Source organism: Schistocerca nitens, chromosome 5, assembly GCF_023898315.1.
Source record: "Schistocerca nitens isolate TAMUIC-IGC-003100 chromosome 5, iqSchNite1.1, whole genome shotgun sequence".
NCBI classification, from domain to species: Eukaryota; Metazoa; Arthropoda; class Insecta; order Orthoptera; family Acrididae; genus Schistocerca; species Schistocerca nitens.
In genome coordinates, this window is record NC_064618.1 from 219558717 (window position 1) to 220712149 (window position 1153433).

Below are 1153433 nucleotides of genomic sequence, written 5' to 3' on the forward strand. Positions count from 1 at the left end.
ACGCGCGGCCGGTTGAGCCCGCTCCATCGGCAGCTCCCTGGCCGGCTGACATCAAGTGGCCAGTGGTGCCCGCACACCCCCATGGCCAGCGCGCCAGGTAGGCAGCGAGCTACGCCTCAGGGTCCAGCCACAAACGGCCAGCCGCACTCGCCTCAGAGTCCGACTACGTAAACATCCTTCTGCGCCCGCAAGCACTTAACGCTGGACAGGATGGAACCTGTCGATCGCGTGCCGGACAAAGGATACGTTTGGCGCCAGAGTTTGACCGACAGTGGAATCCACCATACCGTATAACAGTGCGTTTGCTCGTCGCAAGAACGCTCGCTGATTCACTCTCACCACCCCGCTATATTAAATAATTCAATTTACAATTTCATATACGTATGCAAACGTGTTCAACTCCCTAATTTCAACTACTTTTCGAGGATCAGACCGCCACCTCCTCCTCCTAGGAACCAGCGCCAAGTTTGAAATCGGCCAGTAAACAAAGCTCACTTGTGCTTCCGTCACCAACCTAAGAAAATTGTTTCAAACTAAGCCACCAGCACTCAAGCTCTTCCTATACGTTTCTGGTAAACGGACTCACTCTGCACTAGGTCCATGGATGAAGGAACGAATTTACTTTATTTAGGAATAGAGTACATGTATCACACCGACATGTCCCACATCATACAGACCTGCAAAACACTCCTACATAACTCATTTATAATGTTCTAGACACGCGCTTGCTAATTGTAAACAGTTAAAAATAACTCATAGCACAGCCTACAGACATGCGAACCGCTCGTAAATAATGCAAAACATTTACCTCCAAATAGCCAAACAACTGCTAATTTTCGTAATTAATTTCAGTGCATAGGCTGATGGAAGGAGGAACGAGTGTACTTTATTTATTTGCGACATATCTTTTTGAAACTTTTACTTCTCATAGGTTTCGATACGTAAGGCTGACATAAGGCAGTTTCTGAACTCCAGTAGTGCACTACACTTGGCAACACAACCACACCCATCAAGATATTCATTCCAGTCCAGACCTGTAACTCCTCTACAGATAAATTTGTCCAGTTATTTGTCTACTCACTCACATTCTGACCAGATTGTCGTTATTGCGCAAAAACAGCTCAGACTGTGCTGTGCTGCTCGGGGAAGTAATGAAGGGCTGCACTCTACTTATTTGGAGCCCTTTTATTTAGTCGTGGAGTATATTTGTCACAAAACACCTGCACTGATCCGACTGTGGTCATCTGACACATGCCACAAACACGTAAACAACTCCTAATTTCACCACACAATAGCAAACAGCTCTTAAATAATGCAGTACACAATATCAGCAGACGAGCTCTGTACTCGTAAACTCTCCAAATAAAGCACCGCACAGTGCACAGATATGCTCGCAAAGTAGTCCAACAGACGCGCCCAAACACCACCAGCTGCCAAACCGACCAAAAGTCTCTGCTCGGCCTCCCCCGAGCGGGGTGGCGCAGTGGTTAGACACTGGACTCGCATTCGGGAGGACGACGGTTCAATCCCGCGTCCGGCCATCCTGATTTAGGATTCCCTAAATCACTCCAGGCAAATGCCGGGATGGTTCCTCTGAAAGGGCACGGCCGACTTCCTTCCCTAATTCGATGAGACCGATGACCACGCTGTCTCCTTCCCCAAACCAACCAACCAACCCAAACATGACCTCAGCATAGTCGCATTCGCACCTATCACCGGAGAAATTGATATCGCCTATGCGCCTTAGATTACGCTACAAGGTAGGCCACGCGCGCGTGCGGTCGGCGGGGAAGGGGGTTCCAGAGTCTCCAGCCAAGTTCAGCTTCCGAGCGCTCGTGACAGCCGACACATGTGAAAGCTGCATTGTTCCTCTCATGTATACCGCCGGTGTCTCAGGTCTGGACCTGCCTTTACGTCTATTGTCAGAATAGCTCATAGCTCGTTGACACACACGATAAACGCGGCCGGGAAAACATTTACTACTCGCATGCAACCGAGATGGTGACGGAAAACCAATCACTCTGATCTGCGCTGCAGGCGCGTGTAATCATTGAGAACACTCTATTTTTTCCGAACAACTTATTTAATCACACAGTATATCTATCACGCTATCACAAAACACCTATCCCTGATGTGCCCTGGGCCATGTGGCACAGCCCACAGACACACACCCAATCATAATTTCAGTACACACTACAGCAAACTGCTACTAAATAATACCTCACGCAGATGTGTAGCTACGCACAGTACTCGTGAACTATCCTAATAACGCATAGCAGAGCCTGCAGATCCGCTCGAAAAATAACTCAGCAAACGTGCGCAGGTACCCCCCTCTGCACCCTGTCCACAGGATCGTGAAGTCACCCATCCGTCTGATTTCAGACCTCGCACAGCCCCTGCTCGGCTTTCGCAAGCGTGAGTTGACGTGGTCAATGCACTCGTCAGCGGTCAAAGCACACATATACGCCCGTCCAGGACCGCAATCCATCACAACCCCTAACCGCTACCACCGAACGCGAGTGAAAGTCAACTTTATATCAACGTAGCATAATTATCGAAGCGCAGCCTCCATACGCTAGATACATCATAGCAGCACATGTCTTTACCTCCTATGACCCTGTAGCACACTGCGCATTGCTCCTCACACGACATTACACGGTCCTTTAACTAAACATAACTACACATCCCTGCTCTCGCTTCGTCGGGTGACCAGCCATCTAAAACCTTCTCAATATTATTGTTACTTTACAGCATTTTTTTTATATAAGACCTAATTTACACCTCCCAACGCACCTAACCTCACACCTGCTCCGCAATCAACATACGCAAACGTCCTCAACCCTATCTTGACATTCGTATATCACCCCACAAACCATGCCCATCAATCAATTTACCATTGTCATCCCCTCTTTTCGAATTACAAACGTAGCCTCTATCTAAACACCAATCAACTCATCCTGCTCGCACTTTCAACAGTAAAATTAAATTTACACACACCCAGAAATACCTAACGCAATTAAAGAGTCAAACTTTTATACAGAGCATCAACCACACACGACAATATCCAAGGCCTAGTCCATATTTACCACCTACACCTTGAATTAAATATTAGTACCATTGCCGTAACATTATGCCAGCGCTCGATTTGTACCAATTTTTTCCGCTCTTCACTGTTGTCACTAGCGGTCGAATATCACTATCTATAGATTACATAAATTTCCACATAAAAAAAAGGATCTCGCCCCGCCGCTTAGAGACTCCTACATCCGAACACATAGCATCATTAAACTATCACTTGCTCTTAACTAATAACTCATTCATCAGGTCTGGGGGCAAGGTCACCCCTCTCTTTATTTCTTCCTTTCAGCAGCAGACAGCTATTTTTTTTTTTTTTTTTTTTTTACAGTGGTAGCTAAATTGCGCCATCAACTTAACATCACCATTCGCGAAACATATCTTCAAATATGTAAACACACTTACTCAATTACACAGCGGTCCCGCTGAGGACATGACCTTCAATATTACAGTTCTTAATCCAATAACCAACGAAACAAGTACTAAATGCTCAAACTAATCCCATAGCGCCTTACAAAGCGAGTGTCCGAGCGCCGCCGGCGGCATGTCAAAGCCACATAGCTGTCCATCTAAACAGCCGTCCACTCAGGACCAGAATGCTGCACAAATGTATTCCTGAATAGCGCAGATCTCTATCTCCCCCTTGATCTCAAACAGGACATGTAAACTGTGTCTCCCCCAGCCAGCGAACCCGACGTCATTCACCTTTCGCTGACAATTTCCACTCACAAATCTTAAACATTCGCATATACACTCCTGGAAATTGAAATAAGAACACCGTGAATTCATTGTCCCAGGAAGGGGAAACTTTATTGACACATTCCTGGGGTCAGATACATCACATGATCACACTGACAGAACCACAGGCACATAGACACAGGCAACAGAGCATGCACAATGTCGGCACTAGTACAGTGTATATCCACCTTTCTCAGCAATGCAGGCTGCTATTCTCCCATGGAGACGATCGTAGAGATGCTGGATGTAGTCCTGTGGAACGGCTTGCCATGCCATTTCCACCTGGCGCCTCAGTTGGACCAGCGTTCGTGCTGGACGTGCAGACCGCGTGAGACGACGCTTCATCCAGTCCCAAACATGCTCAATGGGGGACAGATCCGGAGATCTTGCTGGCCAGGGTAGTTGACTTACACCTTCTAGAGCACGTTGGGTGGCACGGGATACATGCGGACGTGCATTGTCCTGTTGGAACAGCAAGTTCCCTTGCCGGTCTAGGAATGGTAGAACGATGGGTTCGATGACGGTTTGGATGTACCGTGCACTATTCAGTGTCCCCTCGACGATCACCAGTGGTGTACGGCCAGTGTAGGAGATCGCTCCCCACACCACGATGCCGGGTGTTGGCCCTGTGTGCCTCGGTCGTATGCAGTCCTGATTGTGGCGCTCACCTGCACGGCGCCAAACACGCATACGACCATCATTGGCACCAAGGCAGAAGCGACTCTCATCGCTGAAGACGACACGTCTCCATTCGTCCCTCCATTCACGCCTGTCGCGACACCACTGGAGGCGGGCTGCACGATGTTGGGGCGTGAGCGGAAGACGGCCTAACGGTGTGCGGGACCGTAGCCCAGCTTCATGGAGACGGTTGCGAATGGTCCTCGCCGATACCCCAGGAGCAACAGTGTCCCTAATTTGCTGGTAAGTGGCGGTGCGGTCCCCTACGGCACTGCGTAGTATCCTACGGTCTTGGCGTGCATCCGTGCGTCGCTGCGGTCCGGTCCCAGGTCGACGGGCACGTGCACCTTCCGCCGACCACTGGCGACAACATCGATGTACTGTGGAGACCTCACGCTCCACGTGTTGAGCAATTCGGCGGTACGTCCACCCGGCCTCCCGCATGCCCACTATACGCCCTCGCTCAAAGTCCGTCAACTGCACATACGGTTCACGTCCACGCTGTCGCGGCATGCTACCAGTGTTAAAGACTGCGATGGAGCTCCGTATGCCACGGCAAACTGGCTGACACTGACGGCGGCGGTGCACAAATGCTGCGCAGCTAGCGCCATTCGACGGCCAACACCGCGGTTCCTGGTGTGTCCGTTGTGCCGTGCGTGTGATCATTGCTTGTACAGCCCTCTCGCAGTGTCCGGAGCAAGTATGGTGGGTCTGACACACCGGTGTCAATGTGTTCTTTTTTCCATTTCCAGGAGTGTATAAAACCATATTCACTCCTGCCAAAACTCACTTAATAATAAAAAAGCATTCTCCCTTTCTAAGCATAGATGAGTATGCATTTATCTTCACCCATCTGATCTCTGCAATTTAAGTCGGAGAAAGACATATCTATTACCTTCTGCAACCTGTCTATAAACAGAACGATCCAAGTTACTAGAACAGGACCTTGTTTTGACCATTCGCCGGAAATGCGCGCAATGCTGTACGCCTCAAACTAAGTACAAGTACAACAGATCCTCAACACTCTATCATCTTTATCCTCTACCATCAAACAGTGAAAAAGTCACGAAGGCACCAATGCGATCCACCTCCAGCGCGGACAAACGGAGTTCACAATACTCCCCCGAATAACTCAGAGTGCGACCATCCAAGAATTCCTAACAGCTCGCCAAGTCCGACACCTCAAACTACAGATGCCTATATGAACAAGATCATATTAAATATACACACGCTGCAGAGACCCCTTTATAGTTTGATCACCCATGCTCTAAGCGAATGAGAAGCTGCCTCTGGCCTTTGTTCAAACAGTGTTTTCAAATACGCTTTTGCACACTGCCGAGCATTTCGTCTTTCTGCCGCGAGTTCGAAGTCAGTGTCTGATTCTAAACAGACATTAACACGGACTGATGCACAGCCTCTCACAGGAAACTACACCTTGCATGTTGTAAATCATATCCTTACAGTCGATAGCATAACATTAAATGATTTTAAATAAAGGACAGCCACAACACAAGGAAACTAGAAGAGCCTGCTGGCATTGAAGCGACTTCCCTCGAAAGTGATTGACCACCTCTACATTTAAACTCATATGTCGCAGTGGTTCAAATGGCTCTGAGCACTATGGGACTCAACTGCTGAGGTCATTAGTCCCCTAGAACTTAGAACTAGTTAAACCTACCTAACCTAAGGACATCACAAACATCCATGCCCGAGGCAGGATTCGAACCTGCGACCGTAGCGGTCGCGCGGTTCTAGACTGCAGCGCCTTTAACCGCACGGCCACTTCGGCCGGCTATGTCGCAGTGACCGAATAGTTTATAACTCTGCGTTCCATTTCTAGTGATCGGTCATTTTTGCACGCAAGTACGGGATCACCGTTTTCGGTGCTAGCAACCCCGGAAGTTGCGGTCCATCAACCAAAATTTGTCCCCCAACTCAAGCAAGCATTGTCAGTCAATCATTATGTGATACCCAATGCACAGATGTGATGGATAAGACACCACCGATCTACTGTAATATTATCCATCATAGCTGATATCGCGAAAAATTTTACAGTAAGTCCAACACTGGCCAATCATGTGACAGCTTGTTTTCTTAATTTCAGTATCATAGCTAAACCATACTTCCTCTACTTTGCAAGTATCATTGCGAACATTCATAGATGACTGCTCAGCACGTCCATTGACACTTAATTCTCGAACACATAAAGACGATCAAATCATACCAGACAACGCTATACATATTTGTAAGACCTCGCGCATAGTATTCGATCAATCTCTCTGCGTATGGCGGTCACAGAGCTATCTAGTCATCCGACGTTAAAAGATCATCCTCACCTCGGCATTGACCAACCTACCCCGCAACATCGCTACCCAATTTATCCTCAACCGAGCAGACGAATACAGCTATACTCCACCTCTCTTGACTGAATAGAGCTTTTCTAGTCCTAACCCCTGCACCACATTTCACGAAATGTAACCACGTCTTGGAGCTTAGCACACCATATCAATCTATAGTAACAGATCTCAAAGTGCCTTAATTTAATAGCATACAGTTAAGAAGAACAAGAACGCAGCGATATTTATACACAACGTAGTTCGATACATTTTTAAGTAAATCATCCAATCTATCATGTGTACAGTATTGTTCTAGAGTCCATGATCGGTGCATCGAAGGTTCCGGTAGGAGAGAGAGAGAGAGAGAACATAAAAACACACACACACACACACACACACACACACACTCCTAAGACTAGAACGTTCAGCACTTAAAAACGGGCAATAACCTTAGATCGCTTACTTTTCCGTCCTGTCAGACATGCATCATTCTCCCCGGTCACACTACGCTGAGCTATCTCTACCCCAATCGTAAAACTTTTCCTTTCTATGATACGAGCCCAATATAGCCCTGCGGACACGTCTAGTGCACAATGATCACACCAGATCACGAGTCAGAAATAATAGTATTCCTCCATCAGGTCTATATAAAAATGATAGTTATTAGCAGCCGGTACATCCTACAAGCAAACGGATACGCATAACAGCAGCATCCAACATGTGAAAATTACAAGTCACCCCGTCACCAACTCTGTAAACACCCGTCTGTCGGGTAAGTGTGCACACACTGATTTCAGCCCCTCACAAATACCTACAACTAACTTAGTTATGACGCTAAAGTCTCGATTTTACGCCAAGCATGCGACAGGGTGGGGATCGCGTAAATCAAAGTGCGTTTAGAGGAATGTGTCAACTTTCATCACACATGAGATGGAAGTCCTCTTATGACCGACGGGTTCACCGTTAACGATCGCAAGTAGACTGTGCTTTAAACCACATACAGAACACGTAGCCGCATACGACTAGAACGCTGGCTATATCACGTGACTAAAGCATCCAAATAGAATACTGGAAAAAAAATCTACCTTCAACAACTTGTCCTTCAAAATGGCTCTGAGTACTATGGGACTTAACAGCTATGGTCATCAGTCCCCTAGAACTTAGAACTACTTAAACCTAACTAACCTAAGGACATCACACAACCACCAGTCATCACGAGGCAGAGAAAACCCTGACCCCGCTGGGAATCGAACCGGGGAACGCAGGCGCGGGAAGCGAGAACGCTACCAGACGACGACTTGTCCTTCTCTAGAATAAATGAGTCAACGTTTGAATCGTACCTAGTTGCAGCTCTGTCTCAATCGATCATCCCGTACACCCTCTGTTACCATTTAACACAGATGTAAGTAAGTTTAGACGTGAATGATTCTCTGTCCTCCTGAAAAGCATCAAATACAGTATTCAACTCGCGAGTATCACTGCTACCTCAGTAGACATACACTATAATACGAACTAGAAGAAATTGACTGCCTTCAATATTCCGCTCGCTTCGATGTCATCGCTTTCCTGCATTCCTCTTGTTGGCGCATACTTGACTCCATGTACCAATTGCGCCCTGCGAACCAGAAGATATGCAAGTAAGTTCTCATTTTCACCGCATTTCGGTGAATATTAGGTAAGTTTATATCTATGCGCTAATCAGTTTTCGTATTTCTTTCGATTTTACGTTAGATCCATCCATGCGAGCGCGATATATCGTTCAGTGTTCCACACCGACGGCAGTGTCGGAGCGGCACCGTCGACGATGCAGGCTTGGATATGCATACCATATGAATCTTAACTGCGAGTGGAAGACATTATCGAGGCTTTCCGCTCCTATGGGACTGTACATCTGGGCGCAGTTCCAAATGTACCCCATTCTTTACGGTGTACAACAGATCACCATCGATCTCTGTTGCCATGTTCTGTCCTATATATAAATCAGCAGGTGCTGGACGGTCATTATATGCGATGGCCAACCAAAGGCCTGATCCGGGTGGAGTAGAGACCATCTCAGGTGGCGCATATCCCGACTGCCAGCCGCTACTGTCGCACCTCCGACTGCGACGACGGTTTTACTGATAACGTACGCATCCGCGCTCTGTTCTCCCACCGACCAACGTCAGCCGGGCCATGTACAGGGTGTTTCAAAAATGACCGGTATATTTGAAACGGTAATAAAAACTAAACGAGCAGCGATATAAATACACCGTTTGTTGCAATATGCTTGGGACAACAGTACATTTTCAGGCAGACAAACTTTAGAAATTACAGTAGTTACAATTGTCAACAACAGATGGCGCTGCGGTCTGGGAAACTCTATAGTACGATATTTTCCACATATCCACCATGCGTAGCAATAATATGGCGTAGTCTCTGAATGAAATTACCCGAAACCTTTGACAACGTGTCTGGCGGAATGGCTTAACATGCAGATGAGATGTACTGCTTCAGCTGTTCAATTGTTTCTGGATTCTGGCGGTACACCTGGTCTTTCAAGTGTCCCCACAGAAAGAAGTCACAGGGGTTCATGTCTGGCGAATAGGGAGGCCAATCCACGCCGCCTCCTGTATGTTTCGGATAGCCCAAAGCAATCACACGATCATCGAAATATTCATTCAGGAAATTAAAGACGTCGGCCGTGCGATGTGGCCGGGCACCATCTTGCATAAACCACGAGGTGTTCGCAGTGTCGTCTAAGGCAGTTTGTACCGCCACAAATTCACGAAGAATGTCCAGATAGCGTGATGCAGTAATCGTTTCGGATCTGAAAAGTGGGCCAATGATTCCTTTGGAAGACATGGCGGCCCAGACCAGCACTTTTTGAGGATGCAGGGACGATGGGACTGCAACATGGGGCTTTTCGGTTCCCCATATGCGCCAATTCTGTTTATTGACGAAGCCGTCCAGGTAAAAATAAGCTTCGTCAGTAAACCAAATGCTGCCCACATGCATATCGCCGTCATCAATCCTGTGCACTATATCGTTAGCAAATGTCTCTCGTGCAGCAATGGTAGCGGCGCTGAGGGATTGCCGCGTTTGAATTTTGTATGGATAGAGGTGTAAACTCTGGCGCATGAGACGATACGTGGACATTGGCGTCATTTGGACCGCAGCTGCAACACGGCGAACGGAAACCCGAGGCCGCTGTTGGATCACCTGCTGCAATAGCTGCGCGTTGCCCTCTGTGGTTGCCGTACGCGGTCGCCCTACCTTTCCAGCACGTTCATCCGTCACGTTCCCAGTCCGTTGAAATTTTTCAAACAGATCCTTTATTGTATCGCTTTTCGGTCCTTTGGTTACATTAAACCTCCGTTGAAAACTTCGTCCTGTTGCAACAACACTGTGTTCTAGGCGGTGGAATTCCAACACCAGAAAAATCCTCTGTTCTAAGGAATAAACCATGTTGTCCACAGCACACTTGCACGTTGTGAACAGCACACGCTTACGGCAGAAAGACGACGTACAGAATGGCGCACCCACAGACTGCGTTGTCTTCTATATCTTTCACATCACTTGCAGCGCCATCTGTTGTTGAAAATTGTAACTACTGTAATTTCGAAAGTTTGTCCGCCTGCAAATGTACTGTTGTCCCAAGCATATTGCAACAAACGGTGTATTTCTATCGCTGCTCGTTTAGTTTTTATTGCCGTTTCAAATATACCGGTCATTTTTGAAACACCCTGTACCAGTGTCACGTCGAGCTGCGAAGGATAACGCCAGGGTCGATGCATTGCCCTCACAACATCACGTCGCTCCGACGTCACTACCAACTGCGATGGTTGTCTATCCATTACTGGACGTAACATCGGTCATCGTCCCCGCGACGGCCTTCACCCCGGACTGCCACGACTCCCTCCCGAGAAAAAGGGTCGTACACGTAAACAACATTCACTTAAAAAAATGGTTCAAATGGCTCGGAGCACTATGGGACTTAACATCTGTGGTCATCAGTCCCCTAGAACTTAGAACTACTTAAACCTAACTAACCTAAGGACATCACACACCTCCATGCCCGAGGCAGGATTCGAACCTGCGACCGTAGCAGTCCCGCGGTTCCGGACTGAGCGCCTAGAACCGCTAGACCACCGCGGCCGGCAACAACATTCACCTAAACTGGGCAAGAGGAGGCACCGTATAGTCTCAGAACAGGACAACTCACCCCCTTCCGGACGCTTCAGGGGCCGTCCAGTCCGACGGGGCTTCAGAGAACCAGCACGACGACAAGAATGACAAACAACGCGGCGCCGGATCTGACGGCACCGGCACCTACTCCGCTGGCTTCACCAGGTACTCTGTGACTCCACCGTTACGACTGCTGCGGAGACGTCCTACACTCCTGCGGACAAAGTATGATGCATGGACGCCAAACGGCGGTGCTCTTGGCGCCGTGGAATGATGACGTCGAAGATGACCTGAAGCTCACGTTGGTGAATGAGTTAGCTCGGACGGAGACTTTGTTACGCCAGCGCCGACGCCGCCAGCTGATGTACGGCGCGGCTCGCTGCTACTTCGCCTCTTCTTAATCCCCGCTGGTGGTGTTCCCCTCCACGGCAGCATTCAACTCCAAACACACAACGATTAACACAAACAAATTTAGCTCCCGAGCAAAAATTCAACTGCTGCGAGACACGATATGGTCATCGGATGTCGACATTGCACTACTACAGGAAGTGCACTTGGCCACACTTCTGGATGTCGATGGCTACAGTACTTATCTCTCCCCTGTGAGCAACTCGGGCGTAGCGTAGTCATCTGTACCTGCGAGGGCATCCCAGTAGCTGATGTCAATTACCTTCCGTCCACCAGAGGCATGGCGGCATGGCGATCGCCGTCATGAGGACGCGTATTGTCAACATTTATGCCCCGTCAGACTCCGCCGTAGACACGACACAGCACGCTTCTACTCAGAAGTCGCCCTTTTATTTCTTCGGCAGTGTGACCATGATACAGGGTGTTACAAAAAGGTACGGCCAAACTTTCAGGAAACATTCCTCACACACAAATCAAGAAAAGATGTTACGTGGACATGAGTCCGGAAACGCTTAATTTCTATGTTAGAGCTCATTTTAGTTTCGTCAGTATGTACTGTACTTCCTCGATTCGCCGCCGGTTGGCCCAATTGAAGGAAGGTAATGTTGACTTCGGTGCTTGTGCTGACAAGCGACTCATTGCTCTACAGCACTAGCATCAAGCACATCAGTACGTAGCATCAACAGGTTAGTGTTCATCACGAACGTGGTTTTGCAGTCAGTGCAATGTTTACAAATGCGGAGTTGGCAGATGCCCATTTGATGTATGGATTAGCACGGGGCAATAGCCGTGGCGCGGTACGTTTGTATCGAGACAGATTTCCAGAACGAAGGTGTCCCGACAGGAAGACGTTCGAAGCAATTGATCGGCGTCTTAGGGAGCACGGACCATTCCAGACTATGACTCGCGACTGGGGAAGACCTAGAACGACGAGGACATCGGCAATGGACGAGGCAGTTCTTCGTGCAGTTGACGATAACTCTAATGTCAGCGTCAGAGAAGTTGCTGCTGTACAAGGTAACGTTGACCACGTCACTGTATGGAGAGTGCTACGGGAGAACCAGTTGTTTCCGTACCATGTACAGTGTGTGCAGGCACTATCAGCAGCTGATTGGCCTCCACGGGTACACTTCTGCGAATGGTTCATCCAACAATGTGTCAGTCCTCATTTCAGTGCAAATATTCTCTTTACGGATGAGGCTTCATTCCAACGTGATCAAATTGTAAATTTTCACAATCAACATGTGTGGGCTGACGAGAATCCGCACGCTATTGTGCAATCACGTCATCAACACAGATTTTCTGTGAACGTTTGGGCAGGCATTGTTGGTGATGTCTTGATTGGGCCCCATGTTCATCCACTTACGCTCAATGGAGCACGTTATCATGATTTCATACCGGATACTCTACCTGTGCTGCTAGAACCCGTGCCTTTACATGTACGACACAACATGTGGTTCATGCACGATGGAGCTCCTGCACATTTCAGTCGAAGTGTTCGTACGCTTCTCAACAACAGTTTCGGTGACCGATGGATTGGTAGAGACAGACCAATTCCATGGCCTCCACGCTCTCCTGACCTCAACCCTCTTGACTTTCATTGATGGGGGCATTTGAAAGCTCTTGTCTACGCAACCCCGGTACCAAATGTAGAAACTCTCCGTGCTCGTATTGTGGACGGCTGTGATACAATACGCCATTCCCCAGGGCTTTATCAGCGCATCATGGATTCCATGCGACGGAGGGTGGATGCATGTATTCTCGCTAACGGAGGACATTTTGAACATTTCCTGTAACAAAGTGTTTGAAGTCACGCTGGTACGTTCTGTTGCTGTGTGTTTCCATTCCATGATTAATGTGATTTGAAGAGAAGTAATAAAATGAGCTCTAATATAGAAAGTAAGCGTTTCCGGACACATGTCCACATAACATATTTTCTTTCTTTGTGTGTGAGGAATGTTTCCTGAAAGTTTGGCTGTACTTTTTTGTAACACACTGTATGCTTGGGAGTGATTTTAACTGTATCGTGCATCCTAAGTATCAAATGCCTCACTACAGTAACTGCCAAGAACTGCAGCTATTCGTCCATGATTTGTCCGTGATTTGTTGCTCCGTGGGAAGTTCGGCCGGGTGACGCAGCTGGACGAACTTACCAGACAGGTCACTCCGTGAGCCGCCTTGAAATGATTTATGTCTCTTGAGAATTCACGCCTGCATCCTAGGTGGAGAACCTTGGCCCACTAGCCTTTTCTTCCATTATGCCTACATTTGCAGTTTCCCACCATAAGTCGTCTGGTGCAGTCGTTCGTCTTGTAAGTTAAACGCCTCCAATCTCCATGATACAGAATGTCTTCAACGCGATACCGAGACATGGACCACCTGCGAATGTCACTTTCCGAAGTACCACACAACCTTGACTTGGTGGGTAGAATGGGCTAAATCGGCCATATGACGTATTCTGATTCAATATAGCAAGGAAGTACACTATTGGCCATTAAAATTTCTACACCACCAAGATGACGTGCTACAGACGCGAAATTTAACCGCCAGGAAGAATGCAAATGATTAGCTTTTCAGAGCATTCACAAAATTTCAAGATTTTAAACATGGCTGCAGCAGCAACTGTTAAAATTCTTCACAATAAAAGGATGACAGCCAAAAACAGTTGCAGGATTAAATTTTTTATTAAAATTCTTGACCAAGGTTTCGGTACATATAAATATACCTTCATCAGCCATGTTTAAAATCTTGAAATATGTACCTGCCCAGGTTTCAAAGGCTGTTTCGAAATACATGGACATCTCATTTAAAATCCTGAAAACAGGTATGGCTATTGACTTCACTAAACAGTGTGAGAGACGCCATTTGACACCGAATTACGTGAAGGCTTTTATCAATGTGAAACAGTGTAAGAAGTTTCCATCTACTAAAGCTAAACTGGTGAAACAAATTATGAGTGACAGAATCAGTGACCTTTATAAGAAGAAAGATAAACTAAATGAAGAAGCTTACTCTTTGTATCTCTGTATTACTAGAACTTTTAAAGATTATTTTAACTTTCACGTAGACAGTATCTGGCATAGTGTTAATGAGTGGTTACACAATCGTAATGTTGAAATTCAGTGTAGGCATGATTTTAAACTTCATAAACTGGAAAATGTTACCCCAAAATCTAATGTTGTTCATGCAAAAAGAACTGTCAATTGTGAACACCAATTTTTCGACAGAGTTCTAAACAAAACTTCTATAAGCTTTACCCCTCAAGAAAGCGCCATGCTAGCGAGAGGTTTTAAATACAATTTCATGCCTAATATTAACGATCCTAAAGTGGTAGATAATTTTATTGTTGACCTTAAAGTTGGTCTTGACTCCGTAAAAACTGAAAAATCCCAACAAAATAGGATTGCTCATGAATGTAGCGCAATTATAGAAAGAGAGGTCAAGTCGGTAAAAAACAGTGATTTAAAACAGAGAGGGGGTAACTTTATTACTAGTATTAACCGTAAATTAAAAAATAATGAGGCTCTTATCACTAAATCAGACAAAGGAAATTCGCTTGTTGAAGCCTATAAAAGTGAATACATTGCTAAAACCTTGGCTTTTTTCGAAGAAAATGGTATAATTGAAATTGAGCAGGATCCTACCCCTACGTTACAAAAGCAAATTAGGGGTATGTTAAGAAGAAGTAAACATCTTATGAAAGAGTTTCAAAAGAAAACCTTAATTAATATGAACCCTAGAGCACCTATGCTTAGAAGTCAGTTTGAGGTATATTAAAGTCAACACCCAGTTCGTCCCATCGTTAACGGAATAAAGAGCCCACATCATAAATTAGCGAGATTTTTACACAGTAAAATTAAAGAAGCCTTTGTTTTTGGAAACATTCTGTTAAAAATAGTGCTGAGGTAATAAACAAGCTAAAATCGATAGAGATCACTTCTTCCTCTCGTTTGGTTTCGTTTGACGTCGTAAGTTTATACACTAATGTTCCAGTGGATATCACTCTTAAGATTATTGAAGGTAACATTCGACAACATAGAACTCTAAGTGAGCTACAGTTGTCGGAACTTATGTCACTACTGCAGGTTGTACGAGATTACAATTACTTTCAGTTTAATGGTAAAATGTATGAGCAACCATTCGACTTAGCCATGGGTTGCCCGTTAGCTGGCATCTTAGCTGACATCTTTGTGAATGCACTATAAGAAAATTTATTCAAAAACAATCCTACGTTAGGCAATAAGATTTCTTTTTATGCTCGTTATGTTGATGATATACTCATACTATTTCAAGGGTGTGACCAAGATCTACAACAACTGTTTCATGTTTTCAACAGTTTCCACGAGAAAATGAAATTCACAAAAGAGATACAAAATAACGAGAGAGAACTCCATTTTCATGATTTGAAACTTAAGTTATCGGGTAACACTATTAGCTTCGACATTTTTCGTAAAGAAACTTTTTCTGATAATATTATTCCAGCAGATTCCTGTCATCCTCAAACTCACAAGATCGCCTTTTTTCATTCTGCAGTTCATCGCGCTGTGAGCACACCTTTAGCACAGAATTGTTTTGAAAATGAAATATCTTTATTAAAATCAATGGCTACTAACAATGGATACGACCCTAAATTAATTGACCAAATTGCTAGGAAAAAAACAGCTGTAAAATTTTCTACTTTAGGAGATAACAGGGCAAAAAAGTATGAGAGTAATAACTTTATTTCTATTCCATTTTTGGGGAACGTTTCATATAAGATAAGAAGACTTTTACAGAAACAATACGGTTATAGAGTTGCCTTTTCCGTAAATAATAACCTGAAACGTAGAGTAATTCATAATATTGGAGCACGAGAAGAACTCAGCACTAAGTCCGGGGTATACAAAATTACTCGTAACGACTGTCCAAACTATTACATAGGGCAGACAGGTAGACCCATTAAAGTTAGGTATAAAGAACACGTGTTAGGTAAAAATGGAGAAAACGTATATAATTCCACCTTTGCTGAACATCTATGGCTCTTACGGCACACGCCATGTGAACTGGACGACGTAGAGCTGCTTCATGAAGCTAATAAAGGTTACAAACTAGACTTGCTTGAAGAATTAGAGATTTTCAAGCATCTGTCTCTAAAAAAATGGTTTTGTTCTTAATGAACAGGTGCAGCTTCGAAACAAAAATTTTTTAGACAGTTTCAAACCCCTCATTGCCTTAATGTAATATAGTCTGGCTGACTAGTAGTTATTTCTTGCTTGTTGATGCCAGTGAAATGCGCTTTTCCTGTCTTGTTGGAATTCTACGTATTTTGATGTTTGTTAGTTATGAATTTCAATGTGTATGTGTGGTTAAATGACTACTATGTTTTATTCATAATGACAGATGGTTTCGTTTTATTATAACATTTTGGTTGTTTCGCTAGTATGTATTTCACTGCCTACGTTACGCGAGACTCTCGCGCATTACACTAGTGCCCTCTCTCGTTAGATGTTCCAAGCGCAAGCTTTACCCGTTTGACACTAGGACACAGGTAAATTGGTTCTATATTTCTATTTTACATAAATGTCTTTAATTGGCCTGATACGTTTTATTTATTAAGACAGAGTTTGAATTAACACAACCTTTAATATTTTTTGATGCGCTTATGTATGTATTCATGGATTTTAATATGCACGAGTCACGGCGAAACCATCTGTCCTAGTGCTTTCACACTCGTGTCTCAATAGTTCATAGGCGAAGTAATGGTGCTAAACTGTTCGCTTTGACCCTGTGCCCATTACACATGTTGTACAAATGGAGATGATATCTTAATTACTGACGACGCCTTTGGCATAATTGTTTTATTATTCTCCATTGCATGATGTAATTTTAGTAAGTACTAAAGATTTTGTGCCTGTATTACTTTGGTAATTTCACCGTTACTTAAGCTTCTGTTTCTCACTTTCGTTGATACAAAGCTCACAACCGCCTCCGCCTCCTGAAACTCCTGTCCGGCCGGACATGGGGTCTGCATCCTTCTACCATCCTCCACACCTACAAATCCATGATCCGCCCCATCCTTTGTTATGCCAGCATCGCTTGGATTTCCGCCCCTCCCCGGTTCTATAACGCCCTCCAAATCCTCGAACGCCATGCGCTCCGCCTCGCCTTCCGCATCCGCCTTCCGTCCCCCACGCGCATCCTCTATGACCTCATCCCCTTCCCCCACCTTCTCCTTTTCCTTGAACACATCCGCACACTCTATGTTGTCCGTCGCCTTGATCCCCCTCACCCCCTGGTGTCTCCCTTCCTCTCCACTCCCGACCAGTTGCCGCGCCTTTACCGTTGTGTCCCTCCCTCTCTCCATCTCCACACCCTCCATCTCCTTTCCCAACACAACTTCCACCATCTACCGCTCCCGGATGATGAGCTTCGCCCTGACATCTACCCTTCCTACCAACTCTAACCCCCTCTTCCTGCCTCCTCCTCAGGGCTCCCTCTCCTCCCCCTCCCTCCTCCTGAGCGGATTTCCCCTCCCCCTTCATCTCTTGTGCCTTCTTTCAGTGTCTCTGCGCTCCCTCCTGCCCTGTCTTCCCTTTTCCTCTCCCGCCCCATGTGTCTCCTGCCTCTTCGTGAACCCACGGTTACCCCTCCTCCCTTCCTCCCGCCGCTTCCCCAGCTGCCCCATGCTCTCCCCTCCTTTTCCATCCTCTCTGCCCTTTCCCTCGGCAGGTCCCACCTGGTAGTTTTATTCTTCGTCGTGTGTGCTCCGAGTGGGTTTTAAGTGTGTTGTTTCGGAGTGTTTTTAATACTGTGGCCGACTTTTAACCTGTGCCTGTGCATCTAGTGACTTCCATGTGTTTTACGAATCACCAATTGTGTTTTTTAACTTTCTGGTGACTTTTTTTAACTGTCCCCAATGAACGTCTACATATCAGTGTATTTTTACCTCCATTTTCTCCCCTTAGTCTGTTTTATGTTCCCCCTTTTTACCTCCTTATGTATGTATTATTTTATTCTTGTTTTAATTGTCATATCACTCGGCTGAAGAGCGGCGGATTGTGCTGCTGACAGCCCTCCCCTGCCCGTATGGGGCAGGGGAATGAAATCACAATAAAGAAAAAAAAAAAAAAAAACACTTTCGTTGATGCCGATGACACCGCCTTCCTTGCCCTTGTCCCCACCCTGCAACGCTCCCGACACCTTCTCCAATCCCATCTTGACCGGTTCACCGCTTGGTGCAACCAGTGGTTGCTCGAGGTCAATCCTTCCAAAACCCAGGCGATCATTGTAGGCAAAACCACCCCTTCCTTCCGCCTCCTTGATTTCTATCTCACCGTCTATGGCCGTCCCATCGCCCTCACTCCCACCCTTAAGTACCTTGGCGTCACCCTCGACCGTCGCCTCTCCTGGACTCCCCATCTCCAGACAATCCAAGGCACGTTCCCGACTCCGTCTCCTCAAGCTCCTTTCCGGCCGTACGTGGGGTCTGGACCCCTCCCCAATCCTCCACACCTATACATCCCTCATCCGCCCTATCCTTTGCTACGCCCATCCAGCCTGGATCTCCGCCCCCCCCCCCTACCTTTTATAAATCCCTCCAAATCCTTGAACGCCATGCTCTCCGCCTTGCCTATCGTATCCGTCTCCCCTCCCCCACGCGGATCCTGTATGATCTCATCCCCTTCCCCCACCTCCTCCTTTTCCTTGAAAGGATACGGATCCTGTACACCTCCCGTAAACTTGATCCTCCTCACCCGCTCGTATGCCCGATCCTCTCCCACCCCCGCCCGCTGCTGCGCCTGTATTCCCACGTCCCGCCCGGTCTCCATCTCTCCACCCTCCTTACCCTCTCCCAAGGTGGCTTCCGCCAGCCCCCTCTCCCTGATGATGTCCTCGTCCCCTCCATCTACCCCTCCTATCAACTTTGACCCTGCCCCGCCCCCACTTCCGGTGTCCTTTCCTTTCGGCACCCTCCCTCCCTTCTCTTCTCTTCCTTTATTTGTCCTTTTCCCCGTCCCCTCCCTCCACCCTCTTCCCCCGGGATTCCTCTCCCCCTTCCTCCCTCCCCCTATCTCCCCTGCCCGTGGCATCTCTGCTCTCCCCTCTCGCTCTCCCACTCCCCTTCCTCCTCCTCCTCTCTTGGCAGGTCCCCGGACTCCCACACGCATAGTGAACATTCGCACGCCGGAGATCATCGCCTTCTGTGTCTCGTGTGTGTGAAGTCGTTTAGTGTTTTTGGTGTCTGCCGTCCCACTACTACGTTCACTTGTGTCGTCGGATTCATCAGTGTTCTGTGCGCCGTGCCAACGTGTTTTCAGTGTTGTTATCGTCACGTGTGAACGACTCCGTGTTTTTTCGGTCTCTGTGACCTCTCTCTTTTGCCCGTCACTATGTTCATTATCATTCTCCGTTCTTATACTATTGTAAACACTATGGCTGAAGAGTGGCGTAGTGTGCCGCTGCCAGCCTACCTGATTTGTACAGGTATTAAAATAATAATAAAGTAAAAAAAAAAAAACACTTTCGTTGATATGGCTTTTCTAATGAATGTGTCTTTCTGTTCAGGAAGTTTTACTTCTGATGAAGGTATATTTATATGTACCGAAACCTTGGTCCAGAATTTTAATAAAAAATTTTATCCTGCAACTGTTTTTGGCTGTCATCCTTTTATTGTGAAGCATTCACAAAATGTTGGCGCTGGTGGCGATAATTACAACGTGCTGACATGAGGAAAGTTTCCAACCGATTTCTCATATACAAACAGCAGTTGACCGGCATGCCTGGTGAAACGTTCCTGTGATGCCTCGTGTAAGGAAGAGAAATGCGTACCATCACGTTTCCGGCTTTGATAAAAGTCGGATTGTAGCCTATCGCGGTCGCGGTTTATCGTATGGCGACATTGCTGCTCGCGTCGGTCGAGATCCAATGGCTGTTAGCAGAATATGGGATCGGTGGGTTCAGGAGGGTAATACGGAACGCCGTGCTGGATCCCAACGGCCTCGTATCACCAGCAGTCGAGATGACAAGCGTCTTATCCGCATGGCTGTAACGAATCGTGCAGCCACGTCTCGATCCTTGAGTCAACAATGGGGACGTTTGCAAGACAACAACCATCTTCACGAACAGTTCGACGACGTTTGCAGCATCATGGACTGTCAGCTCGGAGACCACGGCTACGGTTACCCTTGACGCTGCATCACAGACAGGAGCGCCTGCGATGGTGTACTCAACGACGAACCTGGGTGCACGAATGGCAAAACGTCATTTTTTCGGATGAATCCAGGTTCATGATGGTCGCATCCGTGTTTGGCGACATCGCGGTGAACGCACATTGGAAGCGTGTATACGTCATCGCCATACTGTCGTATCACCCGACGTGATGGTATGAGGTGCCATTGGTTACACGTCTCGGTCACCTCTTGTTCGCATTGACGGCATTTTGAACAATGGAGTTGCATTTCAGATGTGTTACGACCCGTGGCTCTACCCTTCATTCGATCTCTACGAAACCCTATATTTCAGCAGTACAATGCACTACCGCATGTTGCAGGTCCTGTACGGGCCTTTCTGGATACAGAAACTGTTCGACTGCTGCCCTGGCCAGCAGATTCTCCAGATGTGTCAGCAATTGAAAACGTCTGGTCCATGGTGGCCGAGCAACTGGATTGTCACAATACGCCAGTCACTACTCTTGATGAACTGTGATATCGTGTTGAAGCTGCAAGGGCAGCCGTACCTGTACACGCCATCCAAGCTCTGTTTAACTCAGTGCTCAGGCGTATCAAGGCCGTTATTACGGCCAGAGGTGGTTGTTCTGGGTACTGATTACTCAGGATCCATGCACCCAAATTGCGTGAAAATCTAATCACATGTCAGTTCTAGTATAATGTATTTGTCCAATGAATACCCGTTTATCATCTGCATTTCTTCTTGGTGAAACAATTTTAAAGGCCAGTAGTGTAGCTTCGTACCGCTGGCACACCGATTATTAATATGCCGTTCTCCGCGACCTACACGCTCAGCCACCCACCAGTGAAACCGAGAGGGAATGCAACATGATTAAGGCGTAAATCGTAACACTGTCACGCCGCAGACGGCAGGGGACGGTGGTGAGTATCAGGCGTCTAAATTCGACGGAACAGGAACACACTACCTCGCATAATGTCTCCTTCTATACGAAACGACTACGACATCGACGACATTACCGAGCTTCACACCTGCCGCACTGTGCGCATCGGTAGTCAGACAGAAACCGTTAACGCCTTTGTAGATAACTACCGTACACCGTATCAGGAGGAGCCTAACGACACACGTGCTGAGGAGATTGTGTTACCACATGTCGCACGCAGTCTCGCTGGCGACGAGATGGACGAGCTAACGAAGGTGATTACGTGCAGCAGATCCACGATGCAATTAACCTGTCATCGACGGATTGCTGATAGAATTTTAACGCGCCTTCTTTGCGCTGATGGCGTCGAGGTGGACGACAATGTTTCATGAACTGTTGACTAATACCGCTGTACCGCCAGCCTTTGTCAAGAGAATTATTATACCCATCCACAAACCAACACCGGGAGCGACGGTAGTACATTACCGCCCCCATCTCTGCTTAACGCACATTATAAAATTTTTCCGTAACTACTGGTGATGCGTTGCCGCAACATATTGCCTTTCAGTCTATCGCCAGAATGGATTACACCGGGTGACCTAATTTACCCTTAAAATGCCAACGTATTTTTCACAAAGAACAGTATCAAGGAAGGGAGAGGGAGGGAAGTTTGTGCCCACCACGAAAACATTTTGTAATACAAATTTCTTTAATTTTTATTGACTTTTATCAAAAAAACTAGCTGACCCGGTGAAATCTGTTCCGCCTTAAAGCGAATAAATAATCAGTTTTTGGATGTTAAGTTCAATTTTTTATTAGGAAATACAAATAAAAAATTAAGTATCTTAATTATTATTTATTCTTTATGTTTTTGGTGCATAGGGGGAGGGAGGGCAGTTTGTGCCCACCACGAAAACATTTTGTAATACAAATTTCTTTAATTTTTATTGACTTTTATCAAAAAAACTAGCTGACCCGGTGAACTCTGTTCCGCCTTAAAGCGAATAAATAATCAGTTTTTGGATGTTAAGTTCAATTTTTTATTAGGAAATACAAATAAAAAATTAAGTATCTTAATTATTATTTATTCTTTATGTTTTTGGTGCATAGCTTCCACTCTTCAATTAAGTACCTTGTAATACACGAGTTTTTTGTTTTACTATCAGGCGCAAGAACAAACAACACAGATGGTCTTCCGACCTGCGAACATGCCACATATAATTGACCATGTGAGAAACATGGATATTCCATATTTAAACCACAAACTTTCAAGGATTGGCTTTGTGACTTGTTAATGATCATGGCGAATGCAAGACAGGTCGGAAATGGAAGTCTTTTAAACTCAAACGGCATATCGGTTGGAATCATCGGGATCCTGGGAATGAGAACTTCCTCACCTTTGAATTTTCCTTTGAGTATCGTCGCGTAAATAACATTGTTCATCAATTTGCTTACCACCAATCGCGTACCTTTGCATAGTTTTGGTTGGTTTATGTTTCGAAGCATGATTACTACGGAGCCAACTTTTAGGTGTAAATTGTGCGCTGGTAGCCAGGCACATCCAAGGAGTTTAAAAATTCGGTTGGATATTTGGTGGCTTCATCTTCATTTTTTTTTTTTTGTCGTCAGTCTACTGACTGGTTTGATGCGGCCCGCCACGAATTCCTTTCCTGTCCTAACCTCTTCATCTCAGAGTAGCACTTGCAACCTGCGTCCTCAATTATTTGCTTGACGTATTCCTATCTCTGTCTTCCTCTACAGTTTTTGCCCTCTACAGCCCCCTCTAGTACCATGGAAGTCATTCCCTCATGTCTTAGCAGATGTCTTATCATCCTGTCCCTTCTCCTTATCAGTGTTTTCCACATATTCCTTTCCTCTCCGATTCTGCGTAGAACCTCCTCATTCCTTACCTTATCAGTCCATCTAATTTTCAACATTCGTCTATAGCACCACATCTCAAATGCTTCGATTCTCTTCTGTTCCGGTTTTCCCACAGTCCATGTTTCACTACCATACAATGCTGTACTCCAGACGTACATCCTCAGAAATTTCTTCCTCAAATTAAGACCGGTATTTGATATTAGTAGACTTCTCTCGGCCAGAAATGCCTTTTTTGCCATAGCGAGTCTGCTTTTGATGTCCTCTTTTCTCCGTCCGTCATTGGTTATTTTACTGCCTAGGTGGCAGAATTCCTTAACTTCATTGACTTCGTGACCATCAATCGTGATGTTAAGTTTCTCGCTGTTCTCATTTCTACTACTTCTCATTACCTTCGTCTTTCTCCGATTTACTCTCAAACCATACTGTGTACTCATTAGACAGTTCATTCCGTCCAGCAGATCATTTAATTCTTCTTCACTTTCCCTCAGGATAGCAATGTCATCAGCGAATCGTATCATTGATATCCTTTCACCTTGTATTTTAATTCCACTCCTGAACCTTTCTTTTACTTCCAATATTGCTTCCTCGATGTACAGATTGAAGAGTAGGGGCGAAAGGCTACAGCCTTGTCTTACACCCTTCTTAATACGAGCACTTCGTTCTTGATCGTCCACTCTTATTATTCCCTCTTGGATGTTGTACATATTGTATATGACCCTACTTTTTTCAGAATCTCGAACAGCTTGCACCATTTTATATTGTCGAACGCTTTTTCCAGGTCGACAAATCCTATGAAAGTGTCTTGATTTTTCTTTAGCCTTGCTTCCATTATTAGCCGTAACGTCAGAATTGCCTCTCTCGTCCCTTTACTTTTCCTAAAGCCAAACTGATCGTCACCTAGCGCATTCTCAATTTTCTTTTCCATTCTTCCTTCATTTGTTACAATTTCAATAAATTTGAATGAATGCATTTTACCAATGATCTCATTCTGAATTATGTAGTTTAGGTCATCTACATCTTTATTCTTAGCCGCTAAAATTGCTCGCTCACTCATCCGTTCATTACTTTTGTAGTCAGTAATGATGTTTGGGAATACTTTGTTGATAAGTTCGTCTTGCTGCTCGATTCAAATCATCACGTGATAAAACTCTTCTTGTGCGTCGAAAATTATCTACATGTTGATCTCTGTTGCTCGTTCGACGATTTCGCATTGCCAACCGAACCGAGCCGTTTCACGGGCTGCCTCACTTTGGTCTTGTGATTGAGAAGCAAGAAGTCGAGCCATACTAACGCGGCGCTCTTCACAGGCAATTTGTTGTTCTTCTTCAGTCCTTTCGGTCGCAATGTTTTGTACCCTTCTTGCATTACAGCTTTGTCGAGAAATATTCGATCGTTTTGGTCGCGGCATTGTTAATGATTCAAAGAAAATACAAATTATTTCTTTAAATTTTTAATTAATGATATATACTGATACTTAACCATAGACGTTTAGCTGTTATTTGGGTTTTGTTATTCCATGTCAGACGCGTTTTTGTTATACCACGTTTTATAGTGACGTTTAGCTGACATTTGCGTTTTGTTATTCCATACCAGATGCGGTTTTGTTATACCACGTTTCATAGCGGTGGAACGGGATAAAAATTATCCTATGTCCGTCTCCTCGTTTCAGCCAAATCGGTCCAGCCGATCATGAGTTATAAATAGTGTAACTGATACGACTTTGTTTTATATATATAGATATTTTATAAAGAGCTATTGACGTGTAATGAAGGTTTAGAAACTGTAAATTTCTTTTACAACTCTCTACAAAAACTAATTTAGTATTATTCACTTTTTTCATCATTGAAGTTTTCTTGAGCAGTATCTCTTAACATTGGTACTAAAAGTCATTACAGTGTTATTGAAGAACACTTCATCATAATTCAAAAATATTACGGATATTTTAGGTTATGTAAAGGACTTCATGCTACATAGTTTCCGGACTCACTTGTTCATCACTTTCTTCGGAAACATCCTCATACTCTGAAATTGTTGTGTCTAGGAACCCTGCATACTCAGTTCGCTAGACAAACAATCAAACAACACGTATTAATGATTTTTATTACAATAAGACAATTACAATTACTTAACTTTGATATGTGTTGCAAGCAAAGGGCGACATACAAAATAATGAGTCTTCTTCAGAATATACAAACACAAATCTGTGCTACATAGAGATTCCTAACGAAGTGGCTAATGTTGACGCTGCTATCGAAGTGGGCGCCTCCACCAGTCGGGCGCTGTGCTTGTGTCGTCTTCACCTAGTGAAACACGTATGTATTCATTACCAGCGATGGCGAGGCATGACAGAATCTCTGACCAGAGAGTTATTTATCGTTGCTAGTCTGCGCTTGACCGCGCGAGAGTTCAGTTGCGAGTGGCACTCTGTCGGCAGTAGTAGTCTGGTGCAGTTGCGAGGGGCACTCTGTCGGCAGTAGTAGTCTGGTGCAGTTGCGAGTTGCACTCTGTGGGTAGTAGTCGTAGCGAGTGGACGGTTGTACTGAGCGGGCGTCGGCATGCGTCGGCGGCGTGCTCTCCTTGCACCTCCGGTCACGATTCGGGACGAGGTATATTGTTATCGAAGGTAATGAAGCAGCATTGCGCTAAGCTAATAACATATGTTAATTGTAATTAATTTGTTCAAGAATTGCCCCAATAATAATTTTCTTATAAAGTAACTGTTTTAAAGAAAAAGATTCATTTCAAGTTAAACAATATTTCCCTTGCATTCCTTCCAAGAATCAAAATTAAATATGGGCCAGCATTGCACGGAGCTGTGCCATAAAATAAGAGCAGATATAGATGCAGTTTACTGAGGTAAGAATTTTGCTTTTTGTGTTCAGGTTTTAATTATTTCACAGGGCCGAAGGTCAGCGTCGCTGCCCTTATAAGATTTATCAGGTTTAATCATTTGTGTTGAGATGTTACATTCACTTCATGGTTTATTATTTAATTAACATTATTGTGGGTTTAATGAGCAATCTTCATTCTTTAACTTTCGTGTGGAGTTTACATTTTGGGCAATTATTATTCTTTAATTTTACAAGGAGGTTACGCTTGGCTCATTTTTATTATGCAGTTTTGTGGGAAGACAACATTTCACTTAACATTGACTTTCATATTCTTGCTGGGAGGTTACAATTTCACTATTATTGACTTTTAAAATTTTTGCGGGGAGGTTACACTAGGGGCCGCTGCTGTTGCGTTGTCGTCCTTGAGGGAGGTCGGTAAGCGTGCGACTGGCTGACCTCTTTTGACAGCCTCCTATTCTGTGTCGCTCCCGATTGGCGTGCCGGCGCTGACCATACGCCGTAACAGAAAAAGTAACAGTTTTCTTACTGTATTTACTTCATGTGTATCCCTTACAGCTATTACAGATCACAATAGTTTTATTCCCTTTATTACACTTCACTGCTTTTGACTGCCTTTCTCGATAACATAAATATCATCTTCACCTTCCTCCTTCAGCTTCCTTTGCAGAGAACTTCTGTTTGATATTCCGTACGACATTGTCTCCCATGGCTGAAACCACACACTTATGGAGTCCTCTAATACCCGTAACCCTTTCTTCAGTGTGTTATTTGGTGAGCTGCAACCCCAGTTCTGGAGTCGCTTATTAGACTTTGTCTTATTCCACTCTCACAAGTTGACTAGAATCAATGCATAACCATTTAACTCTGCTATGTCCACAAGAATACAGAAATTAGACAGCGGCTACCCTCTTGTAGCCCTCTTACAAGGGGAGGCCGCCAATTGTGAAATTCAGATTCGATTCATACTGCGCATAATAAAAACTCATGGCCAGAGGTGTAATGTGGCAAAGCACCATGATGCACTTCTCAGCCGTTGTCGAGAAAATAGACAGTTAACATAAACCGTTGCGGTGAAATACTCTGTACCATTAATAATTTTTCACAGCGTCGTGGCGCAGCGGTAAGCGCACGGGTTTCTAATCCGAAGGTCGCCGGATCGAATCTCGCACCATGCAACTTTTTTTTTTTAGTATTTGTTTTTTGTAATTCAAATGTGTATATACACACACACACACACACACATTCCCGGCAATCAGTTGCAACAATTATGCATATAATAAGTTGTTGAAAGCCGTTTGTCGTGGAAAACCTGGCGACTTCGAACATCATTATGTTTTCCGCAAACAAAGTTGTATTTCACAAATGTTGTTAGTTGTCTTCATAATGTTAACCACGTATAGTTAACGGAAGACGTAGAAACGATATTCCGAAACGAATACGTATAGCGTAAGTCAAACGTTCGAATTAGAATAGAGACCCCACGAACACAAATTCGCTGCGGAAGGTATGAAATATAAACTCCGTTACTCGCTCGTTACACTTGAAGGACAGATGTTGAATGGGCCGAAACGAGCCGCCGCATAACAGCGTAGTTGCCTGCTAACTTCGAAAGAAGGTAGATGCGGTCCCTAGCGCAACTTATAACATCGTCGAAAATCAGTGCGGACGTGAGAGCTTTGGTACACCCTATTAAAAAAACGGAAAAATGGAGGCGGTACAATTGGAGAGCGATCTGCCTTCACCAACATGCATAAGCAATTCATTAATATATATATATATATATATATATATATATATATATATATATATATATATATATATACTCCTGGAAATTGAAATAAGAACACCGTGAATTCATTGTCCCACGAAGGGGAAACTTTATTGACACATTCCTGGGGTCAGATACATCACATGATCACACTGACAGAACCACAGGCACATAGACACAGGCAACAGAGCATGCACAATGTCGGCACTAGTACAGTGTATATCCACCTTTCGCAGCAATGCAGGCTGCTATTCTCCCATGGACACGATCGTAGAGATGCTAGATGTAGTCCTGTGGAACGGCTTGCCATGCCATTTCCACCTGGCGCCTCAGTTGGACCAGCGTTCGTGCTGGACGTGCAGACCGCGTGACACGACGCTTCATCCAGTCCCAAACATGCTCAATGGGGGACAGATCTTGCTGGCCAGGGTAGTTGACTTACACCTTCTAGAGCACGTTGGGTGGCACGGGATACATGCGGACGTGCATTGTACTGTTGGAACAGCAAGTTCCCTTGCCGGTCTAGGAATGGTAGAACGATGGGTTCGATGACGGTTTGGATGTACCGTGCACTATTCAGTGTCCCCTCGACGATCACCAGTGGTGTACGGCCAGTGTAGGAGATCGCTCCCCACACCATGATGCCGGGTGTTGGCCCTGTGTGCCTCGGTCGTATGCAGTCCTGATTGTGGCGCTCACCTGCACGGCGCCAAACACGCATACGACCATCATTGGCACCAAGGCAGAAGCGACTCTCATCGCTGAAGACGACACGTCTCCATTCGTCCCTCCATTCACGCCTGTCGCGACACCACTGGAGGCGGGCTGCACGATGTTGGGGCGTGAGCGGAAGACGGCCTAACGGTGTGCGGGACCGTAGCCCAGCTTCATGGAGACGGTTGCGAATGTTCCTCGCCGATACCCCAGGAGCAACAGTGTCCCTAATTTGCTGGGAAGTGGCGGTGCGGTCCCCTACGGCACTGCGTAGGATCCTACGGTCTTGGCGTGCATCCGTGCGTCGCTGCGGTCCGGTCCCAGGTCGACGGGCACGTGCACCTTCCGCCGACCACTGGCGACAACATCGATGTACTGTGGAGACCTCACGCCCCACGTGTTGAGCAATTCGGCGGTACGTCCACCCGGCCTCCCGCATGCCCACTATACGCCCTCGCTCAAAGTCCGTCAACTGCACATACGGTTCACGTCCACGCTGTCGCGGCATGCTACCAGTGTTAAAGACTGCGATGGAGCTCCGTATGCCACGGCAAACTGGCTGAAACTGACGGCGGCGGTGCACAAATGCTGCGCAGCTAGCGCCATTCGACGGCCAACACCGCGGTTCCTGGTGTGTCCGCTGTGCCGTGCGTGTGATCATTGCTTGTACAGCAGTGTCCGGAGCAAGTATGGTGGGTCTGACACACCGGTGTCAATGTGTTCTTTTTTCCATTTCTAGGAGTATATATATATATATATATATATTTGAATTACAAAAAACTAATAATAAAAAAAATTGCAAGGCGCGAGATTCGATCCGGCGACATTCGGATTACGAACCCGAGCGCTTACCGCTGCGCCACGTCGCTGGAGAAAACTATTAATCGTAGAGACTATTTCACCGCAACGGTTTCTTTTAACTGTCGATTTTCTCGACAACGGCTGAGAAGTGCATCTTGGTGCTTTGCCACATTACACCTCTGACCATGAGCTTTTATCATGCGCAGTATGAATCGAATCTGAATTTCACAATTGGCTGCCTCCCCTTGTTAGTTGAAAATTTTCTCACCATTTAATCGATTGTGTCAACACCGATTTTTATCTCATTACAATATAAATCAGTAGCTGTTTTCTTCTTAATGTCAGTAGGTGAACCAATTGCACCTTCATGCTGTTGAGTATACTGCAACAGAAGGTTTCTTTTTAGGGTTTTTCACGGGGGGTATAAGAAACAGGTGTGATTGCATATTTCCAGTACCAGAATCACTGAAAGCAAATTTACTGGAATATAATTCTCCTCTGAAGATGTCTTTCAGTTCTTGAGGGTTATGCTTCCTGTTAGCTTTTAATATCTCCACGAGAGTAAGCTTGTGACTCCTCCACTAATCTTCGGCAAAATCATCTGAAGTGCAATATCTGTTTGTGGTGACATTGAGCCCAGAATTGCGTGTAAGAACAACCCAGGCGTTTCACTAAAGCTGCAGCTGAATTTGATTTCTGTGGACTATCATTTTTCTCCCCTGCATACGGCTTCATGCCGAGAATATATCTGGTTTAGCGGCGGTGAACATTCCTGTAGGTAGACCATACTTTCCAGGTTTTTCCTTCATGAAGCCCTTGAAGGGCGATATGCCACGAAACAATGACAACTTTTCATTAATAGCAGTGTGCATATTGGGAGAATAATATCTTGGCAATAATTCATTCATTTTATCAAATATTTCTCGTATTGCAGCAAACTTGTTATACCCCTTTGCTCATTTCGCTTCTCTCAGCCATCAAATCCTACTATTTTAGAAAGCTGATGGTATCTAGTTCCACTCAAAGTAGCAGTACAAACAAACCTTCCTGACGTGTTGAACCATAAATTGAGAAAAAGTTATCTCTGTCATTACTCATGATAGTAAGTAACCCTGTATATGCCATGAATTAAAAGCTGTCTCTTTTGGGTGATTCTGTCTCAGTGCTTCTTCGCTGGTATGATTTATTATGACGTTAAAATTTTCTGGAGAAAAAATCTTTTCAAATTATTCTGTTTTATTCCATCTTTACCTTCATTTCTTATACTTCCTCGCTCTTTCAGTATGTCTTGCTCTATTCGCTTTGTTTTGTGAGGAGGTTTGGACGTAAAAGCTTTCCCAGTGGTTGTAAAATACTTCGCACTGACCTCATCAGATGCGTCATCATCCGCTGCAGTTGCCCAAAGTTTGCCTTCAGAGTCTGTTTGTACAAAATCACTGCCACATCCTCACGCACCACACATTCCTCTTCAGTTTCATTCACCCCTTCGCCACTGTCACCAAATTAATTTTCAGAATCTGTGTATATTCTTCCAAAAGTCTAATACTCCTCTCTCAGTAAGAGAACAACAGTAAATTTTCAATCACTGGATAAAACGGCACTGAGTAAGAGGGGTCAAGAAACAATCAGAAAGCACAGAGAAATTAATCATTGTTCAGATCATTGTTGCTACTCACACCGGGAAATCCAATGCCCATAGCGTCTGCACTGCCGAAATGTTACAATTTATGGAATAAGACATTCGTTGTCAAGTAATGTCTTCTTCTAAGTAGGTAGACTGTATGACGACCGCCATTAGGCTAATATTAACGGATTCAGTTTAGCTGGAAAAATTATAGATTTATAACATCGGGCAGAAGATATAATAAAAAGCATTAAAAATTTTTATCAGAATTTTAAAATACGAAATACAAATCTAAATTGCAATATTTACAAAAGGTGGGACAAAATAACCCCACCCCAACCCCTGTAGGGGTTCATGTACAATGGCTGTAGGGCAATGTTGCGAATTAATCGCACTGGTTGCGGCTGCAGACTACGCACTGCGGTGTTTGCCATTGTTTTTGAAAACGCATTTTACAAGATGTTGCATAGTTTTATATTGCTCAACATGGGCGAAATGGGTTTTCCAACCCCATTTACTGCTACACTACTGGCCATTAATATTGCTTCACCACGAAGCTGACGTTCTTCAGACGCGAAATTTAACTGACAGGAAGAATATACTGTGATATGCAAATGATTAACTTTTCAGAGCATTCACACAAGGTTGGCGCCGATTTCTCATACACAAACAGCAGTTGAGCAGCGTTGCCTGGTGAAACGTTCTTGTGATGCCTAGTGTAAGGAGGAGAAATGCGTACCATCACGTTTCCGACTTTGATAAAGGTCGGATTGTAGCCTATCGCGATTGCGATTTAACGTATCACGACATTGCTGCTCGCGTTGGTCGAGATCCAATGACTGTTAGCAGAATATGGAATCGGTGGGTTCAGGAGGGTAATACGGAACGCCGTGCTGGATCCCAACGGCCTCATATCACTAGCAGTCGAGATGACAGGCATCTTATCCGCATGGCTGTAACAGATCGTGCAGCCACCTCTCGATCCCTGAGTTAACAGATGTGGATGTTTGCAAGACAACAACAATCTGCACGAACAGTTCGACTATGTTTGCAGCAGCATGGACTATCAGCTCGGAGACGATTGCTGCGGTTAACCTTGATGCTACATCACTGACAGGAGCGCCTGCGATGGTGTACTCGACAACGAACCTGGGTGCACGAATGGCAAAACGTCATTTTTTCGGATGAATCCAAGTTCTGTTTACAGCATCATGATGGTCACATCCGTGTTTGGCGACATCGCGATGAACGCACATTCGAAGCGTGTATTCGTCATCACCATACTGGCGTATCACCCGGCGTGTGGTTTAATTGAGGCCACGAAATTTCCCTTGCGAGCAACTCACAGATCACAGTTGGTGACATTTGTCATTTTCCCTCCAAATCGTGCTGGTGTTAATTGCTTTGAAACTGTGTTTACAGTAGTTTTTTATGTTTCTGTGGTGTACTTCAGCTTGTTATTTATTGTACCAACTTTTTGCTGCAGTAACAAGACATTATACAGCTTGTGAACTCGCATGTTTTTAGCTACAGGAAAAAATTGTGGAGCTTCCGAAGAAAGTGAGGTTATGGGGAAGACAGACGATGTTTCACCACGGCAAGTTTCGGCTGTGGTAGCACTTCTTGCTGAAAAGGGTTATACACGGCAGGAAATTGCTGACAGAACGAGAATACCACAGCAAACTGTCAGCACAATCAAACTTTCAGTGCAGAAAGGTGGTAAATACAAGCTAAACAGAAAAGGAAAATCTGGACGTAAAAGAAAAATCAGTCCTAGAACAATGAGAAGACTTACAAACATGCCAACAATGAACCGTAAACTTTCTTCTACACACATGAGCCATCAGCTGAAAGATTTGGGTGTTGAAGTTTTCCTGCGACAGTGAGAAGGAGGCTGTCTGAATGTGGTTGAAATGCGTGCCGACGGAGGAAAAAACAGAATCACACCTGCCCTGAAAACCGAAAGATTTGAGTGAACTAAACAACTTCAGGAGTGGACAAGTGAGGACGGGGCTAAGGTATGTGCAATGATATGGTAAATTAAGTGGGTCTGACCTCTAAAGTTAGGAGTTTTGTTCAAAAATGGTTCAAATGGCTCTGAGAACTATGGGACTTAACATCTGAGCTCATCAGTCCCCTAGAACTTAGAACTACTTGAACCTAACTAACCTAAGGACATCACACACATCCATGCCTGAGGCAGGATTCGAACCTGTGACCATAGCGGCCACGCGGCTCCAGACTGAAGCCCCTAGAACTGCTCGGCCACTCCAGCCGGCTAGGAGTTTTGTCCTGAAATTGTGATGTTTTATTGATATTGAAGAAATGCGCTTTTTAATTTTGGGACTGTTGGGGTCTCCTATGCTACTATTCCCAACTATTCTACCTTGCAATTTCGTACACATGCTTCAGATACGCTTCACTGAAGAACCTGTATTCACTGTGATGGAAGAAGGCAGCCAGTATGTTCGTCGTAGACCTGGAGAACAGTTCAAAGCTGAGTGTGTTCAGCAAGGTATGAAGCATCCAATTTCCGTTATGGTCTGGAGTGTGATGTCTGGGAAAGGTCCTGGCAGATTACACATTGTTGAAGACACAATGAGGCAAGAACAATATAATGAAATCCTTGAAAGGAACTTTTCCCCCAAATAAATGAGTGGTTGCCTAAAAAAATGCCGCTTTTATGCATGATGGGGCACCTTGCAACAAAGCCAAAAGTGTTTCCAAGTACTTGGAAGAAAAGCAACTGAAAGTGTTACCTGGCCAGGCAATAGCCCTGATATAAACACAATTGAAAATTCATGGGCTAATGTGAAGCAGAGGATAAGGAAATTTACATTAACCACCAAACAAGATCTCATGGAGAAACCAGAGGAAATCTGGTACCATGACAATGATATTAAAATGTCATGTGGAAAGTTAATAAAAACAATGCCAAACAGGATAAAAATGTTGATTAAGAACAAAGGTATGCATACAAAGTATTGAATGTACAAATATAACCTGTATGTGGATGTAAATGTGTAATAAATGTGAAGTTTTGGAAAAAAATGTCTTTAGTCTAATAATTTGAAGAATTCTATAGCGGATTTGGATTTCTGAAACCGTAAACAACACTGTGCATGCTCTGCACTATTATGACTGTTGGAGTAACTCATTCGCGCATGCCGCCTAGTGGAAACGTCGGGAACGGACAGTGTTATGCGGGAATAAAACTTGAAGACATACTTCATTCGGCGCTGTACCAAACATTTCTGTTAGTTACATACCATTTTCGCAATTAAAGGTTACTTCTGTATAACTAATCTACACTGTGGTGATAAAAGTCACAAGATAGCAATATACACATGTGCAGACCGCGGTTGTATCGGGTGTACAACATATAAAAGGACAGTGCATTAGTAGAAGTGTCAACTGAACAGATGATTCGTGTGAAAAGGTTTCCGATGTGATTGTGGCCGCACGACGTGAATTAACAGACTTTGAACGCGGAATTGTAGTTGGAGCTAAATGCAGGGACAATCCCATTTCAGAGAATTCAATATTCAGAGATCTACAGTGTCAAGAGTGTGCCGAGAATACCATGTTTCTGTCATTACCTCTCACGACTGACAACTAGTGGCCGAAGGGATTCACTTAACGATCAAGAGAAGCGTCGTTTGCGTAGAGTTCTCAGAGCTAACAAGCAAGCAACACTACGTGAGATAACCGCACAAATCAGAGTAACGTATCTGTTAGGACAGTGCGGCGAAATTTTGCATTAATGGGCAGACGACCGACGCGAGTGCCTTTGCTAACAGCACATCACTTGCAGTGCATCCCCTGGGCGCGTGGACACGTTGGTTGGACCGTACACGATTGGGAAACCGTGGCCTAGTCAGATGAGTCCCGATTTCACTCGGTAAGAGATAATGGTAGGGCTAGAGTGTGGCGCAGACTCCAAGAAGCCATGGATCCAGGTTGTCAACAAGTCTCTGTGCAAGTTGGTGGTGGCTCCATAATGGTGGGTCCTGTGGTCCAACTGCACCGATCAATGACTGGAAATGGCTATGTTCGGCTACTTGGAGACATCTGCAACAATTCATGGACTTCATGTTCCCAAACAATGACGGAATTTGTATGGATGGCAATGCACCATGTAACTTGGCCGGAACTGTTCGCCATTGGCTTGAAGAACATTCTTGACTATTCGAGCGAATGATGTGTCCACCAGGATCACTCGACATGAAGGCTATCAAATATTTATGGGACATAATCGACAGGTCAGTACACGTACAACTTTCTGCAGCGGCAATACTTTCTCAGTTATGGACCACTACACAGGGTGGTCCATTGATCGTGACGGGCCAAATATCTCACGAAATAAGCATCAAATCAAAAAACTGCAAAGAACGAAACTCGTCTAGCTTGAAGGGGGAAACCAGATGGCGCTATGGTTGGCCCGCTAGATGGCGCTGCCATAGGTCAAACGGATATCATCTTCGTTTTTTTAAATAGGAACCCCTATTTTTTATTACATATTCGTATAGTACGTAAAGAAATATGACTGTTTTGATTGGACCACTTTTTTCGCCGTATGATAGATGGCGCTGTAATAGTCACAATCTTATGGCTCACGATTTTCAGACTAACAGTTGGTAACAGGTAGGTTTTTAAAATAAAATACAGAACGTAGGTACGTTTGAATATTTTATTTCGGTTGCTCCAATGTGATACATGTACCTTTGTGAACATATCATTTCTGAGAACGCATAGTGTTACAGCGTGATTATCTGTAAATAACACATTAATGCAATAAATGCTCAAAATGATGTCCGACAACCTCAATGCATTTGGCAATACATGTAACGACATTCCTCTTAACAGCGAGTAGTTCGCCTTCCGTAATGTTCGCACATGCATTGCCAATGCGCTGACGCATATTGTCAGGCGTTGTCGGTGGATCACGATAGCAAATATCCTTCAACTATCCCCACAGAAAGAAATCCGGGGGCATCAGATCCGGTGAATGGTATGGTGCTTCGACGACCAATCCACCTGTCATGAAATATGCTATTAAATACCGCTTCAACCGCACGCTAGCTGTGTGCCGGACATCAGTCATGTTGGAAGTACATCGCCATTCTGTCATGCAGTGAAACATCTTGTATTAACATCGGTATAACATTACGTAGGAAATTAGCATACATTGCACCATTTAGATTGCCATCGATAAAATGGGGGACAGTTATCCTTCCTCCCGTAATGCCGCGGCATACATTAATCCGCCAAGGTCGCTGATGTTCCAATTGTCGCAGGCATTGTGGATTTTCCGTTGCCGAATAGTGCATATTATGCCGGTTTACGTTACCGCTGTTGGTGAATGACGCTTCGACGCTAAATAGAACGCGTGCAAAAAATCTGTCATCGTCCCGCAATTTCTCAGTGGCAGAAATGTATACGACATTCAGAGTCGTCGGCATGCAATTCCTGGTGAATAGAAATATGATACTGGTGCAATCTATGTTGATGTAGCATTCTCAACACCGACGTTTCTGAGATTTCCGATTCTCGCGCAATTTGTCTGCTACTGATGTGTGGATTAGCTGCGACAGCAGCTAAAACACCTACTTCGTCATCATCATTTGTTGGAGGTCGTTGTTGACGTTTCACATGTAGCTGAACGCTTTCTGTTTCCTTAAATAACAGCCGGCCGAAGTGGCCGTGCGGTTAAAGGCGCTGCAGTCTGGAACCGCAAGACCGCTACGGTCGCAGGTTCGAATCCTGCCTCGGTTAGTTAGGTTTAAGTAGTTCTAAGTTCTAGGGGACTAATGACCTCAGCAGTTGAGTCCCATAGTGCTCAGAGCCATTTGAACCATTTTTTTCCTTAAATAACGCAACTATACGGCGAACGGTCCGGACACTTGGATGATGTCGTCCAATATACCAAGCAGAATACATAGCACACTCCCGTTGGGCATTTTGATCACAATAGCCATGTTGTTGTTGTGGTCTTCAGTCCTGAGACTGGTTTGATGCAGCTCTCCATGCTACTCTATCCTGCGCAAGCTTCTTCATCTCCCAGTACCTACTGCAACCTACATCCTTCTGAATCTGTTTAGTGTATTCATCTCTTGGTCTCCCTCTACGATTTTTACCCTCCACGCTGCCCTCCAATGCTAAATTTGTGATCCCTTGATGCCTCAAAACATGTCCTACCAACCGATCCCTTCTTCTAGTCAAGTTGTGCCACAAACTTCTCTTCTCCCCAATCCTATTCAGTACCTCCTCATTAGTTACGTGATCTACCCACCTTACCTTCAGCATTCTTCTGTAGCACCACATTTCGAAAGCTTCTATTCTCTTCTTGTCCAAACTAGTTATCGTCCATGTCTCACTTCCATACATGGCTACACTCCATACAAATACTTTCAGAAACGACTTTCTGACACTTGAATCTATACTCGATGTTAACAAATTTCTCTTCTTGAGAAACGCTTTCCTTGCCATTGCCAGTCTACATTTTATATCCTCTCTACTTCGACCATCATCGGTTATTTTACTCCCTAAATAGCAAAACTCCTTTACTACTTTAAGTGTCTCATTTCCTAACCTAATTCCCTCAGCATCACCCGACTTAATTTGACTACATTCCATTATCCTCGTTTTGCTTTTGTTGATGTTCATCTTATATCCTCCTTTCAAGACACTGTCCATTCCGTTCAACTGCTCTTCCAAGTCCTTTGCTGTCTCTGACAGAATTACAATGTCATCGGCGAACCTCAAAGTTTTTACTTCTTCTCCATGGATTTTAATACCTACTCCGAATTTTTCTTTTGTTTCCTTTACTGCTTGCTCAATATACAGATTGAATAACATCGGGGAGAGGCTACAACCCTGTCTCACACCTTTCCCAACCACTGCTTCCCTTTCATGCCCCTCGATTCTTATAACTGCCATCTGGTTTCTGTACAAATTGTAAATAGCCTTTCGCTCCCTGTATTTTACCCCTGCCACCTTCAGAATTTGAAAGAGAGTATTCCAGTTAACGTTGTCAAAAGCTTTCTCTAAGTCAACAAATGCTAGAAACGTAGGTTTGCCTTTTCTTAATCTAGCTTCTAAGATAAGTCGTAAGGTCAGTATTGCCTCACGTGTTCCAACATTTCTACGGAATCCAAACTGATCTTCCCCAAGGTCTGCTTCTACCAGTTTTTCCATTCGTCTGTAAAGAATTCGCGTTAGTATTTTGCAGCTGTGACTTATTAAACTGATAGTCCGGTAATTTTCACATCTGTCAACACCTGCTTTCTTTGGGATTGGAACTATTATATTCTTCTTGAAGTCTGAGGGTATTTCGCCTGTCTCATACATCGTGCTCACCAGATGGTAGAGTTTTGTCATGACTGGCTCTCCCGAGGCCATCAGTAGTTCTAATGGAATGTTGTCTACTCCCGGGGCCTTGTTTCGACTCAGGTCTTTCAGTGCTCTGTCAAACTCTTCACGCAGTATCTTATCTCCCATTTCGTCTTCATCTACATCCTCTTCCATTTCCATAATATTGTCCTCAAGTACATCGCCCTTGTATAAACCCTCTATATACTCCTTCCACCTTTCTGCCTTCCCTTCTTTGCTTAGAACTGGGTTGCCATCTGAGCTCTTGATATTCATACAAGTGGTTCTCTTTTCTCCAAAGGTCTCTTTAATTTTCCTGTAGGCAGTATCTATCTTACCCCTAGTGAGACAAGTCTCTACATCCTTACATTTGTCCTCTAGCCATCCCTGCTTAGCCATTTTGCACTTCCTGTCGATCTCATTTTTGAGACGCTTGTATTCCTTTTTGCCTGCTTCATTTACTGCATTTTTATATTTTCTCCTTTCATCAATTAAATTCAAACAATAGCCATACGTCAACAAGATATTGACCTTTTCCGCAAATGGTAAACGGTCCATTTTAACACGGGTAATGTATCACGAAGCAAATACCGTCCGCACTGGCGGAATGTTCCGTGACACCATGTACTTACACGTTTGTGACTACTACAGCGCCATCTGTCAGAAAGCGAAAAAAGTGGTCCAAGTAAAACATTCATATTTCTTTACGTACTACACAAATATGTAATAAAAATGGGAGTTCCTACTTTAAAAAACGCAGTTGATATCCGTTTGTCCTTTGGCAGCGCCGTCTAGCTGGCCAACCGTAGCGCCATCTGGTTTCCCCGTTCAAGCTAGACAAGTTTCGTTCTTTGTAGTTTTTCCGTCTGATGCTTATTTCGTGAGGTATTTGGCCCGGTCACTGTCAATGGACCACCCTGTAGAGGCAGCATGGCTCATTATTTTTGCAGGCGACTTCTATCGACCCGTTGCTGCACTGCGCCGGGCAAAAGGAGGTCCGTCACGATATTATGAGGTCCCCATGACTTTTGCCAGTTTAGTGTATAAACACCCGTTATATGCACATAAGTAAAGTTTCGTTGGTTGCTATTTTTCTGGCATTGGCATTTCATTGGTCACCGGTGCACTTGTCAATGAGAGAACGCCAGTGGCATTCTGAGGGTTCAAGACATTGTTTTTTAAAGCTAACAGTGGATTTTATTCAGGCAACAGTGACTGCTGCCGACACCCTCGAAAACGATCTGTGGAGGGAGAACAAAAGGACATAAAACAGTTGATAGAAAGTGTTATTTTTTTTAACTTCTTTGTCAGAAGGTCACGCAGTGTTAGCAAAGCAGAAAGCAGCGGAGACTGTGTAGGTATGGGAGGAAGGGAGGAACGAAACAGCGCCGCCCAGAGGAAGCCAGGCGCTGGGAACACCGGCCGTACTTTTCTGTGTGGCGTTTAATCGAAAGGCAGCCCCACAACCGCCCCCCGCGGTCCAGCTCAAAGATTGGTTGTGGCCGCAAATACCGCTGCGACGCAGCGCTGTGAAGTGCGGCGGTTCTACGCAGCGTGGCGCTGCGAGCGCCGTATCGGCTGCCGCTGCTGCGCTGTTTGTGCCCGAGAGCGACGGAAATTGCTTGAAGCATTCTCGTGTTTTCGCGCCAGCAGGCACAAAATTACATCCCCAGCGATACGGGAGCTTATTGCTGGCAGTGGCCGCCGCTGTTCATCGGACGGCACTGAGGCAGGAGAGAAATTGCTTCGGAACCTCGCGGGCAGGCGCTACAGGTAGGTAAGAAAAATTCTGCTATCGTATATAGACCCATTCCCTGTTCCAGACACTACACAGTGAACAGCGGTAATTACCAGTGACTCCCTTGGTTCAAATGGCTCTGAGCACTATGCGACTTGACTTCTGAGGTCATCAGTCGCCTAGAACTTAGAACTAATTAAACCTAACTAACCTAAGGACATCAAACACATCCATGCCCGAGGCAGCATTCGAACCTGCGACCGTAGCGGTCACGCAGTTCCAGACTGAAGCGCCTAGAACCGCAAGGCCACACCGGCCGGCGTGACTCCCTCGTTTCAATCACAAATCGATCGCGGGAAAATGTGTGTGGGATGGGCCTGTACTCCTAAAACGACGTATTCGATACAAGTAACTTATTACTCTAGTCTACCATGGATACTGATTCTTTAAATTTATACAGTGTGTCCCATCATCCCCCCCCCCAAAAAAATAAAAGACGTAGGCAACATTTAGCATTTGTTCTGGAAGGCACACTAATCGGTTTTCAAGAAGGAACCCATGTCCATAAACGCACGGCTTGGGCACTCGACAGCGCCGAAGTCTGATAGAGGTGTCCATTGCACATCGCGTCGATGAACCGAATGTGACTAATACATTCCACTGTCTACATTACAAACGGTTTTCGAACTGTGTACCTATTAAGTCAATGCATAGCCTATATCGGTGGTGCTCAGCCTCATGCATATGAGCCAATACGTACGGTTGTCTTTATAGTTTTTCAGTTGCTCCATGGACTCGATCAATAATTTCCTCCTCTGACGATAGAGTTGTACCGTACGCAGTACTCTTCATACTGTCCCAAGAAAACAGTCGAGAGATGTCATATCTGGCGACCGTGGTGACCATCGAACATGTCTACCCCTATTAGTCCATCGAATGGGATAGGCGACTTCTAGCACATGGAGCTCCGTCATGTTGCAGCACGTGTCGAGCCAAACTTTTAGTGGCCCTATATCCAATAGCGTAGACCAAATATCTCGCAGCTCCGTCATCATGCAGCACGTGTCGAGCCAAACTTTTAGTGGCCCTATATCCAATAGCGTAGGCCAAATATCTCGCAGCTCCGTCATCATGCAGCACGTGTCGAGCCAAACTTTTAGTGGCCCTATATCCAATAGCGTAGGCCAAATATCTCGCAGCTCCGTCATCATGCAGCACGTGTCGAGCCAAACTTTTAGTGGCCCTATATCCAATAGCGTAGGCCAAATATCTCGCAGCTCCGTCATCATGCAGCACGTCTCGAGCCAAACTTTTAGTGGCCCTATATCCAATAGCGTAGGCCAAATATCTCGCAGCTCCGTCATCATGCAGCACGTGTCGAGCCAAACTTTTAGTGGCCCTATATCCAATAGCGTAGGCCAAATATCTCGCAGCTCCGTCATCATGCAGCACGTGTCGAGTCAAACTTTTAGTGGCCCTATATCCAATAGCGTAGGCCAAATATCTCTAATACATGTGAGGTATTCCAGTCCTCTGGTAGTATATGTGGTGCAATGATGTGATAACCAATTACACCAGCCCAGTTGTTAATACCGATCTTCAGTTGTTAATTTTGCATCATCTGCGCACGCGTATTTTCGTCCACCCAAACATGCATGTTAAGTAAATTTAATACGCTATCTCTGGTAATTGTGCATTCATCTGTGAGTAGCACCAACTCGGTAATTGTGGCTGGAGTATGCATTGCTGTAAATACCACTGCGCAAACTGTATCCATTCGTATAGTCCTCCTCCTGTAAGGCCTGGATTTTATGCAGATCATATGGATGTAGCCGTTATTCATGTACAATACGTCACACGGCACTTTTAGCTGAGTGCAGTGCCTGTACCACCTGCCGAATGCTGGTGGTCGGGTGCTCTTCGGACATTGTCAGCATGTACTCCAACTGTAGAGTTCGGGCCGAGTGTGGGCGACTCGCATCGTCGTTTCAGCACATACATGAGGACAAACAGCAGACTTGGGACAGAATTCGCAAGTATCAAGCCTCAAGTGCTACTACTTTACTGTACAATGAACGCACCTCATGCTGTAAAAACCTACGTGTATCTTTCCGGCTTCTCTGAGGCGTCGTTCGATGGCCGCGAACGTTGAATGACGTCTCTTTGGAAACCGTTCCTCGAACAGTCTTGCAGCAGTTCTCCCACTGCTATATGCAAGCACTATGTCGGTAATTTCTGTAGCTGTGTGCTGGTGCATGTCTCTCTGCTGTCAACAACCTTACTTTACTGGCAGACCACACAAGGTCAGCAACAGGATACGAACAAAGCTGTGTGAAGAAATGTAACGCATTGAATGGTTGCATAACTTCCCTTTTCAGGCAACATAACTGATCGGAACAAACAGTGACAACCGTTCGATCTCAGACTTCGACGCTCTCCAGCGCTCAAGCCCTGCGTTTTCGAGTATGGATTCCTTCTTGAAAACCGATCAATCTGCGTTCGCACACAACGTACTAAGCGCTGTCAGCATTTTTGGGACAACTCGTACACTTCTGCAGACATACCTCGCAAGCCACCATACCTTTTACTACAGCTAGTCATTCCCTTTCTTGTTCACTCGCAAGTGGCGCGAGGGGAAAACGACTGGACTTACGCCTCCGTGCAGAACCTGACACCAACACGCGACTTTGGATGCCTCGTGGTGGCGTTACGGCACGTGAAGCGGTAACAAAAGTACACTACTGGCCATTAAAATTGCTACACCAAGAAGAAATGCAGATGATAATCGGGTATTCATTGGACAAATATATTATACTAGAACTGACATGTGATTACATTTTCACGCAATTTGGGTGCATAGATAATGAGAAATCAGTACCCAGAACAAACACCCCTGGCCGTTATAATGGCTTTGATACGTCTAGGCATTGAGTCAAACACAGCTTGGATGCGGCGGGGTCAGGGATTTTCTCTGCCTCGTGATGGCTGGGTGTTGTGTGCTGTCCTTAGGTTAGTTAGGTTAGTTAGGTTTAAGTAGTTCTAAGTTCTAGGGGACTGATGACCATAGCTGTTAAGTCCCATAGTGCTCAGAGCCATTTGAACCATTTGAACAGCTTAGATGGCGTGTACAGGTACAGCTGCTCAAATGGTTCAAATGGCTGTGAGCACTATGGGACTCAACATCTGTGGTCATCAGCCCCCTAGAACTTAGAACTACTTAAACCTAACTAGCCTAAGGACATCACACACATCCATGCCCGAGGCAGGATTCGAACCTGCGACCGTAGCGGTCACGCGGTTCCAGACTGAAGCGCCTACAACCGCACGGCCACACTGGCCGGCGGTACAGCTGCCCATGCAGCTTCAACACCATACCAGAGTTCATCAAGAGTAGTGACTGGCGTATTATGATGAGCCAGTTGCTCGGCCACAATTGACCAGAAGTTTTCAATTGGTGAGAGATCTGGAGAATGTGCTGGCCAGGGCAGCAGTCGAACATTTTCTGTATCCAGAAAGGCCCGTACCGGACCTGCAACATGCGGTCGTGTATTATCCTGCTGAAATGTAGGGTTTCAAGGGATCGAATGAAGGGTAGAACCACGGGTCGTAACACATCTGCAATGTAACGTCCACTGTTCAAAGTGCCGTCAATGCAAACAAGAGGTGACCGAGATGTGTAACCAGTGGCACCCATACCATCACGCCGGGTGATACGCCAGTATGGCGATGACGTGTACACGCTTCCAATGTGCGTCCACCGTGATGTCGCCAAACACGGATGCGAACATTATGATGCTGTAAACAGAACCTGGATTCATCCGAAAAAATGACTTTTTGCCATTCGTACACCCAGGTTCGTTGTTGAGTACACCATCGCGGGCGCTCATGTCTGTGATGCAGCGTCAAGGGTAACCGCAGCCATGGTATCCGAGCTGATAGTCCATGATGCTGCAAACGTCGTCGAACTGTTCGTGCAGATGGTTGTTGTCTTGCAAACGTCCCCATCTGTTGGCTCAGGGATCGAGACGTGGCTGCACGATCTGTTACAGCCACGTGGATAAGATGGCTGTCATCTCGACTGCTAGTGATACGAGGCTGTTGAGATCCAGCACGGCGTTCCGTTTTACCCTCCTGAACCCACCGATTCCATATTATGTTAACAGTCATTGGATCTCGACCAACGCGAGCAGCAATGTCGCGATACGATGAACCGCAATCACGATAGGCTACAATCCGACCTTTATCAAAGTCGGAAACGTGATGGTACGCATCACAACAACGTTTCACCAGGCAACGCCGGTCAACTGCTGTTTGTGTATGAGAAATCCGCTGGAAACTTTCCTCATGTCAGCACGTTGTAGGTGTCGCCACCTGCTCCAACCTTGTGTGAATGCTCTGAAAAGCTAATCATTTGCACATGACAGCATCTTCTTCTTGTCGGTTAAATTTCGTATGTGTAGCAAGTCATCTTCGTGGTGTAGCAATTTTAATGGCAAGTAGTGTATGTAAGAGGAGCAGACACGGACGGGAGATTACCCTAGCGAAGTAATGGGCATTGATATAAGCGACTTTGACACAGGGCAGATTATTATTACGCAGAGTCTCTAACGGGTATCTCGAAAACGGCGCAGCTGGTCGAATATTCACGTGCTACTGTCGTGAGCATCTACAGAAAGAAGTAGAAGGACAATGAAACTACCACTAGGTGCTAAATGGTTGTACGTCTACGACACTCCTCAGAACGTGGGTTGGAGAGGCTTGGCTGCTCTGTAAAGAAGGATAGATTGTGATCTGTGGCATCTCTGTCGGACGAGCACAATGCTGGTGCACGCACAAGTGTTTCGGAGCACACCTTTCATCGTACATTGATGAAGCAGACCACCGTTACGGGTTCACATGTTTACCAAACATCATCTCCATTGCAGTGGGCACGGGACTATCGGGATTCGACCATCGAACAATGGAAAGGTGTTGGATCTTCGGGTGAATCGTATTTCTGCTACACTAGGTCGATGGTGGTCTCCGCGAACGCCATCATCTTCGTAAACGGAGGCTCGAAGTGAGGCGCGCCACAGACGCAGGCTGGTGGGAGCAGTGTTATGCCACGGAAAACATTCTTGCGCGCTAGCGTGGGACGTATGGTGGTAATCGAAGACACGCTGGGTGCTATGAAACACTTGCACATCTTAGAACTTGACGTCTTCCCGGACAGCAATGTTATCTTTCAGCAGTATGATTGTCTGAGTCTCGGAGCCAGAACCTTGCTACAGTGGTTTGACGAGCATTATACGTAGTGAAGTCACATTCATATTTCTGGGACCAAATTCGCCTGATGTAAATCCTATGGAACAGATGTCAATCTCTATTGGGTGCCATCACCGCGTACACAACTCAGCGGCGCGTGGGTGGGAACGGGAAAAGGTAATACAAGTCGGTGCTGCAAGAAAATGGCTTAGTGGAGCAAGAAAAATACATAACTTCGTACAGATGCGAAGTCTTAGACCCGTCGTATGTAGAGCAAACAAAAGCGATGTTTCCTGGCTGGCTGCACCTGATGAAATGGGCCGAAGCAGACGCGGATCTCTTAGACCTCGACAGCGCCGACTAGAGGGCGCTGTCGTCTGTATCTCTCGTAGTGCCAACCTAGCTCAGCGGAACTACGTTGTGGCATCGTAGCTATCGATACCACACGTTATTTACGCGAATCACATGACCTGTGCATAGACATCTAATGGCGCATACCTCCACAAACCTACCAATAACTTGTCGGGTCCCAGGTATGCAGAATCAGTGGTTTATATGGCTCCAAGCACTGTGGGACCTAACATCTGAGGTCGTCATTCCCCTAGAGTTAGAACTACTTAAACCGAACTAACCTAAGGACGTCACACACATCCATGCCCGAAGTAGGGTTCGAACCTGCGACCGTAGCAGCAGCTCGGTTCCAGACTGAAGCGCCTAGAACCGTTCCAGAGACGGAAAAGGAAGCTATTAAGCAGGTGGTCTCAGTGGTTTGGCTCATCGATGTTTGTTGATGGCACTAAGATCGTTCAGCAGTTTGTCGAAAATGCAGGCCCTCTAAACTTTCAGCTGCTGAGAATTTTTCCGGGTTGTATGGCCGTGGTCCATGGAACTCTTCTATCCCTGACGTTTCGTCCAAAGTCGCCAAGACTCAGCACAACCAGAAGCACCTCCGAAGATGTCCAACGTAGCTTTGGACGAAACTTCAGGAATAGAAGAGTTCCATGGACCATGGCCATACAATCCGGAAGAATTCTCGGCAGCTGAAACTTCAGGTCATGAAAGCCTTCATTGTACCTCTAAACTTTCTCAATAGTTCACGAACTATTTCTGTAATACTCGCTTGTAGATTGAAGTTAACCTGGCAGCACACCTCTGAATGTTTTCAGTGCCTTCCTTTGTGGTGGTTACACCAAACACTAGAGTAGTGCTCCAGAATCTGGCACACTTCTCCCACCCCCATGCCAACTACCTGAGCAACAGGAGGGGGAAGAGAGCGAAAATGAGAATGCGCCGCATTTGAATGGTACTACAGTCGCAGCTCTATCGACTTGCTTTTATACTTCACTTTTCTCAGCAACACAGAGCACTTTATGATTTTTTGCCTTCTGAAGACACAATATAATTTTTACTGGTCAAACCGTCGGCATGCGGATAGACGCAAATAATTCCACAGATTTTCGCGCTCAGGTTGCCACGTAATCGTGACTTACTTCGTTTCATAATCGAAATAAGACTTTCACATACATACAGTATGTCGGTCGAAATATGGTAGCACTTTTGCAATCTCGTTATGAAGACATGGAAGCTCTACCTCAGGAAAGCAATGTAGCCATCCTGAACAGTTTTAACTTTAAGAGTATTTGTCTTTAAAGTGGCTCATGTACAGGGGCGCTTTCCGCTGAAATGGCAAATGCTCTCGAAAACAGCTCGAGAACAGGTGTAAGAGTGGCCATGTCCTGAAAACGTTTAGATACTATTCTTTGATTTCTTTCAAAGCCACAGTGTATTCTTCAAACCTCAGATCTTCTTTAACGGCAGTGAACTTAGGGAAGTGGTAGTGTTACTCAGAAGGCCCCTTCTAAAACGCGATTTTGTTTTTCATTGCCTCCCCGTCATATCAGAAAGTAGTTGTTTCTCACCTTGCAATGTGTTACTTTGAGCAGTATGCAGTCAAGTCTACTTAAAATGAGAGGACTGAAATCCATTGCGGATGTTCTAATTTTCGTTCCTGCACTTCTTTTTCCATGAATCCGAGAGGACGTAAAAATTATTGATGCTAGCCTGTGTGACGAAAGGTACATTTACTGGTCCTTTATTGTAATCTCTTTATCAGCAAACTATTTCGTAGCGTTATGGGTGCAAGGTTAATTACTGTCGCCTTTTGTGTGCTCATTTCACATGTTGGGTGAACCTTCCACCGGTTAAGCACGTCTGTGTTAAATGATAAATTGAGCCATTGACTCGCCAGTTAGAATTGATTGGTTTGTCATGACTTTGGTTACCGAACTGTATCTTGAATTGTCTCTTGGACCGAGCATTGTAAAGTTTAAGTGATTTCAAATTCTTCGAATAACTGTCTTGGCTAAGTTACATGAACGACCTAATGAGTATAATCTCTTATTGCGAGCTGTTAGGCTTGAATCAGCTGTTGCTGCCAAAACTTACTTATATAGATCATCTCCATATTGTTCATTAAGACATTTTGATTTTGTTATTTATTCAAGTAGTACATCTATACTTATTGGTTATTATACTATGTATTTCTTTGACTACGAGCCTGATGTAAATTTTGGAGCAGGCGTCAAGCGTGTCTGTCTGAATCTTTATAAGTCTATAAACATTGGTTGTTTCACTTAATGATTCTTCCATTTATTAGACAAATTATTTCATTCTGCTTGATTTTAATTGATTAACTATCTTGGCGTAAAGCTTAAAGAAGCCGCTACTATAGATTTCTGAAGATTGAATAAACTTTGTTTGATAACCTTATCGTAATAGGTATGGTTAAATTTTGTTAATCTTTGTTTGGCTGCGTGTCATGTGTCAAGCAAAGTTGTTTAGTCATGGACCTTCGTAATTTGTCAAGATATCGAGATTGTGTAATAACTTCATATTGTGTACCAATCTGTTTCATTTGGGCACCAACACCTTACCACTCCAACCCTGCTCCCTACCATCCCTACCACCTGAATCTTCCCAGCAATAGATCTATGCTAAAATCTCATGTCGCGTTGCAACGTTACGCCTAGATATTTAACTATCATGTCTGTGTCAACCAACACACCACTGATACTGTATCAAGAAGTCTTTTTTTCCGATTCATCTGCGTTAACTTACATTTATCCACATTTAGAGCAAGCTGCCATTATGTCGATTTCATGCTGTGTCCTCATACAGTCATTCAAAGGCGACGCTTTCCCGTACACTAGAGCGTCATCAGCAACCAGTCTCAGATTGATGCTCACACAATTCATCTGATAGTTTATGTACCGGGTGATCGAAAAGTAAGTATAAATTTGAAAACTGAATAAATCACGGAATAATGTAGGTAGAGAGGTACAAATTGACACACATGCTTGGAGCGACATGGGGTTTTATTAGAACCAAAAATACAAATGTTCAAAAAACGTCCGACAGATGGCGCCTCATCTGATCAGAATAGCAATAATTAGCATAACAAAGTAAGACAAAGCAAAGATGATGTTCTTTACAGGAAATGCTCAATATGTCCACCATCATTCCTCAACAATAGCTCTAGTCGATGAATAATGTTGTGAACAGCCCTGTAAAGCATGTCCGGAGTTATGGTGAGGCATTGGCGTCGGATGTTGTCTTTCAGCATCCCTAGAGATGTCGGTCGATCATTATAGACTTGCGACTTCAGGTAACCCCAAAGCCAATAATCGCACGGACTGAGGTCTGGGGACCTGGGAGGCCAAGCATGACGAAAGTGGCGGCTGAGCACACGATCATCACCAAACGACGCGCGCAAGAAATCTTTCACGCGTCTAGCAATACTTTTTTTTTTTTTTTTTTTTTTTGTGCTAATAAAACCCCATGTCATTCCAAGCAAGTGTGTCAATTTTTACCTTTCTATCAACACTATTCCGTGGTTTATTAAGTTTTCAAATTTATACTGACTTTTTGATCACCCGGTGTATAAAGAATAACAGGGGTCCTAAGACACGTCCTTGGGGCATCTGATGAACACTAGCAATCTATGATAACCTTAGTTAATAAGTCATCGAGCCACTCACATACATGAGACCCGAAGCTCGGACGTTTGTTAAGAATACGCAGAACACTTAAAAGCTTCTATCCATGAGCCGTGACTTCCTGCGATGCTCCAGTCAGGATAGTTCCTGTATCGAAGTTACGCGCTTTGCGGCGTCCTGGTAGCCTAGTACCCTCTTATTCAGGACGGCCGTGGGTCGCGAGGTTGAGGAGACTCGGTCGGGGCAGTGACAGAGGGAAGACAGCGCTCGGAGCATCGCGAGTGGTCAGTCGGCGCTTCGTGTACTCCGAGGACGCGCCGTGTTGACATTCCGGCGCCTGGGTCTGGCGGCGAGCGGAACTGTAGTGTGGAAGCAGCCACCGTTCAACATAGGCTCTGTTTAAGAGTCGTGTCTGTCTCGAATCCTGAGGAGCGCGCGGGAGTTTACCCTGGCCTGCATGTTGACAGTGAGCTCCTGACTGGCCTTAAATGGTGAGCCATTTTGTGGTGGAACTATTTGAATGTGATTGCTCCACGTAGCCACTTTAATTTACGCTGGTCGTTCCTTAAACCACTTGGACGTGGGTCCGGGATACTTGGTATTGCAAGTCAATGTAACTGCGCTGTGGCCTGGTTCCGTTGCACTACAAGTGCGACCGAAATTCGTCGATTGCTTATTTTCGTTTGCTATTGTTAATGTTAAGTGGTGGATTCTACGAATCACGGTTTATTCTCTGTGTAAAACTTCAGCCGCCAATTTAAATTGGAATTGAAAACTTCTTGTTGTCAACTATCATAGTAACAATTTTGCGCCGTCAAACGGTGCGTTGGTGTTTAAGGTGGTGAGCAGATTGTCTGGTCATCATCACCTTGAAATAGTTCTTCATAAATTTATCAAATTAAATTTAACGTCATTGTAGACTGTTTAATGAACTATTGCTTTAATAGTAACTGCAGTTGTCAGACTTTAACGTTCAGCATCTCGTCCCGTATGTGGCACTACCCAGTGCTTGGCTGTTGGTTTTAGTATTTTAGTGAACTTTGCATTAATACTGGGTTTGTGTGTTCCAGAAGCCGTCATTGATGTGCGCAGGCCTTTCTGCCTGTTGTTGTCACTTGAGTTCTCGAGCACGAAACTCAGACGTGCGGTCGATGTGAACGCTAAACGTCGAGAATATGCCGATGCCTGTGTAGATCTTTCAGGCTATTATAACATCATATTACCCAATGTTTCCATAATAGTTAATTCACGTATTTATAACATTTTGCTGTTTGAGTATTTTTTTTTCTTTTGAAACCCTACAGCTTTTACAAATTGTTATTTTTCATATTCACAAGGCCCGATAATTGACTAAATCTCACAACTAGTGAGCTCTGATCTGCAGTCATGTTAAGGTTATATTTGTGTTAAGAATTTTTTTTATTAATTTAAGGTTCGTGTCATCAGGCTGTTGTTCTTTTACAATTTTTTTTTTCAATTCTCATTGCTTTTATACAATTGAATAATCGGTGTAAATCACCGCAATTTGCAAATGCTAATTCATTTTGTTATTACCAGTGCTGTTTCTTTTTTTTATGTTGTGAAAATTTTTGTATCCTCAGATGGGGGTCAGCTTTCTACTCCAGCAACCCATGTTCCATTCGTACCAACCCACAAATCAAAAGAAAATTTATTGTAATTGAAGAATATATTCAGGAATTCTGCAGCAAACCATTAAGGATGCTGGTCCGTAATTTTGTGGATCCATCTTTTTACCTTGATTATGTGTAGGCGTCACCTGGGCATTTCTCATGCGGCTTTCGCTAGGGACATTGCGCTGGAAAGCAACCATTACCACAGAGAACTATCTGTAAAACCGAAATAGGATTCCGTCTGGATATGGCGACTCGTGCAGCTGCTTTTCAAAGCCAAGGATGCCTGTTTCCAAATGGGTGTGGTGAGAATCTACACTTTCTCCCATCGATTCCAATCTTAGTTGTGAGCACATCTGTTACTTTTTGGTATGAACTGTAATGATGTTTTATAATCGTAGCGGCACGTCTATGAGCTTCTTTATCGTCTCCAAGAAAGGTTGACTGGATAAGTAGTCTAGTAAGTGAAGTGGTACGAGTGAATAAATATTAGAGTGTAGTCTGTGGTTTCCATTAGTCACATTCTATTTTCCCACAATTAACTCAGTATAAATATACAGTGCGGATGTAATGAAACTTTCATTACCTGAGCCTGTATAGACGGAGAACTATGGATACCTAATTTACAGGAGTCCTCAGACTGTGCGCTGCAGAATTTGCGTTCTTAATAGTGTTCGGCGCCGGTACTGACAGGGTGACGTAAGGGTGAAAACAAGCATCAATGTGCCTTACAGTTACAGGCTAAAAGTATGTCTGAACTAGGCGAGCAGGGTTTTACTCGTAAAACTATTGTATCAAAACAGCAATAGTGCTGCCACCCTTCGCGAGTACGACGCATTGCTCGTCAGATCTCTAGGTTACTCCGTAACACATTTGGAGAAAACTGAGTCATTGGCCGATCGTTCCAAACTGCGTGACCACGAGGCTCACCAGATTTGTGGCAGTGTGACTTCTGGCTGTGGGGTTACATGAAGTACAGAATTTATCAACGGGACACAAACGCACGTTGCGGGTTGAAGATGAGCACAGCGACGCGCGGGGTAGCCGCGCGGTCTTACGCGCCTTGGCACAGTTCGCACGGCTGATTTACTCCTCGTAGTGGCACTCTTAGCACCACACTTACGTGACTGGCGCGAAAGACTTCATCTTTCAGATGTAGAAACATTCCTGCCAAATTTCGTTTATGTCGCACAACTCCTTCTTTGTACTGCGATTTTGTTCCGTCCGTTTATTTAGCGCTTCTAATGCTAGAATGCTGTAATCTTTCGATGTATGGGTCATTACGAATTGGGGTCTACTACCTGTCGATCAGGAATTCCAAACTAACCAAGCCATCGCCTTGCTGAATGTTCCATGTGGCTCTTGAGTGAAGTTATTACTGGGATTCAAGAAAAATCCTGGTGTTTGATAGTTGGACACGATACCTCTAACGTCTTAAATACGTGCACAGGTGCTAATCTGACACAGGAGTCCTTCGTTCGATGTATGGTTTCGCCCTCCCTTGCTCTTGAGCCTACATTCGTCCACAGCATGAACACAGGAACTGCAAGACGCAAGCACACAGCTGTTGGTCATCCTCGCTAAACAATTACGCATATTACGCAGTCAAAAAGTCTCCGTGCCCTGCAGCAAGCGTGTTTTTTTTTGTGACGTCAAGGTACTGGTTAGGGGTTATGTAACTGCGGCAGCATCATATACGTGTTTTCTGTCAGATTGAGTCAATTAAGGCGAGTTATTGACTTAGAACGGTTCACGATTGTCGGGGACACTCACTTTCAGTATTCCACGAAAGAAACTTAATAGCGATATTCTGAAAAGTCAGGACCTGCTCCTATAGTGTAACGCGCAACGCGGTAACTTGCGAGATAGGCCACGTTCGAATCTGCGCAACGGATTACGAATCGCGGCTGATAGTGATTTTCTGACGGCATCCCACGCCAGTTTAGGCAACTGTCAACCTGACACCCAGTTTCCGCCCCAGAGAACACGATTCACAAACAATTAAAATACGATCACTCACAAAACAAAATTTACATAGTTTAAATAACGCATGCAAGTTCCCTCCCTTAGGTAACTGATGATAGAAAGGGCACGCTGTTGTAAAGTTAAATAAAAATGAAACTGCCAAATCTTGAGTACAAGCGGATACTGTAATAGGCTGTATTAATGCTCAATAAAAGTAGTTTTTGAATGGTAAGGATAGTACTATATAATACGAAAGTTCTCGTAGGTCCTCGATATTAAATTCTTGGTCGACAAAAGATTACTATAAGAGCCAGTTCTGACGTACACTGCTGGAAAGAAAGATTAGTACTATACCTGGAAAGACCACGCCCATTTTGATCCGTGATAGCACATGCCTCCTGAGGGGGGGGGGGAGGTGGAGTGGGGGAGAAGGGGTAGATGTACTGATAGTGAAACTTCCTGGCAGATTAAAACTGTGTGCCCGACCGAGACTCGAACTCGGGACCTTTGCCTTTCGCGGGCAAGTGCTCTACCATCTGAGCTACCGAAGCACGACTCACGCCCGGTCCTCACAGCTTTACTTCAGCCAGTATCTCGTCTCCTACCTTCCAAACTTCTAAAGGCAAAGGTCCCGAGTTCGAGTCTCGGTCGCGCACACAGTTTTAATCTGCCAGGAAGTTTCATATCAGTGCACACTCCGCTGCAGAATGAAAATCTCATTCTGGTACTTATAGTATTTTCAGCATCGTCTGCCAATAGGTGGCAGAGCTCCCAGGACGCTATCTGTCTGTGTCTGTCCTTTAAAAGGGACTGTTCACCGCCAGAAGGCTTCGTCGATCATATCTGTGTCCTCTACACTTCCTGCAGACTTGATCCTCCGCCCCATCCCCTGTTTGCTCCTCTCCTCTCCAACCCCCACCCGCTGCCGCATCTTCATCGTTGTCCCACCTACCCTCCACCTCTACACCTTTCATCTCCTTTCCGAAGATGGCTTTGTCAGCTCCCCCTACTGGATGATGCCCTCTCTCCCTCCATTTATCCCTCCTATCAACTCTGATCCTCATCTGATCCTCACCCGTCTCCTTACCACTGCCCCTTTCCCGCGCTCCCTCTTTCCCCCTTCCATCCTGTTTTTCCCCACCCCTCTCTTTGACTCCCTTATCTACCCCGAGTCCTTTTGTTTCTCCCCCTCCCCCTCCCCCGCTCTGCTTTCCCCACTCCCTCTCACGTCTGCCCTGCCCCCCTATTTATGTGTCCTCTCCCTCCATTGTCTCCTCCCCCCTTTTGCTTTTTCCTACTCACTCCTTCTTTCCCCTTATCTGTCCAGGTCCTACCCTTCCGCCGCCCCTCCCCCCCCCCCATTGGGCTTAGGCTATGGTGTGTCATCTTCATGTCTACGCTTTAGTGCAGTGTTTAAGTGAGTGTTAGGTGTAGTCTGTCTTTTTTGGAGTGTTGCGAACAGAAACCATACCGTTGCTAGGTGTCATTTCTTTTTAATCTCTTGCGAACAGAAACCAGACTGCAGCCATGTTTTTTGTCTGTCTACTATTGTACCTGTCTGCTTACTGTGTGTCTTAATTAGCATCACCATCCACTTTGTTTTTATATTTTAACTTCCACAACTTTCTGCCATTTTACAGTTTAAAAAGTCACCGTTATTATGGCCTGTTCTTATTGTTTATTATATTCTTATTACGTTTTTAAATATTCTGTGTCTGAAGAGCAGCCTACTAAGCTGCTGCCAGCCCATCCCCCTTTGGGGGAAATCGAAAATCTATAAAGGAATAAAAACCAGGCGCTGACTGTCGTACAAACGTGTGAAGCAAGTAGGCAACCCTACCACAGAGACGCATTGTTGTGGACCGGTTATTAGCAGTGGTACTATGGGCATGCTCAACTCTAGCCAGCCTTCTACTCGCACCACAGCACTGACGGCTCCACTGATGCCGTTAGAGGATCACTTGGAAGATGGAATGGCGTACCTTGGTCTTCAGTTTTGAAAGCAGATTCTGCTTGCATGCTAGTGATGGTCGTTTGCTCGTATGACGGAGACCTGGTGAACTCTATCTTGTAGAGTTTGTAAGTAGGCTCTTTATGTTTTCTTATTGGCAACGTTACGTAGCACACTGTATGAAAATAACTGGCTGTGCTGTGTCCAGTCTGTGGCTAGTTTGCATTGTTGTCTGCCATTGTAGTGTTGGGTAGCGGCAGCTGGATGTGAACAGCGCGTAGCGTTGCGCAGTTGGAGGTGAGCCGCCAGCAGTGGTGGATGTGGGGAGAGAAATGGCGGAGTTTTGATATTTGTAAGAATGGATGTTATGAACTCCTATATATATTATGACTTTTGATGACTATTAAGGTAAATACATTGTTTGTTCCCTATCAAAATCTTTCATTTGCTAACTATGCCTATCAGTAGTTAGTGCCTTCCATAGTTTGAATCTTTTATTTAGCTGGCAGTAGTGGCGCTCGTTCTATTGCAGTAGTTCGAGTAACCAAGATTTTTGTGAGGTAAGCGATTTGTGAAACGCATAGGTTATTGTTAGTCAGGGCCATTTTTTTTAGGGATTTTTGAAAGTCAGATTGCGTTGCGCTAAAAATATTGTGTGTCAGTATAAGCATAGTCTTGTATAATTGTTCAAAGGGGACGTTTCATATGTCGACCCTTAGCCTAGGATACCTCACTGGAATCTTCTGATTTTTTTCTCGTAGTTTGTGTAGTTAATGTAGCTTTTGTTTATTGCTAGCGCGTAATTATAGAGAGAATTTCCTTTGTAGTTGTAGTTTTTCATTGTTGTACACAGTTGTGGCATGCATGTAGATTTGCACCTAGTATTTCGCAGCTGCAATTAACTAGATATTATTTTCAGTACTATGTTAATGTGTTCTCTTATTGCTGCTCTTCAAATTGTGTTTTTCTGTGTTGTCGTGTGAAATATTGTGACAATAATGGCGTGTGAAAAACGTAATACTAGGCTCCAAAGTAAACTGAGAAATGACAGTGAAGACGAAAGCAGTGTGTTAGCGCCACCGTGTAGTGAATTAACTAATGTTCAAAGTAGTAATTTGGTAATTGTGCATAGGGAAATGGAGCGGGCGGCAAATAATGGCGTAGACAGTGAAACAATTAGTGAACAGGGAAGTATTATCGATCGATCGGTCGGCAACAGCTCGCCTCAGGAATCCGAAATGACAGGACAAAATCTCGCAAATACTGTAGATTCGGGTTTTGGGTCCTCACCGTTTTCTCAAATAAGTCAAGACACATTTTCTGCTTGTCAAAATGTGAATGTTGCCGGTGCAAATTCACTGCCGAAAAGCACTGGGGAACATGTTTCAGACACCAGTGCATTGTTATTACAATTAATGCAACAAATGGGACAAAAGCTTCAAAAGTTAGACACAATGGAACAAGACCAGAGACAAAAACAGCAACAGTTAGACACAATGGAACAAAATCTTCAAATGTTAGACACAATGGAACAACACCAGAGACAAACACAGCAACAGTTAGACACAGTGGAACAAAATCTTAAAAAGTTAGACACAATGGAACAAAATCTTCAAAAGTTAGACACCACGCTTGAACAAACACGTGAAGATTTAACTACTGAGTTACATAACATTGAATCGAAATGTCAAAAAGTCTGTAATGACGTAAAAACACAAATTTGTGAGCATTTTCAACCTATTTTTTTCGCGGCATGAAAATGCATTACAGAATCACGAAGCAGCGATAAAAGAACTGCAAACTATTTTTCATGAAAATCATGAGACCTTGCAAGCTAAAATTGACTCAGTTGCATCTACCGATTAGGTTACGCAACTTGCAAAAACTCAGGAAAACTTAAAGGACACAGTAGATACTCTGAAAATTGGTTCAGAAAGACACATGGAGGAAATTAGTTCATTATCAGAGAAAGTAGTTGAACTTTCGGATCAGCTAAATAATTTATCTACGAAGGTAGATGATAATCTGAATGACACAGAACCGGTAGTCTTTAATGACACAGAAGAGTGCGAACAAATTAGAAAATTCAAACAAAATCAAAATCAAATCAATACACAGTACAAAAGAGAAATCCGGGAAGTACAAGATCAGCTGACACAGGTAATAAAAGAATTACGTATTTCAGAGGACACTCGCGCTGCAATACGGGAAGAGGGACATAGAAATACGGAACAGCCACAAAATAATAACACAGGGCATTTCGGAAATTATGAAAGAAATTGGCAAGATGCAACGAATTTTGAGATGGAACCGCCGACACGATGTAACAATGACCGATATGCTACTCGCCGACACGATGATTTTGACTATAAGCTGTTCATTACTACAGGTAAATTCAAAACATTTAAGAATTCTGCCAACGACATTCATCCACAAGCGTGGCTCCATCAATTCTCTCATTGTTTTCCTCCCAACTGGTCATTGGAGCACAGGTTAGAATTTATGTGTGGCTACTTGGAGAATGAACCAGCTGTAAGAATGCAACCGGTCATTCACGATTGTCACAGTGAAGGAGATTTTTATCATGCCTTCCTCTCAGCATATTGGTCTCAAGCTACACAAGACCGAGTAAAACATAGCATCATGATGATGAAACACTTTGAACAACCTGAATTTTCCAGTCTTGTCAAATATTTTGAAGACATGTTGCATAAAAATCAATATCTTTCAAACCCATACAGCCCTTCAGAACTCATTCGCATTTGGTTAATGAAATTTCCTGAACATTTAAGAAATATTATTTTGGCAGGACGTTGCAAAGACGACATTGAAGCTTTTCAGGGACTCTTTACAACAATTAGAAATTGACACAGACAGTCGCGGGATGCGAAAACAGGAAAACAATCACTACAGGTCACATCCGTCACAATTCCGTGAGGACAGAAACAATAACTGGACACGACAAGTCTATTCTTACAACGCAAATCGTGACCAAAACAGACACCACCCATATGACAACCACTGGCAGTGTAATAATAATTACAGAGAAAGATCGCATTTCCGTAGTAATGAATATGACAGAGATTACCATAGAAACAGACAATATGGGAACACAAACAATTATTATCAAGGGAGACAGAATAACTTCAGATGCAACAGTTCAGCGCGCAGTTACAATTCAGGAAGAAATTCCCCACCACGTTACCGGCAAGACAGAAACTATGGAATCTACCGACATGACGACAGACGATGTGATCCTAACGACAGAGCTGAATTGCATCAGAACTGGCGAGCTTCAAACAGGGCAGGGCCTTCTCGGCAAGGTGAATTTGTAGAAGTTAGGCCTCCTAATCCCAATAACGACACGCGCCAACAAAGAAACAGACAATGACTCGCACCGCAGGCAGACGCGTGCGCCGGCTGGCTCAGGGAAAAATAACGCAGACGCTAACCTTGAGAAAAATTCCAGTATTCTTTACCGACGTATACCGCATGATAATTGCGTTCAAGTTGAAAATCTGAGTACTATGAAGAGTAAAGGATTGCACCACATTTCACATGGAAAACCGTTTATTGAAAGATAATCTGCTTTTTAACTTTGTCTTTGCGATATAACTTTTCACTTTACATTGCTAGTATGCTTTGTCAGACTTAGAATCTGTAAACATGCAACAATGTTTGAAGTTAAATATCCAGTCAAGAACCAAGAGAACTTATTTAAACAGAAATTACGAATGCATCGTTATTGCGAACAGACGACACAGTGTTATTGTGTGTGTACATTCTTGCTTGTTAGTTGCACGATTACGTAACAACTATAAGGCTTACATACTTAGAACATTTACCAGTACTGCTAATGAGATTTTAATGCAACATTTTGGTTTACTTGAAAATACATTCTGGATTTAAAGTACTTTCTGTGAGATACCAGATGACACAGTGGTTAGTTTATGTGACAGCTACACGATTTTATCACGACGCTACTAATGACTGACAATATACAATGTTGCTTTTGCAGTGTTTCTGTTTTATTTCTGCACAGTTTTTCTGTATTATTCTGGAAAGTAAGTATATTGACTTCAGCAGAACTTTGCTTACAGAGGACGATAACTACGACACTTCCACAGAATTATCTTACAGCAAGATGCACATTTAGCGCTACAGGAGACGCATTTGAGAGATTAATTTTGTACATAAGCCATTTATTTTTCAAGATTTTTGAATTACAAAGAAAGTTTTCCATGATACATTTCATTCCATTGCTGTAATCTGTAACACCTGAGGGTATAATTACATTAATCCTCAGGGGGTACACGCCTACTTTGTGTATCATTTGGTTGGCAAGCACAAGGAGCTCTAGCTAATATGGTATTTGCTTATACAACTTTACACATCGGTACCATATTCCTCTAACACATAAATTACACAGCTATCTGATCATTTAACTGAGAGATAAGCTTTTTTTTACTACATCAGTGACACATGTTTACACAATTATACAGTTGGATAACTTCACACTTATGAAACTGTATTTTGTCTGTACTGTGTGAACTGTTCATATTTTTTTGGAACCATTGTGATACTATGAGAGCTTTGAATGATGTATTTGCTATGAGATCATGATTTTTAAAGTACGTTTGAGGTAGATGACACTATTGAAATGAGCAGAGAATTTTCTTTAGGTTCTGAAATTATTGCAGAAAGCTACGACGTTTTTGAGATTTGACTGAGGTGTTATGATATTATTATTACGACAACGATGTGTATTATGCTGCTGAGGTATGTTTATGAATAATAAGCTGATGCTATATGAGTTATTTTATTATGCTACATATCTGTAATGATAAAATATTGAAGAAGTGTCGATGAAATATTGAAGAAGTGTCGACGAATATGTACATGGGTAATAAGGTAAGGAATGATGAGTAGTCGTTAGGGACTCTGACTTGTGAAAAAGGTTGTTGGAAACCAAGAATCGTACTTTAAGAGTTATGAAATGTATGTACATGCGTGAATGTATCACAATGCCGGCAAAAATTTGTTGGACACTGTTATATTCATAGGATTTTGTTTCTACACATTTGCAACGCGAATTCTCGAGCTGTGATATTTTTATATGAGACTGTCACTGTAGTGCAAACTGGTGTCGTAAATATTTCGGTAAGAAAGTTAAGTGACCACCTTCATTTAATGTGTCGTGGGCACCCAGCTGCCCGACAGTCGCCTGGAAAAAAGCCGTTAGTGTGTGCCTTTTCAGAGGCACAGGTAAAAAAAAAAGAGGGAGGCCATTATCCTCGCTATTGACATTCCTTTGTAGAAAGCATCGTAAATACGACACCCTCAAACTTGAAAACATGATTACACTGTAGAGTTCTTAATTTATGATATTTACTGAAAAGAAATAATGAGAAACATTTCATGTCTATTGTCTTACTAGTTGAAAGATTGTTTACTGCATTATGAAATGCCATATGGCTAGTGAATGACGTTTCACGCCTTGCTTTGCCTATTTTGTTTAATATATAGTTCCTAGCTGCACTGCAGGATTGGTTAAAATAAAATTTTATAGATGTACTAATATAAATATTTTATGCCTACAGATCCAGTAAAAAATAACTTTATGATGGATGTACTCCAAAAAAAAAATGAGGGAGCACAAAAAGACATTTCCACTTCACAGGAATTGCATACATAATTTTTGTCAGTGACTTGGTAACTTGTCTGCTAGAGCAAGTTACAGTGATGCATCACTCTAGTGTTAAGATGTGCCATAGGTATTAGACATGGCCATCTTTACTGTAATATTTTTTCTGCTTGAGCTTTTTCATGATTAGATATAAGTTATTGCATTTGCTGCTGCTGTTTGCCAGGCATAGTGTTATTAAATTTCACTTTGTATTACTCTGTTAATCTAGTTTTACTACTGATTTATTTTTCTTGTTTGCTGCGCATTGCCTTATATTAGTTGTAATATTGCATTTGTTTTTGCTAATTTATGCTGCTTGCTTTGCCATTTGTATTTTTTATCATTGCTGTTTGTGTTAATTGTTTTGTGCTGCTGCATTGCCTCGTTCCTTAGTTTAGCATCTGAGCTCAGTAGATTTAAGTTAGCTTAAGATGGGGTAGGCTATATGAGAGAACAAGTTGTGATGAATTGGAAGAAATGCATTGAGAATCTATAAGAAAATGGTTTGGCAAAAAAAAAAAAAAAGTATTTTGAAAGAGGATATGAGCAAAAAAGTAGGGTTTAGGGACAACAGGTTTAGGTAGGATTTTCTTGGAAATAAATAATAGGTAAGATAATTGAAAATAAATAATGAGGTAAGAAATATGTGAACATATAAATACAGATAGCATGCTTGGATAGGATTTTTTTGGTGGAAGCAAATGTTGAAATAGGACAAAAGATCTATGGAATGAAGTTTTAGGTTGGACTGCAGTACCAAATGCTACTCTGAAAACAAACCCTGCCCTTTCCTCTTGCGTTATTCTGCTATGTGTTTGTGTACTCTTGTATATTTGTGTTTTTCCTGTTTTTATGTGTTTAGCTGATATGAGTTATGTTGTGGAATTTTTCTAATAATATGTTATTTTCTTTGTAAAGATGTTTAGACATTATTTATCTGTTCTGTTTTATTGCTCATATGTGAAGTTGATGTTTGAAAAGTTTTTCTGATCTTTGTGTATGTACTTATGACATAATTCTTGTAACACTGATGTGCATGTTTATTTCTATTCTTTTGTAAAACCCCTATTACGACAAATGTTATCTGTATTATTATGTTTTTAATGATGTTTTCTGTATCTTTGTAATTGTATTCTTATGTTATAAAATTGTAATGGACACCAGTTCATCAGATTAAGTAACTTGTAAGTTACATTTCACTGCACACGTTTCTGTTGGTCATAGTATATGGACAATATGTGAGAAGTAGGGACTGACAGTGTTTGCACGTGTGTTAATAATTCAGCAAGGGACTGGATAACAGCATTGCTGGTTTTAAGGACAATCCCAGAAACTTTGTGAGTTCACAAGTGGTGGTTATGGACTTGCTATATTATCCGCAAGACTCTTCAATGGTTATTGTGCACCTGCACAGTCGCTGCTGGCCATCTCTACAAGGACTACAGTGGGTCTGCATCTTTGATGACCCACCAATACCATTATTTCTACAAGGACTACAGTGGGTCTGCATCTCTGATGACCCACCAATACCATTATTTCTACAAGGACTGCAGTGGGTCTGCACCTCTGGTGGCCCACCAATACCGTAATCTCTACCAGGACTACAGTGGGTCTGCTCTGTGATGACCTACCTACCAATATTCTTCAAAACGTCGAATGACTCTGCTGTGGGTTTTGCTCTGTTGTGGCCCATTACCTGTCAGCATGTCAAGAGTCAGCACTGTCTTTCCGTTGGAAGGACAACACTACTTCTTCAAGACTGCATGGAAATCGACTACTTCCGTGTGCATTGTCTTTTACTGCTCAGACTTTGAGAAAAAAACTGCAATTTTACTGTGATGAATGATCGGGACTGTCTTTATGGACTGTGAGAAAATTTTAGCTTTTGACCAACATTGTATTAATAAGTGTGTGCATTTGATATCTTTCTTACTGTAATTATGAAAATTTTTTTCAAATCTGTAATGGCCAGTGCCCAAAACAATTTGTAAATTTTTTTGTGGGGAGCATGGGGGCTATGTAAGTAGGCTGTTTATGTTTTCTTATTGGCAACGTTACGTAGCACTCTGTATGAAAATCACTGGCTGTGCTGTGTGCAGTCTGTGGCTAGTTTGCATTGTTGTCTGCCATTGTAGTGTTGGGCAGCGTCAGCTGGATGTGAACAGCGCGTAGCGTTGCGCAGTTGGAGGTGAGCCGCCAGCAGTGGTGGATGTGGGGAGAGAAATGGCGGAGTTTTGATATTTGTAAGAATGGATGGTATGAACTCCTATATATATTATGACTTTTGATGACTATTAAGGTAAATACATTGTTTGTTCCCTATCAAAATCTTTCATTTGCTAACTATGCCTATCAGTAGTTAGTGCCTTCCGTAGTTTGAATCTTTTATTTAGCTGGCAGTAGTGGCGCTCGCTGTATTGCAGTAGTTCGAGTAACCAGATTTTTGTGAGGTAAGCGACTTGTGAAACGCATAGGTTAATGTTAGTCAGGGCCATTTTTTTGTAGGGATTTTTGAAAGTCAGATTGCGTTGCGCTAAAAATATTGTGTGTCAGTATAAGCACAGTCATGTATAAATTTTTCTAAGGGGACGTTTCAAGTTCATTCGTCCAAGACACATGGGCCGCACCACAGGCCATAATTATCTGTGGTAGGATGAGCTACAACTCTCTTTCACATTTAGTGTTTCTGGACGGGACACTAACTAGCGCCCGACACGTATAGATTGTTGTTAGACGTGTTCTTTTGCCATTCTTCCAACAGGAAGGTGATGTATTGTTCCAACAAGGCAATCTCTGCACAAAAACTGCCTGTGAAACTCGACGTGCTCTGCAGGACATTCAGCAACTTCCCTCACCAGCACGATCTCCAGACTTGCCTTCAATCGAGCACGTCTGGGAAGTGATGGATCGAAAAGTGACTCGTGCAGCCAACAACTCTTACAGAACTACGTGAATATGTCGAACAGATATTCACCATCTGTACGATCGACTGGACGCCAGTCAGTGCCCGCCTTGTCACCCATGGAAGCCACACCATGTTCTAATATGGGTGTTTCAGCATAGGTCGATACCTGGTACGTAAGACCCGCTTGTACTGTTGATCTGTAAGTGTAATCATTTGATGTGCTCCACATGCAGTGTAGCAACAACAAATCCTGAGTGCACTTGGGACCTTTAAAAGGGTGTACTAATATTTTACGGCAGTGTATATTTGTCTTTTTTTGCAGCTGTGGAGAGTAAGTCAGTGGTAAAAGAATCTGATTTGGTTTCGATGGTGAAACTGTCGAGTAGAAACCACTTGAAAGGTGTAGATAGCACGAGGAATATTAGTTTGTTTGGTATGTTTTTCACCGTAAGTGTCTTTGCATGCATGAACACGTGAGTGACGCGTATTCTTTGGCTGCCAAAGGTATTGTTGAGTAGAACTCGGGCTAGCGAAAGAGTCCGATGAGAGGGATAGAAAGAAAGAGTGTGTGTGTGTGTGTGAGAGAGAGAGAGAGAGAGAGAGAGAGTCGTGGCAGACTGAGGAGCTGGAATGGCGGACGTGCTGCACAGAGAATGAATTTCATTTGAGATGCTCCCTAATGTACGTATAATTGAGGATTAGGGATTGACAACGATTTTTAAAAGGACTTTATAAAGCGCTAGCTCACATCGGAAAAGATAATTTGTGTTAAGTAATATTTTCTGCAAGCGCTAACTGAGTTGTTGTTGGGTGTTGTGTGCTGTCCTTAGGTTAGTTAGGTTTAAGTAGTTCTAAGTTCTAGGGGACTGATGACCATAGATGTTAAGTCCCATAGTGCTCAGAGCCCTTTGAACCATTTTGAGTTGTTGTTGTGGTCTAAAGATTTCATTAAATTTAACAATACCTGTGTTTGGTATCCAGGGTGAATTATCAATCATGTACTCAGTATTCTACTTATCTCCCTCCATCCACTGTTAGTTAAAAGTATTTCATTATAAGTGTCAAGAGTAAATTTTCCGAAATTTGAATATTATGCATATAAATAATTTTTATGATGTGACAATGTTAAACAAAAATCATACGTTTCATGTTAGTACGAGTCACTTTTGTGTTTCTGTGTCATTAAAAGGACAAAATTTTCATTAAGGAGGTAAGAATCACAGAGCAGAGCTGAGTTATCCGTTACAAGGTAAGAATCTATGGAAGAGCCTAAACGAATTCTTAGATAGCAAATTAGGAACAGTTTTCGTTTTGAGACGTCTCTTGGCAAGACGGTGTAATATATGTAAAAAAACAAAAAAAAAACATTTATCTGTTATTATATTTCATTTATTTCATTTCTGTATGAACATTTATCGATTATGTGGATCCTGTAAAAAAGGAAATAATTATTTTTCATTTTTGTGTTTGTGTAATTTTATGTATGACCTTTTGCAAATAACGTTGGTGGTCGGCGAGCGTGGAAACCGAAGAAGACACTGATAATCAAAAATATAACAAAGATATATACTAGAATATTTAATTGCTTATAAATGGTAGTGGTTTAGACATTACTCTCTCTGTCTTCTTGTGGCCGTGAATGTTGTAAGAGCCTGTAACGCTCTCTCGAACGCTTAGTTAGCTTTCTTTTTTTCTTTTATCGAGAAAGACGCCATTGGATACTGATGTATAAGAAAGGTGTGTGCTTCGAATTTTTTGTTGATTTTGAATATAGATAATGTTAAAAATGCTTGTAATAATTTGTAGCTAGCTTGGCCAGTATTTCATTCCACGTTTTTAGCCGTTTTAAGCGAATTTAGAATTTCCGTGACGCATTGCAGCGCGACGATCGCGGGAGCCGCTGCCGATGCAAATTCAAACCATAACTGAATGAAAGCAGTTTTCCCGCAACTAAGCGGGCAGGTAATGGTACATTAAAATTATTTCTTTCAGCTTCCCGGACACCTCAGAGGAGAATTGTAGATTTTATTATGTTATTTTCAGATGGACATGGGCAACTGCTAGTACAATATCAGTGGCGTAAATAATTTACGTAAATCAGAGTGTTAAAACTTTTCTTGTGTGATATAGAAGACTGCTGAGTTGAAATCTGCTCTGGCTAGTAATATTAAAATCAATTTTGATTTTAGTTTCATGCTCTCGTGTTAGCCGTGGCAATTAATAGTGTTCAAATATTAAAAAATCCTCTGCAGCTTTTATGATTGACAAACACTGTATACTGTAACTTCTGTGCGTATAATAAGAGTAATTTTCAGTGCATTTCAGAGACAAAAGTAGAGAAAGACATGTCTAATTTCGTAATCAGTTACAGTAATGATACAGTGTTCCATTTCTAACAAGCCAGATCAGAATTATGAGAACATAGTCTGGCTAATTAAAGAGCATACATTCACAGCAGGAAATCTTTTAGTATTGTGCGTATCCCCATATAATAGATCAGAGGGCACAAAGTTAAAATTTAAGTACAGAAACCAGTAGCGAGAACTGCATTTTATCTTTTGTGTTCGCAACAATAATCAACATATAGTTTACTTAAAGTGCTCTGCAACATAAGGTGTATATAAAATCAAAGAGCATGGGAATACCCAACAGTCTGCAAAATTTTCAAATAAATTTGGTAAGAGGGCAAATTTTTGATACGCATCAGCTAGGCATTTTATGTGATTATTTCATGTCAAAGCCATTCTGAGGATTTTGATAACTATTCTTTATATTCAGTCTAATTTAGAAATGGTTTATCGGTTTAAATTAACTGCTGTCACCTTTAGATTAACTGCTGTCACACATATGGGTGTGAATTCCTAAGGGACGAAACTGCTGAGGTCATCGGTCCCCAGATTTACGCATAAATTAAATTATGCTAAGAACAACGCACACATCCATACCTGAGGGAGGAATCGAACCTTCGGCAGGAGGGGCCGCGCAATCCGTGACATGGCGCCTAAACCGCCATTCCGCGCGGTCTGTCACACACATCGAAAGTAATTTGCAAAAATATGTTTCTGTTCAAACGTAGGGTAGCTAAGGCTATTCTAGATCATAATATGTAATCGATATTTGAAAGTCATACAGTTTCCAAATAAACCGTAATAGGTGCACTCAGTTAGAATAGTAGAATCTTAACATACAAGTTTCACATTGACGTCCAGAACAAGCGAGACAGAGCGGTACAAAGAGTCTCTTTGATCTGTCGAGAAGCGGGTGAAAATTGTGCACAATGATGATTAACGGTACGTCATGTAGCTTTCATACAGGGTGTTTCAAAAAAGACCGGTATATTTGAAACGGCAATAAAAACTAAACGAGCAGCGATAGAAATACACCGTTTGTTGCAATATGCTTGGGACAACAGTACATTTTCAGGCGGACAAACTTTCTAAATTACAGTAGTTACAATTTTCAACAACAGATGGCGCTGCAAGTGATGTGAAAGATATAGAAGACAACGCAGTCTGTGGGTGCGCCATTCTGTACGTCGTCTTTCTGCTGTAAGCGTGTGCTGTTCACAACGTTCAAGTGTGCTGTAGACAACATGGTTTATTCCTTAGAACAGAGGATTTTTCTGGTGTTGGAATTCCACCGCCTAGAACACAGTGTTGTTGCAACAAGACGAAGTTTCCAACGGAGGTTTAATGTAACCAAAGGACCGAAAAGCGATACAATAAAGGATCTGTTTGACAAATTTCAACGGACTGGGAACGTGACGGATGAACGTGCTGGAAAGGTAGGGCGACCGCGTACGGCAACCACAGAGGGCAACGCGCAGCTAGTGCAGCAGGTGATCCAACAGCGGCCTCGGGTTTCCGTTCGCCGTGTTGCAGCTGCGGTCCAAATGACGCCAACGTCCACGTATCGTCTCATGCGCCAGGGTTTACACCTCTATCCATACAAAATTCAAACGCGGCAACCCCTCAGCGCCGCTACCATTGCTGCACGAGAGACATTCGCTAACGATATAGTGCACAGGATTGATGACGGCGATATGCATGTGGGCAGCATTTGGATAACTGACGAAGCTTATTTTTACCTGGACGGCTTCGTCAATAAACAGAACTGGCGCATATGGGGAACCGAAAAGCCCCATGTTGCAGTCCCATCGTCCCTGCATCCTCAAAAAGTACTGGTCTGGGCCGCCATGTCTTCCAAAGGAATCATTGGCCCATTTTTCAGATCCGAAACGATTACTGCATCACGCTATCTGGACATTCTTCGTGAATTTGTGGCGGTAAAAACTGCCTTAGACGACACTGCGAACACCTCGTGGTTTATGCAAGATGGTGCCCGGCCACATCGCACGGCCGACGTCTTTAATTTCCTGAATGAATATTTCGATGATCGTGTGATTGCTTTGGACTATCCGAAACATACAGGAGGCGGCGTGGATTGGTCTCCCTATTCGCCAGACATGAACCCCTGTGACTTCTTTCTGTGGGGACACTTGAAAGACCAGGTGTACCGCCAGAATCCAGAAACAATTGAACAGCTGAAGCAGTACATCTCATCTGCATGTGAAGCCATTCCGCCAGACACGTTGTCAAAGGTTTCGGGTAATTTCATTCAGAGACTACGCCATATTATTGCTACGCATGGTGGATATGTGGAAAATATCGTACTATAGAGTTTCCCAGACCGCAGCGCCATCTGTTGTTGACAATTGTAACTACTGTAATTTCGAAAGTTTGTCTGCCTGAAAATGTACTGTTGTCCCAAGCATATTGCAACAAACGGTGTATTTCTATCGCTGCTCGTTTAGTTTTTATTGCCGTTTCAAATATACCGGTCATTTTTGAAACACCCTGTATAAGCCAGTGCGGAAACAATAAATAAGGGTGAGTGTGCGGTGGTAACTGCGACACAAGGGTGAAGAGTTTGCTTTCCTTGATTTGTAACTGTTTGATTTATTTGGCAAAGTGAATTCGGGTTTTTGTGAACACAATTTAGACAGCAGTATATCGTGCAATTCGTTGTCATAGTTTGTATTGGGATTCTGGATGATAAATTGCATCCATCAGTTTAGACTTTATCAGCGGTTCGAAAAGCATATTTACCGCTCATCATGTATGACGCTATATGCATTTCAGGACTGGGTTCGCAAGAGCGGAATTTTCATGGAACGGCAACTGTGCGTTAATGGACTGCACTGCTACGACAGATGCAGAGTCCACACAGGTCGGAATGTATGCGGCTGCGGAACCGCTTGCCAGTCGTATCACTAGAGTTATCTACCGTTGGCTGCCGCAGATTCCAATATTTAAGCGTAGAGTAAGGTAGTTTTCCTAGTAGCTTTGGTCAGTGAAGGTCGTAGCCGCGACACCTGTATATTGGATGTGTTTTATACCTTGTGGTGTTACTCATAACGATCGCTTTCTTGGCGTGCGCGATTAGTGTCTTGCTCGAGTCCCCTAAAATCCAGGAGTAATGAACCGTTCAGAACATGAGTGAGGATATATAAAGTGTTGGGTAACCAACGGAACATTCGGCGCCTTATCGGAATGGAAATCACGTGACGGCAGCTGTAACGCTATGGACCGCGAGAATCAACTGGGAAGACAAGTCGGTGCAGTGGGGCAGGGTTGCTGTTGATGGGCAGTACGAGAACCAGGAATGGCAACGTTCTCGATTCCACCGAGTTATCGCTCTCGAGAATTGAAGTCGCTTCTCGTATGTCTGCCCTCACCTCTCAGTCGTCGCTTCATGGTTCTGTCTCTTTAATTCTCTGATTTTCTATTCATCTTTTCGGTTCTCAGGTGTGTATTGGTCTCCATTGACAAAATGAGATTTCCATTCGTTTCCATTTTTTGTCTGCTGTCTCTTACTACAGTGATTTGGGTGAAGACACTGATTTGTTCACCTTTTGTGCAAAGCAGAATGTTGCATTCAAAGAGGTATTAAAACATGTATTCTAACTGTAATAACAGCAAAAGACAATATTTGATAAAGGGTATGCGGACAGTGCTATGTAATACGCAACTGACCACGAAATGTCACCAAGTATTGTCAGTACAGAAATAGAAAAGAGCAGAATGGATCGCTTAGGAGAGCTCATTGATTTCGATGGTGGACTTGCGATTGCCTGACATCTGTGTAACAAATCGATTAGCGAAATTTAACATTTCTAACTGTTGGTAATGTGATAGTGAAGCGGAAACGCGAATACCCAACTGTAGCTGAACCATGACCAGGTGAACCTTATGTTTTGATGGACAGAGACCATCGAGCATTGTAGGGAGTGGCTGTAAAAATGTCGCATGAAATCCGAGGAAGGCATCACTCGTCAGTTCCAAGATGTTACCATCAGTAAAGATGGTAGAATCACTGTGCATACAGAGTTAAAAAGAGGTAGAATGGTCGAACAGCTCCTCATAAGCCGGCAGTCAGTGTTAATTGAGGTAAGACGTGGTGTACTGAGGGACGCCAATGCACAGAGGATGACTGGAAACGTGTCTTTTTGAGTGATGAATCACGCTATATACTGATGGAAGGATTTGGGTTTGACGAATGTGTGCAGAACGTTTCCTGCCGTTGGGTGTAGTGCCAACACTTTAATATGGAATAGATGCTGTTACAGTATGGTAGTGTTTTGCTTAGTTAGGGTTTGCAATTAAGATAAAGCTAAATGTGGAAGGATATTAGTTCATTATACTGCATTGTCTACCTCGTAGTTTAGAGGAAAATTGGTGAGATTGTTTTTTATCAGAATGAGACGCTCTCATAAAGAGACAAGTGGGTGACAATGGTTTGAAGACATTAACATTCGTGAAGTGGACAGACCCATCCAGAGTCTCGACCTGAACAGAACACATTGGAACGCCTTTGGAATGAGTTACAGTGACAGCTTTGCTCCGAGCCCCAGCGCCCGGCATCACTGCCTTCTCTGGCTTCGGTTCTTCAGTAAGAATGGACTACCGTCCCTCTAGGAGTATTTTCAGACACCTCACTGAAAGCGTTGTCAGCAGAGTTCCACTGAAGGATGTTCGGATGAATTTGGCCAGGTAATGTAAAATTACGCTGTGAAATTTTCAGTTACCTTTGAAAAATAATAAAAAAAGTGCAAGAGTGTAAAATACATTGAAAAAAATTCTGGTTAAAGTGATGAAGCTCTTTTAAGAAGAATGGGCTGGTAAATAGCAACAATCTTTCAAAATGGCTCTGAGCACTATGGGACTTAACATCTATGGTCATCGGTCCCCTAGAACTTAGAACTACTTAAACCTAACTAAGGACATCACACAACACCCAGTCATCACGAGGCAGAGAAAATCCCTGACTCCGCCGGGAATCGAACCCGGGAACCCGGGCGTGGGAAGCGAGAACGCTACCGCACGACCACAAGCTGCGGACACAACAATCATTGACGGCCCTCTGCTACCACGCTCGGCTACCAATTGCAGCCCAAGAAACAGGTTCAGGATAGGAAAGGATCAAACATCAACACATGGGAGACCCATCAGATGGTTCCTAGTTTCCACCAAATTAACATTTATTTAAGAAGAAATTAAATGCCAGATTAATAACAACATGAAAACCAACAGAATTATAGTGACATATAAAGTGACAAACTACTAAAACTTACCAATATAAGCAAAGGAAACAGTATTCAATGAATACAAAGCATCTGAGTTTCTAAACAGTATAATTTACAAGAGTTCACGAGTTGATCCCGCTAAACTCCACAGCCTACAACCCTGGCGGCAGTCGCTCAACCCGGGTATAGCTCCAAGAAACGAGACAACTTTTCCTAGGTATGACAGACGACGCGGCAAAGCCCTCCCGCGGCAATAACTTAAACCTTAAGCGTTGGGCAGGATGCCGCCAAGGTAGCGGTCCAGAAGTAATGGCTGCAAACACCAAAGTACAGTCGCGTATTTCGCAATCAACTGTAAACTTAGATAAAAAAAATAGTTAAGGCCAAACTTAAATGGTTCAAATGGCTCTGAGCACTATGGGACTCAACTGCTGAGATCATTAGTCCCCTAGAACTTAGAACTAGTTAAACCTAACTAACCTAAGGACATCACAAACATCCATGCCCGAGGCAGGATTCGAACCTGCGACCGTAGCGGTCTTGCGGTTCCAGGCTGCAGCGTAAGGCCAAACTTAAAAAAAAAATAAACTTATAATGACACAGAGCTTTTAATCAGCTCAGGGGAAACTCACTAAGATTGATAGAGATAGTCAGAATGGATTTTGTAATACACAATAAATACATACGCCTCTGTTTATGTAAAATGATAAGCGAGTACATGTAACTGACAAGATGCAGGTAAAAACAGAGCAGTTGCAGTTAAACCCCCCTGCCGGCCGCGGTGGTCTAGCGGTTCTAGGCGCTCAGTCCGGAACCGCGCGACTGCTACGGTCGCAGGTTCGAATCCTGCCTCGGGCATGGATGTGTGTGATGTCCTTAGGTTAGTTAGGTTTAAGTAGTTCTAAGTTCTAGGGGACTGATGACCACAGATGTTTAGTCCCATAGTGCTCAGAGCCATTTGAACTTTTTTAAACCCCCTGAGGCATGAATAAGTATTGCTAAAACGCCTTAAGAAACACTTAAGCAAAGCAGAAAATTTCACTCAGTAGTAGCTCTACGTAACTGAATTATGACTAAGACACATCAACGTAGGTGAGAATAAATACCTCTTACTAAATCATAATTATATTTCAGATTCATGCCCAGTACCTGATACAGTACCATGAGATTGCCACCGGGCACAGTGCGACTCAATGGCGTTACCACTTCAATTCATAGCATTGCACCCCAAGAGGGTGCACACAAGCGGTTTACCAATTAACAGAATCACTAGGTTTCAAAGAAGACGCACTAACAACCATTGGCCACTCTCAAGCCAAGGCACACTGCAGAACAAACGAATACATATTATTCATAGAACAAGACACAATAATACTGCGACAATTTTCCTTTAAACAATAAAACCACAGGGCCAGAAAATCCATAGGGAGTACGTTACGGTGCACTCACCCCACCGTGAATTATCCTTTTAACTCCTCTTCAAATAATAGGAGGCCCCCATCACCAGAGCTCCAGAGCACGACGCTCGACTTCTTTAGCGGCTGCCCAACATTCGACAAGTCGGTCGGCGATCCGTGTGGGTACATGCGTTGTCAAAACCAAATCTGCCCAACCGAACCCCGACACCAGACACTGCTGCTCCAGCCCTCCTCCTCCCGTCACGTGCCGTTCACTCAATCCCGCCCCCGAGCTTTGACACCTCAACCAGGAAAACCAAAGATAAGTCTCAAGGGAGGTGACTATCGATACCGGTGCCAAGGTAGTTAGTCCAGCAAACCGAGCCGCCACGGTTAAGAAATTACGGGTAAAAGCTACCAGGAAACATCACGAGGCTTGGTTTAATGTGTACATGGTGAGGCATCAGGGGAAATGGTATCTTTGGCCTTGGGGTAGAAGGAATAACTAAATTTCTGAGGTCACGGAATCGAGTGCTGCGTGTGCATGGATTTCAATACGTACCTGAGTACGTACCTTTTATCAGTCAGAGAGATGGTGTCAACCATCATCTGATATGAATTCCATGTGATCTTCCTGCCTGTAAACGCATTCTGACGAAAATAGCGCATAATATATGATAAGCAATTTGATAATGATGAGTATATTGAAAGAAAGTAAGTCTGTAATTTCTGCACATCTGTGGAAGGCTTGGTGCAATATCATTCAGGCTCACTCCTACATACTATCTGGACAAAAGAATCTCCCTTGTACGCTTATGGGTGGTGTTGTCAGCATGAAGAGTAATACACACTTCGAAAAAGAAGAATATTTGTGTCATATGAACAGTTTTTGAGTTTACTGGACTGACCAAAATGCCTCACGGCAATTGATTCCGAGGTTTCTTCCTAATATAATTCATCAGAATATCTTGCAAATATTTAGAAATGAACAGAACGCTTTGGAATTTTGAAGTGGAATGGAAGACGTAATTTTTCTCACCCCATTGTGCTCTCTGTATTCATTTATCTCCCCACACATATACACATAAGTGGCAGTCAAATGAAAACGAGAAGCCGTCCGAGGTGGCCGAGCAGTTCTAGGTCTTTCAGTCTGGGACAGCACCGCTGCTATGCTCGCAGGTTCGAATCCTGCCTTGGGCATTGATGTGTGTGATGTCCTTAGGTTAGTTAGGTTTAAGTAGTTCTAAGTCTGGGGGACTGGTGACCTCAGATGTTACGTCCCATAGTGCTTAGAACCATTAGAAAACGAGAAAATAGAAAAGTAAGTATACTGTTTGTTAAATCAATCTCCATAACTATTGATACATTTAACTTCGTCATAAACAAATCGACAGCCACGGATATTATATTTTAGGGCACCAAAATTATGGAAATCGCTTGGGGAGAGATCGGAAATGTATGGAGGATGTGTAAGTGCTTCCCAGTGAAACTTCTGCATCTTAGTCGAAAGAGGCACGCCAGCTCTGGGTAAGTCATGATGACCGTTTTCTTTGACGGTAAGGGTCCACTGTTCACGGACATTCTGGAATACTGTGCCACAATTAATGCACAGGAGTACGTGGTCACTACACAGAAACTGAAGTGTACCATGAAGCCCAAAGACTTATTCTATTGAAGGATAATACCCACCCACAATTTGCCAAACCTATTTCAAGTGCAGAAGTTTTTAGGTTGTTTTGTTAACAATATCGACGTGTATTATAATCAAGTAATCCACTCAAATACACAATGACTGCAAAAAAATTGGAATTCTACCTCCAGTAGTATAGCAATAGGACTTCTGGCTCACTTTGCACTTGAATGACCTCGAAAAGTGCAAGCACTAGTATGAGTTGTCGACATGCCTGAGGAAATAACGTCTCAAGATGGGGGTGGTGGGAAATCTAGAATCCCAGGATGGCAATGGCGGAAATTTAAAAAAAAAAAAAGAGAGATGGAACTGGTGAGGACATTTAAAAAAACTTTTAATGTTCATTAAAGTGAAACAGATTATCACAGTGCGGTATTTTACAAGCCATTAAAATAAAACAGCCAGTCAGTATGTAGCCACTGTGTCCATAAAAATATTTGAACGATCTAAAGTTTTTTAACACACACACACACACACACACACACACTAATTATCACTCCACCTCTCTGTATCACCACATTTCACAAAAAAATTTTTATGTCAAGTCTGTACTGATTTGCCAGTAAATTCCTTTATTCTCTGTTTCCTGCTTCAGTGATGAATAATGCTTGTGAAATAGCTTCTTGGAGTTACTCTTATCTAAACCGTGAATTAGGTTATTGTAATGACTCTTACCTAAATATGTTTGTAAATGATTCAGAATGCAACCGCCTCTAACGTGTTGTCATTTCAATACATATGCAATATCAGTACCAGTTTTAGAGTGGTAGGTCATCATAATTGAAGTGCACATCGATTACATCTGGTTACAAAAAATGAAATACGTTTTAGAGGGATTGTGAAAATAGCAAAAAAAAAACAAAAATACTACAGATATAATAATATTACAAAAGTCAGATTTCATTCATTGGAGTCATACAGTTAAACATATTTACTCCTTCGGCCCTTTTTAGAAAACAATGCTGCGAACAGTGGGGTGTTACAATTTGAGTAATTATGTGAAACATCTCCAGCAGCTAAGCAAGTTTTAACATCTGTATCTGTGGTAATAAAGTCAAATTGATACTAAAATGCATTTTGTGGCCAAACAGTATACAGCAGTATAAATAATATTTCCATGATGTAATGATCAACAGATCTGCTGTACTGGAACAAACAGTTCAGTGTAATAAGTATTTTAATACTTACACACTTCAGATCTATAATTTGTGCAGTGAGTAAGGCAGAAAACGTTATTTTCAAATTTATTTCTGAAAAGGCGTTTAGATCAGAGCCAAAAACCAAAAACCTTGCGTGTAAAACCTTAAAAACCTTGCGTGTAAAACCTTCACTGTCTCACCAAAAAAAAAAAAAAAAAAAAAAAAAAAAAAACACACACAGAATAACAACAGTCGCCATTTACAGAGTGTACATTAACTTCTCTTATGTGATACCTAATGAACAGGGACTGACATTTTATATACACATCTTATATATACCAAAATTCGTTAGTTCATGTTACTATTTTCACACTCAATTGTCCCTATGTTATTCATTTTACAGCAATAAATCATATTGGACATCATAATGATTCGCATCAATTGAACTGGCCAACAATCAGATTGCTCTTCATGGGCTCATATACAGTTAATGCAAGGTGTCACTCAGTGACTAACTAATTGTACAGGGGTGGCCCTAGAAAATTCGAGACATGGTTGTTGCACCTCACAAAAGATAACAAACAGGGTGAGCAACTCTTTATTGTAAAGATCCCTGTCAACATATTTGTGAGTAATAAAGTATTATAGGACCTATTCCATCTCAATAAAGGCAGATATTGAGACAATTAACTATTATTGACATGAGAGAATACCTAACACGTTCATGTCTGTGCAAAGACTGGTAGTTTATGTGAATGGGGAAAAAACCACAATCTACAAATGAATTATTCGAAGACAAATCTGCGGTGGACATAGCCGAATCTGACAAAAAAATGTAAAACGTGCAAATAACATAACTAGTCGAATATTCCATGAAGTTTCGGGACTGCAGCCGGAAAACGTTGACTTCAGGTGAGTGTTTTGCATTGGTAGTTGCCAGTTCACATCGCTACCTTTATACAAAAAACTGGCGCGAAGACGCAGGCGCAAAGGCAGCCGGTACACGAGTGACCTGTGTCTAGTTATGTGAACTCTTCGATTATGTGATACTACATGCGCCCTCTCTGTCTCAATGCTCACCGCGGAGTTAAAGTTTAAATGTAGAAATTAATAAAAATCAAATGGCACTCAGTATGTCAATGGTCATAAAATGTTTTCTTTCTGAAGAAATTAAAGAAATCAGGGCGTCACACGCCCTATCCAGTTGAAAGTAGCCATCACGAGTAATAAGATCTTGCGCTAAACGTATTTCCATCGAGTCCTTAATACCTGAATCCCAGAAGAATCTCGTCGAAGCCAAGATTTCTGTGGAAGAGTAATCCATGGAATGTCCTGTGGAGATGCAATGCTCTGCTACGGCTGACTTACTGGGATGCGAAAGGCGAGTGTGGCGGTCATGTTCAAAGGAGATTTCACGCGCTGTGTGCGTTGTATGACCAATGCGGGCTTGCCGCATTGGCAAGGTATTCTGTGTATTCCAGCCTCCCGCAGTCCAAGGTTGTACTTTGCCGAACCGGGAAGAGCACAATCTTCTTAGGTGAGCGAAAAATTACTTTGACAAGAAGTTTTCTTAAGATTCTGACTAATTTTGAAGAAATATTGCCTACGCACGGGAGGAATGCCCGGGACTTTTCCTCTTGATCCTGTGGCTGGTCAAGTTTCTTCTTCCATAAAGTTGTGGTTATATGATGTGGAGAATATCCGTTACCTTGGAGCACTGATCGCAGGTAATCCAGCTCCTTTGCAAGACTGTCTCCATCAGACGCAACGTGCCCCAGGTACTAATGTTCGAAGGACGCCCATAGTCTGTGATGGGTTGTGGCAGCTAGGCACCTCCAAAACCAGATATCTTGGTGTGGGCAAATAGTACACGAAATGCGCCACATTCCGTCTCACCAAGGCATCTAGAAATGGCAAACAGCCGCCCTTGATATTCTCGTGGATGTGTTTCAGATGCTAGAACAAGCTTGTCAGTTCTTCTTCAACGCGGTGCCACACTAAGAAATTGGTATTCTCGTGGATAGAATTCAGATGCTGGAAAAAGCGTGACAGTTCTTCTTCAACGCGGAGCCCCACTACAAAAGTGTAATCCGCATATCTCCAGAAAATTTTTGTTTTAAGTTCTGCCGAGTCAAGTGCCTACTTCTCGAAGTCTTCCATACAAATATTTGCTACAAGAGGGAGAAAGGACTATCCATGACACATCGTCAATTTGTTCAAAATATTCATGGTTTAACAAAAAGTAGGTTGAGGGAAGAGCCTGATGAAATAGCGCTGTTATATAAATTTTGAACTTACTGCTGGCGAGTGAGTGACAATGAATCGATCAGAGGGACCGTAATGAAGAGCGAGACGACATCGAAGCTTACCAATAAGTCCGACTTATTAATAAGGTCAAAGAAACACTTACGGATACCTATGCAAAAGTAAAGTTCCGTGGTGAGGTATCCAGACCATTCAAAATCAGAACAGGATTAAGACAAGGAGATGGGTTGTCACCTACCCTATTCAACTGTGTGTTAGAAAAAGTTATTAGAGAGTGGAGGAAGAAAACGACTGAAGAAGGAATACAAAAAATCAGATTAGGAAGAATAAAGGATGGATTAGAAGTAGATTGCCTCGCTTTTGCTCATGACTTAGCGATTCTGGCAGGAAGTTTGGAAGAAGCAGTCAAACAGATCAATATTCTGAATGAAACAGCAGAAAAAGCAGGACTGAAAATATCCTTTGAAAAGACAGAGTACCTAACCAATGTAAAAGAGGCACCGAACAATATGATTACAAAGTATGGCCAGATAAAGAAGGTTTCTAATTTCAAATATTTAGGGGAAATCATCCAGCCCAATGCTTCAGATAAAGAAGGAAATAAAACAAGAACAAGGAAAATGGAAATGGCATTCCAGCTAACAAAGAATGTGTACAACAAGAAGTCAGTATCAATTAACGCAAAAATAAGGCACTACAACACTGTGATTAAGCCAGAGTGTCTGTATGCATCTGAATGTTTAGCAATGAACACTAACAAGGAAATGGAAGCTATAGCAAAAAAGGAGCGAAAAATCATTAAAGAGTACTTGGGCCGAGGTTTGAGAATGGGACTTGGAAGCTTAGAAGTAATAGAGAAGTGTATGACAAAATTGAGAAAGTGGGAGATACTATGAGGAAGAGAAGAGTAAGCTTTTACGCCCATTTGAAAACAATGAATGATGAAAGGCTGACAAAGAAAATATTCATCTTTTGACAAGAACCCCAGAACCCAAATTACCTGGTTCAAAGAAGTCAAAGCAGACTTGGAGGAGATGGGTATAGGAGAAGATGATATAACCAACAGAGACTTAATGAGAGACAAAATTCAACATTTTGAAGGATTTGAAGTGAAGAAGAGAAGAACTGGAGGAACAGTGTGGACAGAAGACCGAAGGGAGCAGCACAGAGAGAGGATGAAGACATATTGGCAGAAGAGAAAAGAGGAGGAGCGCAATAGGAGAAATGTACATTGAAAAATAGTTGTTTAACGCGGTCCCTAGACGGCCAAAATCGGAATTAAAAAAAAATTGCAAATATGATGTGAGCCCTTCACCACAAAAGGTCTTAGTAAAGACACAAGATGTCTAGCTTAGGCATACGTTGGAGCACTGATACTGCTCGCAATAGACGTTCTTTGCGTCTTTTTGCAAGACCACACAACAGTGATGGAACAGAGCTACGAGGGCTTAAAAAGAAAGGGAAAAAGAATTCAGCAACCCTGTCATTTTTCTTTCTACTCTCCCTTTGGTGTCTGTATCATTCCTCCGGTACGCTGGTTCACTCAACAGCCTATAAATCTATTACACGTGGCACCAGCACAGTGACATTTCCCTTATAGTGTTGTCACGTAATACCTATGACGAGAAGATTTTTTATTCGCTGTAACATAAGGTAAAATGTTACAACTTTGCTATAAGATAGGTCAAATTTTCACAGTTTCATTATATAGTTACCTGTAATTGAATATAAAATTGCAACAATGGCGATGTATAGACCGGTATGTTACATTTTTATACAATTTGTTAAGGCATAACAAAAAGCCCACTGGCATATACAGTTTCTTATTATGTACTAGTTTAGTGCGTGCTGCTTCGCTCTTATAGACTGTGCGGCCTGCTCAGACTTTGTTTTAGTTTTTATTTCATCCAATTTTTGTGTTGTCGACAAATTTAATGGCGGTATTATTGAGATATTACATTATTCTCAATTTCACACCCAACTCCAGCTGTGACTAAAGTTAGGAAAAAAAACTCCATGTCATGTCAAAAGAGAGGATAAGATTCAACTTCCCACTAGAATCATATCTCAGATGCTACTGGGATTTATTCAAGGACAGATATTCGAAAAGGAGAAGGCGGACCAAGACAAAGAAGGTGCAGGCATTAAACCCAAAGAAAACAAGGTATTTGTGAAAGGAAGAAGGCACAGAAGGAAATTATGAAATTAGAGGAAAATATAGTGATGAATACATTGAAGAAGATTATAGTGATAATGATAATGATAATGAAAGTATGATTATTACAATGATGATGACAATGACAATGAAAATGATGATTATAGTGATAAAGACAAAAATAAACATTACAATGATCAAGATAGTGATGAAGGTGACAACAATGAAGATGATAATGGAAGTGACAGTGATGAAGATAGTGATGAGTTATGAAGAAAATTATCGAAGAGACAAGAGGTAGACAAAGTACCAGGTGGTTATAATTAAATTTCCCCTACTTACACGTTATAACACGGAAACTAATTACTGTACTAGTACCAACTTTGGTAGTATTCATGTCCAGAGTATGGGGTGCACGATTTCTATGCGTCATAGCGCCACCGTCCAGGTCCAACTATGGCCACCAGGTGTCGTGATCAGTCATAGTGATTCATAGACTTACAAACTGACCAGTGCAGTGCACTTGTTGACGTATCAACATAAGCTTGGACAAAAGCAGCAGGGCATTATTGGTGAAGCTATTAGGAAAACGGCAGTAATGCTGCTGTTGCACTTCGAGAATATCGCCGGCTGAAAGGATTACGGGACTGTGCTCTTTCTCCAACTGCTGTGTGGAGCATGACGAAGAGGTCCGAATCAATTGGAGCACTGGCCGTTGCTGTGGGAAGAGGCCGACGACCGGTTGCACCACACGTGGTTGATGAAATCGCTGATGCTATGGCAGGCAACGCTGCGTGCAACTTCCGATTGTCAGGCAGTGCGCGTGCTGCCATGACAGTTGAACATCCCGTGATCGACTGTACGGAACGTGCTTCGAACCCTTCTCATATGGTATCCGTACAAGATCTATATCGTACAGCAGCTTGCACCACAGGACGCACAACGACGTGTTGACTTCGCTCTCCAGTTTCCTGCAAGGATTGAAGTTGACGAGTGCTGGCCCTGGACCATTCTAAGAACAGACGAAACTCATTTTTTTCTTACGGGTGAGGTGAACATACAGAATTGCCGAGTGTGGGGATCTTCACCTGCAGTCACTGTGCATGAAGTTCCTCTGTACGGTGAGCGTGCTACTGTATGGTGTGGCTTCACCGTTCATCATTGGCCCATTCTTTTTCGAACAGGTTGGGGCTCAAGGACCAAAGACGTGCAGCGTGACTGGCCAGCGTTACTGCGGATTGCTTCGCCAGCATGTCATGCCCGCCCCTTCAGGAGAGAGACGCATTGAACTCAACTGTCATGCAGGATGGGTCCCCACCGCACATCGCTCGTGAAGATCGCCTGCTTTTCCGAAACACATTTGGCAACGATCGGCTGATAATTCGAAACGTTTGGCCGGCACCTCTACCTCATCTCATTCCCTGTGATTTCTGATTGTGGGGCTACTTGAAGGACAAGGTTTGCCAGGGGAACATTTACACATGTGCTGATCTGAAGCGCGGAACATTAAGAGAGGCAGCCAACATGCTTCGTTCTGCTGTGTAGAATGCAATCCTGCGCTTGCAGACTCTTGGGGGACTGACGGGCGCCGTACTGACAAGGGAACCTCCCCATCGCACCCCCCTCAGATTTAGTTACAAGCTGGCACAGCGATAGGCCTTGAAAAACTGAACACAGATCAATCGAGAAAACAGGAAGAAGTTGTGTGGAACTATGAAAAAAAATAAGCAAAATATACAAACCGAGTAGTCCATGCGCAAGGTAGGCAACATCAAGGAGCGTGTTAACTTACGAGCGCCGTGGTCCCGTGGTTAGCGTGAGCAGCTGCGGAACGACAGGACCTGGGTTCAAGTCTTCTCTCGAGTGAAAAGTTTAAGTTTTTTATTTTCAGATAATTATCAAAGTTCAGGCACTCACACATAATCAACTTCACTCTCCAAAATTCCAGGACATGTTCAGATTTGTTTGGACGTATACAGGATTTGACGGTCTACGCACGGAAACATTTGAAAACGTAAAAAACATATGTTTTGACAGAGCACAGGGAAAACTGTGCGACTGTGAAACGCATTCATTTGACGCAGTTTATATGACAAACTCCTATGTTTTCATCACTTTTTTGGGAGTGATTATCACATCCACAAGAAAACCTAAATCGGGTAAGGTAGAAGAATCTTTTTACCCATTCACCAAGTGTGCAAGTTAGGTGGGTCGACAACATATTCCTGTCTTGTGACGCACATGCCGTCACCAGTGTCGTAAAGAATATATCAGACGTGTTTTCCTGTGGAGGAATCCGTTGACCTATGACCTTGCGATCAAATGTTTTCGGTTCCTATTGGAGAAGCACGTCCTATCGTCTACTAATCGCACGGTTTTGCGGTGCGGTCGCAAAACACAGACACTAAACTTATTACAGTGAACAGAGACGTCAATGAATGAACGGACAGATCGTAACTTTGCGAAAATAAAGAAAGTAAAATTTTCACTCGAGGCAGGACTCGAAGCAAGGACCTTTCGATCCGCAGTTGTTCACTCTAACCACGAGACCACGGCGCTCAACAGCGCACATTGTCCTTTATGTTGCCTATCTTCCACATGGACTACTCAGTTTGTATATTTTGCTTATTTTTTCATAGTTCCACAGAACTTCTTCCTGTTTTCTCGATTGATCTGTGTTCAGTTTTTCAAGGCCTATCCACTTTGTCAATTTATAACTAAATCTGAGGGGGGTGCGATGGGGAGGTTCCCTTGTGAGCTCCTTTTGTAGCAGTAACGGTAGAGGTATGTATTGGTATGATGTACAGTAGCAGCGCATTAAAAGTGTCTGAGCTGAATTTATTCTGCATTGTTTCTCTTCCCCATGTTCTTGACATTAATGCTACCGAGTTTGGGCGCTGAAGACCTTGCTGTCGTGCTCCCACCAACCCCTTCTACTACTACTACTACTACTACTACCGAGTTTGGTACTCGTATGATAATTAGTGTCCGTGTTATAACGTGCTTAATTGAGATAATTTAATTGTAACCAGCAGGTATGTGGTACGACCCAATATGAAAAGTGTGGATGTTGGTGGAAATGTTTTAATAATTAACAGTGTAAGATACCTGTGTGCCGATTTTCGGCACGATTGTGTTCCGGCCGCGAGTGTTAAGGTCGATATTGGCCTCGCCAGAGATACTGGGGCACCGAGTTGGCGGCCAGTGGATCTGTGCAGCAGAACAAAGTTAAAGCTGTTTCTTTGTATGTGTGAAAATATAAAATAATAATAATAAATGTGGCTTGTGACTGGATTGTTGTGCGAAAGTGCAAAAACAAAAAAAAAACAAAAAAATTATAATAAAATTTATATCGAATTCAAACATATCTTAGTCCAAACTGGTAGGATGATGGTTATGGTGGTTTAACTGCTATGCAAATGTGGAGTGTTTGGCAATAACATTCAAAAAGCGGCAATAACATCGAAAATATATCGTGAAGTATGTGAGGGTTCACTTCTTAGTCCAGCGCAAATTAATTTTCTAATGGCAATAAGCACAAGAATAGTTATGAAACCTGAACAAGAACACATGTACAGCAGTATTTATTAGATTCGCAAGTAGAAATTTAAAATATTATTACGACACAGAAAATTAGAAAGTGCCAAAATAATTAATAACATCAATACAAAATGTCCAGCATGTAAAACAAAGTACTACAAGCAGAAATATGCGTACATTTCAGCCCACTGAAGATGCGTTCAAATAATGGAGGCGAAATGCAAAGATACGAAAAATTAGTTTTATTTAGTTGTAATGGGACGGAGCTTAAGTGATAAATCTCAACATACGATTATCATGAACGAGGACATGCTGAAAAGTGATAACTCTGAATCTTTTGTGACAACTCTAAAAGCTTTTTAAATGAAACGAACATTACTAACATTCGACATCTTTATTCTTCATGTCTACGTATTTGCACCCGTCTGTCTCTAGAGTGCTGCGAATCATAGTGTAACGTGGCGGTGTGTAACGTAACTATGTCGGTGCTCGAGAAACAGCGTGCTGTAATCGAGTCTCTAGCCGCAGACGAGTTTGTTCGCCCACATATGTAGCACGACAATACCAGACCATACACGAGCACTGCGATGTCTCTTAACAACGCCTCAGGTTCAGTGTCATCATCATACTAACAAATGTAAATCCACCTGATTAAACCTTTGAAACGCGTCGTGGGGATAAATAAACAGTGACTGTAACAGTATTGTTGTTTCGTTTAATGTCGGAACCTAAAATGTTCGCATTTAAAGTCAAAGATCATTCTCCATACTATCTTGACTTGGCCCCATCTGATTTTGATCTGTTTCCATAACTGAAAGAACACCTTAGAGCATTACACTTTGATAGTGATGAAGCGATGGAAGCAGAAGTGAGGTTGTGGCTCCGTCGACATAGTCAAACATTGGACTGTGATGATATCAACATACTTGTCTTTCGTTGGCAGTAATGTGTTCGTCGCCAGGGTTACTATGTTGAGAGATGAATGTGTAGCCATGAAGAATAAGGATCTAGAATTTTAGGAGTTTTCACATAAAAAATGCGGAGATGTTAGTTTTCAGCACACCCTCGTAATTCGGCTGGGCGTTTGCGGGAATACGACTGTTGCGTACATTCGGAACGGGCGCGTTTCGTGCCGAGTTTTAAATGGCTAGGCGTACAGCTACCTTACCCACAGCGTATCAAGCGCAGTCAAATAACGGGGCAGACAGAGACTTTGTAAGACCGTGCTACGCATTCTAGTGGGTTGCCTTTATTTGTTAGCACGTCTCCGGTGTAGCAGTTTTTCAGTTATCTCGGCGTTCTTTTACTGGGGAGCACAGCCCTCGTTGTGCGACAGAGCGGATACCCTCTTCTGTTTGTTTGCGCTCTGTTGACTTCAGTCTTTTTTTCCTCACGCAGGGAAATGCAAAGTGGCCCTGACGTCTAATGGACATTGCCGTCTTTGTAGATTCAATGCCTTAGTAATTGCAAAGTCGTTTACATGTTATAAATAAAATGTTCAGAGGGCCTGCAATGCTCACAAAATAAGCTCCTTTCTTGCACTCTGGACATGATGCTAGTTATTGTCTAAAAACTTTAATCTGAAAGTCCTATAAGACGGTGAGGAAGATAGACCCGCGAAGGTAAGTGTCGTTTAAAATAGATAGCTAATTTACAGAAAACTGATCAGAATTTGTAGCACATAGACTTTTAAATGGACTACATTCAGCGGTTATAGATGCAATATACGTTGTTGCAACAAACAGCATCTTCTTTTCTGTCATGTGATTATCTATTGAATCGATGCCAAAGTAAATGTCTTCCTTTTTTTCTTCCAATATTTTGTTGTCCGCAACATTACAATAATTTACATCCAAAGCACCTCTTTTCCATAAGTTAATCTTTGTTGTGCCTCGTAACTTTTTACCTCGATCATCAAGTATAAATTATTTAGATAAAATTCCTTTAACAAAACACTTTTTTAAAACTGACTAAAAAGTATATAATAATTTATGCTAGAACCATAAAAATTCATAACCCCATACATATAGTCATGTCTGCTTGTGAACGTTTACTACTTCTTGCAATATTTGTAACATTTCAAAAGGAAACAGTGGGCTGCATGCAATAGATAACTGATGCAGGAATAGTTCACCTACATCACTAAGGATTTTACTTCAGTACAAAATGATGTGAAATATTGTATGATTTTTGTGAACAACAGATAGCCCTAAACAACTTATTATTATCTGTTGCATGTGTCCCACATTATTAATTTTGAATTTTACAAGTATTGTCGTAGCTGTTAAAAATTGACAAGCAGAAATTTTGAAGACTTTCTCTATGCTGTTAGGAGTTTGTAAGGGGCTTTTAGTCTGTCTCAGAAACGTGTTATATTAAAAATACAATCCTGGAAATGGAAAAAATAACACATTGACACCGGTGTGTCAGACCCACCATACTTGCTCCGGACACTGCGAGAGGGCTGTACAAGCAATGATCACACGCACGGCACAGCGGACACACCAGGAACCGCGGTGTTGGCCGTCGAATGGGGCTAGCTGCGCAGCATTAGTGCACCGCCGCCGTCAGTGTCAGCCAGTTTGCCGTGGCATACGGAGCTCCATCGCAGTCTTTAACACTGGTAGCATGCCGCAACAGCGTGGACGTGAACCGTATGTGCAGTTGACGGACTTTGAGCGAGGGCGTATAGTGGGCATGCGGGAGGCCGGGTGGACGTACCGCCGAATTGCTCAACACGTGGGGCGTGAGGTCTCCACAGTACATCGATGTTGTCGCCAGTGGTCGGCGGAAGGTGCACGTGCCTGTCGACCTGGGACCGGACCGCAGCGACGCACGGATGCACGCCAAGACCGTAGGATCCTACGCAGTGCCGTAGTGGACCGCACCGCCACTTCCCAGCAAATTAGGGACACTGTTGTTCCTGGGGTATCGGCGAGGACCATTCGCAACCGTCTCCATGAAGCTGGGCTACGGTCCCGCACACCGTTAGGCCGTCTTCCGCTCACGCCCCAACATCGTGCAGCCCGCCTCCAGTGGTGTCGCGACAGGCGTGAATGGAGGGACGAATAGAGACGTGTCGTCTTCAGCGATGAGAGTCGCTTCTGCCTTGGTGCCAATGATGGTCGTATGCGTGTTTGGCGCCGTGCAGGTGAGCGCCATAATCAGGACTGCATACGACCGAGGCACACAGGGCCAACACCCGGCATCATGGTGTGGGGAGCGATCTCCTACACTGGCCGTACACCACTGGTGATCGTCGAGGGGACACTGAATAGTGCACGGTACATCCAAACCGTCATCGAACCCATCGTTCTACCATTCCTAGACCGGCAAGGGAACTTGCTGTTCCAACAGGACAATGCACGTCCGCATGTATCCCGTGCCACCCAACGTGCTCTAGAAGGTGTAAGTCAACTACCCTGGCCAGCAAGATCTCCGGATCTGTCCCCCATTGAGCATGTTTGGGACTGGATGAAGCGTCGTCTCACGCGGTCTGCACGTCCAGCACGAACGCTGGTCCAACTGAGGCGCCAGGTGGAAATGGCATGGCAAGCCGTTCCACAGGACTACATCCAGCATCTCTACGATCGTCTCCATGGGAGAATAGCAGCCTGCATTGCTGCGAAAGGTGGATATACACTGTACTAGTGCCGACATTGTGCATGCTCTGTTGCCTGTGTCTATGTGCCTGTGGTTCTGTCAGTGTGATCATGTGATTATCTGACCCCAGGAATGTGTCAATAAAGTTTCCCCTTCCTGGGACAATGAATTCACGGTGTTCTTATTTCAATTTCCAGGAGTGTATTTTCATTTGAGCAATCAATTTCTGCTTTTTAGTATTGTGATATGAAATTTTTCAATTGTTTTCAAACATTTTGATGAGATTAAAACAGAGACAAGTAAGTTTCAGGTTTCTTTCAGGTTTCTTTCAGTTTCACTTCACTTGAATCAAACAGTGTTTTGCCTCGTGCTACGTACATCTCGCGAAGAAACCGTGAAAGTAAGAATGAAAGAGAATCAAGTTCACTCGGAGACTTACCATCAGTCGCTCTTCCCGCGAACCATTCGGAACGGGAACATGGAAGGTGGATTATAGCAATGGTACACAAACTACCCTACGCCACACACCATACAAGAAAGCGAGTTAATATTGCACTGCCACTCAGTTCTGAGCTTCGTTGAAAGTTTCAAATTCCTATTTCATCGACAAGTTAGTTTCAAATCAGTTGGAAGATTTGTACCGAACAGACAGATAAACAGAAAAACAAACCTCCCTCCACCGCAAACTAGGCTCGAAAGCGAGGTAAGACTGCATTGTCATCCAGTTCTGAGCTATGTTGAAATTTTCAAATCTGTAACTCGTCAGAAAGTTAGTTTAACACCAATCGTAAATTTAGCACCTTAGAGACAAACAGACAAGAAAATGACCTAATAAAAAGGTGTTAGTACATAACTACACTCCTGGAAATGGAAAAAAGAACACATTGACACCGGTGTGTCAGACCCACCATACTTGCTCCGGACACTGCGAGAGGGCTGTACAAGCAATGATCACACGCACGGCACAGCGGACACACCAGGAACCGCGGTGTTGGCCGTCGAATGGCGCTAGCTGCGCAGCATTTGTGCACCGCCGCCGTCAGTGTCAGCCAGTTTGCCGTGGCATACGGAGCTCCATCGCAGTCTTTAACACTGGTAGCATGCCGCGACAGCGTGGACGTGAACCGTATGTGCAGTTGACGGACTTTGAGCGAGGGCGTATAGTGGGCATGCGGGAGGCCGGGTGGACGTACCGCCGAATTGCTCAACACGTGGGGCGTGAGGTCTACACAGTACATCGATGTTGTCGCCAGTGGTCGGCGGAAGGTGCACGTGCCCGTCGACCTGGGACCGGACCGCAGCGACGCACGGATGCACGCCAAGACCGTAGGATCCTACGCAGTGCCGTAGGGGACCGCACCGCCACTTCCCAGCAAATTAGGGACACTGTTGCTCCTGGGGTATCGGCGAGGACCCATTCGCAACCGTCTCCATGAAGCTGGGCTACGGTCCCGCACACCGTTAGGCCGTCTTCCGCTCACGCCCCAACATCGTGCAGCCCGCCTCCAGTGGTGTCGCGACAGGCGTGAATGGAGGGACGAATAGAGACGTGTCGTCTTCAGCGATGAGAGTCGCTTCTGCCTTGGTGCCAATGATGGTCGTATGCGTGTTTGGCGCCGTGCAGGTGAGCGCCACAATCAGGACTGCATACGACCGAGGCACACAGGGCCAACACCCGGCATCATGGTGTGGGGAGCGATCTCCTACACTGGCCGTACACCACTGGTGATCGTTCAGGGGACACTGAATAGTGCACGGTACATCCAAATCGTCATCGAACCCATCGTTCTACCATTCCTAGACCGGCAAGGGAACTTGCTGTTCCAACAGGACAATGCACGTCCGCATGTATCCCGTGCCACCCAACGTGCTCTAGAAGGTGTAAGTCAACTACCCTGGCCAGCAAGATCTCCGGATCTGTCCCCCATTGAGCATGTTTGGGACTGGATGAAGCGTCGTCTCACGCGGTCTGCACGTCCAGCACGAACGCTGGTCCAACTGAGGCGCCAGGTGGAAATGGCATGGCAAGCCGTTCCACAGGACTACATCCAGCATCTCTACGATCGTCTCCATGGGAGAATAGCAGCCTGCATTGCTGCGAAAGGTGGATATACACTGTACTAGTGCCGACATTGTGCAAGCTCTGTTGCCTGTGTCTATGTGCCTGTGGTTCTGTCAGTGTGATCATGTGATTATCTGACCCCAGGAATGTGTCAATAAAGTTTCCCCTTCGTGGGACAATGAATTCACGGTGTTCTTATTTCAATTTCCAGGAGTGTATATCTTGTTAAGATTTAAAAGTGGTGCACAGATTGTCAGCTTACTTTAAATGTTCAACAACGTAAAATTGTGCACTTCCAAAATGCCGAAGCGTTGCATTTATGAAATAGAATTATTACGTAGGATCAGATGTAACTGTGGCAGGTGCCAGGCGTAGGTTCATTGACAGGAAGTTCACTGGATAATCCAGTAGAACTACAAATGAGATTACTTACAAAATAGTCGTGCGCATGAGAGAATATTGCTCAAGTATGTGGGAACCACATCAAATGGAATTAACAGGGAATACTGAACGTATACGAAGAAGGGAGGCACGAAGGGTCACACATTTGTTTTCCTAGCGGTAGAGCTTCAAGAATACGTTCAAAAACCTGAATTGGCACACCTTTCTAGAGAGATGCAAGTACCACACAAAAGCCTTCTAATAAAGGTTCAAGAACCACTGTACATTTCAGCCCCTTCCCCCTCTCCCAAGTATTACTGTCGTAAAGACCACGAAGCCAAAATCTGATTAATTATAGCTGAGCATTGGCGCTCGTTACTGGCGCGCCGGTCTCTTGGATGTCCATTATCGATTCTTCGATGTTTCTTATCTTTCCTTGCCTTGTTGTTTTCCGCATTCACGGGGCGAGGGGCAGTTGACGTTGGCTCGGGCTACCTGCTGAGACGCTGCGAGGTACGAGGTGGGAAGCAACCACGTATATGTGGAGTTGGTTGCACGCGGTCTGCCCGTTCAAGATGGAGGATATGTGTTGGCTGCCTGGCTGTCTGCTCTCCTGATTTTGCTCGCCGTGCCTTGCGACCGCCTAGCTTGGGTTGCTGCCTGGTGTATCCTACACGAGCCATACCGGACGTCCAGCAGAAGTTGAGCAGCCTTGTGTTTCTTTTAAAGAAAAGGAGCAAATGTATAAGACTTTTTGTAACCAATTTTGGTGGCCTCTTAAGTGTGGACTTCGCGTTTACACTGCTTTTGTGGAGAGCTAATTCTTTTAAATTTAAATAGTTGGGGTTCCCTGTCCTTTATAATCGTTTGGGGGTTTTGAGTTTTCTCTTTGGGGTTCCTTGCTTGTTCTTGGCTAAATGTTTACTTGTATAGCGGGAAGAGACTCCTGGTTAAAACTCGGAGAAGGTGTTTGTTGTTACTGCCGCCTCCGGCATTCGTCTTTTCAATTAAGTGTTGTAATCCCTTCGAGCGACCTGGTGTCGCTCCTCGTTAATTAATGCTGGTTTATGTGTACTTAATTTTGAATTGGCCATTTGAATTAATATTTTGGAACGCAGTATAGCACTATGGCAACCTCATTGTATACCACCTTGTGCCCCGGTCTAGTACCTTAATTTTCAGTGGCACGAGCCCCCAGGGGCTCAGCATTCATTTGCTGGGTACGGGCTTGGCGACCCCGGGGTCCTGAGCTGGGGACTGGTCAGCGCCGCCAGTCTCCTGTCCCCGTAACCCCCGGACATGCTTCAGCGACCACCGTATGGCGCGGCGGTGGAATGTTGTGTGCTGCGGGGAATGGTAATCTTGGCTTGACCGCCTGGATTGCGAGGAAGGCCAACCTCTATAAAAACCCCTCAATCTTCCGGTGTGCTCCGCGCCTATGAGATGCATGGCTGTTGAGGTGGAACAGTCGCAAGCGGGCAACCTCTGGGGCACCTGCCACACCCCAGTTGTATACGGCTTACTCAGGCACGCGGGGCTTTGTCTGAGCGGACCTTTAGTTCCCTAGCTGCTCGTGGGACCGCAATGGACCCTTCGGCCTTTACATTTCCCCCTACCAGTGGCTTGGGTGGGCCACTGGTAGGAAAACACACCCAATCGAAAAAGCGACTTCGTGCTGCGAGTCCTCCAGCGCCTGGTGTTACTAGAGATTTATCAGACTGTCGTAACAGAGCACATGCTGATATCCAGAATGTGTTTTTGATTGTCAAACGGAAGGAAGGTAGCTTTGAGAGAGTTTCACCCTTTTACATCCACAAGGGTCTTGAGGGAATTGCAGGAACACTGAAATCTGTGAAGCGTCTGCGCAATGGGACTCTGTTAGTTGAAACTTCTAGTTCCCGTCAAGTCACTTCTCTTAGGAAAGCAACCTGTCTCGGAGAGTACGCTATCGAGACCGAGCTCCACTCCACTTTGAACTATAGTAAGGGTGTTGTGACATGTAGGGACTTGGTGGATATCCCCAAGGACGAGTTGAAATCTGAGTGGGCTGAAGAAGGTATTGTCGATGTGCAGCATATTATGAAACGAGTCGATGGTGACCTAGTCAAATCCGACTCGTTTATTCTCACGTTCAATTGCCCGAGACTCCCGGAGCATGTTAAAGCGGGTTTCTTACGTTTGCCAGTACGGCCATATTTCCCCAACCCAATGCGCTGTTTTAAATGTCAGCGCTTTGGGCATACTACGTTGGGGTGCAATGGGATAGCCACTTGTGGTAAATGTGGTCAGCCTGCCCATGAAGGAGCCGATTGTTCATCGCCTGTGAAGTGCGTGAATTGCTCTGGGAGTCACCCTGTCTGGAGCCGGGTCTGCCCCATCTACCTAGACGAACGTAAGATCCAGCAGATCAAAACATCTAAGCGCATCCCCTATGGTGAGGCTAAGAAGCTCTTTAAGGCCATGCAACCTCCTGTGTTTACGACCTCTTTCGCTTCCGCTCTGAAAAAACCGGTACAAATGGCCACTGTTGCTACGCAAACGGAGGTTGCTAGTGTTAGCACTAATACCTGCGTTTGCCAGTGCACTTGTGCTGCTGCGGTTGTTTTGAAACCTGCGGCTCTCCCCGCAACGTCGGACAAGGCTGTGGTTGCTGACATCGGGGTACTTCCTGCCTCTTCCCATATGGCGCCTTCTGCCAAGGCGGGTACAGCTCCACCTGCTGCCAAGGCTCTGCCTTCTCAGCCCCCCAAGACAAAGACGCCGAAGGTGAAGGTTTTGCCACCTGCGGAGACTGGTCAGGGTCGGTCCGATGACGAGGCCATCGTACTGTCTGACATCTCCCGTGGGTCGTCATCGGAGCTGATGGACATTGATGTCGACCGGGGGCGATCTTCTCGCCCCAGGAATAAATCTCCGGCCAGTACGGGCTCTCCTCCAAAACACAGAGGCAGGGTGAAAGTTCAACCACCCTGATCACTGGCTCCCATATTACAGTGGAACCTGAATGGGTTCAGGACGCATGTGGCCGAATTACAACTCCTTGTACGAGAGTGCCCTTTGTGCTTATGTCTCCAAGAGACACATTTTCGGGCCACTGATGCTCCTTCTTTACGGGGCTATACCGTATATCGGAAAGATGATCTGACGGGGGAAAGGGCGAAAGGTGGTGTTGCGGTTTTTGTCCGTGACATGCACCCCTCATCTGAGCTCCCTCTCGTTACAGACTTGCAAGCAGTTGCAGTTGACCTTCTTGTGGGTCGGAGGCTCACAGTCTGTTCCCTTTATTTACCACCTCAGGTTGCGATAGACTCTGAGGCTCTCACAGACCTTATTAGCCAACTCCCCCGCCCATTTCTTCTTCTGGGGGACTTCAATGCTCATAATGTCTTATGGGGCTCTTCGACTACTTGCCCCAGGGGTCGCCTTCTGGAAAACCTCATGCTGTCTGAAGAACTGTGCATCCTGAACTCTGGTGCTCCCACTCATTTCTGTACTGCTTCTGGGTCGTCATCAGCTATTGACCTTTCCTTTTGCTCTCCAGCACTCGCCGATTCTGCTCTGTGGGAGGTTGCTGCAGACCTCCATTCTAGTGACCACTTCCCCCTTTGGATTCGCCTCCTGGATGAGGCTGTGGTATTACCAGTGCCGCCCAGGTGGCACCTCTGCAGAGCTGACTGGACACTTTTCAGCCAACTGGCTGTTTTGGAACACCGTGCCGGCGTCCACGAATGGGTAGACCATGTTACAGCCGTGATCTCCCATGCTGCTGAATTATCAATCCCACGGTCATCCGGTCATCCCAAGAGGCGTCCTGTCCCTTGGTGGACCACTGAGTGCCGCTCAGCTATCCGAGCCCGCCGTGCAGCTTTGCGCCGCTTCAAGTGCCGTCCCTCCGCTGACAATCTTGCGGCCTTTCGGGTGGCAAGGGCCAAGGCGCGGCGAGTGATTAAAGAGAGCAAACGACGGTCATGGCAATCGTTCCTGAACTCCATCTCCCGTTCCACTAGTTCTACAAAAGTATGGGAAGCCATCAGGAGGATTTCCGGGAAACGCAGCCAACTACCTGTCACGGCATTGCTGCATCAGGGAAGTCTTCTCACGGCGCCGAGAGACATTGCCCAGACACTGGCCATGCATTTTGCGGCATCTACCGCCACTATTAACTGTGATCCAGATTTCTGCCGCTACCGCACTGCCATCGAGAGGGCTCACTTGGACTTCCGGTCTCCGAATTCTGAGCCCTACAACTGCCCCTTCACAATGTGGGAACTGGATTCGGCGCTGTCTGAGGCTCATGATACAGCGCCTGGCCATGATCAAATCCGGTACAGCATGCTGCAGCACTTGTTACTGCCTTCCAAGGAAATTCTCCTGAATTTTTTTAATATGATTTGGTTATCTGGCACGTACCCTGACTCGTGGAGAGAGGCGATTTTGATCCCCCTCCTGAAACCGGGGAAGGACCGAACGCATCCCAGTAGTTATCGGAGTATTGCCTTGACGAGCTGTGTCGGGAAGACGTTAGAACGCATGGTCAACCGTCGCCTGGTTTGGCTGCTCGAAACCAGGCAGCTCCTTAGCCCCTCGCAGTGTGGCTTTCGGAGATATCGTTCAACTATAGACAACTTGACCCTGCTTGAGGCGGCCATACAGCAGGCCTTCCTACGTAACCAGCATTGTCTCGGTGTCTTCTTTGACTTCATAAGGCGTATGACACTACTTGGCGCCGCCATATCCTCAATCAACTCCACGAGTGGGGTTTTCGTGGCCGTCTCCCGATCTTCATTCGGTCCTTTCTTTCCCACCGCCTCTTTCGATATAGGGTTGGTAATGTGCTATCTGATTTGTATGTGCAGGAGAATGGTGTTCCTCAGGGAAGCGTTTTAAGTGTCACCCTCTTTGCCGTCGCCATTAACAGTATCACGTCCACTATCCGGAGTCCTGCCCAATGCTCCTTGTTTGTGGACGATTTTGCTGTTTTCTGTTCTTCCTCCAGTCTTGTCACTGCTAGTCGGCAGTTGCAGCTTACGATACAGCGATTGGAGGCATGGACTGCGAAGACGGGTTTTACCTTTTCTGCAGACAAATGTGTGTGTGTTCATTTTAATCGTTCTCGACGTCTTTTTACCTCCCCTGAACTGCGTCTGAGGGACACCATTCTTCCTTTTAGCGACACTGTGCGGTTCCTGGGCCTCATTTTTGATTCCAAGTTGTCGTGGTTGCCTCACCTTAAAGACCTCAAGGTGCGGGCCCTGAAGGCACTGAATATTTTGAAGTGCCTGAGCCATCGGTCCTGGGGAGCAGATCGGGCGCGTCTGCTGCAGTTTTATAGGGCTTTCGTCCGATCGCGTCTTGACTATGGTTGCACCGTGTATGGGTCAGCAAGGCCTTCGTATCTGAAGATTCTTGACGCAGTACACCATGAGGGTATCAGGCTGGCCACTGGTGCCTTCCGTACCAGTCCCATCCCCAGCCTGTGTGCTGAGGCAGGGGAACCGCCGCTCGCCATCCGGCGGAAACTCCTCATGGTGCGACGGGTGTGTCAATTCCTTGCCAGTCCTACCTCCCCTGCGTACCCTACCGTTGCCCGACCGCCTCTGGAACGTCTCTTTTCCTGTCGTCCCAGGGCAACGAGACCATTTGGGATTCGTGCCAAACATTTGCTTGAGTCCATTGGTGTGGAGCGTGTGCCCCCCCAACGACTAGGTTTTACTCGCCTGCCTCCCTGGTTGCTCCAGAGGCCCAGCGTCCTTTTAGACTTGTCGGAGTACCGGCGGAGCTGCACTCCTGCGTTTGTTTTTACCTCCTTATTTTATGATATTTTAAACCAGCATCCCGACCATGTACCAGTCTTTACGGATGGCTCTAAACAGGGGGACTCTGTTGGTTGTGCTGTTGTTTTCCCTGATCGAGTCGTCAAGTTACGGCTTCCTGCAGCGTTTACCATCTTTGATGCCGAATTGTTTGCGATCTTGCGGGCATTGGAGCAGATGCGATGTGTTCCCAGTCGTAAGTTCCTCATCTGTTCTGACTCCCTGAGTGCCCTTCAGACCATGCAACACTTGTACCCAGCGGATACGGTCGTCCAGAACATCCATGATGCCCTACTCCACCTGCAACGGCAGGGGAAGGAGGTTTCCTTCTGCTGGGTGCCGGGGCACGTGGGTATTAGGGGAAACGAACTGGCAGATGTGGCTGCCAAAGATGCGTGTTCCCTCCCTCACGTTGTTGCATGTGCCGTCCCCCTCCATGCTGTTACCTCCCTCCTGCGTTTTCGCGTTCTGCGTCAGTGGGAAGAGGAGTGGCTGGCAGTCGGTGAGAATAAGCTGCGTCTGGTCAAGGCCACCACGCGGCCATGGCGTACGTCCTACCAGTCATGCAGGCGGGATGAGGTTCTCCTCACTCGCCTCCGCATCGGGCACAGTCCCTTGACGCATGGTTTTTTACTCCGGCGGGAGGACCCCCCAATCTGCAGTGCTTGTGGCGTCCAGATTACTGTCCGCCACATTTTACTTGACTGTCTTTTATTCTCTGACCAGAGGGCGGTGGTTTCCTTGCCACCGGATTTGCCCTCTATTTTACAAGATGACGCAACGACTGTAGTTAAGGTCTTACGGTTTTGTGTCCTGTCCAATTTGTTGCCTCGGATTTTAGGGAGAGGGTTTTCATTTGCTGCTGGGTGACTGGCTCACCCAGGTTTTAGGTGAGAGGTCAGCCAGTCACGAATACCTCCTTGTTTCCCTTCGGTTTCTGTTCTCTTTTCCTTGTTTCCCTTCCTTTTTAGTGTGTTCCTTCTCCCCTTGTTTTGCCTCTGTATGTGAGGATTTGAAACTGCGTCAGGTCTGTGTCTTTTAGCTGTTCCCCTTGTTCGTTGTTCGTCTTAGTCCCTGCACTGCATGTGTTCCTGTTTTTATGCGTTTGGGCGCTGATGACCCCGCTGTTTAGCGCCCGTAAACCTCAAACACACACACACACTTCAGTGGCACGAGTTAGCTCCACTACCGGTTTTACTGATGTGCTCCCTTCAAAATCTTGTCTTGTATAAGTTTGCCCCATGTGTGTCTGGGAACACAGAGATGAGCTATAGTGTGACTTCAGTGCTAGTCAGTTAATGGAATCTACATTTTGGTTTGGCTTCCACTGAAGAGTTCGTGTGGAGCGTAGTGTGTTTGATTTGTTATTCATTTAATTACTGTGAGTTTGGTTATTTAATGGGGAGCAAGACATTTAAAGACTGTTGGTATTAACTCCCCTAGTCGCTGGGTGTTGCTAATTCGTTCCAAATGGACTACTACTTATTCAATGGCAAGGCTGTTGATTAGTTGGTTACTGTGAGTACAAATTCACACTATTTATTTGTTGCCGAAATTGTTAAAGTGTCTGTGTCGTGATTCAATCACTAGCTACGTGTTTGAGCTAAATTGATATAAACCTTACATTGCCTCCTTAAAATTTGTTGCCAGCAGAAACCCTTAAGAGAACTAAGTTTTGTCAATGCTTATGTTAACCTTTACTGGGAGCAATATTTCAGGGAGTTAAATTTTGTCTCAAAATGTGTATTTCTGTGATGTAAGCAAAGTTGCCTGGCCCTTCATGTTGTGTCCGGTTTGTAACACGTATCAATAGCTTCCACAGAAACATTTCACTAGTCAATATTTGCGCTCAGTACGCGAAGAAAACAGGAGGGAACGCTAACATATGGGACAATGTTTACCCTCTGCAAAGTACTTCGTAGTGGTTTGCCGATTAAACTAAACACATAAACGGAGTGTAGGCACCAGCACTGATTTCCTTTCTATTGACTGAATCATACGTTCAGATGGATGTACGCAACAGTAATTTCGACAACTGAGGAAGGCTGAACTCTTGAGAACCGTTGTGGCGTAAATTTGTGAAAGTAGAGAGCTTGTAAGTTCCGGCGAGTTTCTAATGCGTCTGATCAGTGCATATAATCTGTGCAGTAATTAAATATTTCTAACGAAGTAACCTTACATCTTTGTTACAGATATGAATTTAAATATGAAATTCTTGCTGAGGACGGCAAAGGATTCCTCTGATCTGAAAGAAGACCGTACCTCTGAAGAAAAATATGAAACAACGTGCAGCAAGCGACCTAAGAAAAAGTTTATTCTTAAACATATAACAAGTACTACAGACAAACAATATTAGAATGGCTTCCCATTAAGATGACAGGTCTTTATTAGACAGCAAAACGTATGAGAATTTATTTTTTTATTTTGGATTTTTTTTCATTATTTCATTTTAATTTCTTTCTTCAATATTTAATGGCACTTACAAATCCGGGATCTAGTTATGAAACCACACGGTATTACTTCTAACAAACGTTAGAATAAATAGTTGCTTTCCATGGTGTTAACAATGGCGTAGTATTGTTGTTGTTGTGGTCTTCAGTCCTGAGACTGGTTTGATGCAGCTCTCCACGCTACTCTATCCTGTGCCAGCTTCTTCATCTCCCAGTACCTACTCCAACCTACATCCTTCTGAATCTGCTTAGTGTATTCATCTCTTGGTCTCCCTCTACGATTTTTACCCTCCACGCTGCCCTCCAATACTAAATTGGTGATCCCTTGATGCCTCAGAATATGTCCTACCAACCGATCCCTTCTTCTGGTCAAGTTGTGCCACAAACTCCTCTTCTCCCCAATCCTATTCAGTACCTCCTCATTAGTTATGTGATCTACCCATCTAATCTTCAGCATTCTTCTGGAGCACCACATCTCGAAAGCTTCTATTCTCTTCTTGTCCAAACTATTTACCGTCCATGTTTCACTTCCATACATGGCTACACTCCATACAAATACTTTCAGAAATGACTTCCTGACACTTAAATCTATACTCTATGTTAACAAATTTCTCTTCTTAGTAATAGCACCGCAAATGTGCGTCGCTTTAACGTTTCACAGAGTTTGTAAGATTTTTATGTGTAAGATTACTGGTACTCATGTGTAACTTTCCAGCCACATAAGTGTGTTTAAGAGTAATTTTTCAAAAGAAAGTTATTACTTTTACATCTCAGTGAACCCTTTAGACTTCAATTTTACGCTACTGGTGGCTATATGTAAGCATTACTTATATCGCATATGGCGCTTCTGTGCTGGAAGTACCTACGCGCGTAATTACGTACACTACATGTAATCCAGATGAATACAGCGCATCTCACCTATCTCATGTGATAACTCTGTCGCTGTTTAAATTTGTAAGTAAACTGAGTATTTAGATTCCCAATGAAAAACACTTACTGACTTGCATAACATCAGAATGTGAAAGTAATGTGAATGGATAATATGTGTTCCTTAGGTGCGCAGCATGATGTTCAAGTCTGGCCTTAATAATCACTTGGCCACCTGTGCGACAACGGATACATATCAATGCCTTCCAGCTGCCTGCGTGAAATAAATCCCTCTGCTTTGGCATCATCTAAATAATCTTTCCATGTGCAATGCAAGATACAGCGTGACCTTAACATACAGTTAAAAGTCGGATGTCGTGAACTGCTTTTGTTTTCAACCGTTTGAACAGCAAGTGGAATGTAGAGGGTTAATGTCGAATAATTTGAAAAAATAATAGCGCTACAAATTTCTGTTTTAATTAATTAAATTAAAAAGGTTGGAACAAGACCACATTACTGATAATTGGTACGGTGATAGAAACACCAAACACAAAGTGCTTCAAATTAATATCTTAGTCAAAAGTTAAAACATTCATAGTATTAACTCTTTAAACAAAATTTACATTTAGCAGTTAAAGATAAAAACGATAGTGATATATTCATTTCCTGAGTGGATCAGTTTACGGAATAATGAAACAGTTGTACCCTAATAGTCAAACAATACAAGTTACGAAAATTTACAAACTTAAAATTAACATACAGGGTGATTCAAATAGAATACCACAACTTTAAAAATGTGTATTTAATGAAAGAAACATAATATAACCTTCTGTTATACATCATTACAAAGAGTATTTAAAAAGGTTTTTTTTCACTCAAAAACAAGTTCAGAGATGTTCAATATGGCCCCCTCCAGACACACGAGCAATATCAACCCGATACTCCAACTCGTTCCACACTCTCTGTAGCATATCAGGCGTAACAGTTTGGATAGCTGCTGTTATTTCTCGTTTCAAATCATCAATGGTGGCTGGGAGAGGTGGCCGAAACACCATATCCTTAACATACCCCCGTAAGAAAAAATCGCAGGGGGGTAAGATCAGGGCTTCTTGGAGGCCAGTGATGAAGTGCTCTGTCACGGGCTGCCTGGCGGCCGATCCATCGCCTCGGGTAGTTGACGTTCAGGTAGTTACGGAGAGATAAGTGCCAATGTGGTGGCGCTCCATCCTGCTAAAATATGAATTGTTGTGCTTCTTGTTCGAGCTGAGGGAACAGCCAATTCTCTAACATCTCCAGATACTGTAGTCCAGTTACAGTAGCACCTTCGAAGAAAAAGGGACCAAAAACTTTATTGGCTGAAATGGCACAGAAACGTTCACCTTAGGCGAGTCACGTTCATACTGAGTTGTTTCCCGCGGATTCTCAGTGCCCCATATACAGACATTGTGACGGTTGACTTTCCCGTTAGTGTGGAAAGTTGCTTCATCACTAAACACAATCTTTGAAACGAAAGATTCATCTGTTTCCATTTGAGCAAGGAAAAGTCACAGAAATCGATTCTTTTAATCTTATGAGCTGCAGACAGTGCTTGAACCAATTTCAGACGATACGGTTTCATAACCAACCTTTTTCGTAGGACTCTCCATACAGTTGATTGTTGAATTTGCAGCTCTCTGCTAGCTCTGCGAGTCGATTTTCCTGGGCTGTGAACAAATGCTTGCTGGATGCGTGCTACATTTTCATCACTCGTTCTCGGCCGTCCAGAACTTTTCCCTTTGCACAAACACCCATCCTCTGTAAACTGTTTATAGCAACGTTTAATACACCACCTATCAGGAGGTTTAACAACATACTTCGTTCGAAATGCACGCTGAACAACTGTCGTCGATTCACTTCTGCCGTACTCAATAACACAAAAAGCTTTCTGTTGAGCGGTCGCCATCTTAGCATGAACTGACGCTGACGCCTAGTCAACAGCGCCTCGAGCGAACAAATGTACAACTAATTGAAACTTTATAGCTCCCTTAATTCGCCGACAGATAGTGCTTAGCTCTGCCTTTTGTCGTTGCAGAGTTTTAAATTCCTAAAGTTGTGGTATTCTTTTTGAATCACCCTGTATTTCCTAAACGTGACACCACACTATCTGCAGGCTAGCGCGCGCCGCTAGATACTACCTTATTTCCTTATTTAATAAATTCCAGGCTACAGCAACAGAATTCCCAAACCAGGCCTCCGCATCAGTACACAAGTCTGCTTCCAAACGTGGTCGAAGTCTCTCTCTCTCTCTCTCTCTCTCTCTCTCTCTCTCTTAACACCCACGCAGAGTGACTGCGCCACAACAACATAAACTTTTGAATCCAGAGACTCTCCTCTATAACAACGTTTCAAGTTGATTCAAAAATAAAAGACCTGACAGTTTCTGTTATGACACGTATAATTTTTGCCAGCAGTAATCTTCTAAATTATCAGTCATACCTTTAAGTATCTGGGCACTCGACCATTACAGTACTCGGATAACTTAAGAGTGTATGAAACCACCGTATTAGGCTACAGTGTGAAGCGTGAGTTGCAGTCGGAGTGGGCTTGGCAATAATTTTTTTAAATACTGTTTCTCAGTGGCGCAGGTTCTGATGAGAACAGGTGGAGCAGAAAGAATGTCTCTCTCCGCAGCTGAATGAAAACATGTGGCCGGAAACGTTGTACGCCCAGCGGCAAACAAATAAATGATTAGCAAAAGTACACACACGTCGAGATAAACGCATCGGCGCCGTCCAGGATAAATAGTCCTGCTCGTCTGATATGTCGCTTGGAAAACAAACGAAGCCAACACTCGGGTCCAGGCTGACTCCAGTTTCAAGCAAACGCAACACCGATTTCTGAGACTGCAAAGCCAGCGACACCACCTAGTGAGCAGTTGAGATCACACCCACTTGTGGTGGTCTGTATGCCTTAAAGTAATATTTGCTTTTATTGGTAGTCCATTCAGGACAAAAACTAGCTTTATAGAGCTACCCCAAATTACCACGGGTGGTGTACTAAGCTCTCTCAAGGCTACTTTTTCAATATCTGGTGGCTATTAGAGGCAATAGTTATAGCTTACTTTTTTTAACTGCGTCTTAGTTATATGAAAAAATCAACCGATAATATTACTTTATATCTCAAATGCTACTGACATGTATTTTGAATAGTATCATATGGTTATTACACCATTCCTTGAATATCAACGCGTTAGAAGATACCTAAACTTTAAAAGTCTACCTCAACTTGAAAATGTTCATGAAAAATTCTGTACATGGCTTGCCATGAAATTTACCCCCAAAATTATCGAACATTGTCCCCAGGAAATGTAATCTGACTCAAATAATAGTATTTAGGATGTGGTAGAATTTTCGCAAGTGCAGCAAGAGGCTGTTGGGAAATGATTCTGAAAGAGCTACGTCCGAACACTGACTATAACCAGTGCGAAATAAAATGCCCTCGTTTATTGCTTATAGACTCGAGCGTGGAAAATGTGCTTACCGTCTGTAAGCTTGAATGCACGTAAAATCTGGGATATCTATGAGCTGGCCCTTGGAGAGACAGAATTCCGGCGAAGCTGTTTCTGCAACTGCATGCCTTTTAGAACAAAGTCCCGTAGAATTACCTGTAAAGCTGCGAAAATTCTAAGGAAGGCAAAGGCAAAAGCGCTGCATAGTTATTTGCTGTTGCTCATAAAAGTAACACAGCGTAGGAAAACGGGACCCATTTCCTTGGAGCAATTCTGATATAAATATGAAGAGGTTATGGTCACGCCGTCGGTAGCACAGACAAAGAAAGATTTGTAAAATAATGAGTTCACAAACGCCTAAAGTGCTGAATAAGTATTAAAATGATTTATATTATAGTACAGAATGAGTTACCCCTCATGGTCGAATACAGTACATTCGATCCATCGTATTCAACATCGTAAATTTATATCGTCACAGAAGAGGTATTCAAAATAGTGTTATAAAATTAGTTACCGTGATTTTACAAGAGACAGAGAGACAGTAAGACACTTACCTCAACGGACGAATGAACTAAACCATGGCACCGGTTTCTAAGTGCACGAGTGAAATCTAAAGAACAACAACTGAATACTAAGTTTCCTCAGCAAATCCTAGGAAAAATGCATGATAATTTAGTTCCATTTAGCATAGCTTGAATCAAAAGTACAATTTCAACAACATAAATGAAACCTGACTGCATTAGGGAAGCAGAAATCTCGCCAAATCTTTGAAACAACATGACGAATGCACCCATCTCGAAATACGCAACAGCAGCATCTACTTTAAACCCATTCGACACAGAAGCTTCATCCACCTTCCGGTGCAGAGAGTGAAATATTAGTTCTACTTTGTTCCATAAACTAAATTTTTGCGGCTAGTTTCCTGATTAGCTGTCACAGCAACACAGGTGAAAACTTTGTGAGTGGACAGGAGATGCCATGCGCTGTCGCCCAGGACACAACTCGCTGGTAGACAAATTCTCAGTGTCCGAGTTTCTTTGAAGAAACAAATGACAGACGTTTAGTTCGTGGGTGCACGTAGTATGAAACAAGCAATTTATCACCTGAATTAAGGAAACAAGACAGTGTCAGGTTCGTACTACGGTTACTGTTGACATATACCGAACGATCGTAGGGAAAGAAATTCCAGTGATTGTCAGTGAGTACCTTCTGCTTAGAATTAAGAGTAATGCACAGATAAGGAAAGAGCGACAGAACTGAAAATAACATGTGGAACAGATGATACTAAAGCCAAGAGGTAAATGGTCATTATAAAGTAGAACAGAAATAAATAACACAGATCAATACAGAAAAACCTTAACGAATTTTTTTTCAGACTCCAGTCACACGAATGGTATAACTGCCTATTTTTACTTATCACAAAGCCAGCATCATATTATTTGAGTAGGTTATATAGTTTCTTGCGAAAGTACGACTGAACGGACCACGACAGGTGGCCATGACGTGTACACAACTGTATTTATTATTCTCCTGGTCTTCTTCCCAACATCGTATGTAAGACTAGTAACAGTCCACTTGGAAGTGTAAGCTCAACAATTTTAATAACTTGTTATAAGGAGCTACGTATATGGATTTTATGAAGTCGAAAAGCTTAGCAATATCCAACAGTTTGGGTTATATTGCGATGAGTTTGGGTATCTGATCAAATACGTACCTCTAAAAAGCAGCCTCTAATTCCTCCTCTACAATTATTTTCTCGTACTGAGACTATCCTGAGTAAGATTGCGAAAGGGCGCTATTCACCAAAGTAAGATAACTTCAACGCACGTGAGCAGTCTTACGGCAGCCGACCATTGCGAGAAGTAGTGTCGTGTAACAATTGCATGGGAGTCAAAAAAGTGGTTCAGATGGCCCTGAGTATTATGGGACTCAACATCTGAGGTCATCAGTCCCCTAGAACTTAGAACTACTTAAACCTAACTAACCTAAGGACATCACACACATCCACGCCCGAGGCAGAATTCGAACCTGCGACCGTAGCAGTCACGCGGTTCCGGACTGAAGTGCCTAGAACCGCACGGCCACCGCGGCCGGCACACGAGAGTCAAGCTAACTGGTATTACCGAGCTGTTTTTGGGAAATGAAGGTCAAGAAGGGCGAATGTACTTTCTCCTTCATCTTCTCGAACGATGCATAACTCACATTCAGTTATCTGAAAAAGAGATCAAAATTTTTTCACCTTATTGAACCATAGATAATAAGAAGAAGTTTTAAAATTTTATTTTTGTGTGGATCCAAGACTAAGATATGTGCTTGAAAATAACCAAAGGTCGAAACTGTCCAGTCGCTCAGACAATAAAAAAAAATGATACAGCCAACCTGGATAGTTTTCATTCTCAACGAACAAGAAGACTGTAAACCTGATACGCAGCCAGTAAAAAATACAGAACTGACAAATTCACTAAGTTAATCCAGTTACTTCCAACGAACTTGTGTCCTCCTAGACTTGCCACACTATGGACGTATGCAGGTAATTGTTCTGGGACAAATATTTCCACACTCGAAAGTGCTACGTGAAACCTTTTTTATTATGTTTTATGCAACAGAGGAAAGTCCACTGGACCTGACGGGATACCAATTCGATTCTACACAGAGTACGCGAAAGAACTTGCCCCCCTTCTAACAGCCGTGTACCGCAAGTCTCCAGAGGAATGGAAGGTTTCAAATGATTGGAAAAGAGCACAGGTAGCTCCAGTTTTCAAGAAGGGTTGTCGAGCAGATGCACAAAACTATAGACCTATATCGCTGACACCGATCTGTTGTAGAATTTTAGAACATGTTTTTTGCTCGCGTATTATGTCATTTCTGGCAACCCAGAATCTACTCTGTAGGAATCAACATGGATTCCGGAAACAGCGATCGTAGACCCAACTCGCTTTATTTGTTCATGAGACCCAGAAAATATTAGACACAGGTTCCCAGGCGGATGCCATTTTCCTTGGCCGGAAGGCGTTCGATACAGTTCTGCGCTGTCGCCTGATAAACAAAGTAAGAGCCTACGGATTATCAGACCAGCTGTGTGGCTGGATTGAAGAGTTTTTAGCAAACAGAACACAGCATGTTGTTCTCAATGGAGAGGAGTCTACAGACGTTAAGGTAACATCTGGCGTCCCACAGGGGAGTGTTATGGGACCATTGCCTTTCACAATATATATATATAAATGACTTAGTAGATAGTGTCGGAGGTTCCATGCGGATTTTCGCGGATGATGCTGTAACATACACAGAAGTTGCAGCATTAGAAAACTGCAGCGAAATGCAGGAAGATCAGCAGCGGATAGGCACTTGCTGCTGGGAGTGGCAACTGACCCTTAACATAGACAAATGTAATGTATTGCGAATACATAGAAACAAGGATCATTTATTGTATGTTTATATGACAGCGGAACAAACACTGGTAGCAGTTACTTCTGTAAAATATCTGGGAGTAAGCGTACGGAACGATTTGAAGTCGAATGATCATATAAAATTAATTGTTGGTAAGGCGGGTGCCAGGTAGAGATTCATTGGGAGAGTCCTTAGAAAATTTAGTCCATCAACAAAGGAGGTAGCTTACAAAACACTCGTTCGACCTACACTTGAGTATTGCTCATCAGTGTGCGATCCGTACCAGGTCGGGTTGACAGAGGAGATAGAGAAGATCCAAAGAAGAGCGGCGCGTTTCGTCACAGGGTTATTTGGTAAGCGTGATAGCGTTACGGAGATGTTTAGCAAACTCATGTGGCAGACTTTGCAAGAGAGGCGCTCTGCATCACGGTGTAGCTTGTTGTCCAGGTTTCGAGAGGGTGCGTTTCTGGATGAGGTATCGAATATATTGCTTCCCCCTACTTATACCTCCAGAGGAGATCACAAATGTAAAATAAGAGAGATTCGAGCGCGCAGGGAGGCTTTCCGGCAGTCGCTCTTCCCGCGAACCATACGCTACTGGAACAGTAAAGGGAGGTAATGATAGTGGCACGTAAAGTGCCCTCCACGACACACCGTTGGGGGGCTTGTGGAGTATAAATGTAGATGTTGATGTAGATTAATATGCTATGTAACTGTGTGACCTCACCTCTATTATTTTTAAAATTCAACTCTTTCTTTACTGCTACCTTAGAGATGAAGTCCGCTGTGGCTCATTTACGTATGAAGCGTGAACGTTACTGACAAAACTGTGTACTGCATAGGTACTCCAACCTCTGTTCCTGCTTTTCTGAGCAGTGTGTTGCCAATGGCGCAACTCGAAGGCTCCTCAGGACACCAGCTCTATATTGGGACTAGTTCGGTTCGATACTGTCCATTCACCATAGTGGTTACCTTGCAATGCTGTGAGCTTTGCAATGTTTTGGCTTCTGAGAGTCAAGAACAGAGTGGAGGTTTCGGATGAACCACAGACCCTGTAGTGTGACTGGACTGTAATGAGAAAAATTAGTGGCGGTTGATCTTTTGGTGCGTCTGTATTGGAATGGTGCAGGCGTCATCGCGAATAGCATGGATCCGAGTGAGAATTACAGCCTGATTTAAAAAATCACAGTATCTAATCAAAAGATCTAAAGTACCCTGCGTAATGCGGAATTAACCACTTGCCGTTACGAGAGGTGGACCCATCAATAAAAAGGGGCGGGGAGTTTTGTGTTGTCAGCAGAGAAGCAGTAACAGCAGAATGGTTCAAATGGCTCTGAGCACTATGGGACTTAACATCTGAGGTCATCAGTCCCCTAGAACATAGAACTACTTAAAACTAACTAACCTAAGGACATCAAACACATCCATGGCCGAGGCAGGATTCGAACCTGCGACCGTAACAGCAGCGCGGTTCCGAACTGAGGCGCCTAGAACCGCTCGGCCACAGCGGCCGGCAACAGCAGAATGGATCGGCCAGGAGAGCCCAGTGTCTTCGAAGGTTGACTAGTCACTGGATGTTACCTGAGTGACAAATCAGAGATATTCCAACACTTCCAAAGCATGGCTGATGAGTGGATTATGAAGTGGGAACGCGAAAGAACAACAACAACAAAACCAAGACCAGGCAGATCTAATGTACTGACGGTCAGGGACAGTCGAGCAGTGCAGAGAGTGGTTGTGAAAAAGAAATGCGTGAAATCAGCGGAAGGAATCACTCGTCAGTTTCAAAACGCTACCAGGAAGGAGTCCACATAGCAGAATGACTATACCTAGCGAGTTGAAAAGTACTGGATACAACGGCTGAGCAGATCCTCGTTACACATTTTGTAGGCAATGCTAAGCGATGCTTGAGGTGCTGTAAAGAATGACTCCACTGAACAGCGAATGACTGTAAAGGAGTGTGATTTCAAGTGGCAGTCGAATGGAAGGTTTTGGATTTGACAATGCCTGGAGACCGTTGCGTGCCATCATGTGTAGTACCAACATTGAAGTCCTGAGGAGGTGATGTTACATGTGACTTTTGGTGATTATGGTGTGGTCTGAGCAAAAAAGGGAAAGCAAAAAGGTGGAACGTGTGTGTAGAGGGTCTATACAAGGGCGATGTACTTGAGGGCAATATTATGGAAATGGAAGGGGACTTAGATGAAGATGAAATGGGAGATATGATAGTGCGTGAAGAATTTGACGGAGCACTGAAAGATGTAAGTCGAAACAAGGCCTCTGGAGTATACAACGTTCCATTAGAAATACTGTTATCCTTGGGAGAGCCAGTCATGAAAAACCTCTACCATCTGGTGAGCAAGATGTATGAGACAGCCGAAATACCCTCAGACTTCAAGAAGAATATAATTCCAACCTCAGACAAAGCAGGTGCAGACAGGTGTGAAAATTACAGAACTATCAGTTTAATAAGTCATGGTTGCAAAATACTAACACGAATTCCTTACAGACGAATGGAAAAACAGCCGACCTCGGGGAAAATCATTTTGGATTCCGTAGAAATTTTGGAACATGCGAGGCAATACTGACCCTACGACTTATCTTAGAATAAGGAAAGGCAAAGTTGTGTTTCTAGCATTTGTAGACTTAGCCGCACGGGATTAGCCGAGTGGTCTAGGGCGCTGCAGTCATGGACTGTGTGGCTGGTCCCGGCGGAGGTTCAAGTCCTCCCTCGGGCATGGGTGTGTGTATTTTGTCCTTGGGATAATTTAGGTTAAGTAGTGTGTAAGCTTAGGGACTGATGACCTTAGCAGTTAAGATTTCGCACACATTTGAACATTTGTAGACTTACAGAAAGCTTTTGACAATGTTGACTGTAATGCTGTCTTTTAAATTCTGAAGAAAGCAAGAGTAAAACCCAGGGAGCGAAAGGCTATTTACAATTTGTACAGAAACCAGATGCCAGTTATAAGAGTCGAGGGGCACAAAAGGGAAGCAGTGATTGAGAAGAGAGTAACACAGGGTTGTAGCCTATCCCCGATGTTATTGAATCTGCATACTGAGCAACCACTAAAGGAAACAAAAGAAAAATTCGGAGTAGGAACTAAAATCCATGGAGAAGAAATGAAAACTTTAAGGTTTGTCGATGACATTGTAATTCTGTCAAAGACAGCAAAGGACTTCGAAGAACAGATGAGCGGAATGGACAGTGTCTTAAAAGGATATAAGATGAACATCAAAAAAAGCAAAACGAGCCAAATGCAATGCATTCGGATTAAATCAGGTGATGCTGAGGGAATTAGATTAGGAAATGAGAAACTTGAGTTTTGCCATTTGGGGAGCAAAATAACTGATGATGGTCGAAGCAAAGAGGATATAAAATGTAGACTGCCAATGGCAAGGAAAGCGTTTCTGAAGAAGAGAAATTGATTAACATCGAGTATAGATTTTAGTGTCAGGAAGTCCTTTCTGAAAGTATTTGTATGGAGTATAGCCATGCATAGAAGTGAACCATCGGCGATAAATAGTTTAGGCAAGAAGAGAGCCGAAGCTTCCGAAATGTGGCGCTACAGATTAATGCTGAAGATTAGATGGGTATATCATGTAACTAATGATGAGGTACTGAATAGAATTAGGGAAAAGAGTAATTTGTGCCACAACTGACTAGAAGAAGGAATCGCTTAACAGGACACGTTCTGATGCATCAAGGGATAACCAATTTAGTAAAGGAGGGCAGTTTAGAGGGTAAAAATCGTAGAGGGAGACCAGGAGATGAACACACTAAGCAGATTCAGAAGGACGTAGGTTGCAGTAGGTACTCGGAGATGAAGAGGCTTGCACAGGACAGGGTAGTATGGAGAGCTGCAGCAAGCCAGTTTCTGAACTGAATGCCACTACAACAACATGGTGTGGGCCCCTTGTTGAACTGAAGAGGACGCTAAATGTGGAGGTATTCATTGTACAGCATTGTGTTCTGCTCATACTACATGCACAGTTCGGAGTCGATGACTGCGTCAGCATGACAATGCAACCTGTTATACGGCAGCATCTAAGAGGCCTGTCTAAAAAGCGTCCGACCTTTGATTTTCCATCACAAAATAGAGACGAAACCGCGGCGCCACTGTACACAGTAGAGGAAGAGACCTTTATGTGCATGCGTGAATTTTGTCCCCGCCTTCCAGAGTGTCAGTCGCAGCCTGTCGGTCGCTGAGTGAGGTGCTGCACAACGTGTTCGTCGGATTACCGATCCTCTCAAGATGACTCAACGTGTTGAGCGAGGATACTGCATCAAATTTTGTCAAAAGCTAGGTGATTCTCAAAGCGAAACAATTCGTAGGATTCAGCAGGCGTTTCGAGAAGATGCGAAGGGTGTAACACAAATTAAGAAGTGGTTCAACCGACTCAAAAATGGCCGCACATCAGCGGAGAGTGACCAGCGTTCTGACAGGTCCCAAACTGCTCGGAGTGCAGCTGTTGTAGAGAGGGTGCAAAATTTGGGGATGCTAGACCGTCGTTTGACGTGCAGGAGATTGTCCAAGACGTTGGAGTGAGTAAAGATTCTGCACAAGGAAATTCGTGAACCCGCTGTTGCTTCTGGAACAAAAACACCTCCGTTTCGACTTTCCACAGGACAGCTTGGACACCACCAACACTGATCCTGGGTTTCTGAACACCGTGATAACTGGACGTGAGTCGTGGGTGTATGGGTACGATCCAGAAACAAAACGACAATCGTCGCAATGGAAGCATCCCGAGTCTCCAAGGCCGAAGAAAATGCGGCAGGCGCGAAGCAGAATCAGGGTGATGCTGACTGTCTTCTTTGATGTCCGTGGAATTGTGCATCACGAATACGCGCCAGAAGGACTAACAGTGACAAAGGATTACTATTAATAGGTTCTCTGGCGACTCCATGACGCATTTCGGCACAAAAGACCAAACATGTCGACGGCAAAAAACTGGTAACTGCATCGCGACAACTCCACCGCACATTCATCCCACTTGATCCAAAATTTCTTGACCAAACATGGAATTGCAGCCTTTCGCCAACCTCCCTACTCTCCACACGTGGCTCCTTGCGACTTCTGGTTGTTTCCAAAATTGAAGACGCCACTGAAAGAATCCCGTTTTGAGAGTAGAGAAGACGGAGCTGAACACCATTCCAAATGAAGACATCGAGAGGTGTTTCAAGCAGTGGAAGGATCGGTGGGCTAATGTGTGCAAGCACAAGGGGCCTACTTTGAAGGGGATTAGGGTCCCAACCTCGTCAGGTATTCGAAATATTTTTTCTGGGCAAAGGTCGGATACGTTTTAGACAGGTCTCGTACGAGGCAATGAATTGTGGACAGTAAAATTCCTGATGTGGGCTGGCCTGCCCATAATCCCGATCTGAACCCAATGGAACACCTTTGGGATGATTTTGGACGTCGGGTTGACTCCAGAGCCCAGTGTCCAAGATGACAACCATCCCGCATTTCGGCTCTTGAGGAAGAATGAGCTGCCACTCCTCCACAGACATTAAGACACCTCGTTGAAAGTGCCTCCGGCAGGGCTGAAGCCGTCATAAAGGCGAAGGCTGGACACTATCCCTATCAATGTCCACTAACGGGTGTTCAGATACTATTGATCAGACGATGTAAGCTAGCCATGTCTTGTTTAAGCAGGAACGGAGTCGTTGCCATTTTGAAAGCGTGAACTGCAGAGAAAAGCTAAATCATTTTCTTCATCTTTAAAATCTTTGCATACATATCGCTTTTGCATGTTTTCTAATGACTTACTATGGTCGCCACCTCAAATGCTCGAAACGGGCAGAAAATTGCGTTGGTCGTACTACCATATAGTTGCCTGGCTACATCTCCAGCATAATCAGATTTTTTACTTAAGACGTTATTTGCATATTTCTTGGACATGTTGTTGTTGTTGTTGTTGTTGTGGTCTTCAGTCCTGAGACTGGTTTGATGCAGCTATGCTACTCTATCCTGTGCAAGCTTCTTCATCTCCCAGTACCTACTGCAGCCTACATCCTTCTGAATCTGCTTAGTGTATTCATCTCTTGGTCTCCCTCTACGATTTTTACCCTCCACGCTGCCCTCCAGTGCTAAATTTGTGATCCCTTGATGCCTCAAAACATGTCCTACCAACCGATCCCTTCTTCTAGTCAAGTTGTGCCACAAACTTCTCTTCTCCCCAATCCTATTCAATACCTCCTCATTAGTTACGTGATCTACCCACCTTATCTTCAGCATTCTTCTGTACCACCATATTTCAAAAGCATCTATTCTCTTCTTGTCCAAACTGGTTATCGTCCATGTTTCACTTCCATACATGGCTACACTCCATACAAATACTTTCAGAAACGACTTCCTGACACTTAAATCTATACTCGATGTTAACAAATTTCTCTTCTTCAGAAACGATTTCCTTGCCATTGCCAGTCTACATTTTATATCCTCTCTACTTCGACCATCATCAGTTATTTTGCTCCCTAAATAGCAAAACTCCTTTACTACTTTAAGTGTCTCATTTTCTAATCTAATCCCCTCAGCATCACCCGATTTAATTTGACTACATTCCATTATCCTCGTTTTGCTTTTGTTGATGTTCATCTTATCCTTTCAAGACACTGTCCATTCCGTTCAACTGCTCTTCCAAGTCCTTTGCTGTCTCTGACAGAATTACAATGTCATCGGCGAACCTCAAAGTTTTTACTTCTTCTCCATGAATTTTAATACCTACTCCGAATTTTTCTTTTGTTTCCTTTACTGCTTGCTCAATATACAGATTGAATAACATCGGGGAAAGGCTACAACCCTGTCTCACTCCTTTCCCAACCACTGCTTCCCTTTCATGCCCCTCGACTCTTATAACTGCCATCTGGTTTCTGTACAAATTGTAAATACCCTTTCGCTCCCTGTATTTTACCCCTGCCACCTTCAGAATTTGAAAGAGTGTATTCCAGTGTGCTAAGAGCCATTTGAACCATTTGTACTTTGTACTACCGCGGTGTGTGTTTTAACATGCCAATATACAGGCACATAACTTGTACTTTTAGTTATTGGTTACTGTTTTAAGTTTTAGTGAACGTATCGGCGTTTGATGTCCTCTTGCACCGCATGGTTTACTTAGAAGGTGTGAGCGCATTGAAGTTGCAGATTTCCGTAGCCCTTCTCACGACCATCATTCCCATTTTCCAAGTTAAAATTATTTGTTACACGTTTCGGGTCGTGAATGTATGAGCAAGGAACGGACTGTCAAAATTACTTTTGCTATGATATGATATGTTTTGATTCTGACACTCACTTCGATTTTGCACTTTCTTTTTAACATTTGGTGTTTTAAAAAATTGTATAACTAGTTGCTGGTACATTATTTACACCAGGAAATTCGATGTTTGGCGGAGCCTGATACATACCATTTGGAATAAATGCACGAACAAAACAACTAGTAGCTGTTTGTTTGCGACTACTCGGTTTTTCTAAAATCGAGGCAGTTCTATGTACAGTATATATCAGTATATATAGTTGTGAATGACGCACTTGCTGCATGTAATTTACCGCTGGGAACGTTGTTTGATCAGTAGCCCTGTTGTAACCACGAACGTTCAACATTAATAAAGTGGCGTATTAAATTTCAGTTTTAATATCTAGATAGCCGACCAGCATAGCCCGCACTGTTGCTGTTGGCAACACCATAGTTGGCAGCCCTGTCCATCCAGTACCATCTAACTCGGCTGCAGCCCTTTGCCCGGCTGTCCGCTGGCTTTGACTGTTGGTACAGCGGTATTTACTTTCCGCTTGCAGTCTGCGAATTGCGATGTGATGCTTCTTTAGATGTGAAATTTCAAATGTTGGCTTGCCCTAGTTTCTTCTGTCAAATCTGCTCTCACACAAGTGAATCAACACTGACGTGTTGCGTTTGTTAACTCATGTCTTCCACGAACATTCCACACGTAAGTTAATGTGTAACTTTGTGGCAATGTTGGTCAACCTACATTGAGTAATTAGAAAGATCTGCACCGAATGCACTTAAATATTGGGTCTTTACCTTTCGACATACATGTCGTACCTAGCTGAATCGTGCTGCCCAAGGTTTCATTAGGTTTTTCTTTTGTTTGATTTTATTAAGGTCCCCATCGAAAAATGAACATATTTTAATGAAACTTACATAGTACGTGTCAAAATATTTTATTATTTCTTCGCATAATCGCCGTCAAACTCAATGCACTCTTGAAGGTTGGGCACTAGCTTTTATATACTCTCATCGCATACTGTCTGCTACATCTCCCTGAAGCGACTTGTCACAGTCCCCATGACGTCCTCGTTCTTCTTAAGGCGCTTTTCGCCAAATTACTTCTTAAATTTAGTGATAAGATGGTAATCCAAGGGTAGGTATAATTTTTCCAAACCTCATTTTACATGCAGCTTTACTGTATGATGAAATGATGATGGCGTCCTCTTGGGTAAAATATTCCGGAGGTAAAATAGTCTCCCATTCGGATCTCCGGGCGGGGACTACTCAGGAGGACGTCGTTATCAGGAGAAAGAAAACTGGCATTCTACGGATCGGAGTGTGGAATGTCAAATCCCTTAATCGGACAGGTAGGTTAGAAAATTTAAAAAGGGAAATGGATAGGTTAAAGTTAGATATAGTGGGAATTAGTGAAGTTCGGTGGCAGGAGGAACAAGACTTTTAGTCAGGTGATTACAGGGTTATAAATACAAAATCAAATAGGGGTAATGCAGGAGTAGGTTTAATAATGAATAAAAAAAAGTTGTGCGGGTTAGCTACTACAAACAGCATAGTGAACGCATTATTGTGGCCAAGATAGACACAAAGCCCATGCCTACTACAGTAGTACAAGTTTATATGCCAACTAGGTCTGCAGATGATGAAGAAAATTGATGAAATGTATGACGAGATAAAAGAAATTATTCAGGTAGTGAAGGGAGACGAAAATTTAATAGTCATGGGTAACTGGAATTCGTCAGTAGGAAAAGGGAGAGAAGGAAACATCGTAGGTGAATATGGATTGGGGGGGAGAAATGAAAGAGGAAGCCGCCTTATAGAATTTTGCACAGAGCATAACGTAATCATAGCTAACACTTGGTTCAAGAATCATAAAAGAAGGTTGTTTACCTGGAAGAATCCTGGAGATACTAAAAGGTATCAGATTTAGAAACCAGGTTTTAAATTGTAAGACATTTCCAGGGGCAGACGTGGTTTCTGACCACAATCTATTGGTTATGAACTGCAGATTGAAACTGAAGAAACTGCAAAAAGGTGGGAATTTAAGGAGATGGGACCTGGATAAACTGAAAGAACCAGAGGTTGTACAGAGTTTCAGGGAGAGCATAAGGGAACAATTGACAGGAATGGTGGAAAGAAATACAATAGAAGAAGAATGGGTAGCTCTGAGGGATGAAGTAGTGAAGGCAGCAGAGGATCATGTAGGTAAAAAGACGAGGGCTAATAGAAATCCTTGGGTAACAGAAGAAATATTGAATTTAATTGATGAAAGGAGAAAATATAAAAATGCAGTAAATGAAGCAGGCAAAAAGGAATACAAACGTCTCAAAAATGAGATCGACAGGAAGTGCAAAATGGCTAAGCAGGGATGGCTAGAGGACAAATGTAAGGATGTAGAGGCTTGTCCCACTAGGGGTAAGATAGATACTGCCTACAGGAAAATTAAAGAGACCTTTGGAGACAAGAGAACCACTTGTATGAATATCAAGAGCTCAGATGGCAACCCAGTTCTAAGCAAAGAAGAGAAGGCAGAAAGGTGGAAGGAGTATATAGAGGGTTTATACAAGGGCGATGTACTTGAGGATAATATTATGGAAATGGAAGAAGATGTAGATGAAGATGAAATGGGAAATAAGATACTGCGTGAAGAGTTTGACAGGGCACTGAAAGACCTGAGTCGAAACAAGGCCCCGGGAGTAGACAACATTCCATTAGAACTACTGATGGCCTTGGGAGAGCCATTCATGACAAAACTCTACCATCTGGTGAGCAAGATGTATGCGACAGGCGAAATACCCACAGACTTCAAGAAGAATATAATAATTCCAATCCCAAAGGAAGCAGGTATTGACAGATGTGAAAATTACCGAACTATCAGTTTAATAAGTTGTTGTTGTTGTTGTTGGTTTCGGGGAAGGAGACCAGACAGCGTGGTCATCGGTCTCATCGAATTAGGGAAGGATTGGGAAGGAAGTCGGCCGTGCCCTTTCAGAGGAACCATCCCGGCATTTGCCTGGAGTGATTTAGGGAAATCACGGAGTTTAATAAGTCACAGCTGCAAAATACTAACGCGAATTCTTTACAGACGAATGGAAAAACTGGTAGAAGCGGACCTCGGGGAAGATCAGTTTGGATTCCGTAGAAATGTTGGAACACGTGAGGCAATACTAACCTTACGACTTATCTTACAAGAAAGATTAAGAAAAGGCAAACCTACGTTTCTAGCATTTGTAGACTTAGAGAAAGCTTTTGACAACGTTAACTGGAATACTCTCTTTCAAATTCTGAAGGTGGCAGGGTAAAATACAAGGAGCGAAAGGGTATTTACAATTTGTACAGAAACCAGATGGCAGTTATAAGAGTCGAGGGGCATGAAAGGGAAGCAGTGGTTGGGAAAGGAGTGAGACAGGGTTGTAGCCTCTCCCCGATGTCATTCAATCTGTATATTGAGCAAGCAGTAAAGGAAACAAAAGAAAAATTCGGAGTAGGTATTAAAATTCATGGAGAAGAAGTAAAAACTTTGAGGTTCGCCGATGACATTGTAATTCTGTCAGAGACAGCAAAGGACTTGGAAGAGCAGTTGAACGGAATGGAAAGTGTCTTGAAAGGAGGAAATAAGATGAACATCAACAAAAGCAAAACGAGGATAATGGAATGTAGTCAAATTAAATCGGGTGATGCTGAGGGGATTAGATTAGGAAATGAGACACTTAAAGTAGTAAAGGAGTTTTGCTATTTAGGGAGTAAAATAACTGATGATGGTCGAAGTAGAGAGGATATAAAATGTAGATTGGCAATGGCAAGGAAATCTTTTCTGAAGAAGAGAAATTTGTTAACATCGAGTATAGATTTAAGTGTCAGGAAGTCGTTTCTGAAAGTATTTGTATGGAGTGTAGCCATGTATGGAAGTGAAACATGGACGATAACCAGTTTGGACAAGAAGAGAATAGAAGCTTTCGAAATGTGGTGCTGAAGAAGAATGCTGAAGATAAGGTGGGTAGATCACGTAACTAATGAGGAGGTATTGAATAGCATTGGGGAGAAGAGAAGTTTGTGGCACAACTTGACTAGAAGAAGGGATCGGTTGGTAGGACATGTTTTGAGGCATCAAGGGATCACAAATTTAACATTGGAGGGCAGCGTGGAGGGTAAAAATCATAGAGGGAGACCAAGAGATCAATACACTAAGGAGATTCAGAAGGATGTAAGTTGCAGTAGGTACTGGGAGATGAAGAAGCTTGCACAGGATAGAGTAGCATGGAGAGCGGCATCAAACCAGTCTCAGGACTGAGGACCACAACAACAACAATATTTATATAAATAAAAATGAAAATGTTCGTTTGTTCAAAATCGTAATTAGGCTGTTTAGGTTCTTATATTGGTAACGCCACGTAGCGCTCTGAAAATCACTGGCTGTGCTGTGTGCAGTCTGTGGCTGGTTTGCATTGTTGTCTGCCATTGTAGTGTTGGGCAGATGGATGTGAACAGCGCATAGCGTTGAGCAGTTGGAAGTGAGCCGCCAGCAGTGGTGGATGTGGGGAGAGAAATGGCGGAGTTTTGAAATTTGTGAGACTGGATGTCATGAACTGCTATATATATTATGACTTTTTGACACAAGTAAGGTAAATTCATGGTTTGTTCTCTATCAAAATCTTTCATTTTGTAACTATGCCTATTAGTAGTTAGTGCCTTCAGTAGTTTGAATCTTTTATTTAGCTGGCAGTAGTGGCACTCGCTGTATTGCAGTAGTTCGAGTAACGAAGATTTTTGGTGAGCTAAATGATTTTTGAAAGGTATAGGTTAATGTTAATCAGGGCCATTCTTTTGTAGGGATTTTTGAAAGTCAGATTGCGTTGCGCTAAAAATATTGTGTGTCAGTTTAAGCACAGTAATGTATAATTTTTCTAAGGGGACGTTTCATATGTCGACCCTTAGCCGAGGATACCTCACTGGAATCTTTTGATTTTTTCTTGTAGTTTGTGTAATTAGTGTAGATTTTGTTTATTGATAGCGCGTAATTGTAGAGTGAATCTCCTTTGTAGTTGCAGTCTTTCATTGTTGTACAGTAAAACAGGTGTGGCACGCATGTAAATTTGCACCAAGTATTTCGCACCTGCGCTTGCAATTAACTAGATATTATTTTCAGTGCTATGTTAATGTGTTATCTTATTTTTGCTCTTCAGATTGTGTTTTTCTGTGTTGTCGTGTGAAATATTGTGACAATAATGGCGTGTGAAAAACGTAATACTAGGCTCCAAAGTAAACCGAGAAATGACAGTGAAGAGGAAAGCAGTGTGTTAGCACCACCATGTAATGAATTAACTAATGTTCTAAGTAGTAATTTGGTAATTGAGCATAGGGAAATGGAGCGGGCTGCAAATAATGGTGTAGGCAGTGAAACAATTAGTGAACAGGGAAGCATTATCGATCGATCGGTCGGCAACAGCTCGCCTCAGGATTCCGAAACGACAGGACACAATCTTGCAAATACTGTAGATTCAGGTTTTGCGTCCTCACCATTTTTTCAAATAAATCAAGACACATTTTCTGCTTTTCAAAATGAGAATATTGCCGGTTCAAATGCACTGCCGAATAGCACTGAGGAATATGTTTCAGACACCAGTGCATTGTTATTACAGTTAATGCTACAAATGGGACAACGGCTACAAAAGTTGGACACAACGCTTGAACAAAATCAGAAACAAATGGGACAAAATCTTCAAAAGTTAGACACAATGGAACATAAATCTTATTAGCTAAACAAATAAAGACAGGAAAAATACAAATATACAAGAGTACACAAACACATAGCAGAATAACACAGGGGGAAATGACAGGGTTTGTTTTCAGTGTAACATTTGGTACTGCAGTATTTTGCAAACATAACCTTTTTTGTCTTGGAGATCTCCCTTCGTTCACCATTAATCCAAAAAAGTCCTATCTATACCTGCCTTCTGTACTTTTTTCGTATAAGTTCTCAATGAATTTCTTCCAGTTCATCGCAACTCATTCTCTTATATATTCTACCCCCTCTTAAGCTAACTTAAATCTACTGAGCTCAGATGCTAAACTAAGGGACGAGGCAATGCAGCAGCACAAAACAATTAATACAAACAGCAATGACACAAAATTCAAATTGGCAAATCAAGCAGCAATATTACAACTAATATAAGGCAATGAGCAGCAAACAAGAAAAATAAATCAGTAGTAAAACTGGCTTAACAGAGTAATGCAAAGTGAAATTTAGTAGCACTATGCCTGGCAAACAGCAGCAGCAAATGCTATAACTTATATCTAAACATGACAAAGCTCAAGCAGAAAGAATATTACCGTAAAAATGGCGATGTTTAATACCTATGTCACATGTTAACACTAGGGTGATGCATCATGAGAACTTACGCTAGCAGATAAGTTACCAAATCGTAAAAAAAAATTATTTATGCATTTCCTGTGAAGGGAAATGTCTATTTATGTGCCCTCGTTTTCTTGGAAGTAGATCATAAATTTATTATTGACTGGATCTGTAGGCATAAAATAACTATATTAGTACATCTATAAAATTTTATTTTAACCAATGCTGCAGTGCAGCTAGAAACTAGATATTAAACAAAATGAGTAAATAAATACATACAGCAACCCATATGGCATTTATCTCAACTAGCAAGACAATAGTGAAATGTTTCTCATCCTTTCATTAGGCATTTTAGTAAATATCATAAATTAAGAGCTCCACAGTATAATCATATGTTTTCAAGTTTGAGCACGTCGTATTTGCGATGCTTTCTACAAAGGAATGTCAATAGCGAGGATAATGACCTCTTTTTTTTTTTTAGCCACCTGTACCTCTGAAAGGCACACACTAATGCTTTTTTCCAGGTGACTGTCGTGCAGCTGGTTGCCCACGACGCATTATGTGCAGGTGGTCACTTAACTTTCTTACCGAAATATTTATGACACCAGTTTGCATTACAGTGACATTCTCATATAAAATTTGGCAGGTCGAGAATTTGCGTTACGAATGTGTAGAAACAAAATCCTATGAATATAACAGTGTTCAAAAAGTTTTCGTCGGCATTGTGATACATTCGTGCATTTACACACATTTCATAACTCTTAAAGAACGATTCTTGGTTTCCAACATCCTTTTCCACAAATCAGAATCCCTAACCACTACTCATTATTCATATATGTATTCATCAACATTTCTTCAATATTTCATCATAATAAATACGTAGCATAATCAAATCCCTCATATACGGTAGCATCATCTTATTGATCATAAACATACCGCAACAGCATAATACACATCGTCGTCGTGAAAATAACATCACAACTCAGTCAAATCTCAAAAACGTCGTATCTTTCTGCAATAGTGTCAAAACTTAAAAAAAATTCTCTGCTCATTTCAATAGTGTCATCTACCTCAAACGTACTTTAAAATCATGCTCCCTTACCAAATACATCATTCAAAGCTCTCATAGTATCACAATGGTTCCGAAAAAATATGAACAGTTCACAAAGTACAGACAAAATTCAATTTCATAAGTGTGAAGTTACCCAACTGTGTAATTGCGTAAACATGTGTCACTGATGTAGTAAAAAATGTTTATCTCTCAGTTAAATGATCAGATAGCTGTGTAAATTGTGTGTTATAGAAATATGGTACCGATGTGTAAAGTTGTATAAGCAAATACCATATTAGCTAAATATGTAAGTAAGTTGTTTAGGTTCTTATATTGGTAACGCCACATAGTCCTCTGAAAATCACTGGCTGTGCCATGTGCAGTCTGTGGCTGGTTTGCATTGTTGTCTGCCATTGTAGTGTTGGGCAGATGGATGTGAACAGCGCGTAGCGTTGAGCAGTTGGAGGTGAGCCGCCAGCAGTGGTGGATGTGGGGAGAGAGATGGCGGAGTTTTGAAATTTGTAAGACTGGATGTCATGAACTGCTATATATATTATGACTTTTTAACACAAGTAAGGTAAATTCATTGTTTGTTCTCTATCAAAATCTTTCATTTGCTAACTATGCCTGTTAGTAGTTAGTGCCTTCAGTAGTTTGAATCTTTTATTTAGCTGGCAGTAGTGGTGCTCGCTGTATTGCAGTAGTTCGAGTAACGAAGATTTTTGTGAGGTAAGTGATTTGTGAAAGGTATAGGTTAATGTTAGTCAGGGCCATTCTTTTGTAGGGATTTTTGAAAGTCAGATTGCGTTGCGCTAAAAATATTGTGTGTCAGTTTAAGCACAGTAATGTATAATTTTTCTAAGGGGACGTTTCATATGTCGACCCTTAGCCGAGGATACCTCACTGGAATCTTCTGATTTTTTCTTGTAGTTTGTGTAATTAGTGTAGATTTTGTTTATTGCTAGCGCGTAATTGTAGAGAGAATCTCCGCTGTAGTTGCAGTCTTTCACTGTTGTACAGTAAAACAGGTGTGGCACGCATGTAAATTTGCACCAAGTATTTCGCACCTGCGCTTGCAATTAACTAGATATTATTTTCAGTGCTATGTTAATGTGTTATCTTATTTTTGCTCTTCAGATTGTGTTTTTCTGTGTTGTCGTGTGAAATATTGTGACAATAATGGCGTGTGAAAAACGTAATACTAGGCTCCAAAGTAAACCGAGAAATGACAGTGAAGAGGAAAGCAGTGTGTTAGCACCACCATGTAATGAATTAACTAATGTTCTAAGTAGTAATTTGGTAATTGAGCATAGGGAAATGGAGCGAGCTGCAAATAATGGTGTAGACAGTGAAACAATTAGTGAACAGGGAAGCATTATCGATCGATCGGTCGGCAACAGCTAGCCTCAGGATTCCGAAATGACAGGACACAGTCTTGCAAATACTGCAGATTCTGGTTTTGCGTCCTCACCGTTTTCTCAAATAAATCAAGACTCATTTTCTGCTTTTCAAAATGAGAATATTGCCGGTTCAAATTCACTGCCGAATAGCACTGAGGAACATGTTTCAGACACCAGTGCACTGTTATTACAGTTAATGCAACAAATGGGACAAAGGCTACAAAAGTTAGACACAACGCTTGAACAAAATCAGAAACAAATGGGACAAAATCTTCAAAAGTTAGACACAATGGAACAAAATCTTCAAAAGTTAGACGCAATGGAACAACACCAGAGACAAACACAGCAACAGTTCGACACAACGGAACAAAATCTTCGGAAGTTAGACAACACACTTGAACTAACACGTGAAGATTTAACTACTGAGTTACATAACATTGAATCGAAATGTCAAAAAGTCTGTAATGACGTAAAAACACACATTTGTGAACATTTCCAACCTATTTTTTCGCGTCATGAAACTGCATTACAGAATCACGAAGCAGCCATAAAAGAACTGCAAACTATTGTTCATGAAAATCACGACACCTTGCAAGCTAAAATTGACTCAGTTGCATCTACCGATTCGGTTACGCAACTTGCAAAAACTCAGGAAAACGTAAAGGACACAGTAGATACGATTTCAACACAAATGGACACTCTGAAACTTGGTTTAGAAAAACACACAGAGGAAATAATTTCACTATCGGATAAAGTAGCCGAACTTTCCGATCAGTTTACTAACTTATCTACAAAGGTAGATGACGATCTGAATGACACAAGACCTGTAGCCTTCACGGACACTGAAGAGTATGAACAAATTAGAAAATTCAAACAAAATCAAAATCAAATCAATACACAGTACAAAAGAGAAATCCGGGAAGTACAAGATCAGTTGGCACAATTAATACAAGAATTACATATTTCAGAGGACACTCGTGCTCCAGTACGGGAAGAGGGACATAGAAATACGGAACAACCACAAAATAATAACACAAGACACTTCGGAAATTATGAAAGAAATTGGCAAGGCGCACTGGATTTTGAGATGGAACCGCCAAAACGAAGTAACAATGAGCGATATGCGACTCGTCGACACGATGATTTTGACTATAAGCTGTTCATTACTACACGTAAATTCAAAACATTTAAGAATTCTGACAACGACATTCATCCACAAGCATGGCTTCATCAATTCTCTCATTATTTTCCTCCCAACTGGTCATTGGAGCAAAGGTTAGAATTTATGTGTGGCTACTTAGAGAATGAACCAGCTGTAAGAATGCGATCGGTCATTCACGATTGCCACAGTGAAGCAGAATATTACCATGCCTTCCTCTCAGCATATTGGTCTCAAGCTACACAAGACCGAGTAAAACATAGCATCATAATGATGAAACATTTCAACAATCCTAATTTTCCCGTCTTTTGAAATATTTTGAAGATATTTTGCACAAGAATCAGTACCTGTCAAACCCATACAGCCCCTCAGAACTCATCCGCATTTGCTTAATCAAATTACCTGAACATTTGCGACATATTATTTTAGCAGGACGTTGCAAAGACGACACTGAAGTTTTTCAGGGACTCTTACAAGAATTCGAAATTGACACTGACAATCGCGGGACGCGAAAACAGGAACACAACAATTACAGATCACATCCGCCACAATTCTGCGAGGAAAGAAATAATAACTGGACACGACAAGGCTATTCTTACAACGTAAATCGTGAACAAAACAGACACCACCCATATGACAACCACTGGCAGAGTAATAGTTACAGAGAAAGATCGCATTTCCGTAGTAATGAATATGACAGAGATAACCATAAAAACAGACAGTATGGGAACGAAAATAATTATTATCAAGGGAGACAGAATAACTTCAGACGCAACGGTCCACCACGCAGTTACGATTCCGGGAGAAATTCTCCACCACATGACCGACAAACGAGAAAATATGTAAACTACCGACGAAACGACAGACCTGAATTCCATCAGAACTGGCGAGCTTCAAATAGGGCAGGGCCTTCTCGACAAGGTGAATTTGCAAAAGTTAGGTCTCCTAATCCTAATAACGACGTGCGCCAACAAAGAGACAGACAATGACTCGCACCGCAGGCAGTCGCGTGCGGCGGCTGGCTCAGAGAAAAATAACATAGACACTAACCTTGAGAAAAATTCCAGTATTCTTTACCGACGTATACCACATGATAATTGCGTTAAAGTTGAAACTCTGCGTACTAGGAAGAGTAAAGGGTTACACCACATTTCACATGTAAAACCATTTATTGAGAGATAATCTGCTTTTTAACTTCGTCTTTGCTATAAAATTTTTCACTTCACGTTACTAGTACTCTTTTTCAATCTTAGAAACATGAACACAATAATTAGTCGCAACCCCACTAGTTTTTTATTATTCTTGCATACCCACATTTCAACTATAAATAGCCATCTTCAGTGCTACAATACGAGGACATTGCAGAAACAGAACGGATTTACATGAAACACCACGTTATCTAATAGCAATAATCCATTTTAGTCAACATACCATTTAGGTGAGTTACCATTCAACAAACCCGCTGAAGTTCGACGCTCGAAGTCTGATATTGTCTCGTCCTTACATTCGTAGCGTACTAATCGACATTACGCTATTCAGCTGGCTGAATGAGCACGTCCCGAAAGGTAATAAGATTAATAAAACTAGCAGCAGTACATGCCACCATATCACTTTAATGGTGTATGGGCAGAAAGACACTGAGGATTTTATTTACAAGTACAACAGCCTCAGTCTTCATCATGTAGTATAACTAACGCCCTCTATATTACAAAAAATGAGCTTCCCAATATAGTAGATCGAAACACCTCTTTTAATAAATCATCAAATATAAATCATCAAATATATCTGCATATAATCCGTAAAATACATCGAGAAAAGCCGATTTACTATGTGTTTGTTCATACGCTGAAGAGCCTTCCTAATATCCTGTAGGGTTGCCGCGAGCACGCAAAAGTGCCGCAAAACAACCTGGCATGGACTCGACTAATGTCTGAAGCAGCACTAGAGAGAAATGACACCATGAATCCTGCAGGACTGTCCATAAATCGGAAAGAGTACGAGGGGGTGGAACAGCTAGTTGCAAGGCCCAGATACGCTCAACATTGTTCATATCTGGGGAGTTGGGAGCCCAGTGGAAGTGTTTAAACTCAGAAGAATGTTCCTGGAGCCCCTGTATAGTAATTATGGATATGTGGGTTGTCGCATTGTCCTGCTGGAATTGACCAAGTCCGTCGGAATGCACAATGGATATGAATGGGTGCAGGTGACCAGAAAGGATGCTTACGTATGTGTCACCTCTCAGAGTCGTATCTAGACGTATCAGGGGTCTCATATCACTTCAACTGCACACGCCCGCCATCTTGAACAGTCCCCTACTGACACGCAGACTCCATGGATTCATGAGATTGTCTCCATACCCGTACACGTACGTTTATTCGATACAATTTGAAACGAGACTCGTACGACCAGGCAACACGTTTCCAGTCATCAATTCCGGTGTTGACGAGCGCAGGCGAGGCGTAAATCTTTGTGTCGTATAGTCATCAAGGGTAAATGAGTGGGCCTCCAGCTCCGAAAGCCCATATCAACGATGTTTCGTTGAACGGTCCATACGCTGACACTTCTTGATGGCTCAGAACTGAAATCTGCAGCAATTTTCAGAAGGGTTGTACTTCTGTCACGTTGAACGGTTCTCTTCAGTCGCTGTTGGTCCCGTTCTTGACTGACTCTGAGCACTATGGGACCTAACTTCTGAGGTCATCAGTCCCCTAGAACTTAGAACTGCTTAAACCTAACTAACCTAAGGAAATCACACATATCCATTCCCAAGGCAGGATTCGAACCTGCGACCGTAGCGGTCGCGCGGTTCCACACTGAAGCGCCTAGAACCGCTCGGCCATCCCGGCCGGCCGCACTGTAGAACTCCTTAATTCATTCAAATGGGAAATTTTGTCTCATCCGCCCAACACCCCCGATCTTGCACCAAGCGACTTCCACTTGTTTCCCAAGATGAAGAACTGGTTTGCTACGCAGCGCTTTGATGACGACGCGGAAGTCCAGGCGGGCGTGACTCACTGGCTGAAGTCCCAGGCGGCAGAATTTTACGACGAAGGTCTTTCAAAGCTTGTCCACCACTATGATAAGTGCCTCAATTTTGGTGACTATGTCGAAAATTAGTATGTCAGTCGCTCTTTCAGATGTATATAATAAAATGTATTTCTTGTACTTAGTTCTTTTTTAATGCCAAAAAATTCCCATCTTTCTGAATAGCTCTGGTATATAAGCTGGTTTTTGAAGCTCTTCGATGGTTTCCTGCCTCAAGGGAGAGCACCTTACGACCCAAGAGGAAACTAGTATAGAAATTTTGGCCTGCCTTCAATATGACAACACTGTGCACGATAGTATGTGTGAACATAGCTTACTATTATCAGTGGATCGGATTGTCTTCAATTTGGTTGGTACCTCCTAATGTTATATCGGTTTTATTAGCAAACAAGTAAAACACTATTCAACCATTAGCCTTAGGGGCTAGATATAAGGCAATTTGTTATGTCGTTTTTTGGAGCTACACCACACGCTATGTAAAAAAGTTGCATCAGTAGAAGACCTTTGTATGTCTAATGAAGTGTACCTGGTTAGATTAGTCTTGACAGGTTGATCTTCAGTATTTTACTACGATGTTAATAGATCTGTTTCTTTTATATTGCTTAGTGGATCACTTGACCACAGAGACACGAGTAACAACACCAGATTTTAGCTTTTGATGAATTTCAGATTTGTATGAAACTACTTTTTGTCAAGGCGATCTATATAATTTCTTTTTTTAGATTTTTGTTTCTAATGTAATGTAACAATTCTGTCTAGGATCGTTATATGTCTGTAAACCAACCACCTCAGTTTCCATCTATACACCAGTAAAGTCACATGGTGACATGTATTACTGCGAGATTGTTGGATGGTAACTCACTTAAATGGAATGTTGACTACAATGGATCATTGCTGTTGGATAACGTAGAGTTTTACATATTGATTTATGTAAATTAATTCTGATTCTATTATTTCCTTGTATTCTACGATTGAAGATGGCTGTTCATAGCTGAAATCTGGATATACAAGAATAACAGAAAACTAGCGGGTTTGCGACTTATTGCTGTCTTCCTTTTCCTGTGCCAGCCTCTGTCCTCAATTATTTGCCGGATGTATTTCAGTCTCTGTCTTTCTCTAAGTTTTTACCTTCTGCAGCTCCAGCCAGATCCATGGATATTATTCCCTGATATCTTAACAGATGTCATATCATCGTATCCCATCTCCTTGTCAGCGTTCTGCACATATCAGTTTCCTCTCCCATTCTGCGCAGAACCTCCTTATTCCTTACCTTATCAGTCCACCTAATTTTCAACATTCGTCTGTAGCACCACATCTCAATTCGATTCTCTTCTTTCCTGTGCCGACTGCGGTGGCCGAGCTGTTCTAGGTGCTTCAGTCTGGAACAGCGCGACTGCTACGGACGCAGGTTCGAATCCTGTCTTGGGCATGGATGTGTGTAATGTACGTAGGTTAGTTAGGTTTAAGTAGTTCCAAGTTCTAGGGGACTGATGACCTCAGATGTTAGGTCCCACAGTTCTCAGAGTCATTTGAACCATTTTTTCTTCTTTTCTGTTTCTCCGACACTTCATGTTTCACCAACATACAATGCCGTGCTCCAAGCGCACATTCTCAGAAATTTCTTCCCCAGATTAAGGCATGTTTGATACCAGCAGACTTCCCTTGTCAGGAATGCCATTTTTGCCAGCGCTACTCTGCTTTCATTGGTTATTTTACTGCCTAGGAAGCAGAATTGCTTAACTTCATCTAATTCGTGATGACCAATCCTGATGTAAAGTTTCTCGCTGTTCTCATTTCATCTAGTTCTCATTACTTTCGTCTTACTTCAGTTTACTCTCAATCCATATTCTGTACTCATTACACTGATCTTTTCACAAAGCAGATCACGTGTACTGAAGATAGCAGCGTCATCAGCGAATCTTGTCATTCATATCCTTTCACCCTGAATTTTAATTTCACACTTGGACCTTTGTTTTATTTCCGTAATTGCTTCTTCGATGTATAGACTGAATAGTAGGGGCGAAAGACTACACCCCTGCCTTACACCCTTTTTGATCGTAGCATTTCGATCTTCTACTCCTACTCTTAAACTCCCTCTTGGCTCTCGTACAGACTGTATATTACCCTTCTTTCCCTATAGCTTGCCCATATTTTTCAGAGAATTTCGAACACATTGCATCATTTGACACTGTCGAATGGTTTTTCCACGTCGACAGATCCTATGAACGTGTCTTGATTTTTCTCTAGTCTTGCTTCCATCGTCAACCGCAACCTCATAACTGCCTCTCTGATGCCTTTACCTTTCCTAAAGCCTAACTGATCGTCATCTGACACATCCTCAATTTTCTTTTCAGTTCTTCTGTATTTTATTCTGGTCAGTAACTTGGGTGGTTGAGCTGTTAATGTGACTGTGCGATAATTGTCGCACTTGGAATTGTGTGGACGATTTTTTTTCCGAATTCAGACGGTATATCGCCAGACGGTATATCCCCGACTGTTTTTCTGTCCTTTATTAGTTGATCCACGGCCGCTGTGCACAATGGTAAGTTGTGGAACGAAAGTTAGTTTCCAAAGTCCGGCATGAAATGTGTATGACTGATACAGTGTGAGTCCAACCGCATTCTGAAACAGTTCCATGTAGACACTCAGGTAAAACCGGTACTCCTCGCCCAGATGCAATCAGCGACACGCCGGACTAGCACTTGCAGTTCATCCAACTCGTGCCCGCCGCTTTTTCTTCCGCCTCGGACAATACAGGGACTGCCACACCAACACCCTTCCCCCACCCCACTCCACCATGAATCAGTGCTGACACTCTGCACCGCCACCAGGAAATTTAAGACCCCTTGGTTTCGTACCGTGTACATGGTTGCAGAGAAAATACAAAGAAATCTAAACGGTAACGCGAAATAGCAGTATCTGTGTTATTAAGAACTACGACGAAATGTTCCTTCGGACATGCATGCAAGTCCGGAGAAACAGCCACTGCAGTGACTACAGCCGTCAAGAAATGCGGGAAACATACTCGCAGTTGCGAATAAGAACCACCCTGCATCGTACTTCTTAATAAAACAGACACCGCTGTTCCTTATTTATTGGCCAATATCAGGCTGTCGACTTTAAATATACAGGGTGTAAATTTTAAGTTGACAAACCAGAATAACTCGAAAAATAAGCTTCACACAAAAAAATGTGTACAATCCAAAGTTGATTATTTTCGAGGAGGACATCTGGTGCTAAAATTAGCCCGCCACCCCAACAACCTGCGGGTGGGGCGGGAGGCAACTCTAAAATTTCAAATGGGAACCCCCATTGTTTATTGCAGAATCAGATTCTTCATAAAAAACTACGTACATTTTGTCTTAAACATTTGTTTTGATTCTTGGTAGTTGTCTCTGTAATTCAAGAAAATCCATGTTCTCATTTATGCGTGGAAAATGGTTACGGATAAATAAAAAAATACATATTTACTTCGTAAATTTTGATTCGCTAAAACTAAAACTCTCCCTCTCTCCCCATAGCGTGAGGTTTGAGAGAGAGGAACTATAGTTTTACAAATGTTGACCCAAATATTATTTTTTTCCGTAGATACGGCCTTAGCGTCAGTGTCTGACAGAACTTTGGAAAATGTGCGATCAGACAAGACCGAAGGGATAGATAGCATTCCTTTGTAATTACTCCGATTAGAGGACGTGGCAACCAAACTATAATAGAAATTTGTTTGTGAAATCTGTGAGACTGGAGACATAACATCGAACTCTCAGAAGAATATCATCATTCTAGTCATGAAGTTAACGCATATAAATGCAGTAATTTTAGCAGGATCAGTTTAAAACTTCACGTACCCAAGTACTGACACGAATGGTACACAGATCAATGAAAAAGAATTTTTTTTTCATTACGATCATTTATGGTTAAGGAAACGAAAAAGGCACTGCAAAAGCAGGTGCGACGATGCACTTGATAATGGAAGCAAGATTTACGAGAAATCAAGGGACTTTCACAGCATCTGACGACATAAAATAAATTTTGCACAACGTTAAATAGTGGAAGATGCTTGAAATTCTTAGCAAAATAGATGTAATCTTAAGGGTAAGACGTATAATATGCAGTGTGTCCAGGAAGCGTGATGAAAAAACGAGAATGGATGAGCAATAGAAGCGTTTTCGGATTAATAAGGATGTAAGACATGGATACACTACTGTTCGATGTATACATCGAGGAAGTAGTGACAGAAATAAGAGGGAGGACAAGGAGTGTGATTAAAATTCAGAGCGAAGGCTTATTAATCACGATTCATTGATATTATTCTTAGCGTTATTGAAAGTGAAGGAAACTTAAAGAACCTGTAGACTGTAATGAACAATTTGAGGAGCATAGAATATGGAGCTGGAGTAGAATATTGGAAGACGAGTTTAACGGTCCTATAATTTCCAGAATAGTTTTAAATGTCGTAATCTTCGTTTCTTATCTAATATATTTTCTCCATAAAGCTGCATTTAATTGTTTGGTTGTACGTCTACGCTGGTGTCAACTGGTTCTTCATTTTGCTTTTACTGGACCCGTCTTTGTCAACCGTGACTCCTAAATAGTTGTAAGCCTCCATAGATCTTTAAGCCCCAAAATCGTACGTTGGGTCTTGACTAACTGCTACAGTAAACAAATACACCTCTTCTCTAAATTGATGGTTAAATTGCACTTCTAAAACTATCTGTGCAATTTTCAAACGTTGTAATTCATGTCAACTTTGTCCTCTCCAAAACTGACTTGTATATCAGGAAAATGCAAAGCGTAGAGCTTGTCTTTATTTATAGGCGCAGCCGCACTACGATAGAAATGTTTCCACGACTATAAGGCAGAATACTAGTATACAGAGTGGTTACAATCGAACTTTCGCTACTTGAGAGCCCCATGAGAAACGAGTGATTGTAGGACAATGAAGCTTTGTGGAAACGTTTGTATGGACGCGCGGAAGAGAAATAATGAGAGAACCATTGAAAGTAACACAGTTTAATTTCAACGTGAGACGTTTTTAGTTGTCAATTGAGTACCATGTTTACGTTCCAGCTTGTAAACGTTGCTCAGTGAAACTCATTTGCATCCACGACAGTCTGCAACCGTGCTAGAGATACCACTTCACAATTGATTGCTTGCAGCACTTTTCGGCCGGTGGACGGTGGAAAGTTAGGCTGTCGCGACACAACTCGTGCACTTCTTGGAGCTCGCACATTGCGTTCAGCATTCACATTGATGACAACAGTAACTCCTTCAACAATTTGTGGTGCAATTTTCTTCTCCAGGAGAAATTCCCAAATTGCCAGTTAATTCGAACTTTCAAATCATGTTCTTTAGCCCTGGTGCAGAATAAAGGCCTCTAAGTATTTCTATAAAGCGTCGATACTCGTGAAAAAAAGTAGCATTATTGCTGTTATTTTGATGAAACAGCTTTACGAGTAAAGTCTTGCTCACATTGTCCAGGCCAGTGTTGACTGTCTGCAAATGTAATGCACACTGTTGCTATTGTTTCAATCCTATGTCTCTGTACCAGCACTACTGCCTAAAGACAAGTCATGACACCAACATTACTTACAACTCATATCCTGCAGCGCGCAGTCTGAACATAATTCCTAACAAGTTGTGTACCCATACGGTAAACATTTTCGTTTGCGCTGGTTCAATTAGAGAAGGCAAATCACAATTACCCAGTATTTTACGAGGGCAGTTCAATAAGTAATGCAACACATTTTTTTTCTCGGCCAATTTTGGTTGAAAAAACCGGAAATTTCTTGTGGAATATTTTCAAACATTCCCGCTTCGTCTCGTATAGTTTCATTGACTTCCGACAGGTGGCAGCGCTGTACGGAGCTGTTAAAATGGCGTCTGTAACGGATGTGCGTTGCAAACAACGGGCAGTGATCGAGTGTCTTTTGGCGGAAAACCAGGGCATCTCAGATATTCATAGGCGCTTGCAGAATGTCTACGGTGATCTGGCAGTGGACAAAAGCACGGTGAGTCGTTGGGCAAAGCGTGTGTCATCATCGCCGCAAGGTCAAGCAAGACTGTCTGATCTCCCGCGTGCGGGCCGGCCGTGCACAGCTGTGACTCCTGCAATGGCGGAGCGTGCGAACACACTCGTTCGAGATGATCGACGGATCACCATCAAACAACTCAGTGCTCAACTTGACATCTCTGTTGGTAGTGCTGTCACAATTGTTCGCCAGTTGGGATATTCAAAGGTTTGTTCCCGCTGGGTCCCTCGTTGTCTAACCAAACACCACAAAGAGCAAAGGAGAACCATTTGTGCGGAATTGCTTGCTCGTCATGTGGCTGAGGGTGACAATTTCTCGTCAAAGATTGTTACAGGCGATGAAACATGGGTTCATCACTTCGAACCTGAAACAAAACGGCAATCAATGGAGTGGCGCCACACCCACTCCCCTACCAAGAAAAAGTTTAAAGCCATACCCTCAGCCGGTAAAGTCATAGTTACAGTCTTCTGGGACGCTGAAGGGGTTATTCTGTTCGATGTCCTTCCCCATGGTCAAACGATCAACTCTGAAGTGTATTGTGCTACTCTTCAGAAATTGAAGAAACGACTTCAGCGTGTTCGTAGGCACAAAAATCTGAACGAACTTCTCCTTCTTCATGACAACGCAAGACCTCACACAAGTCTTCGCACCCGAGAGGAGCTCACAAAACTTCAGTGGACTGTTCTTCCTCATGCACCCAACAGCCCCGATCTCGCACCGTCGGATTTCCATATGTTTGGCCCAATGAAGGACGCAATCCGTGGGAGGCACTACGCGGATGATGAAGAAGTTATTGATGCAGTACGACGTTGGCTCCGACATCGACCAGTGGAATGGTACCGTGCAGGCATACAGGCCCTCATTTCAAGGTGGCGTAAGGCCGTAGCATTGAATGGAGATTACATTGAAAAATAGTGTTGTGTAGCTAAAAGATTGGGGAATAACCTGGTGTATTTCAATGCTGAATAAAACAACCCCTGTTTCAGAAAACAAATGTGTTGCATTACTTATTGAACTGCCCTCGTAAATAATGTGATAATGTCGCAGCTCTATGGCCACTGGAATCTCTCTAAATTTTTCTGTGTATTGCAATTTTCATGTATGCTAGTGCACTCGAACCTTCAGACGCCTGTATGTACACTGAGGTAACAACGTCATGGATTAATGGTAAACACATAAACAGATGGCGGTAGTATCGCGTACACTAGGCATAAAAAGGACAATGCGTTAGCGGAGCTGTCATTTGTACACGGGTGATTCATGTGAAAATGTTTCGGACATGATAATGGTTGCATGACGGAAACTAATAGACTTCGAATGTGGAATGGTACACTCCTGGAAATGGAAAAAAGAACACATTGACACCGGTGTGTCAGACCCACCATACTTGCTCCGGACACTGCGAGAGGGCTGTACAAGCAATGATCACACGCACGGCACAGCGGACACACCAGGAACCGCGGTGTTGGCCGTCGAATGGCGCTAGCTGCGCAGCATTTGTGCACCGCCGCCGTCAGTGTCAGCCAGTTTGCAGTGGCATACGGAGCTCCATCGCAGTCTTTAACACTGGTAGCATGCCGCGACAGCGTGCACGTGAACCGTATGTGCAGTTGACGGACTTTGAGCGAGGGCGTATAGTGGGCATGCGGGAGGCCGGATGGACGTACCGCCGAATTGCTCAACACGTGGGGCGTGAGGTCTCCACAGTACATCGATGTTGTCGCCAGTGGTCGGCGGAAGGTGCACGTGCCCGTCGACCTGGGACCGGACCGCAGCGACGCACGGATGCACGCCAAGACCGTAGGATCCTACGCAGTGCCGTAGGGGACCGCACCGCCACTTCCCAGCAAATTAGGGACACTGTTGCTCCTGGGGTATCGGCGAGGACCATTCGCAACCGTCTCCATGAAGCTGGGCTACGGTCCCGCACACCGTTAGGCCGTCTTCCGCTCACGCCCCAACATCGTGCAGCCCGTCTCCAGTGGTGTCGCGACAGGCGTGAATGGAGGGACGAATGGAGACGTGTCGTCTTCAGCGATGAGAGTCGCTTCTGCCTTGGTGCCAATGATGGTCGTATGCGTGTATGGCGCCGTGCAGGTGAGCGCCACAATCAGGACTGCATACGACCGAGGCACACAGGGCCAACACCCGGCATCATGGTGTGGGGAGCGATCTCCTACACTGGCCGTACACCACTGGTGATCGTCGAGGGGACACTGAATAGTGCACGGTACATCCAAACCGTCATCGAACCCATCGTTCTACCATTCCTAGACCGGCAAGGGAACTTGCTGTTCCAACAGGACAATGCACGTCCGCATGTATCCCGTGCCACCCAACGTGCTCTAGAAGGTATAAGTCAACTACCCTGGCCAGCAAGATCTCCGGATCTGTCCCCCATTGAGCATGTTTGGGACTGGATGAAGCGTCGTCTCACGCGGTCTGCACGTCCAGCACGAACGCTGGTCCAACTGAGGCGCCAGGTGGAAATGGCATGGCAAGCCGTTCCACAGGACTACATCCAGCATCTCTACGATCGTCTCCATGGGAGAATAGCAGCCTGCATTGCTGCGAAAGGTGGATATACACTGTACCAGTGCCGACATTGTGCATGCTCTGTTGCCTGTGTCTATGTGCCTGTGGTTCTGTCAGTGTGATCATGTGATGTATCTGACCCCAGGAATGTGTCAATAAAGTTTCCCCTTCCTGGGACAATGAATTCACGGTGTTCTTATTTCAATTTCCAGGAGTGTATTTGGAGCTAGACGCATGTGACATTCCATTTCGGAAATCATTAGGGAATTCAGTATTCCGCGATCCACAGGGTCAAGAGTGTGTCGAGAATATCAAATGTCAGGCATTACCTCTCACCTTGAAGGATATATAGGAGCAGCAGGGTGTACCATCTTCCCCAGAGCGCCGCGTCGTAGCAGAATTCGTTATCAGAATTCATATGGCGGGGCAGAACACGCTGGCAGCGGCACTTCGGATGAGGTAAATGTAACAGGTTGAGGTTGGACTTTAGTCGAATCAAAGTTATATTCTTCAGATACTTGTTTAACAAAGTCGAATCAAAGTTGTATTCTTCATTTACTTGTTTAACAAATGTACCATTTCTTATCAAGATAGTCCACTGTATTGTAATAAAAATATTTCTATATTTTCTTGTATTAACTGGTAAAAAAAAAAAAAAAAAAAAACAGCACTGTGGCCTACGGCCTTCACTTAACGTCAGAGAGCGAGATGCAACACTGCCTGAAACAACCGCAGAAATCTATGTGGGACGTACGATGAACGTACCCGTTAGGAGAGTGTGGCAAAATTTGGCGTTAATGGGCTACGACAGCAGACGACCGACGCGAGTGCCTTTGCTAACAGTACGACGTCACCTGTAGTTCCTATCCTAGGCTCGTGATCGCGTCGTTGGACCCCAGACGACTGGAAAATCGTCGGCTGGTGAGATGAGTTCGGATTTCAGTTGAAAAAATCTGATGGCAGTGTTCCAGTGTGGCACAGACTCCACGAAGCCATGGACCCAAGTTGCCAACAAGGCACTGTGCAAGCCGGTGGTGGCGCCATAATGATGTGTCTTTACATGGCATGTGCTGGGTCCTCTGGTCGAACTGAACCAGTCACTGACTGAAGGTGGTTACGTGCGGTTACATGGAGACCATTTGCAGCCATTCATGGACTTCATATTTCCAAAAACAGATGAAATTTGTAAGGATGACAATGTGCCTTGTCATCGGGACCCAATCGCTCACAATTTTTTTGAAGAACGTTCTGAGCAATACGATCGAATGAAATGGTTACACAGATCGCCCGACATAATCGAGAGGTCAGTTCGTGCACAAAATCCTGCACAGGCCACACTTTAGCAATTATCGACGGATGTAGAGGCAGTATAGCTCAATATTTCTACAGTGGAGCTCCACGCTACGTTGAGGTGCTGCGTCATGCCGGGCAAAAGGAGATCCCGCACGATGTTAGGAGGTATCCCCATTACTTTTGTCGCCTCACTGTACGCTGGAGTCAATGCGGTTCTTTATCGACCTATCTTTGTTAATAATGGCCTCCAAATATTTATAAGACTCCATCGACATTAGTACCCCAAACCCAACGTCAGTTCTTCAGCAACTCTTCCAGTAGCCAGATGCACCATTTTCTCTAAATTAATGGTTAAACTGAACTTATGACATTCGCTGTGCAACTTTCTGACCATGTAGCTAATGCCATCTCTGCACTCTGCAAAAGCCTCTATTGCATTTATTTTCTTTTTAATTTTTTTTTTTTAGGAAATCGACATCAGAATTTCGAACTAGTTTTTATTTATTCATAATAAAGCTAAAATAGAGATTAATTGTAAATCGTTCAGTCACAGAGAAGAACAATTCTGTGCTATCGTTAGGCATCATTTAATATATCTTAAAAATTTAAAATAAAAAATTCACTCTTTCTGCTGCTTCCGCGTGTATGTTGAAAAATGAAGAATCCGCAGAACATTTGCTTAAGCCACAATCTTTTGTGTACTCGCGACCGGTTTCGGAACACTTAAAGTTCCATCATCTGGTGAAAGAAATAAAATTACTTAATCATCTGAAGTCATCCTCACCCCAATATTGTCATGGAACTAAAGGTTCCGTATCAAAAGGCCAAAAAGGCCAGAAATTTCATAACAACCGTCGGGAACAGAAACAGGAACACTATGTAAATATACTTGTACAGTTGCGGCTGCCACGTAAGAAGAATTCTTTGTTCTTCCGCGTGTGTTTACTTACTCTAGACCTTCAGCAAATATTATCGATTTTTTACTGTTTATGCCAACATAATGACGCTAAACACTGGCTATCTCAATGCAGCCAGACAGTGTGCGTTGGCAGATGGCAACATCATGCATGCACGAGTGGTTTCTTTAACATTATCGTTAAATTTTCCGTTTTGAGACAACTGGTTATTCAGTACAATAGAGGGTTAAACAAAGTAGTTACAGAAACTTCCTGCCAGATTAAAACTGCGTGCCGGACCAAGACTCGAACTCGTGACCTTTGCCTTTCACGGGGAAGTGTTCTACACACTGAACTACCAATGCACGACTCACGCCCCGTCTTCACAGCTTTAATTCCGCCAGTACCTCGTCTCCTACATTCAAAACTTCACAGAAGCTCTCCTGCGAACCTAGCAGAACTAGCACTCCTGGAGGAAAGGATATTGCGGAAACATGGTTTAGCCACGGCCTGGGGGATGTTTCTAGAATGAAATTTTCACTCTACAGCGGCGTGTGCGCTGATATGAAACTTCCTGGCAGATTATAAAACTGTGTGCTGGACCGAGACTCGAACTCGGGACCTTTGCCTTTCGCGGGCGAGTGCTCTACTAACTGAGCTAGCCAAGCACGACTCACGTCCCCTCCTCACAGCGTTAATTCCGCCAGTACCTCGTCTCCTACCTGTTCTGCGAGGTTCGCAGGAGAGCTTCTGTGAAGTTTGGAAGGTAGGAGACGAGGTACTGGCGGAATTAAAGCTGTGAGGACGGGGGGTGTGTCGTGCTTGGGTAGCTCAGTTGGTAGAGCACTTGCCGAAGAAAGGCAAAGGTCCCGAGTTCGAGTCTCGGTCCGGCACATAATTTTAATCTGTGTGGCGAAATTGCGTCATCATTTACGTCACTATTGTCAGAATCGGTGACGTGTCCATGAACATTTATCAAATTAAAATTCTCCGATTCCATTGTGAAGATATTATTTTTCTCTGGAGTTTACTGTTAGTCTAAATCTTTAAATTCTCTCGAAGTTGAATTAATAAAAATATCTCGCGATTGTTATTTGTTGCGCATCGGAAATTTACAAGATGGCGCACTACGTCTTCTAATTCTGCGATTGTTGAACATAAAGAAGTAATTATCACAGTGTAATTGTGTGTTGCCACAAACACTACCAGGATTTTAATATGGAAAGGAAAAGGTTCTGGTTTAAGTGAAGCTAAGCCAAGGTGCAGCCGCTGCATGCGTTTGCGCTTTCCTACCTCAATTCCGGCTGAGCTTTCTGCCACAATATTAATTCATTAGTCGCCATCGGTGTTCTTCTCTTTGTTGACCATGTGTATCTTCCTGAGTCGGCATCGGTTCACTTCATGAAGATGGTGGAAACCAAGGAATACAATGCTACCTCACTTTAAATAATCCTTGTAAAACTTAGATACTTCTCACTACTTTTTATTCACAACACAATAAGGTTTGCTGTGCTCGTCGCACAAACCATAATTACTAACTATATATCTGCCTTTCCGCACACACCAAAAATTACATCCATCCTCTACAAGGTAACAATCGAAAGTGTCTCTTAGCTCCTTCTTGGAGTATGAAACAAAAGAGAATCCAATGTGAACATTACAAAGATTATAATCTACATGCGTCTCAATTTAATCTTTGGCGCAGCCTTTAAGGTATTGTATGTCTCTGCGTCGGAATGTGTCATTACATCTGCCAGGAAGTTTCATATCAGCGCACACTCCGCTGTAGAGTGAAAATTTCATTCAATGTAGTTACTATCACACATTCTTGTGCAATTCTTTTGTCACTAGAATCTCTCCGCATCTTTCTTTGTATTGCACTTTCACTAATGTTAGTGTACTCGAACTGTAACACCCCACCCGTCACTTAGCTGGTTTTGGCGTGTGTTCACGCCAACTAATTGACTAACAGATCAACAGTGTGTGCAAAACTGCCGCAATATCGGATAACGCAAAAAAGTAACATGGCCCTGTGGCTCCTGATTGAACTGCGGTGGCAGTGTTGACATTAATTGGTTCAGAATTGATCCCTTTTAATTAAAAAGGGGTGCACATTGATGTTATATTCAGCTGTTGAACACAGATGCAAATGTTGAACATAAAATTAATTAAGAAAGTGACTTGGGATTTCAACTACTTGATTGAAAACAGATGCAGTCGATTAGCACAGATTTATTTTAACTCACGACCTTCAATCATCAAATTACATGTCTCTCCTAACAGGCAGTGGTGATAAATTGCGTTTGCATGGAGTAAAGCGCGATAAATCAAAAGTAATTCCTATCGACTGACCCAGGCGTAATGCGAAGTGCGAGAAGAATTCTACAATACACGGCCCATAAAACCCTCGTGGAAACTTTGCCGACGTGATCCAGCAAATTAATCACTGGCCGGAGCGGGCGCAATATCACCGAATTCAGCGTGGCGGAGCGGTGTCGTTGTGTGGACGTCGGCCGACCTCGTGGTGCTGCAAGGCTGCGCTTGTCTTCTCACTCCTATCTATCTTGCTCAGTACATAGCTGAACCAAAACTTCCTATCTCCAAGCTCAATCGCTCCGTTTGCTAAGTCCTAAACTGCAGAGATGCTCACCCTTTCTCAGGCAAGCTGAGTAAAGAACGCCATCTCTGCACTCTGCGCAAGCTGGGAACGGAAGACCTCTACGGAGACTTCTCCCAGTCCACTCTTCGCCTCGGTTTCCGCTCCAGCAAAATCACTTATGCCAATTGCAGCGCAAGTCGCGTTAATTATCCGTCGCTTCCCAGTGCCGACTAATGCCTGCTCTGGGAAGTAAACAAATTCCCACAAAATTTCCCTTCCTCTCAACTTCTGCTATTTGGCTCCTCCCAGGCCACCCATCAAGGTTATCGTCTGCACAACACAAAGTTTTCCGGAATTCTAACTCCTAGGAGAGTACTTCAAATTCCTTGGTCCTACGTTCCCATCGGAGGCCGGTGTATTTCATTCTGTCGCTCTTCACCTGATTTGCTTCAGACTCTGCGGACCGTGAATTCAGTGTGAAGTTGCTATAGTCACGAACACGCATATTTTGACCTCTGTTGACCGCTCCACCGTAGCTTTGCGCGACTTTCTCGCATGTTTCACAGAAAACGGGACGACGGATATTTATCAACAGGTGTACAAGTTCTCCGTCTGTTTCTCGGTACACCAGCATGGAGTCGGGGTCAACCTCACACTCACTGTCACTTATCTTAAGGCGGCTGGAGGCCTAGCACCGTTACCGCTTTCTCAGAGCTTGAGCCACCCTAAGCTGCCTATTGCCACTTCCCTTAGCCGCTTCCCCGGCGGCCATGGTCAATTCTGAGTACTTCCCTGGGGTAATCTGTCCTCCAGTAAATCGACGCATTTCCGCAAAGTTTTCATGTCGTGTGAATTACTTTAAAACCATCACCCGACATTAATTATTCCAATACTTCCATACTATACCCTCTACAAGATGCATTGTGTTTTGTCAGTCATTTTTGTTCATCCCTACTGTTCGCTTAACGTGAGTTAGGTGATCTTTAATGATTTCATTTACGGGGCATTGTTCTTGCCATCAAAACAGAACGTTTGGAGGGCTGTATATAAACTCGCTGTGTAACGAGATGTAGTGGGAGGTCATTCGTCAGAGACACCCCTAGCAGCCAGTCGGCCGAGATGTGTATCAGGGGAGGGGCGGGACGCAGGGTCCGCTAATTGAGACGTGGGCGGCTAGGGGCGCGTCACAGAGCGGAGAGGGTGTTTCCCCGTCCGCGGAGACACTGCCGCGCAGTGTTCGGCCGGCGCTGAAAGACAGCGATTGTTGCAACCGGGTGCCGGAGCCGGCGCCGGATCTGCGCATGCGCCGTGCGGCCGCGGCGGCGTGCCGAGTGGCGCGCGCGAGCAGCAGTAGTGGTGCGTCGGCGGAGCGTCCAGCAGCATCCAGGAGCGCCAGTGGAGTGCCGACATGGACGGGCCGCCGCTCTTCCGCAGGAGCGCCGACCACGGTGAGTGGGCCACCGGCCGAGCGTTGGTGGGAGGCGTGCCGGCCTGCGGCCAAACGCCGATACTTTACTACACTCCGAACACGCCGGTGTCGATCGCCCAGAGTGTCAGAGGCGGCAAAACGTTTAATCGCTATAAGTGGATTGCAAAAGATATTTCCATAGAGTTTTCAGCGTTTACGTGTGACATTCAATTATCTGCTCTGATAAACTTCGGGCTACCAATGGAGTATCAGTTTTCGATGATGCTGACCCATAGTCATACATTGTTTTTTTCTTTCTTTCTTAAGGAATAAACCGCCACTTGACTGTATATTTTAAAAGAAATCCGTTGGAATTCGATTACTCGATAAATAGTACAATTACGAACAACTTCAGTTGGGAAGACCACATAGATAATATTGTGGGGAAGTCGAGCCAAAGGTTGCGTTTCATTGGCAGGACACTTAGAAGATGCAACAACTCCACTAAAGAGACAGCTTACACTACACTCGTTCGTCCTCTGTTAGAATATTACTGCGCGGTTTGGGATCCGTACCAGGTGGGATTGACGGAGGACATCGAAAGGGTGCAAGAAAGGACAGCTCGTTTCGTATTATCACGTAATAGGGGAGAGAGTGTGGTAGATATGATACGCGAGTTGGGATGGAAGTCATTAAAGCAAAGACGTTTTTCGTCGCGGCGAGATCTATTTACGAAATTTCAGTCACCAACTTTCTCTTCCGAATGCGAAAATATTTTGTTGAGCCCGACCTACATAGGTAGGAATGATCATCAAAATAAAATAAGAGAGCTCAGAGCTCGAACAGAAAGGTTTAGGTGTTCGTTTTTCCCGCGCGCTGTTCGGGATGAACCCTCTGCTAAGCACTTAAATGTGAATTGCAGAGTAATCATGTAGGTGTAGATGTAGATGTACAACATAGTTTTCGGATTTCAGGGCATTATCGAGTTCAGTGCTCTTTGACCATTAACGTATTTTGCTTTGTACTGCACGTGCTGACATATTGTTTCACGCCATTATCGAGTACAACGCCCGTAGACCATTAAGATGATGTTGCTGTGTACTGTGTAGGACGACATAGAAACAGTTTAACACGTTCGCTTAACATGATCTAAATGGTACGAAATTACCGTCCTGTAGGACTGCAGCACATTATCTTACAGCCCAAAGTAGATAAATGCAAAAGTGTGTAGGAATAATTTTTGCGGAAACACGTGTAGTGCGTCAAGTCATCTAAGTCTATTTTTGAGCGTTTAATATGTGTTTTAATGCGTGATAGGCGCAGATAAACACAAGACAAGGCATCAATTTCGTACAATTTGTATCGTGTTAAGCAAATGTGTTGGACTGTGTCTGCCATGCTGCAAAGTACACAGCAAAATGATGTTGACGGTCTACGAATATTTTACTCGATGATGGCGTGAAATAATACGTCACCCTGCACAGTATACAGCAAAATACGTTCATGGTGTAAGATCATTGTAGTCGACATTCACGTGAAAGCTGAAATCTAGTTAGTGTACAGAAACAAACGTTATTGAAAAAATTTCAAAGCTTGAGCACTGTGCAGCTTTGACGTGATCGGTGATGGCCATTGTTTACACATACCGACAACAGATGCTTTTATTAAGTAGTCTGTGGCTACAGCACGTACAGCCGGTGGGTGTTACAATGCGTCATCTACGTAGTCTCTTACTACAGCCGTCGTGTATGTTGCTACAAGAAACTGTGTGCCTGACCGAGATTGGAAATCGGAACCTTTACCTTTCGCGGCAAAATGCGCAGCCGCCTGAGCAACCCAAGCGCCACTCACCACCTTTCCCCCCTGGGGACCGGGTGTTTGTGTTGTCCTCATCATTTCATCATCAACATCATCATCATCATTCGTGACAGTGGCTATATTCGACTGTGTAAAAAGACTGGACTGTGTAAAAGTTGGAACTTTGTACGCACGCTGATGACCGCGCAGTTGAGCGCCCCACAAACCAAACATCATCATCATCACAGCTGTACTTCCGTCAGTACCTCTTCTCATACCTTCCAAAATTCACAAAAGATCTCTTGCAAAACTGGCGAAACTAGGACTCCTGGGAGAAAGGATATTGTGGAGACATGACTTAGCCACACCTTGGAGAATATTTTCCAGAACTAAAACAATTTATTCTGTATAATTCCATATTCTTTCGCGATGTTTATATGTACATTTGATATATGTTATGTTAATTGCCGCCCCGACTCTAAAATATATGTAGCTTTCATTAGAATTTTCTCCTAGGAGACCGCTGGATATCCCAAAGAAGCCCGGTTTTTTTATTCTCTGTGCAAGTCAGAAACGATATTAGTACGAACGTGTTTAGTATTTACTAATAAGGTAGTGACTTATCGCTGCAAATATTCTCGTTCGTCGAAGTCTGCACGAAAACAGGTATTTTAGTCATTGTGTGTAAATAGAATACAGCAGCACAAATTTCTCTGTCGTTGAATTATACGATGGTGATATTTTGGTGCTGAGTGAAGAATCACCGAATATTACAACTCTTGAAATATCTTTCATTGCAGTCTAATGTCGTAGTTTTGGCACTGGCTACTGGTTTCGTTCAATTACTGAACCTCTTTGAATCATAGTGATTGCAGTTATTTGCAAGTGCGATGTACAGCGTCCACGAGTCAGTGACATCTTTGTCGCGCAGATTATGTTTATTTTGTGTATGTTGTAATGATAGCGCAATGCTGGTGTATATGATATCCCGGGAGGAGATGGGAGGATTCTGGATGACAGAATTGGTCGTGCGAAGATGATGTTCTGACTATCTCCACGAAGAAATACTTGTAAGTGTTTAATATCATAATAAAATGGTTTTACTTACTTTTATCATGTTAGTTATTGCAGGCAAGCACTCAAAAGTAGAGCCTCCGACTTTTTATGAAGCCTCGCGGGTTAGCTGCGTGGTCAAGGCGTCTTGCCACGGTTCGCTCGGCTCTCCCCCGTCGGAGGTTCGAGTCCTCCCTCGGGCCTTGGTGTGTGTGTGTGTGTGTGTGTGTGTGTGTGTGTGTGTGTGTGTGTGTCTATGTGTGTGTGCGTGTGTGTGTGTGTGTTGTCCTTACAGTAAGTTAGATTAAGTAGTGTGCAAGCCTAGGGACCGATGACCTCAGCAGTTTGGTCCCGTAGGAACTTACCACCACCACTTTTTATGAAAAATAGAAAAGCATTTTAAATAAATAGGCCTTTATTTACATTCTGCATTTTTATTATTCGCGTCTACATATTTATTCCTCAAAATAGTCACCCTGTCCACGAACACATTTCTCCCGAGTGACGAGTTTGTTGATAACGTCACTGTAGTATGTTTAACTTTGTTGATGGAGCCATAACCTCACCTATGCTTCCAGCGCTTCATCGCTGCCGAATTGATGTCGTCGAAGATGCTCTTTAAGTTTTGGAAACACATAAAAATCAGACGAGACCTAGGGGGGATTGTGTGGAGGATGATCGATGGCAGTGAACTAGAGGCGTCGGATTGTTGCAGATGTCACAGAGCTCGTGTGTAGTCTGGCATTGTTGTGCTGAAGGACAGAGTACTCCATGTGTGGATGCAATGTTCGAATTCGATACTCGAATACAGCACACTGTTTCTCACGTACCAATATAGTTACCTTGCACATCGCCGTGTGACATGCGACAATTGGGAGCCCTCTAGCGGCAGTGGGCTGGAATATGTAAAGAATAAATATGTACAATGTTAATGACGTTTGTTTCATTTAAAATACTTTAAGAGTTTCTACATAAAAATTTTGGGGTATTGCTTTTCAACACGCCCTTGAATAATCTGTTTGTGGGGTTATAAATTTATAAACTACTAAATTTTCAGTGGTTCATATTGCCGGTAGTTAGCATTGAATTTTGCTACAGTTAACAATGCTCTGCTCCATGCTCCATGACTCCCTGGTGGGATATACAAATGGAGCTGCTAAGAGCGTATGTCTGTTGTACAGTAGAGTACTATTGTACCAATAGTATTACAGAGAGATTTGTTGTAATATAAAGAGATATGTTGTATTATACAGACATCTATCGAATTACGATTCAAGGATAACTATCAATGTGACATCAATCATACGCCGGCCGCGGTGGCCGAGCGGTTCTAGGCGCTTCAGTTCGGAACCGCGCGACCGCTACGGTCGCAGCTTCGAATCCTGCCTCGGGTATGGATGTGTGTGATGTCCTTAGGTTAGTTAGGTTTAAGTAGTTCTAAGTTCTAGGGGACTGATGGCCTCAGATGTTAAGTCCCAGCCGGCCGGGGTGGCCAAGCGGTTCTAGGCGCTACAGTTTGGACCCGCGCGACCGCTCCGGTCGCAGGTTCGAATCCTGCCTTGGGCATGGGTGTGTGTGATGTCCTTAGGTTAGTTAGGTTTAAGTAGTTCTAAGTTCTAGGGGACTGATGACCTCAGAAGTTAAGTCCCGTAGTGCTCAGAGCCATTTGAACCATTTTGTTAAGTCCCATAGGGCTCAGAGCCATTTGAACCATTTGAACATCAATCATATCTTTCATAAAATTAAAACTGCGCGTTGAGAACATTCACCATCAACCTAAAGATACGATAAATATTGCACTGCTTGTCTTAGCGTATTTCTACGTTTCTTTATGAGGGCAGCCGAGCTCAAAACACGACCTAGGAGTCCATTTCGTACTACCTCACTTCTGTCTCCGTCCAGTCCTACTAACGAAAATCTGACATTGTTATGTCTGCAGATCTTTGTTTCCAAATGATAATACTAGTACGACCCAGAGGACCACTAGTGCTGGTGTCACTGAGACGTTACCTCGCAGGAGTGAGAGTATGTGGAGAAGGCGCATCAATTGGGAGCTACGTTACATTTCGTGAAATTAATTATGTTTTTGGACAGGAATACGTTTATTTTAATAGCGTGCTAGAAGATAATTTACTAAAAGTGGTGTCCTTCTGCATGTACAATCTTTTTCGTCTTTTCGGTTAACAGATTGTTTCCGCGATAAAGAAATGTAGATTCTTTTGGGGTGATCCGCTCATGAAGCTAGTTTTCGATATCCTTAAGAGATAAGAGGTGTTTTTTCAGAAAGGTCATGTGGCATGGATCAAAACAAACAGCCATCGGAAAGAGAGAAGCCTGGTGAACATGCGTTGGGGGAGGGGGGGGGGAGGGTTAAAATATCCCATGGAAATCCCGTCGACATTTCCTTCACTAGATTTGCTACATGTGGCTCGTCATTGTCATAAAGAAGATGATTTTGTCATGTATCTGAGCGTTTATTTATTTAGAGGTCAAATTCCGTAGGACCAAATTCAAGAGCAAATCTCCAAGGTCATGGAACGTGCCAGTACATGAAATTACAACTTAAAAGTAATAACAGATAAAAATAAAATGTTTATGAACCCAGAAAAAGTGAAGCCATAAGTTTAAGCAAACGCAATCAATAATATAACAATAATCAGCTTAATTTTTTAAGGAACTCCTCGACAGAATAGAAGGAGTGACCCTTGAGGAAACTCTTCACTTTCGATTTGAGAGCGAGTGGATTACTGCTAATATATTTGAATTCTAGTGCTACCTTATTGAAAATGGATACAGCTGTATACTGTACACCTTTCTGCACAAGAGTCCGACCCAAATGCGTGTTTGATTTCTGCCTAGTTTTAACTGGGTGAAGCCTTCTTATTCTTGGGAATAAGCCAATATTGTTAGCAAGAAATCACAGTAAGGAATAAATATATATATATATATATATATATATATATATATATATATATATATTGAGAGGCCAATGTCAAAATACCCAGACTCGTGAACAGAGGTCGACAAGAAGTTTATGAATTTAAACACCACTTATCGCCCGAACCGCCCGTTTCTGACCCAAAAATATCCTTTTATAATGGGAAGAATTATCCCAAAATATAATACGATACGACATAAGCGAATGAAAATAAGCAAAGTAGACTAATTTTCGTGTCGAACGATCACTCACTTCAGATACCGTTAGAATAGTAAAAATGGCAGCATTAAGTCTTTGAACAAGATCCTGAACGTGGGCTTTCCACGACAGTTTACTATCTATCCGAACACCCAGAAATTTGAACTGTTCAGTTTCACTAATCATATGCCCATTCTGTGAAGTTAAAACGTCAGGTTTTGCTGAATTGTGGGAGTTTAACTGCTCGATTCAGATTGAGTAACTGTGTTTCGTAGCTTTTAGTATTCGTCTACTGATCCAGTTGGAGCAACTAATTATACACCAAATCGACCTGGACAAATTGTCACACGCCTCAGAACCGCTGTGTATGAATCCTTAAACAAATCTCTGCACTTTTTGTTTCCAACACTCCATACGCTTCCATTAGCAAACGATCACTTTCGGCAGCAGATATCTTCAAAAGCAGAGCAGCAAAACTCCCCGCAGATGCTGTTTTGCAGGTACATAGTCCGACATTTTGAAGGCACTAAATTGGTATGGTCTTTTCACTTTACTCGAAAGTCTCACACAGATCTTAAAGCCTAACGTCTCAGCTATTTTGTCGAAAACTGACATTTTGACACCATGGCTGTGTACAAAATACTGGTTGATTCTTGCAGAGAAAATAAGAGTAACCAGCCGCTTTTTATAGTGTTATTTAATTACACAAATAGCACCGTTACCGGTTTCGATCATCAGACGAATTGTTCACATTAAGATACATTTTCCTTGTAGCTTACATTACTTTCCAACTTTCATACCGCCATATAATAAAAATTCTTTAGGGTGGTGAGGCCCTAAAACCAAAACATGATGTGAGAAACTGTCTTTTGTAATCGTGCCTGTTAACGATTGACAAATGACATAGACAAATTATTAAAGACAAAATGTTCTCGAAACTTCCGCGCCGTTACTTTGCAATACTGACTGCTCGTGGTCATACAGTAGCGAACACTACATGAAGCGCTTTCTTCATGTTTATGTACACACATATGTGAAGCATCACTCATACACACCTTTTTGCCACATAGAAGGATGTTCACAAAGATGGCGATACAACAATAACAATGTCAAAGAATTCTTCTCACAGATATTTCGATATATACATTGATATAACAATAGAAATTTGCAAACTACAAACGTTTCATTGTTTACAGAGTATATTAAATGAGACATAATTATAATTAACGTGAATAACCGTCTGTCGATGAGCCTATCGGTTCTAAACCGGCAACGAAGCTATTTGTGTAAATAAATATCGTTATAAAAATTGGCTGGTTGCTGTTACCTTCTCCGCAAGAATCAGCCATCTCGTGTAAGTGATCACTGTACTGCACTAGTACAAACTACTGGTCGCCTTCGCCAACAGCGGGAATTCAAACTGCCAATGGTTACTCACTAAAGTATTCTAGCAAACAGTCCAAGGAATTGTATCTCGCCAAGCGCCCCTTCCAACGTAACAGCGTCAATAACAACAAATGCAGTTTATCTCGGAAAGTGCTGGAAATGGATATGCTGGAACGGAATATTGCAGAATATTTTCCTGTAGTGACCGAACAAAAAGTTATCCATTATTCCGATTGTACCTTGGGTGCAAACTTCGCGGAAGAAGCGATGAGAGATTATTCATCTCGAAACTTCGTGAACATCCCGAGAGCTTATTTGGTCAGCATCGCGATAAGCTTTTGTTTCATTACACATTACAATCCTTCGTCAGACGACAATAATCTTTCTCGAAACGTTGCCTCCATACTACGAACAAACGCGCTTCAGAGCACGAGAAAGTTTTATAGCTGTTTTAAAATTTCATTCCTGGAAATTGTGACTCTCAGTGCTTTGCCATCGATTACAATTTTTCCTTTCCAGAAACAGGTTTAACAAAGGACGTTATTTTTCAGACAGATGCTATATTCTAGCGTGACAATTTTGTTTCTTTTGTTACCGTTTGCTGTGAATGTTTGAATTACATGAAGGGAAGTTCTCCTACCTGTGTATATATACATATACCGTTATGAAGTCATACTTTTGAGCAGTTTTAATCAAAATTCCGGACTGGTCATGTAAACCGTCGACCAGTCAGGCGCCGTGCTGGTTTCATCCGTAACAACCATAGCTTCATCCTGCATGTATACATCGCGACCTTTTTATAACTGCAAATAGCACTTTTGTGTGGTTGGCTCGTTGACTGAATGTGGTATTCTGTAGATAGAATGTGACCCGTAGCTGGAATAAAGGCATAAATGCTTTCCTGGATCATCATAGATTTTGGAGCGGCTATATCGCAACTTGCGTGAATATGACTTTTTCTATATCTTTTGTCACGATATTTAATTTTCAAACAGAAAATGATTACGTGACCTCAGAATGATGTTTCGCTTGTTCTCATGGACATGTCATGTACTATTATTGTTGATTACAAAAATGGTTCAAATGGCTATGAGCACTATGGGACTTAACATCTTAGGTCATCAGTCCCCTAGAACTTAGAACTACTTAAACCTAACTATCCTAAGGACATCACACACAACCATGCCCGAGGCTGGATTCGAACCTGCGACCGTAGCAGTCCCACGGTTCCGGACTGCAGCGCCTAGAACAGCACGACCACCGCGGCCGGCTGTTGATTACAACTACGCACATTTGTGGCTTAACGGAGTTTGCTGATCGAGCATGTAATGAATCGCTAGCTATTATTATTTTATTTATAAAAATAAATTACCCTAATTGACGTATATATAATATTACCTTCCTGGTTAACTTTGCTGGCCGGAGTGGCCGAGCGGTTCTAGGCGCTATAGTCTGGAACCGCGCGACCGCTACGGTCGCAGGTTCAAATCCTGCCTCGGGCATGGATGTGTGTGATGTTCTTAGGCTCGTTAGGTTTAAGTAGTTCTAAGTTCTAGGGGACTGATGACCTTAGAAGTTAAGTCCCATAGTGCTCAGAGCCATTTGAACCATTTCAACCTGGTTAACTTTATATCTACGTTGATGGTCCATGAGGTGGTTTAATTTGTGTTTTGGAGTGACCATATAAACCATATTTTTATTTCAGTACGGCACTTACACTACTGGCCATTAAAGTTGCTACACCATGAAGTAATGCAGATGATAAACGGGTATTCATTGGACAAATAAATTCTACTAGAACTGACATGTGATTACATTTTCACGCAATTTCGGTGCATAGATCCTGAGAAATCAGTACCCAGAACAACCACCTGTGGCCGTAATAACGGCCTTGATACGCCTGGGCATTGAGTCAAACAGAGCTTGGATGGCGTGTACGGATACAGCTGCCCAAGCAGCTTCAACACGATACCACAGTTCATCAAGAGCATTGACTGGCGTATTGTGACAGTCAGTTGCTCGGCCACCATTGACCAGACTTTTCAATTGGTGAGAGATCTGGAGAATGTGCTGGCCAGGGCAGCAGTCGAACATTTTCTGTATCCAGAAAGGCCCGTACAGCACCTGCAACATGAGGTCGTGCATTATCCTGCTGAAATGTAGGATTTCGCATGGATCGAATGGAGGTTAGAGCCACGGTTCGTAACATATCTGAAATGTAGCGTCCACTGTTCAAAGTGCCGTCAATGCGAACAAGAGGTGACCGAGACGTGTAACCAATGGCACCCCATACCATCACGTCGGGTGATACGCCAGTAAGGCGATGACGAATACACGTTTCCAATGTGCGTTCACCGCGATGTCGCCAAACACGGATGCGACGATCATGATGCTGTAAACAGAACCTGGATTCATCCGGAAAAATGACCTTTTGCCATTCGTGCACCCAGGTTCGTCGTTGAGTACACCATCGCAGGCGCTCCTGTCTGTGATGCAGCGTCAAGGGTAACCGCAGCCATGGTCTCCGAGCTGAGAGTCCGTGCTGCTGCAAACGTCGTCGAACTGTTCGTGCAGATGGTTATTGTCTTGCAAAAGTCCCCATCTGTTGACTCAGGGATCGAGACGTGGCTGCACGATCCATTACAGCCATGCGGATCAGATGCCTGTCATCTCGACTGCTAGTGATACGAGGCCGTTGGGATCCAGAACGGCGTTCCGTATTACCCTCCTGAACCCACCGATTCCATATTCTGCTAACAGTCATTGGATGTCGACCAACGCGAGCAGCAATGTCGCGATACGATAAACCGCAATCGCGATAGGCTACAATCCGACCTTTATCAAGGTCGGCAACGTGATGGTACACATTTCTCCTCCTTACACGAGGCATCACAACAACGTTTCACCAGGCAACGCCGGTCAACTACTGTTTGTGTATGAGAAATCGGTTGCAAACTTTCCTCATGTCAGCACGTTGTAAGTGTCGCCACCTGCGCCAACCTTGTGTGAATGCTCTTAAGAGGTAATCGTTCGCATATCACAGCATCTTCTTCCTGTCGGTTAAATTTCGCGTCTGTAGCACGTCATCTTCGTGCTGTATCAATGTTTAATGGGAGTAGTGTAACAATATAAATGTAGTTGAAAATTGTATATCTCAGAAAGTTCTTTACCAAACACTTTGAAATTTTGATATAATGTTCCATTGATATAGGCGCGTGCCTTGATTTACCTGTCTTTTAAATATATGTAATACATGTATTTATAAAAAATTAATAAGAGGAAAACGTTATAAAATGTGCAATATTGTAACGTTGTTAGAAAACACATAAGTCGTATGATTAGGATATTACGACAGAACGTGAATTTTCAATAACAATAAACGAGGCTCAAGACAGGGAGAGGGAGAAAGGGAGAAAGGGGGATGGTGGGATGGTGGGATGAAGTGGACAGAAAACTGGAAGGAGGAGATGGACAGAGAGAGTGGCAGGACGAGAGGGAGAGGAGGGGGAATGGGAGGATAGACAGAGGAAGAGGGTGAGGAGGTAATGGGCTGAGAGAGGTGGAGAGATAAGGAGCAGGAAGACATGGATAGAGAGAGAGGGGGACCGAGGAGGTGAAAGAGAAAGAAAGGGGAAGGGGAGATGGACAAAGACAGGGAGAGAAGAGATTAGGATGTATATTCAATTTCCATACATATTAAAAACGTATGCTTTTTCTTTTCTTTATTTTCCATTTAAGCAGACTGAGCCACACCAAGGCGTGGACGGATACAAGTATTTTTGTATAAATGTTTTGTCTGCGTCTGTAAAGTAATGGTTTTATTCTCTAGCTGGCGAGCATTATACCGCGATTAGAGGGATACATATGTCTTGTGCAAGTTTTCGTGTGGGATCTCATAAGGTTCAACTCCACAATTGAGCTATCAGCGCATCTTCTTTCAACCACAGAACTTTTTTGTGTACGGTTGGAAATCGACTTGTGAGAAAAACTGGGAAGTTGCATGAGCGATGCATAGCGGTTCCGGATTTCCAAGAATACGGCATGAACGGTAGTGAGACCTGCCGTCAAACTACTCTCACTGGCCTCTGGGTGGCGGCAGAGAGACGCTCACAGCCAGCATCGCGTGGCGTCTTGGTGTGTGACGGAGAGGTGCTAGCAATTATGGAAGTACGAGAGGGAAGAGAAACGGAAGCAGGATCAGATGGAGAAGTCACTCAGGGACGGTAACAATTTTTTTATATTTGTTGTAAACTGTAGAAAATTTCTCGCTTTGGCCACATAAACTCCTGTAAGTGTATTGCAATACGCAAACAATTATTGTCTTTCCACGAAAATTGTGAGGAACATTATTTCAGATTTACTGCTCAACATCTCCGTTATTTACCACCGAATGGGTGCAAGCCCGGGAAAAGAAAGTAGTCAAAAGAAAATTAATAAGACGCTAGATTCTGAAACTGTGCCTTTATCGTCATGTGGCATTACATGAGGATGCAATCAAACTGAAGATGAACTTACAGAGTTCGATACATGTGTTGTTGTTGTGATCTTCAGTCCAGAGACAGGTTTGATGTAGCTCTCAATGCTACTCTATCCTGTGCAAGCTTCTTCAGCTCCCAGTACCTACTGCAACCTACATCCTTCCGAATCTGTTTAATATATCCATCTCTTGGTCTCCCTCTACGATTTTTACACTCCGTCCGCAGCTCGTGGTCGTGCGGTATCGTTCTCGCTTCCCGCGCCCGGGTTCGATTCCCAGCGAGGTCAGGGATTTTCTCTGCCTCGTGATGACTGGGTGTTGTGTGCTGTCCATAGGTTAGTTAGGTTTAAGTAGTTCTAGGGGACTGATGACCATAGATGTTAAGTCCCATAGTGCTCAGAGCAATTTGAACCATTTTTTTACACTCCACGCTGCCCTCCAATACTAAATTGGTGATCCCATGATGCCTCAGAACATGTCCTACCAACCGATCACTTCTTCTAGTCAAGTTGTACAACACAAATTCCTCTTCTCCCAATTCTAGTTAATACCTGCTCATTAGTCATGTGATCTACCCATCTAATCTTCAGCATTCTTCTGTAGCACCTCATTTCAAAAGCTTCTATTCTCTTCTTGTCCAAACTATTTACCGTCCATGTTTCACTTCCATACATGGCTACACTCCATACAAATACTTTCAGAAACGACTTCCTGACACTTAAATCTATATTCGATGTTAACAAATTTCTCTTCTTCAGAAACGCTTTCCTTTCCATTGCCAGTCTACATTTTATATCCTCTCTACTTCGACCCTCATCATTTATTTTTCTCCCCAAATAACAAAACTCCTTTACTGCTTTAAGTGTCTCACTTCCTAATCTAATTCCCTCACCATCGCCCGACTTAATTCCATTATCTTCGTTTTGCTTTTGTTGATGTTAATCTTATATCCTCCTTTCAAGACACTGTTCATTCCGTTCAACTGCTCTCCCAGGTCCTTTGCTGTCTCTGACAGAATTACAATGTCATCTGCGAACCTCAAAGTTTTAATTTCTTCTCCATGGATTTTAATTCCTACTCCAAATTTTTCTTTGGTCCAACTCTGGCCCTTTTTCTGGCAGTTATTGGCTTGGCATTGATTAAAAGAGTTGCAGGATGTTCCCCTGAGGTATATGGTGCCAAATTCTGTCCAACTGGCGCATTACATCATCGAAATCCCGAGCTGGTAGGAGAGCCCTGCTCATAATGCTTCAGACTGGAGAGAAGACCGATGACCCTGCTGGCCAAAGTACCGTTTGGCAAGCGCGAAGATAAGCACCACAAGCTCTTGGCGTGTGAGGGCGGGCATTATATTGCTGAAATGTAAGCCTAGGATGGCTTGCCATTAAGGGCAACAAAACGGGGCGCAGAATATCGTCAGCATGCAGCCGATTACAACCAAACGGGGACATGCTGTAAGAAATGGCACCCAAGACTATCACCTATAGGCCGTCCGCTGTGGCCGAGCGGTTCTAGGCGCTTCAGTCTGGAACCGCGCTGCTGCTACGGTCGCAGTTTCGAATCATGCCTCGGGCATGGATTTGTGTGATATCCTTACGTTAGTTAGGTTCAAGTAGTTCTACGTTCTAGGGGACTGATGACCTCAGATGTTAAGTCCCATAGTGCTCAGAGCCATATGAACCATTCGAACCATCACTCATAGTTGTCAGGCCGCATGGCGGGTGACAGCCTGGTTGGTATCTCACCACTGTCCCTAGCTTCTCCAGACACGTCTTCGGGCTGGAATCTCATTGACAGGAGTAGTCTTTAGCCATGAGTCCCACTTCGCACTCAGCCCAATGACCAGCTCAGGAGTTTGACGATCTGACGTCCCAGTTCGACAGAATTCGGCAGGATGTTCCTCGGGAGGACATCCAACAACTCTATACATCAATTTCAAGCCGAATAACTGCTTGCAAAAGAATCACAGGTTGACCAACGCGTTATTGACTTGTTCAGTTTGTAAAGCTATTTCTCTTAAATATTGTCCCGGCATGCTTCAGGCCATTGTCTTCCTTGGGTCACCTGCTCGGGAATAGAACCCCGAAATAACCGCCACTTAGTCCACGGTGAGCATCGTTTGTGAGAATTCTTCAAAAAGCCGTCTCTGTCAGAAGCTTGCTGTGTTGTAGCTGTTTGTTCAAATGGTTGAAATGGCTCTAGGACATCACACACATCGATGCCCGTGGTAGGATTCGAATCTGTGACCGTTGCGGTCGCTCGGTTCCAGACTGCAGCGCCTAGAACCACTCGACCACAACGGTCGGCAGCTGTTTGTTGCCTGCCTCCCAGCATGGTTTGGAATTTAGTAGTCATACGGCGCACGGTGATCGATTGGTTCTTTGATAAACGAACGGTCAACACGTTCTCAACTCTCTGCCGTAAAGCAGTTGGTTTGCCTATTTTAGAGTTCGTTCCTCTTCAGAAAACTGTGGGCGCCCTGTTTTAATTTAAGATTTAACGACTGTGACTTATGTTTTGATTTTGATACCTAGCGGGCTGTGCTGTGCTGCAAGTGGGGTCTTACCGTGCAACTGAGTTGGATTAAGAAGGCAGGTCCGTGTTTAAATTTGCCACAGCCACCTTGCAGAACTGTCAATAATAGATTTGTTTAATGCTCCGAAGATTTTAACACCCGCTATGTTTCTGGCTGAATTGTTCCAGTAGCTGTTAAAAAAAATAATTAAAGTGCCTCAAATTTGTCTGTACTATCTGGTTAGTGTAATCCGTTCATATAGCGAAGGTTAAGGTGCTTGGTAGCTTGTGAAGGTTATTTTCTGAAGGCTATTTTTATATTTGTTAAGGTGGTTTTAATATTTTCCATGTTTAGCTTTAACAATTTTTGAATTTTGCTCTGCATGCATTTGTATTTGCCTTAAATGTGACGTCATTGGGACGGGACAGACGTTTATGATTTTGTCCTTGCTGCTTGTGGGGATTATGTTCTGAGGCCTATTTTTATATCTGTTAAGATGGTTTCAATACTTTCTATGTTTAATGCTTTAATAATTTGTAAATTTTTTTCGCGTCCCGATTTGTATTTGCCTTGAGTTTCGTATGCTTGAGGTGGGTTAAAAATTTATTGTTGTGTCCTTGCATTGTCTAAGATAGCTTTTCTATGTGGTGTTGTAGTTACATCAGTGCTTTGCTTGTCTCGTTGGGACCTCTCGATCTCTTGTGCTGCCTGTGGGTTTGTGCCACGATCCGACGTCGATCTGACCAATTGCAATTTATTCGCGTTTGATATACTTCCTACTAATGCTAGGAAAATCTTGAAACATGGTTAAAAATTTAAATGGGACTCGAATACAGTTGTGTTCCTTAAGGTTTGTTGACTCTAAAGGAAAGAGGCATTTATGCTTTCCATTCTTTAAAAGTTTGTATTGTTCTAAAGAAAATAAACATTTATGCTTTGAGTTTTATAAAACCCATTATTGATCTAAAAGAAGAGACATTTATTTTTGGCCCTTTTAACACTTTAGTAAATAGTTTTGATATTAAATAAATTGGATATAATGATTGCTAAGTAAAAACCGATGTTCATAAGTTTCCCAGTCCTTCCTCTGGGACCTGATTGTTGGTGTCCTTTATCTTCATATACGTCCTTGTTGACCGTATCACTGAATATAGCGTGTTTCTTTTCAAAATTTAGTGCCGGGTCCATATTCTGACAAACACTCTATAACGCTTAGCAAAGTATCATTTACCATCTCAACTGTTTTTTTCTCTAATGAGATTTATAACAACTCTAGTACTGTCTGAAAAACGTACCAGTTTCTGCTTGCTGAAATGTTAAGTGGAAAGCAATTCACGTATATAAGGAGTATGAGCTGTGTGGGACTTCTGCCACCACTTCCTATCCGTACTTTGTTGCTTTCATTTTCAGTTTTTCTCCTTCACTTCACAGCAACCCTGATAGCATAGCCTCTTGTGAAGGAGATTGCATATGTTTACACCTTTTTTCTTCGTGGCGCAGTCCATTTTCTCTCCCATTCCACATAGTGTGTGAGAATATTTATGTGACTGGCAATATTTCATCGTTTTGACGCACGTTCCCCAACGGCCAAAAAGTATCATAGATCCATTGACGTAACTTTTCAACTGCTTCTGGTAGGACTAGAGACACACTACGGTGACAGGAAGTCGACGCTGCGGTGTGCTGCAAGTTGCAGGTATTGGCAACAAATGCCTCTTCGTTCTCCCACTAGCCGCCTGCTGTAAGGGAGGGCTGGAAGCTTCTGGCTCACTCCTCTTTCGGGGTTAATAATAACTAATAGATGTGCCTGGCTTGCACTACTCTGAGACTGTCAATTAAGGGTTTTGTAAATTTACATCTACTTGGTATATTCGTTAGTTCAGAACGGTTGCTCACTAGAAGAAAGCGAAGTGTACAAAGCGAAGTATTTGCGAATCATGATTATAGGTATTTTTGTGTCAATGTATGTGACTGAAGGAAATTCATGTATTTTCCTTTTTCCAGGAAATGACCGTCAGGCCAGACGCTGCAGTTTAAAGATTAGGTTCCATTTTCCTTGTATCCGAAAGTTGCATCACATTTATTCGTTCGGTCGTCAGCCGTCCCGTGTCCTCCAACTTCCTACAACTTCATTTTAACCATGTTAATTGCACGAATCTCTTCTTTCTGAGTTCAATGAATCGTCTTTCTGAGTTATATGAATCCCTGTACGTGTGCCTAAATTTAATAATTTCAGAGTATAGAAGATGAAATCAGTAGTGGAAGACAGAGACTGGAATTCATCCAGCAAATAACTGGGGTGTAGGTTGAAAGTGCTACTCTGAGATGAGGGGGTTGGCACAGGAGAGGAATTCGTGGTGGGCCTCATCAAACCAGTCAGAAGACTGATGACTCATTATCATAGATAAAGTTGAGACTTCATATGTCTCTGAAACATATAATTTATGTAATTTGAGCACAGGCGAAATTATTCCCGTTTCGTTCAGTGTTAAGGTGCTCTTTCTATCCTTGAGAGCCACTCCAATATTGACACGAATTAAGAAAGGCAGCATCAAGAAGGGCTGAGGCGTGAAATGGAGTTTATATATGGAGGCAGACGTGCTAGGGTAACCAGTGCAGGTGTGTTCACTGCAGTGCCTTGGTGATGCAATGGTTAGCGCTTCTGCGTAGTGACAAGGAGACTTAGCAGAATGAAATTTTCACTCTGCAGCGGAGTGTACGCTGATATGAAACTTCCTGGCAGATTAAAACTGTGAGCCGGACCGAGACTCGAACTCGGGACCTCTGCCTTTCGCGAGCAAGTGCTCTACCAACTGAGCTACCCAAGCACGACCCACGCCCCGTCCTCACAGCTTTATTTCTGCCAACACCTCGCCTCCTTCCTTCCAAACTTTACAGAAGCTCTTCTGCGAACCTTGCAGAACTTCTCATCCTGGAAACATCCCCCAGGCTGTGACAAAGCCATGTCTCCGCAATATCCTTTCTTTCAGAAGTGCTAGTTCCAGCTCACTTCGGCATTCTATGGAGACATCTCATCTTCTAAGCCCAATGGATCGCACGATATGCTGCAGCCGCATGGGCAGCCTGTTTGGGATCCTCAAATACTGAATGTGTCGAATAGAACAACAAGTTCATGCTGAATGTGGCGCCATTCAGTAGCAGGACTGCACATTTGAACAAGGCCTGTGTGGGCCAGTTTAAACACACAGCATATCGTGCTCTACATTGTACTGTACACTCATGATGAATTAAAAAATACCTAGTAGCATAGAGACCAAGAATTTCTGGCCACGTGTGCATATGACCTTTAACGCATAGATTCTCTGGACGAAGACACGGATCTACCACTAAACAGAATACAATATAATAAAATCGTCTCAGGGACCCTGCAATTTGATCCTGTTTAGCAGAATCATCCTATATACTTGGAGTATTTTAAAATTTTATTCAGTCTTTGACACTATACTTGAGTAATAGCGATATATTCATTTAAAAGTGTATATGAGTCATGCGAAAGTGTACGCTGCTATCACATATTGAGTACGCCACTGGAGCTATGACTCCGAGCGTCGTGGGGCAGCGTTGAAGACAATGGGTTCTCATTCTGCAGGAATGGGAGACGCAGTCACGTACAGCTTTCCAGAATTATTTTCTCCATAGTTTCCCTAAACCGTTGAAGGCAAATACTGGGATGCTTTTTTATTCCAGTCTCTGATCACAAATGAATTCTTTAGGTGATGACCGGTTTCAGTCTGTAATGACCATCTTCAGATCTAAAATATATAAATACACTCCTGGAAATGGAAAAAAGAACACATTGACACCGGTGTGTCAGACCCACCATACTTGCTCCGGACACTGCGAGAGGGCTGTACAAGCAATGATCACACGCACGGCGCAGCGGACACACCAGGAACCGCGGTGTTGGCCGTCGAATGGCGCTAGCTGCGCAGCATTTGTGCACCGCCGCCGTCAGTGTCAGCCAGTTTGCCGTGGCATACGGAGCTCCATCGCAGTCTTTAACACTGGTAGCATGCCGCGACAGCGTGGACGTGAACCGTATGTGCAGTTGACGGGTTTTGAGCGAGGGCGTATAGTGGGCATGCGGGAGGCCGGGTGGACGTACCGCCGAATTGCTCAACACGTGGGGCGTGAGGTCTCCACAGTACATCGATGTTGTCGCCAGTGGTCGGCGGAAGGTGCACGTGCCCGTCGACCTGGGACCGGACCGCAGCGACGCACGGATGCACGCCAAGACCGTAGGATCCTACGCAGTGCCGTAGGGGACCGCACCGCCACTTCCCAGCAAATTAGGGACACTGTTGCTCCTGGGGTATCGGCGAGGACCATTCGCAACCGTCTCCATGAAGCTGGGCTACGGTCCCGCACACCGTTAGGCCGTCTTCCGCTCACGCCCCAACATCGTGCAGCCCGCCTCCAGTGGTGTCGCGACAGGCGTGAATGGAGGGACGAATGGAGACGTGTCGTCTTCAGCGATGAGAGTCGCTTCTGCCTTGGTGCCAATGATGGTCGTATGCGTGTTTGGCGCCGTGCAGGTGAGCGCCACAATCAGGACTGCATACGACCGAGGCACACAGGGCCAACACCCGGCATCATGGTGTGGGGAGCGATCTCCTACACTGGCCGTACACCACTGGTGATCGTCGAGGGGACACTGAATAGTGCACGGTACATCCAAACCGTCATCGAACCCATCGTTCTACCATTCCTAGACCGGCAAGGGAACTTGCTGTTCCAACAGGACAATGCACGTCCGCATGTATCCCGTGCCACCCAATGTGCTCTAGAAGGTGTAAGTCAACTACCCTGGCCAGCAAGATCTCCGGATCTGTCCCCCATTGAGCATGTTTGGGACTGGATGAAGCGTCGTCTCATGCGGTCTGCACGTCCAGCACGAACGCTGGTCCAACTGAGGCGCCAGGTGGAAATGGCATGGCAAGCCGTTCCACAGGACTACATCCAGCATCTCTACGATCGTCTCCATGGGAGAATAGCAGCTTGCATTGCTGCGAAAGGTGGATATACACTGTACTAGTGCCGACATTGTGCATGCTCTGTTGCCTGAAATAAAAATGTTTACAAAACCTTTAGCTTTTAACCATCAACTCAATCCAAGCTAATGAACGAAATGTTTACATACATAGACGGAAGATTTTTGCATGTCAGTGATGGTTCAAATGGTTCAAATGGCTCTGAGCACTATGGGACTTAACATCTGTGGTCATCAGTCCCCTAGAACTTAGAACTACTTAAACCTAACTAACCTAAGGACATCACACACATCCATGCCCGAGGCAGGATTCGAACCTGCGACCGGAGCGGTCACGCGGTTCCAGACTGAAGCGGCTAGACCGCACGGCCACACCGGCCAGCCGTGCCAATGACATTTATATTTTTGCACATTTGTATACGGTTGGTGACGAGGATACCGACTCGCACCTTCCTGGTACTCCATATTGCTCTCTAGGTTCTATAGAACGTTCACTTTATTCAGATCACAGTGGATGAATTGCTCCCTATACTCTTGCCGTATGTCTCGAGCAGGAGTCTGATGCTTGTTTCGATCTCCAAACCTTGATAAATGGGTTGCAGCTCATTAAGTCACACATCAGCTCTTTCATTGATAGGCACTGAATAATATTAACTGTCCGCCCCCGGTAGTTGAGTGGTCAGCGCGACAGAATGTCAATCCTAAGGGCCGGGTTTCGATTCCCGGCTGGGTCGGAGATTTTCTCCGCTCAGGGACTGGTTGTTGTGTTGTCCTCATCATCGTTTCATCCCCATCGACGCGCAAGTCGCCAAAGTGGCGTAAAATCGAAAGACTTGCACCCGGTGAACCGTCTACCCGACGAGAGGCCCTGGTCACTCGACATTATTATTCTGTTAATGTCAGATTCATATTGAGTTTTGTGTCGGATGTTTGTGAGACACTGTGAAGACCCTGACAAACAGACGTAATAAATCAGCAGTATAACCAAAATACCTTGAAGTGATTAAGCGGACCTACATTTCTCAGCAGCCCGCAGCTCGTGGTCGTGCGGTAGCGTTCTCGCTTCCCACGCCCGGGTTCCCGGGTTCGATTCCCGGCGGGGTCAGGGATTTTCTCTGCCTCGTGATGGCTGGGTGTTGTGTGCTGTCCTTAGGTTAGTTAGGTTTAAGTAGTTCTAAGTTCTAGGGGACTTATGACCACAGCAGTTGAGTCCCATAGTGCTCAGAGCCATTTGAACCATTTCTCAGCAGTTTCCCTTTCTCGATCATTTCTTTGTGGAACTCCAAAAGTCCGCAGTTCGTGGTCGTGCGGTAGCGTTCTCGCTTCCCACGCCCGGGTCCCCGGGTTCGATTCCCGGCGGGGTCAGGGATTTTCTCTGCCTCGTGATGACTGGGTGTTGTGTGCTGTCCTTAGGTTAGTTAGGTTTAAGTAGTTCTAAGTTCTAGGGGACTGATGACCATAGATGTTAAGTCCCATAGTGCTCAGAGCCATTTGAACCATTTTTTTGAACTCCAAAAGGTACTAATAATAATAACGATAAACTCCAGAAGTATTGATAAGTAAAAGGAATGTTGTCTCCTGGCGTCCTATTATTTCCACTGCTCACGACATTAACTTCGTTTTGAGCCTGTCAGTCCAGTCGTTATCCGTTGCGCTACAGTTCATGATTAACTATTTCAACAGGCCAATCATGGTGTACGAGTATATTGTGTTCAAGTCCGGTCTATTGGCGTATAAGGTAGCAAAGACCACGGACGTGAGCCAACCCTGACAACAGAAGCACGGAATATTAACACTTTGCAGTCCGGGGACACCATAGTGGTGTCGTGTGCGAAATAGTGGTCAACGGCTGGCGACACCACAGCGGTGTCGTGTGCATAGTATCGCTCAGTGACCGGCGACACTACAGTGGTGTCGTAAGCATAGCATCGCGCAGTGGCCGGCGACAGCACTTTTACATTCTATTAGTGTTTTGTTTAGGTAATAATAAGTTACACATGTCAACAAGTTTTTTGGTTATGTAAGTACTTGTGCACTTTCATCGCGGCAGACGAAAGAGACGATACGATTATTTACGATGAATGCGCGGTCGTCTTGTCTGACGTTCTTGACGGCTTGGCCGATTTGGAAGAAGACATTGGATATAAGAAAAATGAAAGTGAAGCAAAATCGTCGGAAGATAGTGAAATACGCCCAAGAAGAATTCGGCGAACGGTTCGGTTGCAAACTGATTCGGATAATCAGACAAAGACTGTGATTTACTGAGGACCAATAATAAATTTGAAGGACCTCCCGGTCCACAAATATTTTCCAAAGATACACGGAGCGTCGTAGAATTATAAATTGGCAGCGATCTATTTGAATATATTAGCAATGAAACCAACAATTATAACAGTCAAAATTGCAACAGAAGGAAACTGGATAAAAAAAATGCCAAATTTGTCGACCTTACGGGACCCGAACGTAGAAAACAGTTTGGGCTTGCTATTCTTATGGGAACTGTAAAAAAAGCCAGGATCGAGAATTATTGACAAAAGAATCCGTTGATAGACACACCGATATTTCGCAAAACGCTGTCCGCAACCGATTCAGACAAATATTATCATTTTTACATTTTTCCGACAACAACACTGGACTCGCATTCGGGAGGACGATGGTTCAATCCCGCGTCCGGCCATCCTGATTTAGGTTTTCCGTGATTTTCCTAAATCGCTCCAGGCAAATGCCGGGATGGTTCCTTTCAAAGGGCACGGCCGACTTCCTTCCCTGTCCTTCCCTAATCCGATGAAACCGATGACCTCGCTGTCTGGTCTCCTTCCCCAACACAACCAATCAACCAATCCATAAGAAGGTGTCAATAGTTCCCACCAAGTGCAGTTCGTAATTGATTATTTTTGCGAAAAGCTTAAAGAAACGTTTAATCAAATCAAAACATCTCAATTGATGGAGGAATGATACCGTGGCGTGGAAAGTCAAATTTTATAGTTTACAATCCGCCGAAAATTACGAAATGTGGCATACTCATTCGGATGCTGTGTGATTCGAGTACGTGATACATTTCCTCATTCAAGATCTATTCCGGCGCTGGAAAACCTTTAGCAAAAACAGTGGTGGGAACTATTGACACCTTCTTATGGATTGGTTGATTGGTTGTGTTGGGGAAGGAGACCAGACAGCGAGGTCATCGGTCTCATCGGATTAGGGAAGGACAGGGAAGGAAGTCGGCCGTGCCCTTTGAAAGGAACCATCCCGGCATTTGCCTGGAGCGATTTAGGGAAATCACGGAAAACCTAAATCAGGATGGCCGGACGCGGGATTGAACCGTCGTCCTCCCGAATGCGAGTCCAGTGTCTAACCACTGCGCCACCTCGCTCGGTGCCCTTCTTATGGAAAGTGGCATCACCTCTACATGGATAATTATTATAACAGTGTAGAATTTACAGAGAAGTTTCTTCAAAAGAAAATTCGAGTTTGTGGAACGATAATGCAAACGAGACGATTTCTGGAAAAATTAAAGAGCGCAAAGTCAATGTGTTTGAAGCTTGTCATCAACGGAAAGGTGGAAAGCGGCCGGCGACAAGACAAGTAATCCGAATTAGCGCTGCCGGCGCCAAGCGAATAAATTTGTATGAGTCGTGAGAACGGCAAAGTGTTAAGCAATCACCCCGAGATTAATTTGACCTCCAGCGATTGAGCTCACGTACGAAGGGAGTCTTTTGCCCGGTAGCGTCCATACTCGTCAACATCCAGTGTAATGCGGAACACGATTCGTCGCTGAACAAATACAGCGGCGATGTTTTCCGGAAACGACAGTCCTCCAGACGCAGCCATTTGTTATTTGGTGTTAACGACCAGCCTACGCGTGGGACGGTAATTCCATAGTCTGGCTTCTGCTACACTCTGGGCAGTGGTGTCGTATGACACAGAATGGTAAGGGGAGTCCATTAACTTTTTATCGGATGGCGAGCGCAGACGCGAAGGAGTTACGATGTGCTCGCTGTGATACTCCCCTTGTGGTCAGACGGGAACCTTGAGCACAAGTGTGTGTGCCATCACGTTCCCAGGCAGTCCAACATTCGAATGCCCCACAAATCCTGTTGCTGGTGAACTTTTCTCGTGCTGACATTAGATAAACAGTTCTCAGCAGCCGGCCGGAGTGGCCGTGCGGTTCTAGGCGCTACAGTCTGGAGCCGAGCGACCGCTACGGTCGCAGGTTCGAATCCTGCCTCGGGCATGGGTGTGTGTGATGTCCTTAGGTTAGTTAGGTTTAAGTAGTTCTAAGTTCTAGGGGACTGATGACCTCAGAAGTTAAGTCCCATAGTGCTCAGAACCAGTTCTCAGCAGTTTGTCACAACAACAGTTCTGTAATTTTTGAACAGTTTTATTAGCTATATTGGACTATTTCTTATAAGGTGGCAAAGGACTTCCAAGATCACTTAAATGGAACCGATACTGTCCTGAAAAGAAGGTAAAGGACGAATAGTAGCAAAAGTAAAGCGAAGGCAGTGGGATGTATTCGAATCATATCAGGCGATTCTGATAAGGGAACCTCCCCATCGCACCCCCCTCAGATGTAGCTATAAGTTGGGACAGTTGATAGGCCTTGAAAAACTGAACACAGATCAATCGAGAAAACAGGAAGAAGTTGTGTGGAAGTATGAAAAAAGTAAGCAAAATATACGAACTGAGTAGTTCATGCACAACATATGCAACATCGGGGAGAAGGTGATCTCACGGGTGCCGTGGTCCCGTGGTTGGCGTGAGCAGCTGCGAAATGAGAGGTCTTTGGTTCAAGTCTCCCCTCGAGTGAAAATTTTAATTTTTTATTTTCAGACAATTATTATCTGTTTGTCCGATGCGAGGCAACTGCGCTGTAGTATGGGGACGCTACACCTAAACAAACTTCGAAACACACGTCAGTCGACTACAACGCACGGAAGAGAGAGTATTCCTCCTAACGAGGCTCCCTGGCTGGCAGTTGACTGTTCGCTACTTTGGGCGAGAGTGCATTAAATACGTGAGATGTACTCCGTGGGCAATATGAATCCAGCAAATATAGCGGACGGACGGACAGATAATAATTGTCTGAAAATAAAAAATTAAAATTTTCATCTGAGGGAAGACTTGAACCACGGACCTCTTGCTCCGCAGCCGCTCACGCTATCCACGGGACCACGACGCTCTTGTGCTTGTGTTGTCCTTGATGTTGCATATGCTGCGCATGGACTACTCAGTTTGTATATTTTGCTTATTTTTTTTCATAGTTCCACATAACTTCTTCCTGTTTTCTCGATTGATCTGTGTTCAGTTTTTCAAGGCCTATCTACTTTGCCAACTTATAACTACATCTGAGGGGGGTGCGATGGGTAGGTTCCCTTGTGAGGGAATAGGAATAGGGAATGGGACACTTAATGTAGTTTACTACTGGGCAGCAAAATAGCAAGCAATGCCGAAGTGGGGCGAATATAATATACGGACAAGCAATAACGAGAAAAGCGTATATGAAAAAGTATGTCTTTGCCTTTCTTAGACGTATTTCGAAACGTATGTTAGCGAAAGTACGCAGCGAGTGACTCTAATGAACCTTGTTGTATGTAGTGCAGTATTTGTGTTGTTGTAGATGAGTATGCAAGTCAACGGGAGAGATAATCCCTACAGCATTACAAGCTGACATAATTAAAAATTATGCAGACTTTTGTGTAGCTATTTGTTTCCGTCAACGTCGTCACTGAAGCGCTCTCTTTAAGAGGTTGCTGGTTCGAAACCTGGTGGAGGAAGAAATTTACACCACCAATAGTTGGTCGGAATGAGGCGAGACGAGTTGACGTAAATTCCCTGATCACGAGTCAAATTCCAAACCTTTCCTCTGTGTCTCACAGAGTGGGGGAATGTGACGTTGTTGATGGTGATTCTTCCCTTTGAGGTTAAGCTCGGTGTCACAGCCAGTCCTAACTTATGTGCTGGCACCCTTCTCTGTCCCAGAACTGGAACATGGCACCTAACTACACACACACGGTAGGCGGAAGATGGATGGTATCGGTCTGTGGATTGTGTCAGACGAAACACTAGCGCAAGTGGCAGCGTCTGCCTCGTTACTGCAGTGTGGACTGTGTAGGAACAAGATAGTTAACGGAATAACAACACTACGTTTCGGGTTTCAATACTTTTCTATTTGTAGCTATTTTTATGGTGCACGAACTTAATTTACAAGTGTTGTATCCTATTTGCAAGTAAGTAATTTTACGTTCTTATTTTATCTCTAGATACATCTCATATTACTCTCTGTACTGCAGGCTGTGACAATGTCTAACCCAAGTAATACTAATGAGGTTAGCCTGGGCAATACCAGCGCGTTTCCCTTAACATGTACTGTTAATGGGGTTGGGAGAGTTCTGGGGACATGAGGAGGGTGTTTTGCGCCCACCACGAATACCACAAATAAATTTTTAAAAAGATACAAATTTCGTTAACTGTATTTGACTTTTATTCACAATATATTTTTAAAGATATATTAATCTGCAGGAAGTTCCCAGAACTTGAAAATATGGATATGACACTTGTGGTAAATCACACTCACTACTACTTAGTTGCTTAGTTACTTCCATGTTCCATACAGCAACATCACGCAGGCAGTTCGTAGAGGCACGCACTGCGTGTTGTCGAGCCCTGTCCTCTTGAAAAATGCCACCATGTACTATCGCATGACAGATAACTCATGAGGATATAGTATGCTCCTGAGGTATCTTTGTGTTGTCATTGCTCACTCAAGCACTACTAGGCGTCATATGAAACATACCCAATGGCCAGGAATAACACAACAGTGTCTCTCCAAAACATTGAAAGAATGGGACCTCTTCCCAAGTCGGCACCGTATTCCTCGGCGATGGTCGCTTCTAGGATAGTACGGAATCTTCATTCATCCCTGACCTGAATGCGACAGCATTCATCAGCCGTTCATGCGTCCCGGTCACGGCATCGCTCCAGATGTTTATGTTGTGCTGTTCACGGAAGCCTACGCATGGGAGGGTAAGTCCCGAGCTGATATTAGTCTCTGGACAATCCGGGATCTTGCAGGGAATCCATTAGTTGTTTTCGGAGGGCCGCACGTTCCCATTCAGTTGAACATTGAGCATTACAAATCTGGATATAGAACGATTCGACCAGTTGGCCAAATGAAGACCTATCTTGTGGCGCCTTTCAGACTCACACGAGCAGGTAGCATCTCCTTGTAGTTCGCACTGTTTACTCACCTGATAACGTTCAAGCCCTACCAGGCCCGATAACAACATCAATGTACTGTGGTGGCAGTTCTGTCACAGTGATTTACAACTCTAATCATTTACATGCCCGCGGATGGTGCGTACTTGTGGCAAGTTAGTGTGACGTCTGATCATTTCTTTTGGGTGCTTCACATTGTTGCCATACATTCTAAATTGGTGTGAGACCGAGTTTTATAATTCTGTTAGCTAACGTACACTGAAGCGCCCAAGAAACTGGTATATGTATGCATATTCAAATACAGAGATATGTAAACAGATAGCGAACGGCGCTGCCGTCAACAACACCTGTATAACACAACAAGTGTGTGGTGCAGTTGTTAGATCGATTACTGCTGCTACAACGAAGGTTATCAAGATTTAAGCGAGTTTTAACGTGGTGTTATAGTCAGCGCACGAGTGATGGCACACAGCATCAGCGAGATAGCGATGAAGTGACGATTTTTCCGTACGACCATTTCACAAATGTACCGTGAATATCAAGAAACCCGTGAAACATCAAATCTATGACGTCACCGCGGTCGGAAAAAGATCCTGCAAGAACGTGTCCAACGACGACTGAACAGAATCGTTCAACCCCACAGAAGTACAAACCTTCCGAAAATTGCTGCAGATTTCGATGCTGGGCCATCAACAAATGTCAGCATGCGAAACATTTAACGAAAGATCATCGATATTGGCTTTCGGAGCCGAAGGCTCACTCGTGTACTCCCGATGACTGCACGACACAAAGTTTTGCACCTCGTCAGGGCCCGTCAACAACGACATTGGACTCTTGATGACTGGAAACGTGTTTTCTGATCGTACGAGCCTTGTTTCAAATTGTATCGAACGGATGGAGACAGCCTGGTGAATCCATGGACCCTGCATTTCAGTTGATGGAGGCTCTGTATTGGTGTGGGGCGTGTGTAGTTGGGGTGATATGGGACTCTTGATATGTCTAGATACGACTCTGGCAGGTGACACGTACGTAAGCATCCTGTCTAATCACCTTCCTTCATTCACGTCCATTGTACATTCCGACGAACTTGGGCAATTCCAGCAGGATAATGCGACTCCCTGCACGTCCAGAATTTCTACAGAGTGGCTCCAGGGACACTCTTCTGAGTTTAAACACTTGCGCTAGCCACTAAACTCCCCAGACACGAACATTATTGAGCATATCTGGCATGCCTTGCAACGTTCCGTTTAGAAGAGATCTCCACTTTCTTGCACTCTTACGGATTTATGGACAGTCCTGCAGTATTCATGGTGTGAGTTCCATCCAGCACTACTTCAGCCATTAGTCGAGTCCATTCCATGTCATGTTCCGGCACTTCTGCGTGCTGGCGGTGGCCCTACACGATATCAGGCAGGTGTACCAATTTATTTGGCTCTTCAGTGTGTAAGAGGCTGTCGCATGTGATCATTGAGGTGACAAATGGGATGAATTAATTTCACTGTAGCCTCGGTCTGAGAATTGTACTAGTTCCCCGGTGCTCCTCAACCCGCAAACCGTCATCTGGAACCCGTGAGACATATTCGGAGCGGAAGTAGTGATGGCGGCAAATGAAGGCCACCGAGTTGTTCAGTGACGGCTGTCGACAGTGTTGATGGAACGGCTGCTGCACACCAGGTCCGCACCCGCCGCGTTCCTCCAAGTGGCGACATCTGGAGACGGGGAACAGGTTCCCCGCGCTACCGGGTCACTGCGTTCACTTCTCAAGGACGCGACCAGCGACACCGCAGCACGCCGTTTAGCGAGTACAAATTACAGCCCTTGTAACTCTTGTTTAGAGCCGCGCTGCGTCATTACGGGCCCGGGAGAAATTCGCTTTGTAATGGACGTTGGCAGGCAGTTTACCACCGGTTCTGAAGACAAAACTCTGGGAGTGAACGCGGAACCGGTGAGGGCATTATGGCTTAGCTTTTGATTACGTGAATGATGAAAATAAATAATGTAGAATAGTTGACACAAATTTTTCCTATTTTCCCTGTTTTCTGTACGAGTGTATCAGTGTAAAAAAATGGTTCAAATGGCTCTGAGCACTATGGAACTTATCATCTATGGTCATCAGTCCCCTATAACTTAGAAATACTTAAACCTAACTAACCTAAGGGCATCACACAACACCCAGTCATCACGAGGCAGAGAAAATCCCGGAACCCGCCGGGAATCGAACCGGGAACCCGGGCGCGGGAAGCGAGAACGCTGCCGCACGACCACGAGCTGCGGACGTGTATCAGTGTATCTGTATGAGTGTATCAGTTTCCATTGTCCATCACAATGCAGTAAGCATTCTGATGTTGAAACAGTCAAGCACGATGTACAACAAATATTTATTTCGCTCCAATTTCTTTTTCAAAAGTACATTAATAAAATTTCACTTCACAAAATCCGAATCTGATTTATTGTATAATTGTGGGAATAACACATTGTACCATTCCGCTTAGTGATAGTACACATGAAATATTTGAAATGTCAATATGGTTCGAGGCAAATAGATTACCAAGCACCAGTTGTAGGTCCCTCGTTTTAGTCACCCGTGACTGACGGCTTTGTTGCCTTTTGCAAGGACATGAGCGTGTCTGCAAGGCTTGCTTGTACGAAGAAAGTATACTGTTGTCATATTCATTGACTCGGTAACTACCAAATAAACCCGTTTCTTCGTTAGATCTCCTGCATTCATAATTGCTATGGACTATGGCTGGCACCCCTGCACCCAGGTGACACGCACGAGTTTTTGTGCTCTCTTAGAGATAAGTTATTTATGTTATGTTAACAGTGAGTTTAGTTCAGATTACTCCGTAAATAAGTGTATTAGTGTGTTTTTTAAGCTTACTACAAAAAGTTTCCTTTCCTTTGTGTGTTATTCCACAAGACACAAGAAGATTATAAAGTCAGGTTGCTGTCGTGTTCTTGTTTAATTTGCCCCACTCCTAGAATCTCGCTTAATTGTTCTTTTTTCTTTCTAGCATTTTAAGTATTCCTTCATTATTTAGTTCACGTTTCCGAAACGTAGCGTAAATTTTAAGTCGTTTGTTCAGAAACTTTACACTAGAAGTATGTTTGTATACAGCTTGCTACATTGAAGTTATATTTTATTGTGAATAAATTAATTGATAGATACAGCAATTACGTGAGTCCTGAGTTCTATTTTTAAGCGGAAATAACCAAAGAATTACGTTATGTCATACACCTGAAGTGCTAACTTGTTGGCCTAATTTTTGCGGCTCATAACGAAGATTAGTGTAGTGTGAAATGTGTTTCGTAAACGAATTCTATTTTTAAACGTTTAATCTGTGTTGTTATACGCGATAAATGTAGCTGTTGCTGTACAGTAGCCGGACAGGGAGTTGAATGCGTAGATCATGGATTGTAATTTCACTGGGGTGACTGGAATTGGGAACTGAATGGGTAACTCAGTGACTCTCACCCGTGGAACTGTAAGCTCTGAAAGAAAAATAAAATAAAAAATAAAAAAAAGGAGAGAGAAATGCTGAACAGGAGACTAAGATTTGTGCCCTTCAGACTGATTTAGATTACGTGAAATTTGAAATTTGCAGAAGACAGGTTGAGTGGTAAGCGGAACTGGGTAAAGGTAACAAGCAATGAAGCAATGGGCGGGTGGGAAACGGTTTCCTAGGGGTCAACATAAACGAAAACTGATTTTGGGGGTCGACGAGGTCTAAAAATCGACCCCTATTAAATTAACACAAGTTCTTATTTAAAACATTCAAGATAGGTAGGTACTGTATTGTTTATGTTGTGGTACGTGTACTAAGAATAATTAATATTTTTGTAGGAAATAGTATTGTTGTAGTATTGTAAAGTCTCAAGTTCATACAAGATGAAAAACTCGGCAAGTCTGTGTGGACAAGTTTGTGCAAGATAATGAGTTCGAGCGTACGTCTTTCAGGCGCGTCTTGACTTGCTCTCTATTTGACGCTTACGTGATTTAACACGAACGAATTCATGATCGATATGAAAAAACTAAAGATAGGCCCCCTTATTCATAATAGTCTACTAACTTAAAGCATTGCTAATTCTCACTCAGTCTTCTTCTATTGACCTAAGTCAGAATGAAAAATAACACTCTGTAGCAGCTGCTTTAAGTTAGCGGACCATTATGAATAAGGGGGTTGATCTTAAAAGTAGGTAATTTGGCCATGGGGGTCTGAGGTAACAGTTCATTTTAGAAAAGGGGTCACTAGTCCAAAATAGTTTGGGGATCCCTGGACTTTACATTTACCGATACAATATACAATAACTTTGACTTGCCACCTGAAGCAATAGGGTAAGACCCTCATCCAGATGTAGGGTGCAGCTGGCTTCCAACAAGGAAACGAAGTGTAGGTCAGTACCAAAAGAGGGTAGTAGCCATGGCAGTATTCTAGGTGAGGTGCTTCAGGACAAATGAGGAACAGGGTACCATGTCACAAGTATTGTGAATCCAAGTGCTGGCCTTACCCAGGTGGCAGTGGACATAGGGAATGTGTGTAAAGATATTTTGCAAAGAGGATCATACTAGGTAGAGCAGGGACCTAGCTAAAGAGAGAAATTACAGCGTTAGGGTGACCTGGATGAAACAGCAGAGGCATTTACATGCACGAGTGAGAGTTTTGTGGAGAGCCTATAGCCCCGTGACCTGTCCTGGGTTAACACTGCTGTGAACCTTGTGAACACTGAGTTGAGCAGGCTGCTGCTCACTGAAGTGAAATCTGATGTGAGCGCAGTGCCTGATTTTACAACTAGGAGATAGAGGTGTACTAGACAAGGCCAACACCCTCAATAAGAGAGAGCAAGGGTGGCTGTGCGTGTTACAGTAATAGTATGGAACCAACCATCACACAAAGCAACATCCAGTGGTTGCTGGTGTCAGAGTGGTACCTATTTAGGGTTCCGTGCTTCAATCTGTAAAAGTGGAACCCATATACGATCGCTTTGTTGTCCGTCCGTCTGCCTGCCTTCCAGGCAGGGATTCGAATCCAGGTCTCCTGCCCACTAGACAGATATGTTAACCACCGCACCACCCTGGCACTGCAGGTAACACACCTGCGCATATTACTCTAGTACTACTCCCTCCCTCCTTTGGCCTGTAACCATTATCATAGATAAAGTTGAGACTTCATATGTCTCTGAAACATATAATTTATGTAATTTGAGCACAGGCGAAATTATTCCCGTTTCGTTCAGTGTTAAGGTGCTCTTTCTATCTTTGAGAGCCACTCCAATATTGACACGCATTAAGAAGGGCAGCATCAAGAAGGGCAGCATCAAGAAGGGCTGAGGCGTGAAATGGAGTTTATATAGGGAGGCAGACGTGCTAGGGTAATCAGTGCAGGTGTGTTAAGTGCAGTGGCATGGTGATGCAATGGTTAGCGCTTCTGCGTAGTGACAAGGAGACTTCGCAGAATGAGATTTTCACTCTGCAGCGGAGTGTGCGCTGATATGAAACTTCCTGGCAGATTAAAACTGTGTGCCGGACCGAGACTCGAACTCGGGACCTCTGCCTTTCGCGAGAAAGTGCTCTACCAACTGAGCTACCCAAGTGCGACTCACTCCCCGTCCTCATAGCTTTATTTCTGCCAGTACCTCGCCTCCTACCTTCCAAACTTTACAGAAGCTCTTCTGCGAACCTTGTAGAACTTCTCATCCTGGAAACATCCCCCAGGCTGTGACAAAGCCATGTCTCCGCAATATCCTTTCTTTCAGAAGTGCTAGTTCCATCTCACTTCGGCATTCTATGGAGACATCTCATCTTCTAAGCCCAATGGATCGCACGATATGCTGCAGCCGCATGGGCAGCCTGTTTGGGATCCTCAAATACTGAATGCGTCGAATAGAACAAGTTCATGCTGAATGTGGCGCCATTCAGTAGCAGGACTGCACATTTGAACAAGGCCCGTGTGGGCCAGTTTAAACACACAGCATATCGTGCTCTACATTGTACTGTACACTCATGATGAATTAAAAAGTACTAGTAGCATAGAGACCAAGAATTTCTGTCCACGTGTGCATATGACCTTTAACGCATAGATTCTCTGGACGAAGACACGGATCTACCACCAAACAGAATACAATATAATAAAATCGTCTCAGGGACCCTGCAATTTGATCCTGTTTAGCAGAATCATCCTATATACTTGGAGTATCTTAAAATTTTATTCAGTCTTTGACACTATACTTGAGTAATAGCGATATATTCATTTAAAAGTGTATATGAGTCATGCGAAAGTGTACGCTGCAATCACATATTGAGTACGCCACTGGAGCTATGACTCCGAGCGTCGTGGGGCAGCGTTGAAGACAATGGGTTCTCATTCTGCAGGAATGGGAGACGCAGTCACGTACAGCCTTCCACAATTATTTTCTCCATAGTTTCCCTAAACCGTTGAAGGCAAATACTGTAAAATGCTTTTTTATTCCAGTCTCTGATCACAAATGAATTCTTTAGATGATGACCGGTTTCAGTCTGTAATGACCATCTTCAGGTCTAAAATATATAAATATAAACATCTAGTCAGCAGTGTGTCTTTTAATATAAAACAGCAATACGTATCACAATATACTGTCATACACCAGGGAAATGTACAGATAAAATATGGTATAACGTACCTTTTTTACACCATGTCCTAAACTGATAAGGCCATAAATATAAACAGCATAGCATCGTCACATAGATTTAAAATATGGTGTAGAATAGGCCACTTCGTCCACATAGTGATTATTGCCAATCTGTCACACTGGCCGCTCTTTTAAAATTAGATTCAGGGAGCATTTGCAAGCACATAACAAAACTGCATTAGGAAATGCATTAGCAAAAACCGGCCACACTATACACAGGGCAGAGAAGGGTCGCGTTCTCGGCTTGTTGGAAAAGTTAGAAGTTTACAAAGCCAAATGTCATGAGCCCCCTAGGGAACTCAATGGACAAAGAGATTTTGTACCCAACGCCTATCTTGCTTTGTTTGATAATATACTACGATAACCAATTTTTTTTTCCTTTATTCAAACGATAACCAAATAATGCCTCGTGTATTTATACCTAGCCTTACTTGACGAGTTATGTTGAGAACAGAAGGTATTTCCCTTCCTCCCGCACAGTACTTGTAACTGATTATCTCCTACATACTCATGGAATGTATAGCCAAACTATATAATTTTATTTATTGAATGCTTGTATGTTGTTTAAAAGTTTTCTGTGGGAGACATGTGACGATGTATGTAAAGCCCTCGATTGGTTAAGTTCTTACGATCGGTGCGCGCCTACATAAGATTCTAGCGGCCGACCAACAGAGGGCGCTGTTCATTGATCTGTCTCTTTTTCAGCTGTCATATAGACATTTTATCTTTCTTAAGTAATTATGCTATATTAATTGTTGACCTTAAATTCACCATAAAAAAGGGTCGGACCTATTCTCTTCATATCTTTCCTCTTAATAATTTTACATGGATAACTGCATTCATCTTTTAATGTATCACAATTGGTTTCTATGATAGTCATCAATTTTAATAAGTCTGCTACATGCATTTTATCTAATGTGCTTTTATCAGATTATGTTTTTGCGGAAATGATGACTACATATAAGCAAGCCCACAGTAGCGACATCTAGGGACGGTGTAGGCAAACAGGTTTCTGGATGCTACTGTACCTCAGTAGCTAGTTGGCAATAATCACTATGTGAACGATGTGGCCTATTCTACACCATATTTTAAATCTATGTGACGATGCTATGCTGTTTATATTTATATGTTTTGACGATGCCATTATGGCCGTATCACTTTAGGGCATGGTGTAAAAAAGGTACGTTATACCATATTTTATCTGTACATTTCCCTGGTGTATGGCAGTATATTGTGATACGTATTGCTGTTTTATGTTAAAAAGACACACTGCTCACTAGATGTATATATTTATATATTTTAGATCTGAGGATGGTCATTACAAACTGAAACCAGTCATCATCTAAAGAATTCATTTGTGATCAGAGACTGGAATAAAAAAGCATTTTACAGTATTGGATCACTGTTTGTACACGCGATTTTGTCGCAGTTGGTGAAAATACTGGGATATTTCCACTGAAAACGGTATGGTCAGTTTATTCAATTTCTTTCAAATCGAGCTTGTTCTTCGGCTTTCATGATGTAATCGTCATTTTACAATATGCCTCTCCTTAACAGATTTCATCTACTACCAAATTAGTTTTCTTCTCTAGGCGGTTGCATGGTTCAAAGGAATCGCAGTGACTTAACATGCCTCTACAGATAACGTGTGGTACCACTTGTTGTTTTCTGTCCTATGACTTGTTTGATGCAGGTCTCGAAGCTTGTCTACACTGCGCTAGTCTCTCCATCTCTGTGTGGCTTCTGCAACCTATATTCACTTGAACCAGTTCACTGTATTAAGACCTTGGACTCCCTCTACAATTTTTACCCCACACACTTCCCTACATCACCTGTTAAATATTTCTTAATGTCCCTGGAATGTGGCGTGTCCGCTATAACAAGCATCACGGTTTTACAACAGATGTACAATTTGTTGACGACAGATGAAGAAGTTCAGGGTGTCCGCTTTTCTGTCTCTCTTCTGTAGCTGATTATCGTGTGTGTGTGTGTGTGTGTGTTTTACAGATATGCCACGTATGCTAATTTGACGTATGAGAATTTTTAAAAAATAAAACATAAAACCTCGGATAACGTAAACGTGTCAGGTATGTTCGCTGCTACTGTAATGTAAAACTTTGAATGTTATTCCAGTCAGATTTTCGGAATAAATAATACTGCATACCCAAATTTAATTAAGCATTTCCTAATAATCAGACGATGCCTTTGAGAGATATGTGTGCGGATCTGACTGAATGAGAAATTCTTTTTATAAATAGAGCGTAAATTTCAAGTGGCACAATCGTATGTGGAGTCCGTTCGTTTCCACTTTAGTATAAAGCTTTGAACGATACTGCTGTCAGTTTTTCCGAACCAATATTGGATACTTGAATTGATTTATGAATTTCCTGAAAAGCAGACTATGTGTGTGAGAGAATTACCGACCGAAAGAAACTTCCTAGAGAACAATACTACTTGCAGTCAGTGACCGTAACCAAGCAGTTTTGTTAAAGTCACATGTTTCCGGTTGATGTTGACATCTTCATATCCAAAGAGAGGAAAGAAAATTCAATGTAAATACAATGTTACATTTTCTTCCGCTTATACCGAGATATGTCATCGTACATGGAACTTGACAAATGCAATGTTTCTCAGCATACGGATGCACCATTTTAGGGACTACACGAAGAGGCCACATAGTTATTCATTCTGGCGAAAATTTGCATAATTACCTCGGTATGTCTTTTAAAACCTTAGTCTACCTGTTCTCGAGGTTTATTTTTAAAAGATATATATGTTCTGCTTTTACATCCTCACCTTTTTTATTTGCGTAACGGAAGCTGGAACATAATCTGCTGCTTGTGGCAGACGCCGGAAATTAATCCCCTAACCCTTTCCCACAGCTACCGCTTCTCCTCTCCCCTCCCCTCCCCTCCCCTTTCGATTATAATTATTTCACTTAAAAATACAGAGATGAAATTTCGGTGGCAGCGGTTGCGCTGGTTAATATATACAGCAACTACCATGACATGCTCTGGCTGTAACTTTTGATCGAGAATTTCGTGTGTTTGAAAAAAAAAATCACACATTTAGTTGGCCTAACGGAATCGTTTGTTTTTAGCCTCAACCAAAGATGGGGAACGTTACAAGCATCTCTGGAGGAAGACATTTCATCATCTGTTAGGGGCGAAGCAGAAGCTTTTTTGTTGGAGCTAACATTCCAAAATTCCGAAAATCTGACAGCAAGAGCGTTCAAAACTTTATACTTCAGAGACATTCCCAAAATGAAGCTTGACTTCAACCTTGAATCAAAAATGACTGTGAGCGACAGTGAGGTTTAGGTGTCTTCCAAGGAGATTGTTGCTAATTTAATACCCAACAAAAAGGACTCACAATTGTGTTGTAGTCAACACGTTAGGCTGTGCAGAATCGGACAGGAAAGGACTATGTGGACAATACCGACAAGAAGGGACAGGATGATAGGACATCTGCTAAGACATCAGGGAATAACTTCCATGGTGCCAGAGAAAGCTGCAGAGAGTAAAAACTGTAGAGGAAGATACATACTGGAACACATCCAGCAAATAATTGAAGACATACGTTGCAAGTCCTATCTAAGATGAGAAGATTGGCACATGAGAAGAATTCGTGGTGGGCCGCATCAAACCACTCGGAAGACTGATGACTCAGAAAAAATGCTGTGATGACCTTCAAGCTTCGCATTTGGAACAGCTGCTTTGATTTACCCCCAAAAACTTGGGACAAGTTTAATGCTTTAGTGAAGAACTCAGCGTGACGCAAAGACGGTATGAAAACTGCCTGGAGTACCGATATGATGAGAGACTACAGTTGATCGTTTCACCGAGACATTCAATAGGAAATTCACTGGAGAAGAAGCTATATTATATGCTCCATGGCGGAGAAAGAAACATAATCCAATGAGCACCTACACTATTTGATCTAAAGCATGGTTCAAATGGCTCTGAGTACTACGGGACATAACACCTGAGGTCATCAGTCCCCTAGAACTTAGAACTACGTAAACCTCCTCCACAGCAACGTGAAACGGACCACTAGAGGTCACGACAGGTGGACCCGCCAGTATAAAAGGAGGAGGGGACTACTGTGTTGCCGGCCTGGGTGGCCGAGCGGTTCTAGGCGCTACAGCCTGGAACAGCACGACCGCTACGGTCGCAGGTTCGAATCCTGCCTCGGGCATGGATGTGTGTGATGTCCTTAGGTTAGTTAGGTTTAAGTAGTTCTAAGTTCTAGGGGACTGATGACATCAGAAGTTAAGTCCCTTAGTGCTCAGAGCCATTTGAACCATTTTTTGACTACTGTGTTGTCAGAAGAGAAATGCACACATCAGAAAAAGTCTTGCGTCAGCCCGGTTCCTAAAATCACAGACACAGTCCCTTTGACTGTTCAGAAATGTCACTAGACCCACCCAAATATGTAAACAACCAGTCTGGTACACGACTCGTGTTGTCTGTAGTTCAACCATGCCTTGACGGTCAGTACCGCGGTTCGATCGCGTCCGCATTGTTACTTTGTGCCTGGAAGGGCTCTCAACAAGGGAAGAGTCCAGGCGTCTCGGAGTGAACAAAAGCGATGTTGTTCGGACATGGAGGAGACAGAGAGGGACAGGAACTGCCTATGACATGCCTCGCTCAGGCCACCCAAGGGCAGAGGATGACCGCTACCTACGGATTATGGCTTGGTGGAACCCTCACAGCAGTGCCACCATGTTGAATAATTCTTTTCGTGCAGCCACAGAACGTCGTGTTACAACTGTGCGCAATAGGTTGCATGATGCGCAACTTTACTCCAGAAGTCCATGGCGAGGTCCATCTTTGCAATCACGACACCATACAGCGCGGTACAGATGGGCCCAACAACATGCCGAATGGACCGCTCGGAATTGGCATCTTGTTCTCTTCACCGATGAGTGTCGCATATGCCTCCAGCCAGACAATCGCCGGAGACGTGTTTGGAGGCAACGCGGTCAGGCTGAACGCCTTAGACACACTGTCTAGCGAGCACAGCAAAGATGAGATTCCCTGCTGTTTTGGGGTGGCATTATGTAGGGCCGATGTACGCCACTGGTGGTCATGAAAGGCGCTGTAACCGCTGCACGATACGTGAATGCCATCCACCGACCGATAGTGCAACCATATCGGCAGCATATTGGCGAAGCATTCGTCTTCATGGACGACAATTCGCGCCGAAATCGTGCACATCTTGTGAATGACTTCCTTCAGGACAACGACATCGCTCGACTAGAGGCTTCAAATGGCTCTGAGCACTATGGGACTCAACTGCTAAGGTCATTAGTCCCCTAGAACCTAGAACTAGTTAAACCTAACTAACCTAAGGACATCACAAACATCCATGCCCGAGGCAGGATTCGAACCTGCGACCGTAGCGGTCTTGCGGTTCCAGACTGCAGCGCCTGTAACCGCACGGCCACTTCGGCCGGCTCGACTAGAGGGGCCAGCATGTTTTCCTGACATGAAGCCTAACGAACTTGCTTGTGATAGATTGAAAAGGATGTAGACCGAATCGCCGTTGAGGAATGGATCAATCTGGACCAACAGTGCCTTGATGAACTTGTGGGTAGAATACCACGAGGAATACAGGCATGCATCAATGCAATAGGACGTGCTACTGGGTATTAGAGGAACCGTTGTGTAGAGTAATCTGGACCACCACCTCTGACACTCTCACTGTATGGTGGTACAAGATGCAATGTATGGGTTTCATGAACAATAAAAACGGCGGAAGCGATGTTTATGTTGATCTCTATTCCAGTTTTCTGTACAGGTGTTCGAACTCTCGGAACGGAGGTAATGCAAAATGTTTTTGATGAGTGTAGTAACAGTAGAGTGAGGCGGTTGGGAGAGGTTAACGACTTCGAACGTGGATTAGTCACTGGGTATTATGTGAGTAACAAATTTAATAGGAATACGTCAGCCCTTCTAAGCCACTCGGCTGTTGGTAATGCTATTATGAAGTGGAATCGAGAAGAGAAACGGTACATAAACGAAGACCAAGTAGACCTTGTGTACCGACGGACGGAGACCGCCACGCATTGTGGAAGTTGGTTGAAAAAAATCGTATCGGATCAGCGGAGGGAGTCAATAGCGAGTTCCAAAGACCTACCAGCAGTCTCGCTAGTACAGCGACTGTGTTTAGGGAGTTAAAAAGAGTGGAGCGCAATGATCGAGCAGCCCCTCAAAAGAAACACATTTCTGTATCTACTGCTAAGTGACGCTTGAGGCGTATGGGAAGGTGGGTGACTGGAAACGTGTGATTTGGAATGCTGGAGTGATAAATCGAAATCTGCATCTATACTCCGCAAACCACGTTATACCATTCGGTGGAATGGTTTGTGCTTGGGGAATGCTTTGAGAACGTTACATGCTATCATGTGTTATACCAACAACGAAGTATGGAGAAGGTGTTGTTACGGTACGAGGGCGTTTTTTGTGGAGAGAATCGCTTTACTGCTTTAAGAAAAAATTTATATACGGACGAATATGAACAAATTTTATTGCACTGTGTTCTGCCTACTGTACAGGAAGAGTTTGGAGACGATGGTTGCTTGTTTCAACATGAAAATGTTTCCTGTCATTAAGCAACATGTGTGAGGCAAAGATTTGTGGATATTAACGTTCCTGAAATGGACTGACCGGTCCAAAGTCCCGACATTAACTCAATGTAACTCCTTTCGGACGAGTTTGGACGTCGACTTCGCTCAAGATCCCAGAGTCCAACATCACTACCTTCTCTGGTTTCGGCTGCTGAAGAAGAATGGGCTGACATTCCTTCACAGACATTCAGACAGCTCACAGTAGGTGACCCCAGCAGAGTTCAAGCCGCCATAAAGGCGAAGGATAGACACACTCCAAATTAATGCCCATATATCTTGGATCAGTGTACTTCCAACATAAGAAAGATGTGTGTTATGGTTATACGTGAGCAAAAACTTTGTTAATGTTGAAAAATCAATTTTTGTTCATTCACTTACTGATGTTTCACTAATTTTCTTGTGTATTGCAAAGTAGTATGGTGACAACTGTGCTGACTTAAGCTCTCGTCAACACACCAGGTGGAAAGGAGGTTGCGAGGAGATCGATAGTAGGCGCAAGCAATGCGCCTATCAGGAGAGAAGCCAAAGACAAACTCTCAAGAAACACACCGCCACCGCCCTCTCGGCCGCTAGTACGAGGTGCATTCAAGTTCTAAGGCCTCCGATTTTTTTTTTTTTTTTCCAATTAACTACTCACCCGAAATCGATGAAACTGGCGTTACTTCTCGACGTAATCGCCCTGCAGACGTACACATTTTTCACAACGCTGACACCATGATTCCATGGCAGCGGTGAAGGCTTGTTTAGGAGTCTGTTTTGACCACTGGAAAATCGCTGAGGCAATAGCAGCATGGCTGCTGAATGTGCGGCCACGGAGAGTGTCTTTCATTGTTGGAAAAAGCCAAAAGTCACTAGGAGCCAGGTCAGGTGAGTAGGGAGCATGAGGAATCACTTCAAAGTTGTTATCACGAAGAAACTGTTGCATAACGTTAGCTCGATGTGCAGGTGCGTTGTCTTGGTGAAACAGCACATGCACAGCCCTTCCCGGACGTTTTTGTTGCAGTGCAGGAAGGAATTTGTTCTTCAAAACATTTTCGTAGGATGCACCTGTTACCGTAGTGCCCTTTGGAACGCAATGGGTAAGGATTACGCCCTCGCTGTCCCAGAACATGGACACCACCATTTTTTCAGCACTGGCGGTCCCCGAAATTTTTTGGTGGCGGTGAATCTGTGTGCTTCCATTGAGCTGACTGGCGCTTTGTTTCTGGATTGAAAAATGGCATCCACGTCTCATCCATTGTCACAACCGACGAAAAGAAAGTCCCATTCATGCTGTCGTTGCGCATCAACATTGCTTGGCAACATGCCACAGGGGCAACCATGTGGTCGTCCGTCAGCATTCGTGGCACCCACCTGGATGACACTTTTCGCATTTTCAGGTCGTCATGCAGGATTGTGTGCACAGAACCCACAGAAATGCCAACTCTGGAGGCGATCTGTTCAACAGTCATTCGGCGATCCCCCAAAACAATTCTCACCACTTTCTCGATCATGTCGTCAGACCGGCTTGTGCGAGCCCGAGGTTGTTTCGGTTTGTTGTCACACGGTGTTCTGCCTTCATTAAACTGTCGCACCCACGAACGCACTTTCGACACATCCATAACTCCATCACCACATGTCTCCTTCAACTGTCGATGAATTTCAATTGGTGTCACACCACGCGAATTCAGAAAACGAATGATTGCACGCTGTCCAAGTAAGGGAAACGTCGCCATTTTAAGTATTTAAAACAGTTCTCATTCTCGCCGCTGGCGGTAAAATTCCATCTGCCGTACGGTGCTGCCATCTCTGGGACGTATTGACAATGAACGCGGCCTCATTTTAAAACAATGCGCATGTTTCTCTTTCCAGTCCGGAGAATAAAAATTGGAGGCCATAGAACTTGAATGCACGGGCCCAGTCAGTTCCAGTCAGTCATCCAGTGAGTCAACGAGTCAAGTCATCAGTCACAGTCCAGTGAGACTCACAGTCACAGTTAGCTCAGCCTCTAGCTCAGAGTCAGTATCTAGCGACCGGAGTAGTGTAAATAGCGGGACATTTACTTCATCAGCAGTGAGGCTAGCGTGGATTGTTATAGAGAACTTGTACCATAACTCCTGTACTATCTTAAGTAACTTCTGTTTTTGTATGAATAAAGAACCCTGTTAGTACATGCTTACAGTTTGTGTTGTAGAAGAAGATACCAGCCACCAAAAAACATCCCCTCCTTGCTTTCCATGGTACAAGCCTACAGTCACAACAAGACGATACAAAAACAATTGTGTTACATGAATTTCGAGCAAACTGCCCGATGTCTGTAACTTGCGGTATCTCGACGCTTAGTGTTCAGGCCCTCTTAAAGTGTATGAGCTTCCCTGTTTAAGATCCCGCCGGCAGCTGTTACTGTGTATGTGTTGCATGGCCACGTGCACATCTACTACAAATCAGTGAACTACGCCGCGCGCCCTCCAAGGAGAGAGTTCACCTAATCGAAATCAGATCGATCGTCTACACAAGGTAGGATCATAGAACGACGCTGGCTACGCAGAGCACCAAGTGTTTCTGTGACGGATTTCCAAGCAGTTTTTAACTGGAAACCGCCGTACCGACTGATGTGGGCCTCAGTCGGTCGTATTTCAAAATTTTGTCATTCAGACCAGAATGTTTGTTTGATTGTATTTCATCGAATGACCAGTAAAATTACAGTGTTCAGCGATAGCGGACTTGCTGGCTTGGAGGAGGCGAACGTGTCGCTCTATTCCACGATCTGCTCCTGAACAGTACGCGTCATTTGCCCCACATAATATCTGGCGTGCTTCACTCGGAAATCCATAAGTATCTGCCTTGCGTAGTTCTATCTCGTCTTTGAGAGATCCCAGAAGCGACGAAATTTTTGGTTGAGGATGAGGGATTACTTAAGCCTGATCTTTTCTTAGTACGCAGTCTATATTCGCGGAAACATCCCCAATATATTGGAGGTAAGCTGTACTTTTGAAGGCTTCGTCCTCGTTCTTGTTTCAACGTTTATACGTTTGTAGTTCATGTTCTCTGTGCCTGCCGAGACGAATATGCTATGTTCGGGAAAAAAGTTCGGAGACGTCTCAATTCCACTTGCAGGTTAGCGGGATCTGAGATAATATGGGCTTAGTGAATCTAGGTCATCAGAATGACCATTGTATGTGCCGGATGGTGGCAACTAATAGCCTCTAAACAAAGGTCCCCATGAGTGAGCTTTCGCAATAGGGAATGTCGAAGTTTGTCATCGCTCTTACGTCGTTCTTACGCGTCACTAAGACGTCTAACTGAAAAGTTGCAGCAAAAGCTTTGGTAAGATATAGTTTCAGCTACCAAAAATTACAGGGTTATGTTATTACCAAACAGAAAGTAATAAACAAATTTTTCGTTGACCGGTATTATTTTTGTAAAGAGATTACACTAAATGTCACCATTCAGCCTTGAATGGTTGCGCTTAGTCGCTTTCGTACTCTATTGGAACTCGACGACCCAGTGGCTTAAGAGGGGCCAGTATCGATGTAGAGAGCTCACCGGTGTGATCGATGCTACTGATGAAAATCGAATTCTGTCAAGGATCGAGAATTAATGTATTCCCACCTGCCCAATTGCCAGAACTGTGCTAGAACACAGGTGGGATGACAAGTAATAATTGTAACAGCTGCTTATTTTATCATGATCGTTCCGCCATTGAAATCTACTAAGAAAATGCCACAAGTTTTATCTTGTGTTGATAATAGCGAAAGCAAACGATTATATCTATTGTCCTTTAGTAGTTATAGTGCAACAATTTCATCTCTAAAAAAGAAGGCCAGTCGCTGAAACTCAAACCTTCAGATGTCAGACGCTCGGATCAGTACCAAATGTTGTACGTGGGTAGAGTATCAACCAAAGCACCGAAGCACCGATTTAGTTCTTGCTATCCACTGTCGTCCAGTAGAACATACGCTACGGTATTTAAAAGTAACACCAGAAGTACGGATCACAGGAAAAGAGTACGAGTGAGGGATGGTTTTGTAGATTTCGCGTGGGTGAGTTGATTACCGTGAGACCGCCGTACCAAAGGCCCCATGTTCAAACCTAGTTGATTACAATCTATTCTCCCTGTTTATGAGGGGAACTGTTATACTGAAGAACATTTTTCTGTCCAGTAAAAGGACTTTCCGGAGTTCGCAGCAATATTCTTATGCCTGTCTGCTTTCGCTTCGTTTGCTGAAAGTAGCAAACCTGTATAAAGTAGATTTGTATAGATAGGTGTGGTGTTCTGTCGCATATGCGGGGCACCACTCATGATGAAGCAGCTAGTGCGTTTGAAGTTTCACGGGATTAGCATAAACAATCTTAACAGTAGAATAAATAAACAATTGCATCACACGTGTAGAAGTAATAATAGTCCCATACGACACTTTCACGCATAATACTGTGAAAGAAAGTAGTCGTGGTGGTATGAACCCAGGACCCTTGGTACGATGATTTAACACTGTGCCAACTTCCTCACGGGAGCTATGCGTACAACATATGCACAGCTATGCTTTTCCTATGTTCAGAAGTTCTGGTGTTACTTTCAATTAAGATTTACGTCCGTTCTAATGGACGACAGCACATAGTAACGACAGCACATAGTACGAATTAAATCGGAGTTTTGTTGGCACACTATCGACATACAACGTTTGGTACCGGTCTGAGTGTCCACATGTAAAGGTTTGGGTGTGAGATGATCTGTGGCGTAGTGTTCTTCTTATGACAGTTGGGGATTCTGCCATGTGTGTATCCATTTGTGGAACGTGTGATAGACCATTGTAGGAAACCTGGTCTTCAGTAGTTTAATCAAGTGGTCCACCAACTCCTTATGTGAACCGCTGTTATGTTGTAGTTGAACATGTTTTTTGTTAGCATTCCTCTGATGCTTTAAGTACATTAAGTACATCGTGTTTCATTTTGTCTCCTGTATCCTATTTCATATATTTTCGAGCGCAATTGTAGTCCACCGCGTTAAAGATGTCGTCAAACCGTTAGCCTCTTGCTTAATACGATACCGTTAATCTTGCTACAAGGATGCTGTGTTTTTAGAGACTATCATAATTATCTCAAACAGTATTCAGGTATATCAGTTCTGAAAGTTCCAAAAATAAAAAAGGATCTGGGATTAAAAGAAATATAATTACCTGACATCTGTTCACCTAATCAGCTACTTACGTAATCCCTCCACGAGTCTTTGCAAGCAACCGGATTCTGAGACACTTAAAGAACTGCCTTGGGCGAACGGAAAATAAATTAACTGTTGATCTCAGGCTACCGCAAGTTGCCGTGGTTTGCATAAAAACAAGTTGTGTAGAAAAAAAGTTCAGACCTAGTTAGCGCGTGTGGTACCTTCTGTATACACTGGGTTGGTATTTGCTTGCGTTTAAAATTTTTTGAATCATAATTTTCGAAAATGTTAGTGGTCATAAAATACTATTAAAATATAATAAAAGCTGTTCAGACCGCATAAAAAATTTATTTTCAAAAAGGTATCCAGTTTCGATCATTTTCTGATCATCCTCAGGCCGTTACACAATCCTTGCTGACTGCTGGAGCTGGTGACATGGAGCATTAACTGCTCTAGGCAGGTGTGTGTAAATCAAATAGAATCTGGGCAGTGAGTACACTTAACAGCAGAACTTGCACCACCTGAAAGAGACGGCAGGATCGGTCGTCGGAATATTGTGCGTGAAATGGAAACAAGAGCTCGGCTGAAAACCCGGAAACGCACTATTAAAACACGCCTACAAAAACCTCAGCGATCGCTCACTGACTGACACACACTGTCTTCTGCCGTTCCTTCAACTTCCTCGTGTGTTTAGGGACCAGCCGCAGTTGGTGGCTTAGTCACGCTGACATCACCCCATGCGACATTGAGATTTCCGTGCACACTGGGAAACCTGTGGCAAGATGCTCCCGCATTTTACACCCAGTTGTTAATGTGTTATCGAAGTAATAATGGACATAGCTAGTCAGTTGCCGGAATTTATTTATTTTTTGACTTGGTCCAGATTTAGCGACCGCTAAAGGTATCTTCAGAAGAAGAACAAAGTGTTTTACGTAAAGTAATCCAAGCAACTCCTGGTTCATCCGGAGAAGATACTTTTAGTGGTGTTACTCCTGGGTGACGTCTAAAAACAAATAATCCAGCAACTGATTAGCTGTGTACTTTATTATTTTGAAACTTGATAATGTTGTGGCGAAAGCAAACTAAAGACTGCGATTTATTGGCAGAACACATAGCAAATGTAACAGGTCTACTGAAGAGATGCTTACACTAGGCTTGTCCACCCTCTTACTGCTCTGCGGTGTGGGATCCGCATCGGATAGGATTGGCGGGGAAAACGTTCAAAGAAGGACAACTCGTCTTTCATCATCGCGAAATAGGGGAGAGAGTGCCACTGATGTGATACACGAAATGGGGTGGCAATCATTAAAACAAAGACGTTCTTCGCTGCGGCAGGCCCTTCTCACAAAATTTTAATCACCAACTTCCTACTCAGAGTGTGGAAATATTTTTTGGCGCTCACGTACATAGGGAGAAATGATGATCATAATAAAATAAATCAGAGCTCGCACATAAAGAATTAACTGTTCGTTTTGTTCGAGACTGAAACAGAAGACAAGTAGCTTAAATGATAATTAAATCAAGACCCTAACTGTCGACAGGCGTTGATATACGTCGACGGGGACAGTTGAAAATGTGTTCCTCGACCGGGACTCGAACCGGGAACTCCCGCTTACATGGCAGACGTCCTATCCATATCTTTTTTTCCCAATGTTGTTCGTTGCATCTGTTCGATGCGATTGTCCCAGGACACCCGTTCAAGGTCAGTGTTGAGCTGTTGTTTCAGTTTTTTTTATTACAGAGGGCAGCTAAACCTCTGACCGAACACGCTGAGCTACCGTGCCGGCGGTCCATCTGAGCCACCGAGGGCACAGAGGGGAGTGCGACTGCAGGGATTTATCCCTTGCACGATCCCCGTGAGACCCACGTTCCCAGCTTACTGTCCACATACTGCATTCGTAGTGCCCCTGCACATTACACTCATTACTCGCGGCAGCCAATCTTACCAAGTCCCGTAAGAGTTCGGGCAATGCGTGTGCATCTGCACAGAAGAAGAAGGTCAATGGCGGGTTAGCCTTAATTATATGAAGATGGTATCTTCTTCGGGCATGTGCGAAAGAACAGATACCATCTTCATATAAGTAACTTAAAGGTGGTTCTGCCAGGCACTTCTTTATCAATTTCAGTGTAATCATGTAGATGAGAACTTACTCAGAGTTGCTGCTACAGCCATGTTCGAGATTGTCAATATGTTAGGTTGTACACTGAGCCAAAGAAACTCTCCCTAATATGGTGTAGGGCACCCGCGACCACGCAGAAGTGCCGCAACAAGACGTGTCATGGACTTGACTAATGTCTGAAGCAGTGCTGGAGGGAACTGACCCCATGAATCTTATAGAGCTGTCCACAAATCCGTAACAGGTGTTGCAAGGCATCCCAAATATGCTCAATAATGTTCATGTCTGGGGAAGTATTTAAACTTAGAAGAGTGTTCCTGGAGCCCCTCTGTAGCAATTCTGGACGTGTGGGTTGTCGTATCTTCCTGCTGGAATTGCCCAAGTCAGTCGGAATGCACGCTGGATATGATTGGATGCAGGTGGTCACAGAGGATGCTTACGTACGTGTCACCTGTGAGACTCAAATCTAGACGTATCAGGGGTCCCATATCACTCCAACTGCCCATGCCCCATACCATTACAGCGCCTCCACAAGCTTGAACTGTCCTGCTAACATGCAGGGTACATGGATTCATTAGTTTGTCTCCATACCCGTACACGTCCATCCGCTCGCTATACTTTGAAACGAGACTCGTCCGACCACGCACATGTTTCCAATCATCAAAGTCCAATGTCGATCTTTTCCGCAATTGGTAAACTGTCCATTTTAACACGGATAATGTATCACGAAGCAAATACCGTCCGCACTCTCGGAATGTTACGTCATACCACGTACTTATACATTTGTGACTATTACAGCGAGATCTATCACGAAGCGAAAAAAGTTGTCCAACTAAAACATTCATATTTCTTTACATATTATGCGAGGTGCCGGGGCTAGTAGTGTATTTATCACTAAATTCTACTAGAATCCACATGTGTAAATCATGCTCTAAGCCCCCCCTATTCTAACTCCGACTTTTGCTGTTGCACAAGGATAAAACAAATACGCGAACTGACTCTAATCAACCCTGCTAGTGGAGTAGAAGAGAGTTTGGCACCTGCAATAATTTAATTTGATAAATAAGTTAAATAAACAAAGGTTTCATTAGCATAGTGAGGAATGATAGGGTTGCTCTATTGATTCACAGAAAGAAAGTTCTGTCCAAAATAACAATATGATTTATTAAGATTAAACGCAGAATAGTAAAAGAGACACAGGAAATATAAAACATCAAATTGGCTAAAATTGGAGATTCATACAAACACAGTAAAGGTGAAGTTGTCCCTAACTTAGATCGTGAGGTTTAAGACGAAGTGGTATGTGGAGCCAATTCCTTTCCACTCAAATCTCAAGAGAGACACACAGCTAACCCAATAGTAATTGCTGCTACTCGAAACTGAACAAAGTTAGAAAAGGATGAACAGGCGCGCTCTGCTGAGCTCTGATTATCACCTAGGAAAATCCCTATCTGCCGGTGCTGCGGACGTACATTACCAACAGTCTTCTTATCTCCCAGAACACGATCTGGCGTACCGCAGGCGAGGGCTGGTTGGTCCGACGTCCTCGACCGAAAGGCGACTACTAACTACTCAGAGCACCCGCACAGGCCGAACACCGAACATTCCCGCCCCCACGACAGTGGCCGTGGTTACGTTCCAATCAGCAACTCGAAAACCGGCGGAAATTCCACTCCATTGCCGGAGCACTACCATTCCACCAATGGAGATTCTTGGCGCCAATTTCTGTGCTGATTTTGCAGAAAGTGCGGGAATTTTCCCGCCCCAACTGCGTGGGTACACAAGTCATTCCCACGCCTCGCTGGTAGCCCGCCAGAAAGTGTTTTCGCAAAGTTTCTCTGAAGTAACGGAACCTCTAGCCCAGCCGCTACTTCACACCCCAGCGGGCGTGTCTCTTGACAATGTCGGCGTCTGAAAAGCATTCACTCGACTGCCTCACACACGTCGGCTTAACTCTCTCCAGTTCCACCGAGCCCGCCTGTCACCGGCCCACCCGGGTGACGAGAGACGCTGCGTGGGAAGTACGCGTGTTAAGGAAAAGCAACCCTCCACCGCATGCAACTAGAGAGGAGAATCGTAAGATAGAAATATGAGAGGGGGCTCATGCCACCTCTCATTGCCCCTACGCCATTTTAGATTGTAATTGGTGAGCGGTTGGCTCACTTAGGAGCAAGGTAGTGAGTCAATCGCCCAAGAACAATCTTACAAAGTGACTCCACATACCGCACTCTATAAAAAAGATCATTGCAACTGAAAAATGCAACTCATAGAGGGAGGATTATTTATGATGTAGCCAACTTCACCTTCTTAATATGGAACACTAACACTCACATCACACATCCATACCCAGGGAGCCCCTTCCAAACACCGATTCACGCAGACATTCACTCTCTAAATATGGCCCGGGCATCTGAGCCAAATATGGAGCAGTTTATTCTTTACAATCAGAGTTGGAGTGCTCCGCAATTAAATGCCCAAGATGTTACAACAATTTTAATCATTAAACTAACCTGACCTCACTCACACATGATAATATTTAAGTTAACAATCTCTTTGTGAGTTTTCAGAATCTAGTTACAACCTCCGATTCATTCTGTCTCCCTGCAGCAAGAATAACCTTTACAAAATGTTCCCAGAACTGATGGTCCATTCACAATGACAGTGGTGGTATCTGCTTCAGTTTATGGGGACTTCAGGCACACTGTTAGCATACACACAACAATAAACACAAAATACAAAAAAAACATGATGTGGAGAACAATACAGTAATCTGTAATAAGAATTACAGTGTAAAACACAAACGCATACAAGGTATAACATACATTACAGAAACAACATAAGAGAAAGAAATTTAAGAAAAACAAAAAAAACAAGGTTCATGGGGCATCAAATTGTGCGTGCACATTGCACAAAGTTCACGACTGTGCTGAGAATGAGGCACTAAATCACATTGTTAGAAATATCCGTGGCACTTCACTGATTCCACTGTACTGACATCACATAAGGCTAAACGTCGGTTGTAGTTGCTACGTTGTGGCAACAGCAATAGGGAGTTCTGGAGTGTCTGCAGTACGCTGTTGAGATTGTAGTCAGACCCACGCATATGATCACGGCCGTATGGTAGGAAGACACAGTGATAGGCTCTCCTCACGTCGATTAATTGTCTCTGAGGTCTACTCGTTGGGATACATCACTAGTCTAGGTCTCTTCTCTCGCTGGACAGAACTTTATGTTTCCCAATATTGCAGTTCGACGAGGGATGATGGCACGTGGAGTGACTCCACAAGTGTGTGAGGTCATCCATACAGGATCGAACTAGGAGCGACTATTGTTAAAAACTGCTCTCTAATAGAGAGGAGAAGTAAGACATGAGACCATACATTTGTTAGTGTGGCACGATACTGCTTTGTGTATGCAGATCGGCCAATGCTAGTGAGTTGTAAAAACCCAAACAGGTGAGTATAGAGCGTCCCTTTCTGTCCTGAGGCACATGAGGCGCAGGTTCTGACACGATATGTGATCTTCTTCGTGTACTCACGACAACGTGGTCTGCCGCAGGGAATCCCTCCAAGCGGCTGCCGCGTCCGGAGAGCTAGCAGGCTGTCGCGTGTCAGGGTCAACGTCCAGCCCCACTTTCGCTTGTGGCGGGGCGAGGGTCCCGTGTAATCCCTCAGGTAAGCAGCCGGGTGACTGTCAGCGTGTAGGACGGGACGCTCGCCCTCTAGCAGGTAGCCGAAGACCTCTTGTTTTTGCGCTGGCTGGCCTCTGCATTGCCACGTTCCTCGTCATCTGTACAATTCTTACAAAAGTCTTATGCCTAACTTTTTCCCATGACCTTCTATGTTATAATAAATTTACATAATGAAACATTGATGGTCTGTCATTTCAGACACTCTTATTTTACTTTTATAGTTATTAATCTATGGCAATCATTATAACATCTAATCTAGACATGGAAATAATTTATTTTGATATATGTGTAGAGACCGATCTCAGTATGTACATGGTGTGTGATAACTGATGCTTTGTAATGGATGAACAACTAAATGTGCGGGCCCGCACTAATATTACTATTAATTATATAGATCGACAGTAGACATGCTTCAAGAATTAACTACCATATCCCAACGATCTACATTCTACGTCTTTTAATTAAATTATGTTGTTATGCAGGTCTAAGTTTTACTGTGCTATAAAGAACATGCAACTACGCTACTTTCGCTCGCCCGTCGTCCCTCCATCTCGGGTCTGTGGTTTGGTGACCTGAAAAATAGCAACTCAACAGGCGCGCGCCACACTTGTGGTAGAAAACCCCCACAATATTAATCTAGTTATTGTTAAATCCTACAGTTTAACTTATCCTAGTATCGTACTTTCCCTTTTATTTATTTATTTATTTATTTTATTTTATCTATTTATTTATTTATTTATTTATTTATTTTTTTTATTTACCTTATACAATACCCTTACATAGTTCCTGTTACGCTGAGATGTCTTGCTGCTCGCCGCTATTGACGACAGTGATGTGCGCGCCGTACGACATGACCTCCGAGTTTTCATTACGCCTCACTGAAACTCCAGAGACTGGGTTAGCCATGGCTATACACGACAATAAATTTATAGTTGCAACTTCCTTCTCTATGTGAAGCGGTTTTCGCGATCGAAGTACACCTTTCCAGAAGCAATGTAATATGACCAAGCCAGGACTGGTTCCTGTTGAGGATTCAGACACCCAACACACGCCAGCTACACAGTATGTCACGAATATCCAAGTACAATTCCTTGGTGATTCATCTGTGACAAAAACGAGCAGCACGCTAAATCCCCAACCAGCACATTAGCATGGTAGGCTTTTATGCCCTCATTTCTCTCGTCTAGGGCACCATTAGAGTCAAATGCTCACAGGTTCACCCCGACTTGCAAGACAACGATACCGGCGCAGCTCTGCAAAAACTATACTGCCCATATTCACCCTCGAAATCGCGCAATATACCACAATCGTGCAGTGCACTGACGCGTGCCTGCAAGCATTGGTATGAACGTCTCACGAACTGGTTGTGGCCGCTATGGAGCGTATCACGACCTCTCAGAACGCTTCTAAGAGCACGTTCTTGTATGCGCCCGTTTGTGCGACGTCTCGTCACTCATCCTTATCCCTTAACATGGACACCAGATAGGAAAGGACAAAAACATTGCTCATGAAAAGGTAGTGTCTCCTACTCCATCGACATTGGAGATCGCGAACATAAACAAAAAGAGGATAGCAGCAGTAAATTCTTATGCAAGACAACGCAGCGTGTTAATACTTTAGCAATCTTAATCTATTAATGTACCGATTATTGTTCCCCGAACAAAGGTTCATATATTTGCCTATTCTACTATGTACATTTCTTACACTACTACTATTCTACGAACTCCTTTATGTGAGAGAAGTGGTGGAGTCCTATGGACTAGCGTCAATCCCTTCTTAGACTCCCCCTCCTCTGACGTGCATTAGGATTTGGAGGTCTAATTTCAATCTCCTGGTTCTCCTGTTGTCCTTGATTTCGCTCCCTCCAATTACGGTCGCTTTGCCGTTCGTCATTCCTCCTGTCCCAGATTGCTTGTCTGGATTGACCCTGTTCCCTGACGTTCTGGTTTCCGTGTCTCTGGTTTCCATAACCTTGAATAGCGTAACCTTGATCTCGGTAACCCTGGTTTCCTAACTGACCAGTGCGATTATGCGATCTGTTGTCGTCTTCCCTTGCTGGCCCGTGGTATTTGTTATTTTGCGCCTTCTTCCTGTCCTTTGCGTCTTGTTTATCGAAGACTACTTCGAGTTCGCGCAGTAGACTCTTGAATGCATCTATGTCAGATCCACACTTCCCGACAAGTGTCTGTTGATACCTAACTGGCAATTTCGAAAAGCAAAATTTAATAATTTCTCCGTTGCTGTATGGACTATCTAAAAACTGATTCTTCTTGAGTAAGTCATCAAAAAATTTGGTTGCGCTCTTATGCCCGGACACTTCCAGTTCAGGACAAAATATTATTTCCTCTTTAATCCTGTCTTGCGTTTCCTTTGACCAGTAGGTCCGCAGGAATGCACCAACAAATTCCTGATAAGTCCGACACGTCGCTGCCACGCCCCGCATCTTTTCCGCGGCTTGGCCTTCGATGTGTCCACACATGAATTCTAATTTGGCCTGGGTTGGCCATGACGACGGTAATGAATTAGTAAATTGCATCACCCAGCTCTTCGGATGCATCGACCCTCCATTATCTTTGAACTTCTGGAATTTGAGTATCGACAGGAAGTGATTGTGATCAAAATTCTGTCCGATCCTCGCACTGGTGTTGTCAGACGTTTCCGATACTTGCACGTCTGCGGAGTGTCCTGATCTATCTTGCTGATAACTGTGATGTGCTACGTCTGTATCACAGTGGAAGTGGCATTCAGCATTCACTCTTCTAAGTGGGCTGCAATTATTGGAGCTATTACTCGCTGTTTCTGCGTGTGCATTGTTTGTTCCGCACGCTGTCACTGGGCTAGAGCACGGCGGGCTTTTCCTCGGAGACACAATCCTGTGTGCTCCATCATTGGTATCCGAACGCGCAGTGCTCGTGTGCCCATTTCGCTCTAGTTTTGCTATCCGACTCTCTACTTCTTTCATTCGTTTCGTGATGTTCGTAACCGCAATATTACCTTGAGTCTTTAAGGCCGCTAGGGATTTCGAGTGGACTTGTGTCGCACGTCGCAAGCGCCCTGCGAGTTTAAGAGTTACTCTTGCGATTTTCATTGCCCCTGTTGCTGCAGTTTTGGCTAGGCCTGCTACTTTTTGTGCTACCATTGACATTTGTTTTGCTTCTCCACATTCTTTCTTTATTGTTAATAATTCCCCACGAATTGCCCCTATATGCGAGATTATTGCCTCAGTGTCCCTCTTACGTTGTTCGTCAGCTTCTTCCTTCTCCTTCTTACGTTGTTTCTCCTCTTCTTCCTTCTCCCTCTTACGCTGTTCGTCAGCTTCTTCCTGCTTCTTACGCTGTTCGTCAGCTTCTTCTTTCATTGATCGTAGGAAGCTCAGTATTGGGTTTACGTCATCTTCTTGATCCTCTTCAAACATGGGCGATGTAACTCTGGACACCTGGGCGCTAGAGCTCTGACGTGACCGAGCTGGCCTCTGTCTGCACTCGTTCGTTTGACTATAAACTTCTGCTACCGTCTCGACCTGTGTGCCTGTCTCTGTTTCATCCTCTACTTCACTATCATAATCACGGCCGCAACGCTGCTCTGAGATCGCGTCCAAATCACCTTCCTCATCAATGCCCCTGGCGTCCTGTCCTGCTAAAAATGTGCCCATCTCATCTCCGAACCTATTCCCGTCAGTAAACTGCCCCTTATCCATTATGCTATCCTCTTTTGTTTTAGCTTCGCCCGATAATAGTCGTGCCTTACTTCTCGTTATCATTCATAAAAACAAATTCATCTAAAATGCACAATAAAATTAATCTACTCCATATATTTTTTACACATAAACATAAAATTTCAACAACGCTGTTCCAACGCTGTAATCACAAACACAATTTGATGTGGTACAGAAACCGCACACAAATCCGACAAAGTGCGATGCGGTACAGACACCACATCAGCGAAACACAAAAAAAACAATGAACAAAAAATATATACACTGAAAACAAAAACTGTAGTCATGCGCCGCTACTTAAAACTAAACGCGGAACTACCAAAAAAAACTTGGGTATTAATCATTAAAAAAAATAGAGAGAAAAAAAATTGAATGTTCCTACTAAGAATCCTGTTTGTTTATCAGAGATTCACAGGAAAGATCCGAGGCCAAGGGTCGCCATATTATGCGAGGTGCCGGGGCTAGTAGTGTATTTATCACTAAATTCTACTAGAATCCACATGTGTAAATCATGCTCTAAGCCCCCCCTATTCTAACTCCGACTTTTGCTGTTGCACAAGGATAAAACAAATACGCGAACTGACTCTAATCAACCCTGCTAGTGGAGTAGAAGAGAGTTTGGCACCTGCAATAATTTAATTTGATAAATAAGTTAAATAAACAAAGGTTTCATTAGCATAGTGAGGAATGATAGGGTTGCTCTATTGATTCACAGAAAGAAAGTTCTGTCCAAAATAACAATATGATTTATTAAGATTAAACGCAGAATAGTAAAAGAGACACAGGAAATATAAAACATCAAATTGGCTAAAATTGGAGATTCATACAAACACAGTAAAGGTGAAGTTGTCCCTAACTTAGATCGTGAGGTTTAAGACGAAGTGGTATGTGGAGCCAATTCCTTTCCACTCAAATCTCAAGAGAGACACACAGCTAACCCAATAGTAATTGCTGCTACTCGAAACTGAACAAAGTTAGAAAAGGATGAACAGGCGCGCTCTGCTGAGCTCTGATTATCACCTAGGAAAATCCCTATCTGCCGGTGCTGCGGACGTACATTACCAACAGTCTTCTTATCTCCCAGAACACGATCTGGCGTACCGCAGGCGAGGGCTGGTTGGTCCGACGTCCTCGACCGAAAGGCGACTACTGACTACTCAGAGCACCCGCACAGGCCGAACACCGAACATTCCCGCCCCCACGACAGTGGCCGTGGTTACGTTCCAATCAGCAACTCGAAAACCGGCGGAAATTCCACTCCATTGCCGGAGCACTACCATTCCACCAATGGAGATTCTTGGCGCCAATTTCTGTGCTGATTTTGCAGAAAGTGCGGGAATTTTCCCGCCCCAACTGCGTGGGTACACAAGTCATTCCCACGCCTCGCTGGTAGCCCGCCAGAAAGTGTTTTCGCAAAGTTTCTCTGAAGTAACGGAACCTCTAGCCCAGCCGCTACTTCACACCCCAGCGGGCGTGTCTCTTGACAATGTCGGCGTCTGAAAAGCATTCACTCGACTGCCTCACACACGTCGGCTTAACTCTCTCCAGTTCCACCGAGCCCGCCTGTCACCGGCCCACCCGGGTGACGAGAGACGCTGCGTGGGAAGTACGCGTGTTAAGGAAAAGCAACCCTCCACCGCATGCAACTAGAGAGGAGAATCGTAAGATAGAAATATGAGAGGGGGCTCATGCCACCTCTCAACTACACGAATATGTAATAAAAATGGGAGTTCCTATTTTAAAAAAATGCAGTTGATATCCGTTTGACCTATGGTAGCGCCATCCAGCGGGCCAACCATACCACCATCTGGTTTCGCCCTTCAAGCTAGACCAGTTTCGTTCTTTGTAGTTTTTTCGTTTGACGCTAATTTAGTGAGATATTTGGCCCGGTCACTATCAATGGACCACCCTTTATAGGTGTTGCCGACCGGAGCGCCGTATGCTGCATGTTTACATATCTCTGTATTTGAATACGCATGCCTATACTTGTTTCTTTACCGCTTCTTTCTGTATCTTTGTCGTCACTAAATTTTGCAGAGCAATGTATGCGGAAGCTAAAAAAGGTGTGGGAGGGCAGTGAAACATGGTTGTTGTAAGTACGCCATGCTCGTTGTTGTAATGGACCGCACTGCAGTAGACTTGTCTGGAGACAGGTGGTCATTCCTGGCCAGTGCCCCGCTCCGGGAACAGCGGTCGCCACTTACCAGACCGCGGCTCCTTGTTAGCGATCTGCAACTTGTCGACAAGCGACCGGCGGAAGAGATAGCGGCGCCCCGGAGCCACTGCGCGTGGCGCCTTCTGGCGCGTTGCGACATACGTCAGCGGGCCGCTACTCCCCACTGCGCTGGCTCGTCTTTACGCTAGTCCGGGCGGGTATGCAAAGCAGCAGCCACGACGGAGCAGAGCATAAACTAGTCTCGTTCGGAGTCGCTGACGGCCGGTAGCGCCCCGTCTACAGCTAGCGTTGTCGGCCGAGTGCTGATTGCTACCGTGAAGAGGAGAGTTTGGAAGAGACCAGACCACAATTACCATTAGGCGCTCTTGTCAGCGCCACGGGCCCAACAGTCTGGCACTGACGTACCGTTTGTTTCAACACGCGCCTCGTGTCACTGAACTGGGACGTGCACGCCCCTTATTCAAATGAGCACCTCGACAACAGCCGACTGGTCACTACCTGAAACATTGCTGTTACAGCTGCATTTACTGCCACACTCGGCGACGAACTGTTACGTCTCTTGTGATCAGTACTGCGTGTTCCCTTTTATGTTGCTACTATTTTTCAGTGTTAAATTGCGACATTAATCGGTATGAGCGTGGCATAAGACACTTATCTGTCCAAGACAGGACGAAAGACCTCACCCGTCGTAAATTTTAATCTGCGTACTGCAGATCGAGTTCACCTGTTATACAGCAATCTTCAGGGCAGTTATATCCAAGACAAGATGACTCATCTTAAATAAACCAGTACAAAAAAAAAATGGCTCTGAGCACTATAGGACTTAACTTAGGAGGTCATCAGTCCCCTAGAACTTAGAACTACTTAAAGCAAACTAAGCTAAGGACATCACACACATCCATGCCCGAGGCAGGATTCGAACCTGCGACCGTAGCGGCCACGCGGTTCCAGACTGTAGCGCCTAGAACCACTCGGCCACTCCCACCGGCAACTGGTCACTACCTGAAACAGTGCTGTTACAGCTGCATTTACTGCCACACTCGGCGACGAACTGTTATATCTCTTGTGATCGTTATTGCACGTTCCCTTTTATGTTGCTACTATTTTTGTGTTAAATTGCAAGATGATTCGGTATGAATGTGGCATAAGACACTTGTCTGTCCAAGAAAGGACGAAAGGCCTCATCCGTCATAAATTTTAATCAGCGTGCTGCAGATCGAGTTCACCTATTATACAGCTATCTTCAGGTCTTCAGGGCAATTATATCCAAGTCAAGATGACTCATCTTAAATAAAGCAGCACATATTACGACACTGACATTACGGATAACAATCAATTCACCACTTGTAATTGGCGAATTACAGTTACGTTTATGTTCGTACACAACAGTTTTACATTTGACTTGCCGATTTGTTGTGATCATAACAGTGGTAAGTGTATATGCAATGCGATACAACTTGCAACACTCATGAACAGTATATCGTAATATTTTAAAGCATAAGATCCGGTGATGACAGCACAGATTTCTCGAAACCCGTCATCCAGTGACATGCATTTTTAGGCATCTTGCGTGGTGAGATTTCATCAGTTACTACTCAATAATCACTTGAGCAAGAGTAAGCCACTTCTTTCGTGGATGTCAGCTCGTGGTCGTGCGGTAGCGTTCTCGCTTCCCGCGCCCGGGTTCCCGGGTTCGATTCCCGGCGGGGTCAGGGATTTTCTCTGCCTCGTGATGACTGGGTGTTGTGTGACGTCCTTAGGTTGGTTAGGTTTAAGTAGTTCTAGGGGACTGATGACCTCAGATGTTAAGTCCCATAGTGCTCAGAGCCATTTCTTTCGTGGATGAATTACGTTTCTTTAAACCTTGAACATAGCTGCTAAGGTTCAGTGACCGTGTCAGAATTATATTGGAACAAATAAGCCCTCTGTCACAAATATTAAGTCAAAATTGACCAGGTTTCGACGCTACTATGAGCGTCCTCTTCAGAATTAGACTAACTGTTCTAAAACACATTAAGTATATAACACATTAATAAAATTAAAGTTTGTACTGACTGGAAAAAGATGCAGTACTTACAGGCCTCATACTAAAAAAGATCTGAGCCGGAAAGGCGACGTCATGAATAGTTGTAAGTAAGATGGCGAACCGCTAAGGGCTGTTCGTACTTTAGTGAACAAGGGTTGCAACAAGACTCTAGAACAGTTAGTCTAATTCTGAAGACGACGCTCATAGTAGCGTCGAAACCTGGTCAATTTTGACTTAATATTTGTGGCCGAGGGCTTATTTGTTCTAATATACGTTTCTTTAAGTTCCTTCCAATCAATCTTAACCAGACATTCCATTATTTTACAGTCTGTTTTTGTGGTTATTCCACTTAGGTTGCTGCAGGTGGTTGCTCCGAGGTGTTTTACGGTAGTTGCTGTTTCGACTGATCGTCGTCAATTGTGTGATCGCACAGTATCAGATTTCTTTGCTTGATTACGCGCATTATGTACTCTGCAGGTTTTCCTGTATCTCGCTACAATCTCACAACCTTCTGCCGTTTCTGTCTTCCTTTAGATAACCACTATCATCTAAGAACAACGTTATAGAGTATCCGATGTTCTCTATTACTCCATTTACATGGATTGTAGACAGCAACGGTCCTATCACACTTCCCCTAGATACTCATGGAATTACTTTTACGTCTGTAGATTTCATTCCGTTAACAGCGACGTGTTGAATTATATGCGCAATGAAGTTCTGGATCTATTTATATATCTGGTACTCGGTAAGCAGTATACATACGACCATCCAGAAGTCAACCAGAAGTCAAGAAACACAGCATCAACCTGAGCGCACATGTCTACAGCACACTGGATGTGGTAGGCCAATGGGTCCCAACCGGGTAATTAATTACCCCCTGAGAGGTAAAATGAAATTTTCTGAGGGGTAAAAACTAAACGATTCATTTCTGTTTGATAAAAGAGTACATCGTCCATTGTGGGTTGTATTGTGTTTTATTAAACTCTTGCTATTAGCTAATTTCTGCAGTGAGCCATTATCAAGAACATTTGCTATGTCATGTATAACGTATCGTGCTCATCACACAATGAGCACGAAATTAATACATGGCGTAGCAAATGTGCTTAATAATGAAATTGAAACAAATGAGCCCTCGGTCACAACTATTTTTAGTCTTATTGACTGGGTTTCAATACTTCTAAGAGTGCCTTCGTCAGAATTAAATAATTAAAAGCTGTGGCTGTATAGGTACGAGCAGCCCATAGTGGCTCGCTTTCACGCATTCCTTTTTATATACTTTGTGACTAAAGCCCTTCTGGCCTGGTAATTGTTTTATATGTGACATGTAAGTACTGCCTCTGTCTTTTATTGTTAGTCAGTACTTAAACTTTTTATATAAAAAATGTCTTTTCCCATAAATTTGTAACTATGTCATAGGCCCTTTCAATTGTTTTAATTTTGATCAAGGCACTCTTAGAATTGTTGAAACCTGGTCAATAAGACTAAAAATAATTGTGACCGAGGGCTCATTTGTTTCAGTTTTAATTTAAAAACGATCACTGAACCAAGCAGCCATGTTTAAAACTTTGCTTGATAATGGTTCACTGCCGAAATTAGCTAACAACAAGAGTTTAATAAAACAAGCACATTTGCTTTGTCATGTATAATTTATCGTTCTCAGCACACAATGAGCAGGATATGTAATACACGGCATAGCAAATGTGCTTGATAATGGCTCACGGTTGAAATTCGCGTATAGCACGATTTTAATAAAGCACAATACAGCCTATAACGGTCAATGTATTTTATTAGAAACATGGAGGCTGTGTATTCCCACGGAAGCTAAAAGATTCTGTTTCAGTCAATAAACTAAAGTATTTTCAAAAGGTCATTACTATTATCGCAATTATAAGTATCTAATATTGATTATATAAATTATCAATGGTCTCTTTTCGTTAATCCGATGGAGGTCACAGGTTCCTCACATAGACCACCCACTACACACACACGTTGTCCTTCGTCCCGTATATCGCTGATTATAAAAATGAGACATATACGTAACAAATATCTCAAGAAAATATCTTCTCCAATTTGTAGATAGTAACTGCAGTAGTCCAGAAATTGCTTCATCACTCGCCTCGAGACACATATATGAATTTATTGACATACAATACTGCAGTAACTAGATAAGGGCTGCTGTACTACTGTACGTATTATTATTATTATTATCATTACTGTTTGTGGTTGTTCAAAAAATGGTTCAAATGGTTCTGAGCACTATGGGACTCAACTGCTGAGGTCATTAGTCCCCTAGAACTCAGAACTAGTTAAACCTAACTAACCTAAGGACATCACAAACATCCATGCCCGAGGCAGGATTCGAACCTGCGACCGTAGCGGTCTTGCGGTTCCAGACTGCAGCGCCCTTAACCGCACGGCCACTTCGGCCGGCTGTTTGTGGTTGTGATCAGACACAAAGCATTAACAGCCAGTTCAGAAGTGCTGCAATCAACTGATTTCGCGGGACTGCTACGGTCGCAGGTTCGAATCCTGCCTCGGGCATGGTTGTGTGTGATGTCCTTAGGTTAGTTAGGTTTAAGTAGTTCTAAGTTCTAGGGGACTGATGACCTAAGATGTTAAGTCCCATAGTGCTCAGAGCCATTTGAACCATTTGAACCTTCGTCTTCATTCTAACACACATATAAACACACACACACACACACACACACACACACACACAAACAAATAAACAAACAAACAAAACACCATTTATCTTTCATCAGTTTAAAACTAGAAATTGCACAGTTTAATTAGGTGCTAAAGTTGGTGAGAGGAGGGGTGAGGCAACTGACAGCACGAAGGGGAGAGAGTGGGGGTACTAGCTAATGTCTAACTGCACTCAGGGGTAATTGGGAACCACTCTAGTAGACGAAAAGAATGAGCTGAATTTCGCAAGATCTCTTCTATTTGCGTAATCAGACCTGATGACGAACCCTAACACTCGAGCAGTACTCAATAATAGGTCGCTCTAGTGTTCTTACGCCGTCTCATTTATAGATGAGGGACACGTAGCTTCCGAAAGTTCTCCCCCCCCCCCCCCCCCCAATGAAACGAAGTCTACCATTCGCCTTCCCTGCCTACTTGCAGTGAGTTCCTGATTAATTAGGAGACTGGAGTTCGATGCTGGCTACACCACGAATAAAAAGAAAAAGTTGGAGAGTTAGAAAAATGAGTTCGGTGCAACCTTCACTGACGTAACATCAAACAAAGAAACACAGCATCTATCAATAGAGACCTGACCCAGAAATGAATAATATCTATACGAGCTGTGAGAAACTGCATGAAGCCAAGTGTCAAGGGTGAAGCGCGTTCGCGATGTTGTCATCTCGAGGCAGCCGGCAGTCCGGATGCAGCTAACAGAATAAGGAATGAGGAAACGAAGCTAGTGACGGCTGCGCTCCCCGGTTTTTATGGTCCCGGAATAGCTGAACTTCCGTGAATTTCCCTACCTAACAAATAGAACCGATGCCAACACAGAGGGTGGAGCACACCCCGAGCACTACCTGCAATGGCGTAGGAAACAGACGACGTCTTTTGCGGTGACAAGGGTTTTACTTTCCAGTCAGTTCCAACTGTCGAAAAACGGTCTTTACTCTATCGTTGTACCCCCACCAGAAGAGAAGGACACGTGTAGCTATTAGGAATTCGGTTAATCGCTTGTACTTAAAGAATTGTCACTGTGATCAAAACAATTGACGCGTCTGTCTGCCAAGTCTAGTATTTATGACTGTTAAATGACCTCACACTTTTCCCCACCAGGCAGAGAGCTAGTCACTCACCTGCAGATGTACAGCCCGTTGACAGCGAAGGTCGCCGGATACTTATGCTACGGGGCATGTTGTTCATAGTTTTGAGTGGAATGAATAGAAAGCGGACAGGGGAAGTTACAGCCAGTCAGAGGTCTTTTTACACTTTAATTTTGAAAATATATTATAGCGAAAGAGAACACAATTTGAGGTAGCCCTGTTACAAAAGTTAACACAGCATCATCGTGAATATTGACTGCGAGCTTTCATCCTACTGTAGGCTAGGAAATATACAAGTTAACATGTGTGAAAGTAAAGGAAGCAATAAAATTGAGAACTACGGAGGCTTATAGATAGTCATTTTTCACCGCTCTATTTGCAATTGGAACATGAAAAGAAGTATGTTACAAGGTACGCTCCGCCATGCACCTTACGGTGGCTTTCGAGTATGTAAGTAGATGTAAATCTAGGTGTGAATCTAGTTGTAAATGTACGAATACGATGCATTCCACGGTCGAGAAAGAAAAGGAAGCTAATTTAAATCCGAACGCTGTGTTAATTTTACTGTTCCTGAAGACGGCAGCCCTAACAACGGCAAAGTGACCTGTGGCTTCATCACTGTACAACTACCTTCGTACTTGAACGAAGATCTAGTGGGATATCACCCAAGAGTGTGCGAAGTATGTCTCCCAGAAACACTTCTACACTGGCGAGAGGCCGGCCAGAGTGGCCGTGCGGTTCTAGGTGCTACAGTCTGGAACCGCGCGACCGCTACGGTCGCAGGTTCGAATCCTGCCTCGGGCATGGATGTGTGTTATGTCCTTAGGTTAGTTAGGTTTAAATAGTTCTAAGTTCTCGGGGACTGATGACCTCAGATCTTAAGTCCCATAGTGCTCAGAGCCATTTGAACCATTTTCAACTGACGAGAGAGAGGAATTGATTATGAGGATTCTTCGTTGACCCTAGTAAATGCAAGCGGCAGGAGATGAGATGCAAAACCAGAAACTGTGGCAGATTGGTGTAAATTACTACGTTACTGCTATCGGAGTCACGATTGTAGAGACGCACATGATTCTCTACGTAACGGCACTTTAGCATCCACCGGAGTTGGTGCGATATCCCGATCGTATTTATGACGCCCAATAGAACGACCTCTTCCATACCAACCAGCATGGATTTCGAAAACGTGGATCACGTCAAACCCCACTTGCACGTTTTTCACACGACAAATGGAAAACCATGAATCAAGGCAATCAGATAGATGTTGTATTTCTCGGTTTCCGAAAAGCATTTGACTCAGTACCACACCTATGCCTATTTCCTTTTACCATCGTCAGGGATTAGGCGAAATTTGTGACTGGACTGTGGATTTCTTCGTAGGGAGGATACAGCATGTTATCTTGGATAGAGATTCATCGGCAGGTGTAGTGTAACTTCGGGTGTACCACAGCGAAGTGTGTTGGGGCCATTCCTGTTCACATTGTATATCAATGACCTTGCGGACAACATTAAATAGTAACTTCAGCATTATTGAAGATGATGTAGTTATCTACAATGAAGTACTTTCTAAAAGAAGCTGCATAAATATTCAGTCAGACGTTGAAAAGATTTCAAAGTGGTGCAAAGATTGGTACCTAGCAATAAATTTTCAGAAATATAAAACTGTGTGTGCTTCAGATATCGAAGAAACATAGTATCCTCTGAATATTATGTTAGTCATTCACAGCTTAGTAGGGATACGGAACAATCACATAGTTGTGCGTAAAGAATGCTGCAGACATCGGTTTATTGGTAGGATACTATGGAAATACGAGGGGCGTTCAGAAAGTAAGCTCCGATCGGTCGCGAAATGGAAATGACTATGAAAATCCGATAAAGCTTTGCACAGATGTGTTGGGTAGTGTCTCTAGTATAACCCCAGTTAGCATCACGTCGCTCTTCTCATTTCTGAGCTCGCAGTGAGTGCGTAAAGATGTCTAGAAAATAGTGTCTGCCGCCAAGTACGAGGGCCTGGTGAGAAATTTCGCCTGAAGCTATGCAGCTAACATTACATAACTGTCGTGCTGTTTCTTCTTCAAGACAATTCTCAGCCGCATTCTGCAGGGGCAATGAAGATGCTCCCGCATCGTTTTCAAATGGAAATGTGAGATTACCCACAATACAGTCCGCAATTGTCTCCCCCTGAGTTTCATCTCTGGTCACATGAACCGCTGTCTTTGAAGACAACATTTTGACACAGACAACGAGGTGTAGGCCAGCGTGGAGAATTGGCGGAAAGCACTGGCGGCTGCCTTCTATGATGAGGCTATTGAAAAGTTGGTACAACGCTATGACAAAAGTCTAAGTCAGAACGGCGACTACGTAGAGAAGTAGCTGAAAGGTGTAGCTAATTGTTACAAGTAAAACATTTCTGATGTTCACTGTGGTTTCAATTTGGCAATCAATCGGAGCTTACTTTCTGAACAGGCCTCGTACAATGAATCTACAAAGGAGATTGCTTTCAAATCATTCGTGCAACCCATCCTAGAATATTGCTCACGAGTAAGGGACCCGCACAAAAGAGGACTAGCAACGAATGTTGGACAAACTCAGAGAAGAGCAACACTGATGGTCACAGGTTTTTGAACCCACGAAGTCCATCATTGTCGTGGACGTGGGACAGCGGCTGATGATATAAGTAAAGAAAGCGCGGCCCCATAGCCTTATCATCAAAGAAATTTATTTCAAACGACTAGTCTGATACGGCTGTGGTGCTGAGTCTACTTTGTCACAGACATAGTGAAAGAACTGAACTCGCACACTCTTGAAGATAGACGGAAACTATCGCAATAAAATCTACTAAGAGCCGGCCGGCTTTAAATAACGACTGTAGGAATATGCTACAACTCCCTACTAATAGCTCACATACGGAGCACAATATTAGATTAGTTACAGCATCCACAGAGGGGTTTAAACAATCATTTTTTTTTGTGCGCTCCATACGTGAATGAGATGGGGAAAACCCCTACTGATACTGTGGGACGTACCCACTGCTATGCACTCACAGCAGTTCGCAGAGCGTAAATGAAGATGTAGATAGCAAGTGGAAGCTACACGAGACTGCTTCCCAAGTTTCACAAGTTACGACTTTGGACCGAATAGAGCAGTGGGCCAGAAAGTGTAGAGTAAATTTTTTTATTTACGTCTATGATCACAAAATCGTTTGGACCTTAGACCAACCGCTTCGCTCAACGATGAGAGTCTTCAGACCTGTTTCAAAACACATCCTAATATAATTAAGTCATATTGGCATCGTGTACATTTTTTTAACGATGCCACCATGATTTCATTATATTAGGACATGTTTTAAAACAGATCCGAAGATGGTCATTGATGACCGAAACCGGTAATCTACAGACAAACAATTTTGTGATCGTAGACGGAAATAATAGAAATTTATGCTTCCCAAGTGATGGAACAACTACGTACAACTGGGCTGAGACCTGGTCTCAAACGGTTCAAATGGTTCTGAGCACTATGGGACTTAACTTCGGTGGTCATCAGTCCCCTAGAACTTAGAACTACTGAAACCTAACTAACCTAAGGACATCACACACATCCACGCCCGAGGCAGGATTCGAACCTGCGACCGTAGCAGTCGCGCGGTTCCCGACTGAAGACCTGGTCTCCGGAGCTTTTGGTGCCAGGAGCACCTCCCAACATTGAACTTCCACGATACGTGAAAAGGTGGCAGAAGCCAACATAATTGCAGGAGGGAGGACTGGAGCCTCGGCTCGGAGTTTGAAGATTAGGTTGCCGGGCCTGTTTGGGAGCCAGCTCTACGAAGTGCGAGGCGAATTGGTGACCCTGCGCGACCGCCTGTACTCTAGATATATTTGAACTTACTGTTAGAATTATTTGACAACCCCCCCCCCCACCCCTCCGCCATCTAGAGGTAATTTAATATTAATCAAACGATGAACAGGAAAAATACACTCCTGGAAATGGAAAAAAGAACACATTGACACCGGTGTGTCAGACCCACCATACTTGCTCCGGACACTGCGAGAGATCTGTACAAGCAATGATCACACGCACGGCACAGCGGACACACCAGGAACCGCGGTGTTGGCCGTCGAATGGCGCTAGCTGCGCAGCATTTGTGCACCGCCGCCGTCAGTGTCAGCCAGTTTGCCGTGGCATACGGAGCTCCATCGCAGTCTTTAACACTGGTAGCATGCCGCGACAGCGTGGACGTGAACCGTATGTGCAGTTGACGGACTTTGAGCGAGGGCGTATAGTGGGCATGCGGGAGGCCGGGTGGACGTACCGCCGAATTGCTCAACACGAGGGGCGTGAGGTCTCCACAGTACATCGATGTTGTCGCCAGTGGTCGGCGGAAGGTGCACGTGCCCGTCGACCTGGGACCGGACCGCAGCGACGCACGGATGCACGCCAAGACCGTAGGATCCTACGCAGTGCCGTAGGGGACCGCACCGCCACTTCCCAGCAAATTAGGGACACTGTTGCTCCTGGGGTATCGGCGAGGACCATTCGCAACCGTCTCCATGAAGCTGGGCTACGGTCCCGCACACCGTTAGGCCGTCTTCCGCTCACGCCCCAACATCGTGCAGCCCGCCTCCAGTGGTGTCGCGACAGGCGTGAATGGAGGGACGAATGGAGACGTGTCGTCTTCAGCGATGAGAGTCGCTTCTGCCTTGGTGCCAATGATGGTCGTATGCGTGTTTGGCGCCGTGCAGGTGAGCGCCACAATCAGGACTGCATACGACCGAGGCACACAGGGCCAACACCCGGCATCATGGTGTGGGGAGCGATCTCCTACACTGGCCGTACACCACTGGTGATCGTCGAGGGGACACTGAATAGTGCACGGTACATCCAAACCGTCATCGAACCCATCGTTCTACCATTCCTAGACCGGCAAGGGAACTTGCTGTTCCAACAGGACAATGCACGTCCACATGTATCCCGTGCCACCCAACGTGCTCTAGAAGGTGTAAGTCAACTACCCTGGCCAGCAAGATCTCCGGATCTGTCCCCCATTGAGCATGTTTGGGACTGGATGAAGCGTCGTCTCACGCGGTCTGCACGTCCAGCACGAACGCTGGTCCAACTGAGGCGCCAGGTGGAAATGGCATGGCAAGCCGTTCCACAGGACTACATCCAGCATCTCTACGATCGTCTCCATGGGAGAATAGCAGCCTGCATTGCTGCGAAAGGTGGATATACACTGTACTAGTGCCGACATTGTGCATGCTCTGTTGTCTGTGTCTATGTGCCTGTGGTTCTGTCAGTGTGATCATGTGATGTATCTGACCCCAGGAATGTGTCAATAAAGTTTCCCCTTCCTGGGACAATGAATTCACGGTGTTCTTATTTCAGTTTCCAGGAGTGTAGAAACCTCCACCTGAAGGCCGGCTTTGAAGACATGACATCGGTTTTATTTGATTGGGTGAAAAACGTAAGTTTAATGGTCAAAACCAATGATTAAATTAAGGAACTTTTAAACTCAATAAACCAATCAATTGATAGGTCCATGTAAGGCATCAATGTATCAATCAACCTTTTCTCTTATCAGAAATGTGAATCAGTAATCAGATTATTATCTGAATTAATTTTATATCACACTCGCTCTTCGTTTCTCGCGCTGGAAAGGTCAGTATCTGCGGCCACGCCACGTGCTGTCTATTCCCCGAAAAGTCTACGGGCTAGAAGCCGTCTGAGACTTAATGTAATCATTTTGAGGAAATTATCCACTTTTCTCGGAATGACAACCCAGAAATTCTGTTCCGTAGTTCCTCTGTAATTTAAGGGTTTTGTTTATTCTGGGCTGCTTTTGCTTGAAATTTTTGTTAAGAGATTAATTTAGATTTAAAACTTAATGAAGCTCGGAATAAAATTAACAACTTTAAAAGGATTTGAGCTGTGGGTTCACAATTAGGATGGAATCCATAATGTATAATGAAATGGATGGCTTATTTACTATCAACTGTCTCTTAGAATCATTGTGTGGACGCACACGTGGCGAGTATTGGCAGCATCATTGTCCTGCTCGTAAACATCTTCATCTGATGATCCCTGAAAAACTGACGTTAGTGACGGTCATATTCCGCGAGCATCTCGTGAACCTCATCTCACTGCACTTGATTTCTTCTTTTGTACAAGACACCTCTCGAGACTGAAGAGGATCTGGAAAAAATCCACGCACATTGTGCCATTGTTCGAACGCTACGGGAATGGGCGAATGGGCACGACAGCAGTTTGTGCAGCAACGGTATCACAAATATGCGAATGGATAAATGTAGTTATGTGCCTTGATGACTGATAAGACGCTATATGTCCTAACTTTGTGAAGTGCTAGCTGAATAATTAGCAATTACGACAATAACGCCGCCAATTTTCAAAAGCAGTTTATGTCCCCAGAACCAAGGGAAAGCTGACGTTAATGCTGAAAACTGTATGATGTCTTCTGTTTCGCAGGCGCTGCTGTTCTGTTGAGTCACGTATCGCCTGCTACAATCTCAGCACGCTCTCTCAAACAATGTGGTGAAGCTTTGAATTTGAAAGAAGGAAGCTTATGATTTCAGTTGTTGTCGACGAGGAGGTCATAAAAAAAATGGTACACAAGCGCGAGTTGTACAAGGATAGCGTAAGATATCGGCCGTAAATTCCAAAGGAACAGTCTCACTATTTGTCCCATGGCCGGCTGCGGTGGCCGTGTGGTTCTAGGCACTTCAGTCCGGAACCGCGTGACCGCTAAGGTCGCAGGTTCGAATCCTGCCTCGGCCATGGATGTGTGTGATGTCCTTAGGTTAGTTAGGTTTAAGTAGTTCTAGGAGACTGATAGTCATGGGCGACTGGAATGCAGTTGTAGGGGAAGGATTAGAAGAAAAGGTTACAGGAGAATATGTGCTTGGGACACGGAATGAAAGAGGAGAAAGACTGAGTTCTGTAACAAGTTTCAGCTAGTAATACCGAATACCCTGTTCAAGAATCATAAGACGAGGAGGTATACTTTAAAAAGGCCAGGAGATACGGGAAGATTTCAATTAGATTACATCATGGTCAGACAGAGATTCCGAAATCAGATACTGGATTGTAAGGTGTACCCATGAGCAGATATAGACTCAGATCACAATATAGTAGTGATGAAGAGTAGGCTGAAGTTCAAGGCATTAGTCAGGAAGAATCAATACGCAAAGAAGTGGGATACAGAAGTACTAAGGAATGACGAGATACGTTTGAAGTTCTCTAACGCTATAGATACAGCAATGAGGAATAGCGCAGTAGGCAGTACAGTTGAAGAGGAATGGACATCTCTAAAAAGGGCCATCACAGAAGTTGGAAAGGAATACATAGGTACAAAGAAGGTAGCTGCGAAGAAACCTTGGGTAACAGAAGAAATACTTCAGTTGATTGATGAAAGGAGGAAGTACAAACATGTTCCGCGAAAATCAGGAATACAGAAATACAAGTCGCTGAGGAATGAAATAAATAGGAAGTGCAAGGAAGCTAAGACGAAATGGCTGCAGAAAAAATGTGAAGACATCGAAAAAGATATGATTGTCGGAAGCACAGACTCAGCATACAGGAAAGTCAAAACAACCTTTGGTGACATTAAAAGCAACGGTGGTAACATTAAGAGTGCAACGGGAATTCCACTGTTAAATGCAGAGGAGAGAGCAGATAGGTGGAAAGGAATACATTGAAAGCCTCTATGAGGGTGAAGATTTGTCTGATGTGATAGAAGAAGAAACAGGAGTCGATTTAGAAGAGATAGGGGATCCAGTATTATAATCGGAATTTAAAAGAGCTTTGGAGGACTTACGGTCAAATAAGGCAGAAGGGATAGATAACATTCCATCAGAATTTCTAAAATCATTGGGGGAATTGGCAACAAAACGATTATTCACGGTGGTGTGTAGAATATATGAGTCTGGCGACATACCATCTGACTTTCGGAAAAGCATCATCCACACAATTCTGAAGACGGCAAGAGCTGACAAGTGCGAGAATTATCGCACAATCATCTTAACAGCTCATGCACCGAAGCTGCTTACAAGAATAATATACAGAAGAATGGAAAAGAAAATTGAGAATGCTCTAGGTGACGATCAGTTTGGCTTTAGGAAAAGTAAAGGGACAGGAGAGGCAATTCTGACGTTACGGTTAATAATGGAGGCAAGGCTAAAGAAAAATCAAGACACTTTCATAGGATTTGTCGACCTGGAAAAAGCGTTCGACAATATAAAATGGTGCAAGCTGTTCGAGATTCTGAAAAAAGTAGGGGTAAGCTATAGGGAGAGAGGGGTCATATACAATATGTACAACAACCAAGAGGGAATAATGAGAGTGGACGATCAAGAACGAAGTGCTCGTATTAAGAAGGGTGTAAGACAATGCTGTAGCCTTTCGCCCCTACTCTTCAGTCTGTACATCGAGGAAGCAATGATGGAAATAAAAGAAAGGTTCAGGAGTGGAATTAAAACACAAGATGAAAGGATATCAATGATATGATTCGCTGATGACATTGCTATCCTGAGTGAAAGTGAAGAAGAATTAAATGATCGGCTGAACGGAATGAACAGTCTAATGAGTACACAGTATGGTTTGAGAGTAAAGCGGAGAAAGACGAAGGTAATGAGGAGTAGTAGAAATGAGAACAGCGAGAAACTTAACATCAGGATTGATGGTCACGAAGTCAATGAAGTTAAGGAATTCTGCTACCTAGGCTGTAAAATAACCAATGACGGACGGAGCAAGGAGGACATCAAAAGCAGACTCGCTATGGCAAAAAAGGCATTTCTGGCCAAGAGAAGTCTACTAATATCAAATACTGGCCTTAATTTGAGGAAGAAATTTCTGAGGATGTAGGTCTGGAGTACAGCATTGTATGGTAGTGAAACATGGACTGTGGGAAAACCGGAACAGAAGAGAATCGAAGCATTTGAGATGTGGTGCTATAGACGACTGTAGAAATTAGGTGGACTGATAAGGAATGAGGAGGTTCTACGCAGAATCGGAGAGGAAAGGAATATGTGGAAAACACTGATAACGAGAAGGGACAGGATGATAGGACATCTGCTAAGACATGAGGGAATGACTTCCATGGTACTAGAGAGAGCTGTAGAGGGCAAAAACTGCAGAGGAAGACAGAGATTGGAATACGTCAAGCAAATAATTGAGGAAGTAGGTTGCAAGTGCTACTCTGAGATGAAGAGGTTAGCACAGGAAAGGAATTCGTGGCGGGCCGCATCACCGCATCAAACCAGTCAGTAGACTGATGACCAAAAAAAAAAAAAGGGGGGGGGGACTGATGACCTCAGATGTTGAGTCCCATATAGTTCTCAGAGCCATTTGAACCATTTGCCAATGCAGTTCAGGGAAACCACGGAAAATCTTAATCTCTGCCATCAAGGGGGTCGGGAGAGGGGTTGAACCCTGAACGCAGGTTCATTGTCTTAGCCACTGACATTTCTGGGTGAACGAACTAAATTTGAAACTATACGCTAAGTGAACTTTCTAATCTAGCCGTAGAGTTCCCCTCGATGATTCAGTTGCTGAAACATTCCTCACAGAAAGTAGACGACCATATTCACTTAGTAAAAACCTTAGTGTCGTATACTGCAGCAATAGGTGCAAAAGTTACATGCGTAGTCGTAATATAAATTGTAGAGGCCATAAAATTCATGCTTTTGCTTTATATTAATTTTGTTGTTAGAGTGCTTGATCCATAGTGCTTGATCCACAGTTAAAACACTTGCTCACAGAATTCTGTGATTCCGAGAATGTCTGACATTTAGCACGTGTAACTTGTAAATAATCCTTCTGTTGGTTTGAGCGTAAACTTTTCGGAAGAAATGAAGGACAGGTTGCAAGGACACCTGCTCCGGCACGAAATTGGACTTCGGCTACGGGTATCGATGCTGCAAACCTTGTATTCTGAAGGTCGAACAGTAATTGCTGTCTTGATTTCTTAATCACGTTCCTTGCTATTTGTAATCTCTGTAAACACTGGTTTCGCTTCACTTTCTGACCAAATGTGTGATTTCGAATGAGAACTCCCTCATTTATTTTTTGATCCAGGTTAAATACCGCCTCATTTATCGTGAAAGACCTTGAGCGTGTGTCATGGTCAATTTTTTAAAATATTTCTGTATAAGCCTATGGATTGGTGAAGACCTAACAGACGAAGTTACCTGAAATCAACTCCTCCCTATCTAAACGCTTTTGGGATGATGCAGAATGTTATCGAGAGGGAAAAGTACTCGAATGCGGCCTTTGTGTGTTTGGGCACTTACTGACTGCTGACAAACACTTGTGAATCATTATAGGATCATAAAACTTGTGGTCGCATGATGAATCTATGCCACGACGAACCGCTATGTTTACTAATTCAGTTGTCATTGGACAATGGAAATAGCGTAGCGATGCGTATACGTAGATGTAACTCGATGCCAGAGGCAAGAACTGTAGTTAGTTGTTGTTTTAGCTAATTATATTAACGCTTGCTTTCATAAGTAGCGTGTAGTACAGTCTAGATTTCACCTCGCGAGCATTTCTCAATTCCGGCTTTTCAGATAGATCTGCAGTTAATAAAGAGGTTTGGTTAAGTAGAATCATATCACCAATCATAGTCGCACTACATCATCTTCGGATAAGAGACCGTTGAAAACTGATACATCATGGATGGGATGGGATGTGTGTGAAATCTTATGGGACTTAACTGCTAAGGTCATCAGTCCCTAAGCTTACACACTAGTTAACCTAAATTATCCTAAGGACAAATACACACACCCATGCCCGAGGGAGGAGTCGAACCTCCGCCGGGACCAGCCGCACAGTCCATGACTGCAGCGCCTGAGACCGCTCGGCTATACATCATGGACCTCCTCCTCACGTTAACTAGTTCGAAGTATGAATACGAAAAAACAATGCATCGTTCGAGTACATAAGTCTGAATAGAAATAATGGTCAGCAGTTCTTCAACAGATACGACGCCGAGATCTGACGTTACAAACAAAATATTTTCCTGTATCTTAGTGCGACTCGTCATAGTCACAGCAATCATATTCGTCGTCGTCACAGTCATCAAGACAGTTTCGTGGATCAATTACATTTTCTGTTCTGGTATGTCAGTTTGTTTCTCTCTATGCTACCATACACTGAGAATGAGAAAAGTTTGTCTGTTTTGTTATGTATTTTCTATCTATTCACACTGCAGGTTTGATGCCTCTTTTAGTAATGTATTTTTTGTCTAATGAAATGAACGTCTATCTTTTCTCTAATTTATCACTTATGTGCCCTCATTTGGAGCAGCTTTTACTGTGAGTAGGAACATCACTTCGTTGTTAGATCTGGAATACATCATATTGATATCGCTCCGATGTCTTACTTTCATAAAACACCGGTTCTAATATGACACTGTCATTAAAGATTTTCTATTGGTTGTGGTCTTTCCCAGTCAATGACACGAACTTGATGTTGCCGAAATTTTACGTTTGCGTTGTTTTGAAATTTTTTCTAGAAGGTTCATCTGATTGACCTCTGAAACTTCACCATTGCCCAGTCGTCAGGTCTATAGTACGTTTCATCCTTCCACATGGTGGGTCCTAATTGATCCTGACGAGCAAGCTGACCTTTCATATGCTTGGTATGTTGAAAGGGTTGACATACAAGATGAATGTTGAAGGCTAGAGGCAATTGTGCCCGTAACTATACGAGCACATTTGCACATTCCTCCTCCTAATGGAATGGAACGTAATGTTCAATGGATGAGAGGAAGTACTCCTGATGAAACGGCTGTTATTCGGATTTCTAATCTCGTGAACTATGAAGCAAAACAATTCGACATCTACCTGTAATGGAAAACCGTCCATCGATGTCTCAGATCTCTAGTGCCTGTGGAAGCCCACTTGACGCACACAGTATCTTGTGCCCACGCGGCTTCGACTGCACAGCGTCATTTCTGACACGGGATTTGGGTGGAAACCTCGACCACTTGAGGCTGCCAATCAGTCTAAGTGAAGGACTACCAGCTGGAAAATAGCGTCGTGCCTTGATATGGATTTTCCCTGCATTGAAAGAAGTTGGATTCAGCCGACTTTCATATCAGAACTGATACCTGACTAAAAAACTAAGGCCTCTTTCCGTTGCACTGTTTTACAATGGTTTTAACTTTTACCCTATGCACACCCGGGGTTAATGTACGCAAGTACGCTGTATTCGTTGATTATACCTGCGAGGCTGTTCACAGATGATGATGCTGTAGAGGGAGAAGTCGCAACGCTAGAAATTGTAGCGAAATGTGGGAAGCTCTGCTGAAGAACAAAAAAAGGATAAACCGCGGTGGGGGAGGGGGGGAGGAGTGGGTGTTGGAAGTAGTAAGGTGTCGACGATATTGTTAACCAAGATAATAGCACAAAGTTTTTAATTAATTAAATGACAAACATAAAACTATTTTGCAAATATATTTACACATTTCATCACGAAAGCATTTACCGAATTCAACAGAAGAACAGTAGAACCTTCGGTTAGCTGTACTTATTAACAAACATTACCTCAGAATATAGTTGAGATTATTAAGCAACAAAAAACAATAAACGAATAATACTTCTGGTTCACTGGTGTTGGTGTAACCAGTCGACTGGACAGGAAAACAAATAATGGATTACTATAACATACGGAAGGCAACATAATTAAAAACAGCATTTATACGTTTAAAACATCAGTTGAAAGACAAATCAAATCTGGGTACTAAAAAAAACGACATATACCCAAATATACGCTGACTAAAACTTTAAAATTTTTAAAATCATAGCAGAATATAAACAAGGTAGTAGCTATGGTTGTTGTTGTTGTGGTCTTCAGTCCAGAGATTGGTTTGATGCAGCTCTCCATGCTACTCTATCCTGTGCAAATTTCTTCATCTCCCAGTACCTACTGCAACCTACATCCTTATGAATCTGTTTAGTGCATTCATCTCTTGGTCTCCCTCTACGATTTTTACCCTCCACGCTGCCCTCCAATACTAAATTGATAATCCATTGATGCCTCAGAATATGTCCTACCAAACGATCCCTTCTTCTAGTCAAGTTGTGCCACAAATTTCTCTTCTCCCCAATTCTATTCAATACCTCCTAATTAGTTATGTGAGCTATGGTTAAAAGTTGTAAACTATATTCTGCTTTGGCAACATACAATGATCATGTTACAAAAGGATTCCATAGCTGAGCGACTCAAAAGGAATATCAGTACGTGACATCATTCAGGATAAAATGGCACAGGTGAACACAAACACGAAACGACAACCATGGCAGTACGTGTTCACCTGCCTTGCCCAGATGTTAACCTAACTACCCCGTCTTGAGCGGAGCGTTCGGGCTCGCCTGACATTCGTGTGCAGGAGGAAGTGCGAACAATGTCTCCTCTCCAGGGTTAGATGTGCTACTCTGTCATAACACTCCCTGTTGTGGCCTAGCGGGAGAGTACTGCGGTATAAAAAAAGCCCACAGTCATATCAATGGGAAACTCTAACATAAAGTCGTCTTGTGGTAGTGAAGTTCTTCTTATGTCCGTGCTTACCATGGCAGTAACAGTTAAGTTTAGTGCAGTCTCCGGCGAGATCCGAAAAAAACAACTTTTAACATGAAGTTCTCACTAAAATTATTTTCCTCTGCAACCGTCCTGGAATAAAGACTTCATAGCTGTCGGTGTTCTGTGCAATTGTTAGTGCACTCGGGCTAAGCCCGGCCAGGACTGCAGGAAGCGCAGCAGAAACAAAAGCATCAAGTAGAAGACTCCCGCTCGGCCACAACAGGGAGCGATATGACAGAGCAGCACACCTAATCCCTGAGTAGAGACATTGTCTGCACTTCCTTCTGCACACGAGTGTCAGGCGAGCACAACAGCTCCGCCCAAGTCGACGTAGGTCGGTTAACCCCAGGGATAGGCACGTGAACACATAGTTTATCCAAGTTATTATTTCCCTTCCCGATGAAATTCCTGTATTTAGTCTTCTTTTCATTAACAGTAAGGCATGTAGGTAGTGTGGCATCTTTCAACTCGCTTATTGTTCTCTCCAGTGAAATTCTTCTTCTACTAATAACTGCAACATCATTAGCATATGCACAAATCTGCGTTGACTTCGTATCTATGAAACCAGATATTTGACGCTTTTGAGACACAGATTAAAAAGCATTGTAGAAAGGGCATCCCCTTCTTTGACTCCTTTACTAATGCTAAGCCATTTACCGGGTTCTCCATCCACTAACACTGCAGCCTTGGAACCAGCCAATGTTGCTTGGTAAAATGAAACATAGTTAGATCGTAGCAAATCAGTTAGCATTTCTGCCCTATTAAGGCTATAAAAGGCCTGCTTGAATTCTACATAGCTACGAAGCCCAATATTGTACTGATATGGCTTTTCACGAATTTGCCTCGGCTCAAATATGTGATTCGTTGTTAACCTATTAGGCGGAGACCCACTCTGTTATTACCCCACAATCAGTTCTGCATATGGAGCTAGCCCGTTGTAAATAATGCTAGAAAGAATTTTCTAGGTTACGTTCAGCAGGATAATTCCTTGGTGATTCGAATAAGAAGTCATGTTCCCTTTCTTATCGATCGACAGGGTTAGCCCTAAGGTCCATTCTTCTGGGGTTCTTTCCTGAGATCACATCAACTTGATAAGCTTGTGGATTCGCTTATGGAGACCAGTTCCCCCATTTTTCAACAGTTTGGATGTGGTATTATTTCATAGATTAACCCCAAACTAGAGACTCTCAGTTCTCTTGTTTCCTTTGGTTGCTTCTATAACGTCGTTGTTGAACTTTATTGTGTTTATTGTAGCACGCTAGTCGTACTTCACTGTGGACCTTTTCTATTAAGTTGGTCCAGTGTTCCTTGAAGATTTTCTGTAGTTTAATCAAATAATGCAATATTGTTTGCAGATAGAAGGCGCCCTAGATAACGTTCATTAGTGCATCACTCTGTATTCATTTCAACGCATAGATTTAAAAAAGTACATTTCAAGACAGCAGCAAATGATATTCATGTATTGCATACAATTCATTTTAGTTTTTAATTTTTTCGTTCTCCATGTACTCAATGCATTATTGAGCAGTGTTGATCTCAAACAACGTCAAAATTGCAAACTTTTTTCTGCGACATGTTTCAAGTTTCGTCCTTCGATATTTGCAACATTTCACGTCTCCCGTCTCGCATTGGCTCAAATGGCTCTGAGCACTATGGGACTCAACTTCTGAGGTCATTAATCCCCTAGAACTTAGAACTAGTTAAACCTAACTAACCTAAGGACATCACACACATCGATGCCCGAGGCAGGATTCGAACCTGCGACCGTAGCGGTCTCGCGGTTCCAGACTGCAGCGCCTAGAACCGCACGGCCACTTCGGCCGGCCCGTCTCGCATTGTTCAGTTCTCTGTGATGCAAAGTTTCTTAATGGATTGCGTTTATGGCAGATATCGTGCTATTTTACGCGAGCATCAGAGACCGGTGAAGCAGTTTCTTTCGATTTTTTCGCGCTGTTTTATTTTGTGAAACGAAAACTGCTCATAAACGGAAAGACGAAGTCTTGAAGGTGAGTTATACAAATATGTTAGCGAATTATTAGGTGCGATATTGAAAATGGATGTGTTTTCTGGGATGAGAAGCCTGGTAGACCGTCACTGGATGGACAACCTGTCCGAAATAAGACGAAAACGGCAGCCTCTGTGCCAGTGAATGAGGTACGATACGACAGTTTTGGTCACTGACCAGAGTGTGGGACAAAGAGAGGATGAAGGCCTTTCCGTCAAGAGCATTCGACTGTAAAATTTAGAAAATATGGAATGGTACTGTGATTTGTATCAAAAAGGAATTGTTCTGAAACATTTCAACACAGGAAGAACGTTCAAGTGTTTCATATGATCCCACCCAAGCACCTTTTACGAGAAAGGTGCTCGTAGACAACACACTGCGCTTTGAACTTTAAAAAAATGCATGTGAAATTGCTCACGTGATAATAAACAGCTAATTTAAGTAGCTTAATATTTTTCTCTGCATTACAGGGCTGCTGTTCCTGCACCCTCCGTGATGCAGCTATTATTTCCCGTTTGACACCGTGTTGTCTTCTGCCGAATGGCACGCCATCCGGGATTCAGAATTGGTATTAAATTTTACTGGTGCGGGAAATATCATGAAGTATTCATAACAGTGTAGTAAGTCTTTAGTCAAACTCGATCTCTCTTTAAACGAAATAAGTTTTGATATTAATCAAACACAAAATGGTGAAGCTTCGTACAGTCTGGATTCCTCGCAAACAAGTTTTATCGACGTAACTAAACCACAGTACAAAACGTTATTCGTTCTCATCTCTTATGCGAGGTATATTTGTTAGGCACTATACAGCGTAGGCAGAAACAGTCTGAAAAGCTTGTAAGCGTGTTTGGGTAGGTTGTGCTCAGAAATAATTGTTAGTAAAAACATTCGATATGTTGCACCGTTTTCGAGTTAATTAGCATTGAAGATAGTCAGTTAGGCCATTCCGCGCGCAAATTCAAGCAGCCCGAAAGAAACGGTGTCGCCAAAAACGTCCTTCGTTTGGTTTCCTAACGACGAACAACAAAATGGTACACAAACTGGAGATGGAACAAGCTATTGACTGACCAGTCTCATGCGCTATATCTACTTATGAGAAAAACTAACTAATTGTACCTGGCTGGATGTTAGAATTTGCGCGTTTTATGCAACCCACGGAGTATATCTGGCTTTCAGAAACCACGCCGATATTTTCACATTCTCTCGCGCGCTACGCGCGAACTATTAGTCCAACAGAAAAAATGAATACGACCTTTGTACAGGAAATTTAATGTAGTAAAATTTTGTTTTTGCATACGTTTTCGCTAGAGGCCGTAGTTTTCGAGTTATTCAAGAGAAATGTACAAAAGTGACCTTCAAACGCATCCCTCCTCCTACACTCAGCCAGGGTTTCTAGTATGTTCTTCCATCCCATCATCGTACAAAAATTTGTGACTGCACAAATTATATCCCACATTCGAACTGTTTTAGTCTTCATTGGCTGTCCTTATTATGCCGTCGGCTTAGTTGAGCACTTACAAATTGTAAAAGTGTTTAAATTTTACCTAAAGATTTTGTGGATTTTAAAAGCATAAAATAAAAAATTATATCCTTGTATTCCTTGGGCTTTTTGACTACGAAACCATTGTGCTTGAACGGGTTAAGTTTCTATCGAGTTATCAACATAATTCGTTTTAGCATAACGTTTACAAACTCGTTTTACTTTCATTACCCTCACGTTTAAATCAATAACGTTTAACGTTCAACGAAATAGCCGACTGTGCTTGTGGCATTAATGGTCCAATCAATACAGACCAAAAAAAGTCGAGCGTTGGGAATAGCTCGTGTTGCAGGAAATTTTTGTATTGTGGTACCTGATGAGGGACGAGGGTAGGAGTGGAGGTACGTCTGAAGGTAACTTTCGTACTTTTTTCTTGAATAACTTGAAAACGTATCCCAGTATAAAATTTAACTACATTAAATTTCATCCAAAAATTTTCTGGTCAGTTTGGCTGTAGCACAAACAGCTTGCCCGTAGCGAGCAAGTGAAGACCAGATATAGCACTGCGGGTTGTATAAAACGACATAGGTAGGGGCAGCTGAATCACTTTGTGTATCTATTGTCATTTCTAGTGTTCTACAAACTAATTTCTCTTCTTTCGAACTCGTCGTTCAATTTTAAGCATTTTTCATATTGTTGCACCGCTTCTCCAAGTCCTCTGTATGTAAGTTTGTCACCTGAGAATTGGACTAGTTGTTAACGGCTGTCGTCATTTCCTCGTCATATTTCAGCATTGCTGTAGGATATACTTGGCACCCATAACACTGTAGAAAAACAATTATCTCGTCGACAGCGTTCCAAAAACATGCATTGTTTGCCGCGCGGTTTGAGGCATCATGTCACGAATTGCGCGGCCCCTCCCACCGGAGGTTCGAGTCCTCGGACATGGGTGTGTGTGTTGTTCTTAGCGTAAGTTAGTTTAAGTTCGTTTAAGTAGTGTGTAAGTCTAGGGACCGATGACCTCAGCCGTTTGGTCCCTCAGGAATTCACACACACATTTGGTTGTCATTGTTTTCTCCTTGTGGTGGTTGATAAGCGTTTCCGGTACTCGCCTTACAGACAAGTTACGATATCTGAGTTTCCGGCGTTAATCGTCTAGACGCCACTGTCCTTCACTCCTTCTGGGAGGTTCATAAAGCAGGCCCAATCCTGGTGCATCTGATAACCTGTAGCAGCATTTGGAAACAAAAACGGATTCACACTTCGCAACTAGCTAGAGAAACGGTTATTCAAGCCATATTTGTTTGCCTTCGCTTACAGTCAGACTATTACTGAATTAATCCAATGATCTCTTTGGCTTCACGAGAAGTCAACAGATGACTTCGTATTGGTGCAAATTTGTTCTGAACATTCAAATATATTTAAACAAAATTTTTTGAATACGCCTTTCATTCTCGACTGTACAACTCGAAAGTTTCTATTGCGCTCTACCTTCTGTAAAGTGCGCCCTAGGGTTAGTGTTGTTTTGATGATTGTTAGCAGGCGCTTCTGTCATTATTCGCGTTGCGTTACTCAAATCCTGCAGAGTGTTGTCGGAGCCGTGTTGGCTGCAGGTCTGGGAGGAACACTTTTTCGAGCAGCAGCGGTGTCTATTTGGACAGCGGCGCGCGCTGCTTTCGGGTGATTGGCAAGGCAATCCCATGACCGCCGTAAACACAGGCCGAGGGATAAACAGTGCCGCGTGCCCGCAGCTGTCAGCCCGCCATGTAAATAAAGCGCAAAGTGCTTCCCGGACTGTCGGCCAAACCCAAGGACCGCAGCAGGTACTCCACCCAACAGATTGTCTGGAGCATATTAACCGGCATCGACAATAAATCCTCCTAGAAAGGAACAACTAACATTAGCACTTGTAAGTGCACACGCCCTTCTCCTTCCCCCATCCCACCCCTCCGCCACCTTATCCCCCATTCTCTTCCTGTTTCAGCAACTACAGCGTAAAAAATCTCCTCAATCCTTGCTCACTGCTATACCATAAACGAGCCGTAGCAAGACAATTACTTGTCCGTCAAAAATAACTTACATCAACACCTACATATACACTCAGCAAGCCACTGTGTCCTATCCCATTCGCGCACTAAACTTGGGACGAATGTCTGCCCCCACACCTCTGTATGTCACTTAATCGCTCGTTCTTATTCTCACGGCCCTTCTACGAGACAAGCGATGTTAGGAGCAGTTTTGTCACGCAGTCAGTCTCGAATACATGTTCTATAAATTAACCCAGCACCATTTCTGGAGAACTGTGTCTTGATTCCAAACATTTCCGTTTACACTACTCCGAGCATTTCACTTCTGCATGGAGTATACTACTCTACGTTTCCGAATTCTTTCAGTGTCTATTGACACGCGTACTTGATAAAGACTTGTTCGCACTAATGTCTCAGACGTAATTTCCTTTACAGATAGACCGAGCGAGGTGGCGCAGTGGTTAGACACTGGACTCGCATTCGGGAGGACGACGGTTCAATCCCGCGTCCGGCCATCCTGATTTAGGTTATCCATCATTTCCCTAAATCGCTCCAGGCAAATGCCGGGATGGTTCCTTTGAAAGGACACGGCCGACTTCCTTCCCCAACCTTCCCTAATCCGATAAGACCGATGACCTCGCTGTCTGGTCTCCTTCCCCAAACAACCCAACCCAACCTTTACAGATATACCGAAATTCCCTAGAATGCTTACAACGAATCGTTTCATTTCATATTCCTTATTAGTATACTTATAAGCTGTAAATTACCCCAGACGTATGCCACTAATACTGTAAATGGATATTATCGAGTTCGCTCTTTGTTAATGCGTTACCATGCGTTTTCCATCAAATGTTCAAATGCGTGTGAATTCCTAAGGGACCAAACTGCTTAGGTCATCGGTCCCTAGACTTACACACTACTTAAACTAACTTGTACTAAGAACAACAAACACACCCACGCCCGAGGAAGGACTCAGACCTCCGGCGGGTGGGGCCTCGCAGTCCGTGACATGACGCCCCAAACCACGCGGCCACCCCGCGCGGCTTGTTTTCCATCATTTAACCCTGTGAGTACCAATGGTTTCTGCCTGAAACCATAATTTTATTTTTTCTTGAAGCGTTTATTAACAGATATGTCACAGTTGGAGTACATACGTTTTGCGATTAGTATCGAACCATTTGGATGATTCTAAACCGTGATCTACTCTGAGGCTACTGTGAAAGTCTCTCATCTTAATAACGAACGTGAAACTAGCAATATAAAGTAATCGTAGATGACTGTCACAATCTACATGTTCCTACTTACCAAGTCAGAATCAGTTTGTTTGCGACAGTCATCTACGATTATTTTCTCAACCGTTTATTTTCATCTTGATTTTTGTTGAGGTCGGCACTTTCAGTGTAGCCTCAGTAGGACAAGCTTGAGAATGAACCAATAGGTCTCGTTCGAAACTAGTCGCCAAACATGTGTACCACAGCTGCGACAGTCTTGTTAACGAGCGCTTCAGAAATATTTTTAAAAATGTTCCTGACCCTGTATGAACAAAATGCTGAAACTGGAAAAAAAAACACCGATGCTACTGGAAGACAGAGACATCTAGTGGTACACTCCGGTAGTCTATGAATGTAGTGCACTACAGCAGTTACTTCAAGCGTTCAAAACAACAGTTGGCACGGTAACTGTGCTACGGAATTGTAGAAGATTGTGACATGTGGTACTTTTATAGTGACCATATTATGGAGATCATTGACATTGAAAGTAAGTGTATCTGAAGTTATTGTAATATAAATTTGAGTTTGTACTACTGCTGTGATGAATGATTTGGAAATGAAACCATTGGACCAGTATGTACTTTTGAAATGAATTTATTGAATTTTGGGTCCATTTTTGTGCGTTATTGAAGATAACAGTTTGTTTTAGGCATTATAAGTAATGGAAGTTTTGAGATGTCGAGGTTCGTCTAGGAGAAAGCCGAAAGTGCTTTCAAATATATCTCACGAAATACGTAAAGGGTGGTTGAAAACCGTATGTCCTAGTGGTTCCAAAATGAAGCCACGACTTTAAAGCAATTGATTGTTTACTTTTTGCCAGTTTCTTATTTTACTCGTTGTTCATTATGTTAATAAACGCAAGGCTTGTACAAAATTTGAATATTTGTATATTGTTGGGACTCAAAGCGTTAAAGAGAGCTTGAAATGCAGCCGCCGACTTTTGGCTGGCTTGTTTCTTGTAAGATTAATTACGTCATTATAAAGATCAATTTCGCCCGGTGATTCGACCTGCCATCAAGGATATATCAGGATTAACAGAAACAATTACGATCAAAGTAATAAAAGTTCCTCCACAAAGAGACGTTAAGTATTCGCATTTCGTTTTAGTTGGTCATTTCACGTTTCCTCTGGGCAGAGGGATTTACAACAGCGTTTCATCTGACGTTCACTAAGATGGCTCGGCACCTCGACTAACCGTTACCAGTCTGGGCGCGGTTTATCTTCCACCGTGGTGCCTGGTCGGTTACTTCCGAATTTCCCTGGGGTGAGGGACTCCCGAGGGCGATATCCTCTCATGTTCTGGGGTGACAATAGGTCACCTCACTGACCGTTTCTTGTATAGGCATGCTTTTTCCGCGGAGATACCGGGAGGAGTGATAAGCAAGTTCATCAATCTGGAAGTTGGCTCTGTGAGGTCGACACTTAGCCAATAACTGCTGATTCGCTCCAGTTGTTGACCTGAATCGAGAGTGGACAATATGTAGTTTCGATCAGGCATCGCTGATTTGTTTAGCACCGGATATTTTTTCCGCGTACGGGCTTTATCTGTGTGATTCTTTGTGCATATGCTTCCATGTAATTTGTCATTACAGTGCCAACTGGATACCACTGACTCCTTTGCATACCTGCCTAGCACCCCACTCTTACAGCGTGGTGAATGTTTTCTGCAGTATTGGTGAATGTAGATTTGAGAGCGATCTCTGGAGGCAATGTTTCCGTTCCGTTTTCTTCGTACCTTGTGGGGCCACTCACGTCTTAAGTGTGATCCACATAATTTAACACTTTCCCATGCATGTTGAAGATATTAGAGTGTAATTTTCCTTACTTTGTTTTCTGCAGGGTGTCAGTTATTGGATTACATGAGAAAAACGTAAATTACTTACAAACTACTGTGTGCACACACTTTATTCAAAATGTAAAATTCACTGCAGATATTCGGATTTAGGTTATGACATGTTCGATATGCCTGTCATCGTCGGCGATGATGTGGCGCGAACGAATAGCGAAATTGTGCATGAACCGCTGAAGCGTGGGAACATTGACGCTGTCGACTACCTCGTGAATGACTGTTTCAGCTCAGCAATGATTTTGAGGTTATTGCTGTACACCTTGTCTTTAACATAGCTCCACAAAACGGAGTCGCATATGTTCCGGAGAATATGGCGCCAAACGAGGGCCATGCCAGTGACCTATGGGTACCCCGGAGCCAGAATGCGGTCCCCAGAGTTCTTCTCCGGGACATCAGATAGTTTTCTGCTTCGATGGGATCGAGCTACATCTTGCGTGAAGCTCGTTTAGTCGAAATCAGGGTCACCTTGGGTAATGAGGATGAAACCATCTTCCTAAATCTTCAGGTATCGTTCGGTAGTCACCGTGCCATCATGGAATACCGCACCGATTATTTCATGCCTGGACAATGCACAACCGCAAAGTCAGCCGCTGAGGGTGAAGAGACTTCTCGATCGCGAATTGCGGGTTCTCAGTCCCTCAAATGCGCCGATTCTGCTTATTGACGAACCCATACAAATAAACGTGGGCTTCGTCGCTAAACCAAACCAAACTAATTCCCATTACGCCCCGAGGCCTGCCATGCAGTTTGAATGTCCTGACACAAACCGTTCAGAAGTTATGACGATTTTATTTCAAATAATTCAATAACAGTCACCCTGTTTATCTGTGTATTAAGTTTGTAGTTAGACAGTCCTTGCCACTATCATCATTATTCAGTAATTTTGCAAATCCGTCACCCATTATTCATTTACGAGGACCTTTTTAGTTGTAATGCGTTGCGCAGATCTTACATAACGTATTCGAATAAATGGGGAACGTTCTGAGTGCCAGGCAGCTCTGGCCGGCATCGGACATTAAAGCCGATAAGTTACGTCGACGCTCACACGCGGCTACTTGCAAGCTGCCAGTCATCCTGCGAAGTACAAATTTTGTCCATTGCCTCTGCATTTCCTTACCATCGCCCAACAATGACTCTGTAGAGAACAGCATCACCAGTGAACAATCTTTCATATCTGCTGATAGTGCCTGACAAATCTTTTACGTGGTCAGAAGAGGTCATATTAAACATATCTTTTCTTCCCTCATCGCCATGTCAATAAATGAGTACAGTGCTGGACAACGAGCAACAATGCCTTACATTGCAGTGAATACATCAGTCTGGTTCGTAAAAACAGTATGAATTCCCCTTATGTCCCTACAGTTGATACCACACTGCCTAGAAATGGAGGACATTTTATTCCATTCAGAGTTTTCCCTTATTTTTCCTAAACATGACCACTACTATTAGCCCAAGAGCTGAAATGCTTATTGATTGCTCCTACTCATCCTAAAACTAAACTATCATTTCCTAATATTCAGTTTCCTCTTTCTTGCTTCTATAAAGCACTATTGTCTCGACTTTTGGCTTGACGTCCATAAGGGTTCTACTGGTACTTCGTCAGTACCTGGAGATTTCTTGCTCCCGAACTGGTACAAAATATTCTGAAGTTGAAGATAAAGAAACCATCTATACCAGATTTTTGAACTGTCTGCTCTTAATCAGTAGGTAAATTTCTTCTACCCAACTACACTACTGATCATTAAAATTGCTACACCAAGAAGAAATGCAGATGATAAACGGGTATTCATTGGACATCACATTGACATGTGATTACATTTTCACGCAATTTGGGTGCGTAGGTCCTTAGAAATCAGTACCCAGAACAACCACCTCTGGCCATAATAACGGCCTTGATACGCCTGGGAATTGAGTCAAACAGAGCTTGGATGGCGTGTACAGGTACAGCTGCCCATGCAACTTCAACATGATACCACAGTTCATCAAGAGTAGTGACTGCCGTATTGTGGTGAGCCAGTTGCTCGGCCACCATTGACCAGGCGTTTTCAGTTGGTGAGAGATCTGGAGAATGTGCTGGCCAGGGGAGGAGTCGAAAATTTTCTATATCCAGAAAGGCCCGTACAGGACCTGCAACATGCGGTCGTGCATTATCCTGCTGAAATGTAGTGTTTCGCAGGAATCGAGTAAAGGGTAGAGCCACGGGTCGTTACACATCTGAAACATAACGGCCACTGTTCAAAGTGCCGTCAATGCGAACAATAGGTGACCGAGACGTGTAACCTGTGGCACCCCATACCATCACGTCGGGTGATACGCCAGTATAGCGATGACGAATACACGCTTCCAATGTGCGTTCACGGCGATGTCGCCAAACACGGATGCGACCATCATTATGCTGTTAACAGAACCTGGATTCATCCGAAAAAATGACATTTGCCATTTGTGCACCCAGGTTCCTCGTTGAGTACACCATCGCAGGCGCTCCTGTCTGTGATGCAGCGTCAAGGGTAACCGCAGCCATGGTCTCCGAGCTGATAGTCCATGCTGCTGCAAACGTCGTCGAACTGTTCGTGCAGATGGCTATTGTCTTGTAAACGTCCCCATCTGTTGACTCAGGGATCGAGACGTGGCTGCACGATCCGTTACAGCCATGCGGATAAGATGCCTGTCATGTAGACTGCTCGTTGGGATCGAGCACGGCGTTCCGTATTACCCTCCTGAACCCACCGATTCCATATTCTGCTAACAGTCATTGGATCTCGACCAACGCGACCAGCAGTGTCGCGATACGATAAAACGCAATCGCGATAGACTACAGTCCGACCTTTATCAAAGTCGGAAACGTGATGGTACGCATTTCTCCTCCTTACACGAGGCATCACAACAACGTTTCACCAGGCAACGCCGGTCAACTGCTGTTTGTGTATCAGAAATCGGTTGGAAACTTTCGTCATTCAGCACGTTGTATGTGTCGCCACCGGCGCCAAACTTGTGTGAATGGTCAGAAAAGCTAATAATTTAGCATATCACAGCATCTCCTTCCTGTCGTTTAAATTTCGCGTCTGCAGGACGTCATCTTCGTGGTGTAGCAATTTTAATGGCCAGTAATGTAATATTTTCAGTTTGTTTACAAAACAACCTTATCCACCTCGGAATACTGTCACTGTTGAAACATTTTTTGCAGTCATCTTTAAAATGGCTGACAGCTCCTCCCTCATTTTTTTTCTTGACTACTTCAGTGTTGTCAAATCGGTGTCCTTTCACGTCTCTTATCTTGCATGGAGCCAGGTCAGGCGAGTAAGGTGCCTGACACAGTGGAACCACGCCATTTTTAGCCAAGACCTGTCTAACAAAGATGGCTGCGTGTGCAGGAGCGCTGTCGTGATGGGGGAACCAGTGTCACATATTGGGTCTTTTTTACGGACACTGTTCCGCAATCTTCTTAAAACTTCCAAATAAAAGATTTGATTGACGGTCTGACCTGGGGGAACAAACTGTGAATGAACTACGCCATTGGCATCAAAAAAGCACATTAGCTTTGTTTTGGTGTTTGATTTGACTTGACAACATTTTTTTTTTTGGACGGTGTGACGACGACATCTGCAAGTGGCTTGACTGTTGCTTTGTTTCTGTGCTTTAACCATAGTACCATGACTCATCACAAGTAATGATCTTTGACAGAAAATATGAATCAGTTTCAAGCTGTTGTTTCAAAGCACGACATATTCCATCTCGACGTTCTTTTGGTTGTCATTCAGAACACCAGGAACAAACTTTCCAGCAACCCTTTTCTTTTCCAAATCGTACGTTAAAATTCACCGAACCGAGCTCCAAAGTAGCTCACAAATCTCTGACAGTTGATCAGTGGCCTGTCGACAGTCTGCGAGCACAAGCTCTCTAGTTATTTCAATATTTTCGTCTATTCGAGCAGTTGATGGACGTCCAAAACTAGGTTTGTCATCAATCGATATGTTACCATTTTTAAATCGAGCAAACCACTCATATGCTTGAATTTTTCCCATAGCGTCATCTTGGTATACTATTTTCAATGTTAAAAAAGATTTGGCAGCATTTTTACTGAGTAGAAAACAAAATTCTACAGATGAAAGTTGTTCGCTTCAACTTTATATAATAAAAAGCGAAACAAGAACAAAACAGCGCTAGCCAAAACAATCACTTCTGTTGAACAGAACAAAGTAGGTCGGCAAAACAATCACTTCAAATCAACAGAACAAACTAGGTCGACAACATTGAACTGGAAATGAGTTGCTCCTTACACGCGGCAGAAACGCGTACTACACAAGCTCCGCCCGCAGCAATGTCATTCTGGTTCTTTTTTTTTTTTTTTTTCCTGTCGTACTGATGAGTGGGTTTATACTGTCAAGTTCTTTCTAAGTCTGATTTGATTTTGCTGTCACTGAAATAACGCCACCTACCCTGTCAGCCTGTGTAGTTTTATTTCGTTTCTTCCACCCTTTCCGAATTTTCTCCTCCTCTTTTGCTGCTTTATTATCTAGTCGGACGGTATATACAGGGTGATCAAAAAGTCAGTATAAATCTGGAAACTTAATAAACCACGGAATAATCTAGATAGAGAAGTAAAAATTGACACACATGCTTGGAATGAACGGCGTTCTATTAGAACCAAAAAACAAAAAAAAGCTCACCAAATGTCCGACAGATGGCACGTGAAAGATCTCTTGCGCGCGTCGTTTGGTGATGACCGTGTGCTCAGCCGCCACTTTCGCCATGCTTGGCCTCCCAGGTCCCCAGACCTCAGTCCGTGCGATTATTGGCTTAGGGGTTACCTTAAATCGCAAGTGCATCGTGATCGACCGACATCTCTAGGGATGAAAGGCAACATCCGACGCCAATGCCCCACCATGACTCCGGACATGCTTTACAGTGCTGTTCACAATTCCTCGACTACAGCTATTGTTGAGGAATGATGGTGGACATATTGAGCAAATCCTGTAAAGAACATCATCTTTGCTTTGTCTTACTTTGTTATGCTAATTATTGCTATTCTGATCAGATGAAGCGCCATCTGTCGGACATTTTTTGAACTTTTGTATTTTTTTGGTTCTAATAAAACCCCATGTCATTCCAAGCAGGTGTGTCAATTTGTACCTCTCTGTCTACATTATTCCGTGATTTATTCAGTTTTCTAATTTATACTAACTTTTTGATCACCCGGTATATCTACTATAAATTATAATTTTATTGCTTCTTACGATTACCTAATTAGTTACTTGACTGATTTTATAGTTTCTGTAGATATTCCTTTCATCCTGTTGTTATATATCGACAGACTGAAGACCAAAATACATTAAAAAAAAATAGGACATGACGAATCGATAAATCTCCGTGGACAGCATGCAGTTTGCTCGTAAACTCACATACGTTCGTTAGCGTTGTTTCTGACGCGCTCACGTGCGCTCTACCGACGGCCCGGACTCTCAGTTGTTCCTCTCGCTGCTGCTGTTGCCGGAGCATCGCTCCCAGTGGCGGCACGCAGTATCGACTGCAGATCTCTGTCTGCGTCTGGGCCCTGCCCGCTGACTCACCGACGCGGCGTGACACAGTGGCGGCACGGGGCTGCGTAATGCACCGACCACACAGCTCACCAGGGGCTCTTACACAGCTTATGGTAACCGCGAGAGATTCGTTCTGCATCTCTGCGCTTTTGTCGCTGTGATTGATTTTTGGTATGCTTCCGCGGGTTCAGCCGACTTCCTGTTCATACGAGTTCCTGTTTCCATTTTGCGCACAGTATGTCGACGGCGGACCAGCTCGTCTTCCTCAGGTGCTCCAGGCACACACAACAGCAGAACTCGCACCGTGTGAACAAGACGAGTGGGTCGGTCGTCGACATACTGTGCGCAAAATGGAAACAGGAACTCGTATGAACAGCCGGACGCGCACCATAAAAGACTGATTTTACTTATGAGGCGTTTTGTTACAGTTTACAGGCCTTTCTAGTTCAGCAGAGGCAGTCTTGTTTCAATAAAGTATATTATACCTTATACGTGAAGGGTGAGCACGCATGAGAAAAATCATGGGTCCATAAAAGCTAATGTAGCTTTTACTGTTTGACAGTTAAGTAAACCAAATTTTGCATTTGTTGGCTTTATGGTATTGGCTATAATCTGGATTTTTCAGTTTTTTTCAAATACTTTGACCAGGACGTTGCTGTATACTTTTAGAACACATTATATCACATCGGGAACATTTTCGTAATGATTGCTTCACTCATGAATTTCACAATGTGGTAGGTTATACAGAGTAATTACATTACCAAATCTGTGTACCAGTTTCTAAATGTCAGTCTAGGAACTCTCGCAATAGATTTATAAATTTATATGTGTGATATCGACAAAAGCGAAACGAGGATAGTGGCATGGAGTCGAATTAAATCGGGTGATGCTCAGGGAATAAGATTAGGAAATGAGACGTTTAAAGTAGTAAATGAGTTTTGCTATTTGGGGAGCAAAATAGTTGATGAAGGTCGAAATAGAGACGATATAAAATGTAGACTGGCAATGACAAGGAAAGCGTTCCTGAAGAAGAGAAATTTGTTAACATTGAATATAGATTTAAGTGTCAGGAAGTCGTTTCTGAAAGTATTTGTATGGAGTGTAGCCATGTATGGAAGTGAAACGTGGACGATAAATAGTTTAGAAAAGAAGAGAATAAAAGCTTTCGAAATGTGGTGCTACAGAAGAATGCTGAAGATTAGATAGGTAGATCACATAACATCCCTTGGTAGGACATATTCTGAAGCATCAAGGGATCACCAATTTAGTATTGAAGGGCAACGTGGAGGGTAAAAATCGGAGAGGGAGACCAAGAGATGAATACACTAAGTGGATTCAGAAGCATATAGGTTGCAGTAGATACTGGGAGATGGAGAAGCTTGCACAGGATAAAGTAGCATGGAGAGCTACATCAAACCAGTCTCTGGACTGAAGACCACAACAACAACAACAACAACAACACATGCATGATATGCATAATTTTTATTTCACAAAAATTTAAATAAATTTGACAGTAATACAATTTGAAAAAAAAGTGCGACAGGAATTTCTGTTATAATGTGCACAAAGTCAGTAGTAAATTTCACCTTTTTATCTCAACGGTTCAGTAGAATGTGTGCTTTATGCAATGAAAACTGAAATTTGGGGGAAAGGCAGAAAAAAGATCTTCTCAGCGTTTATATCAGAAACAAATACCTTAATGTTGGCCACGACATTACGTATGGTTTTCTTCTTCTTCATGTAGCTCTTTTCTTCTAGACTGATTCTTCTGTTATGCCCTGCTAGGAATATCCTTCACTGACTTTTGCGAACTATCAATACATCCATCGTTGAAGCAAACTAAATCAAGTCCTACTCTCATAAAGGTTCTGAATCTTCCAGAGTTACCACAATTGAACATCAGAAAGCATCATACGAGACAATTTTTGCAGTAGTATATGAGCAAAATGTTGTGTTCGTGCGTCTCCCTAAATGAGGTTATTACAGCTTGCATTCGGGTTGTGTGTTGCAGCATGTGCACATTCTTTAATAAATCGTAATTAATGGAATCGTAAACGAGCACACAGTCGTACATACTGTACAGATCTTTTCTCTGACGGCAGGAAACAATAAAATACCGCGAACAAGGGCAGAGTCGTGTAGAAAAGGGGGCATGGCATTGCGCATTGGTTGAAAGAAGATGGCTTTTGCTTAATTTGTAGCTCGAATCACAGTCTGAAAATAGCAGGGAGATTTTGACATGCTACAGAACTGATAGCAATAACTTTTTCTAAATTTTTCTTACATCCCCATCTTAATAAATATTATTATTATAAAGTGTCACGTAGGCCTACACATGATAATGACCTTGTGGGCGAAATTGACCAGGAAGATACGAACACAAAACTCCATTCAAATAAGACAGCCTCATCGAAATCAGAACACAATTAAAGCATTATTTTAGGGTTGCAGACCAAAGTATCAGGACAAAAATACTTTTTCTTACCTTACAAGCATAGATATTTGTTTTGTTATTCTCGCTTAAAGTTGTACAAGAAAATTCTATGTCAGAAAACTATATTTTTTCAGTACATTTACTAGTATGAACCATTTGAATAATAACTTCACAATGTATTGTGACTGGTTACGACTAGATACAGTCATCTTCAGATCGGTATTTATATTGTTGCCTCTGTATCTCGTTACTATAACGACGCACACATTCTTAGGGACGTTCAAATACCAGCTTCGATACCATGTCATCAACACTAAAAGCTATATTTTAATCGATCATTTTACAAAATCGACACAAAAATATCGATACCGGGAGTGTCGCAACGCGTCGAGGGTTAATGTATTTTTAAGCCTTTCCTGAAGACAAAAGGAGGTTTTAGAACACAATACTAAATATGGAAATTGTCCTATGTTTTCGTGAACAAAATTAAATTTAACATGAAATACAAGCGTAGAGAAGTAAAGGAAAAATATTTTAACTATAAACAACCTATAGGCTTTACCAAAAATTTTACCCCAGTAACTCGAGCTATTGTTTGGGGTCCACTTAGTATGTGAGGGGCTGTTTGGCGTGGACTAGGCGGTTGTTTTTTTCCGAGAGTCTTGGGAGGTACACAAAGGCCATGAGTCTCAAAGGGTGCTGGGCAAACATAGGACGACGGTGTACCCAGTAACAAACGGTATTGTCGCAGCTGTATCGGAAGAAATCCGAATTCCAAAATCTAATAGAAAGCACTGAAGCTCAATTCGCTATAGGTACTGCAAGCTAGATAAAGGTGGATAAAAGTTTAGCTTAAGTCTGTACAAAGGATCTTACGTCGTTCAGAAAGGATAGATTAAGCATACTTGGAGGTGGAGCCGGCCGGGGTGGCCGAGCGGTTCTAGGCGCTACAGTCTGCAACCGCGCGACCGCTACGGTCGCAGGTTCGAATCCTACCTCGGGCATGGATGTGTGTGATATCCTTAGGTTAGTTAGGTTTAAGTAGTTCTAAGTTCTAGGTGACTGATGACCTCAGAAGTTAAGTCCCATAGTGCTCAGAGCCATTTGAACCATTTTTTTGAATTGGCGGTGGCGTGTTTGTTGGTGGGGCTAGTAGTTTATCTTGTAGCGAAAGTAGATAGTTCCTGCGCATTGGTTCCTTTTAACGACCCTCTCCGGAACAGTGCAATAAAAATTTGAGTCTCGTTTGAATTAGGTCCCCCACTCATACAATTATTTGGTGGTGACTTGAATCTACCGTCGATAGTTTGCTGAAAGTACCAGCTTAAAGTCGGTGGAACGTATGACACACCGTCCGAAATCGTACTTAGAGAATCAATTCCTTCCAGACTACCTAAGTTTAGACTAGAAGTGGCTTAAATTAAACAAATAGTGTCAACAGACGTTTAGAGATTTATAAAATAAATTGATAGGAGGTGGCACTGATTCCCCATGTATACAAAACAGGTCAGACTGCAATTGCAAAGGAAAAAGCACGCTAACTTTAAATAAACGCAAAACTCCAAGATTGGCGACTTTTAGTAAAGCGTGAAACTTAGTGCCGATTTTAATGCGAGATGCTTTTAAAAATTTCCACAACGAATCGTCCGTTTTAAATTTATAGTAGATATTCATTACTCCTTCCTTATTTCTTTGTTTCTTTTCTAAGTTTGTCGTTTATATTTAGCGACTTGTTTCGCAAACCATTTTTCGGCACTTTGTGTACGTGATACTTTCGAGATTATTAGCAGATGCTGCCACTTCCGTGCAGAAAATTTGACACTGAATGAAACCAAATTTGATTCCATGGTAACCGTCGTGCAGAGCGACTGTAGAGTATGTTTTAAACAAGAACAAATAATTCAGCAGTCAGTCACAAATACAATATTTTAACATGGGATTTGCTTTATGCCAAAACTCTTAATTTTAATCAAAGTTGTTGGGTTTCAGTTTTTTAAATCTATTATCAATTTTATTAAAAAATTGTGCTGATAAATTTGAACCAATGTTAGTGGCATAGAGTGCGTTGTTCTAGTTACAAGATGCAAGCTAAAGCTGCCTCTATTTCTCTGTAAATAACCGCTTCAGATGGAATCTGGCCACGTACGTCCTGTGGAACGTAGAACAACATCTTATCAGAAGCTTGATTTAAATGGCACGTTATCAAATTTTGTCAATAATATCGTGCAACGTGGTTTTGATTTACATGTCTTAAGCAATGATTTCTGTATAAATGCTTGTTACCTTTCAGCACTGAAGATAACTATTTAGTAGGTGAAATCTAGAACCGCAGTGAAAATTTCCGACTGATTACTGGATTCCCTTTCCCTTTTTGGTATTAAACTGCTTTAGCAAAAGCTTACAATCATCTCTTTCCCGTATTTTTTTGGTGCAGTTCGTCGCATAGAATTTTTCGATTCTATGTTTTGGCCAGATCATCTTGGTATCAGATTGTCTCGCTCAAATAATTAAAACTCTTTTTATAGCTTATTAGCTTTGTTAGGATTTTTCATTTAATAAGGTATTTTCCCATAAAAGCCTTTTAATTTTGTTAATGGAAATTATACGAATAATTATATTTTTTTATTGCTTTGAGATAGGAAAATAAATCAAAAGCCTGCTTTTGAGTTTAGATTTTTTGGAGTATCTAATTGAATATTTATAGAAATTATTGAGTTGACTTGTCTTGCTAGAAAGTGTTTAAAGGGAAGAAAGCATTGCTAGTTATGTGATTACGAAGTGGAGGAGGGAGGAGGAGATTAGTGTTTAACGTCCCGTCGACAACGAGGTCATTAGAGACGGATCGCAAGCTCGGGTGAGGGAAGGATGGGGAAGGAAATCGGCCGTGCCCTTTCAAAGGAACCAACCCGGCAGTTGCCCGAAGCGATTTAGGGAAATCATGAAAAACCTAAATCAGGATGGCCGGAGACGGGATTGAACCGTCGTCCTCCCAAATGCGAGTCCAGTGTGCTATACGAAGTGGTAGATGGACAATGAACGTATAGGATATCTTGTTTTGTCGTTTTCTGCCGTAGACGCAGACCTAAGAAAGCGTATGTTGTTTTCATATAGATACTAGGTACATACATAACTTATTTAATTACAGAGCTGCAGACTGCTGTAACTGGCCGAAGCAGGCGATCTGCACTTACAAATGAATCTGTTGAAAACAATCTGTCAGTCGTAATGATATCTAAGTGTGATAACAGAAGAAGAAACGGAAAGATATGTCAAAAACCAATTTTAGCGGAAGCGAAAACGGAAGTAGAAACGGAAGCGGAAGTGTGTATATTAAGAAAAAAGTAACAATTCTTTATCAAACAATATTTTTTATTACACTATTTTTTATTATATTAAAACTCCAATTTACCAATGACAGTTTATGTTTAACAAAAAGTAATTTTACCACTTTTTCACCCTGAAGTCTATTTCGATGTTCTTTGTATATGAGGCCAGTTCCGCTGAGTAATAGTTCACTGGCTACGCTACAAGGAGGAGCCAACAAATCCTGGCGAGCAAGTGGCGATAGATAGAGGTACTTGGGTCCATTTTGATTTCCACCACATCAGCGCATCATCTTTCAGAGGAAGCCTTTTTTCCCTTATGTACTCCAGTAGGTTTGATTGTAGCATCAATAGCACACTGTCGTTTTTGTTAGCCGTAGTCGGGTCTCGCTGATTTTCGTTCATACTGAACATGAATTCTAACATTTGTAACGATGTTTCTAAGCAAGATACTGTGGTTAAGACACAATTTGTTGAAGGCTGATTTCCAGTTTCAAATCTCCTTCTTTTACAGCTAGTATGTACGCAGTCATCCTTAGAAGAGTTTGGATCTCTGGCTTTCATCACCATCAAATTATTTGGGACTCAACTTGTTCTGTGACGATGCCATTGAAAATTTTTGACTTTTACCATGGATCTAAATATGTCGCAATTGCGTACTTATTCTTTTTGGTCAGTTCTCCAAATCTCATACTTGAATTCAATTCATCATGTAATTTTCTTGTAAAATTTTGGAATTGTTCTGGAGTATCAGATTTTGTTTCGTCTTACTGTAAAGTTGTTACAAGAACTTGAATTATTCGTATGACTGATGAAATGCTCGCTTGAGAACTTTTTATGAATTTTTTCGAATGGTTTCATTGCTTCTACAAATTTTTGCACATTTATCCAGTCTCCAGCGGGACCATCGTGATCAGATTTGAACGTCAGTACAAAATTAGCGAATCTTTGAGCTTTGAAACTCGTTCCATCAAGTAGAACGTGCTATTACAGCTGGAAACAGAAGAAACTAAATTAACAAATAGAATTTTCAAAAAAAGAAAACACACAATACTTACACTACAGAAATAACATAAAATTAAAATTCATTTATGTATACCTAAAAATATTTACTATGTTCGGCAGTCCTGAACGACAGATAAAGCAGGTTGATTAAGGCGTTTCCTTTCAGTTCTTGCCAGCTCGGTTTGTGCGACCAAGAAATGATTGAAATTGGTGACAATTTCCTTCAGTTTAGGTTGTAGGAGCCAATCGAGTGATGCCATAGCAGGTCGAATGCAAGGTTGTAACTGATGTGTTGCACAATTCACATCATCAAAGTTAGACAACTGCAAAGCTTCAGCCATGTTAGATCCACGAATAATAAAATGCAATGATTTATTCCCCATTGCTGATATATCGTTTCAAATTTTGTCGATTTTACGTCACCTATATGACGCCCAATCATGAGTTCACATTTCAACATGATAGACATCTTGCAAAAATCCTTTTAAATATAATGAAAAGTCAATCTACATAATAAAATTCCAGAATGTAGATCAGACCATACGAGGTGCGGCTAGAAAAAAATCGGACTAGTACTGGTGAAACAATAAAACGAATGCAATAAGGCTGAAAGTCGCGTGGCCTGTCACGTGACTCTCGCTCCGCCTACTGCTCGAGTTTCATCTGCCTCCTGCACTCAGTCTGCCCGTGGCGTCTGTTTTAAGTAGTTGACGTTTTGTCTGTGCGTCGGAAAATGTTGAGTGTACAGAAAGAACAGCGTGTTAACATCAAATTTTGTTTCAAACTAGGAAAATCTGCAAGTGAAACGTTTGTAATGTTACAAGTGTACGGCGATGATTGTTTATCGCGAACACAAGTGTTTGAGTGGTTTAAACGATTTAAAGATGGCCGCGAAGACACCAGTGATGACACTCGCACTGGCAGACCATTGTCAGCAAAAACTGATGCAAACATTGAAAAAATCGGTAAACTTGTTCGACAAGATCGCCGTTTTAACAATCAGAGCAGTGTCTGAGTTAACAGGAGTTGACAAGGAAAGTGTTAGGCAGATTCTTCATGAAAGTTTCAACATGAACAAAGTGTGTTCAAAAATGGTTCCGAAGTGTCTCACAATTGAACAGAAGGAACGCCGAAGAATGATTTGTTCTGACATCCTGGAAAACATTGAAAGTGATCCCACCTTCTTACAAAATGTTATTACTTGCGATGAATCGTGGTTTTTTACTTACGATCCCGAAACTAAACGCCAATCGATGCATTGGAAAACTCCTGGTTCTCCACGACAAAAAAAAGCACGAATGTCAAAATCGAAATTCAAGGCAATTATGATTGTTTTTTTTTTGACATCAAAGGGATTGTGCACATTGATTGGGTACCAGAGGGACAAACAGTGAATCAGCATTACTACATTAGCGTCCTGGCTACCCTACGTGAGCGAGTACGGAGAAAACGGAACGATTTGTGGAGAAAAAAGTCATGGATCCTTCACCAAGACAATGCCCCAGCTCACAGTGCGTTGTCAGTGAAGACGTTTTTGGCAAAACACAACATTCCCATCTTAGATCATCCACCCTACTCACCTGATTTGGCTCCCTGTGACTTTTTTCTTTTCCCTAAAGTCAAGTCAGCTTTGAAAGGAACTAGATTTGAGACTGTTGAAGCAGTAAAAGAAAAAGCGACGGAAGTAATGTATGGACTTACCGAAAATGATCTGCAGCATTGCTATGAACAGTGGAAAATTCGTATGGAGCGGTGTAGAGACGGAGGAGGAGAGTACATTGAAGGAGATAACATGAAATTGTAAATAATTCTAAATAAATGTTTTTTCCAGCATCAGTCCGGTTTTTTTCCAGCCGCACCTCGTATGTCAGTTGTGGAAGATATTATTTCAAATTCTTCAAGTAAATTTTCGAATTTTGTTTTCAACTTCTTGTAAAAGTTATCGCACAAATACGAAGTGAAAAAAAGTCACAACATATCCACTTATACCTTGGAAGAGCAGCATTTATTGCTCTGCGAAAGCCGGTACCCTCGACAAAATTAAACGATAAGTTCTGGAGGGCAACCACTTCAGCAGTCATTCGATAATTTTATTGAGACTTTAGGTGTCAGTAATCCTACTAATCATCTTCTTGCAGACTTTCTTGCAATTTAATTTGTTGTTAAGCATCTTTGGCTGGAACTAAAGAAACCTATAAAATCGACACAACAAAAATAGTAAAGTACCCCTATAAATTAAATACGTAAAAAGTAATACAAAAATAAAATTCGAAGTTGTTTTATAGTCTGACGATAATTTATGGATTTGAAGTTTTAGCTTTACGATGTCCACTATGGACAAACGGTAGTAACTGTTATTCTGAAGAATGTCGCGTTAACCCGACTAAGCCGGCCGTTGTAGCCGAGCGCTTCTAGGCGCTTCAGTCTGGAACTGCGCGACCGCTACGGTCGCAGGTTCGAATCCTGCCTCGGGCATGGATGTGTGTGCTGTCCTTAGGTTAGTTTGGTTTAAGTTCTAGGGGACTGATGACCTCAGATGTTAAGTCCCATAGTGCTCAGAGCCAATTTAACCCGACTAAAACCTAGGTAAATTCTAGGTAAACAATGCAAGTGAGGCTGTTAATTATTAAAATTAAAATTAATACATACCAGTATTACCTCATCATGATTTGGCTCTGTCATTCACATGAAGGTTTTTTCGTACTTCAAAATTATTTTAGTGAGCTAGAGGTTCATTAAGATGACCTAAAACACTCACATAGATTCGCATTCGTCGTCAGTAGAAAATGTGCACTTTGAAAGGAAGAATTTCTGACGGGAATAAATCCCCTGTACCTTATATACGGGGTTGCTGCAAGTCTACCACACGACTAAAGTTTAAAAAAAAGAGTGATGTACAACGAAAAGTTAAGGAAGCAAAAAAATGTTGAAAGGGTAAATATTAGCGATGCGACCGATCACTGCTTCCGCTTCGGCACATTTTTTTCACACCCGCTTCGGCATCCAGTTCGGAATTTTTATATCGGAAGTTTATCGGAACTTTCAGCAATGGCGAGCTTTTCGATGCGCGCGCTTATTAGCTCAACGCGCCAGCTGCTGCGCAGACGTGAGTTCTTTGGGTGGGGCGTGTAGCAAGTCGACACGTGCCCGTAGCAGTTATTGCGTTTATTCGATCAGTACGCAGCGATCTCTGTTCAAAATGGTTCAAATGGCTCTGAGCACTATGAGACTTAACATCTGAGGTCATCAGTCCCCTAGAACTTAGAACTACTTAAACCTAACTAACCTAAGGACATCACACACATCCATGCCCGAGGCAGGATTCGAACCTGCGACCGTAGCCGTCACGCGGTTCCAGACTGTAGCGCCTAGAACCGCTCGGCCACCTCGGCCGGGGCGATCTCTGTCCATCGCGGTGAAAGTATAGCGTTTCTCGCTCGTCAGCTTACTTTGTGTTGCTGTATAATATTACCATTCTGTATGGTCTTTTTTAGTCAATAGTTTTGTGGTGTAATATTAGCTAAGAGCGCAATAATGAAACCAGAAACAAGTCTTTTTTGGAACTAGTATTTGACATTAATGATTTAAGAGCCAAATGCAAAAGTGTGTGAGAAAGTATATTCGCGGAAAGGATGCACGACCATCGCATTGAAGAGTCATCTTAAATCATTTACATGTCGAGAAATTTGCAGAATTTGAGAAGTTGGATGGAACTATCAAACTTTCAGCAGAGGTGCAAAAGTAAAGGTTAGTAAATATTTGTATTGTAGTGTAGTCGATACTAATAACATAGTTCGATTATTATTGGGTGAGGTCTGTGCACTGCCGGTGAAAAGCTGTTCCATACGAACGGTTCACAATACGATAACATTTTAAAGTGCTCACCCCACCCTCAGCTCTGGTCAGGCTGTTAACTGTTTATAATTTGAACTAATACCAGTCATGTTGCATTTACTCAGTACAATATGAAGAATATCCAACATTTATAAATGAACAACCTACTGAGAAACTGCAGCGTGATTTATAAATTGATTCAGAAACGTTTCTTTTACAATTGTCGCCGTAGCTGTGCAGTCTGTGAATTATTAACGGCAGCCACGAGTGTGTTACTGAGTGGTTGAAAGTCTAAAATTTGGCATACTCTTGAAGATAAATGTAAGTTGTCTCAAGAAAACCGAGTCACAAAATTTCAGCAACCACTACTAAGTGAAACGTCTGTTCTTCAATCAAATGGCTCAAATGGCTCTGAGCACTATGGGGCTTAACTTCTGAGGTCAGCAGTCTCTTAGAACTTAGAACTACTTAAACTTAACTAACCCAAGGACATCACACAGTTACATGCAAGATTCGAACCTGCGACCGTAGCGGTCGCGCGGCTCCAGACTGTAGGGCCTAGAACCGCTCGGCCACCCATGCCGGCCTGTTCTTCAATCGCCTACGTATGGCCACCTTCGGCATCGTGAAGAGAAGGTTCGACTAATAATAATCCATCACAGAACTATTTAAGCTCCATCCACGTGTTGAGTTGCTAGAAATCCTAAGACGTATTACCATGTTACGTATCCTCCGCTATACACTTCACAGCGGTCTTCACAGTATACACGAGGTGTGATCAAAAAGTAACTGTAATTTTTGTTTTTATTAAAGAATCTTTATTTATTCCTCAATAACAAAATTGGCCTCTTCAACGCAAATCTCCTCAAACAATACAATTATGCTAGCGCTTTTTTTTAATCACGGAATCTCTTCTGGAAGCCACTTTTCGTAATGGTGTTCAGGCACCTTCAGCGATTCTGTTTTCGTCTCATCAGTGGTGGCAAAACTACGTCGCTTCATGGTTCTCTTCAGCCTCGGAAACAGAAAGAAGTCGCAGGGGTCCATACTGGCTAACACGGTGGCTAAGGCAACATAATGGTTTCGTTTTCTGCCAAAAAGCCTGGAACCTGCGTTGAGGTGTGAGCGGGAGCATCATCGTGATGCAATTTCGCCGAGTGGTTTTGTCACAATTCGGATCACTTCTTCGGATTGTTCCACACAAACGGAGCATTATTTTCAGGTAGTATTCCTTGTTGACCGTACGACCGTAAGGCAGGAACTCCTCATACATTATCTCATTCCAACCAAAGAAAACACTGGGAAAGACCTTCACATGTGATCGAACTTGTCGAATCTTTTTCGGTCTTCGTTCTTCAGGTGGCTTCTACTTGGACGATTGGGCTTTGTTTCCGACGTCATACCTGTATACCCATGTCTCATCACGTTTTCTGGATCGTTGTCGACCTCATTCAGCAGTTCCTGAGCGACGTCGTTTTTGGTCTAAATTCAACTATTGTGGAATAAACTTCGGTGTTACATGTTTCATGCCCCAAAAATGCGAAAAAATGCTTGTCGTGAGCCAAAAGAAAGGCTGATACCAGCCTCATTGATGGTGGTTCGACGATTTTCTAGACCCATTTTCTTCATTTTTTCCACACTATCGTCAGCAATTGATGAGCTAGGGCGTCCAGGGCGGTAACTATCTTCAACGACTTGTGCATCTACTTTGAAACGTTTATAGCACGCGTAAACTTTTGTTTTACTCACAGTAGATTCGCCAAAAGCCACAATCAACATTTCGAACGCTATGCTGCACTTTATTCCATTTTTCAAGCAAAACTTAATGCAAACTCTTTTATCTTTTTCGAACGTAAAAATTTTCTGAGCACTCGAAAACATATATAATCTTTTCGACTGTCAACAATAAGCTAAATATTCAAAACAGCTGAAAATATAAACATTCTTCAGGAAAATTTGTGATAAAAAAAGTTGAATACCGGATGTATGAAGCCCGCGAAATTAAAAAAAAAATTACCCATTACTTTTTGATCACACTACGTATGTAGATGTAGTGTCGAAGTGGAAGTAGTGTGCATTAGACACAACTAAACAGGCTATCACGAGACGACTATCATGGGAAGTTCCGTCGAGCCATTCTTCGGACTGAGAATCATAAAAAAAATGTGTTTAAAGTTTTTCGTGCTCGTATTTCGATACAGACAGATCAGATAGTCAGCGCTGCAGCTAGAACGTGAACGTGTATCTAAAACTTGGTATTCTACTGACTTTTAGAGGAGTCTGTGTGTTGGCTGCTCTAATAGCCTCGTGTACCACGTAAATGCGTTATTTATGTCGCACGTCTCCGTTGAACTCGCCGCTGCTTTAGCCTGAGAGCCCTGAGCCAGCGCTTCTGTGATGCGTGTTGCAACGCTCCTACAGGCTCTGCAGCCCGCTAACCACATCCGCTGGCACTGCCAGCTTCGCGGAAAACTAGCACTCACACGGCAGGCCTCGCAGCGCGCTGACCGCAGCAACACATTACAATTTATACAGTGTGTGCTGTCACATACAGGAGTTTTAACTACTGGAAAATTACGCGATAAATTTGGACAGCTACATGGCAATCATGCTTTATACCAAACTGTGAGACAGTTCGGATTAAAGGAAGGAACCATGCTACTAACACATGAGAGGTATGAAGCTGCAGTTCTCCACACATTTCCTAGTGCGTCTCATACGTCTAATACCTGCTCTCTTGCAGTTATTCTCGAAGTGAATGACATGTATTCCAGGAAAGTGAGCCGATCTTACGATACGGGAATTTAAATTTCCGTGACGCTGACGAATCAACTGCGCAGTCACACATGTTACGTCCGTGACAGATTTATCACAAGAGGTAGGCAGAGCAGCATTTAATTACACGTCCACTCCACAACCTTCTGTCCGCAGCTCGTGGCCGTGCGAAAGCGTTCTCGCTTCCCACGCCCGGGTTCCCGGGTTCGATTCCCGGCGGGGTCGGGGATTTTCTCTGCCTCGTTATGACTGGGTGTTGTGTAATGTCCTTAGGTTAGTTAGGTTTAAGTAGTTCTAAGTTCTAGGGGACTGATGACCATAGATGTTAAGTCCCATAGTGCTCAGAGCCATTTGAACTATTTTGAACCAGAACCTTCATCTACCTGGAAACCTGCAACTATGCACCTGATAGGGACTCGACATTGGTGGTCAGTGATCTTACCGTATAAACTATCCAAATCTATATCTATAATCTGCGACACGCTGTACACTGAAAGATGGTATATTGTTTTCTGTCCTGCCTCACCAGCTATTGAACATCAATAAAATGTCTGTATGTGGCTGTGCGCTCTCTAACCTGTCTCATCCTATGTTTATGATCGCTACAAGATACACAAACCGCCGGAAACATAGTTACAGTAGTGTTCTTCGGATGCAGGTTCTCTAAATTTATCCAAAGGAGTGTTGCGGGAACTGCGTCTACTTCCAATGTTTTTCACCCGAGCTCGCCGTGCGTTTCTGTCACATTTTTGCATAGGCTGTACCGATCTCTCCTGACCCTAATAGCACGTGTCTGCATTCGATGTTTGTTGATAAGGACTCCAAACATTGGAACCACACTCTAGAATTTGTCGCACTAGTCTCTGGTATGTGACTTGCTTTACAGATGCACGATACTCCACTAGAAACATTTTATAACTGAAAAATAATTAAAATATTTATAGAAATAAACGGAAAGTTAAATTTACCCTTGATTCAGTCCAAATTTCATATAAAAGTTTGATAACAAAAAGGACTGGTAGTAGTAAGAGGAAACGGTTTGGAAGAATATCGTTATCATGGAAATTTGAAAATTTGTGTTGAGGTGAAACTGCTGAGGTCATCGGTCCCTAAGCTTACACACTACTTAATGTAACTTAAACTCACTTACGCTAAGGACAACACACACCCCCGTGCCCGAGGGAGAACTCGAACCTCCGACGGGGGGAGCAGCGCCAACCGTGAGGAGGCACCTCAGACAGCTTGGCTACCCCTCGCGGCTCGTAATCATGGTCAATCACGTGAAGCCATGTGGTGAAATCGGCGAAAAACATAACATGCGACGCAGGGATGCTAAACTGCTGGAAAAGGCGCGAAGGTAGCTTCACGACATAGATAAAGAATAGCCTCAAACGACGAGTTGTAGATAAAGAGTGAACAACGCAAATTACGTATATGGAAGTGTAGTAGATATTTGAGATAGGTAAAAGTTTTAAACATATTACCTAGGGTGTAAGGTCAGCTGATTACTGGATAAGAATATTATCCAACAAACTTTATTTCAACAAAACAGTGAACATAATGTAACAGTGTGATGTAATCAATAGATATTTTGTGTGATATCAGTAAGTGTCATAAAATAAAATGTAAATAAGTGATCAGACTGAAAGTTTACCGTCTAACCTCCTTGCCTAGGGACGCCAGATGAAAGTTGATGTCATCAAGCCCTGAATGAAAATTGCGCAACGGATAACTGCGGAGGGGAGCTTGAAAGCGCTACCTAGAGAGCGTGCCCTTTCTGTACCATACTAGGCAAAGGGCTGGAGGGCTCACACGCTGATGTGTGGCTCCCTGCATTCTATAGCTTTTATTTTTAAATGAATTACTTTAACTGGATTCCTATGTGATTTTTGAGGTATGTTAAAGATTGATGACAATTGATTACGTATTTATTTTAAATATTATCACTCGATTTTACAGCGATTGCAGCAATTGTTCCAGTTTACAGATATTACAACTTTACAACTTATAGCTCGGGTATATTATATACTAATCTGCACGCACTTTCCTACGGGCAAAACGGAATTGCGTTGGCCAAATGTATACCACCAAAGTCTCCCAATATTTTACATAGGACATCCACTATGTGAGGAGGATAACGGGCAAACTGGGGACCAGATACATTAACACAGGGGGTCGAGTTTCCAAAATTAACGAGATCATTCATTTCCTTACACAATCCTAAGCTGGAAATAAAAGAATTAGTACAAATATTCAAACACCTCTCTTCCATGCGTGAACATTTTGATAGACGCACTGAGGGCACCTCTGCTCACTTACCCGTCTTCTGTAACCCTCCTCGAATATGGCGGGCACCCGGAGGTCTTCCTGGGCCCCGGTGGAGGGGATGGTCGAACCACTTGGTCGTAACCAACCTCTCCACCCCAAATCTTGTGACACTGGAAAGTCTTTGGCTTTTACCTGCCTGTGCTGTCTCTCTGATCCCCTAACCAGGAGTAAGGTTGGCACTACTTCCCAACGAAGATTTGGCCACGCTTTACGGAAAGGTGTGAGGAGGATTAGGAAAGTTTATGTGCAGATTCACATTCACGTACAAGAAATGCATAATACACGACACATATAAATACGTATTATGAAGCCTGACACATTTCTTTCCACCCGTCCGCATGGATTCTGTTGCACCCACGGCCGGCCGCGTCGTGTAATAAAATTGGCTGCGGAGCCGCCTCCGTTTCTATTTCCCGGTGCGAGCGAGCAGCGAAACCTGCTGCTTATAGAGCGGAAACTACTGTACCGTTTCAAGACAAATGAAAACTTTACTGTAAGTCTACCGTCTCAGTTAAACATTTACCTACGAATCAACGTCAAAAAAGGAATACCCATTGTAGCGGAGCAGCTGATCCTCATGTGTAGCAGAATATTTCTTCAAAGTAGATGACCCATTGGAACGTCCTTTCAAGATAAATACTCTGGAATTTCAGTGATGAAGATTAAGGTTTGCCTTTGCAGATTCTATCACTAACATTTCATCACATAAAATCATCATATAAAAAACTATTGAAAAATAAAAATTCAAAAATTAACACTTAGAAGTTCAAAACAGCAAAAAAAAAAAAAAAAAAGAGCAGTCGCTTTACACTTTTCTCGCTGTACCAGGATCTTAACAGACAGAAACAATATAAACTACAACTAAAGGGCACTTTATAAATTTTCACTTCGCTTTCCTAATACTTATATTACCCGATCGCCCCGTTTCATGCCATTTCTTATATAACACCTAAATATTTATATGATGTGACGCGCTCAGTGTTCGCCACTAAGCTAGATGGTTCTTTCTCTTTGTTATGCGGGTTATATTGCATTAGCTACATTTAAACGGAGTTGTCACTCACTACACAATGTGGACATTAGTTCAAGTTTTTCTGCATTTCCTAGGATGGTACAGCAATGATAATTTCCAGCTGACAGCACCATCATCAGTTTACAATCTCATACCGCTGCTGGTCCGGATAAATCATTTGAGTATATTGAGAATATTAGACTTTCTATCGCCCTTCCTTGGGGCGCACCAGATTTTAACACGATACGAGAGTTGTGCTCAACTTACTTCTTGAAATCTATTTAAAAAGTTGAAGAAATTGAGATATGTCATTCTAAAAACTGGGTCCAAGTACCTCAATTCATACATCTAGTTTCATCAAATAGGTAATTTTGTAATATTAAACAGCACATCATTATGAAAGGACATCGATAACACTCCAAATACTTTGCCTGGATAAAATATGATTTCAGATTTGTACTGCTCTTATCACAGGAAAGCATCTGATGTGCGTAAGAACAAAATTTGGTTCGATTTTTACTTCGACATTTTATAGCGATTTTTGGTTTTGTATATTTCCAGATCTCTATGTCAGTCCCGTTCAATCAAAATATTCTAAACATGATTTGCATTCGAACAGAACAGGGATTCCAATTTATGTTTTTCTGCACTGAAACTTCCATAAAATCAGTCTTCAGTTAAATTTTAAATTATATAATTATATATGCCTGATGTTTACCTCGTTTAAAGCCATAGCCACCTTTATAATAAGGGCACCACAAGCCATCACTGTAAAAGAAGTTGCTTCAGCCGACGGTGTACAGTTAGTGGAAGAGTTGACAGAGATTAACAGAGTATCGCCAATAGTACTGTGTATCATTTCACGTGACACAGTGTTTTCGTTTTGCGTAATGGCACGGTGTAGACCTTAGTGGTAGCCGTGCTGAAGTGATTCAGATGTTATTAGTAAACTATTTGTAAAGTTTTTGTTTGTTATTTAATCTCAGTATCAGACATCCGACGAAGCTGTGGGCCTGCTGCAATGGCAGAAACGAAATCGATTAATATAAGTACGTCCACGGGAGATGTGGACTTGAGTATCGACTTATGGACGTTGGAATAAATGATGGAAATTAGCACAGTTAAATCCCACTCACAGTCATATCATTTGGCTTAACTTTCCGCTCTTTCGCAGACATTTACAGTTGTATGGGATCCATTGGAGGCCCAGTATTTTTATTTTAACCCTTTAATGGTCAAAATTACTTTTACACACTTGACAAATGAAAGCTGAAAACAGTCACACTTCCACCAACAGAAAGTTTTTAATTTTTAAAATTAGTGGGTTGCTTCCACGCACCTTTGTAGGTCCAAGCTTTCGATGTTACCTTCCGAGCGGAAAGTTCTATTTTTGTTTACTGATAGACACTATCAGGATGCTAAGTACGAAAGTAATCATAGCACGTCATTGCCAAAATTCATACTCATGATACTAAAAAAATTTGTCACATCACATAAAAATTTTCAACATAAACTTTGAAGATGGATTTAACGTATCATACCTCATATCAACGTATCTTACATTCTATGAAGTTTTCTGAGGTATATGCAACCCACTGCCTAGAAATGATGAACAAACCGTCAAAATTACTGAGGAATGAAGCAATGTTTTTAAGTAATGAAATGGGCACTAATTTAGCTTTAGTGGGATACATTAGTTTCACTATTCCCTTGGTGGAGCGGGGCAGAAGTGGTACCTCATCCCTGGGTTAGCATTGGGTCCTATGCCCTGTCCTTCCTGCCACTGCCTCTGGCAACGCCTCTCTCGCCTGAGGCGACGATCCCGCGTGACACAGACGGATCGGCCATCAGGCGACGGGGCTTTCTCGCGTTACGCTAACCATTCCTTCCTTTCATCTCCATAACGCGACTCCCAACGAGTGATGAAGCCCTCAGCGTATCACGTTACCAGATGTTCCGGGCAAACGAGATTCTGAGCACTCCGCACTAAATAGGATAGGACTCTGGACTCATATCCGGAGGTGGAATTTTACAGGAGGGAGAGTTTATGAGGTTTGATGAGTCTACTACGGGAGGGACAAATGTTTTTACAACATTGTATTTTCTAAGACACTATATATATATCAGAAAAGATGTAATCATTCCGCATAGCTACTGAACAATGTGCCCAAAGTACACTGATTAAATATTTTACACGTAGATATGTATCACTCCTGATCAAGAGTCGTATATACCAAGCTTGAAGAACAGATTAGTTTCCATTTGAACTGATCCTAAGCTACTTTTTTTGTAACGAGAAATAGCACCAAGAAATGGTAGAAATGGAAAGGCAGCAACATTTTAGTTTTTGATTACGTTGAAACGTGTGATAGAGCACGTACAATCAAGCTCGAGGCGATCATGGACAGAAGAGAAATATGTAATCATACTGGAAAACCCCTTCCATAACACTTCAATATGTGCCCAAAACAAAACGAGGCATACCTTTGCATAATGCATAAGCGTAGATGTACCTCTAGCGTGCTCTTTGTTACCGATTTCATTTACAGACTGACACAACGAATAGATAATGAAAAAAAAATTGTCAACAAGATCTGAGAAGGATGAAATTAGTGATCATGTCATGCAGTTTATCTGTTTATCAAGTAACAGAGTAAAGCTTCAATAGCTCATTACGCAGAACTCCGTTTCAAACACATAAAGTAATAGAAATCCCCCCTTCGAAGGTTCGAGCCCTCCCTTGTATCTGTTGTCGTTAGCGTAAGTTAGTTTAAGTTAAATTAAGTAATGTGTAATGCTAGGGACCGATGACCTTAGCAGTTTGGTCCCATAGAACTTACCAAAAATTTCAAATTTCCAAAGTAATATAAAAACGTATGATTTTTGGAATTTTAAGGAACGAGCTGAAATTTTGTACGTTCAAATAAGAATTTTATTAGACGGGCGGAAAAAAATCGTAACACCAAGAAACAGTTGTGCGACATAATCGAAAGTTGGAAGGGCGATTCCAGACTCCTGGAAATGGAAAAAAGAACACATTGACACCGGTGTGTCAGACCCACCATACTTGCTCCGGACACTGCGAGAGGGCTGTACAAGCAATGATCACACGCACGGCACAGCGGACACACCAGGACCCGCGGTGTTGGCCGTCGAATGGCGCTAGCTGCGCAGCATTTGTGCACCGCCGCCGTCAGTGTCAGCCAGTTTGCCGTGGCATACGGAGCTCCATCGCAGTCTTTAACACTGGTAGCATGCCGCGACAGCGTGGACGTGAAACGTATGTGCAGTTGACGGACTTTGAGCGAGGGCGTATAGTGGGCATGCGGGAGGCCGGGTGGACGTACCGCCGAATTGCTCAACACGTGGGGCGTGAGGTCTCCACAGTACATCGATGTTGTCGCCAGTGGTCGGCGGAAGGTGCACGTGCCCGTCGACCTGGGACCGGACCGCAGCGACGCACGGATGCACACCAAGACCGTAGGATCCTACGCAGTGCCGTAGGGGACCGCACCGCCACTTCCCAGCAAATTAGGGACACTGTTGCTCCTGCGGTATCGGCGAGGACCATTCGCAACCGTCTCCATGAAGCTGGGCTACGGTCCCGCACACCGTTAGGCCGTCTTCCGCTCACGCCCCAACATCGTGCAGCCCGCCTCCAGTGGTGTCGCGACAGGCGTGAATGGAGGGACGAATGGAGACGTGTCGTCTTCAGCGATGAGAGTCGCTTCTGCCTTGGTGCCAATGATGGTCGTATGCGTGTTTGGCGCCGTGCAGGTGAGCGCCACAATCAGGACTGCATACGACCGAGGCACACAGGGCCAACACCCGGCATCATGGTGTGGGGAGCGATCTCCTACACTGGCCGTACACCACTGGTGATCGTCGAGGGGACACTGAATAGTGCACGGTACATCCAAACCGTCATCGAACCCATCGTTCTACCATTCCTAGACCGGCAAGGGAACTTGCTGTTCCAACAGGACAATGCACGTCCGCGTGTATCCCGTGCCACCCAACGTGCTCTAGAAGGTGTAAGTCAACTACCCTGGCCAGCAAGATCTCCGGATCTGTCCCCCATTGAGCATGTTTGGGACTGGATGAAGCGTCGTCTCACACGTCCAGCACGAACGCTGGTCCAACTGAGGCGCCAGGTGGAAATGGCATGGCAAGCCGTTCCACAGGACTACATCCAGCATCTCTACGATCGTCTCCATGGGAGAATAGCAGCCTGCATTGCTGCGAAAGGTGGATATACACTGTACTAGTGCCGACATTGTGCATGCTCTGTTGCCTGTGTCTATGTGCCTGTGGTTCTGTCAGTGTGATCATGTGATGTATCTGACCCCAGGAATGTGTCAATAAAGTTTCCCCTTCCTGGGACAATGAATTCACGGTGTTCTTATTTCAATTTCCAGGAGTGTACATCTGAAAGATGCCTATTCAAATTTCGCATAAGACTAACGCTAGTAGCGCCACCAAGAGGATGTAAATCAGGTTTGTTTTAAATACACGCTGTACCGGTCGTGAGCGATAGCTACCTTTGAGGCTGGATGTGATGAGTTGATGTTGGTCAAGAATCCCTCAAAGGGGGCAAAGACGACAATATCAACACCTCACTCAGTTTGAACGAGGTCGTGTAACAGGGCTACGAGGAGTTGGACGTTCCTTCTGTGATATTGCAGAAAGACTTGGCAGGAATGTAGCCACTATTCATGAGTGCTGACAGCGGTGGTCACCAGAATGTACAGTCGCAAGGGGGCAGGGCTCCAGACCGCCATGTGGCATTACCGAGAGGGAGGCCATCTTGTTCAGCATACGGCTCTGGTGCATTGTACTGCATCTGTAGTTGGCACCACAGTGACACAATAAACTGTTGCAAATCGGTCACTTCAGGGACCGCTCCGAGCCATATGCCCTGTTGCTCGCAACCACTGACCCTAAATCACAGCTACACTCCTGGAAATGGAAAAAAGAACACATTGACACCGGTGTGTCAGACCCACCATACTTGCTCCGGAAACTGCGAGAGGGCTGTACAAGCAATGATCACACGCACGGCACAGCGGACACACCAGCAACCGCGGTGTTGGCCGTCGAATGGCGCTAGCTGCGCAGCATTTGTGCACCGCCGCCGTCAGTGTCAGCCAGTTTGCCGTGGCATACGGAGCTCCATCGCAGTCTTTAACACTGGTAGCATGCCGCGACAGCGTGGACGTGAACCGTATGTGCAGTTGACGGACTTTGAGCGAGGGCGTATAGTGGGCATGCGGGAGGCCGGGTGGACGTACCGCCGAATTGCTCAACACGTGGGGCGTGAGGTCTCCACAGTACATCGATGTTGTCGCCAGTGGTCGGCGGAAGGTGCACGTGCCCGTCGACCTGGGACCGGACCGCAGCGACGCACGGATGCACGCCAAGACCGTAGGATCCTACGCAGAGCCGTAGGGGACCGCACCGCCACTTCCCAGCAAATTAGGGACACTGTTGCTCCTGCGGTATCGGCGAGGACCATTCGCAACCGTCTCCATGAAGCTGGGCTACGGTCCCACACACCGTTAGGCCGTCTTCCGCTCACGCCCCAACATCGTGCAGCCCGCCTCCAGTGGTGTCGCGACAGGCGTGAATGGAGGGACGAATGGAGACGTGTCGTCTTCAGCGATGAGAGTCGCTTCTGCCTTGGTGCCAATGATGGTTGTATGCGTGTTTGGCGCCGTGCAGGTGAGCGCCACAATCAGGACTGCATACGACCGAGGCACACAGGGCCAACACCCGGCATCATGGTGTGGGGAGCGATCTCCTACACTGGCCGTACACCACTGGTGATCGTCGAGGGGACATTGAATAGTGCACGGTACATCCAAACAGTCATCGAACCCATCGTTCTACCATTCCTAGACCGGCAAGGGAACTTGCTGTTCCAACAGGACAATGCACGTCCGCATGTATCCCGTGCCACCCAACGTGCTCTAGAAGGTGTAAGTCAACTACCCTGGCCAGCAAGGTCTCCGGATCTGTCCCCCATTGAGCATGTTTGGGACTGGATGAAGCGTCGTCTCACACGTCCAGCACGAACGCTGGTCCAACTGAGGCGCCAGGTGGAAATGGCATGGCAAGCCGTTCCACAGGACTACATCCAGCATCTCTACGATCGTCTCCATGGGAGAATAGCAGCCTGCATTGCTGCGAAAGGTGGATATACACTGTACTAGTGCCGACATTGTGCATGCTCTGTTGCCTGTGTCTATGTGCCTGTGGTTCTGTCAGTGTGATCATGTGATGTATCTGACCCCAGGAATGTGTCAATAAAGTTTCCCCTTCCTGGGACAATGAATTCACGGTGTTCTTATTTCAATTTCCAGGAGTGTATCTGCGACTTCAGCGGCGTTAATCGAGAGCTCATTGGAGAGCAGTGTGGAGGCCTATCGTGTTTTCTCATCAAAGATGGTTCTGTCTCGGTGCCAGTGATGGCAGTGTATTAGTTAGAAGAAGGCCAGTTGAGGGCGTGCAACCACCCTGTCTGCACATTTGACACCTTGGTCCTACACCTGGAGTTACGATCTGAGGTGCGATTTCGTATGACAGCAAAAGTACCCTCGCAGTTATCCAACGCACCCTGACTTCAAATTTGTACGTCAATCTGGTGATTACATCTGTCATGCTGTCATTCCTGAACAGCCTTCCAAGTCGTATTACCAATAGGATAACGCTCGTCCACATAACGCTGTTGTTACCCAACTTGTTCCACAGAGTGTCGACATGTTGGCTTGACCTATTCCTGTACTGGCTGGTCAAGTGCAACAGGCATGAAACTCCGTCCGACAAACTGACATCCGGCAGCTGTACAACACAGTGCATGCCCATTTCCTTGCTTTCATTCAGTAATGTGGTGGTTTTGCAGGTTATTAATGTACCAGCATTTCACATTTTCAATGGCTTATCTCGCAATTACATTAGCGTGCAATGTTAATCACTTAAATACGTTACCTAGACAAATGTAAATCCTAAATTTCATTACATAACAGTAATTATTTTTTGGTGTTGCGATTTCTTTTCAGTCGGTGTATCTGTAGTTGTACTGTAGTCCTTCGACAAACGAAGCAAGTGAAACATCGAAGTTGGACACGTTTTTAAAGATCGATGGTGGAATGTCTCCCTGATCGCAACTGGTTTCTTGGCACCTACTCATTCTCCAGGAAGGTTATTTTTGTTCATTTTTTTAAAATTATTCTATTGCTGTTTCCTGTTAATATTTCGTATTGGCTCTCAAGTTACCAGGATAAGTTTATTTTAAACGAATTTTGTAGCGTATTATTTTCGGTAAAGTTGTTAGTTCTACCAGAATTCAAACATAGCGAACCCGAAAACTTTAAGAGAATTGTCAACCGTCCGCAGCTCGTGGTCGTGCGGTAGCGTTCTCGCTTCCCACGCCCGGGTTCCCGGGTTCGATTCCCGGCGGGGTCAGGGATTTTCTCTGCCTTGTGATGACTGGGTGTTGTGTGCTGTCCTTAGGTTAGTTAGGTTTAAGTAGTTCTAAGTTCTAGGGGACTGATGACCATAGATGTTAAGTCGCATAGTGCTCAGAGCCAATTGTCAACCGGAATAGTACCTTGCTAAACTTCAATGGCTGAGGGGACACTGCAAAAAAATAAAGAAATTGTGCTGTTAAGGAAGCAAGATTACTGTGGATGGAAGGCAGCAGTAGCATATTTTTAACATGTGAAGAAAACACTCTGGAGGAAAAGAACTCTACTGGCAAGGACTGGTGTGAAACGGAGGAAGATGTTAGTGACAAATACGTCTCAAGTACACCACTTCATCGAAGTGAAACGTAGACTCCGGGAAACGGATGAAGAAGAAAATGGATGTATTTAAACAATTCTACTATAGTAAGATTATGGGAAACTGCAGGAGAAGCAAATGGACATATTTAGGCAATTCTGCCAGAGCATGGCGGTGTAAATAGCCTGAGCAGATAATGCTTGAACAATCACTGCATGAAACAGTTCAAGGGAAAATTGTAGCAGCGGACAAAATTTAGAATGTGGAAATGGGATCTTCGATGATGTGGTTTGTAGCAGATATAAATGTATGAACAGAAGGATTACCACCATAAGTAAATCGAAAGTAAGCAAATAACGAACTCTGTGAAACTGTTTATTGGTACTGCAGTTAAGGGATACTTCATATATAGCACCGACATCACAGGTGTAGACTCAAATCCCTCTACCAACTAAGTCAGACCTTTATTCGGACATACCATAGACAACTCACACCGTATGTAGAAATGTGACCCGAAGAATATGAGTGCGTTTACGGATTTCGATTATGTACAGGGAATAGGCAAAATAATTTGAATAGTGGTAATAATGGGATGGTTGTCTTTGACGGTCAACAATGCAGATAAGGCACGTGTCGCGCTGGACTGTGCGTGTTCAGAACGGACTAAGCATCAGTGCAGGTTGTTTACGACTAGGTGTATACTTCGTATATGCATTGAGAGGCCGAGGTCGATGTGCAGTGGAAGACCTAACAGAGTTCCAAAGTGGGTAGATTGTGGGGGCCCGGTTAGCTGGAGCATCGGTAACCAAGACAGACACCTTATTGAATGTTTCAAGAGGAAATGTCTGGACAGTCATAACAGACTACACAAAACATGGAAAGACAAAAAGACACCATTGTTTAAACGTAATAGTGGGCGCAAATCAAAACTAAATGACAGAGATCGTCGTACGCTAACACGAATTGTATCAAAACAACACAAATCTGCGTGGGCTTAAGTGACTGAAGAGCTCAATAGCCATCTTCGAGACCCCGTACCTATTGACACTGTCCGCTGAGAACTCCATTAAGCGAATATTCATGGACGAGCTGTCCGCGGCTCGTGGTCTTATGGTAGCGTTCTCACTTCACGCGCACGAGGTTCCAGGTTCGGTTCGCGGCGGGGTCGTCTTTCATCATCATTTCATCCTCATTCACTCGCAAGTCGCCGTAGTGGCGTTTTCGTTACTTCCAACATCGGACCAAGTTTACGTCTGGAGAACGCCAAAAGGGGCCTACTATCGTGATTGCTTGATTCTAGCGGTTAAGCATGGAGGTGGAAGTTTGATGGTATGGGCAGCTATATTATGGTATTCTGCTTGTCCCAACATTACTCTCAAATGACGTGTTACAGCCAACGATTATGTGAACATTTTAGGTGATCGGATGCACCCGTTAATTCAAATGTTGTCCCCAACAATGTGTAAGTTGGCTGTTTAGGTTTTCTTATTGGCAACGTTACGTAGCGCTTTGTATGAAAATCACTGGCTGTGCTGTGTGCAGTCTGTGGCTAGTTTGCATTGTTGTCTGCCATTGTAGTGTTGGGCAGCGGCAGCTGGATGTTAGCGCGTAGCGTTGCGCAGTTGGAGGTGAGCCGCCAGCAGTGGTGGATGTGGGGAGAGAGATGGCGGAGTTTTGAAATTTTTAAAACTGGATGTCATGAACTGCTATGTATATTATGAGTTTTCAACATTATTAAGGTAAATACATTGTTTGTTCTCTATTAAAATCTTTCATTTGCTAACTATGCCTATCAGTAGTTAGTGCCTTCAGTAGTTTGAATCTTTTATTTAGCTGGCAGTAGCGGCGCTCGCTGTATTGCAGTAGTTCGAGTAACGAAGATTTTTGGTGAGGTAAGTGATTTGTGAAAGGTATAGGTTAATGTTAGTCAGGGCCATTCTTTTGTAGGGATTTTTGAAAGTCAGATTGCGTTGCGCTAAAAAAATATTGTGTGTCAGTTTAAGCACAATCTTGTATAATTGTTCTAAGGGGACGTTTCAAATGATGCTACATTTCAGGGTGATAATGCACCCATTCACATAGCCAAACAGTGCAATCGTGGTATGAGGAGCATGCAACTGAACTACAGCGTCTTCCCTGGCCAGCGCGTTCCCCGGACTTGAACATTATCGAACCCTTGTGGGCGGTATTGGAGCACAGACTCCCGAGCAGCTTTCGGCCTCCCTCGTCACTATAGGAGTTAGAAGAGATTCTGAGCGAAGAGTGGCACAACATTCCACAGGAGACTATAAAATTCTTATACGCCAGTATTCCAAGAAGAATCGCAGCTGTATTACAGGAAAATGCGAGTCCACCCCTTATTAATAAACAATTCCCAAATAAGTACAGGTGTTCGCATTATTATGCCTATCCCCTGCATATGCTCTATGCAACATATACGGAGCTGCAATCGCAAGTAAGCAACGGCAAAATGTTGGACAACCTTACACATGCAGTAAATACCTTGCACCAAGCTTAAAATCTCATCGTGTTTACTTGCGTCGTCATTTTCTCATACAACGTTATGCACGGTAATTGAATATGTGTTACCACTTGGCTTATCCACTGTAACTCTCACTGCTTAACGGAAGTACCGTTTCTTGACTATACGCCCCCCGAATTGTCTGCAAGGGGTTGGGATATCAAACGGCATCCAGAGTTTAGACGCTGAAGAGGACAAACTTCATAAATACTAATGAATACGCTAATGGGTGTTGATAAGAAGGCACTGTGTAAGAGGGAACTCCTTTGTTTCCACCTGCAAATGTCAGATGCTGAAGCTTCTAAAGAGAGAGTTCAAGTCTGTACGAGGTTTGTGGCGGCTCTTATCAGCCATCCTCAGGGGCCTCTGTACTCGCGCTGGCAGCTGGCGTCTGGCAGGCTCTAACTTGCCCGCAGTATCTGAACTGAACATGGCCTCTGTCACTGCTTCGTCCATAGGCGGCAGTCGTGCGCGCGTCTCCGCGGTGTGGATATGGTGACTGGTGTAGGGAATGGTCTGCGACGTGTGCGCGTAGTTCGACCTAATGTAGTTTATGATCATTTACGAATTTAGTACACTGTAGTAGCACCTGTTTTGTGTTTGGTGTGAGTGTGGATATCCCTGGGAGCACTGACTACCAAGATGGCTATTGGATCGTCTTTTACTTTCAATGGAACTATAAACTTCGTTACATGGGATGGAAACACTACCTACTCAGATGGTAAGAAGTCGTATTAGTTAACAAGTACAGAAAATAATGTGTTAATGCAATGTCTAAGCTATTCTCGTGGATAATCATTGTATTGCCCAGTTCAGTTCAATGAGCCATCGGTTTCCTTAAGGACAATAGAAAAATAAATGCTGCAATCGATTTATTAACCTTTTGTAATATGCTTCCAGACATTTATAGATTTTTTGAATGACTACATGACCACATGATTGCGCTATTGCAATTTCAGATTTTGTACCATTTTCTATGTCATAGCACGGAAATGGGTTAATAATAACGTTCTTATAGGAGTGTGTCACTCTTTATGCCGGCCTCGATGGAGGAGCGGTTCTAGGCACTTCTGTCCGGAACCGCGCGACTACTACGGTCGCAGGTTTGAATCCTGAATCGGCCATGGATGTGTGTGATGTCCTTAGGTTAGTTAGGTTTAAGTGGTTCTAAGTTCTAGGGGACTGATGACCTCAGATGTTAAGTCCCATAGTGCTCAGAGCCATTTGAAACAGCCACTCATTATGGTAAATAGCAAATCTACTCGTGTCACTGATAACAACCATTGCCTATACTACTATCGAGAGTGACATAGCCCTACAAGAACGTTATTCTTCACTTATTTCTGTCCCATAATATAAAATCAAATCATAAGCTTGAAAATGGCACCAAATTTGTAAATGGAATAGAGTAATAAAATAATTACAGCTAAAATCGAACTGCATTAAAGCTGTATTTATTTAAATGGATTCATTAGTAGGAGTTTTCATGTTAAAATCAAGCAGTTAGAATGTCACCTGCGATAATGCATTCCCTAATTAGCTTCCATATACTATGTGCAATTCCGCACTTGGCGTGTAGCTATTATTACCCTGATCACATATATGACAAAACGGTATATTTCTACAACCTCGCAGGCGTACAAACTGCTACTTTTACCTCCGTTAACGTATACATTTCCTACCTTCAGTATGTTTATAGCAGCCAACATTTCCGTGATTAATAACCTGTAGTCCCTCGGCATCCACATAATGGTCGTTATCTACATATAACTTCTACATGATAATGTGAGACAGATGTTTCAGCTCAGATCTCTACTTGAAACTCTCCTCCCCTTCATTAGTCTAATAAAAAATCTATATCCCCCTCCAGATACGAGTGCTTACCATCTGCATACGTGTTTCGCCATAATTTTAAAGCACCTTCCTTATCATTTCTTGCCTTGGATCATCTTTCCATTTGAATTTTACATACAATCATGCTGTAGTAAAATATCTGAAACGCTCCGTTCCCAGTTATACTAGTAATACCAGCAAATTTATTTCACGGATGATAGCATTGTTACTCTGTAGATATAATTTGATTCTGGAAAATGATAAGAAGGTACACAAGTGAAAAGCTGCTTCTATTGATGTATTATGCTCAATGTCACAAGGAGTTAGATTAATTAAATAACATAAATGTTTCTTCAATATTGATTGGAGACGCTTCTGAAAGTACAGAACGTCTGCATTGTTTGACTTCATACAGACGATTGTCATGTGCGCCAAATTAGAAATAGTGGATATTATAAATCTGAAATTTTGAACTCAACCGGCTATAATAATCCTTAAACTCGCTTTTGTCACCACGGGACTAGCGCTGCATCGAAGTTCACTCTTGTGCCGCCGGCCCATGCGTGTTCGGTTCGTTAAGAGTACCTAATCAGGTGTTTTAGAGCCGCACGTGCTTGGAAACCCATCAGAACCTCGCCCTGCAGAACACGTTCGTGTATGGAAATCAGCCATTGTCACTGTCAACAAGGTGTGCCCCGGATAATGGACCCAGAACACTGCGAGCGCACCTAATTGACCACTTCATCATGTCGCTGGAATTTCCACTAGTTCATAACATCTCGCTTGATCTCTCCCTATCAAGTTTTCGTTGTCTATCTTCCTCTCTCTGTATCTCTCTTCTAGCTTCCTATCTCTTTCTCTCTGCGTTCCTGCTATACTTTATTGTCACTAATTTCTCTAGTTCACCATTCACACTCTAGTTGTCCTGAAATTTGTAGGTCTTCAGTGCATACTTCCGCTGACGCTTCAAACTGCAGTGTTCGTTACGTTGGTTTAAAAGTAAACAACAAGCATAACTATTGACTAAATCGTTTCCAACAGCTGGAGTATCTTGTCCTATGTGCTAGCTTCCACAGCATTAATTACATAATTAACATACTCCGCAATTTTGGATACGTAGGTTATACCGCTCTAAGATTTGTAAGGCTCTCAGAGGATGACGAAGTAGTCGAATCCAGCTGCAGAAAATAAGGCATTGCAACTCCTTTCTGAGCGTATAAATAATAATGTCAAGAAATACGTATTTAAAAGTAACTAACCGGAAAGCACCGGTGCGTCCATCACACAAACTTGTAAGCCAAGTGTTAAATGATCTTCATTTACCGTACATGACGTATCATACCAAAAATGACGACACAAATAAATACAATGAGATTCTAAGCTTGGTGCAAGGTATATACTACATGTAAAGACGATGTTCACTGAAAACAACACTATTCGTTGAGTGTTTCTTTCATGAATTTCTTGAGACGATATTTAAGGCATGCTATAATAGCTTTGTATCATTTGCCATTGCGACAAAATAAATAATGAATAAAATATTCGTGCTTAATTTGTCTTATTCCTGATTTGAAATGGCGTTGGTGCCATTTTTCATCAATACTTCATCTATCTTGCACTCTTTGATTGAACATCTGATCACGTAGCTGCCTGATCTTCACATACATAACTTGTCGAAAGCAGTACGCTCACATTTTGCTAAGACTATTATATAAGTTATTTGGCCAAAGACATATTTCAATTATTTTGGAGAGACGATCATTTAGAATTTGTAAAAGTTGTTGGAAAACCACGGTTTCAGACTGCTGTATCACTCAGTTTACTACAAAACCAGTTTAAGCGTAACCAGACCGTCTTCAACTGATGCTTTGTGAAATCGTAATCAGATGTGTGGCAACCCATAAACGCTCACAACCATCATGTCAACAGCTAACATCAATGGTTTGTGACAGGATGATTTGTCAGTGGTTATGAGTTGTCACACATCTGATTACGATTTAACACTACTCCTCAAGATAGTCTCTTCATGCATGAAACTGGTTTTGTAGTAAACTAATTGACGCGGCTGCGTGCCACCAAGATTTTTCAACATATTTAAATCCTGATGCATTAGACGAAGTGAAACACACATACGTCCTGACTAAACTGCCCGTTTGCATGAAATGAATAAACCACATAAAATTCTGGCATTCTCGCGTTAAAATGCATGCAGTACAGTACTGCGTATGTATGAATCATTATATACTCTCTCTTGTGGCCAAACCTGGTGCAGTCTTCAGCTAACTTAAGCTCCCTCTTTGTTTCTACAGACTAATGTCAACGTGAGCCAATTTGTATTTCATGCATTATCATTTCCAGTCATTCCTCACAACTCTGACAACCAAATAAGCTATCATTTTTGTAACGTTACAAACTTAATCATTCGTAACTGTGAGTGAAGGAGTTGCTATAGTTCGTCTGTGGTTCAATTGAGTGGGTGGTTACAGCGTTTCTTGGAAAAATTCAGTCAGCGCAGTTACCTGCATTCAAATGACCTTTCGTTCTCAGAAACTTCGTCATGCGTCCAAGTGACTCAGTACTGATAACACGTGGTAATGCACTATAGACCGTATAACAATGCAAATTAGTACTTACAACAAATTGTTGTAGACATACACTCCTGGAAATAGAAATAAGAACACCGTGAATTCATTGTCCCAGGAAGGGGAAACTTTATTGACACATTCCTGGGGTCAGATACATCACATTATCACACTGACAGAACCACAGGCACATAGACACAGGCAACAGAGTATGCACAATGTCGGCACTAGTACAGTGTATATCCACCTTTCGCAGCAATGCAGGCTGCTATTCTCCCATGGAGACGATCGTAGAGATGCTGGATGTAGTCCTGTGGAACGGCTTGCCATGCCATTTCCACCTGGCGCCTCAGTTGGACCAGCGTTCGTGCTGGACGTGCAGACCGCGTGAGACGACGCTTCATCCAGTCCCAAACATGCTCAATGGGGGACAGATCCGGAGATCGTGCTGGCCAGGGTAGTTGACTTACACCTTCTAGAGCACGTTGGGTGGCACGGGATACATGCGGACGTGCATTGTCCTGTTGTAACAGTAAGTTCCCTTACCGGTCTAGGAATGGTAGAACGATGGGTTCGATGACGGTTTGGATGTACCGTGCACTATTCAGTGTCCCCTCGACGATCACCAGTGGTGTACGGCCAGTGTAGGAGATCGCTCCCCACACCATGATGCCGGGTGTTGGCCCTGTGTGCCTCGGTCGTATGCAGTCCTGATTGTGGCGCTCACCTGCACGGCGCCAAACACGCATACGACCATCATTGGCACCAAGGCAGAAGCGACTCTCATCGCTGAAGACGACACGTCTCCATTCGTCCCTCCATTCACGCCTGTCGCGACACCACTGGAGGCGGGCTGCACGATGTTGGGGCGTGAGCGGAAGACGGCCTAACGGTGTGCGGGACCGTAGCCCAGCTTCATGGAGACGGTTGCGAATGGTCCTCGCCCATACCCCAGGAGCAACAGTGTCCCTAATTTGCTGGGAAGTGGCGGTGCGGTCGCCTACGGCACTGCGTAGGATCCTACGGTCTTGGCGTGCATCCGTGCGTCGCTGCGGTCCGGTCCCAGGTCGACGGGCACGTGCACCTTCCGCCGACCACTGGCGACAACATCGATGTACTGTGGAGACCTCACGCCCCACGTGTTGAGCAATTCGGCGGTACGTCCACCCGGCCTCCCGCATGCCCACTATACGCCCTCGCTCAAAGTCCGTCAACTGCACATACGGTTCACGTCCACGCTGTCGCGGCATGCTACCAGTGTTAAAGACTGCGATGGAGCTCCATATGCCACGGCAAACTGGCTGACACTGACGGCGGCGGTGCACAAATGCTGCGCAGCTAGCGCCATTCGACGGCCAACACCGCGGTTCCTGGTGTGTCCGCTGTGCCGTGCGTGTGATCATTGCTTGTACAGCCCTCTCGCAGTGTCCGGAGCAAGTATGGTGGGTCTGACACACCGGTGTCAATGTGTTCTTTTTTCCATTTCGAGGAGTGTATATGAAGGAAAACCATAGCCTGTAGCTCTTTTACCAAAGTCAGAAGTTTTTCTCCTCGTTCTTCAGTATTATCTGCTGGTATCTTCTGAAATCTCCTGCATTGCGTTTTTCTTGCTTACAGCTGGCTCCCCTTTTCAATTATCTCTTCAGAGAGAAGGTAGAAGAGAGCTGTTTCATAGCACAAACCGCACTAACATACTTCTCCCTCGCCTAGTCTACCTCCGTTGACACTGATGTCTCTCTCTCTAGGTACCATTGTACGGTAAATATACTAAAGTAGCTATTTCTTCGATTACTCACGTTATTGTAATGAATTATATTTCCTGAATAGAATTAAATGGAATCATTAACGATGAATCCAATGAAACTCAAGTGTATCAGACAAATGCCTTTTGGAAATAAGAAAATTTGTGCCAGGACGGGATATTAACCTCTATCTCTTTCTTAAGTTAAACAGTCACAGTAACTTTGGAGGCCAGATTTGTGTACATCATCAATGATTATGGTTAGAGTTCAGCGAGGTGACCAAAGTGATCAGGTATCATCTCCTTTTGTCCGGTGCAGTGCTGCAACTGGGCTTGGCATGGACCCAACAAGGCTAGCCAGTGTGACCGATGCGGTTCTAGGCATTTCAGTCCGGAACGGCGTGACCGCTGCGGTCGCAGGTTCGAATCCTGCCTCGAGTATGGATTTCTGTGATGTCCTTAGGTTAGTTATGTTTAAGTAATTCTAAGTTCAGGGGACTGATGACCTCAGATGTTAAGTCCCATAGTGCTCAGAGCCATTTGAACCATTTGGACCCAACAAGTCGTTGGAAGTAGCCTGCAGAAATATTGAACCATGCTGCCTCTATAGCCGTCCATAATTGCGGAATGGTTACCGGTGCCGTATTTTGTGCACGAACTGACCGCTCCATTATGTCCCACGAGTGTTCATGTCCGGAGATGTGGGTGGCCAAATCGTTCCCTCAAATTGTCCAGAATGTTCTTCGAACCAGTCGCGAACAGTTATGGCCCGGTCACATTTCTCATTGCCGTCCATAAAGATCCCATCGTTGTCTGGGAACATAAAATCCATGAATAGCTACAGATAGTCTCCAAATAGCAAAACGACCATTACCAGTCAATCATCCACGTAAACACAGCCCACGCTACTAAAGCCGTCGGCACACGGACCGTGCTGTCCAACGGTAACGTCGAGCGAGCCAAGTTCAACGTGCTGCTGAACGCTCAGGAACGATGCTACTCGTGCACACGGTACGTGGGCCCCAACGTGGTATACGCGATAGCAACGCACTCCAGCGGCAGTTGAGGGATGTTTCTAGTTCGTAAATCACACTGTTTACTCGACGGGTAAGCGTAAAATTCCCACGTTAGCTCTATTAAAACGCACATTTCCTCCATCGTCCGCGAAAAGGAAAATACCATGTCCAGTCAATAAGGACACAGCCTTATAAAAGTGCCATTAGAAATAGTGCGGTACAAATTTGGAATACTTCTCCGCATAAGATACACATTATTTCGTCATTCCTACATTTTAGTAAAACGCCAAGGGCAGTCTTACTTGATCACTGTTCCTACCCAGCAGCAGAATCTTTGCATCATGTGAATTACGAATCGTAAAAGAAAAAGAAGCATAATATCTTTATAAAAGTAGCGCAAGCTGTCCTGTACATTAAGGCATTAAGCCAATCGAACAAAGTCATCCCTCAAAAAAGGTGAACTTATATTTACATAACATCAAATATTATAATATATACTTCTATTAAACTAATAATAAAGTATCAGAACCTTATAAAAACGCGAATATTAGGAAAAAAATTTTGGAAGTGCCAATATGCGAACCACTGCCCCAACGAGTAACAATACATAACAGTGACGCTACTCATTACGCTAAACCAATACCACGTCATTTCTAGCTAATCATATTGTATTACCCATTGCTGAAAACCTTAATCGTAGATATGTTGCTAATAGAAATTTAATTATAATAAATTGTACCAAGAACAATTCGTTTTGGGTGGATCTTCAGTGTGTCGCTGTCTTCAAATAGCTTACTCTCATAATACGCAAGTTACAATTATTCTTTTGCGACGAATATGATGTTTCTCATTATTTTATTGGATCGAATGACACAGTTAACAACGGGTTTTGCAGTGACTCTCAATTTGCTGGTGCTCAGAAACGGCATATATACATATAGGCTTGAAATAAATGCCAATATGGCGCCTCACAACTCTGTACTGAAGGGAGACGGCGTGCTTGTGACGTAGGTGGCGTTGTGCCATCTCATTGGTCAACGCTCAGTCGCACGCTCAGAATATCTGACATGCCAGATGTTGCTCTGCACGTTCGGAAAGATTCCCGAGCGTGCTATTCCACGCTATGACGTCAGAAACTCGGCACGCTCAACGCTCAACGTTCGGATGCACGGTCCGTGTGCTGACGGCTTAAGGAGCCACTGCGTTGTTGACAACTTGGGTCCACGGCTTTGTAGGATCTGAGCCACGCTCGAGGCATACCATCAGCTCTTACTAACTGAAATAAGGACTCACCTGTCTAGGCCACGGCTTTCCAGTCGTCTAGGGTCCAACCGATATCGTCACGAGCCCAAGAGAGGCGCTGCAGGCGATGTCGTGCCGTTAGCAAAGGCACTCACGTCAGTCATCTGCTGCCATAGCCCGTAAACGCAAAATTTTTCGCCTCACTGCTCTAACGGGTACGTTCGGCGTGCGCTCCACATTGACTCCTGTGGTAAAATGGAAACGAGCGTTTGGCGCCATTGGCCGGGAGGCCCCGTAGGGGGCAGGTCCGGCCGCCTTGGTGCAGGTCTTTTTACATTCGACGCCACATTGGGCGACCTGCGCGCCGGATGAGGATGAAATGATGATGAAGACAACACAACACTCAGTCCCTGTGCGGAGAAAATCCCCGACTCAGCCGGGAATCGAACCCGGGCCCCTGAGGACGGCAGTCCGTCACGCTGACCATTGAACTACCTTTTTTTTTTTTAATTTGTTCGATATAGATCGTTGCGTTTGTTCTGGGCGGACGTCATAAGACATCTGGTCAAGTTGATCGTTGATTCCTTGACTCAGTTGTTATACAGGGTGATTCAAAAAGAATACCATAACTTTAGGAATTTAAAACTCTGCAACGACAAAAGGCAGAGCTAAGCACTATCTGTCGGCGAATTAAGGGAGCTATAAAGTTTCATTTAGTTGTACATTTGTTCGCTTGAGGCGCTGTTGACTAGGCGTCAGCGTCAGTTGATGCTAAGATGGCGACCGCTCAACAGAAAGCTTTTTGTGTTATTGAGTACGGCAGAAGTGAATCGACGACAGTTGTTCAGCGTGCATTTCGAACGAAGTATGGTGTTAAACCTCCTGATAGGTGGTGTATTAAACGTTGGTATAAACAGTTTACAGAGAATGGGTGTTTGTGCAAAGGGAAAAGTTCTGCACGGCCGAGAACGAGTGATGAAAATGTAGCACGCATCCAGCAAGCATTTGTTCGCAGCCCAGGAAAATCGACTCGCAGAGCTAGCAGAGAGCTGCAAATTCCACAATCAACTGTATGGAGAGTCCTACGAAAAAGGTTAGTTATGAAACCTTATCGTCTGAAATTGGTTCAAGCACTGTCTGCAGCTGATAAGATTAAAAGAATCGATTTCTGTGATTTTATCCTTGCTCAAATGGAAACAGATGAATCTTTCGTTTGAAAGATTGTGTTTAGTGATGAAGCAACTTTCCACACTAACGGGAAAGTCAACCGTCACAATGTCTGTATATGGGGCACTGAGAATTCGCGGGAAACAACTCAGTATGAACGTGACTCGCCTAAGGTGAACGTTTTCTGTGCCATTTCAGCCAATAAAGTTTTTGGTCCCTTTTTCTTCGAAGGTGCTACTGTAACTGGACTACAGTATCTGGAGATGTTAGAGAATTGGCTGTTCCCTCAGCTCGAACAAGAAGCACAACAATTCATATTTCAGCAGGATGGAGCGCCACCACATTGGCACTTACCTGTCCGTAACTACCTGAACGTCAACTACCCGAGGCGATGGATCGGCCGCCAGGCAGCCCGTGACAGAGCACTTCATCACTGGCCTCCAAGAAGCCCTGATCTTACCCCCTGCGATTTTTTCTTATGGGGGTATGTTAAGGATATGGTGTTTCGGCCACCTCTCCCAGCCACCATTGATGATTTGAAACGAGAAATAACAGCAGCTATCCAAACATTTACGCCTGATATGCTACAGAGAGTGTGGAACGAGTTGGAGTATCGGGTTGATATTGCTCGTGTGTCTGGAGGGGGCCATATTGAACATCTCTGAACTTGTTTTTGAGTGAAAAAAAACCTTTTTAAATACTCTTTGTAATGATGTTCAAATGGTTCAAATGGCTCTGAGCACTATGGGACTCAACTGCTGTGGTCATAAGTCCCCTAGAACTTAGTACTTAAACCTAACTAAGGACATCACACACATCCATGCCCGAGGCAGGATTCGAACCTGCGACCGTAGCGGTCGTGCGGTTCCAGACTGTAGCGCCTTTAACCGCTCGGCCACTGCGGTCGGCTGTAATGATGTATAACAGAAGGTTATATTATGTTTCTTTCATTAAATACAATTTTTTAAAGTTGTGGTATTCTTTTTGAATCAGCCTGTATTACAGAGAGCGCGCAGCCCTCTGACCGAACACTCTGAGCTACCGTGCCGGCAGCGATCGGGGCGGATATTTCTGTTGTTATTTCGCGCAGCGTTGCTTGTCTGTTAACACTGACAACTCTATGCAACGCAACTGCTCTCGGTCGTTAAGTGAAGGCCGTCGGCCACTGCGATGTCCGTGGTGAGAGGTAATGCCTGAAATGCGGTATTCGCGGCACACTCTTGACATTGTATATCGCAGAATACTGAATTTCCTACCGATTTCCGAAATGGAATATCCCATGTTTCTAGCTCCAACTGCCATTCCGCGTTCAAAGTCTGTTGATTCCTGTCGTGCGGCCATACTCACGTCGTAAACCTTTTCACATGCGTCACATGAGTACAAGTGACAGTTCCGCCAGAGCATTGGCCCTTTATACTTTGTGAACATGACAATAGCGCCATCTGTATGTGAGCATATCGCTATCTCATGATTTGGTCACCTCAGTGTACGTGATAATTAACCTTCAGAACATTCATATAAACATGCGGCTTGCCGGCCGCTGTGACCGAGCGGTTCTAGGCGCTTCAGTCTGGAATCGCGCTGCTGCCACGGTCGCAGGTTTGTATCCTGCCTCGGGCATGGATGTGTGTGATGTCCATAGGTTTGTTATGTTTAAGTAGTTCTAAGTCTAGGGGACTAATGACCTCAGATGTTAGGTCCCATAGTGCTCAGAGCCATTTGAACCATTTTGAAAGATGCGGAGTAAAGGGCGCGCTGTTATCAGGGACTTTTAACCTTCTGGCATACGACCAAAGATGGCAAACATATGAAACTTCCTGGTAGATTAAAAGTGCGTGCCGGACGAGACTCCAACTCGGGATCTTTGTGGAGTATATTCTTGGGGGTTACTGGGGTAACGGCGGAAGTACTAATGTGAGAACGGGTCGTGGTCGCGCCTGGGTAGCTCAGTCGACAGATTACTTGTCCGCGAAAGTCAAGGGTCCCGAGTTCTTGTATCGGCTCGGAACATCGTTATAATTTGCCACAGAGTTTCAGATCAGCGCACACTCCGCTACAGAGTGAAAAACTCATTATGACATATATTTGTTTCTGGGGACAAGCCCTTCACATATTTTTTTTTCCGTGCAGATCGCATCAACAGGGGTTGCTGAAGGACCGTGCTGTGCAGGTTGCCCCCGAACCGTGTTTCAGACGCACTGACTGGGCACAAGGCGGGCGAAATTGCATGCCTGAAAAATAGGGAAGTGGTATCCGTCGTTCTTCTTAGAGGGCTGCATTTTTTTCATTTTGAGAGAACTGAGAAAGCTATGTGTAGCTACTTTCTAGAAAACTTCCACCAACCTAGGTCGAATAAAATATTTTCTTGTTTAAGACACATTAAAGAAATGTTTTACGCGATCTAGGTTTTTGAATGTCTTTTAGTTTGTTAGAAGGATTGCTTATTTTTAGTTACATATGACTGGTCATTGTTCCGCCGAAATATGGCATGTGGACTTCCCTGAGACAAGGGCTCTATAAACTCGTTTATGTAGCAACTGATGATCAAATTTCTATCAGCGTAGTATCCCATGATCGCCTTAAACCATCGCAGTTGAAGTTTGCGCTTTATGTCGCTCAACAATGCACCCTATTGTTTACGGTCACCTTGGTAATGTCCAAGACATGTGGCCATTCCAGTATTCTAATGCTAAGGTGGAATTCGTCCGACAAAGTAAAATCACGTCACTCAGCTCTCCAGTGAAGGAATTCACCTGACCACTGCAATCTAACGCGTTTTCGGTTGCTGTTCAGCGAATCTGTTGGTGACAGTACTCGTCTCATCAATCCAAGGCATTGGCAACGAGCAGTACAGCTCACCTAGCATAATACTTGAAATGGGAGAGAGTCGGGTTTGGGAAGCGGAGATCGCTGGTTTTTCTACTTATAGCTTACAGTGTTAAAAGAACAATTACCACTCATTACAATAACAGTAAGAAGTTTCTGGACAATAATCTAAGATTTTCGATAACTATTTTCCATGGTCAATCCTACAAAAGAATAATCAAAACTGTAACAGCCTTAATAATTTCTGTTACAATAAATCTAAAAAACGTTAATTTAACAATTTCTGATCTTAAAATATTTTAAAAATTTGCAAGGTAAACTGTTAGAATTTTACGATGTTAATTTTTTGAAGGACACAAATATAAATAGCAAATCGATGTAGTTGTGGTCCTCAGTCCTAAGATGTATTTGATGCAGCTCTCCATGCTACTCTATCCTGTACGAGCATCTTCATCTGCAAATATCTGCTGAAACCTACATTCTTTTGAATCTGCTTGCTACATTCATCTCTTGGTCTCCCTCTACTTCTATGCAGTACTAAATTCCTGATCCCTTGATGTCTCAGAATGTGTCCTACCAACCGATTCCTTCTCCCTCAGGTTGTGTCACAAATTTCTTGTCTCCCCAATTCTATTCAGTGCCTCCCCATTAGTTACCTACCCACCTAATCTTTAACATTCTTCTGTAGCACCACATTTCGAAAGCTTCTAGTCTCTTTTTCTCTAAACTGTTTATCGTCCATGTTTCACTTCCACTCCAAATACTTTCAGAAAAGGCTTCCTAACACTTAAATTTGTATTCGATGTTAAAAAAATTTCTTCAGAAATTCTTTTCTTCCCACGGCCAGTCTACATTTTATGCCCTCGCTACTTCGACCATCATCAGCTGTTTTACAGTCCAAATAACAAACGTTACCTACTACTTTAAGTGTCTCGTTTCCTAATCTTATTCCCTTAGCATCACCTGATTAAATTCAACTACATTCCACTATGTAAATGTAGGTTACCGCGCCCATTGTCACTCTCAATAAAATTCTTCGTGTTTGGGACCGCATTGTCAACTATAAAATTCCGACATTTCGGCGACTATTGCAAGACACCTTCAAAAATGGCTCTGAGCACTATGGGACTTAACATCTATGGTCATCAGTCCCCTAGAACTTAGAACTACTTAAACCTAACTAACCTAAGGACAGCACACAACACCCAGCCATCACGAGGCAGAGAAAATCCCTGACCCCGCCGGGAATCGAACCCGGGAACCCGGGCGTGGGAAGCGAGAACGCTACCGCACGACCACGAGATGCGGGCAAGACACCTTCCTCAGGGTGTATTGTCAGCAGTACATCCTGAGGAACGCGTCTTTGTTGATGTCCATCTTGTATCCTCCTTTCAAGGCAGTTTCCATTTCGTTCAATTGCTGTTTCAAGACCTTTGTTTTCTCTGATAAAATTTCAAAGTTATCGGCAGACTTTAAGGTTTTTATTTCTTTTCCCTGAGGTATAATTCATATCAAATAAACGAGTAAAATAAGTAGTAAATCTTAACAGGTACTGATGTTTCTTAAAAAAAATTCTTTAAAGGCCCAGACGTAAAGCTAGGGTCAAATACTTGCAGATTTTGCCACCTTCTTCTAGAAGCAAATGCAAAACCAAAAAGCCAGGTAATAACTAATGAGCTGGAACCACAACATCGTTAAGAGACCGCTTAACCAACAACGTCGTTAATAAGTGAGGAACAAACAAAATTCAACATACCATCCGACGCTAGTGGTGATTCGAATGGTGCCCTGCTGTTGCAACATTTCCTCGAAACAACCCTCGAACGACAACCGTTGGCCACACAATAGCTGGCGTTGAACTACATCTTGACGAACAGCCTTCAGAAATGTGTGGCGTATTGCGGCTATTTTTGCATTTGAAGAAACAGCTGTTAGTACTACAACGCTGTTTAGAGCTGTTCTCACTGGTGACTCGACCAAGCGCACACACTATGCGCCACCAACTGCCGTGCCGATCTCTGTTTCAGTCGAGCGCAATATTATTCCACCTGGCAGTGAGCGCACTTTGATCGGCTTATTGTGAGTCAGCGCTTAATCCGGGTTTCGAGGGAAAGGAAGGGCCGTACTGCTAAAATTATGCACTGGAAACCGTACTAATCTTGGTTATTAGAGCTATGAAGTGGATGGTCGGTCACACAAGGGGTAGAGGCCAAGTCTTTGATTTGCTGCGTTCCGATTTACTGGAATCCGTTCCAGCTCCATCTGCCGTGCCAGTTTCCATATCACTGTCGTCCTCACGTGCTGCATATTCATCTTCCCTCTCACGACCGTCATTGATTGTTATATTTTCTATTGCTTCTTTAACCAAACAATTTCTGTACCAATGCTGAGTTTCAGTTTCTTTTACATGTACACAAACTTGTATCCAATCATGTTGGGTAGCCATAAATAAAGACTCTTTGGTCATTATTAAATTTAAGGAAGAATCCTTTTTTACAGTTTTTAGGTTCTTTGTATTTCAGGTTAGCTGTATAGGGTTCAAATCACAGTGGTATGCTGGCAACCTCAGAACAGTATATTCCTTACGCTATAAAATTGCATGTACCATAAAAACAGGCTATGGCTTATTACAACGTATAATTTGTAAAAGTTCCTTTGATGATAAGCTTGGTACAAAACTGAATTTTTTTCTGAAACAGTCATTCCCATACGTCGTTTTTACGAGTGGTGGCAACAATATGATACGGTGTGTTACCAAGAACAACGATACTAGTAGCTGGACTGTTGGGAATCAGTTTGTTCTAACCATATCATCGTGACAATCTTGGAAATAGATTTCAAATCATAAATATTAACTGTGCTCCCTCTATGAAACCATCAGTTCCTCGAGCATGGACATTAGCTCTTTGGCCTGCGCTACCTTTAATCATTGCACCCGCAACTGCTTTATGCTGCCAGCACAGTTGCGAATAACACTGGTTTATTTGGCCCCTTTTGATTATTTCTGATTGCTCTCAGGTATTCAGTACGATTTGCAACAATCTCGGAACGTGCTGTTTGGATGGTTCTCTTATTTTCGAATTTTTTGAAATGAAATCCCATCGCTTTCATAATTTCATACAGGTTTTCCCCTTCCTCCGGAAAATTTGCCTTAGTTTTTGAAAATATAAGGAGCTTTGCTAACTTTGTTATTTTCTTCATTTGGTGTAAACGCTACAAACATTTTCGTCTAATAAGCACTCTCTCGAATTCGTCTAGAGAAACTACTTTTCTAGAGAAACTACTTTTCTAATAGGAGATTTAGCTTTTTCTTGGTTGCTCCTGCTTACTTAAAGTCTTTAAAATGGTATTTTACAGTTCTCTCTCTCTTTTTCACCGAATGTGTCCACCGCTCTGTGCTACTCTGATGACACACTATACACACACACACACACACATATATATATATATATATATATATATATATATATATATATATATATATATATATATATAGGATTACTAAAAACAATAATTTTAACATGGCTGCGCTTCAGTTAATGAATCCAAAGCAGTAATCAGCTGCAACAAATACTTTCACTTAAGAAAAACACTAAATAATGAAGCGATCTGACGACACATTTTTATTAGACAAATGTCAGATCACTTCATTATTTGGTAAACACTAAATAGCGTTCTGGCAGGATTGTTCCACTGGGCAAATATCAGATCATTTCATTATTTGGTGTTTTTCCAATTCGAAATTTTAGTTATGTTTCTGAAGAAGACGGGCTTAATCCGTCGAAACCACCGTCAAAGATGCCCGCCCGGCTAGCCGCGCAGTCTAATGCTGCTTCTGCCAGGCGGGTTAGTGTCGAGGTCCGGTGTGCCGGCCAGCCTGTCGGTGGTTTTCAAGGCGGTTTTCCATCTACCTCGGCGAATGCGGGCTGGTTCCCCTTATTCCGCCTCAGTTACACTATGTCGGCGATTATTGCGCAAACACTGTCTCCACGTACGCGTACACCATCATCACTCTACCACGCAAACATAAGGGGTTACACTCGTCTGGTATGAGACGTTCCCGGAGTGGGGGAGGGGATGAGGAGGAGGGAGTGGGAGGAGAGGCGGGGGTCCACTGGGGGCGGCGGTGAGGTGGGTAAACTGCTGTGGCCTGTTGTGGGGTTGTGAACCACTTAGGGCTATGGCGGGACGAAACCTCTCCGTCGTTTGTAGGTCCCCAGTTTAACACATGCATACGCACATGGTCAAAGGTTGAAGAAAACCTTTTAGTACCAAATGGGTGGATACTTTGGTCTCATTTATTAACAACCCTTTATCGTAGTTTCGACAACTGGAGCTGATCTTCTTTGGTTTTACATAACATATTACTTCTACATCTACATCTACATTTATACTCCGCAAGCCACCCAACGGTGTGTGGCGGAGGGCACTTTACGTGGCACTGTCATTACCTCCCTTTCCTGTTCGACTCGTGTATGGTTCGCGGGAAGAACGACTGCCGGAAAGCCTCCTTGCGCGCTCGAATTTCTCTAATTTTACATTCGTGATTTCCTCGGGAGGTATAAGTAGGGGGAAGCAATATATTCGATACCTCATCCAGAAACGCACCCTCTCGAAACATGAACAGCAAGCTACACCGCGATGCAGAGCGCTTCTCTTGCAGAGTCTGCCACTTGAGTTTGCTAAACATCTCCGTAACGCTATCACGCTTACCAAATAACCCTGTGACGAAACGCGCCGCTCTTCTTTGGATCTTCTCTATCTCCTCTGTCAACCCGACCTAGTTCGGATCCCACACTGATGAGCAATACTCAAGTATAGGCCGAACGAGTATTTTGTAAGCCACCTTCTTTGTTGATGGGCTACGTTTTCTAAGTCCCAATGAATCTCAACCTGGCACCCGCCTTACCAACAATTAATTTTATATGATCATTCCACTTCAAATCTTTCCGTACGCATAATCCCAGATATTTTACAGATGTAACTGCTACCAATGTTTGTTCCGCTATCATATAATCGTACAATAAAGGATCCTTCTTTCTTTGTATTCGCAATGCATTACATTTGTCTATGTTAAGGGTCAGTTACCACTCCCTCCACCAAGTGCCTATCCGCTGCAGATCTTCCTGCATTTCGATGCAATTTTCTAATGCTGCAACTTCTCTGTATACTACAGCATCACCCGCGAAAAGCCGCATGGAACTTCCGACACTATCTATTAGATAGTTTCAGATTCGTCTCTCAACGCAGTACTAGCGGACAAGCACTTAAAACAGACGGGAAATATCGTGCAAAACACAGCGTTCCCCTCCAAAAGAACTCTACTGGCTTGTAATACAGGCTTTAATTTGAGGCATAAATTTCTTAGAATGTACGTCTCCAGTATATCTTAGTATATAATTAATGGCTTGACATGAGCTTCTTTACTCTGAAATTTGTCGTCGCGTCTATGTGAATTTTACGGGTCCATGTACTTCTGAAGAAGACAATTTTACAGATGTTAGAACCATGGTCAAGGGTTGTTAACAAATCTTTATACATGCAACTGGTTGACTGATTTTCTTAGATTATTTATTCTTATGTTTCTGTGTCTAGTCGGTAGAAAGAATTGTACTACCACTTTGTGTGCCAATTTTCATTGGTGAGGCTGACTATACGCGTGGGCAGTGCTCACGTCGCTTAGTAATCGCCACTTGTCGCGCAACCGCTAAACCTGCGATTTCCGCGGCCTCTGTCATTGACAAGTCTACGCCGATCGTTGTGAAAGACTCTTATGAGTGAATAGGACCTGATAAACTGACTTGAGTCCGTATTTTCTCGAGTTGCTCTACAAGCTCATCTACATCTACATCTACATACATACGCCGCAATCCACCATACGGTGCGTGGCGGGGGGTACCTCGTACCACAACTAGCATCTTCTCTCCCTGTTCCACTCCCAAACAGGACGAGGGAAAAATGGCTGCCTATATGCCTCTGTACGAGCCCTAATCTCTCTTATCTTATCTTTGCGGTCTTCCCGCGAAATGTAAGTTGGCGGCAGTAAAATTGTACTGCAGTCAGCCTCAAATGCTGGTTCTCTAAATTTCCTCAGTAGCGATTCACGGAAAGAACGCCTCCTTTCCTCTAGAGACTCCCACCCGAGTTCCTGAAGCATTTCCGTAACACTCGCGTGATGATCAAACCCACCAGTAACAAATTTAGCAGCCCGCCTCTGAATTGCTTCTATGTCCTCCCTCAATCCGACCTGATAGGGATCCCAAACGCTCGAACAGTACTCAAGCAAGCTTGAATAATACAGTTTTCGAGGCAAGCGGCAGCTCCGAGCGAGATTGGGCCTGTGGCGGGTGTGCCCCGTTCGACTATCAGTGGTCGCGGGTCGCGGGCTCCCTCAGATGCGGGAGGAACCCCACCCCCCTGCCCCGCCTGTGCTCCAGTGCGCAGCTGCACCACACAAAAAGCCGCGCCGGAGCTGCTGTCCCTCCTCCTCCTCCACAGCCGGCCCGCTTCACCAGGGATCAACTTATCGACTTGTAACTCGACCGTAAACATCGTCCGCACCACACTCCAAAGTTTTTACTCTCCTGCCTCCCGTCTGTCAAAAGATCTCACATATACGCCTGGTACAGGTTCCGTCCGAACTGTCTGAACTGTAGTAATCTCTGTCCGGCTAAGCCAACAGCCAGAGATGTCTGTCTGCAAACTAGGGAACTAGCGGACTCTTTCTAAATTTACCTCATAAATTCTTAGAATCTGTAGAGGACGTTCAGTAGATAATCTAAGTATTAAGTCTAAGTAAAGTCAAATGGAACACGTGAGGCAATACTGACCCTACGACTTATCTTAGAAGCTAGATTAAGGAAAGGCAAACCTACGTTTCTAGCATTTGTAGACTGAGAGAAAGCCTTTGGCAATGTTGACTGGAATACTCTCTTTCAAATTCTGAAGGTGGCAGGGGTAAAATACAGGGAGCGAAATGCTATTTACAATTTGTACAGAAACCAGATGGCAGTTATAAGAGTCGAGGGACATGAAAGGGAAGCAGTGGTTGGGAAGGGAGTGAGACAAGGTTGTAGCCTATCCCCGATGTTATTCAATCTGTATACTGAGCAAGCAGTGAAGGAAACAAAAGAAAAATTCGGTGTTAGTATTAAAATCCATGGAGGAGAAATAAAAACTTTGAAGTTCGCCGATGACATTGTAATTCTGTCAGAGACAGCAAAGGACTTGAAAGAGCAGTTGAACGGAATGGATAGTGTCTTGAAAGGAGGATATAAGATGAACATCAACAAAAGCAAAACGAGGAAAATGGAATGTAGTCGAATTAAGTCGGGTGATGCTGAGGGAATTAGATTAGGAAATGAGACACTTAAAGAAGTAAAGGAGTTTTGCTATTTGGGGAACAAAATAACTGATGATGGTCGAAGCAGAGAGGATGTCAAATGTAGACTGGCAATGGCAAGGAAAGCGTTTCTGAAGAAGAGAAATTTGTTAACATCGAGTATAGATTTAAGTGTCAGGAAGTCATTTCCGAAAGTATTTGTATGGAGTGTAGCCATGTATGGAAGTGAAACATGGACGATAAATAGTTTGGACAAGAAGAGAATAGAAGCTTTCGAAATGTGGTACTACAGAAGAATGCTGAAGATTAGATGGGTAGATCACATAACTAATGAGCAGGTATTGAATAGAATTGGGGAGAAGAGAAGTTTGTGGCACAATTTGACTAGAAGAAGGGATCGGTTCATAGGACATGTTCTGAGGCATCAAGGGATCACCAACTTAGTATTGAAGGGCAGCGTGGAGGGTATATATCGTAAAGGGAGACCAAGAGATGAATACACTAAGCAGATTCAGAAGGATGTAGGTTGCAGTAGGTACTGGGAGATGAAGAAGCTTGCACAGGATAGAGTAGCATGGAGAGCTGCATCAAACCAGTCGCAGGACTGAAGACCACAACAACAAGTCAGATGACGTGCTACGTCTGCAGTATGGGAAATATACTAAATACTGTTCCTGCTCTCCAGCCTGCAGAGATCTGACGTTATGTGCTGGGCACTGGTCGGGACAACTTTTTAGTGAGCTCTTTAGTTGATCAAATACGCTGTTTCAGATTCGTCGCTCAACACAGTACTAGTGGACAAGCAGCTTGAAACAGACGGGAAATATCGTGCAAAATATAGCGTTCCCTTCCAAAAGAACTCTACTGGCTTGTAATACAGGAGTTAATTTGAGGCAGAAATTTCTTAGAATTTACGTCTCTTGTATTTGAAAGCTAGCCTACTACCTGTTTTTAATCTGAGTATATAATAAATGGCTTGAAAATATGTGGTGTCACCGCCAGACACCACACTTGCTAGGTGGTAGCTTTAAATCGGCCGCGGTCCATTATACATGTCGGACCCGCGTGTCGCCACTGTCAGTAATTGCAGACCGAGCGCCGCCACACGGCAGGTCTAGAGAGACTTACTAGCACTCGCCCCAGTTGTACAGCCGACGTTGCTAGGGAAGGTTAACTGAGAATTACGCTCTCACTTGCCGAGACGATAGTTAGCATAGCCTTCAGCTAAGTCAATTGCTACGACCTAGCAAGGCGCCATTTCTCCTTTGCTATGTATCTAATGAAGCATGTACAGTAACAAGACCAATGTTCACCAGTTATGGATTAAAGTTAAGTATTCCAGAAGCTACGTACTTTTCTTTATAGCATTCATTACGTATCCTGTTTCAGACCTCACGCCAGCCTGCGTGAGTTTATAGCGTGCATTTCGGCTTCGTCAAACAACACGGTGTTGGCACTTCTACCGACACTTCAAAACATTCCCCTTTTTTGGCAAAATTTTGACCCATGAACGAACAGCAACGCGATCTCACTTACGTGATATTTAGGTATTAGCATGCTTTCATAGCGTAGCGCAACAGAATTTATGAAGCAATGCAAAATTATCGACAAAAACAGTCATTTATTCTATTAATAATACGAGAGAAGGAAAGTTGCTGCTCACCATATAGTGGATGTGTTGAGTCGCGCGGTCGCAGGTTCGAATCCTGCCTCGGGCATGGATGTGAGTGATGTCCTTAGGTTAGTTAGGTGTAAGTAGTTCTAAGTTCTAGGGGAATTATGACCTGAGACGTTGAGTCCCATAGTGCTCAGAGCCATTTTTTTGTTGAGTCGCGATGGGCACAATAAAAAGATTCACACAATCATAGCTTTCGGCCATTAAGGCCTTTGTCAGCAGCAGATACACATACACACACGCACACACATACTCGTAAGGCAACAAGAGAAACACAGGAAAGAAAAGAAAGAAGGATGGACATTGAGTAGAGCGATTCAAAAGTAAGTGGTTACAAAGGAAAACAGCACACGGCTAGGATCGAAGAAAAACCGTCAGGCAAAAATCAAACAATGGAAAATCCAAGATGGAATGTAACAATACGAGAGAAGGAAAGTGTGTGTATGTGTGTTTACTGTTGACAAAGGCCTTAATGGCCGAAAGCTGTGATTGTGTGAATCTTTTTATTGTGCCTCTTGCGACTCAGCACCTCCGCTATATGGTGAGTAGCAACTTTCCTTCTCTCGTATTGTTACATTCCATCCTGGATTTTCCATTGTTTCATTTATTCTGTTATTTACTCTTCATCAGCAAATTATAATCAGTACTCAGAAAACTGGAGATTCTGAACCTTTTTTTTGTCAGCTGTTACTATTGTGGTTGTAACAAGATAAACAGTACGATCACCAGGCCAAGTCAGACATGTTTTAGTAAAGAAAGTAGTTGCAATCTTTAAACATAAAGTTTCAATAAACAAATTAAATTCATTCTTCGCAACAATATTAATTTTACTCTTTGCTGTTAGATACTGATAAACAAGGAAATCATTTCTCCACATTAACAAATATGAAGATAACCTTTGTGGTTCTTAACAAATAAACTTATTAAGTTATCATGGAAGATGTTGTAAAGATTTGCAGTTTTTTATATATGAATATATAGATCTGTGACACATCAAAATAACAAAATGCTGAACAAAATTTGACCATTATTTAGACGTATGGCACACACACGGCTCTTCTTCCAGTTACCAGCTGCCATGGAGCACAATATTAGCATTCCACATCTTTAAGTGCAGAACCATCAACTATCTGATGCTTTAATTCCTTCGAATTGAAGATACTTTAGCCTGGCATCCACATCAGTATGGCTAACGACAGCCTGGTATTTCATTCTCCGTTGGGGTCAACGCTTCCTCAGACTTTTTCATTGGCTACTTTTGCCTCCGTAACACAGAGGGATTTCGCTGCAGTTTTTATTACTCTATCGTTACAACCATGTGGATCATATGCATGAACCAATGTAAACTGTATACGAGGCGACTACAATAAGTGATCTACACTGATGCCAATGTATCAGAATGTCCTCATGTACGTGACTGATGTACAATGGTGACTGTTTCTTTCTGCTGCATAACAAAGTCACTGCCTCAGCATGGAATTGACTGTGGTTGTGTTGCAGTGAGCTCAAGAAAAATTTAATGTCTTCGTCTTTCCGTTCTGTGGCGTAACGGTATTAAGAAAATGTGCACAAAATACAGGTTATTTATTATTTTATTTATCGTATGGCTTTACCAGTGCAAGTGCGTTATTGTCATCGTAAATTTACATATCATATAAATACAAATATACATATACACAGGTACATAATAATATAAACAGAACAAACACCAGTCATTATTAAATCTGAGCAAAGTTGAAATATAACCACAGTTACAGTTCGTCAAAAAGTTATGTCCAAATGTGACATCCATTTAATGGCAGCAGGGCTGGCCTGCACGAAGTCTCTCCAGTGACCACAGAATCTTCGCAGTGGGCAGTCTTGCACTGGATGTTGTAATGTTTGTTCATCAGTTTCACAGTCACACATTGGGTTATCATTGGCGCCCCATTTGTGCAGCATGGATTTAGTTCTCGCGTGTGCAGTTCTCACCAAGCTGGCACCAGATTTTACGAGGAAGCTGCCTTCCTGGGAGTTGTTGGCTGGGGTCCTCTATATTGTGTCGGTTAATGGCACTATTGTTTCACTTTGTTTTCCAGGATTCGTGCCAGTCATAGGTGTTTCCTTGGGCAAGTGTTCTGTCTTCCCATATGGGCGGTCTTGATTTAAGGCGATATAGACAGCGGTCATCTAGTACTTCGTGTATCGGTGGTACTCTTGCCTTATCTGCATGATTTATTTTTTGCCATTCCTGAATTGTTGCCTGCTGTCTACGGATTTCGGACGGAGTGGTGTTTGAGAGGACATGAAGCCATTATAGAGATGTTGACTTTAGTTCAAATGGTTCAAATGGCTCTGAGCACTATGGGACTCAACTGCTGAGGTCATCAGTCCCCTAGAACTTAGAACTAGTTAACCTAACTAACCTAAGGACATCACACACATCCATGCCCGAGGCAAGATTCGAACCTGCGACCGTAGCGGTCTCGCGGTTCCAGACTGCAGCGCCAGAACCGCGCGGTGTTGACTTTAGTGTCCCTGTTATTGTCCTCATGGCTTCATTAATCTGGGCGTCAATCTTCTTTACATGGGCGCTCCTACTCGACACAGGGGCACAGTACTCTGCCACGGAATAGACGTGTGATATTGCTGCAACACGTAGTGCATTTGCATCCGCTCCCCATGCGATACCTGCTAATCTCTGGATGATGTTATTTCGGGTTTTCAATTTCCGGCTAGTTACTTCCAGGTGTTTCTTGGAGGTAAGTGACCTATCAAGAGTTATGCCTAAATACTTGGGAAATTTGTTATGTTTAATTCGTTTTCCGCAGAAAGTAATATTTAGTTCTCTGTCTGCTAGTCTGTTATTTAAATGGAAGGCGGAGGTCTCTGTTTTATTTGGGTTTGGGCACAGTCTCCATTTTTTGTAGTACTGGTTTAGTACTTCTAGGTCAGCAGTTAGAGTTCTTTCACCATCTTCTAGCCATTTGCTTTGAGTAGCTATAGCCATGTGGTCAGCGTAGCAAAACTTACTTGACTCACTGTCACTGATGTAAACATTAAAAACATACAGGTAAAAGAATGAGATTTTCACTCTGCAGCGGAGTGTGCGCTGATATGAAACTTCCTGGCAGATTAAAACTGTGTGCCCGACCGAGACTCGAACTCGAGATCATTGCCTTTCGCGGGCAAGTGCTCTACCATCTGAGCTACCGAAGCACGACTCACGCCCGGTCCTCACAGCTTTACTTCTGGCAGTATCTCGTCTCCTACCTTCCAAACTTTACAGAAGCTCTCCTGCGAACCTTGCAGAACTAGCACTCCTGAAAGAAAGGATATTGCGGAAATATGGCTTAGCCATGGTTCGCAGGAGAGCTTCTGTAAAGTTTGGTAGGTAGGAGACGAGATACTGGCAGAAGTAAAGCTGTGAGACCGGGCGTGAGTCGTGCTTCGGTAGCTCAGATGGTAGAGCACTTGCCCGCGAAAGGAAAATGTCCCGAGTTCGAGTCTCGGTCGGGCACACAGTTTTAATCTGCCAGGAAGTTTCATACAGGTAAAACATTATTTATAAGAAAATGAAAATTTCGAGTGACTTGAAGCGTTGATGCTACGGCTTTCTTCAATGAGGCCGAAGCTTATGCTCGAGCAAGTCAACAGCCTCGCCGCCCCTTGCAGCTGGCACATTGTTACTGCTACTGTCCCTGTCATAGCTCACCGCCTTGGCGGCTGTCAGCACCAGGACCACCTGCGACCGACTGGCCTCCCGCCATCCGTCAGCCCGGCTGGGCCGGCAGTAAATCCCGCACACGGCTGGTCCCGCCCCTTCCTCACAGGCCAGCGTGGCACTGGGCGGCACCAGGGCTGCAGTCGCAGCCGGTGTGGGCTGACCGGCGTGTCCTGCGATTGCCTGTTGCTCGTTTCTTCTCGCTGCGGTACAAGGCACCGCGCGCCCGCTCTCTGTGCTACTTGAGCAGCTCGCGCCGCCGCCATTAGGAACTCGGCCAAGTCGTACCGACGTCTGCAGGGAATTGGGACACGACCTCCTACGCAAAGAATCCTGCCGTAAATCACACCTAACATTCCCCACTGCATACTGAAACTCAATAAAGAGTCTTCTCTCACAGATGTTTCTTCATCACGTCTTTCAATTGGTCTCATGGTTCCATTCAGCATTTGGTGCCCTACATCTACATCTTTATATACCGCGTGATCAAAAAGTCAGTATAAATTTGAAAACTGAACAAAACACGGAATAATGTAGATAGAGAGGAACAAATTGACACACATGCTTGGAATGACATGGAGATTTTATTAGAACCAAAAAAATAGAAACGTTCAAAACATGCCCGACAGATGGCGCTTCATCTGATCAGAATAGCAATAATTAGCATAACAAAGTAAGACAAAGCAAAGATGATGTTCTTTACAGGAAACGCTCAATATGTCCACCATCATTCCTCAACGATAGCTGTAGTCGAGGAATAATGTTGTGAACAGCACTGTAAAGCATGTCCTGAGTTATGGTGAGGCATTGGCGTCGGATGTTGTCTTTCAGCATCCCTAGAGAAGTCGGTCGATCACGATACACTTGCGACTTCAAGTAACCCCAAAGCCAATAATCGCACCGTCTGAGTTCTGGGGACCTGGGAAGCCAAGCATGACGAAAGTGGCGGCTGAGCACACGATCATCACCAAACGACGCGCGCAAAAGATCTTTCACGCGTCCTGCAATACTTTTTTTTTTGTTCTAATAAAACCCCATGTCATTCCAAGCATGTGTGTCAATTTTTACCTCTCTATCTATATTATTCCGTGGTTTATTAAGTTTTCAAATTTATACTGACTTTTTGATCACCCGGTATATTCCGAAAGTCACCATACGGTGCGCTTCTGAGGGTATCCTCTCCCACTACTATCCATTCCCTTTACTATTCCACTTACAAAAAGAGGGAGAGAAAAACAACTCCTTACAAGCCCCAATTTCTCTTTTGTTATCTTCGTGATCCTTGCGCGAAATGTACGTTGTTGACAGTAGAATCGATCTTCAATCGGTCTCAGATGCCGGTTCTCTAAATTGCCACAACAGCAAAAGCATCGTGTGCCCGTTTGAGTTCACGAAGCATCTTCGCAATACTTGCGTGTTGCTCGAAACTGTCTGTTACTAATCTAGCAACCTGGCTGTGATACGCTTCGATATCTTCCTTTAATCTAACCTGGTGGAGATCCCAAATACTCGAGCACTACCCGAGAATAGGTGGCACTAACATCTTATACGCAGTCACCTATACAGATGAAACACTTGCTGCGCGGGTTTAGCCGAGCGGTCTCAGGCGCTGCAGTCATGCACTGTGCAGCTGATCCCGGTGGAGGTTCGAGTCCCCCTCGGGCATGGGTGTGTGTGTTTGTCCTTAGGATAATTTAGGTTAAGTAGTGTGTAAGCTTAGGGACTGATGACATTAGCAGTTAAGTCCCATAAGATTTCACACACATTTTTTTGAACCTAACTTTCCTAAAATTCTGCCAATAAAAGAAAGTCGACAATTCGCCTTCGCTACCACAATCCTCACATGCCCGTTCCATTTCATATCGCTTTGCGACGGTACGTCCAATGTTTAGAAGGCGTGACAGTGACAAGCAGCACACTTATAATGCTGTTTTCGAACATTACGGGTTAGTTTTTCCTATTCATCCGCATTAACTTGCATTTTTCTACATTTAGAAAGCTAGCTGCCTTTCATCACATCAACAAGGAATTTTGTCTAAGCCATCTTGTATCCTCCACAGTCACTCAACTTCGGCACTGTCCCGTACACCGTAGCATCATGAACAAACAACCGCAGATTGCTGTCCTCCCTGCCGATAAAACAGCGGTGTTATCACACTTCCCTGGGGAATTTCTGACGATACCATTGTCTCTGATCAACAGTCGCCGTCGTGGACAATGCACTGCGTTCCATTAATTGATATGTCTTCGAGCTTCTCACATTGCTGGAAACCTATTTCGTATGCTCATTCCTTTGTTAATAGGTTGTGGCGGGGCACCGTGTCAAATGCTTTACGGGAATCTAGAAATATGGAATGTGCCTGTAGCTCTTCATAGTTCGTAGTATTTCAAATGAGAAAAGAGCAAGCTGACTTTCGCACGAGGGATGCTTTCCGAAATTTATTGTATTCGAACAAAGAATAAATGTGTGTCCAGAATGAGATTTTCACTCTGCAGCGGAGTGTGCGCTGATATGAAACTTCCTGGCAGATTAAAACTGTGTGCCCGACCGAGACTCGAACTCGGGACCTTTGCCTTTCGCGGGCAAGTGCTCTACCAACTGAGCTACCGAAGCACGACTCACGCCCGGTACTCACAGCTTTACTCCGCTGCAGAGTGAAAATCTCATTCTGGAAACATCCCCCAGGCTGTGGCTAAGCCATGTCTCCGCAATATCCTTTCTTTCAGGAGTGCTAGTTCTGCAAGGTTCGCAGGAGAGCTTCTGTGAAGTTTGGAAGGTAGGAGACGAGGTACTGGCAGAAGTAAAGCTGTGAGTACCGGGAGTGAGTCGTGCTTCGGTAGCTCAGTTGGTAGAGCACTTGCCCGCGAAAGGCAAAGGTCCCGAGTTCGAGTCTCGGTCGGGCACACAGTTTTAATCTGCCAGGAAGTTTCAATAAATGTGTGTGTTCAAATGTGTGTGAATTCCTAAGGGACCAAACTGCTGAGGTCATCGATCCCTAAACTTACACACTACTTAAACTAACCTATGCTAAGAACAACACATACACCCATGCCCGAGGGAGGACTCGAACCTTCGGCGGGAGGGCCCGCGCAGTCCGTGCATGGCGCCTCAAACCGCGCGGCCACTAAGCGCGGCAACTAAAAATATCTTCAAAAATTCTACAGCAAACAGATGTTAAGGATATTGGTCTGTAATTCTGCGGGTCCGTTTTCTTCCCCTCTTACATGTGCAGTCTTCCAGTTGCTTGGGAGTGCGCCGGGCAAGAGAGACGCGATAACCACGAGCTAAGTAAACTGCAAGTGCCGTAGAGTATTCATTGAAAAACCGAGTTGGGATTCCATCCTCACCTGGCAGCTTATTTGTTTTCAATCGTTTTAATTGTTTCTCTACCCCAAGAATGCTTATTACTACGTCCTCTTATTACTACGTCGTCCATACTGGACGGTGGGACTGTCAAATGACAGTATATTTGTACGATTTTGCCGCTTTCGTTTTGCTATCTTCTACGGCTACACCTGAATGGACAACGAGTGACTCTAAAAAAGCCTTAGACCCGCTTAGCGATTTTACTTAGGACCAGAACGTTCTCGCGTTCTTTTGCTGACAGTAGCCGTTATTGTATGCTTCTCGAACAGATCTTTTCATAGACTCACGAACCCATAATAACCACTGCCTGTCGTCATTTGAGCGGTCTCTCTTGAACTTAGAGTACAGCTGCCTTTGCTTTCACAGCAGTTTCAGATTTCCGTTGTTAAACCACGGTGGGTCTTTTCCGACCTTAACCCACTTGCCTGGCACATACTTGGTCAAAGAATGGTTTAAAATACGTTTCAGTTTGCTCATAATTCCTCTATGTCCATCATATTGGAACTAAATAATCCCAATTCATCGTCTAAGTGAAATGCTAATGACTGCTTATCTCCTCTTTTCAGCAGAAACAATACTCTCCCAGCCTTCTTGACTGATTAGTAACTTTCATAGCCATAGTTGCTATGGTGACATCACGATTCCACTAATGACCGTCTCTGTAATGACGCCATCAATGAGATCCGACTTGTTCATAGTTACAAAGTCTAAGATATTCCTATTGTATGTGGTCTGACGAACCAGCTGCTCAAGACAGTTTTCGAAAAACTTGTTCAAAAACACTTCGCAAGACTGACTGTCTGTACCTCAGCAATGAATACATAAACGTCCCAGTCTATACTCGATAGCTTAAAATCGCCTCCAACTCGTATTGCATGATCTGGGTATTTACGCGCTTCTGGCCATAGACTTTCTTCGAATGACTCTAGAACTGCCACAGCGGAATTGTGTAATGCACATGTGCAGAGTGACTTTTATATTTGTACAGAAAATTAAAGAACGTACTGTTCAAGTATTCGAGTAGTTATGTACCATGTTTCCACGCAAATCTTTATTTAGGGGCTATTGTTATTTTTCTGTTCACAAACTAGAATCCGGAAGAACGTCCACTTTTTACTTTACTTTACGTGCGGCAAGGATCCTATCGAGCAAATGTCTGGTTTACGAGTCTCGTACACTTCTTTCTGTCGAGTGCGCTGTTTGTCCATTTGGAGTTGATGTTCATACTAACTTTGCCGTGCAAGACTTTTGGTCTTCCTCCTCCTCTCGTTCCATCTGTTGCTCTGCAGATTGCTATTCTCTGCGGTTCTTGATACATGACCTGCCCCGCTCAACCTTGTCTTCTTTATCAATTCGACGATGTTACCATGTTTGTACAGCTCTCGTAGTTCTTGATTTTTTCTTATTCTCCGTTCTACGTTATTTTCATTTATCACAGGTTACAAAAATTTTCCTTGTCATTTTTCTTTCGAATTTTTTCTTCATTTGCTTTCTAAGTATTAATGCTTCACATCCATATAATGTTATTGCTACAATAGTTGACTGACACAGACGAATTTTGAAGTTTGAACTAAGTCTTCTTTTCATTAAGATACAATAAAAACTGTTTTGTTCGTGGCTTCTGGACGGCGATCTTTCTACATCCGTTCTGTTTTTGTTACTAAGAAGGCACCCTAAGTACTTGAAGCCCCACTGCCTTCAACGTGAATTCACCGACGTGGAACGTGCATCACTTCGAAATTTTTTACTTGTGACCAGATAAATTCTCTTCTCCTCAGGTAACATTAAAAATTTGAGAATAAATTTAAGTTACAGCGAGAAAATACGGTCGCATTAATATGTACAATGATATGACAGGTATCATGTATCGTTGGATACATAATACTCTGGATGAAGATCTGCATTTGAAATATAGTAGTACTCTAGAGTGTCGTGTTTGGGGAGTAACGTCGAAATACTGTCGTGAAAAGATATTTCGAAATCGTCTTTGAAAAATTAAATTTAATTCCAGGGACTTCTATCTGCTTTGTTTAGTTACTCTGAGTCTCAGTATCTTGGTTGTTCAGCTACTTATGTTATTAGACTGAACATTTGATTAGCTTTTGTAAGTTCTTATTCGTTGGATACCTAGAGTTTAGGTTTTTGCTTAAAAAAATCGTTTTGAAAACTAATTCAGCAGTTACCGTTATCTGTGACGAAGTTACTCAATCGTTCTACTTCATACACTGCGCATTGTTGTATATGCCCAAATCTAGTACAGTCCAGTCCATGTCGTCCCCGACACCTTTTCCCTACTTTGTGTTCCCTCCACTTCCAAAAAAGAAGAGACGCACATCATAGAAAAAATTTGAGCAAACGATTTCCGTTAAGCTGCTCCCTAAAGTTGATTCCTCGACCCTGCCCACTGTTACGTAAACTAAGTAATTTTTCGTATCCAGCTCAAGTGCGAATCAGCAAATACCTCCAGGTATTATTTCGATTTATTATGCACCGTTCGCTTTTCGTTTCCACATGCTTCTTCTCCCCAGGGGTACCATTTGAGAAACCTTTACGTCAATTATTGGTTGTTGTAGTTAATTAATTTCCTCTTTCTGTTTCTCATCCGAAACGTGTTTTTGCCTATGTTAGCCTTCTTTTGTCTTCCTTTCTTCGGATATAAGAGATCCTTCTCTGTGTGTACTGTTATATATCAGATTATTCTCTTGTTTTCGTTATTGTTCATTACTTTTACAATTGTGGGGTTTTTATTAATTTACATTCTGTTTTACGTACGCTGGATATTGGATTCCACATGTACAAAACATCTTCTGTACCTTCTACAGTTCACGTTGCACTCATCCTCTGTGCGATTACTCTTTATTTTATACAAATTGTGATGCAGCTCTGTCCATGGGTGGCAAACTGTTATCACTACATCAGAAACCAAATCTTTGAGACTAGCAATGATAGTCCTAAATTAATTAATTAATTTTGATTTTAATTTTATTTGCTATTTTGTGTGTGTTTCTAAGGCAGACGCGAGACAGACAGTGGTGATGCCGAATTGTAGAGGTATTGTTCATAATGTGTGCTGGTTGTAATTGCAGTTGAGTTCAGGCGCTAGTAATTTTCACTTAAACAACGTTCTCCGTTCATAGCGAGTCCTTTGTTCTAAGTTTGAATGCTCATTCGCGAGTGAATAAACCAGAGAGGTACCAGAGAAGCCGCTATGGCCGTTAGAAGCAATCAGTGTTAGGCAACATAACGTAACATGTCATTTAGCCCGAAACGGTGCAGTTCAGCAGACTTTGTAAAGATCTGTTCAACAGACCGGGGATATTAGCTGCTCCGTGTGAATACATTTACGTCAGTTGTACACATCAAAAGTAAAATTGGTAATTAATGCACAAACAGCTCTGTCCATGACCATGGAACAAGAGCTAGACTCAAGTTACATTTACCAAGAAAAAATAAACATAAAACTCAAAACAGCATTTTCTACCAAGGAATAAAACTGTACAATAAATTACCAAAAGAGATTAAAGAAATTGCAAAAACACACTTATTTAAAAAGGCAGCTAAATAGTAGCTGTTATGCAATATATTTTATACATTGAAGGATTACTTAGATAAAACAGACTGGGGGTTTGGTTATAAAAATGTTATACACATAATAATAATGATTATAAAACATCCAACATTCCACGAAACATCTTCAAACTATGTTTTTCTCTTCGTTTTTCCTTTTCTAGGAATACTTAACCTCAAGCTACATATGGCACAATACTAACACCTCCTCCTCTTTCTGAGCTCAACATCTCATCATTATACAGGGATGCTGACTCAGTTTTTCAGGATAGAAAATGGGAAGTTGTGGTACAGAAAATGCCCCAGAGATTACCAATGTGTGTGTGTTTGTGTGTGTAGTGAGTGAAGTGTTATGAAACAACGTGTGTGTATAGTGTGTGCAGTGACTGATAGTGAGATATGAGTGAACACATTACATTATTTAATAAGTTATTTGTAAAAAAAATTATTATATAGCAGGGGTAAATCTAATGACTGTCTCTAATAGAAGTGTATGTGTATACGAATTAGCTTATTTTAAATTGGTCTAAACTTGTTAATACTTTGACGTGTCCTAAATCATTGTAAAGAGATATCTACTGATGAAAAAAGCTACTACTACTAGTAGTAGTAGTAGTAGTTAGGTTGCAGAAACCTGCGAGTGTTTCAAATGGTTACCCTGGACCAGAAAATTAGTTAAGAGTAGGACACACCTTCAAGACACAAGCTGAACTGCTGTGCACAAACGAATTAACTAACGCGAAGAATTTATATCCCTGGCTGTGGATCCTAAAGTGGATAACTGCATAATATTAAAAACGAGAATAATTGAAGGTGTTAACAGAAATAAGTTAACAGAAACAAGTTTTAAATGAACACATTTTACTAACAACTTCAGTTAATATTACAAAGCAGCATTGCATGGATTACACCAAATGAACCTGCTGGTTCTCAGAGTTATTTGAGAGTCTTGAGAACATGGTATTTATATACAATTGACATTCTAAAACTGACCCACGAACTTCTAACTAAATGAACACATGTATTATTGGTCTGTCATTGGACTAAGGAAATCATGCATCTACCAAAGCCCTACTGGGCTTCAGACAGATAATTGCAGTTATCAATAAATTCTGACAAAGGACTGCTAACAATCCTCACCATAAACTATCACCACGAGTCGTGCAGAGCGTTGCCATCACGGCTGTCTCTCTGACATACATGAAGAGGGTAGCGGTTCCAGTGATACAAACACCGGGTCTCTCATCTCCAGACGAACTCTTCCACATGCAGTCGCCTCCATCCAGGAATGAATTCTTAGTTTTCTTGCTGAAAGTGGTCTTTCCTTTACGCTCAACAAGACATCACCGCGAATTGCTTCATAAGAAAACACAGCCCACCAATGGAGTGACTGCTTCTTCCCCAAAAATCCCACAAACAAAAACGCTTGGAGTTAACATTTCAATGAGTTTTCGATCCACCTCTCTTTTCCAAAGGCTTCTCCCTCTGAACCATTCTCTGACATCACAAACATTTTCACCAATCACGCGTTTTCGCGCCAAGCTGCTAGCCTTGCATCAGGGGCTTCAGAAAGTGAAAGATTGAACTCGAGGCTAGGCTCTCCTTTTGTGGCATTCCGTGTTTATTTAGGAAAGCGCTAGACTGTTGTCTCTGAAGGTACTCCTCAGAACAAGGCACAGCCCTAGTCTCTCTCTGATAAAAATTCCTCCTCTTGCCACTACTAATCTGCTAGACAGGAGACCAGTTGTAAATGAACAATAGCACGTGATTCCCAGAGCTCGCCCGACCAGGCACCTTTCACAGAGACAACACCTTACGATACGTGCGCTGAGTGAATGCCAGACTTCCTAAAGGCTGCTCGAGTCAACATTTTCTGTATGTTGGACACTGTCTTACCTGTCCCACATCCAGTGTGCACCCTATTCCCAAAACACTTTCAGAAAGCAAGGAAGAAAGGTCTGCGCCTTGTTAAATGTATTTGAGATATAACCTTAGTTAGAGGTCAGTACATATAGTCACTCTAGTCCAGTTGGCTTTTGTAACCAATAACTACAATATTTTGCCTCCTCGTTATACTCTTAGTAGAACCTAATTCTCATATTACACGAAAAAAGGACATGCCAAACGGATTGCAGCTTTTCAAGGTTGGTTGCGATAAGTAGGAAAAAAATGGTTCAAATGGCTCTGAGCACTATGGGACTTAACATCTATGGTCATCAGTCCCCTAGTACTTAGAACTACTTAAACCTAACTAACCTAAGGACAGCACACAACACCCAGCCATCACGAGGCAGAGAAAATCCCTGACCCCGCCGGGAAGCGAACCCGGGAACCCGGGCGTGGGAAGCGAGAACGCTACCGCACGACCACGAGATGCGGGCTGCGATAAGTAGAGCCCCCTGCGCAGTCGGCCGTTTTCCGCACGTTTCACATACCACCCACAGCAAGAAATTTTCTGTTGTCAAGATGCGTTTCATATTTTTGTGGTTGGTAATCAGTCTCCGTACTACGTGGTCTTACCGTTTCAGAGCCATGCTGAGACAGGTTAACCGAGTGTTACAGGCACCAGGAGGCCGATAAGAGATTGCTCGTTAGTTGGGGAAAATCTTAATTATCTTGTTGCTCACAAGTTGCAACAGTAAAATCATGCACACTTACCAGTGGCAGCTCGTTATTACGATCACTTCTAGACCACTGCAGCCTATATGCAATCGCCAATACGGTCTGCCACGATCTGCTACCATGTACCGTCACTAGACAGTATCTCTCTCGCTCACCCTATCTATGTGTTCTATTTCCTCATTTTGTACTTGTCGTTGTCTGATTATTATTTATATATGTCATTTCTCTTGACTGACACAGCATTGTCTCTGAATCCAGCAACAACTATCTCGCATCATGCCCAAGCACTTTTACCACCTATGTCAACGACGTTTCACTTCGTTCACCTATGTGACCTTCATTATTAATGTACACTGCCGGAAAAAAAATAGTAGACCTGGAAAGACGACGATAATTTTGATCTGATGACGGCATATGCCACCTGGGGGATAGTAGAAGTACTGATAATTTTTTCAACTTCGTCCCCCAACAGATAGTGTAATGGCATAGCACCAGTGCGCCATCTGTATCTACTCTTTAACAGGCAATTCTCACAGCTCAGCGTGGTGTAACCACGTGCGGTAAGTAGCCAACCATGCCACGGAAACGTGCTTCCTACAGACAACTGAGCGGGTTTCTAATGGGTCAAATTCTGGCTTTTTGAAGGGCGGAATGGTCTTTTCGAATAACTGCTACACGTGTTGGACGTGCTGCGTCAGTTGTGCAATACCGTAGCAGAGATAAGAGGGCTTGTAGGGCCAGACGTTTCACCATGAACTGCTGCGAACCGGTTGTTAGCCACGCGGGATTAGCCGATCGGTCTCAGGCGCTGCAATCATGGACTGTGCGGCTGGTCCCTCCCTCGGGTATGGGTGTGTGGTTTTGTGCTTAGGATAATCTAGGTTAAGTAGTGTGTAAGCTTAGGGACTGACGACCTTAGCAGTTAAGTCCCATAAGATTTCACACATTTTTGAACCGGTTGTTAGCAGTGCGACTACAGGCATGCGCCCGTCTTTCACTCGCGTTGCAGTATCTAGTACGGTTCGAGTGGTGCCGTCAGAGGATCATTTGCAAGATGGAATGGCGCGCTGTGGTCTTCAACCACGAAATCAGATTCTGCCTGCACGCCAGAGGCGGTCTCTTGCGAGTACGACGCAGACCTGGCGAGCGCTGTCTCGTAGAGTGCATTCGTCCAAGACAAACTGGCCCCATCACAGGCCTTATGGTCTGGGGTGCAATAAGGTACAACTCTGGTTCAGCTTTGCTGTTCCTGGAGCGGATGCTAACCAGAGCTCGGTACGTGCAGAATGTTGTTAGAGCCGTCCTTTTGCCATTCTTGCGACAGGGCTGTGATGTGTTGTTCCAACAGGATAATGCTCGCCCACAAACTGCCTGCGAAACTCGACGTGCGCTGCAAGACGTACTACAACTGTCCTGGCCAGCACTTCTCTGGACTCGTCTCCAATCGAGCACGTGTGGGATATGGCGAGAAGAGAAGTGACTCTTGCGACTCGTCAACCAACAATTCTTAAAGAAATACATGAACTGGTTGAGCAGGAGGTGTGGTATAACGTATCCCAGGACAGTATTCGCCATCTGGAACGATCGACTGGACACCAGATTCAGCGCCTGCATTGCCGCCTGTGGAGACTACAACACGTAATGCGTGTTTCAGGATGGGTCAATACCTGGTGCCTCAGGACCGCTTGTGCTACTTAACTTTAAATGTAATCATTTGGTGTACTTCATATGCACTGTTGCAACAATAAATCTTGAATGAAATGCAAAACCTCTAAAAGGTTATACTAATTTTTTTTTCGTCAGTCTATTTGTACAACTTTATGAAAACTCATATTTTATTGAGTCGGTAGTCGACTCTTATTTAAAGTGTGCTAGGCCCTTCTGGCCGTAATCAATCACTGCGGCCGATCATTTCTGAAGACAGACTGAATCTCTCTCGCAAACTCAGATGAATTCGATGGTTCAGGCACGGTCGGAGTAGGGAGTAGGGTAGTAAGGTACTACTCTCCAAGACACACAGCAAGGAATGGGCTTCCAACTTCTCACAATACGTTCTGAAAAGCGGAAGTTAAGACAATAACACGCGGCTGGGGAGGTTCTGAGATGGCTCCTTCTTGTCCATTCTGGGAATGCTACACTGCTAACACTGATCGTTTTTCTTAACAAAAAAAGTAAAATAATGAACTTGTCTTCGATGTATTAATCAGAGAAACAAATAACTGCAAAATTGAACATAGGTTCACCAACTGATAAATAGCATACCAAATTGCAATTGTTAAACTTTAATAAAGTTCACAGAATGATTCGTAGGTTGGTGATAAGGTTCTACCTGATTAAGTGACCTGAAATTAGCTCAATCTTCAGTGTACTTGTTAGCTAACACACACTCTTTTTTAATCATCAGTCATCGGTTTGATGCCGCCCACCACGAATTCTTCTCGTGTGCCAACCTCTTGATCTTAGAGTAGCGCTTGCAGCCTATGTCCTCGACTATTTGTCCGATGTATTCCAATCTCCATCTTCCTCTACAGTTTTTACTCTCTACCGATCCCTACAGTGGCATGGAATTTACGCACATCAGTGCATCTTAACATATGTCCTACCATTCTTCGCAGAACCTCCTCATTCCTTACATTAAATGTCCACCGAATTTTCAACATTCTTCTGAAGCACCTCATCTCAAATACTTCGATTCTCTTGTGTTCCGGTTTTCCCACAGACCTGGTTTCACTACAATACAATCCTATGCTCTAACCTTACGTTCTCAGAAATTGCTTCCTCAAATTAAGCCCTACCCTTGATTCTGGTAGTCTTCTTTTTCCAGGAATACACTCTTTACCAGTGCTAGTCTGCTTTTTATGTCTTCCTCAGTGCGTCATGGGTTTTTTTGCTGCCAATGTAGCAGAATTCTTTCACTACGTCTGTTTCATGACCACCGATTATGTTCTCCATCTGCTACTTTCCATTTTATTCGTCTTTCTCGATTTACCTTGAATTCATTTTCTATTCTCACTAGACGGTTCATTCCATCCAGACCCACTAATTCAATTAAATAGAACAGCTGTAAAAAAAACGGCAGTGTTCACAGGTAAAATTAACTTAGGATAAAGACCGACCTATCTCAAATAAATAGGAATCCAGTAGACATAAAAGGTATCAAACGTAAGTGTCGATTGTAACAGAAAACATTCGAAGTCCCACCCTGGCAAACTGACTTAACGTTCTGACTCAGTGCGACTAATTCAGAGTCCAAGTCGACATCACAAGGAAAATTACACGTTCTGCTGAACAATAGACGTAAATGAAACAGAATAATATTAAGTCTCCAATGAACACACGCGAAATATTTCAGAATGCTGTGACCGACGGCGCAAAACATTTCCATCACTGAAAAGGGCCCGGCTAGATCACCGCTCGGACCAGCGTAGACCTCACCTCTTCAAATACAGTCCGAGCAATGCGCAAGAGGAAGATGGCTGCCGCCCGATTAAGCACTTGGCATTCCCGTCCAAATAAATACTATGTATCTACGTCACTTAACAACTTCATGTTCCCATCAGCATGATTACAGCATTTGACACATAAAAGATAACGAAAGACTGAATTATCCGTGTGTTTAAACTCTAAACAAAACTGATACCTCACAGTTAATTTTTCATGTAGACGTTCTCTCAAAATTTAAACTAATGCAAATTTTGTTGCACTGGAAAAAAACCGTTCATAATTTCTGTGGAATCAATTATTACAGTAAAAACGAATATGGCACCTCTTTCTTATAGGAATTTTTCTCCTCTTTCTTCTCCCAAACTCAGAATGTAGCTTTAATACATTTCAGGTTGAAACTGTTCAAATTAATAAACAATTAAACCGATAAAAAATATAAAACTCAGGAACTAAATGTTGCATGTGATATGTCGTTATTTCTTCCAATGCATAATGCCTTCCCAATTTTGTGGGTATCTTGTATCAAATTAAAGTTCAACTGAACAGGGTTCACAGGTTAACACGTAAGTAATTTAGCCGATGCGCATTAATGAGCGGTGCAGTTTGATGACTTTTGTACATAAATATTATGAGTTACTAGTAAATTATTGAGTTTCAAGTTGATATATCTTCTCGGTACTTTTAATTTCCCACACCTGTCAATTACAAAACCTATATGCATACTAGCAGAATGGTATGCATCTCATCTTTCATTGGACACAGCGTCGCCCTCTGTACATCCAATAGTTTGCACTACACATGTGCAAACATCGACAGTATAAACCACGCCTCGGTGCGCTCAACTGACATCACGTTCGTCTCATTTGCATTGGACAGGCATACGTGCTGCCACGCTGGTCAGCCACACCGCCTCTGCGTACCGCCAACACACTCCCCCCCCCCCCCCCCCCCATATAGATAGCTCTGGCTGTAGCCGCGCCCCTCCGGCATTTGCGCGCAAAGCAAACACCGACTTCGACCGAAACCAATCACCCGTACCCAGATAAACTACGTCGTGTACAACGTGATCAGAGTACGGCAGGGAAAAAACCGAAATACTAAATGCGTTTTTCCAAAACCTCTTCAAGGCATAAGATTTACTACAGTATCACCTGTAAATCGTCACACGAACGACATAAGCGGGTCCGACAGCCAATCAGTTCCAGTCATTCCACCAGAAACGGAGGTACACGGCTCATTTTGTCTGTAATTCAACCATGCCTGGACGGTCAATACCGCGGTTCGATCGCGTCCGCATTGTTACTTTGTGCCAGGAAGGGCTCTCAAAAAGAGAAGCGTCCAGGCATCTCGGAGTGAAACAAAGCGATGTTGTTCTGACATGGAGGAGATACAGAGAGATAGGAACTGTCGATGACATGCCTCGCTCAGGCCGCCCAAAGGCTACTACTGCAGTGGACGACCGCTGCCTACGAATAATGGCTCGGAGGAACCCTGACAGCAACGCCACCATGTTGAATAACGCTTTTTCGTGCAGCCACAGGAAGTCGTGTTACGACTCAAACTGTACGCAGTAGGCTCCATGATGACGTCCATGTCGAGGTCCATCTTTGCAACCACGACGCCATGCAGCGCGGTACAACATGACGAATGGACCGCTCAGGATTGGCATCACGTTCTCTTCACCGATGAGTGTCGCATATGCCTTCAAGCATACAATCGTCAGAGACTGTTTTGAGGCAACTCGGTCAGGCTGAACGCCTTACACACACAGCGAGTGAACGAAGGTGGAGGTTCCCTGCTGTTTTGGGGTGGCATTATGTGGGGCCGACGTACGCCGCTGGTGGTGGTCATGCAAGGCGCCGTAACAGCTGTAACATAAGTGAATGCCATCCTCCGACCGAAAGTGCAACCATATCGGCAACATATTAGAGGCATTGTCTTCACGGACGACAATTCGCGCCTCCATCGCACACATCTTGTGAATGACTTCCTTCAGGATAACGACATCGCTCGACTAGAGTGGCCAGTAAGTTCTCCAGACATGAACCCTATCGAGTATGCCTGTGATGGATTGAAAAGGGCTGTTTATGGACGACGTGACCCACCAACCACTCTGAGGGATCTACGCCGAATCGCCTTGAGGAGTGGGACAATCTGGACCAACAGTGCCTTGATGAACTTGTGGATAGTATGCCACGACGAATACAGGCATGCATCAATGCAAGAGAGCGTGCTACTGGGTATTAGAGGTACCGGTGTATGGTGCTACAACATGCAATGTGTTGTTTTCATGAGCAATAAAAAGGGCTGAAATTATGTTTATGTTGATCTCTATTGCAATTTTCTGAACAGGTTCCGGAACTCTCGGAACCGAGGTGAGACAAAATACTTTTTAATGTGTGTACATAGAGTACTTGAAAGAACTTGCCTCTCTTGTAGCAGCAATATACCGTAGGTCTTCGGAAGAGCGAAGTATTCCTGTTGATCGGAAAAAAAGCATAGGTCACTCCCGTTTTCAAGAAGGGTTGTCGAACAGAGGCACGGAAATGTAGGCCTATATCTTTGACATAGATCAGTTGTAGAATTTTGGAACATGTTTTACACTCACATGGTAAGATATTTCTGGAAACCGAATATCTGCTCTAAAGAAATCAACATGGGTTTCGAATACAACGATCATGTGAAACCCAGCTCGCTCCGTGCCGTTCGTACGACCCAGAAGGCGTTAGATGGTTCAAATGGCTCTGAGCACTATGGGACTTAACTTCTGAGGTCATCAGTCCCCTAGAACGTAGAACTACTTAAACCGAACTAACCTAAGGACATCACACACATCCATGCCCGAGGCAGGATTCGAACCTGTCTCTGGTGTGACGTCATAAGTGCGTGACTGCGTGTGAGACCGCTCTCTAAGTTTTCATCTATTTTTAGGTTTCAGATATATATTTTAACGGTTTTTGTGATAATATTTACTATATAAGTGACTTATTAGTGGTTTCTTCATTCACCTCTGCATTTCTTGTGTTGTGACCTGATATTTGTGAGTGTTTCGTATCGAACAACTTAACCTCTTACCCGTGTTTACATTCCGCGCTGACCAGTTGCAGCTGTAGCGGCGCATCGAAAGCTAAGTACTAATTAATTGTTTGTGTATAGTAGTTTATTTAGGAACTTTAGTAGTCTTCAACCGGTGTTCGTGGTGTTTTCTGGTGAAATAACTTCAGAAGAAATTTTTGCGAACTGCTTTCAGTTTCGTTACTGTCATTAGACGTTTGATTTTCTTTCTGTGTTAGTATTTTGTTATATTCTCATTTGTTGTTGATTAATACTGTCAATAATAGTAGTTACTGTAGTATAGAGTAAGTTTGTGATTATTGTAGTCAGTTTTTAACATCTTCTTGTTGTAGTAGCGGAACTTCGATAAAGTTGTTTTCTTGTTTCAATAACTGTAAAATTTTACCATGAGTGAGAAGTGTGGGCTTTGCCGTAGGTTCGTGAGTAGTGGATTGCGGTGTGAGACTTGTTTGAAGTATTTTCACTGGGGGGAATGCAGTGGGGAAGCCAGTGGGCATTCTGGTGAGATCCTCTCCTGGAACTGCAGGTTATGTAGCAAGAGTAAGTTAATAGAGGAGCAGGAGCGTAAGATCTGTGCCCTTCAGGTACAGTTGAAAAACGCACAGGAGGAGCTAGATAGGATGAGGAGGGAGAAGGGGGTTGGGGAATGGGAGCTGGCTGTTGGCAAGAGATCTGCTAGGAGAAGGAGATTTTCAGATAGTTTTACTATTGGTGTTTGTAATAGATATGACCAACTGTCAGAGTCTAGTGGAGAGGAATCTCTAGTAGCTGTAGATGTAGGAAGTATGCAGCAGACCTCAGCAGTTACGGTGGCTAGGACAGTTGCAAAGTCTAAGAGAAAGAAGAAGGTTCTGCTGCTAGGTAGTTCTCATGGTAGAGGTGTAGGCCAGCAGTTGCAGGAAGTTTTGGGGAGTGAGTACCAGGTCACCAGCATTGTGAAGCCTAATGCAGGATTGGCTCAGGTGACTTTTAACATAGGGGGGTTATGTAGGGATTTTACTAAAGAGGATCAGGTAGTGATTGTGGGTGGGGCTGGTAATAGTATTGATAGGGATGGGGAGTATGACATAGATGGTGACCTGGAAAAGATAGCCACTCAGACTGGCAACACGAATGTGCATTTCATGGAACTGTTTCAGCGTCACGATCGGCCTCATCTTAATACAGCCGTCAGGCGTAATAACATGAGACTTATGGGTGCGCTGATGACAGAAGGCATGAGTCACATTTCAGTGGTGTCGGTGGAGTCTATCAGCAGGACGGGTTTCACTAGGCATGGCCTGCACCTCAACAGTTATGGGAAGGGGAGGTTGGCAAAACTTATAGGTGACAGCATAGGTGGGGGTGGTGGGATCACTCATGGGAAAATTCCGGTAGTTGTGGGTGTTAGAGCTGTACCTTTTTTAGATTGAAGTCAGCTGATAGGTATTCCTGCTTAAGGGAAGTCTCTCTAACAAAGAAACCACTTTCTACGAAGCTTGGGTATCCGATTAATGAGGGAATTAGTATATTTCATCAAAATATACAAGGTATTAGAGATAAAGTTAGTGAACTGCTTATAGATGTTGACTCTGAAATTATTGGTATATCTGAACACTTCTTAAATAAGGAGATAATTCAGAGGCTTCCTTTACCAGGATACAGGTTGGCTGGCAGCTTTTCTAGGAGCTCTTTGCGGTGTGGGGGAGTAGCCATGTATGTGAAAAACGGTATCCCATTTGAGTCAATTGATGTTTCAAAGTACTGCACTGAAAAGGTGTTTGAATGTTGTGCAGGTGTGGTTAAATTTAGTGGAGCTAAACTTCTTACTGTTGTTATTTATAGATCCCCAGACTCCGATTTCACAACATTTTTGCTAAAGCTAGAGGAGGTTCTTGGTTCACTTTATAGGAAATACAAAAAGTTAGTTATATGTGGTGACTTCAATATTAATTGTATAAGTGATTGTGCAAGGAAAAGGATGCTGGTAGACCTCCTTAATTCATATAATCTTATGCAAACTGTATTCTTTCCAACGAGAGTGCAAGGGAACAGTAGAACAACCATAGACAATATTTTTGTTCATTCGTCATTACTAGAAGGGCATTCTGTTAGCAAAAAGGTGAATGGCCTTTCAGATCATGATGCACAAATTTTAAGTCTAAAAGATTTTTGTGCTGCAACACATGTTAAATATAGTTACCAACTTTTTAGGAAAGCTGATCCAGTTGCTGTACAGACTTTTGTAAGCCTTATCAAGGAACAAGAGTGGCAAGATGTTTATAGTGCTGATACAGTAGACGATAAATATAATGCTTTCCTCAAGACTTTTCTCGTGCTCTTTGAAAGTTGCTTTCCGTTAGAACGTTCAAAACAGGGTACTAGCACAAACAGGCAGCCTGGGTGGCTGACTAAAGGGATAAGAATATCTTGTAGAACAAAGTGGCAATTATATCAAAACGTTAGAAACAGTCAAAATCTAAATGCAGCAGCCCATTACAAACAGTATTGTAAGGTGCTTAAAAAAGTTATTAGGAAAGCAAAAAGTATGTGGTATGCAGACAGAATAGCTAAGTCTCAGGATAAAATTAAAACCATATGGTCAGTCGTAAAGGAAGTGGCTGGTCTGCAGAGACAGGTCGAGAATATAGAATCAGTGCGTAGTGGGGATGTCCATGTTACTGATAAGTCGCATATATGTACAGTATTTAATAATCACTTTCTGAATATAGCAGGTGAACTAAATAGAAACCTAGTCCCAACAGGAAATCATATAGCGCTCTTAGAAAAAAGCGTTCCGAGACTGTTACCTGAAGTGCTCCTCCATGATACTGACAAGAGGGAGATTGAGTTAATAATTAAATCACTAAAGACCAAGAACTCTCATGGATATGACGGGGTATCTAGCAGAATACTGAAGTATTGTTCCATGTATGTTAGCCCAGTACTTAGCCATATCTGTAACTTTTCCCTTAGGAGTGGTCGGTTTCCTGACCGATTAAAGTATTCGGTAGTGAAGCCACTTTATAAAAAGGGAGACAGGGATAATGTTGACAATTATAGACCCATTTCTATGCCATCGGTGTTTGCTAAAGTTATCGAGAGGGTTGTATATACAAGGTTACTGCAGCATTTAAATTCACATAATTTGCTGTCAAATGTACAGTTTGGTTTTAGAAATGGCTTAACAACTGAAAATGCTATAGTCTCTTTTCTCTGTGAGGTTTTGGACGGATTAAATAAAAAGTTGCGAACGTTAGGTGTTTTCTTTGATTTAACGAAGGCTTTTGACTGTGTTGACCACAAAATATTACTGCAGAAGTTGGAACATTATGGAGTAAGGGGAGTAGCTTACAATTGGTTCGCCTCTTACTTTAAGAACAGAAAGCAGAAGGTAATTCTCCGCAGTATTGAGAGTGGTAATGATGTTCAGTCCCAATGGGGCACTGTTAAATGGGGCGTTCCCCAAGGGTCGGTGCTGGGGCCACTGCTGTTTCTTATTTATATAAATGATATGCCTTCTAGTATTACCGGTGATTCAAAAATATTTCTGTTTGCTGATGACACCAGCTTGGTAGTGAAGGATCTTGTGTGTAATATTGAAACATTATCAAATAATGTAGTTCATGAAATAAGTTCGTGGCTTGTGGAAAATAATTTGATGCTAAATCACAGTAAGACTCAGTTTTTACAGTTTCTAACTCACAATTCAACAAGAACTGATATTTTAATCAGACAGAATGGGCATGTTATAAGCGAGACGGAACAGTTCAAGTTCCTAGGCGTACGGATAGATAGTAAGCTGTTGTGGAAAGCCCATGTTCAGGATCTTGTTCAAAAACTAAATGCCGCTTTATTTACCATTAGAACAGTATCTGAAATAAGTGACATTTCAACACGAAAAGTAGTCTACTTCGCATATTTTCATACGCTTATGTCATATGGTATTATTTTTTGGGGTAATTCTACTGATTCAAAAAGGGTGTTTCTGGTTCAAAAACGGGCTGTTCGAGCTATGTGTGGTGTAAGTTCGAAAACCTCTTGTCGACCCCTATTCAATAGTCTGGGAATTTTGACATTGCCCTCACAGTATGTATTTTCTTTAATGTCGTTTGTTGTTAGCAATATTAGCCTATTCCCAAGAGTTAGCAGCTTTCACTCAGTTAATACTAGGCAGAAATCAAATCTGCATGTGGAATGCACTTCCTTGACTCTTGTGCAGAAAGGAGTGCAGTATTCTGCTGCATCCATTTTCAATAAGCTACCACAAGAACTCAAAAATCTTAGCAGTAGCCCAAACACTTTTAAGTCTAAACTGAAGAATTTCCTCGTGGCTCACTCCTTCTATTCTGTCGAGGAGCTCCTGGAAGAGCTAAAAAATTAAGCAAATTCCAGTGTTACATTATTGATTTTCTTTATTTAAACTAACGACTTCTTATATTTCATTTTATCTGTTTCTACAATCGTGTTATAATTTCATGTATTGACTCGTTCCATGACCATGGAGACTTCTCCTTAATGTGGTCCCACGGAACAATAAATAAATAAATAAATAAATAAAACCGTAGCGGTCGCGCGGTTCCAGACAGAAGCGCCTAGAACCGCTCGGCCACACCGGCCGGCTAAGGCGTTAGATATCGGCATCCAGGCGGATGCCGTGTTTCTTGACTTGCGGAGGGCATTCGATACAGTTCCGCACTTGCCTCCTAATGAACAAAATACGAGCACACGGAATATTAGACTAACTGACAGTGCTATTGGACTGAATATTTTCTAACAGTGAGAACACTTACGTCGTTCTCAATGGAGAGAAGTCTTCAAACGTAAAAGTGACTTCAGGCATACCCCAATGGGGTGTAATAATCCATTAATTTTTACAGTATGTACAAAAAAAGCACTGACAATCTATAGGACAGGGGGACAGGTCTCTTATACAGAAATTAGCAAAACAGTCTAGTAAACAGTTGCTCCAAAAGGCTTACCTGAAGAAATATGAGCGCTTGTTCATCCTCGATGCTATGAAGTAAACTCTTCTACTACAAGATCTTTGCTTTGCATATTTTGGGAAGACGTAGTATGGACCACAACAAGAAACGTGGGTTCTAAAATGCATGCCTTCTACGAGCCCTTATTCAGTCGAAGACATGAGTTAATACTAGAGAAGATTAACAAGAGTTAGTAGCTCTTAAGGTATGCATTTTAGAACCCATGTTTCCTTGTTTTTCTCAGTACTTCCTCCCCCGAAATATGGAAAGCAAAGACTCTGCAGTAGAAGAGATCCGTTTCACGGTATCGTAGATAAACAAGGAGTCATACCTCTTACTATATGTATTTTAGAGTCCATATTTACTGTACTTTTTTACTAATTTTTCTGTAAGTAACCTCTCCCTAAAATTTGTCGGTGTTTCTTTGAGACAACCTACACAAACGACACAGCAGACAACATTGGAAGCTCATGCTGCTCTTTGAGGACGATGCTGTCGAGTACAAAGACTTGCAACACTAGAAAATTTTATCTAAATGCAAGAAAACCTGCGCAGGGTCCACGGTTGGTGACGGGAGAGGCAACCGGCCTTGAACATAAACAAATGCAATGTGATGCGTATACTTAGACTTAAAAAAGATTACTGTATGATTACACGATTGAAGTACAATCACTGGAAGCAGTGATACAGTACAGAACACATCTAGATGTATACGAACAGGGCGATTGCAAGTGGAACGACCACAAAAAATCAGGTGCAGAAAAGGCGAGACTGAAGTTGATTGGGAGATTCCTCAGGAAATGTGGTCAGCAAACACAGGAGGTAGCTTACAAAACACTCGTTCCACCACTACTTCCATATTGCTGTCAGTAAGGAACCTGCATGAGATAGGATCGATAGAGAAGATCAAAAAAATCCAAAGAAGCGCCGCGGTTTTCGGTACAGGGTCATTTAGTAAGCACGAAAACTTCATGAAAGTGATCAACCAGTTCTTGTGGAAGACGCTGTAAAAGAGCTGTTCTGCATCAGAGTGTGGTTTACTGTTAAGAGAGCTGACGTTCCAACAAGAGCCAACAAATGTATCGCTTCCTGGTACGTACATCTCTCGACAAGACCATGAAGATAAAATTCGAGAGATTCGAGCCCACACGAAGACTTACCAACAGTCGTTCTTCCCACGAACTGTACGTGACTGGAACGGGTTTGGTTTGTTTTGTTTTAGGGCGCAAAAACAACTGGGGTCATACTCACCCAAGTCAAAACTATAGAACACGAAGACAGAGAGGAGTTAAAAACGACTACACGCCAATCCCAATCGACGTAAGAGAAGACAGCTAATAACAGGGACGTGGAGAAAGGGCTATAAAATACACCATAGACAATCGGAGGTCTAGAACTAAAAATTAAATGGTCTTCGTCATATTTTTATGATGGACAAAAAGTAAAACGTGGTCGACAGCCCGCGCGTCATTCGCTAAAACGGCCGATAACTCAGACGGCAAACCAAGCGGGAGCGTAAACGGTTAAAAAATGGGCATTCCGTCAGGAAATGACGGACATCTAAAACTTGGGCACAGTGTGCACAAAGTGGTTGGGGAGCGCCTTTTAACAAATGGTGATGGCTAAAAAGGCAGTGCCCTATACGCAACATGGTTAAGATGACCTTCTCCTGGCGGAAGGGCCCACAGGAGGCTGTCCAAGCCTCTGGGTGAGGCTTAATAGTCTGGAGCTTACTCCCATGAGGTGAGGACTTGTGGTGATGCCAAAGTGACACCTCCTCCTGACAGACGGCAACACAAACACCATCGGAAGGAATATATCAGCTAGTGGGCTGAGGTACGAGGACTGCAGCCTTGGCAGCAGCGTCAGCAGCCTCCTTTCCTTGCAGATCGACGTGACATCACTTTGTCTCCATCAAGAGTGAGCCAATGACAGTTTTCCTGGACCCGTTGCACTAGGGTATGGGAAGTGTACAGCGTACAGAGACTTAGAAGGCGTTGAGAGAGTCTGAGCAGAGGACACAACTGAGAAGCCTGTGTCGCCGGAGCCCAGCGGTTATAGGCGCTTCAGTCCGGAACTGCGCTGCTGCTACGGTCGCAGGTTCGAATCCTGCCTCGGGCATGGATGTGTGTGATGTCCTGAGCTTAGTTAGGTTTAAGTAGTTCTAAGTTCTAGGGGACTGATGACCTTAGATGTTAAGTCCCATAGTGCTTAGAGCCATTTGAACCATTTTTGTGTCGCCGGATGTACTCTGTGGCCTGATACAGGGCGAAGAATTCGCCTTAAATACTGAGCAGTGCTCTGGAAGCCGATACCGAAAAACGTCGGTGCCAATGACGAAGGCACACCCGACACCACGGTCAGTCCGAGAACCGTCAGTGTACACAAATGTTTTACCCCGAAGTTCCATGCGAAGGTCGTGAAACTGATGGTGGTAGAGCAAGGCTAGAGTAGTGTCCTTAGGAAGTGAATAAAGGCAGAGGTGAACAGGGGCCGCCGCAATAAGCCAAGGTGGTGAAGGGTTCACACCCACTAGGAAAGTAGGAGGTAGTGGGAAGTTAAGCCGCCGGAGCAAGTGCCGAGAGCGAACTCCAGGAGATAACACAGAAGTAGGACGCGCCCCATACTGGCGATCAGAAGAATCGTCGAAGAAAGAGGCAAAGTATGGATGGCCACGTATGGCAGACAAGCGGCATGCACGCCTGCCGAGGAGAAAGTCACAGCGGTAGGAACGGGAAAGTGGGCTAGTGCCAGCGGTAGACTGAATACCCTCCGCCACATACCGCAAGGCTGATTGTGGAGTGTGGATGTTCTAACTTACCAGGGAAAAAAAGTTGATAGTACCGTATCCTCTTCGTAGAGTAAAAAAGATATCATCTCAACTTAAGTTTTGATTTTCTAATCAAATTAATTTTTCGGACATTATTAGTAATATATGAGCGAGGTTTCTATGGCTGCCGCCGCCTCTCGCATCCCAGTCTCCATCGTTCACGGTGATTCCAGTCTCCTTCATTAAGACCTCTCGCCGCCATTGCTTCGTTGACGTCGTCTTTCCAGCATCTCGCGGGTCTACCGTGCTTTCTTCTTTGATGTGGAGTCCATTGCCATACCCGCTTTGCCCATCTTGTGTCTGGCATACGCTGTAAGTGACCATACCGGAGTAGGCGCTTCCTTTCTATGTAGTCTAGGATTGTGCTTTTGACATTCCTAACCTCTCTGATCCTATCATTTCTACACTCCTGGAAATTGAAATAAGAACACCGTGAATTCATTGTCCCAGGAAGGGGAAACTTTATTGACACATTCCTGGGGTCAGATACATCACATGATCACACTGACAGAACCACAGGCACATAGACACAGGCAACAGAGCATGCACAATGTCGGCACTAGTACAGTGTATATACACCTTTCGCAGCAATGCAGGCTGCTATTCTCCCATGGAGACGATCGTAGAGATGCTGGATGTAGTCCTGTGGAACGGCTTGCCATGCCATTTCCACCTGGCGCCTCAGTTGGACCAGCGTTCGTGCTGGACGTGCAGACCGCGTGAGACGACGCTTCATCCAGTCCCAAACATGCTCAATGGGGGACAGATCCGGAAATCTTGCTGGCCAGGGTAGTTGACTTACACCTTCTAGAGCACGTTGGGTGGCACGGGATACATGCGGACGTGCATTGTTCTGTTGGAACAGCAAGTTCCCTTGCCGGTCTAGGAATGGTAGAACGATGGGTTCGATGACGGTTTGGATGTACCGTGCACTATTCAGTGTCCCCTCGACGATCACCAGTGGTGTACGGCCAGTGTAGGAGATCGCTCCCCACACCATGATGCCGGGTGTTGGCCCTGTGTGCCTCGGTCGTATGCAGTCCTGATTGTAGTGCTCACCTGCACGGCGCCAAACACGCATACGACCATCATTGGCACCAAGGCAGAAGCGACTCTCATCGCTGAAGACGACACGTCTCCATTCGTCCCTCCATTCACGCCTGTCGCGACACCACTGGAGGCGGTCTGCACGATGTTTGGGCGTGAGCGGAAGACGGCCGAACGGTGTGCGGGACCGTAGCCCAGCTTCATGGAGACAGTTGCGAATGGTCCTCGCCGATACCCCAGGAGCAACAGTGTCCCTAATTTGCTGGGAAGTGGCGGTGCGGTCCCCTACGGCACTGCGTAGGATCCTACGGTCTTGGCGTGCATCCGTGCGTCGCTGCGGTCCGGTCCCAGGTCGACGGGCACGTGCACCTTCCGCCGACCACTGGCGACAACATCGATGTACTGTGGAGACCTCACGCCCCACGTGTTGAGCAATTCGGCGGTACGTCCACCCGGCCTCCCGCATGCCCACTATACGCCCTCGCTCAAAGTCCGTCAACTGCACATACGGTTCACGTCCACGCTGTCGCGGCATGCTACCAGTGTTAAAGACTGCGATGGAGCTCCGTATGCCACGGCAAATTGGCTGACACTGACGGCGGCGGTGCACAAATGCTGCGCAGCTAGCGCCATTCGACGGCCAACACCGCGGTTCCTGGTGTGTCCGCTGTGCCGTGCGTGTGATCATTGCTTGTACAGCCCTCTCGCAGTGTCCGGAGCAAGTATGGTGGGTCTGACACACCGGTGTCAATGTGTTCTTTTTTCCATTTCCAGGAGTGTAATATGGTCAAGTCTGGAGTATCCACAACTCCGCCTCCAGAAATCCATCTCGACAGCCAGCGGCGATCTTTCTGCCTCTTAGTTCCCACAACTCCGCACCATATGTTGTGATCCTTTCAATAATTGTGTAGTAGATGGTATGTTTTGTTCTGCGTGTTATCTTTTTGTTCCAGAGAATACCATTTAGTTGTTTTATTATTAGTATCATTTTTTTTTGTTTATTTATAGACGCAATCACATGTTTATGACACAGTCATAACCGGTTTCGGCCATACAATGACCATCTTCAGATTCTAAAGGTGGCATACAGTGAACACAGGTTCATGCGTTGTCAAACTCATGCACTCCATAGACAAAATGTCGTTTTTTCCAAAGTTATTAGTATCGCCAGTACAATTTTTGTGATACAAAATCACACTTACCGTGTCATCGGCATGTTAGGTCCGTAAGTAATTTTTCTCTTTAAACCGGTATACAGTTTACTCCACCCGCGTTGTCATAATGCTTACCACCTTTGCCCCTGATCTGGTCGTTTAAGAATCCGTTTGGACTTGTCTCGTTATTAGCCAAGCGAATGTCCTTTGTTATTGGCGTGAGGAGGAGCTCGCAAACTAGCGCTAGCCCAGTTAATCACCGGCCGCGACGTCACCACGCAGCAGTGAGTGGCCCCATCCCTCACACAAGTTGTTTGGCGTGATTCAACCGGCCGCGAAGCGGGTACATTCTGCAGCGGCGAGTGGTGACCCATCGCAGACAAAGGCGCATTCTGTTCATGCGTGCGTCACCAGCACCTACCGCTGCCATTGACATCGCCCTCGCAAACCGAAACACTGCGTTGTCGCTCCCCTCGGTCCACAATCCGCCATGCAGCAGTTTGCCGGTGCTGCGTCAGCGTGCTTGCAGTGCCTTTCAGTGTACAGCGTAACACGTCCTGCGTTTCCATCTGAGCCCGTAAAGCCTTGACAGCTATGGTCTCTCGCTGTTAGAAAATGTAGGGCACGACCGATTGCTTGGCGGAGACAGCTGGGAGCCGTAATGTCATCCGCCGCTCGTGGTGACCATTTCTATCGTGAAACGTCTTTGGTTGCCGTCGGTATGAACGAAAGCAAGAGTGGAAATAGCTTTGGCAAGGAGTATTCAGTTTTATTGTCTCTCGTATTACTGTTATGAAAACAGAAAGCTTATCTCTGTTTTCCGTTCCTTAACGGCGTGGTCAAAGTATCTGTCCAACAATGTGGGTGAAATGATATACCCTCCTGGAGTAGTAGTTAATTTAAAATTCTGACCTTTCCATTTGTAGCGTACCTGAGTTAAATATTAAATTTGAATGCTGATATATCCTTTCTATTAACATTACTACGTAATTTTCGTCATTATGTAAGCATGATTTCCTAGTTTACAGATAGATGACGTTACATAAACTACTGGCCATTAAAATTGCTACACCAAGAAGAAATGGAGATGATAAACGGGTATTCATTGGACAAATATATTATACTATAACTGACATGTGATTACATTTTCACGCAATTTGGGTGCATAGATCCTGAGATATCAGTACCCAGAACAACCACCTCTGGCCGTAATAACGGCCTTGATACGCCTGGGCACTGAGTCAAACAGAGCTTGGATGGCCCATGCAGCTTCAGCACGATACCACGGTTCATCAAGAGTAGTGAATGGCGTATTGTGACGAGCCAGTTGCTCGGCCACCATTGACCATTGACCATTGTAAGTACGAAAATTAGAAACTTCCTATTATTTTACCATATTGTTTTCATACCGACAGTAAAATAGACAAAAATATAAAATGAAACAGAAATTTTGTTTCTACGGAAAATTAATGTAGAATTGTTTTCAGAGCGTAATGCGTCCACTAATTTTCACGGAGTATATTCGATACATAATAACATATCGATACATATATATAACAAATATACATTTACGGAAAAATTATATCCGATAAACAGAAAACTCTATGGACATCTTCATATAAGAAATATACACTGAAGAGCCAAAGAAACTGGTACACCTACCTAACACTGTGTAGGGTCTCCGCGAGTGCGCAGAAGTGCCGCAGAACGACGTAGCATGGACTAGCCTAACGTCTGAAGTAGTGCTGGAGGGAACTTTCACCATGAATCCTGCAGGACTGTAAGGGTACGAGGGATGGAGATCTATTCTGAACAACACGTTGCAAGGCATCCCAGACATGTTCGTGTCTGGGGCGTTTTGTGACCGGCGGAAGTGTTTAAACTCAGAAGAGTTTTTCTGGAGCCACTATGTAGCACTTCTGACGTTTGGGGTATCGTATCGTCCTTCTGGAATTGCCCAAGTCCGTCGGAACTTACTAAGGACGTGAATGGATGCAGGTGATCAGACAGGATGCTTACCTACGTGTCATCTGCCAGAGCCGTTCTAGACGTATCAGGGGTCCCGTATCACTACAACTGCCCACGTCTCACGCCATTACAGAGCATCCACCAGCTTGAACAGTCACCTGCTTACATGCAGGATCCATGGGTTCATGATGTCTTCATAAGTTCGTCTCTATACCCGTACACTGCCATCTTCCCTATACAATTTGAAATGAGAATCATCCGACCAGGCAACATGTATCCAGTCATCAACAGTCCAATGTCGGCGTTGAGTGGCCCAGGCGAGGCATAAAGCTTTGTGTTGTTCAGTCATCAAGGGTAGACGAGTGGGCCTTCGGCTCCTTAAGCCCATATCGGTGATGTTTCCTTGAATGGTTCGCAGTCTGACACTTTTTGGTGGCCCACATTGAAATCTGCAGCAATTTGCGTAATGGTTGCACTTCAGTCACGTTGAACGATTCTCTTCAGTCGTCGTTGGTCCCGTTATTGCGGGGTGTTTTTCCGGCCGCAGCGATGTCAGAGATTTGATGTTTCACCGGATTCCTGATATTCACAGTATACTCGTGAAATGGTGATCGTACGGGAAAACTCGCACTTCATCGCGATGTTCCATCGTTTGCGCGCCGACTATAACACCATTTTCAAACTCACTTACGTCTTGATAAGCTGGCACTGTAGCTCAGTAACCGATCTGACAACTTATATAGGCGTTGCCGACCGTAGCGCCATATTCCGCCTGTTTGCATATCTCTATATTTGAATACGCATGCTTATACCATTGTATATCTTAAGTACAAAAATCAACTCAAGTTTGACCAAAATTTAGTTGGTATGGTACAGTTCATTAACTGAGAAGACCTTCCGATGGGGCTAGATTTTTTACACAGTAATGATTAAAATATCAGCTGTTTTGTACGTTATTTTGTGTTTGAAGCCTCCACATGTCACGAAAGAAGCCATTCATTCGGCCAAGCGAAACGTTTTCTCTGACCCAGGTTCCAATTTCGATAAACCCGTGCCCACTCCAGTCGCAACTGACGAAGTTGCTGCGTCATCATGAGAAGAAGTAGGTCGTTTGCAGCGGAACCCCATGTTCCACAGCGTACGTTCAATGGTGTACTCCGTAAAACCTTTGCCAGCACGGACACTTTCATATTTGCCTCAGGTCGCCACTCATCCTGCTTTAAAAAGCGAGAAAGCCTGTGATCTGTTCATTCTCCTACTCGTGGTTTCACCGTCCTTCAACCAGTTTCTACACCACAGTAGCATGAGAAGAACTGCCCCGGTTCGGAGAAGCTCAATCCCAGGCGTTGGGCCATAGCAGTCTCCCATTTGTCACAACTGCACTGAGGTGACAAAAGTGACTAGATTCCTCCTAATACCGTGTCAGACCTCCTAGAGCAGCAGCTCGACGTGATATGGCTTCAACAAGTCGTTGGAAGTCTCCCGCAGAAATATTGAGGATTTTGTTCACAAACTGGCCTGTCAGTTACGTCCCATAAATGTTCGACGGGACAGATGTCGGGGGATCTAGGTGACCAGATCACTCACTCGAAATGTCTAGAATGTTCTTCAAACAAATGGTGAACAACTGTGGCTCATTGGCATGGTGTGTTGTCCTCCATGAAAATTCCATCGTTGTTTTGGAATACGAAGTCCATGAGTGGTCCACGTAGCCTTACATAACCATTCCCAGTCAATGATCGGTTCAGTTCGACCAGAGGAACCATTCCGTTCCACGTGAACACAGCCCACATAACCACCACTATCTTGCAGAGTACCTTGTTGACTATCTGGGTCCTTGGCTTCGTGGCATCTGTGCCACATTCGAACCATACCAGCAGCTCTTACCAACTGAAATCGGGACTCATCTGACCAGGCCACGTTTTTACAGTCATGTAGAGTTCAACTGCTATAGTCACGAGCCAGGAGGGGCGCCGCACGCGACGTCGTGCTGTTAGCAAATCCATTCGCGTCGATCATCTGCTGCCACAGCCCATTAACACCAAAATTCTCCGCACTGTCCTAGTGGATACGTTAGTCGTACGTCTCACATTGATCTCTCCGGTTATTTCACGCAGTGCGCCGCTGCTCTCGGTCGTTAAGTAAAGGCCGTCGGCCTCAGCATTGTCGTTGGTGAGAGGTAATGCCTGAAATATGGTATTCTTGAAACTCTCTTGACACTGTGGATCTCGAAATATTGACTTTCCTAACGATTTCCGAATGGGAATATCCCAAGCGTCTAACTCCAACTACCCCTCCGCGTTCAAAGTCTTTTAATTCCCACCGTGCGGCCATAATGCCGGCGGGAACGTTTTCACACTAATCAGCTGGGTACAAATGACAGCTGCGCCAATTCACTGCAATTGTGTACGTCATACTACCGCCATCCATATATGTGCATATCACTATCCTATGACTTTTGTAGCCGGCCGATGTGGCCGAGCGGTTCTAGGTGTTGCAGTCTGGAACCGCGCGACCGCTACGGTCGCAGGTTCGAATCCTGCCTCGGGCATGGATGTGTGTGATGTCCTTAGGTTAGTTAGGTTTAAGTACTTCTAAGTTCTAGGCGACTGATGACCTCAGATATTAAGTCCCATAGTGCTCAGAGCCATTTGAAGCCATTTGACTTTTGTAACCTCAGAGTATGCCAGTGGATTTCGGCAGTTGCACTCCTATCGTTTCGAGAATTATCCCCCATTCGTTTCTACTCTGCTTACAGATATCCCTTGCCGCATTACGGGTCCACAACGCCATCAGACGATTTTTGGTATTCCGGTGGTCTGTGCTCAGAACGTTTGACCGATTGGTGTGTGTTTTCTACGAGCTACAGCGTGCTGTGTCACGGACTGTACAGTGCAACAAAAACAATTTTTACTCTGTGTTCCATTCACATAAGGTACGCGATAACCAAGACTGCCTTTACCCTTCAGTTCTACGGCAGGTTTCTCTACTTTTGGCACAGTGATTATTACTTGAGTTGTAGTACTGTGTTCCGACGGCCGGTGTGGCCGAGCGGTTCTAGGCGCTTCAGTCTGGAACCGCTCGACCGCTACGGTCGCTGGTTCGAATCCTGCCTCGGGCATGGATGTGTGTGATGTCCTTAGGTTAGTTAGGTTTAAGTAGTTCTAAGTTCTAGGGGACTGATGACCTCAGAAGTTAAGTCCCATAGTGCTCAGAGCCATTTGAATCATTACTGTGTTCCTCTTTTGGAACGTAGACCCGTAGGCTCTCCGTGTTGCGTAATGCCAGCGCTATGGTGTCCCGTACACCGGTTTGTTAAACATCTCATACTCCAAAGCAGACTATATGAATCGGTGTGGAATAGTCCTCTCTTCTTTGAATTTTTCCCTACTTCTCCTTTTAATTAAATTTTATGTCTACAGGACTGACGAATAATGCTGAGGAATAAGGCGAAAGAGGATTTCGTAAGCAACGACCTTCGTGAGTGAATTACACTGCCTGAAATTTCTTAAATTGAATCTCAGTATGGCATTTCGTTTAACCTTCCGTTTACAGACAGCTGCAACAATTGGCATATAGGTGCCGATCATCTGCAAATTTCTTTGCGTCTGTAAGAAGTCACATCCCTGTACACATTTCCATCGTTTTTTAACAACCTCATATGACTTTTTAATAATCAAGGTGTTCAATAATTCCCGTTACAAACTTCTAGAACTTGTAGAGGGTAGTGAATACATAACATTTTGAATAGGAAACCATTACAGGAAACGAATCGTTTCTCTTATACGATGTTTCAGTTCAGATATTCTGCGTGAGGAAATGAATTAGGCACGACACAGTGCAGTTGTTAGGTAACAACTCAAAAGGGAACACAACGAAATATCCATTTATGACTTAAATACATTTGTTTGTATTAACACTTAAACATTACCAGTTTACATGTCTCCAAAACAAAAAACACTGTACGTAAACAGTCCTGATGCTTTACAATAGCGGCTAGACGTAGCGACCACCGCCCTTGTTCCAGACATTGTCCCTACGAAGCATGTGTACTCCCATCTCAGCTGCTGTGTCTTTTAATTTCTAGTGCAGCGCCCAAAACTAGTGTCGGCAGATCTTCCTCAGTCTCGCAGCAAGAGAGACGTTCAGTGACATCAGGTCACTCTGTCTACACTACTGCATACCAGAACAAGCAACTCTAGACTTTTCCCTTTCTCTAAGCAGACGGGGCCGTTTTTCTCCTTTCTCATTTGAATCATCAGTCTTGCGACTGGTTTGCCGCAGACAGCTGCAAATTCCTCTCCGGTGCCAACCTCCTCATCTGACAGTAGCAATTGCACCTCACGTCCTCAGTTATTTGCTCGATGTTCCAGTCCCTGTTTTACTCTGCAGTTTTTTTCCTCTACAGGTCCATCTAGATGACCTACCATCCTGTCCCTTCTTCTTGTCAGTGTTTTCGTTATATTCCTTTCCTCGCCGATTCTCCGGAGAACCTACTCATTCCCTACCTTATCATCCCACTTAATTTCCAACATTCTTCTGTAGCACCACATCTCAAATTCTTCGATTCTCTTTTTTTTCGGTTTTGCCACTGACATTCAATGCTGTGTTTCGAACGTACGTTCTCAGAAATTTCTTCCGCAAATTAAGACTTATGTTTGATACTAGTAGACTTCTCTTGGTCAGGAATGCCCTTTTTGCCAGTGCTAAATTTTTATGTCCTCCTTTTTCCGTCCGTCATGGGTTATTTTGCTGCCTAGGTAGCGGGATTCTTTAATTTCATCTACCTTGTGATCACCATTTCTGATGTTAAGTTTCACGCCGTTCTCGTTTCTGCTGCTTCCCATTATTTTTGTATTTCTTCAATTTACTCGTTCGACCGTTCAGTTCATTCAGCAGAACCTGTAATTCTTCTTCACTTTCCCTGAGGATAGCAATGTCAGCAGGGAATGTTATCACTGATATCCTTTCGCCTAGAATTTTAATCTCGCTCTTCAACTTTCTTCTGTTTCCGTCATTGCTAACTCGATGTACAGGCTGAACAATAGGGGCGAAAGACTCCATTCCTGCCTTGCACCCTTACTCGTTCTTGCTGTTCCACTCTTATTGTGCTCTCTTGGCCTTGGTACACAGCCCGCATCTCGTGGTCGTGCGGTAGCGTTCTCGCTTCCCACGCCCGGGTTCCCGGGTTCGATTCCCGGCGGGGTCAGGGATTTTCTCTGCCTCGTGATGGCTGGGTGTTGTGTGTGATAGGTTGGTTAGGTTTAAGTAGTTCTAAGTACTAGGGGACTGATGATCTCAGAAGTTAAGTCCCATAGTGCTCAGAGCCATTTGAACCTTGGTACACATTTTATGTTACTCTTCTTACCCTATAGTTTATCTTTTTATCAGGTTTTCGAATAACTTGCACAATCTGACATTGTCGAATGCGTTATTCAGGTCAACGTCTGATTTTCCTTTACTCTTGCTTCTATTATAGGCCTACAACGCAGCCTCAGAACTTCTTCTCCATTGCTTTTACCTTACGTAAAGACAAACTGATCGTCACCTAGCAGATCGTGTAGTTTCTTTTCCATTATTCTTTATATTATTCTTGTCAGCAAATTGGATGCATGAGCTGTTAAGCTGATTATGTGATAATTCTCGCACTTGTCGATTCTTCCAGTCTTGCGAGTTGTGTGGATGATATTTTTCCGAAAGTCAGATGGGATATCGCCAGTGTCTTGCATTCTACAAACTAACTTGCATAGTCATTTTGTTGCCATATCCCCCAATGATTTTAGAAATTCTAGTGGAATTCCACATTATGTATTCCAAAGCTCTTTTAAATGCTGGTTCTCATACGCCCTTCCCACTCCTAGAGGCCTTCAATGTACTCTACCCAACTGTCCGCGTTCTTCTCTGCATTTAACAGTGTAATTACCACTGCAGTCTTAATGTTTCCACCCCTACTTTAATACTATCGGTGGCCGTTTTGGCCTTTCTTTATGCTGAGTCAGTCCTTCGGATAATCATTTGTTTTTCGATTTCTTCGCATTTTTCGCACAGCCATTTCGCCTTAATTTCCGTGCTCTTCATATTTATTTCATTCCTAAGAGACTTATGTTTGTATGTTCCTGAGATTCCCCGAACATTTTTGTACTTCCTTCATTCATCGTTCAACCGAAGAAATCCTTATGCTACCCATGAGATTTTCGCAGTTACTTTTCCGTACCTATGTTTTCTTTCCATCTTCTGCGATTGCCCTTGCGCAATGATTCTTTCTTAAACTTCAGCCTACTCTTGTGATTTGAGACGACATCTACCTCTGAGTAAGCCTTACAAACCAGTAACTGATTTCAGAACCTCTGCCTGGCCACTATATAATCTAAGTGAAAGTTTCCCGTATCTCCTGGCGTTTTGCAAATATACCTCCACCTCTCTTGTCATTCTTGAACAGAGTATTCGCTATTACTGGTAATAGCTGAAATTTATTGCAGAACTCAGTCTTTCTCCTTTCTCATTCCTAGTACGAAGCGTATATTCTCCTGTAACACTTTCTTTTGCTCTCTTCCCTACAATCGTATTCAAATCCCTCACGACTATTAGATTTTCATTTCCCTTTCCGTTCTGAATTGCCCATTCACTATCCTCACATGTTTTCTCTATCTTTTCATCTTCGGCTTGCGACTTTGGCATGTGTACCTCAACTATCGGTGTCAGCATTGGTTTGGTTACACATCTGAATTTAAACCGTCGTAGAATGGAAACGGTACCTTTCTGGACATGGGTTCGTACTCAAAATATTATGAACTCATTCCCCTCTATAAGTCCTAGAAGTTTACAACTGGAATTTCCGAACACGCTGTACAATTTTAGTTTTTTGCAATGTTGGTCCAGAGCTTCTATAAATTCTTTAAATGACATCATTTTCAGATTTTGGCTGTAACCTCTTTTATTGTGCTGCAGTAGTTTAGGCCTGTGTGCCATTGTTAAGCATAAAATTCGATATCGTGATACGGCAAGTAAGTTAAAAATAACAGTGCCCTTGTCGACACAGCCCTACAAGTGCGTTTTTATTTTTAACTTGTTTCCATACTGTAACATGGTATCGCATATTAGGCTTGAAAGTGGCACATAGGTCGACAACACAATTACAGACAAAAGCGGAAAATAATGCTATTCATTTAATGAGCGGCCCTATCAAAGTACGGCAAGGTGCGCCTGACGCCGCCTACATTTGCTTCCTCTTTAAGAAAGACAGCTCTTTGCTGGGAAAAATTTAATTAAATCGTATACCTGTTTCGATATTCCGTATGCACTTGTTTTCTTTACTACATGACAGTGGAACAATGTATCGAGTTGTTTCTGTTGACTAACGCTGACTAAATCTCCGTGTTTCTGTTAAATGCAACCGCCAAGAGATTTACACTAATGATTGAGAGCTCTGAACAAGTACCACGGTATCGTGTTTATTTCCGTACGATTCCCATTAACATCACTCTATTCTTCATCATTACTAGGTTGTGATCCACTCCTCGGTACATCGCACAGTACAATATCTAATTTCGGAATTTCTGTCTCACCCTAAAGTAATCCAGCTGGAACTTCCGGTTGTCTTCAGGACTTCCATACTTCCTCCTCTTCTAGTATTTGAATTATTCGTTATTACTAGATGAAATTTACAACGGAACTCTCTGATCCCTACTACCAAGCTTATATTTTTCGTAACTTTGTCTTGTATTCCTTCCTCTACTACCACTTTCATCTTCCTTTACAAACTTAATTACCTGTTCAGTACCTTCATATACTCTCTGTCTCTTCATCGTCTGTCTGCGACGTCGGCTTGTATACCTAACTATTGTCGCTGGCGTTGGTTTGTTGTGCATTTCTATAAGAACAACCCTATCACTTAGCTGTTCACAGTAACTCAATTTACGACGGATATTCGGAATGTAAGGACCGATTCGTCGCAAAATGGAAACCACAGTGACAATCGAAAATGTTTTATTTGAAACAGTTTGCTAAACCTTCCAGCTACCTCCCCTCTCCGACTAAGACATATGTCGTTGCGTTGTACTTAATTTCCAATACCCTCGTCATAGAAGGCAACGATCTGTGCTTTCCGCCACTTCTCTACGCTGGTCTGCAGCTCGTGGTCTGTGCCAAAATGGTGTCTCTGCAGCCAGCGGTACATGTGAATGGAGAAGAACATCAAAGGGAGCCAAGTCCAGACTGTATGGCGGGTGATCAAACACATCCCATCGAAAACGCTGTAGTGGTGTCCTCATTGCCCTAGCAATGTGCGACCGAGAACTGTTATGAAGAAGGAAATGCATGATAGGCACGTTGTGTGGGGTTGCATGAAAGTAGGCGAAACCTCTCAGCGGGCACCTATACTTGGCGGAGGGCACTGTTGTTCTAGGCATCCTTAAGTGCTCACTCTATGCTCAGAACTGAAAAGAGCAACGTGGCGCGATCGACAGGTATGCTAGAGACACTGTCCAACATATCTGTGCAAAACTTCCTCAGATTTTCACTGTGGTTTCCATGTCGCGACTGATCTGACCTTACTTCCCGAACAGCCCTTGTATGCCCTCTTTGTATGCCCTCTCTTCTTATTCATAAGAAATCTTACTCCCTTCATGTCATTTACTGCCGTTGTTGCTAGTACCCTATATTCGTCTGACCAGAAATTCTACACTTCACTTCAGTGACCGCCACTACATCTAGACTGTGCCTTTGCGTTTAACTCACTTTCTAGCTTCTCTACCACGTACAAACATCTGAGATCATACTCTATTAGAATGTGATCTTTTTATTTGTTATTCAGTTTTTTCTCCTCTCCCTCGTCCTCCGAAGCTGTCTTCATCCGCAGATCAGAATTGGGGGACTAATCTGAAATCTTCTTTCCACGGAAAAATCATCGTGCATTTTCTTGCGATTGCAGGAAAAATATCCTGCGGTACTCTTTATTTTCCTTAAACTTAATAAATCGAAATTAGTGAGGTCCTATTCCGCATGCCCTATTCCTGTTTCCCAAGCTTTCGATGAATCATGTCTTACGAATGGTAGGGTTGTTCCGTAACCAGTTCAAGGCTTCTTCCTCCTGCTATTCCTAATTATAAGGGGCGATTAAGAAGACTTCGGTCGGTGGCCGTACAGTCCAGAATCGGTATTCCAATAACGTAAAATCACCGCGAACGTTGAGGCAATCATCCCATCGACGCACTAGGTTGAAAACACCGTTTGGTAAACAGTATTTCTCGCCAAGTGTGGGTGCCCGCTGAGAGGTTTCGCCTACTTTCATTCAACCCCACACAAAGTACCTATCATGTGTTTCCTTCTTCATGTCCATAACTGCCTGCTATACATCCTCGTCCGGCAGGACTCGCCAACTCTTCAAGGATTTTTTTTAAGGAACCGAACGCATGATAAGCACAGAGAGAGAACAGGACTAAAGATGTGTGTGTGTGGGGGGGGGGGGGGGGGTGCAGGGTGGTGTTGTGCGGGTGGAAGGAGGGGAGGGAGTACTCGAGTGTCACCCTCTTGATTTCTGCGTCACGACATTGGCGATGTTGAGTCGTGCGTTATCATGAAGTAGCAACTCTACTTGTCGCAGTTTTCCCAGGCGTTTCGCCTCAATTGAACGCTGTAATTTGTCCTGTGTTGCACAATACACCGTTCCCCAGTCATGGTGACACCAGGTTCCATTGAATTAATAAGCTATGAGCTGCGGTAAACAAAGAAGATGGCCGGCACTTGAACGTCTTGGGACGAGGGGACAGTGAATGATACCAGATCATTGACGCTTTTGCATCCGGTTCCCAGTGGAGGCATCAACTTTCGTCGCCTGCAACAATGCGCTCAAGGAACTCTGAAACACATCAGGTGCTCCAGGCAACAAGCCATCTGGTTTACTTTTTGTTCAGCATATCACTCCCAGGGTGTCCATTGGCTGCAGACCTTGCAGTAGCTTAACTCCTGACGGATAACGTCTTACACTTTACAATTGCACTGGTGTCGAGAGTCTTTGCCTGCAAACGAATGGTTATGTGCCTGTCCGGCATCATCAACTGCCCGCTTGTTGTTGTCGGTAATGTATGAGGCTGGTCTCGCAGATCGACTGGCGTCTTGTATCGAATCACACCAGCACGGAACTTGGGGCACTATTCCACAGCGGTAGTTTTGGACACACATGATGCCCCATACACATTCCTCATGTTCCGATGCCTGCCTCCTGGTGTTTGCCCCTGGGCAGCCAAGAAATGAATAACAGCACACTGGTTCTGTTTTGGACATACACTCCTGGAAATGGAAAAAAGAACACATTGACACCGGTGTGTCAGACCCACCATACTTGCTCCGGACACTGCGAGAGGGCTGTACAAGCAATGATCACACGCACGGCACAGCGGACACACCAGGAACCGCGGTGTTGGCCGTCGAATGGCGCTAGCTGCGCAGCATTTGTGCACCGCCGCCGTCAGTGTCAGCCAGTTTGCCGTGGCATACGGAGCTCCATCGCAGTCTTTAACACTGGTAGCATGCCGCGACAGCGTGGACGTGAACCGTATGTGCAGTTGACGGACTTTGAGCGAGGGCGTATAGTGGGCATGCGGGAGGCCGGGTGGACGTACCGCCGAATTGCTCAACACGTGGGGCGTGAGGTCTCCACAGTACATCGATGTTGTCGCCAGTGGTCGGCGGAAGGTGCACGTGCCCGTCGACCTGGGACCGGACCGCAGCGACGCACGGATGCACGCCAAGACCGTAGGATTCTACGCAGTGCCGTAGGGGACCGCACCGCCACTTCCCAGCAAATTAGGGACACTGTTGCTCCTGGGGTATCGGCGAGGACCATTCGCAACCGTCTCCATGAAGCTGGGCTACGGTCCCGCACACCGTTAGGCCGTCTTCCGCTCACGCCCCAACATCGTGCAGCCCGCCTCCAGTGGTGTCGCCACAGGCGTGAATGGAGGGACGAATGGAGACGTGTCGTCTTCAGCGATGAGAGTCGCTTCTGCCTTGGTGCCAATGATGGTCGTATGCGTGTTTGGCGCCGTGCAGGTGAGCGCCACAATCAGGACTGCATACGACCGAGGCACACAGGGCCAACACCCGGCATCATGGTGTGGGGAGCGATCTCCTACACTGGCCGTACACCACTGGTGATCGTCGAGGGGACACTGAATAGTGCACGGTACGTCCACACCGTCATCGAACCCATCGTTCTACCATTCCTAGACCGGCAAGGGAACTTGCTGTTCCAACAGGACAATGCACGTACGCATGTATCCCGTGCCACCCAACGTGCTCTAGAAGGTGTAAGTCAACTACCCTGGCCAGCAAGATCTCCGGATATGTCCCCCATTGAGCATGTTTGGGACTGGATGAAGCGTCGTCTCACGCGGTCTGCACGTCCAGCACGAACGCTGGTCCAACTGAGGCGCCAGGTGGAAATGGCATGGCAAGCCGTTCCACAGGACTACATCCAGCATCTCTACGATCGTCTCGATGGGAGAATAGCAGCCTGCATTGCTGCGAAAGGTGGATATACACTGTACTAGTGCCGACATTGTGCATGCTCTGTTGCCTGTGTCTATGTGCCTGTGGTTCTGTCAGTGTGATCATGTGATGTATCTGACCCCAGGAATGTGTCAATAAAGTTTCCCCTTCCTGGGACAATGAATTCACGGTGTTCTTATTTCAATTTCCAGGAGTGTATTTGGTTATAACGTCACCGCAATTGACGTCTCCGCATTTACCGCACGCACATCGGAAAGACACAAATGCCACAATAATCCCTTTCCTTCACGTCGGGGCTTATATAGCTGCTTCAGAGCCGCACCACGTATAGTATACTCTGCAGCAACGGCCTCAAACGGAACCCTTTTTATTTACCCTTTATACTTTAAATATTCATGATAACGTACTTTGTTATCGAATGTATTATTTTTGTAGATAATTTCTTTGTCTACAGCCAGTGACAGTTTTCCCGGTGAATTTTCGAAAGATTTTCGACTTGCAGGCAAGGCAATACTTGACTGCCTTATTAAAGCGCAAATCAGAGCCAAAAAATTATATCTCCACTGAAACAGATACGAGGTGAAAGCACGGATAGAAAAGCTGCCTGTTAAAATTTACTTTGATGTGCCGACTGTGATCCAGTGCAAGCTGACACGATGTCGAAATTGTGAGAAGGCCTCGTTCTCTTTGTTCAGGTGCAGAAATAAATTACTTGTTAACGAAATGGATTAGTAGCCGCGCCATAAATTAATAGTGTATTACTGTAACATTAGCTGTACCACGATTCTGTGGCACAGATTCGTCCTCTATAGATTCGTCCTCTATACTGTATTCTCTGTAGGAGAATCACGTGTCGCTGAAAATTCCTTGCTGGTAAGGGAACCCCATTGAAATTAATGTTCGACGTTTTTTTTCTAGTTGTCTGTTCGTGAAAAATACTCGTTTATAGTTTATTATTACCTGAAGTGTCCGCCCCAACACCGCCGGCACGGTAGCTCAGCGTGTTCGGTCGGAGGGTTAGCTGCCCTCTGTAATAAAAAAAAAACTGAGTGAATGGATCAATAACGAACTTCAACGGGCGTCTGGGGACGTCCGCCACGAACAATTGCAACGAACAATAACGAACAAAATGAGATAAAAAAAAGACAGTTGAGTGAACAGCGTGACGGATTGCCGTCCTAAGGGCCCGGGTTCGATTCCCGGCTGGGTCGCAGATTTTCTCCGATCAGGGACTGGGTGTTGTGCTGTCTTCATCATCCCCATCCGCCGCGCAGGTCGCCCAATGTGGCGTCGAATGTAAAAAGACCTGCACCAAGGCGGCCGGACCTGCCCCGTAAGGGGCCTCCCGGCCAATGACACCAAACGCTCATTTCCATTTTCCATTAGCTAAAGTTATTATTGTTGGTACATTATTAGCAAAGTGCCAGATAATTCTGATACAGTTTTTGCTCTCTGTGTGACGTAAATTGGAAGCTAGGCGTCAAACAGTAAATGGGTCACCTCCTTTCAGAAATTGGGATTTAAATATACAACAAAATTCTAAGGCTTCCTAATGTTTAGCACGAATTTTCGGCATACGATAGAGGAATGATTGTTAAGGCTATGCAACCCACTGTCAAAATTTAGTCTGCGATGAACATAGTAGAAACTGACCTTCTGTATGATATAAAATTAATCTAAGCTGGAAATAAACTCCTTAAGCCTTGGTGCAGAGCCCAATAATTATTTCTTTGGTGGTATAGGTTACTGATAGTACAACGAATAAATATGTGCGTTATTCTGAAAGTTTTGAGAATGAGTGGGTACTGGTCCGTTGTTCCGTGTCCTGCGCAGAAACCTAATAGCATATTACCTATATCTTGTTGCAGATTTTAACAACGTGTAGCTACTAGAAGAGGAAGAAAATCATTCATCATTTTTCTGCACAATGAGATTCACAATAAACCTTAGATTTTTCTGTTATTTCAAAGCTGATTTGCTGGATATAAACTAGAGACTTAATTAGTTACATTAAGTTTGCGCTGTCTCTTCTGAAATTTCTCCTAGTCTGCGTTGCGTTATGTCGTGTGTGTCCCTCCATTTTTCTTCCCATATTCACCAAATCTACCTCCATCCACAGCTAAATTCTGCAAGTCACATTTCTGTGTGCGGCGGGGGGTAACATCACCTTATTCCATATTCGTGTTCCATTCACGAATGGCACATAAGGAAAATGGTACGACATCTAATTTCTCTCATTTTGCAGACGTTATTATTTCGCTAGATGTATGTGAGAGGGTGTAATTGGCCGTCTCTTCTTGAAAGCTCTCGAAATTTCAAAAGTAAACCTCTCAGTGATGCACAACGCCTCTCTTGTACTGTCTGCCACTGTAGTTTATGAACCGCGCCGGAAATAAAGAATGGTATAGCAAGACGAACACCCACGTCGTCTTTGTCAAGGGAACGCGAATGAGTAGCAGCTGAGTTACCTCCTCAGACACTAAGCGATTGTTGATAACAGCAGTTTACATATTCTCTTAAATTCGCCGGTGAACCAGTACCATATGGAAAATAAAAACAGGCCCTGTTACCAGTTTTGCGAAAACATGAAAATGGCCTATGGTGTTGGATTTACAGCTGTTTCTTAGCCGACCACTGTGGTTTGTTATTTTTCCGGTCGTGTTTTGCAGTGCACTGTTACAAATATTGGAATTATAGCCCAAGACAGCTGGTAGTTGTATAGATTTTATTTTACAAGTATTTTCGGTTTTTCAGTTCATCTTCAAGATGCAAAATATGACCACACTGTATTCGTGTCCACATTGTTACTTCCACACACGATTGTCAAGTCGATTTGGAAACCATAATGTGAACCTGTGCACAGTGTGGTTGTGTTTCCGTACCTGAATCGTCTCAACCGGTAAAATCTCTTTTCAGCGTACAGATTATGTTGTTCGCATTGTCTAGAAAAAATTGAAAAGTTTATCATGGTTCAAATGGCTCTGAACACTATGGGACTTAACATCTGTGGTCATCAGTCCCCTAGAACTTAGAACTACTTAAACCTAACTAACCTAAGGACGTCACAAACATCCATGCCCGGGGCAGGATTCGAACCTGCGACCGTAGCAGTCGCGCGGTTTCGGACTGAGCGCCTAGAACCGCTAGACCACCGCGGCCGGCAAAGTTTATCATGGCTTTAAATTTTTACATGACCGCCCTTCTGGCGGAACCAACATTAGACACTACACCCACTGCCGCCATCCATCAGGATGTACATGGATCCTTCTAACCCATCATTCGGGCCGGGCACCTCGGAAGAAAGGGTTCATATGATTCTGTCACTTGTTCCGGTCAGTTTCGTAAAATTAACATGCACATAAGGTTAACTTCTCATACCCGGCACACCCTAACTGTGAAGAGTATCCAAGAAGACACGACCTAGATAATTAGTGAAGTATTGACGGTAGTGCGGGTGGCGTCGTAGACGAGTGACTCGTTGCAATAGGAAGGTCCAAAAACCAATGAAGTGTTATCACCTCGGTAAAGAAAAAATAATGTTAAGCTCTTGGCTTATATCTAATTTTATTTGAAAGCCAAGAGAGGATTGAATAGGATGATTATAAATACATAAAGTCAATATTGATGCTGATGTGGTACAGTATGCTGATGATTGGGGATATATTAAAATGATCATTTCGCGATGAAGATGGCAAAATCTGTATTGCAATGGGAACAGAGAAATGCAGATGGCAATGACTTTTTCCGTGGAAGGTAGAAGAGTGCATGTCGGGATTTCGTGTTTAAAAAATGAGAGTTGCTTAAGTTCTGGTGGGATGGGTAAAGTTCTGGCGTGCATCTAAGGATGGATACGGGTGTAATAGCGCGTCGCGTTTGTTTGGACTGTTATTCAGATGGCAGAGTATTCGCCGCCAGTTCTGCATTTACCGGCTGCAGTACAACATTGTAAGACGATCCAAGGAAAGAAGGCATAGGAGATGGACGTCACTACACGATACGAATCTGGGAAGGCAAAGCGGTTACGTAAGACGACTCAAACTGCTTTATCTCTACCATCGTAATAGATGTATAGAATTTAGCCGGATACGGAGTTGCAGGCAACGTTTGAATAGGTTAAAGACCACGTTTCGGTAAAGATGAGTATACACAAATGAGAAAAAGCCTTGTAACCACCTGCTTAATTGTCCGTCTTTAGAACGAAAATCTCACTGATTCTGCGTATCAGGGATCCGAGATTTTGTTGTTAGGTTTGTGGACGTATGTGGTATTAGATTTCTACGCACAGGTCATATAATTCGCATAAATAACGGGCCGCTGAATTGCGTACGCAGTGATGGCACCCGATAGCGACTGAGATGGGGTCAAGTCGCCGAGATATCAACTTGAGTTGACTAGACCTCTCCTCGAACCACTGTAACAAGGAGCAAGGTTCTGACTCCGAGACACGGACAATTATACTGCTGAAAGATGACATCACCGTGGGGAAGACATCAAGCAAGAAGGGATGCAGGAGGTTCGCAGGTGTCAGAGTGTCTTCGATTAAGCTGACACGTTTTCATTCATCGGCGGTCGAATTCCGATGGTCCCCTGCCCACTGCAATCGTAATTGACGTATTAGTTTGGTCAACATGTGGACACATTGGGATTGTCTGCTGCGGAGCTCCATGTTCAACAATGTACAGGGAACTGTGTGGTACGAAACACTTGTGCGTGCACCTGCATTGTGCTCTTTCGGCAGAAATGTCCTACTTTGCAGAGCAGACAAGCCTCTGAAACCCACATTCTGTGAAGAGTCGTGGACGTCCAACCATTTAGCACCTAGTGGTACTTTCACTGTCCTTTGACCTGTTCAAATGGCTCTGAGCACTATGGGACTCAACTGCTGAGGTCATTAGTCCCCTAGAACTTAGAACTAGTTAAACCTAACTAAGGACATCAAAAACATCCATGCCCGAGGCAGGATTCGAACCTGCGACCGTAGCGGTCTTGCGGTTCCAGACTACAGCGCCTTTAACCGCACGGCCACTTCGGCCGGCTCCTTTGACCTGTTTCCGAAGATTCTCACGAGAGTATCACGTGGACATTCGACCAGCTGTGCTATTTCCGAGATGCTTGTTTCACCGACTTGCGTAATAACGATCTGCTCTTTGTCAAAGTCGCTTATCTTAATGGATGTCCCCATTTGCATTTGCTAGGATTATCCTCCATCCGTGTCTCTTCAGCTTACATACATTTGTTACCGCGTCACGTGCCCCCAAAGCCACCTGGCGGCATTCAACTTAGTGGTGTGCAGTGATCATCATGTTTTGGCATATCAGTGTATACTTTTTTTTTCTTTGTTGTTATTTTGAAACCTGATACAGTTAGGCCGGCAGCGGCAAACTACGCCGCTCTTCGGCCACAGAATATTCCAAGCAGTATACATGAAGACACAGAAAAACAAAACAAAACGGTGGATAAAAGACAGCAGACACGCAAAGTAAAAAAAAACATGTAGCCGTTCACAGGCGTAGTGAATGAAAAATCTGTCAGCACTCGTAAACGAACATAGACGACAGAAATGACAGACGTGAACGATGGAGCACAAACGCCGAAACACTAAATCACTATCACGAAGGCACACATAAACACGGGCGACGATCTCCGGCGCGCGAATGTTCACTGGTCGTGTACGAGTCCGGGGACCTGCCAGAGGGGAAAGGGTGGGGGAGGAGGGAGAGTGGGAGAGTGGGGATACAGTGTTTACGTCACAAGAGATTTATTATACTGGTTAGTCTTAGATAAAAACAATGAGAGGTACGGGTAGCTTGACCCCTGCCATTGCTGACCGTGGAGCTGCGGGCTTACCAAACGCCCCTATAGGTGATATGTCGGCGTCAGGTAGCTGGAGGAGAGAATGGCGACACGCGTAGCGCCGCATCCGACGCAAACTAATTAACGCACCGCGGATGTTACGCTTCACTTAACGTGTTACTGACGCTAGGCAGCACTGTCAGCGTTCTTCCTGAGGACAGTTCCACCGACGTGAGTGTGTCACTGCAACCTGTGGTCAGCGTTCAGTCCGCCTGTAGTTTCCCCGAGTTGCGAACTGCGAGGCGATGCACCTGGCAGCCTCAGTAGCTGCATTTACTGCTCCATGTACTCTCTATAGAAGCAAGCAGGGGCAAGTGTACTTGTTAATAATTGATGGAAGAATGTATCGCGGAAAAAACCCTAAATGTGGTGCTACAATGTGCTACAGACTAATTTCAAATTGATTAATTTGCACGATTTTGTACTGCCTGTGCTGTTCAGAAGTACGAAGCAATGTTCCTTCGTACATACACGCGTGTCCGAAGGGCTGGACACTCCATTAACTACAGCCATTATGAAATATATGAAATGTATTTGCAGTCGCGATTATGGACAACCATCAGCTATATAATGGAATGACGACAATGAAAATTTGTCCATACTGGGGCTCGAACCCTGATTTCCTGCTTATGGCGAACGTCTGCCTTATCATTATTCGGTCCCCCACATGGCAGCCAGAAGCACTGACTATTTTTTTATTTATTTTTTTGTGGAGCAGAAAGACACGTTAAACAAAACATCTTTATTATTACAATGGTACCCTTCTAGTGGTAAAGAAAGTAACTAAACAACAACAACATTGAAGCATAAATAGAACACAAAGACCGCCGTTATGGCGGAACCAACAATGGAGAGAAGTCTTCCAAAGTAAGAGTGATTTCAAGTGTGCCGCAGGGGAGTGTCTTAGGACCGTTGTTATTCACAATATACATAAATGACCTTGTGGATAATATCGGAATTTCACTGAGGCTTTTTGCGGATGATGCTGTAGTATATCGAGAGGTTGTAACAATGGAAAATTGTACTGAAATGCAGGAGGATCTGCAACGAATTGACGCATGGTGCAGGGAATGGCAATTGAATTTCAATGTAGACAAGTGTAATGTGCTGCGAATACATAGAAAGAAAGATCCTTTATCATTTAGGTGCAATATAGCAGGTCAGCAACTGGAACCAGTTAATTACATAAATTATCTGGGAGTAGGCATTACGAGTGATTTAAAATGAATGACCATATAAAATTAATCGTCGGTAAAGCAGATGCCAGACTGAGATTCATTGGAAGAATCCTAAGGAAATGCAATCCGGAAACAAAGGAAGTAGGTTACAGTACACTTGTTCGCCCACTGCTTGAATACGGTTCACCGGAGTGGGATCTTTACCAGATAGGGTTGATGGAAGAGATAGAGAAGGTCCAACGGAGACCAGCGCGCTCCGTTACAGGATCATTTAGTAATCGCGAAAGCGTTACCGAGATGATAGATAAACTCCAGTGGAAGACTCTGCAAGAGAGACCTTCAGTAGCTAGGTACGGGCTTTTGTTGAAGTTTCGAGAACATGCCTTCACCGAGGAGTCAAGCAGTATATTGCTCCCTTCTACGTATATCTCGCGAAGAGACCATGAGGATAAAATCAGAGAGATTAGAGCCCACACAGAGGCATACCGACAATCTTTCTTTCCACGAACAATACGAGACTGGTATAGAAGGGAGAACCGATAGAGGTACTCAAAGTATCCTCCGCCACACACCGTCAGGTGGCTTGCGGAGTATGGATGTAGACACTACACCCACTGCCGCCATCCATCAGCACGTCCATGGATCCTTCTGACCCATCATTCGGGCCCAGCACCTCTTCACGAAGAAAGGGTTCATATGATTCAGTCACTTGTTCCGATCAGTTACGTAAAATTAACATGCAGGTAATGTTAGCTTCTCATACACGGGACACCCCAACTGTGAAGAGTATCCAAGAAGACACTACCCAGATAATTAGCGAAGTATTGACGGTAGTGCGGTTGGCGACGTAGGCGATTGTAACGTTCCAGTAAGAAGGACCAAAAATCGATAAAGTGTTTGTCATCATCACGGTAAAGTTATAATATGGTCAAGCCCTTCATCCTCATCACTGATTTTATGTTAGTATGTGCATAAAAAGTCATATATGGGATAAGAGGGGATGTCGGAGTCACTTCTGTAGAGGTCGTTCGCTGAATGAGGGCCAATATCAGTCTTGTCAATCTACATACCTCGACGGCAGACCCACATTCCAGACGGTTTTCATCTGTATCAGCCATTCATAAGGAAAGGAGTCTCTGGCGATTCATGTATTTGTGGTTTACCACCAAATACCAGGCCGCTCCGGCTTCGAAATCGGGAAGAGCGTCACGCACTGAACGCCAGACCGCCGGCCAAGTAGCTGAAGGTAGACGGCGGCGTGCAATCGGTTTTTGGGGATTGCCTCGTCGTAAGACAGTAAACATCACGGGCTCTCTCCAGTCGCTCACTCGGCAGGACAGCTTTGACATGACTGTAGTCGACAAGAAACTCATTTGGGTGAGACAGTGTTGACGAAATATGCGCCACTGCAATGGTTGATTAGTGAGAGGCGGTGGCCAATTCTTTAGTCAGAGTTCCTGCGTAGCTGTGCTGGCCGTGGTTCCACATCTTCATCACTGTGATGACATATAAAGCAGCTGCCCTAATCCGCACATTGAACATTCCGAGACCGCCTTTTGTGGTAAGGAGGATGAGCGAGTCGTATCCCGCTTTCATAATCATTCCTGCACTGGCAAAGTAACCAAAGATTGCTTGCAAACTGCGAGCTATCGTCTTTGGCATCGGGAAGACCGTGGCCATATGGGATATCCTGGATGCGAGGTATACAGGAGAGACATTTTAGTTAAATGTCGCTTGCCCGTTGTTGGTGGATAAATACGATATTACAGTGGCGGTGTTGCTCAGATGTAGGATGCAATATCCCTCCGGACATGACATGCATGTGCTGACATCGGGTGAACGACTTTCAATTAAAATTCCTCCCCCATACGGGAATATACATAATAGATGTACGAATGCAGGCTGTAGACGTACGCTGACGACATACGAAAGTTCGGTCCTGGCAGTGAGTTGTGCTGCGGTGGCCGCAAGATAAAGCGACAGCTCGCGACATGCGGGAAATTCGGGTTCCAGTCCAGGTCGGCACAAATTTTCATTGTCGTCATTCCGTTATAAAGCTAATGACTGTCCATATCCGCAGCTGCGAATGCATTTCATGATTTATTTGGGTATGTGGAGAGGGGGGTTCTGGCCCTACGCCACTCCATACCACAACAGCATGACGCCACATGGCAGAGGATGACACGGCGGTCGGTCGCCATCGTGTCGTCCTCAGGGGCTGATCGCAGAATGTAATACAGCTTATATGTGTATATGTTGTTGTATCTGTGTTGTGAGTATGTGTGTGTGTGCGGGGGTTGAAAGGGGGGGAGGGAGGTTGGGGAGGATAGAGTTCTTTGGTTCGAAGAAGGATGGGCAGTATGTATGTGGTTACGACCGCTAAGGCAGTGATTAAAAATCACATACAAATTGTGAAGTGGTGAGTGTAACAAACCACACACACTCACACACACACACACACACACACACACACACACACACACACCACTTACTGTAATTTAGCGGCTTGGCACGACACGACGTTAAGCATTAAAATCAGATTGTTCATGATCTGTGAGGGTTCATCTTGAGGACTGCTACCGGTTAAAAGGCGCTTCGTTGATAAAAGTGTAGAGGTGCAGCTTGGTATTAATAATAGCTTATGTTTGGTGTGAACAGGTGTTACTAATTTTATTCTTCAGGTTTCGTGGAACCGTCGATGCCAAAGTCACTCGATGAAAGTACCTACACAGTGCACGAACTTTGATTTTCTTTAAGTGAGACATCTCAGATTTACAGAAATTGACACACAAGGAACATAAAGCACCAAAAGACTCTAAACTAGAACGTACTCAGGACTAAATGAAATTTTCATCTTTAAAGACCTTGTCGTTGACAGGGTCATTAGACCCTTTCTTGCGGTGGACCGTTCGTTATCTTCTTCAGGGACTTTATAGATAGATCTACTCTGATCAGTTTTTCTTGTGCTTTAAATCAATATATTCGTTGCACAAGTTCAAATGATTCAAATGGCTCTGAGCACTATGGGACTCAACTGCTGTGGTCATAAGTCCCCTAGAACTTAGAACTACTTAAACCTAACTAACCTAAGGACATCACACACATCCATGCCCGAGGCAGGATTCGAACCTGCGACCGTAGCGGTCGTGCGGTTCCAGACTGTAGCGCCTTTAACCGCTCGGCCACTCCGGCCGGCGTTGCACAAGTACAAATTTCCACAGTATGCAGTTTCTTTGTAAATTCTGTGGTGTCCACATTCACAAAGCATTACCGTCTACAGAACTAAATCGATCTACTTCAGCTTTAGTTTTTAGCCTGAGGAGGTTCATTAAAAGAATTAATAAAATTTGATTATTGTGATCTGCATATTGCATCTTTCTTTCTTTTGCCATTTAAACGCAGTTTCTCTTCTGTTTCAATCTAAAGTGTAAATGATAGTCATTCCGCTGAATTTAGTGTATCTTCTCTCTTGTTGCGATTATATATCTCATGAACCCGTAATATGAGCAGTAATCCGTTTAAAGGAGATTGGTGAATGCAGTAAATGACGGGAATGTATTGGTGGCAGAATCCACTTAGCTAATTTATTGGCTTTCATCAGCTTCCGATGCAGGTACGTGGTCCATGCGCGGAGACCAATTTACATCTATATGATTCCAGTTAAGTGCCTACAGCGGGTTCATCGGACCACGTACAAATTATTTCTCTACCGTTCCCCTCTCGAACATTGGGCGTCAAAAACGAACACTGAAGTCTACCAGTAAGAGCTCTGAATTATGATGTTCCTATCTCCATATACTTTCACATCCGAAGGAGAAGGTTGGTGATTCATATTTCTTGTTACGATCATGTCGCAACGAAGAAAGCCTTTGTTTTAATAAATGTCACTACAATTCGCATATCTTACTCGTGGCAGTTTTCCCCTATTTTTTGATAACACAAAACGAGCTACTGTCTTTGAACTCTTTCTAAGTCCTCCGTCGATCGTATTTGACACGGATCCTACACAGCGCAGCAATACTCCAGGAGAGGGCGGAAGTATAGGCACTCTCTTTAGTAGATCTGTTGCATTTTCATAGTGTTCTGCTGGTAAATCGCAGTCATTGGTTCACTTTTACCACAACGTCATCTATATGATAGTTCCAGTTTAAGTTATTCGTAATTGTAATTCAAAGTACTTCGTTAAATTCATAGCCTTTAGATTTGTGTGATTTATCGTGCAACGGAAATTTAGGGGATTCCCTTTAGTACTCCTTTGAATGACTACACACTTGTCGTTATTTAGAGTCAGTTGACACTTTTTGCACCAGAAGATATCGTGTCTAAATCATTTAGCACTTGGTTTCGACCATTTCATGACTTTACAAGGCGATACGTGACAGCATCATCTGAAAAGAATCTAAGAGGACAGCTCACATTGTCTCCTTAATGGCTTATATAGATCAGGAACAGCAAACTGCCTTTAGCACTTCTTTATGGTGCTCCAGGCGTTAGATTTGTTTTCCTCGATGACTTTTTCAATTCCTAAGAACTGTGACCTTTCTGATAGGACATCATGAATCCAGTCGCACAACTGAAACGATAGTTTGTAGGCACGCAATTTGATTAGAAGTAGCTTGTGGGAAACGGTGTCAAAAGCCTTCTGGAACAGTGGAAGTATGAAATGAATCTGACATCACCTCTCGATAGCACTCATTAATTCGTGAAAGTAAACAGCTTTTGTATTTCACGAGAATGATATTTTGGCATGAGTGGGACAGTGCACAAATGGTTTAATTCGTACCTAACTGGAAGAGTGCAGAAAGTAGAAATAAGTAGTTCTCGTATCATGCAAAGATCAGCACATTCCTCAAACTGGGGAACTATCAAGAATGGGGTTCCACAAGGGTCAGTCTTGGGTCCTTTGTTGTTCTTATTATATATTAATGACTTGCCATTCTATATTCATGAAGAGGCAAAGTTAGTTCTCTTTGCTGATGATACAAGTATAGTAATCACACCTGACAAACAAGAATTGACTGATGAAATTGTCAATACTGTCTTTCAGAAAATTACTAAGTGGTTCCTTGTAAACGGACTCTCACTGAATTTTGATAAGACACAGTACATACAGTTCCGTACAGTGAATGGTATGACGCCATTAATAAATATAGACCTTAATCAGAAGCATATAGCTAAGGTAGAATATTGCAAATTTTTAGGTGTGTCCATTGATGAGAGATTAAATTGGAAGAAACACATTGATGATCTGCTGAAACGTTTGAGTTCAGCTACTTATGCAATAAGGGTCATTGCAAATTTTGGTGATAAACATCTTAGTAAATTAGCTTACTACGCCTATTTTCACTCATTGCTTTCATATGGCATCATATTTTGGGGTAATTCATCACTGAGGAATAAAGTATTTATTGCACAAAAGCGTGTAATCAGAATAATAGCTGGAGTCCACCCAAGATCATCCTGCAGACATTTATTTAAGGATCTAGGGATATTCACAGTAGCTTCTCAGTATATATACTCACTTATGAAATTTGTTATTAACAACCAAACCCAATTCAAAAGTAATAGCAGTGTGCATAACTACAATACTAGGAGAAAGGATGATCTTCACTATTCAAGATTAAATCTAACTTTGGCACAGAAAGGGGTGAATTATACTGGCACTAAAGTCTTTGGTCACTTACCAAATAGTATCAAAAGTCTGACAGATAACCAACAAGTATTTAAGAAGAAATTAAAAGAATTTTGGAATGACAACTCCTTCTACTCCATAGAGGAATTTTTAGATATAAATTAAGAAAAAAACAAAAAAATATTAAAAAAATTAAAAAAATAAAAATAAAAAATAAAGAAAAACAAAAAACACAATAAAATAAAGTTGTTATATTAACTTAAGTATGTTGTTAAATTAACCTAATTATGTCATGTATTGGAAAATTCGACTCGTTCCACATCATTACGAAATATCGTATTCATGATCCATGGAACTAGTATTAATCTAATCTCTCTAATCTAATCTAATCTAATCTCTCTGGATCCAAGACGGCTATTTGTCTATAAGACGTTTTCTTCCAAGTAATTCATAATTTCTGCAAATCGATGTCAGTGTTATGCGTTTAATTCAGGGGAGTATTCCTATTTCCTTTCTTGTGTATCGGTGTGACCTGTACAACTTTCCAGGATCTTCCGTCGAGCGAACAGGTATACACGATCGCAAAGTATGGAACTATTTATCAGCATACTTTGAAAGGAACATATCTGGTAACAGTCTGGATTGGAGGCCTTACCTTTGTTATGTGATTTAACCCGCTTCGTACACCGATGATATGTACGTCTAAGTTACTCATGTTGTTAGTTGCTCTTGATTCGAATTCTGGAATATTTATTTCATCTTCTTTGGTGAAGGAATATCGGAAAACCGTGTTTAGTAACAATGTGGGCCACGCAACAATTAAAGAGTTTCATGTGTCTTTAGCAGTTCCAGAGACGACAGCCCAAATCCATATTCCTGAGTTTGGTCTCACTATCCCCAATTCATACGTCAAATTTGATGTCATTATGTGACTTTTGAAAACACTTGGATTGGCCTCTTCTAAGAGTTTCTTGAAAAGCTTTTCTTAATAATTTCGTGTCAACAGAATCTGCGATATTATCAAACCAACCGTGATAGGTCTTATTTCGGACACAGTATGACCCTGTTCGGCACATTTATTTTTGCATTGTTTCCACTATTATCAGCAAGTTTAATCCCCGTAGTGTTCACTACACCCGAGTCCTGGAGCTTTGCAATATGCAGTAGTCATGTGAGTTGTTGTAAACTATTTGAAAGCATAAAATCTGACATTTCCTAATCTTAGTGCAGTGCCACATGAGCAAAGCTAACGCAAAAATATGTACAACATAAATAACGACTGAATACGGCTCTAAAGGCACAAAACAGAAATATTTGTGACTGGACGCGATATTCATTGTTTTCCGGGGTATAACGCCTTTCTCCGATGATACATCTCATAAAGTGGCAGATGTAAGTCACATGACATTTTGTCATCCATTCCGAGAAGAAATTTTCAGTTTTCTCTCTTTTGAAGAATTAGTACCTGTTCGGAAATGAATTTTATTCCAATTATGGTCCCACAGCAAAAACTTTAAACCTATCTATCACCTTCTCTTCCTGATTATTTGTAAGTCAGCTCCATACTTCGTAGCAATTTGAAAACCAGAAGTTTTTCATTGTATTTTGTAAACTGCTCTGGAGCGTAGTAGTTGTTCTGTATCATCGTCCGAAGTTCACCCCTTACTGTATAGAGTCGTAGACCTACAAAGCCCTCTGTAGCCACATTACCAGAAACGCTAATCTGGGTACACACACATGCGCAACTTCAGCAAGTACCACTTGTTCCTACAACATAGTTCACACTCAAGAACACCTCTGCTTTCTTGTTTACAAGAAGACGTCGGCCAGTGGTCTTCGAAGCATTTTCATGGAGCTGGATCGACGTGATACACCAGCATGTTACATGTTTCCGAGTTGATCGCTTATGAATGGCTAAGTTCCATTGTTGCTCCGCGAGATATTACAGGTTAACAGAATTTTCTCCCTCAGGCTATGAATAGAGGGCGCTTTGGAGCGCCAACCAATCATGGGTCTGCTTCAAACTTAGCTGCTGCAACTCAGCGCAATTTCGATTACTTGTGTTAAGGGCCAAGTGACGGGGTTGTTCCTTCTCGCTAACGCACTACATAACCAGTCTACTAGAAAGCAATAGTAATTCAGAGCTTGCTACCATGAAACAGAAGCGAGCAGATCCAAATACTGACAGTTGCTACTTTACTATCTTTAAAAAAGTTCTTTATATAACGTTAGAAACGTTAGAAAGACTTACTGTAACTACCTTTGGGGGCCGCGTGCGTCACACAAACGCAAGGAGCATTTGTCTTGAAGTGTTTTTGGTTATTATCGAAAGAAAGTTTTATTTGATGCTGTCGTTGAACGTCAGCATACTAATGGACGGTTTTCATTTCGCAGAACACGCTTCTTATCGATAATATGAGTCATGTCTTTTTTTCGCTATGAGACAACGGCAGCTTTGACCACGTTATTCATTACTCCATGACAGAGGGCTAGGTAGTGAGAAAAAAATTTCAGGACTTTCACAGAACATCAGTGCTGTCGAAATAAACTACGCTTTATGCAGCTGATGTTTCACATGCAGAGAATTTTCGTCGACGCTTCGTGGAATCTCGTAATAGATTCCGGTATTTTTTGGGTGTAAAATCCGCGAGTGCCATGTAGTTCATGAGCATGTAGAAGCTGTCCTGGGTGTAGTTGTGAACAGTTTTTGAGAGATGGCAGCTGCATACAATGCTCTTTCAATATTAACTTAAAAGTTAATAATTTCCGAATGCCAGAACACATGTTTTGTTGACTTGGTTTGAGACAGCCACCCCCAAAATTTGAAATTACAGGGTGTCTCAAAAGGTGCGGTACAACTTCAGTGTCTTACTAGCTTGTAGCGGGTACAGCTTCGCCTGCGCTGGCTGTATGGTCTATTCTTCAATCAAATGGCTCAAATCGCTCTAAGCACTATGGGACTTAACATCTGAGGTCATCAGTCCCCTAGAACTTACGACTACTTAAACCTAACTAACCTAAGGACATCACACACGTCCATGCCCGAGGCAGGATTCGAACCTACGACCGTAGCAATCGCGCGGTTACGGACTGAAGCGCCTAGAACAGCTCGGCCACCGCGGCCGGCGTAGAATTATGGTCTTTTCCGAATTTACTACTGCCAAAAAAGCGCTTCTGGCAGTTGTTAATCCTGCCTTTTGAGTTCTTGTGGTGATGTTTACATAGAAATGATCCTCACCTAACACGTATTTATTTAGAAATCAAGTGCCAAATACATATTTTCATAGGTTTAACTTTAAAAATATTTTTATGTAACGAAATGTTATCATAAAAATTTTCATCCCCTGTTTCACCCCATTAGCAGGCGAATTTCCAAGATCACTTAAACATGTATTTCTTCTTTTATTTCAAACCAAGAAGGCAAGTATACGTTTTCATAGATGTAGTTTCAAAAATGCTTTGTTAGTACTTTGGTAAATTTTCCAAAAAAGTTGTCACCCAATATTTTTCCCTTTAGCGGTTGAATTTCCAAAAATGCTGAAGCACGTACCTTAATTTTTGGCAGAGAATTCAAATACCAATTTTTGTTGTTCTTGCTTCTAAATTGCCGTAACAGCGAGATACTTTAAAAAAACCTTTAATCCCCTACTTCGCCTCCTTAGAGGTGGAATTTCGAACAGTCCCTTACTGAACGATGTCTACAGTATAAGATCAACGGCACGCTAACCAAATTTCAAGTTTCTGTCCGTAGTGGTTTGGGCTGTGCGATAATGAGTAAATGAATCAGTCAGACCCCATTTTACCCCCTTAGGGACTCAATTTCCAAAAACACCGAAACATGATGTATTTTATTTCCAACCGAGAAGCCAAATACAATGTTTCTTAGCTTTAACTTTAAAAAATCTTTCAAAACGAAATATTTTCATGAAATTTCTGCCGGCCTCTGTGACCGGGCGCTTCAGTCTAGAACCGCTCGATCGCTACGGTCGCAGGTTCGAATCCTGCCTCGGGCATCGATGTGTGTGATGTCCTTAGGTTAGTCTGGTTTAAGTAGCTCTAAGTTCTAGGGGACTGATGACCTCAGATGTTAAGTCCCATAATGCTCAGAGCCATTTGAACCATGAAATTTCCATCCCCTATTTCACCCTCCTAGTGGTGGAAGTTTGAATAATCCCTTCTTTAACGATGCCTACAGTGTAAGACCAACGCCCTCTGCAAGTTTCAAGTCTCTGTCCTCAGTGGTTCTGCTGGGTGATGATGACAGTATCTGAGTCAGTCGGGACACAGCCATATATATATATATATATATATATATATATATATATATATATATATATATATATATATATATATATACTCCTGGAAATGGAAAAAAGAACACATTGACACCGGTGTGTCAGACCCACCATACTTGCTCCGGACACTGCGAGAGGGCTGTACAAGCAATGATCACACGCACGGCACAGCGGACACACCAGGAACCGCGGTGTTGGCCGTCGAATGGCGCTAGCTGCGCAGCATTTGTGCACCGCCGCCGTCAGTGTCAGCCAGTTTGCCGTGGCATACGGAGCTCCATCGCAGTCTTTAACACTGGTCGCATGCCGAGACAGCGTGGACGTGAACCGTATGTGCAGTTGACGGACTTTGAGCGAGGGCGTATAGTGGGCATGCGGGAGGCCGGGTGGACGTACCGCCGAATTGCTCAACACGTGGGGCGTGAGGTCTCCACAGTACATCGATGTTGTCGCCAGTGGTCGGCGGAAGGTGCACGTGCCCGTCGACCTGGGACCGGACCGCAGCGACGCACGGATGCACGCCAAGACCGTAGGATCCTACGCAGTGCCGTAGGGGACCGCACCGCCACTTCCCAGCAAATTAGGGACACTGTTGCTCCTGGGGTATCGGCGAGGACCATTCGCAACCGTCTGCATGAAGCTGGGCTACGGTCCCGCACACCGTTAGGCCGTCTTCCGCTCACGCCCCAACATCGTGCAGCCCGCCTCCAGTGGTGTCGCGACAGGCGTGAATGGAGGGACGAATGGAGACGTGTCGTCTTCAGCGATGAGAGTCGCTTCTGCCTTGGTGCCAATGATGGTCGTATGCGTGTTTGGCGCCGTGCAGGTGAGCGCCACAATCAGGACTGCATACGACCGAGGCACACAGGGCCAACACCCGGCATCATGGTGTGGGGAGCGATCTCCTACACTGGCCGTACACCACTGGTGATCGTCGAGGGGACACTGAATAGTGCACGGTACATCCAAACTGTCATCGAACCCATCGTTCTACCATTCCTAGACCGGCAAGGGAACTTGCTGTTCCAACAGGACAATGCACGTCCGCATGTATCCCGTGCCACCCAACGTGCTCTAGAAGGTGTAAGTCAACTACCCTGGCCAGCAAGATCTCCGGATCTGTCCCCCATTGAGCACGTTTGGGACTGGATGAAGCGTCGTCTCACGCGGTCTGCACGTCCAGCACGAACGCTGGTCCAACTGAGGCGCCAGGTGGAAATGGCATGGCAAGCCGTTCCACAGGACTACATCCAGCATCTCTACGATCGTCTCCATGGGAGAATAGCAGCCTGCATTGCTGCGAAAGGTGGATATACACTGTACTAGTGCCGACATTGTGCATGCTCTGTTGCCTGTGCCTATGTGCCTGTGCTTCTGTCAGTGTGATCATGTGATGTATCTGACCCCAGGAATGTGTCAATAAAGTTTCCCCTTCCTGGGACAATGAATTCACGGTGTTCTTATTTCAATTTCCAGGAGTGTATATATAGGTTTCAAGGCGAAATTTCTGAACCATTAAAAATCAAAACAGGACTTCGATAGGGAGACGGACTGTCCACAATCCTCTTTAACTTGGTTTTAGATAAAAAACCTAAAAACATGGGAAAGCACATTAAAAAACAGAGGCACAAAGGGTGTAAGCATGGGCCAAGGAAAGAACAAATTTGGTGAAATGTGTAGCCTTTGCGGATGATATGGCATTGATAACTGAAAACCGAACAGATGCAATATCCAATGAAAAAACCGAGTATATAGAACTGTAACGTTGTTGCATTAATTTGATCTGCAAGCGGTGCTGCTATTCAAGACCATAAAAGTGGGTTAAAATCTGTGAGCTGTCTGGGGAAGTTAACCTTGCATTACTGAGCAACTGTTTCACAGTCTAGCATACCAAATTCCCAACCAGACTAACATTAATAGTCATATAGTCATACGATATATATATATATATATATATATATATATATATATATATATATATATAATCCTGGAAATTGAAATAAGAACACCATGAATTCATTGTCCCAGGAAGGGGAAACTTTATTGACACATTCCTGGGGTCAGATACATCACATGATCACACTGACAGAACCACAGGCACATAGACACAGGCAACAGAGCATGCACAATGTCGGCACTAGTACAGTGTATATCCACCCTTCGCAGCAATGCAGGCTGCTATTCTCCCATCGAGACGATCGTAGAGATGCTGGATGTAGTCCTGTGGAACGGCTTGCCATGCCATTTCCACCTGGCGCCTCAGTTGGACCAGCGTTCGTGCTGGACGTGCAGACCGCGTGAGACGACGCTTCATCCAGTCCCAAACATGCTCAATGGGGGACAGATCCGGAGATCTTGCTGGCCAGGGTAGTTGACTTACACCTTCTAGAGCACGTTGGGTGGCACGGGATACATGCGGCCGTGCATTGTCCTGTTGGAACAGCAAGTTCCCTTGCCGGTCTAGGAATGGTAGAACGATGGGGTCGATGACGGTTTGGATGTACCGTGCACTATTCACTGTCCCCTCGACGATCACCAGTGGTGTACGGCCAGTGTAGGAGATCGCTCCCCACACCATGATGCCGGGTGTTGGCCCTGTGTGCCTCGGTCGTATGCAGTCCTGATTGTGGCGCTCACCTGCACGGCGCCAAACACGCATACGACCATCATTGACACCAAGGCAGAAGCGACTCTCATCGCTGAAGACGACATGTCTCCATTCGTCCCTCCATTCACGCCTGTCGCGACCCCACTGGAGGCGGGCTGCACGATGTTGGGGCGTGAGCGGAAGACGGCCTAACGGTGTGCGGGACCGTAGCCCAGCTTCATGGAGACGGTTGCGAATGGTCCTCGCCGATACCCCAGGAGCAACAGTGTCCCTAATTTGCTGGGAAGTGGCGGTGCGGTCCCCTACGGCACTGCGTAGGATCCTACGGCCTTGGCGTGCATTCGTGCGTCGCTGCGGTCCGGTCCCAGGTCGACGGGCACGTGCACCTTCCGCCGACCACTGGCGACAACATCGATGTACTGTGGAGACCTCACGCCCCACGTGTTGAGCAATTCGGCGGTACGTCCACCCGGCCTCCCGCATGCCCACTATACGCCCTCGCTCAAAGTCCGTCAACTGCACATACGGTTCACGTCCACGCTGTCGCGGCATGCTACCAGTGTTAAAGACTGCGATGGAGCTCCGTATGCCACGGCAAACTGGCTGACACTGACGGCGGCGGTGCACAAATGCTGCGCAGCTAGCGCCATTCGACGGCCAACACCGCGGTTCCTGGTGTGTCCGGCCGGCCGAAGTGCCCGTGCGGTTAAAGGCGCTGCAGTCTGGAACCGCGAGACCGCTACGGTCGCAGGTTCGAATCCTGCCTCGGGCATGGATGTTTGTGATGTCCTTAGGTTAGTTAGGTTTAACTAGTTCTAAGTTCTAGGGGACTAATGACCTCAGCAGTTGAGTCCCATAGTGCTCAGAGCCATTTGAACCTGGTGTGTCCACTGTGCCGTGCGTGTGATCATTGCTTGTACAGCCCTCTCGCAGTGTCCGGAGCAAGTATGGTGGGTCTGACACACCGGTGTCAATGTGTTCTTTTTTCCATTTCCAGGAGAGAATTTAAATAAAAAGAAATGAATCAGTTTACATTTGGAATTTTATTTTAACATTGATCATTGAAATTTCAGCATATTAAACTTGATTCCTAATTAAACTGGTGCCTTATTTAGGACTGTGAAAATGTGAGATTGTAATCTTACGGAACACATCAAATATGAAGCCAAGATTGGGAAGCTGCATACAACACTGCATTCATAAAATAACACACGAAGGACGTTGAAACATATGCAACAGAAAATTAACCACTACCAACCGATTCAATTTTCACCCAAAGAAGTTACGTTCGTAGCACAATCCTGTCCGTCATGTAATTACCACACACTGGTATACTAAATTCATATTAACTCTTTGTGAAATCTTCCCGAAAAGAATAGCTGAGGGCTACTTTGATGATTACACCACATGCTTCACGTGGTCAACTTGGTTTACACAAAAAGTGTAACTCCACAACAATTTTGATAGTTAAAATAAATTAGATCGAAAAGCAATTTACAAAAGAAAAACCTCGAACTGGTTACTATCGTCTTACTATTAACCTGATGGGTCAAACAATTGTATAAGCACGTGGTACTGGTTTCACAAAGTACACCCCACGTGGGTTGAACATAAAGAAAAGTTGCTATATTGAAAATTATTGTCAAGACGAGACGTTATAATCTCACGCACATTCGCATTTAAGATTGATGAACTTAGTTAGAGTTACTGATCAACACGTGGTTCCACTTTACTCACAAAGTAGTGACAAAGCAACTACCGGAAGATATTCTGAACTACTTCACACGCGAATTACACTGCGTTGCAATTTAAGAAAACATTAGATATTTTAGAGCTAAACCATTTATTAGGACACAAGCAACGTATGGATCAGAGTGGCTAACATTGAATAAGAAAGGCGAATTATGAGAACTAGAAAAAAGAGAGAGAAAACTACTAAGAAAAATTCTAGGTCCTGAGAAAAACAAGGAAAATAGGTGGATTAAAAGGAGAAATGAAGACTTTTACAAAAATACAGAAAAGATAACATACAATGAGGAAGAGACCACTAAAATTTTATGGACATTTAAAAAGAATGGAAGAAACACGGATTACAAAGAAAATTTTTAATTACGTTAGTAAGCTGAAAAAAACTGTAGGATGGATAGAAGCAGTAAAGAAAGACGCCAACAAAATAGGTGTCACAGAAGAAATAATACGTGACAGGAATCACTTCTGGCTACTGGTAGAAAACGCAAACTACGAAGAAGATGAGCCAAAACCTCGACCCAAGAGAGTGTGGGCAGATGAGAAGAGACGAGCAGTTGGCGATAAAATGAAGAAGTACTGCGAAGAACGGAAGAAAAAGAAACACCATAAGCCTTAAGTTGTATGTGGTCCATAGCTGGCCAAATGTTCTAGGCCACGTGTGTCCAGATCACTGGATCGGCAGGGGTGGTAAAATTCCCTGGTCTCCTAAGTAGCCCGACATTACACCAATGAACTTCTTTCAGTTGGGGTATATCAAGGACGAGAGTCTACCAAATGCCTGTGAACCACATCAGTGATTTAAAGCACCGAACTATTGCTGCCACTACCACAGTTACTGCTGACATGTTGCACCGAGTGTACAAAGAGATTGAATACAGTCTGGATGGTGTGCGATCTAACAAAGGTGCACGCACACACACACACACACACACACACACACACACACACACACACATCCTTGATATATCCCAACTGAAAGTAGTCCATTGGTGTACTGTCGGGCTACCTAGGAGACCAGGGAATATTACCACCCCTGCCGATCCAGCGATCTGGACACACGTGGCCTAGAACATGTCGCACAGTCTGAGCCCAGTGTAGCGGTGCACCATCTTGTTGGTAAACGACTGTGTCTTGACAGCCAGTTATAGTAACGCAAACAGCTCCAGCTTATCGATATAACTGTTAGAATTAACTTTTTCTCAGACATCCCATAATGCGATCAACCATTAAACACCACCACATCTTCAGTTTCCGCCTGTCACGTACCTATTCTTCCGTCGCACTATGCAGATTAGTTGTGCCTCAGATGCGAACATTGTGTTTGTTTACCACAGATGTGGAATGTTGCTTCGTCTGATAATGCTGGGCTATTTAGAAAATTTATATCCTCCTCTAAACGGTGCAGAACTTCCACAGCGAACTGCATACGTTGTGGCTTGTCGTCTGGTTTCAGTGCGTGCAACAGCTGCAATTGGCATCTTTACATCAGTCAACGTTTCCGAAGAACCCAGCAAACGGACGCCCTAGGGATTTGCAGTTCTTGCGACGCCCTCCGAACAGACTTCTGCGTTGAATGTTAGAAAGCCATCTGTATCTGCTCTGTGTCGGCCTCACTTGGTCCACGTCGTCCGCATGGTGTTTCACATCAGTGCTTCCAGTGTGCATAAAATTCCTGTACCACCGGCGCGTCGCCGAGCGTGAGGGTGGCTGATTCCTATACCGTGTTCGGAATTTCATTTGAATCTGCGTGTCCGGTTTCATCTGAATAAAGCGTCACACACGACGAGTCTTTTCTTGAACCGTCGTCATTATACTTCACTCACGACGACGTGGAACGCACACAAACAAAACTTAGTAAGTTTGTCTGTCACGTAAGCCAAACATGGTGTGGATATCTTAACCGGTTCGGGTGCCAAACACATTCAAGTTGTACGTTTTGAGACAGCCTGCAGACTATGCTTCTTAAATTCGTGCATTTTTACCCGATCACATAGCCTATTGCGCAGTTTGCGAAGCGCAGAAGTGAGCTTGACCCAGATCGAACACTGCACTTGACTAGTCTGAGTGCAGGATTTTAGGCGGTTTTCCACTCTCGTTTAGACAAATACCTTGCTGGTCCTCAAATTCCACCGCACAATATCTGATACAGAAACGAGCTATGATAACAAAAAAATAAAGGTTCAAATGGCTCTGAGCATTATGGGACTTAACATCTGAGGTCATCAGTCCCCTAGAACTTAGAACTACTTATACTTAACCAACCTAAGGACATCACACACGTCCATGCCCGAGGCAGGATTCGAAACTGCGACCGTAGCAGCAGCGCGATTCCAGACTGAAGCGCCTAGAACCGCTCGGCCACAACGGCCGGCAGCTATGATAACACACAGAACAAAGTTTACGCTATTCACAGACGGACGGCACACGTAAACTGCCTCCCTTAGGTTGCATTTGGCAAAGATATAGAAATAAAGCTTAGTAAATTTAGTCGGGTATTTGGAAGAATTAACAGAAATCGTAAAAACAAAACTAGGAAAGATATTCAAATTCTACAAAACAGCTGTAGCACCCACGCCATTCTATGGAAGAGGGATCTAGGTGATTACAAAAAAGCAAGAAGGCCGTATTCAGGCCCAAGAAATGAAATTCCTGGGAAGAATTAAAAGTTGCACAATACAAGACAGAATCAAGATATTAGAGAAGAACTAAACAGACTACGGAATCAAGATATTAGAGAAGAACTAAATGATAAAATTCTGAAGTGTAGAATAAAATGGAACAAACACCTAGAGAGGATGGAAAGTGACATTCACTTAAAGGCTAGAAATTATAAGTGCCAAGGAAGAAGAGACAGAGGAAGACCTCGGTAACGATGAGTACGTAACCTGGAATTTCGTCTAGTACGTGAAGAGAAGAAGAAGAAGAAGAAGAGAGAAGAAGAAGAAAAAAATAAGAAGAAAGTTGCCTCTCGCGACAGGAAAGGCATCCGGCTACAAAGTTAACGTAAATTTGCCACCTCATTGACAACAGAGGTCCCTGCACTATTGGATAAATGCCAGGAAAGAAAAACAGATCTGTGCATCTCCCTTTTTTAATTATTTAAAAGCCTGCAGTTCTTTAATTTCTTCGTACTTCATTTTAGACGTGCATTATTTTCTGAAAATAAGTTGCTTCTCCACTATGATTTTTCGTTAAAGTAATCGGAACTGAACTAATGAGTACAGGATGTTGTATTGTGTTATATAAGTTGAAAATATGTATTGCGGAATTCTGAATCTGCTTATGTTTCACTGCATCTGATCACAAACTAAAACAACAGTTAGTAATTCTGCAACTGGGTACCATGCTGGTCAGCAAAATACTAGACGATCTCTTCCATTTTTTTATTTCCGACAGTGAACGCTTGTTTACGTCACCACGCACATCGGCTGTGCGCGTGTTGTGCATCGGCGTATTTTTCCATGAATTTTGAACAGCATGACGAACGTCAAATGCCGCCTTTCATAGTGTAGGGTGCTTGTTCGTGACAGCTCGATATGGCCACACATTTCCCTGGTCTTCCTGGATGTGCGAAACACGCTACGCCGAACGGATTCCAGTAGTTTTAAATCATTCGCCGGCAATGCATTCCCCAAATCCAGAAGTCGTCACTAAAACCTAATGTGAAAATCTTCCTGCAGTTATTGGAACCCGAGGAAAACAGTTCTCACCTACACTTACGCACACACGACAGAAAATCTGCCTCTGTATTTTATTAGCTGATTAAGTGTATCGCAATTCATTACAAGTTCACTAACGGTTTCGATATGTACCTTATCAGAGGTGGCACTACAGCTTTTACAGGTATGCGAGAAATAATTTAAAAAAAAAAAAAGGTTCAAATGGCTCTGAGCACTATTGGACTTAACTTCTGAGGTAATCAGTCCCCTAGAACTTATAACTACTTAAACCTAACTAACCTAAGGACATCACACACATCCACGCCCGAGGCAGGATTCGAACCTGCGACCGGAGCGGTCGTGCGGTTCCAGGCTGTGGCGCCTAGAACCACTTGGCCACCCCGGCCGGCAAGAAATAATCCTCCAAGATCGATGTTGAAGAGGGTGCTGTCGTTTCCTTCTAGAGTAATTCACAGGAATCACAAGAAATATAATTCTTGCTGAGATCTCGGTTCAATACACTCTCTACCCGTCCCTCAGTATTTCGTATGTGCTGTAATACGTATATTGTACTTACCCGTATTGAGAAACTCTCAATTGAACACTTCAAACTTACGTTTTCTGTAAGTTCAATCGAGTTCCAATACACCAACCTGAAACTAAACATTTACATTCAGAGTCTGGAACAATGACAATTATAGATAAATGAAATTAATTTGATAGCAGTCTTCAACGCGACCCTCCGCTGAAATCACTTAAAGTTAGCTGTATTTTTTTGATTAATGGGAAAAGACATGAAAGTCGTGAGATCTGCAACACAGATGCTCAGATCGCTGTCTAGCGTGAATTTCCACCATTGAAGTCTCCCTTCAGTTTCAGGAGTAATAAATTAATTCAGAAGGGCATGAGTTTTTATTTTACTTTTTTCGACGGCTGGAAACTTAGTGATTATCAACCACACAAGCTGCAGCGTCATGACATCCTGCTGAGTTAGTATCACTACCTTAAAAAACGACATAATGAGAACATCGAAAGTTGTCATTTTAATAATATATTTTTTCTTCATCCAGTTTTATGTATTATGTAATGAGACAGTTTCAAGGCACTACCCTTTGCGCTTTCATGTGCAATAACCTCCATGCTCGGACTGTTACCAACAATCCATAAACTTAAAACTAGTTGTGATTGCGTCACGAAATGTGATTGTGTTAAAAATAAACAAAACTTCATAATAAGTTAACACCGTGTCCTCAAACGAGATGTCGTTTATACTACAAAAAAAAAGGAACTTCTGCATTTGAAACGTCTTTGAAGAAGTGCCCAAACTAGCGATCTCCTATAAAGGAGCTCATTTCGCTCTCAATTATTTCCAGTGCCTGGCTGAAAGGGGTTCAACAGACGTTTAGTCACATGCTGCTTAGATTATAAACAAGTCGTGAGGTGTCACCATTGACAAAATAGTTGCGATTCTAGCAGTGTACTTCACAGGAACGCCGGTAGATCACAAACTACCATTTGTGTGTAAAATATGTGTCATCTTCAGGGCGTGCCTACAGTCATTAGCATTGAATCCTCTCAGCCGTGAACGTCAAGCTATACAGAAGACAAATGAATCTCATTCTTAAGTTAATTACCTGTAAAAAAATTCCTTCTAACGCGTTCCGTGGGAAGAACTGCTGTTATCCATACTTACGAGAGCCTTTCTGCATAATATGACACTCACGTCGCTGTTCCGTAATGGAGAGGTTTGCCATTCGTTTCTAACGCGTACAAAAATCCAACTTCCTCCATATCTCCAGAGAATTATGAAACGCCTAGCTAATATACAGACAAGAAATGCCTTAAAGTCTTATGTTAGCTTCTTTAAACAGATTTTCTATGAAATACGGTCATGGAGCACAATTTTATCTCCTAATGAAACGTCCTAGGTGTTATCAGTATTAAAGATGTCTAAGATGTTACTTAGATATCCTTAACTTCACACTGATATGCTTGTTGTTGTTGTTGTTGTTGTTGTGGTCTTCAGTCCAGAGACAGGTTTGCTGCAGCTCTCTATGCTACTCTATCCTGTGCTAGCTTCTTCATCTCCCAGTACCTACTGCAACCTACATCCTTCTGAATCTGTTTAGTGTATTCATCTCTTGGTCTCCCTCTAAGATTTTTACCCTCCACGCTGCCCTCTAATACTAAATTGGTGATCCCTTGATGCCTCAGAATATGCCCTACCAACCTATCCCTTCTTCTAGTCAAGTTGTGCCACAAATTTCTCTTCTCTCCAATTCTATTCAATACCTCATCGTTAATAACTATTAAATCGAGCTGAGATCGCGACTTCAACAGAACTGTGCAACCCACTATTCTCCTAACAGTACCATTTATGGTTGAAATTTTAAACATACAATTAATTTTTAAGTCCCTTAGTGTTTCATTGTCACAGCACATACCGAGTCTCTGTTTTGCTCCTAACGTACAAGAAATTATAAGGTGACCATCGCGTTTATTGTTATACATCCTAATGTCACTTCAATTGCAGCTTCTCATTACAAGGGAATCGGCATAGTATGAGAGTGATGTAGTTTTTGCAGCGGAAAACTTAGCTTTCAGCTGTCGAATCTGCTCCACCAAAAAGTCCATTAGACAATGTATATCGCAAATCTGCCTGGATTTCGGACGTAATGAAAATCTGGATGCTAAAATCGTATTTTGCAAGCACTGATGAGTCCTTTTAATAGCAGACGTTTGTCCCGTGAGCATTTACAAAGGTGTTCACATATAAACTGTTTTCTACCGACATTACTGACAACACAATACCTGTTACAGACTTTGTATCATTACATTGGCCTAGCTGCGACTTACTTCAAGTGCTTTGCACAGTTCAATATATACCTTAACAGTGTATTTTCTTTGGTCTATTGTCAAAAACAGTAACATTTACTGATTTATAAAGAAGTGTTAATGATGTACAACAAACTGTTAGTACAGTTTTAAAGACAATAAATGATGGTTCATTATGAATACGTTTCTAAACATTTTTCTTTTGACATTTGTGTGGAAATTTGGTTTTGAAGTTACAATAACAATACTTATCGTAAAATCATTAATTACATCTTGATTTCACGTTGGATTTTACGAAAAATGGCTCTGAGCACTATGGACTTAACATCTATGGTCATCAGTCCCCTAGAACTTAGAACTACTTAAACCTAACTAACCTAAGGACAGCACACAACACCCAGCCATCACGAGGCAGAGAAAATCCCTGACCCCGCCGGGAATCGAACGCGGGAACCCGGGCGTGGGAAGCGAGAACGCTACCGCACGACCACGAGATGCGGGCTGGATTTTACGCCTAACATTAACTGAGATACATGACAAAACGCCTAAACGGAAATTCAGGTTTTAGTTCTGATAATTAAATGGTATCAAAATGACTGGAAACCAATAGCATTTGCATCAGAATGTTCGAGAATCGTTAATGAAAATTATAACTGATCTAACTGGTTATCGACGTGATGCATGAAGTGCTCAAGTCACGTCAAATATATCAGGTGACTGACAAATATTCCAAAATTCTAGAATGAGATTTTCACTCTGCAGCGGAGTGTGCGCTGATATGAAACTTCCTGGAGATTAAAACTGTTTGCCGTACCGAGATTCGAACTCAGGACCTTTGCTTTTCGCGGGCAAGTGCTCTACCAACTGAGTGCTAGTTGTGCAAGGTTCGCAGGGGAGCTTCTATGAAATTCGGAAGATAGGAGACGAGGTACTGGCGGAAGTACAGCTATGAGGACGGGTTGTGAGTCATACTTTGGTAGCTCAGTTGGTTGCTGGCCCGGTAGCTTAGCGTGTTCGGTCAGAGAACTGGCTGCTCTCTGTAATAAAAAAGACTGAGTAAAAGGATCAACAATGAACTTCAACGGATGTCATGTGACTTCCACTACGACCAAACACAACGAACAATAAGGAACAAAGCGAAAAAAATAGATGTGAAATTCATAAAATATGCGTTAATTACCTGAAACTTTACTATCATAACAAAAAAAGTTGGTAGTGCACGTGCCCGTGAAAGACAAAGGTCCCGAGTTCGAGTCTTGGTCCGGCACACAGTTTTAATCTGCCAGGAAGTTTCATTCCAAAATTCTGTTTTTTAGGTAAGTTGAAATGTATGAATTTTGCTGATTAATTATTGGTTTAATTATTACATAGAAATCTTCTCCTAAAATTTCAGTAGAAATATAGTTATCCAGTCAGGAGAATGCAATTATAAATTTTGTTGAAATGTATGTTAATTCACATCAGGTTTTCTGACTAATTATAACTTTTTGTTAATTACAGTTAAATGATCTTAAATAATGTTAACGATGTCGATTCACTATATAAGTGAACCAGACAGTTTAATTTGCTGACAGAAATTAAGAAAACCCATAGTTTCTAACTTTTGTTCATTATAGAGTGTGTGTCCGACCCCGGTAGCTGAACGGTCAGCGTGACGGATTGCAAATCCTCTGGGCCCGGGTTCGGTTCTCACCTGGGTCGGGGAATTTTCTCCCCCCAGGGTCTGGGCGTTGTGCTTTCCTCATCATCATCCAATCATCCTCATCGAGTGCAGGTCGACGAAGTGGCGTCAAATTGAAAGACTGGCACCCGACGAACGGTCTGCCCGACGGGGGGCCCTAGCCATACGATGAAATAAAATAAATTACGTATTGTGGATAAGATAATATACAATCTTTAGTGATATTGCAGCATTTATTAACTACCCTATAACTAGTTCTATTGCAACATGTGCACTGACTTGACTGATCGTATCGAATCTGACTGTACGATTGACAATCTACTGTTATTTTTTATGTCATTTTCGACAACCGTCTAGATGAATACGAAAACACGCACGAAACGCAGATTTAAAAAGTTGTAGAAAGGTAAACTCAAAGTAAACTTGCTCCTTAGCAGTAACGATGTATTCCAGGATGGGGGAAACGTCATACTCACCATCACTAAAGATTTTCTGGGCGTTGAGAAAACGCGATAACGTTCGGAAGGCGAAAAATATCGGGGAATTGTAAATACGACTTTTATCCTTTCCGTTTACAAGCGAGAAAATCTTTCTGATAGTACATCATGACAAAAATTGACAATTATTTTATATAACAATTTGTAACGTTGATCCTTGATACATCACAAACATTCGAACCAGTTGATTTTAACAGAATATACCTATTTCTACATACCATGCGTACGCTGTACAGATTTTGAGAACCATAGAACAAAGGCTTTAAAAAGATAAGGTTATATACTAGTCGAGCAGCTAAATCAGCTGTCGCCTTTCAGTGCCTCCGCTGAAAGCATGGAGTGGAATACCACCATAGTGGTATACTTTAGTAAATGAGGCTATCAGGATTACAATAATCCTTTAATTTAAGTAGAATCTGAGATCTCAAGGCTGTATGACGTTAGGAATCGTTTCACTGCAATACGCGGGCAAGCCCGTGCCCTCAAGATGAATGCCGGCTTAAGAAGACAGTCACTGCTATGACAAGACACAGTTCACACTCTCTTAAACAGCACCTGCAATAATTCCTAGCTCAAAAACGATCCGACGTCGACAAAACCCACGATCGCCAACAGTTTGCGAGTTCCTGTGAAATCTATGATATTTTGTGTGTTTTAAAACTTTCTGTCACATTTCACATAACCACGTTTTCTACATGAATGAAGGAAGAAACATGTAATAATCCTTACTTTACAAATCAAAACTCTAAGTTTCATCTTGCTGTTAGTTGTAAGTTACTGCTTCACGTAGTTGCTGATACGGGTTTCTCTGGTGTTAATACTAGTAGCTCGCTCGATCGTCTATCAGTGTGCTCTATCTGATCAAAAGCATCCGAACACCCGTCAGTCGACATTAATATGGAGTGTGTCCACCGTTTGCCTGTATGACAACTCTGCTGCGGACACGTTCAGTAAGGTACCTGAACGTCTGTGGAGGAATGGCAGCCAATTATCCACCAAGAGCCGAAACCACAGAAGGTAGTGAAGACGGACTCACAGATCTGGAGCGAATTCGACGTTGTAACTCATCCCGAAGATGTTCTGTTCGATTCAGGTCAGATCCCTGGACAGGCTAGTCCATTTTAGGAATGTTGTTGTCCGCAGACCATTGCCAGACCGAATCTTCTTTACGATACTGGGCATCGTCATACTCATAAAAACAATCATCGTCTCTGAACTGCTGCTGTAAATTTAAAAAAATCATTCGATAGCCAAGAACGGATAAATTCGACTTTATTTTTGATAACCTGTTTCGACATATGTCACTGTCATCTCCTGATCTTCAAAGAAATTTTGTTATAAACCGTGGTCATTGTGACTTAGAACGTTATGCCACGTTATCATTATGGTCGACAAAATGTACCACATTATACGAAAGTTGGTCAGAAACAAAATACACTCCCGGAAATTGAAATAAGAACACCGTGAATTCATTGTCCCAGGAAGGGGAAACTTTATTGATACATTCCTGGGGTCAGATACATCACATGATCACACTGACAGAACCACAGGCACATAGACACAGGCAACAGAGCATGCACAATGTCGGCACTAGTACAGTGTATATCCACCTTTCGCAGCAATGCAGGCTGCTATTCTCCCATGGAGACGATCGTAGAGATGCTAGATGTAGTCCTGTGGAACGGCTTGCCATGCCATTTCCACCTGGCGCCTCAGTTGGACCAGCGTTCGTGCTGGACGTGCAGACCGCGTGAGACGACGCTTCATCCAGTCCCAAACATGCTCAATGGGGGACAGATCCGTTGGGTGGCTTGCGGAGTATGAATGTAGATGTAGATGTAGATCTTGCTGGCCAGGGTAGTTGACTTACACCTTCTAGAGCACGTTGGGTGGCACGGGATACATGCGGACGTGCATTGTCCTGTTGGAACAGCAAGTTCCCTTGCCGGTCTAGGAATGGTAGAACGATGGGTTCGATGACGGTTTGGATGTACCGTGCACTATTCAGTGTCCCCTCGACGATCACCAGTGGTGTACGGCCAGTGTAGGAGATCGCTCCCCACACCATGATGCCGGGTGTTGGCCCTGTGTGCCTCGGTCGTATGCAGTCCTGATTGTGGCGCTTACCTGCACGGCGCCAAACACGCATACGACCATCATTGGCACTAAGGCAGAAGCGACTCTCATCGCTGAAGACGACACGTCTCCATTCGTCCCTCCATTCACGCCTGTGGCGACACCACTGGAGGCGGGCTGCACGATGTTGGGGCGTGAGCGGAAGACGGCCTAACGGTGTGCGGGACCGTAGCCCAGCTTCATGGAGACGGTTGCGAATGGTCCTCGCCGATACCCCAGGAGCAACAGTGTCCCTAATTTGCTGGGAAGTGGCGGTGCGGTCCCCTACGGCACTGCGTAGGATCCTACGGTCTTGGCGTGCATCCGTGCGTCGCTGCGGTCCGGTCCCAGGTCGACGGGCACGTGCACCTTCCGCCGACCACTGGCGACAACATCGATGTACTGTGGACACCTCACGACCCACGTGTTGAGCAATTCGGCGGTACGTCCACCCGGCCTCCCGCATGCCCACTATACGCCCTCGCTCAAAGTCCGTCAACTGCACATACGGTTCACGTCCACGCTGTCGCGGCATGCTACCAGTGTTAAAGACTGCGATGGAGCTCCGTATGCCACGGCAAACTGGCTGACACTGACGGCGGCGGTGCACAAATGCTGCGCAGCTAGCGCCATTCGACGGCCAACACCGCGGTTCCTGGTGTGTCCGCTGTGCCGTGCGTGTGATCATTGCTTGTACAGCCCTCTCGCAGTGTCCGGAGCAAGTATGGTGGGTCTGACACACCGGTGTCAATGTGTTCTTTTTTCCATTTCCAGGAGTGTATTTACAGTTAAAAAGCACGTTGTGCAGAAGATCATGTCCGTATACGTAGCTCTCACAGATTATTATTAAATCTTAGAAATCACAATATACGGTAAAATCCACATTTTTATAGCTGTTATACGTAGAGTGAGGTATGGTGCTTTTCTCCATATACCTCGTCGAAGGAGCATCCTCGGTGCATTGAACATATCAGGCAAATGTCCGCCTGCTTGCCGGCCCGGTAGCTCAGCGTGTTCGATCAAAGGGTTAGTTAATGGATCAACAACGAACTTTAACAAGCGTCATGAGTCGTCCGGCCACAACAAATACCACGAGCAATTACGAACAAAATGAGATTTTAAAAAAGTGGTAATGTACCTAAAATCCAGCGTGCCCGGGTACGATTGCCCGTCGGGTTGGAAATTTTGTCCGCCTGTGGACTGGGTGTTGTGTTATCATCATGATGTCATAATCATCGACGCGCAACAACATTCCCACACCCGTGTGGACGTCGGCGTAGTGCAGACGCATATCAAGATCGACGCATTGTGCTAGCACATGTGGCCAACCGGACAACATACGGGAACGAAACCTGTTCTCATGTTGGTACAGCTACTGTGTCATTATGGATCAGTGTGACCCGTCTGCTTGCAGCAGGATTAAGACCACATGTGCCGTTGGCCCGGCTCCCACTGACACCACGACACGGTCAAGCGTGGCAACTCTGGCATCATGAAAGGATTGACTGCAGGGTGGAATGGCGCTTTGTTCTCTTCAGTGAGAAAGTAGATTCTGTCTGTGGCGTAACACGTGTTTGACGTAGACGTGGTGAGCTGGCTATTCCAAAGAGCATTCGCCCACGACACCAGGTCCCACCTCGCGTTCATGCTTGGTGTTTACGTAGGGTAAAGTAACCAACGCCTGCTATGTTGCACGCTACGTATCACACAATAGCACAGTGGTCGTTCAGTGACACATATAACTACACACACACACACACACACACACACACACACACACACACACACACACTTTCCCAGAGGTAAATTAATATGCCTCCAATCCACCGGTTCCGACCAAGGTTTTCGGAAGGTTCCTCTTGGTTTCTAAGGCGTGCGCTGAAACCGCTAAGACCCTCCCATTTATTCCCAACTGGAATCCCTCATCTGCGCCACTATCACCTTATCTGATACTTGACCGGAAAGAAGTGCGACACTTTAATGGGTCGGATCTCTAAAGCTCACTCTGCTGCTAGGGGCGGAGAATGAAAATGAAAAATGAAAGAAAGAAAAAGAGCTACATTGCACAGGCTGTTATCCTCGCGCTACTGCCGTTTCATCGACAGGAAGGTTATGTGCTTATACAGCTGAACAGTTGTACGTCCAAGTACAATAACTGCCCTGGCCAACGAGACCACCGGATCCATCACCAAATGGGACATGATGAAGCGGGAACTTACTCGATCTCCTGGGCCTGCAAGAACCATTGCCCAATTTCCACAAAAGGTGTAAGGTGCTTGGGTCAGCGCAGGATGCCATTCGGTATCTTTATGATGGTTTGTTTTGTATCCCGCCTGGAAGGCGGCGCGTGGGTTGGATCAGGAAAGGTAAAACACGTCGGTACTGCTGTATGAATTTAAATCCCCTTTACTCAAGCAATAAGAATACATAACTTGGAATGAGGTGCGAAACTGAAGCGAAGTATCCTAGCTGGCTGCACCTGATGAAATGGGTAGAATCTGTAGTGGAGCTCGCAGAGCTGCACAGCACCAGTTAGAGGGCGCTGACGTCGATGTCTAGCGGTAGTGCCAACCTTTGAAACTATGTGGCATCTTTACTGTCGATACCACAGTTGCCGGCCGAAGTGGCCGTGCGGTTAAAGGCGCTGCAGTCTGGAACCGCGCGACCGCTACGGTCGCAGGTTCGAATCCTGCCTCGGGCATGGATGTTTGTGATGTCCTTAGGTTAGTTAGGTTTAACTAGTTCTAAGTTCTAGGGGACTAATGACCTCAGCAGTTGAGTCCCATAGTGCTCAGAGCCATTTGAACCATTTGATACCACAGTTTGCGTGTGAGAACACACACACACACACACACACACCTACTTTGTCGTCGGAGGGGGGTTTCATTGTGTACTGAAGCGTCTGTCTGGGGACACCGTTTACTCTGACGTGGTTTAATTTGGTCTGAATTTGTTATCACATATTCCTACAATGATGAAATACCTGTCACCTCAATAGTAAATAAAATGACTTGGCCTCTGTGGTGTTCCGCTTTCTTTCCGGCAGTGCATCAGTATACTCTGAGAGGAACGTAACTGAAAAACAATGTGAACCGCAAGACTTGCCTTCATTGATTCAATCTGCTTCGCTACAACGAGGATGTCTACTTTCTCTAAGTTCCTCGTCTTGGCAGTTTTCCATCACTCGAATTCTGGAATATTTACACCGTCTTCCTTGGTGAAGGAATTGCGAAGAGCCGTATGTAGCAACTCCGCTTTAGTGGCGCTGTCATCGGTAAAATACCATTGCTATTGTGCAGTGAAAGTATTGATCTTGCCGGTGGTGTATTTCACATACGACCAGGATCTCTTCGGATTTTCTGCGAGGTTTCGAGACAGTTTTAGTTGTGGAAGCAATTAAAAGCATCTCGGACTGAAGTCCTCTAGATTTCAAGACATCAGTGAAACACGGTCGATCTTGAAGATTTTGAGTTCTTTCAAATACGGAATTCTTTATTTTAACCCAGTTTTATCAAATGGCTGGATGTAATCCTGTCAGTAACGCCCCAAAATGGAATGAATATTCATGTCATCTATCTGTTATCTGTTAGGATTAAATGTAATGGGCTCCTATTCCGTGGTGAACCAAGGTAGGTGATATTGCTGTAAAATCACCTGCCGGCTAAATAAATACTGTGCGGCTGGGGTATTCTCCATGATTTCTGTAGGTTTGCGGTAGTGATCTCATCACTATAAATGAAGAGCTACCTGAACTTTGACCTTCCAGTTCTGTTGAGATTTGTAGCAACTGAGGGGAGCACGGGACCTGACTCTGCTGCTTCCAACAAGGGAACAAATCCGTGGCAGCACTCAGCTGAAGTGAATGTTGAGCCCTGGTTCCACAGCAGGCAGCTGTTTCTGCCCTCTGGAAGGTCGCTACAGTAGCCGACCTCTGGGAGATAGGATGAGAGGGAGTGGCAGAGTGGGCAAGGGGGGGAGGGGAGAAGGGAGAAGGGAGAGGGAAGCGAGCAGATAGCTGCCCCCTGTCCGCTCCGCCCACATCGTCACGCTCGTGGGCAGATTCCATTAAGGGATTTCCAGTCTAATTGTTTACTGCGAGATCGGGGCGAGCCTGAGGGCGGTTCTATCCCCGCAGCGCGTGCCGTGTGACAGTCACACCCTAACCTCGGCGTTTGTTTGGCGACACCAGGGTCTATAACCTACACAGCAGAGTAAGAACCACTGCGTATTTGCACTGATGGCCAAGTTTGTTTGTCAGGATCCTACCATTATTGTCGAAGATTAATTCTGTCTGCGGATCTGTATTATCCTTGGAAAATAACGTACAAGATCATGAAAGATGTGCTATGTCTGGAGCATTTGAGAATGGAGCAGCAAACTTGAAGAAGTATCAAAAAAAATGAAATTTAAATAAATGAAACAAAAATGAAGTCAGTCTGAGAAAATTTTATTTCTAAAACAAGTCTGTTTCGGGGACTACTGTTGCTCGAAACTTCATAGGTAATAAGATGAATCAGTACGAATCATTAAAAATCCTTTGGGTCAAATCACAGACACTCGATAAGAACTACTGGAAATACAATTTTAAACGTATTTTTCGCATAGAGTACCACAGTCACATACGTACTGAAAATGGTAAAGAATTAACAATGATTTTCACCTCACCTACAAAATTCCTTATATTGCATGAACACAACTAACTAGCCCTACCCAGTTCCAACACAGCAGGCTATTTCTAAGTGCTCCAATTGACATTTTTGTTGATACTCGAGAACTGTCTGTTGTACTGGAGCTAGACGGTTGTTTCGATGTAACAGACATCTTTATCTTTAGGAAAAGTAACAGTCTTGGTGGAAGTGATACTGATGACCTTCCACAGCGATTTTCTTTTGAGTATTTATTAGCTAATGTGCGTTATGCATGGGATCTACTTCACGCAGAGCGTGCGTACCCATAGGCAGCTGTAGTACCGGAAAAAGTGGCGCGTTGGTAAGACACTGACTCGAATCTGGGAAGATAGCTGTTAAAAAAATTCCCGCTCTGACATCCAGATTTAAGTTTTACATTAAGAAAAAAGCCGAGTTGATTCCTTTCAAAAGAACACTGCACGTTTCCTTCCCTAATCCGAGCTTGTACTCCGTCTCTAATGATATGTCGTCATGACGGTAAGTCCTTGTCTTCATTTCTTCCTACTTTCCTTTAACTCTATAAAGTAACACAAAGCGAGGTCACACATTCTTCAGTCTCTGCCTCATTCCACTCGTTATTTGTGCAGTTTCGCGTGCAAAGTTATTCCTAGCAGTCAGTTTCTATGCAGAGCTACTTAGAACAGAAGTGGCCGTGCGGTTAAAGGCGCTGCAGTCTGGAACCGCAAGACCGCTACGGTCGCAGGTTCGAATCCTGCCTCGGGCATGGATGTTTGTGATGTCCTTAGGTTAGTTAGGTTTAACTAGTTCTAAGTTCTAGGGGACTAATGACCTCAGCAGTTGAGTCCCATAGTGCTCAGAGCCATTTGAACCATTTGAACCTACTTAGAACACTGTAACACCATCTATTATTAACTTGCCCAATGTTCCAGTTTCATTCCCTGCTCATGTCAGATGGAATTCATTCCATTTATCCAGAGCTTGTTCCTTTTATTATCTGTAGAGACGATATCCAGATAGCCCACAACGTCAACAAATTTCTTGCCCATGGGAACTGACTGACTGAAACAACAACAAAGTAAGTTTCGTGTCTGTTGGTAAAGGAGATCGATATTACGAGGTTTGATCAAAAACAAATGTTATATAGCCGATATTCCTGGAGTTTCATCTGTTACACGGAAATTATTAGTGGCCGGTAATTATGACACTTGCGGTTGGCAACTGTGCAGCCGCCGGCCATCTACAGCGCTAGCTGTAGGTAAACGCAAATGGCGAGTCGTTTCTAAAATTGGTCTCGCGAAGGAATTCGCTCAGTTATTTGATTTTTGTTAGCGAACCAAGTAGCCGCGGCTGAAATTCGCCAGCAGATGGAAGAAGTTTATGGAGGGACTGTAATGTCTCGTCAACATGTCCCAGAATGGTGTTGAAAATTTGCGACCGCAGTGGCCGACCGAGCACTGCATCAACAGGTTTGAACACAGCCCGCTCGGATGAGCTAATTCAGGACAACAGGAGGATCACGTTAAGGCATATTTGGTAGAATTGGGAATTTCGTTTGGAAGGGATCTTCATGATGATGTGCAGTGCCGAAAAGTTTGTTCCTCCTGGATTCCACGAAATCTGATCAACCAACGGACGGAGAAGCGCGTGGGGATAAGTCTGCAACTTTTACAATGGTTCTTTTACGAGAGGAAACAGTTTCATTCACCGCATAGTCATGGGTGACTACACTCCCAGCGGTTTGTCGGTCGTCAATGAAATGGAAACACCTTTACTCTCAAAATACAAAGAAGTTTAAGATGACACCATCTGCCAAGACGATGATGGTCATAATGAACTGGGGCAGTGCAGATGTCATACATATGTTCTTGGAAGAGAGAATCAGTGATTATTGATCGATAATGCGAAAGCCTGACTCGTTTTCGTGAAGGAATCAGGAGAAAACGCCTCACCGAGGACGTCAACTAGATCTTTAGAATGGTTTTATACTTTTAAAGGCGGAATATGAGTTTTTTTGGATGGACTGTTGTGTATGACACAACTCAATCCTTTAGTGAAAACTTACAAACTTCAGATGAAAGTGCATGGAAAATTTCTCCTCATTAAGTTCAAAATCAGTGATACCTTTGTAAATTTGTATTAATTTTTCAGGTAGAGGTAAACTTTTTTTTCCAAGGAAGGATTTCAGAGTGACATAAACTGAAAATTGTGTGCGGAGCGTATCTTTTAATCTGTTTTCAAAATCTGAAGTCATATATCTCATTGAAAATAAACATTTCTACATTTACAAGTGTAGTGCGAATGCTTAACAGGTTATGCAACGGCAGAATACAAGGATTTGCAGCCATCGGTGAGTTATTGCTGCCTAATTACGGCTCTAGTGGGCAGAGGGTGATAGGAGGTAACAGACAGCTAATTCAGGAGACACCTCGCACCCGTGTACACGTTTTCCAGCCCCGGTATGCCTAATTAGGCGCAATGCGGTTGCTGTATGCAGTGAACAGGTGCATTAACGATAATCCGATGATCTTCTTCGTGGTAGAAGAGAGAAACGTACGCAAATGGGATTCAAATATAGGCAAAGAAAATTACCTGCCTCACAATAAAAGAAAAGCACCCGAATGGTGTGGCAGAAGGTCAACGTAATTTTGTGCACTTACACACGCGGGTATGTAAACGAACTGAAGTTCATTGTGACAAGCCTGCAATTAGAGCACATTAGTGTTTTTCATGTTTAGTATTGATACAAGGTGTGATACAATGTGTAAGGGGCGTGAACAGCTTCAGATGTCGAGTGAATAAACAGTAGCAATGCCAGTATTGTATTAGTTACAGAAAGCTGGTTGAAACCAGACATAAATAGCAGTGAAATTTTGAACTCGGATTGGACAGTGTTCAAGAAGGATAGAACTGATGGTATGGGAGGCGGTATGTTCTTTGCAATTAAAAACTGTTTAAACGCAGTTGAGATCGATACTGGGTCGGACTGTGAAATAGTCTGGATAAAGCTGTCAATCAGACAAGGATTGACCATTGTATTAGGATGTTTTTGTAGACCACCAGCATTCGCAGCAAACGTCGCAGAACGTTTCAGGGAAAGTCTTGAGTACACAGGGAATAAATATCCAAATTATCCATTAGTTATAGGTGGAGACTTTAATCTGGCATCCACTGACTGGGAAAATTACACGTTTATCACAGGGGGCAGAAGCAAAGATTCGTGTGAAGCTATTCTAGGAGCGCTCTCAACATACAACCTTGAGCAATTGGTTAGAAAACGAACTCGAGATTGGAAGATATTAGGTATCTTGGCGGCAAACAGACCTGATATTTTTGAGGAAGTTAATCTAGAAGAAGGTATTAGCGACCATGATGTCGTTGTGGCTTCTACGTCAGTGGAAGTTGCAAAAAAAAAAAAAAAACAAAGAAACAGCGTAGAGTTTTCTTGTTTCGGAAAGCAAATAATAGTATCATTAATGAATATATACATAGTCAGCTTCAAGCATTCGCCACGGGACACAAAGATATTGAGTATCTTTGGTCGGAATTTAAAGGTATTGGCCACCCTGTGCTAGAGAAGTATGTGCCTAGCAAAAATATAGTGGAGGGAAAGGATCCACCTTGGTACAACAAACATATCAGGAAGTTGCTGAAAAAGCAGAGAACTTTGCACAGTCGTTTTAAACGTATTCACTGCCCCGCAGACAAACAGAAATTATCTGAAATGAAAGCAGCTGTCAAAAGGTCAATGAGAGATTCTTTTAACGAATTTGACAGCAATATTTTATCTGCAGATTCTAAAAATAACTCCAAAAAATTTTGGTCGTACGTAAAATCTATGAACTCTACAAATAATTCAATACCTTCTCTTGCTGACAGTGCGGGTAATGTAACTGATGATGATAAACAGAAGGCCGAAATCCTAAACCTAGCTTTCAAAAACTCGTTTATGGTAGAGAACTGCAGCACCATTCCCGCCTTCAACTATCGAACAAACGCAAGGATGGCTGACAGTGTTTAGTGTATCTGGAATTGTGAAAACAGTTAAGATCTTTAGACGCCAGGAAGGCATCTGGCGCAGATGGTATCGCCGTAACACCATATGTTGACTATGCTACAAATATAGCATTGTTCTTATCCACCATATATCAGAGATCACTGGAACAGCGGGAATGGGACTGGAAGAAAATGGTTCAAATGGCTCTGAGCACTATGGGACTTAACATCTATGGTCATCAGTCCCCTAGAACTTAGAACTACTTAAACCTAACTAACCTAAGGACATCACACAACACCTAGTCATCATGAGGCAGAGAAGGACTGGAAGAAGGCCCAGGTCATAGCAATCTGTCAAAAAGTGTAAAAAATCGGATACATATAATTACCGACCAATTTCACTGACATCGATTTGTTGTACAAACATGGAACATATTTTGTGTTCAGACGTAATGACCTTTCTATACTCTGAGAAGCTCATCTGCAGAAACCACCACGGTTTTAGAATACAGCGAGACACAGCTGGCCCTCTTTGTGCATGATATACAACAGGCTCTAGATACAGGCTCCCAGGTTGATGCCATATTTATCGACTTTCGAAAGGCGTTCGACTCACGCTGTCGCTTGCTCCAAAAAGTGCGCGCTTACGGTCTATCCGAAGACATATGCGGTTGGATAGAAAGTTTTCTAACAGACTGAGAACAGTATGTCGTCCTGAGCGGGATGACTTCAACAGAAACAAGCGTAACATCAGGTGTGCCCCAGGGCAGCGTATTGGGTCCGCTGCTTTTTACGATTTACATAAACGATCTAGTTGATGGTACTGACAGCGGCATTAGACTGTTTGCCGATGATGCTGTAGTCTACAGGAAAGTAGGATCACACGAAAGCTGTGAACAAATCAATGAGGATTTGCAGAAAAGAAATGCGTGGTGTGATGACTGGCAGTTATCTCTCAATATTAGTAAGTGTAACCTACTGCGTATAACAAAAGCGAAAAATCTGCATTAATGTACGAGTACAAAATGATTGCCCAGTATTTGGAAGCAGTAACGTCTGCCAAGTATCTGCGTGTGACTATTCGAAACTATCTCAAATGGAACGATCAGATTACACAATTAATGGGTAAGGTGAACTCTACATTGCGGTTTATTGTTAGAATACTGAAGCGATGCAGTCCATCAACATAGGAAATAGGTTACAATACGTTAGTTCGTCCAGTCTTAGAGTAATGTTCATCTGTGTGAGACCCTTACCAGCTGGGTCTGATTCAAGAGATTGACAAGGTTCAAAGAAGAGCGGCAAGATTCGTGACTGGTACATTTATCCATCGCGAGAGCGGTACAAATGTCACAGAAAGTTTGAAGTAGCACACACTTGCAGATAGACGGCGCGGTAAACGGAATTGGCTGCTCTCTAAATTCCGAAATCCAGTCTTTGACGAGGATGTAGTACATATATTTTTACCACCAACTTTCACGCACAATGATCAGCATTCAAAGTAGAGGGAAATTAGAGCTCGTACTGAGGCGTTCAGACAGTCGTTTTTCCCTCGCGCGGTCCGCGAGTGGAACAGAGGGGGGGAAATATGACTTTGGAACGAATTGTGCCCTCGGCCACTCACCGCTTGGTGGCTAGCGGAGTATATATGTAGATAATTGAAAGAGACGAAAATGCCGCGAATTCGTATGAGACAGCGTTATCAGCACCTGACAGAGTTGGGAAGTATTGTGGGTCTCTTTTTCTCCGGCTGCTCGAATCGTAACATATTCAGATGTGTGGGGCATTCGGAAGTTGCAGTGACGCGATGTTTGACTGCAGGGAACGTGAGGACATGCGTACTTGCCGTCGAGGTTGTGGTCAACCACGTCCACTACACTGGAGCATTGCCGTATTGCGCATCAAGCACATCGTAAACCTTTCACATCTGCATCTGCCACCGGAGAAGTAACGGACTCCTTCCCTGTCACTGAAGAAGCAACAAGTCGTACAAGAAGAACGTGACCATATTACGTGATCGGAACAATGCTGCATATGAATGACTTGCATCAAGCATTTCGAGACAGCCCATCATCAATGTGAGAAGCTTTTAATAGATTCCACAGTGAAAGTCTGTCTCGAAATCTCACAGAGAACCAAAAGAGATTCTGGCCGAATGTAAAGGATACCACAGGCAAGACTAAAGCAATACCCTCACTGCGCAATGACAGTAGCGATGTTACTGATGACAGTGCCGCTAAAGCAGTTTCCTCAAACTCCTTCACCAAAGAAGACGAAATAAAGACTGCGGAATTCTAATCAAGAACGAGTAACAACATGAGTAACGCAGACGTAGATATCATTGGGGTAAAAGACAGGGTGAATCATTTAATTAAGGCAAGGCCTCCATTCAACATTGTACACCTAGCTCCATACTTGGCGATCATATACAACCGATAGCTCGTCGTAAGATCCATACCTAAATATTTGAAAGTTGCACAACTCGCATCAGAACCCATGAAAGGAAATAGGAGTAATCCTCTGAATTACAGACGCCGATTTGCAGTAGGATTTTGGAACATATAGTGTTCGGTCATTATGAATTACTTCGAAGAAAATTATTTGTTGACAAATAGTACGGATTCAAAAAACATAGATCTTCTGAAACACAGCTAGCTGTCTATTCTCACGAAGTAATGAGTGCAATGGACAGGTGATGCGAATTTGATTCCATATTTTTTGATTTCCTGAAGACTTTTAGCACTGTTCCTCATAAGACACTTCTAATCAGATTGCGTGCTTGTGGAGTGTCGCCTCAGTTGTGCGACTGGATTCTTGAGTTCCGGTCGGAAAGGCCACAGTTCGCAGTAACTGACGGAAAATAGTCGCGTATCTGACGTTCCCCAAGAAAGTGTTATAGGTCTTCTGCTGTTCCTGATCTAAATAAACGAGACAATCTGAGCAGACGTCCTGGATTCTTTTTTTTTTTTTTTTTTTTTTTTGCAGATGATGCTGACATTTACCGTCTTGTAAAGTCTTGAGATGATCAAAACCAATTGCAAAACTATTTAGATAATACATGTGCATGGTGCTAGATGCGGAAATTGACTCTGAATAATGTTAAGTGTGAAGTCAGCCTCATGAGTACTAAAAGGAATACTCTAAATTTCATTTACACGGTAAATTACAAGAATCTAAAGCCTGTAAGTTCAACTAAATTCTTAGGGATTTCAGTTACGAATAATTCAAACTGGAACGATCATATAGCTAGTGCTGTGGGGAGAGCAAACAAAAAGTGCAATTTGCTGGCAGAACACTTAGAAAATGCAACAAGTCTACTAAACAAACTGCTTACACGACGCTTGTCCGTGTTCTTCTGGAGTATTGCTGTGCCGTGTGGGATCCACATCAGATGGGACTGACAGAGAACATCTTAAAGGTTCAAAGAAGGCCAGCTCGTTTTGTATTATCGCGAAATAAGGGGACGAGTGCCACGAACATGATACCTGATTTGGGGGTGGCAATCATTAAAAGGCAGGCGTTTTTCGGTGCAGCAGGATCTTCTCATGAAATATACATCGGTAACTTTCTCCTCAGTGTGTGAAAATATTTTGTTGACGCTGACTTACATAGGAAGATACGATCATCATCATAAAATAAGCTAAATCAGAGCTCATACAGAATGATTTAAGGGTTCATTTTTCCCGCCCGCCTTTCGAGAGTGGAACGGTAGAGAAATAGCTTAAATGTTGTTCGATGAACCCTCTGCCAGCACTTCAATATAAATTGCAGGGTAATCATGTAGATGTAGATCAGATACCAGCTACATCCATATGTACAGAGGAACTGAAATTACTTGTTTCACATATAGCTATCAGAGACATACCTGTACATCTTCAAGTTTACATCTACGTCTTTTATGGATACACTGCATATCACACTTCAGTGCCTGACAGATTTTCCTCGAACCACCTTCACAATAATTCTCTATTATTCCACTCTCGAATAGCGAACGGAAAAAGCGAACACTTATATTTTTCGGTGCGAGCTCTGATTTCCCTTATTTTATTTGATGAGTTTCTCCCTATGTAGGTCGGCGTCTACAAAATATTTTAGTATTCTAAAAAGGAGAAAGCTGCTGACGTACATTTGCTGAGAAGATGCCGCCCACAACGAGAAACGCCTTTGTTTTAACAGTGTCCACCTTACATCCTGTATCATATCCATAACACTCTCTTCCCTATTTCTCGATAATACAAAACGTGCTGCCCATCTTTCAACTTTCTTACTCCGTTAATCGTACCTGCTAACGATGCCACACCGCGCAGCAGGACTCCAAAAGACGACGGACAAGCGTAGTGTAGGCAGTCTCCAATAAAACGCAGTCTTTGGTTCATCTAACCACAATATTTTCTGTGTGTTCCTTCCAATTTAAATAGTTTGCAGTCGTAAGCATTTAGTTAAATATACGGCCATTAGACAAGATTGATTTATTGTGTAATCGAAGATTAACGGATTCCTTTTAACACTCATGCGGAAAACCTTACACTTTTATTATTTAGGGTCAATTGCCAATTTTCGTATCGTACAGATATCTTTTCTGAATCATTTTGCAATTTGTTTTGATCTTCTGATGATTTTACTACACGATAAATGACAGCATCAGTCGTAAACAACCATAGAGGGCTGTTCAGGTTGTCTCCTAAATCGTTTATGTAGATAAGAAACAGCAGAGAGCCTATAACGCTACCTTGGGGAACTCTAGATAACACTTTTGTTATACTAGATGACTTCTACGTATTCTACCAATCAATTGCAGTCTTTGATTACCTTTCCTCACAATATTATAATCGTGATGCTTCAATTTAAGGGGGGTAGGACGTCAAACGGGCCGACATTGAGCAGGAGAGGCGCCACAGGACATTTAATTTCCACTGTCTATACTTTTACAAATAAATTCATAAAACTTTGTCAGCATGACGAGGAAGGATTCAGAATTCACACTCATAGCAGTGGAAGTTCGAAAACATAACGAAGTAATGTTTTTTACATGTGAAATTTCATCATTTTTTTCACTTACTAAAGCACGGCATTTGTTGCTATAGGTACACTTTTCTTCATAAGTAAGAGAGATTCTTCGATGGATTTCGCACAGCATACAAACCATACTTAAAGGTGTATGAAAGTCTAGAATTTTCCAAATCTATTAAAAACTGTGGTAAAAATTGAGGTAATTAACTACAAAATTTGTGTTTTTTCTAAACATGAAGTTTAAAATACAACAGATCATTCGTTTTTTCATAAATTAAATAAATTCTAGAGTTTCATACACCTGTAAGTATAGTATGTATGCCGTGCAAAATTCATCGAAGAATCTCTCTAACTTATGAAGAAAAGTGTACCTATAGCAACAAATGCAGCCATCAGTAAGTGAAAAAATGATGAAATTTCACACGTAAAAAAAATTATTTTGTTATGTTTTCGAACTTCCGCTGCAATGAGTGTGAATCTTGAGTCCTTCCTGGTGTTGCTGACAAAGTTTTATGAATTTATTTGTAAAAGTATAGACACTGGAAATTTAAATGTCCTGTGCTGCCTCTCCTGGACCAAGTGGGTCCGTTTGACGTCGTACCCCCCCCCCCCCCCCTTAAGTTATTCGTAACGGTAACCCCTGTTAAACTGAATCCACAGCCTTAGATTAGTGATTTTTACCATGTTAGGAAAATTTTGCTTATACCATTTAATACTTACAGTTTAGTATTTATAGTGACGGACAGCCGTGTAGCGTGCACGCTGGAGTTTCCGCCGGACAGGCAGGCGGGGCGGGGCCGTGGCACTGCGCCGGCGCGCGGTGGGCCTGCGTTTGCCGGGAAACGGGCGGTCGCGTGTCCGCACAGTGGAGGCCGCTGTTTGTGCCCAGTGGGCCGTGCCGCCCACGCCCGCGCCGCCCAGGCCGGCTGCAGCGGCGCCGCTATCGCCGCATCTCGCTGTCAGCTGCTCCGGGCCCTGCTGGGCACCGCAAGGTGGTCGCCCACCTGACGAGAAACACGCGTCTCCCTGCCTCGCGTTACGTTCTTCCGCGGGGGCATTTCACATCCTACGATCTCTGAAGTGGAAAGACTTCAGGTCCAGATGAGATACCTGTGACACTCTACAGAGATTATGCGAAAGAACTTGCTCTCCTTCTGGCAGTAATTTATCGTAGGTCGCTGGAGCAACGAAGAAGTTTTTTTCTTTTTTTGGACATCTTCTGACGGTTTGGTGCGGCCCCGCCACGAATTCCTCTCCCGTGCCAACCATTCCATCTCGGAGCACATATCCAACAATGGATGCAGTCCAATCCTTGTCTTCCACTACAGTTTTTTCTCTCTAGTACCAAGGAAGTGATGTCTTAATAAATGTCCTGCCCCTTCTTCTGGTCAGTGTTTGCCACATATATTCCATTCCTCGCCGATTCTCCGGAGAACTTCCTCATTATTTACCTTATCAGTCCACCTAATTTTCAACATTTCCCTGTAGCAGCACATCTTAAGTGCATATATTCTCTTCCATTCTGGTCTTCCCAACAGTCCACTTCTCACCACCACTGTGCTATAACACGTACGTTCCCAGAAATTTGTTCCAATGTTTGATACTAGTAGACTTTTCTTGGCCAGGAATGCCCTTTTTCACAGTGCTAGTCTGCTTCTGATGTCCTCGTTGCTCCGTCCGACATTGTTTTTTTTTTTTTTTTTTTTTTTTTTTTTTTTTTTTTTTTTTTTTAAGCCCGCCTGGAAGGCGTCGCGTGGGTCTGCTCCTGCAAACTGAAGGGTAGTCCGAATGTACGAAGTGAGTAGGAGCAGAAAAAGGTGAAAATTTCTCGGTACTGCTCACAGAAATGGTTTTACTATATCACAATATTAACTGAATACATAACTTTGCACTGAGGTGCGAAGCCTTAGACCCGTCGTAAGTAGTACATAGTCTCAATAGCAAGCTGAGGTTGAAGCGATGTTTCCAGGCCGTCTGCTCTCAATGAAATGGGGAGAATCTGGAGCGGAGCTCGTAGAGCTCTCCCCCTCCGGCTAGAGCGCGCTGTCGTCGGTGTCTGTCGTAGTACCAACCTAGCAGAGCGCACCTACGTTGTGGCATCGTAGCTATCGATACCACAATTTTGCTGCCTAGGTAGCAGAATTCGTGATCACCAGTCCTGATGTTACGCTTCTCGCTTCTCCACTTTCACTGAAAATAGCACTGTCATCAACGAATCTTAACATTTATTCTTTGACCTTGAATTTTAACCCCACTCTTCAACCTTTATTTATTTCCGCCTTTGCCTCTGGTGTGTGATTTGAACAGCACGGTAGAAAGACTACATTCCTGTCTTACGCCCTTTTTAATCCGAGCACTTCGTTGTTGATCTTCCACTCTTATCTGTCCCTCTTGATTCTTGTATAAGGCTACCCAACGATTGGAAAAAGGGGGACGTCTTTTTCGTTTTCAAGAACGGTCTTTGGACAGATGCAGATTACTATAGGCCCTTACCGTTGACGACAGTCTGTTGTACAATTATGGAACATGTTTTGTCCTCATGTATTACAATGTTTCTAGAGAACGGAAATCTCTTCTATAAAAATCAACATGGATTCCGCAAACAGAGATCTTGCAAAGCATTCTTTTCCTCCATGAGGTTCTCAGGCTTATAGACATCGGCCACCAGATTGATGCCCCGTTCCTCTACTTCAAGTAGGCGTTTGACAGTCCCGCACATGTGTTTACTGAAGAAATCACGATCTTACCGAATATCGGACTAGATTTTCGGCTGGATTCAAGACTCCCCTGCAGGCAGAGCTCAATACGTTGCTCTTAACGGTACAAAATAGACACTTGTAACGGTTATGTAAACTGCTTGGTGGAGGGGGAGGGGAAGGAAGGAAAGTAAGGTAACTATTGGTCACCGGCATTGGAACTTTATGTGGAATCAGCGGCGACGAGTGAAAATATGCGCTAGACCGGGCTTCTAATCTGGGATCTCCTGCTTACGAGGTAGTTGTGTTAACCACTGCGCCATCCAGACGCAGTGTTTATCGTGCTTATGAGGACTATCTCGACACGCTCCCGACCGACCCACACTCTCACTTAGCGCCATTTATCCGCAGTCCCCCTCCATGCCCTCCAACCCAGCTACTTTGAGATTCCCGCAGAGAAGTGTGATGGGACCGCTACGGTTTACGATGTATGTAAACGATCTGGTAGAATGCAGCGAAAGCTCTCTAATCTGTTCGCAGATGCCGTGGATGTCTATAGGAAGGTGGCAACGCCAGAAGAGAGTAGCGATGTGCAGGAAGACCTTTAGAGGTATGATGCATGGAGCAGGAATTGGCAGTTGACTCTGAACGTAAAGACTTGTAACATGTTGCGGGTACATAGGAACAGCAATGCACAAGTGTACAGCTACACTATTGATGGTAAATTGTTGGAAACGGTATCCGCTGTAAAATGACTAATAGTAACTGTCCAGAGCGGCCGGCCGCTGTGGCAGAGCGGTTCTAGGCGCTTCAGTCTAGAACCGCGCTGCTGCTACGGTCGCAGGTTCGAATCCTGCCTCGGGCATGGATGTGTGTGATGTCCTTAGATTAGTTAGGTTTAATTAGTTCTAAGTCTAGAGGACTGATGACCTCAGATGTTAAGTCCCATAGTGCTTAGAGCCATTTGAACTGTCCAGAGCGACCCAAAATTGAATGACCACATGAAAAGAATAGTACGAGAAGCAGTTACTAGACTGAGATTCATGGGAAGAATCTTAAGGGAATGTAACACATCCACGAAGGAAATGGCTTGTAAGCGCTTGCTCCACCAATTCTTGAGTATTGTGCACCAATATAGGTCCCTTTCCAGGATTGGATTGGATTGGATTGGATTGTTTGGGGGAGGAGACCAGACAGCGAGGTCATCGGTCTCATGGGGTTAGGAAGGGACGGGGAAGGAAATCGGCCGTGCCCTTTAAGAGGAACCATCCCGGCATTTGCCTGGATCGATTTAGGGAAATCACGGAAAACATAAATCAGGATGGCGGGACGCAGGATTGAACCGTCGTCCTCCCGAATGCGAGTCCATTGTGCTAGCCACTGCGCCACCGCCCTCGGACCCTCTCCAGGTAGAGCCCGGGGAAGTAGAGAAAGTCCAACGAAGAGTGGCTCGTTTCGTCAAGGAGTCATTTATTCGATGCGGCTCAAGAAAGTCCAGTGGCAGACAGTACAGGAAAGGCGTCGCCCATCACTGAGAGGTTTACTACTGCAATTTCGAGAGAGTACTTTCCGGAAAACGACAGACAAGATATTACATCCTTCCACATACATCCTGCGAAATGACCACGACGAGAAATTTCGAGACATTGAAATTAATACACAGGATTACCGGCAATCATTCTTTCCATGCACCATTCGCAGTTTGAAAAGGGAAGCAAGGATCAGTAAGTGGTACCGGAAGAACCCTCCATCACATACCGTCAGGAAGCTTGCGAAGTACTGACGTAAATGTACATTTATTCAGTGCCACTAAAGTCCACGATGCTTCATCGTCGATATGTTTATTACACCGACTCTGTAAAAAATAAATTAAAGTAAAAAAATGTTGACAGGAACGTATATAATAGAGACGAGACAAGGTATTATCGATGACTGCCTTGCTTATACCCTATACGAATTTTGGGAGATTGCAGGATGACCTAAAGTGAAGAAGAATATGCTAAGAATACTTGTACTAAATATGCGCTATATGGATATGAAATAATGTTGAAGGTCGAATCACTTTTACCCCTCCCGCTTCACGATGCACATACAGAGGAGACAACAAGCTGTCACCCGTGTGCTGTGCACTAGTGATGGAACAACTGACTGCTTTTAGCAACAGATTGGCCAGTCGATTGTTTTCCGTTTAGTCAGTTTTTTTTTTTTTTTCAGTTGAGTGCGGCCACGTCAGCTGTATGAATGTTTTCTTTTAGTCTCCGTGTCCAATTCGTTTCACTAACTGTGAGACAATAGACTAACACAAGTCTCTGACAGTCATGTGAATGTTTTCAATCAGTCTCCAGGTCTGCATGGTTCCACTTTTCCACCGTCTTCGCTAATATTTGAAACGTGAGCTGGTTTGCCAAAATTTTTTAGAGCTACATAACGTATAGCCATCATTTGGATTTGCTGCTCTTTCATTTTTTGTTATTTCAGATAAAATTATTGGATGTAAGGTCCGCCTCTTTGACAAATCATTAGGCCTAATTTTCGTAATTTAACTATCGCTTACAATATGTTCAAATTTCACTGATTTGAATTAGGAAACGCACTGACGGTGGCACAACGGTGTTTAAAACATGTCTGGTTTATATGAAAAGAAAGATGTCTTGGTTAACAGGCCAACCTTATACCTAGCAACAATTATAGTAGCTTATTTCAAGGACAGGTGAATGAAAATGGTTCAAATGGCTCTGAGCACTATGGGACTTAACTTCTGAGGTCATCAGTCCCCTAGAACTTAGAACTACTTAAACCTAACTAACCTAAAGACATCACACACATCCATGCCCGAAGCAGGATTCGAACCTGCGACCGTAGCAGTAGCGCGGTTCCAGACTGTAGCGCCTAGAACCGCTCGGACACCCCGACGGCCCAGGTGAATAAAAAGTATATTTCAAAACATGAAGTGTATCAATATTTATCTATACATGAATTCAAATTCTCCGTACTTCTGGCATGAAATGTGGATTTTTGGTTGGTTCTAAAGAGGTATAACTGGTTTTGTATCGTAAATTTAAATAAATGAAAACTTACTTTTTATATAAATTTGTTGAAACTTTGTCTCTCTCTCTCTCTCTCTCTCTCTCTCTCTCTCTCTCTCTCTCTCTCTCTCTTTCCTCTGATTTGCATTCATCACTGATAATTCCGTTGAGGTAAATGATGAGGTGTCGTCAACAGAAAGCATATGAGATATGATTATTTAAATTATTTGGTCACTTAATGGTTCAAACGGCTCTGAGCACTATGGGACTTAACATCTGAGGTCATCAGTCCCCTAGAACTTAAACCTAACTAACCTAAAGACATCACACACATCCATGCCCGAGGCAGGATTCGAACCTGCGACCGTAGCGGTCTCGCGGTTCCAGACTGACGCGCCTAGAACCGCTTGGCCACACCGGCCGGCGGTCACTTAATCCTTTGCTTTTTAGACGTATACTGTAACTTTTCGGAAGTATTTTTAGAGAAATATTTATCATTACTCGTTAATTTTCTTTGCATTTCTGTAAATAATGTATTTAAATAATTTCAACACTCTTTTCAGTCGCCTTGCATCGCATTGAATTTACCTTTAGGATCAATTTTTATCCAGTCACACGGTTTCTTCCATTCGCATGCTGTTTCGACATGTTGATTCAAAATTCGCTACTAAGAAAACAGCTGTTTATAAACATGGAGGAAAAAAATGAGTAAAAGTTACTATTGGCACTCAGCATTAAGCAAATATTGGAGAGAGATACGATAACAGACTGCACTCAGCAACAGTGACTTAACAAAGGGGAGCCGGCCGCTGTGGTCTCGCGGTTCTAGGCGCGCAGTCGGGAACCGTGCGACTGCTACGGTCGCAGGTTCGAATCCTGCCTCGGGCTTGGATGTGTGTGATGTCCTTAGGTTAGTTAGGTTTAAGTAGTTCTAAGTTCTAGGGGACTGATGACCACAGCAGTTGAGTCTCATAGTGCTCAGAGCCATTTGAACCATTTTGAACAAAAGGGAAAGCGATCGAATGCTTTCACTGGAAACTGAATGCGTGGGACTGCGTTGACTGTTTTCATTCGGCTGCTCTCACAGTTTCACTCAAAAGAATGAGTAGCCCGACTAATAAGTAAAAATACAACTGAATGAGTAGATTATTTTCCAACATTCGAGTGAATCGATCGTTTTTGTTCGGTTGTTACCATCGCTACTCTACAGGATTCCATTTTCACTCAATTGTGTGTGTCTCATATGTTGTTTCTTTTCAGATGTGGATGGTGTCGAACTGCTTATTTGCGAATGTTCTCAAGCCAGTGGAGGCTTAATTTCGGCAGCAAAATATTTCGCGTTTCCGCTCCCGATACGTCAGCGGCCGGACGCCCATCAAGGTCAGCGACCCTAGATGAGATGAGGCCTTTACCCCGGCGAGATAGCGTACCCTCATTGCTAGGCGCACACCACGACAGGCACAGTCCTCTTCTTGTCTGCACTCTACACAAGACTGCCTTCTTGCCAGTGCTGGCCAACAGACCACTAACTAGGATAATGCACAGCTGCACGCTTGTCCAGGTTTTGTTACACCCGCTCTGCGGCTACATACAATTGCGACTGAACTGAGAAGAACCTGCAGCTGATACGAAGGGACAAAGGTTTCGCACCAGGAGAAACAGCTATTTTTGTTCATAAATTTGTCAGTGACAGCGTGTTTCGGAGAATAACGTTTGTAGTCAATAAAACTCTTCTGGTGGTTATCACTGTTAGCATTCAACCGCGATTCTTATACATATATTTTAACAACGCGTTTCAAGAGACAATGCTCCCATCATCAGGTTGTAAAATCTATGTCATGAAATTAAACGGCCTAAAAAGACAAAATACCATCACAAATAGTTGGGAAGTCCATAGAGTAAAACAGAATTAAAAGTATATTGGACTGTGGGTCCTCGTCTTACATTGAAGTTGTTGACACAAGTCGAAGGCCCTCCCATAGCTACCAAATATGCTGTCGCACTGTGCCGGCTCGGGAGCTGTTGTGGACTGACGTTCCTAGGTGTTGTGGCGTGGTTACAGCCGTGTGCTTGACGGTAACGCTATGCTATTGGGCGCCTGATTTCCTTATTGCATTGCTCTGCCATCGTTAGCTTCTCGCAACTCCGTCAGTGACATACTACAAGTTTAAAGTCGCATACCTACCCTAAAATAATTCTAAAAACCCGCTAAAAAATCTCATTTCTTTAAAATTATCTTGTGCATTTAGAATATGGCTTTGTTTCTTTTCATGGATAGCTATCTCGAATTCCTCTAGTAAATCAAGTTTCCTCCCTTTCTTTTCTACATGCAATATTTCTACGTTGTCTTCTATGCTATTAAGGGGATGGCCTGTTTCATATATATGGTTCGCAACAGCTGATTTGTCATAATTTCCTAACCTGAACGCATCTTTATGTTCTTTATACCGGATCGCGAATGATCTTCCTGTCTGCCCTATATATTTTGCATCACAAGTTCTGCACTGAATTTTATAAACTCCCGATCTTTCAAACTTATTTCTCTTCTCGCCAATATCGTGCTTAAGGCTATACCTCACTAGGTTATTAGTCTGAAAAGCTATTTTAACATCGTATGGCTTAAAAATATTTGCTATCTTTTGTGAGACTGTTCTGTAGTATGGCATCGTGATAATTTTCACTTTCTCTCCATCAGGTTTATTCTTTTTGCGCTTATTACTTTTCCGTAACAGTTTTTTAACCATATCTATTCTGTAACCGTTGTTCATCGCTATTCTCTTAACGGTATTAATTTCAGTCTCCCTATCTTTTTCGCTCATAGGTATATTGATTGCCCTATGCACGAGACTACGGAAAGCAGCTTCTTTATAAGCCTGCGGATGGCATGAATCATTCGGGATCACGGCATCAGTCGTAGTTTGTTTTCTATAAACGGAGAACGCATGTTTGTTGCCCTGATTTTCTATATTCAGGTCCAGGAGCTGTCAACAATTGTCAGTTTCATACTCCACGGTAAATTCTGTTTTATTATGTGCGTCGTTGAACTTTTTTACTATTTCCTCAATGTCCTCACGGGAACCAACAAGTAACAGAGTGTCGTCCACATAACGTTTGTAATAAACAATTTTATCCATAATGTTATCGTCAGAATTTAGAACTTTATCTTCAAGGTCATTGATAAAAATGTCCGCCATAGTTCCTGAAATACTGGACCCCATGGCTAACCCATCGTCCTGAATATAAAATTTGTTATTAAACGTAAAATAATTAAAACTTGTAATGAGCTGTAGGAGTTCAATAAATTCAATTGTCTCTTGCGTTGAAATTTTACCGTAGTTAAAGAAATTTCTCTTAATGATTTCTATAGTTTCGTTAACCGGAACAATGGAGTATAAGTTCTTGACATCTAACGAAACCAAACGGGAAGTGTCAGTAACTGGCGTATCTTTAATTTCACCTATCATGGTCATACTACCACGCAGCGAATAGTTATATTTATACACGTAAGTCTTTTTCAGAATTTGGTCCAACAATTTCGTTATTTTATATGCTGGACTGTTTCGACCGTTAACAATCGGACGAACCGGATGCAGATCTTTATGTATCTTCACCTGTGATCTTAATTTGGGGGCCGTTGGATTCATGATAGCACATCTTTCTTTTTCGGCTTCTGTCAGCAGGAAGTGTGTGCGTTTAAGAATTCGTCCGATATACTTTTAATTCTGTTTTACTCTATGGACTTCCCAACTATTTGTGATGGTATTTTGTCTTTTTAGGCCGTTTAATTTCATGACATAGATTTTACAACCTGATGATGGGAGCATTGTCTCTTGAAACGCGTTGTTAAAATATATGTATAAGAATCGCGGTTGACAAATAATATTTAAGCTGAAGTAACAGGTACATTTTGTAGTTGTTGCCCCTTGTCCCTTAATACCGTATCTGGACACGTATTCCGCAGTTTCTTTTCACGGTTTCACTTCCACTGACTGAAATAAATGAAGAATAGTTCCTTACAGTGTCAGTACGATCCAAGAAAGACAATATCATTTAGACAAGGCGTATTAAGTGTGAGTAAATATTTTCGTTTGACACAGCGCTGCCGATCGATTTCGTAACTATGCCATTGTCCGAGGCCTACAAGAAAGACAGGCCACGGTGCGTACGTCACGAAGGTAGTCCAGCGCTCGCTCGCTCAAATCAGCAGACAAACTACGTTTCTATACCTGTTAAGTCGTAACTAGGGGTGTCCGTATAAACGAAAACTGAATATTCTGCTGGAATCCGCTATTATAGAATCTTACTGTTGTTAGTCCTATAATGATGAGAAGTCCATGGGCCTCCTTATAATTTGTTACGGCTCCTCTGGCGTACAATAAAATAAAATCATACTAAAAAGAATATCTGTTGCATAAGGCACCAATTCCAGCGTGTAATGAGTACTGTTAAGGAGAAGAGACTAAATGCTATAAACTAGCCGTTATACCATTTATATCGAGTATTGGTCTTACATTAAATTTTGCAGTAGTACTGTTAATCAGTAAGATTTCATAATAGCAGATTCCAGTGAAAGATGCAATTCTCGTTAGTACTAACACGCCCAACTGCAAGTTAACAGGTTTAGAAACGCATTTTGTCTGCTGAGCTGAGCGAGCGTTCGGGTTCACGACTACCTTCGTGACGTACGCGCCGCGGCCTGTCTTTCTGGTGGGCCTCGGCCATTGTCTAACAGTTATGCATACATCAATGGCGCAAATGCTGAAATCGTAGTGAAATGTGCAATAACACAAAAATATTTATTCTGATTGAATGTCTTGGGGGAAGTGTTGTACTTCGTACATCTTGTATGGACATGACCGAAAGAACAGATAGTAAGTAGGCTGTTTAGGTTTTTATACTGGTAACGCCACGTAGCGCTCTGTATGAAAATCACTGGCTGTGCTGTGTGCAGTCTGTGGCTAGTTTGCATTGTTGTCTGCCATTGTACTGTTGGGCAGCTGGCTGTTAACAGCGCGAAGCGTTGAGTACAGTGTTGCCAATTTAGCGACTTTGTCGCTAGAAATGGCGACTTTTGCCTTCGTCTTAGCGACAAAAAAAACTTTTTAGCGAGAAAAATTATTTAGCGACTTATCTGGCGACTTTTGGAGTACTGACGACTTTTGAAGTACAAATCAAAACTATTTTGGGGCCGTATTTTCATTAACAAAACTAAGATTTTAACTATAGAATGGTTACTACACTGACTTTGTTCTAGATTTACTAAGTTAAATTAAGTTGTTAGCAGATCATGTAGCATTGTTCAGCATTTAATAAACCTGATTGAGGGAATTGCCTACAGAGTAAGAAAACCTTGACTATAGAACAATTCATTATTCATTACCCACTAGCCTGTTATGGTCGATAGCGTATCGATCTATAATTCTTCAGCTTTTGAACTCCCTTTATTTTTCGATTTGACAAAAAACATACGTAATATTAAGTATAATAGAATACATTTCTGTCCAGAAACCTCTAATTTTTCGAAATGTTAACTCGCAGTCAAATTATTACTACATGGACAGTGGTAACGCAAGAACAATTTCGTGGGGGTATCTCAGACATTATTACGTTTAAAACAATGAACAATAAGACTGATATCGAGTTACCGAGTGAGTAGATTGTTTCATGACCTCAAGTTCACCTGAGTTTTAATGTATTTTCAGTGATTATTATGTTGTGGTGGCTTACATAATGGATTTACCGCAGAAGAAGAAGTGGTACGCCCAAAAATATCGGGATGCGTGGCAAGCAGAACCTGAGTTCAAAGGGTGGCTGAAACCAGTCGTTGGAGACTTATCCAAGGCAAGATGTCAAGTATGTGCAACAGAGTTTTATGCTAAATTGTGTGATATTAGAAAGCATTCGAAAACTATTAAGCATAAACAAAAAATTGATTAAAAAAAAACCACCTTACCTGTGAAAATTGTTCCGAAAACTACAGTTAGAATAGCAAGCAGAGCGGAAGGCGCCCTTTCTTTATTTATTGCTGAACATTGTTCTATTTTAGCTGTAGATCATTTAAGAATACTGTGCAAGAAGGTGTTTACCGGTGATGAGGGCGCTAAAAACATGCAATTACATCCTACAAAGTGCACTAACATTATAACTGAAGTTTTGGCTCCATATTTTACACAATCATTGGTTGAAGATATAGGTAACCAAAATTACAGTATACTAATAGATGAATCCACAGATGTATCAATATCTAAAATCCTAGGTATCGTTATACGGTACTATGGTGTAAACAACCAAACCATTAGATCAGCATTTCTCAAACTCGCTGTAGTAGAAACTGAAGATGCAAGAAATCTGGCTGCTGTTCTTCTGAATTCTTTGAAAGATCTCAAACTTCCAATAGCTAATATGGTAGGAATTGGCACAGATAATGCTTTTTCAATGGTTGGAATAAACAATGGGCATTTCGAACAACTCAAGAGAGAATATGGTTTGAAGCATTTGGTATTGATCCGTTGCATTTGTCACTCTCTTCAGCTTGCAGTTTCGCACGCCTCAGTGAATACCATACCTAGAAACATAGAGTTTCTTGTATGGGAAACCTACAATGGTTCTCCATTTTACCCAAAAGATAAGAGGAATATAAAAAGGTTTATGAGACAATAAATTGTGGAAAACAGCCACTAAAAATTTTGAAGGTCTGTGCAACACGTTGGCTTTCAATTGCACCAGCAATACGAAGAATTCTGGAGCAGTAGGAAGAACTAAAGCTACATTTTTCACTTGCCATGGTTCAAGACAATTGTTACACTGCCGATCTTTTGTACAAGATGTATCTTTACATGTTTTACCTTAAACATGCTTTAAAAGACGTACAAATAGCAATAAAAGCTTTTGAAGGAGAAGACAGTGACGCCACTAAATTACTAGATACACTGGTATTTCTTATGCAGTCACTCGGACAAAACAGTTTTTCCAACTGTTGATTTGTTGACAACATCAGTTCCAAGCGAATGTATGTACGCAAATCCGAACCTTGGCTTTATGTTTGAACAGAAATTGTCTGAGTCGAGTTTGTCTGAAGAAAATAAAGTTTATTTGAAGAAGAGATGCATTCAGTTTAGTCTGGAACTCATAAAAGAATTTCAACAAAGACTGCCAAGTAACGTTACGATCCTGAAAAAAATTGCAATGCTGAATGTCGAAGAAACACTAAAAGTGAATAAAAATAATGCTGTAGAGGATAAGCCAAAGAATCGGGTTTTAGTGGCGATTTCATAGAAGGTATGCTGCAAGAATGGCATAATATCAACTTCATTAGGTGGAATAACACTACTAACACTGTTCGATTTTGGAGTGAGGTTTTGCAGTATAAAAATGCCGCAGGGGAGAATCCTTTTTCTTTGATTTCACAGCTAGCAATGACTGTTGTATGCCTACCACATTCAAATGCAGAAGTGGAAAGAATATTCAGTTCTGTGAACATTATAAAAACTAAACAACGTAACAGATTATCGTTAAAGACAATTAATGCTTCGATCATATTAAGAGACCAGCTGAAGAAACAAAATAAAGATTGTGCATCTTTTGACATACCGTCAGATGTATTGGAGCTTATTGGAACGAACAAAATTTACTGTTCTGCGACAAAACCAGTCGAACTGCAACATCATCTTTTGAGCGACGTTCAACCCTCTACATCAACTACAGTTCTGTCAGAGCATGAAACAGATGAGTTATTCGATCTTCTGAGTGACGACGATGAATAGCTTACATACCGGTATGTATATATTTTGTAACCTAATTTGAGTTCTTGCTTTCTTTTGTTACAAATATGGTTGTATATTTCTAGTATATTTGACTACTGTGATTGAAACAACAATTTATCTGTTGCGTTAATTATGATAACATGTTTAATTAAACGTTAGCGTATTTTATATGTATGTTGTTGCAAGCGATATTAATATTTTATTACCTGCCCCCCCCCCCTCCCGCCCCAACTGGCTTATTGCACCATTCCCAGCATTTTCAGTACACCCCAGTAAAATCAGTTTTAGCGACTTTCTAGCGACTTTTGATATTGAATCTAGCGACACGAGTTTTTTAGAGTTGGCAACACTGGTTGAGTAGTTGGAGGTGAGCCGCCAGCAGTGGTGGATGTGGGGAGAGAGATGGCGGAGTTTTGAAATTTGTAATACTGGGTATCATGAACTGCTATACACATTATGACTTTTGAACACTATTGAGGTAAATACATTGTTTGTTCTCTATCAATATCTTTCATTTGCTAACTATGCCTATCAGTAGTTAGTGCCTTCAGTAGTTTGAATCTTTTATTTAGCTGGCAGTAGTTGCGCTCGCTGTATTGCAGTAGTTCGAGTAACGAAGATTTTTGTGAGGTAAGTGATTTGTGAAAGGTATAGGTTAATGTTAGTCAGGGCCATTCTTTTGTAGGGATTATTGAAAGTCAGATTGCGTTGCGCTAAAAAAATATTGTGTGTCAGTTTAAACACAGTCATGTATAATTTTTCTAAGGGGACGTTTCAAGATACCATCTTCATATAGATAAGGCTTACCGACCAATGATCTTCTTCAGTGCGGATGCGCTCACATTGTTAGAACGCTTACGGTACTCGGTAGATTGACTGCCGTGAGTAATGAGTATAGTGGGCAGGGGCACTACAAATGTAGTGTGTGTACAGTAAACCGGAAATGAGTGTCACGGGGAGCTTGTCAGAGAGAAGCCCCTGCAGTCGCACACCCCTCTGTGTCCTCGATGGCTCAGTCGGATAGAGCGTCTGCCATGTAAGAAGATGTCGGCTTCGAGTCCCGGTCGGGGCACACATTTTCAACTGTCCCCGTTGATATTTATCAACGTCTCTCACCAGGTAACGGTCTGGATTTCATTGTAATTTCAATCAACCTGCAAGAAATGGTCGATAGCTTGGGTTTGGCCACAGATTATTACTTTCAGCAAGACAATGACTCTAAGCACACAGCGGAAATTGTCTTTGTTCACGTTCTCACATTTCCAGCACAGAGCGCAGACCTTAATCCTGCTGAACATCTTTCGAGTACGTTTGAAAGAACGGTCAGAAAACATGAAACGCGAAGTAAGCTTGCTCTGAAGCAATGTCTGGGACAGAAGTGTCAAAATATTACCTCGAGACTACCAAAAAACTGGTTCATTGCATGTCAAAGAGGTTATCAGAAGTGACACAAAGAAGAGGAATGTCTACAAAGTATTAACATGACAAATAGAAGAGGAGTGCCTACATCACATTGTCATTATATTAAAGTACATTGCATTTTTCTTTGTATGTATGAATAATTTTTCCCCAATGTCTGATGCCAAGCTGATACAAAAGTGTTGTTTCCTTTTTGTTGAAGACTAATTTATCAGAGATTGCAATACATACAGCGAATGATTGAGAAAGCTGGTTGCAAGTGCTACTGTCAGATAAAGGGACTGGCACAGGACAGGAATTAGTGGGGGGCAGCATCAAACCAGTCAGAATACTGATGATTCAAAAAAAAAAAAGTTAATGCTTTTATATGTATAGACTGGGAAGGAAACCGCATACTGTCAGATTACGAAATAACATCTCTGGTTGTGATCTTTAGTTCTAATAAATAAAGCTATTCTACATGACCAACGGTGTATGGGTACTTTTTAGATCTACATCTACATCTACATTTATATTCCGCAAGCCACCCAACGGTGTGTGGCGGAGGGCACTTTACGTGCCACTGTCATTACCTCCCTTTTCTGTTCCAGTCGCGTATGGTTCGCGGGAAGAGCGACTGCCGGAAAGCCTCCGTGCGCGCTCGAATCTCTCTGATTTTACATTCGTGATCTCCTCGGGAGGTATAAGTTGGGGGAAGCAATATATTCGATACCTCATCCGGAAACGCACCCTCTCGAAACCTGGACAGCAAGCTACACCGCGATGCAGGGCGCCTCTCTTGCAGTCTGCCACTTGAGTTTGCTAAACATCTCCGTAACGCTATCACGCTTACCAAATAACACTGTGACGAAACGCGTCGCTCTTCTTTGGATTTTCTCTATCTCCTGCGTCAACCCGATCTGGTACGGATCCCACACTGATGAGCAATACTCAAGTATAGGTCGAACGAGTGTTTTGTAAGTCACCTCTTTTGTTGATGGACTACATTTTCTAAGGACTCTCCCAATGAATCTCAACCTGATACACGCCTTACCAACAATTAATTTTTTATGATCATTCCACTTCAAATCGTTCCGCACGCATACTCCCAGATATTTTACAGAAGTAACTGCTACGAGTGTTTGTTCCGCTATCATATAATCATACAATAAAGAATCCTTCTTTCTATGTGTTCGCAATACATTGGATTAGGGAAATATTTGAAGCTCGAAACAAAGTGCAGCAAATAAAGTGAGTTACAAGTTGAGAAGGAATCACTGCACCAAATTCTAACAGTGGCACCTCCAATGTTGGTTTATCGCTTAGTTCACAGACCTCATTGTACTCATTTAAGACCTCGGTCTGGAAACAGCTAATCTGGAGGCTGCAGTCCAGTGTTGACTTCTGATTAGGCTGTCTCGTCCATTCTCTCAGCGCCGGCCACCTGTGTGTGGGCGCGTTAACACCTACCGTTCTGGGCAAACAGCCGCGGCGCTGCCCACCAGCGCTCATTACCAGCCCGGTGTTTGCCAGCACCTGTGTGTCAGGCGGGCATTCCAGTGCCAGTTAGTGACTCCTCTGCTCTGCTCTGCTCTGGTCCCTGGTCTTATCACCGGCGGACGAGCCGCAGACGCAGTCTGCCGGAGTGGCGGCCCTTCACGGTCTGCCTAGCGCTTACAGACGGCAGAAGGTCGTTCCACCGCAAAACTCAGCGTTCCGCTTGGCGCCTTCCTGAAGTTGCCGAGGCAAGCTGTAGGGCTACGCACGGAGATATCACCACGTCTTGAGGAAGGTGGGACAAAAGTTGATGCCTTCAGCCTCCTTCTCGTTGGCCCTTCTCACCAACTAAATCGTCACTGTTGCACTGACATATTTACAGTTTCCGATAGGACATTTGTTCCATACAAGCTACGAGGGTCACTCCAAAGGAAATGTACACTATTTTTGTAAAAATACAGTTTTCATTCTGCATGTGAGGATGTTTTACAGTGTATACAGGGTGTTACAAAAAGGTACGGCCAGACTTTGAGGAAACATTCCTAACACACAAAGAAAGAAAATATGTTGTTGTGTCGACACGAGAGCCGACACAGTGTGTTTGAGGGTGGCCGAGATGCACGCTATAAGCGCACGAAGGATGGCGTGAGGTCTGAAACAAGATACGTAATGAATGCTATAAAGAAAAGTACGTAGCTGCGAAAATACTTAACTTTATTCCATCCTTGTTGTACATCGCTCTTGACGAATCAAGTGAGACTCTTAAGATACATGCAATGTTACAAATGGCGCCTTGCTAGGTCGTAGCCATTAACTTAGCTGAAGGCTATTCTATCTGCTCTGCAAATGAGCGAGGCTTCGACAGTGTGCATCGCTAGCGACGTCGTCGTACAACTGGGCGAGTGCTACTCAGTCTCTCGAGACCTGCCTTGTGGTGGCGCTCGGTCTGCGATCCTGACAGTGGCGACACGCGGGTCCGACATGTACTAACGGACCGCGGCCGATTTAAAGCTACCACCTAGCAAGTGTGGTGTCTGGCGGTGACACCACATTTGTTATGTGGACATGTGTCCGGAAACGATTACTTTCCATGTTAGAACTCATTTCATTACTTCTCTTAAAATCACATTAATCATGGAATGGAAACACACGTACCAGCGTGACTTCAAACACTTTGTTACAGGAAATGTTCAAAATGTCCTCCGTTAGCGAGGATACATGCATCCACCCTCCGTCGCATGGAATCCCCCCTGCGCTGATGCAGCCCTGGAGAATGGCATATTGGATCACAGCCGTCCACAATACGAGCACGAAGAGTCTCTACATTTGGTACCGGGGTTGCGTAGACAAGAGCTTTCAAATGCCCCCATTAATGAAAGTCAAGAGGGTTGAGTTCAGGAGAGCGTGGAGGCCATGGAATTGGTCCGCCTCTACCAATCCATCGGTCACCGAATCTGTTGTTGAGAAGCGTACGAACACTTCGTCTGAAATGATGTGCAGGAGCTCCATTGTGCATGAACCATTTGTGTCGTACTTGTAAAGGCACATGTTCTAGCAGCACAGGTAGAGTATCCCGTATGAAATCATGATAACGTGCTCCATTGAGCGTAGGTGGAACAACATGGGGCCCAATCAAGACATCACCAACAATGCCTGCCCAAACGTTCACAGAAAATCTGTGTTGATGACGTGATTGCACAATTGCGTGCGGATTCTCGTCAGCCCACACATGTTGATTATGAAATTTTACAATTTGATGATGTTGGAATGAAGCCTCATCCGTAAAGAGAGCATTTGCACTGAAATGAGGATTGACACATTGTTTGATGAACCATTCGCAGAAGTGTACCCGTGGAGGCCAATCAGCAGCTGATAGTGCCTGGTACGGAAACAACTGGTTCTCCCGTAGCACTCTCCACACAGTGAAGTGGTCAGCGTTACCTTGTACATCAGCAACTTCTCTGACGCTGACATTAGGGTTATCGGCAACTGAACGAAGAATTGCCTCGTCCATTGCAGGTGTCCTCGTCGTTCTAGGTCTTTCCCAGTCGCGAGTCATAGGCTGGAATGTTCCGTGCTCCCTAAGACGCCGATCAATTGCTTCGAACGTCTTCCTGTCGGGACATCTTCGTTCTGGAAATCTGTATCGATACAAACGTACCACGCCACGGTTATTTCCCCGTGCTAATCCATACATCAAATGGGCATCTGCCAAGTCCGCATTTGTAAACATTGCACTGACTGCAATACCACGTTCGTGATGAACACTAACCTGTTGATGCTACGTACTGATGTGCTTGATGCTAGTACTGTAGAGCAATGAGTCGCATGTCAACACAAGCACCGAAGTCAGCATTACCTTCCTTCAATTGGGCCAACTGGCGGTGAATCGAGGAAGTACAGTACATACTGACGAAACTAAAATGAGCTCTAACATGGAAATTAAGCGTTTCCAGACACATGTCCACATAACATCTTTTCTTTATTTGTGTGTGAGGAATGTTTCCTGAAAGTTTGGCCCTACCTTTTTGTAACACCCTGTATATACACCCTTCCCGCTTGTCTTCAAAGTTAGTTCAACCTGTTCCCGTGAGTGGCGCCGTCACAGCATGTCTTCAATATGGCTGCTACACTTGACGTTCGTCAGAAACAACATGCTGTCATAGAATTCCTGTGCTGTGGAAACGAGACACTGGGAAACATCCAAAAGAGGTTGAAAAAGCTGTATGGAGATGCTGCTGTCGATCGCAGTATAGTTAGTCGGTGGGCAAGCAGGTTACATGATGAAAGCGGGCACGGCAATATTGAGGATTTTCCTCGCAGCGGCAGGTCTCGTACAATGTGCAGAGAGTTAACGAATTGGTGACTGCTGACAGACGCATCACAGTGAACGAATTGTCACGTTACGTTGGGATAGGGGAAGGAAGTGTTTGCAGAATACTGAAAGTGTCGGCGTTAAAAAAGGTTTGTGCCAGGTGGGTTCCCAGGACGATGACAGTGGCTCACAAAGAAACAAGAAAAACGGTATGCAGCGAACTTTTGGAACAGTACGAGAATGATGGAGACGAATTTCTTGGAAGAATTGTGACAGGTGATCATCATTTTCCACAAGAGACGAAGAGGCCATCAATGGAGTGGCATCATGCAAATTCACCCAAGAAAAAAAAAATACAAAACCACATCTTCTGCTGGAAAAGTTATAAAAGTTATGGCTACGGTGTTTTTCGATTCCGAAGGATTCTTGCTTGTGGACATCGTGCCAAGTGGAACCACCATAAATTCTGAAGAATATGTGACGACACTGAAGAAACTTCAAGCTCGACTGAGTAGTGTTCGACCACATCGGCAAAAGCAGGATGTTTTGCTGTTGCACGACAATGCACGGCCACATGCCAGTCAAAAACCATGGAAGCGATTACAAAACTCGGCTGGACAACACTGAAACACCCGCCTTACAGTCCTGACCTGGCTCCATGTGATTATCATCTCTTTGGGGAACTGAAAGACTCTCTTCGTTCAACAAGCTTTGGAGATGATGACTCCCTTCTGCACGCTTCCAAACAGTTACTCCAACAGGTTGGTCCAGAATTTTACCTTGTGGGTATGCAGCCGCTGGTTCCAAGATCGTGTAAGGCAGTTGAGAGGGATGGACATTATGTGGAGAAATGAAAATATTGTTCCTAAAGGACGTATCTACACACTGTAAAGCTTTTAAACATGTAGAATAAAAGATTGATTTAAAAAAAAAGTGTGAATTTCTTTTGGAGTGACCCTCATATCTTACGGTGTCAGACCAATGACATTTCTGGGACCACCATCAATATCTTCTTCCTTGGCTCATTTTGAAATGGTGCGCGGGCAGAAATACTGGCTATAAACCTCAGAACGACGTCTAATTTATGTAAAGGATGTAACGGGCATCAGAGCAGATATGTAGCGCCTTGATATGTTCACATCAGCGTGGTGGTTGTTTTTTCTCTGCATCGAACAGTCTTCCTGCAAACACGTCACATTAGTTACTACCTGATGTTTTCTGCATGGTTGTAAATGTACCACTAAGTGGACTGCCCCTGGCAGTATAGACCAACCATTTTCCGTCCACATGTCCACACTTCAACACCTGACCTGGTGCCCAGGGGAAAATAAGCACTAATATCTTGCCCTTTCCGGATGTACTTCAAGGTACTACCCAAACTAAAAACATTCCACTTGAAATAACTATAATTACTAGTCTCCAAATGACGTAAATACTGCCGTAATGTTCAGTACACCGTCCTCAGTCACCAGTGCAAATATATGCACTGATACTCATTACTCCCTGTACCAGGTGATTTTTTTTAAAAAAAGAACTGATTTCAGTTGGTTATCACAGGCAAACTACAAAAAATTGAAGCACATTGCGCATGTCACTGGATAGAGGAAGATTTAAACTTTTGACACAGCGGCACTTTTTTTTGTTAACAGCAACGTGGCGAGTGCGCTACAATGAAATCACTTTGTGTGTTAGAATTTGGGCAAATTTGAAACATTTGAAAAATATGTAAAAATCAGCCAACCGGTTGCATGGGTTTTCTATATACCTTGACCAGGTTTCGTCACCTCTAAGGGTGACTTCATCAGAATGCAAGGTAATTACATGAAGAACATATCGTCAAAGATGTACAGTGATTTAAGAGCATCTTTGACGATATGTTCTTCATGTAATTACCTTACCTTCTGATGAAGTCACCCTTAGAGGTGACGAAACCTGGTCAAGGTATATAGAAAACCCATGCAACCGGTTGGCTGATTTTTACATATTTTTCAAATTTGTGTATACGGTTGCTGCAAACGTCAGCCATGTTCAAAATTGGGCAACGTCAGTCCATTGCTCAAGTTTAACGTGCATTCGCCGTCGATTCAATAAGCAGACGCACCTCCACAAATATATTTACGACTGGTATATAAAATTCTTAGAATTTGGTTCCATACGCAATGAGAAGAGCAGTGGTCGGCCACGCACTTCGGATGAAAATGTCGGGTATCTGAGATACGTTCACACGGAGGCTCTCAGAAGTCCGCAATACCGGCAGGCCAGGAACTTCACCTTCCCCAAACACCGGTGTGGCCTCCATAAGAAGCCTTGCAAGACGCAGTTGCTGCAGCAACTGCGTCACGGCGACCATAGTAGAGGGTACAAATTTTGCATTTCAGTTCTCCAGGATATGGCAGAGGACACTTTCTCTTCCGGCCGCGGTGGTCTCGCGGTTCTAGGCGCGCAGTCCGGAACCGTGCGACTGCTACGGTCGCAGGTTCGAATCCTGCCTCGGGCATGGATGTGTGTTATGTCCTTAGGTTAGTTAGGTTTAAGTAGTTCTAAGTTCTAGGGGACTGATGACCACAGCAGTTGAGTCCCATAGTGCTCAGAGCCATTTTTTTGACGCTTTCTCTGAAGGTTTCATCTTTTTGGGCGAATCGACGTTTTATCTACTGGGTAAAGCAAACCGCCATCATGTAAGAATTTGGGGACCACAGAATCCTGGTGTCATCGTCGAACATGTAATGGACTACCGTTTCGATGCTCACTCGAGCAGTGCTTGGAGCTCACTTTCAATGTACGGAATAGCATCTGTGCCAACACAAAACATTGAACCTCCCCCTGCCCGGTGACATATGCTATGTGTTTCGATTTTCCATAGTTTGTATGTAACAGATGATTGAAACCTGTACTTTCTTTTTGGATCACCCTTTATATGAAACAGTAGTGGTCCCAGCACTGATCCTTGAGGGACGCTCCGTTCATATACTTGCTTGTATCATTACTTAGACTACATGAAAAGACTTATATGGGTGGTTCATTTGCACAGTCATTGTGACAGATCTCCCTACGTAGTCACTGTCAGTACTGTCGTTCCCCAACTGTGGTTTGCGCTGCGTTTCGCTCCACTCATCCACTCATTCCTCCAGCGAGCCTACTGTGCCGCCACTGTGTAGAAAGGGCGCGGCTGCGGATCGTCAACGGTCTCCATCGCCTGGACGTATGCTCACACCAGCCGTCAGTCGTGGTGAGCCGTTAATCCCACGGCGCTCGACGCTAAAAGCCCTCACCCGTTTTTGGACGGCGACTCTCGCAATGCCTTCTGCTCCGGCTACACTTCAACTCCAAGCAGACCGAAATCTGCTGATGAAGCCCTAACTTTTAGTTGTAACTGCTCCTTCTTAATGTTCCAGTATCTGTCCGTTAGTGGTGAGACCTCAAAGAGCATAAATTGCTGGTACTTAATAGCATGAGTTACATCTTTGCTATTAAACGAAAGGCTGTTTGTCTGGTTGAGAGTTGGGTTTTGCTTCTTTTATTTTCCAGGGGTATTCGGCGTCAACTTCATGTGAGCATTTCCACGTCTGTGCCGCCGTGATGGAGTAGCGCTTATTTGCCCTGTGAAGTGCAGGATGTCTTTTTCTTCGCGTTTGCGTTTACGTGATAAGGTAGCAAAATAACAACTAGATTTTAAATTCTGTAGACTACAGGCTATAGATACTCAGACTTAATACACCTTAAAAATGATATAAATATGAGGTCATCATGGACTGTATACAGCAACCAAACAGTTTCTACACGGCACGATTGTGGAATGTTCGCCGTGAAATCGCCACTGACGATGCTTCGAAAATGTATTAAGCAATATGTGTCTGAGAGCCAAACAAGCAAATTTTCATTGAGTCGTAGAGACAGTATTTATATCCTATGAAGATACCAGTGTTCTATTCCGAAACTAAAAGACAGAGATTGAGCACAAACTATCGCGTCGAAAAAACTTTGAAACCAAACCACACCACAAAGTAAGAATACATACGTTTTACATATTTCTTAAGAATCTAAAATTCTGGACATTTCCAGTAACTGTCGAGAGACTAGGGCTCCCGTCGGGTAGACCGTTCGCCGGGTGCAAGTCATTCGAATTGGCGCCACTTCGGTGATTTGCGCGTCGATGGGGATGAAATGATGATGATTAGGACAACACAACAACCAGTCCCTGAGCGGAGAAAATCTCCGACCAAGCCTGGAATCGAACACGGGCCCTTAGGATTGACATTCTGTCGTGCTGATTAATCAGCTAGCGGAGGCGGACGACAGTTCCTGTGACCTCACCACAACACGAAAGCAGTTCTTTAAAGCTTTCAATCCAATAACGTCTGTAGGGTGCTCGGTGTTTCACACTTTAGTATTGCGTTGAAGAATTCAGGATAAAATTTATTACTGGTGAAGTTGCATTCACATCCTTAGAGAAATGTAGTTATTGTTTCTTTCCCCTTCGTTATCCATCTAAAATAATTCTGCATCTATAATGAAATTTTAGCGTCAGGTTTTCAGTCCTTCTATTCGTGATCTGCTTACCGCTATGACACCAAAGAGCCGGCTGTTAAAACTGATTCGTAAAAGAGAGAAAAAAGTCTTAACATTACGTTACAACTGAAGGTGGTGCATTTGTTAAAGCAGTGGAAATACTTTCATCGGTTTCACAAAACCAGTTGAAGAAAGTATTACAATGATCTGCTTCATAATAACACACAGGATTTCTTGTCCCATTTTAATCGAATCCAAACTTGTGATCCTTCTTTAACGTTGATGGTATGGACTGATCGTGGAAACCAGCTCATTCTATCAACACAGTACAGAGACGAAGGACAAAAAGTAAAAGGAACACACTATATAACAAACGTCACAAATTCCTTCTGAAGAAAATAGTAGAAACCTAGCTCAAGAGTACTAATAATCCCGTGTTCCGCATCTGAGTGGCTGATTTTTTCATCCTTTGCGAGGAAAGGTAAAATGTATTCAAGATATATTGCACACTTCATTAACTATGTTACTGGGTTTACGTAACGAGTGCCTTATTGTCTCAGTTGACATAATCATAGTCTCGTTAAATGCTAGGCTATGTTATGATCCGTTTGATTTGAGATGTTCAAATAATTCCAAAAATATGTCTCATGTCATGTATAAGTGATGTTATCAAATGGAGATGCAAAACGGCACCATCAGTTTTCTCATAGCTGACACCATTATCCATGAAAACAACATTACATTTTCGTTCACCGACATATTTTATTGCAATAGGGATGACACACTGCGTATGCAAGTACATGAGGAACATATTTTTCGGTTCGCGATGGATGACGCTGTAATCGTATATTAAGTAAACTTTGCCTTTCACGGGTAAGTATGCTGCCGGCTAAACTGTAATTTTGTTATACGGTATTACTGGTGTCCTGCTTGACGCAGTCAAGTCGTTTAAATATCTGAGCGTAACGTTGCAAGGCGATATGAAATGGATGTGAGAACTGTGGTAGGCAAGGTGAATGGTCGACCTCGGTTTATTGGGAGAATTTTAGGAAAGTGTGGTCCACCAGTAAAGATACCGCCTATAGGACGCAGGTGCGACTTATTCTTGAGTACTGCTCGAGTGTTTAGGATCCGTACCAGGCCGGAGTGAAAGAAAACATCGAGGCAATTCAGAGGCGGGCTGCTAGATTTGTTACAGGTAGGTTTGAACAAGTGTTGCGGACATGCTTCGGGAACTCAAATGGGAAACCCTGGAGGGAAGGCACGTTCTTTTCGACAGACACCATTTCAAAAATTTAGAGAACCGGAATTTGAAGCTGACTGCCTAATGGTTCTACTGCCGCCAACATACATTGCGCGTAAGGGTTGGGTTGGGTTGTTTAGAGGAAGAGACCCAACAGCGAGGTCTTCGGTCTCATGGGATTACGGAAGGACGGCGAAGGAAGTCGGCCGTACCCTTTCGATGGAACCATCCCGGTATTCGCCTGGAGCGATTTAGGGAAATCACGGGAAACCTAAATCAGGATGGCCGGATGCGGGATTGAACCGTCATCCTCCCGAATGCGAGTCAAGTTTGCTAACCACTGCGCCACCTCGCTCGGTGCGCGTAAGGCCTATGAAGATAAGATACAAGAAATTTGGGCTCATACGGAGGCATATAGGCTGCTTTTTTTCCCTCGCTCTATTTGCGAGTGAAACAGGAAAGGAAATGACTAATAGTGGTAAAGGGTACGCTCCGCCAAGCACCGTACGGTGGCCTTGTGAAATATCTGTGTAGATGTCGATGTAGAGTAGTTCTCTGTTCGTTCGGGCATTTGTTTTCACTAAAATCTCTATAACTGAAGTAAACAAGTTATAAAGGCAGTCAAATGAAAACAAGACACTTTGAAAAAAGGGAACTATATTTTTATTATTTCAGATATATTATTTTAGATGTGACTTCCTAGCTAATTAGTGTGTGATAATCCAAGCAGTAGGTCGTGAGTGGATGATGCGATTCACCAATGCAGAAACAGCGGCCGTCGTGCTGGGAGAGTGTAGGAAGGATGTAGTCTTGAACGAAATGTGACAGAAGCCCGACCATCAGAAGACTGACTTACAACGGCATGCACTGAAACTATGAAATAGAGTATTGATAATGGCTAGGCACAAGCGGAAATTTAGATTTGCTTAGCCGGCCGGAGTGGCCCTGCGGTTCTAGGCGTTACAGTTTGGAACCGAGCGATCGCTACGGTCGCAGGTTCGAATCCTGCCTCGGGCATGGATGTGTGTGATGTCCTTCGGTTAGTTAGGTTTAATTAGTTCTGAATTCTAGGCGACTGATGACCTCAGAAGTTAAGTCGCATAGTGCTCAGAGCCATTTTTAGATTTGCTTAAGAAAACCCGAAAGGAAAGTACGACTGATTGCTGTGTTCGTTATTTTGAAAGTCGTTGAGGGCATCAACGTTCCTAATGGAAGGTAACTTGATGAGAATATAGTTTGTTCTTGTATCAAGACATCCGAATAGACGTCAACCATGTCGGCAGCTGTTTGTCAACCTCTTCAAAAGTGGTAGTGTAACACCTAGACAACGAAATAGAAGAAAACAAGTGACGACAAAAGAGGGGGAGAATTACTGTTCTTGATACTGTTGCCGTTGTCCGCACGTTACCTCCCGCACAACCCCACGAGGAAGTGGCATGAGTCAGGCAAGTGTCCTACGCATTCTCCATCGACATACGTTCCATCCCTAGAACATGTCTCTCCATCAAGAAATGCATGGAAACGATTATGAGATTCATGTTAACTTCTGTACATGAGCATATCTTGTAAACGAGGCGCACTAGAATCCTGTAATAAACACCACAGTCATTCTAATATACCCTACTTTTAGTTTGCCAGTATCATCAGGCATTGTGACATTTAAGAAGTGTATGTTTGCGCAAAAACTACAAACTCTAAGCATTATTTCAATCTATTGATTGACTTAGCAGTGCAAGCCCCTGACTACCAATCCATCCTGTTAAAACTGCACATCAGTAGCACTTTCCTTTTACGGAATATTTGTGGTGCGTGTTAATTTAGGTGATTCACTCTGTATGCCTTAGTGTTAGCAATAGAGAACGCGTTATTATTTGTAGCTTTACTCATGCAACTATACTTAAATTTTTTAACTAATTACCAGTTTTCATGTAGAAATTCGTCAGTAGAATAGAAGGAGTTGTCCAGGAGAAATGCTTTTAAATTAAAAATCTTGCTTCCCTACCTGACAGAAACTTTAGGTTATTGGGAAAATGATCAAAAATTTTTATTGTTCCGTATTGAACTCCTTTCTGAGACACTGACAGCTTTAAGGTCATTTTTCCCTCTGGTGTTCCGTATGGACATCACTGTTCTTCTCAAATTGCTCAAAAAATGTTCAAATGTGTGTGAAATTTTATGGGACTTAACTGCTAAGGTCATCAGTCCCTAAGCTTACACACTACTTAACCTAAATTATTCTAAGGACAAACACATACACCCATGCCCGAGGGAGGGCTCGAACCTCCGCCAGGACCAGCCGCACAGTCCATGACTGTCACAAATTGTGATGGATTATTTATAACTAATTTCATTAGCGAACGTACGTATTGTGACAGCACAGTTGAAATTGCCCAGTTCCTTGAAGAGGTACCTACAAGACGTCCGTGGGTAAAAAAGACGTAATATCTTACCGCTCGGTTTTCTGCGATCAATGCTTTTTTTCCAAGTGACGAATTCCCCCAGAAATGATTCCGTAAAATATTATAGTCTGGAAATACTGGGTGATCAAAAAGTCTGTATAAATTTGAAAACTGAATAAATCACGGAGTAATGTAGATAGAGAGGTACAAATTGACACACATGCTTTGAATGACATGGGGCTTTATTAGAACCAAAAAAATACAGAAGTTCAAAAAATGTCCTACAGATGGCGCTTCATCTTATCAGAATAGCAATAATCAGCATAACAAAGTAAGACAAAGCAAAGATGATGTTCTTTACAGGAAATACCCAATACGTCCACCATCATTCCTCAACAATAGCTGTTGTTGTTGTTGTGGTCTTCAGTCCTGAGACTGGTTTCATGCAGCTCTCCATGCTACCCTATCCTGTGCAAGTTTCTTCATCTCCCAGTACGTACTGCAACCTACATCCTTCTGAATCTGCTTAGTGTATTCATCTCTTGGTCTCCCTCTACGACTTTTACCCTCCACGCTGCCCTTCAATGCTAAATTTGTGATCCCTTGATGCCTCAGAACATGTCCTACCAACCGGTCCCTTCTTCTCGTCAAGTTGTGCCACAAAATCCTCTTCTCCCCAATTCTATTCAATACCTCCTCATTAGTTATGTGATCTACCCATCTAATCTTCAGCATTCTTCTGTAGCACCACATTTCGAAAGCTTCTATTCTCTTCCTGTCCAAACTATTTATCGTCCATGTTTCACTTCCATACATGGCTACACTCCATACAAATACTTTCAGAAACGACTTCCTGACACTTAAATCTATACTCGATGTTAACAAATTTCTCTTCTTCAGAAACGTTTTCCTTGCCATTGCCAGTCTACATTTTATAGCCTCTCTACTTCGACCATCATCAGTTATTTTGCTCCCCAAATAGCAAACCTCCTTTACTACTTTAAGTGTGTCATTTTCTTATCTAATTCCCTCAGCATCACCTGACTTAATTCGACTACATTCCATTATCCTCGTTTTGCTTTTGTGGATGTTCATCTTATATCCTCCTTTCAAGACAATGTCCATTCCGTTCAACTGCTCTTCCAAGTCCTTTGCTGTCGCTGACAGAATTACAATGTCATCGGCGAACCTCAAAGTTTTTATTTCTTCTCCATGGATTTTAATACTTACTCCGAATTTTTCTTTTGTTTCCTTTACTGCTTGCTCAATATACAGATTGAATAACATTGGGGAGAGGCTACAACCCTGTCTCACTCCCTTCCCAACCACTACTTCCCTTTCATGTCCCTCAACTCTTATAACTGCCATCTGGTTTCTGTACAAATTGTAAATAGCTGTAGTCGAGGAATAATGTTCTGAGCAGCACTGTAAAGCATGTCCGGAGTTATGGTGAGGCATTAGCGTCGGATGTTGTCTTTCTGCATCCCTAGAGATGTCGGTCTATCACGATACACTTGCGACTTCAGGCAACCACAAATCCAATAATCGCACGGACTGAGGTCTGGGGACCTGGGAGGCCAAGCATGACGAAAGTGGCGGCTGAGTAAACGATCATTACCAAACGACGCGCGCAAGAGATCTTCCACGCGCCATGTGTCGGACATTTTGTGAACTTTGTTTGTTTTTCTTTTTTTTTTTTGGTTCTAATAAAACCCCATGTCATTCCAAGCATGTGTGTAGATTGTTACCTCTCTATCTACATTATTCCGTGGTTTATTAAATTTTTCAAATTTATACTGACTTTTTGATCACCCTGTATGTCAGGACGTTGATACGTTTGTTTCCAAAATCAGCAATTAAGCGAAGAGCAAAAGTAGCTGAATTTAACTGTCTGAGAAGCTCAGTTCAAATTCCATCCGTATATACAACCAAAAATTTGTAGCATTCTAGACTAGGTACTGACTCCTGCTCATGTGCTACGTCCGTTGCTGGTATGACTGTTCGTCGTACAGAAATGAATATAATGTGTTCTCTTCAAATTTTAGCGAGAGTCCATTTTCAGAGGCTCACTTAATAATTCTTAGGAGCCGGCCGGGGTGGTCGTGCGGTTCTAGGCGCTACAGTCTGGAACCGCGTGACCGCTACGGTCGCAGGTTCGAATCCTGCCTCGGGCATGGATGTGTGTAATGTCCTTAGGTTAGTTAGGTTTAAGTAGTTCTAAGTTCTAGGAGACTGATGACCACAGATGTTAAGTCCCATAGTGCTCAGAGCCATTTGAACCATTTTTTAAATTCTTAGGAAATATCATATACCAACTCTTCTACTGCTTTCTGTCTAATACGATCTGTTATAACACTAATACCGTCTGCAAAATATACCAATTTTGGTTGTTGGATATTACCGACACTGTCTCAATGATCAGGAAGACCGTGCGCCGTTGTGTTCCTATTGATACTGTTGTTCATGTTGATTCGCAGTATGAACTGCCGAAACGTCTGTGACTCGGAAATGAGATGGAGCCAGACCTGGCTATTCAGCTCTGTAAACACGAGGCCCTGCCCCACAGTAAGCAAAGTAATGCGATTTGAGACTCAACAGGCGTCAGAGTGTCAGCGCAGTAAACACAACACGGTCTCAGAAATCCAGGCCGCCCTGCTGTAAGCCTCCGAGTGTGGCGTGGGAAGTAATCCGTGACGGCATCTGTTTGTGGCCGGTGGCACCGGACGCGCCGACCTGCTGGACGCGCACTCCGTGGGCGGCTTTGCAGCGCCGCGACGGCCGTCGTTTGGACGGAGGGAAGTGAATGAGCCGTCGGCAGCCGGCGACGTCTGACGGATTAAGGACGCGCGCGGCCGGGGTGGGCTGGCATTTACATGACAATGGCCGCGACACGCCGGGCGCGACACGCCGCTATTTACGGGGACGCGGCTGCGGCCAGGTGAGGTGACGTCTGCCCTGTAAGCTCTGTTTGGGGGGCCTCCCAGCTCTCTCCTGCAAACCGCCATCTCTCACGTCGCCTGACGACATCGGCGCTAGCAACGGCCGGAATGTGTGCGGCTGAGTCGGGCTCGCTGGCATCAGGCAGCGGCGAGGGTCGTGTGTACACTGAGAAAGAACCCGACATTTCTAGGTCACACATGACTTGTGGTGCCTCTTGTATCATTTTTTTGTTGCTGTGGTCGATATTCCGCAGAAAGGTTTGGCGTAACTATCCACGCTACTCTATTCTGTGCACGCATCTCTTACTGTAAACCTCCCACCCCCTCTACCACACACACACACACACACACACACACACACACACACACACACACACCTGCCTCTAATAATTCATGATTCCTTGGTGTGTCAACCAAAGCCTTATTTTAGTCAATGTATGCCTCAAATTTCTTTTCTCCAGAATTCTCTTTGAAACGCCCTGCTAAACCCGCAAGACACGACAAGTAGTAGGAATTGTGGAAGGGGGCCAGAATGAGTGGCTGTCAGTTACACTCCAAACATAACACTTTGTTTAGTTGTCCAAACATTCCAACCCGTATCTCGTGGTTGTGCGGTAGCGTTCTCGCTTCCCACGCCCGGGTTCCCGGGTTCGATTCCCGGCGGGGTCGGGGATTTTCTCTGCCTCGTGATGGCTGGGTGTTGTGTGCTGTCCTTAGGTTAGTTAGGTTTAAGTAGTTCTAAGTTCTAGGGGACTTATGACCACAGCAGTTGAGTCCCATAGTGCTCAGAGCCATTTGAACCATTTTTTGAACCAAACATTCCAGAACAACTTCTATGCTTGACTATCGACATAAAACGTCTTTAATTCTAAAACGCCTGAAGGCCTATGAATTAAATGGAACTATATTGGGACAGAAAGCTCTGGGCTTTAACCTTAAGTAGTATTTAAGGCCAAGCGATGTGAGACTTGACTAGACAAATAGATTAAGTTTTTCAAAAGCGGCTGAAGACCGATCAATTTAAAACAACATCACTACAAAAACCTGGAAAGGCTCAAGCTTAATGACAAATAAGTAACCTTGCTCCAAAACGGCTGAAGGCCTTTATTAAAAAAAACTGCAACCAATTTTCTAAGGCAGAAGGCCCAAAGCCTTTAACCTTAAATAGCATTGAAGCCCAAGTGATGTAATACTTGATAAGTTAGAATCCAAAATTTTAAAGCGGCTGAAGGCCCGTCATTTTAAGAACAATACAACTACGATAAATTTTCAACAGGCAGAAAGCCCACAGCTTTATTTTCCAAAAGGTAATACTTGATAAGTAGGATCCTTAAAACTTAAAGCGGCTGAAGGCCGATGCTTTTAAAAAAAAAATACACTAAAATAATTTTTCAACAGGCAGAAAGCCCACAGCTTCATCTTGAAAGAAAGTAATACTTGATAAGTAAGAACCTTAAAACTTAAAGCGGCTGGGGACCCATGCTTTAAAAAATAATACAACTACAATAAATTTTCAACAGGCAAAAGCCCACAGCTTTATCTTCCAAAAGGTAATACTTGATAAGTAGGATCCCTAAAACTTAAAGCAGCTGAAGGCCGATGCTTTAAAACAATACAATAAATTTTCAACAGCCAGAAGGCCGAAGCTTTATCTTCAGACAATGTAAGACTTGCCCAGTTTAGAAAAACTTACTTTTAAAACGGCTGAAGGCAATTGATTTTAAAAACACAATTACAAGCATACAAATTCTAACCATCGGCTATGAGCCATTAAAAATGCACAATTAAACGCTAACAAGAAAGGCAGTATAGGGAACGGCGCTCAGAAGTTTCCATGGGGCTGGGTCTGCCCTTGAAATCTTCGCTTAGTCGAGACAAGAAGTCGGCCCAGCTATACTCGATCCGCCGGCAACACAACCCACCGACTAGACGACTTGCTAACCACCGACCAGTATACGAGAATTCCAAAGCCAAAACGTTACAGGCATAGCCGCCCACGACTAAAAATACATTAAGCTGTCAAAAACTACACACCATGTTGGACAGCGACAACAGGTGAGGAAAGGACACTGCCTGAATTTACGTCAACGACCAGAGCAGGTAACCGGAACACTAACGGCCACAAGGCAGAAAATTCCGCTGGTGCAACGGACAAATATAGTTAATTCCACCACATAGTGGCTAAATCTTCACCAACTCGAACATTCGGTGTTGCTCCCAGAAATACCACCAACAGTGAACCACCAACCAAGGGGACAACGTGAACAGACGTTGCTTCGGTAATTAAACCACCACTCAACTTTCATGTCCTGGGTGCGTGAGCCACGAGCCTCGTAGCACTCGGAACAGTCCCCACACGCTCCGACACTGCATAGAGACCGCCAGCGGGCCCCGCCGACTGATCCGCGCAGAGACTTACTTGCTGATCCGCTCCAACTGACCGACTCACTGCCAGTACGCCGACAACATTTAAAACAAGTTGTCAGTGGAAATGACACCAACTACACACAGAGTTTCACAAACACTTGCACAAAGACTTGAACGATACTCAGCAGAGGCTGTACAATCATGAAGAAAAATCGGGAGTCGATACACACACACAGCCAACCCATAAACGATCTGCGAGCCAATTCACGTCGTCCAGTAGGACGACCGACCGACAATGCACGAAGACCGTTCCCGGCTCAAGTGATGCGTGGCGGTAACAGACGGGCGAGCCATGGAATCCAGGCATCACTGCTGCTCCAACCCGACTGACTTGTGCCGCGTCCCAACTTCACGACTGGCAGGTTCGAACTGCCTATATCGATAGGCGCCGATGCTGCCGCTGACGGGTAGACAAAGAAGCAACTCAGTGAAAACAGAGATTGAAACTAACATAACGAGGTGGTAACATGAAAAAACAAAACAGGATGTAAAATAAGAGATGGTACGAGCGCGAGCCACGCACGGCTCACTGTTCAGTACCTGGCTGGTTTGACTGGTTTTGGGTTGGGTTGTTTTGGGGAAGGAGACCAGACAGCGAGGTCATCGGTCTCATCGGATTAGGGAAGGATGTCGGCCGTGCCCTTTCGAAGGAACCATCCCGGTATTTGCCTGGAGCGATTTAGGGAAATCACGGAAAACCTAAATCAGGATGGCCGGACGCGGGATTGAACAGTCGTCCCCCCGAATGCGAGTCCAGTGTGCTAACCACTGCGCCACCTCGCTCGGTGTTCAGTACCTCCTCATTAGTTAGACGATCTACCTATCCGGTCTTCAGCGTTGGTCTGTAGCACCACATTCTATTCTCTTCCTGACTGAACTTTTCATCGTCCGCGTTTCACTTCCGTACAAGACTGCACTCCAGACAAATGTTTCCAGAAGAGCCTTCTTAGCACTTAAATTTATATGAAGTTAACTACGTACACATCTTCACAAACGCTTTTCGTGGAGTTGCCGTTCTACATTCAAATCTTCTCTGCTTCGGCCATCATAAATTATTTTACAGCCCAAATAACAAAACTTATCTGCTGCTTCTACTGTCTCATTTCCTAATCTAATTACCTCAGCGCTGCCTGATTTAATTCGACTGCGTTGCATTATCCTTGTTTTGCTTTTGTTAATGTTCGTTTTAAACCCTCACTGTGTTCAACTTCACTTTCAAGTCCTATGCTGTCTTTGAGTGAATTACAATGTCATTCTCCACCCTGAACTTTAATTAGACAAACGATTTAGCAGCGGCATGGATACTGAGCCGAGAAAATCCCTCTGCCTTTCCGACGTGGAATGACACGTGCACTAGGCATCTATTGTTTGTTTCCTTTTTCGTTTTGGTTTCTTTAGCATTTGGCCTGACCTGACACGACTTCCTTTCGTATTCCAACGTTTTCATACTACAGCAGCGCTTACTCACTACGTCGTCAATTCTTAGAAATATTTTATGTTGGAGATATTGAACGGATTTAAGAAAGGTTTGGACCAGCATCATGCAACACACATCTGTGCTTATTTTTGTTTCGACAATCGACCATCTGACCATCTTCAGACCATGAAACACAAATTTAAAAGCGAATTTCACAAGTGCGAGAAGTAATCATACTCTTGAACAGCTTCATGTTGTGCGAAATAATCAAACATGAGTCAAGACGCTTGTAATTACCCATCCGCCTTGTCAAGCCACACTGGAGTCGTATCTGTGGTTTAAATTCTGTCAAGTCACCCAAATTTACGATTTTTGTAGAGTCCTTAGGTTATTACCGGATAATTTCTACACAAAAAATTAACGACATACGTCATTTGTCCCATTGTCGTCCAGGTGATGTACGTATCCCTGTCTAGCGAAATCAGTGAAAAAGTAAATACTTGTAGCGTGCTTCTTTCCGGTCAAATGTTTGACTGGACCGAAAACAAAACTCCCTGGAATTACACAATGGATTTTTTTCCGAATTTGCCGGCCGCTGGTGGCCGAGCGGTTCTGGCGCTACATTCTGGAACCGCGCGACCGCTACGGTCGCAGGTTCGAATCCTGCCTCGGGCATGGATGTGTGTGTTGTCCTTAGGTTAGTTAGGTTTAAGTAGTTCTAAGTTCTAGGGGACTTATGACCTCAGCAGTTGAGTCCCATAGTGCTCAGAGCCATTTGAACCATTTTTCCGAATTTCGTAGCCAAAAGAAGAGTGCGAAATAGACAAATAGGGTATAATATTCACGAGCGTGAGGTCTAGTTTTGCAAAATAAAAAGTGTAATAGCTTGAAAATAATCAAGATAATTAAGACAAATTTGAAGATTAACAAAAATTGAAATATACCACGAACAGCTGTTTCTAGCTATATAAATGAAGCGAAAAAAACAAATCACAGCATAAACTGAAAAGTCTCTTCTCTTGATGTGTTATTTATTTAACCTGATCTGATTATTGCCATCAGATGGTCTCTTACATCGGTACAGTGTTTCACTTATACAGTAACTTTCTATTGTCGTAGTTATATAAGAAATAACAATTTTAATATGACAAATAGTATTAAAATGAATTGAGTGTTATAGTAACAATGAGGGTAAATAATACCGACTATGAACTAATAAAGTTAATACTGGCAGTACCTGTAAGATAACCACTACTACCATTAATAAATAATAGTAATAAATGACAATAGCAGGTATAAAAAGAAGTTATCGGTGTACAATAATAATAATAGCAAAATATCAATAAATACTTATACATATTTCACATCTCGCTTTCTGATCACAACTGAGTAAGTTTTGGAAAAAAAGAGCGGTCAAATATCTTGTGCGCTGATTTGTCTAAAGGTAAGAAATAGGATAGAGTAGAGAAACATTTGACGCACCTTTGAATGATGCTAGAATTCACGTGCAGAAACAGAAGAGGCAATTGAGAATTTAAAGAGTACTAGAGCGTAGTCGTCTGGTGGAATTTCACTCAGTGATCTCTTTACGACAACATTGTATTGGGATTTCTAGCATCATTCAATGACATGTCAAATATTTCTGTAATCTACTTTTATGCTTTCTTTCAGGCAAATCATCTCACAGAACATTTGATCGTCCATTTTCTTCAATTTTTTTCCTTATTCAGTTTGTGTTTGTATTAGTTTGTTGCTGTCCGTTTCGTCCTGTTTATCTCTGTTTTCCTTCTTCCTGATATGTCACATTCTTTAATCTTTCTTACCCTAACCTTCATGCACCGATAAGGAGTCTCTCTAAAAGTTACAATCCATTGTAGCTCGTTACTGGTTGCAACAGGTAATGAAAGCTTGTAGGTAGGGCCACTCAGTCTTTTTGTTTACTTATATTAATTTTAGTTTCCTATTGTTTCAGGTAAGGCACCAAGGATGACCATCGTGTCGAACTGCAAAGTCCGGGGAATGACTCAGCATCACCGATTGCACCTTATTCAGTAAGTTGTCAGGCGACACAAGAATGAATCATAGTGGTATTTTGCACTAGCTTCAGAAGTTTCGGCGTTGAGATTGCAGCATCGTGTCACATTTAGGTTGGCAGTCAACTTCCTCAACTGATGAAAACTCTTCAACCATTGCGAAATGGAACATGACAGATTCATCACAATGAAACCGATACATTCTAAACGAATGAGATACAAGAGTAACCTTGTTCGCTGGGGTTCACGGGTCTTGACAAGGAATATGATGCAAAATTTATACCATGTTTCTACGAGTATGTCGATATTTTTTCATGCAATCATGACTTGCTCTCAGAATACAGATTAATTTAGTAGATAGTTTCTGTATTCTGAGAGCAAATAGCAACTAACTGGAATAGGAGCGTTCAAAGAAACCGCAAATTGTCAACCTGAGCCTCTGCTAGTGTACAGGATGTTCAAATACACTTAGAAGATGCGACAAACCCACTAAAGAGACAGCCTACACTACACTTATCCGTCCTCTGCTGGAATACTGCTGCTCGTTGTGGGATGCTTACGAGGTAGGATTGACGGAGGACATCGAAAAAGTGCAAAGAAGGGCAGCTCGTTTCGTGTTATCGCGCAATAGGGGTGAGAGTGTTACTGATGTGATACGCCAGTTGGGGTGGCAGTCACTGAAACAAAGGCGGCTTTCTTTGCGGCGAAATTTCAATCACCAACTTTCTCTTCCGAATGCTAAAATATTTTGTTAACACCCTCCGACATAGGGAGAAATGATCATCATAATAAAATAATAGAAATCAGAGCTCGAACGGAATGATTTAGGTGTTTCTTTTTCCAACGCGCCTTTCGAGAGTGGAATGGTAGAGAAATAGTATGAAAAACCGGCAATGGAGGGTGAAGCTTTGACAATGCCAGCCACTCGTGCTGGCGAAACGTCAGTAAAATCATTAGACGAACGTCGGCCGAAGAACCCGAGACAGAAGCCAACAGGCAGTTTCAACAAGCGGCCACGAAAGCCTTGACAATATTGTAGTATGAAAATAGTTTCATGAACCCTCTGCCAGGCACTTAAGTGTGAACTGCAGAGTAACCATGTAGATGTAGATGTACATCTGGCTATCGGCCTCGCCAACTGCCGACATTTCGTCAGACGAATTCCTTGACAAACATCTATGTTTCCACCCCGCCGTGAAGTGCTGTTGACGAGTCAAAATATCGGAGGTTGTTCGAGAAAGTTACCAAGCTGCGTTCTTGTAAGTTATTTGAATATCAATAAATTTCCAGGGCTATACCAAAAATTTATGGCTACATGCTTTGCGCTCGTAGGCGCGAGATTTTCAGTCACTATATCCAGTATGGTACAGGTATTAAAAAAGAAGTATTTATTTAAATAAAAAAAGTTTTCGTTTACGTTGTGCTTATACCGGACTAAAAAGTATAAAGCAATTTCCCCTAGTCCCACACAGATTCTTAACCCCATACAGATAGTTCTGAAAATTTTGATTCTGAATTTTTTATAGGTATAAAATATATCCGTAAGATATAAAACGAAAAACGTGGAGCGCATGCAATAAATAATTGAGCACTAATATTTCACCTACTAATTATTATATATTACAAGCACCTACGTATTTCATTGTAATTCTTACAAAGCATTTTCATAGCTGTTGTAAATTCACAACCACAAATTTTCCGAATTATCTGTATGGCATTAGGAGTCTGCATGGCGATAGTAGAAATTGCTGTATACTTTTTAATTCAATATAAAAACGTGTTGCACTAAAAATTTGTTTTTATTTGTATATTTATTCTCTGCTTTCAAACATCTTGATGAGATTATAAGAAAGGCAGTTGGTAAATTTCGGGCTTATTTCAATTTCTCTTCACTTGCACCAAATAATTGCTTTCTCCTACGTCTCTCTCGCGAAAAGACCATGAAGATAAATGAGAGATTGGAGCTCACACGGAGGCATATCAGCAATCGTTATTCGAGCGAACCAGACAAAAAAGCTAAGTAATACTGGATTATCATCTAGTTCTGAGGTATGTTAAAAGTTTCAGGTATCTAGCTCATCGGGTAGTTAGTACAAAATCAGCTGAAAAATTGGTACCGAATAGACAAACGGGCAAACAAGAGAGTGATTCAATAAAACGTAATCAAACGAGTTACGTATACGCCATGTTTGGTTGAAATTACTGCAGAAGACCGTGAGTTATGCTTCTGTATCGCCACTTTTCACATCAACCCTCTGCCGCGGAGGTAGTAGTGGGGTGGAGGGCCTTAGCGTCACAGTAAATTTATCCAGATCGCCCACTTTGGTAGAAATTGCTTCAGGTGTTAGAAAGGTGCTCCTATAAACCGAATGACTTATCTTGGACTCTTTCTGCAGCAGGTAATTTACGCGCATTACGCCGGTAGGGGTATGACGTAATCTGCTAAGCACAGCAACCGTGCAGAAATTCCAATTGAACAGGCCATGCTCCGCATTATGCTTGTTTCTCCCCTCCACCCCCCCCACACACACACTTTTTCTGTCACATTCTCTCCCCTATTGCAGGTTGGTGGTTCTTACCATCGCGGAATCGCATTGTCATTCCGTTCTGAATTATGTTTAAAATTTCAAGTTTGTAGCTCATCGGAAGAATAGTTTAACGTCGATTACAAAATTTGTACCGAACAGACAGAGAAGAAAGCGACCTGACAAAACTGTGTTAAAGTACTCTTTGTCGTCTCAACATAGACCTCCACAAGACTGATCGTCTTCAGCAGTGCTGATTGTTTTTCTTTCTTTTTATTCTGAGCAAGCATGGATTTGCCTGACACTGCACTCGCATTTGGAACGATCGTACATCTAAATTGCGACTAGCATATTGTAGTTGTCTTTTCAATGATTTCCCTAAAACGATTAAGGTGAAATACAGGAGGGTTCCTTTCGGAAGGTCACGGTAGGTATTAATCTGTGGTCTTCCCCAGTTACTACTTGTGCTACGTATCTAGCGGATTCGTAGTCAATGGGGCATTAAACCCTACAGTTCATTTTCTTTAGCAATACAACTAACTTCCATCTTCATGCGAAGCAATTCTTAGGTGACAATACGTTCGAAGTAAGGAGGGTGAATTTTGGGAAAGTATAGCTCGTCTATAAAGCAGACGGCGTATACGACGCCAGAGCGACCCATTCTTGAGTGCTGCTCTAGTGTTTGGAATCCCCACCAGGTCGGACTAAAGGAAGACATCGAAGCAATTCAGAGGTGTGCTGCTAGATTTGTTACCTGTAGGTTAGAACAGCTCGCGAGTACTACGGAGATGCTTTCTGAACTCAAATGGGAATTTCTGGAGGGAAGACGACGCTCTTTTCGCGAGGCACTGATGCAGAAATTTAGAGAACCGGCGTTTGAGGCCGTCTGCAGATAGACTTCTCAACCGCCAACGCATATGTCGCGTAAGAACCACGAAGATAAAGTAAAAAAATTAGGGCTCGTACGGGACGATTATAGACAGTCTCTTTTTAAAAAAATTGTTCAAATGGCTCTAAGCACTATGGGACTTAACATCTGAGGTCATCAGTCCCCTAGACTTAGAACTACTTAAACCTAACTAACCCAAGGACGTCACACACATCCACGCCCCAGGCAGGATTCGAACCTGCGACCGTAGCAGCAGCGCGGTTCAGGACTGAAGCCCTTAGAACCGCTCGGCCACAGCGACCGGTACAGTCGTTTTCCCCTCGATCTTTTTGCCATGGAACAGGAGAGGAAATGACTGATAGTGGTGCGTGGTACTCTCCGCCATGCAACTGTATGGTGGCTTGCAGAGTACGCATGTTGATGTATATGTAGATGTAGATTCAGTCCTCGTTGAAATCTTTCATACTTTCAGACAGAAAATCTATGCTGTCTCACTTTCATTCCCATTTCGTAACTTTGTCTCTGGGCGAGGCAAGCTGTATAACAGTGGCGACAAAATGCACACCCAACTTAAAGTGAACATTTCTTAATCATCCTACTGAAATCAGAGTTTAAAATCTTGCAGTCCGTCTCCAGTCGCAAGGTAATCAAGTGTATCGTTGAATGGACAGAGTTTTCATATTACTCTTTATAGTCACAGTGAACTTGGACCAAACTAGCTACGCCCCAGTCTGGCAGAAGTTATGAGAAGTCTGTGAAGTCCCACATTTCTATGATGTAGTAGTATGACGCTTCTCAGAAGTGGTCTTTATGCGACGAGGAGTGAGAGACCTTGGCTTCCAGCACCCATCAAGACGACTGTTCGGCTGAGCTGTAGCTTCTAACTCCCCTACTCCGTCCACAAGAGTAGCCAGCTGCCCTCGTCCACTGCTGCACTTGAATAGAACTGGAACGTTAGGCTAAAATTTACCTCTTGGTCATTTGATGGTGATGTTTTTAAATTGTCTCGCCCGTGACGTCATTACTCACGTGGTTGTGGTACGTCGTCAACAAAAATGAGCCCAGTGGCACGGAAATACTCTGGAACGGCCACAGGCGGTGAAAGTAGGCTGTGTGAGTAGGAGGAGATTTACTTGTTGCGTCGCGTAATACTCCACCAGCAGCGTAGGACGCGCTATCAGCGTTACAGGGCTAGTGCGCTACGGTTCAGACGCGGCCTCGCGAAGGCTTTGTACGCAGGCAACGCCTACAAAATACGTGGCACCAAAGGGACAGCTATGACCGAAACTATACTGGAGAATGCAACTGGGGAGGGAGGGGCGCTATACAGCATAATATGGACGGCCTGGCATAAACATTTCATTTCCAGAGCAGTTTTTTCAACGTAACTGTGACGCTTTGCGATGTTTTTTGCATGCACCGCAAACCATATGACAGTGTTCTCAACCACCTGTACGTCCACAATCATTGTAGTCCTGTGTTCTTCTTCTGTCATCTCTGGTAGTTGGCAGCAGCTACAGTCATTACGTAATATTTTTATGAAGCGGATCACCCCTTAGTAAAACATAATTCGATTCACGTTAAATGGATCTTCTGTCGGTTCTAGGTAGAACATTATAATAAATGAAAAGCGCTAGTGTGCTTTTCTTCTACACCGTTAATTTATTGTGTTAACCGATTTTATACCTGCAAGACCATCATCAGACATTTACTGAAAACTGTCGCCAGAGAAGTTTGTAAACGATATTGCAAAAGAAATTACACATCCAGATTGAAGCGTAAACGCCCATTAGATGGCATGACATCGTTGTCCGTATGTTGGTAACTCACCGTAAAAAGTAAAAAGTTGAACAGTAAATAAATATAAAAGGAGTAAACAGGAAAAACATTAACACTGTATTCAAAAACTGTGCCTATATAATAGTTTGCATTAAACAAATGAGCCAAGTAAAATAAAAACCGTACTTGAAGAGACTCTCCATGTTTAACACTGCCCGAAGTTGTCTCGTCAAGTACTGTTTTTTATTTTACTTGGTTCATTTATTTGATACAAACTGTTATCTAGAGACAGTTTTTGAGTATGGTGTTACTGTTTTTCCCTGTTTGCTCCTTTTACATTTCTATACTGTTCAACTTTTAACTTTGTAAAATGCAGTAACCACCACCGTCTCAAAGATTATGTATGTTCCCTCACATTCCTCCATTTTCCGCATTTATTCATTTCTCTTTGTCTTATCAATATTGCTAAAGTTCTTCATTTACTCTGTTGTTACAATTGATAATTATTTCTTTTAATTGGTTTGTGTATCATTCTCCGTGTTTTATAGCTCTGTAAGTAGCCTTGTAAAATACTGATTTTATTTTATTCTGTTGGTTTTGTTTGTTACTATAAAACGTTATGTAAGCATGCTATTCCAGTTTTGTGTTAAAGTTTTTCCTGTTTACTCCCTTTATATTTATATAGTGTTCAAAAATTCACATTTTAATTGCATTACCACGACGTTGTTGAATATGTCATTTACTGGGCGTTTCTGCTTCAGCCTAGCTGTGTAACTTCTTTTCCAATGCTGTGTGCAAATATTGTACCTTCTTTGGTGACAGTAGTCAGTAAATCTCTGCTGACGGCCTTTTAAGCCGAAAGCCGGTTAACACAATAATTCATGCTGTAGAATAAAGGCAAACAAACGCTTTTCATTTATTATAATTCGATTCCTTTTTATGAAAAACATCTTTCGGCACTTCTGTAGCGTCTTCAGCACGCACTGCTCATTTCATTGTATCAACATACCGTGTGGAGGATACATTCTAGAGCTGTAACTTCCAGAGGTTACAGAACTCGTACATTGGTTTCGAATGTAATAGACTAGGGAATGCGCATTACATTTGAAACAGTAATCTCGTCACGTACCCAGCTGAATGCCATCCTTCCGTCTCCTACATTATCTGATGTACTTACGCAGTCATATCTCAATATACACTCCTGGAAATGGAAAAAAGAACACATTGACACCGGTGTGTCAGACCCACCATACTTGCTCCGGACACTGCGAGAGGGCTGTACAAGCAATGATCACACGCACGGCACAGCGGACACACCAGGAACAGCGGTGTTGGCCGTCGAACGGCGCTAGCTGCGCAGCATTTGTGCACCGCCGCCGTCAGTGTCAGCCAGTTTGCCGTGGCATACGGAGCTCCATCGCAGTCTTTAACACTGGTAGCATGCCGCGACAGCGTGGACGTGAACCGTATGTGCAGTTGACGGACTTTGAGCGAGGGCGTATAGTGGGCATGTGGGAGGCCGGGTGGACGTACCGCCGAATTGCTCAACACGTCGGGCGTGAGGTCTCCACAATACATCGATGTTGTCGCCAGTGGTCGGCGGAAGGTGCACGTGCCCGTCGACCTGGGACCGGACCGCAGCGACGCATCGATGCACGCCAAGACCGTAGGATCCTACGCAGTGCCGTAGGGGACCGCACCGCCACTTCCCAGCAAATTAGGGACACTGTTGCTCCTGGGGTATCGGCGAGGACCATTCGCAACCGTCTCCATGAAGCTGGGCTACGGTCCCGCACACCGTTAGGCCGTCTTCCGCTCACGCCCCAACATCGTGCAGCCCGCCTCCAGTGGTGTCGCGACAGGCGTGAATGGAGGGACGAATGGAGACGTGTCGTCTTCAGCGATGAGAGTCGCTTCTGCCTTGGTGCCAATGATGGTCGTATGCGTGTTTGGCGCCGTGCAGGTGAGCGCCACAATCAGGACTGCATACGACCGAGGCACACAGGGCCAACATCCGGCATCATGGTGTGGGGAGCGATCTCCTACACTGGCCGTACACCACTGGTGATCGTCGAGGGGACACTGAATAGTGCACGGTACATCCAAACCGTCATCGAACCCATCGTTCTACCATTCCTAGACCGGCAAGGGAACTTGCTGTTCCAACAGGACAATGCACGTCCGCATGTATCCCGTGCCACCCAACGTGCTCTAGAAGGTGTAAGTCAACTACCCTGGCCAGCAAGATCTCCGGATCTGTCCCCCATTGAGCATGTTTGGGACTGGATGAAGCGTCGTCTCACGCGGTCTGCACGTCCAGCACGAACGCTGGTCCAACTGAGGCGCCAGGTGGAAATGGCATGGCAAGCCGTTCCACAGGACTACATCCAGCATCTCTACGATCGTCTCCGTGGGAGAATAGCAGCCTGCATTGCTGCGAAAGGTGGATATACACTGTACTAGTGCCGACATTGTGCATGGTCTGTTGCCTGTGTCTATGTGCCTGTGGTCCTGTCAGTGTGATCATGTGATGTATCTGACCCCAGGAATGTGTCAATAAAGTTTCCCCTTCCTGGGACAATGAATTCACGGTGTTCTTATTTCAATTTCCAGGAGTGTAATTACACATAGAATCTGAAAGTGTAGCGCAACGTGACACACTGACTTAACAATACAGATTGACGTGAAGATTTGTAGTATTTCACCAATGAGAGACTTTATCTTTCGGTCCTGGCACCCTACAGTGTGCAACTAATCTTAGTGAATTACTGTCATTAGCGGCAGGAAGTATACTACTTCTAAGATTGGGACTTAACTTAGGACTTCAAGGACAATATCCGGTGTACTACTGACAGATGTATGGTAGATAGGTCGAAGAATCTGGATTATGCACTGATCAATCAAAACATTATGAGCACCCCATACCACGAAGCTGGATGCCGCCTGCTAGCGTTGCGAGCGCGTGACTCGGTAACAAAAGAGCAGACACGAATGTAAGCAATGCAGACACGGACGGGGGATAACTCTAGCGAAGATATGTGCTGCGGATGGGGAAATTCGCTGAGATAAGCGACTCTGACAAAGGACAGATTATTATTATGCAGAGCCTGTGAACTATTACCTCCAAACGGCGAAGCTTGTCTAGTGTTCACATGCTACTATCGTGAGCATCTACGCTAACAAGGGGAGGCCGCCAATTGTGAAATTCAGATTCGATTCATACTGCGCATAACTAAAGCTCATGGCCAGAGGTGTAACGTGGCAAAGCACCAAGATGCACTTCTCAGCCGTTGTCGAGAAAATCGACAGTTAAAAGAAACCGTTGCGGTGAAATACTCTCTACGATTAGTAATTTTCTACAGCGTGATGGTGCAGCGGTAAGCGCTCGGGTTCGTAATCCGAAGGTCGCCGGATCGAATCTCGCTCCATGCAAGTTTTTTTTAGTATTTGTTTTTTGTAGTATATATATATATATATATATATATATATATATATATATATATATAATTCCCGGCAATCAGTTGCAACAATTATGCATATAATAAGTTGTTGAAAGTCGTTTGTTGTGGAAAAACTGGCGACTTCGAACATCATTATGTTTTCCGCAAACAAAGTTGTATTTCACAAATGGTATTAATTGTCTTCATAATGTTAACCACGTATAGTTAACGGAAGACGTAGAAACGAATACGTATAGCGTAAGTCAAACGTTCGAATTAGAATAGAGACCCCACGAAGACAAACTTGCTGTGGCAGGTATGAAATATAAACTCCGTTACTCGCTCGTTACACTTGAAGGACAGATGTTGAATGGGCCGAAACGAGCCGCCGCATAACAGCGTAGTTACCTGCTAACTTCGAAAGAAGATAGATGCGGTCCCTAGCGCAACTTATAACATCGTCGAAAATCAGTGCGGACGGGACAGCTTTGGTACACCCTGTTAAACAAACGGAAAAATGGAGGCGGTACAATTGGAGAGCGATCCGCCTTCACCAACATGCATAAGCAATTCATTAATAGTATATATATATATATATATATATATATATATATATATATATATATATTTGAATTGCAAAAAACTAATAATAAAAGATATTGCATGGCGCGAGATTTGATCCGGCGACCTTCGGATTACGAACCCCAGCGCTTACCGCTGCGCTATGACGCTGTAGATCGTTAATCGTAGAGAGTATTTAACCGCAACGGTTTCTTTTAACTGTCGATTTTCTCGACAACGGTTGAGAAGTGCATCTTGGTGCTTTGCCACATTACACCTCTGGCCATGAGCTTTTATTATGCGCAGTATGAATCGAATCTGAATTTCACAATTGGCGGCCTCCCCTTGTAAGAGGTAGAAGGACAGTGGAACTACCTCTAGGCGCTAAATGTTTGTACGTCCGCGTCACTCCACAAAACGTGGGATTCTGAGACTTGCCTGCTCTGTAAAGTAGGACAGACGGTGATCTGTGGCACCTCTTCCGAGAGAGAACACTGCTGGTGCACACACAAGTGTTCCGGAGTACACGGTTCATCGTACATTGTTGAAATGGAGGTCCGCAGCGAAGTACCCATACGTGTTGACATGTTGACCCAACGACATCGTCAATTATGACTGTAGTGCGCACGGAACCGTCGGGATTCGACAGTCGATCAATGGAAAAGTATCGGATTTTCGGGTAAATCACATTTTTGCCACAATAGGTCGATAGTCGTCCCCGTCATCGAAGTGAACGGCGGGTCGGTAGACATTCTCCTGCGTTGGCATGGGACCTATGATAGGAATCGAAGGCATGCTGACAGCTGTGAACCACCTGCATCCCTTTATGCCTGATATCTTCCCCGACGGCGATGTCATGTTTCAGTAGTATAACTGTCAGCGTCTCGGAGCCAGACCTGAGCTACAGCGGTTTGAGGAGCGTTATAGTGACCTCACGTTGATATCTCGGCCACCAAATTCGTCTGATGTAAATTTTACGGAACCTGTCTGGGTCACTATCGGACGCCGTCACCATACACGCAAATCAGCGGCCCGTTATTTACACGAATTACATGACCTGCATATAGACATCTAATGCCACATACCCCCACGAACCTACCAGCAAACTGTCGGATCCCTGATACGCAGAATCAGTGGTGTGTTTCGTTCCAAAGACGAACAAACAATTAATCAGGTGGTCATAATGTTTTGGCTCATCAGTATAAGTAAAATACAGTAATAGTGACGTGATGCAGGGAAAGGCACATCGATTAAATATCTAGGCATAACACAACAAAGCGATATGAAATGGACGAGTACGTAAGAACGGCATTAGGTAAGGCGAATGGTCAACTTCGGTCTATTTGGAGAGCTTTAGGAAAGTGTAGCTCATCTACAAAGGAGACCACGTATAAAACATTTGTATTGCTCGAGTGCCTGGGACATCCAAAAGGTCGGATGAAAGGAAGACATCGAAGCGAATCAGAGGCGTGCTACTAGATTTGTTAATGGAGTTTCAATCAACATGACAGTGTTACGGAGATACTTCGTGAAATCAGTGAAGGCAGAACCGCAAGAGAGAATATGACATTCCTTTCGCAAAACACTGTCAAGAAAGAGAATCGGCATCTGTAGCTGAATGCAGAACGATTCTACTGCCGCCAACGTACATTTTCCATAATGAGCGTAAAGACAAGAGAATTCAGGGCAGTCGTTCGTCCTTGGCTCCATTTGCGAGTGGAACAGGAAAGGAAATGACTAATAGTGGTACATTGTACCCTCTGTCATACACCGTACGGTAGCTTGATGTATAGACGTAGATATGCGGTTATAAAACGACTAGACGACGAGCTGATAGTAGTCTGGTAAATTGAAAACCTGCAGGGCAAGCGTGAGTGCGTACAATTTAAAGAACGTAATGCTTGGAAAGGTACAGATATTTCATCCGTCCATGTGTGTGAAATACCTAGTGATGATGATGATGATGATGATGATGATGATGATGATCACTTAAAAACTGACTTCGTAACTGGACAGAAAAAATTAAAAAATACGTTTCAGGTCGTTGGCTTCGCTGCGGAAGGACCAGGTTTCGATTCCTGGTAACTCCTCAGACTTTTTCTGAGGTTTGGATGTGTGAGGGTCCAATCAGCTTCATGGCGCCAAACGAGAAGCTGTTTGGATGAAGAAGTGGCGTTATCATCACTATTGATCTACTGGTAATAGCGTCTACAGGGGCTGTTGACATGCTAATCACGCGTCACACGAGAATAGATCGTACTCCTCGCAGGTAGCATTCGACCAGTCGGAACAGAAGTAAGGCCTAATCCCTGAGCAATGTTTACGTTTCTTTGAATGCATGATGATTATTAGTTTCAATAAGTTGGTTTTTTTGCTCAGTATACCAAAGTATACAACTGCTACTTAAAATTGTAGAAACGGATTCCCCGTAAGAACTTAGTTCTTTGTTTAGCTACAATGACATGGGTTTTCAGTCTTCTCCAGGATGTATGTATGTGGACTTTATATTTGTATCCTCATTTCTCAATGTGCGTAGACCTTCCTTGCCTTATGCACTGATGTATAGCACAGCCTGCAAAATGCGTAAGATCGTCGTGGCAAAATTTCAGAGAGGATACCAACATCACGCCGTTAGACTACAGTGTCTTTCTTTGAGAGGCGCTAATGAGAATTCATTAAGCAGACTCTTAGCAATTAATTATGCGCACAAGCCGTGTTTCGCTTCATTAAGAACTATAAGTCGGTTACGCGTTTCTTCCGAGGGCGAACTTCTTGTAGCCAGTAAATAATTTGGCGACCAGCTGCGACGTACACCAAAGATCACAAAACAAATATTAACTTCTTGTTCTCGCTCTGACACCTAATCGAAAATGCAGCTGATAAAGGGATGATGCTTATTTCTAAGTTCTCTCTCGTTCTTCATTCTTCTTAATTTTGCGTGGAATGAAGTGAGGCGTTTCGAAGGGATTTTATAACTGATATTCTTGACTTTTATTTCTTTCACTTTCCGTTGCACTCAATTTTTCCGAAAAAATAATAGCAGAACGCACGTTGCTTGAGCGATTATTCTTATGTCTGCCACCCTCTAAGCCTTCACCCTCATGTAATTTGTCCCTGTCAGAATCAACAGCAGGCTGTGAGAGACTCTCATAATTCCAGTGCTTTGCGTCCTCAACCCGTCGCCCTCATCTCACACAGTATATAATGGAATATCGCGCATCGCCGTTATACAGTTTGAGCAATCTATCTTCATTTATTCTGTTGATGTGTCCTTCCCATTTTCTTCTGTGAGCGTTCACTCTTTACCCAATATTGTCAACATTAACTTCTGCCTATGTGTCTTCGTTACGTATTGTGTCTAATCTTGAGTAAACCTTAACCTTTCTTAAAAATCTCTACGGCAGCGGCGGCGAAAGAGAGTGATTCTGATACAGCGAAGTTGAAAGAAGATCCAAAGCTTTCTACTGTAGCAAGAGGTTTAAATCCAGGGTAGATGAGATTCTGGAAGTGTGATGAAAGCAGCTAAGTGTCATTTCTTGGGTTACTACCAAAATGGATTGTTATACATACACTTATAGAAAACAACATAACAACCATTATAACAGTGAAAAGAATCCTCGAAAAATCTGAGCTGTTTATGAGGCCTCGTGGTGGTAGCCCATTCACATTACTTACTTTGCTGAAGGCTGGTAACCTATACAGAGTACATCCACCATTGCTCGTAAACTTCACACCGATTGTATTGATTTGTATTTAATCAGTGACTGTCGCAGTTCCGGAAGGTATTTAAAACTGATGCATTCATCAGCGCGCGGAGATTTACGGTAATGTAGAACTGTCAGTGAAAGACTCGTACGTAGCAGAGACAACTTGATTTCTGTTTTACAGAAGTTTATCTGATTTACAAGTCCGCACAAGAGCTGTATAACGAGCCAGTGCTACAAGACAGAATACATGGTGGACGCTACTCACACGACCTCCCAATCACGCAGATGCAGTCCTGTGATACTTTTAATTAGACTTCAGAAGTTCTTCTATTACGAATTATCTTTATGAATTAACGTTTTGAGCACTCTTACAGGTGTCCTCATCAAGTTGCTATTTTTGACACACAAATTCGCTCCAATGAAGGCCACTTGCATGGATGTCCGTAATGTTGGTTCTTAATCTAAAGTGACAGCAGTCACTTAGGCCTACACACAAGGATTTTATTGAAATTGACAGCGACCGGTAAAGCTACTGTTAGCACTCGTTTCCATCTTTACAGCCGGGCGGAATTAGCCGAGCGGTCTATGGCGCTGCAGTCATGGACTGTGCGGCTGGTCCCGGCGGAGGTTCGAGTCCTCCCTCGGGCATGGGTGTGTGTGTTTGTCCTTAGGATAGTTTAGGTTAAGTAGTGTGTAAGCTTAGGGACTGATGACCTTAGCAGTTAAGTCCCGAAAGATTTGACACATCCAACTTCACAGCCGCAGAACAAAAGCATCCCTCTTAAACATTGTAAAGGCAGTTTGAAAAAATTTTAGACATGGTCCCCTTGAAGGGTCCTATTAACCGAATATTCGCCAGGAACACAAAGTAACAGCGGATGTAGTTTCGTCCGATGGCTTTGATATTCCAGTAGTATTGTTCATGTGGCCATTTTACACTGTTTGATAAAAAAAGTGAAGTATACAGAGAGGGAGGAGGAAACGAAATGCATCTTCGCGCGGTGAGACGGTACGCGGACTGGGAACGTATGTGATTTTAAATAGAGTCAAATTAACAAAGAACATGGGAGTATGAGCCGACTTACCAATATCATTTTGCACCCCCTCTGACCTGGACGTATATATTGATTCGGTTGGGAATTCTGTCATAATGTTGTTCTACACTCTCCTGAGAAAAATGACCATATGTATTGCAGCTGGTCTTTGACATCCTAGAGACTGCCACTGGGACGTAGTTGATGTACAAGATGATCCCATTATAGGGGACAAATCTTGGAATTTTACGTTTATAGACCGAAGCGGCGACGGAAAATCCGCACGAAGGCTGGAAATCGAAGCCGGGTCTCTTGCTTACTAAGCAGCTGCGTTATCCACTATGCGAACGTGGCACAGCGGTTCACACAAGTGCACGGATTACCCTGGCATGGCTGTCTACTCGATACAAATTCTCACTGTCACCCCAGTCTACTTTTAAATTCCAGCTTAAACACGAACAGAATTGCCGAATCACTCTGGAATAGCACTTCAGCGTCGGATGCTAAATGGGAAATCCATCCTGAGACGCAGGTGCACGTGCTGAGGTGCTATTCTGGAACATGGAGAGCCTCAGCAATTATGTTCGTGTGTACAAGGGAATGTAAAGTAGACTAGCGTGGTAGTTAGTATTTGGATTGCGGAAGTAGGCGTGCCAGTTTAATATTTTTTTTCGTGTGGAATCTAAAATTTAAAAACCTCTCTCACACCGGCCCGATTTATCTTCACTGATCAAGATAGTAAAAACATGCGTATGTTAAGGGAATTATCAATCACAAAGCAGGCTTATCACATTCACACAGTTCAATACTGTTCTATCCTGATTAAATTGAGGATAATCCGTGCAGTCTTGAGGACTGCTGTGCCGAGGTGGCTTAGTGCCTAACGCCCTTGCATAGTGAGCAGGACACTTGGGTTCGATTCCCGACCTTGGTACAAATTTTCACTCGCGTCTTCAGTCTATGTACATAAAATCACATCTACACGAGACCAGTAAAATCTCTGAAATTGTCTCATTTCATTTGTATTGGGATTTTCCTGGCTACAGATGTAACCTAACATCACCCAGAAAGCTCATAGACCCACATTTCATGTGTGGAAGAGCGTTAGACTCTTGAAAGAATGGAACCGCGATACTGCCGCATGGAATGCAGGGTGTCTGTGAAGTAACATTGTGTCGTCAGCGTCCCCTCCGGCACTACCATTCGTGACATGAAGTCATACACGATGGCTCCCAACACTCTGATGCGAGGAGTAACTCCACTGCGCCTCTCCAGAAGACTGCCATAATGGGCCGAAATGGTCTCCATACTCGGTCTGGCGAACACGGTTCAGAATCGTGCTGTTGAGGACGGTGCCAGCTTACTAAACCCGCTAGGCATGACTCACTTTTCGGTGAGTTACGTAAAGGACGTGCCATAGGTGCTCCATGAGAATGATTGAGTACAGTCGAGGATGAGCAAAAATTCCATGAAACTACGGTAATATCCATGGATGAGTGCCTAGGCTTGCATGTATAAATAGTTTTCTGTTATTTTTTTTAACATTTCTAAGATGTTTTCCTCAGTACGAGATACTAATATTAAAAAAGAAAAATATTATTATCATGTTCAGCCAAGCACCGAAAGAAAATTCAGTCAAACGTCAATGTTTGCTGTTTCTGACGACAAATGTATAATCACAACCTGAAGGATCCCAAAGTCGATATGCTATTGGGGAAGTTGATTTGCTGTTCTGACGTAGACATGAAGACCAACAGAACTTATTTGTCTGTTTTGTAGGTAATAAAACCTAGTGCCGACCCTACAACTCATCCTAATTTATTTTTGTATCTCAGAATACCAGTTGACATGCTATAGTGCCTTCGTTGAAAAGTAATGTGAAAAGCTGTGAGGCACTATGGAAATTAAATTGAGTTTCTGACGTAATAATGGAGATGGTTCTGAGACAGCCAATACGTAATCAGCCTCCAAACATTCTCATGACCTCAGTCGTCAAGTCCAAGAGAATTTCTTGCTGGGTGTGCTAGTCTTTCGTACTTCACAGGAATGTGTAACATCGCCATTAAAGTATAAATAACAGGCACCTGATAAAGATAACATGATGCCGAAAAGCGTTGTACCAGGAAAGACTGAAAAATTAATGTAATTCAGTCTGAAGAAGAGTAACTTTATAAATTTCGTAATACAGTTTCCAATCTGATTATAGGATTACATTGCTTCTGGCTTTTGTTCTTACGTTTGTTCTTCTTCTCGTACTTAGAGGAGGTGGGGAAAAAGAGAAGGAAAGGTTCCGTGTAGGAGGGGGAGAGAGGGCATCGTCAGAGAGACGAAAGCGGGCTTCTCGTTTGTTTTATAGTGTGCAGCGAACTCTAATGACCCTCACGACCTTTCGCTTCGTTTTTATCTTTGCATATCCATGCTGCTCTGTACTGTCATGCTCCACGTGATTAAAACTTGCAGATAATGGTCGTTATTTATAATGGCCGGCGTAGGGAAAGCCCAGCGCAGAAGTAAGTGCGCAACTGTTCGTTTTAACGAGTAAAATTTCAATAAAGAGAGGACCTTCACAAATTTACCCATATGCTTGCGGCGCTTGATTACTTTGTAAGGCACTGGAAATTACTGGCCTCATTGTAAACACAACAATTTCGTTCTACATTTGTAAGGTAATTTACTTGATGTATTATGTTTTTCATATCTTGCATGCATCTTTTCTCGGTAGCTCTGAAGTACACATGAGTTGCAAAACAACGCATCGCCAAAAATTTATTGATTGCAGTGGAAAGGGTGACGCGTTAATAAGTACTATAACATATGACGTTCTAAACATTGCAAATACTTCGGCCACTACCATTTTCTTTCTGATGTCTCTGGAGAATTCTTTCTGTTACTGAACTGTATAATACCTCACCATGTAAAAATAAAATGTTCTAAGCTTGACATAGAATGTTACCGATTCAATGCAATTTTGTTTGTGTTATGCTAAGGTTTAATTACTAATTAGGTACGTAACTGAAACGTCTGTTTGATTCACTGAAAAATTTTGTTACTGCGCCTCCTCTTCAATAGTCGTGTTTGTTTGTATAGGGGTTACATGCTTCGTCCAAAATGAGAAACCGCAATATCGTCGTAAAATTCTATGCATTGAATCGTTTAACACCACTACAAATACAAATGGTTCAAATGGCTCTGAGCACTATGGGACTCAACATCTTAGGTCATAAGTCCCCTAGAACTTAGAACTACTTAAACCTAACTAACCTAAGGACAGCACACACACCCATGCCCGAGGCAGGATTCGAACCTGCGACCGTAGCAGTCCCGCGGTTCCGGACTGCAGCGCCAGAACCGCACGGCCACCGCGGCCGGCACTACAAATACATTTAAAATTTATGTCTATTAAGTTATCTGTTCATCTGTTCCTTCTTTTTGCTGTTAATAATTGAGTGACTAACAACTTATGTTGAAAATTACCCTTATGGTTAACAGTAGATGTTGTAAAATTTTTTCCATTCTATTCTGGTCGGCTAGTACAGTCACTGTTTAGAATTATCTCAGTTTGCAAAACAGTCTGGGTTGCAAAGTTATTTATTTCAATAACACGTTTCCACCTTTTGGGGCATAATGAGTTGTGTAAAACTAACCCATTCGTCACAGAGTCATACAAAGTGAGAGGTGGACCTTAATCATACCAGCAATCTTCGTCACAGCAGCACAGCTTGAGACCTAGCTTACAAAAGTATACACAGATGAGCTCAAACATTATGACCGATTACTTAAAAGCGTGCTGGTCCACGCAATTCAGCAGTAGTTCTACGTGCCAGAGATTCACAAATACTTGATAGGTTCCCAGATGTTAGTGGCACCAGATGCCTACGCACAGACACACACTTCCCGTAATATACAAGCAACTGGTTTGTGCGAGCGGAGCTAGAACCCGGTAGCGTCCCAGTTTTCATAGGATACAGATAAGCGGATTTGATGGCCAAGACATCAACGTGAGTTCACTATCATGCTCCTCAAACCATTGCAACACGATTCTGACCTTGTGACACGGACAGTTATCCTGCTGGAACATCACATCGCCATTGAGGAAGACATCAAGCATAAGGGGCTACAGGTGGTCCCTAATAATGTTAATGTTTACGTAGCTCAGAGGTGTCATTGTGACTTTGAACACTACCGTAGGTCCCGTGGAACCCATGTAAATGTCCCCCATAACATAGTACTCCTCCCACCGGCCTGCGTCCGTTGCGCGCTTCTTGTTTCCAGCAGCCGTTCGCCTGGATGCCGGCGTGTCTGGACACTCCCATCGACCTGGTTTACTCGTAGAATGAACAGTGAAGAAGCTCTATGCTAGGCAGATGTAACTTTTCTCGAACACTGGACAAAATCGTATACAAAAACAACTTTCTCTCTAGTATTCGAACAGTTTTAAGAGATATTTTAGTGAATTTATGCGACAGTTCGTTGCTGTACTTGAGTTGATGTTCAACAGTTCACTCAGGGCATGATAGAATCTATTCAGATACAGAGATACACAAAAAGGCAGAATACGGCGCTGCGGTCGGCAACGCCTATATAAGACAACAAGTGTCTGCCGGAGTTGTTAGATCGGTTACTGCTTCTACAACGGCAATGGCAGCTTAAGAAGATTTCAGTTTGAACGTTGTGTTATAGTCCGCGCATGAGCACTGGGACACAGCATCTCCGAAGTAGCAATGAAGTGAGAATTTTCCCGTACGACCATTTGACGGGTGTACTGTGAATATCAGGAATCCGGTAAAACATCAAATCGCCGGCATCACTGCGGCCGAAGAAAGATCCTGGAAGAACGGCACCACGACGGCTGAAGAGAATCGTCAACGTGATAGAAGTGCAACCCTTCCGCAAATTGCTGCAGATTTCACTGCTGGGTCATCAGCAAGTGTCAGCGTGCGAATCATTCAATGAAACATCATGTACAGGGTTATTACAAATGATTGAAGCGATTTCACAGCTCTTCAATAACTTTATTATTTGATATATTTTTACAATGCTTTGCACACACATACAAAAACTCAAAAAGTTTTTTTAGGCATTCACAAATGTTCGATATGTGCCCCTTTAGTGATTCGGCAGACATCAAGCCGATAATCAAGTTCCTCCCACACTCGGCGCAGCATGTCCCCATCAATGAGTTCGAAAGCATCGTTGATGCGAGCTCGCAGTTCTGGCACGTTTCTTGGTAGAGGAGGTTTAAACACTGAATCTTTCACATAACCCCACAGAAAGAAATCGCGTGGGGTTAAGTCGGGAGAGCGTGGAGGCCATGACATGAATTGCTGATCATGATCTCCACCACGACCGATCCATCGGTTTTCCAATCTCCTGTTTAAGAAATGCCGAACATCATGATCGAAGTGCGGTGGAGCACCATCCTGTTGAAAGATGAAGTCTGCGCTGTCGGTCTCCAGTTGTGCCATGAGCCAATTTTCCAGCATGTCCAGATACACATGTCCTGTAATGTTTTTTTCGCAGAAGAAAAAGGGGCCGTAAACTTTAAACCGTGATATTGCACAAAACACATTAACTTTTGGTGAATTGCGAATTTGCTGCACGAATGCGTGAGGATTCTTTACCGCCCAGATTCGCACATTGTATCTGTTCACTTCACCATTAAGAAAAAATGTTGCTTCATCACTGAAAACAAGTTTCGCACTGAACGCATCCTCTTCCATGAGCTGTTGCAACCGCGCCGAAAATTCAAAGCGTTTGACTTTGTCATCGGATGTCAGGACTTGTAGCAATTGTAAACGGTAAGGCTTCTGCTTTAGCCTTTCCGTAACATTTTCCAAACCGTCGGCTGTGGTACGTTTAGCTCCCTGCTTGCTTTATTCGTCGACTTCCGCGGGCTACGCGTGAAACTTGCCCGCACGCGTTCAACCGTTTCTTCGCTCACTGCAGGCCGACCCGTTGATTTCCCCTTACAGAGGCATCCAGAAGCTTTAAACTGCGCATACCATCGCCGAATGGAGTTAGCAGTTGGTGGATCTTTGTTGAACTTCGTCCTGAAGTGTCGTTGCGCTGTTATGACTGACTGATGTGAGTGCATTTCAAGCACGACATACGCTTTCTCGGCTCCTGTCGCCATTTTGTCTCACTGCGCTCTCGAGCGCTCTGGCGGCAGAAACCTGAATTGCGGCTTCAGCTGAACAAAACTTTATGAGTTTTTCTACGTATCTGTAGTGTGTCGTGACCATATGTCAATGAATGGAGCTACAGTGAATTTATGAAATCGCTTCAATCATTTGTAATAGCCCTGTATATGGGTTTTCGCAGCTGAAGGCCCACTCGTGTACCATTGATGACTGCACGACACAAAGCTTTATGCTTCGCTTGGGCCCGTCAACACTGACATTGGACTGTTGATGACTGGAAACATGTAGCCTCATCGGACGAGTCTCGTTTCAGATTGTATCGAGTGGATGGACATGTACTTCTATGGAGACAACCTCATGAATCCATGGACCCTGCATGTCAACAGGAGGCCGTTCATGCTGGTGGAGGCTTTGCAATGGTGTGAGGTGTGTAGAGGTGGAGTGATATGGGACCCCTGATACTTCTAGATACGACTCTGGCAGATAACATGTACGTAAGCATCGTGTCTGATCACCCGAATCCATTCCTGTACACTGTGCATTCCGACGGGCAATGTGACACCCCACACGTCCTGAATTGCTACAGAGTGACTCCAGGAACACTCTTCTGAGTTTAAACACTGGCCACCAAACTCCCCAGACATGAACATTATTGAGCATATCTGGGATCCCTTACAAAGTGCTGTTCAGAAGAGATCTCCACCCCCCTCATACTATTCCTGATTTGTGGACAGCCCCGTAGGATTCGTGGCGTCAGTCCTCTCCAGCACTACTTCAGACGTTAGTCGAGCCCATACCACGTCGTGTTGCGGCACTTCTGCATGCTCGCGAGGGCCTTACACGATATTAGGCAAGTGTACCAGTTTCTTCGGCTCTTTAGTGTATTTTACTTGTAGCACATGTTTTCAACCATCAAACAGCGTATTGTCGTGGCATTTAGAATGCTGACGAAACATACGACGATCAGGAATTATGTATCATCCATTCCAGGCTTCACCTGCCCCTCCGAACCAAGACCGCTAACGCATTCTTGTGTGCCGGCACTCGACCCGGAGATAGTCCAATCGAATCGTGCTATTGTAAGAAATTTTACAGTTTATTTGCCACTTCAGTATACAGATATGTTTCTGACAGCATATGTTTTCAGTGGAACATTGTATGGCTCCGGGGTGTGGACTTGGAGACTGAGGAAACGAAAAATCTGAAATCTGTTGAGATTAGGCTGTTACAGGTGCTTCTATAATACCAAATAGTGTGATAAGACCCCCGATGACGAACGAGAGAAGAGGAGTTTATGGAATGCTATCATATTTCCGTTGAGACAGGAGAGGCTCCTACAAATAGTAATAGAGGAAAAATGAATACCAAGGGCCTCTCTTCTTTCTTTACAATTTTTGGATTAAGAAAAAAAACACTTCATTGGTCAAGACCGCAGTTTATTATTTCCACTGTTAACTAATTTCCGCTAAAGTTATTAGCCATCTTCACAGCTCAGGATCCTTTCTTCCCTTTTTTCATTTTTTTCCATATCCTGCCTCATACGACGCGTGCCTTTTTCTGTTGTTCACAGATGCTACGTGTCATATGCAACTTATTCCATAAACTGTGTTCTTCACGCTTCACACGTGGAGTCTGTGTAACAAAATATTTCCACAGTAGATGTGACATCTGCATATACGTGAGTGAAAGTTACGTGTTGTTCCCTGTTGCTGCCTCTCCAGAGTAACATAGTGTGTTAATTGTGATCTCACTCTGCCCATGTGCAGATTATGTGACGTAATATTACTACACAGTGAATGCGACGCTCTCTTAGTCTTGGGTGATTTTACATTAATGTTTCACTGACCTGTGTAATAACATTGAGCTACGCAGCTTGCACAAAATTATGACGATGTGTCCTATTAGTTGATGATTATACACTGAAAAAAATTGTCCTGTTCTAAAGGTGGCTAACAACTTTAGCCGAAAGTAGTAATCACTAAAAATAATAACTTGCGATCTTCACCAATAAAGGGTTTTTCCGGGACCCAATAAATGTAAACAATTACCCGTCGCTTGTCTCCAATTTGATCTGTTTTTTCTCACTCATCCAAGCACAGGCAATTAAAAACCACTGTCGTTCATAAGATAACAGAAACTTTTTTTATGTGACCTCATATCCACAAGTGGGAGGTAATAAAGTGTCATGTTACCTTTAAACACAGTACATGTCTCACCACGTGGAAAGCTCGTGACTGTGAGTGCAGTTTTCATCCCATAGTACTGCATCTTAAAGAAGTTGCAAGATCCTCTCGTTTCAAATCTGATACTGTTATTACTCAGTTTAGCCGCGAGTCCGTAGATGGTGGTATATGTGACGTACAGTATAACTGGTCAGCATTTCCACCCGGAATTTGCGAGTGTAAGTCGAGCCTTCCTTGATCCGCCTTGGTGGGTCGTGTCGTCGGATTTCCTCCTACCTGTGCGCGGTGCAGCTCTCGTAAATGTCGTCCCGTGCAGATTCATCATTGGCGCATTGGATGTCTCTGTCGGTGGAAGCTAATTGTCTGAAATTGCTGTCGATCAACTTTGGGGTATCTATTTACTCGAAATTAACATCCAGAATTCCGTAATATCGCTTTTATTCCTATTAGAGCAATAATGAAACACTCATGTCACAAACTACTCGTAACCTAGAGCATGGCTACCATCGAACAAGACGGGAAGATCTCTTAACGCCGACTGCCGACTCTGGGCGCGCAGTCCGTATCTCTTACTAGTTTCGTCACAGTTCGTGGATTTCCGATCAAGTACGTACTTACTAAGATATGCATTTGTTAATGAACTGTAGATTAAAACTGAATAAACTACAAAAAGGTGGTAATTTAAGGAGATGGGACCTGGATAAACTGACTAAACAGAGGTTGTACAGAGTTTCAGTGAGAGCATAAGGGAACAATTGACAAGAATGGGGCAAAGAAATAAAGTAGGAGAAGAATGGGTAGCTTTGAGGGATGAAGTAGTGAAGGCAGCAGAGGATGAAGTAGGTAAACAGACGAGGGCTAGTAGAAATCCTTGGGTAACAGAAGAAATATTGAATTTAATTGATGAAAGGAGAAAATATAAAAATGCGGTAAATGACGCGGGCAAAAAGGAATACAAACGTGTCAAAAATGAGATCGACAGGAAGTGCAAAATGGCTAAGCAGGGATGGCTAGAGGACAAATGAAAGTATGTAGAGGCTTATCTCACAAGGGGTAAAATAGATACTGCCTACAGGAAAATTAAAGGGATCTTTGGAGAAAAGAGAACCACTTCTATGAATATCAAGAGCTCAGATGGAAACCCAGTTCCAAGCAAAGAAGGGAAAGCAGAAAGGTGGAAGGAGTATATAGAGGGTCTATACAAGGGCAATGTACTTGAGGACAATATTATGGAAATGGAAGTGGATGTAGATGAAGATGAAATGGGAGATATGATACTGCGTGAAGAGTTTGACAGAGAACTGAAAGACCTAAGTCGAAACAAGGCCCCAGGAGTAGACAACATTCCATTAGAACTACTGACAGCCTTGGGAGAGCCAGTCCTGACAAAATTCTACCATCTGGTGAGCAAGATGTATGAGACCGGCGAAATACCGTCAGACTTCAAGAAGAATATAATAATTCCAATCCCAAAGAAAGCAGGTGTTGACGGATGTGAAAATTATCGAACTATCAGTTTAATAAGTCACGGCTGCAAATTACTGACGCGAATTCTTTACAGACGAATGGAAAAACTAGTAGAAGCCGACCTCGGGGAAGATCAGTTTGGATTCCGTAGAAATATCGGAACACGTGAGGCAATACTCACCCTACGACCTGTCTTAGAAGCTAGATTAAGGAAAGGCAAACCTACGTTTCTAGCATTTGTAGACCTAGAGAACGCTTTTGACAATGTTGACTGGAATACTCTCTTTCAAATTCTGAAGGTGACAGGGGTAAAATACAGGGAGCGAAAGCTATTTACAATTTGTACAGAAACCAGATGGCAGTTATAAGAGTCGGGGGACATGAAAGGGAAGCAGTGGTTGGGAAGGGAGTGAGACAGGGTTGTAGCCTCTCCCCGATGTTATTCAGTCTCTATATTGAGCAAGCAGTGAAGGAAACTAAAGAAAAATTCGGTGTAGGTATTAAAATCCATGGAGAAGAAATAAAAACTTGGAGGTTCGCTGATGACATTGTAATTCTGTCAGAGACAGCAAAGGACTTGGAAGAGCAGTTGAATGGAATGGATAGTGTCTTGAAAGGAGAATATAAGATGAACATAAACAAAAGCAAAGCGAGGATAATGGAATGCAGTCGAATTAAATCAGGTGATGCTGATTTTATTAGATTAGGAAATGAGATGCTTAAAGCAGTAAATGAGTTTTGCTATTTGGGGAGCAAAATAATTGATGATGGTCGAAGTAGAGACGATATAAAATGTAGACTGGCAATGGCAAGGAAAGCATTTCTGAAGAAGAGAAATTTGTTAACTTCGAGTATAGATTTAAGTGTCAGGAAGTCGTTTCTGAAAGTAGTTGTATGGAGTGTAGCCATGTATGGAAGTGAAACATGGACGATAAATAGTTTAGACAAGAAGAGAATAGAAGCTTTCGAAATGTGGTGCTACAGAAGAATGCTGAAGATTAGATGGGTAGATCACATAACTAATGAGGAAGTATTGAATAGGATTGGGGAGAAGAGAAGTTTGTGGCACAACTTGACTAGAAGACGGGATCGGTTGGTAGGACATGTTCTGAGGCATCAAGGGATCACCAATTTAGTATTGGAGGGCAGCGTGGAGGGTAAAAATCGTAGAGGGAGACCAAGATATGAATACACTAAGCAGATTCAGACGGATGTAGGTTGCAGTAGGTACTGGGAGATGAAGAAGCTTGCACAGGATAGAGTAGCATGGAGAGCTGCATCAAACCAGTCTCAGGACTGAAGACCACAACAACAACAATGAACGGATGCGAATTTTAACAAGGCAAAATTATGATAAATAGTTTTAAACATCCGGAGGCTCTTCCTAGTATTCATGTTGTCATAAATGACTTTAATTATTAAATACAAATAAACAAAATCGGTGACTTGGGCGCCAAGATGGCGGTACTTCCCGTCATGTATATTTCCCAGGCTGACACTTGTTGCTACGGTCCAGCGCCGATCCCCACCCCACTACGCGCGACATATTGGTCGCTTCGTCACCTAGCCAGCCTGCGTGGGAAATTCCGACACATGGCCGGCTACGGACTACAGCACTTCCTAACTATCGTGAATACATCAATAAGAGACAATAATTTGTTAAAAATGGTAAAAATGTCTTCCTCGCGTAGGAGGCACCTCACAAAAACAAGCCCTGAAACAGCTTCTTTACTGTAGATGACGTACAGGAATAATTAGCCGTGAAATTTACAATATATCAATGGAAAATGAACTGGAGGACGACTGTGACTGAAGTAAAAAGAGAAAAATAATACGCCAGCAGTAACTCCCACACAGACATGTAGGAGAAGACGTAACGATAGGAGATCTGCTTCCAGCCAAACACACTAAAAGAGAAAATGTCGAAGAAACAGCGTCTGAAAAGCGGCCCATTACTGGCGGGAAAAATTCCCCCCGACGCTGCTTCCTGCGCCAGGAATTTTCTTTCGGCAACGTTCTTAACGCGAGAGAAAAAGGCTGCGTATGTGTGTGTGTTTGTGTGAAAGAAAGAAAGAGAGTGAGGAGGGGGTGGGAGGAGGGGAGAGGGAGGGAACGCATGTTTCTGCTGCGCAATCTCCTCCCACGCAACCCAGAAAGAGGCGCCGGCCACAAACGCCCCGGGACTGTGAGTTTCGCCCCCGCGGGAAGCCCACCACCTGCGCGCCCTCGCCACAAATTCAGCCCACTTGGAGTCGCCCACGCATTCCACTGCGTCTGGCTATACTCGTTCGTGAACGGTGTGAGCGCATGACGGCTGTTGATCGAAGAGATGTAAAGGTTGTCTCACAGTACTCTTTTCTATATGTTGTTGAGGTGATTTAGTAGATCGAGTCTTACATTGAAACTTACTTCTGGAAACGTTTCGTTTCCAAGGTAAGAGAAAAACAAGAGCTACCCAATCGCTCGCTACATGTTTCTTACGCAGTTCGTCTATTGTGGTAGGCTACGCACATTCATGAATGATAGTATGACGCGATGTCACGAGATATCTTCTGTTTCGATCTGCCTTGTTTTCATGCTTCCTGGTAGAGCGTCAGTTGGCATTACAGTGACTAGTATTGCAGTAACAATAGGCCTCAGTATACGTTGGCGGCCGGCCGCTGTGGCTGAGCGGTTCTAGGCGCTTCAGTCTGGAACCGCGTGACCGCTACGGTCGCAGGTTCGAATCCTGCCTCGGGTATGGATATGTGTGATGTCCTTAGGTTAGTTAGGTTTAGGTAGTTCTAAGTTCTAGGGGACTGATGACCTCAGATGTGAAGTCCCATAGTTCTTAGAGCCATTTGAAATGAAAAAAAATACGTTCGCGGTACATCGATATGTTGTTAATTTACGGTGAAGCTCGCCGTAATGTAATGCATATGTGCATTACCTTTACGTTTTTAAGCTATGTATTATTCACATTTATGCGATCGGGAATGCTCAGTAGCAGCCAGGCTACATTTACATTTAACAATTAAGCATCAGCGAGAGCGTTAGTGATGAAATCATATGAGGTAATGTTGTGCAACCTTCGTAGAGACAAGATCCGACTATTTGGGAGTAGGATCTTGCAATCTGAGACAGTGTTCCGAGACAAACTTCCGTCACAATGTCTGAAGCGTGACGTCAGATCCGCCTGGCAACAGCGATCTGAACGCCCATTGGCTGAAGGTTTGTATATTTCTTTCTAATTTCCTCCATACCCAAACCTAACGTTCGTATATACAGGGTGTTACAAAAAGGTTCGGCCCAACTTTCAGGAAACATTCCTCACACACAAAGAAAGAAAATATGTCATGTGGACATGTGTCCGGAAACGCTTACTTTCCATGTTAGAGCTCATTTTATTACTTCTCTTCAAATCACATTAATGATGGAATTGAAACACACAGCTACAGAACGTACCAGCGTGACTTCAAACACTTTGTTACAGGAAATGCTCAAAATGTCTTCCGTTAGCGAGGATACATGCATCCACCCTCCGTCGCATGGAACCCCTGATGTACTGATGCAGCCCTGGAGAATGGCGTATTGTATCACAGCCGTCCACAATACGAGCACGAAGAGTCTCTTTATTTGGTACCGGGATTGCGTAGACAAGAGCTTTCAAATGCCCCCATAAATGAAAGTCAAGAGGGTTGAGGTCAGGAGAGGGTGGAGGCCATGGAATTGGTCCGCCTCTGCCAATCCATCGGTCACCGAATCTGTTGTTGAGAAGCGTACGAACACTTCGACTGAAGTATGCAGAAGTTCCATCGTGCATGAACCACATGTTGTGTCGTACTTGTAAAGGCACATCTTCTAGCAGCACAGGTAGAGTATCCCGTATGAAATCATAATAACCTTCGGATTCTCGTCAGCCCACACATGTTGATTGTGAAAATTTACAATTTCATCACGTTGGAATGAAGCCTCATCCGTAAAGAGAACATTTGCACTGAAATGAGGATTGACACATTGTTGGATGAACCATTCGCAGAAGTGTACCCGTGGAGACCAATCAGCTGCTTATAGTGCCTGCACACGCTGTACATGGTACGGAAACAACTGGTTCTCCCGTAGCACTCTCCATACAGTGACGTGGTCAACGTTACCTTGTACAGCAGCAACTTTTCTGACGCTGACAGTAGGGTTATCGTCAACTGCACGAAGAATTGCCTCGTCCATTGCAGGTGTCCTCGTCGTTCTAGGTCTTACCCAGTCGAGAGGCGTAGGCTGGAATGTTCCGTGAGCCCTAAGACGCGGATCAGTTGCTTCGAACGTATTCCTGTCGGGACACCTTCGTTCTGGAACGCTGTCTCGATACAAACGTACCGCGCCACGGCTATTGCCCCATGCTAATCCATACATCAAATGGGCATCTGCCAACTCCGCATTTATAATCACTGCACTGACTGCAAAACCACGTTTGTGATGAACACTAACTTGTTGATGCTACGTATTGATGTGCTTGATGCTAGTACTGTAGAGCAATGAGTCGCATGTCAACACACGCACCGAAGTCAACATTACCTTCCTTCAATTGGGCCAACTGGCGGTGAATCGAGTAAGTACAGTACATACTGACGAAACTAAAATGAGCTCTAACATGGAAATTAAGTGTTTCCGGACACAAATCCACATAACATCTTTTCTTTATTTGTGTGTGAGGAATGTTTCCAGAAAGTTTGGCCGTACCTTTTTGTAACACCCGAGAGAAGTGTCCTTATTTGCTGAGAGAGAAAGATGGGGTGGTCTCTCTTGTCCTTCGCGAAGACAGGGCGAGTTAGTCGCGAGGAGCCACTCAAAACGGACGCTCGAGTAACCGGGGCGGTCGCGAGTACATATTTCAGATATTAAATAAGATACAAAGTGAAGTTATTAGTTATAAGAACGCCACGTGTCGTGGGCAGTGTCTATCATTATGTAAAGTCAGAAAACCGTTAATATGTGAAAAGGGTCGAATATAACGGCGTAGGCCAGAGCCGTCATATTGGAAATACCGTTTCTGTGACGTGTGTTTCTGTATTAAGACAAGTATAGTTCAAACGTTGTTGACAATTAACAACTGGCATCCCTAAACACTCCACTTCAGCAGGATCACCACCTACATGGAACCTGGCGACTGAGCGCTACTACTGTGCGACAAGGAACTTACCGAAGCAGCAAGACACCAAGTTAGTGATACCGCCCAGGCAAGCACTTCCTTCTCGCTACAATGCCAATGAGGGTGTTGTGGTAATGGAAGAGAAGCTGAACGTCTGTGCCACTAGTACCTTCCACATCGTGAGACCCCATCTCATCCCGTGTGTGCCAGAGTAGAACAATGGCTGCGTGAAAGTGGGAAATTCACAAGCGACAGAGCACACTGCGGTACTCCAATAATGCGGCCCACTGTCGTATTGGAAGAGGAAGTGCTTCATTAAGTTGAAGAGAACCCATCGACAAGTAATCGAGCCACTGCAAGTGGCTAGGATCTATGTCACTCGTCTGTCTGGCGTGTTCTGCATGAAGAGCAACTCCACCCACATCGAAATGCTCCTGGCGGATTTTGCATCACACGTCAATTTCTATACTTGATTTTTACACCATTTTGTGGATTTTCCTAGGTTTCCAAGACGAAGTTTACTCGCTGACGAAGCGAATTTCAACAGGGAAGGTGTTTTCAGCGCTCTAAATAGCCACATTAGGGGCCAAGAAAACCCCAAAACCACGTGTACACGAATATTGCAGCACACCTTCGGTATCAGTGTCTGAACAGGTATCTGCTATCGTGTGATTGGGTCGTACAACGTTCCTCCCCCACCTAACGCGCGGCTAGGTGCTACAAGTGCTAGCGGAGTTGTGCCAGTCAGCCGACTGTTGTCCAATGAGCACGTAAGCCCATAATAGCTATTACAAGACCAGTTAAAGGCACTTCTATGTTTGTAACATGAAGGTTACTGAATTGGAGCAGTTTTGGCCTGAAGATGACGTAGCGTAACGTCGGTCGAAACCGGTTGTCTAGAAATAAACCCATATAACGGCGACTGGTATTGTTTTTATTGAACATAGACCAGCCGTAGTCCCATACTCCACCAGAAGATGGAGTTACATTCATTACATGGGTCTCTCCCCATCTGTCTTTCATTTTAGTTACTGCTTCACTGTTTTTTAGTCAAGGATCAGTTTCTGATTCGTAATTCCAGTCCTTCGCCTATATTATTTATTATTGATGTTTTATCAACTGAAGAAGGCTGAGAACTGTGACTAGCGACGCCAGCTGTTAATCTGCGGCATTCTGTAATAACTCCCTATACCGTATGACATAGAACTGTAAATAACCATCTATTGTTATAAAACTACAAATCTTATTTATTATTTACGAATAGGCCCATTCTTGTTGGGGCTTGTGTGATCCGTTTCCTAACAAGGTGCATAATATTTTCTTTCTAGTTAAAACTATGCTCTCAGCACTTTAAAATATCTCAGATAACTTCATTTCCCATTATCAAAGCAGTAATTTATAAAAATTTCTGTTCATACATACACCAGAAGATACAACTTAAAAGTTGCGAAACCAGCTCGTACATTGACGACTACATGACTTGTCATTCAGTTTTATATTTTAATAGTGTCAACACCTGTATGTAAACACCTGTGTTATACTGGATGAATTGGGTATGATGGCTATTTTATGTACGATGGCTATTCACTGTGGCCAGTCTAACTGGGACTGTTCGAGTGGAGAGCGCCACGCACCCCAGAGAGCATGCAGGTGCTGCTCATCGCCGTATTTCTGACTGAAAAGGTGGAATCATTGACATATCATATCGACCAGATCACAGAGACTGCTCTACAGCAATGAACGCAGAAAAAGTAATAACGAAATGGGCTCAGGACAATAGGGCGGCCGGAAGAGCAGCCACGGGTTCCAGAAGGACTTTCCGACGTGAAGACCAGAGTTCTGTTCTACAGGTTCTGATAAATTGCCCGGAGGTTATAAGCAGTGTCACAGCGAACTGTCGTGACCTGGTTCCTGGAAATCGGGATGACATCCGGAGTTACCTTCCGTCGTTTACCGCTGACAACATACCGAGGAGAACCGAGACTGGTCTGGTGTAGAACCGGAGCCTGCTGGGACATCGAGTGGCACGCTGTAATGTTCAGTGACGAGTCTCTCTTCGGTTTGTGGCGATAAGATCTCCGCCAACGCGTCAATGGACGACATTGTCTGTGGTCAATAGCGCTTACGACAAATCGTGGGCCGGCCGGTACGGCCGTGCGGTTCTAGGCGCTTCAGTCTGGAACCGCGTGACCGCTACGGTCGCAGGTTCGAATCCTGCCTCGGGCATGGATGTGTGTGATGTCCTCAGGTTAGTTAGGTTTAAGTACACTCCTGGAAATGGAAAAAAGAACACATTGACAACGGTGTGTCAGACCCACCATACTTGCTCCGGACACTGCGAGAGGGCTGTACAAGCAATGATCACACGCACGGCACAGCGGACACACCAGGAACCTCGGTGTTGGCCGTCGAATGGCGCTAGCTGCGCAGCATTTGTGCACCGCCGCCGTCAGTGTCAGCCAGTTTGCCGTGGCATACGGAGCTCCATCGCAGTCTTTAACACTGGTAGCATGCCGCGACAGCGTGGACGTGAACCGTATGTGCAGTTGACGGACTTTGAGCGAGGGCGTATAGTGGGCATGCGGGAGGCCGGGTGGACGTACCGCCGAATTGCTCAACACGTGGGGCGTGAGGTCTCTACAGTACATCGATGTTGTCGCCAGTGGTCGGCGGAAGGTGCACGTGCCCGTCGACCTGGGACCGGACCGCAGCGACGCACGGATGCACGCCAAGACCGTAGGATCCTACGCAGTGCCGTAGGGGACCGCACCGCCACTTCCCAGCAAATTAGGGACACTGTTGCTCCTGGGGTATCGGCGAGGACCATTCGCAACCGTCTCCATGAAGCTGGGCTACGGTCCCGCACACCGTTAGGCCGTCTTCCGCTCACGCCCCAACATCGTGCAGCCCGCCTCCAGTGGTGTCGCGACAGGCGTGAATGGAGGGACGAATGGAGACGTGTCGTCTTCAGCGATGAGAGTCGCTTCTGCCTTGGTGCCAATGATGGTCGTATGCGTGTTTGGCGCCGTGCAGGTGAGCGCCACAATCAGGGCTGCATACGACCGAGGCACACAGGGCCAACACCCGGCATCATGGTGTGGGGAGCGATCTCCTACACTGGCCGTACACCACTGGTGATCGTCGAGGGGACACTGAATAGTGCACGGTACATCCAAACCGTCATCGAACCCATCGTTCTACCATTCCTAGACCGGCAAGGGAACTTGCTGTTCCAACAGGACAATGCACGTCCGCATGTATCCCGTGCCACCCAACGTGCTCTAGAAGGTGTAAGTCAACTACCCTGTCCAGCAAGATCTCCGGATCTGTCCCCCATTGAGCATGTTTGGGACTGGATGAAGCGTCGTCTCACGCGGTCTGCACGTCCAGCACGAACGCTGGTCCAACTGAGGCGCCAGGTGGAAATGGCATGGCAAGCCGTTCCACAGGACTACATCCAGCATCTCTACGATCGTCTCCATGGGAGAATAGCAGCCAGCATTGCTGCGAAAGGTCGATATACACTGTACTAGTGCCGACATTGTGCATGATCTGTTGCCTGTGTCTATGTGCCTGTGGTTCTGTCAGTTTGATCATGTGATGTATCTGACCCCAGGAATGTGTCAATAAAGTTTCCCCTTCCTGGGACAATGAATTCACGGTGTTCTTATTTCAATTTCCAGGAGTGTAGTTCTAAGTTCTAGGGGACTGATGACCAGAGATGTTAAGTCCCATAGTGCTCAGAGCCATTTGAACAAATCGTGGCAAACACTTACACGTTCCGCTGAACGACGCCAGGAAATTTTGTATTTGTGAAAAGTTGGAAAGAGTACACTGAAGGCCTCTTCTAGGGGGAAGACTCGTTTGATGACGTGATAGAGGAAGAACCGAGAATGTATAGCGAAGAGAGAAGGGATCCAGTACTAGAATAAGAATTTAAGAGAGCTTTGGAGGACTTAAGATCAATTTCTAAAATCTCTGGGGGAAGTGGCAACAACACATATATTCGCGTTGATGTGCAGAATGTGTGAGTCTGGTGACTTTCGGAAAAATATCATCCACACAATTCCGAAGACTGCAAGAGTTGACAGGTGCGAGAATTATCGCACAATCAGCTTAACATCTCATGCATCAAGGTTTCTGACGAGAATAACATACTGAAGAATGGAAAAGAAAATTGAGGATGATTTAGCTGACGATCAGTTTGGCTTTAGGAGAGGTAAAGGCGTCAGAGAGGCATTTCTGACGTTGCGGTTAATGATGGAAGCAAGACTAAAGAAAAATCAAGACACGTTCATAGGATAAAATGTTCGGCAGTGTAAAATGGTGCAAGATATTCGAAAGTCTGTGAAAAAAATATTGATAAGCTATACGGAAAGACAGATTACATACAATATGTACAACAACCAAGGGGGAACAATTAGAGTCAAAGACCATAGAAGAAGTGCTCGGTTTAAAAAGGGCTAAGACAGGGATGCAGCCTTTCGCCCCTACTGTTCAATCTATATATCGAAGAATTAATGACGGAAATAAAGGGGAGGTACAAGAGTGGAATTTAAGTTGAGGGTGAAAGAATACCAACGATAACATTCTCTGGTGACATTGTTATCCTCAGTGAACACGAAGAAGAATTACAGGATGTGTTGAACGGCATGAACACTCTAATGAGTACGGAATATGGATTGAAAGTAAATGAAAGGAGGACTAAAGCAATGAGAGGTAACAGAAATTATATCAACGAGAAAGTTTAAGAATTGGGGATCACAAAGAAGATCAAGTTAAGGAATTCTGCCACCTAAGCAGCAAAAAAGTCCATGGCTAGCAGTGGCAAACAGGGTATTCCTGACCGAGAGAAATCTACTAGTGTCAAACATAGATCTTATTCTGAGGCAGATGTTTCTGAGAATATACATTTGGAGCACGGCATTGTATGACAGTGAGACATGGACTGTGGAAAAACCGGAACAGAAGAGAATCGAAACATCTAGATGTTGTGCTACAGACGAATGTTCAAAATTAGGTGGACTGGTAAGGAAAGGAATGAGGTGGTTCTGCGCAGAATAGGTGTGGAAAGGAACACATGCAAAAACTGACAAGAAGAAAGGATAGGGTAGTAGGTCATGTGTTGAGACATGAGGGAATAACTTCAGTAGTACTAGAGAGAGCTGTAGAGAGTAAAAACTGTAGAGGTAGATAGAGACTGGAATACGTGCAGAAAATAACTGAGGACGTAGGTTGCAATTGCTACTCTGAAATGAAAATGTTGTCACAAGAGGGGAATTTGTGGCGGCCGCATCAAACCAGTCAGAGGGTGAACTGATTTACCAAAAATTTTAGTTCTGTATTTGTTTCATGATCCACGATCGAGTGCGAAAAGATCTTTCAGTGCTAATCTAACGTTATGGCAGCGGGTGTACCAGCCGCTATTGAATATCAGCCGACGGCTAGCAGGCGGCAGATGACCTGGAGGACACTGTCGAAACTGAATTTTAACTGCTAAAAAGGCTGAAAATGAATGTTATTATGAGTACCATTCACTACTGTATCTGATGTCCGACTGTGAACATTAAAAGTTGGGTTCTATCAGTTATATTGGATTTACTAAAACAATTTTTAATTTGAGAGTATCGAGTTGAAGGAAGATTAGCCAAGCTACTTGAAATCGAAATATTTGGCGCTGAATTAACTAGAGAAATGAGTAACACATTTCTCAATAGAGAGAAAAATTGCATGGAACTTGCAACGTAACTGACTTCCCACAGTTATTTTGTGAGAGAATCCCAGAGAGAATGGAATCCTTTTAGTCTGAAACAGAACTTGTTACGCTAGCACCTTTGTAAATGAATTTTACATTTTGAATAATGGAAGGAGTCTGGAAAATTTTCAATTTGAGATTGAAATTTACTTTACTTATGACAGTGAACTGTGTGTTCTGTACGGACAAGTTACTCTGTAACTACAACATATGATCTGAAGATGGGCAGCTAGCCCGAAACCGGTTATTGAGAATAAAGAATAGCGATCGAAGACTGAAACGCCATATTTTACTTAATGAACGATCGCGGACCTCCCAGTGAGACAACCATGTCTTGTTTTGATACACAACGACTTTGCTTTCGCTCTGCGTGTTTCTGACGTCGCACCACAAGTCGTACTCCATGTTACATACTACTTACAGTATGTTACGATGGAGTAGCACTTCTGGTTTTTTGTATGTGACATAAAGGAATGTGATGAGCACGATATGTAATACATGACACAGCAAATGAGCTTAATAATGGCTCACGGCCAAAATTTGCTAACAGCACAATTTTAATAAAGCATAATACGGCTTACAACGGACAATGCATTATTTTATTAAACATTTAAGGGCTGTGGTTCTCACCGAACCAAAATCTAATTTTATGTGTCTACCCGATTGAACAAATAAATTTGAAGGAAAGCAGGTCCAAAGGACTTGCTGTCTTTCAGTGTTCCCTACATAAAATGCGAGAATCTAGTATCCAATGACAATAATGTCAATGAGTTACAGCTGGAGTCAATCAAATATCACTACCAGGATGTAATAATTTGTATGAGGTGAAATGGAATGGTCACATTCCCAGTCAGTCCAAAAACTTTCTAGAACGGATTAATACGAAACAGAGAATCGTTGAGATGGTGGTTTTAAGGTTCAGATGTTCTGCATAGTCTTTTCGCACTCGAGCACAACGCACAGGACATTAATGCAACCTGTGAAACTGTCAGAAAAGTCTTTCATTAGGATGTTGTTTAACTCGCATGTTACATTAATCTGAAAGTCGCTTCTGTCGTCAAAGCATTGACCCTTCACGTGAATTTCTCCAGTTTGGCGATTTTTGGTAGCTTCGTGCTAATAAGCCAAGTCTCGCCACTAATGACGATTTCTTTCTGGAGAAGACGTGCCCGCGTTTTGCTATTCAAGTCACGACAGGTGTCCACAAGTAACTGTCTTTGTACAGTCATCATGGTGCGCGGAACAAAATTTCCACATATTTCTGTCTTCTTCGAATTATGCTGGAGGAAGTCTTGGAGACGTGATTTGAGGATTGCCCCATTGCGACTAGTGGCACAATTTCATTGACAGACTATGGTCGTACACCCTATGGTCGTACACCCACTAATTAACACTTCCTTCCCACAATCGACTGGTCGAATGCACATCCGTTTTTTACAGTTGAAAGTTCAAGCCGCCGCCTTAGTTACTGCGCTGACGTCGCTTACACACTAGAAATAAGTCTCGGAATTTTTTGGACGGACGGTACAGATTTTTATCGTAGGATTCGATTCATAGGGAAATTCAATCACTCGAAAAAGTACATTCAACGTATACAAGTGTAGCACAAATGGTGACATATTTGAAGGAAAAAAATCCTCTAGGCTGTTAATCGCTTCGTGTTCAACTTCCTCTACTCGATCGGTGTTTCGACCCTTCTTCAGAGGTTTCCAGTGTTTACAGTTAGCTGAACACTGTCAAAGATCAGTGTCGCCTTCACTTATAAAACGTAGTTTCCCCTCGCTTCTTCTGAAGAAGTGGGGTCATTGAGAAAAATTTTTTCGGGTGGGCCATCGTCGTTGGACAGAAAGTGAAACGGGCAGACCAAGGCAGGAGTAATATTTATCAAGACATTGACGTACCGCAGAGATAATTTCCTGGTCGTTATTTGCATTCCTCGCGCACCGTCGCTGCATATTTATTTTCTTGATGGCGGGAAACTCTTTTTGTTGTCCGTTAATGTTACATTCGATCTTGGAAATCAAGACCGATTCTCGGGCTTTCCCTCTGTAAATGTTGGCTTCCTTGGGCTGTACAGGTAGGTCGTTGAAATACACTCCTGGAAATGGAAAAAAGAACACATTGACACCGGTGTGTCAGACCCACCATACTTGCTCCGGACACTGCGAGAGGGCTGTACAAGCAATGATCATACGCACGGCACAGCGGACACACCAGGAACCGCGGTGTTGGCCGTCGAATGGCGCTAGCTGCGCAGTATTTGTGCACCGCCGCCGTCAGTGTCAGCCAGTTTGCCGTGGCATACGGAGCTCCATCGCAGTCTTTAACACTGGTAGCATGCCGCGACAGCGTGGACGTGAACCGTATGTGCAGTTGACGGACTTTGAGCGAGGGCGTATAGTGGGCATGCGGGAGGCCGGGTGGACGTACCGCCGAATTGCTCAACACGTGAGGCGTGAGGTTTCCACAGTACATCGATGTTGTCGCCAGTGGTCGGCGGAAGGTGCACGTGCCCGTCGACCTGGGACCGGACCGCAGCGACGCACGGATGCACGCCAAGACCGTAGGATCCTACGCAGTGCCGTAGGGGACCGCACCGCCACTTCCCAGCAAATTAGGGACACTGTTGCTCCTGGGGTATCGGCGAGGACCATTCGCAACCGTCTCCATGAAGCTGGGCTACGGTCCCGCACACCGTTAGGCCGTCTTCCGCTCACGCCCCAACATCGTGCAGCCCGCCTCCAGTGGTGTCGCGACAGGCGTGAATGGAGGGACGAATGGAGACGTGTCGTCTTCAGCGATGAGAGTCGCTTCTGCCTTGGTGCCAATGATGGTCGTATGCGTGTTTGGCGCCGTGCAGGTGAGCGCCACAATCAGGGCTGCATACGACCGAGGCACACAGGGCCAACATCCGGCATCATGGTGTGGGGAGCGATCTCCTACACTGGCCGTACACCACTGGTGATCGTCGAGGGGACACTGAATAGTGCACGGTACATCCAAACCGTCATCGAACCCATCGTTCTACCATTCCTAGACCGGCAAGGGAACTTGCTGTTCCAACAGGACAATGCACGTCCGCATGTATCCCGTGCCACCCAACGTGCTCTAGAAGGTGTAAGTCAACTACCCTGTCCAGCAAGATCTCCGGATCTGTCCCCCATTGAGCATGTTTGGGACTGGATGAAGCGTCGTCTCACGCGGTCTGCACGTCCAGCACGAACGCTGGTCCAACTGAGGCGCCAGGTGGAAATGGCATGGCAAGCCGTTCCACAGGACTACATCCAGCATCTCTACGATCGTCTCCATGGGAGAATAGCAGCCTGCATTGCTGCGAAAGGTCGATATACACTGTACTAGTGCCGACATTGTGCATGCTCTGTTGCCTGTGTCTATGTGCCTGTGGTTCTGTCAGTGTGATCATGTGATGTATCTGACCCCAGGAATGTGTCAATAAAGTTTCCCCTTCCTGGGACAATGAATTCACGGTGTTCTTATTTCAATTTCCAGGAGTGTATTTGTCTTGGCCGCAATTCTTCTAATGTTTCGCTACCGCAGATTTCAGATTGTGTTTTAACCTCGTATGGCGTCCATGCTTTTTAGTATCTTCTTTTACTGTCCATCCAGTTCCAATTTTATACACGTGTTGTCACAGTCACGCTTCAGTTCATAGACTCTCGCAGTGTTGAGATATGAACAGGTACATATCCGTTTAAGAGAAGAACTACCCGTAATCCTCAAAGACCTGCAGCGGCTAGGTCAATAACTCTCTTCTCATAACAATCAATCTAAGGAACAGCAATAAAGATTAAGACAGAAGAGCCGAGATAATCCTTGCAGTATGCTTCTGGAATCTGTTAGCAGCGTCAGCGTCTGTTACAAGGTAATGCTTTCAGAATATCATTCCACCGCTCTTCTCCAGTTCCAGATTAGACGCTCACACTAATTGGATCGAGTCTCGGCGTTTTCGCAAGACTCCTGAAGCACGCCAGATGCGGCGGGAAACAAGAGTATATTAGCATCCAGCGTACATCACAGAGCCCTGAACTGCTATAAAACTGTTTCGAAATCTATGTTGTTCGGTATATGCCTCGCATGTTTTCAAAACACGCTGAGAAACAGCAGACCATTCTCCATAAGAACAGGCTTCAAAGATAAAATTTCATGAGGGTGGGATCATCTTAAGTGAATTTAATCTACGTAAGACTGTAACCACGAAGTGTTGCTTTACACTGGAGAAACGATAAAAATTCTGGGTTCAACAGGTACGGTAACAGATGGGACTTTCCTGTATTAGGAGAACTTAAAAATTATGCTAATTGAAGCAAGCCCCCAGTATACAAAAGAGGAAGAAATTAAGAGAAAAAGCTGTTCGAAACAGGACTGTTTGGATAAGGGAACGTGAAGAGCGGATCGTTAAAAATGAATTATGGTCGATGAACTGGTGAAGGAAATTTTCCTGTGGAGTTATTGAAAGCCGGAGAAAACCATAAAAAAAGGAATAACGCATCTTATCAAGAACTATTATAACGTATTGACACACGATCAAAGAGGAAAAGTCATACATGGTTTCCATTATCAAGAAGGGCAACAGAAGCTACGCTAATTTCTGCAGAGGCATTGATGTAAATTCATTTAACAACAGCTAATGGAAAAATTTGTAGCAATGTCGAAGGAATCATTGGCTTTGAAGATGTGATAAAAGATTCTGACACGGTTTCTAGAACGAAACTGTGGAGGCTGTGAAAGATATAGATATGGATTACCTTTTACAGATTGTATTGAAATGTACGGTGACATGAAGGTACACATTAAAAGAGAAAGTTATCAAAGCTGAGACAAAGTTGCAATATGTCACCCATCTTGATCAATTTATACGAACAAGTGGCTGTCTGAAGATTAAGGAACAGTTTTTGAGGAATGGGAACCATTGTTAATCATGCTGTATACTGGCGTTCTCATTACGTTTTAGTGCTCATCAAGACATTCAAGCCCAAGTTCATTATGATCTTGAGTTTCAAATCATAAAATATTCCGGACTATTATGCCGTGGTCGAAGGGATTTCACTTTAAAACACGGCGTTTCGTCACCATCTGCCGAGGACATTTTTAAGGGGAATCAAAGCTTTGTTGTATTACTTTTGAATACATTATGGGAACAGCAGTGATCAATGTCTTATAAATAATTACTATTAAAAACAGTCTTGATCACGATTTATTTAACAAGGTGACCGGTTTCAACCACTACTGTGGTCATCTTCAGACCATTGAGTAGGAACCTCTTTCTGTTGTTGTATGTCTGGTTCACAACCTGGCTTGCGATTGACTACAGCAAAATTCCGCTTCCGCGAACTACCGCGCAGTGGCGTGACGTCACATGTTATGAATATGCGAGCGCAAATGGCCGTTCTCGACTGGCATCGTCCGCTGTTACTATCATCTCATGGCAGAAGACTGGTACACATCTTCTTCAGCATCGGAATCCAGATTTCATTAAATTTCACGCCCTCCTTCAGCCTACTGAAGTTCCTGAGGTGTTTCACAATCTCTATGGCCGCCCTGTATAGCCTTTCGTGGTATCCGCATTTGACTGCTACTACTTGAGTTCTACGAAAATGAATGTGGTGGTCTCCTGGCTGTAAAGCATATTTAGCAACAGCTGATCTGTCAATCTCCCCTCTACTGCAATTGTATGTTGTAACCACGACAGGAACTGTCGCGGGATGTCGCTAACGAAAACACTGCGGACCCGACGGACAAGCACGACGACAGACAGACAAGCGATCAAGACACCAAGATCAACAATAAAGTCTTAAGCATCGGGGTCACAAGAGACAACCTCACGAAATCAAACCATGCCCACTCGTAAATGGGAAGTACGCACTCGCCATGTAAACACGGTGTCTGTAAGCGAGATGTCTTGTGCGGTGATGGGAGTGTTGGTGTCTGAGGGGGGTAACCGATTCAAGTACTGGAAGCTAGGGGCGAGCGGGGGGACAGAGGTGTCAGTGCGGTCAAGGAAGGTGGCGAAGAGAGAGTAATCAAAATGGGGATCGTCAAGAATGGAGAAGACCTCGGACAGGTGGGAAGCAAAATGGTTAACCTTACTGAGGTTGTCAGGAAAGGGTCGATCCTCATGGAGGATGGGGTAATGCGGGGTGGGATGGCTACAAGTAAGGCGGTGGATGGCTGACCAGTACTTGGAGGAGTTGACAGGGAGGGTGGAGTTGAGGCGTGTGAATGTCTGGCGCCAGTCCCGGCGTTTCTTTGCTGTAAGGAGGTTCCGGATGTGTCGCTGTAATTGCCAGTGGCAGGTCACTGTATCCTGGTCACGGGTGTGGAGGAAGGAGTGGTAGAGCCTGCGGGATTCACGCAGAAGGACAGCCTGTGGAGGAAGCGTAGGGCGGTGAGGGTGGATGAGTTTGGTATGGACATGAGCCACCACAACGTCAGTGACAGTCTTCTGAAGGAAGGAAGAGGCATGGGTGATGTCAGTGGGGTGGTGAAAGGTGAGGGGGTGACTTTCGACCTGTACGGAAATGGACTCCTGGTAGGCATCCCAATTGGCACAGCGGCAGTCATGGACAGACTTTGGAGGGGCAGCTGGGCGGGTGGCTGCAGGGGTGGGACGGGCAGAGGAAATGGTGAGAAGGACAGGGAGATGGTCACTACGAACGGGATCGAGGACGTCAACGGCGATGCGACCAAGGAGGTTTGGGGAAGCGAGGATAACATCGGGGGTGGAGTTATTCAGGACGGGTGTGCTGTGGGAGAGGAACAAGGTCACCATGGAGGGTGGCAAGTAACTGGTGCCACAGCCAAAGGGTGGCACGGTCATAGCTGTGGATGTTGAGGTCAGCGGCGATCACACAAGTGGAGAAGGTATGGTCAACATGGGAAATGAAGTCAAAGGGAAGAGGAGCTGCAGGGTGGATATAAATAGTGGCACAGGTGATGGTGAGGGAGGGAAAAAAATAGGCTGAGGAGAAGGTGTTCAGTCGGGTCATTGAGGAGGGGTTGTGGCCAGACAGGGCCTGAAGTAGCCTATAGCGACCCCACCTCGGGCTAGGGGAAGGGGATTGTCAGTGCGGTGAAGGAGATAAGGAGAGATGCGGACTACATGGTGGGGTTGGAGGAAGGTTTCATTAAGGATGAAGGAGTCAACCTGGTGCTGGGATAGGGTATGCATGAAGAGGTATTTGTTTGCAAGCCTCACTGAGTGAGGTGCAGCCGCCTAAATACGCGAAAGGGTATGTCGCTAATGGCCGCTGGGACCACGTGCTCCACAGTGGCGCCCTCACGCTAGGCTCAGGGTCAGGAGCGTGCGCAGCCACGGCTTACGGAGCGACTGCTGCAACGACCTCTAGTCGTCATCGAGTTCCATGCCGTCTGGCGCGGATTCGAAACCCGCGGCGCTCGGTACCAGATTGTCCTTGTGCTCTACGAGTCTTTTTTTTTTACAGTTCTTTTATTTAGTATCCATGTACACCTCCCCACAGCTACACAAAATCCTATAATTTCCAGCATTTTCCAGTGGTTGGGGAGCATCCTTATCCGATTTCAGGTGCTCTTGTATCTTTCCTGTGGGCGAGTAAATCACGTCGATGTTCCCCTTTTTCAAGATTTTTCCTCTGCGGTCAGTCACGTTCTTAATGAATGTCAGGAAAACTTTCGATTTCAACAGCTCACGAGCATCACTATGATGTTGCGGAACATGTTTTACAACCAGGAGACCGCCACAGCCTGCAACACACTAGGAACACACGGCACATGCTCAGAGAAACTGCCATTCGGCAGTGCCATCTGCGTTGCAACGATGAATTTCCAGACACATGAAGATAGGACCTTCTTTCCACCATTTCCAGTCAAGAATCCAATCTTGCAGTTTGTCGGTTTTATTAACGTTCACCCTGTATAAATTCAGGGGTAGTTGCACATATTAAATACAACCTATGCAGTTAGAATTTTCGTATGGCCTATATGTAAACGCGATAGCAATCACCATACGGAACTTTATATTTAGATGGCACGTAGTTGTAGGGTGGCAAAGAGTCTCAACTTCACTGAAGTCAAACAGTTATTCTCCAAAAATACAGTTTTACTTCTCACATCACTACTCCTCAAACTATACACAAATATTAATCTTCAAGTTACGTAACTTCTTTCTCGTGGTGATAGCTATAACTCTGTGACCATCCCCTTGTATTTAGCGTCTTGAGCGCGGAGCCTCCCTTCACTGATCTGCTTTCGGCCAATCGTTCTAAGTCTACTGATTCATTAGTAAACAACAAAAATACGTGTGTTAAACACTTCAAAGAAAAGAAAGGTTGATAAATAGTTACATGTAAATGAGTAGCGCTCTCAACATTTACATATTCGTGTTATACCATTTGTAATGACGAGTAACTATATTAATGGTTAAATAAGTAAATACTCAACTACTAAATACATCTTAAATCTATAACTATGGTAAATTTTAAGAATGGGATTTGTCAGGACTGTGTTCATGACGTGTTTATTTTACTTGTATGTGTTGATAATTCAGCGTTTTACACATTTGCATAATTAAATGTACTTACAGTCAGCTGCAATATTGATTCTACTAGAGTTCGTCATAAAAGTTGGTCACTTAATCTAATGTCTGGAAACTTGCTTGTGACTGTTGCTATCTGCGTCTGTGAACTGTTTCACATGTATTTTGTACGAAGGTTAATTAATGCACACTGTGGTAACTTAATTAATTTCCATAGCACAGTTATTGACTACGTGGAAATGAGTGACTTGATGGCATGGACATTTTAGTGTGTGTGTGTGTAATTTTTGGATTATTCTGAGCTGTGGACATAATATTCTGCACTGTAGGTTCGCTTCCTCGCCAGATGTAGTATCGGTCAAGCTAAACCGCCTCCATTCCCCCCTACACACACACACACAAACACACACACATACATTGGCTAGGGAATCCGGAGTCTCCACCTTTCTAAATGTTCGCGGAGACTTCTCACACCTACCTGCTATGCGACTGCCAGGGCCCACGTGTTTACAACGCTCGGTTCCTGACAGTCAAGCAATAGGCGTCAGCCTACACTGCTTTAGTGGCAGTTGAGTCAAAGGTGATATTTGTCCACAGTGACGGGCCTGAATTCACTAAAAATGTTTTGCATATATGGTATCCCGTGAAGTTAATGAGCAAAAAAAAAAAAAACTACTGATACGTATCCATTGATTATAACAAAATTTCATTTACTTTCCGTAACTTGTTATACAGTCGACAATAAGAGGCCCAAATTTTTGACAACACGGTTCTCAGTTACAAAATGCACTACGATTTCTTGGAAGGTAGGACGCGGAATGTTGCCGGCCGGTGTGGCCGAGCGGTTCTAGGCGCTTCATTCTGGAACCGCGCTGCTGCTACGGTCGCAGATTCGAATCCTGCCTCGGGCATGGATGTGTGTGATGTCCTTAAGTTAGTTACGGTTTAAGTAGTTCCAAGTTCTAGGGGACTGATGACCTCAGATGTTAGTCCCAGAACCATTTGAACCACGCGGAGTGTTATCTTGGTCGCATAAGCACGGGGGAGTGCTGGAAAGTAAGGCCTCCGAAATTTTTTATCCTCTCCTCAATTTAGGTTCAGGTATTGCATGCCATGTGTATTACTCGGTTGACTTTCTCGCTTCGCCTACGCATGTTGCAAACCTCTCTTGCTAGAGTGCTCCAAATTGTGGCGTGTGACGATTGGCATTAGGATGCAAAAGGCAACGGAAACCAGTGCACTAAAGACACATAATGTGTATCCACAGGATATGTGGCCTGCAATTCATAAATTGCCATGATGATCTCTCTATTGACAAAAGATTCCGGAATAGTCACCAATTCGGATCTCCGGGAGGAGACGCCAAGACGGTGATGACCTTATGAAAAAGACTGAATAACCTAAGAAAGGATAACGTTCTACGAGTCGAGGCGTGGAACGTCAGAAGCGGGAAATGCAAAGGCTCAGTCTAGATACAGTAGGGGTCAGTGAAGTGAAATGGAAAAAAGACAAGGATTTTTGGTCAGACGAGTAAAGGGTAATACCAACAGCAGCAGAAAATAGTATAACCAGAGTAGGATTCGTTGTGAATAGAAACATAGAGCAGATAGTGTGTTACTGTGAATAGTTCAGTGATAGGGTTGTTCTCATCAGTATCGATAACAAACCAGCACCGAAAACAATAGTTCAGATATAAGTGCTGACGCTGCAAGAGGGAGATGAAGAGATACAGAAAGTATATGAGGACATTGAATGGGTAATTCAGTACTTAAGGGGAGATGAAAATCTAATAGTCATGGGGGACTGGAATGCTAACCTCAAAGTCTGTGACAGAGTTCGGAGTGTACGTCCGCGTACTGCAACAGACGACACTCATCGGAGTTGATGAAATCATCAGAGAAAATCGTCGGAAAAAACAGACATAGCTCTCAAGTATGTGTGGGATACCACGAGAACGTGTACAGGTAATCGTTGCAGAACTACGGTAGAAAAAACTGTGTGCATGATAGGATCCTCGACTGCTCACTCCTGACAAAAAACATAGAAGATTGGACATCTGTCAACAACTTCTTTTCAGGTTTGAGGGTGACGTCGACACGTTCGTTAATCTCATTGTGCCTTTGATGAAAGCTAAGTTCACCATTTTGACTTGACCTCATCCGATTTTCGTTGGCTCCCGAAACTTGGTGTTGAGGCGATGCAAACTGACGTGAGGTTGTAACTCCGGCAACGAAGTAAACATTCTACAGTAATAGTATCAATAAACTGCTCTCTCACTGGGAGAGATAAGATCTTCGCCAGGATTACTATGTTCAGAAATAAATATGTAGACGTGAAGAATGAAGATGCAGAATGTTTATAAAGTTTGCTTTATTTGAAAATCAGTTAAAGTTTTCACAAAAAAAAAATTGGGAGGTATTACTTTTCATCACGACCTGGTAATTTAGAGGCGTTCCATAGGGTAGTGTGTTGAGACCCTTGTTGTTGGTATTGTATATCTGGCAGACAATATTAACCCTAACTTAAGAATTTTTGCATATTATGCCTCTATAATGAAGTACTGTCTGAAGAAATTGTACAAATATTGTCAAATCATTATGAGATTTTAAAGTGGTACAAAGAAGGGAACTTGCTTTAAGTGTTTAGAAATGTTAAATAGTGCATTTTGTGACGCCCTTGCCGCTTTTCAGCAGTTCGTTGATTCTTCTTGCCGATAATGGATTGTTTCACCACTAGTTTCATTAAATGTTCCGTTGGGGGAAGGTCATTATGCACAATAGATTGAGATACTACTATTCGTTTACCGTATCCATATTAGTAACGAAATTATGCCACGGGGTTCGAATAAAACTTCGACTTTCATGAGTGCTTCAATCTTGGTCGACAATCCCCACGTACGAAATATTGTTCAGTATTCTTTCGGCACGCAACCGTAAATCAGTGGCTTGATGCAAGAGCATCCAATGTCAGAATATCTTATTTGTGGGAATCAAGTATTGACATTAAGAGAAAAGTTTCAGTTGCATTACTACTATTAATAATTTGATTTGCTGTTTCATATTTGCCACTAATAAATATGATTATAAATGCTATGATTTGTGATACCTAACAGTTCTTCATTAGAATTTTTCTGGCGTTCTTTTTTTGGTATTGAATTAGTTGCAGTAACTTGTAGACATTGGTTGGTTTTATAACATTTATTAATTACGAAATATGACTATTTCAGCTGCTTTAGGCAATACGGTAAAATCAGGTATTTGTATAATTACTATTTTTGAAAGTTCTGCTTGTCACTCTTACCCCATACGTTGACACAAAGAAAAACAGTTCTAGGTAATGATGTGTATTATAATATTTGAAGGCATTCTCCATATGGAATCGCCGCTGCGTGTATCAATCCATATTAGAAAAGGACGAAACACTTCTTTAAAATTTAAATAAAGTGTAATTTTCACTCAAAAATATTATTCACTTGTTAAGTACTCCATACAGTGTCCTGGACGGCCTGGCAGCAGGATCTAGCAAGATTTTTGTGGACTTAAAAAGAACATTAATGACCGTAGGTATCTGACCATTTCTGCAGGAAATCGTATAGTTGCCGCATTAATGGTTTGCAAGTCATGATTCAACAGACGTTTGCTTCTTCTTGATAGATTTAATATCTTGAACGCCTCTTATGAGCTGAAGGAAAATTTTGTAATATACATTCCAGAGTGAATTACACTTGTATTGAAATCATTGCATCTATTGCCATGGAACTGACTCTCCCAAAAAAGATTTGTCTTCTTTGATCGTAACATCGGCGAAGAAGTTCACTGAAATTAAGAAAATCGTTCAGCTCAACTACATTTATCGGCTCCTTCCTTGGACTAATCTGATAAAATCAACCCAATTCTTAGGCGTACCAGTTTTTCCACATGTCCTTTTTTTCCAACATCTACATAAACAGCTCCATGTGGGTAAGACCAGGTTCGTGAAATTTATGACTAATAACCTCCAACATACAACTGCAGTGTTTTTGCTCACGAAATATATTCATGAACATGATAGAAAAACTAATATTCCTGTTCTGGGCACGTCAGGAGTCACTAAACATACTAATCTCAACGACATTGGCTATTCTGGTAGTGAAAAACATGGAAGATCCTTTGCCAGTAGCCGGCCGCGGTGTTCTAGCGGTTCTAGGCGCTCAGTCCGGAACCGCGCGACTGCTGCGGTCGCAGGTTCGAATCCTGCCTCGGGCATGGATGTGTGTGATGTCCTTAGGTTGGTTAGGTTTAAGTAGTTCTAAGTTCTAGGGGACTGATGACCACAGCTGTTAAGTCCCATAGTGCCCAGAGCCATTTTAACCAACCTTTGCCAGTATTTACGTTAGTTAATGCTGCATGAATTACTTCCACGTCTATGTTACGACTTTGAATTTTCGGAAGCATCTTCCCCGTTAAGGTTTGACTGCTTATTCTTACATATAAGACTAAGTAACTTTCTTAGCTGGTTAAGTAACGTTCATGAAAGCTGGCGTTGGTTGTCCTTGTACAGGCCACAGAAAATTCTGTACTCTATTAGGCTTTTTTCGACTAGATGTTTGTGACCGACCGCATATGAAGACTGGACAATAAAGGTGGTGCCCCCTCGAAGAAAAGCTACTGTAATACTCATTACTGAGCCCAGGGATATTAAACGCACGTTGTCGAACCTTTCAGAGGTTGTCTTTGGTCTCGTATTGATCGACATGCAACAGCAGTGACCTCAGAACTTCTTAAAACAAGGAAAAAAGAAACATGCTGTCCTTCACTACATTATTAGTTACAGCTAGAATCGGATTACTCATACAAACACCTCGGTGTAAGAATTTGTGGAAACATGAAATTGTATAACACATTGACTCAATCATTGTTAAATTGGGAAAATTCCATTGGTCTTGGAAGGAGACTGCTTGCAAACACTCGAGTACTCTTTAAAGTCAGTACTGCCATTAGACTGTTGTTTATTTACAGTGTTACATTTACACTTACTTTTACACTTGCACTTACATTGTGTAACTGTAAATGTAACACTGTAAATAAACAACAGTCTGATGGTGGTACTGACGTTAAAGAAATATATTATGACTGTGGCCCCGCATTATGAAAAAATTACTCGAGTACTCATTCTAAATTATTGTGTAAGAGTGTGGAGCGCATATCGACTGGAGACCAATTGGGGCTATTCGATGAGGTACGGGAGGTCGACAGAGAAGTGCAGCCTGCACGCTAACAAGTTTGTTTGACCCACATGAGAGTATAACGCAGATGCTGTAAAAAGTGAATTGGTTGTTAGCTACAGACACAAACTACCCCACGAAACCGACTTATGAATTTAAAGACCCAGTTTTAAATTAGAAATCTGGGAAAATACTACAATCCCCTGTGCATCGCTCCCGTTGCAGTCCCGAGAGTAAACATTTAACTGTGCATCTTCGTTTGCGCGGGGCGATAAATGACCCATAAATTTCGGGTGTGCGACCGCAAAAACTCTATTTCTTCAGCTGATGTTTCTGTCGTGTATCTTTTAACCATCTGTGTGGGCCAACAGACGGAAGCTGCTGCACTTGCGCCGTCTTTTTAAACACGCGGATCGCGCCAATGCGTATACGGTTACATATAACAGAAACGACAGAGATGTCATTGGGCGATGAATCACAAATTGAGTGTAGTTAGCTCGTCTATCAGTGCTGCTATATCGATACATGATTAGTAGCATTGTAGCGACCTTTTTGTAGGTCGATTAAAGAAAGTGCCGGATTCTTTATTTTTCCAAGGTGAAACCACAACGTCTATTAATTAAATTCACCGTAAAATCTAGTTCTATTGCCTCCTTCACCACAGACTCCAAAAACGGTTAACTCGACATTGCTATAGAACAAAGAGTAACCGGTGGCGATGTAGCGTACGTTCGATGTTACGTGCATCTTTCATGGATGTTGGCGTCTTCTACCCCATGTACGAATGGGGGCACTTGCAGGGTATCCTGCGGACCCCAGACGTGAACATCTAGCTGTCTTTAACTTTTCATGTTTGGGGAGGATTACACCTGCCTTGACGATAGGCTTCCCATATACGGCAGCAAAACCATGTATTTGAATCTATGTAATCTTCCTCATTCTGTAAGTCCACCTCCCGATTTATCCGCAGCGCCTTACGTATCTCTTGTGGAGAACACCTATTTGCCTCAAAAAATTCCTTTTACGTGATCATGTCCGGTCTCATTAATTTGACGTCATGGCAAAAGCCTTGCGCAGCGCAAGCACCTCCAAGACGCGCAGGAAGAGTGTCATGTAGATTCTGGAAGGTACCGAACGGGGTACGGAGCCATGCAGAATCAGTGCCGTCACCAACTGCGCTAGGTTTCTGGGTATAGTATCCATACTGCGAACAGCCCGATCTAGGTGGTCCCACAGATTCTCGATTGGGTTTAAATCAGTGGAGTTTCGTTGTCCTGCTGGAAGATGTCATTGTTCAGAGGAAACAGCAGCTGCCTGTAGGTGAGGATAGATGCATACCTGTGTTGACCCACTGTGCCTTCCACGATGACGAGATCACCCGGGAAGAACCACGACAATATTCCACAGACCATAACGCTTCGTCCTCCGGCGTGGACCCTTTTGTCGATTGTTGCAGGGTGTTTGCTTTCAGGCGTTTCATATCGACGGAGAGTAAAACGTGATTCATCTGAAAAGACCACCTGTCGTCCACTAAATAGGCCTCCAGTTGCGGTAACGGCGTGCAAGTTCAGCCTTCGTTGCAGATGAACAGCACGTCAGCATCGTGCATGAACGAGGCGGCTGCTGCGGAGGCGACGTTTGCTGAACGGTCGTTGAGGAGACACTGTTGGTAGCTCCTTGGTTCATCTGGATGGTCAGTTGCTCAACAGTTCCGCTTCTACCCTCCCCCCCCCCCCACCCCGTTCACGTCTCTGCCCCGTCGTCTACCCCTGTCATCTATGGCCCATGGTGCACCACAGTTAACTCGTCGCCAGTTTTGGACAGCGTCATTTTGCCATGCAGGGCCTACTTTAACATGGCTTCACCCCAACAGTTTACACACGTAGCCGTTTCGAAAATGCTTCCACCCTTGGCCGCGTTGCCGAGTAACCTGACGAAGTCGCGTCATTTTCTCGGAAACTACTGCGTGTTGCCACCTAAACCAAATCAGGTGTCCCTTTATTTATATCCTTCTGTCATCCTATCAAGTTTCAACTGTATCAGAGAACGACCTATGACCGTTTCTCCGGGCTAGTTTTTTTTCTTTCGTAGATGCACAATATACGCTTAGCACTGTCAACGCCACTTCCAGCGCAAGTGTATTGCCAGCAATGCGTGATGTAAGCGCTTCTTTCTCCACTTGCACCCTTGTAGTCGGTGGGCAGGGCTTGCTTCTTCCGCTCGTCGCAGCCTCCCCTCCTCCCACTCCCCTCCTACCCTTTCGAGAATTCATTTATCTACTCCTAGGCAGAATATATACGCCAACGGCCTTAACACAGTAATAACACCAGCTTCCGTCAGATCACCGAAGTTAAGCGCTGTCGCTCTGGGCTGGCAATTGGCTAGCTGACCATCCGGTCTGCCGAGCGCTGTTGGCAAGCAGGGTGCATTCAGCCTTTCTGAGGCAAACTGAGCAGCTACTTGATTGAGAAGTAGCGGCTCCGGTCCCGTAAACTGACATCCGGCCGGGACAGCGGTGTACTGACCACATGACCCTCCATATTCGCATCCAGTGACGTCTGTGGGCTGAGGATTACACGGCAGCCGGTCGATAACGTTGGGCCTTCGTGGCCTGTTCCGATGGAGTTTATTTTTAGAGCAGAATAGAGAAAGTTTTTCCTCTGAATTAAAAAGGGAGCATAAGAGATGACGCTGACGCGGATTAACTCTCGTACGGTCGTTTATAATAGGGCTGTTTATAAAATAACAGTATACCGATAGTTTTACACGAACCCATATGTACCAGCGATATTTTTCACCGATATATCGATATATCTGTATCAAAATGTGTATACCGAGTGCCGATATTTCCATTTTATGTTATATTTTTTTCACAATTTTCGGAAAATATTTAAAGATGTTCTTTTGTAATTTTAGTGGGACATAATTCTACACTACTGGCCATTAAAATTGCTACACTACGAAGATGACGTGCTACAGACGCGAAATTTAACCGACAGGAAGAAATTGCTGTGATGTGCAAATGATTAGCTTTTCAGAGCATTCACGCAAGGTTTGCGCCGGTGGCGACACCTACAACGTGCTGACATGAGGAAAGTTTCCAACCGATTTATCATACACAAACAGCAGTTGACCGGCGTTGCCTCGTGAAACGTTGTTGTGATGCCTCGTGTAAGGAGGAGAAATGCGTACCATCTCGTCTCCGACTTTGATAACGGTCGGATTTGTAGCCTATCGCGATTCCGGTTTATGGTATCGCGACATTGCTGCTCGCGTTGGTCGAGATCCAATGGCTGTTTGCGGAATTTGAAATCGGTGAGTTGAGGAGGGTAATACGGAACGCCGTGCTGGATCCCAACGGCCTCGTACCACTAGCAGTCGAGATGACAGGCACCTTATCCGCATGGCTGTAACGGATCGTGCAGCCACCTCTCGATCCCTGAGTCAACAGACGGGGACATTTGCAAGACAACAACCATCTGCACGAACAGTTCGACGACGTTTGCAGCAGCATGGACTATCAGTTCGGAGACCATGGCTGCGGTTACCCTAGACGCTGCATCACAGATAGGAGCGCCTGCGATGGTGTACTCAACGAGGAACCTGGGTGCACGAATGGCAAAACGTCATTTTATCGGATGAATCCAGGTTCTGTTTACAGCATCATGATGGTCGCATCCGTGGTGAACGCACATTGGAAGCGTGTATTCGTCATTGCCATACTGGCGTATCACCCGACGTGATGGTATGGGGTGCCATTGTTCACACGTCTCGGTCACCTCCTGTTCGCATTGACGGCACTTTCAACAGTGGACGTTAAATTTCAGATGTGTTAGGACCCATGGCTGTACCCTTCATTCGATCCCTGCGAAACTCTACATTTCAGCAGGATAATGCACGACCGCATGTTGCAGGTCCTGTATAGGCCTTTCTGGATATACGAAATGTTCGACTGCTGCCCTGGCCAGCACATTCTCCAGATCTCTCACCAACTGAAAACGTCTTGTCAATGGTGGCCGGGCAACTGGCTCGTCACAATACGTCAGTCACTACCCTTGATGAGCTGTGGTATCGTGTTGAATCTGCATGGGCAGCTGTACCTGTACACGCCATCCAAGCTCTGTTTGACTCAATGCCCTGGCTTATCAAGGCCGTTATTATGGCCAGAGGTGGTTGTTCTAGGTACTGATTTCTCAGGGTCTATGCACCGAAATTGCGTGAAAATGTAATCACATGTCAGTTCCAGCATAATACATTTGTTCAATTAATACCCGTTTATCATCTGCATTTCTTCTTGGTGTAGCAATTTTAATGGCCAGTAGTGTACCTTCACTGTGTAAAGGAGTCTTTCTACTTTTTGAGTTTTCTGCAAGTCAATCTTTCTCTCTGCCTGCTGCCTGTATGAGGCAAGTATATGTGGCTCAAAAGAAGAAAATCGATTGCGCTGGGAGGGGGGGGGGGGGGGGGGAGATGCGAATGGAATAACAAGATTTCAGATGTGAAGAAACGGTACACCAGTTCAGTTAAAAACCAATTTTACTACTATCTTCGCATCGACATCCTTCTAAAACAGTTGTTGAAACTGACGAACAAAAATCTAAATGACAAGATTAGTCGCTGCGGTTGGAGGAAACGTGTGAGAAGAAATGCTGACGTAGTTGGCGCTTGGCGGTACCAACAGAAACTGCAACGTTTAGCTTCACCACGCAGTTTTGACACTACACTACTAGGTCACTGGCGTTTGCAGAAATGAAAAAAACAGATAAGTCGACAGGAAGTGATCTGGACAAATCCGATATGCGACGAAATCTAACTATGGACCCATCAGATACCTTTTATTGTGCCGCTTACATACAGTTACAATTGTTAGCAAAGTGTTTATCGTCAAGCTTGAACGTGCATCGTCTTCCTTTCAGTTCTTGCTCTAAGCCGATAGGCAGGCTGCTAGCTTGTTGACTTACAGAATATCCAACAAAAAATCTTTTGTAAACTCTCGTCACCAGTTTTGTAAAGACCTCGCTACTGTTGCTGTGGATGCCGAACTCCCACTGTTGTTACGGTAGGCCGAGTTCGTGAAACGGCAGTACACCACTAACAAGGGAACCTCCCCATCGCACCCCCCTCAGATTTTGTTATAAGTTGGCACAGTGGATAGGCCTTGAAAAACTGACCACAGATCAATCGAGAAAACAGGAAGAAGTTGTGTGGAACTATGAAAAAATAACCAAAATATACAAACTGAGTAGTCCATGCACAAGATAGGCAACATCAAGGATAGTGTTGGGTCAGGATCGCCGTGGTCCTGTGGTTAGCGCGAGCAGTTGTGGAGTGAGAGGTCCTTGGTTCAAGTCTTCCCTCGAGTGATAAGTTAAATTTTTTATTTTCAGTTTATGTGACAAACTCTTACGTTTTCATCACTTTTTTGGGAGTGATTATCATATCCACAAGAAAACCTAAATCGGGCAAGGTAGAAGAATCTTTTTATACATTCGCCAAGTGTATAAGTTAGGTGGGTCGACAACATATTCCTGTCATGTGACGCACATGCCGTCACCAGTGTCGTATAGAATATATCAGACGTGTTTTCCTGTGGAGGAATCGGTTGACCTATGACCTTGCGATCAAGTGTTTTCGGTTCCCATTGGAGAGGCACGTCCTTTCGTCTACTAATCGCACGGTTTTGCGGTGGGTCGCAAAACACAGACACTAAACTTATTACAATGAACAATAAACTTATTACAATGAACAGAGACGTCAATGAACGAACGGACAAATCATAACTATGCGAAAATGAAAAAAGGAAACTTTTCACTTGAGGGAAGACTTGAACCAAGGACCTCTCCTTCCGCAGCTGCTGACGCTAACCACGAGACCTCACCGCTTCTTCGCTAACATTCTCCTTGATGTTACATATCTAGCGCAAGGACTACTCAGTTTGTATATTTTGCTTATTTTTTTCATAGTTCTACACTTCTTCTTCCTGTTTTCTCGATTGATCTGTGTTCAGTTTTTCAAGGCCTATCCACTGTGCCAACTTATAACTAAATCTGAGTGGGGTGCGATGGGTAGGTTCCCTTGTAAGACACTTTCCTCTTGCCACTATTACACAGCTGTGCCCCAGAGTCAGGTAACAGGATAGGAGAATGAAAATTGTACAACGCTCCAACGAATTAGTGGCACAGTCCCACAAATGAGTTAGAAGGTTTACTTAACTTTGCGACTAATTGAACATTGAAGTCTGCAACAATGCCTGTAATACACTGAAGATCAAAGAAGCTGGTACACCTGCCTAATATCGTGTAAGGCCCGCGAGCATGCAGAAGTGCCGAAACACGACGTGGCATGGACTCGACTAAAACATGAAGTAATGCTGGAGGGAACTGACAGCATGAATCCTGCGGGGCTATCCATAAATCCGTAAGAGGACGAGGGGGTGGAGATGTCTTCTGAACAGCACGTTGGAAGGCATCCCAGGTATGCTCAATAATGTTCATGTCTGGGACGTTTGGTGGCCAGAGGAAGTGTTTAAGCTCAGAAGAGTGTTCCTGGAGCCACTCTGTTGCAATTCTGAGCGCGTGGGGTGTCTCATTGTCCTCCTGGAGTTGCCGAAGTGCGTCGGAATGCACAATGGACACGAACAGATGCTGGTGATCAGATAAGATGCTTACGTACGTGTCACCTGTCAGAGTCGTATCTAGACGTATTATGGGTCCCATATCGTTCCAACTGCACTCGCCCCACACCGTTACAGAACCTTCACCAGCTTGAACAGTCCCCTGCTGACGTGCATGGTCCATGAATTTACGAGGTTGTCTCCATACCCGTACACGTCTATCCGCTAGATACAATTTGTAACGGCACTCGTCTTACCGGGCAACATGTTTCCAGTCATCAACAGTCGGTGTCGACGGTCCAGGAGAGGCGTAAAGCTTTGTGTCGTGCAGCCATCAAGGATACACGAGTGAGCCTTCGGCTCCGAAAGCCCGTATCGATGCTGTTTCATTGGATGGTTCGCACGCTGACACTTGTTGATGGCCCAAACATTGAAATTTGTAGCAGGTCGCGGAAGGGTTGCACTTCTGTCACGATGAACGATTCTGCTCAGTCATCGTTGGTCCTGTTCTTGCAGGACTTTTTTGCAGCCGCAGCGATGTCGGAGATTTGATGTTTTACCGGATTCCTGATATTCACGGTACACTCGTGAAATGGTCGTACGGGAAAATCCCCACTTCATCACTACCTCGGAGATGCTGTGTCCCATCGCTCGTGTGCCGTCTGTAACACCACGTTCAAACCCACTTGCATCTTGTTAACCTGCCATTGTAGCCGCAGCAACCGATCTGATAACCGCGCCAGACACTTTTTGTCTTACGTATCCGTTGCCTGTTTTCATATGTTTGTATTTGAGTACGCGTGCCTATACCAGTTTCTTTGGCGCTTCAGTGTATAATTCAGAAAAGGACCTCTATGGCTAAGTGCAAATAATCGTAGGTAAACTTCGCAGTACATAGCAAATGCAATTTACAACAACTGTCTGTTTACTTCCAGAAGTTCACTAAACAGCGTTACTTGTCTAAGTCAGCACTGGACGATGATTTATAGCTAAGTGGACCAGATCTGCTCTTCTGTCTTCCGAGTCGGCTTCTGTCCGTTGTCGTCCGGTCATTGACGGATTGCACTCGACCGGCAATTGGCCGAGGCGAAGTCGATATCTTCATCCTCACAAGGGAACACAGTGGATAGGCCTTGAAAAACTGAACACAGATCAATCAACAAAACAGGAAGAAGTTATGTGGAACTATGAAAAAAGTTAGTAAAATATACAAACTGAGTAGTCCATGTGCAAGATATGCAACACCATGGAGACTGAGAGCTCGGAAGTGCCGTGGTCCCGTGGTTAGCGTGAGTAGCTGTGGAATGAGAGGTCCTTGGTTCAGGTCTTCCCTCGACCGAAAATTTTACTTTCTTTATTTTCGCAAAGTTATGATCTGTCCGTTCGTTCATTGACGTCTCTGTTCACTGTAATAAGTTCAGTGTCTGTGTTTTGCGACCGCACCGCAAAACCGTGGGATTATTAGACGAAAGGACGTGCCTCTCCAATGGGAACCGAAAACATTTGATCGCAAGGTCATAGGTCAACCGATTCCTCCACAGGAAAACACATCTGATATATTCTATACGACACTGGTAACGGCATGTGCGTCACATGACAGGAATATGTTGTCGACCCACCTAACTTGTACACTTAGCGAATGGGTAAAAAGATTCTTCTACCTTGCCCGATATAGGTTTTCTTGTGGATGTGATAATCACTCCCAAAAAACTGATGAAAACATAACAGTTTGTCACATAAACTGAAAATAAAAAATTAAACTTTTTACTCGAGGGAGGACTTGAACCTAGGACCTTTCGTTCCGTAGCTGCTATCGCTAACCACGGGACCACGGCGCTCCTTTACTCCCATTGACCTTGATATTGCCTATGTTCGCATGGACTACTCAGTTTGTATATTTTACTAATTTTTTTCCTAGTTCCACGCGACTTCTTCCTGTTTTCTCGATTGATCTGTGTTCAGTTTTTCAAGGCCTATCCACTGTGCCAACTTATAACTAAATCTGAGGGGGGTGCGATGGGGAGGTTCCCTTGTCAGCATCACCCGTCGTGCTGGTGGAACTCGCGCAAGTGGCGAGTCTCTATGGCAATGGCACCAGCTGGCATGTTTGCGCCTGTGGTGCTTTTGCCCTGCTTCTTTCTTGTTCGGACGACACGGCGAAATGAACACCTCAATATGCAGCTCTAAAATTGGCAGTAAATTTACAACGTCCAACCGATATTTTTATTGGCAGGTATGTGTTGTGTAAATAGTTCCGCGTAGTCAGTGCGTACACAACTTTCCCACTAGAGCGCGCCCCGCTAAGCACAACAGCGCAGCGCTCGTCCGTCTCCGCACTACGAGATGACGCTGTCTTAGAGACGGACCAAATTCTGCTTCCGCCGATCCGCGTATTAATATGTAACGCAGCCAATGAGATTGCTGCTAACGTAGAACCTTTTCTCCTCGCGGATCACAGTCGCGCAGTGATACCTGAACGCTCGAGGTATTATAATGAGTGTACAGACCGCCGATTAGTAAGTCTGCACCAGTCTGTACCAGTCTACATTTGTCTGTACCAGTCCATAGACAAGTTTCAGTCTGCGCCTAATACGATTACCATATTCCTGTACATAGCCATGAAGATAAATGAATAGACACTTTGTCAAGTATCAGAGATATGTGAGAATAAGATTAACGTACCAAGACCAAAGGAACTTCAGATTGTCAATTGTAAATAGCATGCAGAATCAAGTTACGTAATATCTATGCTTTTCATTATTTTAATAAATGTGTGTGAAAGTTAATCAAGTTCTGTTTAAAGTTGGTCACCGTCAATCTGCTACTCTAAGCGTGCAAGTGGCATTTCTATCGTCTGACCTAACGGCAGAAGATAAACACACCACGATAACACCACGAGACATATTGCTGACATTCGCCTACTTCGTTAGAGCGACAAGTCAAATAATCTGATGGTGTGTGTACCGAAGGTCTTACAGTACGCACACTACAGTATGACGATAACTTTTCCGCATCGAGACATCGATATATCGTAACTATTTTCCATATATTGACAGCCGATCATCATATTTTCTTTTAAATCGATATATCGATAAATTAAAAATTAGATCAGCCGTAGCATATAACCAGCCCGGTCTCCCTCGTGTGGAGGGCCGGTACGGGAGAGCGTGGCACGTGCCATTTAGCTGGTGGGCGACGGCGCACAAAGACGCGGCTGTCTTCTGGCGCCTGTTTGAAGGTGAATTAGCCTCGTTAGGCGTTTACACTGGCGGCGGTCCGCGGGAAATCGAGCGTCGGATGGCGGCACAAGGCGTCCGCTGTGCGCCGCCCACCGGCGACACATCGGCGACCACCTGCGCGCCCTCAGCGCCTGCCAGTCACGGCGCGGCACGGCAGCAGCCGGCAGGCGCCAGCAAACGGCCGCGGCGCCGGAAATAACGCCGCCTGTCATAACAATGGACAGAGCGCCCCCAGGCGGACAGCGCGCCGAGCCGCATCACGTGCTCGCCTTCCCGCAGCCCGAAAGCCCGCGCCGGCGCTAAAGCCCGCCTCGCGCAGAGTCATATTCGCCGTAAGGGGCACCGTACGCGTGCCACGAACCACGGCTACCAGTCGCCTTGTTGCGCGACCTCCGAACGGGTCTCACGTGTTTAGGCGAATAGCAGCGATCCATCATGAATCCCTCGTTATTCCAAGGAATGCGATACATCGCAAGTGATATGAGGCAGAATGGCTGCCCGGCTGCGACTCTACGTAACTTGTTAGTGTTCCGCTGTGCCCACCTTAAGTAAGGTCTTTAAGTTAGAATTTCAGTTATTCATGTAGTGACTATCACTGCTGTAGTTTTTAGACCTTGAGAGGCACCCACTTGCCTTTCTCATACTGTGGCATCAAGCAGTCAGGCCTGCAAGATGGGTGGTTTGCCAAGCGAGTGGATTAGCAACATGAATTCTCGTATCTTACGATTTTGTTATAAATTATCCTCCTGCATGAATAATACGCAACGGAAACACGCATCTGACTATAGAACTCTGTCTGCACACTACGCACTGGCAATACCACACTTACTTTTTGTCTTTGATTTAACGGCTTTTATACAAATTCGGGACATTATGATAACATACAATTTAATGAAATAGGCCACTAATCTCTTTCTTTTCACTATTTGATTTATTCATTAGCACACAAAATTCTACAACCTACGACAATATCATAAGAGAATTTCCATACTACGGTCTCGTAATCTATCTACCACAACTGTGCACTCCCTGGATCGGATGGTGGATCTTTTATTATACCTCACACTTCGCCTCTCACAATCATTCTCCAGAAACATTCCTCCAGATCGAGCGATGCAGAAGGAACAGGCATACCCACAAAATCTTCCGAAACTACCTTGCTACTCCCATGCAAAACACACATATTCAAATTACAAGACATACCCAATACAACAATCTGAAATAATACACAAGAACCGTTACAACTTCATCATTTTCCGCTTTCCCACTTCAATCAATATTTAACCCAGTTTCACTCGACACTGCCCCAATTTGTAATTCCAGTTTCCTACTGTGAACTCTGGAGATAAACGCTCGTCTTCCTGTGCAATGCAAGCCAAGTGGCGTTGCTGGAAAAACGGCCGACTCACCTTGATTTTCTCTCAGAGTTTAAATTCAGCGTCACACGGAATGATATTTCTTAAATACTTCAATTTATGATACACACGCAATTCTTAAATATATCAGCTTATTGTACACACGCTATTAATTCTCAAATATTTCAGCTTATGGTACACACGATATTAATTCTTAAATATTTCAGCTTATTGTACCCACGCTAGTATCTCAACTTATAACTACACGTGGTCCCTTTGTGACCGTTGGTTTACTATAATCCCTTTAAAATTACCTGCCTCACTTTGTAATTTTCCCCACAAAAGATCCTAGGAAAGAGAAATGATTAGTTCTAACTACTCTTAAGTATTCCACATCCATACCATGCCTCCACGCTTTCATTACGGAGCACAACAAAAAACAGGTCTTCACAGCAGAAGGTTCAGCGCCAGAGTGCCGAGTCTGAAACATGGCCGTCTTTTCGTTCTCTCGCACCTCTCTCGAAGTGGGAGAAGCACCTTGCTACCTTATTGGTCAGCCCCATTTCAGACGCTCAAAGCTCTGGTAACTTCCATCTCTTTGGTCTCACCAAAGGTAGCCAAAGGATCGACTCAAAGATGCTCATGTCGATTCACTATCTGTGGTTAGCAGACGACCATACATTCATTCATTTACACCACACAGATCTCACCAAACTGGATGTAAGGATTTATGTTGAGGAAGTGCACATGTGATCAATTAAATAAATAAATTGTCATTCTTTCCCACACTGGTATCCGGCTTCGCTGTATTAATTGAAATTATTGAGTTACTTTTACAAAAAAAATGTGTTGTTCTGACAGAATTTCGTACCTATTCTCAATGTTGGGCGGTACTGTACCCTTTCAACCTGCTGATTCATACAATGCCGAAATCAGTTATCACTTTTCATACTGCCTTCAGCCCCGGATCTATATTTCCGAACAGGGGCAAATCCTCGATAGTGGTGCCCCTCACCCCTCTCCTTCTCACCCTCGTGAGAGAGAATGTCAAAAATTTTTTTTAAAAATCGATTTTTCAAAAATATGTTCATTTTGTAGCGTACGTCTTTCTGAGGAGTTTGATATATAAGAAATATACACTACTGGCCATTAAAATTGCTACACCAAGAAGAAATGTAGATGATAAACGGGTATTCATTGGACAAATATATTATACTAGAACTGACATCTGATTACATTTTCAGGCAATTTGGGTGCATAGATCCTGAGAAATCCGTACCCAGAACAACCACCTCTGGCCGTAATAACGGCCTTGATGGGCCTGGGCATTGAGTCAAACAGAGCTTGGATAGCGTGTACAGGTGCCAATGCAGCTTCAACACGATATCGCAGTTCATCACGAGTAGTGACTGGCGTATTGTGACGAGCCAGTTGCTCGGCCACCATTGACCAGACGTTTTCAGTTGGTGAGAGATCTGGAGAATGTGGTGGCCAGGGTAGCAGTCGAACATTTTCTGTATCCAGAAACGCCCGTACAGGACCTGGAACGTGTGATCGTGCATTATCCTGCTAAAATGCAGGGTTTCGCAGGGATCGAATGAAGGGTAGAGCCACGGGTCGTAACACATCTGAAATGTAACGTCCACTGTTCAAAGTGCCGTCAGTGCGAACAAGAGGTGACCGACACGTGTAACCAATGGCACCCCATGCCACCACGCCGGGTGATACGCCAGTATGGCGATGATGAATGCACGCTTCCAATGTGCGTTCACCGCGATGTCGCCAAACACGGATGCGACCATCATGATGCTGTAAACAGAACCTGGATTCATCCGAAAAAAAACGTTTTGCCATTCGTGCACCCACGTTCGTCGTTGAGTACACCATCGCAGGCGCTCCTATCTGTGATTCAGCGTCTAGGGTAACCGCAGCCATGGTCTCCGAGCTGATAGTCCCTGCTGCTGCAAACGTCGTCGAACTGTGCGTGCCGATAGTTGTTGTCTTGCGAACGTCCCCATCTGTTGACTCAGCGAGCGAGACGTGGCTGCACGATCCGTTACAGCCATGCGGATAAGGTGCCTGACATCTCGACTGCTATTGATACGAGGCCGTTGGGATCCAGCACGGCGTTCCGTATTACCCTCCTGAACCCACCGATTCCATGTTCTGCTAACAGTCATTGGATCTCGACCAACGCGAGCAGCAATGTCGCGATAAGATAAACCTCAAGCGGGATACGCTACAATCGGACCTTTATCACAGTCGGAAACGTGATGGTACGCATTTCTCCTCCTTACACGAGGCATCACAACAACGTTTCACCAGCAACGCCGGTCAACCACTGTTTGTGTATGAGAAATCGGTTGGAAACTTTCCTGACGTCAGCACGTTGTAGGTGTCGCCACCGGCGCAAACCTTGTGTGAATGTTATGAAAAGCTATTCATTTGCATATCACAGCATCTTCTTCCCGTCGGTTAAATTTCGCGTCTGTAGCACGTCATCTTCGTGGTGCAGCAGTTTTAATGGCCAGTAGTGTAAACTGAACAGTGCTCACCAATTGAAAGGTAAAGTGACGGGAAAGCATCTATACCGTTTCTCGCCGTCAGTAATGTAACTAGCTATTGCAGTCTTTGCATAATGGAGAGGTTAATACAGAGATGCCCTTTTTTCTGCTGCAGCGTGGCGGCATTTATGGGGTACACGATCTTGCAGAAGAATCGACGCTGGTATTTTGAAAAGTCTCGTCAACTGTACGATTCCTTCCTCTCCTGTAGTAAGGCTGTCGTCCTGGCGGGCCGGCGCGCCCTTGATCCTGAGCAACGCGGGCTCCAGAGGCTGGGGGTCCGAAGGTCTGCTCGTCCCTGGGCCGCGATACCCCTCTGACCCTACCACTGGGAGGCTTATCGCGGCCTTCCGAGCAGCTCCACGCGTGCAGCTGCGCCCACCTCCCGAAAACAAAGCGTCCGGAGCTCCCGGCGTAGCTGCCTGTGGGTAGCATTCATCTCACGCCAGGTGAGAGAGAACCCTACGTCATAATGACGTAACGCTACGTCATCGTGACGTAAATAGCCTAAATCGACTAAATGAGTACGTATATCGATCTTTGCAGTTGTACCAATAACGTCAAAGCTAAATGTAAATACATGTGTACAAACGAAGTGGCAGGAGTTGTGTGATATGCTCATCCCAGCTGAATGAATTGTTAAATGTAATCCCAACAATTTGCGCTGTTATTGTGTATTTCATGAATATAATTTATGTCTGAGCGAAGGAGCCATAGCGAAATAAAAAAAAAACCTTGTCATTCTTTTTAAATCCGATGAATCGTGCATAAATCGTGTGGACAGAAAAGTGAAGTAATTAATTATTAAGCTGCAATCCAAAGAATGTGGGATGTTATTGTGTGTTTCGTGAACGTAACGAATATCTGAATGAAGGAACCATAACGACAACGAAAGTTAAAGAAGTGTCTAGTCACGTTTTCAATCCGATTAATATTGAATAAATCATGTGGATAAAAACGTGAAATAGGAAGAAATTAAAGTGTTTGGTATTTTTATAAAATCCAATGAATTGTACATAATTCATCTGGGCAGAAACGTTAAATTGAGAAACTGAAGTGGTTCTGAAGATAATTCCGAATGTTGTTAGAAACATTGAACCATCTAGTTCCATTTAATTTTGCCTTCATGTTGTAAATCAACTAAGAAAGATAGTGAAATCTTTCAAACTATCTTCATGGATCAGCTCGAAAGTTCTCTCATCTCCGTTAGAGCCCATGTTCAGAACGACGTACACGCTAGCAACGCCGGACAATAGGACAATGAAAGCACATAAACAAATAACAATGCAGATTCAAGACGCACACAACAGTCGATATATACAGAATGCCCACAACAGTCGATAGGACAACTCGTGAAACTCATGATGACGCGTGGCTACGTCACCATGACGTAGGGCTCTCCTCACCCAGCGTGAGATGAATGCTACCCGCTGCCTGCACGTCCCAGCGATAGCGACCCAGCACCACAGTTCCACATCGGCCCGGCCTTTGCGTCGCTCGCGGGTAATCTACGCCGAGTTCCAACAGAACACAGCATGTTGTTCTCAATGGAGAGACGTCTACAGACGTTAAAGTAACCTCTGGCGTGCCACAGGGGACTGTTATTAGGCCATTGATTTTCACAATATACCGGGTGATCAAAAGTCAGTATAAATTTGAAAACTGAATAAATCACGGAATAATGTAGATAAAAGAGGTACAAATTGACACACGTGCTTGAAATGACATGGGGTTTTATTACAACCAAAAAAAGAAAATACAAAAGTTCAAAAAATGTTCGACAGATGGCGCTTCATCTGGTCAGAATAGCAATAATTAGCATAACAAAGTAAGACAATGCAAAGATGATGTTCTTTACAGGAAATGCTCAATATGTTCACCATCATTCCTCAACAAGTGCTGTAGTCGAGGAATAATATTGTGAACAGCACTGTAAAGCATGTCCGGAGTTATGGTGAGGCATTGGCGTCGGATGTTGTCTTTCAGCATCCCTGGAGATGTCGGTCGATCACGATACACTTGCGACTTCAGGTAACCCCAAAGCCAATAATCGCACGGACTGAGGTCTGGGGACCCGGGAGGCCAAGCATGACGAAAGTGGTGGCTGAGCACACGATCATCACCAAACGACGCGCGCAAGAGATCTTTCACGCGTCTTTGTTTTTTTTTTTTTTTGTAATAAAACCCCATGTCATTCCAAGCACGTGCGTCAATTTTTACCTCTCTATCTACATTATTCCGTGGTTTATTAAGTTTTCAAATTTATACTGACTTTTTGATCACCCAGTATATAAATGACCTAGTAGATAGTGTCGGAAGTTCGATGCGGCTTTTCGCGTATGATGCTGTAGTATACAGAGAAGTTGCAACATTAGAAAATTGCAGCGAAATGTAGCAAGATCTGCAGCGGATATGCACTTGGTGCAGGGAGTGGCAACTGACCCTTAACATAGACTAATGTAATGTATTGCGAATATATAGAAAGAAGGATCCTTTATTGTATGATTATATGATAGCAGAACAAACACTGATAGCAGTTACTTCTGTAAAATAACTGGGAGTATGCGTACGGAACGATCTGAAGTGTCTAACAACCCTACCACAACAAAGGTCAAAATTAATTATGATTGTAGTGTTGCTCACACTGCTAAATATTGCATTTTCCGACAACAACAAAGTTATATTATGTCGCAGGTGTCATTAGACCACAGTTAATAAAGTCATTTCATGAAATAGTGGATAAGCTAGGCACTCATCTTTTCGTGTTTCCCACGCTGGTCTCGTTGTGAACTCATGGCTCAATCGTCGAAAATCTAGGTGGTGATGATTCCCAGCTCGGATGCAAAGAGGACTAGGTGTTATTCAGATGTGTTTCATATACCATTCTTGAAGATTAAACTTTTGCAAGTTTGCACAATGGTGATGGAAAAAAGTAATCAGCACTCCGAATTTAAGTTACACTTCTTTTTTATTACTTTTGTTGCAACATCACTTCACAATATAAAACATACTTGAAAATATCTTCCTCACTGTTAAAGTTCACATTTCATAAACTGGCTACAATTTGCGTCTTTTCATCATGACGACCAAGACTTGACTCTCTAATAACCGCTTACGCGCCCAAAAATTAGAGTTACAAGTACGTCAAAGATCATAGTGACAAAAGAAAGAATATACATAAGAATAATATCATTGCAATATAAACATATCGATGTATCAAAGTACCTCTACATTAATGAAATCAAATCTGAATGTTGTCACAGAAATATGTTAACTATTTTACAGAAACACATTAGAATATTGCTGGTATCGAGAGGTTGAGGTGAGGTGCCGTAATGGTTACGTAATTCAAGTACCATTACAAGTGGAATGATCACATAAAAATAATTGTTGGTAAGGCGGGTGCCAAGTTGAGATTCATTGGGAGAGTCCTTAGAAAATGTAGTCCATCAACAAAGGAGGTGGCTTATAAAACACTCGTTCGACCTATACTTGAGTATTGCTCATCAGTGTGGGATCCGTATCAGGTCGGGTTGACAGAGGAGATAGAGAAGATCCAAAGAAGAGCGGCGCGTTTCGTCACAGGGTTATTTGGTAAGCGTGATTGCGTTACGGAGATGTCTAGCAAACTCAAGTGGCAGACTCTGCAAGAGAGGCGGTGTAGCTTGCTGTCCTGGTTTCGAGAGGGTGCGTTTCTGGAGGAGGTATCGAATATATTGCTTCCCCCTACTTATACCTCCCGAGGAGATCACGAATGTAAAATTAAAGAGATTCTAGCGCGCATGGAGGCTTTCCGGCAGTCGTTCTACCCGCGAACCATTCGCGACTGGAACAGAAAAGGGAGGTATTGACAATGGCACGTAAAGTGCCCTCCGCCACACACCGTTGGGTGGCTTGCGGAGTATAAATGTAGATGTAGGTGCTATACATTAATCAAATGGTCCGTCTCCTTAGTTGAATAGTCAGCACGTCTGACTGCCATGCAATGTGCTCGAGCTCGATTCCCAATCGGGTCGGGGATTTTCTTCGCTCGGGGACTGGGTTTTATGTTGCCCGCATTATCTTTTCATCATCATCGACAGGTAAGTAGCCCACTGTACCGTTAACTGAAAAGACTTGCAACTTGGCTGCCGAATTTCCCCAGGTGGAAACACCCAGCCGTTAATGCCGTACGGTCACTTCAGTTTTTCACTAATCAAATGGATCAGGGCACCCCTATGTAATGCAGAATTGACCACTAAATGTCACGAGATGCAGATCTACTAGTATAAAAGGAGGGGGAAGTATTCCGTTGTCAGAGAAGCAGTAACAGCGCAATGGGTTGTCAGTAGAGCTCAGTGACTTCGGACGTGTACAGGGACATTTCAACCCAAGATTTTGGGGAAAATATCGGCGCCGACTGCACTGTCCTTTCAATTCTAAACCACGACCGGTTTCTGCACCCGAGGCCGTTCGTTAGTACAAACAGCTTTCTGGGGAGGGCTATCACATCCATGAAGCATTGTGGATAACAATAAGAAACATTCGACTCTCAATAACCACTTAAATTATTGCGAACCTTACAACAATTAAGAAAGTCAGCACTGATGAGGTGTTTCAAAATGCCACGTAGCTAGCTGCATGAAGGTGCTTTTTCGCAACTGTCGGTTTCGTGTCAGTATAGGCGTATCTTCAGGTTTATAATTGATATAGGCAGTTATGGAGTCCGAGGGTAAGGGAAGTTATCCATGTTAAGATTAAAAAAAAAAAATGGTTCAAATGGCTCTGAGCACTATGGGATTTAACATCTGTGGTCATCAGTCCCCTAGAACTTAGAACTACTTAAACCCAACTAATCTAAGGACGTCACACACATCCATGCCCGAGGCAGGATTCGAACCTGCGACTGTAACGGTCGCGCGGTTCCGGACTGGGCGCCTAGAACCGCTCGGCCACCGCTCGGCCTGTTGCAGTCATAACAGTGTTCTGCGTAGTCCTGAGTACAACCTACAGGCTCGGCTAGCATCTGTACTTATGTTCAAGCATTTATTTCTCGCTGCACATCTAGTAGTTTCTGTTGATGAAACGTGCTCAGTTCCCTTTCCTATTGCTGAGTACTAGTTGCAAACTAAACGTCTCGAATCATCAGTAACAAAAACTTGTGTCATAGATACACTACTGGCCATTAAATTTGCTACACCAAGAAGAAATCCAGATGATAAACGGGTATTCATTGGACAAATATATCATAGTAGAACTGACATGTCATTACATTTTCACGCAATTTGGATGGCGGGATCGAATGAAGGGTAGAGCCACGGGTCGTAACACATCTGAAATGTAACGTCCACTGTTCAAAGTGCCGTCAGCGCCAACAAGAGGTGACCGACACGTGCAACCAGTGGCACCCCATACCATCACGCCGGGTGATACGCCAGCATGGCGGTGACGAATACACGCTTCCAATGTGCGTCCACCGCGATGTCGCCAAACAAGGATGCGACCATCATGATGCTGTAAATATAACCTGGATTCATTCGAAAAAAAATTACGTTTTGCCATTCGTGCACCCAGGTTCCTCGTTGAGTACACCATCGCAGGCGCTCCTGTCTGTGATCCAGCGTCAAGGGTAACCGCAGCCATGGTCTCCGAGTTGATAGTCCATGCTGCTGCAAACGTCGTCGAACTGTTTGCGCAGATGGTTGTTGTCTTGCAAACGTCCCCATCTGTTGATTCAGGGATCGAGACGTGGCTGCACGATCCGTTACAGCCATGCGGATGAGATGCCTGTCATCTCGACTGCTAGTGATACGAGGCCATTGGGATCCAGCACGGCATTCCGTATTACCCTCCTGAACCCACCGATTCCATATTCTGCTAACAGTCATTGGATCTCGACCAACGCGAGCAGCAATGTCGCGATACGATAAATCACAATCGCGATACACTACAATCCGACCTTTCTCAAAGTCGGAAACGTGATGGTACGCATATCTCTTCCTTACACGAGGCATCACAACAACGTTTCACCAGGCAACGCCGGTCATCTGCTGTTTGTGTATGAGAAATCGGTTGGAAACTTTCCTCATGTGAGCACATTCTAGGTGACGCCACCGGCGCCAACCGTACGTGAATGGTCTCAAAAGCTAATCATTTGCATATCACAGCATCTTCTACCTTTCGGTTAAATTTCGCGTCTGTAGCACATCATCTTCGTGGTGTAGCAATTTTAATGGCCACTAGTGTATTTTGTACACCCCAGGTTTAGTGCTGCTGTTATTAACGCCGAGAGGGAGAGATTTCGCATTTCCCATTGCGAAATGGCGCTCAAATTCCTATTGTTCTTGTAAGTAAGTTTGAAGTGACTATCTCGAACCCTCAGCAATAACAGCAGTGAAATGTAGTCAATATTACGTCGGAAAACATAGTTTTTGCAGGAAAAAATGTAATCTGTGGGAAAAACACGAGACTCCTAGAGCAGTCATCGTTAAAGAAATTTAAAAGAAACAGGCCAAAACAAAACAGATAGCTACTACAGAAACAACGATCCTTCGGAAGCAAAGCTTGTTTTCAAGTTTGGATTAGCAAAATGGGTCAAAGGGCTCTGAGCACTATGGGACTTAACATCTGAGGTCATCAGTCCGCTAGACTTATAGCTACTTAAACATAACTAACCTAAGGACATCACACAGATCCATGCCCGAGGCAGGATTCGAACCTGCGACCGTAGCGGTCGCGCGGTTCCAACTGAAGCGCCTAGAACCACTCGGCCACACCGGCCGGCTTGGATTAGCCGTTGAAACCTACAGGCAGATTAATGCTTCACGCCAAACCGAGACTCGCACTCTGGATCTCTGCGTTCGGCAGGCCTGTGAACTACTAAGTGGGTAAGTGCTACCTAAGCACAACTCAAGACCCGTCTTCTCACCTTTGCTTCCTACATTCCAAACTACACGGAAGTTCTCCTCCGTAACCTACAGGGCTAGCAGGAGACATGGATTAGCCACAGCCTGGGGGCGGTTTCCAGAATGAACTTCGACTGATTCTTCGGGTACATTTGCCCTTCCTTTATTATGTTATTTTCTTATCTTCATTTGCTTTTTGTTTGCTTTAGCGACACACCAAACAAGAAAAGCAATCGGTTTGCTGCATAAATTTGAGATTGGCTATGAAAGATGTAATCAGTTGTCCTGGCTGCACGTTATCTCCTCTTGAGTGGTTAAAGCAGCTGTCTGCGTCTCTCCCTTCGGTAGCAATGTTACGTAGTTTTCTTCCCTTCAGTACATGATAAGCACTGCCCCAATTACTGAACTATGGAATTATTTCAGACGGAACTCGACAAAACACTGTGGAATTATTTCACTCGAGACCCGACAATAATCCTTTACCCTTTACCACACAACATGTGAGCTGTATATGACCATGTGTGTCACGGAAATCGTCTTCATCCAATCACGCGTTGCAGACGACAGAACGGGGACTGGAAACGATGACCATAATTTCCTAAATAGAGCTTTCGTCGCAATGGGGTGGGTTTCCCCATGCTTCACCACATAGAATTGGATCGACAGCGCTCTCCGAGGCTGCAGAGCGGACACTGAACAGAACTTTCTTATTTTCTTCTTTTGTATTCTTATTTCCATTCCCTAGCCGGCTGGTGTGGCCGTGCGGTTCTAGGCGCTTCAGTCTGGAACCGCGTGACCGCTACGGTCGCAGGTTCGAATCCTGCCTCGGGCATGGATGTGTTTGATGTCCTTAGGTTAGTTAGGTTTAAGTAGTTCTAAGTTCTACGGGACTGATGACCACAGATGTTAAGTCCCATAGTGCTCAGAGCCATTTGAACCATTTGAACCATTTCCTCTCCTTCACTTCTTTTTTTGGAAATTTATGGTAAGTTCCTATGGGACCAAACTGCTGAGAACATAGGTCCCCAAGCTTAAACACTACTTAACCTAACTTTAACTTATGCTAAGGACAAAACACAAACATGCCCAAGGGGAGAGCAGCGCGCACCGTGACATGGCGTCCGCGACCGCGCGGCTACCCCGTGTGGCTCTTTCATTGGTTCTCTCTTTTTATTGTTATCATACTCTTTTGTTCTTTTCTAATGTGAGATTGAGGACAGTTTTGATGAAAAGATTTCATGAATAAATTAGTTGTAGTTGACTTGTATCTAGTTCATGGCGAAAAACGATTGCAAACAACGTATACTGCCGGAACAGTCGTCCGCCAGCAGGGAACAAAGGCACAAGTATGCGAGGAGTAATCACGAAGTTTTAATTACACCCTGGAAAAAATAAAGTTACGTAATTAATTTTCTGTCTGTTAGCTGGTACGTGGAATACACCGAAATCCCCTGGCCACAGCGCTGCAGCACGCCACCAAGGCAGCCAAAACTAAACGCCGCATCCCGCAGATAAAAATGGAATGTCGCGCGATAATTCGTTTCCAGCAGCAGTGGAGATGTTGCAACTGTGTAAGTTCAATTGATACTGCTAAAGACGCCATCTTGTCTGGATAACACATCAGCAATATTTCCGCTGCTGCCTGAAAGTGCAATACTCCACTCCACTAACAGTGTACTAAGATTTTGTAGCATTTTAGTTGACAGTTAAAAACTTTGACTATCTTCGTATACTAGGAACCTTAAAAATAGGATTAAAAATGTATTTCTTGTTTGTACAATTTGTTTCAGAAATGTACTATAAGAAACGGTCGATTAAGTAAGCTGGGTGATGAATGAACAAAAGTGATAAATAAATGTGAAGAGAAGGATATGCACTCTTGTTGCAAGGAGATCTAATGCTGAAAATCTTCGGCAATAACTTACATTTCGAAAGTTCTCCTGTTTATTCTCACTAAGTTAGTGGTACCACTGTTCGCCGCGGTAGCGCAGCGGTAGCATTACTGTGTAACACTCGAGGGGGCCCGGGTTCGATTCCCGGCAGGGGACTGGGTGTTGTATGTCCTTCATCATCACTGACACGCAAGTCGCCGAAGTGGCGTCAATTTCTGGACATGCAATGCGGCGACCGAACCCCGAAGGGAATATTCCGACCTATAAATGCCATAGGATCATTTGATTTTGACCACTGGAGAAAAGCAGGCGAAGAAATCAAATGTAGTACTTGCAATCTAACTGTCCAATTCAAGTTTATCAATTTTTGTCTCTTGTTTGTTTGGGCCTTCGGCTCTCGAGACTGCCTTCGAATGAGTTTTCCTGCTTCTACCTTATACAACTAGGAAGAGCTATGAGAGCAAGATAATAGTTTTGAGCATTCAAGGAGTGATGATAACTTTGTTCGTCTTCTTCATTCGTGTATGAAGCAGGATGGTATATGGTAAATATTGGTATCGAGCAACAACACTCCCCGTGTGCTGCGTAAGTGGCTTACAGAGTTTGAGAGGAAACAAAGAACTGCTCAATTGAATGGAAGAGCGATCGAGTACCAACACGAAGTGAATAATATATTATTATGATTAGTCAGTTAATTAAAATTATTCTTTATTTATTTATTATTATAAATAAATATTCTTTGTGTGTGCTTTTATTTTAATTATTGGTTTAGTTATTGGTTTTAATTCGTTTAGCTTAGTTCCTTATTTCCATTTGCCTTTACTGCTGAAAACCTGGAAAATATAAATAATTCTTTTTAAATACCAAACGGGAGCAATAGGAGTATTACGCAGTGGCGATCTCGCAGAAATTCCTCGTCGTTATCTGCTCCACCAGAAATGTCTAAAACCCTTACTCGCTATGCAGATCGTTCGGCACGACTGTGTGCTATGTTGTTTGATGAGGCTGGATGATAGGTGCAACAGTTTAGCAAGTTAAAGTTTATTAATTCGGAAATAATCCCTCGACGAATTCTGAGCGTGGAAAACGCAGGTTCGCGCTATCGTTCCAAACTTCACCTCCGAACGATCTACGTCTCGCAAAATTTGTACCGTGATAATTAACTAATTTCGATATGGGGATATACACACCTTGAATACTTGATGTTCAAAATCTTTGCTTCGGTTTAAGACAGGGATGGGTTCGTAGCACGGAACGCCCAATTCTCGCAGTCGGTATATGCCATTCACCACAATATTAATTTGTCGCACATTCGTTGGGATTTTCCATAGATTAATACACTATTTGGCGCACATTACGGGATTGAAACAAGTAAAAATATGAAACAAATAATAATATGTTGACGTTAACCGGAAACGTCAGAAGCGGAACACGAAGAATTGTACGAAATATAATACAGATGTGCGGAAGAGAAACGGAAATATGACGAACACAATCATTTCTATCTACCTAGTAGGCTAGCAACAGTCTCTAAGACATTTCAAGGTCTGTGTCTGGGCATCAATTTCCTAAAGCTGTAAGACAAGAAAAACTGATCACGTTTAAAGATCAGAAGACTTGTCGGGTGACACTTCCATTGTCGGTTGGTGAGAGCGCAGGGTAAAACTGTGGTGATTGTGAAGTCACTGGTTCGAATCTCGCTAGTAGCAATTTTTGTTTAGTTTTAGTTAAATTTCATGTAATTTAAGAAATACACGGCTACTATAAATGATTCATTCGTTTTCAGGCTTCTTTATTTTACAAACTATTAATTGTAGAAATAAGACTGATGCACGAATAAAACCGTAAACTCATAGACTACAGATATCTACGGAGTGAGCATTCAGATGTGCAGACGAGAATCCTGTTCGCAACATCTCCTGTAGCACGAGTCAAAGGGACATAGGTTCCTGTCGTCATAGATCACAGCATCGTCATTGGAGGAGAAATCCTGTATCATGCGATCAGTCAAAATGCTCACATAATCCTTGGCAAAAATTCTGCCTTCTAGAGTAACCATGGGGCCCAGGCAATAGCACGATATGGCTCCCAAATCATCATCGAACCCTGGCTATGTTTGACTCTTTGGACAACGAATTTGGCACGTGTAACTTTTAGCGTATATTGAGTGTTATTACGTCGCTATTACAAACAGAACACCTGCAGAAGTACCCTGAAACTATGTATGCGCGTTCTACAGACATCTTAACTATTTTATACCAGGAACCGAAGTTGGCTTGAAGATGTGAAGAGCAATGTTATTGTGCTCTTTCATCACAGTATCATAGCTCAGATTCCAGTTCATTTACGATATTTCGGTAACAGCATAAGAATTGACAGCCGACACTATTTTTTTTTAAGTTTTTTATTGCACATATTCGATTCACTATTCTAATTAATTACATCATGATGACACTCTAGACGGCGCCGAATTGTCATGAAGAAACCAACGCTTTTGGAACTATGAAATTGTTACAGTAAATATGGTAAGCGATTTGCACCACCTGCTTGTCCATTACTACTTTCAATTTTTCTTTATTTACCTTTCTGCTTTTTACAGACCAGTAAAATATCTTTAACATTTTTTAACCATCTCATCATAACCATAAACTATACATATAAATAAAAAAAAATGTTTCTAGTATTTTTGAGAAGTGCATAGTACAACATTAGGAAACATATTTCGGGCACTGATCTTCAAAGTGCGAAGAAATTCGAAGAGGTCCCGTTGGGAGATAGAGGATGAAAGCAACTAGCTAATGTCTGTGGGTTCATCACGCCAGGGGACATCGGCTGGTACGTACTTTCCAGTGTCAACAGCCGTACATTTTTATTTTATTCTAAAAGGAACCAGTTTCGGCAATTAATTTTGCCATCTTCAGGCCCCATACGCTTTTTTCAAATCAACGAACTTATCGTATAACGCCATGAAACTGGATATTGTAAATACCAATCGTTGTACAGATGCTCATACGAAGTTGTCATGTCTCCGTATAAAGCATATGTACAAAGATTTAAATTCACAATATCCAGTTTTTTGGCCCTACACAATAAGTTCGTTGATTTTAAAAAAGCGTAGAGGGCGGAGGAGCGGATAGAAGTTTAGGGCACTCTCTTGTCCTAGGGGTGGGAAATTGCCCCTAAAGGGGAAGAATCAGCAATGATCAACGACATGAGGATGCAGAAGGCAATGGAAACCACTGCATTAAAGACACGTAACATGTATCCACAGGACATGTGGCCTGTAATTGAAGAAGTGTCACGATGATCTCTCCATTGGCAAAAGATTCCGGAATAAGTCCCCCATTCGGATTTCCGGGAGGGGACTGCCAAGGGGGAGGTTACCATGAGAAAAAGATTGAATAATCAACGAAAGGATAACGTTCTACGAGTCGGGGCGTGGAATGTCACAAGCTTGAACGTGGTAGGGAAACTAGAAAATCTGAAAAGGGAAATGCAAAGGCTCAATCTAGATATAGTAGGTGTCAGTGAAGTGAAGTGGAAGGACGACAAGAATTTCTGGTCAGATGAGTATCGGGTAATATCAACAGCAGCAGAAAATGGTATAACAGGTGTAGGATTCGTTATGAATAGGAAGGTAGGGCAGAGGGTGTGTTACTGTGAACAGTCCAGTGACCAGGTTGTTCTAATCAGAATCGACAGCAGACCAACACCGACAACATAGTTCAGGTATACATGCCGACGTCGCAAGCTGTAGATGAACAGATAGAGAAAGTGTATGAGGATATTGAAAGGGTAATGCAGTATGTAAAGGGGGACGAAAATCTAATAGTCATGGGCGACTGGAATGCAGTTGTAGGGGAAGGAGTAGAAGAAAAGGTTACAGGAGAATATGGGCTTGGGGCGAGAAATGAAAGAAGAGAAAGACTAATTGAGTTCTGTAACAAGTTTCAGCTAGTAATAGCGAATACCCTGTTCAAGAATCACAAGAGGAGGAGGTATACTTGGAAAAGGCCGGGAGATACGGGAAGATTTCAATTAGATTACATCATGGTCAGACAGAGATTCCGAAATCAGATACTGGATTGTAAGGCGTACCCAGGAGCAGATATAGACTCAGATCACAATATAGTAATGATGAACAGTAGGCTGAAGTTCAAGACATTAGTCAGGAAGAATCAATACGCAAAGAAGTGGGATACGGAAGTATTAAGGAACGACGAGATACGTTTGAAGTTCTCTAACGCTATAGATACAGCAATAAGGAATAGCGCAGTAGGCAGTACAGTTGAAGAGGAATGGACATCTCTAAAAAGGGTCATCACAGAAGTTGGGAATGTAAACATAGGTACAAAGAAGGTAGCTGCGAAGAAACCATGGGTAACAGAAGAAATACTTCAGTTGATTGATGAAAGGAGGAAGTACAAACATGTTCCGGGAAAATCAGGAATACAGAAATACAAGTTGCTGAGGAATGAAATAAATAGGAAGTGCAGGGAAGCTAAGACGAAATGGCTGCAGGAAAAATGTGAAGACATCGAAAAAGATATGAATGTCGGAAGGACAGACTCAGCATACAGGAAAGACAAAACAACCTTTGGTGACATTAAAAGCAATGGTGGTAACATTAACAGTGCAACGGGAATTCCACTGTTAAATGCAGAGGAGAGAGCAGATAGGTGGAAAGAATACATTGAAAGCCTCTATGAGGGTGAGGATTTGTCTGATGTGATAGAAGAAGAAACAGGAGTCGATTTAGAAGAGATAGGGGATCCAGTATTAGAATCGGAATTTAAAAGAGCTTTGGAGGACTTACGGTCAAATAAGGCAGAAGGGATAGATAACATTCCATCAGAATTTCTAAAATCATGGGGGGAAGTGGCAACAAAACGACTATTCACGTTGGTGTGTAGAATATATGAGTCTGGCGACATACCATCTGACATTCGGAAAAGCATCATCCATACAATTCCGAAGACGGCAAGAGCTGACAAGTGCGAGAATTATCGCACAATCAGCTTAACAGCTCATGCATCGAAGCTGCTTACAAGAATAATATACAGAAGAATGGAAAAGAAAATTGAGAATGCGCTAGGTGACGATCAGTTTGGCTTTAGGAAAAGTAAAGGGACGAGAGAGGCAATTCTGACGTTACGGCTAATAATGGAAGCAAGGCTAAAGAAAAATCAAGACACTTTCATAGGATTTGTCGACCTGGAAAAAGCGTTCGACAATATAAAATGGTGCAAGCTGTTCGTGATTCTGAAAAATGTAGGGGTAAGCTATAGGGAGAGACGGGTCATATACAATATGTACAACAACCAAGAGGGAATAATAAGAGTGGACGATCAAGAACGAAGTGCTCGTATTAAGAAGGGTGTAAGACAAGGCTGTAGCCTTTCGCCCCTACTCTTCAATCTGTACATCGAGGAAGCAATGATGGAAATAAAAGAAAGGTTCAGGAGTGGAATTAAAACACAAGGTGAAAGGATATCAATGATAGGATTCGCTGATGACATTGCTATCCTGAGTGAAAGTGAAGAAGAATTAAATGATCTGCTGAACGGAATGAACAGTCTAATGAGTACACAGTATGGTTTGAGAGTAAATCGGAGAAAGACGAAGGTAATGAGAAGTAGTAGAAATGAGAACAGCGAGAAACTTAACATCAGGATTGATGGTCACGAAGTCAATGAAGGAATTCTGCTACCTAGGCAGTAAAATAACCAATGACGGACGGAGCAAGGAGGACATCAAAAGCAGACTCGCTATGGCAAAAAAGGCTTTTCTAGCCAATAGAAGTCTACTAATATCAAATACCGGCCTTAATTTTAGGAAGAAATTTCTGAGGATGTACGTCTGGAGTACAGCATTGTATGGTAGTGAAACATGGACTGTGGGAAAACCGGAACAGAAGAGAATCAAAGCATTTGAGATGTGGTGCTATAGTCGAATGTTGAAAATTAGTTGGACTGATAAGGTAAGGAATGAGGAGGTTTTACGCAGAATCGGAGAGGAAAGGAATATGTGGAAAACACTGATAAGGAGAAGGGACAGGATCATAGGACATCTGCTAAGACATGAGGGAATGACTTCCATGGTACTAGAGGGAGCTGTAGAGGGCAAAAACTGTAGAGTAAGACAGAGATTGGAATACGTCAAGCAAATAATTGAGGACGTAGGTTGCAAGTGCTACTCTGAGATGAAGAGGTTAGCACAGGAAAGGAATTCGTGGCGGGCCGCATCAAACCAGTCAGTAAACTCATGACCAAAAAAAAAATGGGGCCTGAAGATGGCAAAATGAATTGCCGAAACTGGTTGCTTTCAGAATAAAATACGAGTATCATGTCTTAAACTGTACGGCTGTTGGTAAAGTTTTTTGACATTAAAGAAACTGACTAATGTGATCGATTCTAGCTCCTGTGGGAAACATGAAGAAGGAAGTTCCCATTCGCTTACATCTCCAGTCTCTCTTCGCCATTGTATTGACGATAATTTCAAAGCCCAGACTTATTTTGGACTGCAGCAATCTTGTGGCTTCAGTCTTCTTATTCGAGATTAACTCTATTCCTTGAGTGGCCGTATTACAGCTTCTTAGTTCCAACAGATCCTCATTTGTCCCCACGATGCTGAATATATCCAACCACTGGCATTTCACTCCCGAAAAAGAATCTGCGGGAGTCATTGGGAAAAGCGAAACTGACACGCTACAAATCTGCAGCCGGCATCGCTAGCCGTGGGCAGTGTGCGGATTGTCGTCTGGAGGAGAAGCCCTTGGCAGCTTTATAACAGTATCCACAAAACGAGCGCCTTGTCAGTTTCAGAGTTTCTGGAAGCCCCGAGCCAATCGCCTTGTATCCTTATCTGTTTTTTGTCGCCGCAGCGTGTGGGAGGCGGCAGCAACCGCGGATTTCTAGCTGCAAGCCTGAGTGATGGCCTGCGTCGTTAGGCAGGATCGGGTAGCGCTCGGACCCTCCCCTTCCTTTCCCCTCCCCCCCCCCCTCACCACGACCTTATCACCACTCCCTCCACCCCGCAGAACACGACGCCACCAAGGCTGCCGACACACATCATCTTCCCTCCCTCAGCGGGCGATCCTCACGTCACGACTGCCCGACCACAGCTTCCGAGAATGCTGTCGTCATATTTAGGTAATTAAGTGCTTGTCCCTCTGACGACACTGATACCGGATTCTTCTCCTTTTCATCCCGCGCACTCCTCTTTTCTAAACTTATTTTTATAACCAGCTCGACGTTCGCAAGCTTTCTGCTTTTTTTGTGACTCCATAATAACCGATGTTTTTTTTAATACTAACAGGACAGAGCCTAGACACAGCCAACCGATTCGACTCCTGTGTGACAGATTGACTGTGTACCATCTAAAATGAAGGACTCTTAAGATACACTCTGAGACAAAAAAACGACACACCACGAGGGAATTACTGGAATGGGACTGTTGTCGCTATATGCGATGTACAAGTACAGACAAGCAAATGATCACAATTTCACAAAAGCTGGGTGATTTATTCAACAGAATGAGCTTCACAAATTCAAGTCAATAACGTGTTGGTCCACCACGGGGACTTATGCAAGCAGTTGTTCGGCTTGGCAATGATTGATGGATCGGGAATGAAATTTTCACTCTGCAGCGGAGTGTGCGCAGATATGAAACTTCCTGGCAGATTAAAACTGTGTGCCAGGCCGAGACTCGAACTCGGGACCTTTGCCTTTCTGGGGCAAGTGCTACCAACTGAGCTACCCAAGCACGACTCACGCCCCGTCCTCGCAGCTTTAATTCCGCCAGTACCTCGCCTCCTACCTTCCAAACTTCGCAGAAGTTCTCAGCGCACACTCCGTTGTAGAGTGAAAATTTCATTCTAGATACATCCCCCAGGCTGTGGCTAAGCCATGTCTCCGCAATATCCTTTCTTTCAGGAGTGCTAGTTGTGCAAGGTTCACAGGAGAGCTTCTGTAAAGTTTGGAAGGTAGGAGACGAGTTACTGGCAGAAGTAAAGCTGTGAGGACGGGGCGTGAGTCGTGCTTGGGTAGTTCAGTTGGTAGAGCACTTGCCCGCGAAAGGAAAAGGTCCCGAGTTCGAGTCTCGGTCCGGCACACAGTTTTGATCTGCCAGGAAGTTTCATATCTAGGACGTTGGTTGCAAGTGCTACTCTGAGATGAAGAGGTTGGTACAGGAGAGGAATTCTTGGCTGGTCGCATCGTCGTCCTAAGTAGTAACTTGAGAAGTAATAGGGGGAGTTATTATAAAACATTTTATGAACACCTGAATAAGAAGAGGGGTCACTGACCTTGTTAACTGCACGCAGAAGGTATCTTTTTGAGCGTGATCCAGGAAAATAATGTGGATGTATTAGTTTTCTTTTCCCATCGAAATGCCTGATATCGTCGAATTTCCTTACCTCTCATCATTGGGGTGCTTGATTCCGGTGAGGTGCGCCTTTCACTGTTACTTCACGGAACCTATTGCAGTGGATGTGGTTTATATTCCGCCTGTAGCCACTTGGAAACCAGCAGAGAAGTCGCGGTGGCTGAATGGAAACACACAGCGAAATCATTCATAAAACCACTGTCTCGAATTCAAGTCTCGGTCCGGCATGCAGTTTTAATCTGTTAGGAAGTCTCAATGATTTATGGAGTTGTTGCATGTCCTCTCTAGGGATATCATGCGCAATTATGACCAAATGGAGTGATATATCGTCGAAATCCCTAGCTGACTGGAGGACCCTGCCCATAATGCTCCAAAAGTTTTCATTCGGAGAGAGATTCGAAGACCTTGCTGGCCAAGGCAGCGTTTGGCAAACGCGTGCGGGCGGGAATTATCTTGCTGAAACTTAAGCTCAGCATGACTTGCCATGAAAGGCAACAAAGTAGAGCGTAGACGTACCGCTGTACTTAAGGGTGCTGCGGATGACAACCAAAGGGGTCCTGCTTTGAAAAGAAATGGCACCCTGGCTGTTGGACCGTGTGGTGGGCAACAGTCGGGCTGGTACCCCACCACTGTCTGGTGAGTCTCAAGACACGACTTCCCTGGTCATTGAGGCTCATTTCGAAGAAGGATGCATTTCTGAAAACAGTTCTGCTCCAGTCAATGAAATTCTAGGCCGAAGACGTGTCTGGACGCCTTGAACAATGGCAAGCCGGATACCTGCTTGCATAAGATCCAGTGGTGGGCCAACAAGTTATTCACTTGCTCAATTTGTGAAGCGCTTCTTCTTGAATAAACCAGTGAAGCGCTTTTTTTCTTTTATGTCTTAGAATGTATTAATGTATTAATCCTAAAATACGACCAATCGACTCAAAATGGAAAGGAACAATTGAAAATTGAAAACCTGAGTACTTTTCACCATCATACATGCAGTCCGCAATCGCATGTTTAGCGAGAAATTAAGAAAATAAACGCTTAGACTGCTGCTTACATACCTATAAGATTAAAGCCATTGGACGAAAACGGCTGTGGCTTTGCGACTAAAACGATTGACTGGGTAGCGGAACACCTGTTTTTATTCCTACATGCATCCTGCATTTTTTTTAAATTGTAATTTTCCCCTCATTGAAATTGATGGGAATAGTAGAAATTCAACCTTTTAATCCTATACAAATTCCACTTCTTAATAAGCATCAGGAGTAACAATAACATGTATTTCATAAGGAATGTAGTCGCGGCAGTGCCTGTTCCTTCGGATATCCGTGCGTGTCGGAAGGAACATTTTATCGTATTTCGTAATAACACAGGCACTGCAATATCGTATTTATCCGCCGACACTTGGCAAGCGATTTCAATTAAAATGTCTCTCCTGTAAAGGTATATACATGATGTATGTACAACTGAAGGTTGTAGACCCATGGTTTACGACATATGGAAGTCTGCGTCTGACCTTGACGTGCTCGGACAACCTAATGGTAAGGCGAGTCCCGGCCCGACCCAAATTTTCACTGTCGCGCATTCCATTACACAGCTGTTGGTTGTTCATAATCACAACTGTGAATAAAAAAAAATGTATGTGAAATCTTATGGGACTTAACTGCTTAAGTCATCAGTCCCTAAGCTCACACACTACTTAACCTAAATTATCCTAAGGACAAACACACACACCCATGCCCGAGGGAGGACTCGAACCTCCGCCGGGACCAGCCACACAGTCCATGACTGCAGCGCCTCAAACCGCTCGGCTAATTCCGTGCGGCGACTGTGAAAATATTTCATGTATTTCAAACGCCTGTAGTCGCCGCAATGCCTATTTATTTTTCGGGAATTACAATGCTTATTACGCATACGATAACATAGCCTGAGAAATCGATGTTGAAAACTGGCAATGAATGATCCTATGGGTCATTACTGCATCCGCGCAGATTTCCAGGTGCTAACTGCAATTACCAAGACTCGAAATAAAGTGATTAATTTGGCGATAAAATTAAACATCATACGGCTGTAAAACAGGTGTGTAGTTTGACGGTATTGCTTTTAACGGGCAGGTTAGTTTAATCGTCGTTATTCATAAAACGTCGCATCTTATATGACAATGTTAGTTTGTCCAGCACAGGATTCAAGTACGAAACAGAAATTGTTATCAGCAGCGTACGATTTTAAAAGGTTGTTAAACTGAATTTTTCCATTTCCCGTACTTGGAGTGCGTGACGGAAACATTTTTTTAACTGTAAGTTAAATGAATAACCTCATGTATAAAAGGATATGCAAAAACGCAGGGACGAAAGCAAGACAGATCCTCCGGTCCTCAATCAAATGCATTGGTCGCTTGGCTAGCGCAATTTCCATCTAACAGCATTAGTTGGGTACACAAGCGACAATAGTAAAAGTTCGTTTTCTCGATTTCTCGAAAATTATGCGTTTTCAGACCACATCCATGATTATGGAAAATGCTGAGTTTTCAGTTAAGTATGTATCTATGCTGTCGGTTTTGAGTGGATTGTATGTCATGGACTTTAGGGACTTTTTTTTCATAAACGGTTGTGCTGTGAGCCAAAATATCTTAGTCTTTCATTTTGATTGTACACAGGTGACCTGCCTAGCATGAGCCTAATCATTTGGCCATGTGCGAGGCCTTCTTCCCGTTCTCAGTACTCCTGTACTTTTTAGTTGATTTCTTGCCTTTTGCCTCCATCTTCTCAGAAGCGACCGTTCAAATTTTGCAAGTGCTTCCTCTTTACTCACCTCAACTTGGCTCCTCCTGTTCATCATATATTGCTGCCAAGCCTTGCTTATTAACACTTACCTTCTCCTTGTATTTCACATTGTATTGTTCTGCACGACCTTACTTGCAGGGCTTAAACTTTACGGTTATTTCAGCTGTTTCTTAGTCTATCCTAATATTTCTCTTTAGTTCTGAACTTCCTCGTTCTGTTTACCATTTTATTGGTTCAAATGGTTCAAATGGCTCTGAGCACTATGGGACTCAACTGCTGTGGTCATCGGTCCCCTAGAACTTAGAACTACTTAAACCTAACCAACCCAAGGACATCACACACATCCATACCCGAGGCAGGATTCGAACCTGCGACCGTAGCGGTCGCGCGGTTCCAGACTGTAGCTCCTAGAACCGCTCGTCCACTAAGGCCGTCTACCATTTTACTATTCTCCTCTTACCTCTCTCTTATGTAATCATTCAGATTCTCGTTCTGTCTTCTGCTAAATTTTATAGTATGTTTTTGGCCGGGATTTTAACTAACGATAATTATTTAAGAAGATTACAGTCAGTGCTTCAAAGACTTTTCATCCAGTAGTTTTAACTCCAAAACTTGAATTCATAGAATCGCATCGTTTACAATAATTACCGAGGAGAACACGATCGTCACTGAAAAGGTTGTAAATTCACAGAAAAAACATAGACAAAAATAAAGCGCAGACAACCAGTAAACTCAAATTCCCCGATGAACGTATTACATTTTAGTGGTGCATTTCAGTCTGTTGAGTAACACGGAACCATTGACCCCACCGATATTTCACTTGTGTCTTTCGGCGCTACCATGTCGAATTTTTGCTTACGTTTCTGGTCGCATCTAAAAGTAAAGTGCGTGCCATAATCAGATGCTTGAGTGTTGCTAGAAATCCAAAATGCAATTTTATGTCAGGTGCTAGTTTGGTGGTGGTGGTGGAGGAGCTGCTGCTGCTGCTGCTGCTGCTGCTGCTGGATGTGGTGGTAGTGCTGGTGGTGGTGGTGGTGGTGGTGGTGGTTGTGGTTGTGGTGGTGGTGGTGGTTGTGGTGGTGGTGCTGGTGGTTGTGGTGGTTGTGGTGGTGGTGGTGGTGGTGGTGGTGGTGGTGCTGCTGCTGCTGCTGCTGCTGCTGCTGGTTGTTGTGGTGGTGCTGCTGTTGGTGGTGCTGGTGGTGGTTGTGCTGGTGGTTGTGGTGGTAGTGCTGGTGGTGGTTGTTGTGGTGGTGGTGGTTGTGGTTGTAATGGTGGTGGAGGTGGTTGTGGTGATGATGATGCTGGTGCTGTTGGGGTGGGAGGAGGGGGGGGGGGGGGTGGAACTCAAGGTGCTGAAATAAATTTGCCATCCTCTGATATGTTATGTAGTCTCAGGTGTGTATTTGAAAACACTGTTGTCTATGAAGAGTGCTTGTGAATTATGGATGAGCAAAAACCCAAAATTAGAAGGGAATGCCTCGTATGTTGTCATGTCATACACAGTCTACATGTCCTGAATTACTTAAGGGGACTGCTGGACAGATCACGATTAACTCTTAGGCATTCAACAGCTGAGATGTATTTGCACTTGTTAAGCGATAGATGACTCATGTAAGGCAGACTTATTTGTTATTGCCTGGATTCTCCTTCATCTTACTCATTGTTCTCATTCAGTATGCTTTAAGGGAAGTTTATCCACGCTCCCTGTTACATGATATACACAGCTAGTTATTAAAACTGCAACGTCATGCAACTGTTTAGCGTTTTTCACATTTGAACTAAAAGTTCTGAGTACGTCCGTGAAGTAAATTTGTAGTAACGATCTACGTTAATTTGTAGACATTAAACCAAGGGCTCTCTGTAACTTTAACTCCTAGATTAAGGATTCATAATTAATAATACTCCATCATCAATAACAAATTTTATTTTCTAACTGGCTGAGTATGTGGCATTGCCTGGGTACACAGTTATTCCAGTCGCCTATTAGTGCACCTACTGCTTCCCCCTATTCTGTGTCCATCTCTTCCTTCCCACTCCGGCTCTTTGCCTCTCTGCACCACACCCTCTCTCTGTCCACCCCCAACTCCCAGTCCATCTGCTTCTGCCTCTCTCTCTGTCCATCACCTTCTGCGCCTCCCTCTGTCCATCTGCTCCCCCCACCCCCATCTATCAGCTCTTACCATCTCTAACCATCTCCTCTTCCCCTCTTGTAGTGTCCATCTCTTAATCCTCTCTTTGTCCATCTCTTACACCTCCTTCCTTCTGTCCATATCTTCCACCACCTCTCTTTGTCTGTCTCTCTTCCTTCCAACAGTCTCCAGCATCTTTCCTATCTGTCCACGTTCCCCACTTCACTCCCCTCCATTTCCTCCCCCCTCGTCCATCAGTTCCTTCCCCTCTCTCCATCTGTTCCTTTCCGCTCTGTCCATTTCTCCTCCATTTACTGCAATTGCCGGCAGCGGTTGTCGAGCGGTTCTAAGCGCTTCAGTTCGGAACCACGCGACTGCTATGGTCGCAGGTTCGAATCCTGCCTCAGGCATGGATGTGTGTGATGTTCTTAGGTTAGTTAGGTTTAAGTAAGTTTTAAGTTCTATGGGACTGATGACCTCAGATGTTAAGTCCCACAGTGCTCAGAGCCATTTGAACAATTTTTTTTACTGCAATTGCAGTAAACTGCAATGATGAAAACGTCAATCTTTCACATTTAGAGTTGAATATGTAAGCACATAAAACTGAAATTGTTAACTGTCATTCCTGTAAGTAATTTTTGATGTCTGTTCTTCGTGAATTATGTAAATGTAGACAGTAATAAATCTAATAGTCCATGACATAGGTTAAATATGCTCCATTTGTGTCATGTAGCACCATAGTAAACGCGTTAACCAGTTTTAAAATGTAAGTGAAAACGGGAAGTTTTCACCAATGCAGAAGAGGAAAGGCATGTGATTAAACGTAAGTAATATGTCACTAGTCTTCATTTCTCTAGCTTTGTGTCATTGATCCCACATGATGTATAGCTTATGTCGTTAAATCCAACAACTGTTCCCTTCTGTCAGTGTTAGGTGGAAGACTGGAGCAGATGTACCACCCAATGTAGCCATACAATCCTTGAAAGTGAAGTTGTACCTCCAAAACGCGTTGGACAGCAAATAGGAATTAACGTCTTTGAAAAGCGATGGAATATTATTAATTAACAATCGTGAAATATCTCAAATAAAATCATCTAAGCCTCGGTTTTAGGCACGATCTCTCGTTTCGATCGATGCTGAGCTACTATTCTACTACAGTTACAGAGCCTCTGCAATACCGTGTGAGTTTAAGGGAAATATCAAGTTGGCTGAGGCCTGAATGAGTATTTGAATTGAGGGCGGAGGTGTGTTAGGGTACTCTGTGCAATTGTGCAAAGCCACTGTGCCACTGTGGCGTAACAGTTAGCGCATCTGCCTACTGAGCAGGACACCCAGTTCGTATCCCGGCCTAGTTAAAAATTTTCATTCGTCGCTTCAGTCTGCATTACGTACATCATTAACCTTAAATGTCCGATAGTTCGACTAAATACTCTTCCAGCTCTCTTGATGATCGTTCCTCATTTGGTGATCATCGTTCCTATTATATAGTGGTTACCAATATATCTGAGACGATTACCCCTGAGTACAGTCACATACTAACTGCTGCCCTCCCCTCTGCTCTGCTTCGTCTCACTATCATCGACATTAACACCTAATCAAACACCTAATTAAAATGAAAAGCAATGATCTGTGAACATCTTTAAATTTTGCTGTCATAGAAGTACACTCCTGGAAATGGAAAAAAGAACACATTGACACCGGTGTGTCAGACCCACCATACTTGCTCCGGACACTGCGAGAGGGCTGTACAAGCAATGATCACACGCACGGCACAGCGGACACACCAGGAACCGCGGTGTTGGCCGTCGAATGGCGCTAGCTGCGCAGCATTTGTGCACCGCCGCCGTCAGTGTCAGCCAGTTTGCCGTGGCATACGGAGCTCCATCGCAGTCTTTAACACTGGTAGCATGCCGCGACAGCGTGGACGTGAACCGTATGTGCAGTTGACGGACTTTGAGCGAGGGCGTATAGTGGGCATGCGGGAGGCCGGGTGGACGTACCGCCGAATTGCTCAACACGTCGGGCGTGAGGTCTCCACAGTACATCGATGTTGTCGCCAGTGGTCGGTGGAAGGTGCACGTGCCCGTCGACCTGGGACCGGACCTCAGCGACGCACGGATGCACGCCAAGACCGTAGGATCCTACGCAGTGCCGTAGGGGACCGCACCGCCACTTCCCAGAAAATTAGGGACACTGTTGCTCCTGGGGTATCGGCGAGGACCATTCGCAACCGTCTCCATGAAGCTGGGCTACGGTCCCGCACACCGTTAGGCCGTCTTCCGCTCACGCCCCAACATCGTGCAGCCCGCCTCCAGTGGTGTCGCGACAGGCGTGAATGGAGGGACGAATGGAGACGTGTCGTCTTCAGCGATGAGAGTCGCTTCTGCCTTGGTGCCAATGATGGTCGTATGCGTGTTTGGCGCCGTGCAGGTGAGCGCCACAATCAGGACTGCATACGACCGAGGCACACAGGGCCAACACCCGGCATCATGGTGTGGGGAGCGATCTCCTACACTGGCCGTACACCACTGGTGATCGTCGAGGGGATACTGAATAGTGCACGGTACATCCAAACCGTCATCGAACCCATCGTTCTACCATTCCTAGACCGGCAAGGGAACTTGCTGTTCCAACAGGACAATGCACGTCCGCATGTATCCCGTGCCACCCAACGTGCTCTAGAAGGTGTAAGTCAACTACCCTGGCCAGCAAGATCTCCGGATCTGTCCCCCATTGAGCATGTTTGGGACTGGATGAAGCGTCGTCTCACGCGGTCTGCACGTCCAGCACGAACGCTGGTCCAACTGAGGCGCCAGGTGGAAATGGCATGGCAAGCCGTTCCACAGGACTACATCCAGCATCTCTACGATCGTCTCCATGGGAGAATAGCAGCCTGCATTGCTGCGAAAGGTGGATATACACTGTACTAGTGCCGACATTGTGCATGCTCTGTTGCCTGTGTCTATGTGCCTGTGGTTCTGTCAGTGTGATCATGTGATGTATCTGACCCCAGGAATGTGTCAATAAAGTTACCCCTTCCTGGGACAATGAATTCACGGTGTTCTTATTTCAATTTCCAGGAGTGTATGTCTGAACATAAATGATTTTTGTTTTTGTGTTTTATAAATCCACGAAATAATAAGTTACTGGGACCCTGGTACTGCTAATTTCTAACAACATTTTTTTTTACGGTGTGATTAAGCAATTCTCAGAGAATTGTGCTACCTTCAAGTTGTTCTCAGAAAAGAAAGTTGGCTATCCACTCTTCGAGTAGACACTTATTAAACATACTTCCTCTGTACCAATCCTCTTCCTGACGACACTCGCTTCATCCACACCCTGTACCCCATTTAAAACCATCCATGTTCTGTACTCATTATTTCTGAACTGATAGATATTGGAAGATTTTAGGCTGTCAGTGCATGTGTCTGACCCAGTCTGGGCTGACGTTGGTAGGGGGTCTGCTGTTCTGTGATGAATATGAGGCAAGGAGTGCTGCTGCAGCTGAGTGAGACTCTTCTTCTTCTACTACTACTACTACTACTACTACTTCTACTACTACTACTACTAATAATAATAATACTGTGTAGGCCCTACAGGAAAGCAATAGCCACTACCTAGTTGCTGTTGGACAGCTCTGTCGTTTAGTTACTTTACCTTTTGTAAAGTTATAATGAAGCAGTTACTGGTCCATTGCGGCATCTAAACATATGTGACGTTTATGTTTAAATTTTGCTGTCATAGAAGTACACTAAAAAGCACAAAGTGTGTGTGTAGTCCGTAGACCCTGTGAGGAAGATGATGTTCACACATTCGTTTCTCAAGCTGCGAAGCAAGCATTCCGTCTTCATGACACAAGTGGCCCATCGGGACCATCCAACCGCCGTGTCATCCTCAGCTGAGGATGCGGATAGGAGGGGCGTGTGGTCAGCGCACCGCTCTCATGGTCGTTATGATGGTTCTCTTTGACCGGAGCCACTACTATTCGGTCGACTAGCTCCTCAATTGGCATCACGAGGCTGAGTGCACCCCGAAAAATGGCAATAGCGCATGGCGGCCCGGATGGTCACCCAATCAAGTGCCAGCCACGCCCGACGGCGCGTAACATCGATGATCTGACGGAAACCGGTCTATCCACTCCGGCAAGGCCGTAGCCTCTGAGCTGTGAGCTCCACAACATTTGTCATGTGGCAATTCTAGTACTGAAAATCACCTTTTAATTATTGCTAACTTATGTAATCAATGTAACAGTGCTACGAAATAATGAGCTTTAAAAAGTAAATTTGTTTCGTGACCGAAACACAATCGAGCCCTTTTGTTTTTATTCTTCAGAAAATTTAGTTTTCCTCCAAGTCGGGAACCACTGCCGTAATAGCGTCATGTTCGCTACCCTTCTTTCATTGATGATACTGCAAAAGAAATATTTATTGTTTATTGTCATGCATGTAGGTGCGGTAGAACTAAAGGTCAAATAAATCAAATTAATAATGACGCGGTATTTCGAACGAAGGAAAGAAAAGAGTAGCACCATGTTAACCAATCTCTCTTTTATTGCCGACATTGCCGGGAACGTGTGTTGTATCTCATTGTTTAATGTCATGGTTGCAGTTACGGAAACACTAAATGTCATATTCACTACAGCGAAATATTTCCAAGGAAGGAAGCCACCCTTCGAACATCGAATGCGAACCATCAGAGATATCAGTGTAAAAAGAATATATATATATATATAATTACAGAGAAAATTCAGAACCCGAGGGACATCCAAGGGTAAATTCAACAGATCATGAATGTATGAACTCACATGCAACAATTGTCAAGCAGTATACATAGGACAAATACACAGGAACTGTAAAACGACTCAGAGTCCTAAAAAAGTAAAGTACCCATAACACATTTGCTGACACCTAATAGCCCATAACCATCAATCAACTACAATAGCAACAGATTTAAAAATACTGAAATCCAGCCGCAGCCAATATAAGAGAATCTCCACATGCAAAACAAGTTTTAAATGAAAACACTTTATTCTGTAAAGGCACATTTTTTAACACATTAAAGTAACTTAGGCAACACAAACAGCTAAAGGACACACACAGACACACACACACACACACACACACACACACACACACACACACACATCGAAAGAGAGAGAAAAAGAAAACAAATGAAATTCGGCGCCAGGCTCCCTCGGGAACAAATGAAAGCCGATAGGGTTAGGAAACACAACAACATAGTGTTCACCGCGTTTTGCGAAGTAAAGAGGCGTTTATAAAAAACGAAATTACACAAAGTACGTTAAAATGTGTGCGCAGTGTCCTCAGAACGCAGAAAAAGAAGGAACAGCCACAACAAAACGTGAATAGGAACAAATACACTGAAGAGCCAAAGAAACTGGTACAGCTGCCTAATATTGTTTAGGATCCCCTCAAGCACGCTGAAGTGGCGCAACACGACGTGACATGGAATCGACTAATGTTTCAAGTAGTGCTGGAGCGAATTGACACCATGAATCCTGCAGGGCTGTCCATAAATCCGTAAGAGTATTAGGGGAGGGGAGGGGGGGTGGAGGGCGAGGTCTCTTCTGAACATCACTTTGAAAGGCATCCCAGGTATGCTAAGTAATGTTCATGTCTGGGGAGTTTCGTGGCCAACGGAAGTTTTTAAACTCAGAAGAGGGTTCCTGGAACCACTCTGTAGCAATTATGAACGTGTGAGGTGTCGCCTTATCCTGCTGGAATTGCCGATCTCCTTCGGAATGCACTATGGTCATGAATGGATGCAGGTGATCAGACAGGATGCTTACGTACGTGTCACCTGTCAAAGCCGTATCAGGGGTCCCATATCACTCCAACTGCACTCGTCCCAGGCCATTACAGAGCGTCCACAAGCTTGAACAGTCCCCCGCTGACATGCAAAGTCCATGGATTCGTGAGGTTGTCTCCATACTCGTACACGTCCATCCGCTCGATACAATTTGAAACGACACTCGTCCGACCGGGCAACATCTTTCCAACGATCAACACTCGGTGTTGACGGTTCAAGCGAGGCGTAAACCTTTGTGTCGTGCGGTCATCAAGGGTACACGGGTAGGCCTTCGGCTCCGAAAGCCCATGTAAATGATGCTTCGTTGAATGATTCGCACGCTGACACTTGATGGCCCTGCATTGAAATCTGCAGCGGAAGGGTTGCACGTGTGACACGTTGAACGATTCTCCTCAGTCGTCGTTGGTCCCGTTCATGCAGGACGTTTTTTCATCGGCAGCGATTTCGGAGATTTGATTTTTTACCAGATTCCTGATATACACGGTACACTCGTGAAATAATGGTGGTACGGGAAAATCCCCACTTCATCGCTACCTCGGAGATGCCGCTTCCCATCGCTCGTGCGCCGACTATTACCCCACTTTCAGAGTCAAATCTTGATAACCTGCCACTGTAGCAGCAGTAATCGATCTAACAACTGCTCCAGACACTTGTTGTCTTATATAGGCGTTGATGAGTGCAGCGCCGTGTTCTGCCTGTTTACACATCTCTGTATTTGAATACGCATTCCTGTAGGGGTTTCTTTTGGGCATTAGTGTATATGCGCGAAACATTTTGATATATATATATATATATATATATATATATATATATATATATATATATATATATATATTCATGGGATGTGTTAATTCGTCAATGAAATTCACATTTACATCGTTTGGTTTGCAGACTACAAACTATCAGTGCAGGACACCACACAGTTGGTCCTGCAAAGCCATATAATGTAAAAGAACGGTAAGAAGCAAAACGAAAACAAAACTTTGCTTGGGCCTCACTTTGTTAGATTAGTTACAGCCTAAAATCTTTTCATATTTTATAATTTTCATTAAACAAAAACCCACTGATTTTGGCGTAGAGGTGCTGAAGCATTTTTGGGTAAAAACAAAATACAGTGTGTTTGCAAAAAGGCGGAACCTATATTCTAAAATATAAGTTAAGGTAGCATTGGACACAGAGACGTGTAACAGAATTCTGTAGAATATAGACCTATAACTGTCTGTCACAGAAGCTCTGCATGTTTCCAGCACTAGGCTACTTATTCCTCTGTAATGCATGTAAAGCGAAACGAGTCTAGTTTTTTTTTTTTTTCCTGGCCTTTGGCGATTCATTTTATACACCGAAAGACCCGACTGCGCAAAGAGGTAAAATAAAGATGGCAAGCGGCTCGACCTTTTCCACCGCCTCGTTTCTCAGACGCTGGTGGAGGACTGCCGTTCTCTTACGGCAAAGCGAGACTACCGCCTGATACCGGCGTCTGACTTGTAGACGCGCAAAGCCCGCAGCCACGACTCACCCCTTCCCTCTCAAACGCAGTGCGCTAAGAGGATTCCCCCTCCTACTGAGGGCCGCCCCATTCCGAGGAGGGACTCGCGACTCGCGGCTCGGCGGTTGCCATTCCGGCAACGTTCGCCGGAGGACGCTGACGCGTGCAGTTCGTTCCCTCGATGATTCATCTATTCCAAAAGAAAATAATTGTTACAGTCCTTTTGATGTGATCGTATTTAGGAAGCAAAAGAAAATTTGGTACTGACGTATTATACGAGGGTATCTGTCTCCAGCGGCTCCCAGAAGATAAGTAACACCGACACATCAAAGGCGCATGTCTTCCTTTTGCAAAGACCGGGAAAAGTTTTGTCATTGTTCTGCGTACCGTAAATGGCAGGTGGGGTATCCGTACTGTGCTTCATAATATTACTGTTGAGACAGGTCATTTCATCACTAACCAACAGCGAACAGAGTCTGAACAGATCTTGAAGTCCCAAAAGTACCGACCGGCCGCCGTGTCATCCCGAGCCCGCAGACGTCACCGTATGCGGATATGGCGGAGCATGTGATCAGCACACCACTCTCCCGGCCGCTATCAATTTTCGTGACCGGTGCCGCTACTTCTCAGTCAAGTAGCTACTCAGTTGGTCTCACAAGGGCTGAGTGCACCCCGCTTGCCAACAACATTAGGCAGACCCTGACCGTGACCCGCCCAAGTGCTAGCTAAGCCCCGACGGCGCTTAACTTCTGTGATCTGACGGGAACTGGTGTCTGGAACCACGCAACCGCTACGGTCGCATGTTCGAATCCTGCCTCGGGCATGGGTGTGTGTGATGTCCTTAGGTTAGTTAGGTTTAAGTAGTTCTAAGTTCTTGAGGACTGATGATCTCAGAAGTTAAGTCCCATAGTGCTCAGAGCCATTTTTTTTTTTTTTTTGAAGACCAGATTACGTAAACTGTTACTGACCTATTTGCATTTCTTCAGCAAGAAGATCTGCTGTGTAAATGCATAGTTGAACAGAACGAGAAGTAGCAGTGCAGAAAAACAGTTCTAAAATTGTTCTTACAATGAGTGGACAGATTTTTTTTTTAAGACTCATCCAGCTTAATCGAAGCTTATGTGGCTACAGATGACGTCTTCTTCTTGTCTAGGTTAGAATTTTCATATCCAGGGTTTTAAATTATAGTGAAGATACTTGTTATCGTATTCAAGACATCATGGTTTATTTACAGTCACACATAGCAATCATTTACCTCCATGCCCCTGTTTTACGCACTTTGCCGAAAAGAGCCTTCCACAATTTTTATAAATAACACCGTGCGCAAACTGACGGGGCTGTATCACCCATCAGATATATTTTTCATTGAAAGTCACAAGTCTGAATAATTCACGTTATCCAGACTAAACATACTACGCCGCTCGGAAACAATGACTGCAATTCCCGAGAGCACTACAAAGACTGTCCTACGCGAAAACTAAACGAAGACTACCAAAATTTCTGGGCGTAGGCCAATCGTATATTACAGCTTATTATTCCATCTGGTATTTAATTAAATTAATTTTGGTATACATTTTTCCACAAATGTTAGTGAACAGTTACCAGCATGTCTCCTGAGATAAACAAAATTTATAGAAATAAAATAATTATTTATTATTGAACATAATTTTTCAGATGACCTTTGTAAGATTTAGGAAGTATACCTCATCATCTACAGAATAAACATCTTCATCAAAGAAAGAAAAACGGCAGTATATTTTCAGAAGTAGTTATTTTATTTACACGACCAGCTTCGACATCTCATTTAAACCATCTTCAGGCCTCTATGCACTTCGTGTGTAGAGAACCCGTTACATGGGGGCATAGAGCCTGAAGGCATTAATGACATGCCGAAAAACTGGACTTGTAAATAACTACTTCTGAAAATATGCGGCTGTTGCTGACTGTTCGTAGGTAAATATCTGACCGGCCGATGTCCTGTATCACCGATGGATCAACAGAGATTAACAACATCTTAATTCGTTTTTATGGAAAACTGTACGTTTTTCATTTAATGAAAATGCTATAAGGAAATTTTGTGACCAAGTATTGCGTAATTATGCCAGTTATGCCAATTACGGTAAAATGAAATAAACGAAATTTACGGAATAATAAACATTTTTAAAATCATTGTTAGAAATGGAGTTTCAAAATATTACACAAAAATTGGAAAAGATTGCAGTTTAAATAAATGATTCCATACGATACATTGAACACTAGATTTGTAAATTTAGACAAAACATAGCTGAAGAAATGAATAGAACTGCAAAATTTGTCAGTCAAGATTGGTACTGTAGTATACTAAAGATCAAGAATGGTTCATATGGCTCTGAGCACTATGGGACTTAACGTCTGAGGTCATCAGTCCCCTAGAACTTAGAACTACTTAAACCTAACTAACCTAAGGACATCACAAATATCCATGCCCGAGGCAGGATTCGAACCTGCGACCGTAGCGGTCGCGCGGTTCCAGACTGTAGCGCCTAGAACCGCTCGGCCACCCTGGCCGGCCAAAGATCCCTGTAATAGAGTTTCGTTATATCATGCAGCTACGGGACACTAATTGCTGTCAATTCCTAGCTACATGTTAGGGTCTGTCCTGCTTAAACAATACAACGGGGGCTATGACACTTTACATTTCTGATTCACGCCCAAATAGTTCCATGAGACAACTAATGAAGGGTGGATATGTACAGCCGGCCACTGTGGCCGAGCGGTTCTAGGTGCTTCGGTCTGGAACCGCGCGACCGCTACGATCGCAGGTTAGAATCCTGCCTCCGGCATGGATGTGTTTGCTGTCCTTAGATTAGTTAGGTTTAAGTAGTTCTAAGTCTAGGAGACTGATGACCTCAGATGTTAAGTCCCATAGTGCTCAGAGCCATTTGAACCATTTGAAGCATATGTACAGTCCAGACTAACCTGACACCTAGTGAAACTCTGTGCGATTGAGTTCTAACAAACAAATAAATTGCTTGAGAAAACAAGTGAAGCGCCAAGTAGACATATTCGAATCACATTGTAACTTCGTACACAAACTCCACCCGCGGGTATGCAAATGATTAGAGTTGTGATTCTCTGCGACAGGTAAAATGGACAGCAGAGTGCATTGGTGTCGTTCATGTTTAGTTTTTTTTATCAGGCCTAGTACGGTGTGTAAGCGGTATGAACAGCGTCATATATTGCGTGATCACTGTTAAAGACATGGAGATGCAGCATACTCGTGTGAGAGAGCGTTAACAGCAAGTGACAATGTTAAGGGATCTAACAGCGGGTCTCGATTTCGCAGGCTGCTCAGGTTGTGCAGTATCGAGATTTGTGCGGTATTCCGATGCGACAGTGGCCGATATTGGACTGCACTGGAATGTGGTCATCCCGCACCAATAACCGAAACAAGGAATTACCGACCCATGCATACGCTGCTGTTAACACCACAACACAAACCGTTGCATTTGGAGTGGTGTCACAAGAGGAAAGCATGGACCATCAAGGAATACTGTCACATTGCCTCAACGATGAGCCGCGGTTCCGCTACGTGACCACCGTCGGCCAGAACGGCGGCAATACTTGGAGAGGTGTAATTTTTCCAATGCCTTACAGAAGCACAGTGTGTTAGCTCTGGCGACATGATGTGGGCGCGATCGGGTCACAGCTGGCACTGATTGAAAGAAATATGACTGCACAATGGAGTGTCACGGACATACTGCGAACTCATGTGTTCCCTCTCATCAGCCAGTAACGCGGTGCTGTTTTTGAGTAGGACAACGTTCATCCACACATGCCACATGTCTTTATGAATTGTCTCGTTGTACTGAGGTGCTTCTGTGGCCAGCAAGATCCCCAAATCTGTCCCTATAGACCATGTATGCGGCTAGCTGGGACGTCGACTCCATCCCAGAACCAGTACACATCCTTTACAACAGTTGTAGGTCAGTTTGCTTTGTGACACCTTTCCCAATCCAATAGTGCGCGCCTTCGTGTCAAAAGGGTCCAGTTGCATACCCATAAGTGGGCTCATACTCCGAACTTTTTGTAAATTTGACTCGGTTTTGTAACCACTGCAACAACATGCTCCCTCAGTAGTGATGTTTCGTTTCCTCCTCCCCTTCTGGCAGCGTAGAACTATATCATAAACACTGTACTTAGTTGCATTATGAAAAGAATTATAAATCTGTTATGTAGCATAAATGAACAGTGTGAACGACCTACATCTGTGATCCGTAGACCACATACAGTGTGCGGCGGGGTGTACATGATCTGCCAGCGTTGTTGACCATGAATCGTATTCCATTCACACATAAAAAGAAAATTTTGTCGCTAGTACGTTGTACCAGCCAGAATTGTACATACTTTAGTAGCGTGGTCGCTCTGCGCGCGGTGTATTGGGATAAAAAGTCTGTTGCCTGATTCGTATTATCTCTCGAAATTTAATGAATAAAGCTTCCGTGAGGCACGCCACCCATTTGAGTATTTTAAGAAACTCTAATGTTAACTGAACGGACCTTGACGAAAAACGCAGATCTTCTTTGTATCACCTTTGTATCAGTTCTATCTTTTCCTTTAATTCAATATGGTAAGGGGTTTCTTAGTCGGCGGCGGTGGCCGAGCGGTTCTAGGCGCTTCAGTTCGAAACCGCGCGACTGCTACGGTTGCAGGTTCGAATTCTGCCTCGGGCATTGATGAGTGTGATGTCCTTATGTTATTTAGGTTTAAGTAGTTCTATGTCTAGGGGACTGACGATCTCAGATGTTAAGTCCCGCGGTCGCGCGGTTTCAGACTGTAGCACCTAGAACCGCTCGGCTGGCTAATGTTTATCGCAGTTGCGCGAACTATCTCGCTAGGCCATTCGGTCGACTCACATTTCCATCTAACGCCACCTGTTCGCAGTTCCCGTCCATTTGCCCCTTGCTGCTCATTACTGTGAGATTCCTATAGGAGGTCGAACGTGATTGTACAATCGCACTGAAAGTGCTGGATTCATAGCCTATCGAGACGAAACAGTTATATGAACGAGTGGTGTCTACAAATTCATGTAGTTGTGACAAGAACTGCAAGCAATCGACACTTGGGTCTGGTACCTCACAGCAGCAAATAAAGCTGCACTGCATCAGTGAGTCAAACAACACGGAAAGTGTAAGGCAGCTGTGTGGATGAGTGACACTAGGCTTCCGCGGCCATTGACACAGTCAATTAAGTTCTTCTAGGTATGTGACCGCATTGTCATTGTGTAAAATTCTCCGGCGTTTCGGCCACTATTGCCAAGGGCCTTTCCCAGGATGCTTTTGCTATCATTCTAGATAATTTTATCGGCTGAATCCATACTGAAGTGGTGGAAATATACGACAACAATGCACCATCATAAGAGTATTTATGTGGCACAAACACTTTCAATGTGGTCAAACTGGTCTGAATGTCGAAAACCTAGGTGCCAGACTACATCTCTGTGAAGAACCGGGAATAGGAAGAGAAGTGGAGTTATTGGTGCTCCAAGATATTGATGATCCGAGACGATAGTGGTTAGTTTCCAAAATCTGTGTCCCATGGCCGCGAGTGGTGTTCTATTTGCTATAGACAAGTTGGACAGTCCACGTTAATACACCAGCGAATCGGGTCTGACGAGTCGCGATTTCGTCTCTTTTTTAGGTGATTAAAGGCGGCGTATGCACCAACGTTTCAAGTGGCTGTGTGATGATGTTTCTGGGGTGTTTTACTTACCACTATTTGGGGGTACACATTCGGCTTACCATGAACGGGAACCAGTAATTTTTTTTTCCTAATTCTGATTGACGACTTGTTGCCCCTTCATCTGCATCTTCATGATTGCTATCCTGCGGATGCCAATTGAGGAGCTACTCGACCGAATAGTAGCGGCTCCGGTCAAAGACAACCATCATAACGACCGGGAGAGCGGTGTGCTGACCACACGCCCCTCCTATCCGCATCCGCACCGAGGATGACACGGCGGTCGGATGGTCCCGATGGGCCACTTGTGGCCTGACGACGGAGTGCTTTTATGCTTATAGGAAAGGACGATATGGAACAGCGAGTTGTGACATATCTCCGCAATCTGGTGGCTGTACGAGTTCTAAGAACCAATGTTGAGCTAGGTAGGACAAAGCTGATGAAACTTTTGTAGTCATTATTATTATCATTACTATTATCGCTATTAGTGGCGGCAGCTTTATTCGTTCACATTCACTATTATTTACTCAGATTGTCACCACACAAACTCAAATCATTTTAATACTATTGTTCATATTAAAATTGTTATTTCTTAGGTATCTATGATGTAAAAAAATGAATTGTTTGTGTGAAACCCTGGTCCAGTGTAAGAGAGAATCTGGCATCCGTAATCAGGTCATATTAAGCATATAAATAAATAAAAATAAAAAAAGACAATACTAGCAGTTTTCCAGTTATCAGCCAACGAAACATTATCCAACAATTCGCGTTCTGGTGGTAAACAGTTCAAATCTCCGTATATCTGTCCAGACCTAGTTTCTACATAATTTCTCTAAACCCTTTAAGATGCATGAGAAGATGTCACTTATGAAAGCTATAAGACGCAAGTCATCCCCTACTGGTACTCTATACGAGCTTCTAAAAACGGCTCTGACTACTATGGGACTTAACATCTGAGGTCATCAGTCCCCTAGAACTTAGAACTACTTAAACCTAACTAACCTAAGGACATCACACACATCCATGCCCGAGGCAGGATTCGAACCTGCGACCGTAGCGGTCCCGCGGTTCCGGACTGAACGACTAGAACCGCTCTACCACCGCGGCCGGCTATAAGAGCTTCTGCTCCAACTCTAATGAACTTATACATCACGATAATATCGAGACATTCCTTCCTTCCTTCCTTCCTCTGGAACATTTCCTTCGGAATGAACGGTATAAAACATCGTTTCTCATCGAGTGATAGTATATGATATACGTCACTAATTGCATGGACAAATCAGAAATATTTACTGACCTATGTAGACAAAATACAGCTGTATTTGAAAATCATAATTGCACGTTGATAGCATTATGTTAAGTATCCACTAATTGCTGGATATGCAATAAATCTGCCACACAGTGTTTCTGAAAGTGGATGAAGAATTTAAATAACATTCGCCTTCGTTACCTTCGTCGGGTTTAAAGTTTTATTGTTTCTACGAGCGCGAACAAGGAGCGGCTCATACAGTCTAGTCCCTAACAAGACGCTCCCAGTCATTATATGTTTTCTCTTGTGGTCCCGCTATAATGAACACGGCCTTCTTGGAGTCTCGCATCGTTAACGTTTTTACATAATTTTTATTGGCTAGAGCACAGCTGAATCGGCTGTGTTTTCAAATTGTGATCACGAGGGCATTATGTAAATACTCCTGGGCCGATAAGCGTCCTTCCGACGATTTCTCCCTTTTTTGTTTCATACCGCTCCTCTACCAAAGAAATGAATCAGTGCGTTTGTTAATGTGAAAAGCTCCGTGAAAGTACAACGTTTGTCCTTGAAGCATAAATCTCTAACTGGATTTTTTTCTCTCTATGGTCCCTCCATCAATTTCAGACACTTGGCACTGTTCCTCAGTCTTTTATATTTCAATTCAGCCTACAGCTCTCATGCTTTCTATGTTCAGAATATTTCAGCTTTTCTTTTACGAAATAATTCACGACTTAGATCACTTAATTTCCTTCGAGGCAATTACTTCACTCTTTTTCATATTCATAAGTTCGTCATAGTTCTCTGTAACCAGAACTAAATGACGTTCGTTCCTTAGGGTGTTTTTGTTATTTTAGTGAGGCTGAGTCATATAGCTTATTACCGGTACTGTGTGTTGTTTTGAACGGTAATGGATGTCAACGAGAGGCAAAGGGTTTTTATTGCGTACTCAAAGTTTTTCTATAAACGTAACTAGTAATTGACGACTTCGCTATTTAGTCCCATAAACTCTAACCAACTAACCAACCCACAACGAGGAACTCAGATTTTAACGTGTCCATCCCACAGACGAGCCATAAACAACGATGTAGCACTCCATCACTCCATTTACAACCGAGGAGGAGCTTTGAATATGATCTAGAACATTGGCGCTGAAGTACGCGATCATGAACTTCAGTCCATTGCTTTCTGATACGGAGACTTCTTTTAAATCTGTGACTGGTGGATGGAAGTCGACAGGTTCCAATGGGGACAGTTACTGGTGAAGAACTTTTAAACTACTATAACTAAAAAACCAAACCGAGATATGTGAAAAAGCGCAACCTGAACTCCAAAAACTGTGCATGAACAAAAAAATTACACTATTTTGAGAAAGTGGTTCCCCATAGCCCCTAAGAGTTTTTTAACGTCACGGTTAACACCAGATTTGCTGATAAAATTTCTTTCTTTAACAACAAGTTTCAGTCCACCCACCAACATCATGTTCTTGACGTTCATCACAAAATTACAAAGAGAGTGACTCCAGAACTATTGTTTGCGGAACTAAAATCATCTGACGAGCTTGATGAGATGGAAAATGCAACGGCGGACCTAGCCCATTATATCCACGTGGCATACACAGTTGTGTGCAAAACACAAGGACGAATATAACTTTCACATTCTGTGTTATGTTCGCCATATGAGAGTGCGTCCAGCATTGTCGATCGTTTTGCTGGTCCACGTACTATGATGTGGGGAAGCATAATATTGCATTGCCGTACTGGTCTCCAAATCTTTGAACAATCACCAGTAGACGTTACTTTTACAACATTCAGCTCTTACTTCATTTTTACGAATAAACAGCTCAGGTGGAAGACTCTTGAAACGAGGGGTTTCTCGGAGAATGGAATGGCCTCTCCATTCCTCCGACTAAAATGCTATCGAGCATCTGGGGTGAAGATGGGGAGGGGAGGGTTCCTCTGAGGATCCTATTGCAGCAACTCCACATGTACCAAAGACCATCCAGCAATTATGAACTGCCCTGGTGTAGGACTGGACCACCCCACCAGAAGAGCTCCTTACCTACATCGTGGGCAACATGAGGACATGTGACAAGCATCCACTGCCGTCCGTCATGATCGCACACTCTAGTAAGAGGCCTGTCCCGCCTTTTGTAATGTCCAGAACACCAGGAATTGGGATGACCTCAGTGTAACTGTGTCATTTCTGTTCCTCCCTCTGCGTATTTCAGTTACCTTCTGTGCTACACTATACCATTTCTCTCTGTTTAGGATCCACGTTTCATCGAGATACGTTACTTGTTAGTAACAGATCATGTGAATGTTGCTTTCGTCCTTACTTTTCGCACACCAGTGTACTATGTGGCAGCAGAGAACCAAAATTGGTGTTCTTTCTCTGCTTTCAAAAATTTTATTTATTTCTATACACTTGGTTGAGCTAAATGCGGAAATTGCCGACAATTCTCTCGTTGCAGGAGCCTTGCAGATAAAATATTTTTCCCTCACCTGAATTCAAAGCAGCTCCCTCCGTTTTGAGACTCCTGATTTACTGCTGCTTTCTTGGTCACACATGTGTGTTGCTATCTCTCAGTGACTCATTTGTTGTGAAGTGCGCTGACTGCCTAATTTAAACCAACTTCAGTCACAGGTACATCGACAGCTTTAGTTTTAGTTTCGTTGTGAACTTATCTTAGGCTTTTTTTGGCCTTCCTAGCGTCATCTAACCACGAGAAGGTTGTTTCATTAAAACTGCCAGCTGTCCTGCAAAATTACCTATCCTCTTCGCAATTTTCAAGCATAAATAGTCAATTCACAACCTCCACGCTTAGCACTTAGTTGTTATACCTTGTAAATTGGCAGAAACTGAATGTTGCTTCGCCATAGCTCCCTTATTTGGCATGAGTAAGTAGCTCATTATCATTTACTAGGTACTGTGTTATTACACTGTCGAAATTCTTGATTAGTTCTCTAGAACTTCATAACGTTTGAAACACCAGTAAATAGGCTTTTCCCATGACGAGTCTCAAATTACTTGCAGAAAGAAACAGCTGCGACATAATGTCTCACAATAAAGCAAGTCTATATAACGATCTGTTGGCAGCAGAGCAATAATCGTGAAATATTTCTAAGAAAACTATCTGCTGTCACATAACCAGCGCGGATGCAGAAAATATTTTTCTTAAGAAATACAAATGGCACTTCACTCGCACGAGGTAATGAGTGTTATCGACAGGGGACTTCAAGTTGATTCCATATTTCTAGATTTCCAAAAGGTTTTTGACACCAACCCTCGCAAGCGGCTTCTAATCAAATTGCGTGCGTATGAGTAGTGTCTTAGTCGCAGGACTGTGTTCGTGATTTCCTTTCGGAAAGAAAAAGGTACTATTAGAGGCCCTCTGCCGTTCCTAATCTATATAAGCGATTTAGGAATTTAGGAGAGAGTATGAGAAGCCTTTTAGATTGGATACAGATGATGCTGTCGCTTACCCTCTAGTAAAGGTCATTAGAAGATCTAACGACATTGAAAAATCATGTAGACAAGATATCTCCGTGGTACGAAGAGCGACTATTGAGTTAACCAATAAAATGTGTTTAAACTTTCGTAACGTGAGAGGGACCCCATGAAAAACGAGCGATTGTAGGACAATGACACTTAATGGAAAAATTTTTAAGCAAATACGGAAGAAAAAGCATAAACAAATAAAAGACACACATTTTACGTTCCACATGAGATATAAAGATTTCTTAACCGCATTCCAAGTCTACGTTCCACATAACAAACGTTGCTCAGTGTGACATCCATCTGCATCTACGATAGCCTGGAAGTTTGTACGAATACCAATTCACAATTGTCCGCAGAACTTTTCGAACAGTGTACCATGGAATTTTCAGCTGTTGTGACACAGCTCGTGCACTGCCTGAAGATCTCCATAGCGTCCAGCATTCTCATCCATGGCAATAGTAACTTGTGGCGCAATTTGCCGTCGGCCTCTCCCATTTCTCAAGCCGCCAGTAAATTCGAACTTCTGAATCATGTTCTTCAGCCCCGGAGCGGAAAGATGACCTCTCCATTTTTCCTTCATTGTGTCGACACTCGTGAAGAGCAGCATTGTTGCCATTTTTTGTTAAAACAGATTTACGAGTAAAGCCCTGCTCACCTTGTTGTCAAGAGTCGGCACTGTTGCTTGTGTTTCAACCTTACATCAACCAATACCGGCGCCTAACAGCAAGTTGTGACACTAACAGTACTAACGACGCAAATCTGCTGCGCACGGTCTGAATACCATTCCTATAACGTTGGGTACGTGTATGGTAAATAGATTTCCGTTAAAACTGGCTGAAGTAGCGGAAGTTCAGTTATAACTCTCTATTCCTTTAAATGTCGGTTACACGATAAATCATACAAATTTAAGTTTGTCAGTAGAACTAAATACCTAGGGATTAGAAATACGGACAACCTAGGCCCCGGAGAAGACGAACCAGAGACTGCATTTTATTTACAGAACACATAGAAAAAGCAACAAATTTTCTAATTCAATTCTAGGAAAAAAAAGGTGTTTAGGGCTCGGACTGTTACGACCGAGGTCTCTCGGGTTCTATTCCCTCTCTGGCACTTTTTTTTTCCTTCTGTTTCACCCTGGTCATTACCACGATTTTTATGTGCGGTTTTACACTAATTTCCGAAAAAAAAGAAAAAAAGAAAAAAGAAAAGAAAAACAAAAAATTAAAATAAAAAGTTGGTAGAGCACTTGCCCGCGAAAGGCAAAGGTCTCGAGTTCGAGTCTCGGTCCGGCACACAGGTTTAATCTGCCAGGAAGTTTCATATCAGCGCACACTCCGCTGTAGAGTGAAAATCTCATTCTGGAAACGAGCATGTTTCTGAGACACAGGTACCGGAGAAAAGAGATTGTTGGGATCTATCAAAGGCTGCCTGGGAGTGAATAGATTTCAAAGTTGGCGATATGCGAAGAAACGTGAATAATTTTACAACAGAGGATGGAATAAACGAAAAAAATCGTCCGACATCGAATCGCTGTCACGATAACAATTTTCTTTGCAAGACACTATGATAGTACGTTGATAAGTGGCTATGCGACGTAAACCATTATGGCGACTCTGCCGTTGCAGAGCCTCTTACAAGGGAACCTCCCCATCGCACCCCCCTCAGATTTAGTTATAAGTTGGCACAGTGGATAGGCCTTGATAAACTGAACACAGATCAATTGAGAAAACAGGAAGGAGTTGCGTGGAACTGTGAAAAAATAAGCAAAATATACAAACTGAGTAGTCCACATAGGCAACATCATGAAGAACGTGAGCTCAGGAGCGCCGTGGTCTCGTGGTAGCGTGAGCAGCTGCAGAATGAAAGGTCCTTGGTTCAAGTCTTCCCTCCAGTGAGAATTTTACTTTCTTTATTTTTACATCGTTATTATCTGTCCGTTCGTTCATTGACGTCTCTGTTCACTGTAATAAGTTTAGTGTCTGTGTCTTGCGACCGCATCGCAAAACCGTGCGATTAGTAGACGAAAGGACGTGCCTCTCCAATGGGAACCGAAAACATTTGATCGCAAGGTCATAGGTCAACCGATTCCTCCACAGGAAAACACATCTGATATATTCTATACGACACTGGTAATGGCATGTGCGTCACATGACAGGAATATGTTGTCGACCCACCTAACTTGTACACTTGGCGAATCGGTAAAAAGATTCTTCTACCTTGCCCGATTTAGGTTTGCTTATGGATGTGATAATCACTCCCAAAAAAGTGATGAAAACACAATAGTTTGTCACATAAACTGAAAATAAAAAAAATTAAACTTTTCACTCGATGGAGGATTTGAACCAAGGACCTCTCGTTCCGCAGCTGCAGTTACCACGAGACCACGGCGCTCCTGCGTTCTTAGAGTCCTTGATGTCGCCTATCTTCCCATGAACTACTCAGTTTGTATAGTTTGCTTATTTTTTCACAGTTCCACACAACTTCTTCCTGTTTTCTCAATTGATCTGTGTTCAGTTTTTCAAGGCCTATCCACTGTGCCAACTTATAACTAAATCTGAGGGGGGTGCGATGGGGAGGTTCCCTTGTTAGATCAGTCACCAGCAGCGACAATTCTTGTTTTTGCTTTATCAATTAAGAGTAACATGCCATTATGTGTAGGTCACGTGTCCAGCAACATGATGAATTGTCAAAGGTCCTCAGGGCTCGTTGGCACGACGTGATTTCGCCGGTTTTCATCACGGCAGTTTGGTAGCCCAGCGCTTCATTAACTTCGCGCAGCCAGTGGCTCCTCTATTTGTGCACGCCCACGCCAGCGATCATTGCCCCAACAACACAGCACTCCTCACCGCGCTGCTGCCACTCCACCCCCCACCCCCCACCCCCTCCCCTGAGGTTGCCACGCTGCATATCCCTGTCGATGGTATGGGGTTGCAGTGATTACCTGAAAACCAAACAGGAGCCATGAGAAATTGATCAAACTGTGCAGATGAATTTTCGTAAGACACTATTAAAGGTTTCTGCAATAGCTGTCTGTAACATGTAACACGGCATTCGCAAACATTTCGACTACTAAATTCAGGTGAATGTTATTACTCGCGGAGCTTGGAGATCGAGCTGAACTTTAAGTCATTACGTTACATTTAAGTGCGAGCGACATTTTACATTCATCTTTATTCAAATCATGCTTATGCTAAGTTTCAACTGTACAGCTACATCCAAACAGTTGCCAATAATTTACAGATTTTCTGCTAAAACTGATTGCGAGAAAGAAAATACTCTGGGTTACTGGACTCTGCAGTAAAAATTTGTGGTTTTGTGTCCTTTGTTACAGGCAGTTTTACTTGCGATAGGGGTGCATTTAAACCATTAGACGAACTATTTCTCCCACATCTGTATGTTTTTTGTCATTATACACATTTGTAAACACAAATTATATACACAAAATGTGGTGTTTTTTTCCCTTACAGACCGTTTTAACAGGAAACAGAAAAGTTCTATTTCTGGCTAATCGGCTTATGACTGGAATATTGCTATAGAATCTCAATTTGTGTTAACAATAAACAAGGCTCAACGTCATAGAGAGTGGAGGGGGGAGAGGAGATGGATATCAACGCAGCAGTGTCAAAACTTTGAACCTTCCTCTATCCAGTGACATGAACAATGTGTTTCTATCTTTTAAAGTTTTTCTACAATAAATAATTGATATCAGTGGTGGACGGAGAGAGGTGGGGAAGAAGGAGGAAATGGACAAAGAGGGGAGGAGGGAGGAGAATTATATTAGGGCGTATATCCACTTTAGAAACGTATGCTTCCTCTTTCTTTCTCTTCCATCTACCAAGATTGAGCCACAGATATACGTTGCCGTGTACAGATAGTTTTGAACAGAGTCTTACAATCCAAATAGTGTTAGGACAAAAAGTCTTATTGCAGTGTCTAGCCAGTTTATGAAATATTTCCCCTCGCATCAACTACCGCAATACTTCCTAAGTAGCTAGAAATACAGGGTACACACAAAATCCGGGAACACTTTCAATTATTTACTGGACAAAAACCAAATATTGTACAGATATCATACATATGTCATTTTGAAGAGAAACCCTGAAAGTTTTTTTCGTGTATACCGCCACAGCGTAGTTTGGTAATTTGCCGATATTCAGCGCTAGTCGCAAACATGGCGAGTTCAGGTGCGGAGTGAGTTTACTGTGTGTTGGAATTCGACAAAAACAAGTGTGGTACAGCTGTTCAACGGATGTTTAGAACCAAGTACGGTACGAAGCCGCCAACAAGGAAGGCCATTTACCACTGGCATAACAAATTCGTTAGGTCGGTTTGCTTGTGCCCACCAAAGAGAAGCGGACGTCCCAATGTGAGTAAAGCGAATGTGGAGCGCATACGAGAGACATTCATAAGGAGTCCAAAGAAATCGGTGCGTCGTGCATCCCCTGAACTCGCAATGGCTACGATGGCACTGTGGAAAGTCCTGCAACAGAAGCTGTCTTGAAACCATTCAAACTGAAGCTAGTGCAGAAGTTCAATGACGAGGACAAAGACAAGCGTTTTTAGTTTTGTTCGTAGTTGCAACAATTGAATGAGGATGAGAATGATCGCTTAATTTTTAGCGACAAAGACACTTTTCACACTAATGGGAAAGTGAACAGGCATAATTGTCAAATCTGGGGTACAAAGTATCCACACTAATGCATTGAATTTGAGCGTGATTCCCTACAGGTAAATGTTTTTTGTGCCTTGTCACGTCGAAAACTGTATGGGCCATTCTTCCTCGCTGAGAACACTGTCACTGGATATTCCTACTTGGACATGTTGCAGCAATGCCTGTTGGCTCAAATGCAATCGGACTCTCCGTTCATTTTTCAGCAGGATGGCGCTCCACCCCATTTTCATCGTGAAGTTCGTGTGTAGCTGAACACGGAGCTGCCGCATCGATGGATCGGCCGTGCTACAGAAGGGGACAGCTGTTTCATCAAATGGCATCCCCGATCACCAGACCCCACTCCGTGTGACCGTTTTCTGTGGGGACACATTAAAGTGTGTACCGCCTCTACCACGTGATATGGCAGAGATCCGGGAGAGAATACGGGAAGCGACTGCCACAGTCGACGATGCGATGCTGGAAAGAGTATGGCAAGAATTCGATTACTGTATTGACGTCTGCTGGGTCACTCATGGTTCGCATATCGAATGTTTGTAAAAGAAACTTTCAGAGTTTCTCTTCAAAATGCAATATGTATGACGTCTGTACAGTGTTTAGTTCTTCTACTTCTTTTGCTTACGTCTCTGACCCGCAGTTTTCGCAGGGTCGGCATGGCTACAATCGGAGTTGGCAAGGTTAATTTGAAGGGGTGGCCGGATGCTCTTCCTGCCGCCACCCCATACCCCCAGGGAGGAATCAGTGTACCCCAGCTGTCTGCGTCTAGTGTAAATCATGAAATAGTGCGAATGTCTTTCAAATGTCTGTGAGTCGTGTAACTGAGACCGGACCTGCGGGACCAGCCCGGTATTCACCTAGTGGAATGTGAAAAAACACCTAAAAACCACATCCAGTCTGGTCGGCATACCGGCCCTCGTCGTTAATCCACCGGGCGGACTCGATACGGGGCCGGCACGCCTACCCGAGTCCAAGAAGCAGCGCATTAGCACTCTTGGCTAACCTGTCAGGTACAATATTTAGTGGTCCTGGACTTTATGTACACCTTGTATTAAGCAATGGCCCCAACAAGTAACAGAGTCATAACTTTACATCGTAGAGGCGACTTTGAAATTCCACAATGCTTCACAATGACAAAATATCGAAACACCAATCGCAATAAATAGGCGGAAAAAATTCAACACCAAACAATGACTGCCAGCCTGAGTGGCCGAGCGGTTCTAGGCGCTACAGTCTGGAACCGCGCGACCGCTACGGTCGCAGGTTCGAATCCTGCCTCGGCCTGATGTCCTTAGGTTAGTTAGGTTTACGTAGTTCTAAGTTCTAGGGGACTGATCACAGCAGTTAAGTCCCATAGTGCTCAGAGCCATTTGAACCAAACAATGATTAATGTAGAGTAATGAAATTCTGATAATACCTTTGTCTAAGTAACATATTTTAAGCGATTAACATTGCAAGATCACAGGTCAATGTAAGAGCTAGATAAGCCATTGCAAATGTGAAATTCTGGTACATTAATATCTGGTGTAACCGCCAGAATGTTGAATGCTACCATCCAAACGTGCATGCTTTGTGTTGAACAGGTGCCGGATGTCAGTTTGCGGGATGGAGTTCCATGACTATTGCAGGTGGCCAATCAGTAAAGAGAGGGTAATGGTAGGAGACAAGATACTGGTAGAAGTAAACCTGCGAGGGCGGGGCGCGAATCTTGCTTGGGTAGCTAAGATAGTAGAGCCCTTGCCCGCGAAAGGCAAAGGTCCCGAGTTCGAGTCTCGGTCCGGCACACAGTTTTAATCTGCCAGGAAGTTTCAGGGTAATGGTATTTGTGAATGACGCTGGAATTATCGTCCGATGATGTCCCTTATGTACTTTATGGGGGACAGGTTTGGTGATCGAGGCCGTCAGGGCAAAATGTCGATTCTGTAGAAGATATTGGGTCACAACAGCGGTATGTGGGCGAGTGTTATCCTGTTGGAAAACAATCCCTGACGGCACAACAGGTATTATCAGCAGACTGACGTACAAATTTACAGTCAAGATGTGTAAGACAATCACGAGAGTGCTCCTACTGTCGTACCGAGCCACACCCCAGACCATTACTCCATGTATAAGTCCAGTGTGTCTAACACGGAGACAGGTTGGTTGCACTCCCTCAATCGGCCTCCTCCTAGAGAACACATGGCCATAACTTGCACTGAGGCAGAAACAGCTTTCATCAGGAAATACAATACACCTCCACCCTGTCCTCTAACGAGCTCTCGCTTGACGCCACCGAAGTCACCAATGGTGGTGGTTTGGAATCCCAGGAACGCACGCAACAACTGCTGCTCGAATTGGTGCTGCAGAAGCAGTACGATGCGCCACAGTCGTATGCCGAACACGACACTCTCGGTAGTGCCACGTGGCCGAGCGGATCCCGTTCTTCTCGTGACCGTACTTTTCCGTGACTATCGCTGCCAGAAATCATGTACAGTGGCTACATTCCTGCCAAGTCTTCCTACAGCCTCGCGGAACGAACACCCAACTCTTAGCGTATTATATGACCTCGTTCAAACTCAGTGGCATCTTCATCGTCTTAATGGCATTCTTGACAAACACGAACTCACTACGTCAGTCTAAAGACTAACTGAAGCTCACCTTCGTTACAGATCGTATTTAAAGGAAACCTAATTTCCACCTTCATGGTGGAGCCATTAGCGCGAATCTTATGCGGCTAGGCAAATTTGAATAGACGTCATATTCCAGGCGTAGAAACACTCCTCCCAAACCTCATTTATCTCGCAGAACTCCTTCTTGGTGTTGAGATTTTTTTCCGACATAACTTTACGTTGTAGAGGGGGCTTTAACATTCCACAACGCTTGGAAAAAAAATGGTTCAAATGGCTCTGAGCACTATGGGACTTAACATCTGAGGTCATCAGTCCCCTAGGACTTAGAACTACTTAAACCTAACTAACCTAAGGACATTACACACATCCATGCCAGAGGCAGGATTCGAGCCTGCGACCGTAGCGGTCACGCGTATCCAGACTGAAGCACCTAGAAGCCGGCCGTTGTGGCCGAGCGGTTCTAGGCGCTTCAGTCTGGAACCGCGCGACCGCTACGGTCGCAGGTTCGAATCCTGCCTCGGGCATGGATGTGTGTGATGTCCTTAGGTTAGTTAGGTTTAAGTAGTTCTAAGTTCTAGGGGACTGATGACCTCAGATGTTAGTCCCATAGTGCTCAGAGCCATTTGAACCATTTGAAGCACCTAGAACCGCTCGGACACTTTGGCCGACCCACAATGCTTGACAGTGACAATATGTCGTCGAAGTAGCAATAAATATTTTTAACATTCATATGCGGAATGGAAAAAAACGACTGTTTAAGCAATCTAGAAAGTGTTTATTTTGTAGGTTCTCGCAATGAAGCTGTACTCAGTCGAACATGGTGTTCATTCCCGCCAGAAGCCGTGGGACGGAGCTGTATTCACGGGAAGAACGTCCTAGGGTATCCGTTGTGTTGGAAGAAGGTCCTGAGAAGGAGGCGATAAATCTCGCGAGATTTACCGGCTTGTCTGTTATCCGCATTAGCCGTGGGCATAAAACTTTCGCTCGTACCAGCAACTGGATCCAGGAGCACCTGTCACGTGAAGAGGTTTGTTACAGCCGTGCTTCCGGCAGACGAGAGAAAGCTAACAGGTGCTCTCGGGACATATGATAATTCTCAGCGTTCTCAGCATCGGACTCCTGATGTCGTACGTCGCCGAAAGTAATGAGGTACTAAGGATGTCGGAACGGCTAATGAAATGTCTTACTAGCTCCACTGAAACTCTAACTACACGCAATTAAACGAATATAAGGAAATGAAACTACCGTTCTGTCTTCATTTATGTGCATGTAAGTCACGTTTTCCCAGATTTATACACTACTGGCCATCAAAATTGCTACACCACGAAGATGACGTGCTACATACGCGAAATTTAACCGACAGAAAGAAGATGCTGTGAGATGCAAATGATTACCTTTTCAGAGCATTCACACAAGGTTGGCGCCGGTGGCGACACCTACAACGTGCTGACATGAGGTAAGTTTCCAACCGATTTCGGCCGGCCAGAGTGGCCGAGCGGTTAAAGGCGCTACAGTCTGGAACCGCACGACCACTACGGTCGCGGGTTCGAATCCTGCCTCGGGCATGGATGTGTGTGATGTCCTTAGGTTAGTTAGGTTTAAGTAGTTCTAAGTTCTAGGGGACTTATGACCACAGCAGTTGAGTCCCATAGTGCTCAGAGCCATTTTTTTCCAACCGATTTCTCATACACAAACAGCAGATGACCGACGTTGCCTGGTGAAACGTCGTTGTGATGTATTAAAAAAAAACTAAAAGCCCGCCTCGATTGCGAAAAAAGCACCTAATGTTAAGTGTTAACCCAGGTTTCGGCGTAGATAACTACACCTTCTTCAGAACAACAACAAAACCCACAAGTTTTGGTTTTTTGGTTTCTTTGGGGAAGAAGACAAGACGTCGAGGTCATCGGTCTCATCGGATTAAGGAAGGACGGGGAAGGAAGTCGGCCGTGCCCTTTCAAAGGAACCATCCCGGCATTTGCCTGGTGCGATTTAGGAAAATCACGGAAAACCTAAATCAGGATGGCCGGACACGGGATTGAACCGTCGTCCTCCCGAATGCGAGTCCAGTGACAAAACCCACATGTGCATAAGAAGACCTTTGTCAATGATTAAAAGAACACCATAGCTATACATTAATAAACGGAAAAGAAAAGGAAAACACAAAGAGTACATATGTACAAAGTCAAAACCACTACTTAACTTAATGGTGTACGCTCCACCTCACATCTACATCTGCATCTACATGATTACTGTGCAATTCACATTTAAGTGCTTGGCAGAGGGTTCATCGAACCACAATCATACTCTCTCTCTACCATTCCACTCTCGAACAGCGCGCGGGAAAAACGAACACCTAAACCTTTCAGTTCGAGCTGTGATTTCTCTTATTTTATTTTGATGATCATTCCTACCTATGTAGGTTGGGCTCAACAAAATATTTTCGCATTCGGAAGAGAAAGTTGGTGACTGAAATTTCGTAAATAGATCTCGCCGCGACGAAAAACGTCTTTGCTTAAATGACTTCCATCCCAACTCGCGTGTCATATCTGCCACACACTCTCCCCTATTACGTGATAATACAAAACGAGCTGCCCATTTTTGCACCCTTTCGATGTCCTCCGTCAATCCCACCTGGTAAGGATCCCACACCGCGCGGCAATATTCTAACAGAGGACGAACGAGTGTAGTTTAAGCTGTCTCTTTAGTGGACTTGTTGCATCTTCTAAGTGTCCTGCCAATGAAACGCAACCTTTGGCTCGCCTTCCCCACAATATTATCTATGTGGTCTTTCCAAAGAAAGTTGTTCGTAATTTTAACACCCAGGTACTTAGTTGAATTGACAGCCTTGAGAATTGTACTATTTATCGAGTAATCGAATTCCAACGGATTTCTTTTGGAACTCATGTGGATCAACTCACACTTTTCGTTATTTAGCGACAACTGCCACCTGGCACACCATACAGCAATCTTTTCTAAATCGCTTTGCAACTGATACTGGTCTTCGGATGACCTTACTAGACGGTAATTTACAGCATCATCTGCGAACAACCTAAGAGAGCTGCTCAGGTTGTCACCCAGGTCATTTATATAGATCGGGAACAACAGAGGTCCCAGGACGCTTCCCTGGGCAACACCTGATATCACTTCAGTTTTACTCGATGATTTGCCGTCTATTACTACGAACTGCGACCTTCCTGACAGGAATTCACGAATCTAGTCGCACAACTGATACGATACCCCATAGGCCCGCAGCTTGATTAGAAGTCGCACCGGCCTCTGTTCGATGGGCCATGACCCGCCATAAACTGAAACTACAAACGGTCGCTTACTTACAAGCCTGACCCATTATCTATGCACATGCGCAAGATAAGGGAAGTTACTTGAATGCGCGTGCGCATACGAGACCCAATGACTGTTAGCAGAATATGGAATCGGTGGGTTCAGGAGGGTAATACGGAACGCCGTGCTGGATCCCAACGGCCTCGTATCACTAGCAGTCGAGATGACAGGAATCTTATCCGCATGGCTGTAACGGATCGTGCAGCCACGTCTCGATCCCTGAGTCAACAGATGGGGACGTTTGCATGACAACAACCATCTGCACGAACAGTTCGACGACGTTTGCAGCAGCATGGACTATCAGCTCGGAGACCACGGCTGCGGTTACACTTGACGCTGCATCACAGACAAGAGCGCCTGCGATGGTGTACTCAGCGACGAATCTGGTTGCACGAATGGCAAAATGTCATTTTTTCGGGTGAATCCAGGTTCTGTTTACAGCATCATGATGGTCGCATCCGTGTTTGGCGACATCGCGGTGAACGCACATTGGAAGCGTGTATTCGTCATCGCCATACTGCTATGATATGGGGTGCCATTGGTTACACGTCTCGGTCACCTCTTGTTCGTATTGACGGCACTTTGAACAGTGGATGTTACATTTCAGATGTGTTACGACCCGAAGCTCTACCCTTCATTCGATCCCTGCGAAATCCTACATTTCAGCAGGACAATGCCCGACCGCATGTTGCAGGTCCTGTACGGGCCTTTCTGGATACAGAAAATGTTCGACTGCTGCCCTGGCCAGTACATTCTCCAGATCTCTCACCAACTGAAAACGTCTGGTCAATGGTGGCCGAGCAACTGGCTCGTCACAATACGCCAGTCACTACTCTTGATTCGAGCGAGGTGGCGCAGTGGTTAGACACTGGACTCGCATTCGGGAGGACGACGGTTCAATCCCGCGTCCGGCCATCCTGATTTAGGTTTTCCGTGATTTCCCTAAAATCGCTCCAGGCAAATGCCGGGATGGTTCCTTTCAAAGGGCATGGCCGACTTCCTTCCCCGTCCTTCCCTAATCCGATGAGACCGATGACCTCGTTGTCTGGTCTCCTTCCCCAAAACCAACCAACCAACTACTCTTGATGAACTGTGGTATCGTGTTGAAGCTGCATGGGCAGCTGTACCTGTACACGCCATCCAAGCTCTGTTTGACTCAATGCCCAGGCGTGTCAAGGCCGTTATTACGGCCAGAGGTGGTTGTTCTGGGTACTGATTTCTCAGGGTCTATGCACCCAAGTTGCGTGAAAATGTAATCACAAGTCAGTTCTAGTATAATATATTTGTCCAATGAATACCCGTTTATCATCTGCATTTCTTCTTGGTGTAGAAATTTTAATGGCCAGTAGTGTATCTATAATCGAATTGTTTATTCCTTTTTAGCTTACAGTTCTTTTTCCTTCTTGTGCGATCCTCTGACTATTCGGTGTGACCGACCATGACTTTCTCACTTCTGACAACCTCTGCCTGTTAGTGTAAAAGTCATGGGCTGGCGATGTGCACATGTACAGATGGCGGCAATATCGTAAACACAAGGTATGAAAGGGGAGTCCATTGGCGGAGCTGTTATTTGTACTTAGCTGATTCATGCGAAAAGGTTTCCGACGGGAACTGCTAGTCTTTGAACGCTGGATGATAGCCGGAGCCAGACGCATGAAACATTCGGTTTTCGGAAATCGTTACGGAATTCAGTATCCCGGTATTCGAGTGTCAGGAGTATGCCGAGAATACGAAATTTCGCGTATTATCTCTCACCACGGACAACGCAGTGCCAGAGGCCTTCACTTAACGACCGACGGCTGCGGCGTTTACTAACAGACAAGGAACACTACTTGAAATAAACACAGAAACCAACATGGGACGTGGAACGTGCGACGTGGACGCATCTGTTAGGACAGTGCGGCGAAAATTGGCGTTAATGGGCTATGGCAGCAGACGACCGACGCGAGTGCCTTTGTTAAAGAGCCTCTTTTGCGTCTCGATCATATCGGTTGGATCCTGGCGACTGGAAAACCGTGGCATGGTCAGATTAGTCCCGATTTCAATTGCTAAGAGCTGATTGTAGGTTTCGAGTGTAGCTGTGTACCCTAGTTGTCAACAAGGCACTGAGCAAGCCAGTGGTGGCTCCATAAAGTTGTGCGTTGTGTTTACATGGAAAGGACTGGTTCAGTTGATCACTGACTGGAAATTGTTGTGTTCAGATACTGGGAGACGTTTTGCTGCCATTAGTAGACTTCATGTTTCCAAAGAACGACGAAATTTTTCTGAATGAATGCGCCATGTCATTGGAGTACAATTTTTCGAAACTGATTTGAAGAGCACTTTGGACAATTCGAGTAAATGATTTGGCCATCGAGATTGCCCGACATGAACGCCATCGAACATTTTTTGGGCATAATCGAGAGGTCAGTTCATGTACAATGTCCTGCACCAACAACTCTCTCGCGATTAGGGACAGCTATAGAGAGATCACTGCTCATTGTTTCTGCAGGGGAATTAAAGCTACTTGTTGAGTCCATACCCAGTTGAGGTTCTGTAGTATGCCGCGAAAAAGGGGGTCCGACACAATATTTTAGAGGTATCCCATGACTTGTCACCTCAGTGTAATATCCTGACGTCTTAATACATGTCGTTTCACCTTGTGTTTTCCACATATTCCTTTCAGCAGCAATTCTGTGACGAACCTCCACATTTTAACAGAAAGGGGATCTGATCCCCGTCTATTCTGCAGTGTGAAATTTGGGCTGATTTTAGCTCCTGGTTTAGTAAAATTATCATTTCTGATTCCTTTAAAGCTTTGGTAGTTCTAATATATTTTTCCTTCCTTCTTTTTTTTATATTGCTCCCGTAAGGACTCATCCTTGCGTCTCACTGCACTACCTGCGATATAAATGTCAGCAAAGTGAAATAATTATTTATAACGGCATTTACTGCACATTCGTTCCAAATGCCTCTGGCTATCGATAACTGTTTCTTTTCACTGATCAAATATTTGAGCTGAGCGAAAGGAACCTGCTCTAGAAATTACACAATGGATTTTAATCTGAATTTTCATAACCAAACGAAGAGCGGGAAATGGATAAATGGAGTATCAAAATGACCAGCGTGAGGTCTACTTTTGGAAAGAAAGACCGGGAGAAGTGACAGAATTCTCGGAAAACCTGTCAGCAGCGCTATAGCATCATAGCGATATCGAGACGGGAGACCGTGCAAGTAGGTGTACGAGGTGCATTCAAGTTCTAAGGCTTCCGATTTTTTTTCTCCAGACTGGAAAGAGATAGAAACATGCGCATTGTTATAAAATGAGGCCGCGTTCATTGTCAATACGTCCCAGAGATGGCAGCACTGTACGGCAGATGGAATTTTACCGCCAGCGGCGAGAATGAGAACTGTTTTAAATACTTAAAATGGCGACGTTTTCCTTACTTGAACAGCGTGCAATCATTCGTTTTCTGAATTTGCGTGGTGTGAAACCAATTGAAATTCATCGACAGTTGAAGGAGACATGTGGTGATGGAGTTATGGATGTGTCAAAAGTGCGTTCGTGGGTGCGACAGTTTAATGAAGGCAGAACATCGTGTGACAACAAACCGAAAACAACCTCGGGCTCGCACAAGCCGGTCTGACGACATGATCGAGAAAGTGGAGAGAATTGTTTTGGGGGATCGCCGAATGACTGTTGAACAGATCGCCTTCAGAGTTGGTATTTCTGTGGGTTCTGTGCACACAATCCTGCATGACGACCTGAAAATGCGAAAAGTGTCATCCAGGTGGGTGCCACGAATGCTGACGGACGACCACATGGCTGCCCGTGTGGCATGTTGCCAAGCAATGTTGACGTGCAACGACAGCATGAATGGGACTTTCTTTTCGTCGGTTGTGACAATGGACGAGACGTGGATGCCATTTTTCAATCCAGAAACAAAGCGCCAGTCAGCTCAATGGAAGCACACATATTCACCGCCACCAAAAAATTTCGGGGACCGCCAGTGCTGAAAAAATTATGGTGACCATGTTCTGGGACAGCGAGGGCGTTATCCTTACCCATTGCGTTCCAAAGGGCACTACGGTAACAGGTGCATTCTACGAAAATGTTTTGAAGAACAAATTCCTTCCTGCACTGCAACAAAAACGTCCGGGAACGGCTGCGCGTGTGCTGTTTCACCAAGACAACGCACCCGCACATCGAGCTAACGTTACGCAACAGTTTCTTCGTGATACCAACTTTGAAGTGATTCCTCATGCTCCCTACTCACCTGACCTGGCTCCTAGTGACTTTTGGCTTTTTCCAACAATGAAAGACACTCTCCATGGGCGCACATTCACCAGCCGTGCTGTTATTGCCTCAGCGATTTTCCAGTGGTCAAAACAGACTCCTAAAGAAGCCTTCGCCGCTGCCATGGAATCATGGCGTCAGCGTTGTGAAAAATGTGTACGTATGCAGGGCGATTACGTCGAGAAGTAACGCCAGTTTCATCGATTTCGGGTGAGTAGTTAATTAGAAAAAAAAATCGGAGGCCTTAGAACTTGAATGCACCTCGTATATGCTCTCCTCACATGAATCCCACATCAGGGTGCAGAGCGGGAACTTCGCTATCTGAAACGCGCTCCAGTTAGCGATTGTTACTCATTGTTATGAGGGATTGAGGGCATTTTCTTTTAATGTTAGCTTAGTGGCGATCATGCGGTGAGCGAGAGAGGAGCTTGCGTCCGTTAAGACAACTTCCTTTCCCAATGGCCGTCCGATCATACCACCCGAGCGTTCATTCGGGTAACAGTTTAATATTGCCGCTTACATGTCGTGTTTCTGATCTAAAATAGATTTTTAGGTGCATGGATACGTTTATGGATAGTGGTAGTGTGCACAAAAAAGAGACCAGGAGCTTCAAGAACTACCAGACACCAGAAAACGTCGGAAAAAAATAAGGATGACGATTTTTAATTCCCCCAAAGCGATCTGCACACAAACCTGCAGCTGCTCTTGGATCTATGGTCGCACAGTGAGACCATTTCTTCGTGAAGACTTGAAATTTCATTCATACAAACTGCAAGTGCTGCACATACTTAGTCCATGAGATTTTGTTTCACGAAACCTGCCTCATGACTCCCTTGTGTTGTTCAGTAACGAGGCACACTTGTCTGGACGCGTGAATAAACAAAACACGGGTATTGGAGTGTCACGGACTCCCGAGAAGAATTTCATGAGCAGCCCCTACATACAGAACGTGTGACTGCTTGGTGTGCGCTACCTAAAATTGGCATTGTTGGTCCATGCTTTTTCGAAGAGAACGGTAGGGCAATTACGGCCACTTCTGAGCGTTGTGCCAAGATAGCTGAGGAGCTTATTTCTTCCTGAGCATGAAAAAATGGCTGTGAGGGATGTCTGGTTCCAACTAGTCGGCGCCACGGCTCACACCGCATGAACGTCAACGACTCTCTTGAGCGAACACTTCTCCCACCGCCTCATCGCTTTGAGAGACTTTCTTCGGTGGCCAACACTCACGCTAGATTTAGCTCACTGCGACTTTCTTTTATGGGGCTGCCTTGAATCGTTGCTGTACACAGTCATCCACGGACCCTAGGTGAGTTGCGGAACAATATTCGTGCTGCTGTTGCCAACATAGAGACATATTGGACAAAGTGGACCAAAACTTCCGATACCATCACTCCGGACGCTCTGAGTACAACAGATGTTACCTTAAATACATCTTTAGCAGCAGCGCGGTTCCGGATGGTTCAAATGGCTCTGAGCACTATGGGACTCAACATCTTAGGTCATAAGTCCCCTAGAACTTAGAACTACTTAAACCTAACTAACCTAAGGACATCACACACACCCATGCCCGAGGCAGGATTCGAACCTGCGACCGTAGCAGTCCCGCGGTTCCGGACAGCAGCGCCAGAACCGCTAGACCACGCGGTTCCGGACTGAAGCGTCTAGAACCGCTCGGCCACAGCGGCCGGTGCTAATGTCTTTAATAACTCTGTGTCTTGCTTACATGATTGTTTCAGAGCATGCCATAATGGCTTCTCGTAGACAGTTGGCGAAACGGCGTGACGTCCTCATGAATGCAGGAAACCAGGACACTAACGTTCATTTTAATCGAAGCAAATACCAAAATCCCTCTATTGAAGTAAATAGCATGTAGCTGCTTGTTAGCTATTCTTGTTACTGGTCATTTTGTAGTACAATGTGCAAAAGTGGGAATCATAGTATTAATGGCTCTAAGCACTATGAGACTTAACACCTGAGGTCATCAGTCCGCTAGACTTAGAACTACTTAAACCTAACCAACCTAAAGACATCATACACATCCATGCCGGGGGCAGGATTAGAACCTTCGACCGTAGCAGCAGCACGGTTCCGGACTGAAGAGCCTAGAACCGCTCGACCACAGCGGTCGACGGGAAAAGAAGAGAATCGAAACACTTAAGATGCAGTGCTACAGACGAAGTTAAAAATTAGATGCACTTATAAGATAAAGAATTAGGAGGTTATCCAGAAAACAGGCAAAGAAAAGAATATATCGAAAACACCGACAAGTAGAAAGGACAAGATGATAAGACATCTGGCAAGATATCAGGGAATAACCTCCATGGTACAAATTGTAGAGGGTAAAAACTGCAGAGGATCACAGAGATTGGAATATATCCAGCAAATAATCGAAGACGTAGGTTGCAAGGGCTACTCTTAGACGAAGAGGTTGGCACAGGAGGAGATTTCGTGGCGGGTGGCATCAAACCAGTCAGAAGGCTGATGACTAATAATAATAACAATTTAATAATAAAGCTATTCTCAAATTTTTTTTAATTTATAGGTATTATCAGACAGAGACAGTGAAAACAGAAAAGTACGAAAGAAATTACATTTGAGTAGTCGACCAGTGCTGAGATAATTCTTGACCTAGAAGTTACTATTACTGAGGAAATAAACATTAAAAATAGACATTATAAAGTGAAATGCAAGTGCTGAGGAAAGAAAAATATACTTTGAAAAGAAGCAATAAGCCAAATGTCGAAGAACGTTATGGGAGTAAATACAGTAGATGTGCTTCTTCTGTTTCACACCAAGCCAGATTCAGTCTTTACTTACAATTGTTAATGAAAAAAGGTTGAAGTGTGGCCCCAAAGATATTACCAGCGGTGACCTAGATTTGGGCTCGCGAGCCACGACTGGGCCGGAAGGCCAAAACTCTCAGTTTCGCTTCAAATTTCCCCTATCGCTACGCCACTCTGTCAGAGTCCGGGGAGGGGGAAGAGGGGAAAACAGTAAATGAGCCGCATTTAAATGGTAGTGCCGTCGCTCTGCATGCGACTTGGTTTTATATTTCGCATTTCAAAACAGCACAGATCATAAAGAAAATAAGTTTTCAGTATTAATTATTTTTGGCGCGCTGAAGCCATAATATAAATTTTATGTGGTATAAACTGTCGACATACGGACAGACGCAGACAATTTCATAGAGTTGCGCTCTCAAGTTGCCACGTAATGGTGATTTATTTAGTTTCATAGTCGAAAAAAGGTCTTGAAAACAAATATGTCGATCGATATATTGCAGTACTTTTGCAGCCTCATTATGGAGACTTGAAAAATGTACCCGAGGAAAGCAATGTAGACGTCTTGGACAATTTCAACGTAAAAAGATTTGTCACTGAAACTGGAATTATCTTGCAGATCAATTAGTTACGTATGCACAGGCGCAGGACGCGTTCACTGCAACGGCAAACGGTCTCGAAAACAGCTCGAAAAAGATATAAGACTGACAGTGTCCGAAAAATCTTTATAAGCTATCCTTTTAATTCTTGTAAGGCCATAAGGACTTCTTCAAACCTCGTCCTTTCTTTAACGCCAGTCTGCTTAGCGAACTGGACTGTCTTCGTCAGAAAATGTCCCTTCTACAGCGCGATTTTCTTTTTAAATGCAAACCCGTCAAATCACAAAGAAGCTACCTTGCAGTATTTTACTGTGGGCAGTGTGCAGTCAAGTCCATTTAGAATTCGGCGTCTGGAACTCATTCCGGACATTCTAATTTTCGTTTCTGCACTCATTTTTCCTCCATAAATTTACGATAGCTAGCTTTAAATCGAAAAGTCACTCCAGCCATACATCTTGACTTAACCAACGTAATTTGCAGTTATACGTGAAGTCCCCATACACTTCGTTCATTTCCAATGAAAACTGTCGCAGTTGACAATGGAATAATGGGTGTGACTTCAGACATTTTACTATTCGTAGCACCTTTCTTCAAGTGCCCCATGCCTGCAAATTTAGCATAAAGTAGCCTAATTCTTGATGTACAGAACAATGAATCCTGTCTGTTGATCTTTGAAATTTTCTGCTCTTTATTGTCATCGAAATGTTTAAATGCTCTCTGCATGGTAGTGTAATGTTGTTCCATAGCAAATAAGCAGTACCCATCGCTAATGCGAAATGAGAATTCTAGTCTCTCTATTCTGTCATTCCCATTCAACTTAAAGGACTGTGACTACAAATCGCTAGACTGCCTCTTTTTGTGCAAACAGCCACTGGACCTGTGAACGTCCTTCACACTACGAATAAATAGCGAAGGGAAAACATCGCTGACTCCACGATGCCACAGAGCAATGCTCAATGAAATGACGCGCTGTTCCGGCTTCTTCCGAGAAGGACCGAACAAACCCGAGTGACAGGCCGGGCCTTGGTAAGCCGGCAACCCGCACATGTTAATCGCGTGAAGTGTGGCACATCGTGGCCGGCCCTGATGTTCGTAATGCTCATATCCTAAGAGCTTCCTTACCGAAAGCTTATATCTCATTGCGTAAGAACTGTTTGATAATTTAAAAATAACTAAACTTTATCGTTATGGATCCCATTGAAGACGCCTTAGAGCAACAAAAACGAGAAAAGCGTCCGGGAAAAACAAAATTAAGCTGCAGCAAGAAAAGGCGGTTTTATCTAATTTTCTGCCTGCTGCGGAGGATGGTCACGCAAACAAACTTGCTGTCTCTTTGGACTGCACAGTGACCTAAAGAATATGGAAGCTTGATTTTTCTTAACTTCCAGGCTAAGCCAGACTGTTTGGAGAAGATTTCTTTCTAAAATTCGCGGTCTGGTCGCATTTTACAACAAAACGACACCTTTCGAAGTGGAAAACATAATATTGACTGGAAATACAGAAGTCATCATCTTGTCGGTTAATCCATCAATTATGGAGCGTACTAACGACGCGCCGTCACATGCTTCTCCAACGAAAAAAAAACTGAACAGGACAAGCAGTTTGTGTATCAACGTAACTGGAAATATGGCAGCTGATTTGGATTGCATTAATTTCAGCAAACAAGAACCTGATTTGTTGCAATTTCCTGTGATGACCCAGCAAGCAGCGATGACAGATTCCCAAGATGCACTGAAATCTCTTACGGGTTTCATTGCATTTAAATGCAAACACATTGACGGTTCCTTGAGTTCACTCTCAGAGATACTTTTTCCGCCTTCAGATTACATTAACGGTAATGACTGGATCTCTGTAATCTCCAAATGTGAATACACTTCTCCAGATGACTGTTTCAATAAAATTAAGGAGTTTGCAGTAATATTCTCGGTTTTAATGGGTGACATGTAGCTACGTGTGACAGAGTGACGCAAAAGTTAATTTCTACAAGAGCCTGAAAGTTTCCCTACATGCATCCCAAAGTTTTTTGTCTCTACGTAAGCAACTTCAGTAGAATAACACAAATGTTAAAGCACAGAACATGAAAAACTCTTGCTGCGAAGAGAAATCTTCAGTGAGTTGCGTCGTCATTTTCCTGAGCTACATGACGTGGTAAGTATTTGAAGGTGGCTACTATTATAACATACAAGTGTTTATTTCTTATAATTTTGGATCTAAGCGACACATAATAAATTGCGTCAGTACTTAATTGCACATAATTCATATGGCTGGTTGTTAAACTCTCGAGATAGTATAGTACTTCTGATGACGTGATAAGCATTAGCCAATAACAGGACGACCTCCCGGAACGGCATACCTGATGGTTTCTGGTTGTCTGATAGTCCATGACGTTTATTGCTACTTCCATAAATTTCCTGATGTCTGATCTTGTGATTGTAGCAAGCTCTTCATCTCCAGTGAAGTAGAACCTTTTATCTCTTTCTTATTTCCAAATTTGTGACCCATATATACATTTTCACTTTACTACTGTGCTGTATATATTACTGTTATTTTTGTTTTTATTGAGTTTAATTATTAAATAACGCGTTTCACTTGTGCACTCTTAATTTTAATATTACTACACACTTTCCATTCGCAGATATAGTGGTTGTTGTTGTTTGTTGTTGTGGTCAGGAGAATGGTTTTATGTAGCTCTACAAGCTACTCTCTCTGGAGCAAGCCTCTTCAACTCCATATACCTACTGCGACTTGCATCCACTTGACTCGGCATACTGTACATATCCCTTGGTCTCCCTCTATTGGTTTTAACCCTCCACCCTTACCTCTATTAGCAAATTGATGATTCGTTGATGTGACAGGCTGAGTCCCACCAGTGCAGTCTTACCTTTATCCAAGTTGTGCAATGAATTTCTTTTTACCCACTTAGATTCAGTACCTCCTTATTAGTTATTCGATCTACCCATCTAATCTTCAGCTTTCTTCAGTAGCACCACATTTCAAATTCTTCTATATTCTTTTTGTCTGACCCGATTGTCGCCCACGTTCCATTTCCGTACAAGGATACACTACAGAAAAAACTTCCTAATACTTAAATTTATTTTCGATCTTACCTTTTTCTTCTTCAGAAACAGTTTTCATGCATTTACAGTCTACATTTTATATTCTTTCTACTTCGGCCTTCATCAGTTATTTTATTGCCCAAGCAACAACACTTATCTACTACTTTTACTGTCTCATATCCTAATATAATTCCCTCGGCATCATCTGATTTAAGCCGATTACATTCCGGTTCCCCTTGTTTTGTTTTTTAATTTTCGTCTATGTCCTCCTTTCAAGGCACTGTCCATTTCGTTCAGCTACACTACCAAGCCGTTTGCTGCCTCGGACAGAATTACAATGGCTTCGGTAAACCTCAACATTTGTATTTCTTCTCTCCGAACTTAAATTTCCTCTAAAGATTTCTTCTTGGTTTCCTTAATTGCTTGTTCCATGTACAGATTGAATAACATCTCACAACCTCACTCCAGTCTCACCCACTGGTTCCCATTGGTGTCCTTCCACTCTTAGAGCTACCTCTTACTAGAAGTTGTAAATAACTTTTGCGCTTACTGTACTTTATGCCTGGTACTTTCAGAATTTCAAATAAATGTATTCCAGTCAAAATCGTGAGCAGCTTTCTATCAACCTAAAAATGCTAGAATCGGAGTTTTGCCTTTTATTTTAACCTATCTTCTAAGATAGTTGTCGAGTCTGTATTTCCTCATGTGTTTCTACATTTCTCCGGATCACGAACTGATCTTCCTCCATGTAGTCCTATAAAAAGTTCTTCCATTCCTATACAAATAATTTGTGTCAGTATTTTGCAACCATAACTTTGAGTCGTCTGTTTCTGATTGGTTTAATGCGGTCCAACACGAACTCCTCGGCCGGCCGGGGTGGCCGAGCGGTTCTAGGCGCTACAGTCTGGAACCGCGCGACCGCTACGGTCGCAGGTTCGAATCTTGCCTCGGGCGTGGATGTGTGTGATGTCCTTAGGTTAGTTAGGTTTAATTAGTTCTAAATTCTAGGGGACTGATGACCTTAGAAGTTAAGTCCCATAGTGCTCAGAGCCATTTGAACGAACTCATCACGTGAAAATAGCAGTTGCACCCTACGTCGTTAATTATTTGTTGGATATATTTCTAGCTCTGCCTTCCATTATAGCTTTTCCCTCTACAGCTCCCTCTAGTACCATGGAAGCTAATCCTTGCTGCCTTAACAAATGTCTTATCATACCCTCCCTCCTTCTTGTCAGTATTTTCCATGTATTTCATTCTTCATCGATTTTGCGGAGCATCTCCTCATTTCTTATTAATACACCTAATTTTCATCATCTTTCTATAGCATTACATCTCAAACGCTTTGATTCTCTAATGTTCCAGTTTTTCCATAGCCTATGTTTCACTACCACACAGCGCCGTGCTCCAAGCGTACACTGTCGAAAATATTTTATTCGCATTAAGGCCTATGTTTGACACTAATGGACTTCTCTTGGCCATGAGTGCCCTTCTTATCACTGCTAGTGTGCTTTTTATGTCCTTCTTGCTCCGTCCGCCGTAAGTTCTTTTGCTTCACAGAAGCAAGATTTCTTAACTTCATCTACTTCATGGTCCCCAATTTTAATGTTAAGTTTTTCGCTAATCTCGTTGCTCCACATTACTTGGTTTACCGTCGGTTTACGCTCTACTTATGTTCTGTAATCGCGAGGCTGTTCATTGCTTCAAACAGGTTCTTTAATTCTCATACACTTCCACTGATAATAGCAAGTCCGTCAACTAATATTGTCACTGACATTTTCTCACCCTCAATTTTGCTCACTCTTTTGAACCTTTCTTTTGTTTCTATCATTGTTTCTTCGCTGCATAGAATTAATAATAGTGATGAAAGGCTGCATATCTGTCTGACACCTTTTTAAATCCAACCTCCTCGTTCATGTTCTTTTATTCTTATTATTCCCTCTTGGTTCTTGTACATTACCCATATTTCACTACATCTTACACCAAAGTTTCTGAGAGTTTCGAACATTATCGTCTTACATTGTCGAACTTTTTCCTAGGTCGACAAATCTTTGAACGCGAGTTGATTTTTATTATGCCTTGCTCCGTTTGTCGAGCGCAACATGAAAACTGTTTCTGGTGCCTTTACCTTTCCGAGTGCCAAACTGATTGTCATCCAACAGATCCTTAATTTTCAGTTTCATTCCTCTGCATGTGAGTATGCTACAGTTCTCGCGCTTATCGGCCCTTGCTGTCTTCGGAATTGTGTGGATGATATTTTCGTGAAAATCTAATGGTATATCGCTAGTCTCATATATTCTACACACCATCTTGAATAATCGCTTTGTTGTCACTCCCCCCTATAGTTTTGGGAGCTCCTAATGGATGTTGCCTATCCCTTCTGCCTTATTTGTTCCCAAGTCTTCCAAAGCTGTGTTAAACGCTGACTCTGACAATGGGTGTCTTCCACATCCACTCCCATTTTTTCTATCACGTCACAAGTTCTTCCCCGTCCCTTCGTAGAGGGCTTCAGCATACTCTTTCCACATACCCGTCGTCACCTCTGCATTAGTGTTGATGACTTAGTAATTTCACTGAAGATTTCGATACTTACCTCCTTCGTTGAGCAATTGAAGTATTTATTTTGTTACACGTAATGCATTTATTTTGTTATCCAAAATGTCTTGGTAGCTACCTTTCTTGCACATATGTCCGTCTGTCCATGTTTTATGAATGCCCTTTAAAGAGATATCCACTCCTCTTCAACTGAACTGCCTATTTTATTCCGTATCACAAAACCTATAGCTTCAGTCAACTTCGTACGCATCTCATAATTTCTTAATGGTTCAATATCTCATTTTCTTCTACATTAATTCTTCTGGGGAACTATCTAAAACTGTAATCTACTCTTAATCGTTACAATATTTGGTTCCCAGTCTATATCTGCTCCTGAGTAAGCCTTATAATCCAATCTCTGATGTGAATTGTGAAGTATGAAGATTAAACTTTGGTTGCGACAGTTTTCAAGTCCATTCTCACAGTGTAACTGAGATATTTGCATTTTGTCGTTCATGTTCGCAAGATGCGTGGATAACCGAACGCTTCAAATGGCTCTGAGCACTATGGGACTTAACACCTGAGGTCATCAGTCCCCTAGAACTTAGAACTACTTAAACCTAACTAACCTAAGGACATCACACACATCCATGCCCGAGGCAGGATTCGAACCTGCAACCGCAGCAGTAGCGCGGTTCCGGATTGAAGGGCCTACAACCGCTAGACCACCGCGGCCGGCAACTGTACGCTTGTACACAAATAAAAAAATACTGTTCAACAATACTTTTCCCCAATATTTTCTTCTGACGATGTCTAGAGCATGATTGCTTGCTATATATTCCCACGTTTTTTAACTCCTTAACACGAATTCAACAGAAATCTCTGCTTATGTGCATTTTCAACTTCTCGCGGCGTAATGAGAAGTCCAGTAAATTTCGGACGGGCAGCCGCGCAGATAAAATTTCTTCCACTGTGTAAGTAGGCTGTTTAGGTTTTTATATTGGTAACGCCACGTAGCGCTCTGTACGAATTCCGCCAGTTCTGATGCAATTCAGGTCTGTCGTTACGATCATATCGTCTGTCGTCATGTCGGTAGATTCCATAGTTTCTTTCTTGTCGGTCACGTGGTGGAGAATTTCTCCCTGAATCGTAACTGCGCGCTGGACCGTTGCGTCTTAAGTTATTCTGTCTCCCTTGATAATAATTATTTTGGTTCCCAAATTGTCTGTTTCTCTGATTGTCTCCGTGATAGTTACTACCGCGGAGAGGTGATCTTAACCCTGTAATTATTACTACTCTGCCAGCGGTTGTCATACGGGTGGTGTCTGTTTTGGTCACGATTTGTGTTGTGAGAATAGCCTTGTCGTGTCCAGTTATTATTTCTTTCATCGTGGAATTGCGACGGATGTGACTTATAATTGTTGTGTTCCTGTTTTCGCGTTCCGCGAGTGTCAGTGTCAATTTCTAATTCTTGTAAGAGTCCCTGAAAAGCTTCAATGTCGTCTTTGCAACGTCCTGCCAAAATAATATGTCGTAAATGTTCAGGTAATTTGATTAAGCAAATGCGGATGAGTTCTGAGGGGCTGTATGGGTTTGACAGGTACTGATTCTTGTGCAAAATGTCTTCAAAATATTTCACAAGACTGGAAAATTCAGATTGTTCGAAATGTTTCATCATTATGATGCTATGTTTTACTCGGTCTTGTGTAGCTTGAGACAAATATGCTGAGAGGAAGGCATGGTAAAATTCTCCTTCACTGTGACAATCGTGAATGACCGATCGCATTCTTACAGCTGGTTCATTCTCTAAATAGCCACACATAAATTCTAATCTGTGCTCTAATGACCAGTTGGGAGGAAAACAATGAGAGAAATTATGGAGCCACGCTTGTGGATGAATGTCGTTGCCAGAATTCTTAAACGTTTTAAATTTACGTGTAGTAATGAACAGCTTATAGTCAAAATCATCATGTCGGCGAGTCGCACATCGGTGATTGTTACGTCGTTTCGGCGGTTCCATTTCAAAATTCGGTGCACCTTGCCAATTTCTTTCATAATTTCCGAAATGTCCTGTGTTATTATTTTGTGATTGTTCCGTATTTCTATGTCCCTCTTCCCGTACTGGAGCGCGAGTGTCCGCTGAAATATGTAATTCTTGTATTACTTGTGCCAACTGATCTTGTACTTCCCGGATTTCTCTTTTGATTTGATTCTGATTTTGTTTGAATTTTCTAATTTGTTCATACTCTTCAGTGTCTGTGAAGGCTACAGGTCTTGTGTTATTCAGATCATCATCTACCTTTGTAGATAAGTTAGTGAACTGATCTGAAAGTTCGGCTACTTTATCCGATAGTGAAATTATTTCCTCTGTGTGTTTTTCTGAACCAAGTTTCAGAGTGTCCATTTGTGTTGAAATCGTATCTACTGTGTCCCTTAAGTTTTCCTGAGTTTTTGCAAGTTGCGTAACCGAATCGGTAGATGCAACTGAGTCAATTTTAGCCCACAAGGTTTCATGATTTTCACGAACAATGGTTTGCAGTTCTTTTATGGCTGCTTCGTGATTCTATAATGCATTTTCATGACGCGAAAAAATAGGTTGGAAATGCTCACAAATTTGTGTTTTTACGTCATTACAGACTTTTTGACATTTCGATTCAATGTTATGTAACTCAGTAGTTAAATCTTCACGTGTTTGTTCAAGTGTGGTGTCTAACTTCCGCAGATTTTGTTCCATTGTGTCTAACTGTTGCTGTGTTTGTCTCTGGTGTTGTTCCATTGTGTCTAACTTTTGAAGCTTTTTCTGTGTTTGTCCCATTTGTTGTATTAATTGTAATAACAGTGCTCTGATGTCTGAAACATGTTCCTCAGTGCTTTTCGGCAGTGAATTTGCACCGGCAACATTCACATTTTGACAAGCAGAAAATGTGTCTTGACTCATTTGAGAAAACGGTGAGAACCCAAAACCTGAATCTACAGTATTTGCAAGATTGTGTCCTGTCATTTCGGATTCCTGAGGCGAGCTGTTGCCGACCGATCGATCGATAATGCTTCCCTGTTCACTAATTGTTTCACTGCCTACACCATTATTTGCAGCCCGCTCCCTTTCCCTATACACAATTACCAAATTACTACTTTCAACATTAGTTAATTCATTACACGGTGGCGCTAACACACTGCTTTCGTCTTCACTGTCATTTCTCAGTTTATTTTGGAGCCTAGTATTACGTTTTTCAAACGCCATTATTGTCACAATATTTCACACAACAACACAGAAAAGCACAATTTGAAGAGCAAAATAAGAAAACACATTAACATAGCATTGAAAATAATATCTCGTTAATTGCAAGCGCAGCTGCGAAATATGTGGTGCAAATCTACATGCATGCCACAACTGCTTTACTGTACAAGAATGAAAACTACAACTACAAAGGAAATTCTCTCTATGATTACATGCTAGCAATAAACAATAGCTACACTAATTACACAAGCTATAAGAACAAAATCAGAAGATTCCAGTGAGGTATCCTGGCAGGGTCGCCATATGAAACGTCCCCTTTGAACAATTATACATGACTGTGTTTAAACTGACACACAATATTTTTTTTAGTGCAACGCAATCTGACTTTCAATAATCCCTACAAAAGAATGGCCCTGACTAACATTAACCTATACCTTTCACAAATCACTTACCTCACAAAAATCTTCATTACTCGAACTACTGCAATACAGCAAGCGCCACTACTGCCAGCTAAATAAAAGATTCAAACTACGGAAGGCACTAACTACTGATAGGCATAGTTAGCAAATGTAAGATTTTAATAGAGAACAAACAATGTATTTACCTTAATAGTGTTGAAAAATCATAATATACATAGCAGTTCATGACATCCAGTCTTACAAATTTCAAAATTCCGCCATTTCTCTCCCCACATCCACCATTGCTGGCGGCTCACCTCCAACTGCCACGCTATGCGCTGTTAACATCCAGCTGCCCAACACTACAATGGCAAACAACAATGCAAACTAGCCACAGACTGCACACAGTACAGCCAGTGATTTTCATACAGAGCGCTACGTGGCGTTACCATTATAAAAACCTAAACAGCCTACTTACAACTGATATTTCGGCCTCGTATCGTCCGGCTATCCTCAGAGTGAGTCGCGAGACTGTCTCGCGACTCACTCTGAGGATGGCCGGACGATACGCGGCCGAAATACCAGTGGAAAAAATTTTATTTGCGCGGTTGGATGCCCGAAATTTAATGGAATATCTCTGTTTACGCTGCAGATTTATTGTCCGTTCTGTATTTCGCCCATGGACGGAGGAACAATACAGTACTAACGTTGGCTGGCTGAAATTTATTAAGTTGGTGCATAATTTCGTAGTGTTTTTGTTTTGCATGTTGGTATTCTGATTGCTATGGATTTATTTATCGATTGCCATTTTTCGTCTGTAGATCACTGTTGCTATCTGAATTTACAATTTGTCAATCACTTGGGTATAGTGAGTGGAGCTGTGGATCCTAGAAAATAAAGTGCCAAGTGGAGAAATCGGAATATTTACGACATATTCTTCTGTTTGAGTTAAGTAGAGGAGTAACAGCGGCGGTGGCGGCCAGAAACACGTGCGCCGTTATGGGGATAATGCCATTGGACACAGCACGGCAAACAATTTTTGAAAATGTTGGGTTTGAAAAAATATTTACATGTTCACGTTCAATTGCTTTTAATATAAAAGACATTTACAAAATGATGTATTACTGATGTATCGAAGTATTGAACTGAATATTTATTAATTGATGTACTGAATGAATTATATATCATGAGGGAGCTGTTGGTAGATTTTTCATATCTGAAGAGGGCAGTAAATTGCCGAATCCGGTAATATATAGCTGTCATCAGACTATCTGCACATAATAAATTATTATACAAGATGGTCAGAAATAGTTTGTAAAGTTTATACGGGTGTTGCAGGGTTGGTTGCGCCGTTTCCGATTTAACTCTCATTGAAGTTAGTCAATCAGCCAGTTGGCGCCCAAATTGAAGCGACCCACCAGATACAATTATTGTCAGTTGTTTTCATAGCGTAGATAATAGTGCACGAGGCTGCTCAGCCTTTGGCTCGGTTTCGGTCCTTATTACTGTCCTATGTCCAATTTTTGTATCGCTTTCTTGCTCGGTTATAGGAAACGAAACGAAGAACATGTATGGCGACAGTCTGTGGCGCGCTGCTTGAATTTACACGTGCTACGACCTGATTGGCTAACTTCAATGTTGATTAACTCGGAAATGGTGCAAGGTATCTAATTTTTTCATTAACCATTATTTCTCAGTACAGCCTACCCCGAGCACCGTTACAAGCTTTTCAAGTTCTCTCTGACCACCTTGTATAGGCATACTGTTCAGTGTAGTGCTTGATAGAGCCGGCCGCAATGGCCGAGCGGTTCTAGGCGCTTCAGTTTCCGGAACCGCGCTGCTGCTATGGTCGCAGGTTCGAATCCTGCCTGGGGCATGGATGTGTGTGATATCCTTAGGTTAGTTAGGTTTAAGTAGTTCTAAGTCTAGGGGACTGATGACCTCAGATGTTAAGTCCCATATCGCTCAGAGCCATTTGAGTGCTTGATAGAGGGTATGACTTCCACTTTCAAGGAAAAGGTTGCGGAGAATATACAGGGTGATTCAAAAAGAATACCACAACTTTAAAAATGTGTATTTAATGAAAGAAACATAATATAACCTTCTGTTATACATCATTACAAAGAGTATTTAAAAAGGTTTTTTTTCACTCAAAAACAAGTTCAGAGATGTTCAATATGGCCCCCTCCAGACACTCGAGCAATATCAACCCGATACTCCAACTCGTTCCACACTCTCTGTAGCATATCAGGTATAACAGTTTGGATAGCTGCTGTTATTTCTCGTTTCAAATCATCAATGGTGGCTGGGAGAGGTGGCCGAAACACCATATCCTTAATATACCCCCATAAGAAAAAATCGCAGGGGGTAAGATCAGGGCTTCTTGGAGGCCAGTGATGAAGTGCTCTGTCACGGGCTGCCTGGCGACCGATCCATCGCCTCGGGTAGTTGACGTTCAGGTTTATACCAACGTTTAATACACCACCTATCAGGAGGTTTAACACCATACTTCGTTCGAAATCCACGCTGAACAACTGTCGCCGATTCACTTCTGCCGTACTCAATAACATAAAAAGCTTTCTGTTGAGCGGTCGCCATCTTAGCATCAACTGACGCTGACGCCTAGTCAACAGCGCCTCAAGCGAACAAATGTACAACTAAATGAAACTTTATAGCTCCCTTAATTCGCCGACAGATAGTGCTTAGCTCTGCCTTTTGTCGTTGCAGAGTTTTAAATTCCTAAAGTTGTGGTATTCTTTTTGAATCACCCTGTATTTAGATGTGGAACGTTGCCGCCCCTCCATTGCAATCTGCCAATCAGATACTTGTCTATATTTTTTTTTTTGAGCAGTTACCTCCGCAACAATATCTACCACACTGTTTGCGGAAATTTCGAATCAGAAAGTGGTATGTCGTGGAATTATTGTTATGGACTGCCGCCGAAACAGCGATCATTTTGAGTCATTTTACCCGCCCGTCTCTCAGATGTCACACCATTTGGAAGCGTCCTATTGTTTTGTGTAAGAGTGTTACTGTGGCTGAGTGCACCAGCGGACAAGACACCTCCCCGGTTGGGTCCCTGCCACTTGCCGCCGCCAGGCAGTAAACAAACTCCCCCTTTGTTCCGGGCGCGTAAAAGCGGGGCCCTTAACGCTGCCTAGAGAGCGGAGCACCCCCTAGCGGCGGAGACCGCACCAGCTGGAGCTGACGGCGAACACCCGGCCAGGAAAAACAATTGGGAGGGATCGAGTGTCGGCCGGCCCTGGGTCTCCAACTGTGGCGGTCGTGGAGCGGCACGTGCGCCCCTAGCGGCGGCTGCCCTCATTAGGCCTCTGGTGCAGCAGACGCGCCGTAACGAGGTGTCCGCAGATAGCTCGGCCACGAGCTGCGACGAAAAACGTGGCCCCTCCTGCTCCTCCTGCTGCCCCTCGGTGACAGCAGATAATGGGACGGCAGCGGGGAAACGGGTCACTGGGGCCACAGACGGCCGGCAAGGCCAATGCCACCATATTCCCAGCAACGCAGACTCCGCCCGGAGCTCCACAAGATTTTGACAACAAACTCACCGTACCGTTCCCATCGGTCTGGTGTGACTCCCATTTCCTCCTGTGCTCTCCAAAGGATACAGTGCGGATGATGGAATGTGATAACCCACGAGACTGTTTCCCTGCAACCTGGTTCTGATATACATGGTGTAGAAAAACTGCCGCACTTGCAGGTCGGCATGTGATTTCTCATTCAGATTCAAGGCAAACGGTTATCTAGCAAAATTATATCGGGCGAATTTGAGAACAGATGTACCGGGTGATCAGAAAGTCAGTATAAATTTGAAAACTTAATAAACCACGGAATAATGTAGATAGAGAGGTAAAAATTGACACACATGCTTGGAATGACATGGGGTTTTATTAGAACCAAAAAAAACCACCTTATATTGCTAGACGCGTGAAAGATCTCTTGCGCGCGTCGTTTGGTGATGATCGTGTGCTCAGCCGCCACTTTCGTCATGCTTGGCCTCCCAGGTCCCCAGACCTCAATCCGTGCAATTATTGGCTTTGGGGTTACCTGAAGTCGCAAGTGTATCGTGATCGACCGACATCTCCAGGGATGCTGAAAGACAACATCCGACGCCAATGCCTCAAATGGTTCAAATGGCTCTGAGCCGACGCCAATGCCTCACCATAACTCCGGACATGCTTTACAGTACTGTTCACAACATTATTCCTCGGCTACAGCTATTGTTGAGGAATGTTGGTGGACATATTCAGCATTTCCAGTAAAGAACATCATCTTTACTTTGTCTTACTTAGTTACGCTAATTATTGCTATTCTGATCAGATGAAGCACCACCTGACGGACATTTTTTGAACATTTGTATTTTTTTGGTTCTAATAAAACCCCATGTCATTCCAAGCATGTGTGTCAATTTGTACCTCTCTATCTACATTATTCCGTGATTTATTCAGTTTTCAAATTTATACTGACTTTTTGATCACCCGGTATGTAAACGAGAAACTGACAACACTGTCACTTGTGCAGCGCATCGGAATGTTCAAAGGAACGTGTATTTCCACACTCCACCGTATCAGCAACCGTAGCACACTGGTGCCAGCATGGTAGCTCAGCGTGTTCGGTCAGAGGGCTGCTCGCCCTCTGTGAAAAAACTGAGTAAAGGAATCAACGATCAACCTGAACTGATGTCTTGTGACGTCCGCCCAGACCAAACGCAACGAAGCCGGCACGGTAGCTCAGCGTGTTCGGTCAGAGGGTTAGCTGCCAGCTCTGTGATAAAAAACTGAGTGAATTTATCAACGATGAACTTGAAGGGTGTCAAGCGATGTCCGCCCCGAACAAATGCAATGAACGATATCGAACGAAATAAGATGCCGGCGCGGTAGCTCAACGTGTTGGGTCAGAGGGTCGATTGTCCTCTGTAAAAAAAAAAAAAAAAAAAAAAAAAAAAAAAAAAAAACTGAGTAAGAGGATCGACGATCAACTTGAACGGATGTCATGTGACGTCCGCCCAGACCAAACGAGCCTAACATTACAGAATGAAATTAAAAAAAAATAAATAAAAAAGTAGACAGCTGGGACATCAAGCCCACATACAACAAGGCGCAATGGTTCGAATTTTTTTTTAAGCGGCCATTTTTTAGTTTTCGCCATTTATAACGAGGAATTCATTTTAGCACATGACAATAGACTATCACAAGACAGTGGAATCCAATCCATGCAAGTGTCTGCTAACTGTGTAGTGCATAGCCGTAACTGGTCCTGTCAAGTTCATATAGGGCGGCTTCCCGATGGAGAACACAAACGATGAATACGACGATATGTTTTTTATGCTGTGTTGTTCCGATAACCAAGCTGCTGCTGCTGTTCGTGGGTTTACTGCACTGTACCCTCAAACGCACCATCCCGACAACAGTGTTTTTTGTCGCCTGGAGGAACGACTTCGGGAGACGTGTAATCTTCGTTCACAAGTTCAAATGGTTCAAATGGCTCTGAGCACTATGGGACTTAACTTCTGAGGTCATCAGTCCCCAAGAAGTTAGAACTACTTAAACCTAACTAACCTAAGGACATCACACACATCCATGCCCGAGGCAGGATTCGAACCTGCGACCGTAGCAGTCCCGCGGTTCCGGACTTAGGAATGAATGTGCGGAGCTGTTTAAATGAAGCGTCTTCAGGAGGTCCAGTGTTCCGACTTCCACGTCCCCTGGACTTTAATCCGTTAGATTTTTATTTGTAGGGGCACTGAAAGTGACAAGTTTAGAGTGTCCCACCCAAGTATGTAAACGACTTAATAAATCACGTGCATGCCGCTTTGCCAGTGGTGCAGTTGTGTTGCGTAGCGTCTAGCCAAGTATGATCCAGCGAGAGGCGAAGTGTTTGCAGATGCAAGGTGGTCGCTTTGAGCATCTCATCTGAAACCCTGCTCGTACGTGTACGTACCAACTCTATGAAGATAACCCTGGACGTCAAACGTACAGAATGGAATTACTGTGCTTAGTATAATGTGCAATCTGCTGTAGCCCACCTATTGATTTTCATGTATTTCGTTTGCTCAGACGGTGTTCCAGTAACTACTACTATTTTCCGTAGGCTTTATTTGTGTCATGAACGAAACAAAGAAATCGTTTACGTCTGTAAGATACTATGACATGTCTGTCATACCTTCTTGCTGGGCATTTACTTCTATTTTTTTATTGTGTTAGTTCCACTTAGGCTTTCCAGGATCTGCCTTTCGCTTCCTTCCTTTGACGACTATTCCTGGTTTACCAGTTACCGGATGAAGGGAGCGACGTCCTTGCAGTTTATTCCCTTTCGCTCCAAACCAAACAAAGTCAAACCAAAGATCATGTTATTTCTTCATATTAAAACGAAGGTAACAGTAACAGAAAGAAATACACAAGATACCGCACATTGTAGGTATATAGGGTGGTCCATTGATCGTGATCGGGCCAAAATCTCACGAAATAAGCGTCAAACGAAAAAACTACAAATAACGAAACTTGTCTAGCTTGAAGGGGGAAACCAGGTGGCGCTATGGTTCACCCGCTAGATGGCGCTGCCATAGGTCAAACGGGTTGTTGTTGTGGTCTTCAGTCCTGAGACTGGTTTGATGCAGCTCTCCATGCTACTCTATCCTGTGCAAGGTTCTTCATCTCCCAGTACCTACTGCAACCTACATCCTTCTGAATCTGCTTAGTGTATTCACCTCTTGGCCTCCCTCTACGCCTTTTACCCTCCACGCTGCCCTCCACTACTAAATTGGTGATCCCTCGATGTCTCAGAACATGTCCTACCAACCGGTCCCTTCTTCTGGTCAAGTTGTGCCACAAACTTCTCTTCTCCCCAATCCTATTCAATACTTCCTCATTAGTTATGTGATCTACCCATCTAATCTTCAGCATTCTTCTGTAGCACCACATTTCGAAAGCTTCTATTCTCTTCTTGTCCAAACTATTTATCGTCCATGTTTCACTTCCATACATGTCTACACTCCATACAAATACTTTCAGAAAAGACTTCCTGACACTTAAATCTATACTCGATGTTAACAAATTTCTCTTCTTCAGGAACGCTTTCCTTGCCATTACCAGTCTACATTTTAAATCCGCTCTACTTCGACCATCATCAGTTATTTTGCTCCCCAAATAGCAAAACTCCTTTACTAATTTAAGTGTCAAACGGGTATCAACTGCGTTTTTTAAAAATAGGAACCCACATTTTTTATTACATATTCGTGTAGTACGTAAAGAAATATGAATGTTTTAGTTGGGCCATTTTTTTCGCTTTACGATAGATGGCGCTGTACTAGTCACAAATATATGGCTCACAATTTTCGACTAACAGTTGGTAACAGGTAGGTTTTTTAAATTAAAATACAGAACGTAGGTACGTTTGAACATTTTATTTCGGTTGATCCAATGTGATACATGTACCTTTATGAACTTATCACTTCTGAGAACGCATGATGTTACAGCGTGATTACCTATAAATACCACCTTAATACAATAGATGCTCAAAATGATGTCCGGCAACCTCAATGCATATGGAAATACGTGTAACGACATTCCTCTCAACAGCGAGTAGTTCGCCTTTCGTAATTTTCGCACATGCATTGACAATGCGCTGACGCATGTTGTCAGGCGTTGTCGGTAGATCACGACAGCAAATATCCTTCAACTTTAACCACAGAAAGAAATCCGGGGACGTCAGATCCGATGAACGTGCTGGCCATGGTTGGTGCTTCGACGACCAATCCACCTGTCATGAAATATGCTATTCAATAACGCTTCAACCGCACGCGATCTACACTCCTGGAAATTGAAATAAGAACACCGTGAATTCATTGTCCCAGGAAGGGGAAACTTTATTGACACATTCCTGGGGTCAGATGCATCACATGATCACACTGACAGAACCACAGGCACATAGACACAGGCAACAGAGCATGCACAATGTCGGCACTAGTACAGTGTATATCCACCTTTCGCAGCAATGCAGGCTGCTATTCTCCCATGGAGACGATCGTAGAGATGCTGGATGTAGTCCTGTGGAACGGATTGCCATGCCATTTCCACCTGGCGCCTCAGTTGGACCAGCGTTCGTGCTGGACGTGCAGACCGCGTGAGACGACGCTTCATCCAGTCCCAAACATGCTCAATGGCGGACAGATCCGGAGATCTTGCTGGCCAGGGTAGTTGACTTACACCTTCTAGAGCACGTTGGGTGGCACGGGATACATGCGGACGTGCATTGTCCTGTTGGAACAGCAAGTTCCCTTGCCGGTCTAGGAATGGTAGAACGATGGGTTCGATGACGGTTTGGATGTACCGTGCACTATTCAGTGTCCCCTCGACGATCACCAGTGGTGTACGGCCAGTGTAGGAGATCGCTCCCCACACCATGATGCCGGGTGTTGGCCCTGTGTGCCTCGGTCGTATGCAGTCCTGATTGTGGCGCTCACCTGCACGGCGCCAAACACGCATACGGCCATCATTGGCACCAAGGCAGAAGCGACTCTCATCGCTGAAGACGACACGTCTCCATTCGTCCCTCCATTCACGCATGTCGCGACACCACTGGAGGCGGGCTGCACGATGTTGGGGCGTGAGCGGAAGACGGCCTAACCGTAGCCCAGCTTCATGGTTGCGAATGGTCCTCGCCGATACCCCAGGAGCAACAGTGTCCCTAATTTGCTGGGAAGTGGCGGTGCGGTCCCCTACGGCACTGCGTAGGATCCTACGGTCTTGGCGTGCAACCGTGTGTCACTGCGGTCCGGTCCCAGGTCGACGGGCACGTGCACCTTCCGCCGACCACTGGCGACAACATCGATGTACTGTGGAGACCTCACGCCCCACGTGTTGAGCAATTCGGCGGTACGTCCACCCGGCCTCCCGCATGCCCACTATACGCCCTCGCTCAAAGTCCGTCAACTGCACATACGGTTCACGTCCACGCTGTCGCGGCATGCTACCAGTGTTAAAGACTGCGATGGAGCTCCGTATGCCACGGCAAACTGGCTGACACTGACGGCGGCGGTGCACAAATGCTGCGGAGCTAGCGCCATTCGACGGCCAACACCGCGGTTCCTGGTGTGTCCGCTGTGCCGTGCGTGTGATCATTGCTTGTACAGCCCTCTCGCAGTGTCCGGAGCAAGTATGGTGGGTCTGACACACCGGTGTCAATGTGTTCTTTTTTCCATTTCCAGGAGTGTATATGCCGGACATCCATCATGTTGGAAGTGCATCGCCATTCTGTCATGCAGTGAAACATCTTGTAGTAACATCGGTAGAACATTACGTAGGAAATCAGTATACATTGCACCATTTAGATTGCCATCGATTAAATGGGGGCCCAATTATCCTTACTCCCATAATGCCGCACCATACATTAACCCGCCAAGGTCGCTGATGTTCCACCTGTCGCAGCCATCGTGGATTTTCCATTGACCAATAGTGCATATTATGCCGGTTTACGTTACCGCTGTTGGTGAATGACGCTTCGTCGCTAAATAGAACGCGTGCAAAAAATCTGTCGTCGACCCGTAATTTCTTTTATGGCCAGTGGCAGAACTGTACACGACGTTCAAAGTCGTCGCCATGCAATTCCTGGTGCATAGAAATATGGTACGGGTGCAATCGCTGTTGAATTAGCAATCTCAACACCGACGTTTTTGAGATTCCCGATTCTCGCGCAATTTATCTGCTACTGATGTGCGGATTAGCCGCGACAGCAGCTAAAACACGTACTTGGGCATTAACATTTGTTACACGGCGTGGTTGACGTTTCACATGTTGCTGAACACTGCCTGTTTCCATAAATAACGTAACTATCCGGCGAACGGACCGGACACTTGGATGATGTCGTCCAGGATAGTGAGCAGCATACATAGAACACGCCCGTGGGCATTTTGATCACAATAGCCATGCATCAACACGATATCGACCTTTTCCGCAATTGGTAAACGGTCCATTTTAACACGGGTAATGTATCACGAAGCAAATACCGTCCGCACTGGCGGAATGTTACATGATACCACGTACTTATACGTTTGTGACTATTACAGCGCTATCTATCACAAAGCGAAAAAAGTATTCCAACTAAAACATTCATATCTCTTTACGTACTACACGAATATGTAATGGCAAATGGGGGTTCCTGTTTAAAAAACGCAGTTGATATCCGTTTGACCTATGGCAGCCCCATCTAGTGGGCCAACCATAGCGCCATCTGGTTTCCCTCTTCAAGTTAGACGAGTATTGTTCTTTGTAGTTTTTTGGTTTGATGCTTATTTCGTGAGATATTTGGCCCGGTGACTATCAGTGGACCACCCTGTATATTGGATACAGTTCATTTAACTGAAAAAGAAAAGTTGGGTACGTACGCAACTCGAACATTGGCGAGTCTGCATGTCAGTCCATCACGGCATTTCCTCATCTCAATGAACTAATGGGGCCGTTCCGGCACAGCGCCGAGTTCTGTGTCTTCAACTGAGATGAGGAATCGTATGTCAACCACCAAGTGCGGCTTTTTTTTTTTTTTCACTAGCAGCTGCCCTAGTTTGAGTTAAGTGCACTGACAAGATTAATACACTCCTGGAAATTGAAATAAGAACACCGTGAATTCATTGTCCCAGGAAGGGGAAACTTTATTGTTACATTCCTGGGGTCAGATACATCACATGGTCACACTGACAGAACCACAGGCACATAGACACAGGCAACAGAGCATGCACAATGTCGGCACTAGTACAGTGTATATCCACCTTTCGCAGCAATGCAGGCTGCTATTCTCCCATGGAGACGATCGTAGAGATGCTGGATGTAGTCCTGTGGAACGGCTTGCCATGCCATTTCCACCTGGCGCCTCAGTTGGACCAGCGTTCGTGCCGGACGTGCAGACCGCGTGAGACGACGCTTCATCCAGTCCCAAACATGCTCAATGGGGGACCGATCCGGAGATCTTGCTGGCCAGGGTAGTTGACTTACACCTTCTAGAGCACGTTGGGTGGCACGGGATACATGCGGACGTGCATTGTCCTGTTGGAACAGCAAGTTCCCTTGCCGGTCTAGGAATGGTACAACGATGGGTTCGATGACGGTTTGGATGTACCGTGCACTATTCAGTGTCCCCTCGACGATCACCAGTGGTGTACGGCCAGTGTAGGAGATCGCTCCCCACACCATGATCTGACACACCGGTGTCAATGTGTTCTTTTTTCCATTTCCAGGAGTGTATAATGCAGAACAGAAGACAAAATTAATGCTCTGTCACATGGAGAGCAGTTTAGCTTTCGGAAAGATAGTGGCACCAGGGAGGCAGTTCATATGTTGCGCATCGGAAAACAACCATGACTGAAGAAATGTCAAGACATAGTCACAGATTATTTGGTGGTTACAATGTCTATGTTTATACAGTGTCTGAATCCTCACATTACAGTGTCCTACAGACATGAATGCATGTCTCAAGGAACACTCTTCTGACGAACTAGAACTTTTGCATGGACTATAAAACGTTCTGATTCACAGTCTGCACTTATATAGACTCGTGTCTTTAATTCTAACTTTTGCAGTTGTGTCATGTAATCTATTATCGATCTTAATTTCCTTACAGGCTGCACCCTGGTATGTTTATGTATTTCTTTGTGAGTAATGTAGCCGTTTTGTATTGTTGATAAGCGCCCTCCTCAAAAAACAATTTTTGCCAGTTATAATCTCTATTTCCTACACATATCTTACGACCTCGCTGTTTGTTGCCTTTCCTGTCAGCGCATTAAAGTCAACTATCAGGCATATCTCTTACTTCCGATTAAAGTCACGTACAATTTCCTCTTTGATTCTGTCATCAGCGTCATCTGTCGGTGCATCATCCTTACTTATTACTACGAGGGGCGTCCAATAAGTAAGGCAACAAACTTTTTCTCTCGGCCAAAAATCTGAATTTTTTTGTGGGACATCGTTTAATGTTCCGATTCAGCCCCTATAGTTTCAAGAAATTCCGATAGGTGGCGGCGCTGTATGTAGCATTAAAAATGGCGTCTGTAGCTGAGGAGCGTTCCAAGCAGCGAGCTGTCATTGAGTTTCTTTTGGGGGAAAAACCGAGCATCGGAAATATTCTACGGAGGCCTCACACTGAAAAACACACCGTTAGTCGCTGGGTTCGGCGTCGCACAAACTTGTCCCATCTGCCGCGTGCCGACGTACCGCATACATCAGTGACTCCTCCAATGTTGGAACGTGCGGAGACAGTATTCGAGGTGCTCGACGGATCACAAACAAACCCCTCACTGCTCAACTAGGCGTCTCTGTTGGTTTTGCTTACATACTCGTCCACCAGATGAGTACACAAAGGTGTTTGACCGCTGGGTTCTTCTCCATCTGACAGAAGATCATAAAAAGAAAAGAAGGGAAATCTGTGCGGAATTGCTTGCGCGCTACGAGGTTGATCGTGATAATTTTTTGTGGCGGTCTCAAAACTTCACTGAACTGTTCGTCCTCATCCATCCTACGGATCTGATCTCGCATCTTCCAAATGTTCGACCGAATGAAGGATACGCTTCGAGGGAAGCAGTACGCGGATAACGCTAGGCGATGCTGCAAGACGTTGGCTCCGATGTCGACCAGTAGTGCGGGCATACAGGCCGTCCAACTAAGGTGGCGTAAGGCATCCTATTGAACGGAGATAGCCGGCCGATGTGGCCGAGCGGTTCTAGGCGCATCAGTCGGGAACCGCGCTAACGCTACGGTCGCAGGTTTGAATCCTGCCTCGGGCATGGATTTGTGTTATGTCCTTCGGATAGTTAGGTTCAAATGGCTCTGAGCACTATGGGACTCAACTTCTGAGGTCATTAGTCCCCTAGAACTTAGAACTACTTAAACCTAACTAACCTAAGGACATCACACACATCCATGCCAGAGGCAAGATTCGAACCTGCGGCCGTAGCGGTCGCGCGGTTCCAGACTGTAGCGCCTAGAACCGCTCGGCCACTTCGGCCGGCGGTTAATTAGGTTTAAGTAGTTCTAAGTTCTAGGGGACTGATGACCTCAGATGTTAAGTCCCATAGTGCTCAGAGCCATTTGAACCATTTGAACGGAGATTGTGTCGAAAAATAGGGTTTTACAACCAAAGGAGTGAGAAATAATGTGGTGTATTGGAATCCTCAATGAAACCAACCTGCTTTCAGAAAAAGAAATGTTACATTGTATATCGTGTCCATTTTTATTCAGTACTAAGGACACAACCTGCTCATTTACGTATTACCATTTTTTATGCTACCCTACAGTTTCTGATATACTTCGATTGGTACTCCTTTGTTCTTTCACTGTGACTAACACCACTATAAAAGTGAACATATTCACCAGCTCTTTCATTTCCTGTACGCTTCATTTTTGTCTGTGTCAGGACGCCAATACGCGAAGGGAAGGAGTTAATCGAGACTTACCACCAGCGTTGGAGAGCAAGGATAGAATCACTACAGACCCAGACCGGGCACTGGCCAGAGGACTGCATGGTCAACAGCTTCGCAACAGCGTCCGTCACGCTGCACGTACCGATATCGATCCAAGTTGCACGTGCCGACTCCGGGCCAGGCTGCATGGCGAACTGCAGCCCGATTTCGACAACTGGGTTATCGCCCCGTTCCAAACTATTCAGGATGGCACACTAACGACGCAGTTACCATGAAATGAGCACGGAGCGGCAGTGTTTAAATGCAGCTGAACCAGCTCGTCACCATCGAACTGCTGGGCAATTACGAGGCGTGGAGTCCGTGCTGCTCCACATCCGCAGGGACACGAACTGCTGTCTGACGCGAAAGCACCTGCGCCAAAGCAGCCCTTACACTTTGCCGCCGTCCTGGGAGTATGGCGTGAGGATCCAGCCACCACTGCCTGGGCTGTGGTATCAGTAAAAGACCATTACGCTGCAGGCCCTGGAGCTCAAAGTATCTGACGTCATCGCGGTCATCGCCTATGGTCTCAATGTCTCCATGATACAGCGACACAGCAGCGGCAACAGCAGCAGCAGGAGCAACCCTGGGAAAGCTCCGTGATATCTACCGTTCCCCTCACTATTTCCAGCTCCAAACCGGTTTGACACTGCGGCCTTACGCCTATCCGTTCTGCCCACAAACTTCCTCGCCAATCAGTCTGTCTGGTAGTGCATATTCCCGACGTTCTGCGGGTGGAACACCGAAAAATACTGTATTGAAAATGTATTTGTTTATCTCTACAGCCACAATTTTAATTAATTTGCCTACTGGCTACCGGTTTCGATACACAGTACCATCTGTGCCTTACACACAGTCGTCGCGCTTGTTCCTCAAGTAGATGCGGAAAATGCACTTTGCCACACATACTTGGGAAGCAAGCGTGATGGCACGTAAGGGGATGGCCTGAGGAAGGTGCTTTGTACTGAAACAGGTAGCCAGTAAGCAAAATAAATAAAACTGCGGCTGTAGACAAACATATACTTTTTCAGTACTTTTTCACGGTAACAGTCATGACGTATGTCTCACACCAACTAGTCCACAACCAAAGTAAGTAAAACGAAGTACAAAAATGCAAAGATATTAATATTTTCTGGCAGTTCTGTCACAAACTCTTTTTCAGTTGCAGAGTAGTTCATCTCATACTAGGAGAGAACTGTGAAGCATAAGCTATCATCTTTTCAATACCCCACTATTTTTGAACTAGAACTGTCTGTGTCACAAAACTGCTAGAATCAGTGTGAAGTTCTGTCCTGGCATTTTCATAGCTAGAACTGGAGAACATGTTACAGCTTCTTTAAAGACAAGAAGAGACCTTTCTTGTGCCTCAATCCAGGATAATTTGCCACCTCCCTGCAGTTATTGCACAAGGCGTCTCTGGTCAGAAATCCTTTATGTGCAAAGCCTGAGAAAACTTCTCATTTCATGAATATGCAAATAATTTGGAAAATACGCAACTACTCTTTTTTTGGTAGGTGTCCATGATTTTTATTACTTGGTCAAAGAAAAGATACTTTTTTCAGATTCAGTTGGAAACTTGCAATCTGGACACACTTCAATATGTTTCTCAGGCAACTTAGATCATCTTCAAATGTCTTAAAAAATGAGAATGTCATCCAGATAGCAAAGACAACTCATCCATTTAAGGTGTCAGAACAAGATGTATCATATTCTCCAAGATGGCTGGAGTGTAACATAGTCCAAACAGCATAACATTGAACTCATACAGCCTGTCAAGTGTTATGAAGGCAGCCTTTTCAAGGTGAACCTTGTCGACCTCGATTTTCTAGTAGACTGTCTGCGTGCCCACAGTTGAGAAATACTTTGCCCCTTTCACACAGTCTTGGGTGTTATCAATGTGAGGCAATGGGTAGACGTCTTTTTCATGATTTTGCTCAGTTGCCAGTAGTGAATGCAAGAATACCACATGTGGTGTTTCTTCACAAGGACCATAGAAGAGGAACAAGGGCTCTCTGACGGTTAGTGATAGACGTATCAATCCTGAGATCAGGATGGACATTCTGACGCAAACTGTGACGTGATAGAAGACACTACGATCCAAACCAAAATTAAGGTCCTATGAATATATATCTGCAAACAAATACTTGTTCAAATATGGACCATTGTATCCTGTGATATTTGTCGGCCTGTTGACACCATACGAAGGATTTGAAGGCTGTCACCACTCAGAAAAGTGTCACCCAGAAATAGTAAATCACCTTCCCCCAACCCCACCCCCAAAAATTTTTCCTTTTCTTGTGTAAAAAAGTTCAATTTTTAAGTAGGTTTATTGAAAATAAAGCACAGCGAAACACTGTACATTGAGATATGACACAAGAATTAATGGATTAAGCGTTTAGAAAAGTGATCAGGAGAGAATTAGCATCTGTCTGAGTATCTTTCGCGCTGCAGTCACAACAAAATAGCTAAAACATAAGTAAGGCCTACGCTCGGTTGTCTTACGACTGCGGTTGTTGCTGACCGAGATGGCATAGCTGTTTAATAAAATAATTAAATGGAGAATCGAAGCGTTTGAGAGATGTGGTGCAACACACGGAAGTTGAAAATTAGGTGGACTGATAAGGTAAGGAATGAGGAGGTTCTGCGCAGGATCGGAGAGCAAAGGAATGTGCGGAAAACACTGACAAGGAGAAAGGACAGAGTGATCTGTTAAGGATTTGTTAAGACATCAGGGAATGACTCCCATGTACTAGAGACAGCCCCCAGAGGGAAATAATTGTAGAGGAAGACAGAGATTGGAACACATCCAACAAATAAATGACGTAGGTTGCAAGTGTTACTCAGAGATGAAGAGGTTGGCAGAGGAGGGGAAATTCGAGGCGGGCAGCGTCAAACCAGTCAGACGACTGATGACTCAAATACATAATATTGTTCCTAACATACTGTATGTCCATTTGTTTCTTTTTTTAGGTGTTACAGCGTTAATTGCCAGCAGTGTCTGTACTAAATTTGATTGACCATTATAAAATAAGTACAAAAGTGAAGTAAAATCCCTGAATATTACGAAAATGGATTATTTATCTGTGTATGTATGTATGTATGTTCCGCATCTGCACCTAAAATATTTCACCGATTTCAACCAAACGTGGCACACGCATCCATTACCGTCAGGCTACAATCGCTGCTGGACTAAGAACTATCTATTTATTATAGTTAAGACGATGTGACGTCATAAACAATGCGATGCGTAAAGCACTGCGGCAGTATGCATGACGTTTCAATTCATTAAAGTTGTGCCGCTAACAATAATCTGAATAAAGTTTGTAGACAGTAACCACAAATGCCTCTGAATGAACCTACACCGAAATATTATTGTACGACACATAGTTCAACAAATGTGAAGTCATAATCAATTAGATGAGCGAAGAAATGCAGCATCTTGCATGAAGTTTTAATACATTTATTTCTTTATTATTAAGACAGTCAAGACACTTCCACAGTCAAGTAAACTTATGGAAATTCTTGATACCCAATAGCGTTTTTGACAGCTTTCAACCGCAAAGCGCCAACGGCTATAGACGAAAACAACAGCCGCCTAAACGGCTACTAAAAAGCGTTGCCACACGAACGTTTACAGAATTGCTTTGTAGACGCACAAAGCAGCTGCGCCCAGATTTACGTCGCTCGGCCAAAACTTTGCTCATCGTAGTCTCTTTGTCATCTGTCAATATTATATGTAATCAAGTTCTGAGTTAAACAAACATTACAGTGATTTTGTATTTTGCATACTATGTTTCTTAATTTGGATACTGTACTTATACATTTTTACATTATGCATATTTCTTTGTCTGGCTGTTTCTTAATTTCAAAGGTGTTTTCACGAATACATGTAAATGAAATTTTTCCCACATTACACTACAAACAGTTTAGGGCTCCGTGTCTCAGTGTGTAAAAATGAAACCCTTATAGGACGCTTTGTTGTCGGTCCGTCTGTCTGCCTGTCTGGCTTTTAAGAACTCTTTATGAGGATCGGGTAGACGTATAGAGTTCAAATTTATGTTACATTTCAGTCTATGATCCCTGGGCGGTGTAAAAATTTTAAGCTTCTAAGTCAATTCAGTCGCACGTTACGGCCATTTATATCGCATACTTTCATAATCGAAAACTCACTCATAGATACCCTTAGGGTATTTATCGTTAACTAGAATCAAGGAAATAGCCAAGAAACGAGGTTTCACAGTACAAGTTAGTGAGAAATCTAAAACTGTTAATTTTTACAATGAAATGAACACCCTTAACTGCTTACAGCTGCTTGCGGAGGAAAATGTGTGCCCCGATCGGGACTCGAACCGGGGATTTCCTGCTTACATGGCAGACGCTCTATCCATCTGAGCCACCGAGGACACAGAGGATAGCGCGACTAGAGGGATTTATGTCTGGCACGCCTCCCACGAAACCCACATTCTCAACGTTACCGATGGTATCTGTTCTTTCGGACATGTCCGAAAGGACAGATACCATCTTAGTATGTGTATATATATATATATATATATATATATATATATATATATATATATATATATATATAGTTAAGGCTCACCGGCCACTTGACCATCTTCTTCTGTGCGAATGCACAAACAGTGCCCGAACTCGTACGGGAATCGGCAACGCGCCGCGAGTAATGAGTATAATGGGCAGGGGCACTACGAATGTAGTGCGGGACAATACGTTGAGAATGTGGGTTTCGTGGGAGGCGAGCCAGAGATAAATCCCTGCAGTCGCTCTATCATGTGTGTCCTCGGTGGCTCAGATGGATAGAGCGTCTACCATGTAAGCAGGAGAGCCGTGGTTCGAGTCCCGGTCGGGGCACACATTTTCATCCGTCCCCGTTGACGTATGTCAACGCCTGTAAGAAGCTAAGGGTGTTCATTTCATTGTAATTTCATTCTAACGAGCTGCATGGTTACCGATGGTATCTGTTCTTTCGGACATGTTCGAAAGGTGAGATACCATCTTAGTATATATTAGTGTATATATACGTTAATTTTTAATTATATCGCACAGGAAGATATTTCCATTGTGCTTTGATAGGGGACTTAAAACATTCTCTCAAGTTGTGGAATCCCTGGGACCGATATCTCGACAATATCAATATCGATAACAGGCAAAAATCGTCAATATACTCGATTCCCTAAATGGATGAACTGTCTGCATGCATAATTAAGGTCGTGAAGAACTCTCATTGCGCGAGTCCTAATCGCACATGGCCATTTTTTTTTGTTTTCATTCTAATAAGAACACTAGCATAATAAAAATGCCGCAGCTGTCAGCTATCAAATTAGAAAATTCGTAAATTATGCTTTCTTTCCAGTAAGTTTGTAAGATTTTTCGTCGTTAATGGTGTGTCATCTGTCCTAATAGCGTTTTCAGTGTTGCCCTGTAAACACGAATGTTTATCAACAGTGCTTGTTTGTAAACATACTTCTCGAAGCAGGCGTCGTGAGGGACTGGACCTAATGTGTGCGCGTTGTTCGCAGCTGGCAAGTGCGTGCCGCCGTGCGGTCCCGAGGCTGCGTGCCGGCGCTTCCCCAACAACACGTCTCGCTGCGTGTGCGTGCACGACTCTTCCGCGGCCACGGAGGGCCGCAAGTGCCCCAGGGTGCCAAGTAAGTGCCGCATCGCTCCTGCTGTCCAACTGCGGGGTCGCCTTCACCGAGTAAGTCGCGGCGCAAACACATGAGAGGAGATTGGCTGTTGATACTCCCGCTATTTCCGCTGGGTAATAAGATTGTGGAAAGGGCCAAAGGTTGAGGTCAGCTTCCCCTTCTAAGTGTCATTTATTGTAATTTAATAACCTTTACGACCAGAGCGTCACATAGCAGGACCTTTACCGAATGCAATTCTTTCACGGCTGAAGGCCTCCACACATGAAATCTTCACAAATCAACAAGATAAAAATCCAATTAAGATAGCAATAAAATAAATTTAAAAAAAACTGCAAACATATGCAAAGTGCAATACAAATGGCTGAGGGCCAAAATTAAATTTCAAAATTTTGGAATATATGACCATAGATTTTTAAAGGTGGAAGGCCAGAATGTTTAACAACAAGAAAACTTAAAAATCAACAAGATTAAAATTCAATTGAAGAGGCAAATCAAATAAAATTAAAAAAACATATCACGGCTACGTCGAAATCCTTAAGGCTAAGCAGATAGAACATACACACGCAAGGTGCAATACCAATGGCTGAAGGCCACAATTAAGTTTCAAAATTTTAAAATATATTGCCATAATCTCTCAAAGGCAGAAAGCCGCAATGTTTAAGCTTGAAACATAAATTTAGAAATTAATTTTGCAAAATTTTAAGAAAATAAAAGAAATAACTATAAGCTTTGAATTTAAAGTAGCTGACAATAGATAATTAAACACCGGTGGCACCCAGAAGCCTCCAAGGAGGTCGATTTGCCCTCGTTCACTTAGGCTAGACAGGTGGTGAGCCCAACTATACTTGATCCGTCAGAACCCAACCAGGGGACAGCCACGGACCGACCGACACAACGACCTGCTTGCCACCAATCAGTACATGAGAACTCAAACACAAAAGGCTACACACTCAACCTTGACGTCGTGAGTCGGTGAACTACGAAGCTCGCAGCGATCGGACAGCTCCACCACACACGCTGCGAAACTGCGCAGGGCTCGGCAGCGGAGCCAGGCGATTGCACCGCTCGGAGATGTCCTCCCTGGCCCGCACCAACCGACCGACTGATCTGTCCGTGACTGCTGCTCCGCCGTGACCGTACTGCTGGTGGTCTGTCACTCACTTCCAGACACACGACGGCGCAAACACTGGCTCGGACCCAACCTTGCAGAGGAAACGCCCACTGGCTAACCGACATCCCTGCACCACGAAGGGACCGACCCAATTTCCACAAGATGATAATTGAAAAGGCTCAGAATCGCTAAGAGAACCAGTTACACGTCGCCCGTTGAGACGACCGACCTCTCAGAGCCAATACACCGACAACATTTAAAGTAACTTGGCAGTGGAAATAACGCCAACTACACACACAACCTGACAAACCCTTGCACGAAGACCTTAACGATATCCAAGAGTAACTAAACACGCACGAAGACAAATCGGGAGTTGATGCACATACACACAGCCGACTCAAGTACGATCGGCGAGCCCATACGCGTCGTCCGATTGGACGACCGAGCGACGATCCACCAAGACCGTGGCCCGGCTTAAGTGATACGTGGCGGCAATGGTCGGGCGAGCCATGCCGACGCAGACCTCACTGCTGCACTAGTGCCGCATTGAAACTCCCGACTGGCAGGTCCTGACTGCGCTCCAGACGCGGTCCAACTGACTGACATACCGGAACTCCGACTGACTCCCCTACGACAGATCGGGAAGTAATAGCAGTCGAGGAAAGATATTTCGAGAGGTGATATATCGATACGCGCTGCTAGCGCCGCTCACGATCAAGGAAAGCAGCAACTCGGTGACAGTAGTAATTTAAATTAACATAGTGATGTGAAAGTACGTAAGAAAACAGGGTGTAAAATACATGATGGCGGGAACACGAGCCACATACGGCTCAGATATACAGGGTTATTACAAATGATTGAAGCGATTTCACAGCTATACAATAACTTTATTATTTGAGATATTTTCACAATGCTTTGCACACACATACAAAAACTCAAAAAGTTTTTTTAGGCATTCACAAATGTTCGATATGTGCCCCTTTAGTGATTCGGCAGACATCAAGCCGATAATCAAGTTCCTCCCACACTCGGCGCAGCATGTCCCCATCAATGAGTTCGAAAGCATCGTTGATGCGAGCTCGCAGTTCTGGCACATTTCTTGGTAGAGGAGGTTTAAACACTGAATCTTTCACATAACCCCACAGAAAGAAATCGCATGGGGTTAAGTCGGGAGAGCGTGGAGGCCATGGCATGAATTGCTGATCATGATCTCCACCACGACCGATCCATCGGTTTTCCAATCTCCTGTTTAAGAAATGCCGATGATGGAAGTGCGGTGGAGCATCATCCTGTTGAAAGATGAAGTCGGCGCTGTCGGTCTCCAGTTGTGGCATGAGCCAATTTTCCAGCATGTCCAGATACACGTGTCCTGTAAATTTTTTTCGCAGAAGAAAAAGGGGCCGTAAACTTTAAACCGTGAGATTGCACAAAACACGTTAACTTTTGGTGAATTGCGAATTTGCTGCACGAATGCGTGAGGATTCTCTACCGCCCAGATTCGCACATTGTGTCTGTTCACTTCACCATTAAGAAAAAATGTTGCTTCATCACTGAAAACAAGTTTCGCACTGAACGCATCCTCTTCCATGAGCTGTTGCAACCGCGCCGAAAATTCAAAGCGTTTGACTTTGTCATCGGGTGTCAGGGCTTGTAGCAATTGTAAACGGTAAGGCTTCTGCTTTAGCCTTTTCCGTAAGATTTTCCAAACCGTCGGCTGTGGTACGTTTAGCTCCCTGCTTGCTTTATTCGTCGACTTCCGCGGGCTACGCGTGAAACTTGCCCGCCCGCGTTCAACCGTTTCTTCGCTCACTGCAGGCCGACCCGTCGATTTCCCCTTACAGAGGCATCCAGAAGCTTTAAACTGCGCATACCATCGCCGAATGGAGTTAGCAGTTGGTGGATCTTTGTTGAACTTCGTCCTGAAGTGTCGTTGGGCTGTTATGACTGACTGATGTGAGTGCATTTCAAGCACGACATACGCTTTCTCGGCTCCTGTCGGCATTTTGTCTCACTGCGCTCTCGAGCGCTCTGGCGGCAGAAACCTGAAGTGCGGCTTCAGCCGAACAAAACTTTATGAGTTTTTCTACGTATCTGTAATGTGTCGTGACCATATGTCAATGAATGGAGCTACAGTGAATTTATGAAATCGCTTCAATCATTTGTAATAGCCCTGTACAGGGTGTTCCCGTAACAACGTGCAAAAATATAACAGTACGTAGAAAATGTTCCACTGAACAATTTGAGATAGGCAACCTCGGGTCGTAGAGGCCAGCTTGAGGAGATGTGGAAGTAGACTTGTCTGCCATGCTATGAATCAACGACAGATTCATTAAGTACCCTATGCTATTCAGAGACGTACAGTCACCACGATGGAGCAGTATCTGTACGTTTCGCAGAACTCAGTGACACGAACCTTGTGTATGAACAAGTACATTGCAATGCTATCGCTGCTGAAAGGCTGTACAGCAAACGATTTCCTGACAGGCATCGTCCTTCACGACGAATGTTTATTCCGCTTGATCGACGAATGCGGGAGACTGGTTCATTGGAAAGAAGAAACTATGAACCTGGCAACATGACGACCACTCGCACACCCGATTTTGAAGAGGAAGTGCTGGACCGCATTACAAGTAATCCTCGTATTGCACGTGAAATGGGCTCTGCACATACTAGCATGTGACTAGTGGACCACGAAGAACAATTACATCCATATCACCCACAACGAGTCCATAGAATGCTTGTGACTGACTTTACACCAAGGATGGCACTGTATCAGTGCTGGCTCCAACAATGGATTGATCGAACAGATTCCTCCAAATCGTGCTGTTAACTGACGAGGCCTCATTTGATTGTGTTGGTGTTTCGAACAGCAGGAGTAGCCATGTGTGGGACGAGAAACACTTTCACGCCGTAGTAGAGTCACATGATCAAGTACGTTTGGATGCCAATATCTGGGCCGGAATTGTAGGCGACAATCTCATTGGGCCATATCTTTTACCTGGCCGTCTGAATGGTCACCTGTGCTTGAGGTTCGTGCAAAGAGTTCTACCTGGCTTGTTGGAGAACGTACCCTTGGCTGTTCGTGCGAGGATGTGGATACAACGTGGCGGTGCACCGCCTCACTTCAGTGTGGACGTCCGCAACCATCTCACTGCTGTATTTCCTGGTCGCGGGACTGGAAGAGGAGGTCCTATTCCATGGCCTGCGAGTTCAGAGGGTTCATATGGTTTAGATGGCTCTAAGCACCTTGGGACGTAACATCTGAGGTCATCAGTCCCCTAGACTTAGAACTACTTAAACCTAACTAACCTTAGGACATCACACACATCCATGCCCGACGCAGGATTCCAACTTGCGACCGTAGCAGCAGCGCGGTTCCGGACTGCCTGCGAATTCACCTGACCTGATTCACCTTGATTATTTTTTCCTATGGAGACATCTAAAGTCACTTGTGTATGAGATCCAGGGCATACGGAGATGGAATTAGTTGCCAGAATTGTAGCTACCTCTGATGTGATTCGAAACACACCAGGGATATTTGTCGTCATACGTCAGAATCTTGTTCGCCGATGTCACGCTTGCATTGAGGTTGATGGCCGTCAGTTTCCTCACATTTTGTAAGATGCAGTACAAATGGTACGTTCACTGTGTCAGTGATGGTACTTGCTGTTAACTGTAAAAATGGCTCTGAGCACTATGCGACTTAACTTCTGAGGTCATCAGTCGCCTAGAACTTAGAACTAATGAAACCTAACTAACCTAAGGACATCACACACATCCATGCCCGACGCAGGATTCGAACCTGCGACCGTAGCGGTCGTTCCGTTCCAGACTGTAGCGCCCAGAACCGCACGGCCACTCCGGCCGGCCGGTTAACTGTAACTAATGTAATTAAAACAAGTACACAGTAATGTGATTTTATACCTATTATCTCCCGAAGCTGGCTTCTCCAACCGCAGGTTCCCTACCTCAAATTGTTTAGTGGAGCTTCCTCTATGTCCTGTTAAATTTTTGGACACTCTAACGGAAACGCCCTGTATGCTGTGTTCGCGGACAGCTGGCTTCATGAAATATGATGTACAGTATTAGCTAAATGGCACCGCATATCTCTTTCTCATGTTTGCTGATGACGCTGTAGTGTACGGCAATGTGCCGTTGTTGACTGACTGCGGGAGGTTGAAGAGTGACTTGGACAGAATTTCCATTTGGTGTAATAAATAGCATCTTGGTCTGAATGTGGAAAAACGTAAGTTAACGCGGATGAGTAGGAAAAACAGGCAAGTGTGATAAAACCGATATTATTTGCTATATACACAAATGATCTGGCAGACACATTGGGCAACAGCCTGCGGTTTTTTGCTGATGTTGCTATAGTGTATGCGAAGGTGTCGAAGTTGAGTCATTATAGGATCAAGATGACTTAGACGAAATTAGTGTGATGAATGGCAGCTGGTCCTAAATGTAGAAGAAATATAAGTTAATGCACCGATTGTGCCGTTTCAACATACATAATTTAACCGCAGTCAAATACAATAACAATGATTTTTTATAATTTACTTCAAAACTCTGTGACCAGCGTTAAGATAGTGATGATGTTCCTAGGAAATAGGAAAGATCCACAGAAGAGCAGCACGTTACACCGCAGGCTGGTTTAGTAAGCACGAAAGTGCCATGGAAATGCTCAGTCAACTCGAGTGGCAGACGCTGCAAGAGAGGCGTTCTCCATCACGGCGTTCTGCTTCCTCCTACGTAAATCTCGCGAAAAGACCATCAAGATAAAAAGCAGAGATTCGAGCCCACAAGGAGGCTTGCCGGCAGTCGCTCTTCCTGCGAAACAAACGCGTCTGGAAGAGGAAAAGGGGGAAGTTACAATGGTACGTAAAGTACCCACAACCGCACACTGTAAGGTGGCTTGCGCAGTATAGATGCAGATGTAGCAACTCCTAAGGAGGTCAACTCCTGATAAAGAATGTGCGAACAGGAAGGAAGGATGGATATGGGATAGGGCACTTCAGCTACAGTACTTGGGGATGCTATACTACCATCAAGGGGGGTGGGTTGATGATGTAAAGGGGAGGGACTGAGAAATGGGATATGTAAGTGAAAGCTGGAACAAGATAGGGCCAGAGCGGGTAGATTGTGAGAGGTAATGAAGCCTTGATCTAATGAAGGGATATGAGGTCTGGGACTATCGGGGCTATAATTGGTAAGATGGATAATTGTCAGGGCGGACTTCTGAAGCGCCTCTTGATATTTCCTCAGGACTTCCTCAGGATAAGATACGAAGACCACGAAGGTTGAGGGAGGATGGGACGTGCTGGTATTGGCGCGGCAACAGCCCAAGGTTGGAGAGGATTGGCTAGATAACGTGGTTTTGAACTTCGAATTTTTGGAATGGACAGTATACTTGTGGTGTGCGTACTGTAACTCTATTTTATTTCGGGCTCACATGTGGTCATTCGTAATTGTGCTGAAATCATCTGTTTCCATCCCATCCTCGTCGCCAATGTGGTGTGTGTACTGTAAGACCTTCGGTACACACACCATCAGATTATTTGACTTGTCGTTCTAGCGAAGTAGGCGAGTGTCAGCAATATGGTTGGTTGGTTGGTTTGGGGAAGGAGACCAGACAGCTTGGTCATCGGTCTCATCGGATTAGGGAAGGATGGGGAAGGAAGTCGGCCGTGCCCTTTCAGAGGAACCATCCCGGCATTTGCCTGGAGTGACTTAGGGAAATCACGGAAAACCTAAATCAGGATGGCCGGACGCGGGATTGAACCGTCGTCCTCCCGAATGCGAGTCCAGTGGTCAGCAATATGTCTCGTGGTCTTATCGTGGCGTGTTTATCTTCTGCCGTTATGTCAGACGATAGAAATGCCACTTGCACGGTTAGAGTAGCTGATTGACGGTGACCAACTTTAAACAGAACTTGATTAATTAACACACACATTTATTAAAATAATAAAAATCATAAACCTTACTTAACTTGATTCAGGATGATATTTACAATTGACAGTCTGAAGTTCCCTTGGTCTTGGTACGTTAATCTTATTCTCACATATCTCTGATACTTGACAAATTGTCTATACATTTCTCTTCGTGGCTATGTACAGGAATATGATAATTTTATTAGGCGCAGACTGAAGCTTGACTATAGACTGGTACAGACTAATGCAGACTGGTGCAGACAGGTGCAGATAAATGCAGACTGACTAATCGGAGGTCTGTACACTCGTTATAACACCTCGCGCGCTCAGGTATCACTGCGCGAGTGTGATCCGCGAGGAGAAAAGGTTCTACGTTAGCAGCAATCTCATTGGCTGCGTTACATATTAATACGCGGATCGGCGGAAGCAGAATTTGGTCCGTCTCTAAGACAGCGCCATATCGTAGTGCGGAGACGGACGAGCGCTGCGCCTGCGCTGTTTTGCTTAGAGGGGCGCGCTCTAGTGGGAAAGTTGTGTACGCGCTGACTACGCGGAACTATGTAGACAACAATACTGGATAACTACAGCGAATGAAATTTCTAGATCCAGCGAAAAATAACAGAACTAGTCTCGTTAAACACTTCTTACAGTTTCCCTTATACGATTCTGATGCAGAAAACCTGAGTAGCAAATTTTGATTCACAAGTGACGTATACTCCAAGACCAACAATAAGACAGCTAGCGTAGCCAACATCTACTCAGAGAGGTGTTGTTGACCGTCTCACCCTCTCTATAGGGGCTAACCGCAAGAAGTCCCACGACTGCACAAAAAGGCTCGTTTTAACATCGCAATATTTGCTCGTTACTATACCTCACAGGCGGCTTGTCCATCTCTGTCTCTTGTTTACCTGGCTGAACTGCTACTCTCGCGTTTAAATATTATTCCATACTTTGACTGGGACGTGGGTTATTATATTGCGCATCTGTGTCGGCCCGGCTGAAATTAATGATTTATTTGCCCTTTTGTAGGATCATCAACCATTGAGACGACAGGTAATTTTGGTACTGTATTTCAGCCTGTTCCTCTCCTAAAAAAAAAATGCCGTGTTACTTGTCCACAGCAACATATATATTGCATTAATATCTGTTTTGCTCTTAGTTGTGTATATTGCTGTTTCAATTTTAAGCTCCTACACGATAAATTAATTGAAGGGTTCCATGTGCAGTTACGTGGACATGAAAATTTACTGTCTAAATGTAATAAATACGCTGAAGGAAAAAATCACTACACCAAGAAGGATTGGTTGGACACAAACGAAAGTTGGTAGGCGTGTTTGAACATGTGAATGATGATGTCTGTTCAAATAAGACTAGCGCTAGGAGCGCCACTACGAGGATGAAAGTCAGGTTTTGTTTAAATATACGCTATAACGGTCGCGAGCGTTAGTTACACTCCTGGAAATGGAAAAAAGAACACATTGACACCGGTGTGTCAGACCCACCATACTTGCTCCGGACACTGCGAGAGGGCTGTACAAGCAATGATCACACGCACGGCACAGCGGACACACCAGGAACCGCGGTGTTGGCCGTCGAATGGCGCTAGCTGCGCAGCATTTGTGCACCGCCGCCGTCAGTGTCAGCCAGTTTGCCGTGGCATACGGAGCTCCATCGCAGTCTTTAACACTGGTAGCATGCCGCGACAGCGTGGACGTGAACCGTATGTGCAGTTGACGGACTTTGAGCGAGGGCGTATAGTGGGCATGCGGGAGGCCGGGTGGACGTACCGCCGAATTGCTCAACACGTGGGGCGTGAGGTCTCCACAGTACATCGATGTTGTCGCCAGTGGTCGGCGGAAGGTGCACGTGCCCGTCGACCTGCGACCGGACCGCAGCGACGCACGGGTGCACGCCAAGACCGTAGGATCCTACACAGTGCCGTAGGGGACCGCACCGCCACTTCCCAGCAAATTAGGGACACTGTTGCTCCTGGGGTATCGGCGAGGACCATTTGCAACCGTCTCCATGAAGCTGGGCTACGGTCCCGCACACCGTTAGGCCGTCTTCCGCTCACGCCCCAACATCGTGCAGCCCGCCTCCAGTGGTGTCGCGACAGGCGTGAATGGAGGGACGAATGGAGACGTGTCGTCTTCAGCGATGAGAGTCGCTTCTGCCTTGGTGCCAATGATGGTCGTATGCGTGTTTGGCGCCGTGCAGGTGAGCGCCACAATCCAGACTGCATACGACCGAGGCACACAGGGCCAACACCCGGCATCATGGTGTGGGGAGCGATCTCCTACACTGGCCGTACACCACTGGTGATCGTCGAGGGGACACTGAATAGTGCACGGTACATCCAAACCGTCATCGAACCCATCGTTCTACCATTCCTAGACCGGCAAGGGAACTTGCTGTTCCAACAGGACAATGCACGTCCGCATGTATCCCGTGCCACCCAACGTGCTCTAGAAGGTGTAAGTCAACTACCCTGGCCAGCAAGATCTCCGGATCTGTCTCCTATTGAGCATGTTTGGGACTGGATGAAGCGTCGTCTCACGCGGTCTGCACGTCCAGCACGAACGCTGGTCCAACTGAGGCGCCAGGTGGAAATGGCATGGCAAGCCGTTCCACAGGACTACATCCAGCATCTCTACGATCGTCTCCATGGGAGAATAGCAGCCTGCATTGCTGCGAAAGGTTGATATACACTGTACTAGTGCCGACATTGTGCATGCTCTGTTGCCTGTGTCTATGTGCCTGTGGTTCTGTCAGTGTGATCATGTGATGTATCGGACCCCAGGAATGTGTCAATAAAGTTTCCCCTTCCTGGGACAATGAATTCACGGTGTTCTTATTTCAATTTCCAGGAGTGTATATTTGAGATGTTAGTCAAGAATGCCTTTAAGGCGAGAAAGACGCCATTAACAACACCTCACTGGGCTTGCATGAGGTCGTGTAATAGGACTACGAGAAGCTGGGTGTTTTCTGTGATATTGCAGGAAGACCTGACAGGAACGTAGCCAGCGTACCTGATCGATGGCAGCGGTGGTCACGAAAATGTATGGTCGCAAGCAGACGGGGTTCCGGACGACCACGTGGCAATAACGACAGGGATGACCATCGTGTTCCTCGTATGACTCTGGCGCATTGTACTGCACCTGGAGCAGCAATTTGAGTAGCAGCTGACACCACAGTGACACAACGAACTATAACAAATCGCTTGCTTCAAGAACAGCTCCAAGCCAGACGCCCAATAGCATTCCACAGACTCCAAATCGTCGCGATTTACAAGTTTAGCGGCGTCAAGTGAGACCTCGTTGCAGGTATGGGTGTAGATCTGTTGTGTTTTTTAATTAAAGCGTTTTTTGTCTCGGTACCAGTGAAGGCTGCGTTTTGGTTAGGAGGGCCCCAGTTGAGGACCTGTCTGCGTGCTAGACAAATGGAGCCACACATGGAGTTATGATCTGGGGTGCGATGTCTTATGACAGTAGGAGCACTCTCGTGACAAACACAGGCATCCCGACTGCCTATTTCTATGTGAATCTGAAGATTCTACCCGTTGTGCTGCCATTCATGAACAGCATTCCAGGGGATGTTTTCCAAGAGGATAACGCTTACCCACATACCACTGCTGCAACCCAATAGGCTCCACAGAGTGTCGACATGTTGCCTTGGCCTGCTCGATCACGGGGACTGACATCCGGCATCTGTACAATGCAATGCATGCACGTTTGCATGCTTGCATTCAACATTCTGGCGTTTACACCGAATATTAATGTAGCATCTTTTCAAATTTGCCATGGCTTATCTCGTGATATCGCAATGTTAATCACTTAAATATGTTACCTAGACAAATGTATTTCCGAAATGTCATTACGGTACATTAATAATTTTTTATGTTGCAATGTTTTGCCCGTTATTGTATCTTCTTAGAGACACCTAGGTAACAGATCACTCCAAATCACACGTGCAGACAGCAGCTGTCTAACAGTGCAATTCTTTACACCATCACGGAAGAAATGCTTGGAATTTAACACCTGGTCAGCCATAGGGCTCCTCCATCGGTTGGGCTCTTGATTAGTGACAATTATTCCGGCGATCAGGTAGCAGCGTAGCGGAATTGTGCCTCGGTTTTCCTGTAAAGCTTCTCTGTCAACACCTGTCGGCCTTTGTCTCTCGTAGCGTCCAGTTTATTGTGGCTGTGCTACACGTTTGTAGTTCCAGGAACAGCTGAGAAACAAATCTCTTTGTGAGATTCTTGGAAATAAGACATCCTCTGAGATTCCTTATCCGAAATAACTCTGCAAAATGAGTTACATGCGCAACCCCTGCAGGAGGTAAACCTTTACAAACCAGAGACGAAAGACTGTTCCTAATCACCTCCAGGGACCTATAATCATGCAACGATAGGAATTATTTTATGACTTTTTAAGCAATTTCAGATCTCAGTGGTCGAAACGAATCCTAATTGCCATGTTCTTGTTGCAGTTTACAACGACACGAACAGACAGTAAAGGGGTAAATTTGATTCAGATGCGACTGCCCCTACGCATTTTTAGTCATCTTTCTTAACACTTCTCTTAGGCTGCCCTTCAGTTATTTTTAATCCTTGAAATTTCATCATCGAGATCTGGGCTCTAAATCATTTTTATAATGTTTTCCCTTTAAAAATGAAGGGTCCACTCTCTATAAAGTCGATACATGTCCAGTTTTATGTAGGGCATGAGATCATTATATTCTATAATCACTTACAGTGAGATGACGAAAGTCATCGGATAGCGATTTGTTATTTCCGTCTCTTTATGCACAATACATTTGTTTACACTGAGTTGACAGAAATCATGGGATAGTGATATGCACATATACACATGGCGGTTGTATCGCGTACGCAATGTATAAAAGGGCTGTGCATTAACGGAGTTGTCATTTGTACTCACGTGATTCGTATGAAAAGGTATCCGACGTGATTATGGTCGCTCGACGGGAATTTGTACACTTTGAGGGCGGAACTGTAGTTGAGACTCTACGCATGGGACTTTCCATTCGAGAAATCGTTAGGGAATTCAGTATTCCGAGATCCACTGTGTCAAGATGTCAAGAATGTGCCGAAAATACCAGATTTCAGACATTACCTTTCACCACGGATAGCGCTATGGTGCTTAACGAGCGAGAGCTACAGCGTTTGCGTAGTGTAGTCAGCGCTAATAGACAAGCAACACGCTGAAATCAATGTGGGACGTACGACAAACGTATCCGTTAGGACAGTGTGGCGAAATTTGGCGTTAATTGGCTATGGCATCAGTCGACCGACATGAGTGCCTTTACGGAACAGTACGACGTCTCCTGCAGCGCCTCTTGTGGGAACGTGACGATATAGGTTGGACACTAGACGATCGGAAATCCACGGACTGGTGTTGTGACTGACAATTCGCATTTTTTCACAAACACAACGTTCATTGATGGCAGTTCACGAGGTTGATGACTGAACATACAAACAAAAGGTGACAATAACGATGCCAGTAAAAGTCTCCTAATTGAGGCAAACAAAAGTTCACTTCTAATTTTCCACAAAGGTTCGTGGTAACGCACTCACACTAGCAACAGCTCAATTCCGAGAAGAGGTAGTCTTCAACGGTCGCAGTACACGAGGTCGGCATCCTGCATCAACTGAACTTCGGGGCTGGTTCTAGCCCCCAAATAGCTGTCTCCAGCCAATCAGGTTTTGGCGTAGTGATACTTCCTGCAGGCCTTGGCTCGAGCTCCCTCTGCAGGAAGTAGTGCTCGGAATATCTGTTTCCATTATCTTGTATGTAAATAGCCGGTGTTTAACATGGTGGTTTTGGTACGCCTTGGGCATAGACAACCTCGTCCTCTGTCGTGTAATATGGGTTGCCGGCCCTCAGGGGCTACCTTGGCTCCGGTATAACACCTGGCGAGATGAGTCTCGATTCCAGTTGGTAAGAGCTATTGGCAGGTTCGAGACTGGTTCAGGTTCCACGAAGCCACGGACCCGAATTGTCAATAAGACACTGCGCAAGCTGGTGGTGGCTCCATAATGGTGTGGTCTGCGTTTACGTGGAATAGACTGGGTCCTCTGGTCCAACTGAACCCATCTCATTGACTGGAAATGGCTATGTTCAGTTACGTATAGACCATTTGGATCCATTCATGGACTTCACGTTCCCAAACAACCATGTCATGTCACCGAGACAGAAATGGTCGCGGGCTATTCGATCGAGTGATTTGCCCACTCAGATCGCCCGACATGAATTCCATGGAACATGTATGGGACATAGTCGAAATATCAGTTCGTGGACAAAATCCTGCAGCAGCAACGCTTTCACAGCTATGGACGTCTAGAGAGGCAGCATGGTTCAATATTTCTGCAGGGGACTTCCTGCGACTTGAATGCTTGTCACGTTGAGTTGGTGCAGTGCACCGGGAAAAGGCCGGTCCGACATGACGTTATGAATTACCCCCCGACTTTTAACACCTCAGTGTAGACTACTACATTAAGTTCTTAACATGTAATGCTGATCGTAAACTTTTGAAATGAATTTTTTATGCTCCTAAGCTCTTTCTGTAACAAAGATGAAATTACTTGGGATTAGGCTGCATATCTAAGCTCATTTTTGAGCGTGTAACATAGAGACATGGCTTAATTTCGGCCTGAACGGCACCTCCCACAGAATTTTGTTCTGAACGCACTGGAACAAGTCATCGCTAGACGTTTAAAATAGAACACGTGTCCTAAATCGTAGCTAACCTAAAATCTGCGGCCGCGCTGGCCACAGTGAACGTGACCGCGGGTGCTCAAAGCGTTGCGATGGGCAGGGGCGTTGAGTGAGGTACTGTGTAACTAGAAAAGCATTTAACTTAGTGGCAATTTCAGTCAGAAAATCTGAGTTCCCAGAAAATTCATGCTCAGCTTTTCTCAAACCTAGGAATATAAGTGTACACCCTGAACTTTTGCCTCACCGAGCTGCTACAATACAACTGTTTAAACGTCCCGGCTGTCAGCGGTTGAAACATGACGTCATAGACATGAGGTCTACCGAACTGTACTGATACGTTTATAGCAAAGCTAGGGAGTAAGGTGACAGTTAGTTAGTTACATGTTCCATAGATCATTTGAAAGATTCCTTTATGGAAATGATGTGGAACAAGTCATTTTACAGGATGTGTATATACATACGATTAATGCTAATGTTAATGAAACGACACTGCTACGGGGAGAGCCGGCCGGAGTGGCCGAGCGGTTCTAGGCGCTGCAGTCTGGAACCGCGTGACCGCTACGGTCGCAGGTTCGAATCTTGCCTCGGGTATGGATGTGTTTGATGTCCTAAGGTTAGTTAGGTTTAAGTAGTTCTAAGTTCTAGGGGGCTGATGACCTAAGAAGTTAAGTCCCATAGTGCTCAGAGCCATTTTTTTCTATGGGGAGACCTTTTGTTTATATGAAAAGTTGTGGTTTTGTTGTTTTGATTATGGGTAATTATGTTTTAAAATCCTAAATTTCGAAAAGCATTTTGCAAAACATGATTTCTCTATGTAATTTTTGTCGCAGATTTACAAAAGTCAGACTTCACACCGACTTCATAGCTCCCTCTTTGATTCAGTTGCACATGGTTGTACTAGGACCTGATGCTTTGCTGTGGTGTTTCTATACATCATGTTTAAGTTACGTTAGAGTGTGTACATGTTCGCAGTTCTTGAATTCTCAGTAGTGTATTGGGGAAGACATTCTCCAGGTTCGTATAGTTGTTATGTGCTCAAGCGCTTTAAGAGAGCTAGAAACACGTACTCTAGCAGCCTGTCAACATCCAAGTTTCTAATTATATCTAATAATAATGAAGTGCAAAACACAGTGAAACGCCAAAGAAACTGGTATAGGCATGCATATTCTAATACAGAGATATGTAAACAGGCAGAATACGGCACTGCGGTCGGCAACGCTACGTAAGACAACAAGCGCCTGGCAAAGTTGTCAGATCGGTTACTGCTGCTACAATGGCAGGCTATCAAGATTTAAGTGAGTTTGAACGTGGTGTTCTAGTCGGCGCACGAGCGATGGGACCAGCATCTCCGAGGTAGCGATTAACTGGGGATTTCCCCGTACAACCATTTCACGAATGTACCGTGAATATCAGGAATACGGTAAAACATGAAATCTCCGACACCGTTGCAGCTGGAAAAAGATCCTACAAGAACGAGACTAACGTCGCCTGAAGAGAATCGTTCAACGTGACAGAAGTGCAACCCTTCCGCAAATTGCTGCAGATTTCAATGCTGGGCCGTCAAAAAGTATCAGCGTGCGAACCATTCAACGAATTAACATCGACATGTGCTTTCGGAGCCTAAGGCCTACTCGTGTGCCCTTGATGTCTGCACGACATAAAGCTTTACGCCTCGCCTGGGCCCGTCAACACCGACATTGGACTGTTGATGACTGGAAACATATTGCCCGGTCGGACGAGTCTCGTTTCAAATTGTATCGAGCGGATGGATGTGTACAGGTTTGGAGACAACCTTATGAATTCACGCACCCTGCATGTCAGCAGGGGACTCTTCAACCTGATGGAGGCTCTGTAATGATGTAGGGCGTGTGCAGTTGAAGCGGTGTGAGACCCCTGATACGTCTAAATGTGATTCTGACATATGGCACGTGCGTAAGCATCCTGTCTGATCGCTTGCATCCATCCATGTCCATTGTGCATTCCAATGGACTAGGCAGTTCCAGCAAGACAATGCGACACCCGACACGTGCAGAATTGCTACAGAGTTGGTCCAGCAACACTCTTCTGAGTTTAAACATTTCCGCTGACGACCGGACTCCCCAGACATAAACATTACTGAGCGTATCTAGGATGCCTTGCAACGTGCTGTTCAGAAGAGATCCCCATCCCCTCGTACTCTTACGGATATATGGACAGGATTCATGCTGTCAATTCACTCCAGCACTACTTCAGAAGTTAGTCGAGTCCGTGCCACGTCGTGTTGCGGGGGCGTTACACGATATTAGCAAGTGCACCAGTTTCTTTGGCTCTTCAGTGTAATGTAGGGAACAGAAGCTTTTGAAACGTTCTGCACCAGAACAACGTTGAGAATTAGGTGCGTAAATCGAACAGCTAATGAGAAAGTACTGAATCGAACTGGAGAAAGAATAAATTTGTTGTACAGCTTGATTAAAGGAAGCGATCAGTTAACAGGACATGGCTTGAGGCATCATCATCTTTGGTAATGGGAGGAAGCGTGGGGATAAAATTTGTAGAGGGAGACCAAGGGTAAATACAGTATACAGGTTCAGGTGTATGACAGTTACAATAGTTACGTAGAGATGAAGCTTGCAGAGAATAAACTAACGTGGAGAGCTGTAGCAAATCAGTCTTTCGACTGAAGACCACAACAACAACACCAATAATGAGCTGTCTACGATTTTTTAGGACCTCTTTTGTTCTTTTATCGACCTCATTCGTTGACTGTTACAATAGGAGCAGTTATCCACGAAAGCATTAGAAATTGTGTGATACTGATACCGATAGTTTGAAGTACTCTTTTCCTCTCGTTGATAGGTTCCTGAGCGTCCATTTTGTCGCCCGCTGTTGTCAGAGAGCGCGTGCTTACCAGCTTTGATAAACGGGTCGTGGGGTCAAGCGCTGCGAGTTGCAGGCACCGTCGACCTCCGGATAAGATTGCTCTTATAGTGGCCCCTCTGTGCTGTGTGCCCTCGGGTAAACACTTTGCCACCGTCCCCACAAAACAAGCGCCAGTAACAGCTGCACAGTATTTTCCTAACAAAGAAACTCTTATTTTACTTTGTAGCATTTTGGTGCGCTGGGAGAATGGTGATCTGCCGCTCTCTAAAATGTAAAAGTGCATTCCGGAATGGATGGTCAACTTAGTACCAACATTAACTACTATGTGTCAGAGAGCTCAGCCGTTAACCGTCCTTATGAACTCCACACGAAGTTGGACAATTGAACGTCACGTTTTTTAGCACCTTGTAATGTCTCTTGCAGCGGTCTCTCCGCGATATTTTCAGAAATTTTACAAATTATATAACACAGTACATATCTCGAAATATCTCTTCTTATCTTACCGATTCCTTAACTTTAATATACGATGATTATCAATGCAAAGTAGTTTCAAGCCCTATTATTCCTTGGAGCGTCCATTTACTCCATGGAATAGCTTCTCTGCTATCTGTTTTCTCTTATGAAAAGAATGAAGGAGATCTTGCCGATTAGCCGTGAAAGAACGAAGATGTATATGTATGTATTGTTGAGCTAGTCGCCATCTTGATGAGATTCTGTATGAGAAGGAATTTAATACATGAACTAAACTAATGTAAGTGTGTTCGCGTATTATTTAACTGATTATTATTGACAGTGTCTGCTTACTACGCTGTGTTGCACGGGATCAGTGGGGAACGTCTGATTTACACTGGACGAACCTGACGTTTTGTATGCTCAAGATATCCAGTTACTTCAAATAAATAGGCTAACACGATCTTACCAGCAGATCTCCGGTCTTCCCCATGTGATCCACGAAAGTTAATAATTATTACAAATGTTTTCAGGAGATCGACTGACAATTTTCGTCGCACCGAGACTTCGAAATTGTTTCACTGCCTTATGGAATTTAAGTTAATCTCAATTTAATCAGGATAGAACAGTATTGAACTGTGTGAAAGTTATAAGCCTGCTTTGTGAATGAAAATTCCCTTAACATACGCATGTTTTTACTATCCTGATCAGTGAAGCTAAATCAGGCCGGTGTGAGAGAGGTTTTTAAATTTTTTGAATACCACAAAAAAAATATTAAAACCTTCTTACTTCCCTCTATTGAAGTGCAATTCGGGGATGGCGATTGCATCTTTCAACACGATCGAGAACCTGTTCATAACGCACAGCCTGTGGCGGAGTGGTTACACGACAATAACATCCCTGTAATAGACTGGCCTGCACAGAGTTCTGACCTGAATCTATACAACACCTTTGCGATGTTTTGGAACGTCGACTTCGTACCAGGCCTCACCGACCGACATCGATACCACTCCCCAGTGCAGCTCTCCGTGAAAAATGGGCTGCGATTCCCCAGCACCTGAACGTATGCCTTCAGGAGTGGAAGCTGTCATCAAGGCTAAGATTGGGCCATACGATATTGAATTCCAGCGTTACAGATGGAGGGCGCCACGAACTTGTAAGTCATTTTCAGCCAGGTGTCCGGATACTTTTGATCACATAGTGTATATGTACTTTTGCATCCGTACGGTTCAAACGTGCCCGTAAAGCGTAAGTAGTAGCTAATTGGCTTGCGAGACAGCGAGGTGACCCGGACCTGAATGGTTTCCGCGCTGCGGATTAACGACCGTGAGCAGGTGGACCGATCAACCTGACTGTGAGTTTTCGGTCGTTTCACACACTTGTTTAGACAAATGTTACGCTTGTCCCCCACTTCCTGCACAGAGAACACGATACACAAAACAGTGGAAACGCATTACCACACAAGGCAAAGTGCACACTAATCAAAGACAGCACACGCGAATGGAAAAGATCCCTTAGGTAACACTGACGACTGTGGTACGAGGTAGGGCACTCATCCACAAAGTTAAAGAATAAAATAAAATTTGGCACATCCTGAAAGAAAGCACGCCCCGTGGCAAGCGATATAATGACTCAGTTCTGAATCGTACAACATGGTATACGGTAACCATAATTTTACTATCTGAAGATGATAGGTAACACAATCGAAACTGGTTATATCGTTGTACGAATCTGCTATCCAGACAATAAACAAAAACAAAAATGTATGCGGGATAAACACTAATGAAACGGAGACGATGCATATGTGTGGTTCAATTCTGGAAACATTTTTTTTTTCTTCCACTCTCCTGTTGCAGGTTCAAAGGGGCTGCTTTGGAGGAATTCAAATGCTGCTAGAAGTGAAGACAATCACAGTCCTCTGTTTTTTTTACATAAGGGATTAAACAGAAGACATCGACAATGGATACGACGATTACGGGGTAAAGGTCAAATAATCCGTAGTTGGACGTGCTGTGTGACAGCTGGCATTGATATGATGAAAATGATGCGACGTTTCCAGTAGCTTTACCTGATTTCATCGATGGTTAATAAATAATAAACTTTTACCATAAAATGTTCTTTCATGGTCAGTAAAATAACTTCTTTTTTTCTTATACAAATGGTTCAGATGGCTCTGAGCACTATGCGACTTAACTTCTGAGGTCATCAGTCGCCTAGAACTTAGAACTAATAAAACCTAACTAACCTAAGGACATCACACACATCCATCCCCAAGGCAGGATTCGAACCTGCGACCGTAGCGGTCGCTCGGCTCCAGACTGTAGCGCCTAGAACCACACGGCCACTCCGGCGGGCTTTCTTAGACAATTTGGGCCAAAAATGTTCCTAATTCCATTCAGTGCGTTTTCATTAGTTATCTGATATACCCATCTTATATTCAGCATCCTTCTTTAACTCATTATTTCCAACGCTTCTTTTCTCTTCTTGTTTGAACTGTTAATCTCCCATGTTTCATTTCCATACGACGTTACCCTCGATGTAAATACTTTTAGGAATATGTAACACGTAGATTTATGTTGGATATTAACGTATCTCTTTTTTTCAGAAATGATTTTTCTGCATTTACCAGCACGCATTTTTTGTTCTCTGCTTCTCCCATCGTAATTTATAATACCCCCGATAAACACTCCTGGAAATGGAAAAAAGAACACATTGACACCGGTGTGTCAGACCCACCATACTTGCTCCGGACACTGCGAGAGGGCTGTACAAGCAATGATCACACGCACGGCACAGCGGACACACCAGGACCCGCGGTGTTGGCCGTCGAATGGCGCTAGCTGCGCAGCATTTGTGCACCGCCGCCGTCAGTGTCAGCCAGTTTGCCGTGGCATACGGAGCTCCATCGCAGTCTTTAACACTGGTAGCATGCCGCGACAGCGTGGACGTGAACCGTATGTGCAGTTGACGGACTTTGAGCGAGGGCGTATAGTGGGCATGCGGGAGGCCGGGTGGACGTACCGCCGAATTGCTCAACACGTGGGGCGTGAGGTCTCCACAGTACATCGATGTTGTCGCCAGTGGTCGGCGGAAGGTGCACGTGCCCGTCGACCTGGGACCGGACCGCAGCGACGCACGGATACACGCCAAGACCGTAGGATCCTACGCAGTGCCGCAGGGGACCGCACCGCCACTTCCCAGCAAATTAGGGACACTGTTGCTCCTGGGGTATCGGCGAGGACCATTCGCAACCGTCTCCATGAAGCTGGGCTACGGTCCCGCACACCGTTAGGCCGTCTTCCGCTCACGCCCCAACATCGTGCAGCCCGCCTCCAGTGGTGTCGCGACAGGCGTGAATGGAGGGACGAATGGAGACGTGTCGTCTTCAGCGATGAGAGTCGCTTCTGCCTTGGTGCCAATGATGGTCGTATGCGTGTTTGGCGCCGTGCAGGTGAGCGCCACAATCAGGATTGCATACGACCGAGGCACACAGGGCCAACACCCGGCATCATGGTGTGGGGAACGATCTCCTACACTGGCCGTACACCACTGGTGATCGTCGAGGGGACACTGAATAGTGCACGGTACATCCAAACCGTCATCGAACCCATCGTTCTACCATTCCTAGACCGGCAAGGGAACTTGCTGTTCCAACAGGACAATGCACGTCCGCATGTATCCCGTGCCACCCAACGTGCTCTAGAAGGTGTAAGTCAACTACCCTGGCCAGCAAGATCTCCGGATCTGTCCCCCACTGAGCATGTTTGGGACTGGATGAAGCGTCGTCTCACGCGGTCTGTACGTCCAGCACGAACGCTGGTCCAACTGAGGCGCCAGGTGGAAATGGCATGGCAAGCCGTTCCATAGGACTACATCCAGCATCTCTACGATCGTCTCCATGGGAGAATAGCAGCCTGCATTGCTGCGAAAGGTGGATATACACTGTACTAGTGCCGACATTGTGCATGCTCTGTTGCCTGTGTCTATGTGCCTGTGGTTCTGTCAGTGTGATCATGTGATGTATCTGACCCCAGGAATGTGTCAATAAAGTTTCCCCTTCCTGGGACAATGAATTCACGGTGTTCTTATTTCAATTTCCAGGAGTGTAGATAAACTCGTGATCTATATTCAGTTTCTTATTTTGTAACGTAATTCCCCTCAGCATAACCTAAGGTAATTAGACTACACTCTTTTTCCCTCTTCTACTTTTGTTCATGAGCATCTTATATCCTGTAAGTGGCGGCCAAACGAAAACGAGACAGATTAAAAAAATAAGTAAACTTTTTATTATTTCAAAAGTAATCGTCTTATATATTAATACATTTATCCTACTCCGAAACGACACGGTTAACGCTTATGTGGCAAAATGTTTGCGGTCTCCAACGGTACCACGATTGTAACCAGCCACCTCTTCGTCCGAAACAAATCGACGGCCAGATCTGTCTTTCTGCAGGGCTCCAAAAATAGGGAAATCACATGGTGTCGTCGTTTTGAGCCATAGATCAAGCATCAAGTGAAGTACAGGGATTCACCCCCACCGAAGGAATCCAAAACAGTGCACTCCAGCTCCGGAAAAGTCATGATGACCGTTCTTTTTGACTGCAAGGGCCCGCTGTTCATTTACGTTCTGGAACATGGCGTAACAATTAACGCACAGCATTATGTGGACACACTGCTAAAACTGAATCGTGCGCACAAGTCAAAACACCCAAGGAACTTGACGGACGCGATCATTCTGTTAGAGGCAAGTGCCCTCCAACATACTGCCAAGGTCGGTTCAACTATGCTACAGACGTTTCACTAGGAAGTCCTTACATATTCTCCTTAGACTCCCGACCTCTGCTCACGCGATTTCCATATTTCTGGAGTCCTGAAGAGAATCATTCGTGGTCGTCTGTTTCCTTCGGACAGAGAGGGGCGCACATGGATTCAGTTTGGTTTCGTAGGCAACCGTAGACGTTCTTGTATGAATGTATTCAACGTTTTGCTCACAATGTCTAAACAATGACTGCAATTGATTTTGAAATAATGAACAGTTTACTTATTTTTCTTCCATTTGTCTCGTTCCCATTTGAGTGCCCCTTATATTTTCAAGTCACTGTCTATTCCCTTCGACTGATTTTTTCAGTCCTTTGCCGTCTCTGATGGAATTAAAATGATATCAGCCAACATTAATTTTGATCACACAATGTAAGCTTGCACGGATGGCGCTGATGTCACCTAAAATTTCCGGGCTTATAGGCCGTGGTCGATATATAAAACTCTCTTCTTATGTTTCCTCTCCGACTGTGGGAGACATCTTCAGAGGTAGAATGGCGAACTGCAACCAGAGCTCGATGGCGCGCCGAATATGTGGGCAGTGTAGAGGGCACCACAGTCCATCACGTGACGTCGGTTACGAGATTATCTCTGGTAGTACCAACATTCTCGAATGAAAGTAATCGGTGGTCATTATTAGGTTGCAATGTTGACATCCAAATTTTATCTAATTTAACACTTTCCTCTTTCCTGTTAAAACTACTACGGTGTTCACAAATGTCAATAGCCTCTCTATATACGGACATGTTGTTTTCGATGTAACACTCGTCTCAGTGAATTTTATTTCATGATCACTCTCTTCGTAAATATGTTCCGCTACGGTCGACTTATCCCAACGTCCCAGTTGGCAGTTCCTCTCTTGTCAACCAGATAGGTGTTAACACTTCCTTTTTTGGTACCTATATAAACCTCACAACTACAAGAAATTTTTTATACACCAAGAGTAGCCAAAGGACGTCGTATATCTTTCGCCGTTCTTAACCCTTTGTTTCCTGACATAAGAAAAATTTTACTTTTTAACATTTTCTTTGCAGAATTTATGCTATTGTGGTCTCAAATGACGGTAGGATTTTTTGTAAAATTTTATTTTATTTTTCACAACTTTTTTCTCTCCTGGTACTCAGAAGTACCGTCAGACTCCATGGACAGAATCACAATATGCGCAGAAAATGCTCCGATTTTTATAAGTTGTACTTTATTCCACATAAATATTAAATATTTTTACATTAGAAAATTAATTAATGGAAATATGATATTTCTGAATTTTTTTTAAATTTCACATAAATTTATTCTAGTGCAACTTCACAGTACATAGTAACTTAGCTATACATTTTTGACAGTATATACATATCACATACACTCCTGGAAATTGAAATAAGAACACCGTGAATTCATTGTCCCAGGAAGGGGAAACTTTATTGACACATTCCTGGGGTCAGATACATCACATGATCACACTGACAGAACCACAGGCACATAGACACAGGCAACAGAGCATGCACAATGTCGGCACTAGTACAGTGTATATCCACCTTTCGCAGCAATGCAGGCTGCTATTCTCCCATGGAGACGATCGTAGAGATGCTGGATGTAGTCCTGTGGAACGGCTTGCCATGCCATTTCCACCTGGCGCCTCAGTTGGACCAGCGTTCGTGCTGGACGTGCAGACCGCGTGAGACGACGCTTCATCCAGTCCCAAACATGCTCAATGGGGGACAGATCCGGAGATCTTGCTGGCCAGGGTAGTTGACTTACACCTTCTAGAGCACGTTGGGTGGCACGGGATACATGCGGACGTGCATTGTCCTGTTGGAACAGCAAGTTCCCTTGCCGGTCTAGGAATGGTAGAACGATGGGTTCGATGACGGTTTGGATGTACCGTGCACTATTCAGTGTCCCCTCGACGATCACCAGTGGTGTACGGCCAGTGTAGGAGATCGCTCCCCACACCATGATGCCGGGTGTTGGCCCTGTGTGCCTCGGTCGTATGCAGTCCTGATTGTGGCGCTCACCTGCACGGCGCCAAACACGCATACGACCATCATTGGCACCAAGGCAGAAGCGACTCTCATCGCTGAAGACGACACGTCTCCATTCGTCCCTCCATTCACGCCTGTCGCGACACCACTGGAGGCGGGCTGCACGATGTTGGGGCGTGAGCGGAAGACGGCCTAACGGTGTGCGGGACCGTAGCCCAGCTTCATGGAGACGGTTGCGAATGGTCCTCGCCGATACCCCAGGAGCAACAGTGTCCCTAACTTGCTGGGAAGTGGCGGTGCGGTCCCCTACGGCACTGCGTAGGATCCTACGGTCTTGGCGTGCATCCGTGCGTCGCTGCGGTCCGGTCGCAGGTCGACGGGCACGTGCACCTTCCGCCGACCACTGGCGACAACATGTACTGTGGAGACCTCACGCCCCACGTGTTGAGCAATTCGGCGGTACGTCCACCCGGCCTCCCGCATGCCCACTATACGCCCTCGCTCAAAGTCCGTCAACTGCACATACGGTTCACGTCCACGCTGTCGCGGCATGCTACCAGTGTTAAAGACTGCGATGGAGCTCCGTATGCCATGGCAAACTGGCTGACACTGACGGCGGCGGTGCACAAATGCTGCGCAGCTAGCGCCATTCGACGGCCAACACCGCGGTTCCTGGTGTGTCCGCTGTGCCGTGCGTGTGATCATTGCTTGTACAGCCCTCTCGCAGTGTCCGGAGCAAGTATGGTGGGTCTGACACACCGGTGTCAATGTGTTCTTTTTTCCATTTCCAGGAGTGTATTTAGTGATACCTCATGAAATTGTAGGAAACAGTTCTTTTTCTCATTGCAACACAAATACACTTTACATGTACTACATTGTGAATGTGGTCTCGACTGAATTTTATTTTTCGCACACATTTCTCATCGTCCTCTTTTACAACTGAACACTACAAAATGGTTTACTCTGTTGCCAAGACGTACATCCTTCGAAACAGAAAAGCTATCCTTCCTTCTCTTTGGGAGAGTTATTTCACCGGAGTTTCTCTTTTTGAGATTTGACACTTGCTGTTCATTCATTAGCCCTAGTGCCACAGCACGCCTGAATTCCAGCAGTGGCAGTGCCCCGTGTAGATCACTGAAAATGACGTAAGCATGGACAAAAGCAATTTCTATTGCTCCCCAGAAGAGACGGTGCCACCATTTCTTTGATCGCTTGTCAAGACCATAAGTTGAACGTAATCTGTCTGCATGATCCACACCATCCATGTTTTTATTGTAATCACATACAATAACTGGACATGGTATAGTCATACTAGTTCCATCTTTCTGTTTTCTTGTCACTACGCTCTGTTCAGTGCCATGGAAGTTTGACGGAAAATACACTACTTTATTTTCCTTCCATTGAAATACTGTTAGGTCTAAAGATGACTCTCTGTGATTTGATTTAGACATTTTTCTTTAGGTAAATTGCCTGGCAAACCTTTCCTGTATGTTCTAATTGTTCCACAGGCAAATGTATTTACCGATTTCTATGTGAGAAAAAGTGGACAGAAAAACTAGTGAGAGGTAACGCATTGTTGCTACAGTAAAGTGTTCACACAACCTGACGGTACTAATAAGTCCTCCTTATATATTCCACTTTATCTCATTCACATGTAACGTAATGCTTCAAACTAATATAAAAAAACGAAGAAGATAAGTACGTACAATGGAAAACTCAACGGAAGTTTCAATAAATTGCGCACAATTTCAGGCAACACCATGGAAACATGCACATACAATCTTCTGTTTTCACAGCAGCGCGCGAAAAACAATTTCAAGCTCTGACCGCCAGAGAGGTCTATGTATTGCACAATAACATCTATTAAACAGTAGAGCAGAGTTACTGTTACGTACCGACAGGCTCTCAGATCACGAAACTGCACCACAAGAAAATAATGAGAGTAAAAACTTACTGGTACTTTTAAGTACCGTCAGGCAACAAAGGGTTAAACGTCCTTTTATCTTCCTGGTGTGTCTGAAGGTAGTTTCCACACCATACTTGCTTAACACTTCCCCAAACTGATCTGTAATCGTGCTGATGAACGGAAAGAAAACTTACCCTTTGAGTGGCCGTCATTCCTCATCGATCTGGTGCCCTCCCTATGGTGCAGTTCTCATCTATCGTCTTGTTCGAATAACAGTGCTTCTTGAATGTCGAAAGTAGATGTTAAAGTTCATCTTGTAAGTAAATCGGTTCACAAATTCTATACGCCCTGTTCACCAAGGTTTTAATCACACTCGTTTTTGTCTGGAGTGGTGGTTAGAATATTTGTGCAGGTAACGGTCAGTATGTGTGCCTTTTCTGTATAACCTATGACCCAGCGTCCCGTCCCCTCACTTGATATCATACACATCCAAAAAATTCTGTTGGCCATTATTCTCCGTCTCCATAGTAAATTGTAGTTTTAGATTGATACTGTTGAGATGTATCAGGAAGGAATCCAATTCCTGTGCACCATGTGTCCGTACTACGAAAGTATCATTCACATAGCGGTGCCACCTGTCTGTCATTTACTAACAGTCTGCAATGCCCGTTGTTAAGTTCTCCATAAAGAAATTGGTCACAGCCAGACTAAAGGGACATTAATGTTTGTATTTATACTCTATGAACTTTAATACGTTGCTCAAACTTAGTTCTGATTTCTCTTACTGTTTGGTCCACATGTACATTAGGACCCAGAGACGTTAAGTTGCACCATGGCTCACTACCTTTTCCACGACTCCGTCCGTTTCACTTCAGTCCACTTTTCTGTAAAACTTGTAGATAATCTTTCACTCCATATATTTTCTTTCTGCTGCCATCAGAAACTGAGATAATGTAAAATAGCTTGAGCATTCATTCACAGTTGCAAATAGCCCTGTTAAAAATATTTTTATTATAACTTAAAAGGGAAACACAAACAGCATTTTCAGCCCACAGTTTCATTTCGAAGTGTAATAGTCTATAAAATGTATGTATCAGAGGTGTACAGTTTAATACTCAGTACCAAAAATTAAAACAGGCGTCAAGGAAATAACTGCTGCTATTAACTTCCATTACTCTTTCCGAATCTGAAGTATATCAAGACTGAAAATCTCTCAATAATGAACCATGTGAAGTGGAATGGCACAAAATATATTATCCCACATCACGCAAAAAACAGAAAGAGAGAGTAAATTAAACATTATTGTCAAATGTAACAACACATGATTAATCATGTCTATGAAACAGTGGAAATGATGTCCCGTAGGACAAGTGGGAACATGAATTATGTTTCGTAATACCTACGTCTTTCACATGTGATGGCTTCTCAGGCACAGAGGAGTATGCCTCCTCCTAAGAGAGAGTATAAATACAATTGTAGGTAGACACAAAACACGTAACTAAGAAATGCCCTGTGTAAATTAAGGTTGACTATGTAAACAACTTGTACTTTCGGAATCTTCATGCCCACAGATTTCAACTTCTTTAGAAAGTGTACCACGAATAAACAAGCGTATAACAGACTCACATCTGACCGAGTTATTATGGCTTTAAGCATAACAACCCTGATATACAATCGTTGAACATATTATATATACACATCGTGATATCAGTCCGTAATAAAAAAATTAATACCACAAAGCATGCCTTACTCTTTTTACCGTGTTCAAAGGAATGGCGTGTTACATGCTCTGTGGCTGCAGTACGTGTATTATTATTGTTATTATTATAATTATTAGCCGGCCGGAGTGGCCGTGCGTTTCTAGGCGCTACAGTCTGGAACCGCGTGACCTCTACGGTCGCAGGTTCGAATCCTGCCTCGGGCATGGATGTGTGTGCTGTCCTTAGGTTAGTTAGGTTTAAGTAGTTCTAAGTTCTAGGGGACTGATGACCACAGCAGTTAAGTCCCATAGTGCTCAGAGCCATTTGAACCATATAATTATTATTGTTACTAGGTGCTTCGGTTCTTAATTGCAAAAAGAAGCACACTTGATATTTGTCGATTACAGCGCCATCTATCACGAACGGAAAACAATGGTTTGAGTAAATCGTAGTACTTTTTCTCGTAGAATTTCGTACGCTGCGTCGTTTTCCAGATATTTAGTTAACTGAGGTTCAACCAAACACCGTGTGTAATGAGAGAGAATATACAGGATGAGTCAGTAGCTATTGCCACCAAGCATAACTCCGAAAGTATGATAGTAGCTGAAAAGTTTGTGGGACGAATGTTGCGTGGGATCAAGGGGGCCATAATTGGTTCTTTGTTGCCAGGTGGGATCGCGTCGGAGATATGAAGATCAACTTCATTTTTTAATGGGATTCTATAGTTTAGTACTCATTTTCTGATAGGGGCTATCGAGACGAATCCATTGATGTGTAATAGTAAGGTCTTTGAAGGTCAACGAAGGTCACAAAGGTGGCATGAACGTCCATTTACAGAAGGCGTTTGAAGTGATGACCATTGGTATCAATGCAGTGCTGCAATCTTCTTATCATGGATTGAGTGGTATTCCTTATCACTGTGGAACTTATCGAAGTACATGCTCTGACAATTCTCTCTCGTATATTGTGCAAATAGTAAATATTCACCGAATATGGCGTATCCATCTAACGTGCCATTGACATGTAAACACCATTACGATATTCACTCGTATGTGATTCCACTCTCGTTAGAAACCTCAGTTCTTGAGCCCATATTGTACTTTCTTTGTGTCTTGTCGTCACCTATGCTTCATTTCCGTAATGGTTGGGTTCATCAGCTGCTGCTGGTTCTAAAGTAAGACGATTTGAAAAATTTACGAGATGCGGGGAACCACCTGCAAGAAATGAAAAAAAAAATGGTTCAAATGGCTCTGAGCACTATGGGACTTAAGATCTGAGGTCATCAGTCCCCTAGACTCAGAAATACTTAAACCAAACTAACCTAAGAACATCACACACATCCATGCCCGAGGTAGGATTCGAACCTGCGACCGTAGCAGCAGCGCGGTTCCGGACTGAAGCGCCTAGAGCCGCTCGGCCACAACGACCGGCAAAATTTAAACTAAAAATTACAAAAATTAAGGAATTAGCAGAAGAAATGAGTAACTAAGCTGTGAAATCAGGCTGAAAATTGTTACATTATTGGAAATGTACTTGGCAGCATTATTCTTCAATAACCTTTTTGTGTGTGGTGCTCCAGAAGCATTTACCTGTACTGCCTGGGGTGGGTGTGGTACGTTTTGGGAGCGCTGGGGACTCGAAACTAAAGTGCAACGGGTACGAACGGAATATAAAATGCCGTATCCATAAATGGAAACTTGCTGAGTAGCATTTACACTGTCCTGCTCTTAAAAGCTATGCGGTTTCCAGAGTGTACCCTATGACCGACTACGACCGTTTAAGCAAACCGGTGCGCCGTGTTGGCGGGCAACCCGCAAGTAGTACTGGCCGCGCGGACAGCAGGTTCAGCCATTACAGTGTGTCCCCAATTGCAGTATGCGAATCTCATGCTGACGGTCTATCTCAAGAGTTGTAGAATGCGTACCAGTCTTCTAAGAGCAGCAAGCAAGTACGCCGCGTACTGCGGGACTTGTCACACTGCAACTTCCTCTTCCTGTTCACCAACTACATGGCAGGAACACTTTTTGTTCGCTTGGGACACGTGCGAGTTGACGATTCACATTGTTAAAGCCACCACATTTGACAACAAAAGGCGAAATTCTTCATTTATTCTGACTATTACAAGACCCATTAAGAAATCTGTAACATCCCTCCACCGTCTCGATGTAAATATGCTTGCAAATTCGGTCACTTTATTAAACGTAATACTACAGATATGACAGTAACTTTACTATTAGTTTAGAGGAAAGGCGACACTCACTGTCAGGTACTAGATCACTGAGAACTGTTGGTGAACAATAGTTCACAATTTACAATAAATTTCGATATAAAACACTCCACACAAAACTGATACATGAAAAACTACAGAATGTGTCAGCTTTTGTAAATACTATGCAGGTAGCTGAAATTATTTTGGCCCCAGTCACCTTATGTATTTTACCTCCTCCAAATAGCGATAGGGAAACTCCACAGCGAGCAGTGATATGGAGGTGAAATGGATAAGTCACTCCGATAGAGGCAGAACATAGATATTGAATCGTGCGGCTGTAGTGGCCTCCAGAAAGAGCAACTCAAATGTGTAAACAGTTTGGTTCTCGACCGCTTTAGATTAGCGCTCATCACTATCGGATCACAGTTCGCGTGCTTTCATGAACTCTTTAACGGGCCAAGTAAGTATCGTGTCGATTACCTCGCCCTGGACTTTGATTTCTATTTGGATACAACCCAGTTTATTGGGTACTATGGGCTTGGTATACGTTCTGGAATCATTCGGTTTGCAACTTCTTAAGCGGCGATGAAAATCGGAATCTTTTGGCTTTTACCATTTGTGAACGTGTTCAGCACCAGTTTCAACTTTACTCCAAGCACGGCTTATGGGTCGCCACAATTGTGCTTGTAAAGAACGATTTGTGTATATATTTAGTTGGATAAAAAACATGCATTCTTACTTCGCAAGGGAGATGACTGAAAACAAGCAATATGAAGTTATCACGAGCCACTACTCTGCTGCTTACTCATGACTCACTGTTGTGGCCATAGGCCATATGTGAACGATTGTACCGCCTGCAATGTACAATGGCTCTGAGCACTATGGGACTTAACATCGATGGTCATCAGTCCCCTAGAACTTAGAACTACTTAAACCTAACTAACCTAAGGACATCACACAACACCCAGCCATCACGAGGCAGAGAAAATCCCTGACCCCGCCGGGAATCGAACCCGGGAACCCGGGCGTGGGAAGCGAGAACGCTACCACACGACCACGAGATGCGGGCTGCAATGTACATTTCGCGAAGGGACCGCGAAGGGAAGATAAGAGAGATTAGCGCAAGTACGGAAGCATTTAGATAATCGTTTTCCCCTCGCTCCATTTGTGGAACACCATGCACCATGAAGTGGCTCGAAGAGCGTGTATGTAGCTTTTTTTGAATGATCAGTCTTCAAACTGGTTTGATGCGACCAGCCAGGAATTCCTCTCTTGCGCGAACCATTTGATCTCAGAGTAGCTCTTGCACGTTGCTATTTTTCCACAGTCATGTTTCACAACCATACAGTGCTGTGCTCCAGAGTTCATGCTCTTAAATTTATTTCTAACTTTGACGCCTATGTTTGAAACTAGCAGAGTTCTCTTGCCCAGGAGTGCCCTTTTGGCAACTGCTAGTCATCTTTCTATGTCCTCCTCGGTCCGTCCGTCATGGGATATTTTGCTGCCTAGTTAGGAGAATTCCTTAACTTCATCTACTTCGTTATCACCAATTGTGATGTTATTTCCTGATGTTCTTATTTCTACTACTTCTCATTATTTTCGTGTTTCTTCGATTCATTCTCAGTCTCCATTCCGTACTCATCACACTGTTCGTTCCGTTCAACAGATTTTGTTACTCTTCTTGATTTTAACTCTGGATAAAATGTCATCGTCGAATCTTATCATTGATATCCTTTCACTTTTTAATCCCACTCTTGAATCTTTCTTTTATTTACGTCATTGCTTCTTCGATATGTAGATTCACCCCTACTCCTCAAAGACTATATCCCTATCTCACACCCTTTTTAATCCAAGAATTTCGTCCTTGGTCTCGCAGTCTTATTGTGCCCTCTTAGTTCTTGTACATATATTGCCCATCTTTCCCTAGATTCAGATATTTAAAATGCCAAGTATTGCAAAATTCATGTGTCGATACAGAGTCGATGTACAACAATATTCAGATCACACTTAAGGGTCATGTGAGGGACACACTTTTCATTGTATCCGCTTGGCGAGATAATGATCTCCATCTCCACCTTTGTTCTTTCCCAAATTATACTGTAAGTTTTACTTCAGTACATTCTTAGCAGACGCGGTGGTGAAGTAAGTAACACATTGTACTTTTACCGGGTCGGCATTACCTCAAATCACCTTCCAGCCACCGAGACTTATTTTCCTAAAATTGCGTGAGCCCAGCTTTGAATCGTTCATTTCAAAGGGTCAGATTATATAATTCCTTATCTTTTCCCAAACTGACGCTGAGCTTCATCTCTAATGAAGTCGTTGCCCACACTAGATTAAATCCTAATCTTCCTTCCTTTCTTTATCTCAGTGCAATTCTAGAGGCAGTGACGTTGTTAACCTCGTCTAGAAGCCCAAAGGTACAAATTGAACGACCTGGCAAGAGATCTGTAGGATAATAAAAAGAAAACGAACTATTGTGATCTTGCACTTTATAATAGAAACATTGGTGGGCGAGCTTGAAAGCTGACGACTCACTGCCTACCAATAGACTGAATGCCACGTGGTGGCGTTTTGTGCAGGTGACGCTGTAAGGGAAGTAAATAAGTGGAACAGAGACGAAAGGGGAATCATTCTAGCGACGAAATGGAAAACTCCACTCACATAATAACTCTGACAAAATATATATAGTTGCCAACCGGCTCCTGGGAACGAATATCTCGTAAACGATGTAGCTGGTTGACTGTTCCTGCCCTACCGCTATCAGCATCTTTGGAAAGTGATTAATGGACGATAAGCAACGGACGTCCACACCTCAGGACGTGGGGGTGAAAGGCTTCCAAGCTTTGCAAATCACGAGAGGTGGCCATCTGTGGCAAACCAGACGACAGTACATTGTTGGTGAAGGCACAAGTGTTTCTGAGCACACCATTCTGCGTCCATTGCTGAACAGGAGGCTCCACAGCGGGCGATCCCTTACGTGTTCCCATGTTGACCCAACGACACTGACAACTACGACTGTTGTGGACACCGGGCAGACGAGATTGCACCATGGATCAATGGAAATGTGTCGCCTGGTAGGAAGAATAGCCTTCATTGTTGCACCAGCTCCATGGTCGGGGCCTAGCACGCTGGCGTCCATGCGAATGACTTATCGAAACCTGCACCGCGCCATGGGCGCAAGCAGCGTTGAGGACTGGTTTGGGGGGACGGGGGAGGGGAGGGGGACGGGGGGGACGGTCAAAGGAGGTCCTAGCGATGGGCAAACTCATTCGTTACTTACTATGTAACGAGACCGAGACGCTACTGTGTTCGATAATATTTTTTATTACAATAGGCCTGTTTTGGCGTAGTTGCCACCTTCAGGTTATCTGTGGAAAGTACAGTAATTCCGATTTTGATGTAGATAATTTAACTTATTATGAAATTATGCTTTTCTACGTACGGCCGGCCGGGGTGGCCGAGCGGTTCTCGGCGCTACAGTCTGGAACCGCGCGACCGCTACGGTCGCAGGTTCGAATCCTGCCTCGGGCATGGATGTATGTGATGTCCTTAGGTTAGTTAGGTTTAAATAGTTCTAAATTCTAGGGGACTGATGACCTCAGAAGGTTAGTCCCATAGTGCTCAGAGTCATTTGAACCATTTTCTACGTACATGAGATGGTCTTGGTATCCATATGAAATCAGTGTCTAAGTTGCCGTCACTATTGCATAAATTAGCTTCTTTGCTGTTGGCCCTTTAGTAAAAGTTGAATTTTAGCTGGAGCAGCAATTTCTGAAGTTGTCGAATTATGAAACTTTATTTCATAATGACGTTACTTGACAGACATACTGAATTGAATCAGCGATGTAATACAGTAGCAGGCCGTCTGTTTCTATCATGGAGGTAAAAAAAGAAGGGAGGTGGCATTACGTCACAAACTTGAAAGAAAACTGCTATCTGAACTAGACCACAATATTAGGTTCGCCGCATTCATACCCCAGTAATTTAACACGGTGACACGTCCCCGTGTGGTCACTCTGACTGTGTGGTATTACTAGAGCACATCTGCATTCAAGAACAGAAAAAAGTTCGAAATTGCTTTCCTGACTCTATGTTATTCATGCAAGCTCTAAAATTTTGAGTATTTAAAACAGTTGTTGCGCGCAGTTGACAGAAAAAAGAGGCACTCTGCTGGTATTTTGGACTACTTAAAATGGCGGAAGGCCCGGTCTTCTCTGGCTTTAAAACAATGTACAGCTTATATCTGTAGTGCCACAACCCTTCGTTTTTTACCACCATGATTTCTGTGGTATTCTATGGGTGACATCTTTGTTCTTACCAGCTATATTAACTTGTTTATATGATTCGTGTTCATGTGGTTCTGTGCTCATATGCTATTTAATCTTATTGTTTTTTTTTGGAATTGATTATGCCAGATAATGTTGTAGTGCACGAGTTTTATAACAATCACCCGATGTTTTATTCTTAAACGTATGCTTTCCAGTGGTCATTTTTAATTTCGTGGTAACATGAGCTCTGATATGTTTGTAGATTTTGTCTTTCTATTCAGCTCGTGTTCGCCAGGACAATTTCAATAAAAATTTTCTGTGTGATGTTTGTGTTTCAAATGTTATTGGTAGTATTTGTTATAATTACACGCCAATTAATAACTTATCGACGCTGTAGTCTTCAGATAATGGTAACATAAAAAACGTGGTGTTTCATTGAAGAGCTGCAGTGTACCGTACTTTGCTGAGGCGTTGAGTTAAGAAACTATGTATAGAGGCTTCGCGTCTGGATCTATCCAGATTTGTTTTTCCATCTTCTCGTACTCGTAAAATTTTGTGGGACTTTGTGATTAAATTAATATAAATACCTGTAGTACTTGATGTTATGTAAATGTTAGTGGGCTGCCTCTCAGAAATACATACGTTCGATTTTGTGAAGTTCTATAAGCTGATGTCCGCACTGAGTGGACATGGGACTTACCTCATCTTATAAAAATGTTAATGGATATTGAAGCTTTTATTTAGCTACGCTGCAGACACAACATCACGTCTAGCATACCAACAAATGAGGAAAGGTGAGTTTTAATAGAGCTGATACAGGAATTTTTGTCGCGTCAGTGTTCTTAAATAGACGGTGTGGTTTGCGGGCCAAATAAAGCAGACAATTCCCGCTAGAGAGCCCAAATCACCTTAACCAGCTCGTCCCATGTGCTGACTGCGCTGTTCCGTCCGCGTCCACGTCGGCGTTAGCTGCCACATCCTGTTTGACGAGTGCTTAAGCGAGGGACAACAGGCGTGTGGTCCTGCACGCTGCAAAGGATACATGGGCTCTATACAGCTTCGTGGCATTAATGGGCCCGCCAAGTGTTGGAATCCGTTTAGAATTAGAGTTTTTTATCTGTCGATTTTCCAAGTTTTCTATGGAAAAAGTGTATGCTATACACCTGACATTCACAAAGTATTACCACGGTGGCTATCATTACGTATAATGTAAATTAAAGTGATTGTCGAATACTGAATGTTATTCAGGGTCACTGATGTAGTTGCGGAACAGTAAATTTGCGTGAATGAACTGTGGATAAAATAATGCTTGCGTTCAGTCTACAGCTAAAATTGCAACTGATACTGAGAAGTATTTTTTCAAAGAACAAATGAAAAAGATTTACATCGAGGAACGTGAGCTGTGGCCGAGCCGTTCTAGGCGCTTCAGTCCGGAACCGCGCTGCTGTTGTGGTCGCAGGTTCGAATCCAGCCACGGACGTGAATGTATGTGATGTCCTTAAATTAGTTAGCTTTAACTAGTTCTATGTTCTAGGGAACTGATGACCACTGCAGTTAAGTCCCACAGTGCTCTGAGCCATTTTGAACCATTCTCTCTCTCTCTCTCTCTTACGACACCGCAGCCGCGTGCAGACTCTTGGAAGAACTAGGGGCGCATGCAAGGCTCTGATGTCCTCCCAGACAGTTTGAGCTCATGTCCTTCTCCCCATTGCACATAAAAATTAATGGGCGATTGAATTAATCGAAATTTTGGCGGTTTGAGGGGGGGGGGGGGAGGTGGAGGACTGGCGTTGTTACGTGATCTAGAAACATGGAACACAAAAATCTGGATGACCAAATCCCAGATGTCACAATGTGCTTCACTGTGGACCGCATTATTCTCAGCCGTTAGTTTGAATGGTTCAAATGGCTCTGATCACTATGGGACTTAACATCTGTGGTCAGCAGTCCCCTAGAACTTAGAACTACTTAAACCTAACTAACCTAAGGACATCACACACAGCCATGCCCGAGGCAGGATTCGAACCGGCGACAGTAGCGGTCACGCGGTTCCAGACTGAAGCGCCTACAACCGCTCGGCCACACCGACCGGCTTAGTTTATTTGTCATGGTTCATATTATTCGAGTTTGAAAGGTACGACTACGAGCTCTTTCGTGGAGGATCCCGTCTATTATGGCAGGTAAAAGATGTACACTCTCGAGTACCTCAAAAATTCATGACAGGATGTGTGTCGAGAAACGTGGTTGTTTGATTAGAATGCCACATTTCACTGACAGAACTTACCTATTGCCAGCACACGGGAAGGAGAGTACTTTGTAGAGATTAACCTCTGCAGGATCCAAGTTCATGACGTTAAAATTCTCTGTTAATCGTCAGCTGGAAATCTGTACGAAGATCCACAGCATCCTAAGCTGCTGAATTGATCTAAAGTCTTCGTTACAGACTACTAATGTGGAACATGATTGTTCAACAGATCACATACATTTACAAGAATATATAATGAAACCCTTACTAAATACCTACAAGATACAAAGCACTGGCAGAATTGGCAAACATCATGAAAATTACTTTCTTAAAAGTTCACCCTACATGTTCTAAAGACTTTGTGGCAATTACTGTGCATCCATACAACTTATTTCCTCGTTTAATTCTGCGTTGCAAATTAACGGTTTAGTTTCAGGTTTACTAAAAACATATTACAAAACACATTACAGAAGATATCGATTGATTTTTAGTTGCACAGAAAAACTCGTACACATTGCTTGCCCCACGTCATTTCCGGAAATCAACTCTAGTCGAAATACAGTTCCGCTTATCACAATAAAACAGACAATTCTTTCTTAAACTCTGCTTTTTATTTCACAGAACAGAGTGTCTTACAGTATACAGGGTGTTACAAAAAGGTACGGCCAAACTTTCAGGAAACATTCCTCACACACAAATAAAGAAAAGATGTTATGTGGACATGTGTCCGGAAACGCTTACTTTCCGTGTTAGAGCTCATTTTAGTTTCGTCAGTATGGCTTCATTCCAACGTGATAAAATTGTAAATTTTCACAATCAACATGTGTGGGCTGACGAGAAACCGCACGCAATTATGAAATCACGCCATCAACAGAGATTTTCTGTCAACGTTTGGGCAGGCATTGATTGTGATGTCTTGATTGGGCCCCATGTTCTTCCACCTACGCTCAATTGAGCACGTTATCATGATTTCATACGGGATACTCTACCTGTGCTGCTAGAACATGTGCCTTTACAAGTACGACACAACATGTGGTTCATACACGATGGAGCTCCTGCACATTTCAGTCGAAGTATTCGGACGCTTCTCAACAATAAGATTCGGTGACCGATGGATTGGTAGAGGCGGACCAATTCCATGGGCTCCACGCTCTCCTGACCTCAACCCTCTTGACTTTCATTTATGGGGGCATTTGAAAGCTCTTGTCTACGCAACCGCGGTACCAAATGTAGAGACTCTTCGTGCTCGTATTGTGGACGCCTGTGATACAATACGCCATTCTCCAGGGCTGCATCAGCGCATCAGGGATTCCATGCGACGGAGGGTGGAGGCATGTATCCTCGCTAACGGAGGACATTGTGAACATTTCCTGTAACAAAGTGTTTTAAGTCACGCTGATACGTTCTGTTGCTGTGTGTTTCCATTCCATGATTAATATGATTTGAAGACAAGTAATAAAATGAGCTCTAACATGGAAAGTAAGCGTTTCCGGACACATGTCCACGTAACATATTTTCTTTGTTTGTGTGTGAGGAATGTTTCCTGAAAGTTTGGCCGTACCTTTTTGTAACACCCTGTATATACGAACGTTAGGTTTGGGTATGGAGGAAATTAGAAAGAATTCCTCAAATAGAATAAATAGTTCTCAAGCGATAGTGCGACACTATCTTCTACACTACTGGCCATTAAAATTGCTACACCACGAAGATAACGTGCTGCAGACGCGAAATTTAACCGTCAGGAGGAAGATGCTGTGATATGCAAATAATTAGCTTTTCAGAACATTCACACAACGTGCTGACACGAGGAAAGTTTCCAACCGATTTCTCATACACAAACCGCAGTTGACCGGCGTTGCCTATTGAAACGTTGTTGTGATGCCTCGTGTAAGGAGGATAAACGCGTACCATTACGTTTCCGACTTTGATGAATGACGGATTGTAGCCTATCGCGATTGCGGTTAATCGTATCGCGACATTGCTATTCGCGTTGGTCGAGATCCAATGACTGTTGGCAGAATATGGAATCGGTGGGTTCAGGATGGTAATACGGGACGCTGTGCTGGATCCCAATGACCTCGTATCACTAGCAGTCGAGATGACGGGCATCTTATCTGCATGGCTGTAACAGATAGTGAGTCACTAGATGGGGATGTTTGCAAGACAACAACCATCTGCACGAACAGTTCGACGACGTTTGCAGCAGCATCGACTATCAGCTCGGACGCTGCATCACAGACACGAGCGCCTGCGCTGGTGTACTCAACGACGAACCTGGGTGCACGAATGGCAAAATGTCATTTTTTCGGATGAATCTAGGTTCTGTTTACAGCGTCATGATGGTCGCATCCGTGTTTGGCGACATCGCGGTGAACGCACATTGGAAGCATGTATTCGTCATCGCCATACTGGCGTATCACCCGGCTTGATGGTATGGGGTGCCTTTGGTTACACGTCTCGGGCACCTCTTGTTCACACTGACGGCACTTTGAACAGTCGACGTTACATTCCAGATGTGTTACGACCCGTGACTCTATCCTTCATCAGATCCCTTCGAAACCCTACATTTCAGCAGGATAATGCACGACCGCATGTTGCAGGTCCTGTATGGGACTGCTGCCCTGGCCAGCACATTCTCCAGATCTCTTACTAATTGAAAACGTATGGTCAATGGTGGCTGAGCAACTGGCTCGTCACAATACGCCAGAACTGTGGTATCGTGTTGAAGCTGCATGGGCAGCTGTACCTGTACACGCCATCCAAGCTCTGTTTGACTCAATGCCCAGGTGTATCAAGGCCGTTATTACAGCCAGAGGTGGTTGTTCTGGGTACTGATTTCTCAGGATCTATGCACCCAAATTGCGTGAAAATGTAATCACATGTCAGTTCTAGTATAATATATTTGTCCAATGAATGCCCATTTATCATCTGCATTTCTTCTTGGTGTAGCAATTTTAATGGCCAGTAGTGTAGTTATTTGATGAATTCCAGATGGTTATCTCCTGAGAAAAATGTCTCTGATAGGCATCTACATTGCATCGCTTCTGTGCCTTTGCTTATTTCTTCATCTTAGGTTTCGCTTCAAGGTTTTCTTTACACTCAAAGCATTTTACAGGGAGCAAAGGTTATTAGTTACAAGAGGAAGCGAAAAGGTCAATTAGGGCTGCTGAGGTCTGCGCGCATTTTATCGGCGATCCGCAGATTTCACTAATTACACCCGACGGCAATTAAATTCTTAATTAATCAAAGGGTGTTGCGCCGTAAATTTAATTCTACACAGAATTTAGGAGTGAGGGCCCACCTAAAGAAGCTGTTGTTAATTACTGAGAGGTGCTCCAGTGGAAACTTTCCTTACACAACCGTTAATCAACCAACTTCTGGAAGAACAAATGATACGTTTTCTATTCCACAGCTCCACTTCAATAAACGGACACAAAGAAAATTCAATCTGGGTTGCAAAAGAATTTATTCTTTCGCGTACTGGAAAGGGAAAGTAAACTTGTGTGGCGTTGCCTTCCCATCACAAGCGTTAACGACTTCCGCCATTCTGTAACATTTCCGGGACTTAAATTTGCTCTGACACAATTCCAGGTTGCTGCGACGTAAACAGAATACATGCTGGCACGGATTTTGTACTGGCGTAAACTGTCTTTATTTTTACATTAATGTAAATATACACTGGTTAGTCAAAACAGTATGATCAGCTGCTTAATAACTTGTTTTTCCGTGTTTGGAACGAAATATATCGTCCATTCTCCGTATCAGAGATCCCGCACGTTGTTTTTAGGTTTATGGAGGTATGTGGCATTAAATGTCTGTTCACAGGTTGTGTAATATGAGTAAATAACGGTGTTGGTGACCGACAGCGACCCAGATGGGTTCCGTAGGATATACATCAGGCGGATTTGGTCGCCGAGACATGTTCGCGAGTTTACTAGAGTGCTCCTCAAACCACAGCACCACGGTTCTGGCTCCGATACACGGACAATTGTATTGCTGAATGATGACATCGCCGTCGGGAATAACATCGAGAAAAGGATAGAGCTGTCGGCAAGGTTCGCATGCAAGCTACCTCTCGTAGCATAATACTGCTCCCACCAGCCTGCGTTCATGGCTTTCTGCCCGTTTCGAGCCGACGTTCACCTCGATGACAGTGTTTGTGGAGACAATCATAGATGTAGTGTAGCAATACGAGGTGCGGCTAGAAAAAAACCGGACTGATGCTGGAAAAAACATTTATTTACAATTATTTACAATTTCTTGTTATCTCCTTTAATGTACTCTCCTCCTCGGTCTCTACACCGCTCCATACGAATTTTCCACTGTTCATAGCAATGCTGCAGATCATTTTCGGTAAGTCCATACATTACTTCCGTCGCTTTTTCTTTTACTGCTTCAACAGTCTCAAATCTAGTTCCTTTCAAAGCTGACTTGACTTTAGGGAAAAGAAAAAAGTCACAGGGGGCCAAATCAGGTGAGTAGGGTGGATGATCTAAGATGGGAATGTTGTGTTTTGCCAAAAACGTCTTCACTGACAACGCACTGTGAGCTGGGGCATTGTCTTGGTGAAGGATCCATGACTTTTTTCTTCACAAATCGTTCCGTTTTCTCCGTACTCGCTCACGTAGGGTAGCCAGGACGCTAATGTAGTAATGCTGATTCACTGTTTGTCCCTCTGGTACTCAATCAATGTGCACAATACCTTTGATGTCAAAAAAAAAACAATCATCATTGCCTTAAATTTCGATTTTGACATTCGTGCTTTTTTTTGTCGTGGAGAACCAGGAGTTTTCCAATGCATCGATTGGCGTTTAGTTTCGGGATCGTAAGTAAAAAACCACGATTCATCGCAAGTAATAACATTTTGTAAGAAGGTGGGTCACTTTCAATGTTTTCCAGGATGTCAGAACAAATCATTCTTCGGCGTTCCTTCTGTTCAATTGTGAGACACTTTGGAACCATTTTTGAACACACTTTGTTCATGTTGAAACTTTCATGAAGAATCTGCCTAACACTTTCCTTGTCAACTCCTGTTAACTCAGACACTGCTTTGATTGTTAAACGGTGATCTTGTCGAACAAGTGTACCGATTTTTTCAATGTTTGCATCAGTTTTTGCTGACAATGGTCTGCCAGTGCGAGTGTCATCACTGGTGTCTTCGCGGCCATCTTTAAATCGTTTAAACCACTCAAACACTTGTGTTCGCGATAAACAATCATCGCCGTACACTTGTTGTAACATTACAAACGTTTCACTTGCAGATTTTCCTAGTTTGAAACAAAATTTGATGTTAACACGCTGTTCTTTCTGTACACTCAACATTTTCCGACGCACAGACAAAACGTCAACTACTTAAAACAGACGCCACGGGCAGACTGAGTGCAGGAGGCAGATGAAACTCGTGAAGTAGGCGGAGCGAGAGTCACGTGACAGGCCACGCGACTTTCAGCCTCATTGCATTCGTTTTATTGTTTCACCAGTACTAGTCCGGTTTTTTTCTAGCCACACCTCGTAATGTGATTCGCCGGAAGAGCTGACATGTTTCCGTTCATCGATTGTCGGATCCCGATGTTCCCTGCAATAGTAACTGACTATGTCGCAGGGTCTACGTATGAACCGTTCGGGTTCTGCGCTCTTTCGACAGAGATGCCACAGATCACCATCTATCATACTTTATAGGGCAGACAGCCCTCCGAACCCCACGTTCTCTGAAGAGTCGTGGATGTACAACCATTTAGCACGTAGTGGTAATTTCACTGTCCTACCTATTTCCGTAAATGCTCGCGACAGTCACAGTCAGCATTCGACCAGCTTCGCCGTTTTCGAGATGCTCGTTCACAGGCTCTGCGTAATAATACTCTGGCCTTTGTAAAGTCATTTATCTTAATGGGCCTCCCCATTCGCAGCCCATATCTTTCCTACGGTGACCGCCCGTCCGTGTCTCTTCCGCTTGCATACTTTTGTTACCGCGTCACGTGCCCGCTAAGTCGACAGGCGGCATCCAGCGTCGCCATGGGCAGTGGTCATAACGTTTTGTCTTATCAGTGAACGTAACACAATAATCTGTTAACACTACTGAATAACGTATAAGCAACATTTGTAAACCTTTATATGAAATGGCTCTGAGCACTATGGGACTTAACATCTGAGGTCATCAGTCCCCTAGAACTTAGAACTACCTAAACCTAGCTAACCTAAGGACATCACACACATCCATGCCCGAGGCAGAATTCGAACCTGCGACCGTAGCTTTAGCGCGGTTCCAGACTGAAGCGCCTAGAACCCCTCGGCCACTCCGGCCGGCCTTATATGAAATACTGTATGTAATATTCATAGCAAAATGTCAGAAGAAATTAGTGTGTGAAAGTAAATAAAATAAATGTCGTGTGACTAGGGCCTCCCGTCGGGTAGACCGTTCGCCGGGTGCAAGTCTTTCGATTTGACGCCACTTCGGCGACTTGTGCGTCGATGGGGATGAAACGATGATGCTTAGGACAACACAACACCCAGTCACTGAGCGGAGAAAATTTCCGACCCAGCCGGGAATCAAACTCGGGCCCTTAGGATTGACGTTCTGTCGCGCTGACCACAGTTTCTTTATTACAGAGAGTGGCTAACCCTCTGACCGAACACGCTGAGCTACCGTGCCGGCTACCGGGGAAGGACGTATGTCGAAGTAAAATCGTTGGAAGTGACGTTGGAGGACATCTGAAGAAGGAAAGAAGAGCGGACTGATGCGACAGTCCCTTTCGTGTTGAACCGAATCAACACCAAATGCATTCAAGTGTGTACTTTTAACCTTCCACTCTCTAATCGGCTATGCAAATGATCACAATTGAGTGAGCCTAGTCGGATCAGAAAGTTGAGGCTACCGTTTGCGAAGTAATGATTCGTTGCGAAAATGTACGAGTTATCTTTACAAGCAACTCACTCCACTTTCGTCTTACGTTAATTCTGAAGGATCATTTTAAAGTAACGCAGATCACACGCAACAAAGACGACACGAAATATCAAGAAACTTTGAATAACCCACAACAAATTAGTGAAGCTATTTCTAAATTCAGTCGGCGATCAGATTGGACAAACTCTGTTTGTTATCCAATCTGAAGGGTGTGTTGTGTAAATAACATAGGCTATTCTCTTAAACAGCAATCGATATGACACGATAGTTCAGTAATTTCCATATTGAAATATGTGATGCCCACATAATTAGTTTCAAATGCCATCTCACTAAAAACATAGGTCAGGTACTAAAACGGCACACAAGTTCAAAAATCCTACATAAGGGAAAAAGGAAAGGGGCCAGCATGTCTTAAAACATTATGCAATACATAGATGAACAGTTTCGTGAAAAAACAGGTTGCGTAAGGATGTTGTCATGAATCTAACATGGTTTGTGATTTCATATAGCATGCAGATTACCAATAAGACCGTCCTAAGCTTAGCACCAGAACGTAGTGAACTGATGATTATTCCCTATTCTCTAATATGAAACGACATGTAGGTGACTAATGAGACTGTCCCACGTTGGGAGTCAATACCTGAGATCAGTAATTACATGAAATTAAACACAAATGGTTATGAGATTAAGTTACTGATAAGCGAATGCAATGAACAGTAAAAGATGAATAAAACATGAAAGGACTGCAATTATTTCAGTAAAATTACAAATGTCAAGGACTATTTCGCTAAGCTTGGACGCGAATCTGTTATTAAGAGCAAGGACGAGGGGACTGAATCGTCTCACCGTTCTTCACAGACGCTTGCCGTTTGGCGGTGACGGCGGTAGACACTGTCTTGGAACGGCGCGTCGCCTTCAGAACTCTGCAGCACTAGTCGGCCTCTCTGTTCAGTGAACCGCGGTTGTGCGGCGAAGGCTGTCGGAAGGCGGATGAAAAATGTATTCAGTGGAGTCAAGTCGTGTGTACATAAGTTATAATGGGGAAACCCAGCGTTCGTACTCAGTCTCGTGCATTAGATTGTCCGCAAAAAAGGCGTATGTCCTAAAAGTAACAAGATGGAAATCGCAACTGTAAAGCCTATTAAGAACGGTATAAAACAATGGACAAGAACTTTTATACATTTCATTACATAAAATTCATCTGTCTTTTGCAAATTTTCAATGTAGAGCTGTTGATAAAGTATCTATGTTGTTGTGGTCTTCAGTCCAGAGACTGGTTTGATGCAGCTCTCTATATTACTCTATCCTGTGCAAACTTCTTCATCTCCCAGTATCTACTGCAACCTACATCCTTCTGAATCTGTTTAGCGTATTCATCTCTTGGTCTCCCTCTACGTTTTTTAACCGCGCTGCTCTCCAGTACTAAACTGGTGATCCCTTGATGCCTCAGAATATGTCTTACCAACCGGTCCCTTCTTCTAGTCAAGTTGTGCCACAAATTTCTCTTCTCCCCAATTCTATTCAATACTTTCTCATTAGTGCAGTGATCTACCCACCTAATCTGCAGCATTCTTCTGTGGCACCACATTTCGAAAGCTTCTATTCTCTTTTTGTCCAAACTATTTATCGTCCACGTTTCACTTCCATACATGGCTACACTCTACACAAATACTTTCAGAAAAGACTTCCTGACACTTAAAGATATTCTCGATGTTAACAAATTTCTCTTCTTCAGAAACGCTTTCCTTGCCATTGCCAGTCTACATTTTATATCCTCTCTACTTCGACCATCGTGAGTTATTTTGCTCCCAAATAGCAAAACTCATTTACTACTTTAAGCATCTCATTTCCTAATCTAATACCCTCAGCATCACCCGATTTCATTCGACTGCATTCCATTATCCTCGCTTTGCTTTTGTTGTTGTTCATCTTATATCATCCTTTCAAGACACTGTCCATTCCGTTCAGCTGCTCCTCCAGGTCCTTTGCTGTCTCTGACGGAATTACAATGTCATTGGTAAACATCAAAGTTTTTATTTCTTCTCCATGGATTTTATTTCCCACTCCGAATATCAATATACCAACATTTTTCAAAAATATCGATATACATCGGCGACGCTTCTTTCACAAATAAATCGATATATCGATTCAGAAATGACAATATATTTTTATTTTATGTTATATTTTTTCGCAATTATCGGTAAATATATGAAATTGTTCTTTTGAAATTATAGCAGAACAAATTTTACTTTCACTGTATGAAGAGGACTTACAACTTTTTGAGCTTTCATCACGTCCAGTCTTTCTCTTTGACTGTGTGAAGCAAGTGTAAACGGCACAAAGAAGAAGTCTAATTGCACTTAGGGGGAAAGGGGGAGGGGGGGAGTGGCAATGCGAATGGAATAACAAGATATCCGATATGAAAAAAATAGCACGTAAGTTGCGTGAAAGAACAATTTTTAACGCAACTAGTGTGCTATTTCTTCACAACGTTATGCTTCAAAAACAGTTCCTGAAACTAATGAACAAAAATCTAAATGACAAGATAGGCCTTTGCGGTGAGCGGAGACGTGTGAGGGAAATGCCTTTATTTTCTGCAAGGCATCATCAGTGGCAGGTTGCGTGGTTCAGTGCATAGTGCTGTGGAATGTGGAAAAAACCGCAAATTGGAGTTCATAAGAAGAAGAACAACACCAAAAATGCAACAGGAGCGTAATATGTAAGAAATTGTCCACGCAACCTGCCACTGATGATGCCTTGCAGAAAATAAAGGCGAAACGCGTACGGCACTAAAATTGTGTTTCATTCAGTTGCTGTCAGACGGTCCATAAGTAAAAATTATCAATATACCGTAATAGTTCACCACGCAATTTTGACACTACGACTGCTACGTAGCTTGTGTTCGCAGAAACGAAAAAATAGCAAAGTCCACATGAAGTGTTCCAGACAATTCCGATCTGTGACGAAACCGAACGGCGGACCCTTCGGACACAATTTATTGTGCCACTTACATGCAGTTACCAAGTTAGCAAAGTGATTATCACCAATCATGAACGTGCATCGTTTTACTTCAATTCTTGCTCTAAGGGGGACACACAGGCTGGTAGCTTGTCGATATACAGAATTTTTAATAAAAATCAATACTTAAATATACAGCTCTAAAACTGGCAGTATATTTACAATGTGCTGCCGACATTTTTTTTTTTTTTTTTTCGTTCTTTGCCGGTTCGTCGGTGCTTATTCCGGCGATATATCGATAATTCTTCTTGGATATATCGACGCCCGATAAAGGTACTTTTTAAATACTGATGTATCAGATTTCCGATATTTTTTAAAATGTCAACAGTCCTAGTTCAGTGTAACTTCCACCGGACCCACGACATACACCAAAAGGGTAGCCCAGCTCGTCCCATACTTTTGCAAGCGTGATTGGAGTTGCTGCATTCACACAAGGGGTATCGATAGTTAGAGTTTTTTTCTCTAAATTGACGATACAGGCAAACAGAAGTTCTGCACACGATGAAAGCCACCTGATAACTGAAGAAGGCAAGAAGCTTTTTTTTCTGTATTGTCGTGATCTCTGCTCGATGCACATTGGATAATGAACGAGCTAGCTGCTTCAGGAAGACCACTACCGGCCAACATAAGATTTGGAATTTACAGCTGGTACCAAGATAGAGTTTCATACTTTCGCTGAGTAACTTAAGATTTTAGCCCAGTTCTTGTTTTCAGTCATATAACAGGAGCGGTAGTGCAACGGGCGATTTGGCAACCCTGGAAATAGCACGTTACGTTAAGACTCAGAAAACGGGGCTAGGGTCATCTCGAAATTTAACCTTTGCCACTAACTCTAATACCGATCTTAAGTCAGCACGACGTCGTGAGCAGATAAACAACGCGCTGTTGCGGAAAAGGCGTTTTACAAAAACGGTGACAGCTACGTGGCCACGCAGGGTGTATTTCATGCTCATTACAGTCCCCCAGAGCCGGCCGCTGTGACCGAGCGGTTCTAGGCGCTTCAGTCTGGAATGTGCTGCTGCTACGGTCGCAGGCTCGAACCCTGCCTCGGGCATGGATGTGTGTGATGTCCTTAGGTTGGTTAGGTTTAAGGAATTCTAAGTCTAGGGGACTGATGACCTCTTGCAATCCCCCAGTCCCATCGGCACATGCTACCGATGTGTGGGTACAGAAATTTGATGAACCGTTTGATACGATGTGAAAGAGGGGCGGAAGTCCAAAATGCGTGTGCACACCAGAGAGCATTCCAGCGGAAGAAGCCTTGAGTCCAAGTCCCAGGCATTCTGCACCCAAGCATGCGCTGTAACTTGACATTTCGAATCACAGCGTACGGCGAGTATTGAACAGGATCTGCAATACCACCTACACAAAAATTTAGATAGTGCGAGAACTTGTAACTTCCCCACTACATTTGTTTCCCCCCTTGAAATTTAGCCCAACTTTACCCCCCTCTCTATAAAAGTCTACGTATTACCAAAACTATATCCCCACAAACTGTTATCCAACTTAAACTCGTATGCTAACCTTTGACTAAACAGAACCTAATTTGAACTGAACTGTGGCTAATCAGAATGCAACTTATCTTTATATTAAATGGGTAACTGAAGTAAAACAATCATGTGGCACTAATCAAACTTTCCACTTAACTCGCACCTTGATGACACTGTTGCAGATATCTCGGAAGCACAACAATAAACACCAAGCAGGGAGCGGCTAAGCTAGATTTCCTGTTCTAAGTACTTATTCAAGCTGTTGCATGTGGTAATGCGTAATGATAAGCAGTGGGCTGGGGAGGGTAACTATTTCTATGAAATGATGTTCCAAGGCAACGATTTTAGAATGAAATATATATTCAAAAAAGACAAAGTAAAACTTTGCGAGATCTTCACATATAACATTGGTATAAACAATAATATGTTTAACAAAGTAAACAATGATTTAGAAAGGGTATGTCAAGAGAGAATTTCTGTAAAAACCAAACAGCTTCATCAGTTGACATGTTAATGCATGAGTCAGGGAAGTTGGGTGGTCTTTCTCTCAGCTCTGAGGAAGTTACCTAGGTGATAATAATCATTCCTATCTGCGCAGTACTGGAATCTTACCTCAAACTTCTTCTCTTCAAAAATAATAACATTATTCAAAATTCTCTTCGCTTCCTAATATATTCATCTTACTCATCCTAGCTGCCCTTTACATTCAATCTTCCTTCATCTAACAGATACCATCACAAGTCAACACAGCACTACTGAATTGATCCATCACCTACCACACTTCAACACAGAATCTATCGGAGTGCGCAGAGGCAGAGACCGTGCCACGAGGAGACCAAAGATTGTTCAACAGGAAACGTAACTTGCTCTCTCCCTCGCGCGCGCACGTCGATGACGTACAAAAATCAAAATGACATGACCAACTTACAAACTGAAACCGGACGACCTCCCAAAGAGACTACGCTTTTGCCGGCAATTGTTTCCTACTGGTGAATGCCAATCAAGGCCTGTGCGACAAACAGGTCATCAGCGATGAGGGCAGTTTTTTAATGTCTCAGGATTTATTTTAAGACGATCACGGCAATTCTGTTACAGTGAATATACAGTGAATTCACATGTCGAACTGTTTCCTATGGCGACAAATTGCACAGCTTCCTATAACTGCAAACATATTCTTTCAACAAGACGGGGCCACATGCCATACCTTGCGGCATCCATCTTCCCTAGTCAGCTCTTCTCCAAGAAAAGGGGCATTTCCTGGTGTCCAAGATACAACTGACCTTTCAGCGTGTGATTTCTTTTGGGGTCATTTGAAATCTCAGTGTGCCTCACCATACACAGTCCGGGAACTGAAGGATCAAATTCTGGAGGAAGGTGTGATGTCTAAATTCCGTAAAAAAACTTGAAATGTATGTTGAGGAAAATGGCGGCCACCTATTTTTCAAGTGACGGGCATTTTAAATTCCAAGGATTGTAAATTCATGTTGTATGTCTTTTACATCTCTGTGAATAAATTTGAATCGCTGGTGTAAGTTACAAAATCGCCCAATTCACTGCCACACCTGTTTGAAGGAGTATTCGTGTGAAATCGTTTAAAAGAACCTTTATTGAGACAGTGTACTTGGACTCTAAATACGCTTCTAATACCAAATGGTGTTAACCTTCAGTGAAAGATGCTGTCAAAGGTATTGCTGAACAACAGCGACAGTCGCCAGGAGTAACTTGCCGACACTAACAAACGGGACAGGGCTGTCCTCCCGACTGGTATTTTGGGACAACAGGATGACAGAGGGTGGTGACGGACGGGTTGCACCAGGACGCTCTGTGCCTCTCAACACCGCTCTCATCCGCGTCGTCAACACTGCGTGGGCAGCGTGCTGGCTGGACCACAGGGCTTCAGGGAGCACGCCGGGCCATGCAGTAAACAACTGACCCCGCGGCAAGAGTTATCACCTCGCCGAGCGGCCGAAAGCTGGCACCAGTGTACACAAACCGCTGCCCTGCCCTCACCGTTGCGACCAGTAGTTCCATACGAGAAGCCAAGTGCTTACTGTGACAACATGTGTAAGTACCTTGTTGTGTCCAGTCTTCTAGCTCTTTATACGAGGCGTGATTTTTAAGTAAGTACCGTTTTGAAATTAAAAAGAGATGTGCCCAGATTTCTCAATAATTTTATTTTTACATGAAAGCCAGTACCTTAATCTACTTTTCTACATAACTTCCGTCAATATTGAGGCACTTGTCATAACGTTGTACCAGTTTTTGAATACCCTCCTCATAGAAGTCTGCAACCAGACTTAACCACTGCATCACCACTGTTTTGACTTCGTCATCGTCTTGATGACGCTGACCACCCAGGTGTTTCTTCAAGTGCGTGAACAAATGGTAGTCACTGGTCGGAGGATGATCCAGAGTTTCCCATCGAAAAGATGGGATGAGATCTTTGGTCTGATTCGCCACATGCGGATGGGCATGGTCTTGCAGCAAAACGATGCCCTTGAACAACTTGAGACGTCTGTTGTTCTGAATTGAACGGCGCAGATTGTGCAATGTCTTACAGTAAGCTGCTGCATTGATTGTCCCATTACGAGGCAGAAATTCCACAAGCAATACTCCTTTTCTGTCCCCAAAAAACTGTGCACATGATTTTCCGGGCAGAAATTGTTTGCTTAAACTTCACTTTTCTGGGTGAATCTGAATGACGCCATTCCATGGACTGTAGCTTTGATTCTGGTGTGACGTAGGCCACCCATGTTTCATCTTGAAGAAACACCTGCGCGCTCAGCGTCTTCAAGGCGATGACGAAGTCAAAACAGTGGTGGTGCAGTGGTTAACAAGTCAGGTGGCAGACTTCTATGAGGAGGGTATTCAAAAACTGTTGCAGCGTTATGACAAGTGCCACAACATTGACGGAAATTATGTAGAAAAGTAGATTAAGGTACAGGCTTTCACGTAAAAATGAAATTATTGGGCTATCTTAGCACGTCTTTTTTTAATTTCAAAACGGTACTTACTTAGAAAACACGCCTCGTATTTAGCCCGTCTGCCTTCACCATCTTCGGTGCTTACAGGGTGTATCACAATTAATGCCGGAAACTGATACAAGTTAAAGTGTACCATAACAGAATCAAAACCATTCCAATTTATTTTTGGATGGGGTCCGCCTTGGTCAAAGGCAATTGTTCGTCTATTCTAAAGGTAGCTCCTATCCAAAAACCAATTGCTTTGTAAGCAAACACCGGCGCGACTACTTCGAACTCAAAGATTACAGTAAACATGGGTTCGAAAACAAACCGCGTATAACTGCGAATGTGTGGTTACTAACCTCCACAGACTTCAGAACGTACGGGAGAGTGTTATTCCTTGGTACACTGTTCAGACTTCCCTCTGTCCTACAATTTTATAGAAATTTAATGTAAGAGAGCTCATTTTGTTAACACAGCCTTCGACCAGCTTAGGGAACGGAGCGGCTACGCTTTCTGCAGAGCGCCCATAATTTTGCAGCACAATGCTCGGGCGCATATGGCGCAAATCGGGACTGATTTGTTTTAACGATGGGGCTGGGAAGTGTTGTAGCAGCCACCATACTCCCCGGACGTATGCCCTTGTGACCGCAACTTTTTTCCTAAGATAAATGAAGCACTTCACGATATTCCCTTCAGAACTTTTACAGAGATTCGTCGGGCAGTAGGTATTTCCACTCGAACCTATCAACATAACTGGCGCTACTAAGAGTAATTTACTTCTTACACATCGCAGGCAAAGGGGTATACAAAATGCTGGTGACTACTTTAAGGGAGAGAAAAACTTTGAAACATGTATCTATTTTGTATAAGTTCTAAATAAATTGTTGTAACTACTTAAGTTCCAACTCTCATATGCCATTGTTAAATGATGCTCTTCGCCTTTTATGTGCTGCAATCTGTGCATGAAATGACAAAGTTATTCCGGAAAATTAAGGTTTTTCCTAATGTGTAAACATGTTCCAAGGTGCAGCATGGTCATGTACCCACGAACAAATATTCGACTGAAATTTAATACCGTTGCGATAGAGAAAATCTTGGCAATTCCGGTTTTAATTTCTGCTACATTATTGTTGTGCAACACATCACAAATCACTAAGTGAAATCAAATTAAGTCCAAGCATTATCAAAAACCAGTTACAAGTTAAAGACATTTTGAAACGCAAGCTATTGGAAAACAACCGAAATTTATATTTTGGGAACACAGCCTTCGACCAGCTTAGGGAAAGAAGCGGCTACGCTTTCTGGAGAAGTCAGTTCATTTGCATGCACCACATGTTCCACGCGAAAAGACCTTTTCCTGTTTCAAGGTGCAACATAGTGCACAACCGACAAAGAACATGTGCACGACGACGAAATACTGTACAGAAATTGTACAAGTAGACCTAAAAATGCGTGGTATTTTTCTCATCAAATTCTGTACCTGAAGAATTAACAATATATTCCATTCAGCTTTAATATATTGTATCGCACTTAAATCTGCAGAAAAGGAAATATTTACAAATGCTGCGTAAAACACAACGTTTCTAACAACAATAGAAATTGTAGAAGATGAGGAAAACTGCAAATGGCGGTCTCTAGTGCGCTTTCTTTCATGTGATTCTAAAATCACTAAACTGAAGTAACGACCAAAAAGAGTCGCGTGTTCCTACGTAAACTATCCTCTAGGTACAACATTCTCTTCCTCTGTCCTAGTTATTAAAGGTGTATTTGGAATGTAAACGTTTCGACTGAGTCCCCTTCTAGCTAGGCTCACATTTTTCACATGGCCCTGAGCTGGAGATGTGGTACACGAATTATGAGGCATCAGCAGATTTTTCTGCTGATGTAAGACGATATCTAATGGGCCGAAGTAATTTAAAATGGATGGGTCCACTAAGTTCCCGTTTAATTGGCCTCATATTTCAAATAGGGTCTATGTTATCAAAAAATACAGTACTGCATCAGCACGCTGCATGTAACCATTTAGAGTATACTCGGGCCATGACCTCTAATATCGTGTCACCCCAATCCTCCGGATTTTTCTGTCAGTGGTCATTTCAGAAGTGAAATGTACAGCATTATTTTCGATACGATTGAAGAAATAACGTTGAAAAAATGGAGATGAACAGTACTGGTTGCTCAAACTTTACGACTTGATTCGAGGCTGTTTGAAAGTATTCAAGACTAACTCAGAGGCGACTGTAGCATTACAGCCAATCGTGGAACACCTCCCTTGACAATCACCACAGGAAAATTGTGACATGCGACGTCGTGAAATAGCTTTGTATTTCTTGTTAACGTAGTTCATGACTGAAATTTGTCCCAATTAAATGGGGACTTAATCGAAAAATTCACGTTTCAGTTACCCTTGATGTAGCTACGACAACATTTCATACTAAGGTATGTGAATTATGTCTATCTTTGAATATAATTTTAATGTATTTCTATGCAACAAATACAGACTTTAAAAAATAGTGTACCATATTCCTACAGGAAAAACCAGAAAAAAGGCTCATATTAATACATTGTCGCAAGCAAATACTTGTTGAGATATGGGCTTTTCTGCCAATTTGTCTGTCGACACGACAAGAAGTGCTCAATGTTGCTACGCTCCGTAAGGGATACGAATGAAGCAACTGACCGTGCAGTACCGACCACGTGAGACAGTAGTTCATGTCTTCAGCAGCACCAGTTCTTCGTAAACTTTCTGAATCATCATCATCATCATCACCTATTCGCAACCTTTGGCCCTCCACGTCCGATGCATGAAGTGTCCTTGGTCTACCGCGAACATCTGTCATTGCTGAGAATGATCAAATGTCAGCAAGTCCCTGGAGCAACTTGCTGAATATTTCTTTTCTTCATTCAGACGGAATGCGGCGTTGAGAGTGGCGTTGAGAGAACATGAGATGTGCCTGCCACTTTTCGCTGTTATCCTAAACCGTAGCCCAATACTCTGGCTGTACTTTCCCATCTGGAATAACAGGACACTGTTTACACTGTTCACATTCCACTAATATTGTTCTTGTGCCAGAACGAACTCAAAATAATATGTGTTACGGAATGGATGCTGTAGGAGAAACTTTTATGTCTGACAAAGGGCTCGCAGTCTGTGGGCTATGTACAAACACAACCAGTACGGCATGAGCAATCAAGGTCAAAAACGAGTCTGTGTAAACCAGGGAATACTTATCTTTCTTGTCACAAGTAAAATATCCTACATCTCAACAAATATTTGTCTTCTGGAAATGACTATTGGCCAGAGTCTTCTGAACGAATGTAGTAAACGTTTTATTTTTATTTAACGGTTTCTATATTTTCCATAGATTGCTGTTCTCTAGAAGCAAGGTTTTGTTCATACGTCAGTTCTATGCATATAAGTAACCATTCTCCCCCCACCCCCTTGCCTGCCCTACAGTTTTCATTCTGACATCTTGCTTGAATCATGTTACTTAAGTCAGGCAATAGAACTCTGTGGTCCTTAGGGTGTGCTTCTTGGTAATTAGTAACGGGAAACTGAGTATTAAATTATTATGTCTACGACAAGCTTATTAGAGACGAAGGGATAGCTGCAACTGGGGAATGATGGGAAAGAGTATTGACAGCGTCCTTTTCAAAAAAAAAAAAATAGGGGGATTTAGCTTGTGATTTGGGAAGTCAACGAATACTTAACGAATACTTAACTCTGGATAGCCATACTGGAATTTCAAAAATAAATACTAAAGCACAAGAAGCGGTGACTGTGACTTCGTAAGCACTGAGTACTCAAACTTTAACTTCTGAGGTCGACAAATGGTTTACCGTTAAGTAAATTATTCCTATTTCGTATGACTGAAAAAGGTGTATAGTTTATACAGTTAGTCTCAGTCCTACATGCTTGACTGTAAGCAAAGAGCGTTTTCGGTGATATTTATTAAAAGTAATTTGTAAAACGAACAACTGTTAATTACCAGAGAAGGACGTCACGAGGTTACTGCCCGCTGTAGACTGCGTACAATTCCTAAAGACGTGCGTGGCGTATCGTATCTGAAACGAAACGTAAAATATTACAGTCTCGTAAAGTCGGCATTGTTTGAGATACCAAGCGTCTCTGAAAGCATTCTGTGCCAGTGTGTTGAGGTTTCTTCCCTTTCTGTCGGTGTGTCACTGGACTCCTCACAGCGATGCAGGGAGATATTTTTATCTGTGTCGCAATCCACGCGAACAACGCGAGAAGCCACAAAGTGCTCCAGCCTACGGCTAAACACGTAAACACATTTTCCGAGAACTGCAAGGTCGTGTTGTATTCTGATGTTCCTCCATTCCATCTCCTACACGAATAACTGACAACTTTTACTCTTGACGACTGCATAACTTTTACGAATATTGCGTATATATTGTGATCAGCAGCAAACAAGGACATTAAACAGTGACATACAAACACAGAGTGTTTATAAACATGCCACCATCAAATCATAGCATGTAAGCTTTCACGGCCGGCGTCTTCATTAATTAAAACTTCCGGGCTGAATTGCCGTGGTCCATATATAAAACTTCTCCTTCCTGACGTTTCGTTGCCGGCTGCGGGCAACATCTTCTGAGGTGAGTCGGCGACTGGCTGCCAGGCGCTGGTGGTCCCACTTATATAGAGTGCTTAGATGGCGCCACCACTCGTCACGTGCTTTCGACTTTAAAACTATCTCTGGCTACTGCCATCTCTCTCGATTACAGGTAATCGATTGTCACTTCGTTGGTACAAAGTCGAACGCCATATCTTGTCTAGTTTCTGTGAAGTTTGGAAGGTAGGAGACGAGGTACTGGCAGAATTGAAGCTGTGAGGACGAGTCGTGAGTCGTGCTCGGGTAGCTCAGATGGTAGAGCAATTTCCCGCGAAAGGCAAAGGTCCCAAGTTCGAGTCTCGGTCCGGCACTCAGTTTTAATCTGCCAGGAAGTTTCATATAAGCGCACACTCCGCTACAGATTGAAAATATGATTCCAGGGAGACGAAGATCATTTTGCTTTCGTCCTAGGCTGTTAAGAGTTGGTTGGGTGTCTTCCTTCCTACATGCTGTTTCATGAAAAGAAGTACTTCAGATGTACTAATGCAATACGCGTACCCTTAAGGTAAAATAGTGTTCTACCTTTAAAAGAATGTTGACTGGACAAGCTATGTGTACTTCCTGCCCAATTTATTTCCTGGGACATGACGTGTTCTCATAATCAACTAATCAGATACGCCAAAAACGGCGCTTTTGGAATCCTGCCACTTCTTGAATGAATTTCTGTGGATGCCTATGTGTGCTGGGTCTATGTAAAGGGAGACGCACGGAACAGTTTCAATATGTTTTCAAACATCATGAATTACCTCGAAGAAAACGGTCTATTGACACACAGTCGGCGCGCGGGATTAGCCGAGCGGTCTTAGGCGCTGCAGTCATGGGACTGTGCGGCTGGTCCCGGCGGAGGTTCGAGTCCTCCCTAGGGCATGGGTGTGTGTGTGTGTTTGTCCTTAGGATAATTTAGTTTAAGTAGTGTGTAAGCTTAGGGACTGACGACCTTAGCAGTTAAGTCCCATAAGATTTCACACACATTTGAACATTTATTTATACTCAGTCAACATGGGTTTAGAATACATTGTTCTTGTGAAACACAACTAGCTCTTTATTCATATGAAGTGTTGAGTGCTATTGACAAGGGATTTCAGATCGATTCTGTATTTCTGGATTTCCGGAAGGCTTTTGACACTGTACCACACAAGCGGCTCGTAGTGAAATTGCGTGCTTATGGAATACCGTCTCACTTATGTGACTCAATTTGTGATTTTCTGTCAGAAAGGTGACAGTTCGTAGTAAATGACGGAAAGTCATCGAGTAAAACAGAAGTGATTTCTGGCGTTCCCCAAGGTAGTGCTATAGGCCCTTTGCTGTTCCTTATCTATATAAACGATTTGGGAAACAATCTGAGCAGCCGTCTTCGGTTGTTCACAGATGACGCTGTCGTTTATCAACTAATAAAGTCATCAGAAGATAAAAAAAACTGCCAAACGATTTAGAAAAAATACCTGAATGGTGCGAAAAGTAGCAGTTGACCCTAAATAACGAAAAGTGTGAGGTCATCCTAATGAGTGCTAAAAGGAACTCGTTAAACTTCGGTTACACGATAAATCAGTCTAATCTAAAAGCCGTAAATTCAACTAAATACCTAAATATTACAATTACGAACAACTTAAATTGGAAGGAACACAGAGAAAATGTTGTGGGGGAGGCTAACCAAAGACTGCGTTTTATTGGCAGGACACTTAGAAAATGTAACAGACCTACGCTTGTCCGTCCTCTTTTTTAATACTGTTGCGCGGTGTGGGATCCTTGTCAGATAGGACTGACGGAGTACATCGAAAATGTTCAAAGAAAGGCAGCACGTTTTGTATTATCGCGAAATATGGGAGAGAGTGTCACAGAAATGATAAAGGGTTTGGGCTGGCCATCATTAAATGAAAGGCGTTTATCGCTGCGACGGAATCTTCTTACGGAATTCCAATCACCAACTTTCTCATCCGAATGCGAAAATATTTTGTTGACACCGACCTAAATAGGAAGGAACGATCACCACGATGAAATAAGGGAAATCAGAGCTCGTACGGAAAAATATAGGTGTTTATTCTTTCCGCGCGCTATACGAGATTTGAATAATAGAGAATTGTGAAGGTGGTTCGATGAACCCTTGTGTGTGTGTCTGTGTGTGTGTGTGTGTGTGTGTGTGTGTGTGTGTGTGTGTGAAATCTTATGGGACTTAACTGCTAAGGTCATCAGACCCTAAGCTTACATACTACTTAACCTAAATTATCCGAAGGACAAACACACACACACCCATGCCCGGGGGAGGACTCGAACCTCCACCGGGACCAGCCGCACAGTCCATGACTGCAGCGCCTCAGACCGCTCGGCTACTTCCGCACGGCCGATGAACCCTCTGCCAGGCACTTAAATGTGATTTGCAAAGTATCCATGTAGATGTAGATGTAGATGGGACGCCTGGCGACGTGACACGTATTATACTGACGACGTGTTTATGGGCTGAGAGAAGTGGAGGGAGGTGGGGTTGGTGGGAAGGAATGTTTCGGTTGTGTCATGGTATGGGACTGTTACCTCAGAGTGGAAGTATAAATAATGTTTTCCCTTCCGTGCATCGTTTTAGAACTAGCAGCAAGCTGGGCACACAAAGAAGCCACATCTGAGAGCGACACCATTCCGGTCAGGGAGAACTGCAGCTCGCCGGCCACCACGGCGATTGCACTGTGTGCCTCGGCAGACACTCCACAATCGTCGCCATGCCGTGGAGAGCAGGAGGGCTAGCGCGGTGCACTGCTGTTTGCTTCGCGGAAGGGAGGCGCTATAAATACGGAAGGCACTCTGGGCCCTAGCGGGCGCCGGGTAATTGACTGCTGCTGGGAACGTGTCCGCCGGGACCGCGCCGGGATCTGCAATCTGGGTCACCGAGGCGCGGACCCCCGCCGCCACTACCCTTGCCGGCCCTCATCCATCCGGCAATAATTTCTCATTACCTCACAATCCGAACATTTTTATATCGCACTCTCTCACATATATAGCCAAAAGTCTGCAGACAAAATAATCGCGAGTGCGTGATATTACCACCGTTGAGGAGGCATTATATCCTGATCCAGTACTCTTCTTCGTGGCTTCAGTCTCTGCATCCGGGAGTATGTAAATATAGAAAAAAACTTGTCAGCAACGTATCCGTACTACCCAAACACTACATTATCGCGCTTGGCCTCCCGTGACTGTCCGCAGCTCGTGGTCGTGCGGTAGCGTTCTCGCTTCCCGCGCCCGGGTTCCCGGGTTCGATTCCCGACGGGGTCAGGGATTTTCTCTGCCTCGTGATGACTGGGTGTTGTGTGATGTGCTTAGGTTACTTAGGTTTAAGTAGTTCTAAGTTCTAGGGGACTAATGACCATAGATGTTAAGTCCCATAGTGCTCAGAGCTATTTTGAACCTCCCGTGACAGTTGTCGGAAACATGATGTGACGTTACAGTAAAGCGGTGACTAAGGGAAACGCATTGCACCATGAATGCCTTCAGGACTGTTTCCCATATGTTGTCGAGTGGTTAAGCTTGTCCTAGTGAAATATCACGATAAAAAAACCCACGATAACCCGACCGAAGCGCCATCACTCCGAGCAGCAATAATGTTGTGGTCGACTAATACGAGTCATCGTAAAGAACTGAGTTACAAAGAGGTAACATTTCAGGTTTCCCATTCAAGCTGGAGATTTTGTAGGAGAAATTTCGTAACATAACATGAAATTAAAGATCAGATGATCACGCCCCTTTGTACACTTATTATACGTCCTACTATAGTGTCAGACCCCTTTTTGCCCGGTGTGGTGCAGCAACTCGACGTCCCATGGATACAACAACTCTTTGGAAATCCCCTGCAGAAATACTGAACCATGTTGCCTCTAAGGCCGTCCATAATTACTACGAAAGTGTGGGCCGTGCAGGATTTTGCGCATCGAGCGATCTCTCAAATGGCTCTGAGCACTATGGGACTTAACATCTATGGTTATCAGTCCCCTAGAACTTAGAACTACTTAAACCTAACTAACCTAAGGACAGCACACAACACCCAGCCATCACGAAGCAGAGATAATCCCTGACCCCGCAGGGAATCGAACCCGGGAACCCGGGCGTGGGAAGCGAGAACGCTACCGCACGACCACGAGATGCGGGCAGCGATCTCTCGATTAAGTCTCGATTAAGTCCCGATTACGTCCCATAAAAGTTTTGGGTGGCAGAATCATTCGATGAAATAGTCCAGAATGTTCTTCAAACCAATAGCGAACAATAGGCTATTTTCCTAAGTTAAAAATATGGTTCGGGGTGTTGTTATTCTGAGTGATTATAACATTTAAATAACATTTACGGTCAATCTTCTAAAAAAATTGCTATTTTGATTTAATTAAAGCTTAAAAATCATTAAATATCAAGATCTGGTAACGTGATCGAAAACGCTTTGTTATTGGCTGATGCTCTGGTGACGTCACAGACCAGGTTCAAATGATACAAATGGCTCTGAGCACTATGGGACTGAACTTCTTTGGTCATCAGTCCACTAGAACTTAGAACTACTTAAACCTAACTAACCTAAGGACATCACACACATCCATGCCCGAGGCAGGATTCGAACCTGCGACCGTAGGGGTCACGCGGTTCCAGACTGTAGCGCCACAGGCTAGGAATAAGACGAAGCTATACTTGTGTTGTAGTAGCCTTAGCTGAAGTTACGAGGTTTTTACGTAGTTTTACTGCAAACAGTTTAGCTATTTAGTAATGGGAAACGCGATTGCAATTTTTAAGTAACAATAGAAAGGAATTTTGTGAAAGCTGATAGTAGAAGCCTTGCGAAAGTTAATGCGTTTATGCTCCACCCACTTAGAGCGACAATATGTGCAACGACGGGCGTTCTTTTCCCTGCTCCCTGCAACATCATTAAACTCGCTCAAAACTAAGGAACTGTAGAGCTTTTGCGAATGGGTCCGTATGTTGCAACTAGATTGTCGGCTTTCAGTCATAATACACTCCTGGAAATGGAAAAAAGAACACATTGACACCGGTGTGTCAGACCCACCATACTTGCTCCGGACACTGCGAGAGGGCTGTACAAGCAATGATCACACGCACGGCACAGCGGACACACCAGGAACCGCGGTGTTGGCCGTCGAATGGCGCTAGCTGCGCAGCATTTGTGCACCGCCGCCGTCAGTGTCAGCCAGTTTGCCGTGGCATACGGAGCTCCATCGCAGTCTTTAACACTGGTAGCATGCCGCGACAGCGTGGACGTGAACCGTATGTGCAGTTGACGGACTTTGAGCGAGGGCGTATAGTGGGCATGCGGGAGGCCGGGTGGACGTACCGCCGAATTGCTCAACACGTGGGGCGTGAGGTCTCCACAGTACATCGATGTTGTCGCCAGTGGTCGGCGGAAGGTGCACGTGCCCGTCGACCTGGGACCGAACCGCAGCGACGCACGGATGCACGCCAAGACCGTAGGATCCTACGCAGTGCCGTAGGGGACCGCACCGCCACTTCCCAGCAAATTAGGGACACTGTTGCTCCTGGGGTATCGGCGAGGACCATTCGCAACCGTCTCCATGAAGCTGGGCTACGGTCCCGCACACCGTTAGGCCGTCTTCCGCTCACGCCCCAACATCGTGCAGCCCGCCTCCAGTGGTGTCGCGACAGGCGTGAATGGAGGGACGAATGGAGACGTGTCGTCTTCAGCGATGAGAGTCGCTTCTGCCTTGGTGCCAATGATGGTCGTATGCGTGTTTGGCGCCGTGCAGGTGAGCGCCACAATCAGGACGGCATACGACCGAGGCACACAGGGCCAACACCCGGCATCATGGTGTGGGGAGCGATCTCCTACACTGGCCGTACACCACTGGTGATCGTCGAGGGGACACTGAATAGTGCACGGTACATCCAAACCGTCATCGAACCCATCGTTCTACCATTCCTAGACCGGCAAGGGAACTTGCTGTTCCAACAGGACAATGCACGTCCGCATGTATCCCGTGCCACCCAACGTGCTCTAGAAGGTGTAAGTCAACTACCCTGGCCAGCAAGATCTCCGGATCTGTCCCCCATTGAGCATGTTTGGGACTGGATGAAGCGTCGTCTCACGCGGTCTGCACGTCCAGCACGAACGCTGGTCCAACTGAGGCGCCAGGTGGAAATGGCATGGCAAGCCGTTCCACAGGACTACATCCAGCATCTCTACGATCGTCTCCATGGGAGAATAGCAGCCTGCATTGCTGCGAAAGGTGGATATACACTGTAATAGTGCCGACATTGTGCATGCTCTGTTGCCTGTGTCTATGTGCCTGTGGTTCTGTCAGTGTGATCATGTGATGTATCTGACCCCAGGAATGTGTCAATAAAGTTTCCCCTTCCTGGGACAATGAATTCACGGTGTTCTTATTTCAATTTCCAGGAGTGTATATGACCCAAAGCACTAGTTATTCTTGCTAAAACTTAGTCCTGATTTCCTGTGAAGAAGGCACCTAGCAGAGAGACTGTATCTGTAGAACGTTCCGTGGCGCATCGGACAACGCATTCGATTGCAATGTGAAAAGTCACATGTTCAATTCCTGGAAGAGTCATTTATTTTTAAAAGTTTTACACGAAATACAAAAATAGCGTTAGTAAGAACTGACTGTAGAAGTTGTTTCGATTGTGCGATGTGTCAAACATAGCTTTACATTAGTCTTACAAGGGGAGGCCGCCAATTGTGAAATTCAGATTCGATTCATATTGCGCATAATAAAAGCTCATGGCCAGAGGTGTAATGTGGCAAAGCACCAAGATGCACTTCTCAGCCGTTGTCGAGAAAATCGACAGTTAAAAGAAACCGCTGCGGTGAAATGCTCTCTACGATCAATAGTTTTCTACAGCGTCGTGGCGCAGCGGCAAGCGCTCGGGTTCGTAATCCGAAGGTCACCGGATCGAATCTCGCGCCATGCAACTTTTTTTTATTATTTGTTTTTTTGTAATTCAAATGTATACACACACACACACACACATTATATATAATTCCCGGCAATCAGTTGCAACAATTATGCATATAATAAGTTGTTGAAAGTGGTTTGTCGTGGAAAAATAATACTTGAAATGAAACACAATATCACAAATAATATTCAAGTGGATACAATTTATTGAAAAGTTCGGTATACACTCGCACATCATGAACAATTAGTGACCAGAAGTAGCTGGAGTATCGCACAAACCAGAGCGATAGTTATCATAGAAACATGGAAAACAGAAAACAGCACGACATCGAGCACATCTGATAAACGATGCGTTTTTACAAGAACAATTGTTTTTTAAATTACCTGTTGGGAAACACACCTGATTGACATTCTGAAAAATTGTTCTATCGTTCGTCAGGTTTGATGCATACCACTCGTATCGTATCATATCGGCAAAAATCGGAGAAGACAATTGGTGGTGGACGATGGATTGGATTTTTATACAATCGTCTCTGGAGTTGATGTCACGGTTTCGCTCGATTAAAAAAGCACCATTTTGAAGGCGCTTGATCAAATTTTTTTACCTGCCGGTAAAAATACACGTCACACGGTTGGACGAGAGGAGTGCACTTAGGAGGAATTACTTTTATAGTGCACGTTGGTAACTTCTTATCGTCCTGGAACATCTCATCGTATAACGCCGGGTTCGTTTGCCCACCCCAAGAGTCGATCAGAAGGAGAAACTCTTTCTTTTGTACGTATGGTTGCAAAGCATTACGCAAGAAGTCCATGAACAAACCCGTTGTTAGTTTACCGGATTTGGAGGATGTAATAACAACGTTCGTATACTTCTTGGCGTACTCGTCGACTGTCTTCTGTACTCTGGGTCCAAACGTACCTGTGGACTCTTGGAGGCATAGGAAAACAAGAGGCGAGACTCGTCCAGACATCGTGATTGAATATTGTGCCGTATACGAATGCGTCACCTTGTTCATGTCGTGTTGGGTTACCAGGACAGCCTTTGCCCCGTTTTCGGCGAGAGTTCTGTTGAACATGGACAGGTACTGGCACCCTGACAAACAAAATATAAAAATATAGTTTATATAAGAAATATTCGAAATCTATGTTGTCTATCATATATCAGATTGTCATATTCTATCATCATGTCATATGACATTTGTGAACAGCTCTTTACGTACCTGTTTGATCAGTATTAATTACGAAATCTTTGTCGAAGTTAGTTATCAACGTTCGCGTCTGGATCCGAAATGCGTCCGCTGCGGCCAAAATTTCGTCTTGGGTAGCCGTCTCTTTCCGGGAAACAAATTTTGTGATTTTCCGTTGCCGAATACCATGCTTCTTTTTAAATTCGGTGACCCATGTTTTTGAAATTTTGAAGTTGAAATCTGGGAACTGACTTGCAGCGCCCAAGGCCCACTGCTGCAGGTTTCTGGTAGTAACTTGCTGGAAGTTTTGTCGAGCTTCTACGAAGCGATCATGCACCCATGAATTGATGGTACAATATTTATCAAATTTGCTACCGCCACGTTTGATTTGCTCTTCTCACCTGGATAAATAGCCCATATTTGTCAAACGAGAGCACCCCTTTTTTTGTAGAGTTTTGAGACTCCAGCCTGGATGTTCTTTGGCCAGATTTACAGCTCTAATTTTGTAATCCAGAGAAATATAGTCGTACCCTTTTTTTCTTCTTCTCGTCCGGCTCGTATTCGTCTGATGATTCGTTGGCAATGGGACTCGTTTCAACGACTTCGTAGGCATTATTATCGTCGATTTCATTAATATCTATCAGTTCCTCATCATGAACGAGGGTTTTTTCGGCGAGCATTTGCAGCGTATTCTGGAACATTTCTTCCCCAATTACCATGGCTTCTTCGTTGATTGATGATGACTGTTCTGCTGCGATGCGATTACTGTTACGTAGGAGGCTTTCAAAATACACCAACGCATCTTTCAATTGTTGTTTCGCCACTTCACTGTGTATACAATCTTCTTCGATCACATCACTTTCATGCGAAGGGCTCGGATCGCTCTCCAATTGTGCCGCCTCCATTTTTCCGTTTGTTTAACAGGATGTACCAAAGCTCTCACGTACGCACTGATTTTCGACGATGTTATAAGTTGCGCTAGGGACCGCATCTACCTTCTTTCGAAGTTAGCAGGCAACTACGCTGTTATGCTGCGGCTCGTTTCGGCCCATTCAACATCTGACCTTCAAGTGCAACGAGCGAGTAACGGAGTTCATATTTCATACCTGCCACAGCAAATTTGTGTTCGTGGGGTCTCTATTCTAATTCGAACGTTTGACTTACAATATACGTATTCGTTTCGGAATATCGTTTCTACGTCTTCCGTTAACTATACGTGGTAAACATTATGAAGACAATTAATAACATTTGTGAAATACAACTTTGTCTGCGGAAAACATAAAGATGTTCGAAGTCGCCAGTTTTTCCACGACAAACGACTTTCAACAACTTATTATATGCATAATTGTTGCAACTGATTGCCGGGAATTATATGTAATGTGTGTGTTGCATGGCGCGAGATTCGATCCGGCGATTTTTTTTTTTTTTTATCGTTGTGTTTGGTCGTTGCGGACGTCGCAAGACATCCTGTTAAAGTTCGGTGGTTGATGCTTCCACTCAGTTTTTTTATTACAGAGGCCAATTCTTTTAACTGTCGATTTTCTCGACAACGGCTGAGAAGTGCATCTTGGTGCTTTGCCATATTACACCTCTGGCCATGAGCTTTTATTATGCGCAGTATGAATCGAATATGAATTTCACAATTGGCAGCCTCCCCTTGTTTGTCTGAGAAAACAGAAGATAAATGTATTTGTTTTGTGAACAAACAGTTCGCTTTTTTAGAAAGCGTCGCTAGTAGTGATGACGAAACAATACGTCCACAGTACACCGAGGTGTGGGACGACGAGGTTATACGTAGAGATATAAAGCATGTTCAACATTGAGGTGACAAAAACATAAGGGCTGTGATGTTTGTGGGTGTAAACCAACGTTAGCGTCTGAAGTAGACTTTTTCATCTTTATCTAAGACGATGAAACTGCAAAAGTTCAAACAATAAGGATCGTAGCTAGACAGTACAAAGATATATATGCTTTATAATATAGTAAAAAGTGTGTGGTCACATTAACTAGAAAACATCTTTACGAACGTCACGTGTGTGAACAGTGATTGCAAATGTAAGCGCATGTAAACAGCAAGGAAAACACAATAATATTCTGTTTCTGATCGGCATGATGAACTTGTGTAATTGTGATTTGGTTTTCATGTACGAGGACTGTCGAGTCGCTTTACAAAAAACTTAAAATGTTCAAAAAAATGGTTCTGAGCACTATGGGACTCAACATCTTAGGTCATAAGTCCCCTAGAACTTAGAACTACTTAAACCTAACTAACCTAAGGACATCACACACACCCGTGCCCGAGGCAGGATTCGAAACTGCGACCGTAGCAGTCCCGCGGTTCCGGACTGCAGCGCCAGAACCGCTAGACCACCGCGGCCGGCTTAAAATGTTCTTTCGGGCTAGATTCGAACCAGCAATCTATATAGCCATCGACAGTTTATCGTTCTATCAATTGAGGTGCCTAATAATTGAGGTGTAGTTAGGTGAAACGACAATTCTGACTGGAGTTTAATTGCGTTGAATGACGCTGTACTCCGTTGTAATAGTGAGAGTGTTGTGTCGATTCCCTAAGGTCTCGACACAATGAGTGGCTAGGTGCACGCGAAACTAACGCAGACGGGCGTAAATTCTGAAACAGGAGACTGGATGAAAACTATAAAGAAAAGAAGAGAGATTTTAATATACTTAACTTTAATGTAGTCTTGTTCTTGTTGAAATACATCTCTTGCATAGTAGTAAGCGATTAGCACAGATACACATGGCGCCTTGCTAGGTAGTAGCGATGGACTAGCTGAAGGCTATTTAATCTGTCTCTCGGCAAATGAGAGGAAGACGTGATACGTCTTGTCGCAAGCTATGTCGTCCGTACAACTGGGGCGAGGTCAAGTCCGTGTCTTGTGACCTGCCCTGTGGTGGCGCTACGTTTGCGAATACACAGTGGCGACACGCGGGTCCGACATGTACTACAGGACCGCGGCCGATTTAAGTTACCACCTAGCAAGTGTGGTGTCTAGCGGTGACACCACATTCCTCCCCCGCAAATCGGCGAACGGTCGTGAGATAAGGCTTCCGCCCGCCGTGGGGAGGACCCCATGTTGACGTATGCGATGAGGTGGGGAGCCTAACAACAGGCGAGGCTGTGCCACCCGCACCCGGCCATTCGGTCCGAGGGGAGCTAGGAAACGCCTGCAAACCTAGTCCAGGGTGCACGTCAACAGGAGGTGTTTGCGCACGGAATGATATAAGAGGATCCGCGGGGTCGACCTCCATGTGGTCGGAGCACCCGACGGGCGAAGACGACATCTGGTCCGGAGCGGGCAAGAGGTCCATGGCGGAGGACGGCTGGTCACGGGAAGCGAGCGGCGGCGCGTGACCCAGGGAGGCGCGAGGCGGCTGCAGCGAAGCGGCCGCTGCTGGCGGCGCCGGCGGCGGCTGCGGCGGCGCGACGCCATGAGGCAAAATGGAAGGCATCGTCGGTAACACCTGGGGATGAGGCGAGCCAGTAGATGGGTCCCCAGGGCGCTGACCTGACGGCTCCGTCGCTGAAAGCAGACGGGGAGCGGCAGAACCCAGGCGACGACAGAGGCGCAGCTGATTGAGATGCCGACGCACCTCACCAGAGGCCCCCAAAACCAAATACATCGCGCGGCCGAGGCAGCGAAGAATGCGCCCTGCGAGCCAACGCCGTGAACCGCGATAGTTGCGATAATAGACAACGTCGCCAGGAGCAAAAGCAGGAGTCTGCCGCTGCACAGGAACCTGATGTGGCGGATGCAGCAAAGACATCAGAGTTCGATGAGGACGACCATGGAGCAACGCAGCCGGCGAGCGACCATCGCGGGGCTGAGAGCGATATGAGGACAAAAAGAGCAACAAAGCGTCCTCCCGAGAATGCGACTCTTTCAACTGCAACATCCGCGACTTGAAAGTCCGGACCAATCGTTCAGCGGCACCGTTTGACTGAGGCGAAAACGGCGCGGATGTCAGATGTTGAATACCATTGGCCTTGCAGAACGACTGAAATTCTGCGGACAGGAATTGTGGGCCATTGTCGGAAACAATAGTCTGCGGAAGACCCTCAATGCAAAAGATAGCAGACAAGGCTTGGATTGTGGCAGAAGACGTCGTGGAAGACATCCGGACAACAAAAGGAAAATTACTGAAAGCATCGACCACAACCAACCATCGAGCATTCCAGAATGGACCAGCAAAATCGATGTGCAAGCGTTGCCAAGGGAAAGTGGCTTTCGGCCATGCAAAGAATTTCCGCGGCGGTGCGGATTGTTGTTCGGCACACGCCACGCAAGAGGAGCACATATTCGTAATCGCAGCATCGATTCCGAACCAAGTACAGTGCTGACGAGCAAGTTGTTTAGTTCGCACTATACCCCAATGTCCTTGGTGAAGAAGCTTTAAGACAGAGGACTGTAACGAACGTGGGACGACGACTCGAGACTGATCATTATCGGAACGCAACAACAAAACACCACGTCGGACAAAAAGTCTCTCCTTGTGAGCAAAAAATCGGCGAACCAAAGGATCCTCGATCCGTGACTTGGACAAGGGCCATTGCGTAGCAACAAAACGCAAAACGGGAGCAAGGACAGGGTCAGCAGCTGTGGCAGTAGCTACACGACGAAAATCAATCGGAAACGATGCGACCACGTCATCGGCGTCCGAATCAATGAACATGCAAGCAAGTTCGGAAGAATCGAATGCTTTATCCTCAGCAACAGGCAAACGGGACAACGCATCAGCGTTGCCGTGCTTAGCAGTGGACCGATACAAGATATCGTAGCGGTACTGCGAGAGAAAAAGTGACCAGCGAATGAATTTCTGCGCTGTACGTGGAGGTACAGGCTTGTTCGGATGAAAAAGCGATGTCAAAGGCTTGTGGTCCGTGATGATGGTAAAGTGACGACCATACAAGAAGTCATGGAACTTGGTAACACCAAACACTAGAGCTAAAGCTTCTTTCTCTATTTGTGAATAATTTCTTTGCGCAGATGAGAGCAATTTGGACGCAAAGGCAATAGGGCGATCATGCGAGCCATCCTTGTGCGCAAGCACAGCACCGATCCCGAAATCCGATGCATCTACCATCAACAAAAGGGGTTTTCGGGGATCGAATGGCGTAAGGCAAGTATTTGAAAGTAACGCCGATTTCAACTGGCGAAAGGCGCGTTCGCATTCCGTCGTCCAGACGAACGGAACACCTGTACGGCGTAAGCGATGAAGCGGAGCTGAAATGGAAGAAGCATTGCGCACAAACTTTGAATAATAATTTACCGTACCCAGCACACTCTGTAGCTGTTTTAAGTTCTGCGGTGACGGCAAGTCCTGAATGGCACGAAGGTGCTCTGGACTCGGATGTATACCTTGGGCATTTATGACATGCCCCAGGTACGGTAAGTCACGAGCAAAAAACACACATTTGTCCTTCCTCAAGCGAAGACCATTCTGACGCAATACCTGAAATAATGTTCGGAGATTTTGCAAATGTTCTGCTTCTGTCTTTCCTGAGATTACAATATCGTCCAGATAGTTCGCAGCCGTAGGGACCGACGCACAAATAGTTTGTAAATATTGCTGAAACAAAGCAGGGGCGGATGCACACCCGAATGGCAGTCTTTTGAAGCGATACAAGCCAAGATGCGTGTTTACCACTAAGACGCGCTGGGAGTCTTCGTCCACAGGTATTTGCAAGTACGCATCTGCTAGGTCCAATTTTGAAAAATATTTTCCCGGGCACAGTTTGTCAAAAAGATCTTCCGGGCGGGGCAAAGGAAAAGTAGCAGTCACAAGTTGCGGATTCACAGTTGCCTTGAAGTCCACACAAAGTCTCAATTTTCCGGAAGGTTTTGGCAAAATTACTAAGGGTGAGGCCCAGAGAGAAGCCTGCACACGTTCAATTACACCTTGAGATTCTAATTCGGCCAATGTTCTTGCGACCTCATCACGCAATGCGTGGGGAACATTGCGCGCTCTGAAAAATTTTGGTTGCGCGTTATCTTTCAGTTCCAAATGCGCTTCATAGTTCTTAGCGCAACCAAGGCCCGGTGCAAAAATGTCTGCAAATTCTTCACAAAGACTAGAAACGCTGGCGGAAGGCACAGTCTGATTCACTGATAGGACCTGATTCACTATAGACAAATTAAACAATTGAAACAAATCTAAACCAAACAAGTTCACTGCACTAGAAGAACGAAGAACATAAAATGACACAAGTTTTGTCTGTCCCTTGTATGTGGCAAGAAGGCTGCACTGTCCTAACACAGGTATATGCTGTCCTGAGTAACTAGTTAACGTAACATTTGCGGCACGCAATGGCGGGGCGCCCAGTTGTTTGTACGTGTCGTGATTGAGCAATGAAACAGCAGCTCCGGTATCGAGCTGGAATGGGATCACTTTTCCTGCAAAGTCTAAGTCCACAAAAAGTGTATTGTCTTGTTGACGACAAGAGCGACTGTCTCGTGCAATTTGAACTGATACAGGTCCAGAAGCACTTGCAACTTTACGGGATTTCCGGCGACGTCGACGCACTCTGTGGGTGGGACGAACACAGTCACTGTTAGCTAAAGTGTCACTGGACGGGTGGGAATGTACTACATGGATGTCCATGGGCGAAGGTCCACGAGCCTGATTGTCCTGGGTTCGATTCCGGCGCGAAGCAAAGGGCCTGGAATTCGTGTGAGTGTCTGATCTTAACTTTTTCTGGCAAACACTTTGTACATGTCCTTTCTTTTGACAGTAAAAGCAAATAGCTTGGCGTGACGGGCAATTTTCACGCGAATGTCTAGTGGCACACCGCGGGCAAGATTTCACTGCATTTGCTTGCTTACGCGGCGCACGTGGTGGCCAGCGAGGCGGCCGCAGCGAAGTCGGGCGCGAGGGCCGCTTAGCGTCCCGTGCAGCGGGCCGGGCGGGCCGATTAATGTGACACACTGCTGGCGAAGTTTCAAATGATTCCTGAGCAAAGTCAAGCGTGTCTTGCCTGTCCAATATGTCTATCACTTGTTGCAGGGAGGGATTAACTAGCTTCAAAATCTGTTCCCTTATGCGAACATCAGAAACGTTCTGTGCAATTGCATCACGCACCATAGTATCTGAATATGGGAGGCCACATTCACAGGCAAACGCGCAGTCTCTAGTAAGGCCTTGCAAAGTTGCTACCCACTCCCTGTTAGTCTGACCGGCCGTACGTTTTGTACGAAAAAACGTATACCGTTTGGCAACTACATTAACTGTTTCTTTGAAATAGGCATCCAAAGCAGACAAAATTTCTTCGTAGGACAGAGTTGCTACGTCGCGTCGGGGAAACAATTTCACTATCACACGGTAGGTAGACACACCGACACAAGAAAGCAAAAACGGCTGCCGCTCTTTACCTTGAATTCCATAAGCAGTGAGGTGGAAGTTGAACTGATCGGCCCACTCAGTCCAGCTTTCGGTTGTGGCTTCAAAGGGCCTAAATGGCGGTGCGACAGCGTTGTGTGGCTGCGGTAGCGATGAAGCGGCTGCCGCCGCATCGGTTTGCAGCGCACGTTGACCCTGGACGAGCTGTCCAAGGGCTTCCAATAACGCCTGCGTCTGCTGATTCTGCAAGCGAAAAAATTCGGACAGTACATCTGGAGAATGCGGCGAAGCCATGACACAAGCAAATTAGAGCAAGTATAACACAAAGACTGCAACGTGGGCGCGGCACCACTCCTCGGCGCCAAAATATTGTTGTGTCGATTCCCTAAGGTCTCGACACAATGAGTGGCTAGGTGCACGCGAAACTAACGCAGACGGGCGTAAATTCTGAAACAGGAGACTGGATGAAAACTATAAAGAAAAGAAGAGAGATTTTAATATACTTAACTTTAATGTAGTCTTGTTCTTGTTGAAATACATCTCTTGCATAGTAGTAAGCGATTAGCACAGATACACATGGCGCCTTGCTAGGTAGTAGCGATGGACTAGCTGAAGGCTATTTAATCTGTCTCTCGGCAAATGAGAGGAAGACGTGATACGTCTTGTCGCAAGCTATGTCGTCCGTACAACTGGGGCGAGGTCAAGTCCGTGTCTTGTGACCTGCCCTGTGGTGGCGCTACGTTTGCGAATACACAGTGGCGACACGCGGGTCCGACATGTACTACAGGACCGCGGCCGATTTAAGTTACCACCTAGCAAGTGTGGTGTCTAGCGGTGACACCACAGAGAGAACATATCTTTCGGAAATACGTTAATGTTAACTTCACATTGTAACACCTTTTTAATTAAGTTATTGAACTTGTGTATTGGAGTGGTAGCAATTTTCCGGTAGTGTGCAGCAACATTTTACGCATTCTCTGCAACACTCAAAAACAACTTTTCAATAGTTTTTGTATATGTATTTGTACAGTATGGTACTAAATACCATTTGTAACCCATTTTCCCAATTCCAAAACAAGACATCACTGTGAACTAGCATTATGATAGTAGGAGCAGCGAGCTAGCCAATTACGCTACAGGCATCATATGAAGCGAGTCCAGCGTTTTAGCGGGCATTCAAATTATTTGAATTTTACTTCCGTTTGTATAATAGAATGCTGAACTTCAAGGGAAAAAAGGGCTGTTAGGAGCATAAAATGACGTATTAACCATTTAAGACTGTTTCCAGAAAACAATCCCCGGGTTCCATTCCCGGCGGGGTCAGGGATTTTCTCTGCTTCGTGATGACTGGGTGTTGTGTGATGTCCTTAGGTTAGTTAGGTTTAAGTAGTTCTAAGTTCTAGGGTACTGATGACCATAGACGTTAAGTCCCATAGTGCTCAGAGCCATTCTTAGAAAACAATCAACTAACATCATATTGTGGCACAGTGACATCGCGCTTTGTCAACCACAAAATATCCATCGCTTTTTTTGGGAACGTGAAACCCGTGAATGGCTGCGAATGCTCTCCGAGTAGCCGAACATAACCACTTCCAGTCTATGATAGGTTCAGTTAGACCAGAGGACCCAGTCCATTGCATTAAAACACACTCCACACCATTAAGCATTATGGAGCCGACACCATCTTGCACAGTGATTTGTTGACAACTTGGCTCCACGGCTTCAGGCGTCTCCGGCACACTCTAACTCTACCATCAGCTCTTACCAACTGAAATCGGGACTCATCTAACCAGGCCATGGTTTTTCAGTCGTATCTGGTCCAACCGATATGTTCACGAATTCAGGAGAGACGCTGTAGGCGATGTCGTGCTGTTGGCAATAGCACTTGAGTCGGTCGTTTGCTGCCATAGCCCACGAACGCTAACTATACCGCACTGTCCTAACGGATACACTCGTCAGTTAATCACGTCCCTTTTTATGCATTTTACACATTGAAAGCACAGAAGTCATGGGGCACCTCCTAATACCGTGTCGAACCTTTTTCCCGGCGTCCCACACTGATTTCTGTGATTATTTCACGCAGAGTTCCTTGTCAGTTGACGGCCGCCGTGGCCGAGCGGTTCTAGGCGCTACAGTCTGGAACCGCGATACCGCTACGGTCGCAGGTTCGAATCCTGCCTCGGGCATGGATGTGTGTGGTGTCCTTAGGTTAGTTAGGTTTAAGTAGTTCTAAGTTCTAGGGGACTGATGACCTCAGATGTTGAGTCCCATAGTGCTCAGAGCCATTTGAACCATTTTGAACCTTGTCAGTTAGCTGTGACAACTCAAACGCAGCTGCTCTCCGTAGTGAATTGAAGACCGTCTGCTACTGTATTGTCTGTGTTGAGAGATAATGCCTGAGATCTGGTATTCTCTTTACTCTTTTGACAATCGATCTCGTAATATTGAATTCCCTAACGATTTCCGAAATGGATTGTCTCCTGCGTCTAGCTCCTACTACCATCCCTCATTCAAAATATGTTAATTCCCGTAGTGCGATTATAATCACGTCGGAAACCTTTTCACATGAATCACGTGAGTATAAATGACAGCTCTACTAATGCATTGCCCTTTTATACCTTGTGTATGCGATACTACCGCCATTTGTGATTGAGCATATTTCTGTCCTATGACCTGTCACCTCAGTGTATGTATGTAACTTGGGACACTTCGTCTAGGATCCTTCTTTCTCTCCCGCCCCCCCTCCCCTCCTTCTCTCTCCTTCTCTCTCTCTCTCTCTCTCTCTCTTTCTCTGCAGATGTGCTACCTTCCCTACCTTGTATTCACAGCTTCATCTCTCTGTAGCTGTTACATTGTTCTCTCTGCACTGTTTTGCATATTATGATCTTAGCCAACACTTAAAATTTTGCCCCTCTACTCGTCTTTCCCGTTCAAATTAATTATTTCTGCACACTGCAGCGGACGTCTCACGAAACTGTCATAATATTTCTCACAAGGGAACCTCCTATCGCACCCCCCTCAGATTTAGTTATAAGTTGGCACAATGGATAGGCCTTGAAAAACTGAACACAGATCAATCGAGAAAACAGGAAGAAGTTGTGTGGAACTATGTAAAAAACAAGCAAAATACACAAACTGAGTAGTCCATGCGCAAGATAAGCAACATCAAGGAGAATGTGAGCTCAGGAGTGCCGTAATCCCGTGGTTAGCGTGAGCAGCTGCGGAACGAGAGGTCCTTGGTTCAAGTCTTCCCTTGAGTGAAAAGTTTAAGTTTTTATTTTCAGACAATTATCAAAGTTCAGGCACTCACACATAATCAACTTCGTTCTCCAAGATTCCAGGACATGTTCAGATTTGCTTGGGCATATGCAGGATTTGACTGTCTACACACGGAAAAATTTGGATACGTTAAAACATATGTTTTGTCACAGCACAAGGAAAACTGTGCTACTGTGAAACTGTTGCATTCATTTGTTGCAGTTTATGTGACAAACGCTTACGTTTTCATCACTTTTTTGGGAGTGATTATCACATCCACAAGAAAACCTAAATCGGGCAAGGTAGAAGAATCTTTTTACCCATTCGCGAAGTGTACAAGTTAGGTGGGTCGATAACATATTCCTGTCATATGACGCACATGCCGTCACCAGTGCCGTATAGAATATATCAGACGTGTTTTCCTGTGGAGGAATTGGTTGACCTATGACCTTGCGATCAAATGTTTTCGGTTCCCATTGGAGAGGCACGTCCTTTCGTCTACTAATCGCACGGTTTTGCGGCGCGGTCGCAAAACACAGACACTAAACTTACTACAGTGAGCAGAGACGTCAATGAACGAACGGACAGATCATAACTTTGCGAAAATAAAAAGAGTAAACTTTTCACTCAAGGGAATACTATCGTTCCGCAGCTGCTCACGCTAACCACGGGACCACGGCGCTCCTGAGCTCACTCTCCTTGATGTTGCTTATCTTGCGCATGGAATACTCCGTTTGTATATTATGCTTATTTTTTTCATAGTTCCACAAAACTTCTTCCTGTTTTCTTGATTGATCTGTGTTCAGTTTTTCAAGGCCTATCCACCGTGCCAACTTGTAACTAAATTTGAGGGGATGCGATAGGGAGGTTCCCTTGTCAGGATATGTGACGACATTATAAATATGTAATAATATATATGTAATGTGTCATATTCGGCCACTGTTGCAAATCACCTTCCTCATTATGTTGTCCGCTTTAAGTTTTTGTAACGGGTCCTGCGACCAGCTTGAAAGAAAGAGTGACACTTTCTGCAGGATCCGCGCATCATTTTGTAGGAGAATGCTGGGTGCATATGGCTCAAGTTGGGACTGATTTTGTTCGATCGATGTGGCTGGGAAGTGCTATTCCATGCACCACACTCCACGATCTTAAGTCCTTATGACTTCAACTGGATTCTAGAATTGTAAGAACGAGGTTCGGTTCAAAACTGCTACTGGGACTGGCCGGGCAACAAGCAGCTGCCGCGCGGGATTAGCCGAGCGGTCTTAGGCGCTGCAGTCATGGACTGTGCGGATGGTCCCGGCGGAGGTTCGAGTCCTCCCTCGGTCATGGGTGTGTGTGTTTGTCCTTAGGATAATTTAGGTTAAGTAGTGTGTAAGCTTAGGGACTGATGACCTTAGCAGTTAAGTCCCATAAGATTTCACACACATTTGAACTTTTTTGAACAGACAGCTGCACTCGAACTATCAACACAACTGGAGCTTTTAAGTGTCTCCCGCGATTTCCACATCGCTGGTAAACGGGTGTACACAATGGTGGTGACTGCTTTGAAACTTATCTATATTGTATAAGCTGTACATAAATTGTTATCTCTGCTAAAGTTCCAAATCTCATATAATGTGACACAATGGGTGTTCTAGTCTATCGCCATTTTGGTGAACAGAAAGACAAATGTACAACAGAGGGCAACGGAAAGAAAACTGAGAGTTGTAAACGCTTTACAACAAGCTACGATTCTGTATCCCTAATCGTTTCCAAATTATGAGTTTTGGAAATGATAGAGGGACTTTACGGACAGCAGATCCTTTAGAGCAGGGGAGGGGTGGGGAGGGGAGGGGAGGAGAGGGGGGGAGGGTATCGCACCCTTTCATATTGGAATTCCTTGACGATATGCCTGAATACACTCTGAGTAAATTTGTGACACTATGGCTTGCCTTGATCACAAATTCAATACGCCTGATTAGGAAGACTTAACGATGGTTCTCACAGAACTTCATAACAATTTTGGCTATTGTTACGGGCACACTACATGTAATTAAGCGTCTCGTTTTGGTTTATACGCAGATTTCCGCAGCACCACGGACCGTAGGAGTTTAGAATTTAATGGCTTACGTGTTGACTGGTAGCGTATGCACAGTGTAGTATTTATTTGAAGGACCATGTGCCTACGTAAACTGAATAGGCCGTGGCTAAGCAGAACAAGGATAGCGTGCCGATTTCACCCAATCAAAACCGCCGGAGCAGATTGTTGTACATGAACACGACATACGCAGTCTTTAAATGTTGTTTCCAATGGCTATCATTCGGCAACTAGAAAACGGCGATCAATACTAGAGATCAGTACTTACAGAGATGTTATCCACAGTTATTTCATATTCTTCCTGTAAATAATAAACCAGATCTGAGATTATTCATTGGCATTACAGTTTTGGTTGAAAATCGAATTATACATATGCGCCCTGTGCCTTTTCCAGCAGGGAGTGATACTGAGGCAATTATTCACATATATCTCTTGTCTCAGTACCGCACCGCTCCCCAGACTTGGCACAGCAATTATAACGGCACTCTGTCCGGATTTTTCCGTTGAAAGGAGAATTATCTAGCCTCAGACACAAGACCATTGTGTAGCTACTGGCACACCGCCCATCGTATCTGTTGCAACAACATTTCCCTTTGCACTAATTAATAATACTAGATCATTAAAGTGACCCACAATAACCTTTTGATCATCGCAGTAAAGAGAAATTGATCACTCGAATTTATCTGCATGTCTCATTCCATTTCAGTGGCCTCCAAGGAAAATCTGCTCTATAAACTTCACAGAAATAATTTGTTAACAATTGTGTCTACTTGCTGTTGCATTGAAGTATTATAAAAGAGAGCCGTTCCCCGTGCCTCTCATCTCCATCAATAAAAATTCAGTATCCTCATTTCTTCCGTTTTCTGTCGTTCGTTAATTACTTCGAAATTCCGGCTTTCCAAATAAATGAAAGGCATTTTTTTTCCATACACGTATGTCATTTATTTTATTTATGAAGATCTCCACTGGCCTGTAATACCTTTATATATATATATATATAAACTGGTATAGGCATGCGTATTGAAATACAGAGATATGTAAACAGACAGAACACGGCGTTACGGTCAGCAAAGCGGTGATAATTAACTAAATCCGATATGGAGATATACTCATCCCGAATACTTGGTGTTAATTATTGGATTTTATTTTCTGCAAAAAAATTTGAAGATTTGCTATATACCGTAATGGCGTCTCACAACAATACAATCTCTCTCCTCCTCGCACACGTCCGATCTCCCCATTTCCTTCACAAAGGGTTCCTAAAACAAAATCTTTGGTTCGGTAACGCACAGAGATGTGTTCTTAGTACGTCAACAAGTGTCTGGCGCAGTTGTTAGATCGGTTATTGCAGCTACAATTGCAGGTTATCAAGCTTTAAGCGAGTTTGAATGTGGTGCTATAGTCAGCGCACAGGCGATGGTACACAGCCACTCCGACGCAGTGGGAACTTTCACGTACGACCATTTCACGAGTGTACCGTGAATATCAGGAATCCGGTAAAGCATCAGATCTCTGACGTCGCTGCGCGCGGAAAAAAATCCTGCAAGAACGAGAACAACGACGACTGAAGAGAATCGTACAACGTGACAGAAGGTCTATCTTTCCGCAAATTGCTGCAGATATCAATGCTGAGCCATCAGCAAGTGTCAGCGTGCGAACGATTCAATGAATCATCATCGATATGGGTTTTCGGAGCTGAAGGCCCACTCGCATACCCTTGGTGAGCACACAACACAAAGCCCTACGCCTCGCCTGGGCCCGTCAACACCGACATTGGACCGCTGCCTGGTCGGACCCGTCTCGTTTCAAATCGTATCGAACGGATGGACGTGTACGGGTATGGAGACAACCTCATGAATCAAAAGACCCTGTGTGTCAGCAACGGACTGTTCGAACTGGTAGAGGCTCTGTAATGGTGTGGGGCGTGTGCAACTGGAGTGATATGGGACCGCTGATACGTGTAGATACGACTCAGACAGGTGACCCGAACGTAAGCATCCTGTCTGATCACCTGGATCCATTCAGGTCCATTGTCCATTCCGACGGACTTCAGAATTCCAACAGGACGATACGACACTCCACACGTCCAGAATTGCTTGAGAGTAGCTCCAGGAACACTCTTCTAAGTTTAAACACTTCCATTGGCTACAAAACTCCCGAGACATACCTGGGACTTTTTTGCAAGGTGCTGTTCAGAAGAGAGCTCCACCCCCTCGTATTATTACGGATTTATGGTGTCAGTTCCCTCCAGCACTACTTCAGACATTAGTCGAGTCCATTCCACGTCGTGTTGCGGCACTTTTGCGTGTTAGCGGGGGCCTTACACGACAGTAGGCGGGTGTACCAGCCTCTTAGGCTCTTCAGTGTATATATAATGTAATAGTTATAAATATTACTATGCTACGTTTTCTCTTGTTTTTGTATCACAGCTTTTGTGATGTTAAATTGTCGTTTGGTTTAAATTACGATTTCCAATATTGGTGCTAGTCCATATGTGTAGTGCTGGAGCTGTGTTTATTCCGTCCCCATACTGCAACTGGGTAATTTCCGTCGTTTTTTAACTCATTCACCTACGTTTATTACAACACTTCACTTGTACTTTTCGTTGTGTGATCAACGTGTGTGTGTTTACAGTGTCTAGTGTTGCCAACTGTCGCTGTGTGATTATCTTTCGTCTTTTCTTTGTGTTGTGTGTGTGATTTTATGTTTTTCTTTTGTTGTGTGTGTGTGAGAGACAGAGAGAGAGAGAGAGAGAGAGCGGAGAAGGGGGTGGAAGGTAGAGAGAGAGAGAGAGAGAGAGAGAGAGACAGAAAAGGGGCAAGGAGATGAATTACTTATTCTGTTTATGTTTCACTCATATGCTTCTTATTGTTCTAGTTGCTAACATGATCAGAGAGTTCCTGTTTATATTAATATGGTCATTAAGTATTTTCTTTTTCATTGCAAGGGTCCTTTGTATGTGAAAAGTTTCTTTTTATGTCAGGAGTTTTTTGTGGTCGTTCACTTTTTTTTTTTTCCACGTTGGATGGTTCGTGTCCATGTTTTATCAAGTGTTCGGCAAAGGTAGTCTGGCTACGTCTTATTAGAAGCTGGAAGTACTAAAATAGCCAGGGAGTACTATTGATCAAAACTACAAGAAAAGTTTCTATAATTTTATGTCCGGAAACAAATATGTGCTAAGATACGGGTCGTTTTAGTTGTGACGAGTAATATGTATTGTTCGGTGGTGTAGATCGTTTTACTGCAGCTGCACAATTCTTACCAGCGCTAGTGGAGAATGTTACCCTCGCAGAAAGACAACGACTTTGCTCTACATACGACGGAGCACCACACTAATTCCTAAGCATCGTGCGACCGTATCTCAGCTCATCATTTAATGGCCGGTGGATTGGTCGAGGAGGTACGACAGGACGCCCTCCTGGTTTTTCGGATTTGAATCCGTTTTATTTCTGCCTATGGGGGCATTCAAAGACATTTGTGTACACCCAACCTGTCAACAACGTGCGAACGTTGTAGAAGCGCGTGATCAATGCCTGTGACGCAATCCGAGTGGAGCCAGCTGCGTTTGCACGGGTGCGTGATCGAGTGCGACGAAGGGCTGAAAGGACGTGTTATGATACATCGTAGCCACATGCAGCACTGCCTACAGCGCATACTTCTACGTAATTTACAGCTGGCCCTTATCTAATGTGAGCATATTTTCTGAAGCTGAAAACGGCAGACTTCTCAACTGACTTTAATTAGCGTTAATCCTAAGCCCTAAAGTTAATGCAATTAGTAATTAACAAAATATAATTGTCCTAGTACTCAACGTATTTATAATAATATGTGTAACATTACTAGTACTATAAGCCTCAAAACGATTCTGTCATAGCTTCCCGTGCCCTGGTTCCCGGGTCCGATTCCCGGCGTGGTCAGGGATTTTCTCTGCCTCGTGATGACTGGGTGTTGTGTGATGTCCTTAGGTTAGTTAGGTTTAAGTAGTTCTAAGTTCTAGGGGCTGATGACCATAGATGTTAAGTCCCATAGTGCTCAGAGCCATTTGAACCATTTTTGATTCTGTCATAAAACACACAAAACATTTGTTGTTGGACATATTTTTCTGAAGAATTAATTTTCGTCAGAAGTTTCTCACTCTGCTTCAAGTAACAGAAAAACTCAGGGCAACGCTATTTGAAAGTTATTTTAGTAGTAAACAATGCCTTCAGCCTTTCAATTTTCAGTTGTGTTTTTTCTGATGTCCGTATTTTGTTCACTCTTTCAGAAACAAGTGCATTAGTACCTGTCAGTGATAATTCAAATTGTACTGCCTTAGAAAAGTTGCTGAGTTATAACTTTTGAGAAGAAAAATTTTGAAACATTGATACCCATCTCAGATGAATTATTTTTCTCTCTCTATGTCAGTGAGTAATTTTGGCTGCAGTAGCAAATTACTTAACATACACAAATCGGCTGACAATGTGATTATCGTAGATATTTGTTGATTCACCAGATGAATTTCTGATCACTGGCACACACATTTAAACATCGCTCCATTTTACGATATTGTTAAGCAAGATCCATAGAAATTCCTCATACATTTCAAATCTGTCAGTCTAGACTGTTTAAGTATTCGATACATGAACGATGGAAAGCATTTACTACTGTTTGGAAAGCCTCTACTTTCATCTCACTTTCATCTTCTCAGTCATGCAACAGGAACTTTTCTTCTAGATATGACAAATACCGCGTCCGATAGGAACATGTGACATCATCGTTTTTTAACACATCGTATTTTGATATTATAGCTAGAGACACTAACAGAAAAGCGTCATCAGAATGCACTGCCATCATTTTAAAATTTTGAGACCATGTATTTTAGCCTACGCCACATGTACTTGGTTCCGTTACTGTGGTTGTAACGTTGTGAATGTGTAGGGAAACCTCAAAAAAAAAAAAAAAGCAGGAATTATTGTGGGCTGTGCTGCTACCTCGCAGACGCTGTTCTCTCCTGTGGAGTGCAGATAGACAGATGTAGACAGCATAAGCCCTTAGATGTGTTACAAGTACGGGAAAATAATTAGACCAGGTACTATATCTTTAGTTGTTCGAAGTCCTGCACTAGAGTCCAATAGTGATAATCAGCAGAACAGAAACTGTAAGTAATATAAAGAATTGCTGTGGACTATACACAAGGGTGGATAAAAATATGCCAACACCAAAAACTACACATTACATTAGCGTGCCTAATACGGTGTTGGAAACCCTTTGGCTTTCAAAACAGATCCAAATACAGGTCCTGTACGGTTTTCAAGCAAAATATTGGCAAGTTCAGACAACTGTGGTCTATATGGCTAGAGACCACTCACCCCTCTCTCCAAAGTAATAACGCTGAGATTCCTCCTCGTGCTCACAAAACCAATCCAGAACGATGCGATCTGTGCGAACTGTGGCCATGTCGTCTCCGAACAGAGCTTAATCATTGGCTAACGAACATTGTGCCTGATCAGTTGGAATGGTCACATAATCCTCAACAGCAACGCGACCTTGTCGAGTAACGATGTTAGTGAGTAAGTAGCCTTTACTTGTGTGTGTGTGTGTGTTATCGTAATTACAAACCTGAGAATGTGAACTGGCAATCTAAATGTGCTACTGAACCCAAAGCCACATCACTTACATGTAATTGAAAAGAATCCTGTGTGTGTGAAAACAGATTTCATTCATAAGCAAATAAATAAGCAAACCAACAATTTCGCGCTCAGTAGACTAGGTCAGTGCAAACTGTTGGCTATCTGTATGTCATATGGCCCTGGTAAAATAAAGAAACTGACAGAACGTAAATTGCTCAAAGGAGACGAAACAATCGCGTATTATGAATATCACCAACAAAATGAAGTGCTGGCAGAAACAGCAACACTGTAAGACTCCGCAAAAGCTAAAAAAAATATTGTTAAAAATTAACTACAATTGGTCCAGGGAAATTGGGTTCATAATCTTGACACAGAATGCCAATGAAACATGACTCAAACTTCAAATTATGAAATTTCAGTTAGGAAGGAACTTCTATAAAAAACAACTATAGTCTCTAATATGAAAATTCATTTAATTTAATAACTTCTGTGGTACAGTAAATTAACTCAGAAAATCATTCAATAGAATAATACCTTCTTCTTCATTTAAAAAACATTTTATGTCCGTACGCTACCAAACCATTCTTCTGAGTCATCATTGCTCCTCGTAATATATCTCCAACTCACATAGTTCCAAAAGTGAGTCCATGCATTACGTGATACGCACAACGAATTCCGCCTGCTGCACACCGCAGCTGTTCACTACTGACTGTCAAAGATTATACGACTCCACAGTTGTGCCATCGCAGGCGCAGATACTGTTGCCTAACAACTGTTTCTCTGACCACAATTCTTCAAGTATATCATTTTCCTTCACAAATATTAACACATCCAATAACATTATCAAAAAAATAGACGTCTTAGACGGGGTCCATGAGATACCACGATATGGCTGTCCAAATTATCACCGAACCTCCGCTGATTTCACTCCTGCGGAGTAATGTCGCCCAAAAATTGGAAACTCTGTGAAACAAGACCCATCCGACCAAATTATTCTCTTCCATTGCTACAGAGTACAGATTGTATACCTTAAGCACCACGTTTTCCAGTTTAGGACATTTGCATCACAGATGTGGAGTTCGGCCTTCCACCTCGCCCTACAACTCCTTGCTGATGGAGCTCCATTCGTGTTGTTTTGGCGCTAAATCGGTAGCGAGGAAGACAATTATTTTGTGACTTTGACGAGTGTCGTTCAACTTATTTCTCGTCACAGTCCTCTTCAAAGACGATCACTCAACACGCATTTTCGTCCGCCTCGTAACTTAGCTGATGATGTTTTTCCACTTTCTCTGTATGTGGTATAAATCTCCGACACGGTGCCTGTTGAAACACCAGACATTTTGCTATCTTGGTTACGGAAGCATCCACAATACCAGCACCAACATTTGCGCACGTTCGAAAACACTGAGCTGCGATGTAATGCACTCAGCTACCCAAAACACTAGTTCACTAGTTTGACCACGACTGACGCTTGTAACGTAGTGAGGACATTGCACAGGTGCCGTTAGGGGTCAAATACAACGGTGTAAACTGTAGGCTTAGCCACCATCTTTATTTTTGTTCAAGCATGGATTTTTCGCGTTGACTCCATATTTTTGTCCAGTCCCAGTATACCGCCAGTTCAGAACCTTACAAAGCTCTCTGGAGTATATATATATATATATATATATATATATATATATATATATATATATATATATATATATATATATATATATATTACGGCAGTTGTAGACGTGTACATTCATGTCTGTCAATACTTGCACAACTATCTTTCATTATTCTGTAAGTAATCTCATAAGATGTATAAAATATTTTAACTTCTGTCAATATTAGTAATACTTAATACACTCCTGGAAATGGAAAAAAGAACACATTGACACCGGTGTGTCAGACCCACCATACTTGCTCCGGACACTGCGAGAGGGCTGTACAAGCAATGATCACACGCACGGCACAGCGGACACACCAGGAACCGCGGTGTTGGCCGTCGAATGGCGCTAGCTGCGCAGCATTTGTGCACCGCCGCCGTCAGTGTCAGCCAGTTTGCCGTGGCATACGGAGCTCCATCGCAGTCTTTAACACTGGTAGCATGCCGCGACAGCGTGGACGTGAACCGTATGTGCAGTTGACGGACTTTGAGCGAGGGCGTATAGTGGGCATGCGGGAGGCCGGGTGGACGTACCGCCGAATTGCTCAACACGTGGGGCGTGAGGTCTCCATAGTACATCGATGTTGTCGCCAGTGGTCGGCGGAAGGTGCACGTGCCCGTCGACCTGGGACCGGACCGCAGCGACGCACGGATGCACGCCAAGACCGTAGGATCCTACGCAGTGCCGTAGGGGACCGCACCGCCACTTCCCAGCAAATTAGGGACACTGTTGCTCCTGGGGTATCGGCGAGGACCATTCGCAACCGTCTCCATGAAGCTGGGCTACGGTCCCGCACACCGTTAGGCCGTCTTCCGCTCACGCCCCAACATCGTGCAGCCCGCCTCCAGTGGTGTCGCGACAGGCGTGAATGGAGGGACGAATGGAGACGTGTCGTCTTCAGCGATGAGAGTCGCTTCTGCCTTGGTGCCAATGATGGTCGTATGCGTGTTTGGCGCCGTGCAGGTGAGCGCCACAATCAGGACTGCATACGACCGAGGCACACAGGGCCAACACCCGGCAGCATGGTGTGGGGAGCGATCTCCTACACTGGCCGTACACCACTGGTGATCGTCGAGGGGACACTGAATAGTGCACGGTACATCCAAACCGTCATCGAACCCATCGTTCTACCATTCCTAGACCGGCAAGGAAACTTGCTGTTCCAACAGGACAATGCATGTCCGCATGTATCCCGTGCCACCCAACGTGCTCTAGAAGGTGTAAGTCAACTACCCTGGCCAGCAAGATCTCCGGATCTGTCCCCCATTGCGCATGTTTGGGACTGGATGAAGCGTCGTTTCACGCGGTCTGCACGTCCAGCACGAACGCTGGTCCAACTGAGGCGCCAGGTGGAAATGGCATGGCAAGCCGTTCCACAGGACTACATCCAGCATCTCTACGATCGTCTCCATGGGAGAATAGCAGCCTGCATTGCTGCGAAAGGTGGATATACACTGTACTAGTGCCGACATTGTGCATGCTCTGTTGCCTGTGTCTATGTGCCTGTGGTTCTGTCAGTGTGATCATGTGATGTATCTGACCCCAGGAATGTGTCAATAAAGTTTCCCCTTCCTGGGACAATGAATTCACGGTGTTCTTATTTCAATTTCCAGGAGTGTATATTGACTAACGCTTTCTACAACTTTAACAGCTGTTTCATCGCCAAATAATAGTTCAGTTAAGCACAGAATCTCACTGTTATTGCGCACTTATAAATTACTTGTAGTATTTATTTTTTGTGTGTAGAATTTCACTCTTAAGTCGTTTAAGTCGTTGTTTCCTTGTGTGAAGCTGGTTCCGCACCAAAGTCCTACTTCGTATCATATACTCTACATTCAAATTCGGAAAATTGAGGTTCCCGAAATAATTTACACATATTCTAGTTTGTTGTAGTTCATTTTTGCAAGTTTAGTAATAAATAACAGAACATACATCAGGTGAACTAAAGAAAATTTGGAATCGTTTGACTCAGTCGTTTCGACTATCCACAAAAAATCGATACCTGAACCTTCACCTATGTTTCGTATTTTCGTTAAAAGTAACGTTTTTGTAGTACTTATGCACAGTTTAAAAAAATTTATTGGCTTTCATTAAAATGTGAAATCAATACAAAAATGAGACAGAAATTTCCAAATCACGTTATAGGTTACGCTGATTATCGGAAGAACCATGTTTTATCAAATGAAATGAGACTACGGATGAAAGATGGAAATAACCGAGCCAAATCTCTAGCGATTCAAATATCGTGCAAGTTGGCAACAGTGTGTACTCGGCATGTTTTGCGGCGTAACGTACAGAGGACTGATAAACAACGTCTCTGAGGAAAAAATAACGAAAAGCAGCAGCGTGCGTAAGATTAGGCTCATGACGAATTACGCAATCAAGAGCTTCGGTCAGATACCGGACTCTCATTTGAAAACACAGCGCCGGCGAGGCGCATGTAACGAAGCGAGGCGCGAAGCTGTCACACCGTAGCGGCCTGTAGGTATGCACCAGCATAGCAGTGCAGAGGTCTCAAAAGTAACACGAACCGACTAACACAATTCTACGGAGTATTCGCTTCACATTAGTGGGACTGCAACGATCAATAACTAAAATATCGTTTCACGGTTGACATAGCGACAGTCGTTGGGAGGCGATCTAAAAGTTTTATTATTCTTGATGAATCAAGTTTGCTAAGATAGTTAAACCCTTACCGCATACAGGGTCAGATATGGCACATACCATTTTCCTCATTGTGGAGCTCATATTTGAAAATATATTTCGTAAACTCATGATGGGACAGATACGGTACGGTGTTAAGAATATATCTGCAAACAATGAATGTCATCTGTTGAGAGAGTAAGGAGCTACGTAGTAAGAATCTTTGCTTTGCGCTGCGAGCTTTTTGCGTCAAGTTCGGTCAGAAAACATTTGAGTTCGGAGTTTATATAATTTATAGGCGTGAAAGTACATTTGAGGATAATTATAAAGACGTAAGTTTGTATATTTGTCAATTACAATACACATAATATTGAAAAATCTGTTTGTGACACGTGTGGCACAACATGCATTATTGGTAACATAGAGTACACATTCATCATAACCTAACTTTCGTAGTAAAATATATCATTTCGTTAGAGCTGTGTTAGTGCAATGAATGTAACGAAGTTTTACGGCTCTTCTGCCACAATAAGATTTATTGAGGATGGAAATGTTAGTGAAGACCCAGATATGTCAGATGACGAAACGTTTTCTGCAGAATAATATTTTCAAAGTGAAGATGCTGTGCTTTGATCAGAGTCAGATAGTGATGATAGTATCAGAACTAAGAGCTATAATATAACAAAGAAAAGAACTGTGATACCAGAAACAGAATCAGAGTCAGAAGACGACTGTGACAAAGAGCAAAGCAATGAATTTCAAAACCTCCTACTAAGGTGGAGAAACCTACAATACACTGGAAAGTAGGACACTTGATTTGAAAAGTTGAAGAGATAACATTCACCGGTAATACTAAACTTCCTGAGTAAATATTGGATCTTGACACTCCTGTGGAATATTTTCAGTATTTCTTTACTGAAGACGTAGTGTAGTACATAAGCAAACAAACTAATTTGTATTCTGTACAATGCCAACCCAATAAAAGTGTAAATGTTAATGTAGAAGAAATGGAACAGTTTATTGGCGCGACCATGCTTATGTCCATTATTCAACTCCCAGCAACAAGGCATTATTGGTCTCAACATCTTGGTCATCCTGCCGTAAATGACATAATGAGCTGTAACCGATGGGGAGAAATAAAAGGCTTCATAACAGTAACTTAGTCCCCACTAGTGATCCCAACCATGAAAAACTTTTCAAAATTCGCCCACTGCTAGACCAGTTGCATGAAAGACTGTTGTGAGTACCAAAAGATGAATTTTTAGCTGTGGATCAACAGATTACTCGAACAAAGTGCAGATCTTCACTAAAACAACACAAACCACGTAAATGGGGGTTCAAAGCTTTTGTTCTTAGTGGGGTGTCAGGATTCAGCTACGATTATGCAATTTTTGCTGGAGTTCAGAATAATGTTATAATACCTGGCGCTGTGGAACTAGGAGTTAGCAGCAATGTTGTTATGCGTCTTACGCAAACAGTCCCACGACATGTGAACCACAAGCTTTCTTTTGACAATTGGTTCACTAGTTTACCTTTGGAAGTGTATTTGCATAAGGAAGGAATACAGCCACTAGGAACAGTCCGTGGCAATCGTGCACCAGAAAGAGGCAGAAATGAAGAAGAATGGCCGAGGTAGCATGAAGGAGAAGGTAGCATCAGTAGATGGAGTACAAATGTCAGTAGTATCCTGGTTTGACAACACAGTAGTCAACACATTGTCCACTTATGTTGGATCCAAGCCAGAAGGCGAAAATAAGAGGCTTTTCGGAAAGGAAAAGAAATACGAAATGATACCTTGTCCACGGTCTGTGATGATCTACAATGACTACATGGGTGGTGTCAATCAGTTAGATTCTATGCTTGGATATTACAGAATTCAAATCAGATAAAAAAATGTATGCCAGTCTGGCACAAAAACCGTGGTCGATGCTAGTATCCAGATTGCAATGTAAAATCCTACATAGCATGTCTGAAGTGCAGTGCATCTTTATGTTTGAATAAGAAGAGAAACTGTTTCATGAAATTTCACAATGAATAAACTAAATGATAAATAATTTTGTTTGATTTCTGATAAACATGTAAATTGATGAACAGAAATTGTAATTATTTAAAAAAATAAACTTAGTTCTGCTAATGTATGTTTATATCTTGTTGTATGTTTTCTAAGTGTTTTCTCATCCAGCCTGAAACTAGTATCACATAATGTTAGCCCTAACTGCGTGCTGTCCCATATATGGCACAAACCCTCAAATGAAAACCAACGGACCACACATAAGAGATATAATTTTTTAATTATTTTTCCAGACAGCAGGACACTGAAATTAACATGTGACATTTTTTCACAACAATAAAAATAGTTATGCAGTAAGGGGTTAACAATTCTTTTTATTACTTTGGCCGGTTTCGACAGATCTACACTGTCATCAACGGGTCTGAAAGTCACAAAAACAAATATCCCAAGTGAAGGTGGTTCAAATACATGAGATTTCATTTAACCACTGTGTACACTACTTCAACATTACAACGTACCTTGTACCATTATTAGATGTACGTGATTGTTACAATACTGAAAATCACATAAGGATATTTTGCCAAACTGTAATAAATAGTGGCAGGAAACATCATCATGTTACACGTAAAAACATACAATTAAAACGTACAACGTGTTGTGCTGATGACCCAGAACACACTAATCGCTTGCCACCACAATGGCGACTTAACTGCTATAATGCTTTCACAGATAAGTAACTATACACTTGTTACATGGTGGTGTTCGATAATCGATAAATTTAAAAAAAAAAAGTTCAAGTGTGTGTGAAATCTTATGGGACTTAACTGCTAAGGTCATCAGTCCCTAAGCTTACACACTACTTAACCTAAATTATCCTAAGGACAAACACACACACCGATGCCCGAGAGAGGACTAGAACCTCCGCCGGGATCAGCCGCACAATCCATGACTGCAGCGCCCCAGACCGCTCGGCTAATCCCGCGCGGCGATAAATTTCGATACATATACCACACGGCAATTAAGTCTTCCCTCCAATCTATTAAAATTATTTTTACGACAGTTTACGAAACATTTTAAATCGCACTTTTAAAATAACAGCGGATTTTGAAACCATAGAGCGTCATTTCTTTAAAGAAGTAAAATTAACAATGTAAAATACATCTTCATGCATTACATTTACGTGTCACGTTTTTAAAAACATGTTTATTATAAATACAGTTCATATTATTCATCAAGACAGAGCAATATCAAAAGTCCTGACGGAAAAGGGTCATCAAGGTAACTAGGTGCAAGACAAATATATGCCATAGCCTTGGACCATAAAAATGTTCTAGTCTTCAAGGATAACAGAAATATTACAGCTGCAGTAGCAAAACATATCGAGATGTATATCTCGTAGCTTTCTTATTGTTTAGTATTGTTTCGTTCGTAGCCACTCAACTTCATCCCGTCGTTTTTAATTTCAAAAATGCTGTTCATTCTGAAATTCGCATTCTTCATCAGAAACATGATAATCAGACAACTGATAGTCTCCGACTTGTCGAAACCTTTCTATTACGGTCTACATACAAAGAGCGTCTGAAAAGATTGGTGTGTGGTCTCAGAAAATGAAGGGAAAAAAAAGTTAGTAACAAAATACCATCAGCTACAACACATTTCTGTCACCGGTCGTAAAGCTGTTGGAACCTGGAAACTATCGGCAAATGCTTGTTGTGGAATGCCTCTAAACACAGTGGCTCAAATGGCTCAAAAGCACTATGGGACTCAACTTCTCAGGTCTTTAGTCCCCTAGAACTTAGAACTACTTAAACCTAACTAACCTAAGGACATCACACACATCCATGCCCGAGGCAGGATTCGAACCTGCGACCGTAGCGGCCTCGCGGTTCCAGACTGCAGCGCCTAGAACCGCACGGCCTCTAAACACAGTGGTCACGCGTTGTTGGAGATCAGCAAAGTCTGCCGTATGTTAGTGAACAATAATGTTTAGACTCTCTTTGCTTATCGTCAACTGTTCTGATCTCATTCTCAAAGACAGGAAGTTAGGGAAATTTTGAGGCTAGACCTACGAAAATTGGTATTACTTTTCTAGGTCAGAAATAAGGAAATACATGCGTCAACAGTTTTGGAAACTTCACCCTATGAGTTGAAATAGTGGGAGTAATCATTTTTTGAAAATATATCATTGTTAAAGAACTACCAAAGTATTTTTAAAGCGGGGTCTATCAACATTTCTGGTTACAAATAAAAAATATACATATTTCATTGTTTTTGGAAGATTAGTCCTTGTTGTTGTTGTGGTCTTCAGTCCTGAGACTGGTTTGATGCAGCTCTCCATGCTACTCTATCCTGTGCAAGCTTCTTCATCTCCCAGCACCTACTGCAACATACATCCTTCTGAATCTGCTTGGTGTATTCATCTCTTGGTCTCCCTCTACAATTTTTACCCCCAAGCTGCCCTCCAATGCTAAATTGGTGATCCCTTGATGCCTCAGAACATGTCCTACCAATCGATCCCTTCTTCTAGTCAAGTTGTGCCACTAACTCCTCTTCTCCCCAATTCTATTCAATACCTCCTCATTAGGTATGTGATCTATCCATCAAATCGTCAGCATTCTTCTGTAGTACCACATTCCGAAAGCTTCTATTCTCTTCTTGTCCAAACTATTTATCATCCATGTTTCACTTCCATACATGGCTACACTCCATACAAATACTTTCAGAAATGATTTCCTGCCACTTAAATCTATACTCGATGTTAACAAATTTCTCTTCTTCAGAAACGATTTCCTTGTTATTGCTAGTCTACATTTTATATCCTCTCTACTTCGACCATCATCAGTTATTTTGCTCCCCAAATAGCAAAACTGCTTTACTATTTTAAGTGTCCCATTTCCTAATCTAATACCCTCAGCATCTCCCGACTTAATTCGACTACATTCCATTATCCTCGTTTTGCTTTTCTTGATGGTCATCTTATATCCTCCTTTCAAGACGCTATCCATTCCGTTCAACCGCTCTTCCAAGTCCTTTGCTGTCTCTGACAGAATTACAATGTCATCGGCGAACCTCAAGGTTTTTATTTCTTCTCCATGGATTTTAATACCTACTCCAAATTTTATTTTGTTTCCTTCACTTCTTGCTCAATATACAGATTGAATAACATCGGGGAGAGGCTACAACCCTGTCTCACTCGTTTCCCAACCACTGCTTCCCTTTCATGCCCCTCAACTCTTATAACCGCCATTTGATTTCTGTACAAATTGTAAATAGCCTTTCGCTCTCTGTATTTTACCCCTGCCACCTTCAGAGTCTGAAAGAGAGTATTCCAGTCAACATTGTCAAAAGGTTTCTCTAAATCAACAAATGCTAGAAACATAGGTTTGCCTTTCCTCAATCTAGCTTCCAAGATAAGTCGTAGGGTCAATATTGCTTCACGTGTTGCAATATTTCTACTAGTTTTTCCATTCGTCTGTAAAGAATTCGCGTTAGTATTTTGCAGCCGTGACTTATTAAACTGATAGTTCGGTAATTTTCACATCTGTCAACACCTGCTTTCTTTGGGATTGGAATTATTATATTCTTCTTGAAGTCTGAGGGTATTTCGCCTGTCTCATACATCTTGCCCACCAGATGGTAGAGTTTTGTCAGGACTGGCTCTCCCAAGGCTGTCAGTAGTTCTAATGGAATGTTATCTACTTCCGGGGCCTTGTTTCGACTCAGGTCTTTCAGTGCTATGTCAAACTCTTCACGCAGTATCATATCTCCCATTTCATCTTCATCTACATCCTCTTCCATTTTCATAATATTGTCCTCAAGTACATCGCCCTTGTATAGACCTATATATTCCTTCCACCTTTCTGCTTTCCCTTCTTTGCTCAGAACTGGGTTTCCATCTGAGCTCTTGATAATCATACAAGTGGTTCTCTTTTCTCCAAAGGTCCCTTTAATTTTCCTGTAGGCAGTATCTATCTTACCCCTAGTGAGATAAGCCTCTACATCCTTACATTTGTCCTCTAGCCATCCCTGCTTAGCCATTTTGCTCTTCCTGTCGATCTCATTTTTGAGACGTTTGTATTCCTTTTTGCCTGCTTCATTTACTGCATTTTTATATTTTCTCCTTTCATCAACCAAATTCAATATTTCTTCTGTTGCCCAAGGATTTCTACTAGCCCTCGTCTTTATACCTACTTGATCCTCTGCTTCCTTCACTACTTCATACCTCAAAGCTACCCATCCTTCTTCTACTGTATTTTTTCCCCCATTCCTGTCAATTGTTCCCTTATGCTCTCCCTGAAACTCTGTACAACCTCTGGTTTAGTCAGTTTATCCAGATCCCATCTCCTTAAATTCCCACCTTTTTGCAGTTTCTTCAGTTTTAATCTACAGTTCATAACCAATAGATTGTGGTCAGAGACCACATCTGCCCCTGGAAATGTCTTACAGTTTAAAACCTGGTTCCTAAATCTCTGTCTTACCATTATATAATCTATCTGAAACCTGTCAGTATCTCCAGGATTCTTCCATTTATACAAACTTCTTTTATGATTCTTGAACCAAGTGTTAGCTATGATTAAGTTGTGCCCTGTGCAAAATTCTAGGCGGCGGCTTCCTCTTTCATTTCTTACCCCCAATCCATATTCGCCTACTATGTTTCCTTCTCTCCCTTTTCCTACTACCGAATTCCAGTCACCAATGACTACTAAATTTTCGTCTTCCTTCACTATCTGAATAATTTCTTTTATTTCATCATACATTTCTTCAATTTCTTCGTCATCTGCAGAGCTAGTTGGCATATAAACTTGTACTACTGTAGTAGGCGTGGGCTTCGTGTCTACCTTGGCCACAATAATGCGTTCACTATGCTGTTTGTAGTAGCTTATCCGCATTCCTATTTTTTTAATTCATTATTAAACCTACTCATGCATTACCCCTAATTGACTTTGTATTTGTAACCCTGTATTCGCCTGACCAAAAGTCTTGTTCCTCCTGCCACCGAACTTCACTAATTCCCACTATATCTAAATTTAACCTATCCATTTCCCTTTTTAAATTTTCTAACCTACCTGCCCGATTAAGGGATCTGACATTCCACACTCCGATCTGTAGACTGCCAGTTTTCTTTCTCCAGATAACGACGTCCTCTTGAGTAGTCCCCGCCCGGAGATCCGAATGGGGGACTATTTTACCTCCGGAATATTTTACCCAAGAGGACGCCATTATCATTAACCATACAGTAAAGCTGCATGCCCTCGGGAAAAATTACGGCTGTAGTTTCCCCGTGCTTTCAACTGTTCGCAGTACCAGCACAGTACGGCCGTTTTGGTTAGTGTTACAAGGCCAGATCAGTCAATCATCCAGACTGTTGCCCATGCAACTACTGAAAAGGCTGCTGCCCCTCTTCAGGAACCACACGTTTGTCTGGCCTCTCAACAGATACCGCTCCGTTGTGGTTGCACCTAGGGTACGGCTACCTGTATCGCTGAGGCACGCAAGCCTCCCCACCAACGGCAAGGTTCATGGTTCATAGGGGGGCGGGGTTAGTCCTTAACGGGGTGAAATATGGTCAGACTGATTCACTGACTCATCATCGCCCAGCCCAAACTGCTAAGGATAGAAATTTGAAGGGAATGAAATAGGGGATGAAAGGCTTTTTGAGAGTATGTCGCTATTAAGGGAATTTTGAAGCTAGAACTAAAAAACTGTTATTTGGTTTCTCAGTCAGAAAATAAAAAATTCGTTTTTCTGCATTCTTCGAAATTCAGCCACAATGAGGGTGAAATTTTTTTAAAAATAAATACTTACTTACTACTAAGGATTTTTAAGACTACATCTATGATAACTGGTACGTGACTTCTCGGTTAGAAATAAAAATATGCATGTTTCTCAAAATTTAGTCCGTAAGGGAGAGGAACAGGGGATGAAATTTTTTAAGAAAATATTTCATTACATTACAAAAAGTTAAGGCTAAATTGATGAAAATTGTTATTTCACTTCTCGGTCTGCTACGGAAATATTCCCACGAGGTCGCAAAAGGCATGATTAACAAAAACGTTGGACTCGAGCTACAAGAATCGCTGTCTGGTCAGAATTACATTCGGAAATGACCAGACTTATATGTCCTTAATTAACATTAAAACTTAAAAGGTGTCGCAATAAGTTAACAACATAAAAATTCGATAAAATAAAAAGAAAAAAAATTCTGCAGGTCATATAGTCTACATGAACAAGCCAGCGGACGTTAAGCTAGTATATCTCTATGACGAAAAAAAAGGCAATTGACACTAAAAAATGAAAAGTGTGAAGTCATCCACTTGAGTATTAAAAGAAATCTATTACATTTCTGTTAGATGAAAAATCATTCAAATCTGAGGCTGTCAGCTAAACTAACCACCTATGGGTAACAATCACGAAAATTGGAACGATCACATGGATAATGCTACAGGGGAGGCGAAACAAACAGCGTTTTATTGGCACAACATATATAAGATGCAAAAAAAAAAAACACTGAAGAGACTGCCTACACTGCGCTTCTCCGTCCTCTGGTATATTGCTGTGCGGTGTTGGAACCTTACCAGGTAAGAATGACGGACGACATCGAAAGAATTCAAAGAAGGGCAGCTCGTTTTGTATTACCACGAAATAGGGGGAAGAGAGTCACGGATATGATACGCGAGTTGGGGTACCAGTCATAAAAACAAAGACTTTTCACGGAATTATGATCACCAAATTTATCTTCCGAATGCTAAAATAGTTTTTTGACGCTCATCTATATATCGAGAAACGAACATTGTGATGAGAAAGAGAATACAGAGCTCGTACGGAGAGATCTGCGTTCGTTTTCCCCGAGCGCTGTTCGAGAGTGAAACAGTAGAGAAAAGTCTTTGAATTTCAAACGAATTAGGGAGGAAACTATGTTAAGAGAACCATGGGGGTTCTATGAATTCGCTACTAGTGGCAGCATAGACTGTAGCCCTTATCAACGTATCAACAGTACATACTTGGCGTCAAGTCGCAGCGTCGAATCCAGGTATGCTATTTTCTTCTCCACTGTAGTCATATATTTGATACTAGTAGACTCCTCTTGGCCAGGAATGACCTTTTGCCAGAGCTAGTTTGCTTTTGATGTCCTCCTACTCTTTCTGTCATTGGTTACTTTGCTGCGCAATCCATAATTGCATCTACTTCGTGACCATCCTAATGTTAAGTTTCTCGCTGCTCTCATTTCTGCTGCTTCTCATTACTTTCTACTTTCTTTCATTTACTCTCAGTTCCATATTCTGTACTTGTTAGACTGTTCATTCCACTCAGATCGTGTTATTCTTCTTCACTTTCACTCAGTATAGCTATGTCGTCACCGAATCGTTTCATTGGTATCCTTTCACTTTGAATTTTAATATCACTCTAGAATCTTCATTTTATTTCCAACATTGCTTCTTCGATGTACAGATTGAATAGTAGGGACGAAAGACTGCATCCCTACCTTATACCCTTTCTAATTCGAACTCTTCGTTCCTGGTTGTCCACTCTTATTACTCCCTCTTGGCTCATGCACATGTTGTATATAAAGTCCCTATAACTTACCCCTATTTTTCTCAGAATTTTCATGATCTTACATCATTTTCCAGGTCGACAAATCCTATGAACATATCTTGATTTATCTTTAGTCTTGCTTCCATTATCGACCACAACAACAGAATTGCTTCTTTGGTGCCTTTATCTTTTTTAAAGCCAAACTGATCGTCATCTAACACAGACTGTTTTCTTTTCCATTCTACTGTATACTGTTCTTGTCAGCAACTTCGATGCGTGAGGTGTTAAGCTGATTCTGCGATAATTCTCGCATTGGTCAAATGTTGAAATGTGTGCGAAATCTGATGGGACTAAACTGCTAAGGTTATCAGTCCCTAAGCTTACACAGGACAAACACATACATCCATGCCCCAGGGAGGACTCGAACCTCCGCAGGGACCAGCCGCACAGCCCATGACTGCAGTGCCTTAGAGCCGCTCGGCTAATCACGCTCGGCGCATTGGTCAGCTCCTGCAGGCTTCGGAATTGTCTGGATGATATTTTTCCGAAAGTTAGGTGCTATGTTGCCACACTCATACATTCTATTCACCAATGTGAATAGTCGTATTGTTACCACTTCCCCGGTGATTTTAGAAATTCTGATGGAATGTTGGCTATTTCTTCTGTCTTATTTGATCTTAAGTTCTCCAAAGCTCTCGTAAATTCTAATACTGGATCCCCTATCTCTTCCAAATTGACTCCTGGTTCTCCTTCTATCACATCAGAAATATCTGCCCCCTCGTAGAGGCCTTCAATGTACTCTTTCCACCTATCCGCTCTCTCCTCTGCAATTAACAGTGGAATTCCCATTGCACTGTAAATGTTACCACCCTTGCTTTTAGTTTCACCGAAGGTTATTTTGAATTTCCTATATGCTGATTAAGTCCGTCCGACAATCATTTCTTTTTCTATTTCTTTACATTTCTCATGCAGCCATTTGGTCATAGCTTCGCTGCACTTCCTATTTATTTCATTCCTCAGCGACTCGTATTTCCGTATTCCTGAATTTCGCAGAACGTTTTTGTGTTTCCTTCTTTCATCGAGCAAATGAATTATTTCATCTGTTACCCATGGTTTCCTCGGAGCTACCTCCTTTGTACCTATGTTATTCTTTCGAACTTCTGTGATTTCCCTTTTTAGAGATGTCCATACCTCTTCAACTGTACTGCCCACTGAGTTATTCCTTATTGCTGTATCTACAGCCTTAGAGAACTTCAAGCGTATTTCCTCATTCCTTAGTACTTCCGTTTCCCACATTTTTGACTATGGATTCTTCCTTACTAATCTCTTAAACTACTCCTCCTGTGATCTGAGTCTATATATGCTCCTGGGTATGCCTTACAATCCACTACCTGATTTCGGAATCTCTGTCTGACCACGGCGAAATCTAACTGAAATCTTCCCGTATCATCCGGCCTTTTCCGAGTATACCTTCTCCTCTTGTAATTCTTGAACAGAGTATTCGCTACTACTGGCTGAAATTTATTACGGAACTCAATTGGTGTTTCTGCTCTCTCATTCCTTGTCCCAACCCAATATTCTCTTGTAACCGTTTGTTCTACTCCTCCCATCACAACTACATTTCTGTCCCCCATAAGTATTAGATTACCATCTCCCTTTACCTACTGTATTGCCCTTTCAATATCCTCATATATTTTCTCTGTCTCTTTATCTTCAGCTTACGACGTTGGCATGTGTACCCGAATTATCGTTGACGGTGTTGATTTGCCATCGATTCTGGTAAGAATCGCTGTTCACAAGAAGACATTCTCTGCCCTACTTTCCCATGCATAACGAATCCTACTCTAGTTATACCATTTTCTGATGCTGTTGCTATTAACCTATACCTAACTGAACTGAATTTCTTGTTTTCTTTCCATTTCACTTCACTGACCCCTACTATATCTAGATTGAGCCTTTGCATTTCCCTTTTCAGATTTTATAGCTTCCCTACCACGTTCAGGCTTCTGACATTCCACTCCCCGACGCGTAGAACGTTACCTTTCGTTGGCTATTCAATCATTTTTCCATGGTCAACTCCCTTTTCGCAGTTTCCTATCGGAGATCCCGATGGGGGACTATTTCGGAATCTTTTGTCAGTGGGGAGATCATTGTGACACCTTTTCAATTATGGGCCACATGTCCTGCGAATACACGTTACGGTCGGCCGCTGTGACCAAGTGGTTCTAGGCGCTTCAGTCCGGAACCGAGCTGCTGCTACGGCCGCAGGTTCGAATCCTGCCTCGGGCATGGATGTGTGTGATGTCCTTAGGGTAGTTAGGTTTAAATAGGTATAAGCCTAGGGCACTGGTGACCTCAGATGTTCAGTCCCATAGTGCTCAGAGCCATTTGAACCATACACGTTGCGTGTATTTAATGCAGTGGTTTCCATTGCCCTCTGCATTCCTATGAAATTGATCATCGCTGATTACTTTTCCTTTAGGGGCAGTTTCCCACCCTAAGGACAGGAGTGTGTCCTGAACTACCGTCCGCTCCTCCGCCCCCTTTGACAAGACCGTTGGCAGGCTTACGTCGAGGTGATCGAAGAGCATGTAGCTATCGATCACGGCTCGAGACTGCTGCGCCAATGTATACGTAGAGACAAAACGCGTGAGTGAATTCCGCAAGTGATTCGATAGTGAAGGTAAGTGGGCGAAGTGGGCTGCACTGTTTCCAACAGTTTTATAGCTAGGATAATGTGTACCGCTACGGCTGAAAGCATAGTCTGCATTGCCAATTATCGAGTGTCACTATTCCCCTATTACATCTTCATAGTGGGGACAGGATCTTGTTAGCCCTCTCCAAGTGTCGCCAACGCGAAGACATGGAGATACATGTCTCCCTCCGCGACTGCGTGAGACACGCACATAATCTGAGGATAGACTTGCAACGAAAATTTTTTCTATGTGCTAGTCCTACAAAAATAATGTTTACTCACCTTGCGGTGATTTCTCCTGTTAAAAACGGATGACGTTCCTCTACTGGAAAAGTTGTTGTAGAACCAGTAACATTATACAAATGCAACGGGTGGAACAAATGTTTTCAGTGTCAAGTTAGCTGAGCAATGTACTATTTGAGTGAAAACGTCGATATATTGGCACTTTTTGATACAAAGAAACTCTGCCATACATCTTAAGTTGTTTTTCAACACTCATACGCAGTTACATTCTCTCGTAATAGCCAGCTTATGATAACTAACCGAATCCATTACCAAAAGGATCACCAAATGGATTATCAATGACAGAATGCTCTGGCAATGTTCAAATTGTGGTCACGGCTTGTGTACTATGCCACGCAGATTTTAAGTACTCAAAAGTCACAGTTTACGTCTTAAAACAGTAATTTCACTTGTTTGTTTTTCTCACACGTTCGCATACACTTTGCGGCACTTCACGGTCAAGTTTTAATCATTATTCTGCAAAATTAAAACATCTATTCAGAGCTCCGTACATCTCGATCCGAACATGATGATGGCTGAGCTCTTAAAAGAACTTTTTAGATTTCACAAAGCAATTCCTTAGTCCACAAAATACTCGCGAACTTACTGTCCTCTGATTGGCTAATACACTTCAAAACCAATGCTAGATGAGTACTAAACCGCGCAATTCCGCCTCTTTTAGATTTGCCCGATCACAACTTAATAATCTTTAACGAACAGTTTATAAATGAAAAAATTTAGAAACTGCACAAATTTCAAAATAAATATCTCTTTAAATAACAGAGTTATTACAAGTTGTTTCTTGTTTCCATAGTCCCATAAACAGGCTAGTTGTTCGTTACAAAATTACCTGAGAGCATAATTCACTTTCTTTGTACAATCACAGTTCTCGTGCAAACGTATGCTCTGAGAAATAACAAAATTCTTTTCTTATCTTACTTTACATGCACATCATCATTCACGTTAATAAACAAATTAGCAATAATTAATAATAGTTGTAGTAATCACAATAACTACCGTGTAGTTTCCAAAATTTGTTTCGTCTACTTGATAAGTTCATACTCCTTAAGAAACTGACTTCTTTCGGCCACAGTCGTAACTAGTTGCAGCTAACTACTGGAACAGAGTGCATCGGTCATGCAATAACCGTGACCCACTGTCCGAAGATGTCTACTCGCTACCGTCTCTTATTTAATACAGGCGCGATATGAAATGCTACGCCTCAAACTACTTTCCTTAACGGCTACCGCCAGACTGTGAATTTTAATAAAAGCTATTTGTTGTAATCATGCTATTGTTCTGCCATTACTGTCTGATAGTCCAACCCTTCCATAACACATTGGTAGTTTCCAAACTTGGCGCATAATTTATTTTTGTGAGAGAGCAGCATATAAGTTCAGATACTTGCTTTATACACATTTAATCTACTCTTGATTGCGGATATTCAATTTGCAATTTCATCAGCTGTTAGAGTCTGTGATCCGTGTTTAATTATCTGCACTTATAAAAAGACTCTTCCTTTGTAAGCGCTGGAAGTAATGGTCGCTTTGGTCTTGCCAACGCGAGCGAGAATCGCCCCACAAAAGTCTGTGAGATACAATCTGAAAGTCTATGGCCAAAAGAGAATAGTGTTCTGATCTTTATATCAGGTGAATAATATGTGCATCTGTTGTACCAGCTGGACGGAAAAATACTTGTGAATATACCTGGATTTCAAAACAACGTAACTAACGTTCATGATGGGAGTATGGTGCCTGTAGTGAATAGATAGTAATTATGATCTTAACTGCAGCACTTCGTGTCCCACACAAAGGTTGCTCTTCATTCAAAAACGAATAAGGTGTAAATTAAGAAAATGCAATGTGACTATTCTCAGTTATGGCTCTATGGACACCCACAGCGCAACGTAACTTTTGTTTAGTAGCAGTAATATTAGTAATACGTTGCTTAACCCAGCTTGAATCTCCTAAGAATATTTCACATTTGCCTACCTAGCGATACAGAAATCCACATTTATGCTTTCATTTATAAGTTTTTGTGCTTCACTGAAGTGATCATACCACACCATAGTATAGCAAACAAAGCAAAAAAAAAATGTTGAATAGTTCAGATGGCTCCAAGAACTATGGAACTTAACATCTGAGGTCATCAGTCCTCTAGACTTAGAACTACTTAAACCTAACTAACCTAAGGACATCACACACATCCATGCCCGAGGCAGGATTCGAACCTGCGACCGTAGCAGCCACGTTGTTCCGGACTGAAACGCCTAGAACCGCTCTGCCACAGCGGCCGGCTTGTTCAATTGCCGCCATCTCTATGACCTCGAGATGACTTACCGTCTGGGGTCTGAAACTAATTTACTAGTCAAAAGAGTGGTTTTTTGTGAATATCTACCACGAGGAGAAATGGTTTAGTTTGAAAAAGCTGGTTTAGGTTGGACAAGACAATGTTTAGTATAATTAATCCCACATAGGCATTGTGCTACACCTCATGGGTGCTGGCATCTACTATCTGTTAAAATGAGCACTTTATGAAAGGTGCAAATTTGACATATAATAAGAGATTTGCATTAACTTTATAATTATTATGTTTCAGAATGACAAGTGTCTTACACTGTTCAAACCGATCTATTCTAGTCAAAACATCTACTACTCTCCCCACAGTCATTCAAAGACCAGTTCGTTATCATTTGTTTGAAAAGGCATAGCAAATTTAAAACTTATTTGGTGAATAAGATATCTGCCTGCCAATCCCGATGACGAATCGGAATCAGTACGTAAACAAAACAGAATCTGCCCCACATTGATCGTAGCCCTGAGTTCCACCCTGCTACACATTCGATAATGTTGCCAAGGTAACTAAACTGTTCCAGTATAACTCGCCAGTTTCTACATTAAAACAAAAAAAAAAGAAAAAAATAACACATTACCTCGAATTGGAGAATAGGTGCATAGAGAGGAGCTGTATATGACTGTTATAGTCACTTCATCAATATAACCCCATTGCTGCTTTCATGCATGGCTCCCTCTTTTTCTCTCAGTATGTGCTAATGCAGCCACGCTTTGCAACTCGTTGCACGAGCAAAACAATTTTCCCCAGAGTAGCCGAAACGGAATGTACTGAAACAGAACACCCTGATTTGCTTGAAAGTAAACAAACCATGTGTGTCGACCACGCCCTCGCTACGCAGTTGCTAAGGCCGGTTAATCTTGAGCACCTCAGGTAGATACAGTGTGTAGCCGTAGCACCCTTGTACATGCGGATATCGATTAACGAGCCACAGATATAACAACAATGACTCCTTGTGAGATGAAGCTATGTAAAAACGGAATACTTGGAAGATGGTCGATTGTATTGGACACTTTTCAAACGCTTATACCAAATGAATCCTATAAGCGTTTGGAAACACAAACTTCGCTGAAAAACCGACAGACAGACACATGAGGAATGCGAGTAGGCTTCTATGGACTAGATACAAAACTTGTTGAATGCGCTCTACATATTGAAAGAGTACGGGGGCGGGAGGCGAACTTTGAATTTCCTCTTACATTAACAACTAGTTTCGTAAAATTGCTGATGACACCGCCGAGTTTTTTGAGCTTTTGGAGACCAGCGCTATATAAACGAAAATCACGCAACACAATTGCAACTGAATTGCATGAGCTGAAATGGAGAACGGAAACTTGTTGTTACGCTGTTGGCATCTCTGTTAGCCGCACGTTAAGAAACCTACAACTGGCGCCACTATAAAAATTTTGATTTCGATGCATAAGTGGAAATTCACTCCAGTTTTCTACATTTATGTAGATATAATGTTGTGAAATCTGATGACCTTTCTGACACGCCCTGTATGTGAGAGTAAGTAGCCAAAATCATACAAATTAATCTTTATTACTGACAACTGGTTTCGACAGTTGCAGCTGTCATCTCCTGGTCTTCAAAAAAATATGCTTATAACGTGTTCTATTGTGAATTAGTACCTGTCACAATGTTGTCATTACGCTGCATAAAACAGCACATTATACATAGATTTGTCAAAAAATAAAATCATTTGCAGTTAAAAAGCACCTCGTACACTTGGGCATGTTCACATATGTAGCACTCAAGAGAGGCTTGCGAACATGCCCATGTTCACAACGTGGTTTTAAACTGTAGATGCTTTTATTTTTAACAAATCTATGTTAATGTCTGTATTTGATCCAACAATGGCATGAGGTAGCAACTCACAATGGAATACGTTACATGAGGCTCATTTTTAAATAACTACCGTTCTGAAATAAAAATAAAACAAGTAGACTCTTTTTTTCATGAAATCCTGTAGTTTAATCTTCTGTTCTACATAATTCTCACCACTATTATGGGTGTTTACGTTTGTTTGTGATTATGTGAAATGCCTCCTCCATTTGAGAACCCAGCCGAGTGTGGAATACGCGCTGTGATACGTTTTCTTACTGCTAAAGCCGTGAAAGCGGTTGAAATTCATCTTCAGATCAGTGAAGTGTATGGAGAAAACATTATGAGCGATGCAATGGCACGAAAATAGGCGAGAGTTTTTAAAAATGGATGTACGAATGTGCATGATGAGGAACGAAGTGGTTGACTTGCAGTCGTTACTGAGGATTCGGTGCAGAAAGTTGATGAAAAAGTGAGAGAGAGAGAAAAAGAGAGAGAACAGACGCGTTAAGTTTTTGACGTTATGTTATGAGTTTCTTCAAGTGTGAAGAAGTGTGCTTTATGCAGTTATTACCTAATCAGACTAAAGATTTCTATGAGAATGATATTCAAAAGCTGATTTTACGATACGGCAAGTACCTTAATACCGGTAGGAATTGTGTAACTTACTTGTAAAATAAACTGCTAAGAAAAATCTGCTTGCTTATTGCTTTATTTAAAAACTGTACTCACTTGTGAACCACGCCTCGTACAACAAAAACATTTTTGAGACCGGAAGATGACAGTTACAATAGAAGAAACCGGTTGTCATCAATGAAGACTAGTTTATATGATACTGACTATTGAACGTTTTTTCTTAAGTAAAACACAGATCGCTCCTTCTGAGTTCTCAATACGAGAACATCCACCCTACTCTTTTGCTGTTTCTGAAACCTGTCGAGGCCTTACCATTGGCTGCACTGAACTTATCACACGAGCACGTCAGTTTGCGCCCGGGATTATAGGTAAGAGCGCCGAGGTAGAAGTGAAACGTAGTACTCATCCCGGATTACATCGAAAACTGAGGTCTTGAACACGTGGCTGTCCCTGCTTCCGGTACAGCGCTCAGGGTCTTAATTCGTCCTTCTCGGCCTTGAAGGCAAATTAAGGGATATTTCGGCACGCGCGAAGCACCTGTTCCTTCCAGTGAGAAAGCTGCGCAGGAAACAAAGGCCCAACTCTAAAGCCAAAACATCTTTAATGAAGCTCGTTAGAAGCTAGAAGGAAGTAAATTCTTCTGCTGGAACGTTATTATTGAACAGGCATGTAAATTGTGCGTTTATTATCATCAGCTTGATCAACCAACGGCGTATTCAGTTTCGTTTATTTATTTATTCTTTTGCTCCTGTGGTATAATCGGATACTATGCTATTTAATCAGGAAACGATAAAATGTATAATTAACGCTCAGAAAGCTAATTAAGCAAAAAACAAGCACATTAAGAGAAAAAATTAGGTCTGGTATAGGCATAGGCCTGTCGCAAGATGTATAGATTCAATGAATGTGGTCACAATGAACTGCTCAGAGTAAATTTTTAAATCTGGGGATTTTTCTTTACATCTGAGGGTTACTGACATGTTAATATTTGCAATGACGTAGCCTCATACTGGATGCTGATCGAAGATACTTTATTAATAAAATGAATCTCAGTTATAATGTCCTTTGACGAATATGCACATAACTACAGACAACATACACATCTCCCCTCTGACCCCATCTCCCCACAGTCGTTTAATGAACGAAGTAAGAGCATATGGACTATCAGACCAATTGTGTGATTGGATTGAAGAGTTCCTAGATAACAGAACGCAGCATGTCATTCTCAATGGAGAGAAGTCTTCCGAAGTAAGAGTGATTTCAGGTGTGCCACAGGGGAGTGTCATAGGACCGTTGCTATTCACAATATACATAAATGACCTTGTGGATGACATCGGAAGTTCACTGAGGCTTTTTGCGGATGATGCTGAGGTGTATCGAGAGGTTGTAACAATGGAAAATTGTACTGAAATGCAGGTGGATCTGCAGCGAATTGACGCATGGTGCAGGGAATGGCAATTGAATCTCAATTTAGACAAGTGTAATGTGCTGTGAATACATAGAAAGATAGTTCCCTTATCATTTAGCTACAAAATGGCAGGTCAGCAACTGGAACCAGTTAATTCCATAAATTATCTGTGAGTACGCATTAGGAGTGATTTAAAATGGAATGATCATATAAAGTTGATCGTCGGTAAAGCAGATGCCAGACTGAGATTCATTGGAAGAATCCTAAGGAAATGCAACCCGAAAACAAAGGAAGTAGGTTACAGTACGCTTGTTCACCCACTGCTTGAATACTGCTCAGGAGTGTGGGATCCGTACCAGATAGGGTTGATAGAAGAGATAGAGAAGATCCAACGGAGAGCAGCGCGCTTCGTTACAGGATCATTTAGTAATCGCGAAAGCGTTACGGAGATGATAGATAAACTCCAGTGGAAGACTCTGCAGGAGAGACGCTCAGTAGCTCGGTACGGGTTTTTGTTAAAGTTTCGAGAACATACCTTCACCGAGAGTCAAGCAGTATATTGCTCCCTCCTACGTACATCTCGCGAAGAGACCATGAGGATAAAATCAGAGAGATTAGAGCCCACACAGAAGCATACCGACAATCCTTCTTTCCACGAACAATACGAGACTGGAATAGAAGGGAGAACCGATAGAGGTACTCAGGGTACCCTCCGCCACACACCGTCAGGTGGCTTGCGGAGTATGGATGTAGATGTAGATGCAGAGATGCTGTCTGTGATGTGCAAATACTACCAACCCATGAGTCGTGGTAGCTGGCCGCTTGCAGGTCTGGGAAGGTACTACGCCTGTACTGCCGGCGTATGACGGCTGACGTACTGCTGGTGACAACCATTGTGAACTGGACCGGGGAGCACGGAAACAAAATCGCTGGTACTGCCGATCTGACACATAGGTCATAACTGACTACGCACGGTCCGGCAGTGGCCCAAAACAGTCGGCGGGGATTGATATTGGCGTGGCGCTGGAGTAGCAAAATAGTGACCTGCCTCCAGCGGTCTCTGCTGCGAACGGTACGCTGCCTATCGACGAGGTTGCCGCTCCCAGAGGCTATAGAAGCGATGTGTAACTCCGAGGTAGAACCCTGGACACGCAAGGAAATATCTCTGTTCTGATGCGAGTCGGCTGCGCATATCACCCTAGCGGAGAGGCTGCCCGCACAAACTACGTGGTGTGCGTAGGAAACAACTACCAGGCGGATACAACATGCAGATATCTGTATAAACATCACAACCGGATGTCCCTACAGTCAGCTGCTCAACAGTTCAGAGTAGACTGCGCATAACTCTGCGGTAGCATGTAGTTTTCTCTCATTTATGTTAAAGTAACTCGTTAGGAGTACATGCAGATTTGACTACAACACAACTGTTTAATTTTAAGAGAGTATTTTTAATTTCTGTTCCAAATTTCGTGTAATAACAATAGGTTTAGTTTTACAGATCCCTCCAGCCACCTGCTTAAACAGGTCAGAGCAGACAGCATGTAATTCTGCGGTAGCATATCTGTAATTTTCTCTCATTTATGTATAAACTAACTCATTAGAAGTACATGCAGATTTCATTACGACAATGATATAACAAAAACATTGAAAGTGTGTTTTTTAGAGAGAGTACCTTTAATTTATTTTACAAATTTCATTTAATAATTTAATTAAATCGTTGTTAAAATATGGGTGCAAAAGACGTTACGTATATATTAATAACAGAGCGTGTGTAATTAACTATATTTAATTTTGATAATGACTTTTTCTGATTTTTGTTGCAGTCCCGGTGACGCCACAGCCTATCCCTGTGATCGTGCCGACCAACAAGACTAACGGCACCATTTCACCACCGTTCGCGCAAGAGGTAAGTACACTCTCTGGAATCAAGAGACAGCATCCAGTGTCTGTCTGCTAGTGCCGTCAGTCATCCGGTTCCAGAATCTTTTGCCACTAGACATAGGCCTAATATCCGGAAGACTTTGCTCAAAATGCATTTTCTGGATCCTTTTAGTCATTATCTGTTTCACTGTCGTTCTTTCCCAAGATAATGGACACATCATCATCCGAAGAACAAAGATTACACAAACATACAAGGAAAACAGACGACGATGCTTTTTGTATTTGCTGCTCCGTGTGGCCTTAAAGATATTCGACACTTTTTAAATATTACTGTTAGTGTTGAATAGACGCACGTTCCACAACGATATATATATATATATATATATATATATATATATATATATATATATATATATATATATATATATATCGACTTAGGGATATTATAAAGCCATGCAGACTCTCTTCTTTCCAAGCTGAACAAGCAATTTAGTAGACAATTGTTTCATCGTATCGATTACATGTATTAATATTTCCGATGGCAAACACCTCAGAGTGTATAATTATTCTGAAACGATCCTTGAGAAGCTTCACGTCCCTGTGACATTTTTCGTTCCTTTCTTAATTTTTGTGCTGGTCAGATAAAAATTATTTCTCAAGATATTGTCCAATGCATTCAATAGATTTCGTTTAAGAAGCTTCCGCTTTCTTTTTTTTCCCTCTTCATAGAATACGGTCAAAATATGCCAATCTCTTCGAACTTTCTTCTTTTCAGGTTTTCAAATTGAACCTTTGTAAAAACTGCAATCTTTTCTGTACGCCGGCCGCTATGACCGAGCGGTTCTAGGCGCTTCAGTCCAGAACCCCGTGACTGCTACGGTCGCAGGTTCGAATCCTGCCTCGGGCATGGATGTGTGTGATGTCCTTAGGTTAGTTAGGTTTAAGTAGTTCTAAGTTCTAGAGGACTGATGACCTCAGATGTTAAGTTCCATAGTGCCCAGAGCCATTTGAGCCATTTTTTTCTGTGCACTTCCATCCTTGGCAAATTTTATGACTTGAGAGCAGATTTGTCCTAGCACTTTAGTGGTTTATCAACTTTTCATCCACATTCTGTTAAAAATGCCACAGTTCCTCCGTTTCATGACTTAATTTTTTCAAACTGGGTATTTAAATATCTCACATCGAGCGCTGTTTTAACTGAGTCTCCCATCTCACACGCAGCATACGAGAATAAGAAGAAAGCGAGTTACTATGTAGTGTGAATTAGTTAATTAAGTGAGAAGATGAAGTACGTAATAAATCGATATTGGACGAAATGAGCCAATGCAAGCAACATATGGAACTGAGAACGAGCAGTAGAAAGAAGGAAATAGTTTACGTAAACAGCGAAACTGAGGAACGAGCAGTAGAAAGAAGGAAATAGTTTTCGTAAACAGCGAAACTGACAGGAAGGAGTTTCACTATAATATACTGGGAACTTCCGGCAAAATAACTTCGATATATTCACTTTTGCAACACATCTGAAAGAATATAGCCATTCAGCCAAAGCAAAGCAAAGAAAATAATCTACTTAAGGATCTCGATATTTACATCCGTAGATCCAAATCAGCACACCTGATTCTCAATGAACAAGTAGACATTGCAAACTTGTGAGTGCATGTGCCTTCGAACTTATTAGGATCTGAAATGCCACTACTTTATCAACGACATATTGTGGAAGCACCAATAATTAGCATGGTGACTAATATACAGTTAACGTGTAAAAGATGATATATTTTCGCAAAAAAATGCGATGAATGTTATTTGAAAACGATGTGGATACATTAGCTATGTGCAAGTGCTATAATATTGTACATCACATGTCGCTTAGCCACTTCCAAATGTTTCATTTGTGGCTATTTAATCTCATCACATTATTTATCTTTCATTTAAACGATGATCTCCAAAACTGAGTATGAGAATATATGTATGAATGTTAACTACCTGTAGATGGGCACAAGCATGTGTTAAATAAGATCACCTTGTATTGTGAGTGGTTGCGGATATTATTCTACATCTTATGTGATGTGTTTGTAGCTCCTTTCCAACTGTTCTTATTAAAATAGAACTGATCTCTTTTCCCATTTTGAATAATAAGCGAATATTTCAAAGGAATGGAAATTTTACGAATAAATATTACTCACAAAAAAATCAAAAACCAAACACTGTAGTACCGTTATTGGATGCAGATTGATACACAGTTATTTTTGTCTGATCATTAGCAACAAAGAAAAAGACCTGTTATAACCGAACCCCACGAGCTACCGAAAAATGCTAGTTATTCAGAACTAAATACCGGTAGCGGTTTTAAACTGTCGGTTTTCCCCCTCCCTACAACGGATAGGGTAAATGTACCAAAGAGGGCGCAGCCCCAAAGAGAGCGCTGCATGTGTTCCTAACAGTTAACTAAATTGATCAGCTCGCCACTGAGGTCGTTGAGTTCAGAGTGGTATCATTAACACCTAGCACAAGTCGTGTGAAAAAATCCTGTGTTTCCGAGGTGAAACAGGTAAGGATCACTTTTCAGCTTTCTTGATGTAGTACTGGCGCTCTGTTGCGTAGGATATACACGAGCAATAGCCTTTAATTCTCGATTGCATTTTGAAATGCTATCTTGTAGTCTATCGTATTGCATCCACATATTTTGCAAATATGACGTTCGCTACTGTCTGTTGACTTCGCTTCGAATCACAGATTTTGTTTCTAAATGACTTCAAATTAGGTTGCCACTGCTTTTGATCTGAAGGAGTCTGCTTTAAGGAGAAGATTGAAAGCTGTGAGTAGACAACATGGACTACGGCGTTTCGAGACGACTAGATCCCGTGCATTAAGTGTAGGAGTTGGTGGAACGAACATTGCTCCTCATTTGAGGTTGATATTGCGTTCATTTGTGACATTTACTAGAAGCGTACTCTTTGGGCATATTTTGCGCAGTCTTAAGCGCAGGCGGACGAAAGAGTGCTCATTTCTTGTTTTTTTTTTTGTCTTTTTGAAACGTTCAGTAAGAGTACGGGGTGTTCAAAAAGTCTCTCCGCAGTGCCGTATGACTGTTAGCCGCGCGTGCCGTATGATTCTTCGCCTGCCTGGGTTACTTTCCTTCAAGTGGACTCTCCCAACATTCCACTGTTTCCTTTATCTCAGCCAGCGTCAGTAGTATCGTTGGTGTGTGTCGTTACGTGTCGACGTTGTTAGTTTGTTTCGTTTTTCTCGCAGTTAAAATGATAACCATTGAAGAGCGTGTGTTTTTAGTCGAACAAGTGTTCAGAGCTGGCAGTAAGTACACAGTTTCAGTTCGTCAAACATTTAATTCAGTTTTCCCGGAGACAACACTCCCACATCGCGATGCTGTGCGAGATTTGATTAACAAATTTCAAAGTACGTGTTCAGTGACAGATGCACCGAGAAGTGGTCGTCCTAGCGTTTTGCCTGGGGATAAACTAATCCATATTTCCGATAAAATGTCCATGAGTTCGAACAAGTCAGTAAGAAAACTCGCCCAGGAAATCGATGTTAGTGTCGGAACGGCCCAAACAGCTGTAAGGAAAAAATTGGAACTTTTCCCATACAAAGTGACAGTCGTGCAAGAACTCAAAAACACCGATCAAGGCAAGAGACTGCATTATTGTCAATGGTTCAGAAATTTCGTTAGACAAAATGGAAGGGTTATACTTAATGAAACGTTTTTCACTGATGAGGCATGGTTTCATTTATCCGGGTACAAGAACTCTCAACATTCTAGTATGTGGAGTACTGCAAATCCATTGCTTATTCATGAGGAATCATTTCATTCTGTGAAAACAGGAATTTGGATTGCAATTTCTAGAAGTCGGATTGTGGGTCTGATATTTTTCAACGAAACAATAAACGTACAACGATACTGCAGTTATATTCTGTACCCATTCATAGGAGAACTTGTGTTAAGTAAAATACTGAACGGTTATTTTCAACAAGATGGTGCAACCGCGCATACAGCGCGCGTTTCAATGTCACTGCTTGCTGATGCTTTTGGTGATCGCATAATTTCACAGGGACTTTGGCCTCCACGATCGCCTCACCTAACACCACCCGACTTTTTATTCTGGGGTACAGCGAAAGCAACTGTCTATAAAAACTGTCCAAAATCCATCGATGAATTGAAAACTGCAGTATCCACTTTCACTGCTTCTGCTACAGAAGAAATGTAACAGCTTGTGTTTGGAAACATGATTAGACGAATTCTACCACAGGGGGGATACTTTCAACATTTAATGTGAAAATTTGTAGTAAAAATGAGTATTCAAGAAACTAATAACTTTTGTTTCACTGAGTTCCTTTTCGGTATATTCACTACGGCATACGGCACGCGAGGCTAACAATCATACGGCACTGCGGAGAGACTTTTTGAACACCCCGTATTACATCTCTGCTGCTGCAGTTTTCTGAACATGGACCTTTTGTGTCAATAAATATAAAACTAAAATTATTTAATTTTCCTTTTGATAAGAGCCCATATACACTACTGGCCATTACAATTGCTACACCACGAAGATGACATTCTACAGACGCGAAATTTAACCGACAGGAAGAAGATGCTGTGATATGCAAATGATTAGCTTTTCAGATCACTCACACAAGGTTGGCGCCGGTGGTGACACCTACAAAGTGTTGACATGACGAAAGTTTCCAACCGATTTCTCATACACAAACAGCAGTCGACCGGCATTCCCTGGTGAAACGTTGTTGTGATGCCTCGTGTAAGGAAGAGAAATGCGTACCATCACGTTTCCCACTTTGATAAAGGTCGGATTGTAGCCTATCGCGATTGTGGTTTATCGTACCGCGACATTGCTGCTGGCGTTGGTCGAGATCCAATGACTGTTAGCAGAATATGGAATCGGTGGTTTCAGGAGGGTAATACGGAACGCCGTGCTGGATCCCCACGGCCTCGTATCACTAGCAGTCGAGATGACAGCCATCTCATCCGCATTGCTATAACGAATCGTGCAGCCACGTCTCGATCCCTGAGTCAACAGATGGGGACGGTTGCAAGACAACAACCATCTGCTCGAACAGTTCGACGACGTTTGCAGAAACATGGACTATCAGCTCGGAGACCATGGCTGCGGTTACCCTTGACGCTGCATCACAAGCAGGAGCGCCTGCGATGGTGTACTCAACGACGAACCTGGGTGCACGAATGGCAAAACGTCATTTTTTCGGATGAATCCAGGTTCTGTTTACAGTATCATCCGCGTTTGGCGACAACGTGGTGAACGCACATTGGAAGCGTGTATTCGTCATCGCCATACTGGCGTATCACCCGGGCGTGATGGTATGGGGTGCCATTGGTTACACGTCTCGGTCACCTCTTGTTGGCATTAACGGCACTTTCAACAGTGGACATTACATTTCAGATGTGTTACGACTCGTGGCACTACCCTTCATTCGATCCCTGCGAAACCCTACATGTCAGCAGGATAATGCACGACACATGTTGCAGGTCCTGCACGGGCCTGCACGGGCCTGTTCCCTGACCAGCACATTCTCCAGATCTCTCACAAACTGGCTCGTCACAATACGCCAGTCACTACTCTTGATGAACTGTGGTATCGTGTTGAAGCTGCATAGGCAGCTGTACCTGTATACGCCATCCAAGCTCTATTTGACACAATGCCCAAGCATATCAAGGCCGTTATTACGGTCAGATGTGGTTGTTCTGGGTACTGATTTCTCAGGATCTATGCACCCAAATTGCGTGAAAACGTAATCACATGTCAGTTCTAGTATAATATATTTGTCCAATGAATACCCGTTTATCATCTGCATTTCTACTTGGTGTAGCAATTTTAATGGCCAGTAGTGTTTTTAAGATTATTCCTTAACTGCGCACTCGTAGTTATGGTTCCCCAACCCTTCCTTTTGGAGAGCAACGAGCAACTACCTCTTCTTATCGATCCTGATTAATGAGCTACAGTGTCCTAGGAAAGAGAAATGCGCTCGGTCACTGACCAGCGTAATAATGAGCACAGTAGGCGGGCCGCTCCACCCACATTCCGCCGGTGTCCGGATACTGGCGGGCTGTCATCGCGGCGTCCGAGAGCGACTGCGATGGGGAGAATGAGCGAGGGATGCCGCGGCGTCTCCCCCGCCCCCTCTGCTCCACAGACAGGCTCTGGCGTCACACAAGAGCGCTGTCTGTCCGCAGGGGGACTTCTGGAACCCTCCGACAGTGGCCGGCGTGTGCTACTGCACAGTACTGCCCAAACACGTCTGGTCCTTCTTTCACTAGCCGCACCGTCGTGTGTTGACCACTACTCTCCTCGCACTGATTACCACTGCATTTAATTTGTATGCTGTTACAACACTCTGGTCTGCAAGAAATGCATCCTTAAACGTCAGCGTACGTATCCCGTCACTCCAAAATGTTTCCATATTGGATTAATAAAAAGTAGGGAAAAGTCAAGACAATAGTTTTATGAATGATTTCAGTGTGTGTTTCCATTCAGCCACCGCGACTTCCCTGCTGGCTTCTAAGCGGCTACTGGTGGAATATGAACCACACACACTGTAATAAGGTTCCTTGAAGCAATAGCGACAGCAATGGATCCTCACCGGAATCAAGCACCCCAGTGGTGAGAGGCAAGGGAATTCAGCGATATCAAGCATTTCGATGAGAACCGAAAACTAACATATCCATGTTATTTTCCTGAATCACACTCAAAAAGAGAACTTCTGCGTGCAGTTAACAAGGTCAGTGACCCCTCTCCTAATTCAGGTGTTCTTAAAATGATTTATAATAGCTACCCCTGTTACTTCTCAGGTTACTACTTAGGACGATGATGCGACCAACCAATATTTCCTCTCTTGTGCCAACCTCTTCATCTCATAGCAGCACTAGTTATTTGCTGGATGTATTCCAATCTCTGTCTTCCTCTACAGTTTTTACCCTCTACAGCTCCCTCTGGTGCCATGGAAGTTACACCCTAATGTCTTAACAGATGTCCTATCATCCTCTTCCTTCTTCTTGTCGGAGTTTCCCTTTTATTCTTCTCCGATTTTGTGAAGGATCTTCCCATTCCTTACCTTATCAGTCTACCCATTTTTCAGGACTTGTCTGTAGCACCACATCTTAAATGCTTCGATTTTCTTCTGTTCCGATTTTCCCACCGTCCATGCTTCACTACCATACAATAGTGTGCTCCAAACGTACATTCTCAGAAATTTCTTCACCAAATTAACGCCAATATTTGATACTAGTAGACTTCTCTTAGCGAGGTTCAAAAAATGGTTCAAATGGCTCTGAGCACTATGGGACTTAACATCTATGGTCATCAGTCCCCTAGAACTTAGAACTACTTAAACCTATCTAACCTAAGGACAGCACACAACACCCAGTCATCACGAGGCAGAGAAAATCCCTGACCCCGCCGGGAATCGAACCCGGGAACCCGGGCGTGGAGAAGCGAGAACGCTACCGCACGACCACGAGCTGCGGACTCTTAGCGAGGAGTTTCCTTTTTGTCAGTGTTGGTATGCTTTTGGTGTCCTCCTTGGTCGTCCGTCTTGGGTTATTTTGCTGTCTACGTAGCAGAATTCATCTACTTAGCGCCCATCAATCCTGATGTTAAGCTCCTCGCTGATCTCATTTCTGATACTTCTCATTATTTTGTCTTTCTTCGATTTACTCCCAATCCCTATTCTGTACTCAGTAGTCTGTTCATCCCATTCAGCAGATTCTGTAATTCTTCTTCATTTTCGAGGATAGCAATGTCATCAGCGAATCTTATCGTTTACATCCTTTTACCTTGAATTTTAATTCCACTCTTGAAACTTTCTTTTGTTACCATAATTGCTTATATTTGTCCGAAAGTCGGATGGTATATCGTCAGACTGATACATTGCACACAAGAACGCGAATAGTCGTTTTGTTGCCACTGCCCCCAAGTATTTTAGAAATTCTGGTGGAATGTTATCTATCCCTTCTGCCTTATTTGACGTTAAGTCTTCCGAAGCTCTTTTAAATTTTGATTCTAGTAACGGATTTTTTTTTTAGTTACGTCAGACATATCTCCCCCCTTATAGAGGTCCTTAGTCCTTAGTCTACTCCTTCCAGCTTTCCGCTCTCTCCTCTGCATTTAACAGTGGAATTCCCATTGCACTCTTAATGTTACCAGCCTTGTTTTTGGTTCAAATGGCTCTGAGCACTATGGGACTTAACTGCTGAGGTCATCAGTCCCCTAGAACTTAGAACTACTTAAACCTAACTAACCTATTGACATCACACACATCCATGCCCGAGGCAGGGTTCGAAACTGCGACCGTAGCGGTCTCGTGGTTCCAGACTGACGCACCTAGAACCGCACGGCCACACCGGACGGCAGCCTTGTTTTTATTTTTACCTATAGTTGTTTTGACTTTTATACATCCTGAGTCAGTCCTTCCGACTATTATTTCTTTTCCGATATTCTCATTTTTTTTCATGCAGTCATTTCATTTTAGCTTCCCAGCACTATCTGTTTATCCCATTCCTAAGCGACTTATATTTCTGTATTCCTGGATTTATCTGAACATTTTATTGTATTTCCTTCTTTCACAGATTAACTGAAGTGTTTCTTTATTTACCCATTGTTTCTTCGCAGTAATCTTCTTTGTAGCTCTGTTTTGCTTTCCTACTTCTGCGATTGCCCTTTTTAGAGATGTCCATTCCTCTTCAACTTTACTAGCTACTGAGCTATTCCTTACTGCTGTATCGATAGCCTTAGAGAACATCAAGCGTATCTCTTCATTCTTTTGTACTTCCGTATCCCACAACTTTGCGTATTGACTCTCGCTGACTAATCTCTCAAACTTCAGACTACTCTTCATCATTACTAAATTGTGATCTCAGTTTACATCTGCTCCTGGGTACGTCTTATACTCATGTATCTGATTTCGGAATCTTTGCCCAACCATGAAGTATTCTAACTGTAATCTTCCCGTATCTCCCGGCATTTTCAAGTATACCTCCTCCTCTTGTGATTCTTGAACAAAGTGTTCACTATTATTAGCTGAAATTTATTATAAAACCCAATTTATCTTTCTCCTCTCTCATTCCTTGTCCCAAGCCATAGTCTCCTGTAACCGTTTCTTCTGCTCCTTCCCCTACAACAGCATTCCAGTGCATAGCCGTCTTGGAATCCGCAGGTCGGTTTTAGTGTCCAAAAACCTATTTTTCAGGTTTTCTCTGGTACCGCCCATGAACTAAATCGTGCCTCCATAAGAACCTTACGGCGCACCGTAAACCACATACACTCCTGGAAATTGAAATAAGAACACCGTGAATTCATTGTCCCAGGAAGGGGAAACTTTATTGACACATTCCTGGGGTCAGATACATCACATGATCACACTGACAGAACCACAGGCACATAGACACAGGCAACAGAGCATGCACAATGTCGGCACTAGTACAGTTCAAAATGGTTCAAATGGCTCTGAGCACTATGGGACTCAACTGCTGAGGTCATTAGTCCCCTAGAACTTAGAACTAGTTAAACCCAACCAACCCAAGGACATCACAAACATCCATGCCCGAGGCAGGATTCGAACCTGCGACCGTAGCGGTCTTGCGGTTCCAGACTGCAGCGCCTTTAACTGCACGGCCACTTCGGCCGGCCACTAGTACAGTGTATATCCACCTTTCGCAGCAATGCAGGCTGCTATTCTCCCATGGAGACGATCGTAGAGATGCTGGATGTAGTCCTGTGGAACGGCTTGCCATGCCATTTCCACCTGGCGCCTCAGTTGGACCAGCGTTCGTGCTGGACGTGCAGACCGCGTGAGACGACGCTTCATCCAGTCCCAAACATGCTCAATGGGGGACAGATCCGGAGATCTTGCTGGCCAGGGTAGTTGACTTACACCTTCTAGAGCACGTTGGGTGGCACGGGATACATGCGGACGTGCATTGTCCTGTTGGAACAGCAAGTTCCCTTGCCGGTCTAGGAATGGTAGAACGATGGGTTCGATGACGGTTTGGATGTACCGTCCACTATTCAGTGTCCCCTCGACGATCACCAGTGGTGTACGGCCAGTGTAGGAGATCGCTCCCCACACCATGATGCCGGGTGTTGGCCCTGTGTGCCTCGGTCGTATGCAGTCCTGATTGTGGCGCTCACCTGCACGGCGCCAAACACGCATACGACCATCATTGGCACCAAGGCAGAAGCGACTCTCATCGCTGAAGACGACACGTCTCCATTCGTCCCTCCATTCACGCCTGTCGCGACACCACTAGAGGCGGGCTGCACGATGTTGGGGCGTGAGCGGAAGACGGCCTAACGGTGTGCGGGACCGTAGCCCAGCTTCATGGAGACGGTTCCGAATGGTCCTCGCCGATACCCCAGGAGCAACAGTGTCCCTAATTTGCTGGGAAGTGGCGGTGCGGTCCCCTACGGCACTGCGTAGGATCCTACGGTCTTGGCGTGCATCCATGCGTCGCTGCGGTCCGGTCCCAGGTCGACGGGCACGTGCACCTTCCGCCGACCACTGGCGACAACATCGATGTACTGTGGAGACCTCACGCCCCACGTGTTGAGCAATTCGGCGGTACGTCCACCCGGCGTCCCGCATGCCCACTATACGCCCTCGCTCAAAGTCCGTCAACTGCACATACGGTTCACTTCCACGCTGTCGCGGCATGCTACCAGTGTTAAAGACTGCGATGGAGCTCCGTATGCCACGGCAAACTGGCTGACACTGACGGCGGCGGTGCACAAATGCTGCGCAGCTAGCGCCATTCGACGGCCAACACCGCGGTTCCTGGTGTGTCCGCTGTGCCGTGCGTGTGATCATTGCTTGTACAGCCCTGTGGCATTGTCCGGAGCAAGTATGGTGGGTCTGACACACCGGTGTCAATGTGTTCTTTTTTCCATTTCCAGGAGTGTATAATCCGAAAAGGACCAACCGATTTCCTCCATTTGCATAAGCTGGAGGATGCGTGTATTATTCAAACTTTGACAGTCTACTGTAGGATAGTTACAGTATGGCGATCGTTCTGTTGGAAATACAAATGGGCCCTAGACGAAGGGCTATCCAAAACAGTTGGTCCCACCTTTGTATCACCAATAGAACCCGAGGTATGAGCTCCTGAAAAAGCCAGTTTTCATGCGCGGTGTTTAGAAACGTATTAGGTAGCGCATGCGTACCGAGCAGCGTATGCTGTCATATGCATATTGATAACAACTAGTAGGAAAAGTGAACGCCTAACTGAGAGTCACAGGGAGAATTTTAAGGACATGTAATTCACCCTCAAAATGAGTAAGTTACAAACCGAAACTTCCTGGCAGATTAAATCTGTGCGCCAGACCGATGCTCGAACTCGGGACCTTTGCCTTTCGCGGGCAAGTGCTCTACCATCTGATCTATCCAAGCACGACTCCCGCCCCGTTCTCACAGCTTTAGTTCTGCCAGTACCTCGTCTCCTACCTTCCAAACTTCACAGAAGCTCTCCTTCGAACATTGAATAACTAGCACTCCTGGAAGAGAGGACATTGCCGAGACATGGCTTAGCCACAGCCTAGGGGATGTTTCCAGAGCGAGAGTTTCAGTCTGCAGCGGAGTGTGCGCTGATATGAAAATTCCTCCGTGGTACACAAGAAAGGTCAGGACACTGTTGTAGAAGCAATGGAAAAAGCATGCCAAATTAAAAAGAACGCAAAATACCAAAGACTGACGAATTTTTACAGGAGCGCAAAACATAGCGCGATCTTCAGTGCGAGATGCTTTCAGTAGTTCCACCCTCTCGAAATCTGGCTGAAAAACCAAAGAGATTCTGTTTGTACGTAAAGTACATCAGCGGAAAGATGCAATCAATATCTTCACTGATTGATAGCAGCCATAATGTTACTAATAACAGTGCCACTAAAAAGGAGTTACTAAACACTGTTTTCCGAAATTCCATTACCAAATAAGATGAAATAAATATTCCAGAATTCAAATCAAGAACAATTGCTTACGCGAGTAACTTAGAAGTATTTTTATTTGTTTATTTGTTTAACCTGATCAGACCAGAGTTTCATACATACATTACCTCTTTTATTACCTTAGAAATAACAATTTTAATATGAGAAATAGTGTTAAAATTGAAACTTCCTGGCAGATTAAAACTGTGTGCCGGACCGACTCTCGAATTTGGGACCTTTGCCTTTCGCGGGCAAGTGCTCTACCATCTGAGCTACCCAAGCACGACTCACGCCCTCCTCACAGCTTTACTTCTGCCAGTACCTCCTCTCCTACCTTCCCAACCTCACAGAAGCTCTCCTGCGAACCTTGCAGAACTAGCAATCCTGAAAGAAAGGATATTGCGGAGACATGGCTTAGCCACAGCCAGAGGTACTGGCGGAATTAAAGCTGTGAGGACGGGGCGTGAGTCGTGCTTTGGTAGCTCATATGGTAGAGCACCTTCCCACGAAAGGCAAAGGTCCCGAGATCGAGTCTCGGTCCGGCACACAGTTTTAATCTGCCAGGAAGTTTCATATCAGCGCACACTCCGCTGCAGAGTGAAAATCTCATTCTCGAAAATTTACAAAGCACTCGTCCGACCCATAAGGTTTTGGCATCCTTACCACGTGTGAATAGTAGAAAAAACAGAAAACGTTTAAAGAAGGGCGGTTCATTTTGTCACGGAATCGGTTACTCGGCGCGTTATTGATACAGTGATGCTCAACCAACTCCAATGGCAAACGCTATAAGCTTTGTCCGTCACGGAGAGGTCCACTGCTGAAATTCCGAGCGGATACCTTCCGGGAAGAGCTGGTCAACATATTGCTTACTCCACCCTACCTCTTATGAAAGTATCACTAAGAGAAAATCAAAGAAAGTACATGTTATACGGAGCTTTACGGAAAATCATTATTCCTATGCCCTATTCGAGAATGGTATATGCAAAGTGGGAAAGGATAGTGGTAGTAGACATACCCTCCGCCACGCACCGTTAAGGTGGCTTGAGGAACATGGATAAAGATCTAGATGAGACATGAAACACGTCTATAAGGTCGACATGTTCAGAGATGACCTATTCTAACATTTTATGTTTGTAGCTCAACGTTGACATTTTTGACGAGAGGAAAAGCGTGAGCGACCGTTATTGGAACCCGGACCTCTGTGTTTTGCGTCTAACGACGAATAAATTTCGGAGAAACAAGTGACAGGTTGAAAAGGAGTCTATTTCTGAGGCGTGCATAACTTGCGACATTGGTAGTGCCCTGGCAGTGAAAGGAAGTATTCTGATTTCAGATCACGGGTCAGAACAACATTTAATTGGTCACGAATTTTCTATGAAAATTTCTGCCTACGCTTGTAAAACGTCGGTTGTATAGACTGACGTTTCACTATGCACATATAGTTAGAGGTCCAGTGATACAGGATATTGATTCCAATAAAACTACTTCTTATATTGGTCTCATTGTTCGTACTTCTGTTTTTATTTATTTTAAATGTGCTTTTCGTCATAAAGCTGTGTGCTAACAGAAACATCTGTTAACTTCAATCTTTTCTATTCACAGCAGAATACCTCTGAACTGTAATCATAGAAATATTAACTCGGCACAGGGGAAAGAAGTAATCACGACAATGGGAAACAGATTTTAAGTCGTAAAAGCATGCAGTTCAATTTAAACTACAACAAAGGAAAGAAATATTGAGTTACATATAGGCTAGGTTGATAATAAAGCTGGAATTGTAACGAGCATTTTTGTTTCAGACGTTCTTGGACGTATTTCTGAATTTAATATGAAAGGAAAAACGGCAAAAGTAATGAGGAAGCCGTATTTACGACTCCAGTATATCTATTTAACTTTGCCGCGTCTCGCTTTATTACGAAGCACTGGCAGAAAAGAGTAATCTGAGCAGCGTTTAAATAAACCTAATTTCCACTATTCTCAAACAAATCCAGTTGTTTCCTCATTACATACAAAAACACATAACTCCCAGCATACCTCTCCACTTTTCTGAGTAGTGGTGTGCTGATTTCATCGCAAGGGGACAAGAGCAAAGCAAAGAAGCATCTGTGAATTTCCGTAATACTTCCAAAAAAAAATCCACGGATGTTTTCTTTGTCGACTGATGAGAGAGACGTCGATAACTATGGACTCATTTCACTGCAGCCATTGTTTTCCAATTTTTTGAGAATATGATGTGCTCTGACTGACCAACCGTAATATGCTTAGTAAAGCACAGTTTAGATTTCAGAAGAGTTGTTCAGCTAGGAATACCACTTACATATTCATTCACCAAATTTTATAAGCATTAAACTACAAAATAGCATAGGCTAGTACTTGCAGTGAAGTATCTAAGGAATTTTACTGTGTAAATTACAACAGTCCCCCAGATAAACGGATGTTTTACGGACTTGATTATATCGCCAAACGGTGGATCATGTTATACAGAACCAAAAGAAAGCAGAAAGATTTACATGATAATTCAACTAAATCTAAGCAGCGGAGATTGTTTAGACTGCGGAGAAATCACTCAGCCTTAGTTCCACTACTGTTTCTCACATATGTAAACGACTTTCCGACTATACTTAGCTCTTTTTGCAGATTACGCCGGTATTTCAGTCAAGCCAAACATACATACACCATACAAGAAATACTCCCACTGTCAGTTCTGAACATCTAGATGTACCGCACCAGTGGTAAATGTAACACACCGCGAGGAAATGGTAATTAAGGCGGAAAATTCAAAATATTTGGATATCCATATTGATAAGACTTAAACTGAAAAACTCCTAAAAACAATTATTTCAATCAAATTTTCACTCCCAATAATTGCTTATCTTGGGGAGAGGCGTTCTGTAAGGTGGTAACCCACCTTCATCTTGTAGACATCTGTTTCAAGGTATTAACTTTTTGTCTACTATTTTACAAGATACACTCCTGGAAATGGAAAAAAGAACACATTGACACCGGTGTGTCAAACCCACCATACTTGCTCCGGACACTGCGAGAGGGCTGTACAAGCAATGATCACACGCACGGCACAGCGGACACACCAGGAACCGCGGTGTTGGAGGGACGAATGGAGACGTGTCGTCTTCAGCGATGAGAGTCGCTTCTGCCTTGGTGCCAATGATGGTCGTATGCGTGTTTGGCGCCGTGCAGGTGAGCGCCACAATCAGGACTGCATACGACTGAGGCACACAGGGCCAACACCCGGCATCATGGTGTGGGGAGCGATCTCCTACACTGGCCGTACACCACTGGTGATCGTCGAGGGGACACTGAATAGTGCACGGTACATCCAAACCGTCATCGAACCCATCGTTCTACCATTCCTAGACCGGCAAGGGAACTTGCTGTTCCAACAGGACAATGCACGTCCGCATGTATCCCGTGCCACCCAACGTGCTCTAGAAGGTGTAAGTCAACTACCCTGGCCAGCAAGATCTCCGGATCTGTCCCCCATTGAGCATGTTTGGGACTGGATGAAGCGTCGTCTCACGCGGTCTGCACGTCCAGCACGAACGCTGGTCCAACTGAGGCGCCAGGTGAAAAAGCATGGCAAGCCGTTCCACAGGACTACATCCAGCATCTCTACGATCGTCTCCATGGGAGAATAGCAGCCTGCATTGCTGCGAAAGGTGGATATACACTGTACTAGTGCCGACATTGTGCATGCTCTGTTGCCTGTGTCTATGTGCCTGTGGTTCTGTCAGTGTGATCATGTGATGTATCTGACCCCAGGAATGTGTCAATAAAGTTTCCCCTTCCTGGGACAATGAATTCACGGTGTTCTTATTTCAATTTCCGGGAGTGTATGTGTTCCTTTATAAATTTTATTTTAAATAACTCATTACTGTTCAGAAGGAACAATGATGTGTATAATTACAATACCAGAATCTAAAATGACGTGCGTTATTCCACATTAAGTTTGTCTTCAGCGGAAAAATGGGGCATTATGCTGCCACCAAAGCTTCTGATCACTTGTCAAGTGATGTAAGGTGTCTGATAAATGAAATGTGAAAGTGTCTCCTTCACGGAGACTTCTTTTCTGTAGAAGCATTTCCACTTATGTAGTAAAAGGTGATGGGCAGAAATTACCAGTTCACATCTGTTATGGTAAAAAATAAGTATGAAAAATCAATCTTGTGAATGGTCAGCATCTAGCCATATTCACATATGCGTAATGTGTAACACGAACGTAAAATTGTCGTTCCACACCATTACGATTAGCTGAGACGCGACCGGCTTATCGTACACATTCGAATTACGAGATCAGACTGTAAAGTATGAGCAGCTCCGTTCTTGTCATCCAAATGCCTGCGATCTGAAAGTTGGCCAAGGGGTTCCAAACTGAGAAGGAGCTGCCATTTCCGACATTTCTCTTGAAAAATTGGTAAATAACCCGATATCTTTGCCGAAGCCGGGGTAATGAGATTACTTCTAATTTGTTCCCGCGACACTATATCTAAAACAAAAATGTAGATACTAATATGTGTTCCAGTACCTCTTAGAGTGAGCAGTTGTATGATTTGTTCGATATCTACCTCCCTAGCGTTCCTGCAGATGGCTCAGACCTAATGTTTCTTCTTCATTTTCTTCATACCTGTAGCGTTTCTTCAAATGGCTCAGATCTAATGATTCTTCTTCATCTTCTTCGTACCTGGTCTGTCTCCTAACCTACCTTCCCATCGACGTATTTGATGTCCTGTCGGACCTTCACCTCTGTGTTACAGAACTAATTTGCCCTATCTAAGCGATTTTATTCGCTCAGCCGCGCGGGATTAGCCGAGCGGTCTAGGCCGCTGCAGTTATGGACTGTGCGGCTGGTCCCGACGGAGGTTCGAGTCCTCCCTCGGGCATGGGTGCGTATGTTCGTCTTTAGGATAATTTAGATTAAGTAATGTGTAAGCTTAGGGGCTGATGACCTTAGCTGTTAAGTCCCATAAGATTTCACACACATTTGAACATTTTTTTTATTCGTTCAGTGTCTTCTGACAAAGAGTTTTTACAGCCTTTTGCCCCCCAAATGACACACACTGAAGGTCCAAAGAAATTGGTATAGGTAAGCATAGTCAAATATAGAGATATGTAAACGGGCAGAACATGGAGCTGCGGTCGGCAACGCCTATATAAGACAACAAGTGTCTGGCGCAGTTGGTAGGTCGGTTACTGCTGCTGCAATGGCAGATTATCAAGATAAAAGTAAGTCTGAACGCGGAGTTGTAGTCGGCGCACGAGCGATGGGACACAATATCTCCGAGGTAGTGATGAAGTGGGGATTTTCACCTAAGATCATTTCACAAGTGTCCCTGAATATCAGGAATCCGGTAAAACATCAAATCTCCGACATCACTCTGGCCGGAAAAACACCCTGCAAGAAGGGGACCAACGACGACTGAAGAGAATCGTTCAGAGCGACAGAAGTGCAACCCTTCCGCAAATTGACGCAGATTTTAATGGTGGGCGATCAACAAGTGTCAGCGTGCGAACCATTCAACGAAAGTTCTTCGATGAGGGCTGTCGGAGCCTAAGGCCCACTCGTGTATCCTTGATGACTGCACGACACAAAGCTTTACGCCTCGCCTGGCCCCATCAACTCCGACATTGGACTGTTGATGACTGGAAACACGTTGCCTGGTCGGACGAGTCTCGTTTCAAAATAGAACGAGTGGATAAACATGTGCGGGTAAGGAGACAACCTCATGAATCCATGGACCCTACATGTCAGCAGGGTACTGTTCAAGCTGCTAGAGGCTCTGTTATGGTGTGGGGCGCATGCAGTTAGTGATATGGGACCCCTGATACGTGTAGATACGGCTCTGACAGGTGACACGTAAGCATCCTGTCTGACCACAGTCCATTGTGCATTCCGACGGACTTGGGAATTCCAGCAGGACAATGCGACATCCCACACGTCCCTAATTGCTGGAGAGTGACTCCAGTAACACTCTTCTGAGATTAAAAACTTTCGCTGCCCACCAAACTCCCCACACGTTAACATTATTGAGCGTATCCGGAATGCCTTGCCACGTGCTGTTCAGAAGACGTTTCCACCCTCTCGTACTTTTACGGATGTATGGACAGCCCTGCAGGATTCATGGTGTCAGTTCCCTCCAGCGCCACTTCAGACATTAGTCGAGTTTATGTCACGTCTTTTTGCGACACCTCTGCGTGCTCGCGAGGGCTCTACACGATGTTAGGCAGGTGTACCTGTTTCTTTGGCTTTTCAGTGTATAATCATAGCCTAACTTTTATGTTTAGTGTATGAACTGTGAAGGTATATCATTTACTTGTAGTACTGAGTGCTTAACACATATTTTCATAAACATGCGTTGGATGAAAAGGTGTGGCAACAATGTTGTGAGCCATACCAGTCTCCATTGACAGACACTCAGTGCATTACATGCTCTCAATATAATCGCCCCTCATCCCGGTCACCTTCTCCCACACTAATAGGAGGCGTCGGACACCGTCAGCGCGTCCATATCGGTCCAAGTCTCGTAAGAACCGCCCTATGGTGCGGATGATGTCTTCTATTGTGTTGTAACGCGTGCTACGGAGAGCTTCCTTAATTTTGGGGAACAGGTCCTAACCGCACGGATACGTATCGGGTGAATGCAGCGGATGTTCCGGTACCACCCGCTTCCACTAACGCAGGATCTCCTGCACAGGGTTCGCCGTGTGGCAGCGTGCCGTCGCTGTCACCTCAGAGCGGGAGGAAGGTGATGATGTAAGAAATCGCAGTAGTTGGCGGCAGTGACCGTCTGTTACGGCGCTTTACCTCGCCTCTCACAGCTTGAAACAGTACAGCTGCAACTGACTCAAACACAGCCGTCGCTGCTCACAGCTCCACTTCAGCTGACCTGCTATCAGATACAAACGGAGCGCATGCAATTTTACGCAAGTCCTTCATGTTACAACAGTGTTGTCACTTCTTTTTATCCAACCAGTGGGTAAGATATTAGAGAACTATTACTTCGCAAAATCTTAATGAACACTACTGGCCATTAAAATTGCTACACCAAGAAGAAATGCAGATGTTGAACAGGTTTCCATTGCACAAATATATTGTACTAGAACTGACATGTGATTACATTTTCACGCAATTTGGGTGCATAGATCCTGAGAAATCAGTACCCAGAACAACCATCTCTGGCTGTAATGACGGCCTTGATACGCCTGGGCATTGAGTCAAACAGAGCGTGGATGGCGTGTACAGGTACAGCTGCCCATGCAGCTTCAACACGATACCACAGTTCGTCAAGAATAGTGACTGGCGTATTGTGATGAGCCAGTTGCTCGGCCACCATTGACCAGACGTTTTCAATTGGTGAGAGATCTGGAGAATGTGCTGGCCAGGGCAACAGTCGAATATATTCTGTATCCAGAAAGGCCCGTACAGGACCTGCAACATGCGGTCGTGCATTATCCTGCTGAAATGTAGGGTTCCACAGGGATCGAATGAAGGGTAGAGCCACGAGTCGTAACACATCTGAAACGTAATGTCCACGGTTCAAAGTGCCGTCAATGCGAACGAGAGGTGACCGAGACGTGTAACCGATGGCACCCCATACCATCACGCCGAGTGATAAGCCAGTACGGCGATGACGAATACACGCTCCCATTGTGCGTTCACCGCGATGTCGCCAAACACGGATGAGACCACCACGATGCTGTAAACAGAACCTGGATTCATCCGAAAAAATGACGTTTTGCAATTCGTGCACCCAGGTTCGTCGTTGAGTACACCATCGCAGGCGCTCCTGTCTGTGATGCAGCGTCAAGGGTAACCGCAGCCATGGTCTCCGAGCTGATAGTCCATGCTGCTGCTAACGTCGTCGAACTGTTCGTGCAGATGGTTGTTGTCTAGCAAACGTCCTCATCTGTTGACTCACGGCTCGATACGTGGCTGCACGATCCATTACAGCCATGCTGATAAGACGCCCATCATCTCGACTGCTAGTGATACGAGGCCGTTGGGATCCAGCACGGCGTCCCGTATTACCCTCCTGAACCCACCGATTCCATGTTCTGCTAACAGTCATTGGATCTCGACCAACGCGAGTAGCAATGTCGCCATACGATAAACCGCAATCGCGATAGGCTACAATCCGACCTTTATCAAAGTCGGAAACGTGATGGTACGCATTTCTCCTCCTTACACGAGGCATCACAACAACGTTTCACCAAGCAACGCCGGTTAACTGTTGTTTGTGTATGTGAAATAGTTTGGAAACTTTCCTCGTGTCAGCACGTTGTAGGTGTCGCCACCGACGGCAACCTTGTGTCAATGCTCTGAAAAGCTAATCATTTGTATATCACAGCATCTTCTTGCTGTCGGTTAAATTTCCCGTCTGTAGTACGTCATCCTCATGGTGTAGCAATTTTAATGGCCAATAGTGTAGTTTCTTTTATGGCCTTATTGTAAGTTTTGGATGAAAATTATCATGACAGAAGGAGGTAACTATTTTATGTACTACACATTTTCTACAGTGAAGGAGAGCCCGAGATGCCCGAACAACAACCAACTAAGGATCCCAGTTCTCATCAGCCAAATACCAGGCAATCTCACAGTTGGGTAAAAGAGATCTTAATTGGGAATTAAAATAAAAAATAAAAGTCAACGGCCTTGCCGCAGTGGTAACACCGGTTCCCGTCAGATCTCCGAAGTTAAGAGCAGTCGGGCTTGGCTAGCACTCGGGTGTTTGAGCGTCCCATCTGCTGAGTGCTGTTGACAAGCGGGGTGCACGCAGCCATTTTGAGGCAATTTTAGAAGCTACTTGATGAGAAGTGTCGGTTCCGGTCACGAAAACTGACAACGTCCGAGAGAGCGGTGTGCTGACTTCCCGCTCCTCCTAATCCGCATCCAGTGACACCTGTAGGTGGAGGATGACGCGGTGGTTGGTCAATGCCGTTGGGCCTTTCCGAGACCTGTTCGGACGGAGTTTTTTAGTTTCAGTTTTCGATTTTGTTTCAGGTTTTGCCTTACAAACAAGTGAACCCTCCCGAAAGCCTTCGAGTGAGGGATTGGCGCTAATGTTAGTGCCGCTCGGAGTGGTCGCGCGGTTAGAGGCGCTATGTCACGAATCGCGTGGCCCCTCCCTCCGTGGGTTCGAGTTCTCCCTCGGGCATGGGTGTGTGTGTTGTCCTTAGCGTAAATTAGTTTAAGTATTGTGTAAGTCTAGGGACCGATGACCGCAGGAGATTGGTTCCTTAAGAATTCAAACACATTTGAACATTTTTTAATTTTAGTTTCTTCCTAGAACAATGCGCTCCAGAGGCATCATGTATGAGGCGGAACTATGGGCCTCATGGAAAAAGGGTGACCAGGCTGAGTCACGCCATTCGGCTCTTAGTTTGACTACGAGGTGTGGCCATTAAATGTACGCGCTGATCACGTAGGCTGACGTGAGGATCAATGAACTATACTTGACGGGATGTATCTGGAACATCTTAGGTGATTAGAAAGTTAGTACACAAGAATACACTTAAATATTTAGCTTTAATTCGGCATCAGTGGTGAACGTCGATCTTGACTTTGTACAATAATATTTACAAGTGCAGTTATAGACTGAACTGCGAATACTTCTTTACCATTCTTATTGCTTCACACATATAGATCAATTGTCAATTCATAAACTGTATGTGGTGCCTGGCTAGGTCGTAGCTACTGACTTAGCTGAAGGCTATGCTAACTAGCGTCTCTGCAAATGAGATCTCTGAAGCTATAATGAGTGAACCATTCCTATGAAAGTCGGCTGTAGAACTGGCCAGTGCGCTAGATTGTCTCGTAAGACCAGCCGAGTGGCGGTGCTCGGTCTGCCAGCGTCGACAGTGGCGACTGGCGGGTCCGATGTGTACTGACGGACCGCCGCCGATTTGAAGCCTACAACCTAGCAAGTGTGGTGCCTTGCCGTGACAACCCAGTATCCATGAAGAACTACCGCGTATGAGGACAGAGGCATGCACAGTGAGCCTACCTGCTGTTTTAGTGATTCCCAAGTTGGTATCAACATTAACGAAACATCGATTTATTTTCAAGGCCCCAGTCGAGGCATCAAGGGATCACAAATTTAGCATTGGAGGGCAGCGTGGAGGGTAAAAATCGTAGAGGGAGACCAAGAGATCAATACACTAAGCAGATTCAGAAGGATGTAGGTTGCAATAGGTACTGGGAGATGAAGAAGCTTGCACAGGATAGAGTAGCATGGAGAGCTGCATCAAACCAGTCTCAGGACTGAAGACCACAACAACAACAACAGTCGACCACGCCCGAGCACCGCAAGGCAGGATAGCCGTATTGCGCATCAAACATACGGCAACCCTACAATATTCTGTGCCACACAGTACCAGTGGACGGAGATTAGCAGGAACTGGACTTGGCGATTACGGGCATATGCGTAGGCCGCTGTTAACACTACAACGAAAATTACTGCGTTTGGAGTGTTGCCATAACCGGCAAGCATAAACTGCCGACAAATGGCGTCGTTTTGTGTTCAGCGAGGAATCGCGGCCCATTTTGCCAACATTTTTGGGAGGCAGAGTACTGTCATTCCTGGAATGGTGATGGGGAACTATTGAATAAGACTTCAGGTCACGGCTGGTAGTGACTGATGGAACTCTGACGTAATACCGGTATGTCACGGACATCCTATATCCTCTTGCATTACATGTCAAGCGACAATATCGTGGAGCGTTTTTTCAAAAGGACAAGCTCGTGATGTTGAGGTACTCTTGCAGCCTGTAAGCTCCCCACAGCTGTCGCCGATAGAACATATGCCTCAGTAGAGGTAACAGCGACTTTTTGTCACGCTCCCCAACCGACATACACCACTCTAGAAGGTGTGAAACGTTGCACTTACGAGGGCTATTCACAAAGTACATTACGTTTTGGAATCAAAAATAAATAAAGTATTGGGAATTTTTTTTTATTATATACAGATGAAAGCCACACTAAAATACTACTTTTCTACATAGTTGCCATTTAAATTAAGGCACTTATCGTAGCGATGGACGAGCTTGGAAATTCCTTCGTCGTAAAATTCGGCCGCCTGCGCCTTCAACCACGTGGTTACCTTTTCTTGAAGCTGTGCGTCGTCATCAAAACGCTGCATAGCCAACCACTTCTTCATTGCTGGTGAAACTTCCCCTTTGAACAATTATACACGACTGTCCTTAAACTGACACACAATATTTTTTAGCGCAACGCAATCTGACTTTCAACACACAATATTTTGTTAGCGCAACGCAATCTGACTTTCAAAATTCTCTACAAGAGAATGGCCCTGACTAACATTAAACTATCTCTTTCACAAATCACTTACCTCACAAAAATCTTCGCTGCTCAAGCTACTGCAATACAGCGAGCGCCACTACTGCCAGCTAAATAAAAGATTCGAACTATGGAAGGCACTAACTACTCATAGGGATAGTTAGCAAATAAAAGATATTAATAGAGAACCAACAATGTATTTACCTTGATATCATGACAAATTACAAAACTCCACCATCTCTCTCCCCACATCCACCACTGCTGGCGGCTCACCTCCAACTGCCCAGCGCTACGCGCTGTTCACAGCCAGCTGCCTAACACTACAATGGTTGAGTATTACAACAATGCAAAGCAGCCACAGACTGCACACGGCACAGCCGGTGATTTTCATACTGAGGTGGCGTTATCAATAAAAAAACCTAAACAGCCTACTTACATAGCCCCCATGCTCCCCACAAAAAATTTTACAAATTTTGTTGGGCACTGGCCAATACATATTTGTTAAAATTTTTTTTCACAATTACAATAACAAAGAAATCAAATGCACACACTTATTGATACAATGTTGGTCAAAAGCTAAAATTTTCTCACAGTCCATAAAGACAGTCCTGATCATTCATCACATTGCAGTGTTTTTCTCAAAGTCTGAGCAGTAAAAGAAAATGCACACGGAAGTAGTGGATTTCCATGCAGTCTTGAAGAAGTATCGTTGTCCTTCCAACGGAAAGACAGTGCTGACTCTCGACATGCTGACAGGTAATGGGCCACAAGAGAGCAAACTCACAGCGGAGTCAGTCGAAGTTTTGAAGAGTATTGGTGGGTAGGTCATCACAGAGCAGACCCACTGTAGTCCTGGTAGAGATTACGGTATTGGTGGGCCACCAGAGGTGCAGACCCACTGCAGTCCTTGTAGAAATAATGGTATTGGTGAGTCATCAAAGGTGCAGACCCACTGCAGTCCTTGTAGAGATATAATGGTACTGGTGGGCCACCAGAGGCGCAGACCCACTGTAGTCCTTGTAGAGATGGCCAGCAGCCATCTGTTGTGACTGTGCAGGTACACAATCACCATTGAAGAGTCTTGCGGATAATATAACAAGTCCATAACCACCACTTGTGCACTCACAAAGTTGTTGGAATTGTCCTTAGAACAAGCAATGCTGTTATCCAGTCCCTTGCTGAATTATTAACACACGTGCAAACACTAACAGTCCCTACTTGTCACATATTGTCCATATACTATGACCAACAAAAACGTGTGCAGTGAAATGTAACTTACAAGTTGCTTAATTTGATGACCTGGTGTCAATTACAATTTTATAACATAAGAACACAATAACAAAGATACAAAACACATCATTCAAGAACATAACAATACAAATAACAGTTGCGGTAATAGGGGCTTTACAAAAGAATAGAAATAAACATATACATCAGTGTTACAAAAATAATGACATAAGTACATACATAAAGATCAGAATAACTTTTGGAACATCAACATCACACATGAGCATTAAAACAGAACAGATAAATGTCTAAACATCTTTACAAAGTAAATAACATAGTATTTGAAAAATTATACAACATAAATCTTATTAGCTAAACACATAAAGACAGGAAAAACACAAATATAAAAGAGTACACAAACACATAGTGAGATAACACAAAAGGAAAGGACAGGGTTCGTTTTCAGTGTAACTTTTGGTACTGCAGTATTTTGCGAACAAAACCTTTTTTGTTCTTGGAGATCTCCCTTCGTTCATCATTATTCCCAAAAAGTCCTATCTGTACCTCTTTTCTGTGTTCCAACCATATTTCTTTCAAAATAGTTAGTTCTTAGTGCACAATACTCATTTTTGCCAAATCTGTTTCTTATATAGTCTACCCCTCTTACGCTAACTTAAATCTACTGAGCTCAGATGCTAAACTAAGGGACGAGGCAATGCAGCATCACATAAAACAATTAATATAAACAGCAATGAAAAAAAACGCAGATTTGCGAAGCAAGCAGCATTAAGAAATTAGCAAAGCAATTGTAATATTACAACTAATCTAAGGCAATGTGCAACAAATAATAACAAGAAATCATTAGTAAAACTGGCTTAACAGAATAATACAAAGTCAAATTCAATAACACTATGCCTGGCAAACAGCAGAAGCAAAAGCAATAAATTATATCTAAACATGACAACGCTCAAGCAGAAAAATATTACAGTAAAGACAACAATGCAGATAAGGGAAATGTATAATCACATCTTAATGTCTAAGTAATTAAAGTGGTGCACAACAAAAAGTTATTCTACCAAAAAAAATTACCCAGTAGTTGAAAAGAAAATTCCGTATGCAATTCCTGTGAAGTGAAATATTTTTTTTTATGCTCCTTCGTTTTTTTTTATTTACTCGATCTGTAGACAGAAAATATTTACATTAATACATCTATAAAATTTTATTTTTACCAATGCTGCAGTGCAGCTAGAAACTAGATATTAAACAAAATGGGCAAAGCAAGGCGTGAAACGTCATTCACTAGCCATATGGCATTTCTCTCAATTAGCACGACAATAGCCGTGAAATGTTGCGATGCTTTCTACAAAGGAACGTCAATAGCGATTATAATGGCCTCTTTTTTCTTCTACCTGTGCCGCTGGAAGGCTAATGGTTTTTTTTTTTTTTGTTCGGGCGGCTGTCGCCCAGGTGTCTGACACAGCTGTGTGCCCACGACGTATTACTATTACGTGCAGGTGGTCACTTAACTTTCGTACGGAAATATTTACGACAGCAGTTTCCGCTACAATGGCAGTCTTAAATAAAAATATTTCACAGGTCAAGAATTAGCGTTGCAAACCTGTAAAAACAAAATCCCATGAATATAACAGTGTCCAAAAAATTTTCATCGGCATTGTGATACATTCACGCATTTACACACATTTCATAATTCTAAAAGTACGATTCTCGGTTTCCAACATACGTCTTCACAAGGCAGAGTTCCTAACCGCTACTCATTACTCCTTACCTTATTACACATATACAAATTCGTCGACGCTTCTTCAATACTTCATCATTAGATACATAGCATAATCAAATTCTTCATATAACATTAGCTTACTAATCATAAACATACCTCAACAACATAATACACATCGTCGTCGTAAAAAATAACATCATAACACCTCAGTCAAATCTCAAAATCGTCGTAGCTTCCTCCAATAGTTTCAAAACCTAAAAAAAATTCTCTGCTCATTTCAAAAGTGTCATCTGCCTCAAACGTACTTTAAAATCATGATTCCATACCAAACACATCATTCAAAGCTCACATTGTATCACAATGGTTCCGAAAAAATATGAACAGTTTACAAAGTACAGACAAAATACAATTTCATACGTATGAAGTTATTCAACTGTGTAATTACGTAAACATCTGTCACTGACGTAGTAAAAAAAATGTTTGTCTCTCTCAGTTAAATGATCTGATAGCTGTGTAATACTGTGTTGGAGAAATATGGTACCGATGTGTAAAGTTGTATAAGCAAATACCATATTAGCTAGGGTTCCTTGTGGTTGCCACACACATGGTACACAAAGTAAGCGTGTACCCCCCTGAGGATTAATGTAATTATACCCTCAGGTGTTACAAATTACAGCAATGGAATGAAATGTATCACGGAAAACTTTCTTTGTAATTCAAAAATCTTAAAAAATAAATGTTTTAAGTACAAAATTAATCACTCAAATACGTGTCCTGTAGCGCTAAATGTGCGTCTTGTTGCAACATAATCTCTGTGGCAGTGTCGTAGTTATCGTCTTCCGAAAGCTAAGTTCTGCAGAAGTCAATGTACTTACCTCATGATAAACAAAAGTGAAATGCTTTGCGTATAGATATCTTAGTTATTACGCTTATTGCCGTGATGAGGAAAGTACTGTACTGTAACGTATTGTTGTGCTACGAAAAAGGCTGTCTCATTGTTGCTATACCACAAAAGTTACTACTAAAACATGTTTTAATTTCTTGAATAATGCCGAAAAACTGTGCAGATATAAAACAGATACACCGCAAAAGCAACATTGTAAGTTGTCACTCATTAGTAACGTCGTGATAAAATCCTGTAGCTGTCACATAAACTAACCACTGTGTCGTCTAGTATCTCTCAGAAAGCACTTTAAATCCAGAATGTATTTTCAAATAAACCAAAATGTTGCATTAAAATCTCAAGTTAAAAAAGCACATTATCTCTCAATAAACGGTGTTACATGTGAAATGTGGTGTAAACCTTTGCTCTTCCTAGTACGCAGAGTTTCAACTTTAACGCAATTATCAAGTGGTATACGTCGGTAAAGAATACTGGAATTTTTCTCAAGGTTAGCGTCCGTGTTATTTTTCTCGGAGCCAGCGGGCGCACGCGGCTGCCTGCTGTGCGAGTCATTGTCTGTTTCTTTGCTGGCGCGCGTCGTTATTCGGATTAGGAGACCGAACTTCTACAAATTCGCCTTGCCGAGAGGGCCCAGCTCTGTTATAATCCCGCCAGTTCTGATGAAATTCAGGTCTGTCGTTATATCGGTAGTTTACATAGTTTCTTGTTTGTCGGTCATGTGGTGGAGAATTTCTCCCGGAATCGTAACTGCGCGCTGAACTGTTGCGTCTGAAGTTATTCTGCCCCCTTTTTTTTTTTTTTTTTTTTTTTAACAGCTTATAGTAAAAATCATTGTGTCGGCGAGTAGCATATCGGTCATTGTTAGGTCGTGTCGGCGGTTCCATCTTAAAATTCGGTGCACATTGCCAATTTCTTTCATAACTTCCGAAGTGTCCCGTGTCACTATTTTGTGGCTGTTCCGCACTTCCATGTCCCTCCTCCAGCACTGGGGCGCGAGCGTCCTCTGAAATACGCAATTCTTGTATTACCTGTGTCAGCCGATCTTGTACTTCGCGGATTTCTCTTTGGTGTTGCGTACTAATCTGATTCTGATTTTGTTTGAATTTCCCAACTTGTTCATACTCCTCTGCGTCAGTAAAAGCTACAGGTCTCGTGTCATTCAGATCATCATCCACCTTTGTAGATAAGTCAATGACCTGATCCGAAAGTTCAACTACTTTCTCCGATAATGCACTAATTTCCTCCATGTGTCTTTCTACTGTGTCCTTCAAATTCTCCTGAGTTTCCGCAAGCCGCACAACCGAATCGGTAGATGCAACTGAGTCAATTTCAGCCTGCAAGGTGTCGTGATTTTCATGAACAATAGTTTGCAGCTCCTTTATGGCCGCTTCGCAATTCTGTAATGCATCTTCATGACGCGAAAAAATAGGTTGGAAACGCTCACAAATCCGTGCCTTTACGTCATTACAGACCTTTTGACATTTCGATTCGATGTTATGCAACTCAATAGCCAAATCTTCACGTGTTTGTTCAAGCGTGGTGTGAAGATTTTGTTCCATTGCGTCTAACTTTTGTAGCTTTTGCTGTATTTGTCTCTCATTTTGTTCCATTTGTTTCTGACTTTGTTCAATTGTGTCTAATTTTTGAAGCTTTTGTAGTGTTTGTCTCTGATGTTGTTCCATTTGTTGCATTAGCTGTAATAACAATGCATTAGTGTCTGGAATCTGTTCCTCTACGCTTTTCGGCAGTGCATTTGCACCGGCAACATTCACATTTTGACAAGCAGAAAATGTGTCTTGACTTATTTGAGAAAACGGTGAGGATCCAAAACCTGAATCTACAGTATTTGTGAGATCGTCTCGTGTCATTTCGGATTCCTGAGCCGCGCTATTGCCGACCGATCGATCGATAATGCTTCCCTGTTCTCTAATTGTTTCGCTGTCTACACCATTGTTTGCAACCCGCTCCATTTCCCTATGCACAATTACCAAATTACTACTTTGAACGTATGTTAATTCATTACACAGTGGTGCTGGCAAACTACGCTAGTCGTCACTATTATTTCTCAGTTTGCTTTGGAGCCTAGTGTTACGTTTTTCACACGCCATTATTGTCACAGTATTTCACACGACAACACAGAAAAACACAATTTCAAGAGCAAAAATAAGAGAACACATTAACATAACACTGAAAATAATATCTAGTTAATTGCAGCTGCGAAATACTTGGTGCAAATCTACATGCATACCACAACTGTTTTATTGTACAACAATGAAAAACTACAACTACAAAGGAGACTTTCTATAAAATTACGCGCTAGCAATAAACAAAAGCTACACTAATTACACAAACTACAAGAAAAAATCAGAAGATTCCAGTGAGGTATCCTAGGCTATGGGTCGACATATGAAACTTCCCCTTTGAACAATTTTACACGACTGTCCTTAAACTGACACACAATATTTTTTAGCGCAACGCAATCTGACTTTCAACACACAATATTTTGTTAGCGCAACGCAATCTGACTTTCAATATTCTCTACAAGAGAATGGCCCTGACTAACATTAAACTATCTCTTTCACAAATCACTTACCTCACAAAAATCTTCGCTGCTCAAGCTACTGCAATACAGCGAGCGCCACTACTGCCAGCTAAATAAAAGATTCGAACTATGGAAGGCACTAACTACTCATAGGGATAGTTAGCAAATAAAAGATATTAATAGAGAACCAACAATGTATTTACCTTGATATCATGACAAATTACAAAACTCCACCATCTCTCTCCCCACATCCACCACTGCTGGCGGCTCACCTCCAACTGCCCAGCGCTACGCGCTGTTCACAGCCAGCTGCCTAACACTACAATGGTTGAGTATTACAACAATGCAAAGCAGCCACAGACTGCACACGGCACAGCCGGTGATTTTCATACTGAGGTGGCGTTATCAATAAAAAAACCTAAACAGCCTACTTACACTGGGAATAAGTGGAAGTCGCTCGGTGCCAGGTCGGGACTGTACGGCGGATGAGGAAACAACTCCCACTTAAAAGATTCGAGAACTTCACGAGTGGCATTTGCCGTGTGGGCCCGGGCGTTGTCGTGAATCAGCAAGATCTTTGAGCCCAACTTTCCCCTGCGCTTGTTTTGTATTGCTCTTCTGAGGTTGTGCAGAGTTTGGCAATACCTTTGAGAGTTTACTGTAGAGCCTCTTTCCAGGAAATCCACAAAAATCGCACCTTTTCTGACCCAAAAGAAGAGGTAACCACGTGGTTGAAGGAGCAGGGGGCCGAATTTTACGACGAAGGAATTTCCAAGCTCGTCCATCGCTACGATAAATGCCTTGATTTAAATGGCAACTATGTAGAAAAGTAGTATTTAAGTGTGGCTTTCATCTGCATATAATAAAAAATTTCTAATACTTTATTTATTTTTATTTCCAAAACGTAATGTACTTTGTGGATAGCCCTCGTATAACTGGGTTCATACTGCCAAGCTCTTTGTAAATTTTACTCGATTTTGTAATTACGGAAATAATAACATACCTTCTCAATCTGTGAAGTTTCATTTCGTTTTCTCCTGGGCGCTTCACCTTTTTCGTCAGGTAGTGTACGTGGTCGATTTCGGGTCTAAATTACAACGCGACTATGTACTCACATTGGGTTTATATCATAACGTCGTTTCCTGTTATGTACATCAAAAAATAGTCACAATTGTGCATGCCTTTAGATAACTCTTAGTTTTATAAGTACCTGTCTCTGTCGGCTGGAAAGTGATTAATTAATTGAATGTACAGAAAGTTTGAAATGCGAAGTTTTTTGTTGCTTTGACTGCGCGTATGTATACTGGATTACTAGTTTCTATGGGACTAACCTATCATCTTCAGATATATACAGCACAGCATGATTTCATAACCCATATTCTGTGGATCTGAAGATGACTGTTTAGTCCTGTCGAAACTAGAAACCCAGTGCATATACACGCGGTCATGACAATAAAAAAATTATCATCTAAAGCTTTATTTACACTGAACTACTTACTCTATGTTATGTTCGACTACATAAATTCAAATGAGAGTGAATATTCATTGTAGAACACCATATTGCGGTAGAAGAGGGCTATTTGCGACATTTCCCGTACTTTATTTAAATGTCTCCACACTGATACACTAAAGAACGATATGTGTCATAATTTGCCTTACCTCTACATTACTTAGTTCCAAGTGAATAGAAGTCAACAGAAGTAGGAAAACTTCCAGCCGCTGGTGGTGTTTGGTGTCCTAGCACTGCCAGCGTTACGGATTTAATAATACGAGGTGTGGCTAGAAAAAAACCGGACTAGTACTGGTGAAACAATAAAACGAATGCAATAAGGCTGAAAGTCGCGTGGCCTGTCACGTGACTCTCGCTCCGCCTACTGCTCGAGTTTCATCTACCTCCTGCACTCAGTCTGCCCGTGGCGTCTGTTTTAAGTAGTTGACGTTTTGTCTGTGCGTCGGAAAATGTTGAGTGTACGGAAAGAACAGCGTGTTAACATCAAATTTTGTTTCAAACTAGGAAAATCTGCAAGTGAAACGTTTGTAATGTTACAACAAGTGTACGGCGATGATTGTTTATCGCGAACACAAGTGTTTGAGTGGTTTAAACGATTTAAAGATGGCCGCGAAGACACCAGTGATGACACTCGCACTGGCACACCATTGTCAGCAAAAACTGATGCAAACATTGAAAAAATCGGTAAACTTGTTCGACACTTTCCTTGTCAACTCCTGTAAACTGAGACACTGCTCTGATTGTTAAACGGCGATCTTGTCGAACAAGTTAACCGATTTTTTCAATGTTTGCATCAGTTTTTGCTGACAATGGTCTGCCAGTGCGAGTGTCATTACTGGTGTCTTCGCGGCCATCTTTAAATCGTTTAAACCACTCAAACACTTGTGTTCGCGATAAACAATCATCGCCGTACACTTGTTGTAACATTACAAACGTTTCACTTGCAGATTTTTCTAGTTTGAAACAAAATTTGATGTTAACACGCTGTTCTTTCTGTACACTCAACATTTTCCGACGCACAGACAAAACGTCAACTACTTAAAACAGACGCCACGGGCAGACTGAGTGCAGGAGGCAGATGAAACTCGAGCAGTAGGCGGAGAGAGAGTCACGTGACAGGTCACGCGACTTTCAGCCTTATTGCATTCGTTTTATTGTTTCACCAGTACTAGTCCGGTTTTTTTCTAGCCACACCTCGTAGCAGTATTATGTCTGGAACTGCAGTGGTGAGTGGGAAGTGAATATCGTATTTTGTTCTCAGTCGTGTTTATTTCAACGTGTATGATGAACAGATTCGTGATCTATCATGGTAGAAAGCCATGACTCTTTGGAAAAGGTCAGAAATAAGGAACATCATTAACATTTTAGCCGAGCACTGACTTCGAGAACTGACACGAAACTGTGAGTACTACTCGTATTATGAAAACGATTACGTCAGTAAGACCCTTTCAAGAATTATTTAAGTTTTCGTTTTCCTGTATCAATCTTCTGCTATTACACTTCTGCTTTCGTACACGTACGTGCAGTACCAGCGTGTTATCGGTTACCATGATATTTTGCGAAATCAGTTAGCGTTATTTATTGATGTCATTTTTTTAGTGTTTATTAGTATCTGTTAACTACATGTGCTGTTGTTTCTTGATGCAGTGCAGACCGCACGAACACCATATTTGATCTTACAACTAAAAATGCAGATACAGTTGTGAGTGTAATAGAATTTATGAATCCTGAAAGGTAGCATTAACGCACTAGGGTATCGTATCTGAAGTGTTGCGCCACATCAGGAATCTTTTTTCCTCGTGTGTCGAGTGTACAAAAGTTAATGAAATCGCGGTTATTTACAATTCCGAAAGACGTTGCAGAGTAGGATTTCGAGTTCGATACGGTCCGCATACACATTTATGAATAAACACAGCTATTTGTTTTGAATTTACAGGTAAATGTACTGATGTAATTACCACTACGTATGGAAAGATTAAACTTGCTACCCTGAATAATGAGCTGGATTTACAACGATATGTTTCAAACAAAAACATAATTAATAGCATTTCATATCACAGCGCGGCAGTGCAATGTTGATGCCTGAAACGTTATTCGTGTGTACCCTGTAAACTGTCCGACTAAAAAGAATTATTAGGTTTCTGAGTTAATTGAACTGCTGATCTTGAAATATGAAAGAGAACTTCTGTATACCCTAACCTTATCTTACTGGAAATGCGATGCACTTTACTCTTTATTTTACAATGTGAAGTACCAATATGAATAACGTTCTGAGTCATTAAAGAAATCTCTGAGGAATGACTCTGATGGTGTTTTAACTGCTTGTTGAGGTATCAGGAAATCGTTATGAGAATGTACTCTTGTTCTGAAAGTTACTATTACGAATCCTACAGCTCGGCGAAAATGGTCTTCTGCTGTTCGCTGTAGGGCACAACTCATAAATATATTAGAATACTCGTAATGGACCGTTTGTATTTCGTCCAGGCAGTACAAGAATAGACACTGGATACTGGTAAGTACTTTCCGTCCTAGAAAAAAGTTGAAAAAGAGGAAAACACTTTCTCCCAGAATAGTTGGCTCTGAGCACTGTGAGACTTAACATCTAAGGTCATCATCCCCCTAGAACATAGAACTACTTAAACCTAACTAACCTAAGGACATCACAAACATCGATGCGCGAGGTATGGTACCCTGGTACCCCAGGGAAGGACCCTTGCGATTAATGTTGTACGTTAATGACCTTCCAGACGATATTAATATTAACATCAGGCTTTTTGTACATGATGCAGTTATCTATACTGAAGTACTATCTGAAAAATATACTACAATCCTCTACGTATCGCTCACATAAGGATCATAAGAATAAGATTGGAATAATTACTGCTCGCACAGAGGCATTCAGACAGCCATTCTTCCCGTCGGGAAGGTGTTGTCGTTGAGTGACTGTAGGAGGGTACAAGATGACTTGGACAGGATTTGTGATTGGTGTAAAGAATGGCAGCTAGCTCTAAATATAGATAAATGCAAATTAATGCAGATGAATAGGAAAAATAATTCCGTATGTTTGGATACTGCATTAGTAGTGTAGCGCTTGACACAGTCACGTCGATTAAATATTTCAAAATGGTTCAAATGGCTCTGAGCACTATGGGACTTAACATCTTAGGTCATCAGTCCCCTAGAACTTAGAACTACTTAAACCTAACTAACCTAAGGACATCACACACATCCATGCCCGAGGCAGGATTCGAACCTGCGACCGTAGCAGTCCCGCGGTTCCGGACTGCAGCGCCTAGAACCGCACGACTACCGCGGCCGGCGATTAAATATTTGGGCGTAACATTGCAGAGTGATATGAAGTGGGACAAGCATGTAATGGCAGTTGTGGGGAAGGCGGATAGTCGTCTTCGGTTCATTGGTAGAAGTTTGGGAAGATGTGGTTGATCTGTAAAGGAGACCGCTTATGAAACACTAATACGACCTATTCTTGAGTACTGCCCGAGTGTTTGGGACCCCGATCAGGTCGGATTTAGGGAGGACATAGAAACAATTCAGAGGCGGGCTGCTAGGTTTGTTACTGGTAGGTTTGATCATCACGCGAGTGTTACGGAAATGCTTCAGGAACTCGGGTGGGAGTCTCTAGAGGAAAGGAGGCGTTCTTTTCGTGAATCGCTACTGAGGAAATTTAGAGAACCAGCATTTGAGGCTGACTGCAGTACAATTTTACTGCTGCCAACTTATATTTCGCGGAAAGACCGCAAAGATAAGAGAGATTAGGGCTCGTACAGAGGCATATAGGCATTCATTTTTCCCTCGTTCTGTTTGGGAGTGGAACAGGGAGAGAAGATGCTAGTTGTGGTACGAGGTACCCTCCGCCATGCACCGTATGGTGGATTGCGGAGTATGTATGTAGATGTAGACGTGTTCCGTACGTGACTGTAACAAGAAGAAACACTAATAATTGGTACAGAGGGACGTACCACCTATACCCTCTGCCATGCACCTCACGGTGATTTGCAGAGTGTAGGTGTAGATGTATATGTACCAGATCGTTTAACTTCCAGAATTCAAGAATTATCAGGCTGACTGTAACAGTGCAGCAAATTAGCCCCACACAATAACTTAAGAAGCATCTACTCGATAGAAATACTCGCACCCGAATGTCCTACGTGACTTGTTAACCGTTCATTATCAAAATCCCGAGATAAGTGCTGCGCACTACAGAGCGCATAGCTTCTCTCTCCCAATCCAAATTGGCGTCTGCCCATTATGAACAAAAAAAAAAATTCCATAGCATGTTAAGAGGAAATTGCCATCAACATAAAGAGCAGTGTGAGGACCGGTGCGTTGGTTGGCCAGGATCTAGTGCCTCCACCAATCGTTGAACCAGAGTGCACAGTTACTGATCGGCTCGGCTTTTACAGCTTAAAGAAAACTCCGAAACACGATATAACTTGAATTTTTCGAAAATATATGTTATATCCATAGAGCGACCAAATGGAGTGATATTCGTAATTCATTTGGCTCTATTGATATAGTGGAATAAGTATGGAGATAGGGATTGTTGCTTTTTCACTTTCTACACTCTTTTACTTTATACTGAAAGTCTTTACTGGACACCAATGAAGGCGAAACTACTCCCATTTTTTTAAAAACCGTCAGTAGCGCCTCCTTATCTTCTCCTTCGATGTGCGGTATTCCCGTAACTTTGTCCCTAATTTTCGTTTCAGTGGCCGCGCGGGATTAGCCGCGCGGTCTAAGGGCGCTGCAGTCATGGGCTGTGCGGCTGGTCCCGGAGGAGGTTCGAGTCCTCCCTCGGGCATGGGTGTGTGTGTTTGTCCTCACGATAATTTAGCTTAAGTAGTGTGTAAGCTTAGGGACTGATGACCTTAGCTGTTAAGTCCCATAAGATTTCACACACATTTTTTTCGTTTCAGTGTCTCTGTCCTCTTTTGAAACACATCCAATTCTAGAATGAGATTTTCACTCTGCAGCGGAGTGTGCGCTGATATGAAACTTCCTGGCAGATTAAAACTGTGTGCCCGACCGAGACTCGAACTCGGGACCTTTGCCTTTCGCGGGCAAGTGCTCTACCAACTGAGCTACCGAAGCACGACTCACATCCGGTACTCACAGCTTTACTTCTGCCAGTACCTCGTCTCCTACCTTCCAAACTTTATAGAAGCTCTCCTGCGGACCTTGCAGAACTAGCACTCCTGAAAGAAAGGATATTGCGGAGACATGGCTTAGCCACTGCCTGGGGCTAAGCCATGTCTCCGCAATATCCTTTCTTTCAGGAGTGCTAGTTCTGCAAGGTCCGCAGGAGAGCTTCTGTAAAGTTTGGAAGGTAGGAGACGAGGTACTGGCAGAAGTAAAGCTGTGAGTACCGGGCGTGAGTCGTGCTTCGGTAGCTCAGTTGGTAGAGCACTTGCCCGCGAAAGGCAAAGGTCCCGAGTTCGAGTCTCGGTCGGGCACACAGTTTTAATCTGCCAGGAAGTTTCATATCAGCGCACACTCCGCTGCAGAGTGAAAATCTCATTCTGGAAACATCCCCCAGGCTGTGGCTAAGCCATGTCTCCGCAATATCCTTTCTTTCAGGAGTGCTAGTTCTGCAAGGTCCGCAGGAGAGCTTCTGTAAAGTTTGGAAGGTAGGAGACGAGGTACTGGCAGAAGTAAAGCTGTGAGTACCGGGCGTGAGTCGTGCTTCGGTAGCTCAGTTGGTAGAGCACTTGCCTGCGGAAGGCAAAGGTCCCGAGTTCGAGTCTCGGTCGGGCACACAGCTTTAATCTGCCAGGAAGTTTCATATCAGCGCACACTCCGCTGCAGAGTGAAAATCTCATTCTGGAAACATCCCCCAGGCTGTGGCTAAGCCATGTCTCCGCAATATCCTTTCTTTCAGGAGTGCTAGTTCTGCAAGGTCCGCAGGAGAGCTTCTGTAAAGTTTGGAAGGTAGGAGACGAGGTACTGGCAGAAGTAAAGCTGTGAGTACCGGGCGTGAGTCGTGCTTCGGTAGCTCAGTTGGTAGAGCACTTGCCCGCGAAAGGCAAAGGTCCCGAGTTCGAGTCTCGGTCGGGCACACAGTTTTAATCTGCCAGGAAGTTTCATATCAGCGCACACTCCGCTGCAGAGTGAAAATCTCATTCTGGAAACATCCCCCAGGCTGTGGCTAAGCCATGTCTCCGCAATATCCTTTCTTTCAGGAGTGCTAGTTCTGCAAGGTCCGCAGGAGATCTTCTGTAAAGTTTGGAAGGTAGGAGACGAGGTACTGGCAGAAGTAAAGCTGTGAGTACCGGGCGTGAGTCGTGCTTCGGTAGCTCAGTTGGTAGAGCACTTGCCCGCGAAAGGCAAAGGTCCCGAGTTCGAGTCTCGGTCGGGCACACAGTTTTAATCTGCCAGGAAGTTTCATATCAGCGCACACTCCGCTGCAGAGTGAAAATCTCATTCTGGAAACATCCCCCAGGCTGTGGCTAAGCCATGTCTCCGCAATATCCTTTCTTTCAGGAGTGCTAGTTCTGCAAGGTCCGCAGGAGAGCTTCTGTAAAGTTTGGAAGGTAGGAGACGAGGTACTGGCAGAAGTAAAGCTGTGAGTACCGGGCGTGAGTCGTGCTTCGGTAGCTCAGTTGGTAGAGCACTTGCCTGCGGAAGGCAAAGGTCCCGAGTTCGAGTCTCGGTCGGGCACACAGTTTTAATCTGCCAGGAAGTTTCATATCAGCGCACACTCCGCTGCAGAGTGAAAATCTCATTCTGGAAACATCCCCCAGGCTGTGGCTAAGCCATGTCTCCGCAATATCCTTTCTTTCAGGAGTGCTAGTTCTGCAAGGTCCGCAGGAGAGCTTCTGTAAAGTTTGGAAGGTAGGAGACGAGGTACTGGCAGAAGTAAAGCCGTGAGTACCGGGCGTGAGTCGTGCTTCGGTAGCTCAGTTGGTAGAGCACTTGCCCGCGAAAGGCAAAGGTCCCGAGTTCGAGTCTCGGTCGGGCACACAGTTTTAACATCCAATTCTATTGATGCAGCTCTCCACGCTAGCTTACCCTGCATAAGGCTCTTCATCTCTGCCTATCTACGGCACCCCACATCTATTTCAAGCTGCTTACTGCATTCAAGCTTGATCTCCCTGTACCATTTCCAACAGCTGCCAAATATATACGCTCACTTCCCTCCAGTACTAAGATTCCTTGATGCCTCAAAATGTATCCTGCCAACCAGCCGCAATTCATTTTTCCGCCTTTCGATACAATATCTCCTCAACAGTTATTTTAACTACTTGTATAATCTTTGGCATTCTTCTGTGGCACCACATTTCAAAAGCTTTTATTCCTTTGTTCTCTGAGGTGTCTATTGTCCTTGTTTCACTTTCGTACAAGGCTACACTCGAAACAAATACCTTCATAAAGTGCTTCCTAAGGTTTAAATCTCATTTTCGCTGTCAAAAAATTTCCATTTTTCAAAAATACTTTTTCTCCTATTGCCATCTACCTTTTATATCGTTTCAACTTTGGCAATCATCAGTTCTTTTGTTGCTCTACCTTCAAAACTTTCCACTACTTTCAGTACCTCATTTTATAATCACCTCAGCATCACCTGATTTTATTGCACTCCTTTCCATTACACTTGTTTTACTTTTGCTGGTGCTCATCTTATAAGCTCTTTCCAAGACATTATCTGTGAATGCCGTATTATGATTCTTGGTCGGCGTAGCCGCGCCTACCGAGTGTTTAAACCCTCCTTGCAAGCGCTCTGTCGTTGCATTTGTGCTTTAAAAATGACGGGCTGTTCACCTGAAGAAATAACTGCAGTCGTTGAAGACGTCAACCGGTTGCACTCCCATAAGTTGTTTGAAGACTATCCACTCCGTTTAGCTGTTCTTCTAAGTCCTTTGCCGTTCCTGACAGAATTACTACGTCACTGGTAAACCTCAAGTTTTAAATTCTTCTTCTTGAACATTACTCCTTCGTTTTCTTCACAGCTTGCGCAGTATAAAGATTGAATAACATTGTGAATGGCCTTCAACGTGTCTCATTACCTTCTCAATTACGTCTTACCTTACATGTTCTTCGACACTAATAACAGCAGTTTCATTTCTTTTCAATTCAGAATTTCAAGGAATGTAGCACAGTCAACATCGTCAAAAAGGTTTTTCTAAATCTACAAGTGTTACAGGTTTGCCGTTCATCAGTCTCTCTTTTAAGGTAAGTGACGGAGTCAGTACTGTCTCACGTTGTCTTGAACCAAAACTGATCTTGTTCGAGATCGATTTCCTATCTTTTCTTTTTTTGTGTTCTGCAAATAATTGGTGTCTGTGTTTTGTAACCATGGCTTATTAAGCTGACATTTTTTCTTGTAAATTTCACTCCTTTTACCACAGGCTTTGTTCGGAATTGGAATTATTACGTTTTTCGATTGTCTCATATTTCTTCCATTCGAGGTGGAAATCTTTCATTGTAGCAGAGATAAAATATGTTTTGTGTTAGGATCGGAAGCTTCTGCGGCGATCCGCTTTCAAGGGCTTTGGTAGACGTTGTCACCCCACAGCACCCCCTATGCCTTTCAGCGAAGCTTGGTGGGTCAACGGGGACTGAAAGCGAAATTACACGTCGATCCTTTCATCTCGGAGGACAAATACCCCCGCTAAAGCAAACAGAGGAGTCGCGCTGGATGGAGACATCGCCCAGAGGCAGCGCTTTGCAGAGGTGTCACACGCTGTGGACTGGCGGTGTCAGGTCTCCGTGTCCAGTCCAGGAGCGCAAAGCACTAGGCGGTACTCACGCGTGCGTAAATATTTTTGTGAACGCGGAATGGTGTCAGCTACGTCATCATCAGCATCAGGGATTAGTCTTACAAGACTGTTTCTTTTTCAATGATATTAAAATTGGTTTCTCCATTTTCTCTACGTTTCGATATGGCTTTGCAATTAATTTTGGATGTATAAAATGTTACCTAGTAAAATTACAACACCGGAAAGGGCCTGAAATAACGAAATTTCACTTACGGTAACTAAAACAGGACAAATAGATGATTAATGATGTGCATGACAGGGATGTATAGAGGGTGATAAATTTTATTTGTACCTGAGCAGTCGACGCACGATTCAGTTGCTCTGTGTCAGCCTCAAGGGAAAGAAACACTTTCTGCTGCTAGTATTGCTATAGAGTTTTCCTTGGTGGAGAGGCTGTACGTTTAGTATCTCGAGGACAACTAATGAGGTTCTTGAATAAAGAACCAGAGGGAGAAAAGATACAGGCCACATACCAGTGTGTACCATTGTGTATTGTTTATTATACCGGGGACGAGGAAGAGTCTTCTTCCCGCCGTAGCCCTCAGCAGCAGTCCCCCTACCACACCGAACCCAGGGTTACTGTGCGGTCCGGCCCCCAGTGAACCCCGGATGCCCCCCCCCCCCCCCCCCGGGAACATCTCATACCAGAATACCAGACGAGTGTAAACCGAAATGTTTGCGCGGTAGAGTAGCGAAGATGTACGCGTACATGGAGACCGTGTTTGTGCAGCAATTGCCGATATAGTGTACCTGAAGCGGAATAAAAGGAACCAGCCCGCATTCGGGAACCGGCACGCCTTCCCACTGGGGAAGCAGCGCGTTAAACCGCGCGGCTAGCTGGGCGGGCTGTCTGTACCATTGGTTTCAAACCTTTTAGAGAGCATTAACCCTGAACATCAGATGTCGTCGAACAAGTTTGGCAATTAATTAAACATTTGGATGAAAAATATTAATAACCGTATTTATAAAGTGAAAAATCATTTGTAATAATTACGAAATGCTCAATCAAATGAAACGTGTTTAGTACGTTTTCCACTGAACTAAGAAATAATGATTCAATAGGATGTCTTGTTCTGATAATTTCCCAGAATCCTATTTTATATTTCGTTTGGTGCGCGCCATTGCACTTCTGAAGTCGTGCTCGAAGTTCATTTAGTTTTTCACTCGTTTTCATTGCTACCGCAGTCGAAAGTCTACTTTCAATCCGTAAGTTGTTTCAAATGGAATCTGTGTTCATAAGAGTTCTTCCAGTAATAGCAATAGCTTCTAATTACACATATTTCACCGAATTACAGCTGACTCTTTTTGCGAAAATCTTTTTATAATGTGTTAACTTCTCGTGGTTCAAGAAACAGTACTTCTGCCCGAATCTCATTATTCGAAAATATTCCTTCGTTCACATAAGCTGGTCTTAGAATTTATATACTAATGTGTAAATTTTCCAGAACAGAAAAAGTGCTACTGTTAGAACTTTTTACCGATGGTGAGTGATAAATACTACCACTGGAGGAAGAGCGAGAAAACATATAAGTGTAAAAGTCGTCTAGAGTGCTCAGAGTGCGCTTGGTAAACTAAATCAGTTTTCAGGGTGAAGTTTTCAATTCGTATGAAAATGAACATTTACAGACAGTGTGACCAGTTTTTACGCTTGACATTGGGACATAATCTTTTAGCACAAACACCATCCAAAATTTGAGGTGGTTCATTGATCAATGGAGAGATGAATGTTTCAAAATACTGTGAGAGGCAGGAATGTCAATAATGGATTAGGGGACATACCTGAAAGGAAGACATGCTGAAAAAGTGATGGCAGGATTTAACCAAAAAGATGGATGGTATATGCGCAGGGGAAGTTCTTTTTGGATTCCAGGAAATAAGAGAAGACTGAGGACACAAAGTTATGAAAGGTAGGCAGACGACATTAGATGTGCTGCAGCAACAGGGATAGTATCACCGGAGATCGCAGTGCGTGGAAATGTATGGACGATGCTCTAATCTAGGGCCGGCCAGAAATTCTGCACGCTTGCGGTGCCCCTGCACATGTGCAACTTCCGGGTCACAGCGTGCACGCCGCAGCCGTCAGCGTTCATGTAGTGCATGTTTCTACGCACAGATGTCGCTTTATCCACTTGCTGGGATACTCTGTACCGGTGCATTCTAGTGCTCTTTACACAGCTTGCAAGCCAACCATGGGAAGGTATTTCGCGTACTAAACATTTAAAATACTATCACAGTCTACTCACTGATACGTCTACTTTTATGATAACAGTTTAACCCAGTAAGACAAGTAATACAGTTAACAACCGTGGGTTTTTATTAAGGCAGCTTGACTGACGGCACGTAAATACGAGTAATGTTTTTGATCTAGTATTTAAGAAAGAGAGCACTTAGCGAATTCCAACGAACCTTATTCATGATTTCAAATAACATTAAACTAATGCAAGGTTTCCTATAACTAATTCTCGGTGCCCTCAGTTACACCCACATAATTCATGTCTCACTGACCTCTGAACAGAATGATAAACGCAGACTTCTCGATGATCACCTGTTACTTTTAGCCCTTCACATATTAAAAAAAAACCTAAATGTAAGTATACATTGGAACAATCGGTTTAATGACCAACTTTCCTGATAATAATGTAACATGGAGCAGAATGAGGCACTAATGCACAGTTACTAAACAATTTTTAATTATGAAAGGAATAAGTCCAAACACGTTTATCACTGGTCATGAGAAATGATAATCGAGTTGATGTGTCTCATCCATTTTCTTAAGGACATTTAATTTTGCTTGCCGTTCTTCACTCTTGAGTACAATACACTCGTCTTTGTGATATGTATTTTAGTGTCTTTCAATTGAAAACTTACGCTGGCCGCCTATTATTAGGCGGCATAGCAAACACAGTTTTCACCAACGGCTACAAAAAAGAATTGCGGTTCCCAGTCATTTTTAAACGACTGAGAACATAGATATCCCGTCCTTTGCTTTTTCACAGTACCTGCCATTTCTCAGTACTTCTCTGTTAAGGTTACGGTTACCAGGGGTAAACGAGACTGGGTATGTTGCGCTCTTGCTTGTACCACATAAACAGGGAAGTGGAGCCGCCGCCGTTCATTTAGGACACATGTCTAATAACAGATGTCGCTATCGCTCGCTGTCGCACACGTGCGTACATGTGCAGCACTTGCGCACGTCTGTTCACTGTGCAGCGTTTGGCCGGCCCTGTTCTAATCCATCAGTAGCTTCCAAATGTCTTGGGTCTGACCACATAGTTCAGATCCCTTAAGCAAATAAAACTGCAGACTATTATTTCCTGGCTTCAATACATTGTCCTACGATCCGTGTAACGTCGCAACGTCAGTGTCATTGGTTCGTCCATAATTCATTTTGTCAGGCTTATTTATTTCCCTGTGTATTTCACGAACTACTGCAAGCCTTTCTAATTAATGATAGTTGGGTGACTTCGCTGTCAGGTGTCTTAAGGGTAACTGTCACGTGTGGGTAACTGTGCTGAGTGCGTTTATGTCCTCGGGTCTGTTTGTTCGGCGATGGTGATTTCACTACGTGGATAGTGGTGGCCAGTTGGTGAAGGGAGAAGACAGATGTCACGTTCAGACTCAAAGAGAGGATCACGGGCTCATGGCCCCCTGCAGGGAACACTTCGCTAATACAATGTTTTCTATTTCCAAAGTTTTTTGGCAAAGTCTCGATAGTAATTTTGGATGAAAGGTGCAATACATGTTAATGGCTATCAATTGAAATTTTTACTTGCACGCCTGAGGGGTAGCCCACTCGCCTTGCTTTCCTGCCTGTCTCGCAGCATGAAATCCTCTAACCAGCTAGGGAGCACATGCACAGTTTGACCTTATCTGCAGGCAACAGCAAATGTTCCTGATACGTAGGATGATGAGTCAGACAAGACAGAAAGGAAAATGTCGTGGTATAAAAAAGACTAACGAAAAGATTGACCGTTCCCAAACGTAGAGGAAAACAACGGAAACAAACACCAGTCTGCCCATTTCCACGCTTGCACAACCACTGTCTGATGAACTGGAAATTAGAATCGTAGTGCTGAGTGAAATGTTGATAATTTTTAGGGCGCATTTCTATTTTACATCACGTAAACTATGACGCTGTAAAAGTTGTGAATGTTGTTTCGCATTGTAGCTATCAAACTAGTAGCATGACTTTCGTAATTCTTTGATTTTATGCTATGGAGATATAGTAAGTGCTGACGGAGATAAGTTATTATATTAACAGATTTTACGTACCTTATTTTTATTGTAATTACAATAGTAGGCATCTGTGGCATGTTAAAACTTCGAGTAATTGTACTTTGTGCTGGACGAGAGAGAGTTGGAGGGAAGAGACAGAAATTGTGCACGTTGTGCACAGTAAAAGTAACCAACATACTGAAGAGCATAAAAAAGCTATAAAGAACTTTATGTGTCACTCTCATGCTGCCTCCCGCTTAGTCACCACAGATGGAAGAGATTTTGAAAATCACCCTAAGTCACAAACAAACTGCTACTCTCGCCAGAACCGCTGCCAATAGATGTAACGGGGGATCGAAAAGTTTCAGTTAGGTGTCTATACAAGTCAGAATCGGTATGCCAATCAGTCAAAATTATCGTGAATATTGAGGCAATCACCCAGTCAATGTACGAGTTGCTGCGTGAAGGAGTCTACAGCTGTCTGCAGCACATCCTCATGCAACAACAAAAAAAAATGGTTCAAATGACTCTGAGCACTATGGGACTTAACATCTGTGGTCATCAGTCCCCTAGAACTTAGAACTACTTAAACCTAACTAATCTAAAGACATCACACACATCCATGCCCAAAGCAGGATTCGAACCTGCGACCGTAGCGGTCACGCGGTTCCAGATTGTAGCGCCTAGAACCGCACGGCCACACCGGCCGGCCCTCGTGCAACAGAAATCGTCTTTCTAAAGGGACGGAAGGCATGATAATGTCGTGTGGGATCAGAACTACAGGGCGGGTGCATGAGTGTCTCCCATTTGAATTGGCGTAAATTCTCCGTTACAACATTTGCGATATGAGAACGTGCATTATCATGAAGCAACACGGAACTTGGAGCGGTGGTTTCCGAAAGACATGCTGCCCCACATACATTCTTCATTCTCCGATGGCTGTCTGCCAGTGTTTGCTGGCCGCTGTGGTCAAGCAGTTCCAGGCGCTTCCGTCTGGAACCGCGCTGCTGCTACGGTCGCAGGTTCGAATCCTGCCTCGGGCATGGATGTGTGTGATGTCCTTAGGTTAGTTAGGTTTAAGTAGTTCTAAGTCTAGGGGACTGATGACTTCAGGTGTTAAGTCCCATAGTGCTTAGAGCCATTTGAACCATTTTTTCTGCAAGCTTTTATTCTATGGCAACCAAGATGTAGTAACAGCACGTTGGTCCTGTTTGGATACACTTGGTAATAACATCGCTAGTGGTCAAGTTTTCGTATTTACTGCACGCACGTAGGAAAGACACGGATGCTACACTAATCCATTGCCTACATGCCGTAGTTTATATACTCGCATCGGAATCTTGCTACAAAAATGGTTCAAATGGCTCTGAGCACTATGGGACTTAACTTCTGAGGTCATCAGTCCCATATAACTTAGAACTACTTAAACCTCACTAACCTAAGGACAGCACACACATCCATTCCCGAGGCAGGATTCGAACCTGCGACCGTAGCGGTCGCGTGGTTCCAGACTGTAGCGCCTAGAACCGCTCGGACACCCCGGCCGGCAATTGTGCTACATTGCTTATATGTTATAACATCACATTCAAACGGTAACTTTTGAGTTGTTTTTATAACAGGCTAATGAAGAGAGAGGATATGAGCAGCCAGTTGGTGAAAGACGACAGCCAGTTGGTTAGGTTAGTGGACTGTTACAGTCGGCTCTTAAAGTAATGGAGCAGATTTAGTCCATTGATGAAGAAAAGGGTAGATGTAGCAACTGCTGGAGTGAAAGGCAGTGGTTGTGGAGGTGCAGAAGGTGCTGTCAATAGGTGAAGTTAATGAAATGAGTGGGTGGCTGTAGCTACCTGTTGAAGTAATGGGGGATATTAGAGAGTAAATGTAGCCAGTTGGTGAGGTGAGTAGGCAGATGGCCGGCCGCTGTGGCCGAGCGGTTATAGGCCCTTCAGTCCGAAACCGCGCTGCTGCTACGGTCGCAGGTTCGAATCCTGCCTGGGGCATGAATGTGTGTGATGTCCTTAGGTTAGTTACGTTTAAGTAGTTCTAAGTCTAGGGGTTTTATGACTTCAGATGTTAAGTCACATAGTGCTCAGAGCCGTTTGAACCATTTGAGTTGGCAGATGTGGCCAGCTGGTGAAGTAATGGGACATAATTATGCATTTAGTTGTTGAACTGAGAGGGTATATGTATCCAGATGGTGGAGTGAAAGGCCGTTTTGTAGTGGTACTGCAGGAACTGTCAGTTGACGAAGTTAGAAGGTAGATGTAGATCATTAGTGAAGTAGGTGGGCAGAGACAGCTGCCTGATGAAGTAATGGGGGACATGTAGCCAGTTGGTGAGACAGGGTAGATGTAGCCGGCTGCAGACGATAGAGAGTAGGTGTAGCAGTTGGTGAGTAGACAGATCGAGCCAGCTGATGAAGTAATATGCCGGCCGAAGTGGCCGTGCGGTTAAAGGCGCTGCAGTCTGGAACCGCAAGACCGCTACGGTCGCAGGTTCGAATCCAGCCTCGGGCATGGATGTTTGTGATGTCCTTAGGTTAGTTAGGTTTAACTAGTTCTAAGTTCTAGGGGACTAATGACGTCAGCAGTTGAGTCCCATAGTGCTCAGAGCCATTTGAACCATTTTTTGATGAAGTAATGGGGCATAATTAGTTAGTTGTTGAATTGAGATTATGGATGTAGCCAGATGGTGGAGTGAAAGGCAGTGGTTGTGGTGGTGCTGCAGGTGCCGGACAAGATGACGAGCGAGGTGAGCGAGGCGCCGTGGGACGGCGGGGTGCTGGCGGCGTCTCTGTCACTGGGCCTGGTGGTGTTAGTGCTGGGAGCCGCCGTCGCCTGCCTGTGGAGGCGCCACCAGCTGGCCAGGTGTCTCGCAGCCCACGGCAAGCACCGCGCTGCCGCCACCTGCTCCACGGTGAGTACTGGTAGACGCCGATTGTACCACGTGCTCAGCATTTTGGCAGTACTTCCTCTAAAATACATCTACTTCTTCAGTTTGGCTCTGTGATCCCCCCGATAAATTCTCAAGTATCCTGCGTGACAGTTGCTACATACTGACGGCATAACCTTTTGAGTCATCAGGCCGAGTCATAATCCTCTTCAAACTTTTCCAAGTTTCGCTCAGCTGGTGTCTCCTTCAGGATTCCATTGGTGTCCTGGTTGGCTGAAAATTGCCGAAAGGCAGTGTCGCGTTCACTAATAAAGTGCTATACAGGGTGTTACAAAAAGGTACGGCCAAACTTTCAGGAAACATTCCTCACACACATATAAAGAAAAGATGTTATGTGGACATGTGTCCGGAAACGCTTAGTTTCCATGTTAGAGCTCATTTTAGTTTCGTCAGTATGTACTGTACTTCCTCGATTCACCGCCAGTTGGCCCAATTGAAGGAAGGTAACGTTGACTTCGGTGCTTGTGTTGACATGCGACTCATTGCTCTACAGTTCTAGCATCAAGCACATCAGTACGTAGCATCAACAGGTTAGTGTTCATCACGAACGTGGTTTTGCAGTCAGTGCAATGTTTACAAATGCGGAGTTGGCAGATGCCCATTTGATGTATGGATTAGCAAGGGGCAATAGCCGTGGCGCGGTACGTTTGTATCGAGACAGATTTCCAGAACGAAGGTCTCCCCACAGGAAGACGTTCCAAGCAATTGATCGGCGTCTTAGGGAGCACGGACCATTCCAGCCTATGACTCGCGACTGGGGAAGACCTAGAACGACGAGGACACCTGCAATGGACGAGGCAATTCTTCGTGCAGTTGACGATAACCCTAATGTCAGCGTCAGAGAAGTTGTTTCTGTACAATGTAACGTTGACCACGTCACTGTATGGAGAGTGCTACGGGAGAACCAGTTGTTTCCGTACCATGTACAGCGTGTGCAGGCACTATCAGTAGCTGATTGTCCTCCACGGGTACACTTCTGCGAATGGTTCATCCAACAATGTGTCAATCCTCATTTCAGTGCAAATGTTCTCTTTATGGATGAGGCTTCATTCCAACGTGATCAAATTGTAAATTTTCACAATCAACGTGTGTGGGCTGACGAGAATCCGCTCGCAATTGTGCAATCACGTCATCAACACAGATTTTCTGTGAACGGTTGGGCAGGCATTGTTGGTGATGTCTTGATTGGGCCTCATGTTCTTCCACCTACGCTCAATGTAGCCCGTTATCATGATTTCATACGGGATAGTCTACCTGTGCTGCTAGAACATGTGCCTTTACAAGTACGACACAACATGTGGTTCATGCACGATGGAGCTCCTGCACATTTCAGTCGAAGTGTTCGTACGCTTTTCAACAACAGATTCGGTGACCGATGGATTGATAGAGGCGGACCAATTCCATGGCCTACACGCTCTCCTGACCTCATCCCTCTTGACTTTCATTTATGGGGGCATTTGAAAGCTCTTGTCTACGCAACTGCGGTACCAAATGTAGAGACTCTTCGTGCTCGTATTGTGGACGGCTGTGATACAATACGCCATTCTCCAGGGCTGCATCAGCGCCAGAGGGTGCAGGGTGGATGCATGTATCCTCGCTAACGGAGGACATTTTGAACATTTCCTGTAACAAAGTGTTTGAAGTCACGCTGGTACGTTCTGTTGCTGTGTGTTTCCATCCCATGATTAATATGATTTGAAGAGAAGGAATAAAATGAGCTCTAACATGGATAGTAAGTGTTTCCGGACACATGTCCACATAACATATTTTCTTTCTTTGTGTGTGAGGAATGTTTCCTGAAAGTTTGGCCGTACCCTTTTGTAACACCCTGTATACCATGCGCTCTCTGGAGAAGTGCATTTAAGGGATGTAAAACTATACTAGTAAAAAGGTCATTGTCATTGGGTAAATACTGAAAACATATACTGTAAGAGAAGGTGAATTCATAATTTTTGTAATACCGTTTCGGTTGCTGTGTAGCTGTTTATGTTCCTCGCTCACCATCGCTGGATATTCCATTCTAGGAGGCAGTCACGAAGACGTTAGTCTGTTGCCGCAATCTCTATTGAAATTTTACTCACTCTTCGATATTTCCACTGCTTCACCAATTTTACTTCCATTTATATTACTATCTGTGGCGACCACTCATATCTGGATTGTTAAAATCCAGGATCTGGTCACATCCTTCTTGGTGCTGTCATTGATCATTTTGCTTGCCGCCGTTCATGCTGTTTAACGCGTTCTTTTATTGCTCGTTGAATCTTGGCGACATGTACTTTGCCACAACGACTCTTCACTCCAGAAACTCCCGCATTGTGGAGGCGGTCGGGAAATTTGGATGTTTTGTATCCCGCATGGAAGGCGGTGCGTGGGTAGGAGCAGGAGCGGGAAAAATGCGTCGGTAGTGCATGCAAGTAAAAGTGGTTTACTGAAGCCTGAATACATATACAGAGGCATACGTAACTTGTACAGATGAGCACAGTCTCAAGCAGAAGCTAAGTTTCCCGGCCGTCTGCTTTTGATCAAATGGGAGAATCTGGAGAAGAGCTCATAGACCACCACAGCACCGGCTAGAGGGCGCTGTCGTCGGTGTCTGTCGTAGTGCCAACTTCAGAACTTTAATACGCCGTGGGATCGTTGCTATCGATACCACAGGTTGTAAGGCGGAAGAAGTCTTATCTCGCGATTGAGAACTGTAATCCTTAGATCATTCTTGCGAATATCTATTTTCCGTATTTACCCAATGACGACGATGCACCAACGGTAGTCTGAAGATTTTAACCCAGTAACCCCATTTCTGCGGAAAACCGAGGATAAAATATCCTTTTATAGGTCATAGGAGCAAAATGGAAGTACGTCGGTGCATTCTAGTGATAGTAATTAAAAACTAAACTGCTACTACAGAATGGTGGTAAATTCTTACAGATAGGGGCAGTTGGGAACTGTGAAGAGGCTGCAGCTGCTGGAGCGTATGAAGGCTCAAACTAAATCGGCCGTACGTGGTAACAGACAAATTTTATGGGCAGATTTGGTGAGACGCTATGGTAGCCGTCCGACTTAAATAACTGGAGCCGTTGTCAACTGAGTGGATGGCCAAGAGGGTGATTCTTCCAGCTGAGACTGAAAGTCACCACGTCTTCTCTCAGACAGAGATAATCCTGTGGCACCACAGTCCTAACCATCGAAACTGCGAGTTTCGCTGTATCACTAATAGGTATTTAGGAGAGGAAATGAATTACCGAATAAAAAAGATTCAAGGTGCCATTTAAAACAGTCATACCGCTGTTCATATCTTTGTAAGGTAATCATGCTGATTGATATCCCCTTGATGACTAAAGAACATTTGCTTGAAACATTTTTGCAATTTGCATCTGGACAAACAGTTACTTAGGGTGGTTAAGATAAATGGGATACCCTGTATATATAACACCGACTTTCTGTTCGATTAACGCCTTCCAGCTGCCTTTTCTATCAGCTCTTACAATTTTTTTTCTTCTCAAATTTCACTGAAAGTTTCGTAAGACCTGCACTTCTAACCTTCGGCTGTTTGGTCGAATTTCCTAAAACTGTTCAATTATCTTCAGAAATGCTTTACACATCTCTTAAATGTGCGGATCAAACGTTGCGTCGTCATTCCTATCCAAATCGGAGATGTCAAAAAATACCCCATCCCTCCTCCACTTCCTACGCTTCTTATCCTACCCCAGTAAAATATTAATGCTACCTGGGCTGTGCTTACCACTCCAAAATGTATTCGAAAAGCCGAAACTCGGGCTGTTACAAGTCCAAAACTGCCTCCCGCCAACGCAATTCACAATACTCTATCCGCCTTCGGTTGCGAAGAGTTCTACATCGTTTTCCATTCCAAAAGCTTCTTGTCCTTTCCTATCTTTACTGGAATCTCAAAGATATGCATTACAGCAATCGTCACCTAACCACTGCCATAATTAATGTCACTCCCGCTTAACACCAACTACTTCCATCGTCATCAGTGTTTAAAGAAATATAATGAACGAAAATTATCGATTACGGTATTTCAGTCTCTTTGATAAGACGTAAAATTCTACTCTCAGAAACGCTGACGACTTTCGGCGTTGTAGAACAACCAGTATTGTATTTTTTTAAGTTTCGACAGCAACTTAGTTTCGCCTATGCGTCGCAGATATTTTATACTAATTAACGGTTTCGGACAGGTACAAACAAGCTCTCTGGACAAAATATTACCCGCCCTTTGAAAGAGCACACAAAATATTACCTGCTCTATGGAAGAGTAGTCTGGTTGCTTTGGAGTGGTGCACATCCTGTTCAACTGAGACCAGTCGCCCATACCCCCCCCCCCCCCCCAGCACCACCACCCACGCCAACGTTGACGTAAGTCCTAACAGTGCAGTGGTGTATTTTCGCCAGTCGGATATGTGGAATCAACGCAGAAATGTGAGTCGACTTCGAAACGTGAACCGAGCGAGGTGGCGCAGTGACTGGCACACAGGACTCGCATTCGGGAGGACGACGGTTCAGACCCGCGTCCGGCTGTCCAGATTTAGGTTTTCCGTGATTTCCCTAAATCGCTCCAGACAAATGCCGGCATGGTTCCTTCGAAAGGACACGGCCGATTTCCATCCCAGTCCTCGACACAACCGAGCTTGTGCTCCGACTCTAATGACCTCGATGTCGACGGGACGTCATACCCAGTCTTACTTCTTCCTTCCTTCACTCGAGACATGAGAGAGTGACAGAAGGGAGCTATAGTTTCTGGACATGTCCGCTGCGGGGACGTGAGTAAAGTTGCTACATTTGTTAATCAACGTGTATTGTACAACTTGTCTACAAAATGGAAATGAGCGTTTGGCTTCATTGGCCGGGAGGCCCCTTGCGGGGCAGGTCCGGCCGCCTTGGTGCAGGTCTTATTACATTCGATACCACATAGGGCGACCTGCGCGCTGGATAGGGATGAAATGATGATGAAGACAGCACAACATCCAGTCCTTGAGTGGAGAAAAATCTCCCACCAAGCCGGGAATCGAACCCGGGCCCGTAGGACGGCAGTCCGTCACGCTGACCACTTAGCTATCTTTTTTTTCTGAAACCGGCGGTTGTGTTGATGGAAATGGAAATGAGCATTCGGCGTCATTGGCCTGGAGGCCTCCTCCGGGGCAGGTCCGGCCGCCTTGGTGCAGGTCTTATTACATTCGACGCCACATTGTGCGTCCTGCGCGCCGAAAGGGGATGAAACGATGACGAAGACAACGCAACAACCAGTCCCTGAGCGGAGAAACTCCCGGACCCCGCCGGGAATCGAACCAGGGCCCGTAGGACGGCAATCCGTCACGCTGACCATTTTTTTTTTATGGCAGACGCTCTATCCATCCTTTTTTTTCCAATGTCAGGCTTACCACCTTGGCTGACATACATTTTGTTGTACTACCGCATAAATTGTGTCTACAATGTCCATATGTTGACAAATAGTGGCTAATTAGAAAATTAATTAATTAAGGAAATGAAGAAAACTGAAAATGCCCAAATGAAAGACAGGAAGACATTGCGGATAGTACAGATACAAAAGAAACATGCTCCTGTTGCAATGAAATGAAATTCGTGTCGGGGGCGACACCTGCTCTCGACCCGACGTTCGATAGAGCAAGAGAGCCATCTATCGGCTCGTTCCCCAGACATTGGTGTAAGACTGGGTCGTCTTCTCGAAATTAACTAAGGGTCCGTAAGTGTGATCGATGTCTATCTCGGCTTCTTCGTCTATCTCATCTCTCACCCGTCACACCCCATCTGGCCGGCGGGTCGGTAAATGTAAGTCGCAAGTAATTAGCGAAGTCTTGCCCATATCTCTTATGCTGTTGCAACTTCGTGTGTCCATCCAGGAAAAAATGCCAAAAATCAATTTTATCCTTTTCCGATTCGTTATACACGTAGCCCACCACCATTCCCCGTACCCACGTCACTGCATTGGTTTTTTGGACCGGAAAATAAGATACTTGGGGGAAAAAAGTGTGTCTGACGAAACTGTGTGAGGGTCGGAGCGTAACAGGAACACCAATATCTGTTGTGCCAAGTGCCACACTGGAGCCGTCCAACTACATGCTAAACGATGGTCATCAGTGTCCACTGTTTCGCAGCCTAAACATAGTGGAGTGTCTGCCAAATGAATCGCGTGCCGCCGTTGATTCGTTGCGAACTTCCTATTTACCACCACATACCAAGTTGAGCGTACCGACGTTGGGAGGTAAACGTTCCGTATAACGCGCCATATCTGTCGCCAGTTCTTGTCTGGGTACTTCTTTTCCAGGGTATTCCTGGGGCACCGGCGCAGTAAGAGTTGGTATACATCTCGCGTCGTCGGTAGTCGTGTTGTTGGGAAGGAATCTCTGACATAGCTAAGATCCAAAAAAAAAAGACTTGAAATGTGACAGCTTCGGTGAAATGTGCCCCACATTGACTGGGGGCAGCATTGAAGTGGGCGCTCGTACATCGGCCAACGCACCCGAGATATTGCGAAATTGACCGCGCCACTGTCGGAAAATCATACTGACGAATAACGCCCGTGCCTTTTCATATACGTTCACTAGACCAAGTCCACCCTCTCCAGATCTTAGCGTAAGCGTTGTGTATTGGGTCTTAAACAGGTGTCCCACACTCACGTAGGTTCCGAAAGTTGCTTGTATCCGTGATGCCATTGTGCGCGTTAAAGTCAGGACGTGCGCTACGTGAGTGAGTCTCGGTGCTAGGTATACGTTAACATAGGTCACCCTCTGAATCATATCCAACGCCCTTAATTTCTGTAACATCACCATTGTCCGCATCAGCTTCAATATGCGTCGGTAGTTATACGCTGCTGTCCGCTGCACATCCGTGTGGAACGTAACACCTAGACATTTTATGGTCTTAATTAACATGAGCGGGCCTTCCTCCCCCGATTGTAATCCTCGACCGACATTCACGCAGCGCGATTTCTGTAGATTAAGCACGCTTCCTGCCGCCATCCCGTATCGCTGTATCCATGCCAACGCCGTACGTACTTCGTCGCCTGTCCTTGCCACCAGCATCACATCGTCAGCATAAGCGCGGCAATGAAAGGTCAGTTGTGGCAACGGCATTCCCTCCAACCGTCTTCGGAGACCATATAGAAAGGGTTCCAAAGCCATTGCATACAAAAATATCGAAAGGGGGCAACCTTGACGAACTGACCTTGAAATAACAATGTAGTCAGTGCCCCGTCCATTCACCGAGACCTTCGATCGCACGCCGTGTAACAGTCGCATGATCACTAGAATGAAGGCCTGTGGGATTCCCAATCTGCCCATCACCGCATTCAAAAAGGTATGACCCACTCTGTCGAACGCATGATCGAAGTCAATAGCGACAAGTGCCCCACGCACTTGTCATGCCGCTGCTAATGCGATGATATCTCTGTAGTCACCGAGCGCCGTATGTACTTTACTCTTACCGCCGAGGCAAGTTTGATCTATGAGGAGTCTATCAGAAATTGAAGACCGTAGGCGGGCCCCAAGGATGCGCGCGAAAATCTTACAGTCGCAGTTCAAGAGAGTGAGTGGCCTATAATCTCCTGGCCTTCTGCCACCGCGTGGTTTGGGTATTGGGATGATGATACCCACCGTGAATTCGGCAGGTATCTCAGTCTGTGGTAACAGGAGTTCGTTGTACATCTGAATCCAGGTCCGTCCCATGAGGTAGACAAAGGCACGGTAAAATTCAATTGGGAAGCCGTCCTGTCCTGGGGACTTGTTCGGAGCCCCCCTGGCAATTGCATCTGTTAGCTCGTCCTCTGTTATTGCTGTGATGAAAGTCTCTGCATCCAGTGGTGGTCCTCTATCTGGCATTTCCGAGATGACATCATGTAGGGTCTCGTGGTTCACTTGTACAGGTCCATATAACTGGCGGAAATAGTCAGTAAACACATGAGCAATATCACGCTGGTTCACAACTTGCTGGCCAGTTTCAGAGATTAGTTCCCTGATCAATGTCCTGCGTCGTCGTTGGCGTTCACCTACTACGTGGTGCATGGAGGGGGTTTCGGCAGTAACTGTGTCCGCCAATCTCGCCCGGACCATTATACCTTCCATTCTTAGTCTCGTCAGCTGTAATAACTTGGCTTTTATCCTGCGCATGGCCGTGTGCCTTTCCGGCGATGGTTGTTGGGTCATCAGCTCCCTCAGGGCTGTAAAATAAAAATCAGCCGTCGTGTGGTTCCACTGCGATTTGTCCTGCCCGTGTCGTATCCACGTTCTCCGTAACGTTGGTTTTGCGCATTTGATCCACCACTGGAGAACCAAGGTGTATGCTCGTTGGCGGCGAACGCAGGTCTCCCAGACCGCCTCTATCGACCGACGACATGCAGCGTCACGTAAAAGTGCACTATTCATTTTCCAGTGACCCTTACTCCGCCATATCTTCTGACGTACGGCATATGATCCGTAAAAGCCGCTGGCCAGATTTCGGCATCCAGTATCGTCGTCCGTAGAGCTCGTGTCACATACACTCTATCAAGTCTACTCGCCGAGTGTCCCGTTACAAACGTGTAACCCGGTCTGTCGCCATGCTGCAGTTCCCAGGTATCCAGAAGCGACATTTCGGTAATCAAGGCACGCAGTTCCATGCATGGCACGTAATGAGGTACTTGGTCCATTTTGTCGACGACACAATTAAAGTCGCCGCCCACTATATAGTTATCATAGTGTCCAGCGAACAACGGTGCTATCTCTTCGGTGTAAAATGTCGCCCTTTCTCTTCGTTTTGTGGAGCCAGATGGCGCGTATAAATTGATGAAACGAACGCCGTCGACAGTGATCGCTATGCCACGTGCCGAAGGGAGAGACATGGCGTCCTCCAGTCCTATTCCTTCCCTGGTGAGAATCGCCACACCGCATCCACTTTCATCGTGCACTGAATAATGTGCCTCGTAGCCGTAGAACTCTGGCGGCGATGTGAAACGCACTTCTTGTAGGAGTACAATATCCACGTCCGCAGCGCGCAACATATCTTTCAGCATTTGAATTTTAAGCGGTGTCCGAATGCCATTAATGTTTATCGTTGCAATGCGGTACGCCTGGCGTGTGTTCATCAGTTGTAGGGCGGTGTCATTAAGCGTCTATCTGCACCCCCGGCGCTCCTCACCACACTAAGTTGTTCAACATTTCCCGACCCCTCCCGGCCTCTGGCCAGGACTATCCTCAATCGTCGCGTTCGTATTTTCATTCTGTTCCTGTTGGTCTATTTCTTGCGCCCAGTCCCCCTGCATATTTCCGGAACTGGTCGAAGGATGGGAGGCACCGTTGTCACCGCTCTGATTTTGGACATCTCCACTTCTGCCTTCCAGTCACCAGAAGGAGAATTCAAGTTATCGTCGCTGTGTAATTCCTGCACCGTCATCTCGGTATCTGTTGAATCCACTGGTCTCAGTTCGATACTGTCGTTGTCGTCCACTGTCCCCTCGGGACTATGGCTATCGTCAGCAGAAGTCAGTGACGCTTCTTTCTTCTCTTCGGCGAACGCTGCTTCCGTTTGGGTTGCGTATCCTCCGTCTTGGGCCTGGCCTATCACGCTCTCGGTGGAAGCACTGGCAGCCACCACGGATGAGCCTGGAGCGGCCGTCAGCTGCATCTCTTGTGTGGTGTCCTGTGTCTGCTGTGGTGGAACCGGTGGTCTGAGTTCCAGTCCGTTGGTGTCCATGTTCTCTATAGGGAGCAGCTGCTGGTGCCCATCGGAAATCTCCCTCGCGTCCCCTCTCAGGGCTTCCACAAAGGTCAACGGTAAGACAGTCATCTGTTGAGGTGTCTGAACGTCATCCAGTGGGGTTTGCACTAAACGTCGCTGGAGGCATTCCGAGCGGACGTGACCTTCTTTCCCGCACCCCGAGCAAGTGCGAGGTTGTCCATCATAGATTATAATCGCTCGACAACCTCCTATGTACAAATAAGAGGGGACGTGCTTTCGCAGTTCTATCCGTATTTGTCTCACCCCATTTAAAACGGGGTACGTGGTAAAACTCGTCCATTTTTAGGCCACATGGGATAGAACTGTACCGTATGGTCGAAGGCGTCGGTAACAAGTTCAGACGGGACCTCAAACGGAAGTTCGAAGACTGGTATAGTGCCGATCCCCATTCCCGCGTGATCGACCCTAACCACACCAACATTCCCGTCGGTATGACAGAAACGATACCCGTTCGGTGATCGTTGTAGAAGTCTTTCGCAAGCAGCCTCGTCAACAAGCTTGACATAGACGACGCTTGAAACGATCGATAAATTGATTCCCACGATTTCCTGTGGATCGTTTTGACCTCTTCTCTTAAGAAACGTTCAATCCCGTGCGCCTTTGGTCGTGTATAGTCATTCTCAAAACTGAACTTCAAAGTCGTTTTTCTGTACGAGTGCACCATCTCGTTCTAGACTCACAACACAGCACACGCGAAGCTGCTCCGGCGTAAACAAACAGTCGCGCGCACCACAGCGCGGCCGGCAGGCAACACGGTCCGCACTGTGTCACTGCCGAAGGCAGACTGTGCTATCGGGGCGGACACTTGTCTACAAGCAAAGGGGTGACCCTCGCAGCCTTGTAACACGGTATAGAAAAAGACGGGGGACGAGACTGTCAACGACAATCAGTTTCAGTTTCGAACAGTAATTTCCTCTTCATCTATCTCAACATTGTGAAGGAGCTCCTCGCACTTTGCATTTGGAGCCGCGTGACTCACGAAACGACGTTGCTCGCAGCAGCACGTAAAGCTTGTCTGGTTCAAACAACACAGAAACAGGATAGCAGCTGACGGCAGGCTTGTAGTGTAGTCAGATAAGGGGGCAATTTTGCCTCTTTTTACATGATACAAGGCATCGTGAACCGACAGCCAAATGAGGCGCTAGGCCCAAAGTGTGCGAAGAGTGTAACTGAGGCGGTTCTGTTGTGGCAGAGTTTTGATTTCAAGACTTGGGCCACTTGTTCAGGTTAGCTCAAGATATTTCAGCATTACTGGTTAGGAAGTGTTGGTTTCCTCACAGTCCACTCTCACTGATGTGACTGCCTACGTTCGGCGTCAGTGCGCAATAACCACTCACAGATTGCTGGTTGTATGACTTGCTGTAGAGGGTTTATAAAGCGTTTCGGTAGCGTACGTGAACCGTGAGGGATAGTGCAATAGTCACCACACTGGATCGAATTTGGGAGGACCACCGTTGAAACCAGTGTCCGGCCATCCTGATTCAGGTTCTCGGTGATTTCCCAAACCCGCATAAGGAAAATTTCTGGATGGTTCCTTCGAAAGGGCACGGCCGCTTTCCTTCTCCATACTTCCCAAAGCAGAGCGTGTGCTCCGTCTCTAATGACCTTGTTGTCGACGGGACGTTAAGAACTAATCTCCTCCTTTTGCTCCTGCACGGGAAACACTGCAGTCGCTGTCGTAAAAATGCGGAAACGGAGCGGTTTATCAAATCCAAAAGGACATGACCATTGGCTTTCAGACCAGAAATGGGACCATTTCCGAAACTGTAAAGTGTTCGTATGTCGTCGTGATTAAAGTGCACCCTGCATGGCAAATAGGGATATCCAAATCCGGAACCCAGGTAACTTTGGTGGACGATGGGCCGACTTTTGATACCGTTCCTGACAAGCGACTATTAATCAAACTGCGTGCGTATGGAGTATCGACTCAGTTGTGTGACTGGGTTCGTGATTTCCTCTCAGAGAGGTCACAGTCCGTAGAGATAGACAGTAGATCATCGAGTTGAACAGAAGTGATATCTGGCGTTCTACGAGGTAGTGTCACAGTCCCTCTGCTGTTCCTGATTTACATAAATGATCTAGGTGATAATCTGAGCAGCCCCGTTAGATTGTGTGCAGATGACGCTGTAATTTACCGTCTAGTAAAATCATCAGACGATCAATTCCAATTGCAAAATGGTCTAGAGAGAATTTCTGTATGGTGCGAAAAGTGGCAATTGGCACTAAACAAAGAAAAGTGCGAGGTCATTCACGTGGGTACTAAAGGAAATTCGTTAAATTCTGAGTATACAGCAAGTCGCAAAAAACTAAGGGCTGTCAGTTCGACTAAATACTTAGGAATTACAATTACGCGCAACTTAAATTGGGTAGACTACATAGATAATATTGTGGGGAAGGCGAAACAAATACTGCGCTTTGTTGGCAGAACACTTAGAAAATGCGACAAACCCACTAAAGAGACAGACTAAATTACACTTGTTCGTCCTCTGCTGGAATATTGCTGCACAGTGTGGGATCCTTACCAGGTACGATTGATGGAGGACATCGAAAGAGTACAAAGAAGGGCAGCTCGTTCCGTGTTATTGTCAGTCACTGAAACAAATGCGATTTTCTTTGCGGCGAGATCTATTTACGAAATTTCAATCACCAACTTTCTCTCCCGAATGCGAAAATATGCTGTTACACCCACCTATGTAGGGAGAAATGATAATCATAATAAAATAAGAGAAATTAGAGCTAGAACGGAAAGATTTAGGTGTTCCTTTTTTCCACCCGCCATTCGAGAGTGGAATGGTAGAGAAGTAGTATGAAAGTGGTTCGATGAACCCTCTGCCAGGCACTTAAATGTGAATTGCAGAGTAAAAAAAAAGACGGATGGCCGGCCGGAATGGTCGGAAACAATCCAAAATCGAAGGATATGCGAAAGATCCCCAATAAGTGATTAAAGTTGCAGAGAACTGGAGTGCATGTACACACCGCAGCACCCTCCTTTGTATGACAGAACGCGTTCAGTCGGTGCAGAGCCCTCAGTCGAAGTGGCAACGTACAAGCAATGCCTCGTCGGCGTCAAAGGGCCCAAAATAACTAGGTGAGTGAGTTTGAACGGGGCAGAACTTTTGGACTCTGGGCCGCCCGCGGTGGCCGAGCGGTTTTAGCCGCTTCAGTCCAAAACCGCGCTGCTGCTACGGTCGCAGGTTCGAATCCTGCCTCGGGCTTGGATGTGTGTGATGTCCTTAGGTTAGTTAGGTTTAAGTAGTTCTAAGTCTAGGGGACTGATGACCTCAGATTCTAAGTCCCATAGTGCTTAGAGCCATTTGAACCATTTGAACGATGGATGTGCAGATGTGCATAGGCGAATAGACGTTCAGTGATGAACAACTGACAACCAAGCCGAACCAAGGGGCTACCATTAGTGTCTCCTCAACGACTTTTCACTGTACTTGGCTGCGTATGGGCCCCCACAGCAGGCACTTGGTTCATGCAGCCACTCTGACTGCTGTTCAACGGCGACGAAACATGCAACTGGCTCGTCAGTACCGCACACTGGCGTCCACTGAATGGCGACAGGTGGTGAATCACGTTTTATGAGTGGACGAAAGCAGACGCCCCGCAACAATCTTCGGAAGCATCCAGCTCGTAGAAAGTAGCTTTATGGTTTGGGGAATGGTTTCGTGTCACTCCCTAGGTGGTCTCGTCATTTTGGAAGGAACAGTGAATCACCACAAATACGCATCTATCCTTGGGGACCATGTGCAACCCTACATGCTGTTCGTTTTCCTTCGGCACGATAGCAGGATACTGAATCGTATACCACATCTCTCAGTGTATGTCCGTGGTTCGAAGAGGACCAGGATGAGCTTACTGTCCTCCCCTTGCCAACAAACGCCCCGGATTCAAACCCAGTCTAGAACCTGTGGGATCACTTCGGTAGGACTGTTCGCGCCGTGAAGTCTCAACCAGGAAACCTAGTCCAGCTGGACATCCCTGTCGGTAACTTCCATACTTTCACTTACTCTTTTCCTCCTCGTCTCGCAGCAGTCTGCGCTCCTAAATGTGGTTATTGGGGGTTTTGACAGGTGGTCACATTAATGTGACACGTGTGCACCTTCATGCTGTGGACACTCCTGTCCTCTAAAAGAGACAACAAACATGTTCACCAAACTGCATCCACACGTCCCTACTATCACGAGCACTCAGACGTCTCGACTAATACGCTTAATCATCCGACCTTAACCCCATAGACAATATTGGGTCCTGTGTGAAACGGCAAGTGAAAAGCAGCAAGTAGCATCCTCGCTATTTGGTGGCTCCAGAGGTCTACTCGACAATGGTTCAAATGGTTCAAATGGTTCTGAGCGCTATGCGACTTAACGTCTGAGGTCATCAGTCGCCTAGAACTTATAACTAATTAAACCTAACTAACCTAAGGACATCACACACATCCATGCCCAAGGCAGGATTCGAACCTGTGACCGTAGCGGTCGCTCAGCTCCAGACTGTAGTGTCTAGAACTGCATGGCCACTCCGGCCGGCTACTCGACAATGAACGGCTACAGCTGCAAATGTTCAAATGTGTGTGAAACCTTACCAGACTTAACTGCTATGGTCATCGGTCCCTAAGCTTACACACTACTTAACCTAAATTATACTAATCACAAACACACACACCCATGCCCAAGGGAGGACTCGAACCTCCACTGGGACCAGCCACACAGCTACAGCTGCATATCTGAAGAAACTTTTGTGGTCTATTCCTCACCAAATTGAGCCAATTATCAATGTTAGAGGACTTGTGACACAGTACACAGTTATTCATAAGTAACAGTCGGAGTTTCAGAAGAGACTGGGCGAAAACTACGTACCGATATCCCACGCCTCAGTTCGTAATCCTTGCTGTGGCGTTGTTGCAGATTGCATCGCCAGAGAGTAGTAGGCTTGTCAGAACCAAAGATCAGAAACGACATCTGTATACACGCTTTAAGCTAGACAGCGGGTCCTATGACGTCACCTCCGAACTCCCCGTCTCCGTACACTCAAGAGACTCGACTCGCCAGTCTACACTGCTTAACTTCTTACTGAACGTCTTAACTGAAAACTCGTCACTTGAGTCTGTTGTCGGGTACAAGTCGGCTACACCAGCGTAGAAAGTAGTGGTGGGCAGGAAATCGCGTATCTGTTAGAAATCACAGTGACTGAGAAGTCACAGATACCACAGTAGCAACTTTACATAATCTAACTGCGATTTCAGTCACAGTTAGCAGTCGCAAGTAGTATTTCACATTCAGAGACGTGAGCCATCTATTGGTCGAATTTAGCACTGCTTTCTGCGATTTCAGTGACAAGTCGCAACTAAGAGTCGCAAGTAGCAACTAAAAAGCGCGGTTAACAGTGGCATCTGTTGGCCAAAGTTCGTACTACGTTCATCTCTGCGGTACGCTATGGAGTCCAACTGCGATTTCCGTGACAAGTCGCAACTAAGAGTCGCAAGTAGCAACTGAAAAGTGCAGTTAGCACTGCCATCTGTTGAGCAAAGTTCATACTACGCTATTCGCTACCGAGAAACTGCGATTTCTGTGACAAATCGCAACTAAGAGTCGCAAGTAGCAACTAAAAAGCGCAATTAACATTCTTTTCCTAGTGCCATCTGTTGACCGACGTACGTACTTCGTTATGAGAGCCTTGTGCCTCACGAGATCGGTGTGCTGTGTGTGCATATGAAGGACTTATTTCATTAGTGGTACAAGTCCATTTTTGTTCATTTTGAGATACAGAGCCGTAAAGTAAAATGAGCGCTGAAAAATCTGCAATTGAGATACCAGAAATATTCAAGCATATGGCTTCTTGCTAGAGATGAACCTTTATTTATGTTTGTTTGGATAATTAATTTCAGAAGCATTATAGACAGAAAAGTGGAGGTAATGGACTAATACCACTATTGAAATACGCCCTTCACATTATATGACGACATGCGCATTCAGCATCAGTTATGGTTGGTCAAACACAGCTGTGACTATGAAAGTTTTATATTAATAAGAAGCAACATTGCCTTTTTCTCCTGAAAATATCAAGTAACGTAACAAATGTGTTTGATTCTGCTTCCAAAATGACAGTTTTGCTTAATACTCCACATGCCTACAGGACTTTGCGCTGTTAACACAGAGGAACTCAGACATCTGTATAAGTGTAGTGAAATGAAAACAGAATTATTGGGTCATATGAATGCCTCACTTTTGTTCCGACACAGTTCAAGACTCGGGATAAAAGCTTTACACCTGGTGTTCTACATGGCAACTTCACACACAAGAACTTTTTGCCGACACTACTACCACTTACATAAGTAAGCTTTTCCTGTGTTACTTTCAAGTAATGCACTTAAGCTATTCCTGATTTAAATGGAAGATCTGTACTTCCCACTTTCATATCAACAGCCTCAAAATGCATATTGTAGACTTTGGGATATGTTACAGGTCAGTGTCACACCAAGATTGTGGAGAAAGGGGGGGGGGGGCATGTCACTCTCCAACTAGTGTTTACCAGTAAATAAGTGGCGGAAAATTACGGGTATAGGACGGTTTAAACATGTGGAAAATGAGATTTTCATTATTCACTCACTGTATTTAACATTTATTATTCCTTTAAAATCGCACAACTTCAATAAAACACAGTTTAATCACTCATCTGCACACTTATTTCACAATTATGTCACTTTTAAACTGCAAAATCTTCTAAGAGCTGTCTTGAATCTTCACGAGTCTCTCTCAACAGCCTTGATGTGGATAGATACGTACAGCAACCAGTAATCAGAGTCAGAACTGTGTCTGCAAAACCACAAGGATTATTAAACAATTTTTGCTGTCACTAATTACAAGCAATATAATTGACAGAGTAGATTGCTAAAATTTGCTCTAACGAAAGCCACTCAATGGGGTATATTTCACATTTGCAAGAACGATCTCACTGAAGTAATTAAGTCCATCGAAACACTTAGAAACTAACCTCTCGTCTGACGAAAACGGTCTAAAGACGCAGTGGCAATTTCTCCAGATCTGTTGACAATCATATTTTGAGTTATCACTTTACTGAGTGACTGAAATGTAGTTCGTGTATCTGTGAACATAACAATATGTTAGAATTCATTTTATAAACACGAACTATTACGCTACTGTATGGCTACTTACATATTAATTGCACTATTAATATTTTCACAGTTGTTTCTTTAATACAAAATTAAAGCCAACGGAAGAACAAACGTAAAACATACTTACCAATGACAGGTTTGTTGAGATGCAATTTTCTGTGTGGACAGATGTAACTTTTTCATACGGTGGTGAGTCGCAGAAATCGCAGGAGTCACAGAAATCGCAGAAGTAGCAGAAATCGCAGAAGTAGCAGAAGTCGCAGAAGTAGCAGAAGTCGCAGAAATCGCAGAAGTAGCATATATCGCAGAAGTAGCAGAAGTCGCAGAAGTAGCAGAAGTCGCAGAAATCGCAGAAGTAGCAGATATTGCAGTGGTAGAGTGCGGAGGGATACAAGAGCTGGATTCCTGAACTGCGATTCTTAACTGCGACAAATCACAGTTAAGAATAACAGATACTGAAAAGTAGCATTCACAGAAATCACTAATATCGGAAAATCGCAGTTTAGCCCATCACTAGTAGAAAGGATAGCGCGTACACGAACTTGCGAGTGGAACTGAGAACTCGCAGCATTGCCGCTACATATGCAGCCGCTGAGAATGTCTGAAAACAACGACATGTGAATGATCGGTTAGCATGAATATTGTCCCCTTTATACAAACACACTCAGTGTGTGTACAAAACTTTTTCGAAGATTGCTGCAAATTTATTTTCATACGTTATCATGTCTGTGACGACAGTAGAAGACAACAGGACATGCGGAAGGAGTGTATTTTCTAAATGGTGATTAATAATTATTAAAATAAGTTTTCGAAAAAGTTACACATTTGAGTGATAAGCTACACAACTCTGTTAGCCCATAAATGCAGGCTTTCATGACCAAGAATACACAAATCACGCGGTTTTTGGCCGCAGTTTCGCCGGCCGCTGTGGCCGACTGGTTCTAGGCACTTTAGTCCGGAACCACGCGGCTGCTACGGTCGCAGGTTCGAATCCTGCCTCGGGCATGGATGTGTGTGATGGCCTTAGGTCAGTTATGTTTAAGTAGTTCTATGTATAGGGCTTATGACGTCAGATGTTAAGTCCAATAGTGCTTAGAGCCATTTGAACCATTTCGGCCGCAGGTTCATCAGAGTGACGTTGCTCTGATTTCGTCTGACAGAGCTTAAATATTATCTCAGGGAGGAGGAAGAACAAACAAGAATACATTTTCTTTGCATTGGTCTAACTTTCTATGAATTTCGTCTGCACTGTAGTACCATCGAACTTTTTGCGGACACCACTATTGCTCTAATGGGTTAAATTTGCAGTTGTAAACACTACAGTACTTGATTTTCGTCTTAGAAAAAAAATGGTTCAAATGCCTCTGAGCACTATGGGACTTAACTTCTGAGGTCATCAGTCCCCTAGACCTTAGAGCCGGCCGATGTGGCCGAGCGGTTCTACGCGCTTCAGTCTGGAACCGCGCAACCGCTACGGTCGCAGGTTCGAATCCTGCCTCGGGCATGGATGTGTGTGCTGTCCTTAGGTTAGTTAGGTTCAAGTATTTCTGTTCTAGGGGACTGATGACCTCAGATGTTAAGTCCCATAGGGCTCAGAGCCATTTGAACCATTTTTTAGACCTTAGAACTACATAAACCTAACTAACCCAAGGACATCACACACATCCATGCCCGAGGCAGGATTCGAACCTGCGACCGTAGTGGTCGCGCGGTTCCAGACTGTAGCGCCTAGAACAGCTCGGCCACCTCGGGCCGGCTTTCCGTCTTACACCACAGTCTCTCAAAACACAGCTTGATTGGGGGCCATTTGATACCAACAGTTGCTAATTTCGCCCTGTCTGGGCTACTTTACAAGAGCAACATGTACATTCACCTACATGATTACTACTCTTACACTCCTGCTCGTCTTAGAGGAAACGAGTAGGAAGCGACCACAGTGCCATCGTTTCGAGACTCGTGGAACTACAACGAAGAGGAAGCAGGCTTTTTTATTCCTTTATTGTGTTTCAATTCCCCAACTGGGGCGGACTGGCAGCAGCATATGCGCTGCTCTTCAGCCGACAGACAGTAATTATACAAAGAAGACATTTAAAATAACAGAATGGAGAAATTATGGCGTACATAGATATAAGAAAAGGGGGAACAGGACGGAAGAGAACAGACAAAAAAGGGGGGGACTGTAAAATGGAGATAAAAATCGAAAAAAATTAGCGCACACTTACACCATCACGAATTAATATTATCTGAAATAAACTAAACTTAACTTTACACAACGAATTTAAAACACTACTAGGGCCAAAATTATGTAATGGATCGGTGGCCGAGCGGTTATAGGCGCTTCAGTCCGGAACCGCGCGACTGCTACGGTCGCAGGTTCGAATCCTGCCTTGGGCATGGATGTGTGTGATGTCCTTAGGTTAGTTAGGTTTAAGTAGTCTAAGTTCTAGGGGACTGATGACCACAGATGTTAAATCCCATAGTGCTCAGAGCCATTTCATTTAATGGAACAACATTTATATTTATCTCACTTTTTATTATAGTACTATTTAATAATTTTATAGGACTATTCACACTGGATCATAAAAGTATCGACGGAGGGCGTAAGGAAGGAAGCCCGTTTATCACTTAGGTAACACCGGCGCCTTGATTCCTAATGTATGCAACCCTCAATATTAAACTGATGTTCTAGTACTCGTTCCGTTTCTGATCTCTAGTCACAACACGTACACAGATCATCCGCTCCATATTTCTGAGTGAAATTTGTTAACGCCTGCAGATACGCAACCCAGTGTACAGATTTCAAAGTGGGCTGCTGTCGTTAATGCCTTCCCGGCCACATCGACAGCAGCTTCAGTGAACTGCACGCAAGTATTGATGTTTGTTGCGTCATCTATGGTGCCCATATTGAGTACTTGTGCTGTTCTGCCCAGTGATATGTGTCAGTTTTCTGTGTGTCTGTGTCAGTGTGATGAATCCTGGCGCTGACTGACGTGAGACCTCACTAACTACGTACACCATGCATGTACGCCGGCCGCGGTGGCCGTGCGGTTCTAGGCACTTCAGTCCGGAACCGCGTGACTACTACGGTCGCAGTTTCGAATCCTGCCTCGGGCATGGATGTGTGTGATGTCCTTAGGTTAATTAGGTTTAAGTAATTCTAAGTTCTAGGGGACTCATGACCTCCGATGTTGAGTCCCATAGTGCGCAGAGCCATTTGAGCCAACCATGCATGTACTCCCTATAGCTAGTTACGGTTGCCTTTGTTATAATGAACACAGACGGAGTAATTGGCTGTAAGAGTTCTTCAAGCCTGCTCCATTCGTACAGTTGGAGACTGGAACTGTTTACTGATAGCCGGAGCACACGGAAATATTTGTGACGAGCTTCCCAAAGTAGCTCGCTAATCAGGCCGCCGGCTCGGACGTGTTTGGGCTGGTCCGCCTTTCGGCAGCCGCTCTCTGAAGCCACACAGTTTGGCCTCGCCGGGTCGCTGTATACGCCGCCCTTCAGGGCACTGTCTGTTCATCTGGCAGCATGGCAGCCAAGGAAAGGGAAGGGAAGGGAAGGCAAGGCAAGCGAGGGCTGTTTACATCGCGGCGAAACCCGCGGCGGTCGATCAGCTGTCAGGCCGCCTGTCATTTACTGGAAAATAACTGACGTGCCCGCTGGATGTTCTTCCGTGGCGGCCCACTCCGCTGGGCAAACGGCCTTAATCGCTTTCTCAACTCTCCCTCCGGCACCCAATGAAAAATTATTTTCTACCGTTACTCCTTCGCCAAAGAGGTAAACGCGTAAACAGTAGGCTACTTTGTTTTGTAAGACGTAAATGCGAGAAAGGATGGTAGAACGAAAACGTTCCATTTAACATAGATCAACAAATTAATCATTTGCAAGTTACTTACAAAATTGTTGTTAGCAACCTTCGCTGTCTTATGCACGATATATTGTCCTACTTACAAGGGGAGGCCACGATGTCGGGATTACAGACTTTCTTCAAGCTTTGTACACCGTTAGTAGGCCATTAAAAGAGCATAATGTGCAAATAGTAAGATGCTCTACCCTGGCAACTCTGAGAAAATCACAAGAGAAGTTTTTTTCCTTTTTTTCTTTAATTGATATATCTGTGCGAATAGCCGAGTGGTTAGAAGTTACCGTGGTTAAGTGGATAGCTGGCACGGTAGCTCAGCGTGTTTGGCCAGAGAGCCGATGGCCTTCTGTAATAAAAAAAATAAAAAATAAACTGAATAAAGGGATCAACTATCACATTGAACGGATGTCATCTGACGTCCACCCAGACCAAATGCAACGAACAATACCGAAAAATAGTGGATAGAGTTCGAGCTTTGTACAAAGGTTGAGGACGAGGCGGCGGTTCGAATCCCACCAACCCTTATTTTTCGATCTATTTTTTCATCACATTTCATGACATTTGAGAGGTAATACAGGGTCTTTGTAAATGAATATCGGGGTTTTAACGCTTTATAATATTTATTACATTAAACTTACAGCTATAAATGATATGTCAAATGAAAGAGCAACTCAAACAGTTGTGTTTGGCACCAGTGCGCATGCGCAGCGCGCAATGTTTCCGCCGCAATCCGCTAGACAGCGGTAGTAGCGAAGATGGCGTCTAGCGAACAGAAAGCGTTTTGTGTGTTGCAGTTTTCAGAGACCGAAACTGTAGTTACTGTGCAACGTGCGTTCCGGCTGAAGTTTGGTTGTGATCCTCCAAGTGATAAAACATTCATACATGGTATCATGAACTTGAAGATACCGGCTGCCTTTGTAAAGGGAAGAGCACAGGACGATCAAGAGTTAGTGAACAGACTGTTGAGAGAGTGACAGTCGTTCACTCTAGCCCACAGAAATCAGTCCAGAAGGCTAGTCATGTATTACAAGTTCTCGTGTCGACTGTTTTGAAAGTTTTAAGAAAACGTGTATAAATATGTCCTTACCATTTACAGTTATTACAGGCTCTAAAGCTGGCAGACCATGGATTACGCGCCAACTTTGCAAACTAAATGGTGTTTCATGACGATGAAGATTTTCTGGATCATGTTGTCTTCAGAGATGAATCGACCTTTGCCAAATGGCTCTGAGCACTATGGGACTCAACATCTGTGGTCATAAGTCCCCTAGAACTTAGAACTACTTAAACCTAACTAACCTACGGACATCACACACATCTATGCCCGAGGCAGGATTCGAACCTGCGACCGTAGCAGTCGCGCGGTTCCTGACTGAGCGCCTAGGACCGCTAGACCACCGCGGCCGGCCGACCTTTGCCGGCCGGAGTGGCCGAGCGGTTCTAGGCGCTACAGTCTGGAGCCGCACGACCGCTACGGTTGCAGGTTCGAATCCTGCCTCGGGCATGGATGTGTGTGATTTCCTTAGGTTAGTTAGGTTTAAGTAGTTCTAAGTTCTGGGGGACTGATGACCTCAGCAGTTAAGTCCCATTGTGCTCAGAGCCATTAGAATCGACCTTCCACCTTAGTGGACATGTTAACACTCACAATCTGCGCATCTGGGGCTCAGAAAATTCTCAGAAGTTGGTACAAATGCAACGAGGTTCCACTGACTGTTTTTTGTGCCGTATCCTGGTGAAAAGTTTATGGGTATCTCTTTTTTGGTGAACCTACTGTAACTGCCACTTCTTACCTTGATACACTAGAGCAATGGCTCTTCCCTCAGTTGGAAAAAGATGAGCTGGAGAACTTCATTCTCCAGCAAGATACTGCGCCACCTCACTGGCATAGCGAAGTATGCGATTGGTTGAAATTCACTGTACCCAAGTGCTGCATAGGCTTCAAGGGGCACAATGGCAGGGCCGGAGTGGCCGAGCGGTTCTAGGCGCTACAGTCTGGAGCCGCACGACCGCTACGGTTGCAGGTTCGAATCCTGCCTCGGGCATGGATGTGTGTGATTTCCTTAGGTTAGTTAGGTTTAAGTAGTTCTAAGTTCTGGGGGACTGATGACCTCAGCAGTTAAGTCCCATTGTGCTCAGAGCCATTAGAATCGACCTTCCACCTTAGTGGACATGTTAACACTCACAATCTGCGCATCTGGGGCTCAGAAAATTCTCAGAAGTTGGTACAAATGCAACGAGGTTCCACTGACTGTTTTTTGTGCCGTATCCTGGTGAAAAGTTTATGGGTATCTCTTTTTTGGTGAACCTACTGTAACTGCCACTTCTTACCTTGATACACTAGAGCAATGGCTCTTCCCTCAGTTGGAAAAAGATGAGCTGGAGAACTTCATTCTCCAGCAAGATACTGCGCCACCTCACTGGCATAGCGAAGTATGCGATTGGTTGAAATTCACTGTACCCAAGTGCTGCATAGGCTTCAAGGGGCACAATGGCAGGGCTTGCTTTGCATGGCCTCCACGTTCACTTGACCTAACGCCATACGATTTTTTTCCTTTGGGGTTTCATGAAGGATCGAGTGTGCCTCCGCTACCAGCAGACCTCCCTGAATTAAGAAGCCGGATTGTAGCAGCTGTTGCTCCAATCACGTTTGGGAAGAACTTGGCTATAGACTTGATGTGTGCCGTGTGACAAATGTTGCTCACATTGAACATTTATAAGGTTCTTGGTAAAACTGTTTGAGTTGCTCTTTCATTTGACGTATCATTTATAACTGTAGGTTTAATATAATAAATAGTATAAAGCGTTAAAACCCAGATATTCATTTATAAACACCCTGTATAATGAAAAAAAAAACACGTGCATTTTCAAGAAGTTGTAGTGAATTTCATATGTTATTTGACTATTTACTACTTTTAATTAAATTTGCAAGGACAAGGGACAGGCTTGGAATGGCCAAGTCAAACCTCAATAAATATTGATGCGAATGACGTTATTCACAATCAGTAACAGGGTAAGTCACAACGTGCCCGATCACAAGAGTAATGTACAGTTACTCGTCGGATGTGCCCTCGACATCACACGTTGCAGGATGATATTGTTATAAAGAAACAGAAAACATAAATTGAAGCGGCATCTACTACATTGAATGAATGTAGTTTTCGCGCATTTAAGCAATGTTCAGAGTTTCTTAAGAAAAGTACACATCCTTGACATTTTGAAAATTAAATAACCTGACCAGTGATGAAAAATAATAGATTGAAATTTAAATTTGAGCGAAAGTCGAACAGTTGCCTCATATACCTTCCTTTTCCGAAGCTCGAACGCTAATCATTTGACCACCATGAACTCTAACATCCAGTGCCTACGCACAGGTATATAAGCCACACAACAGACGCGTAAAACTTCTCTTGCGATTTTCTCGGAATTGCCAGAGTACTACACCTTACTAGTTGCACGTTATATTGTTCTAATGGCCTACTGAAGGTGTAGAAAGTCTGAAGTAAATCTGTGATCCAAACGATTCGGTCCCACTTCATAGTACAGATGTATTAAAAATGTAAATTTTTCGAATAATTCCCTGTCCAAATGGGCTCATATTTCACGTATAGTGTTACACTGATAGAAAATGCGGCAACTTTCGAAATTTCGCTACCTTCTTCGGGCAGTGTGCGCCGTACTGCTATTCTCTAGAGCTGTGTTAAAAAGTCCCAGAAATATGTGCATTTATTACGAGCAATTCAAGTAGGAAAGGCGCCCATTACCACGATGAATGATAGTTTGATGCGACGTGCAATATATCCACTACAGTTTTGAGAACTGCAGCATAAAAAAAAGATATATTGAAAGTGTCGAAGGAATAGCTGTCACTTCTTACTCCGCAATACGTCATTATGCAAACTAGCCACATTTGATTTGCAAATTAGAGACAGTCTGATTTACAAATCGATTACATTTCAAATTAATTTCAGTCGAGACCAGAGAGACTGCGGAAATGCACGTTTATTTTTAACTGCAGTACAACAGTGATTTCGTAGGTGACTTGTGCCTTTTCTTCCATCTAAGACTCTTTCAGATATTCTGTTGCTTGTACTGAGAATACACTCCTGGAAATGGAAAAAAGAACACATTGACACCGGTGTGTCAGACCCACCATACTTGCTCCGGACACTGCAAGAGGGCTGTACAAGCAATGATCACACGCACGGCACAGCGGACACACCAGGAACCGCGGTGTTGGCCGTCGAATGGCGCTAGCTACGCAGCATTTGTGCACCGCCGCCGTCAGTGTCAGCCAGTTTGCCATGGCATACGGAGCTCCATCGCAGTCTTTAACACTGGTAGCATGCCGCGACAGCGTGGACGTGAACCGTATGTGCAGTTGACGGACTTTGAGCGAGGTCGTATAATGGGCATGCGGGAGGCCGGGTGGACGTACCGCCGAATTGCTCAACACGTGGGGCGTGAGGTCTCCACAGTACATCGATGTTGTCGCCAGTGGTCGGCGGAAGGTGCACGTGCCCGTCGCCCTGGGACCGGACCGCAGCGACGCACGGATGCACGCCAAGACCGTAGGATCCTACGCAGTGCCGTAGGGGACCGCACCGCCACTTCCCAGCAAATTAGGGACACTGTTGCTCCTGGGGTATCGGCGAGGACCATTCGCAACCGTCTCCATGAAGCTGGGCTACGGTCCCGCACACCGTTAGGCCGTCTTCCGCTCACGCCCCAACATCGTGCAGCCCGCCTCCAGTGGTGTCGCGACAGGCGTGAATGGAGGGACGAATGGAGACGTGTCGTCTTCAGCGATGAGAGTCGCTTCTGCCTTGGTGCCAATGATGGCCGTATGCGTGTTTGGCGCCGTGCAGGTGAGCGCCACAATCAGGACTGCATACGACCGAGGCACATAGGGCCAACATCCGGCATCATGGTGTGGGGAGCGATCTCCTACACTGGCCGTACACCACTAGTGATCGTCGAGGGGACACTGAATAGTGCACGGTACATCCAAACCGTCATCGAACCCATCGTTCTACCATTCCTAGACCGGCAAGGGAACTTGCTGTTCCAACAGGACAATGCACGTCCGCATGTATCGCGTGCCACCCAACGTGCTCTAGAAGGTGTAAGTCAACTACCCTGGCCAGCAAGATCTCCGGATCTGTCCCCCATTGAGCATGTTTGGGACTGGATGAAGCGTCGTCTCACGCGGTCTGCACGACCAGCACGAACGCTGGTCCAACTGAGGCGCCAGGTGGAAATGGCATGGCAAGCCGTTCCACAGGACTACATCCAGCATCTCTACGATCGTCTCCATGGGAGAATAGCAGCCTGCATTGCTGCGAAAGGTGGATATACACTGTATTAGTGCCGACATTGTGCATGCTCTGTTGCCTGTGTCTATGTGACTGTGGTTCTGTCAGTGTGATCATGTGATGTATCTGACCCCAGGAATGTGTCAATAAAGTTTCCCCTTCCTGGGACAATGAATTCACGGTGTTCTTATTTCAATTTCCAGGAGTGTATTTCTGCATGCTGTGCAGCCACAGAGCAGTGAGGGCAATTCAACAGAGGAACTGTTCCAACCCCTGATGGTTTAACAGGCAGGGAATGCGTCGACCTCTGGTGCCTGATGCAGGTTGGAGGAAGTAGCCGTTCATTGTGCTCTAACTACTTCCTGGAAAGACTGACAGTGCTCTAACTACTTCCTGGAAAGACTCACAACCACGTACAAAAATGATTCAAATGGCTCTAAGCACTATGGGACTTACCGAGCGAGGTGGTGCAGTGGTTAGACACTGGACTCGCATTCTGGAGGACGACGGTTCAATCCCGCGTCCGGCCATCCTGATTTAGGTTTTCCGTGATTTCCCTAAATCGCTCCAGGCAAATCCCAGGATGGTTCCTTTCAAAGGGCACGGCCGACTTCCTTCCCCATCCTTCCCTAATCCGATGAGACCGATGACCTCGCTGTCTGGTCTCCTTCCCCAAACAAACCAACCAACCACTATGGGACTTAACATCTAAGGTCATCAGACCCTAGACTTAGAACTACTTAAACCTAACTAACCTAAGGACATCACACACAACCATGCCCGAGGCAGGATTCGAACCTACGACCATAGCAGCAGCGCAGTTCCGGACTGAAGCGCCTAGAATCGCTCGGCCACAGCGGCCGGCCAACCACGTACATTCTTTTTTTTTAACGTTTTACTGGTAAGGACAATCTGCGAAACGTTTTCCTCGTGGAAACAGGATTTGGTAAACAACACGGCTAATTTTTCGAGCCATTCTTAAGAGAAAACTTTCTACCGGAGATATCAATCTCGAAAGCTTTCTAAAAACAAAGTTCCTGAGAATGACGGTCATTCGCTTTGGTCACTTGTTCAGCATCTAGCCCAACGTTTTTCCTATTCTTTCTGTCTCTCTTTTTATAATCCCACGCTAGAAAATACCGCGAAAAAGGCGCCAAAAGTAAGACATTTTGACGTAAATTTTTTAGACGCAAGTTTCTGGGAGAAGGGTGTCACTACACTTGAATGGAAGGGCCACAATTTCCCTGTGGTGGTGGGAGTACAGTGGCGTCTGCTTAATTTATTCATGGGTGGAACAAAACTGTTACTTTCTGGTGGGTAATTGTTCCTTGAGATACGGGAAACTTCCATAGGACTGACGTACTCTGCGCTTTTAACTTACTCTTAGAATTCTGCTCCGAGTAGGGAGTGAGTTGCCAGAGAGAACACTTCGGCCTCTGTTTGCAGCAGATTCACTTTGCGTTTTATCTTCGGCTGACACACTTCGTGTTCCGCATGCAGATGGGACACTCCTCGGTCAGGACGCTCCAGACGGGGTCAAACCTTATTCGAGAACGATGCAGTAGCGGCGGTCACGTGGGCACACTTAGCGAGCGAATGGTGAATCCCACGTTCTCCTACAATGGTGAGATTTACCGGCCAGCACTGGCAGTATAGTTCACGGTGAATATAAAAAACATCTGGCCACTGGGACTGACACAGTTGAAAAACATCACTTACAGTCTGTTAAGTAAGAGCATGGTGGGTAGTACACAGAGATGGTAAAAGACGTCGCCTTAGTTCTTTCACAGTCCAGTAGAGGAAACCTTTGCCCTTTATGCATTGTCCACAAAACATTAGTGTACTTTTAATTCTTGATCGAGATACATAAGATGGGACATTAGTGTAGCTTACGCGCCACGTTTGATGTTGTTCTTTCCTACAGCCACTCCAAATGTCCGAAAATGAGTCATGCCGTGACGTCTAAATATTAGGGGAAATGAAAGTCGTTTGTACAGAAGTGGGTGACACTCTATATCTCGGTTAAAAACGTGGATGACTTTGAAGAACGTGGTTCAATTTTTATACTGATTCCACAACTGGAAAAAATTATTATGAACCTATTAACAACCCATTCTTAACACTGCATCAAACGCAAGCATAATTCACTTTTAAACAGCTGTTAAGGCAAGTTCGACGCATTTGGAGCTCTCTTCCACGTAAATGCTCGGAAAACTTGAAGCAGGCTAGACCGTGGAAGAAGTAGTACGCGTTGTTCTTCGAAAAAGGCTTGCACATTCCTCGACCCTTGTTGTAAGGAATACTGCTATCTTTGATAATGTACTCCTTACTTAGCGCCGGGTTCTGAATCTTTCGAGGCTGAGAGCGCCTTTTCTCTGAGGGAGCATTGTGTTGGTGTATAACAACAACAATGCTCCATCAGTAGTAGTCATGTGCCGTCTTGGTGTGCGAATCGTTGTTGAGCTCGTCAGAGTCATTCGCTCTAGAACAACAACAACAAAACAGCTAATGTGCAGTTACGACCTACTTCCACTGGCCATACGATCTCAGATGCTTGAGCAATACATCCGATTTCCAGTGGCAGAGCGTATGTTTTAGTACATTAGTGTTTTGCTGTCTATGGGTACAGCATCTCAGAACTCTCCTGATATTATTAATCAACCACAGAAGATGAATTTTTTTAACTTGTCTTTTTTTTTATATTTTCAAAGCATATCTCAAGAACTGAAACCCCCCCCCACCCCCCACCCCACCCCCCACCCCTCACCCCTGCTTTGTTTGCTTCCTCTAGCGTCGCTCTAGTCTTCAGTCGGCAGTAATCGGCTTAAATCAGAAACACCCTCTCGTCAACCTCTGAGATCGTACAATATGGCAGAGAAGTAGCAGTGAATACTGCACTATGGAAATGAACGTGCTGTGTAGGCGGCAGCTGTGTGAAGTAAGTAGACTGTTGCCAAAAAAGCCTAATTAATGGTAGATGTCTGTTCTGTAATAGTCGTCCCTTTATGATGCTACATTGAAGAAATGACGCTAGAGAAACGACACTGTGACAAAAGGCAGCGTTTGTATTGGCGGGGCGGGGCGAAGACTTCTCTTAGGCTTAACAAACGAACACGACGGATATGAAAACCTCTCCCAAAAGTGTTAATTTTTTTCTGATTTGTTTCTTTTACGGGTAGTTACTGCGCTCAGTTTGTGTCTGCTTCTCCCCAACCCCTTGGTACTGCCGCACTGGTCAGTCCTGGTGGCTCATACTTGTCCAGTGTTCGCGGACCTGCTTTCAGACTAATTTTTGGGTCCTGTAAAGTACGGGTTGCAGATGTACCTCTTAGGGAGAGGTGACGTGTCTGCTCACCTGTTATTACTGCTCTGTATCGGACGAGCGATTTACGTCCGGAGTTCGTGGTCTAGAGGATGGCGTTGCTGCCTCTGGATCACAGGGTCCAGTGTTCGATTCCGGGCCGTGTCGGGGATTTTCTCCCCCTCGACTGAGTGTTCGTCGTGTCCTCATCATCTTATCATCTCTTAGTGAAAATGGCGAGACTGGACTCTGCAGAGATTGGGAATTTGTACGGGCGCTGATAACGACGCTAATGACCGCCCCACGAACCAAAATCATTATCATCACTAGCGAGTTATTTGCTGCATTATCGTTCTATAAGCAACATTCTGTTACAATGAGTTACAATTGACAGTACACCAGTGACATAACAGTACATAAAAAACCATGTTAGAACTACTATGGCCGGTACGTGTGGCCGAGCAGTTCTACGTGCTTCAGTCTGGACCCACGCGACCGCCACTGTCGCAGGTTCGAATCCTGCCTCGGGCATGGATGTGTGTGATGTCCTTAGGTTAGTTAGGTTTAAGTAGTTCTAAGTTCTAGGGGACTGATGACCTCAGATGTTAAGTCCCATAGTGCTCAGAGACATTTTTTGAACTACTCTGAGGATGGAGCGTTTCTTATGTCGGGTACTGACGAACTGGCAGCCATTAAAAGCACTGACGTTACGCGTCTTCGCCATTCTGCGCTCGATTGCAACATAGAGAACCACTGCAAACTTTGACAACATACCACATGCTACGCTTCTGTTTGCGAAAACTGCACCATGCAAAAGGAATGGTCGGAAACAATCCGAAATCGAAGGATATGCAAAAGAGTGGATCCCCAATAAGTGATTAAAGTTGCAGAGAATTGCCGTGCACGTACACACAACAGCGCCCCCTTTTGTATGACAGAACACGCTCAGTCGGTGCAGAGCCCTCAGACGAAGTGGCAACGTACAAGCAATGCCTCGTCGGCGTCAAAGGGCCCAAAATCACCAGGTGAGTGAGTTTGAACGGGGCAGAACTTTTGGACTCTGGGATTTGTCGTACTGTGAGATTGTGGTTCGTACAGAGCACCCTACTACGACAGACATGCATATGAGCGGGTACTCGACCTCATAATGTGACCACAGTGCGGGATTTCTGCCATCTCGCCCACATGACCGTTATCCACAGAACCGCTTCGACCACAGTGTTGGCCCGACTTTGGTGACACACTGGGACTCTCACGGCGTACAGACTCGAACTAACTGACGTAACAGGCTCGAACGAAGTAACTAACTGGCCCTCCAGTTCGCCGCGGTGATCCTAAATACTGGCGGCTGAGGGGACGTTGGCTGCGCGTTTCCAGAGAGTCTTGTCTTTGGCCTCCACTGATACTCTCGTAACCCCTGCGCCGCAAACTATGCTACATTATGTACAGGCGCCATCGTACACCAGCACATATTACAAACTAAAACATATACATGCATCATACAGTACATGATCAAAAGTATCCGGACACATGGCTGAAAAAGACTTAAAAGTTGGTGAAACCCTCCATCGGTAATGGTGGAATTCAGTAGGGTGTTGGCCCACCCTTAGCCTTGATGACAGCTTCCTCTCTCGCAGGCATACGTTCATTCAGATGCTGCAAGGTTTCTTGGGGAATGATAGCTCATTCTTCACGGAGTTCGGCACCGAGGTGAGGTATCGATGTCGGTCGTTGAGACTTGGCACGAAGTCGGACTTCCAAAACATCCCAAAGGTGTTCTATAGGATTCAGGTCAAGACTCTGTGCAGGCGGGAAGGTGAATAAAACATCAATGGAGACCTGTGCTATGATAGTGCCACGCAAAATAACAAGAAATGCAAGTCCCCTCGATAAAAAACACGACCACACCATAACACCACCGCCTCCGAATTTTACTATTGGCACTACACACGCTGGCAGATGACGATCATCGGGTATCCGCCATACGCAAACCCTGCCATCGGATCGCCACATTGTGTACCGTGATTCGTCACTCCGCACAACGTTTTTACACTGTTCATTCGTCCAATGTTTACGCTCCTTACACCAAGCGAGGCGTAGTTTGGAATTTACTGGCGTGATGTCTGACATATGAGCAGCCACTCGACCATGAAATCCAAGTTTTCTCACCTCCCACCCAACTGTCATAGTACTTGCAGTGGATTGTAATGCAGTTTGGAATTCCAGTGTGATGGTCTGGATAGATGTCTGGGTATTACACATTAAGACCCTGTTCAACTGTCAGCGGTCTCTGTCAATCAACGGACGAGGTCGGCCTGTACGCTTTTGTGCTGTACGTGTCCCTCCGCGTTTCCACTAGACTATCACATCGGAAACAGAGGACCTAGGGATGTTTAGGAGTCTGGAAATGTCGCGTACAGGCGTGTGACACAAATGGTTCAAATGGCTCTGAGCACTATGGGACTTATCATCTCAGGTCATCAATCCCCTAGAACTTATAACTACTTAAACCTAACTAACCTTAGGACATCACACACAGCCCGTGGCAGGATTCGAACCTGCGACCGTAGCAGTCGCGCGGTTCCGGAATGAAGCGCCAGCCGGCCGTGGTGGTCTAGCGGTTCTGGCGCTGCAGTCTGGAACCGCGGGACTGCTACGGTCGCAGGTTCGAATCCTGCCTCGGGCATGGGTGTGTGTGATGTCCTTAGGTTAGTTAGGTTTAAGTAGTTCTAAGTTCTAGGGGACTTATGACCTAAGATGTTGAGTCCCATAGTGCTCAGAGCCAATGAAGCGCCTAGAACCGCGGCCGGCCGTGTGACACAAGTGACACTCAATGACCTGACCACGTTCCAAGTCCTTGAGTTCCGCGGAGCGCCCCATTCTGCTCTCTCACGTTGTCTAATGACTACATAGGTTGCTGATATGGAGTACCTGGCAGTAGGTGGCAGCACAATGCACCTAATATAAAAAATGTATATTTTTGGGGGTGTCCGCATACTTTTGATTACATAGCATATTTGAACAAAAGAAAAAATCCAGTCACAGTTAATAATATGTCTAGTCATCCGTAGCATCGATAATTACTTGGCATCTCCGAGATATGCTTGAAAGCAAGTTTTCTAAGCATTCACGTGGAAGAGAGCTCCTCGTGCGTCTAATTTGTGTTGACGGCTGTTTCAGAGTGAACTATGCTTGCACTTGATGCAATGTTAAGTATGCGTTTCCTGAAAATAGTTTAATTATAATTTTCTTCCACTTTTGGTGTTTTACCGATCGAGTCATGTTCTTCAAAGTCATCCTCGTTTTTAACCGATTTATAGTGTGTTACTCACTTTTCTACAAACGACTTTGATTTCCTCAAATATTTAGACGCCGCAGCATGATTCATTTTCGGACCTTTGGGATGGTTAAAGAAAAAATGGCCTCAGACGGATGAATGTTAGTCGAATTCGCGTAGTTTGGGGTCCTATTTTCACATAAATGCATAACAATTGTTTTCAGTTGGAACCAGAGACTGAAGGAAACAAAATAATTTAGAAGGAAAATGTTTAGTAAAACGTTGAACAATACAATAAATTAGAGTACAGAACAGTATTGTAACCCATGTTGTAATGTAAACCTAAGTTACCGTGCCGCATAAGGCTTCATAAAAGCTAACAGTTTCCTCGTAGCACGCTGGTAAATTTTTTATTTCGATTTTTGTTGCAGAATTGCTCATTTCATTAGAATCTATTTTTCTAAAATTTTAACCCCTTTTTAATTGAACTGATGCTTTGTCTGAAGTTTGCAACGCTCATTTGAACTTCTTATTCAGTTGGGTATAAAGAAGAAGGTTGTACAATGTTTTGCTATTGCTCATGCATTTCTGTAAGCTAGTTAATTCTTTGCTCCCGATTTTGTAAACCCAGGTAGTTCTTGATCGTCATCACTATGGCTACATCGACCACTTCTTGATTCACATTTTCAATTTGATCAGTATCTGTTGCTGACTACCCCTGGGTGTTAGTGGTGAAAAAAAGAAATACACGCAGTTTTTTCCAGGCACCTTTTAAAGCTTTTTTGTGAAATTTCATTCCAAGACTGTCCAGTAATTCTCGCGGTATCTAAAACATTGAATTGCTTCGAGTCTTTAACAGAGAGCTTATTGTCTTGCATCATTGCTAAATGCACGTGTAGATGCTCAAACAGTCGTCACGTGTAGTAAGCTTTAAGTGTTGTTAATACTGCCTTAACAAGGATGTTCATTAATGAGAGGACAAAATGAACAGGTCCGAATGGAAGTACTGGATAGCAACTTGAACATCGTTTGTTTCTGTAAAATAATATCTTCATAAATTTATTACTACAATACTACAAACCAATACATTACAGATTTTCATAAATTCCTTTCTTTTGGCATTAAACATTCACAATGAAAAGGGTTTTACCAGGCAAAAGGTAAAGTCCAGCACAAGGGCGGCGTATGGGAGGTGAACCCAAGGGTAACAACAGCACCACCATTCACAGTTAAAGATTTTTAACACAAAATTTATTTAACAGTTGGAAATTTTAACGAGAATTCTTTTCAAATCTCACTGAGCTTGAACAATCTCATATACTGGGTGATTAAAAAGTCAGTATAAATTTGAAAACTGAATAAATCACGGAATAATGTAGATAGAGAGGTACAAATTGACACACGTGCTTAGAATGACATGGGGTTTTATCAGAACCAAAAAAATACAAACGTTCAAAAAATGTCCGACAGATGGCGCTTCATCTGATCAGAATAGCAATAATTAGCATAACAAATTAAGACAAAGCAAAGATGATGTTCTTTACAGGAAACGCTCAATATGTCCACCATCATTCCTCAACAATAGCTGTAGTCGAGGAATAATGTTGTGAACAGCACTGTAAAGCATGTCCTGAGTTATGGTGAGGCATTGGCGTCGGCTGTTGTCTTTCAGCATCCCTAGAGATGTCGGTAGATCACGATACACTTGCGACTTCAGGTAACCCCAAAGCCAATAATCGCACAGACTGAGGTCTGGGGACCTGGGAGGCCAAGCAAGACGAGAGTGGCGGCTGAGCACACGATCATCATCAAACGACGCGCGCAAGAGATCTTTCACGCGTCTAGCAATACTTTTTTTTGTTCTAATAAAACCCCATGTCATTCCAAGCATGTGTGTCAATTTTTACCTCTCTATCTACATTATTCCGTGGTTTATTAAGTTTTCAAATTTATACTGACTTTTCGATCACCCGGTATATCTAAAATAATCTCTTAGGAAGGGATAATTTTCTAAACACTCTATCATAAATACCTTTAACAAGTACCAAGAGAATTCAGAATAATGGTATTTGAAGTAAGATGTTTGCTTTACGTATTTAGTTATTATTTACATAGTCATCATCGTTAAATACTAGAAACTCACTCAATTGGTGCCATAATTTAAGAAAAATGATTAAATTTATAACATTAAGAATACCAACACAAATAACACCGTTAGTCATTTCATTTCGGAAACAATCATTTCTCAAGACGCACAAGTGATTAAAATCGTATAACGAACATTCAATAACTGGCTTGTAATAATTTACGGAAATTAAAAGGGGATTAAATAAATTTCGTGCACTCGCGCAAAACGTAAAGAAATACGCTTGCCACACGCTTAAATACAGTCCAATTGCCAAGTGGCAAGCAGTTTAAGGGAGGCACGTCATCTAATTATAATTTTGACATTGTTTACATTTAAGCGCTAATAAAATGACGTTTACAGATAATACTTCAATTTAAGAAAGGAACATTATTACAGCTTAGAGAATTTTTCACCTTTTATAATTCTTCTGACTGTTGATTCGCTTCGAGCAGACTTCCCTGCCAGTTTCATTTTTGCATGGAAGTATTTGGTAATATTAAGTTTACGTTCCGAAGACAACGACTTTCTTTTCGTGTTTGACGCAGATGAATCAGTTCTACTTCGTTTGGATGACAAAGAAACTATCAATCACACCAGATCTGTCGATAAAACGATTCCGCACGAGACACGTCCGAACCTGCCGTAAGCCGAACTTTGTGGGCGGAGTGGGATAACAGAGGCGCGCGGCGCTCAAGCAGACGAATCGCGGAAATTCGGATTTACGTAAAACGAGATAACGTAAGTCAGGGCGTTACTATATAGCCAACTAAAAACTTGCTTAAACCGTTATGTGACAGCGGTAGAAAAACCTCAAAGCGTCACGTCCTTGAACTTTTGTGACCAGTATCTGTCTTCTAAAGCTGTTCGTCCTATTGCTGCACTCGCCCCCGCCATTACTTTTTTTCTTCAGAACATAATATCCCAAAGCAGTCCAGACGTTTCACTTTTAGCAAGTATTAATCTATCAGCTCGGACGGTTGTTCCTGTTCAAACACATTCATGGATTACTCTCACTGGTTTACGCCCGACTAGAAAGCGAAAGCGAGCGTTCCTGAGCCGTCGGCGCTCGGTCCTGCGTAATCCCATGCAAAATCCGCTGTGCGCAATACATCCGAACGCTGCAATGGACGCGTCGCTCCAAACACACGCATCCCCGAACTCTGGGAGCAACGAACTGCTTGAAACGACTGTCTCGAATTCTGTTGCGTGTTCGCGAGTGCGCATTAATTTGCTGCTACACTGTAACGGAACAGTACAGGGTGATCCAAAATGATCTTTTCAACTTTTCTCACATGTATTTCAGAAACAGGGATAGATCTGCGATTTGTGGCGTACTGTTCACACACACCTAAAGTTTTAGAATCCGTTTAACAGACATCACTGTGTGAATCACCTGTGTTCCAGAGGATATCTAAGCGATGTTCCAGTTCTTCCGACATCCGACTTAACATGCGCTCATAGAGGCGTGCAATTGCTGCTCTGAAGCGAGCTGACAATTCCTGCAGTTCTCACACTGGGCATCCTTCACAAAACACGATGGAAAAAAAGTAATGGGGTTACGTATGCAGACCTTGGGGCCCAGGAAATGAGTTCTCTTCCGTCAATCCAACGAGCTGGTAATGTGTCATCGAAAGGCTTCATAACGAACGAGGCCTGTAACGTCCCCCTTCCCTTCTATCGACAATGTTAGAAATATATGACCGTGTAAGCTTGTGCCTAAACAATTGGAATAAAATTTTGAAAAGGCTATCGTTCCGAAGATTCGATATAAAGTCGATAAATGAGGGGAAGGTTAACAACAAGATGCTTTCTAGGACAACTTATTCCGCCTACTTAATTACTGTAAAATTTAGTATGGTTGTTCGAAAGGTTTTGCTATCATTCATGTACTGTGCCAACGAGAAGGGGTACCAAGTGGATCGGAACAGAATAATAAGAGTTACTGAAATAATTATAGCTAAAATAAATACGGTCGCCAGCCCAATTGGGCAAAATTTCTGTTCGGTAGGTGAATTAATGAGCCGAACAGTCAAGGTCGAGAATTACTTGAAAACGCGCAGCAACAGAGGGCTGCACGCACGTTAGCAAAAACAATTTAAACATTTACGTAACAAAGTGAGAAAGAAAATAGTTTGCACTCGAAATATCATTAACTAATATAGCTGAAATTTTGAAAACATACAAGATAACACTTAGATTAATGGTTACTTACTGTTGTAAGTGACAATGGCGCTACCTCACAATAACGTCTACTATTTTCATATGAATTTTGGAAAATGGCAAAAAATAATTAAAAGAAACTCTATTGACTTCTGAACAGGGAAGTAGAAATTGATAATTTCTGTATGAAAAGGTAATTATTATACTTTAGCACGACTGCAAGTCAAAATGTGAACCAGAACTTTACTAACAACAAATTACAATAATCACTGATATTTGCATGGACTCATTAATTCTAGTTAGTGCTTTTGTTCATAGTGCCAGGAATCATTTTAATGTGATTAGTTGATTTACTATTTGCAGCAACCAGACCGCCTCAGATTAAAGCTCAAATTTAAAGTTAGTGAGACTGAAATTACTGAATGCTTCAAGTTCAAATCTTTAATCTAACTGAATCATTTAGTTCATAAGCAAAATTAACTGGCACTGCAATTTTCATTTTTCATAAACGGGACTTCGATTATTGTAACAATAGGACAGGACAGGAACCGACTTGGTGAATGATTTTAGGAGAATCACGGGTAAACAGTTTTGAGTTATTGGCAATGATATTGGCGTGGCGGCTTCTTGATGTTGCTGCAGCCAATATTTCCACCGCCCACGCTCATTTCTTGCCACGTGCCGCTAAACAATCACTCCTCCAGTACAGTGCACGCCATCCATGCGTCCGCACTTCACCAAGTCTCACACCAGAGTCCTCTCTCTGTGTAGCGCGCGCTCTGACGTAACACCCTCCCGCGTCCAGAGACGCCGCTACTCCAACGATACTTATTCGTTGACAAAAACCTAACGTTTTCCTAACATTCCCTCAGCGATTACTGAGCGATATTCACATAATATACATAACTGATTATACATAAAAATAAACAAATTAATTCATACATCGTGTACATATAAATTTACATAAATATAAAAGCAAGTATATACACAATAATAAATGGTCAAAGAGCACATCGGCAGGAAAGTGTTACATGCCCAGTGAAGAAGGGAGGAAGGGCACCATTCTTCAGCAGCATGGTGTCAGACTGCAATTGTTCGACCTGTACAGTCCGTTCCAACAGGCCCAGATAAACAAGCGAGGCAACCAGCGCGTCTGCAAAGAAAAACGGTCCCACCATAGGGTCATAGTCAGACTACACAACGCGTCTACCTTTGGACTGTAGCTCACCAATTCCACGCTTAAGTGGAGACCCACAGAGCCCCAAATTCTCATGATGTGACGCTTTACCTTCCAGACATAATGAAGCACATTTTGCCCTTGAGCATCATCTTTTTCAGATATTCTGGGTCACCGTCTATGCTACTCACAATCCCAACCGCAAATGCTTTACAATTTGGCCTGTCATCAGGTGGAAGTGCATGCAGCAGTTGCATCTTAGGGCATAAAGCCGCACCCTCTTTTGTAGCACACTGTGGACCGTAATTGGTGGTAGCTGCACCTATCGAGACGCTTGACGTGTTGGTTTAGTTGAGCTCTGGATAAATGCTGTTGCACCGCCTCCACGCCTGTGTCACTCACGCTCGGATATCCAGACCTCGTCCTCTTCATGAGGATGTTTCTGTAACTTGTCCGGAAGTGCTGCTGGACCTGGGTGTTAGATCTGGTCTCTATCAACCACTCAACACACTTTGTAATTTGCAGGGGACTCACCATTTCTAGATCTCATTACACTATTTGTTTTATTCATTGAAAAACGATGTGGCTTTGCGTCTGCAAAGAACGTTCCATAATTAAAACAAAAAACAGCCGCGACGTAGAAGCTGCTATAAAATAATGCTCCAATCCAAAATGACTTTTTTTCGACTCATCAGTCTTCTGACTGGTTTGATGCGGCCTGCCACGAATTTTATTACTGTGCCAACCTTTTCAACAAGGAGTAGCACTTGTAACCTACGTCCTCAATTATGTGCGGGATGTATTCCAATCTCTGTCTACAGTTTTTACTCTCTGATGTTCCCTTTAGGACCATGAAACTGACTCCCTGGTGTCTTAACAGATGTCCTATCACCTTGTCGCTCCTTCTTGTCAGTGTTTTCCATATATTAATTTCTTCGCCAATTCTGCGGAGAACGTCTTCAGTCCTTACCTTATCAGTCCACCTAATTTTCAACATTCGTCTGTAGCAGAACATCTAAAAAGCATCGATATCCTTCTGTTCCGGATTTCCCACAGCCATGTTTAATGATAATACAATGCTGTGCTCCAAAGGCATTTTCTCAGAAATTTCTTCCTCAAATGAAGGCCCCTTTTGACAGTAATAGTTCCTTTATATGTCCTACTTCCACCTTCAGTCTTGTGTTATTTTGCTGCCCAGGTAGCTTAATTCCTTGACTTCGACTGCTTCGTGATCCCTAATTCTAATGTTAAGTTTCTCTTTGTTCTAATTTCTGTTACTTCTCATTACTTTCGTCTTTCATCTATTTATTCTCAGTCCATATTCTATACTATTCAGCCAATTCCATTCAACAGATCCTATAATTCTTCTTCACTTTCACTAAGGAAATCGATGTCATCAGCGAATCTTATCGTTGACTTCCTTTCACACAGAAATTTAATCCCACTCTTGAAATTTCTTTATTTTCGTCATTGTTTCTTCGATGTGTAGACTGAACAGTAGGGCCGATTACATTCCTGTCCTACACCCTTCTCATCCGAGCACTTCGTTCTTTGTCTTCCACTCTTATTGTTCGCACTTGCCTATTGCACATATTGTGTATATCCTGTCTTTCCCTATATCTTACTGCTATTTTTAGAAGAACTTCGAACACATTCCAGCATTTGACATCGTCAAAAGCTTTTTTCACGTGTTGAGTTTCCTCCAGTTTGACGAATCGCACATGAAGAGGACATTTTTAGATCAAATAAAAACTCGCGGTAAAGTTGATAACACTACACAAAACAAATGTGAGGTATATAACCAGAAATGTGCAAATAAACAGTGGTGGTGCTACATTGTGGTACTTTTCACAAAGAAAAAGTGTAATTCTGCAAAGCAATGTGGTATTACGCCAGAATTAACAGTATTAAAAGAAGGAATACTTCCAAAAACGTTTGTGGCACAACTTGACAAGAAGAAGGACCAGTTGGTAGAGCATGTTCTGAGGCATCAAGGGATCACAAATTTAGCATTGGAGGGCAGCGTGGAGGGTAAAAATCGTAGAGGGAGACCAAGAGATGAATACATTAAGCAGATTAGAGAAGGATGGGGAGCTGCATCAAACCAGTCTCAGAACTGAAGACCACAACAACAACAACAACTTTCATCTTCTGGTCCTTAAAAATTTTTTGTTTAATACGTGTTCATTGCAAGTTAGAACCTTATGCCATGTTGTCATAATGGTGGATAAAAAGTAGCACATTATACAAACGTTTGTCATAAATAAAACATTTACCTAAAACGCCCCTTGTGCACCTGGCCATGTCCGTAAACGTAGCGCTCACAGACGATTTTTAAGTCTTAAAAATTACAGTAGACAATAAAATGCACTTTTGCACATCCGTTTACGTTTTGGTGTTATGTTACATACACTGATGAACCACCTTAGAGGAGGTATACGATGCAGATGGAATTTATCCACCACTACGTCACCATGGAATGAGATTCTAACTCACAATGAGCTCGCTTTGTAACAAAAAATCTTTCACTTAAAACTTCCGGGCTGATAGGCCGTGGTCGAATTTTTACATTGTATGAAAAAATCTTTGATCATCAGAAGAACCGATTGTCAAAAATGAAAAAGAATCTTGGCAACAGAAATTTTTTTAGGAAGTAAAACACATCGCTCCTTCCACGCTATCAGCAAGAGAGAATTTAACTCTTGTGTTAGTTACTTCGACTTAATTTTACTTATAAATTGCATTATATGTTCACTAGTTTATTTCCTACACTTTGCCCGCCGGGGTGGCCGAGCGGTTCTAGGCGCTACAGTCTGGAGCCGCGCGATCGCTACGGTCTCAGGTTCGAATCCTGCCTCTGGCATGGATGTGTGTGATGTCCTTAGGTTAGTTCTAAGTTCTAGGGGACTGATGACCTCAGCAGTTAAGTCCCATAGTGCTCAGAGCCATTTGAACCACCCTAGACTTTTGTTGTATCAATAAATATTATTATCGTAAATCCAGAATGAGATTTTCACTCTGCAGCGGAGTGTGCACTGATATGAAAGTTCCTGGGAGATTAAAATTGTGTGTTGCCCGAGACTCGAACTCGGGACCTTTGCTTTTCGCGGGCAAGTGCTCTATCAACTGAGTTACCCAAGCATGACTCACTCCCCGTCCTCACAGCTGTACTTCTGCCAATACCTCGTCTCCTACCTTCCAAACTTTACAGAAGCTCTCCTGCGAACCTTTCAGAACTAGCACTCCTGAAAGAAAGGATGGTAGAGCACTTGCCCGCGAAAGGCAAACGTCCCGAGTTCGAGTCACGGTCCGGCACACAGTTTTACTCTGCCAGGAAGTTTCATATCAGCACACACTCCGCTGCAGAGTGAAAATCCCTTTCTGGAAACATCCTCCGGGCTAAGCCACGTCTCCGCAATATCCTGTCTTTCAGGAGCGCTAGTTCTGCAAGGTTCGCAGGAGAGCTTCTGTGAAGTTTGGTAGGTAGGAGACGAGATACTAGCAGAAGTAAAGCTGTGAGTACGGAGCGTGAGACGTACTTGCGTAGCTCAGATGGAAGAGCACTTGCCCGCGAAAGGCAAAGTTCCCGAGTTTGAGTCTCAGTCCGGCACACAGTTTTAATTTGCCAGGAAGTTTCATTAACGTAAATGTCTGATTTCAATAATGAATGACCGCGTGGACGTGCTTAGTGCGTATTTTAGCATTCAAAATGTATGTGGTATCATCAGCGTAAATGGAAGTAAGGTAAATAAAAGGCAGTTGAAACGTTCATGCATTGGCAGCCAGCTTTTTGGTACAGAGTAATGTTTCAGCTTGCACTGGTGCAGCGTAAACAGGGGTGTGTGTACAGTTGTGTGGAGTGCGTCTGCGCGTGTTCGCGCGTGCTGTTGTGTACACTGGAGCGTACTTTGTGCAGGCGGGCGGCGTGGTGGTGTCCGGCTTGGGATCGCTGAGCGCCAGCAAGGGCCTGCTGGAGGCCGAGCGCTACACGCCCAACCCGCAGTACACGGTGTGCCCGGCGCCTGCGCTGCTACTGGACAGGGACAGCATCAGCTTCCTGCACGAGATCGGCGAGGGCTGCTTCGGCAAAGTCTACAAAGGTACGTCCCGTCACTAGCTTTCCCTCGATGTTTTCAGTAGGTCCTCCGCAGTCTCAGCTCCTTTACTTTCTTCGCACGGTGCCCCACGGGTTGTCAGTGTAGGAATTATTTACGGCCCAATGACAAGGCCTCTGGTGATGCTGGAATATCACAATAAAAATCAATTATAGGACGAAATGATCGCCATTAGTCTCCATCACTTAGAAAAGAACGAACCAAAATTCGGATGACTTTCATGTCGAGGTCCAAACAGTTAAGCTGCACATCTATTGAATCGTACCTACTAATTCGTAGGTAAGTTACACTACAGGCGATTAAAATTGCTACACCAAGAAGAAATGCATATGATAAACAGGTATTCATTGGACAAATATATTATACTAGAACTGACACGTGATTACATTTTAACGCAATTTGGGGGCATAGATCCTGAGAAATCAGTACCCAGAACAACCACTTCGGGCCGTAATAACGGCCTTGATACGCCTGGGCATTGAGTCAAATAGAGCTTGGATGGCGTGCACAGGTAAAGCTGCCCATACAGCTTCAACACGATACCACAGTTCATCAATAGTAGTGACTGGCGTATTGTGACGAGCCAGTTGCTCGGCCACCATTGACTAGACGTATTCAGTTGGTGAGAGATCTGGAGAATGTGCTGGCCAGGGCAGCAGTCGAACATTTTCTGCATCCAGAAAGGCCCGTACAGGACCTGCAACATGCGGTTGTGCATTATCCTGCTGAAATGTAGGGTTTCGCAGGGATCAAAAGAAGCGTAGAGCAACGGGTCGTAACACATCTGAAATGTAACGTCCACTGTTCAAAGTGCCGTCAATGCGAACAAGAGGTGACCGAGACGTGTAACTAATGGCACCCCATACCATCACGCCGGGTGATACGCCAGTATGGCGATGACGAATACACGCTTCCAATGTGCGCTCACCACGATATCGCCAAACACGGATGCGACCATCATGATGCTGTAAACAGAACCTGGATTCATCCGAAAAAATGACGTTTTGCCTTCCGTGCACCCAGGTTCGTCGTTTAGTACACCATCGCAGGCGCTCCTGTCTGTGTTGCAGCGTCAGCACATGTTGTGCATTTTAATCACAATAGCCATACATCAACACGATATCGACCTTTTCCGCAATTGGTAAACGGTCCATTTTAACATGGGTAATGTATCACGAAGCAAATACCGGACGCACTGGCGGAATGTTACGTGATACCACGTACTTATACGTTTGTGACTATTACAGAGCCATCTATCACAAAACGAAAAAAGTGGTCCAACTAAAACATTCATATTTCTTTACGTACTACACGAATATGTAATAATAAATGGGGGTTCCTATTTTTTAAAAAACGCTATGGCAGCACTATCTAGGGGCCAACCATAGCGCCATCTGGTTTCCCCCTTGAAGCTAGACGAGTTTCGTTCTTTATAGTTTTTTCGTTTGATGTCCCGGTCACTATCAATGGACCACTATGTATAAAGCGTCTCTGGGCAGTGTGGGGGGGAGGGGGGAGGATGAATGTGGTAAACAGTGCAGTTGCAATTAGAAACCAAACTGTACCCAGGTTGCTGACAGGGCTGCACAATGTTAAAAACTCTTAAACAGTGCAGGCGTTGTTTGTTATCGTGATGCGGGAACGGAGCGATTTAAATGACAATTATCTGTCGGTCAAGGTTGGAAGATTTTCTGAAAAGGCTAAAGTATATCGTGTATGGCAAAATAGCGCTATCCAAAATGGGCGCCGAGGAAAATTGTGGTGCACCACGGACCAAAGATGACAAGGGTGAACAACAGCTGCGGAGATGTGTATTGGCGAAAAGACGTGCAGTTGTACAACGTACCGCCCAGATGAACCAAGGGACTACCAATAATGTCTCCTCAACGACATTCCAGCGAACGTCGCTGTATATGGGTCTCCGCAGCAGGCGCCTTGACCATTCACCCACGATGACTGCTGTTCATCGGAGACCAGGGTTGGATTTGGGACCAGTACCACAACGGGACGTCTCTGAATGCCGACAAGCGACCTTTTCAGACGAATCGCGTTTTATGCGTGCACGGCGTGAAACGTCTGAAAGCAATCACCCTGCGAGAATCGTAGTCAGGGTGCACCCCGGCGGAGGGAGCATTACTGTCTGGAGAATGTTTTGGTGGCATTCCGTGGGTGATCGCGTCATGCTGGAAGGCACAATGGATGAACAAGTATGCATCTATCGTTGGGGACCCCGTCCTCCCCCACATGCAGTTCGTTTCTTTCTCGGCGCGATGGCATCTACCAGTGGGATAATGCAAAGTGTCTCACAGCTCGTAGTGTAAGTGCGATGTTCGACGAGAGCCAGGCTGACTTAACGCACTCCCTTGACCACCAAACGAAAATCTGTGAGACCATCTCGATCGGGCTGTTCGCGCGATGGATCCTTGACCGAGAAACCTAACGTAGCTGGCCAAGGCGCTGACTCGGCATGGCTGTACATCCCTGTCGGTACTTTGCATAACCCCACTGACTCTCTTCCGTACGTTTCGCAGCGGTGATTATTCAAGCTTTCGACAGATGTTCACTCTGATGTGACTGGACTATGCAACCCACAGAAAATAAAATGTAGTGTGACGAAACGAAAGCGCTGCGTAACCAGCCGCCTTTGAGCAAGTACTATGATGTGCGCTGAAAGACCAAAGTCGAAAAAAGGCCCCTGGAGTAGACCATTACATTAGAACTACTGACAGCCTTCGGAGAGCCAGTCGTGACAGAACTCTACCATCTGGTGAGCAAGATGTATGAGACAGGCGAAATACCCTCAGACTTCAAGAAGAATATAATAATTCCAATCCCAAAGAAAGCAGGCGTTGACAGATGTGAAAATTACCGAACAATCAGTTTGGTAAGTCACAGCAGCAAAATTCTAACGCGAATTCTTTACAGAAGAATGGAGAAACTGGTAGTAGCCGACCTCGGGGAAGATCAGTTTGGATTCCGTAGAAATATTGGAACACGAGAGGCAATACTAACCCTACGACTTACCTTAAAAGGCAAACCTACGTTTCTAGCACTTGTAGACGTAGAGATAGCTTTTGACAATGTTGACTGGAATTCTCTCTTTCAAATTATGAAGGTAGCAGGGGTAAAATACAGGGAGCGAAAGGCTATTTACAGTTTGTACAGAAACCAGATGGCAGTTACAAGAGTCGAGGGACATGAAAGGGAAGCAGTGGTTGGGAAGGGAGTGACACAGGGTTGTAGCCTCTCCCCGATGTTATTCAATCTGTATATTGAGCAAGCAGTAAAGGAAACAAAAGAAAAATTTGGAGTAGGTATTATAATCCATGGAGAAGAAATAAAAACTTTGAGGTTCGCCGATGACATTATAATTCTGTCATAAACAGCAAAGGACTTGGAAGAGCAGTTGAACGGAATGGGCAGTGTCTTGAAAGGAGGATATAAGATGAACATCAACAAAAGCAAAACGAGGATAATGGAATGCAGTCGAATTAAGTCGGGTGATGTTGAGGGAATTAGATTAGGAAATGTGACACTTAAAGTAGTAAAGGAGTTTTGCTATTTGGGGAGCAAAATAACTGATGATGTTCGAAGTAGAGAGGATATAAAATGTAGACTGGCAATGGCAAGGAAGGCGTTTCTGAAGAAGAGAAATTTGTTAACATCGCGTATAGATCTAAGTGTCAGGAAGTCGTTTCTGAAAGTATTTTCTGGAGTGTAGCCATGTATGGAAGTGAAACAAGGACGATAAGTAGTTTGGACAAGAAGAGAATAGAAGCTTTCGAAATGTGGTGCTACAGAAGAATGCTGAAGATTATATTGGTAGATCACATAACTAATGAGGAGGTATTGAATAGAATTGGGGAGGAGTTTGTGGCACAACTTGACTAGAAGAAGGGATAGGTTGGTAGGACATCAAGGGATCACCAATTTAGTATTGGAGGGCAGCGTGGAGGGGAAAATCGTAGAGGGAGACCAAGAGATGAATACACTAAGCAGATTCAGAAGGATGTAGGTTGCAGTAGTTCCATGGAGATGAAGAATCTTGCACAGGACAGAGTAGCATGGAGAGCTGCATCAAACCAGTCTCAGGACTGGAGACCACAACAAAAACATGAGGTGCAGTGGCTCATTTGTTATCCCTGAAGGAAATGCAAGTTTATTAGTTTAAGAGCACAAAACACTAACGAAAATTTTCAGCTACGATTTTACATGATGCTCCTATAATTAAATATCTATGTTGGTAAAATATCATATAAATGATTCATAGGCTAACGTATATAGCTGAGCCTGATTTGTCGTCCGTGAGTGGCATCCGATCCCCGTCGAATATATTCTGCACCCGATAGGACATGTCTGTCTATCAATATGCTGCAAAGAGAGAGGTCCTGATCCACGGTGCTTATTTGGTAAAAAGCTTTCTATAGCTAATATCGCATAAATCCTTCTTTATGTTTGACAACCGGTTTTGACGGACTTTGCTGTCATTGTCTAGTCTTCAAACATTTTTCTTACAAAACTTGTTCATTGTGACTTGGAACCTCATGTCAAGTTATCAGTCAGTGGATAAAATGTAGCACATTGCGCAACTGCAAGTCAGAAATAAAAAGTTTAAATCATGGCCATGTTCGTATATGTAGCGCTCTGTTTACGTTAACTTGACGTATCCATTCACTGATGATCCACCTTAGAAGGCATATATGTGACCTTGTGACCTTGTGTGTGTTTTATAGCTGTGATGAGGTCCCTTTATTACAATTCAGAAAACTCTAACTGAGAAAGGATGTGACCTCATTTCACAGTATTTTGCGCTGGGCACAGTACATTGACAGCTCGGAGACAATCATCGATTGTGTGAGCGTGACAATGCAACCTATCATAGAGTAGAAACTGAAATAGACTTGCGCCGCGCGGGATTAGCCGAGCGGTCTTCGGCGCTGCAGTTGTGGACTGTGCGGCTGGTCCTGGCGGAGGTTCGAGTCCTCCCTCGGGCATGGGTGTGTGTGTTTTTCCTTAGGATAATTTAGGTTAAGTAGTGTGTAAGCTTAGGGACTAATGACCTTAGCAGTTAAGTCCCATAAGAGTAAAAAAAAAAAAGACTTGCCTGTCCATAGTACCGACCTGAACCCTACGCAACACTTTTGGGATGAGACAAAACGTCGATTTCGCACCAGACCTTAGCGTTGAACATCATTACCCGTTTTGTTCCGACACTTGCGGCAGAATGGGCTGTCATCCATACACCTCGTTGAAAATGTCCCCAGAAAAGTTCCAGTCTTCATATAGGCGGAGATAGCCGATACTGATATGTACTAACAGCACTAACAGGTGTTCGGATACTTTCGATGAGACTGCGTAGTGAGTACCGCAGTAATTCTTTAGTTCATTAAATCCCAATTTGCCAGTTTCATTGAATTGTCGAGTTACTGCAGTAACGCCTATCGGCTGAAGACGACTAAGTGATGTGGTCGAAACTCGTCCCCTTATGTAAAGAAAGTGTGACGATTTAGACACAACAGTAAAAAAATTTGTACCATAATGATATATTGTGCTCCACGATGTGACCACATTTAACTCCGTATATTCGTAATTTATTCTATACCCAAATCACCCAGTGGTATTGCTTCAGGATAAATAGTATTATTAATTCAACGCCAGTAACACCATTGGGCTACTGTTATTAATATATTTATTAAATATTACGCAATTTTCCTATGTTGTGATTACTGTTGGTTACTAATGAGAGTTAATGTAGTCATTATGCCTGATATTTATATGAACAGAATGATATAAGTACAGGGACGGCACCTGCATTATACGGTGGACGTGCTCTTATTGGTCGCTGAATGCTAACATTGATCGCAGTAATACAGCTGGCATTTCTGGTTCATTTGATGACCATATTGTGTGCGTGTGTATGTCGGAGCGACGTTAATAATAGCTGAATGATGACCACAGCCCGGCTGCATATAAATTCGTGGGTTTGGCAATCAAACAGTTACATTCTCGGGGGTAGGGGCGTCGACACCGCAATTTTTTTTTATTCCGCACATATTCAAACGAAACAGTGTAACAGTGACAGGGAATGGATGGATGCGTGCGGCGGTGGGGTATTTTGTCCCTGACAGATAGGTAACGCACCCGCATGTGTGTGTGTGTGTGTGTGTTTGTGTGTGTGTGTTCCCTCTTCTCACTGTCATAATCTAATACGAATACATCGCTACTCTTATACAATAGGGCAAATCTGCAGGTCAACGGTGCAGCCTATTCCGTGGATGTACGAAGGAAAGATAGCGAAATAAATTTCTATTAATCATCTGTAATTCTTGTTAAGTCGTGCTGCTACCGATAAACGTTTTATTTCGGCAATTGGATTGGAATAAGTTCGTACAGATTGTGCAATTGTTTTGCGTCTTGTGTGGTCAGCTAAAAGGCAGTGCAGAAGCACACGAGTTGTAGCCTTTCTCCTCGGCAGCAATGAGGGATCATTTAAAAAATAATTCGCAAGGGATAATTGATTCTGCAGGGGCACTATATATGCGTGAAGAGTTGGACATGAAGGAGCCCTGTATGCGGTTCCAGTGCAAGTTGTTTCCCTGTTGCCTGTCTCTGCAATGTCGATGTATATATATGCCGTTGTACGAGGCGCTGAGCCTAACGTCCCAAACTGAACGACGCTTTGGAGTCTTCGGAAGCACACCTATAAAATTTTCAGTTTTAATTGCAGGTAAAATCATCATTGTGAAATATTGACAATACATATTTTATTCAACCACGTAAAATTCATGATAAGAAGTCACACGACGTGTTTCGAGAGCAGACATCATCTTCAGGTAAAATATACAACATTCATGTATAGGTTATTTAACCTGAAGATAAAATTCATGGTGTCAGTTCCCACCAGCACTACTTCAGACATTAGTCGAGTCCATGCCATGTCGTGTTGCGGCACTTCTGCGTTCTCGCGGGGGCCCTACACGATATTAGGCAGGTGTACCAGTTTCTTTGGCTCTTCATTGTATTTGACTTGTAGCACATGTCTTCATTCCATGAAACAGCAGACTTGTGACATTTAGAATGCTGACGTAACATATGATGATCAGAATTATGTACCATGCATTCCAGGCTTCACCTGCGCCTCCGAGCCAAGACCGCTAACACACTCTTGTGTGCTGGCACTCGATCCGGAAGTAGTCGAACCGAGTCCTGGTATTGCAAGAAATTTTACAGCTAGTATGAGGTCGGGAAAGTGGAAGGGAGTGGTACCGCAAAGTTCTCGATCATAAGACTGCACCAATGTGCGAGATTAAATTCCGGATACCTCCATAGTCTTGTGCATATCTACATCTACATGTACATCAACATGGTTACTGAGCAATCCACAATTAAGCGCTTGGCAGAGGGTTCATGGAAAAAACTATTTCTCTACCGCTTCACTCACGAAAAGCGTAAGAGAAAAACGAATAAATAAATCTTTCTGTGCGCGCTCTGATTTCTCATATTTTATTATGATGATCATTTCTCAGTACCTAGGTGGACACCAACAAAATATTTTCACATTCATAAGAGAAAGTTCGTGACTAAAATTTCAAGAGAAAATTCTGCCGCCAAAGGAAAAACGCCTTTGTTTCAATAATTGACACTTCAATTCGCTATCATATCCGTGGCACTTTCTCCCCTATTTTGCAGTACTACAATAAGAGATTCCCTTCTTTGACCTCCTTTGGTGTCTTCTGTCAATCCTAACTGCAGCGGATCCCATGCCGTGCAGTCTTGCTCCAGAAGAGGTCGGACAAAGGCAGTGTAGGCAGTTTCTTTAATAGACATGTTGCATTTTCTCTTCTACCAATAAATCGCAGTCTTTGGTTCGCTTTCCCCTTCCATGTGATCGTGCCAATTTAAGTTATACGTAATTGTAATTTCTAAGTACTTTTTAGAAGTGAGAGTTTTTGAATTTGTGTGTGTCACTGCGTAAACGAAATTTAGCAGTTTACTTTTAGTACACATGTCGCTGACTTTACACTTTTCATTGTTTTTCACACCATACGTATACCTTTATGCCTCATTTTCCAGTTGGTTTTTTATCTTCTGATGACTTTACAAGATGGTAAATGACAACATCATCCGCAAACAATCCAAGAGGGCTGCTTAAATAGTCTCTTAAATCGTTAATGTAAATCAGGAAAAGCACAGGGCCTATAACACTTTCTTATGGAACACCAGATATCACCTCTTACTCGATAATTTTCCGTCAGTTGCTACGAACTGTGACCTTTGTGGTAGGAAATCAGGATTCCAGTCGTACAACTGGCAGGCAATTTGATTAGAAGTCGCTTTTGAGGAACGATGTCAAAAGCGTTCTGGAAATCTAAAAACGTGAAAGCAATCTAACGTCCCCTGTCTACAGCACACGCTACTTTGTGAGAATAAAGAGCTAGTTGTCTTTCACAAGACCAATATTTACTGAATCCATGTTGGCTGTTTTGTCAATAAATCGTTTCCTTCGAGGCAATACGTAATGTCTGGAAACAGTATACGTTCCAAAACTCTACTGCAAATCATTTTGAGTATTTATAACCAATTCATCTGTACATAGTCCTTTATTATTGGATCACTACCGGTTTCGAGGCACTAAAAGCCACATCTTCAGGTGAACATATGTGGCTTTTAGCTGAAGCGGTTGTTAATAACCTGTAGTTGTGGTTGCCCTACCTATATGGTTGTCTACCTACTGCAAATGGACTTCGTGATATGAGTCCGTAATTCAGCGGATTACTACTGTTTTCTTTGTTAGGTATTGGTCTGGCCTAAGCAGCTTCCCAGTCTTTAGGTAAGGATCTGTCGACGCGCGAGCGATTGTATATTATTGCTAAGTGTGGACCTATTGTATCAGCATATGCTCAAAGGAACCTGACTCATGTACAGTCTGGACCAGAGGCATTGCCTTTATTAAGTGATTTAAGCTGCCTCGATATATCGATGTTATCATTATTGTTGTTATTGTCATTCTTATTGTCATTATTAATGTTGTAACTATTTGTGGCGGCAGCAGCAATAGTCCAAGTACTGTCAGTGTCACCTTTATTGGCTTATACTCTACTGCCCATTAAAATTGCTACACCAAGAAGAAATGCAGACGATAAACGGGAATTCATTGGACAAATATATTATACTAGAACTGACATGTAATTACGTTTTCACGCAATTTGGCTGCATAGTTCCTGAGAAATCAGTACCCAGAACAACCACATCTGGCCGTAATAGCCGGCCGCGGTGGTCTCGCGGTTCTAGGCGCGCAGTCCGGAACCGTGCGACTGCTACGGTCGCAGGTTCGAATCCTGCCTCGGGCATGGATGTGTGTGATGTCCTTAGGTTAGTTAGGTTTAAGTAGTTCTAAGTTCTAGGGGACTGATAACCACAGCAGTTGAGTCCCATAGTGCTCAGAGCCATTTGAACCATTTGGCCGTAATAACGGCCTTGATACGCCTGGGCATTGAGTCAAACAGAGCTTGGATGGTGTGTAGAGGTACAGCTGCCCATGCACTTTCAACACGATACCACAGTTCATCAAGATTAGTGACTGGAGTATTGTGACGAGCCAGTTGCTCGACCACCATTGACCAGACGTTTTCAATCGGTGAGAGCTGTGGAGAATGTGCTGGCCAGGGCAGTAGTCTAACATTTTCTGTATCCAGAAAGGCCCGTAAAGGATCTGCAACATGCGGTCGTGCATTATCCTGCTGAAATGTAGAGCTTCGCAGGGATCGAATGAAGGGTAGAGCCACGGGTCGTAATACATCTGAAATGTAACGTCCACTGTTCAGAGTGCCGTCAATACGAACAAGAGGTGACCGAGACGTGTAACCAATGGCACCCCATACCATCATGCCGGGTGATACGCCAGTATTGCGATGACGAATACACGCTTCCTCGTGCGTTTACCGCGATGTCGCAAAACACGGACGCGACCATCATGATGCTGTAAACAGAACCTGGATTCGTCCAAAAAAAATGTCGTTTTAACATTCGTGGACCCAGGTTCGTCGTTGAATACACCATCGCAGGCGCTCCTGTCTGTGATGCAGCGTCAAGGGTAACCGCAGACATGGTCTCCGAGCTGGTAGTCCATGCTGCTGCAAACGTCGTCGAACTGTTCGTACAGATGGTTGTTGTCTTTCAAACGTCCCCATCTGGTGACTCAGGGATCGAGACGTGGCTGTACGATCCGTTACAGGCGTGCGGATAAGATGCCTGTCATCTCGACTGCTAGTGATACGAGGCCACTGGTATCCAGCACGGCGTTCCGTATTACCCTCCTGAACCCACCGATCCCATATTCTGCTAACAGTCATTGGACCTCGACCAACGCGAGTAGCAATGTCGCGATACGATAAACAGCAATCGCGATAGGCTACAATCCGATCTTTATCAAAGTCGTAAACGTGATGGTACGCATTTCTCCTCCTTACACGAGACATCACAACAACGTTTCACCAGGCAACGCCGGTCAACTGCTGTTTGTATATGAGAAATCGGTTGGAAACTTTTCTCATGTCAGTACGTTGTAGAAGTCGCCACCGGCGCCAGTCTTGTGTGAATGCTCTGAAAAGCTAATCATTTGCATATCACAGCATCTTCTTTCTGTCGGTTAAATTTCGCGTGTGTAGCATCTTCGTGGTGCAGCAATTTTAATGGCCAGTAGTGTACTACTGTTTACTCATATTGCCGTTAGAGACGCTCAACTTATTTTAACACTATTTGTCATATTAAAATTGTTATTTCTAAGGTAATAAAAGAGGTACTTTATGTGTGAAACTCTGGTCCGATCAGGTTAAATAAATAAATAAATAAGAAAACTTCTAAGTTATTCGCTTAAGCAAATGTTCTTGATTTGAATTCTGGATTACTTATTTCATCTTCTTTGGTAATGGAATTTCGGATAACAGTGTTTAGTAACTCCGTTTTAGTGACACTGTTGTTAGTAACATTGTGGCTGCTATCAAGCACTGAAGATATTGATTGCATCTTGCAGCTGATGTACTTTACGTACAAACAGAATCTCTTTGGGTTTTCAGCCAGATTTCGAGAGGGTTTCGTTGTGGAGACTACTGAAAGCATCTCGCACTGAAGATTGCGCTAAGTTTCGCGCTTCTGTAAAAATTCGTCAGTCTCTGGTATTTTGCGTTCTTTTAAATTTGGCATGCTTTTTCAGTTGCTTCTACAACAGTATCATAATCTCTGTTGTGTACCACGGAGGATCAGTACCATCTGGTATTAATTTACTTGGCCTATATCTCGTCGATACTACTTCTTTCAATTCAGATTACATCGCGTATACACTTACATAGGCAGACTGGAAGTAGTGAAGACTGTCTCTTAGGGAGGCATCAAGCAAGTTTTTATGTGTTTGTAGGATTCTGTACCTCAGTCAGTAAAAACGAAACCTTTATAGGATCATTTTGTTGTCCATTTGTCTGTCTGTCTATCCGACTGTTAAAAACACTTTTTCTCAGGAACATGTAGACGTATGCAGTTGAAATTTTTGTCACATACTAAGAGTTACGGTCCTTTGAAGCTTCTAAATCAGTGCAGTCAAAAGACACGGCCATATATAATTAAGTCTTGAGAACTTTTAAGATTGAAGCGCGTCAGCAATCGATAATTTAATGATTATAAAGAATCCGCCTCGATTGCAATTAAATTTTGACCTAGGTTTCGGCGCGGATAACTACGCCCTCTTCGGAACACACTAAAACTACAAACTGACTAAAGAGGCATGGTCCAACATTAATACAGAACGCCCAAACGGCAGTTTGTAGTTTTAGTGTGTTCTGAAGAAGGCGTGTTTATCCGCGCCGAAACCTAGGTCAAAATCCGGTTTCTATTTGTAATCGAGGCGGTTTCTTTATAATCATAATTAAGTCTACATGGAACCTTCAGTTCACAAGTCGTGTGTGTACCTGAGCATTTTTTTCAAGAAGATAAATTTTGCTTTTATTTTTAGTCTTCCTATAACGACGTTGTGGTCACTAATTCCTGTTTCTGTTTTGATGCTCCCTATTTGAGCGGTATTATTTGTTGCTAATATTTCAAGTATGTTTTCGTAGCTGTTTACGCAGTGAGTGGGCTCCTGAACTATGAAGATGCGGTGATACACGAACGATTCGTGAACAGCCAAAATTCAGATTTTTACAACTAAGATATCGGCAGTTATGGAAAATGTGCCTCATTCAAGGGTAAAGAACGCCTAACACCATCCCCAAGTTTTATGTTCAGGACGTTATTTTTGCTAGGTGATAATTAAAGCCTCATGACTGCCCTTATGATCAAGATAACACAATAACAATGGCACAATGAGGTACTAAAACAAATCGACTGCACGAATTACTAAAAATACTTAGTCTTGATTTGAGAATTATAGAGTAAATAAAGCAGTTTAGTGTCATAACTTCTCGACCCTAAATGGATGTTTGGATGAAAAAGGGAAGAAACAAAGTTATCATTCTTCTTTTCTTCACCATTCAAACGCTCCAAATAACGTCCAATGTTAACTATATGAAAGTCTCGTCAGATTTTTCAGTAAAGAAGGGGCAGACTTTTTACAAGTGAAATGAAGCGAATATTAGAGATTGTAGATATGAACCTCGCGAAATCTCTTAGAAATCCAGTTTCGTTACTCTGATGTGATCTTCAAAAGATACCGTTCACCTCAAAGAGAATAAAGTCCCCTCGCCATCAAAGAGCAGCCGTCTGCAGTTTTTAATATGTTTTCCCCTCCGACGACGTCAGACACGCAGATATTGCAGTAGAAGTCGGCAACATAAAACTGTTTCACAGACCGGTTGTAAACGGTACAGTTTTATAGAAGGGTGACGCGTTATTAGAAAATTGTTGCGAAATGCATGACTGCCTGCCAAAGATCAACGTATAACGACAATCATTACAACGCAACGCAGTATAACTCTCTAATACGAACTTTCCCATTCACTATACGAGTATGCGTGCAGGATTACGGTGCCAAGGTGATAACATCAATAAAGTTTCAAAATCGACGCAGTATATCGAAAGTAAGTGTGTAGCAAATGATACCGCCGAAATTAGCGAATATTTAGTGATGTAGTTATAGTTCATTATTTTTTTCTCCACCGTGTTACTGAAATATGGAACACATCGTCTGTTTTTAACGTTTGTAACAGCTTGTGAAAAGAAGAATACAGATAGATACCGAAGTGTTGTTACTTGTAAATTTTTCCAAAAAAGTGCAACATATCTAACGCAAAAGACCAAAATCGCTAAACAGTATAGTTTCAAGTAGACGTCTTTGTAAACAAAGCCTAGTAGGTACCAAACTGCGCCATTCCGGCAGATTTCAGTCCTGCACGTTCCGGGAAGTACAGATGATGAAACATGTGCTGTCACACTAATAAATAGTCAACTATCGGATGTCATTAGAAAATGTTCCCTCTTTACATTTTTAAAACTACGTGCTATAATACTTTGGTAGACAGTAACATTCGGAGAATTAAACAATGAAAATATTGATCTCTCAAAGAACTATATTTGCTCTTATCGGTGTCTTGACCCTTTTAGAAGATAATGCGTGTGCTTAAGGGATTTATAATGCGGTTATTGTATTGTGCTTGCGGGTGTTCACCACGTGACCTTCACCTGAGTTCTACATGTAGCAAGTTCAACAACATCTGCCGGAACTGCTAAAACCGCCAAGATTGCCCACCCAGAAAAAAAGCTAATTGAGGTTCAGACTGTTTTAATTACAATCGTCACTCTCCAGCGACAACACGATGGAACTATTTATATCATGTGCCACCGTTATTTGCACTAAATGGCTAAGACACGAACTGATAAGAAAATGCAACGCTATTAGGCAATGTAATTGATAAAAACATCTCACCAAAGTTGCATAATTTCCGAGACACCAGAACAGTTTGTCTTTTCTCACCACTTTTGTGTCTGGTTTGATGCGCGCCACAAATTTTACTTTTGTGCCAACCTCTTTAATTCAGAGCAGCATTTCCACCCTACGCCCTCGATTATTTGTTGGATCTTTTCCAATTTCTGTCTTCTCCTACATTTGTCACCCTCTGCAGTACCCTCTAACCCCATGGAAGCTATTCCCTGTCTTAACTCATGTTTTATCATCCTGTCCCTTCTTCTTGTGAGTGTTTTCCAAAAGTTCCCTTCTTCGCCGCTCTACACCTTTTCATTCCTTACCTTATCAGTCCACCTAATTTTCAACACTCTTCTGTAGCACCACGTCGTAAAAACTTCGAATCCCTTTTTTACCAATTTTCCCACAGTTCATGATTCACTACCATACTGTGCTGTGCTAAATACGTACATTATCAGATTATTTTCCTGTGATTAACATCTGTGTTTCGCACACGGAGGCTTGTTTTCGCCTGGAGTGCCCTCTTCCTTCTTGCTAGTATCTTATTTTACATCCTCTTTGCTTCTTCCGTCATATGCTATTTTACTTCCAAATTAGCATTACTTATCTTTGTCTACTTCCCGGTCACCATTTTATAAGTTAAATTTCTCGCTATTCTCATTTCTGCTGCTCCTCACAAGTTCGTCTTTCTTTTGTTTACCCTTAATCCATATTCTGTTTCTCATTAGACAATTCACTCCATTCAACAGGCCCTGTAATGCTTCTTCACATCACTGAGGATAGCAGTTTATCAGCGAATCTTATTACTGAAATCCTTACACCCTGGGTTTTAATTCTACTCTTGAACATTCTTTTATTTCCATCATTGTATCTTTGATGGATAAATTGAGAAGTAGGGCGAAAAACTGTATCCCCGTCTCATATCCATTTCAGTTCGAGTGCTTCGCTTTTGTTCTTCCAATCCTACAGTTCCCTCTGGTTCTTGTACATGTTGCACTTTTCCTGTAGCTTACTCGTATTTTTCTCAAAATTTGTATTATCTTCCACCATTTTACACAGTCGGACTCTTTTTGTAGGTCAACAAATCCTACGATAGCAGTGTCATCACTGCCTCTACGGTGCCTTTAGCTTTCCTAATATCAGAGTGATAGTCATCTAACAGATCCTAGATTTTCTCTCCCGTTCTTCTATATATTATTCGTGTCAGCAGCTTGGATCCATGAAACACTAAGCTGACTGCGCGGTAGTTCTCGCACTTACTACCTTCAGAATATTGTGGTTTATATTTCTTTGGAAGTCTGACGGTATGTCTCCTTTCTCATAAATTCTAATCATCAATCTACACTCCTGGAAATTGAAATAAGAACACCGTGAATTCATTGTCCCAGGAAGGGGAAACTTTATTGACACATTCCTGGGGTCAGATACATCACATGATCACACTGACAGAACCACAGGCACATAGACACAGGCAACAGAGCATGCACAATGTCGGCACTAGTACAGTGTACATCCACCTTTCGCAGCAATGCAGGCTGCTATTCTCACATGGAGACGATCGTAGAGATGCTGGATGTAGTCCTGTGGAACGGCTTGCCATGCCATTTCCACCTGGCGCCTCAGTTGGACCAGCGTTCGTGCTGGACGTGCAGACCGCGTGAGACGACGCTTCATCCAGTCCCAAACATGCTCAATGGGGGACAGATCCGGAGATCTTGCTGGCCAGGGTAGTTGACTTACACCTTCTAGAGCACGTTGGGTGGCACGGGATACATGCGGACGTGCATTGTCCTGTTGGAACAGCAAGTTCCCTTGCCGGTCTAGGAATGGTAGAACGATGGGTTCGATGACGGTTTGGATGTACCGTGCACTATTCAGTGTCCCCTCGACGATCACCAGTGGTGTACGGCCAGTGTAGGAGATCGCTCCCCACACCATGATGCCGGGTGTTGGCCCTGTGTGCCTCGGTCGTATGCAGTCCTGATTGTGGCGCTCACCTGCACGGCGCCAAACACGCATACGACCATCATTGGCACCAAGGCAGAAGCGACTCTCATCGCTGAAGACGACACGTTTCCATTCGTCCCTCCATTCGCGCCTGTCGCGACACCACTGGAGGCGGGCTGCACGATGTTGGGGCGTGAGCGGAAGACGGCCTAACGGTGTGCGGGACCGTAGCCCAGCTTCATGGAGACGGTTGCGAATGGTCCTCGCCGATACCCCAGGAGCAACAGTGCCCCTAATTTGCTGGGAAGTGGCGGTGCGGTCCCCTACGGCACTGCGTAGGATCCTACGGTCTTGGCGTGCATCCGTGCGTCGCTGCGGTCCGGTCCCAGGTCGACGGGCACGTGCACCTTCCGCCGACCACTGGCGACAACATCGATGTACTGTGGAGACCTCACGCCCCACGTGTTGAGCAATTCGGCGTTACGTCCACCCGGCCTCCCGCATGCCCACTATACGCCCTCGCTCAAAGTCCGTCAACTGCACATACGGTTCACGTCCACGCTGTCGCGGCATGCTACCAGTGTTAAAGACTGCGATGGAGCTCCGTATGCCACGGCAAACTGGCTGACACTGACGGCGGCGGTGCACAAATGCTGCGCAGCTAGCGCCATTCGACGGCCAACATCGCGGTTCCTGGTGTGTCCGCTGTGCCGTGCGTGTGATCATTGCTTGTACAGCCCTCTCGCAGTGTCCGGAGCAAGTATGGTGGGTCTGACACACCGGTGTCAATGTGTTCTTTTTTCCATTTCCAGGAGTGTACATCTGCGTCTACATCTATACTTTACAAACCACTGCGAAGTACATGGCAGAGGGTACATCCCATTGTACCTGTTATTAGATTTTGTCCTCATTCCATTCGCGTATAGAGTACCGGAATAATGACTGTTTAAATGCCTCTGTGCATTCTGTAATTAATCGAATCTTGCCCTCAAGTTCCCTACTTCTAGTGCTATATCTCCTGTTAGTCCTAAAGGCACGTATCCAACATACTTGATGAACGAACACCAATTTGAATAGTTGTGCGGTTGCCACCCCCTCAAATGATTTCAGAAATTCCCTTCTGCACTATATGATCTTAGTCTTCCAAATTTCTCTTTCGTACTGACTCTAATAACGATTCGTCAATGTCTTCCATACCAACTCTCATTCCTTCTATCACGTCTCTGGTCGCTCATCGAAGAGAGCAATATCTCTCCTTTCCACTTTTCTCCATATACCCATAAAGCATTCTTAAGCTGAGTCGTTGACTGAGTTAAAATCGCTTGACAGAATACTGTGGAGTAAATGTGCGTCCGTCAGAGGTAAGACAGTCATCAACAAGAATGTTACTCACAAACAAAATTTTTTATACGTTTAAGAATAAAATAACGCTCTCAGCAAATCCACAGTGTTTACGCATTACGTGGTTGATTATAAAAATGAAGAGCACATGTTGGAATGCCAGGTCACGAACACTCAGAACAATAATTCCTCTGAAATATTTTGTGTGTGTGTGTGTGTGTGTGTGTGTGTGTGTGTGAGTGGGAGAGAGAGAGAGAGAGAGAGAGAGAGAGTGAAAGAGTGGTGTCTGTTCTGTCGGACATGTCGTACAGAACAGATATTCCACTGTTCTTTGCAAGAGAAACCAACTCCAGCAGCAGTAGGTCATCGAAATAATTCGATGGCGAAAACTGAAAATTTTTACCCGACTGGAAATCATGCCCAGATCCAGTGGTTAATGCAAGCAGTTGCCTTAAACGCCTCGACGATCCGGAGACGCCAGTGCGGGCCCGTGCCATCTGCTGGAATACAGGACTACCTGGAAGCAAGTGCGTGAATAGACTTTGGACGCTACTGATGTGGGACAGGTTGAGAATTTGGGTTGGCCGGCAAGCGTATCTGGATGGGCGAGAAATGCCGGCATGGTAGCTCAGTGTGTTTGGTCAGAGGGTTATCTGCCTTCTGTAATATAAAAAAAAACTGAATGAATGGATCAATGATGAACTTGAGCAGGTGTGATGAGACGTCCGCCCCGAAATAATGCAGCGAACAATAATGAACAAAATGAGATTAAAAAAGGCGGTTAAGGCAGCTTCTTGTATTAAGTGGGATTATCCCACTTCGATTCCCGCTGTGGTATAAAGTTTTAGCCGGCCGGAGTGGCCGTGCAGTTCTAGGCGCTACAGTCTGGAACCGAGCGACCGCTACGGTCGCAGGTTCGAATCCTACGTCGGGCATGGATGTGTATGATGTCCTTAGGTTAGTTAGGTTTAATTAGTTCTAAGTTCTAGGCGACTGATGACCTCAGAAGTTAAGTCGCATAGTGCTCAGAGCCATTTGAACCATTTTATAAATTTTTAACTCTCACCATCGAATTACTTCGATACTCGATTGCAGCTGGCGTCTGTCTCTTCATCCTCTGAAAGTGCAGACGTGAAAGGAGTGATTTTCATGATTCGTCGAGCTGGAAACTCTCATCCCGGTTGAGCGTGACGTCTGATAATTGTGTTTCTACAGATTCCTTGACCTCAGAATCTCGACAGGGTGAGATTGTGGCAAGTATCTTGAATTTCCCTGTATTCCATGGAATGATCAGTCGAAATTGGACATTCAGTCACTGCAAATTTGTTGCGCTGTAGAAGGAGGGTGTATCACTGCTTTTCGTTCTTGTACAGTGTGTATATTTTGTCTCTTGTAACTTTCGTCACGCTGACAATGAATTCCACAAATACCGGCCTTTCGTAAATCCATATCACCTCTCACAGATCCCAGTAGAGGTGCTATCGAGGCCGGCTGCACTGGATGCATTCGGTAAGTAGCATTTGTGTAGTCGTGTGCCGTTGCAGCACTCGAGACAAGGTCCAATAAGAGTAGCACGCAGCAGTCAAACGCATATAAAAAAGTCGGCGATCGCTAGCCTAGTAATCAAAACCTTCTACGTTTGTTGTGCTTTGGAGCCAACCCATTCCGCAGTATCGTAAAACAGGGTCGCGCGCTACAGTACACAGCCGATAGCGGGCACTTGAGTAAACAACCGGGCGGCGGCGCCGTGTCAAACAACGCATCAGCCGCCCATCGCTTATTGTTGGTTCTGCTATTCGGCGCGGCGCTGGTAAACGAGTCGTGACGTCATCACGTGTTGGCGGGCGCCCGCCCACGCACCTCGCTATCACGTCCCACGCAGAGCGGATTGCGCCGCTCCATCTAGGCTTCCTGCGACACACGGCCACTCTAACTCCACTTACCTCCAGTGCAGACCGGTTTAATGAGAAGCGCGACGGGACATCAAACAGTGCTCAACTAGCAGCGTCTGGCTTGCACGCTGTAATTTCAGAGGGAATTTAATTTCCGGACACGATCACAAAAAAGGATCGTTCACATCCACACTCCTTTCTGAGCGCTTATCGATAACTTCGTGATACGCTGTTTTGTTTGAGTCACTGTCTTTTAATATAAACTGCCTGACAACGCAAGTGAAGTACGCAGGAGGGATGGAAGAGATGAAGAACTGGAACTTTTGGCACTGAGAGGGTATATGATGTTATCTCAGTGTCTACGTCAGGTGCAATTTACCAAGAACCTGGCATACGAGCCCAGTTATTAGTATGATGTGACACTCGCTCTGGCCTGGATTTACACAGATTCGGTAGGGAGGGATGTCAAAAGGCCGCTGTATCGTCTGCTGAGGCAAGCTCGATCTGGGCTTGGGAAACCAATTTTTAGTTTTGAATAACCAGGATTTTTCGGTATTTGTTTGGTCTATGTTATAACAAGTGATTTTTATTTTTTACTAATAACTGCCTTTTACATACATATGACTTAATCCTTCTGCACTAGTAACAAGTACCTTAGCTTTGTTTGGACATCTCCACACTTAACAGCGCCTTGATAATTATTATAAATAAGCCAGACTCAGTGTAGCTGTTTGCTTATACTTGCAACTGAGGGTGGAAGACTTGAGTTATTTACACAGAGACTTGACAGCCACGGCCCGAGATGTGTGACAAGTTGTTTTCATTCCTGCCAAAATGCAAACGTCTCAGGGATCGGCCATACCGCACGCGTTGGTGCAGTGAAGTTGCACTACTTTCCCTGACTATGCTCACTGCCTTTCTGCTCACGTGTTGTGGTTACTTAATCAAAGCCAGATTGCTAGGGTATGCCCATACCACCGTGCTAAAATTTTAATATGTGTTAAATGAAAGAATTAAATGATACTAGGACTGGCACATTAATGTACGCTGTCATAAGTCAGCTTATATATGCTTGATGACAAGACTGTCCACAGGTACGTCCTAAAACACCACCAGAAAGGTGGTGAGCTCAGTAGTAATTTCATCTTTGGCGCATATAAGAACATGACGCGCCTTATAATGCGTCACAAAGCTGCTGAGTAACGTAGTTACCATAAAATTACCTTGATAGTGGAGACCGTCGCGGTTCAGCAAAAGAGAAGCATTCTGTCTTTTGCACGTGGTATCACGAGAGCTTGTGAGCTGTAACATCTCTGTTCCGTATCGCGTCTGTTTCCTCGTTTCTGTGGCTGTTGTGTACGCGAGGGAAAGAGGTTTTCTGAAACCGCGGGGAATTGGCCAGTCATTCCCTAGTGCCCCTAAACATATACAGATCTGGCCATAATCGCCCAGCTCGATGTTGCGTGTTGCAGGGAAACTACCAGCAAGGGAAACTCCCCCATCGCACCCCCCCCCCCCCCCCTCAGATTTAGTGGTAAGATGGCCCAGTGCATAGCCTGCCAAAGACTGAACACAGGTCAAGCATGAAACAGGTAGAAGGTGTACTGAACTGAACTGTGAAAAAAGCAAAATAAAAAGAGTGAACGGTCAAAGCTTAACAATTTCAATATCTCGAGAAGCTGTGCAGCCGCGGCGTCGTGATTAAGTGGTCACGGTATTGGACTCTAAACCCAACGAGCCAAGTTCGAAACTCCGTTTGCATTTTATTTTTAATTGTTATTTATTTATTTCAAAGACATTACGAACCATCCGTACAGTCACTGAAATGTTTGTTCTCCTCTTTGTAGTCCTGGCAGTTGTCATGGTATACATTGGTTATAGAATATGAGTCATCTGGTTCGAATACGTCACCGTCGCAAGCAACTGTGATTAACAGTGAGATCGGGAGAGATATCACACGCACAAACGTCTCACAGAAATGAAAACAACAAATAAGCTTTGCTACAACAAAGGAATTCAAGACTCAAAACTTCTTAAACGGAACGCAACTTCATAAACGTTAAAAACACATGTTTTGTCAGAGCACAGAGAAACTGTGTGATTGTGAAACCGTTGCGCTCATTTGTTGCTATTTATGTGACAAATTATCATGTTTTCATCATTTCCTTGCCGGGCGGAGTGGCCGTGCGGTTCTAGGCGCTACAGTCTGGAACCGGGCGACCGCTACGGTCGCAGGTTCGAATCCTGCCTCGGGCATGGATGTGTGTGATGTCCTTAGGTTAGGTAGGTTTAATTAGTTCTAAGTTCTAGGCGACTGATAACCTCAGAAGTTAAGTCGCATAGTGCTCAGAGCCATTTTTGAACCATCATCTCCTTGGGAGTCATGACATTCACATTCATACTAACACCTAAATCGGGTAGGGAGGATATCTCATTCAATTACCAGCAATACTAATTAGGTGGGTCGATAAGGGATTCCTGTCATATGACAGAGGTACTGTCACTAATTCCTTGTATGACACACCAGACATGTTTTCCGGTGGAGGATTCGGACGACTTGTCGCCTTGTCATCAAACTTCTGCGGTTCCCACTCGAAAGCCGCTTACTTTCGGTTGCTAATAGAGTAGTTGTGCAGAATCAACTGTCATCATAGGTCCCTACCTTACAGGTCGCTGTTGAAAACGGACGTTATACCACGACGCAGACAAAAATTTTGATAAAGTGAAAAAAAAAATAATATTGGCACGAGGGAGATTTGAACACGGCTCGCCCCTCTGGAAGTCTAACACCAAAACCACTTATCCACGACGCCGTCGGCTTTCAATCTGCTGGATTTTGCACTTCCTGTCCCTGGACAGTACACGGTTTCTGTTTTGCTTTTCTTTCATGCGAGGGTTGCCCAGAAATTAATCACCGCATTTTTTCTTCAACAATTCTTTATTGAAGATAATGAGAATTACACACGAAAGAATCATGTTTTATCTACACACCCTATTTTTCCACGTAATCTCCGTCCGTTCTACGGCCTTTCTCCAGTGTGAAACAAGGGCGTGTAGGCCCTGTCGACACCAGTCCTTGTCCTGGTGGTGGATCCAGTGCTTCATTGTGTGAAGCATCTCCTCATCCTCCTCAAAATGTTTTCCACGGATGCGTCTGTCCTCGCCAATGACAGACAACATCAGTTCGCCTCAACATGTCAGGTTGGATGGTCTCGCAAACCGCTGCAAATCGTGGAGCTCAGCCAAATCGCCATCTGGTGACCTCACTCTCCATTCCCAGCGATTAACTGGACTTCTGTCGACAGCAGATGCTCCATAGATTTTGCACCAGCATTTGTGGATATTCGCCACAGCTCCTTTCTCTGCAGTGACAAATTCAGTGACGGCACGTTGCTTGTAACGTGCATCACCTATAGACGCCATTTTGAAACTGTCATGTAGCTACGCTATATGTCGGCAGTGACGGAAACTTGGCTCGCTCACTCAGGAGACTCAGATAATACATATACGAGGCCTGTTCAGAAGGTAAGCTCCGATTGATTGCCAAATTGAAACCACAGTGAACATCAGAAATGTTTTACTTGTAACAATTAGCTACACCTTTCAGCTACTTCTCTACGTAGTCGCCGTTCTGACTTAGGCTTTTGTCATAGCGTTGTACCAACTTTTCAATAGCCTCATCATAGAAGGCAGCCGCCAGTGCTTTCCGCCAATTCTCCACGCTGGCCTACACCTCGTTGTCTGTGTCAAAATGTTGTCTTCAAAGACAGCGGTTCATGTGACCAGAGATGAAACTCAGGGGGAGACAATTGCGGACTGTATTGTGGGTAATCTCACATTTCCATTTGAAAACGATGCAGGAGCATCTTCATTGCCCCTGCAGAATGCGGCTGAGAATTGTCTTGAAGAAGAAACAGCACGACAGTTATGTAATGTTAGCTGCATAGCTTCAGGCGAAATTTCTCACCAGGCCCTCGTACTTGGCGGCAGACACTATTTTCTAGACATCTTTACGCACTCACTGCGAGCTCAGAAATGAGAAGAGCGACGTGATGCTAACTGGGGTTATACTAGAGACACTACCCAACACATCTGTGCAAAGCTTCATCGGATTTTCATAGTCGTTTCCATTTCGCGACCGATCGGAACTTACTTTCTGAACGCCCCTCGTATAAACGTTTCGCATTCGTAGCATTGTTTTCGGCTGAGAAAAAAGAATACCGTGCATTACTTTCCGTGCAACCCTCGGCTTCATAGGGGTTCAGCTTTTGACGGGCTGTCCACTGAGCCCTCTTACTACTGAACCTGAGGCGGATACGATGGGACGTTTCTCTTGTAAGAATAATGGTAGGAAGCAGCATTGCTGTATCGAGGTGTGTAGTCCACCTGCACAATAAGGCAGTGAGGCGGGTAGTCGAATCGTGAACCTTTAGGCGCCACGGGATCGTGAGCCAAAAAATAAACAGTTCTGAAGAATGACAAAAAGAACGGCTTGTTGTCGCTCGAAACTCCAGCATCCGCCGTTACGAAAAGAGGCACCCGCTTTGCCATCAGGTGGCCCAAACGTAGCCGTTAACATGTGCGGCTATAGTGGCCCTACTTGCTCCCTTGATGTCACGAGGATTGTATTTAAGACCCGGTATCGCCACAGCCAGGCAAGTTGAAGCTGACGCACCATCCTGGAGATGATCGCCTTCGGAGCGCTCATGAGCCTCCAGCCGTCTACCGCGTGCGACCTTGGCCTCTGCGGACTCCAGTGCTAGGACCTGGTATCCATTGGTGTTAAACTTTTTCCATGATTGTGAATTCTAGACAGCCATTCAAACAGTGGTCTGCCTGGACATAGAATTCACACTGTTCGGTTCACAGTGGTAGTTTTGCACTAAGAACCTTTTATTTTAGACTTGTACGAGGTGTACCGGTATGAAACGAGCGTTTTTCGTGAAAATGAAACACTAATTTTGAATTGTAAAGTAAAAACATTTTATTCGAAGTACTGGCCATTGCTTTCTATACATTTTTGACAACCTTTCTGGCAGTTTGTGGACACGACGCCAATAGAAATGTTCGCCTGTTGAAGCAAACCAATCAGACACCCAATTTTCGACTTCTTCGTAGGAATCGAAGTGTTCCTCAGCCATTGCATGTCCAATTGATGAAAACAAGTGGTAGTCGGAAGGGGTCGAGTCTGGTGAATACGACGGGTCGGGTAGCACCTCCCAGCCAAGTGTTTTGATTGTATCCTGAACCAGTTTTGCTTTGTGTGCAGGTGCATTGTCGTGTAAAAAAATGACTTTGCCATGTCTTCTGGCACATTCTGGTCGTTTTTCGATCAATGTATAGTTCAAATTGATCATTTGTTGTCGGTAGCGATTAGTATTCACAGTTTCACCGGGTTTTAGATGCTCATGATACACCACACCTTTCTGATTCCACCAAACACACAGCATTGTCTTCTTGCCGAACCGATCTGGTTTTGCAGTCGATGTTGATGGTTGTCCCAGATTAACCCACTATTTTTCCCGTTTAGGATTCTTAAAATAAATCCATTATTCATCGCCAGTAACAATTCGATGCAAAATTGATTTTCTTTCATGTCTTTGAAGCAAAATTTGACAAATGGTATTTCGGGTTTCCATCTGTATTTCATTCAATTCATGTGGCACTCATTTTCCACACTTTTGGATCTTTCCCATAGCTTTCAAACGGTCAGAAATTGTTTGTTGTGCAACATTTAGCATTTCTGCCATTTGCTTCTGACTCAAAGTATCATCTTCATCCAATATTGCTTGCAATTCGGCGTCTTCGAACATTTTTGGTGCTCTTCCACGTTCTTCATTTCTTACATCAAAATCATTATTTCTGAACCGTTCAAACCATCCATTGCATGTTGCTTCTGATAGAGCACGATCACGATATGCCTCTACAAGCATTCGATGCGACTCTGCAGCACTTTTTTTCAGATGAAAACAAAAAATTTATGCTTTCCGCAAATCATCACTTTCTGGTACAAAATTCGACATTGTTAACACGATGAAAACATATGATGTTGTTTGTTCCATGACTTGATGTATACTAAATATCTTTGACAGATGTCATACCAACCAAACAAACAAAAAATTAACGCTCGTTCCCAACAAATGTTCCCTATCGACACATTTGTATCTTAACGCTCATTTAATACCGGTACATCTGGTAAGTGATACAACTATCAAACAGTTTGACAGTTTTCCAATTGATCTAAGAATTTTTGTTACGTTTCTGTGTCAATATTAACTGTAGCCCATGTATTTTAAATAGAAGCGTCTCTTTTATTGCCAATAAAGTGTTAATTATTACTTACCTACTTGGGAGCTTGTTCTTGATTAGCGAGACCTTGGGAGGTCACTGCAAGTGTAAACTGCCGTTTAGGTTTGTTAGTGGAGGTCTCTTAAAAATGTGACTCTTTAATCGTATATGTTAAAATGGTCCTGTATATCTGACATAATTAAATCGTTAGCCCATGAAAAAAATGATAGAGAAGTTCGATATTTATGAAATTAAACAAGATCACAAATAAATGCGTGTGAAATCTTATGCGACTTAACCGCTAAGGTCATCAGTCCCTAAGCTTACACCCTACTTAACCTAAATTATCCTAAGGACTAACACACACACCCATGCCCGAGGGAGGACTCGAACATCCGACGGGACCAGCCGCACAGTCCATGAGTGCAGCGCCCAAGACCGATCGGCTAATCCCGCGCGGCAAACAAGATCTCAATTAACTCAGTTTATTACACAAAAACGCAAAATCAATGGTTTAATAATCATAAACTAGTGCCTTGAGACACCAGGACACTGGATTTGGAATGTGACTTAAATGAAAGAGTATTTGAACAAAGTAGTTATATTCACGTAAGCCGTCCTGTGATTGCTGAAGGTCAGAATTTAAAGGTAGAAAACGCTACAGAAAGGTACGTGTTTGCTTCTACGGCTGGGGTTGAAAGCATGATGAACTTTTAACTGCAAAAAAGTCTTCATGATTTACTTTATTTTCCCTATAGTCCACCTCACAGTTGTGGCTGAATCTCTCAATACTTATAATATGCCAGTGGCAGCTGAAATGGCTCTGTACCAACAACTTGCATCTAATTTCAGCTCGGGCAACGAAAGTCACTCGCTGCTGAGATGAAATCTGCCGGAGTGGCGCCTGTCAAGCGCTACCCGAGATTGTGCCTGGACGGAGAGTAACTTTCTGCAGTCTGCTTCCGACAAGGAAAACTCGGTTCTCCACGTTTTATAGCGTGACGTAATTTCGATTGGCTGAATGATGAACAGAGAAAGTACACACCAATGAGACGCTGTATCAAAAGGCTCTCCCTCACTTAATCTCATTTCAGTGGTTAACCGGTAATACACTACTGGCCATTAAAATTGCTACACGAAGAAGAAATACAGAAGATAATCGGGTATTCATTGGACAAATATATTATACTAGAACTGACATGTGATTACATTTTCACGCAATTTGGGTGCATAGATCCCGAGAAATCAGTACCCAGAACAACCACCTCTCGCCGTAATAACGGCCTTTATACGCCTGGGCATTGAGTCAAACAGAGCTTGTATGGCGTGTACAGGTACAGCTGCCCATACAGCTTCAACACGATACCACAGTTCATCAAGACTAGTGACTGGCGTGTTGTGACGAGCCAGTTGCTCGGCCACCATTGACCAGCCGTTTTCAATTGGTGAGAGATCTGGAGAATGTGTTGGCCAGGGCAGCAGTCGAACATTTTCTGTATCCAGAAAGACCCGTACAGGACCTGCAACATGCGGTCGTGCATTATCCTGCTGAAATGTAGGGTTTCGCAGGGATCGAAAGAAGCGTAGAGCAACGGGTCGTAACACATCTGAAATGTAACGTCCACTGTTCAAAGTGGCGTCAGTGCGAACAAGAGGTGACCGGGACGTGTAACCAATGGCACCCCATACCATCATGCCGAGTGATACGCCAGTATGGCGATGACGAATACACGCATCCAATGTGCGTTCACCGCGATGTTGCCAAACACGAATGCGACCATCATGATGCTGTAGACAGAACCTGGATTCATCCGGAAAAATGACGTTTTGCCATTCTTGCACCCAGGTTCGTCGTCGAGTACTCCATCGCAGGCGCTCCTGTCTGTGATGCACCGTCAAGGGTAACCGTAGCCATGGTCTCCGAGCTGATAGCCCATGCTGCTGCAAACGTCGTCGAACTGTTCGTGCAGATGGTTGTTGTCTTGCAAACGTCTCCATCTGTTGACTCAGGGGTCGAGACGTGGATGCACGATCCGTTACAGCCATGCGGATAAGATGCCTGTCATGTAGACTGCTCGTGATTCGAGGCCGTTGGGATCGAGCACGGCGTTCCGTATTACCCTCGTGAACCCACCGATTCCATATTCTGCTAACAGTCATTGGATCTCGACCAACGCGAGCAGAAATGTCGCGATACGATAAACCGCAATCGCGATAGGCTACTATCCGACTTTTATCAAAGTCGGAAACGTGATGGTACGCATTTCTCCACCTTACACGAGGCATCACAACAACGTTTCACCAGGCAACGCCGGTCAACTGCTGTTTGTGTATGAGAAATCGGTTGGAAACTTTCCTCATGTCAGCACGTTGTAGGTGTCGCCACCGGCGCCAACATTGCGTGAATGTTCTGTAAAGCTAATCATATTTATATCACAGCATCTTCTTCCTGTCGGTTAAATTTCGCGTCTCTAGCACGTCATCTTCGTGATGTAGCAATTTTAATGGCCAGTAGTGTACTTAGTACCCTACTCGCGTCCGTCGGCCGTCGTAATTTAATATATTATTATTGTTATTATTATTTTTTTTATTGTTGCCGACTTACGTGGTGGGCCTTAATCAAAATGATATTTCATTTAATTTTGATTTACGATTAAATGCTGTCCTGAAGTTCTCCTTTTTAACAATATTAATCTCAAATTATTTGTTACGTTAATGAATGTTAGACTCGCTGAATCTTAAAACATGAGTATATAAGCTGAACAATGTAATAAACTTTTCATATTAATTTCCTCGGCTAGTCAGCTCACTTTAAAGCAAAATATCTTTAGTTATTAATTACAATTGCGGCCCACACACGCGCGAGAGTAATTTTTTCTTACCTCCGTTAACCATTGCCACGTAGTCGGAGTCCTGGCTCTGGCTCTCGGCTATGGTGCTGAAAATAAGAATCTTAAAGCTACTTAATTTCTGCAACATCGTGCGGCTGCGGAGAAAAATTAATATTATGTTAATAGCGGGCGAGTTTTTCGCTTCCGCTAATTTTTCGTAAGTTAAAATCGCCACGTAATGGCGTCGTTGACTGCATCGGCCGCTGCGATTGTTGAACTGTAAATTACTTGAATGCAGGTTAATTCAAGAAAGGCGGACATGAAATCGGGATCACCTCTTACAAATTAAAAGTGCACAATAATATTAAATCAATGTATTATCTGTTTAACTCATACAAATATGCTTACATTTGCCAGCACTCGCAAGATGTCCGTCTACACACAACCAAGACAAGAGAAGAAGTGAAGACGACTAAAAAGTTAACAAAAGAGCGTATCTTGTCGTCTCTTTAGATCATTTAGTTATATTTCTTTGCATTCGAAACTTAGACAGAGAAATTATTGTTTTACGGCTACATGATAAAAATATATTATTCAATTTTTAAATGTCTCTTCTTTATAAATACTGTTTTTTAAGTCTTTTCGTAATATAACACTGGGGACGCTAAACTAATCATATTTATATCACAGCATCTTCGTCCTATCGGTTAAATTTCGCGTCTCTAGCACGTCATCTTCGTGATGTAGCAATTTTAAATGCCAGTAGTGTACTTAGTACCCTAAAACTGCGTCCTACACTCTCCCACTCTCTACTTTCGAGTCGGCTGTAAAGGGTGAACTTCTGTAAGCACAGCCGTGTTTCTTAAACCCGCTTCCAGATTCTTTAGGTTAACGACTGCTTATTGTTCTGTGGGGCCTGAGTGCGGTGGCTATGTCTCACAATCTTCAGTCACCCTAAGCCTTTTGGTTCCCACTCAACTCTCAAATTTTGTCCTAGAGGTCCGTGTATTTCAACGAATTTTGACTGCCAGCCATACCGTTCACATTAGAAGTTCTTCCGGCACTGTAACAAACCAGCATACATCGCTGAGACCACACATAGATTGTTGAAAACAGCCTGCGTTGTCTTCACGTCGTAGGCTTTCCCGCCGTAGTAAGTCTTGAAAGCCTCATCGCGTTTTCTGTTGCATTCTGAAACCAACATGATTCAATATTTCGGCGATCCAACTGTCCGCCATTATCAGCAGAAAGTTGCTGCTCCTGAGTCCCGCTGAAAACTGATGCCAAGAGTACAAACTGTCATCCTATATACGCCTTCGTACCGTACAGGCGCATGGGCCGCCCACCACAGTTGCTGCCCTCCAGGACTGGGTTGGTGGCGCTGCCCCTGCTAGAACACCGGCGGCGATGATATGTTACTAATTTTAAACACTCGGCCTGGCAGCACCGAAGAACGTTCTGTTTTGATGCGAGACATTACAGGGTTCCAAGTCCTTAGAGGAAAGCCAGTGTCTCTATTAATCTAATTATGAGCCAACCTAATTTCAATTCCCTCTTTATAAACACTGTTTCAAAAGCCCGAAACAACTACCATAGTCTCATCATATTTCATCCAATGTCCCTAATTTAGGCAATGTTCTACCACCAATTTTTCTAGCTGTTGTAGTCTCGTATGAGGGCGATGTTCAACGTACCTGACCTGAAATGTGCAAAACGAACGGGCAATGTAAGCCTTCCCACACTGAAAGGATTTTTTTAGATGCCAGGCTTCCTGAGCCCCAAACGATCTTTCACAGAGCCGAGTAGTGCCCTGATCTTGGAAGGTGGATGTAACACACTCTTAATGTCAAAATGCCTTACAATTCTTCCAGTGTTAAAGAATATGCACCCAGCATAAGGAATAAAGATCACAGTTCTATGCTCCTCTTCATGCAGTTTCGGGGACGGTCCAAACTCCATAACCCAACGAATCTACTTCTCAGAGAATCCATTTTCCTATTTTCACGAGCCCCTCTGCAAGAGTTCCTGGGTCAAAAAAAATTAAAAACTAGATGAAGAGTTGTTGAAACTTTGTCGTCATGTGCTGATGCCACGTATTTTTCATTTAATGGAAACATTTTTAACAGAATAACGGAGATCTTGTCAGCAGTGTTTTATCGCCCATAGCTACCAAATTATTTATAGAAGACTTCAATGATAGGGCACTGAGGACTTCAGCTTTTCAACCAACTTGCTTATGGTGATATGTAAGTGATACCTTTTTGGTTTGAGCTCATGGGCGTGAAGCTCCCAACAAATTTTTGGACTATTTCAGCTGTCTCCACCCCAACATTAAATTTACCATAGTGGTTGAAACCGATGGGAGGCTTCGGTTTTGGATGCCGTGCTGCACAAAAAACAAGTAGTACACTGGGACACAGCGTTCACTGAAAGGCGACACACACCGATTGGTATCTGCACGCTAAAAGTTTCTGTCCACCATAACAAAGAAATCCTGCCCGTAAGACTCTGCTACGCAGAGCATATGCCATTTCCGGCGCGGACAGTTTAACCCAAGAACTCGCACATTTGATGGCTCTTTTCAAGGAAAATTGATACTCTCAGAAGCAGATTCGTCGGCCTATGGAATTTGTACCACCTTCGCAGTTACGTGAAGAGAAGCACAGATCTGTGGTCTTTATTCCTTGTGACGGGTGCATATCGTTTAAGATCAGAAGAATTTTAAGGAATTTTAACATTTATGATTGTGTTGCGTCCACCTTCCTAAATTAGGACACTGTGAAAGATGATTTGGGACTTAGGAAACCTGGAATATATAAAATTTTGTGCCTGTGGTACGGCTTACATCGGCCATTCGTTTCACACAGTTCAGGACAGATGCGTGGAACATCACCGTCATACGAGGCTGCAACAGCCGCAAAAATCGGCGCTAGCCGAACATTTCTTAACGAGGGAGATGGGGTGAAACTTGACGTGACTGTCATAGTTGCCAACACTTCTGGTTTTTGAAACTGTTTATAAAAGAGGCAACTGACGTTAGGTTGTCAGACAAGTGTATTAATAGAGCCAATGGTTTTCATCTTAGCATGACGTAGAAGCCTGTACTAGCCGGCATTAAATCACACATTTTTTCGGTGTAGCCAGCCCGAGCGTTTGTAAATAGTCTTTGAGTTCGATATATCGTTGCCGCCGGTGTTTTACTAAGGGCGGTGTCACCAGCCCACGCTTGGAGAGCAGCAACTGTGGTGGGCGGCGCATGCGCCGTGTACGGTACGAAGGCCTACTTACAAGGGAACCTCCCCATCGCACCCCCCTCAGATTTAGTTATAAGTTGGCACAGTGGACAGGCCTTGAAAAACTGAGGTCAATCGAGAAAACAGGAAGAAGTTGTGTGGAACTATCGAAAAAATAAGTAAAATATACAAACTGAGTAGTCCATGTGCAAGATAAGCAACATCAAGCATAATGTCAGTTCAGGAGCGCCGTGGTCCCGTGGTTAGCGTGAACAACTGCGGAACGAGAGGTCCTTCGTTCAAGTCTTCCCTCGGGTGAAAATTTTACTTCATTTATTTTCGCAAAGTTATGATCTGTCAATTCGTTCATTGACGTCTCTGTTCACTGTAATAAGTTTAGTGTTTGTGTTTTGCGACCGCACCGCAAAACCGTGCGATTAGTAGACGAAAGGACGTGCCTCTCCAATGGGAACCGAAAACATTTGATCGCAAGGTCATAGGTCAAACGATTCCTCCACAGGAAAACACGTCTGATATATTCTATACGACACTGGTGACAGCATGTGCGTCACATGACAGGAATATGTTGTCGACCCACCTAACTTGTACACTTGGCGAATGGGTAAAAAGATTCTTCTACCTTGCCCGATTTAGGTTTTCTTGTGGATGTGATAATCACTCCCAAAAAAGTGATGAAAACATAAGAGTTTGTCACATAAACTGCAACAAATGAATGCAACAGTTTCACAGTCACACAGTTTTCCCTGTGCTCTGTCAAAACATATGTTTTTAACGTTTTCCAATTTTTTCCGTGTGTAGACCGTCAAATCCTGCATATGTCCAAGCAAATCTGAACATGTCCTGGAATTTTCGAGAGCGAAGTTGATTGTGTGAGTGCCTGAACTTTGATAATTGACACACGTCAATTGCTAGAAAATAAAAAAGTTAAAGTTTTTACTCGAGGGAAGACTTGAACCAACGTCCTCTCGTTCCGCAGTTGCTTACGGTAACCACAAGACCACGGCGCTCCTCAGATCATCGTGTCCATGATGTTGCTTATGTTACACATCGACTACTCAATTTGTATATTTTGCTTATTTTTTTCATAATTCGACAAAACTTCTTCCTGTTTTCTCGATTGGTCTGTGTTCAGTTTTTCAAGGCCTATCCACTGTGCCAACTTATAACTAAATCTGAGGGGGGTGCGATGGGGAGGTTCGCTTGTTAGACGACGATTCGCAGGCTTGGCATCAGTTTTCAGTGGGGGATAGCAGCAGCAGCAGCAGCGTTCTGCTGAAGATCACGGACAGTTTGATCCCCGAAATATTGGATTACGGTGATTTCAGGGTCCGGCAGCAAACTCGAGGAGACTTTCAAGTCTCCGTTGTCCCTGTGCAGCCTATACATACATACATATGAGCTGCATTACGAATTTTCGAGCGTCTGGCACCGAGGCGGCTTAATGTAAAGCACTCTCCAGTTTGACATTCTTGGAGAATCCTTCCACGTGTTCGAGTGTACCATTGGACATTTCACGAATTCCGGTGAGGGCTCTTGCCTTGCAGGGTTTTATGACACACAGCGGATACCCTCGCCTACAGCCAAGTGCAAGATGCTTTCATAGAGCCTTCTTGTTTACATGCACATGCAGTTCAGTACAGGAAGTTGTAATCTACATAGATAACTGCTGTCAATCACTGATACTGATTCATATTTCATTTATCGGTGGGCAATAATTTATTCCGATTTCAAATTTTTTCTTATTTCACATTTTATATCAGTTACGGCATGTTTGGGGAAAATGGTCATGTCACACAACCACCTTACAGAAGGACTATAAGCATGTTCAGGAAATGGGCAACGCTAATATCCACATTCTGCTCCTGATTCTGATTTCGCTGGATTGTCTACACGTTAAATTATTTCGCGGAGAGGTTTGGTTCTCCTGAAATCGCGGAGTCTGGGACTGAGTGTCTGTTTTAAAGTGGTTATCATTTCGAAAGACTAGGGTTGGTGATTCTTCGTGATCAATGAGGTTATTTTTTTCTAACGGAAAGCCTACGAGATAGTGAGAACTGCACGGAAAGCCTACCAGATAGTGAGAACTGCGCTCCTGTGTGCGGTTGAGGAATTCTATTGAGGACTTCCCTGTTTCTCTAGGGGTGTGTGTTGCGAATTAGTGAGAGTGAATTTTTGATAAAAAGAGGTAAGCGTTAATCAATAATAGTCACTTTCATTCTTTTTCCATATAAATTGAAATGTGGTAGTATTCCCTTTTTTCTTGGAACGGTTTTTTCTTTTTTTGTGGTAAGTATCGTTGGAGTTTGCTAGTAACCATATGAAGGCGATGTATTAAACTTTTAGCGGTTAGTTATTCCGTTCTAGTGGTCGGATCTTAGAATATCTCGTGAAACTAGATAGATAGCTACAGCACCTCTAATTATTGACTTTGAAGTTGAGAGAAGTTTAATCGTCTCTCGCGGGTCTAGGTGAGGCTATCGATTTTGCATGTGCACCGGTGCAGAGAATTAATCCAGCACCGTCAATAAACGTTCCCGGTGAAATCTGTCGAGAAGTACGTCACCTAATTTGTCTCGTGCATCGCACATCGCCAAGAGGGTGGGTATAATTAAAGTTTCATTACGTCATATCCCCCCCCCCACCACCACCACCGCCACCCCCTACTCCCACGAAAAACGAGCGATCATAGGACAACGAATCTTTGTGGAAACATACGTAAGAGAAACAATAAAGCATTGAAAGAAACACATTAATTTCCCCATGAGAGGGCAACTTTTGTTAATTGCATAACATGTTTACGTTCCAGGTTACAAACGTTGCTCGATATGTCAACCGTCTGTATGCACGACTGCCTGAAACCGCCCTAGAGATTGCCCTCCTGCTGCCCGAAACCTCAGGTGGGATGTTGGCTTGTTCACCTTCAACCTTGCTCACTTTAACCTTGAGTGCGCTCGATTGCACTCCGGAGAAGCCACGCATTACTGAAAACTTAATAATTTACTCTTTTTCAGCCAAGAAGACAGTAATTAAGATCCACAGCAGTAAATATTTTATTTTTGATGAAAAAGTCAGTTTCAATTTCCGTATTCAAAAGTAACACCAAAGGACAGATTTATTTAAATCATTTAATACTAGGAAGGAAAGAGGACCTGGTAAGAGTAGGAACAGTCGTTACAATTGTGCAGCGGCATGTTTCGAGGCTGCCTGTCTGTTTGTTGTTTTTTGCTCTTATCAGGAATGCTTAGTAATTTTTCTAGAGGCCAAGGGACTTATATTAGAACAGGGTGTTTCAGAAGTTACGGTCAATAATTCACACATGGAAAGTACAGCCCAAAAGTAGCTAAAAAGCTCTAATAAACATGGGTCCGCAAATCAACCGCTGCCGAGGTATCGCATTAATTCGAGTTGGGAACAAAAAGTGCAAAAGCCCCTGGAGACCGCGGTATTACGTTGGTATCTCAAGGTTGGGGATCGAATATCTGTTTACACATGCGCAACTACTTCCCTTTCCCCCTCCGTACACTGTGCCATACCGACCTCTCAGCCATTTACGAACGTGAAGGCACCATGGTCAGAGGTTACACCAATGAAGAGTACGCTGACATGCACCTCATGTATGGCAAAGCGGATCGCAGTACTCTTATGGCTGCACTGTTGTATGAAGAAAATTTTCCTCACCTAAGGCAGCCTTTGAGAAGTTTCGCACACCATCTATATTGACATCTTTTGACATCCACCGAGCCGAATTAGTGCGCTTGAGCTTACTATGAAGTATACAGACCGTAAGGAAATTCGCAAAGTCATGTTCTGCACTTTAGGCGTAATTCATATGAGAAACCACGAGTAAAAGGTGCTGTTATGCAAACTACTGTCATATAAGTACGAAACCAAAAAGCGGGTATAATATCCATTGCATATGTCTAAATTTGTGCAGTTATGTCTCTGAAATCGTAGAAATATGCGTTCACTCTCCAAATCGTTGAAACATGCAAACATGTACGTAATATTCATTTGCATGGAGATCCGAGCTACAGTAATTACACAATTATGCCTGCTCTGCCTCACAGCCCACTGACGTACGCTCCGCATGCCACAAAGAACAAACAACTACACTGACGGAGAAAGATCGCAACACCAACAAATAATTAATGTAGAGTAAAGAAATTTCGGGAATGCGTTTGTCTAGGTAACATACGGAAATAATTGACATAGCAAGGTCACCGATTAATTTAAGCGTGAGATAAGCCGTTGCAAATATGAAAAGTAGTTACATTAAAAACCTGCATAACCGGCAACAGATTGAACGCAAGCATGCAAACGTGCATGCATTATGTTGTACGTAATGTCACTTTGCGAGATGGCGTTCCATGCCTCTTGCACTTGGTCGCTCAATACAGGAATGCTTAACGCTGTTTGTGGGTGACGCTGGAACTGTCGTCCGATGATATCCCCTATGTGCTCAACAGGAGACAGATCTGGTGATAGAGCAGACCATGGAAACATGTAGACACACCATAGAGCATGTTGCGTTACAATATCGGTATGCGGAGGAGCGTTATCCCATTACACGACCTGGAACGCTGTTCATGAATGGCAGTGCAGCAGGTTGAATCACCAGGCTGAAACCTGCGGTCCGCAACTCGTGGCTAGCGTTACTGCCTCTGGATCACGGGATCCCGGGTTCGATTCCCGGTCCGGTTGGGGATTTTCTCTGCCCGGGGACTGGGTGTTTATCCTCATCATTTCATCATCGTGACAGTGGCAATATTGGACTGTGTCAAAACTGGGACTTCGTACGGGCTTTGATGACTGCGCAGTTGAGCGCCCCACAAACCAAACATCATCATCATCATCATGAAATTTGCAGTCAGGGTGGGTGGGATAGCCAAGATAGTGCTCCTGCTGTCATATCGCACCCGAGACCATAACTCCAGGAGTAGTTTACCACGCATACAGATTGGTTACAGATCCTCAAATGGTTCAAATGGCTCTGAGCACTATGGGACTCAACTGCTGAGGTCATTAGACCCCTAGAACTTAGAACTAGTTAAACCTACCTAACCTAAGGACATCACAAACAGCCATGCCCGAGGCAGGATTAGAACCTGCGACCGTAGCGGTCTTGCGGTTCCAGACTGCAGCGCCTTTAACCGCACGGCCACTTCGGCCGGCTACAGATCCTCATCTGGCCTCTTCCTAACCAACATACAGCCATCCCTGGTACCGAGGCAAAACCAGCTTCCATCAGAACGCACAACAGATCTCCACCCTGCCCTCCAATGAGTTCTCGCTTGACATCACTGAAGTCGTAATTGGCGATGTATACTGCATGGCGCCTGGCTTGAAGTAACCGATTTATAACAGTTCACTGTGGCACTGTGGTGCCAACTGCTGCTGAAATTGCAGCTGCAGCTGAAATTGCAGCTGCAGATGGAGTACGGTGCGCCAGAGCACTGGCCGAACGCAATTTCTTTCCTCTCGGTAGTGCCACGTGACCGTCTGGAGTCTGGTTTCTTGCGACCGTACATTCTTGTGACCACCGCTGCCAGAAGTCAAGTACAGTGGCTACATTCCTTCCAAGTCCTTCTGGAATATCGCAGAAGGAACATCCAGCTTCTCATAACCCTCTTTCACCATCTCGTTCAAACTCAGTGAAACGTTGACAATAGCGTCTTTATCGACTTAAAGGCATTTTTGACTAACTCACCATGCCACATCCAATTTCACACGTAACTAAGTCTCACGACCGTTACAGCGTGTATTTAATGCAAATCAGATCTGCATACTCACAGTGGCGATACTAGCGCTTTCTTAAGCGACTAACGCGAAATTTGAGTACAAATCGTCTTTCAAATGTAGAAACACAGCTACCAACTTTCGTTTATGTCGCACAACTTCTCGGCACTGCTATCTTCTTCCATCGGTGTAATTATATATAGCCGGCCGGAGTGGCCGTGCGGTTCTAGGCGCTAGTCTGGAACCGAGCGACCGCTGCGGCAGCAGCTTTGAATCCTGCCTCGGGCATGGATGTGTGTGATGTCCTTAGGTTGGTTAGGTTTAATTAGTTCTAAGTTCTAGGCGACTGATGTCTTTTTGTACTTATATAGCGCCTACAAGCTTCTGTCCAAGAAGTTGTTTACAAGTGGTGACAATTCACCGCTCGTCCACCCCTCCAGCTCGGTTGCGGCGTCGCTCGCTGCACTCACTTGACCATACCGTCCGTTCTCTAGCGACTGCAGCGGAACACACCACTCACCATTATCTCTGGCGCCTGGGAAATTGCCGTGGCGTCCAACACGGCACACAGTGCAATTGTTGTATACTTGAAGGCGTGGAACCCATTTACCTCACTTGTTTGTGCAGTAATTGTACATGTCTGCACACCAGAACAACGTGCTTTGTATTGTATCCCCGCTAGTCCCGATATGAAGATTGAAACTTGTTAAATGGTAACTGTGTATGACAAAACTTCTCGCTAGCAATGTGAAAGCAAGTACTTTTTAAGATTCCGATTACTGATTCTGATCTACGATCGCCTTTCCTACCCTACCTTTAAACACGAATACAATTGTGCAAATTACTTTTGATGTATGTGATACTGGTTAAACTAACTTGCGTCTGGTTCTTCATAAATGAAGCTGAATATAAAGCATAATCACCAATAATACTCAGAATGTCTTTGTCAGGAAACAGTTAAAAACAATAGTTAAATGTTGCGTAACAAAAACTATGTCGTGTTGTAAAATGCACCCCCTGAATTTAGATGAATTTTTGTTAATGTATAATGTTTCTAATTTCCTCTCGAAAAGTTCGTTTAGACCCTACAGTAGATTCTTACCTAGAAACGGATAACTCTGCTCTACTCTATCTGCACTTTGCAAGATTGTGAAGTACTTAGCTGCATTTTCTTGGAAGAAATCACTTCGCGAGCAACTGCCTTGTCTTATTTTGTTTATCAGGCTGCATTAGAAAATAAAACCTTTGTTTCTTTTCTGGAAATACGATTCATTGTCCACGCAACAGTGCAAGGCGTGACAGTGAAGGTTTTGTCAGTTACAATTTTTATCTTTCAGTGACGATAAGTTACAGTCCAATACTTATAAATGATAAAAGATAGTATTTTGAAATTATATTTAATCTTTTCAATGGTTGAAACTGAAAGTTGTCATTGCGCTTAGGCTGTACCAAAAATCTTTATTGTTCGTACACGAGTGCAATTTCAGCAGTTTGTGAGTATGTCAGCATCAGGTGATCTCGAAGCAATCAGTCGCCGCCCCCCTCCCCCCCCCCCTACACACACACACACACACATACAAACACATAAACACACACACAAGTATACTCATAGTTTATACATTAGACCACAAAGAAAAAAAGATTGTAAAATTACTTATGTAGGGCAATGGTACCAACTAACAACATGTAGTTGTCATGTAAGGCTACAGTGTACCGAACATTATAAAATCAACAACATGTGGATTAAGGGCAACAGGCTGATTCATTATTTCTAGATTTCCGAAAAGCATTCGACACGGTATCCCGCAGCAGACTGTTAACGAGGCTACGTGCATACGGAATAGGCTCCCAGATATGTGACTGGTTCGAAGACTTCTTAAGTAATAGAACCCTGTATGTTGTCCTCGACGGCGAGTGTTCATCGGAGACAGGGGTAACATCAGGAGTGCCACAGGGAAGTGTGATAGGACCGTTGCTATTTTCCATATACATAAATGATCTGACAGACAGGGCAGGCAGCAATCTGCCGTTGTTTTCTGACGATGCTGTGGTGCGCAGGAAGGTGTACTGTCGTTTGATACAAGATGATCTAGACAAAATTTCTAGTTGGTGTGATGAATGGCAGCTGGCCTTAATGTAGAAAAATGTAGATTAATGACGATGAGTAGAAAAAAAACACCCGTAATGTTTGGATACAGCATTAGCAGTGTCCTGCTTAACACAGTCTTGTCGACTAAATATCTTGGTGTAACGTTGTGAAGTAATATGAAACGGAATAAGCATGTGAGGGTTGTGGTTGGGAAGGTGAATGGTCGACTTCGGTTTATTGGCAGAATTTTAGGAATGTGTGGTTCATCTGTAAATCAGACGGAATATAGGACACTGGTCCGACACGTAACTGATTACTGCTTTAGTGTTTGGGATCGGCACCAGGTAGGATTCGAAGAAGGCATCGAAGCAGTTCAGAGGCAAGCTGCTACATTTGTTACTGGTATGTTCGATCAGCATGCAAGTGTTACGAATATGCTTCGGGAGCTCAAGTGGCAATTCCTGGAGGAGAGAAGACATTCATTTTGAAGAACACTACTGAGAACGTTTAGAGAACCGGCATCTGAAGCTGACTGCAGAAAGATCCTACTGCCGCCAGCATACATTTCGCGTTGGGACCACGAAGGTAAGATACGAGAAATTCGGCGGTATACAGACAGTCGGTTTTTCCTCGCTCTGTCTGCGAGTGGAACAGTAAAATACCCGACTAGTTGTGGCATAGGGTACCCTCCGCCACGCACCTTACAGTGGCTTGCGGAATATGTGGGTAGATGAAGATGTGGAAATTCGTCCATTTTTCCGAACGCATATCACCACATGTTAAAAAGTGGCCAACACTTAACATGATAAAAAATACGTTCTAGCCAGCCTGATGGAATAAACACAAATGACCGGAAAGTGACAAAGATCACACATACTGCGAGCATAAACCCGGGAGCGCAAAGACGTAGTCAGAGTCGACATAATACGTTTATGAACATCTACACAAAAAGGAACGGAAACGACAAAAAATGGATCAAATAAAATACAGTTGGCACGTGATGTAAGTAAAACCTAAGCACATAAGAACGAATGTATCTACACTCCTGGAAATGGAAAAAAGAACACATTGACACCGGTGTGTCAGACCCACCATACTTGCTCCGGACACTGCGAGAGGGCTGTACAAGCAATGATCACACGCACGGCAACCAGGAACCGCGGTGTTGGCCGTCGAATGGCGCTAGCTGCGCAGCATTTGTGCACCGCCGCCGTCAGTGTCAGCCAATTTGCCGTGGCATACGGAGCTCCATCGCAGTCTTTAACACTGGTAGCATGCCGCGACAGCGTGGACGTGAACCGTATGTGCAGTTGACGGACTTTGAGCGAGGGCGTATAGTGGGCATGCGGGAGGCCGGGTGGACGTACCGCCGAATTGCTCAACACGTGGGGCGTGAGGTCTCCACAGTACATCGATGTTGTCGCCAGTGGTCGGCGGAAGGTGCACGTGCCCGTAGACCTGGGACCGGACCGCAGCGACGCACGGATGCACACCAAGACCGTAGGATCCTACGCAGTGCCGTAGGGGACCGCACCGCCACTTCCCAGCAAATTAGGGACACTGTTGCTCCTGGGGTATCGGCGAGGACCATTCGCAACCGTCTCCATGAAGCTGGGCTACGGTCCCGCACACCGTTAGGCCGTCTTCCGCTCACGCCCCAACATCGTGCAGCCCGCCTCCAGTGGTGTCGCGACAGGCGTGAATGGAGGGACGAATGGAGACGTGTCGTCTTCAGCGATGAGAGTCGCTTCTGCCTTGGTGCCAATGATGGTCGTATACGTGTTTGGCGCCGTGCAGGTGAGCGCCACAATCAGGACTGCATACGACCGAGGCACACAGGGCCAACACCCGGCATCATGGCGTGGGGAGCGATCTCCTACACTGGCCGTACACCACTGGTGATCGTCGAGGGGTCACTGAATAGTGCACGGTACATCCAAACCGTCATCGAACCCATCGTTCTACCATTCCTAGACCGGCAAGGGAACTTGCTGTTAACAGGACAATGCACGTCCGCATGTATCCCGTGCCACCCAACGTGCTCTAGAAGGTGTAAGTCAACTACCCTGGCCAGCAAGATCTCCGGATCTGTCCCCCATTGAGCATGTTTGGGACTGGATGAAGCGTCGTCTCACGCGGTCTGCACGTCCAGCACGAACGCTGGTCCAACTGAGGCGCCAGGTGGAAATGGCATGGCAAGCCGTTCCACAGGACTACATCCAGCATCTCTACGATCGTCTCCATGGGAGAATAGCAGCCTGCATTGCTGCGAAAGGTGGATATACACTGTACTAGTGCCGACATTGTGCATGCTCTGTTGCCTGTGTCTATGTGCCTGTGGTTCTGTCAGTGTGTTCATGTGATGTATCTGACCCCAGGAATGTGTCAATAAAGTTTCCCCTTCCTGGGACAATGAATTCACGGTGTTCTTATTTCAATTTCCAGGAGTGTATAATGACTGTTATATCAAGCAGTAAAATTAAAGTAGATTGCCAGTCAAAAGAAACGACGTTTCAAAATACAGTGTAAAATAACCAGGATACTTAAGTGTCAAAATAAACGCAACGTGTGAAACATGCTGTAACAATCAAAACACACACCAGATGTGAACATTCTAGTTCAAAGCAAGTAATGACAGATGCTGTCAGTACAACTCTTAGATAACAGTGGGTGAGTCATAATATGAAAACTTTAAAATAACTACCTAATTTGCCCGCATCTCGTGGTCGTGCGGTAGCGTTCTCGCTTCCCACGCCCGGGTTCCCGGGTTCGATTCCCGGCGGGGTCAGGGATTATCTCTGCCTCGTGATGGCTGGGTGTTGTGTGCTGTCCTTAGGTTAGTTAGGTTTAAGTAGTTCTAAGTTCTAGGGGACTTATGACCACAGCAGTTGAGTCCCATAGTGCTCAGAGCCAACTACCTAATCACAGCATATAAATGACACGGAGAAGACGGGAACTAACATGAACTAGAACTACTTTTTTGTAACATTTTCATGCACAGTAAAAAATTGCTTTTGTGCACACTACTTCATTACGTAAAATTTACTATTTGCTTTTCTTAATGATATACTTTAATTAATAGTGGCGAGAGAAAGCTAATTAGGATGTTGAACATATTATTATGATGACGACGAACGAATCGTCGCCAGTGTGAATGACTGGTGGCCAATGTTAAATAGAAACATACAAATCTCTTCTTTGCATATACAGCAGGTTTATCAGTGAAGTCCATAAGGAGCTGGCTGCATGGACTGGGTCTACAACGACTAAAATAAATAGAAGTCATTGCTAAAAATTAATATATTGCACATAACTGATGGTACAGGAGTCTTCATAGTCAGGATGAATACAGGGTGTTACAAAAAGGTACGGCCAAACTTTCAGGAAACATTCCTCACACACAAAGAAAGAAAATATGTTATGTGGACATGTGTCCGGAAACGCTTGCTTTCCATGTTAGAGCTCATTTTATTACTTCTCTTCAAATCACATTAATCATGGAATGGAAACACACAGCAACAGAACGTACCAGCGTGACTTCAAACACTTTGTTACAGGAAATGTTCAAAATGTCTTCCGTAGCGAGGATACATGCATCCACCTTCCGTCGCATGGAATCCCTGATGCGATGATGCAGCCCTGGAGAACGGCGTATTGTATCACAGCCGTCCACAATACGAGCACGAAGAGTCTCTACATTTGGTACCGGGGCTGCGTAGACAAGAGCTTTCAAATGCCCCCATAAATGAAAGTCAAGAGGGTTGAGGTCAGGAGAACGTGGAGGCCATGGAATTGGTCCGCCTGTACCAATCCATCGGTCACCGAATCTGTTGTTGAGAAGCGTACGAAGACTTCGACTGAAATGTGCAGGAGCTCCATCGTGCATGAACCACATGTTGTGTCCTACTTGTAAAGGCACATGTTCTAGCAGCACAGGTAGAGTATCCTGTATGAAATCACGATAACGTGCTCCATTGAGCGTAGGTGGACGAAACTAAAATGAGCTCTAACATGGAAATTAAGCGTTTCCGGACACATGTCCACATAACATCTTTTCTTTATTTGTGAGTGAGGAATGTTTCCTGAAAGTTTGGCCGTACCTTTTTGTAACACCCTGTATAACTACAAACAGAGAGCTATAGAGGCATCACATAGGCCATACTTTAAGTAAGCGCCTTGTTAGAGGTTGCTTCGTTTAAGCTGAAGGCTATACTACTTTCGTACTTTGACGTCCCGAGCAAGAGTGGCCGAGCACTCGCTAGAGATTTGTTGAAAGCCGCGGAGCAGCGCTAGCGGCGCTGGTCGCGATTCGCGGGTCAAACTAGTACAGACCACGGTCGGTAACTGCAACCCCTAACAAGTGTGGTATTGAACGTTGATACCACACACATGACTCGTAATTCACCTTGAATATTAACACGTAGATACTGTTCGACACAATTAATTCTTTATCCTAGAATAATTACTTGGCTAGTGCTTGCGGTGAAAACTATCTTTTTTCCGGAATAAACCACTTCTTTACAGAGCCCGCTTAAATGATCCTCTATCCTCACTTGTATTACATCTACATCTACATCTACATGACTACTCTGCAATTCACATTTAAGTGCTTGGCAGAAGGTTCATCGTACCACAATCATACTATATCTCTACCATTCCACTCCCGAACAGCGCGCAGGAAAAACGAACACCTAAACCTTTCTGTTCCAGCTCTGATTTCTCTTATTTTATTTTGATGATCATTCCTACCTATGTAGGTTGGGCTCAACAAAATATTTTCGCATTCGGAAGAGAAAGTTGGTGACTGAAATTTCGTAAATAGATCTCGCCGCGACGAAAAACGTCTTTGCTTTAATGACTTCCATCCCAACTCGCGTATCATATCTGCCACTCTCTCTCGCCTATTACGTGATAATACAAAACGAGATGCCCTTTTTTGCACCCTTTCGATGTCCTCCGTCAATCCCACCTGGTAAGGATCCCACACCGCGCTGCAATATTCTAACAGAGGACGAACGAGGGTAGTGTAAGCTGTCTCTTTAGTGGACTTGTTGCATCTTCTAAGTGTCCTGCCAATGAAACGCAACCTTTGGCTCTCCTTCCCCACAATATTTTCTATGTGGTCTTTCCAACTGAAGTTGTTCGTAATTTTTACACTCAGGTACTTAGTTGAATTGACAGCCTTGAGAATTGTACTATTTATCGGGTAATCGAATTCCAACGGATTTCTTTTGGAACTCATGTGGATCACCTCACACTTTTCGTTATTTAGCGTCAACTGCCACCTGCCACACCATTCAGCAATCTTTTCTAAATCGCTTTGCAACTGATACTGGTCTTCGGATGACCTTACTAGACGGTAAATTACAGCATCATCTGCGAACAACCTAAGAGAACTGCTCAGATTGTCACCCAGGTCATTTATATAGATCAGGAACAGCAGAGGTCCCAGGACGCTTCCCTGGGGAACACCTGATATCACTTCAGTTTTACTCGATGATTTGCCGTCTATTACTGCGAACTGCGACCTTCCTGACAGGAAATCACGAATCCAGTCGCACAACTGAGACGATACCCCATAGGCCCACAGCTTGATTAGAAGTCGCTTGTGAGGAACGGTGTCAAAAGCTTTCCGGAAATCTAGAAATACGGAATCAACGTGAGATCCCCTGTCGATAGGAGCATTTCAATTCTCTATGCGATACGTGGCAAAAATTCCAAGTAAATTGTCAAATGTACCGATTAAATTGTCGTTTCACATGACACGTAAATCTTCCATAATCATTTCTCCTAATAAGTACACCTTTTACCCTGCCCTCCTTGCCCAGTGCGGCTGACACGTTCGCTTTGTTACAGGAGAGCTGCGGCGAGGGGACGGCCGCCAGCCGGAGGTGGTGGCGGTGAAGGTGCTCAAGGAGGCGGCCACGCGGGAGGCGGAGGACGACTTCATGCGCGAGGTCGAGACCATGAGCGCCTTCCGCCACCCCAACATACTCGCCCTGCTCGGCGTCGTGCCCAGGGGTGAGTTCTGACTGCAAACATCCACCGCCACGAGGGCCTTCCGATGTGTTCGGTATATGACGGGGATTTTCATTCCTCTTCGGAAGGTTTCACTGTTATTGTTGGTTTTGAGATCTTCATTATGAATATGTCTGCAATGTATCTCGCATGCTACAGTGTTCTTTGTAAGCCTCTTCACCTGGGCATAGCCGCTGCAACCGACATGCATTTAAACTTGCATTATACGAGGTGTGGCTAGAAAAAAACCGGACTAGTACTAGTGAAACAATAAAACGAATGCAATAAGGCTGAAAGTCGCGTGGCCTGTCACGTGACTCTCGCTCCGCCTACTGCTCGAGTTTCATCTGCCTCCTGCACTCAGTCTGCCCGTGGCGTCTGTTTTAAGTAGTTGACGTTTTGTCTGTGCGTCGGAAAATGTTGAGTGTACAGAAAGAACAGCGTGTTAACATCAAATTTTGTTTCAAACTAGGAAAATCTGCAAGTGAAACGTTTGTAATGTTACAACAAGTGTACGGCGGTGATTGTTTATCGCGAACACAAGTGTTTGAGTGGTTTAAACGATTTAAAGATGGCCGCGAAGACACCAGTGATGACACTCGCACTGGCAGACCATTGTCAGCAAAAACTGATGCAAACATTGAAAAAATCGGTAAACTTGTTCGACAAGATCGCCGTTTAACAATCAGAGCAGTGTCTGAGTTAACAGGAGTTGACAAGGAAAGTGTTAGGCAGATTCTTCATGAAAGTTTCAACATGAACAAAGTGTGTTCAAAAATGGTTCCAAAGTGTCTCACAATTGAACAGAAGGAACGCCGAAGAATGATTTGTTCTGACATCCTGGAAAACATTGAAAGTGATCCCACCTTCTTACAAAATGTTATTACTTGCGATGAATCGTGGTTTTTTACTTACGATCCCGAAACTAAACGCCAATCGATGCATTGGTAAACTCCTGGTTCTCCACGAGAAAAAAAAGCACGAATGTCAAAATCGAAATTCAAGGCAATGATGATTGTTTTTTTTTTGACATCAAAGGGATTGTGCACATTGATTGGGTACCAGAGGGACAAACAGTGAATCAGCATTACTACATTAGCGTCCTGGCTACCCTACGTGAGCGAGTACGGAGAAAACGGAACGATTTGTGGAGAAAAAAGTCATGGATCCTTCACCAAGACAATGCCCCAGCTCACAGTGCGTTGTCAGTGAAGACGTTTTTGGCAAAACACAACATTCCCATCTTAGATCATCCACCCTACTCACCTGATTTGGCCCCCTGTGACTTTTTTCTTTTCCCTAAAGTCAAGTCAGCTTTGAAAGGAACTAGATTTGAGACTGTTGAAGCAGTAAAAGAAAAAGCGACGGAAGTAATGTATGGACTTACCGAAAATGATCTGCAGCATTGCTATGAACAGTGGAAAATTCGTATGGAGCGGTGTAGAGACGGAGGAGGGGAGTGCATTGAAGGAGATAACATGAAATTGTAAATAATTGTAAATAAATGTTTTTTCCAGCATCAGTCCGGTTTTTTTCTAGCCGCACCTCGTACACTGAAGCGCCAAACAAACTGGTATAGGCATGCGTACTCAAATACAGAGATATGTAAACAGGCAGAAGATGCAGTTGGGGTCGGCAACGCCTATACAGGGTGGTCGGAAATTCCCGTTACAGACTTCTAGGAATAGTAGAGGGGAGTGAGCACATCGTATTTTGAATAGGAACCCATGTCCGGAAACGTCATCCAACGAGACTACAGAGCGACAAAGTTATAGGCACGGGCGTCTGTAAATGTACGTATACGCGGTGTGATTCCGTGATGATGTTACGGACTTTCTAGGATGATGGAGAACGATAAATGTATTAATCCGAAGTAAGGATCCCTGTACTGGAAACGAACGAGTCGAAAGTTATAAACAAAAACCGTTCTGATACCTCTGACAGTTGAATACACGTACCGCTTCTTGTGTTGCAAAGAGTGTAGGGCTGGTAACTTTCAGTGGTGGTAGTGTGGACAAAAACGAGAAAAAAGTCCATTAAACGTTGGCTCTAAAGTGCATATCTTAACAGCTATCAACACTTGCTCACAAGGGAACCTCCCCATCGCACCCCCCTCAGATTTAGTTATAAATTGACACAGTGGATAGGCCTTGAAAAACTGAACACAGATCAATCGAGAAAACAGGAAGAAGTTGTGTGGAACTATGAAAAAATAAGCAAAATATACAAACTGAGTAGTCCTAGTGTAAGATATGCAACATCAAGGAGAATGTAAGCTGAGGAGCGCCGTGGTCCTGTGGTAACAGAGAGCAACTGCGGAACAAGAAGTCCTTGGTTCGAGTCCTCCCTCCAGTAAAAATTTTACTTACTTTATTTTCGCAAAGTTACGATCTGACCGTTCATTCATTGACGTCTCTGTTTACTGTAATAAGTTTAGTGTCTGTGTTTTGCGACCGCACGGCAAAACCGTGCGATTAGTAGACGAAAGGACGTGCCTCTCCAATAGGAACCGAAAATATTTGATCGCAAATTCATAGGTCAACCGATTCCTCCACAGGAAAACACGTCTGAAATATTCTATACGACACTGGTGACGGCATGTGCGTCACATTACAGGAATATGTTGTCGACCCACCTAACTTGCACACTTGGCGAATGGGTAAAAAGATTCTTCTGCCTTGCCCGATTTAGGTTTTCTTGTGGATGTGATAATCACTCCAAAAAAGTAATGAAAACATAAGAGTTTATCACATATACCGGAACAAATGAATGCAACAGTTTCACAATCGCGCCGCTTTCCCTATGCTCTGTCAAAACGTATGTTTTTTACGTTTTAAAATGTTTCCGTGTGTAGACCGTCAAATCCTGCATATGTCCAAGCAAATCTGAACATGTCCTGGAATTTTGGAGAGCGAAGTTGATTATGTGTGAGTGCCTGAACTTTGATAATTGTCTCAAAATAAAAAATTAAACTTTTTACTCGAGACAAGATTTGAACCAAGGACCTCTCGATCGGCAGCTGCTCACGCTAACCACGTGACCACGGCGATCCGGAGCTCAGAGTATCCTTAATGTTGCATATCTTGCCCATGGACTACTCAGTTTGTATATTTTGCTTATTTTTTTCATAGTTCCACACAACTTCTTCCTGTTTTCTCGATTGATCTGTCTTCAGTTTTTCATGGCCTATCCCTGTGCCAACTTATAACTAAATCTGAGGGGGGTGCGATGGGGAGGTTCCCTTGTCAGTAGAAGAGATGTTTCACATTAGCGAAGATGAGCGAATGGTCATACCTTCTCAGGTATGCAATTTAGAGCCCTCGTTAATTGGACATTTTTTCTCGTTTCTGTCCACACTACCACCACTGAAAGTTACCAGCCGTACACTCTTTGCAACACAAGTACCCGTACATGTTTTCAACTGTCAGAGGTATCAGAACGGTTTTCGTTTATAACTTTCGAGTCGTTCGTTTCCGGTGCAGGCATCCTTACTTCGGATTAATACATTTATCGTTCTCCATCTTCCTAGAAAGTCTGTAACACCATCACAGAATCACCCCGCGTATACGTACATGTACAGACGCCCGCACCTATAACTTTGACGCTCTGTAGCCTCGTTGGATCACGTTTCCGGACATGGGTTCCTATTCAAAATACGATGTACTCACTCCCCTCTACAAGTCCTAGAAGTTTGTAGCGGGAATTTCCGACCGCCCTGTATAGAACAACAAGTGCGTGGTGCGTGTGTTAGATAGGTTACTGCTGCTACAATGGCAGGTTATCAAGATTTAAGTGACTCTGAACGTCGTGTTGTAGTCGGCGCACCAGTGCTGGGACACAACATCTCCGAGGAAGCGATGAAGTGGAGATCTTGCCGTACGACCATCTCACGAGTGGACCGTGAATATCAGGAATCCGGTAAAACATCAACCCTCCGACATCGTTACGACCGGAAAAAGATTCTGCTAGAATGGGACCAACGACTACCGAAGAGAATAGTTCAACGTGACATAAGTGTAACCCTTCCGCAAATTGCTGCAGATTTGAATGCTGGGCCATCAGCAGGTGTCAGCGTGCGGACCATTTAACGAGACATCATCGATATGGGCTTTCGGAACCGAAGACCCACTCGTGTACACTTGATGACTGCACGATGCAAAGTTTTACACCTCTCCTGGGCCCGTCAACACAGACGTTGCACTGCTGATAACTGGAAAAATTTTGTCTGTTTCAAATTGTATCTAGTGGATGGACGTCTACGGATATGGAGACAACCTCATGAATCCATGGACCCTGTAAGTGAACAGGGGACTGCTCAAGCTGGTGGAGGCTTTCTAATGGTGTGGGGCGTGTGCAGTGGGAGTAATATGGCACCTATGATACGTCTAGATACGACTCTGACAGGTGACACGTACGTAAGTATCCTGTATGTACACCTGCATCCATTCGTGTCCATTCTGCAGTCCGACGGATTTGGGCAATCCCAGGAGGACAATGCGACATACTGCACGTCCAGAATCGCTACCGAGTGGTCCAGTAACGCTCTCCTGCAGTTAAACACTTCCATTGGCCACCAAACTCCCCAGACATGAACAGTATTGAGCACATCTGGGATGCCACGCAAAGCGCTGTTCAGACGAAATTTCCACCCCCTCGTACCCTTACGGATTTATGGTCAGCTATGCAGGCTTCTTGGTGTCAGTTCCCTCCAGCGCTACTTCAGACATTAGTAGAGTCCATGACACGGCTTGTTGCAGCACTTCTGCTTGCTCTTGGGGACCCTACACGATATTAGGCAGGTGTACCAGTTTCTTTGGCTCTTCAATGTATTAACCGAGCCCTTCCTTTTGTCAAACTGTCGTATAAATTTCAAGAGCTTCTATTCTTGTTTGGACTTCTTATCGTCAACGTTCCACTCCTGTACAAGTCAACGCCCCACGGAAATGCTTTCAGGGAAAGCTTGCTACTGTCGGTGTGTATTTAATATCCTCTCTAATGTGACCAGCCTCAGTTATTTTGATAATCAAATGGGTGATCTCATGGACAACTTTTATTGTTTCATTTCGTAATCTGTCAGCATCGTCCGATTTTATTCGACTAGATTGCGTGACGCTTGTTATACGTTTGTCGATATTCATCCTACAACACCTTCTACAGACTCTACCCATTCCATTCATTTGCTTTTACAAGTCCTCTGACAGAACTGCAGTATCAGTGGCAAACAACAAAGTTTTGCCTTCTTCTCTCTCTTTTCACATTTCTCTTCGGTTTCCTTTATTGCTTTCTTAATCTACAGACTGAATAACTTCGGAGTCTGGTACAACCCTGTTTCACTCCCTTCTCAATTACTCAATTACTACTTCCCTTTCAGAACCTCCTACTTTTATTACAGCGATCTGGCTCGTTGCACATAATCTTTCTCTGCCTGTATTTTACCTCTGCCAGAATATAAGGTCAGAGCGAGCCTATTCTATATCAACACTTATTCTGATTGTTTGGACATTCAGAGTTCTATATTTTAATTTTTCCAGGATCTGGCATTAGTTCACACGTTGTACGTCTAGCAAGAGGAAATATTGAATCATTTGGAACACCAGATATAATTTACGCTAAGGAAGAATCCACTGAAATAACATACTACTTGCTGAAATACAGTGCTATTTGCTGATAATGTTATTATTCAACAAATTAAATATGATCTTCACAGCTCTGTGTCCAACATATGAGCTCGGGATTTAACATGAAAATCTTTGCACAACAGATCATGACGAAATCGATTACGATTCGAGATTGCTAAATACAGCACTGGAATATTCTTTCCTTGGCCTTTTTGGTCAACTGTCAGTAATGGCGACCACCATATCGCACACATAGCTTTTTCGTTAAAACTTTTACGAGCTAATGTTGCGTACTCGTCCGTTTGAGATGCCTACAGCCTAGGTACCTAGCACCCATTCCGTTGAGTGTACTTATTACAAATTTATTGGTGTTTCCAGCAAACTCCGCAAGCGTATGTTGCATGTAGAATTGCGCAACATATATTCATCGGAAAAATTCGATTTTTAAACTATTTAATGGAACAGAACACCGGACAAATGCAAGTAGGACTTACACTCTGCGGGTTCCGTACAAAATTATTATGTGTGTAGATGTTAATAATAATAATTTTTATCATTCACGTATGGGTCCAAAAGGACCATGCGAGGTACAATCAATCAACGTCGCCTTTGATGGTTGGCCTTCCTTTGTGTCCAAATTTGTTTCATCCTTTCAGGATGAAGTCTCTTTCTTTCATCAGACCACGGTGTTCCAGTCCGTTTTCTAGTTTCCTTTTGACCAAATTTCCAATCAAATATCTTTTGTCTGAATGTTTTCCTACCTGTAGCTTCTGCCTGAGTTATACTGACTACTCTAAGATTCTCCTTAATCGCAGCTATCCATTTAATTGGTTCAGTTTTGTGTTTACTTCTGCTTTCGTAGATTTCTACTGTGTGTTTTGTCAACCCAGTGGGTGCCATTCTTTAAATGTGCTCATAAAATTATGTCTTCGTATCCTCATGTCACCATGTATGTCTGTGTATCGTTCTATTTCCTTATTACTTTAGAATCTTAAATTATCTGCACCATCAAAGGGTCCTAGACCTTGGTATTTGACATAAATTTCGGCTAGATACCTCTACCCGTTCCTGAGAAAAGGTGTCTTAGCGGACTGACAAACATACAGACAAAAAAGTTATCCTATAACGGTTCCGTTTTTACTTGTTGAGGTACGGAACAATAATAATGCAATAAGATTAATCGGCTTTGTGATGCTCACTAGGCTAGAAGACTCTTTGTTGTCTCCGTGCTTAAAATAGTAAGTTAATAGCGCATAACAAATATTCGCGTCTTGGCAGTATAATACACTCCTGGAAATTGAAATAAGAACACCGTGAATTCATTGTCCCAGGAAGGGGAAACTTTATTGACACATTCCTGGGGTCAGATACATCACATGATCACACTGACAGAACCACAGCCACATAGACACAGGCAACAGAGCATGCACAATGTCGGCACTAGTACAGTGTATATCCACCTTTCGCAGCAATGCAGGCTGCTATTCTCCCATGGAGACGATCGTAGAGATGCTGGATGTAGTCCTGTGGAACGGCTTGCCATGCCATTTCCACCTGGCGCCTCAGTTGGACCAGCGTTCGTGCTGGACGTGCAGACCGCGTGAGACGACGCTTCATCCAGTCCCAAACATGCTCAATGGGGGACAGATCCGGAGATCTTGCTGGCCAGGGTAGTTGACTTACACCTTCTAGAGCACGTTGGGTGGCATGGGATACATGCGGACGTGCATTGTCCTGTTGGAACAGCAAGTTCCCTTGCCGGTCTAGGAATGGTAGAACGATGGGTTCGATGACGGTTTGGATGTACCGTGCACTATTCAGTGTCCCCTCGACGATCACCAGTGGTGTACGGCCAGTGTAGGAGATCGCTCCCCACACCATGATGCCGGGTGTTGGCCCTGTGTGCCTCGGTCGTATGCAGTCCTGATTGTGGCGCTCACCTGCACGGCGCCAAACACGCATACGACCATCATTGACACCAAGGCAGAAGCGACTCTCATCGCTGAAGACGACACGTCTCCATTCGTCCCTCCATTCACGCCTGTCGCGACACCACTGGAGGCGGGCTGCACGATGTTGGGGCGTGAGCGGAAGACGGCCTAACGGTGTGCGGGACCGTAGCCCAGCTTCATGGAGACGGTTGCGAATGGTCCTCGCCGATACCCCAGGAGCAACAGTGTCCCTAATTTGCTGGGAAGTGGCGGTGCGGTCCCCTACGGCACTGCGTAGGATCCTACGGTCTTGGCGTGCATCCGTGCGTCGCTGCGGTCCGGTCCCAGGTCGACGGGCACGTGCACCTTCCGCCGACCACTGGCGACAACATCGATGTACTGTGGAGACCTCACGCCCCACGTGTTGAGCAATTCGGCGGTACGTCCACCCGGCCTCCCGCATGCCCACTATACGCCCTCGCTCAAAGTCCGTCAACTGCACATACGGTTCACGTCCACGCTGTCGCGGCATGCTACCAGTGTTAAAGACTGCGATGGAGCTCCGTATGCCACGGCAAACTGGCTGACACTGACGGCGGCGGTGCACAAATGCTGCGCAGCTAGCGCCATTCGACGGCCAACACCGCGGTTCCTGGTGTGTCCGCTGTGCCGTGCGTGTGATCATTGCTTGTACAGCCCTCTCGCAGTGTCCGGAGCAAGTATGGTGGGTCTGACACACCGGTGTCAATGTGTTCTTTTTTCCATTTCCAGGAGTGTAGTTAAAAAGACAGTTATGTTAATTTTTGTCTTGCCCTACTAGGTCTAAGTCGGCAAGTAAAAGTATATATTATGTCAGAGATTCAAATTAGCCGTGCTGCATCTCTATTTTAACAGACATACACTGCTAGACCGGAGACGTCCTTGTTATTTATTCTCTTGTATACTATTTGTTTCATTGACACACTACAGCAGCCAGCGTAAATATGAGGCAAGTCCGTTGGCTTGTCACGCCGGAGTCATTAAGAAAACTGACAACTACTACGAAACCGACGGTTCGACCATCTTCCCAGACCTATTCTTCAGGGCAAGTAACTGGAGCAACGTCGTTTTGCAGTGTTTCGTGAAGACACTGCATGACACTGAAAAGAATTGTAGTCACATTATGTTTTTGTTTAAATAAATGTACGTTTTATTCCATCAGTCTTCAGACCGGTTTGATGCAGCCCACCCGAATTTCTCTCCTGTACCAACCTCTTCATCTCATAGCAGTACTTGCAACCTACGTCCTCAATTATATGCTCCATGTATTACAGTCCCAGCCTTCCTTTACAGTTTTTACCCTCTACAGTTCCCTCTAGTACTATGGAAATTATTCCGTGGTATCATAACAAATGTCCTATCATACTGTACCTTCTGCTTGCCAGTGTTTTTCATATATTTCTTTCCTCGCCGATTCTGCGACGAACGGCCTCATTCTTTATCTTATCAGTCTACCTAATTTTCAGCATTCTTCTGTAACACCACATTTAAAATGCTTCGATTCTCTGCTGTGCTCCTGATGCAAGTTCTCAGAAATTTCTTCCCCAAATTAAGGCACATGTCTAATGCTAGTAGACTTCTCTTGGTCAGCAATGCTTTTTCGCAGGAGCTGGCCTGTTTTTGTGTCCTTCTGGCACCGTCCGTTGTGGGTAATTTTGCTACCTAGGTAGTAGAATTCCTTAAGAGGAGTCGCACTTTTTTGTTACTCGTATATTTGAGTTTAAATTGATACCAAATTTATTAATTTATGTTGAGTGGTTTCCGTTTTACAGGCGTTTTAGTAAAACCGTGCAACGTACACTTTTCATGAACTCAACCTTCTTTTTACTCGCTAGTGACTACCTGTTGTAGTAGAGCTGTTTGAAAGCTTAGTTGGTAACACTGATGATATATTGTTGGCAGCAATGATGAAAACAGCTGCCAGTTTACTTTGTTGTTTTCAGTTCTTTGTTTGTGGTGCTTGAAAGTGAAGTTTGTTTACGATATTCGTATTTCAGTGTTTAGATCTCAGCAAATAAGTTTATATTATGTAAAAATGCCGCGAATACGAAACTAGAGACGAAAACGTGAGTTCAGTGGGGGGAGATGTAACTAAAAACAGTGTGTCCATCGTGGTGAACCTGAAGAGGAAGTTCATTGTGAAGGTGAGCCTTGGCCTAGTACTAGCACTGAAGCTGCTTGTGGTTCTAAAACAAGCTCTTCTTCTAAGAAGCTTACCCGTAACTTGGTTAAATATGACATGAAGAAGGTTGCTATGACACTGTTAATATCAACAGTTTAGGTAGCCTAGTTAGCCAAATTGCGGTGTGCGTAAAATGTGAAGGTTCCCTTACTGCCTCTACTAGAACCAGGCTAGGCTTACAAGTACCGATAGTAATAAAGTGCAGTGACTGTTCTTTTGAAGTGTCCACTACTAATTCTCCACGCTTACCAGACTCTAAACAATCAGAAGTGAATATTCGATTAGCCTACGCATTCCGATGTACTGGAAAAGGTGAAGAAGCGGCGAAAACTTTCTGCGGTGTAATGAACTTGCCGACTCCGCCAGCTTTCAAATATTACAATAAGATGCTTCGAGATACTGCAAAAGAGGTCTGTGAAGAGATATTGGAGGCTGCTGTTGAAGAAAGTGTCAGTGAAAATGATGGTAATAGAGACTTGACAGCAATATTTGACGGATGGTGGCAACGTAGGTCCCACACTTCACTCAATGGAATTGTAACTGCAATAGCAAAAAACACAGGCAAGGTAATTGATGTTAAAATTTAATCCAAGTATTGCAGATGCGAAAATAGAATGACCAACAATCATGATGCTGATTGCCTAGCTAACTACTCTGGAGTAAGTGGAGGAATGGAGGTAAAAGGAGTTGTGGAAATGTTCCAAGAACCGCTGCCGAAATACGGAGTGCGGTACAAGTATTATTTACGAGACGTGGACAGTGCTTCTTACCCTAAAGTTTGTGAGGCCAAACCACGTGGTCCCGACTTCTAAACTGAGAAATTGGAATGTTGCGGTCAGGTCCAGAAACGGATGGGTAGTCGCATCAGAAAATTGAAATTTGGCAAAACAAAACTTACCGACGACAAAACCATCGGGGGTCGTGGCTGCCTTACTGGTGAGGCTATAAATCAAATACAACTATATTATGGCCTAGCTATAAGAGGGAAAGCTACAACAACTCTAAAGGACATGAAGGCAACGGTCTGGGCAGAATTTTTTCATTTGACGGCTACGAACGAAGACACATCTGGACACGGACTATGACCCAAAGCTGAGACAAGCTGGTGCAAATTCCGAAAAGCCCAAGAGAAAAATGAGCCTTATGACCACAATGACCACACTCATCTTCCCTTCGCTGTCATGGAACAAATAAAACCCATATTTAGAGTCTTGGCCCATCCTGACCTCTTGCGTAAGTGCCTACATGGTGGAACGCAAAATCCGTCAGAGTCGTTCAACAATGTTGTATGGTAGCGGCTACCGAAAGCAACTTTTATTTTGATGACTACATTTCAGTTGGGAGTGTACGAAGCTATTACAAGTGCCAATGAAGGAAATTTACCAAAGTGTAAAATTTTGAGTCATCCAGGCATATCTCCAGGCAAGAATTGTGTCAAGTGTTTGAAAAAGGACGAAGAACTTCGGATTAAAAAAGCGGACAAAGCTACCACAGAAACTGAGAAAAAGTGTCGCCAGGCCACGCGGCAAGCAAGAAGAAAGATAGAGGACCAGTTTGAAGAACTAGAAGATCCAGATAGACCTTCATACGAAGCTGGAATGTACTAATGTAAGAATGAAATCATTGTTTAATAGTCTTATCTTTATTTGCGGTTCCCCGACAACTGTGTTTTTCAATGGTTAGGAACATTTTTCTTGGCTACTATTATTGTTATCAAGATGACTTTTTTTAGAATTGTTCCTTATTTGTTATTTTTTGACTTAAACTGAGGAAATATGCATATCCTTTAAAAAACTATGGTATAAATTCAATTAAAGTAAAAAAAAATGTAGTTTTATGGCTACTTTAAAAAAATAATGAACACTCAAAAAAATCATGATAATATGTCAATTGGTTAGGGAGAAAAATTTCCTAAAGTCATATAATTTAACATGGCCGAGATAGAACGAACCGACTCCTCTTAATTTCATCTACTTCCTGAACATCAATCGTAATGTTAAGTTTCTCGCTGTTCTCATTTGTGATACTTCTCATTACTTTCGTCTTTCTCAATTCATGTTCCGTACTTATTATACCGTACGTTTCATTCAGCATATCCTGTAATACTTCCTCACTTTCAACGAGGATACCAGTGTCATCAGAATCTTATCATTGATATTCTTTCACCCTGAGTAATAATTCCACTCTTGAACGATTCTTTTATTTCCGTCATTGCTTCTTCAGTATATAAATTGAACAGTAGGGCCGAAAGACTATACCCTTTTAATCCGAGCACTATGTTCTTGGTCTTCCACACATAAATGTACATATGTTATTACAAAGGTAAGAGCAGCTGTAATTATTTCCTGAATAAATTTTTGAAAAAGTTTCTTTGTCGTATGCGGTTGACGACAAGTCCCTGTTGTTACTGGGGAGCACAGTTTGCGGTACCCTGAGCTGCTAGCGTGTTGGTCGGCTGAATGGCGGTGCAGTCTGCACACATTGAGCGCAGCACCCTTTGCTCTTTCTCAGCCCCGTCTGTTGCGGGGAACTCCGAAATTAGCTTCTCAACTTCCATCATAACGCGTCACTAACTTAGCAGGCGCCTAAGACAGACTCAGCACGAGCGATAAACGCTAGCGAGCAATTTTCCGCGGTAGACTGCCAGCCGACCTGGGAGCGCATGTGAAGGCTCGGTGGTTAGGGTGAGGTATTGTCCCAGGTCGGGAGGTAATTAAGATGGCGGAGTAATTACAGATAGGAAGGGAGGCCGCGGTGGTCGCCGCCAGCTAATTCCGCCGCCGCTGTTGGGGGCACGTTCGTGAAATGGGCAGTTCTGCAGACCTGCGAGTGCAGTCGGCACAAACAGCTTCGGCAAACAGGTGAGTACCCCCACCCACTCGCCCCCTCTCCCCACACAGCCCCGTATTGCGTTCCCCCCATATCGTGCTTCACTGTTTGACAGTCTGGGGAACTGAAAAGGAGCTGCTCCAGTACTGTACATCTATAGGGTGTACAAAATACACGGTCCAGTCACAAGTGACCAACGCCAATGTTCGATGGCAACGTGCAATGAACACTCACAGACGGCAGGTGGCGGCAATGGAGGTTATATAAAGCGAGTCAGGAGGACGCAAAAAACACCGCAGTCTTTGCCGTAATGCGGAAACTGGCCTATTTATCTGACGTCCAAAACGGCTTGATCATTGGCGCTCGTGCAAATTGCTCGCTTCCCGGCATGGTTAAAGTATGAAACGTCCCCTTTGAACAATTATACATGACTGTCCTTAAACTGACACACAATATTTTTAGCGCAATGCAACCTGACTTTCAATAATCCCTACAAAAGAATGGCCCTGACTAACATTAACCTATACCTTTCACAAATCACTTACCTCACAAAAATCTTCGTTACTCGAACTACTGCAATACAGCGAGCGCCACTACTGCCAGCTAAATAAAAGATTCAAACTACGGAAGGCACTAACTACTGATAGGCATAGTTAGCAAATGAAAGATTTTAGTAGAGAACAAACAATGTATTTACCTTAATAGTGTTGAAAAATCATAATATACATAGCAGTTCATGACATCCAGTCTTACAAATTTCAAAACTCCGCCATTTCTCTCCCCACATCCACCACTGCTGGCGGCTCACCTCCAACTGCGCAACGCTACGCGCTGTTCACATCCAGCTGCCCAACACTACAATGGCAGACAACAATGCAAACTAGCCAGAGACTACACACAGCACAGCCAGTGATTTTCATACAGAGTGCTACGTAACGTTGCCAATAAGAAAACATAAACAGCTTACTTACATAGCCCCCATGCTCCCCACAAAAAATTTTACAAATTGTTTTGGGCAGTGGCCAATAATGATTTCATAAAATTTTTCATAATTACAATAACAAACATATCAAATGCACACACTTATTGATACAATGTTGGTCAAAAGCTAAAATTTTCTCACAGTCCATAAAGACAGTCCAGATCATTCATCACAGTAAAATTGCAGTGTTTTTCTCAAAGTCTGAGCAGTAAAAGAAAATGCACATGGAAGTAGTGGATTTCCATGCAGTCTTGAAGAAGTAGTGTTGTCCTTCCAACGGAAAGACAGTGCTGACTCTCGACATGCAGACAGGTAATGGGCCACAACAGAGGAAACCCACAGCAGAGTCATTCGACGTTTTGAAGAATATTGGTAGGTAGGTCATCACAGAGCAGACCCACTATAGTCTTGGTAGAGAGTATGGTATTGGTGGGCCACCAAAGGTGCAGACCCACTGCAGTCCTTGTAGAAATAATGGTATTAATGGATCATCAAAGGTGTAGACCCACTGTAGTCCTTGTAGAGATGGCCAGCAGCCATCTGCTGCGACTGTGCAGGTGCACAATCACCATGGAAGAGTCTTGTGGACAATATAGCATGTCCATAACCACCAATTGTGCACTCACAAAGTTTTTGGAATTGTCCTTAGAACCAGCAATGCTGTTATCCAGTCCCTTGCTGAATTATTAACACACGTGCAAAAACTAACAATCCCTACTTCTCACATATTGTCCATATACTATGACCAACAGAAGCGTGTGCAGTGAAATGGAACTTACAAGTTAATAATATGATGAACTGGTGTCAATTACAATTTTATGACATAACAATACAATTACAAAGGTACAAAATACATCATTAAAGAACATAACAATACAGATAACATTTGTAGTACAGGCTTTACAAAAGAATCGAAATAACATATACATCAGTGTTACAGGAATTATGACATGAGTACATACATAAAAGATCAGAATAACTTTCGAAACATCAACTTCACACATGAGCATTAAAACAGAACAGAATAAATAAAGTCTAAACATCTTTACAAGGTAAATAACATATTATCAGAAAAATTCTACAACATACCTCTTATTAGCTAAACACATTAAGACAGGAAAAACACAAATTCACATAGTGTAATAACACAAAAATATAGGACAGGGTTTGTTTTCAGTATGACATTTGGTACTGCAGTCCACCCCAAAACTTCATTCCATATATCTTTCCTCTTATTTCAACATTTGTTTCCACCAAAAAAATTCTATCCAAGCATGCTTTCTGTATTTATATGTTCACACATTTCTTACCTCATTATTTATTTACCATTATCTTACCTCATCATTTATTTCCAAGAAAATCCTACCTAAACCTGTTGTCCCTAACCCTACTTTTTTGGTTCATATCCTCTTTCAAAATTCTTTTTTGGCCAATGCATTTCTTCCAAGTCTTCACAACTCGTTCTCTTATATGGCCTACCCCATCTTAAGCTAACTTAAATCTACTGAGCTCAGATGCTAAACTAAGGGACGAGGCAATGCAGCAGCACAAAACAATTAATACAAACAGCAATAAAAAAATGCAAATTGGCAAAGCTATCAGCAGTAAATGTAATAACTTATATCTAAACATGACATAGCTCAAGCAGAAAAAAATATTACAGTAAAAATGGCCATGTTTAATACCTATGTCACATCTTAACACTAGAGTGATGCATCACAAAAACTTACTCTGCAAGAAAGTTACCAAGTCATTAAAAACATTATTTATGCAATTCCTATGAAAGGAAATGTCTATTTGTGCTCTCTTTTCTAAGAAAGTACATCATAACACCTCAGTCAAATCTCAAAAACGTCGTAGCTTTCTGCAATAATGTCAAAACCTAAAAAAAATTCTCTGCTCATTTCAATAGTGCCATCTACCTCAAACGTACTTTAAAATCATGCTCCCTTACCAAATACATCATTCAAAGCTGTCACAGTATCACAATGGTTCCGAAAAAATGTGAACAGTTCACAAAGTACAGACAAAATACAATTTGATAAGTGTGAAGTTACCCAACTGTGTAATTTCGTAAACATGTCACTGATGTAGTAAAAAAATGTTTATCTCTCAGTTAAATGATCAGATAGCTGTGTAATTTGTGTGTTAGAGAAATATGGTACCGATGTGTAAAGTTGTATAAGCAAATACCATATTAGCTAGGGCTCCTTGTGCTTGCCAAACACATGGTACACAAAGTAAGCGTGTACCACCCTGAGGATTAATGTAATTATACCCTCAGGTGTTACAGATTACAGCAATGGAATGAAATGTATCACGGAAAACCTTTGTATCATTGTACTTCAAATATCTTTAAAAATAAATGATTTAAGTACAAAATTAATCACTCAAATACGTGTCCTGTAGCGCTAAATGTGCGTCTTGCTGTAAGATAATGTCTGTGGAAGTGTCGTAGTTATTGTCCTCCGAAAGCTAAGTTCTGCAGAAGCCAATGTACTTACCTCATGATAAACAAAAGTGAAACGCTTTGCGTATAGATATCTTAGTTATTACGCTTATTGCCGTGATGAAGAAAGTACTGTGCTGTAACGTATTGTTGTGCTACGGAAAAGGCTGTCTCATTGTAGCTATACCACAAAAGTTACTACTAAAACATGTTTTACTTTCCAGAATAATACAGAAAAACTGTGCAGATATAAAGCAGAAACACTGCAAAAGCAACATTGTAAATTGTCACTCATTAGTAGCGTCGTCATAAAATCGTGTAGCTGTCGCATAAACTAACCACTATGTCATCTGGTATCTCACTGAAAGTACTTTAAATCCAGAATGTATTTTCAAGTAAACCAAAATGTTGCATTAAAATCTCATTAGCAGTACCAGTATATGTTCTAAGTATGTAAGCCTTATAGTCGTTACGTAATCGTGCAACTAACAAGCAAGAAAGTACACACTCAATAACACTGTGACGTCTGTTCACTATAACAATGCATTCGTAATTTCTGTTTAAATAAGTTCTCTTGGTTCTTGATTGGATATTTAACTTCAAACATTGTTGCATGGTAACAGTTTCTAAGTCTGACAATGCATACTAGAAATGTGAAGTGAAAAGTTTTATGGCAAAGACAAAGTTAAAAAGCAGATTATCTTTCAATAAACGGTTTTACATGTGAAATGTGGTGTAAACCTTTACTCTTCCTAGCACGCAGAGTTTCAACTTCAACGCAATTATCATGCGGTATACGTCGGATTCTGTAAGGTCCATTGTAAACTAGAAAGAATTTGTGACTCAAGTGTTTCTTCTTATGCGACTTTGAATGAGCTTCAATGAGAACTTTCTGACCAATATATAATTTCTTTGCATTTGCTTTACCGTGTAGTTTTCTCCTTTTGTCTCCTGCAGATTTTATATTTTTAAGAGCCAAATCAATTATGTCTTTGTGCCGAAGTTTACGTGTATTCGGGAAAGGTACAAGCTCTCTGATTCTGTTCGGTGGTTCTTCATTCTTCATTCTTCAGTACAAGAGTAGGTGGTAAAGCAGTGGAATCATGAGGTATTTCATTCAGCACATTTTGAAATAAGTGTAAATATCTGTCCCAATGCTGATGCTTTCTGTGATAATACAGTCTGCAAAGCTTATTGATTTCCTTCATAATCCATTCAGACGGGTTACAATGTGGTGAGTACAATGAAATAAAAACAGGTTTGATTTTATGATTCCGAAGCGTGCGTGACCAAACAGCAGGTCTGAATTGCGGTCCGTTATCTGAAATGACTTTAGCAACGTGGCCAACTTCACGTAAGAAATTTTTAACAAAGGCGTTGGATACAGTCCGTCCAGTGGCTTTACGTAACGGAGTGAAAGAAACAAATTTTGAAGTAAGTTCAACAGCGACTAGAACGTACGAAAATCCATTCGATGTTCTGACAAGGGGTCCCAAGAGATCAACAGCAGCAAATTCTTTTAATTTAGAAGAAATAATAGGAAACAACGGAGCACGATGTGAGATAGTAGATGGTTTCGCCTTTTGACAAAGTTTACAAATAGACAAGACTCTTCGAATTCTCTTTTCCATATTGTTAAAATAACAAGTCGTTCGAAGAATATGATAACATTTTCGTGGACCAAAATGCGCGTAGCTGAAATGAATGTACCAAATGAGCTTATTAACAAAATCGTCTGGAATGCAAAGTACCCATAGCTTGTCATCAACAGTGCAGCGTTTGAAGAGTATGTTGTTTATAACCAGGTAATAATGCCGAATCTGAGTGTGTGTCTTTTCGTGCCATTTACTTTTGATGTCTTTCCAAATCGGATGTTTATCTTGTTCATGAGCAATGTCCTTTAAAGATGTGGTGATCAAGTTTTCAAAGGCGACTTTCTGAATGTAAAGAATACTGAAATTTTTCTCGAGGTTACCTTCTGTGTTACTTTTCTCAAGCCCAGCCGGTGCGCGTGACAGTGCGTCCGAAACAATGTTCTCCTTGCCGGGAATGTAGACTATTGTGAAGTGGAATTCTTGCAGAAACAATGCCCAACGTTTTAACCTGTCATGGTTTAATTTTGAAGACATAAGAAATTGTAATGCACGATGATCACTGTATACTTTTACGTGCTTACCAGAAAGAAAGAAACGGAATTTGTTAAATGCCCAACCGATAGCTAAAGCTTCTAAGTCAGTAACGGAATAATTTTTTTCAGATTTTGTTAGCACTCGGCTAGCAAAAGCAATGGTTTTCTGAACAGTAGTTTCATTTTCTGTGGCTTCTTGAAATAAATGGGCACCAAGACCGACTTTAGAAGAATCCGTGCTAAGGCAGAAATCTTGTGACAGATCTGGATGAGCTAGTATTGGCGCGTTAAGTAGCGATTCTTTCAAAGAATTGAATTCCAACTGTGCTTGTTCGTCCCAGTTCCAAATAGTATTTTTTCCAGTCAGAGAACAAAGTTTTGGTGTAACTAGAATTTGCATATTTAGAAAACGACGGTAATAATTTACGAGACCTAGAAAACTGCGGAATTGTTTTTATGTGGATGGAACTGGAATGGCTCTGATTGCTTCCAACTTTTCAGGATCCGGCTGAATGCCTTCAGAAGAAATAATATGTCCCAAAACTTCACCTTTGTCCTACCGAATTCAGACTTTTCCAAGTTAACTGTAATTCCAGATTCTGCAAAAATATGTAACACTCTGTTGAGGATGCGATTGTGTTGTTTCCATGAGGCTTCTGCTATCAGAATATCGTCCACATATAAGGTGATGTGACGTTTTAAGAACTCAGGTAATATGGAATTTAGCCCGCGAATGAATGCTGCCGAAGAAATGTTCAAACCAAAAGGAAGTTTCTGAAACTGATAACAAACGCCGAAACAAAGGAAAGCTGTGTATTTTCTACATTCTGGATGAAGTTCGATCTGATAAAAGCTGGATCTGAGATCAATAGAAGACAACACTTTTACACCATTAAAATTTTGAAGAAGTTCTTCTAACGTTTGCGGCCTGTCTGTTTCAGTATGATAGTATTGATTTGTCTCGAATCTAAGACAAGCCTGATCGATCCATTTTTCTTCTCAACAACATGTAATGGATTGTTGTATGAGCTTACTGTAGGCTCAATAATGCCCTCGTCAAGCATAGATCGGATTTCTGTTCTAACACGGACCCTATAATGTGCTGGAATTACGTATGGTCTAACACAAAATTTAGTATGCTCACGAACACGAAATTGGTATTGAAATCCCTTGATTGTTCCTTTTTTGAGAGTAAAAACTGTGGAATGTGCTTGTAAAATCTCAAAAAGGTCTTCCCTATCACTGTCATTACAATTCTCAGGTGTTTGAATTTTATCCCGAATTAACTCATTAGTATCAAATGCGCCATCGATATCATCCCTGTCAGTACTTGCAGAGTGATTGTTAGTGTCAAGTTCCGTCGAAAATTCCGAACTGTTGTCTAACAGGAGGTAAAGCCGATTAATTTCTTCGTCATGGTTTGAGAGCCAATCTTCAAATTTCAAAGCTATTGATCTACCTTCTTTCTCTAAACTTATTTCAGCATCGTGAAAGTTTAAGATTACTTTGTATTCATTCAAAAAGTCTACTCGCAATATAATTTCCGTCGACAATAATGGAACAATAAGAAAGTTCATAGAGAAGCTGTGGCTTTGATAAAAGAATTCTAAGTTGGTTTGTTGGCGTACATCTACACTTTTTCCAAAGATTGCACCTTGTAATTTAATCTTACGTAACGGAAGTGTGGGACAATCGTTCGATTTGTTGCATTTCTTAAAGGCTGTTTCACCAATTACTGAAATGGGACAACCAGAGTCAAGTACTGCCGTAAATTTTACGTCATTTACTGTAATGTGAATCACAGGATATATAATGTTGTTATGTTTTACGTCGTGCACCTGGAGTAAGATGTCCCTAATGTCTTCCATTTTTACGTAATTACTAGCTACGGCAGCTGCGTCGTCAGTTTCATAAGTACGTTTTGTGGCTGCCAGCGGTATGAGTCATTGCCTATTGTGTCTTTGTTGGCGCGCGTCGTTATTGGGATTTGGAGACCTAACTTCTACAAATTCACCTTGTCGAGAGGGCTCTGCTCTGTTTGAATCCCGCCAGTTCTGATGCAATTCAGCTCTGTCATTACGATTATATCGTCTGTCGTCATGTCGGTAGATTCCATAGTTTCTTTCTTGTCGGTCACGTGGTGGAGAATTTCTCCCTGAATCGTAACTGCGCGCTGGACCGTTGCGTCTAAAGTCATTCGGTCTCCCTTGATAATAATTATTTTGGTTCCCAAATTGTCTGTTTCTCTGATTGTCTCTGTGATAGACACTACCGCGGAGAGGTGATCTTTCCCTGTAATTATTACTACTCTGCCAACGGTTGTCATACGGGTGGTGTCTGTTTTGGTGACGATTTGTATTGTGAGAATAGCCTTGTCGTGTCCAGTTATTATTTCTTTCATCGCGGAATTGCGACGGATGTGACCTGTAACTGTTGTGTTCCTGTTTTCGCGTTCCGCGATTGTCAGTGTCAATTTCTAATTCTTGTAAGAGTCCCTGAAAAGCTTCGATGTCGTCTTTGCAACGTCCTGCCAAAATAATATGTCGTAAATGTTCAGGTAATTTGATTAAGCAAACGCGGATGAGTTCTGAGGGGCTGTATGGGTTTGACAGGTACTGATTCTTGTGTAACATGTCTTCAAAATATTTCACAAGACTGGAAAATTCAGATTGTTCGAAATGTTTCATCATTATGATGCTATGTTTTACTCGGTCTTGTGTAGCTTGAGACCAATATGCTGAGAGGAAGGCATGATAAAATTCTCCTTCACTGTGACAATCGTGAATGACCGATCGCATTATTACAGCTGGTTCATTCTCTAAATAGCCACACATAAATTCTAATCTGTGCTCTAATGACCAGTTGGGAGGAAAACAATGAGAGAATTGATGGAGCCACGCTTGTGGATGAATGTCGTTGCCAGAATTCTTAAATGTTTTAAATTTACGTGTAGTAATGAACAGCTTATAGTCAAAATCATCATGTCGGCGAGTCGCATATCGGTCATTGTTACGTCGTTTCGGCGGTTCCATTTCAAAATTCGGTGCACCTTGCCAATTTCTTTCATAATTTCCGAAATGCGCTGTGTTATTATTTTGTGGCTGTTCCGTATTTCTATGTCCCTCTTCCCATATTGGGGCGCGAGTGTCCTCTGAAATACGTAATTCTTGTATTACCTGTGTCAGCTGATCTTGTACTTCCCGGATTTCTCTTTGGTGTTGCGTATTAATTTGATTCTGATTTTGTTTGAATTTCTTAATTTGTTCGCACTCTTCTGTGTCATTAAAGACTACCGGTTTTGTGTCATTCAGATTATCATCTACCTTCGTAGATAAATTATTTAGCTGATCCGAAAGTTCAACTACTTTCTCTGATAATGAACTAATTTCCTCCATGTGTCTTTCTGAACCAATTTTCAGAGTATCTAGTGTGTCCTTTAAGTTTTCCTGAGTTTTTACAAGTTGCGTAACCGAATCGGTAGATGCAACTGAGTCAATTTTAGCTTGCAAGGTCTCATGATTTTCATGAACAATAGTTTGCAGTACTTTTATGGCTGCTCCGTGATTCTGTAATGCATTTTCATGCCGCGAAAAAATAGGTTGAAAATGCTCACAAATTTGTGTTTTTACGTCATTACAAACTTTTTGACATTTCGATTCAATGTTATTTAACTCAGTAGTTAAATCTTCACGTGTTTGTTCAAGCGTGGTGTCTAACTTCCGAAAATTTTGTTCCATTGTGTCTAACTTTTGAAACTTTTGCTGTGTTTGTCTCTGATTTTGTTCCACTGCGTCTAACTTTCGAAGATTTTGTTCCATTGTGTCTAACTTTTGAAGCTTTTGCTGTGTTTGTCCCATTTGTTGTATTAATTGTAATAACAATGCACTGGTGTCTGAAACATGTTCCTCAGTGCTTTTCGGCAGTGAATTTGCACCGGCAACATTCACATTTTGACAAGTAGAAAATGTGTCTTGACTTATTTGAGAAAACGGGTGCATGGCTAAATTGCGCTATCTAAGCCGACCGGTTCTAGGCGCTTCACTCAGGGACCGCGCTGCTGCTACGGTCGTAGGTTAAAAATCCTGCCTCGGGCATGGATGTGTGTGATGTTCTTAGGTCAGCAGTTCAGTCCCATAGTGCTCAGAGCCATTTGAAACAGGTGGACGCAAAAAAACATTGCAGTCTTTGCCGTAGTGCGGAAACTGCCCTATTTATCCGACGTCCAAAACGGCTTGATCATTGGCTCTCGTGCAAACTGCTCGCTTCCCGCCTTGGTTAAAGTACACCGTGCATGGCTAAATGGCGCTATCCAAGCCGGCCGCTGTGGCCGACCGGTTCTAGGCGCTTCACTCAGGAACCGCGCTGCTGCTACGGTCGTAGGTTAAAAATCCTGCCTCGGGCGTGGATGTGTGTGATGTCCTTAGGTTAGTTAGGTTTAAGTAGTTCTAAATCTAGGGGACTGATGACCTTAGATGTTAAGTCCCATAGCGTTAGAGCCATGTGAACCATTTGAAGCGCTATCAAAAATCGGCATCACGGGCCTTAGATGACAGGGTTGAAAGCTGCGGAGGTGTGTACAGGTGAATAGACGTGCAACTGTTCAAAAACTGGCCGCACAGATGAACCATCTGGCTACCGACAGTGTCTCCTCAACGTTCAGCGCACGTTGCTGTGTTTGAACCCCTGCAGCATAAGTCTTGTTAATGCACCAATGTTGACTGCTGTTTATCGGCGACGAAGCCTGGAATATGCACACCAGTACCACAACTGGATGCCCACTGGGCGCCGACAGGCTGTCTTTTTCAGTTGACTCACATTGTTTGGTGCGTCGGACATATGCCGTTGGATCGTCGATGCCGGAAGAGGGAACGTTATGGCCAGGGGAGTTTTTTCGTGGCATTCCACGGGTAATGTCGTCATTCTGGGAGGCAAAATGAATCAACAAAAGAATGTCTCTATCGATCCGGACCATGTCCACCGCTGCATGCAGTTTGTTTTTTCTTGGCACGATGGCATCTACCAGCAGCACAATGCAACTTATTACACAGTTCTCCCTGGACATGCGTGATTGAAAGAGCACGAGCACAAGTTTATCATACTTACTGTAAGGTGCCAAGACATGTGCACTTACACGTTAGCGTACCAACATTAGTATCAATAATAAAGGGACTGGCCAGGGCATCAGATCATGACTCTATTATGATAAATATGAGGCACTCTCGAGCAGTATTCCCTGCATGTCTGCATGACTGAGCCACTAACTTAAAGCGTTGGTGAAAAGTATCGGAAGTTGAGGATTGTGCAATGTAAAGTCTGCAGATGGCCGTAGCTCGCCGGGCCGATGTGGGCGGCAGGTAGCGCTCACCGGAAACGCGGGACAATACGGGGCTTTTGGGGATAGCCCGGCATCCGGAGCCACCTGTGCTGGGCAACACGTGCCGAAGACGGGAATTTCGTTTGCCTAGGGGCGTTATGACCTACTCGCTGATTGGGTAGATATCAGTGGAGGGATTTCGGCGTTGATAGAGCGTTCGACATTGGCCGAAACTGAGTATCCTTCACGCGCGTTTTCGTACGCGTGGGAGACGAGAGAGTTGTGGAAGGACGTCGCCTTCAGCCATCGAGCGGTACGGACTTGGAGACGGCGTCTTGGCCATCGTCTTCGAAGGGAGATATACGGTCTGTATCGCAGCATTGCACTAACGCGTGTTCCGTGCAGAGCTCTGGGGTTAGAGCTCTTTGTGTGCCCAGAAGCGAGATTTTCACCAACGCCTAACCACTTCCAACAACTTACCTAATATTCTCGATCTAGAAGTTATCCTTGCGAGATGCCGAGTATTTATCAACGCAGCTGCCGGTAATAGGGGCGCGTAATTGCAAATTGTTAATGTGCCATTCTCAGGTGTGTGTGGGTGGACAAAGAAATTCACATTTTTTTTTTTTTTTAATTTTGTCAGTTGTGGGGCGGGCCGCGGTGGTCTAGCGGTTCTAGGCGCTCAGTCCGGAACCACGGGACTGCTACGGTCGCAGGCTCGAGTCCTGCCTCGGGCATGGATGTGTGTGATGTCCTTAGGTTAGTTAGGTTTAAGTAGTTCTAAGTTCTAGGGGACTGATGACCACAGATGTTAAGTCCCATAGTGCTCAGGGCCATTTGATTTGAATCAGTTGTGGGGAATATCAAATTAAAATGCCAATATTACGATAGAATTATCGACTTCAATGTAACTAGCATTTACCCTGTCCCAGTAAACTTTACATGTACTCTAGTCACTGCACAGCTTGCGCAGACGGGAAGGATAGAAGCTTTGCAGTCTTCTATGTCAGCGACGGACTGATAAGCTTACATTACGTGGTCACCAAACACCTGGATTTAAACCTAATCGAGAATCTGTGAGGCCAGCACTATCGGGCTGTTCGTGTCGTGAATCCTCAACCGAGAAACCTAGCACAGCTGGTCACGGCAGTGGAACCTGTGCGGCCCCACGTCGCTGTCGGTACCCTCCAGAACATCATTGACTCTCAAACTGCATGGCTACCAGTTTCAGGTAACATCCAGCCTCCAGCTCTACGAAGATCAGATGCTCTCCTGAAGACCTGGGGAAACATTCAGAAGAACCCCCAGCTACCCGTACACAGCGATATATTAATAGCAGAACATCAGCGTCTGAAGTCAAGAAACTACCTTGACGAACTGCACGACATCTTGAAGCCTCCGACTTCAATATCAACGAAGTATGGAGTCGGAAGACTAGTCAGTGTTCAACGGTCATCTGGTTGAAAAGCCTTCCATGCGAGTTCCAGGTTTCGCACTCCCCAGTCTCCAGTGGAGAACCATCAAGCGCATCCGAACAGGACAAGGGAACTGCGGATATCTAAAGCACAAATGGGGCTGGGCAACATCTCCAGATTGTGACTGTGGAGCTGCCCTGCAAACAATTAATCACATTGTTGGTGAATGCCCGAAACGAACCTTTGGCGGATCAATAAATGACATCCGCCATGCATCACCTGAAGGGCTCAACTGGATCAATAGATTGGACTTAGAAATCTAAGAACTTGTGTAATGTGTAGATAATTTAGCTTAATACTTTGAACATTTGATTGTGTACATGTATTTTGATTGTCATTTCTTACACTGTATACTCATAACATTATGTATTTGATCCAAGCTCTGTATCAAAATGGTTCAAATGGCACTGAGCACTATGGGACTTAACATCTGAGGTCATCAGTCCCCTAGAACTTAGAACTACTTAAACCTAACTAACCTAAGGACATCACACACATCCATGCCCGAGGCAGGATTCGAACCTGCGACCGTAGCAGTCGCGCGGTTCCGGACTACAGCGCCTAGAACCGCAGGCCACCGCGGCCGGCTGCTCTGTATCATCATGCGATAAATAAATAATTTGACTCTCTTACACCACATCTCGCAGCGGCCCGCGCTGGAAAGGTGGTCATTCAGGCGTTTTACAGGTGGTCACATTAATGTGGCTGGACGGTTCTCTGAAAATATTTCGTGCACCTAAAGATGGTCAACCCTACTTGCATCATCTACCGCAGTCGCAGGTGATGCAAGTTGGGTGCCTACCCTAAGCTGCATAAAACAATTTCTTGGCCAGTTTCACCTCGGACACCCTGCGTATCTGTAATCTGGAAGACACCGTTCGTGTGTGGCGGAGGGTATGTACAGTACCAGCATCCGTTTCCTACTTGCTATTCCATATGCGAGTTTGATCACTGCGAGGTCAAAGATCATACCCGGATCCGTTACAGAACAGGTGAAATCGTTTTAAGATTAGAAAATTCAGAAACTTTATTCTTATGATACGCAATAGCTAATAGTATCCAAGCGATCGAACATCAGTCCCTTGTCCACGATGATTTCCTGACTCTCTCTCTCTCTCTCTCTCTCTCTCTCTCTCTCTCTCTCTCTCCCTCTTTTTTTTTTTTTTTTAGTCGTCTGTATTCTGACATGATTTCATAATGCGTTCCGCCACGAATACCTCTCTTGACACAACCTGTTCATCAAACAGTCGTACTTGAACCCAACATCTTAAACTACTTGTTGGATTTATTCCACTCTCTGTCTTCCCCTACAGATTTTTACCCTCTATAGCTCCCACTAGTACCAAGGAGGTTATTTTCTGATGTCTTAACACATGTTCTTTCATTCTGTCCCTTCTTCTTGTCAGAAGTTTCCATGTGCTTCTCTCTTCTTAGCTTCTTTGGAATCTCCTCATTCCTTATCAGTACAACTGATTTTCAACGTTCTTCCGTAGAATATCATCTCACACGCTTTGATTCTCTTCTCTTCCTGTTTCCTCCCATCCACGATTCACTGCAAAAAAAATTACGTGCTGCAAAGGTACAGTGTGAGAAATTTCTTCCTCACATAAGACTACTCTTCCCTAGGAATTTCCTCTGCCTGGTTTTGTTTTTTCTTGACATCCTCCTTGCATCGTCTATCACGTGTTCTCTTACTTCAACGGTAGTACAATTTCTTCACTTCCTTGCCACCAATTTCGATGTTACGTTTGTTATTTTTTTTTCTGCTACTGTCATTACTGTCGTCTTTGTTCTGTTGCATTCCATTCAACAGGTCCTGAGTTCTTCTTTCCTTTTACTGATAGAAATGTCAATAGCGAGTCTTATCATTGATATTCTTTCACTGTGATTTTTGCTTCACTCTAGAACAGGTTTTTAATTCCGTCAGTGCATTTTCAATGTTTAGATTGTACATAAGCGGCAGAATACTGCATCCCGGTCTTACACCCTCTTTAGTCCGAGAACTTCGTTCTTGGTCGTCCATTCTTATAGTTCCTCTGAGTATTGCACATACTGATGTGAAATAATTAACAACGAGCTGCAGATCAGTGCAGATAACTGGCCGAAAGCACAGGCGGCTGCTTTCTATGACGAGGATATTGGGAAGTTAATACAACATTACGACAAAAAAAAATGGTTCAAATGGCTCTGAGCACTATGGGACACAACTGCTGTGGTCATAAGTCCCCTAGAACTTAGAACTACTTAAACCTAACTAACCTAAGGACAGCACACAACAACCAGCCATCACGAGGCAGAGAAAATCCCTGAACCCGCCGGGAATCGAACCCGGGAACCCGGGCGTGGGAAGCGAGAACGCTACCGCACGACCACGAGATGCGGGCAACATTACGACAAAACTTTGTCGGCATGACCAGGAAGGATTCAGAATTCACACTCATAGTAGTGGAAGTTCGAAAAAATAAAGAAGTACTTTTTTTTTTTTGCATGTGGAATTTCATCATTTCTTTCGCTTACTAATGGCAGCATTTGTTGCTATAGGTACACTTTTCTTCATAAGTAAGAGAGATGGTTCGATGAATTTTGCACAGCTTACAAACCATACTTAAAGGTGTATGAAACTCCAGAATTTTCCAAATCTATTAAAAACTGTGGTAAAAGTTGAGGTAATTAACTACAAAATTTTTATTTTTTCTAAACATAAAGTTGGAGCGGCGACTATGTAGAGAAGTAAGTGAAAGATGTAACTAACTGTTGCAAATAAAACCTTTCTGGTTTTCTCTGTGGTTTCCATTTCGCGACAGATCGGAACTTACTTTCTGGACAGCCCTCGTATTCCTTTTCTCAGATTTTATAGGCTGGCTATCACTTTCATTCTTCTGACTCTCTACGTTCTAATTCATACTATATTACCTTTTCGAGCGTTGTTTGATCTTTTTCTCTTTTAATCTTTCCTCAGGTCCGAGTGGGGGACTAATATATAAACTTTTGCCAACGGAGAAATCATCGTTTTTCAGTTACAGGCCACATGTTCTGTAGATACACAGTACATGTCTTTACTGCAGTGGTTTCCGTTCCCTTCTACATCCTCATGCCTTTGATCATTGCCGGGTTTTTTGCTTTTTATGGGCATTTTCCGACCCAAAGGGCAAAGTGAGTGCCCTGAAACTCTGTCCGCTCTTCCGGCGGCCGTTCGAGCATGAGGGTGAAGCGGAAGTCTTCGGATGTCATTGCTGATGATTTTGATTCAAAATTTAAGCAGTGGCTGGGTTCCTGTCCGCGACGTGGGACATTCAGATTACTAGTCAAATATGCTACCCCTAGGACACAAGTCCGCACTGCTATGTAGCAGGATCATATGATATGACTCATTTCTGCAGCGCATGTAGAAAATGAGTGAAACGAGATGATGTCGACGTTTACATGTGATTTACTGTATCAGAAAATGAAGTTCTTCTATATGTTTCCACTGCTTCGTTGAAGTCTAGAGTAATGTATCGTTTGGAGAAAGAGGTTGTGGAGTTCAGAGAAATAAGCTTGTTTATTTCCACTTACAATTTATGTTATTTAATGTAGCCCCACAGCAGCTATCTAGGGAGAGAACCCTCCAATCTGCGCCGCTTGTGGTTTCTGGAGTTACTCTTTTGTTTTTAGTACTGAGAGGCAACGAGTCGTCTCCTGAATGGAAATTGGAATGAGCGTTTGGCGTCATTGGCCGGGAGACCCCTTACGGGCAGGTCCGGCCGCCTTGGTGCAGGTCTCATTACATTCGACGCCACATAGGGCGACCTGCGCGTCAGATGGGGATGAAATTATGATGAAGACAACACAACACACAGTCCCTGAGCGGAGAAAATCCCCGACCCAGCCGGGAATCAAACCCGGGCCCGTAGAACTGCAATCCGTCACGCTGACCACTCAGCTATCGGGGTGGACTATCTTCTGAATGTAATGTATCTCATGTCGTTTCGAACTTGTGCGGCCCTCATAATACGTTATTATTCTGATATGTATTCTTAGACTGCCAGGGTCGCTCTTTTAGTAGACAAATGCTCAGCGAAACATGATAGAACTAATTACAGAGATAATATTAGTGATTATAACTGTGGCGCTTCCTTTTTGCCTCAGGAGACGGACCCGGTGCGAGCCCGTGGATGGTGTTCGAGTTCATGGCTCACGGAGACCTGGCAGAGGTGCTGCGTGCCAACAGCAGAGCGCTCTGGCGGCCGCTGCCAGGACTGCCGCCACTCAACAAGGTGAGTGCTGCCACCTCGGCTAACCTCCTTACCAACATCCGACAAACAGCTAACAGTTACACTCTCGCATCCCGTCTCGTATCACTTGCACCAGCCTCTGCTACTGCTAGTCAGTAGCAATGTACGGTTTATATTCTTGACTTCTTGTATCACCTATTTCATTACAGACTCTTGACTTGTTCTGAAACTTGTGGTGTCTAGGAACCCGTTTACTCAGTTCGCTGGAAAAACATTCAAACAAATCGTATTAATGAGTTTTATTACAATAGTAAATTACAGAACTTAACTTTTAGTTACACAGTTGTGTCGCAAGCAAAGGGCAACATACGAAACAATAAAACTTCTTCAGTATAAACAATTCCAAGTCTGTGCTGCATAGAGTGTACAAGCGAAGTAATTAGCGTTGACGCTTCTATCCAAGTAGCTAGTCTTGAAGCTACTACTCAACTGGGGCGTCGTCAGTCGACCACGGCCCTTATGACCTCATAGGGGCCGCTACTGTCGCGTTGTCATCCTGGAGAGCGGTAAGTCAGCGAGCAATTGGCTGACGTCTTCTCATAGCCATCTCTTCTCCACCAGCTGGAGACAGAGCCTGAAACCGGTTCGTCAGACAAACTGGAGAGGCCTTCCGTTCAGCCCTCCAGAATGTCTTTCGCCCCCTGCCACACCTCGAGACGGCCTCCCACTCTACCACGGGTGAGGGGTCAACCTCAATGTGGGCAGTATCCCAGGCAGCCACAGCCAAAGTCCGAACGGGGGATGCGTGGGACGAGCTGGTCGTCCGCGACAAACCCCCGTCCAGACCTCCACAGTGATGCCCATTGGAAACAGCCTCAAGCTGTGTGACCAAAGCCAACACTGCCTAAAGCTGGGGGCGAGGGGATGCCAACTCAGCCCACATCCGAACACAGCAGTCGCAGTCCCTATCCATGCTATTTACTGTTGCGCAAAGAACGTCTGAAGTAATCTACAGAGAGCACAAACAATTTGACACAAAATTTAAACGGTTATTAAAATACAAGATTGCCTAGTAAATGCAGTAATGCTGCTACTTGTGCACTGCTGACACACTGCTCGGCGGCAGAAGGCTAACTGTACTGACAGTAACGTACAAAGACTATTTGAAAGAAATGAACAAATGACAGACCACAACGCGACTTTACACGTCACAGATATTAAAATGCAAATCTGCCCCTGCTAATTACGAAACTACACAATGATTTGACGGATTTAACTAAACAAGTGCGCTAAGAGCACTCAAACAAATTTTCAACTTGACTACTACACTTATACAGGGTGTTTCAAAAATGACCGGTATATTTGAAACGGCAACACAAACTAAACGAGCAGCGATAGAAATACACCGTTTGCTGCAATATGCTTGGGACAACAGTACATTTTCAGGCAGACAAACTTTAGAAATTACAGTAGTTACAATTGTCAACAACAGATGGCGCTGCGGTCTGGGAAACTCTATAGTACGATATTTTCCACATTTCCACCATGCATAGCAATAATATGGCGTAGTCTCTGAATGAAATTACCCGAAACCATTGACAACGTGTCTGGCGGAATGGCTTCACATGCAGATGAGATGTACTGCTTCAGCTGTTCAATTGTTTCTGGATTCTGGCGGTACACCTGGTCTTTCAAGTGTCCCCACAGAAAGAAGTCACAGGGGTTCATGTGTGGCGAATAGGGAGGCCAATCCACGCCGCCTCCTGTACGTTTCGGATAGCCCAAAGCAATCACACGATCATCGAAATATTCATTCAGGAAATTAAAGACGTCGGCCGTGCGATGTGGCCGGGCACCATCTTGCATAAACCACGAGGTGTTCGCAGTGTCGTCTAAGGCAGTTTCTACCGCCACAAATTCACGAAGAATGTCCAGATAGCGTGATGCAGTAATCGTTTCGGATCTGAAAAATGGGCCAATGATTCCTTTGGAAGACATGGCGGCCCAGACCAGTACTTTTTGAGGATGCAGGGACGATGGGACTGTAACATGGGGCTTTTCGGTTCCCCATATGCGCCAGTTCTGTTTATTGACGAAGCCGTCCAGGTAAAAATAAGCTTCGTCAGTAAACCAAATGCTGCCCACATGCATATCGCCGTCATCAATCCTATGCATTATATCGTTAGCGAATGTCTCTCGTGCAGCAATGGTAGCGGCGCTGAGGGGTTGCCGCGTTTGAATTTTGTATGGATAGAGGTGTAAACTCTGGCGCATGAGACGATACGTGGACGTTGGCGTCATTTGGACCGCAGCTGCAACACGGCGAACGGAAACCCGAGGCCGCTGTTGGATCACCTGCTGCACTAGCTGCGCGTTGCCCTCTGTGGTTGCCGTACGCGGTCGCCCTACCTTTCCAGCACGTTCATCAGTCACGTTCCCAGTCCGTTGAAATTTGTCAAACAGATCCTTTATTATATCGCTTTTCGGTCCTTTGGTTACATTAAACCTCCGTTGAAAACTTCGTCTTGTTGCAACAACACTGTGTTCTAGGCGGTGGAATTCCAACACCAGAAAAATCCTCTGTTCTAAGGAATAAACCATGTTGTCCACAGCACACTTGCACGTTGTGAACAGCACACGCTTACAGCAGAAAGACGACGTACAGAATGGCGCACCCACAGACTGCGTTGTCGTCTATATCTTTCACATCACTTGCAGCGCCATCTGTTGTTGAAAATTGTAACTACTGTAATTTCGAAAGTTTGTCCGCCTGAAAATGTACTGTTGTCCCAAGCATATTGCAACAAACGGTGTATTTCTATCGCTGCTCGTTTAGATTTTATTGCCGTTTCAAATATACCGGTCATTTTTGAAACACCCTGTATGAACGCTAAATAAGCCACTTGCTGCTACTTGCGCACTGTTGACACACTACTCGGTGGCAGAAGGAGACTACGTGATTTTCCACTATTCAGATACTAAAACGCGATGCTACAACTCACAAATACTATAATGCGCATGAAATTTATGAGTTAAACAATGCAAGCACCCAAAAACACGCAAAGAAATTAAGAATTAAACTATGTACCAAATAAGTGAGGTAAGAGTATACGACTTGCTGCTGGCAGCTGCTTATCCAGCGGCAGCAGGGAGCACACTGGCTGTGACCAACCGACACTGGCCGTTCAAAACAAAAATAGAAGAAGACAGACGACTACGCGAATTTACACTATTCAGGTACTAAAACGCGATGCTACAACTCACAAATACTATAATGCGCACGAAATTTATGATTTAAACTATGCAAGTACCCAAAAACACGCAAAGAAATTAAGAATTAAACTATGTACCAAATAAGTGAGCTAAGAGTATACGACTTGCTGCTGGCAGCTGCTTATCCAATGGCGGCAGGGACCATTATTAATGTGTGTGAAATCTTATGGGACTTAACTGCTAAGGTCATCAGTCCCTAAGCTTACACACTACTTAACCTAAATTATCCTAAGGACAAACACACACACCCATGCCCGAATGAGGACTCGAACCTCCACCGGTACCAGCCGCACAGTCCATGACTGTAGCGCCGTAGACCGCTCGGCTAATCCCGCGCAGCCACTGTGGTATGACTTTCAACTTGTCCTGAGGAGAGAAAGTGGATCATAGAATAAAAAATATAGGCTGCTTCTTAAAAAAGACGCGGTGGTGTTCAGATCTTCGTAACGAACAAAGTTACAAAAGAGGTAATCCTGGTATGTAGTGTCCCCGAGTAGCTAAATAAACAGCATTTGCTTAATAGGTTTTTAATGTTATTTGGGCTATTCAAGATAAATCGGACATCCTGTGTGGGGTTATTGTAAATGGTTGAGGCGACTTCACAGATCTACCGTTGTTATATTATTTTACATATACACATGGAAAAACTCAAAAAGTTTTTGACACATTACATGTGCTTCATATGTGCCCTCCTACTGATTCTGCGCATATCAAGTCGAATATCATGTTCTTCTCACGTATTACGAGTGCTCCATTTGTGGCCACCTACTTATTGTGCAGATATCGAGAGGATATTCATGTTCTTCACACTTTCGACTCAGCATGTCACTGTCAGTCTCCTCAAGAGCACTGTTGATGCGAGTCCGCAGTTCTGGTAGGTTTGTTGCTAGAGGAGGTGTAAACACTGAATCTTTCACATAACCCCCACACAGATCTACAAATTTTCGGGCAGATTCCGAACTTCGTTGTGCATCATAAGTTTGACGCTTTGTTTGAAATGCCGATCATCAACCCTATCACGACCAAGCAGTAGGTTTCTCACAAGGATCCCCTTGAGTGCGAGATTGCAAGTTCACTCTTTAGCAAGACACATTTGAAAGTGTTATGTTAACAATTATGACAGGAAAAAATATTAGCTGCTATGACTCATCATATGCATCAGGAGGGCGACAGAAAATGAGTGTTCCTGAGGTGCAGGGGTCAACCTTCTCTGGGATGTATATACCACATTTCACAAAATGGACATCGTCAACATTCAAGAAATGTTCAAAACAAACCATTAATTTGCACGACGAATGAAAAATGGCGCACCACAGTGATCACAAAGATTCGCGTTATCAAGATCGAAAGCGAACTCCAAACCTTGCAGGGCGTTAAGCTAGGTATCCACTCTTAAAGAATCCATATAGAATCTTGTTGGTATAAAGGGGTGATGAGAACCGATAGAATGTGATGGCATGCAACTGAATGCGGAACAGTCTGTCGTGGAGCTTATCATGAAACTGGCTATACTTTACGGCATAGTAGCAGATAATGCAGTCTCTCTCTCCAAGCATTAATCCTACCTTGCGGGGTCTGCTGTCATGGTTAACCGGATCTGGCGTGTTAATTTTAAGGGGTGGCCAGATGCTCTTTGTGTTGCCAGCCCATATCCCCCCCGGGATGGAATGTGCGTACCCCAACTGTCTGCATCTAGTGGAATCCATGGTGTAGTGCGAACGTGTTTCAAACGTCTGCGAGTCGTGCTACTGAGGCAGAACGTGGGGACCAGCCCAGTATTCATCTAGCAGGATGTGGAAAACCGCCTAAAAACCACATCCAGGCTGGCTGGCACACCGGCCCTCGTCGTTAGCCCGCCGGGGCCGGCGCTCCTAAGAGTCCAGGACGTAGCGCATTAGCGTTCTCAGCTACCCTGGCGGGTAGCAGCAGATAGTTCAATAATGTGTTTTAAACTGTGATTCCCGGTGCTATGAATAACAACGTTACATGATTTAGATACCTCTGTTTTTCCGGGTTCCTTTCATAACCATTACCTCCTCAGGTCCCGATTGGTTCGGACCAATTCCTTACTGGACGAGGAGATAAGTTTGTTTAAATCATATATAACTTTTCGGGCGAATTCTGCAGTTTGCTGTGCATCGTCAAGTTCACGCTTTATTTGAAATGTCGCTATCTTATGTCTTCCAATTCTATGGCACTGTTTGAAGCAATGTAACTATTCATTGCTTCCCTTCAAATCAGTGTAATCTTTGTTGAGTGTAATTGGGTATGCGTAAGGTAGAAGGTCACCATCTTGCTCATCCTGAAAATCGTATCAAGCACCACTGAAACGCGATAACACGAGTGCGCCTTGTCCTCCCTTGAATGTCCGTTGTTTTTCTTATGCACTACATGGTCATACTGCTACGAAGTTATTCAAAAGCTGTTCATAATTGTTTTTTCACTACACTGCTGATGGTCTTCCAGGTACGTACGTATGTTTAGTACCCGCTTCTTGGACAACATTGCCTTTTACTACTCGTACGTTTCACTGGAAACGGATCTGTGGCTCCCTGTCCGACAAGGATGATGAAATGCTTGGCTCAACGCATGTTTCAGCATCGCTTTCACTTGTATTCCTCATGGACATTTTACACACAGTCGAGCCTATACGACAACACGTATTCCACTGACTCATCTGCAGAAACGCTAATATTGCATCTGCCACTTGTTTCTCACTGTTAGAAATTCCTTGGGTTCATTTCTGACGAAATGTCAACTTCGGCAACTGTTGTCGATATAATGCAACGTTTGCTTTTCCTTTATCGTTTGCACTGCTCTGCTTTGTGCCAACACCACTAGCACTACAGCACTGTTGTGAACTACTCGTCGAGTAAGCAATTCAGTTACGCTCCTTACCCTCAAACCGTGCTCACCACTGGAAACCGCAGAGTGCCTCCACCTGTTGCCATTAGCAGCCAATATTGTGGGTGCACGGCACACACTATGTGGGGCATCGAATGCCGCTAACATTATTGCTCTTTCGCGACTCGCCGTCAAGGGGTTACTTGTCAGTTTCCAATTTAAGAATTCAGGAACATCGTAATGGAGACGAAGTGGAGCACCATCCTTTTGGTACGTGAAGTCTACACTGTCGGACCCAGCTGCTTGTTCTGTTCGTCGACTTCTGTGTGTTACGTATAGTGATGGGGAGCTCGTGAATGAGTCGTTTAAATGAACGCTTCACTCCAGTGAAGTGTGAACTAACCACTCAATTTCAGTGAACTGGTACTTAAACTCTCCACAGATAGTACACTCCACACTTTTTTTCTAGTTCGTTCACTCACTCTCTTCCCCTCTCCCTCTCCCACTACATTGGCGCTACGTCACTCATTCTCCCTTCACTTCAATTCTCCCTGTACTGCCCGTCGACGAATCGCGCGGTGAAATACACTTAGAACAACAGTTGCACTTTGCTTTCACATAACCTAAATCGGCGAAGAAACCCCAAATTTCATTACTTTTACGCGATCGCGTGTTGCTAGCCATTGTATAAGCGTGAACAGACACAAAAACTGCTTTCGAATAAAATAAAGAGGGATTTTACCTGAAATCGTACCAATGACTACAGGTAACAGTTTACGTTTTGAATTTAGAGGGTTATTATTCTCAATAAAAATAAAATCTCCAGGAAAACTTCTGAATAATTACTTAACGTAGGTATATAGACTTTGTGACAGTGGTAAACATACTCATTCTATTTTGGATTAAATTTTAAAAGGAACATAAACTTGGACTGCATTTCGTTGGTAGCCCTAGTTTTCAGTCTATAAATACAACAAATAAGGTTTCACTTGGCAGATGAAGACTCTTTTTGGCGCTTCATGAGAAAATGTCGAGTAAGATTAAACGTAATACCTTCTTTATATGTGACAGGCTTCTCTGTTTATCTTTCCTTTGTCCCCTTCGACCATCCTGTATTTAAGTTAACTCAGACGCTGTAAGACGCAAAACGTTGCGTGCACGTTACTGCATAGTTCGGCCATCTGTTGGTAAAAATATGAAGTATTACGAAGCTTTATTGTACGAGCGAGGCGAAGCGAGCGTAGCCGCGGCTGAACGGCGAACTGGGCAACTTCGCCAGGCTTCCGTACTTCATGAATGAACTACTTCATTTGAGCGCTTCAAGGCAAAGAGTGAAATGAATGAAGTACTTCACGGGAATGAACGAGTTCGACCCATCTCTAGTTACGTACGAAACTCGACCGCAAACGTTCAACCGTTTTTTCAAATGGTTCAAATGGCTCTGAGCACCATGGGACTTAACATCTGTGGTCATCAGTCCCCTAGAACTGAGAACTACTTAAACCTAACTAACCTAAGGACATTACACACATCCATGCCCGAGGCAGGATTCGAACCTGCGACCGTAGCAGTCGCGCGGTTCCGGACTGAGCGCCTAGAACCGCTAGACCACCGCGGCCGGCTCCCGTTTTTTCATTCACTGCTGGTAAACCCACTGATTTCTTCTTTAAGAGGCATACTGACGCTTTAAACGGCGGATATGGAGATGGCAGTTGGTGGATCTTCGTTTAACTTTGTTCTGAAGTGACTTTGAATGTCACAGCAGAGTGATATGAGTAATTTTCAAGGTCAACGTAAGTTTTCTTGTCGCTTGTCACCATCTTGCTTAATTTCTCACTGTTGCGCGTTCATGGCAGAAATCTGAAATGTGACTGCAGCTGTATAAAACGTTTTGAGTTTTTCTATGTATGTGTGGAATGTTCGTGACAGTATAGCAATTAATGTAACTAGAGTGAATTTATGAAATCGTTTCAGTCATTTATAATAATGCTGTATATATTTTCAGTACCTGTTATTGTCAGAGTAGAAACAGGAATCTGTTATCTGAATGAATATTGATATTTTGTAAAATATTTACTAACCAAGATCGCATATAGAAAAATAGGTTACTAGTTTCGACCATTTCCGGTCGTCTTCAGATCAGAAAGGTAAGTGGTGGGTGACAACTCAGAAATTGCATTCAGCGTTAATGATATTTACAAAAAAGTTTTAAAAGAATTATTGAACAGTACATACCAGAATATAAAAAGCAATGTCTAGGATAAGTTGGCTGTTAACAACGCATGTCAGTTTCGAACTGCTGCTTGTTAACAGCCAGTTGACAAGATTTTTTGTATGTCCAGCCTTTTCACTGGAGGTCTTTGCGACCACGGCCGTTCACTATGATCTTATTTATTGTCAGCGCTTCAATGCGCCATCTTCAGGCCTTAGTTCATGCTGAAGAGGTTATCACGATCCACATATACGCTGCATCAGTGCCCAACATAAGTGATTCACGCAGACTACCTGTAACAGTTACAGACAGTCTGCGTAAACCAGTTATGTTGGCCACTGATGCAGCGTATAGATGAAGCGTGATAATAACTTAAGCATCAACTAAGGTCTGAAGATGGCACAATGAAGCACCGAAACTGGTAGCTACACAATAAATAAGGACGGCTGTAGGCGTTTCATTTTCTTATAATAGCTGACAAAGTGTCCTCTTATCTTAGGGACTACTTTTAATATCCTGGTACGTACTGTTCAAAAATTTTGTCTAAATCCTTGCAAATACGAGGGTCACTCCAAAAGAAACGCACACTACTTTTTTTTTAAATCCATCTTTTATTCTACATGTTTGAAAGTCTTACAGTGTGTACATACATCCTTTAGGGACAATATTTTCATTTCTCCACATAATTTCCATCTCTCTCAACTGCCTTACGCCATCTTGGAACCAGCGCCTGTATCCCCGCACGGTAAAATTCTGGACCAACCTGTTGGAGCCACTGTTTGGCAGCGTGCACAAAGGAGTCATCACCTTCAAACCTTGTTCCACGAAAAGAATCTTTCAGTTTCCCAAAGAGATGACAGTCACATGGAGCCAGGTCAGGACTGTAAGGCGGGTGTTTCAGTGTTGTCCATCGCTTCCATGGTTTTTTGACTGACATGTGGCCGTGCATTGTCGTGCAACAGCAAAACATCCTGCTTTTGCCGATGTGGTCGAACACGACAGTCGAGCTTGAAGTTTCTTCAGTGTCGTCACATATGCATCAGAATTTATGGTGGTTCCACTTGGCATGATGTCTACAAGCAAGAATCCTTCGGAATCGAAAAACACCGTAGCCATAACTTTTCCAGTAGAAGGTGTGATTTTGAATTTTTTTTCTTGTGTGAATTTGCATGATGCCACTCCATTGATTGCCTCTTCATCTCTGGTGAAAAACGATGGAGCCATGTTTCATCACCTGTCACAATTCTTCCAAGAAATTCATCTCCACCATTCTCATACTCTTCCAAAAGTTCGCTGCATACCGTTTTTCCTGGAAACCCACCTGGCACAAACCTTTTTTAACGCCAACACTTTCAGTATTCTGCAAACACTTCCTTCCCCTATCCCAGCGTAGCGTGACAATTCGTTCATTGTGATGCGTCTGTCAGCAGTCACCAATTCGTTAACTCTCTGCACATTGTCTGAAGTGTGTGCAGTACGAGGCCTGCCGCTGCGAGGACAGTCCTCCATATTGCCGTGCCCGCTTTCATCACGTAACCTGCTTGCCCACCGATTAACTGTACTGCGGTCCATCGCAGCATCTCCATACAGCTTTTCCAACCTCTTTTGGATGTTTCCCACTGTCTCGTTTTCATAGCACTGGAATTCTATGACAGCACGTTGCTTCTGACGAACGTCAAATGTAGCAGCCATATTGAAGACATGCTGTGACGGCGCCACTCACGGGAACAGGTTGAACTACGTTTGAAAACAAGCGGGAATGCAGAATGAACACTGTATATTTACAAAAATAGTGTGCATTTCTTTTGGAGTGACCCTCGTACCATTAATGTTGAATGCAAATTCTGTCTAGTGACTCTCCCTTTCAATATATTTCAGCTGCAAAGATGACATGAAACGGTCGAAACTAGTATCTGTTTTCGTGTGTGCGATCTTGGCTAATAAGGTTGTACAATCAATCAGTATTCATTGCCGTATGTGGTTGTGTGTTTTATTAATGAATTGTCCTTGTATTTCACGAAAGGAAAGTAAATCAACGTTGTGTTCACCTGTTTTTTAATAAGAATGGAGCCTCGTTTGCTCGGCAGAACTGAGCACTGACCCATGTTCACGCAGGAGTCCCTGCTGCTGGTGGCGCGGCAGGTGGCGGACGGGATGAGCTACTTGGCGGCGCAGCGCTTCGTGCACCGAGACCTGGCGGCGCGGAACTGCCTCGTGGGCGCCGGGCTCTGCGTCAAGATCGCAGACTTCGGCATGAGCCGCGACGTCTACACCTGCGACTACTACAAGGTCAGCACCACTGCTAACATCAAGCACTTCCATGTTGTTCTCCATCTCTTCCTGCACATTTCACTCAGCTTAAAAGTTTCTTGTGTGAAACTAATCAGATAGGACGCGTAATTCAAAATTACAGTTACAGTGTTGCCCATGTGTTCTGATCCAGAACAGCCTCCTCTGTCCTAGTTTTGAATGCGAACATTAACTATGTAAACTACTTTTATGTGTGTGGTGCCAATTATTCTAAACTGAATCTGACAGTTCGTATAATACAGGGTGTTTCAAAAATGACCGGTATATTTGAAACGGCAATAAAAACTAAACGAGCAGCGATAGAAATACACCGTTTGTTGCAATATGCTTGGGACAACAGTACATTTTCAGGCAGACAAACTTTCGAAATTACAGTAGTTACAATTTTCAACAACATATGGCGCTGCGGTCTGGGAAACTCTATAGTACGATATTTTCCACATATCCACCATGCGTAGCAATAATGTGGCGTAGTCTCTGAATGAAATTACCCGAAACCTTTGACAACGTGTCTGGCGGAATGGCTTCACATGCAGAAGAGATGTACTGCTTCAGCTGTTCAATTGTTTCTGGATTCTGGCGGTACACCTGGTCTTTCAAGTGTCCCCACAGAAAGAAGTCACAGGGGTTCATGTGTGGCGAATAGGGAGGCCAATCCACGCCGCCTCCTGTATGTTTCGGATAGCCCAAAGCAATCACACGATCATCGAAATATTCATTCAGGAAATTAAAGACGTCGGCCGTGCGATGTGGCCGGGCACCATCTTGCATAAACCACGAGGTGTTCGCAGTGTCGTCTAAGGCAGTTTGTACCGCCACAAATTCACGAAGAATGTCCAGATAGCGTGATGCAGCAATCGTTTCGGATCTGAAAAATGGGCCAATGATTCCTTTGGAAGACATGGCGGCCCAGACCAGTACTTTTTGAGGATGCAGGGACGATGGGACTGCAACATGGGGCTTTTCGGTTCCCCATATGCGCCAGTTCTGTTTATTGACGAAGCCGTCCAGGTAAAAATAAGCTTCGTCAGTAAACCAAATGCTGCCCACATGCATATCGCCGTCATCAATCCTGTGCACTATATCGTTAGCGAATGTCTCTCGTGCAGCAATGGTAGCGGCGCTGAGGGGTTGCCGCGTTTGAATTTTGTATGGATAGAGGTGTAAACTCTGGCGCATGAGACGATACGTGGACGTTGGCGTCATTTGGACCGCAGCTGCAACACGGCGAACGGAAACCCGAGGCCGCTGTTGGATCACCTGCTGCACTAGCTGCGCGTTGCCCTTTGTGGTTGCCGTACGCGGTCGCCCTACCTTTCAGCACGTTCATCCGTCACGTTCCCAGTCCGTTGAAATTTTTCAAACAGATCCTTTATTGTATCGCTTTTCGGTCCTTTGGTTACATTAAACCTCCGTTGAAAACTTCGTCGTGTTGCAACAACACTGTGTTCTAGGCGGTGGAATTCCAACACCAGAAAAATCCTCTGTTCTAAGGAATAAACCATGTTGTCTACAGCACACTTGCACGTTGTGAACAGCACACGCTTACAGCAGAAAGACGACGTACAGAATGGCGCACCCACAGACTACGTTGTCTTCTATATCTTTCACATCACTTGCAGCGCCATCTGTTGTTGAAAATTGTAACTACTGTAATTTCGAAAGTTTGTCGGCCTGAAAATGTACTGTTTTCCCAAGCATATTGCAACAAACGGTGTATTTCTATCGCTGCTCGTTTAGTTTTTATTGCCGTTTCAAATATACCGGTCATTTTTGAAACACCCTGTACATTGACTACAAAGAACAGCTACCAATGATACACTCATGCTCATAAATTAAGGATAATGCCGATACATGGTGAAACAACGCTCTGGTGGGCGGTTTGCGGGTTTAAATCACCTCGGGGTATGACCATGCGGTGCATTTGACCTGCGGTCGTCGCACGGTGGCGCTGGCTGCAGTCCACTTAGGCAGAGGTGTGTTGGTGCATGTCAGACTACGGTGCAGCGAGTAAGTGTGCAGACGTTTCAAGACATGCTAATGGTGACTGTGTGTTGAAAATGGCTCAAAGAACACATGTTGATGACGTTGTGAGGGGTAGAATACTAGGGCGACTGGAGGCTGGTCTAATACAGCAGGTCTTAGCACGTGTCCTCCGTGTGCCACGAAGTGTGATCTCAAGATTATGGCAGCGATTCCAGCAGACTGTCCAGGCGCTACAGTATACGACGTCCACAGTGTACAATACCACAAGAAGACCGATATCTCACCATCATTGCCCGCAGACGGCCACGGAGTACTGCAGGTAGCCTTGCTCGGGACCTTACTGCAGCCACTGGAACAGTTGTCTCCAGACTCACTGTATACAGAGTACTGAACAGACATGGTTTATTCGCCCGGAGACCTGCAAGAGCATTCCACTAACCCCTGGTCACAGAAGAGCCCGTAAAGCCTGGTGTCAAGAACACAGTACATCATTAGAACAGTGGTCCCAGGTTATGTTCACGGACGAGTCCAGGTATAGCCCGAACAGTGATTGGCTCTGAGCACTATGCGACTTAACTTCTGAGGTCATCAGTCGCCTAGAACTTAGAACTAATTAAACCTAACTAACCTAAGCACATCACACACATCCATCCCCGAGGCAGGATTCGAACCTGCGACTGCAGCGGTCGCTCGGCTCCAGACTGTAGCGCCTAGAACGGCACGGCCACTCCGGCAGGCTGAACAGTGATTCTCGCCGGGTTTTCATCTGGCGTGAACCAGAAACCAGATACCAACCCATTAATGTCATCGAAAGGGACGTGTATGGAGGTCGTGGTTTGATGGTGTGGGGTGGGATTATGATTGGTGCACCTACACCCCTGCATATCTTTGACAGAGGAATGTAACAGGTCAGGTGTATCGGGACGTCATTTTGCACCAGTATGTCCGCCTTTTCAGGGGTGCAGTGGGTCCCACCTTCCTCCTGATGGTTGATAAGGCACGGCCCCACCGAGCTGCCATCGTGGAGGAGTACCTTGAAACAGAAGATATCAGGAGAATGGAGTGGCCTGCCTGTTTTCCAGACCTAAGCCCCATCGAGTACGTCTGGGATGCTCTCGGTCGACGTATCGCTGCACGTCTTCAAACCCCCTGGGCACTTCAGGAGCACTGATGCAAGAATGGGAGGCTATACCCCAGTAGCTGCTCGACCACCTGATCCAGAGTATGCCAATCCGCTGTGCGGCCTCTGTACGTGTGCATGGTGATCATATCCCATATTGATGGCGGGGTACAAGCGCAGGAAACAGTGGCGTTTTTTCAGCACATGCGTTTCGGGACGTTTTTCTCAACTTATCACCAATACCGTGGACTTATAGATCTGTGTCATGTGTGTTCCCTATGTGCCTATGCTATTAGCGCCAGTTTTGTGTAGTTCCACGTTGTGTGGCACCACATTCTGCAATTATCCTTACTTTATGAGCATTAGTGTACACAGAATAGCTTCCTCATCGATCACAACACACTGGATAACTGTCACTTATTGAATCTGTGCCTTGTTAGAATAAGGATGTACTGAGTCATATGAAAATTTTACAAATGATTACCTCACCGCTAGTAAACCACACCCTCTGTTGCAGGTGGGCGGGTCGCGGATGCTACCGGTGCGCTGGATGGCACCTGAGAGTGTGCTGTACGGCCGCTTCACGCTCGAGTCCGACGTCTGGTCCTTCGGCGTTGTCCTTTGGGAGATCTTCAGCCTCGGCAAGCAGCCCTACTACGGACAGTCCAACGAGGAGGTCAGTACAGCTAACTGCTCATTGCTAAACGAGCATTAAAATCACTGAGGAATTATTAAAGTAATCCACCAAGAATGTACAAAATCATCAATAAGACTTAGTCAAAATTCAATTCTTATAATCCGACATGATGATCTCTCCACTGGCAAAAGATACCGGAATAGTCCCCCATTCGGATCTCCGGGAGGGGACTGCCAAGGGGGAGATTACCATGAGAAAAAGATTAAATAATCTACGAAAGGATAACGTTCTACGAGTCGGGGCGTGGAAATTCAGAAGCTTGAACGTGGTAGGGAAACTAGAAAATCTGAAAAGGGAAATGCAAAGGCTCAATCTAGATATAGTAGGGGTCAGTGAAGTGAAGTGGAATGAAGACAAGGATTTCTGGTCAGATGACTATCGGGTAATATCAACAGCAGCAGAAAATGGTATAACAGGTGTAGGATTCGTTATGAATAGGAAGGTAGGGCAGAGGGTGTGTTACTGTGAACAGTTCAGTGATCGGGTTGTTCTAATCAGAATCGACAGCAGACCAACACCGACAACGATAGTTCAGGTATACATGCCGACGTCACAAGCTGAAGAGGAACAGATAGAGGAAGTGTATGAGGATATTAAAAGGGTAATGCAGTATGTAAAGGGGGACGAAAATCTAATAGTCATGGGCGACTGGAATGCAGTTGTACGGGAAGGAGTAGAAGAAAAGGTTACAGGAGAATATGGGCTTGGGACAAGGAATGAAAGAGGAGAAAGACTAATTGAGTTCTGTAACAAGTTTCAGCTAGTAATAGCGAATACCCTGTTCAATAATCACAAGAGGAGGAGGTATACTTGGAAAAGGCCGGGAGATACGGGAAGATTTCAATTACATTACATCATGGTCAGACAGAGATTCCGAAATCAGATACTGGATTGTAAGGCGTACCCAGGAGCAGATATAGACTCAGATCACAATATAGTAGTGATGAAGAGTAGGCTGAAGTTCTAGATTTTAGTCAGGAAGAATCAATACGCAAAGAAGTTGGATACGGAAGTACTAAGGAATGACGAGATACGTTTGAAGTTCTCTAACGCTATAGATACAGCAATAAGGAATAGCGCAGTAGGCAGTACAGTTGAAGAGGAATGGACATCTCTAAAAAGGGCCATCACAGAAGTTGGGAAGGAAAACATAGGTACAGTGAAGGTAGCTGCGAAGAAACCATGGGTAACAGAAGAAATACTTCAGTTGATTGATGAAAGGAGGAAGTCAAACATGTTCCGGGAAAATCAGGAATACAGAAATACAAGTCGCTGAGGAATGAAATAAATAGGAAGTGCAGCGAAGCTAAGACGAAATGGCTGCAGGATAAATGTCAAGACATCGAAACAGATATGATTGTCGGAAGGACAGACTCAGCATACAGGAAAGTCAAAACAACCTTTGGTGACATTGAAAGCAACGGTGGTAACATTAAGAGTGCAACGGGAATTCCACTGTTAAATGCAGAGGAGAGAGCAGATGGATGGAAAGAATATATTGAAAGCCTCTATGAGGGTGAAGATTTGTCTGATGTGATACAAGAAGAAACAGGAGTCGATTTAGAAGAGATAGGGGATCCAGTATTGGAATCGGAATTTAAAAGAGCTTTGGAGGACTTACGGTCAAATAAGGCAGAAGGGATAGATAACATTCCATCAGAATTTCTAAAATCATTGGGGGAAGTGGCAACAAAACGACTATTCACGTTGGTGTGTAGAATATATGAGTCTGGCGATATACCATCTGACTTTCGGAAAAGCATCATCCACACAATTCTGAAGACGGGAAGAGCTGACAAGTGCGAGAATTATCGCACAATCAGCTTAACAGCTCATGCATCGAAGCTGCTTACAAGAATAATATACAGAACAATGGAAAAGAAAATTGAGAATGCGCTAGGTGACGATCAGTTTGGCTTTAGGAAAAGCAAAGGGGCGAGAGAGGCAATTCTGACGTTACGGCTAATAATGGAAGCAAGGCTAAAGAAAAATCAAGACACTTTCATAGGATTTGTCGACCTGGAAAAAGCGTTCGACAATATAAAATGGTGCAAGCTGTTCGAGATTCTGAAAAAAGTAGGGGTAAGCTATAGGGAGAGACGGGCCATATACAATATGTACAACAACCAAGAGGGAATAATAAGAGTGGACGATCAAGAACGAAGTGCTCGTATTAAGAAGGGTGTAAGACAAGGCTGTAGCCTTTCGCCCCTACTCTTCAATCTGTACATCGAGGAAGCAATGATGGAAATTAAAAAGAAAGGTTCAGGAGTGGAATTAAAATACAAGGTGAAAGGATATCAATGATGCGATTCGCTGATGACATTGCTATCCTGAGTGAAAGTGAAGAAGAATTAAATGATCTGCTGAACGGAATGAACAGTCTAATGAGTACACAGTATGGTTTGAGAGTAAATCGGAGAAAGACGAAGGTAATGAGAAGTAGTAGAAATGAGAACAGCGAGAAACTTAGCAGCAGCATTGATGGTCATGAAGTCAATGAAGTTAAGGAATTCTGCTACCTAGGCAGTAAAATAACCAATGACGGACGGAGCAAGGAGGACATCAAAAGCAGACTCGCTATGGCAAAAAAGGCATTTCTGGCCAAGAGAAGTCTACTGATATCAAATACCGGCCGTAATTTGAGGAAGAAATTTCTGAGGATGTACGTCTGGAGTACAGCATTGTATGGTAGTGAAACATGGACTGTGGGAAAACCGGAACAGAAGAGAATCGAAGCATTTCAGATGTGGTGCTATAGACGAATGTTGAAAATTAGGTGGACTGATAAGGTAAGGAATGAGGAGGTTCTACGCAGAATCGGTAAGGAAAGGAATATGTGGAAAACACTGATAAGGAGAAGGGACAGGATGATAGGACATCTGCTAAGACATGAGGGAAGGACTTCCATGGTACTAGAGGGAGCTGTAGAGGGCAAAAACTGTAGAGGAAGACAGAGATTGGAATACGTCAAGCAAATAATTAAGGACGTAGGTTGCAAGTGCTACTCTGAGATGAAGAGGTTAGCACAGGAAAGGAATTCGTGGCGGGCCGCATGAAATCAGTCAGTAGACTGATGACCAACAAAAAAAAATAATTCGACCTGGAGCAATGAGCGGTATAAAAGATGCTTTGAGGAGTGGCACTAATGTCCAAGATGAAAGAATATCAAGATTTGTTGATGACAGAGCTATGGTTAGTGAAGGCGGGTAAGAGTAGCAGGCCCCACTGAATGGCGTGGTCGGCTAACCAGTAATATCTCCTCTCTATTTAACTCCTACTGCAGTTGTTTTCATTGATCTCTGTTTCACTTTGAGTGCCAGCTTTTCTCTCTCACAATCACTCTTTCTCTCCCACTGGCACTATCTCCTCTCCCTTCCACCGTCACTGTCCCTCTGCAGCCGGCCGTTGTGGCCGAGCGGTTCTAAACGCGTCAGTCCTGAACTACGTGGCTGCTACGGTTGCAGGTTCGAATACTGCCTCGGGCATGGATGTGTGTAATGTCCTTAGGTTAGTTAGGTTTAAGTAGTTCTAAGTCTAGGGGACTGATGACCTCAGATGTTAAGTCCCATTGTGCTTAGAGCCATTTGAACCATTTTTGTCCCTCTGCTACTCTTTTTCAGCATAAACAGCGCAAATATTTTGGCATGTCAAGATTGTTGTTGAGGAAGGCGTAATGAGGACTGGCGCAGCTGGTTCCCCATTTTCTGGCAAAGTCTTTCTTAGTTTCCAACAGGAACATTCTTCCACTGGTGTGCTTCTTATATGAAGCGAATTCTATAGGTCAATACAGTTTTAACAGTTTATTTATATACTTCGACATATTTATATACTTTGATACGTATGAGTAACATACAAGTACGCGTAATATGAGGTTAACATAAAATCGTTTGCTTTACATTTTTTTCTGGATACTTTGCTCATCGATAGGAATTCATCGAAAACTCCCGCCTTATCTTTTGTGTCTTAAAAGAGTAAAAATGTTATTAGACACATTTTTTGTATTTGCAGTCTTTCCAGTTTTACATAACTTTTGCCGTAATTTTAAGTTAGTTTCGGGCACGTTAATATTCTTTGTAGCCCCCTTTTTGTCACTGGCGCTCCACCTTGGGCATATTTGTGTAGGCTAAATTGTCCACTGTACAGACACTGTGCGCTATGTTTTATGGTTAAAAAAATACTAAAACCATAGCTTGGTGACCTCAGAACCCTTTTGATAACCCTAGAACCCTTGCCATCTGTTCACTACGTCAGTTAAAACAAAATTTTCGCTTCAGACCGGATATTAGCTGAATAACTGCGATAACTTTCAACCTCTGAATCTTGGTAATGGATCATAATATCGAAAAAAGTTTCAAGTTTCTCCGGGAACATTGTCTTAATAACATATAGTAAAACTTTCTACGTTTTGCCATGAACAGAAATTAGAGAAGCGGTCAGCCCAGCAGTTGGTACTTTTACTGCCCAAGAATCATGGTTTTTCGGGTGTATCTTGACAACGGATACAGATTTTCGAAAACGGATGGTGTTCCTAGATGAATGTCTAAATAATGTACAGTTGAAATCTGAGTCATTTGCTATGGCTAGTTATTTAAATAATGGCGACCTGCGGTGCAAAACGGCTAAAAACCTGTTCTTGCGTCTTTCTGTATAAGCACGGTAACTTTGAACCTCTGGATCTCGATAACGGATAAAGATACGCTCAGTTTTGGCCTGATGCCGCAACAGCTGTTCAGTATTCCAAAAAAAAAAGAAAGAGCACAGGATACGTTACAAGTGTTTTATTAATAATGACGTCTTTAGCGCGGCTAGTGCATCTCCACATTATCTTGAGCAGCGGAGACCGCATTAGTCATATTTAATAGCCATTGCGGACTCTGCTGTTCAAGATAATCTAAAAATGCGGGTAACGCGTCATTATTAATAAAACACTCGCAACAGAGATTGTTTTCTATTTTTTGGAATATCGATAAAAGTTTCGAAATTATCCAAGAATAACGTCTTAAGATCATACGGAAAAAATTTCAAAGATCTGCCATGAATGTAAATTTTAGAAGTGGACATCCCCACAATTAATGCTTTCCGTATCCAAACATCATGGATTTTGAGCTTTTCTCAGGAACTGCCCGTGGTCAAAAGGTGTTTTATAAGCCAGCCAACATCCACCCTCGACTACACCTAACACAAAAGAGCCAACCAATGCACCATTTGTCTGCGATGGAGGACGTGTGCAACGTTTGAATTTTGATACCGTACTGAAGGACAGCTACAGCATGCCCGTTCTTCCGATAGGTCTACAAATGGTTGCTACACCAACGGCTATCCAAAACATTTGACCTTTTGTCTCTGTGATCAATAGAAGCCAAGACATGACCCCCTGAAAAATAACATTGCCTGCGGCCCTTTGGAGATCGAGCACGGGCCGATACATTACAATCTTTGGACGACAGTGTACAGGGTGAGCATAAAATCTTTCCATGATTACAAAAATTTTTCTAAAGAGATATGCTGTCCTAGACAGATATAGGCATGCGGTTAGTTGCAAATGGTAAGGTAACACATACTGCTTTTTTTTTAATACATTGTCACGTGCACTTCGTTTATTGCCCGTGGAATGTCTAGATGATACTCAATTTCCAAGTCTTTGTCATCATGTCTTTTGTCATCGTCTCTACAGCAAATAGATTTGTGCCGTAAGAGTCTGCACATTAGGCACTAGTGAAATGAAAACTTTATCCTTAACGTAACCCCACAAAAAATTGAATTATGGCTGCTGAAAGTTTTGGCTATTCTATTTAACAGTCGCTAGTGATCCATCTCTCCGGAAAGGTTTCATCCAAGAAAGTAGCAAACAAATAATCCTCAGTATCGCCGAGCACCATCGTGTGAAACATTAACCATAGTTAAATTCCTGTAACTGAAGTCCAAGGTGAAGCTCCAACATGTCCAGGTAGACTGTTACAGTAATGGTAGGCTCAGTGGAAAACAAAATTCCAATAACTGCGTTGTCCATTAAGCCACATACCATACATTCACTTTTGGCCTGTCCCTTATCTTGTGAACGACGATATATGGCTTCTCTGAACTAAAGACCCGCTCATAATGTCTGTTTACTTCCCCGGTAATGTGAAAAGTCGCTAAATCGAAAATACAAACCTTATTAAAGTAATTATCGTTCGTATCTATTCGATCACCATGTTTCTATAAAAACACGTCTGGACCTATCAATTTGCTGCGAAGCTTCTAGTAAAATTTTCATCACAGTGTTCTGAATATGCCTGTCTGGTAACGTGACATGTAGATTTCCGCGGACTGCGTCGAAACGCTGTCTCCACGAGGTCCACAGTCTCGTCAGTGCTTCGGGTGTACGTCTTTTTGTATTGTCACCAACACTGGCAGTCTCTTAACTTTTCATACCATTCTTCGATGCTCTTCACATCTGGTAGACCTCGACCGAACTGTCGCTGAACTGTAAAACGGCACCGTGTTTCCTGAAACTACAAAACACATTGCACTTTCTTCTATGCAAACGCCTTTATGACAGCACTCCTGTATTACGCTACCTCTGATAAGAAAACAGAAATTATATGCTCTCAGAACACAAGTAGATGTACCTCTAGCAAACATTTAGGAGTTAAACTAACATTTGCAACAAAACGCTTAGCTGTATCAAGCATAGTTCCTTAGAAATAAATTTGAGAAGTCAAAGAAATTCTCTACTACTGGCCATTAAAATTGCTACACCACGAAGATGACGTGCTACTGACGCGAAATTTAACTGACAGGATGAAGATGCTGTGATATGTAATTGATTAGCTTTTCAGAGCATTCACACAAGGCTGGCGCCGGTGGCGACACCTACAACGTGCTGACATGAGGAAAGTTTCCAACCGATTTCTCATACACAAACAGCAGTTGACTGGCGTTGCCTGGTGAAACGCTGTTGTGATGCCTCGCGTAAGGAGGAGAAATGCGTACCCTCACGTTTCCGACTTTGATAAAGGTCGGATTGTAGCCTATCGCGATTGCGGTTTATCGTATCGCGACATTGCTGCTCGCTTTGGTCGAGATCCAATGACTGTTAGCAGAATATGGAATCGGTGGGTTCAGGAGGGTAATACGGAACGCCGTGCTGGATCCCAACGACCTCGTATCACTAGCAGTCGAGATGACAGCCATCTTATCCGCATGGCTGTAACGGATCGTGCAGCCACGCCTCGATCCCTGAGTCAACAGATGGGGACGTTAGCAAGACAACAACCATCTGCATGAACAGTTCGACGATGCTTGCAGCAGCATGGACTATCAGCTCGGAGACCACGGCTGCGGTTACCCTTGACGTTGTATCAGAGACAGGAGCATCTGCGATGGTGTACTCAGCGACGAACCTGGGTGCACAAATGGCAAAACGTCATTTTTTCGGATGAATCCAGGTTCTGTATACAGCATCATGATCGTCACGTCTGTGTTTGGCGACATCGCGGTGAACGCACATTGGAAAGGTGTATTCGTCATCGCCATACTGGCGTATCACCCGGCGTGATGGTATGTGATGCCATTGGTTACACGTCTCGATCACCTCTTGTTCGCACTGACGTCACTTTGAACAGCGGACGTTACATTTCAGATGTGTTACGACCCGTGGCTCTACCCTTCATTCGGTCCCTGCAACACCCTACATTTCAGCAGGATAATGCACGACCGCATGTTGCAGGTCCTGTACGGGCCTTTCTGGATACAGAAAATGTTCGACTGCTGCACTGGCCACCACATTCTCCAGATCTCTCACTAACTGATTGGTCAATGGTGGTCGAGCAACTGGCTCATCACAATACGCGAATCACTACTCTTGATTAACTGTGGTATCGTGCTGATGCTGCATGGGCAGCTGTCCCTGTGCACGCCATCCAAGCTCTGTTTGACTCAGTGCCAATGCGTATCAAGGCCGTTATTAGGACCAGAGTTGGTTGTTCTGGGTACTGATTTCTCAGGATCTATGCACCCAAATTGCGTGAAAACGTAATCACATGTCAGTTCTAGTATAATATATTTGTCCAATGGATACCCGTTTATCATTTGCATTTCTTCTTGGTGTAGCAATTTTAATGGCCAGTAGTGTATATGCCCACATTGTATATAGGGCAAAACTTATGTCATTGTTGAGTGTGAGACATTTTAGAAAAATTAAATGTAAGAACAAATGCCAACGGTCTAGTAATGGAAATTAAAAAGAAAGTGGCGCTTGCCACACAAAAAGAGCATCAGTGTATTAGAAATGCCATTTGTTTAAAATTTCACTCAGCTGAGTAAATCAGGTAGAACAGGCATCAAGCAATAACGTTTTCATGAAACACAAGAGCCATATCATTAAAAAATGAGAAGTACCATTTTAATGAGACATAAGACCCAATCAATGAAGGACACATTTTCTTTGCAGAATTAAAGTACTGGATGAATGTGAATCAAAGGGAGCTGTCAGGTGAGAGACCCCGTCGTCTTTTGTTCCTCTGTGCCACAATGGCCCCTTCCCTAGCGACGTATGCTGGTTGTGTTTTCTTAAACGTATCTCTTGAGTGTAGGTGACTGTATATAGTTTGGTGTGATGATGTGCTGTAAGATGAGAGGATAAAACCTGGCATCTGTACGCACTCTGCTCCTCTCGAATAGCACTAAGGGGGCTGTTGAGCTTAACGTCCCTATCCGAATGATGGATTCACATCAATAACGTCACGTGCCCTCACACCGTAGGACACAATTTAATCCATGAAAGCGGTGTGAAGACTGGTAATCGGAAAATTGGCGCCACCACTTTTCCTCCACTTGCCGGCCAAACTTGTGATGAAATTTTCTGCCAGTTATCGGTTATCTCTGATCGAGCTCAACCACATGGACGTGCATTAGAAACCTGAGTACGGAGGCGGGTACATTACTTACCTCATATTTGATAGGTTTTTCGATTTCATTTTCAATTATCTGGGGTAATAGTCAACAAAATTCTTCTTAGCCTGAGACCGCACTGTCAACGTGTAAAACTTCTGACCTTTTGGCAATATCGATTTTCCCTAGAACTCGATGTAGGGTGCTTGGGAGTCACCAAATTGAATCGTACGAAAAAGGGTTCTAATGGCTCCGAGCACTATGGGGCTTAACATCTGCGGTCATCTGTCCCCTAGAACTTAGAACTACTTAAACCTAACTAACCTAAGGACATCACACACATCCATGCCCGAGGCAGGATTCGAACCTGCGACCGTAGCGGTCACGCGTTTCCAAACTGAAGTGCCTAGAACCGCACGGCCACTCCGGCCGGCAAATCGTATGAACACCTGCATATTTCCATGTTATGAAAGTATGATGTTTCAGAGCAACGACACATAAAAGATTTATAAAAATGGTTCATAAGGCTCTAAGCACTATGGGACTTAACATCTGAGGTCATCAGTCCCCTAGACTTAGAACTACTTGAAACTAACCAACCTAAGGACATCGCACACATCCATGCCCGAGGCAGGATTCGAAACCGCGACCGTAGCAGCCGCGTGGTTCCGGACTGAAGGGCGTAGAACCGCTCGGCCACAGCAGCCGGCACAATATTAATAAAAACACCTCATTATTGGTATAATTTGTATAATTAAAGTCGCTTAATGACATGTCGCCAGTTAAATCCTTCATGGGATCTAAGAGTCAGGTCATCGTGGTTTAGTGGTTATGTGCGTTGATTTATGAAAGTAGCGACGTGTGAAGCAGATGGTTCGTGTTCAGCCGTCTTAATTTTTATTATTATTATTTTTTTTTTTTTGCATTTATGAAATATTCCGTGACTTCCCTTCTAATTTAGTAGAAGTATGTTCTGTAATGTTTGATGCACTATACATACAACAGTGCTCTCTCGGGAGTGATAGTGGTAAGTTCCTATGGGACCAAACTGCTGAGGTCATCGGTCCCTAGACTTCCACATTACTTAATCTAACTTAAACTAACTTAGGCTAAGGACAAACACACACACACCCATGCCCTAGGGAGGACTCGAACCTCCGATGGGGGGAGACGCGCGAACTGTTGCAAGGCGCCGCAGATCACGTGGCTACCCCGCGTGGTCAATCTCCGTAATTTACAAATTAAACACGAAGCTCGCAAATCGAGTAAATATTGAAAACACGTTGCCGGCCGCGGTGGCCTAGCGGTTCTAGGCGCGCAGACCGGAACCGCGCGACTGCTACGGTCGCAGGTTCGAATCCTGCCTCGGGCATGGATGTATGTGATGTCCTTAGGTTAGTTAGGTTTAAGTAGTTCTAAGTTCTAGGGGACTGATGACCTCGGATGTTAAGTCCCATAGTGCTCAGAGCTATTTGAACCATTTTTTTGAAAACACGTTGATCATCTGGTAAAACAAATCGCCACTCAGAATAAAAAACGTAGACAAGACTCACATATTTACAAAAGAATTAAAAGGTAATGTAGTCTCAGTCATGTATAAAGTATAAAAGAAGAACTCTTACGAGCTAGTCCTTTCGAAAAGTCATGTATAAAGTATAAAAGAAGAACTCTTACGAGCTAGTCCTTTCGAAACACTTCTTTGCCAAGAAACGTGATGATCTCCTCATGTGTCCAAGATGCTACTCCAGGTGGATGTAAAATGAATGTGCGCAACGGAAAATAATAAACGTTAAAATGAAGATTTGGCGCTGTCTGACTACCCGCTGATCTTAGAATCTCTTAATTCTATAAATTACAATCTAAACATAAATGAATAATGAAGGTGACTAATCCTACTAAATGATAAACGTTGTTCCTGCTTATATATTTATTGTAGATTAAAAAAACATTTATATTACAAAGTTTACATTTCCTAAGTAAAATTACTAATCAATTGCCCAACGCTGCCCCTTATTAAGACTGCGTGGTCTAATATCAATAACCCGGAATGACTGACATCATCTACATACCAAACACTAGAAAACACTACTTTCGGAGATGATCTACGGTGGTGTGTAACCTCAGTGGAAATAAACTAACGTGATCACAGCTGCTTAGCTTTTATAGCCCTAATAAGTCGAAGCAATTTGCGATATCACCGTGTGTACTCCGTCCGGTGCGTCGAAGTGATGGTTCCCGTACTTGTCTGCGACGATGGAAGAACTCCAGCCACAATAAAATTCTTTCAGACACTAGGACTCTATTACTGTCTTCTTCTCTCTGTGTTCTACAGACGAGAAACGTGAACTCCCAACCACAAGGACGGAGTTCAGATAACGTCTCAACGTAAGTATAGGCAGAAGTGCTCTCAATCATTGAACGCTGCGTACTCAACGACGACTTTCAACCCAGAGGCAAAGTCCACAATCGTATAAGTTCGCAACAGTGCAGTGCCTAACTGTTCTAACCATAAACTCTCCTGAGAGCAAAGACAGCATGTCCGTCTGTCTCAACAAAGCTGTGTGCGACCGCCTGTCACACACGGGCGCTCACAACGGAAGACCTCATCTCTCCAGCGCTGGCTTCCCAGCAAGGCTTGGCTCCCCACCCACGGCAACCAACCATATTTCAGTCTTTTGTCGTCCAGCGCGGAAAGTTTGTGAGGATAAACCTATACTCGTACAATGGTTCGCTTCTGAGTAAAAATCCTTGGAAATAACCCATCATGCGTATATCCGAGGTGCCGCTTCTTCGTTCCTCCCACCTGCGTACAAGATTTTCAGCGTTTCCGAAGTATAATCCTTCCGGTTCGGCTACAAAACCGGCCGGTCGCGACCCTATTGTGCTTCAGCGCTTAGATGCTACGACATCCGCCTTGCTATTTCCTTTGTTTAAGCAGGACCAACACATCTGTGTGGGCCTTCCACCTAGAGCTTCAGTTCCGCCAGCCGTTTCATTTCCATTGGCGTTCCAACCTCTACTAGCATAGGCAATCATTCATTACGCCGTTTTTATAGTAAAGACACTCCGTCACCTTTCATGCAATAAACGTTAACAGTTACTTACAAGACGTACGTGAAAATGTCAGTCTCCTTTATATATTCATATTTAGGATGTACAACCTATCACATGATACCTAATTGTATTTGTAGTTCACGGCAAAGTATGTGGATTAGTGCTTGTAAGGTGCGAAATTGTAGCCACCTTACAAACGTAGCAAACCACAACGACCACGAGTGTCTATTGACAGCTCTTTCCGTCTTCGTTACCCTCATTCCACACTGACGATCCCTCAGTGGACCAGATATTAAAAATCAGTATTGTTCGCGATACTCTGAAGAAAAGTGAAACTGGAAATGTAGAGCTTGAAAGTGTGACAAGAGAAAGCAACGATTCGTCCCCGGTCACTCACCTCAGCTTCCTACGGATAGATATTTGCGATGCAGCCTGGAGCTCAGCGGGTGAATTGCGCATACCGGGAGTAAGCGTGGCGTCCATTGCAAATCCGACTGCAGTTCATATGCCGGTCGTTGCCTCCAGTAAATTCCTCCCCTGCCAATGCACTGCCCGTCTGTGACGTTATGGCCGGCTTTTACTGCGCCATAGGTCGCTACACTCGCAAAGTCGCATTTAGGTACAACAATAAAAGCTCCCATTGTCAACGAGAGATCGGAATTTGATCTCACTCGTAGAATAGAAATACGACGCGGGTAATAACACTTTTTTTTCTAATTTTATTTTTAGTTCTCGTCCTAATCTGACCCGAACTATTTTTCACTTTCACTGCTGACGTACCGAATTAGTGAGTGTAATTACTTCGTATGGACTATCTATTTCTACTTAACTACTTCCAGTTCTTTTACATTACAGTCGTGCTCAGTTGGTTTCCTTTTTACGATTCGATGTACTTCAAAATGGACACATACTTACACATTAATGTAACCCCCGTCAAGGTACGACGACAGTGTTCAGTAACTACTCATAGATGGCAGGTAGCTGCCCTAGCAGTGGAGGACATAAAAAGCGTGTCGTGGGAGGCGGAAAACTGTGCAGTCGCTCTTGTAATGCGGAAACGGCGCTACTTATGTGATGTCCAAAAGGGCATGATCATTGGCTTTCGGCCCAAGGGGGAAGAATTTGCGAAATGGCTAAGTCTGTATACTGTTTGGGTGTCGCCGTGGTTATACCATGCATGCTAAACGGCGCTATCCGAAACCTGTGCCGAAGCAACTGTGGTCCACAACGGGCCATAGTGAGAGGAGTGGACGATGGCTGCGGGCTAACAGATGTGCAACTGTTGAGCAATGGACCGCCTAGATGAAACAAGGGGCTACCAACAGTGTCGTCTCAATGACAGTTCAGCGAGCGTTGCTGCGTATATGCCACCATAACAGACGCCTGGTTCATGCATCCATGCTGACTAACGTTCATCGGCGACGAAGGTGGAATTTTCACAACAGTACGTCAACTGGACGTCCACTGATTGGCAATAGGTAGCCTTTTCAGATGAATCACGTTTAAGCTGCATTGGGCAGTTGGCTTTGGCGTGTACGGCGTCACAAAGCAAACACTCTGCAGCAATCGTCTGAAAGGTCCAGGCAGCCGGCCGCTGTGGCCGAGCGGTTCTAGGCGTTTCAGTCCGGAACCGCGCTGTTGCTACGGCTGCACGTTCGAATCCTGCCTCGGACATGGATGTGTGTGATATCCTTAAATTAGTTAGGTTTAAGTAGTTCTATGTCTAGTGGACTGATGACCTGAGATGTAAATTCCCACAGTCCTTAGAGCCATTTGCACTATTTTTTTGGTCCAGACAGGAGGAGGAGCTTTATGGGGTGGGGAATGTTTTCGTGACATTCCCTGAGTGATCTCGGTTTCTGAAAGGCACAATAGATATTTGGGGACCATACCCACCCCTACAAGCAGCTTGTTTTTCCTCGGAAAAAAGGCATCTACCAGCAGGATAATACAACGCGCCACACAGTTCCCAAGGTATGTGCGTGGTTCGAAGAGCGCCTGGATGGGTCTAATATACTCTTCTGGCCGCTAAACTCCCCAATTTAAAAGCAGTCGGGCATCTGCAGGACCACCTCGATCAAGCTCATAGCGCCTTACATCATCAACCGAGAATCCTACGAGGGTTGCTCAGAAAGTAATGCACCATCCTTTATGATGCAGTCTCTGCTCATCTACTGTGCTAGCCAATTTATTTTCCTCCTCTTATTTCTTTCCCCTATTTGTCTTTTCTAGTTCGCCGTTTGTAACACAACACGTTCCTAATTTTTTCTTTCTATTTCACAATTTTTATTCTTCTCAAAATTCACATCTAAAAACTCCTCTCACCGCCACAGTGTCCACATCACGACTCCACAGACGCCTACGCGCCATTAAAATTCTTCACAAAACTCTTCCTTAATTTTTTGCTTAATGGACAACAGAAAATACTCAATCTACGAGGGTAATCCCAAAAGTAAGGTCTCCTACTTTTTATAAGTATATAGACCTGTTTGTTTCTACAGTGGTTTACATCAGCTTACAGCGTGAACATTTAGCTGTTTTTCGACATAATCACCATTTCTGTCGATGCACTTTTTTAGGCGCTGTGGCAGTATTTGTACGCCCATATCATACCAGCTCGCCGCCATGCTGTTCAGAAAGTTATGAATCTCTTCTTTCACCTCGTCGTCGGAGTTGAACCGCTTTCCGGCCATTCTTTTAACCTAGGGAACAAGTGATAGTCACTGGGCGCCAAGTCAGGGCTATAGGGTGGGTGGGTGATTGTGTTCCACTGAAACTGTGGCAGGAGAGCAACGGTTTGCCGAGCGATGTGTGGGCGAGCGTTGTCATGGAGAATGTGTACGCCCTTGCTCAACATTTTTCTTCTCCGGTTATGAATTGCCCGTTTGAGTTTTTTCAGAGTCCCACAGTACCTGTCAGTGTTAATTGTGGTCCCAGACGGCATAAAGTCAACCAACAATACCCCTTTCCGATCCCAAAAAGACGGTTGTTATGACTTTACCGGCAGACTGTGATTTTTTTTAATCTCCGCGGCTTTGGCGAAGAAGGATGCGGCCACTGGCGTGATTGTTGCTTGGTCTCAGGTTTAAAGTGGTATGCCCAAGTTTCGTCACCCGTGACAATTGAGTCCAGAAAGTTGTCCTGTTCGGCTGCAAGGCGGTGAAGAAATGCGCGGGAACCATCAACTCGTTGCCGCATGTGGTTATCAGTCAGTATGCGTGGCACCCATCTTGCGCACACCTTCCGGTAGTTTAATGTTTCCGTTAAAATTCTGTGAGCGGTGCTTCGGGAAACCTCAGGAACCAACGTGCAGAGATCATCCAGGGTGATCCGCCGATCTTCACGCATGCTTTTCTCAACCTTCAACACTGCCTCCTCAGAAATTGACGGTCTGCCACTCCTTTGTTCGTCGTGAATTACGGTCCGACCAGCTGCAAACTCTCTACACCACTTACAAACATTTTTGACATCAATGCACGACTCACCATACACTTCCGTCAGTTGGCGATGGATTTCAATCGGCGCAGTGCCCTCTGCGTTCAAAAACCGAATAACTGCGTGCAATTCGCACTTGGCGGTAACATCCAACGGGAGTTCCATTCTCAACGGCTGCCAAGCCAAGACTGAGCTCCTCAGCGCGGCGTGCGCATGTTTACACACAGCACGTGAAGCACTCTTCGTAACAGTATGACCAACTGCCACGCAAATAGAGTTCTGTACTTATAAAAAAATAGGAGACCTTACTTTTGGGATTACCCTCGTACATCTACATCATTCTCCACAAACCACCCAACGGTGTGTGGCGAAGGGTGCTTCTAGTACCACTAGTCTATCCCCCCCCCGCCCTCCCCCCCCTCCCCCCTCCCCTTGTTCCACTTGCAGGTGCCGCTTGGGAAGAATGATTGTCGGCAGGCCTCTGTATTAGCTCTAATTTCTCCAATTTCGCGAGATTTACGTGGGAGGTAGTAACATGCTGTCCGACTTTTCCCGAAAAGTGCTCATTCGAAATTTCAGTAGTAATCCTCTCCGTGATGTGCAGCACCTAATTAATAACGTCTGCCACAGGAGCTATTGTAACGCTCTCGCACCGGCTAAACGAACCCGTGAGGAGACGCGCCTCTCTTCGTTGGATCTTCTCTGCATTTTCTATCAGTCCTACCTGGTAAGGATCTAAGACTAATAAATAATACTCAAGAATCGGTCGAACAAGGCCTTATAAGCCACTTCTATCGTGGGTGAGATACTTTTCCTTGAGTCTTCTAATGAATCTGAGTTTTGCATCTGCTTTATCTACCATGTGTTTTACGTCGTAATTTCACTGAAGGTCGCTCTGGATAGTTACTCCTAGATATTTTGCGGTAGTAATTTGTCATCTGCAATGTTGTATAGTAGAGGATTTCTTTTTGTGTGTGTGTGTATGCGCAATATGCTACATTTATTTGCGCTCATGGTCCTCTGCCAAATCCTGCACCATTCAACAGTCGCCTGCAAATGGAGACTACCTCCTAGAGCTGCTACTTTCTTAGAGACAACCACATCATCTGTGAACAGTCTTAACGAACAGCCCATGCTTTCTTCTAGATCGTTTAAACAGACTGTAAACAATAACAATCCTATAACCATTCCTTGCGCTACTCCGGGAATTCCCTATACATCTGTCGATTTTGTTCAGTTAAGAGCGACGTGTTAAGTCCTATCTCTAAGAAAGTCTTGAAAACAGCAAATTTGATCCGATAGTCGGTAAGCTCGTATTTTTTAAGAAAATGGCAATTCGGGACTGTGTCAAATGTCTTTCTGAAGTCAATTAACAGAGCATCAATCTGAGCGCCGTTGTCTACAGCCGTATGTGTGGTGTCACCGCCAGACACCACACTTGCTAGGTGGTAGCCTTTAAATCGGCCGCGGTCCGTTAGTATACGTCGCACCCGCGTGTCGCCACTATCAGTGATTGCAGACCGAGCGCCGCCACACGGCAGGTCTAGAGAGACTTCCTAGCACTCGCCCCAGTTGTACAGCCGACTTTGCTAGCGATGGTTCACTGACAAATTACGCTCTCATTTGCCGAGACGATAGTTAGCATAGCCTTCAGCTACGTCATTTGCTACGACCTAGCAAGGCGCCATTACCAGTTACTATTGATGCTGTAAAACATGTACCGTCAAGAGCGATGTTCACCAATTATGGATTAAAGTTAAGTATTCCAGCAGCTACGTACGTTTTTTGTTAGTCTCATTTCCTTGACCTGTTCCAGACCTCACGCCAGCCTGCGTGAGCTAAAACGCTTGCCTTTCGGCTTCCTCTCATAGTGGGTTGGCTGTCTTGCCAATCCACAACATTATGGATGTCACGTAGGAACAGAGCGAGGTGAGTTCGCAAGACCTCTGTTGGCAGAATCCGTGTTGATCTTTATAGAGAAGATTTTTTTTCTCCAAACATTCATAATTCTTGAGCATATAACACGTCCCAACAAACTGACGTCAATATGGACTAATAATTATGTTCATTTGTCCTACGACCCTACTTGAAAACGAGAATGACCTGCATTTTTTCCAGTCGCTAGGCACCCTACATAGCTCCAGCAATCTTCGATAAACTGCAGCTTGGAGGGAACAAGTTCTTTCGCATGATCTCATTCCGTAAACGATATCTCTTCCAATAGCTATACCCGTTTTTATTTTTGATTATGTGTCATATCCTAGGTACCTGAATTTATCAACTTGCTTCACTACGTGATGACTGGGTGTTGTGTGCTGTCCTTAGTTTAGTTAGGTTTAAGTAGTTCTAAGTTCTAGGGGACTGATGACCATAGATGTTGAGTCCCATAGTGCTCAGAGCCATTTGAACCACTTTTTGCTTCACTAACTCATCACAAATTTTCAGTTTTATTTTCCTTGACTGCCTTGTAAAATCATTGCCTTACTCTTTTCCATATCTATCTTCATTCCACGTTCCTTACAGCAGGTGTTCATTTCTTTTAACGTATTGTTTCATTTTCACTCAGTAGTACCACGTCATCTGGAAATGTTATACATTTTATTTTCCTTCCTCCTACGCATTTATTGAAGGCAGTTCTTAACTGAATCATCTAAATGGATGTTAAACAGAGTAATTAAAAAAAACAACGTTATTTCCTCTCTCAATTTTAAATCTTTCTGTTACCTCATCGCCTCCTTTTACTTTTCGAGTGATATATAAATTGCTCACTAGTCACTTTTCCTTCTAGCTAATTTCGATCTACTACAGAGATAAAAAATTTTCATCCATTTAACTGTGTAAAAACCTTTTTCCAACCCAAAAAGAGCTGCAGGAACTTCTCTACCTCTTTTTCTTTTTTTTATGTTTCCCCCATTAATCGTACTTTGTAGGATTTTTGCTGAATGATATATTGTCATATATCATATAACATTTCATGGCATTTGTTTTCTTCGCAACACTGATTCTGGCCACTGATTTTTCTCATAAATATAAATGCAAAAATTCAGTATTTCTGCGTTTTCTTGGCTTAAACCTCTGGTAGGATGATTCGGAATCCCATCTCCACTAGTTTATTTTCCACGTGTCATGTCCTTAACTTCTTCCATAATATTGAAGTTCCTTTCTCCTCTTTAAACAATCTTTATTCGTCCTCCATATCCAAAGCACCGGGACGACCTCTTGCCCCATAGCATTCTTGTAAATATCTCTTCTATTCATTCATTAATTATTCCTTTATTTCTCAAGACCATGTTATTTACTTATCGGTACATTATAAACAGACTGCTTGAAAATAACAAAATAGTTTCTTCGATAAACGTGGCACACAGTAACTTACACAACTGAAAAACCAAAAAGTTGTGACTCTAAGCATGACGCATAAATGGTGAAAACTGTAGCGTACGCATCGTGTGAGAAGGGTAACGAAACAGCGACATCAGGAGTTTTCGCATTCACTGAACAAAAATTTAGCCACGCGACGTGTGAGCTGTAGTGTCGCTTGTGATGTCGCAGAGGTGTAAGCCTGGCCCAGCATTCAACGTCGCAAAAGAGTTGCAACAGCCCAACCAATTCCCCGTCTGTCTTGCGCTGAACTGGGGGCCTGGTTAATGCGATGAAAGGGTGCAATTGACTGACATGGGTGTAACTGACTGTCGTGCAGCACTTCTAGAGATCTCGGTGTGCAACATTATCATATCATAGTGGTAGTGAAAGGCGATCATAACCGAAAGCACTTTCAGCCTTTATCCTCACTTCCTAGCTGAAAATTGTTTCGCTTTATTTTTAGATCGTCAGTCTTCTGACTGGTTTGACGCGGCCCGCCACGAATTGCGCTCTTGTGGCAGCCTCTTGCACCCTACGTCCTGAATTGCATGTATTCCAATCTCTCTTCTCCCCTACAGTTTTAACCTTCTACAGCTCCGTCTCTTACTATATGAGTTATGCCTTAACGTCTTAACAAATACTCTATCATCCTATCCTTCCTTCTTTCCAACGTTTTTCGTACGTTTCTGTCTTCCACGATTCTGAAGGGAACCACCTCATTCCTTATAAGTCCACCTAATTTTAAGAATCGTTCTGTAGCGCCACATCTCAAACTTCTCAGTTCTCTTCTTTCCCTATTTTCCCGCGGTCCATGATCCGCTACTATAATATACTGTGCTCGAAAATGCCTTCTCAGATACTTCTTCATCAAATTAAAGTCTGTGTTCAACGCAGGTTCTTTTAGCCAAGACTGCCCTCTTTGGCTGTGTAGGGTCCTACGTGCTTCATCCGTCATCTCTTATTTTGCTTACAGATTAGCTGAATTTCGTATCTTCGTCGGCTTTGCGGTCATTAATTGACTGTATCGCGGTCACCCATTCTGATTGTATTACGTGAATATTAGGAGCACAGTTGCACGTAAAACACTTTTGCACGCACGACACTACGATGTTACCTTTTTAGAGGGGCCATTGACATGTCATCGGGAGCTGAACAGTACCAAATTTTGCTGGTATTCGAAAGATACGCGTAGCAGTACACTGCCAGTGGAGATGTCGAGTTTGTGTGTAACATGACTCAAATGTGGCGATTGGCTTGAGTCTACCCTTCGATACGGCACACTTTGTCATATGCGACGGACGTACTTGCCTGACCTTATCTTAGCTCGTCTGGCATATGTCTTGCACTATTAAAACATCATTTTGTACTAACATTACACTCGCACCGTAAACTTTCACTAGTTGGCGATGAAATGAAGCTTTAAACTCCTTATTACACTTGGCACTTAAATTGTCGACTACGTATCCATCACCACCTCCGTCTTCAAACCATATTTCGTACTATTGTGGTGCAATTACCTCCATCTACCGACAGCGCTTGAAATCTTTCATCGTCTCTTCCACCTACACACAGAGTTTAATTCACATGAGGTATTTATCCATTGGTGAGAGATTTTGTTATCATGCCTATGGAACAATCCTCGTATTGAAAAGTAGATATACGAGGGCGGTTCAGAAAGTAACCTCCGATTGGTCACAGTGCGGGTTGTGGGGGGAGTAGCGACGCCATCTGTGCGTTCACGCACTCAACAGGTCAGTCGGCATCAAGCCGTGGTCGAGTGAACGTCGTACCTGCGCTAGTTTAGTGTTTGTGGCAGTTTGAAATGTGTGCTGCAATAGAAAACCCCGCCAAATGTGAAGTGCATGCTGTCATAAGGTTTTTTACAGCCAAAGGATATTCTGCAGCAGCTATTCATCGTGAGCTTTGTGCCGTGTACGGACCAAGAGTTATGAGTGAAGGAGTTGTCCGTGAATGGGTACGTTTATTTAAAAGTGGACGAGAAAACGTTCATGATGAAGAGAGGGGTGGTAGACCATCATTGGTGACTGACGAACTCGTTCAGACAGTTGATGCAAAAGTTCGTGAAAATCGACGTTTCTCAATGTCGGAGTTGTCTACTGGTTTTCCACAGATTTCTAAGACTCTCTTGTACGAGATAGTTGCAGCAAGATTGGGTTACCGTAAGTTCTGTGCACGATGGGTGCCCAAAATTCTTACCGACCACCACAAAGCTCAAAGAATGGCCTCTGCATTAGACTTTCTGTCACGTTATGAGGACGAAGGAGAACCATTGTTAAACAGAATCGCGACCGTTGACGAAACCTGGATTAAGTACGTGAACCCTGAGACAAAAGAACAATCAAAGATGTGGGCACATTCAAATTCGCCTACCAAACCAAGAAAAGCCTCGCAAGATTTTTCTGCCAGAAAACTGATGGCAACGGTGTTTTGGGATGCCAAAGGGGTGTTGTTGGTTGAATTCATGGAACGTGGTACGACCATTAATCAAGACGTGTACTGTGAAACAATAAAAAAGTTACGACGGGCTATACAGAACAAACGCCGTGGTATGCTGACTTCCGGTATCGTTTTTTTGCACGATAACGCCCGTCCTCACTCTGCTCGCAGAACAACGGCCCTTCTTGAGTCCTTCAAGTGGGACGTTATCAACCATCCACCTTACAGCCCAGACCTGGCGCCAAGTGATTATCACCTCTTCATGCATTTGAAGAAATGGCTCGGGTCACAGCAGTTTGATGACGACGAAGAGCTCAAAGATGCGGTCACAGGCTGGCTCCAGGCACAAGCGGGTGATTTTTATGCAGAAGGAATTTCAAAGCTTGTGAAGAGATACGATAAGTGCCTCAATCGCTATGGAGACTATGTAGAAAAATAGTGCAAAGATGTAGTTGTAAGATGTATATATTAAAATATTTTTATTTAACTTGGTGTATTTTTTTAAATCAACCGGAGGTTACTTTCCGAACGGCCCTCGTAGAAAGATGTGTGACTCACAAACCTGGTTACCAATGGCACATAACTCATCCATATGCACAGACCCGTTGAAGAGCCACAGCTCCTGATTCGGTGCTGCTACAAGTATAACTTACAGTTCGTAAGCATTTGCAACGCCGTCGAGAATTCGCTTGTTGAGAACATCCCCGAAGCCACACCAAATTGTTGTCGCCATAGAAGTAACTCGCTGGAATGAGCAAACTAAATACTAGTGTTCCAACTGGATGTCAGTCATCCATACCGATAAGTTTTGTAGTTCACGAACGCTACATACGATGAGATGCTACAGAGCAGATCTGGGCTAAGGCGTCCAGGAGTCTCGTGGGTTCGGTTCACAATCCCTACCACATCCCGAATGTGGATGAATTTGGATGTGAGGGGTACTCCTAGAGCAGTAAAGTCTCAGCCTGCCCATCAGGCTTCTTCAACCTGTCACAGGGCCACCAGTTTGCTTGTAATATGAACTATGTTACATAATCAATACGTTGAGAATTCAGTAAGGCATTACATTCATTTATTCACTTGTCGAAAAAGCGGAGAACTTGAGAAGTTAAGTCTCTCGGTGTGGACTGAGATGGGTTCATTCTCACGTCACGTTTGAGGCCCATGTAAAGTGTCTGACATGTAATTTCTGTAAACATATCGGATGTAGCAGCGATCACAACGTACAGTAATCAAATAGTATACAAGGTGTTTCAGAATTTATGGTGAATATTTAGGGATATGGCAGGAATGATCATCCAAAACAAAAAAAAGTCAAGTAAACATACGCTCTAAAACGCATACCTTAGACTAATTCTGGATTTTCGATGTTTATGTTACAAATCTCTTCTACTGCAAGATCGTTGCTTTCCATATTTTGGGAAGCGGCATTGTGCACCAAAACAAGAAACAATGTCCGGTAAACATATGCTCTAAAATGCGTACCCTAAGAACTACGACAACTTGTTCATTTTCGCTAATTTGAAACACAAATCTTGTGATGAACAAGTGCTCATAACTTTTCTGTGCTGCCTACTCGTCGAGTATGGGGTGCCTAGGAAACCTGCTTTCTCGGATCGCTGGATAATAATTCAAGCAAATCTTATTAATGAATTTTTATTACAGTAAGATAAATGAGAATACTTAAGAATTTACAATGATATGTCACAAGCAATGGGCGACAGACAAAATAAGAAATCTCAACAGTATAGACGATGCCTAATGATGATGTTTGGTTTGTGGGCGCTCAACTGCGCCGTCATCGGCGCCCGTAAAAAGTCCCAAATTTTATACAGTCCCTTTTTTTGTCACAGTCCAATCTAGACACCGTCACGAATGATGATGAGGAGGAGGAGGAGGAAATGATGAGGACAACACAAACACCGAACCCCCGAGCAGAGAAAATCCCCCACCCGGCCGGGAATTGAACCCATGAACATGTGGTCCAGAGGCAGCAACGCTGGGTACTCGACGAAGAGCTGCGGGCATGATGCCTAATACAAGTGAAATTATACAGTTCCTAAGTCGGTGCTGTAGAGCTCGTAATGAAATTATACAGTTCCTAAGTCGGTGCTGTAGAGCTCGTAGAACGGCTAGTCTTCAACTGAGCCGCAGCCAGGCGGCGCGGTGCTATGTCCTCTTCATAGGCAGGCCGGCGGGGCCGAGCGGTTCTAGGCCGTTCAGTCTGGAACCGCGCTGCTGCTACGGTCACAGGTTCGAATCCTGCCTCGGGCATGAATGTGTGTGAAGTCCTTAGGTTAGTTAGGTTTAAGTAGTTCTAAGTTCAAGGGGACTGATGACCTCAGATGTTAACTCCCGTAGTGCTCAGAGCCATTTGAACCATTTTAATCCTCTCCGTATAAATGCCGCTGATGTCTCGTTGTCGCCCTAGAGAGGGGTCGGTCAGCGTACTATTGGATGACGTCTTCTTCGCGGCCCTTTCTGCTCTACCTAACGGCATGCCTGGCATGCCGGCGCTTGACGTTACGCCGGAACCATAACTTCTAATGTAAGCATTTTAGAGCAAATGTCTACCGGACTTTTTTCTTATTTTGGTCAATCGTACTACTTCCCAAAATATGCAAGCAAAGAGCTTGCATTTGAATAGATTTATTTCACAGTATCGAAGATAAAGAACTGCTCACGGCTCTTAAGGAATGCGTCTTAGAGACCTTGTTTACTTGACTTTTGTTTCAAATGACCACTCCTGTCGTATCCCTGTTTATTCTACATCTACATCTACATAAATACTCCGCAATCCACCATACGATGCGTGGCGGAGGATACCTCGTACCACAACCAGCATCTTCTCTCCCTGTTCCACTCCCAAACAGAACGAGGGAAAAATGACTGCCTATATGCCTCTGTACGAGCCGTAATCTCTCTTATCTTTGTGGTCTTTCCGCGAAATGTAAGTTGGCAGCAGTAAAATTGTACTGCAGTCAGCCTCAAATGCTGGTTCTCTACATTTCCTCAGTAGAGATTCACGAAAAGAACGCCTCCTTTCCTCTAGACACTCCCACCCGAGTTCCTGAAGCATTTCCGTAACACTCGCATGATGATCAAACTTACCAGTAACAAATCTAGCAGCCCGCCTCTGAATTGCTTCTGTGTCCTCCCTCAATCCGATCTGATAGGGATCCCAAATGCTCGAGCAGTACTCAAGAATAGGTCGTATTAGTGTTTTATAAGCGGTCTCCTTTACAGATGAACCACATCTTCCCAAAATTCTACCAATGAACCGAAGACGACTATCCGCCTTCCCTACAACTGCCATTACATGCTTGTCCCACTTCATATCGCTCTGCAATGTTACGCCCAAAAATTTAATCGACGTGACTGTGTCAAGCGCTACACTACTAATGGAGTATTGAAACATTACGTGATTCGTTTTCCTATTCATCTGCATTAATTTACATTTATCTACATTTAGAGTTAGCTGCCATTCTTTACATCAATCACAAATCCTGTCCAAGTCACCTCGTATGCTCCTACAGTCACTCAACCACGACACCTTCCCGTACACCACAGCATCATCAGCAAACAGCCGCACATTGCTATCCACCCAATCCAAAAGATCATTTATGTAGATAGAAAACAACAGCGGACCTGCCACACTTCCCTGGGGCACTCCAGATGATACCCTCACCTCCGATGAACACTCACCATCGAGGACAACGTACTGGGTTCTATTACTTAAGAAGTCACATACTTGGGAACCAACCCCTTAGTTAGGAGTCTGCAGTGGGTCACCGAGTCAAACGTTTTCCGGAAGTCAAGGAATATGGCATCCGTCTGATACCCTTCATCCATTGTTCGCAAGATATCATGTGAAAAAAGGGCGAGTTGCGTTTCGCAGTAGCGATGCTTTCTAAAGCCATGCTGATGCAAGGACAGCAACTTCTCTGTCTCAAGGAAATTCATTGTATTCGAACTGAAAAAATGTTCGAGAATCCTGCAACAAACCGATGTTAAGGATATTGGTCTGTAATTTTGAGGATCCGTTATTCTACCGTTCTTATATACAGGCGTCATCTGCGCTTTTTTCCAGTCGCTCGGGACTTTACGTTGGGCAAGAGATTCGCAACAAATGCAAAGTAAGTAAAGAGCCAATGCAGTAGAGTACTCTCTGTAAAACCGAATTGGAATCTCATCAGGACCTGGCGATTTATTTATTTTCAACCCATTCAGCTGCTTCACAACCCCAGGGATGTCTATCACTATGTCCTCCATACGGGAATCTGTACGAGACTCAAACGGCGGTATGTTTGTACGATCCTCCTGCGTGAAAGATTTCGCAAATGCTAAATTTAAAATTTCAGCTTTCGTTTCGTTGACCAGCATTTCTGAAACAGTCTGTATAGAACGGTTTAGATCGCATAAAAAAGCACTCCGTCTTCAGGCGACGAGTGGCCTACCTGGACCATCCGACAGCCGTGTCATCCTCAGGGGAGGATGCGGATAGAAGGGACATGGGGTCAGCACACCGTTCTCCCGGTAGTTATGATGGTATTCTTGACCGAAGCCGCTACTATTCGGTCGAGTAGCTCCTCAATTGGCATCACGAGGCTGAGTGCACCCAGAAAAATGGCAACAGCGCATGGTGGCCTGGATGGTCACCCATCCAAGTACCGACCACGCCCGACAGCGCTTAACTTCGGTGATAGCACGGGAACCGGTGTATCCACTGCGGCAAGGCCGTTGTCTTTGATCGCATAAAAAACCTTTTATTCATAAGTGGTGACCGGTTTCACCCTATGTAGGTCATCCTCGGATCATACTCTGCAATTTAGACTACAAGCAGAAAGAAACATGTAATATAGTAAACACTAAGTTAAACATAACGCATCGCTGTATGAGAAACACAGAGAGTGGATGGTGTTTGCAGGTGGTGCGGCTGGTGCTGGCGGGTCAGCTGCTGGCGCCACCCGAGGACTGCCCGCCGCTGGCGAGCCAGATGATGCTGCACTGCTGGCGCATGGAGCCGCGCGACCGCCCGCGCTTCCCGGACATGGCAGCCAGGCTGGCCGAGGCGCAGCCCCGCCTCCCACTGCCGCCCGGCGGCTTCCCGCTGCCCGCTCCCGCCGCCTCCGCCTCCACCTCCGCCCCCGGCGCCGCCTCCTCCGCCTCCGGCGCGACGTCTCCCAGCAGCGCGGACATCTTGGACGGCGACAACTATCTGCTGCCGTCGCCCTCCGCCAGGGATTACTTGCAGCCGCTGCCAGACTGAGGCTCCGCCCCCAGTGCAGACTCCCCCACCGCCCTCACGGCGGGGAGATTCTGTCTGCCGCACAGTGGATCTCGCCCTCAGGTCTCCGCAAAAACTCGCGAACCGGCCCGCCTCGGTGGAGGCTGCCTGGGACGATTTTCAGGACCACTGAAGGCATCGGTCTTGCCCACGGTGTCGTACACCCACTTAGCGTCGTGTCCAGCCTCGCCCACCTCGTGCGCGGATGTCTGACCCGTAATGGACTCCATTGTCTATAGTACAAACGATCAGGTGGTTTACATAGCTGCCGGACTAGCTGATGGAGTACTTGTTGGCCACCGGCCATGCCAAATGCCAGCAATGCAATGAGTTTTTTCGTATCATTTCACGCAACTCAGTTCACGACAAACACGTGCCGTATTTAAATCCACGTCTTTTGCGGCTGATCCAAGAGCTACTCTAAGCGAAAATACGCGAGAAAAAGAGGAGATGAATCTTCATCCCATTGTTTTGTTAATGGGCGTCGCGTCCAAAATAATTTGAACAGTTTCTGTGAAATACTTCAAGTTCGTTTCACGAATCTTTATTGTTAAGTTGTGAATACGCGGTACATGTTTGCATGGAAAATACCTAATTATGGGTGAGAGGTGTTAAAGATACATCTCTCTTGAGTGATTGTTAAAACCGTTTGAAAACCCAGAACTCATGTCGTATGCTTTACAGTAGTTAGCGACGTACTGTTCCTTAAACGCCTTTGAATTAATTACTGTTCACTGTCTTCAATTGCGTAGCAAGCTGTAACTCACTACTTAATACTACTGGTACCTATCACTCCTGTCATGTAAATTTCCACCTCCTCCCACCATCTGCAGATGGTGGACCCAAAACTGACAGTCGCAGATATTCGTCAGACGCTCTTACCCATTGTTATTGAAGCGACTATTAGCTCAGAAATTCATCTAAGACCCGACGTTCGGCCACTTCTGAAACAGAGTTCCTTGTAAATACTGATTCTTCTTCGTGAAACTAGGATCTGCAAGGAAGTCGTGCAAACAAATTACCATGTAGCCACACCGATCTCTCTTAGCCATCTCACGTGTGTCATTTGTTACATTTTATGTGTCAGTGTTCGTCGAGACCTGTCCTATACTAAAGTACTGTGCGTTACGAGTACAATAGTGTAAAGTGTAATACGTGCGGATACGCCTCCGTTGGAACAATACCAAAGAAGTTCTTCATCTCCATCTTCAGAGGGACTACAGTGCATCATAAAGACTCCTAGTCAATAATAGGTGAGTGCTTCACGAAATACCTCATATCCCTTGCGATGAGTATCGTCTTCCGTTTATGGGAAACTGTGGCACTCACCTGACAGTTTTTCTCTTAATGTGTGTACCTTTCTACAGAGAAATCTTTGCTCAAATACATCTTTATACTCATTTTCGTACACAAATACGTTGTTGCGTGTTTTACGCTGTGCAGTGTTGAGTTTATATAAATAAAGCAATCGTTAAAAATATTTAAAAAAATAGTAGTCCTGTCCTGTGTACCAAAAAATAGAAGCTACATTAAACTATTGTGCCAATAATTAAAACACCTAGACCTATTATAGAAGTAAGAAATTCTCAAATACAATTATATGTGTTGTTTGTCACTCAGTAATTTTAATGTTAAGTTTTCTGGATGTATTTATGTGGAATAAAGTGTTACCTGTTTCGTACACTAATTTAAAGAATTTTCTTTCCGAGACTCAAGATAATGAAGATATTTCTTTCAAAACATAAAGCAAAACATATGACAAAGATATAGCTTTGTTGTTATGCCAAACCTGTCATCAAATTCAGTAGAAATAATGGTGAGTAAGTTTCAGAAGAAAAATTTGGATACTTCGGCATTCGGACACAATGATCTCGTTCATTTTGCATAAAAACTGACATCTGAGGCAACTAATATAACGGTAGATACATACAAATCACTAAAAACATGTAACCTCTAATACTGCACTGCCGGAGATGTGTCATACAACTCCTTACCTCAATCTGAAATTGAAGTAAACTCAGCTGCCCTATATCAGCGTCCAAAATCACAAATGCTGTTGCAAAAAAAACAGTTAGTAGAATTATTTGGTTGTTGGCAATGTCCAGTTTCATTTTACGAAGGTGCTTATCTAAATTAGTGAGTTCTTCTTCAGACAGCGATTTAAATGGAAAGTCTAAATATGTTGTTTCCCCTACGAAATCGACTACATACCCTCAGATAAGTATCGGATCTATCGAAACAAAATATGATGAGATAACAAAATACGTCGTAGGCTGCCTAAATAGAACGCTGATATTTTGAACTCAATGGAACTGAACTCACGAGTGCTCATCTTGGCTAGATAGTTGTCCAGTTAAATACAGATCTGAGGACAATCAGTTAACCCAACCATCCATCCCTGTCAGTTTAAAAGTCGCCCAACGTTTATGGGACACCTACATATTGATAAATGGATCCTTGTTGTGAAGAATGTTTGCCATGTAACAACGACCTACTGAACGAACTGTGCATATCATTCTCTAACTTCCACTGCTGTCTGAAGTCACTTCACTAAATACTTCCTTGCAACTTTCTCTTACACGGTATACGATGTTAATGACAAGAGGTGGAATAATGTGATGGTATGCGCAGCGGTGAAAAGTTTAATGTACTAAGTTTATTTCAAATTGACATTTATCCACAAAATGTAGCTTTCTCGACTTCAGTAAACATTTAACACTTACAAAATTTTATGGGTCCATAAAGTGAACCATATCATTCTATTAATCATCAGTACTCACTGGAGAATAGATTAAATGAGGAATGCATCATGGATCCTCATATGCACACAAACAAAGATTCAAACATTCAAAGAATAACGAAGTCAAAATTCACCATTTTCTAGTAAATGTAGTGTGAGGAGGGCTATGCGAGAGGCGTTCAATGAATTGGAAAGTAAAGTTATATGTACTGACTTGGCAGAAAATCCTAAGAAATTTTGCTCTTATGTCAAAGTGGTAGGTGGATCAACACAAAATGTCTGGACAAAGTGACCAAAATGGTACTGAAACAGAGGATGACTACACTGTAGTTCCTTCTCTAGATTGTCGCACAGATGACAAAATGGTAGGTAGCGAAATAGATGACAGAGGGATAGAAAAACAGTTAAAATCGTTCAAAAGAGGAAAGGCCGCGGGACCTGATGGGATACCAGTTCGACTTTACATAGAGTACACGAAGGAACTTGCTTCCCTTCTTGCAGCGGTGTACCGTAGGTCTCTAGAAGAGCGTAGCGTTCCAAGGGATTGGAAAAGGGCACAGGTCATCCCCGTTTCCAAGAAGGGACGTCGAGCAGATGTGCGGAACTATAGACCTACATCTCTAACGTCGATCAGTTGTAGAATTTTGGAACACGTATTATGTTCGGGTATAATGACTTTTCTGGAGCCTAAAATCTACTCTGTAGAAATTAGCATGGTTTTCGAAAAAGACGATCGTGTGAAACCCAGCTCGCGCTATTCGTCCACGAGACTCAGAGAGCCATAGACACGGGTTCCCAGGTAGATGCCGTGTTTCTCGACTTCCGCAAGGCGTTTGATACAGATCCCGACAGTCGTGTAATGAACTAAGTAAGAGCATATGGATTATCAGACCAATTGTGTGATTGGATTGAAGAGTTCCTAGATAACAGAACGCAGCATGTCATTCTCAATGGAGAGAAGTCTTCCGAAGTAAGAGTGATTTCATGTGTGCCGCAGGGGAGTGTCGTAGGACCGTTTCTATTCACAATATATATAAATGACCTTGTGGATAACATCGGAAGTTAACTAAGGCTTTTTGCGGATGATGCTTTAGTATATCGAGAGGTTGTAACAATGGAAAATTGTACTGAAATGCAGGAGGATCTGCAGCGAATTGACGCATGGTGCAGGGAATGGCAATTGAATCTCAATTTAGACAAGTGTAATGTGCTGCGAATACATAGAAAGAAAGATCTTTTATCATTTAGCTACAATATAGCTGGTCAGCAACTGGAAGGAGTTAATTCCATAAATTATCTGGGAGTAGGCATTAGGAGTGATTTAAAATGGAATGAGAATATAAAATTAATCCGCGGTACAGCAGAAGAAAGACTGAGATTCATTGGAAGAATCCTAAGGAAATACAATCCGAAAACAAAGGAAGTAGATTACAGTACACTTGTTCGCCCACTACTTGAGTATTTCTCACCAGTGTGGGATCCGTACCAGATGGGGTTGATAGAAGAGAGAGAGAAGATCCAACGGAGAGCAGCGCGCTTCGTTACAGGATCATTTAGTAATCGCGAAAGCGTTACGGAGATGATAGATAAACTCCAGTGGGAGACTCTGCAGGAGAGACGCTCAGTAGCTCGGTACGGGCTTTTGTTGAAGTTTCGAGAACATACTTTCACCGAGGAGTCAAGCAGTATATTGCTCCCTCCTACGTATATCTCGCGAGGAGACCATCAGGATAAAACCAGAGAGATTAGAGCCAACACAGAGGCATACCGACAATCTTTCTTTCCACAAACAATACGAGACTGTAATAGAAGGGAGAACCGATAGAGGTACTCAAAGTACCCTCCACCACACACCTTCAGGTGGCCTGCGGAGTATGGATGTAGATGTAGATGTAGAAAGGTTGAGTCATCAAACCTGGCTTCTGACTCAAAGCAACAAGAGGCACAACACTTTATTGGGGCCACTACTTGTGGGGTGAATCATGACCGGATAAAGAACACAATCAGCCCCATCAGAATCTAGATGAACAATAGCAAAGTTATAGCTCAGGAGAGTTCCATAATGTTTCCGTAAGGTCACTTAAAAAATTATAAAAAGTTCCTGACAGAAAATTGGAATTAACTCCTACCAAATATCAAGTTCCAGATGTGCACAGAAGTTTCATGTCGTATTGACGAGACGCCAGCACAGCAACTCCCTAACTTTGAACAAAATCCAATCTGCCTCGCCTCCGTCGGCAGAGACAGAAAGAAACTCGGAGAGGGCAAAATTTCCATCGACAAGATGAACTTTTCAGTGGCGCCACTCGTCTTCTCCAATCATAGGATAGGAGAAACAACTCCTGGTTCCTTTGCCCAAAATTTTCCATCGGTTCAATGACTAAAAGCTGATCAGACACTTGTTTTGTACGTAGGTCTGAGGGAACCATTCGTGCTGCCCATTAAGAAAGACCGGGCAGATACACTCCAAGCCTAAGTGACACCGCAAGCCAGCTCAGAAAATTAAACTCGCAGGCCCTCATACAAAGCTGAACACAGAATGCATGCATTATCAGTTACGAATCACCTGTTGGCTTCTGTTTCGGATTCTTCTGCCGACGTTTGTTTGATAATTTTTCTGACGCTGCGCCGGTGCAAATGGCCCGCATTGTCAAAGCTTCGCCGTCCATTGCTGGTGGTGGACTGGAGTAGAGCTCGCGGGAGCAAATTATATGTACCTCACGCGTGAACGTCCAAGGGCTTTCCCGTAGTCATTACCGCGATGGTTCTTCCCTTCCTACTTACAACGGTAGTTCGCTGCAGCACGGAAATCAAGGCTCCGTTCACTTTGAGGCTTTCTTCTATTGTCATGTTTTTGTATTTCCATAACTTCCCTGGACGAGCGGGTGCGATACCTCCTCCCTGAAAACCATCAAACAAATGTCGGTCGATGAAAACCAGTCAGAAGCCAACAGGCAATTTGTCAACAAGTAGCCATGAAAGCCTTAACAATTTTGTATTTGCAGTTACATTCATACAATTTAGTAATTATCCATGTTTAGGAAAGTTGGTTAAAGACACATGGGGGAAAAGGAGGAGGAGGAGATCATAACTAAAAACATTCTGAAACCAAGGTCGCGTAAATATTTCTTTATTTAAAACAGTTGGTTTCGATAGACTTTACTGCCATCTTCCGGTCTTATAAATCTTTTTGTTATGAAACTTGTTCATTTTAAGTTGGACCTCACGCCAAGTTGTCGTGTGGATAAAAAGTAGCACATTATAAAAGGACTATCATAATTAAAATATTTAAGAATATAGAGCACCTTGTGCAAATAGCCATTCCCATACATACACCACTCACATATGATGGTTATCTCACAAAATTAAATATTTTAGTTATGACAATCCTTTTGTAATGTGCTGTTTTTTATCAACATGACGTGTGGTCCAACTTAAAATGAACAAGTTTCCAAACAAAAGGATTTTTTAATACCTGAAGATGAAGGCAAAGTCTGTCCAAACCGGTTGTTTTAAATAAAGAAATATTTATGTGATCTTGGCTGTAGAATGTTTTAGCGAATAAAACAGAACGCTCCTTCTGTCTTCTAAAAATGAAACTTAAATTGAGGAGATTACAGTTTATCGTCCTGTCGGCAGGTAGGTCATTAGAAACGGACCAGAAGCGAGGGATTTCGGAAGGGTGGAGAAGGAAGTCGCCCATGTCCTTTTCAAAGGAATCACCCCGTCGTTTTCCTGGGGCGATTTATAGAAATCACGGAAAACGGAAATCCGGAAGACTGGACAGGGATCTGAACCGTCGTCCTCCCGATTGCGAGTCCAGTGTGCTAACCACTGCATCACCTCGCTTGGTAAAGACTCATGCAGTGCCGAATATCAATCGTGATAGAAATGAAGATCAAATCAGTCTAAATACAATAGTATTTAGCGTGACCTTACTCCCCTGGCATGACAAAATATGGGAAGACATACGCAAAGAAAAGCACTCTGAAGAAATTGATAAATCTAGAGCATCATATGAAAGGTGTCCATTACTCTCCATGCGGGTTAGAAAAAACATACCGCACCTGTTATTACATGTGATCACGAGACCAAGGGAATTTTTTCTTATTCTTTCCTCTGTCCCATCTAATTTTGTGATGAGACCACAAAAGGGAACCCTAACTCTTGTAATCCTCACGAAAATTTTCCTAATTAGACTCTATACTACGCAGATATTATTAAAATGGAATTTCATTTCGTAATAACATAATTTTTCAATCTTATTTACATGATCATTATGAATCGTTCCTCAAAATTCTAACTCCACTATCTGAAGCACAAATGCATTTGAGATGTTTACATAAAAAGACGTTACTAAAACACAGATCTAAATTCGGTAAGGAACCCAACCATGTACACATAAATAAAATACCCACAAATATAAATCAAATTCAAAAGCAGAAATGTGTGTGTTTCATGAAATAAGTTTGCTAGACGACTATAATAGGTGCCACAAAACGGAGTCATTCTTCAAAAATCTGTCAAACATAAAATATAAGATTACCCATAACTAGGTAGCTAAACTGAAGCACCAAAGAAACTAGTATAGGCATGCGTATTCAAATATAGAGATACGTAAACAGGCAGAATCCGCCCGAGTAGCTGTGCGGTCAAACGTACTGCTTTACGGGCGTTAAGGCATGTCGGTTCCCGGCACGAATCTACCCGGCGGATTAGTGTCTAGGTCCGGTGTGCCGGCCAGTCTGTGGGTGGTTCAAAATGGTTCAAGTGGCTCTGAGCACTATGGGACTTAACTTCTGAGGTCATCAGTCCCCTAGAACTTAGAACTACTTAAACCTAACTAACCTAAGGACATCACACACATCCATGCCCGAGATAGGATTCGAACCTGCGACCGTAGCGGTCGCGCGGTTCCAGACTGTAGCGCGTAAAACCGCTCGGCCACCCCGACCGGCTCTGTGGATGGTTTTTAAGCCGGTTTTCCATCTGCCTCGGCGAATGCGGGCTGGTTGCCCTTATTCCGCCTCAGTTACACTATGTCGGCGATTGCTGCGAAAACACTGTCTCCACGTACGCGTACACCATCATTACTCTACTACGCAAACATTTGGGATTACACTCGTCTGGCGTGAGACGTTCCCGGGGAGGTGGAGGGGGGGGGGGGCGAACCACACAATAATCCTGAGTCTGGTGTAGGGCGGTGGAGGGGTGATTGAACTGCTGTAGCCTGTTGTGGGGTTGTGAACCACTAAGGGCTACGGTGGGGTGGAGCCTCTCCGTCGTTTCTAGCTCCCCAGTTCCATACAATACAATACAATTCAAACAGGCAGAATACGGTGCTGTGGTTGACAACGCCTATATAAGACAAGTGTCTGGCGCAGCTGTTTAGATCGGTTACTGTTGCTACAATGGTCGGTTATCTAGATTTCAGTGAGTTTTAACTTGGTGTTATAGTCGGCATACGAGCGATGGAACACAGCATCTCCGAGGAAGCGATGAAGTAGGGATTTTTCCGTACGACCAACGAATCCACCCTGAATATCAGCAATTAAAACACCAAATCTCCGACATCACTGTGACCAGAAAAAGATCCTGCAAGAACGGGACCAACGACGACTGAAGAGAATCGTTCAACGTGACAGAAGTGCAATCTTTTCGCAAATTGCTGCAGATTTTCAGTGCTGGTCCATCAACAAGTTTCAGCGCGTGAGCCATTCCGCGGAACATCATCGATATGGTCTTTTGGAGCCGAAGGCCCATTCGTGTACCCTTGATGACTGCACTACATAAAGCTTTACGCCTCACCTGGGCCCGTCAATACCGACGTTGGACTATTGATAAGTGGTAACATCTTGCCTGGCCGGACGAGTCTCGTTTCAGATTGTATCGAGCGGATGGACGTGCACAGGTATGGAGACAACCTCACGAATCGATGAACCCTGTAAGCTAGCAACGTGGCTGTTCAAGCAGGTGGAGAGTTTGTAAGGGTGTGGGGTGTGTGCAGTTGTAGTGATATGGAACCCCTGATCGTTCTAGAAACGACTCTGACAGGTGATACGTACGGAGGCATCCTATCTGATCACCTGCTCCCATTCATGTCCTCTGTGCACTTGGACAATTCCAGCAGGACAATGCAACACCCCAGAGGCCAGAATTGCTACAGAGTGGCTTCGGGAACACTCTTCCGAGTTTAAACACTTCCGCTGGCGACCAAACTCCATAAACATGAATATTATTGAGGAAAGGAAAGGAAATTTGTGCCAAGTTCTTATGGCACCAAACTGCTGACGTCATTGGTCCTGTAGCTTACGCACTACATAATCTAACGTAAACTAACTTACGCTAAGGACAACACACACACCCATGTCCAATGGAGGACTCGAACCTCCGTCGGAGGGAGCCGCGCGGAGCGTGACAAGGCCCCTAGACCTTCGGAGCTTAATGCTACCCTACTCGGCATTATTCAGAATGTCTGGGATGGCTTGCAACGTGCTGTTCAGAAGAGACTTCCAACCCATCGTATTCTTACGAATTTACGGACAGCCTTGCAGGATTCATGGTGTCAGTTCCCTCCAGCACTACTTAAGACATTAATCGAATCTGTGACACATCGTGTTGCGGCGCTTCTGCGTGCTCTCTGGGGCCCTACACGATATTAGGCAGTTGTACCAGTTTCCTTGGCTCCTGAGTGTAAATGCATGGTCCTGGAAAGTTAGTGAGAGAGGAGCTGGGAGAGAGAGATTCCAGGCCAAAAAAAAAAGCATCATTCCCCAAAATAAACTAAAATTCATTTATTCTGGCTAGCACAGCATTAATCTAATCAAATAAGAAGAACTAACAGTTATCGAAACGCTTACAGTAGAACACGCATCGTGCCATAGGGACACAAAATACTTTTACAACAGGATGTAAGGCACACAAACAGGAGCCGGCACAAGTCACTGGTTCTGGACCCGCACTCTATCCGACTCTCTGGATACGTTTCCGCAGTATCTTGTCATACTGTACCATTGTAAAAAGGATTCATTAAACCATAGACCTAACAATTTTGCACAAACCAAACATAGCGAACAACTTTATGAGCACTTCACCTCTAGAAGTATCTAAAAATTAACAAAAACATCAGTAAACGTCAATGAAACACCCGTATGTTAACTAATATAACCAACAGCGAGATTAGTCCTTGTGAAACATCCAGCTAAGCTATAGCAGTTACGATTCTGAGCTATAGAAATAAAACAAAATTACAATCAACTTGTAAAGCTCCAAAACACGCAGCAACATTAATAAAATAATAGATTTGAATCTTAGGAAAAACACAATTTACAGCTAAACATTTTTTCATAACGAAAAAATCCGCTCCACTTATACTTGACAAGTCCTTTATTTGGATAAAATCGTTCACACGAACCTGCTTTTGGGATGTATATCCCATCTTCGGGCACTACAAGAAACAAGTAAAACTAAGAAGGATTCTTCCAAAAATTAGTTAACATTAAAACGGACCACACAAATATGAATATCAGGTGACACCTTGATAGCGCACGAGAAAGTCGTACTAGTCACGTAAAAAATCTAGCAAATTTATCAAGTAGCGCGCGAGATCCCGTGGGGATGACGCATGAAATTGTTCTCTGATTTAAACAGTACGCGGGCCGCTGTGGCCGAGCGGATCTAGGCGCTTCAGTCTGGAACCGCGCTGCTGCTACGGTCGCAGGTTGGAATCCTGCCTCGGGCAAGGATGTGTCTAATGTCCTTAGGTTAGTTAGGTTTAAGTAGTTCTTTGTCTAGGCGACTGATAACCTCAGATGTTAAGTCTCATAGTGCTCAGAGCCATTTGAACCATCAAACAGTACAACACCGAGTGAACATGGCCTAACCGAAAGATACATGAATGTAACAGCAAATAAGCACATATTATCAGCCTAATGTAGCTTACGAACTAACTGCGAACGTCTAGACATGTGGCGTGGGCTTAAGGTATTAAAACTAAGGCATAAAAGCCGTAGAACGCCAATTTGTGGTTCTCGGAAGTAGTTTACCATGTAAGTGCAGAGCCCGCCGCATATCGTGGAAGTCCAACAAAACCGGTCAACAGACTGCCACACGAACCACAGTCAGGCTCCTGTGTGCACACAGTATACTCGTATGTCAAAGAGTGGCCGTCACAGGATCTAATATCGAGGGCGGGAGGAACCAAGAACTCATAGCTAATAACACGGTCGCATCCCCACGTTTCCTCCAAACGCCAGCCGCTGCTAATAACGCTAAACTACCTCGCTTATGCATGGCATTAGCTAAGATAGGCCTAGTACAGAGCAAACAACCACAGCAAGACATAAAATGTATAATGCAATTATCAATAAATAAAAATAATAAAAAGGTGTAATGAAATTATCAATAAATAAAATTAATAAAACAGTACTACAAAATATGAAATTAATAAAACCATAGTATAAAATATAAAAGGGGCTAGACCGACATACCACAAATTAAACATATTAGCGGAAGATATGTCAATATGTAAGTACGTCATATTAAGAATGAAAGGGTATGGATATGGGTAGTGAAACACAACGTATAGAGTAACCTATGTAATTGCATAAAATCTACAGTAACGGGGAATCCAGCACGACCAGTAAACACCCAAAAATGCTAAATATATACATAGCTGCAGAGTTAAACATTATGATTATGCTGAGGAACAATATATTACGTACAGCCTACTACAAGGAAACTTGACACAAGTTTCCCCGTATGACTTTCTCGTATGCAATCAAGGTGCAATCTGATACATTTGTGTGGGCCCTTTTAATGTTAATTAACTTTATGAAGAATCCCTCTTAGTTTTACTTGTTTTTTGTGCAGGCTGAAGATGGGATATACATCCTGAAACCCGGGTCATGTGTAACATTTTACGCAAATAAAGGATTTGTGAAGTACAATTGCGACAGATTCATTCATCATGAAAAATTTTAGCAATAGTTGTGTGTTCCCGCAGTGAGTATGTTACGCAGTTCCTCTGTTTGTCGACCTCCGGCCTCATTTAATCTAAGTTCACAAACTTCTATTACAGCCAGAAGAAAAGGCAGATCCAGGCACTTAATACTATATCAGAACCAGTATTTACAGCAACTGATGAATCTAGACAAAAGCCGCGCGGGGTAGCCGTGCGGTCGGCGGCGTCGTGTCACGGTTCGCGCGGCTCCCCCTGTCGGAAGTTCGAGTCATCCATCGGACATGAGTGCGTGTGTTGTCCTTAGCGTAAGTTAGTTTAAGTTGGATTAAGTAGTGAATAAACCTAGGGACCTATGACCCAGCAGTTTGGTCCCATAGTTCTTACCACAAATTTCCAAATTTCTTGACACAACAGGCCAGCGTGGGTGTCAACAGACATGTTATGCAGAATGCAGAAATGTCAGAAACGGATGTTCCGAAACGTGGTCACCATTTCAAATCCCCTGGTGATGGCACATGACACACAAGATGGAGTCAGCAGCAGCAAATCTGTCAGTCCGCCCACCTTCTGCCAGCCACTAACTGGTGCTATTGGAGACCCCCATATTTTCGCAGAATTAAGTCCTGGCAGCAAGTCCAAATCTTCATGCAATTCTACACAGTCCCTGTACGCGGCCCTTGGGAGGCGCTGCCTTGTCACTCCTCGTCAGCCCGAACACCAAAACAGGATGAATTCCAGCCTGTACGGCGAGCCCAATAAAAACATCGCAGGAGGACAGGTCATACCATTTCATGGGACACAGCCCTACCACAAATAATATTGGGTAAACACAATCGATGCGAGTCGCCATGATCCAGTATTCATTCAACTGAAATGTGATACAGATACATACTTAAATCGATGCTCTCTTCCGACAACAAGAAACACATAATACAGAAAGAATCATAATACAAAATATGATCCTCATTCGAACGACTCTCAGTGAAATTCTTAAATAAATATATTGTCTTCTCATGCGAAAAAAAATACAGAAACAAACACACAAAGAGAGACTGTACACTCACTTTTGAGATATCATGCAGTGCGTGTCGTAATCACACTTAATTTCCAATGCGCACATAAAAACACAGCTTGCAGTTTGGGAGGTGATAAAAAGGTTCATCAAGTCTTGATGTTTCTTCTCACGGTGCCGTGCTTTGAACAACTGATTAACGTAACCGAACGCAGTGCTCCCACTCACTGACTATAATGCTCCAATAGTAAGAATTCGGCGTGCTGCCTCCAGTATTTAGTAGTGCCCAACGAGGCTACAATTGTACTTCCCTAACCAAAATTCTCTCAAAATTCCACGCCACCTTCAGTCAGATTCTGTTCAACGCACGACGCTTCTATGCTATGTGAATATGTCTATACAATCGGCTTGTGACTAGCTTTCCTCCAACTTCCGTTTGTAATGAAGGAAGTAACACACATAATCTCACAAAACAGGAAATACAAATGTATACGTATATTTTATATCAAATTTCTTTTAGTAACTATAACTACTTAAAAATTCAGCTGTTTGCTATGGAAGACGGCTTTTTGAGTAATAGTAACGGTTACGTCAAACACGTTGTGAACGAAGGCCAGTAAATCACTGAGTATAAATAAACGGTTAACTCGATACTGCGTAAGATATCCTGAGTTAGCTGGGACTGAAAATACTTGGAAAGTGAACGCTATACTACTATATTTTCGTAACGTAAGTCGCGTGATGTTACGCACTTAAACTTATTCTTGCTAAGAAAAAGTTATTTTATACACAACCTCCAAAGCTTACGCATTTTCTGTTATGTGGCATGACTACGTACTCTAATTGCAAGAGATTTTTACGTTTACTGTTATATGTATGACACACAACGAACTTTCGTTCATTTTGAAAAATCCCCTTAGAAAAATTTATGAATTACTGTGCTTGGATACCCCTTACGTTATTTGATTTTCAAACAGCTGAGCAAAACTGAAAGTACTCAGACATTCACTAAACTGACACACAACACAATATTTTTAGCCCAACGCAATCTGACTTTGAATAATCCCTAGAAAAGAATGGCCCTGATTAACAATAACCTATACCTTTCATGAATCACTTACCTCACAAAAATCTTCGTTTCTCGAACTGCTGCAATACAGCGAGCGCCAATACTGCCAGCTAAATAAAAGATTCTAACTACTGGAGGCACTAACTACTGATAGGCATACTTAGCAAATGAAAGATTTTGATAGAGAACAAACAATGCATTTACCTTAATAGTGTTCAAAAGTCATAATATATATATCAGTTCATGACATTCAGTCTTATAAATTTACTGTCTCTGATGGACACACGTCCAGATCATCTGCTCTCAAAACTCCGCCATCTCTCTCCCCACATCCACCACTGCTGTCGGGTCACCTCCAACTGCGCAGCGCTACGCGCTGTTCACATCCAACTGCCCAACACTACAATGGCAAATATTCCAACAACGCAACCAGCCACAGACTGCACACAGCACAGTAAATTATTTTCATACAGAGCTCTACGTGACGTTACCAACATAAAAACCTAAACAGCCTACTTACAGTTTCTTTTATTAAGGATTGCAAAATATGATTCTTTTGTTTTTATCAACGTATATGTTAAAGTACTGTTTTCATATGTTGCAGAACAAAGTTGACTGCGATGTAAAAATCTCAGGAATATCAGTCTGTCTCACATGGTGTCATACTCACTGAGTTGGGTGCATTTTGTTGCCAACACGCTGCATCTGTTTTTGACGATCGCTGGACGACAGCAAGATGGAGGTGCTATCTTGCCAACAGGAAAATAAATTAATAAAAAGCAAATAAAATTTAAGCTGCTGTTCTGACGCGTCGTTTCGTGGTTGAATGCACACAGTGTAATTAAATCCTTTCCGGTTAGGATGCTCACATGGCTTTATATTCATTCAGTTGGCTGATGTTTGATAACAGCGCGCTGCATCTGTTTTTGACGATGGCTGGACCACAGGAGGATGGCGGTCGCTATCTTGTCAACAGGAAAACAAATTAATAAAAAGTAAATAAAATTTCATGTATTGTTCTGATGTGTTGTTTTGTGGATAAATGCATACTGTAAGCTTTTGAAGCTATTTTCATTTAGGATGTGGGACTAGATCACGCAGTGCTAAAAACGTAGATGCAATTCTATAGCTTAACAATGGATGAATGCAACACTTTGTGTTTTAAATGGCGAGCCGTCTCTTTTATTGGTATTCACTCTTTAACTACAGTGATGAAAAATAATCGTGACACCAAGAAGGAACTGGCCGAGATAAATGAAAATTGGTAGGCATGTTTCTACAACGAAAAGATGATGTCTATTCTAATTTCATGTCAGTCGCCTAACAATGGAGCTAGTAGCGCCACTATGAGGATCAAAGTCAGGTTTGCTTTAAATACACGCTGTAACGGCCTTGAGCTTTACTTACCTTGGAGAGTGGTTCAAATGGTTCAAATGACTCTGAGCACTATGGGACTTAACTTCTGAGGTCATCAGTCCCCTACAACTTAGAACTACTTAAACCTAACTAACCTAAGGACATCACACACATCCATGCCCGAGGCAGCATTCGAACCTGCGACCGTAGCAATCCGCGGTTCTGGACTGAGCGCCTAGAACCGCGAGACCACCGCGGCCGGCTTGGAGAGTGGACTTGGTGTGTTAATGTTAGTCAAGAATGCCTTTAAGGTGACAAAGACCCATCATCAACAGCTCACTGAGTTTGAACGATATCGTGTAAAAGGTCTACGAGCAGCTGGATGTTCCTTCTGCGATAATCTAGAAAGACTTGATAGGATTGAAGCCACTGTACGTAACTGCTGGCAGCAGTGGTGACGAGAATGTACGGTTGCAAGATGACCGGGCTCCGGACGGCCAAGTGACACTACCGACACGGTAGACTATCGTGTTCGGCATATGGCTCTGGCGCGACGTACTGCGTTTGGAGCAGCAATTTGAGCAGCAGTTGACACTATAGTGAATTAGTGACAGTATTACAAATCGGTTGCTTCAAGGACAGCTCCAAGCCAGACGCCTTGTAACTTGCATTCTGCTGACCCCAAACCACCGCCATTTTCGACTTCAGTTGTGTCGAGCGAGACTCCATTGGAGGGCAGGGTGGAGGTCTGTTGTGTTTCCTACTGAAAGTCGACTTCGCCTCGGTGCTAGTGATGGCCGTATTGGCCGTATATTGATCAGAAAGAGGCTAGTTGAGACCTGCAAACGACCTCTCTGCTTGCTGGTGCCTCAGCACTAGCAGTTATGTTACACAATCTGCCCATTATTGTTTTGGCAGTCTTTATAAACATTTAGGCACAAAAACACACTTTAGATTAAAAAACACTAAAGAAAACACATTTTAAATGGACACACTGCCCCATCCTATAGGTTTGGCAGTTCGTGACCACTTATCAACTCCTTGCCCCCACAATGGCAAGTCCTTTGGCTACTGCTCACATAGCATATATGGTAGTCCTCAATTTCAGGACTACAGCATTTTTATTGTTTTGTCTTGTTTTGCTGCCCAACAATATATTTTTGAGCAGTTTATTGTTATCATCTCCAAGGTTTTTCCATCATTATGTCACATTTTTGGTAAAATTTGCTTTAATGGTACAAAACATATAACCTGCAACTTTGAAACAGTAATTAGACACTGGCAACAAAACCATTACTTTTCAAATGACAACACCAGGTAACATATACATTAGTCAAGAAACAATTAAATGTCATACTTGGGGTCAATTCAGGATTAAGAATTTCTTACTACTCCTTTACCATTGCTTTTCCACACACAGTCAGGTCATTACATACATCAAGTCCAGGACAATAATTTTATATCCTATTGCAAGTGCTTTTTGCCTTTAGTGGCACTAGACATATACATCTCCTATCCATCTTACACACATTAGCCAGGTTCATCTCCACAGTTTTTTAACACACAAAGTTTTTCAACATCATAACTATCCCTATTTTCAAAAACATTTACATTTAGTCATAATATGTTATTCATTTACCCTGTTTTCACTATTCTTACCTTTTCTCATCCATATTTCTCTTTCCAATTACTTTTTCATTACATTTTCTCTTTACAGTATCCACAATACTTACTTTCATTTGGTCATTTTCTAGTGTACCCAATTTATTCATTTCTATTTTCAAAAACAATACACAGTATCTTACATTATTTCCACACTTTTCAGTTTACTGTGATAGAGAAGAAGGAAAGAAGATAGTAAAAGTTCTGAATGAAGAAGAGGAAGGTTGCCAACATGAAAAGAAACGGAAGTAATGCTGGCAACGACTCGGGTCCCTGGTGCTCGTCAGGCACCTGACAATGCAAAGAGTGCATTGTCCCCTGAGGGTCAACAACCCTCATCTGAGGACATGTCTCCTTAAGTAAACCACATACTGCAAACATAAGCCCTTTCTGATTTTTAAGTATATTAGAAATAAATTATTATCTTGTGGAGTTCTTTGCACTTTCATTAAGTGACCATAAGCATCATTATTCCTAAAGTTTTCATGTTTCTCACACTACATGGCCCTCTCTTCATAATTAGGCTGGCAACAATAAGTATTCAATTGAAAATAAACAGTTCCTAAGCAAAGTCAAACAGTATACTACAGTAAATAAACAACAAGCTTCCACAGGCCTCAAGGTCAGCAAAACAATAATTCACTTTCAGATACAATAATAATACTAAAGTCATGAATTATATTAACAAAATATATACATACATCCTGCCCCCAGTCTCTTTATTAACAAGGCAGTCTTTTATGGTTCATAAAACAGTTACTTAAATCTGGTGGCTTTTTAGGCCTCCCATTTTCTCATCTTTCACTAAGCTATTCAGATCTTGCCAACGTTTTGTTTCATCAGGTGGCTTTTTAGGTTTTGGAAATTCAAAATCTTTAGCAAGGTACAACATCTCCTGTTCTGCTATCATTTTATCAGGTGGTTCTTTTTGTTCCTGTAATTCATACTCCTTCAAAACATTTGTTAAGGCTTGCCCCAGTATAGTATCATCTGGAGGTTCCTGCAAATTATGCCCCTGTGTTACATTACTGAATAATTCATTCGGTTTTGGCCCAGTTCTACTTTCTGTATCTTTCTTTGAAAAAATGTCACTAATTTCCTCATACCCTCTTTCAGTAAATGTATATTCACTTTCGTTTACACCTGAAAATTCATCCTCACTGGAGTCATCACTACTCCCTTCCTCACCATCAGATTCGCTTAAGTACGCTACTTTTGAACCACAGGGAAAGTTAGTATATTCATTCTTATCTGTATTCATATACCCTTCATCACCTGAACTATCGCTGATTTCATTTTCGTCATCAGATTCTAGCAGGAAAGCAACTTTTAGACAGTGGAGCAGATTATCACTAGATGTTTCAACTACTTTGTTTTTTGAATTACTTTCTACACAATGCATACCGTTTGGACACGTAGGTACTTCAGTAGTAGCACTTTGGACAATTTCAGCATTAGTTTCTTTTTTAGTATAATCGTCATGTACTTCGATAACTTTCATTTCATTTTCTTCCATGCTATCAGTTTCAGGCAATCGTGCGAAATTACCACACCCTTCTACCTCAGAATCACTAAACACATTTCCATCAACAACAATTTTGTCTGCACTGTTTACAATGCAATGTTCACTGACGTCCTCCTTTACATCATTTTTACCTATTATTAATTGAGCACACGTCTTCTGCGTGGCATATTCTACCTCCCTTTCCTCTTTATTCATCATAACTCCTCCCACATCTACGTCTACCTCACACACATCATTAACAGTGCCAATATTTCCCTTTTCACTCGCCTTTTCTGTCTCCCTTTCATTCTTTAATAACGTCTTTTCGCACGAAACCGTTACTGAGTTATCTTTATCATATGACGTATTAACTTTATTTTCATTTCTACATTCATCTACTACTGAAACCGGCCATCGGAAGTGTCCGATCCCGCCTCTTCTGTCTCTCTCTACGGCAGCCATCTTGTTCTGACGTCTGCCATTTGTGTCTGCTGTCAAATGCACTGTACGCTGCTCCGGCAACCGCTGGCCCGAGCACGAACTGTCACGTGACTTCGCACTGGGACCGCCACTATGTATCACTCCGCGCCCGTCTGCTATAGGCACGCCCTTAACCTTCCTGCCTCGTGGTTTACATCTTTCCTTTTTGGATCTAATATTGGACATCTTTTCTTTGGGCCCAAAACCAGTTTCCGCGTGAATCCGGCCCGTAACACACGCGGTTTTCAGTTTTCCTTTTCTTCTCTATTTTGGAAATTCCGCGCCATGTATCCTCTGCCGCGCGTCGTAAAATTTCCCCTGCCTCTCGCACGACCTCTTTGAATCGTGTTTACGCGAAATCTATCATTCTCCTGTCGTTCGTTTTGGTCATTATTTTCGCGCGAATAATTGTTGTTATGATGGGGACGGGACTCGCGATTTCTTCGCCAGTGATCTTCATCCTCTACCCTTTCCAAAAACGCGGAAAAACTACTGTGGGTACTCCCAACATACCGTTTAGAATCCTCAGGCAGTTTCTGCCAAAGAACCCAAACGATCTCGGCTTCAGTTCTTCTTGCTTTTAGGTGTATTAGTTTTCTGTACCATGATTCGCAAAATTCTTTCATGGTTTGCCTGCCTCTGATATCGTACAGTCTGGCCATTAGAAATTTACGCCACAACTGGTCTTGTTTTTGTTCTGACCAGTACTCGTCAATAAATTTTTGTTTAAAATTTTCAAAAGACATCTGGTTTGTATCCAGATTCAACCCCCACCTTTTAGCTTCTCCCGTTAATGCACTAATGACAACATTGATTTTTTTCTGGTCAGATAAATATTCAGGAAAGTTCCTTTCGCAATTCTTTACAAAGTCTAGGGGATGCCATCCGTTATGTCTCTTTGCAGGGTCGAATTTTTCTTCGCCCTCTAATATTTTACTGAAAGGGATCCTTTCTGTAAATTGTGGAGGTCCTGTTCGTATTTTTCTTTCCAAGTCATACATTTTGTCTTGGATTTGTGAAGTGTTATGGTCACACTTCTTTTCGCAATTAACAATCTGTTTAGTTAGAGCTCTGCTTGTTTCTGTTACAGACTGTTTGATCTGTGCGAATTCCTCGTTACATTCGGTTTGTATTTCGGATTTAACACCGAATACCTTTTCATCCACTTTAGTACAGACTAGGGGTTCTATTTTATCTTGGATTTTAATTACTTCTGTGTCAAATCTTTCGTTAATGTCATCGATTTGTCCCTGCATGTTGGCAATATTGCCATTGATGACAGTAATATCGTTTTTGAGGTTTTTAATATCATTACTCACAATGTCTACTTTTACATCAACCTTCTCAATCTGTTTACTAATATCACTACCCTGTATTGTAATTAGCTGCCTTTGTTCTACATTTTGTTGCCCCAGTGCTGCAATTTGATGCCCCTGTGCTGCAATTTGTGCCTTAATATTGTCATTTTGCGCAGACAGTATTCTAAGCAAGTCAGTCAGATCAAGTGTCTTTTCACTTTTAGATTCTACTGCCTTTTCGTGTTCAGATCCTACACCCCTTTCTGTTTTTGGTGATTCAAACATATCCCGCGATTCATTAACATAACCGCTGTCTTCCACAACATCACTCATATTGCCTTGCATAATATGCGCGACATTCATAGCTTCGATCTGTTTATCGACGTCTGCGTGATAACGCACGTAATTTAATTCGCGCGTCATGCCATCTGTTGGTGTGCTGCTTAAACTGCTCTCGGTTGCATTCTGCTCTCGCGTGTCTAGATTTATTTCTATTTTCCTGTCCATTTTAGCTATTATTAATTACTGCTACCTTTAATTTTCAATTTAAATTGAACTTTCACTATCCTGTCTGTTAATTAATGTACAGGTTCGTGCCGCTGGACGTTTTAAGTTCGCTTAATGTTTGTAAAATGCTAACTACTTATAATTTTTTCCGTCTGTAGGTGCAAACTGAACAACGTCCTGTCACGCGGCGCCACGTATAACACTCCACTCTGCTGTTATTACTGCACCATAACCTCAATGCTAGAAACAGATTGTGACATAAAACTATTTTGTAAAAGCAATTATGGTACGAAGCAACAGAGCAGTGTTACCCTCTGAGAGGAATTTTGTTAAATTGACCGTGTTGTACCTAACGGAAGTGGCTTATCGGAAATGAAAGAACAGAATTACGTAAATATTTGAACAGTACCAAACAAAATTTTGCCTATCTGCACTGTTCAACAGATAAAGAAAACGGCCGCCAGCCTAACTAGACAAGAGAAAGATTAACATTCTCGTTCAAGAAAGTAGGTATAAGTAACTATAATGGACAAACACAACCTAGACTTGGCCACACGCGAGTGCAATGAACTCTGACACACCTATTTTTTAAGATTGAAGCTAACAACTGGAGCAGCACAAACTATTTGCTAAATTATAAGATATACCGAAACACCCTATTACTTTCAGGCTTACATAAAGTGAATGGTCTTTATAATATTACTATTAACTTGCACTTCTAATATACAAGAAACACAAACACATAGCAAGTGCAGCTTTCTCACTTTTACTACAGCGAAACACAATAATGACCAAATTGCAAGAAACTGACTCACCTTTTTAGGATTTATTACAGACAATAATGTGATTATTTGCCTTATAAGCCTCAGTCTTAAGAACTTTTAATATTGAAGTTAGCAACAGCACTTTAAATAGCAGTTTTAATAGGAAAGTTATTTTTATCAAATAATATTTACTTTAACTGCACTATATTGCAACATTAACTTTAACTTTACTTTGTCCAATAGGCATTAAATAGCAAACTGAGTTTTAACGTACTTTCAGTAAGGATACTCGGTAATCACTTTAGTTCAAATGGAAAGGACCCTGATAGGTGTTATGATGAGGAGAAAAGTCAAGGTAGATACATAAGTTCAGATATGAATTACCTTATATTTCAGCACAATAACACATCCATTAAGCTGATCCTTCACTGTACATCCTTATAATCATTACGTTGCAATGATTGCGCAATGTGTTGGCAACTGCATGTTGGTAGGTGGAATTGCATGCAGAATTGCTGGGCTTTGTCGTTTCTTGGTGGCGATGATAGATACAAACTCCAGAATGGCCCAGCTATTTATCCATCCATCCGAGGCCTTGGAAAATAACAGGAAAGCCTCTCTCGAAACCAGCACTATGCAACTTTTACACAGCAGTGCACGGACTCGTAACTCGTCCCCGACTGCTGGCTCGTCCCCGACTGACTACCAGTTCCACTTTTTCCACCTAGGCCAACCACAATTTGCGCGCGCTACACAGTTCCGTTCCCGAGGGGAACCACTACACCTTTTACATACAGACTAACTAAGAGCCCTAAGTGAAGGTCAGCAGTTTACATAACAGCAAACAAATACATTAAATAAGACAGAACCTTTTCACATATTGACACTTCTACAAAAAATTATTCACACAGAATTACAATTATATACAGTAAGTTTTGTTCCCTCCAAATGGGACAAAGTATTTACAGTACAGATACACTACTTTGCATTGAAACAAACTACGACATCAAAGTTTTAACAAAGAAAAGAGTATACAATTTTGTGTTATCTATTCAATCAAAAACATTTACAGGTTCTTAACGATGTAATATTAAATGAGAAAAAAACAGCAAAAAAAATTAAATAAATAAATCCCTACAGCATAAGAGCTGTGGTGTTACAAGCTCGTGGGATTTTAACGACCTGACACGGTTGGAAGCCCGAGAAAATTTTATTAATTCATATCGCCACGAAACCATGCATTCATACAAGCTCTACAGAGTTTCAACATGTTGTCTTAGACTGCTCCATCACCAGATCTATCTCCAATCGAGGACATATGTGTGATGATTGGACGAAGATTCCAGCGTCATTCACAACCAGCATTAATCGTCCCTGTATCGACCGAGCAGTCCACAAACTGACATCCGGCACCTGTACAGTACAATTCACGCATGTTAACATGTTTGCATTCAACATCCTAGCGGTTACACCGGTTATTAATGCACCAGCATTTCACATTTGCAGTGGCTTACCGCGCTCTTACATTAACCTCTGATCTTACGATGTTAATCCCTTAAATATGTTACCGAGACAAATATTTCCTTAAAATTCCATTACTCTATATTAATTATTTTTTTCCGTCAGTGTATTTCAAGTTTTGGGCCATGCACAGGTTGAGCTTTCGGAACGTTGGAACGTTCCACAGTTCAGCACACGAACAACAGTTGTCAGCCTCCACTCGTAACATCGTCCGTAGAACGGGCAAAACCAGTCTGCATTCTGCGAAAAAAAAAAAAAAAAGAAAGAAAGAAGGACAACGCTCAATATACTGCTAAGAGAAATAATGGTGCATATGCGTTATCTTGATTGCTTCCGGTTTTATGCTACTCTATGTATTGTTCAGCTCTGCCTCCTGTTGTCTTTTGTCTGCTTCCACATGGACCGCCTGGTTTCTGTCAAAGAGATAGTCATCAGTTCTATTGGATTTCTCGAAAGAGCCATAGTTTACAGTCTGCGTCGTCAAACGGTGTTGTTGCCCGTTGACGACCACTACTAAGGAGGCCTTAGGTGTTCACCCAGACTGCAGAGGGCAATTACTGGGCACGCAACTTCTCGAAACGACAACCTTCGTTGCCGTAATGTTAACGTCGGGGACTCAAAATATGCGTGAACAGAGCTTTATAGGAGTGTTGATACGCTGAAGAGTGTACACGAGATGCGCTGTGCCGTTCACACCGTGCAGACCATCTTGCTCGTCTAATTGGTATTTCAATTTTCTTATTCCTAATTTTTCACGTCGATACCCTCCGGCAGTGTTCAAGCACAGTTCGTTGTGACCTACGTGCCGAATAGGATCATCGCTTCAGCGAAGGTTGTTTCTTCCTGCGGACTTTTAACTATTTTACTACAGAAAATCCCTTGAGATGCCCACATCACTTGCTGTCCTGATCAGATCCCACCCCTCTCCCCTCCCCACAGCACATATGCCGCGCTTTTACGACGGAGCGCGCACTAAAGAACTGCACTGGTAATACGAATTTACTCTTACCTCCATTACACAGGTGGCCGTATGTACCGATGATTTCTGGTAAAAAGCATATTGAGGATATATTCGACCATAAATCAAAAACTATACAAATCAGTTTACCTGTATGCAGACACGTGCATGTCCCAGTCCCATTCGCAACGGTGCAGGGGACATTGTGCAACAAGTGAAAGTGTGTGGGTTAATATTTCATCTGAAATTTTGTATCCGTCTGCTGAAGAAATAAATATTAGAATTTCACCTATTGATGTCTGTGTGAGGACGTCGCAAGCAGAACATGAATAGACAGAGACAGTATACGAGGATACTGAGGGGGTAATTCAGTACGTAAAGAGATGAAAATATAATAACCATGAGGGGTTGAAACACTGCTGTAGAGGACGGAATAGAAGAAGGGATTACTGGAGACTACGGGTTTGGCAGTAGGAATGAAAGAGGAGAGAGATTAATTGAGTTCTGCAATAAATTTCAGATGGCAATGACAAAGAGTCTGTTACAACAGGCGGGAGTATAATTGGGAAAGACACAAAGACACGGGAAGATTCCACTGGATTACACCACTGTCAGATAGAGATTTCGAAATCAGTTGTTGGATTGTTAGGCGTACCCAGAAGCAGATATACAGGGTGTTACAAAAAGGTACGGCCAAACTTCCAGGAAACATTCCTCACACACAAATAAAGAAAAGATGTTATGTGGACATGTGTCCGGAAACGCTTAATTTCCATGTTAGAGCTCATTTTAGTTTCGTCCACCTACGCTCAATGGAGCACGTTATCGTGATTTCATACAGGATACTCTACCTGTGCTGCTAGAACATGTGTGCCTTTACAAGTGCAACACAACATGTGGTTCATGCACGATAGAGCTCCTGCACATTTCAGTCGAAGTGTTCGTACGCTTCTCAACAACAGATTCGGTGACCGATGGATTGGTAGAGGCGGACCAATACCATGGCCTCCACGCTCTCCTGACCTCAACCCTATTGACTTTCATTTATGGGGGCATTTGAAAGCTCTTGTCTACGCAACCCCGGTACCAAATGTAGAGACTCTTCTTGCTCGTATTGTGGACGGCTGTGATACAATACGCCATTCTCCAGGGCTGCATCAGCGCATCAGGGATTCCATGCGACGGAGGGTGGATGCATGTATCCTCGCTAACAGAGGACATTTCGAACATTTCCTGTAACAAAGTGTTTGAAGTCACGCTGGTACGTTCTGTTGCTGTGTGTTTCCATTCCATGGTTAATGTGATTTGAAGAGAAGTAATAAAATGAGCTCTAACATGAAAAGTAAGCTTTTCCGGACACATGTCCACATAACATATTTTCTTTCGTTGTGTGTGAGGAATGTTTCCTGAAAGTTTGGCCGTACCTTTTTGTAACGCCCTGTAGACTCACATCATAATTTACACTCCTGGAAATTGAAACAAGAACACCGTGAATTCATTGTCCCAGGAAGGGGAAACTTCATTGACACATTCCTGGGGTCAGATACATCACATGATCACACTGACAGAACCACAGGCACATAGACACAGGCAACAGAGCATGCACAATGTCGGCACTAGTACAGTGTATATCTACCTTTCGCAGCAATGCAGGCTGCTATTCTCCCATGGAGACGATCGTAGAGATGCTAGATGTAGTCATGTGGAACGGCTTGCCATGCCATTTCCACCTGGCGCCTCAGTTGGACCAGCGTTCGTGCTGGACGTGCAGACCGCGTGAGACGACGCTTCATCCAGTCCCAAACATGCTCAATGGGGGACAGATCCGGAGATCTTGCTGGCCAGGGTAGTTGACTTACACCTTCTAGAGCACGTTCGGTGGCACGGGATACATGCGGACGTGCATTGTCCTGTTGGAACAGCAAGTTCCCTTGCCGGTCTAGGAATGGTAGAACGATGGGTTCGATGACGGTTTGGATGTACCGTGCACTATTCAGTGTCCCCTCGACGATCACCAGTGGTGTACGGCCAGTGTAGGAGATCGCTCCCCACACCATGATGCCGGGTGTTGGCCCTGTGTGCCTCGGTCGTATGCAGTCCTGATTGTGGCGCTCACCTGCACGGCGCCAAACACGCATACGACCATCATTGGCACCAAGGCAGAAGCGACTCTCATCGCTGAAGACGACACGTCTCCATTCGTCGCTCCATTCACGCCTGTCGCGACACCACTGGAGGCGGGCTGCACGATGTTGGGGCGTGAGCGGAAGACGGCCTAACGGTGTGCGGGACCGTAGCCCAGCTTCATGGAGACGGTTGCGAATGGTCCTCGCCGATACCCCAGGAGCAACAGTGTCCCTAATTTGCTGGGAAGTGGCGGTGCGGTCCCCTACGGCACTGCGTAGGATACTACGGTCTTGGCGTGCATCCGTGCGTCGCTGCGGTCCGGTCCCAGGTCGACGGGCACGTGCACCTTCCGCCGACCACTGGCGACAACATCGATGTACTGTGGAGACCTCACGCCCCACGTGTTGAGCAATTCGGCGGTACGTCCACCCGGCCTCCCGCATGCCCACTATACGCCCTCGCTCAAAGTCCGTCAACTGCACATACGGTTCACGTCCACGCTGTCGCGGCATGCTACCAGTGTTAAAGACTGCGATGGAGCTCCGTATGCCACGGCAAACTGGCTGACACTGACGGCGGCGGTGCACAAATGCAGCGCAGCTAGCGCCATTCGACGGCCAACACCGCGGTTCCTGGTGTGTCCGCTGTGCCGTGCGTGTGATCATTGCTTGTACAGCCCTCGCGCAGTGTCCGGAGCAAGTATGGTGGGTCTGACACACCGGTGTCAATGTGTTCTTTTTTCCATTTCCAGGAGTGTAGTAATGATGAAGACTGAAGTTTACGAGAATCGTAAGGAAGAATCAGTGGGGAAGGAAGTGGGATACTGATGTACTGACTAATGATGAGACGCGTTTGAAGTTTGTTAAGCCTGTGAATACTGCAATAAATAATATGACAGTAGCCAGTTCAGCTGAAGAGGAGTGGACATCTCTAAAAAGAGCTATCACAGATGTTGGACGGTCAGATACAGATACAAGAAAGGTAACTCCGAAGAAACAAATGGGAGAAGTACAGATTGTTCAAAAAGGCATGACTGCACATGAAGATGAAATAAGTGGGAAGTGTAGGGTGAACAAGGCAATATACCTGCATGAAAAATGTAAAGAAATCGAAAAAGAAATTATACTCGTAAGGGCTGATTCAGCATATGAAAAGGTCAATATAACCCGTCGGTGAAATTAAAAGCAAGGATGGCAACATTAAGATTGCATTGGGTATTCCACTGTTAAACGCAGAAGAAAGAGCGGATAGGCGGAAAGTGTACATTGAAGGTTTCTTTGAGGAGGACGACTTGTCTGATGACCTGACTGAACAAGAAATTGGAGTAGACAAGAAAGACATAGGGGACCTGGTATTAGAGCCGCAATTTGAAACACTTCTGGAGGACTTGATGCTAAATAAAGCAGAAGGGACAGACAAGATTCCATCGTAATTTCTGGAATCATTGAGGAAAATGGCAACCAAATGACTATTCAAGTTGGTGTGTAGAATACCGGAGACTGGCGATGCACCATCAGATCTTAGGAAAAATATAACCTACACAAATCCGGAGAGCTCAAGGGTAGACAGGTGCAAAAGCTAGCGTACAATCAGCTTAACATGTCATGCATCTAAGCTGCTAAGAAGAATAATACGCAGAAGAGTGGAAAGGTAAGTTGAGGATCTGTTATCTAACGATCAGTTAGGCAACAGAGAGACTGTTCTGAATTAGCTCTTGATAATGGAACCAAGACTGAAGAAAAATCAAGATAAGCTCACAGGATTAGTCCATCTACTAAAAGCGTTCGACAATGTGAAATAGTACAACTTACTGGAAACTATGAGAAAAATGGGAGTAAGCTACAGAGAAAGGCGTGGCATGTTCAATATTGGCAAGACCCAAGTGGGAACAATAAGACTGGAAGACCATGAACGAAGTTCTCGATTTAGAGAGTGTGTAAGACAACGATACGGTATTTCTCTCCTATCATTCAATCTATAGGTCGAAGAAGCAATGACGGAAATAAAAGAAAGGTTCGAGAGTGGTATTATAATTCAGGGTGAAATAATATCTAAGATTAACTTTGCCGATAACATTGCTATGCTCAGAGAAAGCGAAGAATTACAAGATCTGTTCAATAAATATACAGTCTAATATTAGAGAATATGTATTGATAGTAAACTAGAGAAAGAAGAAAGTAAGGTAGTAGAAATGAGAAAAGTGAGAAGCTTAAAATCAAAATTTGTGATCACATAGTAGACGAATTTAAGGAATTCTGCCACCCTGGAAACAAAGTAACATATGACGAACAAAGTAAGGAGGACATAAAAGCAGACTAGCACAGGCAAGTAGGGCACTCCTGGCCACGAGAAGTTTACTAAACTACTATCGAACATAGGTCTTAATTTGAGCCGCGCGGTCTAAGGCGCCATGTCACGGTCCGTGTGGCTGCCCCTCGGGCATGTGTGTGTGTGTGTGTGTGTGTGTGTGTGTGTTGTCCACAGCATAAGTTCGTTTAAGTTAGATTATGTAGTGTTTAGGCTTAGGGACTGATGAGCTCAGCAGTTTGGTCCTAAAAGACCTTACCACCAATTTCCAATTTCTTAACTTGCGAATGAAATTTCTGAGAATGTACGTTTGAAGCACAGCATTTAATGGTAGTGAATCATGGACAGTGGGAAAACCGGAACACAAAAGAATCGGTGCGTTTGAGATGTGGTGCTACAGAAGAATGTTTAAAATCAGGTGGACTGGTAATGCAAGGAATGCAGAGACCCTGTACAGAATTAGCGAGGAAAGGAACGTATGTAAAACACTGACAAGATGACAGGACAGGACATGTGTTAAGGTAACGGGGATTAACCTCTACGTATTTCAGAGGCTAACTAAACACGTGGGGTGCAACTGCTACTCTGAAGTGAAGAGGTTGGCGCAGCAGAGAAATTCTTGGCGGGCAGCGTCAGACCAGTGGAAGTGGCAAAAGTTATACTTGCTGAATCCGATATTTGTTACAGGAGTGAGGAAAAACTATTTCTGTTTGTACATAACTGTTTACATTAGTCGTCGGCTGTTTCTTTCAACAACAAATGTAATATAAAAGTGAACAGCCGTCTGAAGATGAACCGGTCATTCGAAACCGGTCACGGCGCTATTTGAGTAAATAAACAGGATTGTTAACAGTGGTTGCTGCTTCCTTCCTTGCAAGAAGGTACTTGTAATTTGTACACAGCCGTGGTCTCAAAAATATCAGTTTTCTACAAAATAGCAGGAATAAAGTTTTTGTTACAAGGGACATTAATAGTGAAGCATTACATTTTATTTGTGATAATACAAGAACAGAAATACAGCATTAGCTTTTCAACTAGTAAAACTGTGGTCAACAAAATCTAATTCTTATATTTTGTAAATTTTTAAATTCCATAGGTAAAGACAGCTTGGCAAAAAGACCATGGGTCATCCACTAACGTATGTTTAAAAGTCTTTACCCGTGGTTTTGCATGTGACCAAATCTGGGGACTTCCAACACAGTACCGGGAGCACAACAGTACTGAAAACACGTTTTGTAAAGATAGAAAAAATGAACTGAGAATCTTTTCCATTTCTACAGTTCGTATTATTAAAGGAGAAGCGAAAGCCATAGTTTGGCGTGGTAGGAAACCGATCATAGCTAAATCAAAGAAATCGTTCCGTCAATTCAAGTGAGGTGGCACCAAAAAAGAAACAAACGATGGTTGCCCGGAAAGTAACGCACCGCATTTTTTTCTCAGCCCAAAACAATGCTACAAATGCGAAACGTTACGTATGAATTATTTGAAATCTACTAAGTGAGCGCGACAAGCTTCCGTCACTTCCGTCAGATAGCGTAGCTGTAGGATTGTTTCAAAATGGCGTCTGTAGGTGAAGTACGTTACAAGCGTTACAAGCAACTTGTCGTCATTGACTTTCTCACTGCAGAGAAAGAAACTGCGGGAATATTCACAAACGCTTGTGCAAAGCCTTTGGAGTATCTTCTGTCGATAGAAGTACAGTTAGTGGCTGGGCACGGAGGGTGAGGTCATCAGAAGGCAGTTCGATGGAGCTCCACGATCTGCAGGGGTCGGGGAGACCACCCAGGGCTGTTACATCTGACATGTTGCAGCGATCTGATGTTGTCGTTCGCGAGGACAGACGCATTACGACTCGGCAGTTGGGGCTGCATCTGTCAATCAGTAAAGGAATTCTGGATACAATTATCCGCACTCTTGGATATTCAAAAGTATGTGCTAGAAGAATCCCGCGGTATCTACCGGTTGATCACAAATCGCACAGAAAAAACATTTTTCTTGATTTGTTGCAACGTTTTGAAGCTGAGGGGGAGGCCTTCTTGTCCCGCATTTTGTCAGGTGATGAAATTGGGTTCAACTTTTTGAGCCCGAAACAAAACGACAGTCAATGGAATGGCGCCATTCCTACACCCCACAAAAAAAAAAAAAAAAAAAAATCAACGCAACTGCTTCCACCGGTAAGGTCATGATCACCGTGTTCTGAGACTGTGAAGGCGTGATTCTCGTTGATGTGATGCCAAGAGGCGGTACCATTAATTCAGAAGCATATGTGAACACATTAACAAAACTCAAGACGCGCTTCCGGCGACTTCGGCGCCACAGCAACCCAGTAGATGTTTTGCTGCCACACGAAAACTTCCTCTTATTTGGGCCATTAAAGGATGCCACTCGTGGAAGACATTTCGAGGACAATGAGGAGGTGATTCACACAGTGAAGCACTGGCTCCGCCACCAGGACAAGGATTGGTACCGACAGGACGTACACGCCCTTGTTTTACGCTGGGAGAATCCCATAGAACGGGATGGAGATTACATGGAAAATATGATGTTTAGGTAAAACACCATTCTTTCGTGTGTGTAATTCTCATTATGTTCAATAAAGAATTGTTGAAGAATAAAATGAGGTGCATTACTATCTGGCCAACACTAGTAAAACCCACATCTGCAAAGCCGATCGCGAATACGAGTGTTAACCATTTCTGCATCTTGCTTTGATGCCCGCTTGCTAGGAGGTGCACACAGCTAACAGGGGATCTAAATAAATGTTACTCGGTATTCTAACCGTGATTTATTTTCAAAGAATATTCTTAAGAATTTATTTTATTTACTAGGGATTCATCAAGAACATTAACACATTTAATCACACTATGTAAGCGAGGGAGTAACTGATGAAATCATAACCAAATTCCTTTTAACAAATGGGAATTTTATTCACCTTAATAGTGCCTAAAAGCATTTTTTAAAAGAAACAGATTTAAAATTATAATCAGAAAGCACCCTCTAAATATCAAAGTTACAATTTACTTAGAGCCACAAAAAACCAAGTTGACTGCATGAGCTTTCGGGCAGAGAACCTTGCCGCTCCCTTTTGACACGGCCGTAGTTACGACCGCTTACAACAGCCTCTGAAAGACTATACTGGTGCAAATCTGCAACACACCAGATAACTTTAAACTACTAGTTTTAACAATTTACACAAGCACACAAACTATGCACCCCGCATAGGTGGGATGGAAATGGTACAAAACACTAACAATTCAAATATTAACCATGCCACCAAACGTGCAACTTGATTTTAACTTCTAAGAAAAGTCATACTGTGAAAGGGTGGCAACTTTACATACTAAAATGATCATTTATAGTCTGGGAGACGAGTCTTTGGTATTGACAGCTCGGTAGCGTCTTTCCGTTGCCTAGCGACCGCAGGCAGGCAGCCAATGACGGCCTGACTTTGAGCGGGTAGCAAGGGCCACGTTGCCGCTCTGAAACCCGGTCGCGCGCGCTTATGAAACTTACCAGTGTCTCGCGTGCAGGCGGTGCGGTCGTTCGTCGTTTGTCTGAATTTAAATTCGCAATTTATTTCGTTTTTGTTGTTTTTAGTGTTTCTTTGTTTATGTTTCGTTGTAAACAATGTCTAGTGCGGCGGGTAGTACCAGCCCAACACAAGAAGTGAAACGGAGGAAGAAAAGTGTGCTACACACCCAGGCCCGTGAATTCGTGTGCTCTGTGAGGGATTACTTTGAGAAAGAAAAGGACAAAGGTGGGCCCTTAATTCCTGTTGTTCAGGTTGTGAAGAGAACTGCAGCAGCATTGAAAATAAGTAAGAACACTGTTGTAAAGATAGGGAAAGAACAGTATAGTGTAGATTGTGACGAGAGTGGCACAACAAAGCTGCACACACCAGGAAAGAAGCGACCGAGAAAAATATCAGGTGACAGCTTTGGACGATTTTCAGAAAGACGCTATTCGTCGTCATATATACAGCTATTATAAGAGAAGGGAACATCCCACTCTATCTAAATTACAGGTGTCGCTTCAGAAAGACGATCTTTTTAAAGGGAGCAAATTTTCATTGCGTACAGTGTTGAAAGACATAGGCTTCAGCTATTCACTGTTTAACGGACGCAAAATATTAATGGAAAGGACTGATGTAGTTGCATGGCGGTGCAGATTTCTGCGCAGGATCATGGGTGTGGAATTCGAAAGTATAGTGTGGTTAGATGAAACTTGGGTCAATGCCAGCCATTCTTTACGTAGAGGCTGGAATGATGGAACGCCCGAGGGGACAATGGCAGTGCCTGTTGGCAAAGGAGGGCGTATTATTGTCTTACATGCAGGAACATCGAAAGGTTTTGTGCCAAACTGCTTGAAAATGTTTCGGTCAAAAAAGACGGGAGATTACCATGAAGAAATGAACAGTGTAGTATTTCAAGAATGGTTCGAGACATCGCTTATGACGAATCTGACAAGTCCATCAGTGATTGCTATGGACAATGCGCCTTTATCATTCCGTTGTTCACGATAAGGCACCAACCTTGGCAACAAAAAAAGACGATATCATTCAGTGGTTGAAACGGCGAAAAGTAGATTTCAGAGAAGATTTAAGGAAGGCGGAACTGCTCGAAATTGTAGCACAAAAGAAACCCCAATTTCCAACATATGTAATTGACGAGATTGCTAAAAGGCACGGGCATGAAATCGTTCGGCTTCCTCCATACCACTGTCACTTCAATGCAATTGAAGGAGTGTGGGCGCAGATAAAAAATTACATTGCTGCAAACAATAAAAAATTCACGATCTCTGAAGTGGAAACTGTCCTTCCAGCAGCTATCAATAAAGTGACAAGCGAGACGTGGGCTAAAATTGTAAACAGCACTGCAAGTGCCATCAGAGAGGCGGCCAAAACCGAAGGGGTTGTGGAAGAATGCATCGAAAATTTAATTATACATCTGGGAGAGAGCAGTGGTAGTTCGAGTAGTGCTGAGGAAGACAATGTCAAATCAGATGCCGACAGTGATGTGAGTGGTGTTTTTCCATTACAGTAACTACAACGTATTCAGGAATGTAAGGAGGGAGTTTGCTATCGATCTACAATCAGATCATCATATTGTGAGTACTTTCTTCAGATTATAACTCTTAATACACTGACCAATTATTCTGTAGCTTGTAGTAGAACAAATTAATAATGCTAATACTTAACAATGGAAACCAAAACTGCTAATGTTCAACAACTTGCGAAAATAGTTTTCATTTCAGTTGTGAAGTTTAACAAATAACTTTATTATGTTTCAGCATCTTAGATACTTGTACTAAACAGCTCTTATCAGTTTTCGAGTTAATATGTTTCAAGCATCAACTTTAAATAAATTCACGCGTACCAATACGACTTGTATTTTGTCTCGCTTTTATTTCTGCTGCTAGAGAATGCGTGTAGCAGACAGGGCGCCGCGTGCTGTGAGCCACGTTCGGCAACAGCGCCGTCTGCCCGCCGGAACTGTCAGTACCAATCACTCGTCTCACGGACTATAAATAAAAGCCCATGAAATGCAATCTTATATAAAATTCTACAAGGTTGGCCAAACTATAGTTAAGATACTCTACAGTACACAGACACCGCCTCTCAAGATCATAGGCGATAATATCAAAGTTTACAAGGATCAAAACATATTTCAGGTATTAGGCCGTTACACTCCAATCAATATTCCCGGCGGGATCAGGGATTTTCTCTGCCTCGTGATGACTGAGTGTTGTGTGATGTCCTTAGGTTAGTTAGGTTTAAGTAGTTCTATGTTCTAGGGGACTGATGGCCATAGATGTTAAGTCCCATAGTGCTCAGAGCCATTTGAACCAATAAATTCGTTAACACACCAAATCCGACAAACATGACAGAGGCACCTACTAACGTACGGTAGATTGATAGGGAGATTACCGAACAACCCGAACCGTAGGTTGCTCTAATCCGCCCCTACTCCACTAGGGAAAAACGGACCTCCCGATTTATAAACAACCACCTTCCCGCGGGTGGGCAAACGGAGAAGAATGGTGGGATGACCCCAAAGCAAAAGGCTGGTGCCCTCACCAAGAAAACAAGTAGAATTTAACAAGAGTTAATCAAACAATATATCACCAATCACTTAACGTCTAATAAACTGTGTTTCTCGAGAAGACCTGGCGCAGCACCCCCAAATCGCTCTCCCGAACCGTCCGCTGCCACCCGCTTCAACGGAGCAGGAAGACGTGCCGATCTCCCGTCTCACGGCGTCGCAGCTCGCACCGGCCAGACTTGTGTCGTGGATTGACTCCTGCTGCTCTCGTGTCGACCGCGAAGTCACTACCACTCGCTATACACCGCGGCCCACTGAACTCACGTGGCGACCTCACATGCGCCGACGCTCAAGACGGACAAGTCATCTTCTGTCGCAGTGCGCGACCGACCAACCGATCGATCCAACCGCCAATGATCGATGCCTGAGCAAACTCGAGCACACTAGCGGCCTAACGCGCAGACTCAGATGGAGGAACTAAGCTCCGACCGGGCGACCACTCGCTGAGTTCTCTTACTGGTGGAGTGGAAAGACTCTCATTTTGCTTTAAAACGTATTTTAGCAAAAATGCGTACGAGAGACAGACTAGCAAGCTGGGGACGAGAGACTGATCCAGACTGACCTCCTGACGAGCTCATAGCCCCCATTAAATGCACGTGAACAGGCAACCTTTCCCGTTTCCCATCAGAGGGAGACACCAAAGCTGCTATTGCCACAGCGGCGCCACCGCCAGAAACGGAGGGCGACTGCTTCACATTACGCGCTGCGGCGCGCTATTCAAAACAGCAACAATTACCACAGCTCAGTGTTAAATACAGATAACACTCTTGAGCTCTCGATAACTGTCCTTTCACTTTGTTTTTAAGAATAAAGCATGCTGACTGCCGGATGTTGTTGTTGTGGTCTTCAGTCCTGAGACTGGTTTGATGCAGCTCTCCATGCTACTCTATCCTGTGCAAGCTTCTTCATCTCCCAGTACCTACTGCAACCTACATCCTTCTGAATCTGCTTAGTGTATTGATCTCTTGGTCTCCCTCTACGATTTTTGCCCTCCACGCTGCCCTCCAATGCTAAATTTGTGATCCCTTGATGCCTCAAAACATGTCCTACCAACCGATCCCTTCTTCTAGTCAAGTTGTGCCACAAACTTCTCTTCTCTCCAATCCTATTCAATACCTCCTCATTAGTTACGTGATCTACCCACCTTATCTTCAGCATTCTTCTGTAGCACCACATTTCGAAAGCTTCTATTCTCTTCTTGTCCAAACTAGTTATCGTCCATGTCTCACTTCCATACATGGCTACACTCCATACAAATACTTTCAGAAACGACTTCCTGACACCTAAATCTATACTCGATGTTAACAAATTTCTCTTCTTGAGAAACGCTTTCCTTGCCATTGCCAGTCTACATTTTATATCCTCTCTACTTCGACCATCATCGGTTATTTTACTCCCTAAATAGCAAAACTCTTTTACTACTTTAAGTGTCTCATTTCCTAGTCTAATTCCCTCAGCATCACCCGACTTAATTTGACTACATTCCATTATCCTCGTTTTGCTTTTGTTGATGTTCATCTTATATCCTCCTTTCAAGACACTGTCCATTCCGTTCAACTGCTCTTCCAAGTCCTTTGCTGTCTCTGACAGAATTACAATGTCATCGGCGAACCTCAAAGTTTTTACTTCTTCTCCATGAATTTTAATACCTACTCCGAATTTTTCTTTTGTTTCCTTTACTGCTTGCTCAATATACAGATTGAATAAAATCGGGGAGAGGCTACAACCCTGTCTCACTCCTTTCCCAACCACTGCTTCCCTTTCATGCCCCTCGACTCTTATAACTGCCATCTGGTTTCTGTACAAATTGTAAATAGCCTTTCGCTCCCTGTATTTTACCCCTGCCACCTTCAGAATTTGAAAGAGAGTATTCCAGTCAACATTGTCAAAAGCTTTCTCTAAGTCTACAAATGCTAGAAATGTAGGTTTGCCTTTTCTTAATCTTTCTTCCAAGATAAGTCGTAAGGTCAGTATTGTCTCACGTGTTCCAACATTCCTACGGAATCCAAACTGATCTTCCCCGAGGTCAGCTTCTACCAGTTTTTCCATTCGTCTGTAAAGAATTCGCGTTAGTATTTTGCAGCTGTGACTTATTAAATTGATAGTTCGGTAATTTTCACATCTGTCAACACCTGCTTTCTTTGGGATTGGAATTATTATATTCTTCTTGAAGTCTGAGGGTATTTCGCCTGTCTCATACATCGTGCTCACCAGATGGTAGAGTTTTGTCATGACTGGCTCTCCCGAAGCCATCAGTAGTTCTAGTGGAATGTTGTCTACTCCCGGGGCCTTGTTTCGACTCAGGTCTTTCAGTGCTCTGTCAAACTCTTCACGCAGTATCTTATCTCCCATTTCGTCTTCATCTACATCCTCTTCCATTTCCATAATATTGTCCTCAAGTACATCACCCTTGTATAAACCCTCTATATACTCCTTCCACCTTTCTACCTTCCCTTCTTTGCTTAGAACTGGGTTTCCATCTGAGCTCTTGATATTCATACAAGTGGTTCTCTTCTCTCCAAAGGTCTCTTTAATTTTCCTGTAGGCAGTATCTATCTTACCCCTAGTGAGACAAGCCCCTACATCCTTACATTTGTCCTCTAGCCATCCCTGCTTAGCCATTTTGCACTTCCTGTCGATCTCATTTTTGAGACGTTTGTATTCCTTTTTGCCTGCTTCATTTACTGCATTTTTATATTTTCTCCTTTCATCAATTAAATTCAATATTTCTTCTGTTACCCAAGGATTTCTATTAGCCGTCGTCTTTTTACCTACTTGATCGTCTGCTGCCTTCACCACTTCATCCATCAGAGCTACCCATTCTTCTTCTACTGTATTTCTTTCCCCCATTCCTGTCAATTGTTCCCTTATGCTCTCCCTGAAACTCTCTACAACCTCTGGTTCTTTCAGTTTATCCAGGTCCCATCTCCTTAAATTCCCACCTTTTTGCAGTTTCTTCAGTTTCAATCTGCAGTTCATAACCAATAGATTGTGGTCAGAATCCACATCTGCCCCTGGAAATGTCTTACAATTTAAAACCTGGTTCCTAAATCTCTGTCTTACCATTACATAATCTATCTGAAACCTGTCAGTATCTCCTGGCTTCTTCCATGTATACAGCCTCCTTTCATGATTCTTGAACCAAGTGTTAGCTATGATTAAGTTATGCTCTGTGCAAAATTCTACAAGGCGGCTTCCTCTTTCATTCCTTCCCCCCAATCCATATTCACCTACTATGTTTCCTTCTCTCCCTTTTCCTACTGACGAATTCCAGTCACCCATGACTATTAAATTTTCGTCTCCCTTCACTACCTGAATAATTTCTTTTATCTCGTCATACATTTCATCTATTTCTTCATCATCTGCAGAGCTAGTTGGCATATAAACTTGTACTACTGTAGTAGGCATGGGCTTTGTGTCTATCTTGGCCACAATAATGCGTTCACTATGCTGTTTGTAGTAGCTAACCCGCACTCCTATTTTTTTATTCATTATTAAACCTACTCCTGCATTACCCCTATTTGATTTTGTATTTATAACCCTGTAATCACCTGACCAAAAGTCTTGTTCCTCCTGCCACCGAACTTCACTAATTCCCACTATATCTAACTTTAACCTATCCATTTCCCTTTTTAAATTTTCTAACCTACCTGCCCGATTAAGTGATCTGACATTCCACGCTCCGATCCGTAGAACGCCAGTTTTCTTTCTCCTGATAACGACGTCTTCTTGAGTAGTCCCCGCCCGGAGATGCGAATGGGGGACTATTTTACCTCCGGAATATTTTACCCAAGAGGACGCCATCATCATTTAATCACACAGTAAAGCTGCATGTCCTCGGGAAAAATTACGGCTGTAGTTTCCCCTTGCTTTCAGCCGTTCGCAGTACCAGCACAGCAAGGCCGTTTTGGTTAATGTTACAAGGCCAGATCAGTCAATCATCCAGACTGTTGCCCCTGCAACTACTGAAAAGGCTGCTGCCCCTCTTCAGGAACCACATGTTTGTCTGGCCTCTCAACAGATACCCCTCCGTTGTGGTTGCACCTACGGTACGGCCATCTGTATCGCTGAGGCACGCAAGCCTCCCCACCAACGGCAAGGTCCATGGTTCATGGGGGGGACTGCCGGATATGACACAGTATTTTTCTTCTATAGACTTGGAAGTGGCGTATGAAACCTCAAGGTAGAAGAGACACATGGCCGGGGGTATCTCATGTTATCACCGGCAAAACCGAATGAAAATGCCAGTGCTGCCTCCCTACATATGGTAGGCGTCGCGGACCTATGACTTCTTTCCGCAGTGTCCAAGCGGCCATCATACCCTACAGACTGTATACAGTTGGTTTCGATTAAAATTTATACAATATAATCTAATCCGGGTTGCCCCCTTTGTGACTGAGTCCCAGTTTGGTGACGCATGTGCAAAGTCGCAGTCTTTTCAAATCGTGCCTTATGCCCGTTCGCTAGGCAGTTTTCATCCACGGCCTACTTCTGCAGCACCCTTCGCATTATGTGACGTGTGCGCTTTGCTCAAGGTTCAATGACAAAGTAGTTGTTTAATCTAAGCAGACGCTGTCGCGTTAGCGTTAGAAACCATACTCACCGGGCACTTTATAACCTACGTCGGCCTTAACTGGACGTAGCGTATCTCGAATCATGACGTCAAGCCCAAACTCTGGTTTCATACATCCTCAAATGGTTTGTCGTCAGTAATCATCTTAGGCAAGTGGCATCACACGATGTCGCTCAGGCTTTTCTCCTCTTAATTTTCTTGACATCTCTTGCTTCGAAAGTAATATTGTACTACCGGTTATTACTACATGAGTAACTTCCCAATAGTGTTAGTGACAGAAAGTAAGATTGACCGTGATAGTGTAGCGATGTGATGGAATCTTACTGTTTCGTCACCAGGAGGATCACTTATTGACATGGAGTGGCGGTTATTTTAAAGGAAATCGACCCAAGTAGACTAAGAATATCCACAAAAAATAAATTACTGCTCCACTCTGAAAAAATAACTGTCTGAAATTACTAAAATTGTTCACTGAAAATTAAAATGCTTGCTAGCACATCTGGCAATCCTGCTTACACACTGTTTGCTCAAAAATGCGGGAGAGATCTGCCCTGAAATAAAAGGGACTTACCTGTTGCTCAGAATGTTATTCTTGTGTCTGGAGCACTGATGTTCTCCAAAGCAAATAAAAATCAGCAGATTCAGCATTTAAAGATAAATAATGTTCTCTATATTCTTTTTGCCACAAAAACAATCTGTTGCTTCGTGTGGCGTAATGTGCAATGCGCAAACGATAAAAATTCAAAACTTTAGTGCGAATCGTGGAGGTGGGTTTTACTTTAAAGAATATCGTTTTTGAGAAATCAAACTCTTGTAGTAAATTTGGTTTTTTTGGTAGGTAGTTTATTTTTTAAAGTTTAGGGGGACAGGAACTCGTGATTGAGACTACCCCTGATATTCGATCCGAAGTAAAATTGCCAAAAGAAAATTTATTTCTATGTGAACAAATTTCTATTAAAGTTTTCTAAGTCGCCAAAAGAAAGTGTTTTTAATGCAGTATTGAGAATGTTACTTTTCACGACCGTATCGGACAATATGGGTCAATTTACTACAGAAATAACAACCTTGGATAATTTTTTAGATTTAACAGAGTGAATTTGCTTTTAGAATCCCTTTTCACCTAATTTTACAGTAGGCTGTGTAGATCTTCGTTTTCTCTTGATAGCTGCTGGTCAGGTTATTGTCTCCGTTGATTTTCTCCCTCCGATTCTTGAAGTAGGTAGCTATGGAAATGATTTTTTTTCTAACTATTGATCTTGCGGTTTTTCATATTCATTTATTGCTTGTACTTATTTACGACCATACGAAATTGAGTTGCAATGAAATCTGACATTATCGAATCTTCAAACTGGTCAATAACATTTACAAGAATACATCAGTCACTTGCGCTGTTCCTATGAACTGCTCTACGTGTTATCACAGTAAGAGATCTTAATTGCAACAACTGCTGCTCTCGACTGGCGGACGTCTATCAACGCTACCGCACCTCTTTGGTCAGAGATAGCAATGCCTTGTCTTCGCTGCTTCCGACCAAAGAGCGCGTTTACAAGAAAATTTATTTATTTATTTTAATATTAATTTACAAAAATGATAATTTAAATAATTAATTGCGTAATTTCATTTGAATAAAAATAAACATTTTCCTTTTACGTCATTTGCGTCAGTGGGGAGGGGTCTGTTCCACTACACCGCCCCCTACTGTTCACTGACGCATGAGGTCACTTTCCTTGGTTCATGCGGATAGTGAACAGTACCTTTTACACTTTTACATACATCTATATAGATCTCTAAGAATAAATTCAACTCTGCTCTAAATCTAATTGAAGAAGTGCTATACTAGGTGATATTCTTAACTACTACAAAAAAATGTTGTTACATAAATTCATACATATATACACACATATATATTACATACAAAAAAGATTTTTTTGGTTTTACAATTGCGTTTTTTCCTCTTTTGCTCGCGTTGGCGAGTCCTCAGATCCGTCCTGTTGGGATTGGATACCCATTGTTTCCCTTACGGTTGGCGGTCGGCAGGCTTTTGTTCCGTGGGACCATTGTTTGGCTCGTGGGTCTAAGGCACGCATTGTCTTATCCCACACTATCGTTCCTGTCCTCACGCATGACCACGTTGTCCCTTCACGTGGAGGCTGTGAAAGTGCTGGATTCCGGGTGGTAAATGCTACTAGAAGTCGCGTTGGTTGCGCCAGTACCCAAAGTACCCGCTACGATGCCTCTTGGTGTGCTCCAGGGTCGAAGCGCGAACTTCCAGCCCGCAGTATCACCTCACAGGTACGTAACACAAGCACTAACACTCACACGCCTTTTTCTTCACTTTCCTCCCTTGAGAGGTACGATTTTTCACAATCACTTAAAGACTTTTTCCTTTCACACATGTTTTTTCCATTACTCTTGTCACAAGGCTCACTTTGTCTTCTTCCATGCCAACATTTTTTTTTATGACATACATCGTCGTGAAAATATGCAAAACAAGAGGACAAATAATTATACTTCTGAAATTCCAGTTCATATATACTTTTGTTTTACATGAAAAATCCTTCATTCTTTTGTCATTATTCTTTTGTGGCATCAGTTATCCTTAATACTAAATACATACATGTTACATAGCTTTGTTTACACATACATTTTTAAACATGAAATTTAAATATCTTATCCTAAAGAGCTGAACTTTTTCAACCTTTGATTTTTCTTTCTTATTTTCTCACTTTTAGGGTGAACTGTTGTACATAAGTTCCATTCTCAAGGTTCAATTGATACTTCGCTATTCACAAGGGTCTTCACCACTTCTTACTGCAAGTCGTGTTATTTTTACACTACAAGTAGAAGGTGAAGAAATATGCTAAAAACTACCAATCTGTAATACCTACAAAGAAGAACTTTTAACCATAAATACACTCCTGGAAATGGAAAAAAGAACACATTGACACCGGTGTGTCAGACCCACCATACTTGCTCCGGACACTGCGAGAGGGCTGTACAAGCAATGATCACACGCACGGCACAGCGGACACACCAGGAACCGCGGTGTTGGCCGTCGAATGGCGCTAGCTGCGCAGCATTTGTGCACCGCCGCCGTCAGTGTCAGCCAGTTTGCCGTGGCATACGGAGCTCCATCGCAGTCTTTAACACTGGTAGCATGCCGCGACAGCGTGGACGTGAACCGTATGTGCAGTTGACGGACTTCGAGTGAGGGCGTATAGTGGGCATGCGGGAGGCCGGGTGGACGTACCGCCGAATTGCTCAACACGTGGGGCGTGAGGTCTCCACAGTACATCGATGTTGTCGCCAGTGGTCGGCGGAAGGTGCACGTGCCCGTCGACCTGGGACCGGACCGCAGCGACGCACGGATGCACGCCAAGACCGTAGGATCCTACGCAGTGCCGTAGGGGACCGCACCGCCACTTCCCAGCAAATTAGGGACACTGTTGCTCCTGGGGTATCGGCGAGGACCATTCGCAACCGTCTCCATGAAGCTGGGCACACAGGGCCAACACCCGGCATCATGGTGTGGGGAGCGATCTCCTACACTGGCCGTACACCACTGGTGATCGTCGAGGGGACACTGAATAGTGCACGGTACATCCAAACCGTCATCGAACCCATCGTTCTACCATTCCTAGACCGGCAAGGGAACTTGCTGTTCCAACAAGACAATGCACGTCCGCATGTATCCCGTGCCACCCAACGTGCTCTAGAAGGTGTAAGTCAACTACCCTGGCCAGCAAGATCTCCGGATCTGTCCCCCATTGAGCATGTTTGGGACTGGATGAAGCGTCGTCTCACGCGGTCTGCACGTCCAGCTCGAACGCTGGTCCAACTGAGGCGCCAGGTGGAAATGGCATGGCAAGCCGTTCCACAGGACTACATCCAGCATCTCTACGATCGTATCCATGGGAGAATAGCAGCCTGCATTGCTGCGAAAGGTGGATATACACTGTACTAATGCCGACATTGTGCATGCTCTGTTGCCTGTGTCTATGTGCCTGTGGTTCTGTCAGTGTGATCATGTGATGTATCTGACTCCAGGAATGTGTCAATAAAGTTTCCCCTTCCTGGGACAATGAATTCACGGTGTTCTTATTTCAATTTCCAGGAGTGTATTTACATTCACTCCACATTTACTCTTTGTTTCTCACTTGTACACCAGTGATTTCTACAAGTTGTGTCAACTTAGTGCAAAATTCGTCTCTCAGCATATCTGAGGTCTGCGTTTTACTTTAAGCATCATTTGTGTATCAGCGTTTTTTCGTGTTACAAGCTTGAAACTTATCTTAATTTTACTCTCCATGCTTCTTCTATTAATGTATTATGTACACTCTTAACAAACAATATTTAAGTAGGTATATTTTCAGAGCTTCATGCTGTGCATGGCTATCGATTGCATGTTTCAAAAATCATGTCATATTCTCTGCTATGGCTATGTACAAGTCCTTCATGTGTGCTTCCCACTATAATGTGTGTGTGTACATGTATATAGTTTTGGGTGTAAAAGGATTTGTAGCTTAATATTGCTTAAATATTGCTTTTGCATATTTTTCCTGTTAAATGCATTCCTGAGCTATTGTTTGCTTATTAACTTCATAGATTAGTTACTAGTTTACAGTAAGAGCAATAATCTTATTCAGATATTAGTGGTTCTTTAGGTTTCATGTAGCTTATCTTTTGATGTTAGCTAGGCTACAGAATGTTAATTTGTTGTTTTCTCAACTACAAATAACTGTGGGTATACACTTAAGAAATGTTGCAAAAATGCATATTGCTTCTTGTGTTATTTTGTGCCTTGAGGTGTCCCTACTGAGTTGGCTTCAAATTTGAGCTATTCTCAACATAAGTGTGGTTATTGGTGGTGTATTCTGTGCTTTTCTAATGGAAAATTCTTTACACTTGCCATTGCTTATTATCATAACATACATGGTTTCTAGATCATGTCAGAGGTTCACTGTGGCTTCATACTCTCACACATATTCTATTCTCATTACACACTCATTCACCTTAAATCTACAATATTTGTGTGGCCCTCTCATTAGGTACCAACACCTCCATTTCCTCAATACTACCATCATTAATGTGGGCCGGGCTTTATCCTCTGGTCCCACTGTAAATTCCTCCTTCCTCTAATACTTAAAACTAAGTTAAGGCTCCCTGTAGGATTACCTCAGTGTTCACTCACATACAAAATTCTCACAAAAATCCAAGTTATACCTCTCCCTGACAGATACCATGTGTATGACATAAGTGTTGTCTATAATAGTTCAACAGTTTGCCTTTTCCTTAGAACAAAATATTCCTCCTTGTTATTCAGCTTTCAGAATACTACCTTTTGCTCACACTTCAACTTATGTTACCTTTTGTGCTTTTCATATGCATTTATCGTGTCTTTATATCGTTCCTTACTTGTTTGGCACTTCCATCTGAAAGAAAAGTAGTGTATACTATATAGTTTCTGCTTTTTCCTCTCATTTACTGTAATCTGTACTTAATATTGCTTCAGTTTGCCTAGGCTTTACCTTGCAAGTGTTTGTGTATAATGTTAGCTCGAGATGACATTTGTTTTCAGTGTTAAGTGTTTTCCCTTCTCTTACTGTCTGCCTTTTACCAGAATTAAGGTGGGTTTTGTAAATATTGTACATCATGTTCATAGCTATAGCTTTAGTGTTACGGTGGTGGGTTTTCCTTTCTCGTGTAATTTGTCATCCGTCTTTTGTACATAGCTTTCCTTATTCCTATTTTTGGCCGTACATAGTGTGAACTTACTGTCTAACCTTGACTTGTTATGTACATGAAGTGTTTAGAACATGTGGTGTGTGTCTCTAGCACTCCACTATTCCTCCTGTTCTCTACAATACCTTACTTAGTCTACTTTCTTACTTGAATGTAACTTATTGCCTAAAGTAAAGTTTACTATTTACACATGTGTCTTTTCCCTGATATTGTCATAGCTTCCAAATCAGATTATTCTTTCTCTCTCGTACTAGGTTCTGTGTGTCTTAAATACTTCCTTAAATCTTTATGTGGATATAATCCCTTTATTTTCCCAGTTTTTGGGTAGCTTAGCAAGTATGCTCCAGGGTGTGGAATTTTACTAATTTAAAATGGACCAGCATAAAGAATCTGCCATTTTTTGTTCAGTTTCTTAACCTTGGTAGACTTTGGGTGTGTCCTAAGGAGTACCTCCTCTCCTACCTTGTATTCTGTTCTGTTCCTATGTCTCTTGTCAAATGCTCTCTTTCTATTTTGACCCTGTTCTTTTAAGTGTACCAATGCTCCTCTGATCTTTTCTTCCAAAGTAACTTCATGATTGGTTAACTTAGGTAAAGGGTTGATCCATTCATTTCTTTCCTGTTGAGAAAACATTAATTCGGCTGGTGTATAGCCTGTAGATGTGTGTGGTAGATTGTTAAAAATTTCTTCGAATGGTGTAAGGTATTCTAACCATTTAGTCTGTTTATGTGGGATGTATGTTCTGATGAACCTGTTCCATTCTTTGAATACCCGTTCTACCGAATTTGCTTCCGGGTGAAATCGTGAAATGAGTATGTGTCTTATGTCTTGTTCTGTCATAAAGCTCTTCCATCTGTGGCTCGTGAAAGTCGTTGCGTTATCAGTAAGAATTGCCTGTGGTTTGCCCACTCGTGTAATGTAATCTTCTTTGATTCTCTTAATGATGGGTTGTGAGGTAACAGTTTTTGTGGCAAACAATTTCAAATATTTTGTGTATACATCATATAATGCAATCACATATTCAGTTCCTCCTTTTGATGTGGGTAAGGGTCCTGCAGCATCTAAAGCTACTATTGATAAATACTACACCAAGAAGAAATGCAGATGATAAACGGATATTCATTGGAAAAATATATTATACTAGAACTGACATGTGATTACATTTTCACCCAATTTGGGTGCATAGATTCTGAGAAATCAGTACCCAGAACAACCACCTCTGACCGTAATAACGGCCTTGATATGCCTGGGCATTGAGTCAAACAAAGCTTGGATGGCGTGGACAGGTACAGCTGCCCATGCAGCTTCAACACGATACCACATGTCATCAAGAGTAGTGTCTGGCGTATTGTGACGAGCCAGTTGCTCGGCCACCATTGACCAGACGTTTTCAATTGGTGAGATATCTGGAGAATGTGCTGGCCGGGGCAGCAGTCGAACATTTTCTGTATCCAGAAAGGCCCGTACAGGACCTGTAACATGCGGCAGTGCATTATCCTGCTGAAATGTAGGGTTTCGCAGGGATCGAATGAAGGACAGAGCCATGGGTCATAACACATCTGAAATGTAACGTCCACGGTTCAAAGTGCCGTCAATGCGAACAAGAGGTGGCCGAGACGTATAACCAATGTCACCCCACACCATCATGCCGGGTGATGCGCCAATATGGCGATGACGAATACACGCTTCCAATGTGCGTTCACCGCAATGTCGCCAAACACGGATGCGACCATCATGATGCTATAAACAGAAAATGGATTCATCGGAAAAAATGATGTTTTGCCATTCGTGCATCCAAGTTCGTCGTTGAGTACACCATCGCAGGCGCTCCTGTCTGTGATGCAGCGTCAAGTGTAACCGCAGCCATGGTCTCCGAGCTGATAGTCCATGCTGCTGCAAACGTCGTCGAACTGTTCGTGCAGATGGTTGTTGTCTTGCAAACGTCCCCATCTATTGACTCAGGGATCCGTTACAGCCATGCGGATAAGATGCCTGTCATCTCGACTGCTAGTGATACTAGGCCGTTGGGATCCAGCACGGCGTTCTGTATTACCCTCCTGAATCCATAACAATTTTCACAGGTACGCCTCCTAGTGTCCCTTCAACCAGCGCTTGTACCTCATATTCTTGTCGATGTGTACAAATTGTTCCGTCAAAACACAAATCTTCCTCCATCTCCGTGTCCATGTCATATCTGATAAGGTTTATTGTTTTCGTGTTATTGCCCCCTACTCCGCTGTCGACTACTGCTGCGGGGGTGAGCAGTGTCGCGTGCTGTTTTCCGCGGTGTTGGCAACGCTGCCGTTAGCTAGTACGGGTGTACTTGCTGTGTTATTGTCATTCAATTCAATAATATTTACACTTGCCGTTTGCGCTTGCCACGCATTGCCAGTTGCTGGATATGTGGCTCGCCTGTTTCTTCCGAAAGTGTTGTTGTTTCTGTTACTTTTCTGTGTGTTATTATTTTGCCAATGTGGATTTGGCTGAAATCTGCCCCCGTTCCTATTTCTGCCGTTTTGATACCCGGGATTGTATCTGTTTTCCCTGCGGTTCCACGGTTTGTTTCCATATGTTTGACCATTCTGCCCCCGCGGGTAGTTAAGTTGCTGTGTTTGCCCGCTGGGTATATTATTATTACCGAGCGAGGTGGCGCAGTGGTTAGACACTGGACTCGCATTCGGGAGGACGACGGTTCAATCCCGCGTCCGGCCATCCTGATTTAGGTTTTCCGTGATTTCCCTAAATCACTCCAGGCAAATGCCGGGATGGTTCCTCTGAAAGGGCACGGCCGACTTCCTTCCCCATCCTTCCCTAATCCGATGAGACCGATGACCACGCTGTCTGGTCTCCTTCCGCAAGCAAGCAAGTATTATTATTATTGTGATTGTAATTACCGCTACTGTTATTGCTGTTCTGCCTTTGACCGTCCTCGTGAATCAGGTCAAAGGTGTCCAGCACTGATAGAAAATAGTCAACATTATCTGCCGGTACTGTGGCGAGTCTTTCTCTGATCGGGATTGGTAATTTCTCTTTAAGAATTTCCAAAACATCAACATAAGATATGGCTTTATCCCAATATCTAGTTTTATTTAGATATTTTTCGAAATATTTACGTAATCCTCCGCTTTTTGGATTGAATGGTTCAGGGTGGAATACCTCTTTCCGCAATCGTTCCTGAATTCCCTGGGACCAAAATTTGCCTAGGAATGCATTTTCGAAATCTGAATAGGTGTCGCAGTGTTCTGCAATTTCATTCGCCCATAGGGCAGCTTCTCCTTGTATGTGCCCAATGACATACTGTATTTTCTGCTCCTCACTCCAAAACTGTGGCAAAATGTTTTTGAATGATCTGAGGAAGACAACAGGTTGAACTTTTTTATTTTCCGCAGAAAATACCTGGAACTGCCTGTACTTCAGTAAGCTTTTGTCTATGAAAGTTGCATGTGGTGTTAATGAATGACTACACGAGCAATGCGGTGTATAATTGCTACTTGACGGCATGTTGTGTAAACAGCTAACAGCTGGTGAAGTTCTATCTTTCGCTTGTGGTGTGTACCGTTGCTGTACCTGATCTGTACTCGTACAATACACTTTTCATTACCAAATTCAATGCTTGGTAGTTTGCTTATAGCAGTGTCAGTAGTGACGGTTCTAGGTGTTTCTGTTTGTGTGTTTGTCTCTACAGATGTTTGTTTGGTTTGCTCTAGGGCAGTCTTAACCTGTTTCGTTACTCTGTCAACTATTTCTGTCTCCTTTTCAGCCAGATGTCTTTCGAAACCTGTAAGGGATGTGCAGTATTCATGCACCACCTTTTGTGCCATTGTAGTGTCTTCTAGACTTTCCTTTACTAAGCTTAGATCTTCCTTGATCTGTTTTTGCTCTAATTCTCGTGATCCTATTCGATCTGACAGTTTTGTAACCTCTGTTGGAATGTTTCCGTAATTCTCCTGTATACTGTTTACTTCGGTTTTCATGTTTCCTACGTCAGTAATCAGTTTGTTCTGTGATGACTGTAATTGTTCTTGTTGTTGATGTAGTGTACCTAATTGGTTCTTAAATTCATTATGCTCCACAGTGAGGTGTTTTAACTGCACTGTGAGGCTCTGTACTTCGTCTTTTACCCCTCATATCTGCTGCGTTATATCCCTCTTTGATTCTTCTACCTTCTGATTTAACCGTGTTAAGTCCCTATTCGTTTCACCCATTTTCTGTGTTAAGTCATACCTAGTTTTCTCGCTCGATTCGTCTATCTTTTGTGTGATCTGTGCGAGTCTGTCTCCTAGGAACGTGAGCAAGGCCGCAAACGCTCCATTTCCTTCTACATCGCCTAATTGCTGTGCAGAATGTGTTGTGTCGGGTGGTGAAGTTACAGGTTGTGTGTTCTGCAATTCACATGCACTCGAAATTTGTGTTTGTGTTTGATCTCTGTTCGGTACGTAAATTATTTTCCTTATTGTGTTGGGACTATCGTAAGTTTCTGGGCCAAGCCCGTTACGGCTACTACCAGAACTTAACGTGTCCGAAGCTGTGTTAATCGGTTGCGTATCTTTGTCAACACTACACACTTCCATACTTTGTATGTCCAAATCAGTAATATTGGCTGTCGCGTCTGTCATGTTGTTTACATGTAGGTCAGCTGTGTCCATAGCAACACGTGCGCAACATGGCTTCCGAATCGTTACTCGACAATTGCGACGTTATTGATGTTAAGATTTTTTACGAATACACAAATTTTGCACTACAAATGATGTTTTTCACTTTCAAATTTGTCAAAAATGTGAATGTAGGTGTTACAAAACTTCACTGCACTCGCGTATTCCGCCAAGCGTGCTCTAACACTGGGTACGTAATTTGACAATTCGGCTTACGTCACACGCATTCCCCTAACCACACAATAGCAGCGTAAGCGATGGATATAGGCGGCAAAGTATGAACTACAAGATGTTACGACTTGCGTAAAGAAGCAGTACGAATTTATATTTTATCACTCACCATTGGTGTCTTCTGATTGTTTGCTGATAAGAATGCACTTATGTACTTCTTTCACCGTTTTTTCCGTCTCCTTTTTTAATATATTACTAATTTTCCTTTTATATTATGTGCATTGCTCATCCAGAAATGTTACACTCAATTTTGAAGTTGTTACATGTAACAGAAATTGACGTTATGTTAACAATGACAAAGACAGAATCAATAAATACTTTCTTTAAATCTACAATTTTTATAAAATTTTACACATTCTCATATTCGTGTCCTGTCCAAAGGTAGCCAATTCTGTAGTAAATTTGGTTTTTTTGGTAGGTAGTTTATTTTTTAAAGTTTAGGGGGACAGGAACTCGTAAATGAGACTACCCCTGATTTTCGATCCGAAGTAAAATTGCCAAAAGAAAATTTATTTCTATGTGAACAAATTTCTATTAAAGTTTTATAAGTCGCCAAAAGAAAGTGTTTTTAATGCAGTATTGAGAATGTTACTTTTCACGACCGTATCGGACAATATGGGTCAATTTACTATAGAAATAACAACCTTGGATAATTTTTTAGATTTAACAGAGTGAATTTGCTTTTAGAATCCCTTTTTATCCAATTTTACAGTAGGCTGTGTAGATCTTCGTTTTCTCTTGATAGCTGCTGGTCAGGCTATTGTCTCCGTTGATTTTCTCCCTCCGATTCTTGAAGTAGGTAGGTATGGAAATGATTTTTTTTTCTAACTCTTGATCTTGCGGTTTTTCATATTCATTTATTGCTTGTACTTATTTACGACCATACGAAATTGAGTTGCATTGAAATCTGACGTTATCGAATCTTCAAACTGGTCAATATCATTTACAAGAATACATCAGTCACTTGCGCTGTTCCTATGAACTGCTCTACGTTTTATCACAGTAAGAGATCTTAATTGCAACAACTGCTGCTCTCGACTGGCGGACGTCTATCAACGCTACCGCACCTCTTTGGTCAGAGATAGCAATGCCTTGTCTTCGCTGCTTCCGACCAAAGAGCGCGTTTACAAGAAAATTTATTTATTTATTTTAATATTAATTTACAAAAATGATAATTTAAATAATTAATTGCGTAATTTCATTTGAATAAAAAAAACATTTTCCTTTTTCGTCATTTGCGTCATTGGGGAGGGGTCTGTTCTACTACACTCTGATTAAAGAGCAATATTTTATAGGAATGAAAAATTTAATTATGTACTTAGGCCTTTGCCTTTGCACTCATTTTTTGGAATACTTTAATATTTTCTTTGATTGATCACGTTGAGTACATCATACCAAAGAGTAACTAAACACTTGAGAAAATTGTAGTTCTACGAAAGTTAACAAACACTTCTAACACAGTAATGATTCTGCAGACCATTAGAAATAGGACACTCGGAATTATTGCATCACTGGGACTGACTAGATTATAACATTTGCAAAGTGAAACTAATGTGAAAAATTTCTACTTAAACTTTTTGTATTTGTTTTTGTATCTGTTGAAACTCGTGTGTCTATGTGTCTTGTTGGAGCCTAGAAATTTGTAAAACTTAATTTTGTATTGAAATACGTAAATTTCAGTGCAGGGAATCAGAACTGTGTTAAAATTAAATTTTGAACGGAGGTATGTGAAGCACACGCTACACGATGCGAAATCTGAGCTAGCCAGGACATCAAACAATTTGAGAGAAAGCAATCCGTTTTGAATGACACTTACGTATGCTATTTGACTGCAAAACAAAATGGTACAGATTAAAATGTTGGCCCTGAATATTGCTAATCTTTATCTTTTGCCTAACAAACAATCACTGAACCAGAACTGTTATTCTAATTACAGAGCAAATGAACATAAAATTTAACGCATCTGACTTTCTGATAAACTGCTTGAAAACTTACAAGATAGCAATTTCCTAAAATCTTTTACTGGAGTAAAACGTCTGAACTGGTTTGATATTATCACAAATACATTTGACCAAGCAATGTACCGCACAGTGGACATGAATTTTGCCGATAATTAAATTTGTTGGCCTATCTGTGCGCAAGGAACGCTTGTCTGTCTTCCAACCTGTTGCTGTTAGGAATATTGATCTGCCTGTCCAAAACTAAATTTCACTTTCCGTACTTGCGATGTGCAATGCAATACGGTATCTCACCAATTTTCGTATAAATGCTTCTTCAGCAGACAGTTCGCGATGTGCAATGCGAGTATGCAAAATACGTTCATAAAGGTAAAGAATGAAAAATGAGGAACCAAACTTACGACTGCTAAATGAGGACAAATACTCCAAGTATACATATGCTTCATTAATCAATAACAATAATACACCCTTTCATAAAGTTCTCACAACTAGATAAATTAACAAAATAGTTCTTAATAACTTTCCTGTATACAGGTACTTGTTTCAATTAAAAGACAAATCCATTATCCATGTGCTTCCTCGTAAAATTTTTACGGTATACTTGAACCACACACCGTGTTCTAACAATAAGAAACGACACAATTATGAATATATAAAAAAACTAAATTAACTTAGAAACGTTCCCTTTCGACATTCTTGCGTTCATATCAACACAGTTACACAAAATTTTTCCTCAGAATATATTATCACAAAATCTTTTTTAAATAATGGTTCCTGCAATATATGGTAGGTCAACTTCCGTCCTTTTCAAACCAAGTACATCGCCTGACTAACTAACGCACGCTGATTGCTACTCTGACAATAGTAAAACTAAACTCTCTTGACCAAAAGCAAAGAGAGCTTCACTCCAAGTTTAAACGCAGCCAAAACCTCTCAGACAAACAGAACCTAAACAATGTCAAAGTTAGCGTAAGGAGGGCTATGCGTGAAGCGTTCAGTGAATTCGAAAGTAAAATTCTATGTGCCGACTTGACAGAAAATCCTAGGAAGTTCTGGTCTTATATTAAATCAGTTAAGTGGCTCGAAACAGCATATCCAGACATTCCGGGACGATGATGGCATTGAAACAGAGGATGACACGCGTAAAGCTGAAATACTAAACACCTTTTTCCAAAGCTGTTTCTCAGAGGAAGTCCGCACTGCAGTTCCTTCTCTAAATCCTCGCACAAACGAAAAAATGGCTGACATCGAAATAAGTGTCCAAGGAATAGAAAAGCAACTGGAATCACTCAACAGAGGAAAGTCCACTGGACCCGACGGGATACCAATTCGATTCTACACAGAGTACGCGAAAGAACTTGCCCCCCTTCTAACAGCCGTGTACCGGAAGGTTCCAAATGATTGGAAAAGAGCACAGGTAGTCCCAGTCTTCAAGAAGGGTCGTCGAGCAGATGCGCAAAACTATAGACCTATATCTCTGACGTCGATCTGCTGTAGAATTTTAGATGTTTTTTGCTCGAGTATCATGTCGTTTTTGGAAACCCAGAATCTACTCTGTAGGTATCAACATGGATTCCGGAAACAGCGATCGTGTGAGACCCAACTCGCTTTATTTGTTCATGAGACCCAGAAAATATTAGATACAGGCTCCCAGGTAGATGCTGTTTTCCTTGACTTCCGGAAGGCGTTCGATACAGTTCCGCACTGTCGCCTGATAAAGAAAGTAAGAGCCTACGGAATATCAGACCAGCTGTGTGGCTGGATTGAAGAGTTTTTAGCAAACAGAACACAGCATGTTGTTCTCAATGGAGAGACGTCTACAGACGTTAAAGTAACCTCTGGCGTGCCACAGAGGAGTGTTATGGGACTATTGCTTTTCACAATATATATAAATGACCTAGTGGATAGTGACGGAAGTTCCATGCGACTTTTCGCGGATGATGCTGTAGTATACAGAGAAATTGCAGCATTAGAAGATTGTAGCGAAATGCAGGAAGATCTGCAGCGGATAGGCACTTGGTGGAGGGAGTGGCAACTGACCCTTAACATAGACAAATGTAATCTATTGCGAATACATAGAAAGAATGATCCTTTATTGTATGATAATGTGATAGCGGAACAAACACTGGTAGCAGTTACTTCTGTAAAATATCTGGGTGTATGCGTGCGGAACGATTTGAAGTGGAATGATCATATAAAATTAATTGTTGGTAAGGCGGGTAAGAGGTTGAGATTCATTGGGAGAGTCCTTAGAAAATGTAGTCCATCAACAAAGGAGGTGGCTTACAAAACACTCGTTCGACCTATACTTGAATACTGCCCATCAGTGTGGGATCCCGTACCAGATCGGGTTGATGGAGGAGATAGAGAAGATCCAAAGAAGAGCTTCGCGTTTCGTCACAGGGTTATTTGGTAACCGTGATAGCGTTACGGAGATGTTTAGCAAACTCAGGTGGCAGGCTCTGCAAGAGAGACGCTCTGCATCGCGGTATAGCTTGCTCTCCAGGTTTCGAGAGGGTGCGTTTCTGGATGAGGTATCGAATATATTGCTTCCCCCTACGTATACCTCCCGAGGAGAACACGAATGTAAAATTAGAGAGATTCGAGCGCGCACGGCGGCTTTCAGACAGTCGTTCTTCCCGCGAACCATACGCGACTGGAACAGAAAAGGGAGGTAATAACAGTGGCACGTAAAGTGCCCTCCGCCACATACCGTTGGGTGGCTTGCGGAGTATAAATGTAGATGTAGAAAACCTGTGGTCTCAGAAACGGGATTAAATAAATTTTTTAAAAATAAATAAAGAAAACCTTGTATTATCGCACTACAGATGGTGAGTACATTTATCAGTCTCGCAAATTCATTCACAACTGTGGCCAAAATTTTTTGAAAATCGATACGACAAATAGGGCAGTCCGATTTGACAAGGAAAATGGGTAGTTGGAAGCCTGATCTATTGAAATTCTGTGGTATGATCAGGTGAATATAGTGTTTCAACACAGAATCAAATAGCAGTACTGCAGGAGGGGGTTTAATAATGAATTAGAACACAGGAACATGGATAAGCTGCTACGAACAGCATACTGAACGCATTATCGTAGGCAGTAGTACATGTGTAAGTGTCAATTAGCTCCCCAGATAATGAAGAGACTGAACAGATATGTGATGTGATAAAAGAAATTATTCAGATAGTTACGGGAGACGAAACTTTTGTGATGGGGGGACTGGGATTCTATAGTAGGAAAAGGAAGAGAAGGAAAAATACTAGGTGAATATTGGCTGAGGGAAAAGAATGAAAGAGGAAGCCGCCTGGTAGAATTTTGCACAGAACTTAATTTAAACATCGCAGGCACTGGGAATCGTGAAAGAAAGTCGTATACGTGGAAGGGATCTGGAGACACTGAGAGGTTTGCGGTTAATTATGTAATGGTGGGACAGAGATTTCGCAGCCAGATTTTAAATTGTAAGATATTTTCAGGGGCAGATGCAGTCCCTGACCACAATTTATTGTTTGCAAACTGTATGTTAAAACTGAAGAAACTGCAAAAAGGTACGAAATTAAGGATATGGGACCTGGGTAAGTTTATAGAACCAGATTTTGTTGAGTGTTTCAGAGGTGGCATTAGGCAAAGGTTGACTGCAATAGGGAAAGGAATACAATAAAAGATGAATGTGTAGCTTTAGGAGATGAAATAATGAAGACAGCAGAGGATCAAATAGGTAAAACGACAAGGCCTGGTAAAAATCGTTAGATAACACAGGGTATGTTAAAACTTAATTGACACAAGGCGAAATTAAAAAATGCAGCAAACGAAGGAGGCGAAAGGGAATACAAACATCTAAAAAATAGATACCACCTACAGGAAAATTAAAGAGGCGATTGGAGAAAAGAGAAGCAGCTGTATGAATAGCAAGAGATCGGATGGAAAACCAATAGTTACCAATGAAGGGTAAGCTGAAAGGTAGAATAGTATATAGAGAGTCTATACAAGGAAGATAAACTTGAAGGCAATAGCGTAGAAATGTTAGATGACGTAGATGAGAGGGGAGATGTGACACTTTGAGAGGAATTTGACAGAACACTGAAAGACCTAAGTCGAAATAATACCATAAGAGTAGACCACATTTTGTCAGAACTACTGATAGCCTTGGGAGAACCAGCCTGGCAAAACTCTTGCATATGGTGTATAAGATATATGAGACCTGCGATATACTCTCAGACTTCAGGAAGAGTGCAGTAATTCCAATTACAAAGAAAGCAGTTCCTGACAGGTGCGAAAATTAGCGAACTATCAATTTAATAAGTTATGGTTGCTAAATACTAACATGAATTTTTTTCAGAAGAATGAAAAAACTGGTACAAGCCGACCTCGGAAAATAACATTTTGGATTCTGGAGAAATGTAGTAACAGGCGAGGCCATACTGCCCCTATAAATTACTTTGTAAGCTTGTTTAACGAAATGCAAATATGCGTTTATAGTGTTTGCAGACGTGAAGAAAGTTTTTTACAATGCTGACTGGAATACTTTCTTTCTAAATTCTGAAGGTAGCACGGGTAAAATACAGGGAGCGAAAGGCTACTTATTACAACTTGTACAGAAACCAGACGGCATTTACAAGAATCGAGGGCCATGAAACAGACGCAGTGGTTGAGAAGGGAGTGAGACAAGGTTGTAGCCAATCAATTTGTATACTGAGTAAGCAGTAAAGGAAACCAAAGAAAAATTTGGAGTAGGCACTTAAGTTCATTGAGAAGAGATAAAAATTTTGCGGTTTGTCGATAACATTGTAATTCCTTCAGACACAGCAAAGGACTTAAAAGAACAGCTGAACGAAATGAACGGTGTCCCGAAAGAAGGATGTAATTGAACACAGCAAAAACAAAAGAAAGATAGAGGAATGTAGTCGAATTAAATCAGGTGATACACAGGGAATTAGATTACGATATGAGACACTTAAAGTACTAGATGAGTTTTGCTATTTGGCTCTGAGCACTATGGGACTTAACATCTATGGTCATCAGTCCCCTAGAACTTAGAACTACTTAAACCTAGCTAACCTAAGGACAGCACACAACACCCAGTCATCACGAGGCAGATTTGCTATTTGGACAGCGAAATAACAGATGATGGCCGAAGTAGAGAGGATATAAATTGTAGACTGGTGATGGAGAGAATAGCTTTTCTGAACAAGAGAAATTTGTTAACATCAAATATAGCCTTAAGTGCTAGGAAGTCTTTTCTGAAGGTATTTGTCTGCAGTGTAACCGTGTATGGAAGTGAAACGTGGACGATAAACGGTTTGGGTAAGAAGACAGTAGAAGATTTTAAACTATGGTGCTACAGAAGAATGCTAAAGATTAGATGAGTAGATCACGTATTTAATGAGGAGGTACTCAATAGAACTGGTGCTGAGACATGAAATTTGCGGCACAGCTTAAATGAAAAATGGATCGTTTTATTGGACATGTTCTGAGACATCAAGGGATCACCAGTTTAGTATTGGAGAGAAGTAGGGGGGGGGGGGGGGGTAAAAATAGTAGAGGCAGAAGGATGTAGGTTGCAGTAGTTATTCGGAGATGAAGAGGCTTGCACAGAATAGAGTAACATAGAGAGCTGCATGCACGGGATAGAGTAGCACAGAAAGCTACATCAAACCAGTTTTCAGACTGAAGATCACAACAACGGGAATAGGAATATGTCCAGCTAAATGACTGAGGACAAATCAGTGCTCCCTACACAAAGTTTAAATGGGAGCACTTATTATTTGCGTATTAAACATGTTACTGGTCCTTGCAAATAAGTACAATACTAAACTTTATTTATGCTGAAGGGGGTGGCTGTGGCGATCCTCTGTGGCACAAGTATCAATTCATCATACGTGATCATGCGTGCAGATGCAGAATTGCTCTATAAAATCTGTTCGCGTCGCCGAAATTTATGTTCCAGAGAGCGATGTTATAGCCAATATACATCCATAGCCGTGACGTAACTGATACATTGTTACTGCTATCCCTGCGTCCATTAGCGCTCAAGACGTTCACCGTTAGCAAGCTAGCCGCCGACTCTTCTCCCACAAAGACTTCTTACAATAATGCGCGCCAAACCACCTTTTACCTTCGCACCTGCATCGCTTCGTTGCAGAGAGACTTCCCAGCAGCTTTTACACCTGTGTAAACCAACGCACCGTTCGCGTGAACCAGTTTTAAAAAACAACACTTTAACATCTTATTTTCAAATAACATTGTTAACGAAAATTACATTCACAAAATTAATCTTTGTTAAATAATTTTACAGCTACTAAGAACAATTATTTAGACATATGATGAGTCAAAGGAAACTGAAACACAGATATACATTATGCGTAAGCAAACATAGAAGTTACATGAAAGAAATGCAGTCGATACTGAACAAGTGTTTTGCAGCAAAACCTTGGTACAATATTATGGGCTGAAAACCACAGAGGCATTCAAACTAAATACTAAGTGCTAAACAGTTTTTTAATTGACTCAATTTGCATCTAGATCGTTTTTCCTAATTTTTGGAAGAAAATAGGTTGCAAAAAAGTACTTCTGCTTTGGATGAGGTCATACTTACCAGTTTTAATTTTCATTATAAAGACAGGTCGCGCCAGTATCCGTCACAAATTCATTTGCGCGTCTGCAGAGCTTGCGTCTTTCCCAGCTGCCGTAAACTAATTTTATTACAAGCCGCATCTTAAGTGCGTAGTCTATAAAAGTCTGGTACTTCAGAAATTTCCATCCTCTAGAAACTGGTAGCCGTTACATAAAATTCTATTGTACGCAATATCCAATACACATCATTTGGCTTCCAGGAAACTTACAGCGTGATGCTAAAGGGAAAGGGTGAAAATATTTAGAGAATTAACAATTCCCAGCTGAAATTTTCTGCAATTATTTATGCGTATTTCTGCACAGATGTTACCTACCGTCCTGCAGATATTTTGCAATGATCTCTTTCTTTTCCCTTCTACTCGCTAGAAAGCCACAATACTATGCTTATCTTCTGCTGCAGTTGTGTTCACGTCATTAACGTGTCTGCGAACTAAGAGAGAAAGCATAATGCCTAAATTTAACGTGACATGAGACATCATTACGAATTTATGAGTCAACGTGACTTCCAACGTTATTGCTCAGCGCTCTGAAACGATCGCTAATCACAGTGCTGCCCAGCGGGGCTAGGTTGCTATGTATTATGCTTCAACCATGCAGACTTCAGACACTCTTGATGATTATTGTCATAAACGAGTGCTGTTGAGCTCTAATCGGAGGTACGCTGGCTCGACTCCTGAAGGTGGATGAAATTTTCACTGCCAGTATTTTCCCGACAAGAAGAGTAGGGGTGTTGGCGTACAGTTCCTGACCACCAGTTTTTGTGCCTATGTCTGAATTAAATTCCAATCCCCTCCATAGTGTCTCATGAAGTGTCTCATGTACCACTATTGATGGTCATCTGTCTGTCGGATGGGAACGTTAAACTCGGCGACACCTTGGGCGCTGTTGAATGGAGAAGACCATATGCCAGCTCCACGTTTCAGCCTCTCCCTTCTCTTACTACCATCATACAACGCAAACATACACTACTGGCCATTAAAATTGCTACACCAAGAAGAAATGAAGATGATAAACGGGTATTCATTGCACAAATATACTACAACTGACATGTGATTAGATTTCCACGCAATTTCGGTGCATAGATCCTGAGAAATCAGTACCGAGAACAACCACCTCTGGCCCTAATAACGGCCTTGATACACCTGAGCATTGAGTCAAACAGAGCTTGGATGGCGTGTACAGTTACAGCTGCCCACACAGCTTCAACACGATACCACAGTTCATCAACACTAGCGACTGGCGTATTGTGACGAGCCAGTTGCTCAGCCACCATTGACCAGACGTTTTCAATTGGTGAGAGATCTGGAGAATGTGCCTGCCAGGGCAGCATCGAACGTTTTCGGCATCCACAAAGGCCCGTACAGGACCTGCAACATGCGGTCGTGCATTATCCTGCTGAAATGTAGGGTTTCGCAGGGATCGAACAAAGGGTAGAGCAACAGGTCGTAACACATCTGAAATGTAACGTCCACTGTTCAAAATGCCGTCAATGCGAACAAGAGGTGACCGAGACGTGTAACCAATGGTATACCATACCATCACGCCGGGTGATACGCTAGTATGGCGATGACGAATACACGCTTCCAATGTGCGTTCACCGCGATGTCGCCAAACACGGATACGACCATCGTGATGTTGTAAACAGAACCTGGAGTCATCCGAAAAAATGACGTTTGCCATTCGTGCACCCAGGTTCATGGTTGAGTACACCATCAAAAATGGTTCAAATGGCTCTGAGCACTATTGGACTTAACTTCTGCGGTCATCAGTCCCCTAGAACTTGGAACTACTTAAACCTAACTAACCTAAGGACATCACACACATCCATGCCCGAGGCAGGATTGGAACCTGCGACCGTAGCGGTCGCGCGGTTCTAGACTGTAGCGCCGAGAACCACTCGGCCACCCTGGCCGGTAGTACACCATCACAGGCGTTCCTGTCTGTGATGCAGCGTCAAGGGTAACCACAGCCATGGTCTCCGAGCTGATTAGTGTAACATTACACTATACATGGATTCATTATACTCACACACACTCTTTCTACAAATAGACATACGGCACAACCCACACATCTCCGCAAGAAAGGGTGCCAAGGTTCGCTGAGGACGAAAACCCTCTGCGACGGTGTCTAAAATTTTTATTGACGAGATCCTCTTATTCGTGAAAAGCCAATCTAGGAGGCCCTTTTTTCTTCTCTTCTTGTTTTCACGCCAGCCTTCTGACTGATTTGATCCAGCCTTACACGACCTCCTCTACTGTGGCAACCTCCTCAGCCCAGAATAACACCTGCTCCACCCTAAGTTCTCAGTTATCTCTAGTCCACAGCAGAAGCCAAAGTAGACGATATTTGTAGCTTTCGATGCATTGACGACGAATATGGCGATCAAAATTGTCTCCTAACTCAGGGTTACAGGTATTGGGACTTTACGTTTCAAATATATTGCTACTGTAATCAATATCATAAGTATATAAATTGAACTCACCTAGTTAATTCGCACCGTGTCTTTGCCTTCTACTTGTGAGTGTGTAACCTCCCCACAAAAAATAATAAAATAAATAAATATTATTTGGTTAATGATTCTAATTTTTGTGTATCCTCAGAACAAAATTGGTTCCCATTTATAATCTCCGTACAGAAATGCATTCACATTTAATGTACCCACAAAATTATTTTCTCATTTAATGTGAGCTCGAAACAGAAAAATTCCTAAACCTCGTAATAAAAAATAAATTCAGAAACCTGGTAAATTTTGGACGACAGCAGTGCTGCGTCATGGCCCTGTAAGATCATTCTGAATAAAAAGCAAAAACTCTTACCTCAATAAAGTCGCCAACTATCTGCTCTTACAATAGCTTTTTCCGGCACAGCTCTGTGCAATGCTGGCCTATACATTTGTCATTTATGAAAGGAACCAACTGATTTTTCTTTTGCAACAATCGGAATGATCATGGATTGGAGAAATTAGTAAATTCTTTAAAATTGAATGCTTGTTACAAATTACTTTATATGACAAAGATTATTATTAGGACATTTTTAAAAGATTTACATGGGAGTTCACATAACATTACTAGATATGCGCGAGGCTGCTTTAACCTTATACTATAATACTCAGGCTCCGGCATCGCTGCACCACGACCGGCCCAGCCAACACGATACACCAGATTGCTCGCTAGCAACAACTTACTGCTACACAGTTCCTACTGCATACAACACAGCTCTTTGGTCTCAGATTCTCTTATAGCTTAAATATCGCAGGCAGCGCGTGAGCAATTACATCTGCTCGAGTGCGCTAGCATAAATTCCTTAATCATGGACCTTTTACAAGTGGATTCTGGAGCATTTCTCTGCAGCATGTAGTAGATATCAGCCAACATAGCAGTAGTGCACAGTCCTGTGTACCGTTGTTGCACGATAGAAATGTCCTCTTCCTAAAGAGTGTACGATGAAACATGTATAGGCAAAAATCCTCTCTGATACAGTTACACGTAGATGTAAATTATAGAGTACTTCTGAGTACGTTATATGATGCCTATTAGTAAAGAGCTTAGCGTACACAAAATAATTTAAAAGAACATAGTGTGGGGAGAGGGCAGAGGAGGGCAGATGGAAACTAACAGAAGAATTTTTTGTTTTGTTTTGCTAAGTCGTCAGTCTCCTGAATGGTTTGATGCTGCCCGCCACGAATTCCTGTCTTATGCCAACCTCTTCATCTCAGAATAGCACTTGCAGCCTACGTTGTCGATTATACAGACAAACGAAAATTTTTTTTTGAAAAACTATTTTTTTAATTTGATAGCTGATCTTTATAGATTTTTATGAGCTGAATCCAAATCTAGCCTTAGTTTGTTTGTATCACCCATAGTTTTCGAGCAATACACTTTTTATTATATACTATGAAAATCCTATGCTATACGGTAAACGGGGAAATTAATGAAACGTTTTGTTACAACATAAGCGTGGTTTGTATTTACAGTAAGCTACTTAAAACAATGATATGTGTTAGTAGAGGTTTCGCCTGTCAGCTGGAATATTTTCTTTTTCCTTTTTCTTTTAAGCGTCTTGTGTAGCTTTTTCTACGATAGGTCGCTTGCTGAACTTGTCGGTGAAGTGACCAACAGTAATCCCCCGTCATGTTGGTGTTCCAGCGGCCTTGGTAGCGTTTTTCCATCATTTTAATGTCGTGGTGAAAACGCTCTCCTTGATCCTCATTAACATCTCTCATATTTTCAGGGACGTAATCAAGGTGACTGTTCATAAAGTGAAGTTTCAGCCTCATTAAACATCCTGAAGTTTTAAACTTCTGTAACATTGTAGCTATAATAGAAACATATTCTGGGTCTTCTTCATGTCCTAAGAACTTTGTAACGGCTTGCTTGAATGGTACCCATGCTTTTTTTCTCGTTTAAGGGAATTGTGGATTCAAAGTTTACATCAAACATCAATTTTCTAATGTCAGGTCCGACAAAGACGCCTTCTTTTAGTTTAACTTCTGAAAGGTGTGGAAACTTTTGGCAGGGATAATTAAAACATGGTCTTTAGGCAAAGCCTTTATAAACTGTTTCATTAGGCCTAACTTTATATGTACACAGAGGTGGTAGGGGTATGTTTTTTGGATCTACAAGGTTTTTGCAAAGAATGTTCTTCTCACTAGGTTTTAAAGACTTTTTCACAGGCCAGTTCTTTCTGAACCAGTGTTGATGCCTAGCCCTACTGTCCCATTCACACAAGAAACATGGAAATTTGGTAAAGCCGCCTTACTGACCAAGGAGCATGCACGTTACTTTTAGATCGCGACATATCACCCAACCATGAGCAGAATAGCCTATTTTACTTAGCACTATTTCTAGGTCTTCATAACTTTCTTTCATCTGTACAGAATGTCCAAAAGGTGTAGACGCATACATGTTACAATTGAGTAATAAAACAGCCTTTAAACTAGTTTCGGATGAATCAATAAACAGCCTCCTTTTTGTATTCAATACCAAACCCATTCATCAGACCGAGAATGAATGTAGGTTGATTCTTACAAAGAACAAGACAGCAACCAGCCACTATTAATACGGCTATTTATTTACGTAAATAGCGCCGTAACCGGTTTCGAACTGACAAGTTCATCATCAGACGGCTGTTCACAAGATTTACAAGATGCACTTTACATAATCGTCTGTTTTCGATTTTTATCTTTCACTGTGGTGAAATGTTCTTGATGTGTTGGTGCCCTACGGTAGAAAACAGCGTTAATAGTAATGGGTGACTAAAATTCGGTAGTAGGAAAATGGAGAGAAGGAAACGTAGTAGGTGAATATGGATTGGGGGTAAGAAATGAAAGAGGAAGCCGCCTGGGAGAATTTTGCGCAGAGCACAACTTAATCATAGCTAACACTTGGTCCAGGAATCATAAAAGAAGCCTGGAGATACTGACAGGTTTCAGATAGATTATAAAATGGTAAGACTGAGATTTAGGAACCAGGCAGCAGAGGATCAAGTAGGTAAAAAGACGAGGGCTAGTAGAAATCCTTGGGTAACAGAAGAAATATTGAATTTAATTGATGAAAGGAGAAAATATAAAAATGCAGTAAATGAAGCAGGCAAAAAGGAATACAAACGTGTCAAAAATGAGATCGACAGGAAGTGCAAAATGGCTAAGCAGGGATGGCTGGAGGACAAATGTAAGGATGTAGAGGCTTATCTCACAAGGGGTAAGATAGATACTGCCTACAGGAAAATTAAAGAGACCATTGGAGAAAAGAGAACCACTTGTATGAATATCAAGAGCTCAGATGGAGACCCAGTTTTAAGCAAAGAAGGGAAAGCAGAAAGGTGGAAGGAGTATATAGAGGGTCTATACAAGGGCGATGTACTTGAGGACAATATTATGGAAATGGAAGAGGATGTAGATGAAGATGAAATGGGAGATACAATACTGCGTGAAGAGTTTGACAGAGCACTGAAAGACCTAAGTCGAAACAAGGCCTCGGGAGTACACAACATTCCATTGGAACTATTGACAGCATTAGGAGAGCCAGTCCTGACAAAACTCTACCATCTTGTGAGCAAGATTTATGAGACAGGCGAAATACCCTAAGACTTCAAGAAGAATGTAATAATTCCAATCCCAAAGAAAGCAGGTGTTGACAGATGTGAAAATTCCCGAACTATCAGTTTAATAAGTCACAGCTGCAAAATACTAACGCGATTTTTTTACAGACGAATGGAAAAACTAGTAGAAGCCGACCTCGCTGAAGATCAGTTTGGATTCCGTAGAAATATTGGAACGTGAGGCGATACTGACACTACGACTTATCTTAGAAGATAGATTAAGGAAAGGCAAACCTACGTTTCTAGCATTTGTAGACTTACAGAAAGCTTTTGACAATGTTGACTAGAATACTCTTTTTCAAATTCTGAAGGTGACAGGGGTAAAATACAGGGAGCGAAAGGCTATTTTCAATTTGTACACAAACCAGATGGCAGTTATGAGAGTCGAGGGACATGAAGGGGAAGCAGTGGTTGGGAAGGGAGTGAGACAGGGTTGTAGCCTCTCCCCGATGTTATTAAATCTGTATATTGAGCAAGCAGTGAAGGAATCAAAAGAAAAATTCGGAATAGGTATTAAAATCCATGGAGAAGAAATAAAAACTTTGAGGTTCGCTGATGATATTGTAATTCTGTCAAAGACAGCAAAGCACTTGGAAGAGCAGAAGAGCAGTTGAATGGAATGGATAGTGTCTTGAAGGGAGGATACATGATAAACATCAACAAAATCAAGACGAGGATAATGGAATGTAGTCGATTTAAGTCGGGATGCTGAGGGAATTAGATTAGGAAATGAGAAACTTAAAGTACTAGATGAGTTTTGCTATTTGGACAGCGAAATAACTGATGATGGCCGAAGTAGAGAGGATATAAAATGTAGACTGGCAATGGCAAGGAAAGCGGTTCTGAGGAAGAGAAATTTGTTAACATCGAGTATAGATTTAAGTGTCAGGAAGTCGTTTCTGAAAGCATTTGTATGGAGTGTAGCCATATATGGAAGTGAAACATGGACGATAAATAGTTTGGACAAGAAGAGAATAGAAGCTTTCGAAATGTGGTGCTACAGCAGAATGCTGAAGATTAGATGGGTAGATCACATAACTAATGAGGAGGTATTGAATAGGATTGGGAAGAAGAGAAGTTTGTGGCGCAACTTGACTAGAAGAAGGGATCAGTTGGTAGGACATGTTCTAAGGCATCAAGGGATCACCAATTTAGTATTGTAGGGTAGCGTGGAGGGTAAAAATCATAGAGGGAGCCCAAGAGACGAATACACCAAGCAGATTCAGAAGGATGTAGGTTGCAGTAGGTACTGGGAGATGAAGAAGCTTTCACAGGATAGAGTAGCATGGAGAGCTGCATCAAACCAGTCTCAGGACTGAAGACCACAACAACAACAACAATGATGATGCAGTGGAATGGGCTGAAGATGGATTTCGAAACTCATACAGATGGCTACCTATGCTGGAACTGTCTGCCTTTTTAGGAATCGCCTGTCAATATGTCAAAGAGACAAACACATGTTCTTCACCAACAATCCCAGACCGACTGAGCTAGTTCACAAAACTGCCACAGATGGCACCTGAAACAGGTTTTGTTCCCTCCCCCCCCCTCTCACTTACCTCAGGAACCAATAAGAGCACAGCATTTCCCCTGCTCCACCCAAAAATTGTCAGGGGCCATTAGGAACGCAGGAATGCTATGTCCAATCATGTGAGCTTGAAGTAAAGGATATCAGGCGAATGTGGTAACCCACTGGTCTCAGTCACTGGAATAGTGGTCATGAAGTGCCAACAGCAGTAGTAGCTGAGATCATCCAGCACCTCCCAACAGAACAGGTGGAAGCGCAAGAGTAGGTACCCCTAACATGTATTTTCTACTACTCCTGACCATAATGATTCTTCCTCTTCTTTGTCCAGTTACACTTCTTTGTTCAAATCCATGTCTTTGTGCATAGCTGCTTATTGCTTCCTCTTATTTGTTCAGTGGCCTCCAACATGTCCAGACCAGCAGTAGCAGCAGCCACCAGCATGTTGGAGCAGGACAACGAGCTGCATTATCTGTGTTGAGTCCCAGAAGAAATGTGTGGGGTCCCTGTTCCACATGGTGCATATCAGTATTGGTCTCTGACAAACGCACTACCCAAGAACATTTCAGTGTTATTGGAAGGTCACAGGGTAGATGTGTTGGATGGGAAGGTGCCAGTTCCTCCCAGTGCTCTAATGCTATTCACTTCAAGTTATAATTTAACAGCTAGCGCTTCAAAGCACTTAAATATTGGTATAGAAACATCAATGGACAGTGCCTGGCATGTTGTGTTGGAGATCGAAAATGCACTGAATTTAAGTGCAGTTTACAGAGTTGGAATGGGGGTGGACTGTGTAATGGAGAACCCTGCATCAATCAACAGATGACTACCGAGCATAATCCATCCTATTTTCCGTCAAACATTTGCTGTATTGGCCTGAAGCTATCTCTAACATCACTGTGCAACAGTGCTGTGTTCATGCTCAGATCAGATTGTCAGTCCATTTATTTACAGCACTCCACTGTTACAAACTTGTTCAGTCTACAGATGATGCTATCTATTAAGTTGGAGAGACTGAAGAGATGGTTGCCTTATGATTTAACTGTGTATAAAGACATGATGAACTATCTCCACATGTACAATGTGCATGTAGACAATTTAGAACACTCCATCAGCACGATGCCAAAAGAGGAAGCTAAGGGAATATCCTTCATTTAGAGGAAAATACGTGCTGAATTCTATGCATACAAGAAATCTTTATCTGTCAAGTTCTGTAGAGGTGTGAAGATGGAAAAAGAACCAATTGATTTTGTTGAATAAAAAACCAATATGTATAGTACTACAAACCACATTTTAATTTTTTCCCACATGTCTCAAAATAATAATAATATTACAGCTACTCAGTTCAATGTCTAGCATGTGCAACAGCAACAAGCTGTGTGAACCATATGCATGTTTTTAGTCACTGTTAAACTGAATGACAGATGACAATTCATCAATATCATGGCAGGGTGGGTGAAGCATCCATGACACAAGGAATCTGTTGTAAGTGGCTGGTCCCGTGAGGGCGTGGAAGAAGATCAGAAAAAGAAGAAGAAAAAGAAGAAGTACCAGTTATTGCAAGAGATATTGCAGTGTGTCAGTGATGTAGTATACAAGACATCCAGTCAAAACAGTGAAAGCCCCAACCAGAAAAACTAAAGCCAAACACTGTGTTTATATTTGACAATGTTGTTGTGGAAAACCAGGATCAAATTCTACGATATTTTTGTTTTGGACATCATATTGGTGTTGATGTATTTTATTTGAGCCAGACAGATTCCAGAATCCTAACATAGTTGGTGAAGGACAATCCCAACCTCATTATAGCCCTCAAACCAGAGAATTTGAATTGAAAGCACATTTACCAACTGCATGTGGGGACTGATATGTCATTCAATTAATTGGTAAAAGTATGCAGAGATTGCTGGAATCCTGGAAGTTTTTATTAGATGTTCAATATAGCTGATGGTATTGACGTCCAACATAATAAAAGAGTCAGTGGTCGACCCTCAAAGTATGTATACTACAACGATCCTAATGAGCTAATACATCGACTACAACTTCGCATGGCATCAGCTGCTGCTGGTAGTACTGCTCATTCGAGTGAGGTTGTTTCAATAATTGTTGAGTTTAGAGAGAGAGGTATTGTGGAGTAAGTATGGAGATAGTAGTTCGAGAACTGTCAAACCAGCACATAAAACATACCCTTGCAGACATGTTATGATTAAAGGTTTGGATGACTTATGGCAAAGTGATCTTGTAGATTTGAGGGAATATTCATATGCGAATAATGGATTCATTTATATTTTAATGATTATTGAAGAACACTCTAAATTTGCCTGGGCATTATCTGTTAAAAGTAACACGGGAAGGGATGTTACGCAGGTGTTGAACAACTGTTGCACGCACGAATGAATCGATGCCCGGACAGCTTTCAAACTGATCATGGTGGGAAGTTTCACAATAACTATTTCAAGGTCGTGGTGCATTGGTATGGAATATATCACAACTCAACATTCACCCAACAAGGTGACTAACGTGTAACGCCTGAACAGAACAATGAAGGTCAATTTTGAATGCGCTTGGATCTCTGTGGTTCATAAAAATGGTCAGAAATCCTTCCAGAAATAACTGCACAGTATAATCGAACCAAACACAGCACAATAAAAATGAGACCAATCGATGTTCATAATGATGAACTCGTGGATACCGTATACTACCATATTAAAATGTTGGATCCACGTGAACAGAAATATGGAGTGATTTGGTGCATATCTCAGAACATCGATGTTCATAATGATGAACTCGTGGATACCGTATACTACCATATTAAAATGTTGGATCCACGTGAACAGAAATATGGAGTGATTTGGTGCATATCTCAGAACATAAGATACCATTCGAGAGGTCACACCACGCAAACTGGCCGAGTGAGATGTTCACAGTTTGCAAATTGCTGAAAATAAATTCCAGACTTTACACATTAAAGAACAGCAGTGGCACTGAAATTTTTGGATGATTTTACACAGAAAATTGCAGAAGAGCTCAGAATCACATGTGTTTCCCATAGAGCGTTTCATAAGACGTTGAAGGAATAGAATATGGCTTGGTTTCCCCGCAGGCAGAACAGCTGGGTTGAGGCTGATGATTTGCTATATAATGGGCTGCACAGAGCACAACCAGCACAGTAGCATAACGTGCGGGGTAGGAGACACATTATAGGAGGCTGTGGAATTCTTGACAAACTTCCAGGTGTATTACTCATTCTGGAGTATAACAACTGTGCTCTAAAGTATAAAGCACTCATTAAAGCACGCTGGGTTCTATCGACATCCAAGAAATCAGGTGGAATTATCACTTTCCTCATTCCTGCCGTCTCTGGTCTCTCAGCAATGGATTCTCTGGCCAGTGGTGCTGCGGCTGCTGTCAGAACAATCACGGAAGCATAGAATTGCCAGGAAGAGCTATAGGAAGTAAGAAGACATAACTGCGTGATGGAAGCAGCAGCCAACGGAAAAGGAGTATACCGGAAACCATAGAAGGAGTACGTATCTTAATAAATAAAAGAAATTCCATTACACCAGATAGACTGCTTACAAATGTACGTCTGCTCATGTTTGGTATGAAAAAGAAATTCAGCCTTCCAAGATTCCATGGTGTGTTTATGCAGGATACATTACTGAAGACTATATGGAAATCCAAAGAATGCACAATTGTGAATTTAGACGTTGCTGGAGGACTGGGACCACTGGAAGGCGTATGTTAAGAAAAATACAGATAACACCTACTACTTCGACTTGGCGACATTCAACCACCGGAAGAGTTACAATGATACTTCACTGACAGAAGACGTATGTTCTACAATTCTCGTCGTTGTCAAGACTTTAATACTCATCTGTGTGAACATCTGTGCATTATATTCCTCCTAACGTTTACGAAGAAGTATATATTGAGGTTCAGTTGCACTGTTGTATACTCTGACTTTAAAAAACACGACCATCAGTATTACATGAGAATTACTTCTCACTGACTGACATAAACAGTGGAAAGTAGAGTATTCCTCTTATTGGACTTGAGACATACAACAGATTCCGAATATCAAAGAGGATAACAATAAACTTCATCTGGAAATTTATGGTAGAAAAGGAATTGTGGAAATAGACACTTTAACCCTCCCATGTAGCAGTTTCACATATCTTGATGGATGATTTGGGAATAGGGATGGTACTACTACAGTGGCATCCAACCTTACACGGAATGTTTTAACGTTCCTGTCTCATGAGATACAGTACGGACTCAATGGTATTGCGAGTGAGCGTCCATGCAATGTAGACTTAACATCAACTCTGAAAACATATATCTTCGCTTCTCTCTCGGATTTGAATGATTCAGAAAATGCTGGATGGTTCATGGACGATCAGATGGGTAGAACAGTGGAAGAGTATGAAAGATTTACTGCATGCATACCTTTAAACTGCTTTTGGGATACTTTGAGGACATGCAGCGATTTGTGATGTGTGATAAACAGGAACCTATTCTGGTATGGAGTGCAACAGACAATAACTCATATATTCAAGGGGCCCAAGAAGATAATGAGATCATCTCGATAAAAATGACACAATCACTGTTTGGATGAGTGGTGTTTCAAGCTTTTAAAAGTTCCTACTGCCGGTGTATTTATACCATTATCTTTCAGTTCATGCCGGTCGGAGTGGCCGAGCGGTTCTAGGCGCTACAGTCTGGAATCGCGGGCCCACTACGGTCGCAGGTTCGAATCCTGCCGCGGGCATGGATGTGTGTGATGTCCTTAGGTTAGTTAGGTTTAAGTAGTTCTAAGTTCTAGGGGACTGATGAGCACAGCAGTTAAGTCCCATAGTGCTCAGAGCCATTTGAACCATTTTTTCAATTCATGGGAGGTTTTTAAGTACCCAGTGGCACTAACTGCAAGCAAACAGACATTTCCCATTAAAACATCTTCTCAATTAAAAATTAAGGTTCATCACACTTGCGTTTCAGACCAACAGAAGACGGGTATAGCAAATGATTTCACTAAATTTCACAATTGCAGGTTAGCTAATGCCAGAACTCTGAATTCTACCCATATGATGATTTACACCTGCACTGGGATGAAAATGTACACAGTCTAGCATATGACATATATGTGAGTTTCGGTTCTTCTTACTATGAAGAAGAGGAAGGACGTCTAGTAAGCCGATGGAAATTCAAGGACCAGACGCCAGTCATCATAACAGACCACTAAAAACGGAACGAGATATTTTAATCTTGACCTATAGATGTACGAATTGAGTTTGAATCTTCTGTAAATTTCCCAGAACACATTGCAATATATACTCTAGTTCTACATGACCGTGAGATTAACTTCTCACTGGTTTTAACCAATGAACAGGTGCTGCATCATACCCAGGGCACATCACAATGAGATCTCAAGATGTGAACATCATTACAGGCGCTTAGGGTTTCTATGACGATGAGTGTAAGCAGTCCTTATTTCAAGAAGTTGCATTCATAGCATACACAGACGATGCTTGTATAATAGAGACATTTTTAGCAAGCATTGCATGGACAGAGGTGTGCAAAGTAGTTAATGTATTTCTTCCATGGAATTCACGGGATGATCCTTCTATATCCTAAAGATACCGTGATGTCACTTAGATCACATTTATGCTACAAATCTTCAAATTTGCCACTATTCAAGACCTGGAATTCTATGGGTGCTCTGCTCTCCATTGACTCAAAAGAAGATGTGTCTGTTTATGTAAATGTAAAATTACTTTTAAGCTTCAGGGAAAAATAAAAGAATTTTCGCATCATAATCTCTGTATTTTATTACTTTCACACTACGCTAGTACGTAACTTTACTCTGACATCAAGCCTGTGGTTCTCCTGAGCAGAGGAGATATAGTTTCAGACATGTCTGTTATATGCCTCTGGAAGTGGACATGGTCACTTGCTGCCTGCTCCCATAAGGAAACTTGCGCAGAACTATAGACATAATCCCATGCAACCATCATGTATACTTTGCTATTCTCCATCTTAAACTTCACCTTCTTAATAGCACTCATGATCAAAACAAATGTCATTAACGTCCTGCCGTCTTTGATATATATACAAGGGTTGCCCAGAAAGTAATGCACCGCATTTTTTGCTCAGCCGAAAACGATGCTCTGAATGTGAAACGTTCCGTGTGTTTTATTTGAAATCTCCTTGGTGAGCGTGCCAAATTTTCTGTTACTTCCGACAGATAGCGTAGCTGCAGGACAGTTTCAAAATGGCGTCTGTAGGTGACGTACATTACAAGCAACGTGCCGTCATTAAATTTCTCACTACAGAGGAAGAAACTGTGGGAAATATTCACAAATACTTGTGCAAAGTCTGTGGAGCATCTGCTTCGTGAGAAGTCAGTTAGTAGCTTGGGACGGAGGATGAGGTCATCAGAAGGCAGTTCGGCGGAGCGCCACGATTTGCAGCGGTCAGAGAGACAATCCACAGCTGTCACACCTGACCGCCCTGACCTAGCCCCCAAAGACTTCCACTTGTTTGGGACATTAAAGGATGCCTTTCGTGGAAGACATTTTGAGGACGATGAGGAGATGATTCACACAGTGAAGCACTGCCTCCACCACCTGGACAGGGACTGGTACCGACAGGGCATACACACCTTTGTTTCGCGCTGGAGGAATGCCACATAACGTGATGGAGATTACGTGGAAAAATAGGGGGCACAGATAAAACACCATTCTCTCGTGTGAGTAACTCTCATTAAGTTCAATAAATTGTTGAAGAAAAGAAATGTGGTGCATTACTTTCCAGGTAACCCTCGTGCAATTACTATAGGTTTTCTGTTAATAGCAACAACAAAGATGTATGGATACGAATTTTTCGTTTATTTAATTCTCGCAGATACCATTTGGTTCTTGACATCACCATTTGATTCTTGAGATACAATAAAGTTCTGGAGAAACAATTTAGCACTTGAGACACAATTTGGTTCTACACTCATGCTCATAAATTAAGGATAATGCTGATACATGGTGAAACAGCGCTCTGGTGGGCGGTTTGCGGGTTTAAATCACCTCGGGGTATGACCATGCGGTGCATTTGACCTGCAGTCGTCGCACGGTGGCGCTGGCAGCAGTCCACATACGCAGAGGTGTGTTGGTGCATGTCAGAGTACGGGCAGCGAGTAAGTGTGCAGGCGTTTCAGACATGCTAATGGTGACTGTGTGTTGAAAATGGCTCAAAGAACACATATCGATGACGTTATGAGGGGTAGAATAATAGGGCGGCTGGAGGCTGGTCAAACACAGCAGGTCGTAGCACGGGCCCTCAGTGTGCCACAGAGTGTGATCTAAAGATTATGGTAACGATTCCAGCAGACAGGAAACGTATCCAGCCGCCACTGTACGGGACGTTCACAGTGTACAACACCACAAGTGCCCGCAGACGGCCACCGAGTACTGCAGGTAGCCTTGCTCGGAACCTTACCGCAGCCACTGGAACAGTTGTCTCCAGACACACAGTCTACAGACGACTGAACAGACGTGGTTTATTCGCCTAGACATCTGCAAGGTGCATTCCACTGACCCCTTGTCACAGGAGAGCCCGTAAACTTAGCCGTGCGAAGCTATTATAGTAATTGTCCAAGTAGACGTGGTGACCAGCATTCAACTTTTCACCCAGTAAATGAAGAACAATTTTTTGCGCTTGGCCTCTTCTTCCTAAATCGCCAAGCATGCCAGTGTATACGGCGAATTTTAGGACCATTCCAGTGGGAGTTGTCAAAATATATAGCTTTATGCCATATTTGTGCTTTTTATTTTTGATGTATTGGCGGAAAAGTAATTTTCCACGCCAAAGGATCAATGATTCGTCCAGTGACATTTCCCGTCCATGGTAGTACACTTGGCACATCCTTTCATCGAAAAAATTGATAACTGTACGTATTTTATGCAGCCTGACGTATGGTTTTCGTTCGCCCTGTTTTGAATTTTCAGGAAAATGCAATGCACATAGTATTAGAAGACAACGAATTCGTAAAATACTATCGGCAATTCCTTTCAAGTGAAATAAAGTGTCCTTTTCCCAATAGTTCTGCAACTTCGACATCTTTACATTTCCCATGTGTAGGAAAACTCCCAAGAACACTAACAATTCACCAACCGTCACATCTTTCCAACAATTTATTCGTGATTGTTCTTTGGTTCCCACAGAAAGGAATGATTCCATTGCGTTTCGATTTGTTCCTCCTACAACTTTCAATAGAAATTCGTCCGTCAGCGAAAGACGAAAATAATCTAAGGGAATGTTTCCCGTTGGTTGAATTAGCTGTCTCTTATTTTTTATAAACGGGCAATTTACCATTCCAATTGGCTCGCTTTCCCATGTAACACTTTTATCAGCTACGTTACCACTTGTTACCACTTCTTCTGCCCTTTCCCTGTCTCTTGGATTCACAGCCATTTCTACAGTCTCATCTAAAGCAAACTCGGCTCCGTCAGAATCTTCATTGGATTCCCACCCGTCCTCCCCACTGGCCAATTCTGTTTCCGAATCGCGTTTCTTCTAATATTCGTAATAATTGCGCATCCGTTAGTTTTTGTACGTTTATTGTGTCCCGTATTTTACGTTTCTTAGGTTCTGAAGGGCCCGCCGTGTCACGATTGTTTTCCATTTTCAGTCCCACAACAGAGAAAAACTGTAGGGAAAAAACGCTAAGCGCACCCGTAAAAACTGAAAACAATACGTTCTTAGAGTGCCTGCGCAATAAACCACATCGACTGGCTGTGCCCGACTAAACCGTGGTGCCTCGCAACAGCTGACTCTCTCGCGGCGCAGGCGCGTCCACGGCATGTGCACCAGTATTGCCCGGGCGCGCTGGTGCGCCGATGGCAGCGAATGTGTTAAGAAAACCAAATAGTGATATTTTCTTTGGAGGCGAAGATTCTAGTATGAAACGTGTTTGTTAAAATATATGTACAAAAAGGGTTTTGCAATTTCATGATGTTGATTTAATATTTTCAAAATAATTAGTAGGATTAGGAATGTAATATTATTGTAAACGTCAATGAATAATTTAATTCTTCTGTAAAGTTATAATGCATAAGTTTAAGACTTTTGGGGGATATAAATAGTGGGATTGAGCTTGTAAAGTTATGAGAAGCGTGCTGTTAAGTGTACGATAAACTGAGAAATTATTGTAAGAGATGAAACTTTCTTGAATTGTAATTGCCATAGAAGCTACTAACAGACATAGAAATTAAGGTTGAGAATAAGAAAAAATGTTCAAATGTGAGTAAAATCTTATGGGACTTAACTGCTAAGGTCATCAGTCCCTAATCTTACACACTACTTAACCAAAATTAACCTAACGACAAACACACACACCCATGCCCGAGGGAGGACTCGAACCTCCGCCGGAATCAGCCTCACAGTCCATGACCGCAGCGCCCCAGACCGCTCGGCTAATCCCGAGCGGCTGAGAATAAGACATAAGTATTGAAAAAGGGGAGGATAACTTTAAGTGAAGGTTTTCTCAACTTCAATACATCTCCATCATTATTTAACATAAGTCTTGATGTCAAAAAAGAAAAAAATATATATAAAAATTTACAAATTATGAGTGGTACAAATTTATAGAGAATCTCTATTTTGTTTAACTCTAAATTTTAAATATAGACAACAACAGAATAGAAAGAAAAGGCTTCACATTATTTAAATAATAATATTAAATCAGAAAAATAGTAAAACATATTAAATTTTGGAAAAACATTACTTTAGTGCTAAAATAGGTAGTATATAGTAAATCTTTGCGGTGAAAAGAAAAGGGGAGACTGAAACAACAACTGTTTGACTATGCCATATTAAAATAGAAGGTTGGTCAATATAAATACATAACAATTGCTACATTCAGCAGTTGAGAACTATTTTGCCCTGACTTCAATCAACTTCTCAACTGTTAATTGACCCAGCGCAAAATTGAACACGGTTGGAGGCGGATATATAAGATGGCAGCTTGAATGAATGTTAATTTCGCACCTTACATGAGATTTTATACAGCGTAACAAGTATAAGGATATGTCACCTGACATACTTCGCCACACAGAGTGGCCGCGTGGTTTGAGGTGTCTTGTCATGGATTGCGCGGCCCCTCCCGCCGGTGATTCGAGTCCTCCCTCGGGCATGGGTGTGTGTATTGTTCTTAGCGTAAGTTAGTTTTTAGCAGTGTGTAAGTCTAGGGACTGATGACCTCAGCAGTTTGGTTCCTTAGGAATTCACACACATCTAAACATTTTTGCCTATCAAAATGTAAAGCAATGGAATGACACTCGATTCGACGGTATTAACACACCAAACCCAGACCTGCATGTCAATGATCAAAAGGTGAAAAAAGCTTCTGGAAGGAACGTTCTAGTTTGGGGGCAGACACGAGTTGGGCCGTCACGGCCCGCGTACAATGAAAGGATGCTAACAAGGGAACCTCCCCATCGCACCCCCCTCACATTTAGTTATAAGTTGGCACAGTGGATAGGCCTTGAAAAACTGAACACAGATCAATTGAGAAAACAGGAAGAAGTTGTGCGGAACTATGAAAAAAATTAGTAAAATATAAAAACTGAGTAGTCCATACGTAAGATACGCAACATCAAGGAAAGCCTGAGCTCAGGAGCGCCGTGGTCCCGTGGTTAGCGTGGGTAGTTGCGGAGCGAGTGGTTCTTGGTTCAAGTCTTCCCTTGACTGAAAATTTTACTTTCTTTATTTTCGTAAAGTTATGATCTGCCGCTTCGTTCATTGACGTCTCTGTTCACTGTAATAAGTTTAGTGTCTGTGTTTTGCGACCGCACCGCAAAACCGTGCGATTAGTACACGAAAGGACGTGCCTCTCCAATGGGAACCGAAAACGTTTGATCGCAAGGTCATAGGTCAACCGATTTCTCCACAGGAAAACACATCTGATATATTCTATACGACACTGGTGACGGCATGTGCGTCACATGACAGGAATATCTTGTCGACCCACCTAACTTGTACACTTAGCGAATTGGTAAAGATTCTTCTACCTTGCCCGATTTAGGTTTTCTTGTGGATGTGATAATCACTCCCAGAAAAGTGAAATAAACATAAGAGTTTGTCATATAAACTGAAAATAAAAAATTAAACTTTTCACTCGAGGGAAGACTTGAACCTAGGACCTTTCGTTCCGTAGCTGCTCTCGCTAACCACGGGACCACGGCGCTCCTATACTCCCAGGGTCCTTGATGTTGCCTTTCTTCGCATGGACTACTCAGTTTGTCTATTTTACTAATTTTTTTCATAGTTCCACACAACTTCTTCCTGTTTTCTCGATTGATCTGTGTTCAGTTTTTCTAGGCCTATCCACTGTGCCAACTTATAACTAAATCTGAGGGGGGTGCGATGGGGAGGTTCCCTTGTAAGAGGGGTTGGTGACCTGCAGCGAGAGAGAGAACGGCGCTGGCCGATACAGCAAGGGGAGCAGGTAGCGGCCGAGCGCTGACTGCGACGGAGAAATTCTTTAGAAAACTGCGTTGGGGAATTTCCGGATAGCTACAAACAGACCTGCGATACAGCTGATCATGTTAAAGGCCCGTGGTACCCTCGTGATGTACGAGTGTAACTTTTAGGCGTCAGGAGCGGGCTCAAAATGTCCGATTGGCCGAAATAAACTCGGAAGCAGAAAAAGGGGCGATGTTGCGACGCAGTTTAAAAAATGGTTCAAATGGCTCTGAGCACTATGGGACTTAACAGCTGTGGTCATCAGTCCCCTAGAACTTAGAACTACTTAAACATAACTAACCTAAGGACATCACACACACCCATGCCCGAGGCAGGATTCGAACCAGCGACCGTAGCAGTCGCGCGGTTCCGGACTGCTCGCCTAGAACCGCGAGACCACCGCGGCCGGCAGCGCAGTTTAAAGGTAGGCCCTTTGCGATTGGCAGGGGTAGTTTCCGCAAGGTGAAAGGAACACTCCCATTGGTCCGAAAAAGCCGCGGAGTGAAACTCGAAAAGACGCAGGTGGAGGACAGTTTGGTACGAAAGACACAATACCAAAAATTTTGGGAGCTCTCCTCTGAAACAGCGTCAAGTGTAGAACAGGGCGCATCACGCTCTGTACGACGCCAAAAGAGAAATTTTTATATAAACTCTGCTTTCACTTTGGCTGACAATCAGTTAAGAGTCGTTGAGCTCTGATAGTGAAGAAACGAACCAGCCACGTAGTTAACTGATCTTGCGAGAACTGAGAGGACGTTGAAGCATACATGCTGCTCCATCTATGCACGTGTATACCGCCATATTTTTCAGACTAGGGGTGAATGCATGTTTTCTCTCCTAACGAGAAACATAGGACAGTTTCAGCTGAAAAAAGTCAGTAAATATTTTGATTAGCTTTTTATAGGATTTTCAGAGGGCGAGAGCAGCCATGCAGTCGCAGCTAAAGGTAAATGCCGCTTGCAGAGGCGTAAAATTGTTGGATCACCAGGTTGTGTCCACAGTGAACACGAGCAACATTGAGTAATCCTTTGCTCATCTTGTCACAAAAAACTAACCATCTTCCGTAGACTTGATTGTCATCCTAAATAGTATCGAACTTAGAACCGGAATCGGATTGTCATACTGTCGGTCAACTTCACTGCCTACAAGTACGAAAAACCTTGTAGAGAACCTTCTGTTTAAATTTTATATTGTTGTGTTCAGTGTTACTTCCGTTAAACCGGGCGTAATGCGTTACATTGACAACTGTCCTGAAATTGTCATGTCACAATCCATGTAAACTCGTCTGTTTCTTTGAGAATAATAGAGAAATTAAACCAATTTTACAGCTAAACACTGTTGTGCTCTGTCATAGAATAAGGGTCCATTCCTAACCCCCAAAAGTTATTCTAGTGACGCTAACGCACTCACAGGGTGTTTTTGCTGATGTCTGACGAACGTGAAAAGGAGTGGAGTGTCAGAGATCACATGACTAATTGCACAGGTAGCTCTGCCTTCGATGGGATGGGTGATGCTTGAGAGCGGACTAGAATAGTTGGCGGTGAGAGGACGTACCGGGCAGGTCTTTCTCTATGGTCTGTTAGAGGGATATGAAACAATGATGAAAGGGTTTGGGAGCAGGGGTTGTGTAGGGAGGAATGAGGTTATTGTGTAGTTTTGGTGGGCGATGGACTATGACTGTGGGAGGAGTGGGAGGGGTAGTGGGTCTGGTAAACTGTAGTCATGAGTGTATGAGCTGCATTTCCGTGAGAGTGTGTGTGTATGTGTGTGTGTCTGTTTTTATGTTGTTTATTCCTGACGAAGGCCATATTGGCCGAAAGCTCACTTTCTGACAGTCTTTTTGTGCCGCCTATCTGCGACACTTTATTTCCTCTGTGTGGTGAGTAGCAACTACCCTTTCCATAATATTGTTATATTTCATCCTGCAAGAATTACAAGTTAGACGGTTTGCGGGGACAGACCCACCTTAGCAACAAGCAGCTGGGCCTATCCCAGGCATTGAAGTCCAGGAAACGAAGAACTGTCCATCAGAAAAACTACGTTTTTGTAGAGTTGGTATGAAGGAAAAATCATTTGAAGTAGTGTTCCAAAAGAGAGTGCACTGGAGGAAGCGATGAAGAACACTATATTGGTAAAAGAGAAAATCTTAGTATAGTGGCTCGTCTGACGCCTCAATAGTCCAAAAAGCTATGAACACCAGTCCATTGTCTGAAAGAGAATGCATTGTTGTTGGCTGCGTCAAATGGCAGTTCCACCCGTACAGTAGCACTGCAATAGGGCAGGGATCCCTATGTAAACGGTGCGTAGTGGGCAGTCATACACGTGACGATCACATCCCGACTTGAGGGGGACGTTAGTAGGTGGACAATATTGGGTAGACGTGTTGGACAACGTTTGTCACAGTTATGCCACTTGGAGAGGGGCCTAAACAAAGGCATGAACACTGTAGACTGATCGACACGTCGTCTCATTCTCCATATCGAGCTTTCGGAGTGTTGCGTCAGATGACTTTGAGAGCAGTGGGCACTAGAAGCCACCCACATGCAACGTACTGGGCCTGGAGCGACCAGGTAGCTGACGAGGCCAGAGGATCGAAGGATCGTATGGCAAGTGATCAGGAGTCCTACAGTGTCTTTCTCCATGATACAAGCAGATGTAATAGTGCCAGTTGTTCCACAAATCATTTCCAGACGCCTTGCGGATGCGAATTGCCTTTAACACCAATACTTCGACGACTCCGTCTACAGTGGTACCAAACCAGATCGACATGGACTGCCACTGATTGTCGAAAGGTGGTGTTTAGTTATGAATCCCAATTCATTTTGGGGACGGATGCAACCGCGTGTAGGTGTGAAGGCAACTTGATGAACTGTACAGTTCCACCCATGCTGTCCTGCATCACACTGCTTAGATTCGCTGATGACATTGCTATCACCAGTGTAAGTGAACAAGAATTACAAGACCTGCTGAATGGAATGAATAGTCGACTACAGAATACGGACTGAGAGTAAATCGAAGAAATACGAAAGTAATGAGAAGTAGCAGAAATGAGAACAGCGAGAAACTTAACATCAGCATTGGTGATCACGAAAGAGATGAAGTTAAGGAATTCTGTTACCTAGTCAACAAAATAAATCATGATGGATGGGGCACGGAGGACATACAAAGCAAACTAGCTCTGACAAAAAGGGCGTTCTTGGACAACAAAAGTCTACTTGTATCAAACAGATGCCTTAATTTGAGGAAGAAAATTTTGAGAATGTACGTCTGGAGCACAGCATTGTATGGTAGTGAGATATGTACTGTGGGGAAACCGGAACAGCAGACAATCGAACCATTTGAGATGTGTGGCTAGAGAAGAATGTTGAAATTTGGGTAAGGGATGAGTAGGTTCTCTGGAGAATCGACGAGGAAAGGAATATATGGAAAACACTGACAAGAAAAAATGACAGGATTACAGCACATGTTTTAAGGGATTAGAAAATAACATCCATGACACTAGAGGGAGCTGTAGTGAGTAGGAAAGATATTGGAATATGTATACCAAATAATTGAGGGTGTAGGTTGCAAGTGCTACTATGAGATGAAAAGCTTGGCACCCGATAGAATTCGTAGTGGGCCGCTTCAAAACAATCAGAAGACCGATGACGCTGAATGTGCTCAAACCGAAAGCTACTAAGAGCTGCAGGGTATCGTGGTGGTGGTGGGGTTACTGCACGCCCATTGGCACCTTATGAAGTCTTCCCTGGCACTGATGATGCATCACCCTGATCAATAAATATAATGACCTTGACAGCAAGTAGTTGCGCCATTTCCTGTGATTCCTTCTCATGCTTGCGAAGTGAAGTAACAATACGTGCTACTATATACTGTAACTTGGTTGTACCTACTCTCAATACCAGTTTAGTTCTCGTGGGTCTAAAGTTCGCTTTGCCGAACGAATACCCTGTTCTTCGATGTACCACACAAAACGACCCCAAGGAAGTAAGTAGTTAACGTGATTAAATTCGTCTTTTAAAATGAAAGAAAATATATCTGATTTTTATTATTCACATTTCTTACATTCATCGGTTAATGCCTGATACATAATATGTAAATTATACGGTATTCTTTAAACATATGTCGACAAACAGTAGAGAAGATGATGAGTGTGACATTTGTTAGAGCATCACGGTATTTCAATAGTGACACAGCGCCACTCGGCAGCAGACATGAGGGCTTTTCATCAACCCTTCAAGAACTTTGTACCACCATTTGATACCTTATGTAAGTATAAAACTGACTACAATACGCGTTGGTCAAGTTTTCTCGACAACCAATCTCCTTTTCATTTCGTCCACAACCTGAACGCCAATGAGTGCTCATTATTAAAGAAATGGAGAAAGGTTTTCGATGTTCATTCTGTACTCTAGTGAAATTTTCACGGGTAATTTTTACAGAAATGCCAGAATCTTCGAGTGGAAAATTGAATTGATTGTACTGATGGACGTTCTTAAGCATCGGCTGCAGGAAACCAGAAGCAATCTTGTTTATTTTGTAAGGTGGCAGAATGAATTAAGGTCAATTTCGCATCTTACATAAAAGTTTTATACATTGTGATGGGAAGGTGAATATGACACCTAACTTACTTAGGTGGTAATGAGCAGATTTGCCTATAAGTATGTAATGCATAAGGGATGACACTCAATCGACAGTATTAACACAGCACTCCTACATAATGCATGTCAATGAGCAGAAGATGAAACAAGCAGCGAGAGGAAACGTTTTGTGTGGAAGCAAGCGCTGGCAGAAGCAGAAGCTGCACCATGGGAGGCACCACGAAAAGCTCTTAGGGGGCGTCCCGTGGAGGGAGACAGCGACCGGACAGGTGACGCATACTGGAGAGCAAGTAATGGGCCACCAGAAGTAGGACAGGAAGAAGCTTTAAAAAACTGCGTTTCGGAATTCCAAATGGATACAAACAAAACCAGTGATGCAGTTGATCACGTAAACAGCAAATGGTACACATGTGATGTACATATGTAACTTTTAGGCATCTGGAGTGGGCACAAAACGTCCAATTGGCGGAAACGAACTAGGAAGGAATAAAGTGCCAGGATTTCGACGCAGTTCAATGGTAGAGCCCTTGCAATTGGCAGACAGAGTGTCCACAAAATAAGAGGAACGCTCCTATTGGTCGAAAAAAATCGTGATGTGGAGAGTGAAAGAACTCAGGTGGGGAGATAGTTCAGCCGCGAGAAAGACAAGAGGGAAATTTTGGAGGACTCTTCTCTGAACTGGCGGCAAGAGCAGAACGGGGCGCATAACGCTCTGTACTGTAAGGTGAACACTGCGTTAACTGCGGCTGACATTCAGCTAGATATTAGTTGTAGCATCGTTGAGCTCCAACTGTGGTTCTAACAGACCAGACAGTTAATTAATTGTCCTTGCGAGGATTGTGAGGGTAATACGCACATTGCTCCAGCCATGCATGTGCATATCGTCATATTCCAACACTAGGGATGAGTATATGTCTTCTCACATAACGAGAAACATAGGGAGAGTTTCTGCTGGGAAAATCAGCAAAGGCTTAATAAGTTTTTACAGGAATTTCAAGGACGAGAGCAGCCATGCAGACGACAGCTCATCGCAGCTAAGGCAAATACCACAAGCAGAGGTCTAAATTTGTTGGTTTACCAGCTTGCATCCACTGTAAACTCGAGCGACCATGGGTAATCTTTTGCTCAACTTGTCACAAAACTAACCATTCTCCATAGACTTTATTGTCATCCTAAATAGTACCAAACTTTGAACCGAAATCGGATGATTTATCATAGTACTGGCCAACATCATGACGTAGTCATAAGAATAATTTTGTAAAGAAACTTCTAGTTAAAATTTACCATTGTTGAGTTTAGGATTATTTCACTTTCTGAGGACGAGATAGTTCATTGGACAACTGTCGTAACATTTTCACATTGTAAACTGTGTAAATGCGTGTATTTCTGTGATGAGATTGCATCATTAAACCAATACTGTTTACAGCTTACACAGTTGTTGTTCTGACCCCAAAACCTTACAACTTTACGTTCTGTCCTTTGCTTTACAGTCGACCGAATCTAAGGCTTACGTTCCAGTCATTCACCACCCTCAATAGTTTCTACGAAGAGTCAAGGATGTAAAACGTAATATTTTGAGGAGAAGCCTTAGCAACTGCACCCTTGATTAGCTTTCAAAAGAGTACCAAATGGGTTACTGGATGTAACGTTATTTATAACTAAATATAGACGACCTAAACCGAAATTATTTATTATGCAGTACCCGGTTCGGCTTAATTAATCCGTATTCAGTCACTCATAACATAGCAGTGACATAGGCTCACAGAGGAGGTATGTGACCATGGAAAAATATGTGTAATTTGCAAAATGATGGATAGGTCACTGAGGGTAACGTCACGGACTGAATGCAAAATTACCTTCTTAATCCGATACCAAGCTTTTGATGTTTCTCATCATCAAATATCCTGGAACTTCAAGTAACCAGTGGACATAACAGTTACATGTTGTAACAAAATTAGCAGACTCAAACAGTCAAAAAACTGCATTTCTGGGTTATTTGTTTTATGCTTGACATCTGTAAACCATGCTTATTTTGATTGCGACTACTGTAATTTTTCTAAATATTGTATTAAAATATACCACTAATTTAACCGACAGGAAGAAGACGCTGTGATATGCAAATGATTAGCTTTTCAGAGCAATCACACAAGGTTGGCGCCGGTGGCGACACCTACAACGTGCTGACATGAGGAAAGTTTCCAACCGAGTTGGCATACACAAACAGCAGTTGACCCGCGTTGCCGGGTGAACCGTCGTTGCGATGCCTTGTGTAAGGAGGAGAAATGCGTACCATCACGTTTCCGACTTTGATAAAGGTCGGTTTGTAGCCTATCGCGGTTGCGGTTTATCGTATCGCGACATTGCTGCTCGCATTGGTCTACATCCAATGACTGTCAGCAGAATATGGAATCGGTGGGTTCAGGAGGGTAATACGGATCGCCGTGCTGGATTCCAACGCCCTCATATCACTATCAGTCGAGATGACAGGCATCGTATCCGCATGGCTGTAACGGATCGTGCAGCCACGTCTCGATTCCTGAGTCAACAGATGAGGACGTTTGCAACAAAACAACCATTTACACGAACAGTTCGACGGCGTTTGCAGCAGCATGGACTATCAGCTCGGAGACCATGGCTGCTGTTACCCTTGACGCTGCATCACAGAAAAGAGCCCCTGCGATGGTGTAATCAACGACGAACCTGGGTGCACGAATGGCAAAACGTCATTTTTTTCGGACGAATCCAGGTTCCGTTTACAGCGTCATGATGGTCGCATCCGTGTTTGGCGACATGGTGGTGAACGCACATTGAAAGCATGTATTCGTCATCGCCATACTGGTGTATCACCTGGCGTGATGGTATGGGGTGTCATTGGTTACACGTCTCGGTCACCTCTTGTTACCACTGACGGCACTTTGAACAGTGGACGTTACATTTCGGATGGGTTACGACCCGTGGCTCTACCCTTCAATCGATCGCGGCGAAACCCTACATTTCAGAAGGATAACGCAAGACCGCATGTTGTAGGTCCTGTACGGGCCGTTCTGGATACAGAAAGTGTTCGACTGCTGCCCCGGCCAGCACATTCTCCAGATCTCTCACCAATTGAAAACGTCTGGTCAATGGTGGCCGAGCAACTGGCTCGTCACAATACGCCAGTCACTACTCTTGGTGAACTGTGGTATCGTGTTGAAGCTGCATGGGCAGCTGTACCTGTACACGCCATCCAAGCTCAGTTTGACTCAATGCCCAGGCGTATCAAGGCCGTTACTACGGCCAGAGGGTTTTTTCTAGGTACTGATTTCTCAGGATCTACGAACCCAAATTGTGTGAAAATGTAATCACATGTCAGTTCTAGTATAATATACACTCCTGGAAATGGAAAAAAGAACACATTGACACCGGCGTGTCAGACCCACCATACTTGCTCCGGACACTGCGAGAGGGCTGTACAAGCAATGATCACACGCACGGCGCAGCGGACACACCAGGAACCGCGGTGTTGGCCGTCGAATGGCGCTAGCTGCGCAGCATTTGTGCACCGCCGCCGTCACTGTCAGCCAGTTTGCCGTGGCATACGGAGCTCCATCGCAGTCTTTAACACTGGTAGCATGCCGCGACAGCGTGGACGTGAACCGTATGTGCAGTTGACGGACTTTGAGCGAGGGCGTATAGTGGGCATGCGGGAGGCCGGGTGGACGTACCGCCGAATTGCTCAACACGTGGGGCGTGAGGTCTCCACAGTACATCGATGTTGTCGCCAGTGGTCGGCGGAAGGTGCACGTGCCCGTCGACCTGGGACCGGACCGCAGCGACGCACGGATGCACGCCAAGACCGTAGGATCCTATGCAGTGCCGTAGGGGACCGCACCGCCACTTCCCAGCAAATTAGGGACACTGTTGCTCCTGGGGTATCGGCGAGGACCATTCGCAACCGTCTCCATGAAGCTGGGCTACGGTCCCGCACACCGTTAGGCCGTCTTCCGCTCACGCCCCAACATCGTGCAGCCCGCCTCCAGTGGTGTCGCGACAGGCGTGAATGGAGGGACGAATGGAGACGTGTCGTCTTCAGCGATGAGAGTCGCTTCTGCCTTGGTGCCAATGATGGTCGTATGCGTGTTTGGCGCCGTGCAGGTGAGCGCCACAATCAGGACCGCATACGACCGAGGCACACAGGGCCAACACCCGGCATCATGGTGTGGGGAGCGATCTCCTACACTGGCCGTACACCACTGGTGATCGTCGAGGGGACACTGAATAGTGCACGGTACATCCAAACCGTCATCGAACCCATCTTTCTACCATTCCTAGACCGGCAAGGGAACTTGCTGTTCCAACAGGACAATGCACGTCCGCATGTATCCCGTGCCACCCAACGTGCTCTAGAAGGTGTAAGTCAACTACCCTGGCCAGCAAGGTCTCCGGATCTGTCCCCCATTGAGCATGTTTGGGACTGGATGAAGCGTCGTCTCACGCGGTCTGCACGTCCAGCACGAACTCTGGTCCAGCTGAGGCGCCAGGTGGAAATGGCATGGCAAGCCGTTCCACAGGACTACATCCAGCATCTCTACGATCGTCTCCATGGGAGAATAGCAGCCTGCATTGCTGCGAAAGGTGGATATACACTGTACTAGTGCCGACATTGTGCATGCTCTGTTGCCTGTGTGTATGTGCCTGTGGTTCTGTCAGTGTGATCATGTGATGTATCTGACCCCAGGAATGTGTCAATAAAGTTTCCCCTTCCTGGGACAATGAATTAACGGTGTTCTTATTTCAATTTCCAGGAGTGTATTTGTCCAATGAATACCCGTTTATCAACTGCATTTCTTCTTGGTGTAGCAATTTTAATGGCCATTTGTGTATGTGACCGTGTAGCGTCACACTTGCATGTGCAACGCCATCTGGCGTCGAACACGTGTACGCTCGTCAATAGCCACAATGAAAATGCAGTGAATTACGCTAAGTACATTATTTTACATTACACTTATCTTCTGTTAACGTTTGTCACTTATATTGTAAATTGCTCTGTATTGTCTTCGTTTGATGCTGTTTGTAAGTGGTATGTAATTCATACAATGACACTGTAGAACACCCCACCCACTTTTCCAACAACCAGATGTTTAGATAATGCTCATCGCTTCAACTGCCGTTTCCTAAAATTTACAAAGAAAGGAATGTTATAAATAGTACATCACTGTGTCTCATCTGGCCACAAGACAATGCGGGACATCGAATACCGTGGGAATAGTCTCTATGGGAAGCGCAGTCAATGAAGACCGTGTCATGAACATGACCGGGCTCCTATTTATAGAGGTACTGACATCGAATAAGGCCACCGCTGATAATCAGAATATTTCAGGCATCGATACGGGACGATGAAGATGTATGCACGGCAATGAAAAGGAGGATAAAGTCTGTCGTAGTTAAGCCTCGCCCAGCTACACTAGAAGACGGCAATGCGACACGTGCGGCCATTGTTGCCACGTAGGACAGTAGCTGCTATATCGGGGATGGAGTGCCTTCATCCGTGACATGTGACCTGTGCTGATGCAGTGGAACAAAACGATGAACAATTTAGTGTGGCCCGACGAACAATTCGCTTTGACGCGAGCCACGATACCTTGCGATATGTGATTTCTATTTTCACTATTGGTCTGTTACGTCCTGTTTTCAAGCCCACAGGCTGAATTCGGTACACAACCATTCTGGATAAAGATTTCACTGTTAAAAATAGTTACTTCAAAGACAAGATTCTCAGCTCGGCAACGAAATTTATTTTTATAAATTTTATTTATTTAGATACTCGTCTAATGTGCGCGCTACATCTTTCTCTGTCTTATACCATTCTTTTTGCCACTACTTTTTTTTTACGCTTTCACATTATTTTGCTCCCTCTTTTTCTCATCCTTTAACCATCCCCTGTAAAGCAACTTTCTCAGACAGTTACCTAACGAGCTCATTTTTCTCTTTAAAATATCCTGTAATAATTGTCGTTTTTTCCTCTCCCCTTCTTAATTCTTCATCATTTTTAACTCTTTCTTTTGTGGCTCATCTTCTCCATCCTCCTCCATACTCATGTCTGATAGGCTTCCATTTGTTTTTCATCTTCCTTCCTTGACGTCCAAGTTTTTCGACGTACGAAGTCACACTCGCCAAAAAACATTTAATCAATCTTTTCCTCGGGCTGTTATTTTTCTCTGATAGAAATGTCATTTCTCGATGCAAGCCTTTATTAGGCAAGTGCACTTTTTCTAATGCTTTTTCAGCTTGTACATTCAATCCTAGACGTGCTTTTCCGGAATGTTAGCAGAATAACCGTCTATGGCTATCAAATCTCTTGACTGATTTCAAACGAAAACTATATTGAGATTTCGGGATAGTTAGAAATCAGAGAGTCCAAACTGGAAACCAGTATCTACGTAATCATATTTGTAGTAAGATGTACCTAAAATATGAGGGTTGCCCTGAAAGTAATGCACCGCATTTTTTTTTTCAACTGGAAACAATGCTACGATTGCGAAACGTTAGGTATGTATTATTTGAAGTCTCCTGAGTCAGTGTCCCAAGCTTCCATTACTTCCTACAGATAGTGTAGCTGCAGGACAGTTTCCAAATGGCGTCTGCAGGTGATGTACGTTATAAGCAACTTGCCGTCATTGAATTTCTCACTGCAAGGAAAGAAACTGTGGGGAATATTCACAAACGCTTGTGCAAAATCTATGGAGCATCTGGTGTCGATAGAAGTACAGTTAGTCGCTGGGCACGGAGGGTGAGGTCATCGGAAGGCGGTTCGGCGCAGCTCCACGATTTGCAGCGCTCGGTGAGAGCATCCACGGCTGTCACACCTGACATGTTGCAGCGAGCTGATGTCATTCGCAAGGACAGACGCATTCGTGGAAGACATTTTGAGGAGGATGAGGAGATGCTTCACACAGTGAAGCACTGGATCCACCACCAGGACAAGGATTGGTACCGACAGGACGTACACGCGTTTCGCGCTGGACGGAGGCCATAGAACGTGATAGAGATTACGTGGGGAAATACGGTATGTAGATAAAACACCATTCTTTCGTAAGTGTAATTCTCATTATGTTCAATAAAGAATTGTTGAAGAAAAGAATGTGGTGCGTTACTTTCTGGCTAACCCTCATAGTAAGGCAACGTTCTCTGTACAACATTTACACTTACAACTGACTGGAGTTAGCGTTTGATGTTGCTGCTAAAACAGCTACTTCATTGGAACACTTTTTTGTGGTGAAAACTTGTACTTGTGAATATTTTTGATACTAACGACGAAGGTGGGGCGAATTGGAGAGCGTATAATCGCCAACTGTTCTGTACACAGCGCTGCTGCGAATTTCCACGAGTTCTTCTTGTGTAGTTATACCACTCAATTAATCTAATCTTGGACTGGTGTTTTTGCTGAAAAATGTAAATAAATTGTAACAAGGTACAATTAATTTTCAACACTAAAATTTTTGACTTTAGCTAAGTGATTGTTAAGTTTATGCAGCACGCTGGCAATTGTTTGGTATTCCTTTAACCACTCCTCTAGAAAAAATCATATCTTTAGCATCATTTCGAAATAATTAAGAGGGACGCGCTATGTGCTAAACTTATGTAGACGATAGCTAAAGAATTGTCCCATATGGTGTATAATAAGAAATGTTCGAATTCAATCCTTACACGTCACAGTCTCTCTCTGTCCTAATTCATCAACGCAGCTGCAATGCAGTTCCAGGCTTGGCCCTTTGTTTATGACAGACAAGATACGAATTTCACTTGCAACATTCTCCGAAGTAAAATATCACGAACTAGGAGGCTGAGTTAAATGTACTGTCATGAAATGAGTGGAGCCATTGGGATTGATGAAGATTCATTGACACGAAATGATATCAAAGCATGATGCGTTTAACCTGCAACCTAATTAATATATAGTGACATTTAATTACACGTTGTTTGACACAGTAGAAAATGTAAGTTTATTAAGTTTATAATTATTGAAGCGATGGATAGACTAACTCTCAAAGTTTTATTCTGCATCGATTGTAGTTACCTCAGTTACCGTCAGTGGCGCCTGTAGCAGTGTTTAGAAAATGGCAGCCAGCGGTAAGGATGGAAGATAGTATTTCTCTCCTCTTATAAATTTTATTTTATTTAGTATTTGATGCCAGTCGGAGTAAGACCTGCCATAATCAGAATTCCTGACTTATCCACATATAGCTTTACATGGAGACACAATAAACGCCAAAAATTTAAACTTTCAATATATCAAAGAAAAAACTGCCCGGTGCAGTAAGAGAAGATCTAGCAGTAATGCATGACTGAGTAACAACACAGAGATACCTTCTAACACTTTGTCCCCAAAGTTGATCCGCCTTTACCCGATCTGTTAACCTTACCTGCCCCTACCCGTTACGCAGCTGTTCATATGCTGCGCTCCGATACGCGAAACGTGATTAATCTTTGCATTAACATAACAGTACTTCGGGAGGGTTTGGTACAGCATAAAATAAATATAAACTAATCTGGTAAAACCTTAATATATTGTTGAGGCTATATGTCCGCCACTTTGGTTGGTGTACATAAGTTATATAAAGCTAGAAGTGGCTTGTGCGACCAAAAACTAATCATTACAAAGATACGTCCAAAATAGTTTCTCACGTATAAAATTACCATAATACTGCTGCTCTGTCGCACACCAGGATAGTTTTGGATCTGCTGGCAACAAATCACACGACGTTCTCAAAGATACGAAATCTAACCTCCAAAGTCTCGACTAGATGGTCGTCAGTGACAATCTGTTAACAACACTGAGATAGTATGCAGCTGGATAACATCGTACAACTTACTGACAGTAGGTTGAGTCATGGCATACTGCGCGACACAAACTCTGTTCGTTACACTACCTTTGTCTAAGTCTGTAAATATTGACACCATAAAAATATACTTAATCAACAATAATTAAAACCATTGTCTATGCGACTGCACATTTCCATACTTTATCAGCATAAATTCAAATACACTCAGGAACACTGAAAATAGCGCACCACGGGTGCATCGGATCAAAATGAAATTCTTTAGGTATAATTATATAGATGAAAGATCCAAAAGATCCCAAAATCAAGACAAGTAAACAAATACAGTGTGGACAAGTAGACATATACAGCGCAACATCAATAAGGTGTTGGCCCACCTTTTGCTGCAATACATGCCACAAGACAGACCGACATCGAGTTGATTTGACATCTGATATTGTCCTGAGACCGATGTGCCCACAAATCACAAAGACCCACCTCCAAATTATGTGCAGCGTGAAACGGCGGCATCTGGCGTTTCAATTGGTCCCACACATACTAAAGTAGTGCACAAGTCTGGAGAGAAGGCCGGCTAAAGAATAGTCGAAACATGATGTAGGAATATAAACGTAGGCTCCCGCGGCCATTGGCACAATCAATAAATTTTTTCTAGATTTGTGATCGCATTGACAATATGTCAACCTGCCGACTTTGCGGTCACTTTCAGTAAACAAAAACACCCTGAAGGAGGTCACTTGCAACAGAGACCGAAACGTCGGTAGTTTTGCATATTGACAAATCGATCACAAGCCCAGAAAAATTTTGTTGACTTTGACGTAGAAAGTCTGGAGCAACTTGAGCTGTATGCGGACGAACATTATCTTTCTGGAAAAGCTCCAATGGTAGACCATATAGGAAAGGTCCTACATGGGACTGAAGAATTTCATCAACATAACGCTGGCCCGTTAAGTTTCTACGTATCACAATTGGAAGGGATGGAAGGGACCGGATATAGTAATGTTTGTTCCCCCCCCCCCCCCCTCCGGCCCCACCGCACTCCCGGACCATTACGCCGGCTGTGATAATTGACTTGCGTGGTTACTAGCTGAAAGTTACTGGCTGAAAGTTATGAAAGTTACATTACCATGAGACCACGATTTTTTGTTTCCGGTTTGTGCCCTGCACTCCTATGAGATTATTCACTGGACTGCAGCCCTCTATAAAGATGCTTTACTTCGCATTTGTTGGTCAAGTGGACGCCCTCCAAGTATCTCTTGAACAGCGATCACGGATACGATGCTTTAGCTTCCAATAACCTGAGGATAATAAGGCAAGTAGTTAGTACGCAAGCAACAACAAAGCATTCAAATAACTTACGGAAATGCAGCCGGGCGACGTCGCCCCTGTTATATTCAAGGCAAGACTGCAGCAAGTGAGCCCTGTGCAAGTGACTTTAAATCCTCTTATCAGAGCAAATCCGAAAAGGTAATACACACACACACACACACACACACCCTAAAACGGCCCCAATCTTAGTTAGAGGTCGGAAATCGCATTTCACATCATATTTCCGAAAAATAAGACCAGTCTTGCTTCCTGCGTAAGGCCAACAGACCGTAGACTTGTTGCCAACTCAGTATCATTATCCCTCGCTCGGAGCACACTTGATTGCGCAAAGCACGTTTAATCACCTGCACAGCGTTTACTTGTTGCAGTTTAGTCTTGAAAATGACAGGCTGGTCACCCGCCGAAATATCGGTGTTTGTCGAAGACGTCAACTGGCAGCATCCCCGTAAGTTAGTTGTATAATGTATCCGTCGGGAGGAACTCAGGTCTCAACAACAAAATAGCCCGCTCAGGAGCGGTGCAGTGAGCCAGGTGGCTGTGCAGCTACATCGCCACTAATTTTTATGAGTACAGATTACCGTCGCAAACTGCACACGAAGCAAACTGCTACCCAAACTTACACGGACCACATTACAGTCCTCATGAGCTCTTTAACTGCTATAATGGTACATTTGGCATGTTGTCAAGTTACGCTCTCCCTGGCACTGTTGGCTGTAAAAAAAAAAAAAAAAAAATTAAACGTGCTACACATTAAAAACATTCAGTTGTTTTGTAAGTTAACTTTATAACCCTGTTCTGTCCCGACAGTAATATGGTATCGATAGCTACGATGCCACGGCGTAGGTACAAGATCTTAGGTTGGCACTACGACACCTACACCGACGACAGCGCGCTCTAGATGAATAATAACCTAATTTTAAAGGAATATATCTAATAAACTTAGTTGAAAGAAACGGTATAAACCATATAGAACCAACAAATCTGACAAAAGAAAGTATACTTAAAGAAAATAAATTTTGAGAAAAATCAAAATTAGAAATAAGATAACCCAAATAAGCACCTAAAACAACTACAGTAATAGTTAAAAACTTTAAATAATAAGGCAAGGCAATCACATGAGGAACAGGAAAAATTAACCACGACAAAAGACTACCACCAAAAACAGCAACAAACAATAAACCAATTATACCAAACGAAATATAATAACCCTTATCATCAAAAGAAAATCTAGAATAAAAATTATTATCACCAGATATTGAATAATAAAAAAGACGAAAAGAATAAGAAGCAGTTAAACCAGTAGAAAAGAAATAAAGAAAAAGAATCAAACAATTAATTCATCTTAAACAAACCATTTCAAGGATTAAATCCTTTGAATAAAACCCTGCTAAAAAGGGTATACCACACAAAGACAAACTAGAAACATTAAAACAAACTGAAGTTAAAGGTATAAAATTAACAATTGAACCTATAAAACGAATATCCTGTGCAGCTCTGCGAGCGCCGCTCCAGATTCAGCCCAGTTGTTCGCGAGCTGCCGACCAACCAACATTGTTTCTTCTTCATAGTGGGCCAGCCACTACAGATTTTGCATTTGTTAGCTTTGATACATCCGGCTTCGCACCTACGTGCTCATCTTTACCAAAACTTACGTATATGTCATTGACTAATATTCACTATTAAATGTACTTTTACTTTAATAGCAGTACCGAGATTTTTACCTCCCCTGCTCCTATTCGCTTCCTACATTCGGCCTACCCTTCAGTTTACAGCAGCAGACCCACGCGCCGCTTTCCAAGTGGGATACAAAAAGTAAAACCTTTGAAACTTCCTGGCATATCAAAACTGTGTTTCGGACCGGAACACACAATTCTGAACTGCCAGGAAGTTACTTATCAGCCCACACTCCCCTACAGGGTGGAAATCTCATTCCGAAAACATCACCCTGGCTGTGGCTAAGCTATGTCTCCACAATATCCTTTCTTCCACGAGTGCTAGTACTGCAAGTTTCGCAGGAGAGCTTCTGTGAAGTTTGGGAAAGTAGGAGATGAGGTAATGGCGGAAGTAAAGCTGTGAGGGCGGGTCGTGAATCGTGTTTGGGTCTCATTTGGTAGAGCAGTTGCCCGAAAAAGGCAAAGCTCGCTAGTTCGTGTCTCGGTCCGGCACACAATTTTAATCTACCAGGAAGTCTCTTATCAGAGCACACTCCGCTGCCGAGTGAAAATCTCATTCTGCAACAAAACGTTTTTAAGAAAACGAGGACTGTCTAAACACACTTACACGTCCGAGAAAGACTGCGTCGCCGCGCGAGGTACCCACGTGGTCTCAGGCGCCTTGTCACGGTTCACGCGACTCCCCCCGTCGGAGGTTCGAGTCCTGCCTCGGGCTTGGGTGTGTGTGTTGTCCTTAGCGTAAGTTTAGTTTAATTAGTGTGTAACCATATCACACATTAAAAAAAAAAAAGACTGCGTCACTCTCATCGAACGGAGGTATGATTCACTTATTAACAGAGGACAATCTTTTTTCAGTGCGTCCCATGTATTCAGCGCCGAAAAAGAGAGTCTCTTATGTGTAAAACCTCAACCCTCTCTCCTGGCCGGCCGTTGTGGCCGAGAGGTTCTAGGCGCTTCAGTCGGGAACGGTCGATGGTTCGAATCCTTCCTCGGGCATGGGTGTGTGTGATGTCTGTAGGGTAGTTAGGTTTAAGTGGTTCTAAGTCTAGGGGACTGATGACCTCAGATGTTAAGTCACATAGTGCTTAGAGCCAATTGAATTGAACCTCTCTCCTGCCCTCCCCCCCCCCCCCCACCCCAACCGATATCCATCCCTCGACCACACTGCTTTCAGACAGTCGTTTTGCTACCATCTTATATTGGAAGTCGCTGCTTGTAGTATACGTGAAACTACTACATTAGACCCAAAGTTTATTAGATGGCAGACATTTTATCAGACGTGATCTCACAATATTTGTGCACTGAATATATTATCTTACAGAAAACATATCTCAGATACCAAATGAGAAATTCTTAGGAAATACCCCACCTATACGTGGATGTGTTGAAGCTCGATGGAAAATCTGAAATTGAAGTCCATGTCGAATACAGTCCGAGTCTTCAGTAATGACCTTATCATGGAATTCGGCTTAGACAAGTGCAACACACTGGCCTTGAAGACGATCGAAATCTCAGAAATTGGAGGCATCTAAATTCTAAATTAACAGACCATGAAGTGCCATCAGCCAGAAGTCTGCAAATGCCAAGACGTTTTGCAGTTGTTAACATTAAGAATGAGCACGTAAAAAATATACTTAATAATACCCTCAAAGAGTCAGAAAAAATTTGAAAAGCAAACTAAAATGTAGCAATACCGCCAAGGCGCTCAATACCTGGGCCATACCCCTCGTCATGTACACTGCAGACATTGTGAAATAAAGGCAAGTAGCTTTGGACAATATGAACAGGAAACCAAGAAAACTCATGCAAATTCACCATGCACTCCAACTTCGCAGTGACATCAGCAGGATGTAGTTGCCCAGGAAAGCGCACTAGGTGAAAGGAAACAAAAAATCAGCTCTGTCTGAAAACGACAGGAAGCTTCTCGAGGTACAGCAAACCAAGATACAATATTCCAATGCTAAAGTGAATGAAGGGACAATAAACCATTGCATGGACGGATTTCGGTGAAGACTGAAGGAAAAGCCCTTAAAGAAAAGATCTTGTCTTGGCAGACCAACGGATCTCTGAAGAAGGAAACTGAAAGACTGATTTTTGCTGCACAGGAACAAGCTATTAGAAGTAACATTATCAAAGCCGAATCGAGAAATCACCAGGAGGCCCAAATGCAGACGGCAAAGAAGCTGACGAAACGACTGACCATATCTTGAGCCGTTGAAAAAAGATCGCTCAGACTGATTACATTCCGAGGCCCAGTGATATGTCATGGATGACTCACTGGAATTTATGCCAAAATTACTACCGCAGCTAGTCACAAGCCAAAAAATGGTCGACAACGAACATGCCAAATTACTGTGGGACTTCAGACGCATCTGATCCTGGCGCACAATTATGGAGAAAAAGAGAGTGTTGATCAGTGACAATCGCATTCCAGGTGATGGCAGAGTAGACGAAAGACGACTTGAGAAGTTTACCAGATGCAAAGACTTGAAAATCAAACTACAGCGAAAGAAGTTCCAGTAGTACTCGGTACACTAGGAACAGTGCCACAAGATCTTCTCTGGCGCTTCAAAACCACTGGCATTAGTAACAAATCCATCCGCTAACTACAAAAGGCCACTTCAAAGGGATCTGTACGAATTGTCTGCCGAAACAATACGCAGTCATAGGCGCTTTGGAAGTGTGGACTAGTGGTACATTAAGTAGTGATAAATTACGAAATCCAGCATAGTGAACTAATTTGCTTTGTTTATTGTTGTGATATTCTTCTTCTTCCTTTTATTCGTCTTTGTCTCGCATCAGAAAAGGATCGGCGTGATAACGTATTTGGCACAGTTAATTTAAGGGTGGCTGCATGGCATACCTGTCGCCACGCTATTACCCCCACCCCAGAAGGGATATGTGTACGCTAACTGTCTCTGAGTAGTGTTATTCGTGTGAAAGAGATTGAAAGTTTTCTAAATGTTTGTGAATTGCCTAGCTGAGGCGGGACTTGGGTACCAGCCAAGTATTCACCTAGCATGATGTGAGAAACCGCCTAAAACCACATTCAGCTTGGTCGGCACACCGACCCCTGTCGTTAATCCGTTGGTTGGATTAGACCCAAGGCCAGCGCACCTTCCCTTTCCAGAAGCGACGAGTTAAGATGCACGGCTGTCTGGGCCGATGTTCATCATTATATTAATAACAATATTAAAAATTAATTAGTAATAATAATTAATTACTAATAATAACAAAACATTAATCATTTCACACAGCATTAACGATTAATAAAACACCTCAGCAGTATTATTACACATTTACTACTGTACACGCCGGTACTTCTAACACCCCGTAGCACGTCCTCTTGCATTGATGCGTGCCTGTATTCGCCGTGGCATACTATCCACAAGTTCATCAAGGTACTGTTGGTCCAGATTGTCCCACTCCTCAACTGCGATTCGGCGTGGATCCCTTACAGTGGTTGCTGGGTCTCGTCGTCCATTAACAGCCCTTTTCAATCTATCCCAGGCATGTTCGATAGTGTTCATCTCTGGAGAACACGCTGGCCACTGTAGTCGAGTGGTGTCGTTATCCTGAAGGAAATCATTCGCAAGATGTGCACGATGGGGGCGCGAATTGTCGTTCATGAAGACGAATGCCTCGCCAATATGCTGCCGATATCGGACGATGGCATTCACGTATCGTACAGCTGTTAGGCGCCTTCCAAGACCACCAGCGGCGTACGTCGACCCCACATAATGCCACCCCAAAACAGCAGGGAACCTCCACCTTGCTGCACTCGCTGGACAGTGTGCCTAAGGCGTTCAGCCTGACCGGGTTGCCTCCTCTGGTTGAGAGCTTATGCGACTCTCCTCGGTGAAGAGAATGTGATGCCAGTCCTGAGCGGTCCATTCGGCATGTTGTTGGCCCATCTGTACCGCGCTACATGGTATCGTGGTTGCAAGGATGTACCTCGCCATGGATGTCGGGAGTGAAGTTGCGCATCTTGAAGGTTATTGCGCACAGTTTGAGTCGTAAAACGACGTCCTGTGGCTGCACAGACAGAATTATTCAAATTGGTGGCGTTGCTGTCGGGGTTCATCCGAGCCATAATCCGTAGGTAGCGGTCATCCGCTGCAGTGGTAGCCCTTCGGCGGTCTAAGCGAGCCCATGTCATCAACAGTTCCAATCTCACTGTGTCTCTTCCATGTCTGAACAGCATCACTTTGGTTCAATACGAGGCGCCTGGACACTTCCCTTGTTGAGAGCCCTTCCTGGCACAAAATATGTGGAGGCGATCGAACCGCGGTATTGACCGTCTAGGCATGGTTGAACTACAGACAACACGAGCCGTGTACCTCCTTCCTGGTGGAATGACTGGAACTAACTGGCTGTCTGACCCCCTCTGTCTACTAGGCGCTGCTCATGCATGGGTTTTTTACATCTTTGGGCGGGTTTAGTAATATCTATGAACAGTCAAAGGGACTGTGTCTGTGATACAATATCCACAGTCAACGACTATCTTCAGGAGTTCTGGGAACCGGGGTGATACAAAACTTTTTTTGATGTGTGTATTAAAGACTAAACATGATATACGACACCCAGACCATATATGTGTTGACTTCAGCACAGCTCGACAACCTGAAATTGTTCAAAGAAATGAAACCAGTAATATGGCAACAAATTTGTAATAATACAGCTGAGATGGTTTTCGTTAATCATCAAGAATGATGTCATCTGTGGGCTCAATATGATCAACATTATTTCACACGATTCTTTCATTCAATATACAATATCAGATCTGTTGTGTCCATGACAATGGACGCAAGCGGACACGGGCGGTGCTTCGAAGTTCGTCGTCAAACACAAGTGCTTCCCAATCAGCAACACCTGTTCCACCGTCTATAAGATGGACTTCCGCGTTGTGATAAACGGTAGCCACAGGCACCAACGCATCGTTCATGTTCGGCGTTGGCGAACGATAGCTCCAGTACGGAGTTCCAGTGTTGCTGTTCGTAGCTACAGTCCATGGTGGAGATCAGTCTACACGATTTAGTCTGCAAGTGGAGTCACTTTATAGCGTTCGCATAGGGCAAGTGTTTACTACAGTCATTTATAGTCGGCGCCCAGGACGGACATAGCCTTGTAGGCAATGTACACTACTGGCCACTAAAGTTGCTATAACACGAAGATAACGTGCTACAGACCCGAAATTTAACCGACAGGAAGAAGATTCTGTGATATGCAAATGATTAGCTTTTCAGAGCATTCACACAAGATTGGCGCCGGTGGCGACACCTACAACGTGCTGACATGAGGAAAGTTTCCAACCGATTTCTCAAACACAAACAGCAGTTGACCGGCGTTGCCTGGTGAAACGTTGTTGTGATGCCTCGTGTAAGGAGGAGAAATGGGTACCATCACGTTTCAGACTTTGATAAAGGTCGGATTCTAGCCTATCGCGATTGCAGTTTATCGTATCGCGACGTTACTGCTCGCGTTGGTCGAGATCCAATGACTGTTAGCAGAATATGGAATCGGTGGGTTCAGAAGGGTAATACAGAACGCCGTGCTGGATCCCAACGGTCTAGTATCACTAGCAGTCGAGATGACAGGCATCTTATCCGCATGGCTGTAACGGATCCCTGAGTCAATAGATGGGGACGTTTGCAAGACAACAACCATCTGCACGAACAGTTCGACGACGTTTGCAGCAGCATGGACTATCAGCTCGGAGACCATGGCTGCGGTTACACTTGACGCTGCATCACAGACAGGAGCGCCTGCGATGGTGTACTCAACGACGAACTTGGGTGCACGAATGGTGGTGGTGGTAGTTAGTGTTTAACGTCCCGTCGACAACGAGGTCATTAGAGACGGAGCGCAAGCTCGGGTGAGGGAAGGATTGGGAAGGAAATCGGCCGTGCCCTTTCAAAGGAACCATCCCGGCATTTGCCTGACACGATATTAGGGAAATCACGGAAAACCTAAATCAGAATGGCCGGAGACGGGATTGAACCGTCGTCCTCCCGAATGCGAGTCCAGTGTGTTAACCACTGCGCCACCTCGCTCGGTGCACGAATGGCAAAACGTCATTTTTTCCGATGAATCCATGTTCTGTTTATAGCATCATGATGGTCGCATCCGTGTTTGGCGACATCGCGGTGAACGCACATTGGAAGCGTGTATTCGTCATCGCCATATTGGCGTATCACCCGGCGTGATGGTGTGAGGTGCCATTGGTTACACGTCTCGGCCACCTCTTGTTCGCATTGACGGCACTTTGAACAGTGGACGTTACATTTCAGATGTGTTGGCTCTGTCCTTCATTCGATCCCTGTGAAACCCTACATTTCAGCAGGATAATGCATTGCCGCATGTTACAGGTCCTGTACGGGCCTTTCTGGATACAGAAAATGTTCAACTGCTGCCCTGGCCAGCACATTCTCCAGATATCTCACCAATTGAAAACGTCTGGTCAATGGTGGCCGAGCAACTGGCTCGTCACAATACGCCAGACACTACTCTTGATGACCTGTGGTATCGTGTTGAAGCTGCATGGGCAGCTGTACCTGTCCACGCCATCCGAGCTCTGTTTGACTCAATGCCCGGGCATATCAAGGCCGTTATTACGGTCAGAGGTGGTTGTTCTGGGTACTGATTTCTCAGAATCTATGCACCCAAATTGGGTGAAAATGTAATCACATGTCAGTTCTAGTATAATATATTTTTCCAATGAATATCCGTTTATCATCTGCATTTCTTCTTGGTGTAGCAATTTTAATGGCCAGTAGTTTAATTGTACGTCCCAGTATTCCAAACTGGAACCACCTCTACAAAACAATCTGTTGTTTATTTTTTAACAATTTCTTGTTGAATTCTTTGCTTTCGATGACAGTAAATGTTAATTTTGATGAAAATTTTAAAATTATATTTTTTCGTGTAATACCATGACGCTTCCAATAGTCTTGTAAAAGTTATCCCCGGATGAATGAAACTACAGGATAGTGGAAGGAAACGAACGAATTTTGAAACCTCGTCAAATTTTCAATTTTTATTGTACAGATCTGAAAATAAGCACTATGTTTGGAAAGACTTGGTAAATTTTACTAACAGCCGGAAAACAAATCAAGTGTGGAAAGAAATATCAGGCAAATGAAAGCCTTCGCTAGCAACGCATTCGACAAGGCAAGGCGGGGCTGTCCGTGGTGAGCGAGCGGTTCTAGGCGCTTCAGTCCGGAATCGCACTGCTGCTACGGTCGCAGGTTCGAATCCTGCCTCGGGCATGGGTGTGTGTGATGTCCTTAGGTTAGTTAGGTTTAAGTAGTTCTAAGTCTAGGGGACTAACGACCTCACATGTTAAATCCCATAGTGCTTAGAGCCATTTGAACCAAGGCAAGGCGGACCTTGAAGCTCATCAGCACTCGCTGCACTATATCGTCCAGTTTTCCTTCCGTTTCATTTCTGATGGAATTCTTCAAGTCTGTGAGGGTTCGTGGTTTACCCACGTACACTTTTGACTTGCAGTAGCGCCAAAGGTAGCGCGGAGGCCAGGGAATGTCACCACGCTGCGAAATAACTCATTCGGGGAAAATCAAGTGCACCGATCCCAGGGAAATCCTTGCCGTATGAGCAATGCCACCGTTTTGTTACCACTTGTTCTAAACGTCTGTTTCATTTTACTCAACATGATGGATGCACAAGTCTGGAAGCACAGCGGCGTAACGCTCGGAAATCACCGTCACTGCCTAATTTACCTCATTAAAAAAATGGGGCGAAATTATTTCGATTTTGGAAATTCCATACTACGCCTTTACTTTTCCACTGTGAAGAGGCCACCGATGTAATTCACGCGGATTGTTAAAAACCAGCAACAGCGATTTTTCTTGTTGGCGTAGCCGTCCAAGCGGAAGTGAGCCTCATCTGTAAACATCAGCGCCCAACGTTCATCCTCTGAAATTTCCAACACGCGTTCACGGAATTGTTCTCGTTGTCGGTAGTCAGGTGATTTTGAATGAACAGTATATTGTCAGGGTAAAATTTCAAATGTTTGTTCAAGATCGCAATTAGACTTCGAGTAGAAACTGCGACTGCCTGTGAGCTGTGTCTGGTTGACTGGCTTGTATTTTCAATACCAGACACTTACCCGACCAACATTTTCTGGTGACACTACCAGCCTACGAGGGCCAGTTTTTTATCACTTTGACATTACTTCAAAATTATTTTAGGGTTTTCGCGACTCTTCTCAGCTCCGGTGCTGAACATAGTGACAGAAACGTTGATTTCCCAGCCACCGACCTATACTACTACCAAATGTCAACGCGATCGGTTAGTCTGCGTGTGAACAGAGCAAGTGATACAGTGAAAGTGACAGTTGCAGCAGGGTGGGTGATGCGTCTGACAGTAATGCAGGTTTATTCACGAAGAAGGCAAGCGCCGTTTGAAGCATTGCTTGGAAACCAAATCTGGGGAGGTAGGCCTCGTAAGCTCTGGCCGGTTCCTGGAACTGTGTCGGGTAGCTTATAGATTTTGGTGAGCTAGTAGTGACGTTGGAAAGAAATCCGGTAAAAGCTTTGCGCCATTCAGCGCTCCAGAGTGATGTGTGAGTAGCATCTGCTCATAAATCCGTGCACGAACTCGAACTGAAACAATACACGGGAAGGCACCGACTGAGCAATTCATGGCATATTTGACAACTAAAACCTGCCGCCCTGTTATTGACTCCTATCATCACCGGACACATAGCTTGCATCCTGTATCTGTGACGTGTTTTCCGTGGGGATCTGACGCTATCTGTAGCCCGCATCACAAATGCCAAACTGCAACCAACCTGTCAACGTCACCAACCACCACGATCACAGCTGTGGGCCAATTTGCCATCTATTGCAACACTAATAACTACGCAGAACGACCTTAAATAGTGTGTGGTCTACATTTACGCTGTGGCATCGTCCGCAGAGCGAGGAGCAAAAGCAAAATTGCTACCTCGAAATCCAATTAAAAATTAAAAAAAAAAATAAAAATAAAAATAAATAAAAAGATAACCAATGCAAGCCGCCGCGACAAATGAGCGACGACAGCATAGCCACACCCAAGAACATCTCGCTATGCCGCGCAATGGACCAACTCGCTTCAAAACCTGCGCATAATACAAAATGGTCATAAAATCCTACAAAACTGTGTTCTTTTTCGATTATTTGGATCGCTGATTATGAATCCGATGCTGGAATTACAATATTCAAAATGACGGATCGACGATTATAAATTTAGCAGATAGCAATAAAACTTCGGGTATAAAGTATTGCGAGGTCGCTGAAAATGAATTAAAAATATGAATTGCCGTATTGAAATGTTTGATTCGGTATTTTACATTTCCAATCGAAATCATAGTCACATTAGTCGCTCGTGTTCTTATTACTTTCAGAAGTGGCACTGTCGGGTTGTCCACTGGAAAGTAATTCGAAAAGCAGATCTTTCACCTCAGGTGGAATTTGTTTACCTTCTTGAACTGTCATTTTCTGGACTCTGGAGATGTCAGAGTCCGATAGAATACGACACGCATCGTTATCTCGCGAGAATGTTTGCGTGTAAATTCTTCTGGGAAATGCCGGGTATTCTTATTCCGAGCTTCCTGCGCACCTTCAGGGAGCCAACGAATCGGCAAAGGAGCATCTTCGATTGTGGCATATCCGTGCAGCAAAACTATGTGGACTGATGTCAGCATAGGGGGTTACTCCAACATATTGTGAATCCGGTGTAGTTGGCACCGGACTTTAAAGAAAAATTAATTTTTTTCAAGGTTTTTGATAGGTATTTTGTATTTCTAGAGTTTCCTGTACACAATTTGGATAGTTATGCAGCATTTCGCGAAAAAAATATTACTGGGGGAAATTTCAATCTTGTAAAAAATGCTTGCTAATTTGCGAAAAAATTACGACCACAATTCCGAACAGTTCCCCAAGAATTCTACAGAAAATTCCAGCAACATTTTTTGTGCAGATAATAGTTTATAAGATAACTGCAATAATGGGGGACCCATTTTTAAGGTGTAACAGTACCGTGTGGTAGAAATACGACCGTCCACAAAAAACCTGCAAATATGTATGAATGCAGCGCCCATCAAGTGAAAGATGTGGTTTCTGGGAAATATCAGAACAAGACCACCGACGAAGAGCAGGAAAATAAACTTGCTTTGCTGCCATTCTGTGGCTCTGTATCGGGCAAGATAAGCCGCCTGTTGAATAGACACAAGATCAAATCAATATTCAGGCCTCGAACAAAAATCCGTCAACTACTGAGACCAGTTAAAGACGCAATAGGTCTCAGAACACCTGGGGTCTACGAAATACCTTGTGAGTGTGGCCAGAAGTACATCGGACAAACAGTGCGCACTGTAGAACAACGCAGGAAAGAACATGAGAGGTATTATCGCCTACGCTATCCAGAGAAATCTGCGTTAGCTGAGCATGCGTTAGAAAACGGTCACCACATAAAATTTGACGATACCTCTGTCGTGGCTCGCACTAACGGTATCTGGGACAGTTTAATAAGGGAAGCTATTGAAATAAAAATTACCGCAAACACCCTGAATAGAGACGGTGGCTTGCAGCTCAGTGCTGCGTGGGATCCAGCGATCGCGCGGTTGAAGAGGGCACATCGAACGCCGACTCAAAACATGCCCATATATGGCAATTTCACGGGCACCAGTGACGTCACAGACGGCAGCTAGCGTATATAAGGGCGCACCAACAGCCCATTGGCAGTCATAACACTTGACAACGGCCAAGGAGTGCTTGGCCGGAAGCTCGTGTAGTTTTAAGCAATTGACACGGTTGGAAAAGCGAGAACATTTTATTCGTGCAAATATGTGTTCGAAAATACATATGAACTCGTCATCTATACTAGTCAGATAGTAACAGAGCTATTTACAAAAGTGGAATCACGTAGGGGAAATTTTGCAGCTAACGATTTCGTATAGTATCGGTAGTAGTTTAGTTTTAAGTCGATATAAGTAATTACACCGGTTCAAAATGCCATAAATGTAGCTTCGGGAGTGTTACCCATTTTATTTTATCCTGACAACTGTCACATATTAAAAGGCCACACAAACAATATCTGCAAAATGTGTGAAACGCGTATGTATTCAGTACCAGCGATGGCGAGGCATGACAGAATCTCTGACCAGAGAGTTGTTTATCGTTGCTAGTCTGCGCTTGACTGCGCGAGAGTTCAGTTGCGAGTTGGACTCAGTTGGGAGTTGTGTGTGAGGAGTCGGCGGGCGTCGACATGGGTCTCTGGTCACGGTTCGGGACGAGGTATATTTTTAAATAAGGTAATGAAGCAGCATTGCGCACATCTGATAATGTAATGTATGTTAATTGTAATTAATTTGTTCAAGAAATGCCCCAAATATAATTTTGTTTTCAAAGCAATCGTTTTAAGAAAAGAATCATTCGAATTGAAACAATATTTCCTATGCTTTTCCTCCCAGAATCAATTTATCAGATTAATTATTGCACAGGGCCTAAGGTCAGCGATGCTGCCCTTCAATTTATCAGATTAATTACTGCACAGGGCCTAAGGTCAGCGATGCTGCCCTATTATTGTGGGTTTAATGATTAATGTTCATTTCTCAATTTTTGTGTCGAGTTTACATTTGGGTCATTATTATTCTATAATTTTTGTGGGGACCAAACATTTGGCATGTTTTCATTATCATTGAGTTTTCTTTTATTTTTGCTGGGAAGTCACACTTGGCGTCTATTCCCATTAACATTTAATTATTGTCATTTCAAAATTCTCCGGGGAGGTTACACTTGGGCCTATTCACATTAACATTTGTATTGTCTTGTAAAAATTTGTTGGGAGGTTACGTTTAGCACGATGCCCATTTACATTTAATTATTGTCATTACAAAATTCTGTGGGGAGGTTACATGTGTCACTGTCTCATCACTCTCTAGCGCGAACTGGCGCAGCACGTATCATATCGGTTTGCGATTTGAATGACATCGCAGCCCTCGTCGAAACAGCGTGTCTACGTACGGCCGGGTACAGTACCTCTAAGCCCTGTCTGCGATAATCAACTAAGACGACTGCATAGTTATCTAGTTGGCCAGCAACGTAATCAATGTCTTAGGTGTAACAGTAAGTGTTGTTACGTCAACTGCAACTCAAATGAAGAGACTTGCAATCTGTCTGCATCAAGTAATGTGTTCATGTTCAGAGGCAGTTGTGTGACATTCGTATGGAACTGACTGTACAGTGTCAAGTTTCTTCTGATCTATGCTATAATAAAGAAACTAATATTTTATGTCTCTACTCGGTCATCACGGTGCAAACCAAAGTTGTTTCAATGACTGTATTTTCGTCCAGTATAACATTGCTTTTACATTTATATAAGAATAAGTTGTAATATTGGATGTAATGTGGAAAATAATCGATTAAGATGAATTATGTCTATGCTAGTTGTTGCTAATTATCAACAATAGAGGCATAACTGCTACTAAGCTCTTCATGTGAAGACCCTGTCATTGTATGCGCAGACCTGATAATTTTCCAAGATAATGACAGGCACCTGTACCTTAGTTTATGTTTCTACGGTTAGTCTGGCATAATTAACTGCACCCTGTTTCGGACATTTCCTTTAATTTTATCGTTGTGGCTAGTTCATATGCAAGGTGCTAGTTTGTTTCTACATCATTAAGTAAATGCAATGTAGACTATACATTCTAAATTTCTAACGGCTATGAAAATGTTTGAACTTAAAATTAGTACCAGTGGTACGAAGAAGCATAATTGTAATAAAAAAAAATGAAAAGTACAGCTTACATGAAAATTAAAAGAAACAGTACCGAAAAATTTTATGAATTTTGGCATTTACACACCGTAATTATAACAGAAAAACAGAAAAAAGAATTGCAGGGGTAAAACGTCCTTTGAAGTGAAGGCAAGTATTAGAGAACAAATCTTTTATTATGGAACAGGAAAAGGAGATTTGTCAAGACGTGTGCTTCTGTATGGACCTGAAAGTTGGAGACTGAAAACGCTTAGACGTTATGAGAGTGAGGTTATGGAGACGGCTAACGAGGACCAATTGCATAGAGAGAAAACAAATGTAGATATTTTAACAGATATCGACGAGCAAATAATTCTCATTACAACTGCTGAGAAAAATAAAACGAAAGTTTTTATTTAGACGCAAAAAGATCTTAAGAAATATTTCAGAAGGAAAAACTTTGGGAAAGAAAATGAGGCAAAACAAAAAAATAGAAGATTTATTGAAGGTAACATAGATTCAAAATAAAGAGGACAGCGCAAAATAGAGAAGAGTAGTTGCAGTTGAATTACATCTTAGTATGTTGCCTGTTATTATGAATTTTAGATTCAGTTTTTAATCCAGTATATAATGTTACACAGACTCTCCAGGTGCGTCAGCAGAACCTGTAAACAGAGACCAATTTACGATCGGAGGGACTCGGCAATGTGCAGTGCGAGTCCAAACAGTGAAGGTGGACAGCTGTCGTAGCGGAGATGTGATGGTGCTGCAGCCGCATCTGCAGCATAGCTTCCTGTAGAATCCGTATTACCTGAAAATTTGCTTTGTGATTAATAAAACGAGTAGATGATGTAACTGAATTGGAGTCTCATCAGCCATCTCATATATAATGACTTGGAATTTTATTGCACTTTTTCCTCGCAATTCAGTATCGACCACATTCCATACATGTACACAATCCGATTAAACAACTCACTGCTCTCTCTCAACCTTTGGTGAAAGCTGCATTGGACTTCCTCTCCTATTTTGATAGCGTTATTGCACTCCAGAAGTTTTTGTACTGCACTCCTTCACATGTTTATGAGTGCGAATCTGCACCCCCTTGCCCATTGTCAAAAGTGACCCTTCACTCCCTCTCTTAATTTTAAAGTGGTGCTACACTTCCTCGCCTATTGTTATAAGCGTCGTTGCGCTCCTTCGCCCATTGTTTAAAGTGGCCTGCAGTCCCTCATCGATTATTGAAAATAATGCTTCATTCCCTCGCGCATTTTCGAAAGTGGCACTACATTCCCTCCCCATTGTCGAAAGTGTAAGCTATCAATCATCGTTTGGAGAGTATAGAATGCTCCACTGTTGTTTGTGTCGTTCCAAAAGAAAAAAGTATACGATTTGAATTTCATGCTCCATGGCAACGGAGGCAGGTGACCCATTTTAATATGATGAGTATTTTTTTATGTTAATATGCAAGACATGAGTATGGTTCAGAATTAATTTTATAGTTTCTTATCCCATCAGTCTGTTCAGTGTCCCACTCTATCGAAAAATTCGTGGTTGTGCTGACAGAAGCACAGATTACAGCATATACAGTATATCAACGTCGTATGTCTCGCACTAAGGAAAACGCAGCTTTTCGAAAGTAGCTGTATCAAGGCATTGCAAACATTTAACAGATGATTAAATAGAATGCAACCTTTTGATGATGATCAAACCTCTAAAAAACAGTAGGCAGACGGTTTAAAGCAATGTGATGTTGTTTCTGTTATTTTACATCAGAAGGAGCCTTTGTTACGTGAAAAATTAGTTATCGATACACAAAGGACTTCACTCTGTAGAAGTCGATCAGATCTACATCAAGTGTTCGAAGCATCTCTTAGATTGCAAAAGTGAGCGGAGAATTCAACAGTATTAGATCATAGTATTGCTGTGGGATAAATGGAGTTTGCATAGTGTCATGGCATCGGCCCTTAATCTGTATCTGATGCGGTCTATGAATCGTGCCAAGACAGACGGTTTCTCACAACAGACATTGATTGATGTGAGAGTGATGTGAATAAAAGCGAGATGTAGCTAACTCTTGCACGATTTTAAGATGTATCTAAGTTGTATATAAATAAACGTTTCAGATTCTAATAGGCCAACATGCATCTTGGATTTTCCAGACGGGCTGGATTTAATCTGTGAATAAAGAGTAGAATCTAGTTTTCACACTGAGATACCTCTATGTTATTTTAAAATGGTGGTGAGGCGTGCTGTCTCTTTAGCACTATCCGTCAGTCTGCGCCATCGTGATCATCCCGCGGATTAGAAGTGAGAAACGTTATTGGATTCGGAAAGATGTTAGCAGATGCAAACAGCTATTACGATTTGAAGCTGAAAATCTGAACTTCTTAACCACTGAATTTATGCCAGTACGTGATGAAACACCTAGAGGAGTCCTGACTTCCCAAAAATGGCTGATATACTACTTCATTGTGTGGGTGATTATGGATTACAGACTGGTGAGGCTGAAGATTTTGGAGTTGACCAGACAACAGTTTGTAGAACCGTAAACGCTGTTATGAATCAGACAGCTGTAAAAGCTCACGAGTGTACTCCATTCCCGTTCAAAATGCAGGGAATTAATTTGGCTAAGTTAGAATGGCAAAAAATATTTCGACTGCCATCTCTGGTAGGGGTTTTGGATTTTCCCCGAAAAGAAAATATAAAAGAAGCATTACATGGAGATGAATACATCAGGCGCAAGAGTTACGTCTCTATTAATGTTCAGGGCACCGTAGATGCTGGTGCAAAATTTCCTAGCATAAGTGCAGAATGACCTGGCGACATACGTGAATACGCATGCTTATGGAGACGTAACTCAATTATAAACATAATTTCAGAGTACAGTTGGAATGCATGCTTACTTGTTGATTCAGGGTATAAAATATCTCCACGGTTAGTCACTCCATTTAAACCAGCAAGCAATTCTGATCAGCGTTTTTTCAGTTTGGTCCATGACAGAGAAAAAGCGATAATAGAGAGATCCTTTGGTCAACCGAAAAACGACTTCCGATCATCAGTAACTGTGTAAGACGATCTTTAGAGAGTCTCCAAACTTATAGTAACGTGTGCTGTACTGCAGAACATCTCTGAGCATCTGAAAGATCACTGTCATTATCTTTTGGAGAACAGGAAAGATGCTGAGGAAGAAGACGACGAAAGTGAGAGTCTTGATGAAGACGAACCTACCGAGAGGCAGCTGACAGCAAACGCTCGAATTTATTTAGGCGTTTTTTCTTTGTTAAACTGCGTACTATGCAGATGTGATGAGCAACATTCAAGCAATGTAATTATAAGAGAGCAAGAAAAATGAACAAATTGTATAATTAATTATGTCTTTTAGACAATAAAGAAAGGAGTGGAAAGAGTATGATAATGCGAAACGTTTAAAAATAAAATATTTATAATCCGTTTGAGTAGATTTGGTCTCTTCAGTTTTTTCTAGCTTTTTCTTTTCGTTTCGTATTTGAAGGTTCTGTATTTCCAATTGCTTCAACAATACAATTCCCTGAAGTTGCGGTAAAGACAAATAGTTTGTTTCTTCAGCTCTGTAGGTTGCAAGGGTTTTCATTCCACTCTAGGCAGAGTGTATGTCGAGGTTGTCGGTTTTGTTGCTACAAAAGTAACAACTGGACACATGCCTTGGTATGAGATTTCCCTCTGACCATTTCTGTTGCAGTCTTTAGCAGCGTTTGATACTTGCTTGACACAAAGCTAAATAGTTCCTGGAACCTTTTTAGAAACAGAAAAGCAATGCCAATAAATCCTTTACCAGTCTTTAAGTTTAGTCGGTTTATTTCATGTTTCCTTCAGATCAGTTTTCTTTATTATTTGACTCTTCACCGTTTGCCTGTTTATCAGTGTTTGCCAGTTCCGTGGGAGTATTCCTATGTAATAGAATTCCGTGCATTCTTCTTTCCTGACAATTTCTTCGGTATTCGGTATTTTTGTAACACTGTCATGCTCTCAGACATCAAATTGACAGACAGTACTTTGTTAAATGTGGTCTTGTCGGAATATTCACTTTCACTGTAAGACATGTCGATAATAGACTCTTAAACTACCATGACCTGCGCGTCACGATCCTCTACGTGCAACTAACGTTTGGTATGAGTGCAGTGGGTCGAGAGAATATGAAGTGATGGTAGGCAGACACAGAATAGCTATGTTTTGTGGCACACACTGAAAAACAAGATGTATTTTGTCCTTGGGTTGTATCTACCCCTGTGAAATCTAGTTGCATCTCTCGATTGAACACGATGCATCTCCCCTGATTTAGTCCCTAATTATTCTCTTCAGAAATCCCGTTATGTCTGCGTCCTAGAAACTACTAACAAGGGAAACTCCGCATCGCAGCCACATCGAATTTAGTGGACAGTCCGTCAAAAACTGAACACATGTCAAGCATGAAAACAGGAAGAAGGTGTACTGAACTGTGCAAGAAAGGCAAAATAGAAACAGTGAACGGTCCAAGCGCAACAAGTGGAACGTAGAGAAGTGCGCAAGAGCCACGCCGTCATGATTAAGTGGTCACGGTGTTGGTCTTCGAAGCTGGCGAACAGTGTTCAAAGCTCCCTCGTACCAGTTTTTATCCCGCTGTTTGCTGTATTCAAATTTGGGTCTGTATCGTGGTATAACGTCCATTCGCAAACAGCGAGGTATAATGAAGGGACCTATAACGAAAGTTGATTCTGCACAACTGCTCTATTAGCAGCCGAAAGGAAGTGGCTTTTGAATAGGAACCGCAAATGTTTCATAGGGCGTCAAGTCAACCGAACCCTCCACCGGAAAAAAACGTCTGGTGTGTCATACACGGCATTAGTGACAGTACGTATGTCATATGACAGGTATCTCTTATCGACGCACCTAACTTGTACGCATGGCGAGTCAGTGAGATATGCCTCTTTTCCCGATTTAGGTGCTCGTATGATTGTGAATTTGATTACTCCCAAGAAAAAGATGAAAACATAATTGTTTGTCACATAAGTTGCAAGAAATGAACCCAACAGTTTCAAAATCATACAAATTTCGATGTTCTCTATGAAAACAAATGTTTTTAACGTTTTTGATGTTGCGTTAGGTTTTGAATCTTTAATTCCTTTGTTGTAACATAGTTCACACCCATTTTTTTTCGGTTGTGTGAGACGTCTGTGTGATATCCCTCGTGCTCTCACTATTCATTACATTTATTTGTGACGGTAATGTATTCTTATCACGTGAATCATTACATAACCAATTTATAGTGCGACGACTACAAAGACTACAGAAACAGAAAAAATATTTAAATAAACGGACGGACAGTTCACAATTTTGTGAAAAAAATAAATTGCACCAGGGACTTTCGAACGCAGTTCTTCCGCTTTGCAGTCCAAAACCCAACCACTTTTTTCTTTTTTTTTTCCCTCTTCATTTTTTGTTCGGTGCTGTTCGTTGCGTTTGGTCTGGGTGGACGTCAGATGACATCCGTTCAAGTTGATCGTTGATTTCTTTACTCAATTTTTTATTACAGAGGGCCACGGCCTCCAGACCGAACACGTTGAGCTGCCGTGCCGGCGCCACTAAACCATCATGCTGTCTCTCTTCCCCTTTGCTCCGTGTTGCATTTCTTAAGTTTGGAGTTCACTGTTTCTATTTTGCTTCTTTTTTCACATTTCAGTACACCTTCTCCCTATTTTCACGCTTGATCTGTGTTCAGTTTTTGATAGGCTATCCACTGTACATCTTACCACTAAATCTGACCGAGAGATGTGGCGCAGTGAGTAGCACACTGGACTCGCATTCGGGAGGACGACGGTTCAATCCCGCGTCCGGTGATCCTGATTTAGGTTTACCGTGATTTCCCTAAATCGATCCAAGCAAACGCAGGGATGGTTCCTTTGAAAGGACACGGCCGACTTCCTTACCCGTCCTTCCCTAATCCGATGAGACAGATGACCTCGCGTTCTGGTCTCATCCCCCTCCCCCCAAACAATCCAACCCAACCCCACTAAATCTGAGGGGGGTGCAAAACAATGGTTCAAATGGCTCTGAGCACTATGGGACGCAACTGCTGAGGTCATTAGTCCCCTAGAACTTAGAATTAGTTAAACCTAACTAACCTAAGGACATCACAAATATCCATGCCCGAGGCAGGATTCGAACCTGCGACCGTAGCGGTCTTGCGGTTCCAGACTGCAGCGCCTTTAACCGTCGGCCACTTCGGCCGGCCTGAGTGGGGTGCGACGGGGGTTTTCCTTGTAAGTAGACTCTGTGTTTCATTCTCATTACTCGTTGTTTTCGATTGCAGTACTTGAGTTTTGAGACATATTTATTTGACAGGATGTCCCGACATCGATGATTCGATATCATATTGTAATATCAGTACAATTTCCGAGAAGTTGTAGTCAAGCACATGAATACGAGGGCTATTCGGAAAGTAAGGGGCGATAGGTCGCGAAATGGAAACCACAGTCAAAATCAGAACTGTTTTATTTGCATAGTCGCCTATCCGACTTAGACGTTTGTCGTAGCGTTGTACCAACTTTCCAATACCCCCGTTACAGAAGGCAGCCGCCGGTGATTTCCGCCAAAATACCACGCTGGCCTACAGCTCGTCGTCTGTGCCAAAATGTTGTCTTCATTGCCAGCGGTTCACGTGAGCAAAGACGAAACTCAGAGGGAGACAATTACGGGCTGTATTGTGGGTAATCAAACATTCCTAATTGAAAACGATGCAGGAGCATCTTCATTGCTCCTGCAGAATGCGGCTGAGAATTGTTTTGAAGAAGAAAACGCATGACATTTATGTAATGTTGGCTGCATAACTTCAGGCGAAATTTCTCACCAGACCCTCGTACTTGGCGGAAGACACTATTGTTCTAGGTATCTTTATGTGCTCCCTGCGTGCTCAGAACTAAAAAGAACGACGTAACGAAATCGACGGGGATAACTAGAGACACTGCCCAACACACCTGTGCGAAGCTTCGTCGGATTTTCACTGTGGTTTCCATTTTGCGACCGATCCTTCCTTAGTGGTTTCGCGACCCTCGTATTTACACCACGAAGATGACGTGCAACAGACGCGAAATTTAACCGACAGGAAGAAGACACTGTGATATGCAAATGATTAGCTTTTCAGAGCATTCACACAAGGTTGGCGCCGGTGGCGACACCTACAACGTGCTGACATAAGGAAAGTTTGAAAAGTGTCGGATTGTAGCCTATCGCGATTGCGGTTTATCGTATCGCGACACTGCTACTCGCGTTGGTCGAAACCAATGATTGTTAGCAGAATATGGAATCGGTGGGTTCAGGAGTGTAATACGGAACGCCATGCTGGATCCCAACGGCCTCGTATCACTAGCAGTCGAGATGACAGGCATCTTATCCGCATGGCTGTAACGGATCGCGCAGCCACGTCTCGATCCCTCAGTCAACAGATGGGCACGTTTGCAAGACAACAACCATCTGCACGAACAGTTCGACGACGTTTGCAGCTAAATGGACAATCAGCTCGGAGACCATGGCTGCGGTTACCCTTGACGCTGCATCACAGACAGGAGCGCCTGCGATGATGTACTCAACGACGAACCTGGGTGCACGAATGGCAAAACGTCATTTTTTCAGATGAATCCAGGATCTGTTTATAGCATCATGATGGTCGCATCCGTGTTTGGCAACATCGCGGTGAATGCACATTGGAAGCGTGTATTCGTCATCGCCATACTGGCGTATCACCCGGCGTGATGGTATGGGATGTTATTGGTTACACGTCTAGCTCACCTCTTGTTCGCAAAATGGTTCAAATGGCTCTGAGCACTATGGGACTTAACATCTGAGGTCATTAGTCCCCTAGAACTTAGAACTACTTAAACCTAACTAACCTAAGGACATCACACACATCCATGCCCGAGGCAGGATTCGAACCTGCGACCGTAGCAGTCGCGCGGTTCCGGACTGCAGCGCCTAAACCGCGTGGCCACCGCGGTCGGCTCTTGTTCGCACTGACGGCACTTTGAACAGTGGACGTTACATTTCGGATGTGTTACGACCCGTGGCTCCACCCTTCATTCGATCCTTGCGAAACCCTACATTTCAGCAAGAAAATGCACGACCGCTTGTTGCAGGTCCTGTACGGGTCTTTCTGGATACAGAAAATGTTCGACTGCTGCCCTGGCCAGCACATTCTCCAGATCTCTCACCAACTGAAAACGTCTGGTCAATGGTGGCCGAGAAACTGGTTCGTCACTACTATTGGTGAATTGTGGTATCGTATTGAAGCTGCAGGGGCAACTGTACCTGTACACGCCATCTAAGCTCTGGTTGACTCAATGCCCAGGCGTATCAAGGCCGTTATTAGGGCCAGAGGTGGTTGTTCTGGGTACTGATGTCTCAGGATCTATGCACCCAAAACTACGTGAAAATGTAAGCACATGTCAGTTCTAGTATGATATATGTGTCCAATGAATACCCGTTTGTCACCTGCATTTCTTCTTAGTGTAACAATTTTAATGGCCAGTAGTGCATAAGCTTCTCCACACTGTCTACTAATAAGCGTGTGAGTGAAATTGAGCTGAAATAGCGCCGTGAGGAATTGTGCTTCCGTCCGAGTGCCAGCCATTCCCATTGTCTGTGACTCGAACGTAGCTCTGTGCAGACAGAAAGGCATCGCATCGTCTGTCTGCCAGTGGCTCCGCATGCTGGTCGCTGCTGACGGCGATATTGTCGGTCGTGCTCGCTCTGAACAGACGTTGCCGCCACCGCGACCGGCCGAAACGTTCCGCACACGAAACGGCGCCGAAAGCACACCGATATTGGGTGCCAGCCGCAATTTCAGGATTCCAGGCCGGCTACAGGCGCCATCCTGTCCGCCAGGAATTCAACCCGTATTAAACGCGACAGCTGCCGACCCGTATCGCGCCGGGGTTTGCGTAATGAAAGATTCCGCGCCCGCTCCACACACATGGACACCTCTCTACTGCCTGTCGGCTAATGACCTCCTGCAATCTCATATGCTTATCCTTTACTCACCCACTTTTTTTTTTTGCGAGAAGGGCTATGGAATAGACATTTTGTGATCCTTCTCAGTGTAAAACCTGCTGTATCATCAAAATTTTACCCATTGGACTGCACTACATACTGGGTGAACCAGAGGTATTTTACAGGGCATGCCGGCCGAAGTGGCCGCGCGGTTCTGGCGCTGCAGTCTGGAACCGCGAGACCGCTACGGTCGCAGGTTCGAATCCTGCCTCGGGCATGGATGTGTGTGATGTCCTTAGGTTAGTTAGGTTTAACTAGTTCTAAGTTCTAGGGGACTAATGACCTCAGCAGTTGAGTCCCACAGTGCTCAGAGCCATTTGAACCATTTTTTTACAGGGCATGCTGATTAGTATATGGGTACCATGGCTGATCAACGAAGGCTGAGACTGACTTTTCACTCTGGCTTCCGTCATAGTTTCCTATCTGTATCATGAATACTTGAAAAAAACGTGGTTTTATGTACCGGGTGATCAAAAAGTCAGTATAAATTTGAAAACTTAATATACCAAGGAATAATGTAGATAGAGAGGTAAAAATTGACACACATGCTTGGAATGACATGGGGTTTTATTAGAACCAAAAAAAAAAGAAAAACCAAAGTTCACAAAATGTCCGACAGATGGTGCTGGACAGCATAACGTCAGTGACTGCGCATGACAATCGTGTATAAAAGGACCTGTAATGAGGGGGAAAATCAGATGCGCCAATAGTCGCAGCATGTTGACCTTACCTGAAAAGGCGCTTTTAGTGAAGCTGTATTATCAGAATGGGGAATGTGCTAGTTCAGCGAAGTTCGAAGCCACCGGTTGTTTAGACGATAGACACTGTAGTGGCCGACCGAGCACAAGGCGTAATACTGCTGAGACAGTTCAGGAAGAAATGGAGACTGTAGTGAGTTCGTTTCTGCACGGGGAAGTCAGCGCTCGTGCAGTCGCACGTCGCACCGGCATTCCATACACTACTGTTTGGTTGGCACTGAGGCATACCCTCCGATGCTATCTGTACAAAATCCATCGGCATCATGAACTGTTACCTGGCGATTTAGTGGAGCGGAGGGCATTTGCGGTGTGGACGTTTCAAAAGATGGCGGAAGATGACGATTGGTTGCGTAACCTGTTGTGGACCGACGAAGCTCATTTCACGCTCCGAGGGTCTGTCAACGCCCACAACTTCAGAATCTGGGCTACCGAAAATCCTAGAACTGTCTTGGAAACTCCATTGAACGACGAGAAAGTCACGGTATGGGTTGGATTTACCACATCTACCGTTGTCGGGCCTTTTTTCTTCGAGGAAATGCGTGATTCTGGATTTGTAACTGCTACCGTGACGGGTGAGAGGTACGCCGATATGTTTCAGAATCGCATCATTCCAAGCCTGGCTGATAAACACCTGCTGGAATGTACGATGTTTGTGCAGGATGGCGCTCCACCCCATATTGCTAGACGCGTGAAACATCTCTTGCGCGCGTCGTTTGGTGATGATCGTTTACTGAGTCGCCACTTTCGTCATTCTTGGCCTCCCAGGTCCCCAGACCTCAGTACGTGCGATTATTGGCTTTGGGGTTACCTGAAGTCGCGAGTGTATCGTGATCGACCGACATCTCTAGGGATGCTGAAAGACAACATCCGACGCCAATGCCTCACCATAACTCCGGACATGCTTTACAGTGCTGTTCACAACATTATTCCTCGACTACAGCTATTGTTGAGGAATGATGGTGGACATGGTGAGCATTTCCTGTAAAGAACATCATCTTTGCTTTGTCTTACTTTGTTGTGCTAATTATTGCTGTTCTGATCAGATGAAGTGCCATCTGTCGGACATTTTTTGAACTTTTGTATTTTTTTGGTTCTAATAAAACCCCATGTCATTCCAAGCATGTGTGTCAATTCGTACCTCTCCATCTACATTATTCCGTGATTTATTCAGATTTCAAATTTATACTGACTTTTTGATCACCCGGTATATTCGTAAACGTATCGTCTGTGTAGTAGCATCTCTCAAATGTGGAGGAGGACATACGCAGTTTGGACCAAAGAAGCTGGGCAACGTAAACTATAATCGCTCTGAGACTGTTGATGGGCTAGGACGTCCGAAACTGGACTGAATTTAAACAAACCAACACAAAACAAGTAGTAGAGGGCATATTGTGTGTATTATTCGGTCGGTGTGTGTAAACACACTGGTACTGCTTTATTTGCTACATCGCACACACAGCATTCCACAGTCTTAAACAGGCAACGGTGGAGTACAGTACTGTCTTGTCTTCCATAGTTCCATACTGTACGTATTTTCAGTCATTCGTATTGCTATCAAAAAATCAGAATGGACACAGCCGGTCGTGTCCGCAACTGCAGAGGGCACCGATATGCTTTTCGTGTCCATCTACGTCTGCGTCTTCAGGGATACTCTGCAAATCACACTTAAGTGACCGGCAGAGGGTTCATCGAACCACCTTCACAATAATTCTATAATATTCCATTCTCGAACAGCGCGCGGAAGAACGAACACCTATATCTCTCCGTGAGAGCTCGTTTCTCTCTATGTAGGTCGGCGTCAACAAAATACACTCCTGGAAATTGAAATAAGAACACCGTGAATTCATTGTCCCTGGAAGGGGAAACTTTATTGACACATTCCTGGGGTCAGATACATCACATGATCACACTGACAGAACCACAGGCACATAGACACAGGCAACAGAGCATGCACAATGTCGGCACTAGTACAGTGTATATCCACCTTTCGCAGCAATGCAGGCTGCTATTCTCCCATGGAGACGATCGTAGAGATGCTGGATGTAGTCCTGTGGAACGGCTTGCCATGCCATTTCCACCTGGCGCCTCAGTTGGACCAGCGTTCGTGCTGGACGTGCAGACCGCGTGAGACGACGCTTCATCCAGTCCCAAACATGCTCAATGGGGGACAGATCCGGAGATCTTGCTGGCCAGGGTAGTTGACTTACACCTTCTAGAGCACGTTGGGTGGCACGGGATACATGCGGACGTGCATTGTCCTGTTGGAACAGCAAGTTCCCTTGCCGGTCTAGGAATGGTAGAACGATGGGTTCGATGACGGTTTGGATGTACCGTGCACTATTCAGTGTCCCCTCGACGATCACCAGTGGTGTACAGCCAGTGTAGGTGATCGCTCCCCACACCATGATGCCGGGTGTTGGCCCTGTGTGCCTCGGTCGTATGCAGTCCTGATTGTGGCGCTCACCTGCACGGCGCCAAACACGCATACGACCATCATTGGCACCAAGGCAGAAGCGACTCTCATCGCTGAAGACGACACGTCTCCATTCGTCCCTCCATTCACGCCTGTCGCGACACCACTGGAGGCGGGCTGCACGATGTTGGGGCGTGAGCGGAAGACGGCCTAACGGTGTGCGGGACCGTAGCCCAGCTTCATGGAGACGGTTGCGAATGGTCCTCGCCGATACCCCAGGAGCAACAGTGTCCCTAATTTGCTGGGAAGTGGCGGTGCGGTCCCCTACGGCACTGCGTAGGATCCTACGGTCTTGGTGATTGAAATTTCGTGAGAAGATCCCATTGTAACGAGAAATGCCTTTGTTTTAATGATGTCCACCCCAAATGCTGTCCGTGTCACTCTCTCCCCATTTCTTGATAGTACAAAACGTGCTCCTCTTCTTAACGTATCAATTTTTGTCGCTTATACATTGTAGTTTTATCTTCGCACTTACCAGCATAATGGAGGCCTGTCAACACGGTAACTGGCCGGTCTGTGTGGCCGAGCGGTTCTAGGCGCTACAGTCTGAAACCGCGGGACCGCTACGGTCGCAGGGTCGAATCCTGCCTCGGGCATGGATGTGTGTGATGTCCTTAAGTTAGCTAGTTTTACGTAGTTCTAAGTTCTAGGGCACTAATGACCTCAGAATTTAAGTCCCATAGTGCTCAGAGCCATTTGTACCATTTTTGATCAACACGGAAACTGGTTCCATTAGATCCAATAGATGCACTGCACTTACCCAGAATAGCGAACGCCGTTTACCGTAACAGGAGATGTTTACTGCACGCTGTATCCGTGAACAGTGCTTCCTCATTTGTTTACTGTTTACTACATGTCATTCGTTATAGCATAGAGATTACAATAGAAGAGACATGTTTCACAGTTGTGAAAATGAACAAGTGCTCATAGCTCTTAAGGAATATCATTTACAACCCAACCACAGAGTATGGGGTTATCGGTTGTTTGGAGCTCCAATGTTAGGCACGCTATGGGGCCCGTTACGGACATAGCTGCGAAGAAGGGGAAGAAGGGCAATGGGCACACTGTGTGCATACTGGGTGGAGTCATTGCAGACGTGGAAAGGATCCTACCGGAAGCGATGAAGAGCACAGGGCGCAGCCAACTGAAGGTGGTGGCTCGCGTCGGTACCAAGGATATGTGTCGCTTTGGATCAGAAGAGATTCTGTCTGGCTTCGAGCAGCTAACAGAAGTGGTAAAGGCTGCCAGTCTTGCTTGCGAGATGAAAGCAGAGCTTATCATTTGCAGCATAGTGGACAGGACCGACTGCTTCCTCTTTTTCCCTTCCTCTTGCGGCGTGTTACACTCTCTTCCATTTCAAGCACTGAAAGACGACTTCTCCTGATCTCCTTAGGAACCTATGGTGCTTGACACCTCTTTTCTATTTTGGGATTCATCAGTTCCCGTGTAAGACAGGTTAGAAAGAAAGTCTCTTCACTGCTTTATCTTCATTTTTAATGAATTTATAGATGCAAAATGCATATATTGCAGCTACGTTTAGCAGATTGTAGAAAACTAGTGTACGCCAATGCCTTGTATTTCGAGCAACATCACTTTCTTGAGTCTTAATACACCCAGTGTAATAGCCGTATTCAAACAACAATTATTAAATAATGATCTTTAAAGCGGAACTAGAAGCTACCCAAATTCACATCTGTGCATAACCCGTATGGGGCACAATATAACAAAAAAAAAAAAAAAAATAGCTAGGCGCAATATCGTACCAGTGCGACAACTTAAGCATAAAGAGCTTAATGATGTATTGTGGCACACGGGATGCTATTAAAAGAGAATGCAGTTTGTAACATTCCAGGCTTATGGTTACCACCTCTGCATCATGTATTACTTGATCAATACTCTTACATCTAAAGCTATAATTAAATTGAATTACTTTTCGATAATAGGAAAAAGGCTTTTAGAAGAATAATATACCAAACAATAGTAGTTACAATATCATTTGTACCTTAACAATCAAAATCACATTCAGGAAATTAATATATAGAAAATGTTTGGATAAAAGAATAATACATTTCGTTCTCATCATCTGTAAATCGTAGGAATTAAATCTCGAGCCTAATTAACAAAATATAGATAATTGATCGTTTAGCATCGTTAGAATGCTTGTTTCTGCAATCCCAATATTAATGTGATTTTTATGTGTATAGAAAATGTGCATGGGGGCTTAATTAAAATATAATGCAATTAATTTTAATTTTTTGTTTTAGTAGCTGTCTGTTCGGTTACGAAGTCTCGTAACGGTTGGCCCTGACTAGTATTATTATGCTATCTGCTGCATAGAACAATAACAAAGAATGAAATGGAAAGTTTCATTAACACAATTAATTAATTAAGTCCCCAGCAACTATAAAACCTACGAAACCAAAGCACAAGTGTAACTGTTCTGTGTGTGGAAGTATGACTCAACGTACGCATCTGGCACGGTTCTTCTTCAACAACACAAGAAATTTTAAATATCATTTATACTGAATTAATTAAAGGAAATAGAAATACCATAATTACTCAAGAAAACCAGAATTACACTCTAATACAAGAACACAAGCCAGATGCTTTGTTGACTGAACCTGTAATGACGCATTATTTAAGACACTGAAATAATGAAAAAAAACACAGAATATTTTACCTTCATATATATTGACGAAATGCACTCTGATCATTACAGTATTTCCATTCGAACCATCTGCTATCCCATCAAACAACAGCATAAAACATGGAACAAGCACTCCTTACTACAACATCTCGACAAGCACTGCCCACTAGCACATCTCAACACGAACTGACTACTACGAGTCCTCGACAAGCACTGCCCACTACGACATCTCAATAATCACTGCCCATGGAGGCGGCGGAACTATATTCTCTAGCGCGATCTCTGGCGCTGTGGCTCAGTGTAGCCACCTTTCATATGCCCTTCCTCCACGGGCTAGAATTTGATGGTATTTTTGCCAGCATTGGTGCTGAAAATACCACCAAATTCGTCAAAAAAATACAGACAAAAATAAAAGATAATATTAATGCGTAAATATCATATAACTAGATAAAATTTTGGCTTTGCACTGACCTTTCAATAACCTAATATATAGAATACAGTAAGCAATACAAATTCTTTCATACATGTGACTTTACATAACAGTTTACACAAGTATTATGTGGTTAAACAATTCAATCAATAGCGTCAGCAATGACGAATATGTACAGGTAAGAGTCTCATAACTTTTCACAAACAGTAATACACAAAAAATCAGTTTATACAACTATTCACATAAACGCTTTTGATTTAGAAAAAACAAATAGTTGATAGTTCCAGCAGTAGCACCCAGCAATGGTCAACAGGTGCAAATACCAACAAGTAACATTATTTCAATAGAAGCAGTCCATCAGTGGCACCCAGTAATGTCGAACAGGTGCAGACACCAACAAGTAACACCATTTCAGTATAAGCAGTTCCATTAGTGGCACCAGCAATGTTGAGCAGGTGCACACAGCAACAGGTGACATCTTTTCAGTAGAAGCAGTCCATCAGTGACACCCACCAATGTTGAGCAGGTGCAGACATCAACAGGTGACATCTTTTCAGTAGAAACAGTCCATCAGTGGCACCCAGCAATGTTGAACAGGTGCTACAGCAACAAGTGACACCATTTCAGTAGAAGCAGTTCATCAGTGGCACCCAGCAATGTTGAGCAGGTGATAGTTCCAGCAGTAGCACCCAGCAATGTTGAGCAGGTGCAGACATCAACAAGTAACACCATTTCAGTATAAGCAGTTCCATTAGTGGCACCAGCAATGTTGAGCAGGTGCACACAGCAACAGGTGCCATCTTTTCGGTAGAAGCAGTCCATCAGTGGCACCCAGTAATGTTGACCAGGTGCTGACCGCAGTCCATAAAATTCACTATCACTAATCACACTGTTCATCAGCAGAAATTAAACATGTCCTAGTGGCACGAATCATGTAGAAAAAGTGCAAGTAACAGTCCATAATATTCACTATCACTAATCACACAGTTCATCAACAGAAATTATACATGTCCTAGTGGCACGAATCATGTAGAAAAAGTGTAAGTAACAGTCCATAATATTCCCTATCACTAATCACACAGTTCAGGCATGAACAATAGTTTGAATGCACATACAAATGCTTTTACACTAGACATACAAATCATAACAAACACACAAATGATATCAGATAATTGTCCTATTAACTATTACAATACACAAATAACAGTAAACCTATAATATTTATGGGTGTTAGTGCAAGCCACTACATACAAATAAAATAATATTTAGGAGATAGGTGGGTAGGATTAGGAAAGGAAAACACACAAAACACACTCACCCATCTTTCATCCACATTAAGTACTACTGTGTAATTAAATAGTGTTAATTGTGTAAATGTAATTCTGTCAAAACTTTATGTTCGACATGTGTATCAAGTAGTAGTGGCAGCAATGGATAACAGTCAATAATAGTTAAGTCAACGTCATAGTCATCATGTCAAGACCAATGTTTGCCAAGCCAGATCAAAATGTACGGTTGCTGAACAACTGTCAGTGAGCCAAGATATGCAATTACTTCCTCTCTCCAAAAAAAAGTATATACTGCTTAGTGATTTAACAAAGTGTGTGTGTAGACAATCTTCTTTCTACTTGAGTGTTCTAGTTTGCCATCTTCATCCTCCTTGTTCCATATAGACCAACCAAAAAAAATATGCTCCTCACTTACTTCACGTCTTATCCACCAGAACTCCAATAATCATCAGCATCACATAATCTCAATACTTCACTAATACCTCTTCAATACGGTGATACATATAAACCTTATCATCAATATCATTTACCTTACCTCTTGTCCACGAAAACTCCAATAATCATCAACTTCACATAATCTCAATACCTCTATAATACCTCTTCAATACGTTGATACATATAAACCTCAGCACCAATATCATTTCACTTCCATAACAACTCTTTCCTCTAGTCAGTCTCCTCGAACAAGTACAGACAAAATCCTAGTGCAACTTCAATTCAGCATCCCATACAATCCGAAGACACAGTGTCCACACACAACCTCTGTGTAATCCATCTGACCCAAATTTTCTACTCATTATAAATTATAAGATACATTTTGGTTCCTTGTCCATCATTAAATAAAAGAAATGCATACATGACCTCTAACAGCCTTTAGTTTGAATAACTTTCAGTAAGTAAGTACGATTACGAAGTGTTAATGATCATAATATTTCACAGTGTGTACACCACTTCAAGAATCATGGCAGAAACAAACATGTGGAGTATTTTTTGTGTCAAGTGTCACTTCTTATTTCAATTACTCACGAAAAATGCAGTGTAATAACTGTCAATGGTCTAACCTAGTTTTGGTATGTCATGTCGTTAGCTTCCTTCCTATTAGCATTAATTTATACAGCTTCCATAAAACCTCCAGCTCATGTGACTTCTATGCAGTTTCTTGTACTAATGTCGTTCGTCGAATTATAGCAGTTCATTTTCTTATCTTAAAAATATAAGGCACTGAGCGTAAGCAAAACATGCAATAGCGCGACAATATGCCAGTAGAGAACAGAATGTCAACAAGTGGATGCAGCACAATCCCTATAACGAGTCTCCGTCAAGTGAACAATCTATAATTAATACCATAGTGTGACCTAAACTCCATGTTCGCACACAGTATATCAGCATTTCTATACACCAAATTAAAGGGTACTTATGACAACAAAAGGAAATGTGTTAATATGCAATCCATACGCAAAGCAGCAAATATGTATCTTACATAATAAACAGGTCATTATCATCATATCAGCATAAGCAAATAAATGTTCATATGTAACCTTAATAAGTAAATATGAAGGCGCAAGCAGATAAATCACAAAGTATATCTTACATACATAACCACAGTCAGCACAATTAATCAGTTGACAATTACAATTTAAATAAATAAGCACAGCAGGCACATAATTAAAAAATATGACATCAGTGAAAAAGCATAGCAGCCAAGCGATGCATAATATACGCAAGTAATAACACTGTTCATTAATAAAACATTGTCAAAATCAGTTAATATACGCAAGCACGTCGCTTCACAAGTAAATTCATGGAACATGAAATTAGCACAAAGTATGAATCACGTAATCGCGAGCAGCAAATTACGTCTGAAGTACGTACCTAAGTGGAAATATGTTACCTGAAAAATAAACTCAATTAATAGTTACCCTTTTTTAGTTTATTACTTTTTTCTTCGAAATTACATTCTTCCTGAAATTTTCTCCAAAGCAAGTCATCTTAACGTCGGACACGCACAGAATTTACCTGAAGGTCTTAAATATTTTACACAACCGTATCCTGAAAAATACTGAACGTTAATAACATAATTTATAACGTCACCATAACTTTATACTGAATTTAATCCGAGAAATTAGACTGTGTATTTGTTTACGTCTGTCAGTGCATTCGCACTGAGCGCTCGATCAGCTGTAGGCGCGTGACGTAGGAAGTAATTGTTTGCGGTCAACGACTGCCTTGTGCGGCGCGCAGACTGACTGTTGCTTTGAGTATGTGCCGCCGCCAAAACACAGCGCGGTATCCTTGTACTCTCCGTGTGTTTACGTAGCTGTTAGTTTCTCACACGTATGTCATTCCACAAAAATTTTAACGTTAGATATATGATGTATTCCCTTAGAGCGTCGTGATTTAAGAGTTTCTACTTCAACAGAGTTATCATGAATGATTTTGCGAATTCTATATGGACCGTTATAAAGCAGAAAAAATTTGCTACTTAAGCCTTTTCCTTTATGAGACAAACGATGAGACTTAATTAACACCTTTTGACCAACTGACAAAATATTTAAACGACCAGGACGTTTAGCTGATTTCTTTCTTCTAGCAGCCGCAGACGCAATATTTCGTAGAGCCAGGTTGACAACTTCAGAATGCCGCAGTTTCCGTGAAGGCGGAAAAGGAACGATTTCAGAAATGCGATTTGACGGTGCTTTATTTTTTAATATCAATAGAGGCGGTAAAGAAGTTGAATCATTAGGAAGTTCATTCAGAATGTTTTGAAAAATATGAAGATACTGATCCCAAGTTCTGTGATTCTGATGACAATAAAGACGGCACAATTTATTGATTTCCTTCATCCATCTCTCTGAAGCATTAGATTGAGGGTGAAAAAGTGAAATAAAAATTGGTTTATCTTACAACGCCGTAGAGTACGAAGCCAAATTTTAGAGCGAAACTGTGATCCATTATCTGATATAACCTTATCAACATGACCAACTTCTTTAAGAAAATGTTTGATGAAAGCATTAGATACTGAACGAGCTGTTGCTTTGCGTAAAGGTGTAAAACACACATATTTTGATGTCAATTCCACTGCTACGAAAATGTACGCAAAACCATTAGTAGAACGAACCACTGGACCGAAAAAATCGACTGCAGCCATGTCCTTTAATTTCGCTGGAATGATAGGAAACAACGGTGCTCTGTGAGAAACAGTTGGCGGCTTAGCCTTTTGACATAATTTGCATTTGGCAAGAACAGATCGAATACGTTTTTCCATATTACTGAAGTAGCAATTTTCTCGTAATTTATGAAAGCATTTTCTGGGACCAAAATGTGCATAACTGAAATGTGTAAACGAGGTGTGGCCAAATCATCCAATCTAACAAGGCGTCTAAGAAAATTACAGACACCGAGGAAACTACGAACATCACGTCTTGTGGAAGGAACAGCATAATTACGAATAGCGTCTAGTTTCTCTGGATCAGGAAGAATACCTTCTGCAGAAATAATGTGACCGAGAAATTTCACCTGAGAACGACCAAATTCAGATATTTCCAAGTTCACTGTAATGCCAACTCTTGCAAAAATACGTAATAATGAATCCAAAATGTTTTTGTGCCCACTCCAAGAACGTTTAGCAATAAGAATGTCGTCAACATATGAAGTAATATTGTCACGAAGACAAACAGGTAAAATTTCGTTTAAACTACGAATGAATGCTGCAGAAAATATAGTAAGTCCAAACGGTAATTTCCAAAGTCACTTTTGGGTAAAACAGTCAAATCCGGTTAATCTTTACCTACTGTCTAGGTAGATGGATAGTAGAAGAATTGTTTTTTATAGATGCAAAGAATAGTGAAAGAGTAGGCAGCGGTGCAGAAGACTAAAAGGGAAATAGCACCACTACAGCTCGGGGCCCTGTGAACGCTACGGCACATATTCACTTAGTATAGTGAATCCCCTGAGGACTTTAATAGCTGCACATAAATTTCAGTTTGTGAATTAGTGGCAAATTTGGCGGAAGTGCGTACGTAAATTGATCTAACCATGAACATGGATGTTTCTCATTCTTAGAATTACGGAAGATCTTAAATTTCCGAACAGTCAAAAAGTGTTTATAGTCAAAGTTTTCGCCTCGTGGCGACAAAGACCTACCGCGACTGTTCCAGTCCGAGTGTTGATTATTGTCAAGTTCGCGCGTCTGGCGCTCTCTTGTTGCTTCTCGTAAATGAAATAAATTACTTTCTTCAAACCCTTCTGCCATCTGTGATTCTAAATTTCTTCTACTGTCTTTTCCTACAATTTCGCCTTCGATTTGTTTGACTTGCTTTCTTAATGCCTCAAATTCCCTTTTCACGCGTTCATTAAATTTTCCCTGATTTTCAACATGCTTATTTATGTTCTGGTACTCTTCGGTTTCTGCAAATGGTAATGGAGCTGTATCATCCGACTCTCTGTCCCCATGTAAACTAAGATTTGTCAATTTATCTGAAATCTCCTCAATTCTTTCCGATAAGTCACCTATTTTTTCTTTCTGTTTATTTACGTCTTCCGTAAGTGTCGCGACTCGGGTTTCAGTATTGACACATTTGGTAGTTAACTGTTCATATTGTTGTGTTAGATTATTTATTCTGTCATTTGGTACGGATTCCTCGATTCTCTCAAATATTTCTTCCTTATCGTGTGCACGTTGTAAATTTAACTCTGAAAATTTTTGTACTATCGCGCGATCTCTTTCTTCCTGTTCTCTATCCTGTTCCCTTTGCCTAATCTCTACTGCAATTAATCTATTATTGTGAGAATTCAAAATCGGTTGTACTTCTTCTCTAATTTCTTTCTTTAATTCATCCTTCATATTTTTGAAACATGTCCCTATTCGTGAGTCTAATCGTGTTTCCATGGTTTCCATCTCTGTTTTAATTGTTCCTATTTGTGATCCCACTGTTTTTAATTCAGATCCCAACTGTGATCCCAGTGAGTCTAACCGTGTTTCCATTGTTCCCATCCGTGTTTCCATTTGTGAGTCTAACCGTGTTGCCAAAGTTTCCATCTCTGTTTTAAATTCAGATCGTAACTGTGATCCCATTGTTCCCATCTCAGTTTTAAATTCAGATCGAAAATTTAATATTGCACTCATCAACTGCTCCATATTAACTTGTTCGAAATTCTTTTCGCCCCTAACATTTCCCGCAAAACCAGCTTCCTTCGTCATAGCTGTAAGGCTATCTGTGTTCGATACTATTACAGAATCTTCTGTCGTTAATCTCGTATTCTGAAAATTTTCTGATTGTGAAAAATTTTGAAATGGTTCTGGACTATTTTCCTTGCTTATTAAATTGTTTTCAACTTCATTATTCATCATACTGTTGTCCTGTGTTGGCGAGTTCGCCATGTCAACAATTTCGTCATTCTGACTATCCATCATTTCTGCCCTTTTCATTGATCGCGTAAACATTTACAAAATATACAAAACTCGTCACTATATGAAAATTACACACAATGACACTTTATCTCCAACAATACCATTCACACGAAATGTTTCCCTCAAACACGAGTAACGAACGATTGAAATCTTCCTAACTGCACAAAATTGTCAAACCCGTATACAAGATAACAAAATTAAATTTTGCAAAATAAAATACCATTAGAAGAATGACAATTACCAAATCTACACATGCAAAATAGACTACAATTACTAAACTACAAATTACTACAACAATACTACTGTCTACTATTTTTACAATCAGAAGAATTCCAAGGGACGATCCGAAGCAGCGGTCGCCACGTGCATGGGGGCTTAATTAAAATATAATGCAATTAATTTTAATTTTTTGTTTTAGTAGCTGTCTGTTCGGTTACGAAGTCTCGTAACGGTTGGCCTTGACTAGTATTATTACGCTATCTGCTGCATAGAACAATAACAAAGAATGAAATGGAAATTTTCATTTACACAATTAATTAATTAAGTCCCCAGCAACTATAAAACCTACGAAACCAAAGCACAAGTGTAACTGTTCTGTGTGTGGAAGTATGACTCAACGTACGCATCTGGCACGGTTCTTCTTCAACAACACAAGAAATTTTAAATATCATTTATACTGAATTAATTAAAGGAAATAGAAATACAATAATTACTCAAGAAAACCAGAATTACACTCTAATACAAGAACACAAGCCAGATGCTTTGTTGACTGAACCTGTAATGACGCATTATTTAAGACACTGAAATAATGAAAAAAAACACAGAATATTTTACCTTTATATGTATAACAGTCAATAATAGTTAAGTCAACGTCATAGTCATCATGTCAAGACCAATGTTTGCCAAGCCACATCAAAATGTACGGTTGCTGAACAACTGTCAGTGAGCCAAGATATGCAATTACTTCCTCTCTCCAAAAAAAAAAGTATATACTGCTTAGTGATTTAACAAAGTGTGTGTGTAGACAATCTTCTTTCTACTTGAGTGTTCTAGTTTGCCATCTTCATCCTCCTTGTTCCATATAGACCAACCAAAAAAAATATGCTCCTCACTTACTTCACGTCTTATCCACCAGAACTCCAATAATCATCAGCATCACATAATCTCAATACTTCACTAATACCTCTTCAATACGGTGATACATATAAACCTTATCATCAATATCATTTACCTTACCTCTTGTCCACGAAAACTCCAATAATCATCAACTTCACATAATCTCAATACCTCTATAATACCTCTTCAATACGTTGATACATATAAACCTCAGCACCAATATCATTTCACTTCCATAACAACTCTTTCCTCTAGTCAGTCTCCTCGAACAAGTACAGACAAAATCCTAGTGCAACTTCAATTCAGCATCCCATACAATCCGAAGACACAGTGTCCACACACAACCTCTGTGTAATCCATCTGACCCAAATTTTCTACTCATTATAAATTATAAGATACATTTTGGTTCCTTGTCCATCATTAAATAAAAGAAATGCATACATGACCTCTAACAGCCTTTAGTTTGAATAACTTTCAGTAAGTAAGTACGATTACGAAGTGTTAATGATCATAATATTTCACAGTGTGTACACCACTTCAAGAATCATGGCAGAAACAAACATGTGGAGTATTTTTTGTGTCAAGTGTCACTTCTTATTTCAATTACTCACGAAAAATGCAGTGTAATAACTGTCAATGGTCTAACCTAGTTTTGGTATGTCATGTCGTTAGCTTCCTTCCTATTAGCATTAATTTATACAGCTTCCATAAAACCTCCAGCTCATGTGACTTCTATGCAGTTTCTTGTACTAATGTCGTTCGTCGAATTATAGCAGTTCATTTTCTTATCTTAAAAATATAAGGCACTGAGCGTAAGCAAAACATGCAATAGCGCGACAATATGCCAGTAGAGAACAGAATGTCAACAAGTGGATGCAGCACAATCCCTATAACGAGTCTCCGTCAAGCAAACAATCTATAATTAATACCATAGTGTGACCTAAACTCCATGTTCGCACACAGTATATCAGCATTTCTATACACCAAATTAAAGAGTACTTATGACAACAAAAGGAAATGTGTTAATATGCAATCCATACGCAAAGCAGCAAATATGTATCTTACATAATAAACAGGTCATTATCATCATATCAGCATAAGCAAATAAATGTTCATATGTAACCTTAATAAGTAAATATGAAGGCGCAAGCAGATAAATCACAAAGTATATCTTACATACATAACCACAGTCAGCACAATTAATCAGTTGACAATTACAATTTAAATAAATAAGCACAGCAGGCACATAATTAAAAAATATGACATCAGTGAAAAAGCATAGCAGCCAAGCGATGCATAATATACGCAAGTAATAACACTGTTCATTAATAAAACATTGTCAAAATCAGTTAATATACGCAAGCACGTCGCTTCACAAGTAAATTCATGGAACATGAAATTAGCACAAAGTATGAATCACGTAATCGCGAGCAGCAAATTACGTCTGAAGTACGTACCTAAGTGGAAATATGTTACCTGAAAAATAAACTCAATTAATAGTTACCCTTTTTTAGTTTATTACTTTTTTCTTCGAAATTACATTCTTCCTGAAATTTTCTCCAAAGCAAGTCGTCTTAACGTCGGACACGCACAGAATTTACCTGAAGGTCTTAAATATTTTACACAACCGTATCCTGAAAAATACTGAACGTTAATAACATAATTTATAACGTCACCATAACTTTATACTGAATTTAATCCGAGAAATTAGACTGTGTATTTGTTTACGTCTGTCAGTGCATTCGCACTGAGCGCTCGATCAGCTGTAGGCGCGTGACGTAGGAAGTAATTGTTTGCGGTCAACGACTGCCTTGTGCGGCGCGCAGACTGACTGTTGCTTTGAGTATGTGCCGCCGCCAAAACACAGCGTGGTATCCTTGTACTCTCCGTGTGTTTACGTAGCTGTTAGTTTCTCACACGTATGTCATTCCACAAAAATTTTAACGTTAGATATATGATGTATTCCCTTAGAGCGTCGTGATTTAAGAGTTTCTACTTCAACAGAGTTATCATGAATGATTTTGCGAATTCTATATGGACCGTTATAAAGCAGAAAAAATTTGCTACTTAAGCCTTTTCCTTTATGAGACAAACGATGAGACTTAATTAACACCTTTTGACCAACTGACAAAATATTTAAACGACCAGGACGTTTAGCTGATTTCTTTCTTCTAGCAGCCGCAGATGCAATATTTCGTAGAGCCAGGTTGACAACTTCAGAATGCCGCAGTTTCCGTGAAGGCGGAAAAGGAACGATTTCAGAAATGCGATTTGACGGTGCTTTATTTTTTAATATCAATAGAGGCGGTAAAGAAGTTGAATCATTAGGAAGTTCATTCAGAATGTTTTGAAAAATATGAAGATACTGATCCCAAGTTCTGTGATTCTGATGACAATAAAGACGGCACAATTTATTGATTTCCTTCATCCATCTCTCTGAAGCATTAGATTGAGGGTGAAAAAGTGAAATAAAAATTGGTTTATCTTACAACGCCGTAGAGTACGAAGCCAAATTTTAGAGCGAAACTGTGATCCATTATCTGATATAACCTTATCAACATGACCAACTTCTTTAAGAAAATGTTTGATGAAAGCATTAGATACTGAACGAGCTGTTGCTTTGCGTAAAGGTGTAAAACACACATATTTTGATGTCAATTCCACTGCTACGAAAATGTACGCAAAACCATTAGTAGAACGAACCACTGGACCGAAAAAATCGACTGCAGCCATGTCCTTTAATTTCGCTGGAATGATAGGAAACAACGGTGCTCTGTGAGAAACAGTTGGCGGCTTAGCCTTTTGACATAATTTGCATTTGGCAAGAACAGATCGAATACGTTTTTCCATATTACTGAAGTAGCAATTTTCTCGTAATTTATGAAAGCATTTTCTGGGACCAAAATGTGCATAACTGAAATGTGTAAACGAGGTGTGGCCAAATCATCCAATCTAACAAGGCGTCTAAGAAAATTACAGACACCGAGGAAACTACGAACATCACGTCTTGTGGAAGGAACAGCATAATTACGAATAGCGTCTAGTTTCTCTGGATCAGGAAGAATACCTTCTGTAGAAATAATGTGACCGAGAAATTTCACCTGAGAACGACCAAATTCAGATATTTCCAAGTTCACTGTAATGCCAACTCTTGCAAAAATACGTAATAATGAATCCAAAATGTTTTTGTGCCCACTCCAAGAACGTTTAGCAATAAGAATGTCGTCAACATATGAAGTAATATTGTCACGAAGACAAACAGGTAAAATTTCGTTTAAACTACGAATGAATGCTGCAGAAAATATAGTAAGTCAAAACGGTAATTTCCAAAGTCACTTTTGGGTAAAACAGTCAAATCCGGTTAATCTTTACCTACTGTCTAGGTAGATGGATAGTAGAAGAATTGTTTTTTATAGATGCAAAGAATAGTGAAAGAGTAGGCAGCGGTGCAGAAGACTAAAAGGGAAATAGCACCGCTACAGCTCGGGGCCCTGTGAACGCTACGGCACATATTCACTTAGTATAGTGAATCCCCTGAGGACTTTAATAGCTGCACATAAATTTCAGTTTATGAATTAGTGGCAAATTTGGCGGAAGTGCGTACGTAAATTGATCTAACCATGAACATGGATGTATCTCATTCTTAGAATTACGGAAGATCTTAAATTTCCGAACAGTCAAAAAGTGTTTATAGTCAAAGTTTTCGCCTCGTGGCGACAAAGACCTACCGCGACTGTTCCAGTCCGAGTGTTGATTATTGTCAAGTTCGCGCGTCTGGCGCTCTCTTGTTGCTTCTCGTAAATGAAATAAATTACTTTCTTCAAACCCTTCTGCCATCTGTGATTCTAAATTTCTTCTACTGTCTTTTCCTACAATTTCGCCTTCGATTTGTTTGACTTGCTTTCTTAATGCCTCAAATTCCCTTTTCACGCGTTCATTAAATTTTCCCTGATTTTCAACATGCTTATTTATGTTCTGGTACTCTTCGGTTTCTGCAAATGGTAATGGAGCTGTATCATCCGACTCTCTGTCCCCATGTAAACTAAGATTTGTCAATTTATCTGAAATCTCCTCAATTCTTTCCGATAAGTCACCTATTTTTTCTTTCTGTTTATTTACGTCTTCCGTAAGTGTCGCGACTCGGGTTTCAGTATTGACACATTTGGTAGTTAACTGTTCATATTGTTGTGTTAGATTATTTATTCTGTCATTTGGTACGGATTCCTCGATTCTCTCAAATATTTCTTCCTTATCGTGTGCACGTTGTAAATTTAACTCTGAAAATTTTTGTACTATCGCGCGATCTCTTTCTTCCTGTTCTCTATCCTGTTCCCTTTGCCTAATCTCTACTGCAATTAATCTATTATTGTGAGAATTCAAAATCGGTTGTACTTCTTCTCTAATTTCTTTCTTTAATGCATCCTTCATATTTTTGAAACATGTCCCTATTCGTGAGTCTAATCGTGTTTCCATGGTTTCCATCTCTGTTTTAATTGTTCCTATTTGTGATCCCACTGTTTTTAATTCAGATCCCAACTGTGATCCCAGTGAGTCTAACCGTGTTTCCATTGTTCCCATCCGTGTTTCCATTTGTGAGTCTAACCGTGTTGCCAAAGTTCCCATCTCTGTTTTAAATTCAGATCGTAACTGTGATCCCATTGTTCCCATCTCAGTTTTAAATTCAGATCGAAAATTTAATATTGCACTCATCAACTGCTCCATATTAACTTGTTCGAAATTCTTTTCGCCCCTAACATTTCCCGCAAAACCAGCTTCCTTCGTCATAGCTATAAGGCTATCTGTGTTCGATACTATTACAGAATCTTCTGTCGTTAATCTCGTATTCTGAAAATTTTCTGATTGTGAAAAATTTTGAAATGGTTCTGGACTATTTTCCTTGCTTATTAAATTGTTTTCAACTTCATTATTCATCATACTGTTGTCCTGTGTTGGCGAGTTCGCCATGTCAACAATTTCGTCATTCTGACTATCCATCATTTCTGCCCTTTTCATTGATCGCGTAAACATTTACAAAATATACAAAACTCGTCACTATATGAAAATTACACACAATGACACTTTATCTCCAACAATACCATTCACACGAAATGTTTCCCTCAAACACGAGTAACGAACAATTGAAATCTTCCTAACTGCACAAAATTGTCAAACCCGTATACAAGATAACAAAATTAAATTTTGCAAAATAAAATACCATTAGAAGAATGACAATTACCAAATCTACACATGCAAAATAGACTACAATTACTAAACTACAAATTACTACAACAATACTACTGTCTACTATTTTTACAATCAGAAGAATTCCAAGGGACGATCCGAAGCAGCGGTCGCCACGTGCATGGGGGCTTGATTAAAATATAATGCAATTAATTTTAATTTTTTGTTTTAGTAGCTGTCTGTTCGGTTACGAAGTCTCGTAACGGTTGGCCTTGACTAGTATTATTACGCTATCTGCTGCATAGAACAATAACAAAGAATGAAATGGAAATTTTCATTTACACAATTAATTAATTAAGTCCCCAGCAACTATAAAACCTACGAAACCAAAGCACAAGTGTAACTGTTCTGTGTGTGGAAGTATGACTCAACGTACGCATCTGGCACGGTTCTTCTTCAACAACACAAGAAATTTTAAATATCATTTATACTGAATTAATTAAAGGAAATAGAAATACAATAATTACTCAAGAAAACCAGAATTACACTCTAATACAAGAACACAAGCCAGATGCTTTGTTGACTGAACCTGTAATGACGCATTATTTAAGACACTGAAATAATGAAAAAAAACACAGAATATTTTACCTTTATATGTATAACAGTCAATAATAGTTAAGTCAACGTCATAGTCATCATGTCAAGACCAATGTTTGCCAAGCCACATCAAAATGTACGGTTGCTGAACAACTGTCAGTGAGCCAAGATATGCAATTACTTCCTCTCTCCAAAAAAAAGTATATACTGCTTAGTGATTTAACAAAGTGTGTGTGTAGACAATCTTCTTTCTACTTGAGTGTTCTAGTTTGCCATCTTCATCCTCCTTGTTCCATATAGACCAACCAAAAAAAATATGCTCCTCACTTACTTCACGTCTTATCCACCAGAACTCCAATAATCATCAGCATCACATAATCTCAATACTTCACTAATACCTCTTCAATACGGTGATACATATAAACCTTATCATCAATATCATTTACCTTACCTCTTGTCCACGAAAACTCCAATAATCATCAACTTCACATAATCTCAATACCTCTATAATACCTCTTCAATACGTTGATACATATAAACCTCAGCACCAATATCATTTCACTTCCATAACAACTCTTTCCTCTAGTCAGTCTCCTCGAACAAGTACAGACAAAATCCTAGTGCAACTTCAATTCAGCATCCCATACAATCCGAAGACACAGTGTCCACACACAACCTCTGTGTAATCCATCTGACCCAAATTTTCTACTCATTATAAATTATAAGATACATTTTGGTTCCTTGTCCATCATTAAATAAAAGAAATGCATACATGACCTCTAACAGCCTTTAGTTTGAATAACTTTCAGTAAGTAAGTACGATTACGAAGTGTTAATGATCATAATATTTCACAGTGTGTACACCACTTCAAGAATCATGGCAGAAACAAACATGTGGAGTATTTTTTGTGTCAAGTGTCACTTCTTATTTCAATTACTCACGAAAAATGCAGTGTAATAACTGTCAATGGTCTAACCTAGTTTTGGTATGTCATGTCGTTAGCTTCCTTCCTATTAGCATAAATTTATACAGCTTCCATAAAACCTCCAGCTCATGTGACTTCTATGCAGTTTCTTGTACTAATGTCGTTCGTCGAATTATAGCGGTTCATTTTCTTATCTTAAAAATATAAGGCACTGAGCGTAAGCAAAACATGCAATAGCGCGACAATATGCCAGTAGAGAACAGAATGTCAACAAGTGGATGCAGCACAATCCCTATAACGAGTCTCCGTCAAGCGAACAATCTATAATTAATACCATAGTGTGACCTATACTCCATGTTCGCACACAGTATATCAGCATTTCTATACACCAAATTAAAGAGTACTTATGACAACAAAAGGAAATGTGTTAATATGCAATCCATACGCAAAGCAGCAAATATGTATCTTACATAATAAACAGGTCATTATCATCATATCAGCATAAGCAAATAAATGTTCATATGTAACCTTAATAAGTAAATATGAAGGCGCAAGCAGATAAATCACAAAGTATATCTTACATACATAACCACAGTCAGCACAATTAATCAGTTGACAATTACAATTTAAATAAATAAGCACAGCAGGCACATAATTAAAAAATATGACATCAGTGAAAAAGCATAGCAGCCAAGCGATGCATAATATACGCAAGTAATAACACTGTTCATTAATAAAACATTGTCAAAATCAGTTAATATATGCAAGCACGTCGCTTCACAAGTAAATTCATGGAACATGAAATTAGCACAAAGTATGAATCACGTAATCGCGAGCAGCAAATTACGTCTGAAGTACGTACCTAAGTGGAAATATGTTACCTGAAAAATAAACTCAATTAATAGTTACCCTTTTTTAGTTTATTACTTTTTTCTTCGAAATTACATTCTTCCTGAAATTTTCTCCAAAGCAAGTCGTCTTAACGTCGGACACGCACAGAATTTACCTGAAGGTCTTAAATATTTTACACAACCGTATCCTGAAAAATACTGAACGTTAATAACATAATTTATAACGTCACCATAGCTTTATACTGAATTTAATCCGAGAAATTAGACTGTGTATTTGTTTACGTCTGTCAGTGCATTCGCACTGAGCGCTCGATCAGCTGTAGGCGCGTGACGTAGGAAGTAATTGTTTGCGGTCAACGACTGCCTTGTGCGGCGCGCAGACTGACTGTTGCTTTGAGTATGTGCCGCCGCCAAAACACAGCGCGGTATCCTTGTACTCTCCGTGTGTTTACGTAGCTGTTAGTTTCTCACACGTATGTCATTCCACAAAAATTTTAACGTTAGATATATGATGTATTCCCTTAGAGCGTCGTGATTTAAGAGTTTCTACTTCAACAGAGTTATCATGAATGATTTTGCGAATTCTATATGGACCGTTATAAAGCAGAAAAAATTTGCGACTTAAGCCTTTTCCTTTATGAGACAAACGATGAGACTTAATTAACACCTTTTGAACAACTGACAAAATTTTTAAACGACCAGGACGTTTAGCTGATTCCTTTCTTCTAGCAGCCGCAGACGCAATATTTCGTAGAGCCAGGTTGACAACTTCAGAATGCCGCAGTTTCCGTGAAGGCGGAAAAGGAACGATTTCAGAAATGCGATTTGACGGTGCTTTATTTTTTAATATCAATAGAGGCGGTAAAGAAGTTGAATCATTAGGAAGTTCATTCAGAATGTTTTGAAAAATATGAAGATACTGATCCCAAGTTCTGTGATTCTGACGACAATAAAGACGGCACAATTTATTGGTTTCCTTCATCCATCTCTCTGAAGCGTTAGATTGAGGGTGAAAAAGTGAAATAAAAATTGGTTTAATCTTACGACGCCGTAGAGTACGATGCCAAATTTTAGAGCGAAACTGTGATCCATTATCTGATATAACCTTTTCAACATGACCAACTTCTTTAAGAAAATGTATGATGAAAGCATTAGATACTGAACGAGCTGTTGCTTTGCGTAAAGGTGTAAAACACACATATTTTGATGTCAATTCCACTGCTACGAAAATGTACGCAAAACCATTAGTAGAACGAACCACTGGACTGAACAAATCGACTGCAGCCATGTCCTTTAATTTCGCTGGAATGATAGGAAACAACGGTGCTCTGTGAGAAACAGTTGGCGGCTTAGCCTTTTGACATAATTTGCATTTGGCAAGAACAGATCGAATACGTTTTTCCATATTACTGAAGTAGCAATTTTCTCGTAATTTATGAAAGCATTTTCTGGGACCAAAATGTGCATAACTGAAATGTGTAAACGAGATGTGGCCAAATCATCCAATCTAACAAGGCGTCTAAGAAAATTACAGACACCGAGGAAACTACGAACATCACGTCTTGTGGAAGGAACAGCATAATTACGAATAGCGTCTAGTTTCTCTGGATCAGGAAGAATACCTTCTGTAGAAATAATGTGACCGAGAAACTTCACCTGAGAACGACCAAATTCAGATATTTCCAAGTTCACTGTAATGCCAACTCTTGCAAAAATACGTAATAATGAATCCAAAATGTTTTTGTGCCCACTCCAAGAACGTTTAGCAATAAGAATGTCGTCAACATATGAAGTAATATTGTCACGAAGACAAACAGGTAAAATTTCGTTTAAACTACGAATGAATGCTGCAGAAAATATAGTAAGTCAAAACGGTAATTTCCAAAGTCACTTTTGGGTAAAACAGTCAAATCCGGTTAATCTTTACCTACTGTCTAGGTAGATGGATAGTAGAAGAATTGTTTTTTATAGATGCAAAGAATAGTGAAAGAGTAGGCAGCGGTGCAGAAGACTAAAAGGGAAATAGCACCACTACAGCTCGGGGCCCTGTGAACGCTACGGCACATATTCACTTAGTATAGTGAATCCCCTGAGGACTTTAATAGCTGCACATAAATTTCAGTTTGTGAATTAGTGGCAAATTTGGCGGAAGTGCGTACGTAAATTGATCTAACCATGAACATGGATGTATCTCATTCTTAGAATTACGGAAGATCTTAAATTTCCGAACAGTCAAAAAGTGTTTATAGTCAAAGTTTTCGCCTCGTGGCGACAAAGACCTACCGCGACTGTTCCAGTCCGAGTGTTGATTATTGTCAAGTTCGCGCGTCTGGCGCTCTCTTGTTGCTTCTCGTAAATGAAATAAATTACTTTCTTCAAACCCTTCTGCCATCTGTGATTCTAAATTTCTTCTACTGTCTTTTCCTACAATTTCGCCTTCGATTTGTTTGACTTGCTTTCTTAATGCCTCAAATTCCCTTTTCACGCGTTCATTAAATTTTCCCTGATTTTCAACATGCTTATTTATGTTCTGGTACTCTTCGGTTTCTGCAAATGGTAATGGAGCTGTATCATCCGACTCTCTGTCCCCATGTAAACTAAGATTTGTCAATTTATCTGAAATCTCCTCAATTCTTTCCGATAAGTCACCTATTTTTTCTTTCTGTTTATTTACGTCTTCCGTAAGTGTCGCGACTCGGGTTTCAGTATTGACACATTTGGTAGTTAACTGTTCATATTGTTGTGTTAGATTATTTATTCTGTCATTTGGTACGGATTCCTCGATTCTCTCAAATATTTCTTCCTTATCGTGTGCACGTTGTAAATTTAACTCTGAAAATTTTTGTACTATCGCGCGATCTCTTTCTTCCTGTTCTCTATCCTGTTCACTTTGCCTAATCTCTACTGCAATTAATCTATTATTGTGAGAATTCAAAATCGGTTGTACTTCTTCTCTAATTTCTTTCTTTAATGCATCCTTCATATTTTTGAAACATGTCCCTATTCGTGAGTCTAATCGTGTTTCCATGGTTTCCATCTCTGTTTTAATTGTTCCTATTTGTGATCCCACTGTTTTTAATTCAGATCCCAACTGTGATCCCAGTGAGTCTAACCGTGTTTCCATTGTTCCCATCCGTGTTTCCATTTGTGAGTCTAACCGTGTTGCCAAAGTTCCCATCTCTGTTTTAAATTCAGATCGTAACTGTGATCCCATTGTTCCCATCTCAGTTTTAAATTCAGATCGAAAATTTAATATTGCACTCATCAACTGCTCCATATTAACTTGTTCGAAATTCTTTTCGCCCCTAACATTTCCCGCAAAACCAGCTTCCTTCGTCATAGCTGTAAGGCTATCTGTGTTCGATACTATTACAGAATCTTCTGTCGTTAATCTCGTATTCTGAAAATTTTCTGATTGTGAAAAATTTTGAAATGGTTCTGGACTATTTTCCCTGCTTATTAAATTGTTTTCAACTTCATTATTCATCATACTGTTGTCCTGTGTTGGCGAGTTCGCCATGTCAACAATTTCGTCATTCTGACTATCCATCATTTTTGCCCTTTTCATTGATCGCGTAAACATTTACAAAATATACAAAACTCGTCACTATATGAAAATTACACACAATGACACTTTATCTCCAACAATACCATTCACACGAAATGTTTCCCTCAAACACGAGTAACGAACGATTGAAATCTTCCTAACTGCACAAAATTGTCAAACCCGTATACAAGATAACAAAATTAAATTTTGCAAAATAAAATACCATTAGAAGAATGACAATTACCAAATCTACACATGCAAAATAGACTACAATTACTAAACTACAAATTACTACAACAATACTACTGTCTACTATTTTTACAATCAGAAGAATTCCAAGGGACGATCCGAAGCAGCGGTCGCCACGTGCATGGGGGCTTAATTAAAATATAATGCAATTAATTTTAATTTTTTGTTTTAGTAGCTGTCTGTTCGGTTACGAAGTCTCGTAACGGTTGGCCTTGACTAGTATTATTACGCTATCTGCTGCATAGAACAATAACAAAGAATGAAATGGAAATTTTCATTTACACAATTAATTAATTAAGTCCCCAGCAACTATAAAACCTACGAAACCAAAGCACAAGTGTAACTGTTCTGTGTGTGGAAGTATGACTCAACGTACACATCTGGCACGGTTCTTCTTCAACAACACAAGAAATTTTAAATATCATTTATACTGAATTAATTAAAGGAAATAGAAATACCATAATTACTCAAGAAAACCAGAATTACACTCTAATACAAGAACACAAGCCAGATGCTTTGTTGACTGAACCTGTAATGACGCATTATTTAAGACACTGAAATAATGAAAAAAAAACACAGAATATTTTACCTTTATATGTATAACAGTCAATAATAGTTAAGTCAACGTCATAGTCATCATGTCAAGACCAATGTTTGCCAAGCCACATCAAAATGTACGGTTGCTGAACAACTGTCAGTGAGCCAAGATATGCAATTACTTCCTCTCTCCAAAAAAAAAAAGTATATACAGCTTAGTGTTTTAACAAAGTGTGTGTGTAGACAATCTTCTTTCTACTTGAGTGTTCTAGTTTGCCATCTTCATCCTCCTTGTTCCATATAGACCAACCAAAAAAAATATGCTCCTCACTTACTTCACGTCTTATCCACCAGAACTCCAATAATCATCAGCATCACATAATCTCAATACTTCACTAATACCTCTTCAATACGGTGATACATATAAACCTTATCATCAATATCATTTACCTTACCTCTTGTCCACGAAAACTCCAATAATCATCAACTTCACATAATCTCAATACCTCTATAATACCTCTTCAATACGTTGATACATATAAACCTCAGCACCAATATCATTTCACTTCCATAACAACTCTTTCCTCTAGTCAGTCTCCTCGAACAAGTACAGACAAAATCCTAGTGCAACTTCAATTCAGCATCCCATACAATCCGAAGACACAGTGTCCACACACAACCTCTGTGTAATCCATCTGACCCAAATTTTCTACTCATTATAAATTATAAGATACATTTTGGTTCCTTGTCCATCATTAAATAAAAGAAATGCATACATGACCTCTAACAGCCTTTAGTTTGAATAACTTTCAGTAAGTAAGTACGATTACGAAGTGTTAATGATCATAATATTTCACAGTGTGTACACCACTTCAAGAATCATGGCAGAAACAAACATGTGGAGTAACTTTTGTGTCAAGTGTCACTTCTTATTTCAATTACTCACGAAAAATGCAGTGTAATAACTGTCAATGGTCTAACCTAGTTTTGGTATGTCATGTCGTTAGCTTCCTTCCTATTAGCATAAATTTATACAGCTTCCATAAAACCTCCAGCTCATGTGACTTCTATGCAGTTTCTTGTACTAATGTCGTTCGTCGAATTATAGCAGTTCATTTTCTTATCTTAAAAATATAAGGCACTGAGCGTAAGCAAAACATGCAATAGCGCGACAATATGCCAGTAGAGAACAGAATGTCAACAAGTGGATGCAGCACAATCCCTATAACGAGTCTCCGTCAAGCGAACAATCTATAATTAATACCATAGTGTGACCTAAACTCCATGTTCGCACACAGTATATCAGCATTTCTATACACCAAATTAAAGAGTACTTATGACAACAAAAGGAAATGTGTTAATATGCAATCCATACGCAAAGCAGCAAATATGTATCTTACATAATAAACAGGTCATTATCATCATATCAGAATAAGCAAATAAATGTTCATATGTAACCTTAATAAGTAAATATGAAGGCGCAAGCAGATAAATCACAAAGTATATCTTACATACATAACCACAGTCAGCACAATTAATCAGTTGACAATTACAATTTAAATAAATAAGCACAGCAGGCACATAATTAAAAAATATGACATCAGTGAAAAAGCATAGCAGCCAAGCGATGCATAATATACGCAAGTAATAACACTGTTCATTAATAAAACATTGTCAAAATCAGTTAATATACGCAAGCACGTCGCTTCACAAGTAAATCCATGGAACATGAAATTAACACAAAGTATGAATCACGTAATCGCGAGCAGCAAATTACGTCTGAAGTACGTACCTAAGTGGAAATATGTTACCTGAAAAATAAACTCAATTAATAGTTACCCTTTTTTAGTTTATTACTTTTTTCTTCGAAATTACATTCTTCCTGAAATTTTCTCCAAAGCAAGTCGTCTTAACGTCGGACACGCACAGAATTTACCTGAAGGTCTTAAATATTTTACACAACCGTATCCTGAAAAATACTGAACGTTAATAACATAATTTATAACGTCACCATAGCTTTATACTGAATTTAATCCGAGAAATTAGACTGTGTATTTGTTTACGTCTGTCAGTGCATTCGCACTGAGCGCTCGATCAGCTGTAGGCGCGTGACGTAGGAAGTAATTGTTTGCGGTCAACGACTGCCTTGTGCGGCGCGCAGACTGACTGTTGCTTTGAGTATGTGCCGCCGCCAAAACACAGCGCGGTATCCGTGTACTCTCCGTGTTTACGTAGCTGTTAGTTTCTCACAAGTATGTCATTCCACAAAAATTTTAACGTTAGATATATGATGTATTCCCTTAGAGCGTCGTGATTTAAGAGTTTCTACTTCAACAGAGTTATCATGAATGATTTTGCGAATTCTATATGGACCGTTATAAAGCAGAAAAAATTTGCGACTTAAGCCTTTTCCTTTATGAGACAAACGATGAGACTTAATTATCACCTTTTGACCAACTGACAAAATTTTTAAACGACCAGGACGTTTAGCTGATTTCTTTCTTCTAGCAGCCGCAGACGCAATATTTCGTAGAGCCAGGTTGACAACTTCAGAATGCCGCAGTTTCCGTGAAGGCGGAAAAGGAACGATTTCAGAAATGCGATTTGACGGTGCTTTATTTTTTAATATCAATAGAGGTGGTAAAGAAGTTGAATCATTAGGAAGTTCATTCAGAATGTTTTGAAAAATATGAAGATACTGATCCCAAGTTCTGTGATTCTGATGACAATAAAGACGGCACAATTTATTGATTTCCTTCATCCATCTCTCTGAAGCATTAGATTGAGGGTGAAAAAGTGAAATAAAAATTGGTTTAATCTTACAACGCCGTAGAGTACGAAGCCAAATTTTAGAGCGAAACTGTGATCCATTATCTGATATAACCTTTTCAACATGACCAACTTCTTTAAGAAAATGTTTGATGAAAGCATTAGATACTGAACGAGCTGTTGCTTTGCGTAAAGGTGTAAAACACACATATTTTGATGTCAATTCCACTGCTACGAAAATGTACGCAAAACCATTAGTAGAACGAACCACTGGACCGAACAAATCGACTGCAGCCATGTCCTTTAATTTCGCTGGAATGATAGGAAACAACGGTGCTCTGTGAGAAACAGTTGGCGGCTTAGCCTTTTGACATAATTTGCATTTGGCAAGAACAGATCGAATACGTTTTTCCATATTACTGAAGTAGCAATTTTCTCGTAATTTATGAAAGCATTTTCTGGGACCAAAATGTGCATAACTGAAATGTGTAAACGAGATGTGGCCAAATCATCCAATCTAACAAGGCGTCTAAGAAAATTACAGACACCGAGGAAACTACGAACATCACGTCTTGTGGAAGGAACAGCATAATTACGAATAGCGTCTAGTTTCTCTGGATCAGGAAGAATACCTTCTGCAGAAATAATGTGACCGAGAAATTTCACCTGAGAACGACCAAATTCAGATATTTCCAAGTTCACTGTAATGCCAACTCTTGCAAAAATACGTAATAATGAATCCAAAATGTTTTTGTGCCCACTCCAAGAACGTTTAGCAATAAGAATGTCGTCAACATATGAAGTAATATTGTCACGAAGACAAACAGGTAAAATTTCGTTTAAACTACGAATGAATGCTGCAGAAAATATAGTAAGTCAAAACGGTAATTTCCAAAGTCACTTTTGGGTAAAACAGTCAAATCCGGTTAATCTTTACCTACTGTCTAGGTAGATGGATAGTAGAAGAATTGTTTTTAACAAGATGCAAAGAATAGTGAAAGAGTAGGCAGCGGTGCAGAAGACTAAAAGGGAAATAGCACCACTACAGCTCGGGGCCCTGTGAACGCTACGGCACATATTCACTTAGTATAGTGAATCCCCTGAGGACTTTAATAGCTGCACATAAATTTCAGTTTGTGAATTAGTGGCAAATTTGGCGGAAGTGCGTACGTAAATTGATCTAATCATGAACATGGATGTATCTCATTCTTAGAATTACGGAAGATCTTAAATTTCCGAACAGTCAAAAAGTGTTTATAGTCAAAGTTTTCGCCTCGTGGCGACAAAGACCTACCGCGACTGTTCCAGTCCGAGTGTTGATTATTGTCAAGTTCGCGCGTCTGGCGCTCTCTTGTTGCTTCTCGTAAATGAAATAAATTACTTTCTTCAAACCCTTCTGCCATCTGTGATTCTAAATTTCTTCTACTGTCTTTTCCTACAATTTCGCCTTCGATTTGTTTGACTTGCTTTCTTAATGCCTCAAATTCCCTTTTCACGCGTTCATTAAATTTTCCCTGATTTTCAACATGCTTATTTATGTTCTGGTACTCTTCGGTTTCTGCAAATGGTAATGGAGCTGTATCATCCGACTCTCTGTCCCCATGTAAACTAAGATTTGTCAATTTATCTGAAATCTCCTCAATTCTTTCCGATAAGTCACCTATTTTTTCTTTCTGTTTATTTACGTCTTCCGTAAGTGTCGCGACTCGGGTTTCAGTATTGACACATTTGGTAGTTAACTGTTCATATTGTTGTGTTAGATTATTTATTCTGTCATTTGGTACGGATTCCTCGATTCTCTCAAATATTTCTTCCTTATCGTGTGCACGTTGTAAATTTAACTCTGAAAATTTTTGTACTATCGCGCGATCTCTTTCTTCCTGTTCTCTATCCTGTTCCCTTTGCCTAATCTCTACTGCAATTAATCTATTATTGTGAGAATTCAAAATCGGTTGTACTTCTTCTCTAATTTCTTTCTTTAATTCATCCTTCATATTTTTGAAACATGTCCCTATTCGTGAGTCTAATCGTGTTTCCATGGTTTCCATCTCTGTTTTAATTGTTCCTATTTGTGATCCCACTGTTTTTAATTCAGATCCCAACTGTGATCCCAGTGAGTCTAACCGTGTTTCCATTGTTCCCATCCGTGTTTCCATTTGTGAGTCTAACCGTGTTGCCAAAGTTCCCATCTCTGTTTTAAATTCAGATCGTAACTGTGATCCCATTGTTCCCATCTCAGTTTTAAATTCAGATCGAAAATTTAATATTGCACTCATCAACTGCTCCATATTAACTTGTTCGAAATTCTTTTCGCCCCTAACATTTCCCGCAAAACCAGCTTCCTTCGTCATAGCTGTAAGGCTATCTGTGTTCGATACTATTACAGAATCTTCTGTCGTTAATCTCGTATTCTGAAAATTTTCTGATTGTGAAAAATTTTGAAATGGTTCTGGACTATTTTCCCTGCTAATTAAATTGTTTTCAACTTCATTATTCATCATACTGTTGTCCTGTGTTGGCGAGTTCGCCATGTCAACAATTTCGTCATTCTGACTATCCATCATTTTTGCCCTTTTCATTGATCGCGTAAACATTTACAAAATATACAAAACTCGTCACTATATGAAAATTACACACAATGACACTTTATCTCCAACAATACCATTCACACGAAATGTTTCCCTCAAACACGATTAACGAACAATTGAAATCTTCCTAACTGCACAAAGTTGTCAAACCCGTATACAAGATAACAAAATTAAATTTTGCAAAATAAAATACCATTAGAAGAATGACAATTACCAAATCTACACATGCAAAATAGACTACAATTACTAAACTACAAATTACTACAACAATACTACTGTCTACTATTTTTACAATCAGAAGAATTCCAAGGGACGATCCGAAGCAGCGGTCGCCACGTGCATGGGGGCTTAATTAAAATATAATGCAATTAATTTTAATTTTTTGTTTTAGTAGCTGTCTGTTCGGTTACGAAGTCTCGTAACGGTTGGCCTTGACTAGTATTATTACGCTATCTGCTGCATAGAACAATAACAAAGAATGAAATGGAAATTTTCATTAACACAATTAATTAATTAAGTCCCCAGCAACTATAAAACCTACGAAACCAAAGCACAAGTGTAACTGTTCTGTGTGTGGAAGTATGACTCAACGTTCGCATCTGGCACGGTTCTTCTTCAACAACACAAGAAATTTTAAATATCATTTATACTGAATTAATTAAAGGAAATAGAAATACAATAATTACTCAAGAAAACCAGAATTACACTCTAATACAAGAACACAAGCCAGATGCTTTGTTGACTGAACCTGTAATGACGCATTATTTAAGACACTGAAATAATGAAAAAAAACACTGAATATTTTACCTTCATATATATTGACGAAATGCACTCTGATCATTACAGTATTTCCATTCGAACCATCTGCTATCCCATCAAACAACAGCATAAAACATGGAACAAGCACTCCTTACTACAACATCTCGACAAGCACTGCCCACTAGCACATCTCAACACGAACTGACTACTACGAGTCCTCGACAAGCACTGCCCACTACGACATCTCAATAATCACTGCCCGTGGAGGCGGCGGAACTATATTCTCTAGCGCGATCTCTGGCGCTGTGGCTCAGTGTAGCCACCTTTCAAAAGTCTTAAACTTGTTCTAGCAAAGTAGGGCATATTATGGAGTGTTTGATAATATTGTTGACCTATTTCATATCATAAATTACGTTTTGCGTTATTTTAACCAGTAGTACATTGTAGGAAGAGTATAAATACTCGGCCTCGAGTATTGTTTGGGCAGATGAGTGTTGGACCCCCTAGATGACAGATGTGTGCGTACTGTTAATTTCTTGGTGTATGATTCAGGTTTGGATTTACAATAGAGTTGGACATTGTCTAAAACAGCATATTAGAATAGTGCAGTGACGTATTATTTCGGAGTTTTAAACAGTTTGATATAATGTCGCAAAAGGCAGAATGATATGTGACTTTATATTCGTACTTTGTTGAGTATAAGTGTAGAACAATCCAATGGGCCTCACACACGCATTTCTATCAAATTACTGCATCTGCACTATTTAATATCGCCAGTGTAGTATGTGCTACCATCGGTTAGCAGTAGTACAGTAGTAACACTGAGGCTTATTACACCGAAGATTGATCATGAGCTCATAAGATACAGGTTTTGATGTGAATAAATCTACATACTTACTTTACTTCAGTTGTGGCCTACATCATTGTAGTGAAATCCATTATGGTATCCTGTAATTATTGAACAAGCATATTTTAGCTCGTGTACGCAGTCGTCGAGGGACACCGATGGCAAGATATTCACAGGTATTTAAACTATTTTTAACTACTCACTAACCAGTGGTACGTTACAAGTTGAATTGGTTTGGATAATAAATCGTGCAATCTATAATCCGTCATTAACTCTCATCAGCTGAACCTCTCTTAGTACCCTCCCTCAAATTACCATCAAATGAAGCATACAATTAGGTACTGGAAGGTGAAGAGGAGAAATGCAGTAGTGCTTTTAATTACACTGACAGTACCGTTAGAAGGTGCTGGTGGGACTGAAGCTGCGAAGGCGGGTGGTGAGCTGTGCTTGGATAGCTCAGTCGGTAGAGAACTTTCCCACGAAAGGCGGAGATCACAGGTCCGAGTAATGGTCCGCCACAATGATTTATCCTGCCAGGAAGTTTCAAATCAGGGCGCACTCAGCTGCAGTGTAAAATCCATTGTGCTAACTACCTACACGAGCAGTGTGATGACGTCCGAAGCACCACGGGCTGTCACCACGTTGACCATTGTTGCTGGTTCACATAACGGCAGAGTGGGGCATCCGACGACAATGGACAGGGTGGAGGAGGGGGGGAGGAGAGGGTGGAAACGCGGTCCTCGCCGACAAATCTCTTTTCTGCATGCAGCAGTTATAGAGGCGTACGTATATTATCGTCATACCAAATGGTATGTGTGGAGCCATTCGGTACACAACATGATCGCAGCAGAACATGTAATTTGGATAGCATCCATTATATTTCAGACATTTCAAGGCCGGTGGCTGAGCGCTGTCTTCGAGGTCTTCATTTCGTTATGTCAACAAGATATCGCAAGAATCCACGCTGCCCATTCTGTCGAGACCTATCTCGAAACAGAGAGTGTTCCACTGTTGCTCTGACTAAAACGTTTTGCAGATGTCTCATCCACGGAAAACATCTGGTCTTGATATTGCTGAGAATTAGGCAGAGCAATATTCACCAGCCTTTGGCATAGACTTGAAGCAGCATGGAATCTATATAGGACGATCAAAAAGTTTCCGTTTGAGGGCATTGGGGCTGCAGCGCATATGCAACGCAGCGTCACTCCGTTGCGGGTATATAAGCACTGACATGTAGGCAAGGGATCACTCTGGCATTTGTGTCTTCCCGACGTGTGAGCGGTAAATGCGGAAATGTGAAGTATGATGATGTTATTGCCAAATGCGTCCAAACAGGACCTAAGCACTGTTAGTCTTTCTTTGTCTGCCAAAGGACAACAATCGGTAGACATCCATCGGGGAATGAAGTATGTATATGGGACAGCACGTCTTTCTAAAACCACTGTTGAGGAATGGCGCGCCGAGTTCCGTGCTGGTTGGATTCGACACAGGATGGTGGTAGATCTGAAGACCAGTCTCATCCAGTTTAAGTGGGAGACACTCGAGTAGCCGCCCTACAGCCTAGATCTCTCCCCATGCATGTAACGGATGATGATAACCAGAAGGCCGAAATTCTAAACCTAGCTTTCAAAAACTCGTTTACGGTAGAGGACTGCAGCACCATTCCCCCTTTCAATTATCGAACAAACGCCAAGATGGCTGACATAGTGTTTAGTGTACCTGGGATTTTAAAACAATATCCTTAGACGCCAGGAAGGTATCTGGCCCAGCCGTTATCCCCGTAAGATTATACACTCCTGGAAATTGAAATAAGAACACCGTGAATTCATTGTCCCAGGAAGGGGAAACTTTATTGACACATTCCTGGGGTCAGATACATCACATGATCACACTGACAGAACCACAGGCACATAGACACAGGCAACAGAGCATGCACAATGTCGGCACTAGTACAGTGTATATCCTCCTTTCGCAGCAATGCAGGCTGCTATTCTCCCATGGAGACGATCGTAGAGATGCTGGATGTAGTCCTGTGGAACGGCTTGCCATGTCATTTCCACCTGGCGCCTCAGTTGGACCAGCGTTCGTGCTGGACGTGCAGACCGCGTGAGACGACGCTTCATCCAGTCCCAAACATGCTCAATGGGGGACAGATCCGGAGATCTTGCTGGCCAGGGTAGTTGACTTACACCTTCTAGAGCACGTTGGGTGGCACGGGATACATGCGGACGTGCATTGTCCTGTTGGAACAGCAAGTTCCCTTGCCGGTCTAGGAATGGTAGAACGATGGGCTCGATGACGGTTTGGATGTACCGTGCACTATTCAGTGTCCCCTCGACGATCACCAGTGGTGTACGGCCAGTGTAGGAGATCGCTCCCCACACCATGATGCCGGGTGTTGGCCCTGTGTGCCTCGGTCGTATGCAGTCCTGATTGTGGCGCTCACCTGCACGGCGCCAAACACTCATACGACCATCATTGGCACCGAGGCAGAAGCGACTGTCATCGCTGAAGACGACACGTCTCCATTCGTCCCTCCATTCACGCCTGTCGCGACACCACTGGAGGCGGGCTGCACGATGTTGGGGCGTGAGCGGAAGACGGCCTAACGGTGTGCGGGACCGTAGCCCAGCTTCATGGAGACGGTTGCGAATGGTCCTCGCCGATACCCCAGGAGCAACAGTGTCCCTAATTTGCTGGGAAGTGGCGGTGCGGTCCCCTACGGCACTGCGTAGGATCCTACGGTCTTGGCGTGCATCCGTGCGTCGCTGCGGTCCGGTCCCAGGTCGACGGGCACGTGCACCTTCCGCCGACCACTGGCGACAACATCGATGTACTGTGGAGACCTCACGCCCCACGTGTTGAGCAATTCGGCGATACGTCCACCCGGCCTCCCGCATGCCCACTATACGCCCTCGCTCAAAGTCCGTCAACTGCACATACGGTTCACGTCCACGCTGTCGCGGCATGCTACCAGTGTTAAAGACTGCGATGGAGCTCCGTATGCCACGGCAAACTGGATGACACTGACGGCGGCGGTGCACAAATGCTGCGCAGCTAGCACCATTCGACGGCCAACACCGCGGTTCCTGGTGTGTCCGCTGTGCCGTGCGTGTGATCATTGCTTGTACAGCCCTCTCGCAGTGTCCGGAACAAGTGTGGTGGGTCTGACACACCGGTGTCAATGTGTTCTTTCTTCCATTTCCAGGAGTGTATGTTGACTATGCTACAAATGTAGCTCCATTCTTATCCATCATCTATCAGAGATCATTGGAACAGCGGAAAGTTCCACAGGACTGGAAGAAGGCCCAGGTCATAGCAATCTATAAAAAGGGTAGAAAATCTGATGCACATAATTACCGGCCAATTTCACTGACATCAGTTCATTGTAGAGTCATGGAACATGTATTGTGTTCAGACATAATGATCTTTCTAGACTCTGAGAAGCTCATCTGCAGAAACCAGCACGGTTTTAGGAAACAGTGGTAATGCAAGACACAGCTGGCCCTCTTTGTGCATGATATACGACAGACACTAGATACCGGTTCCCAGGTTGATGCCATATTTCTAGACTTTCGAAGGGCGTTCGACTCAGTTCCGCACTGTCGCTTGCTTCAAAAAGTGGGCGCTTACGGTCTATCCGATGGCATATGCGGTTGGATAGAAAGTTTTCTAACAGACAGAGAGCAGTATGTCGTCCTGAATGGAGTGACTTCAGCAAAAACAAGCGTAACTCCAGGTGTGCCCCAGGGCAGCGTAATAGGTCAACTGCTTTTTACGATTTACATAAACGATCTGGTTGATGGTATTGACAGCGGCATTAGGCTGTTTGCTGATGATGTTGTAGTCTATAGGAAAGCAGTGTCACACGAAAGTTGTGAACGAATCAATGAGAAATTGCAGAAAATAAATGCGTGGTGTAATGACTGGCAGTTATCTCTCAACATTAGTACGTGTAACGTACTGCGTATTACAACACAAAAATCCCTGTTAATGTACGAGTACAAAATAAATGCCCAGTCTTTGGAAACGGTAACATCCGTCAAGTATCTTTGTATGACTATTCGAAATGATCTCAAATGGAATGATCAGATTACACAAAATAAGGGCAAAACGAACTCTAGATTGCGGTTTATTTGTAGAATCCTGAAGCGATGCAGTTCTTCAGCAAAGGAAATTGCTTACAATATGTTAGTTCGTCCAGGATTAGAGTAGTTCATCTGTATGGGGGGGGGGGAATATGAGTTTGGCTCGAATTGTGCCCTCCGTCACACACCGCTTGGTGGCTAGCGCAGTATATATGTAGATGTAGGTGTAGATATAGAAGCTATTATCACGTCATGAAGGGTATATATATATATATATATATATATATATATATATATATATATATATATATGTGTGTGTGTGTGTGTGTGTGTGTGTGTGTGTTCAGATGGAAGCGTTTCAAAAGTCCAGAAACGTCGAATCCGCCCATCTTCCTCTATCGATAACACCCGAAATAAACTACTGGCCATTAAAAATGCTACACCACGGAGATGACGTGCTACAGACGCGAAATTTAACCGACAGGAAGAAGATGCTATGACATGCAAATGATTAGCTTTTCAGAGCATTCACACAAGGTTGGCGCTGGTGGCGACACCTACAACGTGCTGACATGATGAAAGTTTCCAACCGATTTCTCATACACAAACAGCAGTTGACCGGCGTTGCCTGGTGAAACGCTGTTGTTATGCCTCGTGTAAGGAGGATAAATGCGTACCTTCACGTTTCCGACTTTGATAAAGGTCGGATTGTAGCCTATCGCGATTGCGGTTTATCGTATCGCGACATTGCTGCTCGCGTTGGTCGAGACCCAAGGACTGTTAGCAGAATATGGAACCGGTGGGTTCAGGAAGGTAATACGGAATGCCGTGCTGGATCCCAACGGCCTCTTATCACAAGCAGTCGAGATGACAGGCATCTTATTCGCATGGCTGTGACGGATCGTGCAGCCACGTCTCGATTCCTGAGTCAACAGACGGGGACGTTTGCAAGACAACAACCATCTGCGCGAACAGTTCGACGACGTTTGCAGCAGCATGGACTATCAGCTCGGAGACCATGGCTGTGGTTACCCTTGACGCTGCATCACAGACAGGAGCGCCTGCAATGGTGTACTCTACGACGAACCTCGGTGCACGAATGGAAAAACGTAATTTTTTCGGATGAATCCAGGTTCTGTTTACAGCATCATGATGGTCGCATCCGTGTTTGGCAACATTGCGGTGAAAGCACATTGGAAGCGTGTATTCGTCATCGCCATTCTGGCGTATCACCCGGCGTGATGGTATGGAGTGCTATTGGTAACATGTCTCGGTCACCTCTTGTTCGCATTGACGGCACTTTGAACAGTGGACATTTCAGATGTGTTACGACCCGTGGCTCTACCCTTCATTCGATCCTTACGAAACTCTACATTTTAGGACGGTAATGCACTACTGCATGTTGCAGGTCCTGTACGGGCCTTTCTGGATACGGAAAATGTTCGACTGCTGCCCTGCCCATCACATTCTCCAGATCTCTCACCAATTGAAAACGTCTGGTCAATGTTGGTCGAGCAACTGGCTCGTCACAATACGGCAGTCACTACTCTTGATTAACTCTGGTATCGTGTTGAAGCTGCATGGGCAAGTGTACCTGTACACGCCACCCAAGCTCTGTTTGACTCAATGCCCAGGCGTATCAAGGCCGTTATTACGGCCAGAGGTGGTTGTTCTAGGTACTGATTCCTCATGATCTATGCACCCAAATAGCGTAAAAATGTAATCACATGTCAGTTCTAGTATAATATACACTCCTGGAAATTGAAATAAGAACACCGTGAATTCATTGTCCCAGGAAGGGGAAACTTTATTGACACATTCCTGGGGTCAGATACATCACATGATCACACTGACAAAACCACAGGCACATAGACACAGGCAACAGAGCATGCACAATGTCGCCACTAGTACAGTGTATATCCTCCTTTCGCAGCAATGCAGGCTGCTATTCTCCCATGGAGACGATCGTAGAGATGCTGGATGTAGTCCTGTGGAACGGCTTGCCATGCCATTTCCACCTGGCGCCTCAGTTGGACCAGCGTTCGTGCTGGACGTGCAGACCCCGTGAGACGACGCTTCATCCAGTCCCAAACATGCTCAATGGGGGACAGATCCGGAGATCTTGCTGGCCACGGTAGTTGACTTACACCTTCTAGAGCACGTTGGGTGGCACGGGATACATGCGGACGTGCATTGTCCTGTTGGAACAGCAAGTTCCCTTGCCGGTCTAGGAATGGTAGAACGATGGGCTCGATGACGGTTTGGATGTACCGTGCACTATTCAGTGTCCCCTCGACGATCACCAGTGGTGTACGGCCAGTGTAGGAGATCGCTCCCCACACCATGATGCCGGGTGTTGGCCCTGTGTGCCTCGGTCGTATGCAGTCCTGATTGTGGCGCTCACCTGCACGGCGCCAAACACGCATACGACCATCATTGGCACCAAGGCAGAAGCGACTGTCATCGCTGAAGACGACACGTCTCCATTCGTCCCTCCATTCACGCCTGTCGCGACACCACTGGAGGCGGGCTGCACGATGTTGGGGCGTGAGCGGAAGACGGCCTAACGGTGTGCGGGACCGTAGCCCAGCTTCATGGAGACGGTTGCGAATGGTCCTCGCCGATACCCCAGGAGCAACAGTGTCCCTAATTTGCTGGGAAGTGGCGGTGCGGTCCCCTACGGCACTGCGTAGGATCCTACGGTCTTGGCGTGCATCCGTGCGTCGCTGCGGTCCGGTCCCAGGTCGACGGGCACGTGCACCTTCCGCCGACCACTGGCGACAACATCGATGTACTGTGGAGACCTCACGCCCCACGTGTTGAGCAATTCGGCGGTACGTCCACCCGGCCTCCCGCATGCCCACTATACGCCCTCGCTCAAAGTCCGTCAACTGCACATACGGTTCACGTCCACGCTGTCGCGGCATGCTACCAGTGTTAAAGACTGCGATGGAGCTCCGTATGCCACGGCAAACTGGCTGACACTGACGGCGGCGGTGCACAAATGCTGCGCAGCTAGCGCCATTCGACGGCCAACACCGCGGTTCCTGGTGTGTCCGCTGTGCCGTGCGTGTGATCATTGCTTGTACAGCCCTCTCGCAGTGTCCGGAGCAAGTATGGTGGGTCTGACACACCGGCGTCAATGTGTTCTTTTTTCCATTTGCAGGAGTGTATTTGTCCAATGAATAGCCGTTTATCGTCTGCATTTCTTTTTGTGTAGCAATTTTAATGACCAGCAGTGTATATTTCAATGGCCCTGGTTGCTGCAAAGTCCGTTGCTTGCCAGATATGATCCTCAGAATATGTTTTCCTACAGACAGAGGCGACTGAAATCGGACGGTAGTTTCGTGGAACATTGCAATGACCTGTTTCCGATTTTGTTTCCACATATCCTTTACAACTAGAGTCACAAACGCGGTCAGAAAACATAAAGATTATGTATTAAGCGACCAGATATCCCGATTACATGAAGTACTTCACGTCAGACACAAACACGAAATAGATAAATAGACTGCATCAGTAGATACAACCGCAATTAAATGCACGTGCTCTAACTCTAGACAGATTATTTGAGTTGCTGAGAAAACGCAGGCAGTCGGTTGAAACAAACGTCCACGCCACTGGAAATTTCACATTCAAAACAAGGAACGTGTCATTAATCCAATTACCAGTTAAAAGCAGCGCATCAGCGATCCTAACAAACAGGAAAGTCAAACCGCGCGAGATGCAACAAGAGTAAAACGGAATGTTGCGCAGTGGCGTAGAATACATTCCAAAATAAATGGAAAAATCCGGATTTGCTAGCAACCAGGCTACCACGAATACAAAATGCAGCTAACGTATCAGATGGTCCTGTTTCGAGCGAAATTAGTCGGTGTTTCAATCATAAAATTTAATTTCGACATAAAGAGAAAAACCACACGCGAGTCCGTTTAAATTTTTTTTATAGAAACAATAGAAGCTCTTACAATAAACAATACAAAATTTTATGTTGCGTCCTGTTTATTTGAGTGATACTAATCATTCTCACACTGCATGTTACTGAACCTCTCAAGCAACTGGAACGTACACAGTATATAAACTTACTTTGAGTCGAAAGAATAAACTGGGGTTCACTCTATAATTATTCTTCTTTCTTCGAGGTTTAGGCATTAGCCATTGCTCTATCATCTATGCCTAGTTTTTAATTGATCTCTCCATCTCTTTCTCCTCTGTCTATTAATCTTCTTCCTATTGGTAGAGAATTCATTTTTATTTTGGGCATTCTATTATCATTCAGTACTTGATCTGTTCATTTGTACTTTAAAGTCCTAGGTCTAGTCTGATGGTTATATATTTTTTATCACATCCGTTAGTCATTAGCTAGTTGCTCTACTTGAAAACATCATTTCCGTATCCAGAATGAGATTTTCACTCTGCAGCGGAGTGTGCGCTGATATGAAACTTCCTGGCAGATCAAAACTGTGTGCCGGACCGAGACTCGAACTCGGGACCTTTGCCTTTCGCGGGAAAGTGCTCTACCATCTGAGCTACCCAAGCACGAATCACGCCCCGTCCTCACAGCTTTACTTCTATCAGTACCCTGTCTCCTACCTTCTAAACTTTACAGAAGCTCTCCTGCAAAGGTCCCGAGTTCGAGTCTCGGTCCGGCACACAGTTTTGATCTGCCATGAAGTTTCATATCATCGCACACTCCACTGCAGAGTGAAAATCACATTCTGGCAATATCCCCCAGGCTGTGGTTAAGCCATGTCTCCGCAATATCCTTCCTTTCAGGAGTGCTAGTTCTGCAAGGTTCGCAGGAGAGCTTCTGTGAAGTTTGGAAGGTAGGAGACGAGGTACGCCGGCCGCTGTGACCGTGCGGTTTAGGCGATTCAGTCTGGAACCGCGTGACCGATACGGTCGCAGGTTCGAATCCTGCCTCGGGCATGGATGTGTGTGATGTCCATAGGTTAGTTAGGTTTAAGTAGTTCTAAGTTCTAGGGGACTGATGACCACAGATGTTAAGTCCCATAGTGCTCAGAGCCATTTGAACCATAGACGAGGTACTGGCAGCAGTAAAGCTGTGAGAACGGGCGTGAGTCGTGCTTGGGTAGCTCAGATGGTAGAGCACTTGCACGTGAAAGGCAAAGGTCCCGAGTTCGAGTCTCGGTCCGGCACACAGTTTTGATCTACCAGGAAGTTTCATCATTTCCGTAGTCTACATTCTTCGTCCTTTACTAGCTGTTATTGTCCAAGTTAACTTCATAGAGATGGTATTGTCATTGTGTTGTTGAACTCATTAGGGTTTATTTCCTCACCTTATCTTTAAGTATTCTGTAACCGAATCTGTCGGTTTTTGCGGTATGTCTTCATCGTCTGTAAAGGAGATGGTATTTCCCAAGTAGCTGAATTCATTTCACTCTCTCTGTTTCCTGCTCATTTATAACAATTATGCTTGGCCTCTAAAAGCCACGACTTCTGTTACGCCATAGCTCATGACAGTTATCAGGTTGGATTCCACAGGGAAGCAGGTGTGCGCAGCATGTGGTATCATCTATTGATACCTCCCCATTGGCGTCGTTGCGTTGATAACGCAAGTTCCATTTCAACGCCGACAATGGTCGCGCGGGATAGTGCGGACTCAATGGCGCGCGCCTACTAAGCCAAACTTCCAGTGGCTCCGTACCACGAGTGCCGTCTGCGGCTGCAATGTGGGGCGGCTGGCGGCAGTCGCTCAGCCAGTTGGAGCCTCATCGCTACAACACCATATTTCGTGCTTACTTTAGGGACCCTCATCCCCGTTTACATTCTAATAAGTAACGTACAAATACAAACAGCGCAAAACAAAAATAGCAAGACAAACAAGCTCTGAGAAAGCAATTGTTGTTGTGGTGTTCAGTCCTGAGACTGGTTTGATGCAGCTCTCCATGCTATTCTATCCTGTGCCAGTTTCTTCATCTCCCAGTACTTACTGCAACCTACATCCTTCTTAATCTGCTTAGTGTATTCATTTCTTGGTCTCCCTCTTCGATTTTTACCCTCCACGCTGCCCTCCAACACTAAATTGGTGATCCCTCGATGTCTCAGAACATGTCCTACCAACCGATCCCTTCTTCTAGGTAAGTTTGCCACAAGCTCCTCTTCTCCCCAATTCTATTCAGTACCTTCTCATTAGTTATGTGATCTACTCATCTAATCTTCAGCATTCTTCTGTAGCACCCCATTTCGAAAGCTTCTATTCTCTTCTTGTCTAAACTATGTATCGTCCATGTTTCACTTCCATACATGGCTACACTCCATACAAATACTTTCAGAAACGACTTCCTGACACTTAAAACTATACTCGATGCTAACAAATTTCTCTTCTTCAGAAATGCTTTCCTTGCCATTGCCAGTCTACATTTTACATCCTCTCTACTTCGACCATCATCAGTTATTTTGCTCCCCAAATAGCAAAACTCCTTTACTACTTTAAGTGTCTCATGTCTTAATCTAATTCCCGACTTAAGTCGACTACATTCCATTATCCTCGTTTTGCGTTTGTTGATGTTCATCTTATATCCTCCTTTCAAGACACTGTCCATTCCGTTCAGCTGCTCTTCCAAGTCCTTTGCTGTCTCTCACAGAATTACAATGTCTCCGGCGAACCTCAAAGTTTTTATTTCTTCTCCATGGACTTTAATACCTTCTCCGAATTTTTCTTTTGTTTCCTTTACTGCTTGCTCAATATACAGATTGAATAACATCGGGGAGAGGCTACAACCCTGTCCCACTCGTTTCCCAACCACTGCTTCCCTTTCAAGTCCCTCGACTCATAAGTGCCATCTGCTTTCTGTACAAGTTGTAAATAGCCTTTCGCTCCCTGTATTTTACCCCTGCCACCTTCAGAATTTGAAAGAGAGTATTCCACTCAACATTGTCAAATGCTTTCTCTTAGTCTGCAAATGCTAGAAACGTAGGTTTGCCTTTCCTTAATCTTTCTTCTAAGGTAAGTCGTAGTGTCGGTATTGCCTCACGTGTTCCAATATTTCTACGGAATCCGAACTGATCTTCCCCGAGGTCGGCTTCTACCAGTTTTTCCAAAAAAATGGTGGTTCAAATGGCTCTGAGCACTATGGGACTCAACTGCTGAGGTCATTAGTCCCCTAGAACTTAGAACTAGTTAAACCTAACTAACCTAAGGACATCACAAACATCCATGCCCGAGGCAGGATTCGAACCTGCGACCGTAGCGGTCTTGCGGTTCCAGACTGCAGCGCCTTTAACCGCACGGCCACTTCGGCCGGCCCAGTTTTTCCATTCATCTGTAAAGAATTCGAGTTAGTATTTTGCTGCTGTGACTTATTAAACTGATAGTTCGGTCATTTCCACATTTGTCAACACCAGCTCTCGATGGGATAGGAATTATTATATTCTTCTTGAAGTCTGAGGGTATTTCGCCTGTCTTATACATCTTGCTCACCAGATGGTAGAGTTTTGTCAGGACTGGCTCTCCCAAGGCTGTCAGTAGTTCTAATGGAATGTTGTCTACTCCTGGGGTCTTGTTGGAAGAGGTGCAAAAGCAGCAACTGCAGAAAATAGAACATAAAGAGCACAAGCTAGGCAAGCACTGGGGACAAAGCAACCGAAAAAAAGCTGCATCATTTTTATTGAGGCTTCGTTCGCTTAGAGAATTTGTTCGCTAATCATTTCTCCTCCTGTCCATCTTTCCTACGACGACACTTGCCACACTACTGTGTAACTCACCTCTCCTTACCATTGTATACGATGAAAGCAACATCTGTCGACGAGTTATCGAGCCTATGTGTGGGAGTTCAAAATGGTTCAAATGGCTCTGAGCACTGTGCCACTTAACTTCTGAGGTCATCAGTGGCCTAGAACTCAGAACTAATTAAACCTAACTAACCTAAGGACATCACACATCCATGCCCGATTCAGGATTCGAACCTGCGACCGTAGCGGTCACTCGGCTCCAAACTGTAGCGCCTAGAACCGCACGGCCACTCCGGCCGGCTGTGTGGGAGTCTGCTTTCTTCCTGTTCTATCGTTTATTTGACTGATTTTTTGCTGTTCTTTGTTGCTTTTTCCGGTTGCTTTGTTCCCAGTGTTTGCCTCGCATGTGCTCTTTACGTTTGTGGTTTTGCCGTTGCTTCTTTTGCATTTCTTTATGCTTTCTCTGTGGTTTCTTTGTCGTGTTATTTTTGCTGTTCGCTGTTTGTATTTGTGCATTACTTAGTAGACGATGGCTACAGAGCCACTATCGCCTGCTGTGATGCCTCCTGTTGATCTAACTCAGTTTTTTCAGTTTCAGAGTCAGCAAATGGGCGACTCTCTGAAGTTATGAATCGCTTCATGACGGCGCAGATGACTTCACACAAGACGGTGAAGTCAAAGGCAGCGTCACCGCCAACACCACATGCGTATGTGCCGCCATTTCGTGAGTTTAACGAGGCAAAAGAAAATTGGATAGACTTCCTCGCACAGTACAGCGCGCACATCGCAGCACATCACATACAAGTTATTGACAAACATTCTTATTTCTTGGTAACGGCGGAGTGACTCTTTATCGTTTGTGCGCAAAATTGTTTGCCACGTCGCGCCCGGAGTTGGTAGACTACGAGGACCTATTGCAGGTTCAAAGAACACTACTGGCCATTAAAACTGCTACACCACGAAGATGACGTGCACCAGACGTGAAATTTAACCGACAGGAAGAAGATGCTATGACATGCAAATGATTAGCTTTTCAGAGCAATCACACAAGATTGGCGCCGGTGGCGACACCTACAACGTGCTGACATGAGGAAAGTTTCCAACCGATTTCTCATACACAAACAGCAGGTGACCGGCGTTGCCTGGTGAAACGCTGTTGTGATGCCTCGCGTAAGGAGGAGAAATGCGTACCCTCAGTTTCCGACTTTGATAAAGGTCGGATTGTAGCCTATCGCGATTGTGGTTTGTCGTATCGCGACATTGCTGCTCGCGTTGGTCGAGATCAATGACTGTTACCAGAATATGTAATCCGTGGGTTCAGGAGGGTAATACGGAACGCCGTGCTGGATCCCAACGGCCTCGTATCACTAGCAATCGAGATGACAGGCATCTTATCCGCATGGCTATTACGGATCGTGCAACCACGTCTAGATCCCTGAGTCAACAGATGGGGACGTTTGCAAGACAACAACCATCTGCACAAACAGTTGGACGACGTTTGCAGCAGCATGAACGATCATCTTGGAGACCACGGCTGCGGTTACCCTTGACTCTGTATCACAGACAGGAGCGCCTGCGATGGTGTAATCAACGACGAACCTGGGTGCACGAATGGCAAAACGATATTTTTTCGGATGAATCCAGGTTCTGTTTACGGCACCATGATGGTCGCATCCGTGTTTGGCGTCATCGCGGTGAACGCACATTGGAAGCGTGTATTCGTCATCGCCATACTGGCGTATCACCCGGCGTGATGGTATGGTGTGCCATTGGTTACACGTCTCGGTCACCTCTTGTTCGCATTGACGGTACTTTGAACAGTGGACGCTACATTTCAGATGTGTTACGACCCGTGGCTCTACCCTTAATTCGATCCCTGCGAAACCCTACATTTCAGCAGGATAATGCACGACCTCATGTTGCAGGTCCTGTACGGGTCTTTCTGGATACAGAAAATGTTCGACTGCTGCCCTGGCCAGCACGTTCTCCAGATCTCTCAGCAATTGAAAACGTCTGGTCAATGGTGGCCGAGCAACTGGCTCGTCACAATGAACTGTAGTATCGTATTAAAACTGCATGGGCAGCTGTACCTCTACATGCCATCCACGCTCTGTTTGACTCAATGCTCAAGCGTATCAAGGCCGCTATTGCAGCCAGAAGTGGTTGTTCTAGGTACTGATTTCTCAGGATCTATGCACCCAAATTGCGTGAAAATGTAATCACATGTCAGTTCTAGTATAATATCTTTGTCCAATGAATACCTGTTTATCATCTGCATTTCTTCTTGGTGTAGCAATTTTAATGGCCAGTAGTGTATTATGAGAACATGGTTCAAGTGGTGGCTTCCCATTACATATTATTTAGGCTGCGAAAGCAACAAGGACAGACATACTGTTAGTGGGTGACTGAATTACAGAGCTGTACTAGGCACAGTAGATCCAAATGTAACTGTGGTAAGTACTACAGCGATGCCATGATTCGTGATGCCATCACACACAATGTAGCTCACTCTCGAATTTGGGTTCAGATTTTTAAACACCCAACAGGTTCAACAGATTCCGGACTATCAGGTTTCCTGCGACAGTGCAACAGGCAGTTTAAGGTGGTGACAGCTTTTCTTTGTACTCGTAGATAGCCGCAACAAACAGCAACCCAACCGGCCACAGCGACAGCACTCACGTCAACAAGTGTCGCGTCCGACACAGGGTGTGAAGTCTTGCCCTCGCTGTAAGATGTTCGCCGATATTGGCCCCCGTGTGAAGCGACTTGGTTTTTTGGCATACGGCGACACATGCAGTCTATGTGCTTACAGAGGCGTAAGGCATCCCTTCCGCTACACCTTCTCTCAAGTCTAAGTCCCACCGTGTAGTTAGTGCAAAACAACAGTGTAATAGCCAATCCGGATAGCCTCCCAACTCATCTGCAGTGCTACGAGAAGACGACAAACTTTTCGTGTCCCTTGCTATTGCTGGATAATCAGACCGTTTGAAACTTGACACTGGAGCTTCAGAGACTTTGCTCAACCGTTGCACTTACGAATTCGTTGCAAACCTAAGTTGCGCAAATCGCGCCATATGCTGACGGCGTATAACGATTAAGGTTTTCCTGTCTTAGAGACTTGTAGCCTTCCTGCTGGTTTCCTAAATTTGACGAAGATAATGACATTCACAGTGTTTTACTCCTGATACAGTGCTAATATTTTTGGTCTCGACTCTTGTTTGGGTTAAGCATTCAAGACAATGTACATATCGTTCCTTCGTTTGAGTCTAGAGACAATCTTGCCAAGTTTTATTTAGAATTTCAGGATTTGTTTTCTGAACTCTTAGGCAGTAATTTTATTCCCCATGTAACAATGAAGGATAATGCACAGCCATGTTTTGTTAGTTCTTCCTGTCCCTCATACTCACAGGTGACAGGAACGTGCTGCTTTGCAAGATACTGTGATCATAGCACCCATTACTGCTAATCAGTGGACGTCCCCTCTTGTTATTGTAAAGAAGCTCTTTGGCAGACTCTGACTCTGCGTCGATTTTAAGAAAGCTGTGAATCCACAAGGCGTCATTGGCAGTTACACTTGCAGCGCCAGGAAGTATTGATGGATAAATTTGGCGTAGGTCATTACTTTTCCAAAACTGATTTACGTGACACTTACTTGCAATACCTCTCTGGATGAGGAATCTCAAGAAGTCTTTGTCACTAACAACCACCAGGGGTCTCTTCACATTTTGGAGACTGCCATTTGGCAGTGCTTCTGCAGCCGCCATATTTCAGTTCTTTCTGGAGCAGCTGACAGCAAAAGATCCTTTTTGTTCAAATTATTCGACGAATCTGTCATCTCAGGTCGGACTCGTGAAGAACACATTAGCAATCTTCGTACTCTGTTTCAAGTGTTGCCTGCAGCTGGTCTCAGATGTAACAGAGATAAATGTGTGTTTTTTCAGACTGAACTTGAGTACTTAGGAAATGTCGTTAATAACCAGGGTGTTCACTCATTGCAATCACATTTGCTTGCTATCCTCGACCTTCTATCACGACGCAACGTGCGGTAATTACAGTCTGAATTGGAGAAGCTCACGTATTACATCAATTTTATTCCTAATGCAGCTCAAATCGTGACTCCCTTGCATCGCTTACGCAGGCAGAATGTTCCTTTAATCGCAATAATGTCAGTCCGCTTTCCAGAAGTTGAAGGATGCTTTGCTCAGTGTTCAGTGTCTTGTTCATTCTGATCCAGCCAAACCTGTGGTCTTGGCTGTGGTGATTTCTTCTTACGGCGCATCGTTTCAGTTTTTTGGTTCTGTTGAAAGGTCGACTGCCTTTGCTTCGATGTTATTGAACAATGCTCAACGTAATCATTCGCAAATTGGAATGAGACTCTCGCCATTGTCTTTGGCGTTACGAAATTACTGACCATAAACCTCTACAGTGTTTATTTAGCCCTTCTCAGTCAGTACAAATTCACACAGTGTAGAAGCTGCAACAGGGGGCTCTTCTTTTGACAAATTACCGATGTGAGATTGTATATCGGCCCACTTATAAGTATGCCGTCGCAGATACTCTTACTCGCTGCCCTCTTGTCTCAGATTCAAGTCTATGAATCCTCTACTTCTTGTTGCTACACTTACGCCAAAGATAAAGACTTCCTCATCGCTTAATCTCCGGAAAATTGCCAAGATCACAACTGCAGATCATGATTTGCAGATCTGTTGCACTACATCCGCGCTGATTGGATCCGTTCAGCCATACAGATTCTTAGCTCTGTGATTCGCCACTATTTTCTCTGTCGGCACGCCCTTGCCGTTTACCAAATATCATTTTGTTTCCCACTGATAATGAGTCACGTGTTGTGGATCCCTAGGCTCTCCAGCCTGATGTGCCTCGTTCGTTATACCAAAGTCAATGAGACGTCGTCCGCACCAACTAGTTTGTGCGACGTCATTGCACTTGGCATCTTTATGGACGAATCGAGCTACTGACTTCTCAGTGCCAAGCCTGTGCTGAACATCAGTTGGTTCCACCTCAGCAGTCCTTTTGCATGGCCCGAACGCTTTGCCAGAACATTCAAGAAACAGATGGAAAAACTTCTTCCCTCCCACACAAAGGAAGAAGCTCTGTTGCTATTCTTGTCTTTGTACCGATCCCACCCACGCGACGGACCGTCGCCCGCAGAGTTGTTACATGGACGGCGCCATCATACCTTGCTTCAGTTGCTCCACCCACACCAGCAGTTAGCGCTGACTCCTCTCAGTTTAGTGGTGGTTTTAAATTATTTATTTTATTTTTTATTTATTAGTTTTTGAAATTACTGTATTTAATTTTCTACTATTACGGCTTTGACTAAATGAATCTTCAATGAAAGCAAGAAAAATTACGTACTTGAAAAATCATGTAAAAATACTTTTTAAATATTGAAATTGGAATTTAATTCCCACCATCATGATTCATATCTTTTTTTGTGTGTGTAGCTAGGCTCCTCTACCGGGATTGTCTATTGGCGAATATAATTTTGGGACATGATTTACGACTAAAAGCTATCGGATTCCGTTTTGTGAAAAGTGAAACTTTAGATGCAGGTTCTACTCTGAAAGCAAACCAAACGTATCACACTGATTGGCGCCGTTAATACGCGATCATTCACTAACAGACATCCCCACACAAAGTAAGCCACATTTAATTATCATATTCACGAGAAAAGCAGAGGAAAAAAGGTATGATTAGTCGTAATAACAAACACAATGACATTAAATAGTTATTATTATGCAGAATGAGCACAAACAACAAAATCTCTGCTTAACATAAATCAAGTAATTTTTTTAAGCCAGTAGCTTATTATGGCTGACCAGGAAGAGAAAGAACAAAAGGTTGCGACTCCTTGTTCGTTTAAATTACAAAGATAATGTAGTGGACTGTTAAGGCAGCCAGTCCACAGTGAAGTAGCCGAAAGGGCACGCGTCGACTCACGCCGTCTGGCGTTAAGTCTGGAACAGGATTCGTAATGAATGTGATAAGAAAAGAACGTAGCTACTAGAACACTTAACTTTTATATCGTCCTTTGGTATACAGCATTCTTGATGATACAAGTGAGACTATCTTGAGATACATGCAATGGTACAAATGGCGCTTTGCTAGGTCGTAGCCATTAACTTAGCTGAAGGCTATTCTGTCTCTCGGCAAATGAGAGAAAGGCTTCGATCAGTGTAGTCGCTAGCAATGTCGTCGTACAACTGGGGCGAGTGCTAGTACGTCTCTCGAGACCTGCCTTGTGGTGGCGCTCGGTCTGCGATCCTGACAGTGGCGACACGCGGGTCCGACATGTACTAATGGACCGCGGCCGATTTAAGCTACCACCTAGCAAGTGTGGTGTCTGGCGGTGACACCACAGATAATATAATTACAGAAATATTAATTTCGTTGTAATCAGTGTCTTTCTTTGTTTACAGCGATAAAATCGTCTCAGCGCTTGAAAGGTGGCTACACTGAGCCACAGCGCCAGCGCCTCCACTGGCAGTGATTATTGAGAACTCGTAGTGGGCAGTGCTTTGGGAGAACTCGTGGTAGTCTGTGCTGAGATGTCGTAGTGAGGAGTGTTTGTTGAGATGAGCTAGTAGGCAGTGCTTGCTGAGATGTGATACTGAAAAGTTCTTGTTGAGATGTGATAGTAGCGAGTCGATGTGGAGAGATTGTAATGTCTAGAGTGCTTTTCATCAATATAAATTAAGGTAACAAACTACTTTTCTTTTCTTTCTCATTATTTCAATGTCCTGAATAATGCGTCATTACAGGTTCAGTCAACAAAGCATCTGGCTTGTGTTCTTGTATTAGAGTGTAATTCTGGTTTTCTTGAGTAATTATGGTATTTCTATTTTCTTTAATTAATTCAGTATAAATGATATTTAAAATTTCTTGTGTTGTTGAAGAAGAACCGTGCCAGATGCGTACGTTGAGTCATATTTCCACACACAGAACAGTTACACTTGTGCTTTGGTTTCGTAGGTTTTATAGTTGCTGGGGACTTAATTAATTAATTGTGTTAATGAAAATTTCCATTTCATTCTTTGTTGTTGTTCTATGCAGTCAGATTGCGTAATAATACTAGTCAGGGCCAACCGTTACGAGACTTCGTAATCGGACAGACAGCTACTAAAGCAAAAATTAAAATTATTTGCATTATATTTTAATTAAGCCCCCATGCACGTGGCGACCGCTGCTTCGGATCGTCCCTTGGAATTCTTCTGATTGTAAAAATAGTAGACAGTAGTATTGTTGTAGTACTTTGTAGTTTAGTAATTGTAGTCTATTTTGCATGTGTAGATTTGGTAATTGTCACTCTTCTAATGGTTTTTTTTTTTTTTGCAGAATTTAATTTTGTTATCTTGTATACGGGTTTGACAATTTTGTGCAGTTAGGAAGATTTCAATTGTTCGTTAATCGTGGTTGAGGGAAGCATTTCGTGTGAATGGTATTGTTGGAAAGGAAGAGGCATTGTGTGTAATTTTCGTACAGTAACGAGTTTTGTATGTTTTGTAAATGATTACGCGATCAATGAAAAAGGCGAAAATGATGAATAGTGAGAATGACGAAATTGTCGACATGGCGAACTCGCCAACACAGGACAACAGTATGATGAATAATGGAGTTGAAAACAATTTAATAAGTCGGGAAGACAGTCCGGAACCATTTCAAACTTTTTCTCTATCAGAAAATTCACAGAATACGAGATTAACGATAGAAAATTCTGGAATAGCATCGAACACAGATAGCTTTACAGCTATGACGAATGAAACTGGTTTTGCGGGAAATGTTAGGGGCGAAAGGAATTTCGAACCGGCTATTATGGAGCAGTTGATGGGTGCAATATTAAATTTGGGATCACAAATAGGAACAATTAAAACAGAGATAGGAACTTTGGCAACACGGTTAGACTCACAAGGATCTGAATTAAAAACAGAAATAGGAACAATTAAAACCGAGATGGGAACTTTGGGATCTGAATTAAAAACTGATATGGGAACACTGGAAACACGGTTAGATTTACGAATAGGGACATGTTTCAAAAACATGAAAGATGAATTAAAGAAAGAAATTAGGGAAGAAGTACAACCGATTTTGAATTCTCACAATAATAGATTAATTGCAGTGGAGATTAGACAAAGGGAACAAGATAGAGAACAGGAAGAAAGAGATCGCGTGATAGTACAAAAATTTTCAGAGTTAAATTTACAACGTGTACACGATAAGGAAGAAATATTTGAGAGAATCGAGGAATCTGTACCAAATGACAGAATAAATAATCTAACACAACAATATGAACAGTTAACTACCAAATGTGTCAACACTGAAACCCGAGTCGCGACACTTACGGAAGACGTAAATAAACAGAAAGAAAAAATAGGTGGCTTATCGGAAAGAGTTGAGGAGATTTCAGATAAATTGACAAATCTTAGTTTACATGGGGACAGAGAGTCGGATGATACAGCTCCATTACCATTTGCAGAAACCGAAGAGTACCAGAACATAAATAAGCATGTTGAAAATCAGGGAAAATTTAATGAACGTGTTAAAAGGGAAGTTGAGGCATTACGAAAGCAAGTCAAACAAATTGAAGGGGAAATTGTAGGAAAAGACAGCAAAAGAAATTTGGAATCACAGATAGCAGAGGGGTTTGAAGAAAATAATTTGTTTCATTTACGGGATGCAACAAGAGAGCGCCAGGCGCGCGAACTTGACAATAATCGACATTCAAACTGGGACAGACGCGGTAGGTCTTTGTCGCCACGAGGCGAAAACTTTGACTATAAACACTTCTTGACTGTTCGGAAATTTAAGATCTTTTGCAATTCTAGGAATGACATACGTCCATGTTCATGGTTGGATCGATTTACGTGCGCACTTCCGCCAAATTTGCCACTAAGCCACAAACTAAAATTTATGTGCAGCTATTAACGTCCTCAGGGGATTCACTATACTAAGTGAATATGTGCCGTAGCGTTCACAGGGCCCCGAGCTGTAGTGGTGCTATTTCCCTTTTAGTTTTCTGCACCGCTGCCTACTCTTTCACTATTCTTTGCATCTATAAAAAACAATTCTTCTACTATCCATCTATCTAGACAGTAGGTAAAGAATAACCGGATTTGACTGTTTTACCCAAAAGTGACTTCGGAAATTACCGTTTGGACTTACTATATTTTCTGCAGCATTCATTCGTAGTTTAAACGAAATTTTACCTGTTTATCTTCATGACAATATTACTTCATATGTTGACGATATTCTTATTGCTAAACGTTCTTGGAGTGAGCACAACAAAATTTTGGATTCATTATTACGTATTTTTGCAAGAGTTGGCATTACAGTGAACTTGAAAAAATCTGAATTTGGTCGTTCTCAGGTGAAATTTCTCGATCACATTATTTCTACAGAAGGTATTCTTCCTGATCCAGAGAAACTAGACGCTATTCGTAATTATGCTGTTCCTACCACAAAACGTGATGTTTGTAGTTTCCTTGGTGTCTGTAATTTTCTTAGACGCCTTGTTAGATTGGATGATTTGGCCACACCTCGTTTACACATTTCAGTTATGCACATTTTGGTCCCAGAAAATGCTTTCATAAATTACGAGAAAATTGCTACTTCAGTAATATGGAAAAACGTATTCGATCTGTTCTTGCCAAATGCAAATTATGTCAAAAGGCTAAGCCGCCAACTGTTTCTCACAGAGCACCGTTGTTTCCTATCATTCCAGCGAAATTAAAGGACATGGCTGCAGTCGATTTGTTCGGTCCAGTGGTTCGTTCTACTAATGGTTTTGCGTACATTTTCGTAGCAGTGGAATTGACATCAAAATATGTGTGTTTTACACCTTTACGCAAAGCAACAGCTCGTTCAGTATCTAATGCTTTCATCAAACATTTTCTTAAAGAAGTTGGTCATGTTGATAAGGTTATATCAGATAATGGATCACAGTTTCGCTCTAAAATTTGGCTTCGTACTCTACGGCGTCGTAAGATTAAACCAATTTTCATTTCACTTTTTCACCCTCAATCTAACGCTTCAGAGAGATGGATGAAGGAAATCAATAAATTGTGTCGACTTTATTGTCATCAGAATCACAGAACATGGGATCAGTATCTTCATATTTTTCAAAACATTCTGAATGAACTTCCTAATGACTCAACTTCTTTACCGCCTCTATTGATATTAAAAAATAAAGCACCGTCAAATCGCATTTCTGAAATAGTTCCTTTTCCGCCTACACGGAAACTGCGGCATTCTGAAGTTGTGAACCTGGCTCTGCAAAATATTGCATCTGCGGCTGCTAGAAGAGAGAAATCAGCTAAACGTCCTGGTCGTTTAAAAATTTTGTCAGTTGGTCAAAAGGTGTTAACTAAATCTCATCGTTTGTCTCGTAAAGGAAAAGGCTTGTGTCGCAAATTTTTTCTGCTTTATAACGGTCCATATAGGGTTCGCAAAATCATTCATGATAACACTGTTGAAGTAGAAACTCTTAAATCACGACGCTCTAAAGGAATACATCATATATCAAACGTTAAAATTTTTGTGGAATGACATACTTTAGAGAAACTAACAGCTACATGTAAACATGCAAAGAATACAAGGATACCGCGCTGTGTTTTGGCGGCGGCACATACTCAAAGCAACAGTGAAGTCTGTGCGCCGCACAAGGCTGTCGTTGACCGCAAACAATCACCTTCTACGTCACGCGTCTACAGCTGATCGAGCGCTCAGTGCGAATGCACTGACAGACGTAAACAAATACACAGTCTAATTTCTCGGATTAAATTCAGTATAAAGCTATAGTGACTTGATGAATTATGTTATTAACGTTCAGTATTTTTCAGGATACGGTTGTATAAAATATTTAAGACCTTCAGGTTAATTCTGTGCGTGTCCGACGTTAAGACGACTTGCTATGGAGAAAATTTCAGGAAGAATGTAATTTCAAAAGAAAAAAAAGTAATAAACTAAAAAAGGTAACTGTTAATTGAGTTTATTTTTCAGGTAACATATTTCCACTTAGGTACGTACTTTAGACGTAATTTGCTGCTTGCGATTACGTGACTCATACTTTGTGCTAATTTCATGTTCTATGAATTTACTTGTGAAGCGACGTGCTTGTGTACATTTGCTGATTTTGACAATTATTGATTAATGAACAGTGTTATTACTTGTGTATATTATGCATCGCTTGGCTGCTATGCCTTTTCACTGATGTCATATTTTTTTTATTATGTGCCTGCTATGCTTATTTATTTACGTTATAATTGTCACCTGATTAATTGTGCTGACTGTGGTTATGTATGTAAGTTATACTTTGTGATTTATCTGCTTGTGCCTTCATGTTTACTTATTAATATTACATATGAACATTTATTTGCTTATGCTGATATGATGCTAATGACCTGTCTATTAGGTAAGATGTATATTTGCTGCTTTGCGTATGGATTGCATATTTATACATTTCTGTTTGTTGTCATAACTATTCTTTAATTTGGTGTATAGAAATGCTGGTATACTGTGTGCGAACATGGAGTTTAGGTCACACTATGGTATTAATTATAGATTGTTCGCTTGACGGAGACTCGTTATAGGGATTGTGCTGCATCCACTTCTTGACATTCTTTTCTCTACTGGTATATTTACTCGCTATTGCATGTTTTGCTTACGCTCAGTGCCTGATATTTTTAAGATAAGAATATGAACTGCAGTAATTCGACGAACGACATTAGTACAAGAAACTTCATTGAAGTCACATGAGTTGGAGGTTTTATGGAAGCTGTATAAATTTATGCTAATAGGAAGAAAGCTAACGACATGACATACCAACACTAGGTTTAGACCATTGACAGTTATTACACTGCATTCTTCGTGAGCAATTGAAATAGGAAGTGACACTTGACACGAGAAATACTCCACATGTTTGCTTCTGTTTGCCATAATTTTTCAAGTGGTGTACACACTGAAATATCACGATCATTAACACTTCGTAATCGTACTTAATTACTGAGAGTTATTCGAACTAAGTCTGTTAGAGGTCACGTATGCATTTCTTTTATTTAATGATGGACAAGGAACCAAAATGTATCTTATAATTTATAATGAGTAGAAGATATGGATCAGATGGATTACACGAGAGGTTGCGTGTTGACATTGTGTCTTCGGATTGTATGAGATGATGAATTGAGGTTTGCATTAGGATTTTGTCTGCACTTGTTCGAGGAGACTGACTAGAGGAAAGAGTTGTTATGGAAGTGAAATGATATTGGTGCTGAGGTTTATATGTATCGACGTATTATTGAGGTATTGAGATTATGTGAAGTTGATGATTATTGGAGTTTCGTGGACAAGAGGTAAGGTAAATGAGGTATTATTGAAGTATTGAGATTATGTGATGCTGATGATTATTGGAGTTTTGGTGGATAAGAGGTGAAGTAAGTGAGGAGCATATTTTTTTTGGTTGGTCTATATGGAACAAGGAGGATGAAGATGGCAAACTAGAACACTCAAGTAGAAAGAAGATTGTCTACACACACACTTTGTTAAATCACTAAGCAGTATATACTTTTTTTGAAGAGAGGAAGTATTTGCATATCTTGGCTCACTGACAGTTGTTCAGCAACCGTACATTTTGATCTGGCTTGGCAAACATTGGTCTTGACATGATGACTACGACGTTGACTAACTATTATTGACTGTTATACATTGCTACCACTACTACTTGATACACATGATGAACATAAAATTTTGACAGAATTGCATTTACACAGTTAACACTATTCAACTACACAGTAGCACTAAATGTGGATGAAAGATGAGTGAGTGTGTTTTGTGTGTTTTCCTTTTATAATCCCAGAGAAGTGATCCCAACCTATCTCCTAAATATTATTTTACTTGTTGTTGTGGCTTGCACTGACACCCATAAATATTATAGGTTTACTGGTATTTGTGTATTGTAATAGTTAATAGGACAATTATCTGGTATCATTTGTGTGTTTGTTATGATTTGTATGTTTAGTGTAAAAGCATTGTATGTGTATTCAAACTATTGTTCATGCCTGAACTGTCTGATTAGTGATGGTGCTGCACTTTTCAACATGGTGGAAGCCACCTGGACATGTTTAATTTCTGCTGATGAACTGTGTGATTAGTGATAGGGAATATTATGAACTGTTATTTGCACTTTTTCTACATGATTGGTGCCACTAGGACATGTTTTATTTCTGCTGATGAACAGTGTGATTAGTGATAGTGAATTTTATGGACTGCGGTCAGCACCTGGTCAACATTACTGGGTGCCACTGATGGACTGCTTGTACCGAAATGGTGTTACTTGTTGATGTCTGCACCTGCTCAACATTGCTGGGTGCCACTGATGGACTGCTTCTACTGAAAAGATGTCACCTGTTGCTGTGTGCACCTGCTCAACATTGCTGGTGCCACTAATGGAACTGCTTATACTGAAATGGTGTTACTTGTTGATGTCTGCACCTGCTCAACATTGCTGGGTGCCACTGATGGACTGCTTCTACTGAAAAGATGTCACCTGTTGATGTCTGCACCTGCTTAACATTGCTGGGTGCCACTAATGGAACTGCTTATACTGAAATGGTGCTACTTGTTGGTGTCTGCACCTATTTAACATTGCTGGGTGCCACTGATGGACTGCTTCTACTGAAAAGATGTCACCTGTTGATATCTGCACCTATTCAACATTGCTGGTGCCACTGATGGAACTGCTTATACTGAAATGGTGTTACTTGTTGGTGTCGGCACCTGCTCAACATTGCTGGTGCCACTAATGGAACTGCTTATACTGAAATGGTGTTACTTGTTGGTGTCTGCACCTATTCAACATTACTGGGTGCCACTGATGAACTGTTTCTACTGAAAAAATGTCACTTGTTGGTTTTTGCACCTGTTGACCATTGCTGGGTGCTACTGCTGGAACTATCAACTACTTGTTTCTTGAGCTATGGAAAGCGTTTATGTGAATATTTGTATAAACTGATTTTTGTGTATTACTGTTTGTGAAAAGTTATGAGACTCTTACCTGCACATATTCGTCTTTGCTGACGCTATTGATTGAATTGTTTAACCACATAATACTTGTGTAAACTATTATGTAAAGTCACATGTATGAAAGAATTTGTATTGCTTACTGTATTCTATATATTAGGTTATTGAAAGGTCAGTGCAAAGCCAAAATTTTATCTAGTATGTGATATTTACGTATTAATATTATCTTTTATTTTTGTCTGTATTTTTTTGACGAATTTGGTGGTATTTTCACCACCAATGCTGGCAAAAATACCATCAAATTCTAGCCTGTGGAGGAAGGGCATATGAAAGGTGGCTACACTGAGCCACAGCGCCAGAGATCGCGCTAGAGAGTATTGTTCCGCCGCCTCCACTGGCAGTGATTATTGAGAACTCGTAGTGGGCAGTGCTTTGGGAGAACTCGTGGTAGTCTGTGCTGAGATGTCGTAGTGAGGAGTGTTTGTTGAGATGAGCTAGTAGGCAGTGCTTGCTGAGATGTGATACTGAAAAGTTCTTGTTGAGATGTGATAGTAGCGAGTCGATGTGGAGAGATTGTAATGTCTAGAGTGCTTTTCATCAATATAAATTAAGGTAACAAACTACTTTTCTTTTCTTTCTCATTATTTCAATGTCCTGAATAATGCGTCATTACAGGTTCAGTCAACAAAGCATCTGGCTTGTGTTCTTGTATTAGAGTGTAATTCTGGTTTTCTTGAGTAATTATGGTATTTCTATTTTCTTTAATTAATTCAGTATAAATGATATTTAAAATTTCTTGTGTTGTTGAAGAAGAACCGTGCCAGATGCGTACGTTGAGTCATATTTCCACACACAGAACAGTTACACTTGTGCTTTGGTTTCGTAGGTTTTATAGTTGCTGGGGACTTAATTAATTAATTGTGTTAATGAAAATTTCCATTTCATTCTTTGTTGTTGTTCTATGCAGTCAGATTGCGTAATAATACTAGTCAGGGCCAACCGTTACGAGACTTCGTAATCGGACAGACAGCTACTAAAGCAAAAATTAAAATTATTTGCATTATATTTTAATTAAGCCCCCATGCACGCTACTGCGTGAAAACACAGTGGCGAAATCCGCTAACACTTGGAGAACATTATACAGCTCTCAAAATCTTTAAGTTTGTCAAGTCTTTGTAACAAGTTTTATAAATTTACATCGCTTCATTGACCTTTAGTCTTTACATTGTCCTTCTTCTATCACTTTATTCGTTTGAGCTGGAGACTGCCAGGAACGTAATTTCCCTTCCCATTCTGGTGCGATCCTCCCGGAACCTGGTGAAACGTCAGGAAAGACATAGGCATCCAATTTCTTTTTTCACGTGCTACGTTTTCTCATAAAATGGTTTTTTGGCTGATGTTCCCAGGCAGGCTCAGGGAGTATGGTGCGGCACGGGCGGGAGCTGGGCTCCAGCTCGTTTGGACTCCCGTCTCCTCATTGGGACCCGCATAACCACCCCCCCCCCCTCGTCGTTTACTCATCTATGCTAAACGAGGACGGTGATGGGTGATGAGGCCTCGGGGGGGGGGGGGGGAGGGAGGGAAAGGGATGTGGTATCACGTATCGATACCACTCCACGACATATCACGTTTGGTAATGGAATAGCAAATTTCCGTCCAACGCTGATAGTGGTCGTGCGGGATCTGGTGGACAACACGGAGCTAGCCTCCAGCAGTTTTTTTTTTTTTTTTTTTTCACGAGCACGCTTTGCCGCTGCACTACAGGACGGCCATCAGCAGCCGCTCACCTCACTTGTGTTTAGAGTCAGTACGCTGCGACACCTTCATTTGAGCTTAGGATAGCGGTTCTCATTCTAATTGCTATTGTATTAGCTGGACTGTAATTCCTGCTGCTTATTTGTTGTAATGAGTCCTCGTTCACTTGGAGAACTACAAGGTAAGTGAATCTTCTGACTGTTGTGTTAACTTGTACGCTAATCACTTCTGTTCCTTCCAACGTTCTTACAAGACAGTTGGCTCCCCTCTCTATAGCCCACCTCTCTTTACCCCACGGTTAAGTCAAACTAAGATTCCTGGGAAACTGTAATCACAGAAGTAATCACCAAAATGTCCTGAACTCCTTTTACCTGTTTTTCAACAGGAGTGGCTGAGTTCCCCCATTATAATCATTTGCAGTCTCACACCAACGTGAGAGGTGGCATGAGCCCCCTCTCATATTTCTATCTTACGATTCTCCTCTCTAGTTGCATGCGGTGGAGGGTTGCTTTTCCTTAACACGCGTACTTCCCACGCAGCGTCTCTCGTCACCCGGGTGGGCCGGTGACAGGCGGGCTCTGTGGAACGGGAGAGAGTTAAGCCGACGTGTGTGAGGCAGTCGAGTGAATGCTTTTCAGACGCCGACATTGTCAAGAGACACGCCCGCTGGGGTGTGAAGTAGCGGCTGGGCTAGAGGTTCCGTTACTTCAGAGAAACTTTGCGAAAACACTTTCTGGCGGGCTACCAGCGAGGCGTGGGAATGACTTGTGTACCCACGCAGTTGTGGCGGGAAAATTCCCGCACTTTCTGCAAAATCAGCACAGAAATTGGCGCCAAGAATCTCCATTGGTGGAATGGTAGTGCTCCGGCAATGGAGTGGAATTTCCGCCGGTTTTCGAGTTGCTGATTGGAACGTAACCACGGCCACTGTCGTGGGGGCGGGAATGTTCGGTGTTCGGCCTGTACGGGTGCTCTAGTAGTCGGCAGTCGCCTTTCGGTCGAGGACGTCGGAGCAACCAGCCCTCGCCTGCGGTACGCCAGATCGTGTTCTGGGAGATAAGAAGACTGTTGGTAATGTACGTCCGCAGCACCGGCAGATAGGGATTTTCCTAGGTGATAATCAGAGCTCAGCAGAGCGCGCCTGTTCATCCTTTTCTAACTTTGTTCAGTTTCGAGTAGCAGCAATTACTATTGGGTTAGCTGTGTGTCTCTCTTGAGATTTGAGTGGAAAGGAATTGGCTCCACATACCACTTCGTCTTAAACCTCACGATCTAAGTTAGGGACAACTTCACCTTTACTGTGTTTGTATGAATCTCCAATTTTAGCCAATTTGATGTTTTATATTTCCTGTGTCTCTTTTACTATTCTGCGTTTAATCTTAATAAATCATATTGTTATTTTGGACAGAACTTTCTTTCTGTTAATCAATAGAGCAACCCTATCATTCCTCACTATGCTAATGAAACCTTTGTTTATTTAACTTATTTATCAAATTAAATTATTGCAGGTGCCAAACTCTCTTCTACTCCACTAGCAGGGTTGATTAGAGTCAGTTCGCGTATTTGTTTTATCCTTGTGCAACAGCAAAAGTCGGAGTTAGAATAGGGGGGGGCTTAGAGCATGATTTACACATGTGGATTCTAGTAGAATTTAGTGATAAATACACTACTAGCCCCGGCACCTCGCAAACGTTCCCAGTCATTATATCGGTACACAGTCGGGTTGACTTGGAGCCTATTTTCTAAATACCTAGACAATGTTCCCGTACGCAAAAGAATAAAAGTTACAGGAATAAATGTAAATCATTCCCACATTCACGGAAGTTAACCGTTATGTAAATGCGGGCGTTATACCAGTTTTTCCTTCTCAAATACATCAGCAACGAATCTAAACCACTAATTCTTCGATTTCTCAGAGATTAAGTTGTATAACTATATGTGTGTAATAACGTGTCTTGATTTTAAGTTGTTGAACAAGCAGGTTTTAAATGATACAGTAACGGTTTTTAATGTGTTGTATGCTGGCACAGTGACAATAGCTGTACAAGGCTCAGGCTCACAGTAACGTATTTTAATGAGATGTATGCTGGCGCAGTAACAATAGTCATACAAGCCTCAAATTTTTTCCCTTTCCAGTACTGATTTCCTGTAACTATAATGATTGTGCCGTTAACAGAAGACACAGAAAAGTAACTTTCCTCAAGGCAAAAAAATCATTTCTTTCAAGTAGTCTAACCACTTCCATGTGGTACTGTAAGTGGTGGAACGGGGGGGGGGGGTGCGTTTTTACTCCTGGCGGTCGCAAAATGCGAGCTAACATACATAGACGGGCGTTGAGAATAGATGTTAACTTCTTGAGCACATGATGGACATTCCCAGATGCAATCCTGCATAAAAGAATGTTTAATTAGCGTATATTCACTCCTGGTTATCTACGTATCAGTGAGCTTGTGTGTGTTAAATATAGGGTCTGATTCTGTTTAAGTTGCCCATTGATTTAACTAACATCGATAGCTTATCTTGCTACATGACCTCAAGAATACGAGATGCTGTATGGAGTAATCTAATACATACCTCATAGTTAACTTCACTCGCCTTTCAAGTATTCTTTTTTTCTCGTTTTTTCTCATCGTCCTTCTGACTGGTCTGATGTGACCGGCCACGGTTTTCGCTCCTGTGCCAGCCTCTTCATCTCACAGTAGCACGCACAACATACGTCCTCCATTATATGGTAGATGTATTCCGAACTCTGTCTTCCTCTACAGTTTGCACCCTCTAAAGCATCCTGCAGTGGCATGTAAGTTATTCCCCGATGCTTAACATATGTTCTATGTCCATATCCCTTCTTCTTCTCAGTGTTTTCCACATATTCCTTTCCTCTCCGATTATGCGCAGAAACTCCTCATTCATTACCTTATCAGCACACGTAATTTTCAAAATTCGTCTGCAGCACCACATCTCAAATGCTTCGATTCTCTTCTATTCTGGTTTTACCGCAGTCCATTTTTCACTACCACACAATGCTGTGCCCCAGACGAACATTCTCAGAAATTTCTTCCTCAAATTAAGGCCTATGTCTGATACTAGTAGATTTCTCTTGGCCATGAATGCCCTTTTTGCCAGTGCTAGTGTGCTTTTGATGTCCCTCTTGTTTCGTCTGTCATTGGTTACTTTTCTGTCTAGGTAGTCGAGTTTGTGAACTTCATCTACCTCGTGACCACCAATTCTGATGGTAAGTTTCCCGTTGTTCTCATTTCTGCTACATTTCGGTTACCCCGCGTGGCGGACGCAGGTGGTTCTGTGATAGTGTGCGGGTGTTCTTCACTCTGTGACGTGGACACAGTCATTCGGGTTACCACGAACATGAACCAGGATGTGAACCGGGTTTGAATTGCTCATTTCCAACCCATTTCGTAAAATATTACTGCCTCTAATAATTAAATAATACAGTGTACTAGGTTCAGTCAAGCAATAATTTTTGGAGGAAAACATTTGAACTCGGTATTTTAAGTTTGTTAAAACACAATAGGAGTTTGTGCAGTGGTAAGATTTAAAGCCGTTTCTTACATTGTTTAACGAAATTGAGAAATTTGTGAGTGTCCGCGTCCGAGAGTCGAACTCGGGACCTTCAGCTTTTGTAGGAAAGTGCTCTACCACTGAGCCACCCAATCACGCCTCAGAACCATGTTCACAGCTTCACTTTCACCAGTACCTCACCTCCTACATTCCACACTTCACAGAAGCTCTCCTGTGAAACTTGCAAGTCTAGCACGCCTGGAACAAAGGATATGGTGGAGATCTGGCTTAGCCACAGCCTGGGGGATGTTCGGGTTTCGGTTCGGCACACAGCTTTAATCTGCCATCAGCGCACACCCCGCTGCTGAGTGAAAATCTCATTCTAGATGAACCAGGATATTTACTTCAACATTCTCAGACACAAAGAGTTGCACTTTCCACGTCCTCGTGACAAGTGTGCAGTGGGCTCTTCTTCTATCAAGGAGAACCCGCCATAGGTCGCTTTCTCACACTCTCGAAACTTGACAAGGTAATAGGATGAAAATAAAGGAAATATATTTCGCCTTAGTTGCCAACACTCAATAGTTTTCAATAAAATGAAGGACAAGCTTTGAAGTAACTTCATTTGTCCACTCGCTCATTGTAAAAGCAAGTGGTTTGGTAACAGTGGCGAAGAACTTCGGCGCCCTGTGCTCAAACTTAAGTTACTTGTTATTTTGTCACGGGAGTATGTCACATCAATATTTTATTGTGACATCGTAAAATACAATGGAATTATCAACAAAAGAAATAAGCATTTAAAATCTTATTAAAAACAGCTGGTATCATCACAGATTCTATATAATCTCAATAAAAATTTGGAGCACAACGAGCAAGGTGCGAAGGCATATAGCACAGAATCACACATTTTTGTGCGAACGCCGTTACAAAAACAGCCTCGCCATCTGGCGGTAATTTCGCGATAAGCTGCGCATATCGAAGCATTTTGTCGAAAGCTAAAGCCTGCAATTGACTATCCATCAGAGTATGTATTTTAAGTGCACTGCTTGTACCCGTGGTGTGCCTGTGCTGCGCGATGAGAGCAGGGCACTTCTGCGATCGGCGAGTGTAATTCTTCACCTATCACTAAAAGTATACTTCGTAATATTTACATAACGGCATGTACTTTGGAGGAATTACTTTTAATGAACACGTCGGTATTCTTATTTCATCGACAAACAGTCTGTCACATAAGAAGGAATGGTTCAGCACACCCCACGAGTCAGTAGTGTAGAAACGACTCCATTCTTACGTTAAATTCCAAAACTTTGTCCGGAAGCTGATGATAGGTTTCTTTTGTGAGCTTTCCAGATTTTTTTTGGCTGTTGAGTGCACTTTCTAATGCCGTTCTGTTAATTGGTCTACGTCTAGATGGACTTGACTAAGTTCTTGGAGACAAAGGAAAACTATTGGTAGCAGTTTTATGGGAAGTGACAGTCCGTGTCAGCTTTGGTGATGATATCCGTTTTTAATAAGGATTGAAATGTTTATTTCTTTCACCATTAATCCCATTACGTATTCCACCAGGTCACAGAAAAATGTGACAACAAAAGAAAAAAGACATAAGATTGGATTTGTACTCGTGGTGCCATATTTAGAAACTGTGCTCCTAGCCACCAAGCTATGAGCGCAGTGGATTTTACGCCGCGCGAGTAGCTTGATGCAGTACCTTCGTAACATTTCCCGTCATTTTTCGGATGCTATTGCGTGTTGAGACCTAAGCCAAAACATACTGATGAGCCATCACAGCCGGCAGGTGTGGCCAAGGGGTTGTAGGCGCTTCAGTCTGGAACCGCGCGACCGCTACGGTCGCAGGGTCGAATCCTGCTTCGGGCATGGATGTGTGTGATGTCCTTCGGTTAGTTAGGTTTAAGTAGTTCTAAGTTCCAGGGGACTGATGAACTCAGATGTTAAGTCCCATAGTGCCCAGAGCCATTTGAGCCTTAACACTATAAACAACTGTTTAATAGCTTGTTGGGGTATGTTTTTAGCGCAATATATCACCAATTCCGAATTTCGGCGATTCTACAGTTAGTTGGTAGATCTGTGGAACTCTGTGGCACCGGATGTCTAGGCACAAGTCATGTAATTCCCGTAAATAACTGGCAACTGGTTTGTGTACGCGGTGGTGGCTCTCGATAGCTACACAGATGGGAACCGTAGGATTCACATCAGGTGACTTCGGTGGCCAAGCCATTAACATTATTTCGCTATAATGCTCCTCGAACCACAGTAGCACGATCCGGACTTTCAGACACGGACAACTACACTGCTGAAAGATGACATCGTCGTCAGGGAAGACGTCACGGATGAAGGGATCCAGGTGGTCCGCAGCTGACGTGGTGTCTTCGATTAGTATCAAATGTCCCATGCAAGCACAGGAGACGGTCTTTCACAGCATAATACTGTTCTCACTAGTCCGCTTCCGTGGCGTGGTGCACGTTTCGAGCAGCCGTTCGTTTGTATGGCGTTTGTGGAGACGACCATCGACCTGGTATAGCGACACCATGATTCATTCGACGTCCTGACATGTTTCCAGCGATACACCGTCCAATATCTATGATCCCGAGCACACTAGAGTCGTAACTGACGATGTCGTTGGACCAACATCTGAAAACACTGGGGTCGTCTGGTGGGGATCCACTTGTTCACAAAGTGCGCTGAATGGTGTGATCCGAAACACATGTGCGTCCAGCAGCATTTTGCTCTTTCTCCAGAAGTGCCACAGATCGCCATCTATCCTAATTTACAGAGCAGACAAGTTTCCAAAACCCGAGCCCTGTGAAGAGTCGTGGATGTCCAACTACTTAGCTCCTAGTGGTAGTTTCACCGCCCTTCTACCACTTTTCCTATATACTCACGACAGTAGCACGTCAACATTCGACCAGCTTCGCCGTTTTCGAGATACTCGTTCACAGTTTCTGCGTAATAATAATCTGCCCTTTGGCAAAGTTGCTTATCTCAGGGGATTTCCCCATTTGCAGTGAATGTCTTGGTTAGGATAATTCGGCACCCGTCTTGCTCAGCTTACATATGCTATTGATCAAAAGTAAAATGGTTCATATGGCTCTGAGCACTATGGGACTTAACTTCTGAGGTCATCAATCCCCTAGAACTTAGAACTACTTAAACCTAACTAACCTAAGGACATCACACACATCCATGCCCGAGGCAGGATTCGAACCTGCGACCGTAGCGGTCGCGCGGTTCCACACTGTAGCGCCTAGAACCGCTGGGCCACAACGTCCAGCCGATCAAAAGTATCCGACACCTCCAAAAACATACGTTTTTCATATTAGCTGCATTGTGCTGCCACCTACTGCCAGGTACCCCATATCAGCGACCTCAGTAGTTATTAGACATAGTGAGAGAGAAGAATGGCGCCAGCCATGGTGGCCATGCGGTTCTAGGCGCTGCAGTCCGGAACCGCGGGACTGCTACGGTCGCAGATTCGAATACCGCCTCGGGCATGGATGTGTGTAATGTACTTCGGTTAGTTACGTTTAAGTAGTTCTAAGTTCTTGTGGACTGATGACCTAAGATGTTAAGTGCCATATTGCTCAGAGCCATTTTAGAGCAGAATGGCACGCTCCACGGAACTCACGGACTTCGAATGAGGTCAGGTGATTGAGTGTCACTTGTGTCATACGTCTGTACGCGAGATTTCCACAATCCTAAACATCCCTAGGTCCACTGTTTCCGATGTGATAGTGAAGTGGAAACGTGAAGGAACGCATACAGCACAAAAGCGTACAGGTCGACCTCGTCTGTTGACTTACAGAGACCGCCGACAGTTGATGACGGTGGTAATGTGTAACAGACAGACATCTATCCAGAACATCACACAGGAATTCCAAACTGCTTCAGGATCCACTGCAAGTACTATGACAGTTAGGCGGGAGGTGAGAAAACTTGGATTACATGGTCGAGCGACTGCTCATTACTCACACATCACGCCGGTAAATGCCAAACGACGCCTCGTTTGGTGTAAGGAGCGTAAACATTGGACGACTGAACAGTACAAAAACGTTGTATGGTGTGACGAATCACGGAACACAATGTGGCGATCCGATGGCTGGGTGTGGGTGTGGCGAATGCCTGGTGAACGTCATCTGCCAGCGTGTGTAGTGCCAACAGTAAAATTCGGCGGCGATGGTGTTGTGGTATGGTCGTGTTTTTCATGGAGGGGGCTTGCACCCCTTCTTGTTTGCGCACTATTACAGTACAGTCCTACGTTGATGTTTTAATCACCTTCTTGCATCCCACCGTTAAAGAGCAATTCGGGGATGGCGATTGCATCTTTCAACTCGATCGAGCACCTGTTCATAATGAACGGCCCTATGGCGGAGTGGTTACACGACAATAACATCCCTGCAATGAACTGGCTTGCACAGACTCATGACCTGAATCCTACAGATCACCTTTGGAACGCAGACTTCATGCCAGGCCTCACCGACTGACACCGATACCTCTCCCCAGTGCAGCAATCCGTGAAGAATGGGTTGCCATTCCCCAAGAATCGTTCCATCACCTGATTGAACGTATGTCTGCAGGAATGGAAGCTGTCATCAAGGCTAAGGGTGGGCCAACACCTTATTGAATTCCAGCCTTACCGATGGAGGGTGCCACAAACTTGTAAGTCATTTTCAGCCAAGAGTCCGGATACTTTTGATCACATAGTGTACTTTTGTTATTGCGTCACGTACCCACAACCAAACCAGGAGGAATCCGACTTTGCACGCTCAGTGGTCATAATGTTTTGGTTGATGAGTGTAATAATTCCTCTATTTTCTTCCTTATTTCACTGTGCCAAGTTTCGACTGTATCAGAGAACAACATATCGCGGGTTCCCCTTGTACAGGGTGTTGCAGCTGCGGTCCAAATGACGCCAACGTCCACGTATCGTCTCATGCGCCAGAGTTTACACCTCTATCCATACAAAATTCAAACGCGACAACCCCTCAGCGCCGCTACCATTGCTGCACGAGAGACATTCGCTAACGATATAGTGCACAGGATTGATGACGGCGATATGCATGTGGGCAGCATTTGGTTTACTGACGAAGCTTATTTTTACCTGGACGGCTTCGTCAATAAACAGAACTGGCGCATATGGGGAACCGAAAAGCCCCATGTTGCAGTCCCATCGTCCCTGAATCCTCAAAAAGTACTGGTCTGGGCCGCCATGTCTTCCAAAGGAATCATTGGCCCATTTTTCAGATCCGAAACGATTACTTCATCACGCTATCTGGACATTCTTCGTGAATTTGTGGCTGTACAAACTGCCTTAGACGACACTGCGAACACCTCGTGGTTTATGCAAGATGGTGCCCGGCCACATCGCACGGCCGACGTCTTTAATTTCCTGAATGAATATTTCGATGATCGTGTGATTGCTTTGGGCTATCCGAAACATACAGGAGGCGGCGTGGATTGGCCTCCCTATTCGCCAGACATGAACCCCTGTGACTTCTTTCTGTGGGGACACTTGAAAGACCAGGTGTACCGCCAGAATCCAGAAACAATTGAACAGCTGAAGCAGTACATCTCATCTGCATGTGAAGCCATTCCGCCAGACACGTTGTCAAAGGTTTCGGGTAATTTCATTCAGAGACTACGCCATATTATTGCTACGCATGGTGGATATGTGGAAAATATCGTACTATAGAGTTTCCCAGACCGCAGCGCCATCTGTTGTTGAAAATTGTAACTACTGTAATTTCGAAAGTTTGTCTGCCTGAAAATGTACTGTTGTCCCAAGCATATTGCAACAAACGGTGTATTTCTATCGCTGCTCGTTTAGTTTTTATTGCCGTTTCAAATATACCGGTCATTTTTGAAACACCCTGTAAGATGATCGCGCTGACATAGTCGCTTGCATATGCGCCGTATCACAACTCGACTGCTGCGCCTCGGCTCGATGTGGCATACCTGCAAAAACTTGTGGACCCTTCTCATCGCCGAATTGTGGCCATTGACAAGGTCAGGGGCGCTTTTACACGGTATCAGCGGAAATATTTCTCGGGGTTATTTATAATTTGTCCCGCGCGTTTCAGGGGGACCCATACATATTATAAAAATCGATGTATGTAAACTACTGGACCGATTTCAAGCAAATTTGGTACACGTATCCGTTAAGTGAGAATCGCTGTGGGGGTAACAACGACCTTCCTATCATGGTTTAGCAGAAATGACGTCATAAACTATCAGATGCTTCAAAAAAATGCAGCATTGTGGATTTAAATTTATTACCTCTTTCCTACTAATTCTATTCGCAACACAGCTGCCACTGAATTTACCTACAAAATTATATCACTTTATGACAAATAGATCAGGAGATACGGCGACCTAAACACTGAAATGCGTGAAAAACTCCTGTGTTAGCTTTTACCGCGAAATACTGTTTAACTTGAGTGTAAAGTGGCACCGATAAATAACTGAAGAGGAAATTTGTATACAGACACGTGTTATGTGACGCAAATTAAAGTAGTTGTCTGCCGAAACCGTTTCGTAACTGTTTACGAAATGGTACAGTTTTTCCTGGACGTCCAGTTCAAAAATGGCTCTGAGCACTATGGGACTCAACTGCTGTGGTTATCAGTCCCCTAGAACTTAGAACTACTTAAACCTAACTAACCTAAGGACATCACACACATCCATGCCCGAGGCAGGATTCGAACCTGCGACCGTAGCAGTCCCACGGTTCCGGACTGCGCGCCTAGAACCGCGAGACCACCGCGGCCGGCGGACGTCCAGTTCGTCCACGTTTATTTGTCCTACGATACGTTATAGACAGCACTGTTATGCCGTAACGAGGCAGTCTGCAAGTCTGACCTCGCCAGAGAGACGACTGCAGACACTACGGCTCCCCCCGCCCCAGCTCTCTCTCTCTCACATCAGGGCTGGGTGTACACCCTGCCAGGCGTCACCCTCCCTTGTTCTCGCTGAAGGCAGTGGCCCCAATGGTCTATCCCTCGTTGGTTCCCGCCTCTGCGTGGGACGTTCGCATTAACGAGGCTTGTTCACCTCTCGTGGCCTTACGTAACGTGGCTTGTTTAGGGGTGTGGTGGTCGAGGGAAGGAGGGAGTGGGCCGGAGGGGGAGGGTGTCGAGCCAAGAAAAGAACTGCAGAGGCGATCCGAGGCATTTAGCGGACGGTGCTCTTACTTCCAAGTACAGCGGGATAGCGGAAGAGCTTTAGTTCAGCGCCCCATCGACATTGTGACGAGAGATGAAGGATCACTAATTTCCAGACAGTGTAAGAAATTAGCCCGGATTTCTCTAGCGGAGACATTAACGTCTACGCAGTTCTTGCTCAGAATTTGTAGCACACAAATTTAAAAACCTATGAATTTTCAAAAGTGCAAAAGTACGGCATATTTAGCATATTTATGGATTAGATTACAGAAATGTTTGAGAAAACGTCAGAGCAGTTATCAAGGAGGAGCTGAGAAAACAGATAAAAGAATAAGGGAAACTTTAACAGTATCCATACAGTCGCCAAAAATAAGTAACAGGTTCCCAGTAAAATTAAGGGCAAAATGTAGTGTGCGGGTAGTTGTACGCTATAAGAATCGACCTGGTAGTGCTCGCCAAAAATCAGAGACAGCTGCAACACATGATCAACAATTTGGTGGAAACGGGAAGAAAATACGGCACGGAAATCAACATCGAAAAATCAAAAGTGATGCGCATATCAAAACGTGAGGAACACCTGACGATAACTGTTGACAATCGCGAACTGGAAAATGAGAATCAGTTCAAGTACCTGGGAAGTTTTATCACAAAAGATGCCCACTGCACCAACGAAATCCGAGCAAGAATCGACATGGCCAAAGCTGCTTTCAACAAGAAGAGGACTCTGCTGACCAGCAAGTTGAGTTTGGCATTGAGGAAAAAACTGATAAACTGCTACATTTGGAGCATTGCACTGTATGGAGCAGAGACATGGACAATGAGAAAGAAGGAGAAAAATTACTTAGAGAGCTTTGGAATGTGGTGCTGGAGGAGAATGGAAAAGATCAAGTGGACAGATCGCGTAAAAAATGACGATGTACTGCGAAGAGTAGGAGAGAAGAGAAGTATTCTGCGTAGAATTCTTCAGAGAAAGGCCAACTGGATTGGACATGTACTTAGAGACGAGGGACTCATACATGATGTGATCTAAGGGAAACTCAGAGGAAGCGCAGGAAGAGGAAGAAGAAGAATTCAACATCTCGACGACATGAAAGATGGAAAGAGATACAACAGACTGAAGAAAGAAGCTGGAGACAGGGAACAGCGGAATTAGAAATCCTCCGTACGAAGACATAGACCTGCCACTAGGCAGAATACTACATAATAATAATAATAATAATAATAATAATAATAATAATAGTAAGTATCGCAAAGTTGCGAGTCCCCTCAACAGGAATCGATGCGCACGCTGTCCTATTTGGAGGTGAGTAAGAGGCTACTCGAATCATGCTTCGCCCCGGCCAACTCAGTGGCCTCATTGGCGTTCACCTAAAGTTGAGTGTAGTTCGAAACTGTATGGAGGATATTTACCACATAGTTTGAAACTGTACGGAAGATACTTACCACGTTGATAAACAAACCAGATCCGGCCTTTTATAATCGTACTAAAATTTGGAAATTATTTTGTGCATACACACTGAAAACCAATATTCACTCAGTTACTGGAATCTTCTTTTATCGTCACAAAATTAAAAGGCGGGTTACCCACACATCTCATAGATTCTGTATTTGCAGTGACTTTGTAACCCAACAACAAGCGACAGCAGCAGCATCTTTCACACCCTAAACGTTTGCGCATAAGCTGCTGGAGTGGTCTGCGAATAACGGTGAGGATAATAGCAGAACAAAATCACTCTTTTAAGACTAAAAATATCCAGCAGTTTTTAATCATATTCCAAGAGTTTAGCGAGTTGGATTGCTTACACCTAGAGAATGTGCACTAAAGGTTCCGAACATACGTCGACAATAGCAGAGCATCGATCATAGAAGTGGGTCCCTGCATGTGTTTGCATGCCCGGCACCAACCTGCCTCTACCATGAGAGAAAGACTGAATAACTAGCGACAGGATAACGTTGTACGAGTCGGGGCGTAAAATGTCAGAAGGTTAAATGTGTTAGGGAAACTATAAAATCTGAAAAGGGAATACTAAGGCTCAATCTGGATATAGTGGGCGTCAGTGAAATAAAATGGAAAGAAGACAGCGATTTCTGATCAGATGAGTATAGGGTAGTATACAGAAGTAGAAAATGGCATAACAGGACTAGGATGAACAATGAATTTGGAGGTAGAGCAGAGAGTGGGTTTCTGTAACCAGTTCAGTGTTCCCATCACAATCGACAGCAACCAACATCGACAACGATAGTTCAGGTATACCTGTCGACGTCGCAAGCCGAACATGAAGAGATTCAGAGAGTATGTGATGATATCGAACAGGTGGTTCAATACGTAAAGGGAGATGAAAATCCAATAGTCATGGGGGACTGGAATGCGATTGCAGGGGAAGAAGAAGAAGAAAGGGATAAGGGAGAATATGGGCTTGATACTAGGAATGAGGGAGGGGAACGACTGAATTCTGCATATAAGTTTCTGCTGCTAATTGTGAATACAATGTTTAGGACTCATAAGAGGAGAAGGTATACCTGGAAAAGCCCAGAAGATACGAGGAAGATTTCAGATTACAATGTGGTCAGACACTGGATTGTAAGAGATACCTTGGAGCACATATAGACTCAGGTACAATTTAGCAGTGATGCAGAGTAGGCTGAAATTCAGGAGACCAGTGAGGAAGAATCAATGCTCAAAAGACTGCCCCCGGTAGCTGAATGGTCAGCGTGACGGATTATCAATCCTCTGGGCCCGGGTTCGATTCCCGGCTGTGTCGGGGAATTTTGTCCGCCCAGGGACTGGGTGTTGTGCTGTCCTCATCATCATCCTATCATCCTCATCGACTGCAGGCCGCCGAAGTGGCGTCAAATTGAAAGACCGGCACCCGGCGAACGGTCTGCCCGACGGGCGGCCCTAGCCATACTATGAAATAAACAAATGCTCAAAGAAGTAGAAATGAGGAGCTACACTCGAAGTTTTCTGAGGCTATAGATACTGCGATAATAGCACAGTAGGCAGTTCGCTGAAGAGGAGTGGACATGTCTAAAAAGGGCCATCACAGAAGCTGAAAAGAAAAACGTAACTACAAAGAAGGTAATTGCGAAGAAACCGTGGATAACAGAAGAAATATTTCAGTCGATCTATGCAAAAAAGGAGGAAAAATGCGTTTAGGAAAATTCAAGAATGCAGTTATACGAGTCACTTAGGAACGGAATAAATAGGAAATGCAGGGGAGCTAAGGCGAAATGGCTACATGGAAAATGTGAAAAAAAAACGAAAAAGAAATGACTGTCGGAAGGATTGTCTCAGCATAGAGAAAAGTCAAAACAACTTTTGGTGAAATTAAAAGCAAGGGTGGTAACATTAAGAGTGCAATGGGAACTCCATTGTTAAACACGGAGGAGAGAGCGGAATAGGTAGAAAGAGTACACTGAAGGGCTCCATGATGCCGAGGACTTACCTGATTACGTCACAGAAGTAGAAGCAGGAATATAGAAGAGATAGGGGATCCAGTATTATAATTAAGAAGAGCTTTGGAATACTTAAGATCGTGTATAAGGCAGTAGGGGTAGATAATATCCCGTCAGAATTTCTAAAATCTTTGGTGGGATATAGCAACTAAACGACTATTCACGTTAGCGTGAAGAATATATGAGACTGGCGATTTCGAAGGTTCCAAGAGCCGACAAGTGCAAGAATTATTGCACAATCAGCTTAACAGCTCATGCATTCAAGTTGTAGACAAGAATAATATACTGAAGAATGGAAAAGAAAACTGAGGATGTGTTAGATGACGATCTATTTGGCTTTAGGGAAGGGAGAGACACCAAAGAGGCAATTCTGATTCGGTTGAAAAAAAAAATCTAGATTCATTCAAAGGTTTTGTCGACATGGAAAAAGCGTTCGACAATGTCAAATGCAAGACGTTTGAAATTCTGAGAAAAATAGGGGTAAGCTATAGGGAAAGACGAGTAAAAGACGAAGAACGAAGTGGTCCGGTTAAAAAGGGTGTAAGGGATGTAGTCTTTCGCTTCTACTGTTCAATCTGTACATCGAAGAAGAAATTACGGAAATAAACGAAAGGTTCAAGAGTGAATTAAAATTCAGGGTGAAAGGATATCAGTGATAAATTCGCTGATAACAATTTTATCCTCAGTGAAAGTGAAGAATAATTGCAGGATCTATTGAATGGAGAGTACAGTTTAATCATTACAGAATATGGACTGAGAGTAAATCGAAGAAGGATGAAATTGACGAGAAGCAGCACAAATGGGAACAGCAAGGGACTTAACATCAGGACTGATAGCCACGAAGTAGATGAAGTTAAGAAATTCTGCTACACAGGCAGCAAACTAACACATGACGGACGGTACAGGGAGGCCGTAAAAAGCAGATTAGCAGTGGCAAAAAGAGCATTACTGCCCAAGAGATGTCTATTACTGTTAAACATAAGCCTTAATTTCAGAAATAAATTTTTGAGAATGTACGTTTGAAGAGTACCATTGTTTGGTAGTGAAAGATAGACTGTGGGAAAGCTGCAACAGAAGAGAATCGAAGCATTTGAGATGTGGTGCTACAGAAGACCGTTGAAAATTAAGTGGACCGATAAGGTGAGGAGGTTCTCCAAAGAATCGACGAGGAAAGGAATATATCGAGAAACACTGACAAGAAGAAGGGACAGGTTGGTAGAACATCTTTTGAGATATCGCAGAATAATTTCCATCCTACTAGAGAGAGCTGTAGAGGGTAAAAACTGTGCAGGAAAACAGAGATTAGGATACATCTAGCAAATGATTGAGGACATAGCTTGCAAGTGCTACTCTGAGATGACGAGCTTGGCACAGGAGAGGATTTCTTGGCGAGCCGCATCAAGTCAGTCAGGAGAGTGATGACTCAAAAAGAAGACGAAAAGTTCTTGACCGTCTTACTACAATTTGTAGGGAGCACATTGTGCTCATGTGAGAGCGATCTAGATGCTTGTAAAACAATAAACTGGTAGCCAATATCCCAGGAATTCTTGTTATTCCATGATTACCGGTTTCGGCGAAACTAAAGCCGCCATCATTGGATCTGTATGTGTCCTAAGATCCGATGATGGCGGCTTTAGTTTCGCCGAAACCGGTAATCATGGAATAAAAAGAATTCCTGGGATATTGGCTACCAGTTTATTGCCTTACTACAAAATGCCATACGATACTCTCCTAACGTCCAGACTAACATAGGCTATTAGTTTTTTAAACAACAATGCACAGATTTTCTGTTGAACCCGACAATGAGAAAGAAGATGCTGCGCTTTGAAAATGAGCGGTTTCGTTTTCTTTCTTGCAGTCAGTGTTAACTTTTATATCAGAGCATTTAAATCATGAGCCTTATTGTTTCCCCCACATTTATACTTACGTCTAATTTTAAACAAAAAAGTTTAGTCACAACAGAGTGCTGCTTTTTTTTCTTCGCTGCAGCCGGGTTCAAGAGATAAGAAGAATGTTGTATTCATGGTGTGGTGTCACCTCCAGACACCACACTTGCTAGGTGGTAGCTTAAATCGGCCGCGGTCCATTAGTACATGTCGGACCCGCGTGTCGCCACTGTCAGGATCGCAGACCGAGCGCCACCACAAGGCAGGTCTCGAGAGACTGACTAGCACTCGCCCCAGTTGTACGACGACGTTGCTAGCGACTACACTGACGAAGCCTTTCTCTCATTTGCCGAGAGACAGTTAGAATAGCCTTCAGCTAAGTTAATGGCTACAACCTAGCAAGGCGCCATTAACCATTTGTAACGTTGCATGTACCTCAAGGTAGAGTCTCACTTGTATCATCCAGAATGCTGTATACCAAAGGACAATATAAAAGTTAAGTGTTCTAGTAGCTACGTTCTTTTCTTTATCACATTCATTACGAATCCTGTTCCAGACTTCGCGCCAGTCGGCGTGTGTGTACGAGTGCCCTCTCGGCTACCCGTCACTGTGGACTGGCTGCCTTGTCAGTCCACTACACATGGCTTATCGACTTAGAATACTACTAAGGAATTTGAATCATCGGGAGCTTCACAATCTGGTTACAGATTAAATCTTTGAGAAATAATGTCACTGAAGCCATCAGCTGTACCCCGTTATATGCCTTATATTAATGATCCCAATCGATTTACCCATTAGTTTTAAGTGACTTCATTTCCCAATCGAGTTTCCATTAGCAATAACAATAAACAAGCTCATGGTCAGAGAGAGAGAAAGGGAAGGGGAAGAGGAGATGGAGAGAGTGATGGAGCGAGAGAAAATGGACAGAGGTAGAAGCTGGACAGAGAAGAGGAGTGAGGTGGTGATGGCGAGAGCTTTTTTTTTTTTTTTTTTTTTTTGTAGGGTGGGTGAGGGGGCATTGGGGGAGATGGACAGTGAGAAAGGGGGACGAGGAGATGGACAAAGAGAATGATAAGAGGAGAAGATGGACAAAGAGTGGGTAAGAGGAGCAAATGGAAAAAGAAAGGGGGAGGAGGAATTGGACACAGAAAGGAGGCAGAAGGACATTGGGACGAATATACAATTCCCATACATATTTAGTTATTGCGAAACATTGCTGGGTTCCCAAGTAAAATATATACACACATCAAAAAAATTGTGCATCACCTCAGTTCCGAGAGATCAGGAACCTGTACAGAAAATTGGAATAGAGATCAACATGATCATCATTTCCGCCCTTTTTATTGCTCATGAAAACCACACATTGCATGTTGTAGCACCACACGGCGAAACCTTCAGAGGTGGTGGTAATCACTGCTATACACACCGTTACCTCTAACACCAAGTAGCACGTCCTCTTCCATTGATGCCTGCCTGTATTCGTCGTCGCGTACCAATCACAAGTCCAGAGTGTCCCACTCCTCAACGGCGATTAGGTGTAGATCTCGCAGAATAGTTGGTTGGTCACGTCGTCCATAAACAGCCATTTTCCATCTATCCCAGGCATGTTCGATAGGGTTCATCTCTGGAGAACATGCTGGCTATTCTAGTCGAGCGATGTCGTTACCCTGAAGGAAGTCATTCACAAGATGTGCGCGAATTGTCGTCCATGAAGACAAATGCCTGGTCATTATGCTGCCGATATCGTTGCACTATCGGTCGGAGGGTGGCATTCACGTATCTTACAGCCGTTACGGCGCCTTCCACGACCACCAGCGGCGTACGTCGGCCCCACATAATGCCACCCCAAAACAGCAGAGAACCTCATCCTTGCTGTATTCGCTGCACAGTGTCTAAGGCGTTCAACCTGACCGGGCTACCCCCAAACACGTCTTCGACTATTGTCTGGTTGAAGGCATATGCGATACTCATCGGTGAAGAGAACGTGATGCCAATCCTGAGCGGTCCATTCGCCATATTGCTGGGCCCATCTGTACCGCGCTGCATGGTGTCGTGGTTGCAAAGATGGACGTCGGCATGGACGTCGGGAGTGAAGTTGCGCATCATGCAGCCTACTGCGCACAGTTTGCGTCGTAACACAACATCCCGTGGTTGTACGCAATGCATTATTCAACATGGTGGCGTTGCTGTCAGGGTTCCTCCGAGCCATAATCCGTAGGTAGCGGTCATCCACTGCAGTAGTAGCCCTTGGGTGCCCTGAGCAAGGCATGTCATCGACAGTTCTCTCTGTATCTCCTCCATGACCGAACAACATTGCTTTGGTTCACTCCGAGACGCCTGGACACTTCCCTTCTTGGGAGCCCTTCCTGGCACAAAGTAACAATGCGGACGCAATCGAATCGCGGTATTGACTGTCTAGGCATGGTTGAACTACAGACAACACGATCCGTGTACCTCCTTCCTGGTGGAATGACTGGGACTGATCGGCTGTCGGACCCCCTCTGTCTAGTAGGCACTGCTCAAGCATGGTTGTTTACATCTTTTGGCGGGCTTAGTGACATCTCTGAACACTCTAAGGGACTGTGTCTGTGATACAATGTCCACAATCAACGTGTATCTTCAGTAGTCCTGGGAACTGCGGCAATGCAAAAGTTTTTTTGATGTGTGTAGAAGATATTTATACTCAATCTGATCAATATTGTCCGGAAACCCTTATGTATTGCACAATTGACCACCAGATGCAACGAGAGGCGAACCAGTCAGTATGTAAGAAGGCAGAAAAACAGCAACAGCAGACTAGGTCGGTCAGGAAGGGTCGCTCTCTTCCAACGTGGGCTCGTCACCGGATGTAAGCCGAGTAACAAAACTATCAAGGACATGTCAACCGGTGTGAAACGGCCCAAACCATGATTGTAAAGAGGAAACGTGAAAGGACAATCCAGCAAAACGAACACCAGGTAGCCTTCATGTATCGACGGAGAGGAACCGTCGGCCATTGAATGAGTTTTAGTAAAAAATCACATGATATTAGTGGAAGGAATCAATCGTGATCTCCATAGCGCTACCACCGTCCAGCAGTTACTGCGCATAAGGAGTTACAAAGAGTGGGGTACAATGGTCAAACAGCTCCTCGTAAGATACACAGTTTTGTAGTCAGAGCTAAATGATAATTGAGATTGTGTACACGTGACCACAGGAAACGAGTGATTTGGAGAGAACACTGTAGTCTGTGGCAGTCACATAGAACTTACCTCCCATCATGTGTAGTGACAACAGTGAGATATGGAAAAGATGGAGCAATGTTTTGACGGTTAGAGTGATTGCCACTTCCGCGAATGATTTTAGATATTCTACATCTGCATACATACTCTGCAAGCCACCGTTCGGTGGTTGCCCTGTACCACTACTAGTAATTTCCTTTCCTGTTCCATCCACAGACTGAGCGAGAGGAAACCGACTGTCTATATACCTCGTATACTTGTCGTATCTTATCACCGTGGTCCTTACGAGAAATGTTCGTTGGTGGCCATGGGATCGTTCTGCAGTCTGCTTCAAATACCGGTTCTCCAAATTTTCTCAATAGTGCCTTCCCTCCAAGAATTCCCATTTGAGTTCCCGAAGCAACTCCATAGCACTTACCTGATGTTCAAACCTACCCATAACAAATGTAGCAGCCCACCTCTGAATTGCTTCGAGGTCTTCCATTAATCTAACTTCGTGCGGATCCCAAACACTCGAGCAGTACTAAAGAATAGGTCGCACTAGTGTTCTATATGCGGTCTCCTTTACAGGTGAACCACATTTTCCTAGAATTCTCCCAAGAAACCTAAGTCGACCATTCGCTTTCCTACCACAGTTCTCACATGCTGGTGCTGTTACATATCGCTTTGCAGCGTTACACCCAGGTACTTGAACGACGTGACAGTCTCAAACGGGACACTGCTAATGCAATATCCTGAACGTTATGGGTTTGTTTTTCTTATTCATCCACATTTACTTACATTTTTCTACATTTAGAGCTAGCTGTCATTGATAACACCAGTTATCTTGTATCCTCCTACAGTGACTCAACTTCGACACCTTCCCGAATACCACAGCACCATCAGTAGACAACCGAAGATTGCTTCCATCCTGTCCGCTAGATGATGTATGTACAGTATAAAGAAAATAATAGCAGTCCTGTCACCCTTCCGTTAGGCAATCCTGAGGGTATTCTTGTCTCTGACGAACTATGTCGAGGACAACGTAGTGGGTTCTATGAATGAAGAGATATTCGAGCCACTCACATACCTGGGACGCTATTCCGTATGCCCGTTCGTTCTCGGTCTGCAGTGGAGTTACGTGTCAAATGCTTTTAAGAAATCTAGGAATATGGAATCTGTCTGCTGCACTTCACCCATGGTTCGCGGTGTATCATGAAAGAAAAGGGCAAGCTAAATTTCACCAGTGATGCTTTCTAGAACTGTGCTGATTCGTGGACATAAGCTTTTCGAGCCCTAAGAAATTTACTATATTCTAACTCAGAATATGTTCTAGAATTCTGCTATTGATATTGGCATATAATTTTGCTGATTTTTTTTTTTTTTTTTTTCCCATATACAGGAGTCGCCAAGGCTTTCTCTCCAGTCTCTTGGGACTTCTCTTGCCACGGATGCTTATTATTATGTCGTTCATCCAGGACACTGTATGACACCCAAACGACGGTATGTTTGTACAATTCTCCTGCGTGAAAGATTTCTTAAAAGCAGAATTTAAAATTTCGGCTTTCGTTATGCTATCCTCAACTGTCTCATCAGACTGGTCGCTGAGTGACTAGATGGAAACCTTAGACGCGCTTAGCGATTTTACACAGGACCAGATTTTTTTCGGGTTGGCCAGATCTTTTGCTAAGGTATGACGGTGGTAGGTGTTGTACGCTTCGCGCATAGATCTTTTCACAGACGGACGAACCACTACTAACATTGGCCTGTCGTCATTTGCCTGTTATCTTATGAACTGAGAATGCAGCAGCCTTTGCTTCCTCTGCATTTTCCGAATTTCGTTGCTAAATCACAGTGGGTCTTTTCAGTCATTAATCCAGTTACTACGCACATACTTGTGCAGAGCACAATTTACAATCTGTATAACATTTGCCCAAAGTTCCTCTATCCGTCATACTGGAACCAAACGATTGCAGATCATTGTCTAAGTGGATGCTTACAAATGTTTATTCCGAGGGAATTTCATGTATTCCTTCCGTCTTAGGTTTCCGTTAATTTACGTCTATGGTCACAAACTTTTTGTTAACAGATTACCGGTTTCGGTCTTTAATGACCATAATCAGATCTGTTGCATAAAAACAAAGTCCTAATGTACTGCAGCCATAGGACTTTGTTTTTATGCAACAGATCTGATGTTGGTCATTGAAGAACGAAACCGGCAATCTGTTAACAAACGGTTTGTGAGCAAAGACGTAAATTGAAGGAAACTTATTACATATACGGGTCATTGTTTTTTCGCGACGATGTCGCAGCTTGTGAAACCTTCCATCTTATTTGATAGCAAGATTTCGAAAGTTCAGTTAAACTCCGACTCTCACACTATGTCTTCTATGTCGACTGCCATTTCTTCCTCAGTCTCATCGTCAGAGATTCCCTCGTAGGGGCATTCAAAGTATTTTTTTCCAACTATCCGCTCTCTCCTCTGTTCTTTTTCCTACACTCTTAATATTGACAACTTCGCTTTTAATTTTCCTGAAAATCTGAGAGTACCTCTGTGGGCTGACGAAGCAAAGTTCGAACTGTTTCCTGGCACTCTGAATCTAGTGCTCCGGGGAGCCTCCATGAACCCAGTACTCATAAAATATGGTGGTGCATTCGCTAGTACAATAATTAAGGTGGTCACAATGTCTACTGAATGAAAATCAGTGTTACAGCAATATTAATTGATTTACAAAGACACTAGAAAAATAGTCACCACAAGTGACAAGCACGCCAGAAAATAGTAACCACAGCGAACTCTCTAACGCAGTGATTCGCTAACATTCTTAAGCATGTAATTAAACTGTAGAATGAATGATTTTTCTTGGAACTACTTTATTTTTAAAATGATGAAAGATGAATATTTAGTTTGTGTGTGTGTGAGTTTGTTTTAGAATGAATGAATTAGTAGCGATGCAAGTGTTAACCACAGCTCCTTTTCGGAAAAGAAAGCTAACTATCCATAGTGAGGATATGCACTTGTTACGAAACATACTTCCCCTTCATTACTCCTCTCCATCACGGGACTTGCTTGACCTGCACACTGCAGCCCCTTTTAAATTCAACTTAGTTAAAATGCATACCTTATACTTACAGTTCGTAAATCACTTTATTGTTGCACCCCATTCTTCTGAACGGGCAGAAATTAGAAGATTTCAGGATGTTAATGCTTTGCGTCTGACCACAGACACTAATAGTAATAATAATAATAATAATACTGTGGACAGCACTATAGTAGCCCTTATGTAGTTACTGCTGTGTCGTGCTGTTAATTAATTCATTTATCTGTTTCGAAGCGAGTAATGAAGAAATTAGTGGACTACGACAGGTACTATCTACAACTTGGAGTAGCCATTTTCTTGAGATATTTAGCATTTGTTAAGCATATGTTTCACCTTTATCAACAACGATGTACAGGACAAAGCACAACATACGTGTGTAGTGGATGGGCTACGTGAGGAACCTGTGACCTCTGCCGCATTCATGCTACTAACTGAAAAAAAGTAATTATTGATAACTTATATTATTATCTTTAAAGTCTTAAAAAATTGTGATAACAGTAATGATCTTTCGAAAATAATTTAGTTTCGTGACTGAAACAATCGAATCGTTTGGTCTTTGCCCGTCAGAAAATGTCATTTTTACCCCTCAGGGCGTAATTACCCCCAGGTTTGGAAACAGGGAGTTTAACGCAATAAATGACAAAGCATCAATAACGAATAATACGTCTAACATTTATCTGAAATCCGCGGAGGAGTGACAGTGGTGGTTATGGTTAAGGAAACGAATTCAGTTATGTCTCCCACGACTCAGCCGCACGTTTTCCTTCGATATCATCTATACAAGAAGAAAAGACCGAAACATTAAGTACACACCTAAGCTGCGTCGTCCACACAGACACATGTCAGTGTGAAACTAATCCCCAGGTTACCTGACCTACCCCTCGTCACTGACTCTAAACTTCGCATTTCACGCAGTTCTCGCTACATTTGGTTCGAAGATTATGATTGCAGGCGATGCGATGGTGCTGCAAGACGCGCCCTTGCTTCGACTGCATGTAGCGTACGAGTGTGGAGACCGGCTGCTACCCTATTTCTGGAAGCCATCAACGCTAATGCTCGAAGACCACTGCACCACCCACCGCAGGCTCGAAGAGTTCTATCACCAATCAAGACAAGCTACTGCTCAGCGAAAACCTTCTAACCACAAATACGAGCAACCGCTCTGTACAGACCAGACTATAATAGTTCACAGTGTGGATTAATACGTCGCTCTCTGTGGTTACCACCTGGGAGCAGTACGCCCTCTTTGCCACCAGAAGCAGTCGTCAGGCAGACAAGAAACGCAGCTCCCAATCAAAAGAACTGCCAATACTGTAGAGCTTCCACCATCAAACTCAGTGCAGAAGAGCCAATCGACGGTGCTCCTGCCTCGAGCAGATGTGGGTCCAAACTCACCCGACCAGCTTCCACGCAGGTGTCGAGTTCCTCCCCCACAAGAACGGAAGCCCACAGCCAAACATATAACTATGTGCTCTATGCTTCACGACTCTATGCTTTCACGAGACTGGAAAAGATGTTATTCGTCCTGAAACACTCTGCAGCTGCTTTCCTAAGGATCATAATATATAGCAAACAAAGTTTTCTGGCATCCCTTCGGCTGCATGATACCATTCAAGGCTCAGTTTTATTACTTTGAAAGGTTTCTCCGTACTGTCAATTCCTTGTTTAAAAGGCGTTCTCTTGCGAATCTGCAGAGGATCGACAACCATTGCCAGTTTCAGACACAGGTGAACGCCAGAGTACCTCAGCAAGCGGCCCGACCAGACGTTGCTTGTCTCACTGTCCCGGATGCTCAGCCCACCAAGTTCCTAAATAGGATGCCAGCCATAAACTAAGTCGTTGACATGGAGAAGACAGTAAGCCATGACAGGAGAAGCAAAAAACGGTTATGACACTACAAAATACGAAGTTGTATTTATAAAACGGTAACAGAAACCCGAAAGTAACTTTACAAATACACTCCTGGAAATGGAAAAAAGAACACATTGACACCGGTGTGTCAGACCCACCATACTTGCTCCGGACACTGCGAGAGGGCTGTACAAGCAATGATCACACGCACGGCACAGCGGACACACCAGGAACCGCGGTGTTGGCCGTCGAATGGCGCTAGCTGCGCAGCATTTGTGCACCGCCGCTGTCAGTGTCAGCCAGTTTGCCGTGGCATACGGAGCTCCATCGCAGTCTTTAACACTGGTAGCATGCCGCGACAGCGTGGAAGTGAACCGTATGTGCAGCTGACGGACTTTGAGCGAGGGCGTATAGTGGGCATGCGGGAGGCCGGGTGGACGTACCGCCGAATTGCTCAACACGTGGGGCGTGAGGTCTCCACAGTACATCGATGTTGTCGCCAGTGGTCGGCGGAAGGTGCACGTGCCCGTCGACCTGGGACCGGACCGCAGCGACGCACGGATGCACGCCAAGACCGTAGGATCCTACGCAGTGCCGTAGGGGACCGCACCGCCACTTCCCAGCAAATTAGGGACACTGTTGCTCCTGGGGTATCGGCGAGGACCATTCGCAACCGTCTCCATGAAGCTGGGCTACGGTCCCGCACACCGTTAGGCCGTCTTCCGCTCACGCCCCAACATCGTGCAGCCCGCCTCCAGTGGTGTCGCGACAGGCGTGAATGGAGGGACGAATGGAGACGTGTCGTCTTCAGCGATGAGAGTCGCTTCTGCCTTGGTGCCAATGTTGGTCGTATGCGTGTTTGGCGCCGTGCAGGTGAGCGCCACAATCAGGACTGCATACGACCGAGGCACACAGGGCCAACACCCGGCATCATGGTGTGGGGAGCGATCTCCTACACTGGCCGTACACCACTGGTGATCGTCGAGGGGACACTGAATAGTGCACGGTACATCCAAACCGTCATCGAACCCATCGTTTTACCATTGCTAGACCGGCAAGGGAACTTGCTGTTCCAACAGGACAATGCACGTCCGCATGTATCCCGTGCCACCCAACGTGCTCTAGAAGGTGTAAGTCAACTACCCTGGCCAGCAAGATCTCCGGATCTGTCCCCCATTGAGCATGTTTGGGACTGGATGAAGCGTCGTCTCACGCGGTCTGCACATCCAGCACGAACGCTGGTCCATCTGAGGCGCCAGGTGGAAATGGCATGGCAAGCCGTTCCACAGGACTACATCCAGCATCTCTACGATCGTCTCCATGGGAGAATAGCAGCCTGCATTGCTGCGAAAGGTGGATATACACTGTACTAGTGCCGACATTGTGCATGCTCTGTTGCCTGTGTCTATGTGCCTGTGGTTCTGTCAGTGTGATCATGTGATGTATCTGCCCCCAGGAATGTGTCAATAAAGTTTCCCCTTCCTGGGACAATGAATTCACGGTGTTCTTATTTCAATTTCCAGGAGTGTATATTTAAAGCAAGCAGTCACATTTGTATAAGAAAAATAATTATGCCGTACAAAGACTGCGGCAAAAGGCATGATATTTTATGTCCATGTAGTCCAACATCACCAGGACGTCTTTTTATAGCATCACTATTGATGGACCAACTGGTGACAGAGAACTAACGGCAGAGATGTTCTGACACATTTATCCTGTTTCAAAATATTGTGCTCCCTCGACGGTTCCATTTCATGGAAAAAATCTTTTATTTGTACGATGGGCAGCTTATATCTCACAGTTCTAATCCAAGAAGCAGAATTCATCTTAACTATTGATGTATGCAGTACTGTCCCGCGTACCGAAGCGAAATCGTAGAAATCCTCCTCCGTCATCTTCACAACACTGAATGGTTGTACATCCTTTGCTTCTTTAATCGTATCAGCTATTTCGTCAGGAGTCATTGGTTGTAAAACCTTCTTTCTCTTCTCTATTACACCGAAATCTCGGTCACAAGTCATGTACGAATGCACGCACACTAGAAATTTCAACCTGACATTATCAACCATACCGTTTACCGCAACGTAGAATAAAGCCATTAAAACAATCTGATTTTTATTTTGGTGGGCGCAGCTGTTACACCACAGAGTCAGAGTCGGGGTCAGTGACAGATATTTGTCTTCTGTTCAAAGCAAGATCGCCGATACTACGCAGCCTTCTTTGTTTTACCTACATTATTTCGATTAAACCAAAAACAAAATTATCTTGACTTGTCCAATTTGAATTCCAAAACTCTGAGTGCAGCACCCGCTCGTCATTCTCTTCAAAACTACGCAGTTATATTTGTATTTACTAGTAGCCTGTCCAAAAGAAGTATACAAATCTGTTAGATCATAATAAACTAGAAAACTAGGAGTTACCACGGAATGCAATCAAGTAAATTTCATTGCAGACGGAAAATATGACTTACCTGTTTGTACGGAACATGTTTCGGAGGTATTTTGTTGCACGAACAACACCTAGGAACGTTACTATCGAATCAGTAATGAACAATTGGTTACAAAGTAAAAGCTGGCAACTCGATGGCTTGTTGACTTACTGCTATATCCATGCCAGTAAACATGGTGTTACTGCAAGTACATTCTTGCGTCGTTTGTAAGAACGCAACCGCACTCAACATTGACATTCCACTACTTCTATGCCACTGGTCACATGTCTCATTAAAATGGTTCAAATGTCTCTGAGCACTATGGACTTAACATCTGAGGTCATCAGTACCCTAGAACTTAGAACTACTTAAACCTAACCTAACCTAAGGACATCACACACATCCATGCCCGAGGCAGGATTCGAACCTGCGACCGTAGCGGTCGCGCGGTTCCAGACTGAAGCGCCTAGAACCGCTCGGCCACTCCGGCCGGCCATGTCTTATTACCTTTTCGATAAAAAAATCTGAAAAATAATTTGTTTTGACTTACTATCTTTCCCTGGTCAGTGCCTCAATTCCTCTTTTTCCACTAGTACGGGACAACAGAACTTTTGGCGAACGCTAGCCTGCTGCCTACTGTATCACAGGCACTGATGCTATACTAAATGCAAGGGGAAGGTAATGAGATGTAATCATCTGAAGAACCCACTACATCTGAACCCAGTAATCACTCATAATCTGTTTGTAAATTGACCTGATATCAAATTACAACAAACTTGCGTAAACTCAATTTATTCAATTAAAATTGAGAGGAGGCAGTCCAAGCAAGGCTGACGCCTCCTAGTTGTTACAATTTTTCTTTATACTGAACTGAACCTTTTGAAGATCGTACCTTTTTTTATTATTTCCTGGCATTTTTGCTGCAGCCACTTTGCTTCACAGCCCACACATTGTAGTATTCAGTGCCAAGCGATATTTGAGGTAGTGTAAAGAGGGACTCCACTAGACAGTGGATACCGGAAATGAGTAATTTGGAGTGATGAGTCACTCTATTGCCTGCAGCAATCGGACAGAAGGGTTTGGGTCTGGCGAATATCCGGAGAATATTACATGGCTATGTGTGTAGCACCAACAGTGAAGTACTGGGCAGGTGGTGTTATGTTATGAGCCTGTTTTTTATGGCTAGGTTGTTGTCTCCTCCTTGCACTTAAGAAAACGTTAAGTGCGGAAGGATACGAAATCGTGTTACAGCATTGTGTACTAAGTTGAGTAGAGTAACGGTTTGCAGGCGTAGATTGTATAAATATGCCAATGCACCCTGTCATAAAGTAGTAATGCAATTGCCAGTGTGCAATACACTCTTTAAATGAACTGGTCTGTCTGGGTCTCAACTTGAACCAAATGGAACAGCTTCTTGACGAGGTACACTGTCAACTTCGATCCTTACAACAGTGTCCACCGTAACTACCTTCCCCTGAGGAAGAACGGGCGGCCATTCCTCCACAGGCATTGAGACACCTCACGAAAAGTGTCTCCAGCAGAGTTCAATACGTCGTAGGGGCGAAGGTTGGATACCCTGTAGTAATGTCCACCATGAAGTGTCCGGACACTCTGAAACGTCCCCTCACAAAAACTATGAATGACTGTGCTAGTAAACTTCTACGTTATTTGATACAAAGACAGTAGAGTCAAACTGAACGTACTCGGACAGTTCTCTCCTTACTTATTCTGATCATCACTAAACTGACACACAATATTTTTAGCACAACGCAATCTGACATTCAAAAATCCCATCAAAAGAAAGGCCCTGACTAACATTAACCTATACCTTTCATGAATCACTTACCTCACAAAAATCTTCGCTACTCGAACTACTGCAATACAGCGAGCGCCAATATTGCCAGCTAAATAAAAGATTCTAACTACTGAAGGCACTAACTACTGATAGGTATAGTTAGCAAATGAAAGATTTTGATAGAGAGCAAACAATGCATTTACCATAATAATGTTAAAAAGTCATCATAAATACACTCCTGGAAATTGAAATAAGAACACCGTGAATTCATTGTCCCAGGAAGGGGAAACTTTATTGACACATTCCTGGGGGCAGATACATCACATGATCACACTGACAGAACCACAGGCACATAGACACAGGCAACAGAGCATGCACAATGTCGGCACTAGTACAGTGTATATCCACCTTTCGCAGCAATGCAGGCTGCTATTCTCCCATGGAGACGATCGTAGAGATGCTGGATGTAGTCCTGTGGAACGGCTTGCCATGCCATTTCCACCTGGCGCCTCAGTTGGACCAGCGTTCGTGCTGGACGTGCAGACCGCGTGAGACGACGCTTCATCCAGTCCCAAACATGCTCAATGGGGGACAGATCCGGAGATCTTGCTGGCCAGGGTAGTTGACTTACACCTTCTAGAGCACGTTGGGTGGCACGGGATACATGCGGACGTGCATTGTCCTGTTGGAACAGCAAGTTCCCTTGCCGGTCTAGGAATGGTAGAACGATGGGTTAGATGACGGTTTGGATGTACCGTGCACTATTCAGTGTCCCCTCGACGATCACCAGTGGTGTACGGCCAGTGTAGGAGATCGCTCCCCACACCATGACGCCGGGTGTTGGCCCTGTTTGCCTCGGTCGTATGCAGTCCTGATTGTGGCGCTCACCTGCACGGCGCCAAACACGCATACGACCATCATTGGCACCAAGGCAGAAGCGACTCTCATCGCTGAAGACGACACGTCTCCATTCGTCCCTCCATTCACGCCTGTCGCGACACCACTGGAGGCGGGCTGCACGATGTTGGGGCGTGAGCGGAAGACGGCCTAACGGTGTGCGGGACCGTAGCCCAGCTTCATGGAGACGGTTGCGAATGGTCCTCGCCGATACCCCAGGAGCAACAGTGTCCCTAATTTGCTGGGAAGTGGCGGTGCGGTCCCCTACGGCACTGCGTAGGATCCTACGGTCTTGGCGTGCATCCGTGCGTCGCTGCGGTCCGGTCCCAGGTCGACGGGCACGTGCACCTTCCGCCGACCACTGGCGACAACATCGATGTACTGTGGAGACCTCACGCCCCACGTGTTGAGCAATTCGGCGGTACGTCCACCCGGCCTCCCGCATGCCCACTATACGCCCTCGCTCAAAGTCCGTCAACTGCACATACGGTTCACGTCCACGCTGTCGCGGCATGCTACCAGTGTTAAAGACTGCGATGGAGCTCCGTATGCCACGGCAAACTGGCTGACACTGACGGCGGCGGTGCACAAATGCTGCGCAGCTAGCGCCATTCGACGGCCAACACCGCGGTTCCTGGTGTGTCCGCTGTGCCGTGCGTGTGATCATTGCTTGTACAGCCCTCTCGCAGTGTCCGGAGCAAGTATGGTGGGTCTGACACACCGGTGTCAATGTGTTCTTTTTTCCATTTCCAGGAGTGTATATACACAGGGTGAGTCACCTAACGTTACTGCTGGATATATTTCGTAAACCACATCAAATACTGACGAATCGATTCCACAGACCGAACGTGAGGAGAGGGGCTAGTGTAACTGGTTAATACAAACCATAAAAAATGCACGGAAGTATGTTTTTTAACACAAACCTACGTTTTTTAAATGGAACCACGTTAGTTTTGTTAGCACATCTGAACATATAAACAAATACGTAATCAGTGCCGTTTGTTGCATTGTAAAATGTTAATTACATCAGGAGATATTGTAAGCTAAAGTTGACGCTTGAGTACCACTCCTCCGCTGTTCGATCGTGTGTATCGGAGAGCACCGAATTGCGTAGAGATCCAAAGGGAACGGTGATGGACCTAAGGGTACAGAAGAGACTGGAACAGCACATTACGTCCACATGCTAACACCTTTTTATTGGTCTTTTTCACTGACGCACATGTACATTACCATGAGGGGTGAGGTGCACGTACGCACGTGGTTTCCGTTTTCAATTACGGAGTGGAATAGAGTGTGTCCCGACATGTCAGGCCAATAGATGTTCAATGTGGTGGCCATCATTTGCTGCGCACAATTGCAATCTCTGTCCTAATGAATGTCGTACACGCCGCAGTACATCTGGTGTAATGTCGCCGCAGGCTGCAACAATACGTTGTTTCATATCCTCTGGGGTTGTAGGCACGTCACGGTACACATTCTCCTTTAACGTACCCCACAGAAAGAAGTCCAGAGGTGTAAGATCAGGAGAACGGGCTGGCCAATTTATGCGTCCTCCACGTCCTATGAAACGCCCGTCGAACATCCTGTCAAGGGTCAGCCTAGTGTTAATTGCGGAATGTGCAGGTGCACCATCATGCTGATACCACATACGTCGACGCGTTTCCAGTGGGACATTTTCGAGCAACGTTGGCAGATCATTCTGCAGAAACGCGAAGTATGTTGCAGCTGTTTGGGCCCCTGCAATGAAGTGAGGACCAATGAGGTGGTCGCCAATATTTCCGCACCATACATTTACAGTCCACGATCGCTGTCGCTCTACCTGTCTGAGCCAGCGAGGATTGTCCACGGACCAGTAATGCATGTTCCGTAGATTCACTGCCCCGTGGTTTGTGAAACCCGCTTCATCGGTAAACAGGTAGAACTGCAACGCATTCTCTGTTAATGCCCATTGACAGAATTGCACTCGATGATTAAAGTCATCACCATGTAATTGCTGATGTAGCGACACGTGAAACGGGTGAAGCGGTGACGATGCAGTATGCGCATGACACTACTTTGACTCAGTCTACCAGCTCTAGCAATTTCCCGTGTACTCATGTGTGGGTTCATGGCAACAGCAGCTAACACACCAACTGCACCCGCTTCTCCTGTGACGGGCCTGTTACGGACCCGTTTGCGCGCTGCTGGCGGCTCACCTCCAACTGCCCAACGCTACGTGCTGTTCACATCCAACTGCCCAACACTACACAAGCGAATATTCCAACAATGAGTCCAACCAGCCACAGACTTCAAACAGCGCAGTCAGTGATTTTCATGCAGAGCGCTACGTGGCGTTACCAACATAAAAAACTAAACAGCCTACTTACAATTTTATTCAGATAGTGTAATGCGCTTCTAAATTGAAGCAAGTAATTATCACCATTTTGTACTCCATGAATCTAGGACTATGTTAAACGAATGTCGGTTGTAAGCTATAAATTACTTATATAAACCCATAGTGCAATAAAGTACTTGGTAATTGCTTTGCTATACGTTGGAACGGCTGGTGTGCACTTCATTCTGCTTGGGGTCATACCAATACTTGTGTGTTAAATGATGTTGATCTCGTTAATAAGTGGTTCCAGGGCTTAATTTCGGCCGCTACGCGCCGGAACGGTGATCCGACACCTCAGGAAATTTTTTTTAATCACTGAAATAAACCAGCACGGAAGATTTAAAATAGTATTCTAATTTGCCACTGCCCCGGCACCACTGAACGCGACAATGGGTGACCAAAGTGATGTAGTGGGCAGGGCGTGGGTCGAGGTACTTTCTCTTTGTGTCTGTGTGTGTGTGTGTGCGTCTGTGTGAACAATATACTCAAAATAAGTTCAGCTTCGTTCTGCAGTTGTGACTGGCACATGTCGGTAACGATCGGCATATATCAGTAATCTTGGTATCGAGTGTCTTATTACGACCACTATCAACCACAGAGAACCAAAATAAGTTGAGGTTTGTCTCGAATTGTGATCGGTACACATCCCCTTTTGTTTACGACTGCCAACAACTTCAGCGATCTAGTAGCACGGCGATGTCTCATGTTACATGTGCCAAAGAAAAATTAATAACGTGAGGAGTGAGACTTCCTGGCAGAACAAGACTGTGTGTCGGACTGAGACTCGATCTCAGGACAGTCGCCTTTCGTGGGCAAGTGCTCTGCCAAGCACGACTCACACAGCTTTGCATCCCCCAGTAACTCATCTCCCACCCTCCAAACTTCGCAGAACGCCTCCTCCGAAACTTGCAGGACTAGCTGTCCCCGGTTCTAAGCGCTTCAGTTTGGAACCGCGTGACCGCTACGGTCGCAGGTTCGAATTCTGCCTCGGGCATGGATGTGTGTGATGTCCTTAGGTTAGTTAGGTTTAAGTAGTTCTAAGTTCTAGGGGACTGATGACCTCAGAAGTTAAGTCCCATAGTGCTCAGAGCCATTTGAACTAGCTGTCCCGGAAGAAACGATATGGTTGTGACGTGGCTTAGCCACATCCTAGAGCACTTTTCCAGAGTGAAATTTTCACTTGATCTTGAATGACACGCGCAGAACTTAGTACATGGCTAAAGGGGACTTAGCACTGATAATAGCCGAATACAACTTTTTTAGCGTCGCACAGCGCCGCAACAGCAGTTACATTCCGTACAGATTCACAGTTACTTCCCAAATTATAATGCTTAACAGATAGCCTGATTACATAGAAATAATCAGTAGCTGCAGAAACAAAGATAAAGAGAAGACATTCTGAGGTAAGTGGAAGCGTTCTTAGGTTTGTAACAGTAGCGAGCGTCACTCGCACACATAGACTGTCAGGTTATTTCAATGTCTTTGACTACCAACATACAAACTGATTACTTAATTTACTTACTTTTAAGGGCTTCTCCACTTTTCAGCAGTTGCCCTGTATTCCCTTTCGCTAGACCGTGGCAGTCTTCTTCTTTCGGATTTCCTTTCCTCATCATTGTAATTATTCCCCTCTCCATCTAACTCTCGGCCGTCCCCGCTTCCTGGCGGCGACTATTTCATGATTGCTTTTCGTCGTCGCCGTACATGGCTCTATTCTTAATTCTTTGCTGGACTGGTTGTCCCACATTAATTTCTCCCTACTTTCCTCATTTCTTCTCCTCTCTGTTCTGAATACCCTGTCTGCCCTCCTTACTCCATCCACCTCAACTGCCTGTATTCTCCTTGTCTGCCGCTCCCCCAGGGGCCACATTATTATTTAATTTGCAAGCTACAAATACACACATATTGCCAATCAGTCATTTATTTATTTACACGCTATTCGCATCGCCTTGCTCCTCCTTCGCTGTCAGACTAACGCGAACCTATTTATTTTATCTCTTGTGGAGTTGTATTCATAGTACATCTGCTTAACTAAATAATTTTGGGGCGCGCAGCAAGATAATGTAGCTCTGTAGTTATTAAATTAAAAAGTGTAAAACATGGCAAATATTTGTTATTCGATTGGTTATATTTTACATTTAAAACCTTATTTATTTATTACGTGAGTACATAAAACTTGTGACTTCTTTTCTTTTTCACTCGCTATTATGAAAGTTGCGAACAACAAAATCTGACTGAAGAATATCACATACAGTCCCTCCCCATAGCAGTGTCACACGAGATGTGAAGGAAAGGAAGAAAATAATGGCAGCTGCGGGGTGAGAGGGGGGAATGTTTCTCTTCTTATCTTGCACGCTACCAACTCAGGCGCCACGCACTAGACGTTCGTGTTCAGTTTTGTTGTTTTTTTTGTGGTAATGAATAAGAGCTTAAATCAAACCAGTTGTAATGCAACTCGAAGATTGGAAGGCAAACAACATTTAAAGCGTTTACTAAACATTTTACTCCGTGTCTCATGTCACATCGCGTTTTGTTTTCCCCTAACTCTTCAAGACTCCGGAATTGTAAGTGCCCCGATGGGCCAAGTCATTCATTGCTGAATCGACGCGCAAGTCGCCGAAGTGGCGTCAAATCGAAAGACTTGTACCCGGCGAATGGTCTACCCGACTGGAGGCCCTAGTCACATGACATTTTATTTATTCATTGCTGTCCGCAGCTCGTGGTCTTGCGGTAGCATTCTCGCTTACCGCGCACGGGGTCCCGGGTTCGATTTCCGGCGGGGTCAGGGATTTTATCTGCCTCGTGATGACTGGGTGTTGTGTGTCTTTCATCATCATTGACTCGCAAGTCGCCGAAGTGGCGTCAACTAAAAAGGACTTGCAATACGGCGGCCGAACTTCCCCGCATGGGGCCTCCTGGCCAATGCCATACGACCATTTCATTGCTGAATGCTGTATTGCTGAATACTGATCCCACGTCCACCAAGTGAAACAGTGAAACTGTTTGAACGTTACGATTGCCAGAAACTGAAAACCTGACGTCGTTGTCACTAAGACTACCGAGGTGTGCCGATTCGTATCGAGAACTAGGGGCAAACTGACGCTGTTACAGGGACACACAAGGCACCTGTTGTTTGTATTAAATCTTATGGTTCAAATGGCTCTGAGCACTATGCGACTTAACTTCTGAGGTTATCAGTCGCCTAGAACTTAGAACTAATTAAACCTAACTAACCTAAGGACATCACACACAGCCATGCCCGAGGCAGGATTCGAACCTGCGACCGTAACGGTCGCGCGGTTCCAGACTGTAGCGCCTAGAACCGCTAGGCCACCACGGCCGGCTTAAACCCAAATATGGACCGGTTTCAGTCATCAACCATCTTCAAGGACAAGGCTTAAAATGGTTTAAACCATAACATTACGTTTGTACTGCTCTGTGTACACTTAGTATTAGCATGTTTGCTTCTTAAAGTCCTGTGTCGTATATCGATATTCATGACATGCTCTACACATTATTTAAGTAATGAAAAATGTAATGTTGTGGCTTAAACCATTTTAACCCTTATCCGTGAATACGGTCCATGCCTGAAACCGGTCGATATTTGGGTTTAAAATAAAAGCAGCTGATCGTCAGACATACATTTTATACATTACTTGACGGCTGTTGATAGCCACCTTCCAAAAATGTTTTTAAGACGGGGGGGGGGGGGCGAGGGGAGAGGGAGGGGCAATAGTTTTCGTTGTGTGGTTGAAGAGGTGCGTTCCGACACCTAAAATCTAAAATTCTAGAACTGAAGCATTGTGTGGCTCTATATCTAGGCTAGTGAATCTATTTGCATGTTACATGTCTTGCGATCTCTTCCAGCACCTCTATGTTGATACATAGTCAACACAGGAGTGCGACATATAGCCGAAAAAGGGAAAGAGTTTGCTCATCTAATGTCATGAGAAAACAAATTGTGTGTGTTGATAACATCTTCGTTTCTGATATTTGATTTCTTCCTCACTTGTGTCTCTTCTGGATGCAAATCAGTTGCTTTCTCACTATGTCCCAGTGAGACGAAAACCGGTTGGGAATAAACAAATATTAGTAAGAACAAAACAAGCAGATTGTTTTTCAACTTTAACACCGCTATTGTTGAAAAAGTGACAAAAGAAGCTATAAATATGATTTCAAATGTAAAGTATTTCTTGCAGTACGTTCATTTAATTCAAATAGTCGTTTTCTACGGAACACGCCGTCTCAGTTCGTAATGAGACAGAGAAAGGGAGGTGTGGTGGGAGCGGGCATGTGAAAATATTTACAGTGCTCTCAATTGCGACATAACAACGTTGGACTTCCCGCCATCTTTACTCTTGAGGAAACACCAAGCAAGATGGCGCAGTGGTTAGCAAATTCGCTTTCATGAGTATGACGGTTCAATCCTTGTCTGGTCATCCAGTTTTAGGTTTTCCCTCATTTCTATAAACTGCTTCAGACAATAGCTGGGGTGGATCCTTTGAAAGTTCGAAGTCGATTTCCTTCCCCCTACTTGAAGTAATCCGAGACTGTGCTGCGTGTCCTATGATGTCGTTGACAAGGGGACAGTAATCGCTGTCTTCTCGTTTTTTTCTTGAGGAGTCTCTTGAGGCAGTGAATTTTAATTCATTTTGACGTGGAGGGAGTGAGGAGAAGTTTGTATTTGCAAATAGTAGAGTCCACGCCACTTGACTAGGCGGCTGCCAGGAGATTGCAGCCTGCAGTTGCTAGTGGCGAGGGAGCCAGCTGTTGGTTTGTAGCCACAGTGCGTTAGCTACACTGTATTCGGCAGTCGGCTATTGACTGCTGACCATTAACGTTACATTCGGATACAAGAAAGGTGACAAGTACAATGATGTCCACCTTAGTGAGGAAGGCCACGCCATCAAACCTGTGTGTCTTTAAAATACCGGACTTCAAACAATTACATAGGAAAATAACAACGCAGGGTAATAGGATGAACTGTGACAACAACAATTGGTAGATTTGCATTGTTTGTCGTTTCCGTCGTTGAATGCAAGAAAATACCGCGATGAACACTGGGCAATGTCGCAGCGCACATATTTGTCTTTCCCGTTCGAACTTGGAAGATAAGTTCATCTTGTGATGTCTTTTAAAATAAAATTTAAAAAGAAAAAGAAAGGCAACGTAGCATCCTGGACCAGAGTGGTTTTTGACCATCCTCAATCAATTTTTATAGCACTCATAAAATGTTTTGGAATAGGTGTGATTAACCCCTTAGCATACAATGTCGTGTGAGAGACGTAGCGTGCCGACCTGGCCAAACATCACCTAGACGTATCAGAGACGTGGTATGTTTACTGCGCCGAACAAGCGCATGTCGTGTGAGAGACGTCGTCGGTCAGCCGCACAAAATGTAAACAGAACGTCTCTGACACGTTGCGGAGCTGATCGAGTACGCGCGACATACACGAAGTGGTTCAAAATGGCTCCGAGCACTATGGGACTTAACATCTATGGTCATCAGTCCCCTAGAACTTAGAACTACTTAAAGCTAACTAACCTAAGGACATCACACAACACCCAGCCATCATGAGGCAGAGAAAATCCCTGACCCCGCCGGGAATCGAACCCGAGAACCCGGGCGTGGGAAGCGAGAACGCTGCCGCACGACCACGAGATGCGCGCTACACGAAGTGTTCTTCGCCGCATTCGTACCTGCCGACATTACAAAAATACTTTCACAATGTTCCTAACGTGTAGGAAACGTGTTCACGAGGAAAGGGAGACATGTAATCAGAGTCGTGGATGTGGCAAAAGGAAGACAATGAACCAACAATCTGGATGTATACGGAAATTCCCGGAATAAAGGAAGCAGCTTTACAGCACGTGAGTACAAGCATAAGAGAATTAGACGTTTTCTATGTAATATTTAATAGTACATTTTGGAAAAACATCGGAACTGAGACGAATAGATATGCACAAGACATACTCAACAATGAACAGAAGAGACGAAAAATAGACCAAAAATGGTCTCCTATCGGCTGTAATGAAATAAAAATATACATTGCGCTATGTATAATCATGGCCGAAGGAAGGAAACCGTCGATTCAGATGTATTGGTCTAGGAGGGCCGTTATATAAACGCCAATATTTAGGAAGACGATGCCATTTGCCATTCAGGAGAGTTCTGCACATAAGCAGATTTCTGCATCTAGCGAATAACAGTTTAGCCAACAACACAGATAAGCTGTTGAAACTAAGGCCAGTCATAGATACGTTCAATCAAAGATTTAAGGAAGTGTACACAATGCAAGAGAATATTGCCATTGATGAATCCTGAATTAAATTAAGGGGCGCTTATCCTACGAACAATTTAACCCATCGGACAGAGCGAAGTTTGGTGTTAAAATTTATGAATTCTGTGAGTCAAGTTCAGGATACTGCTATGATTTTAAGATATACACGGGTAGTGACAAATGTGATGCTAGGGTAGTGCCTCTGAAAGTGTAGTTCTAGAACTATCACAGTCGGTATTACACAAAGGGCACACTCTATATTTAGATAACTTGTTTTCTTCACCGAAACTTTTCAAAACTCTTCTCACTAATAAAACTAATGTGATTGGAACAGTGGGCTCAAACAGAAAAAATATGCCCACAGACTTCCTGAAGGCAAAATTCAAGAAGGGAGGATATACAGTGAGTACTTGTAATGGAGTGTTGGCACTAAAATGGAAAGATAAACGAGACGTTTACATGCTTTCCACAAAACATTCAACAGCAGAAATGATTGCCACAGACACACCTCTGCGCAATGCGTCGTGGAAACCGAAATGTGTCGTCGAATACAATAGAGGCATGATTGGAATTGATCACCAAGATCAGATGCTTCCCTGTGATGAGAAAATGTATGAAAGGATACCGCAAGATATTCTTTTACTTATCTGATGTTGCTTTATTTAACACGTACAGTTTGTATTACGAAATACATTGCGGCAAACGACGGAGCTACGCAGACTATAGGATTCACATTGGAGAACCATTGTTGAAAACTACACCTTTACCGGAATATAACCGGAAGGGACGATTAGCATCCGGCGATATTCCACAAAGACTGCACGCGCAACATTGGGCACATTTTCCCAAACATATTGATCCAACACCATCAAAAGTAAACCCTGCGAGAGCTTGTGTAGTGTGCAGAAAGCATAAACGACGCAGCGAAACAATGTAGGAACGCAAAAAGTGCAGGGTTGCATTACATGTGCCAGATTGTTTTGAACGATACCATCAATCGAAGACTATTAAATTCGTGTACAAGTCATTGTGAAGACGTTGCGTTTGAAAATACGTTTGCAAACCTACTAACGTAACAGGTCCCAGATTGGTTCAAATGGCTCTGAGCACTATGGGACTTAACATCTCAGGTCATCAGTCCCCTAGAGCTTAAAACTACTTAAACCTAACTAACCTAAGGACATCACACACATCCATGCCCGAGGCAGGATTCGAACGTGCGACCGTAGCGATCGCGCGGTTCCAGACTAAAGCGCCTAGAACCGCTCAGCCGCCATAGGCTGGCGGTCCCAGAATGTTTTGAATAAAATATTATACAGTCTTATATCATTGCATTGTAGTGAATATTATTATTAAGATGTATTTCATCAATGTATGTTTGCTTTTAAAGGGAAATAAAACGTTTGAGAATATATCGTTGCAGGTGAGACAATGAATGTTTCGTTTCCAATGGGCAACTAATCGCCATTATTTATGATACCTGTAGAAATGTCACGTTACTGGTACCTCACACACGTACTTACAAATCCCGAGGGCGTCTGCACGACTTGGAACGCCACCAGGCGTAGTGCACCGCAACCTTAGCGTGTGTAAGCGCCGGGAATTGTAAGGCGCATCCGTACCTTGCAGCCACTTACGGCTCACGCTAACGGAACTTACATCGTAAGGCAAAGTGTTAATAGGAAAAACTGCGACGCATTTACGAGTATTTATCACTCCCTTTCCAACCTGCAGATTATATTCACCTTGTGATGGCTCGCATACTGTAGTCACAGTGCCGGCCGCAGTGGCCGTGCGGTTCTAGGCGCTGCAGTCTGGAACCGAGCGACCGCTACGGTCGCAGGTGCGAATCCTGCCTCGGGCATGGATGTGTGTGATCTCCTTAGGTTAGTTAGGTTTAATTAGTCCTACGTTCTAGGCGACTGATGACCTCAGAAGTTAAGTCGCGTAGTGCTCAGAGCCATTTGAACCATTTGCAGTCACAGTTATGTACTTGACATTGCAGAGTAAATATTTGCACATATGAAATTTATACCCGTCATTTTTTAAAGTGACTTAACCAAACATCTGCGTGAGCTACATGTACAGTACCTTTTCGGCGCGCTGCTAAAAGAATCTTATTTCAGAAAATATAAAAATGGTCTGTCATAAATTAAAAATCATTATTAAAAAAAACAATGGCGTTTTCTGTTTCTAAACAATTCACTTATATAAAATAATTTATAATTATCGTCGATGTTGTTTCTACTGTACATAGTTATCACTGTACATAATACGAAACCAGTTTCCACTCGCTGTTTGTTAGGGCAAATCTTGAGGAAAGCAAGGACAGATTTCTATAATCTTTCCAACACAACTTTTCGAAGAAGTTATTAGAATATTTAATAATTGACATATAATAAGTGCAACGAACGAATAATTACTGTTTCAAAAGCGAAGAGAGTAGTCCGACTAGGACAAATACAAAATAAATTTTGCGTATTTTTAGAACTAGTCAAACTTTAGAGTTCACAATAAAATCAGCGAGTTGCTGAAGGCCGAAGACAAGCTTTAAACGAAGTTCACACTGCATAGGGAATAAATATCTTTTTATCACTCCGTTACCAGCCAAGCAAACCTAGTCTCAAGTTACGTAGTATAGGCTTACGTTTTACGATATACATAACTTGAAATGCGGTAATAAGCAGTACTGGCACAGTTAGCTCAAACCATAGTCTTCACCTTCGCTGTGTGATTCAGACGACTCAGAATCGTAAACATTAATTATGAAAGGCACCATCACGACATCTCTGCAGATTTCAGTTTTAAAATCTTCTTCCTGCAGTGTTTTTGAATGTCTGACGCAATTTGTCCATGCAGAGACAGTAATGTTGTTCACTGAGTTTCTCGATGTCAGCAGTCCGGAAGGTGCTATTTCCCTCTGTGATATAGTGTCTCGAATGTAAGAAGTTTTCCAACCAATCCATTAATTCAGTTTAAGAAGACAACCGCGGGCTTGTGTTGACTCTGGTAGAGGCAAGATAATATTTGAACTCGATAACGAGCCTATCTTCCCCCATGAACCATGGACCTTGCCGTTGGTGGGGAGGCTTGCGTGCCTCAGCAATACAGATGGCCGTACCGTAGGTGCAACCACAACGGAGGGGTATCTGTTGAGAGGCCAGACAAACATGTGGTTCCTGAAGAGGGGCAGCAGCCTTTTCAGTAGTTGCAGGGGCAACAGTCTGGATGATTGACTGATCTGGCCTTGTAACATTAACCAAAACGGCCTTGCTGTGTTGGTACTGCGAACGGCTGAAAGCAAGGGGAAACTACAGCCGTAATTTTTCCCGAGGACATGCAGCTTTACTGTATGATTAAATGATGATGGCGTCCTCTTGGGTAAAACATTTCGGAGGTAAAATAGTCCCCCATTCGGATCTCCGGGCGGGGACTACTCAAGAGGACGTAGTTATCAGGAGAAAGAAAACTGGCATTCTACGGATCGGAGCGTGGAATGTCACATCCCTTAATCGGGCAGGTAGGTTAGAAAATTTAAAAAGGGAAATGGATAGGTTAAAGTTAGATATAGTGGGAATTAGGGAAGTTCGGTGGCAGGAGGAACAAGACTTTTGGTCAGGTGGTTACAGGGTTATAAATACAAAATCAAATAGGGGTAATGCAGGAGTAGGTTTAATAATGAATAAAAAATAGGAGTGCGGGTTAGCTACTACAAACAACATAGTGAACGCATTATTGTGGCCAAGATAGACACAAAGCCCATGCCTACTACAGTAGTACAAGTTTATATGCCAACTAGTTCTGCAGATGATGAAGAAATTGATGAAATGTATGACGAGATAAAAGAAATTATTCAGGTAGTGAAGGGAGACGAAAATTTAATAGTCATGGGTGACTGGAATTCGTCAGTAGGAAAAGGGAGAGAAGGAAACATAGTAGGTGAATATGGATTGGGGGGAAGAAATGAAAGAGGAAGCCGCCTTGTAGAATTTTGCACAGAGCATAACTTAATCATAGCTAACACTTGGTTCAAGAATCATAAAAGAAGGTTGTATACCTGGAAGAATCCTGGAGATACTAAAAGGTATCAGATAGATTATATAAAGGTAAGACAGAGATTTAGGAACCAGGTTTTAAATTGTAAGTCATTTCCAGGGGCAGATGTGGATTCTGACCACAATCTATTGGTTATGAACTGCAGATTGAAACTGAAGAAACTGCAAAAAGGTGGGAATTTAAGGAGATGGGACCTGGATAAACTAAAAGAACCAGAGGTTGTAGAGAGTTTCAGGGAGCGCATAATGGAACAATTGACAGGAATGGGGGAAAGAAATACAGTAGAAGAAGAATGGGTAGCTCTGAGGGGCAGAGGGTCAAGTAGGTAAAAAGACGAGGGCTAATAGAAATCCTTGGGTAACAGGAGAAATATTGAATTTAATTGATGAAAGGAGAAAATATAAAAATGCAGTAAATGAAGCAGGCAAAAAGGAATACAAACGTCTCAAAAATGAGAGCGACAGGAAGTGCAAAATGGCTAAGCAGGGATGGCTAGAGGTCAAATGTAAGGATGTAGAGGCTTGTCTCACTAGGGGTAAGATAGATACTGCCTACAGTAAAATTAAAGAGACCTTTGGAGAGAAGAGAACCACTTGTATGAATATCAAGAGCTCAGATGGCAACCCAGTTCTAAGCAAAGAAGGGAAGGCAGAAAGGTGGAAGGAGTATATTGAGGGTTTATACAAGGGCGATGTACTTGAGGACAATATTATGGAAATGGAAGAGGATGTAGATGAAGATGAAATGGGAGATAAGATACTGCGTGAAGAGTTTGACAGAGCACTGAAAGACCTGAGTCGAAACAAGGCCCCGGGAGTAGACAACATTCCATTAGAACTACTGATGGCCTTGGGAGAGCCAGTCATGACAAAACTCTACCATCTGGTGAGCAAGATGTATGAGACAGGCGAAATACCCACAGACTTCAAGAAGAATATAATAATTCCAATCCCAAAGAAAGCAGGTGTTGACAGATGTGAAAATTACCGAACTATCAGTTTCATAAGTCACAGCTGCAAAATACTAACGCGAATTCTTTACAGACGAATGGAAAAACTGGCAGAAGCGGACCTCAGGGAAGATCAGTTTGGATTCCGTAGAAATTTTGGAACACGTGAGGCAATACTAACCTTACGACTTATCTTAGAAGAAAGGTTAAGGAAAGGCAAACCTACGTTTCTAGCATTTGTAGACTTAGAAAAAGCTTTTGACAACGTTAACTGGAATACTCTCTTTCAAATTCTGAAGGTGGCAGGGGTAAAATACAAGGAGCGAAAGGCTATTTACAATTTGTACAGAAACCAGAATGCAGTTATAAGAGTCGAGGGGCATGAAAGGGAAGCAGTGGTTGGGAAAGGAGTGAGACGGGGTTGTAGCCTCTCCCCGATGTTATTCAATCTGTATATTGAGCAAGCAGTAAAGAAAACAAAAGAAAAATTCGGAGTAGGAATTAAAATTCATGGAGAAGAAGTAAAAACTTTGAGGTTCGCCGATGACATTGTAATTCTGTCAGAGACAGCAAAGGACTTGGAAGATCAGGTGAACGGAATGGACAGTGTCTTGAAAGGAGGATATAAGATGAACATCAACAAAAGCAAAACGAGGATAATGGAATGTAGTCAAATTAAATCGGGTGATGCTGAGGGGATTAGGTTAGGAAATGAGACACTTAAAGTAGTAAAGGAGTTTTGCTATTTAGGGAGTAAAATAACTGATGATGGTCGAAGTAGAGAGGATATTAAATGTAGACTGGCAATGGCAAGGAAATCGTTTCTGAAGAAGAGAAATTTGTTAACATCGAGTATAGATTTAAGTGTCAGGAAGTCGTTTCTGAAAGTATTTGTATGGAGTGTAGCCATGTATGGAAGTGAAACATGGACGATAAATAGTTTGGACAAGAAGAGAATAGAAGCTTTCGAAATGTGGTGCTACAGAAGAATGCTGAAGATAAGGTGGGTAGATCACGTAACTAATGAGGAGGTATTGAATAGGATTGGGGAGAAGAGAAGTTTGTGGCACAACTTGACTAGAAGAAGGGATCGGTTGGTAGGACATGTTTTGAGGCATCAAGGGATCACAGATTTAGCATTGGAGGGCAGCGTGGAGGGTAAAAATCGTAGAGGGAGACCAAGAGATGAATACACTAAGCAGATTCAGAAGGATGTAGGTTGCAGTAGGTACTGGGAGATGAAGAAGCTTGCACAGGATAGAGTAGCATGGAGAGCTGCATCAAACCAGTCTCAGGACTGAAGACCACAACAACAACAACAAACGAGCCTATAGAAAACACTGATAAGGAGAGTGGACAGGATGATAGTACATCTGTTAAGACATGAGGCAATGACTTCCATGGTACTAGAGGGAGCTGTAGAGGGCAAAAACTGTAGAGGAAGACAGACATTAGAATACATCCAGCAAATAATTGAGGACGTAAGTTGCAAGTGCTACTCTGAGATGAAGAGGTTAGCACAGGAGAGGAATTCGTGGTGGGCCGCATCAAACCAGTCAGAAGACTGGAAAAAAAGAGCGTAGGACGCTCAACAGCAGCGTGTGACTTCCTCTCAGTTGCAGGGTTCAAAGATGTACGGCAGAAAAATCCAAGTGTACCAAATATGAAGGATATCACCTGTTAACCGCGTGATCAACCACGCACAGGGCAGCATCACCGAACCTTCTAGTAGTAGTGCTGCGTCCAAATGAACCATGTAAATGGGCCCCTCCTCTACCACTGGGGAGAGCGGGACGAGTTACGACCGGATGTCGCCGTCTCCACCACACTCGTCAGTCTGATTAGGATTTGGTTTATTTCGCTAGCCTCGACTAAAGCGGAACGCATACATCGAATCAAGACATCGTAGTCGGGAGACTTGTAAACATAGAAATGTGCCAAAAAGTGCTTCCATGTAATGGAATCATATCGATAGTTAGCCACTGTTACCCTTCTCCCTCAGCAGTGCTCTCGAGTTCCAAACTCTGCACCATTCAAAGCCTGCTTTTCAGCCGAGATCGGAGAATCGGCAACCGATCCACCACCAGTTAATCTCAGCGCATTCCACCGCACTAGGTAAGCTCTTCAGTCTCGCTTACAGTAGTCCTTCTTACTCCCTCTCAGGATATGACGATGGGCTTTAACTTGCGCCCATACCAGCTCAATAGGATTGTAGTGTCAATGATGTGGTGGTAATCTGATTGCTCGGTGACCATGCTGTCTTACAAGTTAATTTACCTCGTATGTGAGGTATTTAGGTTTGTATGCATTCGCGAGCACTAGTAACTCCGCACTGGCGTGTGATACAGTGTCAGGCATTCCACTAGATGACAATCATGAAATAATTTCATTCTTTTTGGTGTTTGAAGAAGGAGCCTTGTTCACTTGCACAGAGTGCACGTTTGCATTGTGCATGACAGTAACAGAATTCTCCGCCAGATACGGAAGTATCTGATACACGAACCACTGCTTGAAGACAGCTTCAGCCGCCGGCCGCGGTGGTCTCGCGGTTCTAGGCGCGCAGTCCGGAACCGCGCGACTGCTACGGTCGCAGGTTCGAATCCTGCCTCGGGCATGGATGTGTGTGATGTCCTTAGGTTAGTTAGGTTTAACTAGTTCTAAGTTCTAGGGAACTGATGACCTAAGATGTTAAGTCCCATAGTGCTCAGAGCCATTTGAACCATTTGAACAGCTTCAGCCGTTTCGGAGTGGTAGTCACCTGAATGCTTTGACTTTGATGCTTCAAATATTACAGGGTGTATACGCCCCGGGACAACGGGGAAATACGGGAAAAACCAGGGAATTTTTTCATCCTGGAGAAAACCAGGAAAAGCCCGAGAATTTTTCTGAATTCCGGGAATTTTTCATTGTTTTAGTATTGTTTTACTTTTCACTTAAATTTTTGTGATTTTTACTGGTAAGGACTGACACGCTGACAAAGAATTTTACTGTATCCCGGCACTCCAGAACAATACTGTTGCCATAAAACATAAACGAGACAAACAATTAAAATAAAACTTAAGTTGCGAAGGAAATGCGCCATTTACAACAACGAAACACAGTGCACACACAAGTGTTTGACAACAGCGAAACGTGTCAAAGACTATAGCACGAAACTATGCATTTCTTCATAGCAACAAACTGCTTCCGATGAGCGTGACGTCACAACTGTTCACATCATGTTCGTTAGAAGCGTTGCTAGAGGGCTGTTGCGCGTGCGCTGTTGAGTAGCGTATGAGCAGTACCTTCTACCGCGTCGTCTGCCTACTTGAAGTGTGACTGTTACGAGTGTTAACTGTACAAGCAGTACCAACAAGCAGCCAGATGCTACCCGAAAAGGCGCGCGGGATTAGCCGAGTGGTCTAGGGCGCTACGGTCATAGACTGAACGGCTGGTGCCGGCGGAGGTTCGAGTCCTCCCTCGGGCATGGGTGTGTGTGTGTTTGTCCTTAGGATAATTTAGGTTAAGTAGTGTGTAAGCTGAGGGACTGATGACCTTAGCAGTTAAGTCTCATAAGATTTATGAAACGTCCCCTTAGAAAAAATTATGAACGACTGTGCTGATAAACCTCTTACATTATCTGATTTTCAAACAGCTGAGCAGAACTGAACGTAGACATTTCGCTCTTTACCTATTCTGATCAACACCAAACTGACACACAATATTTTTAGCGCAACGCAATCTGACTTTCAAACATTCCTACAAAAGAATGGCCCTGACTAACAATAACCTATACCTTTCATGAATCACTTACCTCACAAAAATCTTCAATACTCGAACTACTGCAATACAGCGAGCGCCACTACTGCCAGCTAAATAAAAGATTCTAACTTCTGAAGGCACTAACTACTGATAGGCATAATCAGCAAATGAAAGATTTTGATAGAGAACAAACAATGTATTTGCCTTAATAATGTTCCAAAGTCATCATATATATACAGGGTGATTCAAAAAGAATACCACAACTTTAGGAATTTAAAACTCTGCAACGACAAAAGGCAGAGCTAAGCACTATCTGTCGGCGAATTAAGGGAGCTATAAAGTTTCATTTAGTTGTACATTTGTTCGCTTGAGGCGCTGTTGACTAGGCGTCAGCGTCAGTTGATGCTAAGATGGCGACCGCTCAACAGAAAGCTTTTTGTGTTATTGAGTACGGCAGAAGTGAATCGACGACAGTTGTTCAGCGTGAATTTCGAACGAAGTATGGTGTTAAACCTCCTGATAGGTGGTCTATTAAGCGTTGGTATAAACAGTTTACAGAGAATGGGTGTTTGTGCAAAGGGAAAAGTTCTGGACGGCACAGAACGAGTGATGAAAATGTAGCACGTTAGAGAATTGGCTGTTCCCTCAGCTCGAACAAGAAGCACAACAATTCATATTTCAGCAGGATGGAGCGCCACCACATTGGCACTTATCTGTCCGTAACTACCTGAACGTCAACTACCCGAGGCGATGGATCGGCCGCCAGGCAGCCCGTGACAGAGCACTTCATCACTGGCCTCCAAGAAGCCCTGATCTTACCCCCTTCGATTTTTTCTTATGGGGGTATGTTAAGGATATGGTGTTTTGGCCACCTCTCCCAGCCACCATTGATGATTTGAAACGAGAAATAACAGCAGCTATCCTGATATGCTACAGAGAGTGTGGAACGAGTTGGAGTATCGGGTTGATATTGCTCGTGTGTCTGGAGGGGGCCATATTGAACATCTCTGAACTTGTTTTTGAGTGAAAAAAAACCTTTTTAAATACTCTTTGTAATGATGTATAACAGAAGGTTATATTATGTTTCTTTCATTGAATACACATTTTTAAAGTTGTGGTATTCTTTTTGAATCACCCTGTATATCAGTTCATGATATCCAATATTACAAATTTACTCTTTCTGATGGACACACGTCCAGATCGTCCGCTCTCAAAATTCTGCCATTGCTCTCCCCACATTTATTTATTTATTGTTCCGTGGGACCAAATTAAGGAGAAGTCTCCATGGTCATGGAACGAGTCAATACATGAAATTATAACACGATAGTAGAAACAGATAAAATGAAATACAAGAAACGTATTCAGGAGGCAATTCGTAAGTTTAAATAAAGAAAATCAACAATGTACACTGGAATTTGCTTAATTTTTCAGCTCTTCCAGGAGCTCCTCGACAGAATAGAAGGAGTGACCTATGAGGAAACTCTTCAGTTTGGACTTAAAAGCGTTTGGGCTACTGCTAAGATTTTTGAGTTCTTCTGGTAGCTTATTGAAAATGGATGCAGCAGAATAGTGCACTCCTTTCCGCACAAGAGTCAAGGAAGTGCATTCCACATGCAGATTTGATTTCTGCCTAGTATTAACTGAGTGAAAGCTGCTAACTCTTGGGAGTAAGCTAATATTGCTAACAACAAACGACATTAAAGAAAATATATACTGTGAGGGCAATGTCAGAATTCCCAGACTGTTGAATAGGGGTCGACAAGAGGTTCTCGAACTTACACCACATATAGCTCGAACAGCCCTATTTTGAGCCAAAAATACCCTTTTTGAATCAGAAGAATTGCCCCAAAAAATAATACCATATGACATAAGCGTATGAAAATATGCGAAGTAGACTACTTTTCGTGTTGAAATGTCACTTATTTCAGATACTGTTCTAATGCTAAATAAAGCAGCATTTAGTTTCTGAACAAGATCCTGAACATGGGCTTTCCACAACAGCTTATTATCTATCCGAACGCCTAGGAACTTGAACTGTTCCGTCTCGCTTATAATATGCCCATTCTGTCTGATCAAAATATCAGTTCTTGTTGAATTGTGAGTTAGAAACTGTAAAAACTGAGTCTTACTGTGATTTAGCATCAAATTATGTTCCACAAGCCACGAACTTATTTCGTGAACTACATTATTTGGTAATGTTTCAATATTACACACAGAATCCATCACTACCATGTTGGTGTCATCAGCAAACAGAAAATATTTTTGAATCACCTGTAATACTAGAAGGCATATCATTTATATAAATAAGAAACCGCAGTGGCCCGAGCACCGACCCTTGGGGAACACCCCACTTAACAGTGCCCCATTGGGACTGAACATCACTACCACTCTCAATATTGTGGAGAATTACCTTCTGCTTTCTGTTCTTAAAGTAAGAGGCGTACCAATTGTAAGCTACTCCCCTTACTCCATAATGGTCCAACTTCTGCAGTAATATTTTGTGGTCGACACAGTCAAAAGCCTTCGTTAAATCAAAGAAAACACCTAGCGTTCGCAACCTTTTATTTAATCCGTCCAAAACCTCACAGAGAAGAGAGAATATAGCATTTTCAGTTGTTAAACCGTTTCTAAAATCAAACTGTACATTTGACAGCAAATTATGTGAATTTAAGTGCTCCAGTAACCTTGTATATACAAACTTCTCGATAACTTTAGCAAACACCGATGGCATAGAAATAGGTCTATAAATGTCAACATTATCCCTGCCTCCCTTTTTATAAAGTGGATTCACTACCGAGTACTGTAATCGGTCAGGAAACCGACCACTCCTAAAGGAAAAGTTACAGATGTGGCTAAGTACTGGGCTAACATACATAGAACAATACTTCAGTATTCTGCTATATACCCCGTCATATCCATGAGAGTTCTTGGTCTTTAGTGATGTAATTATAACTCAATCTCCCTCTTGTCAGTATCATGGAGGAGCATTTCAGGTAACAGTCTCGGAACACTTTTTTCTACGAGCGCTATATGATTTCCTGTTGGGACTAGGTTTCTATTTAGTTCATCTGCTATATTCAGAAAGTGATTATTAAATACTGTACATATATGCGACTTATCAGTAACACTGACATTCCCACTACGCACTGATTCTATATCCACGTCCTGTCTCTGCAGACCAGCCACTTCCTTTACGACTGACCATATGGTTTTAATTTTATCCTGAGACTTAGCTATTCTATCTGCATACCACATACTTTTTGCCTTCCTAATAACTTTTTTAAGCACCTTACAATACTGTTTGTAATGGGCTGCTGCATTTAGATTTTGACTGTTTCTAACGTTTTGATATAATTGCCACTTTGTTCTACAGGATATTCTTATCCCTCTAGTCAGCCACCCAGGCTGCCTATTTGTGCTAGTACCCTGTTTTGAACGTTCTAACGGAAAGCAACTTTCAAAGACCACGAGAAAAGTCTTGAGGAAAGCATTATATTTATCGTCTGCTGTATCAGCACTATAAACATCTTGCCACTCTTGTTCCTTGATATGGTTTACAAAGGTCTCTACAGCAACTGGATAAGCTTTCCTAAAAAGTTGATAACTATATTTAACATGTGTTGCAGCACAAAATATTTTAGAGTTAAAACTTGTGCATCATGATCTGAAAGGCCATTCACTTTTTTGCGAACAGAATGCCCTTCTAGTAATGAGGAATGAACAAAAATTTTGTCTATGGTTGTTCTACTGTTCCTTTGCACTCTCGTTGGAAAGAATACGGTTTGCATAAGATGATATGAATTAACGAGGTCTACCAGCATCCTTTTCCTTGCACAATCACTTATACAATTAATATTGAAGTCACCACATATAACTAACTTTTTGTATTTCCTATAAAGTGAACCAAGAACCTCCTCTAGCTTTTGCAAAAATGTCGTGAAATCGGAGTCTGGGGATGTATAAATAACAAGAGTTAAAAGTTTAACTCCAATAAATTTAACCCCACCTGCACAACATTCAAACACCTTTTCAGTTCAGTACTTTGAAACATCAATTGACTCAAATGGGATACCGTTTTTCACATACATGGCTACTCCCCCACACCGCAAAGAGCTCCTAGAAAAGCCGCCAGCCAACCTGTATCCTGGTAAAGGAAGCCTCTGAATTATCTCCTTATTTAAGAAGTGTTCAGATATACCAATAATTTCAGAGTCAACATCTATAAGCAGTTCACTTTATCTCTAATACCTTGTATATTTTGATGAAATATACTAATTCCCTCATTACTCGGATACCTAAGCTTTGTCGAAACTGGTTTCTTTGTTAGAGAGACTTCCCTTAAGCAGGAATACCTATCAGCTGACTTCAATCTAAAGAAGTTTGCTGCTGGCGGCTCACCTCCAACTGCCAACGCTACGCGCTGTTTACATCCAACTGCCCAACACTACAATGGCGAATATTCCAACAATGCCAACCAGCCACAGACTGCACACAGCACAGCCAGTGATTTTCATACAGAGCGCTAGGTGACGTTAACTTTTCTAAACAATCTACTTACAGATTTCAAACACATTTGAACAGCTACCCAGAATTTTTTTTCTGGCGGGCCCAAGCTGCCAGATTCACACATGCGCAGAGCAGTCGGAGTTGTAATGGGGAAGGGGAATAGGCTCCACTTTCAGTAATTTTGCTATTTACTCTTTATTTACAGCTCTCATGTTAAATGAAAACAAAATATAATTCTGTGGCCGGGAGCTATCAGGAGAATTAAAATAATTCACATAATTACGGAAGGCTAAAATATGTAATTAGTTTCAGTTTTCTGATTTGATTTGATTTCCACGTTTCGGCAGTCAAGCATTAATCGCCTGGCAGAACAATGAAGTTATTTTTGTCGGTTTGCTAAAAAAGTTTGCCTTTTATTAGTCTTTTTCGCAGAGGCAGTAAATTTATTTGAAACGAAGTGTTTCATTCCACACTACTGGCTAGTTTCAACTATTTTCTAAATTTCAAATGTACGTTTTCGTCTGCCGGCACATACGGCATTACGCCATAATAAAAAACCAAACATGATATTATACAGTACCGGTACTCCAAGAAAATTTGCATCGCGAAAACTTTATATCAGGTCGGGGCCTACATTTTAGTGAATCTGGACACACTTTAAGCCGAATTATGTATTTTAATATTATTTACGAAATTCCGATGTTTTCGGAGTACCTATGATGCCCTGTTTCGTTTATGACGTAATGTAAGATCTCTTAATGCTATGCAATATCTTAACTGCCATATACATATGAACATACGGGCTTCCTACGTCATCGTGGTTGCGCATGGGCAGTAACACCTGTTTTCTGGTGTTGTCTGATAATTGGTGAAACGAATTCTAACAGGTCGCGGGGAAATTTTGCGAATGGCGATTTGAAAAGCGTTACTTTCAAAGTAAATTTAATTTATTGCAAGGTGAATTATGTTACGTACGGTGCGAGAATGTCCTTTGAATTTCTTAAATCACAAAGTGTTTGACTCTCGTTTAAAGCTTAACAATTAGAAGACCAGACATTTACTTCATTATTTAAAATTTTACTGGCACATTTGAGTGATGTATCTTAAAATGTAACGCACGCAAAGATGACAAATACTATATGTGATAGCTTAGCTTTTCTTGTAGCTACACCATGTACATTAACTTAAACCATTAATTTTTCCTATTTGTGTGTTAACGCTTCATAACAGTGATGTTGCTGTTGGCTGACTACATCGCGTGCCCTGTCGTCTGAAGGTCTGCTGTCATCGACTGGCGAGATCACGTGATATGAGCTATGACTGGCCTACAAAAGCATCGCGATCTCGATTTCACTAAAGTGCTGTGATTGGTGGAACTCGAATATATACTTTCGTAATACGAAAATAGGCAGCGTACATGTTGCTGCACATAGAAGCTAATCCCAAAACGCGCGCGTGTGTGTTTTTTTCTTTGTTTTTATTCGGTGTGTGTTCGTTTCCTAAAGTGCTCGGAAGTTCTACACCGGTCTGTAAAACCTAAACCATTCAAAGACTGATAAGTTTTACAGTTCCGAGGGAAAGTTTACTGTCACTTAAACGGGGAAAATGTGTATTTTCACACGGGAGAAAGTGTACGTTTAACCGGGAAATCCGGGATTTTTTTCCTTATCCCTGTATTAATTTACTTTCTGGTATGAAACCTGTCTCACTTTGCCCAAAGGTAACTTGAGGCCTCCAAAATCTTCAGTTGTCTTCCAGCACATTGGTTTTAAATGTTCCAGACCCGTTTCATCGAGTCAATATATCGTGATTTCTCGACTTGTTTCATTTCGTGCATTGATCTCAAGAACATAGTTCTTGCTGCTACAACTCTCTCCAAGAGCAGTTTCCTTCCGTCGTTGGTCTTTCTGTATTTAAATCCAATTTCCCTTAATATTTTATTGACGCCTATAATTTTCGGCAACTGTAATATTATTTTGTCAGTATAAGTTTCAGTCATCAGTTGCAAATAAATTTTGTTATATATACCAGTATCGGCAAATTAATTTGTCATCTTCAAAAGCCTACACAATTAGGGATATTATAAGTCTATAGACCCTGACTACACAGGGTGGTCCATTGATCGTGACCGGGCCAAATATCTCATAAAATAAGAGTCAAACGAAAAAACTACAAAGAACGTAACTTGTCTAACTTGAAGGAGAAAACCAGATGGCGCTATGGTTGGCCCGCTAGATGACGCTACCATCGGTCAAACGGATATCAACTGCGTTTTTTAAAATAGAAACCCCCATTTTTATTACATATTTGTGTAGTACGTAAAGAAATATGAGTGTTTTAGTTGGACCACTTTTTTCGCTTTGTGATAGATGGCGCTGTAATACAAACATATGGCTCACAATTTTAGACGAACAGTTGGGAACAGGTAGGTTTTTTAAATTAAAATACAGAACATAGGTACGTTTGAACATTCCATTTCGGTTGTTCCAATGTGATACATGTACCTTTGTGAACTTCTCATTTCTGAGAACGCATGCTGTTACAACGCGATTACCTGTAAATACCATATTAATGCAATAAATACTCAAAATGATGTCCGTCAACCTCAATGCATTTGGCAATACCTGTAAAGACATTCCTCTCAACAGCAAGTAATTCGCGTTCCGTAATGTTCGCACATGCACTGACAATGCGCTGACGCATGTTGTCAGGCGTTGTCGGTGGATCACGATGGCAAATATCCTTCAACTTCCCCAACAGAAAGAAATCCTGGGACGTCAGATCCGGTGAACGTGCTGGCCATGGTATGGATGGATCGACCACCAAACCACCTGTCATGAAATATGCTATTCAATACCGCTTCAACCGCACGCGAGCTATGTGCCGGATATCCATCATGTTGGAAGTACATCGCCATTCTGTGATGCAGTGAAACATCTTGTCGTAACATCGGTAGAACATTACATAGGAAATCAGCATACCTTGGACCATTTAGATTGCCATCGATAAAATGGGGGCCAATTATCTTTCCTCCCGTAATTCCGCACCATACATTAACCCGCCAAGGTCGCTGATGTTCCACTTGTCGCAGCCATCGTGGATTTTCTGTTGCCCAATAGTCCATATTATGCCGGGTTAGGTTATCGCTGTTGGTGAATGACGCTTCGTCGCTAAATAGAACGCGTGCAAGAAATCTGTCATCGTCCAGTAATTTCTCTTGTGCCCAGTGGTAGAATCGTACACGACGTTCGAAGTCGTCGCCATCCAATTCCTGGTGCATAGAAATATGGTACGGGTGCAATCGATGTGATGTAGCATTCTCAACACCGACTTTTTTGAGATTCCCGATTCTTGCGCAATTTGTCTGCTACTGATGTGCGGATTAGCCGTGACAACAGCTAAAACACCTACTTGGGCATCATCATTTGTTGCAGGTCGTGGGTGACGTTTCACATGTGGCTGAACACTTCCTGTTTCCTTAAATAACGTAACTATCCGGCGAACGGTCCGGACACTTGGATGATGTCGTCCAGGATACCGAGCAGCATACATAGTACACGCCCGTTGGGCATTTTGATCACAATAGCCATACATCAATACGATATCGACCTTTTCCGCAATTAGTAAACGGTCCATTTTAACACGGGAAATGTATCACGAAGCAAATACCGTCCGCACTGGCGGAATGTTACGTGATACCACGTACTTATACGTTTGTGACTATTACAGCGCCATCTATCACAAAGTGAAAAAAGTTGTCCAACTAAAACATTCATATTTCTTTACATACTGCACGAATATGTAATAAAAATGGGGGTTCCTATTTAAAAAAAAAACGCAGTTGATATCCATTTGACCTATGGCAGCGTCATCTAGCGGGCCAACCATGGCGCCATCTGGTTTCCCCCTTCAAGCTAGACGAGTTTTGTTCTTTGTAGTTTTTTCGTTTGATGCTTATTTCGTGAAATATTTGGCCCGGTCACTATCAATGGACCACCCTGTATACGTATGTGAAGTATATAAAGTGTGCCACAGAAACTTAGTAAATTTAGCAGACAGTCGATTTCTTCTTCATACAAGGATAATGCCATGGTATGTTAAGAAATTTACGTATTGTGTATGATTATTTTAAACACTGTCTGACAGTTTAAAATAACTGAATCACGTCTATGTACCTGTTGTGCTAGCAACAAGAAACATATATAAAAGCATAAATAAAAAATATTACCAAGTCATATGAAGAAATTGTATATAAAACACACTAAGAAAGCATGAAACATAATTCTAATATATGAAAGGTATGGGCTAATTTTCACATTTTATAAGAGATGATATGCAATCAACACAGTGTTTATTTTTAATGCTAGTTGATTTTTCAACAAATCTGAGAGTGTTTATATATTTCTAATTCTTCTAAAACGTTAATTTTGTAGCCCTATTCAGCTACATGTAACATTTCCATGTTAAGCTATAATGGGGGAGGAAGCGTCTTCTTCTGTTCTGTGATGTTCTGCAAAAGTTGACTTATATGAATCCTCGCCATCTTTGTTGAGCAAGTGCTCATGTAAGCAGGTCTTAAATGCCCTACCTTTCTGTCCAATATAAAATCTCAGACATATATTGTGTTATATTTTATATACTCCAGATTCGAGAAATTTGTCAGCAGGAGGTTTCTCATTATAAAGAGCAACTTAGTGGCATTATTGGTGATAAAGGACACAGTGACATATTTTTTAAATGAATTGGCTATGAGATATGTAATGTTACCTAGAAATGTAATTGCAGTGTATTTATTAACGTTAAGTCCATTTTTATTAAGTGTAGATGAATTTAAATTTTTGTTTTAGTTTACAAAGCTTTTGTACAAGGTTTGCTTCATATCCATTATTGACCGCTATAAACTTTAAGTTATTAAGTTCAGTAGCAATAGCAGTAGGGCGTACGGGCACCTCAGTAATACGGTCGATCGTAGGATGAAATAATGACTGTTTGTGCTTAAAGGGGTGACAAGAAGATGCAAGACTGATGTTATCTGTTGTGGTAGGTTTCCTATAAATACCAAAGTTAATTTTACGTCTACTGAATATAGTTTCAGGTCCAGAGAACTCATTTCATTATGGTGATTTTTTTTTTAATTCATGTGTAAATTTAATTTTTGGATGGAAGTAGTTCAATGATTCATAAGTGATTTGACATCCTTTGATACAATGATGGTACCATCAACATACCGTCTGTAGAAAGAAATGCTGTTGGCTACAGTGGGGTGTAAATTTAATAAAAAAAGTAATTGAAAATTATTGATGAAGGCATCAGCCAGAAATCCAGCAAGGCACGACATTCTGAACCAACGGCCTTGCCCCAGTGGTAACACAGGTTCCCATCAGATCACCGAAGTTAAGCGTCGTCAAGCTGGGCTAGAACTTGGATGGGTCAACATCCGGTCTGCAGAGCGCGGTTGGCAAGCGGGGTGCACTCAGGCCTTGTAAGATAAAATTGAGGAGCTACTTGACTGATAAGTAGCGGCTCCGGTCTTGTAAACTGATAAAATGGAGAGCGGTGTGCTGATCGCATGCGCTTCCATATTCACATCTAGTGACACCTGTGGAATGAGGATGACGCGGCGGCCCGTCGGGTACCATTGGGCCTTCATGGCCTGTTCCGCCAGAGTTTAGTTTAGTTTTAGGATATTCGAACATGTATATTCGCAGCCATTGAAGCTGTCGGTTTCTTTCATGCAGGAACGTAGTTTCACTGTTGTTGTTGTGGTCTTCAGTCCTGAGACTGGTTTGATGCAGCTCTCCATGCTACTCTATCCTGTGCAAGCTTCTTCATCTCCCAGTACCTACTGCAACCTACATCCTTCTGAATCTGCTTAGTGTATTCATCTCTTGGTCTCCCTCTACGATTTTTACCCTCCACGCTGCCCTCCAATGCTAAATTTGTGATCCCTTGATGCCTCAAAACATGTCCTACCAACCGATCCCTTCTTCTAGTCAAGTTTTGCCACAAACTTCTCTTCTCCCCAATCCTATTCAATACCTCCTCATTAGTTACGTGATCTACCCACCTTATCTTCAGCATTCTTCTGTAGCACCACATTTCGAAAGCTTCTATTCTCTTCTTGTCCAAACTATTTATCGTCCATGTTTCACTTCCATACATGGCTACACTCCATACAAATACTTTCAGAAACGACTTCCTGACACTTAAATCTATACTAGATGTTACAAATTTCTCTTCTTCAGAAACGATTTCCTTGCCATTGCCAGTCTACATTTTATATCCTCTCTACTTCGACCATCATCAGTTATTTTACTCCCTAAATAGCAAAACTCCTTTACTACTTTAAGTGTCTCATTTCCTAATCTAATCCCCTCAGCATCACCCGATTTAATTTGACTACATTCCATTATCCTCGTTTTGCTTTTGTTGATGTTCATCTTATATCCTCCTTTCAAGACACTGTCCATTCCGTTCAACTGCTCTTCCAAGTCCTTTGCTGTCTCTGACATAATTACAATGTCATCGGCGAACCTCAAAGTTTTTACTTCTTCTCCATGAATTTTAATACCTACTCCGAATTTTTCTTTTGTTTCCTTTACTGCTTGCTCAATATACAGATTGAATGACATCGGGGAGAGGCTACAACCCTGTCTCACTCCTTTCCCAACCACTGCTTCCCTTTCGTGTCCCTCGACTCTTATAATTGCCATCTGGTTTCTGTACAAATTGTAAATAGCCTTTCGCTCCTTGTATTTTACCCCTGCCACCTTCAGAATTTGAAAGAGGGTATTCCAGTTAACTTTGTCAAAAGCTTTCTCTAAGTCTACAAATGCTAGAAACGTAGGTTTGCCTTTTCTTAATCTTTCTTCTAAGATAAGTCGTAAGGTTAGTATTGCCTCACGTGTTCCAACATTTCTACGGAATCCAAACTGATCTTCCCCGAGGTCCGCTTCTACAGGTTTTTCCATTCGTCTGTAAAGAATTCGTGTTAGTATTTTTCAGCTGTGACTTATTAAACTGATAGTTCGGTAATTTTCACATCTGTCAACACCTGCTTTCTTTGGGATTGGAATTATTATATTGTTCTTGAAGTCTGTGGGTATTTCGCCTGTCTCATACATCTTGCTCACCAGATGGTAGAGTTTTGTCATGACTGGCTCTCCCAAGGCCATCAGTAGTTCTAATGGAATGTTGTCTACTCCCGGGGCCTTGTTTCGACTCAGGTCTTTCAGTGCTCTGTCAAACTCTTCACGCAGTATCTTATCTCCCATTTCATCTTCATCTACATCCTCTTCCATTTCCATAATATTGTCCTCAAGTACATCGCCCTTGTATAAACCCTCTGTATACTCCTTCCACCTTTCTGCCTTCCTTTCTTTTCACTACAGTAGAATATTCAGTTTTACTATACATGTCAAATATTTTGCGCCGTAATACATGCTTGCTGAAATCGTCAACCTCATTAATTTCTTTCGATTTCGGCTCTTACCAGGAGAGTAAAAAATAGATGATCCGATCTTTTTAGCGGATGCGTTGGTTTCAATCTCGATCCGTTGAGCTGTTCTCAACCCCATATCTCGCGCTTCAGCTGTTCGTTCTTGCACTTGGCAACACCGGGAGACGTAATGTGATCAGACGTGGGTGTCGCTTTCTGCTACCGTATAAGAATTCATATCGCGGAACACTATTTCCCTCGCATGCTTGTGTAACACTGGGTGATATTTGATTTTGTCACTGCCTCGAAATACGAGTAATTTTCGAAAGACTACCAAGCAGAATGCTAAAACCAGTCGTAAACACGCTCCGACAGAACGAAATGAACTTGAGCGCACGCTACGGCTGATTCACTGCTATTGGTTGACACGTTACGTGACAATCTGAGCAGTTCTCTTAGGTTGTTCGCAGATGATGCTGTAATTTACCATCTAGTACGGTCATCCGAAGACCAGTATCAGTTGCAAAGCGATTTAGAAAAGATTGCTGTAGGGTGTGGCAGGTGGCAGTTGACGCTAAATAACGAAAAGTGTGAGGTGATCCACATGAGTTCCAAAAGAAATCCGTTGTAATTCGATTACTCGATAAATAGTACAATTCTCAAGGCTGTCAATTCAACTAAGTACCTGGGTGTTAAAATTACGAACAACTTCAGTTGGAAAGACTACATAGATAATATTGTGGGGAAGGCGAGCCAAAGGTTGCGTTTCATTGGCAGGACACTTAGAAGATGCAACAAGTCCACTAAAGGGACAGCTTACACTACACTCGTTCGTCCTCTGTTAGAATATTGCTGCGCGGTGTGGGATCCTTACCAGGTGGGATTGACGGAGGACATCGAAAGGGTGCAAAAAAGGGCAGCTCGTTTTGTATTATCACGTGATAGGGGAGAGAGTGTGGCAGATATGATACGCGAGTTGGGATGGAAGTCATTAAAGCAAAGACGTTTTTCGTCACGGCGAGATCTATTTACGAAATTTCAGTCACCAACTTTCTCTTCCGAATGCGAAAATATTTTGTTGAGCCCAACCTGCATAGGTAGGAATGATCATCAAAATAAAATAAGAGAAATCAGAGCTCGAACAGAAAGGTTTAGGTGTTCGTTTTTCCCGCGCGCTGTTCGGGAGTGGAATGGTAGAGAGATAGTATGATTGTGGTTCGACGAACCCTCTGCCAAGCACTTAAATGTGAATTGCAGAGTAATCATGTAGATGTAGATGTAGAGATAGATATGAGGCTTCTGAGCTGCCAGACTCACCCGCCAAGTAACGTGGCGAGCACTCTGGTGTTTGCTGAGTACCGTTTTTTGTCCTGTTTATTCATTAACTTGAACCGCGAGACTGTGTTGTGAGATCAGTGGAGGGCTGGACTTCTTTTGAACGCCCTAGTGTTGTAAGAGTGCGGTAGCTGCGGGATGGGATTCCAGGCCCCAGAAGGGCCGCGGCCAGGCCGCTGAGAGGTCCTTCCCCTCCCTTCCGCCCCTCCCCCACCCCTCACCCACCGCCTTGACGCTGAGGAGGCCCGGCTCGCGTCCAGCAACACGATCCGCCGCCTTCCGCTGTTTTCTTTGTACCGGCTGGCTGCCTTCAGCCCCAACTGGTGTTCTATAAGCGACCCGGCCGCGTGCTCGCTTCCATTTCACACTCACACACACACACACACACACACACACACACACACACACACACAGTCAAAATGGTGAGACTTAGCAGCACATCTGTACCAGGTCGCCACGCCGTTGCGTTTCAACCAATTAACAGGGCTTCGCTCTATCTCGTCTCTGAAAAGCAGAGTACAACTGAATCGGTAACTGCAGAAAGGGGGTAAGTCCGTTTTTCTAATTTTGTAGAAATAAAACGTCGGCAACGGCCGTCCTTGCTGTAATAAATGAACGAAACCGACAAAGACAAAATCGAACAGTTATTCGTAGGGAAGGCGGAAATTTCATCAACAAAGTGAATCGAACTCACAATATAACTCAGTCTATATTTTCCAAATGGAAAACAAATATGCAAATATTACAACACAGTTCACGTTTTCATTACAAATACTTGTCATATTTAAGATGACGTACAATATAATATGCCCTCAAATTTACTACATTAAAAGAAATAACACTGAAGAAGCCGAGTAGCGCAGTGCAGTGGTTATGAAACTACGTAGATTATTACATGGAGGGTCGTCAGTTCGGAACTCACCTGAACTGAAAATTTTTTCAGAAACTCCTTCACGAAAGAAGACGAAGCCAATATTCCTGAAATCCAATCAAGAACAACTGCCAAGATGAGAAACATAGAAGTAGATATCCTCGGAGTAACGAAGCAGCTTAAATCACTTAACAAAGGCAAGGCCTCCGGTCCAGATTGTATACCAGTCAGGCTCCTCTCAGAGTATGCTCATAAAATAGCTCCATACTTAGCAATTATATACAACCACTCGCTCACAGAAAGAGCTGTACCTAAAGACTGGAAATTTGCTCAAGTCACACCAATACCCAAAAAGAGAAGTAGGAGTAATCAGTTGAATTACAGACCTATATCACTAACGTCGATTCGCAATAGAGTTTTGGAACGTATGCTGTATTCGAACATTAGAAGTACCTCGAAGAAAACGATTTATTGACACATAGTCAACACGGATTCACAAAATATCGTTTTCGCGAAACACAACTAGTTCTTTATACTCATGAAGTAATGAGTGCTATCGACAGGGGATGTCAAATTGATTCCATATTTTTAGATTTCCAGAAGGCTTTCGACACCGTTCCTCACAAGCGTCTTCAAGCCGCGTGCCTACGGAGTATCGCCTCAGTTGTGCGACTGCATTCGTGATTTCCTGTCAGAAAGGTCACAGTTCGTAATAATAGACGGAAAGTCATCGAGTAAAACAGAAGTAATATCCGGCCCTCTTTCGTTCCTGATATACAGGATGTTACAAAAAGGTACGGCCAAACTTTCAGGAAACGTTCCTCACACACAAAAAAAGAAAATATGTTATATGGACATGTCTGGAAATGCTTACTTTCCATGTTAGAGCTCATTTTATTACTTCTCTTCAAATCACATTAATCATGGAATGGAAACACACAGCAACAGAACGTACCAGCGTGACTTCAAACGCTTTGTTACAGGAAATGTTCAAAATGCATCCACCCCCCGTCGTATGGAATCCCTGATGCGCTGATGCAGCCCTGGAGAATGGCGTATTGTATCACAGCCGTCCACAATATGAGCACGAAGAGTCTCTGCATTTGGTACCGGGGTTGCGTAGACAAGAGCTTTCAAATGCCCCCATAAATGAAAGTCAAGAGGGTTGAGGTCAGGAGAGCGTGGAGGCCATGGAATTGGTCCGCCTCTACCAATCCATCGGTCACCGAATCTGCTGTTGAGAGGCGTACGAACACTTCGACTGAAATGTGCAGGATTTCCATCGTGCATGAACCACATGTTGTGTCGTACTTGTAAAGGCACATGTTCTAGCAGCACAGGTAGAGTATCCCATATGAAATCACGATAACGTGCTCCATTGAGCGTAGGTGGACGAAACTAAAACGAGCTCTAACATGGAAATTAAGCGTTTCCGGACACATGTCCACACAACATCTTTTCTTTATTTGTGTGTGAGGAATGTTTCCTGAAAGTTTGGCCGTACCTTTTTGTAACACCCTGTATATTGACGACATAGGAAACAATCTGAGTAGCCGTCTTAGATTGTTTGCAGATAATGCTGTCATTTACCATCTTGTAAAGCCATCAGATGATCAAAACGACTTGAAAAATGATTTAGATAAGATATCTGTATGGTGCGAAAAGTGGCAATTGATCCTGAATAAGGAAAAGTGTGAAGTTATTCACATGAGTACTAAAAGAAATCAGTCACAAATAACCTAAGTTGGAACGATCACATAGATAATATTGTGGGTAGAGCATACCAAAGACTGCGATTCATTGGCAGAACACTTAGAAGGTGCAACAGGTCTACTAAAGAGACTGCTTACACCACGCTTGTCCGCCCTGTTCTGGAGTATTGCTGTGCGGTGTGGGATCCGCATCAGCTGGGACTGACGGATGACATCGAAAAAGTACAAAGAAGGTTAGATCGTTTTGTATTACCGCGAAATAGGGGAGATAGTGTCACAGACATGATACGTGAATTGGAGTAGCAATCATTAAAACAAAGGCGTTTTTCATTGCGACGGGATTTTCTCATGAAATTTCAATCACCAGTTTTCTCCTCCGATTGCGAAAACATTCTGTTGGCACCCACCTACATATGGAGAAATGATCATCACGATAAAATTAGAGAAATCAGTGCTCGCATAGAATCATTTAAGTGCCCGTTTTTCCCGCATGCCGTTCAAGAGTGGAACGGTAGAGAGACAGCTTGAAGGTGGTTCATTGAACCCTCTGCCAGGCACTTTATTGTGAATAGCAGAGTAATCACGAAGATGTAGATGCACGTAGATGTAGAAAATGATGATGTGAGTCTGGAAATTTTAGTGGGTTTGTTCATCTCACAAATGGGCCACTGTATGGATTTGTCGTAAAATCTACAGAAAATCTGCTGTTTAACGCATTCCGCACCAGTGGTTTCCGCGTCATACCATCGTTTCATTAATTTTGTTTTGAAGAACCAGTGCCTTTCGCATAAAACCACCGCAAGACAGAGACGTCTAGTGGTACACTGAGGTACTTCTACGATGTAGTGCAGCGTAGCAATCACCTACGGCGTTCAAAGTAACGGTTGGCGAGGAGATTGTGTTACCTGATTGTAGATGACATGTGACATTTTTCTAAACATTCGCATTGAGGAGAGCAGTGTTAGTGAAAGCAAGTATATCTAAAATTATTGTAACTTAAATTTGCGTTTGCACTACTGCTTTTATGAATAATTTCGAAATAAAACCGCTGAGACAGTATCTAATTTTGATATTAATTTATTAAATTGTAGGTCAGTTTTTGCCTGTTATTTAGATCTCCACTTGGTTTTAGGCACTATGAGTTCATGGAGTTTCGAGATGTTGGATTCTGTGTAGGAAAAATGCGAAATGGCTTCAAACATATAACATGAAATGGTGGGTGGTTGAAAACGGTACGTCCCAGTGGTTTCAATTTCAGACCACGTCCTTAAAACAGTTGATCGTTTATTTTTGTCAATTTCTTTTTGTATTCCCCATTTCCCCAAAACAAGTTCCAAATTCCATGAAAAGTGAACAAGTAACCAAAGTTCCATTTAACACTATTATTTGGATAATAACCAGTAATTGAAACAAGAACCTTATACTTAGTAATTTATCAACTCACAAAAGAAAGATAGAATCTCAGTAAACTCAAACTCAAAATCTTAGTAAATCGCAAAATCATTATAATTAAAATTAGCAAAGTAGAACCAACGATCTCAAAGAATACTTCGTGTGAGTACTCTTTGAGAATCGTGAGTAATTGCTAAGGAAAATTTGATCCATTGTCACTACGTTACGAGATTTAGCCGAAGCTGGTCAGAATTGTTTGAATACTCGTATATGTAGGCGCCGTTAGATTGTTTTTCTAGGTTTGATAATATTGATCTAGTATGACGCAGTGAAACGAAACATTGACTTGAGCTATAACATCGTTTAGATTCAGATAGAGGACTACCTTATATTAGACCGAAGTGAACTTTTTAATTAGATAACTCGAACTCAACTATAGTTAGGCATTGGACAGTGATAGACAATTAACTTCATTCGTAACTGCAAATGGACACTGGAACTTGGCAATAGTTTTAAAGCAGCCAATTTATAAATTCCCCCTCACCACCTGAGAAAGCTTCTTCCTCGCGCTCTTGTTAGGAAGTGATTGCTATTGTGAAATAAACCACCCTTTCGTTCCAATTTACGTATTTGTGATTCCAAATTACAAAATTGTTTAGAGACATAACTGTGATCTCTTGCGTGCTGCGATAATACACTCCTGGAAATGGAAAAAAGAACACATTGACACCGGTGTGTCAGACCCACCATACTTGCTCCGGACACTGCGAGACGGCTGTACAAGCAATGATCACACGCACGGCACAGCGGACACACCAGGAACCGCGGTGTTGGCCGTCGAATGGCGCTAGCTGCGCAGCATTTGTGCACCGCCGCCGTCAGTGTCAGCCAGTTTGCCGTGGCATACGGAGCTCCATCGCAATCTTTAACACTGGTAGCATGCCGCGACAGCGTGGACGTGAACCGTATGTGCAGTTGACGGACTTTGAGTGAGGGCGTATAGTGGGCATGTGGGAGGCCGGGTGGACGTACCGCCGAATTGCTCAACACGTGGGGCGTGAGGTCTCCACAGTACATCGATGTTGTCGCCAGTGGTCGGCGGAAGGTGCACGTGCCCGTCGACCTGGGACCGGACCGCAGCGACGCACGGATGCACGCCAAGACCGTAGGATCCTACGCAGTGCCGTAGGGGACCGCACCGCCACTTCCCAGCAAATTAGGGACACTGTTGCTCCTGGGGTATCGGCGAGGACCATTCGCAACCGTCTCCATGAAGCTGGGCTACGGTCCCGCACACCGTTAGGCCGTCTTCCGCTCACGCCCCAACATCGTGCAGCCCGCCTCCAGTGGTGTCGCGACAGGCGTGAATGGAGGGACGAATGGAGACGTGTCGTCTTCAGCGATGAGAGTCGCTTCTGCCTTGGTGCCAATGATGGTCGTATGCGTGTTTGGCGCCGTGCAGGTGAGCGCCACAATCAGGACTGCATACGACCGAGGCACACAGGGCCAACACCCGGCATCATGGTGTGGGGAGCGATCTCCTACACTGGCCGTACACTACTGGTGATCGTCGAGGGGACACTGAATAGTGCACGGTACATCCAAACCGTCATCGAACCCATCGTTCTACCATTCCTAGACCGGAAAGGGAACTTGCTGTTCCAACAGGACAATGCACGTCCGCATGTATCCCGTGCCACCCAACGTGCTCTAGAAGGTGTAAGTCAACTACCCTGGCCAGCAAGATCTCCGGATCTGTCCCCCATTGAGCATGTTTGGGACTGGATGAAGCGTCGTCTCACGCGGTCTGCACGTCCAGCACGAACGCTGGTCCAACTGAGGCGCCAGGTGGAAATGGCATGGCAAGCCGTTCCACAGGACTACATCCAGCATCTCTACGATCGTCTCCATGGGAGAATAGCAGCCTGCATGCTGCGAAAGGTGGATATACACTGTACTAGTGCCGACATTGTGCATGCTCTGTTGCCTGTGTCTATGTGCCTGTGGTTCTGTCAGTGTGATCATGTGATGTATCTGACCCCAGGAATGTGTCAATAAAGTTTCCCCTTCCTGGGACAATGAATTCACGGTGTTCTTATTTCAATTTCCAGGAGTGTATTTGACTGAAGCGCTCGACGCATATATAGAAACTCTTTGACGTTAGGAAGCAATCACAACGTTATGACTTATTAGAGATTTGAAATTACAACCAAACTATGGGGAAGTTGGTGTCGGTGGAACTGAATTGAATTTATCATTAATATTTTAATAGCAACTGTTAAACCATCAAATATAAACAGTTAATTACGACTAGTAGCGTAATATTAGTCACAAATGGTGAAGTAAATATTACGCACACGTCGAGACTTCAGATCAGTACTGTTTTTTGTAACGTCGTCTTTACCTAATAACAGTTTCATCGCTCTACCGACTATCGCCGAGTTTTAGCCAGGGCCGGTCAATAATAATCTATCAACTACCAACTAGAATAACCGGTGACGTTACAAATGTCAAGTAAAAGATACTTAGATCTGGGGCACGGGTAAGGATAAAGTACAGAAAGACAGAAGTATTTCACAATATTAGAGAAAAACGAAAATTAAGAACAAAGTAAAGTAAAGCCGTATAGCATGAATGGCTAGGAGACCCCAAAGAGGAGGTTCAGTCGCCCAATTGGAAAGCTTTCCCCTACGCTTCGCGTGCGCTACGAAGTATGAGCCGTGTATGTAAGCGTGACTGTTAAGTATAGGGAACTGAAATGGTTGTGTGTGTAGTGTAGTGTGGTTTTCGTGTTGAAGACGATGAAAGAAGGGAGAGTCATGAAACCCAGTGCCGGCACATAGCCTGCTTCTAGCGAATAGCACCAAGTGGGCCACCGTCCCCATCAACAGTGTTAGATGCCTTCACTTCATGAGACACCGCGGACGCAAACGCTGATGATCAGGAAGTTTACGCCACTAACCCTCCCCCTCTCGCCGGCCAAATACTGGCAGTGAAAATTTCATCCAACACCAGGATTCGAACACTCTTACCCCCGAAGCCTATGCCTTCGTACAAGCGTGCGTTAGCGACCTCGGCCACGGAGGCGGATGAAGTAGCAGTAGTGAAAGTACAGGACCAAGAAATATTACTTTGAATTAAGAATGTATTTGACCACGTTGCAACTTATAACACTGTCTTTGACCTGTGTCTTGTGCAGAATGAGCTGATGCGTGTGCGTGGATCAACGACGCTTTTTGGATAGCTTGTCGCCAAGCAAATGTCGTCCAAGATGTTGACAAGTATCCGTAACTAATTTTCACTGTTTCGCTGTCGCCTCGATTGTGATGCGCTGAGCTTCAAACACCAAGGCATGCGCTTCTCTCCAGATTTTTGTTTCACCAAGACAGTTCGTTCTTCTAGACTACACTAGAAGCGTCCGCATCAATTAAACACCGCGTCATTATGATGATGAGTTGTTGCTGTGTGCAGAATGAAATTTTCATTTTGCAGCGATGTGTACGTTCATATGTAACTTTCTTGCAGAATAAAACTGTGTGCCTGACGGAGACTCGAACTCGCAACCTTTCGCGGGAAAGCGCTCTACCGACTTTGTTTCATCCAAAACGCTTCCCTTTTTCTTCACTCTTCCTTCGCTTTGCTGATTATAACGGAACGTACACAAAAAGGTCTATTTGCCTCCGCCACTTTGACTCTAAAAGAATATCTTTGCACTTCAGGCATTGGCCCCCAACTACTCCTATTTCAATAGTTCTACCTAAAGTACGAGAGGAGGAAAGGAAAGGGGGGAGAGAGTATCATGTACACTCCTGAAAATTGAAATAAGAACACCGTGAATTCATTGTCCCAGGAAGGGGAAACTTTATTGACACATTCCTGGGGTCAGATACATCACATGATCACACTGACAGAACCACAGGCACATAGACACAGGCAACAGAGCATGCACAATGTCGGCACTAGTACAGTGTATATCCACCTTTCGCAGCATGCAGGCTGCTATTCTCCCATGGAGACGATCGTAGAGATGCTGGATGTAGTCCTGTGCAACGGCTTGCCATGCCATTTCCACCTGGCGCCTCAGTTGGACCAGCGTTCGTGCTGGACGTGCAGACCGCGTGAGACGACGCTTCATCCAGTCCCAAACATGCTCAATGGGGGACAGATCCGGAGATCTTGCTGGCCAGGGTAGTTGACTTACACCTTCTAGAGCACGTTGGGTGGCACGGGATACATGCGGACGTGCATTGTCCTGTTGGAACAGCAAGTTCCCTTTCCGGTCTAGGAATGGTAGAACGATGGGTTCGATGACGGTTTGGATGTACCGTGCACTATTCAGTGTCCCCTCGACGATTACCAGTGGTGTACGGCCAGTGTAGGAGATCGCTCCCCACACCATGATGCTGGGTGTTGGCCCTGTGTGCCTCAGTCGTATGCAGTCCTGATTGTGGCGCTCACCTGCACGGCGCCAAACACGCATACGACCATCATTGGCACCAAGGCAGAAGCGACTCTCATCGCTGAAGACGACACGTCTCCATTCGTCCCTCCATTCACGCCTGTCGCGACACCACTGGAGGCGGGCTGCACGATGTTGGGGCGTGAGCGGAAGACGGCCTAACGGTGTGCGGGACCGTAGCCCAGCTTCATGGAGACGGTTGCGAATGGTCCTCGCCGATACCCCAGGAGCAACAGTGTCCCTAATTTGCTGGGAAGTGGCGGTGCGGTCCCCTACGGCACTGCGTAGGATCCTACGGTCTTGGCGTGCATCCGTGCGTCGCTGCGGTCCGGTCCCAGGCCGACGGGCACGTGCACCTTCCGCCGACCACTGGCGACAACATCGATGTACTGTGGAGACCTCACGCCCCACGTGTTGAGCAATTCGGCGGTACGTCCACCCGGCCTCCCGCATGCCCACTATACGCCCTCGCTCAAAGTCCGTCAACTGCACATACGGTTCACGTCCACGCTGTCGCGGCATGCTACCAGTGTTAAAGACTGCGATGGAGCTCCGTATGCCACGGCAAACTGGCTGACACTGACGGCGGCGGTGCACAAATGCTGCGCAGCTAGCGCCATTCGACGGCTAACACCGCGGTTCCTGGTGTGTCCGCTGTGCCGTGCGTGTGATCATTGCTTGTACAGCCCTCTCGCAGTGTCCGGAGCAAGTATGGTGGGTCTGACACACCGGTGTCAATGTGTTCTTTTTTCCATTTCCAGGAGTGTATTTATGAGAGATGAATTTTTTTCTTTTTTCCGGGTGATTATGTTGTGTTTGGCCAGTGCCACTTAGGAACAAGGCCGCTACACTGAGTGTGTGACGTCAGCGTAAGAGTCATACCACTACGCTACGAGTCGAGAGAGACTTGTAGCTGCAAGTGTATATTGGACTTCACGTTTATCAAATAATACTAATACTTTAAATAATGTTTCCTTATTTTTTTACGATAAACTTTTTTTCTTAAAATCACCTTTAAACTTAAGTAATTTGAAGTTAAGTGAAATCATGAATTATCTGTATAAATATCTGTTTACGGAAATCAAGGAAAGGTTTGGGAATTCAATAAACAATGAATTAGTATTTATGTTTACACACTTACCATATTTTTTCTATTATCTAAAAGCACAAGAAAATAAACACAGCCAAATTTTCAGTCCATTTTTCTCTTTCTCTTGAGGGTTGTAACATTATTTGTATTTACAATGTCATTGAGCCTCTTTGTATAATTATTCAAAAGAATATTGACAGCAGCACCAAATATATTGTCAATGATTTCATGTACAGAGTGATTTGCAGTGCAAGCAAACCCAACAAATATGTCATCAGGCAAGTTGATGTGACATACACAAAACAATACATTTCTTTGACACTTTTCCCGAAGAAATAACTCTTCTTTTTCCGTAAGCAGTTTCTGTGCAGTAACATATACACATGCTACACATGTCATAACATCCTGACTAGGATAGCAGAGACCACCTCTACTGGTCACAGTTGTTAAATGATTTCTGTCATCTTTAACTTTCTCATCATCTCCTGTTAAATACATTTTACAGTAATCACATTTAAGCTTCTTAATGACTGCATATGAGCAGTAACCACTTATGTAGTGAAGTACAGGCCACACATCCTCATCTAATTCCTGTATATCAATATCTTCCACAACTACATTTAACTCTTCATTACATGTCACTTTTGGAAGGTCACTTATGTCTATCTCATTAGAAAAAATATCATCCTTGTCAATTACATCACACATTTTTTGGGACTTTAATATTAATAATGCATAGCGTCGTACACTCAGTTTACTTTCTGTCTCAAAAATCTGTCTAATTGACTCATGGTAATTACCACCAATCATCTGATGAAATTTACCAAACCTGCTTTCCAGGTCATGAGTTTGAACCTTGCCTGTTAGAAAGCAGTGCCTCTTTTTCTCATTGAGCCAATACCTTGCCAGATCCACAAATGTAAAAGTGGTATGCCTAAGAGCTAAATGTGTTTGTCTGCTAAGACTAATTAAACCCTGAGAATTGTCCTTTATTAACCAATTTGCAAACTGATGCAGGAACTCTAGTATGTGCTCAGAATTCCTGGTTATTGGCTCTTGAAACCTAGTTAATAACCTTTGACCCTTTAATAATTTTTTTACATTAACTGCATCCCACCACTTGCAAATGATCTCAATGAAAGTTGCAGTATCATTGCAGTATTCAATATTGTGTTTAGAGCGTAATTCCCTGAGAGCAATAGCTGTTGTATGGTCAAAAATATGGAGAGCAAGTTTTACATTATGCCTTTCTATAGTTGAGGGATACAGTGATTTAAGACATAGCTTGTTTGCTAATTTCAATAAATTTGCCTTTTCCAGCAAATGAAGAGATTTCAAACTGTTGAAAGACGCAAAACCACCATCCATCTCATTACTAAAATCCAGAAACTCTATAGTCTCTTCTTTTAGATTCAGCCAGTTGTTACGTATGCATTTTAAAAGGTGCACACTATCAAATAGAAAATAAAAAGCCTTCTTCCAGCACCTGCACAAGGGTGTCGGTATTTAATTTTAAGTTCGGTTGGATCACTGAAGTAAGATACAGCTTTCTTATTGATGGCATTATTATCAAATACAATACCAACAACTTCAAACCCTATGCTTTCTAACTTCAATACAATATCTTTAAGGAAGGTGAAAATAGCAGGGGCCTGGATGACTTTGACCGGCAGAATATGAGATACATCAGTGTACTGTGTATCCAAACTACGCACCATGAATACGTAGGCTGCAGATGCACATTCACTACTATTATAGGCCTGGTCAACTATGTTTCCCCCTTTGTAGTCTATTTGTGACTTGAAATGGACTTCATCCATCAAGAGGAGAAATTTCAGGTCTTCTTCAGTTAAAAAATCTCACTTTCTTAGTTAGGTATCCAAGAAAATGTGCAGACCTTGTTCAAGAGCAGGATTACTAGCAAATCCACCACATATTCTAGTCAGAGTAGCAGGGCTAGGCATAGTTATTATAGCACTGCTTCTTAAAAACTTGTAACAGTGAGGAGAAATAGAATGAACTAATGACCACCAAACTAAAATATCCCATGAATATCTTGCACTATTCTTCTTGCATTTTAACAATGAAATATGTTCTTTCATAAAGATTATAATTTCATGTTCATCTGACAACTTTTCAGATAAATTATTCAAAATACTGGTTATGAAATCAATACTCTCATTAGGTTCCTGATCTTCTCTGTTGCTAAATTTTAATTTGACAATATTAAGAATTTTAGTTAACTGCGTTGTAGTACTTACAGTAACTGGAAACTTTATGTTCCCTATTTGAACAAGCTGTAAATCATTGACATGGACAGTTAGAGTGAGATTTGCGTTACTTGTAACATAACACAGAACTTTCAAAAATGGCACTTCACTAATTAAAAGAAAATACAAAGAAAAGAAAATAGAAAAAAATTAAAAGAAAATACAAACTTTTTGTCACAGGTCCACTCATTCAAATCACTACTATTAATTTTATCACATACTTCCTTCAACAAAGAGAATGATATTGCCTTCTTATGGTCTTGAGTAATCAAACTTTCTTTCAGCGCAGGTCTGACGAAAGCATTTTCCAAACGCTGTCTTCGATCTTCAGAATGTTCTCTTGATGCTGACGGTGTAGATAAATAGTCAGGACATCCTGGCAAAGTTTGGCCTACGTATACAGGTTATGTTTATAAATTACAATTAACACTCAGACTAAACAGAACCATCTCATAGGTTTGTTTACTAAAGCTGCTATTTTCCACAGAGTGATCTGACGGGGCAAAATTATCACGGTGAACTGCTCTTATCCATTCTCTCCTTGCATCTTCATCACGAGGGAAATGGAATGTTCTGACGCTTTCCTGAACAGTATAATTGCCTCTACAAGCAGGCATACAGCATCTACGCGGCGTATTTATATGTTGAAGTAGTATGAACAATATTACACTAACATTTCAATTTACAATCATATAACGGCTACACAGGCGAAACAACCAAGACGGGACATGTGGCTTTGTGTTTGTTGTGACCCGTAGTGCTTACGTCACGAGAGACTCCAATGACAGCGGCCTTGTTCCTAGGTGGCACTGGTTTGGCCCATTTTTCATTTTTTTATGTGTCGTCACTTTTTTAAACCAGTGGAGTGAACCATGAAGCCGCTCGTAGCGGTGGAGAAATCCATGCACGTCTTCTCGAAAATAAAGGGGAATATCTTTGAGGATCATAGTCCCAAAAAATGTAGTGCACCAGATCAGATCAACTGATCATTGCAGTGACATTCCAACCACGTGGCGGGTCGTAGAAAACACTCCAGAGTTGGAAAAGTATTACCTGTATTTCGGATTAAAGGCGAGGTAAGGCCCGGGAACCAATTGAAAGAGCGAGTCTTCGTCTGCGGGTAGTACTCGTCATCCGGGAACAACATCATGTGCAGCGTGATTCAGTCAGAAACTGCACCTGTGAGGAAGGCCAGAATTCGCTGGACCAAGTGCCAGACATCTACTGTTGGGCCACAAAAGAAGCGACGATTGTCTATGTCCGACGCCCCACACGCGACGCAAAGCGGAGAGTCGACGAGGTGAGAGGAGAACGACTGGCTATTTCACACTGATGGTGACTTGCCATGTGGTGCATGCAGTAGTGTCAAGAAAAGGGGCGTTCACCTCCCGCCATATATTGCGCTACCTATAGTGCGGGTACTTCTGTCTCACTGTGGACACTGGCCAGTTGCATCTCAATGTAAACTGCCTTTGTAGGCAACAAGCCCAAAGGCGACAAAGAGGCAAAAAGATAACTGTGCTCCAGAAAAAAAGGTTTGGATGTGATACGATGGCGGTGGGATGTCCGCCAACGTGACCAGAGGAGCCTACGAGACCAGGGCGTATGCATCAAGCAGTAAGTTGGCAAGGTTAGCCAACATCATCTGTGAGCTGACACGAAGGGCTCGAGCTCTGCCCGCAACATGATAAAGACCCGTACAACCAGAGGAATGGGGAAGCATGAGGATCTCGTAGCGGACTTTGAACATCATTCCCTAGCTAACAAATGAAACCGCAGCCATCACGCAGCGAGTCAGGGTGCGCGGGACCGGAAGAGTTTGCGCTACGTGAGGGATCCGTGACGCTATGTGAGTGTTGACAAAGCGCGTACTGATCCGTTGCAACTGTCAACTGCAGCTGAGGGCCGCAGTGCGCAGCAGGTCAGTCGTAAAATCGATTCCAAGGCGACGTAAGGTATCGGTCCCCTCAGGCAGCCCTGTACCGATAGACATTGCTCTCGATTTACGAACGTTAAGGGAGTTGTCTGACGTCCCGCCGTACGTAGCCACGCACGCGAGCGCTGCCTTCGTAGGCAGAGGACCAAATCGCCCCATGCCCATCCGTAAGCAAATGTTGACCTCGACTGAGGGCTATTAGATCTCTGTAGTAGTGGAGCACTGTTGTACGTCCTACCTAGTGATGCCTTATCATTGGACACAACATGACGGTCTGCCAAAAGACAAATAAAAACCTTGATGTCCCTATTTAGTAGGGTCAGGGGGGATATAATCACTGACGTGTGGCCCCTTGTGGGGCTTGTGATAGGGACAGTGAGGCCCTCTAGAAAGACATCAGGGGGCTCCCAATGCTGGCGACCTCAGTTTTCCTCAGGTTACAATACAAGTGGGCACAAAGAGAAGTAGGAAAGCACGATAAAATTCGAGAGGGATTCCGTCAGAGCCAGCTGACTTGTTATCAGCTCCTGCTTGGATAGCATCGAGAACTTCGTCTTCTGTGACTGATACCTCCAATTCTATCGCCACGTTCTCCGTTACTGTGCCAAATGTGAACCAGGAGAATTCTTCAATGTCAGCGTATGAGTGAGGAGAGTAAGCGTACAACTTGGCATAATGGGCGTGAAAGGTGCGTCCCATGCCGCATTGGGTGTTTTGTTGCCTGCCCTCATCATGAGTGATGGTGCGAATCAGGGTCCGGCGCCGTCGTCGCCTGTCGGCTGGAAGATGGTACATCGACGGAGCTTCCAGAGCCATACGGTCTCACAAGTGCACGCTCGCACCACCGTCCCTCAAAGGGGCGGCGTGTGATGGCTTTGATGTGTGTTTTGGGGCCCTCAACACTCGGTAATAAAAGTCCAATGACTGCCTGTTTCAAGCTGTTGAGCCTCTGCCATACGCCATCATGGCCTGGCGGAAGGCAGATTTTGTGCAGAACACACACCACGACAACACACGACGACGGCAACATGAATCGCAAATCACCTCAATAAGCTGCCGACAGCCGGGAGACCCCACTAGGACCACATTCAGCTTCCAAACTCCCTTTCCATGCCACAACCTCTGGCAATCGAGGATGACGATTCATGGTCGGGAAAAGTAACAGACCAATCTCCGCCAGTTGGGTTCCTCCCACCAGCGAGCGCCAGACGTGAAAGCTGTCAAGACGACTGGAACAATGTGCGGTGTAGTGTGTGAAACCGAGGTAGTCACCATGAATGTGTTTCCATGTGTCCACAAGGCGTAGACTGTCGAAAACCATGACAAGCTCTGTGCAAGACGAATGATGCGGCAGCTCATCTTTGTTGTGGAGGTTGGAATTAAAATCACCACCCAGCAACAATGCATCTTGCTGCCCCACGAAAAGATGTTAGACTGTCTCCACAAGGAAGACAAAGCGTTCCCTTTGCCTCCATGATCATGAAGGAGCGGAGACGTTAATAATTCGGTCGCCGAAGAGTTTGAGAGCGATGCCCCTCGCATCTGGAAGATAGTGGACTTCATTGACAGGTAATCCCTCGTGGGTTTGAGTCACCAAACCAGTACCGGTATCCGACGCATGGGAGACAAAAGGGATATACCCAAGAAAACCATCAACATTCACTTATTGTAAGAGTGGCGCGTCTAAGTCGGCTGCGCGAAGTGTACTGCGCAACATCGTCAATCTATGTGGCGCACGGATAGTGTTGACATTAATCGTAGCTACACGATGCGTCTGCTCGGCGCTGATGCTGTCGAGACAAGGCGTTCACCAGGGGCATCCGGCCGGGACAGACCGCACAAGACGGTCGAAGCCCTGGCGTTCTTTGTGGCGATGTAGCGGGGAGCACAACCGGTGGAAAGCACCGGCGCTCCGTATTCATAGGCCGTTCCGATTACTCATCTACGTCGTCCGTCCAAGAGAAGCAGCAACAAAAGCAGCATCAGTGCGTTTGTAAGGTTATGGTTAGGTGGTTTCTTGTTCTATGACTGAACACAACTGTGTAAGCTGTAATGACATTGTTCAATATTGCGATCTTGTCACGGAAATACACGATTTTTTCACTGTTTACAATGTGAGAATGTTAATACAGTTCTCAAAATGACGCATCTCGTCCTTTGAAAGTGAACTAATCCTAAGCGCAACAGTATTAAATTCGTTGAGCGCCCAAAAGGCCCAACACATACACAGTATAAAATTTTAACTAGAAGTTTCTTCACAGAATTATTCTTATGATTACATTATGATGTTGGCCAGTACTACGATAAATCATGCGACTCCGGTTCAAAGTTCGGTACTATTTTTGGAATGACAATCAAGCCTATGGATGATGGTTAGTTTTGTGACAAATTGAGCAAAAGATTACCCAACGTCACTCGAGTTTACAGTGGATGCAAGCTGGTGAACCAACAAGTTTCCGCCTTTGCATGCGGTATTTACCTTAGCTGCGATGAGCTGTCGTCTACCTGGCTGCACTCGTCCTCTAAAATTCCTATAAAACTAATTCAACCTCTATTTTCCAGCAGAAAATATCCCTATGTTTCTCGATATGTGAGAAAACATGAGCTCATCGCTAGTCTCAGACTATGGCAATATACACGAGCATGGCTGGTGCACCGTGCATATTGTAATGCCCTCTCAGTTCTCTCAAAAACAATTAACTAACTGGCTGGTTCGTTTCTCCACAGTTGGAGCTCAACGACACTACAGCTAATTTCTAGCTGGGAGGTCAGCCGCTGTGAACGCACTGTTCACACAGGTTTCTACTCTGCATCGTACAGAGCGTTATGCGCCCCATTCTGCACTAGATGCCAGTTCAGAGAAGTCCTTGAGAATTTCTGTCTCGTTTTCTCATAGCCGAACTGTCTCCCCATCTGGTTTCTTTCGTTCTCCATGTCACGGCTTTTTTCGACCAATAGGAGCATTCCTCTTATTTTGTGGAAATTCTCTCTGCCAATGATTAAACTGCATCGAAATCTCGGGACTTTACTCCTTCCCAGTGCATTTCCGCGAATCGGACGTTTTGTGCCAACTACACACCTCTAAAAACTTACATGTGTCTATCACATGTGTACCACTTGCTGTTCACGTGATCGAATGTATCACTGGTTTTGTTCATATCCATTTGGAATTCTGAAACGCATTTTTCTAAAACTTTTTCTGTCCTCCTCCCGGTGGCCCAGCCAGTTACTCTCTCTCCCGTCTGAGTCACCTGGTCAGTTGGTCGTTAACTCCCGCCTTGGACGCCCTAAAGTGGTTACCGGGGTACTCCCTGTGGCACGACATTTGCCTCTGCTTGCCCTTGCTTCCAAACCAAAACATTTCCTCTCGCTGCTTGTTCCACCTTCTGCTCATAGACATGCATTATGGTGTGTTAATACTGTCGATTGTCATCCCCTTTTGCATTACATACTGATAGGCAAATTTGCTCATTACTGCCGAATTAAGTTAGGTGTCATATTCATCTTTCTGTTGCGATGTATAAAGTTCTTATGTAAGGTGCGAAACTGACCTTCGTTTATTCTGCTGCTTACACATTGTCCAGGGGTAGAATTATACAGTCGCCGCTGCAGGTCGGTGTCTTCTAAGGATGACTTGTTAACTGAGGGTGCAGGCAGCAGAGACTGCGGACGAGAGAACACTGAGGTAAGTGGGGAAGGAGGCACGCACAACAGCTGGCCTTCCGAGATCAATGCGGCTCTGAAGCCGGTTCGCTATCCCATTTGGCCACCCTAAGGAGTGAAACACGTATGTATTCAGCAGCAGCGATGGCGAGGCATGACAGAATCTCTGACCAGAGAGTTATTTATCGTTGCTAGTCTGCGCTTGACCGCGCGAGAGTTCAGTTCAGTTGCGAGGCAGTTGTTGTACGTAGCGAGTCGCGAGAGCATGTAGTTTAGTCAGTGCTAGTAGCGCGCACGAGACAGTCGGAGTTGTGTGTGAGGAGTCGGCGGGCGTCGACATGGGTCTCTGGTCAAGGTTCAGGACGAGGTATATTTTTTAAATAAGGTAATGAAGCAGCATTGCGCACATCTGATAATGTAATGTATGTTAACTGTAATTAATTTGTTCAAGAATTGCCCCAATAATAATTTTGTTCTCAAAGAAATCTTTTAAGAAAATAATCATTACAATTGAAACAATATTTCCTTTGCTTTTCCTCCCAGATTTAATTTATCAGGTTGATTATTGCACAGGGCCTAAGGTCAGCGCAGATGACCTCATAAAATTTATCAGGTTGATCTTAACGTTAATTTTGTGGGGACTTAACATTTTTGCACATTTTTATTATCATTGACTTTTATTACTGTGGGAAGCTAACATTTGGCACTATTTGCATTTTTTTATTCAATTCATATCATTTAAAAATAATTACGGGGAAGTTACACTTACCACGATGAATATTCACATTTAAATAATTTTATCTTTCAAAATTTTTGTGGGGAGGTTACACTTGGGTCTATTTACAATTTTTATTCAATTCTTTTCATTTTCACATTTTTGTGGGAAGGTTACACTTAGCACGATGTCAATTCTCATTTAAATATTTTCTTTTTCATTTTTGCGGGGAGGTTACACTTGGCGACATCCGGTCCAGGATCGTATTTCTTTGAGAATCTTTTGAAAAGTAGTCAGATATTTGCTCTTATTTACTTAATATAATTAGCATTTGGCGCAACGCTTTTACTAATTTTGTGACTTTCTTTCCGCAGATCATCGGCAATTCGTTGCTCTGTTGTATTTGTGTTTGTTGCTTTTTGCATTGTAATTATTTCATTTGTGAATTATTGTGACTATTGTAAAAATGCCGCGAAAGACTGTGAATAGTGTATCGCGAGGTATAATGAATGAAATTACCGACTTAAACAACTTCACCGATAGTGCTTGTGACGCGCAGTGTAATGATGACAATCCTGCGTTCACTGACAATCAGTGCGTTCCAACCACTAATGATGATTATTATCTTACTGATGAACAAACGAACTCAATTGTCTCCTCTGTTAATTTGACGGCAATAGATGACGCGGGGCGCCGTATTGTAATGAGCGCTGCCCAGCTTAACACATCCGGTTTGGAAAATTCAAATAACGTACAGACAAATTTTTCTAATGAAAATGGACAGTGTACTGAAAGTACGACGGATCCATTTAATTCCGAAATAGTGACCGACAGTGTACATTCGACTGGCAAACCTTTTTGTAAATCTCAGAATAACCAAATGGTTACAGAAAGCGAGACAATTGCAGATACACCATTAAACAGTACAGAGAATAGAAATGATAATTTTGGGTCGGATCCAATTATGGCATTGTTGCTACAAGTGACTAAACAACTTAATAAAAATAGTGAAGATAACAAACAAGTTAAGGAAAGTTTGAAACAACTTAATAAAATTAATGAAAAACTAGACAACAATGATGAAAATTTCAAACAACTTAGTGAACAGGTCAAACAACAGAACGAAAAACAAGACAAGCTTAATGAAAAATTAGACAACAATTCCAGACAGTTAAATGAAAAATTAGACAACAATTCCAGACAGCTTAGTGAACAAATTAGAGACGTTGCTGCGCAATGTCATGATACTAAGGAACAGTTGCGCGAGGAAATTGAGGCTTGTTCAAGAAAAAGTAGCGAAGAAATTAGGTCTGTTTCTCAGGAATTAAGGGAAATGCAAACAGCTGCAACAGAAACACTTAGAGACGAAATTAGCGGAGTCGCTAAACAATGCTCTGAAAAAGATACACAATTACGCGACGAGTTTAAAGCAATGACAGCAGAACTTTCGCGGACAATGGATGCAAAGATAGACGCGAAATTCGACCAACAGAACACTCAGATTGACGAACGTTTTAATCACCACATACAAAACAGTGATACGCGTTTCCGCAAATTTATTCAGGATCAAAATAAAGTAAAACGTCAAGTCATGGAAACAATCACTGCACAGAGACAGGAAGACAAACGTAAATTGTTAGCGAAAGCAAAGACATACGTAGACAACAATATTGCTACAGTGTCCGACGAAATTAATACCATCAAACAGTTGAGCACAGAATTACGTGATGAAATTTCCGATCTTAAATCAAAAACATACACACACAGCAGATATTCAGACAGTGACAGACAGATTTGAACAATTAGAACTAACACAGGATTGCGATGTCATCAAAGATGACGTTAAAAAATTGAACGAAACCACACGTAAATTACAAAAACAGATTAATACTTCTGACAGTAAAAACGATGATCAGGCAAAAATACTGACTGAAAAATATGATGAATTGGCCAGTCGTATTGAAGTTATTGAAGGTAATAATGACAGCAAATCAGACGATACCTCACCGGTTTCATTTAATCAAACACCTGAATTTCAAAATCTACAGCAGACGGTTAATGAGATCGATTCGTCTAATAACACATTGCGTAGAAAACTGTCAAGTTTGCAGTAAGAAGTAACAGAGATGAAAAATGTTTCAGCATTTAACACATCACAGCAGACGCCACTTTGTGAACATTTGTCAGACTCACGCAGCGCGTATAATTTGGGTAATCTACAGAGAGTACGGGACTTAGATTCCGAACAGACACAGACTAATAGATTATCTTTCAATACTGAACCTGTTCTATAATACAGAGACGATAATTTTGATTACAAACACTTTCTGTCAGTGAGAAAATTTAAAGTGTTTAAAAATGACAGAACACAGATTCACCCACTAGATTGGATACAGCAATTTATTTCTGAATTTTTACCGCCATTGCCTATAAAACAAAAGCTAAAAATTATTTGCAGCGCGTAATAGACCTCAGGGAATTCATTACGCTTTAATGAATATGTGCCGTAGCGTGCATAGGGCCCCGAGCTGTAGTAGTGCTGTTTCATCTTTAGTTTTCTGCACTGCTGCCTTCTCTTCTACTATCCTTTATATCTATCAAAACAGCTCTTTAACTATTGCTCTATATAGGATTAAGAAAAGTGTAAAGAAAACCCGATATGACAAATTTTACCGAAAGTGACACTTTCTCTTTAGACACTCCCGAAATGACAACTATGGCCGTAACATTAATAACAGATAAAATTGTAATCATCAGTATGTATAGCATTTTCAGCAATCGTCAAAATTATCAGCAGTCGCAAACACATTTTGGTAATAATAAAGGTTTTTCTCCGCAATAGCATCAAAGCCGGCCGGTTGGCGTACCTAACCAACAATGCAGTCTACAAGGTCACCAAGCTTTAAAGTTTCGCCGCGTGCACGTATGGTCTCAGCTACAACAAATAGTAACGCACAGCAGCAAAGAAATAACTACGTATAGAAACACACTATTTCAATTCCTATCGCAAGTGAGCCGTATAGAAGTGACTATCATGACAGACGTAAAATTAATGAGCACAATTTTCAGCGTACATTTAATAACAGTCGATCTTTTCAGCAGCAAGAACTTCAGCAACAACATATTATCATGAATGAACCAGACAATAGGTGTCATCCATAGCGTAATACGTCAGGAAGAAATAACAGAACTGTTCAAATAGTCGAAATGCCACAGCATCCTCCCGAAAATAATAACACGTACGATAGAATTTATCGGATACAGCACAGATTGCATATTCCAGTAACGTAAACACTACTTTTGACACGCAGAATTTTGTTCACGAGAATGTTATTTGAAACATGCTCTGTTGAATGCACCACTTTTATCACACACAGATCTTAGCAGAAATTTTTCCATTGCCACCGACAATTCTAACACCGCTTTGGGCGTACATATTTTCCAGGAAATTGAAGAAGATGGCTCAACAGTAATTAAAAAAATCGCATTTGCAAGTCGCATTCTGTCACCTGCTGAACGAAATTATTCCGTTACAGAATTGGAAACATTATGTGTTGTTTGGGCTTTCACGAGATTTAGACATTTTCTTTATGGAAGACATACCACCGTTTACACAGATCACAGAGCGATACAATTTTTACTTTCAGCTAAATTTACTCACGACAGATTAAGCAGATGGAAACTTTATTTACAAGAATTTAATTTTACAATTGTTCACATTCCCGGCACACAAAATGTTGTAGCAGACGCACTATCCCGTTCTCTCAGCAACAATCAGCAAGACGTCACAACCAACTTCTGCAAAGCAAATTTCAGCGTCATGTACATTCAACAAGTTGCATTTGAAAATTTTATTTCATCGTCATTACAGGACATAGCACAAGAGCAAAGTAAAGACAACGTATGGAAAGAAATTAAACACCTTCGGCAAGATAAGAATAATGTTACAATTAGAAACCATTACACTGTACGCAATGACATTCTGTTTCGGCGCTCTCATCCTGACAGCAACAATTGGTTATTATGCATTCCTGACGAACTGGTTAACAAATTAATCTGGTACACTCATTTAAGTTACGCACATTACGTAGCCAGAAAATGTTTTCTTATACTGAGACAGAACTTTTATTTTACCAACATGGAGAAACGTATACGACGAGTTTTAGCGTCATGTAAAATTTGCCAGAAAGCTAAGTCAGACACCACTTCACATATTCCTCCATTATATCCCATTGTACCTGTTAAATTAAGACATATGGCCGCAATAGACATTTTTGGTCCGATTCCCAGAACCAATAGAGGTTTTTGCTACATCTTTGTCGCTGTTGAACTCACTTCAAAATTTGTTACTTTCATTCCGTTACGCAAAGCTACTGCTAAAACCGTTTCGAAAGCATTTGTAAAACATTTTTTATTTCATGTATGGCATGTGTTGAAAGTAATTTCCGATAATGGATCACAATTTCGTTCTGCTATATGGACACGCATGTTACGAGCTAGCAACATTTCTCCGATCTATATATCAAGGTACCATGCTACTTCGAACCCTGTGAACGATTAATGAAAGAAATTGGTAAACTGTGTAGAATATACTGCCACAAAAGACATATTGATTGGGACACACACATATTCTCATTCCAAGATGTAATTAATTCCATTCCAAATGAATCCACTATGCTATCTCCGTCTGTTATACTGAAAAATATTGAACCACCAAACAAAATTACAGAATTAGTAAATTTTCCTACTTCTCGTCGATTACGACACCACGAAATAATTGACATTGCACTGAACAACATCAAACGTGCCGCAGAGCGCCGGAGAAGACAACAGAAACAGGTTTGTACGCGCCGAGACTTTCACATTGGACGAAAGATATTAGTACGTACACACTATTTATCCAGCAGAATAAAAGGTAAGTGCAGTAAATTTGAACTTCTATACGCAGGTCCATATAGGATTCGCAGCATTCCTCACCCCAATGTTGTACACGTCGAAACTCTGAGAACCAGAAAAAGTAAAGGCAACCACCATGTCTCTAACATTAAACCCTTTATTGAATGAACATACTTTATGATTTAACATGCTATGATGCCATCTACAGATTTTATGACTATTACTGCAATTATATTCACATGACTACTTATTGATGACTATCGTATTTTTCTTGGCAAGTGCCCGGCAAGATAAGGTTAGCAGGTCGCTCTTCTTGTCGTTACACATCAGACCGTGCACATTTTTCCAGATGAAGTTACACATTTTATGACTATTTCTGCAATTATATTTATGTGACTACTTATTGATGATTATCGTATTTTTTCTTGGCAAGTGCCCGGCAAGGTAAGGTTAGCAGGTCGCTCTTCTTGTCGTTATATATCAGACTGTGCACATTTTTTGCAGAGAAACGTATCTTATGAATAATTATGCAATTTTATCTAGTGACATATTAATTTTATTAAATTCTCTCTCCATTAAAGTCTTTAATTCTCGCCTCTACTAACTACACAACATATAAGGTGAACTCAAAGAAGGTCACATTTCTTGTCATCATTTTTTTTATGTATGTACGATTGTTTTCATGTTTTGTTTGTATGCACTGTGAAATAGTTAAGATATAACACACACCAGTTGACTTTGACATTTTTTGCCCTATGACATCTCAAGATGGTGACTGTTTTACATTTTTTGCTGCTGCATTGTGATATTCTGTGTACACTTTTTGCATCTGAACACTGTCAATGTCTTTGACATATTACGTTTTCTGTCATGTTATGCTGTATGCTTAATTATGTTACCATAAACCAGTCATTATTTAGTGAGTATATGATGTAAATGCACGACATTAATCTTTGTTCATCATTTTCAGAAGGAAATAACGAGTAAAGGAAATAAATTAAACAGAAATGGGAATTTCACCTACGGAATAAACGAAAGAAGATGCAAAAACCTTATGAGGAAGAGTAAATGGATCAGAATTAACAAGCATTAACAAGAATATACTATACACATCGTAGAATAGCAGTCTTAACTAATTTTTTCTTTCAGAATACGAAGCTATTGATGCAGGCTGTCAGACAGAACTACACATCTTAGTTTTAGTGATGAAATATGATAGAAATAAGGAATAGTTGTATAATGAGTAATGAAGTGATTTTTTTTGCAGATGATAATGAATGCTGATGAATAATGATGAAGAATATGCTACTATGGATAATGAAGTTTTTCTTTACAGGAGATGATAATAATGGAGTTATGATAATATAAGTAATGAAGTGATGGATAATGAAGTTTTTTCTTTACAGATGAGGATATTGTTGAAGTTATGTATTTATGCTATATAGATATTTAAGTATTTGTTGCAGTTTGCTTTGACAGCAGGTGTTATATTGCATAGTATAATGACGGAAGGTTTTGGAAAGGACAGCTATGGAACACATTTTATACACATTTCACTACCTGTTAATTCGAAGTTCACTACTTTTCAGTATAAAATGCATTTCTTCTTTCAGCTTAATAATCCATTTTTATATTTTTGCAGGAGAAATGATTTATGAAATTAATGTGCTATAAGCAGTGGTTCATTAAATCTATGTCATCTATGAATGTGATTACATATACTCTACTTGTTTCATAATCTTGCCACAGCTGACTTATGACGAATGATGTTACACATTTTCATTTACACCAACAACCCAGAAGCAAATTTTTCTCTCTTGCTTTCCCCTATAATTACCCAACGCAATGCATTGCTAACAAAAAAAATGTATTACCAGTCCCAAATAATGATACCAGTTTAAGAGAGTTCTGAGTAATGCTGATCAGCTATGAATAATATGTCACTTGAACAATGAATACTACTAATTACTGTATTTAAAGGACCAATGATTATTTAATAATGCTTTGTAAATAGGAAATGAATGCTACTAATTATGCTTTGTAACTAGAAAATGAATGCTATTCATTATGCTTTGTAACTTGGAAAAGAATGCGATTATTTAATAATGCTTTGTAACTAGGAAAAGAATGCTACTAATTATGCTTTGTAACTAGAAAATGAATGCTATTCATTATGCTTTGTAACTTGGAAAAGAATGCGATTATTTAATAATGCTTTGTAACTAGGAAAAGAATGCTACTAATTATGCTTTGTAACTAGAAAATGAATGCTATTCATTATGCTTTGTAACTTGGAAAAGAATGCTATTATTTAATAATGCTTTGTAACTAGGAAAAGAATGCTACTAATTATGCTTTGTAACTAGAAAATGAAGGCTATTCATTATGCATTGTAACTCGGAAAAGAATGCGATTATTTAATAATGCTTTGTAATTAGGAAAAGAAGGCTACTGATTATTACTATATTGAAATGACAAATGATTAATTAATGAATGCTACTAATTAATAATGCTTTGTGTAGTGTCGGCAGACTTGCCAACACTACGCACACTAATTGAAAGAGGCGGCCAAGATGCACGCGCTAACTCACGAAGGATGGAGTGAGGTCCGAAACAGGACACGTAATGAATGCTATAAAGAAAAGTACGCAGCTCCTTGAATACTTAACTTTTAATCCCTCATTGTATACATCGTTCTTGATGAGCCATCTGGAGATTGTGGCGATACAAGTGAGACTCTTCAGATACATGCAATGTTACAAATGGCGCCTTGCTAGGTCGTAGCCATGGACTTAGCTGAAAGCTACTCCAACTGTCTCTCGGCAAATGAGAGAAAGGCTTCGTCAGTGTAGTCGCTAGCAACGTCGTCGTACAACTGGGGCGAGTGCTAGTAAGTGTCTCGAGACCTGCCGTGTGGTGGCGCTCGGTCTGCGATCCTGACAGTGGCGACACGCGGGTCCGACATATACTAATGGACCGCGGCCGATTTAAGCTACCACCTAGCAAGTGTGGTGTCTGGCGGTGACACCACACTTTGTAACTGAGAAATGATGACTGTATTGGGATGACCAATGATTGAGTATCAACATTGTTATTGACTACCTCCTGTTTTAAGTAATGACTTCTGATGATTTGTAATTGGAGAATGGGTGCAAATATTCTATGTAAAACAATTAATGAACATTTTTCTGTAATACTACATACATGGTACAGAAATGTTCAGTAACTGGGCTATGAATACCGCAAACTACTAATGTAATTCCTAATGAAGACTAGTATGTGACTTAATGTCCTTCACCTTCTGACCTCACTACCCTGAATTACTGCAATATCCATTTGTCCTGTACATCCTCCTGATCATGGAGCACTATATTTGGTTTTTGCACTAATTCTACGTTGGTGTACCTTACAAGAACGAGGTGTTGACACGACATGCTGTCCACCACCGTGAGCGATGGAGACGTTATTATGGTCCCAATGTTTGGTGTACCTAATGTACTGCCAAAGTGAAAACATGGAATATTACTACGACATTTCAGTGTCTTGGCTACGCTGATAAATACTTCTGGGAAAAGAACTTCAAATTGTCTCACTTGGTGTTGTACTTCTGTGGAAAGATATGGACTTTCAGTGCCGCTGCGTGCAACATAAAGTGCTACAACCGTGATGCAATCCTTCCCTTTCCTATCCTAATTCTTGTAACATAATGAAAATCAGTTTTTTTGCTAACATCATTTATATTCATGGCCTATACATTTTTTTTCGATTTGCTGAACCGTAGTACATGTGTACTTATGTCACTTATCAACATGATTTTTTGACATTATGTTTATTTGTTGTGAAAATGCTAAAGAGTTTACAGTGCGTGTGCACTTATCTCATTTCTTTTGTACTCACATTTTGTCATTGTATAATATGTTTTGTACTTGATGCATGTGCACCACATTTACTTTATGTTTTATATCTGTATATATGCTGTAATTGTAAAGTTAATTAGTAAAAAAAAAATTGTTGCTCATGGCAAGTCCAAATGACTCACCATCGCTGCCAAATTTTAGCCCCCCCCCCCCCCCCCAGTGAAGGGTTATGAAACACGTATGTATTCAGTAGCAGCGATGGCGAGGCATGACAGAATCTCTGACCAGAGAGTTATTTATCGTTACTAGTCTGCGCTTGACCGCGCGAGAGTTCAGTTCAGTTGCGAGGCAGTTGTTGTACGTAGCGAGTCGCGAGAGCATGTAGTTTAGTCAGTGCTAGTAGCGCGCACGAGACAGTCGGGAGTTGTGTGTGAGGAGTCGGCGGGCGTCGACATGGGTCTCTGGTCAAGGTTCAGGACGAGGTATATTTTTTAAATAAGGTAATGAAGCAGCATTGCGCACATCTGATAATGTAATGTATGTTAACTGTAATTAATTTGTTCAAGAATTGCCCCAATAATAATTTTGTTCTCAAAGCAATCTTTTAAGAAAATAATCATTACAATTGAAACAATATTTCCTTTGCTTTTCCTCCCAGATTTAATTTATCAGGTTGATTATTGTACAGGGCCTAAGGTCAGCGCAGATGACCTTATAAAATTTATCAGGTTGATCTTAACGTTAATTTTGTGGGGACTTAACATTTTTGCACATTTTTATTATCATTGACTTTTATTACTGTGGGAAGCTAACATTTGGCACTATTTGCATTTTTTTATTCAATTCATATCATTTAAAAATAATTACGGGGAGGTTACACTTACCACGATGAATATTCACATTTAAATAATTTTATCTTTCAAAATTTTTGTGGGGAGGTTACACTTGGGTCTATTTACAATTTTTATTCAATTCTTTTCATTTTCATATTTTTGTGGGAAGGTTACACTTAGCACGATGTCAATTCTCATTTAAATATTTTCTTTTTCATTTTTGCGGGGAGGTTACAGGAGACAATCGTAAAACTATGTTTTTTTTTGCGCTTGCTTAGTGACTTCTGTTTCCGATCGTGTTGCTCCATATTGGAGTGCGATGGGCCATCATCCGATTCCACCCCAACCAGAAAGAAAGCAGAGGTTGGTACGATGCCCAAGTCCATGTCCATCGCTTTTATAACATCGCTTCTCTGGTTATGAAGGGCGTCTAAGGATTTAGTTTCTTCCGAAGGTGATGGAGAGGGAACCTGAAGATTCGTCACCCCATCGGCAAGGCCGAGCTCTTCCATCTCATGTCACAGCTCTGAGTCAACTGGCCAACTGAGCTATTCCTCCTCACATAGCCCCTCAGGCCACAGCCCGCACAAGTTCAGATTGCTGGCATATGCCTTTTCAGTTCTAGTTTATTTGACGCACTCCGTTGAAGACGTGGCAGGTCTGTCAATTTTCTGCAATCTGACTGAGGACATTTCTGTAAGGTCGAAAGGCAGATACGACCAGGTCTTGTGGTACCTCAAAAGGAAGATCGAAAACGCTCAGGGTGTTTAAATTTCAGTCCCTGGGTGAAACGTCGCCCTACGTCGGCGCAAATTTCTCTGTCCGCAGTTTGATGTAAGCTTCGCTAATCTTGATGGAGAAGTGAATTCCTACATTATCTTGAGAATCGAGCTGAAGTCCGTCACGCATAAACTGTTCCTCTTGAACATGATCTTTATAGTCGCATGGTGGTAAGATAAAGTCACTGCAGGTCATAACGTGAATGAATATCGTGACGAAGCACTGAGCGCTGTCGTGTTGACAACATGGCCACAGAACTCTGCTCGGAGCGCCGAGCACATCCATCTTGTGTCACGGCTACGAGCCGACTGGCTTACTGAGCTACCCAAGCATATGTCGCGACCTCTCTCACAGCTTTATTTCCGCCAATGCTTCATGTGCTACCTTCCAAACTCCTATCTCAAATTTCATTCAGGAATCCTCCCCTAGGCTGTGGCTAAGCCTTGTCTGCACAGTAACTTTTCTTCCAGCAGTGCTAGTCCTGTAAGTTTCGCAGGAGCACTTCTACGAAGCCTGGAAGGTAGAAGATGTGGTATTGGCGGAAGCAAAACTGTGAGAACAGATCGTGAGTCATGCTTGGGCAATTCAGTCCGCTCGCGAAAGGAAAATGTCTGGAGTTCGAGTCTCGATCCGGCACACGGTTATAATCTGCCAGGAATGTTGCTGTATGCTTCCACTAATTCGACATGGACTGTTACAGTATCATTGCCCTTCAAATACATAAAGCAGAGTACTCCGTGATACTCCATTTCGTCAGTGGGCGAGGTCTTGTTGCTTCGGCTCCTTGAAGTGTTACTTAAGATTCGTATAGTTTCAGAAAGAACCTGTATTTTCATTATTGGTTTTTGAAGTTTTCATCTTGAGGAGAAAAGTTAGAATCTGCAGCAATTTATGAAGTCAATGTTAATATTTAGTCTTAGTGAACTTTTCAAAGAAAATAGGTTGTAATTTTGCGATATCGCAGAAAAAATAAGAATAACCTTTCTTCTGCGGTCTTCAGCCTCCTTACGGTCTGTCACATTCTTCTGTTGTTCTTGTACATACCATGTAAGTTTTGCTGTACATATTGATTTAGCTAAGTAATTGCTGTTAATATCTGATGTACTGCCATGTGGGTTATTTCAATTCTATCATCTATCCGAATCTTTCTCATGCAAATACTACTCATTGCGTTTTTAGGCTTTTGTTTCAGACTTCAAATAAGGGAGGTTAGTGACGAATCATTAGAGGGCGAACGACCGAACGCCAACCGCGTTCTCTCGTTGCTTATTTCTTTAAATGAAACTAAGACGTCCCTGAGATACTTTGTATCGATCAGTTTTCAATAGCTTACGCAATATTTCTCGTAAGAATTGTAATAAGTTGATCGGGCACACGCCATAAAACAAGAGGGAGCCTTTGAGGTAAAAGTTATTAAATAAAAGTGATTTACCTCCTTCGTGCAGCACTGCAAGGTGTAGTAAACAGCATTCAGCTTCCCATCTTCCATGAGACTTTTTGCGTTGCAACGACCAAAACATACAAAACGTATATCCTCCAGCCGCGTGCTAAGGCAATGTGCGGGAATTTCAGTGTGTATTTTTCAATATGTTACGCAATTTAATATGTACCCCTCGCAGCAATGTTCGTGTACACTTTGTAATCCGTTGCAGAAGTCACAACGAGGGGACTAAAATAATGTACTTTTTTCCGAAAATTGTGTTTTTTAGCTCCAAAATATTTTAGTTGTTAACGACTATCGTATTCTCGTATCAATTTCCAGACAGGGGTGCTATGAAAGGAAGTAGTGGCGTTAAGCCATTATGTATATCACTAGGAACCGACATATGCCCATCAGGCTTTTTTGGCTTACATTCGATAAACAAATTTATCACGTTTGGAACAAATCCTTATACTGAAACGGGTAACTAAGTATCAAAAATTAAGAAGCAAGAATTTGAAGCTCACAATTGCGCTCATCAAGAAAGAATATGATTCAGAAAATACCGTAGACAAACCACAGGACGATGTTAAGAATAATTCCTCTGACCGCTAGTAAAATTGTTGTTTTGTTGACACAAAACCTGTTTCGCCTGCTAAAGCCGCATCAGGTGCAACTACATAGTAGAGTGTAATATGAAGCGTATGTATAAAACATTATATGCAGAGATGGCTCTAAGAAATGTATAGGGCAAACCGACCAATCATTTCAAAAAAGATTTCAAGAACACCTTAATTTAAATAAGTCCCGGTCTGCGTTAACAACACATTTTGGCGAATCTGAGTACACCACCACAAGTTCTTCAGAAAATTTAAAAATTATTCATAAAAAGAAAAAAAGCCATATTTTCAATATATTAGAGGAAGTAGAAATTTTTCTATATAAAAAATAAAATGCATAGTTCACGTTGAACAATCAATTAGTATTAAAGCGCAATGGCATTATGGATAATTTTTTTTACGCGATTAAGAATTAGTGCGTAACAAAATTCAGTAATATGCTGGCTTGGAAAGAGAGGAACCCAGCGCTCCTAGTATCTGACATCACACGGCCCACGAGATAGTTCCCGTTCCGTCAACCTGCCACTTTGTCTTAGCCGTTGGTGCAGGCCGTTTCTACCGTTCCCAGCGCTTAAGAATGCTACATTATATCATTTCTCAAAGGAATTTGCATTGCGCTCTGACTAATGACGTTGGTAGTACTATTTATTATTATGAATTCGGATTTTTTTTAAAAATTCAGCATTCAGTGACTAAACTATTTTTTCCTTCTTTTATATGCAGGAATATTTTAAAAGAAGGGTCTAAACTTCATAATCCACCCGCCAGCAATTTCTACGAAATTAACGGATCACGTCATTGCCACCCTTCATTCGCCAGTGTAATATTCACGGAACAATATATCTTGATTAGGAGTGAAGAGTACACCTACGACATTTTAAGACTGAGAGTATATTTTAGTATTACCTTTATTAATTTTAATATTCACAAAGTTGAGACATATTATGTTACTGTTTACGATGTAGATTGCATCTGATAATGCGGCTTTAGGCCGCGAAACCGGTTGTGTTTCAATGAAACAACAATTTTATCAGCTTTCACCACATTTCTACTTATCATGCCTTTCAACACCTGCGGATGCCCAAAATTTAAAACACTGGGAGCTTGTACACAAAATCCGGAGATGAAATTAAACAGACCTTAACCAACACGTCAATCAAGGTCAATTTCAGAATAACACTTGCAGGGTCCTCAAAGATCAAACTCGGACAACGAATCGACTCCCTTCCTTGTTGCTTAACTGTATCCTTGATGAGTTAAACATGGAATGGTGACGAGGGATGAAAAGGATAGTTGGTATACGTCTTGGGTTCAGTTAAAAAGGAATATAGATAGGTCGTCTGCCATTCATAGGCTGTAGTGACCCAAATTTATGCGGACACCAGCTAATCGGCTAGCCGACTGATTTAATTGAGGAAAATGCATATGCGATATGTCTGTTATTAGAATATTATATCTATAGAAGAGAATGCCTGTTTCGTGTGTTCGGATAATGACGGCAACGCACGAGACGTTGCGAGTAAGAGCTGGGCTGCGTATAGATGTCACTGCGAGATAAGCACGCGTTGTCCACAGAATTCACGCTAACTGTTATGCAAAAAATTCTAAAACTGTTATGCGAGCTTCCATTTTGACAACTAACAAAACTGTTGTCAGTCTTTGTCACACGTTTCATCAATATACATCATGCTATGTAATCAGGCGTGCAACAAATTTCCATGAAGTTCATTTGCAGAGTTCTCACTTAATACAGAGCATTATTAGGGTAATTTGAGTCTGATTCTTAACTATCCGCTGTGGGTCGTTTACAGGTTTCCTTTACAGAAACTTCTTTAACATAATTTTAGCGAGAGGAGATTGAATGTAGACTTTTTAATAATACCAGATAAGAAGAAATCTTTTATGGACAGAGAAAATTACTAAAGAATTTGAAATTTATATAAAATCTTTTTGCCATAATTGCACTTTGTTGGTTGAGAGAACTGACAGCAGAATCAATATGGATTTTTTCCCTGCACTACCGCCCTCCCCGCAGCTTCTCACATCAATTTACCGACTTCTTGCATGGTAAAGGTGAACTTGCACGAAGATTTCTTGAAAATCCAAACGAAGAAAGGAAGTCTAAAACGACAGATCATTACCACACTAAGCGAGAACATATAACACTACTGCTCCGCTTGTTATACCGACATGCAGTTTAAGCTAGTGACGACAGAGTTTATTTATGTCACAAGGCAGCCACGTATAACACTACTGCGGTAGTAAATTTGCCAGATATGGCCTAAACTTGCAGTAAATGTTACCCTCTGAGAGGAGGTTAGAAAATTGACCGAGTTTGCCTGACGGAAAATTGGTATCGAACCTTAATTTCGTAAGTATAGCTATAGGTAGTTAACAGAAAGAAAATAATTTTGCAAGAAATAACAGCAACTGATTACTGTCAAATGAAATAGTTATACGATCGCCAAACAAATTAGGCATAATAATGTAAAAACATAATTTATAAAGAACCTATTTTTACTAATTCAAAACGAACTTTCATTAAATACTGTTCTATGAAATGCAATGAACACACCCAAATGGACAAATTACACAGTGAATAGCCGCAAGTTGTCACTTTAGAAGTAAAGCAGTTACAAGATTTGCAAATGATCCCTTTCTGTTGTTTACTTTAATAATTACTTTTGCCTTTATCTAATATAGTCTAAACTTGCTCTTCACAACCCCCACAAGACCAGACAGCACATGATATTGTCAAGCACAATTAATACACACATTTATTATACAAAAGCAACAAGGCGACACTGCATACAAACCTTCTACCTTTGTTTCTCAGTAATCACTTCAGAATACATTAGCTAGAAACCTACTAATCTGATTTATCCTTTTTCTTATGATGGAATAGAAATACGGTCCCACAAACTATCCCTTTCATTGTAGCAACAAAACTCTACACACTTCCAGAATTATGTAGCATTAAGGTAGAGTTGGGTTACTCTTTCATCTGAGATCATTAAGTTTGTACTAATTTAACACTCTTTACCCTGACAATACCTTCTACAAAACAGAGATATATCTCCCGTAAAATTTTACTGCAAACAACCTCAGGACAAAATGTTATGATACCTCTTGTGAAGCAAGTAGTTTTGAAAACAACTTTAAAGCAACAAACACTAGAACACTTTTGTTTTCCAAGTAATACTCTTTCCTAAACTGATAAGTTTCAAAATAATCAAACATAAATAGTCTCTTTTATATGTATGAAAAACAAGTAAATTGTTCCCTGCAAATTAAGAGTACTGGCATGACTTTGCCACACATCAATAAAATGCACTGTAAAACTGTTAATCCTTCTTGTACAAAGGACACTCTCGGATTTCATCACATAAAGGAGAAGATCCTAATTGGATAAGTGCCTAGGATGGACACATTGTTCAAACACATTTTGAATGTTAGTATTACATTTTCACAGAACCAAACACAACATTACTGGTTCATACAGTAATATAGTTCTGACCTTTCGTATGTGTGACGAAGTGGTTGCGCAATCGTAGTGGCGAGCATGTGGCGGCTAGGTTGTCTTTCCAATGGGACTAATTAGCTCTATTTATTTCTTCTTGGCGTCGTTATTATCATTTTTAGAGCTTTCCCCAAATCTAGAGCTCCATTTTACAGCCACTTATTAAATCCGAGGCCATTCCATTCCAATTGCAATACTGTAAGTCTCACTCGGCACCTGCGCTGTTTACTCGTCAGTTAGTTACTACCGAGTGACTACTGTGCTCTCTCACTTGCCGCCCAGACTGAGCGCCACATCCACCTTTTCCTAGAGCGCCAACTCACTGCCGTTGCAGATAGGAGCTGCTGTGGGTTTGTGTTTATACAATACAAAGTCCCTAAGTATGAACCAGTTGTTACATAGTTGCCAGCAAACATATTTGAAAAAATCTCATTATTTAAACATATTAAGAAGAAATTTACATAATTGAATGCCACTTCCCTGCGAATAATACAAAGAACTTAACTTGCAAAGAGTAAACATGTCACACTACCTCTCCACTTCTTTACAGTAGATCAAAGACATTTCATAATAAATATGCACTTGACATTATGCAGGATTAATTAGCACAAGTTATAAACAATATTGATTGTAGTGTTACAAACATACTAAGTCAGAACATTGCAAGATGATATTCTGAAACTGACGGAATCATTAGAAGAGGAGACTAATCAAATCACCCAGGTCTTCAGATAAAAGGGTAAAGCAGGTTTATGGCTCTCTGTCGACAAGACAAGTATCTGATGAACATCAAGACAGTTCACAGATTTATGACATTAGAAGGAGGAGAATTTCAGACGATAAAAAGATTTAAGTACCTCTTTGATTGGCTAGAAACTGATCTGAAAAAACTTCTGCCTAGAATAAGAAAAATCTTTCGGTCAGTGTAAATTTAAGAAATTACCAGTGACCTATCAGAAGACTTACGAGCCGCAGCATATCTGAACCTCGAAAGGAATAGGATTGCTTAAAAGACTAGAATTTTTCCTATGAAGAATTCGAAGGAGGATGTTAAGACCCCAAAACAGGGAACGGTCAGTCTAGAAGACAAGCACAGAGCAGTTCGAACATCGCAAGTAAAAGAAGTTCTTCGGCCACAACCTTAGAACAGAGCCTGCGGCGGTTACTAGATCAGATATTGCAGTTACTTGTGAATGTGAAGTTCATTGGATGCATTAAGTACAAATAGAAATGAACAACAAGTTCACTATAAAATAAAACTAGAAGGCTGCGAAAGGTTTCCTGGAAAAAAATTGACCTCGAAGAAAAACATAATGGACAGAAGGACAAAGAAGATTCAAAGTACCAACAGTATGAAAATGAAACAGTACTGGAGAAGTATAAAAATCAGAAAAAATTAAGCGGATAAGAAGTAACGCGATTCTCAGACTTGCAAAATAAAAAGCAGTACAGCTTTACGAGCACATTCGTCTAAGTAAAAAATAATACTCTAGTAGTAATTGAAGTGTGATCCTCACATTTCTCAAGTGCTGCTTAATAATTTCTTAAACACAGGTTATCACGTAATAGAAATGCAACATTCAAAAGCCAGTGCACTTTAATCATACGTGATAGATGCGTCATGTAAAGTTTCAGTGTTTTGTGGAATTTGTGTGTGGTATGAATCAACTAATACGCATGTGAACGTGTGAGCAAGATTCCGCTCCTGATTTTCCACTATCTTCTTCATGGTTGTACTTGCTGCTATGAACTGCGCTGTAACCAGTATCGCAACCATCGTTGTTGTACCACGATATTTGTCTTATGCTGAAGCTTGCCTTTCTTAGAGAATTTTATGACAATATTTAGTGGTTTATTCATATTATAATGTTTGATTCAGTTAATGCTTGTTAGATACTTTGGGCAACAGGATTGTTTATGGGGAGGAATCTCAATTTATTTGTTCTGTTGGAAACATTTATTCATCATTCGAAACTCTATATATGACTGCCGCAAATGCACAGATTTTAGTTGGTACATCCCCAACGGAAATATTTTGACAAACTTGACCTATTTATTAGGCAGCTAAGCTCAAGGTTTCATGCTGTACTACTACCACTAAGCGTAATGGTAACTGTTCAAGTCGGCCGAGCGCATTAGTTGTAAATATATTGACTACATGAGTTATTCTAAACTTTACTTTAAATTTGGATTACCGTCACAGAAGGTGATAAGAGAAGTGATGTTTATTTGTTCCTGGCAATCGTTTCGTTACATTAGTAAGGAAAAAAGAAAATATTTAACAAAAAAATGGTTCAAATGGCTCTGAGCACTATGGGACTTAACAGCTGAGGTCATCAGTCCCCTAGAACTTAGAACTACATAACCTAACTAACCTAAGGACATCACACACATCCATGCCCGAGGCAGGATTCGAACTTGCGGCCGTTGCGGTCGCTCGGTTCCAGACTGAAGCGCCTAGAACCGCTCGGCCACCCCGACCGGCAATATTTAATGGTCATATCATTCCTTCAGATACACTCCTGGAAATGGAAAAAAGAACTCATTGACTAGGGTGTGTCAGACCCACCATACTTGCTCCGGACACTGCGAGAGGGCTGTACAAGCAATGATCACACGCACGGCACAGCGGACACACCAGGAACCGCGGTGTTGGCCGTCGAATGGCGCTAGCTGCGCAGCATTTGTGCACCGCCGCCGTCAGTGTCAGCCAGTTTGCCGTGGCATACGGAGCTCCATCGCAGTCTTTAACACTTGTAAGTAGGCTGTTTAGGTTTTTTTATTGGTAACGCCACCTCTGTATGAAAATCACTGGCTGTGCTGTGTGCAGTCTGTGGCTGCTTTGCATTGTTGTAATACTCGTCATTGTAGTGTTAGGCAGCTGGCTGTGACAGCGCACAGCGTTGCGCAGTTGGAGGTGAGCCGCCAGCAGTGGTGGATGTGGGGGGAGAGATGGCGGAGTTTTGAAATTTGTCATGAACTGCTATATTTATATATGATGATATCAAGGTAAATACATTGTTTGTTCTCTATTAATATTTTTCATTTGCTAACTATCCTTATCAGTAGTTAGTGCCTTCCATAGTTTGAATCTTTTATTTAGCTGGCAGTAGTGGCGCTTGCTGTATTGCAGTAGTGGGACTAACGAAGATTTTTGTGAGGTAAGTGATTTAGTGATTTGTGAAAGGTATAGTTTAATGTTAGACAGAGCCATTCTTTTGTAGGGAATTCTGAAAGTCAGATTGCGTTGCGCTAACAAAATATTGTGTGTCAGTATAAGCACAGTCGTGTATAAATGTTCAAAGGGGACGTTACACACTGGTAGCATGCCGCGACAGCGTGGACGTGAACCGTATGTGCAGTTGACGGACTTTGAGCGAGGGCGTATAGTGGGCATGCGGGAGGCCGGGTGGACGTACCGCCGAATTGCTCAACACGTGGGGCGTGAGGTCTCCACAGTACATCGATGTTGTCGCCAGTGGTCGGCGGAAGGTGCACGTGCCCGTCGACCTGGGACCGGACCGCAGCGACGCACGGATGCACGCCAAGACCGTAGGATCCTACGCAGTGCCGTAGGGGACCGCACCGCCACTTCCCAGCAAATTAGGGACACTGTTGCTCCTGGGGTATTGGCGAGGACCATTCGCAACCGTCTCCAAGAAGCTGGGCTACGGTCCCGCACACCGTTAGGCCGTCTTCCGCTCACGCCCCAACATCGTGCAGCCCGCCTCCAGTGGTGTCGCGACAGGCGTGAATGGAGGGACGAATGGAGACGTGTCGTCTTCAGCGATGAGAGTCGCTTCTGCCTTGGTGCCAATGATGGTCGTATGCGTGTTTGGCGCCGTGCAGGTGAGCGCCACAATCAGGACTGCATACGACCGAGGCACACAGGGCCAACACCCGGCATCATGGTGTGGGGAGCGATCTCCTACACTGGCCGTACACCACTGGTGATCGTCGAGGGGACACTGAATAGTGCACGGTACATCCAAACCGTCATCGAACCCATCGTTCTACCATTCCTAGACCGGCAAGGGAACTTGCTGTTCCAACAGGACAATGCACGTCCGCATGTATCCCGTGCCACCCAACGTGCTCTAGAAGGTGTAAGTCAACTACCCTGGCCAGCAAGATCTCCGGATCTGTCCCCCATTGAGCATGTTTGGGACTGGATGAAGCGTCGTCTCACGCGGTCTGCACGTCCAGCACGAACGCTGGTCCAACTGAGGCGCCAGGTGGAAATGGCATGGCAAGCCGTTCCACAGGACTACATCCAGCATCTCTACGATCGTCTCCATGGGAGAATAGCAGCCTGCATTGCTGCCAAAGGTGGATATACACTGTACTAGTGCCGACATTGTGCATGCTCTGTTGCCTGTGTCTATGTGCCTGTGGTTCTGTCAGTGTGATCATGTGATGTATCTGACCCCAGGAATGTGTCAATAAAGTTTCCCCTTCCTGGGACAATGAATTCACGGTGTTCTTATTTCAATTTCAAGGAGTGTAATTTTTCAGTGTACTTTTTTTTGTGGGAGCCATGCTATTCGTGTTGGTATGGCGCCCAAATATTGTTGAATATTCCGGATTAGTAACCAAGTAACTTCCAGAACCCAATGTGTTGGTCGATAGGCCCAGATTGTTTCATTTGAAAGCGCCACAAATTGTGTATTACAGCTGAGTAACTTGTAGGGTCCATTGGTTTCAATTAATCTGAGTGGACATTGAAATGACAACAGAAAAATGACCAGATTGAAACGCTCTTTTTGTCTCTGTGAATATTGACCCATTACTTTTATGACCCAATACTATTAGAACACGATCTGACTTCAATTCATAAAGAAGTTAACACAGGCAACACTTATTTCACACAGTTGTTAGTCTGGACGTAGGGAATGGTTAATTCACTTCCAATTTTTTAACAAGAGAACTACTGTATCGCCTTGGAAAGGTTTTATATATCCTACCTTGGAGGCTAAACATGTGCCATGGTTTGTTCTGGAACCTGTTAGAATCTTAGTAAAAATACGAGCAATCTTAACGTTGACTACTGAACGTACCGTATCAAAAGCAATTCTTATTTAATAAATAACCGCACTGAAGGCAAATAATGCAGTAGGACACCCACTACTTAATAATTTATGAGACCATGGCCCCTTAGCTTCTTGAAAATAACTGTTATATTTATGTGTATGTGCCCACCTCCCCCCCCCCCCCCCATTTAATGATGGGTAAGTGTGTGAATAAATGCAGAAAGATTTCGTATTACTCTATAATTATTGGAACGCAAAGCTACAGCTTTTATATTAAGAAAGTAGTTAATAGTACAAGAACCATGTGGTGGCTATACTGTGACGAGACAAAGTCTTCGCTCACAAAATAGTCATGAAACCAACGAAAATGCAAAGATTCGCTAAACGAATGATTTACTCAGCCTGGTTACTTATCAGATGCACTGCATAGTGAAAATGATTTTTGGTCCACTAATCGAAACTCCGTGTTCCACCATGTTACTCATAATGGCTCAGCACAGACGTGAGCGTCTAGCATCAGTATGACACACCGAGCAGGACACTTGCAGGAAATATTACTTTATCTTCCACCACTTGTGCACAGAGAAATGCAGGTCGTAACTCTCGTTGTAAGTTTCCACATACAGCCCCTGATCGTTATCACCAATCACTCCCTTGCACTCTCAGTGTGTCTCAGAGCAGCCAAGCTTCCTCCTTACGAATCACACAATATTACACATAAGAAGTGAAGAGAACGTACCAGAACCCTTGTTCCCGCTTCCTCCCGAAGTGACTGTCCGCACTGGCTATGTTGAATTTATTCTCATTCCTCCTCGAGCCGGCGCTCAGCCCAGAGACTGTAGTTAAGTTGAACCACCGCAGCTCAGCCAGGGCAGACTACTCCACAGATATTGACCAGTGGGCACAGACTATCACATAAAAAGCTGAACGTGAGTTAACACATGTGTAAAACTTGAGAAACTGGAAACTGACGATTAAATGAGGCAACTTCCAATCTGAATTACTTATTTTTGCAAATGAATTTGTCAGCATGTTTTCTGTTTTGTGAACAGTTACGACCTCTGTGTTCAGTCCAGAGTCGCAGAGAAAAGCTATGAATGTATTTACAGTTTCGAAAGAATTATCACACTCTTGAATGTAACTACTCTAAGACAAAACATGTCCTACAAAGGAATTATGCAAATGGAACTGGAATTGGTAGATTTAATGTACATATAAAGACAAACAATTGATAACAATTTTAGAAAATTTGGATGATTTATTCAAGAGAAAGAGCTTCACAAATTGAGCAAGTTAATAACACCACCTCGGGCCCTTACACAAGCATTAAATATTCGGTTTGGTAGTTATTGATAGAGTTCTTGGATGTCCTGCTAAGAGATATTGTGCCAAATTCTGTCCAACGGGAGCGTTAAATTGTCAAAATTGACACAATTTCGCGTGGTATCCCTCAGTGTACATCCAACAAATATATCAATCACTGACAAGCCTAATAATTGGTTGCATAATGGCCATAGGTGGACGAACGTGTTATTGTCTTGCTCAATTTGTGAAGCTGTTTCTCCTGAATCATCCAAATTTTCTGAAAGTGTAACGTGTTGTTTGCCTGTAGATGTACATCACATCTACCGATTTCCGTCCCATTCGGATAATTCCATCGTGTTGCGCCGCTTTTTTTGTCTCAGAGTACACTACTGGCCATTAAAATGGCTACACCAAAAAGAAATGAAGACCATAAACGGGTATTCATTGGACAAATATATTATACTATAACTGAAGTGTGATTACATTTTCACGCAATTTGGGTGCATAGATCCTAAGAAATCAGCACCCAGAACAATCACCTCTGGCCGTAATAACGGCCTTGATACGCCTGGGCATTGAGTCAAACAGAGCTTGGATGGCGCGTACAGGTACAGCTTCAACACGATACCACAGTTCATCAAGAGTAGTGACTAGCACATTGTGACGAGCCAGTTGCTCGGCCACCATTGACCAGACGTTTTCAGTTGGTGAGAGATCTGGGGAATGTGCTGGCCAGGACAGCAGTCGAACATTTTCTGTATCCAGAAAGGCCCTTACGGGACCTGCAACATGCGGTCGTGCATTATCCTGCTGAAATGTAGGGTTTCGTAGGGATCGAATGAAGGGTAGAGCCACGGGTCGTAACACATCTGAAATGTAACGTCCACTGTTCAAAGTGTTCAAAGTGCCGTCAATGTGAACAAGAGGTGACCGAGACGTGTAACCAATGCCACCGCGTACCATCACGCCGGGTGATACGCCAGTATGGCGATGACGAATACACGCTTCCAATGTGCGTTCACTGTGATGTCGCCAAACACGGATACGACCATCATGATGCTGTAAACAGAATCTGGATTCATCCGAAAAAATGACATTTTGCCATTCGTGCACCCAGGTTCGTCGTTGAGTACACCATCGCAGGCGCTCCTGTTTTTGATGCAGCGTCAAAGGTAACCGCAGCCATGGTCTGAGAGATGATAGTCCACGCTGCTGCAAACGTCGTCGAACTGTTCGTGCAGATGGTTGTTGTCTAGCAAACGTCCCCATCTGTTGACTCAGGGATCGAGACGTAGCTGCACGATCCGTTACAGCCATGCGGATAAGATGTCGTGTCATCTCGACTGCTAGTGATACGAGGCCGTTGGGATCCAGCGCGGCGTTCCGTATTACCCTCCTGAAGCCTCCGGTTTCATATTCTGCTAACAATCATTGGATCTCGACCAACGCGAGCAGCAATGTCGCGATACGATAAACCTCAATCGCGATAGTCTACAATCCGACCTTTAACAAAGTCGGAAACGTGATGGTACGCATTTCTCCTCCTTACACGAGGCGTCACAACAACGTTGCGTCAGGCAACGCCGGTCAACTGATGTTTGTCTATGAGAAATCGGTTGGAAACTTTCCTCATGTCAGCACGTTGTAGGTGTCGCCACCGGCGCCAACCTTGTGTGAATGCTCTGAAAAGCTAATCATTCGCATATCACAGCATCTTCTTCCTGTCGTTTAAATTTCGCGTCTGTAGTACGTCATCTTCGTGGTGTAGCAATTTTAATGGCCAGTAGTGTATATGTACTGACGGAAATGGAAAGTGATACGCCGCGAGCACCACCAAACTGATACTCCAGTACTTCCGTGTCTGCAGATGCACTAATTACAATTCCATCCTTGAGCGACCTTATAGTTAGCACAGAAAGTCGCTGTTCTTACAGATGTGCGTGTATGATGGCTATTAGTTGTGTTTAACACAACAGGCCTTGTGAGATGGAGATTGCAACAGAGCATATCCAGAGGACTTGCACTTGCAATTTATCTCAATCTTACAGTCTCTCAGGAAGGTCAAGTTACGAGGGCTATTCGGAAAGTAAGGAACGATAGGTCGCGAAATGGAAACCATAGCGAAAATCAAAACTGTTTTATTTGCAACGGTTAGCTACACCTTCCAGTTACTTCTGTACAGATTCGCCGCTCAGACTTAGACATCCGCCGTAGCGTTGCGCCAACTTTTCAGTTCCCTTGTAACAGAAGACAGCCGCTAGTGCTTTTCGACAATTTTCTACTCTGGACTGCAGCTCGTTGTCTGTGTCAAAATATTGTCTTCATAGCCAGCGGTTCATTTGAGCAGAGATGAACCTCACGCGTAGCCAATTACGGCCTGTATTGTGAGTGATCAAACACCGCCCATCAAAAACGCTGCAGGAGCGTCTTCATTGCCCTGTAGAGTGCGGCCGAGAATTGTCGTGTAGAACGAACCGCATGATACGTGGATTGCATAGCTTCAGGATGAAATCTTTCGCCAGGCCCTAATACTTGGCGGGAGACGCTAATTTCTATCCATCTTTACGTTCTCACTGTGACCTCAGAACTGAAAAGAGCGAGAAGACGCGATCGATGGGCCTACTAGACACAGTGCCCACGCATCTGTGCAAAGCTTCATCAGATTTTCGCTGTATTTTCCATTTCGCGACCGATCGTTCCTTACTGTCCGAATAACCGTCGTATTTCCATGAGGGACATGGGAATATCGTAGCGCCAGATCGCATACACAGGTGACTAGTGCAAGGACTGCAGAAGCACTGGCAACGAGCAGTGAGGTAGCGAACATACTGGCGCCCGGAGCACGACAGTTTATTGGCGCCAGCGTCCCCCCCCCCCCGCCCTCATCGGCGCCTGGGGCACAACACTTTATTGGTCTCCCCCTCCCCCCACTCCTCCCATGGTACGCCACTACACTTTTTTCTTGACTCTCTTTTGTCGCCACTCCTGGAAATGGAAAAAAGAACACATTGACACCGGTGTGTCAGACCCACCATACTTGCTCCGGACACTGCGAGAGGGCTGTACAAGCAATGATCACACGCACGGCACAGCGGACACACCAGGAACCGCGGTGTTGGCCGTCGAATGGCGCTAGCTGCGCAGCATTTGTGCACCGCCGCCGTCAGTGTCAGCCAGTTTGCCGTGGCATACGGAGCTCCATCGCAGTCTTTAACACTGGTAGCATGCCGCGACAGCGTGGACGTGAACCGTATGTGCAGTTGACGGACTTTGAGCGAGGGCGTATAGTGGGCATGCGGGAGGCCGGGTGGACGTACCGCCGAATTGCTCAACACGTGGGGCGTGAGGTCTCCACAGTACATCGATGTTGTCGCCAGTGGTCGGCGGAAGGTGCACGTGCCCGTCGACCTGGGACCGGACCGCAGTGACGCACGGATGCACGCCAAAACCGTAGGATCCTACGCAGTGCCGTAGGGGACCGCACCGCCACTTCCCAGCAAATTAGGGACACTGTTGCTGCTGGGGTATCGGTGAGGACCATTCGCAACCGTCTCCATGAAGCTGGGCTACGGTCCCGCACACCGTTAGGCCGTCTTCCGCTCACGCCCCAACATCGTGCAGCCCGCCTCCAGTGGTGTCGCGACAGGCGTGAATGGAGGGACGAATGGAGACGTGTCGTCTTCAGCGATGAGAGTCGCGTCTACCTTGGTGCCAATGATGGTCGTATGCGTGTTTGGCGCCGTGCAGGTGAGCGCCACAATCAGGACTGCATACGACCTAGGCCCACAGGGCCAACACCCGGCATCATGGTGTGGGGAGCGATCTCCTACACTGGCCGTACACCACTGGTGATAGTCGAGGGGACACTGAATAGTGCACGGTACATCCAAACCGTCATCGAACCCATCGTTCTACCATTCCTAGACCGGCAAGGGAACTTGCTGTTCCAACAGGACAATGCACGTCCGCATGTATCCCGTGCCACCCAACATGCTCTAGAAGGTGTAAGTCAACTACCCTGGCCAGCAAGATCTCCGGATCTGTCCCCCATTGAGCATGTTTGGGACTGGATGAAGCGTCGTCTCACGCGGTCTGCACGTCCAGCACGAACGCTGGTCCAACTGAGGCGCCAGGTGGAAATGGCATGGCAAGCCGTTCCACAGGACTACATCCAGCATCTCTACGATCGTCTCCATGGGAGAATAGCAGCCTGCATTGCTGCGAAAGGTGGATATACACTGTACTAGTGCCGACATTGTGCATGCTCTGTTGCCTGTATCTATGTGCCTGTGGTTCTGTCAGTGTGATCATGTGATGTATCTGACCCCAGGGATGTGTCAATAAAGTTTCCCCTTCCTGGGACAATGAATTCACGGTGTTCTTATTTCAATTTCCAGGAGTGTATAAGGTACTGAATTTAATAATAATGCATTTTCCTCCCTTGCTTTGTCACTGGCGACGAGATGGATTCAGCACAACATTGCGGCAAGAAGAGCAGGCCTGTGTCATTCCAAGGGAGTACACCATTATAATATCATAGGACAGTACGCTTCCCTCTGAAAAATGCAGAGACAGCAACAACTGAAATGTGGTTAGTGTTATAGGCAGGGTGACACTATGAACCATGTGGGAGGACCTTTCTGGAAGCCGTGTTGAGATCTCTAGAGGCCCACAATGTTTACAACGGGTACAGTATTGTAGGCAACAGAGAATTGTACGGTGTAGATATTTTTAGTGGTCAGAGATCTAGTGAAAGCGTGCGACAGCGCAAAATCGAACACCCTCTGAATCGAGGCTGGTCAGGACAACATGGGCGAACTTGCGGTTTTGTGTTATCTACTTGGAAAATAACACAGGCGCCTCGAAGATAGGGCACAACCACCAGCCTTAATATCCTAGAAATATGATGCCTGATGTCTAAATTACTTGTTATGTGAAGCAGGGGTGACCGTATTGCTTATCCAACGATTCCATAATATCACTCAAAGTCCTGGGCCCATATGTCTAGACGAATCCAATCTGGCAACGTTCTTTCTTCTCCATCTCCATACACAATTACGTCCATTATACTGCTGTATAACTTCCTTTATTTCCGTGGGCCCAGGAAATAACCTGTTGGACTTTCTGCAAAAATCTTCAGACTATGGCAAAAAAAAAAAAAAAAAAAAAATTGGTTGATAGGCGATTACAAGAGATCAGCAAGAGAGCCCATCGTCATCTCTGTTCTCCAGCTCCCTACCTACACGTCGTGCCTCTGTTAAGCCAAACAAATGAGCGGGAGGTTGGGTAATTAACCGCAGCGGAACTCAGTCGGTGAGCAGACAGGATTTGTAAGCCAGTGGAAGGCAACGGGAATCCACCACTAATATACGTAGGTTGGAACTTAAGTAGTGGCAACACTGCTATGGAGACACTACGCAACGAAATCTACTATTGTCGCTGATAGCACACGTTGTTGACATACCTACCGTACCTCCGAGCAAATGAATTCGCCCGTCCCACGTCACCGGCGTGCGCACAATCGAGGGAAACACAGACACTTGTGAGTGAGCTGTCTAACGTAACGGTGTCACTATGTTTTCGAAACAGGAACAACGGAGTTGGATCAAGTGCCAGAGGTCGTACAGCACAACAGTGTCATCAAGGTCGTCAATAGGTGTGCGGGGAATCGGCATTGCCGTACAGAACAGTGGCACGTTGGGTAAAAGCCAGTTCTCAACAGTCCATATATTAACTGGACTATGGTCGGTCTCACCTAACATCTGTCCCTCACTTTTATTACTAATAGGCTCACACTGTTTATTTAGTTCACTAATGGGTTCACAATGTGTGATTTTTGTGGTATGATTGGAAAGATTCTCTGTATCGACAAACGGGTCGTTTTGCCGCATGTGCCTAATCTATTATGGGGCTGAACTCCTCACACACATCTTGCCCAGTCTGTTTCATTTCATCTTTGAAGCACTTCTTTAAATCTTTTACTATTTTTCTCAAAGCTTTTAAAGTCTGATATAATTTTTTTTATTTCTTTTCGCTTTTAAACTCTGATACTAGTATCTGCAAAAGATCGTTGTCCTTATCTTTGGCATTACTATCGGAAAAAGTAGAGCCCGGCTTACTTTGATTAAAAGCTGTGGGTGCAAAACGTGAATCTTTCATTACAGAACCTGACTGCTGTGATAAATTATATCCTACAGACTCAGTTTCCAAAATAAAATCCCCAAATGCACTTTCTTGCCCAATGTTCGATACCGAAAAATTACTCTGATCGTTTCTATAAGGCATTGTCCTATCTGTCTCAGTTAAATCAATTCTGTGAAAGGATCCTTGTTCACTTGTACCTTCCCTATTCGCAGCAAAGGCTACATCAGCTGCAACTCTGTCATTTGACCTAGCTCTGCTAACTTTTGACGTTTTAAACCAGTTGCAGTAACGCAGCAAACAAAAAGGAAAGCTCTCACAAACAGAAGATCAACATTACATAGATAAATACTAAAAGTCAGGTCCTATAAATGTTGATAGAGAAATATTTAAATTACCGCTGACAGAGTTCACTGGACAAATGCAAACCCAAGCTTCTGACAACATCACTGTGCAAAGCAACATGTATACTTGAGTAAAGGAAACAAGGTAGCATATACCATGAAAAATTATTGTCTGTCTAACCATATAACACTTCAAGAATCAATCAAAAGAATACCTTTAAATGGGAGTGTATCATTAGCAGCAACAAGGATCAATAGCAAAAATCGCTCATTATAAACACAATATAACATCACAAATCCATAAAAATGAAAGAACCTCAATTGTACTACACTTTGCAAAATACTTTTACAAATTGGTATTCAGAATTCCAGGAAGAACACAGAACTCTATTCCTGCTCTGACCACCTTTAACTGTTCCTCAGAAAATTTGTCTACATTGTTCACTGGTCATAAATACGCAAAACTGTGTTGTAACGGCATACAGTGTATTATTAATTCAGTTGTTTCTCCACCGATCTTGAAAGTAATTACTAAATCAAAGCCTAAAATTGAAATTTTTATTTGTGAATGGTTCCAAAACAAAACTTTATCTGACTGCAAAAATCAGCAGACTATGATATAATTACGTATCCTGGCAGAAAAGGTCGATAGGTGCGACGGGTTCGTATGTATTTAAACTCGTGTTTGTATGTATTTAACTCGTGTTTGTATGTGCCAAGTTGACATCTGAGAAATATACAAAACTTATTTTGATATCTAACTATATAAATTGCAAAAAAAAAAAAATGGTTCAAATGACTCTGAGCACTAAGGTACTTAATTTCTGAGGTCATCAATTCCCTAGAACTTAGAACTACTTAAACCTAACTAACCTAAGGACATCAAGCACACATCCATGCCCGAGGCAGTCACGCGGTTCCAGACTGTTGCACCTAGAACCGCTCGGCCACTCCGTATAAATTGCAGTGCAGAGCAACAGAACTAAATTAAAATTTAATTTAAAATGGAAATACGTTGAGCTAATGCAATACGATGTGAAATCCACAGTAGCCGGTACATAAAACAACTCGTCTGCGAGAAAGCAATCCGTTTTCAGTGAGATTTACATATTCCATCTAACTGCAAACAAAATGGTGCAGATTAAAATATTGGCCCTGGATATTGTTAATCTTTATCTTTAGCCTTGCAAACAATCACTGTACCAAAACATTTATTGTAGTTAGAGAGCATATGAACATATAAATTACGCATCTGATTTTCAGAGAAACTGCTTGAAAACTTACAAGATAGCACTTTCAAGAATTTTGTTGATATTAAACCTCTGGACTGTTATGATAGTTTCACAAATACGACGTACATTCCGACAATCACTATGTCTTAGGGTGGACATGAATTTTGATGATAATTAAGTTTGTTGGCCTACTTATGCGCACGGAAAGCTCGTCTGTCCTGCGACCTGTTACTAGGAGGAAGACTGATGTGACTGTCCGGAACTAAGTTTCATTTAGCGTACTTGCGATGTGCAATGGGGGACGGTATCTCATTAATTTTCACAAAAATGCTTCTGTAGCACACAACTGCACAACTCGTGTTGTGCAGTGCGAGTGTGTAAAACATTCATTAAGATAAGCAAGGAAAAACGAGGGCCTAAACTTAACAACTGATAAATGGGAAGTATAACTACACTCCTGGATATTGAAATAAGAACACCGTGAATTCATTGTCCCAGGAAGGGGAAACTTTATTGACACATTCCTGGGGTCAGACACATCACATGATCACACTGACAGAACCACAGGCACATAGACACAAGCAACAGAGCATGCACAATGTCGGCACTAGTACAGTGTATATCCACCTTTCGCAGCAATGCATGCTGCTATTCTCCCATGGAGACGATCGTAGAGATGCTGGATGTAGTCCTGTGGAACGGCTTGCCATGCCATTTCCACCTGGCGCCTCAGTTGGACCAGCATTCGTGCTGGACGTGCAGACCGCGTGAGACGACGCTTCATCCAGTCCCAAACATGCTCAATGGGGGACAGATCCGGAGATCTTGCTGGCCAGGATAGTTGACTTACACCTTCTAGAGCACGTTGGGTGGCACGGGATACATGCGGACGTGCATTGTCCTGTTGGAACAGCAAGTTCCCTTGCCGGTCTAGGAATGGTAGAACGATGGGTTCGATGACGGTTTGGATGTACCGTGCACTATTCAGTATCCCCTCGACGATCACCAGTGGTGTACGGCCAGTGTAGGAGATCGCTCCCCACACCATGATGCCGGGTGTTGGCCCTGTGTGCCTCGGTCGTATGCAGTCCTGATTGTGGCGCTCACCTGCACGGCGCCAAACACGCATACGACCATCATTGGCACCAAGACAGAAGCGACTCTCATCGCTGAAGACGACACGTCTCCATTCGTCCCTCCATTCACGCCCCACGTGTTGAGCGATTCGGCGGTACGTCCACCCGGCCTCCCGCATGCCCACTATACGCCCTCGCTCAAAGTCCGTCAACTGCACATACGGTTCACGTCCACGCTGTCGCGGCATGCTACCAGTGTTAAAGACTGCGATGGAGCTCCGTATGCCACGGCAAACTGGCTGACACTGACGGCGGCGGTGCACGAATGCTGCGCAGCTAGCGCCATTCGACGGCCAACACCGCGGTTCCTAGTGTGTCCGCTGTGCCGTGCGTGTGATCATTGCTTGTACAGCCCTCTCGCAGTGTCCGGAGCAAGTATGGTGGGTCTGACACACCGGTGTCAATGTGTTCTTTTTTCCATTTCCAGGAGTGTATGTTTCAATAAATCATAACAATAATGCACCCTTTCATGAAGTTCTCACAACTAGGCAAGTTAGCAAAAATATTTCTTAATAACTCTCCTGTATATAGTTACCTTGCTTAACATTTGTTTCGACTATAAGACAAAACCATGTGTTGCATTATAAAAGTTCTAGTGCAAACTTCAGCCACACGCAATTTCCTAATAATAAGAAACTACACAGTTACAAATATGAAAAAAGTGGATTACCTTAACACTTGACTTGTGTTTGTAGTTCTTTCATTAATATTTGCTCAATATCTTCAATATTCCTCAAAAGCATATTATTACCAAATCCTTTTTAAATAATGTCGCCTCCACTACACAGTAGGCCAGCTTCCATCCTTTACAAACTGAGTACATTGACAGACTGTATAACACAGTGCCTGCTACTCTCTTCAAAAGAAGTAACCTGTCTGGTCAATATCCGTGGTCCCAGGAACAGACTTACAAAGAATGTGGTTATACTCATACGACAGAGGTTGAGTACATTTATCAAATTCACAACTTCGTTCCCATTTATGACCAGAACTTCTTGAAAATAGACATGGCAGACAGGACAGTCAAACTTTCGCTGTTACACAGGAAATAGTCAATCGGCAACTGCTCCAACCACCAAATTTTCCACGCAAGCAAAATTGTGCTCTATGTCTTGAACCAGCGTTTCGAACTGTACATTCAGGCTCACATATACACAGTACAATATGTTTTTTGAAGGGAAAGGAACAGATCCTGAACTATGGAAAATAACTGATAAGCTGCAAGAGTTCTGTCTTTCTGTTTTCATCTGCTTCCTTGACGACTGTGTTGTAGGGGAGACGTTGTGGCAGGTGCTTGCAGAGTTCGGTATCCCAGTACACTTGATAGTACTGAGCAGAAATTTATACAATAAACACCTCACAGCTGTGAAGACAAGTGCTGCCATGTTCGACTTCTTCAGTGCCAAAAGTTGTCAGACATGGCTGTGGCCTATCCCCTCAAGTGTACAACATCTTTGCAGAACAAGTCATTTGGAACGTTCTTGGCGGTTGGACTAAAGGCATCTGAATTGGCGGAAGAAATGTAAGCAACCTCCGATTTGCTCGTGACACCGTGCTTCTAGCGAGCAACAAAGATGAACTTACTGAGCTGCTAACAAAAGTGAAGGGCATTAGTCTATAATATGGATTAGACATCAGTCTCAGCAAGTCCAAGCTCATGATAATTGATCGAAATGCACGGGCCAAATTACAGGTCGATTAAAGGAACTGGAAGTCGTGCATTCTTTCATCTATCTTGAGTGAACCATCTGTGGCACGGAAGCCTGTGAAGATAAGACGATCGATTTCGCCAGGACGTGTGGCTATTGTTTTTCTTCTTCTTTTATGGTTACCAGACTAGCAGCGTATTGATGAATTTGAGCTCTGGTGCTGGCGCAAAATGCTGCTCACAAAATTGACCGAGAGAAGGACAGATGTTACTTAAAATCCGTCTTGATTGCAATTTTTTTTTATTATTCATATGACCGGTTTCGGTTCATTCAGAACCATCTTCAGATCTGATATTTCAGTTACAGGAGTAGCCCGTCCAAATCCAGCAACTTTCACATGATGTGACGTAGCACGTGAAAGTTGCTGGATTTGGACGGGTTACTCCTGTAACTGAAATATCAGATCTGAAGATGGTTCTGAATGAACCGAAACCGGTCATATGAATAATGAAAAAAAATTTGCAATCAAGACGGATTTTAAGTAACATTATAAAATCACTGATTGCTGTTATCCCATAAGACATTATGTCAGTTTTTGCAAAGGACAGATGTGTCCGTTATCGAGCAACTCAGTATCTTCAGGCGCCTTTCCTGTCGTGTCAGCAAGGAAGTTATCCATTTCTTTGGCCATACTGTGAGAAGAGAGGGAGAAATAACCATAGAAGGAAAGATTGAGGGTACGGGACTAAGGGTTGAGCAGCGAGTTAGGCCGATAGATCAAATCAAGAGGATTTCCGGGCTGGCTCTTTAGCAGGCTCTAAGAGACGCTTCGTCAATGGGGTCGCAACGCTAAGCAAGTGAGCACAATGACTTGTGAAGGTGATGATGATGATGATTCCACTATCTCAAAATTTATGGAATTTTACGAGAGGCTCAGCATCCACTGTATGCCACAGAGAGGAAAAGTTCGAAGTAAACACAACACAGTAGTGTACATACGAGGAGTGTTCAGTAACTATTGTAACACATTTTTTCCCTCGGCAAGATTCGGTCGGAAAATGTGGATTTATTTATGAGACATCGTGGTGTATTACCGCTTCAGCACCTACAGCGCTATACGTAGCCTTCAAAATGGCGTCTGTAACAGATGCGCGCTCCAAGCAGAGAGACGCAAAACCAGAGAACTTTCTTAATCTTTTGTTATACATAATAACCCACTACCTTATACAATTAGTGGGTCCTAAAATTATGTCAATGAGTTTTTGTGGCTAGTTTACAATGAACTCCAAGTAGTGTTAATTACAATGGTCAAAATACATCACTATTGATACTTGTCTACTTTCTCTAGTGGTATACCTAAATACTAACCTCCACACTACCTGCACCGTTACAGATGTGCCGGTCGAGTATAAACCTACTTTGCACGGCCTCGCTCACCGAGCTAATCCCGATGAGCGTGCCCCTGGCACTGGGCAAGCCCAAGATATCTTGACTATTCGCCGCAGGTTCCTATGGTTCATGTTCCTATATCTAAATCCTACTTACTAGAAAAAACCTGCTCTATATCAAATCCTCTGCATTGTCTAATTCGGTGTTGTACTCCAATCCCCCTAGTCCTGGACGTGGTAGATATAGACTGTAACGCCCAGGCGATATGAGATTGGGTAATGTGATACATTTTATTATTTGTCGTTAATCACGGTTTTCCCTCAAATATTCTAGGAGAGCCTTTTGTGATACCTCGTAGGCCAGGTCGTTCAGTACTCGAAATGTACCCTCATGTCGTAGCAGGGTAAAGGTGTCGTGTAGTTGCTGTCTCAGAGCAGCTGCTACATCATTGTGTAGGGGGCACTCGTAAATCACATGGTCGGAAGTACCCTCTGGTGCACCAAAGTCGCACGAAGGCGTAGCCCTGCTCCCAAACCGACACAGGTATGTCGGGTAGGCCCATGACCAGTGGGAAAATGGAACAGTCCCCTTGTCGGTTTAAAGTATCCCAAACCTAACCGTTCCCTTACATCTAGTAGGAATTGGAAAGTTCTTCGTCTGGTGTCATCGACATCCCATGCTTCCTGCCACAGCTCTGTACCCCTTCCCTTGATTGCACCCTTATCCCTAACCTGAATACCCAGGATATCCCGTGTTTTCCCGATCTCTCCCTTCTTCGCCCAGAACCATGCCGCCTGTTCCCTAATTTTGATATCAAGGGGGCAAAGCCCATTATAACCAACAAGGCCCCACCTGGAGATGTCCTGTAGGCTGCAACTGATCTTAATAACATATTCCTCTGTACCCTTCTCTCTGGGTACACCA

The 1153433-nt window shown here is 43.4% G+C and overlaps 1 protein-coding gene, 1 non-coding gene and 1 pseudogene across 3 annotated transcripts; 2 read left to right on the plus strand and 1 right to left on the minus strand.

Annotated features, from left to right (window-relative positions):
* The first annotated feature begins 140402 nt into the window (after positions 1–140402).
* Positions 140403–865820, plus strand: LOC126259964 (muscle, skeletal receptor tyrosine protein kinase-like). Of its 2 annotated transcripts, none has more exons than XM_049957079.1 (10): positions 140403–140482; positions 552799–552927; positions 659403–659485; positions 706369–706557; positions 748615–748798; positions 793957–794121; positions 823194–823321; positions 833724–833897; positions 837542–837700; positions 863835–865820. In XM_049957079.1, the coding sequence occupies exons 1-10, from the start codon at positions 140443–140445 to the stop codon at positions 864174–864176; spliced, it is 1593 nt and encodes a 530-aa protein (XP_049813036.1). In that variant the 5' UTR covers positions 140403–140442; the 3' UTR covers positions 864177–865820. The 2 variants fall into 2 exon arrangements, with proteins under 2 accessions (XP_049813036.1, XP_049813035.1); XM_049957078.1 differs by lacking the exon at positions 140403–140482 and adding an exon at positions 258204–258482.
* On the plus strand, positions 177815–177898 carry Trnas-gga (transfer RNA serine (anticodon GGA)). Its single transcript is given in 2 exon segments — positions 177815–177854; positions 177864–177898. It is a non-coding gene; the product is annotated as a tRNA-Ser (tRNA).
* Positions 863535–863652, minus strand: LOC126261448 (5S ribosomal RNA; annotated as a pseudogene).
* Positions 865821–1153433: the final 287613 nt, after the last annotated feature.

Coding starts and splice junctions, on each gene's coding strand:
- LOC126259964 (XM_049957078.1), top strand. CDS start 258,404: ATGGCTATTGGATCGTCTTTTACTTTCAATGGAACTATAAACTTCGTT. Junction 659,486..706,368: donor CACCACCGTTCGCGCAAGAG/GTAAGTACACTC, acceptor GTGGTGCTGCAG/GTGCCGGACAAGATGACGAG. Junction 837,701..863,834: donor ACGGACAGTCCAACGAGGAG/GTCAGTACAGCT, acceptor TGGTGTTTGCAG/GTGGTGCGGCTGGTGCTGGC.